The 1,153,433-nt window shown below is 37.7% G+C and overlaps 3 protein-coding genes and 1 long non-coding RNA gene across 12 annotated transcripts; 1 reads left to right on the forward strand and 3 right to left on the reverse strand.

Moving 5' to 3' along the window:
* Positions 1-19,620: 19,620 nt before the first annotated feature.
* On the reverse strand, positions 19,621-24,444 carry LOC115603649. The gene is made up of 3 exons (XR_003989944.1): positions 24,314-24,444; positions 20,211-20,257; positions 19,621-20,047 (listed from the first exon to the last, which is right to left on the reverse strand). It is a non-coding gene; the product is annotated as an uncharacterized LOC115603649 (long non-coding RNA).
* A 1,977-nt stretch (positions 24,445-26,421) lies between these two features.
* On the forward strand, positions 26,422-64,293 carry PGR (progesterone receptor). 3 transcript variants are annotated; one of them, XM_030475697.1, is made up of 8 exons: positions 26,422-27,939; positions 29,303-29,454; positions 42,634-42,750; positions 49,500-49,802; positions 51,084-51,228; positions 54,549-54,679; positions 59,788-59,945; positions 62,083-64,293. In XM_030475697.1, exons 1-8 carry the CDS (start codon positions 26,807-26,809, stop codon positions 62,236-62,238), a joined length of 2,295 nt encoding a protein of 764 aa, XP_030331557.1. In that variant the 5' UTR covers positions 26,422-26,806; the 3' UTR covers positions 62,239-64,293. The 3 variants fall into 3 exon arrangements, with proteins under 3 accessions (XP_030331557.1, XP_030331559.1, XP_030331560.1); XM_030475700.1 differs by lacking the exon at positions 26,422-27,939 and adding an exon at positions 27,958-28,101; XM_030475699.1 differs by lacking the exons at positions 59,788-59,945; positions 62,083-64,293 and adding an exon at positions 56,104-56,216.
* Positions 64,294-76,383: 12,090 nt separating this feature from the next.
* ARHGAP42 (Rho GTPase activating protein 42) lies at positions 76,384-235,741 on the reverse strand. Of its 2 annotated transcripts, XM_030475695.1 has the most exons (24): positions 235,205-235,741; positions 198,337-198,432; positions 178,944-179,005; positions 152,011-152,082; positions 133,923-134,024; positions 129,366-129,476; positions 122,029-122,133; positions 118,545-118,674; positions 114,590-114,690; positions 113,770-113,879; positions 110,147-110,225; positions 109,281-109,320; positions 107,079-107,141; positions 105,372-105,446; positions 104,629-104,713; positions 103,308-103,366; positions 102,915-103,020; positions 98,753-98,912; positions 96,002-96,146; positions 92,720-93,100; positions 90,048-90,204; positions 88,849-88,911; positions 80,771-80,850; positions 76,384-80,532 (listed from the first exon to the last, which is right to left on the reverse strand). In XM_030475695.1, the coding sequence occupies exons 1-24, from the start codon at positions 235,356-235,358 to the stop codon at positions 80,444-80,446; spliced, it is 2,625 nt and encodes an 874-aa protein (XP_030331555.1). In that variant the 5' UTR covers positions 235,359-235,741; the 3' UTR covers positions 76,384-80,443. The 2 variants fall into 2 exon arrangements, with proteins under 2 accessions (XP_030331555.1, XP_030331556.1); XM_030475696.1 differs by lacking the exon at positions 178,944-179,005 and having other exon boundaries at positions 235,205-235,287.
* Positions 235,742-328,118: 92,377 nt separating this feature from the next.
* Positions 328,119-970,796, reverse strand: CNTN5 (contactin 5). Of its 6 annotated transcripts, none has more exons than XM_030475688.1 (26): positions 970,717-970,796; positions 969,875-969,970; positions 781,272-781,411; positions 680,524-680,653; positions 592,583-592,801; positions 562,277-562,400; positions 556,988-557,163; positions 520,887-520,982; positions 500,652-500,855; positions 484,207-484,309; positions 464,034-464,215; positions 456,476-456,612; positions 454,281-454,410; positions 451,957-452,107; positions 393,337-393,464; positions 392,247-392,422; positions 379,104-379,224; positions 365,277-365,435; positions 364,697-364,846; positions 354,530-354,600; positions 353,269-353,503; positions 342,141-342,250; positions 334,420-334,606; positions 333,795-333,907; positions 332,482-332,650; positions 328,119-330,996 (listed from the first exon to the last, which is right to left on the reverse strand). In XM_030475688.1, the coding sequence occupies exons 4-26, from the start codon at positions 680,576-680,578 to the stop codon at positions 330,893-330,895; spliced, it is 3,300 nt and encodes a 1,099-aa protein (XP_030331548.1). In that variant the 5' UTR covers positions 680,579-680,653; positions 781,272-781,411; positions 969,875-969,970; positions 970,717-970,796; the 3' UTR covers positions 328,119-330,892. The 6 variants fall into 6 exon arrangements, with proteins under 6 accessions (XP_030331548.1, XP_030331550.1, XP_030331549.1 ...); XM_030475690.1 differs by lacking the exon at positions 970,717-970,796 and adding an exon at positions 970,633-970,692; XM_030475689.1 differs by lacking the exon at positions 970,717-970,796 and adding an exon at positions 970,406-970,426.
* Between the last annotated feature and the right edge of the window lie 182,637 nt (positions 970,797-1,153,433).

Here is a 1,153,433-nt window from a genome sequence, read left to right on the forward strand (position 1 = left end):
TTTCTTACCAGTGAACAGAAGATGGAGTGCTACACAGAGCAAGCTGGTATAGAGACTAAAATCACCTTTATTACCTTTTAAAATACCCTGCTTTAAAAATGTAAGCTTACATTGCAGGAAAAGAAAAACTGCATTATGTCATTGATTCTGACTGCTACCAAGGTAGGTGAGTATATATTTGCAATTACGCATTATTCCCCAAGGAAAATAGTATTGGTGCATGCTACCTCTGTACTGTCTCACTCCAGTGTGGATGTGTTAAAATAATGCACCATTGACTATATTTTATCCTTTTATTACAGTAATGCCTAGACTCTGATAAAATAAGACTTCCCTTGCTGGACACTGTACAAACCCAGAGCAGACTTTGCCCAAAGAGCTACTCGTTATTTGGATATAATTACAGTTATTTAATATACTGCATGTAACCAATCTGCCAGTAACAACCACTAATCCTGGCAGGTTTTAAAAGAAACTCATTCTAAACAGGAGGTGATGATTTAATCAACTCTAATTAAATGTAATGATTAATTTAGAGGAAATTAGTCATATACTAATTCTTTCTGCCAATCATTATCAATTTGAGTAGATGCTTTTTTGGACAAAATGGTTCTTTCACCATCACCATGGCAAGAAGATTAAATTAACAGAGCACAATGTACTTGTGATAGAATTTGAATGTTTAGAGAAAACATATTAATATAAAAAAAATAAAGAAAAAATAAACTGTCAACAGACATAAGAAAACTATTTATTTAATCTTGTATATTCTGTCCTGAGTGCCACTTTATCCTGAGTGCATTCAAGTGCCTGGTTTGTTGGTTTATTTTAATATGAAGAAACAGCCAGGATGTTCCTCCATATTAGCGTATTCTGTGTCAGATGGATTTACACCTGGCAAAGTCAAACATAGCAGATACTTCAGTGTGTGAGTTTTTTGGGTAGCCTCTCCCAAGGCACTTCTCTCTCCTTCTGGCACTGAACAGAGTCAGTTATCTCCTAAACATGGAATTCTTCTTCAGGGCCAGAGACCAGACGGTTCAATGTTCAGGCAAAAGCAAACCCCTTAAGAAAAGGCACAAGGAATAAAATCCATCCTGGTTTAGGTCCTGTGCCATTTTATGGTTTCATAGTGCAAAATCCATTCATAATTATTACCAGTAGTATTACTATCTTTGCTAATCATAATCTATTAGCAACAACAATATTATAGGTCCATAACATCACTGTAATGGAAAACTGCAGTGTTTTCTTCAGCGAGATATGCACTGCTTCCTTAAAGCCATGAGACTCAGTTTTGCATGACAGGACTAGGGGAATTTTTTAGAAAAGGCATAAATAAAAAGCACAAATGCATAATTCTGCCTGTGCTATTGTTTTTCTTTGCAACATCATTTCTTTTCTGATTCTCTGTCACTGCCTTTTGGCAATGCCTACTTCTTCCCATAATACCAAATTCACAGATGCAGTACTTAAATTATCACACTAAATTCTCCTTTCTAAGAAAAGGAGGGGAGAAGAGAGACATTATCTAAGATGACAAACTAAATGAAAATAAAAAGCACATTTCAGTGTGCTGTAAATCCCAGAAGTCAAGGACATTTTCAGTGGCACAGTGCTGTAACAGCTTTGCTGCAGCACAAATGCCAAAGGACAGCCCTGGGTGAGGATGTGACTTTTACAACTACATATTAAACACACCCTTCAGCCAGTGAAACTGAAGTATAAATCAGCCTGTGGAAACCAATGTTTAATTATCCAATGTTTTCCAAGTTCTGTGTTTTGCCTCTGCAAAATAGGCTAGAGTTCAGGCAATGCAAGGTTGCACATCTAATGCAGGGCTAGAACTTAGCTTCCGTGAATGCCACAGGAAATTATCCAAAAACAAAGGGGCCAGCAACTCAACTTCAGGCTCTTCAACTGCTGGATCCTCCAAGGGGGTCCCTTGCTCAAGAAGTTGGATTCAGTTCTGAAATAACAAAGGACAAACAAGAAATAGGTCTTTCCCTCTGCTATACTCCAGTTTTAATACTTTCTGCTAATGATTCTTATTGCTGATTTCTAGTTTGCAAAAGGGAGAGCCTATTCGCTGACACCGAAATTACACTTCTGAATGTAAGGGCAGGGGTCAGAATATCTTTCAGAATGGATCCTCCTCTTTCTCCCTTATATTGGTTTAGCTAAATAGCAGTTTTGGAAATGGAGAGTACCATGGCAATAGCTATATAGTTGATTTTCTCTTGAGTTTGACCACTTCTTAAGTTGTTTAACTTCTTAGTAGCTACTATTCCTTGTATCTCTGATCTTCATAGAAAAAGTATACATGAACAGACTGATATTTTGGAATGGAGATTGGCATATGAGAATATTTTGATTCTGAGGTTTATGGTTTGGTTTTATTTTGATTTATTTTTTATCCCATGTTTAGTTTGTGTTAAAAAAACCAACCAACCAAACAACCAAACAAACCAACCAACCCCAAACATACATAGCATTGACTGTTTGCTTTCTTTTTATGAACAGAATACATAAATGCAAATACTGAAATTATCAGAAGCTGGTAAGAAGCACAAAGGAACCCAGAATGAAGGAATTCAGCATTCCAAGTTTTTGTCAGGCTAACAAGGGAAAAAACGAGCAGTATAGAAAATACAACTGGATAACTATTACCACAGCTGGTTTTGTGAAGGGATCCTACAGCTCCACCAAAGGAATTACTAAAATGGAGAAAAATCTGACTTAGGAAGAGAGATCTATGATATATGTCTATTAAACAATGAGACCAGATTTACTGGTCTTTTTTTTTTCTTGCAGTACAAGAATAAAGGGAGCATCAAATGAAACTAGAAGGACTCCCATTCAAAATGCACAGTAGTAGATCTTTATACAAGGAGAAATAGGCCTATGGAACTTGGGCCAGAAGAGACAGTAGCTCATTAAAGTTGGTATAGATTCAAGAAAATACTTATATAAGTTCCTGAAAGAGAAATACAAACTATAGGTATATATCTAAATATAGCTTAGATATAGTTAGTATATAAAGAATAACACTGTAACTGGATTGATCTATGTTTGCTATCACTGCTGGAAATTGGTAGATAAACATGGAAAAGCTGTAAGTGGGATGCTAGAAAACTTTTTAACACAAGCATAACTAAGAGGGAATTGCATGATTATATCAATAGCACTAAATTGTATGACCTATTAGCTTGTGATGACTGGATGACCCGAAAAAGTCCCTCTGCTCTTAGTGAAACATATACAAGCTATTGTAACCTACACAGTGTTGCTCTATCCTGTTCAGCCATTAAGCTTTAACCTTCTGCTTACCTGGCAGCACAGGTGAACTAGCAGATTCTCTTAGGTAAAGAGAGGCTAAAGGTGAGAGAAAATTACTTAGTCTCTTTATAGAAAATGATGATAGTTTTCCAGACTGTCTGTAAATTTTTAATGATGCTTTTAGTAATTTCTGAAGTTTCATTTCTGAACTCATCTCAGAAAGAAGCAGTTTCCAGTGACTCTAATGTTCCATCTACAAAGCACAATTCAATTATTATGTACAGCTCAATGAAAAAATGCCATTATCAATCACTTCTGTTTTAGTGATGCAAGTAGTTAGCAATAATTACAATAAACCTAACAAGAAATTCACCACAGAATTACACTAAAGACAGTTACATTTTCAGAAGTTGAACTGAAAGACAGTAAACTTCTTTTAAATGACATTTCAGATCATAACAGTGGAGCACCTTACCATTCGGGAGCTACCATAAGAATCCAAATTTTGTGCGTATGATTTTATTTCTCAAGAATTAATGTCAGCCTGGTTTTAGCTTAAAGAATTATAGTCCCCAACAGAAAACAACATAATGAAAAATTTTTGGAGGAGTCTGAAGTGGCTCTTAGAAATGCCAGCGTGACCTCTACAAGGCAGTAAAAATGCTCAAAATAGAACTGTTCTTTATAACTACTGGAGAAAAATTCTACCCATTTCCACTCTTTCCAAGTGATAAGATGGAATAGAGAGGGGCTAGAGTATTATGCTTACAAAGAACTCTTTATAACAGCTAATATTCTGTAATAATAAGGGGGGAAGAAAACCTTCCTTGTTTCTTGCCTCTCAGCGGTACATTTTAGGCTTGGTAGGTTTTAGTTTGGTCAGAACTATGCATTCTATTGAAGTGGCACAAAAACGTTATTCTGAGAAAGCACCTTCTCTCATATGGTCTGCTCACCAGAGTGCAAGTCCTGCAAGGGACCATGATAAAAGAACATGGCGTCTCACTCTGGCTAAAAATCCTGAAAGATAGTTGGAGAGCTATGTTATTACCATTTTTTTTTAAATATTTTAACATAAGTCCTTCAGTTGATAAAATCAGCAGGGCAGAATGGTACTACAAACAACCACTTGACAAGGGAGCAAAGATTAGGAGAAGTCATTACAGCTTGACTTGGGAGAATAGTACTGTAATATCATTGTTCAAGTCATGACACACAGGAAGCCCGTGGGATGGCCAAAGCTGAGCTCTTTGCCATTTGGGATATCTGTGGAAGACTGTGCTTACAGACTAAACTCTTGCAAGAGAAAAGAGAGATCTATTTTGAATCCCCTCAATGACCAAAAGACTTTAAAGCTACTTTCCCCACTGGGCTTCAGCATAAGAACCAGAGGTGGTCTCTGAAGCTGCTCAGTTGTGTATCCACTTGGGGATCACTTGACACCAACCCTGTCTGCCTGCAAAATGGAAATGAAAAAAACATGAAGTTTCATTCTCCGTGTCCTGTCAAAGAAAAACATCTCCACTCACACTCAGGATGGGAATTCATTGTGATCAACTGCGTATTCAATAGGAAATGGCATGCTTACAGTGTGTCTTCCTACCAACTGTCACATCAGGCTGAATGTGCTCACAGCTCCCAGACATGCTTCTGGGTCATCCAAAAACAAAATAACAAACACAGTTTGAAGTAATGAGATAAATGTAAACCAATAATAACATTCTCTGTTTCACTGCTTTTAGCCCTGCATCTGACTGGTAAACGAAGCAAAATATACCATGGCATGATGCAGGATGGCTGTTAGGTGCAGGTACAGCATCAATAGCTTCACTCCCATGCTGGTGTCTGGGGCTGGATCTCTTGACTGTGCAGTCCATAGGATCTCTTTTAGGGTGAACCCGTACCTCCTTACAGTGCAAAATCCAGGGGTGGTTTTAGGGGCACTTCTCTCTGGCAGTCGTTCCCTGTTGATAGCATAGAACAGACTACTCCACATTTGGCACTGTCTGCCCTCCACCATTACCCAAACACATATGACACCTCAGCATGCTCTCATGCCATATCCCAAGCCATATGATGTGCTGTCAGGGTCAGATTATATGAAGCAACCACCCTCACATTATTATTGACTACTGTGAACTGTAAAAAACAAGCAAATAAAAATGATGTCTTAGACCCCATGGAAAGCCACAGGAAAGCCAGTGATGAAGGTCAAGTGGCATTCTATGTGTAAGTAAGGTATAATTAAAGTATATATATACTATATTAAAGTATAATTTTATTTCTGATGGGACAAACACAGCAGCAGCAATATATCCCAGCTGTCACACTGTCAGCTGTCTGTATTTTATAGTTACATTAAATGTTTATATAATCCCACTCTAGTACAACTGCTGTACTACAGTTTCAGATATGCTATATGGCCATTATCTCCTGTTTTTAACACAGCTCCTATTACAGGCAGTTTTGCAATCAAAACTCCAACAAAAATTTGCTAATATTATACATCCTAACTTTTAATTAACGAAAGAGTTTTTTTCAGGGACTGCCTGCTGGGTTAAAGGGGAACACAAGGGCTGGACCTAGCATGTTACTTGTATTCCTTTGAGTTATTTTTAAAAAATGAAAACTACCTAATATTGTCAGAACAATATACATGTTACATAAAAGAACATAATAAAGAACTCTTTAAGGCTTTGCCATTAATGGCAGGGTCAAACATGGTACTTTTTGCTCCATTGATTCAGCAATTCATGACACAAGTGAGGTCATTGCTTATGCACAGAGTACACTTAAATCAAGGTTAGACAAGCAGGATTCTTTAGTACAAGATACTGTGCCAGCAGATTACATAGTACTAGGAAATCTGTATTTGAATCATGCTTGATGAAGATTATTTATTTTCACAAGTGGAAAAAAACCAAAAAACAAACAACCTGTAATTTTATCACTGTCATTAATTCTGTTCATAAAAATATATAAATAACTAAAATGTGCACCTGAAATTTAAGGGTGATTTTACTATTACTCCTAAAACCAAGAAAAACAAAATAATTGCTTTGTCCAGTGTTTTATGTCTTGTTTATGCTTTTTCAAGATAGCTTTTATGCAATGAATTGGAGTAACTTCACAAGCAATGTAAATATTCTCTCTAATCAGAATTCAATATAAAATTTAAAGGTTCCTTTTGCACACTAAAAATTTCCTATCTTAATCCTTCCATAAGCACATAGTGTACAGTCCTTCACATATATGCTTAAGTAAATACAAGGCCATAGTTGAAGTATGACTTTTAGAGACTGGAGTAATATAATATCATCTGATGTCAGAAAATTACTAATATGTGGTCTACTTTTTCCTAACCAAAACTAAATTGATTGTAATTCAAGGCTGATATTTCACTGAGTAAAATAATTAATTGGAAGCTTTCCACCTCAATTATTTACTGAATGCTGTCAACAGGTTAGTGTGTTTAAGCTCCCAGAAGACTACTAAAGCACAAGGTCCACAGATCAAGGGCATAGTATTCAAACAATGTATGTAGTTTCTTCTAACCATATTAATGTTTCTTAGGTTGTGAAAAGGCATCATGGAAAAACCTAGTTTTGAGAAGTGACCTGGAAAAAAAAAAAAAAGAGTAGTATCCACCAAGTACATAAGTGGGGAGGTCATGAGGAGGATGTAAAGATGTTAGAAATGTGGCCAGATTTGGAAAGAGCTGGACAAGACACAGGACAAGTATGTGGAAACCCAAGGCTAAACCATAAACGTAAAATGGGGTTACTTCAAGAAGTCAATAGATTACGTTAGTTTACACTAAAAGAAAATCTGACCAATGCAATTTATGAATTATGAAGCATATTTGTACATTTCTGCAACACTCTTTGTTTTTAACTATTCACCATAATAGTAGCTATTGATCCAAACCTGCTGAGATGATACAAGGATGGCACAGTCTAGCAACATCATTTATATTTACTTAAGTATATTGCACTGCATCCCTGAGCTCTCATTCAGTGCCCCAGGAACACAGTAATCACCTCAGAGAGCAGATTAACTGTTCATTAACTGTTTCATGTCTGAAATTGTCTTGTTCTAAATGGAAAATAAATCTTTTTTCAGCTTTATCCTTTTGAATCTACTGCTACTTTCAGCTTCAAAGCCACTCTGTTCTGCGCCCCCATTCCTAATCTTAGGCATGGAAGATACGAGGTGTGGTACTGTCTCATTTGTAATATGACTATGTCCACACATACGTGAAAAATTACAATAGTATTGGTGAGATTTTGAAGAGACTTGTTCTTAGGACCATAGGATTATTCCAGGTTGGAAAGGGCCTTAGGAGGTCTCAAGTCCAACCTCCCGCACAAAGCTCATTTAACTCTGTATTCCAATTAGGTTGTCAGGGTTTTCTCTAGTCAGGTCTTAAAAACATTTGAGGATGCAGATTGCACAATCTCACTGGGCAACCTGTTCCAATGCCTAAGTATTCTCATTGTGAAAGGTTTTCTTTAAGTCTGCTCTTTACCCCTCCTGTCTTCATTCAGAACATTGTCTTTTGTTCCTCCACTGTGCATCTGAGTAAAGAAACTGGCTCTGTATTCTTGGTAATATCTTCTTTGGTATAACAGGCTGCTGTTAGGTTTCCCCAAAGCCATCTCTGCTTCATGATGACCAAGCCCAGCTCCCAGAGTGCCTCCTCATGGGGCAAGTGCTTCAGCCCCACCATCTTAGTTGCCTACCCTGAAGATCCTAAAGCTCCTAGAACTGCTCCCGGAAGTTTTCCAAAGTTCCCACAAGTTGTTCCCAGAAGACCATGAAGATGCAGAATCAGTGCCCTGACTGCTGAGGAAACTGCATGCTCCAACAGCAAACAGCAGCCAAGCAGTGTCCCAGCCCTCCCACATGTGTCCTGCCACATGTCCTGCCACATGAACCACTGTCTGCCAGGTCCCTGTTTGCAATACCCTAGATCTTTGCACTCCCTATGGATAAGCTACATAGCAAATGAAAGCCAGACATTGCACCTTCCCCTTTGCACTAGGCTTGTCCTCACCACCAAGTCCCTTCTTATAAAACTAGGATGCCCCTCAGCTGCCTCCTGGCCATGGTTCACCCACGGTTCACCCATGGTTCACTCCCGGGTGCCATCACCACGTCTGCCCAATCACTCTCCTAGCCATTTTAATGACTTCTTCTGGTAACAACATAGAGCAGGACTGGAGTGATTGACACTTCTGTGTGGAGAGTTTGTAGACGCTCATTCAGAGTGCAGTGACTGCTTAGTTAAGGTGAATGCATCCATAAAATTCCTGCCCATCTAGAAATTTACCTTTTTGAAAGGTTTTTTATAATTTCTATAGTTTTGTTGGATGAGCAAATTAGAGTAAAATTATTATTTTACAGATTATTTTCCACTAGCTCATCATGTTCCTGCTTGTACAAACACACATTAGCCAGTAAGAATTTCTGCAGAGCATACATGCTTTCCTAAAATTTCCCACAGCCTCTGTTAATCAGACTCTACCTCAAAGTGTCCAGTTTAAAGTCTGGTGATATTTAAACAACAAATTACTTTAAATTGTCTAAATGTTTTCCCCCAAAAAGCATAAAGGAATATCCTTTTCTTTTTGTTTTGTTTTGGTTTTTTTCCTGATTATAAATCATACCCAAACTTTAGGATATTAATCAGAAAGAACAAAGAAAGAGAACTGGCAGCGAAACCCACATTTTACTCACTAGCCTTAAGATCTTCTTTGCTTTATACAACTACCTTGTCTGGGTAACCTTTCCAGTTATGTGGTACTTCTTTTAATATTATTGACAAAATAACACAAATCTTCAGACTACATAAAAGGAAGAAATTTTTTACTGTGACGGTGGTGAAGCACTGGCACAGGTTGCCCAGAGAACCTGTGGCTGCCCCATCCCTGGCAGTGTTCAAGGCCAGGTTGAATGGGGCTTTGAGCAACCTGGTCTAGTGGAAGGTGTCCCTGCCCGTGGCAGAGGGGCTGGACTATATGACTTTTAAAGGTCCCTTTCAGCCCAAACTATTTATGATTCTGTGATCCTATGTTAACAAGTTACATCCATGCTACCACCATCTGCTTATGTTACAAGACTAGTTGGAATAATTTAGGATAGCAGTTATGAAATGGGAAAAATAGTGAAGTGTGAGTAATGTGTAAAACCCCCACATTTATGTGCTTACACAACCCCAAAAAAAGAAAAAGATACATAGAAGAGGCAGATAGCAACATACCTACCAATATTAGGCAACATCAACCTTGCAGTTTTTATCTTGGTTGCTATCACTTCTCTTTCTTTTCTTTGTTGGAAAAATAAGAAAAAAAGAATGTTGCCTGCCTTTAAAGGAATCCAGAGCCCTGCCAGATTTATGATCCACCATCTCAAATACTTCTCTCTTCCCACATAACTTTCCTTATCATTTCCTGCTCAGAATACCTGAGGTTTTGGAAATGACTATTAGCCTGGAAAATTCCACTAAATCCAAAGGCAGTTAGGGATGGCTGCTAATTGCTGCTGCAATAGGCCGGCTGGCTGGGTGGGAAAAACACCAGCCAGAAGATCAGATAAAGGATAAAGAAGCAACAGAAAAAAAAACTTTTTCACCAACTCAGAAGGTAGCATGAGGCAAAAATTATAGCATCACAACAGTCTCACCTGTAGCAGAGTCTCGCGTCTTTGGCAGATGCTACCATTGGTGGCAAATAACCTACTTGTGAACCTCTACTGCCTTTATTTTCCTTTCTCCTAAGTTCAGTCATGTTTTCACATTTTCCAAATGTGAAATGTCAGTTTATGAAAACTAATATGTAAAAGTGCTTTCTGTATTTTGCAGAAGCAGTATTTTTATTGCAGCAGTTAATGATGAGGGAAAAAATTTTTCTAAGGTCACAGGAAGACTAAATAGGGAAACAGTAACCATAAATAAGATACAATTGCTTGTCCATCAGAGATGGCAGATGGCATAGAGCTTATTTCTCACTGGAAAACAATACCCAGAACAACAAATGTATCGTGTGAAGCAAGAAAATAAGTAATATGAGGAAGCCCTTTTCAATTTCTAATAGGTATCTGAGGGCAAATTTGTCTAAAATGAGGCCTAATCAGTTATAGGCACAAACAATTTGGTCCATCTTAGGATCAGATCCTCTGCTCAGACCAACGCTAGAAAGAAAACAAGTACAAGACAGCTCAAATCGGGATATTATGAAAACTCTTAACTAGCTAAGCAAATATGGTGGAAATTATGGAGGCAGTCTGATATGGAGATGTTCACAAAAGGAGGATGTTGCACAGCAGTATGTGATGACAGAGTTTGTGAACTTAATACGTTTGTAGCTGTTTGGGCTTTAGTATGCTTTTGGGGACTCTTTCAGATAAAAGGACTACTTACAGTTGACAAACATTCTGATGCCACTAAACATTTTGATCATATGGGCCTGAGCGGAGCATCAGACTCATATGGATGTTCTGGCAGACGCAAAGATGAAGGCATGACCTGGTTAACAGCAATCATACTGCTTTGTTTTATTCTGCTTCTTAAAATTGGGTGAAAATAAAAGTGACCTGGACTGATTGGTACAAAAATAGTAAAGTGGAGATGGGTGATTTGATTTCTATCTGTGAAATGCTCCATTAAGAAAACAGAATGCTTCATTGTATGTGTATTGCCTACCCTGCTTCCAAAGCAGTCAGCATTGCTCTTACTTGCAAATATGTACATTGCAAATATTTATAACTTCATTTCCTACCTAGCTGTCTTATTCAATCTCTCAGTTTGAGAGTTCAGCAGACTAAGTTGCCATCAACAAAAGAGAAAACAGCAGCTCTGATACAGCAGCTGAAAACACACTGTATCTTTTGACCTATAAAGCACCTCACACATTTTGGTAAATATGGGTTCCCCAGAAAAGTCCAGTCTCCAAAATCATAAAACATAGTCTGCCAAGCTCTCAAAATCATAAACTTAACCATACTTAAACACTTTTTTCTCCTCATATACGAATAAAACAAAGACATGGTGTTTTTCTGTTTGGTGATAACGAACAAGGGCATCTACCCACGCTTTGTGTGTATATTCATACTGTGTATATGCCTATAGAGGTATCACTACATCTTATGGAGGTGTAATCAAAATAGCACAACCTATCCAGCTCGTGCCAGTAATACTGAAGACAAGACAATGATGGCTTCCAAAAGAGTCAAGGTTGGTTACTAGGTACTGTTGAATATGCTAAATCTTTTCTACAATGTTTGTATGTTCTTTACATGGAAGAGAACTAGATGAAGCCTGTTTTTTTACAGTATAGCACTAATTGCCACACACAGCCTGACAGTGGTCTGAGGCATTAAAACTTGGGAAGAGATGTGCCAGAGGTTTTCCAGTTAACGGCACTGACACACAGGAGAGAGGGATGTGTATGTGTCCTGAAATTGTAAATCCCCCTCCCTTGGCTGTGATAGTCTCTATCCTGTCAGTTGCCAAAATTGTAATCCATGTGTGGGGCCAGCTAAGTCCTGGGAGGGCTTATGACCTTGGGCTTTGCACTGATGGAACTGATGGTAGTCCTGCAGAACCAGGCTGCTCCATGAGGCAGAGAATTGCATTCACTTGGTCTTGCACCTCTGCGCTTGCCCACAGATAACAAGTGAGCTGAACACCCCATCCTTACAAGATCTGAAGGGTGGCTGTATAGCATTTTAGATGTAGCTCACAGCACACTGCACAATATGCAAAGACTAGCAATACATGAAGAAAGTAAAAGCATAAGATCAACCTTAAATAATAAACACAAATCAGTATAAAGAAAAAGAAAGAACAAAGCAAGGACATATTATTTTGATCATAAAGAGTGTGTCTTAGGCATACTTGAATCTTACCTTTATGACTAACTAGAGATGAGAGCAAGCACACGTAATTGTTTTGCCACACAGCAGTCTTTTTAAGATTTGAGCCCATGTAACGAAAGACCTACTAACCAGGATCCTGTCACTTATCAGATGAGAGGATATGAGTCAGATAAGACTTACGGAAAAGATGCCGAAACCAGTAGTTCTTCAATTTGGTCAGATGTACAAATGGAAAAAAACCCCAATAACTTCTAATGACTCCAAACCTACCTTTCTTAGATTCAAAACTGGAAAACTTGACAGGCTGCTTTTATCTTCACAGTGCTCAAAACACCTACATATTCTCATAAATACACACATGCAGACAGACTACAAAACCAGCTATGCTTAGCATTTGTTGAAATGATGGCTTCCACAGCTTCTACTGTGAGCATAATTTAGTTTGTTTATTTTATTACTTTTGTGTACAGTTCTAACCAGGTTATTTTTCAAGTGCCTAACACAATGAAGGAAAATAGACTGTAAAAACATTTTATCTCTAAGCTTTGGAAGGTCTTACCATTCACAAGATGAACATGTAACTGACGAATTTCGGAAGACGATGTGCATTAGCTGATAGTGCATGTTCTGGAATCTTGAAGAATTTGGCACATAATAGTATAGTTTGTGCAAATCTCTAGCAAAAAAAGATCTTTTGGCTACACAGCAGCTGATGCACAGACAGTAGTTTTCAGAACTAAGCTGTCTTATGGACATGACCGAAGTGAAGCAGTTTGCATAAATCTTGATACTCCTCTTACTTTTTCTTTACTGTCAGCATTTAAGTCCTTACAGATAACTCAAGATTTTATAAAGGGGAAAACAAATCCTATTTGGTAATATGTCTACTGATCTTTTATATGTGCAGTCTCAGGCTGCAAAAAAAAAAATAGGGTTTTTCTGGTGGCTTCTGTCATGTGGTCTTGCAAGCTAAAAGAATCTCAGTTCTCTAGTGCACAATTTGAAGTGTGCAACAGCAAAACCAGGTCATCTGTATGAAAAAGCAAAAGAATTAAAAATTCCAACTATTGCCTTTGACCAAAGGGAAAGGAGAACTAAACTGCCCATTAAACCACAAAAGGCTCTTTAATATAAGCATTAAAAAGGAAAAGATGCATATAATATTTCTTCGCTTTGGGAAGTAGCTTATAAATATCAAATTAAAAAGGCAATAATTATTAAAAATGTCAGAGAACCTATTTCTGAAGAAGTCTTATTATTTAGTAATAGTATTCAATTCTTTGCCCAAACATCTATTTCTCAATCTAATATTTAGGAGACCTTTTTAGTGGATCTCTCTTGAAATTGTCTGTGTAACTTTTTAAAAAGAAAAACAATACTGAAATATTAATATGAGGAAGAACACCCTGTATGATTTACAGTCATAAATCTGCAAACTCTCAGGTTGATCAATCATAATTGTTGTTGATAAATATTGTGGCTCAGTTCTTTCCAGGAGCTTAACTACAGCATTTTAATTTCTTACTTTCCCAGCACTTTTCCATACTGGAAAATGGAAGAGGTGTGAACTTTCCATGTCAAAGGTTGGTGATCTTTTTCTCATTCAACAAGGAAGGAAAAAACAGCTGTGCTAATATTCTCACTAGGCCTAATTCTCCCAGAACAAGGATCTTCAACATCCAGATGGCTCACAGATCCTGAAAAACACAGAGTGAAACCAGACCATTTTCCTGTCCAGCTCCCTCCTGCACAGTCTACATATCTACTGAGTCACTATGTCACATCTTTAATACCAGCAATCATTTAAAAAACCCCTACAACTGCTGCTTGTGCATAGGTCAAGACAGCAGTTCTAGTGCTGTGACCTGGTTCTTATTTGCGTTATTGCATTCTGTACTATCTGAAAGCTTTTTAATGTTCTGGGGAAATGGAACATTCTTCATATCCTTTCAGAACAATCGCTAATGCTTTGGAATGTTTACTTACTGAGGTGTATACCAGAGATAGATGATAGAAACATTTTCTGATGAGCGAAGTCCTGCATTAGTAACAGAAAGCATGTTAAATGTATCATGTACAAGAGGCATCTAAATATGTCAGTATCATTTTCTGTTCTAAGATTGATTTTGTATTTATGCTTTGTTTACTCGAAACCTGCTTTTGCTTTGATTTCATAATGATGCCCGAAGCACAGAGCTGTGGCTCCAATTCAGATTTCCTTTTGGATCAGACATGGTGGCTTTGGTCATGCTTATTTTCCCCACTTGCTTGTGAAAGGGTAAATGTAACTACACACAGAACAATTCAAGTGTTTTGTAAATAACACCATATATTATCCTGGAAATTGCAGCACTTCATTTTCCAGAATATGGATGACTTTTTGATAACTGTCGTATCAAACACATCAGCTTCTCATCATGCTTTTTATTTTCCGCCTGTTGGGATAGAGTGCCTTCACACAAATACACTGTTGATCGCTTTTCATTACTTAAAAATCAGGACTAAGTATTGTGTTTTGAAAAACAGAGAAAGAGGAGTGAGCTGAGAAAGCAAACATGCTAAAAAGATTGCGCAAATACAACTCATGGCAGAATGGTCATGCAATATAGCCTAGAGTTAAAGACTAAACAAAAAGATGACACTTAGCAATAAGAAAAATGTATAAATACAAGAACAGATAGGAAGGCAAATAAGAAAAGCTTGGTTTATAATTTGTAACCTTAAATGTTCCCTGTTTTGCTAGTAGATTTTAATGTACCCCACTCGTGTATATTGCTCATGTATTATGAATTTGGGATTTGGAAATAGGAGGGAAACTTTTTCCTAGCTCAGAGAGGAATGGTACAGTTTGGACATCATTGGGTAGAGTCAGGGTAGTTGTAACATTTTTAAAATCCAAAGTAATAATTTAGGAGAGTTCAATACATTTATGTATTTTATATAAAAATTTATATAAAATGGTATAATGTACATGCTTATATAGTATATAATTTACTAAAAATATATACAATTTAAGAATATTTTAGTATTAAAGTTATTCATCCCCCTTCTCTTTTTTCTGGTGACTTCCAATAGCTCAGAACAAGTGTCCCATTCATTTACTGATTGTATTTTATTAGATATTGAGCTTACACACCATCTCAGACACAATTTATATCTAATCTGTTTATTTGTATTTGTATGGTGATGTTAGCAGATTTTGGGTGGTCTATTTATTGGAAATGTTACAGAAATCTAGCAGTTCTGGCTTAACATGATATTTGTTGTGAATAAATGATGAAGAACAGGATAAACAGTCTACCACAAAGCAAAGCCAACCAGGTTTCTGTCTCTGCAGCAGAGGCTCCCACCAGTGCCCAAAACATAATCACAGCATTGGTGTCACCGCCAGGCCTTCACTGTCTATTCATCACTTTCTTCATACCTCTGGTAACTTAGTCCCTACCTCATCAATCTATTTTTTTATGACCAGTGATTATCTTTTTTTAATTTTACGGCAAACAGCACTATCGATATCACCTCACTATGCAATTTTTTTTGTTGTTACCTTTCCCTGTGAGTGTACTGGTTCCTCAAAGTGAAACTGTAGCTATTACTTTTTTTGCCTAAGGATGGCAGAAGTAATGAGAAAATCACACCCTACAATATCCCTGTAAAGATGCTTTATGGCCAGAATTTCAAAACCAGCATATCTGGAAATTAATTTTAGGGCTGACTGATTAATAGCTGTAGCTGGCTTCTGGGGTTGTGATTAAATGAACTTCTTCCTCACATGTATCTACATTTCCACAACAAACTACACTGTCATTTAAATATTTATCTTCTTTTTTTAATATATTTGAGATTAACTGAATCTCTCTTTCTGTGAGAGGTTTTCAGGACACTTTTTGTTCTGTTAAATACTTAACCTAGAACTGGGGCCTCTGATCAGTGACAGATACCTCTAGGGATGAACACAACACCAGCAATTACAACTAATAACAGAACTAACGAGACTTATTTGACAAAGGAATATTTTAGCCAGAGTTTCTCAAAATCAAGGACTAGAAAGTCTGATCTTTACTGACATGAATACATTTGCTTGTTTGAAATTAGTATAAACCAGAAGGAACCAGGTCTTTCACATCTCTCCATGTCTAGTTAAGGAACTCAAATTGCCGTTTCAGGTGAACATAAAAATAGCTCGTGTAACTCCGTGGTAAATTATGTTTTCCCAATCTGTTAAACAGCCTGGAATTTATAGCGGTTTAGTTTAGACAGCCTTCTCATCTTTTAAGAGATCCAATTTAATTTAAGTGGTGACCTCCCATCTTTCATACTCCATACAAGTTTCACTACTGATTTAATTTATAAAGGGCATGTAGTAATGTTAAGTTTTAGTGATGAAATTTAATTTGCTCTCATTCACTTAAGAAGCTGAGCAACTATCACGTCTCAGAGGTGTGTCATCCCTTCACTTCTTGTTGTTTAATATCCCATGTCCAAATCAGTGCCTAGCAGGCCTGTAGCCTAACTATGTCTCTTTTTTTATTGAATAGTGAGTAATAAATTAAAATCTGCTGAGGTCTAAATCGAGTGTTTGCATGGCAAATCTCCACTTCTGTGTTCCCTGACCATCTTTTTGCTGCTTTTAAGGGAGCCATGCTCCCTTTCCTGAGAATTTGGAATAATTTAGCCCTTTTCAATCTGCCAAATGTGAAACACTGGTTTGCCTGGCACCTTGAGAGCAGTTTGCTATTTAGACAACTATCTAGACCCAAACGTACAAATATGAGAGTCTTCTAAGCTTCCTGGGAAACAATGATGTGGCATTTATTATCATTAAATGACATGCTTTAAGGGAACTTTAGAATGGGAGAATTAAAGAATATTGGTCCCTTGGCAGTTTTAAAGTTGAATTCCTTCACTGGAGCTAATGCAGCCATGCTGATTTATGGCATTCTGATGCAAAATCCGGAGTCTGATATTTCAGTTCCTTAAAGTTTGCCCAATTCAGAAACAATTGGCAATATTTCTAGTAGATTTTATTGTTACACACTGTCTGGGTAGTAGTGCACCTTTCAAGGGGAAGGACTTCTGCCTCGGTCTTTGCTTAATTTTGACATTGCAGGGCACCTTCCTTCTCATCTTAGCATTTCTGCTGCAGAATTGCCTAACTCATGGACACCTTCATAGCTAATGCTCATACACCACACCCCATCTTCACCATGTCACTAAATCCATCACACACGTATCTGCCTTGTTCTCTACAAATTATGAGAAAATGCTATGTTGCCACACCATGAGGTAATAATTTGCATTTCATTTTACCAGGTAACTCAGCCATTTTCAACAGCACACTTTCACATTGCTGTGCAGCAATTACGTAGACCTCCTGCCTTCCTCCTTAGATTCCCCTTATACCACATGCCCAGTGACAAAGACTGAGGACGGTTTAACCATTAAAAAACAGATTTATTTTCTGGAAATACTAATTGAAGACAAACACTATTTTGCTTAAAATTAGAAAACAGGCAAAGTAAATCTTCACCTTGATAACCATTTTCCTCAAGTAGCCCTGTATAAATCCAAAGTTATTATTTAAAATCATCTTATCCAGTGAGAAAATTGAATCCATCAAATATAAAGGCAGAGGACACTGTAAGACAGGATTTGCAAAGCCCAGCCAAGAATGTCAACACACAGCAGAGGGAAAGGTAAGAGTTGTTTCAACACTGACAAAATAATTGAAGAACTATTTTGATGCTGTAATGTATTTTATGATGACACAAAAAGACCAAAAGTATGTTTCAATGAAAGCTTGGTAGCAATGTAAAGCTATATATTCAGTTGAGAATAGAAAATTGCTACCCACTACAAGAGGTTCCATATTTGCACATGCAAAGTTTATATATTTTTTTTGGAAACAGGTTTTCAACAAGAACATCATTCACGCATAGATACTTATGAACTATTACACAATAAAAATTCCTTATATATATTCTATCTTAACATGTAAGACTATCTTAACAAATTTACTATTTGTTATTCTCATAGTGATGAGTAACTATAGCATAATTTGATTTAGCTGTTAATTCAGTGTATTTTAACCAATTAAACTAGTGAATTCATCAAAGAAAATACTGTGAGATATCAGTATCTGCTTGTGAAGGAGCCATGAAGGAAAACTGCATTTCTGATTTTAAAGAATTTAATGATGATGAATAATTCAGTTCGTCTTTACATTCTGGACTCAAATCCAAGATAGTAGTATGTCCTAGAAAGAGCAAAGAAAAGCTAAATGAAGGTAAGTGTTACAACAGGAAGTTTAAATAAGTACCATATTGATATCTGCTATGTGCTAAGGACAGCCTATATACACAGCAATGATGACAGATTTGATGCAGAGTCCAGAGCCCAACTCCTTTTATTGATGCAGACCAATGTTCTCACAGTAGAAGTGTAATTAATGCAGCTCATTCATGTACAGAAAGTAGCTTGTTCTGACCTTCAGGTAGGCATGATGGCCAACAAAACCCCCTGATTTTTTAAACTAAGCAATTCTGATATAGAGGCTGTTAAAGGTGAGCAGACATGGAAGATATTTATGTCATTTTAAGATTTACATATTAATGTAGAACCTTTCATTTAGGAGATTGAGCAGGCTTGCATCTAATGCAATGAAGTTTCACAGCAGAAGTATAATATGGTGTAATTTAGTGGATGAAGCATGCCTTGAAAGACATACTAGTGCTTCTCTCTTTCCCAGATTGTAAGGCAGACTACTATTTTATTACAAAACTGGATTTTTCAGAATGCTAGAACAATTTTTTGAGATTTATTCTATTAGATTGATACAGGTTTTATATATATATATATAGGTTATACCATGTCAAAGGGGCATATGTATTTCAGAACAGTAAAGTTATATTTTGGAAGATCTGAATAATTTTATTGCTAAGTTCTAATGAGGAAATAAAATTATAAAGGTCATAATTAAAGGAAGAATCCAAGAACTTTCTGATTCAAACAAAACCAAAAGAAGATCTGAAGTGTCATCAATGCAAAGCAGTGCCCTTTTTTGCTGTAAGTAGTACTGTGGTTATTGACTTACATGATTTTTCTAATATAAAAGTTTAACAGAGCTTTTGGGTTTGATCCCTCTTTTGTCACTCAAGAGCAATCTAACTGAAGTCAGTTCATCTACAGAAATGTGAAAAGACATTATGCCCACACCTGGGGACTCAGACCACTTCAATTCCAGCTAAGGCTGAATCAGACAAATGTTGGCACTGAAGACTCCGTAACTCCTTTGACCAGCCTGCTCTGGAGTATAAACTTACCCTGCCTGCGCCACTGTTTCGAGAGAGAAAAACCTCCTGTTCCCCACCTCCTGTTACACAAACACTTGTACAAGAAGCACGCAGCTAGGTTCAGGTTCTTTGGGCTTCTCTGCTTTCCTAGAGTACATCTGTGGAAAGCTGCATAGTTTGTTAGGCAGAGGTAGACAGAGCTGGACACAGAAAAACGTGTAGAACAAGAGATATAGAGTAAATAAGATTATCTGGAACTCCATAAGAGCCAAAACTCTCTGGAAATTGTTATATAGCAGATGGAGTTTTAAGACATGATTTAGTTTTATCTAGCAGTGATGGGACATACAGTAAGATAAGAAACTCGGGATATTTTTTACATGCTTGATATGATGCCATTTAGCCATTTCCAACTAATTTGGGGATAGCCAAGTATGACACAACTGATTAATTCTGCATTTCATATAAAAATGAATACATACCTTTAATCTGAGGTGATGAAAAGAAACTGCATTCAGAGGAGTTTGTGAATATTCTAAGGCTGAAGAGTCAATTTTAAGATTTGATGGGATGACCAAGTCCCTGGTGGGGAAATTAGACTGTGAATAGAAACAGGAGTAAGAACTTGGGAATAAAAGTAGATGCAACATTAACCCTTGCTAAGACAATCTGAATTTGCATAGCAAGGATGTTTTTATGAAATTAAAGCTGGTAGCTAAGGCTACGTAAAAGTAAAAGGAAATCATGTCTACTTCCACTTACGGTGCAGCTCGGTTCCAAGGTCAGCTCTACTTCATACAGATTATGAACTATAAAGAAAGTGCCATAGTTAGATTCAACCCTCACTTTATCTTTGTGTTGAATAGCATTTTTGCATCAATTTGGATCTCCAAATTTACTTGTAAATTTCCTGAGATCCTACGCAGTTTTTGTTTTCCTTTCTGTGATTATTTAGGACTCACAGTTGAATCAGGATATCAGTTTTATTACTGCTAAAGAATTATTGACTACTTCTTTCTGAATTTCAGAGGTGCTAACACCTGTTTAGTATCATTGGTTGTAATTTCCTACTCTACAGACAGCAAACAAGACTTGTTGCAATAAATTGACTGTCATGAATGCTAAACTGCTGGGAGTTACCTCATTCCACCTAGCAGTATAGTTGTCTGTATACAGCCACTTCAAATATTTATATGAAATATGTGTTTCATATATACAGATAATTGATTACTATATTTTATATAATGCAACCTTTATTTCTTTTGTCCTGAGGCTAGGCAATATAGCAAAAAAAAAACCACTTCGAGGAAGATGGTGGGTTTGGGTAAAGGTCTCCTAGCTAGGCCTTGAGGGATGCATAGTGCATGCTCTCCGACACTTCGAGGTGATGCATTCACTGAAAGCCACAGGATAGAATGTTTAAGGAAGTTTTTGAGGGTGTAGTCAAGCAAACAAGGACATTCTCTGTAGAGTATAAAACCAGAAAGCATCCCTTGTCTCTTTTTTCTCACTTCTCATGCTCCTGCTTATTTTCTCAGCTACAAGCATATTATGTTCTGCAGTTCAGCTACCATTAGGCAAAGTATAAACAGACAAAGAGCAATAAATAAAATTTATCACTTCTGTCCCAGAAGCAGCTATCACTTTCATGAATATAACTCAATACCCAGCTATTTCCCCCCTGTATAAAGCTAAAAGTGTCTCGGAGCCCACTTCACCTCCCATATTGATATTATCCCTGTGGCAACTTTAGCACCTGGAAAGCGAGAAATAATGTAGTGTGCACCGCGATTAGCTTCCTTTCCCTCATCTCCGTTTATAACTCTATTACTTACTCTCTTTGCAGCATACCTGCTGTTTGCAGATTCCTTTGCTGCATACCTTTCTGTTTGCAGACTGAAACATCTACTTTTGTTTCAAGACACCCTTGTATTAGGTAAGCCAACAATTTTGCAAGTTGTTTTTTTTTTTTTTTTAATCTAATGGTTTAGCCTAAACTAATAAAACACCTGATAACAGACCACAGAGATAACTACATTGTGCCATGCCCTTGCTTAGGGGAAAAGTATGCGTACAGTGCAGTTTCAAAACTATGATTTCTTTAATGTTTTTAATCATTGTAGAACAGCCCATTTGATACTGCATTTTAAGGATTGAGGACTCTATTCATAATATTGATGATTTTGGCAGCAGTCTTAGACATTGCGCTGCCAAAAAAGCCATGTCTCTTAATCAGAGTGCTTCAGATCACTGAAGTCTTTTATACCTTTAATAGGAAGACATTAAGTGTCTCTGAAGAGCTCCATAAGATGAATCTATGATTCCATGACTCTCACCTGACTGCAGAAGCCTAATCACCTGGCTCAGATGTAAAACTTACAATCAGGCGACACCATAGAATCATGGAATGGTTTGGGTTTGAAGGGACCTTAAAGATCATCTAGTTCCAAGCCTCCCAAGGACACCTTCCATAATAAGTGCTTTCATGACTTAGCTGGTACTTCAAAATTATGATTTCTAAGAAGTGCATATTTAATATCTGCTGACATTCTAATGTAAATGAAATTTATCATGTTAACTAGGGGCCTAAATATTTCCAGAATAGGGATGAGACCACAGAAATACACATCTCCAAGAACTGTTAACATACAAGAATGTGCTGTTATTTGCATGACACTACTATTTTTTTTATCCTCTACACTGCATGCTTAAGACACGGGGTTTTTTGTACTATAGGAATTACAAATTGCAGTTATAGAGGTCCTTTTTTTTTTTTTTTTTTTTTTAATTTACAAAAATGTTATTTCTGTGATAGAAGCAAAAGCCTCTCCTTAGGTTAGATATAAGGAAGAACTTTTTTACTGTGAAGGTGGTGAGGCATTAGAACAGGTTGCCCAAAGAAGTGGTGAATGCTCCATCCCTGGCAGTGTTCAAGGCCAGGTTGGATGGAGTCTTGGGTGACATGGTCTAGTGTGTGGAGCCCCTGCCCATGGGAGGGGGGTTGGAACTAGATGATCTTAAGGTCCTTTCCAACCCAAACCATTCTATGATTCTATGGTTCTATGCAAACTACTTATTTTTGGGTTTTTTTGACCTTGAGCTCATAAGCTCTATGAAGCAGATAGTCTCTTTTCCTCTTTGTTTATAAAAAGTGAATCACGTTTTGGTTGTATCATATGCTAAACAATGATAGCACAAAATTAGCAGGCATTAATTAACTGTGGGGAAAAAAAACAACAAAACAAACATTATTTTTAACTTTTAAGCTTCTGTTCTCAAAAAGCCTGTGCAGAACAATGTTGTGGGTCACTACAGGAAAGGTCTGATTGGGCTAAAACACTAATTCAGATTTTCAAGTGTAATCATTCTGTCCTTTCCTGGGTTTAAACACTGTCACTACTTTTATGTCAGTGTTTATATGGAGCACTCTTGACACACAAATGGAACACTGTAGTCTGAGAAACGGAACACTTTAGTCTGAGAAACAGAACACTTTATTCTGAGAAATGGAACTTAGATTTTGTGGACATTCAGGCCATGCTTCAAGATTAATTTAAGGTGGTCATAGAAAAGGTGTGTGATTTTGATATTGCAGTGTTTGAGGAAGCTATGCACTTGTTTCTCATACAGCATTTTTTCTTCTATTTAAACGAACACTAGAAATATTTTGAAGGGTCAATCAAAAATGTTTACTGCTTAAAAGTATATAGTTGATTGTTTGAATGGTCAAACAAATGCTCAGGAACTACTTAAACAGTAAATGCAAATCTAAAGCATTACAATGAGAGTTCTCAGTATAACTCTATTACTGTTCTTGTCGACATTTTATACACGAACTATGCTGCAAAGAAAGACAGCTGAGAAGTTGTGTCAAGTGCAGCTTTTATTCATCTCAGTTTTTGAACAGAGCAAGGAAATCAACATGAGAATAATTTGAGCTCTCAAATACTATATCTGCAAGTTCTAGTTCAATTGTAAAAAATATAATAGTGTCAATCAAACCCTCCAGTGTTGTACTGTTTGGCTCAAAACAGGTCTCTTCTGAAGTACAAATCTATTCATACTGTTTACTGTTTAAAATTTGTATATTCAGTAAAAGCTTACTGAATATAAACCCTCATCATCTTTAGATCTGAACTTAAAATGTCAGTTTCAGTTTTAATGGCTTGTAAATGAAAATTAGCTGAGGAAATACCTTAAGAAAACATGTTTTTCTGTAAAGGTGATTGCTAGACACACAAAATTAATAAATCAAAATGAATAAATGGCAATGCTCGAATGTCAGTAAATTTGGTAGGGCGTACTTTGAAATGCTCTTATTGAAAAACTTGTGATACCATAGCAGTATCAGGGAAAGCATCCAAATGAAGTGAGAAAATATGACAGAAAAAGAAAAAAAATTAATCACAGAATCATAGAATGGTTTGGGTTGAAAGGTACCTTAAAGATCATGTAGTTCCAAGCCCCTGCCATGGGCACAGAAACCTTCCACTAGACCAGGTTGCTCAAAGCCCCATCCAACCTGACCTTGAACACTTCCAGGGATGAGGCAGGAAGGTTATGGACTGAATAATAAGAAGAAAATGGCAAAAGTTTCTAGTGAAAGTTCATAGAAATCATGTGAAGCCAATGTATATCAAAGTCCAGTGCACGTCCTGAAGATAAGGAACCTAAAATTTTTTCCTTAAACAATGACAATTCAGCATAATTACTTTCACCGTTTAAGAAGTGAGCATATTTGATGGGTGGTAAAAATGAAACTAGGAAGGACAACAGAAAACCTGGACAATATGTAACTTTTAACATTTAGAGGAATAATGCAAGTAGTAAACATCTATACTTCTGGTGAATTTACAGGTACTTACAGTTGCATGGCCTTGTTAGTGTAGAGTTTCAGCAAACGAGTCATTAGCAGCAGCGAGTTGGTCCTGTGGGAACTACTTGGTTCTGCTTTCCTTTCAGGACCCCCTACTCCTGTCAGCTGCGGCTTGCTACCTCTTCCAGTCCTGAAGCAGTAAGGAAGTAAGTAACTGGAAGAAAACAAGTCTTTGGAGCACATTTCTCTAAAGATGCAGACCATGAATCCTGCGTGCATTTGGGGAAGTGGAAATGAGAAAGCAAGGCAGTGGCAATAAACAGGCATGACTAAGCATGAAAACATCAGGGGAAAACCAAAAGGATCACACAGATGAACAGTGCTGGAGATGAACTTCTGTCCCTCCTGAGAAAAGGAAGGCTTGGGAAAAGGGAGAAAGATTGTAGCATGAAAAAGCAAAAACTCACTTCACATTATTTGTTTTAATGTCATATTTTAAAAGAACCATTTAGGTTCTCTTGAAAGTATTCTCTTAACATCAATTCCACTAGGCTTTATAAAGACATCTTCAATTCTTGCTACTTGCTGGTCAAACAGTTCTTTCCACTGCAATACCAGCAGTGCTGAGACACTGCTGTTCACATAATATTCCTATACACAACAAGTATTCTTTGATATGTATTATTCCATTGAACCTCCTGAATGTATATAGAGGTGCCTACATGACATCTAAGTTTTAAAATGTTAGGTGGTACCACAAGGCCATGATTCTTTAAAAAAAAAATGAAAAAATAAATATTTTCTCCTACTTCTTACTGGACTAAAAGGCACTCCCAAAGCAGTCTATAAGCCAGTTGTATTTTGCCAAGAGTAACATAGAAAGTACACACCACACTGAGTAAGTTTTATGCGAAGCTGCTGCTTCTATAAACTTGCCCTGTATGATTTCTGATGTTTGCTTTCAGAACACTGAAATAATTTCAGTTATGTTTTTCTCCCCAAGAAGCTGTCCTTTTCAGTCTGAATTTTTTTTTTTTTGACAGTAAAATAACAAAAGCGACTATTTTGTGGTAATCAGAGTTTTTGAAAAAACATGTATTTTCTGAGCAGCACATTATACTTACAGAGCATAAACAAGCATGTAACAGCATGCATCTCTCTATGAATCAAAAATACACTGATTCTACTCAAAGTCAAGAGAACTACTCCTACACCAATTCATTCTTTGATCTTTCAACATGAGTTTCTTTTCTAAGACTGCTATATAATGCATACTATAATCAGGATTGGTTTTTTTCCAATTAGTAATTGTCTTACTGATCTGAATAAGTTCTGCCAGCATTTTACACAAAACGGCAGGCAGCAATTAGCTGGTGACAGCTTCTTGGTCAGAATTACCTTGGGCTGGCTTGTAACTTGCTATATGCAGGCTGGCCAGCCAGTCACTGTAAACCAGTGGAACCAATGGAACTGTAAACCACTTCCATTTAAAATGACAAAGTAATTAAAAGAAAATATTATAAGCAAAGAATGCCCCATTTTCCTTTTTTTTTTTTTTTTTTTTTTTTTGTGGGGAGGAAGGAAAAAAAAAGGAAAAATTAAATGTTGTGCTTTCTTGGCATAGAGGATACTTTGAGGTTCCTGCATGTAATTTAAAGTGCTTTATAATGCCTTGGTTTCTTTGTTACTGGAAAACGGATGCTGTATGAGAGGGCCGTAGCTTAATCCTGAAAAACTAGTGAACGTCTGAAGGTGACAGCGAAAAACAAGGCATAAGGAAAACTATCATCACTGCAAATACGTAAAGCTTGCCTTGCTCTCTACTCTCCAAAACAACGACACACTTAACCAGCTTGAAGCCCGTGCCCAGTCCAGACTTGCACCTCTCGGGATCGTGAAGGGTGAGGACGGAGCACCCGCACAAGAGATGAGGAAAGGGACGGAGAAGCAGCCAGAAAAACGGACGGCGGGGAGACGACACGTGCCCCTGAGGCACAGGGACTCAGGCGCGATGGGAGAGAGATGTAGACACGGAGAGCGATGGGAAGGACAAGCCGGGACAGGCGAAGCCGAGAAGGAACCGGTGGAAAAGCTGCCGCAGAGCCCAGGACCGGCTGTGCACCGCAGCGGCAGCGCACGCCTCGGTCAGGGAAGCGGCTGGCGGCGGATAAGGGCGGGGCGGGACAGGCAAATGGGCGTGGAGCCGGCAGGCAGCGCGGACGGCGGGAGGCAGAAGGAAGAGCAGAGCCGGGGGGCAACGAGCGGCAGCTCGCCCGCCGCCGGGGCCAGGCGGGGAGCCGGCGGTCCCGCTCGCCCGCGCACGCTCCAGTCGTTCCCCCTCCTATCCCCCAGGCTGCACCGCCCCTGGTGCCGTTTCACTCTCCTCCCGGCCGCGGGGACCGCGGCTGAGCCGCCCCCGCGAAGGCAGAGCCATGTGAGCGGGACCCGCACCGCCTCCGCCGGCACGTCCGGGATGTGAAGAGCCGCCCGGCCGCCCCCCGGGCAGGAGTCACGCCGGCGTCCAGCCCTGCCCCGGGCCAGCATGACCGAGGTTAAAGCCAAGGAGCCCCGGCCACCGCCGCCGGCCAGAGACGGGGCGGTCCTGCTGCAGGGCCAGCCCGGCCGAGATTCCTTCCGCAGGGAAGTGGAGGCTATTGACATCTCCCTGGACGGACTGATCTACCCCAAGAGCAGCGACGAGGAAGAAGAGGAGGAGGAGGAAGAGGACGAGCCGGGGCAGCAGCAGCAGCAACAGCAGCCGGACGAGGAGCAGGACCGGGACTCCCTCTCCTACCGGCCGGGGAGCGGCTCCCTCTCCGACACGGTCCTGGACACCTTCCTGGTGCCTGCAGCTCATGCCAGCTCCGCCGTGCCCACGGCGCCCTGGTCGTTCTTCGGGGCTGAGGCGACGGAGGCGCCCAACGACCCCATGAACCGCGACCCCTCGCAGAAGGTGGGCGAAGACGCCCCGGTCCCGCCCGGCCCCTCGCAGCCTCCTCCGCGGCCCGTCCCGCTCTGGCCGGCCGGCGAACCGCTGACGGCCGCCGCAAAACTGCGTCCATCGGGGTCGGGGGGCGGCGTAGAGGGTCCCGGCGCGGCCCCCAAAGGCGATGCGCGGGATGGGGACACGGGTCAGGAGTACCTGCACGTACCTCTGCTGCCCCTCAACTCGGCCTACCTGGCCTCACGCACGCGGCAGCTGCTGGACGTGGCGGAGTTCGACGGCGGCGCCGCGGGGCCGCGCTCCACGCCGCCCGCCCTGGACCTGGCGGGGTACAGTTACCCGCCGCCCGACGGCAAGGACGGGCACTTCGCATACGGCGACTTCCAGCCGGCTCTGAAGATCAAGGAGGAGGGGCTCGGGCTCGCCACCCCGTACCCCGGCGGCAGGGCTACCCCCGCTCCGGGCTGCGCCGACTTCCCGCAGCCCCCGCGGGCCGGGCCGGAGCCGTCGCTGGAGTGCGTCCTCTACAAGACGGAGCCCACCGTCCTCGCCGGGGCCTACGGGCCCCCGGCGGCGGTAGCGCCGCCCGACAGCCTGCCCTCCACCTCGGCCGCGCCGCCGGGCCTCTACCAGTCCCTGGGTCTCAACGGGCACCAGCCCCTGGGTTTCCCGGCGGCGGTGCTGAAGGAGGGCTTGCCCCAGCTGTGCCCGCCCTATCTCGGCTACGTCCGGTAAGGGGGGCAGCGAGGCGCTGTGGGCCCTTTCGCGGGGATTCCCTTGCCGATGGGGTGGGCGGCGGGGTCGCGTTGCCGGCGGGAGAGCTTCGCGCTCTCACCAAGGGAGGGTGGCCATGCCGCGGGGAAGAGGCCGGCACCCCGGGTGGTTGTACCAAGGTGAGAGGGGCCGGCACCTCGAGGAGCTGTGCCTCGGGGAGAGGGGTTGGCACCCCGAGGGATCGCGGGGAGAGGGGCAGGCATTCCGGGCGGCGCCTGGAAGGTGCTAAGCCAAGTCGTGCTCGGCGGAGCACCATTCGGGTTTTTAGGCGGTAACTGCAGCCGCCTTTCCGTTTTCTGTATGGTTTGTGCACGCCTGGTCTGAGTGAAACCAGCACAGTGTTAACTTTGCAGCCGGCACCTCCCAGATCTTCTTAGCACCATAACGGTCCGGGAGAAGCTGCGTTTCTGTCGCTGTGATGTTTCAGTGCCATCCGACCTCCTGAGCAAGCGACTAGCTCCAGGGAGAGGTAGCAGAGCGTTCTTCAGACACTCCTCACTGATAGCGAGACTGTTCATAAATATCGAAATATCTCCAAAATACTGCTCCCGGCTTGGGAAAAAACCCGGTTCATCTCACCCCAAAAAAGAAAATTTAAACACTTGTACATTGATTTGTTAGAACGAAACGGCTTACTATCATGCCAAGATGATGTGCATTACCTAGAAACAGATGCAAAAATGTGCATATGTAATGCTACAGTTTAAACTGAAAATACTTTATTTCTGTAAACATAATGGCTAACTAGGATAATCTGTTTTGTTTCTTGGAGAGGAATTAGGAAATACGGTCAATATGCTCAGTAGAGTTAGTTACTGATGAGGATGCTGCAGCTGAATGGGAGGTGACAAATTGATTATTAAAGATTTTTCTAACTGAGGCGAAACTTAGTTATGACCCATGTGAAAGAGGCTTTTGGAATTCATTTGATTTCCAATTATGTCTCTGCACTGTTCTGTGCACAGGAAAAAAGTGTCAGTTTGACTTCATTCACAAGAGCTGTTGATCTGAGGAAGATGAACATTTTAACAAAGAGTTTCTAAATAGTACCTGTTTTAGCTAAAAGAAATTAAAATATAACTATCCTTTTTGCCCATCGCTTTCCTGTTTAATGACTAGCCAGATGTTAAAAATGTCCCTTTCACCCTGATAGAGACAAACTCTTAAACAGAAAGGCAGTCACAGTTTTTTTTCTTTGTCCATCTGTAGCTTGATCACAAATTAAAAGGGGAATTTTAATACAAAACTGATCAATAAACGTAAGTAGTTAACTGTTGCAAGGCTACGTATTTCATTTCTCTTAAATCTTTTCTTTTGAAGGCCAGATACAGAAAACAGCCAAAGTTCTCAATACAGCTTCGAATCGCTGCCCCAGAAGATTTGTCTCATCTGCGGTGATGAGGCTTCTGGTTGCCACTATGGAGTACTCACCTGTGGGAGTTGTAAAGTCTTCTTTAAAAGGGCGATGGAAGGTACTACATGATGCCATTGTTCCTAATTATCTGAGATATGTCTTTCTAAGTACTGCTAAGGACATACTGGTTATTTGTTGCTGATCTTTAAAAATATTATCACTGTAAGTCATGCTTGTTGTTTTGGTGACTGTTTACAGTGAATACTGACTAAATTCTTTCTTAATTGATTTTGCTAGTATTATGTTTTACTTAAATTATTTTCAATTTACTATTTACTGTCTTTCCGAGTAAGCAGAGTTGCATAAACATCCTGTGTATTACACAGCTTGTTTTTAAAAGTGTAAATGCTACTCAAAGGAAAATTTTGTGGGTCTGAACTAAAGATAGTCAAATAAGTTCTTATTTGGCTTCATTCTCTTTTTGGAGTCATGGAATTTTTCTTGCTTGCAAGATGCAAAATTTGGCTTCCTGAGAATTATGGAAGTTTTTCAAGTTTCACTGAACTATTCAAGACATAATAATAATAAATGGGTTTGACTTTTGTTCCAAATATCCTTTAAATTATAAAATCAAGCTGCAGGTTTAATAAATCAGTAGCAATACCTATGTTTATTTTTTTCTTTCTGGATTTTATTATATGTCTTGTCCAATGAGATTATAAATATGAACACAAGAGCAGACTGCTTTATACAATTCAACCGATGAAGCAGTAAAACAAATTCTGCTACATTTATGCTTTGTCTCTTTTTCTGATTATTATCTGATTCTGTCAGAATGAGGATATTCAAGTTGCAGCTCCTTGTGAAAAATCCTTGTTACAATGTATAGGATTCCTTAAAATAAAAAAAAATTGCATTGTGTATTTTCTTTTTGTGATACATAGTTTACTCTATAAAGCTGAACTTTATGGACTTTATTGGCCTTCAGACGAAGAGGGGATTATTAGAAAATTAAAAGCTTAGCAAAATAATGTAGTTAGAATTTTTGTTTCAGTGTGCTGTTATTTTTCTTATAAAAGCATATGCTTATGTTCTTCTTTTAACATACTAGATACTTACAAAGTGATAACACTAGGCTAGGTGGGCTGGGTGAACTTAAGAGCTAGAGCTGCATTTTCTCCAATACATTTGATGGGATTCATGAGAAAGTCATTAGAAACATACATGTTCGACTACAAGGAAAACACTCGTCTCTCTAAGTCCCTTATGGAGATAGATTGAAATTTCACTGACTGTGCTAACTGGTCTCTCGGTTTGGCTTCACATATTTTTGCTATGTGTGTTTTGGGAAATCAGCCATATACTCTTAAGAAGTCATGGAGCTCAAGTTTTAAGAATGAGTGTAGTGTAATTTATGAGCGCCATATTTTAAAATTAGTTTTATTATTCATTTTTCATCTATACAGTAATATTTTATATTTGATTTTGATCCTATCACTCTGGAATTTTATCTCTTTCCTAAACTAGTGTTCAGTTTTGTTTGTGCAGTAGGTGAACCTGCTCAAAAACATACTTTATTACTGTTCAGCTTAAATATTTTAATGATAAATGTTAAGAAGGCATATAAATTGCTAGTATAAACATCTTAAAAGTTTTTTCACTGATTATTTAATCAAAGCCTGTATTTGTGGAATCTTTCCAGATTAAGAATATAGACATACAGAGAAGTAAGAGATCAACACTGCTACAGAAACAAAAGGCTTATGGTTTACGTAGCAACTTCATACTTTCATTTTTTAAATGATTCCAAAGACCGAGAGTATGGTGACAAAGTGTGTTTGGTTTTTTTAGTAAGAATATTCAAAGAATGGACAGCTGCCTCAGAAACCTGACTATGATAAGAAAAAATAGAGGTTTTTGAGTCTAATGGGAAGGAATGACAGGCATGAGCAGTGTGGGCATGAGCAAGATGAACAAATACAGTTACCTGGTTTTGTGTAGAAAGTGCAAGTTTACAGAGAGTTCCTTAAGGAGATGGCTTTCTTGTTTTAATGGAAGCATACGATATAATTACTGACATTAAAATAATCCCATTTATGGGTAGATAACTTGATTTCATATAGACTTAAAGTGCTTTCTTATTTATTTCTTATGAGAAATAAAATCACTGTTAGAGTAAGTACTCTGACAAATTACTTTTCTGTAAGAAGAAACTATTGAAAATTCAAAAGAAAATGGCATTTAAAAATTCACAGTGGCAATTGTATAAATTTGAAACATTTTTCTTACATAAATGTCCCCCTGCCCATTATTTTTTTGAGTGGAAACGAATTATTTACCTTTTTAAATTTTTAGTACTACTATAAATGTGGGCTTTTTTTTAATAATAGTTCATGAAAATAAGATGTTAAACTGTGTGTGCAAATTCACAATCGAAACTCTACTTTTCATACATTTTCCATAAAATACTGATCACTATGAGAAATTAAAGCATGATTGGAAATAGATGGCTTTGTGGATTTTCTATATTTCAAGATTTTTTTGGTATGTTATGAGTTTTAATGAGGATAGTTAACAGCATACACAATACAGTAGTATTAAATTTGTAGGAATATGTCTATTTTCTATTTTAATTATTTCTGTAATCTCAGATATGTTGTCCGTTTCAAATCTAGTAGCCTATTTTTATTTTTTTTTTTCCACAGAAATTGTCCTATTCATACACCATTTTACTCTTCCCCCTGTGTGTGGAAAATACTGCACTAGTTAAATACTTCCTTTGGGATAAAACGGACCATGATGTTATCTGGAAAACTCCCATTATCCATCTTTAATCTTTTTGAAATAAAACCAGAGCTTATTTGAAATGCTCAGACTGAACAATAATTTAAAACTGTGTAGGTGGATTGAGAAAAGTGTATATACTAAGTGTGTTTTAATCATACATTTGAATGTAATTAGTAGATACGCAGCTTAACAGGGTCAGAACTGTGTGAGAATCACTAAGATGAAAGTGTAAATTTAGACTTACAGAATGTTTGTTGGCAATGAATTGTTATATATGATTCAGTATATTTTCTGTCTTCTGGACTCTTGGCTCCCCATATGTGCCCATATATCAAAGAAAAGGAAGGTGTTAATGCAATAAACATATTTTACTGTAAGCAGAATCTTGAGGTAGTTTAAACAAAAATTCAAGTCTTTCTGGGGGGGAAATGCTAGTATAGCAGATATGGAAAATAGTTACTGCTGGAAGTGGGGAGGAAGGTTCATTATACTAAAAGATGTTTAAAGCATTTTAAAAAGCCTTGTAATTTGTTTTCACATTAAGTGAATCAACAGACTCGTAAATCAGTTCTTTGTAAGGGACCAACATAAAATGTATAACCTCTAAATGGGAAAAAAAGTTTCCTGGAAAAACCATGCAGGACAACCATAATCAAGATGCTTGTATAACACTATGGTAAAATTTCTGTCCTTAACAGGAACCCAGTGTGTGGAGTTTTGAGATTCTGAAGTTACACTGTTCTAACATGGTTTCATGGTGGCTTGCAGTCTTGTCTTCTTGAAAGCATCACCTTTGCAGTAGTTTTACTAATGAAAAATTAAAATTACCTAAATCCTGAAAAAAATTCCAGATGCTGTGTTTTTTATATGAGGTTCCACTTATCATTTTTGCTTTATATTTATATATGCACTTTATTTATATTATTGACATCTAATGAAGAGTAGTTGCTCAAACCTGAAGAGTTTGAGACCAACATGAATACATGGTATTGCAGCAGGTGGGTCAGAAGCTAACTCTTGGCTTGCTTAAATACCTGGGACCCTATTACAAAATTAGTGAAATGATTGTATAGCAGATTTGTCTGATTTTAGTATGTGCTTCAAGCTCAGGGTAATAGCTCAGAGCAGGTAATGGCATCAGGGAATAAGCTCAACCATATGATAACATTTAACTGGCAAAGTGAGAACTTTTCAGAGACCTAAATTTAGTAAACTCTACCTGGCAGAAAGTTGGGCTTCCAAAGGAGTTTTCACTCTCTGTATATGGAGAGGCACCATGGAGGAAAGTGGAGGAATTAAAGATGAGCTACATCTACGCAGTAAGAAGGCTGACAATGACTTCAACCAAACTTTCTGATAAAGTCTATCATCTGACTTGTGTTATGAATAGGCAGTTTTGTGATGACAGAATGATGCAGTATGTAAGTAGTGAAATACTGTGCATAAGGAAAATTGCAGGGCTAAACAGTTGTTCTTTTCCATAGGTTAAGAATGTAACATGGCACAGCATGCCAAATATTTTTAAACATGCCAACCACTAATGGAAAATCCTCTTTGAAAACAGAGTGAAATGCAATCTATAGAGACCCTTTTGGCTGTGAAATTGATGACAGATATAAAAAGTTCCTTTTTCTCCTAACTCCACAGGAATTTCTGATTTTTAATTCAACTTTCCAGGTTGAACCTTGGGATCAGAATTTGGTACCATGTGTACTGTAGATCTGATAGTGATGGAAGTTTCACGAAGTAGAAAAACATACAAACATACAAAAAACATACAAAACATACGTATGGCAAGTTGAGAGATGAAAATGCTTTTCACTTAATATAACAGATTTAATATTATTAAAACTTCTATTTTGCGTATGACCAAAATGTGTTGATGTACAAGAAGGTAAGTGTATCTCCAAATTCAAGTATATGAAGTTACTTCAGTGAGTGTCCTAAAATTCAAGTGTGAAATGTCAGTTTAGTGAGAATAAAGAATTTGCGTTATGAAAAGGGAAAAGAAGATCTGTACCAATACATGATTGTATATCTTCATCATACTTCTAACTTCAAAAGTATTTGTTGTTCAGCCATTTGACAAACAATCTGATGAATTGATCTGTATGAGGCACAACAACTGAGTGAGCTAAGATTGCATTTGTTCTGGTACTTTGACTGTTGTGCTAATGATGGGCTTTGTACTGCTTATTGTGACTTACTACACTTGTTTCCAGGTAGATGTGGCTTAGAACACACTCAGTTGCAGAAATATGAATTACTGAAATTTTTGGCTTAACTTTCTGTAGAATTTTAGAAACGGTATTGAATATTACATTAAAACATCATTTTAGGTGGAATAGAAGCTATTTCAGGTAGTGTAAAACTGCATGCTGGAAAGAACACCAGCAACTGACTGCTCAGTGTAGCTGATGCTCCTCTGTTCTAACTTCACATGTGCAGAATGTGAGTAATCTTCATTTTACAGTGAATGGAGAGAAACAGCAATTCTAGGAAGTCATTCACTGACATTAAATATTTACTTGGGATGAAAGTAACAGTACCGTAACAGTAACTATTTCTCAGCACTGAGTGTAAAGGAGTGTCTGGTGAGGATGTGCACTGTCTGCATTTGGTAATGTGAATCCCACCCATTATCGTCAAGGTAGCTAATGCATTTCTGTAGTACATAAACGAAATACATAAACTACTTATTTTATATTACTTGAAGTATTATATATATGACATATTGCATATATTATTATATAATTATTTTTATATTTAAATAATGCTTAAGTACTAAGGTACTTACAAATTTTATAACATAAGTCTATGAAATGTAAGTATTTATAGTCAAACTGTTACCTGCTAAAAATAGATTTAGGTTTGATGGCTTACATCTCCTTTAGCTGTGTATCTGTTGCACAGTACTGATAATGCACTAGTAAGATGTGTTTCTTTAGAAACTACTGAATGGAAAGACTTAACAAATGGTATGTTACAATCTGCCATAATGTATAGTGATATAGCTGCACTTCAGAGGTTTCCTAGTTAGACCTAGTCACAGCTCCTGCATTTTCACAAGTGGTTATTGCTTAATACCAGTCAACATCTGAGCACATTTCAACAACCTGGACTTTTGTAGCTTAAGCATAGAAAGAGCTATAAGCAGACATTGAGATCCAGAAGAATATTACCCTATTCTTGTCCTTTTGTTACGGTACCATCTTCTCTTGTCCTCGAAGACAGTATTTTATATGAGATGTGTTTCACCCAGCTGTAGGCATTTACAATGTGGACATCCATATTTGGGCTAATCACTTTAAATGTCCTTTGGAGAGCAGTAGGCTATTAAAGAACCAAAATTCAGACATCTACTCAAGATAAATTGCATCTTAAAGTGCTTGTTTTTCTCTCGTGCCCAAGAAGGGATCAGAAGAACAAATGGCACTTTAATGATATACACCTGAAATAGTTGGAGTGGTTTTAAAGTAGGTTTTGTGTTCAAATCCCATATTCTCTATTTATGAGAAATAGACCGCTTACTGACAAAAAAGCCTACCAAATATGGTGACCGAGGGGCAATTTTGACACAGTGCCATAAAAAAGAATTGGAAATACTGACTTGTAGAAGCCAGCATCTCCTGAAAACTATTGGCTGTGGAAAATTTTTTTACTGTTGTTAGTTCCCATATTTAGACTCTAAGACTTTATGCATTTGAAGATGTTGCAGTGGTAAACAATTTGCGGTAAACCAACAAAGTTGGTTCAGGGCAAACCAACTCCAAATGAGTATGAATTTTGCAGGATTAACAGGATCGTACCTTTCAGCTCTGTCCAGAAATGAATGAAAACAGAATAGCCATGTTTAATTGTTCTGTTTTGTTGAAATCATAAAAACAATATGCTTGGGTTGCTATCTGGAGAAGTGATTTTGGCCAGAAAAAGATAATGGTGTTGCAGAATTCACAGCGAAAGGCAGGAAGATTTTGAGCTAAAGATACAAGAGAAGGAAAGTGTCAGTCAAGGATGTTGCAAACATTGGAAGGGGTTTGTAGAAGAGAAGGAAAACAGTGCAAGATACATGGGGGTTTGAAAAAGGTGCATGGCTGCTAAAGAAACCAATTCTGTTTGGTCTATTTAGCAAAAAAACCTGCAGAGGGCTTTAAGATCAATATGCTTAAACCAGAATATTGGAAAAACACCAAAAAGTTGTTCTAAGTAGAATTACGTAAAAAATTACTTGTAAATCTGTTCACCAAAGCAAGATACACTATAAAAAAATACTAGGTTTGACTTCAGAATGGTCATTTTATGGTTTTCTATTCTTTTTGATCAAAATATTTTTACTCAACCCTTTTTTCATCACATGCAGTTAAGGCAAAGGAATGAAAGAGTAGTTTCACAAAGATGAAGGAATTACTAGTACCTGTTGTAATCACAAACCCCATCAGTGAGAAGGTAGATGAGGTAAGGCAGTCACCCAGGATATGAGAGCTATGTTCATCATCTCCAGTACCTGAACAGAGTCAAACACACCTTTCTTTCCTTGCGGCCTTAACCACGAGGCTGTTGAATGACTTGGGATGCAATAACTCTTTATTGTTTTCTCTTTGAACTATATTATTATGAAGAAAGGAATTCCATATTATTTCAGCTAGAAGAGGATTCCAGGATGGAACATATTCACAAGTTACTCTGCTGTCCACTCTTTGCCCTCTTTGGTCCATTGAATCCTACAAATCATTGCTGTGAAGTGGATTTGCATCAGTAGCAGTCCATACCAGTATGGACTACATAGTAGTAGTCAGGACACCTGGTTGAGAAATGAGAATTTTATTTCAGTGGACAAAGTGGAATTGAAAGCAAGTTCCTCACTACCTACCAGGCTTTTTGTAAAAAGATCGTGAGTGGTAAAGTCAGTGGGGGTATGTGTTTGGTTTGTTGGGGTTTTTTTAAGTGGTTAGAATATTATGTCTCCCTTAATGGACTTTTTTATTTTTAGAGAAAATGTTAGCACAGAAATGAAATTAGTATTAAATTATTAAAAAAATTGTTTGAGGTGTGTGGAATCTTGGCGACTAATGACTGTAATGGCATACAGGGACAGGAAGGGCCTGCTTTCAGTATTGCAAACTGTGCAGTAGATTCTTAGTTCTTCAGGACCGAAGCTCATAAACTCAAATAGTGAGAGGTGAACTTAACTGACATTTGCTGTTTTGCACATTGAAACATCATAAATAGAAGAGTGTCAGATTTCTATCAGAGCAAAACTCAAGTTTGCTGTGTTTCCCGCTCCTGCTGCTGAACTAGGATAGACTGTCCTAGTTATAGGAAAACTGTCAGAGCAAATGCAGAGTAATCCTTAACCTAGTATATTGTCTTAGCTTCTAGAAGCCAAAGTTTTACTCAAAAGCTAGATCTGCTCCGTTATGTTTAGTACAGGTATATAGATGAAACTATTTTCCATTTTGTTTATTTTGAAACCATGTTTATTATTGGCTTCCACAAGAACCCCTGACAAGGAGATCCAAATTTAGTTATGTTAATAGAGTCATTCCTTTGTTGTTTTGTTTGTTTTTTAAACCTATTGATTTTATTGATACTTCTGAAAAATACTCTAAGAGGTAAGGCATATTGGTAGTAAATTATTGAGCAAAAACTGGAAGCTAGCATTTAGGAAGCAAAAGTTAACATTGCGAGGCATTTGACAATCAAATAATTTGCAAAGAGATGCAATAGATACCTGCTGGTTTTAGACAGAAATCCAAAACTAAACTAGATAAAACACTGATACATTTTGCAAAGAACAGTCCTCTAGTGGTGGGGATAGGATGATTTTATATGAAAGTGTTGCCACTTATGAATGATACAGGGAGGTGGAATCATATATGGGAGAGAGAAAAAAGATTTGAAAAAGTAATTCTATTTACAGACAGGAGGAACAGAGTTTGCAAACAAGTGTTTTGAGGAGTGGGGGGATGGAACTAGATGATCTTAAGGTCATTTTCAACCTTAACGATTCTATGTTTCCATGATTTTAAGTGCTTTGCTTCTGTCCAGGGTGGCAGCAGTTCAGCACAGATGCACTTACCGAAATAACTGGTAGCTTGCATCTGATACCCCCAGTGCAGATAAATATGTTTTCCATATTTTGCATATCTGCAAAATCTCTGCAGCTCATTAGTTTACTTGAATGATTTTAAGTAACTTACTGGCATGTCACTGAGCTAAGATAATAGTGCAGTTTTTGAAGACACTATATCTGCTGCTTCCAGCAGTATTTATCTTAAAATGTCTCAGTGCTGGGGTATGGTCTGTGCAGCAAAACCTGTGATCAAGTTTGCGTGTGTGGACCATTGGCATTTTGACCACCTTCTCATACAAAATTGCCATTAGTCATTACAGTACTTAAAATTGTATTTGCCTGTTTGAGTTAGGACCTCCACCTTCGCTAACACAAATGGATTTCAGTGGAGGTTGAGAAAAAAGCTGTCCTACAAGAATCAAACATATGAGTAACAGCTGAAATCACCTCTGTATTTTCTCCATATTCTCAATCAAATCCAGGTCACAACCTGATAGATTGATACATTGAGAGAGAGTTACGATACGCACTTTCAAAAGAGGTGAAAAGTAAAGGTGTGGGAAACTTAGCATGGGGTGAATTCTGAGAAACTGGCAGTTGCCAGTAAGTTGCCAGATTCGTGTTTTTGTACGAAACACAAATATCAATCTTTCTGACCTGTGGTCTAGTGATTAGACTAATACCTTTTTTTTTTTCTCTTTGGTTTTGTTTGTTTATTTTTTTCTGGTTATAATAGAATTCTGATTGATTAGCTACCAACTGAACAGGAATTTTATCTCGATGGGGGTCTTCGAATACTTTATTAGTACAGGCATTTAATATAACTGCAATGCTCACATGTTGAAGCCAGTTAGTTAACATATAGATGATCATAAAGACTGAGATACAGTAAGTGTATTTTCAGTTGAATATTTTAGCATCCCATGAAAACATTACAAACAGCTTCATCTAACTAAATATTGTACATAATTCTGAAATGAACCAAATATCTGTCATGTTTTCCATTTCATACACCGAATATCCTTCAGGTGGTTGCTGTCACAAGGTCAAGCAAGTAGCAGTTTCTCAGAACCCAGCTCTGCGCAATGGTAGAAGTAGTCTCAGAAGAGAACATGTACACAGATTAATCTATAGATGAGACCCAATCACATGAATGGCATAATAAAAAAAAAATACCTGACAGATGAGACTATGAAAAACACTATATATAAAACTGAACCTTTGTTTTCCACGTAAGTTGCAGCTGAATCAGAATGAATGGAATACACTTTGGAATGAGAGACGTTGGGTATTGGATAGAAGCAAGAAGAGTGGAAAACTCTTATGAAGGTATAATTCAAGTGTAGGATATGACTGGCTTGTTTATAGTCTTGAAGACAAGGAAGTGGTTGACAATAAGCATTAAGAAGTGACTGAGATATTATCAGTTTATCACTATAATGTCGTGGAGGGGTTGGGTCATTAGGATTTTGGCTTTTTCTTGCTATTTTTTTATGGTAGTATCATGGAGGCTGTATGGAAGAAATAAACCAGGTGAAGACATAGAAAAAGATTAGGTCATTGGTCATTATTAGATTGGTAAATACAACTTACGAAATACATAGTTATGAAATAGTATTCACCTTCTGAAGATCAAAGCAAATTCTTCCTGTGTCTAAATTCCAATAACAGACTTTTTCTTCCATGGTATGTATTGAACAGAGAGATTATTTAATCCTATCTAATTTTAAAGTCTAGAACATATGAATATTGAAGAGTAGTTTTCATAACTGTGATTGACTTACAGTTTTGCAAATGGTCATTCTTGGATTTATAACAAGCAGTTTGTGATTTGTTATGTAATGATGAAGTAATTCATGCATTTTCAATTGAAGTGGAAGTTGGATCTACTGATAACCCCTAAGTTATGAAGTTTTTAAGAGCTTTAGCTAAACTTAAACGTGTAACTCTAAATCTAAAGTTTTACAATTTGATAAATAATACAGGCTATTGAAATGTGTATCAGTATAAATCAAGCCATTAACTTCTGCTTTTCCAAATAAATTCCTGTTGCATCAGGAACAGTGTTGTTCTTACTGCTTCTGTCCCAAGTCCTTAGCCTCCTTTAGCAGTTAGAGCACTCACTTGGGTGTCAGATATGCAAACCACATAGTGATAACAAGAGTGAATTCTAAATACTGACATCATTCTAGAACTATAAACAGTGTTCTCTGAGTGCTTAAAGAGACGTATTTCACAGTGTGGCATTGGTTTTTGTAGATTAGCATTTTTCTGTGTCATTATAGGGGAAAATGTGCACCTTGAATGCCTGTAGCATTGTGACCTGCTTGTGAGCATTTACTGCCATGCTGGATATATGTAGTATGTTTTTTGGTCTTGTAGTGGATATGGGGTGTATGGACTAAGAGCATGTTGTATAGACTCAAAAGATTCCCTAGAAAAAAGTCCAGAAGAGATGCCTTTCTCTTCTGGATCAAAGAAAACCCCCAAAACCAAGACAACCACAAACAAAACTTAACCTACAATTAAGCATTCCTTTGTGAATGAACTGTACATTAAAGCATCATGATGCCACAATGCAGAGATAATCTGATACTTCACAGATTTTAGTTAAACTAGCAGAGTTTTTAAACTGTTGTTGCTTATCAAAAGACTGAATGCTTTTGTAGCTAATGAAGGCAAAGCAAGATGAGGAAAAACTGCAAATAATCCTGAGGAAGACATGTTCAAAATAAGTGTTTTGCTTTCTGGTCTGCTGCCTGGAGCAGGACAGATTTTTATTCATTTGGTTACTAGTGATAATTTTCCTGGGAGAAGGATTTCAGGATTAGAATTAATGGGAGAAACTAAATGAGAATTTCTTCCGATTTACTGCATTGCTGAAGACTTTTTAAATGCCAGGGAATGCATGAGGCAATTGTTTTAAGTTGCTCTTAAAAATATGGGTAAGAAGTATATTAATCATGAAAAAAAATACTAGCACAGAAACAAATACATCGTTTCACATGCTTTAGCACTAGCTCTTTTATTTTGTTACAGTAGAATGTTCTTCTTTCTCCTGCATTTTCATCTGAGGATTCATTTTCAGTTTTGTCTTCTGTGGAGAAAAGTTACCGGTGAACAGTTACTCATTTTACTGTGTGCAGAGAAAGGACAGAATAGGGTTATAGAAAGCTGAATAACAACATCCAAGTAGAATAATCACCTCAGATTTGTTTGCTACTGGTGACATCAGATGGCTAAGTAAGAGTAATGCTGGTCTAGAAAGTAGTGAAAATTTTAAAGGTCTGGTATTGATTTTACATTTGGAGGTCCACAACTACAGTATTCCATGAGGGAAGTATCCATGATATTGGTACTTCGTAGTAGTTTCTCCTTACATAGTTTGTCCATACTTTTTTGATCCATTTTGTTGCTCTCAAGAGAAATACTTTTGGGTTTTGTTTTCATGCTTTCATGCTACGTACTGCTAAGAAACGGAAAATACAGAAATGCACGGAGGATGATGTGCATAAACAGGCAGATTTTAAAGTTAAACGCTACAGTGTAAACCTGGGCTTAATTTGAAAGGATAAGAGAAAGTTAGCTTTTATTTCTTCTTACTTATGTACTTAGCTTTGTTTACTTATTCAAAATTAAAATCACAGAAATTATCAGTGTTATACTAAAGCATAAGAACACATTTTTGTCATTCTCTTCAAGTGAAATTTGGAAGTATCCTTGAAGTTTCTGTTCAGAAGAATGCCAAAATATCAGATGAATTTAATTTTTTGCTCTGCTGGAAGCTGATTGCATTAAAAAGATTCTATTTTAATACAGTAATGACAGGCTTTTCTGAACTGAGTCCTTCAGAATTAAACAGTAAACTAAGATCTAATCTAAACCAAAAAGTTACAGCCGCCTTCTACTAGTCCTTTATTGCTCTGTTGATGCATCTGTTTAGCTGGTATTTCAGTAGGTCTAGCACAAAACTGCTTCTCCATCAGAGGTAATTTACTCTGCTTAAAGGGCTCTTTTCTGCACTGCTCCAACTTCCTCATTCAGTTTTCTGTTGGAAACTCCGCATCAAATTTACTTAAGTTCTTTAAAATCAGGAACAATAATTTAAAATAAAAATAGATTTGAAAGAAATGAAGCGGTGTGTCCTCATGCTTGATTTACTTAAGAAATACCAATAGTACATAGCTTAAACAGTTCACACTGCTAATTATTTTGGAATTTCATGGGTGGGGAGTTTCACTCTGGAACAGACCAGATAAATTATTATATTTAGATAGTAACACATGATTATTTGAAAGTTAGCATAAAATGAAGGAGTCTTTTAATGGTTCAAATATACTTCTTTTGAATCCTCTTATTTTTGGAACATCTATTCAATGTAATAATTTTGTCATTTTAGAAGACATAGTATTAATCCTCCTTTTCTCTTACCTACAGGGCAGCACAACTATTTATGTGCTGGAAGAAATGACTGCATAGTCGATAAAATTCGTAGAAAGAACTGTCCAGCGTGTCGCTTGAGGAAGTGTTGTCAAGCTGGTATGGTCCTGGGAGGTGAGCTGCTTTTCAAATCTGATTCAGAAAAACAGGCAGTCAAGAACGCTACCTTAAATCTGTTGAGTTTAAACCACATTACTTTCATACTGTAAAGGAAAGAATCACATTAAATGTTATTTTTGGAAGAATTACCTGATGTTTTACAACTCTTTATAATTTTTCTTTAATGAGTCTGGAAATCCTGAAACAAAAATACCTTTCTGTAAGAGTCTCTCTCTCCCACTGTGTACACTTATAGTAATTTTCTTGCAAGGGCAGGAATTGTGTCTTTGGTTTGTATTTATTAATAACTTTGGATCAGAAAATTTGATTTAGGAAAAATATAAAGAAGCAAATTGAGATTGACACTAAAAGCAAGAATCAGTACTATCCCCTTCTCTTTTCTGTTGTGCTCTCCATAATTGTTGTGAGTACATGTACATGAGTCAACATGTACTGCATTCTACTGAAGAGGGCATGGCAGTGGTTGCACCAAGACTACAGACTTTGCATACTAGATGCTGGCAAATCCCCCTCTTTGGGATACCAACCTTTAGATCTTGCTGCAACAGATTTGCTTTTTTTATGGGAAGTAAACCAAAATTGAGCACTATGCCTTTGAAAGCCTACAGGGAATAAATGGTTTAGGATTAGGTAGTCACAGGGCACGTTTTGCCATGCTAACATGTGGGAATATTGAACATAGAATCATAGAATAGGTAGGGTTGGAAAGGACCTTAAGATCATCCAACCCTGAATTTTTTTATGTTTTTCACAAGAACTTTAGCTATATAAAGTTTTGGATCACTACAAAGCTTGAAAATACATGGCTAAAACTGTAAGAAATTGGCTATATAAAGATGATAGAAATAATACGTTCTCAAAGGGAATGAATAAGAAAGGACAAAACCTGATTTCTTACTACTATAATTTGTTTTAGTGCATCAAACATCTTTATCTCACTCTCTACATTTTATGTATTGTTTTTCATTTTTGAAGGAAGAACTGGCATTGTATACTGTGCATGACTTCATTATCCTGCTAATCTGTGTTCATTCATAAGTTTAAATGTGTACGTAGTTTTTGGACTGATATTTTGATTGCACTGCTCTGTGCTTTCAGCGCCTGTAGATATATGGAGTTGGAGGATTCTGCACACATGGCCATCATGTCAGCCTTATGTTCTGTACTTTTATTGGTGATGTGAATCAGTAGTTCCCAAACAGCGAGTAGCTGTTGGTACATCGTCTTCCGTAAGCAACAGTGCTACAAGGAACAGCCAGCAGGATGAGAGGAAGGAGAGGCGATGCTGCAGCATGGACTGTGTTCTGTGTTGCACCCTTGAACTTCCCTAGACGTTCAGCGCTGCCTCTCCTTTGAGTTGTCTTTTTGAAACTGCATCCTTCATAGCGCTGGAGATAGAGTAATGAGAGCCATCAATCTAATTGGTGTTACTGTCTCTCCCTCCTTCCTGCACCTTGGTCAGTCAGTGGTGTCTCTCAGTAAAACAAATGGAGCTGACAAGTGTTGGTGGCAGTGGACTGGGGAAAGAGGGACAAAAGCAAAAGAACGTATCATTTGGATCCTTCTCAGAGAGCAGTTGTGGTTTAGACCTGGGGTAGCAGTGCAGAAGAAAAACAGTATTACTACAAGGGTAGAACCTGAAACGTTGTTTGCCCAGGTTTGGAAGAGGAGAAGGCTGGGGAAGCGGGGGTCCAGAGTGCGCTGTGGAAAATACGTGATAAGAGCGAGACTTGGGAAAGGAGGAGGTGGCAGATGCCTGTGTTTTAAGGTTTGGGACAACTTGTAAGGTTGTCTTGTAAGGTTTGAGCAACTTCATCTATAAAAGATGTCTCTGCCCAAATGTAGGCCAAAAAAAGAGGAAACTAAGATTTAAAATTCAAAACACAAAAAAATCTCAAAATAGACCATAATGCTCTTTCATCTGTTACTGTCATCTTTCTTTTCCTCTTCTGCCATTTCTTATACTTCCTTTATTGTATCACATGTGGAATATTTCCTACCTATGACTTGCCATGCTGATCAACACACTGATTCATATATGGGGTACTACTGGGTAATTTTCCCCAGAACATAGGTGTCCATAAACAAATTTCCAGTTCATGGAAAAAAAATTCATAGTTAGATACATCATTGAGTATTTTTAGTGAATCAGAGTTGTCAGTACTTTAAATCTTATGTTTACAGACTATTATACTTTAAGACTTTTTGTGCATTTTCTGATTTCAGCCATTCAGAACTTACATAGATACACTTTTGTTCTTTCATTCCTGCTACTTAGTTTCTTAATGCTAGCCTTCAGTTAGTAAATGCAGACCTCCAATACTGCTTAATCAAGGTGAAAAAGACTAAGATTTTACAGGATGTTGATTTTTACTACATTAATTAAACCCACTGCTGGGAGAAGTACACTTATCTTCCACTGAATGTTACTACTGAGTGGCAACCATATAAACAGAGCATATTATATTTCATTGACAACAGTTCCATTTTCTGACCCCAATTTCAAAGCAATGAAATGAACCTGCATTGTTCTAAAATAAATTGTAGTCAGTTGAAAGTAAATTGTAGAATAGCAACAAAGAGCTTTAGTAACCAATTTCACTATGTGGTCTGTTTCTTCTTTCTTAATATATAGAAGGAAAGTATCAATGAAAGCACATAATCATAATGCTTTAATTGTTATTCTCTGTGGGACTGTTAATTGTCTTTGAGTTTTATAATCTCCTAAATAGACACATTAATCTATTACCATTTTAATCTTCTACCTAATAGGGTAGCAGGGAGCTGGGTCAGGGTATTATTGTTTTGGAATAAACAAATACTTAGCTTTTTTTCTTTTGATGAACCTGTAATTTTCACAGGCTGACTATCACAGATTCCTTGTTCAGCTGTATTGCTAAATTAATGCTTCATTGTTTTAGTCAGCTTTCAGTCCATGTTGCAGTGATTATATGCAGACAAATTTGAATTAATTTTCTAGGTCATGTTTTCTGAGGTAGCATCAAAGGGTTTATTAAAATCAAGATCTATTACTTCTGCTTTGCTGCTTTGTTCCTTTATTTTGTATACACCTTCTTAAAGTGTACACAGCTTGTTCTCCTACACAAGATTTAAGAGCATAGTGACCTTAAAGTCAAAGCCATAGTGTTCCGTCAAGAATAATAAATTATTGATATTTTTCACCTGATTACAGGGTATGGAGAAGGATAGTGTGATGTTAGACTTTTCCTAGAAAGCCCAGCCATTTTAATATGAAATGTCTATTATCAGTGATGTCTGATTGGCAGTATGGTTCTCTATGCCTAGTTAAATGAATATTAAAATACAGAATTATATTTCAAAGAGAAAATCCTAAAATATTTGATTATGAGATTAAGTAGATTTCTATTTTTTTTTAAATGTCTTTATGTTTTCTAGGTACATGTACATAAATACTACTCACATGCTATTTGTAGTAATTGAGAATAAGGGAACTACAAGTACTAAGAAACATCTTGCTTGGTTGGCTATTTAAATTGGTGAACATGTTACAAAGAGAAGATGTGCTGTCTAAATATGCATAGACAAGTTTTAGTATTAAGATGAATAATTGCCAGAGTGGGTTAGTATTCTTTACACATTATAGGACTAAGTGGAGACATTTGTTTATCTTACAGTGGGAATTTATCTGGATATTTTTGTAAGGAGCAATTGAAAAACTAAGCTGTTGTCAAATATCTGTTTTTTCTTTATGACCTTAAGAGTTTGCATTAATTTGGCATGGTCTCCTTGTGGTGGATGGGAAAGTTTACTATGAGTTATTAGTAGTCGCCTCTGCAGTAGATAGGTGACAAGTGGAGTTGCTTTACTGGTGGCTGTTAAGCAACATAATTGGAAGTAAACACATAAGCAATTCTGCAAGCCAGTGTGACATTAATTCTGATACATTTAATCACTTGGAAACGTGGGTACTTATTAACTACTAACATTTCCATGTGATAAGCACTCTGGTTTCTTTCTTTACTTGTTCTCTGAACGGTAAAAAGTATCTGAAGCCATTATTTCAGAGAATACCTGAAATCATTATTTATGAACTATCAAATATATTGTTCTGGTTTCCTTCACGCCTAAACAATAGTTAGTGGGAAATTCCCAGCATGTTTAAGGCTATGTATAGCTTTGTTCTGATAGAAATTGGCCCTAGGTCTCTTGTCCTAATATATTTTCTGTTCTTTTGTGGGTAGTTTTTTTAGTTCAGCTGTAACATAAGGTTTAAGTTTGTGTTTGATTCTTCACTAAGGAGTCACTGATCAGCAATATTTCTGTTCTTACCACAGGTGATAAAATGAGTATAAGATTGCTGGGGCACTTAATCCTAAGCTAATTAAACTCACAGTTAAATTAGTGAGAGTATGATCCTTGACTCCATTGGATGATAAGTGTTACTGAAGAGCCCATCATTCATATTTATACTATCAATAAAGTGTGTTTCTTGAAATTTTGTTTAGTATACTCCCTTTGGATTTTAAATATTGTTTTAATTTAAATTGAGGTTTTGCACTTTTGGCTACAACTTTGTTGTATGTGAAATGCATAAACATGCATGTTTGATGGGATAGCAGAAAAATACTTCATTTTTAAAAGCAAATTTTGGCTTTTTAGATTGTGTTCATCTGCTCAATCCTGTCTGGTTCACAAACTGATTCTGCCTCCAGTTATGCCAGTGTACATCAAAAATAGTTGATTTAAGTAGCAGAATTCATTCTGTATAAAGTATTTAAAAATGACATAAGGAATCTTCTCATGTATTAATCTTCTTGAAGTTATACTACCCGTGTACTACTAATGAATGTTTTGAAAAAGATCAGTTTAATTCTCTGCAATGTACATCTTAGGTCTTCAAAAATGGAAACATGAATTTTCATAAAATTTTCTATCTATCTTGTGTGGTATGGGAACACCTGAAGAAAATGGAATAGACATGTTCCTACATAAAGCCAATTTTGTTGAACCTTTCTGGTTTAGTGTATAGTTTGGAAGACTGGGACTTTCCTAAGGAGGAAAGTAATAGCTGAGTCTGGCTATGCTAGCATCCCTCGGTTCCTTCCATAAATAGTGGAGAATGGATTCAGAGCATGTGCCTAAGTTTACTTGTGCTTCCCTGCTACCTGCTTTCCTGCTACGTGTTCTAGGGCCTCTTTGTTGGACTGGTTGCATTCTGACAGAGTGGTGCTAGTTTTAACTAAAATAAAAAGAAGGCAGTGAAAGATGGAGAAGTCTTTGTCCCCTTTCTTTAGAAGGTGATAAGTTCCCTTGTCTAATCTTTCACTTGTGAATTAAAGTACCATTTTTCAAAAAACAATTTGATACGCATGTTATAACCTGGATCTTAATTCAACCAAATAAATGCATACTGTTAATGCTTCTATTACTTTTCACCTCCTGTACTTTAAGAGTGGTTTTTGCATATTGCCATTTTATAATGCAGTTTCTCAGTGGTTCAGCAGTCTGATAGGCATGGATTTTCTTTTCATCCAGTGAAATTTGGTGCATCTCTTTTTCTACTATTGTTAAAGTACGCAATACCTCAATGAGTAAAAATACCCATGTGATTTCTGGGTGTTTTTTATAGCGAAACCTTCTCATTCCATATTATTTTCTTTAAGGTAAACTTAAAATATGCATTCTCTTAGTGTCCACCATCATCTAAATCAATCATAAGTATCAGTGTCTTCATTCCTTTTTTTATCCATTTTTTCACTAAGCCAAACCTCTTTGGCAGAACTCATGATCTAACAGGGTTTCCATCACCTTTGAGGATCTATTTAAAGCAAATCTTTTCCACAGAGCCACTTCTACATGGATTTGTGCTTTTATTGAAACTTGTAATGTGGTAATATGTTACTGAGGGTTATTGTCTTTGAACCCCCGAAGATCTGATTTTCTATGTCTGTATGGTGTACTGCTGGACTTTTTCCATGAAAGAAGTTTGAAGAGTTGCTACCTAGGGCTCTGTATATTTCCGTAGCCATACCAGGTGTAGTTTCCATGTTTATTTTGGGAAGGCAGTTCTGCTACTTTAGCGTTCTTCAAACCACTATAGTATAGAAATAGGAATTACAAATACTGAGAAAGAGAAATTATTCTTCAGAAAGTGAAGAATTTTTTAAGTGTTGATACGTGGTTTTACAGTATTTGTTGGCATTTCACTCATCTCCTGAATTCTATTTTCTTTCTGGAAAACAGGAGGAAAATATTACCTTACAGATCGTCAAAACAGAATTTAGCCATGAGACTGCAGTGCTTTTATGGAACTGGAGGAAAGGAATTTCTGTGTGTAGTAATGAGTTACCGGCATTTTTGTTTCTGAATATTAGGGAGAAAAAAGGAACAGTATCCCTAATAAACACTGAATAGAAACTTGGTTGTAGAGCCAGCTGGCTCCGCTGTTGGCATATGATAGAACAGTGGGAACTGAACCAGAAAACACTTTATGAGGTTACTGTAACCTGGAATTCATGGCAATAATTTTAAAGGGTGGGTGCTGTTCATCTCTTAGTGAAGGGAGGAGGATATGCAAGGAGAAACTCTTAAGAATTTTCCATGATTATTCTTAATTATATAAATAGATAAAAAAATAAAGAACTTACTCCAAAGACAGTTCTGGTTTCCTTGTATAGATTAAAAGTGTAATCCAGCACTACTGGAAAATATTAGTGTTTCTGGTTAATTCGTTTTAACAGATCAACAATTTTCTCTTTCAGGTCGAAAATTTAAAAAGTTTAACAAAATCAAGGTTGTGAGAACATTAGATGCTGCACTCCAGCAGCCAGCGACCCTTCAAGATGAAAGCCAGTCTTTAACCCAAAGGCTGTCCTTTTCTCCAAATCAAGAAATACAGTTTGTTCCCCCAATGATAAGTGTCTTACGAGGCATTGAGCCAGAAGTTGTCTATGCTGGTTATGACAATACAAAACCCGAAACACCAAGTTCCTTGCTGACCAGTCTAAATCATCTTTGTGAGAGGCAACTTCTTTGTGTGGTCAAATGGTCTAAATTGCTACCAGGTAATAGCACTTTTTATATGTCGTGAATTCTAGTTAAGCAAATATGTCCTAGGGTGCACAGTCAAAAGAGAATAATAGTGTCTGCCTGTTAATTAATTCTTAAAAAATTCTAAAATTATTAATCTTCTGCTTAATCAGATAATATATCTGATCAAATTAATTTTAATAAGAGGGCACTTTTGAAGGAATGCATCTAAACATTGAAACTCATTCCAAAAATCCATAGAAGCCTGGAGAGTTCCTGTGTGTGATTGTTAGAGCAGCCTTTCCACCTCAACCCCTCTTAATCTGTTATTAATTCTTTTTGTATAAAATTTTTGAAAGCAACAGAGAAAAGCTGTAATAAATAGTTCCAGTTCAGACTAAGCAGTTCACAAATAGACTGGTAATGAGAAGTAACTGAATATATGAAGATCCAAGAGTGGATTCCAAGAAAAATCATGTTATGTATGTACGTGTGCTGTATGGTCACAGGGCCCTGATCCTGGGATATATAAAAATCAATATATCAAGCAGAAAGACTAGAAAGTACGATTTTGTGTAAGCTCGGCATGCCACTTCGCTGCTGCAGAAAAGGATAGTCCCTATCACTGCTCCTCACCATTGCAGCTTGTGCTTGTCAGACCTCTTGGTTGAACTCATTCATTGCATTAAGTGAGAATAAAAGAAACCTTTTTGAATGCCGGAGCTTGCTTGGAGGAGGTAACAGGGCCAGATAATGACAAACATGACCACTGCTTTCAGTGGCAAGAAGCTGTTAGATTGACTCAGATAATTCATAGCAATCCTTAAAGTTATTAAAGAGCAAAAGTTATCAAAGGCAAACACATAACTGAATGTGCTTCTCTTTAGTTGAATGCAAGAAAGATATTCATATGTGGATGTTTATTGTATTACAATTCTATCTCTTGTTAAGATCACTGAAGTCTGAGCTACCTACATTAAATAAGAGCTGGTTAGAGCAATCATGTTACAAACTGTCATATTTTTACCAAAGGAAAATGAGATGCATTCCTATTCCCGGAAATACTTTTGAAAGCTAAAGTTAATTTTGGTTTGATCATTTCAAAGTACTGTATCAGGTCAAAGACAAGAGGTTAACTTGTGAGATAGCCAGTTACTGTACAAACTTCAGAAGCTTCTGAGAGCTACATCCCCAAAAGCACTAGTCTTTCTAGGTGTTCTCAGTTTTATAGCTCAAAGGTGTAATCTCAGAACCTCTACTCAGCTGTTGTCTAAATAAGAATTACAGAGTATTTTAACTTTTCATTTAATTTCCAGGATTTCGGAATTTACATATCGATGATCAGATAACCCTCATCCAGTACTCCTGGATGAGTCTAATGGTTTTTGCAATGGGATGGAGATCATACAAACATGTCAGTGGTCAGATGTTATATTTTGCACCAGATCTGATTCTAAATGAGTGAGTAGACACTGCTGTTGCATGATACGAATGACATTTTTAATTTACTTGTGTCAGTGAGAATGTGACTTCCTTGAGGCCAAGATTTCATTCATTACTTTTTTCTGTTTCAGAATTAACAGCAGAGGAAAGTGCTCCGATCGTATTAAAGTTCAGTAACTTCGGGAAGGGTTTTGTGGGAATCCCAAATATTCTGCTGACATGGCCAAACAAAAAGAGTTTGAATAAGATTTTAATTATCTAAGAGAAAAATGTATAAAAAAAATCATTCTGTTGGAAGATTTACCTGCATTCATCTGAGTAAAAGACATAAATTGATGTTTAAGAAATGGGATTTCCTGTAATCATTGTGGTTTGAGTGGTTTTTGCAAATAGTTCATATGTAGTCTAAATACTCAGTTTTGACACTTTCTGATAAAACTCTGCTTTTATAAAGAACATTTCTTGTTAGAAAATTGTAATAATTAAGCAAGGAGGAATTTTAATATGAAGAATAAAATGTGTGAGACTGCTCTTTTCTGTATTGAGGGAGAGATTGTTGGCTTAGATTTTTCTTCACTATGCTGATTAATTCCGATAATCTTCATTACAGTCTATGTCAGTTTTTCAGAAAAGTTATAATTTTAGGTACATAGATAGATAAATAGATACAATTTGGATACTACATGGGAGGTTTCTGGGAACAGTAAAACATTATTTAATCTCCTATTTATTTTTCCTTAATACATTTTTTTTAGCTATTTTTTTCTTAAAATCCTAGAAGAACAAAAATGAAGTGAGATGAAAGTTAAACAGGTTTTCTTGTAAGACATATCTGTTTAAGGATTAAGAGGTGGATTTGCAGAAGATTTAGGCATCTGAATTTAAAATGTGTAGACAAGAAAGTTCTTGCCAGTGAACTTCTTCATAGAAAATACATGGTGGAGCAGGCCATGTAGCTCCTGACCTTTCTTTTCCGGATGATCATAAATCACTGTGAAGTTAGAGAGTAATGAATTCTTTTGTCTCCCATGTGTATTTGCTGTACAAATTGAAATACTTTGAAGGGATGAGATTGAGAGAATTTCTGACTATTCTGTCCCAGCATAGTCTGTGATATATCTCATGGTTACATTCAAAAGAAACACAGAGTCAGGTAGCGTTAGGCAGTAATGTTATACCTTGGGGTGTTACCCTGTGTGCGGACCACTGCTGCCATCTTGTGAAGAAGACTTTCTTCCAGTATAGGGTTCAGACTTATGAACCCTGATTGTAATCTCTCAGAGACAGCTTCTTATTTGTAGCTCAAGGCCATCTACATCAAGAGGGAGACGTACTGACAACATAAACTTATCTTGGTTGTAGAACATGTCATCAGGGTCATACTAGAAATGTTATAAAGAGTTAGATGTGAAAAGTAACTGGCACACTAAATCGTAGCTGCAATTGTTTATTGGGAAATAAGTTAGCTTTTAGATGAGTAAAATTTAAGGAACTTCCTTGTGTACAATGATGTCTAAGATTGTACTTTCATGATCACTTTAAGCAAAGGTAACTGCTGAACACTGCCCTGGTCATGCATCCCCATGATTTCGCTTAAGATGGGTCAAACACTATCTGGTTGCAGTTTCCAACAGATAAGGAATTGCATGCTTGAGAAATACTCCAGAAAAAAAGCCATTAATCAGCAGGTGGAGGTGATGCCTGTTCTGACTCACCACCTGGGAGTGCAGGCACTGATGGCAGAATAGCAGGAGTGCACAGCTAGAGGTGGAAAGAGATAATGGAAGATCCTTCTACAAGGGCAACACACACTTGAGTTTTTTCAAAATGACCATGAAACCACAATCCAAAGATTGTTTCACAGCCAATCTGTCATTTAGTGAACCGAGTTGTAATGCTCCTTGGGAGTGACTTGTTTGGTAGTGTTGATTTTGGACCAAGAAGGGCAGGAGTGTTAGTTTGACAAAGGTTTCATGAATTAGTATTAAAACCTTACAAAGATTTACTGTTACTTATACTTTGCAGTGTCCAAGAACACTACATGACCAAGAACAGCATTTTAGCATACCCTGAAAAGTGCTATCACTCTTCATAGATAATAGTTAGGAATAGAGGCTACCAGAAAGGAATAGGAAGGGAGGTTTAAAGTATGTGTAGAAATAACCAGTCCATTCAGATCTAACATTAAATTTCTATGTTTAAGTCATTTAAGAGCTGGTACAAGATACCAGATGTTGAACAAAGCTGAAATAATTTTCTTTTACAATAACAGTAACACTTTAAATAACAAGAAAAAAACCCTCAATGCATTGAGAAAAGCCTTTTATTCCTGGAAAATATCTTCTGTTTTCATTGTTGAGGTTACTATCTGCAGTCAGGTTGGAATGCTGTATAAACTTCTATGGGGTTGAGGGGGAAATTTAATCTTCTTCTTGTACCTAATTCATCTGGTTTGAGATGCAACTTTGTAAAATTAGCCCAAGTTACTGGATCTTCTGGTTAATGTACAATGAATTCAGTTCAGATTACAAACTTTGTAATGCAACTGTTGCAGTCATTTCAGTTGAAAACTGCCTTCTCAGTAAACACATGCAATAAAATATACTCACGATATCAACATCTCGAAAAGTAAGACTGAAGTGCTGCAAAAAACTAGAAACAGTTTTATGTATTTCCTCATGTGGTTTATTCTATTCACTTCTGCAGAACTTTAGATAAGGCTGTAGTAATGTCTAAGTTTACCTAAAAGCCTTTGGTGTATATTTACATGTAACATTTTTAACTGTGTCTTTAATGGCATAAATCATTACAAAAATAATATCATTGCCATTACCAGAACAATGTTAAACTTGCAACAAAATATTTTGATGCAGACATTTTTGCAAAACCTAAGAACAAGATTTCTATAAACTTTCAGGTTTATCTTCAATTTTATGCTTTGAAATCTTTTCAGAGAATGTGAAAATCTATCAATCAACGTCTAAAAGAAAATATTAATCATTAGAGTGTTTTTAATTAATAAAACCCCTTTTTTGGTAGTTAGCATTCAGCTTTGATAATCTCCAGGGTTTTGTTGTTTGGGTTTTTTTTTCTGTGCAGCAGTAAAATCCAAATAATTAAACATTCAAAATAATAGCACATTCATTACAGTTGAAAAACAGCTGTTGATTGTAGGTACAAAAAATGACAGAATATTCATGTATATAAACTCTTTCTTTAATTTCTGTAATGTAGTAATTAAATTGCTTAACAAGGTACTTTCTTCAAATAAGTAGTACTGGAGCTGTTCCTTATTTTCATGTTGTGGTTTTTTGTTTTGGTTTTTTTTCCTGGGTAAGACAGAGGATGAAAGAGTCATCGTTCTATTCCCTGTGCCTATCCATGTGGCAACTCCCACAGGAATTTGTCAGACTTCAAGTTAGCCAGGAAGAGTTCCTATGTATGAAAGCGCTGTTACTTCTCAATACAAGTAGGTTCTTTGATTTCTGTTTTTTCACTAGGAAGAGTTTTGAACCATGTTGTTTAACTTGACAGTTGCTAAGCTCTCTGGCTTAACCAATTAAAACTTCTGTAGGAGGAATGTTAGTATTCCAAGGCCTACGAATATTTTTTCTCGTGTTTATAAGGAACAAATAATTTGTGATTCATTCTTGGTTTTCATTTTCAAACCAAGTGTGCAGTATTTCTACCTGGAAGCTCTTCAGCTTAAATGACTCTATACAGGTTAAAAAAACCTTACAAGCATTAGAAATATATTGAAAAATATTTAATAATTTGTCAGAACTGAGGACTTTATCTTGGCCAAGAACTTAAAGCATGCTTTCTCGAAAGAATTAGGGAGGTGGACATGGCAAACTAACATGTATTTAACCTCTTGTAGTTATAAATAGGTTAAGTTTAGAACAAATATAAACCTATGGAAATGTTTCTCTTTGGGTTGTTTCTCTAGAACAAAAGTCGTGGTCACTTTTAATCATACACATTTTTTAAAGCATCCAGCATATGGCTGCATTCCCCTTTAAATGGGAAATGTGGTATTTGATGAAGGTATCTTCCAGCCTTTTCTAAAATACTAAAGTGTACATCTGCTGAGGCCATAATTGTTAGTTATGAATCTAGAAATGGAAAGTTTTTAAATGGTGCAGGTGCTATTAGAAATGAGAATAAGCACCTCTGAGAAATATAACTGGAAAAATATTGAAGTTTGCAATGTAGACACACTTATGGAGTCAGAGGAGAGCTGTGCAAACCCTGCATAACCTGCTTGTTCATTGTAAAAGATAAGGAACTAAATTTGATTCCCTCTTAAGCTGGACTTGGCAGCATGCTAAAACAGCCCTTGGTCTCAGCAGACCATAAATGGTGAAGATTAAATTTAGCTCATATGAACATTAAAAATACTAAAATAATAGTAAAATACCATATACTCTGCTAAAGCAATAAAAATAATGTGGACAAAAATCCACATTGATATAAATCCAGTTGCTTTTTTGAATTCTGAATGCATTCTTAGTTTAAATGTTTTCCATCTTGTTTTCATTACAAAGGAATTCCCTTGCCTATCATCTCAATCTTAGAGGGAAGTTTTAAATTCCAGTGAAATCTAGATCCACTTGTGATGTTCCAGCTGTCCATTTCTGTCCCAGAAGGTTCAAAGCAAATTAAAGAAGCATTACAATGGTCCAATCCCTGTCATATATGTGTGCATTAGTTTAACAGTATTCATCAAACTACCATTCTTTATCAATTGCATTGCACTCAGAAATTAATTTTTAAGATGATTTGTTTATATATATATGCAAGAAATTAGTTATAAAGAAAAAAAAAGAAAGTATTTCTACCTGTGCTGATGAGCTTTGCTTTTTGTTCTCTCCTGCACTTATTGTCTTGTAGGAAAAAACAGTTTATCAGATCTTTGGGAAAAGGAACACACCTAACCGTTGTTGCTGAGACATTTAGTAAACATTTGGTACTGTATAAATACAATTCCACAAAACTCGTTTCAAAAAAACATATAACCTCATTGTTGCTGTTAAGTGTTTTTTAAGACTACTTTTATTTTAGCCATGATATTCATCTTAATCCTCTTCAAATGTGAAAGTATGGCCATTTCAAGCTTTCATATACTAACAGTAAATCAAATTTGAACTTCTAGTCTCTCATTCTGTCTTCTGTTTGATTTATTATTTAGATGAACTCTTTTTTACTTTTTCTATCATTTTGAAGAAGCAGTAATTTGCATTAAACACAACTAAATGTCAGTTTAATACATTTCTAATTCTGAATGCCTCCCCAGCCTACTTTTTAACATTATTTTTGATTTTACAGTTTTTCCATAGAGTTTGCTGTGACTTAGGGGTATTCTGTATATTGTACTTGTGACAGTTTTAAAGATGTCTTGAAAGCAGAATTAGTCTTTGCCAATATGGACGAACATTTTTATTTTCTGCAGTTGTTTCCATTTTACAGTCCTTGTTTACTATATGTAACATGCTGTATTGTAGCAGTGCCCCATAAGTTCTAAACAGGGCTTTATTTTGTAGGTGCCATGTACAACTGGGAACTAGTGCTATGAATAGTTCACAAATACTATGATTTAAGAAAGTAGACCTATACCAAAAAGAGAGAAATAAGCATATAGTAAGTTCAGTTCTAGCTCAAACACTTTCCAGACTTTGATTTAGAGGAATTGCAAAATCTTGTTGCATAAGATTTTGGCTGGGTTCTTGCCACTGGATAAAAGCATCCGCATTCTTTACATATGTTCAGAGGGAAGGAACGTTTGAGCTACCTGTGCTTAAGTTGCATTTATGCATGTAACATTGTAATTCTTCACTCAAATAAATAGCTTAGTGGAACTTCTTGTGATTAGACAGGAATGTGACCGTGCTTTTGCAGAATTCTAGGGTAGCAAGCCATTCACCGCTGGAAGAGATCTTTTAACTTAGTTCACAAGGGAAATATAAGGACTAAATTGCTGGTTTATAGATATAAGTCAAGGATATCATCCACCTAACCCTAAATTCCATCTGAATGTCAGTTTATGTGAAAAAGATTTCCTAGATGTCTGTAAATGTGCTGCTAAGACATACCCAGAACCATCCAGGCTTTGAAAATCAAGCTATTCTTTTTCCATGACTCAACTTTCACCCACTGTGAGTATTCCTGCCTGTATTATACCTAAGCACGTTGCATTTTCTACAAGCCAAAACTTGTCCCTTCCATTCAGACCCTTGATGCAGATGTGACAACCACACTTTCAGATACCTCCTTTGCCTATCTGGACTTGAGAGGCCATACTGAGTCGAACCAAAAGCCCACCTCATCTAGCATTTCATCTCCATCAGCTGCCAAAAAAAACCCTAACATGGCATTCCTAAAAGCTGGACTATTCTTAGGTATAGTGTTATAAACGTGCTTTCTGTAGAAGCAGTCACAATTTCTATTCTTTATTTTTATTCTTGTTTGACTTCTGTTTTAGTTAGGAGTCAGACCCTGACTTCCATAGCCCAGTTCGGTGCTTAGACACTTGTCTTTAAAGTAAACTTGCTATTTTCTGTATGTGTGTCTCCCTCCTTCCCCCAGACATACAGTTGTCTGTGGGGACACTGAACAAGAGACAATCTATCTTGGCAAACAGGATCGTTTCCTCTCTTGGGCAGTCTCCTCCAAAATAGGAGACTTCCACTTAACTCACGTAGAACAGAGACATGAACTTCTGCCTTGTCAGTTCTCTCTGGACTTGGGGTGGTGGAATTTTAATTCTAATATGTTTGCCTGAAGTGTCTCCTTTTCCCTTATGTTTTTCTGAGGAACCAGACATGACCTAGGCAACTGATTTCAGAACAGGGTCTATGAGTTCTGAATGGAGAGCAGTGTTGCTGTCAGTGCAGGGTTTGCTATCTAACTCTTTTTCTGGGAATAGCTTTATGTCTGACCCTTGTGCGGCTGTCTCCTTTTTGGGTGGCTTCTGGTTTAAGGATTGCATTCCTAGATATCTAACAATACAGTGTATTGTACAGAGAGGCAGCACACACATGTATTTATGTTTTAATTCCAGAAAGCGAGAAATCACCTGAAAGTTAGGTGTTACTGTATTGAATAAGTCAATATCATTATGGACCAATTTTTTTTTTTTTTTTTTTCCCAAATGAAATCTGTTGTGGCCCTATATTAGTCATGGTCTGATACAAGTTTGAAATGTTCTAGATACCTAGATAACTATCAGAGGATTTATTTAACTGAGCTAGTCCCCATGACATTCTTTTAGAGTCCATGGAGAAAAATAAGCATCTCTAAATTTCTTTTTAAGGATACTTCTAAAACAGTGAGCATTCCTTGTGCCCAAGATTTGCCTGGTTTTTTTCCCACTAAAACTACAGGCAGCTGTGGTAACTAGCCTAGATGGAGATGCCTGTACTGTAAAATGTCTATAAAGTTTGGTGAGGTGAATCCTTCGCTTCATGCTTGCTGTCAGAATACGAAATGTTAAATGTGATGTTACAGTACGAATTGTCATTGGCAAGAGAGAAAGGGGAATAAATTTAACAGCTTTTTCAAAAAAAGCATGTTCGAAACAAGACCACAATTTACTGTATGATTATTAGAGTGAAGCAAGGGTTCACATTTGATTGCCAGATGGGAATAATTTTTAGAGTTTCATTTCTTAAAGTTTTTAATTTCTTAATTGCCTTTGACAACAGTAATTATAAGACTTGTGTATTACACATCACCATGCCAGGAAAGTAAAGTCTAGAGCTTGCACTGTTTCATTATAATGCTACCAACACTTATCATCGGTGATCAAATATGGTCTTATCACAGTCTAAACTAACAGGTTTATTTCTCAATGTTCTCTCCATGTCCTTATTTCCATCCTCATGGCTCACCTTTAAGAGAAGAGTGAGTTCAACCATTTACTCCTCCTTGCTAATTTCTCTGAAAAGCTGCTCATATGTAAGACTCTGATAGTGCATCTATTCTATTTAGTGAAAGAAGTCCAAACAGAAGGCCTGAACACTGGATGCTTTGCTGTCTACACTACTTGATAGTTGTTAGTTCATTTCTTGACTCCATTTTGAAGCCCCAGCTCCATCTAGATCTCTCTACCATAAATCTGCTATGAAGAGACATGATGTCCCTCATCAGTGTAAACATGAGTCAGTCCATAACATCTTTCTTCAAATATAGAAGTGGTTCTTTGGGCCATTTTCAGCAGTGTTGTGGTTTAACCCCAGCTACTAGGGGTTTATCCCCTATACAGGTTTAACCCCTGTAGCACCTACTAGGAAGAGAATTCTATCCCAGTCAAAACCAGGAGAAGCAGGCAGGTGTCTGCTGAAGCTTAGGGCTATTTTTAGACATCAGCAATTAGCAGAATTGTCTGATTGTTGCTGGTATATCCTTTAGACTAACTCTATCACTGTTTCTGGAGTAACCTTTGAACAAGAAGAAGTATCTGAAGTACAATAATGAATTGCACTGCACAGCCTGAAATACTATTAATTGTTCCTGTACTTTAAATTTCTCTCATTGCCTTCAGAATAAATTGCAACACAAGTGTTACTTTCTTTTTAGTTCCTTTGGAAGGTCTAAGAAGCCAAAGCCAATTTGATGAGATGAGAACGAGTTACATTAGAGAACTGGTGAAGGCAATTGGTTTGCGCCAGAAAGGCGTTGTGGCCAACTCGCAGCGTTTCTATCAGCTTACAAAACTGATGGATTCCATGCATGATGTAAGTTTACTTGTTAATGCGTTTTGATTTTTATGTAAGAAGGGACTTCTTCTTAAAAGTAATTTTATGGAAAGTGGCTAATCAGTATTTCTAAACAACGAAAGAACCCCCCTACATTTTTCACTTAGTGTGTATATTTGCATGAATAGATAGCTGTATATTCATCATGGATATATACTGTGTATATATTATATGGTAGACAAGATTCAAGTATTTGAGAAATATGCATTGAATGCTACCATTTTGTTTCATTATTTCTGTAGCGTAGCTAGTACAGTTATGGGTTTTGGTAGGGGACAGCATGTGTATGTGTTTGTACATGTTGATGAAAATATTTAAATAATTCAAAGAATAGGCAATTCAAATTGCAAAGTCAGGCTAAGAATTAGAGAAAGACAATCAAGTTTTGCAACTTAATTCAACTACTTTTATGTATATATTCTATACCATTTTTTTCAGTATCTGTCTGTGTTTGGGAATTGAGTAATCTTTGAGAGCTTCTAGGAAGAATGCTTCTGAGTTTGGTGTTGGTGGTGAGGAGCTCACAAGAAGTTCAGGGAAGGATGGGTCTTTGCATGTTTGTATTCTTCACTCAGCAAATCTGCATTTTATTTTAATTGTTCATGAATAAATTCATTTATTCATCTAAAACCTGTAATTGTCACTAATTCCTCCCTCTGATGGGGGAAAACCCCACATCCTTTGAGAATCCCATTTATGGGAGTTGAGAGGTAACAATATTGATAATTCTGTGGCTCACCAGGTGGTCTGGAGTCTTGTAATCCACGGTACAAACCTCTCCATCAGCTTCTGCTGTCTACAGAACTTACATTCACCATTAGCTATTACATCATCTCAGATACCAGCAAAACAAGAATGAGACAAATATGAAAAGCATCCTTACAAGTGAAGGTAGACAATTCTGAAGGAAGGATATGGAGCTTAACTTTAAGTATGTACTTGTAGTCAGACTGCAGTCATCACTTGGGACTGTCAGTGCTAAACCCTTCCCTGCATTAGCTTTATAATGTTGATATATTCAAACTACAGAGAAACGGATAAAGGACAAGAATTTATGAATATATTAAAATATGACAAATTTTGCTAGTCACTAAAAATGATACTCAAATTCTCTAACAATGTAGGAAAACTTGTTATCTTGCAATAACAAGTCCTGGCTGGTATACTACTCATAGTAGCCCTTGCTCAAGGAACTTGTTTGGATCAGTCTTGCTTAGGATAAAAGGTCTTCCTGACTTACCTGAAGTAGTAATTTGCAACCTGAGAGTCACAGCATCTAGAGGAAAATTTGGAGTTTTCCTCTCTGACTGTAGAGTCAATATCTTTATTTCAAATGCTTAAAGTAAAATAGTCTCAGTGGTAGTGAGCAAGGCTTGCTGCAAAATATCCAGCAAGGTGATGGTTAGGGTAATGTTTGGTCCATGAAGTATCTATCTTTGTTCAAGTGCCTATTTGGGGCTGATACAGTGATGGGAGATACAAGGAAAAGATAGGTCGTCACACTGGGGAGACTGCGTGTCGTTAAAGCCTAAGGTAGGAGAAATAGTATGATATTTCACAATGTAAAGGTCACAGGTCTTAAAGAAAAACTTCTCTAAGACTGGAACTTCTGAGAGAGAATAGAAGAGGTAAAACAGTAACAGCTGCTTTCAAGGCATGAGGAGCTATGGTGTTTAATGTTTGTGGCATACCCAGATATGGTCATAATCAGAAAAGCTCGCAGGTAAACAGTAAATGCTGTCCCTCAGAGCAGTGTTTGAATAGCATATAGTGATCAAGGCACTAAGACATGCTGAATGTGAGAATAAAATGAAAGATTGAGTATTTGTTTAGTAATTGCCATTGTTCATGGCGCATGTCGTGAGGATGATACTTTATAATATCAGTAAGGCACTGTTTTTATATGACATTTAGCTATGTTTAGTTTATGATTTTTGCCACGGGACGATATTTTGATAGGGAATGACAAACACCCTCATTATTGATTCAGGGAACGACAGAGAAAGGTATATAATGATGTCAGCTGATGGATGTATGAGATAAGTGATTGACAGCATGCTTACCTGGCTGATTACTGTTATCTTGATTTATCATGTTTGTATTTTGTTAAATCCAGCTAGTGAAACAGCTCCATCTCTTCTGTCTGAACACATTTCTCCAGTCCCGTGCACTGAGTGTTGAATTCCCCGAGATGATGTCAGAGGTGATTGCTGCCCAGCTACCCAAGATTCTGGCAGGGATGGTGAAACCTCTTCTCTTTCACAAAAAGTGAAATGTCTTTTCTCTTATCATAGAGATGATTTCTGGGTCATTTTTTGTTTATTTTGGTCAAGATTTTGCAATGTCAAGACTTCAGTATATTTGTCATACTTACCCTGCCTACTGCTTTATACATGTAACATACACAAGCCATTTAAGCTCGATGTACGTATTGTGAGTTCCTGATTCCTTAACTGCAAAAATCACAACAGTCATAAGAAACATTTTGTAAACTTGGCTAGATTGCTTTTTAGATATGCATAAGAGCGACAATGAATAGAGTTCTCAGATTTCTAAGAGCAGTTATCTTACACATTTTTCTTACATACTATATGCTCTCAAATTTCTGACATGGTGTAAACTTTTTACTTTAATACACTGTGTGCATGGCTACATCTGGGCATATGTGTAATACAAGATTTTGGAGGAATTAAAATAAATATTGCCCAGATTTGCTCACAGATATTTCACTTTTTATTAACTAATCTGCCTCACAGAAATATCCTTTCAAAGTCAGCTGTCCAGGATTACCTAGATGTTGCTCACCTTCATGAGTAACTAAAGTGTTAGGCACAAAGTATACATTCATACTCTTGTCTGTGCTCATACTGCATTGAAACTCTGAGTTCAGTATGCTGTTTTCTGCACCATTCAGTGTCGCTCTCCTTCAAAAATACAAAAGCTTAGTAAAATTTCAGTGTATTTTACAACAGAAGTAATGTATATGCAAACCTGCTAAGCTTTGGTTCGTGTTATTTTTCCTTAAAAGTTCAGCAGTTACTAAAGCTAAATCACTTGGCTGTAATCCTAAATTCATCAGCTTCAAAATTCTGTATTTCAGAAGCTTAAAGTAGAGATGTTTTCACTGACTACAACTCTTAATAATCTTAATGTTTTGAATTCCAATGCTGAATACTCAAACAGCTATTAACATCAAATTATAGTGAGATTAAGTGCAAAAAAGAAAGGGAAAAGATGACTACAAACATTTGGATACACATCAGGCTCATTTCAGTGCTATTTAGTGGAGCTACGTATTTTATGTTTTAAAGGCATGCCATTATAATTGGGGTAACTGTAAAAGAGGAATTGGGCTATATTAGCTTTATACATTAAAGAAGCATGTAATGTTTTACCATGGAACTAATATTTGACTGAAAAAATGTGGTGGTGTTTGTTCCTTTGATGTGGATATGAAGCAGCTCATGCATTTAAGGCAGTAAGCTGTTGATATATTCAAACAACAGAGAAACAGATAAAGCACAGAATTTATGAATCTATTAAAATACAACAAATTTTGCTAGTCACTAAAAATTATACTCAAATTCTCTAACAATTTAGGAAATCACAGAATCACAGAAGGGTTGAGGTTGGAAGGGACCACTGGAAGTCATCTAGTCCAACCTGGGCAACCTATTCCAACGCTCAGTCACCCTCACAGTAAAGAAGTTCTTACTCATGTTCAGGTGGAACTTCCTGTAGTTTAGTTTATGCCCGAAATGGCGAGTCTTAGTTGGGTACTTGCTGGCCATATGGTTTTGCTTTTCCCTGTTCCATGTTGGATGCATCCATCGTGTAATAGCATACTATTGATGATGTGTAGGTTCATTTTCATAGACATCATAACCTTGTCACCTGAACAAAGGCCCATGGGTCATAAGATTAAATCAGGGTGCTCCTCATTAAAAGTATAAGTGTTGTTACTTGTTCATAAAAGTTATGTTCTGTTCTTTAAAAAAATGTGGACAAGTAACAACTAAAGGTATATTTAAAGGTGTCTTTACTGTTTGTTCTTTCGTAAAGCCAATGGGGAAGAAGCTACATCACATCTGGGGATAAAAATGTTTCTGAGATTCCCACATAGTAGTACAAAACCCACTGGAATTGGTGTGAAGATGCGGCCCTGGATAAAATGGTATAAGCATAATATTGTGTTAGGTGACTAGGTTCATCATTGCTAACTGCCCAAAGACAAACAATTTATTTCATATTCAATACAGTCTGACTTTTAACTGTGATCCTTAAAGCAATTATGTTTTAATAAATTACACAAAAATCTTTATTTCTACATCTTGAAGTTTTGTTTTCTTTATTTTTCTTTGTATTTGGATTCAGTAATTGTGGAGCTTAGTGTCCATTTCAACTATTCCACTTTTGTGTAGCAACAATATTTTCATGCATTCTTTGTGAATTTAAGCATTGCCACATAATTTACCATTGAATAAACAGACTGTTTATGTTACTGTTTATATTAAACTGTTAACAGAAACTTCCCACACTAAATATTATTCTTCAACACCCTAACTGTGAAATTAGAAAACAGAGTAGGCAGTGTGTTTGCCCTGGATCAGCCTCCATCTGCCTTTTATTCAATCCCTCAAATTTGTTCCAAGTGGCTGCCGTGTCACCATGTCCCATAAATATGGCAGATTAGTTTGAATTGCTCTGTATTTGTCTCAAAGGCATAATCAAAAAGGAAAAAAAGACGCCTTTGGGGAATAGATAACAAAGGTTAAAAACATTTTCAAATTGTATTTCTTAAAGATCTCTAACTCACAGTAAAAATTCCCAGAACTTTATGGTCATGATAAATGCACTGCAAAAAACAACATGTTTGGCTAAATGTGGCTCTGTATGAATTTGTAAATAAGTCCTGTGTTCATTATGTGATTGTCTGAAATACAAAAAAAAAGTTTTAATTTGAAATACAAAAAAAAAGTTTCCAGCATTGAGCCCAGTTTATAAAATTGCCTTTAGTCTCTGTTTTTATACCATCATTTGCCCTGGATTACACAGACACCATTAACACTGATGGAGATACAAGATTGCTTCCTTCCTTCCCTATAGAAACTGCAGGTACTGTGCCTTTTTATCACTGCAGCAAGGTCCAAAGAGCCATCAGCAAACTAGGTTTTTTCTTTCAGAGAGTATGAGGCTTTTTAGTTGCTTGCATTTCTCTGCATTAATATTTTTTTCAAGATCAAGGTATTGTTTGTCCTGAGCTTTACAAATAGGTCCAAATAAAACATCTTGTAGTGCTTAATATACTGACCAAGGCATAACAATTCTGGACCTTCTTATGTTGCATTTTACACACTAGAAATCAGAGGTTTTGGTAAACGGACTTCTTTGTTTTCTCACATCTACGATGTCCCTGAGGACATTTTAAAGGTATGAGACCTGTTGTACTAATTAGAAAGCTTTCTATCATCTTCTTCACATTGCAGACATAACTTTTTGTCTGAGCTATCACTACAAGCTATCACTATCATCTTACACTAAAAGTAATGCAGGCCCACGCCTGAGGCCAAGCCTCTCCTGTTCTCTGCAGTTTAGGTATTTTTGACCCAAGGTGTTCAGCATTGCCTTATGCTAGCACTTCAGTGAAGCAAACCGACCAGCCCATGAAGTAAACCATTTCCTCTGAGCTCTGCTGTTGATATTCAGCTTTTGTAGGGGCATTGCGTTTATAGTTTTTAAAGACTTGTGGAGGTTGAAGTGCCCGGCAGTGGCAGCCCAGCTGTGTTTGGAGAGCTGTGACATCATTGCATGGCAGAGAAGAGGAGACCTCCAGCCCCAGCAAGCTGTTCTGCTCTTTCACACGAAGTTGTTCACAGCTGTACCTGCTGTGCTCAAAGAAACACAAAAGGTCAAACACTTGGCTCATGTTTGCGAAGATCTTAGCTGGATCGACAGTACTGACCGGCCTTTAAGAAGGGGGAATGTGACTTCATTAACACCTCGTTCATGTAGCCTGAGAAATTAAATCAATTTCATGGCACTTCAGAATGGTCTGGTTGTATGTATGGAGCTTAGGTAGTTTTGAATTACAGCTGTTCCTCCAGCTGCACTGCAGTTAGGTTTTCTTGGGTAGTATGTACAGTAGAGAAGCTGAGAGTTCAGTTTGCATTTTCTGACCAGTCAATGCTTCATTAGTACCTTACAGGTTTTTTAGTTGGTTTGTTTGTTTTTCTTTTGAAGTACAGTAACACTTTTCTCTCAGTCATCTTTATTGGGAAGGTCAGCTGCTTTCCTGTGTTTCTACCTAAACCCAAATATTATCAGTGACTTAACAGTAGCATGAACACTGACAGCCTCCTGTATCCTCCTGTACACTCCTGCCTGCACAAACTTGTGATTAGTTTATCCCCAAATCAGAATGAGGGGGCTGTACTCCAGCCATGCAGCAGTGCAACTCCAAGTACACACGTCTTGCCTTACATGCCGTTTGTGGCACGCTGACCTTTCTTTCCTTCCTCTAAGCCAGCTTGCAGCCACAGAGCTCACATCCAAAGCCCTCCCAGCTTTCCATGGCTCAAGAGCCTGTGTACACCCTGCCAGGCTGGACTGTCAGCGTTGCTGGATTTACTGGTTTGTACTGCTTTGTGTCATGGTGACCTGACTCAAACAGAGGGTTTGGTTTTAATTTAGTTCTCTTTTCTCTGTTGGAAGTCAAAAAGGGAAAAAAGTAATATTTTAGGTGATTTTTGTTCTAAAATTTATGAGCTTTTTTTCCAATGAATGCTATTAATTAATTAAATTGATGTTATTTGCATGCAGAATGGTGCTGTAGCTTCTCATGCTCAGACAGAAACATGCACTAAAAGGTGACTGCATGGATAACTCTAATCAAGTTAAAATTTACCTGGCTGTTTACCTGAAAGACTAAACAATCCTCAGAAAATAATCCCTCAGTGCTGTTGAAACAAATGCAGCAGTTGCATAACTTCAAGTACATGAGCAGCACTGCTCTCTTCATGTATTTCTTCACTCACATTTAGGCATTTTTTTCCTGGGTTGGGCCCACAGTGCTGTGTATGATAAAGGATATCAAGGAGTGGTGAGCTTTCATTTAATTCTAATTTATCATTTAAAACTGGCAACATTTCAGTTTCTTGCCAGTGTGTGGTATGCTTATTATAAAAATACCACCACAAGTCTTCTAGCCATAGATCATGGTTTTCTGACCATGAAAACTAAATTACCCTTTCACCTCTACACATACAATAGTTCCACCAACTTTACATTCAAGCATATCTGCGAGGAAGTTCTCACAGTGTCATTTAAATAGTCTCACTCTATTGCATTTTCCCACAGCTCAATTTGAATATCCACCCAGCCGGTTTAGTGCTAAAATCTCCTATGTTGAGGAAAAAGAAATAGATAATTGACAGCAATCTAGAACTCTGCATGAGTGAACTCCACAACTGTACTTTCAAACAAGGGGCTGGATTGGTTGAAAAGCATCTAGGGAGCATAATAAATACCTTTGCCATCAAGTCAGAAATAAGTAGGAAGAGCAGTGCAGAGACACTGGTGTTACACAGGTGAGACTTACATGAACATCGCCATAGGTTGCTCATTCCATCTTGTAGTTTTCACATATACCTGTTTTTCATATACTACATAAAAAGAGAGTAATGATTTTATACTTCCTGCCCTGTATTGTTGGTTTATGTCCAGTGTGAGACTCAAATCTGCAATACCTGCAGTTGAGAACAATGTTCTCATCATAGCGCTTGTCAAAAACCCCTGATTTATTTCAGCAGGTCCATTGTGGCTGTAAGGAGTGTGAATAAGGAAAGCACCAGATACGGCAGTGTGTGTTCAGAAAGGTGTGTACATGCTTTTACTTAAGAGTACTTGGAAAAGAAACACCCAGCTACCTGCAATCACTATATAGTTTTAAAAGTAAATTTTGTTTCAAAGGAATATATGATTATATTATACAGTGCCTGAATAAGGATGACTGTATACTAAAATCTAATAATCTGTTTCCAAAACAGGGAGCTCCAAGGAGTCTTATATAATCTTTGAAAACCATAAAGCCATAAACTTTATAAATTCCCCAAAATGGACACATCTATTTAAAAGGCAGTTGACTGCAGCTATTACCAAATGTATATAAATGTAAAGTTAAAGCCATTGCTATGAATAATAGCGTTAGTACTTTTTTTTGACAGCTGAGGAACACTGTGCATGCAGGGCTGAAATACCCAGTTTAAGATCACTCACATGGGAACACAGGCAGATGCTGTTACACTGGCGCCCCTGCACCCTGCTCGAGCCATGGCCAATTCACAATAATTTTACACAAAAGCATCGGCATTGGGTTTGCTCTGAGAAGTGGTTGTATTTGTACATTTTGTATTTGAAATTTGTATATTTCAAATACAAGCTACAGCCACGCTGTATTTGACTGGGAGACAGAAACGGCCACTCTTTCTGAAGCTTCATAATACAGGTCATGTGTCTATTTATCTGATCACAAAGCAAGGTTATAAACACCTCACATTAAAAGCCAATAAAAACTCAAACCTCTGAAATTCTGAAAATAGTACATTAGCAAGATTTTCATTTAAAGTACCCTTAAAGCCTTCCCTGAAGACAGCCATAAATGTTAAGAAAAACTACAATGATAGAGAAAAGCACAACCTAAGGGTTAAAAACCTCTTGCAGTTCATGATCTCTTGCAGTTTCTGAATTTCAGACAACTTCTACATCCCATGTCCCACATTTGTAAAACGTTTACTCTCCCCTCCTTCCACTGCCTTTAACACACTTTCTTTCCCAAGGGTTAGTTGGATGTTTAAGGCATTAGCACTTTGTAGAAGTTTCGTAATTCTCGATGGAAAAATTCGGTAGAAAGCCAAATAATCCCTAACTTGGAGACACACTACTTGTATTTCTCTGTATTTAACATTCAAGATCATGGACGTAATTTACAGTTTGTTGCTAATGTTTTTATTTTTTTAAAAAAGACACTTGTGTAAGATTTCTGTATTTTCCTCTTGTGAGAAGAACCTGCATCTGTATTTTTGTACATCTGAAATAATAGCTTTCTAGTATTTTTATAAATGTGTTGTCTAGCTACATTGTGTCATGTCCAGTAAATTCAAGATGTGCTTACTTTGTAGTAGTGTATGAGAAGTATGTATGAGAAGTGTCTAAGTCCCCAGTTACCACAAACTGGCACCATGCTGTCACTGGACACGGCTCTGCAGTCCCCACCACCAGGCTGGTGGAGCCACTTGTGCTTGCAGCCCTGTGAGGCAGCAGCCAAAGCCCAATTTAAATTTGATTACTATGGCAGCTCCAGGTTAGAGGCAACACATACTGCTTATTTACTGTATTTAAACCTATATGGCCGAGGGGAGGGAATTATTTTCCATTTTGTTTTCAATTCAAACCTTCTACAAGGCTCAAAGAAGAGAGACAATAATATTCTCTTTTATGTGTTTTTTTTTCCCGTATGTAGAAGGTAGTGATTTTAACTAAAACTACCAACTGTCAAACCACTAGTGTATAAAACCAGAAAAATAAGTTACAATACATTCCTGATCTTCCATCAGGTTACAGGTGCCATGGCACTATGCTGCCTCTCCATACCAGTAAAAAATACATCAGAGCAGAGACACAACCAGTACAGCAACATACATGCTGGGTAATCATGTATTGATATATATATATTATAGCCAGGTTTTGAGAGTAAATTATCCTTAGATGTAACAGACGCTGTCCATGAGCTCACTGCTGTGTCTGTAACAAGAACTGGGGTTGTCCTCTGTCAAAAGTGAGATCTGAGTCCCGTGGTGCCAGATGCAGTATGCTGCAGGATGCCATCCATCCTGCAATCTGCAGTTGTGGGCAAAAGGCTCTTTCCTTGCTGCTGGTACACAGACAAGTCATTGACTTGGCCTAGTGCTACCTGTTCTTGGCTGCACCAACTGGGAACATCACGTCTGGCTTTTGAGGAATTGCCTCCAGCACTTCATGGGATCCTTTCCTCACCCTTACCACGCCCCCACCCTTAACATCCTACTGCCTTCTGGCATGGTGTGCAATGGGCAAGGAGCAGGACTAGCATTCAATGAGGGCCGTGGGCACCAGGCAGAATGGCTGGGCAATGTGATGTGTTCTCCTTCAATGGGAGAGACCACCTCTTCCCCCCTCTCCTTTCAAGGGAAAACTGGCAATTCAGGTCTGGACCGGCAGTTTGAATGTCTCCCCTTGGTAAGGATGCACTTCAATGTTACCATGCTCTCAGAGAAGCATTAACTGTGCCAGTGACAATGACACTTTTCCACATTATTTCCACATAATACAGTACATCTTGAAAGTGATGTTTCAGTTTTATTTCTGAATGTCCTGGTTCTTGTGAATTGATCTCTTAGAAATTATCAGTCCTCCATGTGCACATCATGAACAGGTCGACAGCGCTGGGTTTTACGACATATATTTTTTTTTCAGATTAATTTAGTTTTAAAGCATTCGATGCAACTATACTATTAAAGAATAGTATAAGGCATTTGGTCAATGCAAAAATACATGATTTTTTAAAAGTGAAAGTTCCATTAGCAGCTAGCACACAGAAGAAAATAAACAGTTTTTGAGACACTGGAGAACTTCGAGGTGTCAGAGGTTAAGACTGTGCTCCTACTTAAATATGCATTCACTTGAGCACATTTGCACTGATGCCTTTATTTAGCTCCCAATTATTTATTCATGCAATTATGTTCCTCTGGATTGAGTGGAATGACTTCATATATATATATATTCATACACATGTCTAATGACCAAATTCAGTCTGAATGCATACCTCTTTTGCTCAAAAATGGCTTTGGGTTTTGTTTTTTTAACAGACAAGGTAATGGAAGGGTGCAACAAGCAAAATAAGGTTACTTGTTATTTGAAATGAGATGTTTAAGCCCTTTGAGACAAGGTTTTGCTTTAACCTTTAGCTAATAACAGCCAGCCTAAATGAGATGTTTTTTCATTGTAACATCACAGACTCTGTAATGATACAGATGCTACAAAGATTGACTCATCTTTGCACAGTGCAGATGAGCTGCCACTTAAACATACTAATGAGTTCATGCGATAATCATCTGCTGTGCGCAGGGAAGACAGCCCTGCTACTTTGTGATTTTCTAAGTCAAAGAAATAAGCAGTGTCAGAGATCCTGCCATGCAGAAAACCATCATTTCCTTTCACATATGTCAATAATAAAGATGCTGCAGCACTTGGAAAGGCACAAAACTGAGCCAAGGCTGAGGTGACACTATGAGGAGGTCCCCTGTCCCAAACCACCCACTGTGCTGTGATGGGTTTTGTGTTACCACTGTTTTACTCAAATGGGATGCATCCTTCAGTGGAAGGCTGACCCGAATGAGGGCCTTGGGAATTATGAAAAGCAAAGATCTGTGTTCCTGCTGCATTCAGGAGAGGAGCTGTTTGTAGAGATCTTGTCCTGGGTTACAGCTGGACCCAGGACAAGATGCACACAAATAACATCATGATAAAGAAACACCCTTTCTTGATTTTCCCTCTGGATAAAAACTATCCAGCAAAGCTAATTATGTTAGCTAAAATCCACAAGAGCATTCACCCGAGTTTCTCATGCTGATGCACTTACAGATATCTGAACGTTTGGCTTCCCAGATCATTTAGTCAGGAATGTTTCAAGGGATCATTTAAACAAAGATGAGAAAAAATTATTACGGAAAGGCTTCAGCAGTGGCAGAAGAAAACATTTTTGTACAACTTGGTTCTGCCTTTCTCTGAAGGTAAAATTAATTGTGTTTGGTTGTTTTGCATCATCTGGGCTACAGGGGGATAGGGAGGGCAAAGGGAAGGACCCGTTCCAAAGCAAAAAGGTGTTACAAATAACAGTGGGAAGCTGGGTGGAACACTCCTATGGCATTCACTGCCGATTTCTCAATGAAGGGCCCAGGGAGATACTTTATACTGAGCCTGTACCAGGGCAGGCAGGACATTGTGCAGAATGACGGTTTTTCCCATCCAAGATAGGAACAATGTGTCATAATTACAGAAAAGAAACAGTACTCTTCAGAACCAAACATCAGCATCCTCAACTAACAGCAACAGCAGGACAAACAAACTTAAAATGACTGTTTAACTGTGGTGTTTTGTAAGGACATATTTGCATCACCGCTGCCCAGCTCAATTTGTTTGCACCTAAATCTCTCTGAGGTCTTCTGCTGTCTACCTGCTTCCTTCAGATGGTGCCGCCAGAGCCCCTGATGTATTTTTTGGTGGGTTTTCCCTGCTGATAGGCATCCTGTTTGCTTTTTGGCAATTCAGGACTCCCAGTCGTCACCACTTTCACAGCCTCCTTTTCCAGCACTTTGTGCTCAGCTTCACAGCTCACACACACCGAAATCCTAATCTTTGTTATCTTCTTGTGAGGCCCTTGCAAACACCATTTGTTTCATTCTAGGAACCAGCTGTATCCTGTACACAGGTTAATTTATTAGGAGGAACACTCTATAGATTGACCAAGCTCAGGTTTCTTATCTTCCTTCCGCCCGGGATTGTGAATTGTCCTCTGACAGGTTTCTCATGGGGCTGCCCACCCCACACTGTCTCACCTGCTTACAGAGTGTGCTGACATTTCCCCACCATCTGGCCACATCTGCACCACAGAGCCCCCACATGAGCTTGGTTGGAGCCCATGGCTCCTGCTCCAAGCTGTGCTGTGCTGGGACAAGCTGCACACCCTCCATCCACCCCATCGACTCCACCAAGGGGCTCAGTCCCCTGCCCACCAGTGAGATGGAGCTCATGGCTACCCTAGCACAAAGCATGCCATTGCAAGTCTCATTTTGAAAATGCCCCAAATCCAGATAAGCTGCATGTTTTCCTTTCAATGTGTCTTTTTGGTAAGAATACAAAAGCAATCACCATCAACAAAAATAAATCACTGATGTTTTTCTTTCAGACAAGACTCTAATCCCTTCTAAGGGCACCCGAGAGCCATTAACAGTAATTTTAAATGAAATACACCCATGCTAAGTCTAACTAATCAGCCTCTCAATTATACTGGCAGAAAGATGTATTCCCATTACCAAAGTACTTTCAAGTGAATTAAGACTCCTTTCTGTACCGGCTGTGGAGGTCACTCAGTGTTCCCATGAATCCCCATATGTTTACATTAAAAAAGCACACCATGATCTTTGGCAAAGTCACTTGCTCTAGGTTACTTCAGCTTTTGAGCTTGTTGCCATAAATACAATAGAAAAGCAGCCAACCATTGCAAAAGAAGCCAAGAATATCTTTCAATACTTTCTTTCCATATCAGTGATTAATCCAAATTACAGGGCAAAAGCTTTACAAATGTGAAATGAAATTTTAAAAGATCAAAGTGCAAATACCTTATTTACCATGTTTAGGAAGTATGAAGTCTGTGTTAGAAAGAATGGTAGGTTTTGAAGGAATGAATTACACCAAGATAATGAGAAAATGTTCCCAATTGGGATCTGAACTGACTTTGCAGTCTGCTCAGTCTACATCTGCACCATTTCCTTGGATCACTGGAATTCCTGCTCTGCAGGAACGCATGGCTCCATAGGAGGCAGGGCTGGGCTGGCTGCACCACCCCGCTTGCATCCTGCTTTCCCACAGCCAAGTGCCCGTTTTGCACCATGGCTATTCTACAAGTCACCTGCTCAACAGTCCATGTTGTAGGCTTATCAAGTCATAAAGCCTGCAGATCAGGACATCTGTTTTTCCAAACACATGAGAATTAAGCCACTATAAAGTGGCTTAATGCAACCAAGTAATGAAATCTGTCTTGACTCTTTCTGGGCAAGAAACACAGGGGTCTCATCCCTTGGGAGTTTTCAACTTGGTGATAACAAGGTAATGCTGTATTAGTTTAACAGGAATTTGTCTTTTTACATTTAAAGACTCACTGAAATGTCAAAATATAGCAAGCTGAACATTTGTTTCCCAGAAAGAGAGAAAAATCTTAGTTATTCCATGATGCCAAATAAAATGGCCCTATAGACAGTGGGAAAATGAGTGATGAGATCTATTTTAGGGCTTAGTCTAGACCCAAACTAGTCTGTGTTCAGAGTTTCCTCTTCCTTCCTGCAGAGGATCTGAAAGCCAGGAATCCAGCATCCCCATGGGAAAGGGCAAAAAACTAATAGAAAAACCAACCATTTTATTTCACATTTTTAACATAAAATCAGTGATGGGCTATCATCTTTAGTGAACTATCAATATGCACATATTCTTCCATTTTCTCTATCCCTGCTCCCTATGCAGATCTGGGCATCTGCGGCAGCTCTCACCATGCTTGCTTTCATGGTCCTTGACGGGACCTGAGGTGACTCAAGCCTTAACTCATGCCAGCCCCATATGGAGCCATCACAGTGCCTGCTGACACAGTACAGGCGCAGGCTGACAGATCTACCTGTGACCCCTGTGCGCCCAGGGCAGGCAGCCAGGCCTGCAGAAACAGGACCTGTCTTCCCTGGTCTGATGCAGCAGTTTTCCGCAGTGTCCAAGCCTGGCCACACAGGGAGAGGACTTATCAGCTGGCTGGTTTTTCATCTTCTAGCTTAAAAAACAGTTATTTTAAGTTAATGTCATAATAAAGCCTGATTGTTTCAGGGGTATAAAAGCCTCTTGTGGTTTTGGAGACTCTTCAAGGGAAAGGTGCAGAAGGCCAGTTCACAGCTCCCCCTGCCCCTGGCACAGCCAGCGATGGAAATAACTCCCTCCTGAGGGCCCGAAAAGCTGCAGGTCCCTGAGGCAAAAAGCTTTGGAGAAACACCGGGAAAGAGATGCAAGGAACTTGGAGAAACCACTACACTCATGTTGCTTCCCTCACAGTGCTGCTGGAATCGGGTCACGAAGTACCCCTCTGCGAGCCACCCACCCGCTCATTTTCAGAGGCAAAGACCTCATGTTTTGATATACCAGGGTTGTGCTGCTTGTGACCTAACATCTAAAGCTGTCATTTTCTCTTCCTCAAAAGCCACATCTTTGGAGAGTTCCCTATGACCAGGACAGCAGATGACATACACTGTTCAGTAGTTGTACACGTGCCAACTGCTCAATGTTAGGAGCAATATCCTCTATGTAAAGCATCCTCATGGGTGAAACACCACTCAAAAATGCAGGAAAATAGAACAAAAGTGTTATTACTTGAAAAAAAGAACAGGCTGCATCAGAGCCCAAATTTAAAAATACTAAATAAACCACTTTGTGTAGAAAGGTTTTTATTTGAAAATCAGGGTTTTTTTTTTTCAAATTTTGGAAATACAGTGTAAAGAACAACATAGAATTATGTCTGCAAGTCAGCTTATGCATGTCATGCCAGTTATTTACATGTAGATATATACAGAGTGCAGATAATTATTGAAACCACACTACAAAATAAACAGAGAGTTCAATAACATAATTTAGTAGGACTTTATTAAATATATATAGTTATTGATTGCATATACTTTCCTATTAAAATACCATATAGTATCTAAAGTAACCCCTATAAACTCTAATACCTCCAAAATGATCATAAATATGATGGAAAATTGAAACTATCCATGTGCCCTGTTCAGCTGCTTTTCCCTTTGCTATAACAGAAACTCTTGTAATGCTGAGATCATGGTGCTATCTTTAGAGCTAGAACTTTAACAATAATTCCCAATAAAACACTTGCAAAAAGCTCAGATGCAGAGTAGCTTTCAGCTGAGACACCAGCACCATTCTCTACACTTAAAATTAACAAGGGAAATCCAATGGCTTATTAAATACTGCCACATACAGGACAAGAAAAACAATGCTATGATCTTCAGTGACTGAATTACAACAGTGAATTAGTAGCTCTTTGGATACCAAGCACCGTATTAAAACGAAGCGAACTCCTAAAGCCCATGCAAAATCTTATCCAAAAAACAGACCACCCAACTTGTACTGAAAGAGCCCGATCAACAGTCTGATTTTAGCATGAGCAGTAACCGGAAGGGCTATGCAGCAGCAGCTGTTGGGGCTGCGTGACCACAAGCAGTGAGACTGAACATTGCCTATAGAACATCTCTAGATGATGTGATGAGTGATTTATATAGGGCACTCTGCTGAAAGAAAGGGTAATGCCAAGCCATGTCATATATTACCCCATTAACAGAATATGCCATTTACTTCCTGGGGGATTCTGGCCAGCAAACCCTCACTATAAATTGTTACAGGTCTGTCTTTCAGTTGACTAGATCTTTGAGAGTTTCTATCAGTGGAGACGGTCCACCCCAGTCTGACGATGTAATCCCCTACTGGGATTTCTCTTCTTGCTGCTCAATCCAAAATTGCACAAACTGCTGCCTCAGGAAAAGAAGTACAAAGAACAATATGCTTTTTAGTTTCATTATTTATTCTGATGCAATCTTATTATGTAGAAAATAGACCAGTGGAGAAATGTAACAAAAAAATCCAATTGCTGCCATACGATGCTTCTCTTTGTTTTGTATTATTGTTCTGAACTGCTGAATTTTGCAACTTTTCCTCTCCAAACGTGTCTTTCCTACAGGCATATTACAATTCAATCCAATTAGAGGCAAAGAATAGAGATTAGCACCAGAAAACATATGAAAAGAAAATAAGTTACTCTCACTATCATAGAATAGCTCTGGACAGCAAATCTGTGCATCTTTTTGTTACAGAAATAATTGAACAATTAACTATACAGATTAGTTAGGGATGCAAGTGATAGCTATGGTTTAATTTAAGAGTTTTGTCGTGTGTAACTCTAAATGCCAAAATGTGGCAAGGACATTTTAATACTGAACTCATAGGGATTACACAAAAAATATTTTTTCATCTTTATTATCATTAATAAAAAGTGTGAATATAAAATATTAATATACTTTACATATTTATCATACAATATATCAGTCCTTCACACTATTAATTTGATTCATGTTGTGCTGCAACATGCATCAAATGTTTTAAGAGAGAAAAAACGGCTAATTACATAAGTTATGGGTACAGACGTTACTTCCACAGGACAAACAGCAATCACAACATGTCATCTACCTTGAGTTCTGCAGTGATACTTGGACAAAAACTGCTGCATCTTTTTAGAAAGGATAATAATAATTAAAAAATTGTGTAACCTTTGCTGGTAAAGTGAATCTGACTTTCAGAAACCCCAGTAAATCAGTACTAGGAACTAATTTAGTTCAGCTTGTCTAATTTTCTGGTAAGGCACTATCAAGATACTGCATCTTCATTTAAATGTTATATAGATTTCTGTTCCTTCGCAATTACCAGAAGGGATTTTTGGTCAGGCCTGAGAATATCATCATTAAACAAGCTTTGGTTCTGTGCTCTCCCCATTTCAGTCTAAGAGCACCTAGTACTTAACTTTCCAGTTAATTGTACAGCTTCTTCTAGAGATAAACTCCCTCCTGGAAAGTGAAGAGCTTTCACTTTCCAAGTGGAAGAGCTGGGGCATCCGCAACCCAGCAGTGAGATTATACAGAAAGTGCTTGTTATGTATTGCAGAAAAGAGGAAAAGAAAATCCATAAAACATTAAAAAAACAAGAAAATCCTGCTCATTGAGAGTGAGTTGTTAACTGTAATTAAGAACGGGCATAGCCTTTTTCAGATGGAAATGCCAGTTTAAAGTTAAGCTACTCCAAAATTATATATGTGATCACCACGGCTGGTTCAGAAGAAGGGCCTGAAACTGTGTAGAGTCTTACAGAGGAAAATACAGATGTTTTGTAAGCAGCAGAATGAATGGGATTCAGTTTTTATGAAGTTGTCTTCTGCAATTCAATTTTATGTCTAATGTGAGACGAATGCATGGGAACATAAAAACACCTCCACAGGGATTCCTTCAGGTCTTTCTACAACCTTTCCCTCAGCATGTACAGGCTCTACTTAATCTGTAACTGAACTCTGCATTTTTACATAATTTTTAATGAACTTGGCATCTTTGAGTCCTCAGATCAGCTGGCTTCAAAATACAGTATTGGAGAGTAGGCAGAAATACATACAGGCTGTGAGATGACCTAAGGTTAGCTTCCCCCCCCTGCTTTTTAAATCAGGCTAAAGCAATGCAAGAGCAAACATTTTCTACTTCACCATTCCTCAAGAATTTCACAACATTTAAACTGCTCCCAAGAGGTATAAGAGGTCATCAGACAATGTTCAACACAGGTCAGTTTGACACTGGCCCTGATGGAATAGATAGAAGTTGGGATTCTTCCCTAGACCACTACATTTCTCTGCCTGGGTGAGATGTGTGCTCAAAGCTCTGCCTCCCTCTCTGCTCCTTTTGCCTTCAGCAGCCCTTCTCCTGGGAAGGTCACCAGAGGCAAGCCTTTTGACAGCCTCCAACTTTTGGATTGTGAAATACAGCAAAACCACAACCAAAACCATGCCGATGATCTCAGGGCAATGGCAGTTTCAGGCATAGCTTACACTAAGAAAACTTGGCTTGCCTTAAGACTAAGACAGTCTTAATCTGCTGAGAAAAGACCTTCACTTCCTTTCACATCTGCTCTGTGCAAATTAGATGAGCACACGTCTGCCTTCACTGCCTGTGACAATGGCTGGAACAAACCTTCATCACAATGCGCTGAATACGGTCTGGTCTTAAGGTGAAGTGAAACATGATTTTGGACTTAATGAAACTGTTTAGCGTGAAGAAAGAACCCAAATCACTCAGTCACTAATTTCAGGGGGTCTGTCCTCAACTGCCTGCAGTCAGCCTTGCCCCAGAATCCCCCTCTGAAAAAAAACCAGCTAGACCATTTCTGGGAGGATGCTCTTCCAGCCTCTCTACTTCCCTGATCACCACTTTATACTTTAATTACTGAGGAGAAGGATCCTTCAGGCTTTTGCCATCAGCCTGAATTCCAACACAGAATTGCTCTACAGAAATTACACATTACATACAAGTAAAGAACATTTTGATGTGTTTATGTTGGCAAAAAAAAAAGAAAAAAAGAAAAAAAAAGTAAAAGAGGTATTTTCCAATTTAAATAAGAAAATGGCTATAGAAAGATTACTGATGTTTGTAGTCCTAACAGAAGTTCTTCCTTAAACTTTCTGGAAGCAGTGTACAACTTAGAAATCAACAGAAGATTTATACATTCATTTCTGTTACTGAAGAATAAGCTTTGATATGTCTATGAAACTAAGCCTAGATAGGCCTATGAACAGTGAATTCTTTCTGTAGCACTAATTCTGAAGAATTACGAATATGGAGCTTAGTTATTTTGCTTTTCAATCAGGCATGGTAAGTAGCCAAGTAGCAGTACATGTTTTCCCTCAAGATGTGCAAGATGCTTGACTGAGAAAGCTGCTAATGGTTTTGTTTTTTTTATTTTTTTTTTTAGTTTGGTTTGAGATTTTTATTCTGTGGAAGGGGAGAAATCTTTGTCAAATAGTTTAGCAGAAGTCAGGAGAAATAATACTAAATACTTTTATTGCTAGATGGAGCTTTCAGCATTCATAGCTTATAAAATTAGATACTTCATAGGCCATTTGTCTTTTTTGCAATGGAACAAGTTGAAAAAGGACTCAGCTACAGTTTATCTCTGGTTTCAAAACATACTGCTGTTTTTCACTGCTCACTTCACATGACTACCAGTCACTCCAGGGTCAGCATCTCCTTGTTTTCTACAGATGCTGTTCTAAAAGACAATGAGAATATCTTCCAGATGATGGGTATCATAGAAATAAAAGTTATTATTATCTACACCAATACAGAAAGAAGGAAATAAATCTAAGACGTATTTGGACGAAGTATTCATTAAAAATATAACATTTTGAATGAGCATTTTCTGCTCAGGCAGTGTATAAACTGATTTTATTATCAGTTGTATAAATTCTATACCATATTGTAATCTCAGTGACTCACAGAAGCTCAAACTTCTGATGTAGGTAAAACTCATTTCTTATTTGAAATGATTAGGACTCATTTTAGAATGAAGTTTTCTAAGGGAGAATTCAGATCATAATAGAAACATTACTTACATTATGAAAAAAATACAATTTTCCATAATAAAAAAACATAGATTGCAAGAAATGTCACAGAGTGCATCGCCTCTAAATTTCACACTTCTGTGAGCAACATCCTAGGACCTGAAAGTCTGCCGCTAAACAGTAACTTTTTTTTTATTGCTCTAGTGTTCCTTACCCATAAAAGAAGAACAGAACAACCTTTTGCAAACAATGGAAGTTATTTAAACAGAGTACCGTCTTCAGTACAGAAACTGTTAACTGTTTCATTACATTCTGTTCCGCTGATAGGGAGCTGTGTAACTTGCAGCTGCAGTATCTGAAGGAAATCTGCCACTCAGCTAACGGGCTGATCCCATATCTGTGTCAGATAAAAATCATAGTGCTTATTATTTGTTACCATGGATACCATGAAGATATTGCTGTCCACTAAAGATTACTAGAGGAAGACAACATAATTCTCAGGAACGAGTCCTGTTTTGCCTTCATAAGTTGCTTTTAACCAGCCTGGTTCCACTGATGGATACACTGCAAAAAAACAGCCAGACAAAAAAACCATATTTACAATTAATTAACACTGTTAAACGATCCTATACATGGTTCATAGATTTATTAGGTAGTATTTATTGAAGAGAAATAAATTGAAAAATCAGAGCAAAAATGGAGAACTGAAAATGGAATTATACTCTCATTTTGTGGATACAGTTCATTTTTTTATATATCTGGGTTTTTTTACATAATAAAACCAATGTAAAACTTATCTTACCATTGGAAAATATTGCCCCCTGTGGGAAAGACAGCTCATGACTATGCTCAGCCTTACAGGAATACATGGCTTTTGCTTGTCTGAAAGAAAAAAAATGCAGGCTTGCAATAAATGAGGTAACAAGAAAAACATTTAAAGAAATTAAATTAAACCCTGGGAAGTGTAGGAAAGATCAGTTGCACAAATGCAGGATGGTAATAACTGGTTAGACAGTACGTCAGAGGAGTAGAATCATAGCAGATACTAACTCCAAGCTTACTGGGGTTAACAAGCATGTTATTGCAGAAAAGAGACCAATACCTAGAATTTTAAGCAAAAATATGATTTATAACTTTTAAAATTATTCTTTCATTCTAGTTGAAGTTGTAATTCAAATGAGTACTGAACTGAGCATATTGCTTGAAGCAAGTGATGGACTGCCTGGAGACCATTCAAAAGTGACTTGCGAGAAAATATAGTTCATCAGTCTACAGAAGAAAATAGTACATTGAAGATAAATATGAGACAAAAAGGAGTAATCCATTCTCCCGGCTGTCTGCAAAAAGGACTTCAACAGCTTTAAACTGCAGCAAGGGAGATTTAAATTAAGTGTCTTGGGTGGGTTTCAGCTTCAGACACCTGAATTTAGATGTCTACAAGTAAACTACATGCCTAGCTCCACGGACACCCCAGGCCTGGCTTCTGCTATGGCAGACACCTACTTGAGTGCAATGAATGGCTCCCCAGGTTTCACTGCCTGTGGAGAAACCTTTCACAAAATATATAATATCTGACATGAAGACACCTACATGTAGACAGCTAAGTTTATGTCTCAATCTGTAGCTGCAAGACCCCTCCTATTGGTTAGAACAGTGAAGCATTGGAAGTACCAAGCATTGGAGAATTCCCAAATTGAAGGATACCTATTACTAAAAATTCATTAAGAAAAAAAAGGTGGCACTACACAGATACATATAAAAGTTAGATATATAATTATTCTATCCCAGAGAAGAAGGACTGATTAGGTCACATCTTGATATGGCTTCTAGCACTATTCTGCAAAGTACAAAATGAGGGACTGACCATGAAGATGAAAATTCAGAGTTCTCTCTAGATTCCTGTGCTTTACCTAATATCTCGACTTCAATTTATACACTCAAAGCAATTTTTATAAGATCCCTAAGTTTTTTTCTGAGTTTCTTTAAACTTATTGGAAGCCAACATTATACCAAGCGAAGATGAACTAGTTGATTATTTCACCTTTGTATGACATGCTGAGGAGATACTGATTCAGCTTTCCTTCAAGCCAGGATTTATCTCAATGACCCAATATGTGACCTCTGAAGTTCAGTGCTTTTTGCATACTTTTTGAGAATGTATATATGCAAGAGACATGTAATCTGTTTTGTCTTTCCTCCCAAAAGAGTTAGGTAACAGTTGTAAGTTAGATTAATAACAGTGCCACATCACAATCATTAGCATGAGAAGTCTATTTTATTTTGCGTACAACTGATGGGGCCATGGCGCTTCACTTTTGGAGTTCCACACCTCCCTGGGGAAGTTAAGCAGGGATGGAGTTCCTAAAGGGAGCAGAAAGCATCCCTCTACCCTGGCCTCATACCCTGGTCCCAATCAGTAGTAGCACACCATTGTTCATCTGAATCTTTAAAAGAGTGTGAGAGTGCCTGGACATATTCCAAAGTTTGTATGTGTGAGCTTTCCAGAAATGTTTTCTCCCTCTGAAGAAAAAGCTTTTCTTAGGTTTCTCTGAAGCTGATTTATGACTAGACCAAATGGCATGTTTTGCCTTCATCCTAAGTGAGCAACTGGCTCATCAAGGGCTATACTCTCAGGCTGAGATTTCCAGAGGAGGTCAAGAATTTTGAGTTGTGCCCACAGTATCCAAGGGTACCTTATTTTCAGGATGCTGAAAACATTTCTAACTCAGTACTGTCATTCTGCATACATCTCCACTGCTAACTAGAGCAACATGAGCACTGGACTCCTGCTTGTCTACTTAAAAGTTAGCTTGCTTTCCGGCTGGTGTAGACTGCTCTGTGTGGCATTTTTTCAAGACAACTCCTTTGTGCCTACTGTTACGAAGAATTTGCCATCTACAGTCAACAAGATAGGTGTGAAGTTTCATTACTCTAGATAATACATACACATTTATACACAATAATCTACATAATATATACTAAAATATACAGAGGGAGATTAGATGGCTTTACTGAAGTCACCTATAAACTAGAATTGAATACTTTAATCTCAAGATCATTTTTCCTCAAAGTCAATACAACAAAGAGTGCTACAGGTGTTCTAATTATACCGACTCAGACTGGAAAAACAGCTATTTTCTGTTGTGGTGGGTTGAACCTGGCTGGACACCAGGTGCCCACCAAAGCCTCTCTATCACTGCCTTCCCCCAGCTGCACAGGGGAAAGAAAACATGATGAAAGGCTTTTGGGTTGAGATAAGGACAGGGAGAGATCACTCACCAGTTCCTGTCATGGGCGAAACAGACACAACTTGGGGAAATTAGTTTAATTTATTACCATTGAAATCAAAGTAGGGTAATGAGAAATAAAACCAAATCTTAAAAACACCTTTCCCTCCCCCCTTTCTTCTCCCTGGGCTCAACTTCACTCCCGAGTTCCCTAACTCCTCCCTCCCCAAGTGGTGCAGGGGGATGGTGAACAGGGGCTGTGGCCAGTTTATCACACCTTGTCTCTGCTGCTCCTTCCTCCTCAGGGGGAGGACTCCTCACACTCCTCCCCTGCTCCAGGGTGGGGTCCCTCCCACAGGAGACAGTCCTCAATGAACTTCTCCAATGTGAGTCCTTCCCATGGGCTGCAGTTCTTCATGAACTGCTCCAGCGTGGGTCCCTTCCATGGGGGGCAGTCCTTCAGAAACTGGCTGCTCCCGTGTGGGTCCCTTCCATGGAGTGCAGCCCTTCACGAACAGGCTGCTCTAGCATGGGCCCCTTCCATGGGGTGCAGCTCTTCAGGAACAGAATGCTCCAGCGTGAGCCCCCCCCCGCAGGGTCACAAGTCCTGCCAGCAAACCTGCTCCAGGGCGGGCTCCTCTCTCCATGGGGCCACAGGTCCTGCCAGAAGCCTGCTCCAGTGCGGGCTTCCCATGGGGTCACAGCATCCTTCAGGCATCCCTCTGCTCCACCATGGGGTCCTCCATGGGCTGCAGGGGCACAGCCTGCCTCACCATGGTCTGCACCATGGGCTGAGGGGAATCTCTGCTCCAGCACCTGGAGCACATCTTCCTTTTTCTGCGCTGACCTTCGTGTCTGCAGGGATGTTTCTCTCACATATTCTTACTGTCTTCTGGCTGCTATTACACAGCATTTTTCCCTAACTCTGAACTGTGTTATCCCAGAGGCACTACCACTGTCGCTGATAGGTTCAGCCTTGGCCAGTAGTGGGCCCATCTTAGATCCAGCTGGAACTGGCTCTATCGGACATGGGGGAAGCTTCTAGCAGCTTCTCACAGAAGCTGCCCCTGTAGCCCCACTGCTATCAAAACCTTGCCATGCAAACCCTATACACCTGTGTGGCCCAATCATGTATTTTGCATGTATAAAACTGTAGAGTAACTGTTAACCATGAGTACAGTTGCAATAAATATAAGGTGATTGGTAATGAATTTACTAAAGGACAGGGATGATTTTGATCCTGACTAATGTGTAGAACTTCCATCCCTGGCAGTGTTCAAGACCAGCATGGATGGAGTCTTGGGTGACATGGTCTAGTGCGAGGTGTTCCTGCCCATGGCAGGGGGGTTGGAACTAGATGATCTTAAGGTCCCTTCCAACCCTACCTATTCTATGATTCTATGACTATCAAGCCAGTTTCTCATGTTAAGAATGGGACATCTGAGTAATACTGTGACAAGACATTTAAGGCAATAATAAAACAGAACAGCAATATTTAAATGTGAGGCAGACTTATTTAAGTTATTCTTGAAATATGACATGTTTTAGTGCCCTTAGAAAAAGTTAAGAAAATAAATGCCATTTTATCCTATATTCTCTTATGTCTACTAAACTCTTCTGTTTTCGGCTTCCAATTTTACCTGATCCAAGTATGTTTACCTTAAAAGTAAAACGAAGGTAAGAAAACATGGGACTCTGACTTGGTCAGTTCTAGAAAGAGAAAGCTTCCCAGCTTTTGATATTTAGACAAATACACTAACACACGTACAAAGATGTCAGTTTCTCAGAAGCTTATGAATTACAGGATCCTTCCCACTACCTTGCTCCTGATACAGAATAATTATAACTCAATGTTATCTACAAACTGTGTGTGATAGTGTAATGAGAGACAGATTCTAAGAATATTTACTCATAATTCTCCAGCAATTTTCAAGCTCCTGGTTATTGCTTCCACAGTCAATTTGATTACCTAGGTTCTCATAATAGTTATTACTTTAACCCTACTCAGCTAGAAGCATTAACCTTGAAAAGCAGTTGCACGTTCTTGGGCATTTCTTTTTTTTGCATGTGATTATGAGAATGGACATTCTTATTTGCAGTGTTAATGTTGTCCTCCCTACAAACAAGGCTGTTTCTGAAAAAGCATGTGATAACATCACCATCATTTACTATGGTTCTCTTAATATGAGGCTAACAATCTGAGAAAAGTGTGATTCATGTTGTTTAGTGCAGAGAGAAAAAAACAGCTTCAGAAAATGGTAACACTTCCTACAAGTTCCTTCTTTCCATGACTTTACTGGATAGACTCCAGATGAGAAAAATGCATTTTACCTCTTCCTACTTTTTATTACCTTTTTTTTTTTTGAGCCCATAATGATAGACTTATACTAGCAGCCAAAGGATCAGATCATAAATTATTCTTCTTGACTACATGCAGTCAACAACACCTGAGGCCCTTTTAATAATAACATTAATAACAACAACAATAATAATACCACCACCAACAAAAACAAGAACAATAATTTTAGAAGTTATAAATAAGTTTTAAAACTATGCTCCTGCCCTAATGGGTTTTCAGTCTAGCAAGACGAAGAAGCCAGAAGCGGAATGACTGAGGGAAAACACACGAATCCTTCTTTCAAATGACTCATCAGTTAATAGTATTCTACAGGAAGAGGAAAGGTTTATAGAGTCCTGGAGATGGCAGACTTAGGCCAATGTTGACTGAGTAGAAAACACTGGTCTGGTCTGGACAAGGCAAAATATAGCATGAAAATAAAACCAGAAGAATGACTGGGAAAGCATATTTAATCATATGGGAGGGGAGCGTGGATCTAGAGGGCTTCATACTACTCCTATTAATGTCCCGACCCATCAAGCTTAGCGATCCTGCTGCTAAGCTAGAGCCATTTACTGTCATCAACTCCCCCATTCCATTTTTCAATGTATTCTTTTCTAATGAAAATTCCTCTTATAATGCAGTTTCTCACTTCAGGAGACTTCACTTTGTGTGTACCTCTAGATCAAAGTCAAGAAAATGTAGAGTCAAGGATTATGTGTTGGTGCATTTTGTAGAGAAACTGCAATAGAGACCTCAGACCTTACTAAGACTGTTATCTAACTGCAGTATTTGTGAAAGTGGTAAGAAAACTCCTTTGCCTCTTTCAAGTGCATACTAGATTAGCAATAGGTATTGGTCTCAGTATAGACAGTAGCTTAATACTACACTGAGGGAGATGGATGAATAATAAACTTGAAGTCATACAGAAAGGAATGGGAAGACTGAGAAGTCACAGCAACTGGAATTAGAAAAAGAGAGTGCAGGCTGCACAGGGCAGAACATTTTGGTATTCCCTATCCAATCCTAAAACATGTACTATGGCCTCTGAGCCTCTTTCTGACTAAAAGAAATCTGTTCAAACTGGTAGTGCTATGGGGGCACGTACTCATGCACACAAGGAGAGAAAACAGCCAGGTCAAATAATGTCGCAGCATTAAAAAAGAAAAGGGGACACACACTCATAATAGAGATACTGCATTATACAAAGTCAGGAAGCAGGGTTGCAAAGACCTCTTGGAAGAAGGAATCAAGTAACATCAGGCCACTGTGGTGGTAAAGCATCAAGTGCAAAATTATCTGCTGGAACACATAAAAACATGTGAGACTGCAAAGCCATACAGGTACTTTTGATCTGTTGACTGTACAAATGACCACAAGAGGCAACAGATGCTTCAAACACAAATGAAGCTACTCAGATACTATAAAATATAGGTAAGCAATAGCTTAAAATTTCAAAACTAGTTATTTTAGCAGGGTAGATTATTCCTGCACAGAGTTCAACACTGTCTTGACTTGAGTATCTCTGGTATCAAACCAGACAGCTTAAAAATAGTTTCTGTGTCTTACGCTCTGTCCTGCATATACTCATTAGGTAGCAGAGTTATGACCACAGATGGCCTTTCTATTGGGTGGATCAAGATGTAATTACCATGATTTCTGCATACTTCAGAGCTAAGAAATGACTATCCTAAGGTTTTAAATTAGCTTTTGTGTTCATAATATGCATGAGAGGTAAAAAAAAGCTGGCTCTAAATTGCAAAAATGTATTCAGACTTTAGCAAAACTGTAAGAACAGCTGAGCTACTTCTTCTTCCTCATTTTGCCTGCTCACCTCTCATTTTCCATTCTCCTTGTTACTGTTGCTCTTCTGCCTTCTTAGGAAGGCTGAAGTAGAGCAGCTATTAAGCCTTTCAGCGTTTCTGGCTTTGTTATTGGCTCTCCATATCCATTATGAAACTGCTACAATTTTTCTTTGTCAGATTTTTGCTTCTTACACGCTTTTTATATACAGATACAGGTGGCACAGGCTCTGAGGGAGCAACAGGGGAGAGTTTACAAGAAGGGAGTAATACAAAAACGAGAGTAGAAAGGTGAAATTATGCAGGACTGGTGAAGCAGTCATCACTCTTGTCTTAGGGCACTGGCTTAAGAACATTCCAGTCTCTTAATTTATACTTCCTTAGATTATTGCCCTGCTCTATTCCTACCTTTTTCCTCCCCTTGCACCCTCTTTTTTTATCACCTTACAGTTCAAGTACTACACAAAACAAGAGCAGCCTTAATTCCTGTAAGCTGCTTTTCTCAAAATCAGTGGGCCTTTGCAGGTCAGCTTTCTCTTTCTCTCCCCTGAAAGATCTGTCAGAAAGAACAGCTATATTCCACTGCCACATGTCTCAGCATACACTGGCACTTTCCTTTACAGCTGTGCTACTTTAGATTACTACTTCTGGATTAATTGATTGACTTCCTCCCCAACCTCCTCCCAGCTTGCTTGACAGTTCCAGTAAGATCCTGGTAGCAGTGAGTAAAGTGATGCACAAAAACATATGTTGGGTCTCAAAGAATTTGAAACACAAGGACAGTGAAAAAAGAGACAGACTTTTTCCCACATCCAGTTACTTGATTATCTGCTTTAGTCTATTAGTTGTAAGGGGGGTAGTAACATATGGAAGATACTGCTTCCTAGATGAACACTTATCAGAATATTCTGAATTCATAGAATAATAATGAATTAAATCCACCAAATAAATGAAAACAATCGTAAAAAAAAAACAAAAAAAAAAAAAAAGTAATTCCTGCTGTGCACTATCAAGAAGAAAAGGCCACAGTTTCTCCAGGTAGATACACTGGAAGGTGTGATGGCAAGGACAGAAATCCTAATCAAGTTAATCCTGAACTTTCTAAAGCAGCTGTTATTTAAGACCTGCCTATATGAGGAAATTACCATAAAGTAACACGTTTGCTACTCTGCTGAAAGCATGTATATACGAACAGCTGTATAGAATATGTACAGTATCTCAATTTAAATCCTGCTAATTTACTCCTGTAGCAGTGTCCTTAAACACATCAATGACCTGAGCATCTCTTACTGCAGTTCCCTCAGGTGACAGAATCGCCAGACTGGCTGTTATTCTCTATTAGATTTAGCTTGCTTTTGGAGAAAGGATGAGTTTAATAAATTGCAAAAATTTCACATGCCACATGATGCTGTCCAAAAGACACAGAACAAAGCTCCAACATACCTACTTCAATCTTTGAAGCCAGCAAAACAGAAAGGATTTTACAAATTGTTAAACAGTATGAAGCACTTACCGTCCTGAAGAAACCTGTTTAAGTGAACCAGCACTTTCAAACAACTGCGCTCTTGCAGCCACTCTGAAAATAAAAACACCACCTAACTTTAAACTTCACTCATTAATTAAATGCAGAGACCATTTTCACTTTTAACCATCTAAAGATACAGACATATTTTTTTTAATTGTTTTAATTACTCACTTAAGAGAAACTGAGGAAATTCAGAAGCTGGATTTAAGTCTCTGTTGAGGAGCATTCTTAAGGACATAATTGAGGCCACTGACTTCCACATGCTCCAGTGCCTTCTGAGTCAGGAAGGAAAATCTCAACACCCTATATTTAAAATAATATTCATATATGGCCAATAGATATATTGGAAATGCTTTTACTGACAGTCTGTCACTATCATGCTGGAACTCTGAGCTGTGCAGGGCTCTCTGTTTAAGTAAGACACAGCAGACTGTGAAATGACTACAGTGAACCCTTCCAGTTTAAAAAGTGAAGAGTTTTAATAGAGTCCTGCAGTATTTGGGGAACTTCTTGGTGCTCTGCACATCTGGAAATCACTTGTTCATGGGGAAAGAGATATTGTGGGTCAAAGTCAAGATTACAGTAAAGATCTTCTGCCTCTTAAGTCTGTGCTAAAAGCACTGAGAAACACTGCTACATGTCAACAGACTAAATTATAAACTCTTTTGCTTAGAACTACCCTCCTCTCAACACAAACCCAAAACAAAAACCCTGTTAGAAATCAACTATTTAATATGCAGCAACTGAAGAAATTTCGGAGCAGAAGGTTGGGTTTTGGTTTTTTTTTTTCCTTTCTCTAATTTTGGACTTACGCTAATAAAATCTGATGATCTTTTTGACATAATAGCATGGTCAGTAAGTAGCATTTATGTTCCTTTAAACATTAAATTTCAGAAGAACCAGACATAATAAAACTAATCACTTTACAAAAATATGTTTCTTCATTCTAGACCTTATCTGTAGTCTAATGAAGTCAATGGGAGTCTTTTAACTCACTTTAACAGATTTTTTGCAATGTCTCCTTTGTTTACAGTTTAATGAAGCTACATAAAAATTTCACACATACAGAAATATTAAAATCAAGTATTTGTGGATGCTTCTTTAACTACTAATGTACCTCTCTGGGATCACTTTATAGTAGACAATACTGTAACAAGACAAATCTCCACAGGGCCTTCATGACTTACACAGATCCTGGTCTTTGATAACCATTACTTGATGCAGTATCTAATCTTGCTCTCCTGCACACTTTGGGAGGCAAATCAGGGTTTGGTAGAGCCTTTGGTGTATCTTTGGTATCTGCTGAAGATAAACTCTGTACAGATCCACTGCAGCTTTTGTTACCTAAAGAAAACAACAAAATACAGGGAATATGAAAGGTAATTTGAAGTTGTTTCATAATGTGTACCATGCAAAGCAAAGTTTTTGTTGTTCCTGTGTTCCTTGTTTATTTCTTTATTTTATGTGAAAGGCAAAATAGATAGAGAAAGTACTTACTAAGAAAGAGAAGAAACAGCCTTTCAGACAGAAAGCCAGAAGAAAAGTAACAACAACAATGACGAAACGACATTAAAATTGTGAAGGCTAAAAAATGACATTGCACTTAAATAGCTAGATAGTAGTGTCACTAAAAAGTAACAGTAAAAACAAGATTTATAAAGTAGTACACTGCATAGAATTGTAGAAAAAAATTCATGTTGGAAGGCATCTCAGGAAGTTATCTAGTCTAAATTCTGGCTCAATGCAGCATCCACTATGAAATCAGGCCTCATTGATTTGTAAGAATTAATATTTCAGTATCCACAGAAGTTTCTTGCATCTTAAAAAATATTTCAGACTTAATGATCATGATTTGCCTAAAACAATTGCTACTGTAACTTGACAAATCTATAGCTGTGCAGACTGCACTGCACTAAAGTCCTCTTAATGAATACAAGGCATGGCCAAATGTGTCTTTAACATGACTTCTCTGTGAATTGCTGTCTTGTTTGCATGTACATTCTGCAAGACAACAACTGCATCTACTTCTGTGTTTCTTTATTATTACCAAGAACAACAAATGCTTAATAATGCTTTAAAAGCTGTTATAATATAAGGAGATCCCGCAAAATAAAAGCAATATCTATATTATTAGTATTGTTATTTTCTAACATAATTCTATATTATAAATAATTGTTAATGGTAATTATTGTTCTACATTATTAATACTGTTAATATAACACTAATTCATATATGGAAGTCTTATGAAAAAGCCTGTACTATCCCTGGGGGGTTGAGGGTTGAGAACTTGCTTAAACTTTTAGGTTTTGCACATAGCCACATATTTAGCCCACCTGTACTTGAATTACTTATACTATTGACAGCTCAGTGGCAAACTCGGCACTCAGTCTATTGAGCTCATTGTTTCAGTGCTGACTGTTAAGCTTCAAAACCTAAACCACTGCAAATATACTGATTTCGAGAAGGTGTTTCTTCTAAAGTAACTTCCACATAGGTGCCAATATAGTGCAGTATTACCTCATGTTCTCACAGAGGTATTCAGAACAGCAAGGGTTCAGAAGCATTCCAGCTGACAGCATTTAGCAGAACTGTCTACATTAAGAATCATAGAATCATAGAACAGTTAGGGTTGGAAAGGACCTTAAGATCATCTAGTTCCAAACCCCCTGCCATGGGCAGGAACACCTCACACTAAACCATGTCACCCAAGACTCCATCCATGCTGGCCTTGAACACTGCCAGGGATGGAGCATTCACAACTTCCTTGGGCAAGCCATTCCAGTGCTTCACCACCCTCACAGTAAAGAACTTCTTCCTTATATCTAACCTAAACTTCCCCTGTTTAAGTTTGAACCCATTACCCCTTGTCCTATCACTACAGTTCCTAATTAAGAGTCCCTCCCCAGCATCCTTGTAGGTCCCCTTCAGATACTGGAAGGCCGCTATGAGGTCTCCACACAACCTTCTCTTCTCCAGGCTGAATAGCCCCAACTTTCTCAGCCTGTCTTCATACAGGAGGTGCTCCAGCCCTCTTATCCTTGCGGCCCTCCTCTGGACTTGTTCCAAAAGTTCCATGTCCTTTTTATGTTGAGGACACCAGAACTGTACAAAAGACTCCAAGTGAGAAGCTGTTTCTAAGCTTCTCTGTCTTGCAAGGAGCCTTGTCTACAGGCTTATATGGGACACAGGCTCAGCTTAGGTGCTTTGAGGATGTTCTTTGAAGCAGCATTCCTCTTTGAATGAACAGGAAAACTGGTGTCCTAACTTGTGCACTGAAATGGCTTCCTAAAGTTGGGGTTTTGTGCATCATGTCTATATACAGCACCATTCAGCCATAATCTTCTGTTCGAGCTAATCTACTTGCAGTACTGGATAACAAACCATGCAAGTAAGGTAGATTGAAGGAGTCATTCCATCAGCAGGGTTTCAGACATACAGTTCGAACAAACAAATAAAAAAGCAGGCACCAACAAGGAGTAACAAAACTGTTATTTACTGGATATGTTAATCCTGGTGCTTTTTAAATTTAAATGCTAGCTTTTGATCAGTATCAATAGTTGCAAGGATTCATTCCTTTGACACAGCGACAGAACATAGCTACCAACTCTTCTTACACAGCAGCAATCTTCTTACAAGATGGTCTAGAGGAGAGTACTCTAAATTCTGAGAAACACTGGTATCTTTTAAGCTGTTTGAACAGTACAGTGGAAATATCTCAGAAACAGTTTGAAAACTGAAAGAACATACCACAAAAAATAAAAAATAAACAAAAAGAGGTTAATTAATACCATTAATTAACTGCTGCTTTCAGATTCAGTTCTTGTTTTCTGATGCATCACAGAAAACACCTGAAATTTACCTTCAGCTGATGGAATTGATCTAAGAGAAGATGCTGAAGACCTTTTCAGCCCAGACAGACTGCAAGAACTCTTTTTAGTCAGGTCTGTTGGTGGAGAGGCATTCTCTGGTCCAGCGACAGAAGCTACACTTTGGCAGTCTGACTCCACATCTGTTTTGGTTGCATCCTCCTTTGATGAGGATTCTGGACTTGTAGTCCAGAGGCCTGAACTCTTCTGGCCATTAGAAGAAGCGGGAGAGGCAATCCATGGAATCCCTCCTGATTTCTCCCTGGGCTGTGAGGGCGTACATTTGGTGGTGCTGTTCTGTTCAGAGGAGTGAGAAGAGAGAGATTCAATGCTGCCCATGGGAGTGCTGTCTGGGCTACTGCTGTACGAGTCACCTGGGGAGGAGTGAGGGGTGGGAGAGAGAGAAAAATAATTTACCTTTTGTAATCATGTGCATTTCTCTCATGACACCTTTAGCCCCTTGTACCTCACTTGTCACCAAACGCATTAATTTGTGATTTCAGAGGCAATGAGTCAAGACAAAATACCTATTTAGTTACACAAAGTTTCACACATATTCTTATCTTTAACCTGGGAGAGCTGCCTTTCATGGCTATTTCTTTAGAGCTGACGAACACAATGGGCTACAGGCTGAACTATCTCACACAGAAGTTTGCATTTTAAAAGAATTGCCTGCAATACAGATAATCCTTAGAAAATTCAACACTGATAAAGCTGCAATATCTTTGTGGTGAGTATGTTGCTGGATTTCCATGATAAGGCAAATGTTGTGGTTGTTGTCACACTTACATTCTTAAATGCATGACTTTATTGCCAGCAGGCACAAGAACTAAATTTTATTTCAGTTACCAAGCTGCTGAGTATCTCTGCAGTCTCTGTAAGACTAGTCCAAAGTCTGTCTATAGATAGCCTATTCTCTCAGTCATCATCCCTTTCCCTAAAATATCTATCCTGCAGAAGGACAACTCATTCCTTTACTTACAACTTGAATGCTGAACATTTGACGAATTTTTTCAATTAGACTTATCTTAGAGAAAGTCACCTACCTACACAAAAATCTTTGTACTGATCTTGTTCCCAATAATCTTTTGCAACAAAAAGTAGGAATATCCTAAAGTAATTTGCTGATGATATAAAGGTAGAATCACGCATCAGAACTGAGGAAGCACTGGCCTATAATACAGTGAGGGCTGAATTATTTCGAAGACTGGATTCAGGCTATTCTAGTCATACACTGGTTTCTAGCAGGACTTTTTCCCAAAAGCTAGGAGATACACATTTCACAAGTTTCACAAGAAGCAGAAAATGTGTATTCTTCAACCACATTGTAGTTATAAGATATCACCATGATACAGCTGCTTTTCCTCCAAATGTTACAATATCCTTGGCAACAAGTGACCAGAATCCCTCACAATACTACAGATAAGGTCAGAAATACTAGTGCCTTACACAGTGACTGGCTCTGACAACAGTAGTGACATTGGTACAGTAGTGTGAAATATTCCATCCACTTCTAGTTAGAATTCTGGTATTCCAGATTAGATTGTCCCTCATCTTGCCCCTTTACAGACCATTAGGCCCTTGAAAACTGCTAGACTGGCTGAAGTCTGAATTTGTCAGATGCATTTTCTACAATTTTCTATCATTCCCTACCATTTGAAACCTGTAGTTCATTTTCTTACACCATACAGAATTCCCTAATTTCCTGCAATACAGTTAAATGTCTGTGCTTCATTTAAATAATGACTTAAACCCATCTAGTACTTCAGAAATTGCTCCTGCCAGAAGCTAAGGCTCTCTCTTGCCTGTCTCCAGCCACACCTAGAGATACTTGGCAAGGAGAATACCTCTGCTTCTGCTTCGGCCTTCCAGGCATAACCGAGATCTTAACTGGAACTTGCATAAGCAAGTGCTGATCTTGAGCTAATAAGCAAAGCACAAGTGGAAAGCTCTTTGGTCAGACTTAGTTCAAATTAAGCCACCAGCACAGGATATGTCTGAATGAAGAATCATAGAATCATAGAATGGTTTGGGTTGGAAAGGACCTTAAGATCATCTAGTTCCAACCCCCCTGCCATGAGCTTGCATACGCTCTGCAAAATACTTGCACAGAAATGCCCCTTTTCTATGCTGGCATTCACTCACTGCAGTTACACAGGGAAGCACAGTTGAAACTTCTCCGGTTTGTCCTCTGGTGAATGTAATTCATGATTCCTCTGTAACTTCTTGCTCAGGATCCCATGCAATTCACACTGGCAATTGATATGTTGGCAACTCTTATTTAGTATTTAAATTCTCACTGGCAGGAATCATGTAACATAAACATATGGGAAATGCAGCACTTGTGCAAGAGTATACAGAGGATACATTTCCTAACATTACAGAATTAAGAATTACAACAGATCCTCAAGAACAGATGCCTCTTCACTGTGGATTAATTTACTGTACCAGTTTTATGTAAATCTTGGTGAGGAACCAAGGGACACAGAAGTTTTTCTGGAAGTCTGTTGCATTGCAGAACTGTTAAAAACTTAATCTTTGATAAAGTTTTATTACTTCTTACTGGTATAGCCAGTAAGTAAAAAAGTGATGGCCCACTAGATGAAAATGATTGAAGTGAAACTTTTTAATAGTCACATCCAGATTAAAATAAATAAGCATTCTAAGCAGCAATTAATTATAAACATAACTCCCTGCTGTTAAACAGTAAACCATATGCTATGGTATACTGTTTCTCCCAAAAACATTAGTGTTTGTTTCTATTCCAGAAAACTCACCAAGTTTCAGTGGTTTTGGCAACTAAGCAATTGCTGGCTTTGAACCAATAACCACAGTTTCATGCATATGAAAAAAGCCAAATAATGGTCCTGACCTTGACTAAATTACATTTACTACAGAAGGAAAGATTCTATTTACAGTTTTCCAGCCTTACTAATCATCTTACAAGCAAATGAGATGAACTTCGTACAACAAACTTCTGAGTTTCCAAGCAGTCTACATTCTAATTTAGATTAGAATACAAAGCCTACTCTAAATGATTTTTGAACACAAGCAATACAAGGCTTGCCTAAAAGAAAACAGTCTTCCTCATCTGAGAGAAGCAAGGAATGTGGTCGTTCAACAGTGCAGCTGTGACTCAGAGAGGTTAAAAAGCTGATGAAACCCCACCTGTTATGCTTATAATTATTGGAATACAATACCTAATGGATATTATTCAGGAAAGTTAAAGACAAGACATAAAAAGGAAGATAAACAGTCAACAAGGACAAACTTACTGTCAGGATCTGCGAGACACGGTGTATATCTTCCTTTGGGTTTACGTGAACCTGTGGAGAGACAAATTGCTCTTGTCCTTCTTGAACCTGATCGGGACTGAGGTTGGGGTAGAGGAATATTGGGGTCTGGTGCAGTGTGAAATATCTGCATAATTAAAAAAAAAGGGACAAAATGACATAAACAAAGAGGTACTCTTACACTTGCATTATTAATCCATTTGTTTTCCTCACAACTGTGCCTGAAATTAATCCTGTAATAGTCTCACACATTACAAAAGAGTAAATTCACAGAATACAAGCTTTGCTCTGATCTCATTTTACAATCCAAGAACCAGAATACTGAGCTGTACTTAAAATTTATACTAATTATATAAAAGTATTTGTTTAAATAATTTTATAGCCCTTCTTAAGAAGCGCTTAACAGTCTGAATTGGAAAGCACACAATAGATGCTTATTACTAACTCCTGCCCAAGAAGTAATATATTTTTTAATATATTATGAAGACTGAATTTTTTCCCTGCGTTCATGTGAAAGCTTTTGTATGCCATAAAAATGTGTCATAGTCATAAATTATTAGAATTCAGTTTGTATTTCAGAAAAGCACTTTATTCTGCCAAACAAGTCACGTTTGATGAGGAACATCTTTATGTTTGGAGCATCTCCTGGTTTTTATCTTTTACATACCACTGGTCAATTTTGTGCTTCATTGCTGCAGAAAGAACTAATTTTTTAAGGGTATCTGACTACCGTGATCTGATACAGGTACACTTAAGATTTTAAAGAACTCTGTAGATAAATATGGCAAACCTGCCAGCAAGAGCAATGCAGAACGTCCAGTAATTTTCTTGATTTTCATTTTTATCATCTGTTCTGCAATATCCAAGATACATGCAGCAAAGGCCCTAAAAATCTTCTTGTAAATATAACTGCCATGGAGGATGACTGAAGCAAAAAAGATGGCCACAAGATTTTCAGGTTTTAATTTCACATCTTCTGTCTCATTTACTCACCCTAGTGTAGACTTTAAACTCTACTGAATATATCTTATGGCATTCTGTGGAAGGAATTCTGTCTAATGGAGTTGAGGTTTTACAGAGATAGATTGCCTGAATAAGCTACTGAAGGAATCAGAAGTGGCCAATCTCCACAGGACCTAGTGTTGTAGGCTAAATACCATGCAATGCCAAAATATATCTCTGCAAGAATTTCTGGACCCTCTCTTGATAGGGCACCCCCAGAAGTGGATGAAGTGAGCAATGAAAAGATACCTCCCTGCCATTCACAGAAGAAAGCAAATACACTTTCACAGTAAAAAAATACTTTAATGGATGTCTTGAAATGCTCTTGAAGTACATTAATACTGTATTAGGCATTAGTAAGTAGCATATCAATACAAAAAACGTCCGCAGACAGAGAAATAGAGCAAGGGTGATTTTGATTTTGCAGCCGTGGTCTTTGTATTGAATGAGCTTGTAATTTTCTGGAGAAATTCAGTGTTGGAAACCCGTAATATATATATTTTGGAGTTACAGCCAAGGCGGCTATCTGTATCATACCAATTTTGAGGAGTCCCTAAGAAATATAACTGATGATACCAAGCAGTACTGTCAGTACTTACTGACCAACCAGTGCAGGTGATCTTGGTATTGACCAGGAACTACCCCTTAGCTGAGTAATGTAAAATGGAAGAAACACAAATGTTTTTCTGCTTTCTTTTGTTAGTCATCTGAGAGGTGATATACATCAACAAAAGATCCCCAAAATACAATTCCTTTTGATGACCGAGTAAAAGAGGTTTTGACTGTTCTGCTGAGTTCTGAAATCAAATAATTTAAAATAAAATAAAATAGGGAGACTTTTCAGTGAAGCTGATACCTGCAATGGTAGTGACTGAAAGTAAGTGTAAGTTCTCATGGATTTTCTCAATTCTTATTCAATGTTAGAGGAAAGAGTTTGAGATGGACCTTTGCTGTCACTGGTCTCTTTGGGGAAAATAAAATAAATCGAGTAGTCACAGATGTGCCTTTCTTCAAAGCAGAAGAGTACCTAGAGACTGTTGAATGTTCCAGAATATTCAGAAACTTTTAAATCACAAAGACATGACGGGCACAAAACCTGTAATAGGAGTAAAACCTCATCTAAGATACATTATTTCTTCCTTCAGCTTTTTTACTTTTCATTTAGTATTTAAACTAATGAAAAATGACACAATACACAGAAATGCGGGATTCCGCTGGGGATCCACATTGATGCTGCTTGTGAAAAGAGGAACTGAAGGATCATTGAGGTTTCATGACGTTATGAGGGACTAGATGTTTACTGTGCAGCTGGTGTATTCCCGAAGGACAGCAACGGTCTGAAAGACTCTGACCTGATGCACTCAGAGGAGAATCCATGTATTCACCCAGAGTGAACCTTCATACACTGCTAGCACGAGAGAAATGGAGGAGCACGGAGCATAGTTATGACTTTCTCATTCTGCTTCTTGATATAAGGACACAGAGATCTACAGAAAGCAACTGAATATTCAGAGCAACTCCTTCAAAGCATGGGAGATTATGCCCTGGATCTGTATCTTGCACAGTGACAAAAGACTTGCCAGGAATACAGACCCATAGCATGGGGTGGGAAGAAAGTATTCTATCAATGACTTTCTACAAATGCTGGATTTCTTAAGAACTTAATGATGGTAATGAAAATGAGATCTTAGTTCCACTTCATCACAAAACAGTCAAATAATGTCTTTCTACCTTTTCATAATGCTCTATGAGAATTTCAACGACGATATTCTGAAACTTAATGTTCATCATAGCAGCCACGGTTTCTTCTTGGGCTCTCATCAGAGTTGGTCCAAAGATAACACCAAGGTTGGATACAGTCATTAGATTTTGCTGACTGTGTAATGATACCCTTTAAATGAACACAAACAATATGCAATTAAATTGTTGTGCCAAACTGCAATTCTAACAAGCAAAACCCTGTTAAGACTACTTCTGTAACAAGATCCCAAGTTCACATCCCCCCTTTAAAAACATTTTTAAAACTTTCACTTTTACTAGAGTCAGAATACAGTGTAGTACAACAATTATATTTCCATTAAGGCTACCATGCTGCAATAACTTAATGGACAATGAGCATGTCTACCTGGAGTAAGTGTTGTAAGTTCTTGACATAATTGACAGGGAAAAGCAACTATCTTTGGAGGTCTCTACAGAATGATCTAGACCATCTAAAGTTTAGGAGTCTTGGGGTAGGCACCTATACCTCTCCATGATTATACAGGAACTTAAATACATGATGTTGGATTTACTGAAAATACTATGTGGTAACAGAAGTCAACAATATACATTAGCTTTCATGTAAAGAAAAGAAACTTAGTTACTGAAAACACTTAAATTGCAATAGGATCTCTTTATTAGTATGTTGAAAACATGGGGTCAGTGAAATCACTGTTTCTGTGGTACAGGTTACGCTAGATGATCATAATGACATCTTCTGTCTTTAAAATATATTAACCTTTTACTTGTGTATATTCCATTATCGCTTACTGCACCTCTTCTGTCATTCTTCTTCTTAATGTAGAATTCAGAAATTTAGTTTTCCCAATAATTTGTCAGATAACAAAATGAAACCCATCAATCAGTGCCTCTTTTCTCTCTCCTCACAAATAAGATTTGCCAAATAAAAAATGTATCATCATAAATCCTTCGAAATAACTACCAGGGATTCCCCAGTCACAGCTGCCTTATTGCCTCATGTCTGAGAAATATCAAGCCAAGTAAAGATTTTATAATTACATTAATGCTTAATTATACCGAATATGCTACCAGACAGAATCAGTTATTGAGGCACTTGTTCACATTTCTGCTATCACTGTCAAGTGGAGCATTTTTAGCCATTTCCTACATAATTAAAATAACTCTTGTACTATTTAAAATTAAGATACAGTAATATCTATAAAATACTGGACAACTAGCAGATAGGAGCAAACTTTATCTTGTTTTCTCTGTAAGAGACCTTACGTTTGGCTTAGGTGCGTAAAGGGTGGTGGGAAGATGACAGAAGACCATTAGTATTTTAATGAAAACAGAATTCTTAATTACTTAGCTCTAGGTTTGTTAGAAAAATCTAAAAAAAATAACCCTTTGCAATGTTACTCTGCTTTGTGCTGCAAAGTAACTGTTAAGGTCTCTTACACAAACACAGTCTTATAGCATAAAAGAGAAAGTAGTGTTTGTCCTGTGTTTGGGTTTCCTTGGTTACAAATTTGGTAGCTTGTTAATAAAAGGAATGGTGACTTTAATAACATTGTAACCAAAAAAGACTTTTTACAATGCATTTCAAAGACTCAATTTCTTGCAAAAGAGAAAAACCCCATGCCTGTAAATGGACTATTTTGAAAGCCAATTTCCCCTGACCTAGTCCTACTGTTGCTGGGCTACTGAATAGACATAGGCCAAGATAATCATGCATTTCAGGTAGCTGTAAGGCATTCATTAAGGTGCAGTTGATTTCTCCTCAAAATATCTTTCTTTAATATATCACCAGTTAATTTTTGATGCTGACAAATTGCAGACTCCTGATTATCCACCTTAGGAAAGTATGGTGTTATTAAAGCATACAAAGAAAAAATTATTCTTTAAAGTAAACAGATAATTTGACTAGGAAGATTTAAAAACAAAAAATTAGTTACCTATATGAAAATAACACCAAACTTCCTGTGTCTGCCTAGATGCTTAATGAGTATATACTCACACAGTATCACCTCTCTGCAGGGTGCTTTTCAGGATTTGCTGGTTTTGTTTGTTTGGTTTTAGTATGATCTACATCCCACATCATCTAGATTATATTTAATTTTGCACAGTGACACAAAAGTCAAGGTAGGCAGAGAGGTAAAGAGCTTAAGTCATTAATCAAGAAAAAAATATTCTCCTTATGTTGTAACCCATAGTTAAAAAGTATACAGTATTTTCATCTAGACACAAAAGCATACATAAACAACTGAACACTTAAAAGAAATACAGGGAAAGGATGTGTATTTTGAAACTGTATTTTAAACAAAAGAATGAAGCAACAGGAGGTTAGTTGGGTTTTTTTTTCCCTGTATATCTCATTTTCATAAAATGAGGAACTTCATCTGCCATTTGTTCCTTGAAAAATCTGACACAGTGGTAGGAAAAAGATGAGGAAGGAAGATAACTAATACACTCAAGAGACTAATTTTGAATTCAGTCTCGTTAGAATTGCTAGCATAAACAGCAGCTGGCAAATTACATACAGAGAACTAAGAAGGGATGAATTGAATGCTGGAAAGAAGTGAAAGTTTTCGGTATAAAACCATAAGATTATATTTATTGGAAATAAGAATCACATCAAAGATGAGATAGGCAAGAGTTAAAGAGATCAATTAAAGAAGGGAATACTGCTGGCATGCTCTTCTTTGGAAGTGCATCCAAGGTCACATTAAGAAAAAAGAGGTCAGGAAAAGAGGTCAATAACTAATTCTGCCTACAAATAAGTCAGTTCTATGTACACATATTTCTAATTTTGGGGCTTCCAGACTAGCAGCTCTTACAGAAATCATTAATCCCTTGCTAAATGTTTTAGCATTTTAGAGGGTTAAAAAGCAGTAGATGTATTTTTTAGCTAATCAAACAACTCTGTGAGTAGTGAGACTTATGAAACTTGCTTTCATCTGGTTCTCTGGGTTACCCCATGCAGAATGAGACGTAAGGTCTGCCTAATCAGTTTTTGCAATGGAAGAATTCACGGCAGCTCACTATCACGTTAGTTCTCCAGGGGCTAATGACATAAAGAGATAAATATAATTTTTTAGTGCTAAATATTTTTCCTATCAAGGCAGTTTTCAAAGTTCTCATGTCTATAAGAGGAAGCAAAACTGCTCCACTGTAGACAGCTTACTGCAGGCTGTGGCTCAAGCTGTGATCAAAAACGAAGAATTGCTGGGATGTAATGAATGGAACGAAACCAATATGGACTCCTCTCATGTCTTCTACATATGGCAGTCATGTGGGCCTTATCTGAACAACTGCTGTTTCATTATTCACATTCCCAAATAATTGATAAATATACCAAAAAGTATACAGCACCAGAAAGAATAATACATATGAAAAAGTATTCAACAAATACCAACGAAAACTGACCAATGATTTACTAAAATGTATATGAAAAATGTTTGAAGCAGAAACAGAATAAATTATAATGTAATAATGGTGTGTAATCATAGCTAGTGACATAGAGAGACTTAAGAGAATAAAAACTTGTCTTTTTTGTCTCACAGCACATGCTAAGGTAATTCAGTGAAGACAGATGGTCATCAGTTCAAAGAAACGCAAAATCTCCATCTGACATTTAATTAATACTCACAGAAACTGATGAAAACCCGCACAGGAGGTTTGGACATTTATACAGATATCAAAAATATAAATAATAATACTTCAAATTGATGTTTTCAAATGATACTACAATTCAGAGTTGTTAGAAGAATAAGATCAAACATGAAGGACAAGTAATCTGCTCTCCATTTCTGATACAGTGTGGAACCTTGAGTCAGATTCAAAACAGTGTTTTCTACCAACCTTAGCATAGTTTTAGATGTTTCTTAAATTTAATTAGTGACAATTCCTGTAGTAAGTAGGAATGTGAATGAAAACACTGAGTGGGTTTATTCTATAAATATAGTTGGTCATCTTGGTGACTCTTTGGGTTTTTTTTGTTTGTTTCTTTGATGAGTATTCTTGAGATATCTTGACAACAGCATTTTAGAAATTAAATGGAATTTCAAGTGGCATTGTTTCAACAGAGAGATTAGATTAAGCAATACTAACTAATTTAAAACAGAAATAATCACATCTCACAATAATGCCAAAGAGGAAAATAAAAAAGAATTACTTGACCAAGTGCTTGATAAGGATGTCCAGCATCTCTCTGTTCTTCTCTGGTAACTTATGCACAAGTGCATGCACTGCCTCAACTCTGTAGTTCTGATCATCTGACTCTATTAAACAGGAAACAAATATTGTTGATAAATTAGAACATGTACTAAGATATGACTACAAATGGCACCAATGCATACTAATGCACACATGCATTATAAGGAGCCAAACAAAATTAGCCTTTAAAATTATGACAACAATTTGATTATACTTATTACAACATTCTGAAATCCGTATTTCAAGTAACTTGCCAAAAGCAGTTACCACAAATACTGGAACCAACAAAAGGCTAGTAACTGAGGAGATTAAGGGTTAGAAACAATATTACTTTATTTATTACTTTACTTACTAACAGCAACAATGAAATCTTTGTGCAGCTTGAAAGTCATCAGTGGTTCTGAAAGACACCTGGTTGTAAAAAAAAAAAATTAAAAGAAAATTTAAAAAGCATTACTCAAAGTCTTTTTAAGTTTTATGGGTGATTATCATAGCCCTCAACATCTGCACAATGTATATTGGTATGTCCTAGGAAACGCAATTCACTGATGACTGATTACAATTAGCATACAACTCAGTCATGTACATAGTCTGAAAATTTGAGTTGAAGCTGGTGTCATCGTGTAGGTTAGTAAGGCAAGCTACTGGCACTGACTTCAGCACAGAGACTGACTGTTTTCTGGCTTCCATGCTGTAGAAGTGTAACACATGCAGCTGCATAACATGGTAAGGTGGGCTGCAAAAGCAATCTTTCGCCCAAGAAAGGCAAAAACATGATGAAATTTGGAACTGAAATTTGGATCTGGGAGATCCTAGAAGAGTCATCTCTGAAAGGCAAACTGTGAATTGCCTTACAGACACAAACACACAGCTACTGCTAGCTCATATTCTAATTTCACAAACACAGTATATACAATGATTTATGCTTCTGAAGATGTATTATAAATGTCTTCAACCAAAGCCAGTCTTTCCTCTGAAGTGTTGATGGACATTCCACTATAAATCCTAGGCGTATTTTCCAGAGTGAATAGGCATTTCTAATGCTGCCTTTTGTTAGGTAACCTGCTTAGGAAATCTAGATTTTTAGAAGGCATGGAACACTCACCATCTGGATTTGATGCTTTTTATTATATTTCTTTTGAATATTATATATTGAGACCCATAACAAAATTATCTTGGAAGTACCATAATTCTTGAAAATTCTGTCTCTTATCACCAAAAATCTTCAGAGAAAATGACAGGGTAGGAGGGAGACTGTGTTTGTGAAGACACTAACGGCACGGGATAAAACCCTGTGCTTTTGCAGAGATTTTTATTCTGCTCCAACAATGATGCCACGAAACCTCACGGTACACAGCTTGAGGGATTCAGAAAAGAAAGACTGAGCACAACATGCTTTGCTGTTTATGTATAAAATTTTAAATAAAAACATGCAATTAATTAAATTCTGCCAAATTTAGGGCTATATAAGCCATAACTATCTTAATAAGGCAGAAAGAGTGTGACAAATTTTAGATTTACTATTATGTGTAATCACAGGGATATTAGGCAAGATAATAATACACTCAATTATTACCATGCTAATGGATACAAGAAATGTAATATGGTACTAATAAGCAAAAGATCAATGGGCCAGAAAAATAATACTGAGATGCGTGTAGCTTTACACTTACCTGAGGTAGTTTTTTAGTCCGCTTGTTATTGTTTTATTGTCCCAAAGTTCCATATCAATATCCATATCAGGAGGAGATTTAGGGGCTGGCAGAAATTTGAATTGTGATTTTGTTATAGTTTGACTAATATACTAACTAGAAAAGCCACAAAACAAAAGCTAATAGTCATTTAGCTCATGTGATTACTTAGTAGCTCGATTAACTACCAACCTGATCAATTTGAATCTTTTAATCTCTGTCAAAGTATTAATAAAAATGCATTTAGCACTCATTTAGCATCTGTAAGCTAACTATACGCATTATACCAAAGCGTTAAGTAAGCCGAAGCCAACAGAGAATTACTAATGTATTTAGCTTAGACATTAAAACACAGGCATGAGAGAGCCCAATTAGCAAGAAAAGTGAAAGACTGGAACAACTGTCTATTAAACTGAGCTATGCTGTGTTACAGTACTAAGCTATGGAACTCTTCTAAGATACACCAAATACATATCAATAAATAGAACTTTAAAACTAACAGAGAACTGCATTTTGTTAGTAATTTGCTCACATGTATCAGTGATAACATGCAGAAATTGAGTACTAGTGCACACAAGAAACTAGTTAGACAGGGCACTCATTTTAAGAAAGCAAACTCAATTTAGGGGTAGTAAGTGCCACACTCTTCTGAGCACAGCAGTTAAGGCAAAAGGGACCACAGCGCACACACTGAAAACTCACAAAGTGTCACTTCAGATACTTACAAAATATGGTATTCATCAGCTTTTGCACCTTGGAGTTTACACCACCTATTCTGTACAGCCCCAGGATTGTAATACCTACATTGGGAAAACAATGAAAATAAGGCAATGCCTCCTTTGTATATGTTTTCAAAACATCTGAATGTATTTATGGAAAGTTGTACAATTAAACTCTTGAGTACTGCTTGCCGCTACTAAATTCTCTTCTGGGTTACGAACAAATGCATTTCACTGAATCCACACCTTAGTATACATTAATCATAACTTTGCATGAACAGAAAGTCATTTAGAAATGACACATATTAGCAAACAACAAGGAGATAACTGGGAAAAGTGAAAAAAGAAATAAAAAAAGCAGTCTTAAAACACATTACACGTCAACAAGTCTATTTTACCTAGATTTCAGTGGAATTACTATGCGCCTACACGTGCTTAGGCCATGATCCCTTCCAATTAAGATTTGATTGACATTTATAGGAGAAATTATTGTACCCAAAATAAAAACATACATTGTATACTGTTGCAACACTGCAGTTGAAAATGTATATATTCTGCATAGATCCCCTGAGAAACAGAGACAGTCAAGTCGCAATTTACTCATAAGTTTCAACTGTTGGGGGTTAATAGATACTAATAACGAACAATGGTTAAAGTCTAACATTCACAACACAGTATTTCAGTATTCCACTGATAATTTTGTTTTTAATTGCCTTTTAAAGTCAGCAGGATTTAAAATTCTTCCCTCTTCCCTACTTCAAGTCTTATAATTTAAAAATTGTCCATTTTTTCTTTGAAAACAAAATTCCAAAGTCTGATCTCACTTAGATAACATAGGTGTTTTGCTTTGAAACCCCTTTTTTCCCCCAGAAAAACCTGCAAGCTCTGAGCCAGCAGTGACTCAAAAGCTACGTAACATTATTACCTGAGAAACTGAATTCAGTTCAGTGTTGCGTAGAGAGACCACCCAGCTTTTGGATTAGAAGAGAGTTGCATAGTGATAGTTCAGTGCATGGACAGGGAAAGGTTACTTTCCATGGAAGATAATAGATCCATACCTCTTCATTTGGAAGTGGATAATTAAAAACTTGCTGTGAGTTGCAAGTTATCACCTCATCAGTAGACTGATGAGTCTACTCTTTTGTTCTCTTATTGTACATTCCTGCTACCAAAAAATGAGTTTCTAAACTCATTTTATTGTTCTCTTTTTGTACATTCCTGCTACCAAAAAATGAGTTTCTAAACATTTTTTAAAAACGGATAAACTATGCACAAAAAGAGTGAATAAAATGATAGGAGTTACGCTCTGCAAAAAAAGATGTCCCAGCAGAGAGTATTTATGGCACTTTTTGGATTTCAGGTTTCATGCCAATAACCAAAGTTGGGAGCTGAAGCTCCCTACAGTATTATATGAGAAAGCACAGTTCAGTGCGCACAAATTAAAGACTAAAGATGTGTGCAACTGTGTATTAAGGGGTCTAAACAACAAGAAATTATAGAAAATGTTTAAAATTCCCACTTAAACAATATGTTAAAAACTGTTGTTGGAACTTGTGGCAACAGTTTTAAGTGTAAAGCACCCAAATGTGAAAAGTACAAACCAAATGATGGACACACTCCAAAGCAGAGCTGTAAAACATGCAGAATTAATCAAAGCAGTATTTGCAAAAAAGAAATAATAATCTAATACATAATTTGTTATTTAATCCATACCTCTTGTTTCTACAGCATGAATACATTTCCTCACAAAGTTGAAACCTGCTTCATTTAAGAACACTATGGAAAGAAAAAAAAGGTATTTTCTAATGTATCAATATACAATTCTCAGTGTTTAGCTACATTCACATGTTAGTCAGGAAGGACTGATACACATTTATACATGAGATTACGATACTTATTCTGTAAGAGTATTCTTACAGATATATCCTTTGCACTCAAAAATCCAACTTTTAAATCATTAGTGGATCGTTACAAGCAAGATATTATACTGTCTTGCTCAGAAATCAGTAGGCCCTCTACACATATGCATTTGCGTCAATACAGTAATATGTTAATAACATATATGTGTTAATATGATGCTAATGGCAATGTGCACTTGCAGCCAACTGTATGCTGGGCTGCATGCACGACCAGCACAAGGAAGGGGATTCTCCCCCTCTGCTCCACACTCATGAGACAGCCTCTGGAGTACTGAGTCCAGCTCTGGGACCCCCAACACAAGAAGGGTGTGAAACACAAGTCCAGAGGAGGCCATGAAGATGATCAGGGGGCTGGCCTCTGCTACGAAGAGAAGCTGAGAGATTTGGGGTTGTTCAGCCTTGAGCAGGATCTGGGAGAACTTATAGAAGCCTTCCAGTACCTAAAAGGGGCCTACAAGAATGCTGAAGAGGGATTTTTACAGCGCATGTAGGGATAGAACAAGGGGGAACGGCTTTAAACTGAAAAAGGGTAGATTTAGATTAGCTATTATGAAGAAATTCTTCACTGCGAGGGTGGTGAGACACTGGAACAAAGTTGCCCAGAGAAGCTGTGGATGCCCCATCCCTGGAAGTATTCAAGACAAGGTTGGACGGGGCTTGGAGCAACTTGTTCTAGTGTGAGGCGTCATGGCAGGGGGGTTGGAACTAGATGAGCTTTAAGGTCCCTTATAACCCAAACCATTCTGATTCTAACACAATTACACACATAAATCTCATAGTATCTTTAAGTACCCTTATTTTATTACTCAGTGTATGTGTAATAGGTGCATATAGACCTAAAGCCCAAAAGATGTGATGGGCTGAGCCCAGTTGTACGAGGTACAAAAAGGCAAGGTGCCAGGTCCTGCAGTGGGTTACAACAACCTCATGCAATGCGGAAGAGTGGCTGGAAAGCTGCTAGGTGGAAAAGGACCTGGGGGTGTTGCTCAAATGCAGATGAACAAGAGGCAGCTTCTGCCCAGGCAGCCAAAAAGGCCAACAGCAACCTGGCTTGTATCACAAAGAATGTCGTCAGCAGGACCAGGGAAGCGACTGTCTCCCTGTACTCAGCACTTGTGAGGCTGCACCTCGAATACTGTGTTCAGTTCTGGGCCTCTTACTACATGAAAGACATGGAGGTGCTGGAGCATGTCCAAAGAAGGGCAATGAAGCTGGTGAAGGGTCTGGAGCACAAGCCTGATGAGAAGCAGCTGAGGGAACTGGGGTTGTTTAGCCTGAAGAAAAGGAGGCTGAGGGGAGACCTTATCACTCTTCTACAACTACCTGAAAGGAGGTTGTAGTGAAGTGGGTGTTGGTCTCCTGACCCAAGTAACAAGCAACAGGAAAAGAGGAAATGGCCTGAAATTACACCAAGGGAGGTTTAGATTGGATATTAGGAAAAATTTCTTCACCAAGACAGTTGTCAAGCACTGGAACAGGGTGCTCAGGGAAGTGGTGGAGTCACTATCCTTGGAGGGATTTAAAAGACATGTAAATGTCTTTTAGTCCTATTAAATCATACAACTTACGGACATGGTTTAGTAAGACTTGGTAGTGCTAGGTTTGCAGTTGGACTTGATCTTTTCCAACCCAAATGATTCTACTATTCTATACAGGAATCTTATTTCAACACAATGGCATGCATTTTCATTTAGGTATATAGACTACTGATAGAAACTTTTTACAATTTTGTAAAATATACTGTAGCTTCAAAGCCAATCAATTTTTTTTTTCCAATTTATGTTTGATAGTAACACAAAAGTTGAAGGCTTTCTTACAGTTTACTAGCTTAGGATGTGCTTTTGTGTAACCCAGTTGTGTAATCCAACAAACAGTTATTTCATAGCAACAGAATGAAAATGCAAAATAATTAATCTCTCTCAAACACACATATCTAGAAACCTGGACATTACAGAAATCTACCAATATTCAGTAACTATGTAAGTAAAGAACTTACTTTCTTCCTTCTTGCTAATAATGGCTGGCAGGGTGTAAATCTGTAACAGAAAAAAACCCGCAGCAGATCAATATTTGTGCTTTAAATTCTTTACTGCCAGGTTTGTTGGTAGTTGCGACATGCTGTGCATTAGCTTGCCACTAGGGAAAAGCCAACCTTGCCTTTCACCTTCTCTTGATATTGAACCCCCTAGCACTCACTCAGGCTAACAGCCCTGTGCTAGGACAAGCACCTAAAATATGTTAGAAGTCAGATTTGCAGACTCCTAAATCGTTTAAAATTCAGTACAACTACTGATCTAATTTGTGTACTGTTTCAGTCAAGCAAGAAGCTTGTAGAAACACTTTTCTATCTCATAAAACCAATCAAACATTTTTTCCCCCCTTAGATACAGGTCTGACATCACCCTCATTCAGTGACTATTTTAAGAGCACATTAATAATGGGAAGAAATCTCAGACTGTCTCACAGCAGCTTTCAGCACAGTTCTATGCACTCTGCAGTGCCTTTCAAGATGGTGCTAATTGTTTACTCCATGACACTGCCCAAAAGATAGTTTGTCTTTACCAAGGCAGAAACTACCAGTTCACAAATGTTATCTGAATCATCAATCATATTAGACAACATGCTATCATGTTAAACATTAAATATCCTAACATAAAATAATAATATTTAAAGGCTTAAATTCACTAATAGTTCTGCTTTTCTAACTTATACCTACCTTAACTCTGTACTTGCAATAGTGTGTCTCAAAGAACAGAACTGAATTTGCCTGTACTATAACAGAGTATCTGATAGGCATACTAGCTTCTTTCTTTGTGTGCCATAAAACTGTTAAAAGAAAAGAACATGAAAAAATATCCTTACCGGTTCCTTTCCATCCATAGCTTCGAGCCAAAGTTTTCGGTTGGATTCTGAAAAAGCCTGCAGTGTGATGATTCCAGGTCTGTCAAAAACATACACATACACTGAAGTTACTGATTTCTTTTTCTCAAACAGCATCCAAAGTCAGAATCCAAACACATATTGACATGAAGTGAATACATATAAGACACAGAGAAGGTAAAGAAAGTTGACAGCTTCTGACACAACAAATAACTTCAACGTAGATTTAAGAACAGGTCTGGTTTTTAAAAGTTTGGTACTGCAACATGTAATTTTAGACGCTTAGTCTTAAGCGCTACAACCCTCTAATAGGTATGAGCTACCTCCATATTGCAAAATGAGTTATATGCCTGCAAATGGGATCCCATACAACCCATTTTTTAGTGGGGAGGTGCTCAGGGTGGAAAACTCAAGGAGAAGATATATCAGCTCAATTTGACTAAATATGTCTATACCTGAGCTCATTATCCTTTCATAGCAAATGAAGACCAGTAGGTACTTCTAATCTAAAAGTCATCATATCCTGAAATAGACATCCAAAGTCAGTCAGAAGAAATATGCCCCAAAACAGTTGCCTAGAAAGAGCACTTTGAAACAGTATCTCAAGTCTGGAGATGTAAAGCCAATTGAGCTGAGTACTGTCACGGTGCAGGAATTTTTTATTTGAGAGGAATCAAAAAACCAGTTCATTCTGCCGGCTGTACTCTAACCACTGTGATTGAAGTCAGAAAAGTGGCATATCCTCTCTGCTGATGAAGCTTTGATGTCAAACAGAAAAAGAGTCATGGGAACTAGTGAAGGGAGGAGGGAACCAATTTCAATCTTTGTTCCTGGAATAATTATATGAACAGACAGGGAAATATAAAGAGTTAGTCTCTATTTGTGATCACAGGCAAATGAGTTCTTTAAGAAATGCTTTCAAATTAATTCACTGATTGGCCAACAGAGAATGCCCATGTGACAGTAAGAAGTCCTGCTCCCACACCAGTGTAGTGTATCTATCTCTGCTCAAACTTTCAGCAGACTGTCCAAAATGGTGATCTTTCTATGGCAGGTTCACAAATAAAGGACAGTATAGATTTTATCTTCCACCATAAAAATAAATACACAAAACCCCAGCATCCTTCTCCACCTCCTCCAAAAGACCTACATTTTCACCTTGTATTTAAAAAACATGCAAGAAAGCAACTGGACAACACAAAATATCAAAATGTGTTCACACATAAAAATTCCAAGCTGAGTATTTTGTTTGCTATCTACTATCACAAATATAAAAAGATACAGTTAATGCAGATTAAGATGTATAATTGTTTTTCTATTTTCTTAAATTCTAAATTTATTTGGTTTAATATTCTATTTGCTTCCTACCTACAGTCTTATCTAGGAATTTTTCTCTCAAAAACATTTTAGAAATAGAAAATGATTTTTTTTTACTTCTTTCTATTGTGACTGCTGCTTAATATTTCAGTTGGAAAATTGCACTTAAAATCCCTTGGTCAGCACGTACAGAAAGAACAGAAGTTTCTGAGCGTCACTTTACTTCAAGCTTAGAGATACCTACTTTTAGCTCCGGATTTCTGATGTAACCTGTTGGCTAAATTTGCAGTCATTGCACAGCACGTTTTAACACACAAATATCTAATACCATAATCCCTGAAGTAAATTTTAAATTAATTATGTCAATTAGAAAGGCTCACAGTGTGTGTTCCCCATTACTTGTTCACAAGGGTTTCTTTCAGGTAAAATGATTCTTTCAAGAAATGAGATGGCACATCAGTCTGCACAGATTTCCAATGCTTTAATAAAATAGTATTTCATATAATGTTTCGTAGAATGTTGCAAATAATAATGCAGGGAGAGAGTTACCTCTGTGACATAAAGTATTTGGAGACAGAAGTTACCCAGAAAATCTTGCAAGAATATTTTGAAGACTGGTGTAGCTGGACAGTTTTAACAAGAGCTTTTTCATGATGAAAAGTCATACCCTCACATTACTAGGGAAATTTATCTTTTACTGTCAGTTTTCAAAAGTTTTTAAAGAACTTGAGGTTTTTCTCTATTTTCCAGATTATACTCCCGGTAAAAATATCAAGTCTTGAATTTAAAATTAGTTCAAATGTAACCATTATCACAGTCTTCTGAATCTTCAGTATTCCAGTACTGTGTTTATATTTATACGAACTGGCTCACATTCTTCGTCATTACTGACATCAGTAACAGCCACTGCATTTTCTGTTTCTTAGGGGAAACTCATTTTATCAACACAACATTCAGAAGAGATGAATGTTGTCCTTGTATGTGAACTCCCACCAAATATTTCTAGGTATTTCATTGTCTATTTACCTCCTCTGCTGACTTGTACAAAAATTCACTACTTCCCTGCTGAATACCAAATCAATTGGAAAAGTGAACTTTCAGCCTGTGGAAGTCAGATCCTTACAATAATGACCTAATAACTTTGTATTGTACTCCTGTTTCAACCTTCTATCCAAGTTTCCAGAACACGAGTAACTTAGAGGCCATGCAGATATAATCAATCAGAATGTTCAGAAGGAATAAATAACATGTAAAAAGTGCCTATAACTGTCTCTCTGATCAGAACTTGAAGAACTGCAGATGGAACTGATTTTTCTGTGTAGTTTTGTTGAACTGTGGATGTTCTAGTAGAGTAAGGGAGACAGAAGGGCCAACACTCACTTGTGAACACATTACAATGGTACTGCTACAGATGTGTCTAATAAATGCAATTCTTATCGAAAGAAACAACTACAAATTTCAAACTCAACCTGTCAATTCAAGCTTAGGAGCTTTCAAGAGACCAATTAGTCTCAATATTTGTTCATATCATATTTCTGCTTCTTAAACCTGAACTCACTCGGAAAGCTATTTTAGCAAAATAATGTATTATATTTGAAAGCACCAAAGTAGCCTCAAAATTATCATATAAATACAGCAGCTCTGAATGGAATTTAAAATGACAGCAGCAGTCATAAGATATTTCTTAAGAGAACGACTACAAAAGTCAGTCTGTTTATCATATTTTAAGGGAAAAATTAATTCAATATTTCTCTTTATTCTCAAGCTTGGAAAAAATACGTTTACAAAGTTCTGTGTACATACACTTCAAATACAGAAAAGCTGTTTTAATCTATCTTATATAATTATAATACCCAGGAATAAGTGAAAAATAAACTAACCAACTTGTAGAAGTAATTTTCAAAAAAGAAAAATTATGTGCTATCATACATTTCTGAAGGAAATATATTGGTACAGAATATGCTTATTAATAAGTATTTACAAAAATAGGTATGATCTGTTCCTAAAAGAGGGTACTCGGTTGTGATACAGGTGATACAAGAATCCATGTTGTATCTGCATGCAAACATAATGTACTTAAGACAACACATATGCAATGTAGTGATTTTGTTAGAAAATAGGCTTGAACAAGTAAGAACCAAGTCTTGAGAGCCTAGTTTGTCTGTATACAAGCCTATTGAGAAATATGTGTTCAACTGTTACAGGAGTAATTATTAGATATTGGTTACAAGTGCTTCTATTTTTAATTATTTCCAATTTGTTAACACAATGAAAAAAAAAAATCAAACCTCTCAAATACTTCAATATCGAAACAGAAACGTTTGTCAATAGAATCTGTCTTTCTCCTGATGCAAGATTTTAGCTTGAATATTTCTGGTGAGCTTGTGACAAGGCCATTCTATAAAACAAAATAAAACAAAATTGGCACAGGCAGTACACTGATACACCTTGGCTTCACATCTTAAATTTAACTGTACGAACTGTCCAAAGAATGTGTCTTAAGACAGGGATTAAAATTTTTTAGGAACATATACAATAATTGCTCTGTATACAAAGTAAGACTACAGTTAACAGCTTTCTGACACATACTTGTTATTTAATCATCGTATTTCAGAAAACTCCCTAAATTCAATATTTTACAAACATCAGCATATCTGATTACACGTTACATGTTAGAATAAGTATTATTACAGTAATCAAACACTGAAACTGGTTACCCACAGAAGTGGACGGGACCCCATCCTTGGAGGTATCTAAAACCTGACTGGACACAGGCCTCGATAACATGCTCTGGTTGACTCCACACTTGAGATTAGACTGGATAATCTCCGAACCCCCCTTCCAAACACCATCCATTCTATGATTCTGTGCAAATGTGATTTGATTTCTTACGCATTTGGAACCACAATATTAGAGAATTTGTTATGCAGTTTATGTATGTTTTAAAAGGAATATTTTTATTTAAATACTTATTTTATCTAAGCTATAAGACATGCACTGCTTCATGTATGAAAACAGCCTTATGCTATGTTCACATTTTTTCTTTTAACAGTTCCTGAATGCTTAATATAAAAGATGGACTATACAGTTCATGTATGTGCAACTCACCACTTTTCCACCAGATTTTGTTTCAGCTATACTCATTGTAAATGTTTTTGTTCCTTTATCGTAAGTGCAGTAATGTTTTACCCATGTAAATCCAAGAGGTCCTAGATTAAAAACAGATAGTATTAAAAATAATTATTTTGGCATTTTATCACTATTTTAGTTAGAATTAGAGAAATAAAACATAGCAGCATCCACATGTAGTCTACAAAAATCAAAAACTCCTCTAATTTTTTAATTTGGACATGTTGTTCAGGTATAATTTTCAGATACTGCAGCTTTGTAAGGTTGGCCAACAATGTTACAGCAGACTGATTTTCTTTGGCAACTAGATGGTAACAGCATTTTACTAGTGTAAACAGGCAGGAGACAGGAAAGATCCTGAGGACTTTTCTGCCTAGGACATACAGTTGAAAATTTTATCAACCCAAGTGAAGCACAAGGATTCAGTATTACATCTTTTCTCTGAGGGAAACCTCGAAGTCTGGTATTAGCTCCACAGAATTGGATGAAATCCTGAAGTCAGAGTGCATTTCCCTTTACTTTCAGAGTTCTTGTCAAGACTAACAAATGCTTTTGGTAGTATCACAGGAAGGCTATTCTGTTACCTTAAAAGAGTGGGTAAAATGGCACTGGCTCAGAGACAGATTTAATCTTATGTAGTTGAACACTGACATGTGATTACATTATGTGAAAGGAAAGGAAGGAAAGGAACAGTGCACTCAAAAAATTGTGGGTTAGAGATCAGGGATAAAATGCTGGTTGCAGAGGTGGCACCTTCAGCAAGAAACACTGGCCGCTCACCTTGGAAGGTGTCCTGCTGGAGAAGAGGTGCACAACTGACTGTCCACAAACTGACAATTGAACACACTCAATATACCAGAGTTTAATGTACTTAGGGATTCACTAGTTTTCAATTTAGATTCACTAGGGATATACAAGTCTTCAATTTAGGCAGCCATACATGAAATCTACAGCAACCGCTAAATAAGTGGATATATGCCTTATGCTGGAGAGGTCTCTGATGCAGAAGGTATTTTCACTCCTGGATTATCCAGAGCTTTGCTCAGGCATTGCTATGAACCTGTAGTGAATATGAACACAAAACCCTCTCGAACTTCAGCTTAATAGTATTTTAAATTTCATCCATATGCTATCTTAGATACAAGTATTTATAATGTTCTTTTTGCTATGAGGACATGGAGTAAATCCTTCCATCACTTCAGTAATTCTCTCCACATGCTAGAAGTAAAATTAAGATCTCACACAATTTTCTGGAAAAAAAAAAAAAAAAATTTACTGTAGCACACAGAGAACAAAATAAGCTCCTGGATTCCTACAGATGTATCTGGAGGGCTGGTGCACTGGAGTGCACAGGATAATTCAGTTTTTTGCAGTATGACTGCTCCACCTTGGGCCGTACTAAGAAGGAAAAGCATGTCTTTCTTCTTGGACAGCATTATGCTTCAGAGCTTCGCATTCAAATATGTCCCTTCTCTGCAGAGCCATCACAAAGGCAGGTGCCAAAGTAAATCACACACACATATATATGTGCATATGTATAATGCAAATTCAGAATAGGAAAGGACTGGATTATACTTACAACCCACATTTAATTTTCCAATTCATTTCAATGGGAGTTACTAATGGCAAAAATATGATACTGATTTTTTTCAAAGTACAGTATACTGGATCATTTAATCCTTTTTAAAATGAAAGAGCTCTAAGTAAGAAACCAACCAACCAACCAAGTATTTTAAGTTTGGGTTGTTTTGTGTTTTGTTTTTTTTTTCTTTTTTTTTTTTTTTTTAACATAAGCAGTTCAATAAAAATGGAAGGTGTTAAAAACCTAGTAGTTTTGCTATAGATACAATGCCTTTGCCTTCTAAATGTAGACTTCCATAAAGGTGTGCAAGACATATCAGTCATGTAAATCAGATGTCTGGCAATCCAGAAATGCAGATGTAGAAATTTACACGGTCTGTTATGCTGACTTGGAGAAAGCTCTCCAATCACCAGCATTCTGCAGGAAGGTCATGCCGTGAATTGAAAAGTCAACTGGTTACCCACCCTCAGGTTCCGTTCCTATATTTTAACTTATTTTCACTTACCAAAACAAAATCTATAATTACCCTGAATCAATTTTTCCTCTGATGGCATTTCATTAACTCTTTTAGCATATATAAGAAGGATGAGCACTCTCAAAGAGGTTTTAGATGAGTTTAGTCGCCTGTTTTTCACTGAAAAATTGTAGCTGACACCTATGTTTCGACATTATGTCTGTTACTCATGACTCTCCATCTGAATGAAAACAATTTATAGCCTACTGCCCTTTTTTAAACATATTTACCACCATGCAGATCAGTAAAAAATATATACAGGATTTACTCTCCAGAATAGCAAACATTTAACCCAGTTGCCCATAATTTGACAAGAGCCAATGGGATGATGGTTGTAGGAAAGTAAACTGTCATGGCAAGGAAATTTACAGCTGTTATCTTCCCTACTGACACAGAGATTACAGGCCCTGTTACCCTTACTCTAGAATAAATTAATGAACAAATTTATTTTCAGTAAGAGGATGTCAAGTTGGCCTCTCACTATTTAATGAAGCACAGCATGTGCCCAATGCTTCACTCCTTTTCTGCCTCCCCCATTAGCAGGGCTCAGTGTAATTTCCACTTAACACAGGTTCCTTTTATCATTATTACTCAATTAAAACACAGAAAGCCTTCTTAAAACTTTCATTACTACTGAAGGTAACTATGATAAGCACTGAGGTTTCTTTCTTTTAGCTCATATATGGAATAAAAACTAATTTCATTATGTTATTTGAAAAATCAATTATATATAGCTCCATGTAGTCTCTTCAATTATCATCTAATAGAGGAGCACTGAGAAGGACATCCTCAAAACTGAGAACAAGTGGGGTCAAGTCTGACATAGGAATTCTATATCCAGATGCCTTCTATTTATTTTTAGATTGAGAAATCAGGTGCAAAGTTGTATTTAATATTTTTGCATGAACGTGAAACTTACACAAGCATGTACACACCATCTCAAAATACTGGTATATACTTTTCTAGTGTTAGGATAATTCCCATAACAAATAGAAAAATGAATAAATAAATAAATATAAAAACTTGGGTACCCCATGCAGTGATAACTCTTGCTGAGGGTTTTGCATGATACTTCAGCTGATGTATAGTTTCAAATTCTCTCATTTGACTTTTCACGTATTTCCTGGTTCTGTTTTTATTCATATTGCTAGGCTTTTCTAAGCAGCTTCAGACACTTAGGACAACGTTAGTTCTATTCCTTCATTTAGTTCACCACTTCATTCTCACATCTCATGAAGTGTATAAAACAGGTATATTTGCAGCCATTCTGAAGCCGACAGATTGTATTTAGAAAACTTTTCTTCTTCTTACACCTCTGTTTTCCATTACGTGCATGTTCATTTACTCTTAGGGTGGCTGGGTTAGCGGGGATCCCTAGTACAAGGTGGAAGTTGCTCTCGCTGGGTGAACATAAGCCTTGTTCAGACAGAGAAAGTGCAGGAGACAGCAGGGTTTGACAGGTAGAGACAAAGCAGAGTGCTGGGAGCTTGCAGTTTCTGCAGTAAGGTGTGGGGCAGACAGCCAGAGCAGAGCTTGCTACCATCCTCTGGGGTGGCCAACAGCAGGGACCTACCCACAAGGACCCAGGGGACAGAGGTTGAGTTGCTTACAAGTGGTTTGATCCCCATTCCATCTGACCATAGCTACTCCGAGCACTTTTGAAAAATCAAACACTTATTTTTCTTTTGAATCTCTCAATCATTTGGAAAGCAGCCATAGCAGGAGTCTGCAGACATTCAAACTTGTTGTGTTGTCCTGCTAACTAGACCATTTTCTTGTCCTTGCCTTTGATGCCATGCCTTTCAAATTCAGTTAAAAAGTACATCTGTTATACTCACGTTTCTCCTGCACATAGAGATAGCCTTCCATTGTCCATTGACTTGGTGGTCTGTAATCCTGGTTGGCTGATTTCATTCTTTGCATGAGTCTCTCCACTTCCTGCCTAGTGCTTTCAAAGTTATTCCGGGTCTAATACCAAGAAAAGGAAACAAACAAAAAAACATATTATCTCATGAAAGTACTAATAATGCCAAGGAGACTGTTTTGGAGACCAGCAGAAGTATTTGCCAGAGACATAAAGTAAAAAAAAAAAAAAAGGCAATAAACAATAATTCTCTTCATTGCTCTAGAAGGATAGGAATAACATAGTAATGCAGAATTCAACTGAAGCACACAACTGTAAGGCAAACACAGTTGAGAACAGTAACATTCCTCCTTCTGCAGGTCACTAACCTCAGAAAGAAGGTAATTTTATATCTTTAGGTATGCTTACACAGTAAGGATACAGACAGACAGACAGGCACAGACAGATACCAGGCTGATAGCAAAACCCCAAACCTGAAGTAGTAAGTCCCACTGAACCACTTGAAGTACAGTGCATAAAACACCGATTTAGGTCAATGCCAGGCTAATGTCCCTAGACAGATGTGGTCTCTCCACATGTAGAAAAAACAAATGTACTGTGTATCCATATCTGCAGTAATACCACAGCTGCTGATACTCAGAATAGGCAGGTTACTGTCATGGACATTTTTTCACAGGACTATACAAACACAACAATTAAGTCTAACATAAATACGCTAGGAAAGAAAGAGGTCACAAGTGACAGAACTGTGCCAAAAGCATGGAAGTACTGTGTATGCCCTAAATATCACGTGTAACCAGGCATCTCACCAAGCAAACAATTAGGTAAAAAGTTGGGATGTTCATATTCGCTAACATCTATATGCATGGACATGGACATTTTTCCTATGGAATTCAGTGAGGCCAGGGTTTCCCCTCCAAATACCTAGCATGGTATAGTAGAGAAGAATTGTTATGAGGTGCCAGAGGCTTGATAATACACATGTTAAATCTTCTTCCTGTAGAGAAACATTTTTACTAGAGGGGAAGGTAAAATTTTCTGAACTTTTCACACTATACCCTTAGAGTGAAGTATCAGTTCAGACCAAACTTAAGAGAAGTCATTTTGAGACCTTCAAGAGGGACATGCTATTGAAGGGAGGAATGTCCTCATTTTGAAACCTTACCTCTGTTTGTCTATTAAGTTTTTAATTACTACTTTTAAACAGCCATGACATTGAATCAAATTATAGAAAAGCCAAATGGACATACAAAATAAACCACTGGCCAGCTGAAACAGTGTAAGTGACAACAGGTCATGTTAGGACATGGTAACCTGTTAAGTGCTGTTGGTCTACCACTACTCTGCTACTCCTATGGCTGTTTCTCTCCTGCTCTAACATGTAGCAGAATTTTAAAGACGAGAAACAGCAGTTCAGATCAACTGTTCTCTAAGACCTGAACACAGAATGCAGTGGAGAGGATTACTTTTGACAGCTACAACAGACAGGCTGAACACAATTTTCCCTGAACACTGTCCTCAGTTTGACTTCCTCTACATAAATTATTGCATTTCAGACTGAGGCAGGGTGATGCTCTGAAAGACAAGTCAGTAGATAGCCCAGCTGGCAAAAGGAAGCTGTGTATCTAGATCTGGAGCCAGAATTCAAATTTCTGTGTAACAGCAGTGGATTATTTACTGTATCTCACTATATCTTTACGCATCTGTTTCTCTGATGCATAATATAATAAAAATACCGTAATACATTGTTCCTTCTGCCTAATTTTACATCTCCCTCTACCCTTTAGTCTATTTACAACTTCAAGTTGTACTTATATTGTATTTAAGAAGCGATTAAGTTTAATTATTTCTTAATTAAAACTGAATTTAAAAAAATCCTTTAATAATTCTGTTTCACTAGATAAATGCATAGAAGATACTGACACATTCTGACTTCGAATGCCAGTTTAGGTCTGTGCTGTGGCCTCATGCTCCTCCCAGAACTTGCCATATGAAAGTAAATAAATGTCTTGGCTGAAGAACATTTTTCACCTTTTCACTGAAACTGTGCTGCGCAACAACACTGACACCTTGTGCCTTTATCTGAAAGGCTCAGTAGCAAACTGAAAGTAGCAAACACCTAATTTAAAAAGACAAGGGGCTGAGATGCACAACAGGCAGAGAACATTTCCATTTGTATTTCAATCTAAAAGGAAAAGGTTAACCATATAGAAGGATTTGCCTTATTTCCTCAAGCACTGTTTTAAATGGGATCTATACCTATATATGAACAGCGGACATAAAAGGAGATGGGGCTATGGAGGCGTGCAGCACACGTTTAATTGCAGCAAAACCTGGAAGAGCGCAGTACTTCTAGGAAACAGATCTACATTAACAGCGCTAAGGCAATGCCATCTTCCAACTCTGAGCTAACATATGCCTTTAATAGTAAGATGCTACAGTGAAAAATGTGTTTTATTTTCCAGTAAAGCACATGGAATAGCAGTTGAGCACAGTAAGCTGCTCTTGTACTCCCAGATCTGTTTCATCTGGGAAAGGCAAGCTGATGTCAGATCTTCTAAACTGTTGTAGCTTCTTTGACTCCAGTGAAGCTATAAAAATTTCAGTTGAGTACCTTTTCTTGAAAGAATAAAATGGAAAAGAAATGGAGTCACCCCAAATATACAGCATTTGGAACAAATGATAGAATTCTTTCACTTTTTTTAAAGAATTTGTTCTGTACTTTGACATTACTTGTCATGAAAAATGTAGGGCTGGCCCATTATTAACATGCTGAACTTCACTTTCTGCTTTAAAAGCAAGTAATAGTGGTTCTAATGCAAATGGTTAATAAAGATGTTTTGTATCTACTTACTTGTATGTCTTTTGAAGTGTAACATCTGAGTTACACAGTGAAATAAATATACAGCTGTATACAGAAGTTATGAGGAGTGAAAAAGTACGTTGGTTAAATGCATTTTTCTTATTTCTGAAAGCTATGGAATTTTTGGGCACAGTTAATCTTGTATGGCTCAAATTCAGACCAATCTACTGCAAAAGATCCACCTGCTCGGTTGAGAGTAACTCTCTACACAAGTAATAGAACATTTCTTCTGGTGGAACTCAAGGCTTGTGAGATCTGCTCACCATGAAGGAAGGCCCCACCAATTCTTTGATGCTCCAGAGAAGAGAAAGAGAATGGCTTCCTAAGTATGCTACATACACAGTGGGAAGCTAGCAGACAGCAGGACAAGCTTTTCGTTGCAATCCAAGATCTTAAAGAAACAAACTGCATCATTCTGCACCAGCTGGAGCATTTCTGGGACATCCACTTACTCCAGAAGACAGGCCCCACTCTCAAGAAAGCATTTACACCAGTAAATTTACACAGTAGAGTTCCAATAAAGTGCTACGAGACTACTTGAATATCCTGAAATTAAATGAGCCAAAAAAATGGTGTAAATACAAATCATCCTTACGTTCTGCAAATTAAACTGCAGTTGCTGCTTGTATGGTGCAAACTCCTGAGCCAGTTCATATCCTTCATGGTAAAATGTAAATAATCCTTGAAGAAAGGCCAAGAGCTGAAAAGGTAAAATTGAGAAGTATTATATATTTTTAACAAGCGTTCTCAACACTGTATAACACAAAGATAACAGAGCATACACTAACTTATAAAGGATTAGTATTGCCTGAGATAGTGAGAAAAAGGTTCTTAGCAACTGCTACACACTTTTTCCATTCAGGTGAGTACAGGAAAGCAAAAACTAAGGACAGATGATTTTCTATTAGTTTTCAGCAGCAAAATATGGCAAACCATCAGCAAAAACCATTCTGTGTCTTAGCTTCTGGAACACTCTTAGCTTTCATTATTTGCAATAGAAAAGCTTTACCGAGCAATCCATGGTTGGACCTTAAAAGAGAGGTATTCAACAGGCTTTTGCATCATGAAGGTGTCATTTCCATAACAATTTAATTCACTGTCCTAGTCATTTTATCCAGATTTCCAGCTGGAGTCTTTGGTAGTGTGCATTTTCCAAGTTCAGGCTTTCAGAGTTCAAGGGTTTTTTCTTCAAAATATTTTTTCACTTTCTTCATACTAATTGCTATGACCTATTTTCCACAAATTAGACTCTTGAAAGTATGTTTTGAACATTTTAATACAACACAAGGAATCCAGACTATTTCTTCTTGTCAGCTGAAGTTTGCACATATCCAGTTGAAAATTCTTTTTAAAGTTTCATTTAAAATAATGTTGAAGTAGTAAAAAGTGCAACTAGATTTTAGCTGTTGAATTAATGCACTCCTTTAGTTTTAAAAGCCTTCTAACTTATTCTGTTCTACAAAGCATTTTGACATTGCCATAAGTCATCTTACCTGCTATTAAATAACAAGCAGGTAATTTTTTTATTTAATTTTTTTATTATGGACTGCTTTCTTTGTATCTGTAATTTAGTTACGAAAAAAAAGAAAAAGAAAATAAGAAAAAAAGATATATTAACTGTATGTACAAAACCAAAAGCTATAACTACAGGACAGATTTATCTTAGTATATTACAGCCACTGAAAAGTTAATCATTTAGGCTAAGTAACTGGCTGTCCAGGCTGCCCCTTAACTCAGTAAAAAACCACAGGTATTCAAGAACATAATTCTTTTTCCTTTTTCAAAGTTCTCTCTCAGGATGGGATGAATGATCCAATGGAAACATTTATCTCTCTCCATCGACTACTGAAGTAGCCCAGACTCAGGCAACAAAAATGCCATCATTCATATTCAATGCATTTTTCCTTGTGTTACCAGTACCATAGATTATTGTAAGTGAAACAGCTTAAAAATGTAGCTTTTACTGTGTATATATTTTCTTTAAATTTACCCTCAGCCCCAGTTGAGGAAATGTAGTTAAATTGTTCTGCCTCCCCCTTCCCTATTGCTCACTACTGTGCTAAGGTAACACATCTGTTTTCAGGGGAATAGCTAAACTAATGTTCTGCAATTTTAGAACCCCATCCATTCTGGCATCGCAAGCCATTCCACACCTTTCAACAAGCAAACTTTCACAACTTGGCGAAGGAGAGATCAAGGATGCAGCACTACGGACAGATAAGCTAACATGCTGACTTGCTGCAACCAGACTGTAGTCTTGCTCCTCTTCCTGCCCCTCCTTTCTTTCCCCATTCAGCTTCGTCATACATCCTGCACACCACAGAATCACAGATTGGTTTGGGTTGGAAGGGACTTCTGGAGATCACCTAGTCCACCCAAGCGGGGCCACCTAGACCAGGTTACATAGGAACATGTCCAGGTGGGTTTTGAATGTCTCCAGAGAGGGAGACTTCACAACCTCTCTTGGCAGCCTGTAAAGCATCCTTGTGCCAGCTCTGGCACTGAGCCCTTCAGTGAGCAACTCTGCCTCTGGAAGCCTGCTGTTCTGCTGCATTAGTAAGCTGAAGCAGTTCAAAGTTAATAGACCATCAATGCTGGCAGAAATAGCAGCATGAAGGCATGGCTGGTAGAAGGACTTGGCCCTTGGTTTTCTACTGGCATTGCAGAATCAGATGATCTGGCCTTGGGCAGAGATGGTGAAAGCCCACGGCTGCCCAGTAATTTGGTAAGGAAGCCTGAAGAACTGAGAAGATCCTTGGGTATAACAGCCACTTTTTATGGGGCCTCTACAATGGGTGTGAATTCCTGAACCACATCCCACCACCAAACAAACCATGAAGGCAACACAAGTGAAGGGCTCCACAGATTGTGGAAGTAGTCTCAAGCTTTACTTGATCATCTGTCCAGCTGAAATCATTATCTCAGCTAAGGCTTGAAAGTCTCTTACTGGTCATTCAAGTGGTTCTGAGGAGGGTCCAAATACAACAAGTTATCTTAAAAAGCGCCAATTATGTAAACAGATAGAAAGAGTTCTATACTTTTAAGGTTTATAATGCAATTCTAGAAACAATTACATACAATAAAGAAAACTATCTTCCTTTTTCATTAATAAAGTATAAAATAAGTAAATAAATTATAACTAAAGCTCTGCTCTGGCTCCAGCTATGCAAAGCCTGTGCTCACAGTCTAAATTCAGTTACTCATCAGCATCCTCAACTACCTCTTCTTGAGATACAGCAGCTTAACTACTCCTGTGATTACTCTGACTTGGTTCAGTCAAAGGGACTTAGATTAACTTTACCTGTAAGTAGAGGCCCACCGCTAAATCCTTTCAGCCAAAGAAGCAGTGTAGGAGTAATGAGTGCTCAGTGAAACTGCACCAGACCAGAATGTTAGAGCACACCAAAATTACAATAAAAGAACTAGTGGGAGAAAGTATGTCAGCTTACGCCTGAATTAGAGATCAGTTTAAAGGTCATTTCAGGAGACTGTACTATAAACTGTTAAAATTTCAGCTTCAATACTTGAAGAAAACCGTTTTCCACCATACAAAATGCTTTTACAGAGTACACGGAGAAATACTGAGGAAGGAAAATGCTTAACACAAGATGGCAGCAAAGCTAAATTTATCAGAAAGCAAAAAATACAGCAGCAAAAAAACCCTGAGAAAAATCTGAATGCATCTTGGTTAAAGTACTTCTTAGGTATTCTGGCAGTTGTGCATTGCAGAGGATCTGGCCTTGAGGTTCTCTTGGTCAAATACTCTCTGAGCACTTTGAAAAAGGGGAATAAAAGAAAAGTAAAAATACACTACTTTATGCAAGTCCTAAACCAGCTTGTTCAAGTTCTGTGTTGAAACAGACACTGAGGATAGTATTTGCTTCTACGTACATGTCACTGGCGGTGGAAGGAACAGGGATCAGAAAATGCCCTGTGCCCAATGGGCCTGTGCTGTTAAGGCATCTTCATAACCACTTCCATCAGGGCAGGTACAACTATAGCATTGCATGGAAGAGATCTAAAAGCCAAAGTCTTTTGCCCTAGGCTTATGCTCACAGTCGGGTTTTTTTGTTGCTGGTGTTAGAAATGGCACTACTGCTAAAGGCAGGCTCATAATTTTAAGGAGATTAATATTAAATAACACAGAAAAGAATAACAGCCCTTTTTTTTTTCTTTCAAAAAAGATTTTCAGAATGTATTTCACAGTGGTCTTCAGATGTAAAGAGGTGATTTGTTTGTTCCCCAAACATCACATACAATGCCTGATGTGTTCATATCAACAATTTTTCATTTCAACAAGTGCCTTACAGCTACCTCATTCTGAGTATCTACTCAGCCACATCAAGAAAGAGTGAGGTCTGAACTCCGTAATACAATGCTACTCACTACCCCAGCACCACAAGGATTTCAACACAGAACCTGAAACAAAATCCAACTATTTCTTGAGACTTTATTTATTTTGATGTAGAGCTGGTGACCTCAAGACTGCCTGGTCATTTCATTCTCACAGGAAGAAGACTGTACTTAGGTTTCGGATAGCGGAGGAATTTAACCTTTGACCTGCAGCACATCAGCCAGAAGTCCCTATCTCCCTGGTTTAATTTTTTTTTATAAGTAGATAGCATTTATTCATCAGATTAAAGTGAATGTAGTTAATAATGTAGAAAATCCTAGGAGAAGAAATTGACTTTAACGTCCACAGTGAAGTGTCATGGACCTGCATGCAATGACACCAGGGTTTGTGGTTTTGGTTTTTTGTTTGTTTTTCTTTTGTTTTCAACAAACACTTCTGGGCTTTTGTGACGTTTAACAGACCACCCCTCACATTTCAGATAGTTCACTACTTAGGAACTCTGTGCCCTGATTTCTGTAGGCCAAGGAAGAATTGGAAGCGCCGAGGGACAAAGTGGAGCTCCAGGAAGGCATTTGTATTTCTCTTAACAAGCCTAACACCCTCAGAAAGTGGTGTAGGTTTGGACTAGCTTCTCTGGGCCCACAGGGGCAAAGCCAGGATGAGAGATTATTGTCACTTACTTTGCTTTGCTGTTTAACTTGCTGTAAATTAAATTTTAACACTATCTTATCTTTGAGAAAAAGTTTCAATTAATGATCTGTATGAAAAGCTTTAGGTTTTGAGTTTTTTCCCTTGGAAAAAGTCAGGATCTAGGAAGATCACAAATAGGCAGCTGTCAGTTACTCACACTAGTACACACTAGCAACTCCTTCAAACAAGATATGAGAACCGCCTAGAAATCCAGGGCCCGAGGAGCAGCTGCAAAAGTCTACTCCAAATATTGTAATTCTCTATTCAGAGCATGAGTCATTAGCATTGGGTACCTTAAAATCTCTCCCTGTTCTCCTCCAAGAAGGAACATACTCCACTGTTACCAGTTTTCACTGTCCTACTGTTTTAGGTGTAACCCACTTGGCAATTTTTGCTAGGCTACTTCTCCCACTCTGATTCCCAGACCATCCTTATCCTTTGGCACAGACAAACTGAAGATGCTGGAAGAAGCTTCAGTAGATCGTTTGTTTTTGAAGTTCTAGTCCCATGTCATGATATTATCCTTCTTCCACATGGGCATTACAAATTTCTCCTTCACTGCATTAATAGTCTTTCTTGTATTTAGTTAAACTCTCCTTCAAAGATTCTACTAGTAGTATGGCAGACAGACTTATATGGAGACATAGCACTGAGCTGATAAATCGGAGACATAAGCAGCACATGTGCAAGAATGCCCCACAAGCAGTAGAGCTCCTGAGGAGAAATGCCTTTATAGTCAGACCACCAGGCATCTTCTAGCATCTGAACATTTGTAGAGCATACAAAGAAAAATTAATAATATAGCAATTCTTTTGATATGTGATTTTAAAGTGTTAGGCTTTGTCCTTATCTACGTGCATCTAGGAGCACATGCTCATACTTCCAACATCACTTACATGAACTCTGCATTTTTATAAAGCTTATTTTGAAGACTTTATTTTTTTTTTTTTGTTCTTGTGGTATTGCTGATGTGTATTATAATCTACTCACATACTTTGCCTTACACTTTTATTCCAGCACGTTCTATGCAACACACTAAGAACAAAGAAAAAAAAGAATTTTGAAGGTTCAAAATATTATAATTGATGTTATAATTTAAGCTCCATCTATATTCAGGCTGATTATAAAAAAAATCACATCTGGAGCCAGAAGACACTGTCTGCAATGGCTGTCATTACCCAGCCATCAGAGTACCCGTACCTTTCTCTGGAACACCAAGGAATGACCTATGTGTAACAAACAGCATACTGGACTAAATGCCTACTGATCTCATACAGGATGCCAACTGATTCACTCAAAAGTAAATTTTATGTACTGGATGTGTACACCTGGTGACAAGAACACCCAGGCCCACAAGACTGAGTCTACCAGTAACTTCCGCTGCTTGCTTGCCCAGCATCAGCACTGATGAATTGATAAATCGCTCCCTCATTTTAGTAATTCATAGCTGCTGCTGTGATGGCTGACAAAATGTGGGGACAGCTCCTGGTCAAAAGGATAAAGCTCAGTGTGTCCAGCTAAACTATATAAAATCAAATCTATTTTTCCTCTCTGTGTAGCACACAGAATGAAAGATGCCCTATTTTAACTATATGCAATTGCACAGTACTATTTCCCTATGTACAAAGTCTTCTAAATTTAGAAAGTTTCTATGACTTTAAAGGAGCATAAAATCTCCTATACCAGGGTCAGAGCTAGGTCAGAACTGCTAGCTGTTTTTCCAGGATGTGAGAGTTTCACAGAAGTAGACACAGAGACACACTCTGGATTAATCTGTGACAGGTAGAAAAATGTTCTTATTTAGAAATCCGAGCAAAGTTTTAGTCTCTAGGATTTGGCAGCTGTATGCCATAACGATAGGATTTCTGTAAGTACTGCTTGCTGAATCCAGGTTCATTAGTTTGCATCAATGTCAAACATTCACTATACAACACATTCTCATCTCATGGATAGGAGACATCTGAGATGTTCTTCTTGGTGACACTGGGTGTTAGAGATGTAATTCAACCTGTTTCACAGTCAAGAGTGCTGCTTCAGTTAGTTACAAGGAAGCTGGAAAATGGTGTGAAGGGAGAGAAAAAGTTACACCTGTCATGTTTCTCTTCCACAGCTAATGCTCTGCTATGCTCAATATGCTTAATGGGAAGGGGCAGATGACATTGGAAGTTCTCTGTCAAGGGCTACAGGTGCTAACTAAACAGGGCTATTGGCAAGCTAGTCCTGTATGACATGAACAATAGTAATACTACAACTATGCCACAGAAATATGCTAGCACATCATACTGAAGCAGCTTTTGGTAATGACTGACCCAGAAGATAGTCTAGGTGGTGAGGGTGTATGGAAACCCAGTCCAGAAGAAAATCCCAGATCTAAATAAGGACTTTGAAACACAACCCTTTAATGCGTGTTAACATATGCTTTAGTACACGTGCAAAGTAAGCTAAAGACCAATGACTCCACTGACAAAATATAAACTTACCTATCCTACAGAAACAGTGACTTTTCACTTTATTTCATGTGTAACTCAGAAAAACATATATGTACACTGTCTACATGGAATATTTAAATCCAAAAGCTGGCTCAGAATTTTAGCCATGAAGCCACAGTATTACGAAGCATCCATTACGTGTTGCACAGACACAACATGTTGTTCCGTTAAAACGTTATGCACACTCCAAGTGGTCAGACATTTCACTTGACAGTATATATGATGCTCTTACATAATCCTTTAACAAACATGGAAAGTGCCCAAGCCAAGATCTTAAAGTCTGTCTATATACAAACAACCTGCAATCACAAGTTAAAAAGAGAGCAAACCCAGATATTTTAAATTCAATTTTCAGCTTTAAATGCATATATGCTAAAGAAAACAAAACATAAAACTTACAGGTTCTACAAATTCAAATTTCTTTTTCTCTTGTACTTCTTGAATTTTAAAAACATATTCTAATGATGCTTCATAAAAGTTTTGATGTTCTCTGTCAATCTGTGTATCTGCCTAAAAGACAAAATCAAATATAGACAACATTAATTTACTCTCACGATTGCTTTAAAAACAGATTTTGTCATTAACAAACAGATCTTCCATAAGATTACTTTACAAGCTTAATGTGGTTCAGTTTTCTTCCTGAAAATTAGAATACCTACTTAAAATAGCTGAACATAAGTTTAAGAAATTAATATCACACATTTTAGCCTCATGCCTTTTCCCCACTCCTTTTTGGTTTCCTCTTCATTTTTGCACTTTAATATTATACTTTTTAGGATACCCTAGAGGGAAACATAGAAAGGTAGCAGCAGGAAATCTCTCCCTAGTATATGGCAAGCTTAGAGAAAGAAACAGAAGACAGAACAGGAATTAAAGAGGGACAAAAAGATAATTTTTTGATTGAAATATTCGAGTATCACGTGCACTGAAATTGTATCTATTTCTAAGCTTCAAATACTTTCCCCAAAGGATATTTTCTTTCTTAAATAGACTGTCTTTAACAATGACATCTTGAAACTTATTGTTTCATAATATGAGTCTCATGCTCTTGGAATATAAACATATTTAAGTCCTTAACCTCATAAATCAATTATTTTCCATGTTTTAATTTTTAAATGCCAGAACCACAAGGCAATACATGTCAGAAGTGCCTCACTAATAGCACCCAACATGAAGATCCAGTAAGATAACAGTGTCTTCCGCTTAAATAGCTACAGAGTTAACTCTTATCAGCAGATAAAGAGTACCAGTTTTTTATCCTCAATTTAAACAAGCCATGGGAGAAGAACCTAACAGACAAGTAGTGTAGTATGCGGATAATGCTTAAAGAAGAGATGCAGATTTCATTTTAATTCATCTTTCTTCATAACAAATCATTTTCTCAAGCAAATCCCTTTTGGGCTTCATTAGTTAGGTTTTGGTCTTAGGTCGGAAAGAAATTTTATCAACAACAGGAGTAAGACCAGTTCAGCTAGTTTTGACATCTGACAGTTCAAATATAGCAGTATATTTCTGTATATTCTCTAGTTCAATTCTGGCATTAAAAAATAACAAATAAGGGAAAGCTGGAAAAGCTAGATATTGTCTTCCCTTCACAGCAAATACTAAACCAGCAAACACATCATAAAAGTGGTTTCGTATTTTTAACAATAACAATGCAAAAAGTCAGTGTTTCCCTTCAGGCAGGACTTGGCCTGCAATAGCACCATATATAATTAACATTGCTTCTTTAGTCAAGGACATGCTACTATCATGATTTGGCTGCACAGACTCTTAACAACATTGATCCACTTCCCCAGCACAGTGCTCCAACACTGCTTCAAAGCATGGGCCTCAATGATATGCTTCAAATGATGCAGTACTAGTGTTTCCTTCCCATACTTATAAAAACCTAATCAGGAAATTAAGCACACAAACTAATAGTATGAAGCAGAAACTGAGCACTTAAAATTCCAACAATCCAGTGCTTTACTGCGGAATTAACTCTGCCATGTGCCATTCATATAGTGCATGTGGCTACTGTTTTCTTTGATGCTCTGTTAATAGTTTTATTTCACAAAAAAATACATCAAAGTCAATGCTACATAGCTGAATAGGATCAGGTGCCACCACTTTGGGATATAAGCCAGCAAGCCTTCACTCACACAAGTGCTGTCAATAAGCACTTGAGATAGATAGACCTCAGCTATCACATTTAATTGTAAGCAAATAATAGAAACTAGTTCTAGAAATGAGGTCTTTCAGGCTTTGACTCGGAAAAAGTATTTAAACCCCTAATTAAATTCACTCTAGTCTGAACAGCATTTAAGCAGATTGTAGTTGTAATGATACTTATGACAACCAAGTGCCATCTCAAATATGGATGGGTTCTTACATTAAGGCCATAATCACCACTAGCATACAGGGACTAAATCATCATTTCCAAAATACATCTTCTGTAGAAACTTATGAATCTGTGTGAACACTGAGGATTCAGATTTGTAAGCACATTTTGAAAGTGATTTCAAAGTTTCAAAAGCTGAAGGGATTTGCATGTTTTTCTATGACTTCAAACTGCATGTAAAAAACCAAAAAGATTTGACGGCTATGATTTTGTATGATATTTAGTTATAGTGAGCAATGTTTCCATTGATGTAGGATATGACTAAAATGTATACTGGAACTTCGCATTAGCTTGGAGATGAAGCCTTTGCTCTATATTTATGCCTGGTTCTGGAACAGATTTTAGGGAAATAAAATCAGGAGATTATAAACTTTTACATATTACTTAATTCTGACCACTTTCTGCTCCACTGTGGACTTCTGTAGGCAGTAAAAAGAAGTATTATGAAGTTTCTTTTTGATGTTAACGGAAAAAAAGTCTAGTCATCTATGTAAACTGCATAAGCAGTCTTGCAGGCTCATAAATATCCAACACATACCAATTACATGAATATATGCAAACAACTCTCTATAGAATATGTTCAGACCATCAAACTTTAAATGCCTAATTAAGGTGCTCTCAATCGTACTCAAGTGAGATATGTAAAATAGCCCAAAAGGGTACAAGAACTACTCCTTGCTCATCCCAGTACTCTTTAACCCACATAATGAGATGAGGTACCAAGAAACCTCAACATTCAAAGGAACAGTGGCTTAAAAAAGAAGCATTTTTCAGTGTGACAGCAGCAGTTAAAAAAAAGGTATTCCCATCTCACTAAATGCATGTGGTTGCCTTGAGGCGAGGACTTCCCTTCACTTGCACTAAGCACTACAGACCCAGGCACCAGCCCCCCTTGGCTCTTTGCTCGTGCCCTGGCTGCTGTGGGCTGCTCCAGTGAACTCTGTCCTGGCCACATAGGCTATAAATGGGGCTCACTGGAACCAGTCTAGATGTGAGTTAACAGCGATCACTTGGCTTTCAGGCCTGGAATTGGTGCTTGACCTCCTTTTATTTCCGGTACAGATACAGGCCAAAAGATACCCAGTTAACATTTTTGGTACCGATTTGCTATTGTACATTCTATTTCTGGTGGGTCCATATCACTGATTCAGCACACCTACGGCTGCACAAAACTAAAGGAAGACAGAAATGACAAGTTATGCCCTAAGTGCTTTGTAAGTGAGGCATCCAGAAAAGCAAAAAACCTCAGCCTCAGTTACAACATTTTTAAATCCAGAGACGTCACTTAAGGACACAGTGGAAAAATTTATTCTGGTTTTCCATTCGTTTATAAACTTGAGCCAAATTCATTGTTATTCTATCACAGTTTATGAGATTCCCAGTTGTTACTTTTCACTTCAGTTGCTGTTTTTAGGCTGCAGTTATTCTCATGTCTCCAGAGTAAAATATTTTATTTCCTTTCTAATCTAGAGTAAATTCATGCTTAAGTTCCACATTTTGATAAGATTCCCCCCCTACCCCCCAGTGCTGCCTCTAACAGAACTGCTTCTCATCAATATACAGGGTATTTAGAAAAAGTGAAAGTTGTACATATAAAACTTTGACATGCAAGTGGAACAATCAAGCAATTCTACATAACTAATGTCTTATCTAGAGTAATTATTATATAGACAATTCAGAATTATAAACATTATTGCAAATTTTTAATAGCTAAGCCTCATTTAATTGGAATTATGGTATTATTGGTAAACATGAAAAGAGATCCTACAATTTGTAACTGAGTGACGGTCACATCTTCTGTGAAAACTAAACTCCATCTGCAAACTAATCCCCATGATTTTAGAGTCACTGTGATAAGAATTATCTCATCAAATGATTTTTAACTACTTTTGGCACAAATCCCAAAGTGTCATTGATATCAAATTGCTGGTTTTACTGTAATTTGCCTCAAAGGCAAATCATAATTATTTCTACTAGCATACTGAAAAGCCCTGGAATCCTCCTGTTAAACTAGAAGCCTTCATTGTTTGTTTTTTTTAACAGAAAAGAATTAGCCATACAGACTCTTCAAAGCTGAAGCTGTGGACACCATTTCACGGCGTGATGCTGCAGTCTCAGAAGAAGGTGAAAAAGAGGAAAAAAGTTGCATAAAAAAGCATCATTAAAGTTATCTCAGCTCAGTCTCCCAGATTAAAGTTTATGTGAAACAGAAACATTTCATCGAGTAATAAATTAAATAGCAAAAAGAAATTAATGGACTTTCAAATATTCCACATACACCTTATAAAAGTCACATTTTTATTGTAGTGATGTAATTCTGTTGTTGTAACCAATAAACATTAGCTATACTTGAAATACACAAAGTTGGACATGTAGAATATTGCCTTCTTAAAATATTTAAGACTTATTATGGTCATATTAATCCCACTCAAGAATTTATATTCACAAGTGTGACCACAAGAAATCACCCCAATTTCACTTTAACAAAATACAGCAGGTCTTGAAGAGAACCAGTTTGTTACCATGATCTCTATGCAAATGTGTAACTGGATAAGAGTGTGTTTAGTGCTTACATCTTGCAAATGAGATTCTTTCTTCTTTGCTGATAAATTTAAGTGCTTCTCTAGGATGGAATAATATTTCTCACTTTCCTTGTCAAACTTCTTCTTCCCATCCTGAAAAATAAAACATTTCAAATAAAATATTTGACTAAATATCATAACTAACCTAAATTAAATGAAAGAATATGTGCCAAACTATGCCTGATTATAAAGCCATTTTTGTTGGTTCCAATGTTTTTAGGGTTTAATTCTGAATTAGGCCTGAAGATACTAGGAGGACTGATTCAATTATTAAGTGCAAGATTAAGCAGTTTCCCATAATAAATACACATGAGGTTTTATGTAGGTGGTATCTTGCTAAGCAGACATTTAATGCAAAATAACCTTCCCCAAGTTTTATAATTTTACCTACCTGTCACACTGCCTTTGCTGAAGAAAAATATTGTGGAAGAGGTAGATGAGTATAACAAATTTGATGATGATATAGGCCTATCCTTTGCGTTCAAGACTAATATGCTTATTTTCCACCCACAGTCTTAAAATATGAGGATGATGGAAAAGCACATACGCGGTTGCAAAAGGAAATTGGTCCAAAAGTCTGTTTCCAATAATGTTTTGATGTGTCTGAATATTTAAGCTTGTTTCATTTAAAAGAGTTATCCTGCCTTTTTCCTTTTCCACTCTTCATGGACAGACATTGCTCACATTTCTACCATCAGACTACTTGAATGCATAATAATACAATAGAAAGCTACTGCTATGAGTAAATTAAGAAACACCTTATTTTCCACAGTCTAATTTAGAATTTAGATATTAAAATTTTTTCAATCTGCTATTCTGCAATTTAAATCTGAAATTTAAAAACAAGACAGCTTTCTCAAAAGCTTTTCCATCTTTCAAGAAGTGCCAAATTTCAGGAAATAGGAGAAGGAATTAAAGTAAATGTCCATCAGATTATTATTAATGATAAAATATAATTTTAAATTATAAAGTTACATATCCTCTGATTAAGAGCACCTCTCTGCCAGTGACTTTTAGGTAAGTCCTAACAATTCTTTGCAATGATTGACAACTTGAATATTTTGAGAAAACAAAGAAAACTCAAGATGATCCAGTCCTACTTACACATGTGCAAAAGCTATTAATGGTGGAAAATCCAATTACTGGACATAATGCAATAATAACAGGTCATCTTCAGAACTGTAGTGATCCTTTTCCTGACCTCCTTCTCCCTAGAAATTGTTATATACAAAAACAAATAGCTAGCCTGCATTGTAGCACCACCCTGTTTTTCTTTGTCATTTTATGGGAAAGTCAGGTTAGTCAGAGAATTAAGAAATATGAAGAAGAATTTAATGCCATGAATGAAAACCTATCAACCAGCTGTAACAACAAACCACTTACTGATTAGCTCCAGTGACTAAAGTTCACAATGCTAATCATACTAGATTATAAAACACATCATATACTTTCTATCCTGTAAAAAGTTCAAACATATTTAGCATGAAAAATATGCACAATTTAACGTTCTCGTTACCTCAAAATAGAAATATCTTCAGAAGACATCATAAGGAAAGGAAGGCACTTGGCCTAGCAAAAATTAATTAACGAGACAGAAAAATTCCCACTGCTTTCTATATTTAATTGCAGCTATGCACATATGAAGAAAAAAGACAAAAAGAAAAAAACAGAAGCTTGTATTTTGCCTAGCAAGGGAAAATAAGCTATATGAATTATCTTCTAAATTCTTTCCCAAACACATTCTTAAAAGAGGGAGAGAAGGCAGGACTCATCAAATGACTGATCAGCTGAGAAATTAACCTCTGTGGGACTAAAATCACAGGTTGGTTCCACAGCCACAGTTTGACTGCGGAATAATCGAGTGCCAGGTCTTTATGACCAAAGCAAGAACAACCTGAGTATCTCAACACCTCCTTCAGTCACACACAGAAATACAGTTCAGTTGATCACACACCACAGATAAAAAGGTGTAGTTAGTTGCATACTAACTTATCTTCTGAGACGGTAATGTTAAGATGCTGAACTAACAAATTAACTGGATTATTTTAAAATCCAAGTGACACAGGTAAAAAAGTCACCATCTTGAGGAAATCCCCAGGTCAAGAGAAACATAACTGTTGCAGCAAAAAATGCAGAGAATTACTTCCCCCCTCAGCCCCTATGTCATTTAAAGTTAGGAGAAGATTCTGTCTGATCGCAATATTGAAGCCTTTGGTCACAAGCTGTTGGAGTTCAGTGGCAGATACCCTGCCCATGAGATCATCTACTTCAGAGGGTAACTTGCCATAGCCTTCGACAATGAGGCCTAGGTGCAGATGACACATACTACACATCTAGGCTAAACAACATGCTGGCCTTGCTTCCTCAGCAGCTGGACCAAAGGAATGAGGCGTGGAGCCACAGGCAAAGCTCGTGCAGGATTACCTGTGTCAGACTGGGAATCACCCAGCACAGCCAGCACCAATTCCTTCCCCAATAGATTTATGATATGAGCAGTAGGTATTCCTCTTGCCTCATGAACTATTTGTCTCAGAATCAAGCTGATATACAGCTAATGGATGATCCAAAGTCTAGTTAGCCACCTGAGCCCGCTTTAACATAACCTTCACTAACAAGAGCTGGAAGAGTCTGAAGTCTAAGCTGCTTGGTGAGAGTCAAACAAAAAGGTGTGAAAATGGGACTTCTCTGTCTGAAATAGATCCTCTTTTTGATACAACACATCACATGCATGTCAATGCCGAGAGGGATCCATCTATACATCTAATGCGGTTCCCAATGCACCAAATCCAGCTGCCTATATTTTGCTCTAACATCTACAACAAAACATATGAATTATACATCACATTACCTATTCTCTTCATAGATAAAGAGAAAAACATAGAAAGTAAATGATCACATGTGAACAGATACATCTCCCCCAAGAACAAGAAAAAAAAAATCAAATAAAATAATTATGGTTGCAAGGCATCTTGTATCTCATGTGAAGCTTCATGAAGATCTCCGTGGCACCATCTGTGAGGACACGCAGAATTTGAAGGCTCTCTTGGTGTTCTGCCACCACTGCCACCACCCTCCAAGACTGCATCTCTCTGCTGTAACAGATCTGTTCAACCACTACCTTCACAGTTTTTATACCAGTAAAGTTAAGATAAAACTAACAGTTTGGAGCTTCCTCAATACCAGGACAACTTCTGGCCCTGGTGCAGTGTTTCCTGAGGCAGCAGATCTTTTTAACTTCTTTTTTTTTCTAAATTTTAATACAACAAAATTTCTCCCTTCAAAGCTAGAAGCAGACAAAGTAAGGAGAAAAAACAGAAGTAGACTGAGAATAAAGTTTACTTGCCAGTTTTGACTGCATTAGTGTCTTTATGCAGTGACACCTCTGGGAATATGGCTCTAATGCCAGCAGGACAGTGTTTCTGGCACTGTACTGATCACTCAGGCATGTTTCTGGGAAAAGTCTGAAAAATACCGGCCCCAACAGGTGAGTGAGTTCCCTTCATTTGAAAGGTGCTCTGCTATGCCAGTAAACCCCACATATTTGAATGTACTGAAGCCTCTGAAAACTGCATAAAAAATAAGAAATAAAGATACACTCAGAAGCAGACGATTCATTTTCTGGAAGAGAAGAAATAGTTCAGTTTAAGCCAAGATAACTCTCACCTTGCACGCTTAGCCAGTGACTCAGCACACAAGCACATCCTAAGCGGAATCACAGACTTAACCTCATTCTAGCTTTAGCCTTTTCTTCTGCTACCCTCAAAACACTCGCTTATACACAGCTGCTGCCCAAACTAGTCATCTGATTCCTGGTCCCAGCAGTCTGTGCCCACAAGACTGAGAATTTTCCACATGCCAGGAGGTTTACAAAGAAGGTTTCCATGCAAAACTATCTCCTCACAGCTTACGAGACAGAGGATTGCTTCTGCCTCCAGATTCCACCTTGGATCAAATCCCATGGAGAAAAGAGATGTGGTTGGCTAAGAAAGCTCATGCTGTACTGTTACCAGAACAATCAGCACCAGCCGTTACACAAAAACATAAGGTACATGGCCATTAGGAAGATGCTCCTCCTGACCTCTGCACTACATCTCTTATCGCTTTCAGTCTCCAGCTTCCTTCCTCCCTTCCTGCGAGTAATCCTCATCCTTTCTCTTTGCCCTGGAAACTTATCAGTCATTTCTGTCAAAATATCAGCTAGAAACACATGAAATAATTAAAAGGGTGCAATAAAAACATACAAAGACAGAAAAAGAAAAATTTCAAGATACTACTCCTTGCCATATTTTACACTCATGTATAAGACATCAATACCTTTTGTACAGACCAAGTTCTGCAGACTCTAAGCACTATAAATGTCTCTCTATAGTCGTTTAGCCATTCCTCCGTGTGTCAGGTCAGTAAACCTTAAATCAGTTAAAAAATATTTACAGTTTTAAATGCTTCAAATTTCTAACAACCCCATTAGGAAAGCCCTTAACCAAATGCTCGGCTTCTAGCATGTAATGGAGTCTTATTAACTTCAGTACCTTCTTGACAGAGTCAAGTCATGTAATACAAGATCCAGGTTTAATTCCTGGCTTTGTTCTCTCGGCTTAGTTTTCCTCTATAGTTTTATTTCAAAATTGATTAGAAAATCTCCCAAAAAAGAAAATTATCTTTTCAGAAATAAATCTTGCTCAGGATACCATTAATTAAAGAGTGCCAGTTAGAAGTTTAACTCAAAAGATGTTCTCCTATCCCTCTTGTTTTACGTCTATGGCTGTGAAAAGATCATACATCAGTTATTAAAAAGGTGACGCAGTCAGGTCAGGTGATTTTTTTCCTGTTCAGAAAGATTTTGATTCCATGCTGTAACTAATCACATGCATGCAATGAATCACTGGCATGATTCCTATAAATTTTAACCACAAGCTGTATATTTGGATGTAAAGCAAAAAGGGGTAAAAAAAATCAGATTTTTTTTTTTAATGGTCTAAGTTTGCCACTACTTTGTGTGCAGTATTTTACATCAAAATTCTTATATGTATCTTCATAATTATTATATAAATTATTCCTCTTTACTTTTCATAAAGAGGCTTTGCCATGCTTCTTGTTTCTTTCGTTTTTTTTTCCAGTTGCAATAACTTTTGGTACCATACTCATCTACAAGTATATCTTAGCTCAATCTTACATTTGTCCCTAAATAAAATATTTTTACTCCTTTGTCCCAGAATTAATATTTACACTTTAACATGCTAATCTTTAAAACAAAAAACCCTGCACATTTAGTTCAGATTCATTTTCAATAACAATATCCTTGCGCAACCATAAAATAAACATGTTTTGTAAGAGGTGATCTTAAAATGATCAAGAAATGAAATGAAAATAGAAAACATTGCGAAGAAACTGGAGAAAAAATTCAGCGAGAACCCATTACTTAATTAGGAAACAAGTGAACATTGTGAAACATAGTTGTGATGATATTTTTTCCCCACCCAAAATTAGTATATATTTTTCTCACCAACTCAAGTTGAGATGCAGAAACTGTAGAAACTGACACAGAAATGCAATAGTAAGACTTGAATTTACATGAAGTTAGGCACATTTGTCAGTGGAAGAAACTTGAAGGAAATGGTGAACTCCACAGAGATCAATAAACCCACATCTCCTTTCTTTCTCTTTGACAACAACTGCAAAAATGTTGATATAACAACACACTGGAGATAGTTCCTTGTTGGAATTTTAGACTTAATATATTTTTCAAAGCCACCTTTTTCATTACTTTCCAAACCGAAATTCAAAATGTATTTCTACGAAGTTACTGGAATTTTGTTTTGAGTTGTAAATTTGGGGACCATCTCTTACCAAGTAGTAGGAAAAAGAAAAGTAGAACTGTAGACTAGAAAATAAACTAAGTCTTGGAAATCCTGATTTGAACTCAGATCCTATGATTTCCTGGAAAATGTGAGATCTCAGAGCCTCACAACTTCTGAGGAGAAGAGAAATTAATGCACCTTCCATTTTATTTTGTCTGAGGTTTTCCTTAAAATTCTCATGGGTTGGGGGAATGGTATTTTTTGCTTTGTTTTAATAAAATTGAAATTATCATAGGCATCTGAGACCACAGACTGCATTCTGATAGATACGGGGGGGAGGATTTCTTTTTGGCAGAGAGTTTGATTTGTTATGTGAATGCTCATAGTTCAAGATAAGGCCAAAAGAGCTTTTTCAAAAGGAAAAGTGAAAAGGGAATATAAAACGCCTTTCCTCCTCGTCCCAATCAGAATTTAATGTATTGTGAGCCAACAGGGTATCTCCAAATCCATGAGAAAACTAGGAGGTTACAGGGTATCATTTATGGATTGCTAGCAAATAATATAAAGTAGAACAAAGTTATTCTGTATTTTATGAAGACATGATTGCTACTCGATATAAAATAGGCATAATAGAGTCATAAATTATGACTTATGTTACTCATAACTGCTGGTGAAAACACTCCCAAATTGAAGCTGAATACATCATGTAGAAAATTAAATGTCCTAACAACTATAAATCTTTAAATCAAATCTTTACTAAAATAGAACAACCATATGCAAACCATGAATATCCAGAAAATAGTATGGTGTAAGACACAAATAATTATAATAAAAAGAACATATTGCAGCTATGAAGTATAACAAGGCAATAAACCAGGAATACAAGAGTGTTTAGCAGCATTAAAGCTATGAAGACAGACATTAAAAACTGTCAGTTTAAAAAATAACCTCAATTAAAACAAGCTAAGATACGCATAAAACTAAAACATACTTCAAACTATCCAAAACTTAATTTAAGTTTAGGACTGAATTCACATCTCTGTAAAATACTGAATAAACCTTCAAGAGATAATTTACTTTCAAGTTCATAAACTTCTGAAGAAAATTTCCTTTTCCCTCCTTAATGCCTTGACAGGTATCAGGTACTTTCAAGTGTGTTTTCTGGAAGAGGAGAATCCTACAGCCATTTCCTAATGCCTCCCTATGTATTTCCATCAGATGCGAGCACACAGAAGGTACTTACCATTGGAGAATAAAAGAAAAAAAAAAAGAAAGAAAAAAAAAGAAAAAAAAAGAAAAAAAAAAGGCTCACTATTTCTATGAGATCTAAAATACTGTTCAAATTAAGAAGTCACTATGAAATGAACAAATGTGTTTGTAGGATGTCATTTGTTTCTTTCCGAAACTTCTCTCTTGAAATGGAAAAATATTACAAGTTTTACAAGTTCCCAGCACTGCTGTGAAAAGACATTCAAACCTGCCAATACTGGCGGGTTGCAAAGCAGGACACATGAGACTCCCTGCTACTCAGCTGCAGAGTTGTCTGGAGTGTATTTGGCATTTGTCGATTCCAGGAGTAGCTGTTAGATGTCTGGGAATCTGTTAAATCCCTGCCCAAACAGCAGGACTGGTAAGTCTACACACATAATCTAGTTATAACAGTTTTAATGTCTACTAAATATGAAGGTTTGGGTTTTTTTTTCTGGAAGATCTTAGGACTTTAGCACGTTACTGCTTAAATAATGTGAAGCAGCTCACTAGAATGGCAGAAACTGACTTTTTAAACCCTTCTCTGAAGCAGGTTTAAGATAGTTTTCTGAAGTTGAAAACATCTTATCAACACCAAGAAGGTCTCCTGCTCCTGTACAAAAGCTGTGGCTTTTTTTAAATCATTTAAAGTTATCTTTGCTCTTTAGGAATTCAGAAAGAAGCTTGAATTAACTTGCATACCTCATCAAAAATCATAGGGAATAAACTGCTCATGTAATAAGCAATGCAGGTATTTGTTAAAAATTGATAAAGCTATACATACTGCATGGAAAGTAAATGACAACAGAAGATACAACCCAATCTTAAGTCATTGCTTACATGATAAAAGGAAAAAAGCCAACTCAGATTTGGGGCATGCCATTCTTCAAAATAAAAGTCAATCAGCAACAACACATGTTGTGATTTAGAATATTTAAAATGCTGAAGTCACTGAGCTGGCAACGCTATCTATGGAAACCTGTTAACATTAATGCTTCCAAGATGAGACCGGAGAGGAGACCTTCTCTACCTGAGTAGAAAATAGTTTTGTTTTTTTCATTATCTAGTTCTAGTATGAGCTTACAGTGCTACCTAAAGTTCATTAAGGAAAAATAAAACCAAAAACCAATGGCTTTTATTGTTTCTGCTTCATTTCCATACGTACCAAAATCAGCTCAGGTCATATGACAAAGTGGCGCAAGCAGAAAGAAAAGAAGGTTTACACGAAAAGACAAACATAACAATACTTGCATAGGTTTGGTGGGTTGTAGCTGACTCTTTGAGGCACACAGTGCCAGCAGAAGAAAAGGAACACCGACAATGGGTCATACTGAAGTGGCCTGGTATATTACTCATGGGGAATTGGCAGCTTCAGTTTTTGCCTCATCTTCCACATCAGCTCCCGGACAAAGCAGGGACAAATCTCTCAGCTTCACCCATGTTTAGATAGATCGAAGTTGGCGTTTCAAGTTCAGTAGTCATACCAACCTGTTATCCAGTGCTGCACCAGCAGTGAAAAAAGTTTGCTCTTCTTGATTCTTTAGTTCTCATACTAAGGACAGAGAAGATTGACTTGGCTCTACAGTTAGTAACATAAGTGCATGGAAATGCTAAACATACAGTGCAGAGCTGCTGTAAGCACAACAGCTTTTGAAGCATGATCTCTGCCCTTGAAAGCAAGGCTTGCTTTTCATCCTAACATGCGAGCAGTGAACTTCTCAACTACAAAAAGAACCTCCAATTTTTAAAAACACATTAGACCAGCCAGCAACTCCCTTTGGTCTCCACCACTGCCCCCTTCCTGCTCTCACAGCTTCTCTTTGTCCAGTCCTCCATCTCCCTAAGTGGCCATCACCCATTCCCCCAGCAGCTGCCCTATTGGCATCCCGTTCCCCCTATTAGCAATGGCTTCCTTTCCTCACCATGGGAGGTACGCTGCTGCTTCAGGCTCTCCATGCCTCCTTTCCTATGTTAGATTCCCTCTAATCTAAATGAAGTGTATTTCAGGAATGTCCCGGTATGCCAGTAAAGTACAACGTGTATGAAAAGGCCATTTCATCTGCACAGTTAGCAATTATCTTCTTGGATTTAGATGATCTTTAAGGTCCCTCCCAACCCAAACCATTTTATCATTCTATGGTTCTATGATTCTTTCTTTCATGCACTTGAAGTAAAGAAAGTACAAAAAAGCTGCAAAGAACATAACGTCATTCAAATAAAGCAATTCTGACAGATTAACCTAGAATGTCACATACTCGCTGCTTTATTTTAAAAACAGAAGATAAAAATATCTTTTTTCTTAGATAGTCATTTCTTTTTAAAAACATTCCTTGGGAATCTCTCTCCTGCCTATGCCAACCAATCAGCCAACACTGTGGATTTCAGCGTGCCAGCAGCACGTTCCACACAGCTCATGGTCCCACGCACCTTACACGTCATCGCAACGGGACCGCAACGCTCATGTGCGGAAGAACTTGAGCCGTGTTATGAGAAAGTTTTTAGATTAATACACAGAACTGGAACTTGTGCTGTTTACAGTCTGGGGTTAGTGTCAGAAGTTATTTTGTTTTGTTTTGAAAGCATCTGTTTTCAGAGTCCCTCTTACAACACCGATAAAGGAACACAAACTCTCACTTAGGGGTGAAGAGTTATGCCCCCCCCAGTGGTGCAGTTAAGATCAGCCAGAGCTCTCAGTTTACTTCTTAGGGAGGGATGATCTCCTCATCAAGACAACCATCTGAGACCATCCCTTCTTGGCAAGCTCCACAGGAATACATTGTTCTGTGGTGGCTACTGAAAGATCCTGAAATAATGACGCTGGTTTACTTGGCAGAAAGATGGAGCTCTTGGTGCTCCTGTATCTACACAGCGCATTAAAGCTTCAAGTAATGATGCCCATCTTTTGCTACAGTTCAGAAGTGATACTTCCCAGCTACACTTTGGAACAGAGCTACTTCATATTTGCTTTGTCAAACGCAAAATTGCTACAACGGTAAGAAAGTGCGAGTCTGTATATTATCAGGCCCCTGCAGAACCTGCTGCATAGATAAACAACATACTGGACGAAGGGAAACCTATGGCAATACAGCCAAGTGTCTCAATCAAATGATTTGCTATTTAGAACAGAAAAGGCAAGTCCACTACTGGTGTGGAATAAAGACCCATAGATTCAACATCTTCTAAGTAATGACCAAACAGATGTATTTTTATGCTGTTATCTTAAATGCACCACAAAAGAAAGGGAAGCAATGGAGAAAGAGATCTTAATTTTCCTCAAGACTGCTGAAGAAAACCCCAACACGTAACAGAATAAGATTAACAAATTAATTTATACCCATCTAAAAAGCCTCTTAAGCTTTATTTGGCACAGCTATGGCACTACGCAACTCCCATTAGCACAACTCTGAAGTAATCCCTGTAGGGTAAGAGAACACAGCTGCCTTTCTGAAATCATGATGAATTTGGGTTGATAAAAGATGCTAGAATTGAGGGTGGAGTTTTATTTTGAGCATGGGGGTGGGGGGGGTAGGTGCCTTTGACTAGCTGAATGGAGACTGAGACCTTGTGCAGGGAGCAGAATACTAAACCTGCTTCCTCCAAGTCCTATCCTTCTCTGTACCATGGGTGATTGGCCACTTCCTGCATTTCTCTTAAAACCTTCTTGAGATTCTTGAAGAGTCTCATCAACAACATTGAGACCTGTTTTTCTGGTGTGGAACATAATCCTCTCCATGCTGTGGCTGAGAGCAAGGCTAGAAAGGACATTAACAGATGAGTTAAGCCACAGTAGACCACTGAGAATGAGAAAAGCCTTTCATTTTGTTGTGGGGCTTTTTTTTTGTATTGTTTTTTCCTCTTAAATATTAAGAATATTTGCCAAATCCTTTGTGCTTTGAAGCACTCGATACGAAGTTCAGTTCCCCTGTGACCTGGAAATAAAGTTTGGAGGTGAATGTCCTCGCTCATACTTTTAATCACAGCTCAGGAGTCCAGCAGAATTCTAGGAGCTGTTGAGGGGGCAGCATGCAACCTTCCTGTGATACACATTACACTGATTCTAATTAGCAAGAAAAAGGCCTTAATTTAATTAGAAATGTGCCTTTTTTTTTTTTTGTATTTTTATATTCTTTTCTTCTTTTCCAGTAGAAGGGTTGATACCTGAACCTAAGTTTGGGGGGGGGTTTGTTTGTTTGGGGTTTTTTTGTTCTATTTTGTTTTTAACTAAACATAGATTTTTTTAAAAATAAATGGTTCTTTTTGCCAACAAAATACACTGCATATTCACTTAAGCAATTCCAGTGATTAACACATTTATTCTAAGCTTAATTCTTAAATGTTAGAGCAGAATACAGTAAATTACATTTCCTATTTAGAGGACTAATTTACTTACTCTTAATTTATATCTGCTTTCTTTTGGATGCAAATCAGAATTTCACTAAAGCACAGAAAAAACACAGCTTTAAAAACTGTTTTTAGTCAGCCAGCCAGTTAATCATACTCATTTTTAAATGAAAGAATGCATTTAACAGAATTTATTAAAACAGACTTTGTGTATAATATTAACTGGTTTATTCAAAAATACCTGCAGTTAATGGATTGAACCAACAGTTTTTAAACACTGTGTCCAAAATCTTTTAGTGATGAAGTTTGAATTTTTGCTCATTTTTTTAAAGGAATACACTAGAAGTGAAATAAGATTTTAAGATTGTTCTTTTTTTTTTTTTTTTTCCCTGTTAACTTCCAGAAGTTTCTCAGGCTTGAATGAAACAGCTACTGAAGTAAACTGCAATGAGACAATATTTCTGCTGCATTTGCAGAATGACAAGAGCTGTCCCAAGTAGATTAGCTGCTTCAAAAAACCTCTGGGTCCAGATGCTCAGCCAGAGATATCTCCCAGCTTAATGGTTTTGGCTTTCTGCAGAAGAAAATACGACTGTCTGAGAAGATGCAGTGTGCACGCACTGGGTCTTCACCACTGCTTTTAAAACTTCCCAAATATTTCACATATAGACATGTAAAAAAAGCACTGGCTACACATACCATAGCACTACAATTTCTGCATTTTAAAAAATAATTTTAATAATGATTACCAAATTGATGCAGGTCTTTCACAGCTTCCTATTTCCATGTATTTATTTCAAGGTCTGTATTTTGAGCTGAAAATACACTTGATCTAAATTTAAAATAATTTATGTTTAATTATAATTATAATATAATAATTATAATTTTAAATAATATACGTTTTCATTAAATGTGAATTATAAAGGCAAAGCAGACAGCTGCAGCTGATAAAGCAGCAATCCATCCTCTCCAAATTTTAGGATCTGGGTCAACTCACAGAAGACTCTGAAATCCCGAGGGAAACAGCAAAAATCAAGATGAAATAAAAACACAACAAAACAAAAACAAAACCCCAAAACATTTTAACAATATTTAATCTGAAGAAGTTTTCAAATTTTCAAGTTTTCTTACAACTGTCACAAACAAAACTTACCATTATAAAAAGTCCTTTTTTTAAGCTTAGCCTCTTGTATCTATCAATACTAGTTTAAATAAGATACCAGATTAGACAACATATTCTGCATTATTTCTCAGATAAAAATCACCTAGGACCAACACCTTGGAATGAAATGTATTTACAAATGCAATTTACACCTCTTTCATAGTTCATGAACTTAATCCAAAACTCAAGGATTTATATAAGTAAAAGAAAACCTAAAGAAAATTTGTAATTCTTTACCTACCAGACATAGATCCCTAAAAGCCTCTAATACCTAAAGAGATTCCCACTTGAGGTTTTTACAGGTACAGCCTATTATTTGGTTTGCAGCTGTGTCATGACCACTGAGCAGCCTCAGTTCCTCATGCTTGGTCATTTCCTCTTACACTTTCTTCCCAATCCTCCAGCCCTCCTCTGTCGTGGCAATGCTCCCAGCATATGCAACCCCAAGCTGTGTCAGCACCACCAGATGGTTTTTACCTGGTCATTACCAAAAATAAACCGACAGACCGATCTCTAATTGCCCCTTGGGATCTTCTAATTAGTAACTTCTCCCTAACCAGACAATCTCCCTCATAAACAAAACTCACTGCCCTTTCCTCATTAGCCAGTTCCTTAGGCAAAGGGGGTTTCTTATACTAATCCCTGTCTAAACTAAATTATAATGTCTAATGTAGGGTGCTTTAAAGGCCTTGCTGAAAACGAAACAGGTTTCAACTGCTGCATTTCCTTGCCTGCAGAATAAGTTTCTTATCAAAAAAGATATCAAGTAACTCTGATTTTGGAACTGTGTTGCATTTCAACTCAAAACATTTGGACCTCATCTATTCTGGCCTCTATTTCTGCTTCCTTCCCCTCGTCCCCTCCCCTCTAAGGTTCTGACTGACATTAAAATATCACAAAACTAGTGGACACAAGTACCAAACCTTGAGTAACAGATGCTTCTTATAATGAAACACCTTCTGCCGTACCTACTAGAGCAAGGTCAGTCATTTTTCTCAGTTAAAGGATAACAAGTGCTGTAATTTGATTAGATACCAAGGAAATCAGTTCACAAAATGGGCATTCCGGCATTTCTAGTGATCCCTATCTAAACCTTGACTTTGACAGCTTTCTGACAGACTCCAAAAACTGGGGGGTCTTTGCTTGTTTTATGATCCTCAGCTTCTGCACAATCCAAATAAAACACAGAGGGAGCATGCCAGCTCCTGCCTGCCTACATATAGATGTGAACAGAGATGCAGGAAAATTAACCCCGGCAGTGAACATGGATTTGTTTCCCAAGTAGAAAGGAACTCACAGCTTCGAATGAATGAATGAAAGTAAATCATAAAAAATAATCCTCCTGGCCAAAATAAATAATTCTAGGAAACAAAAGGATGGAACTGTAAGGAGGAAACAAAACTCTCCTTTTAAGTCTTAAAACCAAAATTGCTTCTGTTGTCTTTGATCTGATTTAAGTTGTACTAAAGGTCAATGAACATTGGAACAGATATTGCTAAATACTGTACTCAATGGACAAAAAGAACATGAAAGTTTGGCCTTTTTGTACATCACACATCACACAATGATCTCACCAATGTTACCAGCTGGGGACTTGCAGACCACATTGACCAAAAAAGGGAAAACGCTTCGTGCCTGAAATCCTTTCCCAGTTACCTCACCCGGCTTTTGCTCGCGTTTCTGCAATAATTGCAGAGGTCATTTTTTCAAACTCAGATGGAGTAAATCAACAGGCTATCCAATGCAAAACTGGGTTTGTGTAGTCTCTGGAGAGAACTCAGCTTTATTTAAACTGAGTGTGTACAGAAAAGGAAGAACTGAAATATGTGCAATAAAAACAGAAGAGCGAGTAGTATAAATCAAGAAGAGCAAGTGATGGGGATTTGTGTATTGCTGGTTTGATTACAAACACTAATGTTTTATGGGGTAAGTTTCTCAATATGTTGGGTACCTTCAGGTTTTTGAAGTGCATGTGAAGAATTAGTCTTTAATGTTATTCTTACGACGTTCCAAAACCACTTGAACTTTGCACTCTGGGTTTATGCTGTCCTTGTATTTGAAATATAGCTGCAACATCAACAGGATATATTTTATCCTCCATATTCTCTATGATTTCTGTGATTGTATTTTTTGCCTAAACTTGATTTAGTTTTGAAGAAAGAAGAAAACATTCTCATTCTCTATATTAGACACAGCAGTAGCATAGTCCTACAATAGTTCATCATGATAGTAAAAAATCTTGCAAAGTTACTTATTAAAATAAAACAGTGATTATCATAGTAAAAACTGTCATTAGTTTATAACATTTTCTCTTTTTTTCCTGCATGTGTGTGGCAGGGTGGTGGGGTGGGGAGGACTGCTTGTTTTTATCTCTAACTGAATTTTATCTGGTGTTCTAGAAAAGAAAGAAAAAAGCCAAGTAAGCACTTTCAGGTGCTGTCTTGTGTAATCTTCCCCTCACCAAAATCTGACAGTAGTACCTAGTATAATTTCCTATTATGTATATTGGTAACACAACTATCCAATTATTTTTTTCCTCCACAAATTTGGAAACGCAGCTTAACAAGGTACTAGAACTGATAATTTCAAAGACAAATTAAAAGAGAATCCAGCACTCACCACTGTTTGTAAATATATGATCTAAATATGTAAGACTGCTCACAAAGACCAGCTACTGCTGAAATTGCCAATACAAAAGGCATATATACAATTAACCTCATGCTTCTATACCTAATCTCTTACGGTGTTGGTCCACAGGATGTTACAATGCAAATTAATTGAAAATTCACAGCTCTGGATATACATAGTGTGACATGACTATCAGCCATCCTGTGGAGTCTGCACTATCTCAGCCTCTCTTCAGAGAGTAACATATGAACAGAAATGTTCTGGTTTTTGGAGGGGAGAGAACTGACAGACAAACTGGAGCAAGTTTGTGTCTGAAATGAACAGAATTCTATACGCTCTTCTAAGTTAATACTAGGGGGAAAACCAGCTCAAACCTGATATTTCAGAGCAAAAAGTAACAGGTGACATATGGTCCATATAGCTGGCATGTTCAGAGACGATCTCAAAAAAAAAAGTGACATTCTCAGTGTCCTGTAAAACTTGCAGTTGAAACCCAAGCAACAAGAAAGCATCTATTTTTTAATTTGGTTATCAGTTCAGATAACCCCAGAGGAGTTTCAAGAGCCAAATCTCTGTGCAAACCTTCATTAACTGCAGATAAAATAGCTGGCAAGCTCAACCCATCCTGTGTCTGTAAAAGTTCATAAATGCTCAAGAGTTGAGTTGGGTGAACAGAAGTGGAGGTAAGGAATCCAACTATGTTCTCTACTTTACTAACATTGACTTTTAGAAAGCCCAAATTTCTACTCTGCTTCACACTGGTCTCATTATTCCTAGATCACATGTTGCTATCTTGTAATTACTAGAAAAACAGTATTAAATGTAACTAATCTCTCACTTCTTTGTGATGATTCCATTTAGTTAAAGGCCAACTGTAATTGCTTCCACTGATACAAATCAATTCAGAGGTGAATGTTTGTGTCACCATCAGGGTTATGCAGGCAGTCTGAATCTCTCATTTTTTGAGCCTCAGAGTTGAACTTCATGAGCAATGCAAGAAAATATGAATTTGACATTTTATACAACAAAGAGCTGGGAGTGCTCTATATATAGCATCAGTGTGTCAAGCCAGTATCCTGGGCTGCCTAAAACACACACAACACTGTATAATATAGTCAGTTAGACACCGGAATAAGAGTTAACCAAGCCAGGCTCCCTCCTGAACTCATTTGGTACGCTGTTGTATGACCACAAAGAAGTCAAAATGATCACTATTTCCACAAATTATATAAGATGAGCAAATGTCCATATTTTATCTGGGAGGGATATGGAAAAGAAACCAGCTACTGAGATATCCTGAACTCAGGATATCACTCAACCAGTCCTGTAGTGCCCCGACTTTTCATTAAATACTTGTTGATTCAGAAAACAAAGGACTCATCTTCAATTTGATCATTAAATATGTATTGACATCTACCGAGCAAAGTAGTCAAGGGGCACATGAGCATCTCATAGAGTTCTGCAGAGAGTCCTGTGAACTGCCAGTAGATTGCCTCTCTGACATACTAGGACAGTCTTTCAAACAGGGCTCTGCAGAGATGAATGATACACGTTGAACTATAGGAATATGAAATGAAATGGTAACACAAAGAACTGAACAACACAACTAAAACCTACTGAAAACTAGAAATAATTTTGTGCTGGGATTAAATTCTGATTTGGGCAGCATGGTAAATAAACTCCCAGCCCTGCATCTCACAGCAGCATAGGGGTGGGACAAGAGAAGAATGCAGCTGTACACAAAAACATATCAAGTAAGAGGATAAAGAACATCCATTTCAGAGAAACCTGACCTCAAGTTCACGGTAAAAATTCTTCTCAAACATCTACTTAGTTCCTGTGCGGAAGAAGCCTCATCTGTTTGCTACACGTTCACAATAGCAGTACAAAAAGTATAAACCTTCAGTCTCTCTTTCCAAGAGCTCTGTTGTTCTTCTGATGTTTGCTGAGTACAGCACAAGCACAGCCTCAGCTACAGCATCAAAGAGAGTTATTTTTCGTACCCATTTAACCTTACAAATGGAAAATTTCCTGGAAAAATGCATGAGCGCTAATACAAGATGCAAAATGCTTTCAGAACTAGCATATTTCTGCAGACAGAAGGAACTGTTACTAACCATATCTCTAATTGACCACCTCAGCCTTTATGCATCTCTCTGAGAGCGTGATCAAAACAGTCACTGATAACCACTTAAGACTCCAAGATCAGACTGAAAACAGCTCTTTTAGACTAATGGTTCATTCCAACATCTTTTTCCCCAATGTATCTCATTTCCTGGGCTGACTACTGGACCCTGGTATAGACAATCTGCACCGATTCTCTAACACAGATTTAACACTTAACACCTAACACCAAAGAATTGGCTTAAATCACTAACTGGAGCACTTCCATCCTGGGAAAATCTCTGGGCAACATGAAGATGAATACTCTGGCAAAATTAATGTGAATCACTGCATTGCATCAGCCATGTAAAGTGAAGAGGGAAAGCAGAGACAGCAAGAGAGTATGGCTGAAACACTCTGACTTCTTTCCATCTTTATACAATAGCCACTTGAGGGCCACTGCACCCAGATCAGCTGTTGAACCATTCTGTGCCATTCTGGGTTAACTCAAGATGCAATGTAACATGAAGGCAGACATCAGAATATGAACACAACTATAGATGGTAAGAATGTGCAACAACAGTAAGAGCTGTACCCTATGCATATATTCAGTCTCTTAACTCCGTTTCTAAATCGTCTCCTTCTCCAAAGCAAAGCATTCAGTATAATTTACTAACACATTAATGAGGATGGCATCAAGTATGTTTGAATACAGAATACTTGTTTTCAGTCCAGCCTTCAAAACACACTGATAAACTCAAACATGAAATGAAAAAGAACTGCTTCCACAGCCACTTACTTTTGCTGCACCTATTTGCTCTTTGCGAAACTTCTCCAGCGGTGCTATTAGCACGTCATTAGCATTCTGGATCTGCGAAGTTAAACATAAGGCATATCATTTTAAAACAGAGTATTTGCTGAAAGTAGAGTCACTGTAACTCTGCCAATGTGCAAGACTGAAAAAATCATGTCTGTAACACTCTGCTAAGAACATATGAGTGAGTCAAATAGTTATGTCCACTTTACATAAAACATACAACACACATGTTCACTAGTCTACTATGGATCACTTCCATGAAGAACTAAAGCAATTGTAATGAATGATGTAGTAAGTTTCTCTGCAATATGTAGACGGGTTTTCTGGTATTTTACGTCCATTCCTTCCATCTTGCCTAGAACCAGAACAGAAAACAAAAACTTCCAGGAATATGTTTTGGCAGAACAGAGAAGACAAACATAGTAGTACTGCCAGCACTGCCTAGAAAAGCTTGTGTTTACAGAATCCGAATCTTTGACAGGTGAATCTTTTTGGCTATTGCGTTATGTTGGCTACCGGGGGAAAGTAAGGCAGAGAACTCTAAAAAGAAAAGCGGACAATTTACAAAACACTCTAGATTCCTTCTACTTTTCCAGTCTTTAAACTATTTTAAGATGCCCTGCAGTTATTTCTACCACTTTAACCTAAACCAGGGTTCCTAATGAATCACAGTTTTCCCCTCACAGCCTCTATTTAGTGTAAATCCAGTCCTGGGAACCCCTCTCTAAAGACCATTCCTAGCAGTGATCACCCGAAGTGGCCCCTAGTCATTTGGGCTGGAAACACACATGCAGCAGAATACAAATGCCAGCCATGCCATTGTGCCACTCACCAAAAAACCCCTAGCATTTCACCATGTGCCTCTTAGGGAGAGGCAGAATAAACAACTATATGACTTCACTGCAGAAAACTCAGAAGAAACTAAAAACTGCCAACACAGAAATAAGGCATAATAAAATACATTACAATATTCTATTATACTAACTACAGGCAAAATTTTAGGTTTTCTGCATGAATAGCTTTTTTTCTCCTCACCAGTCCAGTCTTTACCATACTCATCACATTCCACATTTGGGCTTTGGCAGGTTTGGAGGTCTGGGCAAAGCTAACATGTACCTAAGCCAAATGAGAATGAATACAGCTCTTGTGACTCTTCCATAACAATAATTGATAAGCTACATTGTCAGTTGAGCATGAAAACCTCCCAAAAGGCTGTAATAATAAACATATAGAATAAACCCAGTGAAACACAAACACATTTTCTTTCCTCCTAAGCCTAACATTACAATTCAGGAGACCACAGAACCACCACATCTCTCAGTAGGGCAAAGTTTCAGGAAAAACTGAGATTCTCATTGACATCCCAATGTAACAAAGTCCAAGACAGTAAAGGCAACACTTGGCATGCTCAGTGATGCAGTGATCAGAATGTGCTACGTTTTAAAATAGAAACAAGGCACAGAAGATGAGCAGGAGTGCTTTCACGGCATTCACTGCACTTTCACTGCATTCACTGTCCTCCAATCAGTTCAACTGCACCAGACTACAAAGCTATGTTACCCTCCATGTGGACATTTCCAAAAGCTGTCTCAAGACTCAATACTTTATACAAGGCAAAGTGTATGCTCATCACAAAAGATAATCTCTATTCAATGATCACCAGGTAACAGGAGCGCAAAACTGTTAAATGACGTGCTCACACCCAGACAGAATTGCAGTGCATACAGCTGGAAGTTTTGACAGTGTACAGAGCCTGCACACACCTTTTGGCACATACAGAAATCACAAAAGCTTGTTGGAGTCATTGGTACAGACACGTGGATGCACCTTTTCTTTCCTTTTCATGTACAAAGTTTTTTCTCTGCCTTTTAGTTTTTTGATAAAAATACCATTAAAAGAAGTACCACCAAAATCACACTGAAATTGTAAAAAATATTGAAAAATGAACATTTAAGCATTTTAAATGCATTTATGTCAGCCAGCTTTAACAATTTATGAGGTCACATTCTGTTCGCATAACTACAGCATCTCAATATGCTCTGATGGCCTCTGAGACAACATGGTGAAGCACCTTAAATTCTTTTCAAATTTATGATCTTCCGCCTTTCCAACCCACCCTCCTTCCTTCCTGTGAAGGAAGTGTGAAATTGAATTAACATATCAGTAATGTGATTAAACTGTGTTTTTCACATATCACAGAGAAACTCGACATCAATGCCGAGAAGACAGTTTTGACTAGCAATCTTTTAAACTTTTAGAAGAAAAAATTCAACATCAACTAAAATAACTTTATGAGAAACCAAATTATTCAGTATGTTAGAAAGGGAAGACTAGAACTAAAACTAAATCTGAACATTTCCATTTCTAGGTTTCCTTAAATTTAAGTCAATGTTAATTTTTTGAATGAGTTCTCTAATTAGTTTTCTAGCCCTGAATTTGGGATAGTGAATGATATGCAGACTGTCCATTCTTCATCTCCTTTTACTTTGGTAGAGCCAGTGGATATAAAGAGAAATTTAACTAAAACATTGATGCAAATGCTTATTTGTTTTTAAATACTAACAATATAGACACAGAAATTTTAAGCTGTTTCAAGCACTACAAGCTTTGAGCTTCACGTGGCAATCTATAATGCTGAATTTCAATAAAAAGAACAGTTAATACTTTTTGAGCTTTATATTTTTATTTGTAGGGCTAAGAACCAGGTAGGTCACAGACAGAACTAAGTTAACAGGATTCCCAATTGCCAGAACAAGACAGCAACAATATCAAGTGAGGCACTTTTGCAGCAACAGAATTAGGAATTAAATCAAGCTTATCTGAATTATTTTTTTTCTTGCTCTGTATCTCCTACAAGTACTTTTCACTGCAATACAGAATTATCACACTTGCATATGGGAAATAAAATTAACTTCCCTAAAACACTGAATGACTCACAAATTCTGAATGCTGACAAATCTTGATTTGTTTCATGTTGATATAAGACTTCTGGAAAATACCAATTAAATTCACTCACAGAAGGCAACAAAACTCATAGCTAATATATTCATAGTAATGCATTTTTGATGTAGAAACATATTGCTCTGCTAGACAAAAAGAAGCAATTTAATCTGAAATACTTCCCTCAGTTCCTAAGAATTCCTAACATCTAATCTGTCAGAAAAAAATCCACTTCTTTCAGTCTATGGCCTGTATCAACAGCTCCTAATCAATGTAACTTCAAATACAACAGCAGACACCAAATACAGACAACAAGGCAGTTATGTAACTTAGTTATGTATCAGGTTTACATGCTACAAAGAATACAAACATGTCATGATAAAGTATTAGTCATGTGTTTAAGTCCTTAGTTTCTATTTTAAAAGTTTAAGAGTATAAATTTTACATAAAGTTAATAATTTTAATTTCAGTGCCTGTAACAAATATTTTTACAGCTTTGTATGGAAAACACTACACAGACAAATCACATGCTTGTAAAACAAAAAAAAACCAAACATATATTCAAAGATATCTTAATCCCTCTCACATTTACAAAAAAAAGATGACATCAAACAGTATCCAAGCTTGTGCTAATTTTCTAAAAGTATCACTACCAATGCCAGTTATTTCAAGCAGAGTTGAAATTCAGATGATGGCAAAGCAGGTTCAGAAGATTACAAAGTTATAACTACGGACTGGTAATAACAAAGTTTGTACACTTCCATGTACAATGTGTAAGGCAATCATCATTTCAGCAAAAACCTAGTGCTGTATCAGGTGGTCTTAATACACTGCCACAAGGGGATGCCAATCAAGGCTGAGAATAGCTACATATGGCTGAATAAATTATTTTTCTCTAAGTTTTGTTGAGTGAATGTTATTTTCTGTTTTTCTATATGACATAGCTTACGTTTAAAAATAAATTACACATAAAAACGAATTTACGCATAAAGAAACGCATTCTTGAAAGCATGAAGAGCCCCAGGTCTGTACCGGTACCATTGTGTGTGCTATTGGAACAGAGAAAAGCCAAGGACCTCGCTGAGGGAAACCAATTCACGGATTACTCCCAGGACTGCACTTGAAGGGGAAAAAAGAAATAAAAAATAAGGAAAATAAATAAATAAAATCAAAGAACAAACGGTCCCTGTCATGCTAAGAAGGTTGCTGAAAGCAGTATAAAAACAAGCAAACCTTGCAAAGAGTACTGTGACCATCTTTGCGATCACTAACCAGACGTGACCTTGTGTCATAAGCTGGGTAGGGAAAACATCAAATACCAGGAGGTCCTCTCAGGGTTGTTCTCCCATTTGGTAGTTTCCTTTTTTCCTTCCAAGTGCCAGGCAAGCAAGAAAACATTACAGTTTGCAATCACTACATTTTGTGAGCTCAGTGGCAGGAATGAGCGAGTGCACCTCATTTTAGAAATATCTGGTCATACATTTTTTTTTTTTTGCTATTTTTTAAACTATCTATTATCCTATTAAGCACAGTATGTAATTAAAATGAATTAAGTTTAAAGTATTTTCATTATATCAGTACATGAATAATCAATCAAATGTTTATATAAACCACATTTCATTCAGTTTACACCCAACGGTCTTGATGTTCAGGCATACGCTTTCCTAGATGTTTCCATGTGCTCCTAAGTGAGGTGAAGATGACCTCTGCTATCTCAGATGAGGGTACAACATAGAGAGCACCTATCAAATAACAGCCCAACCACTCTCAAGCATCTTGCCTTTTTTGTAGTATCTCCATCTTCACGGCAAACTACAACATTTATGGTACCCCAGCGCTCAAAGATCCCACAGTCCAGTACAACCATTCATAAAAACAGTAACTTGATTCTCTTGGAAGGAAAGGAGTCACCAATACCCTCCATGTCTCCTCCAATGACTGTGGAGCAGAAGCTCCCGGAAGACAACCCTTGTGAATGACCCTGAAAGCCTGGACCTTTGAGACCACTCCGTACTAACACTGGTTAACTTTCTTTGGGGCCAAGCAACAACAGAAAAATGTAAGCTCTAAGTACCAGCATTAATAGATTTGAGAAAAAACCAAAGTATTTCTGAGTTTAAGTAACAGCTCCCCCTACAAAATCTGGGAACTTCAGGTGTCCCCTAATGAAGCAGTCCATGCCCTGCCAACAGCAAGATCTGACAGAGAACATTACCATCTCAATAACAACACCAGTACAAAGAGTCTCAGGAGCGCAACAGGCAATTAATACTCAACATTAGATACCCACATTCTCTGACTTGACACAGGCACTTAAGCTTCCCTTTCCAATCAATGGGTAGATATAAGCACAGGATTCCTGTGATCCATTCGAACATGTTTCAGACAAGATGCATCACATCATGAAATTGCCAGGTCCTCTGCAATCAAAATCAGGTTTGATATTCTACTTCCATGAAGATAATTCTGAGTAGATGTATGAAGCCTTAATACCATATTGTTTAGATGTTTCCAATAGAAAGTAAATGAATGTCTGGGCCACTGGGCCTGAAGTCTGCTCTTACTCAAGGATATTCCAAACCCATTTAATGTTTTATGGAATAGCCCAAAGAAATCTCAGACCAGGCAGTAGAGCTGCTTCTCATTCAGAAGAAAGAAGCTAGATTGAACAGACACAGGATAAACATTATGGACAGTACAAGCTTCATGAAGGGTTACTCTCAAGTTAACTTCACAGTCCTAAGTTACTCACTCTCACAAAGGTATATGGCATTCCTGACATGTAACCAAACAGCTGAACTACAAATGCAGTCATACTCCCAAAATGATGAAGAATAAATTAGCAGAGCACTGCAACTAATGAAATAGTGGAACAAATTACTTGCTTTAGAATTTACAAGAAAAAAATAGTCAAACACATTTTTAACTCTAAAGTGGGGTTAAACAGGGAACACAGAAGTTAAATTTTATTATATTAGGTAATACGGATTATGGCTTATTCTTAGGCAAAAAATAAAAATATTTATACACTTATTTCCTTTTATTTAATTTCTAGCATAGTTATTACAATTATCACCAACTAATATACGTGTGGAGTGCTGAAACAGGCACGTCAAAACTGCTCGTCTGATCAAGGCTATCTTGCCTGTTAAAATACAAACCTGCCATTATACATCACTTTTCTTTACGATGGGTCTTCATTCAGTCTCAGAAATGGCATTCTGCTCTCCGTCACAGAGTCATGTGGCAGCATGCTACATCTACTACTCACACTTCCTGTCATTAATAGGTACTAAGATGCCAGATTCACCAGCTGACTCTGGAACATGGCAGTGAACTGGGGTCTGACAGAGACAGGGCTCATCCAGGGAGCTCACTGAAGCTAAGTATGGAAACCAACAGAAAAAAAAAATGTTCAGGAATCAGCAGCTCCCATCATCTGACACTATTCACTTAACACTGCTCCAGATACACCTGAACATCATTATGTTACCTAATGACAAGATCTTGAAGTACAGGACAAATATTTAACAGAATTATACAGGAAGTAAGAGATCTTACAAAGGACTTCAAGCATTTCATTATTATTTTTCTTAATTAGTTGTTCGTCTCTTCATGAACCAGATGACAAGACTAGACTCTGATCTGAGACGTTGTTCAGTGAATGACAAGACACATAGAGAAGGAAAAAAGGCGCTCAGATAAGCATACCTGCATCACGAACTTACGGCAGCAAGTTTCACATGCATCTCAACAGTTCGCGTTTTGCATAAGGAGGCAGATTATATCTGGCTGAAATTATCATTGCAGGCAAAAGAGAGTAAAGTTACCCACAAAATTGCCATATATTAAAAGTTTTTAAAGATGGAAAAATGACATTTGGCATATCTAGATAAAGCATATTATCTATATGTCCATTTAATACTTTTTTAATGCTATTTCCCTTTAACTATCTTGTTCACTCATTGCTTTCATTGCCTGTGATGTCTCTGGAGGGAAAAGCTAAATATTCATTCCATCTGTTTTAAATTCCACATTTGAGAATTTGCAGTAAGCTTAAAATGTCTTTGTTGCCTTATAAATATTTAAAGAGAAAATATCATTATTCTTAAATTCCCAGAATTATTGTTATTTTATAGTAGTTAAGGTCTAGTGTTTGTATGCTAATCTGTTTTGGTCATAAACACAAGATTCTTGGGCACTGTCAGATCACTAATGCTTCAAGCACAACTTTAAACAGCACCAAGAAGCAGCTACTCAATTCCTACTGTTTGTATGTGGAATAGAAGCTTTATTTATTATAATCACCTTCTACTAAATGGTCTGGTTTGACAAACCAAATTTACTGTAAAAGACATTTTAATAGCTGATGCCCAAACTGTGCTGCTGAGTTGAGAAAGTGCAGCAGATACACATGATCAATCACTCCAACTACCAGTAAAGTCAGAGGCTACAAACCTGCCACATACCCAGTGAAAAAAATGCTTCTGATAGCATGCAGTGGCAATGAGATATCTAATATGTTTTATGGAGAGCCTTAAAAATTATTTACATCATATAATATAATCCATCTGCGTATAGAGAGTAGGTCTGTTCTCAGAGGAACATCACACACCTTTCAAGCATTGTGAACTGCTGAAGTGAAATTACTACAAACACCTTTACGTTAATTCTGCTTTACATCTTCAAGATGCACAAAACAAAGCCTTAAGAAAATGAAGTACTGAAAATAGTCATGTTCCATATATACACACATGTATATGTATAAATGTACATATGTATGAAGTCAGATATTCTCTTATTTTCTCATAATTCTTTATTTTACTGCAGATCTCAAAAGACTGTTAGATTTCTCTTTTTAGATAGTTAATGAAGAGACAGGTTGAATACCTCAAATATTTGATCCAAAAAAGGTCAAACCACATCTTCTCTTGCTATCATCATATTCAATAATATCTTATAAACTCAGATTACAACAGGAAAGCCATGTGATGCTAACCTTTAAAAACTGTCTTTAAGTTTTTACTGCAGACTTTTAAAATATATTCACTCTTTCATAAAATTATTATACCAAAAATTTACACTTAAAACATCTTTTAAGAGACTACATGACAAAATGTATACTTTTAGCTATTATCATCTACAAATAATACAGATACAAAAGAAAATCGACGTCAAGAAAGGCAACACAATACATTTTACCAGATAAGGAAATGAAGAAATAAAAAACAGCCGTTGATAAGAATTCTAAGAAATAAAAATGAGATTTGCTAGTAATATTTAATGGTCTCAAGAAACTCAATGCCAGAGGTTGGCAATGACAATGAAATTCAGCTGAATTATTAAAGGCCATGGCTAGTTTTGTGACCATAAATAAACACCCACTAGTTATGTGAGTTAAACTGAAGGAAATCAGATTTTACACTTGAAAGTGTTTGCAGAGTGAACACTTCTCTCTCTTCTCCCACTCACAGCATAGAAACCAGCAAAGGAGTCCTTTGTTTGTTGAAATGTTAGATACTCCCCAAAAGAAACATCTGTGTACACAAGGGGCCCAAACAAATTTAGATAGGTTTTGCTTTATAATGTAGTTGAAGTGGTAGGGGGAAAATTCAAAATTAATATTATTTTTAAAAGATTAATTTTAAAATTTAACTTCTCTGCATCTTCATTTATTTTTCCCTGAAAAAAATAACAATTAAAAAAAAAATTGCACAGCTCTTCTCATGTGTCAAGTCTCTATTCCAAATGTCAAACAATTACAATTACTGAATAATGATGTAAACACTAGCATGTCATTAATTAGACTTCATGGGGAAATTAGGATGCAAAGTATGGTAGCAATGGAATTGTCCAGACGTGGGTTTTAACAATGCTGTTGCTGCCCTCCCACAGCAACTTGTAACAAAATTGACTTCATTTCTCTCACAGTGTGCCTTGCCAGGAAATGGATTTGAATAAAGGGCCCTCATTAGCAATAAAAATTCAGAGGGTGGAAGTGCTGCTTGAACTTTGTATTGCTGGAGTACATGCAAGGAAAAGCACTTTGCTGAACTACTGACAGTGTCTGTACAAGCCAGCCCCAGCTTGCCGGTCCTACTGCTGGTGTCGGCTGATGCTCCTGGGTTCTTAAACAGCAAGAGGAGTAAACTTGTAGGACCCATGCACTACACGAAAACTTTGGATATCAGCCTTCTGTACCAATTGTGGAGTTCACAGTGGCTATTCAGACCTTTCCAACTCCTAGCCAGGCTCTGTAATGTGCTCTGGGAGATGCTATGCAAAGGCTGAAAGAATCATGCAATGAGTATTAATTCTCAAATCTTTTTTACCTGCTTCCTGTTAGCTTCTGAGCAAAATTTAAGGTGTTGATGATTCCTGAATGTAGTGGTTATGGGCAGGAAAGCATCTAAGAGTTATTTAGGGTTGTTCAGAAATCTCCCTGCATGTAATCAAGTACCATAACATTTATGTGACACCATAAAATATTTATGTTTTACTACTGACAGCACCACTGAACCAATCTGAAATCGAAGAATGTCGTACCTACTTCAAGCAACTTATGGATCAACAGAATTGTAAACTAAATCTCTGTAACACTACTTTTACTAAGCCATCTTTAATTTACATTCTCAGTACACAGGTGTACATCTGTAACAGTGTGCACAGATCCATTATAGGAAAGTTTCAGTATGGCGCAGTTCTAAGAACTGAGTTTTAAACAAACAGGACAAGCTCCAAACCTTGAGCTTGTAATCTTTAACAGCTGGAGGGTTCACATGGACCACCCTTCTTGTAACTAACATAGCTACTGTTGTGTGCTGAAGGCAAAAAGCAGAATGCAAGATTCCTAACTTTTCATAAATAATACTGAACCTAGGACGTGTGAACTCATTATGAAAATACCAAACGTGCCTGGGGAGTGCCTACAGAGGGACTTGTGATAACTCCTTCCTACAAAGCGTTAATGTCAGGAACCTTAAGGGCAAGATGTTGAAATCTGTCTCTGATTCATGTGGAGGATGGACTCCAATATTGTTACGTGTAATTCACAGAAAGAAGAGACCACTTGAAAACAGTTCTTGGCCACCAGGAAGGTAAAATTTATGGTCAGACTGCAAGATGCGTTGATCCACTAGAAAACTCGCACAAGAGCATGTTTAAGAAAATTCCTGTTCTAGGTACTGATAAAAGTCTTAAAAAGCATTAAAGTGTCTCATCTTAAGCATGCCAAAGGTAATGAACCGGCTCTTCTCCACTTGTTTCCTTGATTTGAGGTGTTAAGCAGGCTGACTTTGTGTAACACAATGTTAACCATTACTAAACACGTTTTCCTTAACAGGCAGCAGAGGCCTCTGCAGTGCCTATCAGACACCCAGAGACGTCACTGAAAGAGCAGGAGCCGTTGGTTGCTTACCGATACCTGGGCACTATGCACACTGGTCATTGTAAAGTAAAATTCTAATGCAAAAAGCATTGTGCATTTAGGTCCCCCCATCAATATTTTTCATTTATGTGAAAAATATTCACACCTTAACCATATAAGCGTTTTAAAGAGATTAACAGAAGCTAATAGGAAATAAGTTAAAAAGGAAAGGGAAAAACTCAACTGACTTAAACCTTGTAATTAAAAACAAGGTTTTTAAAAAGCCCACTAGATGACAATATATACTGGGGTAAGTTTGCTACACACATTTGGGGCTCCATATTTGTATGTCCTGTGCTTTCACTCATCTCTTCTCAGGATATGCTAGTGTTTTCTCTCACCTAAAGATCCTTTCACACAATAAAGACCACGCATGACACTTACTCCTTCACTGCACAAGGCCACACTCTGAAGTTATGATTTCTCTGTGTCCCGCATTCCTCTTTTCCCTTCAGTGGGCAAGAGCTCAGGGCATTTTTTTGTCTCTACTATCACTTACAATATGAGCTGGAAATTCTGTATATCTCCCATCTGTCCCCTCTCTTAGGTCTCTCCTGTCTCTTAGCCTTGCTGCTTATTTGTGTCAACAGAATTATTTTCTACATGGATGGAACCATTTTATAAAGTGTTAAAGGATGCCTTTAGCTTTCACTAATATATGAAGAATTACAAAGATGACTGAAGCTGGTTTCATAACTAGAGGAGCTACACCCTCTTCCTTCTACTGTTTTTTTGTTTTTCACCAAAGTTAAGAGAGTTTCTGTCATGAAATTGTGCTGTTCAGAAGTAACTACTCTGTATCCATAGGAGAGTGTCAGAAGACAACTTGGACACACAGCAGGACTTCAGACACTGTGAACTAGAGAAATCCTTTAGAGAAATCCTTTGCTGCCTGGATTCTACCTATACTATGTGGACACTATTTATATCACCTGAGGAAAAAATAACTACTTGGTGTTAAAAACAAACAAAAAACCCCTTGAAAAACAAGAAAAAAAAAAAACAAACCGAAACCCACAACAGTTTGGTTTTTTGGAGGGTTGGGTTTTTGTTCTTTTTATTTTTTTTCTTTAGCAAACCCCTGAAAATGTTTAGAAGGCAGACATAAATCAGCTATGGATATGGTCATGGTGGGTAGCTAATCATCTGGTAGGAGATGCCATTTCTTTTTCTGGCTTATTCCACGGATTGTAACTCAGTAAAAACAATAATCACAAGCACAACCACAATGAAGGAAAAACAGTTCAGTTGTGTGCTTGCAAGTTTGGTATTTATCTTTTTATCGCTACCATTAATACAAACAGTGCATGTCTTTTGACTAGGCTGAGAGTTCAAATCATAACGAAAGCAAAGGAGAACTTAAAAATGTCATTGCAGATAGCCAGGAGAAGAAAACTTCTCTGGTTTTTCCTCCTTTTATGGCTTTCCTAACAAACAAAAATAAATCCTCAGATCGAATGTTTACATTACACATTATCAAGGGGGAAATGGCTATATAAACACAGGAAACAGCATAATTGGAGCAAAGAACTAATTAAGAAAAAATAGATCAAAATTCGAGTGTACCTATGCTTCACAGTATTTTTAATGGTAAGAAAGAAAAGTATTTTTTCCCCATGAAGAAAAACGAAACACAACAAAACCAAAGCTTCTTGTACTGGAGGGAATCTTCAAGAAGTGAAGGAATCTTTTTTGGTGGAGAGTTTGTGTGGCTTTTTTCTCTTTACTCTTTTTAAAAAGCAACACATTAACAGTTACAGAAATTACCTGATTAAGATATATCTTAGCAAATAAGCAACAAAGTTTACTTTACAAAGTCCTTATTTTAAAGCTGAAGTCCCTACCTTAAACCTTCCCAGACACTTTCACTTCGGCTGTTAGACCTACTTAAGAGTCACCCCAAATCAGTTCCGTATGTTTACTACTTTTTCTCTTTGCTTTTCCAAATCCCAATCTGTAAATTTTGCGGCCAGGCCTGTTTCCCTCCCTGCGCAGATGTCAACAAAACCTCTCAAGAGCGGAGTGACTGCACCCCGAAGAGGCCTCCTTGTGAGGTCCATTACGATGTAAAGGGAAAGCTGGAAATCAATAGAAGAATAAATAAACACTTAAATAATCTAAGTAAGAACTTTCTGACTTACTATGAAAAGTAAAACAAATATTTTTTCATTAGCACATATTATCCCTTAAGGGATGTTGAGCTGTCAGATTTACCACAGCATTTATTTTAAAAAGCTTTATTTGTCAGAATTCCTAAACTGACTTTAAATAGTTTTTCCTCAAAAAAACCCCCAAAAAAAACGAAAAAGCCCAAGCGCAGGTGCCTTCTTCCTAAACGCAAGCTGGAAACATTGAGGCAGACACACAAGCTGTTCTTTAGCAACAGACTTCTAAAAGAGATCAAGAGCTTGAATGCCCAAATGTCAGCAGCATTCTTCGGAATCCAAAATAAGAACACCTCAAAATTTTAACTGAAACAAAAACCCTTAAATAGAAGTTTAACAGTGAGGGATAAAACTAACCAAATGGATAATCCAAAGAAGACAAGATGCTGGCAAAAATGTTTCCTAGACCTAGGATTTTGTTTTAAATATTCTGAATTGCCAGAAATGGTTGTATCTGACGTAGTGGTTCCTTTGTTTTGTGTAATACAAAATACTGTTTCTACATTACATTTTCTAACACTTGGCTCAGTCACAGTTTGTGCCTTAGACACTTCTATTTTCCTTGGCAAAGTATTTCACAATGTAACTCATTGTGTGGAAGTTTTTCTGACATACAGCCTAAACTCTCTCCCAGTTTCTTCCTGTCAGATGATTACCTCTTCTCTGCTAGATGATGTAAGCAGCATACAAGAACTTCCCACACTAAGAAACAAAAGTTCTGCTGATAATATAAAAATGGAAAAGTTAAAATTCCCTCTTTTCAGGAACTCATGCAGAAAAAATGCAAATGAGACTATCTGAAAGAAGCTGTATCAGATCCTGATCTCATTCTTTCATCAGCTCATTGCTTTACGCTCCAAAGGTTCTGAAAATGCCTAAGTAATAGCATGAGGATAAATGAACAAACACAGAAGCAGATAAGTTATACATGCATTATCTATACATATGCTTAGTTATTTACAATCTTGAATAATTACTCAAACTCTGTCAATGTTTAATGTAGAATGATAAATACAGGGCATTTTTTCATATACATATAAAAAAATCTGGGCGTGTTACGAATCTATGAGTCAAAATTTAGACAGATGCTTTTTGCCTTTCAACTGCTACCAACATTAAAGTATTAATATACTTCTGCTACTGTGATTTGTTTGGCTTAGAACGCTGAAAAGGCTTGTAAAGGATGTACAATCTACTCACAATTTACGAAAATACTTTTGACATACTACTAACAGCTTGTGTAAATTACAGTCAGTGTAAAAGCACAGCCATTTGTCATGACTGTCATTTGAATATAAATGTTATCAACTAGCAAAACTTCATTAGTATAAGTAGACCCAGAAAACCTATCTAATAATTACAGTAGGGAAAACAGTATTAGATTTTAAGTGCTACTAGCCCCAACAGTTTAATAAGCTGATTTGGAAATTGGACCTTCCAAATTTCAGCAGGTAACGTAATTGCACTATCACAGCTTTGAAAAGATACTGTATTCCCAGGATTGATCATCCCATAACAGCTTCGACCATTTTTAGGATACTGTGCTAGACTAACTTTTACCGAAATTTCTTCACCAGCTGGGTTGCAAATGTACCCCTTAATTATTTAAAAAATATGGGGACTATGTATGCACTTATTTATTATGCCACATAATACTTGCCTGCTGCTCTGGTTAAGCAGACAGGTATGGTTCTGCTGGTAGCACACGTGGCCGTGCAGTTGCTGTGCATGACCAATCTGTCTTACCTTCTAGTATGAAAATTAATTTTCATCTTCACAGACACTGCAGGTCTCCACGGGTCAATCCCAGTAACTGCAAAAGTAGGGTTAACAGCTAGTAACCTCTATTATCTATTACTATCAGGAATCACTTTGCATTATATTGTGCAGCTGCTGTGAAACAAAACACTAAGAAAGGGAGTCAGATAGTTAAATGTTTTGCTTATGTGCCATGTTTGGTTCTTGATACAAACAATCCACTATTTGTTATCGCTCTAGTACCAACAAAACCAACCGCCCCAGAATCACAGAATGGTTTAGGTTGGAAGGGACCTTAGAGCTCGTCTAGTTCCAACCCCCTGCCACCTCCCACTAGACCAGGTTGCTCCAAGTCCCATCCAACCTGGCCTTGAGGACTGCCAGGGATGGGGCAGCCACAGCTTCTCTGGGCAACTTGTGCCATCACGGCTAAAAATAAATAATAAAAGAATTTTAAAAAAAAAGAATAAAAAAAAGGGGGGGAGAAAGCTGGTGCTGAGGAAACCAGCTATTTGAAGAGATGAATACAATTAGAAGTTGTGTTTTGTTTTAACAACTATTTCATGAATGAACATGTCCAGGCATAACGCCAAAATCAGCTGAGCTGTTTCTAGTGGTACTATGCCCAGGAACTGTTAGCTCCAAGATTAGAAGTATGCATCCTTTCAGGAAACATAAGCACATGTATGAACACTTAATATACTTGCTTAACAAAGGCAGCTTAGCCATAGATCTGAACTATTCAGAGATAAATGAAGTTTTATAGGTATGGGATCCATAGAAAAATCTTTCAATATGTCCATACTATTGACAGCATTAACTTGTTCTGTCTACAGCACTCTGGTACTCCAACCAAAATTTAGAGTAAATTACAAATGTGCAATGTACTGTTCAGCGTAGTTCCTTACAACCACAGGAAAACATTATGATGTTCCTTTAAAAATTAGGCATAATGATAAATAAACCAATATAAAATACAATATACGAAGTTACAAAAAAAAAAAAATTATTTCATACTGTGAAATACAATTTTATAGCTGCATGCATACAAAGCTTTACTGATAGCTGACACACAGAAGTGTTCGGAGGTTATTTAAGCTTTAAATGCTGAAGAATTATGATTCAGAAGAATCTGCCAATTGTCAGTGGTGAAAGTTCAAAATGAGCATGTTGGGAACAGCCCACAAAATGAAGAAAGGGATGTAGGACACAGGATGACATATGTCATAACAAGACATTTAGAGCAAAAGGGCTAGAAGTAGTATCAGATACAGGTTTCTTAGTCTTTTTTCTGCTCTAATGCAAATATGACTAACAACATAAATCAATTTAGAAAGCTCTCATTTAGCTTGTAAAAAGGTCTCAACATAATGTAAGAGCCAGCTTAGGGGGAGAAAAAGGTCTAGCATGCTTTCTTTAGAGCTAGCCTTTTTCTGAAGGACAGGTATCCAAAGAAGCAGCTCTCACAATATTTTAATCTTTAAAGCCACTAAATTCTGTGGCCCCATCATTCAAAACTTTCTGCAGGACTGCAAATACGGCTTCCAGATTTCTGCTATAATTTCCTTTTACCAGAAACCCAAACTCTTTCCTTGACCACAACTAGTCGTAACAGCAGGGCTGCGACAAATATTGCACCCATAGCTAGATTTGCAGGCATTTATTTCGGTGGTCATGCCAGCTGAAGCAGAGTTTGCTGATCTCACATTGCTTCTTCACGCTCTCTTTGACTTCCTCCTTTGCCCTTTGTTGATGTGATGCTGAAACAATCTGTGGTCACATTGCTGAAAAATAACCACTAAAAACCTGTTTGTTTTGCTTTGCTTTTAGCCACGTCAGTTTTCTGAAGTGGGTACATAGCAAACTGGCATTGCTGCCAAAAAAACCAAACAAAACTGTTAATCTTTTTCAGTCTAAGTTCAAAGTAAAAGCACTTGCTCGGGAAGATGCGTTCAAGAAAGTTTGTCAAAGTAACAGTAATTGGAGCTCCTACGGATATTTGAACAGAATAATAAAAGCAATCTAAGTGTTCTGCAAACCTTAAGACAACATCCTAATGAGAACACTTAAAATAAAACATCTCTGTGTGTAACACAGCTACGGCCCATGCAGATTACACAGGTTCCCTAAGGGAGAATATCTTGGTTTTTTATGAAAAGGTGGAAGTTCTTTTGGGTGGTGGTGTTTGTTTTAAATAAAGGCATCTTTGTTCCTACATACCCTTTGGTACATAAAGTGCTTGTGTTGTTATCTGTTTTTAATCACATTGCTCAGGACACTGGATAAGAACAACAAATATTTCAAACTATTCCTGAGATCAGACTAAATGAAGAAAAAAATCAAAAATAAGTTGTTTGTAGGAATGAAGTACTTTTCCTCATACTACTGGGAGAAGTGCAAATAAATTCAGAGTCCATTAAAAAAAAATTAAGAAAGTGCTAGATTGTCAGGTAAAAGCATGGTCTGACATTATTACAGGCTGGTAATGGGCACAGCACACACCCTCTGCTACCTGCAACTCCATCTCCTCCCTCTGCAGTCATAGAATAAATGCATAGAACTTTAAGGCTGTAAAGTTGGCTGATCCAGCAAAACTCACATTCCTTCAAAATAGTCATTTAGAAGTGCAAACATCTTTCTCTTTTTCTGTCAACAGTCATCTGAGAAGAAACTTGGTTAGTGACTGTGTTGAAAGCCAAAGCGTCTACAAGCTGAAGTAGCAACTACCTGCATTTCTGTCATTAAAATAAACTCCAGGGTGCTACTCAATGAATGCCTCAAAACACTTCGGAAGTTGCTGTCCTGTAAAGCAACATTACATGCATTGAAACACAGGGAACATGGAGTGAGTATATCAAATCAAGAACAAATTAGATTTATACAATGAAGTAGCAAGCAGCGTTCTAACTAACCCCTTGTTTTGCGCTTTTACTGAAGGGAGGATTTCGCCTCTCTATCTCTTGATGATACTCTTCAACACTGGGGAATGACAAGCAATCTCAGTTTGTGAATCCTAGAATCATAGAATAGTAAGGGCTGGAAAGGACCTTAAGATCATCTAGTTCCAACCCCCCTGCCATGGGCAGGGACACCTTGCACTAAACCATGTCACCCAAGGCTCTGTCCAACCTGGCCTTGAACACCGCCAGGGATGGAGCATCCACAACCTCCCTGGGCAACCCATTCCAGTGCTTCACCACCCTCACTGTAAAGAACTTCTTCCTTATATCTAATCTAAGCTTCTCCTATTAAAGTTTGAACCCATTACCCCTTGTCCTATCACTACAGTCCCTAATTAAGAGTCCCTCCCCAGCATCCTTGTAGGTCCCCTTCAGATACTGGAAGGCCGCTATGAGGTCTCCACACAACCTTCTCTTCTCCAGGCTGAACAGCCCCAACTTTCTCAGCCTGTCCTCATATGGCAGGTGCTCCAGCCCTCTCATCATCCTCGTGGCCCTCCTCTGGACTCGCTCCAACAGCTCCATGTCCTTTTTATGTTGAGGACACCAGAACTGTACGCAGTACTCCAAGTCAGGTCTCACGAGAGCAGAGCAGAGGGGCAGGATCACCTCCTTCGACCTGCTGGTCATGCTTCTTTTGATGCAGCCCAGGATACGGTTGGCTTTCCGGGCTGCAAGCGCACACTGCCGGCTCATGTTAAGCTTCTCATCAACCAACACCCCCAAGTCCTTCTCTGTAGGGCTGCTGTGAAACTCTTCTTTTCCCAACCCGTAGCTGTGCCTGGGATTGCCCCGACCCAGGTGTAGGACCTTACACTTGGCTTGGTTAAACTTCATAAGGTTGGCATCGGCCACCTCACAAGCGTGTCAAGGTCCCTCTGGATGGCATCCCTTCCCTCCAGCGTATCAACCGAACCACACAGCTTGGTGTCATCAGTAAACTTGCTGAGGGCACACTCAATCCCACTGTCCATGTCGCCGACAAAGATGTTGAACAGGATCGGTCCCAACACCGATCCCTGAGGGACACCACTCGTTACAGGTTTCCAACTGGACATCGAGACAGATACCACAACTCTTTGCATGCGGCCATCTAAAAATTGCTGCAAAGTAAACCAGAATTTTTCAGAAATTTGGCCATGCGTTACTGTTTTACTGACTGGTTTTCAACAACCACTTCCTATTCTTGCTGCACTCACTGCTGATTAGTTAAGAACTGCAAGGAATGTTACTAAGGCACCAAGCCAGCTCCCCAGGACATTGTAAAAATCATGGGACTGTTTATAGCAAGCTGTTGAATCTTTTAATAAAATGCTTCATAGACCAAAGATTAAAGAGTCCCCGTAATCATCTGATATTGTAACATGGAGCAAGCACCTTCCTAGTCAGGAATCCACACAGACGTAAATGCAAATATAAGCACTCCAAACATATATAAAGCAGGAGAAACTGTAATAGATGACTGAATCAATTACATTAATCTACATTGTAGTACTCCTGCAACACACATTGTATTTTCTTCATTTTGGATGAACGGATTTTCTTCAATTCCATTCTCTGCAGAAAACTGAAAAGCAAATCCTACAAAGACACTAATTATCAAATCCTTCTTACTAAGGCTTTGTATAATGTTTGTATAAGATTTTATAGATATCTGAATGTTAAGAAGTATTGTAAACAAGGAGCAGAGCTAGCGAAGCCCCTTATCTCGACTCCCTTTGCTCTGGAATAATTGTCCCAGGTCTTATCCAGCCTCTTGGCCCCATCATGACAGACAAGTGCTCCCCTGTTTGATGCCAGCTAATCAGTCTACACAAAACAGCTGAGATCAGTGTGACAGATACATGCTTTCACACCTCTGACTAAAAATGTTTACTACAAGAAAGTAACTATGTCACAATTCCACTCTATGACAGCTATCTTGGAAAACAGAAAAAACTGTCTCTAAAAATAGTCAGATTGCTTTCTTCTTCCACTGGTACATTTACAAGGCAACAGAATTATCTGGCACCAAGCTCAGCAGCACAGGGTACAAAAGGCTTTGCATGTGCCACAGTTCTTCACTGTGGACATTCATATCAACAGGAAACAATTCACATTTTCAAGGAAACAGAAAAAGCATAAACAAAAGAGAAAGCTGCTAAGAAAGACAGTGCAAAACATGAGCAGTAAGTTCTCTGTTGACTTGATCATCATAAACCTCTGAATATTTTCTGTATTAATGGCATTATTCTGTCAAAGCAAAATGATTCCACAACTACTTTCTGCAATATTAAAGAAAACAGGGACATATATTTTCATCTCAGATGTCAACAGGTGTTGACACACGTGATGTGAGAGGCACTAGTTGCAACTAGTTTCTAGTGAGATCAGTTTGATCTTTTAAATATTATAATTAAATGATTATGATCATATGATGATGTGGATGACTTCAGGTTTTTTAATTTCCACAAAAACAATGGGACAAATTATTTTAAAGAATGAAAATTATTAGAGAAATTAGAACTATAAACAAAATAGGAATGTATCAAGGGTAAAAGTAACACTAAGAGCTTCATATGCATTCCTAGACATTATTATCTGTGAAAATTATGGAAGCTAATGCAGTGTCATTTGGAAAAGCCAGCTAATGCTCTGTACTAAGATCACCCATAATTTTACCTCCAAATTGGCCTAGTATGTACTTTTTATTTAGGGAAAGTTCAAGAATGTCCATGCGTACATACAGATGTTAGATGTTAAACTACATTAATGATAACAGAACATGAGCTGTTTACTTTTATTACCCTGTTTTGTTTTGTTTTTCTAATTGAGCACAAATGCTAAGAAACATTCCCTGAACACGTACATTTTTGTACTTGAGTGGTGCAGGGAAAGACAGCAAACAGGATTCCTTCTAACGCAAGACACAGCAAGAGGGAAAGCTGCATTGCGAGTTCTCCCTCAACAAGAACACACCAAAAGATCATGTTGCAGATCTGCTCTCTAGGAAGCCTGCTTGAAAGAATATGCCTATCGCTTCTTTATTTCATTTATCAGTCAATAGCAGTCACAGATAACATCTGTAGGCAAGGGAAGGCATAGCTCTAATATCTTTTTGACAGCAATTATATCAAAGAAATTACTATCTTCTTGATCGCAATTCTGGCCCAGAAGGTCATTGTTTTCCTCTGGTGCACTGAACTGAGGGGAAGGGGCTGACAGAAAGTCAGGGCCAAAGGAATTGTTTTTCCAGCTGGATCACTTCTCCAATTATATTCACTACACAGTCACATAAACACTTGTACCAACACAACAGGGAAGACTGGATATTTTCTTAGAGAATCCAAGAAATACTCTACATATATGCAATTAATATGAATACAAAAACATTCTTCTAGATGTCGCTGAACTCCACATAAGCTACCTCCCAATTTTTACACTGATAGTGGATGGGGCACAAATCTGGTTCTGAAAACCATTCATTAGCTGAAATTTTCTGTAGCACAGTTCCTCCAACCATTCCAGAGCTAAAACACAGCAGAAAATCATACACTGCTGCTGACTACATCCTCTCTCTTCTGCAATGACTTCCAATGGCAAAAGGCAAAAGCCTCCACAAAACAGTATTACATATTTTAAAAATAAGAACTCATATTATATTGTATTATGTAAGGTAATGAAAAAACTGATTTTTCTCCAGAAAAGACAAACGGGAAAATATGAGCAAAAACTGTTCTATAAAAGAAAATAAATGGAATAAATTAGCATCTTCCACAAAAATTGAAGATTCACCCAAATTAACCATGTAGAACATTAAAATTCACACATGTCCTGAAGAGAAACATATGCATACATTGCCAGTAAACTACATTTCAAGCATCTACTTAAGCTTTACAATATCTGAGTCAAAGTTCTGACTCAGATCAGGAAGTGGACCAGAAGAGTCTGTGATAAAACATAATGGAGGAACTGGATACCAAGCAGGGTTATAGTGACAGAAATGTTTAGTTATATTTGAAATACGATTTGAGATATTTTTTTCTGGTTAGTTCTTAGGAACTAGGACTGACAACTGTATAAGAAAAAAAAAAAGAAAAGAAAGAAAGAAAGAAGTATCTCATTTTAAGGGCTGAATTGTTAACCTGCTGTTGAGGACTAGTAGGTCTGATCTGCCAACAATTTTAAACGGTGTTGTGATATGTCATTGCAATTAATGAATCCTGGGCCTCCAAATAACAATGATTGAATTTATCTGAAACAAAGCTATGTAAAGAGTCCTCCTTGAAGGCAGCCTCTTCTCATCCTGAGTTTCCAGGTGTCCAGCCTTTCTTGTTGCCCATCTCTGTATGTTTTCTAGTCAACATAATGCCTTCAGATCTGAAATGCATGAAGTATTCAAAAGGGGGGTTCACCAAAAAGGCAGGTGATTTGTTTTCAATAGTTTTCCCAAAGATTTCTAAAAGTTAGTTTGACTGTCAGTAGACAGTAAGCTGACAGTCTAAAAAATAACCAAACAAATATTAGAATCCTAGCACCATAGAATGGTTTGGGTTAGAAGGGACCTTTAAAGGTCATCCAGTCCAACCTCCCTGCAATGAGCAGGAACACCTTCAACTAGATCGGGTTGCCCAGAACTACATCCAGCCTGGCCTTGAATATCTCCAAGGATGACACATCTGCCACCTCTCTGGGCAACTCAGTATTTTCTTACCTTGCAGAATTCCATTTACCAAAGACTGCTCCTTGTTCAACAGAAAGCTCATTTACTTAGAAAACAGGTATTTCCAAATTACTAGTCTGATGCAAAAAATCAGGAATTCTGTTCAAAGAAGTTAGGTTAACACCACAATACATGCTTCCTTAATTGTCAGGAGGATATGTGCCCCCAAAACCCCTCAAAACCAGCTTTAAGTTAGCTTTAAATTAATTTAAACCAACAAAAATGGGTGGTCCCACACAAACAAACCCTAACAAAACCCAACCCTAATCACAAAGCGAAAAAACTCTCTTATTTGTGGTGGTGTTCCTTCACTTGTAGTAATACACTTTCAGACAGTCTCCTTGCAGGCAGGTTCCTACCAAAAAGATTCATTTAAATACAAAAATTGGTATGAGAGGTGAAAAGCACCGAAAACTCTTACCAAATATATAAAAACATCATCATACACTATTTTCTGCCATTTTAAGAGAGAGCCTATGTGAAACAAAATGCCAGCTGTAAGCTCTGCAGTTTGAGGGTGCTAATGTAAACGACTTCATGATTTCTCCACTTTATAAATTGAGTAATAAGCAGCACCTTTGGATAGAAGTCTGCTTATTCTTCAGATGGAATCTGTAACCCACTTCACACTATAGGGAAAAGGTTAATTCTGCTCAACAACATGCTGTGTCCTTCGGTATCTGATTTTATGTACCATTCCACGGATAGCTGGTTTTAACAGTTCATTTATTTTTCTTCAAGTGCAGCTTTTGAAACCTGACTATTTTGATGCCATCCCTGGAAGCAGATAGCATCAGACCCCTTGTGCAAAGCAAATACAGAATCACAAAGAGAACACCCAGTTAATACAAAAGAAGTCCACAACAATGAGATACTCTGAAGCATGAAGATTATGAGATATAAAGGGACAGACATCAGAAAGAAAAATATTCATCAAGCATAGCACACAACTATCCACTTCAGAATTTTTGTATTATCCCATGAAGTATTTAATATTGATCAGGAATTCAAAGTAACCAAACACATCTCGCTGATTCACAATGCCAGAGAGAAAAGCTCTAGGACCATTCATCACTTGCCAGCAACTCATAAAAACCTGGGTAAGTAGCAAGGAATGTAAGAGTTATGATGCCTGTTTCAGTTTGGGATTTCGTAAATTTTCAAACTAATCAGGGAGTTACATTCAAGATAGCATAACACTTAAAAGAACACATTCAATGCTTCAAATTGATAAGGAATCTTGAGGAAGAGGAAACCAGCAGCATGAACCAATTCATCTATTCTTATGTCAACACAGCATAATCCTATGAAAGGAAAAGGAATTAGTGTTTTATAGCACTCCCAGCACATTTCTATTTGTTATAAAGTTTACTAACAATATCAAACGAATAGGAAACATAAATAATGCATGAATCTCTAAATAAAAAGCATATCACTGATTTAACAGAAACAATGTAAATTCAGCAAGAACGGAAGGAAATTATTTCAAGCAAGTCCCTTGATATAGATCCAAATATTCACATGAAATTAAATTATAGCATCTCTATTGTTCCCTAATAATCACTGGGAAATAGAGGTCATTATTTTGCATTCCCTGGTGGCTTGCTGCTGAAGTCATTGGAAGGGCGGTGGGTATGAATTGGACTTTTTATCCTGTTCGTGCTACTTCTAAACCCAACAATCAGAGCTGTTTGGTTATTTTAATGCACCATTTACCGACAGCATCATCAAATTAACAACACCATGAAATGACAGATATCAAACATCAAGCTGTATATCATAAAAAAGATGACTTAGGAGTTACTTTCTCCTTTATTTGCCTTTTAAGGGTAAATGTTTGGTGCACAGCCTTTATTTTTTCCAGACAATTTTTTAGCATCAGGAAATAAAAGACAGGATAAAAGAAACTGACTTACATTAATCGCCATATTATTACTGCTGCCAATAATAATGGCTGCAAAGCTTTAGACAACAGAACATTTATTCATGTGAAACACAGTTTTATTTAACCTTACACTGCTGTGTTTTTTCCAGTCATACTGTTCATAACATCTTGTTTCATTAGCTGCTTCTAAAGAAAACAAAACCGAGTGCCTTTTGGTTCTTCATACAAGAACAGAAGACTTGCTAAGCACTTCTCAAATTATTTCCTTGGAAAGACTTAATTTATACATTCAGTGGGCAAGCACTCCAACAATCTCTGTGTTCATCAAAACAATAATTTTAATTATGAAGAATTTAATAAGCATCAGATGAGAAATAAATTGGTGATACAAATATATACTTTCCACATTAAAATTTCAATCATACGCTCCTACACATGCTCATAAATGAGTAATAAGAAAATCAAGGCAGGGAAACAAGACCATTAGCTGGTAAGTAAAATTAACATCTGCCATTTCATATAGTATTTGCTGATACAATACTGTCTTTTACTGCCACACACTTCAAGAATTAAAAGGAAGTTGTAAATGGTACAATGAAGCATATCCATAAGTAGTCTCGACGCTGACTAGCTGTTTTTCTCCAAGCCTTCCATAAAACATCAAAAAGAACTTAAAAAAACCAAACCAAACCAAAACAAAAACACCAAGAAAACCCCAACACCTTTTCCAAGTTTTCTCTTTTTATGCAGGAGCAAAGGAAATCAAAATCTTAAAGACCTGCATGTCCTGTCTCAAGCTTTCCCATCAGCTCAGAACTTTTTCTAAAATCATCACTAATCTGTAAACTGGTTGGCTTGAAGTGCTTCCAGCAGAGAAATCAAAGTGTGTGCAGAACGCTTCATACTTCCTTAGAAATGAGCAAAAAATCTTTTTAAGATTTCACAGTTAAATCGCAAGTCTGTCAAGCAGAAAACTCTTATTACTAGCAATCTGTTCAGTATATAGCATGGCGCACTGATCCTCACAAGGACCTCTGGTTTATACGATGGCACGCAGAAAACTGCAGTAAGAGAAGTGCAGAATAAAAACCAAGCATCTTTGATAAAGGTGATACTTTAATAGTTTAATTCCAATAATAATTAAATCAATCCCACCACCAGGCAGATCAAACTTTTTAAAAACAGAAATTTTAAGTGTGCTGAATTTTTCTTATTCAAATGTGATAACCACGTGTCCTCGATGCTCTCAGCATGAGCATTCAGTCTGAAGAATAAACAGACTGGAGTTATTTCAAACTTAGCGAAAAGCGGGATGCAAATGATTTCCCATCAAGAGCAGTTTCTCCACACATAAATACTATTTGCAACTTTGTTCATGATGATTTGATGATTGCATTCTAGTGAACTCATAGCCATTTGTAAAATATTTTTCCATGAGACTGAAATCTCACCCAAGACTAACCCTGCATTAGCATCCAACAGCTCAGTGTATTGGGTTTGCATGGCAAGGTTTTGGTAACAGGGTTACAGACGTGGCTTCTGTGAGAAGCTGCTAGAAGTTTTCCCCGTGCCCGATGGAGCCAGTTCCAGCCAGCTCCAAGACAGACCCACTACTGGCCAAGGGTGAGACTGGTCATTTTTCACTTAATAAAATTTATGGGTTTTCCCCCTTTTACTCTAATGGCCTTCCTACAGCATACAAAGTAAAACGTTACATGGAAAGATCAAATTATAAACTACAGAGAAACCAGAAACTTCTGAAAGTAAAAAAAGGGAATGACTCCACTGAGAAAAAAAGAAGAAAGGGAAATTACACATACATATTATGAAAGACTAACCAGTTTGAAAAATAAAACATCCACCTATTCATTGCTTTTCCTTTTTCTAATAGTTAGTTCACAATAACCTTTAACCTAAACTGGAAAACTATTAGTTTGAAACCTTGTTTAACTAAGTAATTACTAAGTTGTCTGGTAAACATCTTTAAGGTAGTACTAAACAGTCACCTCACTCCTCCACCTATCAGGAAAAGGTATTTGGCATGAAGCAAAAAAATATGCACTTTTATAGGTTTAGGTGATATTAACTATGCAACTGTACCATATGAATGTTTTTGGAGTTATCACATTAAATATTTATGCAAACAGAAATAGAGGAAGACCAATCCCACGGTTATTTACTCCTAGGAATAAGAGAACTTCATATTCCGGCGTCTTCTTGGATTAATGTTTGCTCCAATCTGAGTCAGAAAATCCTTCTCCTCACCTCCCTAAGTGCTCATAAGAGGAAGGAAAACCAGTACAGACAGAGTTATTATTGGATGGATTAGAGCTAGTTAAACTTTCACAATTTTTAAATATCCCCCTCCTGAGGTTAATTCTTACCTCAACTTCTTTATTCATCATTGACTTCCAAGGAAGGAAAAAGAAAACTAGTTTCATTGCTTACATGGTAGTTTTTTAAAAAGTATGTGTATAAGAATACACCTATAATTTCTTTAACAAAGCTGCATCTGTAGATTCATCAGTATGGAAACAAAGGGAGTAAGAATACCATAATGAAGAACAAATCTGACAAGTCTGATCTATAATGTATTCTGCAAGATTTCTCAGGGATGATAAATATGGTTTCTCTTACCACTTATTTATCATATTCTTGGATTTCTAGGATACATTCACTGAACAACACTCTAAGAGTATTTCATTAAATAAAAATACCGACATTTCCACTGCAAGCTCTTTGTTTACAGTTTACTTTATTGCTGTGCCTTGTAACTAATAGGGCATGATGAGAGGAAAGGTACAGCAGCATTTAAATGTTATTTTGGGATGGGGAGTGAAGAAATAGTTTTTAAATCAACGCAAAAAGTATTTGGCTGAAAACCGCACTAAAAATTGCCACAGTCTGTGCTAGCGCATTTCTGCCTTTGCAGAATTCCAAGTGAATCTTATAAAATACTTAACATCTACTACACAAATACAAAAAAAAAATAAAATAGCACTTCAGGAGGAATAGAAAAAAGCGTACTATTTCATACAAAAAAAGGCCCAATGCAACACAATACTGCCAGCAAACTTACCAGTCGCCTCCTCTCCTCTTCAACAGCAATCAGAAGCCGAGCAAATTCTTTCAGTGACTGGGCTGAAAAGAAAAAAAAAACCCAATGTCCTGGTCAGAACTGCATTTTAAGACCAGAGTCTGTTATCTGGATTTAAGCTGTAGTGATAAGATACTGTTCTTATATAGTACTTCACTGAAATCAGTATTCATTAAATGAGGCCCACACTGAAGCAAGCAGCAGGTCAAGAGCATGTAAAAAGCAAAGGAAAAGAACCTGAATGTTAAGTCATGTGTATTTAAAAAATAAGTTATTAATCGGAACATGGCAAACTGATTTTCTAGAAACGTGCAAAGATCAGTCTCAAAACAAAGAATTGTAGAATCAGCCACAAAATTTACTTTAGCACTAGATGCAGAAGGAAACCAAAAAGAAAATATAGAGTTACTCCTATTAAAGTGCAACTAGAAATATTTGCAAGAACTATGCAAAATATTCAGGTAAGAAGTTGAAAGTCAACACTGTAGAAGAAATGCATTACTTATGCCAAGTGTTTAGGTTCAGCAGCTCTTTGGCTTTATGTTTTACAAGTACAAACCCTCATGTGATGAGAACAGATGATTGATTTATTAGCAAGCTTTGAATTCTGTTACAACTGAGAGTCTTTGCGCAAAACTGCCTTCAAATATAAGTCAAAGGGCTATAGCAGATGTCAAGTGAAACATAATAAAAGTATTAACCCATAAAAGAGGGCAAGGAAGGGAAAAACATTAAAAAACTCTTAAGGCTTCATTCTCATATAAGCAAGTGGTGCAAATCTCTCTAGGAAAATCTGTCTTTCCATTTATATACTTTCTCAAGGGCATATGGGTTATTCAGAATTCAGCATAAGAGTTCCACAGACAAAAATGATGGAGAAGAATCATGTGAAGAGAGCTAAGTAGCTTTTTTTGCTTTCTTCTGATGCATCTAGCAGCAATTGCTGTCAATGTCAGGATGCTAAATTTCATGGTTTAAAGCTCTCATCTCGAAATGCAGATTCATAAATCCTACAGCTTCTCAAAACAAACTTGAGGCAATCTAAATCACCTTTGAAAGAGGGAAAAAAAAAAACCTCAAGGAAACGCAACTTGCAGAATTTCTCAGAAGAACTGGCTTGGAAAAGTCTCCCCAGTTAAACAGCATACACTCCTGAGGGCATGCTAACAGAAGTCTTGTCCTCTTGGCTATTTTTCCATATTCTTCAGTGTTTTTACAGAATGTGACAGTCTCCAATAATATGGCTTCATCTTCTCCCAACTTCCTGGAAATTTTTAACGAAACAAGCACATTTCCTAGAGGATCTGCTATGTTCCTATATCTTCTAAGAGGGAACCAGTATCCAGCTTGCCTTAACTGCCTTGTCTGCATTCATGAATTGCTATTTCATTTTTGGACCATACCTAAATCATTTTTATCCTTTACACCCCATCTGGACCTTGCAGAAGTCACCCTTGCATTCCTCTTGCTCTCTTTTAACTTTTACAGCTGAAAAACACTTCAGCTGTAAAAAGCTGGAAAAACGTTCCAACTGCTACGTTTTCCAACTGTAATGCTATACTTGCATATCTTGACCTCTAAGTCATTGTTTGCTGACAAATTCTTTTTTCCTCATTATTACTCATGAGCTTTTGTTTAGTCCAAATACAGCTGGTAAGTTAAATGTCCATCCAGTTGGGTCTTAAGCCTTTTCCTTTAATATTTTTCCCTGAGTACACAAACACTAGAAAATTTTGCCACCTTTTAAGTAAAAGAAATTCTAGGCCTCCTGCACAAACTTCTTAACTCCTCGACTCAGGCTCACCAGCTGAGCCTTTCAGTTACTTACCAGCTCAGTCTTTACCAGTTACAGCTTGATATCAACAACATAGTTTACTATCCATTGAATTAAGTCAGTCTCTTAGAATCAGCTTATAATGTCCCACCAGTCAAAATTAGGTAAAGAAATAGATGTGAACTGACGGGTTAATTTACCTGGTAAGAAATCTGTTGAGCATTACATTCAAGAATAATTATGTACCCATCACAAAATCCTAAAAACTAAATAAAGAATGAGCCTATTTCATATTTTCACACTGATATCCCCAAATTTAACAACTATCCTTACCTGTTGAAACCAGGACAGAGCCAGTTCATCCCTTGCACATGCGGCAGAGTGATTCTTTACCCACCATTAAAAAAATATTAATCTTTTCAAACAAACTAGATAAACGTATTGTTTGAATTTTATTACCTATTCAGGGAATTAGGATGCACTTCAGAAAAACAACTGACTTCCTAGTAAAGCCATCAAGAGAAACAGTTTCCAGATTATATCAGTGAAATAACTGGTCACTTTTAACTACAAGATGATGTATTACTGCAGTCACATATTAAAACTCCATTCCTCCTCCTTTTTTCCATTTTTTTTTACTGTGAAGTCACTCACAATGACAGAATAATTTCAAATTTCAAAAAGAAATTATCATACCAACCACAATCATACCAGATACCAATCTACTGAAATTTCAATTTTCCCTACCCACATCAAGCCATAAGATACTCTTCACTTTGGTTCCTGATCACATCATTAAAACCATCCTTAATACAACAAAGGCTCATGATTTTTTTTTTCTTCATCATCTGCAACAGGAAAGTTAGCACTTCACACCTTTCAGCAGCCAAGCACAAATACTGCCATTTCCCAGCCCCAAAGTATGGACAGGACTCGATCTAAATCAAATGGAAACAGTGTGGGACTAGCAGACAAAGGCAACTCAGTTGTGGAAAAAACCCCAAATCCTCTCTGGTCAGGCAATACTCAATAATTTAGGAGCAAAAAGGTAATAAATGCAGAAGAGCAAGAAGCAGAAACTGCGCAGAAGGATGGCAAGGAACTGTGAGAAGGAGAAAAGAAAATCTAGTAAGAGAAGCTTTTGATTAACTTTCCTAACGACAAGGCAGAAGCAGAGGGATTTTTAGTTTCAAAAATCGAAATTTTTGGTTAGGGTTTAAATAAATCCAAGACACAAAGAGGAAACAAAATATTTAAATGGCATGTGCAAATCAAGATTTTCCTCAACATTTCACATTAATAGAGAAGTACTAAATATGTCACCTATACAGTGCCTCAGCCAAAGATAGAGAAGCTGTCTCCATCTTTTATTCTCCATGGTTTCACCTTTGGGGAATTATAAATGCCAAAATTTCACTAAGAACACAAAACCTACACTCTAAACACTAAGACAAACTGTTCCCCTGATCCTAGAGACACCTTCATTGCGGACACCTTTGCATCAATCCTGACTGCACCTCCACTGTTCCCTGCCTAACACTCACCACATCCATCCTTTTTGCACTAGTAGAGGCCCACAAAGCCATGGACCATCCCTTCCCATCTCAGGAGGTGCATGAGAAGAACAAGTGAATCATGTAATTCAGACCATAAGGAAGGATGCACACAAAGTACACAGACAGAGCTTAGCAACATGGATGTCCCTCGTGATCCCACTGGTTATTCTGCCCTTGCGATGGCACCAGATAACATCAAAAACCCAGTTTACCACCACCAGCTCTCCTACAACACAACTGAGTATTACAGTACTTCTGAATCTTTCATGTTATTACACCCTTCTTCCCATACAACCCACACTCAGTGTGACCTCATTAAAAGCCAGGGTCTGTCCCTAGAGAACTTCATCTGTACTGGAAGCTGCAGTGGGACCAGTGCTGAAGGCAAGGCAAGGCAAAGCAGCCTGCGCTCCTCTTTTCCCAGCGTACACTTTTCCCTTCTTCCTCCCCTCTTTTCCCACAGCCCCGTTCTGGTTGCAGAGCAGTGACAGCTCCGCCTCACTTGGGCCCTGGGCTGGGAGGACAGACGGGTACATAATTTTGCATAGTTAAAATACAGAAGATTTAAAAATCAGAAACATTTGTGTCAGTTGCGGCTCACTGCTGTCTGTTAGGAAGCCCAAGAATTACACACAGCCCTCACAATCTTTTCTTACTAATGCTGCAACAACATTTTTTTTCTTCCCTTCTTTTTAATCAGAATACACAGAGAAGAATTAAAGTGAATTTTGTAAATACAAAAGGGGGCGAGGGAAGGAAGAGTCAAGTATTTTACAAGCGGAAATGTCATGGGAATGTGCTGATAAGAAGTAAATTCTGAAAACATACCAATAATATAAAGTACAGTATGTAACCTAACTTACATTAAATACAACGGAGTTTTTAATTATTTTCAAGAAGCATTATTGTTATTGATGGGCCATTAAGTAATACAAAGTGCTGACTTAATATATTATTCTAAGCCATTAGAAGATACTAGCTTACAAAATTCAAACAGTTTTACAGTATGCTTTTTAATTAAGGGCTATTAAAGGAGTTGTAAGATACACTTGGCATCATGATGGAACTGATGCCTGTGAAAAGCAACACCCAACGAGCAAAAACAATGGTATATATATGTACCCAGCTGTACACTTGCAGTCTCATTCATCACAATTAAAGTAGGTCACCAGCTGTTTTCTCTGGAATGTTCCCAACCCAGCAATAATTTGCTACAAGATTTCCCTAATTCAGGAGAAAGAGCTCCCACTATTAAAAAAACCCCAACTAAACAGACTAAAAAACCATGCTTTTTATTTTTAAGTGAAATCTTTTAAATCATTTGCTTTGTAAGGAAGCAAATATTTCAAACATATGGTATAGCTCCAAAAACAACTGTACTCGCATAATCAAAAGAGAAGTGAAGCTTAGTGTAGCACTAAGTAAATGAGGGCGAAAAGAGAAAGGATTAAAAAAAAATTCATTTATCTGAAATTACAGAATGCATTATTAATATTATACCTCATTTATGCTCTAGAATTCTGATTTACTGCATTGAAATAAACCCAGTGGTTCCTAGGGAAAAACATGTGCTTAATAGAACCATAGAATGGTTTGGGTTGGAAAGGATCCCAAAATCATCTAGTTCCAAACCCCCTGCCATGGGCAGGGACGACTCACACTAGACCATATCGCCCAAGGCTCTGTCTAACCCGGCCTTGAACACAGCCAGGGACAGAGCATTTACCACTTCTTCGGGAAACCTGTTCCAGTGCCTCACCGCTCTCACTGTAAAGAACTTCTTCCTTATATCTAACCTGAACTTCCCCTGTTTAAGTTTAAATCCATTACTCCTTGTCCTATCACTACAGTCCCTATTAAAGAGTTCCTCTCCAGCATCCTTGTAGGCACCCTTGCAGATACTGGAAGGCCGCTATGAGGTCACCACACAACCTTCTCTTCTCCAGGCTGAACAGCCCCAATTTTCTCAGCCTGTCTTCACATGGGAGGTGCTCCAGCCCCCTTATCATCCTTGTGGCCCTTCTCTGCTCTGAACTTGCTCCAACAGCTTCATGTACTTCTTATATTGGGGACACAAGAACCACACACAGTACTCCAAGTGAGGTCTCATGAGAGCAGAGTAGAGGGTCAGGATCACCTCCTTCAACCGCTGGTCACACTTCTTATGATGCAGCGCAAAAATAAATTAAAAAAATAAACTTTAAAATAAACATTATTGTTTTTTATAAACTATATAAAGTTTGTTATATTTGTGTAGAGAATGCCTCACCTTAAAACAGCATACATATGGATATTACTGAAGCTACTCTACCAATAATTAGTTTAATTCTAAACAGTACAGTGTTATATTGCACAACTGAATGTTACATACAATAGTTTATGATGCCATTTATATTTAATTGGAAAAGGAAAGCAACATATATGAAACCTAGAAGTGGTTTTATATGACCAACTCTTAATTCAAAGACATAAAGCCAAGCTTGAAAGGTAATGTTCAACCTGAGATGGAATGGAAAGTTACTGTGGAAGACAATAAAAATAAATGTTCTTTTCTGTGAAATGGACTGTTGGTTTAACTTACACTTACACATGCAGTCTTAAAAAATGCATAGGCAATTTTAAATACTCTGAAGTACACTAAACAACATTTTATAGTATTCCAAGCAGATATCAGCACTACCTTCAAATACCTGAATGCCAGCATGGAAAAGATATATGATGATCAAAGGGCTGGAGCACCTCTCCTGTGAAGACAGGCTGATTTGGGGCTTGTTCAGCCTGGAGAAGTGAATGCTTCAGTGAGACCTTAGAGCATCTTCCTGTACCTAAAGGGGACTTACAAGAAGGCTGGAGAGGGACTTTTTACAAGGGCATATAGTGACAGGACAAGGGGCAATGGCTTTAAACTGAAAGAAGGGAGATTTAGGTTAGATGTTAGAAAGAAATTCTTTACTGTGAGGATGGTGCAGCACTGGAACAGGTTGTCCAAAGAAGCTGTGGCTGTGTTCACAGCCAGGCTGGACGGGGCTTTGAGCAACCTGGTCTGGTGGAAGGTGGCCATGCCTATGGCAGGGGGTTGGAACTAAATGTTTTTTAAGGTTCCTTCCAACCCAAATCATTCTATGATTCTACACATACAGAAATGTCATTTGGTCTTCTGGTATCTTGCTGTATAAGAGGCAAAAATGCACAAGCCTGCAAAGATTTCATTATATCTTCCTGATCTGACTGGGGAAATGCCAGGACTGTGCTGTACATTGTTCCCAACACACTTTGGGAGGAAGGCCAGTCAAGCCTCTCTCCAGAACTGGTTATATCTAGCATAGGTGTGTTACAGCAGGCTCCGAATTCATGCTTGAACATGAGCTTCAACTAAAGCCTCCAAGGGATTTTTTCCCACAAAGTAATAGATTACTAGATCAGAATTCAAGATGGACCTGAGACCCATAAGGAAATTTCCTAAGGATTAAAACTTGTTTACTAGACTCGGTGACAAAGCAGAGTAAGTGTGAGACCATGAGCGCTGGGAGATCTGGGAAAAGAGACTTTAGTTTCCAGTTCTAAAATGAAAGTAAATATAGTATTAGAGTTACTAATATACAGACGTCTTCCAGAGTTTTTAATGAGCAGCATTATTTGCAGCCACAAGTGCAATTTCAAGCAGTTCTTCAAAAAACCATAACATCAAATAAAATTCCCACCCTTTTTTCTGTGGCTTTAAACCATATGGGGTGGGAATGGGACTAGAGGAGCAACAGATGGTTTCTTGATCAGACAGAAAAAAATCACAAATTTCAGATTAACACCAGCCACCACAAGTATCTGGAATAAAGAGACAATAATCTGCTTTCTCGGTATTTTCTACCTAACAAGAATTTTGGGTGTCATAAAAGCCATTTGTGTTATATCTGTAGTGTGTATCAGAATATATTGTATATATACATATATATATATTACATATATACATACCCATATTGGATCTTTAGTGTATACTGGAAGGTCACTCAAATGGATGTCTCAAAATATCACCACTATGGCAAGTTTTCAACATGCCAAAATGTAAATCCGAAGGAGAACTGTCTTGAAATGAGGCTCCTTACTTCAAGACAGCTTCAAAGCTTCCCATTCTCTCTTTCAATATGTTGGTTATATATTTCAATATACCTTTATCTTATACAACATATATTTCCTTTGCTGCTGTCATAATGTGGACTGGTTTGTTCACAACTCTTTTTCTTCCCTTTTCCAACTGAATAAAGCCTATAAAACGTTAAAAGTATACAACTATCTACAGCTTTAAATGGAATTACAGTTTAGCTGAAAGGGAACAAGCTGCAGGATCAAGACCTTAGTCTGCAAGCTGAAATAAAGAATAATTTGTGCAATTTAGAAATATTTCATAACCAATGTTGACTGTGCTTGCGTACTGCTGTAAAATAGTAAAAAAATGGTAGTGTAAGACAAGGGCAACATATCCCTACAGAAAACAGTATTTAAGTTTTGTTTAAACAGCTTTTCAGGAAAGATGTATTTGGACAAGTACACGTCTGTTAAATTTTCCCAATTATTGCTCAGGGTTTCGTTTTTTGTAGGATGCTACTATTCCTTCTGCTACTTCTACCCTAGGTCCACTTTCCTCACCCTCCAAGTGCCAACTTTTTTGGAGAAACTTCGGTTAGAACACTGAGCTGAGTACCATAAGTAATATTTACTGGGAGAGAAGAAAAGAAGACAAAAGGGGAAACGAGTGCAGGATTTAAAACCATTGTTTTTCTTACTGATTTCATTCCTTTCTAGATTTCATTCTCAAGATATTAGATGAAACAGAGTAACTGCTTTCTGTTGTTTATGTTTAATATAATATTGCTTAGGTATTTATGCAAATTTCCATTTCTAAACTATCAGCACATCAGATTTGCTTTAAATTCAAGCGGAGTATTGCTGTCAAAAGGCAAATCATGTTAGAAGACTCTATTGTGGAAAAATAAGTTAGAATATCAAGATAATGGTTTGTTTCTTCATGGGGTTTCAGTCTCGTTTAAATTTGGAAAATTAATTTTGGACGAGCTGCCTTATCCTCCATTTGGTTTCTCTTACTTCCCTAATCTGGGTATTAGATTTTATGGATCTGTAATAAGGACTTCATGCACTCCTCTAGTCCATGTTTAAATTTAACACAACTTCATAAGAACAGGAAAATAAAAAGCTATTTGTACCTTCCTATAATAGAATGAAATGTACTTCTGGTAGTAAAAGACACGGGCTGAAGCAAAGACTCAAGTGTATGGGTTTTAAAATTGCATGGAAATACCCTGACAGACACTCTCAAATTGATAGCAAATTCTGCCAGCAGACAGTAGTTTAAATTCACAGCCCAAATAACCGCAAATTTCCTTGAAGACTTCCACCATGGGAAGATACATGAAGGTAAAAGCAACTCTGTCTAGTCCGTACTGCTCTTACGACAGAATCAAGACATACTTAGAGCAGACAAAGTGAAGCAATTCTGGACTCAATAAATGAACATTCTTACTTTTTGCTCCACAATTAATCTGGTAAGCACACTCTGCAAGGGCTTATCAATTAGTACCACAATATTTCAGATTTTGAAGAAATTTCTACCTAATCCAGACTGCACTTTTAACTCTGATGAACTAAAAACCTAAAAATTCCATCCAATTTCAAGGATGGCTTATCCTGACTTAACACAGACATGCTGATAAGAAAAATAGATAATAACTATTGTTTAAGAGTTAGGTCCTCCCAGGAAGCACAACTTCCAGTGGTAACTTTGTGTCCTATCGCAGTTACCACCTTGAACTGTGAAGAGAGGCATTTTGCCAATTTTTTTTATTCTTGAAAATAAGTGTGCTACCTTACAAAAATAAATCCAAATTTGCCAAACAAATCCATTAGACATTAGGAAGGAAAAGCATGATAAGAGACAAAAGAGACACTGATGAAAAGTGCCTGGTTTAAAAGTTCCGCAAAGAGATTACAGAAATGAGGAAGCAAGAAAAATGACAAGACTTTTACATTTAACTTTATGGTTCGAGGGCTACATACTGTTCTCCAAATATGATCACATCTTCCACTATACACTGGCAGAGAACTTTATCAGACCACAGCTACTGAAATCCACGTCACTAAAAGTAAGCAAACAAAACCCAAGGCTTTTCTCTACTTCATTTGAGCTAAAGCACTGTAAACTCAGAGTAAATGTGGTGATATTTTGTCCTCTACATCATGATTTGCAGCATATTAGCTCTTTACAGGATTAGGACAGGGAGATGGTAATAAATGCTGCAAATTCCCCATGAAAACAAAACCAGTAATGAAACTATCACAGATCCAGTAACAGTCTCCCCACCTGACCCCCTGTGGGTTATGGCATTCAATCCCTATGTGTTTTTTAGGGAGTGTTGCTCATGAACAGATGTTTAAAAGCTCTTCTGTTGCTGGCCATACACCAGGCACGAGCATTTCCCCTGACCAGTCTTTGGGTTTTGTCACAATATAGATGCAGGACAGACCAGCAGAAGAGGCCAGTGAGTTCCACAGTAATAACGGAACCTCCTGCCTGAGCATACACGTGCCTCAAAGTACAGACCAGTATGTAAACCATGTAAGGCAGCAAATCAAGATCTGAGCTTAATCAAAGCCCAAAGCTTTGTAAGATGTGCTTCCAAGTAGAATATAATATGTACATACCGTATCAGGTAACTGGAATTTTAACTCTAAAGTATTTTAATCTTGCAAAACTTAATGAGCAAATACAGCAAGGTATTTTATGAAGGTTTTTTTCTAAACCTTCATAATGTAAAGCACGAAATGTAGGACCACTCTTAGAAGTAAAAATCCTTTTCCCTGTTACAGAATTTTATTGAAACAAACCTTTGCCAGCATAGCTATCTAAATCCAGTTACAAACAGTACCATACTCAAGAGTTCTTTGGTATCAAAAGTAGCTATTGTATCACAAATATTTAAACAAACAAATATAAGCCTTGTACAAATGTTAAAACAATACTTTGAGCCAAGACATTTGCACTTTCCACTCCACTTCTTTTCAACAAAAGTCTACAAAAAAAGCTACACGTTTATATGCAAACTAAGACTTGCAAGAAAGTCAGGTTATCTAGAATTTCCAGATTCACTGTCAGCACTTGTCAAACACAATGTTTGGAGAGATAACCTTAAGACATGCAATGTCACACAATTTAAATAAATCCAATTACTTGACTTAATATCACTAAATTGCCATGACCTCTTCATACAGAACCTCACAAAGCAAAGACAAGTAGAAAATTTTAAATGGATCAAACAAGGGCAGAATGTTTCCTAGAGTCCTGAAAGACTCCTGAAATAAGTTTATAATGGTTGTCTATCCCACAGTATGTTAGTAAAAACAAAATCAAAATAAACCTACAGCAAACAATTTTTCAAATACCACCACCAGACTTTTAACAGTTCCTTAAAAAAACAGCTGCAATGTATCTACCCTGTGTATTACCCTGTTCTGCTCCAATTATAAAAGCAGCAAATATTTTGAAAAAATATAATTCCATTTGGAAATTTATCTACCTTCTGCAGCATGAGTTCTTCAACCCAACAAATTTTCAATATAACACTAGCAGAGCTGCAGTAGAAAAAGACCACTCTAGACTTCCATCAGTCTATAGCACCTCTCCCAAAACATGGCATCATAAAGTGACAGCAAAAACATTTGAAACCCCCTAAGCAATTTCTTCTGTTTTGTTAGGAATATGGGACTGAATGGATCTCCCTGGCAGTCACTTTCTCTCACAGAGTCCTTCCACAAATAAGTACATCACTCTTCTTGTCTCTCCCCTTCCTTTACACTTCTGTGAAGGAATGGAGGCTTTTGGGACTAGTCACAAAAAATCTTCTATTTTCACCGTGTTCTCACAGAATAAAGAGGTGCTGTTTCTAAACAAGTGGTCATTAAGGAATATTGCATCTCTATGCCACTACAAAATAGGGTTTAAAATTATCATATCCACTGAACAGAAATCAGCCTCTGATGGAGCCATAATGCCCAGCTACCCTGCGGCTGAGCTCCATAGCTGCATAGCTCAGCAGGGTGTGGGGAACATTATTCAACACATGATCTTTTGTCGAACAGGTATGAAGTGATCTTAAAGTGCTTCTGGAGAGCTACTTTGACACCCTAGGAGCTTGAATTGGCGCCCATTGAAACTAACAGCATAACTTCCTATACTGTGAAAGTCCATTTAATCCAATTAATCTTTACCTTAACTAAATTAATCGTTAACCTTTGACTTGGACAGATCAGACTTCTCAGGAGTTGACTGACACCCAACCCCACTAGAAAGAATCACAATATAAATTGACTACAATTACAAATCTTTCATTCTGAGAAAAAAATGGCTACTTCATGCTCAAGTTTTTTGAACAGATAAAGAACAAGACAATGTGGGAAATAACATATTGTATGTTGCTCAGTGGTTAAGCTGCAAAAGTAATATTCAATCCTAGCATTCCACAAACAAAGGAGTTAGAATTATGACTACATTCCAGGCTTACCAATCCACAATTCTTCAGAGGCACATCCATATTTTAAATGAAAGGAAAAAACCCTGATATTTCAATCTTTCCAGCTGTACAAACCTTATTTGTGTGTGGCTCTTTGCAGGTGCTGAAATAGCAGAAGTAAAAGCAATGTATTCAGAATACAGCTGAGAGTCATTAATACTGTTTATCTGATTTGTAAAATTTATTGCATTTATTATGTGAATGGTGAAACACTTTAATTAGGAAAAATATCACCAAATACTTAAACAAATGTTAGGTTTGCCATAATTGCTTTGTTGAATTTAGGACTACAAAGGGATCAAGGACTTCCTGTGCTTAAAACTCTTATCTCTACTACGGATTTTGATTTTAGAAAGTACAAATCCTTCACTTTATTTGCTCAAACCTGAAGATGAGTATCCCAAAGCTGAGTTGATCAAACCACTACCTGTTTTTGAACACAAGTGTCTATTGCTCAGGAGGTATACTAACTTGACAGCTCTAAAGTGTTAATGACTTTTTAACCAGAAGAGTATGATACGCAGCAACAGTACATATCAGTTATTTTCAAACCAACTCTGTAAGACAATTCTCTAGTCCTCAGAACATCTCCCCACAGGCATTTATACTTTCACTGGGATGCCCAACTCTAGAAACAACAAAGCTAAGTGATAAAGGAGGGAAGAAGACGTATGTTGAAGGCATAGAATGAGAACAATAAACTAGAATGCATCTAGGCCAAGTTGGATAGGGCCTTGAGCAACCTGGTCTAGTGGGAAGTGTCCCTGCCCATGGCAGGGGGATTGGAACTAGATGAACTGAAGGTTCTTTCCAACCCAAGCCATTCTATGATTCTGTGATCTACAAGAGTCCAAAAGATCAAACTACTAATGAGGGACAAAACAGATACTTCATCCACGAGCAGCATGGACTTGCTTTCTTGTCTACTCAAGATGTTCAGATCACATGTTGACTCATTTAATCTCCCAAGCAGAATGCACCAGAACAAACTGAAGTTATTGCTGTCTATTGCCTGTCTCAATTACTTCCTGTAAACAATATTTGCTCCGAGGCAAGTGGCAGTCTGAGACACCAAACTTTGCAGTCCAATAAAATGAACTAGCATGAATTTTGGACTCCTGTAGAACACCAGATTGTAAACTGAAGTGACTCAGGAGATCTCTTACTTTACATCCAGCTAGTCCTGCCATGGAAGGAGAGTAAGACAGACAGTAACTGCATCAGTCACCCCAGTCTATATTTTTTTTTCCTTTGAATACGCATCTTAAGGTAAACAGGGAATGAAGCATGCAAATTTTAGCAACCTTCTGATACGCATCTTGGAAAAAGAAAAAAAAAAAAAGGTCTCTGTTGTTCTGTTGTTGATCTTATTCAACCTTTCCCTCCTGCACAGATAAAAGCCTATTGCAACATCATCGTATTTCCTGCTTTGTCAGCCTCATTTGACCTTCCACAGCAAGGACAAGGGCTCTGGGCTGGACCAACAGAATACCAACCTTCTCTTTCTGGTGCAGATGCTGTTCTGAAGCCTCCATGAGATCCTAGCACTAGCATAAAAATCACTCATTTCTTTGAGTCAAGATACAATAGTGTTCCAGAAACAGGTGGCATTTGTTTAAACATGCAACAGGGATTAAAAAAAAGAATGGTAGGAACAGATTTAACAGATTTTAAACAAATACTTTAGGCATTTCACACCCTGATTGTGCTGAGTTCCTCCCATAATTTGTTACTGTTTAACTTCTGTAGATAAAATTATTCCAACAGGAACACCAAAGATTCAGATCTTACAAGTAGCTTATGCAAAGTTGCTTTGAAGGTCACCTAAAAAGTTAATCTTAAAATTCATTCTTCCAACTGGAGGAAAAGCAGCTGGCAAATCTAGGCAGGTAATTACTGTGGAAAAACAGAACACAATCTTTCTATGCAAATTCACTCTCAGTTGCAAACAGCTTTCTATGCTAATTCAGGACTCAACCATTCCCCACCCATCCAAAAAATCCGCCCTTGGTAAATATGCTTGTCTTTAATATGTTCCACAAGGTCAACAAACTCAAGCACTACAAACATTACTGGGATGTTGCCTATACTGAAAAAAAAAAAAAAAAGAAAAAAAATCCACCCCCAGAATTCTACCCTCAAGGTGGTGGCAAGATCCTCCTTTTTGCTTGGTTTTGATGAGGCAGTACGAGACCTCAGCCACTGGAATTCAAGTTAGATCTATCTGGTAATCTAACTTGAATCTGGTTAGATCTATTTGGTAATTCCATTCAGAAACCTGGTTACAAATGGGAATTCAGTCCAAAGTAGGTAGAATATTAAACCTAAAAACAACTTCCTTGAACATCAAGGCTAACCTCAAGTAATTAAGGAGATGACCTGTAAGATATTCAAGTGATTCAGACTGCAAGTGGCTCTAGCATTTAATTTATAATTCCAAAACAGCCACGCAGATTCAAAAAACCATTGCACACCACAAACAATAGAGATACAGTGGCTTGAAATCGTGACTAGCCTAACAGCTACTTTCTGAGGTTCCTGATTAGGCTCCGAATGGCTCCAAAAGAGTCTAACTTGGAGACTGCAATGTCTACAGATTAATTTGTGAAGATCTGCCTTGACATACTTCAGTCAGGCATAAAGCTCTTATAAATTCTTTTTTTCTTCATTTTAATAGAGCATTGCATACATAGTTTGTACCATTAAAAAAAAAGAATTTAGCACCTCTTTAATGCCAATTAACCTCTTACATCGTTTAGGGGGGGAAGGGAAACTTACTGATTTTTTTTCTCTTATTTATGTAGTTTTATACATTAATTTTGCAAGACAGATCTATTTGCTGCTTTGAATGACAGGATGCTTGCCCTCTGACAGGCTCTCCAAGAGGGTAGAGCAGCTGCTAGCTCAGAAGCATTGTGCACGTGGATGCCCAGTACAAGCAATAAAGAAGACTGAGCTTTTGGCATCATTGCTCAACTCAAACAAGAGAGCCTTATGAACACAGAGGTAGACTCTAACAAACAACTACTATTAAAGGTTTTTCTTTTTTTTATTTTGGTGGTAGGTTTTTTGGGGGGAGGGGGGTTTGTTTGGGTTTTTTCGGGCGGGGGAGAGGGGGCATCTTGTTTGTTTGTTGTGTTTGTCTGGGTTTTTTTAAAGTTCTTTCTTCACAGTACATTTTAGTTGATTTTTCAAAGTTCAACTTAAAACTAACTGGTGTATACAACATGATTGCCTGGTATGAGTTAACAGTTCTGTAAATGGCTGGTTGCTAGAAATTTTAATAATCCCATGAATGACTTGAAGTGTGAGTCAGCAAAGATCACATGAGCCACAACTGCTAGCAGCAAGCAAAGTCAGTTCCCACAAGCAAAGGTGCCACATTTTAGAACTTCTGACCTATTCTTGTGGCTCAATTAATAATGATTTCATAGATCATAATAATCTTATTGCATTCCTAAATCAAGCATCTGATGCAACCTGGAACATCTGTCATAATATAATTCTCTTCAGGGGAAAAAAAATTCAAACCCAGTAGTGACAGAGTGAAATACACATGCCTTTCAGTGTTTTTTCCTAAATAGAGCACGCTAATAAAAAACAGATACTAAAGTAAAATGCCAGAATATCAGAATGTATTTATTTGTCTTGGTCTCTTTGAATTCTGACAAGCATGGTCTTACAATGCTGATATTAAAACTCACTGATCTATAATTAGCCATAATACAAAAGAGACAAGAACTTGTTAAAGAAAGAAGAAAGGATTCCACTGAGTTAAGTAATAATGTTTATTACTTTCATCTGTATCAGCCACAATCCAGATAATGCAGAAGAAAAGAAGAGGCTAAATCAGGGAGATTCCTGGGCAAGGAATCAGGTGACACAAGCTGGATAATACTAGGAAAGGAGGAGCTGTGCAGACCTTGTCCTTGCAAAATTTATGCTTGCACAGTGTAAAAAGAGGAAAAAGACACTTGTTCATTAAAACACGTTTTTGTACCTACTCCATCTGTGTAAAATTTTATGTTACCTATAAGGTTTGAAATATGTAAAAATCGTGCATCTATTTTGCACAAGTCTTCACTAAGCATGTCAAATGACTGACCTCCTTTATATTCATTCATTATCAATAGAAAATATTTAATCTTTGTGCAAAATATTAATTGCAAAGGGGGGTGACAATAACTGAGCACAAGGTGGTATGTCCAATAAAGTGAATGGCAGTGGTGCCAAGTCTTGACTATCTCTGACTGAGGAAACCACAATTGTAAGACAGGGGAAGCAACTCAACACTTTTTCAGAGTAAGGTTAAGATACATCAAACCTTTACTGCTATGCCTTTTTAGTCACTCATTTTTTTATTTTTTTTTTTTGCTTTGAAGATGCCACTTTCTGCATAACTTTTCAACTGCACAAAGAAATTACAGCTTGGCTGAATCACATGCAACTGGAGCTAATATCCATGCTCTACGATCAATTAGCATGGCCCCATCAAACATTACAGCCATGTGCTGCAGATCACATGCTGCCACATGCATTTCAAAACAGAGGAAGAGACAACATTGGCAATTGTTACTAGCTGCTTATTTTTTAATGAGAGAAGCTAGTAAAGCTGGGGAACACTGTTTCCCAAACCCAATTTGCTGGCAAATATCTGAAAATCTGAAAAAGCTTTTGAAGCATGAATCCTTTGATGTTCACAGTTTAGAAAAAGAAATGAAGTTGTGGATTATTTGAGGAACAAGACAGTCTGCTTTCTAAGAAAGTAAGGGGAATAGCTTACAAACCACAGACGAAATGTCTTACTCTAAACAGGGCATGTTATATCTGAAAGTGGCTACGTAGATAATCTGGGTAACTTGCAATAACATGGAAAGATTACCCAAAATGCATTATACAGTCACAAAAAGAACACCACTTCTATGAAAAAATTAAATATTTGTAAATAAAAAGAAATTTAAAAAATTAGAAATCAAAGGAATTAAAACAAACAAAAAAAAATCACTGGATTAAAATAAGTATCAAGAACACCATCATAATTCTGCTTGAGTGTGTCATGGAGCTTAACTAAAATGACTTCTCATGTATTTTGTGTAATGGGTGTACTGGAATAAGTGAATTGTATAAAGAGAGCATGTAAAAGGCACAGGTTACAGGAAATGCAAATAGAACTGAATGCTGTTAGTAGAGCTCACATTAGCAGGAAAGGCAAAAAAATTACATTGTACTTAGTTACTGAACAGAGACCTTCAACTCTAGTACTGCTTCCAAAAATAAAAGTTCATAGAGCTGTCAGTTCCAAATACTTGTTATTGGCAAGAAAAAAAAAAAATAATTCCCCCGAAAATCATTTATATTTCAATTCTGAAAAAGTTTAAACTTTTTTTTTTAAACAGAAATAATCACATGACAGAAGAAGCCTTATTCAGAGTGTGAATTTGCAATGCTAAGCATAAAATAGAAATGTATTTTAAAATCTTCAGAATGTAGTTCCTGTATGAAGCTCCTTTGTATACAATGGTTTTGTACGAAACTTATCAAGTCAGAGTATTGCTGCACAGAGAGCAGGATTCATCTATATAAAGCTGTCTTTGATGATAAGCAAACATCCAGCTTGTTGGGGCATGTTAAAGATATGGATAAATTCTAGGTCACTGCTCTAAGGAGATCAAAAATTGAGCCTTACCATATAGAAGCACATAGTATCATTCAAGCTCTGTTAGACTTGAATTTGATTCCTGTCAGTTTACCTTTACTCTTACAAGCTTCTTTGATGTGCATGACAATCCATCAGGCGATGGGTGCTTTAGAACCTAGAAATCCCTTCTTTGAAGCTCCAAGTGAAATAAATCATCTGTCAAGCTTCAGGAACTCTGTTTTTTCCTAAGTAGTTTTAAATGTCTGCTTAATGTCTAAACAATAAAATGTCCTTGCTATATTTAGGTTACAAGTAAAATGAAAGTTGTCTTTGTCCCCAGTCACCTCATTTTAAACGCAAAACGTTGGATCTTTAAAAAAGTTATTGACCAAATGTAAGACATTTAACTGAGATACTACAGATTTAGTTTAAATGCATAAAATATGTACAAGCTAACTTTAACAGCCAAGAAATAATATGCAGAATGCCAAAGAGTGCACACACCCCATTCATTTTTTGTCTCTTTCCAAGCTTAATACACCTGAAGAATGTATGGAGTTTTATGCCTGAGCAGCAGCAGCTCAGACTGGTTTCAATCCCTTACTTCTGTATGTCAGTAAATGCCCCCTCCCATTCCTCTGCCAAAGGTTAATGGAAGACAGTGACCAAATTCCAACCATCTCTGATGACAGTCTCCTAACTATCACAGTGTTGTGGGGTGATGATGGGGCAAACTGTGCCAGTGAAAGCTAGCAGCTCAGACTTTTGGTCTATGATTTATAACTCCGGAAAAGGTACATATTGAAGGTAGAGAAGACTTGAAAATAGGTTATAATAAGAGATATGCTTGGAAGAACCTTAATCCAAGCTTCCTCTCTGCATTACGCAGATCTTTTTAAATAAATACTAAGAAGTCCTTTGTTCCCTCTTGTACTGCCAAATTACTTATTTTTAGGAACAACTACTACTCTTCAAAAATTGTCTTCCTTCCTCTCTGATGTTTTGGGAGACGTGGGGGCCATGTGGTATGTAAGACTCAGGACACTGAATTTAGCCATTCCAAAAATGGATTATAATCCAAGTTTCTCACCAACAGGAGCTAGAGCACTCCAGCTGCTATGCTACTGCCCTAATGCATCACTGCAACCACAGCAATGTTTTGCAAGAAAGGGAGGCTGAATTTCTGAATCCTGGAAGTGTTTCCAGGAGTACTCTCCTGAGGGAAGAATGTTTTGATGATATTAAAGAGACTTACATTCAAGACAAGCTGAGCTGTTTAATTCTGCAAATGCAGAAGTTCTGGGTGTGCACAGAGGCAGAACATTAAGCAGCTAGTAAATTTTAGTGCCAAAAGTTCAGGCAACTATATACTTAGGAATGCACAAGTTGTAAAGAACATATTCATGTGTTTTAGATCCTTAAGTACTTCCTGTGTCTTACTAGGCATTTCAGTGGTTTTTGCAGATCTATGTTACTTCATAGAAAACTAGTATACCTTTTTGTATCTCAGTGGAAACTGGATGCAAATGAAACATAAGAGCAGAATTTAGAAGATTCTCAGTTGAATCAGTTGTTGGACTACTGATGAATACTTTACAACGAACCAAGCTATGTCATAAAGATATAGCTTTTTTGACATGTGTTTTTAAAGTCTCGTATGACTTCTACTTACTGAAGTTTTTCTATTTTTGTTACACGCTCCATTAAAAAAAAACACAAACCAAAAACAAACCAAAACCTGTGAACTGCCCCACTATATTTGTGATATTATATGCAATATATAAGAAACAATATAAAATGTAGCTGCAACCAGAGCACAGAAAGAACTTACCAATATTAATTTCATCATCAGTTTCGGCATCTCCAATACACTCAAACTGGAAATCTTGTAAAGACTGTGAAAATTTTTGCACTGCCATGGATAAATCTAGAATTCAAGAACAAGGGGGAGGGGAAAGAAGAAAATCAGAATTACTGCACTACGACTTCACTGGAACAAGGGTTCATGCATTACTGCATGAAATATTTTTTCTCTTTACAGAGTTTCCTTCTTAGTACCTTTTTTGGCAGTGACTTCATTCAAAAATCCCCATTACCATTTCAAAAGCAAAGTAGAGAGGTATCCCAGAAACCTATGAAACACACTGATGCCAGATTTCAAACTTTAATACAGGTAATATCGTAACAACTGAAGAACTGTTACACTTCTTGAAAAAGATTAAATTAGCATAAGAAATAAATGTCTAGTGGTAAACTGCATATGTAAGTAGACATGTTTAAAATAGTGCAAGATTAGCTTGCAGATTAAAATAAAGCTCATGACAGTTTCTTTCACAGGCAGTATCAAAATAATACATTCTAACCGTTCTAATACACTAAAACATGATACAGTGTTACTTAAAAGCTGTGTAAAAAGAAATTAAAGGGAGAAAAAAATAAAACACAAGTGCTTGGCAATCAACCAGGTTTGTCCATGGATTATGAGCACTATTCTCACTTGAATTACACAGAGTGGACCTTTGGATGAAGGAAATGTCAAAGCAACCCAAACTTCACAGCATAAAATTTTATTAGAATGGTACACAGCCCAACAAAAATAATAAATAAAATCACTAATACAGAATATCAGTGGAATCACATAAATCTATTATTTTCTTTTTTGGGCATTCTAATGGCAAATGCAGAGATGAATGTGATAATGAATGAACTTAGACAATACTTAAAACCACTACTAGTCCAGATAAGACCAGAAAACCAGCAACAATTCTCTGTGTCATAAAGGATGTACCTATAGTATCTATTCTGAAGCTGTGAAAATTGGCAATTAAGATTCTGGTATCTGCTAAATCTAATCTAACATCATGGTAAAGTTAAGTTAGGAACAAAAGCCAAGTCATAAATTCTGTTTTAAAAGTATCATGTATCTGTTTCCATTCTTGGGAATGTTCAAAAAATATCTGGGCATGGTCTGGGGCAACCAGCTCCAGATAGCCCTGCTTGAGCAGGAGAGTTGGACGGGATGACATCCAGAGGTCCCTCTCCACCTCAACTATTCTGCGATTCTAGGATTTCCTTAAGCCTCTCTTACCGTAAAGCCATAAACACTCATTTGCTCAATGCTGGACACAAAATTAGAAGGCTAACACTTTTCCTGGCAGGAATAAAACCCAGCATATAAATATACAAATTGGCCTAATGCTCTAAATCAAGACACACACATACACACACACACAAAGAAAAAAGCGTCATTTAAATTTAAGCAATCTCAAACAGTAAGAACCATTCCACTATCCTAAATGAAGTAAGGGTTGAAAATCTTTCAAAGATCTCTAAATAAGAATCCACACAGTAAGGTGACTTATTTTTTTATTTTTTAATGTAAGGTAACCGCAACCAAGTGATAGAATCTCTACCAGGATTTTGCCCTACCACTGTATTTACTCAGTGCCTGCTGCTTTCATATTTTTACATGCTGCTGTAGAGTACATCAGTCTGACAAGAGAACCATCAGTCTTTAGACAATCCAGACATGAACAGATTTTCTCTTGTATTAGTAAAGAATTCCATATGTTTATCTGATAAATAACTAGGTTATAAAGAATTAGGTAAACAAATTCTATCTTTTTGGTTAAAAGCATGGAAAACAGGGAAGAATTCTCCCAGAATTACTGCATCCTTACTGAACATTTCCTACTGTGCTGTACCTGAAGACTATATTATTAAATGTATTAACAAATTAAATGCTAAACAAAGTGTTTCCTGCTCTTTGTATAGATAAAAACAAAATAGATCTTCAGAAGATGAAGCACTCCATTTTATGCAAATACAGCATCCTTGATATTTCAGTAACTGATTGCTCTACAGCTGTTAGCAAGACATAAACTTGAATTTGTTTGCAGCAGGATGTTTTCAGTTTAAAAGAAAGAAACACAGTTTTATTATTGGCTCTTCCACCAAGTTACTACACTAAGTCCTAAACCTTTCTATGAAACTGCTGCATACCCACTGACGTCAAAAGTAGTAATATGGCCTTGAGGTGATTGAATGAAAAAGATTCCATCTTGCAAGTACACTGAGATGTAAAAATTCTCTCACTAAAAGGAATACAGATTTCTTTCCTCCGGACAATCTAATAGCTGGCCACAATGACCAGCATCTCTGTGAATGTGAAAGGAAATGAGGGAGCATGGACTCTCTCCTATCGCTCTTCAACACGTGCAGGGCTCAGTGGAACAAATGTCAAGGGAAAGGAAAACAAATGATAAAAATATCCAAGGTGGAGTCTCCATTTTACACCCTGGATTAGTCATACACAGATGCCGATCCCTCTTTCACTGTGTCAGCAATCAGACAGTGTTATTGCATTATATGTTTTGAACCTGAAGGAGGTGTGTCCAACGTAACTCAGAAACAGTGGGTAGGAAGAATGTAAGTAACAATTACAGAACTCACTAGATAACTTGATAAAATCATCCAGTATTATACCATTTGGAGACTTCTGCCTCTAAAATTCTAATAGCTTGAAAGTATTAGAAGATACTGTATTATATCATATTCTACGAAAGTAAGGTTAAGGTGTTCAGTGTAGCAAGGAGTAAAATGAAGTTCTAAGGTCAGATGTTTCCTGTGATACTAATTTACAGGTTCTGTACAGAGTTAATTTTACCTGAAAATATAAAAAATATTCTACAGAAAATTCCAGCTTACTTGGACAACTTTCTAGAGGCTGTACAGGAGTTACTCTGTAAGAATTCAAAGTTCAACATCGCAGTTGAACCACCAACACTGACCAAGCAGTGCCATTAATTATACTCATCAATTTCTTTCTTAGAAGCATCATCACTTTACTTGATTACAAAATTCATCTAGTCCCAGAAAGAACCAGTTGTACAATAAGCAGGCCTCCTTTAAGAGAGACGAAGATTCAAAACTGAATTAAATCAGATTTAAGAGCAACTGCCTCTTCAATTAAGAGGAGGCAAGTGGTATCACTAGCATCTTATCTTGTCTGTACGAAAAAAAATAAAAAATGAAAAGAGCAGACAGATGAAGCAGAGACCTTGTCCACCTTTACAAGATGTCATTTATCACTGTATGTCCCAGAATCTTAATGTCCCTGAGAGCCCTCAATATATCCTGCTCCTGCAAATCACACCAAACAAATTGACTTTTTATCATATGCAAGCTATGTGGCATTACAAAAGTCGCTCTTAACTCAGCTTATAACATATACATATCTTGATAGTCATGTCCTCTTTTCATGGAGTACACAAACTAGGATATTTCACTTAGCCCAGGACAGAAATTCTCTTTCAAGCAGACTCAACTGACCTTCTAAGTTACTATAAAAACTTGATCAGCATTATGGACTGACAGTGTAAGTCTACGATTCAGGAAAGGACGGCTGCTCAAAAGTCTCAATAATACCATAAATGCTGTTACCCTTGCTCTTCTGCAGGCACTCAAATAGAGGAATCTCTCAGGAATCTCTCAGCAAAAGAGTGAAAACGCAAACCGTTATTCCTCAGTTGCCAGAGGAGAGAATTTCTAACCAACAACTCTGTTAACATTTATTTTACAACAGTGCTCACCTGCACCTTTTGTTCCCTGTTTTTCCCCAATTCCAAAGGAGGGTTCAGTTCAGTTTTTCAGTGGGGCATAGAGTCAAAAGTAGTCATCTACACACCACTTACAGTCAGTGGAAGGAGATAACTGAGACAGAGTTGCCTGTTTTAGTTAAGGGCTGAAGCAAGTCAACTGGCCAGCAAGATTTTTTTCTGTGGAGCTTCAACAGAGGAAGTACTAAAAGCAGCATACTACAGTGTGACCGGAAACAATAAAAGGCTTAAGCACAAGAAAGAAATATAACAGCACTATTAAATACGGATATATATAATACCAACCATCAGTATTATAATGCTAATGCAAGAACAATAAAAATCATCATTCATTCGGGAAAGCCACAGAGGAGTCAGGAAACATGTTACTCTATTGTATCTCTTCCTGAAGTTTCAGATTTTTTATCCATCTGCTTAACTCATATCTACCCAATAAAAATATGGAAGAAAACTCCGAATTATCCTGTAAGATAGTTTTGTTTAAGAGTCACTTCGTTTTAAACTGCCAAAAGGGAGGATTTAATCTCAACTGTAATATATTATTTTAGGCTTCAGACAGGGCCTTACATACTGGATATAGGATGATAAAAATATGGTGCAGTCCCTCTGTATTACTAGAATTGCTCTAGATCAACTTTCTTGTCCTAGATTTGTTAAATGGATCATAAAATAAATTCTTATATGGAGCCTTGAGGAGGAGGAGAGAACGAAACATTGCAATAAAGCAATGAAACAATAGATGCTATTACCTGCAGGACAAAAGAACAAGTATATTAGTTTTGGCACAGCCCTTCACAATAAGGATCAAGCTCTACAGATAAGGAAACTTGACAAGACTTCTACAAGTTGGCAAGCACAAGGAATTTTTTTTGATTGGGGTAGGAAGGTTCCTGTTTGCTTGTTATTGCCAGTCTGATGGCTGGAAGAACAGAAGAAAGCCCCAACTTCTGGTAGGAGCCAAACAAGCTCCAAAAGCAGAAACTTTATGCACTTCCAAAGGCCCATATCTTTACCCTAGTAACAGCCTGCAAGAAATTGTTCTCAGCAAATACATTAAAGCCAAAGTCTTCCCACTTGTTTACTGACAAAGATGACTTAATTAGCAAATGGAGTTCCAATAACTAACACTCTTCCTGACTGTTGTCAATCATCCTGGAAAAGCTTAGTATCATTCACTGGGTTAATAAAGAAAAACAGCAGTTGAAACCTAGTGAGAAGATTAAACATGCCCAAATGAACTCCTGAGCGCCAGCTGGAATGCAGTAAATGGGACTTCAAACAACAGACGCTTTGGCTAAAATAGGAACAGCAACGTATCTGGTGATCTGACACAAAGCTAGTTATTACTGTATGGCTTCAAAGGCAGCAGAAGCAAAGGGGCGATGGCTGAGCTGGCAGGATATTAGAGGCAATTCTTCAAGACAGTTGAAGACTGGAAAGGAGACCACGTACAGCCACCTTTGTGTTTCAAACCTTCGGGCGTTTTGATTCCGCTACCAGATACGACTAGATGCATTGTGGTGCCATGCTTGACGAGCTATCTCATTTAGTCACGCACAGACATACAGGTTTATTAAAACCCAAGCTGCTCAACAAAACCAAGCATTAAGGAGCTGTAATATGTCAATAAGACACAGCAGAAACTGCACAATATTGCCAAAGTACTTGACAAAACAGCATGCTAAAATGCAGGGAACCATTTATCTAGTTCATTGACTTTACTCCTCAGTACCTGAAAATGAGTTACTGTTGTGGTTTTTTAGTAATTGCTTACAAGTAAATTTATTTTCTTGATTTATTTCTTAAGCAGCTCTCATCCTATAAACAATTTTTTTAAGTTATCTAAACACTTGAAAAAGTAGATTTATAACAGAGACATCATTATTGTGAAACAGCAGCTATGAGCATGATTTGCAGCATTCTTACTGCACCAAATGACAGAAGCAAGGAAACACTTAAAAATTCATACAAGTGAAAAGGGGCTTTCAGTATTTCAGATAGAAATCTGTAAAACGATATTTAGCCAGAAAAATACTTGAGATACATGTCTCCTTGAATGCACACTTCACAACACACTTCTTTATTGTGAAGATGAACCGGGAACTGCCTTGGTTTTGTTATTTTATATACGAACAAGCTTCACGGAGGTAAAGCTGTATCAACAGCCAGAAATAAGCTGGGGGAACAAGAACACCCCACTGAGAAGCACTGAACTTCAACAGCTTCTGTGTTTGTTACAGTCAATTTGATTGTAACTAGAACAAGTCACAGTGGGACACCTTTTTCCACATCATAGACTGTAAACACAGCAGCTGGCAGTACAGTTATATTTAGGCAGTATGAATGATTAAGCAGTTAAAAGAAGTGATCATACAAGATTGTGTATATCACTACTATATTTCAAATTTCTTTGTGTCTTAAGGACTTTCTTATTAAAAATCCCAGCTTCACAGCTGTTAATCTTAATTCAGAAAACAGCACCAATCCCCATTTTCCTCACAATTTTTTTGCCTCTTTTTACTCTTCATCACTCACTACTCCTTTAAAATGAAAAATAAATGAAAAGCAATGACCGTAGGTAACTGTCACATACAGAAAATCTTCCAGTTCCATAATGTATATGATGACAGGTAAGCACAAACAAGGGGACCTGTAAAGGACCTGCAAATTAGCCCAAAACAGCAGTGCTGTGCATGGGGATGTTGGCACATACCACACTAGTGCAATTAATTCCCTCAACTGTACATGAAAGGAATTCTGGGGTTTGCTGCTGGAACAGGTAACCCCAACTTAATAAAACATCACCACCATAACACATGCCTATATCATCTGTAGTTAGAAAGCAATTTAAAATTCATATTAACACGCCTTTTAAACACACACAAAAATCTGCATAGTCAGAATATAGAGCTTCTGCCACCTTCAGTTTCAAAAGGCTTTCAATCCCACACATGGTTCATAGCCTATACCACTGCATGTAATAATGACCATGACACTTCAGTTTTTAGAGGTCTATTTGACGAAATTATTTACATACATTAGTATTATTCTCAGCTGTATTTATTTGTGGATCAATTTTTAATTTTTCCTATAGCAATCAGAAAAGTTAAATAAAAAAAAAACAAAAGAAAAAAATTCTCTTCTGAGGAGAAAAGGACAATTCTTCTCTTCATCACCTTTTTTCCAAATTTCTGCAGAAGAATTTAATTTGGCAAAACACAGGGCAAGCTGGCACAGAGGAGAGGCTGTCTGCAGGGACAGATGGAGCTAATGCTGGCCACTTGCCATAATGCCCTCTAAAGAAGCCACAAGAAAAGACCACAAGGGAATACAGAGTCCGGTGCCAAAGATTTTGCAGCACAAGGGTCATTGCTGTGTATTGACATAGTCTTTCATTGTTGCTATCAATGAACTCTTTATCCCTTTTATTTGCTAGCTTCATTGGTGTATATTCTTTGCCAACTTGCTATTCATGGAACAATAATAAGCAGCTAAAATAAACAGCCCCCTACCCCAACAATTCCACATTACTTTTCCACCTTAGGCTCAATGTTTTGCTCTGAATTTCAGGGAAGCTAATTTCTTTCTTAATCTCCGGGGAAAGGACATCAGCAGAATATATCAACATGTGGCCCATGCATTGCTGCATTCCTCTGGGGTTAAATAAGGCACTACAGCAGTTTGAAATTTTTCAGTGTCATTTTCTTACTCAATATTTCCATGAGAAAACTGCACAATTTACTTTCTCATTCTAGTAAGTACTGAGAAATCCCCTTGATCAAATGCAACAAAATCCCCACTTCCTTAACACTATGATGCAAAAGGTACTGAAAATTCCCTATCTTGTCCAAACTTCATAGCTATTCATACTAATGTTTTTAAGTCCCAACTTTCTTATATTAGAAACCTGTACAGAACTTTGGGCATTCTTAGTATTTCTCTATGGTTAAGCATCACGTTCAAAACATTCTTGAAGAAGACACCCCAGGAAAAGAACACTGATGTTTGATGTGAATGGGATGTTTTTAGGCCAGATCTGGATGCTTACTTGATAAAACCATACTAAAACTTTTCCGAAACATAACTGTTGAACCAAATAATGTTATACAGTTAAAAGACAACATTGGTAATATTCCATCTCTCCTTTCACTATTCCTCTCCTTTGTCCAACTCACTTTGTCTGCAGGTGTGGAAATCCAAGCTTCTTCACACAATTAGAACAGAAAGAAATGAATTTTAGTTTAGCATGCAAATCTGTAAAGTCTATCTATACAACATTAACTCATTATGACTTGGCATAATTATAACTACATATAAGAATGAAAGCATAACTAGAATATATACCCTATAACCATCAATGTGGAGGGGATATGACATGTTAAATACTGCACATCTGCTGCTCTAAAGTTAAGGCACATCTGTAACTTGGTAGTTGTGCCATATTAAGTGGTGTCATTTTACTTTGCTTCAGTACTCCCACATTCTTGTATGTTATTTCTCACTACCTTGTTGCTACAAAGCATCTTTGTAGCAATATTTTAGTTTATAGGACTGTTCAACAATAATGCTGCATTTGATTAGAAAATAAACTGACTATGCAGGGCATTACCAGGGTCTAAACCTTCCAATCATCAAGCCATATTCACAGAATTAATGGCAGGGGGGTTGGAACTAGATGATCTTAAGGTCCTTTCCAACCCTTACTATTCTGTGATTCTATGATTCTATGAACAGTAAAATCTTTACAAATGACTAATCACATGGTTAAAAGCAGAATAGAAAATTTTTCCTTTGCTACTAGTTGCAATTTAAAAATTATTTTCCACAAACATGTCTAGAAGTTGCAGAAAGCATTTTGTTTCAGTTCACTTTTGAAATTATGAAGATTGGCTGTAGGGTATAACTTAGTACTATTTCTAGCATATTATTACAGTTTTTTTTAAGTTACACTCAGCCAAAATATTTCTGTACAATGCCAGTTTTGCAGATATGCTTATTTTCATTCAGTAACCTTCTGGCAAAGATCCATAGCAAGGATTCCAGTATTTTCAATATTGGAATATTCCCATATTTCTTCTCTGTTGGAAAAGAATAAATCTTTGGAAACAAGCACATTTCACTCCTTACCTGCCTCTTAGATTAAAGATTTATCTGACATTCAAGTTGCTTACTTCAGCCAAGGGCTGTATATCATTCTTCTCCTAAGCCTGCTGCCTTTCAGTACACTTTGCTGCACTTTCCAGGGAGATGTAGCTTGCCTGTCTCCAATTTACTATGCACACTAAAAGAGCCGAGGGTGGCACACAAGATGTTGTAGCTGACCTACATGAATCTTTTGTTCACGTAGTCTTCATCATACACTAATTCTCACACTACAAAAGGATATTAACAGTAACACTGGCAAAAGCCTTGTGCAACATCTCAGGTCGGTGTAACTCCAGGCTGCTCTAAAACCTCAGATGTTAAGTGTGCAACCTCTTTCAGACGTCTGTAGTACTAATGTAGACAGCACATCAAGCTATCCAATTCAAGGTCACAAAGCCATGTGGAACTGTTTGAAAAAGGGAGGACAGCCTACATGAATGCAGTGTTTGATGCTGGCCAAATACAATTAATTTCAGGTTTGTTTCAATAGTCACTGAATAAGACGCAACTTAAAGCAGCAGCCTTACTGTAAGATTATACAGAAATCCTAAAGCACTGGAAAAAGCTAGAATGGCAACTTTTTGCCCCCTGCACTTTTTTCTCCTCCCCACCCACCCTCCCCCCTTTTTTTTTTTCCCCCTGTTAGTTTTTCATATCTTCTGTATCATTTTACTTTATCTTCTGCATAGTTTTCTATCACCCCATTACCCATTTTAGGTTCCTAAACTTTCTTCCCTGCAAATTCACTTTGACCTTCAACATCCTTTCTCTTGCTCCTTCCGGGGATTTTAAACACTCTTTCACTATCTTCCACATTCTTTCCCCACCCCATTGATGTTTATTTCCCAGAACTGCGTCAGCCTTTTCCAGGGAGCTGGGTCCACAGCCCAATCTTCCCAAGTCTCTTTCATTGAAGCAGGGTTTATCAGGCTTGCTGTGTCACTTCTCACTCCTCCTGGCACATCCCAGAGACGGCGAGCAGCGAGCAGGCAGAGGAGCACCACAAAAAAAGGACAGAGAAACTAAGAGCAGATGTTGCCAGAGGTTGAAAAAGCAGAGTGACTTCCTGTCTGGCAACCAAGGAGTTGCCAGAAAAAACATGGGAATTCCCAGATTTTTGGTGCAACATAAGGTATTGGTGCATCAGTCTTTAGTAGTACTTGAAAATACAGGTTTTTTTCTGTTTGCGCTTAATCTTACAACGCATGCAGAGAAATTGTAAAAATGCATGTGCCTATTTACAAACAGTGAAACACAAAGCAATATATGATAATACACTTTCACAATATAATAAAAGCCTTTGTTGCAACGCATTCGTAAGGAGCCACAGTTATGACTATTTGAGCACGATCAGTTATGTGCTGCATACGTGTACATGCAGATGAAATGCAATTTCCCCTCTACTACCCCTACCCAAATATGCATCCAGGGGAAAAAAAAAAAAAAAATTAAAAATAGGGTTAGTCAGTTCCGGTATGAACAGGGAGCTGTTAAGAAACTGCTTGTGGTAAAAAGAAGAATAAATCACTGCAGCAATTATCATGCAGATCTTTAGCTGCAAAAATTCCTGCAATATATCTTTAATGGCTTTTATGTGCCATGATTTTTACATTAAATAGATTCCTCTATTTGCTGCTCAGAAGAGGATCGTTCACACTGGCCTGTGCTGGACGGCGGGGGAGGGATGAAAGGAATGAAAGCAGTTATCAAGGCATTTGTAAGTAGTGAGCTCTTGGAACAACATTAGAGTTGAGGGTCATGGGAAACAGAAGCTTTGCTCACCCTTCTTCCTGGCAAAGTTTTCTGCACTTGGGCAACAAAGTAAAATGTTTTGTAAGAACAGGAGGAGGAGGAGAAGGAAAAAAATTAAAAAGTGTATATTTAGCTCATTTAAAAAAAAAAGTTACTACCACTTTGCTTTAAAGGAAATGAAACACTTTCTATATGAAATTCTTTCAGGCTCTTAGAGCTCAGGAATACACCACTTGATTAGGTTCCTTTGATCAGACAACTAATATCACAGTCACATGAACTTCAGCATTGCACATAACAGGGTTGTGTGGGGTTTTTCCCCAAAACAAACACACACAAACAGATGTAAGTAAGATTTGTTTATAGAGTCAGATATGCACTCCCAGACACAGAGGACAGAACTGAGACCCCAAATCTAGCAGGATTTTGTCCAGTGAAGTCAAATAGCACAAAATGTTTTTATCAAATTTGGCCTAAAGGAGTTGCTTGCACTCAGTCTTACTGTAGAGCCAATTCACCACACAGCTACTTCTCACTACTTAGGAAGAATAAGAGAATGGATACCAAACACACCAATTTTATGTAGTAAACGAGCTTAACATACTAGTTAATCTCTCTTCTACCTTTAAAATATGAAAGGAATTCAGAAAATGCAGAGATGACAGCCACGAAAGCACTTAAAAGTCTTAAAGACACACTTCAGAGGATTTAAATTAAATCACTTGCAGAATCCTGAACTCAAAAATCTGTTACCAAAATACCTACATTTTAATAATGGGGAGGAACCAGCCAAATGAAATATGCTTCATTAAATAATAATGAAACACACAACTTCCATCTGTTTCACCAGGTGAGCTCCTGTTTGTGCAGCTCAGGAATCAAGAATTCCCAAGGAGTTCAGAATTAACTCCACTTTGCATATGCCTTTTTCCTTAACAGTCATGGAAGTTTTATACGTGAAGAACAACTTCATATGATTACTTCTTTTTGGAGGGTTTCTTTCTCTCTCTGGCTGAATGCAATAATACTGGAAAGTAAATAAGAGGCAAAAAACTATTTCAGTAACAGGCTCTTCTGATTTTACAGGAAACAGAAAAATCTCTCACATTCATTTCATTGGACTCTTTTACTTAATTAACTTCTCAGACTAAAATAAGGAACTTCAACGATCTTCTGCTGAAGTCTGCCTAGTTTTTCTTAAGTCAAATAACTTGTAAGAAGGAACAACTAGGCTTCTACATATTTAATCTATTGGGTTTTTTTCCAAATTTTAATTCTCTGGCATTTCATTCTATTTTCCTGTCACAAGAAGATTTAGGAACATATGACAACATCCTCTTGTTATCTTCCTGGCAGAGTGATATCCTTTAATTAATAATCTTACCATCCATTAGTACTAGTGGTGTTTACGTTACAGCATGTGTAATGAGTTCTCAACTAACTATTATCATTCACGAATGAGACCTTGTCATTAAAACAGATAAATAATAACTAGGTTGGTTTATTACACTATACTCATGTCTGGTCAAGAAACAAACTGAATGTTAGTAATTATTTGAAATTGGGAAAAAGGAACAGAAATAAATACCATTAATGTCACTCCATCAATCCATGAGATACATGCATTTAAACATTATGTACATATTTTGTCCTACTCCTTGACACCATGCCAAAGTACCTGGGAAAGCTACAGAGAAAGGAGAAAAAGGTAAATGGTAAGACAATGATAAGAAAATCTTGTTTAAAGAAAGACATTCACAGGCATCAGCCTGAAAAAGACAACTGGGGAACCTTAAGAGTTTTAGAAAATCACAAGCAGTACAGAAATGGTGACTGTCTCTTCCAAAGTGGACACAAAAGGCTATCTAACACAGCAAGAAGCAAGCTCAAAACAAAGAAAGAAGATGCTTTTTCTTAAAATGTGTAATTAAATCATGCAGCTCCCTGCCACCGGATGCTGTGTATATTAAAAATTTATGTGGGTTCAAGAAAGGACTAGACAAGCTCACAGAAGAAAAATCCACTGGGAGCTATTAAAGACATAGCCCCTTGCTCAGGAAATCTTCAAGCTCCAAACCACCAGAGGCAGCGGAAGCATCACTGCATTCCGCCTGCTCTTATTCACTACCCTGGGCAGTCAGTGCTGCGTGTGAGAGAAAAACACAACTCAGCACAGCACCCGCTTGTATCTAGAGACAGGATACAGAGTTATAGGCTTGTTCAGCCTGGAGAAGGGAAGACTCCAGGGAGATCTTAGAGCACTTCCAGTACCTAAAGAGGGACCAACAAGAAATCTGGAGAGGGACTTTTTACAAGGGCATGTAGTGACAGGACAAGGGGGAATGGCTTTAAACTGAAAGATGGGAGATTTAGATTAGATATAAGGGAGAAGTTCTTTGCGGTGAGGGTGATGAGATGCTGGAAGAGGCTGCCCAGAGAAGTTGTGAATGCTCCATCCCTGGAAGCGTTCAAGGCCAGACTGGATGGGGCTTGGAGCAACCTGGTCTGGCAAAAAGTGTCCCTGTCCGTGGCAGGGGTGTTGGAACTGGATGAGCTTTAAGGTCCCTTCCAACCCAAACCATTCTTTGATATAACATCAGGTAAGACTCAGGTCTGACCCAGCAGAGTTGTTCTTATGCTCTTTTCGGACCATTTAGACAAATATGTTTTGCAACAGCTTGAATGACTCAAGATACCACAAGCTGATCACCACCATCTGCTAGCAGAAGATTCTCATACTCATGGCTAAGCACTCTTTAGCCACCTATCTAGGGTCACCTATTTTAGCAACAGACAACAACAAAGGAGGAGGAGCCAAACTAACGCTGCAAAATTAAGGCTCATGAAGATGTCCTATCTTTCTGGTTGAACCACAGATGTTCTCTGGGGGACGAGTGATGATGGGTAAACAGAAAATGTATCATCTTTAACTGCTTTAGAGCCAGAAGAGGTGGACCACTATGCCTTCAGTCATATTACAAGGCTGTAATTCTTCCAGCAAGGGCTTGTTTAGCAGTTTGTGCTTTAAGGTTTGCTAAGTGTTACTTTTAACAGTAAAAATAACTGCATTAATAAATAGCTGACAAAAGTTGGTTTGGGTTACCAAGCTCAAATTGCTTCAACAAAGATTGATTATACAGCTTTGCTCCTCTTATACTCTGTGCTTGCACAAACATATTATCTTCACCTTCTTTCGTCAAAACTTTTCCTAACTTGGTTCTTAGCATGAGGGCAGTCACCACGTGGACAACTATTCAATACTTGTTTTTATCTCAGTTCAGTATTGTTCTCTCCTCTTGTCCATCCAAGTCTGTAATGAACACAGAATTATCTCAGCTTTCATGTAAGCCAAGTCTAGAAAGACATTAAAAGGAGGATATTTCCATGTCATATGCAGCACCATTACCCTATTTGACAGATGGAGCTGCTGAAAGCAAGACTGCCTAAGGCCACACACCAAACTAGTGATTAGGCAGACCCTTGTGGTTCCCCACTTTGCGCCCATTATTCCAGATGCCATTCCTTCAGACCAGGAGATGCTAACCAGAGCTGGAAAGAATGCAGCTCCTCACACTTCCCTGTCCCCACAAAAGCTGCAATTTTTTTCTTCCAAGGGGACATAATTTAAAAAAAAAAATAAAGTTTCACATTAAAATGAGAGAAAAAATAATTTCATTAAAAAGAATAAAAAACCCAACAATACAACCTTGTTTTGATCCATTTAACACAGCCCCTACAGAATTACCAGTTACTCCAGCTGCAGCAGTTAGTACCCTGTATCTGTTTCAAGTCAGTCTCCACAAAAATGAGGAACACATCACACACAAACATGTTTGCTTAGTTAACAGTCACTTGCTAAACTTCAGTTCAAGCACCTTTAAGAAAAATAAAAAAACAACAACAAAAGACAACTGAAACAAAACCAGGACAGAACAATAAAGGTTTGCACAATTAAATTCCGATGTTTCTTAATTGGAACAGTTTACATTTGAGTAACTTTAATACAGGGGTTTTGCATATAAAATGTTTCCATTAGTTTTAAGGTGTTGCAGAATTTTGTTTGTCTTTCACAAAATCATGTTAACTCCCACTAACAAAGATTAATTCTCACCAAGATTTCAATCTAACCTCAAGAACCAGAATTCAGAGGAATACCTAAGTGACAAAAATAGTGAGCTTCTTTGCTTGCTTACAAGTTCTACAGGAATTCTAGAGAGGTTTTCTCCAAAAGAAACGGGAAAAACTCCTTCTTGAAATATACAAAATAGCACTGAAATAGACGATAACATAGCTTGTGGAAAATATCCACCCATCTTGTTTCCATACACGATGCAAAAGTCAACAGTAAGTCAGTAAGTGAATAATTCATTGGGAGGATGAAGTTCAAAAGTAGAAATGCTCTGAGACTGTATCAGTTGTTATTAATGTATTCATAAAGCAAAATTTGGTGTTTAACCCTAGGACTGTATTTTTATCCAAAGATTTACTGCAGAATGCCCCTGATATCACCATAATCTCACTTTCCCTCCAGCACACTGTAAGATGTTGCACTTGAAGCACAAGCTTTGCATGTCTCAGTTTGTTGGCTGGGTGGGTTTCCACTGCAGCACTGCATTTTCTCAATGAAAAGTTGCTTAAAGGAGTTGTAGATCCCATTTCAAAAGCCCAGCAGCACTTCACATATTGGCTTCTCTATCCTCCATTTAATACAAGTGGGAAGATTTCCACAGTTATACTTTTTGTAAAAACACAGGAAATCTTAGCAAGATAAAAAACAAGAAAAAGTTCTGCAACTGGATGCAATTCTGAAATCACTTATTCTTTTTAAAACAGAACTGGAATTCTCTGTAGGAAAAAAAAAAAAATAGTTGATCTAGGCAACATTTGTTGTTTCCAATGAGCAATATGAACCAAAGGGACAAAGTACAAACATAGTAGTCTAGATTTTGGACATTGCTTTCCAAATGCAGTATGTGTTCTTTTCATGAGCATGCAAAATGTTTAACTGCAATGGAGGGTCCTTTCAGAACTCAATGTGTATTGACTGTAATCCTGTTTCATCTCCAGTTGAACACATAAGAAATATGAATCAATGAACAGCCCGTGATCTTTGAACTACTCAAGAGACTGCACAAGTAGCCAAGTAAAACACCTTCTTCCCAAAACATTCATGTTAGCTTCCTTGACATAAGCAAACAAAACACACTAAAATATCGCCTGCGAGAGGAGCAAAACATAGCACATCAGTTATTTTTAAATTATTTTAAATTCTTTTATTTAAATTTACAGCACCCAATAAGCAGATGGTTTTACAGATTTCTTTATGTGCAAAGCAACACATAGTTTGTCCAAAGAAGTCAATTCCGTTTTGCTAATTGTTTCTGAATTCAGGACCTCCAATCTACACATTGTCAAAAGAGAGACCATAACGGCTCCTGCTGTTATAATAGCTCACCTAGTAAGGACTGTGATTCTCTAGCTCCCTAAACATACAATGTATCATAACATCTCTTATCAAACTGATTACTCACAAAGGCAGGCTTGCTAAATCCTTTTACAAGAACCATTCAATACAAAACAATATTCCTAGGACCCACTCTGCACAGAAAAAAACCCAGAGCACTGATACAATCGGAGCTACCTCAGTGCAAGGTAGCGTTCACTTAGCGGCCAAAGAGCTAATAAGTTTAACTGTTATATCATACTCTCAAGCTAAATATCTAAAATCATCTTGTGTGTTCTGCTGTCAATTTTCGTAATGGCTGCAAGAGAAAATAAAGAAAGATCACTGTGGAATACTAATTATAAACTGGGTAAAGACTGTGCTCAAAATTACTCTGGGAAGCAGCAATCATTAATAATATGGATGAGAGAACTAATATGAAGTTTGATATAAATAGCCTCATTGAGCATTATTTTCTTATTGGTTTTGGAGGCCACCAAGCTACATACACAGTTACTAAGAAAAAGAGCACCAACTAAATCAAATAAAAGCTAGGGCTTACAGTGCCAGATTCTCACTGATGACACTAAGGTTGTCCTTTCTTTTTTCCGTCATTCCTTCCTCCTCCTATTTCTAACATGAAAAATGAAACTTCTCTCAAACAAAAATAAAATCCAACAACCACCCTCAAAAGTTCTGCCTTAGCAGCAAAATTTAGTGAAGTTTTCAGCTTAAGTAGTCTTCTCAAACTGAATTTTAGTGGCTAAGAGATTACACAGCTGCTGACTTTGCTAGCTGGTATATAGCTTCCCAAAATATACCTAAGAAAATTGTTTTAAAATTCATAGGTTTGTACTACTGAATGAGAAAACAGAACATGTTTCTGGGTGTAACAGTCAGATTCTGTTCTTCATCATCTCTCCACAAAGAAGCAAAGCAGAAGGGCTTGAGAGTTTTGGCTTCTTAAGGCTTGATAACATTCACGTGTATGTGTAAATGATCATTGCAAGAACAGTTCAGTAAGAGTACATTTACTGCACTAGTCTAAAACAGTTCAGTTACCTGAATATTTCCTTATCATCTGCATGACTACAGCAGGGCCTGGTAGAACTCTTCCTGATAAAACTTACCACTGACACAAGTAATTTTAAAATTAAATGCAGAAGGCTACGAAACACAGACAACATTCAAGTAACAAAAAATAACCTGAAAAATACAAGATACAGTTTTTTTTCTTTTAGTAAGAAAAGTACACTAACAGAATGACAGACTTAATACTAATAAACACTGGAAATGAAGACTGCTGTAATAAACTCAGAGACACTAGAGACACAGTATACAGTCTGCATTAAAAGTGCTAGACAGAAAATTTATTTACTACCTGGCCTTTAAAAAACAGCATTTGTTCATTTAATTAAGCATTGCAGGAATCTGTATGCACTATGACAGAACATTTTCATAATATAATTTTGTATTTGTGCTGAGTTTTTCCCTTCTTGAACCCCTCCGACACCACCTTTTCAAATACTTCTCCATTTTCAAGTGCTAGCACCAACACAGAGTTTCTCTCTGCAGCTTCTGGAAAACCTTGTGTTAGTCCAAAACTCTCCAACACACAAAGGGGACAATATTAGTTTTCCATGCTATGATGATCTTACCAAAAACCTACCTGATTGGACAATGGCTATTCACAGTAACCATTTTTTATTGCCCTCATTTGAATGCAGAATTTACAGAGAATAGACTGCCCCTTCTGCACCATTCAGGTTAATTAAAAAAAAAAAAAAAAACCAAAAAAAAAAAAAAACCACAACATCAGAACTGTGAACCACCTATGGCTGGCAGGTTGGAACTGGATGATCTTTAAGGTCTCTTCCAACCCAAACCATTCTATGATCCTGATTCAATGAACTGTAAACAGAAAGATCCCTCAGACAACACATACCAAGGACTCCAAAATCACTTCTCCTTTCATGTTATCCTTTCAAGCATTTGCAGACAGCTACCAAGACACTCTCAAGCTTTATTAAGGTATTTGGGAGGGAAGGAAAGGGAAATGCATCCTGTCTATGGGTTATTATTTTTCTAATATAAGAAAGAGTCCAAAAGCCTCAAAAACAGTTTTTAGCATTAAGTATTTGTTTCAATATAGCATTTTGATGAACAGTACATAATGACAAGCGAAAGGTGGCTGCTTCCGGCTCTCACACTCACGTTCAGCAGAAAAGATGTCTGACAACAGCTCCAAAAAGATCCCACAAAATTTCCTTTAAAATATTTCATAAGTTGGAATTGGTATTATCAGGAAGTGTTTCTATTCATTGTCAAAACAAACAAAACAATCCCTCAATATCAGAACCAGTCAAAACCAGACTAAGCCATTAATGAAGACTATTCCCAGACATGCACGTAACTCCATACCAAGTTCTTGCACAACAGCTTTTTGAGTTGAGATAGATATTTCTGAAAAAATCATTCTAGTGAGAATTCAAAAGCTTTTAGCTCCTGTTCTTCCATACTCCTGATAATTTTATTAGCAAACTAAATAATCCTCATAATATTTTAAAATCCAAACAAATCTTTTCACTTAAGAATCAAGGTATGCAGTAGTAGAGCTGTAGGGAGGGTAGCTGAAGACTCTTGAAGCTCCAGTTCCGCTAAGTACTGAACTCAGCAAAGTGCATATTCCTGCTGAGTGAGAGTATTCATTTCAAAAGAAACACATGAGGATGTTGGCTTTAAGCCAGTAAAATATTCAGTGATCTGGAATCTCACAGGATAGACCTACCAAACTGGTCTCACAACTGCCAGTGAAGGAAAAGGCAGCAACAAGTACTGTATTGAGTCGCAGCTTCTTGTAACGGAACCAAACTTTAGTAGTTTTTCTGTATTATCACTATTGACATTTCTCTTTCCTGCCAATTAATTCCTTTCTGGATCTCAGAGGAGCCTTACTATTTATCAGAGCCATCAGAAAATCTGGAGATCAGATTGGAAAAAGGGTGTTAACTCTGAGTAACATATTTTGCTGCTGATATAGATGTTTATAATCAGTTTTCATTTTTTCCTTTCTTGAAAAGTAGCAGAGGGATGTCACAAGCTTAAATGTCAGAGAGGTAAGAAGGAGGAAAATTAAATGTAAGCAGCACACACTAATGCACATAGAAAAAAATAATTACATCCACACAGTGATCAGATTTACATTAGCTTTAATACTCTAAAAAGATCTTGGAATCACTGTAGGCAGTTCTTTTGCAATGCCAACTCAATGATCAGCACAGTCAAAAAAATTAAGGCTTAGTAGACAAAGAAAGCACAGAGCCAAAAATAGCATTCTCTGATGCATCCACACCTTGAATATACCATGAAGTCTCCTGCAATCCATGTCAGAAAGGGAATAGTTACCATGAAGAAGGCACAAAGAAGGTTGACAAAGGACAAGCAGAGGGACAGCTTTGATTATTTAAAAGCAGAAGCTAACTAGACTAGAACGTCTCAGGGTAGCTGGCGAACAAAACCTGCAAGGAAGAAAGAAAAGGAAACACAAACCCACATGAACAGGACACGCAATGCACACAGGCAATAGTTACTATTTCTCATAGAACAAAACCTGTTATCATCAGATAAAATAACCAAGCAGCAGGCATACAGCAAAGGTGAACTGTGCACACTTAAATTGTGAACCCCTCTGCCCGCTGTCACAGTCTGCTTTGGAGCCCAATAGGACACGTGGATCCAAACCCAAGTTAGATAAAGCCATTTCTGAAAAGGGGTTATTTGAGGATACTTGGGGCAACTTCAGCAGAAGGCTACTGCAATTTAGCGGTTCTCATTATTTTAGAAGCTAAGTACTTCTGTGTGTCACCAACTGGTCAGTTTCATTCTGGAGGTCTGAAGGCAAAGTGCATGTCTACTGAGACTGCAGAGATGCTGACACATTTCTGAAGTACCCTCACAAAATCTGAAACTTGTATTTCAGTAATAATAGGACTTAATTATTAACTGCATTGATTTCATTTATAGGGAAACAATCAGGTTTTGCAGAAATAAAAAGGCTGTTGATACTTATCACTTTGGTTTTTTCTAAAAAACAAACCGACAGGGAAAAACACCCATATAGTTGACATCCTTTCAGAAGCAGAAACTAGCTTGTGGAGAGACCAAATTTCATATAGTAGCTCTGGATCTGTCAAATAGTAAAACCACCATAAATCCCTCCTCCTAAATTTCTCAGTGAGGTACAAATACAATCCTTACATTGGAATGAATACGGACAAGATACTTGTAATGAAGTTTAACAAAACAGTATGATAAAATTTCTGTTAGACAGCATGACATACAGCAGTATGACAAGTTCCACTGCCATGATAAGTCTTATCTGAATAATCTATTTAGTTTAAAAAAAAAAATGAAATAAAATGCTGAGTTCCTATTCTATTCCATTAAGAAAGTATCATCTACAATCTCCCTCCTACACTAAAAAAATGCCTTTTTTGAAGTACCCAAATCAAACAATTTCAAACTTGCTAAAGAAACTATTTAACACATTTATAGATAATAATGTTTCCTTATTTCAAACTAAAGCCATATGTAGAAACTGAGATGGAAATTAAATTTCCTATAATACTTAATTGCTGCTTAAATTACTCAACATCTGCATATGTACAGTAAAAGAGCATACAAAATTACTATCTTTACAGACAAAAATGAGCAGAAGTTAAAGATAAATCCCCCAAAATCACAGGCTTTATTTTACTGTGGAGCAACTGAGACAAGAAGAAAGCAGGAACTGAGCATTCAACTGGTCTAATTTTTTTATCTGCCAAGAATCCAGGTGTGGGATTTGATACATAGAAAGTTCAACTGCCACTGGTACAGAACCTCATAGTCCTTCCCTATTCACTGCACTAAGCCTGTCCTGCATACCCCACAAAGGGGAATAATGAAAAGATTTGAGTACTTAACATGTTTAAAAACAAGGGAAAAAAAGAAAAACAACCACAAAACAAACCAACATGCAAAAACAACCACCATCAAGCCACTAAAACACTGACCCCCAATCCACCAGTGTACACTAGTAAAAGTAATACTGCTGTCTTGTATTTCATTCCATTTGTACAAATATATCACTGTTTAAGTGTCATTTCAATTTACAAAGGGACAAGAGAAGCGTTTGTCAAAATATTATGAAATTCCTTTGGGTGCGTTAAACCAAGAAAACACTGCAAGATTGATGCTTCATCCAGCAACACAGTACTCAGTGCTTCATAATGACTCCTCAAGACAAATGACAAAAGTAGGCATGAATGTGAGTTTTTATTGTAAAATAGTCTTAAAGTCTCAAGGTATATTTAAAACTGTAGCTTCTCACAGAAGACAAATCAAAGAGGCTCTGGAGTGCCAATGACAAAAGGAAATGTGACAGTTAGCATAACGCATATTTTACTGACAAATGATTTGGAAACTGTCAGAAAGCTGGTGTAAAAAAGATGTGATTCACAACATTACTTTTGTAAATTTAAGATGACTACCGCTCCCAGGGAGATTTGGGATATGTTGCACTAGGAGACAATAGTAAAAGAACTGAATCAACAAAGCAAAGAATTACATCATTGCTGTGCTGTAACAATGTAAATAAAAATAATCACATTTTTAACCTGTTGTATTTTAACCTCATAGAGAAGGCACTAAACAGAAAAAGCAGTATTACATGCAGTTATCAATATTGTACAAGAATATAAAAATCAGAAGTTCTTCAGTTTGTATGGAACCAAAGGAAGTGAGTGGATCCTGTGAATTTGTGAGTTGAGTTTACTCTCTTGGAGTATAGTGGGGGATATAGTGGGGGGGCAGAATGACAAACTTGTACCTGACCTGTTAGAAAACAATGGAACCTGAACAAAGAAATGCTAAACTAATGGGTTAAACATGGCCTTAACACTTTCAGCTTCAATCCTGCAACCTGGGGATCAACAAAAGGTGGCAAGAAGACTTGGATGAACATCCTCTCAGTTTCCTTCTCCACAGGAAATGAGTTATGTCATACTGGTTAGGGTACAGATGACGGCATCTTCAACAACCTAAGCAGCGGAAGTTACAGTTTTAAGTGCAAACTCAAAAATCCTGCATGACTGTATCCAGAAATCTCTCAACATACAAAGAAGATTTGGCTATGTAAACAGGAAATGTACTGCTATGCCTACACTCCTCTTCATAAACTGAAATATTTTAAATTTCCCATTTGACCCTAGACTCCCAAAAGAGTGTGAAGATGCAGCAGCTCTAAGCTCACATAGCAAAAATCCAACCACACTGACTGCATTTGTGAGAAAACTTCAATAAGTCCATTGCCAAGCTCTACATCTATGCCTACAAGAATTTGCTTGGAGACACACTTGTTTGTTTTTACATCAGTTTATCTATTTTCCAATTAAACCAGTCATGGTAGTAGATGACAAAACAATGTAGATACAAGAACTATGAGAATTCTAAGATGTTCGAAGTACTTCAGACTTCAATCTATATTTCAACTGGCTAACATAGCCAAGCTTGTAACCCCCCTTTCCTAACATTAAAGATCTTTCAAAAACGTTAGGTTTGCTATCTTTACATACCTGTAGCACAGCAACTCAAACTGAACATATTTATTTAGTGTCTGTACATATAGAAATAAAGGTAGTATTACCATCCTCAACTGTTTAGTTCTGTTTCAATGTATATTTGTACATGCATGTGTAAACACTAAAATAAGCCATCCAGTCTAGCATTCAAAACTAATATAGGGAAAAGAAAAGAACAGGGGAAAAAATAAAGACCAAAAACAGGGGGAAACAAACAAACAAAACACAACACACCATCAAAATCACACACCGAAAACACCCCCTCAAGATGGCTATTACAGCATAAAACCTCAATTTCAAATCACAATCACGACACCAAAGGAGAGCAGCAGAAAGAACTGAGGCATCACTTGAAAGAATTTTAAAACATAAACATTAAACCATAAAATGGCTTAAGGATGTATTCTTTTCAGATTTCAAAGCTCCACATACATATGTACATTCTGCCTACAAAGGGCCAGAGGGCCTCATTCCACTGTCTTTCTGGTCAAGCAGCCTGTAGCAGGCCCCCACTATAACGTCACCTGTCCCTGCCCTCCCCTTAATCCTGACCCATAAGGTCCCAGTCAACTAATTTTCCATTCCCAGGCAGAGTTCCATGCACTCCAGATGGTTACTGACATAAAGGGCAACAGCCCCTCCTCATTTCCCTGCCTGTCCTTCGTGAACAGCCTGTATCCAAGCCAACACTCCAGTCATAGAAGCCATCCCACCATATCTCCTAGATGACAATAAGATCATAGCAGGTGTGCTCATGCCTCTAACTCCTCCCATTTATACCCCATTCTACGTGCATTTGCACAGAGGCAAGTAAGCTGGGCCTCAGATGAAGACAACTGACTGGCTGAAGTGGCTGGAATTCCTCTGTGCTGCTCTTTCCTGCTGACCTATGATTCCTCTTCATGGTTTAGGCATCTCTTGCTGCCACTGGCATCAAACTGGTGAGAGTGGGATGGACTGAGGTTCTCCTTATAACTTTTAACTTTCTCTTTGGATTAAGCAATTGCAAAAAACCATGTTTTATGGTGTTTGTGGTTTCCACGGAGCTTGAGCATTTTCATATGCTCTTGGTATGTTCAAAGGGCCTTCTCCAACCCTTCACAATTTTTCAGCATTCTCCTGAAAACAAGTAGCAGGACCAGACAACTCCCATAAATGCAACAAATACAGCCAAAATCCATAAAAACTTTCAACTTATATTTGCAGACATCACACATTTCTGGCATCTGTCAGTCTGCGAGCCCATGTTCAGCTTATGAAATGTACTCATCTGCCTCCTCCACCAACCTCCACCCTTCACAGTGTTAACTTGCCTGTAGGCATGACACATTCACTATTTCTGACTTGTTGAAAATGTCCCTGAACAGATTATGCAAGGACAACAAAAAGCGACATTTGCTGCGATTCTAACATTATTAATTTCAACAAAAAAAAAAAAAAAAAATTAAAAAAAAAAAAAAAATTCACATTTTCCAACACAGAAGTCTCACTTTTTTTAAAAAAGAAGCAGCAGCAAGAGAATTCCCTCTAAAAACTAGAGCAAAGCACTGGCATTTGAGGAGAAACTATCCTGACGAACTGAAGTACATTCATTCAGTTGTACTGAATTACATCAACAAACTAATGAAATAAAGGTGATGTACCCTAATATCCAATCTGTACAATATACCCGGTTAGTATTTCCTAGATGGAGATTCATGAATCAAAAAACATCTCTTCAGGCATTCATGATGCTTACAGAACTGCGCTATTTTGTCCTAGGTTTTACCAGCAGGCTTGGATAATACTATGCTGAAACTGGAAGGGGCAAAGATAAAAAAAGAAGGGGGGAAGAGGAGAGAAATACTAGGCATATTACGTTTCAGTAAAAGTACATGCACATTTTTAATCAAAAATTAATATTCCCAAAGATTATTTTAAACCCACATACTCTGTTGTAGCTTAAACCAAGACCGGTTAAACTGGATCTGTTATCAGTGGAAGGCAGAAATTCTTCTCCTCAGGTCTGTTTTGAACTATTGGACCTCTGCCTGGTCTGCTCCATCTAGCTTCTCAAAGCTCAACTCAAATGGAGACTCCAACCCACATGATACTGTGAAACGCTAATCTTCAACTCTTGAAGGCCCTGACTAACAACTACTAATAAGCCTTTTGTGTGAATAACACATCCCACCAGACAAGATTCACAAAAGCATCTCTGGGTACACAGAATAGACTAAAATGTTTATTATAAGCCAACTATAATTTTTATTGAGGAGCAATTCGATTATGTCTATGCTAAAACACTCTATACTTAAGAACAAATATATAATACTTAAGAACAAAGGCACACATTTTTGCACATACATGTTGGTTTTAGCTGTAGTAGTCTCTCAAATGTTTTTACAATTTCTGCTTTTCCCCAGAATAAGGGGATTTCACCTCTCCTACAGTAAAGCTTAAGTCTTACTTATTCCAAAGTTTCCCAGAAGGTAAGATCCCTGCTCTCTAGCTTTCCTGTGTATGTAGGTTAGCTAGTAATTCATAACAGGGACAAGGAAGGGTATTTCAATTTTTCCTTCAAGTATCAGTATACAGCTTGTTTTAATGCTAGTGGCAGTGTTAGACATGACAAGGTTCAAAAAGGGAACTTTTTTTTTTTAAATGGATAACCTCAGGCTCAGAGCAATCTTTTTCAAAGCTGCAAGTTCCTCCTACATGCTTCCTGCAACTTATAAATCATTTTAGCCTTAGAGTGAAAATAACCACCCCTTTACAATGTTAATGGATTTAAAGTAACAGTTTATACAAATCATACGTCCCAAGGAAGCTGAGTACTTGCCTTCTCCCTCCGCTCTTCCTTGTCATTTGTAAACAAAAGGTTAAAGGCAAATAAGGTAGGATGGGAAGGGGTCAAAAGATGCAAGGAATGGACTTCAAGTGAACCGTAAACCTTCTGAACTGTGCAGTTGCACCGTTCCTATGGCCTTGATTGCATCTAGGCAATCTAGGAAGGCTTTTGAACACTAACACACGCTACCATAACACTGTAAATCTGTCTGGTCTTCATTTAAATATGACCTGCACTTCTAAAGAATTGCAGCTTTTAAGAACTGATCCACCCATCTTTACACTAACATTTGGCCACCTCTTGAAATGAATCAAAAATACTAACATTCATCCAGCTACCCCTTCTTCTGCACTTCAGTCAGCAAACAGAGGACTCAGTTGACTCAAAAAGAAAATGTCTTTACCATGAAATCCTACCCTATGTATCACTTGTTATACCAAGAATTTGTACTCTTTTAGCATGACAGTGAGACAGGAGCAAGGGTGAGAACTTGGGGAAGATGAGTGAAGACTATTTTTGTATTTGGTAATTTTCTAGAAGCAACCAGATTCTTCCCTTGGTATTTTTTTGCAGAAAGCAGGACAAGGTCATCATAACAAACTACATCCTTAATAGAAGAGTAAACAGGCCAGCTGAGTGCTCACCTCATCTAAGATTACAAAAGAGTTAAAAGCCTTAGCAACTTTTAAATAACTCATTCCGCTGATCCTTTCTTTTCATAAATTCACTTCTCCCCACTAACAACAACAAAACAATTCTCCAGCAGTCACCAAATTGCCTCGATGGCAGCTGCTCGTTAGAAGAGAAACCAAAGGGTGTCTCTTCCAAAGACAGAAGTACTAGAAGTACTTGGAGAAAAGCTGTGTTGGGTTTACATGGCAAGGTTTTGGTAGCGGGGGAAGAAGGGCTGACTTCACTGCGAGAAGACACCAGGAGCTGCCACATGTCTGACACAGACGGTTTTAGCAAGGTCCAAGTAAGATCTGCCACTATTCAAAGCTGAGCCCATCACTGAAACTGGCGGCACCTCTGTGGTAGCGCATTTAAGAAATGTTAAACTCTGTGCAGCAGCTGGGAGAGAGGAGTGAGAAAATTAGCAGAGCGGTGCAGACACAAAGACCGAAAAAGAAGGAGGGGAGGAGGTGTTCCAGGCACTGGAGCAGAGATGCCCCTGTAAGCCTGTGGAGAAGACCATGGGGAAACAGGTTGTCTACCTGCAGGCTGTGAAGGACTATGCTGGAGCAGATATCCACACAGCAGCTCATGGAGGACCCCACAAGACAGCATGTGGATGTGCCCTGAAGGGGGCTGCAACCTAGAGAGCCCATGCAGGAGCAACCTACAGGCAGGAACTGCAGCCTATGGAGAGGAACACGCACAGGAGCAGGTGTTCTGGCAGGGGCTGCAGCATATGAGGAACCCACACTGGAGCAGTCTGTTCCTTAAGGACTGTACCCTATGGAAATGACCCATGGTGAATCATTTAGTGAAGGACTGTACCCAGTGGGAGGGGCCCCATGCTAGAGCAGTGGAAGAGCATGAAGAGGAAGTAGTAGCAGAAATGAAGTGTTATGGACTGACTATAATCCCCATTTCCCATCCCCCTGCACTGCTCAAAAGGCAGAGGTAGAAGAGTTAAGAGTTAAGCCTAGGAAGAAGGGGTGGGGAAAGGTGGTTTTAGCTGTGTCTTCACTTCTTATTATTCTGCTGTGATACTAATTGGCAATAAATTACATAAATTTCTCCAATCTAGCCTGTTTTGCCCACGATGGTAACTGGGAAGAGATGTCCCTGTCTTTAACTCACGAGCTTTTCATCTCATTTTCTCCCCTGTGGTGCTGAGGAGGGTCAGCGTGAGAGCGGCTGGGTGGGCACCTGACAGCCAGCCAAGGTCAACCCAACACAAGAGAATCCCTCAGAAGTCACCTCTGTGGTTCCCAAACAATAAGACTATTACAGAAGAAAAATGCAACTTGACTCACTGGAAACTTGTACATTAACTTTGGCCACAGTTTGATGTGCCATTAAGCTGCAACTGCCATCAAACAACAGTTTAATGTCCTGTCCCTATTCATTCTCCTATCCACCAGCTTCCACAGTTGCTTCCATTCCCAGGTTCCCCTGTGCTCTGTTCAGGATGAGCATTTCCACAACTGTGTAACATACCAAATCAGGAAACTGGGACAAATGGAAAATTATTCAGGAAATATTTGCAGTTAGTTTAGCTCCCTGATCCAGTAGAGTATACAGCTGAGCAAATAGCAATACTAATCCCACTTACAGGACAGAAAGAGGTGGAAAAAAGAAAAGGGCAGGCTCTTAAGGTTTTCTCTTTCTTTGTTTAGCAGTAGAGCTGGCTTAAAACTACACAGCAAAATGCTGTGTCAGACAGATGCTTTCCAGTACCCTCCTTTGGTCGGAAATTCTAGGAGAACTACTGGACAGCTCAACCACTCTTTACAGAGAGGACAGAGACAAAGGCGCTAGAATAGGAGGTACAAGAATTCAAGATTACTGCACAATTAGTGTGACATCCAGTAGACAACACCTATGACCACAGTTCTCAAATAGAGGGCGAGAAAGGCAAATTCTCATTCCAATTCACCTGATACAACATAAGCCTTGCTTCCTACGTGGGCTTGTTTTGTGAGGGACTGGCCTAGACTGTGGTAAGTTTCATGAATATGTAACTTGACAAAAACCTGTCTGACAAAATGAGTAATCATATGCTCATTCAGTTTAAAAATCAAACAGAAGAATAGAGAAAGAAAGAAACCTGTAACAAGAGTTCCACAGTTCAGAAAAGTAATTAAGGGAACCTGAATTTAGATGTGACTATACAGAGAAACTGCAAAGGTACAACATGTGTTACCCTGAAGTTGCATGTTAGTTGCACGAACAACTGCACAAAACACAACATCGGGGTTGACTGAAATGATACAGAGATGCAAGCAGGGGTCATGAACTGGGGCAGGGGGGTGGGGGGTGGGGAGGAAAAGAAGGGGGCAAGAGAGTGGTGGAGAGAAGATGATGGAGAATGGAATCAGTATTCAACTATACCTGCATATTGATGAATTTTAAGCAGTTAAGGTAACCAGGTTTGATACCAGAAACTAGTGAAACTCCAACAGCACAAGAGCTAAGTCAGCTACTAGTGTGGTGCTGTGGCACTCCTGCAGCTATCACTTTGTGCAGTCAAAGCCAAACGAAAGCAGAATTTAGAGAGCAAGGAAAAACAGCTTTTTAAACTACAAAAGCCAAAAGGAAACACTGAGCTAAGAAGGCCAATGCATGGTAAAGATGACACAGACACAGCATAAGATTAAAGTGTGATCCCAACTAAAATTAATATTGAACCTCAATTTTCAACAATGCTACCAGTGTGAAAACAGCAGGAGAAATTTATATGAATGAATATATTAAAAATGTAAAATTACCTCACTGTAATACAAATAAGAAAAAGAAGGAGCTCCATGAACCCAAGCAGGGGTTAGGACAGATACAATTTAATACTAAAACTGAAACATATGAAAACACAAGACCTGGTATCCAGGATTTTTAAATTGATCAAACCAAGCAGTCTGCTCTCGTAACACAGCAAATATATGCCTGTATTTAAGAAACAAAGACAGCGATCTGAAACAAATGCTCCATTAGGTTGACCTTGAAATCAAGCAATTATTTAGAACACTGTTTGAAGGAAAGCACAATTACAAGCTTAGAAACTGATAGAAAATAGCGTAAAGGGCAACACAGATTTATCAAAGGCAAACTTTATCAGATCAGTGGATCTCTTACACATGGCAAAAAATTATTTATAAAAAATAAACCCAAAAAACCCAAACAAAACAAACACCAAAAAAAAATCCCTAAACATAAAACCACAACAGAGCTAATCAATTAGTCACCAGTAAAGCACATGATACCAAGCTACAGTGGCAGTTTAATTACTGACACAGAACACTGGACTCTCACCTATGAAAAGGAGGTGAAGAGTGAAAAGAAAAAAAGCAGGGGGTAAATATGTTTGAGGTGTCCTCCCCTATAGGAAACCAAAGGAAGAAAACAATGTTTTGTTAAAGGAAAAAAGGCAAAGAATAATTAAAATAAGAGGCTTATTAGTCCTCGTAATTCTACAGGATCAAATCACAGAATCATAGAATACCAGTTTGGGAGGAACCTCAAGGAACTTTCCTGGCAAAAGAAATTGATTCTTCTTATTGTTACCTGGTTTATTTTTCATTATGTTAATTTGACTTAAAGGATCTTTACAAAAGAAAAATACTCCTGTTGCTGATACCTACTTTCATTAACATACTTTCAGTGAACAAGCGTACCTCTGCAAACAGATGCTACAATGTGTGTCTGACATGCAAACCTCTCTTCTTTAAACAAGCTGCAAAATATCAAGTAACATCAATAGCAAAACCAACTATATGACCTAAGTATTGTATTAGCTTTGATTAAGCTAAAACATGATAAGATTTCTGAAGACATACAGAAGTTCCATACTATTTTCCCATTCCTGAATTATGCCAAGCAAAACACCAGTGCAACAACATGTTGTTTAAGCTTTTGCTGTCCTGTGAAATACAAGTTTGCATAATTCAGGACAGGGAAGTGATTTAAATTTTAACTTCCAACTGATCTGAAAAAACTATCCTGTAACATAGCCCTGAGTTCATAACATGCTGTGAAATAACTTATCTTTCTAATAAAAGTATTTTGCACTTCACAGGGTGCCAATGAGATGATAGATTACTGCCCAACAGTACTCTAATCTCATATTAACATGGAGGAAGATCAAGCTATTTTTCTTCAGTTTAATATTTACTTCATTGCTACTGCTTATAACATCCCAAGACTTTTTCACCTTTAATCACACACTTACAGAATCCACAGCAACACACAGTCTCAGAAGACAACCATAAACACCAATTTCCTTTAATGATTGATGTTCTCACAGAATATGATATGCAAAGATAGAACCCACGAATGTTTTTATACTACTTCTGTTCCCCCTACTTTAACTTCTAATCTTCTAAACACTTAAAAGCAAATTCAAAAAGTCTTAGAAAAGAGCTAGTAAGAAACCAGAGAAGCACTTAGGAGAGAGGATGAGAACAGCTTGTTCGGTCTAGCAAAGGATGTGATTATTCCCCAAGCAAATCCAAGTAAACAACAGTACAGAAATGTTGAAGGAAAGGAAAATGAGCATAAACAAGTTTTAATTTCCAGATTGAATTTATTTTTAACAAGTTACTCAACCCTCAGAGTAACAAGGTTCTAGAAAAGCCTTCTAGCTGAAACAGGATAAAAGCTGAAAAGGATAAAGACTTTTTTAAATGGAGTTTGACAAGTAGGGATTACATAATGTAACACTAGCAGGAGATTTGATTTAACACAGGAAATTCATGATACCCAATTCTCCTATATTCCAAATTTATTTCTAATTACCATTTTGAGACTATAGGTAAAATAGGAAGGCAAAGACATAGAACTGCTTTACATATCATTCAGTAGACAGGACTGTATTGTCCTCTGGATTTTTCACAGAGGACGAATACAAAGTTATTTACTATTACAGGAAACTGCAAATTGCTGTAGCACTTCTGCCCACGAAAACCCAAGAGATCTGTACAAGTTCAGTGACCACAGCATCATATTTTCCATTGTAGTAAAGACAATATTCATGAAGCAGCTGGTCTTTTATTAATAGAATTCATTTATCTTATTCATAACAAACAAAGCACATAGTAGTCAACGAGCCAACTGGCCCATTAAGGAACAGATTAAATTTGACCTTTTCAGAAATCAGTTTAAGAGTTTGAAAATCCTAATTTTAAAAATTGTACAACATTTTTAAAGCAGAGACATCATTTCATATGGCATTTGAAACTCAAACCCACCCCACTGGTGACCTGACATAATCCAATTACAAAACTTCTTTAAAGAATACCTGTTTAAATACTAAGGCCCAAGAACACCCATGTTGAGTCATTCAAGGACTTTGTTAACACAGTAGTTGTTATTGACACCATGAGAATTCACTTGCAGGAATTCTTGGTTCAAAATGAAACATCACATGATGGACAGAAAATCCTGCGCTCTGTTACAGCCCACTACATACTACTATTTGTTTTCTCCATATATATTTGCCTAAAGATAATATGATACAGTCTGCAGCTGCTTTAAATGCTAAAGGAAGCAATTAAGCTCCTTCTCTGGCCAAGAACCATCTTATTGTTGATATCTTTGCATGAAAGGCTGAACCCTGTTGAATTGTTTTTAAAAGTTACATCCATAATCCATAGATAACTCAGACATCAGCAGAAACTGAGCACGAGAGAGAGAGCAAATGCCTCTCAGAAGCAACAGAACAGTGAGGAAGCAGATGACTTCAAAACATTACTGCAAGTTACTAGGTTTCAGCTTCCCTTTAGTGGAAAACTTTTTTTCCATTTGGTAAGAGAATCACAGATTTTAGAGACTAAGAAACGTAACATGCTGTAGTGCCCTGCCTCTCACCCGATCCTAACATGAAAGTTAAGTTATGCATTTTTGTATTATATGACTAAAAAGACCCAAAAGCAATCCATTTTCCAAAGGCAATGTGAATTATTTCTGAAATTCTCACTAGTAAGCTATACTTTTATAATTCTATGTTTGCCATCATAGTATCATATAAGGAACATGAAGAATCAGGTTTTTTTCTTAAAATCTGTATTAATAACAGAGAGAATGATTGCTATCAAACTTCGGCGGTTATTATTCAACGAACTCAGTCCTGCTCCAGTCAGAATCTGGAAAAGACATTGTAAAGATGTAAGCTCATGAAAATAATGTGAAGCCAAGATATCTGGGAAAATGCATTTCTCTGGAAAGATACAAGGGGGGCGAGGTACATAAAAAAAAAAAAAAGATTCCTAAGAGAGATAACGTCATAGGTTCTTTTCTACTTTTGGTTTTTTTCTTCAGCCAGCTAACCCGCAGGATTTCCATGCACATAGGCAGGTTCATCACTGTCCTACTATAATTAGGTTTATGAGACGAGAAAGTCATGCTTGAAAACTATATGCCAAAACAGTTTCAAGATTATCTTTTCTGTGTGGGATTTCTATAAAACCCTGGTAAAAAACACCCCCTTGGACCCTCCCCTCACAAAAGATGGTATTTCCATCTTGTGCCTGTTTCTCTGTTTCTCCATGTATTAAGTAGTAAGATAAAATTACTAATGATTGCTACTAAATTAAAATTCCTAAAGATATTTGTTAAGTCTTGTATTACACTACGGCTCTGCATTACTGTTTGCATATTAAAACACTTTAAAAGGTATAGTATTACTTAAAACAGCTGCAAATCCACTGAACTTTGAACCATTTAAACCAAAACTTACATAGTTCCCATCTCTGAATACACAAACTTGTCACTAAAATAGGACTTAGATGGAGAGAGAAGGCCTCAAAAATCAGAGGGGAAGAATGAAGGCTTCTGCACAGCAATAAGCCATGAGATGCATGTTACTTTTTTGGATTGTTTAATACAATATTCATTGACTCTGGCAGAATAGTAGGCCTATTATGCAAACCAAAAGCATTTAAGTAATTCTATAATGAAATTTCCTATATAACGTATATGACAATGTCCTAGACTAGGTTGAGTTTTTACAAGGTAACTACAAAGAAATTACAAAGTACACTACTGGCAAAAAGTACAATAGACTTGATATTTTAATTGAAAACAAGCTGGAATCAATGAGAAGAAAAGATTTCAGTTTCAATGTCCAGCTACAGATGGACCTCACTACATGAAGCATTTAAGCAGATGCACTTTAAATATGCATCTCAAAGAGCTATTAAATTAGGTGCCTGAAAAAATTATCAAATCAACAGTTACCTAATAATCAAGATGGCCAGTTGTAACAGGAGATCATTTTTTCTAAAAAGTTAGGGGGTTTGGTTTTTTTTTTTCCTAATTCCTAAGTTAACAACAAAGGAACCCTCCCCTCCAGGTGCATTAGAGAAAACTATGTGCTGCTACTTAATTGTGGCTACACACAGAGTTAAATCTCTGCCAAAAGATAACTTTATAATGTAATAGGAACACCCATTATATGTATAGGCTAAGCCTTTCAAGAGTTTGTAATGTATTTAGTACCTCAGTTAATTTCAAAACAAAAATGTAGCCTCTCAGTGCAAATACTAACTGCAGGACAAGGCTGCAGTAGGCAAAATGGCCATACAAATGTGATGCTAACACTTGACTAAACTGGACCATATAACCTGCCCTTTTCTGGGGTACTCCCAGAGTCTTATGTATTTAGAAGGAGAAGGAAACAATGCCAACTGTTGCTTCATGGAACACAGTATTACAGCTCTGCACACACTTTGGAAAGCAGCACTCTTCAGAATGAACATAGCAAAACCACGTTAAAATAATATCTGATCTTATCTTGGGACCACTCCAATTAAAATGCCATACTAATGTATACTAAATGTATACTAAATTAAGCATATTTGTTCTACCTTCAACGTATGTGGAATCTCATCAGGTGTTTATAAACACTGCATTTTTACAGTGACTTCTTAGATACTGGATTGTGCACAAATTAGTATTTTGTAACTTCTGTAATAGAGAAGTTTAATTCCACCTGAAAAAAACGTGTGCTGTAGTCAGATATGAGATATGAGATATTATATTTATGTAACTTTAAAAGATTACAGTATTTTCTAACTGCATTAAATCAGCTTTTCTGCCTCTTCTCTAAACATGGTCAGGAAGGACATGTTCTAAAACTCATTTCCACTGAGGCTCTGCAGCACAGCCCGGATTTTTCACCCACAACAGAACTGATCCTCCAAAGTGATATGTAAATGAAAAATCCTAGATCACCTAAAGAGGTAAAACATGGTAAATAATGCCTGTTGCTCTTCAGGGCTTGTAGATTACTAAATATTCAAAGATCAAAACATAAGAGTTCATCACTGTAATCAACTACTTACTCCACTGTTTGATTAGATTTTTCATTGACAATTTAAAAGAATTAAAGAAAAAAAATAAGGCCTTGCACAAGTATTTTACACTCCACTGATTCTAAAGCTGAGTAGGAGTAGCTAGTGTGCTTTAACAAGTCAAAAGTTCTCGAAGAAATACACAATAGTGCTATTTGCCATAACCAGTACACTGTCCTTGCAGCATCTGCACCAATCTGGACAGCATACGTCCAGGATTTCTATTTTTTGAGAAAAATCCAGACATTTTCCCAGTTGTCCTAACACAGGAACTAAGGCAGTATTTATGTGTAAGGCATGGTCAAGAAACTAAGGGATGTGAAGTAAACGAAAGGAGAAATACTTCTTACTACACCAGACCAGACTTTATTTTCCTAAAGCTAAAATACAGTATAGCACACGGCATTTTAATACAATAAGCATTGTGTCAAACATTTGACTAAAAAGTTTTAAAAAACAGGAAAACTTGCAAGTTAAATAGTCATTACTTGAGATAGAAATAGTGCTGCTCCTTGAAGAGGGAGAGAATTGTTAAATGTGTAGATACAGGGTCTAAATCTAGCAAGAACTCACAAGTATGCTTCACAAAAATAATGGGATCACTCTAGAATCAATTTCTAAATGACTTCTCAAGAACGACACTCCTTCTACAGCAGCCTTTGACAACTTACGAAGAAAGCTGGTTTCGTTCATATTTGATCAGGAACAAAAACCAGTCAATTTCCAGCACCAGTCCAGGCCAATAAAGCACCCATGTGGTATCCTAAACCTGTCATTACCATTTGTGCACACCATCTTTTAGCACCAGTTTGTAATAGTAAGGTTTTATTAACTTTCATTTTTACTACTTAAAACAAGCTCAAACTTCCTGTTCTATGGAGAAAGCTTTCTAGCAAAGAGAAAGACATAAAGTACAACTAAAAAGCAAACTGTTTTGCTTTGGAAAGAAAAATGTACCACTGAGGTTTCAGCCATATACCCACACACACGTTTTCTATGTATTCTACCATCTCGTATTCTGTGGGCATGAATATGGGAATTTATTGAATTTAATACAAATACACACAGATGCTAGATTTGTATCCAGCTACTCACTAACCCTGAGATGCATCCAGAAAGACATGCACTTACATCAAAAAGGTCTCAAGAAGACAGAAGCTGCTTTACATAAATACGATGCTGTAAATAAACTATCTACAGTTGATGCCTGAACAAGCACAATTAACATTAAATTCTACTGCTGGACAAACAAGATGTTCACGATTTGACCTCCCATCCCAGGTAAAGAGACAAACTTTGGGTTTAGACTCTCAGTTAGCCTCAGTTCGGTTTCTTATGAGCTAAAGAGCTCATAGCAACACCTGTTCCCGGTCCACGTAAAGAGCAATGCTTGGTACCCTTCACCCTACAAAAAGCAGCATACCCTGTCAATGTGGCTGATATTCTAAAGGATTAGAGTGATTCCTTTCCTTGAACAGTTCATGTTGCAGCACAAGAAGCTGTAAGTTACTTCTCTGCTCTACCTGAAGGAAAGTTCTGCCTGGCCAATATGCAAGAGAGCTCCAAAGTGACTTAAAGACAAGCAGTAGGTGGCAAGGAGTTATAGAAGAGGAGGGCAAGCCGAGACTAGTAATGTTCATGGCAATTCCTAGTTTTCACTTTATGCTCTTCAAAGCGTGAGGGCCGTTTTCACACCCCGGGAAGCTGTCAGTGCTCAACTCACAGAGCTGTTCACCCTTACCTCTTCTTTCAGAATCTTTAAAAATACATACAAGTTACTTTACTACATAAAGACGGAGGGGGCGGGATGTGGCGTGCGAGGGATGACTGAGATATAAGCTTTCCTCATGTAAATTCACTTCAGTGTCTTGCTTTGCCCATCTATTACGGTCCCCTCCATTATCTGAAGATACCCAATTAGCAGCCAACGTCCCAGAACGAGTCCCCACGGCCACTTCCAGCCCCCACCGCCGAAGCTAGGCTCTTCCCCGCATCCCCTCGCCCGGCCCGCTCCCCGCTGTCCCCGCCGGGGCGGGCGCGGCCGGTCCCGCGGGCCGGGGCAGGGTCCCGCGCCGCCCCCGCTCCCCCGGGAAACCCACCCAGCCCCGCCGCAAGCCAGGCGAGCCGAGGCAAAGCGCCGGGGGAAGCTTGCGAGGCGCTTCGCAGCGGCGGCCGGCAGGGGAGCCCGCCCGCTCCCGGCGCCCATTCAAACAAAAGAAGCCCCTTCTCCTACCCGCCGCACCCGGCGCCCCCGCGCCCCAGCCCCGGCGCCCGACTCACTTCGCAGGGCTCCGATGAGGAGGCTGCCGTCCTTTATCAGCTCCTTGATGAACTTGTTCGTCCTCTCCAGCTCGATCTCGTGACACTTCAGGCGCTCTCTGAAATCCGGGCTGTCCAAGTAGGAGTCGCTGAACTCCAGCGTGGGCAGCCCCATGGCAGCGGCCGCAGCCCCCCGGCCGGCGGCGAAGGGGCGGGCGGCTGAGGAAGGGCCGCGCCGAAGGACGGCGCCGGGGACACAGGGGAAAGCGGGGGAGAACAGAGACGAGGCGCGGCTGCCGCTCCTCACTCCGCCTCCCAGAAGAGGCTCCGGACCCGCTGCACCAGCCCCTCAGCGCCCGAGGCAGACTGCCCGCGGCTGCGGCGCGCTCCGGTCGCTGTCACCCAGCTACATACTGTCCGCGGGGCTCCGCGGGCTCCCAGCGCCTTCGCCGCTTCCGGCAGCGCTCCCTCTTCCTCTGTCTCCAGCCCTAACTTCAGTGTGAACCTCCCCCGGCCCGGCCGAGCAAGCACTCCTCCCAGCCCGGCATGCTCACACGCCGGGGCCGCGTCCCCGGCAGTGCCCGCCCCTCGCTCGCCACCGCCCCCATCCGCGCTCTGCCGTCCAGCGGCTGCGCGGGCGGCTCCGCTGCGGCCTCGCTGCTGCTCGGGGTGAGGCGGGCCTGTGGTTCCCTGCCGGGGCCAGTGTTTGTCACCTCGTTTGGCTGGGGCTTTAGGAGACCCAGAGGAAAGCAGGGAAGGAGGATCCACCTAAGGGGTGTCGTAGACGGCGTGCTTGGAGCTGGTTTATGCCTGAGGGCGATGTGGAGGAGAGCAGCCCACCTTTGCCGGGTGTCTCCTGCCACAGCTGGAGGAGCAGCGGGTGCGGGGGGCTGGGGCAGCCAGCCTGAGTGTGCCTGCGCTGCCAGGGCATCCTCCGGGACACCGCGGCATGGCCCTGGTCACCCTGCCCCGGGTGCGAGTACCAGCCTGTGGCAGGGCAGGGCTCCAGTGGAGCGGGATAGCCAGAGCAGAGAGTACTAAAGTATAAAGGGTGAGGAGAGAGGGAGGTGGAGGCCAAGGAAATACAAAATACAGGAACATCAGTGTTCTGCCGTGGCACCTCATTGCTATGAGGGCATACAGCTGGGCTAAATCCATCCTAATGAGGAGCCTCAGGAAACGGCAAGCCCGGTTACTACAGCAAAGTTGTGTGTTTCCAAGTACGTGAGTGGGCTTGCCTCAGTAAACAGAAGCACTTGGGATGATGACTGTTTATCTGGTGTGTTTCTTTCCAGACACAGAGTGTCAGTATGCAAGTATGTGTACAAATGTACTACTGGGTTTGAGGAAAGCTGTCTGTAAACACACCTTCAAGTCAGCAATAACTGCACTGGAAGCAACCATCAAGACTGGCCATAAAAATAATTGTGCTTCAGGATTGCCCACCTCTTGCCAAAAATCGCTTTCAAGAAGGTGTTCATGCTTCTCTGTTCACTGTGCACATGCTCCTGCCAAATCATTCATGGCCTCCATATTCACACAGTTTAATGTGAAAGTGGGGAAAGGTTCTGTGTGTGCTGTGTGTTCCTTGACTCTATTTGTGCTCTTCACAATTCTTAAGCCATGCATAAAAACTTGCTTTGTTGTATTCGTAATAGATTTTTGTGAGTGTCAGAAATGCAGAGAAGAGGCTGCATTTCTAACCATATGACCTGCAGAATTTGTTGAAGTGAAAAAATAGTAATTCTCTGGTTTTACAAGGCTGACACTTTCTGCCCACAGGACAATCTCAGAGCTAGCTGTCAATGTTGATATTAATAGATCCATTGAAGACTTTTAATTTAAAAAACTCTGCTTATCAACATGTTGCCTGAGACGAGTTATTTTTCCAATAATAGGAAGAATAAGACTGGAAAGGACTGTTGCATTAACAAGTTTATTTCCTTGCTTTTTCGGGCAGTAGCATGTAATCTCACTCATAAGCTAATAAACCTCATTTAAAATCCAGTTGAACTACTGAAGGATGTTCCTAATAGAATTTTTATGATTATTAAAAGCATAATTTTCAGCCTACATATATTCACAGCATTATTTTAGGCACACTTGTTCTTCCTTCAGCGTAATCTGTGGCTGCAAATATTCTTTGTCTTCTACCATGTTTATTCTTTGATGTAGTTCTAGAGTGCAATAATGACATCTCTGGGCCTTCCGTATGACAGCTAAATAAATGAAAGCTTTTTGTCATGAAATAAAACATTAATTTCCTTCCTCATTCTCATAGTTCTTGTCTAGATCTCTCCGACTTTGATTTTATCTTTCTTGATTGTGGTTTACTGAAATTACATGCAAGACCTTATTCAGCCACGCTAACAACTGCCCTATTGCACTTAACATCTTTGTGAAGGTTGTATTTGTCTGTTTCATGGCAAAATTATTTCTATGGCTTCGCTAAGCCACTCAGATCTTTCTTTGCCTTTGTTTTCAACCAGCAGATTCCAAAGTTAGAGCAGAAATATTCATTGGTCCCAAAACCATGTACTTAGCATTTTAGTTCAGAATGATTATTCTGGTAATAATCAGGATGACTCATTTCATACTCTATAGTTGTCATCTTCAGAAGTTCCATAACCACATCACTGCTTTTGGTACTGGGATCATGAATGGAAATATTAATGAAACCAACACTAGTAGTATACTCGGGAACATTTGCTAAGAGCTTACCTCCAGCCTGACATTCTCCCTCCAAGTAGTATATCATTATGCATTAACTGGTTCTGTATGTTTTTCAGAATAATCCAGATCTTTTTTAGCTGAACTGAGAATTGCCCAGCATACAGTATATCAAATATGTAAAAATCTGACTAGTTCGCATGCACTGCCAATCCCTTCTCTCAGAAAAAGCTTTTATTTTTGAGGAAATAGATTTGTTAACAATTATCTTTGTTTCATAAAGCGATATGGGAGCAGATATACACCCAACCCTGCATTATCTTCCACTGTTGGAGAAAAGGTTTAGAGTTAACCTGTGAGCTTATGAACATTTATGGATGCATCTGGAGGAGGGTCTGGTAAATAAATGATTTGGCACACCCACAGAGAGGTTAACTAACAACAATCTTGATGAAAAGATGAGTCTTAGTATGTGTTTTGTGTTTCTTGAAAACTCACAGTATGCTGGAAGAGGGTGAACTATACTGAATGGCGACTCATTTAGACAGCTTGGTAGGTAGAAGGCTCTAGTAAAAGAGTTAGGCTGATGTTGCCACTGTCTGTGAAGAGATGAATGAAAAATGAGATACTTTTTTTTTTCTGAACCCTGGGGAGCTCTGTCCTGTTTCATCCATCTCTATGTTTATCGTTCTAAACTTATCCTAAAATCTTACATGTTAATGAGGTCAGATCAATTATTGTAGATTTCTCCTTCATTTTAAATGTAAACACTGAACTATAATTCCCAATCAGTGGCCGTACTCTGACTCTGGAGGGTGCCTGGGGCATATTCTTATCACAGTCCTACTAGCTAGATTGCCTGGGAAGAGGAAAAGAGAGGTGTGTAATGGTCCTGCTTACCTGCAGTGCATGTCCCCTACTATTACAGTGAAAAAATGGCTACACATGCAGTTCTTCAACGTTAGGCTCTACCTCACTCTGTTAGATGCTGTTAATTTAGCAGCTAACGGAGACAAGGATCCTGAGTGTCTCTTACCCAGAGGGGAATATTTTACAGTGAGACTCTGCCAACTTCCTTGTCATTTCTTCTGCCTCAATGTATGCAATTATGGGAAAATTACTTCTAGAGCTGTGTGGCATTGCTCTGTCTTCTGAAAACTGCTTCTTTCCCTTGAGAGAGTGTGGGATTATAGGCAAAAAAAAATGCAAGGACACTGATGCTTGCATCCACTTGAACTGCTCAAGGGTACAAGATTAGCTCTGTACCTATATTGCACAGAATATGTTAAGGGCATAGAAAACCCCACTCAACCAATTATTTGTAGAGTATTTTAATTTGTTTTAGCTTCCCCAAAGATCTTGTTTTATCTCAGTTTCCCACAGGTTTCTTGCTGGGAATATTCAAGATTCCCAGTAGCTTGCTAGGATAAATGCTATTAAAAGTTTTCACATTCTCCTTGTTAAATTAAGATTCTAGATGCTAAGTTTAAATTGGCTAGCAGTGATAAATTAAATAATAATAATAAAAAACAAATTAAATAGAAATGAACTTACTTATCCAGGAAGTAAGTCTAACTTTCATAATTCCTTGCATGTATAAACTGAAAGCGATACTACTCTCTGTTTGAATACAATCTCCATTTTGTAAACTGATTGTTAGATGATGTAGCTGCCAATGGGCTCTATTTGTTTTGTTGTTTGGGGTTTTTTTACAGCAAGTTAATGTTGTCAGAGGAGGAAAGCAGCTAGCCAAAATCATAGTTTAGAAGCCAAACCATGTAATTTAGTATGTAATTTAGTATGTATGGATCATGTTATCCTGAGATATTGGTCTCTGTGCACAAAGGTCTACTCTGCATGTGCATTCCTATCAGTGTTTCAGATTGTAATCAATAATTACAGATCAATAATATTTTTGAAAAATCTGTTAGTCTTTTTAATGTGTGAGCAAGATCCAAGTGGTTTGGAGAAGCTTCAAACAGCAAAGTTCAAAGCTGAAATTAAAAATCATGTTTAGTAACTCTTACGCTGTGTTTGCTACAGCCTCCTGGATACTCCTTTATTGAATCTGAATATTCCCTAACTGGTTGTGGCTCTACCTTCTGGTAAGCTCAAAAATTTACCTGAGGAAATAGGTGCCTAAAACCACATGAGTTACACTTGGACAAGCAGCTCCCAAATCCCAGATGGTTACAGTACAAGTAACTGAGCAGACGAAGGCTACTCAGTGTTCTACAGGAAGCAGTAGATGTGGCAGCTTAAAAATCACAGCAAGATAATGAGGGCTGATGGTTTCATTTATGTATCTTAGTAGCTAAAATATTTGCCTACAGAGTGGGACAGCTAGATGTTAGGTATCTGCAGTCCTAGTTCACATTGTCCACCTCTAGAAGGGTGAAACTTCAGGCAGCGCCTTGTCTCACATTCCTTCTTGACAGCATTAGGGAGTTCCACTCAGCCTGAGAAGTCTTAGGATCAATCTCCATGACTCTATACTACAAAGGAGTATTCGCATGGTTTAGTTTTCATTCTAGAAACAAATCATCTGAGAAGTAGTTGTAACATCTTAACTGAAATTTGATTCACGTCTTCTTTGCTCAGATTCTGTTGTAGCCTCTTGGCTGTATTATCCTGTAAGTAACTTAGATACTTTATTTACTGTAGTTTATTGGACATAAGTAAGTAAACAATGGGACTTTCAAAATCATCATCAAGGTGAAAAGCAAGAAACTCAGTTTTAACATTGGTATCCAAAATTATTCTTTCACATCCAGAATCCATAAGTGGATGCCGTCCCTACGAGCCTTGTCACTTGTGTCACTTCGAAAATGAAAGAAGAAACAGGCTATAGGCAGATATAAGCAAAATTTAATCCTGCCCTTAGTCAGCCAGCTGCAAGTTTGCACCAGATACAAACTGGGGGATTACATGGTGCTAGATAAGCTAAAAGTTAGGGTATATTCAGCTCAGCCCTGTGCTAGCACCCTTACATGATGTTTGGGTCAAAGTGGCTATCTCTAGTTCCTGCAGACTGTATAGACATTGAGAGACAGGAATAATGGAAGATACTTGAAGGAAGGTCATTCACTTTGGAAGGTCATGGTAGAAGGGATGCCATGGGAAGCTTAGCAAGAAAGTGGACATCTCTGCTGTCTTCTTTATCGTGTTTCCCTCCACTGTATGGAAACTAGATAGATAGCAATTGCAGCCATACTGTGTGGTAAGAGATGTCAGGAGGTGGCAACTGGTAAAGGGCCACACACAAAGTCTTTGCAGTGCTTCTTGGTTTTCAAGAGCAGAACCAGATCTACAAATACAGGGCAGTGAGATGGCATAATTTTCTACAGCTAGTAGTTTCATGGTATGATTGGCAGGTGCATAAGATCTTTAAAGGAAAGAATGTTATTAATTACTAACTAGTTTTCATACCTCGCTATTTGCAAATTTGAAGTAGAAATTGTAACCTCACTGTTTAACTCAGTGGGAAAAGAGACTAGTTTATTCTTGCTATGTCTGTCAGTAAGATAAGACAAAAGTCAGTAGGGCCAAGAGCTCCTGGATGTATCACATTAGTTGCTGTTCACTGCAAGATTTAGGTTCCCAGCATTCAGTACTCTGTAGCATGTAATCTGCATTTAGATTGGCTCAGCAGATAACTGAGAAAAAAGATCTGGAAGTCTTTTATGATACAGTATCATCTGTTTTTTTCTGGGAGCATTGGAATCTGCTAGGTCTGCCCTAGCAGGGTAAGTGTGAGAAATAAGCTGACTCCAGTAACTACTCTGGATAGTGGGCTCTTGTAGCAAGCAGGGTAGACCCATCACTAATACTTCCCTGTGCGGACACAACGCAGCTGAAATGCCTATCCAAAGGGCAAGTCTTACAAGCCTTTTGGCAGTCATAAAGCAGAGAAAGCATTTTGCCAAGTAAAAGGCTGGATTCAGTTCCAAAAGATAAATCTTGACTTGGCCAAGTTAAACACTGTGATAGAGATGTTGGATGGCACATGAACTGCTGGTTTACCAAAAGTGAGCTCTCCCCTGAAAGCTAACTTTAATTACAAAAGAGTTTACTTAGAAAGTAGTGCAATTCAAGATTGAGAAAATACCTAACAAATGCTATTTTGGAGTAATTTTTAAAGTATTTTTTTTTATTCATCTAAATATGTGTTTATGGAGGTAGATAAATCAGAAACTAAATCAATAATTTGTTCAGCTGAATGCCTTTCTAACTCTGTTACCTAAAGCTCTGCTCTTGTGTGTGTGAGGAAGTGTCTAGGTCTTGATAGGACTAAGTGGTTTTGAGTTTATGAGTTCTGTTTCAATCCAGGAAAAAAGTATTCCTTATGGCACATACAGGCAGAATAATTTCTGTGCCTGGTGTTTAAAGCTTACAAGGACATGTTCTAGTCCTATTCTTATGTAAAAACCAGTCAAACAATTTCTATGAAAGCCATCGACTAGCAGCCCTAGGGTGAAAGACACAGGCTATGAGTGTGGGTGTCTAGGGTTGGATTTAGAATAAAATACATGCAGTGAAATATTTTTTCTTCTTACAGGGAAACTGAGGTGGATTAATGGGCCAGAAGCAAGTTACTTCCATAAACTTGTCTACAGTTGGAAGTTTACTAAAATACCTGTTGTAGAATAGCAGTGTACCCTTGAGGATTTATAGCAAAATGATCACACTAAAATAAGTTAGGGATACCTATTTCAGTAAATCTTAAAATGCATAAAAGATATATAGTGCAACATTAAACTCCCCAAGAATATTTTAGCTAAATGTATTCTTATTCTTTCTTTATATGGGAACTCTGTTTTTAGCATTTTTTTCCATTTACTGTATAATTGATAACTGCTATGACATGGGTTTTTCCCTTCCTCCTCTGAAATATATGGAAATTTATAATTTCCACATATCATTTCCAAGATACTGAAGTGTTTACTGCCAAAAGTGGGAAAGTGCTTCTTGTTTTAGTATAAAACCAAATCAAATAGTAAGTGAAGTCTGTTTTTCATGGCTCCATCTATGAATGCACAATAGATCTTCATGTGAACAAGGGAAATGTGCACTTTCTTTGAACTCTGTCCTTTTCTCATCAGTGTTTCATTTTTTTGTTTAATTCATAATGTTTTCATTACATTAAGGGAACAACGGGTAGCCCTCCTGTAGATAGTGGAATAGCGATGTTTCCTTGTACTATAATCTACGGGGTAACTTGTTTTGTTTGAGTTTAAATCCTGTGGGTTTTACATTTCTTAAAAAAAAAACCCCACACACATATTTTTTGTTGTAGCTGCTTTTTCTTACTAGCAGTTTAATAGAGTGTATAACCAGAACTGTATTGATAGCCATGTCAAGTATATTACAAATTTATTCAAAAATAAACACATCTAAAAACTATTAAATTAGGCTATTATAGCTAACCTGGGGAATTCTTCATGTAACGGGTAAAGACTCAGAATGGAAAATAGTGTGGTAGCATTGAAATTAAGTTTTCTATGATGTAAAAGAATCCAGATTTTATTTTTCATATCAGTAACTTAAAATTAAGCATTACTCAATGATAAACCCATATTTGGGAGAAGAGAGAGAGAAGATACTTGTTTAAATGTCCTCAGCTTGTTGTGCATGTGGCCCACAAAACCATATGATGTTGCTCAGAGCCACGGGAAATTGTGATTGAAGTTGCGGCTGATCTATTTTTCTATTCAATGTAGAATCGCTCACATGTGGGCCTTGTCTTGCATTGTAATTATTAAATTATACTGGCTGAAGACAACTACTTTAGAGAGCAGATGCTCCTAGTCTGGAATTCTAAAATTAAATTAGACATTGATAAAGGTTATGTATTTTGTTGCTCGCTTCTCCTAGTATTGGAAAAGAATAATTCTGTAATATTTTTATTGTAATGACTCTCCTCCCTCCTCTTTCCCATGTTTTTAATACATAAAAATATAGAAATTTAAGGCTAGAGAGGATCAAGGGGAACATACAGTCTAAATTTCTTCTCCAAGGCTCAATCAACTGTACCTAAACCATACTTGAGAAAGAACTCAACTGCCTATTAATGTTCTCAATAAGGATATTTTCTTTGTTTCATCAGATAGTATCTTCTGGAGTTTCACCACCCTGCCGAAAAGCTTCTCCAACCTTAATCTTTGCTGTCAATAGTATTTCTTCTTTTTCTTCTCCCTTGGACATGAAGAACATTTATTATGGTCCTTCTTCCAGGCATTTTTACCATGTCTCCTCCATCTTCCCTTATAAGCCAAACAAAGTCACTGCCTTTTGTTCTTTTCTTTTTTGCCCCCCAAAACTCATCCTTTTTTAAAAAACTCTTGCTCTTTTTTTCAAAGTCAGAATTATTTCTAGATTTTTCCTACACATGCCATTCCTAAACTGGACACAATTTCCTATGAGAACTCACCAAAGCTGAATTTATAGTATTGCTTATCATTCTCATTATTGGATCCTAGAAGGAGATAGCTCTTTTGAAGAACATCACTGTATAAACCACTCTAACCCTAACCTGTTTCTGTCTCCACCATCTAGCTAAATATTTCTTAGTTTCTATTTTATTTTCTCACAATTGCATGTTATTTTGTTCATTCATTTGGTCCAAACCCAGTAAGATGAAGCAAGTTATCTTACTGATGTGTCAGAAGAATTTTAAATGCTGATCCTTTCACTAACAGTATTTTCTATTTCATTAGGACTGGTTTCAATGAATGAAAATTGGAATTTGGAAAGATCTCTTTGGGAGTTGTGCAATGTTCTCCCCGCATGACAGGGAGCTACTGAAAACTACTTGTTTGAAAGTGAATTTTTCTAACTGCTTGTGTACCCTTCAGATGCTAAGACTCATTAGCCTTGTGCTTTAGGATGCCAGTGTAGGCCAACATTGAAAAACTATGCTAATGTCAAAGTTTATTGCACCTTATTATTTACCAGGCCATTTAAGCTGTCGGAAGAGGAAACTAAACAGGCTGAATATCTTCTGTGCTTGACAAATGCATGCCAGTGGTTTAGTATTCCATCTTCTACATATTTAAACATTCTCAGCACCTTTTGTTTCTCAACAGCGTCCTTACTATTCCCTTTGTCTTCCTGTCTCTTCTTCTAAAACATGTTCATATAAGTCTTTATGCCACATATTGGTATGTCCTTGGTCTCTTATGTTCATCTGGTTTTCAGTTTTTGTATGATTCATTCTTCACTGTTTAAAGTTATTGAAGAGCTCTCAATGCAGCCATAATTGTCTCTGCTACTTCCACTATCTATCTTTTGCAGTGGAATAGTTTGGTTTACAAAACAATATTTCAGTAACCCCACTTGTACTCCTTTCTTCTTCACATTCTTTCAGAAAATGACTGTACCTACTGTTTGCTGAAATCTGCTTTTCTGAAGACTCTTACCCTATTCGACTGCTTTTGCAATCTTTGTTTCATTAGAATAACAACATTTGTGCTTTAATGATCACCTCCTGAAGATAATTCTTTGTTGTTTTCAGGAGTCAACAACCATATCTAAAAGAAATACTGCTATAAAGGCAGAGACAACTTTCTAAAATAAAACGTGTTCTTTATATGTTCAAAGGATGTAACAGCTTTGTCATCCAGTTTACAAACATAATCTATGTTTTTAGTACACTTTAAGCAAAAATAAAATTATTTCTGTTAAATTTGTAGATGAAATAAGGTGCAAGGTTCTGCAGGTGTGTTGAGAACCGGTCTGTGGTTCCAACGAAGAGGCGTCCTGGGGTAAAAAAGGGCCTGAAAAGGTTATTTATTCAATAAATATAAGTGCAATATTGTAGACTTGTCCAAAAACAGTATAAGGAGCAACTGTTCAAATAGAAGTTTTACATAAATCTTGAGGTTATAGCTGATTCATAAGCTGAACTTGAATTAGCAATGTTACATCCTTGCAAAAAAGCACATTTTGTAGCAGCTCCATTATAAAATAAGCTCTGGGCTGGACTACATTGTCCTCTTCTCAGATGCGGTGTTTTAAGAAGGATGTGGTCTAAGTGGAGAAGGATAAGCAGGAGGCAGTGATACTGATCAGAGATCTAGGAAGTGAGAGGAAATGTTGAAAGAAGGTGTTGAAAGAAGGTGTTAAAAGAAGGTGTGAAAGAAAGAATGTTGAAAGAAGATGGCATGTGTTGTATACAGAGAATACTGAGAGGTGATACAAGACTAGTTCAAAGAGGAGGGAGTATCTGTTTTACATGTTCAGTTTAGACAGACAAAAGGTAATTGGCTTAAATTGCGGTGTGAGAGATTCAGGTTAGACTAGGAAAAATGGCTAGTGATAAGGATACTTAAATGTTGGAATAGTCTTATTTATTCTTAAAAGCTATAAATAATAGAACACTTGCGTTTGTTCGTGGAAAATTTTCTAGTCCATCCTTGTCCCTAAGTGATACCAATTGTGTGTAAAGTAGAAAATCTGTCAAGGTTCTACTTATCTCCTGTTTTTCAGGCTAGATCTCTAGATCACATCTTTCTCTGAATTGTCCCATTTTCTCTCCCACTGATAGCTCCTAGTCATGGGAGAATTTATCATACTTGATAATGTAATTGAAATCCTAACATTTGTGTTGCAAGGCTGTGAGGTCAGGCCATCCACATTTTTATCTATCTTTTCAAAGGGTAAGCTTTATTAGGCCTTATTGAAAGCCTACTGAAATCAGGGGAAGTTACAGCTATTTTCAGCGGGCCGTGAATCTAATAATTTTAGCTTTGTTAAACATCTGTTACTTCTGTCTTCTTATTCTAACCCTAGATACTCATTGGGTAATACCTGCATCTCTTTCATCCGAGTATGTAAGTTGCTGTAGATGAAGAATTTTCTGTGGCTTGAAACTCTGTAAGGGTGGTTAGTTGCTGTGGCAGAGAGAGGTTTCCACTGATTCTCAAAGTGAACGTTTAACCTTATGTATCTAGAAAAAATGATTATGTTTCCTCTTCTTACACCCTTGCCACTTCAAAGAGAGGTCTCAGTGTGCTTGAAAAAAATTCTGTTCAGTCTTTCTCAGTTTTTGCATCTCAATCTGATGCAAAGGAGAAGGAACCCTGATTTGGAAGAAGAAACCCTGCTGAGCTTTGAGTTGTATTCGCAGTTCATGAGAAGACTGGTAGGATTTCATGCAGCTAGGGAGTTTCACAATAGCAAATTATATCTGTCTTTTCAAGAAAACATTTGGAAGCGTTACCATTATCTATGTATTTAAAAAGTTGGGAAATTACAAAGCTACAATCATGTATGTAACTGAACTCTTCCTTACTGTGCATGTATCTAGCAGAAAAGTTTTTCAATAGTTTTAATAATTTAGGTTTTTATTCTGCACTACACTTGCAAGCTTGTAGTGTAATTACCAGTGTGTCTTTGACTTACGCAACACAAATATTTTTAATGGCTCTTTTATCCTAGGCTCATGTCTGGAAATCTCTTAGAAGCTACAGTGTAATAAGTTCAGGTGTCTTTTATGAGGATTGTGCAGCTTTAAAGGCTCTATTTTGAAAGCCAGACTGCTGTGCTTTGATAGTATCTGTCATGCAGGATATTAGAAAAAAGCAGACTGACTGTAGTAGGTAGTCAGCCTACACAGACACAGCTTTACTTTATCAGTGCTATGAGAAAGTAAGGTACCATACCGAAAGAGAGCTGAGGCAAGTGACTTAAATGACTTGTTCGAGGTCTTCTTGGAAGCCTGTGACACAGCACGGAGCTAACTCAAGTCTCTTGAATTCAGTTCTAGAGCTATACCTTCACAATCAGGATTTTCACTTGTTCTGATGGGCAGTTCAGTAAAGTTAGTGATTGTGTGAACATGATTCTGTGTTAAGAGGTTAGTACTAGGGATAAATTGTACAGTTCTTACTCATCTGCTTAAATAAACTGATATAATTCCTTGTTAATGGAGAACAGGTTCTATTTCATGAAAAACATGGTTGCATAAAGCAAATGAAAAGAACCATAAGCATGCAGTATTGTGATAACAGAAACATGGAAAACCAGTTTGAGGCCTGAGTGAAACAGAAATGTCCAGGATGAAACAACATCCTCCAGGCAGTAGGAGAATCTTCCAGCCATATAATTTAGGTCTTCTCAAAAGAAAGGGTAGCCTTATAGCTTCAGATTGCTTAGGCAGAGAGGCAGGGCAGAGTCTAAGCAGAACCAGAGGTGGACATATGCCAGATGAAGAGTATTTCTTATTCAAAAATCAAGTGGAAGTGTGCCAATCTGCAGTGCTTCTGCTAACAGGCTGTCTTCCTCACTTAGTCCAAAGAGAAGGCCTGTCTCTGGGTTCTAACGTGAGATGCCCTAGACTTGGTCTCTGGTGCTATGTGATGTGGAACAGAAAATGTCAGTTGGCAACTTTGTAGGCAGAAGTAGGTCACATCATCTACCTATTTATCAAGAAAGTCATTAAAGGTAAGTTAATTCATGCTGGGAAATTTTTCCTCCCCTCCCACAAACAGCTGTTTTCATTATACTTAAACATCTTCGCCTGAGGTATGATCTCTATAATGTTAGGATTCACTCTCTGGATTGGATGCCTTAAGTGCGGGGGAGCAGACTGCTGAGTCAGCAGAATCTTCACACATCTGTGGGTCTCTTGTTTTCTAGCTATTACCTTTCTCATCCCACTTCATATATCACTGCGCTCTCTACTATTAATTTTGTTTCACAACTGGATCTTCAGCTTTGGTGGATATTGTTTTTCCATGTGGATCTGTGCCTTAACAGTAATTTAATTCACATCTAGAATAATTGAAATGATGGCATCTGCTTTTACTTTGGAGTAGGTCTTCAACTCTCCTTAAGCAAACTAAGCAGGCTTAAACTTCATATCTGTTTATATTGCTTGCCTATAATCTCTTTATTCTCACTTCTCCAATTTAACATTAGCTATGAACTATTTCAGTCAAGGATTGTCTCCTTGTTGCGAATGCGCATGCGATGCTTATTACAAGGGAATGGTTGTGAGTGCTACAACAATACAAGCAAACAACAAGCCTGGATCTAACTCATCTGCTTCATCGTACATTTACAAAACCACTCATTCTTCTGGAATTGGTTTAATCAAGGTAGTGTTCGTCCCATGAAGGATAAATGTTGTGCTGATTCAAACTGCAACTAGCCTTTAAAATTAAGAGATGACTACTTGTGTTCTGATTAGTATTTTATATAAAAATTCTGAAGACTAAGTGGATGCAAATGTGCCCATAGCACTTTTCAAAAGCTTTCATACTGAAGAAAATACCTCAGACTTTACTGAGGTAAAGTGAGCAACTGAGCTTTCACGGAGTCACAGTATCATAGAATGATTTGGTTTGGAAGGGACCTTAAAGCTCACCCAGTTCCAACCCCCTGCCATAGGCATGGACACCTTCCAGTAGACCAGATTGCTCCAAGCCCCGTCCAACCTCGCCTTGAACACTGCCAGGGATGGGGTAGCCACAGCTTCTCTGAGCAACCTGTGCGAGCGCCTCACCACGCTCAGAGTGAAAAATTTTTCGCTAATATCTAATCTAAATGTATCCTCTTCCAGTGTAACAGTTTAAGCGATTAAAGTATTCATCCTGTATGAAGTTTACAGACTTCTTTTCAGGATGCCTCATGCATCACATATTGAATATAAGAAAAAAAATTGCTGCAGTGTCTGTGAAAGCAATGTGCAAAGCAGAAGTAAACGCCAAATCCCCTTGTGCAGGATGTGTGGAGATGTGTCTATGTGCTGTGGGGTTGCAACACAGCTTCAGGAAGATGGGAAAGGTGTTAGGGAGAGATGGGGTTAAAAGTTTAGAGCTCTTTCGAGTAGGGCATGGAAGTCTGGATATCCTTAGTTTTCAGAAAATACTCTGTCAGTTTGAACTGACGTTGCCTATGAAATGCAAAAAAAGAAATTTAGTCTTATTTACTTTTATGAAAGGACTAGTTTTACTGTGTTGGTACAGCATTTGGTTTGGTCTATATCTGTTACACAAGTCTACAGTGCAGTACGCAAGTATAGTTAATGTGGCATCAAAGCTGAGCTGCAGCCAGCTCTATGGAAAGGGTCAGTTCAGTGCTCTTCTCTGCCCAGGGCTGCATGATTCTGCCCTTGCCTTTGTGCTCGCATTTGTCTGACCCCAGGGGATCAGGGAGGGCACACTAACACAGAAGTAACCCTACAAAAATGTTACCACTGCCAGGAAATGAGGGGAAATGAAATAAAGTCAGACTACTCTAATGCATTAGCTTAGCTGAACCATAGATCTGTGTGGTTAAAAAACACATGACTGATTATTTCCATAAGGGTTAGCACAGAAGGAACCGTAGGGCTGCTTTGCCATGCCAATTGATAGTCTGGGTATGTGCAGAAACGAAACCAGAGAGCCACAGAAAATTTTACTGAAAGCAACTTAAGCACTAATTTAGGCAAGAGGTTTGAAGTCTGTGCTATAGGACTTGTACATCAAAATACTGGGTTGGGCGTTTTCTGATTTAAGACCATAGGAAACTTCACTGGTAACATGTAGGTTCCTTCTTCACTACATGTAAGCTTTTAGATTACTTTTCCAAAAATGGCATACATAGGTACTTCAATTTTGCATTTGAAGAATCACGTGATTTTATAACGCTGGGGAGTTTGCTGCTTCAGCCATAACAATTGCTATAGAGAATCACTGTGTTGAAGCTAGTTTAAGTGCCATTGCTATTTTGACAGTTATCCATGAAATTCAGTGTTTCAGGTAAGTCCTTTCTTACAGCTGTTGTCATTTTCTCACTTCCTTAAATTTAAGGAAATAGTTCTGAGCTGGCAGTGTGCCCCGGTGGCCAAGATGGTCAATGGCGTCCTGGCCTGTACCAGAAATAGTGTGGCCAGTAGGACTAGGGGAGCGATTGTCCCTCTGTGCTTGGCACTGATGAGGCTGCACCTTGAATCCTGTGTTCAGTTCTGGGCTCCTCATTACAAGAGAGACATTGAGGTGCTGGAGTGGGTCCAGAGAACGGCAACGGAGCTGGTGAAGGGCCCGGAGCACAAGTCTGATGAGGAGTGGCTGAGGGAACTCTGTTTAGCCTGGAGTAAAGGAGGCTCAGGGGGGGACCTTATTGCTCTTTATAACTACCTGAAAGGAGGTTGTAGTGAAGTGGAGTTCGTTCCAAGTAACAAGTGATAGGACAAGAGAAGATGGCTTCAAGTTGCACCAGGGGAGGTTTAGATTGGATATTAGAAAAAATTTCTTCCCCAAAAGGGTTGTCAAGCATTGGAACAGGCTGCCCAAGGAAGTGGTGGAGTCACCATCCCTGGAGGTATTTAAAAGGGGTGTAGATGTGTCACTTAGGGACATAGAATCATTGAATCATAGAATAGTTAGGGTTGGAAAGAAAGAAGTTTTCTTACTGTACCGCTCACGTGATCTTTACCATGGAAAAATAAAAAGCTAAACCATAAAATTAAAACACACCACAAAACAAACCCCTATGTCTAGCAACAGGTCTTTCAGATGTCTTCACTAACAGATTTTTGTAGCTCTAGAAAATAAGCAATGTGGTACAGCAAATAAGCTTTACGCAGATTTATATTTCATGGGTTTCCATTCTGAAAGCTCTGCTGATTCAGCTACAAAACCTGTAATATGTTACAGTAATTGTATATAAAATTGCTGCTGTGCTGGCATGATTTTGCTGCTTTTGGTTTACTGGCTTAATGTTTTCTGTTTTCTTTGGTATCCCCTGCTATGTTTAATCTAAAGTACTCCTACAGAGAGAGGGAGAGTCCAACTAGAGTTCTGTGTATTCATACAGTCCTGAAGTTCCACTGCCAGTTTGGTGACACTCTCAGACCTTGAACTTCTGTGTACTCAGTATCTGTGTGGGCTATTTGCCTTATATTTCGTTACACTGACACTGGCTACTTTTTGCTGCCCCTTGCTGCCACCTCATGTCAGGCATTTCTTTAATCATCACCTAGGCAGTCTTATCTGCTTGCCATCTCATGAAGTAAACAGTCCTGGGCCTCACCATTTACATGGGAGGCTGCCAAGAAGTCTGACTCATTTAAGAAATGCAAGACTTTTTAGCTTGTTTTTTATGGCCTTTATTACTGTAATATCTTCAGCATTTCCAGGTTTTATTTCCCCACAACAAGCAAATTTATGTATTTCCCCACAACAAGCAAGGAGTGGAGAGTCCTCATTTGATTTGTTCCTCTGTCTCCTTGGCATGGTAGAGGGAAATGTTGGTGAATCAAAATAAGACAGTTTGGATTTCCTCTTGAAGTAGATGGTGACTGCAGTCTCTGCTGCAAGTATTAGAATTAGGAGCCTCATGATAGGAAACCTTTATTATTCATTCCTGAGAAACAGAATTTCATTGATTCATCTGAATGCACACTCTTAGGGAACACAACCTTTACACAGAGTTGTTTGGCATCTTGGGTGATTTTAAGTTTTCCCTTGTATTGTGTTTTGGTTTATTAGATACATTTTACATAGAAATGAAGTACCTTCTGTAGTCCAGTTCCCAAAGGATTTGGATACACAACTGTACGAAAGTGTCCTGACAGCTCTTCAAGGTCCAGAGTTCATCCCATATCTCCCAGCACTCCCTGCAGAGTTGGACAGCCACATGCCTTGCTGAATCTAAGACCTGCAGCTCCAGCTCCAGTTACTCTTGCTACGTGTTCCTAGTGGCTGCTTCCCCTCCTCACATATAGTCAAAGCAAGAGCCTGTTGTCCACCTTCCTTACATCCCCTGACCCTATAGCTAATGGGAAGACATATATCTCCTCTCACACCAAAGCACTGTGAAGGTTGATATGAAGCCTAAGTCCTTCAACAGTCTGTAATTACAAAGCCAGGAAGGATGACCCTGGCTGCCAAGAGGACCACAGACACCAGTAGGAAGTCTGAAGAAAACTGGTGTTCTGTTAGAGGAGTGAGCTTGAGACATTTGGAACAAAACGCAGATGTGATCGAAATGGGAGTAGCTTGATCTTCATGATCCAGCTGGAGGCTGTGCTGGATTTCTAGCAGGAAGCGATAGTCTGATTTCCCTGAGGACATGCTTTGTGGGTAGATACCTGTCCTGTCCCTGTATGCCTGTACACCCAGGTTTTGATAAAATCTCTATCCAGGACTAGGCACTGGTAAGGATCCAGATTGCCAAGGAAGGCAGGTGCCTGATGGCAGAACTGGTACATCCTGGTATTAGAGCATTTACATCAACAATATTAACAACACAATTGCATCCTGAGATACATCATGTGGGTTGACAGGACCCTGTGACCTCAGCACCTCTCTGACATCAGAGCTTGAACAGAGAATTATGACCCTGCTGATGCCTGTGTTGTGGTTGAAGACCCAGGAGCGGGATAGTTGTCAGTCCTTCTCTCTCTGTACAGTAAGATGCTGGAGGAAAAGTAATGAGAAAATGGATCTTTGGCCAACTTCTTGTATCCACCCCTACCTCTGTCACTGCTATACCCAGCGCACTTATTACTGTGAATACCTTTCAAAAATGTGTACATGCCATATCCATTACTTGGAGTGAATTAGACATCCAACTTAAAACGGTTGCTTCCATTTCAACAGCAAAGTCCCCTGAAGCTGAAGTTGTGTCCATGACAGGCCTTGCACTCTTTATACCTCCTTTTTCATCCCTCTGGAATCTGTGTTTGACAATTTTTTTTTATTCCTTGGAGATTCATGGTTCCCACTCTCCCTCCTGAAGTTCTTTGGCTGAAAAGAACCAGAAAAATGCAGTGTAAGCCCATTAGCCTGCCTATGAATTTCTAACCTCCTCTATTCTTCTACCTTTAACCTATCTTCCTCAAAAATTTTACTTATGCCCAAAAATCGTAACTTTAGTCCAAACACATGTTGTTTGTTCCCTTCTCAGCTTAGAAGAACTTCTCTTCCCATCAACACAGGCATACACACAGGCACCCTCCCAGAAGAGCTTTATTCCAGAAAGTCCTCCCCTTGCCTTGGTTTGAACTGCTGCCTTTATGGCAGGTACTCAGGTCCTCTGAAGCAGTCTCATATTCTTCAGGTTTAACAAAGCAGGTGTCTGTTATTCTTTTACTAACCACGGGGTAAAGGACAGCTGTAAATCTCTCATCGTGTTTTCCAACCTCTGACGTGAGACTCTAATGCACAATTCCAGTTGGCAAGATCTGCAGGCAGATTAGAGGACATAAATCAGGGCATATTGCCATTATTTCCCTAATGTATCATTGCGTAAAACCAGAGTGGGGGGGAGCCAGGTTATCAATATTAGCTACTGTTTTCAGAAATAGGAGGCTGGGATAAGATCATCAATTTAGTTATTTAAAATGATACTTTAATTTATAAATCAGAAGTGTATTTGGTGCATACACTGAAGAAACTGGAGCCAAGCAACCTGTCTGTATAGTTGCAAGTGTTCCTAGTGATTGCACAGCCTTCTTTAGTACTTTAATTTGACGTGATGCAAATATCAGCGTCTTGAGAGAACAAATATGCCCTAACTGCCCTGACCAGCCTCACCTGGGGCCTTCACCCATAGTTGCAGCCCATTGGTATAGGAGCTCAGCTTAAGTTTACGCCTGGGCAGCCAGTTCTTTTCTGTGTTGTAGGTTATAGTCTTCCGGGTGGATTCAGACCTATGTTTAATGTTGATTGTCTCCAGTTCTGTCTTCTGGATGGACTTCAGACCTACCTTTTAGTCTTGTCTCCGCTCTGGTGCTGTCTCTGCTGCTTCTGACTAGGCTATCTGGATGGACCATGCTGTGTGTGGGACTGCTATGCAGGCACAGCAGGACTATGCCCTGGTTGGTAAGGATGCTGCCTGCACCAGGGTCACCCTTGGCTCCTACTTATCCTCCCCGACAAGGTCAGCCTGGTCTTCCTGTTCCCTGTCAGTGGGTGGTGGCTGCAGCTCATTCCCTGGCATTGCAGTCAGAAGACCAGATGTGAAGGAAGCACAGCCAAATGTGGGCAGGAGAGTGGGACAGTCCCTCCCACTGGCAGCCAGGAGTTAAGCTGCATTGGATGTGAGCTGAGCTTACACCTGAGAGATCTTTCTCCCACCACAATCACTTTTCTAGGGTTTAGCTTCAGAAAACCAATATTTCATTCAGTGCTTTGAACTTCATGGTCTCTTGTCACTGGAAGTAACTGAAAATCCATACTGAGTTTCTTGTGCTGGTGATTTAAGAGCACAGTGTAGACATAGCTTTGAAAATGTTGTCAAAGTTTAGGTGGAGTTTGAAGGTGACCTTAAGCAGGTTCCTCGTTTAGTCAGATCACCCTGCGAGAAAAGCATGATTGATTTCCACCTACTCTCCCCCTTTTCCTCTATTCACCTTTCCCCCAGTCAGGCATGTATACTTTTAAGTAGCCATTTGACTTTTTTTTTTTTTTTTCTCTGTCATTATTACAATTTTATTTTCATTAGATCAGTATCACTCTGCTCATTTGACTGGGAATTTCCTCCAGGAGCGTGCCTTGCCAAAAGTAGTGTTATTCCATGACAGGTTTACATGAGAACAGGTTTTTCAGGTGCTTGGTGGTAAACTGTATGGAAATATGTAGATTGGAAAAATGCGCTTTTCTGTACAAAACTCACCAAGGTCACAAGCTCTTTTTTTATATAGCTACTTTCACCTCACGAAATAATTGCCAACCAGCAGTACAACCAAGGAGTGTGGCCACGTTACGGTTGTTATGGTTTCAGAGCCTTTTATTTCCCTGGAGGTATGCTGCACATCTGACATCAAATGGTTGTTTAAATTACTAATATGACGAAAACTTGAAATATTATGTTGTTTCTTTTCCAAAAAGTAGGTGGGAAATGTGTTTGTGCACTCAACAGTTTTGTTGAAGTAAAAAAGGTTAGCAATTTGAATTCTGTTCTCCAAAATAATATTTCGTGTGTGGGAATTCACGTTTGGTACTGTTGCTTGAACTGTGAATGATCCTGAATATGTGCTTCTGACAGGGTGGCTTGTCACAGAGTGGAAGATGACAGCCACAGAGAAGTAGGTCATATTACAATTTCTATCTCTTAAAAGGCTAAAGAAGGGATATGATGAATACCTTCCTCCATGGCTAAATCTTGTCCCATGGCAGGGGGATGGAACTGGATGGTCTTAAGGCCTTTCCAACCCTCATGATTCTATGATTCTATCAATTTACTGGTGAAGTCCCTTCTCTGTCCCCACTCTGAGCTTGTGGAAACTGCAGTGGAAGCTCTGTCATTCACCCTTATCGACTAAACCTCTGTAACCTGAGGAAGCAGTTAATTAGGGCACAGTTGTGGCTGGCTGCTGAGTCTGTAGCTTGAGACTCCAAACAGCCTGTATAAAGTTGCACGAGCACCATTAGTAGAACTGTAAGCTGAAATCAAGGCATATAACTGAATAGTCACATTTGAAAAGCCCAGCTGGTGTAATTGAGCATGTAATTAGGCAAACAGATTTGGGTGTACACCTGTTAAAACCATCCAGTACAGCTGCTCTTTTAGCACTTGTTCCCATTTGTGCTAACCTGTAGGAGTTGGGGAATTAAACATTATCATATTTATTAAAATCAGATTTTCAAGTGTTTTTGAAGAATCACATCTGAAACTCACAAGATTTTACTGAAGAACTGTGCCATTTTAAAAAAATATAAACTTACAATGTGGTTTTAATCAGCCAATATGTAGAACCAGTTTTAATCTGATGCATAATCTCACAGTTTAAGTAAAAAACAGGTAATTAAATGGTTAATATTACTGGAATAAGCATTTTGCTCACTAAAATGCAATCTTTCAGCCATTAACTTCTGTGCAAATATTCCCTTCTTTTTAAGTGTATTCCATATAAAGTTTTAATGTGCCTATGCATTTAATTGTCTACACATCGTTTTTACAGTACTTCAGGGTATACACAATAAAAAAGTTTGTAAACATAGCTCTTAATAAAATATTGCATATGACATTTTACTTAAATACTATGGACCTGATACTTATGTTGAAAATTCTACAGTTTGTGTTCAAATACATATACGGTTCTCAAACATATATTCCTCCAACGTAAGTGAACTCTGCTTGCGATATAAACGCTAGTCTTTTCACTTTTGTATTCACATAACTTGGTCCTGAAATGCCCTCTGCTGGGCACAGTCAGCAGGCATTCAGCAAAGCAAAAGTGCTTCGGGTTGGGAAAACTGATGTGAAATGTGTTACATCATCTAGCACAGTTTCTGGATTTTGAAGGAATTCCTTATTAAATTTACGTAAATTTTATGACTGTGTAATATGGAACAATTTAAAAGGGAAAAAACTGGCTAATACTAATTAGACTTAAAGATGTTTCTAATGGAAAAAACCATCTTTTCTTTTACTGGAATTAAAACACTTTTGGTTGACGTCATCTCTTTTTTCCCCACTCCTGGACACAAGTGACATTATATTAGTGAAGCTAATAGGTGTGCTGGGAAAAAATGACATGTTCTAATACACTGATATTCTAAAATTGTGGAGCAACAAGAAGCCAAATGTGTAACATAAAATCGTAGCTTGGGCAGAGTAAAGAGTTTCACCACTGGTGTTCACTGCTCTGTCAGAGTTGCCTTCCCTTACCCAATCTGATCATAACTTACAAGCAGAATGGGGAAATCTAAATTTCTTTGTGTTCTGTTGTGCACTGGAGCAATGAGCGCAGAGAGTAAAAGATAATAGACCATTGAGTGTGGTTCTATGATGGAGATGGTATACTGCTTACTAGTATGAAAAGCCATTAAAAACTTTATGAACTTTTTAAAAGTCTTAAACATGGAAAGTGATTGATCTGTTTGAAGTGTAAAATATTGTGGCTTTTATTTTCTCAAAGCCCTTCTATTCAAAATATATGAACATGTATACATTAATCTTTTCCTTCATTATTCAAAAATTTAAAGATGAACAGCATATTTGGAAATATCCCGTTTCTGTTGTTCATTCCAGTAACCTAGGAAAGCGTAGACACTTTTTAGCACTATTGCAACCTGATAAACTTATAGTATCATCAGATTTTTAAAAAATATTGCCTTTAGATACATTTCTGGTTCATATAAGTGTGTTTTTGTGATGTCTTCATGTGACTTTTTTATATGTCAGTTTTGTAGGCCTCACTGATGTCTGTAGAACTGTAACTGGTCTTTGAACTGCAATGGAGCACCATTTTAGTTTCAGCTTCTATTGTAACAGTGTCAAGTCTCTTATGTTTTGTTGTGGTTTGAGTTTTTTTGGCATGATGCTACTCATCTTTGAGGATGGTGACATGGTGGTTGTAATTACAGAACCCACATCTTTTAGGCCTCTTAGTGACATGGTGAAAATTATGGATCTAGAAGAACTGATAGATAGCTGTATTGGGTAGTAGTCTATTCTCACATTAAATGGTCCACCAGTTCAGTCTCATTTCCAGCATACCAATTCTAGTGATTTATTGCAGCCTCATGCATTGCTATTGTATGCTCCTAATATGCTTATTGTTCAGTTATAGGCATTTTTGGAGGGATAAATTCTGTCTTTAAAATTTGACAGCACCTATAAATACTGGAACATGAGACTTAAGTTATCATTCTATTACTGCAGACAACTAATAGCACAGACTTCTGTACTTAGGTGTAAACACTGGCCTTGTCTGAATCTCCAGAGCTTTCAGGATCCAAAACTGTTGATGACTGCTACATTTCATATTTTCTTGAAAGAATATGTACTTCTCTTATGGTTGAACTTGAAGGAAATCAATAGGGCTTCATGATTGCTGAAATACTACTTTGTGAAGTTAAGTAAAGAGGAATACTAATGTGGCATTTTCAGAGTGATGAAAAAATGGCTGGTGGGAGCACTTAACTCTTTACTAAAGAAAGTACTATGCTTTGTTGACATATATGGCAGCAATGGTAATTAATTATTATAGATGTGGAGGGAGAGAATGGGAGTAGAAAAACAAAGGGGGAAAGTGAAAATACCAGTATTCTAGGTCTTCTCAGTCAGTTAGTGAAAGTATTTAACTATGGAACTCAATCCTTACAGTAGCTTGCATGGGTGCAGAGAGAGAACTATGAGGGATGCTGTTTTCAGCAATGTTCCTATTGCTGCATCCTGTTTTATTCGCATGGACTCCCATGATAAGACAGAGAATTCAAGATCTTTTTTTAAACTTTCACAAAAGATCCTTCTAAAATCCGAAAGTGTGAACATTTGAGTTATTAATTTTATCTGCCTTGGTATAAAACTGAATATGTGGATGATTTATGATTAAATGATACTTCAATTATCTGTGAGATAATACTATTGTATTGGCTCCAAAACCATATCACCCTTTTGGTTGATTTTGGAACTGTGTGTGAGTAAAATGAAAGCAGATAAAAAATTAATCTTGAATGATGTGTGCCAGGCTTAAGTTTTCTTTTACTTGCTTTGCCTAAACTTTGTGAATAGGTACTGAATATAATCTAGACTTCTCTTGTAAATTATTCACAGATAAAAATTAACTTGTTATCCACAAGATCCCATTATTATTCCAGAAAAAAGTTTGTCAGTATATTTATATAGCAGTGCTAATAAGAAATTACTTAACTTAATCTAGATATTTTAGATGCGTGGATTTGTGTTACATGTATTAATGTTTTAACCTCTCACTTGCAACAGTTATCTTTCTTCTCCCACACAGGTAATCAAAGCAAGGCTACTTACCAAACCTCCTGAAAAGAATCACAAGGAGAAGAAAAGTTCAACTCCAGCTGGAGGAATAGTCTATGTATCTTCAACATTCTCTAGCCAAGGCCATCAGCTGTGAAGTCTTAGCAACATATTTCAATTTATTGACCATAAAAATCTTTCTTCTCTGAAGGAAACTTGAGCAATGATGGAAACAGTGGTCTGCAGTGGTCTGCAGACCAAATAGAGAACCATCTTGGGTGAATTTGCAGTGGGTTAACCACAAGAACCACACCATTCAGTGAAATAAAATCTAAAATTTATTTAAGCAGTCTGGCTGTAACAGGTCTTTGCACCAGTGTTCCATCTGTGGGGGGAGCCATGGACTTAGAGGAACAGGATGCTCAGTCTGACTTGCCAGTGGGCCCAAGTGCTGGCTAGTGGCCTGTCACCTACCTGTAGCTGTTCCAGCTTTTTGTGCAGTCCTGGATATCTTTGGATGCCCCTTGCTAAGACTGTTGGTTTTGCTATTGCTTTTGAAGTAAGACAGTTTCCATAAGCCATCAATAGCCTCTTGAGCTATGCGGTCTCAGGACAATCTCTTCTACTATCCCCATGCTTAATGCTGATTAGTAGTCATTATTTGGGTCCCTGTCACCTTCTGGCATCCATCCCACTCCAAGTATGTTACAAAACCTTAATTTTTTTGGTCAGCAATTGGTTCACCCTGTGACAAGACAACATAAGTAAAAATTATATGCGTTATGATGCTTCAACTGTAGGCTTCTAATGTAGAGTTAGGTGAAATCACTGCTATCTTATTGCTTTCTCCTGCCTGGGTCTATCACTATCTATAAGTGCACAGATAAACCAGTAAGCAGTTTTAAAAATGTTTGTATAAATTAGCAAGGCTATTTTAACAAGATAACAAATGCAGCTCTTAGTCACATGCTCTAATCTCTAGGCACATGTTCCATCCCTTTCTGGAAATCTCATGACTACTTTTGCATCATTTGCATCACAGACCTCATTAAGATCATGCCTTTAATATTTGATTATTGTTAAAACAAGTAAAGCGTATTTCCATAACAAATGAGAGCTACAGATTTTATCAGCATAACATGCTGATCTATTTAAGTATCCCACTTTATAATGTACTTAAAGACTGTTTGTGTTACCCTGTTGTTCCTTGGGCCAATAGTAGTTGCACTGCTTTTGTGTTTGTGAGAACCAGACACTAGGATTTTTTCCAGTCATCATCAAAATATTGGTCTGCTACAGCTCAGACAGAATTCAGACTTACAGCAACAAGTAAATTAGGAGTTATCCTTCTTGGTGTTTATCTTTGAGTAGATGATGTAAAAAGATTTTTATTGACTATAAGTCCTTATGATGTGATTGAACTGGTAGTCTAATACTGTCAGCTTGTCACTGATCACATTTTGTGGTAACCTTGTCCAGTGCTCTGAGTATTGGACACAAGCCTCCACATTACTGCTTTGTATTTTCTCAATGTATTAATCAAAATCAGAACTTTTTTGTTATATTTGTGTAAGTTGGTGTGCAAAATCTGCTCAAACTGCTTAACAATGTTGTACAAGAAATATTGGTATTTGTACTGTCATCTTTTAAGATCCAGTAACTTATCTCACATCTCTTTAGATACAAGCCCTGGACTGCTGTATGTTTACTTGGAATCCATTTTTTTAACCCTCCTTCTAGAGCCTAAATATGGAGTTTTCTCATGGGGGAAAAAGCAACCAGGACTTTGGTATTTGGGTACATAAAAATAGATAATCTATGTTTTGGAGCTATTAATTCTTCATGACTAATAGGAAATATGCTAGAAATTACACACTTATGACATGCATATTTTCTTTGTGCATGCATGTAGTAACATAACCTACTCTTAGAATTTTAACTCTTGACTTCTGACCTATACTAGGGTCAGAAACAGGTTTTTGTCCAGGCGAACATTCATTAGTAGTGAAGACATTTGAACTAAACTGAATAAAAATTGATTTTTGTGAATTATTAAACTTTGTTAGTGTAGTTTCAGTTATATACCTTGGTACTGCCACCTAAAACTTCCAAGGTATTTCTCATAAAAGTAATTGCAATAAAGTGCTGGAGGTTAATTGAAAAATAACAGCACCACTGAACAGAGTGCAGTTTAAGATATACTCATTAAGCAGGCCAGACCCACTGATAGGCTAGGTCCTCTGTGGAAGTGGCAGAGCTTTCCTGTCCAAAGCACTTTCCTTTTCCCAAGTTTTGAAATCTGTGTTAAAAATATGGTTGTCTAATCCACCATGTTATACAATATCATTTGATATCTTTTTTGCTACAATATGCTACTGCATGTTAGAATAATAGAAGAGAAACAATGATTTTTCTAAAGTGGGCAAAGAAAGAAATGAAATTTCTCTCAGCAGCTGAGTACTAATGAGACTCAAAGTGCCTTAAATTGGTGCCTGCATCTTTCAGTTTCTGATTCCTTCTTGGTATTGTACAATGAAAACCTTTGAGTCAGCTCCTCATCTGCTAAAATCTGCCCCAGATACCACTGTGATTCCGTTTACCCATTTATAAAGAATAAGAGGCTAACATGCTCTCCTACACACTGCCTCTGTAATCATGCTTTCAAGATATGTCCACCATTGTCTTCATTGTCCACCATTCTGTAGCTTCATAAATGTCAAAAGAGTGCTCGAGTACTGTCAGGGAAGTGGTCTTTCCATTCCTGCAGAGCAAATAACTCATGGCATTTCATTTTGTAAAGCCCTTTCTTAACTTACTGACTGGTACCATCAGCTATCCACGTTGCACAGGGCAGTGGTATGCTTGTAAAGCAATGAAGATATTGCTGTCTCTGGTTCTTCTTTCTGCTGCCATCTGTGCCTGAAGCATCCAGTGGCATTTTGTGGCTGGAAACAGAACAAGGTGCAAGGAAGAAAGATGCAAAGGTACGTGTCAAATTTATGTGACAGGAACAGTTTCTAAAAGTTTAAGATTTTTCTTTTTGGCTCCTGTTAGAATTTTTGAACTAGCCCATCAGTCTACCATATAGCTTATAAAGACTGTATTTTTCTTCTGATAAGAAAATAAGAACTGGCAAACTTAACCTAAGAAGCCCTTCCACATGGAAGGACTGATAATTAATATTTGGTGTTTTGACAAGAAGATAGTGAATTCAGTTCTCTTCTAAGTAATAATTGAAAAACCCCCTATGGCCAGTCTCAATAAAGAATGTACTTTTCAGCTTGATGTCTGAGATTTAGAAAACATCTAGTATTGTATACTTGCGGTAAAATCTCAGTGGCTGCCAGGAGATCTTTTGTTCGTCTTTAAGAAATCTGAACAGAAATTCTGCTTTAGAAATATTTAGAAGATAGAAATTTTTACTTTGCTGCTCGTCCCTGCTTTAGTCACCAGATCTAACACCATCTTGCTGAGTAGGTGAAAGACTTGGAAATTTTATACCTTGTGTGGTGGCTTGAACTTGGCTGGCTCCCAGGTGCTGACCAAGCCACTGTATCACTCCCCTTCCTCATGAGCACTGGGGGAGAATAAGAGATAGAAAAGATTATGGGTCAGGAAAAAGACAGGAAGATTGCTCACCAATTATCATCACAGGCAAAACAGACTCAACTTGGGGAAAATTAAATTAATTTGTTGACAATTAAAATAAAGTAGGATAATGAGAAACAAAGACAAAAAAAATAACGAACCCTTCCCCCCATCCTTCCCTTCTTCCCAGTTTCAACTTTAATTCTGATTTTTCTACCTTCTCCCCCCAGGTGGTGCAGGGGGATGGGGAATAGGTGTTGTGGTCAGTTTATAATGCTTCACATCTGCCACTCCTTTCCCTTCACAGCCTTCCCCTGTTCCAGCATGGTGTTCATTCCATGAAATAAAGTCCTTCATGAACCTCTCCAACATGGGTCCTTCCCATGGGCTGCAGCTATTCAAGAAGTCCTCCGGCATGGGTCCTTTCTACAGGGTGCAAGTCTTCCTTCAGGAACAGACTGCTTCAGTGTAGGTCCCCCATGGGCCACAGGTCCTACTAGAAAACCTGCTCCTAGGTGGGCTCGTCTCCATGTGTTGCAGCTCCTGCCAGGAGCCTGCACTGGTATGGGCTCTCCATGGGGTGCAGCTTCCTTCAGGGCGTCTCCACCTGCTCTAGCGTGGGGTCCTCCTTATTGGTTCAATAAAAGCAGAAGAATCCCTTACTGCTTTTCTCTTTCTTTTTCTTTTTTTTTTTTCAATTTTATTTATTCAAGACTGTTCACAGCCCAAGTTCATCAAATAAATTCTACTTCTACTAACCTGCATTTTAATCAAGATGAATAATGAGCCCATTCTAGAAAACTGATGTCCTGCAGATTTGCTGTGGGAAATAGAGGGAAATTCTCCCTTCATCCTCATTACCATGACTTGCTGCAACATGACCAACCCAGGTAAACTGGCAGAACAACTACCCTGTATTTGTACACATTTTTCCCCTAGTTAGATGACTTTGAGACCTCTTCTGTATTTCAGTTACAGATTTTTCTAAAATACTGCTCTTTTGATATGTCTTCAGGAGATGTTTTACTGTGATGCCTTACTCTGATGCATAAAATCCCTGTGATGGCAACAGCCTCTTGTGCAGTATAGGAAAAGTTCCAGCCTGTGGCTGTTGTCCTTTTTACCTGCCTTTATATGGGTTGTCATTAAGTGAAAGCTTTCATATTAGTGTCTGCTGCATGGACTTGTCTTGTAAATTCCTGTCTTTTTTAAAAAAGATCTGTAAATATTTTCAACATCTTCTTATATTTGAACTTTAAAAAACAAAGACTGTAAAGCTAGGAAATCCTACTTACTATTTCAGAAGTAGTGTTTGTCTCTGGAAAGGCAAACCTATTTTATTTTCTTGCATGGATCATGGATTGAATGGATTTCATCCATTTCTGGCAGCTGATTTCTTTTCTGAATGGTCTTCCTTTTTTTTCTTTTTTAATATAATCCACATACTTTTGCTTTATACATTGGAATCCTGCCTCTTCCTTAGTGGCACATTTAATAAAAAGTTTGTGGTGGTGTTTTCTTTTTTTTTTTAGTTCTCTTCCCTTGGATATACATTTTCCAGTGGAAGTCTAAAAGCAATAGATAGTTCATCCATTGTGTCTGTATTTCACAATTTTGGAGACCTAGACATCTAATTTTCAACTTGGTTTATAAGCTGTGCAGTTGGTAGTGAATTTATGGATATTGCCTCTTTTAGACAATGTATTTTGGATTCATCTTGCAAAGCTCTCATTTTCAGAAATGGTGTTTTGTTTTTTTTCCAAGATCCTTCATGTTGCAAAGAAAATTAACACTTTCCTCCCAAAGCAAGATGTTTATGGAGCAATTCATCCTGTCTTTTCAGTGAAAGTACAAAAGTGATCAATACTTTGATATGTAGTTTTGCTTTTTGTTTGTTTCTGCACTTCTCGGAGAACTTCCAAATGTAAGGTCTTTCCTCAGGCATAAAAACTGACCTTTTTTTCAGATCTGTTATCAGTACTGAGTTTGTCTTCTTCAAAATGAACTTTTTCATTGGGTTTTTCTGTGATGAAGTCAAGATTTTTTGTTTTCTTGATACAATCTTTTTTATTTACTGACTCGCTAAGAAAAGACTGGCCTTACTGCTAGCCTAAAATCTCTCTCTAATTCCAGTCTCCTAATTCCACAAAGTAGATTAAATCATTGATATAAGATTATTCAATTTTTTTCCCATTATAAATACTTCAGATAAATCCCAGTAGAACTGGAGCAAATGAAGGGATTAACTCTTAGAGATTAGCTATTTCCTAATTAGCTCTTAATAAGTAATAAATATTCTCTTCCCCTATATATATAGTCTGCTTTGATAGTTTAGGGAGCACACTGGAACAAGTTGTTCAACCTGAATGATGTCATTGCTGAATAGAATTTCTATTGCAGTGAAGCTAGTCGAAGATTTTCAGGTGTAATTCTTTTCTTTTAACAATTTACCTGCATCTTACAGACATTAAAACTTTTAGTCAGAAGTGAAAATTTTAAAATATTTTGTAAAAAAACCAAGAAAGTGAAGGTGTCCAGTAAGAATCTAATGGCTCAAAAACTATTTGGTTTTCCACTAGAAATTATTTTATTTTGTGAATTATATATATGAAGCTGCAATCAGGAAAATGTTTTGATTTTCCTGCTAGAAAATATTTTGACCAAACTAAAGACTGGAAGTTTTAATGGAGAACTATACTTGCAATGACTTTTTTTTTTTCTTATAAAAATATACCTATTGCATAACATGCATCTCAATGTTTAAAATGATTAAGAGTGTATCAGGACTCTCTCCTATGTAATTGAAAGAACTGGTAAGAAAGTTGCTATTATAATGACTAAGAATTATGGAAATACAGACCAAGAACGAGCTTGCTTCTTAATTTAAAATCAAATTTGTGCATTTCAAATAGATTTGGGAGCATTTTCAATACACTGAGATTAAAACAACTGACACAAAGAATGGATTGTGCTCTGGGGGATCTGGCTGTTAATCAGGGCTCAGTATTGTAGGAGGATGGACAGAAGTGGAAGTTGCTTGCTGGCTCAACCAAAGTTCCTCTGGTGGTAATGTCCTCCTAGGTACAGGGCAAACTATCTTTTAAACAAAGTAAATTAAAAGCTATGGTATGCTTTTATCTGCCTCCTCTTAGTATGCCAAATTAATAATTTCACATAATTTTGACTAAGATCAAATGATAAGTATTGTACTTACCATTTGACTTACTTTCTGTATTGACTTACTACCAATACAATGCACTATATAAATTACAGAACTTGAATGAAACCAGGTACTACAGCTTGTTTGTTAAAAGTTTGGACCAATTCAGGAAGAAATATAAGCACTTGCACTGACTTAACTCCTGTTTGACCCACCTTTCCACAGTCTCCAGTTCTTCCTGTACAGGAAGAAAGCAAGAAAGAAGGAAATACCGCTCTCAGACTCTGTGTACATCATGGACATGTTGGTCGATGCAGCTAATAACCAGATACTCAGTAAACCCATTTTATCACTATTGACACTAATTTCCTGCTCCAAGCTCCACATTTTTCCCTTCTTGTAAGAGTTTCGGCAGAATTTTTTCCATCTAACAGCATATAAGTTCATAAATTGTGAATTCCTCAGTCCTAGCCTGCTGTTTTGCTCTGAGGAACAGTGCAGTCACATAAACAGGCAAAGCACTGAAAAGCTGACAGGCATGAGATTCATCAGGGCAAGCTTAAGTGCTCTTCTAAAACAAGTCTGAAAGCACCATTAATCATGCTGGGCGCTAAGCCAGTATAAGCAACTAGTTACAATTTTATTACTCATTTTAACAGAAAAGATGAACTTTTCTGTGCTTTCCTCTGTATGGTTCTTTGCACAGAAAGTAATCCAGTCTCAGCTAGAAGTCTTCCTTAGTAGATTAGAAAAGGTAGGGGGGTTTAAAAGACAGTAGGGGGGTTTAAAATCTTAAAATGAACATATTTCAGTTGTTCCACCCTCCTCTTCATATTCTTCAGTTTGCAAAGGTATTCTTTCATTAGAAATATATCCCTTGCTTCTCTGATAAAACTAATGGCAATTCTTTATTTTCTAAGGGATACTCTACACACTATGCAAACAGGCAAAAGAAAACCAAAGTAAATCTCCAGATTATCCATTCCTCTACAGCTAATTCCTAAAAGGACACACTGCCTCTGCCAAAACTAAATTTAGATGCATTTCTATGGACCAGTTGCATTGTCTCCTCATGCTTACCAATGTTTTGAGGATCTCACCAATCAAAATTACACTGAACAGTTACAAAATAAAATTGCCAATAGAAACTTTTTGTGTGGTCTTATTGTTCCTTCCTTGCTCACTGTAGAACTGGGGAACAATAATTTTTTCCACCTATAATTTATTGCAGTCATCTGGCGACTAATTTATGCTAATCAAGTCCTTTGAAGACGAAAAATGCAATGCTTCGACTTTATGGATATAGATTTCAGCTTTATGGATGTAGGTTTAGAGGTCTTCACTTCTCAAGGACTTGCACATCACAAAATTCAGGAAGGATATACTTTGCGATTTACCTAAATGCTTGGTTTATGCTATTTTCATTCAAAGTAAAGATTAATTTTGAAGACTTGTATTTCAGTGCATAAATTTAAATAAACTTGAGATTAAACCTGTAATTCTAGGAGGACCATGTATGCCATTTCAGTTCTATTGATTCTGAGTCTTCAAGCAGAAACAAAAAAATAAAAGTATTCAATATTGGTTTTGAAATAAATACCTATCTCCGTACTTTAATCAATTTTTATTTAGCTCAAGGTGAAATTTCACAATGGACATTTAATTAGATGATGAGGCACCTGTATTAATTTTTAACCTTTGCATCAGCAAAGTATGTTGCATGGAAATGAGGAAGTATATCTTCTAGTCAAGATAAATGATAGAAAAATTTTGTACCTGAAGGTGCTTGCTGGTTCAGCTGATCCCAGTAAGAAAGGAATTCAGACTCTGTAAGATATTGCTAACAGAATTATTTATTAGATTTAACAGTACAAGAAGGGAATAGAATAGGTAATCTTATGTCGCCTTAGTGCTTGAAACCCCACGCAGTGTAGCACTGAATGGGCCTTCATCTCCCCTGCAGACCCCATTCATAGAAGAGATCGTCCCCTTTTGGTCCTTTGAGCTACTCTTTGTTTTCTACAAGAAAACAACTCCATTCATCATTTCTGCTGTCAGAGAGGAGAGGTGTTTGCATGAGAACTGTTGCTGCACAGTTAGATAAAAGCAAGGCCAGTACTGAGCAGGAGCCGCCTGCAGGCTCCTCTGTTAAAATCAGACGGTTGTGTTTGTCCTGCAGCCAAAATTTGTGCAGCACAGGCTGGAGGGCTGCGCTGGTCATGCATGTATGTAGTTGTGCCATATACAATGGTTGAGCAGTCAGGACCACTACACCACTCTGTAATGATATTTTACAGAGTAAGTTATATTTTAAAATTGAGTAAGGATGTGTTGATACCTCTGAACTTCAAGAGGCTTTTATTTATAAGGGATAATAGTATAAATCAGGTTCCAAATGGGAAACCCCAGGGAAGCTGCTTGAACTCCTTGTTAAGTCTGCAAGCAATTTGTTAGGTAAATAAACTGCAAGTGTTCCGAAATCATTTATACAAGTACAAGGTGATTTGTAAAGTTAAAGATTGCTGGTAAATTGGTATCACAAAGCTGGTAAAACACATCATATATGACCAACTTCTGTATAACTGCTGTGACATGAATGCAATCACTATATTTTACATTTCAAAAGCAAAAGAGAAAGAACCAGGCAGAAAAAGCAACTAAAATGAAGTGAATGAAATATAGTTAGAGCCGATTATTGCATTTTCATTTTTTCCTGGCTTTTGAAATTGCAGCAATGGGAGCTCCTTCTTTGCCCTCCCATAACAAAATATCAGAAGTAAAATTATAGTAATTAATGAAAACCAGTGGATATTAACCTAGAATGGATAGTTCATGGTATATCTAGGAAATAAGGAGTAAAATGCAAAAGTAGTAGTGCAATGAACACTTTCCTATTTCAGAAAGAGTGTGGGCTGAAGATGAACTTTAATTATGCAAAGTACATTCCATTAGTTGTTTCTTCTCTAATACACTAGTGTGTATATCTGTCTATCTAAAAATCACAGTTTATCTTATGATGAGACCCTGTCACCAGGCTTTCTTGTACTGTGAGGTTCCCCCTTAATTCTGTTCTGTGAATTCTTATCTAAAATCTATTGTATGTACAAGATGTTTTTCTTTACTGCATAGAAATAATTCCTATCATGTTCTCTCTCCATCATTTCAGTCATGCAGAAGCAAGAGGTCGGGGGGGGGACACATTAATGCGTTGTTTTTTGCACTACTCACTGCAAGTAAATTATGTTAAGTTGTTATGTATTCTCCATAGGGTTCTGTATTGTGCTCTACAGACCAAATTATAAGAATGAGAAGACCACTGTTAGCTGTCCAAACACTTCTCTGTATTTGAGGTGGATATAGTGAACATTTCTCTCTTTTCTCTTCCCTTTATTCTGTATGTAACACAAAAGCAAATAATTGGTTTTCCTTTTAATTTCTGTAGTGCTTTTAATAATATGTCTCCTTCTGGGAGATTTTCAGTTTTCAATTCTATATGCTAAGAGCAAAAATAAAATTTGAATTAAAGATAGGGTATTTGGTCTTTAATTTTTTAAGCAAACCTGTTACTAACTATTAAGATTCCATCTTCTGGATTTAATATATTTCGCTATTGATGCCCTCATGTGCTTGCACGTTACAGCCAAAATAGGTAAATTCACTTAATTCTCATGTTCCTTGACTCCTAAGGTTATGAAGGTTAAGATGAGTTTTGATTTGAAGAAGTCCTCATTAGGCTTTTGTGTTTTACTTTTGGTTTGGGATGGTCGACTACTTTTGTTCCTTCTTTGCAAGTTGGTTAAGCTGTTACTTCCAAGAGCTATTTTACTGGCGACATCTTCCATGTTTCTCCTGTGGAGCAACCCAGTGATGTTGTGTCTAAGTAGGATTTTTCTTAAAATTAAGTGGGTGGCAATGGCAATCAGGAAAGATGTGTTCTTGACACCACTTTACATTATGCTGAACCATTTGCTGAAGCCTGGGCTTAGTCTGAGTGTGCAGTCTTAACTGGGTGTAATATCTAAAGTCTTTATGATGTTAATTATTTATTGACATATTTATTATATTTCACTATGTTCTGCAATGAATTACAATGAAGGCAATGACATGCATTTTCAAACCTAATACATTTACGGTAAGAGTTTTTTGCTATTTGCTTCACCCTTTTGCAATTGTGCGTAGGACTGGTATCTGGTAAGCGTATGGTCTTCTGGGTAGGAGCACTGCCTGCTACTTCAGCTCCCACAGCTTCAAACTACACTTTCTTTTATTTCAATAGCACAAAATGTTAGTACACTTCATCAGTCAAACTCATTGTTAATGTTTATTAGGTTATCACTGTTCCGTCAAAATTTCTTCCTTCGTAATTCACTGAAAAAAACATTTTTTTTTTTTTGAGAGGTTTTGTCATACTTGTATGTGCAGTGACCATGTTTTCATCTGCATATATCCTTTGTGTTAGGTTTGCACCTATGCTGTCACTTTTTTTTGTGCTGGGTTTTGTAGTGTCATATTTGTGCAATTCATTTATTATTTTCATCTTTTCTTGTGACTGTGATCTTTCCAGGACTTGTTAAGAGTTCTTAAATTGCTACTCTCTTTACTCTTTTTTTATCTGAGATGAAGAAAGCTTTTCAAGGTTTTGGTGAAAAGAGTTTTTGAGCCATGACTTAAACTTGTTTAGTGATGAATCCTTATATCATGTTGGTTGTATAGCTTGTTAATTTCCCTATTATTTCTCTAAGTTTTAAAAAATAAAAAGATGATTAGCAAATTTCTGTCTTCTCATTTATACAAGTTTTAGATCTTCTTGGTGGGAACACTGTTACGATAGTTGTAATCTATGATAATGTCATGCAGAAGATAAACCGTATCATGTTAATGGTGATTTCTTTGAATCCAAATCCTTTAGGTCTCTTAATTATCCTTTAATTTCTTTGAAAATTGCTTTTGTTTTCTATCAGCTTTCTATTGTAGTGGAAAATTTATTTCTCTTGAGTTAATTTTTTACTCATGTTGCACATAAATTAACATCACCTCCAGATGTTCTGAGGGGCAGATTTAAAGTTACTTCAAGTGTCTAGAGCATTATTGCTTTTCTTGAGACTACTGATTATTTTGGGGTGAACGCATGGGAAGAATGCTCTTCCAACTGTAAGCCTGATGTGAGCCACAATTCTCATTAGCGCTCTACTATTTTGATTTTGAAAATGTGTGTCCATTTTCCTTTTCTTTATATTTATCTCTCTTGACAGAAGTCTCTCATGGCTGGCCTTCATGTTCAAGGGAGTTTTGTTGAACTAAGTTTGTAGGCAATTGTAGAATTAACCTTTGATCTCAACTTTGTGTCATATCTTACTGTATAGCATTGTATAATTACTGTTTTTATGTAGTGTGTTTAAAACTTGGCTCAGAGCAAGTGCTGTTAATTGACGTTTGGTATATCAGCAATTTTTTTTTCTTTAGAAGTCATAATTAATGCTACTTGCTTTGAGTGCTAATCCTCTGACCTCCTTGAGTATTTTATGACTCTGTTTTTATTCTTAAATTGCTTTTTGTCTGCTCCTGGCCATTGACTTGTGCTTATTACAGTGATTTCAAATTACATTCATCCAATTCTTTTAGCACAGCATTGTATTGTTGCAGCTATGGTTGCTGTTCCATAAATCTATTTTCACAGTTTGTTACACCTTAATAAAGAGGTTCTTGGAGTCCTGGCATTCCAATTAGCAATGCTTGCCAAGAAGAGTTGGTTGCTTGGTATGCATTGCTTTTAAGGCGTATGTTGTTATATTTCTGTAACTTCTTTATTTTTCTTTTTCACAAGTAAGTAAGTGACCTGTAGCACAACTCCTACCTGAATAGCCAATGCATTATTTTGAACTTTACTTTAAGATTGAATCAGCTCTATCTATGAGATAGGACTCCTATAGGCAAAACTTAAAAGCGTCATTAGGATTCTCACCAGAGTACATCCAGAGAAAAAATGCACTATTTTATTTTGAATTATTTTTAAAAGATCATGATGATTTTTTCTTTTATTTTTTTACTTTTTACTGTCTTGTAATTATATTTGTGTTTTACATCTTAAATTCGAACTGATCTTAAAAACCAGTGCCCAGTGCAGCTGCACTGCCTTTTCAGCTCCCCAGCCCTGCTGCCAGCTAAGTACCCATTTGTTATCTAGCTCAACTGCTCTAACTTTCATGTTGTTATCTGCTGAGTAGTGTGGTTACGACTTCTTTGCTTCAGTAATGTCCTATTGTTCTGGGTTCAGCTATAACAGTCATTTTTCTTCTTCTTAGTAGCTGTTGCAGTGCTGTGGTTTTGACTTTCAGCCTGGGAACAGGGCTGATTGATAACACCAATGTTTTTGGTTGTTGCAAAGTAATGTTTACTCAGATCAAGGACTTTCTCAGTCTTATGCTCTGCCAGGGAGGAGGGGAAGCCAGGAGGAAGCAGAGACAGGACACCTGACCCAAACTGGCCAAAGGCGTATTCCATACCACAGCACGTCATGCCCAGTATATAAACCAGGAGGAGTTACCCAGAAGGCCCAGATCACTGCTCGGGTCGGGCTGGGTATCGGTCGGCGGGTGGTGAGCAATTGTATCCTCTCCCCTTGTTATTTCCCTTATCATTATTATTATTGGTGGTAGCAGTAGCGTTTTTGCATTATACCTTAGTTACTGGACTGTTCTTACCTCAACCCGTGGGACTTACATTCTTTAGATTCTCCTCCTCCCCGCTCCGGGAGTGGGGAGAGGAAGAAGGAGGGGAGTGAGCGAGCAGCTGCGTGGTTCTGAGTTGCCAGCTGGGCTTAAACCATGACACCTATACATTCTCATAATTCGCAATTGCTGGAATTCCTACTACACAGAAAAAAAAAAATATTAAAAAATTGCAAAAATAAGTAATGGTTCTGATTTTCTACTGTATTAAGGAGCAACTGGGGGAATTGAATGCCAGTCTATATCTGATAGCCCTCCTACATGACTAGTTAAATGACAAGCATTACAAGCCCATTATTTTTGTAACACCATGAAGAAGTGTGGTTGATTGGTTGTCAAATCACCTGAGCCAACACACCAACTCAGGCATTTCTCTTACCAGTGTCATCTGAGGTGGTTATCTCATTTGATAGGGGAAGTCTGTAAAGGCAGGAATTGATAGAAAACTGAAGATGTTTTGTATAAGTAAGTAATTTAGATACCATATACCTTGAATTTTCTGGGTTTGGAAATAATGACATTGTTGTGTTAGCTAGTAATTTGTTATACTGAATGTTTAAAAATTACCTACTATTCCACACTAAATTTCATACTGGAGGCCTGGAAAATTTTTAATCAAGTTATTCCCAAACTGTGCTGCAGATAGGGTCTATCTTCTGACACAGTTTTATAATGAAGTGGGTGTTAATAATTCTGCAATACTTTTTCGCTGTTGACTAAACTGAATATTTGAATACTCTTTCTAATTAATATTTCTCAACCAGCATATTTAAGAAGGATTAAAAGAACAGATAACTTGTCAAATACAGTGAGTTATAAAGACTTTAACTTCCATTCTGTTGCACTTCTTCTAGTCCCTAATGATGTTATATTTATATATTTCTTGAGAAGCTGTATGAGAAAAAAAAAAAGTTGAGTATGTTTAAATGAAATGCAGATGAAAGATCAATATAAAGGGTTTGAGTAATCAAAAAGAAATACATATAATTTTGTCCAACTTGTATATCACATTTTGTCTGCTGGATCTGTATGCTAAGCACAGTAACCTGGGACAGACATGTCTAACATATGAGTTATTCAGATTTATAAAATGAGATGCATATGCCTGCAAGCTCACGTATCTGTCATCTGGTCTAACACTGAATTAGCAATCATTTCCTTAAAAATCCTGCTTCTGTAATTCCACGTATTGCATTGAGAACCTCAGATATGTCCTGGATTGAGCTCCAGGAAAAAGGGGCCTAAAGTGGAACAACTTAAATCCACGAGTTTCATTGGATTTCCCCCTTCTTTATGCTTGGGTGAAAGCAAAGTCATACTCTGACATTTCGAAAGTAATGTAAAATGGGAGTTCAATAAAGGCTCTTTCCTCTTGGCCATCAGTGTTTATGAAACACCTGTTTCCCAAGTATTTTCCATTTTGCTTGTTCATGTCTCAGATTAGACAACCCCAATGGTGAAGCAGAAATAAAAATGTCAACATTTTAAAAGACTGAGTCCTTATGAGATACATAGGTTTGTATTTTGTGGTGCTAAAATGCTCAGACCAGCTAGGTAGTTTTATTACTTGCTTCTTGGGGACAAATAAAAAGAGAGCACTTATAAAAGCACTTCAAAGTAGGTAAGATCATAAAAAGGTGGACAGCTAGTTTTAGCATTTTATTTATTTTACGATAAACTTTTAATGTTTTCTGTTGGTTTAAGTTATTTTGAAAAAAAACCCATTTCTCTCATCTCCCTGTTGCTTATTTTATTTTAGTGACCTGATCATATGAAAAATGGAAATAAGAACTACCGATTTAACAATTTTTAAGAAGAAATATTACTCAAAAAGACTAAGTATGCGGCATTTGCATGTGCACTCAAACAAAAAGAAATAGAAGAAGACAACCTTGTGGGGAAGAGAGTGCTCTATTTTTTTAATAATAAATTATATCTTTCCTGAAAAACTTTGCAATCTGCAGCAATTAGAGGGGTTAATCACTTCTGATCTAGGGACATCTTCTAACGTGATTAATTTGACTGTGTGTTAGCAATGCTAGAAAATGCACCATGAATAATGTATATACATTTTGAGCAGTGTTGACTTAGGCTGTTTACCATTTTAATCCATTAGTAGTTGGTTTTCCTAATTATCTTGTGCATAATATTAAATACTCTAATTACTTGCTGAAATAGCTAAACTTCCCTTCATAAAATTTAACATATGCAGCATCTAATGTGTGTAGTATCTTGAAGACTTAATTGCATGCATATACAGAAGTGGCTATTGTATTTAAATATGGAGACGGTAATAGTAAACCTGTGTGCATTCCAAACAGATATTCTTGCTTATGAAAATGTAGGACAGTTGTGGTGTGAGGAGCTACAACTTGCTGAGTTGCAAACTCATGCTTCTTCTAGGTAGGCTCTTCAGATCTACCCATGCCGTAAGAGTTTTGAAAAGATTTTCTGTGCCATATCTTATCTTTCTAACTGTTTCATACTGGACATCAAGAAGACAAATCGGATGTTTCAGTAGAAGTCTTCATGACAAGGCAAATTAAAAAGATAGCTTTCACCAGAGATTCTTGTAGAGATCTTCATCGGTTTACAGGTTTTGAAAGCTTTGTTGAAGTATGACAGACCTGAATCCTTTTCTCTGTCCAGAAAACTCTGATACTCTTGAAGAAACAAATTTTAACAACTAAATTGTCAAGACATAGGACAGTAGTCTATAAGTCAGATTTCTTGCAGAGCATTGCAATTACCATTAACAAAAATACAGATTCAATTTGCATAATTGTTTTTTTAAGACTTAAAGAAGATATTCTTTGCATGGGAAATAGTTCATGCGAAAGACCACAATTAACTAGTACTTGTAATTAAAGAACTTCAGTTTTCACTGCCAGCAACTGAACAACAAGCCCGTTTGATATGCAGAACATAGGCCTTCAAAAGCTTTTTCCTTTCAAAAACCTGTGTTCTTTCTCAAAGACAGGTAAGCCTCAAGGTATCTGTAAGCATAGCCTAAAGACAGAATCAGTTCATAAAATCTGGCTTGCTATGAACTTACTGGTTGCTGTATGGTTGGAGACACAGATAGATCTCATTTAACAATATCATATTCAAAGACAAGACTGAGGACCATCAAGATTCACTAAGGACCAATTTGGTACTAATTAGTGTAAATATTCTGTGATGGAGTAAATCAGCACATTCACTGAAATCGTTGCTCAGGATCTGATCTTCTTCCTTTCAGCTTTGCCATTATGCTATGACCTAGTTATTTTATGGTTTGTGTCCTAGCAGACTTCATGGCACCTTGCTTAGACACAGTGTTATTCATACAGAACTCCAGATTCCCCCTTATTATATTTTGATTAAGTTAGCAAAAAACTGTAAAGAGCAAATCATTGTTCTCAGTCTGCAGTCATGTTCCATTAAAGGTTAAGGGAATCGGAACCCATGGAATGATTGCTACTAAGGTATTTACTCATGATGAAAATACCTGCAGTGCATAGAGCCACAACAAACCAGAAATAGAAGTGACCTTTTTGTTAGTGTTGCCAAGAGTAACATTTCAAAACACTCACAGCAGGAACATAAATGATCACGTATTGCATTATTGGGGAATTCCAATATTATGGTCCAACTCCCTGCAACATGAAGATAGTCTTTATCATATGAATCAGTTTCCTGCTTCTTTTTTAAACTCTCTCTTTGCTTTTGCTTATCAGCCTGCCAAGTTCTGAACACTAAAAATTACTGTATCTTTTGCTGAAAATATTTTTTCCTGCCTTTCCAATATTAATCAGAATGAATAGTTTTCTGTAAGTTAGCCTTGATTAGCCTTATTTTCCTGTTTAATTATCTAACAACCATTGCTTCTTTCAGTATTATAGCCTTCAAACCAGCTTTAAACTGTGGTTTAGAAATTCCTTTAAGATGAGTTCTGATGGCATAAGAATTGGATTGTCAATATATCTCTGCCATGTACTTCAGATTTGCAAGTCCAAGGAAGAGTTTCAGTGTGTGCCAGAGCTGTTTGGCAGTATGTGTTGCCTTCTATTTGAAGTAAACATGTGTCTTAACTGGCTTATAAATGACTACTTCTAAAAATATGAATATACTCACTATTCTAAGATTATGCAAAGTTTGTATCTATAGTCTTGCTTCTTGCATGTATAAAATGATGATAAAAAACCATGAAGAAAATGTAAAAGTTAATCCGACTGCCTTCTGAATGGGACTGATCATTTGAACCTCTCTTTCCTCCATTAAAAAAGGAGAATATGAATAGTACCATTAAAAAAGTAGTACCATTAAAAAAGGAGAATATGAATACAGGCAATGTTGTAGACTATTCTCACCTACTGTGAGTCTACATCCCTACCCTTTTTTAGATTGAATTGAATGGGATTACAACTGGTATTTTTAAAGAAAGTTGTGATCAGGGATTTGATTAGTGAAAGAGCTGAGTTTCTGAGTTTGGGTGTTTTGGGTTTTTTTTTTTTCCACCTTGCGATGGGCCTTGTTGAACTTAATGAGGTTCACATGGTCCCACTCCTCAAGCCTGTCAAGGTCCCTCTGGATGGCGTCCGTTCCCTCAAGTGTATCAACTGTACCACTCAACTTGGTGCAAACTTGGTGAGGGTACACTCAAATCCGATTATGTATATATTCTATAATGAGAATTTCTCATTACAAATATACTTTACAAATATTTATTTTCCCTCAAACTGTGTGTGTAGATTCCTTTTTTCATATTTTATTTTGCTGCAATTCATGTTTTCATAATTGGCCAACTTTGTGAAGCATCTTCAGAAAAGCAATAGTTGTCTGAATATTTTTCTCAAAGCATTATGGACTGTTAATTTAAACCTGTTCAATAAATGTTTTAACTACTTGCGTTTAATCCATTTGTCAAGCACATTACGATGTCCAAAATCCTTTCCTTATCAGACTTCTTTGCATATCAAGTCCAAAGTATAAAATTAAATTTGCATGAAGCCTTGATTTTATTTCCTATTAATCACTCAAGCTGATTACAGATTTGTTATTATATAAGGCCAGTAATTTTCTAGTTTAGAGTAAAAATGTGAATTTTGTATTCTTTATCAGAAAGTCAATACTGGTGCAGTGTAAATTTTCATTTACTGTTTTGATTTTACATAGCTGGAAAATATGCTGCCTCCTCTTTTTCCTTAAGACCGGCTATTCTGTGACAGTTTTATGTGATGGCATTATTCAGCAGAGCAAATTGAACACCAAATTGTTAATGAAATAAAAAACATGCCTAAAACACTAGGAAAAAGAGGTAGTTTTTATGTAGAATTGTTTTTTGCTTTATCTAAGTGACTTTTTTTTTTACTTTATAATGAGCTTTAATCACATCTGATGTTTCAAGTAAACAGTAGAATAGCATGAAGTAACTGTTGTCATGATAGGAATGCAAACTGGAGAGGGTAGTAAGAACTGTATGCTAATTATTATGCTACATTAACATAAACTTGAATTTTAGGATTCATAATTTTCTTAAGTTCTCAGATGACACCCTGATTTAACAGAAAGTGTTAGTGAAATAGCTCCATTGATTTAAGAAATATGAAGTAAGGCCTGTACCAAGTTGACATCTTTTATAAGTAGCTGCCATTTTGTGTTAGGGAATGAAAGAAAGAACTTCTTTTAAATCTCCATAGATAAATGGCAGAGAAAGAGAATGAAAACCTGTAATAATTTCTTTTGCTTCACTCTTAATCTGACAAGTAACACATTCTGTCAGCTTCCTCAAGAAAGTACTTGAAGCAAAGAAAGTTACGCTGTATGAGACACTGTGCGTAAAAGGAGTCAATCAATTGCCGAGGTGAGTATCTCCAGAAAGGACACCTTCAACACCGGAGCGGGGGGAAGCACAGCATCCAGGAGCCTCAGTTCGGAGCGGCAAGAGCGACCGAGGGAGCCTCAACTCCTTGACAGGACTTGCCCAGGAGCCGGCAGCTCAGCTGACGCGAGCAGCTGACTCACAGGGGGCGGTGCCAGGAGTGTCGGCACCAGCCCTCAGTGGGGAAAAACCCATCCCAGGGAGCGTGGCGACCAGGGCGTGGCACGTCAGTCAGGGCGTGGCGCGGCAGTTGGCGCAGGCAGGGCGAGCGGGCAGCGAGCGGGATGGTGAGCACTTGCCTCAGGACCAGGGCCCGCTCTGGGAGCTCTGCCCCGGCGGTTGCCAGCGTAGGCACCCAGACAGAGCCGATGAGAGCGGAGGCTGTGGCGCAGAGGTCGGAGTGTAGAAAGTGCCTCGACTGCTCTCTTGAGGCGAGGGTGCACAATGGACAGGGCTGCGCTCGGTGCGCCCTGGTGGAGGTCCTCCTGCAGCAGGTGGCTGAGCTGCCGGAGGCTGTTGGAGAGCTAAAAGATGCCAGGGAAGCTGAGAGGAAGCTGGGCTGCTTGCTCCAGGCCCAAACTGTGCAGGGGCCGCAAACGTCCAGCATTGCTCACATAGGAAAGAAGGAGGGCAGCAACTCAGGAAGCTGGGAATTAGTCACGAGAAAAACTAACAAAAAAAGGCAGAATAGGACAATTAACAACAAGGGGCTTCCTCCTAAATCTGATGTCCCCACCCAGAACTGCTTCGCAGTTCTGCAGGGGGCTAATAAGAAAGCACCCACCACACCTAATGAGCATCCTGCTGATGCACCAGTAAAGAGGATCACTACTGGTGCCTCCAGGAAAAAGCGGAGGGTCATAGTAGTAGGGGACTCTACTTTGAAAGGCACAGAGGCACTCATCTGCCGGCCTGATCCAGTCTCGAGGGAGGTGTGTTGCCTGCCAGGGGCTTGGATCAGGGATGTTGCTGAGAGGCTGCCTGCTCTAGTAAGTCCTGCTGGCTACTACCCCCTTCTAGTGGTCCATGTGGGTGCTAGAGATATAGATAGCAGTAGCCTGGAGAACATTAAGAAGGACTACAGAGCCTTGGGAGAGGTGGTTAGGGGCTCTGGAGCTCAGATAGATAGTTTTTTCATCGATTCTCCAGGACAAAGGGGAGGACCTTAAAAAAGCTAGGCGTGTTTGGCAGGTTAATAAATGGTTAGAATGCTGGTGCTATAGTCAGGGGTTTGGCTATTTAGAACATCGGGCTCCATTTGGGAGGTCAGATCTACTGGAGGCTGGTGGAGCTGGTCTGACAAAGAAGGGGAAGAGCTGTTTTGGTAGGAGGCTTGCCAGGCTGGTCAGGAAAGCTTTAAACTAGATGTGTTGGGGGTGGGGAGCATTGATCCATCCCAACACTCCTGGTCAGTTGCCAGCACCTGTAATAAGTGCTTCGAGTGACGTAGAGATGTTCCAGCTGCCCCAGCCATTGAGTCAGCTGCATTTGGAGCTCGGCTAAGGTGCCTCTATACAAACGCCCGTAGTATGGGGAACAAGCAAGAGGAATTAGAGATGTGTGCAAGGCTATGGGAATATGATGTCATTGGTATCACAGAAACATGGTGGGATGGCTCCTATGACTGGAGTGTCGGAATGGAAGGTTACAGGCTGTTTAGAAAAGACAGGCCAGGCAGATGGGGAGGGGGCGTTGCTATCTATGTCAGTGATAGGCTAGAGAGTATGGAACTCTGTCTGGGGACGGGTGATGAGGTAACAGAGTGTTTGTGGGTCAGGATCAAAGGGAAGACAGCAACGGGGGACATTATGGTGGGGATCTGTTACAGGCCGCCTGATCAAGAGGACTCTGTGGATGAAGCGCTCTACAGACAGATAGGAGCAGCCTAATGCTCGCAGGCTCTTGTCCTCATGGGGGACTTCAACCATCCTGACATCTGTTGGAGGGACGGTACGGCCCGGCACAAGCAATCCAGGAGGTTCCTCGATTGTGTGGAAGACAACTTCCTCTTTCAAGCAATAGAGGAGCTGACAAGGAGAGGTGCCATGCTTGACCTCGTGCTCACCAACAGGGAGGGACTGGTTGGAAATGTGATGCTCCAGGGCAGCCTTGGCTCTAGTGATCACGAGATGGTTGAGTTTGAGATCCTCAGGACAATGAGAAGAGCATGCAGCAAGCTCACTGCCCTGGACTTCAAGAAAGCAGACTTTGGCCTCTTCAGGAACCTCCTTAGTAAGGTTTCATGGGATACAGTCCTAGAGGGCAGGGGGGCCCAAGACTGCTGGTCGGTATTCAAGGATCACCTGCTACGTGCTCAAGAGTGTTGCATCCCGACCAGAAGAAAGTGCAGCAGGAGGGCCAGGAGACCTCCATGGATGGACAAGGAGCTGCTGAGGAAACTTAGAGGGGAAAAAAGAAGCTTATAGAAGGTGGAAGCAAGGACAGGCGGCCTGGGAAGAATATAGGAGCATTGCCCAAGAAGCTAGGGACCAGGTTAGGAAAGCTAAGGCCCAGCTAGAATTAAGTTTGGCAAGGGATGTAAAAGATAACAGAAAGGATTCTATAGATATGTAGCAAATAAAAGACAGACGAGGGGCAATGTGGGCCCTCTCTGGAAGCTATCAGGAGAACTGGCTACCATGGATTTGGAGAAGGCTGAGGTTCTTAATGACTTCTTTGCCTCATTCTTCACCAGCAAATGCTCTGACCACACCATGAAAGTCTTGGAAAGCAAATGCAGGGACTGTGAGAATGAAGACCTTAGGCCCACTGTAGGAAGGATCACGTTCAAGACCATCTTAAGAACCTGAACGTGCACAAGTCCATGGGACCTGGTGAAATCCATCCACGGCTCCTGAAGGAGCTGGCGAATGAAGTTGCTAAGCCACTGTCCATCATATTCGAAAAATCCTGGCAGTCAGGTGAAGTTCCCGATGACTGGAAGAAGGGTAATATAACCCCCATTTTCAAGAAGGGGAAGACGGAAGACCCAGGGAACTACAGACCAGTCAGTCTCACCTCTGTGCCTGGCAAAATCTTGGAACAGTTTCTTCTGGAAAACATGCTACGGCACATGAATAACAACGAGGTGGTTGGTGACAGCCAACATGGCTTCACTAAGGGGAAATCCTGCCTGACCAATTTGGTGGCCTTCTATGACGGAGCCATGGAACTGATGGACAGGGGCAGAGCAGTTGATGTCATCTACCTGGACTTGTGCAAAGTGTTCGACACTGTCCCGCATGACATCCTTGTCTCTAAATTGGAGAGACATCAATTTGATAGATGGACCACTTGGTGGATCAAAAACTGGCTCGATGGCTGCATGCAAAGAGTTGTGGTAAATGGCTCGATGTGTAGTTGGAAACCTGTAATGAGTGGTGTCCCTCAGGGATCGGTGTTGGGACCGGTCCTGTTCAACATCTTTGTCGGCGACATGGACAGTGGGATGGAGTGCGCCCTCAGCAAGTTTGCCGATGACACCAAGCTGTGTGGTTCGGTTGATATGCTGGAGGGAAGGGATGCCATCCAGAGGGACCTTGACACGCTTGTGAGGTGGGCCGATGCCAACCTTATGAAGTTTAACCAAGCCAAGTGCAAGGTCCTACACTTGGGTCGGGGCAGTCCCAGGCACTGCTACAGGTTGGGTGGAGAAAAGATTCAGAGCAGCCCTGCAGAGAAGGGCTTGGGGGTGTTGGTTGACGAGAAGCTTAACATGAGCCAGCAGTGTGCTCTTGCAGCCCAGAAAGCCAACCGTATCCCGGGCTGCATCAAAAGAAGCATGACCAGCAGGTCAAAGGAGGTGATCCTGCCCCTCTACTCTGCTCTTGTGAGACCTCACTTGGAGTACTGCATACAGTTCTGGTGTCCTCAACATAAAAAGGACATGGAGCTGTTGGAGCGAGTCCAGAGGAGGGCCACGAGGATGATAAGAGGGCTGGAGCACCTCCCGTATGAAGACAGGCTGAGAGAGTTGGGGCTGTTCAGCCTGGAGAAGAGAAGGCTGTGTGGAGACCTCAGAGCAGCCTTCCAGTATCTGAAGGGGACCTACAAGGATGCTGGGGAGGGACTCTTCCTTAGGGACTGTAGTGGTAGGACAAGGGGTAATGGGTTCAAACTTAAACAGGGGAAGTTTAGATTAGATATAAGGAAGAAGTTCTTTACAGAGAGGGTGGTGAAGCACTGGAATGGGTTGCCCAGGGAGGTTGTGGATGCTCCGTCCCTGGCGGTGTTCAAGGCCAGGTTGGACAGAGCCTCGGACCACGTGGTTTAGGGCAAGGTGTCCCTGCCCATGGCAGGGGGGTTGGAACTAGATGATCTTAAGGTCCTTTCCAACCCTGACTATTCTATGATTCTGTGATTCTATGAATTCCTTTTAGCTTTGTAGCTATACTTCTTTAATTGTAAAGGAAACAAACCAATTTTGATTGTGTGCAATAGCATGTCTCCATTCTTACAATATTTTATATTTTTGAATGATTTTCATATTTAGCACTTTATTAAAAATTTGAAAACATTGTTTAAAATGGAAAAGGAACCTTTGTATTTTGATTAATAATTGCTGAACAGGCTTCTGCTAAATGCAGTTTTTACAGTGTTTAATGTAACTTATCTATGGTAGCTGAGATGGAACGTGCTTAGTCAACATTGCCTAGCCTTTACCAAATTAGAACAGAATTAAGATATATTCCTCAGTTCCTTCTCTTCCTTGGATGCTGGCTGTAGCAAGAATTTGTGATGGGAACCCTTTGGAAAGAATGGGGTTTCATTTTATAAATTGTAAAGTAAGGATGCAGTGGGAACGTGCTGTATTTCCTCAGAAACAGCAGCCGGTCTTTGGGAGAAACCTTGGATGGGTGCTATAGGAAGTCTAGAGTCCTGCACAGACCTTAGGTCTGTAGCACAGGTAGTCTGCCTGCAACCCTGTTTGTTTGATGGACCTTGGGTGTATATCATAGCCTTGTCTCTAGATGTTTCTCTGGGCTGGTCTGCTGCTTTTTCTGACTCAACTTTCCAGATGAACCTTGGACCACATTTAGTGCTTGATTTAATCATAGAATCGTAGAATGGTTAGGGTTGGAAAGGACCTTAAGATCATCTAGCTTCAACCCTCCAGATTTTGTCTGAAATGCACTGCATTGGTGAAGAAACCTCTTACTATTACTACGTGGCCCTGTTAAGGTCTTCTGTGATTGTGTCCTGGTCAGTGAGAGCACAGCTCTGGCCCTCAGCTACTGGATTGCTCTCCTTCAGGGAGGAGCACTGCTTTTGCTTGCTCATGCCACCACTATTCACCCAACCCATACCTGGGGTACAGATATCTGTCACCACGGCTAGTGCTTAAGCAACATAAAGTACTTTGAACAGACCTCTCTTAGTCTACAGCATTGGTGCATAGAGCAATGTTATAAGATACAAAAAGAAAATAGATATTCCATGGAAAGATAGTGTCCTTCACAGTTGAGATTCAAAACAGAAAAAAAAAAACAAAACAATAAAAATGAGTTAATATCTTTGATATTTGATTATTGATATCTTTGACTTCTACAGTCAGGTGTGATTGTCCATGCCACTGTGTTGACTAACAGCAATTACATTCTCTCCCCCCATACAAAAGAAACCCACTGAAGAGACCTAGGTGTTGATGTAATAATTTCTAGCACAGCAGTGGTGTCCAAACTCCCTCGTTGGGGTCATGAACATGAAGTTCTGAGCACAGACAAAGAAATGCTCCATGTAGCAGAGTTTATCAGCTGTGTATAGAAGGTATAGAAGTGTCCACTGTGTAAAAAATGAAAGCTGCTTCCTCAAAGTCACCTCAAATTAAAGTCAGATGAAGAATTCATTAGAGTTGTGCTTTATCCGCTGGGTCACGTTGCTTCCCTTGGAAATGCATAGTGTAGGAAACAAGAAAATGAAGTTATTCAGTGAGTGGATACTTTAAAAGCACTTGAAATACATTAGTGACAAAATTGTGTTTAAAAGCATCAGTTTCTGTTTTACCTGCAGCATTTACACAATCAGTGCTTGTCTGCCTGGATAATTAAAGAAGTGTTAATTGTACCAATTAAGAAGTGAGAATGTGATTAATTGCTCTTTTGTTACTTTCCAGGTCAGAGGCGATGCAATAGGAAAATACATATCCAGCAATCTAAAGACAGTTTAAACTGAAATAGTTCTTTGCAATTTAGGCATTTAATTACAAGCTTTAAAGTTTAATTAAAAAGTTAAATCATTTGTCTATTCCTGTGGGGAAAAAAAAACCAAAACAAAACCCAAAACCCAATCCCAGTACTTTTGTGTTTAGAACAATTATGTAACATAAAGCACAGTGAGATAAAGTGTACTATTTTCTGATCTGAAGCTGTAGCATTTTTCATGCACAACAGCACAACACAAAAATGTATTCAGGGAACTAGAAGCAAATAGATATATTGTTCTATTAAGCACAATGTGAGAGTAAGTTTTAATCTAAAAGGATATTTTTTTGGGGATAGTACAAAGACAGAAAGCCCTTTTTAGCATTGTAAAAATAATGAAGAGTAAAAACTAAGTCTTTTCTATTATACTTTAAACTTTCAAAATAACAACCTTTTGCATTTATATAGTGATGATAAACACTCCACCAAATATGAGAGAATACTGAAGAGTGAGACATCAGTGGCAACTGTTTCATCAGCTGTCTTTCTGAGGTCATGTTTTAAACAGTATTAAGTAGTAGGACTTAAAATTCAGAAATATGTGATTTCATCTCATAACTTACATCTGTCTTTCTGAAAGGGCTGGCAAGTAGAGTAACAGACTTGTGAATGTCTCAGGAATTCAGAAACGCTCAGAACAAATACAGTTGGGAGTAGAAGTAAATAAACTGTGTCTAGAAGCAAGTAAATGCCTGCACAACAATCCCTTTTGAGAATAACAGGAGCTGCTAGATATTATTGAAAATAATTCTGTTCTTTAGGCAGTTAGGAACAAAGTTCTTACAGACTTCTTTTTTATTCCTGTGTCATTGAGGCACTGTTCATTTTGATAAATACTCTTTCTCTGGAGTGTCTTCCAAGTGAGATCAAATTGTCAGTTAACTATTTTAAATTACTCAGACTAGCACTCTCCAAGAAAATTCTATTCTAAATGGGACTTGTCCAAATTATAGACACAAACTGGAACGGATCCATGCACAGTTGCATGGTGCACTCCTTGCAAGTAATGTAAGTTTACTGGGCTGCATAAGACAAGTTCAGTGGGTTGAAAAATGTTATCCCACATATTGTTATCCCCAGTGCCTACTCCAGTTTTGGGCTCATGGTTCAAAAAGGATGTGAAGAAACTGGAGAGCTCTAGCAGATGGCCATCGAGACGGCTTGGGCCTAGAGCACCTCTTGTGAAAAGAGGGTGGAGGATCTGTGCATCTTTACTGTAGTGAAAAGGAGACTCAAAAGCAATCTAATCGAATATCTGTCTACAACTATTGGAAATGTAGGTACAAGGATGACAGAGATTAATTTTTCTTGGTGGTACAGGATGGTGTAACAAACTGAAATGATTATGAATTGTGGTTTAAGAAATCCAGGATGAACTTCAGGGAAAAAAATCTCTAGGAGATTGATGGAGCAGTGGAACAGGTTGCCCAGTTGTGAGTCCAAGATCACTGATGCCACCTGGTCATGGAGATCGGACTCTTAACCTGAGCAGTGTGGATAAAATGCGTGATATCATGTCTAGTCATTGAAATAGTGTGTGCTAGGGACCACTTCTGGTAGACAACACTGACATGACTGATCCAGATTTAGTTTCTTCTACTCTATGTAACCTTCCATCCCACCAGGTTGTATGCTCCTAGACTATCCTGGCTGCCCTCATGCCATACTCCATTGTAATCAGTACATAGCCTCATTTTCATCTTGTAGAAACATTAATTTGATCAGTTGTCACACAACCTTCAGATATTTTGAACTGACACCCTTCCAGCTACCCCTCAACAATAAAAATAATTCCTTTTTGTCACAGGGACTCCACAAAGTTTCAGCAGAGACCTAGAGTCAGATGTGATGTAGCCAGGCTGTGCCACTGGCACTGTCAGAGATCGGTCCCTGACCCTCTTTTTTTTAAATTAGGATACATATCATCGCTGGTAAGATTCTGGAATGCTATCCAAAAGGTTTACATCTGATTCCTGCTATTTGCACAGTCTTTTCTACATGATATTAGGAGGTACTTCATTCTCTTTTGCTATTTGAATTCCTTTTGTTCTGGCTACCCAGCTAGAGTACCTTAAGACTATTCGAACAAAACCTTATACCTGCAAATAGACAGCTGTTCCTTGAGCATCTTAAACTCAGTCTAATATGTTTTTTTGCTAATGGATGGAGCATGTGATAAAGTTCCCAAAGTAGAGCCTTCTTCATTTTTCTGTGCTAGATTTCTCTATTTATAAAATAGGGTAATTCCTTTTACCCTCTTCAAATGACATTATGAAAATGCAGTTTTATTAAGAACTCTATGTAGTATCATTAAGAACTATAGAAGCATTTGACAATAAAGATTTTTTTCAGAGCAAGGCTTGAATCATCTGTACTAATACGGTATAGTAATACAGGCAAGACAGTATATATACATGTGTTATTCAAGGGGTATTCATAAAGTAATCACTGATAAAGTTTGGGAGGAAAAAAAAAAGTGATGTATGGAAGTCTGTGCCAAAATAATGCATGTACATAAATTGGGTGAATTAGGACTGCTAACAACACTAATTGTGGCATATGCTAATTTTTAAGTAAAGGTTGTTAACCTTTATAACATTTACAAATGTAGTTTTGAGAACATAAAAAACATGTGCCTTTTACTTTTGTTGGAGAGTAGCACAGGTATTTCTCCATGGTCTATTTATTTTTTTGTATTGCTCAGGCTGAGTATAGAAGAAACATTACATAAGTTGCATGGAATGTGCATACCTCAACTTGTAGAGTATATTCATTAGACTGTACTTCAAAAGAATAACAGTCCTACACTTGTGGAAATAAAGGGTAGAGTGATCAATGCTGATGATTACTTTTATATGCAAAAGAACAGAATCTACTCAGATGTTTTTGACTATGAAATGCTATGAATAGACTGTGAAATGTAGCTCATAGTTGCTGTGACAATAGTTCTCTTATGTGAAGGTAGTTGTAAAAATCTGAAACAAGTCTTGCTGTGTGTGAGCTATAACAATGAGTTTGGATTTATACAGCAGTTCAAGAGTGCGTACGTTTTATAGATGTTATAATAGAAACATGTATGAGATGAAAATGAATCACCTGCTTAATTTTATCTACTGTCAACATCAAGATTAAAGCGTTGTTTTAAAAGTCTTCCCTGTAAAATCTGTGACTAAATGACTGAAGTTATTTTTATATATGCCTAATCTTAATTTCTCTGCTTTTTCAAGCAGGTTAATTATATTCATGGACCTTTGCCACATTATTCACTTGGAAGGCCTTGATTATGCATTACACATCAGCATTTCATAACTAAACATCTAAGATAAGCATTGTATTCAAATGTAAAATGACATTAATAAGTCTTAAAGCTCTAAAAATATACGTGAGTCATAATATAAGGGTTTTTTCTTAGTTAGAAATAACTTATCCAGCACTGATGTAGACTTTGATTGTGTTCTATTGCATAGTTCAAATGTTGTTTTGCATAAAAAGTGTTCATAGCAGAGCTGATAATGAAAACAATGCTGGGAATTTCAATATACAGATTATTTTCCTAGAAGTTACATTTAAGAGAATCTTTCTCAGTCTGTCACCTAAGAATAACCCAAGATAAATGTGTTTGGACACATTGTAGATCATTCTATAGGTTAAACACTTTCTTTACCTGCATGGCATTCCACAGATTTTGGTATAAACAAATTTAGTCCAGGGAAGTTGAGAATTTCTTTCTGTTAGGTAATGCCTAGATAAAAAATGATTGTGCCCGGATTTCTGTGTGATGGCTTTAAGCTGAAAGAGGGTAGATCCAGATCAGATATAAAGAAGATATTATTTACCATAAGGGTGGTGAGACACTGGCACAAGCTGCCCAGAAAAGCTGTGGCTGCCTCATCCCTGGCAGTGTTCAAGGCCAGGTTGTACGGGGCTTCGAGCAACCTGGTCTAGTGTGAAATGTTGCCTCACATGGCAGGCGGCTTGGAACTAGATGATCTTTATGGTCTCTTTCAACTCAAACTGTTCTATGATTCTATGAGTGTATGAAAATAGGATGCAAATTTTCCCATTCCATATAATAGTTTATGGACTTGTCAGGCTATATGCTAAGCGCTGGGGAAGAAAAAAGGCTGGTGTGCAATAAGAAACTCACCAAACTTCTGGTTACAAGATCAGACACAATAGTTCCTTTACCGTCATGATCTGTGTGAAATTTGGTGGTGTTTCATCATCTCTATTGATTACATGTCTTTATGTTCAGACAGTAGCATGGATACATTTCTTCAATTTCTCCTCTAAAGAGAAGAAGCCTCGAAATCTGCTGCTGCACTGGAAGAAGTCAGAAATGTATGAGTATTGGCACTTTAACTTTTTTATTCCAGGGTTGGCCTTGGAACAGTTTACCTACTATTCAATATTATATTGATTGCTCCAAAATTAAAATGTGCTCACTTAACTTTAACCATGGAATTCAAGATTAGCTCTGTAATGGGTGTCCCTTTATTGGATGTAAATGACAAGTAGTTGATGAAAGACTTGTACTAGTGCTGTCATATCATGGGGCTACCTGCTTAGTAGCCCAGACACATCCAGATCTGAGACATATCTAATCTATTTAGCATTTTTCTTTTTATTATTATCTTTTATCACATCTTGCTTGCTTGCTTTTAAGGACTGATTAATTTACCCATATGCTAAGTACCTTCAAATTTCAGCATTACTTGTATTTTCAATTCATGTCATACATTCTGATGTACCCATAATGGATGTTTCCCTGTCTGCAATGCTGCAGATGCCTTCTGTGGACATTCATTAGTCTTTTGATGGCAAAAGAAGTCCTACTTAGGGGCCTGTTGTTTATCTGCCGATTAAGTTACTCAGGTACATCATTGTTTCCTCTGCAGAGTCGAAATAGGCTCCTTTTCTAGCAGGAATGCTACTGCCATTGTCTGCAGCTAGGACTCAGGCTTTTCACTGATGAAAGCAGTAGACATTGAAGTAGATGTCAAATAGAGAGAAACACACAAGTCAAGCAGTCTACATTACCTCCTACTGTTTTGTTTTTTTTTTGAAAAATCTTTAGATTCTATGTATTATTACTGAAGCTGATAACCCAGCTATCACTGGGAGTGCAAGCAACCAGAAATATGGTGAACAGAGCAAGCAAACAGGGCATGGCACGTTAGTCAGGGCATGGCATGGCAGTTTGCACAGCAGTTCGCACAGAAGGGAGCCTCTTCAAAGGAGAGACACTCCAAGGCCATCTGCACAGTTCAGTACACACATCTTACCTGACCAAGGTAAAATTGTGGGCGCTCATAAAAGAACTAAGGTTGCAGCTCCAGTGGAGGGAGGTGCGCCGTCTACACCGGTGGTGGCTGATGCCTTCACCCAGACAGAACTGCTGCAGGGAGAGGCTGCAGTGCAGACCTGACGCTGCGGGAGGTGTCCAGATCTTTCTCCTGAGGCAGGGACAGGCAGACCTAACTGAAAAAGGTGTGCCCAGGTGGACGACCTCCTGCAGTGGGTGGCTGAGTTGCAGGAGGCAGTGAGGAGGCTACAAAGCATCAGTGAAGCTGAGAAGGAGCTGAACACTGTGGTTCCAGGTGCAGCCTGCAGTGGAGCCACAGTCTGCAGCCAAGCAACCAAAAACTCTCCTATCAGCACACATAGAAGAAAGGGGGGGCAGTAACTCAGGGGAATGGAAGCTTGCAACTGCTAGCGCCTGTAGGAGAAAGAGACTTCCCCCAAAGCCAGAGGTGGCCTTGCAGAACTGATTTGCTGCTCTGCAGGAAAATTATGAAAGATCCACCACAGCAAGTGAAGTAGAGGTTAAGTATGGCAGCCCAGTCTGCAGCACGGGTAACAAGAAGCTAAACAAAGAAAGGGTCATGGTTAATAGTTGCAGGTGACTCACTTTTGAGGGGTACGGAGGCATCCATTTGCTGGCCTGATGCGCTCTCTAGAGGTGTGCTGCCTACCAGGGGCTCACATCAAAGATGTCACCAAGAGGCTACGTCATACGGCCCACTGGCTATTATGCACTACTGTTGTTTCACATGGGCACCACAGATATGGCCAGAAGCAGTGTGAGGACAATCAAGAAGGATTACAGAGTCCTGGGAGTGACTGTCAAGGACTCTGGAGTACAGGTAGTCTTTTCCTCAATCCTCCCAGTCAGAGGAAAGGGGTTGGAAAGGGTCAGTTGAATCTGGCAAATCAACAAATGGTTACAGAACTGGTGCCGCATCCAGGGGTTTGGCTACATAGACCATGGGACTCAGTCTGAGAAACCTGGTCTGCTGGGGGCTGATGGGTCCACCTCTCAGAGAAAGGGAAGAGCGTCTTTGGTTACAGGCTTGCCAAGCTGGTGAAGAGGGCTACTGAAGTTGCTGGCAGAGGGGAACCTGAATCCATTCCACTCCTACCAGTCTGATGCTGGTGTCAGTAGGAGATTCCCAGAACCTGGAGAGGGATCACAGGTCAGCAAGGTTGGAACTAGATGATCTTTAAGGTACCTTCCAAACCTAACCATTCTGATTCTGATTCTGTTTTCTGTAGACAGCATTGCCCTGCTGGGGCAAAGCTATTAAAATTTTCATTTAAAAAACTACCTAAGCTAGAATGAAAGCCCTACAAATACTCTTTTTCTAACCAAATCCAATATATAAAATCATTATTAGCATATAGTAAAGTTATAGTTAGCATAAAACATATAGTTAGCATATCTTCCTATTAAAACAGAAATAAGAAAGAACTTCTTTTTGGAAAGATAAGCTCCAGGCTTTACATGCATTTTGTGAATTGCTGTTTGTTATTGTTGGTATTTGGTTTTTTCTCTGCATTGTGACTCACAGTTAGAATAAATATGTGTTTTGCATGCTGTGTTCTTGATTGCATACTCAGCTTCCTAACAATAGATGATACACCAGGATAATAATGCTAATGTACCAGTACCAGCACTAACACATTCTATGTAGGTGCAATTAACCACCTATGCAAATGGGCTATCAAATTGCTGTTTGCATGACTGTTGTGTAATCAGATATCTTATAGGCTAACACAGCCTTAGCTCAAGTTAACAGTGACAAAGCAATCTTCTTAGCCATTTGGTCTCATAACAGTGTTTGGGCATGTGGAGCAAACACTAAAATGGGTTGTGTTATTAAGGGCTGGAACAGCATGAAAGGAAGAATATAGGGGAATTGTAGGAAAAATTATGGGAAATTCTTTTGTACATCCAACACTTAGGATGCCTCCGGGAGGTAATGAGGTAGACAAAGGATAGTAAGATGCATAAGAGCATAGAAGGGAAACATGCCTTTGTCTTTGCTGCTGATATTAGTGTTCCCAGTAACTAGCATATCTCATTTTTCATAGGATGAAATAGACGTGAAATTTCATAGATGAAATTAAATTGCATGAAATTTCCCATATCTTGGGTTCAAACTGGCACTCAAATAAAGAAATTTTGCCATTTCTGTATGGTGCTCATGTTTATGTTGTTAGTTGTGGAAGCTTCTTTGCTATATTTTTGGTGCCTGTTTTTGAAAGCTAATGCATGTAGTCGTGATCAGTCTGTTAAACTGTATTTAATAGAATCATAGAATAATTAAGGTTGGAAAGGACCTTCAGATCATCTAGTTCCAACCCCCCTGCCATGGACAGGGACACCTCACAGTAGACTATGTCACCCAAGACACTGTCCAATCTGGCCTTGAACACTGCCAGGGATGGAGCATTTACCACTTCTTTGGGCAACTTGTTCCAGTGCTTCACCACGCTCACAGTAAAGAACTTCTTCCTTATATCTAACCTAAACTTCCCCTGTTTCAGATAAAAACCCATTACCCCTTGTCATATCACTACAGTCGCTGATGAAGAGTCCCTCCTCAGCATCCTTGTAGGCCCCCTTCAGATACAGGACAGCTGCTATGAGGTCTCCACACAGCCTTCTCTTCTCCAGGCTGAACAGCCCCAACTTTCTGAGCCTGGGGCTAAGTACGTCTTCCTATGGGAGGTACTCAAGCTCTCTTATCATACTCATGGCCCTCCTCTGGACTTGCTCCAACAAATATTATTTTGAAATAAATAGAAGAAATCATGAAGGGAACAAGTTCAAAATACTTTTTTTCTTTCTTCTTTTTTTACTTTTTTCTTTTGAATTTATAACTGTTTCTTCATAACATTTTGTTGACAGGGAAATGAAGGCAGGATTTAAGAATTTATTGGCAAACGTAAGTAAGAATAGCAGAGTCTGCTAACAGACTAAAGCATTCAGTGCTAAGCTTAAGCAGTAAATAAGTGTCAATAGCTGCAAAAAGTCACTGCTCTGTGCCACAATGAATTGAAGTATGAGTTACCTTTGATATGTGTACCGCTTCTTAAGTACACTTTAGTGTAGAAAAAGTTTTATTCTTTCTCAAGAATTCAGTAATTGCTTAATAAAGAAAATTCTGTTATGGATTTTCCTGTGAAATTACCAATACTGTTATGTGCTGGAGTTAGTTAGAATACCAGATTAGATGGATCATTTCTTTAATTTAGCCTGCTACTGCTTCTGCTCTTTGAGAAGGTCTACACATCTTTTTCTATCAAGTTCAACCTCAAACACTCTATACTAATGTTACGTAGTTACTTCAAGCTGAAATGTGAGATGTAAAGTAAATAATCAGGATCTGCAGATCTCTTGATTTCAAGAAAGAATTTTTCACCACCATCTTCCTGGACTTTGCATCCATGAATAACGTCAGTTGAAGTCAAAGTGTTACTAGAATACATTTAACAGGAAGCGTCCTGATGGATTTCATAGTCTTTTGTTATTCAAATGTCGTGACTTAGTAAGCTTCTTGTGACTGTGTCTACAGTAGCTATTTTATCCTGTTTTTCCTTTTTAATTACAATAATGAAACAGAATTATAAATAATACTTTAAATTAGAGTTTTAAAATGTATATACATATATATTACAATACTTTAATTAATCAAGAGTACATTGGGATTTCAATGCAATGGAAATATACATCATCCCTCAGTATTACTTGTCTGTTTTCTATAATACCAGATAAAGAGTAACAGCAGCCTGTATTAGACAGGAGAGAATAGGAATGCAGTATTGTATCCTGACCCCAGAACAGACCTTAATATTGCTTTAATATTAATGAAAGCAAATAGCATCCTGAATACTTTTGCTTAGGTATTCCTAGAAAACCCCAATAAGGCTTAATGGAGCTTAAGCCTAGAAGGCAGCTAAGCCCCCCACAGCCACTTTCTCACACTCCCCCAGTGAGATGGGGGAGAGAATCAGAAGGGCAAAAGTGAGGAACATGCAGGCTTAGTTGAAAAGGTAAAGCAAAAGCTGCGCATGCAAGCAAAGCAAAACAAGGAATTTATCCACCACTTCCCATGGTCAGGCAGGTGTTCAGCCATCTCCAGGAAAGCAGGCCTACATCATATGTAGCGGTGACTTCGGAGGACAAATGCCATCATTCTGTACATCCCCCCTTCCTTCTTCTTTCCCCAGCTTTTTACACTGAGCATGATGCCATATGGCATGGGACACCCCTTTGCTCAGCTGGGGTCAGCTGTCCTGGCTGTGTCCCCTCCCAGCAACTTGTGCACCCCCAGCCTACTCACTGGTGGGGTGAGGAGCAGAAAAGGCCTTGACTCTGTGTAAGCACTGTTCAGCAATAGCTAAAACATCCCTCTGTTATCAACACTGTTTTCAGCACAAATCCTAAACATAGCTCTGTACTAGCTGCTGTGAATAAAATTCGCTCCATCCTAGGCAAAACCAGTACAATGCTGTATGAGAAAAAATAGCAAAATACCTTTTCCTCAGGCCACAGCTTGCTGTCTTTCTTTCCTGATGCTATTCTTTGCAACATACAGGTGATGAATGCCATATGGGTGATGCCTTATGGCCTCCTTGAAGAGCCTGGTTAGCTACTTTTTGCTAGATGTAGATGAAATGTTAAGCCTGCAGTATATTCTGTGCTTTGTATGTTTTAAGTGCTTCTGGCAGGGAAGCTGTGTTCACCCAGAGTGTACGTATAGCTCTCAGGATAAGCAGTGATATTACTGTTAGGTTTCTTAATTATGGTATAGGTTGTAATCAGTACATATAAACTGTCCTCAAAACTTCTCTTCCTAGAAAAAAACATATTCTGCATCCTGCTCTGGAATGACATCTTACTTCTCCTTCCTGATTTCCCTGAAAATATTAAGGATTCCCTTTCAAATTACCTGGAGGGAAAAAAAGATTGTCTATTTTAATGCTTTAAAGTCTTGTTCCCAGGTAACCCATGTTTGGGTGTCTGAGAGGCGCTGAGTTTCTCTTTCCATGTTTATAATACAATGATTGGTGTGAAAAATTGTGTTCATAATGGTTGATTCACTGTTTATACTGCTTTTACAAAATTCAGCAGTCATTCTATTAAGGCATCATTTTTAAAGAAAGTGTTTAAGCACTTGATGATTAACATTAAATTATACCTTTGCCTCTTAAAGTTGTTGAAGGAAGAGTTGAAATGTCTTGATAGCCTATAAATAAATATGTGGGGGAAAAAAGATTTCTGTCAGTAGAAGTCTTTTTAATCTGTAAACTAAAAGTTTAACAAAATCCCACAGCTGGAAGCTAGGTACAGACAAATCCTGACTTTAAAATAGTAAGGATGGTTAATCATATTGAAACTCCTAGGGATGAGGGAGTACTCTGTCACTTGTAATCTTCAGATCAACATTGGATATCTTTCTAAAACAAAACCTTGAATTTAGCTGAAAGCTCTGGGCTTGATGCAAGAAATCCAGCAGTGGTCAGGCTGCTTTGTATTTTCCTTTTTTCCTGAATTTTATTAATTTAAAGGAAGTAATCAAAGCTAAATGGATACTTCAGTATCTTTGGGGTGTGGGGGGGAGGTGGATAAAGAGGGAGGTAAGCATAAATTTTTGCGTAGTTCTGAATACAGTCTTGTTCTTCTGGTGTGGACAAAAAATTGTCTTTATGCTGTTGTACAATTGTCAAGATAACCTTTTGAATCGTATATTGATGCTGACACTACCATCACCAGTGCTCTAATGAGTTTTCCTTTTGACTTTATTAACTGTACTGTTTTGCTTCTCAGACATGGGGACTGTAGCTGTAGCTAGTTTTATTCCAAAAGAACCAAGGTCAGACATGATTTCAGTAAAGCTTAGCAGCATATTCTTTCCACTTGTACTAAACTGTTTACTCTTTTCAATATTTTATAATTTGTTTTTAAATTATATATTGAACACAATTTAGAAAGATCCATTGGACAGCTAGAAACTCACACTGGGTAGTTGCCTTTTTTTATAAGCCAGGTTTGGAAGGGGGGAATACAGCTACGCTGCAGTGGTCTTATGATCAAAATGAATGGTGATGGAGGAAAGCAGTAACTGAAGTTACTAAGAAACAGTCATAGGAAAGAGACACAGAAAAATGGGGGGAGGGGGTGAAGGAAGATAAATGAGACACTGACAGCAAAATTGGGTAGTAAATGAGACACCTGGAAATGGAAAAGACCTATCAATACCATGTAATTTCATTCCATATATATTTTTCTGAATATATAACCCAATATCCTCTCCAACATAATTTTAAACATAAAATTATGCTTCCGTCTTTTACTGAAAATATTTGTACATTATGCCTTAAACAATATGAGTAATTTTTGCCATTTAATGACCTGCATGATGTTTATAAACCATTTCATAACAAGATTCATAGCAATCATCCTGTAGTAATTCTTCTCACAGCATCTTCATCCTGACGTCAACATGAAGTCAAAGGCAAAACAAAAAGATATCTGTGAAAGATGATCTGAGCTAGCTATGGTCCAGTAAATTAAATTGTTTGAATTGAGCTCTACTTTTGTATATGCCTGCCTGTTCTTCAGCTGTAAAATGAGTTAACAGTATTGTCTGGGCTCATAAAGTGAGTATTGATACATCAAGGACTGTAACATGCTCAGATGCAGCAATAATGAGAGCCAGATAAGTGAGTAGCCTCTGATTGTATGGGCTTGTGTACTTGTCTAGAGCCAGAGGATGCATGCTACGTTAGTGACTTTAATGGAATGCGCCTGAGTGCGTGGCTGCCTTTGGACATCAGCTCTGAACCCATCATAGTGACAGTTCGATGACAGAATTCAGGCACTGAAATACTCCAAGGAAGAAACAAGCTGCTTTGGATGATCTCTGTAAATAGTCAGCTGTTGCAGGGCTTTTTCATTTTTTTAGCCATTTGCATTTACAATGAAAATTAAATATATTAAAAGTATAAATTTGAGAGTTTTAAAAAGTTGTAACTTTTATATCATTTTATATCAGTTTATTGCAAACTTAAATTATTAATTCATTAACAATTTAATTGTATACAAGCTTCTAAACATCTGAATGTTGATGCTTGATGTATGGGCTTTTGTTTGTGATGTAAAGTGACACAGTCATTCCTGCAGAATGTCACACTTTTATTGCTAAACATTGTGAAAATATAATATTAAAGGGTGTTTTAGAAATACAGAGGACAAATTTGCTCAAAAATTTTGCTTATAAAGTGAATTCTCGTGACTCTTCCTGAAAGAAAGTTCTTTAGGGGGAAAAAAAGCCAGTACTTTGATCATACTGACAATTTAATGTTTACTGTGTTCTATCCTACTTTTCTATTGCTAAAACTGATGAAAAAATAGTTTTAGATTTATAGCAACCAGTTCCATTCTAAGGCTATTTGCACCTTGCCACCCTGAATATCACTATATGGACAGACTTTCCCTTGATATACAAATTCCCTTTACTGAAAGGCATGTTGTTTGGATAGTCCTAGATCACATTCAGATACTGTTTGTAACATTATCTATTATTCTATAATAAATTCATTGGAAAATTCATTATGTATATTCCCAAGTCACTTACTTAAAATTATTTGAGAATCTGAAAGTGTGTTATACTTGATCTGCCTATGAACAGTGAAAAGCATTTCTTGAAACTGGGAATATTCAGGTTCAGTGTTAGAAAGTCATCACTCATATATGACCCAAGGAACCAGCCTAATTTTAAGGGAGTGAGCACTGGCATGGCCCATTTGTTTCAACTGTAGTAATTCTTAAACTAAGGCAAAGATCTACTAGCATGAATTAGCTTCCGTTAGGAAGCTACACTATACATTACTGATGCTTTGATTTTATCTGAATGTCAAACATCAGATCTTCACCTCCTTTTCACCTTTATTTCTTTGGTTATTTAATCACAAATCACAAATCATTCATTCGTTTCCTTGCAGGGGAAATCCTATTACCTTTCACTTGAATTGTAATTTTAACAAATGGTTAGTCTGAAACTAAGATATTGTTTTTGGAGGAAGAGTCACAGAGTGGGTTCATACCACTAAGCTCATCGTATTTAGAAATCCAAAGTCTAAACATCTGTAACTGAATTAGTTGTCCAGGCACTCTTATTATTCACAGTTTTATTCATCTACTGTAGCAGGAGGTCATATCCTCCTTTTTTCTTCATCGTAAGAAAAGGCTAGAAAATTCTCACAGCTTTAGATGTCTAAAATGTGAAAGTTTGGTGACATGACTTTTGATTGTTGTGCTTGAGAAATGCTACTTTCAGATGTATATACTTTCTTACAGAAAGTATTTTTAAATTAGATCTTTATAGATTACGTTATTTTTAAGAATAAACACAAAGGAGAGGGCATAGTGTCTCAGTGGGCAGGTTACTAAGCCAGCGTCAGTAAGCCACTCTACAGAAGAAGCGAGACCACCTCTGTATATATTCAGGATTTTAAGCTGAAGCATAGGACAAGTTGGCTTATACTCTTCAACTAAAATGTAGTAATTTTGAAATGTAATGGACATTTTTGTAGCATTAGGATGTCAAAACAGCTTTTGAGTAACTAGAATCAGGTGCATGACTCATTAAGAAAAAAAAAAGTTAGTGTTCAGCTGCTACATGAAATCAGCTGAGGTTTTCCTCAGATTATTCTGTACCAGGTGTCCATGACAATGTGCTGACAGTGAGGGGCTGCAGGGGCCTCTGTGGGAAAAGCTGGTTCTATCAGCTCCAACAGCTGGTTCCACTACCTCCAACAGCTAATTCCATTGACTTCAACAGACCCACTGCATGGTGGGTCTTTATGAAAGGGCAAAACACTGCATGGTGGTGTAAGGGGTGAGAAAATATGTGAGACAAACATCCCTGCAGACACCAAGGTCAGTGCAGAAGGAGGGGAGGAGGTGCTGCAGGCACCAAAGCAGAGATTCCCCTGCAGCCTCAGCTGCAGCCCATGGTGAGGCAGGCTGTACCCCTGCAGCCCATGGAGGTCCATGGTGCAGCAGATATCCACCTGCAGCCCATGGAGGACCCCCACACTGGAGCAGTAGACAAACATGAGGAGGACGTAGCAGCAGAGAGGAGCTGTTACGAGTGACCACAGGCCCCCATCCCCTATGCCTCTCAGACAGGAGTGAGGTAGTAAAGTTGAGCCTGGGAAAAAGGGGTGGGAGGAGGTGGTGTTTTACTTTGTTTCTCACTACCCAAATCTATTTTATTTGGCAAAAATAACATTATTTTTTTCCCAAGTCAAGTCTGTTTTGCATGTGTTGGTAGCTGATAAGCAGCCTCCCTGTCTTTATGTCAACCCTTGTGCTTTTTCCCCGTTTTATCCCCCTGTCCTTTGAGGAGAGGGAGTGAATGAGCAGCTCGGTGGACTTTTGGCTGTTAGCTAAGATTAACTCACCACAAAGAAGATATGACTATCTCTTCGAATACGATATAACAATTAAACAGGAGAGATCTTTGTGGATAAGCCGAAGGAATCAATATGCTTGATACAGGGTTCATGTTGTATTCTGGGCATAGGAGACACAGAAACTGTGTTAAGGTTTGAGCGTGTTCAGAATTCTGCAGCAGGAAAGAACAATATTGATTGTGACAAAACGGAAGATTACTTCTATTGTTATGTCAAAAGATGAGATACTGGATAGGAAGATGATGCTAACAAAAGGGAAGAAAAGATACAACCATCAAAAAGCCAAAGCATAAAATTGCACTGAATTTAACAAAAAATAACAGACTCTGGTGAAAATAATGCCATGCTGTAAATGAGATTTCTTTTTTTTTTTTTTTTTTTTGCTTAAAACATCTGAAAAAACTTATTCGTGTCACAGGATTTGTTGAATAGGAACAGCAGTTTTGAGCAGTCCTGGCTGTCCTCTAAACTGCTAATACTACCTTTTTTTGTCAGTCTATCACAGAAGGTTCATTTTTAATTGTTTCCCCATCCTTCTACAATATCTTTTTCCTCTCTTGATTTGAGATCAATCTGGCACTTGGTCTGCTGATTCCCACAAGGCCAAATCTATGAAAAAATCCCCCATCTTAATTATCTCTTTCGAATCGGTGAACTGGCAGGAGGTTGTTCAACTTGTCTTCTCATTTCTGTTAGTGATCTATCTTTACTTTCCAAAGGACTGGTGTAAGTCTCTTGAGAAACCTACTTCCAAGTCAGTCAATATGCTGCCTCATTGCTTTCTTAAATCTACCATACCCTTTGTACCTTTCAACAAGATTGATAGGACATGAGCATGATAGTTTTGGACTTGGGCTGTTCTTGAGGGCTATAAAAAAAAGAAACAACAACCTATTATGTTCACGTCTTCTGTGTGTAAATACAAAGAAGCAGAAAAAGACTAATGTCTACAATGCAAATATACATGCATATGTTTCTATGTGGGTGGAAAGCTGACTGTGCAGTGACTTCATTTATGAGACCTAGATATTTACCTGGTGAGCTGCAGCAGACTAGGTTATCTGATTTAAAGATCAGTACTTGAAAACATGAGTTTACTCTTTGGTCTAGTGTGAATTTTCTAGGTGACCTTAGGCAAATAACTTTTTTGGTACAAATTCTTGGGTCTAGATAGCTAAATAAAAGGCTGACTTAGAGATGTGTTTCTTGCAACCAAATTCAGTGGGAGATTCGGTAATATAAATGACAAGACTACTTAAATGATGCCTAAATATGCGTACATGTGTCAGTTTTAAATTATTAGCTTTACATCTCTGTGCTTGACTTTCACTAGCTTTCCCCTCAGTGTATGGGCTTGTATCTTACATATCATGCAGTCCAACGAATAAGGAACTATGCATAGATTTGACTGAAAATAAGATCAAGGATCTCTCCCTGGGATCATCAAAGGTTCAGACTTTAGTTACAGCTAAGTATGTTCCTATATGTTCCCACACAGTTGCCATTGAACTATGGCAACTGAAGTGCTCCTGCTCAGGTACTTTTTAAAACAGCCTCTGGGCTTAGCCTCCTTCCTCAACAATATCTCCTCTTTGCTTTGCAGCCTCTTTTGTAGGGACCCCGTCTAGTAGGAATTGTCCATCAAACTCTCCTTCAGATCTCCTATTTCATTGCAAGTCAGAGCTTTTTCAGCATTCTGCAGTAGGGTGAGTAGGAGGTTGGGCAGTCCTCCTCAGACATGTGTTGTTTCTAATCCTTTCACCCCTATCCATGCCATTTTTTGTTAATGGGAGAAAAGGTCTGCCAAAAAGTCTGCAGTTCCCAAAATAAGCTGTTGTTTTCGGTTGCTGTGATATATGATGTATAAAATTGAAAATAATAACTTCTTAAGCATCTAATGTATACAAAATTGGAGCTATGAAAGAAAGAGCTGCTGCCTCAATACAGAAATGAAATAATTCATTAAGACATAGTCTTAATTCTCTATAAACTCACAGTTGTTGCTTGTATCAACATTGTGACAACTGTATTTCAGCAGCATTTTTCCAAGGCAGTAATGTGATCTCTGGTAATTGGTCTTGAACAGATATAGATGTGGTGGTTTAAGGTATTACCACTACAGTTGTCCAACTTGCTTTTCTGCCAGAGGAGACTATGTACATAGCAGGGCAGCAAATGGAATGGATCCAGTTTTTCCAGTTCACTGTCTTGGTATCTGAATACAAACCAGCTTCACCTGCTGATGTCGGCTACAGCTTGCCAATAAGAGCACAAGATCCTTGTCTCAAATGCCATGAGAAAAAAAAAAATCACTTTGGCTTTGTGGAAGTGTAAAAGTGACATGGTCAGTGACCACAAACCATTAAAGCCTAATTTGTCTGTGAAGCAGTCTTGTAGGATTCATGGCAGGAGGCCATATCATGCATTGACTTCAGTGCAGATGTAGCAGGCATGAATTTGGTACTCCAGGAGCACTTTTGTATTTGGGATGCTAAAATATTGATGTTTCTGGTATGAGGACTTAAGGTCTACTAAGTACTGTAATTGAACCACCCTAGCTTGACAGTTAGGCTCACAGTAAAACAATTATTTATAGATAGTGAAAAAATAATGATATCTTACATTTCATGCCATAATAGTTACACTTACAATGAACTTTAAAAACATTACAGATGATGAGCTACTACACCCTCTCATTTCTGAGCAATGAAACCAAGATAAATGAATATATTGATTATTCAGGACACCTGACCCAAACTACCCGAAGGGGTATTCCATACCACAGCATGTCATGCCCAGTATATAAACTGGGGGGAGTGACTCGGAAGGCCCAGATCGCTGCTCGGGTTGGGCTGGGTGTCAGTCAGCAGGTGATGAGCAATTGTATTCTATCCCCTTGTTATTTCCCTTATCATTATTACTATTGGTAAAGATAAATATACTCATTTTCTTTCATCATTGCCTCCAAAACCAAGCATAGACAAATTATCTTTAAATCTCTCTCCAAGTACATTCTGGATATTCTGATTTTTTTACAGTATGGTTGATCCATAAATTTTCAGCAAAAAAATATAAACAAACTGGCTTCCTGAAAGATTTGTCTGACAGACCAAACTGCAAAAGATTATGGGCTGGCAGATGTGGGCTCATAGGCAGGTCTGCATCACACACAATATGCTTGCTTTCGTGTCCTCATTTGAAGCTAGATTCACAGAGAAACAACTGGTGTCATTCCTAATTAATCAGGCTGAACAAGGAGATTGTCCAGAAAGATGATTAACCACATTGACAGGATTAGTACAAAAAACCCTCTTGCTCTACAGGGAAATCTCTCTGAACTACCATAATATGTGGCCAAATTGTGAAATTTGCTTGTTTTGATTGTACAGCGGATGTTTGCATGACCTGCACATCGACACTTTACTGATTTTCTTTCATGTATTGCAAAAATCTATGAAAATCTGCATTTCACATTGGCTATTTCATAGCATCAAACCTGTTGGGTGTGCCTCAGGTCCTTCAACAAGGTTCTGGATTAGGAAAACAAAATTCTGTTGAAAACACAAAGTTAACTTCAAAAACATGAAATACACACAGACAGATTTGAGGAGCTGCTGATACACTTAAATATGTCATATATTGTAGTACACTGTGGTAGACATGATGTAATCCTGCTGCCTGAAAGCTATATATTTTTCATATCTTTCTCACAACAATTTCTCACACCATGCCATCTTTTTTTGATGTAAAGGAAATGTCATCACATATTTCACATGTACAGCCTGCAAGTCAATAATGCAAAGACTTGTGATTCAGCAACAATGTGAGTCTTTGTATGCCAAGACTTTAGAAGGCAAAGTTAATTATCCATAGTCTCCATGCCTGTAATTTTCCAGGTCTCTAATTCTCGTTTGCTGTGGTTAACTGTCAATTAAGAATTAAAAAGTCTTAACTTTCAGTATATTTGTGAACAAAACTTTTTGGTTAAATCTGTGTATTTTTGACTCATAAGAAAGGAAGCCTAGCACCACGTGCACATTTCATAGGTCTCCATTCAAGTAAGTGGCTATAACTTGATCATCTCTGTGTGCTTAATTATTGTTACTTTGGAGTAATTTATACTTTAAAATTAAGGAATAGAAACTCCTCTATCTCACACTTGCACTTACATGACAACCTTTTTTTTAACTCTAGTTGGCAAAAAGCAGGTAAAAAAAATATTTTGCCATTCATTTTTTTAGGTCTTGCAATAATACCTGGAGATCTTTATAGTGGAAGAGTATTTGTTGACATTGTTGGATTGTTCAAGTTTGATGTCTATGATTAGTTTTCTGACCAAAGTGTAGATTGTATTCCAGGGCATGCAATAGTATAAATTAAGTTTATATTCACTATGTATTAAAGCTTTCAGTCAATATCTTCTAAAGCTTTGACTGCTCTACTATTGAAAGTCATAGGTTTAGCTTAAAATCCAATTATTGCTAAGGAATTTTTTCCATAAGTAACAAGTTTAATTGCAGTAAATTTATGCTGTGATATTTCTATTTTAATAGACAGTTATTTTAGAAAATACCACATTAATATGGGTTTCCTATGTTGAGATCCTTTCTGTCATGTGGTAGATGACTTGATGCATTTTGTGGAGTCTTACAAGATGTACCCAAATACTTAGACTTCTCATTTCAATGCAGTGAAGTGACTTAGTAGTAACTGGAATCCTAGTAAACCCAGCTTGTTTGCAAATGTTAAACTAATGTGAACCCTGACCATATTTGCATATCATGTGCTTTCATTTCATCTGGAAAAGCCTGTGAGTGATGTGTTCAGTCTAAAAGTTTTTCTCTGGTTTACAAAGATTTTATCCCAGTCAGGAAGATGAAATATTACTTCCTCACTTTTAATTCCAACAGCAGGAGAATTCTGTGCAAGAGATGCAGTGTGCATAGCTGTAAGGCATACTTGATTATTCCTTCTGTACTTACATTTCTCCCTCTACCCCAATAAAAAATGCAGGGCCTGCTAGTGTGCACATTCCTTTGTGAACACCTGTGCCTTTCACAGCATCATGGAAAAGACTTCACACTCCCTAGAACTTAACATAAACCAACTAGCTTTCTGCAGAAAACAACCATCTTGCCTCATCATTCCATTATATCCTAACGCAACAGGAAAAGAATCAAAACTTTCCTTTTGAGTTTTGACTTATGGAAAACTGGATAGTTGGGTAATTCCCACACAGGTGGTGTTATTTCTCTGCAAAGTGCAGTATGCATATCTGTGAGAATGTCAGAGTCATGAGTGCTGAGTATTGCATTTTATTTGTAAGTCTGTGGGCTGATTCCCCCTATGTTTGCCTGTGTGGCTTTTAGAACACAGCTTCTTCTGGAAGACAGTGTTTTCCTGGCAGTGAATTTTCTTCTGCAAAAGTTGTTTTGCAGTTGATGCAAAAATGTATATCAATGTATATCACTGAGGCTGAGATGCCTGCCTGGATATATATCTGGTTGTGGCACATGGAAGTTTTCACTCGTATATTTTTGTGAAGCGGAGAATATGGATGGAGGTCACCCAGAAAAACCTGTTACAGTCTTCACACTGTTCAGTGGGATGGAGAGCCTGTTCCTTTTATGTGTCAGGAGGCAGAGGAGCCTGGGGGTACCAGTGCCTGTGGACAATATCAGAGATCACTTTTTCCTCTTTCGCAAACAAGTTTAAAGGAAAAGCGTGCTTCCCTGAAATGTAATCTCCTTCAGCCCCTGGGGAAATGGAGGTTTGCTGTACCTTCATACGGGTTACTGTCTAAAAACTACAGTGTCATTTTAAACATGAAGAAGCCGATTTTTGTATGTTTAGTTTTCAAAACATTGGGAAAAACTCACCTTAGTGTTAACAGACTAAAGAAGGCACAGCTCCAGGCATTATCATTAAGGCTGAATTTAACTTCATGGGAAATTCTCAAAACATGTTCAGAGGAACACAGCAGGTGTGAAGTGCTTATCTGTCACTGGCTTTCCCTGGTTTTACTCAGAAAGTTTTCTTTCTTGTCTGAAAGTAGCCCTGAGAAATCTTTGTTTCATTTAAGTGTGGTATATTGTGAACTTGGTATATTTCTTTCTGTTTTATGAATGCCCATCCATTCAGGTCATAAAGTTTAACTCTTGTTAAAACTACTTTAAAATGAATGGCAATTATTTTTCATCAGACATGTAAGAAATACTAAGATATACATATCAGCATGGGGGTAAGAAGAGAGAAAAGGTTGATTAGTAAAGTATTCAAAGTCGACCAGACATGAGCAGGACCAGACATGGAAGCAGGTAAGTATTAACAAGGCTACAACTCTGGAGCTGTAATCATAGAATGTTTATGTAAAAAAACTGAGATATATCTAACTTCAAAAGTTTGATTTCTAATGAAAAATGCATTTTTTAAAATTGTTTTTCCACTTGCACCAATTTTATACTGGTGTAACATCACTGTGGTGGGTTGACCTTGGCTGGCTGCTTGGTGTCCACAAAACTACTCTATCATTCCCTCTCCTCAATAGCACAGTGGAAGAAAATACAATGGAAAAGATCAGAGGTTGAGATAAGGGCAGGAATATCACTTACCAGTTACAGTCTAGAGCAAAACACACTTAACTTTGGGGAAATTAATTCAATATATTTTCAGTTAATAACAAAGTAGGATAGTGAGAAATACAACAAAACTAAAAGCAACTTTCCCCCACCTCCCTACTTCTTCCCAGGCTTAACTTCACTCCTGACTCTTCTGCATCCTCCCTGCAAGTGCTACAGGGGCATGGGGAATGGGAGTTGTGCTCAGTTCATAACACTTATCTCTACTGCTTCTTCCTCCATATGCTTCCCCTGCTCTAGTGTGGGGTGTCCATCATGAACTTCTCCAACATGGGTACTTCCCATGGTCTGCAGTTCTCCAAGAACTGCTCCAGCATGGGTCCTTTCTATGGGGTGCAATCCTTCAGAAATGGACAGCTCCTGAGTGGGCTCCTCTCCATGGTCCACAGTTCCTGCCAGAAAACCTTCACTTGTGTGGGCTCTCCATGGGCTACAACTTCCTTCAAGGCATGCCTGCCTGCTCCAGCATGGGGTTCTCCATGGGCTGCAGTTCGGATATCTGTTCTACCGTGGACTTCTATGAGTTGCAGGGGGATAGCCTGCATCACTATGGTCTTCTCCTGCTGCAGGGAAATCTCTGCTCCGGCACCTGGAGCACCTCTTCCCCCTCCTGCTTTGGCCTTGGTGTCTGCCGAGTTGCTTCTCTAACATTTTCTCATTCTTCTTTCCCAGCTGCTGCACAGCAGTTTTTACCCATTCTTAAATATTTTAGCACAGAGGTACCACCAGTGTTGATGATGTGCTCAGCCTTGGGCAGTGGCAGATCCAGCTTGGAGCTGACTGGAACTGGCTCTGTACAACATGTGGGCAGCTCTTGGTGTCTTCTCAAAGAGGCCATCCCTGCAATCCCCCTGCTACCAAAACCTTGCCACATAAGCCCAATACACAGAACTCACTTTCATGCTATTTAATCAGATGGGAAACTAAGATACAGAAGATGAGAGTCATAAATATTTTTATGATAAAGCTCCCGATTTTTAACTTCCATTAAACCCTTGACATTTTTTGTGAAGTATTTTTATGATTGCTAATGTCTTTAATGTCTATTTGCCATTTTCCTGCAGTCTGACTTGTGCAAATTTATTTCTCTGTCCATAATTTCAACTGCTACTTACTTAGTGCAAAGACTGTGAAACATAGCAGGTTATTTTAGAGATCTACTGTTCAGTTTGTGAAAGTGATTGGCCTGGTTATGAGTAAGAAGAAGAATATGGCTCTCCTGAGTTAAAGTGTTATCAAATGACCATTTACAAGTTGTGGAAATATAAATCTTCATCTAATTTTCTAATAATCATAATGAATGATCAGGAGAAACCTCGATTCATTTCACAAGTGCACAAATGGTAAGTCAAGGATGAATAGTTAAAAAATGTCCTTAAGGGACATATATGTATTATAAATAAAAGCATTAAAATTATATTGGGGTAATATTGCTATACTTGTTGCTGGGCTTTACTTATAAGGTGATTTATTTCTCAGATGTTGCAGTGCCTATATGCTTATGCATGGGGAAAAACAGGGAGAGAAGAGGTACTCAGATGAATGAATTAGAGGTGCTGGTGATTCAAATGGTGGTTCAAATCCATCTGTGAATACCTATTTGAGATGAATGCTTATGTCATGTTATTGTGGGCTTTCTAACCTGCCCGATATGTTCATTTTGGTCTGGAACTAATAATTAAAATAGACTGCAATCTCTGAAATTCTGACTACAGAAACAAGCTACTGTAAAATAAGTTATTGGGTAGATACAGCTATTAGATGTTGACTTCTGTTGTGCATGGTTTTGTCACATAGAACCTTTAAGCTATGGTAACAGAAGTTCCTTTTATTTATGCATAAGCTATCTGGCAGCTAGTACTGGGCAACAGAGCTCATGTGAGTAATTCTCACCCAGTGGCTATTGTCCTGTAAGTTTCCAACTTAGCTGATGTCGTGGCAATGTCCTCATACAAACACAGCAATTTCGCTGTATAACGAAATCAACGTTTCTTCTCCAGCCTTCTTTAGGTTCAATTACTTCTTTCTCTCTTCACAGTGACATTGTTGTCTCTTTCATTTATGTCTTTCTTTTATGTCCCACAGTTACACATGTTCATGCCCCACCCTTCTTTTCAGTTTTTTTTTGTTGTTGTTTTCATTATTGCATCTTTAATTCTGTCTGGTAATATTTATATTGTTCTAATTTGTTGTGCATACAGAGCTTTCCAGAAGAGAAGGCAGAACAGTAAGTAAGATTTGAGTAAGAGACTCAAAACTGAAAGAAACAGGAAAATAGCTAATCTTAACTAGATGGTTTGGGGTTATTCTCCACTGAACTCCATCCTGCCTGTAACACTCACCCAGGATGCAGTATCCATTCATTACAGAATCTGTCACACCGAGTCCTCGTTAAGATAATTTTTTTAAAGGCTTTTCTCTGGAACACCATCACTAAATATTTCACTTGCAGTGTAGTGTTGTGCTTGCTGCCCTTACGTTTGCTCTGATGATGTGACCAAAAATCAGGCCTCCGTCTGATGTTAAAAGTAAACAAGAAGCTGCTTTTTTTTGATCCAAATTACATGAGAGAGACAGGGAAAGGTTAAAATCTCTGACAACTTGAGTGTCTAGGGCAGACAGCACATGATGAAATTAACATTAGCAGGTGAACCCAAACCTGGAGTGATGAATTTACTCATCTTTTCCAGGTGTCTGAAAAAATTAGAAAAAAATTGGGTGTGTGATCATCTTATCTGCTACAATTACTGTTCTGAGCAAGAACAGATTGGAATTCTATGCTTGCAAAACATGGGGAGTTGAGCATAAATGTGATGGGTCTACAGTTTCTCTGTGTTCTGTCTCTTTTCAGATTCCAGCAGGAGCTATGACAATATGGTACAATCATACATAGAATCACAAGTGTAAAATCATTTATTCTTTGCTGAAGTCTACATTTTGTCCCTATTGGACAGTATGTCGTATAAAACAACATGTTTCTTAAATGTTTCTTCATATTTGCTTGTTTTGGGCCTGAGATTTACTTCAAGTTTTGGGTATGATGTGGTTGACTGGTAATTCTTAATTTCTGTTTTAAGCACAATTACATTGGGTACTCTGTTAAAAGTGTGGCAGAGACTTTTGATCCAATTTCCACCTCTCATATCCTTGCCTTTTGCTGTTTTGTGGGTTTTTTTTTTTGGGGGGGGGTTGTTTTGGGGTTTTTTTTCTTCATGGTAACAATGGTGTCATGTGTTGGAGAATTGGTAATTATTGTGTAAATGCTGTATTAAAAATCTTATGAAAAAATGTTGTTGCATTTAATGGCCTTTGGCATCTGAACAACAACTGATTAAATCTGTGATGTAGATCTAAGGTTAAGGATTTAATTATTTTAACCAAGAATGCTGAAGCATTCATGTGATTGTTATTAATTAGAACTGAACCTACTCTTTCAGGTCAAAATTACAAGTTCAAATATTAGAATGAAAAAGCCAACTTATTTGTAAGATGGTGGTAGCCCACGGGGATTACACTTTCAAAGGACACACATCAGGATTTCACAAACATCAGTGTCTTATAAAGACATCCTGGCTTTAAATATGAAACAATAGCTTTTTGCTCTTTTGTGTGTGTGTATGTGTGTCTGTAGGAGTCTCTTTTTGCCGTCACATATTTATCTTTGTCTAGGTGATCTGTTTCAATTTTTTGATGTTTCGGATGCTTAAGGCTGTACCCTGTGTACATGTCTACATGGCAGATGCTTCTTTTGATGCTTTCTTCCAGAGCCTGGTAAGTAAACGTCTTTCATTTCATACTTCTGTCTGCTAGCTAGTCCCCCTGGATGCTTCTGCATGCCCTGTTGACTTTATTTTAGGACTTACTGTTTAAGCTCTTGTTTCATCTTTTTCTGCTCCCCAGAGAGGCTTGATTTCTTTTCTTTCTCTCAGTATCTTTGTACTCATCATCTCTAGTCCTTGTGGCATTTGCTGTATCTGATAAGGCACTATTTCTGTGGAGCTGTTATGTGGGATTTGGAAACATATCATCACAAACCACAATAATGAAGCTGAATGTTTAATGTTTTTTACACAGATAGCAGTTGGCTTCATGTTGTTTTCTACAAAATTAAACAGCAAAATATTAACATAAAAACCAGGAAAATACAGCAGAGGATTATCAGAATAACACAGAACCAGCTCAATTTTAGATCTATGTTCCTGGTGTGGGAAAGATTAATTGAAACGTAATTATAGGCAATTGTATATGTTTTTTATGTGTGGAAATTAGATCTTGTCTCTTTATGAGTGCAATAACAGCCTAGTGGCATATCTGTTTTCCCTGTTTTCCCTTACATATCTACTTAGATACCTCTTCAAAACAGCAACTAATACTTATACAGTGTGGACCAACTATTGCCCCTGCAGCCTTACAAACAACACATGCTACATTTCATCATATTTCTGTATTGACTTTTTTCCAGACTTTTGTACTGTGGACCAGCTCTATTCCTTCGTCTTAAATTGTGAGAACAATCCTGCAGTCTACCTGAGCCCCATAAAAACCTGAGAAGTTGTCAGACTGTAGTTGAAAATGATACCAGCGGACACTGAGTGTGCTTGCTTGGAAAAGGGAAGGGCTTCAGTTCATCCTGTATAGAGAAGAACCTGACTTTAATCCATTGGGATGTAGTGAATAATAGTTCTTTGTGTCTCTTGAAGTAGCCGTATAACCAGGAGTAAGAGTCCTGGAAGCCTGATGAAAAAGGAGGCAAAGGCGAAGTTGATTCTGCTGGATGAGGTCACAGGGCAAAGATTGGTCTGTAGAAAATTAGGTTAGACATTTTCTACTTTGGACTGGCTCTACAGGCTAGCAGCACATATACAGGCTCTCACGTGGCCTGTATATGTGTTGCTGGAGGGAGCATATTTGGGTCAGTCTTGGAGTGCAAATTCTGCTTAAGTTACATCTGAAGGGAGTTTAATTTGTGAGCTTTGAGACTCCTCCAGGGTGAGAACTGAATAGCATTAAAAAAGCATGATCAGGAGATTCACTTCAGAAGTGTACTCCCAATCTAGATTAAAATGCTAATGTAGCTATATTCTTAGACTCCGAAATAAGGTGGTCTGGGTTGTCATGATGTTGGCTAATGACTGCAGGTTATAGTCCCCATGAGATATAGATGGTCTGGATCTGAAGACATGCATTTTTCTCTGTTTTGATACTATGAAGCAGAATAAGACTGTAATCCAAAAGGAAGCCTCAAAGCAACTGAAATGTCAATTCTAAATAACAACAGTAAAACAATTTTGATATGAATTATTTAAATTACAGTGCTGTAAATAGAATCCAGAGTGTAAAAAATAGAAGTGTAATTGGGTCTAGCCAAACAGACACCAAAATCTGATGCTTATTCATCTGCCTCAAGAATTGGAATTGGTCTTTTTAATAGTGGATAAAGATCCACCTCTCAAAGAACACCAATACAAATGGAGCAAGACAGCAGTCACATAAGAGAGATTAACACAGAGGTTAATTTGAATGATAAAGAAACCTTCACTATTCACTTTAGCTTTAGAAATGGTACAAAACTTCAATTTTAATTCTATTTTAATGCCTCTTAGTTCGTAATTTTTAAGTAGCAGAGAATTTGCGAATTAATTTTTGGATTTGCAATTTTTTATTTGTATGGATGAAAAGAGAAACCCTGGGAACTCACATGTACCTATAAAAGTGGATCTCAACAGCTTTTACCATATTGTAAATTGTTTCAAATAATATTTTCATATCTTTTCAGTATTTTACATTTTTACAGAGTTTTCTCCTGAAAAGCTCTGGGTTAAGCAAAATTATATTAATTTCGGCAATTTAAATGGAACTAGCAGACCAATGGATTAAACGATACAATACAAATGTATATCCAAGTACAACACGTAATACAGCAAAGCACATGAATGCTACTGACTTATCTTTTTACAAAATTAGTTTCCTGGGACTACATCTCACTGACATCAGAACCATCAGCACTGAAAAATGCAAGTGCATCTGTGTAGAAGCAAAATGTTTTAACTCTTATCCTCTGTAAGGAAACTATACTAAAAGAAGAACTGCATTTTTATAGGTATAAATGTGAAAAATGATGTCAACAGGTAGCAGTTTCGAGTATGCAGTGTCACTAATAAGGTTCATAGGATTCATTAGAAATGTCACGCCTCAAAAGTGGCTCCTCGTATGTGATTTCAGCTGCACTGAAATTAAAGCCTCTGGCATGACATTCTGCAGCTGTTTAACAATATTCAGTAAGACTATAAGCATTTGAGATTGGAAAAAAAAAAGAGTCCACAGCTTCTCTGTGTCTCAGCCTGTGCCAGTGTCTCACCACTCTCACAGTAAAGAATTTCTTCCTAATATCTAATCTAAATCTACCCTCTTTCAGCTTAAAGCCATTCCTCCTTGTCCTGTCACTACCTGCCCTTGTAAAAAATCCCTCTCCAGATTTCTTGTAGGCTCCCTCTAGGCACTGGAAGCTGCTGTAAGGTCTCCCTGGAGCCTTCTCTTCCCCAGGCTGAGCAACACCAAGTCCCTCAGCCTGTCTTCATCAGAGAGGTGCTCCAGCCCTCTGACCATCTTTGTGGCCATTCGCTTGACTCACTTCAACAGGTCCATGTCCTTCATACGTTGTGGGCCCCACAGCTGGACACAGGCCTGCATGGGGGTCTCATGAGAGTGAAGTAGAGGGGGAGAATAACCTCCCTCGACCTGCTGGTCATGCAGGGCTTTTTTTGTTCTTTAGACTTTCAAGCCCATGAAAGTGTGAAGAATTATCAATTGCACTGAAATATGATGAAAAGGCTTTAAGAACAGCAATTTAATTTTGTATTTGTAAGAAGAATAAATTGAATTCCCAAATGATTAGAACAAGAGTCATCCTGTCAGGAGATTGTTCGTGGAAAGTACTTCTTATGAGGGCATTTTGGATCCCTAAACTTCCATCCTTAGGTGTTTGCTGGAAGGTAAGTAATAAAGGAGGATTTTTATATATGCTCTGTATTTTTCATTGTTAAACAAACTCTTGTCTGAGGAGATCTGTACAGGACTCCAATATAGTGTTAGTAGAAATGGAGAACCTGCACAGTGTGAATAATGACCTCAGGATTTGGCCCATGTTCTGAAAGAAACCTTGCAGCTTTGTGTACTTTAGCTGAAGGAAATCTAAGAACACAGCCTTACCTTTGGGTATATTGGCACCATTTGGCTGCTAGTTTGTCTTGGGCCTGCTGCAAAATTGCTCTTTGTAGATCTTAGGAAAGGACAGAGGGATTTAGAGAGCAAAAGGGTAGTACAGGCTGCCTTTTATCAGCTTCAGTGCATTCTTCTATGCTGTATACAGCAGGAGAAGAGCAATGGATGTCATCTTTGCTTGTGGCAACTCTTTCCTGAAATAAAATGACTAGAAGTCATCAGCACACTGTGGAATAGCACAGTCATAAAGCTCACCCTGTTGGGTTTAGTTTATCGCATGGTTTGTCTAGGCTTTTGCTCTCCCTGGCAGATGCTGTTGCAGCAAGTCCAGAGGAGGGCCACGAGGATGATAAGAGGGCTAGAGCACCTCCCGTATGAAGACAGGCTGAGAAAGTTGGGGCTGTTTAGCCTGGAGAAGAGAAGGCTGCATGGAGACCTCATAGCAGCCTTCCAGTATCTGAAGGGGGTCTACAAGGATGCTGGGGAGGGACTCTTCCTTAGGGACTGTAGTGGTAGGACAAGGGGTAATGGCTTCAAACTTAAACAGAGGAAGTTTAGATTAGATATAAGGAAGAAGTTCTTTACAGTGAGGGTGGTGAAGCACTGGAATGGGTTGCCCACGGAAGTTGTGAATGCTCCATTCCTGGTGGTGTTCAAGGCCAGGCTGGACAGAGCCTTGGGCAACATGGTTTAGTGTGAGGTGCCCCTGCCCATGGCAGGGAGGTTGGAACTAGATGATCTGAAGGTCCTTTCCAACCCTGACTATTCTATGATTCTATGATTCTATGATACAGAGAAGAGATTTCAAGTCTTCTAATTTAATTTAAGACTTTCAGACTGCTAGGAGAGGAAAGAAAATGACATTGCCTGAACATGCTTTAAAATCTTTTTTTCTGTCTTGAGGCATTACTTTTTGTCTGCTTAACAAGTGGGACATGTAAGAGATTTGACTCTGTCTCTCACTGATGTTGACAAGCTCATCCTTCAAAAGCTTAGCTTTCATATTAGCCTGGGCTGCCTTTTGAATGTGTGCCACATCATCATCACCTGCTGATTTCCAAAACTTGTTTAGTTGAATGCTTTCTTTAACAAAAGGAACCTATATTCACTGGCAGTGGCCTAACATGAAACTGTTTGCAGCAGATGGTATTCATAGAAAAGGCTGAGAACTCTTTCAGAATATTGTCATACATTTTCTGTAAGAGACAGACAAGAAAATTTGGTAGTTAAATGAAACTCAAGCTGTTTAAACTCATTTGAGCTAATGCCACCTACCCCTCATCTCTGAGACTGTGTATGGTCTTACATATATATATATACTTTGCCCATTGATTTAGATCTAATGCTACTTTTTTGCAGACTTATCTCTTGCAGAGTGGTATTCTAGTTCTGATAATACTTGAAATAAATGAAGGCTGTTCCCTTAGCAACTGCAAGCTCAATAACCTTAAAATGCAACAGGAACAAAGAGAGTAACTAATATTTGCTGAAGGTCTGGGGTGTCTGAAAAATTCCTTTTCATAAATCTAGTAAATGGTCTTCTGCTGAATAAAGGGTGGGTTTTAAAACAATGTGTTATTATTTTGATGTGCAGTGCAATTTGTTTACTTGGATTGGGATGTCCTGCCACTTTGCTGCCGAGTATACTGAGAAAAATTGTGAAAGCCAGTTTAATTTTTTCTCTTATTTATTTGTGATTTATGTTTGGGTTTTAAACAGCTCCTTATACATGAAGCCATTCACTTTAGATATAACTGCTTATATTATGCTTATACGGTAGCTCCATTCTCTTTCCTCAGTTTCTATAAATTTACATGAAAATGGTGTTTACATTGCTTAATGGCCAAATCCAAAAGAAAATACCTCCATCTTTTGAAGCATGGTAATTGGAACTGTGAACTCCTATTTGATTTTCAAACTCTTTGGACGTGTAGTGAACCTTACTCTTTTGTTTGCACAAAGGCCCTGTGAAATAAAACTTTGGTTTTGGTTTTTCTTTGACACTTGTGTAAAAGAAATAATTAACTATGAAACATAAAAGTTTAGGGGAGAGGTTTCCTCTGACTCCCAGACTGTTGGTCAGCTGGACATTGCTTGGCTTTCTGCCTCCTGGAAGGGCAAGACAGAGGTCCATCTTCTGCTTGTTCTGGTAAAGTGTGGCCAAGGCAATGGTTGGCCTGTTTATTCCTCTGTCACAAAATCCTGGTAAATTCTGACTAAAGGGAAAAAGTGATCAAAATATCACGATGCAATGCATTAACTGTCAGTAATCAATTTCTTAAATAATTTTTACAAGATAGGTTCAAGCTACAAGACGCTTGAAAAACTTACAGATGGAACTTCTTGGGGCATCTTTCTTGGATAGCTGAAAGGCTGCTGAAAGGCCAATGACAGTACTATTGTGCTATAAAACTAATGCCAGTAGTTACTATACGTCAGTATGTGACATCCTCTGGGAATAGAATAAGAAGAAAATATGGTATGCTGATACTTTAGAGAGATAAGTTGTTATATACCAAGCTGCTCTGAGTTTATTCTTGTGAAAGCAGGTAAGAAATGCACAATTAGAACAGAGATGATGAGACTACCTGTGCTCTTGTTCCTGTAAAATTTCAATCCCTGTCTCAGAAAGTTCTCAAAGCCTATCTGTCATGAGTAACAAGCTCAGCTTTTATGGTAGAAAGGTTATTTTGGGGTTTGGGTTTTTTTTTTTCCCCCATGAGAAATACAGCTCCTCACTATGATTTTTCCTCAAAAGTGTTGGATTTATTTTTTAATATAAATGTATACATGCACACAGTGGACCCAGGTGATCTATCATCTGGAAAATAAAGACCAAAAGCGTTAAAATGAACCTAAGATTCTGGGGAAACATAGTATAGAAGTGTAAGAGCAGTTCAGATGTGTACTCCAAAGGACTGAGAGTTTTATGCCTATGCATATTGCTTTATTTGCTTTATTGCAGTCTAGGTGGAATATTACAAAGCTGGGACAAGGATGAGACAGAGCCTTCCAGGCAGCTTAGAATGGAAACTGCTGTGTGAGAGGCTGTCTCTTGGCACAGAAAGTTAATACTCTGATAGGTCCAGGTTTTCTTAAGTGATATTAAATTGAGAATTTCACAACAATGAGTACTAGCATTATGTTGCTGGTGGGTCTGCGTTAGATGACATGAATGTAAGCAAAAGCTGTTTCATAGAAACTGACATAAGACAGTTAATCTGTTATACTCTGAAAAATCTTTATCTTAATTAGGCTGCAAAACTCAGTCCCAGTTAGAATAATTTTCAGTTAATCAATGAAAAATCAGAAAACATTAATATATCTGAATGATAAAATGTAAAAGCAGAATAATACTGTCTTTAGGAAAGTGTTGCTGTTGAATACCAACAACTGTACTAACTGTGCCCATAACAATCATCTGCCCTACTGATCATTAACTTCACAATGAGTAACAGTGCTGAATTATTTAATGAACCTGCAGGTAATTGTTGTTTCCTTTACTAATTACATCAGGGAAATGAGACCTGTCAGCACTGAAATGGCTTGAAATGCTTAAGCAAACCTTTCTGAAGGGTAAAATGCCTGGCTATTCTTCTCTTACTTCCCGTCCTGAGATAAGTTTTTTATATTCCCCCACTGTTCTAATTAGTGAGAAACCTCTTTTTCATCCCTTAAATAGTGAACCTTGGACATATCATATGCTTTATTATTCTGGGAAGTTCCTCCATATAATTAGAATATACTGCTTGTAAAAACATAAGACTTAAGTCTTCCTATCTGAGCTATTAGCATTGAGAGTCATGCAACAATAGCTCAATTCCCTTGGAAAAATGTGCCATGGGTAGTACACATATGCAGAGGGGCTTTTTCAACAAATGCCAGCATGCTCTGCTTAGATGATCAGAAGGAAAAAAGTCCTTGCAAAATTAGATCTCCTCATGATTTTAATTTGTTAATTTCCCAAAGATGAGCAGATTCACAAGCAAAGGGCAGGACCTCAAGAATCAGAATGTGTGTTTAAGGGGAGGGAAAATCAATAGAATAAGTTTCCAGAAAGTCTCTCAGTTCGGTTACCATCTGTATCAGGGCAAATGGCAGGATCCTACTTTCTGAGAAAGTGTCTCATAATAAAGTCTATATTCCCTGATGTCACTGCACCATAGTTCCAAAGCCAAACCACAAAAAAAAATCCAAGCACTTATTTTACAACTATGAGATATCCAATAGCAGAGAGGAGAGCAGAACTCTTCTTTCTAAGGCAGAGTTTAATTACACAGGAAGATATTCTACCACATAATGAGGGCCACCTTTTGGAAAAAGAGCACTGACTGCAAAGGTCTTAGCAACCTGCTGCTGGTATTATAACTGAAACAGAGCAAGCTTCTTTTCCACATTAGTGATAGCTTTGATGCAAAAGAAGATCTTGACGTTCTCTTGCAATTTATAAAGATTTTAAGTTGAATGAACAGGTCATCTGTTAGTATTTTCATTTATCACCTGTTGTCTTTCCATGCCCTGAGAAAAAAGCAATCATTTTAGTTAAGTTGCGGGCTCTCACAGCTCCTTCTGTTTACCCAAGTGAACACTCAGTCACTACTCTCACCTTGCCTTGGTCTAAAACTGCTACATTTTGCCAATAATTTTCATAAGGACTATAATGCATCTTTCCATTATATCAGGTGTCTGGAAGGCAATTTAACTTTAAAACAGGATCATTATTGAATCTAGTTTACTAGAATTGACTTAACTAAGTTTTAAAGAGCAATGTTTTTCAGAAGCCTTGTTTTCGTACTAAATGGAACTAAAATTTTTTAACTTGAAAAGTAATTGCAGAAGAAATGAAATAAAAGGTTTGAATAAGGATATAGTCATGGAAGTAAAAAAATGTAAAAAATGTCTGACTGTACATGTAAATTAAACAGCATGAGACTGGCATGACTCATTTTAAGGTACCTAAGATCTACTGAGTATCAGGTTCTGAGGTGAATATTAGCAATATACTTGTGCGAATGAGTAAATGTACATTAGAGTTTTAATCTAAAAATCTCAAATTGCATTACATATAAATACTTCCTCTTTTACAAAAGTGACACACAGAAAACTATGTCTGTTTTGAAGTAAAGAATTATTTAATCAATCAATATTGTCTCTGGATTTCCTAAGAGTAGATCGTGATCCTTATGCCTTAGAGTTTTACAAGGTAAAATACTCTTTTACAGAGACTATGCTATAGTCAGATTTGGCTAGTTCTCAGATAAGATGCAATTTTTCCCCCCATGTTCGTGACAGAGCTCTGGAGAAATGTTTTTATATTCTGCTGTGACAACCTGGAAATATTTCCTTGCCCCCTCCTCTGGCCTGTGTATGTTCTTGTGGGGAATATAAGATTTCTGTCTTCTTATATGGAGACTGGTGAAGGTAAGCTCAGCACTGAGCTGGCCACTTCACTCCAGGATAAGTTCTTCCTATGCTATTAATTTAGAAATAGAGAGCTATATCAACCAAGAATATCCTATTTCTCTTAATCTGTCATAAATGTACAGTTTCATATGTCTTACACAAAACTCTCAATATTCAATACATTCTCCATGTGTCACAAGAATTTGATGTTACAGAAAGCTACATATTCAAAGGAGAGGTGGAAAGGTACAAAAAGACCAGAAAATAAATCCCTGTTGGGTGAATTTCCAGGCTTCTGCCTTAAGCAGAATCATGTTTTCCTCATCAACACAGGTAACACCTTCACTCTCTTAAACCTCCCAGGAATAAAACAAGCAGATCTTGAATAGTTAGGAAAGAGGAGGGATTTTTTTTTTTTTTCTTTTAATGGAATTAAACTTTACACTGATTTTATATGCTAGAAACCTGTTTGCTGTTACCTATGCATTGGGATTATTTGCACCCAGTTGTACGATATGTACTTGGGAACTTTTCAAGGTCAGTGTGAAAGATGCTCTAAGTATAAAACAGAATTTAAAATTACTCTTCTGTGTGAAAAATCATCTCTGCCTAAGATGGATTCATTGTTACTCAGAATTGGGCTTTACTTGAAAATTTTACAAAGCTCACTGGCATGTCCTTTGAAGTAAAACTATTTTTCAAGTTAGTAACACAATGCGGTGATACACAAATCACAGCTTATTTTACATATCTTTTTGAATATTTCACTTTTTCAGTAGAATTGTTTCTCTATACCTGGAGTGCACTTATAATAGGTATTCTTATAAATGATGCTGAGTATATTGCCTTATAAATTTTGTCACATCCAGCAAAATCATTAATATTTTACAAGGATTATACCATTAAAATATAGTTTCATGGAATGAAAAGGTTATGAAAATGAAATGTCACACACTATGATTTTGCCTTAAAGATCCTACTCATTTACACAGCTCTGTAGAATGGTAGTATAAAAGAGAACAGTCTTTCTTTTTGATAGGCTTCGTTCAGGAACCATCGTTTCACATTACATGCAGCATGTTATGTATGGAAATCACTTGGAAAAGGTCACCATCTATCCTAGTCACTTCTTGTTTAATTATGCACTGTAATATCATGCATTAAGCAATGCTGTTTTAAAGGAATTCAAGGAAAGATAAAGAACCTTAATGACAACACGTCAGCTGATATTTATTTAGGTACATAAGACATGCACATGCCTCATGTGCTTGACAATGAATGGGAATTGTGTATACAACCACTGCATCACAGAAAAAGAAGTTTTAAACTCCTGCTTCTTCACTGCTGTAATATATGTGGAAACCCTTGGACTGAAATACAGACACAACAAAACTGAATGGAAGGCTCATTTTAGCTGGAATATATCCAGCTTAACTGAAAAATAAAATAGCAAATATGCCCATTCTCAATTTGGGTACCAGACAGAAGCATCAGCCTGAATGTGTGAGACTTGCCCACATTATTACTGAGTGTTGGAGCAAAAAAGTGATTTCAGCTTAAGAACACAATGAGTGTTATAAAAGTTACAGGTTCATACAAGCTAAGGACAAAAGAAGTCACAAGCATTTTAGAATCTGTTCTGTAACTTCACTTTGGAAAACTCATTTGACATGAAACATGCCAAATTATACAGAAAACTGCATAAAATATTTTTGGAAAGCCTGAAGTGAAATGGTCTTCTTTTGTGCAGTGAAAGATTAAATTTCTTAGAACTCTGGAGGTTAAGAATTTTTATTGCTTGCTTTGATTTTCTTCTTTTTTCAGTTGTTGGGTTTTATACATATCTTAATGGGCATCAGACTGTCAGCTTTATGTGGTGTCGCAATACAGTTTACTTATTAATATATACTGACTTTTTCCTTTAAGGTAACTATCTCACTGGTGGATTTTTTCACTCTCCAGGTATAATTATTTTTTCCATCTCTGATTCTGCTGAGTTGTTTACAAGCATTCAAGTAAAAAAATATGATTTAGGGTAATAGGTAAAATTGTAGAATCAATTTTAAACTTAAACATGCCCCACATTTTTTGTAGCTTCAGCTCTTTAAAATGTTGTAACATTCCAAACGTAATGAATGCGTTTGTGCATATACAGAGTTGTTTGTTTGTTTGTGTTTGGTTTTGTTTGGTTGGTTTTTTTGTTTGTTTTGTTGGGGTTTTATTCAGTGGCAGCTTTGCACAGTTTTGGACACTTTTATGAACGTAAGCTAAATGAGGAGTAGTGTAACACATCTTCCTTTTGCATGTCTGCATTGTGTAAACATGAATAGAATTAGGTTGTACATGGGCCTTTCTGAGATATTCTAAGTGGGCAGTCAGAGAAACTGGTGTTCAAGCAACACATCTGAAGCTATTTCCCAGGGTTGTGATGGAGGTATAAACCTTCTCAGATATTGCGAATTATGACAATTGAACCCTTCAAAACAGGTTCAGTTCAAAACAGGTTCAGTAGACACAAACCTTTGAAACCCACCTCCACAGTGTGCTTTAGGGTAGGGTGGACAATTTATTCCCAAAGCAGGTGATGCAAGGCTATGCAGGGGCTATACAGCTAAAATGGAAGTTGCTGTTCCTCAGCAGTTGCTCAGGTTAGTACTGTTATTGAGGGTAAGAATAAGGGTCAGGGTTTTGTCTTCAGTCAGTTCAGAATTACTGGTGTGAATCAGTGTCTGGTGTCTTCACCCTTCAGGCATGGAAGAGGCCATGAACAGAGGGAGCCTTTTATTGGCATCTCCTTCCTATGATCAAGAGTTTAGGGTGAGATTGAGGCAACAAGGGCAGGAGAGCTGGCAGGCAGGATCCCATGGGAATCCTGTGTGTCTTCCATTATATTTAGTAATGGAAGGATGGCCAAGAACCATTTCAAATTCACCAGACAGATAGGAAATTTAAGTTAATTCCTTCTTTGATTGAACTTTTTTCTTTTTTTTTTTTTTTTTTCCCCAGCCCTTGTGCATCTATGCTAGCTTGAGAGGGTATTTCTCTCCCTTCTGATTTTCAATGTACCTCTCTGGAAGCTGTGCCTCATTTAAATTTATAGGGTAAGAAAACATATGAGTTGCTTGTTTTTCCTAGTCAGTTAATTCAAGACTTTTGTATTAAATTCAAGAATTTAAATAGAACTTATTTTTGGCTCAATTCTCTTGGGCTTAAATGAACCCATACAGATGCAAGATGGAAAAAACACACAATGCAGCTCTATTGACCCAGTCTGAGATGATGATGCAAGACCCTACAGTTCAGGAGGAGCTTTGCCCAAATATCAGTCAATTCTGACAGGCATAGCAGCCTTCTGCAAAGCCCCCTCAGATTTATTTTTTTATCTGAATGGGATTTTCATCTGATATTGGACAAGCTAATATGCTAAAAATATGGACCAATACACGAAAGCACAGTTCTAATTGGAACTGAAGCTAAGGAACTACAAAGAGTAGCTGAATCACCCGTTTTTCAAGTGTAGATATTCTGTGCTCTAATGGTATTAGCATTTCAAATTACCTCTCGTGTATTAAAACATCCTCCATTTTTTTAATCCAGGGAATCATCTGATGTATTTAATTTCTGGATGTCTCTACAGCCCAGCTAGTTCAAGTATACAATGGCTTTAAAAACTTCCAGAGTAGAGCACAGAGACTCTAAAGTCACTAGGTTGTTTAATTGTCACCCAGCAACGGCTTTACTGAGACTGGTTTAGCTCAGCTATAATGCTTGAAGCATCTGGGACCACTAAAAATAATTTTTTTTTTTAAAGTGGAATAAGCCAAACATACATTTCATGTGAAAACACCCGCAACGGTTTGAAAAATATGATTCATTTTCTTATAAACAGAAATGCAGAAGTTTAAAATGAAAATGTCAGTCATCAAATCTAAAAAGATGTCTTCCTATCTAAGTAAGCTGCAAGTCCAATGCAAAGCACACCAAAGCTTGTATCAATCCTTAAAAAGTGCTAGTGAGACCTGAATGCCAAATAGCTTCCCAGGAGGCATGTTATGCTAACCACTATGGCAATCAGTTATTTATCATTCTTGCAGACATGTATTTTCCATTTACGCTAACAGGGTGGTTGATTGGATTTTGTTCATTAAATGGGCAGAGTAAAAACTGGTCTTATAAACTGCTGTTCAAGTTAATTAGTCAGTATGTGTGTACTCAGAAGCAGAAAACTAAGTTTTCAAATTATAACCTACATCAATCAGGCATCTTTTCTACATTATACCAAAATAATTCCACTTAGTGTATTCAGCATAAAAGAGAAAGTAAAAATGCTGCATTTTCATTTCCCCTGTTCTCTGATGGTCTGGCAGTAAACGTGATGTTGTTACTCATAAAAGAGAAAGAACATACTTGCTTTTTCTCTGCTGTCTTACCTAAAACTCTTCCAGACTGTATCTTGCTTAAGAAACAGTGCAAGGATAGGAAGATCCTTGGTAAGGTTTTGTGTTCATTCTTTTACAGTCTTTAGTTGATTCATTATTATCAGGTAACAGAGATGGTCTGCAAGCATTACTCAATATTGGAGCTTTCTGTGTGAATAGTTCTGTATTCACTGGACAGATAAACTAGGATCTTTAACTTTGCGTGTAAAGCACTTGGGTTCCACTGTTTCCAAACAGGAAGATGAAGAGGTTTGGGAGTCAGTCCTTCACAGACCTTTTTAGTGTTTTGTCTATTGCACAGGAAAGAAGAATAGGAGAGAAAGCTGGGGTGTGATAGCTTCTTATCCATTGTCCACTTGTGTCCAAACTGCGAAGCCCTAGTCCTTTTAGCCTTTCCCCAGGCGGCAGATGTTGTAGATGATAACCTAGATTATTTTAGCCGTCTTTCTCTTATGTCCTTTTGAGCTATGGAGACCTCAAGCACACACAGTACCAGTACTGTGACAAACCCAAAGTTTTGCCTGCTAGAAAAGTGTTGTTTCCTCTTGCACCTAGTAGTCTTCCTGATGGGCCCCAACTTTTACATTCTAGCAGCTGCTATATGGTGATATGGTGAGCCAGGAGTTTCTGACTCCCTTTGAGATTATTCTAAGCCCCCTCTCCTGAGTTTTACCTGTCAGTTCCACGCTCAGCATGAAGTTAGTATGGTTTAGATTTACTTCACCTCACTTTTATTGGCATTGAAACATACTCATTGTCTTTTTCCTCCCTCACTTTGTTTTGTGCAGTTCTGTTGGAGTGCTCTAACATTATCCGCCATTTAACTACCTGAAAGGGCTTAGTATCATCATAATTTTGAGATTCAGGTGTCCAAAGGAGATATAAGGTGGCCAGACATCTCTCACCTTACTTCTGAGCTCTGTAAACTTGGCAACATCAACCACAAAACAGACAGAAAGCTTGTTGCTCCCTTTTCCTGGCTGGCATTCCTCCTCTATAACACCTTGCCAAGAGCCTTGTGAAAAGTTGTGGCAGTACAGATCCTATTCTACTGAAATTTAAGAAATTATGGTGGGGGTGCAGAGGAACAGACTTCCCACTCCCCGTATTATCTGGATGGAGAGGGTTATGTGAGTCATGTAGTTCCATTTTGGGTTTGGCTTGTTTGCTGGTCTGCACAAGAAGACCTATTGGCTTTGTGGGCTTTTTTTTCCTGTATTTTTTCTCACCTTTTTTAGATGTTTATAGTGTCTTAACAGTCGTACTCTGACTAGAAGTAAGAAAGTGTTCAGCAGCCATTTAAGAATAGGAATGCCTCACCACCTCACTGCTGTTCATGAAGGTAAATATTTTCTTAGCGGAGGGAAGAGTTGTGGGAGTAGCTATGCCTTGAGCAAAGTACGTTTGCCAATATGCTGTCACACCATGGTTTAATGTGCTGCAGATCTCTTGTGCTGAAGGACTTTTAGTGTCATAGCTTTTAGTAAATCAGAAACTTCCAAGGAATGTTTGGGTCTAATAAAAAATGATCCAAAAGGAAAGATTCTCTGCAGAGGAAACTTGCAGAGATCCAGCAATATTCAAGCCATTTATGATCTAGAAATCTGATGGGGGGTTGGGTTTTTTTTTTTTTTCATTCAGTCAGCTACCTCTCAGCTTTATCTCCTGCATTTAATGGCCAAAGCTTTTGTGAAGAGCATTAAAGACTGATATTTTCCCTTGTGGGCACTCTGGTTATTCAAGTATTTTTTTTTTAATGAGAAATTTGTATTGATGAAATTCCTTTCACTTCCCATTCAAAACCTGTGTGATTAGCTTCTACTTCCCTGAGAATGTCAGAAAGTGTTGACAGATAGCAACCTAACACAGTAGGTTTTTGGATAGTATTTTTGGGGGTAATCTAGTGCAATCATTCTCAGATGCGGAAAAGTGCTTCCTCTGCTTTATGTCTGCTTTACCCTTTCTGACGGCTTGTTGGAAAGCAAACACTGCTCAGGCAGGAGGCTGAGTGAACTCCAGGTCATCCTCATGGGGAACTGCACCCAAGGATTTCCTCTTCCTTTTGTCTCTCTTCTCCCCAACTCCCTATACACATGTACCCTTTGACACTTAGTCACAGGATAGGGCAGGGGGAAGAAGAAGGGGCTGCCCAGAGACTTGTAGGGCATGGCGAAGTGCTACTTTTTAATCTTTTTAATGGGGCAGGAGAGACACTCAGTGTACTGCAGGTGATCTGCTTTTTCCTAATATGACTTAAAATAAATGTAATATAAGCAGAAAACATCAGCAATTTGCTTTTGAGTCTTCTCCATGTTAGAAAAGAACTAATACCAGACTTATGCATTACCTTTACTGATCATCTGACAGCCCATGTAATACAATTGTGGTCACAGCAGAGTGGGAATTCAGTGTTTTCACATAAATCACATGTGAAACTTGTAATTTGAACAAAAATACATATAAAATGTCATCACCTAGAATAACTCTCACCGAAATAATGATATATTTGGGGGTATATATTACTCAAAACCAAGAGACTGAGTTGTACAAAACTAAGGAATTGACTTAATGCTGCTTTTCTAAAAGTCAGTCAGTCACTCCACATGGTGAAGTTTTAAAAGAATATCAGGGACAAACTATTTTAATATCCTGTCTTAAGAAGTCCTTTTTGTAGAAAATAAGAGATGGTGTCGTTATGAAATGGAAATGCTTGCTCAGCCAGGCATCAGAGCAATGCACCTTAGAGTAAAATTGTACTTGCTAAAGCTTTGACCCACATATGCTTCAAATACTTTCAGTATCTTTTTATTCACGTTTTCTGTTGCTGAAAGGAAATCGATACATTTTCCCCATCTTATTTTCTGAACGAAATAAAAATATGCTGAATACCTTTATTTGTGATTAACATGTATAGTGCCTGCCTTTGCTATTCATCTTGATAACTGTATCTTTCAGGAAGACTCTCATGTTTTTATTCTATATTTTTTAAAATGAAAAGAAAAAAATACCAAGAAGGAGGGTATTTTTCACTAGCCAGACATATACATTTCATGATAGTAAAAGATGAGCCAAGAGGTATCACAGATTTCTTTATCAGTTTCTTCTGATGACTAAGTAGGTTTTTATACAAGATGGGGTGCTTATTTAGAAGTCTGACAGCAGAAAAGGAGCTCTGGAAGAAAGAATAGCTGCACATCTAAACATCTGTGCCAGTCTGCTTGAGCAGTTGACCCCTGTAATAAGTAATAGTGTATAATTTTCCACAGATTTTTCTTCTAGGCTTGTGAGTCTTTAGTATACATACACAATTATTATTTTGTATATTGTATTAAAAGATGAACCACAATAAAGGCAAAGTCTTTACTGGAATTGAGACAAAAGTCTTAGAGCAGACTGAGGACCTGTATTTTGGGAAGCAGCCTGTGTGTTGGCATGCTTAGAGAGACTATTTGTAATAGCCCAAAGCCAATTAATCTATTGTAATAAAATGTTGCTCATTTTCTCTTACCCTTGACATTGTTTTGCTCAAAAGCATAAGAAGTAATTAAGAAGGAAAATGTCTTTCATCTTCAGAGGAACTGGGATGATGGCCATAAAAGAGCAAGAGTGGGCTGCAGTCTGGTAGACGTTCTGATAGGGTATGGATTTTCAGTATACACAGTTCTCCATGTCAGCAAAACCAGGTCATTACGGTTTTCTGTGACATTCAGAACTAATTTAATGCAAGTCCTGATATAATATGCTATTTAAGCCATATCCATTTTGTAATTGAAGTCTCAGTTCAATTGGTGACTGTCGCAATTTATTTTTATTTTCAAAATGGGCTTTTTGACTTCTCAATGTGTTGCAAAGTCATTCACCCCTATAAATAGGAATTTTATAAAGAAGTGACCAGGGATTATTAAAAACGCAAATAAAACTACCAAAAAAAGAAAAATATTTGTTATAATTGGCTCATCCATTATGACATTTTTTTCTCCAAAAGGTTATGTGTATTTTCGAAAGCTTTTTTGTTGTGATTTGTCACACAAAGTATTTCAAATATAAGACAAAGCAACTAAACTTTTCAACTGAACATGAAATGGCCACACCATGCTTTTGTACCTGCACAGCCATGGGGTATTGGTACCATTGGTAACATTGAAAGAATGTTATATACGCCAGAGAGGTCCCAGAAACTATATATTACATCAGTATATAGAGGATTGCCCTTGGTGGCTTCTTTATAAAGCAGTTCTTTTCATGATTTTGTTGTTGGTTTTTTCCTTCAATGCAAAGAGCTTTTATCTTTGAAGCTAATTTGCAGACTTATTTTGCATCTTTTGTTAGGTAGAGTTCCATGTTTGAGAGCTCCAGCCTTCTTGCACTTTTCATTTATTTAATTGTAAAAGTACTATCTATACAGGGAAACCAACACATATGTGAAATTATAGCAGGATGCCAAAAATTACATAATTTTAATGGCTCCATTGTCCACATTCACTATGCAGATACATGATTTTCTTCTTGAAAGTCATGTAATTAAAAGGCTATTGCTTCTAGAATCCAAAATATTCGTGTCACCCTGTCCTCTATGAATATAATTCAGGAGCTGACAGGAGATAAAAGTCAATAAAAAGAGAATTATTTATTAAAAAGATCTAATGTTACAAGAACAGTACACAGGAACTATTATATTACTGTGCCTTCCACATTGTATATATAGCATATATACAGATTGTATACAATTTAGCTAACATTTTGATATGGGCCATGACACTATCTTTCTTTTGGTCTGCAAAACAAAGTTTCTTTCTAATTATTTTTTTTCCAAACAGATCTTCTGGAATTATACAAAAATACAGTCTCCTCAGTGATGCTAGACTGCACTAGTACAATCTTTTACATGAAGAAGGAAAGAGCTTTCCTTTGCAACTAAAAAAGAGTATGTCATGATAAGGAATCATCTTCTTCTACAAAGTAACAAATAGGTAATACGTAGATACTTAAACATTTAAAACATGTTTATTAATATATTTAAGATGCAAAATACATATTCTATTCATGTTGAATATAAAACATACCCCTTTTTGTCCCTGTAATATAACTACATTATCTGATGGTATGTTCAATATTTGTATCTGTATCTTGAGACTAGAGATCGAGATTTATCTAGATGCAGTTCTATCTCCTTATCAGACTTTCATTCTCCATATAAAGCATAGCCATTTATTGTATTCAGAAATCTGTTAAACCAAAATGCCACCAGCAGTGACTGTAGCCTTTTTGAATACTCTGAAATAAACTGCATTGGCAAGCAACTGTATAAAAAATAGAGGAAATTATGCTTAACTAATTTATAAAATAGCCATTTTGCTTTTTGGTTCATCATTTTATCCTTGTTTATTTTAACCTTTTGAAAAATGATGGTTTGCTGATGCAAGTTCTTTGCACAGTAGCAATGCTGCTGTTTTACAAATGACAGCACATGGGTACTTTCTATGAGCTTGTTCAAGGTACATTCCACCTTCCTTTCTTTAATCTCAAAGGCTTTTCAAGAAGCAGAGATGTAGAAGGTCTCATTTTGTCTCTATCTACAGTCTTTGCTCAGCTAGCTATCCTGCCTTTGTTTTCCTAGCAACATGGTGATTAAGTAAATTTAAACCCTATTTTTTAGAAAATTATTTAAAGTATTAGTGGGTAACAAATATTTGAGTTGAACCATCTCTGAAAAATTTTACTGATAAAATATTCAAAAGAAAAAAGATCAGTCAGTTTTTTACCTACCAAGCACTTGATCTGAGTTGTGCTTTCTTGGCTACTGTTTTAAAGCTGCTAAGAAAGGGCACAGGTAGAGAATTTTAGACCTAGAACACATCAACCCAAATAATAGATTTGCTTCAAAACTTTTAGCAGGATGGACAGCTAGAAGAGCTATGCTATTAGGACATGCTTGTTAAACTCTTTTGACTTGATTTTTCCAAGGCAAGGAAATGTTCATCCTAGGCATGATCCCTAGACACATGGTAGTAAAACACCCTCCCTCATAACACTGTGCACACTATAATTGTACAAACTCGCACTCTATATACCCTGGGGATTATTTTGATTCAGGTGCCAATAAGTGAAAAGGTCTTCCAATGTAGAAAAATTGTTCACATTTTCTACCAAGTGAAAAATTGTTTGGTACAGCAAAAAGTGGGGATTAAAACTGATACCACACGGTCGCTACAGGAATAATCTCTAGTGAGCTACAGAAATCGAGCCAATTCGTTAAATAACTGGAATGATGCTCAGTAGCACTTAGCCAAGGATTTTTTTTTTCAGACACAGTATTCTCCAAAATATATCCTACTGGAGTCTGTATATATGTGAATGATTACATTCCAAATGATCTTAATATTGTCTCCATAATACACTTTCATACATACTTCAACTTGATTATCAAATACATAAAGCACAGAATGTTACTAAAAATGGACCCAGAGGAAAACAAAAATTTACAGCTGAGAAGTGGTTGGAAAAATTAGGTTTATCTCCTTGCATTGCTTTATTTGTGTACTTAGCAGCCTAATGTATATCATGTTTAAATGCCCAGTGTTTTCACTGTCATATGCATTACGAAATGATTTTTTATTGGCTATTGAAAATAAATATTTGATTCATTTGACATCAAATCATGCGGGATTTGATAAAAACCAAACTGTTTCTGTTCAATCACTTTCCATTTACCTTGCAATAAAATAAATGGCTTTTCTGCTCCATTTTGCCACTTTCTGGGTGTACTGTCTAGTATTTTATTGACAATTCTTTTTACTAATTAAATACATAACCATACTAATTATTATTAAATAGATAATCAACAAATTCTCTGTACTTTTGCAGCAGGCTGTGTATCTAAACTATATTTTTCTCTTGTCAGGAGGAACAACCAGCAATAGGGGATGCAAGAAAAGTATTTGACAAAGCTGTATCAAACTTTGTTCTATATTTAAAAAGGGATTTTTTTCCAAACCAAACAGAGGTACTGTACTAGACACCACTACTTAAACACCTAATGATACATTACTGGGGTCACCAAAATAGAACGTATTAAAAAAGTAAAGTACCTTTGACAGAAATTACCTTTGCTTACAAAAGTTTATTACATACAATCTGCATATTTTTGGGCCAAGAAGTGTCCCCTCCCCAGAGGACTTTTACAAATAAAGAAGAGAAAAAAAACCTGATGAATTATTGACCGTGTCTCCAACGCTCCTCTAAGTGCACCACAGGCTTTTCTATGGGTCTTTAAGGATTAGCTCGGGTTTCCAGTTACTCCACAGACATAAAACTCCATCCCTTGGTGTCATCAAGGTAAAGCAAACAAATAACAACAACGACAAAGTCTGCAGTCTTCACCATGATGCTGAAGGAACCATCAGTGCCAAAATCAATGTTACAGAGGACGAGGAAGTAGACAACACATGTAAGGTGGATTGAGCACTTGTTACTTTCCCTCCTAAAATGAAAAGCAAAGTAATTAAGGAACAATGAATAGGAAGTTCCAAAAGGGTAAGTGATTTTATGCCTTAATCCTCAAAAAGATTTTGGCTGCATAAGATGCCCTGAGTCACAAACACAAAACTTCCTGGAACAAGGAATGAAAGCTAGCCCTTGATCTTGATGTTTATCCAGACGAAAAAGTGGTCTTTTGCCCAGTAGCCCAGTGATGTTTTTAGATCATAGCAGTCCTTTAAAAAGCCATGCTAATGGTAATTGTGCTATGGGCTGGTGTTGGCAACAGATTGCAGGATGGAAAGGGAACCAGACTAGGTTTCTTTGGACAACAGTTGTTCTAAGTGAAACTGATCTGCTGTGTATAATCTAATAAAAAATATCAGGTTAGAAGGAATGAAAGGTTTTGTGTCCTAGAATTATGGCTCAAAAGATACATGAAATCAATATTCCATGGAGTAGGGTTGGTGTTTTGTGCATTCTGATGATAGCACTGTAACTAGTTTGTGACTAGACTAGAACTGAAATTTAGGTCTAGACTGAAGTTTCAGGCTCGCACCTTTTGGATAGCAGTCCTTAAAGACTCCTAAAAAGCAATATTTGGCAGAATTTTAAAGTGTTAGCAGAAAGTTAGAATTAAGATGCCTCATTGTGTATAGGCAAAAGACAATGTTATTTTCTGTTTTTTGCCACTGGTCCTTCCATCCCTTTCTTACCTGTGTAATACTGATACTTTAAATTCTTTCAGCATATTACAATAACTGAGGAAATAGAAGCTAGACATCATAATTAACATCATAATAATACGCTAATAATTTAATAAAAAAAATAATATCTACTCAAGGGAGTCAACGGAACCTATAGAGAACTTCAGCTTATTCTAAAGCAGGCACATACACAGGGTTCAGCTACCTAAATGCATGCCATTTTAGCTGTGTGAAATACTACACCTCTGGCTGGTGGTCCAGAATGACATGTGTATATCCTCTAAGTCCCACACAGTATCTGCCAGTTCTGTGCAAATGTTAGAGGATACCTTAGGATGTCCTTATGTGCCTATGTCCGAATATTTAAATTCAGAAGATCAGCTGAATTGCTGTCTAGGCTCCACTGTTGGTCTGTATGGATTACATCTCAGCTGACTATAATGCTATGTGAGACACCTAGTACACGTGCGGACATCTGCAGCTCCATTAGGTTTGCAGATGTTACCCTAGAGAGAAGTTTCCTGCAAATCGTCTGCTTTGTTTATCAGCCCCGCATGGGTGCCTCAGAAGCTCTTGAGCATTTGAAATGGCAGTAGATACTTTTGTTTCAGCACAGAGTTAAAGACTAATGATTTTATCTAATAGCTAGAGGATTGTCAAAATGTTTTTTGATTTTTGGGTGGTTTTTTGTTTTGGTTTTTTTTTTTATCCCAGGTAGAGAAAAACAAAGTTAATGAGCATTGCTATAATCACCACTCTTCCTAATATAAGTGTAACTTTACCTGCAAAAGATGGAACTCTGATCTGGGGACTTGCAGTCCCATCTCCTCCTTCACTGACTGCACAGACCTCAATGATGTAGACACCAACATCAGGAAGAAGTACCACTGCAGAGGTTTTCTGTGTTTCTATAACTTGACTGTTGCTCTGGCCTTCTTGCCTAAATAATACCTACGTCAATAAAGTAGATGGTTATAGTGGTCATTCGAGTTATATACCAGACATTTTATGTAGATAGTGCAGTCAGTGAAATGTTAACTGTTTCATGATTTCATCAAAGATTTCTTGACATTACATTTCAACAGCCATCTGCTGTTCTCTCTTCTCCCCAGTGATTTCAAAACATTAACAGCAAACTGTATCAATTAATGAATGTGAAAGGACATTGCATCCCTGCATCTCCTGTGAAACTCAGTGCAAGCCTATGGCACATGGGAGGAAAGCAAGTGAGTATATACCTGTCTTTTTGGTTCTATGTAAGAGTTTCTGTTCTTAGACAATACTGAAAAGGTCAGAGGGGTATAAAAAACCCAAAGCAGTCAACTTTGCAGAATCTCAGCTATTCACAACTTTTTCAGAATCTCAACTATTCTGATAAAGGTTAGAGCAGTTTCTGGTTTATTTGAACCATTTTACACCTTCTCGTTTAAATTTCCTGGTGTATCAGAGGGAATGTCAAATTGTAGTCTATAGAAATGATTGTATATATGCTTCAACCCTTCCCCTCAAAAAAACGTCGAAATCATTCTGCTTTGATTTAAAACATGGCAGCGAATTCCACTGTTTTTTATTACTTGATATTTAAGAGCTAATCTGGATTTTACTCTTTAAAATTTCAAAACTTTAAATGCCAGATGTTACCATCCAGATTGTTGAACACCACCAACATGATCACAAAACAAACTGAAGCATTTGTTTCTGCTCTAAAAAAATATTAATTTTAATGTCATTTTAATTTGCCTTATTCTTCTGCATTTCTCTAAATCCTATTGCAAACACAGTTACATTGAAGTGTTAGTAGGAATTTCATTGCAAGCTGGTCTTATTAATAGCCACTTCTGAGTCAGATATGATGATCTGATCTCTCAGATAGAGCTTACTCAGTTTATAATCACTAGTTGAAAATCACAACACAGAAAATGTTGGGACAATTTGCTCTTTTCAATTTTATTTATTGCTTTTCATGATGAAAACTGATTGCAGTCAGTCTGTATACCATACTTTATTTAGAGAGAAACAAGAAAGGGAAAAAAGCCAACAAGGAAGAGGAGTTGCATGGAAGACAGAAAGGTGAGCAAGGAAGAGAAGCACTGACCTTGTATCCCATTACATCAGATTCATTAGCTAGAGGTCTGACTGGCTCCCACCCAAGAGAAACATGAGAGCCGTCCTGTATCCACATAATATTGCCTGGTGCTTGGCTGGGAGCTGAGGAGGAAAAATAGCATGTACATAAATACATTTTATAGGTAGTTTCTTGAAAATCAAAAGAAACTACCTATTAATATAATATGTAATATATAACGTAAATGTAATCTTTCATTACATTTACAACCGGTTGTGTTAGCAAGGTCCCAGCTCTAGCAGGAGTACTTAATGTTGGTTTTTTTGGTATCAGAATTGTCATTTAATAGATTACGGTATATCTACTCTGGCCACCCCATAAGCTCTATGGAGCTTATGAACTTGAACTCTTTGCTCTCCCTTCTTTGTGAAAAATGCCTTGTTTTCTATGAATATAACCTTTTTTATGAATGCAAAGTCATATGAATTCATGTCTAAATATCAAAGCAAAGCCATGAATCATTCCTGATTATTATTCACTCTTAGTAAGGGAAAAAAAAACCACCTTATTATAGACCCTTATTAAAGGAAAACTGAAGAGGGCAGAGGTTGATCTCTGACTTCTCCCTTTGAGCAAAGGTACTGAGATCACTTACGGGACTTCTTGGTTGCTGCCTGCACAGCAGTGCTAGGTGGTCCATACCCTGCAGCATTGTATGCCCTCACTGTTAGGTGATATAATGTGTTTCCTTCTAATCCTGTCAGGAGAATGGATGACTCATTTCCTTCAGTTTTGACCTTTTCTGCTGCTTCTTCTTGCTCCATGTCCTTCCAGTAACCAACCTGCCAACAAGGAACCAAATGAAGGATTAATATAAGCATCTGGGAAGGTCCAGATGCTTGTACTTGTTATCCTGTGGAGGGTCTTTTTGCCATTTAGGTTTGTTGTCTGATCATCAGGCCCTTTTTAAATCTGTGGGTTTTGCAGCCTAACCTCAGAGCCAAGCAATGCTTACTTCTCCAAAATGGCAAGACTCAGAATATCACAGCATTACCTGAAGCACGCTGAATTGCTGTGTACTGGCATGAGAAGATGTAACTACAAGTCAGAAAAGCAGAGGATGAACATTGTCAGGGACTCAGAAGTATTTTAGAGAATTCAAGGAAAGCTCAACCTCTGCTATGTCACCAGAATATCTGCCTTTACCCTGGAAAGCTGTGACCACATCAGTTAAGAAGTGGTGTGAGCAATATTCTTTTCCTGGCCCTTTGCAACTGAGAGCCACGAGATTTCCTATCAGCGTAATGAATAGGAACTGACAGAACACCAAAGGGAATCTTTCATTCATCTGAAAAATCTTATATTAAGAAAAAGAAGGAAGTGGATTCAGTTTTAGTTCTTGGATACAAACACGTTTCTGTTAAACACAATTTTGATTCTTTTATGCCCTTCCGTTTCAGACATAAACCCCCTAAATGATCTTTGGTGATTCTTAGTCCATATTTCTGATATCTGCACTGAGTTTATCATAATCTCAAAGAGGGTATAGACGTGAGCTAGCTATTTGACTAGTCTCTTTCCTCAGGGACCAGGTACTTGCAGGGCATAACTGGAAAAAAGCGGTGCTGTATCTTTTTAATGTATCTATCTAGGTGACTTACTTACACAAGTAAGGTAATTCTCATGGGGCCCTATTTTCCTTAACAGGAGAGGCCACTAATGTACCATTCAAAGACCTACATTCAGCTTACCGTTCTTCATGCTGAGACCTACTTGCATTTATTCCACATTTTGACCTTTTCTGTGAAGTTGCTTATTTCATAATAAGTTATTCATATTATACCTGGATTACTTTTCTGCTGAGAAAAAGGTCATGGACAACACAGCACTCTTGCAAATGTATCCCCCCAAAAATGGCAAACCTTAAAAACCAAGGGGTTCATAGGAAAATAAGACCAATGAGTACTATGCTGACCTTTTATAATTGCACTAGGACTTCTATTAAGAAAAAATAAAATCTAGAAAGACCTGGCTGCAAAAATATATATTTGAGGTCATATCTTCACTTGAATAAAGTGGCTTTGTTAATTTTAAGGGTATATCAGTTTGTGGTAACTCAAAGTCTACTCTTTCAGTTGTAAAATTCATGTAAGTATCTATCTATCTTTTTGCACGTGTGCGCCTCCATTATCTCATGTTTAAATGCTGTTGCTTTAATTCTTAGATTAAGTACAGCTCAGATAATTAATCTATCTGTAGTCACCACTTGTTGAAATGTGTGATTCACTGAGGTATTTTGCTAGCTGAATGCTTGACCAATGCTACTGGTATCTGAAGTAACACCTAGTTACATCTTTCTTGGAAAGAAAAAAGAATCAACAACCACTTATTCACACACTAGGATTGAACCTCCAATGTTTATTATCTCTTGGCCGGTCAGATACTTTTCATTTTACTTGCAATGCATCTTTACAAACGTAACACTACACTGATGAGAGCCACATGTATTAAGCACTGTACAAACAGGTAGTGAGAGACAGTACGTGTCCTGGAGATTCTATCATCCAGTAACTGAAGTCTGCTGAGGATCCAATGGGGAAACAGTCAGAAAGGAAAAGTGACTTGCCCAAGGTTACACACGTGGACAGTAGCAGCGGTGGGAATGCAACTGAAGTAGTGAAATGCAGGTTCTAGAAAGCCAGAAGCAAAGTTGTAAGTAGCTCTATAGGTCTCATTATTTATTCACAGGGCACACCAGGTCTCATGTGGATGTGATGTACAGCACAATAGTCCCCAGTTTTTGCATGGAAGCTTTTTATTTGTATAAAGAAGTTGTGAAAAACTGATTTTCCAAATACTGGTGTTAGGACTACATAGGTATTAAAACCTGATGAGAGTGGAAGAAAGCATAACTCAGTCCTTTTGATATTTTTCTCCTGTTTGGAAATGTACTCTGCCACTGCTTATATGGCATACTAATATACTAATTGTATTTTGCTCATGTTAAATCTGCAAAAATAACCATGTGATGTTCCCTGCCAGTTCTGCTGCACCACATGGCAAAGGGATATTCTTGGGGGAATTAATACATGGTATTAAGCACTGAAAGCATGAAATGCAATCAGTCAATGCTTCTATTTCAGTTTCTTCTGTACTTCAAAGCCCTTACATGTTTGGTCCCTGGTTTTAAAAATCCTTTTAAAGTTTTGACAGGTGAGTTTGGACTTTGATCTCAAAATATGCACTTCTCTTTCTTTCGTAATGCAACATCTATTTTTTGGTGGCCAAATGGACTAAAGAAAAAAGTGGTTATAAAAAAAGAGAACTCCGATGATTGTTGACTGAGGTCAATGGCAGGGGAACTTACGTTGATTTGATCCAGAATGAAGATACTGCTAATGTTTAAAAGTGCTGGACACATTTCTTAAAAGAGAGGGTTTGTTTATTTACACTTCTGTGTTTGATTTTTTTAAAAATCTTTCTTTTTTCTGTAATTTATGCAGCTCAGAAGGGATTTACCACACCAAGAATAGATTTTCTATAATGATAACTTTGAATATTGATATAGGATGAAGCATAAAAACCAAAAGAGTAATCCACATTTGAAAAATGAAAGAAGAAGCGGGAAAACACATTTGGTCTGTTAAATGCATAACTCTTTGTAAGGTTTTAAAATTTTGCTGCTGTTTCTCACTATGCAAAGAAAGAATTGCAAGCTTTAACATCTGATTCCCAGAAACCCATGTCTTTGACCTGTAGAGAAAGCAATAATATTTAAACAACTGAATAGAGGAGATGCAGGAACATGCAACCTTCTTTCTTAACTGCGGGTTAGTTTAAAGTAAATCATCATGTTAAAAATTTGTTTTTGTGTAAAATTTTTCTGCCTCTAATACAGCCCACTTCACTGAAGTTTTAGGTTAAACGGTATCTTACATAATATTACTATTTTCCCAAATTGGTTCCTAGGGTATGCATACTTTGGTATAAATTAATGTGATCTAATTGCAGGCTCTCTTCTCTAAATTCAGTAAAGTCAGAGTTATTGTCTGGATACTCTTCTGTTGACTACAGAGAATTAAAGCTACAAATTGAGCCTATCAAGTAAGAGCCTAAATTAGGTAGGATGAATCAAAGTGGGCACAAACTTTCCTGGGCTCTCTGACTGAGTACTTACCAACATCAACAGTACTGACATGAATGAAAATGAACTCAAAGAGATCTCAGAGTACTGAAAATGACAGAGGAGAAAGTGCGGTGAGATTAAAGAACTGCTACTAGCCCCATAAAAAACCACACCATGATTCGGATTTCATAAAAACTATTTTAAATATCATTATCAGAAAACCGTGCCTTGAACTGGCACACGAAGTCATGTAAATGTTAATGCAGCAGTAGAACCAAGCACTTAGTACAGGAGAAGAGGTGTTTTTCATATCATATCAAGACACTGGTGTGACAAGATGAGACGTTCCTGCAAAAAAGTCCATCAATCAACCTCAGTTCCTTCCCTCTCACCAAAACAATTGTTGACTGAAAAGAAGGAAGAAAACACTGTTCAATACTCCTAGGTTCTGGAGTCTTCTCCGGAGTTGCTTACATCCTCCACCTCTTTCCTCAGGTACTCTCTCCTACAACACAGTCCTCCATACACATGGAATGAAAATGGATACTGTACCTCAACCTTGAGGACTATCATAAATATCTAATCATATTTTCTTATAAAAAATCAGTAATTATCTACATTCCTGATTTGAGGTAAGCTAGTAGTCTTGTAACAAACTATTTGTGATACAGACATTGCAAAGGGTTTGGTCCTTGAGGCTCACATGAGAGATCTAGGGAGTGATCCATACCTTAAAGACTTGAAAAACAGTAGTACTGCTCTGCTATAAACTCTTGGTTCTAGTTTTCAGTATTTTAGAGGGGTTTGAATCAGCATAAGAGTAACTTTGGAGGCAAAATTGACTTATACATAGAACTATTCAATTACCAATTTTGTGTTCAGGAAAATTCATTAATTCCAAAGGTAAAGTCTTGTAAATTGGTATTCAGGCTGGTGAAACACCAGTTTCTCTTTTTTCCATCTTGCTTTACCAGCCTCCGGTAGAAACATCAATATGCTCTTTCTAAGCTACTTCGATGTATACTTCACTAAACTAAATAAAAAAACCAAAACCCAAAACCCCAGCAAAATTCCAGTAGACATAACTTTCTATTCCAGTGTAAAATATATAAAATCATCTAAGAAACAGCAAAAACTTGAATATTTCTCTTTGAAAAGGCAGAATATGACATAAACAAATTGCTATGTCAAGTAATCCTCTCTGAAGGTGGCATTCGAGATTTTCTACTTTTTATATTTTTTTGTTGCAACTTGATCTTTTGATTAGGTTAGTCAAGCTCATATCCCTTGGGGGAATTCCACTGAAAAAGACATGAGCTTTGGCATCTATACTTAAGTATTAGCCTTGGTTTTCTGGAAAAGCAAAAGGAAAAGAAAAATATCTTTTTTTCCAGCCAAGAGTTCTTTCTCTTTCCCTTCACTACCAGTATGAGTGACAAAGAAAATATTGCCTAGGGCTGAAACAGATTTTATAACCTTCAGGTTATGGATTCTAAACAATAAGTATGAACTACACACTATATTTTTATACCATTCTGACAAAGTTTTCAAGCTACTTCTACTTTATCAGAGTGTAGCTGGCATATATTTAGTAAGGCTGGGCAGACAGCTGACAAACCTGTACTGAAGACAGGAATAATATGTACTTTGGAAGATGCAAATGACTACAGCAAACCTTGCATAAAACTCATGTGGCATAACAGTTAACACTGCCTTTCAGGGATGACAACATGAAATTGGTTAAGTTACTTTGCCTTCCGTTACTCCTTAGTGCAAAGTGCAAAGAAGGCCGGAGTGAAAGTGGGTCACTGTGAACTTGTCCATATGCAGTAAATATCCTGTCACTTTTGTTGATTAGAGCCTAAACATTCAAATGGTAAAAAAAAATGCCCCCGCCCTCCCTTTTATAATGCTGTTGCTAAAAGGCCAGGAAATGTGAAGACCGTGTAGGTGGTTGTCACTGCTCTGGTGACTGCAGGCAGAATACAAATTGAGACATGAAAACAGAGTGGCTAGTCAGATTCTTTTGCATTCAATTTGAATCTAAGGCATCATTTCACTTCTAGACCACAATAATTCTACATTAGGAAATAACTGTTAAAATAAAAATCATTCATCTTTTTATCAAAGTCACTGTATTTCTGCATGTTATTTATTTGCTATCTGTGGATTAAGGGAGTCCTACAGGCTATGCTCTGCACTGTTCTACATATGATAAAACTTTCAGAATCAGTTTTTAAATTAAAACAGTGTTCACAGAAGCTGAAGAAAGTGAATCATACAGAAAGCATAAAACTTGGTTTTTGGGGGAGGCAATTTAACCCCAGTGTCTTGCTATATAGCGTCTTTCCTTTCTGCACTGAGAGGATGCTTTAAAGAGAAACTGTCAGTATGTTAGCAAAATTGGGCTCATAGTGTGGACTTAGTGTTCCTAAGTGAATACTATAACGCATTGACTCACTATACTGATCCTATAAGTCATTATCTCCTTTTTGTTGAAATTCTTCTGAAAAATGGAACTAAAAAGATCCAGCAATACTGTCCTCATATGGTGTTCTGTCCTGCTGAATTGTGCAGGAGAGCAGCATTTACTCTTGTTTATTGAGTAAGGGCTGCCCTGATCATAATTCTTCCTGGGAATGAGGACAGAGAAAAGCAAACTACTCCCTGAAAAATTTGTCTGTCAGAAAGCAGGCAGAAAAATTCTGGATAAATGAACGAAGAGGGAAAACATGGTGTGCAAGAGAAAAGCACCCTCCTCTCCCCAGATAAAAGTAGTACCTCTGAAGACTTCTCCAATACTCTCATGGGACAAAGCAGAAAGGAACAGTGAAATATTTTTTTATTTATGTATTTCATTTTTTGTTCAGTCAACTGCAGGTCCCTGGCTTGAAGTACTTACTGGGTAATGTTCATGCTAAAATCCTAAAATTGGTGTACAGCACAGTCAGAAGGCAATTTATTAATAAGGTTCAATGTTAATAACCCCTGCTGTATTCCAATTTCATTCCTAAGAAGTTCATGAGAAACACGGAGCAGGTGAGCGTTACTGTTGGTGTCAGAGTATGCTGAACTCTGAAGGTTTAAACACTTTCCAAATCAGGAAGGTCACCTCTGATACAAAGAGAGTAACTGGGCAGCAATACAGGAATATCTAAGTATCAAGAGGCTACTGCAACCAGGTTAAAAAATGCTAACTGACTGTGTCTAAGCTGTGGGGCAAATGTGCTTTCCTGGTCACTACTGTCCAGCCTGAGGCTCTCCTGGAGACTGTGGTGGTTCTGATGCTGCCCAGGCACCTACATTTCCTTCCTAAGGCCATCAGTGATGGTCATCAGCCCCCAGGTCTTGTCCAGACATGCTGCAAGGGAGACACTCCGTGCTAGTAGGTCACAAGACATCTTCAGACATTCATGTGATTGGTATCTGCCATAGATCTACATGTTTATACTCTTTTCATTGTTATTATAGAGAATCAAGAAAGAGTCAGCATTCTCTGAAGGACTAAAGCAAGCCAAACAACCTGCAGCCCAAAATCAGTAAATTGAGTCTAGCTGAGATACTTCATGAGAATCAGTACAGCCTGAACCACAAGGTCAGGGCAGGTTGTGGTGGCCCCAAAGGATAGGTTTAGTCCTAAATATGATCTGTTCCTGGAGGTTTGGATTGTAAACTGTATACAAAGCTACAAATGGATCCAGAAGTGTGAGAAAGTCCATTGCCATGACTGGTTCTCTTTCCCAAGTCAGGAAGAGCTGTCTCTAAGCAGAGCTTTATTCGTGGACTGTGCAGCTGCTGCTTCCCATCCTGACATCGACCTTTTATGATTTGTCCAGCAGATGTCCCCCAGCCCCTGTGGGATGAGAGCACATGGATGGCAGAGGCTCTTTCCTTTCTCCGTGTCGATTGCCCTCAGTAAATAACAAGTCTGAACTGGTCACTTAGAGATGGAAACAGTCAATACCTAATCTTCCCCAGCCTGCGAAAGAGGCATGCTGGGTCACTTGAAGTTCTTTCTGCTCTTTTTGAAGTGTCAAAGAGATGTTTTAAGAACTGGTGTTGAACAGTTTTCAAGCACAAATAAATAAAAGATCTTCTGGTGCTACAGCTGTGACCGATGTTCTACAGCTAGTCATACGTATGCTAAACCAAGCATAATTTCTATTGAAGTTTCACTACTGCACATGTTAACAGAATGCAACGCTAACAAAAGCAACAAGACTTCTCATTATGATATTCTGTGTTCATACCTCAAATCCCTGTGGTCTTCCTAGACTTTCTTTAATATGTTTCCACGCAACAAGAATCTCTGATACAGACAAACTTGTAGCTTTGACATCGATGGGAGCAGCAGTGGGTTCTGTATTAAGAAAAATTGAAACAATAAACCTCCACTGTAACAGCTTGTATTTATCAAAAACACTCCATCTGAAACTGTCATTTACTTCCTTTATTCTACCTTAATACTCACAAAAAGGTATGACACTTAAGGGGAACATGAAAAAGTGAACAAGATTAAGAGATTATTATTGTTGTATTTCTTTATTTGAGTCATGCTACATCAGTATGTCACCACTGATGACAGGTGCAGCAAACTGACAGAATCAGTTGTCTATGATTTAAAAAAACCAAACCTTTAATATTTGTAAATGCCCCCCCTCCACACATCCCTTTCATAGCCCTTGATCAGCCTAACTTCAGCGGTACATGGAACATTCATTCTCTTCCTGGCTTTTTAATGCAATTCTGCCAGCTCAGGATGAGGAATACCTTGCTAGGGTCCTCAGTCAGTCCCGCTCCGGGGTTATACTGAGTAAGAAGTGATACCCAGAGCTGTAGTGAAAAAAAAATTTTTAAGACTATGTTATTACGTTATTAGTCACAGGCAACAGTGTTCAGGGCATGCCATCTTCTCTCTGCTGTGAAGCATTTACTGGTTTAGATCTGGATGCACACTTTTCTAAAGAAGGTGCTAAGACCTAGGATTTGCACCTCTGATTACCTTTGTTGTTACCATTGTCCCTATGTCCATGTTTCTATCTCCACGCTATTCATAGGACACTCTGCAGTCCTGGCCTCCTGCTTAAGTGGACAAGACGACCCTCCCTGCCCTCCAACCAAGGCATGTGTCCTTCAGGTATGTCCAGGGTGCACACTGGAGGCTTCAGGGTGCATACTGAAAGCTGCAGGATGCTTTCAGTATTACACCTGCCCAGCAGTACTGACAAAGGCACGTTTTACTGTCATATCTCTGAACATTTTACAGAGGTACAACTTTTTTCAGTGGCTAGGAGGTTGGGTAAATGTACATAGAGATCTGCCATGACAGGCCATTGAGAATACTGCCGGTTAGTGCGTTGGGAGTGAAGAAAGTCAAAAAAATTATCACATATCAAACATGACATGAGTTAAGGAAATCTTTTGAATCTTTTGCTTTATTACTTAAATATTACTGAAAATTTGCTTAAGACAATTTGTGAAACAAGGCTTGAACAGACAGTGGAGCACACAATAGTAGCATTTCTCCACTGTTCTGGTGTAGTTCACTTGCCCAGCAAAAAGGTGAATTCATATTCCCTTGCAGTCACAGAGCCTATGATTTCTTCCTTGGCCTAATGTTCCTCATTATATTTCTAATGTGTTGATCTGCTCTTGAAGGGCAGGTAGAGGTCTTGGCTTTTATGCTACAGGGAGGCATATCAAAGAGCTTTGTAAAAACTTTTTTTTTTGGGGGGGACTCATTTAACAGGGTTTCAGTAAAGGAATTTCCTTACAGGACAGCCCGAGTTAAAATGATACATTTTTCTTAGTGACCAAACTGCCTTAGTAAGATGCTCAAGATCAGTCTTGACTCATCAGCTATCATCCTTTCTCTGATCATATTGCGGACATTGTTCTGCCCTACACTTTTTCTCTGACATGGTTTGTACGAATTTTGTTATCTTTTCTGATGTTAGATTTTTAATGTTTGCAGTTCTTTTTGATCTTCTTTTTTATTTACTTCTAAAGAAAAGAAGCATTTCTGATGTGATACAAAATGGTGTTCACCAACAATGAATATTACTAGTAAGCATAAAATATGTATGGAACTTTCCAGGTAGCAAAGAATAAAAAAAAATCTCCAGGAATAAGTAAAATTATCTTCTGAATTCAATACCGAAAGAATTGTGCTATGAAGAAATATATTCCTCACACTATGATTTTCTGTTCAACAGTTACACCCTGCTTTCTATTTTATGTACTACTAAGATTTGCATGGCAAAAGCTACTTTCTAGTTTTTGTATTATTGAAGCAATTACCTTGTTGTCAGAAAAGATTGCAGTGGGATAAATAATTTGCAATGTACAGAAAATGTTGGTTGGCAGCCTTTACACTTTCTATAAATGTAGATACCATTTCCTCTTCATAGCATTCACTAAGGGTGGTTTATGTATTGCTCAGAATAGAAAAACAGAATACTTTCTGATACTTTTAAAAATTGTTTTCAACAAATGGAATAGAAATAGTTTGGGGTTTTTTTATGTGAAGAAAATGCATTTCTTACATATCCAGAATTTATTCACTGCAGTTTCACTGATATTAAATCTGGAGAATGTAAGAGTTCAGCAAAAGAAGAGAAATTATATATTTAGCAATAATGTATATTATGACTGTCTGAAAGTTTATGGAGACTAAACGGCATTTTTTTATTGATTCAGGTAAGATGAGGACCATATAGTTTCTGGTGATATAATGCAGTCTGTGGTTCACTCCAATGTCATGCTATATTCTGTGTGTCTAAAACTAATGATAAGTTTGACAGGTTCATTAGGTTTTTCTATAATGGTCACTGATGTTATAATCATATTTTTTTCTTAGTGTCTAGGCATTATGCTAAATCTATAGGTGTCTGTCTGAGGTCATACTGCTTGGAAAAAAAAAAGAGCCAACATCTTTAATGGTCCCTTTAATGTTCCCTGATTGAATTAACGATGCAGCATGGCAAGTTCTCAAAAGGCTGTGTGCAATGTCAACAAAACACTGTCTTTCTATGTGCTGCAATCACACTTTAAGGGAACATGTTCAATCTGTAGGTCTTTGGGTTGATTATTATAAAGCAGGACAAGATATTATACTTAACTGCATTGGTCTAATGTTCAGAGAGAAGCCTGAATTTTGATACCGGCAAATAAGAGAAAGAAGAGTTAGCTATTAGCCCTCATTGTGTTCTCCCTATTTATGACAGTAACCTGATTTGTTCTTCTGAAATAGTCATCCTTAAATATTTCCACATAGAATCATAGAATAGTAAGGGTTGGAAAGGACCTCATCTAGTTCCAAACCCCCTGCCATGGGCAGGGACACCTCGCACTAAACCATGTTGCCCAAGGAGCTGTCCAATCTGGCCTTGAACACCACCAGGGACGGAGCATTCACAACTTCCTTGGGCAACCCATTCCAGTGCTTCACCACCCTCACTGTAAAGAACTTCTTCCTTATATCTAATCTAAACTTCCCCTGTTTAAGTTTGAACCCATTACCCCTTGTCCTACCACTACAGTCCCTAAGGAAGAGTCCCTCCCCAGCATCCTTATAGGCCCCTTTCAGATACTGGAAGGCTGCTATGAGGTCTCCACGCAGCCTTCTCTTCTCCAGGCTGAACAGCCCCAACTTTCTCATGATCTAACTTAAAAAAGAAGGCCAAGAGCCTATCCAAGTTTATGTTAACATTATGTTGTTTGTGGAACAGAGCATTGGTCAGGATACTCCATCCAATCACTTAATATCCATTCACTTCTCATTTTGAATCCAGAAAGGATTTTTACACACTTCCCTAATTCAAAATCTGAGCTCTCCTTTGAAGCTAAGAACCTCAGCCTGAGTAAAGTACCTTATGATTCCAGGTAGTTCCACAAAGTTGAGATTTTGGGACTTCTGCTAGGACCCATGTCTGCAATAATTCCTTTCTGTGGAAAAATCCACAAAAGATATCTATAAGAAGGAAAACCATGAGGAGTTGTCCCTCTTGTGTCAACCTGTAGGTAGAGAAAGTGCTCCCTTTCTGGAGATAGCCACTGGAACTATCTTCCAAATCAGGGGACTTCCACTAAACTGTTTTGATTCCTGAGAATTGCCAAGAGACAAGAGAGCTCCACCTCTCAGCCTGTTTGCTGTGTGTCCCTGGTTTGGGAACACCACATCTGCAGTAGCAGTGCTACCTGTAGGATAAGACTTTCTCTGGAATCTTGTGCTAGAAAGGGAAAAGACGTTTGCTTTCCAAAACACCAAAAATGAGATGACTCTTTGTTTCCTGGACTGGAAACAATGGACTTCAACTTCTCTCTTTTCTTCAAGTCATTTCTATTTACACCTTCTCTCTCAGTGTCTTTGCAGAGAACTTTAAAACAGAGAAAAATTAGAAGGGAGGGGAAATGAGCCAGCAGTCAAGCAGTGATCAGACCTGCAGTGCTGACCTCTGCCCTGGACCTCTTTTATTTAGTGGTGAAATGCTCTTACTTGTCAGATGGAACTTCCTTCATGACTCTAAGAAGTTCTACATCAGGCCACCTAGTGGATGATGTGACATTAAACAAGACACTACAAAGTGAAGGATTGTTCTGGTTAGGCCCATCTCCTCTCACTTTTCCCCTTGAGCCCTTATTTAAACAAACACATAAATTACCCTTTCCTTTTCATTTTGAGGAAAGAATATTCAATTACACGTTTTTAAGTGCAACCTCCATGTCTTTAATTAAAATTCTACATTCATGAAGTGAAGTTCTGTAGTTCATTTCATAGCTAAATCTTATCTACTGAGGTTTAGGTGAACCTGAAAATCAATAAATCAGCATATTAACTGTAAAATACAGTGGATTATTTCCTGTTTCTGCCACCTTATCCATCTGGAGACATCCTGTAAAATGTCACATCATCCACTAGGTGGCCTGATGTAGAACTTAGAGTCATGAAGGAACAAAATTGCCGACTGTTATATGTCTCTGCCTTTCAGCTAACTGAGAGCTTTGGTTCTCCATTACCTCAATGAGTTAGTACAAATCCATACAAAGCAAGAACAAAGGCTCTGTGCAGTATCATTACATCTTGTATGTATTACTCAAGTGCATTGGAGGTCCCTCATGAGGTATTAAATAGCTAGACTGAGAGTCTTAAGGCTTTACCTTGTACTGCTCAGGGCTATCTATTTCATATTGAGAAGTTTTTAGTAGTGTTCACTACACTGTTAATCAAAATTACAGAGGTTTCAATTTTTGTGAAGATAATTTTGTCAGGTGCCTGAAGGAGAAGACAGATACTGAAATTAACAGAACTAATTCTGTATCACCCATCATGGCAATCGCTAAAAAAAACAACTTTATAAAAGACCTAACTCATCTTGAAACCAGTTCGGTATCCTCTTTCTTGACAGAAAGCTTATTTCTATTTCCTTTTATATTCTCACCAATTTCTATACCACATGTATTCTAATTCATATTTATTCTTGTGCTGATAGGCTGTGTCTATACTTGTTAACTAAATAGGGACAGAAAGACAATTCGCCAGCCTGAGCATGGACATATAGTTGCCCACAGTATTAAATAAATAGCATGACCTGTGGTGAAGTATTGACTTTGGCCAATTAGCACTGCCCCAAAATATGCCCAGGAATATACTGATGCATGGCCAGGGATGGCTCCCAGAAGGTGTATGAATGCAGCCACAGTCTGGAGAGTGACAGTGTTCAACTGTGCAGATGTGAACTGGTTTTGGCCAAAATAGAATATCTGGCTTGTTTTATTTGCACACACACCCCCCTTTTTTTTTTAATTATTATTTATTTTTTATTTTATTTGTCCCTTACTTTTAAAAGCTCTTCACTATCCTTAATAATTTCCCTGATTTGCAGACAGCATCTTACCCAAACTCAGCCTATTTTTACTAGGACAAAATAATCAATAATTTCTACTCACTCGCTGATGATCCTGTTAGTCCTTTGAAACTGTACCATCTCGAGTTCTCTGTTGATCATGAGCAACTAGAACTGTTGATAAGATTTTAGCTAAACTTTATGATAGTTTTATCAGAATGATGCCCTGATACAAATTAAAACATTTGTGTCTTTCTTGTATGTAGGTTCTAGCTGTTAGGTTTCCATTTTGTAATGGACTGGCTTGTTACTGCTCCTTTATGTGCTTGACATAGCACTTGCATGTTATTCATATTCCTTTTCCTCTAGTCATCCAATTGACATTTTTCCTGTGTGTTGTTCAAATCCTTCCCTGTATTCACAGTGCATCCTAAGGTTGCAGTAATAGCAGTATCATAACCAGCTTTCCTGTTGGCATTATGAATATTAAACATATATGATCTAAGACTGGTCCTTAAGGAATTCTGCCAGTAGCCGTCCAAGCCTTTTGCAAGTCTGGTGGTAAATATATATATATATATTTTTTTTTTTTTCTGTATTCTGAAATATTTATATATTTTTTTCTTAATAGCTTAACTACAATTTATTTTTTGCCAACTGTTTCTTGTTTTCATTATTTTGGGATGGAAAAGATCCTGCCCCAGGTCCTTGAGCATATAAAGGGGACTAGCTCTCACTATCTATGTCAGTCATGAATAGAAAAAAAGATTAAATTTCATTTATGGTACATTTGAACACCAAATTCTGCATTGCTTAAATTGAAAAGGATTGAATTTCTGAGCACTTGAAAATACCATAAGTTTTCACTACAGGTGTGAAAATTTGCAGACTTTCTCATTCTTATTAGATGTCCTGTCCATATCATCTTATTTATTTAAAATAAATGATAACATATTTCATTATTGTTGGTCCATTCCTTGATTATCTTTAGTATAAATACCTTATATACTTCACATCATGTCCTGCTTTAAATACTTTGCTAACTCTTAAAACATATTTTTTCAGCTTATTTTTTTACAGTACTTGTGTTATTCTTTCAAATTTTCAGGCTTTATTAAGTATACTGTTTACTTATTATGAATATCTTTCGTGGGTACATCTCTACATCCTCAGATGTAACATACTGCCTTAGTAATGTACCATTTCTTACAGTACAAACTTCAGGTAGATTTTACACCTTTGGCTCAGAGACATTCCAAACCACTTTCATTTCTAGTCTCAACTGCTAATTCAAGTTTATTAAATAATTTTCTGATTACTTGTTCCACTGTTATTTGTTATGATCAGCTTTTCCATAGTGTCTTAATTATTCATCAAAACAAGACTATATTAATTACCTTTATTTTTTTCTCAGTTAGTACTGGATAAAGAATCTGATAATTATCACAGTTGGAACACAAGGTCATTAGTTGTATTTACTATCCAAACTACCCTAAGCAGCTAATAATTATCTAAAATTAGAAAGGTCTTTCTCAGCATCCAAATTGATCAGGGCAATCAGCAACTGACCTCTAGTTCGACTCCCAGTTTCTTTAATTGCCCTTTTCTGAAATTACATGGAACTCAAGGACATTCTGTTTTATCCAAACCCCGGTTTTCTATTTCCTGATACGTTATCACATCATCAGCATGTTATGACATCCAGCCATTTTTACTTTTCTTTTTCTTATGTAGTTCATGCTTCGTCTACTCATGCGTGCTAAAGCAAGCCTGCCCAGCCACCACTTTTACCAGTACAGCCTTTTCCATCCTCTTGCAAGCATACTTTCACAGTCTTGTATTTCCTTTTTCATTGCTATGTTTCTAATTTTTCCAGTTTTCCTCTTCCAGTGAATTAAAACCACACTTAGACATTTCATATGATTTTCTTGATACTGAAAGCTTGTATTAGTAGTCTTGACGTTCTTAGCCACTCAGTATTTAAGTGGAATGTAGTCATCAAGAAAAATCTCCAAAGAATATATAAATGTTAAAACAAACAGTACTTAACACTGCTTTTGTTCATTGTTTTATTTTCAATATCTTGTGCCTTTACAATTTTTATTCTCTACGGATCACAATCATCTGTGCCTGCACAGCAGTGCTTTGTTTCAGTATGCTCTAGCATGAACCTGATACCATTGTTTTCCTAGCAGACAGTACAGTCAGAAGACTTGTCCCTGCTCTGTTTATGCTCCTTTTCAGCATCAGACCTGCACATTTCAACCTTTCTTCTGGCAGGCAGACTAGATGCTGTGCTCTCCATGCGTTCCGGTGTCTCTTTGTGTTAAAGGGTTCCTTTATGAAAGGTTCAGGCTTGTCTTTCCCTGGTGCTGTAACATGTCTGCTGTGTCCTGCTTTCTTACTGAACATAATTGCACATCCTTTTTTTATATCCTGCATCTTCTGTATATCACCCTCATTCCCTGTTCAGAACTGGTCCCTGGCTCTCATCATCTTTTACTTCACTAAAACATCTGACCTCCTCTTTTCTTCTTCTCTCCTTGATTGTTTTGCTTTCTTCCTTTCCTAAGGTCTCCAGGAAAGACTCCTTCCAGCTTTTCTACTGCATTAAGGTATCTTTTCCAGAGGGTCACATTTGCCTTTTTTCCTCCTGGGTTATCTAACTAGTTTTGTACAACAGAATGCTTCTCCATTCTGTTCTCTATTCTTCCATTACATTCACCTGCATCTTTAGCTCCTGGATAGTGTCTCCCATGAGGAGTATCCGGTGATGTTTCCTATGAAGTCAAAAGGCCAATGAATGAGAAGAAATGTCTTAAACCAACTATAGCCAGTCATATTTTTTCCCCACTTCAAGTCTGGGTTATCACCATCATTGATCCTTCAGTAACCATTTGTATTATATTATCTTCTAAATATCTGACTTAGAGATAAAAGTATTAGCCCCTCTATTTACTTATGAAAAAGTGCTCAGTGTTTTGCTCACGTTTTCTGAGGTGGTTTTTTAAGCCTTTTGCCCCGGTCAGAGACGCTTTACATAATCAGAGGGAAGTCAGTTGTGTTCACAGAGGAGAACATCTTAATATCACCTGCCAAGCTGCTTGCATAAGCACGATTCAGTGCCACCACAAATGGGCTCTCAATGTAGATCAGAGCACACAATACACAGCCACAGTCATACAAAAAGAGAGAATTTTCTTCCTTGTCCAGAACTTGTCCTATGCAAACTCTTGGTTTTTTTCCTGTGTGCAGAGGCAACAGGTTTTAGACTTCTTTAGACAAATTTGTTATTCCAGTAAACACTTGCAGATCCATCTGTAGGTGTGGGAAACATTTTAATATGTAATATAAAGTTTCCTTAACTTCTAATAGTTTTATCCTTGGCCTTTATTCTAGATGTTTGCAGAGCAGTGAATTGAGTGTGTGATGAAAAGCAAGTAAACTCAGGGTTTGCTGGATCAGCCCTAGGACCATAATATATTGTACTGTCAATCTTTATTTATTATCTCCTCTTCAACAGAAATCCTTGAGAAAATATACCTTCAGTTGTTTAGCTGCTTCAGTGTGAAAGTCCATGCCTCTTTCAAAACCAGTTCCCCGTTTTCTTATACATAGCAAACTGAAATGTCTATTGTCCTCAGTGTCCATATTGCCAGGAACTTGGGTGTAATAAACTGTTTCGTTACTCCTTTAAATTTCCAGTATATCACCTAGGGTTATTTTGTAGAAAAGCTTTTTATAAATTAATTTTGCACTGTATTCTCACAGCATCCCATATTTTTTTCTCAAATGTAAGTGTTACTTAATACTTAAATCTTACTAAATACTTAAAATTATTTAGCTGCATAGAATTCCTCTTACCAAAGGAAAGTCTAATGTACAGACACCTACAAAGACTGAATTAGCAAAGCTCTGATGGGTAGGTACTTTCAAATAACTGAATTATAATCAGAAAACTTGTTTTCTAGAGATAGTCTCGGAGAAAGTTGAAAGTTAATTTTAATAATTCTATTAAGATAATTTGTAAAGTTCATATTTAAAATGTTAGAAAAAAATTATATATATATTACTAATTATTCCTTCTCCAGTCTTCTCTAAAAAACAAGCAAAGGACTACTTATTACAATTCAGCATTCAATTTTTTTAAAAATAGCTGTTGCTATTTAAAAGAAATCCATTAAGGTTTTGCCTCCCTTCCCTTGCAAAAGTCTGTCCTTATTGAACTTTCTGATTAGAGTATGAAACTGTTAAATAAGAAAAGCATCACCATTTGTTTCAGAATATCATTTCCCATTGAGGAACAGGGAAGTCAGCTGTAAAATTTCCAAGTTGTAGTGGGCAATTTTTACATTTTAAAGTGTAATTGTTTTCAAAGTAATATGAATACTTGGTAATGCTGATCCAAACAGTGGAACACAAACAAATTACTGGAACTGCTTTTAGCGAAAACAGCATTTCCAACCTCTGTAATTACTATGAGAGAAGAGCAGTATATAATCTCTACTTCATCATGGCTCCAAAATGACACATTTATTGTAGGCTAATATAAAATAACATTTAATGGTTTCCAGCTTCACATGAAATACCATTATCATCACACTACATTTTTGTAGATATATTATGAAATTCATCCCATCCGTACTTACTCTTTTAACAGGAGACAGTGGGATAACTCAAAACGATATAGTAAAGAAGAACTGAAGTATATGACTTGCAGTAATGGAACTGCTAAAAATGTTCCTGTGGATAACATCTATTTACCATTTTTGTGTATGGAAATTTCCAAACACTGGCCTCTGTCAATAGTCGATACAGAACAACTTCTTTTACTAGTATAAATTTGGTTGATTTGTGGTTTTGGGGGTTTTTTTTGTTTTGTTTGTTTATTTTTTTTTAAATAAACTGGTTTTATTTTTTTAAAATATACTGTTGAGTGTTATATGAAGCTGAAATAGTTCTTCTGAACTATTACTATAATTCACACTGAATATTTGGACATTAACATAAATTCAGAACTTTTATACTAATCAACTAAAAAGAGAAAACAGCATTAAAAAATAAAAATAAGAACAAAATTGCACTCTGTGCAATTTTTGCTATCCATTAACCAGGTAATGAACATTCATAAGTGAATTTATTCAGTCTTTGAGCTGTTGTCTGATTAACCCATCAAAAATTATCATGAACCTCAGAAACATTACAAAATATCAGCCTTTCTTTGCTCATTGTTAGAGCAGCCCAGCTTAAAGTTAAGACTATAGACTTCATATTAGGGATGATCCCTCACTAAATCTTTTTTTTTTAGGGGTTAGGACTGATGTGGCTTGATGTCTTTTCCTAACCTTTCTCACTTGTTTTCTGGGTAACTTTGGCAAATTAGTTCACCTCCTTCTCTGCAAAACATGCTTAATGTTACTTAGCATTTCTTCAAAGAATTTTGAAATTGAAGATTAAAAAAGCGTAGCACACATAATATAAAAATAGCTTAGTATAGTTCATAATATACAAGTTAACTTCATATTGAACTGACCTCCTTCAGCTGAGCGGATGACCACAATAGGGCTGAAGGGACCATCTCCTTTGTTGTTGTAAACACCAACTTTCACCTCAAAAGGAGTCAGAGGTGGCACACTTTCATCTCTGTAGATGAACTTTGAGGCATCTGAAGATGTCACCATTTTTTCCTTCCAGCCACGTGTTCCATTGGGTCTGAAGGCTACAATATATCCAAATCCTTCTCCATTCTGAAACTCTTCTGACACTGGCTACAAAATAAAGTTCAGGTAATGATCAGGTGTGGTTTTACTAATTTAGAAAGAATCCACTGAGTGACTGACCATAATCTGGCTGCTTGTGTGATAACGATCCCTTACAGTTGCATTATAGGATTTTACTCTTCCACTAGGAAAGTTGCTGCTGTTTATAGTTATAGACTATAAAGCAAACTGAAATCTGCTCTGTCAGCTGTCTCAGGTAGCTGGTGTAGGAGAAGGCAGACATGCCAACAGAAGACAGCCTGTTCAGATGTCCTAAAATTCACCATTTTAAGCAGTGAGAATTCTGTGTGTTTCTTACCATTTGAATCTCTCCTAAAGTTGGCTAGGCTAAAATTTTTCTCATTAAAATCTCATGTCTTTATTTGATGTAACTGTTCTTGGGTTTATATATATGTACATTTTCTGAATTTGAAACCTTATTATGAATCTAGAAATTTTGAAAACTCCTCAAGAAAAGTCTCTGTTCTCCTGCATCATTTACGATTGGAAGAGTAAGCAAATCCTGCAGTTGCCCACTAACAGTCATACATCTGTGTTTTATCTTTTATCACAAATATCTTCTCAAAATAAAGGTCTATTTCAAGTCTTTATATTTTTATGAAATGCTTAAAACAAGTAATTCTTAAGTTAAAAAAAACCCCAAAAACAAACAAAAAACCAAACCAAAACAAAAAGCACAAAGCAGCTAGAAGGCTTTCCTTCTACTCCCATAGCTATTATTTCATCTAATGTAGCATTTACGTAAGATCCAGAAAAATCAAATCAACCCAAGCACTGGATCAGGAAGAAAAGACTTAAGAATTAGCACAACTGTTGAGCTCTGCTAAAGTGCCCTCTACTCAAACCACATGAAAGTGCACATTAATTCAAAACTTTAGAACATACTTAAAGAACTGTATTTTGTGTTCATGTCTTGCCACGATTTGCTGTAAGGAAACCCCAGTACAGTACTCCTTACTTTGCCCTCAAAGAAGTAAACATGAAACAATACCTTTAATCAGAAAAGTCCCTTACCTCCCATGCTATTACTAATTCATGTCGCCTTCCACTTCTGCCACTTACATTAGCTGGAGGTGTCTTTGGAACTGTGAGCAAAAAGGAAAACCAAAAAAACCAAAACAAAACAAAACAGAATGTCCAAGTTATTAAAGTTTTCCCCATAGTAATAAGTTGCTGCAGAAGACATAAGGCTATTAAATCAGAACAGAAATAAACATAGCAGTCTGTGGTAAAGAAAATTTGCTCAAGTTTCATTTCAGAGCTACAGTCAAGCTGGTAAATGTAAACAAAGCATCAGATGAGAAGAAAAATAATATTGAAAAAAAAAAGCTGCTTCAGTGCTATGTTTTCTGCAGATTAGTCAAAATTTCAATGTACAGATCATCTAAGAGATAAACCAGGAACTATCTTGATAATGTTTGTATTTTTTGAATAGACAACTCGAAGTCAAATGTCAGGGAAGAACCTGACATACTTCAGACTTCAAGTAAAGTCTTATGACATAAATGATATGTCTCTATTGTTTCCCAGGTCATTAGTAATTTAGAATGTCTTAGCTCTTGCAAATCTCTCTTGTATGCTTTATCAGGGAGGCAATTTTCAGAAATTTTAAAGTAACTGTCCTTAAACATCCCTTATAATTTCTTTCATAAGGCTGGAAGCAGTATGTAGTTCTTTAAAACTGTAGTACACAGAACTGTGTACACAGTACACAGTTCTTTAAAAATCGACACTATCATTGCGGTTTTAAAAGCACGTATGAGCAGCTGATGAAATTCTTTAAAAGAAATTATAATTATCATCATCAGTGTGAATTTGGTTATCATATTTTGTAAAATTACAAATCTTGATTGTTCCACTGGAATTGTATAAGTTCTTTAATCTTACTTACTGCTTTCCAAATGATTAATGTTTCGAGTTTATGTGCATTCTTTATTTGATTAAATATGCCCTAAGATAAAAACTTTCTCTTTTCTTCTCTACAGCAGTACATAGGTCATTGGTAGAAACGCACTGTGAAGCATTAACTGAGAAAGAGCATTCTCTTTAGCTTGTTTATTAAGTAGCACTGTGCCTTTGAACTATACAAAGAAAAATACATTTAAATAAGTGTACACAGTACTCTTTATTTTCCGTGTTGATCATTAGCAACTTAAGTTCAATGAAAGTGCAGTTTTTACTAGATCCTGGAAGTTCATATAAAATGTCAGAATTCATTTGTGTATCATCTTTTTGAACTCTGAACTCCCCTTTAAAGAACCTAAGCCCTATTCTGTTTTTTCACATAAATGTTGCAAACCCACAAAGCTTATGAATTGCTTCTGATTTACACTTTTACCTGTGGTTCCTTTCCTTCCTTAAATAAATAAATAAATAAATAAATAGATAGATAGATAGATAAAAATAATCAGTGCGCAACACTGGGATGAATGTTCTACAGTGAAAAGATGCAGATGAAGAATCATCCGCCAGTTATTTAACATGCAAAAATTATGATGCCATATCTAATAGAACATATTTAAACCTTGTGTAGTGCCTATTTTTCTCTTGCCTTTCTAAGAGACTTTTTGGTAAGTTATAAAGATAAATGAAGTTTTTATGTAGGTGCCATGTTACTGATGAGAGAGTATGCTGTACTCCTTTGAAGCACCCAACATGACGGGCTTATTTAACCTGCACTGTCCTCTTTCTAGAGTTTTCTTGTTAACAGTTTTGCAGACCGAAGGCCCTATTTAAATGAATAAATGTTACTAGAATAAAACTGTCAAAACGATGGATTTCTTTTGCACCAAACTAGAATGTACATTCACACCGTGAAACTCTCTCAAATGAATAACCATTAAAAGAATAAATGTTTCAAAGTAATAAATGCCTTCTGCACTGCACCAAAGCAGATTATACACACTTAGAGGGGGACGTTTTGAAATAAGTAACTGTTAAGAGAAGAAAACTATTAAAAGAAAACAATTTTTGCAAGGCACTGAGCTTATATATTAGCAAACCTTTCAGCAGCGTCACCTTTATATCAGTGTTATATCTGAATTTATTCACTCATAGCCTATGTTTATTGCCATGCAATTAGCAACTTTCCAATCTTTAAGCTGTTAATTCCCGGCAGTGACACTCATGGAGATGCACTTGCACCCAAGTATGACGACTAAACTTGGCTCCTAGACAGGATCCATTGAGCCTGAGGAATGAGGACATTAGGAACTCTTTTCTTTAATGTTTATCAAAGCTGAGAAATTCAGTGTTGTTTCTTCTGGATAAATACACCCCAATTAGTAGCAAAGAGCTCTTTGTGTATTAGTATGTCTCATTTAACCAGAACATGAGAGAACATCACCAAATAGAAAATGAATCACACCTTGGCTTAAAACTGGTCCTTAGGATCGTAAAATGTGACTATGCTTAGCTTGATCGTATGCCTGTAATTCTGATCAAAGCCTTCTCATAAGCCCCCAGCTCCTATTCTCACTTGTCTCCCATTTTATTCTTAGACCATAAGCTCTTTGTGATCAGGTCAGCTCTTCTTTTCATTTGTTTCTGTATCCACTGGTAATGTTGGGAGTTAAAATCCAGGTCTCTTTGTTGTTCCGGTAATGAGAACAACAAATAGTTAGTAAAACCTGTGTTCTGAAAGACATGGTTACTAGATGTAGTTCACAGTAAGTAATGGTGCATGCCGGCACAAGTCGATGTTGAAACATCCACTTGAGACAAAAAAAAAAATCTTGAAATGACTTTGCCAGGAGTTTGATATGAACAGAAACAGTGGGATTTTTTAAATTTTGTTTTTACATTTTCATGGAATTTCTGTGATATACTGAAAATGAAAGTGAAATTAAACACTATTAAAACTTATATTCCCTAAATCAAACAAAAAAAAAAAACCTTTAAAAGTTTTTCTAAGAGCAGGCACAAAGAATGTGGCCCTCAGCAGTCCTATGAAGCATTTAACAATATGCTTAAACTGTAAATGAAGGAAAGGTGATATGGAAAAGTAAAGCTTGTGTATGAAGCTCCAGCCAGTTGTTTAATAATTCACGCATATCTTATCATTACAAGCTAAATATGCATGAAAATCATGTTTGTTTAGGACAAAATGTATGCACAGAACTAATATTGCTGAAGGCTTTGTGTATGGGAGCAGTGGTTATAAAGTGCAGAAAAGTGCCAACAATGCCACCTATGTGTAAAATTCAAACTGTACCTGGTTTTAAAACACAAATGGCTATGTTTCATTTGTTATAATGTCAGAATTAAATATTTAATGGTTTTCAATATTTTGCCCAAAAGTGAGTACTCAAAAATCTTTGAATGAGCTCATCTTTACAGCCTACCAGAATCCACAGTTTTCATTAAAAAACAAAAAGTGCAGAGTGAAGAGAAAGGAACTTTTAGAACCAGCTTAAACACTGTCAAGCAGAGAGCAGTATTCAAAATGTTGGACATGGTGGAACGCTGGAAGGAAGCTAGCATCTACCCCAAATATTCATGGTTTCATAGCCATGGTATTAACTACCACTTCCAAAATCTTCCCCAAACTTTACTTATAAATACAGATTTTAAGCTACAACGCAGTTTGAAAGCCAACTCTCTTAGCTGTGGATAAGGTATGGTTGGGGAGGAAAGGGTTTGCTGCAGAACTTCTTAATGTGGGGACCAAATCAACAGCACATTCATCAGTATTTTCTTCTCAGTTCTTTTCCTTTCTATATAGGTTTTATATATACGTGTGTGTATGTGTGTGTTTATCTATGTGTAACTCCTGCAGTACACATCTGGAAAACAGAGAAATGTTAAGTGAAAACCCTTTCAGTGTGTGAAAGGCCAGCACCCAAGTTCACACCCTCCCAGAAAACATTTCACATCTCATCTGTTCAGGAATGAAATGTAAGATGAGCCAGCATCTCAGAAGTGGATGATAAACTGTATTCAACTACTGAAAAACAAGGATGCCACAAATGGTCTCAGGCTCTGCATTTCCTTTCTCATTTCATCCGTGTTTTTAATATTGGTAGTTTAGTAGGAGATAGATAGAATTCAGTTCTATCCACTGATAATACTGTCATGTGTCATCTGTGTCTGTATAGCCTCCAAATCATCACATACAGGACTGAAATGTCAAATGCTATGGTATATATGCCAGAGAACCAATTTCTTAGCTTTCCTGTTATTCTTTTAGCATCACACACATTTTGATTTTTTGTCAATATATACTGCTTATTAGTTTGAGCCTCCAATAGTATGTGCTAGTAGCCTATTGGTTCTAAAGATACCCATGCAGTCATGGGTATATTCTCCTTTGTTTTTCTCTATGGAAAAGCACATTTTCTACAAAGGCTTTAGTAGCCCAAATGTCGCATATACAGCAGGTTATTATTTTTTTTTTTTTTTTTTTTTTAGAGCAAGAAATACCTATGATAATGGGAAAAGCTGAAACTTCTTTTATACAGGTCACAAACAAACAGAACACCACTCCCAGCAACAGAGAAACCCTAAAACAAAGCCAGTCTAAAACAGGTATCCTTTTTTTTCACAGGACAGGGGCCTTTCTTGTTATGCTATGAAGAAATTCTAGCTGAGAGTAAGTGCGACATAATGGAAAATAAGGACTTATTAAAAATAAAGCCTGAGTATAACCTGTTACTAATAGAGTGCACTACATTGTTACCTCGTAAAATCAAGTCTGCATGCATGATTAACAGGTTAAACTTTGATTCTACTCAATTTTTCTCTCCCCATGTTTTCCCATGAATAGATAATGTAATTGATGCTTTGCCCCCAGGCTTCAAATGACCGACTGCCTTAGTGGAATGCCAGACATGTTTAAATTCATGTTATTGGCTCTTTTCACCTTGTGGACCTGTAAAATATGTATCAAGGCTAGAACTGACAGAAATGCAGCAGCTGGCTAAAAGTTAGATGTGCCAGAAAATTGCAGTATTATCCATTCTGATGAAAGTAGCTATGAAAAGCAATCATGTTAACTAAATACGAACTAAGTAATAAGATTAGAGTTTAATTAGAAAATTAAAGCAAGTGGAAACCTGCTTATTATTCTGTTGATTTCCTTATACCATCCCTAGTATTGTTTCCACGGGTATTTTTAGATAATGGACTAATATGAAATGTTGTTCCCATACTGGGGAAGAAGCTATAAAATAAGCGAGGTGTAGGGAGAGAAAAAGACTTTAGTCTCCAGCCAAATTAGCTTGTGCCATTAAATTAAAGATGTCAATTTCCATTTAAGTATAAAATAATGGAAGCAGAATCACAGATTTGCTGCCTCTGTGGGTTGTCTACAAAGCTATCATTCAGCCTGGGGGACCTCAACTCTTATCTAAGCATGAGACACAGTCACCTTCTCTGCTGGGAGACTGACATTTCTGGAATTTTATCCAGTGAAGGGCAGCCTGCCTCTTTTCACTTGTGGGGCACATCTATGATCACTAAAACTAGCCAGGTTGCTCTGCCTGGGTCATGAGTAGAGAGGCTGATGCCATGTTCCTTCTGAAACATGTCCTTTCACATACATGTTTTTTACAACTTGAAAACTATGATATTAGAACTGGATCCCATGTTAATAGAGACTGTCCCTTGAAGCCTTCAGATAAACATTGGTATTAGAAGCATTCTGAAAAATAATGAATCACTGGGTGCACCAAGACAGATATTAATGTGCTAATTTGGAAAACCAGGTACAAAATCCAATGAAAACTATTACTAGCTTTCCTGTCTCTTTGATTTTGGCATCTGAAAACTATACTGAGTGCTAATTCACAGAGTCACTGAAAGCTATCTCTGAGGACAGAGCTAAACAGGATCTGCACTTTAGGAATATCTGAAGGTCAGGAAAAAGCGGCTGCTTCGGTTTTTTTCTTCAGGAGAAGACTGTTTCTTCTAAAACAGATCATGATTCTATGATTCTATGAAGCCTTCGGGATTCCAAGAGTGCCATAAAAATTATAAGCAGCACGCTATTTTTCAGAGAACTATATGTGTAACAAGTTGTTGTTTATTTGGGTTTTTTTTAACGGTTCTTTGTTTAAAGCAGAGTCCATTGTGTTATTGTTCTGACTTCCCAACTCTTTGCAGGTTCTAACAAATTGGGAGGTTATATCTTCTTGTAACTCCCATCTTCCCATTCCCTCTATAGAATAAAAAAGTGAGATCGCATCTATCTTTTTTCTAAAAACAAAACAAAACAACAACTAACACAACACCAAAAACCATTCAGAACTGAAACAGAAACCAAATCTTTTCTTACAGAAAGGTCTTTTGAAATTGAGGTGATGGCAACAGACTTCTACTGTACCATGCCGTGTTAAGCAGGCACACCAAATAAATTCAGCTTCAATTTCTCTGAAGGCTGTTAAGTTGTTTTACTGGCAGCTGTCTGGAATTCAATGTCATGCTACAAAATGCTCCCTTCTAACATGACATCTGCGCAGCTGTAAATCTGGTAGCAAAAAGGTATTCCTAACTGGGAAGCTGAAAGTGCAAGTAAACATGTAGTGTGCCATTTTTCCTATTTGAACTGATGTGCTGCTGATTTATTATTCAAGACCTGTACTGTTATCAGCTACAGTGCTGTTTATCAGGAGGACCCCCACGTACTGGAGTACAGATCATTGCTACTTGAGTTAAAGACTCCATTCCTTCTGGTAGCAGCAATAGTGGAGTATTACACAGAAATTAATACAAATAACTGAGTGAAAATACACTGTATATTGCATGCTTTGTCTGCCCCAGGATTATATTTTTTTTTTTACTGATCATTATTGTTATTTATCAATTCATTTTTACAGAGGTGAAGTTGCAGTGATTGTCCAAAGGAATGCTGAAAATGGATGTGCATGAAGACAGCTTTCACTAGTGTTGTAGGAGTGTGTTTTAGTAAATACAGCCTTTGTTTGGCAAACACTGGGCAAGAAGAGGAAACTTAAAAAACATGACAGCTAGAGGAAGACTGACATTTTCAAACCTCAGTTTATGAGAAGAACATTTGCTCACATCTTAAATACATCTGGCTGATTAAAATCCTGAACCATCCTTTAAAAAACAGGGAACATATTCATATATGTGAAAGAACATAATCCCAGTGGTGCAACCTATTACAGGATAAACTTCTTCCAGAATGTTTTTGTCCTATGTGATATGTACCACCTGAATAAATAGAAAAGTCATTCAAACATTTGGGTCCAGCAGAATTTTCACTGCCAATGAAATATGGTAGAAAATCAAGCAAAGAAAAATGATGGTGAAATAAAGGGGTTTTTGAAAATCATTTGAGATGAAAGTAGCTGGTGTTTTTTATTTCATTTTCATTTCCTCCTTTCCTTAATGGAACAAAGTGCATAGCATCTGAAGTTTTCTGCTATAAAGTTACTGATTTTCACACTGTGGGGAGCTTCCAGAAGATGAGAAGGGTAGTTGGAAAGACAGCAACCTTCCACATGCGTGAATAAGAATCAAATCACTTTAGTGCAGTTCTGTGATTGCAGAGTGAAATTTAATATCAGCCAGCAACTACACAGTTGTTGGAAGCAAAAAAAAAAAGTCTTACTACAACCGAAGATAGATAGGTTTGTTAGACTTCATCTGAAACACTGCATCCAGTTCTGGCTGCCACATTGGGAAAGACATTGATCAACTAGAGGAAGTTCACAGGAGGCCACTGGGATGGGGGGACTGGAGCATTTGCCTTGTGATAACAGGCTAGGGAAGTTGGGCTTGTTCAGTCTTGAGCAGAGATGGCTTCAGGGGACCTAACAGTAGCTCCCAGTGCCTATGGGGAGGTCACTGAGGAGACAGAGATGGGGTCTCCATAGTGGCGCAGGGTGGCAGAGTGGGAGAGCAAGGGACAGTGGTCATAGGTTGATATAAGGGGAGTTCTGGCTGGGTATATTGAAAGAAAAATCACAATGAGATTAGTTAACTGCCTGCTCAGGTTGCCCAGAGAGGATGTGCAATCTCCCTCCTTGCAGGTTTCAAAGACTCCACTGGACAAAGCCCTGAGCAATCTGCTCTGAAGTCAGTTTACCCAGCTCTGAGCAGAAGGATGGACTAGAGATCTCCCAAGATCCCTTCCAGCCCTGATTTTTCAGCTGATTCTGTGGTTCTGTCTAAGAAAATCAGCCTGAAAATTCTGCTGTGAATGCTTATGTGTGGCATATACACAGACCGCTGAACTATGGTGCTGAGGCACAAGATTAACATATCATAAAAGGTAAGAATTTTATTTCAGAATGAGAGAGGTGGACACATTTTGGCATTGCTACTTGTAATTCTTACAATCTGCCTTAATGAGAAGACAGAGTGCAACACAACTGCTGTATGTGTGGTTTGGTTGATATGCTGGAGGGAAGGGATGCTATCCAGAGGGACCTTGACACACTTGTGAGGTGGGCCAATGCCAACCTTATGAAGTTTAACCAAGCCAAGTGCAAGGTCCTACACCTGGGTCGGGGCAATCCCAGGCACAGCTACAGGTTGGGTGGAGAAGAGATTCAGAGCAGCCCTGCAGAAAAGGACTTGGGGGTGTTGGTTGACGAGAAGCTTAACATGAGCCGGCAGTGTGCACTTGCAGCCCAGAAAGCCAACCATATCCTGGGCTGCATCAAAAGAAGCATGACCAGCAGGTCGAAGGAGGTGATTCTGCCCCTCTACCCTGCTCTTGTGAGACCTCACTTGGAGTACTGCGTACAGTTCTGGTGTCCTCAACAGAAAAAGGACATGGAGCTGTTGGAGCGAGTCCAGAGGAGGGCCACGAGGATGATAAGAGGGCTGGAGCACCTCCCGTATGAAGACAGGCTGAGAGAGTTGGGGTTGTTCAGCCTGGAGAAGAGAAGGCTGTGTGGAGACCTCATAGCAGCCTTCCAGTATCTGAAGCGGGCCTGTAAGGATGCTGGGAAGGGACTCTTCATTAGGGACTGTAGCAACAGGACAAGGGGTAATGGCTTCAAACTTAAACAGGGGAAATTTAGATTAGATATAAGGAAGAAGTTCTTTACAGTGAGGGTGGTGAAGCACTGGAATGGGTTGCCCAAGGACGTTGTGAATGCTCCGTCCCTGGTGGTGTTCAAGGCCAGGTTGGACAGAGCCTTGGACCACGTGGTTTAGTGCGAGGTGTCCCTGCCCATGGCAGGGGGGTTGGAACTAGATGATCTTAAGGTCCTTTCCAACCCTTACTATTCTATGATTCTATGATTCTATTTGTCCAAAATATTCACAATTACAAAAGCAATTATACTTTCAAATTCAAGTGGAATCTTTGAATGTGGCACTCTCTATTAGGTATGATCAACAAAATACTTACAAATTATTCATCTGAAGAAACATCAAAGTCAAATCAAAACTTTCTAGGCCTCCTAAATAACAAAGACGAATAAAGAATAATCTGAAAGTTTTCGGAGATGCAGGTCTCTTCTGAGGCTTTGTTCAAACCCTTTCTATATCTCTTTCTGCCTCTTAAACTGTGTTTCTCAAGCTGCCTAGGGATTTTTCTCAGATTTCCAATCCCTCTTTTTGTCCCTTCATTCTGCCCAAGTTACTGATAATGATTCCAAACTTTGTGAGACCACTGCAATTTTCCAGAGACCCAGATAGGATATAAAACATTTTTCCTGTGCTCTCACAGTACCATCCCAGTTAGAAATACAATGAAATTCCTTTAAATGCAGTAACAGTTCATGGTAGAGTGTGCATGACAAAGAAACACTTAGAGCGCAAGATATTTCATATTAAGCTGCTTCCCATGGCCTTCCTATGCTGCTGAAAAAAAAATCTGTGCACCTTCAAGGAGAGAAGTTCTGAAGAATAAGCGGGGAGAGACTGCTTGGAAGCAGTTGTTTGAAAAGAATGAGAAGCAGCCTACAATTGAAGAGCAGTGGAAGCCTGCCACAGGGCAGGCAGCAATGGCTTAAGTGTAAGATGAAAAGTAAGGCAGCCTGGATGGAGTAAGACAGCAGAGAATGGGTTTATTTGAAATTTCTGTAAATTAAACATTATTCCTGTCATTAAAACAAACTGGCTCCTCATTACAAAAATATCACCCTGGAACAGTGATTACTGAACACACACATGTGTACCAGGGAAAAGAGAATAGGCTATTACATTTAAATAGTTCTTGTTTCTGATAGCCCCGGAAAATTAACTTTTTTGTCCTCTTCTTACCTGCTTCGTTGGTTCTGATCACTCGCGATGGTGTACTTGGGTCTCCAGTCCCAATTTTGTTGGTTGCTACAACTCTGAACTCATACTCCACCCAAGGGTTCAGTTCGACAGCCATAGCAGACTCCATGTCACCGCTTATCACATCTGGAACTGCAGACAGTAAAGAAATGTGCAGGTCACTCAGAAATCTGAGGCTCACATGCAGAGTCTCAATGGCAAGTGGGCTCTGGGATACAATATTGGCATTAGAAATGATAAACATCAAGGATCTAATATGTCAGAAATCACAGCTAGGTTTTTGGCACTGTGGTACTCCTGAAAAGACACAGATTGAAGAATATACAGGAGAGTTTTTTGCTTATTCACAGATGCATCATAGCAGGTATCTTTGTGTTGTCCTTTCAGAGCTGTTGCTAAGTAACATAAAAAGGAATGAAAAAAGATAGGAAAAAAAACACCAGTGCTTTTAATTTGTCATTGTTCTCTTAAGAGTATCTGTCCCTGCAGTTGCCAGTGGTTATTACTGTGATGAGCAGGAGTTTTGAACAGTTTAGTTGTTCTGTTTGAAAGTTTTTCTCACCTGTTTTTACAGTCTGCCAGCCAAGAGAAAATGGACTGCGTGCTTGCAGGTTGTAGAGGGAGATAGGGCTGTGATTGTCTGCCCCAGGACTCCAGGAGAGTGTTGCTGTTGTGTCTGTAATTTCCTCCACTATTACAACCCCTGGGGGACCAGGAGGACCTAGAAATAAAGTGGAATAATCAAACAGACTACACCATCATTGCAGACAAGCAGCAATAATAGAGGAGATGCATTCTGTAGGGACCCCGTGGAGTTCGATATCCATGAAATACAAGGGTTAAAATGCACACAACTACATCATGAAGGTACCTCATTTCCATGATTTCTGCTGGTAAACTGTGATTGTTTCTACTGTTTAAATGTGAGGATGAGTATCAATTAACTTGTCAGAGCGACAGTGGAAGAAATAGAAATAGAAACAGATTAAAAAACCAACCAAACAAAAAAATCTTCCAATCCTCCATTATAATTGTTCTGAACCTGAAATTAAAGGAAAAAAATTAGCAACTTTAAGAAGCATCCAGGTTAGACTGAACAGCTGCAATCACATCTTCTCTTTGCATGAAGATTTTCAGCATTTCCTTGTCAGCAGGAAAGACAAATAGCGATCAAAAAAAAGCACAGGCAGATTGCTTCTTGAAGAACAATACTATTGCTAATAACTGAATCAAGAATACTGCATTCATCCTTCTTCTCAAATTCACTCATTCAGGGAAACCTCCTGAATTACTATCCTGCTGGAAGTACAGCTGTTTTGATTTAACTATTTGATTTAAAGCCATTTAAAACAAAACAAAACCCAGACCCAAATATTTTGAAGGCTGATTATTACTATGGGTCCATTAGAAACAAACAAAAAATCCCACAACACCTTTAGAGAAATTAAAGGATTATTTATTCCACTTAGCTGAACCAAATGAGAATATGCTAATCGTCATTTGTGCAGTCCATGTGACTCATCCAATTAGTGAGGCCTCTGGTAACAAACATGACTTTGCAAAGAAAAACGTGGCTATAATGTCCCATTCCCACCCCAATTTTCTTCTTTAATTCTTCCTGATATTGATATTACTGGTGTTAGAAAACATCACCCATTTGCACTTGCCAAACTAAATCAGTGGCAAGGTTCTCCTGGTTCATGATCCTCTTCCACAGTTGTAACCAGATGTTTAGGGGAAAATGTGCATCTCTGTCATGGGTAAATGCACAATAAACATCTTTCTTCTGGTTTCTTTTACTTAAAAGCTTATATAAGTACTGCAGGGCAGGATTTAATACTTCTGTAAAATGATAGTATTATTAATAGCTACAATTATTTATGAAAACTCTGGATTTTCTTGACATCCAAAATCCTTCTGATTCTTTTCCATCCTCCTGTTGTTGAAGGCTGAAGTTTTGCTTCTGCTTCTACATAGATGGTGGACTGTGAAATCAGAAATGCACTACCGGAAACTTTCTCCCAGAATGGAACTGCAGGAAAGGTGATGACGGAAACAACTTTAACAATAGAAAGCAACTGCTGCTACACTTTTGCAGAAGCCCAAAGAAGCCCAATGCTGCTTGCATGTAGCACGAGCTCTAATGGAGCAGGCCCTTTGGATACCTCCATTGCCATAACCTGTGGTGAGTGGTGCAGTCTCACTTGCTGAACTATCAGAGCTCAGCACCTGCAGATCAGGGTGGCAAAAACTCAGGTCTGGTGTAGTTGTAGCCAGGATTTCTGCATTACTGAGCTCAGCATTATTATATTTTAGTGTTACTTCATGCAATCAAATCTTTTGCTAGCTAAAATCCTTACTCTATGAGTAGAAACAAATTTATCTGAAAAGCGAAGGCTAAAAATCCCCATTTACTGAAACATTTTTAGTTGCTGTGGTTTTTTTGTAATTTGCAGCTGCAAGCAGCTTTGTATTTCCTCTGATAAACTTTCAACAAAAGCATGTTTACACAAACTATGATAGCAGTATGATCAGTTTTGTAATAGTTGGGCTCAATAGCTTCAGAAGTGAAAGAGACATTGAGTCCTTTAAACAAGAAAGCAATTTACACTATTCACTTGCCTCTGCTTGGCAATGATCTACAAACAATTAATTGACATTAAAATGTTGGAAATGTATGGCATTTAGAAATAACAACAACAACAAAAAGACAAATCAATGTTTGAAATTCAAGAGATTCAATTCCTTCCATTCCTGGAATGGAAGGAATTCAGTAAAGTCCAGTATTATGGATGTTTGATGGAAGAAAACTGGCTCCATAACACACTGCCATCGCTTCACAGAAGCCCAGGAAACAAGGTTTTCCACTTCCACAGGTGGTGGTGAACAGCTTCGGTACTGGGAATCTCTCCTCCTCCCTTGTTTTGAGTGCTATCAGACTTGATGTTGCTGCTGTAGGTGCCCTTGGACACCTTGTGACTTTTGGCCTTCTGGATTCCCATCTTCATTTGCAGTTGAAATGTCTTGCTTTTCTTCCCGGGAGAAAACATGTCCTCTGCACTCCTGCCTTCCTGCCAAGTGTTTGCTGTTCTTCCATAGGAAGCACCAGGTCAGGCCTTCATCTCAGAATAGCAAGTCCTGGGGCTAATTTAATAAAATAGGGTGATCTTCAATCTCCATCATCTATTGTTTCAGGCTATCTGTTGATGTAGGAAAATATTAGTGAAATTTTTATTTGTAGCCATGAGGGAAAGTTTAAAGGAAAGCTGGGATCTTGATACAATCAGATGCTTTTACTGGGTTGGAGCCCTAGGCCCAGAATTATATCTTGGTCCCAAGCACAAACAAAATTAAAGGGAAATATTTTTTTACTTTTCCTCTGCAACAATATTTTTCCCATTCACACCAAATGTCGTTAAAGAGTTTCTAGCCACTGTATTATAGGCAAAAGAACAAGCATCTTGCTTATATTAAAGGATGTAAAAATACACAGACATCTCCTGTTAAATTCTCAATACATTTTGTTTTCAGAGTTCTCTCATGTTTTTTAAACCTTTTAAATGCATTCCTAGGCACGACAATGTGTCATTATGCTTTCTGAGATGTGTGCTCTGACACAGTCTGCAGGATGACTGCTAAAAAGCATTTTCATTTCCAACAGCAGGCGTTCTTGAAAGCAGATTAATAAAGGACAAAAGCCTCAGTGATGACAAATGTATGACAGATAGCCAGGACCTGAGTGCTATGCAGATGTCACTCATTTTTGTAGAAATCTCATTAAATTTTATGCTTGGATGGAATCATTCATGGTGTCAGCCGGACGGCTAATGCAGAGAAGCTTTTCTCCCAAGGGCTGTGTTATTGTTCAGGATCTCTAAAACAATTTTTATTTGAGAATAGCCAATTGAGGAATAAATGCACAGTTTGCTCAAATGCTTCTCTGGAAACTACACAGAAAATGACTGGTCATAAATGCACTACAGGGCAGTCGACCTTCATAGAGAAGACATTTGGGGCTGCAATAGGCTCTTATGTGGCTCTCAGAGCACTGGAAACCCAGCATCAAGGATATTATTCAGTTACCTTCCTTCAGAGCAATTCCATAGATTGATACTTCATTTCAGGACATGCATGACTGCATTTTGGCAAACTTGTTTTATGTGTCTTTCTATTGTTGGAATCATCATCCTGAGAGGTCCTTTAGATTACCTGCCATGGTGCAATGTTAATGTGAAAGTTCTTGAAAGATGATTACCAATAATGGCAATAGCCATTCAGAGAGGCAGTGCCCTTTCCTGTGAATCCCAGAATGCGTGCTGCAGAAGGTGTGTTACTCCACTGCTGCCTGACCAGGTTAATTCTTATTTTTACCAAACAACTAAGAAGCTTGAAATGTAAAAGTTCAAGAACACAGATTTCTTGACCTGAAGATTTTGCTTTCTGAATTACAAAGTGTACTGACTTGTTATCAAGAAGATACGAGGTCGAGAAAAAAAGAGAAAGAGGCAGTAACTTCAGAATAACTGAAAGGGTGCTTGGTAAAACAGGAACTTGACTGTTGTTGCATAAACCCTTTTGATGTGCCCACCTATGGCAGATGATGTGTTTGCACATGGAGGGGAACAAGAGTATGGAAAGAAAGTTCAATGTATAGTAAATGTGATTGATAGGCACTATATGGCTTTAGTGGATATATTGTATCCCCAGTCCCTCCATGTGTGGTGTACCTGAGTATTCTCTGTAGGATAGCTACATAAGGGTCCTGGGCAGATGGGGAGGTTATACCCCAACCAGCAGCAGGATAGACATGGAGGTTAGACTCAGCGTTGGAAGGTAAGAAAGAGAAGATATTGATGTTATAGCTTGAACAGTCTTGACTCATTCAAGGAATGAGGGTCAGGAGAAATCCATGATGTCCTGCCTGAGAAGGCCTTTCATGGTACATACGTTTTGCTCCTTTGCCCTGATAACTTCTCTGCCTTGTACAAACCTAAAAATAGGGGATTTGGGCAAGGCAACTTAGAGAGCTGCTGAGTGTTGTGAGCTGCTGAGTGTTGTGAGCTGCCAGACTGCAGTCCGGAACCTCTGAGCTGGATCTTTGTGTAGTGGCAGTTGTGACTTGACACAAAATGGATGGACAGTGGAGCAAACACGAACCGAAATTCCACCTCAGGAGAAAAAGCACCAGTAGCCTATGAATTGCATTGTGAATGACACAACTAGCAGGTTCCTGACAGAGCAAGAGCCTGAGTTTTAGACATGTCTCTTTCACTGGCAGGTCCTGCTGACTACCTTTAGCATTACAGGGCATCACTTGCCAGATGTCCCAATTCTGGTCCCTGCTACCTCCTTTACTCTTTGCAGTCACAGTGTGGGCATCAGCGCTCCCAGAACTACATTGGTCTCTTTCAGGCACTGAGTTTGTGAACATCGCATCTGATTTGCATTTTGTACTTGTTTCTAGGTACTTTTTTGACTGAAGTTACAGATATGAGTTAAGTTGATGTTTCTAAAAAGTTTCTTAGATGGAACAAAGGCTCTTTTTCAAACTCCTAGAAAACCCCACAGATTTTTAAAGATTTGAATCTCTCTCCCTTTCACACCACTGAAGATATTATAAAAAAGGTCCTGTTACAAGATAAGATTGCTTGAAATGTTTTGGTGTGGAGCCTGTAAGTTAGAGGGCTGATGCTCTATCTACAGGAATATACTATCTTCCAATATTGTAAATGTCTCAGCTATACCGATATACTGAAAAGGGTTAAAGCACAGATCTGAACTCTAGCACTGGCTATTATGTTGTCAGCCAGTTCCTATTGTAATTTTGACCCTGTGCAGTTCTGACTCTCTCTGCCAATGCCTTGCACATTTAATCAATTACCCTGGGCTGGGGCACATCCTAACAGGCAGTATGTCATGCCTATCCTGTTCTCGGAAGGGTTGGGGACTGAGAATGTAGCTGTGTGGATGGGAACTCTGCTGTACCTATAGGTCTCAGGGAGCAGTTAACTGTTATGGACATATTCTGCGAGTCAAATTAATGGGGTCTGTGCTTAGGGCATCTTCCTGGCCTTTGCTACAGCTCAAATGTAATTTCAAGGACCAGCAAGAATCTGCTGACCTTGTTTACGTTCCACTTAATAATGTTATGTTTGATGGCCTTTAAACTCAAGTGCTTGTCTTTAAGTTTTATTGGCAATATCACAACTGAAAGGAGCAGTGTGGTCAACCTGACCAGCAGTTCCTGCGTTACATTTGCTCCAGGTCAGTGAAGTTCAGAAGAAACATTACTTCTCCAAAAATATATCATGAGAGTGGATTTCTTGCTTAGACTGGTAGTTTTGTCAGTCTACAAGATGAATAGCTTTAACCTCTTTTTTATTTTTACACCACAAAATGTGTACTCTTAACCCACAGATTGTAGTCACATAGGCTTTCATCCCTTCACACTACAGGACTGTTCTCTGCTCCATTTCAAGATCTTAATGCTTCCAGGTAGCTGTTTGATCTTAAAGTTCATTTTACTTACGGTAGGTATGTACAGTGAATTTGGTTAGCTTTTAGTGCACAGTCTTGCAATACCTGTTGTACATCCTAGAAGAAAGTTGATATTTAGCTTATTTTAAGGAATCTTTCTGCCACGAATGTTGTACTAATATTTGTATGGCTCAAAGGATTTTAATTAGCTTTGTACATTCTAATAAATTTCCAGAAGACGCAGAGAATTAAGAAGACTGGACATTATCTTTTCGTCCTCTAGAAAAGCACAAAGTCTATTGACATCTGTAACAATAGAAAACACATTTTGAGCAGTAAGAGTGTAAAGGATAATAAGAGCAAACTGCAGTGAGCAAACTATCACTAAAACACCCAGAAAATATCTGGCATCTAAATCTACTAAAAACCTTAAGTATAGCCCAATGAGACAGTATCTGAAACAAAATTAACTGCATTAATGCTTAGAGAGCATAGGTCGATGTAACAGGACTAAGACCACTAAATTATTTATCTATCTATCTCCTAAACAATATTTATGATTTATATGTAATATATGAAATAACTTATATAAATATAGTAATAAAATAAATACTAAAAGTACTAGATGTGCTGAAAGTCTTTTACATGATCACTGAATACAAGGAAACACGCAGAAATAATTTTTCTGTATTTTTATTTGACCTCTTTTTATTACAGAAGATGGCTCTTTTTGTTTGTTAGCACCTCAAATTAAAAAAATGAACAAACTGCTTGGCTACTGCATTACTTTAGTTCCCTTGCAAAAAGCTAGTAGTCTTTTTCTTTGCTATGCTCTCACAGACTTAGTTACCTTGTCGTGTCAACCTTTCCTGCAAGTTACAGTTTACACTGTTTACACTGCAGTAAATCAAACACTGAATAAGTAATTTTGGGACTAGTACCTTTTGCTCCTTTGCAAAACCAGAGATAAGGCTGTAAGTAGAACAAGTGGATCAATCTGAAAGAAAGTTTGGTAATTTGGAGGTGAGGTGGCTGATCCATACACTGGTTCAAGGCAATGTTTAATGCAGCATCTGTTTGAATAGTTTGCAATCAATGCTGCTCACTCTTTTGGCTATAATGTATTGTAAACCAGCTTTGCAAGAGTAATTTACAAACAGGATGTTTCCAGTCATGGAGTTCATTTGATGACTTAAAGTTATGGAACCCAGTAATTATGATAAAAATCTTTCATTTGATTAAATAAGTATTAAAATACTGGATACTTGGTACCATTGATTAGGCACTGAAGCTTTCACAGATATAAAAAAAAATCCTTTAACTTCACAACCTTCTATTTCTAACTCGGACCTGATGAACCCAAAAACAAATGAGATGCAGGAAAGCAGTAACTGTGAAAAATAACCTACACTGGTGTTTGTGGTGCCACTATCATCACTAACAATATACAGATTTATCTAGGAAAAATCACGCAGTCAGTTCTAAATGTTTGAAGCACTGTCCCAACCACGTTAGATAATAGTATCATGGTAAATTTTGCAGTGATCCTCTAATCTGCAAGACTGCTGTTCTCAGAAAACGCTGCTGCAACAGAAGTACTACTCACCTCAGTGCAGGTAAAAGGGATCTCTACTCTTAACAGCCTACAGGGAGCCTCACACTCATGTTTGTGAAAACATCTTAGACTCTCATGTGACATTCCCGACTCAAACTATTTTTCTTTGCTGAACTGTACAGATGCTTTCCTAAGCCATCCCTCCAAACTTGTAGAAGAAAGAGCAAGGAATTTAAAAGAACTGGTTTTTGTAGGAGATATTATACTCATGCTTTTCCTTACTGCAGCCTATGGCAAACCAATGATTTAAATGAGCTCATTAGAAACTGTGCGTTTCAAGAGCAAAGGAATACTTTCTGCCAAAAGTGAATGTAAGAAGTAGCTTTCTGCTCTTAGCTCAAGTTCTGCTGGTGTTCTTCAAAATCTCCCTGTCTATGAGTAACAGATTTTGTACTGATGAATTAAATAAACACAAAGTGAAAAGCACTGTTGACCTTTATGTAATGTAGTTGATTAGACCACATAAGGTAATACTGGTTAGACCCTTCACAGTGTCAACCTTTCTTATGACAGAGTATTTGGTGCTTTAAATGTCTTTACAGTGAAACATCGTAGAAGGACAGGATCACGAAAATATCCTCTGTAATGACAATCTGAATGCACAGATTGCTTCAAAATTCTACAAAATAATGGGGAAATAAGAATATAATAAGCCCTTTTTGGAAGACAGGCTTTAAAAAACCAAATTAACTCACCAAGGAGGCATTGTCTTGAGGAAACCTGACATATTGCTGACTACAAGATCACCTGAGACATCTGTGAGATGCAGGTCTCCTGGCTGGTCCTTGGATGTTTGGTAACCATGTCTGTGATCACATATTAGTGTCAGAACATGACATGCATATTTATCTTGTATTAGAGCATTCTGTTTTAGTAAACACTTCTTTGTGAAAAATAAGTATAGAGACAGCTCGACTACTGCTGTGCCAATGATAGATGGAAAACCAGCCAAGCTGAAACATTCTGCTATTCTGCTTTTCTGCCATTTAGTATTCAGTGAAAGCTGAAGGTCTGTGTGGATAAATAAAGGCTGGTAGCCAGGTAAAGCATGTGACATGGGGAAACTATTCTTGGACTAATGTCAGGAACAGGAATGACATTCATAAAAAACATAAATCAATTTTTTTTCTTAAATGGCTGATGACTTTATGTGCTGGGGAAAACATTTGCTGACTATGTAGCGACTATCTATATTCTCCTGTAAACATGCTTGTTTGCATGGCAAACAGCTATTCTGTACATATTTTCCCTGGGTGAGCAAACAGAAGTGAAACCAGGCAATGGCTTGGGTGTCAGGAATGTGAGTCCATAGCTGTGACTTTATTTATTTATTTATTTATTTATTTATTTATATTCACTCACTCCACTAAAACTATTTCTTTGACTATCAGACATACTTAACTCCTGTTATGGGATTCCACTGAAGCAGCACATTTGTGCAGGCCTCGTGCCAGAATAGTTGCCACCCTATGTGAAAAGCTTTCTTCTCTTCTGCATGTCCTTGAGCTGCATCAGCCCGCCCTATATGTCTTCTGCTGATGCTATGAGCTCTGATGACTGTTATCCAGAAAATCTTATGGCAGCATTTAAGGCTTTTCCACTATCTGCGTCATTTCGCTGCTGGAGGGCAAATACGGCAGAGGGCCCATGCCTGCTATTTAACTTTTCCTTTTCCCAATACACACTTCAGTGTATTAGCTTCAGCTGCTGACAGTGGTTCCCCGAGGACTATGCTCACTTTTTGGGCACTAGTAAACTCAGTGGAAGAAGCAAATATTCAGGTTGCTGGAGATACCCTAACTTCTGCCCTACACAATTAAGTTCTCAATGTCTTCTGACTTCTGTGCTCCTAGCTACTCTGCCTCAAAAAGAGGGTTGAACACATCTTGATCCTACCTAATGTACTGCCTCCAGGTATAGCATGCCCTTGAGGAGAGACAACTGTGACGCAGAGACTGCGTCTGAGACAGCTAAAAAGAGATATCCTACCTCAGAGATGAGCACTGCAGTTACTGAGCTAAGTTGTAAGTTGTTGGCACTGCCTCTTCTGCCTTAAATCTATCCTGGCCTTTGAGCTGGATCCTCTCTCTCATTCTACCCTTATTCAGAGAGTACAGGACCTCTCTGGGGACTTCCACAGAGTCAAGGAGCTAGAGGCAATGTTGGATCTCACATGGGTGAATAAAAGATTGTGACTAATTTTTTTAGGTAGCTAATAATAAGAACAACTTGTGATGATGAATTGTAAAGAATTTTGTAGAACTGTAGTTTGGAGAGAAAATGCTTTTGCAAGTTAGGTTGTAGCCTACCTGAATATAAACAGATGATGTCAGGTATGTCATGACAGCAGATCTCTGAAGGTCATTTCTGACTAGCATGAGACTTCTGATATACTTCTCATTCACAACCCATTCCAAGATTAAAATGCAAGACACTTAAGCTGGAAAGCTAATGTACTGCCTGACAGGTCCAGCTGCCAGCAGAACATCTCTTCCTAATGAAATCCACATTACTTGTAGCGTTAGAAAAATTAAATAGAAACGTAAAAATAAATACCTTGGGCTGGAAAAACAGCCTTTAAGGAGCAGAGAAATTAATACGGGCCATTAAAAAGTTGTTTCTAACTTTAATATACATAATCACATTTTCAAAGCACTTAGAAAAGTATTTAGGTTTTGTTTTGGTTAGTAGATGCAGACAGGACTTGAATCTTGGTTTTGACCAATCATGATATGCAGTATACTCTCATATAGAGTTCTGAAGTATTCCTGAGAGTCATTAAATAACAATAATAATAATGGAAATAACTTTAGACATGTATTTCACTGCAATTTACCTAAAATTGTGAACTATGAGGTAGTGAACTTGAACATGGTTTGAAAATGGAAAATGGTTTTAAAAAAATCTATAACCCAGTGTAGAAAGTTGCAGAACAGAAACTGGCTACTGCCTTAATTTCTTTTGTTGTTCACACACGCACAGACACACACATATATATTCAGCAAATTCAGAAATCTTCTTACACCACTAATTACCTTCTTGTAAGTAATTAGACTCAAAATAATTGGATTTACTTGGATTCATTCTCTGTTCTTTAAGTTGCCTTTCACTGGTGACATTTTTGTAATTTAACTTCTACTGTACGATGCAGAGCAAAGAACAAAGGCAAAAATAGTGACACAGTTCCTTGGCATATATTTGAGGGATATTCCAATAGAGTGACCAGCAAGAATGGTTTCAAAAAGATAAATATGGCTTAAGAATACTCCATGTGTTGTCCACAGTAACTGATACTGCGACATTGCAGTTGCTTGAAAATGAAGTGGTGAATGTCTGCTGAATATCAGCATGTAAGTTATATGCAACAGGAGTATGCAAAGAGTTTGTTTCTCTTTCCTCCAGCTGAAGATGCTGCAGCAAGTCCTAGTTGTCTTTCAAGCCAATTGTAATAAAGTTCTAGAAATCTGTCCTTTGACTTAAAAATAATGCACCAGTTGAACACACAATTCAGTACAAATTTAGTCAGTTTGCTAATAGGAGTAATTCTGATATTCATTACTATCTAAAGGAGAGAAAATTAGATTATTTTAATTTATTCTGTATATCCGATTTATTTTCTGTAGAAATGGTGTAAGCAGAATACTTTTAGAGTAAAATTTACAATGATATATTAAAAATACCAGGTGAACCTTACAATATAACTAATGATTGAAATGCTGTTGTATACTGGTATGACATTATCAGCATTCCGGACTGGCATTTTCTGCAGAGGCAAAAAGGAGAGAGAGTAAGGTCAGAACAAGCATGTACTGCAACTTTGACTATATTAGTACTTCTAAGAGTCCATAACAAAGCTTCTGCTATCTCAGATTGGCCATGTGCTGCAACATTTAAAACATGAAGACATTTTGTAATATGCATAAAATGAAATTATTCTACCTAGAAACTATACTGGAAAGAAAGAATAATATAACTTTGGATTTCAGACTTTACTGCGTAGTGGCAATTTGTTTTCTTCACAGATGATGATTTCCTCTGTCAGGTGGAATTCTTCAGAGTTTATTGAAATATTTATGGAAATTGCTGCTGCTGCTGGTCTCTCTTCCTAAGTAAAGTCCAGTACCTCCAAAACCTAAACCTAAACAAACTTGAAAGGTGCTGCAATCTGGAAGCATCACGCAGTGTCAAACTGCAGACTACTGAGTGCAATCTATATACTGAGATAGGGGGAGAAAAAAGTATTAGATACTGAAATGAAAATGAAATGCCTGTAACAGTGTAAGAAGAGATAGATTAAATTCTCCTAAATATTTTTGATTTTTAAAATGCTGAAGCCTATAAAGAGTAATCATTAGCAACTCTGTACTGAATGTGCATTAAACTTTCTGCAATACAAACCAAACCCATTTTTTAGTGGCAGAAATAATGACACTGTAAGATCTTATTGCCCTTATTTGCATAAGTTTTACAGATATCTTAAGGAAATTAACTACTTCAGCAAACCGACCGTATCCTATAATTTCATGAAAACTGAATTTTACATTAGGACAAAAGCAGTCACACAGTACAAAGCATTTTGTGAAAGAGATGCAAACATTTCTTACTGTATCCTATAACTATCCAATCGTAGAAACAAGAATTTAAGTAAGTTCCATTATGAAGCAGTTATAGTTTTCATTTCATCAGCAAGGTGGCACGGTAATGAGACACCCACATACATACATTCTGATCCTTCTTACAACACCCTTTGTTTTTAATCTCAAACCTCTTCCTCAGAGCAGCATTTATTTTCTACATCAAATTCAACGAACTCATTTATATAACCTGTATTTTTTAAAAAATAATCCTGCAGCCCATTTGCAGTGTCCTAGCTAATAGTAAGCATTAAAGTTGAGATTCCCTTGCCTCTCCATAGAGCCTCCAGCTCCTGTCTGAGAGAGGTAAAGGTAACACATAAGGTCTTGCATAACGCACAAGGATGAATCAGATTTCATAAGGCAGCTGAAATCATGTTACATGCCTGTGTTGAGGCAACTGAATACCACTATCCCAATAGTGCCATAGCTCACAGAAATTTGATGGTCTTCAAAGTGACTTCATGGAATTTTTTAACAGCTACTTTCACCAAAATGTGAAGAGCCCTACGGTCAGCCAGAAACATTCTTTAAATTTAAAGCACATATTTGTCCTAAAATTGATGGATATGGACATATCAAATCTAAATATAAGGTGGAATGTGGTAGAAGAAGTATTTTTTAAATATTATAATCTCTAAATGGTTTTGATTTTTTTTTTAATCTCGAGTTTTTCAAATGTTAGTAAAATATTTACCTTGATTTATTTTTTCACAAAACGTATAATCCACAGCAAGCCTACCCAGCTGTGCTACCTGGCAGGGACCCATCTATCTTGACATTGCAGGACCCACCAGTTGTAATGCCAGTAAGTGGACTTTAAGTCCTCAAGTCCCATCAGGCACTGAACACACGTGTGCATGCACACACGCACAAGCAGAATGCAGAAATACTCTGCTATAATGGAATGCGCATTATGGTGCTAATGCTCTCCTTTATTGTAAGCTTTCTTGCTTATTGTAAGCTAGTTGGTGTCCCAGATCTGATCTGTGATCCTGCAGGACAATGACTCTCTATTCCTGTGCATAATCAAGAATGTTAAATGACAGGTAAAGCAATTTAACAGATTGCAGGACTGGGTCTAAAGTTGATACAGTCAAAATTTGGTGGTGACAATTTCATGTGTGAAAAAACCCTAAATCCCTGTCATATTACAGGGCTTTTTGTTCATTGTTCATATATATCATTTTATATATATCTATATCATATATCCATGATATATATATCATCAAAACACTGCATGGTCCCTCCTCTTAGGAAGAGAATGAATATCCCTAAACTGTTAAGCCTGAGAGAATCGCTTGACCATAAGATGAAATGAAAAGAATCACATAAAAAAGCACAGAACTCACCATACCTCCCTTAGCATGTTAATGCTAATTGTCTACATTTTAACTAATCTGGTATACCTTTTGTGCTATTATCTCTCTTAATACTGTATGTCCACTAATGAACTGTCCTTCATTTCTCAATGCCATGTCTGCAGGTCAGTGTATGGTGAAACTGCTTTCAAAGACAGTAAGTTAATCACAAATGTTTTTATTAGTATAAAATCTGAAGATTAATGCATAGCAGAGATGGCCCTGCAGCCCTCACATTTAAATTTCCTGGTACAATAGTTTCTGGTGATTGTGTTTTCAGGTGGTACTACAAGCATACTCACCCCTAACAAGTAGCTCTGTCTCATCTGACACGGTGTCCGCTGTGGTCTGAACCCTGCAGCCATATCTCCCAGCGTGCATCAGGAGGATGTTTCTGATCATTAAATCTGCAGAGGATGCTTGCTGAAACAGGGATGAAGTGCCAGTTTAAAATTCAGTAAATCTGTGTTCAAGGTAGTGAGGGTGTTTTGTACAGGTGAGGAACTCATCATTGCAGCTTTCATCTTACAAAATGTATGTGTCTTAATACCCTCTTTCGAGGATTATCAGAACACTGCATTTATACAATTATTAACAAGGATTAAAGAAGAGGATTTCAGGTTTTTAATAACTTTGACTTTTCTTAAAACACACTGTGGATATTTGCATGCTCAAAGAAAATTATTCCAAACTAGTACAAAGAAATTCATTAAGGAGATGAACAGACATATTTTGGATGCAATCCTTGGTATTAAAAAAGTCCTCTTAGAAATGAAGGGTTATTTCTTCCTCTTCCTCTTCCCTACAATGCAGTGACATTTGAAGTATGTTTTGCTAGTGTAATGAAATTAAGATAACTTGAAAGATAATATTGATTGCTTTTTATTAACATAGAGGAAATTAATACGAAGTATGATTGAATATGAAGAGACTCACATTTTTCCTGTTGAAATCTGTATGTATCAAAATCTGCGATATGTAATCCCTGAATGAGTGTACACAGCAAATCGGCTCAATTTTTTATTTTTTTAGTATTCTAGCCAACAGTAATTACAAGGTCCCAAAATTATGAGCAGAAACGAGAAAATGGGAAAGTCGAACTGCCTTTTAAAGTGGTAATATTAGATTTTACATATACAAAATCACTGTTATATCCAAACTTACTGGAGTCAATATATCTTACTTCATCAGATTTAGTGAACCCAAGTCCATAGATATTATTGATTTAATGTAGTCACTACTCAGGGAAAGAACAGGTAACTGAGAACAGAAGTCACCATGGTGAAGCAATTGCAATTCACTTTCTCAATTCTGTGTCCTAAAAATGCTTGCAACTTTTTGATTTAATGTAAGCACCAACAATTTTAGCACATTACTGTATTTTTGTTCTTTTCAAAGCATTTTTGTTCCTTTTAATAGTCAAATGGAAATAATTTTAATGTCTTAACCGAGGATAGACAATGTCTTGCAAGTATCTCTAAATTACCTTATCGTTGCTACTTTCCACAATATGTGAAACTAACATGTTAAGTTTTTTCAGCATAAATGTAGAGTCTGCATAACATTATATTATGGATTCCACATAATTAATATTTTTGAATATAATTATGGAATATATAATACACAAACTATGATATATAATGCATATTTTTAATAGTTACAAAAGAAATAAAATACAATTTATAATATATAACAATATATTATAAATAACATTGTATTATATAAACCACTATTATATTATTCCACTATTCACTGTTATATTATCTAAAGCTTATATAACACTATATATATATTTAAAATATCTATAAAATATATAATGTGCAGTGTATAGTATAATATAATCTGGTATAGTGTAATAAAGATAATAAAATATGACATATGATGTTATATATTTATATATTTAATTATATTTACCATATAACCTACATTGCATTTTATATGTTACATATTAATACTTGATTACTACATAGCTCATATAGTATAATACAAATTACTGTAGGTTATATATTACATACAAGTGTTTATATGCATCTTGTAGGTATTTCACTTTAAGAAACATTCATTGAGTATAGGCATTTCCCTTCTCAGATCTATCTATCTATGTATGTATCTATCTATTTTTATTCATTTTACTAACCAAGCAAAGATTGGCAGTCTTTCTCTGTATACTAATATTCTTGTGCAGTAGCTGTAATTTGAGTCATTTTGATCCTGAATAAGTAGAATTGTAAACTGCATTCAAAATAAATTCTTTAAATGCTTCTACAAGTTGATACTTCTCAAGCAGTGCTGGATGTATGTCACTGACGTCACCTAAATTCATATTTGCCTTTGGGTTTTTTTGGCACATACTTATTCTGTGCTCAGGTAGATAAACTCAAATCTTTATGCTTCTTAATCATTTGCAAATTATGCGCTCCCACTTTATAACCAGTCGTCCATATATGCATGACCTTCTTTAAAGTATTACATTTCTTGTCTGTTCCCATGTGTTATTTTCATCATCTGTTGTACTGGTAATACGTCCAATTTCCTACCATACAACTGTCATTTGCATACTTCTATCTCTTATGCCAAGGTCAACAAAGACAAGATGAAATAGGATTGGTTCCAAGATCCAGTCTTCTATAGTTTTTTTTCTTTCTAAGGCAGAAGAATTTCTTTTCATCACATCTTGGCATGCCTTCTTCAGCCAATCTTCTCTTCATTTGTATCTTTGGAACTGAATTTATCGTAATATTCAATGTAGCACTAATGCAAAATCTTCACTGAAGCATATTCAGATGCAAAGAAAGAAAAGACAGGTGGGACATCAAGGGGGCCACTGAGACCAAAGGGAATGTGTCAAGATCTAAAAGACTTGATCCATTGCATCTTTGGACCTAAAAGTGTGAATCCAAAGGTCGTGTTTTGCCTTCTGAAGTGGCCTTGTTAATGATGTTGTTGGAGGGAAGATACTTGGACCAATCAGGGTATAGTGAAATTCCTATATTCTTGCTCTGGCATATCAGAAATCACACCCGTGGAAAACAATATCTGAGTACTTTACATTTCTAAATGCAAAAGAAGAGCACACACTCTTATCAGGAGTCAACTTCAGGATACAAGTTTTTTTGTAGTTGTGTAGCATTGCAGCATTTACTAGCCTTTGAAACATGATGATTAGGAATTCTGGTACAAAGCCTCAGCTATTAAAAGGATAAGACCAGAATCAGTCCACATTTGTCCTTTCTCGAGGGTAATTTACATTTAATGTGTGTTTTGTTGTTAAGTGGGAGGAAAAGCATAATGGATAGCAACTGTCTGGTTTCATTGCTCAGGAACTGTTAAAAATCTTGGCTGTCACTCTACCTTCAAGAGGGTTCATGACTGTGTGAATCCTAATATTCTTATCAGGAAAAATATATGCATTTCATCTGTACACCTGTGTAACTGGGCAGACAAGCAGCAATTGAAAGAATCATTGATGAAAGTGGAGAGCAGTGCAGTACAACAGATCCCTATGAAACGCATTTATTACAGCATAACAGGATGTGCAGCCAGCATTGCTTAGGATGTGTGAGTGGAAATAAATTAATCTCACTGTGTTTAATACAAATGGATATATGCTCATACATGAGATTTCTGATCATGGGAAACAAGACATTTTAGCTGCCATTTAGATAAGTTGGAGCTATGTTTGACCTGGACCTCTAAAAATTACCATATTATTTGCTGTTCAGTGGTATTTATAAAGTGGTCTTTATTAATTTTACAGACTCTTCGAGGTCTTAGAAGACAAATCATTTTGTTGATCAGTTTATGCTGTAATGAGAGGATCAAGGCCACAACAGGGCCTGGGGTGTTAAATTGATCTGCTGGTCTTCCAGGTCTTAAGAAAATCTCCACATCATGTCATTGCAGCTGCTGCTTAAACTTGAGCAATTGTTGGTTTTAAAAAAAACCCAACTGCTAAGCAGGAATGCAGCAGACACTCCACTAAGAAAAGTATCTAAGGTCAGAAACTTTGCCTTTCACTTTTAGTCTTCTCTCAGTGAAAAAAGACATAATGCTTCAGCAGAAGCATGCCCTCCCCTTTGGGGAAGACAAAAACTCGGTGACATGGATGCAATCAGTGTAGAAAGATCTCTCATCTAGACTAAAAGCCTGGTGTATCAGCAACTATGTGGTCCCAATGTCATTCAAAGTTGAAATAAGAGGTGTTTACATATAAATTTCAAGTTCCTTAAGTGTACATTTTTAAAAGCTGGTTTTTATTCCACTGATTTTATGTTCTTCTCTGACAGGGCACATTTTGCAGTAACTGCACTATTTCCAAGTAGCATTTTATTAGGAAAATCTATATTCCTGGGTGCTCTGAATATCATGTATTACCCATTTAGCAAAGTATCAAAAGTATTTATATTTGTTCAGTATAAACTTCTGTGTGGAATATATCTTGTAATTTACTGAAGCTCAGTCTTAAAACAAAACAACACGAACACAAAACAGGTTTAACAGCCAACTTCTAGTGATTTTAAGGAAACCTAAATGTAACCTTCAAGGCCAGCATCAGCTATGGACTTACTGTAACACTGAACACACTGCTGGTCTTCATTAAGCAGTGAATAAATAATAATACAGCTATCAATGCTATCTGTCATGACTAATGGTTCTCTCTAGGACAACAAATTATTGTCTAATTCATATTATGCTCCTGCGTATCTTATTCATCTGGTTCGGGGTGGCTCCAGTTCTGAGTGATGTGTCAATCTATTGTTCTCTCTGCTCCATCATGGAAAGTTATTGAGGTCATAGCAGTGCCTGCAATGTATCTAATTAGCTTTACTTGTAAGGTGTTTCACAAGAATCGGTGCCACCTATACATAGCATTTGCTTTTGATGTGGAGATACTTCCCCAAATTTAAAAAGGTTCCAAGAGGCATATATTATGCATACTTCGCTCAGTGAGAATCACCTTGTTGCATTTGTCTTTTGCACCCATTGCCCTAGTGGTGGGCATTTATGGGGGGGGGGGGGGCGTGAAGCTAACTTGCAGAGACTTTACTGTTAGTGAGTTAATACTTCTTCAGCCATCCCACATCCCCACAGAGAGGAAATTGTATGTGGATTTTTTCCTTTCCATTTCATAAATCCTAAGAGATTGTGACTTGCTTAGGAGTAGAGTAACTTTTACATACGGTTCTTCAAGTGAAGAGAATTACACTTATTCTTCCTGTGAGATTGAGTTCATTATCTTTATCCAGTTGCTAGGAAACCTCCCTGTTAATCTGTCCATTCATTTACTGAGTTTTTATCTCTAAACCAAGGTGGTTCATTCAGTATCCAACCTTTTCTTTTGAAGTCTTTGCACAAGAACAATCTATAATCTGCTAGCATTTGAAATGGAGCTCACAGTTACACCAGAGTGCACTTTCTTATCATCTATTAAGTCTCTTGTTTACTCCCTCTACCTCTTCCATGGAAGAATTAAACATTGGTTTGATTATTACACAGTTCACCACACATGTTCAAACTACAGGATTATACGTGGAAAATATATATGAAACCTAGGAGCCTTAAATCATATCAATCCTAGCTTTCATTAATCTAATTCTGCTCATTTCCCACATTGATCGTCATACTTCCACACTCCAACTGCAGTTCTGTGAATGTAGCTCTGATTTATCTTGGAAAGAAGGACAAAAAGGCAAGGGAGTTCAAAATACTGAGTAGTCAAGAGATGATGCAGTGACTTGCAGCTCCCAGCTTCTGCACTGCAAAGACCTGGGGTCTAGAAAGGCTGCCTATTATTGTACAGAGGATTCAGCTTGGGAACTCAACCTGGACAACATGCAGTGCAAATTGTCTCTCTGCTGAGGAAGAGTATGTCTAAAAAGGGTACTGAGACTATTATAAATGATCATGATTCAACAAAAGCTTAAATCAATGCGAAAAAAAAAAAAAAGAATGGGCAAACACTGACTGCCACTGCAGGAAAACTTTTATGATGAAAGCCTAAGGCGTGTTTGAGTTACTCCTTTACTATGACCACAGGGGTTTACTGAGGCTTGCTAGCTATTATTTAAATCTCTTGATAATGCGAGGTGAAGATGTTTTCCTACAAAGTGGTTTCTATACAGAAGAGAATGCTTGGGAGGTTGAAAGCTTGAAAAGTACCTAAACATTTTGTAAGGTCATATTCCATATAAACTGATAACAGTAATGCAATGGTCACTAATTAGATGTGACTGAGATTTGATCCTAAACATGAATGACCTGGACTGTTGATGCTATCTTATTCATCTTAAATGATTATTTAAAATACAAGAGTGTTTTTACAGATAACACACAAGTTAGTTAGGTTAACTTCTGACTCATACATAATTTTATTTAGCAAAATAGCCTTTGTTAATGAAATTCAGTCAGATTAAATTGAAAAAAGATTTTACACTTAGGATCTTGATTGTTTGACATATTTGATTAGCAATGGAGTTGATTTTTGGTGAATTTATCTGAAGCAAACTAATGATATTACAGAATAATCTCATAGAAATGTTATCTTTGTACCATTAAGTGAAAATCTGCAATGCAATAAAGTTCTTTTAAATTATGCTGACAATTTCTACGTGCATTATGATGGATTGCTGGCTTCAAGCCAACTTCTGTTCATAATACATTTAGGACAATTTAAGTGCCATTTTATGCAAATTCTCAGGTTTGAACCCATCAACCACTTCCCTGTTTACTCTTTATGATGTTTACAAATTGCAAGTATTTAATCTGATCTCTCTGTTGATATAGTGATAATGGAAAATTATATTCTGAGTTCTGTCTTTTAATCATATAAGCACATTTGGAACAAAGAAGATGAAATTTTTATTATCATTTTTATTGTGATTAATGGTATGTGGTACTATAATAATGGTAGTATCCAGGCTGACACAGGTTCACTGAGGGATACCTGGCAGTGCACCAGTTGCATTTTCCCCATCTATAAGAAGTAAGATGGTTTTCAAGGTTTTCAAGCTTGTGGATCCATCAGAATTATCCAGGGGATATGTGGGCCCTTCCAGCAGCAGCATTTTTGAGCACTTTGCATACAGAATGCAAGAATAATGAAAACATTTGGTTTGAGTGAGCACTGGTTGTTGGGAACAGATGCCAGGGAGCTCTGGGGTGTTGGGAGTGGATAGAGAGGACTTTAAAGTGCAACTTGAATTGCTGCAAATGACTTTTTGATTCATTTTATTGAGAGAAGGCAGAGGAAGAGATGAAATTAAATGAGTATCAGATGTCAGGTAGTATGTCATGTACTGGAGTAGTTTTGTGAAATCTATGGATTAAAGAAAACAGAAAAATTACTGAAAATGAGAAGGAATGGGAAGAAAGATGGGATATGAAATGGCAAGCTTCAGGACAGAGAGGCCCACTACACTCATGTTACTGAATGAATGTTCTGTACCTGAGTTGTTATTACCAGAAGAAAAAAAGGAAGAAAAGACTGAATAATATGTGGTACCTGTGCCCTGTTCAAAGACGCAATAAGAGGCAAAAAGAGATCATCAAGCTACACATATGATTTGGTGACAGGGATGGGTGATGATGGCAGAAATGAAAGCAAAACTCATCTGGGACACATGCCATTTTGAGAAGACACTAAAACAGGAAGAATGAAAAGCAGACACGTAATTAGGATTTCATTAATGAAATCCTAAATTTCATTAGTTTCGGGCCAGTGGCAGTTTTGTTCCATGAGACCCCATCATAGCAACACGACTGGGGTTTGCAGGTGCAAGGCCACGAGAACTAAACCAGCAGATCAGCAGTATAAGAACTGCAAGGGAGAAACACTGCTACAACAGCCCAGGAGAAAGGTTGAAATGCTGCAAGTGAAAAATGGACAGCTGGGCTGCAAATGGAAGGCCTTAGCATGAGGAAGGCAGATATTGATCAGGCGTTCAAACAATTGGCTGTGCTGTTATTACCCAGATTAACACTGTGCCAAGCAGTTAAATGATCCATCAGCTGCAAGTAAACAGGAAAAAATGGATTGTCATGAAATATCTTTTATTTATCCCAAGATTTTTTTGTTTAGAATGCTTCTTGTAAACAATGAAAGGTAGAAAATAGCTTAATAGCATAAACTGGTATAAAAAGAAATAATTTTTTTTTATAGTAATTGGTATTCAGGAATGTTAAGAGATTTTCCAAAATGCTCATCTATCTCCCTCCTCCAAAGTAAAATTAAGTAGAGGAGGTATTACATATCATCGCTCTCCCTTGCTCTCTATTCATAGCCAAAGCCACAAGCACTTGAGTACACCAGTTTTATGTACAATTTTGATTCTGGAAAATGTCCAGCATGTCCCATTCTAATGCAGTGTGCAGGTATGTCTATAAATTCAATCAGTTCACTGGGACTGTTTATATCCTGGAAGCAACCTATGGTAAAGTACATTATTAGGCTGTGGCCACACCCTTCTTTGTGTTCAGGTTTTGGTTTGTAGTTACTAGTCATAACACACACGTTTCAAAGTTTTTTGACTAGAAATCCTTATTCCATTTTGTACCTTCCATATTTTTAAAAAAATCTGTGTTACCAAAAGAGAATATTTTTTTTTTTTTTTTTTTTTTTTTTGAAACTGCTTCTGATTACTCAAATATTTAACTGCTGTAGCGTGCAAATTGGCAAAACCTGGTAATGAACATAGGGCTGAAATATCTGGAGATTTCAGCTGACAGTGATGGCTATGTTCAGCCTCTTCCATCTGCAGGGAAGTATTGTGAAAAACAATGAAGCAAATTGATAGAAACGAGGTTGATATAGCAGCCTTACCCTGAACAGAAAAGCACACATCTTCTACGAGACTTTTGACTACTGCTGTTTTCCTCAGTGTGGAGAGGAAGGAGGGTGTTAAATAAAACACCTATTTAATTAGCCTTGTTTAGATTTATGTCCAATAAAGAGTAAAGACATTATTATTAACAGCCTGCTGTTTTAATTGATTCCATGTCGTGTAGAACTTAGTGCTGCCTAGTTAGAAATTGCTTAGGAAATTTTAATCTTAACTTCTAAAACACGATCAAAGTACTGCAACAAGCTAAGGAGATACTTGGAAATGTAAGGAAAGGTGAAAAGTTATGCTCTCTCACAGATTCTAGGATATCAGATTGAAATCTCCAGTGCTAGACAGTAGTTAAGCTACTGACTGGTCTGTATCTACTGGCCTTTTCTAAGTGAAACAGTAGATTTTAATTCACTTCCATGTGAACAAATGACCATTGTAAAATATAACATGACAAGTTGTGCTTATTACTTCCCATGGTGGCAGTTTCAGTTAAGATCAAAGACCAAGAAGATATTGAGAGTAAATCACTTTCCTTGGTCTGAAAGGTACTCATGCAGGTGAAGGTGAGGGACGCTAAGAGCAATGCTGCTGCTTACCAATCTATGGACAACCACAATAAATCATTTTTCTTGGCTGCCATAAAAACAGTATCGGCTTTCAAAGACAGAGTTGGAATGATGATAGCTGGATGAAAACCTACTCACAAAATCAGATGTCTTAAGCTAGAAAAGGGATACCTATAGGACAAAATTAATTTAGGGGAGCTCTTAGAAAAGAAAATACTGAATAGAATTTCCAACAGGACTTCTGGATTTGGCATAATGGAGAGAAAGTCAAAGTTACCCTAATAAAAGCAAGCAGGTCTATATTTTCTGTGCTCAAGTACTCACTGTTGCTAAAATGAAATCATGGTAATTCAGGCTTCCATGCAAAACTGCCCCTCACAGAACCTAAAATGTTATCAAGCCTTTTCGTAGACAAAGCAAGACTTTTTGAGTGCCAAGAGATTCTGGGCATATGTAGTCCCTTGCATTATTGTTCTGCTACAAAGCGTATTGTGCAATTAAGCACACAGAACCTTTGGGATGTTTTCCTTTCATAGAGTGCAGTCTGCAGCTGTCATTCCAGTGGAGTTCAGCCTCTTTTCCTTAATACCCCTCTCATGCACAGCTTTGTTCAACTTGACATCCTTTCCACACTCATCCTCTTGACAGGCAAGTCCCTGAAGTACCTAAATTGCTACAGGTACTAAATCCTTGATAGCTCAGTAAATAACAGCAAAAACTCCTTCAATTTGTATAAAAATTAGTTCTCAGTATGAAAAATGATAACACTTTTTTTTTTCTTTTTGTAAAAAGGCTACAGATGTAATTTAAAAACAAGCAAAGCAATATGTATTATTAGGGGGAGCTTTTCTTTTTAATTGCAATTGCTGGGGAGCATGCAATTTTAGCAAGTGGAAATTTATCTACAGCCCAAATAAATGTTACTTTGACAATAGCTTTTATAACACTGCATTAAGCATCAGAATGTTCATCATACTTAACACTGGGTGTCCCACAGTGCAAGTATGAGCAAAGCAACCAGTGGTGAAAGGTTGACAATGGCTTTGTTATTAACAAAACCCATTCAAATAATGTTCAATTTGTCAGGCTTTCAAACAAAACCCAAAGAAACCTGAACATTTTTTTATCTGATGAAGTGTCAGTGCATACAGAACAAAACAGATGCATAACTCTGTAACTTCATGAACAGAAGGGATATTATTTTTCTTAAGTGTACTGCATTAAAAAGCATTTTGTTTAGGATCAACTCATGCAATTTAAAAAATATTTCATCCAGAAATGCAAAATAAGGGATATAGATGGAATTCTATGAGATTTCAAATTTTCTTCAAGTTCCTTTTTTCTGCATTCTTAAACCTGTGTCTTTATCACATTGTGTATCACTTTTGAAATTGGGTAGGTTAAAGGAGATTACATGATTGGAAAAACAGAAGAGTTTCATTTTATCTTGCTTTCCCTTAGTACTTGGTCATGCTTTAGGTTTTAATAAAGAAATACATTTTCATCCTTGTGATTAATTTCACACACTTATGTGGTTAACAGAAATGATAAAGAGATACAATTGACAACAGTCCACAAATGAGTAGTTATGGGAATTATAGAGTTTTTGTGTCCAAAAAAAAAATAAATCCTGTAATGCCACAATTGCTACTTTTGAGACTTGCATCTCTCAACTGATTCATCTTTATTTTGGGACAACGCAAAAATCAAGATATGCCTTTTCGTGAATGGAAATCTACATATATTTTAACTGCTACTTTCAAAGAGGGAGAAGGATGTGTCATGTTATGTTTCCAACAGCATTCATAAAACTTCACCGAGGATTGTTCTAACAGGGTCATGTTTTGTTAACTCTGTTCTGAAAAGGAGTGTTCCCCCCATCCTGCCTGTAACATGTTAATATGTATTTTTAGCCTGCTTCCAGCTTATCCAAGCCTACCCTTTCATTCTCTCTTTAGAGTGAAAACCAGAAAAGAAATGTCTTGACATTTAAATGAGTTAGGAGTGCACGTAAATTTAGCATGGCCTGACCATCTCTTGTATGAGCAATCTTGTAAAGGCAAATGAAGCTAGTCTAGTCTAAAAATATCACGGTCTTATGCTTCATTTTGGTATTTCTTTAGAGTTGCACAGTATTTCACTATTTCAACACTTGGTCTAACAGTGATGAGGTAGGATATAATTTTGTAATATTTTGTAAAATATGCAATGCCTTCTCTTCAGCCTGATTTTATTTTCAGCTGAAGTTTGCTATTTGTAAAAAAATGTATTTTAGGAAAAAAGAAAAATTTCTGTGTGCCTCTTAAAAGAAAGATGCCGTATTTTTACTTAATAACTTTTTTTTTTTAAATCCACTTAGTCATTTAGACATTGAGCATTGACTCTGTCATGAGTGGTTAATACCATTTTCACTTAGTAAAGTAGCAGTGGCTCTTTAGCAATACAGTGAGAAGGAAGTCATAAACCCATATGAAAATAGCTGGTTAAATCTACTAGGTTTTGGCAAAATTTTAGTTGTAACAATGACAATGACATATCAGGACAATAAAACCAATCAGTAATTTCAGTGAGTTTTGCATGAATATTTGTCTGAAAATAGTCCTAGAATGTCATCTACTGGGTTCTTACTTTGAATGAGTCTTACTTCTATCAGTTTGAGGGCTTTCTCTTGTAGAAATGAAATTAATGAAAGAAAGATCTACAAAGTCTTGTTTTGATGAAACAAATGAAATGACATTAGTTTTACTTTGATAGGAAAAATTAATTACTTTGGAAATTTCCCAGCCCAAGGATTTTTCCTAGTGATTAAAAATTCTCTTCGGCACAGAAGATGCTGAAATGCACTGAAGGAAGAACCATGTAACACACTTCAGATTCCAAATTTTGGGAAATGACTTGAAGTTAAATTATAATCATGTTTTCTTGAATCAAAGAATGTTTTATCCTTGCAAAAAACCCAAACCAAACCAAAACAAACCACACCAAACCCAAAAAAAGAATGATAGGTTTCCTTCCTATATATTTAGTGATGGATTTTGAGTATTGGACTTCCTCAGATGAAGATAAGTATGCAAAGAACCTTCACACTAAGATATACCTTAATAATGTTTTTCAATTGAAAACTTGATGAAGTAAAACTAAATTAAAAAAACAATAGTATGACTTCCATAAAGGTAAGCAGAAGAATAAATTGACTGCAGCTGACAAGGTTTTTAATGCTAAGTTACCTTCACTACATTGTACTCATATTAGATACATTAACTTTTAAAATTTCCTGACCTTTGTGAGGTTCATTTTTTTCTGTTAACATCGCATGAACATTTGATTTACATTTCATTAGTGGGAAGATTGGTTAAATGACTGTAGATTCTATCTCAAACCTGTTCACATTACGAGATTTCTTTCTACTAAGAAAAGTTCAAACCATTTTACATTCAACAACCAAAGCTGAATTACTTTATCATACTATCTGGTCATATTAAATTGTTTTTGAATCAAGGGGTAATATTTGAAGTTGGTATGCCTATTTTTTCCATATGATTCTTATTGACCTAAATAATGACTACACAGCTAGAACTCACCTCATGCAGGGCAGTTGGAAAATAAAGTATACTCTTTGCTATTCAGATATTAAAATATGTACTAGGCAAGTAAAAGCATTGGGAGTTGAAGGCATTCCAACAGCTGTTTTATCTGTGAGAAAGACATCAATGCTTATAGCAGCATTCTTTCTATATTAAAATCAGCAGAAGACTCCAAGTAAGGAGAATTACATTCAAACTACTTTCTGTTTCCCCACAAAGATCATCAGATGCCTCACTAATAATAGGATGTATAACTTTACATTCAACATCTTCTTGATTAAAACTACTTGCAGTAATTCTAGTGACCTGTAGTTTGCACCTCCTCCAGCTAATATTTCTTTCCAACCATTAATGAAACCAGTGATATTTCAATTTGGTCAGAATTTGGTAAATGGGAGACATGTAAAAGCATGCAACTTTCTACCAGTTCACTGCACACGGATATCAAACACATGGTCACTTACTGCCTTGATGCTTTCAAAGTGTCCACCTTCTTTTTCAAAGTCAATCGGTTGCCCATTGAGTGTCCAATAGAAAGTGACATCTAGTGTGCTATCATGAAGGGCTTTGCAACTGAGGACAATGCTTTCTCCAACCGTTAACTCTATCTTCTTGGGAGTCAGCTCTATTCTTGTAGGTTCTTGAAATATAGATGGATTAGGAACATTTAGATGGAAGTCTAGTTATAGTGCAAGGCAAGAATAGTATGATTCAGTTCTGCTTAGTCTACTAAGAGCTTACATTTACTGTTTGTTTCAAATACATAGTGTCAAATACTGAAATATATTCATAATGCACACATAGCAGTGGTGAACGGAAGGTACAGCCAGTTTCATGGAAGCAGTAAGGCAGGATCCTAAACAACAACCTATAGGAATTTTGAGATGCGTTAATTAATTGATTTTATGAGACTTAGAACAAGCACCTGGAATTTTGTGATTGTTTTGTGATTGATTGCATGAAGATCTCAGTTTTGTTACTTAAAATAGAAAAAGGTGCTTCCAGGCACACTAAATATAGGAAGCAGCTTGAAAAATGAAGTCAAAAGACTTGAACACCTAAACCCAAAAATTCTGATTGTGTAAGAATTCATCTGAAAAATGTCAAAAATGTGGTTTAGAAATTGACTGCAACTCACTGATTTGTTTTTTATCACTGCTCTAAGGAACTACCTTTCCTTAGATTTATATTGATACGATTATTGCTTTAATCCTTATATTTGTTCCCATGCAGGAAGAGGTAGGGGTGAGTTCCCAAAGCTAAAATATGTTAAAAAGGATATTGATTCTTTTACATATAGAATTATTTATAACCTGGGTGATTTACTATATATACTAATTCTTCTGACATATAGCTGTGAGACATTAGGTGGGGTTTGCAGTCTGATGCTGGAATAGGATATTTGATCAGATGAAGGTTAGGCCCCCCTAGCTTGTTAAAAATACTTTTTATTCTGCCTGTACAATGCTGTTGTACGGTTGGCTGGGGATTTTAAGCAATAATGAAATGTTGGTAAGGAGAGATCATCATTATCATTAAAGTAGTTTTTCATACCTTTAACAGATACTGATGCAATGATTTCTGCAGATCCAAATACATTTACACCTTGGCATGAGTACCGTCCTTCATCAGACTTGGAAGCATTAAGGATTCGCAGGCTCCCATGTGGAAGAATAGTTATTCTGAAAAGGATAAATACATAAATATATAAATATATAATCTCCTATACTAGCAGCCAAATTCCATGATGATATCTTTCAGAGCTAATAAATAGGATTAAGGACTGCTGCCTCTGTAGCAATGGACAATGAAGATGATAATTGAATTCTCTTCTGTTTCAAAAAGGTTGTAATAAACCTATTTTACTCCTTCTCCTTCCTTAATTCAAAAAGTTTCAGGGAAGCATCAGTGGATCAGTATCCTTTGACACTTATCAGTGGTGAATTTTAATGAATCTTTTTGTAAAAAGTAAAAAAGGTGATTCTTCATAATTTGTCTTTAAAGTTTCACTGCTATGTTATTGTCAAATCACATTTCAATATCAAGCACAGGCTATTTAATTTAGAAAAAAATGACCTTAAAATTAAATCTGAGAAGAATGGGAAGTAAAATGTAAAAGACGACTAGGAAAAAAACCCATAAAATTAATTGTATCTTGTCTAAATATGATTTATGGCATCACTATACAGTGTAGCATATTGACTTCAATAATCTCTGCTTTTCTGTAGCTCAGCTTTTATTTTTTTCTCTGAGTTTTGTATGATTGCAGCTTCACTACACCTCTAGGTAAGTAACCCCACTGAAGCATACTTGCAAGAAACGTTGTTCAATCATTTACTGTAGGACTTTCAGATTTTGGTTTTGTTTACACAGTATTAATCATAAAGTCCATGAATCACATAGAAGTGAAAATTAACACATTTTTGCTGTTCTAAAAGGACAAACCTCTGGATTTATTATATGTTAAAGCTGCAGCCCTGGAAAAGAGGTAAATAATCATTGCTCCTTTCCTGACAGAGAAGAACTATAAAACTAAAAGGAACATGGCAACTCTTACAGGGCATTTAACCCAAGCTCTGCTTGCAAATGTTGTATATCCTTTCCCAGGCTGGGTAATGGTTATGGCTCTCTCAAAGCACTTGGGAGATGGAGGTTGGAAGCCTGCGTTGGCAGGCATGGACACTGAAAGACCTCTCTCTGTGTTAACAGAAAGAGTCTTAACTAAGTAGGTGGGTGGCTGTTCCCCAGCAATGGATGGATTTTTAAGACATACCCCTCCAGAAAGGGCTTTTTATATGTTAATATAGAGACTGTGAGCACTCCTTCTGCTGGGAGTCCCCTATTGAGTCTATGATCAGAAGTCATGTAGGGTACAATGCTGTTGTTTACTCTTGAAAACTATTTAACCAGGAGTAAGGTGCTTTGATCATCCTGATTAACAGGTCCGGGTGGGGCTTTTCAGCAGCCACAAAAAGGAATTCCCTTTCTAGGCTGGACATGTTCAAATGCAGAGATGTTACCTTTGATTTAAACCAGGAGTGATTTACCAGAGGCTTAAGATTAAATAATGTGCTCAAACTAAATCACTGAGACTGCATTTTTTTCTTTTTTCCCTGGAAAAAGAAAAATACCCCCATTCTCTGACTCTGTTCGTGAAAAATGGTGGTTTATTATCTGAGGTTTATAAACATTGTGGTGGAGATAACAGAATTTCATTCCAGTGAAAAATGTACTTCTATTCACTTCAGATGTGAAACCACTCACTGCTTTCAGCAGAGAGACAGAAAAAAATAATAGCTTCAAAAGTGAACGGAGTAGAGAAAGGACATGTCAATCGCAAATTCCCTAGTGCAATCTGATGATGTATCTCCCATCTTGCTCTAAACAAATATGTATCAGTACTTGAGTTACATTATTTTTCTAAAAATAATTTTATAGAAAACATAATTATATTAAGAAAATGCCTCTATATCAGAGTTCTGAAGTTTTGGGATTTTTTTTTCCAACAAATAAGAAAGGCTGAAATTTTGTTATAACTTTCCAAGAAACCATCTGCTTTAGGAACTGACAGGAATGTAAGAGTCCTTCTTTCCTTTTGGTGCAAGTGTTGTTTTCCTATCAAGATGCTCTTTGATCAATGCTCTGAGGACACCGTATCATTAGTATGACAATACCCTTTGCAGAATAGTAATAGTTTTCATCAACATACTGTCAGCATCAGACAAATGAAAGGATATTCCTACGGTGTTTACAAATTATAAAAGCTTATACACAGCATAAGTCCTGATACAAAACTGTTTTTAATCCTGAGCTCGGAGGAAAAGAAAGTCAGATGCATATGGAAGATTATCTAATGAATCTTATACACATTATCAGCTACATTTCTATTTCACTAAAAGCTCTTGCTATCCATGAGGAAAAGAGTAATCTCTCAATCAAAGGATTTGCAAACACATTTGCTGGTGAATTATTTGGCTCAGAAATTAATACTTCCCTTAAAATGCCTTGCATTCATCTGTTCTCCCTTTTTTTTTTTTTTTTTTTTTTTGTGTTTGGGAAAAAAGCCAGAAGCTGGTTATGATGGAAATGAAATGCTTTATTTATTCACATAACACTCGCTGCACACAGCAGGAACATAGACTTCTCCTCCTTCACTGCCAATATCTCTCAGTCACAGAGAGACCACCTGCGTAGTATGCTTACATATTTTAATAAGAAAATACCATAGCAAAAGGGTTTTTAGCTTCATAAACAAAAGGTAAGCAAAGAGACAAGAAAAGGGGTTGGGGTAGAACTAAGGATAATTAAGGAAAAACCCTACGTTATTGATTTATTAGAAACTGAGGGAAAGATGATAGACGAATGGATAGAGAAAGGATGGATGAAAATCATCAAGGTGATAGTTTAGAGATTACTGTATTTAAGTATAAGAAAAACTCATTACAATCAAATATGCAGAGAGATGTTGTCCATCCAAGGACTCTGAGAAAATTGGCACAAATTAATAATAGACCTTAGTGTCTCTGTAGAAAAGTTTTCATCTGTGTAGTTACATGGAGAAAAAGAGATGACTGCTACTGTCTAGGAGTCAATAAGCATGTTGGCTTAAGATCACTAGCAACAAAGATTTCAGCAGGAATTATTAGGAAAGAATAATCAAGTTATGACAGCAAACGGTCACGGGATAAAAATCATAGAATCATAGAATCGTAAGGGTTGGACAGGGCCTTAAGATCATCTAGTTCCAACCCCCCTGCCATGGGCAGGGACACCTTGCCCTAAACCACGTGGTCCAAGGCTCTGTCCAATCTGGCCTTGAACACTGCCAGGGATGGAGCATCCACAACCTCCCTGGGCAACCCATTCCAGTGCTTCACCACCCTCACTGTAAAGAACTTCTTCCTTATATCTAATCTAAACTTCCCCTATTAAAGTTTGAACCCATTACCCCTTGTCCTACCACTACAGTCCCTAAGGAAGAGTCCCTCCCCAGCATCCTTGTAGACCCCCTTCAGATACTGGAAGGCTGCTATGAGGTCTCCATGCAGCCTTCTCTTCTCCAGGCTGAACAGCCCCAACTCTCTCAGCCTGTCTTCATATGGGAGGTGCTCCAGCCCTCTTATCATCCTCGTGGCCCTCCTCTGGACTCGCTCCAACAGCTCCATGTTGGAGTCCTTTTTCTGTTGAGGACACCAGAACTGTATGCAGTACTCCAAGTGAGGTCTCACAAGACCAGGGTAGAGGGGCGGGATCACCTCCTTCGACCTGCTGGTCACACTTCTTTTGATGCAGCCCAGGATACGGTTGGCTTTCTGGGCTGCAAGCGCACACTGATGGCTCATGTTAAGCTTCTCATCAACCAACACCCCCAAGTCCTTTTCTGCAGGGCTGCTCTGAATCTCTTCTCCACCCAACCTGTAATAGTGCCTGGGATTGCCCCGACCCAGGTGTAGGACCTTGCACTTGGCTTGGTTAAACTTCATAAGGTTGGCATCGGCCCACCTCACAAGCGTGTCAAGGTCCCTCTGGATGGCATCCCTTCCCTCCAGCATATCAACCGAGCCACACAACTTGGTGTCGTCAGCAAACTTGCTGAGGGTGCACTCAATCCCACTGTCCATGTCGCCGACAAAGATGTTGAACAGGACCGGTCCCAACACCGAGGGACACCTGAGGGTGTCCCTGAGGGACACCACTTGTTACAGGTTTCCAACTGCACATCGAGCCATTTACCACAACTCTTTGTGTGCGGCCATCGAGCCAGTTTTTGATCCACCGAGTGGTCCATCTATCAAATTGATGTCTCTCCAACTTAGAGACAAGGATGTCGTGCGGGACAGTGTCGAACGCTTTGCACAAGTCCAGGTAGATGACATCAACTGCTCTGCCGCTGTCCATCAGTTCCGTGGCTCCATCATAGAAGGCCACCAAATTGGTCAGGCAGGATTTACCCTTAGTGAAGCCATGTTGGCTGTCACCAACCACCTCATTGTTTTTCATGTGCCTTAGCATGCTTTCCAGGAGAAACTGTTCCAAGATTTTGCCAGGCACAGAGGTGAGACTGACTGGTCTGTAGTTCCCGGGGTCTTCCACCTTCTCCTTCTTGAAAATGGGGGTTATATTACCCTTCTTCCAGTCATCAGGAACTTCACCTCACTGCCACGATTTTTCGAATATGATGGACAGTGGTTTAGCAACTTCAGTCGCCAGCTCCTTCAGGACCCGTGGATGGATTTCATCAGGTCCCATGGACTTGTGCACGTTCAGGTTCTTAAGATGGTCTTGAACGTGATCCTCTCCTACGGTGGGCCTAAGGTCTTCATTCTCACAGTCCCTGCATTTGCTTTCCAAGACTTTCGTGGTGTGGTCAGAGCATTTGCTGGTGAAGAATGAGGCAAAGAAATCATTAAGAACCTCAGCCTTCTCCAAATCCATGGTAGCCAGTTCTCCCGATAGCTTCCGGAGAGGGCCTACACTGTTCCTAGTCTGTCTTTTATTTGCTACGTATCTATAGAATCCTTTCCTGTTATGTTTTACATCTCTTGCCAAACTTAATTCTAGCTGGGCCTTAACTTTCCTAACCTAGTCCCTAGCTTCCCGGGCAATGCTCCTATATTCTTCCCAGGCTGCCTGTCCTCGCTTCCACCTTCTATAAGCTTCTTTTTGCCCTCTAAGTTTCCTCAGCAGCTCCTTGTCCATCCATGGAGGTCTCCTGGCCCTCCTGCTGCACTTTCTTCTAGTCGGGATGCAACACTCTTGAGCATGTAGCAGGTGATCCTTGAATATTGACCAGCAGTCTTGGGCCCCCCTGCCCTCTAGCACTATATCCCATGAAACCTTACTAAGGAGGTTCCTGAAGAGGCCGAAGTCTGCTTTCTTGAAGTCCAGGGCAGTGAGCTTGCTGCACGCTCTTCTCACTGTCCAGAGGATCTCAAACTCAACCATCTCGTGATCACTAGAGCCAAGGCTGCCCTGGAGCGTCACATTTCCAGCCAGTCTCTCCCTGTTGGTGAGCACGAGGTCAAGCATGGCACCTCTCCTTGTCGGCTCCTCTGTTGCTTGAAAGAGAAAGTTGTCTTCCACACAATCGAGGAACCTCCTGGATTGCTTGCGCCGGGCCGTACCGTCCCTCCAACAGATGTCAGGATGGTTGAAGTCCCCCATGAGGACCAGGGCCTGCGAGCGTGAGGCTGCTCCTATCTGTCTGTAGAGTGCTTCATCCACAGAGTCCTCTTGATCAGGCGGCCTGTAACAGATCCCCACCATAATGTCCCCCATTGCTGTTTTCCCTTTGATCCTGACCCACAAACACTCTGTTACCTCATCACCCGTCCCCAGACAGAGTTCCATACTCTCTAGCCTATCACTGACATGGATAGCAACGCCCCCTCCCCGTCTGCCTGGCCTGTCTTTTCTAAACAGCCTGTAACCTTCCATTCCGACACTCCAGTCATAGGAGCCATCCCACCCTGTTTCTGTGATACCAATGACATCATATTCCCATAGCCTTGCACACATCTCTAATTCCTCTTGCTTGTTCCCCATACTACGGGCGTTTGTATAAAGGCACATTAGCCAAGCTCCAAATGCAGCTGACTCAATGGCTGGGGCAGCTGGAACATCTCTACATCACTCCAAGCACTTATTACAGGTGCTGGCAACTGACCAGGAGTGTTGGGATGGATCAATGCTCCCCTCCCCCAACACATCTAGTTTAAAGGTTTCTTGACCAGCCTGGCAAGCCTCCTACCAAAACAGCTCTTTCCCTTCTTTGTCACACCAGCTCCACCAGCCTCCAGTAGGTCTGGCCTCCCAAATGGAGCCCCATGTTCAGCAGGAATTATTAGGAAAGAATAATCAAGTTATGACAGCAAACGGACATGGGATAAAATTCAACATGACAACTGAAGTACGTGGAATGAGACTAAACTGTTATAACATTTAATAAGAAGAAACATTTTCTAGAGGCAATAAATTCACATTTGATTTTCCATGGGTTTCAAGTGTGGTTTTCATGCTGAAATTCACATGACTGGTTAAACAGGTTTCACACAGAAATTTAAGATGGTTAAGAAACAGCTGGAATAGAAGAGAAAAAATAATTTTTGAAAGAGAAATTGCTCTTTGTGCTATTTTTTTTTCCTCAATGACCAGTATACAAAAAGAAATTTGATGAAATAACCAGTTCATTGACACAGCAAGATCAGCATATCAAACAGGAGGGCTTTGATGACACTGAACACCAGACTATAGAGAAGTACTGAATGTGGCTCTATACTAACAGTACCATGCAGCAAAGGCAAATGCAACCTTAGTATATATCAGATACCAATCTGCATCAATTTTAATTATGAAAGAATTAATTCATAAGGTGCTGAGGAAAGATAATGTGGGATATAAGACAATTTTGATTAAAAGTATTAAGAAAGATTCATCCTAATCAAGCTGGCACTCAGGAGGATCATCAGGATGACCAGGGAGGAAAGAAAACCTTTTGTTCTAGAGGCTGTTTGTAAAATGAAAGCTAAGGTGTCTGCAAGTGATATGATTTTCTACTTTACATGTTAATTCATGCATCTTTTTAGTAGTCAGTGGAACCTTTATTTACAGTAAAAAACTAGATATCTGATTCACACTGTAGACATCTACACTCAGATATCTCAACCTGGAACTAAATCTCACTCTGAAATCTTGACTTACCCAGACGTAAGTGCCTGTTATGACCTGACATCATTTGAGGGACAAAATCCCAGCTGCTTTTCACATCAAGAGTGTGACTTGGAAGTTCCCCATTATCCCCACTTGCTGTGACTTTGGTTTGTAAAATGAAGCAATCTGAGCACATGAACTTCAGTTGATATTAAACTGTGAGGGATGCTTGAGGAATGAATTGGTTTTCAGCTACAAATATGCATCCCAGTGAATGGGACTAGAACTATTCCAAAGAGAAAAGCAGAATTAGGCAGTGTGGACAGCGTCAGTTTTTTGCTGCTCCTATTAATCCATACTATCTGCTCATACAGAAATAGCTGTAAGGTATCCAAGAGACCCGCACTGGGCTGACAAATGTGACACAAGAGCTATGAGAGGACCTAAGCACTTGCAGCAGAGACACAGGTGTTTGCAGCAGGTGTTAAGTGTGACTTTTTGAAGCCTACATGTGAGCCAAGATGACACTGTAGGACTCTCAAAGGGCGGCAGGAGTTTGTGTGGGTAGCTGACTCAAGCCCAGTGTAATGTTAGAGGCAGTCTGAAGAATTAAGGGACATAAAGTCTGCTCATGATGGTGGTGGTGAGCACCAAGTGTGTTGCCGGTCTTTGAACACTTCTCAGAAATCAATTAACTATAAGCTTCACTGAATACTGTATGCCCATGAAGCTAAAAACCCCGACAAATAATGAAAAAAGCTACATTGAAATTGAATGTGAATTTCAAAGTGTATCAGATATCTGTGTGTATTACATTTTGGAAATTCTTATTAGTAGTATTTCTATAATGTTCTTTTTGCTAATGACAGCATAACCCACTAAACTAGGTTGAGAATTTTTACAAAGCCATAGAAGCATGAATAAAGAGTGTAGATTTTCTTTTTTATGGCTTCAGGATTGGACTTAGATTGACACTGGAAGGCTGAAAAATACAGGATATTCACAAGTAATTATTTTCACTATAAAAATATTTGCAATCTATTCAAAGCTACTGTTCAGCAGTAACACTTAAAATTGGAAACATTCTTAATACATTTGTTTAAACAAAAATGCTTTAGCTCACACAAATCAGTCATTTCATCAGTTTTGTTCTTCTTTTACCATTGAATTACTGTCGTGGTTTGAGCCCAGCCGGTAACTCAGAACCACACAGCCGCTCGCTCACTCCCCCCCCACCCTTCTTCCTCCCCCCGCTCCCGGAGGGATGGGGAGGAGAATGGGAAGAATGCAACTCCCACGGGTTGAGATAAGAGCAGTCCCGCAACTAAGGTATAACACAAAACCACTACTGCTACCACCAATGATAATAACGATTAGTGAAATAACAAGGGGAGAGGATACAATTGCTCACCACCCGCCGACCGATACCCAGCCCAACCCGAGCAGTGATCTGGGCCTTCCGGGTAACTCCCCCCGGTTTATATACTGGGCATGACGTGCTGTGGTATGGAATACCCCTTTGGCTAGTTTGGGTCAGGTGTCCTGTCTCTGCTTCCTCCCGGCTTCCCCTCCTCCCTGGCAAAGCATGAGACTGAGAAAGTCCTTGGTTGGAATAAACATTACTTAGCAACAACTAAAAACATCGGTGTTATCAGCGTTGTTCCCAGGCTGAAAGTTAAAAAACACAGCACTGCACCAGCTACTAAGCAGGAGAAAAATGACTGCTATAGCTGAACCCAGGACAATTACGTAGCAGGGAGAGTAGCTCCCTGATAAAGAATGTGCTTTTTTATCTGGAAGGATTAAAGTTCATCCTGTTTGAGTATGCGATGTTGATGTGAACAGAAAGGTGTTCTCTGCGACCAAGTGTCTGCTGAGAAGCTGATGGATGGAAATCAGGCTCGAGGGAAATGCTGGATCTTTGCTTAAAGATGGTGTTTGGAATGCCTTCTCTTAATCAGTGCTGACTGAGAGGTAAGGAAAAGTGCTTATGGAGATGAATATTAAACTGAATCAGGGTGGAAGGTCCCCGGAAATGTGAATGACAAAATTCAGGTTACTTTGGGCTTTATGTGATTTAGAGAAGAAGACTGAGTAGAATAGGATGTTTAGGAGCTGTTTATATGGGGATTTTGGCACGATTTTAAAGAAGTATCCTTTATTTTACAGTATTTTGGTTAAAAAGAAGCAAGTTTTTTCCTTCCTGCTGTTTTATGCACTGAAAACTTGTGAGTGACTACAATTTTTGGCTTTATTTTGAGTGGAAGGATAAAGAAGTAGGAAATACAGTCATCATTGTTTTGATACAAAAAAGGGACGTCTATTCTGCCTGCCATATTCTTGTGATTATTTTCCCTTTTATTAATGACATCGTTGATGTCATCTACCTGGACTTGTGCAAAGCATTCGACACTGTCCCACATGACATCCTTGTCTCTAAATTGGAGAGACATCAATTTGATAGATGGACCACTCAGTGGATAAAAAACTGGCTCGATGGCCGCACGCAAAGAGTTGTGGTAAATGGCTCGATGTCCAGTTGGAAACCTGTAACAAGTGGTGTCCCTCAGGGATCGGTGTTGGGACCGGTCCTGTTCAACATCTTTGTCGGTGACATGGACAGTGGGATTGAGTGTGCCCTCAGCAAGTTTGCCGATGACACCAAGCTGTGTGGTTCGGTTGATACGCTGGAGGGAAGGGATGCCATCCAGAGGGACCTTGACACGCTTGTGAGGTGGGCCGATGCCAACCTTATGAAGTTTAACCAAGCCAAGTGCAAGGTCCTACATCTGGGTCGGGGCAACCCCAGGCACTGCTACAGGCTGGGCAGAGAAGAGATTCAGAGCAGCCCTGCAGAAAAGGACTTGGGGGTGTTGGTTGACGAGAAGCTTAACATGAGCCGGCAGTGTGCGCTTGCAGCCCAGAAAGCCAACCGTATCCTGGGCTGCATCAAAAGAAGCGTGGCCAGCAGGTCGAAGGAGGTGATCCTGCCCCTCTACTCTGCTCTTGTGAGACCCCACTTGGAGTACTGCGTACAGTTCTGGTGTCCTCAACATAAAAAGGACATGGAGCTGTTGGAGCGAGTCCAGAGGAGGGCCACGAGGATGATAAGAGGGCTGGAGCACCTCCCATATGAAGACAGGCTGAGAAAGTTGGGGCTGTTCAGCCTGGAGAAGAGAAGGCTGCGTGGTGACCTCATAGCAGCCTTCCAGTATCTGAAGGGGGTCTACAAGGATGCTGGGGAGGGACTCTTCCTTAGGGACTGTAGTGGTAGGACAAGGGGTAATGGGTTCAAACTTTAATAGGGGAAGTTTAGATTAGATATAAGGAAGAAGTTCTTTACAGTGAGGGTGGTGAAGCACTGGAATGGGTTGCCCAGGGAGGTTGTGGATGCTCCATCCCTGGCGGTGTTCAAGGCCAGGTTGGACAGAGCCTTGAGCCACATGGTTTAGGGCAAGGTGTCCCTGCCCATGGCAGGGGGGTTGGAACTAGATGATCTTAAGGTCCTTTCCAACCCTTACGATTCTATGATTCTATGATTCTAATTCTTGAAGATAAATGAAATATACTAGTAGTCCAGATACTTTCACTGCTCCACTGTCTTACAGACAAAATATTAATTCATAAATATCTGGTCCTACCCACCACAGAAGGTCTCAGATATTATTTACAGACAATAGAGGACATACTGGTTTAGATGGTGGAAAATCTCATCTCTCCAGTCACCAGGGACAATTTTACCTTGACCCATCAGGGCAAGGATGTGCATTTGTTCTCCTTATCACATGTAAAATCAGTGAGCAAAGACTTCCATCAAGATAGAGATCATGAGAAGGGGAAACTCTAATTTTCATTCTGTTGCATCATTCATAGCGGATTCTCACAAATAAATATCTTGATGCTGTGGCTAGAAATGGTTTAAAACTTCTGCAGTGGACCCTGGAGTCTTGATGTTGAAGAATCTGAGCAGCTGAGGCAGGAAATGCTACAACTGCTACACAACCTTCAGGATTTTACTGAAGTCTTGTAGCAGAGGCAGTGATACAGTGTCTGGATCTTAATAAAAATGAATACCAGACGGCTTACACCTGGAGCTATATATTCTTTAAATAACAATTACAGAGTAAGAAAAAAACAAAAGTCAATGTGTGGCTGTTTTTGGTGGGGCGGAAGAATTAACAGTCAGTAGTTTGGTGAGGCAATACACACATTTACTTTTCTCAGTTTCCAATTTATTTATTTATTTATTTATACTTTATCTTTCATACTAAAGTAAATTTTTATAGGACTTAAAAAAATACAGCAATCAGGGAAGCATTGCAGTTAGTTAAAAGCTTTCCAAACTTTAACACCTAGTAACTGGGTAAAAGTGTAACTTATTGAAGTGATTTGAAATTGTCCCCCTGAAATTGTTTTGTGTGCATGTTGGAAAAAAAGAACTTTAAAGATGCAAATTGAGAGAAGCTGCACTGACTCATTTAGCCTGTGGCCCCTCACAGTGTTCTGATCTGAGCAATCTGTCATAATACATTAGCTTGGGTATGGGATCTGTCAGTATCCTTTAATGTAGATTACAAAGATCCAGGACACGTATTTGTAAATAGTTGAAACCTTTATTTCTCCATGAGTGGCTGTAGGCTTTCTCATTTCCCCTTGCTTTCTCTTGGTCCTCTATAATAGATCTACAAGCCTCTAATTTATGAAGAAAGTGGATATGAATTATTGCTACAGTAAAACCACTTTCGTAAGCAGAATGCCATCCACTTTATATGCATATTTTATATTATCACCCTAGATAGAGTAATTTTGTTTAAATATTGTTGACCTAATTAGAAACAAGATTATGTTTGGCCCAGTCCCTTGGCAAAGGACAAAATTATTTGGATTTTCTTCAGATTTTCAAACATTTATAATGGTGCAATTCTCCTATGCATTGGAATATGCTAAGACTTATCATTAATGTACTGCAAACTACTTCCAGCTCTATTTAAGCTAATCTACGCAAACTGTCTTAGGGCAGTTTTTTTTCAAAGGAGCCACAAGTGGGTCTCTCATTTTGTCCTTGCCGTTTGCTGCACAGTAGCATTTGTGCATGAAAATACACAGCTCTCACCAGTGAGCTGGTGTACACATATGCAAATATAATTTCAAGTGGCTGACACCAAAAGTCAGTTTTTGCTAACAAATGTAGCTTCCGTTCTAAGCACAGGCAAGAAGTATGATTTCTGCAGTGCTGCTGAGCAGTAAAGGCTGGACACTACCAATATGTCAGAATTAGCATGGTCTCTTGGAGTGCTTTTTAATCTGTACAAGTAGGCTGGTCATTACTGGTTTAAACGGTGCTTCGTATTAATGCCTTTATTCAGACCAGTACTTCAGCACACAGTTTGCTTTAAAGACTGTTAATAACATTAATGTCAATGATGATGCAAAAGTCCTAAAACTTAAATACCTGCTAAGGTCTTAAACTGAATCAGAGCCTAACTGCAAATGGGACAGAGGATCAAATCAATAATCTATTACCTACAGAAATTAAACAAACAAGAAGACTTAAATTCTTCTATATTTTCTCTGGTACACTCAAGCAAGAGACATCAACTGCTACCTTTTGAAAATTTAGCATCACTTTGTTAACTGGCACCTTGCCATTCTGCCCAACTATTTTGCTTCAAAATATGTTTGGTCTTGTGTAAAGAGAAAAACTAAAAGAATTCCTCAGATGATACTTCAGGGTAAGTACCCCAGAGAGTAGGAAGGACTATTTAAGATCTTTTCTGCTCTGAATTGTAGTCCAAAAGTTCTTTTAAAAGCTTTTATAAAATACACTGGGTTTAGGACAATATATCTCTAAACATGCTGAAATTACTCTGAAATTATTAAAATATACTTATATATTTTTTACAATCCATATTATACTCTTGATCCATTTAAAATAAAATTATTTTCATATTTAAATATTTTTAATAACTAAATTTATTTCCCTTTTTTGCACATTATTTCAATGCCAGAAATATTCTGCTATTTAGAAAGGGTTCCTGCTTTTCAAGCAAAAGACTTTTATAACAATATTTTTTTCCATGTTCCTAAGTGACAGCAATGAATTATTAACTTACTCTATTTTCCTCAGAAGGTTTAGAAATAATAAAGTGCTTGTAGGACTTCATAATTCCCTCAGGAAAAGAAAAATACACAGTAAAACTTTAGTTACTTTAAGATATTTCCATGTTTCACTTGCTAGCTGGAAAAGCAATATTAGTACTCAAAGGCAGACCTGATATGCAAGACGTAAAGTTCAAAGAGACCAGGTGCTCAAGGGGGCAGATCTTTAGCTAGTTGTAAAATGACATGATTTCATAGAATCATAGACTAGTTAGGGTCCATTCTATGATTGCATGGAAATTTCTATTTTCCATGGAAAGGACCTTCAGATCATCTAGTTCCAACCCCCCTGCCATGGGTAGGGACACCTCACACTAGACCAGGTTGCTCAAGGCCCTGTCCAACCTTGCCTTGACATTCACAGCTTCCTTGGGCAACCAGTTCCAGCGCCTCACTGGAACTTTCTCAACTACATGGATTTATTTTTATTTTTACTAGGTAAAGACACAGCTCAAAATGGCCAAACTATGCTGTGCTTGAAGTGTTAACATAAACTTCAGCAACATGAACACCAGAAACTTTAATTTTATTGAAACAAGATTCTTGTAAATTTAACCGTTAATTAGATGTTTACATGGGAAGTTTTCATATGCTCAGGGCAACAGTCATCTAGCTAGAGCACTATTATTGTAAGCTCTGTAACAACGTCCAGTCAATGGAACCTCCTTTCCAATGTCAATTCATGTTCTATAGCAACGCTACTAGAATATTAACTGCAAGTGGTATTTCCGTGTAACGCAGCAATGAAATTCAATCTTTCCCACCTATCTGGAAAATTACATTGTTAGAGATATTGTTACTGCTTTTATGTGAATAGAAGAGTTGCGTCGATGAGAAAAACTGACCCCCAACACAAGAGGGACATGGAGCTGCTGGAGCGAGTCCAGAGGAGGCCACAAAGATGATCAGAGGGCTGGAGCACCTCTGCTATGAAACCAGGCTGAGAGCTGGGCTTGTTCAGCCTGAAGAAGAAATGGCTCAAGGGAGACCTTAGAGCAGTTTCCGGTACCTAAAGGGGCCTACAAAAATGCCAGAGAGGGACTTTTTACAAGGGCATGTAGGGATAGGACAAGGGGGAATGGCTTTAAATTTAAAGAGGGTAGGCATAAATTAGATACAAGGAAGAAGTTCTTTACTGTGAGAGTGCTGAGACTGGAACAGGTTGCCCAGAGAAGCTGTGGCTGTCCCATCCCTGGCAGTGTTCAAGGCCAGGTTGGATGGGACTTTGAGCAACCCGGTCTAGTGAAGGTGTCTCTACCCATAGCAGGGGGGTTGGAACTAGATGATCTTTAAGGTCCTTTCCAACCTAAACCACTGTATGACTCTATGAAAAATTATTTCTGAAAATGATAAAAGAATAGTTTTATCATGTGAGGTTTAGACTATTTTAGGTCTTGAAACAAAGATGTTTTCCTGAGATGTTTGTGGAATTGTCAACATTGAGCAGCTTGGTAGACTGTACGCAACAAAAATCGCATAGACTAGCATAGTGATAAAAATGATGGGATAATATAATTCTTCGCGCTTTGTAGTAAGAGGTCCCTGCCAGCTCTCTGGTTATCCAAATCAGGGATCATCATGCTGTGAGCAATAAGGGGCATTCCTTACTTGTTTGTTCAGTTCTGCAATAATTTTGAGTTTACTCTTGGAAATTCCAGCACTTCTTTCTTCTATCATCTCCATTGACAGTTAGATCTAGCAGGAAAGATCGAAATAATCTGTCACTATGTCCAGAAAGAAAGCAAAGAATAGAGGCAAAAAGCCATCTCATGGCTCCATTTTCACTCTCAACTACTTCACACCTTGAAACAGCAGCTTTTAAGTGGAGAAATCTGTGTGATAGAGTCGACTTCACAAAAAATGTGAGAAGTGAATGTGCACACCTGACAACCAAGCTTCTCTCTCTAGTCCCATGACGCTGCTCTAATCTAGCTGTGATATAGTGACAGTAGCTATAGATTTCTACATTGTTTGCACCCAATGCACTTCCTGACTGCATCCTCAATGAATGGTGTGTTTAAAAGCCAGTAGCTCTTAAGAACATGTGGTTGTCTATTAAGACAAGCTGAGAATTCAGAAACCTGCATTATGAATAGCAGTGCAGACTAAAGGCTGTGCTGTTTCTGCAACACATACAAAATTACTACAGGAACATTTGATCTGGAAGACAGATTTTCTAGAATACTACCTTGTTTCTTTTCATTGACAATTTTCTCTTTGTTTCTCTTTTGATAGTAAACCCACAGGTTAATGATTACACTGTCAAGGTCTTGCAATCTTTAAACTTTTGGGAGAGGTTAGAAAAATATATCTAACTAAACTGTAAAGCTGACTAAGCTATATTAGCTTTCTTACATTTTGTGAAGAAACCAGTCTTCACAAACCAGTGTGACCTGTGGATGCAGACATCTTGCAGGAAGAAGAGACAATCAGTTCAGCGGAGATGCAGTTTAAAAGGATTCGCTCAGCACAAAAATACTTCTAGACTGTAGGAATTGTAAATAGGATTTTGACCATAACAAACTAGGGTATTATTGACACTAGTTTTCAGGTCAGTTGAATTCACTTTGCATTCTCAAAACGAGTCTGGTACTGTGGCTGGAAAACTAGGTAAAACAATCTATTTTATTCTAGTGTCACAAGATGAAATACAGTCTTCTAACTGGGAAAAGGCAGTTAAAAAGTCATGTGTTGCCTCCAGAGAACTTCATTGCCACTGAAAAGGGTACAAAGTTCTTACTGACAAACAATTAACCCTTGGTTAGGGTTGTTTGAACCTTAAAAGCTTTAGTTTGCTTTGGAATACCTTGCGTTTTAGCCACAACTGAAAAGATCTTGATTACAAGATGTAATAACAGTTCAGTAGGAAGCGCCTCTCTTCAGAACTGACGTATCTATCTACAGCTGCATCACTGTGCATGAAGAGAACAGATGGAACTACCCCAGTGACATAAGTTATGTGAAATAGAGCATCAGAGACAATGTAATGATACAAGGAAAAAAAGAAAAATCAGTGACACTATCTGTGCTACTCTGCCAGGCTACTCCCAAAGATGGTTCTTGTTTTAGACTGGCATGTCCCATCATGGACAATGAGATGGTCATAGACCTCTTTAGGAGAAACACTCTATGTGCAAAAAAGGGTGCCCTCAGGCTCAGCCCATTTCTTTATGCACAAACCGTCCATGCATAGCCTCTACCTCCTGTTTCTCAGTGTCTGATTTGCTTTTGTGATGATGGCAAGTTGTGATAGTCACACAGTCCGAGGCGGATTATGGAGCCAGCAAGAACCAGTGAGAAGCACCTGGGGAGAAGATCCAATTATTTATGTCATGATGTTGGATGACCACATCACTTCATGGATTTGTATTGCTCTTGTATTGTGCTTGCTGATGACAGCCACAAACTCTCTGGTGGGTGGGATGTAGTACCCCTGAGCTCATACTTATTTATCATGGTATGTCTGGGTACACATCATTACACCATGCAGGCGAGACCACATACTAACAGATGATAGAGACGACCAGCTGTGTATTGCTAATTTCAAGATATAAATTGTCACGGCTGCAGTACCACACCACCAGTTGACAGTGGGCATTGCAGAGGATCCCATATTGGTCTAGAGGCAGCAGTGAATTGTGTGGCATTAGCTCTGTCACACCTTCAGACTTGTGGTGCAGCAGCTGTGCAATCATTCCAAGGTCTCTGCTGCTGACATTGTAATGGAAAACTCTAATGTCAAAAACTGGCTCTTGTTTTCTATTTGAGAGAGTCAAAGCAATACTGGGGCATTCATGTGGTACACAACTCCAAGACTTCCTGGCTCTCTTCATATCAACAGCGTCAATATATTTGCATCTTCTCTCAACAGCACTGAAACAAGAACATAATACTTCTTAAATGACATAACCTTCCCTGTTTTCTTAAATTCTATTTGCTTTGTTCAACCTTTTTTCTCCTTAATCTTTCTTCCCTAAATCTCTTTTCCTCCACATGGCCTTCTTAACTGTTGCCTCACTTCTCGTCTTCCCTAACCTTACCTACAAAGTGCAATATCAATGACATTGGCATGGAGCTAGGGACATAGAGTATAGATGAAAAAGTTACTGTGTCACTTGGGATAATCCACTGCCAGACATGCAGTTGTGTCATATAATTATACAGACAGATTAATCCGAAAAACCCGTTTTAGAAGCTCCCTTCTCAGGATACGAAGAGGAGTACTGAATCAACAGACACCTCTCTGCTAACTATATAAGCACATCTCACTTTTGCACACAATTATTTTCTGTAGCTATTCAAAAGTACTTTGATCTCTTTTTAATGACTTGACTTGTATCCTCCGTATCTACTAGGCCAGGTGACTACTTCTCAGGGACCTGGCAAGGCTAAGCTAGTATTTAAAGCCAGTAGTGTGAATCTGTCCTTACAGCAGATAGTGACAGATGGCATCAGTTTTGCCTGTCATTCTGTAGTTCACTATGTAGGTATCTCTCTTTCTCTCTCTTCTGAGGTCTCAGAACAGACACAGTCAGGGATCAGAGGCAATGAAAAGAAAGATATTTTTCCTAGGGATACAGAGAGGACTATATAGAGATTTCTTGAAACCTGATGAAAGATTACTGAACTAAGAGCAAACCTGAAGGGATGGATGAGCTTTCCAAGGACACAGTGATGGGGATAATCCATTTCTGGCTCCACTATTCTGTGTCCAAGTTTGCTTCATTTAAAAAATGTTCCTTGATTTTATTTCACTTCTAAGAAAACATAGCTCCTGTGGTTCAAAGATTTTTGGTGCTTTAGAGGTGCTCACTTTGATTTGAAGTTGCAGACATATCCTCAAATGACAGGAGCATGGTTGCCTCATGCTCCTGTCACATTTATGTGCATTCCTGCTGAACTGAGATTACACTTGTAAACATCCATAACTTTTTCCCTAATTTTTGAGTGTTTGAACTTGGAACCTTTGCAGTGCTCTTCACATAGTTTCTTGGATACAATTATAACATTATTTATGAACTGCACAAAAGTAGAAGACTGTAAAAAGCAATGACCTTTCTTTTAATTCAAGATTTCTCACCTTCTTTCAGGGACAATCAGCAAAAGCAGATGATTTTATTTACTGCTTTTACTGAAAATGGAAATCTAAGCTGCCATTTAGCAGCAGGGCTGTGGAAGGGAACATGGAAGGATGGAGTCAGCTACAAGGATCAGGTAAAAACATTCACTTGAGAATGGGTTGTAGTTTAGAACCTAATGAAAGGGGGGGATTGGCCTAGATAAAGTGTAACATGTGATACGCAGAAATATCTGTAAATTCAAGGTGTTGCTTGACAAGTTCCAAGATCACATATGCACTTTTATTTAGCAGTTCAGCCTCTGGGCTTATCATTATTGTGGAGGTATTTTGATTTAGAACTTCAAATATCATATCAAATATTCCTACTCAAATACAAACTGTTGGTGTGAATTGGGAGATAACCAAACTAGAGAAAATTAGCTCAATTCAGTATTCTTTTATAACTCAGTAATATTACCTTTTTGTGTCTATTAGCACTAATCTTCCACAGCTATCCCTCATACTCAGAAAAGAGGCCTTTCAGTACTTAAAAGGTGCTTGTAGTGATAGGGCAAGGAGTAATGGTTTTAAACTAACAGAGGGTAGATTCAGGCTAGGCATAGGGAAGAAATTTTTTACAATGAGGAGATGTTGAAATGCTGAAACAGATAGCCCAAAGAGGTGGTAGATGTGCCATCCCTGGAGACATTCAAGGTCAGGTTGCACAGGGCTCTGAGCAACCTGATCTAGCTGAAGACAGAATCATAGAATCGTTTAGGTTGCAAAAGACCTTTAAGATCATTAAGTCCAACCATAAACAACGGTTGGACGATGTCCCTGCTCATTGCCAGGGGGTTGGAATAGATGACCTTTAAAAGTCCCTTCCAACACAAACCATTCTATGATTCTGTGAAAATAGGAACAGTTAGTGGAAAAGAAGAGAACTGACTTCATTTAATGATAAAGGGCTATGGGTTTTGTCTCATACAAAGGGAGACACTACGACTGAAGAGTAAATGCTCAGCAATCTGAGTGTCACTACTTTTGTAATCCAAGCAGGAAGACACGTTCTATGCCTGGAGTCTGTAGCTGAACAAATGGACAGCCTGCCTCTTCAGTTGTTCAGCTGTGACACAAGCAGTAGATAAATCAGTTTGCTAATCAGTTGGCCTTACTGCCAAACATGAAATAAGTATGGATTTGCAGTAATTACTTTGCAAAGGGGACATTAGTGATCACTATACCTGTGTGAACAGTTTGGGACCTCCGAGTCATTTATGAACTGTGGTTCATTGACTGCTCTTTCACAGACTCCTGTTTCTTCCTAATTGGGATTTGCATCTAAAAGCTTTTCTTGGTCAGGCTTGAATTAGTTGTATTTATAATCTGTCTCTCCACGTTTGGTATTTATTTAATCAACAAAGTAATGATTGTCTAAATTATTAAGCATGTCTTACCTCAAGGCTTGATAACTGTTAAACAAAGGAATTCATTAAGAGGGAGATTATTGCCAGCCTTGCAAAGATATGCAAATACCAGTGAAACTTTCTTATTACTTTCCAAGCAATTTCTTGCAAGGACCAGGCACTTTTGTGAGTTTTGCACAGGGAGGACAGCAGATACTAGAAAAGAGTGGGGAAGGACAATTTGGGATGGAGAAGGTGACAGAGGTTCTTTTCCAGCCTGTGCTTCCTCAGGAGGAATTCAAGCTGTTTTCTGAACTATAAAATTTGGGCACTGTGATTCAGAACTCACAATCAGGTTGTAAACTAAGTAGAGTATCAATGACTAAGTAGCATTGAAATTATCAAAGAATAAAGTACTACATACTGGAGCCCTTAGGCAATGATATAATAAAAAAATAAAAACCAAAGGGTGAGATGAAAGATGTGTGCTCCTATTTGACTATAAAGGAACCTTATAGCTGCAAGCTAATAACACATATTCTACAGTTATTTTAATCTCAAAATGAGAATGTTTATGTTATTGATATTACACATCATTAAAAAATGAAAGCCTGCAATTAACCAGAAAGGACGTGGTTTTGAATCAAGATACAGGTTTAATCCCAATAGACATTTTTCTTCTCTGGTTTCACATCTGACGGTAAGATGATACAAGGATGATATGGGGGCTGGAGCACCTCCTCTATGAAGACAGGCTGAGAAAGTTGGGGCTGTTCAGCCTGGAGAAGAGAAAGCTGCGTGGAGACCTCATAGCAGCCTTCCAGTATATGAAGGGGGCCTATAAGGATGCTGGGGAGGGACTCTTCATTAGGGACTGTAGCAACAGGACAAGGGGTAATGGGTTCAAACTTAAACAGGGGAAGTTCAGGTTAGATATAAGGAAGAAGTTCTTTACTGTGAGGGTGGTGAGGTACTGGAATGGGTTGCCCAAGGAAGTGGTAAATGCTCCATCAACCGGAGCAATGTGTCTCATCACTGACAGTGTTTAAGGCCAGGTTGGACAGAGCCTTGGGCAACATGGTCTAGTGTGAGGCATCCCTGCCCATGGCAGGGGGGTTGGAACTAGATGATCTTAAGGTCCTTTCCAGCTCTATTATATGACTTTATGATTCTATGATACAGTGCTTGAAATCTTAGTCAGTCTCAGCTATGCTTTAATTCTCACAGTTGTGTGATCACTCAAATTTTTATTTTCTGTTCTTTTTTAGTTTGGCTTTAATCTAGTTCTAATTCTTTTCCCTTTAAAGATGAAATCGTCTAACTCTAACTTACGGAAGGCTAGTCTTTCCTGGAACACACATTACTCACCAAACATTTGCTTCTGCTTTGCTTCTGCTTTGACTACAGAAATCTAACCAGGCTGCAGGCAGGACAAAAGTCTAATAGACCACTGAAGGCATTGATTTCCATGTTCAACTTTTAGGGTAGGTACATTATAAAGGAATTTTATGGCTGATGCTCTCCCTGAATTTCAAACCCAATCATAATTCACTAGCCCACTACTTGCTTCTTCATTATCACATGAAAAATGTAGACCAACAAGAAATTACTGGATGCAACACTGGCCTTGCACCACATTCTTAGCTATGATGCTACAAATGTGTGTTTAAAATGTAATTTAGACTGGTTTCCTTTCCATGTATGCACTAATTTGCATGACGGAAAAGCAGACAATATTCTAAGATAATATTCTAGTACCAGATGGTTAAGGTTTAGATTATATTCAAGTATTCTAGAGATAACATTCTGGTAGATAACTCTGTTACTTTCCCCCCGCCCTAGATTTCCAGAACTCCATGGGTTTTGAACATACAAGGAGAGCATATTTTGAACTGAATATGTTAAAAAATGGCTTTAATATTCAACTTTCTACATCACCAGACATTTAAAAAATGTAAAATATCTATGGTCTTGAACACTCTGAGACCTAAAGTAGTTTGGGTATTCGGTCAAAGTACTCACTATGAGAATGGCATGAGTGGAAAAGAGTAAAGTTTGTGATCAAAGATAGGGACTTCTTTAAAAATTGATTTGACAGGTTTTATCTGACTAAGCTTTGTAGCAAGTCATAAAATCAACTTCCAAATAAATGATGCCATGCCTTACCTCCTCCTCTTTACAGCTTATTTTACAGATCAATATTCCTGTTTACGGAAATTTGTTTAATAATTCATAGCTGCCTGAACAGAATTGCTGAACTGCTAGTGGAGTTTTATTTTCATGTGCAAAAGGTTGTCTGTTGGGCAAAAATCACCATCTCCATCAGAAAATATGGAATATTAGGAATTTTAAAGGATTCCATTTAGATTAAGCCTGTGTTCATTGAGATTTAGAGATTGAGCCTTGTTTCATTCAAGGCAATATGCCTCTCTAATTACTTTATTACAGAATTACCATTTCCATCTTTGTAAATGTCAAATGAATTAATCACCATGTCTAAACAATGAATATCTTGGCAATTAAATAATGACTTGCATTTCACTGTATGTTGCTACATTACTTCTTGGTCTTCATGTTGGAACACTAGCCATCAGATTTCACTTAATTTGATTTAATTAATAGGAAACTGTTAAAATGAAATTCACAAATGCAGAAATTCAATTTGAAGATTCATACGCCTGATCGAAGACAGCTAATACATAGATAACTGTACTTGGAAACACATCTACTTAAAAAGGAAACAGGGTGATTGCTAAAAATATCTTGCAAAGCAGGACTATATTTAACCCAAATTTACTATTTTCAGCTCTGTAACTTACGGAGGAACTGTGTATTTTTTTAAACAGATTAACCAACTCTTTCTATTCTTAGTGTCACTGGATTTTACTCTGTCATTCCACAATCACTCTGGATCGTTTTCCAGCATAACTTTGAGCCAAAGAATGGGCATTTCCATGCAATTAACCGAAATTCAATATTAAGAGTTTACGACCGTCTTATGTTTTTATTGGCTTTCCAATGGCATGGGAGGGCAGACTATTTAATTCACACAGTTTACTAAGACTTTAGTTTTTCTGGGGTTTTTTTTAAGCAATTCTGAATCAGCAGATTGCTTCCGTGTTGGCTTCAGTGTTTTTTCACAGCACTTCAGCATGTTTGGTCTCAGAGAAAGCACTCTATAAGGGGATTTACTTTCTTGTGAGTTACAGACATAGGAGGAGCTTCTGCAAAGCAACAGAATTTCACCAGTGTAGGATTCAGTGATTCCACAGAGTAAGCTCTGTCACTTTCCTGTGCATTTGACACACCTTCTAATTAACAGAATAGATGTGAACTCAAAGCATGTAGGGAGTGAAATTACTCACATATCACAGCACAAGAATTTGGATGTATACATGTATTATTTAAAATCAATATGTTAACACAGAAGAAAAATTATTTAATTTTAGCATGCTAATAGAATTTTCCCCTAATGCATGCTTTTCAGGTTTGATGTAAGATTAAGAGGAAAGTCTTCTCAGTAATAGCTGAAATATCTTAATTCATGAATCCAATAGCTGCTTCCAATTTTTCTTTTATCTACCTGTCTTTGACATAGACACTTCTTCAGTTTCAAACTCGTAAAACACTGATAATTAAATCACTGGCATAACATCACTTTTTCATCATGACAAGTTCAATATTACAGTTCTATTATAAAAGAGCTTGATATGCAAAAGGTCTGCAATATGTACAATGAAGATGTAGTCAGAATGAAGTGCAGTGGGTAGCGCAGTGGTAACGGATTCATCTGAGTGCTATAGACTGTTCTGTGTCTCTCTCTGGAACTGGACAATCACCCTGTTAAAGAATATAAAAACCTAGTTCTGGGTAGTCATAGACACTTGGTTACTTTTGATATTATGGAAAGCTCTGCTTCCAGCCCCCACAGTATTTATTTTTTAATTTATATCTAAGAGAATTCCTCTTAATGTATATTTCTCCTTTGACTCCGCTCATTCTGTCAAAACTGGTACTATTACATCTCTAGTTTAGCCAGACCACATGCATGGCGTCCTACTTCTATTTAATAGTCTTGATAGTAGCTTGATAGCTTGAACTCAGCGTATAGGCCCTGGAAAAACTACTGATGGAAAAACATTATGACCTTCATGTTCTTTGCTGTCTTTCTACCAAATAGAGAATTCTGTGAATGTAGCTCAAATATTTTCTGCAGTCCATCACGGGATAACTATGGTAGCACCTGGGTTCTTGTATTAACTATTAATCTGAAACAATTCAAAAGCTGATCAATGTGCAGAGACCTATGAATTTGGGAAGACAAGAAAGACAAAACTTGTAGCAGCTGGCTGTGGCGTTAGGACATCTGAAAAAAGTAATGCCAAAACTTTAATCAATTTTCAGCTCTATTCTTTGGCTAAAAAAGGACAGCCCTTTTCCTTTCCCTTGCCTTATTTCCATCCTTAGACATTCATTGTACAGCAACTCTGGATTAAGAATTCAATCATGCAACAACTAAGAATTCCCTGCAATGCTTTCATAACTATTTGATACAAATATATTGGGTTTTATTAGTTTTCTTTTAATTAATGTATTATAGGCAACAGACAAAGCCATCCACTTTCTCACTTAAACAAAATCTTATGCCCTTTATTATAAAAAGAGAAGGAAAATAGAGGTGGAGTTTATTGTCATACCTAGTTTTAAGTATTTTATCTCTATAAAGCACTGAAGCATTTTGATTCCAAGTTCAAGCTCAAAATTAAAGGAAAAGAAAATGTTGTCTCCAGAATCCCAATGTCTTCAATGCACAGATGAATAAGAACTGTACTACTGGATAAGAAATAAAAAAATGACACTTTAAGAAACTGATGAAGTGTATGCTCAAACATGAAAATAGAAGTCTCATCTTTGTTTATTATTTTGAATAAAAAAGCCTAAGATTCACAGACTAAGCAGCCTAATTCAAATTCCCAACAGTGGTGGATTTTGCCAGATCCAGCTGAGAAAACTGAGTATATTGTTTCTATAAAGTTAACTTAGCTAACAGAGAAATCTGTGGGTACAGAACAATATATTTGTAACTGCACAGATAATGGTGACAAATAAGTCACATACTGAAATCAAATAAACCACGAGCAGTAATGAAACAAAGGACTAAATCTTAGAGCACTTTAAGGAATATATCCAGCAAAGTGGATGAGATGCCATTATGTTAGACATAACTGAACTAAACCCAAACAAATGACCATGAACCCAAAAAGTTGAAGCTAATAACAACACGTGAAAAAAAAAGGTGCAGAAATATCAGGAAAAGGTACCGATTGCTTCTAGATTGAATCTTTACAAAGCATTCATTAGCAAATGTGAAATATTTTCTTTTTCTTTCTCACTTTCTGTAATTTCTAAATCTAGACATGTATTTAAGTATCACAGAGCTCTTCAAAAAGGGAATACTTCTCAAACGTTGACAATTAATGAAAATTCTATTGCCATTCATTATCAAAAAAAACAAGACAAAGCTGGATGTCTGATTTTTTTATTTATGTGTATAAAATACACAAGTTCATCTATATTATTTTTTGTTCTGAAGCCTCAGAAATTAGAACACATATGCTACAAATTCGTGTAGTAACTTAAATTCCTCCTGATACATAGAGTTAAATCCCATCCAGCATGAGTTGACTGGATTTTTTGCAATAGCCATCGTGCAGCCACATAAAGAAAAATAAAGAAAAAGGGGACAGAAAATGGAAACAGAAAAAAGAAAAAGAAAAGGAAAAGCAAAAGGGAAAAGAAAAGTAATTTTCAAGTGCAGATTTCCATACATTTATCACTGTAAATAATCTGCCGGAGTGTGGCTAGATTTAGACAAGACTGGGCAATGACAACAACAGCCTTATTTGGAGGTCCAAGGCTGCCTTTGGTCCTTTCAACAATTTATCTCCTGTTGAAGATTTGGGAACTTATGTTCCCACCTCAGTGGTGCAGGTTGTCCATGCTTTTTCAACACCACACTTGTGGCACAGATCCAGAGAAAGCATAAGTATATTATGCACAAACAGCAACAGCTTGCTTCTCCTTGCTGCCACCTGAATTCAAGGGAAGGTTCCCTTGCCATGTGCTACCATGCCAAAGAGAGGTGGCCCTAAACCCTTTGAACCAGCAGGTAATGGCTACAGTCACGGAACAGCAAACACCACAATAATCCTATGATACTTCACTTTATGCTTTATTAGTTATTTCTATTAGTTTACCTTTTGCATTTTACTTGTCTCCATTAACAGAGACAGAAAACCTGAAGTCTAGGTGTGATTTGTTCTGTACTCAGTAGCAGTGATGTATCTGATGAAAGCTACTCCTGTAAAACTAAAACTAGTATTCTTAAACTTTAATACAGAAAGAAAAAAAAAATCCTTCTTCCCATTTTGAAACTTCATGTTTGACTGCCATGGGAAGGGTGCAACTCTACTTCTGAATTCATGGGTACTGCCTTCTTCAGGTTGAAAAACATTTCAGAAGCAAAAGGAAATGGGCAGTTTGGAGTTCAGGAAGGAGTGGTGGGATGAAATGAACAATTTTGGAGCAAGCCAAAGACTGCTCGCAGACAGTTAGACAGAGGGGTGGACTGGCATTTATACTGTACTATACGTACCTGTAAATATGAAGAAGGAAAAAAAAAGTGTGGGGCCCTCTATAAGAACTGTGAGAACAGCTGTCCAAACTTGGTACTTATTCATGCAACTAACATGAGTGCCTCAGTGCTGGCATATCTCGAAACCTTCGCTGACTTTTGATACTAAAAATTATAGAGAAAACACACTGTTACTAACTCCCTCAACAGCCAGTGCTGTTGGTATGAATGTTGCACTATCTAGGTGTGAATCCTCTCACTTGAACTTTCTGCCCCTCGCCACCCTCAAAAAAGATTGCATAAAACACTGAATTCAGACATTTTTCTTTTCAAAGTGTGCTTACATAGTGCAGAAGTCTGTAACTTTGCCAGAGCTATCATTATACAGTGTGTTGCTGGAAACAGCACATGCTGTCCAAAGGCAAACCAGAAAGAACTTAATTTCTCAACTTGTGACATGGGGGAAATACTTTTTGTAAGTTCCACCGAGTTTACAGAGCCTTTTCCCAATGACAAATCAACAAAACATTAAAAAGAGCATAGCCTCCGGCTCCTGAGAAGCGTATCAAAATATCAGCCTGCAAAAGTTTTAAACTGTGTACACGTAATATAAGCTAATGGGTGGAGAGGAGAAGGGGAAGTAGGGGAAGCCTATCGTATTTGCAGTAACTTTAAAAATAATATTATCTATCTTTGGACTAGCATTAGATGTAGACAATATTCAAGGTAAGATTTTTTAAATGGTCTTATGAAATAATTAAAATTCCTCACAGAAAAATCTGAATAATCCACACAATTTGGCACTATCAGTAACAATAGGAACATGATACCCCTAGCATTCGTATATGTCTCAGTCCAATTGACAACGGAAAAATGACTTCTAACATGTCTAAACCCTTGATGAACATCAGATAATATCACGATACACTCCTTGTTGTTCTAGTCAGAAAAGTTGAAGGAGTGGGGCTCAGCACATAAAGGACAATGCTGCTGACTCCACTGCTTTAAGGTAACTGGTAGATGACACCACAAGCCTGTCCAAAGCAATAGTTTATCTCTAATGCTAGTGTTCAATAAATGCTTTAGAGAAACAAAGAAATCTATCTCAGTCTATTTCTAAAATCCACATTAGAGATTAAGGCCAAAAGCTCTTTTAAAAGTTAATATATATGTTCTTACAATTTGGATATTATTATTCAATTAAATGCCTAATCCTTCACTGAATCTTGTTTAAACCTTAGTTTCTGTGATAACCTATTGTGATAAACTCTACAACTATAATATCTCAAATGGAACTAATTTACCACACGTGGCAATGGGCATGATTATAAACTGGTTTTTCATCACAAAAGATAACTATACCAGAATGCATTCTGAACACAGCTGAACAGTTTGGACTGGAACATTCTGACTCCACTTTTGTACATACAACCAGAATTAGAAAGGATGTTAAGTTTCTAGGAATCTCAAAAATTACATTGCCAGTAAATTTATTTATAGCTGTTTATCTAGACACATTTGTGTGCACGGGTGCATTTTTTATGAAACAACCTTTTGAAGTACCGAGATATCAAATCATTCAGTGTTTTTGATAACAAATCAAAGACAAGGACATTAGCCAGGTGGTCATGCTTATAGTTCCCTTAATCCTTTCTTTAATGGCAGTTTAGTGCACATTCATTGTTGGTAAGACATTTCATGCAGAAAAAATCTATATCCCAACAGTAGTTGGCTGACTGGACAGCTGAAGTGAAAAATGACAGATGTTGAACTAAATGTTTAATGACTTTATGAGTACCTACTTATTTGGTCAGCTCTGCTGTCTTCTTTGGAAGTCAAGGGACAGAAGAAATAATAAATATTAACACTGTAGACTCAATTCGGGAATTCTTAGCTGGTGAAATTTTGTTCAGTATTCTGTGCGAAATATGTTCGGGTCTGTTGAATCAATATGTCAACAGCCCGTGTGTTTTGTGTCAGACTTAACATCGTGTTAAGTCTGTGAAGAGGACTTCTCAGCTTCTCTGTATGTTCCAGAAACTCTACTTCACGCTGAAGGTTGATTTCTTTATCTTTGGTGCGGGGCAGTTTAGATACAGTATCTCCAAGCAAATTCTACCCACATTCAGAGGGGCCTAATGAGATTTCTCTAGCTCACACAGTCTAGGCTTTTGGGATTCTTTCCTTGGGCTTGGTTGCTTAAATTCTTATAGCTACTTATATTCCTATCAGTGAGGCACAAAGCCGACATTGCCATTATAAGCTTCAGCTATGGGAACTCACCTCCACAGTTCTTAAAAGGTCTGGACTACAGGCAGAACACAACTTCATCTGCCTGTTATATAGATGAACCCTTGCTTATGTTTCATTTGGTGCTGTTAAACACAGGACATGAGTGTTCCAGTCTTTCTGAAACTCTCAGCCTGAGTGTGCTGGTTGGCATCTATATTTTACTCCTACACAAACCTTCTTTTGAGACACTTCTGCTGGCCTTGGTTCCTTTATAACTTTTTTTCCCTTTATCACCAATATTTTATTCTGAGATAATTTTTTTTTGGCTTATCTAATTGTTTCCCTCTTTTAATTGTGGTTATGACTTAGGCTTTCAAATATAACCTAATGGATTTTGTGAAATAATACAAAACCTTTTATCATGGATTGTTCATTTTGACCCCACTGTCTGCAGTACACTGGTTCATTTTTTAATCTGTAAGATTCGCATTTCTGTAATGTGATGTAGGAAAAATCAGTGAAGAATATAGTAATTATCTTCATTTGAATGCGTACATTAATGACTGATAATTTATTCTCATTCAGTAGTAACAAATGAGTATAGCTGACATTAAAAGCCTGCATTATTGCATTAAATCTGTGATTTTTCACAGAAACTCATTATATTCCTGTGTATTCCACCTAGAAGGTTTAGATTTATTATTTATGAATTTGATTCATCCTTCAACATAAAATATTAAGAGTAGATCTATAAGCCACTGAGGGAAAGAATTCATTTTCATCCAAGATGCACATAATAGTAAAAAAACCCCAACAAAACCAATCAAAACCAGTGGCAAAATCTACTTTTTGCTCTAAGGGCTGAAAACGTTTCTTATTTCGTAGCAAGAACTTTAAAAAGGAACATATTTAGTTAGTTTTATCTAGCCACTAAATTATTAAATTGCTCAGATGACAGCTAAAAGCATCATTTTTCAAGGTTTCTCTGTTTCCCACTTCTGTTATCAAGGTCATGGAGTGGATTTTGCTGCTGTTTGTTATGCTTCAGAAACACAATGATTGCCTAATGAATAAAATCAGAAGAATGAGAGGTACACAGAGTCAGACCTTAGCAAACGTGTATGTACTTCACTCAGTGAGGATATCGGCTATTCCCAAGGCTCAGATGACTGCAATGGAAATTGCCTTTGATCCAAAGTAAAGAATTGAGAGGACTTAAAAGCAGCATACATCAGTGCTGTCTTGCTGTCTGAAACTGCCACTCCAGCTCTTCCACATTCACGCTAATTGACAAAGATCGTGCAACATTTGACTAGCGTCTCCCAGTCTACAAAGAAGAAAACTGAACAGTGCTTTCTGTTAAATACTTCCTGGTAAAAAGTAAGGTGTATTATGGGAAAAGAAGCTCTGACTCCTTTATACTCTATGCCTAGCAGCTCCATTTCTGCTTTATCAAAATTAATTCATCTGCTCACAGAGGTACAAAGGGGCAAACCTTGTAAAAGGATTAACTTAATCATATTTAAATGGAACTCAATTATAGACTTCAGCATTTATGACCAAGTAAGTTCAAGGAAAACAAAAATGAGCATGTAAGACTGGAGATAGCAGCACTAGGTAGTATCTTCCACTTCTGTTGGTATTAGGGTACATTAGTCTCACTGGCTGCATCAGTTTAACAGGCAGTGAAGAACCAGTAAAAGCTTTGAATGTCTGGTTATTTTTCAAACTGGTACTTTAAGGAGACTCAGTGCCAACCTGATGCCCATCATGCCCATGAAGGCAGCCTGAGCTCACATCTGCCCCTGTCACACCAAGCTGTTGCACTGTACAGCAAAATCAGTGTCACATACTGTTGTGCACTGTTGGTGGCTTCTGCACCAGTCACTACAATTCTGAAAATAAATACAATACATGAAAAACATTGAGGTAGTTGGTGACAGCCAACATGGCTTCATTAAGGGGAAATCCTGCCTGACCAATTTGGTGGCCTTCTATGATGGAGCCACAGAACTGATGGACAGGGGCAGAGCAGCTGACGTCATCTACCTGGACTTGTGCAAAGCGTTTGACACTGTCCCGCATGACATCCTTGTCTCTAAATTGGAGAGACATCAATTTGATAGATGGACCACTCGGTGGATAAAGAACTGGCTCGATGGCTGCACGCAAAGAGTTGTGGTAAATGGCTCGATGTGCAGTTGGAAACCTGTAACAAGTGGTGTCCCTCAGGGATCGGTGCTGGGACCTGTCCTGTTCAACATCTTTGTCGGCGACATGGACAGTGGGATTGAGTGCGCCCTCAGCAAGTTTGCCAACGACACCAAGTTGTGTGGTTCGGTTGATATGCTGGAGGGAAGGGATGCCATCCAGAGGGACCTTGACACGCTTGTGAGGTGGGCCGATGCCAACCTTATGAAGTTTAACCAAGGCAAGTGTAAGGTCCTACACCTGGGTCGTGGCAATCCCAGGCACTGCTACAGGTTGGGCGGAGAAGAGATTCAGAGCAGCCCTGCAGAGAAGGACTTGGGGGTGTGTTGGTTGATGAGAAGCTTAACATGAGCCATCAGTGTGCGCTTGCAGCCCAGAAAGCCAATCGAATATTGGGCTGCATCAAAAGAATCATGACCAGCAGGTCAAAGGAGGTGATCCTGCCCTTCTACCCTGCTCTTGTGAGACCTCACTTGGAGTATTGTGTACAGTTCTGGTGTCCTCAACAGAAAAAGGACATGGAGCTGTTGGAGCGAGTCCAGAGGAGGGCCACGGGGATGATAAGAGGGCTGGAGCACCTCCCATATGAAGACAGGCTGAGAGAGTTGGGGCTGTTCAGCCTGGAGAAGAGAAGGCTGCGTGGAGACCTCATAGCAGCCTTCCAGTATCTGAAGGGGGCCTGTAAGGATGCTGGGGAGGGACTCTTCATTAGGGACTGTAGCAACGGGACAAGGGGTAATGGGTTCAAACTTAAACAGGGGAAGTTTAGATTAGATATAAGGAAGAAGTTCTTTACAGTGAGGCTGGTGAGGCACTGGAATGGGTTGCCCAAAGAAGTGGCAAATGCTCCATCCCTGGCGGTGTTCAAGGCCAGGTTGGACAGAGCCTTGGGCCACGTGGTTTAGTGCGAGGTGTCTCTACCCATGGCAGGGGGGTTGGAACTAGATGATCTTAAGGTCCTTTCCAACCCTTACTATTCTATGATTCTATGATTCTATGATTAGATATAATCTTATAGTAATTTCAATATCTATAACAGATTTATTATTATATATTGGTATTATCAATATACATTTTGCCATACAGTACTCAAGACTAACCTTCTCTAGTAATAGAAATCAGTGGCTTAATTACCCTTAATATACTTACGGCCAGGATTTAACTTTTTAAAACACATTATATTGCTCGTTGCCTAAAACTTCCTTTCAGGAGCATTTAAATATAGGGTTTACAGGACTATGATTTCAATTATAGTCATAAAATGCTGGAACGAGATAGTTCTGGGAAAATAACTAATGCTAAAATCTGTTATGAACTCTCTTCAGAAAAATAAACTGATAAGAATATTTATTTCCATTGTATCACCTCTCATAATGCATTTCAAAAAGACAGAAACAAGCTGTTCTATCTATCCTCAACTGCCATCAGGTAATTCTGAAAGTGATAAAATATGACATTAATGTGATTAATGCATGCATTTTGTAAACAAAACAATTAAAAATAAACCTGAGTATTAGTTAAAATTCATGGTAATTGCAAACCTTCATTACACTGCACAGCTGAGGACATTAGATAAAAGTCTTAAGAACTGCTTGCTTTTCAATCACACTTCTGCTATTGAATGTTTTGTAAACAGTAATTTATTATTAACTTGCAGAATAGTTTCTAATGTCCTTAAATCTCTTAAAAAATTAAGGTAGGCTGTTTCCCTTAGTTTGGTTTTCTTTTTGTTAAATGTAAGAGTGGCAGAGGTGCTGCCTGTTAGGAAGTGCTATATGTCAGTGGAGAAAGAGAAATCGGAAATGGTTATTGTTCCAAAGAACACTGATAACATCAAATTCAAAAATTCAGAAGCAATCTTGTTGTCACACTGCTTTAGCATAATGAAAACTGGCAGAGCAGCATCTGTTGTATTTTAGAGCCTGGGTGGAGAGATTTCCCTGCTACCTCTGATTGATCCTGGAGATCCATCACTCAGTATAGAGGCTGAGCACGGCTTGTGTATTTTGCTGGTATCTTATTCCATCCTTATTTGACAGGGGTTAAGACAAACACAGCCACATATGAACACTGTACTAAACTTGAAAGTATGCTCCGAGTTTTTTAGGAGTTTGTGTTCATTTGTCTATTGACCATTTAAGACAAATAAAATAGAACAATTAAATAAATTCAAACGGACAGTTTAGCTCTAATCTGTTAATATCACACCAGTTCATGGTGTTCTCTCCTACATCATATGAAGTTACAGCTTCACATGTCTCTCCATTCTCATTTGGACAGCAATCATATGTGGCACTATGTTATAACCCTTAAAAAGTAGCTAGGAGTTTGCTAGAGAAGTTGTAAGTATGAGCATTTCCTAGTCTTGAACAAAACAAGTCTGAATTTGGATAGTGGCGCTGCTACTGCAGATTGCAGACCTCCTTCAAAATGATGGTTAATTCTTTATTTCTGAATTTCACTCTTCTTGGACTCATGGGATATTTAGAAAGAGAACTGTGATTTTATTTTCACAGATCACACTTATGAGAATGACACCGGAGTACTGCATATATGTTGTTTCTACATTATACTGTAAAAAGATAAACAATTTTTGGAAAGAATTCAGAAAAAGTTTCCATGTGAATCAAGATGCAGGGAAAGCTTTAGATACTGAAAAACTCAAGAGTTCCATCTGCTTGATTATTTTAAGAGACTTATTTCATAAATCTTTTGGGGGCAAGTGAATGCTAGATCCCAAAGGGCTTCATAACCTAGAAGAAAAAGGGATTAAAAGTGCAAATAGCAGGAAGCTAAAAACAAACAAATTAAAATTAGAAGAATACATTTCAAACTGTGAGAGAGATCAGTTGTTGGAAGAAAATCCCCAAAACTACAAAGGAAAGAGCTGGTTCCCCATCTTTTTATGTATCTGTATTAAATATAGGTTCCTTTTTAAAAGAAGACATCCTATATTCAAACATTCTATTTGGCAGGGAATTAGGAGGATCTGAGGTATAAAGCAATTTAGACTAGATTATTTAGCTGCCCATTACAGTTTTAACCTCTATAAAACCAAGAAATATTCATCTATTGTGTTCTTTTGGGCTCTTCTCACTAGCACTGACAAAGAAGCATATGCTTTGCTGCCATTAGTTGTTACACTGCATTCAGCAACACACTTCATGACAGAAGAAATCTAAGATCATTTAGCTGTGTTTCTGAGGTAGTAGAGATTCTAATTCCTTGGATCTGACAGTTGCTATCTACCTGTATAGTAAATAGCTCCTCTGATATATTACAATGTACAGTAAGATTTGTTCAATGTTTCGAATTTTCAGAAAACCAGATCTATACTGAGCTGGTAAAAGCTCTTTGTTCTATATTTCTTTGCAGTAAATCACAGCAATACTCAACACAGTAACTATACTTGATGTCAGTATGTTTTGCCTTCTTTCAGAAATGTATAGTATGATAAAATTTACTGAATATGCTAATTTGGTCAATCTAGTGTTTGGTTATATAGAAAAAACAAATACATCTAATAAAAAACAATACAAGAAGATTGCATGTGATAACTAACACAGCCATTTCACTACAAGAACAACATAGCAGAAGGCTAATCAGCCTTTCCATAGTCTGGAGTGAGGTAACTGAAGACACTGGAGTTGTATTTATACCAGGCCTGGACATGGTCATTAATGATAAGGCGTTTGCAGATTTTTCTGACTGATGGAAAGATAGTATAGTTGTGCCTACTCCTGTTTCTTATATACATTGTGGAAGATTCTTCTATTTAGGTAGTGAGAACATATACAGCATTTAAAGGAAAGGCAATATACATTCAAGTATTCCTGGAACATATTTCATTCTCATGCCAGTGGAAATAACTGTTTATCTTCTGACTGAAACAAAAATAGGTATAGGCAGAAGACGTAATACTAGAAAGCTAATTAACCTATGTATCAAAATACTAATATAATTTAATGGTAGGCAACATGCCTTCATGCATATTTGCATCCATGCCATTTGTAACAGTACAAGTACTTGTACATGAATGTAAAATTTTCACTTGATCATACATGATGGGCCACAATGGGTTCAGATGACACTGAGCACTTAATCTCTTCCATCATAGGACGCTGCCATTCAGGAGCAAAGTATTTTTCTTGACACTTGAAAGCATTTTTTTGCAGAGATTATTAAGATATCTGTACACGGTATGAAGGGAAGAGGCAAGGTTCACAGATATATTTGGCTTCTCTCAGTATAAGCTGAAGTATCAAATGCATGAAGATTAGTGTAGTCTTCCATTTTCGTAAGAGTAAGAGCTGCGCACAGACCCACCACACACGAGAAATCCCATTAGTCAAAGACATGAGGGGAGATACTGAGCCATGAGAAAACCATCCGGACAAAAGTTAAGACTTGCTCACCTGCCCTGAAAAATGCGCTGATAAGGCACAAGTGTGCTACTTTGCGTAGAGGCCTTCAATAAGTGGGTCAAAATTTTGGTCATGTTATTTTCAGGATAGGAAATGTAGGGAAAGATAATCAGGAAAAAAAGCATCAACCCGTAACCACAACAAAGTTGTGCTTGGAAGGCAATGACAGTGGTTTGCCAACAATATAAGAAACTGAAAACATAAGGATTACTGTCTCAAGAATGCTGCTACTTAGAATGCCCCATTTTGTTTTCTAATAAGCTTGTTGTGATAATTCATAACAGTGCCAGGTCCACAAACTACGGAAGAAGGTTTTGTCCTTTATAGAAGATAAATAAGTAGACAGATTTGGAGCTAATATGTTACCCAATTCTAAGTTTACTTACTGCATTTACAGTTCCTATTGTAGCTTTGAACATAGATAAAATCAGGCAGGAACAATCCTAGCATATTAACTCACAAATTAGGGCAAATGACGCAATCAGTGAGCTATTAGAACAAAGCTCTCAATTTCCTTAGTATCCCACATGATTTCAAGATAGGCAATTTTTAAATCTGTTCAGATATATTTCTTTTTTTCTGCAACATTAAAAAAAAAATAAATTAGAGACAGACTTGTCTTAGAGTTCAGGAAAATAGGAATTTTCTGCCACACGTCCTGGTATAAGGTTGCACTAGAAGCACCTAAATCACTTGAAAATAATACCTTTAAGATAAATACTTTCAAAACTTTTTTAAATTAATGAAAAACATAAAGTCTCAATTGTTTTTGTCTGGCTCAAAAAAACATAATGCTATAGTCTTTTTCATCATATTTCATCCAATAAAAAAGTACATGTAGGCACATTAGCCAAATTCTGATTCTGTAAATATGATCTCAAGATGAAGTTTTATTTTGATGATGCTCTCACAAACTCAGTTTATTCCACTGGGGCAACATGAAGCCCTATTTTTTTCCCCCAAATGTTTGCTAATGATTTTATTATTTATTGAAAAGTAATTTTCAAAAGTAGATCAAAGTACTGTGACAGCCTGGTCTACCCAGTGATTACTCTGCTTTGATCAGGAGTGATTGGGATTTGTGACCTTCCAGAGTCTCTTCCGACCTGAACGATGCTCTTATTCTATGAGTGGTTAATCCTGAATGTCTCTGCAGGGTGAATTGGAAACATTATTCCCATTCTACTAGTCAAGATGAGGAATCCAAAGAGTTAAGTGACATAGTTAATAGCAGTCCTTGTCAAAGTCAGGTTTTAGTCCCCAGGGTTCCTCTGTGTTCAGAGACAACGACAACTTTAAGAATGTTTCATGTAAAAATCAAAGAAATTAAGACCATTTCAGATGATTACCCAGAAGTTTTGATCTCTACTGAGTGAAAACTTTGGAATATAATATGTATTGAAAAAGAAGCAATGATAAAAGACTCCTGTAAGGTCAAGGTTCAAAAAAAAAAGCCCTGAAAATATTCAGAGAGATATGGAAACACAGCAAGTTGATGACTTCCTTTTGCTGGAGTTCTGTTCCTAAATTTAGGTTGACTTTCTGTGGCAGAATTCATGAAAGTAGTAGAAAAGTATACACCTTCTCCCCTCCCTTATGAGATTATCAAGCAATCAATGCATGGGGCATTTCACCAATATCTAATCTAGTGTATACCTGGTTTATTAACCTTTATCTTTTCAGTTTAAGAGTGGTTCTCTATGATTTTTATGTATTCTGTTTCTGCTGTGTATTGCTTGTTCAACTAAAAAAGAAAAAAAAACAACTTGATGTTACTTACGAAAAATAGTACATGCATCTCCTCTATTACAGTAGCAAGAAATAAAATCCCATGATTAGATACATATAATAACTTATTTATATGAAATTTAGAATATGTATACATTAATAAGTATATTCATCATTCACAGTTATTCTATAAATGTGTTACAGTTTATAAATATATATAGTATTGTGTATATATCGTTCGTATATAAATAGTATGTACTCTATAATATATAGGCCAGTATTTGCCCCAGAGAGTGCAGAAAGCATTCTTTTTGATTAACATACATTTATTGCAGGTTTTTCATATACACGGATGAGGGTTTTTTCTTCATGTATTCCTGTATACACCATGTAAGAAGAGATTCTTCATAGTTTAAGGGTTAAGCTCCTTAAAAGACCATTTTATAGCACTTCTAATTAGTTCTACGTTTTTGGTCATTCTCCTGAATGTGGTTGACAGAGGTACCAGATGATTCCTGCTATGTGCTTCTTCAGTAACTGTTGAAGTCAGTGATCCTAGAGAGACCTTGTCCTCATTACTCTAAATGGAGGTTACATTGCTGTTTTCATAGAATCATAGAATCATAGAATAGTAAGGGTTGGAAAGGACCTTAAGATCATCTAGTTCCAACCCCCCTGCCATGGGCAGGGACACCTCGCACTAAACCATGTGGCCCAAGGCTCTGTCCAACCTGGCCTTGAACACCGCCAGGGATGGAGCAAAAAATAATGGCAGACTGCCCCATGCAGCGCCTCACTTGCATGTGTCTGCAGTCTTGGAAGCTTGACTACCCTACGTTCTCCTACAACTGGACCTTGAGCTTGTTTGGAGGTTCTAGCAGGGGAGCGCAGCTACTGTATACCTGTGACCGATGAACGGTACTGCCTGTATCGGGGAAAGCCGTCCTCTTCGAACGAGTGTGCAGCTTCAGGAGGGATACATGTGCAGTGGTGAGGGAGGAAAGGGACACCCGCCTAGCCAGCCAGATCAGCCAAATCAACCCTGGCAATCAATGGGGTGACAGATGTCGCAGCCAGATCGCCCTCACATCCAACACATTTCTACACTAGAGATCAGTACTGTATGGATCAACATCTTAGAAATACTTTTATCCTATTCAAATTAGAAAATTGAGGAAAGTAAACATATCGAGCCTGAACCTGGTAACATAGGAGGGAATTCGGAGATAGTTGGAAGCAGATAGCAGTGCCGCCAAAATATTCTCATTTTAATAAAATTAAGATAAATTTTTATTAAATAATAAATTAAAAATAAAAACTATTATAAGCTGGAAGATATTTTTTCTTTAAGGTACAGCAGGTTATGATTCTTTGTTGATAAACCTGGCTCAGTACTTAGGAGAAAAACAATCTCCAAATTATAATAAAGGTATTCTGAACCCTTAAATAAACATATTTATACTCTGTTTTGGTCTATAGATAGTCAAACCCTTCTTAAATAAGTTAATGGTTGTGCAAATTTTTAGCACAATTCTATCTTGTGGTTATATGCAATTCTAAGCATTAATAGGAGAAAGGGAATGTAAACGAAAAGAAGCTAAGCCACCAAAATCAAAATCCATTCATTCCATACTAGGGGATGTCTCCATATCCAGAGGAGAAGCTGAATATAATATGAATATTTAGTGTCATAACTGGATATAAGTCAGGAAATTTATATTAGTGCCAAATCAATCAGAGGTTGCAGGTGTCCAGAATGAATTAAAACAAATTGTTACAAATCAGGCATTAGGTATCTGCAGAGAAGGTATCTGGAGAAAAGCAGAAAAGAAAGTAAAAATAAAAAAGTATTTTGTTTATAGTGAAATGTTGAAAAATATCAGAAAATAAATGTCAGAAATAAATTTGTACGTTGTTTGGCAGTTTTCATTCTAAAATCTAAAATCTGCTTGAAGGTCTCTTCTCAAAGTATGTTAAAATGTGCTTAATTTTCAGAAAGGGATTTATACCAAATTACTTTGTTGTATCTGATGTTTATACTTTCTGTGTTTAAGATTAGAGATAATACAGCTAACAGACATTAAAATAACCCAAATTCTGTATTGCACAGACAGAAGATTCAGTACAGATAAATAAATATTGATTTATGCTTGCAAGTACATAGCAGATAAATTCATATGAACAAATATTTAAGTATCCTAAATGTTAGAAACTGTATATGTAAAGTGATACTATGTAAATATGTATGAACATTTTTCGATACTATTCTTTATCATTAAAAATTGCTAATTTGTGAAATCATATCAAACAGTTTAAAGGTCAGGAAAAAAGCTATCCTATAAAAATCCCTATAAAACCATAAAAGTCCAATAACAAAAACAACATGGTGTGTTTTCCTAAATCTTAAAAAAAGGATCGGACAAAGTCAACTTCTACATCCAAAGTTCCAAGGACAATAAAGTTGCAACGCACATGACACAAGTCACAACAGTGCTGTTTTCACTGTAATGGGAGACTTCCAAACTAAAAATGTTGGTGAAATAAACCAGTTTCCAGTGGTTCAAAGATATATCTGAACATCCAATGCATCACAGCCTGGCTTCTTACTTTTTCTGAAGCTACATTAAAACTTAACCTGTAACTAAAAAAATATAAAAGAAGAGCAGATAAAAATCCAGGAAGATGGAAGAGAGAGAGAAAAATTAGAACTCCTGCCATTTGTCCCACTGCTGTAAATAGAGTGGGATGAAGAACAGAGTATTAGGGAGTGAATAAAACTGATTCTGTAAGCTTGCAGCCATGAAAGTGAAGGTCTGTTTGAATAATTGGGTTATGAAAGTCATTACAATTTGGAATGCTTTTCAAATAGAAAGATATTAGGTCTGTGCCCAAGACCTGATGTGCATTTATTTTCACAGAAAACTGCATCTGGTGGTGAGATCTTGAAGATGGGATATGTCTTATCCACTCTTGTCTAAACTACATCTTGTTCTCTGCCCCTAGAGTGAGTGGACAGAAATAAGCATATCAGGGATAATTCACATCACTAGTCTTGGATGGGCATTTTGGGCTGTGTGCAGCACTCACCAGCTCTTGCTTTAATTGTTCTTGTTTACCAAAAGAACAGATGACCAGCTTAGAGAAAGAACCCATCTTCTGGATTGCTAAAGCCTGGCGTGAATCAAAATCTCAGTCTCTGCTGAGAAAGGGAAAACAAAGCCTGTTTTGCCTAAAGGGGAGTGTGAGGAAACAGAATAGTCAGAGACATAGTAGTTCCTGTGCTGAGAAAGTCACACCCGCAGGAGTTGTGGTGACCATTAAGCTTATGAGATTCCTTCTCAATATAGCTGTTTATAGTGTTTATGAATGAAAAAGGGACACTTGTCACATAAGGAATTTAGTCCAAGACAACTGAAATGGAGAAAAACAACAAAAGAATTTAATGGAGAGGAGAGGAGCAAAATTTGTGTTGTGCACAGGAGCAGAGGATGAGAGAAAAAGACACTGGAGTCAAGGAAAATGAGGTGGCGCTAGCTACAACACCCCCAACATTCACAAAAGTATCTCAAAACACAGTGTGGAAACTTGATGTGTTTCGTTTCCAAATTGCATGCAGGGATGGTACAGGCCTGTAAACTCCCTCTGGCTTTTCCTGTATAATACATTACACACGCAGTCCCTTCTGCCTGACAGAAGTGACAAATTTAGTTACCTATGCTATCTTGAAGAGGAGAAGAGCTGAGAAGAAAGCATTGTGAAAAGAAAGCTACCAAAAGCAGTAACTCTAGTCAAGAAACTATTAGCAATGAATTCTTTTAGTTACCTGTGCTACAAATCAAGAGCCCAGCTTTTGAACTGGCATTTCAAGTAACTTAACTAAAAATATATACACTTGTAAACAAGGGGATGACAGCTGAGAGTGTGAAAAATCTGTAAAAGAGATGAGGAAAGGAAGACTAACAACTCAACATTACAGAACAACAGTTAATAGACATTCTCACTGAAATGGTTTAGTGGAGACACAAAATACTAGAAACCTTGTGACTGGCAACATGACTCTGGCCAATTTGGGGTCTGAGTACTGTAAAACATTTATGTTTCATCTGCTTTTAGGTTTCTGGTTTGAAAGAAGAAACGTTATATGACTCAATTCTGGGTACCACACGGTCTTGAGTTACAGCCTCATTTTTCTGCTAGTTTGTTTCACGCAGCTCCCATTCACACACCATCTGTTTCTCAAGGCTTAATTTGGCCTCAGATCTCGTCCTCCAAATCAAAGCTTCTTATTGTTTTTTAGAGGCAACACACATAAAGTCAGATAGATAATAAACCTGCATCATAGTTACAACCTGTGCCTCAAGATTTTTAATAAAATGTTGCAGACTAAAATGACTGTTCTCATATATCACTATTAATGTGGTAAATGCCTCCCATGACCCCTTCCTTGTCTATAAATTACAAACTATGAAGATATGCCAGGATGATCAGATCAGTCAGTAGACGTTTAATTTAGTGTACAGATTTTCAAACTGCTATTTATAAACAAACAGAAGTAATTTTTCTCGTGCAGTAGAAAATTAGAGTCTGTATGCAGGTTTAAAAATTAGATAAAGATATGCTTTTTCTGGATTAAAATTTAATCAAAAATGCACTTACAAAAATTGTCTCACTGAAAAAACACATATCAAATTTTATACTTTTGTATGGACAGTGTTTAGCATTTGAAAAGGATCTTCAGCGTGTGTCAAAGAAAATATTGCTACTGTTTTCATGTGTCATATTGAATATCAGTCTCACTAATACCACTAATAATACTTCAAAGTCTTTTATTATGCTGTGTTTGCATCTCATGACAAGCAACGTGTCCTAGGACAAACTGCCAGTGCCAATTTTCCTATACGGAAAACATAAGCTTTTCATCTTAACTTCTGGAATTTAAATAATGAATTGCATTTCTTCTACAAAGAATGAAACCTGTTACATAACCATCAGTCATCATACCAACTTGCATCCTCATCTGGGAACTGCATGTGCTTGAGCATTGATTGCCTAGTGCAATGGACGCTAAGACAACATTCATATCAAATGTGTTGTTTGCACATGTTTGGTAGCTGAATTGTTGTAACAAAACTAACAAATTATTCAGAAAGAATAAATGCAATTTTATTTTTTCCTTTCCATTCAATTTTCTGATTTTGTTTGGATTATGAAACAGCCTTTTATGAAATTGTTGATCTCAATTCAGATGTTAGTAGACAAAGTTAAAAGACTATATATAGATCAGTTCAGGTTATGTTCCAATACCTTTTGGTTAAAAACTAATGAATCCATGGAATGACATGCAAGGTGGCTGTTCAACATTTGTAATCCTCTGATTTTACCTGAATTCAATTTGTACCTTCTTTGATCTTTCTCTCATGACTTTGAATAATTTGCATTCATTGAAATATAACATATTTTCTCTAAATAGACCTAGGATAGAAATCCCCTGGGACAGTTTTACATGCTAAAAATAATCAGCTTTGATAATATTTGGTCAGACATATCAGTTTCTTCATCATATTTTGGGCTCAGCCTATGAATCTTTTAATGGAGAACTGGTATCTCCTACAAAATGAAAAAGGTGCCAGTTTGCAGTGCTTTAACTGTTTCTCATTTTGGCTTTCTCTGATGGCAGTTCTTTGCTCATGGTCAGTTTACTTCTAAGATTGTGACAAGAATGGCAGCTTGTAATTTGTCAAGACTCTTTGAGACTTCTTTTAGTTGCTTCAGTAAGTTTAATGTCTATCCAGGGTCCCTTGTGTAGAATCCTTCCTATTAATCAAAACCCTTCACTTGCTAAGTGCAAAATCCAACTTAACAGTACGTGGATAATAATGCTGCAGAGCAATCTACCGCAGAGCTCCACAGAGTGCTGTTAAGAACTCAGGGCATTGATACTCGTTTTTTAAATCACCCTGCTATGAGAACGATAGCAGCTGCAGAGACATTTTTAAACTTCCAGAATGTGCATTAAAAGCATGGCCGATGTTTCCTGTTTCCTGGCAAGGTTTCAACATCATACTAAAGAACATTAAGCTGCAATGTAGAATAAGAAGTTCCTGTCTTCAACATTTAAGGAGAAAGGATACTGCTTCTGAAGCCCAGAATCAAGAGCTTTAAAGCAGAGTACTTTTTCCTGCACTTTGTAGTCACTGAAGAGCCACTTCTACTATTGGATGAACTATTCTTGATCAGTCTTAACATTCTTCTATCTTGTACTCCATTTTTTACTTGAAATATGTATTGTGAAAACGTGAATGCAAACTTTGCCATTTGCATTATTACCAGTGAAATGCTTCAGTTGGTTCTGTAATTGAATTGTTAATTTTGTACTAAAGTGAAAGCTCTGCTACTTCAATAAATGATAGCAATTTTGTCATCAAATATTTCCTTTTAAGATGCTTTTAAAGTATAATTAATTATATAGTTTTGATACTTTACCTTACAAAAGTATCTGCCTGATTTTCTTTTGGTTTCCCCATAAAAGTTAAGCAGAATCTTGACATAATTATCAGGATCTACAGTATCCTTCCATACAAATCCTTTTCTACTCTACCCTCCAGTGGTTCTCCTACCCCAAGCACTGCCCAGATGGGGCTGATGGAACAGTCTGTTTGTCTGTAGCCTCCTTGCTGTCATAAAACCTGACCCTTTGTTATTCTGCTCACAACACAGTGCAGACTGGTACTTTAAGAACTACTGGAAGCTCCAATCAGAGAGAAATTTAATTGTCAATATTACATTCTGATAATGCTTAAGTACTGAAAATATTACGATTAGAAATAATAAACTTCTTAAAGGTAATTTCTTTCAATTTGATCAGTTAAAGGAGTCTGTAAGTCTGACGCAGTTGCAAGAAGAATCAAATTTGGATTTGGGCAGACATCTTTGAAATATTAACAAACAATAAAATGCCTCCTAAAATCACATCACAGTTGAAGACAATAGTTTGGATTTAGCATTAAATACTAAACTGCATGGTTAATGCAGTTATTCCTGAACATGACAGTCAAGTGACTCTTTTTTCAACATTACTTTTTCACTGCCTCCATCATTCTGGAGACAGGACCTGGGAGCAAAAGCAGAAGCTCAGTGATGTGATTACAGATGGAACCTTGGGAATCTACTAGCTGGACAAAGGACCTGAATGTAGAGAAAACTGATTTTTATTAAGTCAAAGTTGCAAAAATTATAAAGAATTTGTATCTCAAGCAAAGGGTAAAACTTATTTATGGGAAAGGGCTCCAAAACTGAACTGGATAAATAAACAGACTGAAAATTATCAGAAAAATTGGAAAAGAGGCTATGATGGAGGGAAAAGGGAATATAGGGAAAAGTAAATGGAGTTTTGCTACACACTCAAAACCGTATAATGCGTTGCATAGGGAATTAAAGTAGGGAGAAAGAACAGCTATTTGGGTCGTTTGAAAGGAAAACAAAATTAAGTCTCTAAACTACAGTACTTTCTCAATTAATGTCCCTGAAATCATATTGAATACAATGACTCAAAACATGTGTTAATCTGAATAAAAGAGCCCTCAGAATATAGGACATAATACCCAAAGTTATCTTTTGTCTTTTGTCAGCTGACCTCACAACACAAACAAGCTAACCATATATACTACTAGGGAACATGCCTGGCTTTTGAAGAGAAACATGTCCATGGCAAGAAAAGCAACGGAAGATTGGTCCTCTGAAAATGAAACCAGATGATACATAGAGGTAAACAGAAACACCTTTTTTGTGTATTTACAAAACTGATGAGCTGACAAGGGGAACAGAACTTCCTCTCTGCTGTAGCCTGGAGAGGAGCTACCGGCAAGGTAGAGCTACCTACCACTAGGCCATTTCTGCAATCAAACACTTTGAGACCAAACAGATGGCAGGCAGTTCAAGACTTCTGGATATAGGCAATATGCTTTTTATGTGTTCACAAAGCTGAATGAATGGTGTAAATGCCACGTAACTGTGACAAAAAGGGTCACAATAATTCCCATGTGTGAGTTCAACTTCAAAAAAAAAAAAAACAAACACAAAAATCAACACACACTCACAAAGTGACAGATAGGGTTAAATTAAAATAATTACAGAATTAAAGCTTAAAAAATTAAGAACATGATCTGCAAATGACAGTGTTCCCAGTTTTATTATCTGACCTATGTACAGTTAGTTTTATTACACAGTTCTCTACACTCTGGGGTCCTGTTGGAAGTGTCTGTATAGGTTTGTTTCAATATTATGTTCATGCAGTGACATTTTTTTCATTAATATCTTAGGCAAAATTACATTCAACAAAACAGGAAACCGCTTGCTAAGGAATAAATGAATTTTAATAAATAAGGATTAATTTACTGCTGTAGTTGCAAGTATTTCTTTTTATAGGAGTTTGCATTAGACACAAGGGATTCTCTTTGATGCAAAATCTGGATTATACTTCTAGTATATGCTTTTATCTGAGTGTCACATGAAAGTGCAGTTGAGCCACAACGCAGAAGCAAACAACAGGCAGAAATCATGTCTTAAAGGAAAAAGCCCATGTGCTTAAATCGAAGAGTCTGAATCACGAGCCTTTTAACTTGACATTAGAGTTTAGAAACCTCCGTGTATTAATGCAATATCAAAAAGTATGTACAATATCCTAGAGTGGGTATTCAGTGGACAACAAAGAATTATTATATTGGCCTTGATCCTGAAAAGGGGCACAGAATGAAAACTCCAAGCACAACAACACAACTACAATAATACTCTTTGTCTTGCATGCGAAAGTGGGGAAGTGTTGAAAAACTGATTCAAGACAGAATCACCACAAAGGGGAATATGGTGATAAAAACTTCAACAGGTATACCATTCTGAATGCTGCATGTAGCTCTAGAAGTACTAGGAATTTTAAGTCCCCAGAAATACTACTTTTCATCTGAAGGCTCTTCAGTACAGAGATAAAGTACATGGTGCAGTTTATGGCTAATAACCATTAAACCAAAGAACTCACAGTGAAAACCAGCATCTTTGCTGTCACATAACCCAGGCAATGTAAACACAGAAAGTCTTTTACTTCTCTTGTTTTTACCTAGAAAAAAATGTAATAAGTATTCCCATTACAAGGTTGTGAGAACAAAATTAGTGCATGGTGTGCTCTGAGACACGGATTGCTCAGAGCTTATGACACACGAAATCAGAATGAGGAGAAATACCAGCATAAGGAAATAGATAGGCCAAGATTTGTCTGCAGCTACAAAGATGTCAGTCATAGAGTCTGAACTGTTTAGCCCAGTTTCTCCCGAATCCACTTAAGGTCTAAGGTAAATTAAAAGTACATCAATGTTAATATTTTTTTAGCTTTATTTTTTGGAAATTTTGCTTACAATATAAGCAGTTTCAGTTTCTGAGTTGTAAAAGATTCTGTATATGACTGTGTTAAATAACATGCTATTTTCGATACGTCTGTTAGCAGCTTACAAAAACATGATTCTGGCACCTTGGTTTACTTTTCTATGAGAACGTAGGTTGCCTTTCTTTTATAAAGAAAATTAGAGTTACTCATTACAGATTCTAAAGGAATATTTTTAACTTCTAAATATATATTTAGATTGTAACAGAACAATAAAAAATCAAAGAAAGAAAAGGAAAATAAAGAAAACCACCATGGTAGGGGGGTTGGAACTAGATGATCTTCAAGGTCTCTTCCAACCCAAACCATTCTGTGACTCTATGAAAAGATAACGAAAACAGGCAAGTTTTTTTGGTTTTTTTTTTTTTTTTTTGGGAGGGGGGAGCAGGGAGGCAGTTTGTTTCTTTGTTTTAATAATAAGTTTTTACTAACTAGCTTCTTATGGATACACATTTTGCTTTGGACTGATGACTGTGAAAGACTTGGATTTGGCATTGTTAGTAAGGGATATAAGGATCCATTCACAGCAAAGAGGTACCAAAGACGCTGAAAGGAAACTTTAAAAAGTTGCTGATAAAAAAGAAGAATGGAAAAGTAAACCTGTTTCAAAGTTGTGTGTTACTGTATCAGGAAAAATAGGCTTGTCAAGAAGTGAGAGAAATTTGTGGATGTTCGTTTCTGTACGTGTAGGAATAAGGAGTTAAGAAGATAGGCTGAAATTATTTGTAGAGTTGTTTGGGTTTTTTTCTAGTCTGGAACCTATTCTTGCCTTTTTTGGTGAGGGGAGAGCTATCTTTTGATTTTTACTAGACTAGAAGCTTTGAGTAAAGACTCAGTTTTTGGATTATGGTAACATTCTAGCCAAGCTACAGGAAACCTTTTCAGTTGTAAACTCAAAACCATGAAGAGTTAATGTTTCAGGGGTGAAAGGGTTTCTTTAAAAAAATACACATATATATTATCACTAAGTAGATGTCACTTGGCCAAGTAGTGACAAATGAACTACACCAGAGTCCTGGGGCTATGTAGCTGCTGTACGTATTCAGTGGTAAAGAAAATTCTGAAAAGGAAGGGGAAGATGATATGAAATTGCAAAAATACAATGATAAAAATATAACAGTAGTAAACACTAAGCAGTCAAAAGTCTGAGAGAGATTCCTTTGAACAGTGATAGTTGCTCTTGCCAAAGAATCAGTAACGCATACATCTGAGAACCTAGAAAGAGGTTGTTCCTACAAAAAACAAAAAAGGGAAACTGAAAGGTCTTTCTGCTCTGTGGTTTGAGAACCTGGAAAGCTTATGGAAGTTATCAAACACTGAGCAGTTTCAGAAGGTGCATTTTTTGATTCGTACATAATCACACTTCCACCATATCATATCACCTTTTTAAATTGGTACAATACCATATCATTTTCCAACAATATTAGACTACGTAGTGAGGGAATTTTATGCATTGTGACCTTAAGTCATATATATGAAAATAACACACTTTTCTCATAGGTCTTCCTGAGTTTTTAACTAGCAACTGTATATTTTTAATCCTTTAAGGATTTTTTCAATGGCTTTAGCACAGTGAATTCAATGACACTGTGGTAAAATTTAAATTATACATTCCCACCTTTAGGCTGATTATGTCTGCTGTGAACATAAGCAAAGAGGTCATAGCCAATGAGCATAATATAAAGAGCATATTAGTGACTGTACAGAGATGACAGGCTAAGGTGGCAGGGGTAGAAAAAAAGTGTAGTATCACATGAGGTCCAGTGAACTGCTACAGATATTAATGTTGGTGGTAGTTCTACTAAATATTTAGTAAAGGAAGGGCAAGGTAGAGGAATGCTTGTTAAAAGTCTTCACAAACATGAAATGCCTAGATTGTTTGCTCTTACTAGAATTTTTTCTCTTTTTCAAGGCTAGTCTACTAAACAGAAATCTTGGTACATTTTTAACCTTCCTACGTGTGCATTACACTTATGATTCTTTTCTCTCTGACTCTTATTTACTGTAGGAACAGGAGCTGCACACAGCCACTGAAAAGAAAATGAAAAATACAGGAATCTTCATAAATATCTGAAATCTACTTCTATGGAAGCCACTAACATCAGAGTAACTTGGTTTTCACTGATGCTAGTGCACTGCCATGGCAAAACTGGTGTTATACACAACTAGATCATACCAGAAAAAATTTCTTTCACAGTGGTAAATGGGTTTACAGTTGACAAGCAGTGATGGATCATTCGTGTTGCTTTCTTTATAAGTATTTTGAAATTCTTGCTTCCTCTCTACCATTTATTAAGGAGAAATATACTGAAGCCAGCACAACTGTTTCCATCCTATTAAATGGTGTTAGCCTTTCAAACATGCTGGCAGCACATGGACAGCCTAGCAGGAACGGCTTTTGGCATGCACAAACTACTAGAAGGTCTAAGGACTTGGGGACAGCCACTTGATGCAGGATAAAATCCAGCAAGGGACCAACTGCTTAACTGCATAGCTCATTGCATCCCAGTGCAATCCCAGGCAGCATTACAAAGCAGCTTTTTAGTCATGTAGGTGAATCATCTGCCCTAACTGGTGTACCACCCATATAGGCAGGAAAATGGGAGAGTCGCTTTTTGTGCTGTCCTAGACACTCCTCTGCTGTAAGAACGTCTCTTCGTCCATGGCCAGTCACTCCAATCCTTTCTGGACTGCTCTGGCATATGCATGTCTGCATCTGTGTGACCAACTGACAAGAGAAATGATCTAAGAAAAAAATAGCTTGGGGAAATAAAGGGGCAATTTTCAGATCCCTTAATCTTTTCATTGTAAAGCAAGAGGCCTGAGACAAAGGAAGGAAGTTTCAGCAATTTAATTTTGTCACAGAAACCAGACTTGACCGAATCCATAGGTAGAGAAAATCAAATCTCTTGCCTAAGGTCCACAAAGCAGGAAATATTTCAGGCATGATGGGTATCAGACTGTTTCTTTAATCACATTCTCTGTAAGAGAACATGCGTAAAGACTAAGACTTGTTTAGGAGCGTGGCCAAAATAACTGTGTTGTCAAAACTCATGTTGTGCAATATGATAAACTAGAAAAACAGTGCTGCTTTTGAACAAAGATCCTTTTTGTGAAGCGATGATCTTGCCATTGTTTTTACTATTTAGTCAAGGTTATCGTTGTTTCCTTTTTCTACTTTGCAACCAGATCTCTAATTCCCATTATGAGCCTGGCACAGCTAAATTAGACCTTGATTTATGCAAAAATTGAAAAGAAGTGACTTGTGAAACTCTCTCAGGAAGATATGAGTTTCTGTCATGAAGTTTTTCTTTCTTAATGTCCTTAACATTTTCTATCTTCGCTACTTTTTTGATCATTAAATTGCCACTTGGGAATCTGGGGATCAGCTGGTGGCATGAAGTTAAGTGTTTAAATTCCCAAGAATTTCAGATTACGTTTCTGTTAGGGACAAATTATGCTGAAAGTCACAGTCTGAAGAGCCTTAAGCAAAGAAAAACCTTTAGGCGACTGATGTTTTGTCATATTCTGCCTATGTGGTGCACAAACTGGCAGCCATTTATAACAGCAAAGAAATGAATCATGGTTAGAATCAGAATTCATGAACTATTTGCTCAAGTGATAATTAGTTGTGTTGTGTAAGCAAATACTCAAAGCATATATAGCAGACCAAATATCTCGTGGTTGTTACCAACTTTAAAAGGTTGAGCTCCTCAGCTTTTTCTTTTCAGTAGGGCTGTGGGATGTATGTATCTCTATGTATATGGGATACTTAACAGTCTAGCAACTGAGAAAACAAGCAAGAAATACAGTTGTATAGAAATACCAAAAAACTGAGTCATATAGGGTGAGACTCAGCTCTGGAAGTATGAAGTGGTCCAAAACATCCACATGTGCTTGATGGATACTGAAGAGTAATTATGTGAGACTTTCACTCTGCTGACAAAGCAGCTGGAGGCCAGGGAAGTTACTGTAGTGAACTGTGTATCTGTTTTTACACAATTAAATCCTATTTGAACTGAAAATTGGTAAGATATGGAAGAAGCTTCCTCACATGTCAACCCAATGAGTAAATAGAATGTCTTTCTAAAATAATGTATAGTTCAGTGATATGTTACCTAAACACACACTTCTTTATTGGTATTTAGCATTATTTCCCTAAAAAGAGTCAGCGAGTGCCTAAATAGCTATATAGGAGTATATAAAGTACTGCATTAAGGAGAAATAATAGGAATTATTGTCCCAAATACCATTCCTGGGAAGAAACACTGAGATATTTCAGTTCAGAGAAGTCATTTGGGATCCTGTAAATAACAATTTCCTTGAATGTAATCACAGGATTAATTTGGTAGGCTATGGGAAATATTATGTGTTAAACTAATTTGTTAAACTCATATGTGGCCATTTTCTTCAGATATTTAACTGGGGGCACAAAATAAAACCTTCAACCTGCTTAATAGTCTGCTCCTATAGTTGGATTAATTCTCAAGATCTTTCTTTATTACCAGGAAAATAAATAAATGTAGTGTTTTCACCAAAAAGTGGAAGGGTAATAGACTGAGCTATTGTGGCTGATCACACAGATGCAGAAAAGCTTGTGGCCGATGCAAGTTGAGCCTGATTCAAATTAGGGACCAAGAGACAACTGTCACAATTGTTACAGAGTAATTTTCCATCCATTTGTCCTGGTTTCAGCTGTAACCGTTTTTTTTTCTTCCTAGTAGCTGATGCAGCGCTGTGTTTTGGGTTCAGTCTGGGAACAATGCCGATAACACACTGATGTTTTAGTTGTTGCTCAGTAGCGCTTAACCTGATCAAGGACTTTTCAGCCTCTCATGCTCTGCCAGTGCAGAGCACAAGAAGCCACAAGAAGCCAGGAGGGAGCAGACAGGACACCTGACCCAAACTGGCCAAAGAGGTATTCCATACCACGGCACATCATGTCCAGTATATAAACTGGGGGGAGTCATCTAGAAGGGACCAATCACTGCTTGGGTCAGGCTGGGTATCGGACACTGAGTGATGAGCAACTGTATCACTTGTGTTTTCTGAGCTTTCTTCTCTTGTTTCCTATTATAATTATTACTGTTGGTATTCTTTCTATTATCACTACATTTAACTTTATTTTAGTTATTAAACTGTTCTTATCTCAACCTATGGGGTTTACATTTTTTCGATTGTCCTCCCCATCCTGCCCTGGGGAGGTGAGGTGTGGGGGGTGAGCGAATGGCTGCATGGCGCTGAGTTACCGGCTGGGTTTAAACTATGACACCATTTTACATATATAGTTTATTTTACCTTCACAGTGCACAGGTTCCAGTTTAAACAAGCGTTACATACAAGGTAGATGGAACTGAAATTCTTTTGGAAAGCTACCACCATGATTATGGAAAAGCGTGTAAGATATACTTCTGTTACATGCAAAAACATGTTCCCGTTTAAAAACATAACATGCACTAAACAAAGCACTTTATAAAATTGAATAAAAATTTCACCTCCAAACTCAAATAATTTTTTCTTTTTTCTGCTTTGAAAAACCCTTCTTTTTTCTTATCTCCTTTGATTTTTTTTCATAGCAATTGAGCTAAAATGCCATTAAAATATGAACTTACAATGGAAACACTGACAGATCCTTATATATAGTAGAGTGAAGAATAAAACTGTAATAAGAACCTGTCAAAACTGAAAATGAAGGAGTCTGAGAGACCAGAAGAATATAAAAACATGTCCATTTCTAAGTTTTTGAATGATGATATTTTTAGATTTAAGTGCTCTATGTGTTTCCACTAATTGCATAGCAAAGTGTGACAAATGAAATATCTAGGCATACAGGAAAACAACTTCTTTAGCTCAAAGATTTCAGTATTAACCTGAAGGTAGATAAAAGGCAATAGTTTCAGGCTTCCCTGTGTCTCTGTCTAGCAACATTATAGCAATCCTATATTAGTATTTAGAATTTAATGTCCCCATACAGATCTCTTTCTTCTCTTTCTTTCCTCTGACTTCTTTCACAGTTGCTGAATGTTAGAGAAACATAACTGAAAGAACACAAAATGTTGCAAACAGGTGAAGGCAAAACTTCACAGGTGGAATTCACTGCCTCATGTATTATGTTACACACAGCTTGAATACTTTGTCCCCTCCAGTGAATTTATTCTTCATTTAGTACCTATAGACAATGATTCTCACTTAATGGGTACTAATTAGTATCTTCCTGTTCTTCATAGGTCAATGTGTGACTTGAAATTTTGTATCCAAAAGCCTACTAAGACAGGATTTCCTGTTCATATTTCTCCATGTTTTTAATGCCTGATGGCTTCACAAATATTTGCCTCGTCTCCCTATTTTCAGTGTCCACTTTTTTTATTTGTGATATTTAAAGACTGACTGTCAGAGCACTTACTATTAACAGCCAGTACTTCATTGTTCAATGTGCAGCTTCTACAGGCTTCTCTATGGCTGCATACGCACACACTAAATGAAGAACATGTCAAGCACACAGTAACTTTTCTACATAGCACTACACAGTGGGCAAGTTTTGTATGAGTGACATCTCCATTTTATGAATTTTAGTGGCCAAGCAGGTTTGGGGCAAATCTGAATGGAGAATGTACCATGTCATGGAAGAAACACTGATATTACTTCATTATATGGCCATATTTATTGTAGATCAGAGCCTCCCAACTGATCGACACACTGATCAACTGATACACATGCTGATAGGAAGGAGTAAGAGACAGATCCAGACTCTTCTCACTGGCACTCAGTGACAGGAGAAGAGGCAATAGGTACAACTGACATAAAGGTTATCCATTTAACATCAGTTCCATTTAAACATGAGAATATCTTTCTTTTTTACTGTCAGGGTAATTAACTGGAATATGAACAGGCTTCCTAGGCTGCAGTGTCTCCATCCTTGGAGATACTAAAAACCTGACTGGACATGACCTTGAGGAACCTGTTCTAGCTGACCTGATCTGAAGAGGGGGGTTGAACCAGGTGGTATCCAGAGGTCCACGCCACCCTCAGCTGTTCCATGACTCCTTGATATCATATGGAATAAAAAGTTTTTACCCACTGGCAATCAATAAAAAAGCCACCAAGACATACTGCAGGAATAAGGATTTTGAAGTTTGTGTCCTGGCCAAATCCAGGCCAGGCTATTGCATTGAAACTATCTAAAATTCCCTCTACTGATTAACCTGCCCAAAGTTAAGTAGATAGATTTAGATTAGACGTAAGGAAGAAGTTCTTTACTGTGAAGACTGTGAGACACTTGTACAGGTTGTCCACAGAAGTTGTGGCTGCTCTTTCCCTGGCAGTGTTCAAGGCCAGGTTGGATGGGGCTTTGAGCAACTAATGGAAGGTGTCCCTGCGCATGTCAGGAGGGTTGGAACTAGATGATCTTTAAGGCCCCTTCCAACCCAAACCATTCTATGGTTTTGTGAGGTTTTCTTCATCTTATCTCCAGAACCCTTCAAACAGAAGTGGAATGCAGGGAACTAATTGCTCTATAGGAAAAGTGGCTGAATTGAAGTGGCAGGTGGTGTATTGTTACCATTTATTTTCCTCACAGAAATGTTTAATATGCTGAGGTCCTGAGAAAAAGTTAACCTTTGACCTAGGTGGATGAATATGAGCAACTGTACAATGGCCACAGAGAGACTGGCACTGCTGTTCTGCTCATGCGAATCTGACCTCCACAGACTGCTAATGTTTTTCTGCAAAGCTTACTCTATTATGTGAAGGAGAAAGCTTAGACTGTGCCATATGAAAGAGAGCAGTCAATAAATGCAGAACTATATTACCAATGCACACATGTATGTTTAGACATCACTGAATTTAGAGGTTTTTTAGACTATATATTAATCTGCACACAAATTCAGACATACGAGAAACGATAAAATAAAGCATTATTATTTGATAAGCTTCAAAAGGAAAAGGAACAAAAGCAAAATAAAGCAGCACAAAATTAGCACTATAAAAATCCTGTGTCCTCAGTTACCCATTTGTTGGTTTAATTGTCCTTTTTTTTTATTTCTTGGTGGTCTGAATGGAGAAGAAAAACCAGGGACTGAATAGAACTCTTTGCACTGCTAGAGTGCTTTATAATGATTTTATTTTAACTATAATTAATGGATATGGAAATAATGAGCTAGAGTGAAAATTCAATATAATTTTAATGAGAAAACATTTTAGATGTAGGAGAAAGAACAAAAACAGATGAGCAAAGACTTATAATACTTTTTAATACCTATGCCTCTTCAAGCATATCTGTTTAAACATCAGCTTTAGTCACTACTATGGGGTAATCTATACAAGAAATGTAGGTGACTTTAAGAAAGTGATGAAACAGAGATTACAGCTGATGGACTAATGACTCACAAAAATTTGTGTACTAATAAATTATTAGAAAATACCTGCATTTATGGAAGCCTGAACACAGAGACTGAAATAATTTATAAAAAATATTTGCCCAGAATTTAATCATTAACTTTATCAGCATTACTCATTATTTATATTGATGTAACTGATAGCAGATTCCAGTCTATTCTACTGTGTATTATAAAGTTTACTGTCCACACAAAATAGTAATTTAAATATCACTTTTGTTGACTTCTTTTAGCTTGATATTATATAAGTTTAATGAAATGCTTAATTAGAAACTCCTGACTCCCTTTCTGATCTGTCTGGGCCTGGGTCTTGTTTAGAAGTTGATGCTAATATAGTAAATGAGTGTTTGATTACAAATTAAGAAGTATCTGATTGGAATAATTTAGAAATCTCATAAAAATGTTTGTTGATCACTGTAGTCTTGCCCAAGTGCCCAAGTCTTCCTATTTAGGACCTAAATCAAAGTTCCAACCATTTTATTACAAATCAAAGCATAGACTTATTTTTTTCAGACTTGGATTCCACTCTAATCCACTTTTCTATAAAATCAAGACTACTTATGAACTAAAAAGTTCTTTACAAAATTCTACACAAAATTCTTATAGACTAAAAACCTTCATGTTCAAATCAATAACCAGAGTATAGTTTATTGCAGGCTTCCATAAATGATACACAGTCATCTATCAGCCTCTGAGATAATATGGTCCAGAGACAAGTGGTTAATAAAGATAGTTAATTTTAATTATTGTGAGATGACTAATGAAAATATGCAGCTTAAATATGTTTTTCTACCTAGACAATTCCCATTGCTGTTGTGCTCAGGTGTGTTCTAATTCCAATTAGAACATTAGTATAACAATAGCTTTTTTCCCCTCCTCAACTTTTAGGTGAAAATACTGATGACCTTATATTTGTTTGAATGCATTAACAACTCACTGAGATAACAATATATGAAAGAGATTTGAATTTTACATGTAGTTCCTTTCAAATGCTGATAGTGATCATTAAATGTCTTGTATCAGCCAGCTTCACAGACTATGCCTTGTTCTTTGGAAGTTTTAATCATCTGAATAGTAGTTCTCCAGTAGCATATATTTTATTTAATTAAAATGTGGCTTTTGCAGTAGGTTTTGATCTTTACATCTGGTTACTAGAATGAATTGTGAATCTTTATTAAATAAGTATGTTTCTATAGGAGTAATTTCATCAAATTTAAAACATTTATGAGACTGTAACACTCAGAATGATACTTTTTGTCAGCTAATAGTTGTGAATATCCAACTTTTTTTGCTCTATTTTATAGACATGCCATTCATTCAGAACATAGTTCAAAAGAAGAGCTGTTTGAATATACAAGTTATATATATATAGTTATAATATTCCAAGTGGAACCAAATGATCTGACTGCTCAGAATAATGATTGCCCACCAGGGAAAGCAAACCTAGCATAGATAGACTGTGAATATGAAGACCTTGAGTTGGATAATTTGTTCAAAGGTAAAAACAGACCAAGAGATGGAGCTCATGAAGACTCTTTCCACAGTTATGTTGCCAAGTGAGTCGCTTTAGGCTTTTGAATTAATCTGAAACATTTGAGGCTTTCAGACTGCATTAAATTCCAGGAGCTAGAGTCAAAGTCTGACTGCAGTGAGAACTGTACCGAACTCAGCCTTCTGCTCAGTAACAAACGGAAAATCACTTAAGGTATTTCTGTCAACCAGCTTTTGGTTGGAGGAACACCTAAGGAGGCAAAACAGCTTGAAAGAGGTGAAATAGATGATAGCAGACCCACTAGTCAAGTGGAGTTTCTTCTTCTATGCAGAGGGGAAGATCTCATTTGTATTGAGACTTTTCTAAAAGATATGGATAAATGCAGCAAATTCCTTTTCTGGGCTGGCAGACTTAGCAAAAATAAAACACAACATGCACTTGCTATAGGCATTCTAGAAGAGGAATAAGCTGTGGCAGAAAAGAAAAAGATACATTCTGCTGTTCTATCCTTGCCCTTCTTTTTTATTTATTCAACATGCTTTTTTATTTTTTTCCCCCTAAATCTTTGATGGTTTAGCATTCTATGCAAACTCATCACATGACAGTTCCTTACTGTTTTTTGTTGGGATTTTTATCAGCAGTCTATGAAGAAAGCCCATGTTAAAAGTACATACATGTGCTCATCATGTCAGATTATTCCTTTTAAAAAATGCTTTACAGAGTTCCTTTCCAATGGTCCTTTCTCAGAGTGCTCAAAACATGGAAACACACATACTACCTTCATTGGTTTATATTTCCTTTCCTAAAATAATGATAGACTTCCTCATCTCCTCTTCAAACAAACTCTATTATTTTAAACTCTATTTGTTTAAAGCGCACTGTATGTAGAGGTTAAACTGAGTTACACTGAAACTGATATTCCCCTCTCCCCACACCTCTATAAACAGTAGACGCAGGGGAACTGCTCTGAATGACACACGATACTCCCTGAACAACTGACTAAAAATTAAGTTGAATACAACCCATATCTTCCAAAGATTTGAAACAGCTCAGCCAGCTTTTTACCTTCTATATTTCATCATTTCCTGTTCCAGCCTCTGTCAAAATAAGCAAGATTTAAAAGCTGCAAATGCCAAAATTGTAGCTCCAGATCTTATTTTTATGAGATTTTAACTTCAGAGTTAGGCTATGTTTGGACAGCCATCAAGTAATGATCAAAATGCTCTACTGGTCTTGGATTAAAATGTGATTTACATGTGGTGATCGGAGAGGAAAAGGTCATGTAGTGAAAACAGTTAACTGTGTAGCTACAAAATAGAGGCATCAGTCTTAGAATATTTGATATTATCAGCATCTTTGTAATATCATTCTGTCATCTTGTCAATATGTAGTATACAAGTCATACCCGTTAGTAAAATGTTGTATATAATGCTGTTTTGCTCTGCCCCCCTCCCACCCAACCCAATATGGCATGAAAAGTTACCCATTTTTCCTTCTCAGAACAAAAAAAATGGCATGAGATGAAAATAAAACTCACCTGAATGAAAGGGTTTTAGCAGCTAACAAGTATAGATGCACTCTACTGCTTGCATCTGTATTGCACAAACGAACAAATAGGCCTTGCTTTTATCTTTTTGACTAATGCCATATAGGTCACTTTAAGTGGTTCAGTCATATACATTACCAGAAAGAAGATTGCTCTGTGTACTTAAAGACCATGTGCAGGGTGGCAAAACTAGTCTAGTGTACCAATACGCAATCTTGCAAAGTACAATTAGAGCTGGCATTTAACCTGCAGTGCTTAAAGTAAGTTTAATGTACAGAGCTGGACGGACCTTATTTAATTAAACATATCCTGTTAAACAGATGTGCTGCTGAGCACAGAAATTACTTTTCTTATTAAATCCTATAATGGAATAATCTTTTTCTTCTCTGAATCATTTTAAAGCTATTCTTAGACAGACTTCCATTGCGATCAAGCTGCAAATGTGCCTTATTAAAATTATTTCAAATTAATAAGCACATTTGATATTTTATGTGGTGCTGACTCCTTCAGCCTCTATGCTTTTGATACTGTACATGTAACTGAAGCATTTTTGAAATGAGTAACAGAAAACAGAGGAAAAAACCAAAATAATAACAGTTTTTATCTCTCTGCATCTCCGAAGAATTTCAAGATTTTTCATTTCAATGTTGTGGAAACAATAAAGTCACTACTGTCAGACAAATGAGCTTGACAGAATAATTATTCCATACTCACGCTAACATATGCGTGTTCTTGTCACATGTATTTTCGTATCCTATTACAGAATCAAGCATGCAAACACAGTATTTAGTTTAGTGAACAGGCATCTGACCTCTTACTCTCCCTTAATGCTTTGTCTCCTTTCTTCCAAGTGATAGTTGGCTTTGGAGAGGCCTGTGGCTTGCACTCAATGAGAACTTCTTGGCCCTTGGTAATAATTATTGTTTTCCTCATCTGATTTAGTGGGAAAGTGGGAGCTGAAGCTGTTAAAAAGAAGTGTGTTAATTCTACACAGAACAACCACAGTTTCCTGTTTCATTAAATTTTAATACAAGACTAGAATAATAACTTTGGTTCAGAGGAAATTATCACACTGCAGATTTGATGGAATTTTACAAAATATTTAAAAACAAGCAGGAGCCAAGGCTAGGTGTCAGGTCTATAACTTAAACCAGTTATGAATTAGTGAGATGTGCCTTACATCGGAATACCAAAGTAAGATTACTTATGAAATTTAACAACTTCAGAAATTAAATAATATAGTTGATTTAGCTACATCTTTTCCCAAATCTTTGGGTTTCATGGACAACTTGTTAGAAGTAACTAGGACAAAAATGAAAAGTTTAAATTCCACAACTATCCCAAATGCACTCTCTAGAATTAATTCTTGCAAAACCTATTACCGTTTTAGAGAAATTTATTATGTTTTTTTATTGCACAGCATTTTTCTGAATACTTTGAATTGAAAAGTGAGAACTCAGTAGATGATATTTAACTATGTCTTGTTCTTAGTATTTCACTTTTCAAGAAGTCCTGTTGATCACAATCCATAGTAGACGTACCATAAAATTACAGTACATAATAAATATATCCCAAAATGACACTAATTACTGTGATTTCACATGAAGAAAGGAGAGTTGTTCTCAAGTAATCTCATTTGTCTGTGTTTTTCTTAAACTAGTTTTGCAAAATAAAAGCCCCCTCTGCAACTACCTCAGCTACAGATATAGGAACATATTACACTCCATTGCCTCAAATATGTAGGAATTTTCTACTGTTACTCTGGGTAATTTTCATACCAGAGCTATTTATATGCACAAATTATTTTGTTATTCTCCCTTTAATAATCCAGACAATCACACAGAACTGCTTCTTTAATACTACAGTATGGTTAAAATTTAACAGGGGTACAGTTTCCCAAGTGACAAAACGAAAGGCTGATTTTACTGCAGCAATACACAATGTCCATTTCCAATAATAGAGAAAGTGCACAACTACCTGATATAATAGGTATACCTATGTTATAATAGATATAAAAAAACAAACAAGAAAACCTTGTAACCAACAAGGACTTATTTGCTGGCTGAATCACCAATGACAAAGGAAAGTGATGGAAAGAGAGCAACCACTGTCTGTGGGTTTTAATTTATGGCTAGATAGAAATATTTTGAAGAGCTCTCAGTGAAATTCTAAAGTTGGCCGGCTACAAAATAATGGAAATCTTCTAGACAGATTATTCTTCAGAAGAACCAAATCTTGGCTCAAATGTAATATATTATTTCAGTAACTTCAGATTTCTTATTCATTTGGGAGCTTACAAGAATGATTCTAGATGCAGGTTTTGAAATATGCAAGATTTGAACAGTGCAGAGACCTCTAATCTCTGATTTGGCCATTGAATTACTCTGACAGACACCTGTCTTTCAGCTATACAATACTTTAACAAAGATCATGAGACTCTTTCTTACAAGTCTGCCTCACGTAACCCTGGGGAAGTCCTCTTATCACTATTGTCCAACTGTGTTTTACCACAGTTTGCTTTAAGGAAAACCAGAGTGTTGGAATGACATGCTTCAAGTTTTTCTTCATTAAGTCCCCACTTCAATTTTTGAATAATGAAATTTTTACAGGATTTCCAGATAACACTATGTAGTATTTGCTTTACCATGGATGATATCAGCTCAAGTATGTAATTTCCAGTATTCAATCAGTTCTGATGACTTCATAAGAAATTTTTAAACCTTTAAAACTAAGATCATACTTCATTACCTTTGAATAATAGCCTTCATAGAAATATTTAATTCCAACAAAGACTAAAATATAATTACTTTCTCTAAGTTTCTTCTCTTCACTTATTTTTGAAGTGCTAAAAAATAAGTTTTCATTTATTTGAACTGAAATGGCCTTACATGAGAAATTGTCACAGAATGTAACTGAGTCAATAATTCATGAAAAAAAAAAATTTAATAGAAGGACCTGTATGCTCTTGGGCATCAAAGACCCACCACATAAATAACAAGAGTAAAAAGGAACCCTCTTTCATTGTTTTGCTCAGTTTCGACTGGCAGTAGCTGTTCCTTATCAAAACAGACCAAGAACAAATGTAATTATCAAAGGGAAAAAAAGGAATAGTCTGTTCTTTTCAGTAATACTCACCTAAAATCTTCAGCTCGGCACTGGCATAAATGGTGCCATACTTATTTTCTGCTAAGCACTGATACATTCCAGCATCTGAAACATTCACACTGTGGATCACCAGAACACCATTAACCATCTCGATCCTGTTCTGTAATGGAATAATAAAAAAAAATAATCTATAAAAGCAAACGAGCACTGGAAATTCGCTGTGCTTAAGGCAAAGGGACAAAAGACATTATTAAGCTAAAATAAAACTGAGCAACAAATTTCCTTGGGATTCCTTTCTTCTTTTATATAAGGAATCACAAGGATAATGCAGATGGGGGAAGGCAGAAAAAAAATCCAAAAATATTTAAAGATAAATATTTTTCAGTGCAAGTTGACTGTCTCCAAGGCTTGCTTCTGCCTGTTTGCTTGTTAGTCTGCTATTAACCTTACATGATTTTTAAAAGCAGTTCATCCTGGGAACTTTCATGAGGCAACAAGTCAGTTGTGGGTGCAACATATCTGATTGATTGATGATGATCTTCACATCTCTAGCAAATGTTTGGTTTCAGTCATCGTATTATGTTCATAAAAGGAGATGTATAATATTGCTTGCATGAATAACAGTGAAAGAGTCTAATCATCTTCATCATTAGTGCAAATTTATTATTTGAAAATTCCACCAGTAGAAAATAATTACCACAGCTGGAAGAGAAGGGGCACTGAAAGCTGTATGGAAATGTATGCTTCATGAGCTGTATAATTTGAACTGCTGTATGGAAATGTATGCTTCATGAGCTGTATAATTTGAACTGCTATAAAATACCTCTAGATTTCATTATTGCAATTGCTGTAGGTTTAATCAAAAATTGACAAAGAATAAAGTGTATGGGAATGCAGAGGAAACTGTGAAAAAAAGTTCTCTCTCTTGTAAGCCCCCAGTTTAAACTGAAATTTAATTTCGAATTTCAGAGCCTGGTGCAACTAATAGTTTGGAAAATCAGAAAACCAAAAAGTACAGATATTTAAATTGCTTCAGTTTCAGGACTAATAGCTCCATCTAAGGAGGCAGAAATGGATAAAGTAAAGGCACATAACCTTATTTTCAATGCCTCACAACTTGAAAAGCAAGCTGTGTCTACGTTTCCTTTCTCATTGTTTGCATAATTGGTTGACGTTCACAGATAGAAGTGACATTCACTGAAAAGGAAATCATTACATCTTTTATATTCATAAATCCTTTCTGTGAATTCATTTACAAATGGACACACTGTCTCCCAGAATTGAACAGCTTTATTTTAATCTGGAAAAATGCATTAAATAAATTTATAAAACTTTTATCTACTCTAAATAATTTGACACTACAAAAACATAAAGGTATTGGGCAAAAAAACACATGATGTGGGCTGACCTGCTGACAATTCAGTGAGAGCAAATGCCATGCATGGTCTTTTAAAAAGAAATGAGAATTTTATTTAGATCTAATTCGAAAATACACCAGTAATTGACTGTAGTTAAAGACTTTCCATTCTAGGAGTCTTATATGGAGCATTTGAATGGTCTTGATGATGAATTCTGTTATTTGCAGAGAATTAATGGAGTTGTAAACAGATGAAAATAAAATAGTCGTTGTACCTTTTATATTAGCCTGCTAGTGTTTTGAAGAGTAGGATTATGCACAAGCAAAATGTGGTAAATCTCAACATAACATAACATAACATAACATAACATAACATAGCATAACATAACATAACATAACAACAACCTACATTGGGGGAAATATGAAGGAATGTGATTCAGCAAATAAAGCACTTTTTGAGTTGTTACTATTTTTTTATTTAAAAAAAAAAAGGCATAGTACCATTATCTAAAAAAAAAATAGCATAATAGCATTATCTAAACGAAAGAAAGGAAGAAACAAACATATACACTGGAGATTGCTTAGATGTACAGTATAGTACAATGGCAGATTCTGTTTCAGACACAACTTAGAAGGTTCCACCTCCCAAATATTTCTGAACTGATGAAATTACTAATGAATGCAATTCTACATCACTTGAGATGGTTCAGAGGTGACATGCATAGAAAAGTTGTCTGTATACTAACACTTAAGAAACTAACACAAAACCCAGTAATTTCTGAAGTTCTTTTCAGTACTTTCTTTAACAGGCTTTATCTGAATAAAAGGAGAAACATGCAACATACTAGTGACTCCTCGTCTAATGTACCTGTGGCCAGAGAGGAACTCCATTTTTCAGCCAGTGATATGTGGGCCTTGGCTTTGCAGTGGCTTTACATTCCCATCGGAGCTGATCTCCACTGTCTAATTGAGTGTCATTAAGTTTCTCCACCCAAAGTGGGTAGGCTGCAAGAAAAAAAACAAACATACTGTATACAAAGGGCATAAACTGGTAAGTCTCTAGCTGATACACAAAAACCTAATCCATTAAAGAGCTTAAATTATAGCCTTTACAAAGTTTACTTACAAAGCTTACTCTCAGAAAGAAGCACATTTAAATGAACAGCCAAACCCAAAAGTCGTGAAATTAACAAAAATCTGTAATTCCATAACTTTAAAAGCAATGCTGTAATGGCACCAGGAAGTGAGCGGTATCATGACAAGGAATAGAAATATGCCTGATTTAATAAAGTCCAATGGATTAAATTACAGTACTGTCTATTAATGCATTCATTATTACTGAATTTAATAGCATTTGCTTGGTAGTCACAATAGAGGGTCTAGTAACTTTTCAAGACTTAAGCTATTTAAATTTTGGAAAGGAGGTCAGCCATCATAGACTCTCTTTCATGCAGTTTTCTCAGTTTACTAGGAAATCATGATTTATTCAGCTAGGAATGACTGGGCATTTGGTAAAGTATTTGCACATATTTTTGTTAAAGTGTCTTGAGTTTGAATCCATGTGAAAATGCTTTCAATGTCTTAAAGCACAGAACTCATGAGATTTTTAGCATTCATCAGGAACATAAATTACACAATAAGACAATCTTAAACCAGTCTTTTTTAAAGGTAGACAGTTGGCAGGTGTGTATGTGATAATTAGTATCTAAATTTCATGTAATAATCTGTTAAAAAGCAGATCTTTAATGCAGCAGTTGATCAGATAGCTATATGTAGGATCTTATAACTTTGGAACACTTTGTATGACTTGGTGAGGAACTGAGCATTCATATGCATGAATAAAAATATATGTTTAAAAGCCATCTTTTGGTTTTTTGTACTGTAGCCATATCGATTTGTATAGCAAAGAGGGTGATAGATGAAATTCATTAATGATATTAAGTGTTGGGATGTGCGTTTTTTCAATTAGTAAAGAATAAGTAACTAAAAGGCTTTTATTGCTAAAGGAATGTGAAATTCTGATTGGTATGAAGAGAAGTCCAGATCTGTCACAACAAAGTCTCTGCTTCAAACATCGGATAATTGATAACGTACTTAAACATGGAGAACTGAGTGTAAAAATAAATCTTTGAATCTAGCTGGCTTTTGACAGGTCACCAATCAAAGACGTGAGAAGATATGAAAAGGCGTGACAGGTGACTAACTGCTTCTAGCTTACATCTTGTGCATGGATGATAAAGAAAGTGAAGGAGGTGTCTATCATTCCTAAGCAGAGAATCATCTGCTTCAGAGTCCCTGACCGGACAGTTGTCCGAAGCTGGAAACATAGCAGAAGAAGAATCATTCATATCCCTTTTAGTAGAGGAAAACAGAAATAAGAGTGACTGAACCTCACTCCCAAACCCAAGACCAAAAATATCTGCTCCCTTATTATCCTTATTACAGTCAAGGCAATGCATGACATGTTCCATATGTGCTCCATTGCACTGAATGACTTGATTCTTAAATTATATCAAAGGGTTCCATGAAATCCTCAGAAGCAGTTTGCAGGAGTCCCTGCTCACCTGTTGTCTACTAATTGTCCTAAAAATATAATCCAACTGAATTGTATAGTTGATGCTGTTGTTTTATTTTTGAGTGTTTTGGTATGCACGAAGGGAGCATGCTGAGAAGTAATTGTTTCCTTTCAAAATAAGTATGCTAATATGATTTTGGAAGATGTGACAGTTTAATATGTAACTAAAAATACATAAAAGTTATCCAGTGGTGCAATAAAATCATGACGTTTCAAAGAAGTGCTAAATTATTCCTATCTATATTTCATTATTTTTATTATTTTGATTTTCTCATAATTCTCCCATATGACCAAAAACATATCTAGTTTCATTTTCCATCTTGAATTTGACCTCATCATAAACCAGAGCATTCAAAATTAGTGTGCAACTGTTTACTCTTAAATAAAACTGTCTTCCCAAGCCTGGCTGCTGAAGTATTCTCCTCAGTACACAACTGTCATTCCCTACCCTCTGCCTGTGGCTGTCTTGATAGCATAGTCATGGCACAGGTTTTGCTTTGCAACCACAAACATGCAAATCACAGTGCTATGATTGATTGGTATTAGCAACCTTTTTCATTAGTTGGGGTATTTCTACCTTATATTTTCTCCTCATAACCTAAATGGCCTTTGGATTCATAATTTTTAAGTTTTGAACTTGTCATCAGCAAAGACAGACTCCCACACCTTTGAGAACAAGGTAGCAAAGCAATAGGTAGATGTAGGAGGTACAGAGTTAAACACATGATTGAGAGAAATATTTTCATAGCTTTTGGGCTTCCTTTCCTCTCTCTATGTACTCTTTTGCCACAAAATGTTCCCTCTCTGCTCATATGATCACTCTGCATAACAGCATAACACTTGTTCTTAACCCTGTCAATAATTACAAATGTGAAACTCAGTGCAAAAATTCTGACTCTGTATTATTTTCCCTTTTTTTTTTTTAAACAAAAATGTGTTAACATCATCCTGATACACACGTGGGCAAAGAAAACTTCATTCCATGACAGCACTTAATTTTAATTAGAACATTGTTGGAGCAAGCGCAGAGGAGGGCCACGAGGATGATAAGAGGGCTGGAGCACCTCCCGTATGAAGACAGGCTGAGAAAGTTGGGGCTGTTCAGCCTGGAGAAGAGAAGGCTGCGTGGAGACCTCATAGGAGCCTTCCAGTATCTGAAGGGGGCCCACAAAGATGCTGGGGAGGGACTCTTCCTTAGGGACTGTAGTGGTAGGACAAGGGGTAATGGGTTCAAACTTAAACAGAGGAAGTTTAGATTAGATATAAGGAAGAAGTTCTTTACAGTGAGGGTGGTGAAGCACTGGAATGGGTTGCCCAGGGAGGTTGTGGATGCTCCATCCCTGGCAGTGTTCAAGGCCAGGATGGACAGAGCCTTGGACCACATGGTTTAGTGCGAGGTGTCTCTGCCCATGGCAGGGGGGTTGGAACTAGATGATCTTAAGGTCCTTTCCAACCCTTACTATTCTATGATTCTATGATTCTATGTAAATCCTAAGAAGCATTTAAACAGATCTCAAAAGTAACATGTTTCTTTTTTCCTTTTTATAAATGCAACATTTATCTTGGAGAACAAAAAGGGTGTTTGTCTGGTTTTCATCTGTCCAATGAAGAGTTTTGGGGTGAATGTTAGAAGAGAAGTATGTGTTTCATTATTCAGTAGTCTTTATGGATATTGTGCCACAGCGTTACACAGCACTCCTGAGATTTTAAAATCACTGTCCAATCTTTGATTTATTTTATCTGCTGCACCTGTTTATTCAAGGATGTCAAAATGTTTTACAAACACAAATTGGCAATAAATCTGCAAGCTTACAGGATAGTTTTTACACCCTCTGTGTGAAATGAAATTCAGATGCAGAAAACTCAGCCTGCTTTCTCAAATTATTCATCAACTTTTTGACTGAGAGAAAATTGAGGACAAAATTTTGCAAAGAAAAATGAATTCAGATAGTGTCCTAAAATGTGAATGAGTACAGAGTTTGGGATGAAAGAAAAATAATTTTCTGGACACAAGGCTAATTGGGAAGTCTACAGTAGGAGAAGAATAGGAAATTATTACAGTAAGAAAGTAATACAGCAAATTTAAACTAAAGGTGCAATTCTGACCACAGAAATCTCTTTCTCTCAAGCCAGAAGGTAACCTGTAGTGGCACCACTGGATTTTATTCCATACAGTTTTTATAATGAAGTGATTAATTTTGTTTTATTCTTTTACATCACGACGGTCCGTTACACTGCATTACAGAATGTTCCTATGTTTGTTCCAGCTTGTTCCACTCCTCTGTTATGGCAAACCTCCCCTCCTGCTGTGGCAGCAGTTCTCATGGGGCTCTGGTGTGAGCAGGATCAGGGAACTGATACAGCCAAAAGAAAAATGGCCATAAAAGCGTTTTTGTGGTCTGCTTCGTATCACCACTGTCTGCTCAACTGGTTCTAGTGAGTAGGCAGCACAGAAGAAAACCCAACAGGTTCAGTGTGAGAGAGGGGCAGGAACTGCACGAAACAGCTCTCACCATTGGGAAAATGCTGCTAGCCAGGATTTGGGGGGCAACTGTGATTACAAAAGGTTAACGGCCAATTTCTCTACCAAATTTTAATTGCTGTGCTCTCTTTATTATTAATCAATTTGAGCTTGAAGAAAATTTACTGGAAACTTATAAGATGAACACTTGGGGAAAAATCACACTTCACAAAATAGGTTGCAGTGCATACAAGGATGTCTTGCATTGTCAATATTATGTTTCTAATGCCTTTGTCATTTCCTACAGTTGAATGACCACAAAGTGTTGAGACTACAACAACCTGAAATTGTCAGCATCCAATATACCACTTTCTGATCATCCATAGTGTCAGCTGCATCAGGCAGCCATGGTGTATCTGGATTGCAGCAGCAGGTAAGAAATGGAAAAAAAGCACTGGTTTTGTTATTAAATGTGATCAGACAGGCAGACTGGGTGCCCTGGGCTTTCTCCAAAATAGTCTGTGGTGACTCAGATCAGATGCAACTGATGAAATGAAGAAGATGATTCAAACAGGCAGTGAGTGAGTTCCTACAGACATGCAGATTGTGAGACTGCAGTATGACACAGCTGGTCCTACAGCCTGCTCTGAAATTTTACAAGAATCCCCTGGAAAGGAATGATGGCCTACATCTGAATTTCTGAGGCAAAATAATCGTTGTGTCCTGAAGGAATAAGATGACAGTGAAAAGAAAATGAGCTTAAAGGCAAATAATTCCTGTTGACTGTTGGTATGAATAAAAGGTACAGCAGGAAACGCTGCTTAAAGTATGCCCCTGAATCTTGCCATATCAGCTGTCAGCAAAGGAAAATGAGAATTTTTTAAAGTAACATTTGGCTAAACTTTGTGCTGCTAAAAACCTTCCTACCGAAACCCTCTTACACCCCTGGAAAGGGTTGCTGAGATTTGTAGGCCAGTGAGACCCTAATGCTGTCTTCAGGAGCCCCGAAGGCTGCAAGAGGCTCACTGGGGAGTATTTAATCTCAAGGCCAAGAAAAGGCACTTTTAAGGGGTTAGTAACAGTTTGTGCTTCTGCTGTATTGGAGATCACTGCTGGTCTCTTCCATTTGAAAGCTCTCTGATACCTGCTCTGACCTTACTACCTCCTAATGCATATAGGTGAAACTCTGACTCAGATCTGGTTTTGACTTATCTGTAAGACAGTCTAAAGTATAATAATAGACTTAAGAGAAACTTTATAACATACTAGTCTCACATATCTGTTAATCAGAGGAATGAGACAATCTGAAGAGGACCTCCTTTCTATATTGTTAAAGAATTGTTCTAATATTTTTGCACAAAATGCCAACTAGCACAAATTGCACACTATCCATAAAGGCAGTGACAGTAAAAAAATATAATTTTGACAATGGTGGAGAATTGAAAATACGTATTTCTATCCGGGCAGAGTAGAACAAAATGTTTTTTATGTTGAAAATGTTTTCTATGGACTCCTAGGTTTGAGTATCATCTTTATTTCCGCTCAAAACAAAAATGTGTCCAGGCTAATGAAGGAGGCAGAGTTGTTTAGAACACTACATCATATTTGCTGTGATTTTGTGCCACAGGTCCGCAGGGTGGTCTTGAGAAAATAAACTCGATTTTCCAGTATCTTAGTTTCTCTCTTGAACAGCACCTTTTATATTCCTTTAACTCTGAAAGAGGGAGGCAAAGATAGTACTAGAAAACAGCCAGTAAGTGTATGAGCTGGGATACACCTAATAACTTTTTTCTTTTTTAATTTATACATTTTAAGAAATGTTGTTGAAAAAGACCAGGTATGCAGCTAAATTCCCCAGCTCCAAGTCCCTCGCAGGAGCTGCTGTACTTTCAGGGAAGTAATTGACAATAAGAATTTGTAATACCAGAGAAATATCACTGGGATATTGGCATGGTAGGAGGTACCAAATAGTTTTGGGGCTTTGCCTGCTGTTTTCAGCAAAAGCCTTATAAAAACTTTGCTGCCACTGCAGTACAGATGGCATGTCCAAAATGAAAGGTGCAAACTACCATCTTTGTCATCAGATATTTTTCCCAGCATATTGAAAAAAAAATTGAAGACAAAAACCTGCCCTTGGCTTTAGATGGATGAGAACCAAACACAAGGAGAGAATCATCATCCAGTGATATGCTGATACTCACTAAAAACAAGGGACTAAGATAAAGACACTGGAAAGCTGGAGGAGACAAGAAAATTGATTATGGACCTGGAAATATTGACATATGTGGAAAATTAACCAAATATATGATGCCAGTCTACGGTTATTTGATGAAAATGTGTAACAAAGAGAACTGCGTATAGTTAGTAATGGGGAGAAAGCACTAGGAGCATTGGAATGGAATCAAGAAAAGAAAAATAAAATTGATTAACAGGAGACAGTCCTTAAAGGTATCTATTAGCCTGAGGACACGTCTGAACTGCAATAGTTGGAATTCCACTAACTGCAATATTCGAAGACAGAAAACAATTCAGAGTCTGAAAGATTCATTGCATGGTCTCCTGCAGTAGACCTTTCGTCGTAAGAATTTCAGCTTGTAGGACTCATGGAATAATAGCAATTGGTGTAGCCTTAATTGATAAGAAATAGGTGGGTTTCAAGCGTACATTCAATATGAGAGAAACTGGGTTGTAAGTATTCAATCTGATTCATTTTTTATGCCTACTCAAAAAAATTTTTGAAAGACCAATCAGAGATAAAATATTCAGCACTTTCTGAAAATCAGAACCTTCAAATACTGTGCATGCCTAGATCGAGAATTTTCTACAAAAACAGAAGCACTTCTCCAGCTGATTCTTGTACAAGGAATTTGACAAAACTCAGCACTCAGGCATGGCAAGCATGAAACATTAATAAAACTGTGATAAAAATCCCAAGATATTTCTAATATTCTTTTCTGACAGGTAAATCATGTTCAGGTTGCATGTCATTGTTATATATCAGATAAGGGGGGAAAAAAAAAGGGACTTTAAAATTATAGTGATACTCTTTAAAAAACCCTATAAAACCCCATAAACATCAAGTATGAAATTGCATTTAAGAAAGTTCTTTGAGAGAGTCAACTTTATACCTCAACTCATTAAAAAAACCCTATAAAACCCCATAAACATGAAGCATGAAATTGTATTTAAGACAGTTCTTTGAGAGAGTCAACTCTATACCTCACTTTAATCTATTACTAAGAAATAAACATATGTACTTAATTCAATACTAATTTTATTTTAGAGGAACAATATTTTGTTTCTATCAAATCTTAGCATGTTTCATATGTAGTTAAAGCCTTAAGTGTGGACAAAGCATTGCTGCATAATACTGTGTGCAGTTACACTTACTGTACACTTGTAGCTGTCCTCTGAAGACATTTCTTCCACGAGAGTTTTCAGCCTTACATTCATACATTCCCGCATCCTCTAGCTGCACATTAGGTATTTCAAGCACAGCTTGGGATTTTCTCAGGCGGGCTTTACTTGGATTATGACCATTAACTTTCCTCCAAGAGATTGTTGGAACAGGGCTGAAATATTTAGTAAAATTACTGTTAGCACACTTCCACTATGGAGAATATAAATTCTGCTATCTGGTAGTTTAAACACTTAATAAACTAAGTAGCAATAAAATATAACCACAATTAAGGTTCATATAATGCTTGATATACCTCGCTGTCTGTAGGGAATCCTTACTAAATGGTTTGCTACATGGAATGTGTCTCTTTCATCCACAAGGGATGGTCAAGTTTTTATTGAAATCAAGTAAATCACTTGAAATACTCTCTCTAGAGCTTCTTTAGCACTCTTATGTTTTACTCCTGACCACTTCCACTCAACAGGGAAAAGAAACTAACAACTTCAAAATCTGGATGAATTTAGCAAATTCCAACACATCCCAATTTTCCTGCAAAGAAACTGCAGTTCAGGAGATCAGTAAGTGATAATGTCTATGTAGGTGGGGAATTTCAGTACCACTCTATCTTGAACAAATTAAGGTGACCAAAGGTTTGCAATTCTGAAATATTATTTAAGTTACAAAACTGGTAGTGTATGAAGTATGTATGCCCTTCTGCTTCTGACTCACAGCATTACATGCCTGCTTGTGGGAGTAGAAGGGCTTTTCATTGTGGTTTGCTATTCCACAGAGGTCTATGTGGAAACTGTCTTTCATACTGAGGGAAGAAATGGATTAGATGTTGTTTGCACTCATTCAATTTTCTTTTCTAGCCCAAGCACTCATCATTCATTGTGCACCTCTCGAGCTTACTGGTACAGACATACATTCATTTAAATATGGCAGACACTTAAGCGGGAAGAAAAAAGACCAATAACTGTAGTTATAAAATATCTGATGATGAGCTGAAAATTAGACTGCTTCAGGTACTCCAAAAGAAGCTGGGAGGACATCATAAAAGAAAATGTAACTGATACTTAAAAAAGAAGAAAAAGTGTTTATTGCTTAAAAGTTTTGAGCTTACGTTTAAACACAGTTGGATCTTGTGGCGGTTTAGATGGGGAAAAGTACTTCACACCATAGATTCAAGTTCAAAGGTTTTATTAATTCCTGCTATCATTTGCTAGCTTCCCCTTACCGTAACTATACAAAGTTGTTTTAAAAAATCACCTTTCCCTCAGTATTTCAGGGTTTGAGACACACAAACACAGACATGGCAAGCAACCATGGGAAAAGCTCTAGCTATTCTTCAGCCACTTAAAATCAGGCTGTGAGACTGCAGTTGTCCTCAACCTTCCAGACAAAATGCTCCAAATTCCTGTACTTTCTAGATTCAGAAAATTTCCAGACTTGTAGTTGGAGGTCAGAACGTTTCTCTAATCTTGTTTCCTGAATATCACAAATCACTGAATTTCATTGAGCCTATTAACACAATTACCTTCACAAAGTCAAGTTACAGTCCCATATAGAACGGTATACACTACTTATTTGAATATATGAGGGGACGAACATCATTTCCCTTATCATTTTGCTGCACTGATTACTTCATGTGACAAAAGATATTTTATTTTAAGTGTGTGTGTATTTATCTCTGAGGTACAGTCCCTACAATACCTCTCTATTCTTGCAAAATGGTCCTTTATCACTCCCATGGAAGAAGTATATGTACAGAAATCAAATCACTTCTTTTTTTCCTTAGTAAATAAACCACACTGATCTCTTTTTCTTCTACATTCCAATCATGTATATAGTTTTCTTTTTATAAATGGTTGTGGATCATATGGTGGGTGTGGATTATATGAGCTCTTTTTCTCCCTTTTTGTATCACATAGAAGCTTGACAGCTTGTACATTATTAAAATAACTTTCTTGCTGACTGATATGGAATTTTGGTGTCCTGTAGGTTTGGTTTGAGGACTCCTCTGTGCAGTTTGTATGGATCTAATTTCTGAATTTTGCTTCCTATTAGTAGTTATTTTACGTAATTTTCAATTAGAAGATTAAAAGAACTTCCCATTCTTATTTGACACAAGTACTTCAACCTGTTCAATTCTAAATATGAGGAATAAACAGGATATCTCTGTCTCCGATGCACTAATAAAGCTTACTGTCTCTAGCCCTGCCCCTTATGATATTCCTGGCACATTCTTAGCTACTATACTTTGACAGATATTTGTATATATTAGAAATAGTACAAATAACAATATTAGTTTCTTCCCCCCAACCTCCCATTTATTAGCTCTCATATTTTATTTCTAATTGCACACTTGATATTCAGATTTATACCCTTTCTGGAGATTTTGTAAGTCTGGTTTTGCTTTGCATTCAGCTTTAAGTATAAATTCCTTATATGCTTGTTCTCTTTCTATGTAGAATACAATTATGTCATGATTGCTGGCTGCAAAACAAACCATGGCCAAGCAAGTGGTCATTATTCATTAGTCATTATGAATCACAACACAGGTCCACAGCAGGAACTCCATGGTGGTACAGTGCAATACTACTCAGCAACTGCTGGTTTATGAATGAGATGATAGGTGTTCGGGTACACTTTATTTGGCACCATAAGGGTGCCACGCTTGTTGCCCATTGTTGCTTATTTGCCCTTCAGCCCTACTTCCAGAAAGATCAGTGACAAAAATGCTTTTGCTATACTGTCATGAAAGAAAACTGGTTCTGCTGAATAGAACTGATAATGAAATTTTTTCATTGTGTTTATTTCTGAGAAATAATGAAGATATTATAAACTGTGAAAATTGTCTCATTTAGCTGCTATGAGATTATTCTGAAAATCATGCATTTAGAAAATTTCCTTTAAATTGCATTTAAATATTTTTTTTTTAAATTTGCTTTTATGTCTGCCTCAGGAAGCGAATGTGTATAACGGCAAATACAAAGAAAACTTGTTCTCTGAGTCATTAAGAAACATTTTTTTTTAAAAAAATCACTTTTTTCTTCATCAGTATGAGGTAGCAAGTGGAGTTTTTCAAAGAGATAAAGTTACTTTAGTTATGTAAATTTAACGATATCAAAGGAAAGTATTCCCAAACTGCAAATCACTCTTCACTGACAACTTGTAGTTCTGTTTAATGAAGCTTATTTTCCTTGCAAAACTTACAAGTGAGGTGTGAATTTTACATCTGAAATAAAAATATATCTATACCTATCTCCCCTCTGTAACTGTGCGAGAATGAAATTAAATATATCTGATTGAGGATGTGAAAGAATAAAATTGTTTGGCTGTTCTAGAAAACTCATAAAATCCACCATAAAAGCTAACTAATGTATGCATATATTTTTTCACACTTTTCAAATGATCCACAGCTTTTCAAAAAATAGAGCAACAGCAGAAGTATCTCTAACATTAATACGAGTTTAATGCAATATGCATAACTGTTAAATCATAATCATTATAATCCATTTTATTTTGGTCTCAGCAGGCATCTATAGGAATATAGTTTCCTTGTTTATTACGACTCTGTTAACATTCAAACCCTATGAGTAATTTGATTCAAGTTTCAACTGAGTTAAAAGATAAGATTTTAAGATTTCTCCTTACTTTTGGAAAGAATCTGTTGAATACTACTGGTAAATCTTAGCACCACTGAGAAAAAAACCCTCTACTTGATTCCAGAAATACCATCGTTAAACTTCTAAGTTCTAAAAGGTCACTGGTGACTATGATAGACATTACTGTGCATTTATTCACTTTGAATTTGAAGAAAATATGAGTTATAGTTTTACATTTACAGCTAGAAAATATTCTAAAAGTGTCAATTTTCGTAAGTATATTATTTTGGACAAGTGCTATTGAATTTCTTGGGACTTCACAAGTTTCACTGGAAATGTTTTGAAAAAACTATTGAAAGCAATTTGTATTTATTTATTTCACCTGAAAAATAATTTAATTAGATCTATAAAGCATACGTTTATTTCCAGAAAGGGGTGAGGTGGAAATAAGAGTAAAGTCTGAATATTAAAATACCTTTTTCATGGATTTGAGCTCCTAGTTTTTCAGCAGTATCTTAAATACGAATGCATAGGTTGCTTTTTCTATATTTGGTTGGTAAAAATTGATATGTTCTTTTGAAATATTTTACCTTCTACTGTAATTTCAATTCCTCTCCACACTATTTCTCTTTACCATGCATCAGTGTTCTGAGCTGTGCTTTCAAACCCACAGGTTCACATCATAACGTATCTTGAGAAACCTCTTCATGCCTGTGTATTTGAGACTAGAAAAAAACCTTTCTCCTTATGCCCTCCAGCCTTGCAGCCGAGTTAAATATATTCTAATTATTACAGAATAATTATGTAGGATTAAAATGTCAAGGAGTATCATGAAATTCTTTACATCAGATACTTTCCAGAAATGCCCATCAACTATTCACACAACTCCTTTAGAATGTTCCATATAAATCAGTTATGGTAAGTTGCAGAGATTTAGGAGACAAGATAATAACTTTTCCTTTCATTTGGCTATTAGAAGATAGTACTCATGAAATCTAGCAGCAGCGAGTACTGGTGATTTAAGAATAGAAATAGAGTAGAAGGAAATGATGATGAGTTTGAAGGCTGTGTGCAGAAGTCTAGGTCTGCAAGTCCCATCAACACACATCTATTACTGTACTAAAAAGGTCTGATGCATGTATCAGTGTCACATGCTAATATGGATGCGCTTTCTCTGCTGGCTTGTTCTTTATGGCACAGAGCAAGGACAGCATGCCTGCTTGGCTGCATGTCCAGCTCCATGTCACTTTCTCCACACTTCAAGTCCTAACATCTTAAAGCATCCCTAACATCTAAAATAGTGCTATGGATAATGATTCATTATCCATAATGATGCATTATCCATAGTGAATTATACTTCAGAAGCTTTTCTCTGCTGACTGATCGGAGCCTAAAGCGATACCTCAAGATTTTTCCAAATTCTTGCATTCAAGTTAATCATGAAAATAAGAGTCATCTGATTCATCAAGAGAACAGAAGATCCACAATAGAAGAGATATTGGTTTCACAAGTCACGAGTAAAGGAAAAAAGCTACTCCGCAATCTTTGCTTTCTCCATTTAAAAGTTAGAAAATTGTATTTACCCTTCATGAAATCAAACGGTTTAGCTAGTTGACGAAAAACTGAATAGAAAAGACCTGAACATATCCTCCTGCTGATTCAGTGCTGGCCACGTTGCAAAATTCTGTATTACGTTTTTGTCATCATCGTAAAGCAGATATGCTATATTGTGGGATGGAGGAGGTGTTAAGCTACTACAACTATTAAATAAGGACACAAGTAAGCTCTGTTTTTAACTCCTTCATCCAGTGAACCTTTTTTTCTAGTCTCTGTGTCACACCTGACCTCAGTTTGCTGGTCGGTGTCACTCTGAAATAAGCGGACATTCTTCCAGAAAGTATTAAAGATATAACAAGTAACAGCCTGTGATTTGATCAAGGCTGTTGAGAAGAGAATCTGAAGGAATTTCAAAAGCAAAATGTATATATAACATCTGCTGTGTTAGTATGATATACTAACTTCATGATATACATGAAGAATACACAAAGAGTTAAGTTAGAGGAGACAAATGCATTGAAGCAGAAAATTTGCCTGAAAAGGTGACATGTTTTTGGCATATGTTCATATGGACTCGCAGGGCCACAATACTACAGTACCACAGTGTTTACTTGCCCTGTGTAAAGCTATTTTGTAACTGGCCTTCTCTCATGACATTTTGGTCTGTTCCTAACTTTGTTGAAGCAGAATTTCTGTAGCTGGCACATTAATTGAGGATTTCCTAACTCTGCTGTACAGAGATGGCCAGTGTATGTGTAGACATAATTCCAGAGGACTAGTTAAAATGAGTCCAGGACTTCCAGAAAAAACAGGTCTGCCACCAATCATAACGTAAACCCAGCTTGGGGTGTGCAAGACACCTTTGAACCATTTGATCGGCTGCTGATCTGAACCTGCTGATCAACTACAGATTTTGAAGACGGTGAGAGTGATGATTTCTGGAAGTGCTGGATTTAAAGCTCTTGTACCACACACTATTATACGCATTTATTTCTTTGTGGGAATTCCTGAAGAGAAATACAACAATGGTAACTATGGGGCCTAGTATTGACAATTGACAGAATATGTTTCCTTCTGATCCTCTTTACCTCTGACACAGAGAGAAAGCCTACATATGTGCTTCTGGCTTGTAAGTTCAAGTGCAAAAAAAAAAAACGCTCCTCCATCTTTAAACCCAAAGAAAAACTATGTAAATTACTGAACAAAGTTTTTAGTAGCATTCACAGGTTTTCTTTGATGGCTGTGAGAGAGGAAGTGAAGGGATCAGTAATACTGCTTCTTCAAAAATGACATTCTACTGACAGAGACTTGCAGTTTGGTGGGGTTTTCCCTCACTTTCCCTATGCCATATGGTAAAAACAATTAACTCTAATCTTTTAGATGTACATATGAAGTATTTAGTCAGAGTGCAGCAGAATGTGGCCTGATAGTGCTACTTGAGATTTACCAAAGAATCTTTATTACATTGCTATGAATGATCGCAATATTTGTAACAGCATTATAAAATCTATGCAAGAACAAGCCCACTTCAAGGAAGGTAGAAATCAATCCAGTCTGAAAAATAAGAACAAAATCCAATCCTGGTCTAGCACCTTATGACATAAATTCTTATTCAGTATGAGCTAAAAATGAACTTTAGATTGATGAAAGTATTAGAAAGATTTATTTGACATAAACGATATGTGCTATCAAAGGAAAGAGAAGGTTTTACCCACCAGCCCTCAGTGGGTAAAACCCATCCCAGGGAGCGCGAGCGACCAGGAGCGCGGCGAACAGGGCGGGCAGTCAGGGCGTGGCACGGCAGTTCGCGCAGGCAGGGCGAGCGGGCAGCGAGCGGGATGGTGAGCACTCGCCTTAGGAGCAGGGCCCGCTGTGGGAGCTCTGCCCCGGCGGTGGCCAGCGTAGGCACCCAGACAGAGCCGATGAGAGGGGAGGCTGCGGCGCAGACCTCGGAGTGTAGAAAGTGCCTCGACTGGTCTCGTGAGGCGGGGGTGCACGATGGACAGGGCTGCACTCGGTGCGCCCTGGTGGAGGTCCTCCTGCAGCAGGTGGCTGAGCTGCGGGAGGCTGTTGGAGAGCTAAAAGATGCCAGGGAAGCTGAGAGGAAGCTGGGCTGCTTGCTCCAGGCTCAAACTGCGCAGGGGCTGCAAACGTCCAGCATTGCTCGTATAGGAAAGAAGGAGGGCAGCAACCCAGGAAGCTGGGAATTAGTCACGAGAAAAACGAACAAAAAAAGGAGGAAGAGGACAATTAACGACAAGGGGCTTCCTCCTAAATCTGATGTCCCCACACAGAACCGCTTCGCGGTTCTGCAGGAGGCTAATGAGAAAGCACCCACCACACCTAATGAGCACCCTGCTGATGCACCAGTAAAGAGGATCGCTACTGGTGCCTCCAGGAAGAAGCGGAGGGTCATAGTAGTAGGGGACTCTACTTTGAAAGGCACAGAGGCACCCATCTGCCGGCCTGATCCAGTCTCGAGGGAGGTGTGTTGCCTGCCGGGGGCTCGGATCAGGGATGTTGCTGAGAGGCTGCCTGCTCTAGTAAGTCCTGCTGACTATTACCCCCTTCTAGTGGTCCATGTGGGTGCTAGAGATATAGACAGCAGTTGCCTGGAGGACATTAAGAAGGACTACAGAGCCCTGGGAGAGGTGGTTAGGGGCTCTGGAGCTCAGATAGTTTTTTCATCGATTCTCCAGGGCAAAGGGGAGGACCTTAAAAAAGCTAGGCGTGTCTGGCAGGTTAATAAATGGTTAGAAAGCTGGTGCCATAGTCAGGGGTTTGGCTATTTAGAACATGGGGCTCCATTTGGGAGGCCAGATCTACTGGAGGCTGGTGGAGCTGGTCTGACAAAGAAGGGGAAGAGCTGTTTTGGTAGGAGGCTTGCCAGGCTGGTCAGGAAAGCTTTAAACTAGATGTGTTGGGGGAGGGGAGCATTGATCCATCCCAACATTCCTGGTCAGTTGCCAGCACCTGTAATAAGTGCTTGGAGCGATGTAGAGATGTTCCAGCTGCCCCAGCCATTGAGTCAGCTTCATTTGGAGCTCGGCTAAGGTGCCTCTATACAAACGCCCGTAGTATGGGGAACAAGCAAGAGGAATTAGAGATGTGTGCAAGGCTACGGGAATATGATGTCATTGGTATCACAGAAACATGGTGGGATGGCTCCTATGACTGGAATGTTGGAATGGAAGGTTACAGGCTGTTTAGAAAAGACAGGCCAGGCAGACGGGGAGGGGGCGTTGCTATCTATGTCAGTGATAGGCTAGAGAGTATGGAACTCTGTCTGGGGACGGGTGATGAGGTAACAGAGTGTTTGTGGGTCAGGATCAAAGGGAAAACAGCAACAGGGGACATTACGGTGGGGATCTGTTACAGGCCGCCTGATCAAGAGGACTCTGTGGATGAAGCGCTCTACAGACAGATAGGAGCAGCCTCATGCTCGCAGGCCCTGGTCCTCATGGGGGACTTCAACCATCCTGACATCTGTTGGAGGGACGGTACGGCCCGGCGCAAGCAATCCAGGAGGTTCCTCGATTGTGTGGAAGACAACTTCCTCTTTCAAGCAGTAGAGGAGCCGACGAGGAGAGGTGCCATGCTGGACCTTGTGCTCACCAACAGGGAGGGACTGGTTGGAAATGTAATGCTCCAGGGCAGCCTTGGCTCTAGTGATCACGAGATGGTTGAGTTTGAGATCCTCAGGACGGTGAGAAGAGCGTGCAGCAAGCTCACTGCCCTGGACTTCAAGAAAGCAGACTTTGGCCTCTTCAGGAACCTCCTTAGTAAGGTTTCATGGGATACAGTCCTAGAGGGCAGGGGGGCCCAAGACTGCTGGTTGGTATTCAAGGATCACCTGCTACGTGCTCAAGAGTGTTGCATCCCGACTAGAAGAAAGTGCAGCAGGAGGGCCAGGAGACCTCCATGGATGGACAAGGAGCTGCTGAGGAAACTTAGAGGGAAAAAAGAAGCTTATAGAAGGTGGAAGCGAGGACAGGCGGCCTGGGAAGAATACAGGAACATTGCCCGAGAAGCTAGGGACCAGGTTAGGAAAGCTAAGGCCCAGCTAGAATTAAGTTTGGCAAGGGATGTAAAAGATAACAGGAAAGGATTCTATAGATACGTAGCAAATAAAAGACAGGCTAGGGACAATGTAGGCCCTCTCCAGAAGCTATCAGGAGAACTGGCTACCATGGATTTGGAGAAGGCTGAGGTTCTTAATGACTTCTTTGCCTCAGCCTTCACCAGCAAATGCTCTGACCACACAACTCAAGTCTTGGAAAGCAAATGCAGGGACTGTGAGAACGAAGACCTTAGGCCCACTGTAGGAGAGGATCAGGTTCGAGACCATCTTAAGAACCTGAACGTGCACAAGTCCATGGGACCTGATGAAATCCATCCACGGGTCCTGAAGGAGCTGGCGAATGAAGTTGCTAAGCCACTGTCCATCATATTCGAAAAATCCTGGCAGTCAGGTGAAGTTCCCGATGACTGGAAGAAGGGTAATATAACCCCCATTTTCAAGAAGGGGAAGGTGGAAGACCCGGGGAACTACAGACCAGTCAGCCTCACCTCTGTGCCTGGCAAAATCTTGGAACAGTTTCTCCTGGAAAACATGCTAAGGCACATGAAAAACAATGAGGTGGTTGGTGACAGCCAACATGGCTTCATTAAGGGGAAATCCTGCCTGACCAATTTGGTGGCCTTCTATGATGGAGCCACGGAACTGATGGACAGCGGCAGAGCAGTTGATGTCATCTACCTGGACTTGTGCAAAGCGTTCGACACTGTCCCGCATGACATCCTTGTCTCTAAATTGGAGAGACATCAATTTGATAGATGGACCACTCGGTGGATAAAAAACTGGCTCGATGGCCGCACGCAAAGAGTTGTGGTAAATGGCTCGATGTCCAGTTGGAAACCTGTAACGAGTGGTGTCCCTCAGGGATCGGTGTTGGGACCGGTCCTGTTCAACATCTTTGTCGGTGACATGGACAGTGGGATTGAGTGCGCCCTCAGCAAGTTTGCCGACGACACCAAGCTGTGTGGTTCGGTTGATACGCTGGAGGGAAGGGATGCCATCCAGAGGGACCTTGACACGCTTGTGAGGTGGGCCGATGCCAACCTTATGAAGTTTAACCAAGGCAAGTGCAAGGTCCTACATCTGGGTCGGGGCAACCCCAGGCACTGCTACAGGCTGGGCAGAGAAGAGATTCAGAGCAGCCCTGCAGAAAAGGACTTGGGGGTGTTGGTTGACGAGAAGCTTAACATGAGCCGGCAGTGTGCGCTTGCAGCCCAGAAAGCCAACCGTATCCTGGGCTGCATCAAAAGAAGCGTGGCCAGCAGGTCGAAGGAGGTGATCCTGCCCCTCTACTCTGCTCTTGTGAGACCCCACTTGGAGTACTGCGTACAGTTCTGGTGTCCTCAACATAAAAAGGACATGGAGCTGTTGGAGTGAGTCCAGAGGAGGGCCAAGAGGATGATAAGAGGGCTGGAGCACCTCCCATATGAAGACAGGCTGAGAAAGTTGGGGCTGTTCAGCCTGGAGAAGAGAAGGCTGCGTGGTGACCTCATAGCAGCCTTCCAGTATCTGAAGGGGGTCTACAAGGATGCTGGGGAGGGACTCTTCCTTAGGGACTGTAGTGGTAGGACAAGGGGTAATGGGTTCAAACTTAAACAGGGGAAGTTTAGATTAGATATAAGGAAGAAGTTCTTTACAGTGAGGGTGGTGAAGCACTGGAATGGGTTGCCCAGGGAGGTTGTGGATGCTCCATCCCTGGCGGTGTTCAAGGCCAGGTTGGACAGAGCCTTGAGCCACATGGTTTAGGGCAAGGTGTCCCTGCCCATGGCAGGGGGGTTGGAACTAGATGATCTTAAGGTCCTTTCCAACCCTTACGATTCTATGATTCTATGATAAAAAAACCCTCCTGGATCTATTTCTGTCTTACATAAACAAACTCAGCTTGTAGATGACATGTTCATGTTTAAAAAGGTTCTTTCCTCTCATCACAAGTTTATTTCCAGGGGAAAAGAGATCCCTAACTATAACGCTGACAAATGCTGTTCTACTGAGAGTGTTCATCTCCCTCTTGAAATTGTTTTGTTATCAGTTGTTTAAGAGTAGGATTCAGAGGTCCCAGGTTTGGCACCTGATAGCGTTAACTTTTGTTAATAAGTTTCTACAGTAAGAAGTGGTGCAAAGGGACATGGAGGAACATGATTTTTTGTGCTATGGGATTTAGAAACATACATTTCTATATCAGTTTTTGTCTCTATGTTGCAGTTTGATTTTGGGCAAATTATCGTATGTTAATACACTATGCCAAGGTTTCCCTCTTTTAAAAAGAGAAAGCAGCCATTTTAGGCATCTATGACCTGTAGATAAAAAATAGAACATCATGATAAGAATTGTTTCGAGGGAGAAGGCAAATTACTACCTGTGGACTTCTACACTGCGAATTTGCTTAATACTTGACAATACTAAGATGCTACCAGTTCCCCTAGTTCCTTGTTCCCCTAGTAATCCTCCTGTATGTAGAAAAAAACACTGAATATTTGAATTCCTAGTTTCAACAAAGAATTGGATGTATCGCATTTAGAATTATTTGCTCCATTCAATGCACGCCAGGAATCTTGGCATGTCATTAAATTGTGAGTACCATAATACATTTAAAAGACAAGTCTAAATTAGCTCCCTTTTTTGCCTGTAAATTGTATATTAAATCTGGTTAGAATTCCTCAAACCTCCAACTTTCATTTATCAATGTAGTAATTCATCATGTCTTTTCATACTTTGTTTTGACCAGTAGTTCCATGTAGGGGATAACAATGTATGTGCTACTGTCACCAGGATTCAGTGGCAATGAGGGCTGATAATGTGCTCTGAATGTCCTTATTATAGAATCATGTTATCTGTAATATCAAAGGTGTTCTGTAATATCAAAGGTGTTTCTGTGTGTCACTATAATTGTGGGAAGACGCAAAAACTGTTTTGTGTTCATGGAAAAGTACAAGGAGGCTTCATCATTTCTGAAAGACAATACCTAGAAAGGAGCAGTTGGTGGGGCTAAATGGCCATTCCATGAGGTACCTGTACATTTAGCAAAGAGGCACTCACTCCTTGAGGCTTTTCGTACAGTTGCCCAAGGAAAAAACCAGCTTATATTCAGGGAGAAAGCTGTGCTTGTTCCAGTCACTGAATTCAAGCAAAGGTCAATCACAGTATGTCATATATGGAGGGGAAATGCCTTCAGATAAAGTCGTTGCTTCCAAATGGACTGAATTAAAAAAAGTCTTTTCTCTCTGTTCTGCAAATCCTGCATGACACTCAGGATGCAAACCTTCACAAAATATTCTATATTTCTATGATACTATGACTCTGTGTCTCTTGACTGTCACAAAACTGTAAAGATCTGCTGACATATCCCAAAGAAATGGCCTACAGAACTGTCATACCTGGCCTTGAGAACAGTGAAGCTGTTTCATATCACAGATGTAAGTACCATTTTGTGTATATACATAACATTATCACTCAAGTTATATTCCCTTGTTTATACCCAGTATTACTCAGCTGCTTCTTGCCACCTAGACCACTCACTCATCTCGATGCCCCTGAGATGCAACGTAGCGCAGAAGTTAACTTTAAGTTTGTTTTAAACTGTGCATTTAGTGTGCTACTCTTTAACATGATATGAGGGCTGGAGGGAAAGGTGAATTCATAGATTTGTATTAAAAAAGATTTATGTCAAAAAAGAATTTGATCTCAAAATAGAAATCCTCATGAGACCTATATTTGACGTTGGATTATTGGGAAGGGGTCAAGTTATGGGAAGTTTTTGTCTGGTTCTCTTGACACTTTACAGCAGCAGATGCCTCCTGCAAGGTCTGAAAGAAGGAAGAATCCTGATGTCTACAGCCAACATGCAAATACCAGTTCTGAAACATCCTGGACCAGTATAAATTAGGCAATATTAGATTTGCCAAAATCAGCCAACAAAATTATTAAAGTCAGGGAGAAAGATATGGCAAACCAGGGTTACAGTTTTAGCCAGCAGACTGAAAGATAAAGTCCTATTTCACAAATCTGAAGAGCAGAGAGGGTAAAGTTTTGTCCTTTGCAGGTAAGAAACAATATGGTGCAATGCTGGAAACTTGCATTCACTATGTTGAGGAACCAGATGGATAACTGCATGTCTTAGAGAACTGTGCAACCTGGACCAGTGGCTCATTATACGATTATTGTTTGTGAATTTTGTGTTCCTGGCAAAAGTCACATATGTAAAGTTTTGTCCTCTGCAGGTAAGAAACAATATGGTGCAATGCTGGAAACTTGCATTCACTATGTTGAGGGACCAGATGGATAACTGCATGTGTTAGAGGACTGTGCAATCTGGACCTGTGACTCATTATAGGATTATTGTTTATGAATTTCGTGTTCCTGGTAAAAGTCCCATATAGCTGAAGTTCAGAAGAAAAGAAAGGAACCAGGTACTATAAAACCTTTGACCAAAGATGTACTTCCTGGATGCCTTTAACCTTCCTTCTTTTCTGAAATTACTCTCTTCCTCATTACCTGATTTGCTAAACACTGACCAGACCTCACAGAAACATCCTTCCAACATGTGGCTTTGCGAAGTCTTTCTTTTTACACCTGCAAAAAGATTTGCAATATCTAGAAGCCTTCTTTATAGCCATTACCCTGTGTCATTGTCTTAATGATCAAAACCAGCAAAAATAACTTCTTCAGATACCTCATGCAGTTCTCCAACATTATAGTCAAATGCCATTCACTGGATCATAAAGATATTTTTTTATCACCACCCTGATCTTTGTTTAAATATAATAGTCACTTATCCAAACAGTTTTTCCTTTAATTTTTTATATTTAAAAATCTTCATTAAGGTCTCTCTACATGTACATAATCTTCAATGAAAATATTGATAGTGACATAAAATAAATGTTAGCATTTTTAATAGAAGCTTGAAGAACAATTTAAAAAGTCTGTTAAAAGAAAATCAAGTCAAGGAGATATAAGTTAAAATTCTATACTCTATGGATTTAAAACTTTGATATATTTATTAATCAGAATTGAGTCAGAGTTTATTGTTTCAAGACAACATTTTAGAATATTTGATAGACAACAAGTCACTAAATTTCATTCACTTGTGTGACTTAAACATATGTAACTTCACCTTATTTTTATTTTATTTTGTTATATTTTATTTTAAAAGCGAGATTTAAAAATGGACTATCAGCTGAGTTCTTGCAAGCCATATTACAGACGGGATGAATGTTTATGACTGAGCTACAAATCTCGTCAAAACAAAGTTTACAATAGAATTATTAAAGCAATTTTAAATATAACAGCATGAACAATGCTTCTATCATGACAGCCTCATTATAATTCAGTAATAAAATGAAGTCAATATCTCTATTTTATTCTTTAACTAAAAATATTTTGCAACATAAGCATAGTCTTGATATTAGTAAAGTGAAACACCCTAGCATTTAGAAAGAATATCAATATATTGTGTAGAGGTTATTATTTTAGAGAAATAGTGCAAGCATAAAAGTCTCTCAAAAATACAGAAAACCAAGCATATGGGTTAGTAAGAAAAACTGTCTGTCAGCAGTGTTCTCCATCGACTCTTTTGATTAAAATCTCTAGGTGTTCACCTGTGTGGTTAAAAAATAACCACAGTGAAAAAAAGGATGCATAAAACTTAATTTTTTAGCAAAACAATCCTTTTGGCAGTCTACATGGCCCAGGGATCCTATTTTAAAAGCAAAGACCGAAAGCTTTGGTAACCTACAAGTACAGCAATAGCCCACATCCTCTAATTTGTTCTAATGAGAAATAAAAAATGATTACTCACTCGAAATTGGCTGTTGGCACTATCATAATACAAACTGCGTATACTCTTTTTCTTCTGGCTGGAGCCAGAAAACCTTAGCAGTATGAGGTTTATAAGCAGAATAAAATAGAAGCTGCTGTATGCTGTGATGCACGACCAAAAATGCAGTGAGCAAAAGGCTGAAGTGTGAGGGTCAGTTAGGGTGTGTGCATTATACATGCTTTGACATTAAAAAATCTGTGCAAAAGAGTGGGTGTGGAAGAACTGTTTGAAAGTGAAACAAGGAGTCAACCTAGAGTTACATCAGGGAAAAAAAAAAAGAAAAAAATAAAAGGAAAAAAAGAGTGATATATTTCTGACACTTCCTTTTTCTTGCTTTTGTCTGAGAGCAAGGGCTTGTGCTCAATAAGGATTGTAACTTACAGTTTTTCATGCGAGCTTGGACAAACTAGTCGTGTATCATTGTTCAAGCTATGAAAACTTGTTCATTTTGAGGTTTTTAACAAACTCATACATTTCCATCCATGCCTGCTTTTAAGTCTCATGTTAAAATAACAGGATTAAAATCACTTAGGAGATAACTATACTCCAGGGTCAGGAAGTGTTAAAGTATGCTTGGATGGTCATCACTGGAAATGCTTGATTAATGAATACATCATGTAGTGGAGGACTTAAAAGTCCTTTTACCAGCATTACTTTCATATCTTTCTAATGGGCAGCTAAATGAAGACATCAGAATTCTTCCCTTTAAAAAAGTACATGAAAAAAAGAAATGAAAGAATTAACCAGTTGCCTCCAGATATTCTTGGCAGCAAAGTCAGCAAAATTTGAGAGAAAATGAAAATGACATCCTGCTGTCACAGAAGGCAGTGCCCGAGAAATTGCATTTCTGGAGCAGGAAAAGCCAGGAATGCTTTGAATTGTGCAAGAGTGTCAGATGGAAAAATGATGGCTTCTTCACCAGAATTTACCCAAAGAACAAGGTCATGATCTGTCGTCTTGATTTACACAATAAACTTAATTTCTGTCAGTGAAATGATGGACTTGTTAGAAAAACAGGCTTATCTGAACTACAAACAATAACCTCACTATCAATAAGCTCATTTATATGTTTTACAAAAAAATTGGCTTGTCTTTTTAAGTAACAGAAGCCACAAGCAGTGAAAATCATGTTACTCAAAAGCAAATATTAACATACTCCTGGTTAATTTTTTTTTTAATGTAGATGTTTTGAATTCTTCTATTTAGTATGTTTTAATGGATATTTTTTTCTCTTTTTTAAAATTATTATTATATTGTTTTATCAATGCTTAATGCAAATCTTAATCAGGATTTAGCAATTATGTAAATTAAAAAGATGTAAATTTGTTTTTAATAAAAGTAAAAAAAAATATAAGATACTAATACTTTGTTATTTCCAGTAAGTTTTTTTAAATATTATTAAAAAAAAACCAAAAAAACGTTCCTCTGTCTTGTTAGGAAACAAACAAAAATTCAAGTGTTCCTGTTAAAAAAGGGTATAATTAAATGGGTGGCAGAAAATACATCTGTAAGCTGCATATATTCATATGTATAGGAAACGTATCTTTTTCAATAACAGTTGAAACACAAGTTATCAAGTGGATGTGACAGTGGATGTGGCTGTAAAAACAACTTTTCAACAAAAGACGGCCAACATAAATATCCATCACAAATCACAAAATATCATTAATTGCAAAATGTACACTCTGATATATAATACAATAATTATTTTCTTTTGACTCCTCTGTCATGTCTTCTGTTATACCTCAGCAGTAAATCATGGATACATGCAGGGATTTCTTAGCCAATGAGTGATGCTCACTATAAGCAGCATTATCTAAGACAAATAACATTGTTTTGAGGTATTTCACTCCTGTATGACTTTGAATTCTTTAGAAACAACAAAGCCTATTTGTAAGCGGCATCGGTAACATCCTATTCTCAGTTGTAACTGGACCAGCTACATATTGCTTGGGTCAGAATAAAATCCTTCTCAGAGAATTTCTGTCTGTCAAGCAATTAAGACATTTGTTTTTAGTTTGAAGACAAAAGCTGCACAGCTCCAATTTATTTAATTCCTGCAGACATACTGACTGGCAGTGCTAAATAAACACTATTAATAAATCATTAATCTGTAACTAAAGACTACTCTTTCTCGAATATTTGCCAAATGGAAAATTTTCCTTCAGGAAATCTCACTGGAACGTCTGTCATTTTCACAATTACAGTGGAGAGAGAAGAATGAGTGTTTCAGACAGCTAAATTAAAGCATGAGAAAACCAAAAGCAGATTGGTTTTGAGCCTGTAACAACTTCTGTGTTATTTACAGTAAGAATTAAAACACCAGATCTCAAAATGTTAAATAAAGAAGGAACAAATTAGTTGCTGATTCAGTTAGGTAATGGGGACCTATGGCAGTGTAACAAGGAAAGATCCTTATAAGCTATCAGGAATAAGAGACGAGGACAAAAAAATGAAAATGATGAAAATTAATAGGAAATCTGATGCATTTTCACCTCCCACCTCAGCCTCCAGGTTTCAAATGAGGCCTGAAATGTCATTCATGTAATTATTACCATATCAGGTTGAAAGCAATTTAAACTCAGTCGATTTGATTGTTCATTAATGGCTGTGAAAAGAAGATAAGGAATGTGCATGGTAAAAATAGCTGCCCATTACAATAGCAGCAAATGGGGTCAACTTACTAGATAACCTTAAATTCCTTGATCGTTCAGGTGTTTTTGTTTGGTTTTTTTGGTTTTGTTTTTGTTTTGGTTTTGTTTTTTTTTTTTTTTGGTGTGTGGGTTTTTTTTTTGGTTTTTGGTTTTTTTTTGTTTATTAAAAGTTAATGCTAAATATGAACTTGGAAATAAGCTAATCGAAGCCTTTCTGTCAGCCTTCACCTTCCTTATGTGGCTGTTTGAATAGTGACTGACTGGTTTTGACAGTTTACTAAATCTCAGTGTGCTGATGATGGAATGTATCAGTAGCTGCATTTCTTGCTTGTCAGTGATGGTTGCGAAGGACAACATGTGGCATACTTCCTCTTCACTAGAAAGTGACAGTTAACTTGTAACCTGTCAGCAACTGCAATTTCATTCCAGCAAAATAAAGAAAACTAACAAACACACTGGTTACTGCTTCAGCCGTAGCCAAGAGTCTAAAAGGGCCTGGTTGCCAACTACTGACCTGGCAGAAAATTGGTTAGCACCACTGACAGTAGAGAGCCTGAAGCTACCAGCCTCTGCAGAACAGCCCTTTTCCTCAAATATTTCAGGGAATCCCTCTATTTATTGCTTTTCTATCCTCTCTCATGTACCTCTTTCCTTATCTTTACTATATAAAACACAAAACAGAAGTTTTACCCTACAGAAGTTCTCTCACATTTGCTTTCTAAGCTACTGCTTACATTTAAGTTGTGAATGAATTTGCAAAAGCCACTGTTACTGTCTAATGGCTCCTGATACATGGGCTACGGTCTCCCACATTTTGGTTGGACTGGTTTGGCTATGTTTTGTCTCTCCCGCAACTTCACCAGGCCTAAACAGACACAATTAAAATACTTTCTCAGAATTTCTCTGTAATTATTCATTAGTACTTTCTGTTGACCTGCTCACTGAGAATATCTGGATGTTGGCCAAACAGGAAAAACAGGCAAGAAGGGAAGCATGTTTAAGACATATATCATCCAGCCAGTAAATAAGACCTGTTAAGAGAAAAATCTGAACAAAAAAATCCAGTGACACATGAAGGTCAAAATTACTATAAAAACATTTTAAAAGTCCTCTTGGGTAGTAGAGTCAGACTTTGAAAATTTCCTTTGGAAAACCAGACCTTCCGAGCAAGCTGGAGTGGTGATCCTCAGGAAATAGACTATTGTTTCAAAACTCCTTTCCTCTTATGCTTTGTTCCTACTAAGGTAAGTACAAAGAACTGGCATGGAAGATATGTTACTCCTTAGGCTAATTGATTTGTGAAGTTCCTCCACAGGAGTTACAAAGACAAATCATTCCACTATTTCTTAATCAAAGCCAGGCTGTAAGAAACCTGTATCTGCCTTAATTAGCTGTGAACTAGGAAACAAAGCAGGATATATGATATTGAGCAGTATGACTTTGGGGGGTGCAGGAGATGTACAAAAGGAACACCACTATAAAAAGGAACTGAAAAGAATTCAATACAGTGAGATTTCTTTCAATACACACACCCCCACACAGAATTTGATGGTGTATTTTGGAAAAAAACGCAACCCTTTCTATTTTTGTATATGTCTCTAGTGAAACACCACTGATGGAACACCTAGTTTAGCTACATATATGTACAGAAGAAAGAATAATTTCTTTGGATCACTAGAACTGCTTCTTAGTTCTGCCTGACTATATACTACCTTTTCAACCCTTATTCTTGACAGCAATAATAACAGTAACTGCCACAACAAAACTGATATATTATCAATTTCATCCTATATTCTGTAATCTGAGTAATGTATAGAAGTAATTTCCTTCTTATTTAATTTATATGAAATAGCAAAGAAGTATTTCTAAAACCTTTCTCTCCCTAAATTGATTTATCAATAAACATAGAAAACCTCCTTTAACATGAATACTAAATACCTTTTCTCTAGTAATGCTATTAGGTCAGGTAGCAACAAGAGAATTGGCACTGCTGCAAAGTGTGTTAGGACCTGTTTAAAACATTGTGCTTTTAGCTTCATATATAAGCTATGAATTTGGGAGGAAAAAAGAAAAAAAAGAAAAAGCTACTCATCTTGTTTATTCTCCAACTATAATATTTTGGCAGAATAAACTCTAATTTACTGATTTATGGTATCACAGTGAATAAATGGGTGGGTCTGGTAAATTTTTCAATAAAAAAAAACTTTCCTCTTTTTGTTTACAAGAATGTTACTTTTCATTTTGACAGAGTCTTTTAACTTGAATGAATTACTGTCCACAGAAATGGCTCGGCAGGGAATTAATAATTAGCTATTTAGTCAATTGGTTACTTTGACTGTGCAGTAAGGACTGTTTGTGATAATGAAATCCAGCAAAATAATGAAACCACAAATTAAGCACATCAAATCTTAATAAACAATGATGTCTAATTAGGAAAGAATCTGTACTTACTTGCCAAGTGCAAAACACTCCATCTTAACAGTAGTTCCCCTTGCAGCTGTAACTGTGTAAGGAAAATGGACTTCAATTTTTGGTTCATACTCCCCCATCACACCTGGAAAATAAGAAATGTTTAGAATATGAAATATCATCAGTTTTCCACTTGCTGAGATTATCACAGGAAAACCCTGTGGCTTGCTTTTTGAATCTTCCCAGCTGTAAAGCTTGTAGCTGATGGAGATAGCCTTGTTTGTTCTGATATGCTCTGCTCGGGTCCAGTATATATTCTAAAATGCTCTTCAGAGTTACCAGCACCATTAACAGTGAGCTTACAGAAAAGGATTTATTTTTTCAAAAACGGGTTAATGTTTACATTTTGAAAGAGTAAAGCAGGCAATCCATTTGAGAGGGGTGAGAATTTTCAGAGGCCAAAGCTTTGTTTACTAGTGCAGTCACATTTATGGCAAATAAACTAACATTGTCATGCTGTAGTCAACTGAGGACCTTCTAAGCTCAGCAAGAAAAATTCAGATGATGTAAGAGCATTTGTATATGTAGATACAAACACAGATATGCAGGCACATACAAGGTCCAGTTATTCATTTTCAGTTACCTTTTAATTCGGGAGACGATTAATTTTATCAGGACAACACAGTACCATAAGACACGATTAGAAAAACATTGAGGAATGAGAAAAATATAAACACTGAAATCAATATAGTTATCTTAAACTTGCTGTGGAGTGACTGGCAGCTTTGGAGAATCACAAGAGTTTAGGAAATGAGAAATGACCAGGGAAGGAAGACAGGTTTTATAAGGAGAGGTGAGAGGTTTGTATTTGATGTAGCTTAGAGGAAACGATCAACTTGGCAGGAGAAGAATATGACTCTAACAGTGGTGTTCAGTTAGACAGAAGATGGGGTACTGGGCTAAGCGATGCTTAGGAACTAAAAGCAATATTAAATAATGTAAGAGTTGTTCAGATTTTCAGATGAGGAAAACTGAATAAAATTTGGCTTGTGGACATAACAGCAACACGATAACAGGAAAGGCTTCTATAGGTACATAGCAAATATAAGACAGACTAAGGACAATGTGGACCCTCTCCGGAAGCTATCGGGAGAACTGGCTACCATGGATTTGGAGAAGGCTGAGGTTCTTAATGACTTCTTTGCCTCAGTCTTCACTGGCAAATGCTCTGACCACGCCACCCAAGTCATGGAAAGCAGATGCAGGGACTGTGAGAATGAAGACCTTAGGCCCACTGTAGGAGAGGATCAGGTTCGAGACCATCTTAAGAACCTGAACGTGCACAAGTCCATGGGACCTGATGAAATCCATCCACGGGTCCTGAGGGAGCTGGCGAAGGAAGTTGCTAAGCCACTGCCCATCATATTCGAAAAATCATGGCAGTCAGGTGAAGTTCCTGATGACTGGAAGAAGGGCAATATAACCCCCATTTTCAAGAAGGGGGAGGTGGAAGACCTGGGGAACTACAGACTAGTCAGCCTCACCTCTGTGCCTGGCAAAATCTTGGAGCAGTTTCTCCTGGAAAGCATGCTAAGGCACATGAAGAACAACGAGGTGGCTGGTGACAGCCAACGTGGCTTCATTAAGGGGAAATCCTGCCTGACCAATTTGGTGGCCTTCTATGGTGGAGCCACGGAACTGATGGACAGGGGCAGAGCAGTTGATGTAGTCTATCTAGACTTGTGCAAAGTGTTCGACACTGTCCCGCATGACATCCTTATCTCTAAATTGGAGAGACATCAATTTGATAGATGGATCACTTGGTGGATCAAAAACTGGCTTGATGGCTGCACGCAAAGAGTTGTGGTAAACTGCTCAATGTCCAGTTGGAAACCTGTAACGAGTGGTGTCCCTCAGGGATCGGTGCTGGGACCCGTCCTGTTCAACATCTTTGTCGGCGACATGGACAGTGGGATTGAGTGCGCCCTCAGCAAGTTTGCCGATGACACCAAGCTGTGTGGTTCAGTTGATACGCTGAAGGGAAGGGATGCCATCCAGAGGGACCTTGACACGCTTGTGAGGTGGGCTGATGCCAACCTTATGAAGTTTAACCAAGGCAAGTGTAAGGTCCTACACCTGGGTCGGGGCAATCCCAGGCACTGCTACAGGTTGGGCAGAGAAGACATTCAGAGCAGCCCTGCAGAGAAGGACTTGGGGGTGTTGGTTGATGAGAAGCTTAACATGAGCCGGCAGTGTGCGCTTGCAGCCCAGAAAGCCAACCGTATCCTGGGCTGCATCAAAAGAAGCGTGACCAGCAGGTCGAAGGAGGTGATCCTGCCCCTCTACCCTGCTCTTGTGAGACCTCACTTGGAGTACTGTGTACAGTTCTGGCGTCCTCAACATAAAAAGGACATGGAGCTGTTGGAGCGAGTCCAGAGGAGAGCCACGAGGATGGTAAGAGGTCTGGAGCACCTCCCGTATGAAGACAGGCTGAGAGAGTTGGAGCTGTTCAGCCTGGAGAAGAGAAGGCTACGTGGAGACCTCATAGCAGCCTTCCAGTATCTGAAGGGGGTCTACAAGGATGCTGGGGAGGGACTCTTCCTTAGGGACTGTAGTGGTAGGACAAGGGGTAATGGGTTCAAACTTAAACAGGGGAAGTTTAGATTAGATATAAGGAAGAAGTTCTTTACAGTGAGGGTTGTGAAGCACTGGAATGGGTTGCCCAGGGTGGTTGTGGATGCTCCATCCCTGGCAGTGTTCAAGGCCAGGCTGGACAGAGCCTTGGGCAACATGGTTTAGTGCGAGGTGTCCCTGCCCATGGCAGGGGGGTTGGAACTAGATGATCTTAAGGTCCTTTCCAATCCTTACTATTCTATGATTCTATGAAGTCAAATCTAGCCTAAATCCATAAAAATCAGTGAAGAGTCTCCAAAGAATTCTAGAGCAAGCAAGTAAAAGAGCAAAAGAGAGAAAACAGGTATCTTATTCAAGAAAGAGAAAAGAAAGAAGCATAAGGAAGGAAATGGAGAATATGAGATCTGCAGCTGAGAGACGACCAGCTGCCAGAAAAAGATGGAAAAAGAACCCACAACCTATTAGAGCAAAAAATAATATACAAGGCTGAAAAGGTAAACATATACTTCTAGTTCTTCAAATATTTCATATGGGACTCAGGAGTTTCCAGTGAGGCTGTGCTGTCTCCCTCCTATTGTCCCACAGGCTCCTATAGCTTGCTTTTGGGAGGAAGTCTGAACATGCATGCATTTAAACATGTCTTTGGGGGCTTAAATTTAGTTAGAAAATCTGAATGTGTCTGACGTGAATCAAATAACGGAAGTAGAAAGCACAAAATGCTTTTAGTTCAAACAATGCAATTCCATAAATATTGTTGCTTTTTAAGTAGCAGGGGATTTCTTTTTAAAAACATAATCATGCAGGTATTACATGTACTAGCAATAGTGACCCAATTTTCCTGGAAAATATGACTAAATCAATGTTTTTGACATTGCTTTGTGAACTTGTGCAAAAATACTGCCCCTTGTATGAAAAGACAAATTCTGAACCAGTTCTGACATTAAAGCTTAAAACGCTTTTTTTTTTTTTTTTTTTTTTGTAGAAGAAAGGAAATTAGCTTTTGCGTTCTGGGTATTAAAATAAAGTCAGGGCATCAACCAAACTGTAGACAATTGCAGTTTTCCCTAGACTAGACTGAAATCATTCCTAGTCTAATCTGTCATAAAAATTATATTCCCATTGGCTTGTACTGTGTCAATAAATTTCATTATTTAATTACACTCCTTGTGACTCCTTTTACTGTTTCTGGTTTTTTTTTTTTGGTGTGTGATTATGAATATCAGTTTCTGATTCATCTCAGTTGAATCATTCATGATTTTATACAATATCTGTCATATCCCCTTTTAGCTGTGCCTTTTATAGACTGAAAAATCCCAGACTATTAATCCTTCCTTACAGTGAATCTTTAATAAACTTGCAATCATTCCTAGTGCCTATATTGCACAACTTCAAATTCCATTCTATCATTTTGAGACGGGAAGATGAGAACCACACAGCAATAATGAAGCTGTAGATCTTTCTATCACATTTTTGCTTTTTCTCTTGTTGTTGTTGTTTTTATTTCTTATTGTTTTCATCACAATTCATTTCTATTTGCCTTTCTGCACTTGAGCTGCTGTTCATCCACAATGGTGCCCTAATTACTGATAATATCTAATAAAGGAATTATATTTTTAGGTTTGGGTGTTACATAAATTTGTACTTGGTGACATTATTTATCACCTATTCACTTTATTATCATGATATCCTTTTGCAGCTCTTCACAGTTTTAAGTTTAACTAGCCTTAATAACTTTATATCAACAAGCTTTTCTACTTCTGTGTTCATTTCCTTTTCAGATCATTTATGTTGTGAATGCTGAAGACCCAGCAAAGGAACTAGATGATCTTAAGGTCCTTTCCAACCCTAACTATTCTGTGATTCTATTCTGTGGCTTCACTGGCTATCTCCCTGTTCTCCAAAATGATGAGATGCTCCTAAAAAAGGGGCTGTCCTTCAACCCCTCTGAGAACTTCATTTCTTTGACAGCCTTTGATGACCCTCTCAAGAACTATTTGAAACAAAAGTACACAGCGTTACCTTGACCATTCATCTACATATTCTCTGATACTTATCAGGAAAGTTGCATACTGATTAAATCATGACTTCCCTCTTTAAAAGCTATGCTCATGGTATACGACTGTCTGGTAACACTACTGTATGGATATGCAATAAATACAATCCCACTAATTGTACTTTTCTATGCTTTTTCTATTAAAACACTAGACACACAAGTCAGACTTACCAGTCTGCATTTCCCCAGATGTTTCTAGGAGTCTTTAAAAACTCCCACACCTGTTCTACCTACACTCCTACACCTGTAGGAGGCCCAGCAAAGGAAAATGGTCCATTCCGCTTCCTTCTGTATGAGTTTGGCCTTGGGGATTTGTTAATATTTGTAATGTCAATATTTTGTCTAAAACTTCATCTATTAAAACTTCAGTTATGAGAACTTCAATCTTGCTAGGGGAACCTCCCTAAGTTCCCTTGTAATGAACACTACTGAAAACAGTTCATTTACATTTTGTGATGCAGCCTTATACTCCTGAGGTGTTCCTTTCAAATCTCTGGCATCTGTTGACTGTGCATACTCGCTGACAAGTTTTGTGATTCAATGGATTTAAAAAAGGGGGGTTTCTTTTCCTTTGTGTAAGGCTTTGTGCCTGAAAATCGTTGTGTTGACTTGTCATATAATATGAAACATTCGCTTTTTTTAGCCCTAAAAAACCCCCCTGCATTTTGAAATAGAAATAAGGTATTCTTGCATTTAAATTAATACAGTATTTATGAACACATCTGAGGAACAATATTATCTTTCAGATCTTATATTTTTAACTTATATTAACTCCCTTTAGTAGGTGCAATATGTACAAGTATTGAATGATTTCAAGAGTCATGCCATAATTTCATATTCAGAATGAAATTCTGATCTACTAAAGCTTTGTACCATGTCCTGTTCTTCTGGGTTATTGTTACATTAGCAAGTGACATGCCTGCAGCAACTGGCCGAAAATGTAGAAAAATTACCGAGCAATTGATTGGTGTCCCTATGAAAATTAGGAAACAAAAGTCCATTATTGCAAAGGGATATTTTTCATCCTTATTATTTATGATCTTTGAGACCAAGGAGGCCATTACAGCTGCACAGACATCAAGAGAATTACCAAGGCCTTACCTTCCCACGTTATACTATAATTGCTTTGCTATGGCTGTTGTACCTCCAGGATCTTTATCTTTTCCAGTTTCTGTTTTGGTCACTAAGAGTCAGTAATGGTAAAACAATGACCATCTGCATTTTCATCAAGATTTCTGTTCATTTGTATCAGGTGCTAAAAGGAACCTGGACTTTTAAGAAATATCAAGGCATTGAGTTATGTGCATTAGAATCAATCTCTCTCAGGCTTATACACATGACTCTCTTTCAGAGGTTTGGCTACGGCCATAAAAAATTCTCTCCATGATTTTTCATTTTCAGTTATAAAACATGAAATATAACAACAAATAAAATTGATCAGCACAGAATAGAAACATAATATATGATTTTTAAGTGGCTAACAAATCATAGCGCTCACGTGGTCTGAGCACCGTAGAATGGGGAGCCTTTCTCAATGCTCCTGTGCTGTGCCTTCCCATGAAAATATCTCATTTCGGACAATCTCTTCCCTTTCTAGAGATGACCCCCATGATTCAATCTTCCTTAGGCTTCCTTAGTTAGTTTATTACACTCCTTACTTTACAAGCTGTGCCTTTCGGCTGAGTACAGATGTGGGTAGTGCTGAACTTGAGATTGGTATGAAACACACTGTTTCAAAATCTAACTGGCCAGATCTTGAATTTTCTTCTGGGATGAAATAATGAGCTAAAAGCCACATTTTCTTGTTTGATTAAGTAAATCTTGGCCCTGGGTTTTATTCTGAAACAATCCCACCTTACATTTCCCAATATTTGTGTCTCTGCCCTTTCAGTGCCTATAAGAAGAGCTCTCCACATATCTGTCCAGCCAGGGTCTTCCCTGGCTAGGTGAAGTTCAACTGAGATGAAACACTAATAACCCTTCTGCTATATCTCTAATTACTGAAAAAGACACTGATTCAAATTACTGAAAATATACCAGGACTAAGCACAGCTTGACCTTATTAGAATTAACGGTTTGTTAGTCACATGGGCAGAAATGGATCTCATTATTTATAGAAGAGTTGATTTCCCTATTTGCTCCTTCAGACATTTTTTTACAACAATACAATTATCATAGAGAAATTCTCCACAAACCACATATTCTCCAACTCAGCTAAGAAAAAATATTCATAAAACCAAATTTTAATAAGTGGTTTCATTTAAGTTGTTCCTCTGAATTGGTTGCAAATCTGTGACTTGAGTTCAAATCTCTACTATTCAAAGTGTCCTATGAAACCCTAGCTACATTGTTGTCTGCATATTAGTTTTCTATCAACTAGAATCATAGAATGGTTAGAGTTGGAAAGGATCTTAAGATCTTCTAGTTTCACCCTCTCTGCCATGGGCAGGGACACTTCCCACTAGACCAGGTTGCTCAAAGCTCTGTCCAGCCTGGCCTTGAACACTGCCAGGGATGGGGCAGCCTCAGCTTCTGTGGGCAACCTGTGCCAGTGCTTCCCCACCCCCACAGAAAAGAATTTCTTTTACCTAACCTAAATCTCTCCTGTTTGAAGCCATTACCTCTTATCCTATCACTACAGTCTCTGATGAAGAGTCCCTCTCCAGCATCCTTATAGGTCTCCTTTAGGTTTTGGAAGGCTGCTACGAGGCCTCCATGCAGCCTTCTCTTCTCCAGGCTGAAAAGTCCCAATTTTCTCAGCCTGTCTTCATATGGGAAGTGCTCCAGCCCCCATATCATCCTCATGGCCTCCTCTGGACTTGCTCCAACAGTTTCATACCTTTCACATGTTGAGGACACCAGAACTGCACAGAGTACTCCAAGTGAGGTCTCAATAGAGATGATACAATTCTTTGTACCACAATAATGTGACAAACACAGATTGTGAGGTGCGCATATACCACTGGAACAGATGTAACAAAATTTCAAACATTTACAGATATTACTACAGCTAAAACTATTTACACTATTTCCTTCTGGCCATTTAATGGACATGGAGAATGGAATAAAGTAGCAAGATCACTTTCTGATTGTCAGTCCTTTCAGCTAACAACAAGCTAAGGACATCAGTCATTATCACTTTGAAAAGGACTGCTCTACCTCTTCATTTAGCCTGCCACTCCATGACTTTTACAGCTCAGATGAAGAGTGTAGAAAAATTGTGAGTGTATGACTGTATCCATACAAGATGACGTACCTTCATAGGGCAGATTTTGCCTTCATGGGGAAAAAAATTCAGACTGCTGAGAAATCATGACACATCACTTTACTCCAACTGTGTAGAAGTTAATGCTTCTGTTCCATTAGTCTTCTATATATTAACTACCACCTGAATCTTCCAGAACATAAGCTTCCATGATAGCTCCTTAAACCCTTTCAGGTAAAATGATCTGGGTTTGTTCTAAACTGTTTAAGTAATAGGTCTTTAACTTACTTCAGAAACTAATTTTGAATGGAACAAGTTACAGGGAATACTTGAATAAGTGACTGATAAGCTTTTAAGACACTTGCTAGAAAAGAATATAGGATTCCTGGTCAAACATCATCAGAGAGCTAAGGAGAAAATGAAAGCCAAAGATTTGCTATCCTTAGGAGAAAGATTAGGCACAATTTTATACTTACCATTATTTTATTAGCAAAAGATACAACCCTCATAGTTCAGTGATTAAGAGTGTTTGCCTGAGAGCTTTGGGTGAAGTCCCTGATCTAAACCACATGGTGGAGGAATGTTAATCCAGTTCCCTTTAAGCCTGGATACTTCTCTAATAACAAAATTATTGGGGATTCTTATTGGTTTGTATGTTCCTCTCAGTTTCTGGGAAACGTCTCGAGGAGTGATGAACTTGTCCTGCTGCATAAGAATTTTCTAATAATTTTACGTATTAGAAATTGAGCTTCCTCCCACATTGTAATTATGATCTGTTGTGTGAATATTTATATCCAAACCTAAAAAAAATTGACAAACTATGGCAGGAATGTTAATGAATAAATTCTTCTATCAATAACTTGTGATGCAAACTAAGGTTATCTATGGTGTGGGTCTTTTTGTGACAAATGAATATTTAGCATTTTCCCTGAACATCTGCACCATTAAATGTCCCCAGGTATTTATTTGGAAGAAAGACCCCTGAGTACACACATTTACGATGACAGTAAATTCACAGCACAAACCAAATTAATTCAAATATAATGATGATACCCACCATTATATCCTGACTGCAGCAGAAATTTTCAATGCATTGGGAGGAATTTATTGACTCACTTGCCATTAATCTTATTCTAAATGGAGAGACCAGCACCTGCTCCAAGTCTCTAAAAATTTACTGTGGGAATGGCTGTTTTATGATAACTGTCCACAGAATTCCTTCCACTTAGAGATCTCTTAGCCAAGTTTTGAGCTATAAATTTCTCTTTTGAAAAGCCCTAAAGATGAAATTGTGTTCTGCAATACTCTGAACAGTAAAGTACCAACAACGTTTTCATGTTACTCAGAAAGCAAATCACATATACTAGATGGAAATTCTAGAATCTATCCTAATATCAAAGAAAATTTAGTAATTCATAATACATCACAAGAAGGGAACAAACCTTCTTTAGTTTACAACTAGGGGATAAGATATTTATGTATTTCTAATTATGAAGTTATAAATGTAGAAGGTGGTCACATTTAACCAAAACAAAACATTTAACTAAAGTTTAAAGAAAACTTTCCTCTTCCCACTTTAAAATCCATCTATATATTTGTTGTGTTTTAACATGAGCCAGCAATTAAATACCACCTAGACACTCACTGTATCAGCTACTAGGAGGAAAATTAACTATATCCGAGCCAAAACCAGGACAGTATTATACTGCATTTCCCTAGTCCAGCAGTTACTCTCTGAACTCTATCTAGAAAGCCCTGTATAGAAACAGTATTCCGATTCTGAAATATTTTTAAAAATAGTTATTTATGACTAATAAATGTTATCTATATACGCAATATATACATAAGAGCTTTCTACCTGTCTTAAACAGTGAATATAATTAAAAGCACTTCATTTTCAGTTGTAAGTGGTTGTGTTATGACTGAAGGGAACTGGGGCAAATCTTAGAGACACAAAAGTAATGAAGTAAGCTCAGAATAAGCAATGAGGAGTGCAGTGATGTTTTCTCTAGTTCTTTAAATGAGAGGACAAAATTTACAGTCTACAGTTTGGGCTGCAGAGATCTCTGTTTACCTGTGTTTGAAAACGTCAAGCAGTAACTATGACAAAGGTTGCTGGCTCTCTCTACGTAAAGAAGTCTTTATTGAGTCATAACTGAGACTTCAATCCATAACATTTCTCACATACATGTAATTTAGCACCTAAGCTTCTGCAAACCCAACACATCTGGCATTGTATGAAACTGAACTTCACCCTTTGGACATTTGGAGATGAGTGAGGGCATCTGAATGACTTGTGTATACACATTCCAGTATGAAGATTTATGCAGATATAGTTGTATGGAAACTTGATAACCTGAACATTTTCAGACTATGTAATATAGATAATTTCTCTGAGCACCCATACACATAAAGAAAAATCAGGAGCCTACCATATTAGACTACAAGTGTTGCTTGAGAGGCCCAAGAATATGAGTCAACAAAAAGCCAAAACAACTAACACTGCTTTTTTTGTTGAAATTGGCACAAGGAATATGTAGCAGATTTCTTTTGGGCATTACTGGCCAATGTTTATTTTTGCCTGCTTTTTATCCAGGTCAGGTTCACGAAAGCTATTTATTTAATCTAAATGATTAAGAGGAGGACCTGATTTTCATGGGGTTTTTAATTATCTTCCTGATGGCATGTTCACATTTTTCAAAGAACTTCATTTCTCCTACAGTAAATGACATAATTGTTTGTACTTCAAATATGACCTTAAGCTCCATTTTTCTTGCAACACGCATTGCTCTTCTACAGGATGAAAACAAAATATCCCCTTTCCAGTTAGGTACCAAAAGTGTCAAAATTATTGCAGTGTCCCCAAAGGAATTTTTTATTTGTTTCTGATCAATCAGGACACAAAGCAGTGTTGCTTTAATAGTCACTGTTATGTAATTAACTGGAAAGAGCTTCCTAAATGGGAAATGTTTTCCAGTTGAGATTCCTTATATACCCAGGAAAATACAAGAACCTATTATTTCCTCAGTAAGAGAGATCAAACCAACACTAACATTTCTCCTCCATTAACAACAGCTGTTGAAATACCCCTTATTTAGCCCCAACAGCAACAAATCTTTCCTTGTTATAAACCTACCAGAGTCCTAACCTCAAGCAAAATTCCTGCTGTTCACAGTTAAATTATTTTACTATGTTGACAAAAACACCAAACTGACAACTTATTCTTATTTGAACATTATGCCACACCTCAGGATTGCAAAGCAAGCAGCCACTTGTGAATTTTTATTTAAGATCCTGAGACAGTAAGATACAAAATATTAGTTATGACCATTCTTAATAATTTAAAACCATTTGCAAATATAAAGGTTATTTTCATTATCAATGCTCCATCCCTGGCAGTGTTCACGGCTAGGCTGGACAGAGCCCTGGGGGACATGGTCTAGGATGAGGCATCCCTGCCAGTGTCAGCGGGGTTTAAACTAGATGATCTTAAGATCCTTTCCAACCCTAACCATTCTATGATTCTGTTCTATGATTTGCTCAAACTTTAATTTGGTCACCATTAGTTATAACATTAACACCACACTTCTGTCTGAAATCTTAATAGCTACTGTTTGATGCAACATCATTCCTAATCCTGAATTGAATTTAGAGGAACATTTTTTTCCTGAGCTCGTTTATTTTATGCTTTAAAGCAAACCCAACAATCTTCTCCCCTCCAATTTTATGTCTTTGTTTTCTTTTTTAATTAAAACAAGATTACACTGTTGGGTTTTTTTAATCCTGCCTTTCATCCTATTATTTTTGACAACCATGCAGTGGGACCTAAGCACAAGAGCCAGAATGAAACAGACAAAAAGTGTTTCTTCAAAATACCTGTAACCCTTGAAAGATGTATTTGTATTACAAAAGCAAAGATTGTGGGAAGCCTTTTATTTTCAGTTTCATTATGACCCATCATTAAAATATCTCACTACAATTTTAGGGGAGAAACAACATATTTACTACAGGAGTAATAGCTGTGCAGGGACATTTATCAGCCTTCCCCCCAAAGCAGACCTTGTGTGCTTTGATGCCTCTGTCAGTGCTATCCGTCTTTGTATATAGCTAGAGATCAAACTTGATTTTGCCCAGTTAGTTTGGCTCTGCTTGGAAACAAATCAAAGTAGGATCATTTCAGGTTTACGTTCTGTCCTGCAGCATTAGGAGGAGTTCCCACAGTTTCTAGCCAATCTTGCATAGTTTTTACAGACCTGAACAATTCTATTATGAGATGTGACTGGACACTTAAAAATGTAAGTTAATTATCTTGTAATATAACCCACATGAAAGAGGCAGTCTACAAGGTCAGAAACTCCAGAAAACCCGGCAGGATTAAGTCACAGCTGCGTAAGTATTTTCAACTCCCATTACAATCTGGGTATGCTTTGTGTCTTCTAGAATTCAGCTCCATATGAATAAACATATTAGAAGTCAAAGCTAGTAATGGAAGTACTAAAGAAAAGATCTGTGCATTTCTAGAAGGGGAAAACTGGCAGTTCCTAAACGTTAGGGTTAATCTTTAAGCATATCTTTTTAATGCTACTTATCAGTTAATTAACAACTGTCAGCATTCTTCAGGGGTGAAAATGGCCTATGCCTGTGAAACTGTCAATTTTGCTCTATTTTTATTTTCATGTATTATTTAATAACTAACTATCCTATGTTGGTCCTTTTTATTGATTAATTTCTACGACTGGGAAAATTTCTATGATTTCTCCCAAACTTTTCTTAATTCTGGGAAAGAGATCTTTAGATAACCCAGTGACGTCCAAACAACATATCCCAAAGTTCAATTTGAATAAACATAGGCAGAGCACATTCCACCATGGAAAAGTAGAAACGAACATACTTAATACCTTGCGAACTATATGTTTTATCATTATGTGGGACTATTAATCACACAGAATTAATCAACAGTATTGGGACAGACAAGATTCAGTTCGCATAACTATGGTGACATGGAAAAAAAAATTGAAGAAGGTCTGCATTCAGTTATGTGAGTATATGTCTGGTTAGATACACCGACCTCTGTTGAGGTATAAACTAATTTGGTCTAATGGAACACAGTAGAAAATATCCTCTGATGTCTGAAACTGTACAGGTTTTTGTTTGTTTTGTTTTCCTTTTTCCTGGAAACTTCACTGTAGCAAAGCTACTAGACAGTATCTACACAGAGATAAAACGAAGAATTACTTAATTCTCGTCTGTACAGTAATAATGTTAACATCTTTTCAAGAGAAATAAAAAAAAAGATAAAAAGGGAAGAAAAACTGGAATGAAACTGTGTGAACTTGAAATATCTGCCTTATGTAATCGAGCATCAAAAGTTTTATACTCCCTAGGTTTCTATTTCCTAAATTTGAAGAGGCTTTCTGTTGTTTTTATTAGTCAAGATAATTTACTGCTCCCAATCAGCATCCAAGCCTTCAAAAATCCATTTTAACAACCTGTATATTATTTGTAAACAGCTATTAAATAATTCTTCAAAGTTTCTAATGCATTTTAAAGGCAGTTAATGAAATTATGCGTAATTTCTTTTTCCTGCTAAAACTTTTTATCTCCTCAGATAGAATTTTAGAGTGTTTTTATAACCCAACTTGAAGTGAAATTGAATTGTATGAAATGACTGATTGTCAAGGACACCTGAACAAATCAGTTATTCATTTTATTCAGAATCCATTGAAGGATTTCTTGATGTTTTTATTTAATTTGCTTCATATCATGGAGCTAAGTTCCCCTTTGAGACACATACAAAAGAAATAGATTAATAAAAGCCCAGGAAGTTCCTACATATTTGCAGTTTGACAGAAAGCCTTAATATCATTGAGTTTCTTCCCCATAGATAGAGACCAATGTTGTCATAAGAGTGTTCTTTGTCACAAGCTGTCTAGTCCCCTGGGTACAGGTACTCTTTATATATCAAAATCAGAGAACGATGATAAGTATATGAAGTTGAATTTTGAGTTAATGATACATATGTCCATATGAGAATAGAGACTATATAAACAGTTTTATTTATGTAGCAGCTTTTGTAAAAGCTGTTTAAAACCACACTTTAAAAGCTCTTCCTGTGGCTTCTGACAAATCTCTTTTTTTTTTTTTTTTTAATAATAAAAAAGCTTAAAAAGCTGTATTCAAAATCATGTAACTCAGCAACATAGTTTCAAACAAATTTTCAGGTGCTTAGATGTTTGTTTTAATGCCATTCTTAGTTTCTCCCTTATTAGAGTCCACCCTCAGCTGTTTCTTTCTCTACAAATTACTCTAATTTTCTTTAACTTTACTGAGCACCTCTTTTCAGCAGCTATATTATCTCTTATTTTGGCTTATAATGTACATGTATTTTTAAAATTCTGTCATCACCCTTTTTTATTTGCCAATGAACAAAGCAATATAACCTAAAGCAATTTCTATCACAAAGAAAAGGCACAGTACCATTACTGGAACTTTTAAATTAGTTTTTAAAAGGCCCATATTATTGTTCTGTGGAGGAAGTAGAACTTCCTAAGATGGCAGATGTCCTAAATCATAAATATCATTTATCAACCAGAATTTTCCTAAATGTTTTTTCAAGGTAAGTTTATGGAGACTGCAAAGTTAGGCAGACAGTCTGGGTCTCCTCACTGAGAAACTTGCTCTGATACATAGCAAGCAATCTACTGAGAAATACTAAAGAACTCTATTAGAATAAAGGGGCTTTTCAGAAATCCCAACAGGCAAAAATTAAGGCATGGAAGCCTGGGAGAAATTATGCATGTGAAAAAAATGAACTGCGAAACTGTTGAGGAGCAGTTCATCCATGTGCAAATGCCTACCCAATACTCCAGCACAGTTCAGAAGGTTGGATTATGACAGTTGTATGACAGCCAGCCGTGAAACATGGATTTGCTTGAGACTAGTATATACTACCCACTTGATATTTAGGAAAATCTGCACAGTTTTCCTTTACAGATTGTGTTTCTTAGCTCAGAGATGTAGACTGCTGCCTTTATTCTTATTTCCTCTATTTCTTACACTGTATCATGTGTCTATGTACTGTTAGTATGATATGGTCATTTAATTGTTGAATTTCTGCACAAAGCTGGACCAAACAAAAGCATATACAGTCAATTTTGTTTGTTTGTTTGTTTTTAATTCAGTAAAACTAAACACTTGAAACTCAATAATTAGCATAGGTACTAAACCAGCAAAAGAAAATAGTAAATGATATAGTAAAAGATCCAGCTTTTTGCTGCAGAGGCTGCATACCGGGCAGAGAGGAATTTTGACTTGTTCTAATGAATGAACATTAACTTAATTCCATTCTAATTTGTGCAGACATTTTTTACTTACTCTGTTAAACTAAGTCGTCTATGTTTACATGCAGCTTCTACAGCATAGGACCAGCATTAGTTCTAGAAACAGCTCTAAGCGAGACAAAAGCCTCAGAGTCTCTCTCTCCTCTCTCTATGATCTGCGATCAATCTCTCTGATTTATGCAAGTATGGATTCACATATGCTGAATTGCTGAATGTATTTCTGAAGAATTAGAAAGCATCATTAAATGTGGAACATCTTGGAAAAAAGGAGAATATAGACATTTATGGAATTATTAATTATTATTCTCAGAAGTATCATTATTTTGACAGAAAATAAAACCAAAAAGCAATTATATTGTAATAAATATGAATCTTTTTGCTGCAAAAGAGCAAAGAACACAGTTGTCTCCATAGGCAGCTATTCCGACAGAATCGGAGTTACATATCATTTATATTGAAATGCATACTGTTCCATAAGAAATATTACTGGAAGGTATTTTCTTTTGACTTTGGAGGAAAAAAAATCCTAAGCCACTTCTAGATAAGAAGATTTAGGTATTTATTTACAGAAAAAATACTGCAGTTATATGGCTTGATGAAATCCCAAACTACCTGGGCAATTATCATTATAATCAAAGCTATTGTAGTAGTATTGGTGGCACTTAATCAGTGCATTGAACTGCAGTCTTGAAGTGTTACACATCTTTAGTGCAGCAACAGGTAAAGTTTTAAGCAATACAACCTTTGTTCAGTTGTCTAACCATGTGTGCCTTGTGTCATCTGAGATGCATGAAAGTACCTCTTGGTATCCTGCTGCTGGTCTATATGCCCTGTGTGGTACTTGCTAGCTCCCTGTGGATGTCTCAGGTGCCTGAGGGTGTCTCAGTGTGGCAGTGGCCACTTGTGTTGAGGCAAATGAACTGAGCCCTGAAGAAACAGACATTACCGAGAAAGGAGATTTGCTTCTCTCTGTCAGTGACAGAGCACTAGAATAGCAAGGAGGAGTAACTGTTCTAAACGAAATACATCAGGCAGTGTGAGATTGCACCTCAGCCTTCAGAGGTCTAAATATTCTCACAACTGTTAGATGTTTTACAAGAAACTGTCTCTAAGAGCACCTTTCCTTTGCTGATTGCTACAGTAAACGCATGCATATATTGAAAAACAATAAAATCATGATTCTTAAATTAACTAGAGTATTTTTAGCTTAGTATTTTTGCTTCCATATGGTACCCAGAAATAATGGCTTTCTTACCATCATTTCTCAGTGTCAGAGGTGTGGGAGGACTCAAAACTCTGGCATTTGTCACTGTGTTTTTTACCAGGCATATATAGCTGCCAACATCAGATGTTTGCACCTTGGAGATGTAGAGATTGCCTGTCTCCTGAGAGATGAAGCGTCTGCTGTCTTCTGTCACAAAAGATGGGAATTCATTAAATACCCAGCTATAGATGATCTCTAAAAAGAACAGAGAGAAAAAAACAGAAAGTGATAAAGTAATTATGGAAACAAGACTCTGTCATGTTAATGGATACACCCAATAAATAAAGCTAATTAATTTTATTGAAATAGCCTAGGGAAAAAAACAAAAAAGCTAAAGGCTTTTTTCAACTTTTTATTTGTTTAATTTAAAATTGAAGATTTTTTTTTTTTCCCTGCCCTTGATAATTTTACAAATAGCACAAACACCAAGTCCACCAATTCCCTGGGAAGAAGTATTTAATTCAGGAAAAATAATTAAATTATTCAATTGACTCAGAAAACGCCCATAAAATATTACATAATTCCCTTTTCTAATCATTCAGGTCAAGGCAAAAATAATATAAACAAACCCACTCTTTTCTCTGCTTGTTCAGATTTGCAGTGAAATATATCAAGATGCTACCTATAGACCTAGGGGTGACTTTGGCAAGTCTGTGCATAAAGGTTTCATTCTGAACATCTGTTTTTAAAATCAGCAGATTCTAATAACTGTTTAACCTTTCTTACAGGTAGTATTACTACACTACACTTCTGCCTTCTACATCTGCTCCTCTGAAGAAACTCAGAACCCTTCCTATATGCAGCTTAAGTCCCTACAACCAATAAATAATTCCTTAAATCAAAGCTACCAACTGCTTTGCCTCATAATCTGATGGATCAAAGACTAATCAGTCATTTTTAAAAATGGTAATTAAAGCCAGTAGTGTGGTTCTTATTTTTATCCAATGCATAATTTTGTTCACCTGAAAAGCTTATATTTTTTCCCTTTATACTCATAAATAGTTGAGAAAAAAAGATTATTTCCTGTTATTCTGTACGAGGTTACATCTAATTTATTGAAAACCTAGACCCATTAATGTCTCAGCATTAGAAGTATCGGTAAAGTTAATGACATTCTGATTTAGCATGGAATTCCTTGCAGGAATTATTCATGTGGAGTTCCACCAATTCAGACTTTAAAGGCTTAACCTTATGTATACTTTTATGCATGCTGTTCTCCTTTCAATCTTATCTTTCACTGATTCATTTTGTCTTTACACTTTAAAAATATATTCTTCACTAATTAAACTGGCACATTTGCCAGAAGGAATTTCTTCCATAATCCCTCCCCCCATGATAGCTTTTACAGAGTAGACTTCAAAATCACAAAAGCCAAAGCCAGTTCAGGTATATAAAGTCTTTACTGCTGCTCCAAAACTTTACCACAAAGTGCTTCACTGGTACAGCAAGTTCCAAGTTTTTAGGCTCAGAATTCTTAGGTGACTACTCTCAGCTTCAGCAGCAATATGAAGACAGTAGTTGCACGTATGTCAGCCTGGTTCCCTCATACTTTTATCCCCACTACAGTCAAAACGTTTTCTTGATATAAAGTTAGTTGGAAAATGAAAGGGTCAAAGGAGTGAGAGGAAACACCTCAAAGATTATTTTTTTCTGTGTGTTTCTCTGCTAATGATGGGAGAGGAACTGGTATAGCTGTTCATGGTACAGGAAGCGTGAAACACATTAACAGCCTAGTTAAATATATGCCATAGCCAGGAATATGGTTTGACTATAACAGTACAGAAAGCAGTAGAAATTCCAACCGATCTGTTCTTTCAATCCTTATGCTGTACTGTTCCCTCATATAGTGTTCGGAAATTAACAACAAAACACAGTGACTGCTTTTTCAACCAATATAAGACAACAGCGTAAGCAGTGATGTAGAGATGCAAGATGTTCTGGATTAATTCCGAAGAAGTTCTGTCTAAGTTTCGAAGTCAGATGAAAATTTCCTCATGAAAACATTATGGTATTAGTACAAAAATGCTATGTTAAAGGATTAATCATATTTACCTACCAGTAGGGGAAAACTTCTCCAAAATGGGGAATTAAGCTACACACATTTTTTCCTTAAACCCTTTTTCAGATCTAATTGCAATTCTGAGCGGTTACACAAGACCCTGAGGAATTCAAGGCTCACAGAGAGCTCTCCAAGTGTTCAAAATTTCCTTCCTCTTCTATTACATTTCAGGCAAAATACTAGTTAGCCCCCAAAATTTCATTGCCGCATTTTGCTATGATGTCTTACCTGGCAGAAATGATTCATGGCTGCATAAAATTCTAAAAGCAATGGTGAACACACAAGTTCAAGGAAAATGCATAGGCTTTAACTGAAGACACCTGTTACCAATTCAGATGGAAAGCAATCAGCCTCACTAATTGCTCTGGCTTAAAAGTAGTTCAAACCAAACGCACAGTAGTCATCATTGTGGGTTCAATAGTAGCTCATATAGAATAAAATTTTCTCCGTTTATAGCTTAAAAACCACATGAAATTAATTATTCATTTATTAATTAGAAATAATTCTAAGGAACAGATTTCAGGCAATAAATTTTTGTGCCTCTAAGGAAACAGAACATTTAGTCTTTGCTGGTGCTGAATCCATGGGGGATACTGTAATTTTGCTACCTTCTAAATTATTTTTTGCTGTTAAAAATGGAGTGATGCGTGAACGGGGACTGGGATAGGGTACTGAGAAAAGAGTAAGAGAACTTCTGCCAAAGCTAAAACTCAAAGCATTTATGCTATTAAGCTGTGCATAATGCTGTTATTTGTGCATACCTATAGCATCTATGTTCTGGCCAGGCGTCCAAACTCCAAAGCACAGAAAAAAGTACTAACAGTTTACTTTTTGATCACTGTCAGTAGATTGACATTGTAGATTGACATGTCAGTAGATTCAGCATTGGCATTGAAGGAATTACTCCTATTTTTCATTTCTATAAAGCAAAACCCGGAGAATACATTTTTAAAATACTTAAAGACTTCCCATCTGAATACTCAGCTCTGGAACTGGTCTGGAATTCCCCACCTTCTTCGAAAGTGAAAAGCCCCTTACACACTTTATTAAGTTTCTTTCCTATTAGACCTGGTTAATGAGTTCACTCAGTTGTGAAATATAATTTTAAAAAGTTTATGTCGATACAGCATGCATAGGCTTCAGTGGAAATATCTCAGGGAAGCTCTGCAATTTCCAATCCATGCTATGCAGAACAGTCAGAAACAACCACAGCTGGCTTGGGATCTGGGGTCCCAACAGTCTTTAGCTGACAGAAATAGATGGATGATCTTGCAGAAGTTATTTTACAAAAGAGTGTTAAAAGAATGACTGCAATTATGGGAAAATGGGTATACCTTTACACTGATCCATTGTACAAATGGCTCACACTTACAGATCTGAAGCCATAGCAGAGGATGGAACATGCACTAGTGTCTGTATTCTGGGGCTCTTACTGTTCCCAGCTTATATGCCAGCAAAATTAAAATTTAGGGTTCTTAAATCACAGAATTGATACTGAAGGCTGCCCAAGTACAAAACCTGGGGGTTTGTTTTGCTGTGTTTTGTTTTCTTCTGGTAGTATTGTGAATAAGAGAATGATTGCAATGATGTATAAAAATAACTAATAAAGAATGATGGAGAATCAAGATTTAAAACATTGATGTCTATTATAGACAAGTCTGTCATTTACAGCACACGCACAGCCAAATATTCTGAATCAACAGTAAACATAGTTACATGACCCAAGTCCCACAGCAGTTCAGCACAGGAGCACATGTAAGCTACAAGAGAGGCTTGCATTTAAGTATTATCTGAAACCCCACTCTAACAAAGTAGTAAACTGCTGAGTAAACATCATGTATTTCCGAACAAGAAGCCGAAGATCAAACAGATGACACTAGGCCTATTTGTACACAGCTCACTGCAGTTATCAGTGAACTACTTCAGGCCTGTGTTTTCATATAATGGTTTATGTTAAAACATTGTAGAACCAGCATCATTTGGCTAAGCACAAAGCACAACTGTCATTGCATTAATGCAATGACAGTTTAGTTTTAACAGGAAACTAAACTCCAGAGATGCATCTCAAGCCTGACAGGTAAACAGCAAAGATCTGCAAGAGATTATGAAGCTAAAAGTCAGTGCTACCAAAATCTAAATAAAACAAACTACAACTGTAAAACTAGAAAGAAATTACTCCAGATTGAACTTTCTGACGTCACTTCCTTTTGAGAAAAAACTGATTAAATGGTTTCTCTATGCTGTACTCTTTTTGCTTTCAATAAGGAAAAAAGTTGAAGTGAAAACAGGAAACTGAATACTGCAGTATACAGAAGTTTGGAGTATTTTTACAGAACATATGCTGTGTTTATTTTCTATTTTTATGCCCATCTATTGTATTTTTCATGTGACACCAATGTCAAAACCACAAAGATGATACGGAGCCCTTCTTGGAAGTTACAGTTGACTGCCAACACAAAAGAGAATTTTATGCAGATACTATTCATCAACACAAACAGAAACAGAGAGTAAAAAGACAAAGAAATTATGAATTACAGAAGCAGTTATAAATTGACATTTTCATGTGGCTTGGGCGAAGGACTCTTCTACTGGGATGTTCTGTCTTGGTGTAAAAATTATGTAAGTAGTTTTGGTAAATGCAAACCTGATATTTCCTTTTATGAATGACCAGCCTTGTTTACAGAAGAATGTCTCCAAGGAACTTTGTATATATTTTCTGAAGGTCATTTGGAAAGCTTTCCAAATGTCCAACTGTTTCTGTTTTATTAAGTACTTTTTAGTGGGTTGTGCAGGTGAAAATCTGGGTCACTTGGTGATAAAGTAGTGAGACGAGACCATCTATGTCCTGCCAAAATGAATTTACAGTGTGAAATCTTGTTTACTATAATTTCTTAAATGATTTTTGTAGATCTATTTTCTCTGTTTAACAACACTAATTTCTGAACTGTCATAATGCGATGTACTTCCCATAATGGATGAAGCTGGCATACTGACATATCAGCATTTTTGTTAGTGCGGTATTGTGCTTCTGGAGGTATCATTCTGATGCAGAAAATGTCAGTACTATGGTAACGCAAAAGACTTTCTGTCATTGCGGGTCAGTAAGAAATAAACCTTCAAGTATTGTAATGAGAGCTGTGCTGGAATCAGTCAGATAGCACCAAATATTCACTCCTGCATTTGTTAGTGTGTGAATGTTTCCCAGATTTGCTTCAGGGCTTTTCTCCCAAGAAATTGCTTGTTTCAGCCTTTTAAGATGAGATTTCTGGACAGCCTTTTCACCAGTCCTGTGAGCTAAGTGGCATTTCGGGTGGCAAGTGAAGACATAACAAGAAAGATGCCACATAAACTCCCTTTATGCCACCTAGAACTTAAATGTACAGTCCATACAACGGTTAAATATTTCATCAATATCATCAAATCCTGCAAACACACATCCCATAATTGTGTTTTCTGCAGAGTTATGGTGTTCGTACAAGAAACAAGACTGGTTTACGTTTTCTTTTTGTGATGCAGTGGGAGATACAGTACTGCATCTCCTCCAGTATCCTGTTGGGAAAATATATTCCTCTTCCTCTGTTTAGGATTTCCTCTGATTACTCTGATTCCACAAGATGGCAGTACTTGATGAATAAATGGTACTGAAGCCCAATGACATCCAAAATCTGAGATAATCTGGGAGTTTTAGCAACTCTGAAGAAGTTTCTTCTCCCCCCCCCCCCCCTTTTTTTTTTTATTGATAAGAAAAGCAGCAAAAACTGAACTCATTATTACAGGCTGAATTTACTATAAATAGCTACAAACCATGAAATCTGCATGTTGGCTTTGCTTTACCATTCAGAAATATTCTGTTTAAACAAAATAAACTAGCAAGAAAAATATATGCCTAAAACTCCCCTGCTGAAAATATGAAACCTTATTTTATCTCAAGTCCAGTTTTCACCTTTATCATCACACTTGCTGTTTGGATATTGTGTGTATCAGCCACAGAATTTGGGTGCAATATGCAGCACTCTCCAATGATGGAGAACGTTTCACATTCAGAGGGGAAAATGTTTCTTTTTATCTAAGATGAATGATAGCAATGGATTGTTCCTCCAGCCTCCCACCATGACCAGATAAATAATTTTGGTGCAATTCTCTGTGCTGCTGTGGTTTATTATCAGTACTCATTAATCCTCCATGAAAATATTTAATGAAGGTAATTTATTTGTTGCATTGTAATGCATGCACATAGAGCAAATGGATATTGTCAATTTATCAGCTAGCAATGAAACTGCTTCTTTTCTGCGCTGGGGGCCCTGTATCTACTGCTCACTTACCTGAAACACAATTCTACCAATCAATATAGTCTCATTTGTACACCTGACATGCATGAAATGTAGCCTGTCATTGAAACATGTAAAGACCGATGAAATCTCTTTCTCATATATATATGTTCTTTAAAGAAAGCACACAGCATATAACAAAAATATGCCTTCTGGGAAAGGATGCTAGATTATTATGCATATTTGACTTCACTGGCACGATTTCCATATTAAAAAAAAAAAAAAAAAAAATCTGTTCCAGAAAGAATCAAAATATTGTGATCAAAAGGAACTCAAAAGCACATGTTCTTCAGGCCCTTCTTTTGCCATCAGGGAAGATCAGATATCCTCAGCCAAGTCTTTAAAAATGTCCAGTGAGTTATATTCCTAAATTTAAATCTTCAGAATAACATACTTCATTGCTCAGCTAATACTTAGACAGTTCTCATTAATATTAGTGTATAATTCTTTTTTTCAATACTGTTTATTACTTATTTAACTTACTGTATTGGAAGTATACAAAACACTTTGTTGATGACCTATATTAAACTTTTACAGTTACAATGGAAGACCGTTATCCTTGTATCAGGCTTCTGTTTTCGAGGCTAAATCAGCCAAATCTCTCTAACTTTTCCTTAAAAGTCATTATTTCAAATGCTCTATGTAGTTTTATTGCTGTCATCTCAACTGCTTTTCTACATCTGATAATGTAGGACTCAAAGCTGGACATGGTATCCTATCGAATAATTGGAACACTATTGATAATTGGAATAATCATCTCGCGTACTCTATAGGTAGCCATCTCTCTAGTGTGTCCTAGAATTCAAGTATACAATTTTCCATTCTATTAGTATTCCATTTTCCATAATAGTAGTATTTTTCAAAGGAAGAATGCCTTTTAATCACTTATTTCCCTTTATTCTATCTGTAAATTTGATCTTTGGTAAGTATAGTAATCGCGTTTTGCTGGATTTTGAGTTACTCATTGCAAGCAATTTCTCCAATGTACTGATCCTTTCTGATTCTCATTCTGTTCTCTGCAGTGATTGTAACCTCTTGCAGCCAGGAGTCAGTCCCAAATGCCAGATACCATATATATATACAACTCCATTAGGCCACTCACACTTTCAAAGAAAAAAAAAATTGATATTATTTGTTCCTTAACACCTCATTATCATCTCATTGCCTGCAAATTCAGTATTTAATATTACGTCACAGTAACTTTATGGAACTCAAACTCAGTCTGACTATGGGCCCTCCTTTATAAAAACCAAACCAAACCAACCCAATCCAACCCAAACCAAACAAAACAAAACAAAAACCAAAACCAAAAACAGAAGAAAAAAAAAATAATAAAAAAGGACGCTTGATTTTGAAATTATTTTTGAGATACCATATTCTCAGTAACCTCTAACGTAAAGGAATGCTTAGATATGCTATAATTTCAAAATTTAAGGCCATTTAATCAGTATATATTGTTGTCTTATGTCAGTAAAGAAAACCTGAAAATTATGTTAGGATTGAAGAAGTTTTTAAGGAAGAAAAACTCTGGGAAGAGAAAACTGACCACAAGACAGATTAATTCAAAGAGAAAAATTTATAAAATTTTTTGAAAGCAAATGAAAGAATTTTAACAAGAGCTCTACTGTTGATACTCACCTATTATGTAGAAAACCCCTGAATATTCCATATAAATTGATGCTATATGTTTTATAACATACCAAGTAATGCAGATGTCACTCACTGTATAATACAACTTTCTATGAAAAGCAGAAAAAAAGTGGATGGTAAAAAGCAATAAACAGTCTAAATAAGTAATACCAGAGAACTTAATACAAAATTTAAGCATTAGCAATACACTGACTTTATAGAACTATTGAAACATCTGTGACCAGCGGGACTAGGGAGGCGATTCCTTTGCACTCGGCACTGGCGAGGCAGCACCTTGAATACTGTGTTCAATTCTGGGTACCTCACTACAAGAAAGACATTAAGGTGTTGGAGCGGGTCCAGAGAAGGACAACGGACCTGGTGAAGGGTCTGGAGCACAAGTCTGCTGAGGAGCGGCTGAGGGCACTGAGGTTGTTTAGCCTGGAGAAAAGGAGGCTCAGGGAGGACCTTATCACTCTCTACAGCTACCTGAAAGGAGGCTGTAGTGAGGTGGGAGTCAGTCTCTTTTTCCAAGTAACAACTGACAGGACAAGAGGAAACGTCCTCAAGCTGCACCAGGGAAGGTTTAGATTGGATATTAGAAAAAATTTCTTCACTGAAAATTGTCAAGCATTGGAACAGGCTGCCCAGGGAAGTGGTTGAATCACCATCCCTGGAGGTACTTAAAAGATTAATAGATCTGGTGCTTAGAGACATCAGACTCAATGATCTTAAGGGTCTTTTCCAACCTAAATGATTCTATTATTCTATGATTCTATCATTAGTAATTTCCAAAGACAAGAATTAGAGATAATTTTCTTCCAGCATCTGAAAGGGTAATCAGGAAGACCCAAATCATTATCATCAGCTTCAATCTTACATGAAATAATTCAATGACTTATATGAGATTTGATTAATATCCAATTTAAAAGTGAGATATAATTAACAATATTGGAAGAAAATACATCAAGTCAAACTAATTCAGCATATTTTTGTTGTTCTTTTCATTGACAAAGACAGCAAAGTTTCTGTAATGCACCTAGAATTCATGTTTTATAAAAGGGCATGATGACCAAAAAGCATTGGAATAACTTTAAAATTAACTTATAGTGCATTGAAAAGATTAAAAACTGACTGCAAAGCATGATCAACAGGACCAGTTCTGGAATCCTTTGTCTTCTACTGCTGAATATTTTAACAGTTAAAAACAAACCTATGCAGTTACAATCACTAATCTACAGGAGATTGAAAACTTGGCAGTGGCCAATGTGCAGGATGAGTCACTTGTAAACTCTGATTTTGGTAACTTATTATTATTAGAACCTTTTTTAATGATGCAAATGTGTTGAATGTACAGTAATACAGTTGATGATTATTTCTTAATTTGAATGAACAAGAATTCTGTGGTAATGACAAACTATTGAACCCATATGAGAAGTGTGGCATTGGAAAAATAATGAGAATATTGTTTAAGGCTCAGGAAAACACATCACTGTACAGAATATTTATAAGCAGGAATTATTTTCTCTGGTAAAGTGTTCAACAGAATTTAAAGTTGGGGTGGGGTTTTTTTTTTTCTCCTTTTTTCTCTTTCACATTTTCTATCTCTCTCGTTCTCTGATGATGATAAGATACTGGATTTTCTCTACCTTTTAATGGCATTGGTGTGCTAGTTACTCCAGCATGGTCTACTTCTTAGCTAAAAGTTTGCTACGGGGGTAAGCACTATGAAAAGCCATACTCCAGAGCAGTGTTACCTGCAGTGAACCCCAGAATCCTGTGCCAAGTGGGCTGCTGCATGACATGGAAATTTAATTTTATGGCTACTGAAAAAATACCAATAGATTAATGCATTTCAAAGCTATAACTAGGACATTCATTAAAAAAACCAAACCAAAACAAAACAAAAAAACAAACAAAAAGAAAACCAAACACCAAAACCTCAAATTAATGATGGGATGTTGATCATCCAAATCTGTGGAACATTGTTCTGTCAATTGCAAAGAGTTATGTTATCTTTTTCAGCTGAGAGATGCAAAATCTCTGCAGCCCTAGCTTTCATCTACTCATCATTTAGCAATAGAAGCTCTGTTAAGCAGATTCTGTAATTTAGCTGAAAATACTAGTAGTCCAGTTATCAGACTATCAGTCTCTCAAGGAGTTTATATGTATGTTTTAGTTTGATTTTTTTTGTGCTTCCAAGAAAGAAAGCAAATTTGTCACTTCATTTCACCTTTACCTTGATTCCTAATGCCAGGAAGGATTAATATTAGCAGAAATACCTATTTTAAAAGATGCAATTTCAGGTTTCTGGATGTAGAAATGAAAACAAAAGGCTAATACCGCTCTAGTTTATACTTCAGAACACTATCTTTTCTAACAGCCCTCACCTCTTTTTACTTGCAGTTGTTGTCACAGGAATCATATTGTATTGGCAAAAAATGAATACTCGGGGTCCACAGAATCGCCTTTGAATGGCTGCACATACTGAACTTCAGATACCCCCTACTGATTCTCTGCTTTGTATTTTCTTGGTGCTAGGTGTTTTAGTATAAGTTTAAAGGCTTTTGTTGAGTCTATCTGCAGGTCAGTGTTTGGTGAATTCCACCATGGCACAATATGATTGATGGATCTTCCTTCGGCCTGCTCCTTTGGTCCTATGGTATTTATTATCCTAAGATCTCAAATCAAGGGCAGTACCATTATCATCACTTTAAAATAATAAAACTGAAGAAGATGGAACTGACTTCCCGGCAGTCAGGAATGAGGCCATATTCAAAGTGACAGATTATTTTTTTCACTTTAATTAAAAAATAACTCGAAGTGCAGATGAAGAAAAAGATACATGTCACACTAGCAAACTGCCTTAGAATGCTGATAAGTGTTGAACCATGTTGTACAAACAACTCACTAGAAGTAACCTCAGCAATAATAAATAATTTAACAATGTAGAGACTACCTCTTTCCTGTTTCTACATACAGACAACACACTGTTAAGTCCCTGTGTACATTGTTCTGCACTACCGAAAACCCAGTGAACTGCTTCCATCCATCTTCTACTTCTCACATAATTGTTATTTAGAGATAATACATAGCCTTCTGTTGTCTTACTTTCAGTCTAGGGCAGTGTCCCATGATTATAATCTCTCCTCCTCAACTGCTTAGCAATAGCAGCCAAAGCGACACCTGTTGTGTCAGCTTATACACACATATAAAAAAGAAGGTTTCTCAAACCCCTTTCTCTTTTAGCCTTGAAGCATGATGCTGTAAAGTCAAAAGAACTGGACCGCGTATTAGGGTAATTTTAGTCTTTTCTTGAAATTTTCTATGTAGATCATTCTCTGTTACCCTCCGTAAAATTGGTAGTGCTCCTTCCATCTTGCATTTGGCACAGCTGAAAATAGACTCTTCAGTACATGGTAGTTTGCTGAACTCCTAAAGGACCTTGTGGCTTTGCAGGAAAAGCCACGCTAAGACAAACCCTTCATCAGATTGTCTCTATCCTTCTTTTCATTCTCCCTTCTTCCTGAATTTGTATCCCTGCAGTCTCCAATAGAACACTTTCAGAATTATTAAAAGAGGAAATACCATGAAAATTAACACTTCAATAAACCAATGAATGAAGTAAGAGTTTCCACTTACAGATTCTCCACTCTAGGGTAACAGCATCAAAACAACAGGAATTGTATTAGCTGGCTAATAAAGTCATCAGCAATGATTTTAATAATATTCCAGGATAGCAGAAGAACACAGGAGATGATAGAAGTGGGCAAACAAATTACCAAAATTAAGTGCGGTATGGATTATTACATTGTTAAAAAGATGGCACTGTGATAAAAAAGAAGTCACTTTACCACTCTTCCTGCTCTGGAAAACATTTTTTGTTGTCAGAAGATACAGGATGCACGTGTACTGCTGCAAAGGGGTTGGATTTGGCTGTAATCATCCAGATTTTTTGTCCTGAACTCTATGATATTATGCTTCTTTTTATTCAGTAATTTTCTCCTTGAAAAATCCAAGCAATTGACTTTAACATTTTATTATTAAGTCATAACTACCTTCGTGCCAGTGACAATTGTACTGGGTAGGACAAAAGAACGTAAGTACAGACAGATATATATTTCTAAACAATTTCTACTTTCCTCTTTGAAAAAGAAAAGTGAAGGCTAGATATCCCAACTAGCATTGTATTCAGAGCATTTATTTAGAACAATCATCCTGAACTTTTAAAATAAGGCTATATGAAAATCTATGTCTCATTAAGCATTGTATCACCTCAAATGGCTGTAAGTTCACTTTCATATCATACTTAGAAAATAAGGAATAACTGACTTTGTTATATAGGGAAACTTGGCACCTTATAGAGCTCAGATCAGTTCAGTCCAAAGCCTCCTCCTTCTGAATCAAGACCAGACCGACCTCTTAACATTTTCAGTAGTTGTCTACCAGAATCACCACTGAATTTGGTTAATCATGCCTAGTCTGGTAAGAGTTGCATTTTTCTGAACACTCCATCCTTTTTTTTTCATGCTTTAATATTTCCACACAATGGTAATGGAGAGAAAAAGCTAGACTCCAGACCCTTGTAAATAAATCCTTTCTCATCTATTCTTCCTTCTTGTGTTTCCTCTTGTTTCAGCTGTGTGACCAGTATTTTATCTCTGGCATCTTCTCCCTAGTTACATTGATTAACATGTGCACGCTCACTCCATTTTTTTCTGTGGTGTGAAGTGGAGAGATAATTGGGATTAATTAGGAATTTCCTATCTGAAACCAAATGGGCTTTCTGACATTTAACTAACTGACATGTTTGTAAAATGGTATTGTTCCAGCCACCAGCTTAGTAAAACATCAGAAATAAACAGCAAATGGATTCTAATAGGAAGGTCAATGAGAGGGTCAATTTTGCAAAAGCCCTGTATCTCTGTGACTGTAACTGCTTCAATCTGTTAATGTTGGGCTCCTGCTATTTTAGAAGTTATGTAGTCTTTGCCACAGAAAAGGTTTTTCCAACACTTTAATTGGTACCTTTACAACACTAGTCGCAAAAATGTGGTTGTGATACTGTGAGCATACATTTCTGTTAAAGCTGGCAGGACAATGCTGTCTTGTTTAATCACTAGACAGAAGCTCCTGATAGTTTTGTCTATTTTGCTGGGACATCTCAGTAACAGGCTAGTAACTCGTCTCTACGGAAGAGGAGCTTGCTCACTCCTGAAACTTTTCATCATTACTGTCCCATTTGTCAAGCTGTAGACAAATAGCCACATATGCAATAGAGCACAAGCCTGAGCGCCAACATACTCAATGCATTTTCTAAGTTAATGTATCTCCTGTGCTTCGTCCCTCTTCTCCTGGTATCTCTTTTCACTTTAATTCTCCTGACCTGGCAGCTGGGGTAATATTTGTTGACAACAGTGTGGCTGTGAAACTACAGGACACGTCCCTTAAGCAGAGCCCTGTCAGGGCTGCCCCTTCATCCAACATTGTGCGCTGCCCTAATTGGCCAAGGTCAACTGGCTTGCTTTCACTACATTTTCATAGTCCCTGAGGGGAAGAACAGCTCCAGTGAGTGTCTAGGGACATAGAACTTTCAGCTTCTAGTGTAGCTTAGCACATTTTTTTAAAGGATTACTGTGTTTTTAAGGGGGTCATAACATTTGGAAAAGTGGTTTTTAGAAATAGGAAATTACATGTTCCTTGGGAGAATTTACTACAGTTGGACCAGTAATGCATTTCTGTCCAGTTATTACTTTTCAAATTATTTTTAAAAAATAGAAAATAAGAGAAAATCTAGACTTGCATGTCAAGAAAGTTCAAATTGATAATAATTATTTATCTATATTTCTACTATATAGACATTGCCTAGAACTTGGGGTATAAACAGATCAACAAAATGTGCTTAAAATCTAATAAAAACACATCGCCAAAAGACTGGGAGTACTTCCTTATTGGCAAACATAGCTTGTAACAATGCTACCCTACAGAAAATACTTTCATTCCCAAACTTAAATTTCATAGCCTCAGATGTATGCCTTCAACAAGATTGAGGAAGGAAACCCCTTAACACGCTCCAGGGAAGTCAGCGGCAAAATTACTGGTCATGTATTGAGTAATGAAAAAAAGCATAGAAGGAAAAAACAGTTAATTGTGTTTGTTCATTCTATGATGCTATAACGAAAACTACAGACATAGTCATCAATCAGTTGCACAGATAAAGAATACAGATTCTTATATCGAGCTGTATCAGAGGCCATGGACATTCACTTTAATGATAACACACATGGGAATTAGTATTACTAAACAAGAAAATTTCAAAACCAGTCTACTAAAACTGATAAAGTAGAGGATCCAAGAGGGAAACATCTTTATGATTCTTCCAGGGAAAAATGTGGGTGAAGAGATGATGACCCTCTGGAATTAACCCAGAATTAGGACACGAATATAGGCTTTAAGGGACTGTGAACCTGTCTTCTAACACCTTTTTTTTCCCTCTCCTATTGAAAAGTAAAGTACACAAGCTTCATTAGCATTCAGTTAAAGTAAAATAAACACAAAAATACAGTAAAAACAAAGAGGGAAGTATAGGAACCCTTCAACTCTTGATAGCTAATTCATTCTGTTGATACATGTGGCTGTCAAAAAAGTGTTTTTAAAACATCTTATATGCACATTATGATAATGTGTAAGTTATGGACATGTAAAGAAATGATAGAAAAGCTGTGCTATCTTGTCTGCTACGCATTAAGGTTTTATTAAAGAAACTTCTATTTCCTGTATATTCAGCACTTATTACTTAAGTGGCTTGTTTCTGTTGCTCAGCATCATGCTCTCACAATGAAATGAAATGAGTAAAAAACAATCGCATGCAATTACAAGAGATCAAAATACAGTTAAGATGGCTGTTCTGCATGTCTTCATATAGATCCCCTTACTACAGATCAACTGTTTGTTAAGTCTAGGACACATATTTGGTTTCACTTTTAACATTAATGTAAGTCTTACAGAAAAAAAGAAAAACAACCAACCAAAAAACCCCAAACCCCCAAAAAAACCCAAAACAAAAAACAACCAAACAACTAAACTTCACTGTTCCTCTAGATTTCACTTTTGCTAGTAGAAGGAGAAGGATCAGAGTACTGGACAGTTCTACCTTCCCAGCACGCTTAGCAGTTAGGACATAGTAGTTATATCCAGTGAATGTGAAATGTTCTATTTCCTATCACCAGTTTCAAAAATACTCACCTCTACAAACTTCTAATAGAAGGTACTGACTAATTAATAAGTTCTGCTTAGCTTAAGGAAGAGTCATGGTTAGAGACATGACCTGTCTAGCTGTTGTTCTCATAATACTGTGGGTGGCCAGTCCTTTGATAGCAAGCAGTAAAACAGTCCTCCTTACTCTCAAGGTGATAGAGAAATATGACTTTTACCTACACACTGGTCTTTCCTGGAAGCAAATTATACAGCTTTCTATGTTAAAGTTCATTTACAAAGTCAGATTTGAAAAACTATACCATCGAAAAAACCTGGATGTTACTTTACTGTTTAATACATGAAGAACTATCTTGATATCATAAATCATGGTCAGGAAGAAATATTCACCTATAGTGACAGGTTAACATGATGAAGTAGCATCCAGTCATGTATAGAGAGAGATGGAGAGATCTAAGTTCACGCAGGCTTCCTATGATTCTTAAGAAACCAGTAATGGCTAGAACCACATAAATACAGAAGCTCTCTAATGTTGTGTACTGAAATGCCACTGTCAGGTGCCTGGATCCTGGGATTTAATCCACAGCCTTAAAATAACCTTGTGACCTTCATATACATAAAGTTAGGCATCTGTGAATTGCACTCACAAAAGCCAGCTTAGTAAATGGAGAGCCAGAGGGTATAGAGATGCCTTCAAAACAGAATTTGCTGTGTCCTGCATGCAGAGATATCTGAGCAAATTGCCTGTAAACAAACTAATGAGCATACTGCGAGCAGTCCTGCCCAAATATAACAATTTTGTTATCATAACTAATTTGCCTGGAAAAGTCTACTCCTAACAATTCTGTACCTGAATGAGGTCATTTAGAACCTGTCTCATTATTCCTATGTATATTTTGTGCAGTATGGGCCTAGCCAGGGGAGTTCTAGCTGGAGAGCTACTGCACTTCAGTTGAACTTAGTTTCCTACTTGAAGTGGAGCTGCAGTCCAAAGCTGCAGTTTTAAAGCAAATTCAGCTTTCAGATTCCTTTTGCAGACCCTGACCAGTGGTAAGTGATTGGTTTGTGTTTACTTCCAACGCGGGTTTCTGTGTATGTCAGAGCTCACACCAACTTAAAAAAACATTACTTGACATGACTTTGTCCAATTAATATGAGGACTAGGACAGCTATATAGGGAGCAGAACAGGAAAAAACCTGCTGGACCTTTGTAGAAAGAGTTTTATTTCAGCAGCTTGCCAGTTAAGCAACACACTATGCAAACATCCAGAACATGGATGTCTTCCCAGACATGCACAGGAAGGACTGTGATCCCCACAGCGCTGGCATTGATCATTTTTGGTGAAGCATTTCTCATGAAATTTAGAGTTTTATAACACTTAGGAGGAGGCATAAAACACGCAGCCTATAATACAGTTTCTAAACTGGGTAAGATCATCTTTATCCTTTAGAAAGAAATAAAATCAAGTTATAGTTTAACATCTGTAGGGATGTTACATGTTGTGGAAGATTATGTGGCAGTGCTCCCTCCAGATAGTAGCATCCCTTTGAGGTGGGAGGGAACACACATCTGCCTTCCCCTGCGCACATCAGCACTGTTCTCATTCTAACAATGGGAAACGTTGTTTTCTATTAAGCTCATACTGAAAGCTTTGAATAAAACCCTTAAAAAGCTCAGCTGAAGTATTAATTCTGAAGGAAGTATGTAAATCTGGATGAAATCTCCCATTTATTTTTAATCTCACGATGGTAAACCTTGTAATTAAGATGATTAAATGACTGAATAAAACCCTATATTTATATCTTTTAGCATATCACAAAGAAAAGCCATAATCCTGTTTATAGAAAAAAGCAGTAGAGGCCTTTTAAAATGGAAACACCAAACAAAGCATGTTATTTAAGCAGTTGGTAATTAATGAACCTCCTGCTTAGCAAGTGTACCTAAGAGTTAACTTCCAGGAAACCCCTCTTGCAGAGAAAACTAATGGGGGGTGAGGAAGAATCAAAAGTTATATTTACAGAACGAAAAAAAAAGGATAAAATGTTATGTTTATGTATGATCAAGTTATCCATGATTAATATATTTCACAAGGGACAACTTCAGGATTTGTAACAAAAAAAAGGATTAGTAGAAAAACTTCTGGATTAGACACGTTTAAATGATACAGGACTCACAATGAAGTCAGAGGCAGCATTTTTTTTGGAGTGATGGTCCAGGAGAAGCGGGAGGTGAGAATCCTCTGATGCCTGTTTGTCATAAGGAATCTGCACAAAATCCTTTTCATTAAACATATTTTCCTTCACCATTCTGAAAGAGTGTCTCTCTAAAACTCCCTTGCTTTGCTGTTCAGCTATTTCTCAGCAAAGATGACAATAACTTAACAAACTCATTTATTAAAACCAAGAAATAATTCTCTCGCTTGAATCTGAACTGCAAATATTCTGAATATATTTCAGGTGCACTTCCCCAACTTCCCCCCCCTCCCCTTACTTCTTCTGTAAAATATTTGGACAACAATCTAATAAAAACCTACATGAATAATCTATATTTATCACAAGTTTGTGTTTGGTTTTTTGTTTATTGCAATACCTCTTGATAATATATGACAGCATCAATAAAACAAAAACCAAGTCTCTATACATATAAAACTTGTTTTCTGATTAAGTTCATGTCAAAAGAAATTAGTGTAGTGTTTTTTCAGTCAGTGGTGCTTTTTAAAGACTTTCAGATTTTTCTAGAATTGTGTTCTGTAAGAATGGAATGTAGGTTTTATGCAGCAAAAGTATTTACTTTATCTTTCATTTGAAAATATGTTAATAAACCCATATCTCTTAATATACTGTTCTTTCACTAAGTCATCTTTCTTTTTCCACAAAGATTTTCTAGAAGGGCTCAATCCTGAAATTCTTAGGCAAGTTTATAACTAGTTATTGACTTTAGAGAGTGAGGAATGGGATTCCGTTGAAGGACAAATTACTTATGAAGTTGTAGAGAATGATTAGGTTTGATATTGTACCATGGATTTATCTCCTGGGATAAGTAAGTGAAAATAATTTCTAAAGGTGCTGATCAATGTGAAAAAAATCAATATAGGGTAGCTTGTGGTGTTCATCCACAAAAAATCCTCTATCATCAAAAACATTCCCATAACTCATGGTCTTGTTACATGTTCACACATTTCAAACATACTTTGAATAGTCTCTAGCTTAGATATATCCACTACAATAGTTTAGTATTCACTTGAAAGTCTGTCTCTTCTGTGATTTTAAGGGTCAAACTTCTCAGGACTATTTAGAAGACAATGCCATCTAGACATAGAAACTAAAACGAAGTATCCAGAAACTGAATGCTTAAAAAAAAACTAAAAAAAAATAAAAGATGTATTTTAGATGTCCCTGCACACAAATTCTTGAAGTTTCTCTGCACTTTTGTAGCTGGAAAAGGAGTTCCATGTTCATTGATTAATTTCAGAATTGAACTCACATACATCCCCCTTAATGTTCTGATTTTGTCCAAAATTATTTTTCACAAACTGACTCTGACCCAGAAGTCATTTTTCATTAATGTCTTGTACCATATTTCCAGAGCTTCATGGAATGATTTATTGTTGAAACATTACCAGATGTGGAATTTTTTGGAAGGCCCATGGAGGTAGCTTTTACCTTTCCCAGGACACAGACTCAAGCCACTATACTGATATCAGTTGCAGTGGATTTGCTGTCTCACTGATGAAAATGAAAGGTACTATTTTTTCACCATGAAAGGCAATGTGTATGTTATAGTAGAACATTGCATTGGAATCTGTCTAAATATAAGCTTAAAAGCATAACTTTAGAGAAAAATATGTAAACAGTTCAATGACATCTAAGGTGCATTTTGTAGAATGACTGCTGTTAAAAGGTACACGACTACTCACTATTGATGCTCATCTATCCTTATATTCTCAGTTTGTTTGGGGAATCAAATTCAGCTCTGGTGTTGAAATAGTCTCTCACTTTTTCTGCCTACATCTTTCCCCTCTCATTTACTTATCATAATCAAGCCTTAACATCATGCACTCAATTCCATCACACAGTGTCAAATTCAGAAACAAAAACCATAAAAAGAGAATGTACTCAGAAGAGAGAAAACCAGACAGATGGCCAGAAGATAACAAGCCTCAATTACATTGATAATTGTAATCGCTCCAGAATAAATGGAAACAAAAAATTATCTAACAGAAACTCAGAGATTTTAATTTCTGCAGCTTTTCCATCTTCACTGTGACCTTTTTCGAGGGCTCATATTTGGAGGAAGAAAACCTTCCCTCAGTACAGACCTCATTTCCCAAAGAGGAAAAGGATAGGCTATACTGCATGTATTGAAAAACAAGATATTCTGGCTAGCATTGTCTCTCCAGGTGCTTTATGATATGCAAATATAAATACATACTTAGATACCTGCAGACATTGCAGGAGTGCCAATTTAAAAAGCAAAAATGTAACCTCTCTGGAGTATCCACAGTTTTTTTGGGGATTCGCAAGCATTTCGTGGGATTTATGATATTGCTGACTTCTGGCAATGATGCAGTGGTACTGCAAACTAAGCTATACAGCAAGAAGCAGCAACTAAAATCATGGCTGTACCACGTAAAACAAAAGACAATTTGTATTTGACAATGGTATCTTGGCACTGATATTTGGAACAATTTCTGAAGGCTTCTAAGCTCTAAAAGTGACCACAAGGCAGCACATTCATCACTGGTGGCATGGAGACTTGTTAAGTTTGAGTTTTATATTGGGAATAAGAAATAGAAATTCTGCTGCTATTTGGCGACATTTGCAGTACGTGAGCTTTAATTACTCCTTTGGTACTCAAAAAAATGTCAGCAGAATGCTGGATATTTCATTTCTTAAGTTCCACAATCAAATACACCTTATATCTAAATTACTGAGCATCCAATAATGAGCAAAATTTAAAGGACCAGTGTGCATACAGGCTGCAGCCTACTGTACCTGGCGAATGAGGTGGAGGGGAGCACATCAGAACAACTCCTTGACCTTCACGTACAGAGACAGCACTTCTTGTCCGACCGCTAAAATTCCCCAGATCTATCAAAAGAACAGAGCAATTTAGTTACATAACAAAGATTTCAAATTTCGTGGTTACTGTGACTTACATTTTATTTCCTCTTGTAAAGCTGACAGTTCCTTTTTTCATACCTTAATCTATAATAGGAAGGCCTCTAAAAATAAATCTATTTCCATCACAAAAAATTCCATGTTGCATCAGCACTTTATTACTCTTTTTAGTGCACTCAGATACAGTATCAAAGGAAAAGCAGCAGACAATATATATACCATTTACAAAAAAAAAAAAAAAAAGCCTTTATTTCCATATCCTGTTTGTTTTTTTATCACCAATAGAAGTGATTCATTCTCTGCGATAAAAAAGAAAAGTCGAGCAAACACCTTTGCCAACATCCAGACCGATGATGTTGCTAATGTCACCTGGACAGTGCATGGCACATTGCGATGAGATGAAGGAAAAAATAGCTGCTTTGGATCTAACCCCAAATCTGTTCTATAGCACATTTACTCCTTTTAAATACTTCATTCTGATTTTTTCAGTGTTATAAACACAATCCAGTGTGGGAAAACATTTTTTCCCTCCAAAAGTTTCCCTTCAGCAGGAGAATAAGGCACACTTCACTTTTCATACAAAAACTTTTGTATGAGGCTGTGGAGCACTGCTATGAACAGTTCATTGTATTTAAAGCCTCTCAACCACAAGATCCTATTACTCTTTTTACCACAGTGAACACTGGACCTAGATTCACATTTGAGGTAGATAGCTATGCTCTAGCATGTGTTATCTGTAGCAGAAGAGATATGACAGCTCAGTTCTGCCATCAGACTGGTGCCTTTATCCATTCCTCAGTGCCAATAATGCCATTTAAAACCTCTATTCAATCAGAGTTTTTCCAGAGACATTTCTCCTGATGTGGATCAGGGTGAAGAGAGGTGCAATAAGGGTACTCAAAACACCTTTGAAAAAGACACAGAAGATTCAGCAGGCAGTAGGTGAGGATCCCAAATATGAATCAATGGGGCCAGTGGGAGCATCTCTCATTGACATTTAATGAACTACAGCCGTACCTTTTCACTTCTGCATACATACCAAGGTGCTGGTATGAGCCAGACAGCACCAAACAGAATTGTTACTTTTTAAACTGCATTCAGTTGACTGTTCTCTGTCAGATGCTGAAACTCGACATGTTGCTCCCTGCCTAATAATGCGTAAAACTAAAGTTTAATGATTTTCAAAAGTAATACGAGTCTTTCCAAATGCTTTTTCACATTTCTAAATCACGTCCTGAACATAGTTGAAAGCCTAAAATTTAAATGTATCTAAATTTAGGCTGTCTTTGGCCAAAATAAGTTAGTGTTCTGATTTTAACAGTAGATACCATGTTTGAATAGAGAAAAGGTGGATGGGCTTTGGTAGAATTGTAACAAATAATAGGGCAACATTCCCAAATTTTGGAAAATTTTGCTAGGCAATAGCTAATGAAATATGGTATTGCATTTTAAAATAACCACACCATGGGTTATAATCTGGTATAATTCCACTTAAAAGTGTCACCTAATGAATGTTACCTGATAGTAGATTCTGCAGAGATGTAACTGCTATTATTTTATGTTTAGAAAGTAGTGGGCTGGTATATCCCTGCATAAAGAGTTTTTCTGGATGGGAGAACAGCTATCAATGAAAAGTTTTCCTAGTTAAGAATGTCTGGATTTTACTTGCATGCAAATTTGGGTATACAAATTTATGTATGTTTGTGTTAAGTCTTGTATTTTTCTAAAAGGAAGCTGATATATGAACCAATATTGTCTGCAGCCTGTTAGGAAACCAATGTTTAGCTTTCATTTTAAGGCACAATTTAGCACTACAATAATCCTCTTTAATGCATTATTGCTGAGTCCTTCTAAAAACAGTGGCCCCCCTTGATTTTCTTCAAGGTCATTTTTTCAGGCAAGAATCATAGAATCATAGAATAGTAAGGGTTGGAAAGGACCTTAAGATCATCTAGTTCCACCCCCCCTGCCATGGGCAGGGACACCTCGCACTAAATCATGCTGCCCAAGGCTCTGTCCAACCTGGCCTTGAACACCGCCAGGGATGGAGCATCCACAACCTCCCTGGCAAACCCATTCCACTGCTTCACCACCCTCACTGTAAAGAACTTCTTCCTTATATCTAATCTAAACTTCCCCTGTTTAAGTTTGAACCCATTACCCCTTGTCCTACCACTACAGTCCCTAAGGAAGAGTCCTTCCCCAGCATCCTTATAGACCCCCTTCAGGTACTGGAAGGCTGCTATGAGGTCTCCACGCAGCCTTCTCTTCTCCAGGCTGAACAGCCCCAACTCTCTCAGCCTGTCTTCATACGGGAGGTGCTCCAGCCCTCTTATCATCCTCGTGGCCCTCCTCTGGACTCGCTCCAACAGCTCCATGTCCTTTTTATGTTGAGGACACCAGAACTGTACACAATACTCCAAGTGAGGTCTCACAAGAGCAGGGTAGAGGGGCAGGATCACCTCCTTCGACCTGCTGGTCACGCTTCTTTTGATGCAGCCCAGGATACGGTTGGCTTTCTGGGCTGCAAGAGCACACTGATGGCTCATGTTAAGCTTCTCGTCAACCAACACCCCCAAGCCCTTCTCTGCAGGGCTGCTCTGAATATCTTCTCTGCCCAACCTGTAGCAGTGCCTGGGATTGCCCCGACCCAGGTGTAGGACCTTACACTTGCCTTGGTTAAACTTCATAAGGTTGGCATCGGACCACCACACAAGCATGTCAAGGTCCCTCTGGATGGCATCCCTTCCCTCCAGCGTATCAACCGAACCACACAGCTTGGTGTCGTCGGCAAACTTGCTGAGGGCGCACTCAATCCCACTGTCCATGTCGCCAACAAAGATGTTGAACAGGACCGGTCCCAACACCGATCCCTGAGGGACACCACTCGTTACAGGTTTCCAACTACACATCGAGCCATTTACCACAACTCTTTGCATGCGGCCATTGAGCCAGTTTTTGATCCACCAAGTGGTCCATCTATCAAATTGATGTCTCTCCAATTTAGAGACAAGGATGTCATGCGGGACAGTGTCGAATGCTTTGCACAAGTCCAGGTAGATGACATCAACTGCTCTGCCCCTCTCCGTCAGTTCCGTGGCTCCATCATAGAAGGCCACCAAATTGGTCAGGCAGGATTTCCCCTTAGTGAAGCCATGTTGGCTGTCACCAACCACCTCGTTGTTTTTCATGTGCCTTAGCATGTTTTCCAGGAGAAACTGCTCCAAGATTTTGCCAGGCACAGAGGTGAGGCTGACTGGTCTGTAGTTTCCTGGGTCTTCCACCTTCCCCTTCTTGAAAATGGGGGTTATATTACCCTTCTTCCAGTCATCGGGAACTTCACCTGACTGCCAGGATTTTTCAATAAATCTTAATTCTTCCTAGAGCCTTGAAGAAGAAAGGGAATTTGTAGATATGAAAATCTGAACTTCAGTAGGATTTCTGCACTCTTACATCCTGAAATACTGGATCAAAGTGAATTAGAAGGAGAAATATTTACTTGTAGAATAAAATAACAAGATTATATTGAAAATTATAGAGCTGCTATATGATTCAACTTGCCATGTTAACTGTACAATAACTGGGATGTTTGTAGTTACAGTTGTTGATGGTTATGATTAATTAACTACAATCATTCTGTGTCTGTCAGGTTTCATCTATTCTCACAAGAATTATTTCAGCATGCTTCTTAGCTGTCTTTTGTATCTTCTGCAATATCAATGCAAAATACAGAATCAACTGGAAATATTATAGTTATGACTTTTTCATCCTTTCACACCATTCATGATCTGTCACTTAGAAGCAACATATAAAACCAAGCAAATAAACAATAAACCTCAAGTTACAAATGAAAGATTTTCAAATATAGTTGCCAATATTTAATCATCAAACTAAAGTAGGTCAATAGATGGTAGCTCAGAGCTTCTGAGCAAATAGATTTTCATCTGAGTAATGTATGCAATGTATTCTTTTGTAAACACATTGTTTTACATAATGTTATCTGCATTGAGAAACACACATTTCTATTTGCATACTTTTTAATATGCCTTCGTGGCACTGAGTCTTACACTAACCTGTATAAATTCTGCGAACATGACATTGATAACTCTACTTTCTTACTTTTTTCTTCATACTTATGAGTTCTTTTTCCCTTTTTCTTGTTTGCTCTTTTAGTCACTTGCTTCAGTTAAATTAATTCCAAACATTCAAGGATATATTAAACCACCACTTCGTTTTATGCAACTTTCTTCAACTAGATCTGATTTTTCCTTCCTTTAATTAGTGTCTAAAGTTAGCAATGCCAGTTGGGATTTTATATAATTAAACAAGGAATGACTAGCACAGTACGGTTTCTTATCACATGATGTCATATAGAATTGTCAATGACTAATCTCTTGTAAAATCACTATATAGGTGTTGTGGTTCATAGGACGCTGCTCTTGTAACAGTAATACAGTGAAAAAACTTTTCTGACCACTTTGTGTGAACAAGTCATGAAGGATAACATATTCTGCATATCACTGAGATCATTCATGTCAGAATGTGAAACGCTGCTTTCACATATTCATTGCTTTTATATATTTAATACTTCAAGTTCATGGGATCCAGTCCAAAAGAGAATATAATGGCTTCACTTCTGTACTTATAGGACAATGTTGCAAACATATACCCTCAAGGATCCTCTCTCCTAGATCTCTTCAGTTCAAAATCTGGCTTTGCCAAAACTGGAATTTATCACATGAAATGGTATAGTGGGAGTCTAGAGGAGGGCCAGTAAGATGATCAGAGGGCTGATTGTTATTGAGTTTTTTTCTGATTTGATTATATTTTACACAAACGGAGGTTTTGTTTCAGAATTGCAAGTTATATGTGAGTGACCTAGGACAAATACATGAGAACTGCTGTTCAGATCTAAGGCTTGGACTATGGCATGGCTGTCCAGGTTCAGTAACTGCTGGAGGCTTGCACACACCTTTTCAATGAGGTATGACATACAAAATTCTGACTTAACTCTAGACAAACCATTTCACAGTGCTGACTTTTCACTAGACAAATGTGTATAAATGCCTCCATACTTCACTTGTAGTTTGTCATAAAGAAAAGAAGAAGGTCATAATCTCCTGGAAATTATTTATTTGCTGTTCCCTAAGAGTTGTAGTGCCCAATATGACCTACAAGTCAATTGTGACAAGATACCTAAGTACTTGGAGACGTCTAAGGAGTAAATCTGGAAGACCTTGCTCTTAGCTGAATAGCTCAACTGGAAATGAAGGCCTTAGAAACACAGAGTGTTCCTTACGTATCAGTTGGTTGTTACATATGATCCCATGTAATGTTTTTGATATAGCAGTTTGTATTGGAGCATGTTATTCTTTTTAATATCAAGGTGATACTAGTCACTGCAAACCACAGTTTAGGATATGAGCATGTAATTGAACAAGTAAGAGTCATCAAAGTGAAATAAATTGTCACCAGTCTGCTGAGCTACTATAAATTACTGTCTATGTACTTTAACCTTTTCAATCTGTAAACTAGAACACGACAATTAAAGGCCCTGTGAAAGTGGTCTGACCGCTCCTTTAACAACCTAATGTGTGGCCAATGAATGGCACACTATTTATTTGCCATACCAGTAAACTTAAACCTTCCTAGGTTTTCTAATTTCATCAGATTTTGGCTAAAGCTTTTTCAAATGCTCTCTAAAGGGTATTTACTTCTCCCACCTCTCTCTCTGTACTCTAATGAGATTCTACTATGCTACGTTTTCTAACTCACCCACATGCAAGTGTCAGAGAGCTCGTTTAGCATGCAGTATTTCCCCTCTTCCCCTCCCCTCCCTTCTCCTCTCCTCTCCTCTCCTCTCTCCTCTCCTCTCCTCTCTTCTCCTCTCCTCTCCTCTCCTCTCCTCTCCTCTCCTCTCCTCTCCTCTCCTCTCCTCTCCTCTCCTCTCCTCTCCCCTCCCCTCCCCTCCCCTCCCCTCCCCTCCTCTCCTCTCCTCTCCTCTCCTCTCTCCCTCCTTCTCTTTTTACTTGAGACTGTTATGCTTCTCATCAAAATGATGTCTTACCTAAGATGCCAATATAAGAAACTGAATTCAGGCACAGATAACATCAGTAGTACTACGCAAGCTGTCATGTAGTTACAAGGTTGCACAACAGAAGTAATCAAGAGTCTGTGTTTTCATAATTCAGGCAGCAATCCTTCACTAGTTTGTCTGAACTCCTTTATAATTTGTCACAATTATATATTATTGTCTGTCAATCAATACAAATGTAAGTAAAATATGTTTCCTGAACTGTCAGTTAGATGCTACACATTATGGATTGATTTCTTTAAGCAATTTAACAATTGCTTCTCTTTTTAATTGACCTTCCTAGGGCAAAGCAAATTACTGCCACATATGCCCCAGTATGTAACAGTGACACGGACTTCTGATACTGAAACTAAATCAAATCAAATCTTTGATAGCTATTGGTCTGGAAGTTATGGATAATTTTGTAGTATTACCAATAATGCAGCAGGGAACAACAGCAGGACAGCTTCTCTTCCCATAAGGACTGCTAACCTTATAATATACAAGAGAGTATCAAATGTTAGACCATGCTATCTAAGCCTGCGGCCACACCTAACTACAGTAACATGAAATCCTTTAAAAAAAAAAAAAGTCAACTGAACTTGTTCATGGGACAAGTCTAGGTGTCCTACCAAAGAACTGTACTTCCTCCTACATTGCTACTAATGCATTACTCAGCACCTGTTAGCCTTAAGCCATGACTGACTTTAATCACAGGTCCATATTCAGCCAAAGCTTTGCCACAAGGAAACATTGGGCTCCATGGTACACGTATTGAATAATGTGAGCAAAATCAACGACTGAGAGGTAAAAAAACCAAAAACCAAAAAACAAACAAACAAACAAACAAACAAACAAAAAAAAACCCCACCAAAAAATTCAAGCTGGAGAAATTCTGGGCCCTGAATTCATGAATTCTCCAGGTAACAGGAAAACTTCTGTTAGAGGAATCAACCCTGTTAAGAACTGGACTTGTAGGAAGGCACAATAAAGCAGTTGTAACAGGTATTCAGAGAGAGTCAGACATAAAAGAGGACATGAGGGAAAAACGTAAAAAAAATAAAGTCCAGCTATTTCAAAAACGTGTGCATTTGGTTGAGCACAGTAAATACGTAATATGTTTTTACCAGCAAGAACAAAAATCAAAGCTTCTGTAGTGAATACACTGCATGAGGGAGCTGAAAAATCACTTCAGAAAACCGAAAGTGGCAACGTGTTGAAAATGCCTGATTTTATAGTGAAGTGGAACAAATAATTGCAGGCTGTGAAATGAAGACTAGGAAGGTGAATGGTCAGATTTTAATATTATGAAATTATGTAAAGAATTATTTGGATATTAATGAATATAAAAGGGAAAATTAGGGGGAAAAAATTCACAGATTAAGCACTTACAGAACAACAGTTTCTGCAGCAATATTGCCAGATGATCACTGAATGGCTCAGAACAAGCAGATCAGTAACCTCAGAGGTGCTGAAAGGATTGTTCCTGAATATAAGGCATTAATTTGCAAAGGACCTGACACAGCCAAAGAACCTCATTAACAAAAAAGAATACGTGAAATTCTGCATATGTGAGTCTGCAATATTTCAGAAGGAATATCTTATTCATAGTTTGTTTATCCCCACTCCAGTGAGTTATAGGGTTTTTTAACAAAAAAAGGGCTAATTTTTTGTTGTCTGAAATTCAGGTCCTTTGAAAATTTCTCTGTCACGTAAGTATGATACGTTGTTCTGATGCCATACTTGTAAAAAGAGGTTGACAAATCTGAAAGGCTTTACAGAAAAGTTATGAGATTAATTTGCATTACAGAAAACATCTTACAGTGATAAATGCCTAAAGCCTAAATAAAAATATTCTGATTAAGTTAAAGGTGAGAAAAGGAAACAGACTTTTCCATCATTTCCTTTTTTTTAAAGGAAAATATCTGAGCTTCTGATTCAATCTCCTAGTGAGTCTAGCTGATCCTACAAATAAACATTATGTGATTGTTTAAGTTCTCTCCTAGAAATAGTCCCCTTGAACTCAGTGGGTATACTCAACTGATTTAAATATGTGCATAAATGTCTGTATACAGTGGAATATGATTTGTAATATAGATTTTATCATAGATTGTTTACACAAAAAAATAATAGCAAGTTAAGAGATACTCTTAGAAAAGATAGAGAAGAAAAATGATGAAGGCTTTTCAGTGATGTGTGGGAAAGGATAGAAAAATGGTACCAGACTATTGCAATGTGATCACTTTAATAACGACTGAAGAAATCTCATTTGAAGGACTGATGTTAAAGGACATGATACCTAAATACCTGAGGAGAATCGCAGCAATGTAATTTCATATAAACTATTTTCTTTAATTCATTGTAACCCATTTTACATATTTTGCACTCTCAGGAGATGAAATGGGATTTTTATCAGTGTAATTGCAAATTATTGACAAGAACTACAGTGGTAGCATACATTCATTTTATCTAAGTAAGTCAATTACTACTAAATATTACATGCTCCCAGTTAACAATACAAGCATGGATTGTAGGTTAAAATTAACTGTGATTAAGCTAATTCCAAGTAGAAACATCATGTTAGAATATTTCCACTTAGTGATTCAGATAAAGTCATACCATAAACGTTTATGGTCTACTAAATATGAATCAAATTTAAGGAAATCTAAAAGGAATGGAAGTATGACTAAGGAATGGTGAGGAGATTCATGTGTGGTTATACTTTAAGGTAACAGTATAATGTTAATGCAGAGAAAGCCTTTTTTTAATTGATTTTATGCAAATGATTTTGAATGTAATAGAACAACATTTTAAACTGTTATCCCTGTTATTTGAGATTTTTTCTTTTGCTTGGAATATAGATTATTTATTTCTTTCTAACACATCACCACAAAAGCAATATTTGTGTGTCCTAAATTTTATTCTTGGTGTGGGGTTCCCTTGCCTGATAGCTACATCTGAGCCAATCATCCTTATCTTCCTTTAAAGACAGTGCAAAGAAATAGACACGTCAAAGGCCTAACTCATTTGACCTATTTTAGATGACAACTTGACATGAATGAATTGCATCCTAGTAGTGCTATAGATTAAGTAGGGAATCTAAACAATTAGATCAGTTGCAGCTGCCTATAGTGTAGATACTTGACACTAAAGAAGAACGAATAAAATGCATTTACAGGCACTTTACAATTTCCTTGATCTTCAACTGTTTTCTTCACATCATTATTTTGTCTACAGTGCCCTGATAAAACTGAGTAGAAGATGGCAAAGGATTCCTCTCATAATAAATAATAAAAGGGAAGTATAAAATCCCTTACCTGTATTGGCCATTTGTTAGTGAAAGGTGAAGCAACAGTTTTTTACTCTAATCAGTACAGCAGAGAACTAAATAATTTTTAAAAGGTACACAAACAATTTCCAAATAAAGGCCTTTAATTTCTTATTGTGACACCATTTGTATGGAAAGATACTGTTCCTGAAGGACAAAGACTATAGCCTTTCATTGTATTTTCTCTCCCCTTTCCAGTTGGGAAGGTGGAGTAATAAAGCAGCTTGGTGGACACCTGGTGTCCAGCCAGGATAAACCCATCACAGCGTTTCATCACTTCACTTAACCTCACTATCTTATTGTTTAATACATGAGGTTGCACTGCACTATTGATTAAGGTCCAAATGTCTTGTTAAGTAGTTTGAAATCTCTACTTGTTTGAATACATTCTTATTGCCCGTCTGTTAGAAAGAAATGGTTTTGCAGTGATTTCTGACCAACAATCCTTTAATCCTCAGTGGGTCATGAAGAGATGTTCCAGAAATATGCAGCTGGTCAATAGAAGCCTATTGCTTTTACAAGGATTGGAATTAAACGCTTGAGGCTGAAGATGCAGAGGTCTGCAACAATGTCTGAGAGATGGCACAAATTAATGCTCTGAAATTTAGAAATAACTATTATAGAAAAAACCCCAAACATCTATAACTGCAGGTTCAAGAGACCACAAGCAAAAGAAGTACAATGTAAAATAATGTGACAATATTAAAATCATATAATACAGTGACCTTTCATCAGAGAAAAGAAATCAGTTCTTTCAAAAAGTATAGTTTGAAAATGACTATTCTTAATATAACATAAATAAGGTCAAGTCCATCAGCAGAGCAAACATTACACATTCACTGAAAATAAACCAACACCCATTTATGCCAAAAATGTATGGCTTTGTTCATTAGTTTGACATTACTTTTGTTTATCCCAGCCTTGATTTAGGTCCACTGTTTTCTAGCTTAACTTAATGGTTTTGTCTTGGTTACTGGGATCACTGGAAAAATACATGAAATTCCAGATTTCTTTTCTCTACAGGTTTTTTTAAGTTTAGTTTTGCACTCCAGTGAAGTTGTCCAGAAAACTTGTGAACCTTTCCTGAAGCATGTTGTAGGCAAAGACAATGACTGGTCAGTCTTGTTAGATCTCACAGACACTGCTTTTCAGTAGAGCTCGCATAGACGCTCATGGCACAGTGCCTGTAGAGAAGGAATGTCCAATACATCAGCTCTGAAGGAGATGCAAATTCTGTTTGCCTCCAGCAGACTGCTCAATAGCTGTTTGGTAAAACAGTAAAACAGCTGTTGTCCTGCCTTTTTTTTCTATACCTCCAGAATCATTGGCTTTATGTAATCTTTGGGGAAAAAGGGAAAAAAAACAAAACCAGAAACTAACAAACAAACAAAACCCCATAAAACAAACAAACAAACAAACAAACAAAACAAAGAGGAAGAAGAAAGTGTTTAAATGGATTTTGGTTAAAGGCAAGTGTGCATTTCTCAGCTAGCCTCATGCTAGGCATCCATCTTATCTCAGGTATGAAAAGTCTCAATTAAAGGTTCACAGATCTTACTGTGTCCTAGCTTTTTATCTTTATGTATGAATAAAAAAATGAAAAAGGGTGATGTGTTAAAGGATATAAAGGATATGTATGTATTTGAGAATATAGTCCACGTTTGTTTTGCACTGGGAGTCTACACTGGTCAATTATATCACCGACAAAAAAATGCGTATTTTTTGCAAGCATTCTAAGAGCTCTGGTACACCTACAGTATGTAAGTGGTTGGCACACACCTCTACTATGGAATGATGGCTTGTTGTTCAGAGAACACAGAGCCAAACAACCTTTTAGGAGATGTCATTCAAACTGATTATGAAACTGTTTCATTTTGGGGTTTTGGTTTTTTTTTCTCATTTGCTTATGCAATATGAATATTTTCATGGAGCAGCTGATTCCAGCAAGCTTTCACATGAGTCTTAAAAATGTAAGTTTTCTACAGATGAATTCTATCCTATATAAGGCCTCAAACTGCTTAGCTAGTCGTGGAAAGTCCAGATTAGTATGCCTTCAGATCTGAAAGAAAAGTTGTAAGTGTGGCTCACAACAGCACAAACTAGTGGAACAATGTAGGACGTTCCTCTTCTCTCCAGAAAGAGCAGCACATCCTCTGTAGGTGCAACTCACAGTCTTACAGCTAACATACAAATGCAAAGCAGTTTAACTACAGTTGACTAAAACATCTTCCATTTTCTCCATACTCTATCTTTCAGCACAGAAATTTGCTCATAAGTTCTGTATAATGTGTGACTTTTCTACAAAGTATGCCTGTTCTTAATGGTCAAATCACAGAAACAGTATCAAAAGGGGGACATTTGCAATTCCTTTGCAATTCTTAATGTAACTTCTGAAGAACAAATGCAATAAATAATTACTATTCATTAGGTTTCCCTGTATGTTCTCTTATCCCTTCAACCTTGTCTGTGTTCTTCCACTTTCAGTGAAGGATAGCATGTGTAGGAGGAGAATCTTACGATCCAGATGCTATGCAGCAAGAATGATCAGGAGGCGCTAAGCAGGGGAGAACATGCTCTCCCTAGATGACAGACATCAAGGTTTAGAAGGGGAAAATCAGGAGGAATCTGACTGCTTTTCGTTTGAGTCTGGATAAGCAGAGTGTTTGTGTCAGATCCATAGATGGCGATAGAGCTGCTTTCATCTTTTGTCCTTCTACATGGAGTAGTGGCTGCTGGAGCCAGACCTTTCATTGCAATTTGACCTTCAAATGCCACAGTGCCACACAACCAGATGATGCAAGTCCTAGTTTGTAGCTGTTTCTTTCCTTTTATATCATATAAGCTTATAAATCTGTCTTTCATTTTTTCAGGGCACATGTAAAGCCACTGTTTTAAAACTAAACTTGATATTTCTTGAGGATACTTTATGTCTTCTACCCGTTAACTGTACATTCAGCCAAATTCTGTGAACCTGAAGGACAGCTTGTCATTTAGATACTCTGTCATATCAACAAGCTCATGCTACTGGGGCAAAACCCCCTTACTGTTCTGATGCTTTATTTTGACTTTTTCCCCTAAATAAATATCAGTTGCTGAAATTCCTAAACTAACAGTAAAATCCCCTTAGTAATAACTTCAAAAATCTAAAGCTAGATGTATAACATTCTATTTTATGTTCTTCCTACAGTGAAGAACTCAAGGCATCCTTAAATGAATTTTCTATATATAAATCAATACAGAGTTTTGGGGTTTTTTTCCTTTCAGTTTCTCTGTGTAATCCAAATTGGTGTCAAAGGGCTTTCTGTTGGTCCTGTCTCTCAGAACATGGAAATACATGTCTCTGCTTGCCTTCTGAATAAACTGAGAATACTGTGCTTCACAGCCCTACCCTGCGGTAAATTTCACTTCAGGAAGTGCAACAATGTAGTCACGTGGCATTTACTGCAGTATCAAAGTCAAAGTTATTTCACAGCTGGAGGGACATACAGCAGCTGGAAGTCAGAGAGATCAGAAGATAATTCAGAATGCACGGGACCTCAAAAAGTTGCTTGTCCAATCACCTGCTTAAAGAAGGACATCCAGGTTACTTGGAACTTCATCTAGTTGAGTTTTGAAAAACTCCAAGGATGGACACTGAAGTTGTCCAGAAAACTTGTGAACCTGTGGGTAACCTGTGCTACTGCCTAGCTGTCCACATGGGGAAAATGTTTCTCCTTATAACTCTCGCTCCAGTTTGTGCCTGTTTTCTCTTTTCCTCCTGGCAATCACCACTTTGAAAAGTCTGGACCCATCTCCATGTTAACCTCCCTGTAGGCATCAGGGAGAAACTGTTAGGTCCCATGAAGTGGTTTCTGCTTCAGGATGAACAAACCTAGCTCCTCCATCCCCTCTCAGAGGGCAAGCTCACACCACCTTGGTGGATCCCCCCAAATGTTTTTCCTCTACTGGCGAGCCTGAAATTGGACACAACATCAATTCATCATTTCATGTAATAAATGGATCTTATCAGCAGAGAGACTGTTTTCTGCTAACTGTCCAATCCCTTAATTTTTATCTCTTAAACTTTATCCTATTACTGCTGCAATTACTTAAAGAACCTTTAAAATAATTTGAACTTATTATTAAAATAATTGAAACAGAATTAACTCCTTGCCTCAATATTTATAAAGAGGCTGCAATTCAGGTACTGTGTCAGAGTCAGTCAGAATCAGTGCTAACAGCATGACCATCTACAACTTAAGTGGGCAGCCTTGCATGTTGGCAAATACAAGGATCTCAGGGGACAGGTGTGACATTCAACACACTCTGGCAACAAGTTTCACTTTTATCAGACAAATTGTCTAATATAGCCACTGTGTGGTCTCAGTTAGAGGCAGGAAGACACTATTTATCTTTGTAAGCTTAGATTTTTCTCTCACTTAAATCTGAGGATTTTATCAATATTACCTCCTCAGAAATCATACTTTTGAGTAGTCCATTTATTTTGTTGTCATGTTTTTGTCTAAATCCTTTCTGGGCATTCAACTCTTTCTACTGAATTAGTACTAAGAAATTAAAAACCCCAGGTACAGGAATACCAGAATGACACATGCACTGTCTATCTACTAAGGTTCTGACAGTTCAATAGGTAATAACATTAAGTCCTTTATGCACCAGGTCTTTATGAACCGATTCTCTCGTATACTTTGTGTCACTGAAAAAATGGAGTTACAAGAATATAATCCCACATGCAGACCAGTTTCCTTGTGCTTTTTTTATCTAAATAGGCAAAGCCCAGAGCTTCAGAAGGTTAATGCAGGATATAAATATTTTCCAACAGCCTAATGCTGTGCAAAGCATAGTGTATAAGATAGATAGACAAAAATGTATTCGACGAAAAGCGCTGGTGACAAAGAAAATAAACTAAAATTATTAGCCTGTTGAACCTGTAGATGAAAGGGGTCAAATTAATCCCCTGTATTATTCCATTAATGTCACAGTGTATCACCAAGGGTAAATTTAACAACTGCATATTCAGCTGAGAACTGAATGATATTTATCATTTTGTGACTCCACTTTTGTGTCAGAATCAGTATTACTGAAAAGCAGCAAGAAAGTATAAAACACCCATCATATGTAAATGATACATATATATGCAATGCTTATAATGGGGAAAATATTCTCAGAGAATAGTAATTCACACACACAAGAAAATACTTTTGGGGTTTCAGATCTGAGTGCCAGCCAGATGGGTTACTGTGAAGGGACTCAGATGATCACCCGTCTGTCCAGATTCAGCCATTGTTCTTAAACCCACTTAAGTGGGTTTAAACTTAAAAGTGAATCTTGCTTTTTACAGTATGCAATGTACAGAAACTGGTACACTGCAGGCCTGCAGCAAACACAGATTTTGTGCAGGGGGATTAAAAAGATTTCTATGAGCATCCTGTCTGGAGAGCAGTTCTGCATTTTCCATTAGGTAGAAGTACACTGACAAGATGATCGTAAGTCATCCTGTGAGATAACTTGTTAGTGTATTCAAACACTCTGTCAACAAAATAGTGCTTAAAATATGTGGGTATGTAAAGGCATCCAATCAGAATTAGCACTACAGAGGAAAACTGTTCAGGAGCTGTTGCTCTGCACAGTATGCACCTATGAGACACAGCAGGTTTTGATCTTCAGAAGCTGGAAATGCAGAAGAGCTTTATTTTGTCCATAGGCATGGCTCAGGCTTCCATCTGCACATGGCAGCAGCATGTGAGTATCCATACCTGCATACTCACAAAAATAGCACACCACGAAACAGTATTTTCCATCCACCTTGGAAAGAGGAAATATATCCATATTTTTCCCTGGCTTTGACCACTGTATGTGTGTGTTTATCAGAAGGAGCTCAAGCACATATCCATCTTTTATTGTTTTGTCCTCATACAGGAGAAAAACTACAGCTTATGCTGAAGCTACATCTTCTGCATTGTTTTCCTGTTTGGAGTATGTACAGTAGATGTGGACGGCCAAATGTGAGTCAGAGGTATCCAGCTTACGATTCATAGCAAATTAATTTGAATTCAGACTTGGAACTGTCGCCTGACTTTGGCCAAGAAACTTTTCCTTTTTCCTCCATAAAACTGTCATAGAATAATTTAGGTTGGAAGGGACCCCTGGAGATCAATTACAGCCCTCTGCTAAAGGCAGGACCAACTTTGATCAGGCTGCCCTGTCTGATCCAGTTTTGAACCTCTCCAAGGAACCTCTTTGCCAGAAGAGTAGAGTTAGCAAACTGCCTCTTGGGGCCAGACAATTTAGGACTAAAGTGTAGGGAAAATAAAAATATATTACTAGTAAATTTGGTTATGTTAATGACCACTTCATGTCTAAATGTCTGAATTCGTTTTATATGGTTACACATGGCAAGGTTAGTACAATGATTGTCACAGAGAATAAATGAGATATATTGTATGTAGTTGACTGGAGAAGAGAAAATGTGCGAAAGTAAATTTCAGATATCCCGTGAGTGAAAAGATGGTATGTCAAAGTCAAGCAGCTAATCAGACTACATCCCCTAAGGTATACCAATAAATCAAGTTGTCATGAGTGCTCCTAATGAACTACCATTTGTGAAAGTTTTACCTTTACTGTCTTCAGCTAGTGTTCAGCAAGTGAATAACTGCCATGCTGCCCCCAACAGAAAATGCGAGAGTCAAAAATATTAAATGAATTTTTTAAACAAACATTACTAAGTGATAAATATAGAAATGACCATTGCAACTATCTGCTGCAACTCCTGTGTAACATGAACTATAGGATTTCTCTAAATGAATTGGTGTTTAAAATAGACATGTCTTCCAGGAAAAAAAAAAAAAAAAAAGGACAAAAGAAAAATAAGAAAAAATAGCACTACTTTCTTAGCCAAGTTCTTCCAGTGGTTATTTTTTCTCCCTGTGAAGTTGCAGTTTATTCCAAGTTAAAAAAATACCATTAAGATTCAAATGCTGAATTTTCTTATTGCTAGATTACATTTTTATTGTCTATGTATCAGTGCATCAATAACCATCCTTTATAGAGCTAAACAAAACAAAAATACTTTTTTTTCTTTTGAGAAAAAAAAACTGTTTTACTACTCAATCATCTAAATCCTCTGCGATGTATCAACATCCTTTTTAACTTGTAGGCCCTGGAAGTGACAGGGTGGAAAGAAAGATCAGGAATCTTCATAATGTCAAATATAGAAAGAAAAACTTTGGTATTTATTAAGATCTCCAATAAAATGGAAGCTGAAATAACTCAAAATAGTCATTCGGTTAGATGAGAAGTGCCATGACCAAGGAGAGGCACACTGCTGCAAGGGGCTGATCCATAGCGCAATGTGAGCCACAAAGGAGCAACAAAGAACATCACCTCGGGAAACTTTGTACCAAATCCTAAAGCTAATGAGTGCCAATAATAAAAGATCTCTTTCATCCTATTAGACAAAGGAGCTCAAAACTCCTGATCCTGATAAGTCTCAGATGGGAAATTCTACGGGTAGACAGAGAAAATAAACTGCTGCTGAAAACTTACTTCTTTTTTTTTAAATCCACAGAGCTCTATGTGAGCAACTGAACTCCATGGAAAGATTTGTGTTTGGATATCTGTGGACTTACGTGAGGCGGCAGAAGCTTTGTGGCGGTCCTTGGTAATTTCTATAGTTTTTCAGCAGACTTAAGAAAAGCAGGTCTGATAACAGCCATAGAGTAAGCTGTGTTGCAGGAATAGGTGGATTTATTTTTTATTTTTTATTCTATATTCCTCTCACAGGAACAGAAAGAAGACCTTGCATCCACTAACTCTTGGGACATCTTAATATTATTCTAATGAAAATCTTCCTAAGAATTCCAGTTTTTTAACTTACCTAGCTGAACCAGGCAGGAGACTGTCTACTAAATTTAACATTTTACATCTGTTCTGAAGTCTAGATTCTAAAAGAATCAAGGATTCGTTTTCTGACAGTAGTTTGTGGTCAAATTTGTATAAGAGGAACCAGACCCTTGAAAGTTCAGAGTAACCTCAAGATGCAATCACAAACGATTTCTGATGAGTTTCACCTGTGAATTTCTTGAGGAGGACAGACTATTTAAGTTCATAAAAGCAAATCTGGAGGCTAACAGTAGGCAATGACTATTACAAGACTTTACACATTCTGTGGTTCAGATCTCCCTCACATTACATGTTTTTCTACCGAAAGATCTTGATGTGCTTCTGAGCTTTGGAATATGCCCCTATTATCTGGCTCAACTGCTGCTTTATAAGACCTTTGACAAACATGATCCATCTGGCATCCACAGACACAGTTAATAGCATAAAGAGATGGCAAATAAGCCAGTTCTATATAGAGTGGCATTAAGTACAAAAGTCTGAGAATAATGACTTACTCAGAGTTTAAAATCTATACATATATGTAGATGTGTATATACATATGTACGTGTGTGTACCTACATTCATATTTATCAGTTGGATAAATATAAGCATATGACTGAATTTTCAATACACATGTGTGCATATATATATGGCTTTTGTGACATTTCATTTGCTGATTAGCAATGATTCCAACAGGGAGACTATCCACACTAATCTCAGCTGACACTGTTAGATCAAGACCTATGTGCATACAACATGATATAGAAAAGCAGTAAACTGCCAATTTTAGGCTATCTAATAAATTATAGCACTGCCGAAAAAGTGGTGTTACACCATTGTAAAAATCTGCTACAGGTAGGCTGAAAAAGATGAGTTCAGACTCTTAGTTGCTGCAGGGAAGTGAATAAAATGATACATGTGCTACGATTACTACAGAAAGGTGAATTGTCAGCTACGTGCATTCTTTTAAGGAAGAGTTTGCGATATATGGAGCTCAAGATCAAGAAAAAAATCCACTGGTATAAAACCAAGAAACATTAAGTTGTGCAAATTCATGCAAATGGAATGAGGGTTCATACTCCTTATGATTATCAGAGCTTTCTTTCTCATGATAGTTATGACAACAATGCGTAGCAGTTCAGGATGAAAGGAAAATTATTGCAAAATACATTAAGAGACTGCCTAGTGTTATTTTAATGCTCCCAATACTGCTGTATTTATTTAATACCTGGAGAAAAGTGCAGTGTGAACTGACACTGCTTGAAAGAATGAACAGCTGAAAAGTATATAATAATAGTGCTTTTGTTGTTAATTGGGGTTATTAGAAACATTTTTGCCTCAAGCTTTCTTTAATATTTTCTGGTGCTTCTGAATATGAATGTAAAGAGTGACAGAAGAAGTGGGAAAGAATCATAACGTGGCAAAGAAATGATGCAACTTTTTCTCTCTGGTCATATTTGTAAGTGTATGTGGAAGCACAGTGTCTGCTCCTTTAAGGATATCTGCTCAAGGACCTTTTTCAGAACAAAAAGGGGTAACAAGAAAAGGAGTAAGCCATAAACAAAACATACAGGTCAGTGATAAGAACCAAACCTGGTCAGACACATTAGCTGATGAGGGCAAGTGAAATGGTGAGAATATTCCAGCAACGCTGGAATCTTATGGGGGACCTTGTCAACTGTGAAACTAAAGGAAAAAGGGGGGCTGCTCTAACAGGTCCAAGTCACTTTTGTGCTGGGGGCCCTGGAGCTGGGTGCGCTACTCCTGATGGGATCTCATGAGAGCAGAGTAGACGGGGAGAATCACCGCCTTCAATCTGTTTACCATGCTGCTTTTTATGCAGCTCAGGACACAACTGGCTTTCTGGGTTGCAAGTGTACACTGCCGGCTCATGTCCAGTTTTTCATCCACCAATCAAGTTTGCTAATGACACTAAACTGGGAGGTGCTGTTGACTCACTTGAGGGAAAAGAGGCCTTGAAGAGGGATCTAGACAGATTGAAGCATTATAATAATCAATGGTGTGAAACTTAACAAGATCAAATGCAGATTGCTGTACAGAGAAAGCAGAAAGAGATCTGGGGATGCTGGCTGACCAGCAGACTCAATACGAGCCAGCAGTGTGCTCTGGCAGCCAGGAGGGTAAGCTGCATCCTGGGGTGGATCAAACACAGTATGACCTGCAGGTCAAAAGACGTGATTATTCTGCTGTGTTCAGCATCGGTGTAGCCTCACCTTGAATACTATGTGCAGTTCTGGGACCCATAATTTAAGAAGGATGTGAAGGTCCTTGAATGCACCCAGAGGAAGGCAAAAAAACTGGTGAAAGAGTGGAAAGAATGTCCTGTGAGGAGCAGCTAAGGACTTTGGGTTTGTCTAGCTTGGAAAAAAGGAGTCTGAGAGGCTACCTTATTGCTCCCTAAAGCTTGCTGAGGAGAGGAAGTGTATCTCTGGTATCCAGGAAGCACAGGGATAGTTCAAAGCTGAGCCAGGGGAGGTTCATACTGAATATCAGGAAACATTTCTTTACTGAGAGAGCAGTCAAAGAGCAACAAGGTCTTATTTTTTGCGAGTCTTACGTTCCTCCAGGCAACTCTAGCTTCTACTTCATTGTAAAATGTTTCCACTGTTTTCCTTTAAATAAAATATATTGTAGTGCTATCTGCTTACTGAGTCTGAGATTACCACACCTTTAACCCCTTTTTGTCTTAATGTGCGTTCTTGAGATGAGCATGATGAGGTAGCATCCATAAGAGTTACCATGGGAAAGGAAAAGAAAAATATGATTTATGTAAACTAAAAGTGTCTACTTTTACCAAGTAAACCATGCAAAGAACCTGCACAAAAGTAAACAGAAGTTTTATAAATCAAACCTTAAGTGCCTAAATGCATTCCCATTTCAAGCAGTAATTTGGAGAGTTGAAGCAGAAACACCGTCTTTGCAGCCATTATAATTCAAACACTGAAACTTGTAAACCTTTTATTATAGCCTTTTTTCAAAATGCCTATGCTTAATGTAAAACAAAGGTATTTCTACTTCTCGTAATTTGTGCTATCAGAGATGTACAAACAGTGAATGCAATGTTACTCCCTGTAGGTACTTTACTTGAGGGCTATGTCTATAAAATACAGAAAAAATACCATTTTTGTAATTACTTCAAACTAAATTTCAGGTATCAAATCATGTAAATCTTTCCCAAGCTGAGTATTTATTCGCAGACTGACGTGCACCTCAATTCCAGATAACATGTCCCATAAATGTGAAAACACAGATCACATTGAGACGTGAGATGCTTACTAATCATTTAGCTGGGAACCTACTGTCAAGATGTTGCCTATTGGCTTCCATATTGAAAATCAATTTCCATGGTGTCAGCTGTCTCCTCACAGAAACAATTATTTTTATCACTGAAGAGTGTGAAATGCCTTTAATATACAGATTACCCGTACTTAAATCTCTGCCTATTTTTTTATTTTTTACCAGAGTATTACCAGGAATTTCTGACAGAAAACTACTTAAATGAAAAAAAAAAGAAAATGAAATTAAGATAATATGGATATACAGATAACCAAAGTGAGAAGATATTTGAAAAAGCTTTTTCAAAAAGCTGTATTACTGATGGACAATTGTTTCTGTGATATCTAGTTTCCTCTTCTTGAGTTCTACAGCAATACTTTTTTTTTTCAGTTCAGGACCAAAGTCTGATAAAACTATTTTACCCGAACTGATTTATGAAATCAGTGCTTTCCAGCTACTTTGTGACACTGTTACAGTATTGGCCCATGTGTGCCATATTGTGGTGCTCACAATGAGCAGTATATCAAAACCTAACATGATTTTACAGGTCACAAACTGTTAATTCCCCAAAAGATGACCCAATTTGTCAAACAAAATGACTGCCTGATGGAACTAACTCCAGTATAAATATTTCATCTGGGTATTAAGGTAGATTTGTGCAAAACCAGAAGCAGAATATTCTAGAATCTAAAACATTTACAAAATGAGGACTTTTCTTCCAGCATACTGCAGCACTGACCTAGTTTGCATGCATTTTCTTAGCAACCACAGACATATCATTAGTCTTTCCTTAAAAGATATAAATCATAATTACAATCTGGAAACAGTATGAGTTAAAGTGGGTGAAAGCATTTTAAGACCATTAATAGTGCAAGCATAGAGCTATACGACAGACACCATTTACAGATTTTTCAGCTGCTAAATCACAATTTCTTGCTTTTAGAAAGGCTTGGGTTTACGTTTTTTACATCAGTGACTGATTCGCTTGCCTTGACTTTCATTAACTGAGATAAGAATAAACAAGAACATATACGCAATATACTAGAAAACCCATCATATTTCAGGATACTCAATAACATTAAAATAAAAAAAAAAAGGAATGAAACTTGGCAGCCCTGACTAACTGAAGTAGACTGCTGAACACTGCCTTCATTACAATACACTGCCACAGAGTGAGAGGCTCTAAACTAATAAAGTCTGAAGACAAGAATTCTTTGTAACTGATCTGGAAAGCTTGTCTTTTTAAAAATAGAAACCATTATGTGCTTTACCTATCTCCAAATGTTTTTGCAGAAAGCAAAAGGACAGCAAAACAAGTTTATTAGATAGGGTTGTGAACAATTTATTGGATGCACAAAACAACTGATGTGAGGATTCATTATTATTTTCAAATAGAATGATTCCTAAAACAAGAGATGAGCAATTTTAGGCACTGTTATGTGTCTAAATATATTACCTAGAAAAACACATGTACTCTCCAAAAAATACCCTGTCTGGTAGGGATCTCCCCATCTTTCTCTGTACACCATGCAATTTCTTCACACAAACACTATGTTACTATAGAAAATAATATATGACTGCTTCGACAATACATGATTAAGAAGCCTGCAGGAAAGATAGGGAGGGACTCTCTATCAGGGAGTGCAGTGATAGGGCTAGGGATAGTGGTTTTAAACTGAAAGAGGGTAGATTTAGATTAGATATTAATAAAATTCTTTACTGTGAGGGTGATGAGGCACTGGCACAGGTTGCCCAAGAAGATGTGTATGCCCCATCCCTGGAAGTGTTCAAGGCCAGGCTGGAGAATGCCTTGAGCAGCCTGTTCTAATGGAAGGTGTCCCTGACTGTGGCAGAGGGTTGGAACTGTTTGAGCTTTAAGGTCCTTTCCAACCCAAACCATTCTATGGTTCTATGATCCTATGATAGGATTGTATCAACTCTTTAAAATACACAATTTTCATTATTCTTGTTACCCCAATTCATAGAATCATAGAATATCTTGAGTTGGAAGATATCCATAAGGGTCACTGAGTCCAACTCCCAGGATTTATTTTATTGAAATTTAAGTAAACATCTTATTTAAATCAGATAAGGTACCTGTGTTACTACAAAAAAAAAATTTGAATTTCATTCCCTTTGCTTCAAGTCTGAAAAAAGTTTATACATGCTTTAGATCTATGTCACTTATAAATACTCAGTTGACTTTGTTCCCAAATAATGTGGGAATAATTTTTTATGTTAGTTTAATACCTTTCTTTAAAGGTCTTTGTAAACCATGGGTTTTTCCCCATTATTGGTCTTATCTTCCTCATCAGATTACATTTGTATAACTCTACTTCAACAATAACTGTAACGTAATATTAAAGACTTAGTGACATAGCTCTTAGAAAAAAATAGTAAGATCGTTGTAATGGCATTTCGGTGTCAGTATTACAAACGTTTTGTAATTTTGAAAATTTATCAGTACAGAAATATTATCTAAGAACAGTCTTAGGCAATGCTGAGTCAATTTTTACCATGTCTGAGTATGTATTACATACACATATGATTTACATACATTTTTAGTATAATAAAATGCCAAACTTTAAGTACTCAAATGCTGTGATTAAAAAAAATATTTATTTCACTATAATAGGATTTTCTTAACCAAGGTATACATAACAATTTGACATTATTAAAAAAACATATTTCATCGACTCCAAAACATAGTGCTTTGGAATTTTTTTTTTTTTTGTGAAAGAAAGAATAAAAAAGATCAAATTTGTATTTAAAAAAAATAAAAAATGAAGTGTTTAAACCTCCTGTGGAACTAGTATCTCAGTCTTTAAACACAACTCTGTACATTTCAGAGAACTCTGACCAAAATATGAAGCAAAGATCTTTATCCTGAATGCAATCCCAATGACTTAGAGTGAACTGCTGGCAATTGTGTTTTGCAGGATAAAATACTTAAAGGATTGGCTCCTCTGTTGAGATTGCCACAAGGCAGTCTCAAATTGAGAATACTTAGTATCTTTTGTTCAGCTAGCTATGATTTTCTTACCAATATTCTAGTTCAACTTTTATATCCACTGACAGATTTTATCTAAGATGCTTCCACTTTTTTAACAGATATTACTTTAATGAGGTAACAACAGTTTTAAGAGTCAAAAACTAAGAGGTGCCACTTCCCAGTATCACATTAGTACACATTATCAGACCTTATACAACCAGCAGTGAAACAAAGAAAAACCTTAGAAGAGTTATTATCCATATACATGGTTTGTTATGGCGAGTGATGATCATAAATTAAGATTTTCTGTATTATTTCTTATGTTCCAGTTTAGACAGAGCAATAGCCCTTCATTTGTAAACTGTAAAGGAACATAGCAGACAAGGACAGAAAACAGACAAAACAGTAGCACACTACAATGGCAGTGGAATTCAGAAGATGTGACTGAATAAAGACTGTCTTAAATCTCAAAATCTTGCAGTCTGGGTCACAGTTAATTGCTGTTATATTAATGAGTGAGAGAGATGGTTGAGACCTCATAGTAAATGGCAAATGTTTAAGCAGAAATGTCTTCCTGGGCAGAAATTTATCGAAAGGAGCACCTGTTTCGTTATAGTGTGTTCTGCAATGATGATTTAATAATTTAAAAGAGAAAGTACCAGCTACTGAATTATCAGCTGAACTTCATACTTAACATACTGTAATAGTTTGACATTGAAAGCCTTGACCCATTTTGCTTGTGAGAGCTAATGGAGTAGCAATTTAGGTTATTTACCCTCAAGATATATAGAATTTTCTAATTAAAAAAAATAAAATCATTCTGCCAATGGATATTTGTACTATCAAGAACTCCATCCACTATTAGAGACACAACTGGTAGCAACTACAGTGAATAAGATGGCCAACACTTTCCATTAGAAGATCAGTTTTAATTAAAACCTAACTAAATGTTCATTTACTCTCCTAAGGATGCAGAAAGTTATGGATGGAAAAATCATGTTATAAAAGGTATTGAATAAGGACAGGGAAAGAAACTGAGTTTAGGAGCCTGGAAGTGGAAAACCTGAGACAGAATAACTGCAGGCAATGAAATAAAATGAGCATACAGAGACCAGAAAAGAGCTAGAAAGATGTTACTACTCTTTCTAGTCAAAGAGATGATTTCAGCAACTAAAGAAACCACAAATGGGATCAGCAGCATAATTGATAGTAGAACAGAGATCAGAAATCAGATGCAGGACTGAAATATGACTGATACAAAGGCTGAGAAAAAGAATTGGTCAGAGTGATGAATAGGAAAGGGATCAGTTCTGGCTCCACTAAGCATATGGGAAAAGCAGCTCTTCCTGAGTTCACGTACAGCTCCCCAAATTACTGGATATTTTATATTAATCTCTTATGTTTTAGGTTTCCATTTATAAAAAGGAGATAGTAACAACTACTCACTTCACAGGCACATTGTAAAAATAAATGTATCAATGTTCATGAAGCACTTGGATGCTGTAATGATGAGCACCATAAAAAGCTTCTGAGGAAATTAGTTTTGTCTTCAGAGTAGGTTTTGAATAGTCTGAATTAATGAAGGTGGGCCCATGTACTGAACAATAGCAAATAGAACATTGGTTGGTAAGTGAACAGTATTTTTCTGTGACCTGAAAGACTCTAGTGGGGTCTAATGTAAAAAAAAAAAAAAAAAAAAAAAAAACAAACCAAAAAAGTGATTGTGTGGCAAATCTATATTGTAAGAGTCTTGCATGCAAGGGGAAATTGAGATTGTTTAGGCAATGATAAAGCCCTCCTCCCATTTCTTGGGATGTTTGACCTCGCAGTTCAAATAAAATTCAGTGTAATATTTCATGTGTAGTTAGACACACAGTATACAAGTTTCTGACTGGATGTATTGCCTTTAAATTAGTGTGGTGTATGGCGTCGGTAGATGGGTGTGCTCAGGATTAACATATTAATAGAATCCTAAGGGCATTTTTACATATTTCCATGCTTGATGAGATATAGGGCTGAAACCTAATTAAAGAGTTTGGTTGGTTTGGGTTTTCTTTTTTTATAATTATAATTGTTTAGCTGTGGGTGTTTGTATATGGAGACAACTGACAGTACGTTTTATAGAAAGGATTTTCTCCTTTTTATATATGCACCATGTTCTAGGAAACCAGCTTCTGATATCCAACTTTTAAATCCAGTATAGAAGAAATCTACCCAATCACTCTGAATTTAAGGCTATCACGCTTGGGGACTTGATGTTATCTTCAGATGGAGGTCATCAGAAGATTCTTTTGATGTTATCATTACCACTGGTGAGAAATCTTTGTTACAGTGGGGTTTTTTTTTAATTTTATCCTCAAAATAACTACAAGAAACACTATGCAAAATAACAGTGATATTGCCACGTTCATGACTTTGAGTGCAAAATAGTGAGAATAAAATGTGTAATTCTCACAGCTGATAATACAACTTTCCTGTTGATAATACTTCCCATCTTTGTAGCATTAGATAATTTGATTTTATCACTGTGCTCTGAACACTAGTGAAAATATTAAGAAAAACAATGGACAAATTGTCCCTGGAACTGACACTGTTCTGAAGTTATATCACCGAAGCACTAAACTTTATGAACAGAGCTCATGGATGTTGTAGGAGCCTCAGCTTATACCAACTAGAACATTTTGAGTATGGATTTACTTTTGGCAGTCTTGTCTTCTCCCATCCCTAAAAAGAATGCTTACCTTTCTGTTTCTGGTATCTCATGCTTCATATGGCTGTATAAGCTATTCTGTCCTTATAGAAAATTAAAGAAAGGCAACCACTAAACTTTAATTCCATCCCACCATCTTTTCTTATTAATTCTTATTAAGATAGCTGAAAAACTTATCTGTATTTCTTTTAATTTTCTTTGTCTGTATAACTCAGCTTTGACTTCTTCTAATTCTCTTTATCCATATGTTTCACAACCTTCCAGATGTCTTCTCTGATGATCAATCTCCTTCAGTCATTGTAGTCTTTTCTTAAACTTAGTATCTCCTCTGAAGTGTCATTAATTCAGCTAGAACTCAGCTCTTTCCTAGAAGCTTTCCCACTCAAGCTCCAAGCTTCTATATTCAGTGCTGTTCCTGAGCAGGTCAGCTTAATTGCCCTGTCCACTTCTCTCTTCTTCCCTCCCGGCCTTGTGCTGTCGCAAGTATCTGTGCACCTGTGTTTATGAATGGAAGATTTACCTGTCAGACAAGTTTGTTTCTCAATCAGATCAGAAGCTTCCCAAGTAAGCTGTGTCAGGATAATGGAGGGAGTATAGTGAGGGCAGGAATGCCACAGTAGCACTACAAATACCATGCAAGAAATTTCAAGTAAACCTACACCTTTGAAAGAAGGTAGAGTACTGGTCACCATAATCTGCAACAGCTGGAAGGCTGTAAGTAGAGAGATGACATGGTAATTGCCAAAAGTGAATCTGAGTTTGAACTTGCAAAGGAAATTTAGAAAGTGTTGTCTGGCCTTTGCACAGAATTCTCCTTCAGCCTTTTAAAATTTCTCCTATCTCCTATTTAGTAACGTTACTCAATTATTGTCATCTATATTTAAATGCCAAGGCTAATGGTTCATTAGCATGATAGATTAGATTGTGAAAGAGGTAAATAGGTTACAGGCAGGTTAAACACCAGCTTTCCAGTCCTGCAGAGAAATGCGCAAAGCTAAAATGAGAAGTCAGTAAATGTACTATGCATCTTTAAATGATTGCTGTAATTACATTTCAAACTGTGTCTCCCTGCATGACTGATTTCTATTAATAATTCCACAGAACACAAAATATAAAATGTATTGTTTAAAGTACATTTCCAGAGTTAAAGACTGAAAAGAACTTAAACCTCAGAATACTTTTTTGGCATCAAAACTTATGTAGCAATAAATGAACTTGACAAGATTAATAAATCTCATTTCCATTTGAATACTTTGAAATAATCATAACTTTTTTGGTGTTTGATGGATACGAAGATCAATGAGGTTGAAGCTACGCTTCTGCGCAATTCAAATGGAATGAGATAATAAATGTTGCTTAACGGAGTACATCCAGAATTGATACTCTTTTCTGAAGCTACTAAGTTATTATAATGAGAATCAAATTTGCACTGTATTGATGTATAGTACCTAATTAGGGATCTGACCTCAACTTTTCAAGCTGCCTTCATTCTAATACTACCATGCAAAAGAATAAACGCTTCTGGGTTGCTGCTTTAGAGCTTCCTGAGTTTTTGCTCTCAACTTTGACGAAATGGCCCTCTCAGGCTGAGGTAATGTGTGATTTCACCACAGAAAATCAAAGGAATGTGTTAGTTGTTTGTATGGACACATGTGCAGTAACCAGCCTCTTTTAGGAAACAAGGAATGTCTAATATTTTTGCCTTACAGAATATCTCTGGAATACCGTGCTTGTTACTACAGTCGTCTTGTATTCCTGAGTGTCATCCTTAAGAAAGACTTCATGTGTAGCTGGGATTCGTAAGACTTAATCTCCTATCTTAAGATGTCTGTCCTATATATTTTATAACCTTGTATTTTAGAATCAAGATGCAGACTGAGAATTAAGGAAGGATGGACACAGACTAGACAAAAATATGTATAGCTTTGTTTAGTGCTTTTTAGCATTAAAACTTTTCATCATTTTCTTCACATAGTAGAAATCATAAAATTACAATATTTCATACAGCTATGGCATGTCTGATGCACATACAAAAAACATAGTGTATGCATTTTCCCTAGTATTCTGAGGCCTCTCGATTCAAGATAGTCAGACTTTATCTATACTAATACAGTGAAAAATCTCCTGTACTGGACTTTCTTCACAGACACTCTCACAGCATTAGAAGTATCTGCGGGATTCTTTGGTGGGACCATAGCCTTCTCTAAGCCAATTCTTGTCACATTTTCGATGTTAGTAGCAGCGACAGGGGTCATTCCCAAAAGATTCTGTGTCTTGGGAGATAAAGGAGTTTACAGGTATGGATATGGACCTTTCCGTATGATTTGTTCTCAGTGCTAGGGAACATTTAATTTACTAGCTTAGACACAGAACCCCTTTTGGAACTGACGAGATACTCATTCAAAGCAGCAGAGAGAAGGTAAAAGAGAATTTCCACATCCTTCTCCTGCCTTCAAAGACAGAAAGCATTTGCTCTTGTCTGTAGGAAAGAATTGGGATTCCTCTGCTCTTTAACCAATCTAATACTGGGGGACAAGGCAGTTGGTCTTTAAATGCTGATGTAGCAACGGAAAAACAGAAATTTGATGCAAGTCTCAGGTGGCTTCAAAAGCAGAACTGAAGGCACAGAAATACACACAACAGCAGGTCTATCAGAGCTCTTAGCTGCTCTTATGGTGTTACTGACACTGTAGGTCAGGTCAAGAGACCACTTGTGAAGATACGCTGCATGCTTTGTGTGGAGGGTAGTTCCAGCAGACAAGCTGCGTATTTGTTTTTCCAGAAGCTTTCAATGTATATCACTCCTGAATCCAGTTGAACTCCCATAAGATTTACTGTCTGACAATATCAATTAATGGTCTGTTGGGAAATTTGAACAACAGAAAAATACTCATTTATTTTGGCATTCTTGTCAGAAATTCTTCACAATTTTAGGTGACCTCTCAAGTGCTGATTTCATTTATTTCTTCAGACATGCTTTCAGGCTTGGATAAAAGATTCACCTATGTAAAGCAAGGTTGAAGGCAGATTTTCATCAAAAATTCACAATAGCCACAAAGATGAACCCAGATCTATCTTTTCCAACAGGAAAGCTTCTTTGAGAACTGCTGGATAAAAGGAGTTGTAATGACTTGTGCTATTTTCAAGGCATGAAGTTTATTATTCTAAGCTATTTATTCACTTTTAGAAAGAAAAGATTACAAAATTTATGGCAGAAGGCTTAATTAAGCCTATTATGTGTCTGTAATGATGACAATATGGTAACTAATCCAGACAGACTGTTTCAACTCTTGCTTTAGAAATTCTCATGTTTAACAACAACAAAGAATGTGCTTAATTTTAAGCACGTTCATCATCCTATCAACTTCAAAAAGAGTATGCAAATATTTTAGGATTAAATACTTTGCTAGACTAGGGCCAAAGTTCTTCACATATTGCACCATTGAACTCAGTTGTATACACTGAATGTTTCTATAAACAGATTAATATCATCACAGCTAAGATCTAAATAACTTCGTTTTCCAAAATTGAAATCAAACAAAAAGTTCTAATTTGATTCAAAACTTCATTTCTTACTTATTTTAAAAGGGAAAAAACCATCTTACCTTTCAGTTTAAAATTCTTTCTGATTGTTAACAAAAGAAAGGGATAGATTTGCAGAATTGTAAAGTACGTATGTCCACGTGTTTGAACATTTAAGTGCGAAACTGTGGCCTGGGGGGTTGATCCATGTACCTGAAAACCTTACCCTTGAAATGTGGTTTTGTAAGAAAGATCTCACAAAATCTTGTGAAAATGTCCCACCTTGCACAAATAAATAATGGAAGAGATAGGAAGCAGAGTCTCCAAATCTGAACTAGAAGTCAGATTCCTTCCTTCAGTAAGATAACACAATTTCTTCATTCTTCATTTACATGAAAGTCTTTGTGGAGTGTGACAAAAATTCATATTAATCTCAGGTTCACTGAATTGTATCCTTCAATTAATAAACTATTTATGAATATAAAATGCAACCAGTCCTACATAATATTAATTTCTCCTGGCACATACCCCCGGGTTGTAGGTGTCTCTTAAGCATGCATTTCCTAAAAACAGCAACTTGACATTATGCAGAAAAAACCCTGAAAGTTTTATAGTGTAAATCACTATTGCAGCTATAGCTATTCTTAACCAACATAGTAAGATTATTCACATTGCTTTGATGGTTTCAGAGCAAAGCAATGCCCAACTTACACCGTATTACAGGATAATCAGGGATGTTTTTAAAAATCAAAGTGTGATAGTCACATTCGGATTTCTTTTCCCACTTCAGCTTGTTCTTGTCTTTCTTGTATAGTATTTAATACTGTTTAGCTTTATGGTTTGGAAAAAAAACCATCCATATTGTAACATGATGAAACATTTTGTTACATTGCATATTCTGGAATTAATATGAGAAATCAAGTTTTTTCTCGTGTTTCGTGGTTGTAATTAAATAAAGTCTTTATAAATAAATACTAGGAAATTATGAAGTAAACCTAACAAGATGTCCAGGGAGCATGAAAGCAAAAAAGAAGACATGGATCATTAGGCTCATTTCTTAAGGAGCCAAATTTGCTTACAGGCTGTCAGAAGTGTGCTGTGATGGAACAGGCAGTGCACAGGCTGTCTCCCCAGAAAACTATTGATTTATATGTCTGCATCATGGCCGACTTCTTATTCTGTACATCACTGGAAAGTCATGGTAACTGATCAATTGGAAAAAGACATTTAAATTGTAGCTAATCAATAGCCTTCTCTGTAAATTAAATGAGAAAATAGATTTAATAGAAAGAAGGAAAATGATACAAAGAAGCCAGTGACAATCAGATTAATGAAAATGCAGTGATGAGTTCCATAAATGACAGGTGAGAAGTTATTTTCCCCTAACACTTCCCTATTTTTTTGGCCCGGATAGTAAATATCGCAGAGATGGTAGGCTTGTGAAAGGTTGAATAATCCACAGACAGAGAAAAGCAACTCTATTTTGTGACCTAATGGAATACAGAGATTGTACATGTGGCAAAGGTAAGCACAAAATACATCCAATGTTGTAGCCAAAGTTGTAGCACACTGCTCCAAAGAGAGGCTGCGGAACCCAGCACAGTAATATGCAGCTGTTGTGCAGTAAGGCAGGTAGATTTAGTTAGTTTGGAAACTGTATTTTTTCCAATTTCTCATGTTCAAGTCACTACTGTTGCTTTATTTGGCTGATGCTCTTGCCTTCATATATGCACATTTTTTCTTAATGCAGTAAAAAGTTAAGCTAGAATAACTGTATTTCTGTTTTCTATTTCCATTAACTGCAGAATCTTTAAAGAGATGTATGGGATTTGAATAACTCTTCCGTAGAGATAGCCACACCCAGAACTACAAAATTCATTAACGTTAAGATGGGCTAAAGGAATTCATTAATTATCCCTCTAACGCTCTTACATTTTAATGAGCTGATTAGAATCTTCTTAAGAAAATATACTTCGCATGTGAACTATTACTTGTGTTTGTGAAGTATAAATCACATTTGAAACTACCAAACTGATAGCTTTTTATGTTTACAACAACCTGTTATGCACAAACCTCTGAAATGTGACTTTAAACATATGATTTCTGTAATCAAGAACTGGGGCTTTGAGCAACCTGGTCTGGTGTCCAGGGAAGGTGTCCTTGCCCATGGCAGGGGGGTTGGAACTAGATGATCTTTAAGGTCCCTTTCAAACCAACGCATTCTATGATTCTACGAAATTATTCTCATCAGGGAAAAGTGGCAAAGGAGTAAGATGAAGTAATTCTGATTTGCTTGACATTTTTGTCAGTATTATCTCTGGGCTTTTTATTCCCAATTTTTCAGCATAAAATTTGATTCAAGTCAAAAGGAATTCCTGGCCAATAGGTGCTTTTATTGAAAAACAAAAACATATTTCTCCTCAACTTCTGTTACAGCATGGGGTTTTCTCTTCCCCCCTCCGCCTTTACTTTCTTAAAATATCATTAAAAAGCATTACCTTGGGCAGTGCAAAGAGAAAAAAAGAGAACTTCTTCTGAGTTTAAATCTTCATAAATATGTGCTATGATAGTTTAAAATTTCATGCAGACCTCTAACTGCATATAGCTGGTCTTTCCATTTTGCTCCATAAAAATAACCAGTGATACGGGAGGCTATTTCAAAAGTTATATCTCTAAACATACATAAAATAATGTTAATTTTATATTTTTCTCTTTCAAATACATTGTATAAGTATTTCAAAGTCCTACTTTAATTATGCACATGTATTCAAACAGCATAGTACACAAACATTTATACTTGTAATGCAGCATCAATGCCCAGTTACTGGGCTTTTGGCCATGCAATTGTGCAAAAACTAAGAGCCAATGTAATAAACATGTTTCTCTTCAAGTTTTGTGGAATTTTGCATAGGCACATTACTGCTCATTTTACTTGTAAGACAGTGTCAAAGGCCTTGTTTAATGGTCCCTGCTGTTTCCTTTCCTTTAATTAGAAGAACAACTCTTCAAGCTGCAAAGACATAGCTATTTGCCACAGCAGTAAAGAGCATTCAAGCAAGCCCATGAACTTAATTTTTTTAATTTTTCTGTGAAAATAGTAAGTTTCTAAGCTTCTGGAATCTGTGGCTTTCAGTGAAAAAAGGGAAACTGAATGCCATTATGTGTAGCTTTGTATCTCATAATCAGAAATGCCTTGGTTTATCCTTGGGATTATAAATTACCCTTCAAGCCATTAGAGCCCAGTAAAACTGCAGGGCACCAACTATTTTAATTACTTTAAGGTTAGAATCTTTCCTTAGAAACGTATTTTTCAGCGCTTTACTTTCTGTCTCACTGAAAATAACTGGAGACATGTTAACATATAAGCCTGCTGGTAACAAGCAATACTTCACTATGAGGGTGGTGAGGCACAGGTTGCCCAGAGAAGCTGTGGCTGCCCAATGCCTGGAAAGGTTCACGGATGGGTTGGAGGGGGCTTTGAGCAACCTGGTCTAGTGGAAGGTGTCCCTGCTCGTGGCAGAGGTGTTGGAACTAGATGATCTTTAATATCCCTTCTAATGCAAAACATTCTTTGATTCTAAGATTCCATGATTCTATGAATGCTATAAAATATCCTACTTGAACTATACTGAAATTTTACCTTACAGTATTTCATCACAAGCATGACATTTAAAAAATCGTTATATTTCAGGGTAATATAAGCTAATCGTTGTCTAGTGCATCTCTACTTATCTACAGAATGCTTTAGAGCTCAATGCTAATTACTGAATAAACAGTCTGATCTAAAGACCATTTAATTGCCTCACCCAAAGTTGATTTCAGGTAATTAATGAATTTCAATGAAAGAAAAAGAGAAAAGAGTTATTAATAAATGAAATGTATAAATATATGTGTGTTTGTGTGTGTGTGTATAAACATACGTTAAAATATCTTCATATGGAAAATTTCCTTATTTATTTCAGAAAGATTGTGATAACACTACAAAAGTTTTCCTAGATATGAAGAGGTATCAAAAACATTATGTTTTAAATCATAAAAACATCCTTCATGCTGTATAGTAACTATTCCCTTTAAGCATCAGAAAAGCACATTCCAGTTTCCTAAAGGAAATAGAGTATTAGTACTCTGGGAACCAGTGTAAACTTTATATCACCCAAGATAACAGGATGAAGGTATTACATTCTTTTCCTCAAGAAAATTTATCTGAACTTTCTGGTCAAACTCAAGACAATGTCTGAGATATTTTAAAGCTGAAATCACAATGAAAATCTTTCTTTCAAATTTACTGTGGATCTGACTTACTACAACATTTCTGTGATATAAGCTTCTCTTCTCACAAGTTCTGTTGCATTGTTAGCTACACCTCAGCATTTCCAGCTAGCATTCCTCCATTAACCTTCCTGAGAAACTTCCATTGCAATTTCCAAGTAAATACCTTAATGAAGAGAAATCACATTCAAGCCATTATAATGTAACAACTTTGATACCTGCAAAAGCAGGTGTGCAAGCTAACAATAATTTAAAAATCCAATAAAAATAAACTCTTCATCAGGGACTGTAGTGATAGGACAAGGGGTAATAGGTTCAAACTTAAACAGGGAAGTTCAGGTTAGATATAAGGAAGAAGTTCTTTACTGTGAGGGTGGTGAGGCACTGGAACAGATTGCCCAAAGAAGTGGTAAATGCTCCAGCCCTGGCTGGACAGAGTCTTGGGCGACATGGTCTAGTGTGAGCTACTGAAACTAATAAACCTTCTGTTGTTTGAGCTCAAGCTCTTACTGTGTTTTTTTTCAGCTGGAGGTCAAATGGTCACCTGTTAGCCATGCTCCTGAAATGGGAACAGAAATCTGAGGTTCAGAGCCCTGGAACTATCTCTATCTACCAGTTGTTGGGTTCTCTAACCAAGTGACTTGTTTTATGATAGTTTTCTTGTCTAAAAAGATAAAACATAATAGAATTTTCTCAGAGCTATGACTAAGACTGAGGTTCAATAACGCTGTGATGAGACCATTGTTGTGATGTTAGAGGTTTTAAATATACTGCCTTGGCATGAAGAAATTTAGAGAAATGTCAGTAGTGCTCCCAGCTCAGAAGTGGTTGGTTAGTTCCATGATCTTGCTAACAAATACCTTGACAGGATCTGCAGCAGATAAGACTAAAGCTATAGATTTGAGAAGTCTGACTTTAGTGGGAAGGGGTGGATTAATGGAGAATCTCAGACCCCACACTATCTCTGCTGAATTATCCATGCTACCAGGTGTGTTAGCAGACACGTAGGTAGGCAACTTTTCCTTAACCCCACTGTTTTCCAGTTGTATCTGTACAAAGATCTGCCTCATCTTTCATGGTAATGTCCTATTTTCACAGGAGTTAAGAAATTAGGATGCAGTTCATTTTGCATCTCTGCAAAACACCTCATGGTGGGTTTTGCCTACATAAAGCACTAAAATGGTGTTTGTTGCTTTGTAAACTGATGGAAGTAAGTTAGGGTTGGAAGCAAAATATCTGAAATTCTGGGCTTGTTTTTCCTTATAATATGTTTGAAAACGAGCATGCTATAGATAGACCACACCATTTACTTAGGATCATGAATTGTTGATGGCTTCTGTAAGGTATGCTGTAGTAAATGATTTCAAAGGCATTGATACGACATGTTCAGTTTCCATTAACAACCAAAAAAAAAAAAAAAAATCTCAGTCTCGAAAGGTATGTATTATACGTATGCATAAACATGGTCATAAAACATGAACATTTATACACATATATACATACAAAACTATGCTCATAGTTCTAGGTGCAGACTATCCTACAGATACAGATGCAGTTTATCCCACTCTAAGTTAACAGTTCTTTTTCCTGCTCAGATAGTGTGGCAAAATGATACGTTTCAAGAAACTAGCAGTGAGTGAAACGTATCTTTGCAGTATGTTCCTCATCAAATGACAGCATTTGGGATCACCTAATAGAGTTATTTTCCCTGATACTGTTCTATTTTAAAAGAAGTCCACAGAAAACCACTCTTTCCCACGAAACATTTTATTTCTAATTTAGATATCCTAGCCCAACAAAGTCAGTGGACAGTATAACTTCTGTAATGTATTCAAATTACAATTTAGACCCTTATCAAGCAATCTAAAGATCTGATTTATCCATGTTAAAAAAAATTATTACTCACATGCAAACTGTAGAACAGCCTCTCTGCTTAAAATACTGCCAAACATGTTGGTGGTTAAACACTGATACTGTCCAGAATCCTTCATTTCACTGGGGTTATTGATCATCAAACTTCCTTCTATTAAACTGTAGCGATAATCACTTTCAATGTCGATTTCAGTTCCATTTCGAAGCCATCTTAGGAAAAAAGAGAGAAACTACTTGAGCATTTTATGGCCAAACGAAGGCATCAAGCTTAGTATATAAAAGCTGACAGCCCCAGTTGTTATAAGGATGACAACTACTTAAAGATACCCTGGGCAGGAACCCATTTCTTTGGCAAAGCTTTGGATGGAGACATTCCACAAAATATGCCTGACAAAAGTTTTTCTGAAAAAAATCCAACCCACAAGAAAAAACAGATCTTCTGGCCGTGAGAAGAAAGTGTATTCTTTGTTTGCCTATGCTGAATCAAATTAGTAACCTCTTTTTTTTCTTCCCTCGCCCTCCCGAAAACGCTATCATCCACAAAGGCTTCAGACTTGAAACCCGGATAGCAAATGCATCCTTTATGTCAAAAATAGGACTTCTACTGTGCTTATAATAATCAATGTTTTAATTCATATTCTATCATTAAAGCCTTAGGCCCAGATGAGGTTAGAGTAAGCAGAGCTGTCTGCACTATATGAAGGCAAGGAACCCTTCTTTTCTAGTCTTCCAGCATTTGCTCTTCTGGGCTCAAAAAATAAAGAAACCTGATTTAAATACAGAAAGGAGAAGAGCAAGGACTGTGAAGAGCAGGGAGGTAGATTTATGTACACAGGCTGTTGTGAAACGAAGTCGGCAGCAGACGACGGCAAAATAATATCAGCTGGATCAGTATACACAAAATTCAGAGAAGACTGGGACATGTGAGACTGGAACTGGCTGGTCAAGGGTAATGCCTGGCAGCTACGAGGTAAATGGAAACTAAGCTCAAACGAGGAGTTGGCAGAGGAAATACTAAGTTTGAGAGGTGTTTGGGAGTGAAATGAGAAGCCTAAACAACAGGGACAGTGATGGGAGCGAACATAGGGTAGAAAAAGCCAGGCTGTAGGAAACATACTAGAAAGTATTACATTAGAGCCAGAGCATTGAATAATTCTAGAATGAACACTTCTTTTTCTGAGGTTTCAGAAATGGAGACCTAGCAGTCTCATAATTTTTCTGCTGTGTGAGTGCATTTGGGGTTTTGGTTGGTTTTTTTTCCCTGGATATTATCTGCCAAAAAGCCTCACCCCTCTCATTCATCTCCAAAGACTGAAATAACAAACCCTGCTATAGTCCACTGGCTGCAAGAAAAAAGATTTTGTGTGGTAGGTTAATAGACTCCAGTACTCTGGAATAACCTTTGGGGAGGGGTGCAATATCTCAATTAAAGAATAATAATCCACCTAAGAAGATTTTTTAGATTGGCTTTCATGTCAAAATGTATAGAACATGAAGCGGTTAAAAGAATGCAAAGAAGAGATAAGCAGCACAAACAGGTATGGCACAGCTATTGTGATACACAAGTAATTCCTTCATTGCTAGTTTGCAGTCATACTGCAGTTTCAAAACTGCCTCCAGAAATTGCCAGGCATTGCCAAGCTTTGCTGGCGTTCAGCAAAGAGGGAAGAACTTGGCAACATCTAGACTCTAGAGGCAACCTTAATCAAGCAAAATGATTATCAGTTCAACCTATCTTGTCAACATTCATGGTGAGTGAGGCACAGACTGAAGAATTCAGCTGAAGTATCCCTGATTTTTTTCTTAATCCAAAAATGAGAATTGTCAGAATTAAGACAAACTATGGAACTATTATTTGCCCCTTTTCGTATGATTGGACTTCTAATCACAGAGGACCCCTGCTTCATTTAATGCAAGAAATGAAACACTGTTGACAATACCTTTATATTGCAAAGGATATTAGGAAAATATCTGTAGTATTCACTACATTTTTAAGGAGATTTATACATATCAGAGCTATAAGGAAGAGGAACTTTTAATCTTGAACAATTTATTAAGGAGTTAAGAGTTTAAATGAAACAAAGAAATTTAACTTTTACATATATATATGAGAAATAAAAATGCAAAATCATTTCATCCAAAAATGATGGGAGATTTAGATCAGGAAAAAGTGAAAATTACAGGGTTTAGCATTTCCAAATAGAAGCTGACACAAAATTCAGTTCCTATAATTAGCTTCCTTCAGTATTTTCATTTTCAGTTAAATTCAGTATAAAAATATGTTTTTGTAATGCTACCTCAAAACTTTAGATCTTGATGGCTGCCTGCCTATGTATGTTAGGGTCTATAATGGGTGACTGTATTCCTGACATATAATCTAAGCACTTAAGAGGAACAGCAACACTGAATTGTGTGACATGTTTTCTTCTACGTACCCTGGCAAATATGGGAGGAAAGAGCCTCAAATATAATACTTAGAAGGTAACAAGATGACAGGGAAAATCAGCTACATTTTTTCTTGAAGGCAAGTGACAGATAACATTTCAAAATACTCCAATTTGGCTTAGGCAGACAGAAATTAATCTAAAAATATTTTTCAACTGCCTTTTCTACCAGGAAATAATGCTGACAAAAAAACTCTAACCAGCTTATATGTGTTATATATATACATACATATATATTATACCTAAAATAGGAAACAAGGTGTTTCACAAGCAGTGAAAGCAGTGTAGCGAAGCAGCATCTCAGGGAACTCTGCACCTGCCTTTAACACTGGTGACCTGTGCGATCCCACAGGAAGCTTATGAATGACTGCATTCCTCATCGAAGGTCTTGGTTATGTTCTTCATTGTACCGTTCCTGACTTCTGATACTAAAGTGTGATTTGTAGAATGCTGAGCAAATGGAATCAGTTTATTTCAGGGAGTTATTCCCTAAATCAATGCATCTAGATACTTTAATGAATGAAACTCAAGAAATTAATTTTTTTTAGTTCTTGAACAAGAGGAAAAAACTCTTTGCAAGGAAGAAAATCTGAAATGATGTGAGCATTCTCCACTCCGCTAAAATGAAGTAGTACCCTAGCAAAAAAAAAAAAAAAGAATTTGTAAACTGGTTATGAACACTGTGTCATAAGTTACACAGTCTAAGGAAGTTAGTTAATTAAAATGGCAGAGACAACTTAATTGTGGAATTTTTGAGTGTTTTGTATGTTCTTTTCATGTAGCTTAAAAAAAAAAAATTGTACTGTGCCTTTTTTTTTTTTTTTGGCTGAAAATAATTCTTAGCAGCATGGACCTCACAGTCCGTCTAAATAAATATCTCTATTGTCCTGTGCTTGCAGATAACAGGGTCTTGCGTGATATGGAAATATCGCTTCTCTTCACTACCTATCTCACATGTCAAAGGTTAGGCAGAGACATACAACAAACCTTTGCCTATATCTATAGCTTTTTTTGAGGCTAAATTTCCTTTGCACCTGCCCTGAGAATAGTATATTCCTCACAAAGTAATTTATATCTCTTTTCCTTTCCCCTGAATGATAGTGTGCATTGCATATGCTGTACAGACAAGGGACAGCAACTTAAGGAGGAGAAGCTAAACGGTGCTGTTAGAATTAGGCTTTTCGGGTCAAAGCTGTCCTTGCATAAACAGCAGTCAGGAAATTCTGTTTGTGAGGCAGCTGACACCAATGAATGTCTGGAGAACTGAAGAAATGGATATCACCAAATCATAGAACAGCCCAGGTTGAAAGGGACCTCGAAAGATCATTTGGGCCAACATTTCATGGGAAAGGGAGGCTAGATGAGATTATCTAGCACCTTGTTCAATTACATCTTCAAAACATCCAGTGATCAGAGTCACTGAGGAGGTTGTTCCAGTGAATGATTGTTCTTACAGTAAGAATTTCTTTCTTATTTTGAGATGAAACCTCTCTTGCCTTCTCCGTGTGGCTTCTTGTGAAAAGAGAGCCTCTGTCCTCTTTGTACCTGCCCTTTAAAATATGCTGAAAGTCTGTATTTGTTGACTGCATTCCATATGGAAAATGCAAAAACCAGCTGGACCAAGAGAGAAAAGAGATGACATAGGTTCTCCAAAGAAAATCTCCACAAGAATGAGGTTGTCTGGAAGAGCTGAACATAGGGTTCCCCTCTTTTGATGGGAATACATGAATTTTCCCCATGGTCACGTTATTTTTAATGGATTGGTAAGACTTCAACAGTGTGTGGAAATAACAGACATATATTTTTTAATCAACAAGCAACAAACATAATAGAAATTTCACAAGGAATGTCAATAAGGAAGAATGCAACATAGCTTTTATCCTACAAGGTGGGGAGTTCATGTAATTTCAGTTTGAAAAATTTCTGGTTGCTCATTCCTAATCCCATGTTACATGTTTTAGTCATGCCTGCACTGCTTGAGGAGGGTGTACCATGCATCACATCTATTTAATGACTCACATCTATTTCAAAGAGGCAGACTCAGTGCTGTTGTGGTGGGGATATCTAAAGATGGTACTGCCTCTGAATTTCTTCCAGCCATAGAAATGCAAGTTCTGTGATTCAAGTAAGTCTAAGGAGAATCCACAAACGAATTAAGTTTCAAAGGTAAAAAATAAAATGCAGAAATTATGATTGTCACCTATGACAAAACATAATGATAAGAGTCCTGATGTTCCCTTTATTAGTGAAGAATGACTGTATAATAAAAGATAAAGGGTATATGGAAAAAATATTCAACTATATGTTCCCCCAGTCCTCCCACATCACTTGTAATTTGTACAAAACATGAGTAGAGTCTGATATAGCAAATGGGTTAGGTGACTGTAACATACTGTTCCCACCAGCAAGTGAGCACCATTAATAAACTGAACTCTCAGACTCACAGATGCATCATAACAGATCTGTATAGTAGCTATCTGTGGAATAATAGCCTGTATGGAAAAATAGGCAACAGGAAATGATTGCAAAGAAATGAAATGGTGGACTTGTGAGTGAAAAGACCAGATTTGGCTCAGCCATGGTCTTGCTGGTTGTTACAGACATAAGTCAAAAAACTGGACAAAAGGAGTCCCTCCACATGGATAGATATGATGCACAGAGAACATAGTTTGTAATTTCACGTATTGCTTTGCCTTTATTCACTACCACTTATACTTCTTGCTTATTCAGAATCAGAAAAAGCATTTAATCAGGAAAGCCATTTGTGTCACACAGCCATTTCTGTTATGTTGTTCTCCAAAGCACGCTGAATCTCAGAGTGGGATTGCAGTGGGTAATTTTCTGAAAACTAACAAAAAAAAAAATTCTAAAACAGGTACCTGTATGTCGGAGTAGGATTTCCACGAGCTTGACAATTCAGAGATACTTTCTTCTCCTCAGAATCAGTTGGAAAAATCACATCACCTGGCTCCTGTACAAACACTGGCCCATAATCAACACTTTCTGTGGAAATAGAAGTGCTATAGTTTAGGAAGTCTGAATAAATGTAAATGTATTATAGCTTTTATAAAATGAGATTAAAGTACGCAGAATTATGTTTGTTCTCCAGAGGTTCATATCACATTATTTCAGATGCTATATTAAAAAGCAATAGTTAAAAGAAAAAAAAAAAAAAAAGGAAGAAATATTACTAAATTAACAATAAAATGTATACCATTATCTAAGTGTTCATCATGCATTAAAATGCCTTCTTTATCACACATGTTTTGGCCCACAGTATATGGAGCAGCTATAGTGAATTAATCCAGCAAGAGGAGTTAATTGTTTATAGGAAGCAAGGTAAACAAAAATTTTCCTGCTGCTTCCAGCAGCATATCTCACGAAGAACTTCATGTTAAGCAGCTGCTAAGAAAAATCACTTGTAAAATTAATGGCAGCAACTGGTGGCTACTATTAAATAACATACAGCAATATCTGACATTTCATTTTCCTCCACAGTCTTCTCTAATTTTGGCATGTATCTGTATCTTCATGTGAATTCACATTTCTGAATAAGAAAAGGTGGACAGACCCATAGAATACACCTATGATTCCAATTCATTCATATTGTAAAGATGGAAGTGTAACCTTCAGAAAAGTAAAAGGTTGCAGGTATAGCATTCCTGATCACGTAGGTTTGAGTAACTAAAATGCTCACTGTGCACTAGAAGACTGTGAAATTTTAATCAACTTAACTTAGACTTGCTCTTAACTTTCAGATAATTTAGCCCTATACTGCAATTTTAGAGCACTAGCCTAATGATTTGGGTGAGGCAACATAGTCATATTATTCTACTACTTGCAATTAAACATATGGGAGCAGGGTTTTCTCTGTCCCTTTTATGGTTTCATATGTTCACATCATAAAAGTTCTCCAAATGGCACTGAGAGCAGCATGATACATTTAGCAGTTTATAACCTCTTGTTATATTTATCCTACCAATACCAGCTTTAAGCGAGAAAGTCACACCTGAAGACTTTGGGGTTTGGTCACAGACTTCTAAAAATTATTTACTGTTTTGTTCCAATGACTCCACACAACTTCAACCACATCTTATGGGCTCACAGTTTTGGGAACAGCGACTTTTTTCATACTGCTAATAGTTTCATAAAGATTGAGTGCACACGATAAGGTGCAGAGGACTATGAGTCTTGAGTCTTGGTACAGGGCGAAAAGGTCTTGAAATCCGAAAAAGCATGAGAAACATGGGAGACATAGGCTATATAGTATGTTAGTTCTGAAATGCAAATTTCCATGTCCTTAAATTCTGTGACATTTCAGGTTTCTCACTTCTATTATTATCACACAGTGAAAGACCACATGAAAACCCACTACGCTATTCTACAGTCCTTTTTAAGGACTATACACTTATTCTACACTTAGGTTTTTTTCTTCTTACAATGCTATTCAAATCAATTTTTGAAAATACCTTTATTTTCAGGTATGTATGATTCTACTGAAACTGATTCAAATAATTAGCCTGTAAATTCATAAAGACAGAGAGTAAGAGCAGCAGCAATTAGTAGTTTCTGTTTTGCAAAATTTTCAAGCTTATCAGCCCTTTTTGTAAGACTGTGTGAAAGCGTAGATTGCTGTTCCGCGTATTTACATTACTTCCGTGTTTAGGTATACCACTTTAGTTGGGTATATTGGAAGAAATATAATTTCTGGGACAAATACATGAATTACTTAAAAAAGCCCAACCACAATAAGTGACTTCGGATATGTGCTCATATTATCGAAGTTAAAATAGAATTAGAGAATCATAGAATAGTAAGGGTTGGAAAGGACCTTAAGATCATCTAGTTCCACCCCCCCTGCCATGGGCAGGGATACCTCTCACTAAATCATGTTGCCCAAGGCTCTGTCCAGCCTGGCCTTGAACACCGCCAGGGATGGAGCATCCACAACCTCCCTGGGCAACCCATTCCACTGCTTCACCACCCTCACTGTAAAGAACTTCTTCCTTACATCTAATCTAAACTTCCCCTGTTTAAGTTTGAACCCATTACCCCTTGTCCTACCACTACAGTCCCTAAGAAAGAGTCCCTCCCCAGCATCCTTGTAGACCCCCTTCAGATACTGGAAGGCTGCTATGAGGTCTCCACGCAGCCTTCTCTTCTCCAGGCTGAACAGCCCCAACTCTCTCAGCCTGTCTTCATACAGGAGGTGCTCCAGCCCTCTTATCATCCTCTTGGCCCTCCTCTGGACTCGCTCCAACAGCTCCATGTCCTTTTTATGTTGAGGACACCAGAACTGTACGCAGTACTCCAAGTGAGGTCTCACAAGAGCAGGGTAGAGGCGCAGGATCACCTCCTTCGACCTGCTGGTCATGCTTCTTTTGATGCAGCCTGGGATACGGTTGGCTTTCTGGGCTGCAAGAGCACACTGCTGGCTCATGTTAAGCTTCTCGTCAACCAACACCCCCAAGCCCTTCTCTGCAGGGCTGCTCTGAATCTCTCTTCTCTGCCCAACCTGTAGCTGTGCCTGGGATTGCCCTGACCCAGGTGTAGGACCTTATACTTGCCTTGGTTAAACTTCATAAGGTTGGCATCGGACCACCTCACAAGCGTGTCAAGGTCCCTCTGGATGGCATCCCTTCCCTCCAGCGTATCAACAGAACCACACAGCTTGGTGTCATCGGCAAACTTGCTGAGGGCGCACTCCATCCCACTGTCCATGTCGCCGACAAAGATGTTGAACAGGACTGGTCCCAACACCGATCCCTGAGGGACACCACTCGTTACAGGTTTCCAACTACACATCAAGCCATTTACCACAACTCTTTGCGTGCGGCCATTGAGCCAGTTTTTGATCCACCAAGTGGTCCATCTATCAAATTGATGTCTCTCCAATTTAGAGACAAGGATGTCATGCGGGACAGTGTTGAACGCTTTGCACAAGTCCAGGTAGATGACGTCAACTGCTCTGCCCCTGTCCATCAGTTCCGTGGCTCCATCATAGAAGGCCACCAAATTGGTCAGGCAGGATTTACCCTTAGTGAAGCCATGTTGGCTGTCACCAACCACCTCATTGTTTTTCATGTGCCTTAGCATGTTTTCCAGGAGAAACTGTTCCAAGATTTTGCCAGGCACAGAGGTGAGGCTGACTGGTCTGTAGTTCCCTGGGTCTTCCACATTCCCCTTCTTGAAAATGGGGTTATATTGCCCTTCTTCCAGTCATCAGGAACTTCACCTGACTGCCATGATTTTTCGAATATGATGGACAGTGGTTTAGCAACTTCAGTCGCCAGCTCCTTCAGGACCCATGGATGGATTTCATCAGGTCCCTTGGACTTGTGCACGTTCAGCTTCTTAAGATGGTCTCGAACCTGATCCTCTCCTACAGTGGGCCTAAGGTCTTCATTCTCACAGTCCCTGCATTTGCTTTCCAAGACTTTCGTGGTGTGGTCAGAGCATTTGCTGGTGAAGATGAAGGCAAAGAAATCATTAAGAACCTCAGCCTTCTCCAAATCCATGGTAGCCAGTTCTCCTGATAGCTTCCGGAGAGGGCCCACATTGTCCCTCGTCTGTCTTTTATTTGCTACGTATCTATAGAATCCTTTCCTGTTATCTTTTACGTCCCTTGCCAAACTTCATTCTAGCTGGGCCTTAGCTTTCCTAACCTGGTCCCTAGTTTCCCGGGCAATGCTCCTATATTCTTCCCAGGCCGCCTGTCCTCGCTTCCACCTTCTATAAGCTTCTTTTTGCCCTCTAAGTTTCCTCAGCAGCTCCGTGTCCATCCATGGAGGTCTCCTGGCCCTCCTCCTGCACTTTCTTCTAGTCGGGATGCAACACTCTTGAGCACGTAGCAGGTGATCCTTGAATATTGACCAGCAGTCTTGGGCCCCCCTGCCCTCTAGCACTATATCCCATGAAACCTTACTAAGGAGGTTCCTGAAGAGGCCAAAGTCTGCTTTCTTGAAGTCCAGGGCAGTGAGCTTGCTGCATGCTCTCTCTTCTCACTGTCCTGAGGATCTCAAACTCAACCATCTCGTGATCACTAGAGCCAAGGCTGCCCTGGAGCGTCATATTTCCAACCAGTCCCTCCCTGTTGGTGAGCACGAGGTCAAGCATGGCACCTCTCCTTGTCGGCTCCTCTGTTGCTTGAAAGAGGAAGTTGTCTTCCAGAACTCCAGTACTATGTTTTGAGCACTACAGCTGAGGCTGCCACAGGGGCAACGGGATCAGCAGGAAAAAGAAAGTAAAATGTGGGTACAAAAACATTGTATAGATTGTTTCTGATAATTTGTTTATCTGCTTCTTATATTGCACAAGAAAAAATACTAATGAATGTAGGTGCAAATAACCAGAGCTCTCATCAATCTAGAATCTATCAAAACCAAGAATTAATAAATGAATGAAAAAATCATAGGTTTATATTTAGCTGTTTTCACATGCAGATTAGATGTATGGCTAGGGAGTATATTAATGAAGATTAATGATTTTTATCTTCTCTCTAGATTTTATCTTCTCTTCAAGAGTCATTCTGTAGATATAATATAAAGTCATAGTCTAGGATTGCTGGAAAGAAAAGAAAAAGATGCAATTCTAGGTAGGTGCTAGTGTCACTAGCAGTACAGCTGTCTTTTCTACCTGTCCTGTTTCCAACAGTAATACTGAAATATTGTGTTGCACTTCCTTTTGGAAAAATAATCTAAATTCTTTAGGTGGATGCTTGCATTTTTAATAGTAGTGGCCAAATGGATACTTGTGCTATATGGAGTAAGAAGAACAGGTTTTACTTCTGCTGCATTGAAAGAAGTGTAACCAGCAGGTCAAGGGAATGATTCCCCCCCCCCCTCCATTCTAGTGAAACCCTACCTGGAGTACTGTGTCCAGTTCTGGGGCCCCCAACATAAAAAGGACATGGATCTTTTGGAGCAAGTCCAGAGGAGGGTCACAAAGATGACCAGAGGGCTGGAGCACCTCTCCTACGAAATCAGGCTGAGAGCTGGGCTTGTTCAGCCTGGACAAGAGAAGGCTCCAAGAAAACTTATAGCAGCCTTCCAGTAACTAAAGGGGGCCTATGATAAAGCTAAAGAGGGAGGTTTTACAAGGGCATGTAGTGACAGGGCAAGGGGGAATGGATGTAAACTGAAAGAGGGTAGATTTAGATTAGATATTAGGAAGAAATTCTTTTCTGTGAGGGTGGTGAGGCACTGGCAGAGTTGCACAGAGACGCTGTGGCTGCCCCATCCCTGGCAGTGTTCAGGGCCAGGCTGAAAAGGACTTTAAGAAACCTCATCTATTGGAAGGTGTCCCTGCCCACAGAAGGCAGATTGCAACTAGATGATCTTTAGGGTCCCTTCCAATCCAAACCACTCAATGATTCTATGATTATATGTTTTTATGCAGTGAAAACAGAGGTAAAAGAGAAAGTTCAGAAAGTTAAGTGCATGCAAGTCATGTTCCTAAAAGATGAAAAGATGCAGCCAGCTGCTTATCTGCATTTCATATGGAGATTTCACAGCAGAGATTATTTAGAGTTAGATCATCTGGACTGCAACAGTATAATTGAAGAAAATAATCTATTCTGTAGACACCAAAGCACTTGCTGAAAAGACAAGACTATATATTTATAAATTATTAGGCTTAATAAAAGGGTGATTAAATAAAATGCAATGGGGTGTGATATGTGATATGCAAGAAAACGTAACAGATCACCTAATGATACCATCTTCATTTAAACTGCAGTGGCAGACTTGAAACGAAAATTTGAAGTGATCTATGATCCCTTGTTATGGTTTAAACCCAGTTGGTAAATTAGCACCACACAGCTACTCACTCACTCTCCCCTTCCCCACTCTGGGGCAAGATGGGGAGGAGAATCAAAGCAATGTAAACCTCACGGTTTGAGATAAGAACAGTTTAATAACTAGAGTACAATATAATACTTCTAATAATAAGGGGAATAACAAGGAGATATAAAACTAAAGAGGAAAAGGAAAGAAACCCAAAACAATAACCACAAGTGATGCACAAGGCAATTGCTCACCACCCACTGACCGATACCCAGCCTGACCTGAGCAGTGATTGGTCCCTTCTGGGTAATTCCATTCATTTTATACACCGGGCACAACATGCTGTAGTATTAAATAGTAGTTAATACTAGTAATTAGTAGTTAACAAGTAATATGATGCCTAGTACAGGTCAGGTGTCCTGTCTCTGCTCCCTCCTGGCTTCTTCTGCCCCTGTTAAAGGTAATGGAAAGTCCTGGACTCTTTCAAAAGTGATCTGGAACAGCACTGGAGGCTTCACTCTATTCTCTTTTCTATGCAAGGAGTTTAAAGCTACATGGAAATTTTGGGACTTGAGAACATTTCCCAGAAGCCAGCGCACACTCTGCTAATGTTGCTGTTTCATGGTGGGAGGAAGCTCTGAGATGCAGACCTCATTTCTTTTTCCCTAATACAGATAATGGTGGTGAAGCCAGGTTGTGAGGCATGCAAAGAGTCAGAGTGTGAGGTTGAAGATCTTGAAGACTAGTCAGTCATGAAGCCAAGACTGAGGAGTGAATTGGACTGAATGATAATCCCACAGCCTGAAATCTCTGAAACTCAGCAATGTGAATAGGCACCCTAAATTTAAGTAATTAATCCATTTTCCTAGAGCAAATTAAAAAAACAAATGTGCATGTGCAAAGCACCACTTGTAATACAGAGTTTTCTAACATTCTAGGATAAAAGTCTTAAATTTTAAGAAAAAAGTTTAATAAGATTTGGCCTGGCCTTTGCTATCTTACCAACTTATCAGCTGTTATTTTAAGAAACAATTACTAATTAGCCGTTTTCAACATTTTCATATCAAAGAAGACACTTAAGGAACCGTACCCTTAATTTATAACTTATTCAGTTCCGTGGTAAATGAATGGAGTTGATATTCAGCATTCGGATAAATGGGTTCAAATTTCTCCTGGAAATACTGTAGTCCCCATGCTGCTTCACAATTTTCAATTTGTCAATACTGTTTAATTTTGATTCTTCAGTAACACCATGTGTTCTTCACCCTTTACACTGCCTGTATTGTTTCTAAGGTAGACATGCTCCCTGAAAGAATAACATGCAGACTAAAATCTGAAGTGCTTAGGGAAAACATGTATCTAATGATCAGTATGGGATTTAATCATTCTTCTGAAGAACAGGTGATTCTCATCTGTCACTGCTTTTAGGGACTGGAGATTTTAAGAAGGTGGAAATTGAAAAGTAGACATGGGTTATAAATTCACTTTTCAGTAACTCTGGTGTCCTTGCCAAGTTTGGGGTGTTACCTGATTCAGGAAGTCCAAGCTATATCTACATTAATAACAGCAGCAAATGCTTAGGAGAGCTTGATGTCATCCTGCTTGAGGATTTCCAGTCTGAAGTGGGCAATCATGTGAATTTCATCTGATTACAACCGGGAATTTCATAATTTGTCTTTTAAGAGTATTGCATCACTTATTAAGCACATAGGGACCATAAAAAAAAAAAAAAAAAAAAAAAAAATCCTAGATACCATTTCTTCAGCATACAACATAACTGCACATTGAGTAATATTTACAGAGATTGTTCATGTGTCCTTTTACAAACTAGGCTGAAGGACTGCTCAATCATGCTCAGGAAAGCTAACATCAGGATTAATAAGCTCTGGTTACTAGTCCCAGGTCTAATCAAGTGCATCAGTCTGCTCCTTCTGATGAGAGTATTCCCGGAAAACTTAATCTCTGGGTCTTACCACAGTTTGATCATGATCAGCAGTATTTTCTTTAAGATCTCATGCTAGTCTCACAAGTAAGCAAGGTGAGGGTTAGATCTTTAGACAGTAGATAAGGATGATTGCCGAGGAAAAAGGAAAAAGTGCCTGATTATAAAGTTCTCTTGAGCAGTTTTATACATACGAGCTATTCCACAGAAGCAACCTGGCTTATACATGTGTTAAAATTTTCAGAGGATTAGAAACACTAACCATCTGAGAACCATATACCAGAAGAGTTCATAAGCTAAAATGACCACCACTTGCCCCCTATATCTGCAGTAATACACACTCTCCAAACTGCATTACTGCAGTACATAACCTACTGGGGCAGGTTAACCTTGGGCAGCTGCCAGGTGCCCACCAGCCACTCAATCACTCCTCCAGGACAGAAATGGGATGAAAAAGCTCCTGGGTAGAGAGAAAGAGGGAGATCCCTTACAAATTACTCTCATGGGCAAAACAGGCTTCACTTGGGAAAACCTATTTCCAGTTAAAATAAACAAAAGACAAAAATTAAAACCACCCCTTCACCGCTTTTTCCAGACTTAACTTCCCTCATCCACTTTGCTTCCTCCCAGCCACAGAGCTGCCGTGTCTGATGCAGGATCTATGTATGGGAAGTCTCTGAAGTGGCCTCTTACGATTAGGCAAGACATCTCATGATATCTGAAGCGCACTGGAGACTAAACTTGGAGCACATTAATTAATCTGTAGTGTTCCCCACTGACACTGGGAGGTCTCCACAGTGCCTGAGACCCCAGGCAGAGCAGACCAGCGCAGTGCCGTGTTCCCACCAGCCCTGCCCTGTCCTGATGTAATGTCTACAGCCCATGTGAGTCTCCTCGCAGCACCTGAAGTGACAAAATCCAGATCCCTGGACCATGCTCTGTGCAGACAAGTGTGAGCGAACTGTCCATGCATGGAGACAGCAGAATTCTACATGTTACAACTGGAATTAAAATAAGCATTTAGTGTATTTTTTCCAGGTCCTTCATCCTATCTGCGACTATCATGTATATCCAAAGGATACTGGGCTATAAGACAGCCCCAGTGGCACTAGGTCAGTATGTCAAACACTTGAATTGCTTCCTGGTGTTTAGACTTCACATTCATTTGTCTGCACTCTCATGCTGAGCTCCATCTTGCTCTGCCCCAGCCCTGAAAGCAGGGAGAAGGCCAGGGGAACTGAGGGGGAACAGGATGGTGAGAGCCCACATCAACAGGCCGTGTTCCAGCACAGACAGGAGTGACAGTGGGCTCTCTGTGTTGGCTTTTTTCCTCATGGGCCTGTGTTGTGGGGTTTGTTCATCCCACTGAGTATAACAAAGTCAAAGAGTGACAGCCTTCTTCGCCTGGCAGCCAAGGGCCCCACTGATAGGGTGGCTGTGTCTCAGCTGAAAGAACGTTGGTGGTAGCGGTGTCACAGCTGATAGAATGTTGGTGGTGGCCACGTGCCAGCAGATGGAATATTCGTGGTAGCCATGTCCCAGGGGAGAGAATGTTGGTGGTGACTGTGTCACAGCGGATAGAATGCTGGTGGTGGACATTCCATTCCAGAGGGGTTGGTAACAAAGGCTCCAGGATGGGTATATAAAGGGCTGACCAGTGACAAGGGCCAGAGCAGTCTGGAGGCGAGCAGGCGGGTGAGTCAGGGCTCAGGCAGGAGGGCAGGAATAAGGCAGCGAGGGGAAGGCCAAGATGTTGGGCCCGGGAAAGGAGGCAGTGGCTGCCTGAGGCGCGGCAGGTGGAGGCTACTCCTCCTTTCACTTCCAGACCCAAAAAATCACACAAGAGCAGGACAGGAACACGGCGCACTCCTGACCCCAGCCACTCAGCCAGATATTCGCCATCTTCTGCAAGGACACAAAGTTAAGTAATCGAGCCTGTCAGAGTCCTGGGCAGGACTTCCCATGTGCAAGACAGCAGGTGCCGCTTACTTTGTTCTCCTGCCTTCTGCAATTGCAGGCCCACAAAAATACATCACCAGACAATGGTGCACTCCTCCCCTTCACCAAGCTGCCAGAGACCAACTACCTTCTGCAAGGACACGGACAAAGTTAAGTCACTGACTCTAGCAGACGCCTCGACAGCGCTTGCTCACAGATAAGTCTGATGGGTACCGCATAAATTGTTCTCCTGCCTTTTAGAGATGCGGGCCAAGACAATAAAAGCAAAACACCATGGTACACTCATGTTTAAAGCCACAGAACTACTTTCTAAATGCCTTCTACAAAGGACGCAGACACAAAGTTGAGCCACTAAGCCTGGCAGACACCTGGGCAGCGCGTGCTCACAGGCAACTCTGACGGGTACTGCATAGTTTGTTCTCGTAACTTTTGCAGATACAGGCCCAGACAAGGACAGCAAAAGACCATCGTGACCTGCTGTCCAAAGCCACACAGCCAAAGATTCGCTTCCTTCAACAAAGGATGCTGACAAAAAGTTATGTCAATGAGGCTGGCAGACACCTGGGCACTGGCGCCCACAGTGACTCAGGCTGGCTGCTGTGTCATTTCTTGACCTCTCTTGAACTGCACTCAGAGTTTGTTCTCTTGCCTTTTGCAGACGAAGGCCCAGACAAGGACAACAAAAGACCATGCTGCACTCCTGTCCAAAGCCACAGAGCCAGAGATTCGCTTCCTTCTACAAAGGACACTCACGCAAAGTTAAGTCATCAAGTCTGGCAGACCCATGCCAACAAGACTGACTGATGCTGTTGCTTCTCCTTCTGCCATGTCAGCTGCAAGACCCAACATGGAATGGACCAACCACGACGCACCCTTCTACGCACCTACACAGCCAGATATTAAACGCCTTCTACAGAGGATGCTGACAAAAAGTTAAGTCACTGAGGCTGGCAGAGACCTGGGCACTGGCCCCCACAGTGACTCACGCTGGCTGCTGTGTCATTTCTTCTCCTCTCTTTAACAGCTGCAAGCACCAAAAGGGAATGGACCAGACCACGCTGCACTCCTGCCCTCATCCACTCTGAAGCCAGAGATTCACTTCCTTCTATGAGGGATGCTGACACAAAGTTAAGTCATCGAGCCTGGCACAGCCCCGGGCAGGGCTTGCCCATGTGGAAGACGGTGGCTGCCGCTTACTTTCTTCTCCTGCCTTCTGCAATTGCAGGCCCAGACAAATACAGCACCAGACAATGGTGCACTCTTCTCCTCCACCACACTGCCAGACACTAACTGCCTTCTACAAGGACACAGACCAAGGTTAAGTCACTGACTCTCGCAGACACCTGGGCAGCGCTTCCTCACGGGTAACTCTCATGGGTACCGCATAGTTTCTTCTCCTGCCTTTTGCAGATGCAGACCCGGACAACGACAACAAAAGACCATGGTGCACTCCTGTCGTCAAACACAGAACCACATTTTAAATGACTTCTACAAACGACGTTGACACAAAGTTAAGTCACTGAGCCTGGCAGACACCTGAGTCACACTCGCTCGCGGAGAACTCTGATGGGTACCGCAGAGTTTGTTCTCTTGCCTTTTGCAGACGAAGGCCCAGACAAGGACAACAAAAGACCATGCTGCACTCCTGTCCAAAGCCACAGAGCCAGAGATTCGCTTCCTTCTACAAAGGACACTCACGCAAAGTTAAGTCATCAAGTCTGGCAGAGCCATGGCTAGGGGTTTACCCATGCCAACAAGACTGACTGATGCTGTTGCTTCTCCTTCTGCCATGTCAGCTGCAAGACCCAACATGGAATGGACCAACCACGACGCACCCTTCTACGCACCTACACAGCCAGATATTAAACGCCTTCTACAGAGGATGCTGACAAAAAGTTAAGTCACTGAGGCTGGCAGAGACCTGGGCACTGGCCCCCACAGTGACTCACGCTGGCTGCTGTGTCATTTCTTCTCCTCTCTTTAACAGCTGCAAGCACCAAAAGGGAATGGACCAGACCACGCTGCACTCCTGCCCTCATCCACTCTGAAGCCAGAGATTCACTTCCTTCTATGAGGGATGCTGACACAAAGTTAAGTCATCGAGCCTGACACAGCCCCGGGCAGGGCTTGCCCATGTGAAAGACGGTGGCTGCCGCTTACTTTCTTCTCCTGCCTTCTGCAATTGCAGGCCCAGACAAATACAGCACCAGACAATGGTGCACTCTTCTCCTCCACCACACTGCCAGACACTAACTGCCTTCTACAAGGACACAGACCAAGGTTAAGTCACTGACTCTCGCAGACACCTGGGCAGCGCTTCCTCACGGGTAACTCTCATGGGTACCGCATAGTTTCTTCTCCTGCCTTTTGCAGATGCAGACCCGGACAACGACAACAAAAGACCATGGTGCACTCCTGTCGTCAAACACAGAACCACATTTTAAATGACTTCTACAAACGACGTTGACACAAAGTTAAGTCACTGAGCCTGGCAGACACCTGAGTCACACTCGCTCGCGGAGAACTCTGATGGGTACCGCAGAGTTTGTTCTCTTGCCTTTTGCAGACGAAGGCCCAGACAAGGACAACAAAAGACCATGCTGCACTCCTGTCCAAAGCCACAGAGCCAGAGATTCGCTTCCTTCTACAAAGGACACTCACGCAAAGTTAAGTCATCAAGTCTGGCAGAGCCATGGCTAGGGGTTTACCCATGCCAACAAGACTGACTGATGCTGTTGCTTCTCCTTCTGCCATGTCAGCTGCAAGACCCAACATGGAATGGACCAACCACGACGCACCCTTCTACGCACCTACACAGCCAGATATTAAACGCCTTCTACAGAGGATGCTGACAAAAAGTTAAGTCACTGAGGCTGGCAGAGACCTGGGCACTGGCCCACACAGTGACTCACGCTGGCTGCTGTGTCATTTCTTCTCCTCTCTTTAACAGCTGCAAGCACCAAAAGGGAAACAACCAGACCACACTGCACTCCTGCCCTCATCCACTCTGAAGCCAGAGATTCACTTCCTTCTATGAAGGACACTGACACAAAGTTAAGTCATCGAGCCTGGCACAGCCCCGGGCAGGGCTCGCCCATGTGGAAGACGGTGGCTGCCGCTCTCTTTATTCTCCTGCCTTCTGCAATTGCAGGCCCAGACAAATACAGCACCAGACAATGGCGCACTCTTCTCCTCCACCACACTGCCAGACACTAACTGCCTTCTACAAGGACACAGACCAAGGTTAAGTCACTGACTCTCGCAGACACCTGGGCAGCGCTTGCTCACGGGTAACTCTCATGGGTACCGCATAGTTTCTTCTCCTGCCTTTTGCAGATGCAGGCCCTGACAACGACAACAAAAGACCATGGTGCACTCCTGTCGTCAAACACAGAACCACATTTTAAATGACTTCTACAAACGACGCTGACACAAAGTTAAGTCACTGACTATGGCAGACACCTGGGCCGCACTCGCTCACGGACAACTCTGATGGGTACCGCATAGATTGTTCTCCTGCCTTTTGCAGATGCAGGCCCAGACAAGGACAGCAAAAGACCATCGTGACCTCCTCTCCAAAACCACACAGCCAGAGATTCGCTTCCTTCAACAAAGGATGCTGACAAAAAGTTATGTCAATGAGGCTGGCAGACACCTGGCCACTGGCGCCCACAGTGACTCACGCTGGCTGCTGTGTCATTTCTTCTCCTCTCTTTAACAGCTGCAAGCACCAAAAGGGAAACAACCAGACCACGCTGCACTCCTGCCCTCATCCACTCTGAAGCCAGAGATTCACTTCCTTCTATGAAGGACACTGACACAAAGTTAAGTCATGCAGCCTGGCACAGCCCCGGGCAGGGCTTGCCCATGTGGAAGACGGTGGCTGCCGCTTACTTTCTTCTCCTGCCTTCTGCAATTGCAGGCCCAGACAAATACAGCACCACACAGTGGAGCACTCTTCTCCTCCACCACACTGCCAGACACTAACTGCCTTCTACAAGGACACAGACCAAGGTTAAGTCACTGACTCTCGCAGACACCTGGGCAGCGCTTCCTCACGGGTAACTCTCATGGGTACCGCATAGTTTCTTCTCCTGCCTTTTGCAGATGCAGACCCGGACAACGACAACAAAAGACCATGGTGCACTCCTGTCGTCAAACACAGAACCACATTTTAAATGACTTCTACAAACGACGTTGACACAAAGTTAAGTCACTGAGCCTGGCAGACACCTGAGTCACACTCGCTCGCGGAGAACTCTGATGGGTACCGCAGAGTTTGTTCTCTTGCCTTTTGCAGACGAAGGCCCAGACAAGGACAACAAAAGACCATGCTGCACTCCTGTCCAAAGCCACAGAGCCAGAGATTCGCTTCCTTCTACAAAGGACACTCACGCAAAGTTAAGTCATCAAGTCTGGCAGAGCCATGGCTAGGGGTTTACCCATGCCAACAAGACTGACTGATGCTGTTGCTTCTCCTTCTGCCATGTCAGCTGCAAGACCCAACATGGAATGGACCAACCACGACGCACCCTTCTACGCACCTACACAGCCAGATATTAAACGCCTTCTACAGAGGATGCTGACAAAAAGTTAAGTCACTGAGGCTGGCAGAGACCTGGGCACTGGCCCCCACAGTGACTCACGCTGGCTGCTGTGTCATTTCTTCTCCTCTCTTTAACAGCTGCAAGCACCAAAAGGGAAACAACCAGACCACACTGCACTCCTGCCCTCATCCACTCTGAAGCCAGAGATTCACTTCCTTCTATGAAGGACACTGACACAAAGTTAAGTCATCGAGCCTGGCACAGCCCCGGGCAGGGCTTGCCCATGTGGAAGACGGTGGCTGCCGCTTACTTTCTTCTCCTGCCTTCTGCAATTGCAGGCCCAGACAAATACAGCACCAGACAATGGCGCACTCTTCTCCTCCACCACACTGCCAGACACTAACTGCCTTCTACAAGGACACAGACCAAGGTTAAGTCACTGACTCTCGCAGACACCTGGGCAGCGCTTGCTCACGGGTAAATCTCATGGGTACCGCATAGTTTCTTCTCCTGCCTTTTGCAGATGCAGGCCCTGACAACGACAACAAAAGACCATGGTGCACTCCTGTCGTCAAACACAAAACCACATTTTAAATGACTTCTACAAACGACGCTGACACAAAGTTAAGTCACTGACTATGGCAGACACCTGGGCCGCACTCGCTCACGGACAACTCTGATGGGTACCGCATAGTTTGTTCTCCTGCCTTTTGCAGATGCAGGCCCAGACAAGGACAGCAAAAGACCATCGTGACCTCCTCTCCAAAACCACACAGCCAGAGATTCGCTTCCTTCAACAAAGGATGCTGACAAAAAGTTATGTCAATGAGGCTGGCAGACACCTGGCCACTGGCGCCCACAGTGACTCACGCTGGCTGCTGTGTCATTTCTTCTCCTCTCTTTAACAGCTGCAAGCACCAAAAGGGAAACAACCAGACCACGCTGCACTCCTGCCCTCATCCACTCTGAAGCCAGAGATTCACTTCCTTCTATGAGGGATGCTGACACAAAGTTAAGTCATCGAGCCTGCCACAGCCCCGGGCAGGGCTTGCCCATGTGGAAGACGGTGGCTGCCGCTTACTTTCTTCTCCTGCCTTCTGCAATTGCAGGCCCAGACAAATACAGCACCAGACAATGGCGCACTCTTCTCCTCCACCACACTGCCAGACACTAACTGCCTTCTACAAGGACACAGACCAAGGTTAAGTCACTGACTCTCGCAGACACCTGGGCAGCGCTTGCTCACGGGTAACTCTCATGGGTACCGCATAGTTTCTTCTCCTGCCTTTTGCAGATGCAGGCCCTGACAACGACAACAAAAGACCATGGTGCACTCCTGTCGTCAAACACAGAACCACATTTTAAATGACTTCTACAAACGACGCTGACACAAAGTTAAGTCACTGACTATGGCAGACACCTGGGCCGCACTCGCTCACGGACAACTCTGATGGGTACCGCATAGATTGTTCTCCTGCCTTTTGCAGATGCAGGCCCAGACAAGGACAGCAAAAGACCATCGTGACCTCCTCTCCAAAACCACACAGCCAGAGATTCGCTTCCTTCAACAAAGGATGCTGACAAAAAGTTATGTCAATGAGGCTGGCAGACACCTGGCCACTGGCGCCCACAGTGACTCACGCTGGCTGCTGTGTCATTTCTTCTCCTCTCTTTAACAGCTGCAAGCACCAAAAGGGAAACAACCAGACCACGCTGCACTCCTGCCCTCATCCACTCTGAAGCCAGAGATTCACTTCCTTCCATGAGGGATGCTGACACAAAGTTAAGTCATCGAGCCTGCCACAGCCCCGGGCAGGGCTTGCCCATGTGGAAGACGGTGGCTGCCGCTTACTTTCTTCTCCTGCCTTCTGCAATTGCAGGCCCAGACAAATACAGCACCAGACAATGGCGCACTCTTCTCCTCCACCACACTGCCAGACACTAACTGCCTTCTACAAGGACACAGACCAAGGTTAAGTCACTGACTCTCGCAGACACCTGGGCAGCGCTTGCTCACGGGTAACTCTCATGGGTACCGCATAGTTTCTTCTCCTGCCTTTTGCAGATGCAGGCCCTGACAACGACAACAAAAGACCATGGTGCACTCCTGTCGTCAAACACAAAACCACATTTTAAATGACTTCTACAAACGACGCTGACACAAAGTTAAGTCATTGACTATGGCAGACACCTGGGCCGCACTCGCTCACGGACAACTCTGATGGGTACCGCATAGATTGTTCTCCTGCCTTTTGCAGATGCAGGCCCAGACAAGGACAGCAAAAGACCATCGTGACCTCCTCTCCAAAACCACACAGCCAGAGATTCGCTTCCTTCAACAAAGGATGCTGACAAAAAGTTATGTCAATGAGGCTGGCAGACACCTGGCCACTGGCGCCCACAGTGACTCACGCTGGCTGCTGTGTCATTTCTTCTCCTCTCTTTAACAGCTGCAAGCACCAAAAGGGAAACAACCAGACCACGCTGCACTCCTGCCCTCATCCACTCTGAAGCCAGAGATTCACTTCCTTCTATGAGGGATGCTGACACAAAGTTAAGTCATCGAGCCTGACACAGCCCCGGGCAGGACTTGCCCATGTGAAAGACGGTGGCTGCCGCTTACTTTCTTCTCCTGCCTTCTGCAATTGCAGGCCCAGACAAATACAGCACCAGACAATGGCGCACTCTTCTCCTCCACCACACTGCCAGACACTAACTGCCTTCTACAAGGACACAGACCAAGGTTAAGTCACTGACTCTCGCAGACACCTGGGCAGCGCTTCCTCACGGGTAACTCTCATGGGTACCGCATAGTTTCTTCTCCTGCCTTTTGCAGATGCAGACCCGGACAACGACAACAAAAGACCATGGTGCACTCCTGTCGTCAAACACAGAACCACATTTTAAATGACTTCTACAAACGACGTTGACACAAAGTTAAGTCACTGAGCCTGGCAGACACCTGAGTCACGCTCGCTCGCGGAGAACTCTGATGGGTACCGCAGAGTTTGTTCTCTTGCCTTTTGCAGACGAAGGCCCAGACAAGGACAACAAAAGACCATGCTGCACTCCTGTCCAAAGCCACAGAGCCAGAGATTCGCTTCCTTCTACAAAGGACACTCACGCAAAGTTAAGTCATCAAGTCTGGCAGAGCCATGGCTAGGGGTTTACCCATGCCAACAAGACTGACTGATGCTGTTGCTTCTCCTTCTGCCATGTCAGCTGCAAGACCCAACATGGAATGGACCAACCACGACGCACCCTTCTACGCACCTACACAGCCAGATATTAAACGCCTTCTACAGAGGATGCTGACAAAAAGTTAAGTCACTGAGGCTGGCAGAGACCTGGGCACTGGCCCCCACAGTGACTCACGCTGGCTGCTGTGTCATTTCTTCTCCTCTCTTTAACAGCTGCAAGCACCAAAAGGGAAACAACCAGACCACACTGCACTCCTGCCCTCATCCACTCTGAAGCCAGAGATTCACTTCCTTCTATGAAGGACACTGACACAAAGTTAAGTCATCGAGCCTGGCACAGCCCCGGGCAGGGCTCGCCCATGTGGAAGACGGTGGCTGCCGCTCTCTTTATTCTCCTGCCTTCTGCAATTGCAGGCCCAGACAAATACAGCACCAGACAATGGCGCACTCTTCTCCTCCACCACACTGCCAGACACTAACTGCCTTCTACAAGGACACAGACCAAAGTTAAGTCACTGACTCTCGCAGACACCTGGGCAGCGCTTGCTCACGGGTAAATCTCATGGGTACCGCATAGTTTCTTCTCCTGCCTTTTGCAGATGCAGGCCCTGACAACGACAACAAAAGACCATGGTGCACTCCTGTCGTCAAACACAAAACCACATTTTAAATGACTTCTACAAACGACGCTGACACAAAGTTAAGTCACTGACTATGGCAGACACCTGGGCCGCACTCGCTCACGGACAACTCTGATGGGTACCGCATAGTTTGTTCTCCTGCCTTTTGCAGATGCAGGCCCAGACAAGGACAGCAAAAGACCATCGTGACCTCCTCTCCAAAACCACACAGCCAGAGATTCGCTTCCTTCAACAAAGGATGCTGACAAAAAGTTATGTCAATGAGGCTGGCAGACACCTGGCCACTGGCGCCCACAGTGACTCACGCTGGCTGCTGTGTCATTTCTTGCCCTCTCTTTAACAGCTGCAAGCACCAAAAGGGAAACAACCAGACCATAGTACACTCCTGCCCTCATCCTCATCCACTCTGAAGCCAGAGATTCAGTTCCTTCTATGAAGGACACTGACACAAAGTTAAGTCATGCAGCCTGGCACAGCCCCGGGCAGGGCTTGCCCATGTGGAAGACGGTGGCTGCCGCTTACTTTCTTCTCCTGCCTTCTGCAATTGCAGGCCCAGACAAATACAGCACCACACAGTGGAGCACTCTTCTCCTCCACCACACTGCCAGACACTAACTGCCTTCTACAAGGACACAGACCAAGGTTAAGTCACTGACTCTCGCAGACACCTGGGCAGAGCATGCTCACGGGTAACTCTTATGGGTACCGCATAGTTTCTTCTCCTGCCTTTTGCAGATGCAGACCCGGACAACGACAACAAAAGACCATGGTGCACTCCTGTCGTCAAACACAGAACCACATTTTAAATGACTTCTACAAACGACGCTGACACAAAGTTAAGTCACCGAGCCTGGCAGACACCTGAGTCACGCTCGCTCGCGGAGAACTCTGATGGGTACCGCAGAGTTTGTTCTCTTGCCTTTTGCAGACGAAGGCCCAGACAAGGACAACAAAAGACCATGCTGCACTCCTGTCCAAAGCCACAGAGCCAGAGATTCGCTTCCTTCTACAAAGGACACTCACGCAAAGTTAAGTCATCAAGTCTGGCAGAGCCATGGCTAGGGGTTTACCCATGCCAACAAGACTGACTGATGCTGTTGCTCCTCCTTCTGCCATGTCAGCTGCAAGACCCAACATGGAATGGACCAACCACGATGCACCCTTCTACGCACCTACACAGCCAGATATTAAACGCCTTCTACAGAGGATGCTGACAAAAAGTTAAGTCACTGAGGCTGGCAGAGACCTGGGCACTGGCCCCCACAGTGACCCAGGCTGGCTGCTGTGTCATTTCTTCTCCTCTCTTTAACAGCTGCAAGCACCAAAAGGGAAACAACCAGACCACACTGCACTCCTGCCCTCATCCACTCTGAAGCCAGAGATTCACTTCCTTCTATGAAGGACACTGACACAAAGTTAAGTCATCGAGCCTGGCACAGCCCCGGGCAGGGCTTGCCCATGTGGAAGACGGTGGCTGCCGCTTACTTTGTTCTCCTGCCTTCTGCAATTGCAGGCCCAGACAAATACAGCACCAGACAATGGCGCACTCTTCTCCTCCACCACACTGCCAGACACTAACTGCCTTCTACAAGGACACAGACCAAGGTTAAGTCACTGACTCTCGCAGACACCTGGGCAGCGCTTGCTCACGGGTAAATCTCATGGGTACCGCATAGTTTCTTCTCCTGCCTTTTGCAGATGCAGGCCCTGACAACGACAACAAAAGACCATGGTGCACTCCTGTCGTCAAACACAAAACCACATTTTAAATGACTTCTACAAACGACGCTGACACAAAGTTAAGTCACTGACTATGGCAGACACCTGGGCCGCACTCGCTCACGGACAACTCTGATGGGTACCGCAGAGTTTGTTCTCCTGCCTTTTGCAGATGCAGGCCCAGACAAGGACAGCAAAAGACCATCGTGACCTCCTCTCCAAAACCACACAGCCAGAGATTCGCTTCCTTCAACAAAGGATGCTGACAAAAAGTTATGTCAATGAGGCTGGCAGACACCTGGCCACTGGCGCCCACAGTGACTCACGCTGGCTGCTGTGTCATTTCTTCTCCTCTCTTTAACAGCTGCAAGCACCAAAAGGGAAACAACCAGACCACGCTGCACTCCTGCCCTCATCCACTCTGAAGCCAGAGATTCACTTCCTTCCATGAGGGATGCTGACACAAAGTTAAGTCATCGAGCCTGACACAGCCCCGGGCAGGGCTTGCCCATGTGGAAGACGGTGGCTGCCGCTTACTTTGTTCTCCTGCCTTCTGCAATTGCAGGCCCAGACAAATACAGCACCAGACAATGGCGCACTCTTCTCCTCCACCACACTGCCAGACACTAACTGCCTTCTACAAGGACACAGACCAAGGTTAAGTCACTGACTCTCGCAGACACCTGGGCAGCGCTTCCTCACGGGTAACTCTCATGGGTACCGCATAGTTTCTTCTCCTGCCTTTTGCAGATGCAGACCCGGACAACGACAACAAAAGACCATGGTGCACTCCTGTCGTCAAACACAGAACCACATTTTAAATGACTTCTACAAACGACGCTGACACAAAGTTAAGTCACTGAGCCTGGCAGACACCTGAGTCACACTCGCTCGCGGAGAACTCTGATGGGTACCGCAGAGTTTGTTCTCTTGCCTTTTGCAGACGAAGGCCCAGACAAGGACAACAAAAGACCATGCTGCACTCCTGTCCAAAGCCACAGAGCCAGAGATTCGCTTCCTTCTACAAAGGACACTCACGCAAAGTTAAGTCATCAAGTCTGGCAGAGCCATGGCTAGGGGTTTACCCATGCCAACAAGACTGACTGATGCTGTTGCTTCTCCTTCTGCCATGTCAGCTGCAAGACCCAACATGGAATGGACCAACCACGACGCACCCTTCTACGCACCTACACAGCCAGATATTAAACGCCTTCTACAGAGGATGCTGACAAAAAGTTAAGTCACTGAGGCTGGCAGAGACCTGGGCACTGGCCCACACAGTGACTCACGCTGGCTGCTGTGTCATTTCTTCTCCTCTCTTTAACAGCTGCAAGCACCAAAAGGGAAACAACCAGACCACGCTGCACTCCTGCCCTCATCCACTCTGAAGCCAGAGATTCACTTCCTTCTATGAAGGACACTGACACAAAGTTAAGTCATCGAGCCTGGCACAGCCCCGGGCAGGGCTCGCCCATGTGGAAGACGGTGGCTGCCGCTTACTTTCTTCTCCTGCCTTCTGCAATTGCAGGCCCAGACAAATACAGCACCAGACAATGGCGCACTCTTCTCCTCCACCACACTGCCAGACACTAACTGCCTTCTACAAGGACACAGACCAAAGTTAAGTCACTGACTCTCGCAGACACCTGGGCAGCGCTTGCTCACGGGTAACTCTCATGGGTACCGCATAGTTTCTTCTCCTGCCTTTTGCAGATGCAGGCCCTGACAACGACAACAAAAGACCATGGTGCACTCCTGTCGTCAAACACAGAACCACATTTTAAATGACTTCTACAAACGACGCTGACACAAAGTTAAGTCACTGACTATGGCAGACACCTGGGCCGCACTCGCTCACGGACAACTCTGATGGGTACCGCATAGATTGTTCTCCTGCCTTTTGCAGATGCAGGCCCAGACAAGGACAGCAAAAGACCATTGTGACCTCCTCTCCAAAACCACACAGCCAGAGATTCGCTTCCTTCAACAAAGGATGCTGACAAAAAGTTATGTCAATGAGGCTGGCAGACACCTGGCCACTGGCGCCCACAGTGACTCACGCTGGCTGCTGTGTCATTTCTTCTCCTCTCTTTAACAGCTGCAAGCACCAAAAGGGAAACAACCAGACCACGCTGCACTCCTGCCCTCATCCACTCTGAAGCCAGAGATTCACTTCCTTCCATGAGGGATGCTGACACAAAGTTAAGTCATCAAGCCTGACACAGCCCCGGGCAGGGCTTGCCCATGTGGAAGACGGTGGCTGCCGCTTACTTTGTTCTCCTGCCTTCTGCAATTGCAGGCCCAGACAAATACAGCACCAGACAATGGCGCACTCTTCTCCTCCACCACACTGCCAGACACTAACTGCCTTCTACAAGGACACAGACCAAGGTTAAGTCACTGACTCTCACAGACACCTGGGCAGCGCTTGCTCACGGGTAAATCTCATGGGTACCGCATAGTTTCTTCTCCTGCCTTTTGCAGATGCAGGCCCGGATAACGACAACATAAAACCATGGTGCACTCCTGTCGTCAAACACAGAACCACATTTTAAATGACTTCTACAAACGATGCTGACACAAAGTTAAGTCACTGAGCCTGGCAGACACCTGAGCCGCGCTCGTTCATGGAGAACTCTGATGGGGACAGCAGAGTTAGTTCTCCTGCCTTTTGCAGATGCAGGCCCAGACAAGGACAACAAAAGACCATGCTGCACTCCTGTCCAAAGCCACAGAGCCAGAGATTCGCTTCCTTCTACAAAGGACACTCACGCAAAGTTAAGTCATCAAGTCTGGCAGAGCCATGGCTAGGGGTTTACCCATGCCAACAAGACTGCCTGATGCTGTTGCTCCTCCTTCTGCCATGTCAGCTGCAAGACCCAACATGGAATGGACCAACCACGATGCACCCTTCTACGCACCTACACAGCCAGATATTAAACGCCTTCTACAGAGGATGCTGACAAAAAGTTAAGTCACTGAGGCTGGCAGAGATCTGGGCACTGGTGCCCATAGTGACTCAGAGTGACTTCTGTGTCATTTCTCGTCCTCTCTTTAACAGCTGCAAGCCCCGACAAGGAATGGACCAGACCCCGGTGCACTCCTGTCCTCATCCACACAGCCTGAGATTCGCTTCTTTGTTCAAAGGACATTACACAAATATAATTCATCGAGACTGGCACAGCCCTGGGCAGGGATTGCCCATGCGAACAAGAGTGCCTGATGCTGTTGCTTCTCCTTCAGCCATTTCAGGTGCAAGCCCCGACATGGAATGGACTAACCATGGAGCACCCTTCTACGCACCTACACAGTCAGATATTAAATGCCTTCTACAGAGCATTCTCACAAAAAGTTAAGTCACTGAGGCTGGAGAGACATGGGCACTGGTGCCCATGGTGACTCAGGGTGGCTGCTTTTTCATTTCTTCTCCTTTCTGTAACAGCTGCCAGGCCCAACAGGGAATGGACCAGACCGTGCTGCTCTCCTGTCCTCATCCACACAGCCAGAGATTCATTTCCTTCTATGAAGGATGCTGACACAAAGTTAAGTCATCGAGCCTGGCACAGCCCTTGGTAGGGCTTGCCCATGTGAAAGACGGTGGCTGCCGCTTACTTTCTTCTCCTGCCTTTTGCAATTGCAGGCCCAGACAAGGAAAGGACCAGACGATGGCGCACTCCTCTCCTCCACCACCCTGCCAGACACTAACTGCCTTCTACAACGACACAGACTAAAGTTGAGTCATCGAGCTTGGCAGAGCCCTGGGCATTGTGTGCCCATGTATACTACAGTGGCTTGTTGTTGTGACTTTTGCCTATGCAGACCTAGGCAAGGACAGGACCAGACTGTGGCACGGTCAGTTCCTTTTCTCTGCAGGTGCTCAGCTAGGGATTTTTCTGGTTTTCTACAAAGCCATTGACATCAGGATAAGGAAGCACAGCAATTTTCAGCCTGCAGCATGACATGGTCCCACAGGGGTCCGGAGTCTCCCGACAGCCATGGACTGTGTCACAAGGGGAGGTCCATGTTAATTGCCCTTTCTGTGCAAAACTGATATGAAATAATTTTTTCTGATTCACAAACCTTTGACTGGTTCTTCTGCTATCTGTTGTCTTTAGGGGAAATTACCCTATACCTTTTCTTTGTTGTCTTTACTTCCTCTATGTATTTAATTTATATATCTCTTTATACGTGCATTCACATGCTATTTATATACCCACAGACACATTTTCATACACATATATTTTCTGATCCCTTCAGGGGTCCGAAAGCATCAGGCTTGTTTTCTCTCATGTTTTAAGTAACAGTGACCCATGCTCTTAAACTGGACATTCCAGTGTGAGATTGTATTGAATGATTTGAACTCCATACCTTATTATCTCCTTCTAACTTAGGCAAGAGCATAAAAGAGATGAACTTTCAATATACATATTGAGAACATGTATATTTAGATTTACTATTTTAATTTCTCAAGCGAACTATTTCTGTTCCTCATGCAGGCTTTTATTTGAAACAACCAGCTTTCTGTATATTTAACTGCCACGAGACAGGTGATTTACTATAGAGTGGCACGTATGTTTTGGGATTTCAGGTATGTATTGCAACCAAGCAACGTAACAGCTAGGGTGTGGTTCACTTATGAATTTTAAGTTGCCATTTTCAATCTAGGCAATTAAAAGCATTAAGCACTCTCATTAACATTTACTATTTAAACTATTGCACAGAATATTGTGATATTATTGCTCAGAAAGGCAATGATACGGAAAACATTCAAAATATTGGTAAAATCCTTCTTCTTAAATTCTTGATAGCAGTACTCAAATATTCTTTGAATTCTAAAATTCTCCTTGCAGTACATTTGCACTTAAGAAATACCACAGTATATGAATTCTTAGTAAAAAGTATTTAAATCCTCATGGGAATGGAAACTGGAATCTGTGTAATCTTGGACAGTAGACAAAATGTGGTTTCTCTGTTACATAAAGAGATACTTTCAATCTCTCCCTCAATTATTGATTAAAAATTATAAAACGCTCTTTAGTTCTTCTTGCTGAGCAATGCAAATACCATGAGAACAAACTGTAGACAGGAATGTTTCCTGTACTTTTAATTCTGTAGTAACTGAAATAGTGTCATTCCTCAACACACAGCTCTCTTGCCGCAACCCTCTATATAATTCCAGGTCAATAAATACACTGTGAATGAGAACCAATTCCTGGACCACAGAGATGGGCAGGAAGGAACTAATACCCTGTTCAAAGACCTGTGTTTAAACTGGATTAGCAATATTATTTTTAGTGTCTGATAATTCTGTGTGCTGTATTTTTAAAGAATAAAATAAATAAGGTACTTGTAAATGTTTTCTTAATATTTATAAAATATAATTGTCTGCAGAAGGAAAGGGTGTAGCAAATTCTACACTTCCATCACATGCCATTAGTATAATTTGACCCTATCTGCAATGATACAGTACCAGTCAAGCTAAGTGACTGCCAGAAACAGTCGTCTTGGTGCCATTTTCTCAATCTGAGGTGCTGGTGGGAGGAAACAGCTCCTTTCATTCTAGTATTTTCGCCCAGCAGACAAGGTATCTGAGGGGATATGCTCAGGCAGCATGTGATTATGGGGTAAGGAGGTATTCCTTCAAGTGTTCTCTGTTCACGTGCTCACGTCCCTTTAGAAGCACTTTTTTTACTGCTGGTGATACTGGTGGATGGCTTTGCTTATCCCTCTGAAGGTGGACTAGAGAGATCTTCTGACAAGCCATTTGTTGTGACAAAATTTGTCCAAATGGCAGTTGGAAAATAGGGTGATGGCAGTTCTCCTTTGAAAGCAGAGCAACTCAGCAAAATTTAAACAGCACAGGTTTTTACAGGACTGGGAAGACAATGTTTTCTTATCTTCCTACTTTTCTTTTTTTACCCCCATTTTTCAAAGGCTTGTTGAACTCATGTGGAGATGGAAGTGTTTTCTAAAGAAAAGCTACAAGATGCTGTAAAATGGTAGGACTTCTAAAGCAGCTTAAAATAAAGGGTGACTAACAGATCATCCATCCTAAAATACACATTGTATTCTGAATACAGACCCTACCCAGAAAAACACCTTCTTGACGTATCATCGACAAAATGATATCCCAGAGATCTGTCAGTCCTGGGTATTAATATGATCAGGATACATTAAGAAAGATTCATGAGTTGCTGATAAGGTGATACATGCTGTTGAAACATCCATATAATCAGAATTTCTTAAAATTAAAGGAAGTTGTTTTATTCCACTTTGTTCCTACAAAGTGAAAGACATATTTTGGTAAAGGTGGATCACGTTTTAGTGCTACTCATTATCAAGCTCATTTTTGAATGTGTTTCTTTCCTGATTTCTTTTCAGTTTGTGCTTCTTATATGCACTTGAGCTGATGACTCTAAAGGGTCTTCTGATTAACTTCTGTTACCATGGAAACAAACAGTTTAACCTGTTAAGTATATTCAGAAAATATTTTAGATATATAAATTTGTCACCTTGTTTTCAAAGAAAACATACTGTTTTCTTTAACTAAAAGCTAGAAACCCTCTTTTTTTTCAGCTGAAACACTGGGAAAATGTATTAACTTCAGTACTAATATTGATATTACAAGTAGGTTCTACAATAGAACCTTTCACTTAACACCTGAGAAATAAAGAATGACTATCCATTTTAATATCCCTATAATCTGTCAAAGTAGAAAATTTCCCTTAATATAATGAAGAAAAAGCCCACTTATTTATCACAGCAAAATATGTTCCAATGATTACAGATGTGTGTAACGGATTTTAAGATTAACAAAGGTGGCTGCAATTAATAATTATTTTGCATATATAGAAGCAGATACATATATATAAATATTTATAAGACATGAATTTTTAGAATACATTTAATCTTAAAACTACGTTTCAATTAAACTTAATAAACTTAGGACACTTTCCTTTCAACAAGTAAGTCCCAGCAAATACACATGCCCTGAGGTATGTACACTGATTATAGTATGCTGCATGCTGGAACAGCATACAGTACATGCATGATTGAATTTACACTGCAAAAGAGATAAAATTATTTTCATATTTTTTCAACTTTATCTTTTCTGAAGCAGATATGTTTATTTGCTTATTAGGCAAGATAAGACATGGTTTTTTTCCTGTTGCTTGAAAATGCTTTCTCTGTTCTGTGGCCTGAAGCAAACATATCTCTTCTAAACTTAGTTTATATTATCTAAACTGCATGCCACATTAATCAATACTGCCCAATATTCTTTGGCAATAAAATCATTTTTAGTAGTTTGTGTCTTTAATTCAGACTTGTAAGTGTTGAATCTAGTAGGTGGCGGGGAATCAGAAATTCTCATTCAATAAAAATTAGATTCAGATCTTCCACAATTTGAGGATCATTGATTCAAATACTTTCAGTTGTGAACTGGACCCTGTTTGTTATTCTCATTTAAAAGGTATCAAACTACAGATGGAAGGATAAAAAGAGTCTTTATTCAAGGGTAAGTTCAATTATCTTTACTGCAGCATTTCCAAAAATTTTTTGAAGAGTAAGAAAGTAAAAGAGTTCTCAGTTTTAATATTCTTCAAGAGTATTTCATGAATAATTCACACTTTCTATGCACATTTTTTAGTCATGACTTTACAAGTTGATACATAGCTTGAAGAAGACTGTATTGCCTTAACTCCATGTTTACGCTAAGTAATTCCATACAGTTTAAATTTAGCAGTGAGCTACAGCATAGTTCTTTTACTTTGAGATATCATGAAAAACATGCTGAATTGACAGTGTAAATTAAATAGCATAAAGTCAGTATAAAAGGACCTTTCTCAGAAGCTGTATCAGGCCTCTAAACATGTCTGCTGGGAAATTAGTTGAGAAATAACCTATGAACCCGAATACTTAGGCAGCTAATGAAAGTATTTTGGTTTTTTTCTCATGGCAAACATGACTCCTGAGCATACACCATTTATTAGATGTTTGAATTATTCAAGTTCTCAATCTTAATACAAATTATGTTTCCCCCTCTCCTGTTAATATCCTCTCACTTATAGCAGTGGTCACCTCATGACCACACATGATCACCAGGTGATGTAGAATTTCCTCATTTAGGAAGCCCTGGCTAACAGACACAACCACTTAACCTTACCACTTATCATATACCAGTTGTAGGAAGCTAACTAGAATATCAGACATTTAAGAGTGCTAAAAACTGGAGGAAAAAAAAAAAAAAGGAAAAAAAAGAAAAGCCTTAAGGCCAAATCAAACCCAAGAAATTTACTAATGTAAGTAAGTGGAATGACAGATGATTGAGATAGTGAACTTACTTACCTTTCTAAATATCAAAGACATTATCTCAAAGTTATTAACAGAACTGAGAGAGGTTTTGAAAATAAATTGCATTCAGCTCACATAGCAGATGCGTTCTTGCCCTCTTGGATGATGCAGATTACCCTGCCACAGAGGCCTCAATCCTACCACACCAGAAATATGCTGGTCTTTTCTAGGTTCTGTTTCATACCTGTGCTTGTGCCATACAGGTGGTTCAGATAATCAAGGGCTTTTATATACTAGGGCTTCAGATAATCAAGGGGGTTTTTATATTATTCAGGTGCCTCAGATTTACCTCTTTCTACAACTGTCTACACAGCTGGATATACAAAGACTTTTAAGTGATGGACTAACTCTTCTGAGGCAGTTTTATGCAGTCCATGGAAAAAAGAGATGAAGACCCCCTCTTTTAAGTCATGTACTCTGGTCACTGGGTCTTATGAGTTATGGCCCTTTTTAGATTTTGTCTCCTGTTAGTTTCTTCACTTCCTGCTGCAAAAGAGAAGCAGCTTAACTGCAGAGTTGGAATGTGGCCTCTATGTTTTGAAAGACTCATGATTGCTGACCTATATCAGATATGATCTTAGCGTACTGCCTAAAAATGCCAAGGACTTAGGTGGTGAAATGTGCATCCTATTCCATATCCAATTTTCTTAGAGTAAGATGGACATAAAATTTTCTGAGCTCTCTCAAAGCAAGGATTTAAGCATAACAGTCAAACATCACATGAAATTTAAAAGCAGTAAGCTGCCTTTATGCCAGCTGTTGCTTTTTTTTCTTTTCCCCAAGAAAGCATGATGCAAAAATCAGAGTCACTTGAGGAGAAGACGCTTTGTAGTGCCAGCTTGTACTATATTATTCCTAACGTCTGTATGCTTTTTTTGCCTTGCAGCTACTGATTTCTTTTCCTTCAGTTTCTACATGTTCATGCTGTTGAAAACCAGGATAACACACTCTGGTTCTAATCTAACTTTGATTTTCACCTGCACAGATCAGGTTGGTCGGGAGGAGTTATCAGTGTCTGGTGCATGGGCGGTAACTGAGTTTAGTTTAGTCACTTTTTACAAAGAACATTGCAGAGGACGGACACAGGTAGAAACCTGCTACTGTTCCAGAAATTCTATCAAACAGAATTTATCTGCTTACGTGATGCAAGTAATTTGTTTCTGTTTAAAAAAACCACATGCATACACCATTAGCTTCCAATACATGCAAGGTGGTACCTTTCAGGGAAAAAACAAAAACAAAGACTTTACCAAGAGAAGCAGTAATCCTGTAATCACAGTCATTATACTGCATGAATACTGTTGATCTATGAGGTATTAATCACCAGTCTTCCCTCTGTTACTTCCTCAGACTATTATTGTTTAAATACCCTCTAACCTGTTTCTTCCTCCCCCTCCTTCTTTTCTCCTTTTCTTTTGTTTTTCTTTCTACCTTTCTTTGTACATAATTCACACAAATATTATCACTAAAGATGGCAGGTATCAGAAATGTGGCTTTTTTAATTGTAACCAAATATGAGAAAACGTGTATTGTTACTATGAATTACTGCATTTAAAGGTAAATGACACCATATCACAATGGTATGTGTATCCACGTGTGCACGTGTGCATGCATGACTGAGCTGAAATCAGAGAGTAGGTAATTAAGAGAAAAAGTAGTTTTATAAAATTTAGTATTCATGTTTAATTTACATTATTATCATCCATGATTAAACAAGAAAAATTCCAAAGAGCAAAAAAGTATATAAAAGAAGGACCGACATTTTACTAGATGAAACTGTGCTGTCATAGAACTTCAAACTACTGGTTTACTATTTTCATGTAGCAAAACCTGTGTAAAACTCTTCTGCATAGGAATCTTTAAGAAAGTTTTACTGGTGACTTTAGGGCTAATCTGAAGAATCTAAAGGGAAAGAGGCTCATTTTAACTTTGTGATGTTTAATAGAATTCAAAATTATGTCTGAGAATTACTGAAGTAAGCTGATAAAATGTTCTGCTTTTGGAAAATGTTTCAAAGATTCAGAGAGGGAAACTAGACTTACCATCATGTTTGAAGGCCTCTGAAAAGTGGTAGAGATTTGTTGGGGAGTGATAATGTTGAGCAGCTCCTCTCCAGGCTGGTGAAGATACACTTCCTATTGAAGGACTGCTTAATCGTGGTCTGTTCTTTGAATTAAATGAGGGTAAAGATGAACTACCAGATTTGATTCTTAGTATAGCAGCATATGAAGTGGGCAGACCAGGAACAGCTTCTGAATATTCTGAAAAAAAATCCCCGAAGTGAACACTGAATAAAGATAAAATCTATCGCTTTTCAAAAGAATATTTAGTTATGCAAAAGAAAACTTTTATTTGTAAAAGAAGTGTCAGAGTCACCCCAGACTCCATGAGGGACTCAGCTTCTAAACAGAGCTGGGTAACAGCATAGAGCTCCAAGACAGAAAATTCCCCTGCAGTTTCAACACAATATAAAAATCAGGCTTACTATTATATTTCTCACCTATGGCAATATGAGTTTTCAATCTTAGTTCTATTTCTATGACCCTAAGTCACTAGTAAAAGTGTCTGCCCAGCCACCATCTTTCCTTCACAGCACCTCTTCTACCTTTTAGAGGAGGCTGGAATTCAGCAAAAGCAGATGATCATTATTTTAAAATGACTGTTTTCATCTCTGCAAACTCTAAATATACAGATTTTTTGATCATGTTGTAGCTCATTTATAATTTGGATTTAAATACAAGTTTTACTTATCACATTAAATGCTTAGTGCGGAACGGATATCTTCTTTCTGAACAGAACAGGAAGACATTCCCCAGGGAATATGGATACAGGAAAGGGATAAGACTCTCTCTAACACAGTCCGCATCAGAGGATGGACATGTTTGGTGGTGAATGTAGCAGTCCCAGTGGCAGGAAAGCTGATTAGTTGGGCACTGTGGAGCTCCTCACATCCTTGCAGCTCAGATCCTCTGATAACCCCAGGATTGCTGATACCCTCCATGGAAATACTGCAGGAAAATTTGCAAATGGGCAGACTGGGACACAGTCTTGGTTTTCTCACATGGAGCTGGGATGCAGCCATCTTGCAGCCAGTAACAAGGATACAAGGCGCCATGCAAAGGACTCTTGCTTTGACAAAACACCCCAACAGCTCTGTCTTTTAATTACACACATATCCTTCTGCTTCTAACCCAACGTGAACAAATGATCCATAATCTACATGACATGGATAAGCAAGCAGAAAGGAAACACTAAATTAAAAAGTGTGGTGTCACAGAATTATTCCTGTGTAATTCTAACAGTGATACATATTTTGGTTTACAGGATCCATTTCTACATGGTTCTGTTTGGGATTTTTTTCTTTCTTTTTAAGTGGGAGCAATGGTGATAGCTGTTGGGAAGACATTCCTCCAGTGTGCACACAGACATAGAAGAAATACACACTGGAAGGAATTTTGCTTTATAATTAAAAAAAAAAAAAAAATTCAGACTTGCCTTTGGTCCAAACTTTACAACAAAGCATAATAAACCTTAATAGGATTTCCAAAGGAAACATGATTGCAATCACAGATATAATGAATGTACTGTTCCTTGAGTATTTTCTGCAGATACAGGCACATTGCTATTTTCAGCATGATATTTTAGCTCTCTGCTATTTGCCCTACGGCAAAGGACATGGATGTGGGAAAATTTTATGTCAGTACTTTTTCAGCAAATGATAAATACTTTGTGTGACTGAAATATGGTATTATTAGGCTGTTAAATATACTATGTGCCATACATATATCAGTACCAAAATTCTAATGTCTCAAGACCTTTTAAACTATGTAGTCCACTTGTTAACAACACAATATAGTTCCTTAGAGTATGTTCCTGAGTACATCAGCTATTCTAGCTTGAAAATATTCAAATTATTCTTATTTCATTGGAAAAATTACAAAACACTCTCCCTTTAATGGGTATGCAGAAAGGCTTCTAGATTGTCCGAGCTGAAGCTCCATTGCTTCTTTTGCAAAGAAATGGAGACTAGCAATCAGAAAATTAATACTTATAATCCTTATTATTAGATAGACCATTTAATATAGCTTCTATGTTCTTATCTCCTGTATTGTCAGCCTGGAAGGTGGGTGGAACAAGTACACAACTCTGCATGTTTCTACATAAGCATATTATATGATAATTTTTCCTTTGTTTCAACAAGTAAATTTTTCATTTCTGGAAAGTTTTCATTTCTCCCAAACTGAGGACAAAATGCAGCCAGGTCCCTGCTCCTCTGGCAAGTCTGCCACTTAGCTCTCCTCCTTGCTGTGTGTCTCATTCTCTGCTATCTCCATCTGCTTCTATGAAAGTCTCTTAGATGATACTGCTCACAGGAGAGGAACATCCTTCTACCAGATATCTCACCCAGCAAACAAGTTAAGACACATCAGCAGCCTTCCTCCCTGCTGCCCAGGCACACAAGAGAAACAAAAAGTAGTTATAAACACATAAAAAATTGGATCCTCCATTACACTTAATTCATATACCACCAGGCCAGACTGTAAATTACACACACATGGGAGAGCAAAATAACCATTAATACTTCCAAAATTCTACTACGTAATACTTTTTACTGTTTTTAGTCGGAAGGGCATGCCAACTTATGAGATGAGACATACTACAGTTCCTTGTAAGCTTGCGCTAACAAGTATTCCTAACCTAATTAGTTTGGGATCAGACCTTATATCATTAGGGTGAGTGCCTGGAACAGCTTCCAGGTTGAGGAATGCATCTGGAGGGGAAAGAGGTTTGAGGAGGTGTGGGAACCAGACAGATGTAAAGGGCTAAACAGTAAGTGGGACTGGAAAAAGGAGAAAATCCAACAGCAAGACTCTCTCCAGGCTGCCTAAATTTTGCCAACATATCACGTTGCTAGACAAAAGTAAATAGAAGCCACACTGAAATCTCCAGTGGCATGCAGCCTCCCTTTCTGCAGAAGTTTGAATCAAAGTGCTGTTTTTGCTAATGTAATATTTCTCATTTTTAGGCTATGACTCTCCTGTTTCTTTGATACATAACACAATAAGCTACTCCAGTAAATAGGATTCAACAACCTTGAAACAGTTTTGACAACTTCTTTTCACTGAAATAGTATGTGTAGGCAGCTTGGTGAAATGAACTTGTTCTGTGCTGCCTCATCAAGTCAAGAAGACTGTAATTCTTCTCCCACTTGAAAAAAATATTTTAAAATTCTCTGTTATCTAGTTGAATGGGGAACACTTGCTCCAGAGAGGTAAATCCAGGGTTTGAAAGAACAAAAAAATCAACATCATCTCAGTGGCATGGATGTAAAGTACCAGGGGAACAAAGAGAAGGGAAGGATACAAAAGTCACTTTACATGGTGAAAAGGTCCTGCAATAATGGTGGTATTACCCTAGCTGGTTTCTGACCTTTCATGGTATAAATGTTGTTTGCCTGGGATTAGTGATCAGTGTGCAATTTCACCCTGACTCTGGTTCCTGTCATGCTCATGGGGGAACTATCTGAGTAAAGATTCTCTTGTAAGACACAACTGGAAATATTTAATAAATTATACATAAGCAAATATTTCTTGGTTTACTGAAAGCCTGTAGCCTGTGATCATTACTGACAACTAAAGCAGAAATCATGCTTACCTGAAAACAAAACCTACTTCCTAATCCAAACATTTGCCTCCAGAGATTTAGGCTTCTGAACTGCCTAGCTGCAATGGCTTAATTAGAATATACTCTTATAGGAGTACTATTTACAATAAAATTATTCCTTTAATTTGGCTTGGATTAGGCTTTTGAGACTTGGGAGAATAAATTTATTTTCCATTATTTAAGTACATAGTTAAACTACTGGAGAGCGGCTGTTGCTCTCTAATGTGTTTTTTAGCTTTACCAATCTAGCCCTAAAATCCTTGAGAAATTCCATCAAATAGCTATTGGTAGCTCTCAGAACTCTGTTACACTTTAGCTTGTCAATGAAATTATATTTTCCCTAACCTTATTCTTAGAAATAACTTAAGTATTTGGGATGAAACACCCGAAGTTTCTCAGCTACAAGCAGACACAGGTAAGGAATATACAGGCCCAAATGCTAAAGTTATTAAGCAACTAGAAACCAGCCACAATAAAATCAGCAGCTTGGATTAGCCTTCACAGTTCTCTGCACTAGAACTACCAGATTTATAGTCATTTTAACAACAGTATGACAGTTTTAAGATAGACTGTATTTTTTTTATTCCAAGTGAACATTTTCTTCAATGTGATTTCCAACAGCAAACTATGATTTGAATTAGTTTGGGTAACTTTTTAATGAATATGTGTCAACTCATTAAATTATCCATGCATCTTTTATTATTTCCAGCACACACCACTCTTCAGCCTTTCTTTGGTCAGATTCAACACAATGAGGAAAAACAGTGCCACAGGTAATAGAGAAACTCTTCTACTGATTACTGAGGTTATGTTCTTTTAGAAAAAAAACCTAAAAAATATTAATTTTAAGATCATTTGAAAGAAGTTTACTCCTATAATTTGTAATAGCTATGTCAGGTTAAATTTTACTTCATGTGTGCTCTGGGAAAGCTTAAGCTGACTATGAGAGAAAGAGGATCTTTTCCCAAAGGACGGCATACGCAGTATATACATATTACTTAGGTATAGTCTGTGAGTACAAATTTAAGCACACATGCTATCCATTATATTTTATCTGTCAGCTTTTTTTCAAAAGGCACAACACTTGTCAACATAGCTCCAGTAATGGTACTATGTAACTTGACAAAAATACATTTTATCTTCAGAGAAAGCTATAAGGCAAATTCACTGAATCCATCCCCAAAACTTCTTTTAAAACTGTCTTTGTAGTGTTTGAAATCTATGGAGAGTAAAGGATTCTGACTCTTGGAGTGGTGTTTTGTTTTCCTTCATTCTTTTTTTTTTAAGCAACTCCTGGTCAGTTACTAACTCACTGACATTTCTCATCTATCTAATTAAAATGTAGTCTATCTTATAATACTTGCAAATGTGACCTTCATTTGTGTATTTTCGCTAGCTAGCATGTTTAATCAAATGTCACATGTCACTAAGAATGCTAACCCATTTTTTTATTGTAACTTTTATTTATAATGTTTTAGTAGAAGTGTTCAGTCTTCTAAGCTCACGAAAATATGTGCCTTCATTCTGTAAAATGGATTGTATCACTGTTGCTCCTCAATTTTTTAAATAGAAATATATTTTCTGCTTTGTTCTGTGCATGCATGTCCGTTTCCTTTTAGAGTGCTCAATGACATACAGCCCAGCAATCACTTCAGAGAGATGCTAAAACAGTAAGAAACAGTTGATAAGGTGTCCATCCAGGGCATCTTCTTATGAGAACTAGGATTACTACTAAACCACAGCAAAATGTCAATAAATTATGTTTTCTTGATGAAATGAGATTAACTTGAGGGGCGGTGGGGGGGAACCACCAAAAACCAAACTTTAAAATCCAAACAAACAAACATAATAAAAATAAAGAAAAAAGTGGCAGCCAGCGGATTTTTATAAAAACTGGTTAGCGTATCTGATCCACCTCTGCACACCTCCCACTCTATGTGGTTTAGTTTATGTGTCAGAGATTTCATTTTAAAGATGCTATTATATCCCAATTATTACTCAAATAAAAGGCAATGCCACAACATATTCACCAAGCCAAAACAATTAAAAAGCTCGAAAACTTCACTGGGAACCTCATTTTAAACATCTGGAGTCTGGGTGTCAACATGTGAGCTAGGGAGCCTGGGTTCACTTTACAGGTCGTGAAAAGGAAGAGGAATATGGCACGTAATGTGATGGACACGCTCAGGGAATACCTACTTTTTGCCACAGACTTTAAAAGGAAAATAAGGTGAGTAGATGAGATGACAACATTTCAACTTGTTCAGATGTCCATTATCTTAGCCCTCTTATCATAAATAATTCAAGCTTCAGTTTTGTCTTTTCTGCTTAAAAAGTCCAGTTGTTCTGGATCGAGAGATTTGAATTGTTTTCCTAAGCAGCAGTGGGGGATGATTTAGAAGCTGGAATTTCTCAAGCAACATATGCCGGTAGTCTTCATCAACCTTTTTCGCCACAGATTTGACAGTATGAGAAAGGGAGAAAAATAATCTATATAAGATGGTCTTTCCTTGGGGGGAAAAAAATATTTTGGCCAAAATAAGTAAACCTTCAATCAAAAAATTGTTCTATTGAACTTTTCAGTAGTCCAGTTTTCAAGGAAGATACACAGTAATTTAATTTGAAAATCCAAAATAGCCACTCACTTTACAGAATTTGCTTTTCTCTTAGAAATCTGGTCCTACGAGGCATCAAATTTCAGAACATAGAATACTACAGACAGATATGAATTAAAAAATAGAGATATATACAGAGAGATAAAGGAGATATATTCTCCTTTAAAGCAACAAAGGCAAAGTGCTGTGAAGACTTAAAGCACTGACTGAAAGATTGTAAGGAATATTTCCAGTGGCTATTAGCAAATGAATCAGCATCTCTGGAATATTATACTATTAGAGGTAATTTAAATGTCATGAATTTCTATGAGGAATTAGTTTGAATAAGATAAAGATGCTTTTGTAGAGTTAGCCCTTGTCTCCCTTCCTAGTGAAAAAACAATCTATTTTCCATCTTACTTCCACTTCGTACTCATAATGCAGCAAATAGATGACTCAATATACAGCCTATTATTCCCACTTTGCAACCAACATGTAACATCCGTCAGATCAAGCAAAATATACTTTAAAACAGAACACTTTGAACTACAGAATGCTTACAACTGCAGTAACAAAAATAGTAAACGTAATAATATATTTCAATTATGGAAGAACATTTGTCCAAAGTAATTTTATACTGAGAAAAGTGCTTTGAGGTTATTGTCATATTTTTTCTACAAAACTTAATACTTTCTCTTTCAAAACATGCTAATATAATACACAGATTAAGACTAGTTAGGGTATGTTTCTGCCATAGCATAGTCTTCAAACACAGCAATTATGTTTAGTAAGCACTTTGCACCTTTATCCAATTCACTGAAGTCTTGTAATAAAAAGTGCTTTTCAGATGTAAAAAATATAAAACTCTTTGAAAACTCTTCTCATGAACTTACTGAAGGAAATTTTAACTCCAAATAATATCAACAAAACTTTATAATTCAGCATATTCCATCTAGATGAATATTTATTAATGCTTTTTTGTGCACTCTTTAAGACCACAAATGTGTCTGACACTCTACAAATGTGTGGAATTCTTCTGCCTGTTTGTCTAATAAAAAGGAGGTTTAGGCCAGCTTTGTCTGAAAAATAACACTTAGAGAAGATGGAATTGGTAGCTGAGGGCATCACTACTCTCCTGACACCCAAGAAAGAGAATGTAGAAATTAGCTTCTACATATTTTGTGATCTTTTGCCTGAAGGAGTAATGCTGCTTACTAGGTGTCATTTGTAGACATATATGAAGAAGTGCCCTAAGACTCCTAAGTGTTTTTTGTTTGTCAATTTTTAGGTATACTTCCTTATCCTACTTCTTTAGGTACTTTTCATACAATATTTTCCAGCTCAGACATGACATGTATCCTCTAGCAGGAAAGTGTTACTAATGTGAGATCCATAGATTAGCCTACACTGCATGCTTTTAATTGAAATCTTAACTTATTATCCCCATGGCTGATCATCACCAGAGTGAGCTGTCAATTCTGGATGTGAAGACAGAAACAAGTACCAAAGGTCTACTATTTCAGCACAAATCAATTAAAGTAATTAGATGGATAGAAATCCTTATTTACAGCCCTTTCTTCCTAAAACGATATGCATATAAATGTTAGGTGGCCAATAACAGATCAATCCACAGCAAAGGAGAAATTTGTAATTGACATTATTAATACAAAACACTTGATTAAATTATTAATACTATAATGAAAATTGAAACAGTCAAAATCTTACTAACCAGCATGCGAAGGAAACTACCTGCTGATTTTCTTGGCAATGGAAATGTGTATGCATTTGTGAAGCCACGTTTTTTTAAGTGATCAAATAGCTATTTGGCTGGAAAAAACATAATCTAGCATGTTGCTCACTTTTCAGAAAGTTTTTGAACCGTATCTTGGAGTAACTTGAAAATATCAGTTTGGCTGCTGCTCAAACACAAGCTCTGGTACTGGCTTAAAACTACCAGATGTTTCTTTCAAGAGCCACATTTGTTCTTTCTCCTACATCCTTCAAACAAGGAATTACCTTCCCATGAATATTTTTATTATTATTTTACCGTATTCCTGAAAACACACATTTTTGGGGATGCCAAAGGTGCCCACAGGCCAGCTGGATAGCTGGTGTGAGAGCTGTTATTGTTCTATATGTGCTCACTCTTCAGACTTCTACTTTGGTCTGCCTTACACAGTAACCTTGCTAGCGAGGACTATGTCTCTCTGCTTGCACATTTAACTCTCAGTAAAACAGGAACCTCTGCAATCATGGATCATACCCCAGCTGCCACCAGGCAGTTTTCCAGCCACCAGCCAGCTTCCCCAAGCCTGTAGCTTTGCATGGGGTTGTTGTAACAAAATCTTTACCATTAAAATGCAGGCTTACTAACAAAACACTGGGGGCGAGGAGGGAAGGTTAGTGCAATATATGTATATGAATGAAAACTGCGTTCATTTGAAAAGAAAGGGGGCTACTGCTCCAGGCTCACATCACCAGACCACCAGGCAAAGCTTTCATCAAGGCATAAGCACACTTCACTATTCAAACAGCTTCCCTCTCTTTAAATCTACATGGATAGAAGCAGCTGAAAGTTAAGAGAAATTAGCTACTTATTTAAGAGAAACTGCTGGAAATAATTTTAAAAGCATATTATTACTTTTTATACATCATAACAAGTGTAGACATCTTTTCATCTCTGGATGAAAGAATCTGTGGCACTTTTCACCAAAGCATGGAAGTACCATGAACAATAAAACTGTAAGGGTTTCCTGAAGTAGTGAAAGACAAACATAAGTTTCTGAGAACATATCATGTGTTAACACGACAGAAAAACTAGAACTTGACTGGTTTATGTAATACACAAATTAAGATTAGTTTGGAGACGTACAGCTGTACAGTGTATGACATTTAAAAATTTTTGTGAAACTTTCTTCTATTATAACCGAAAGTCCACAGTTTGAAAGCTGTGCAAGTAAACAGATCAAATTAACATTCAATGCAATGAGTACAAGAGGAAAAATTCTAACAGTGCTTAATTAGAATAATCCACTAAAAGTCTGTCAATTAACATTTGTTTTTTGAGAAGGATAAATTTTACTTTGACATAGAAATTTGTGCATAAGCTTTTGATTAGCACAGATACACTTATGATTCACAGCTACAGTAGTATGTTCTTTAAATTGCAAAGTTAATTAAATGTTACCTCGGATAATCATAGAATCATAGAATCATAGAATAGTAAGGGTTGGAAAGGACCTTAAGATCATCTAGTTCCAACCCCCCTGCCATGGGCAGGGACACCTTGCCCTAAACCACGTGGCTCAAGGCTCTGTCCAACATGGCCTTGAACACCGCCAGGGATGGAGCATCCACAACCTCCCTGGGCAACCCATTCCACTGCTTCACCACCCTCACTGTAAAGAACTTCTTCCTTATATCTAATCTAAACTTCCCCTGTTTAAGTTTGAACCCATTACCCCTTGTCCTACCACTACAGTCCCTAAGGAAGAGTCCCTCCCCAGCATCCTTGTAGACCCCCTTCAGATACTGGAAGGCTGCTATGAGGTCACCACGCAGCCTTCTCTTCTCCAGGCTGAACGGCCCCAACTCTCTCAGCCTGTCTTCATACGGGAGGTGCTCCAGCCCTCTTATCATCCTCGTGGCCCTCCTCTGGACTCGCTCCAACAGCTCCATGTCCTTTTTATGTTGAGGACACCAGAACTGTACGCAGTACTCCAAGTGAGGTCTCACGAGAGCAGAGTAGAGGGGCAGGATCACCTCCTTTAACCTGCTGGTCACGCTTCTTTTGATGCAGCCCAGGATACGGTTGGCTTTCTGGGCTGCAAGCGCACACTGCCGGCTCATGTTAAGCTTTTCGTCAACCAACACCCCCAAGTCCTTTCCTGCAGGGCTGCTCTGAATCTCTTCTCTGCCCAGCCTGTAGCAGTGCCTGGGATTGCCCCGACCCAGGTGTAGGACCTTACACTTGCCTTGGTTAAACTTCATAAGGTTGGCATCGGCCCACCTCACAAGCGTGTCAAGGTCCCTCTGGATGGCATCCCTTCCCTCCAGCATATCAACCGAACCATACAGCTTGGTGTCGTCGGCAAACTTGCTGAGGGTGCACTCCATCCCACTGTCCATGTCGCCGACAAAGATGTTGAACAGGACAGGTCCCAACACCGATCCCTGAGGGACACCACTCGTTACAGGTTTCCAACTGCACATCGAGCCATTTACCACAACTCTTTGCGTGCGGCCATCGAGCCAGTTTTTTATCCACCGAGTGGTCCATCTATCAAATTGATGTCTCTCCAATTTAGAGACAAGGATGTCGTGCGGGACAGTGTCGAATGCTTTGCACAAGTCCAGGTAGATGACATCAACTGCTCTGCCGCTGTCCATCAGTTCCATGGCTCCATCATAGAAGGCCACCAAATTGGTCAGGCAGAATTTCCCCTTAGTGAAGCCATTTTGGCTGTCACCAACCACCTCGTTGTTTTTCATGTGCCTTAGCATGTTTTCCAGGAGAAACTGTTCCAAGATTTTGCCAAGCACAGAGGTGAGGCTGACTGGTCTGTAGTTCCCCGAGTCTTCCACCTTCCCCTTCTTGAAAATGGGGGTTATATTGCCCTTCTTCCAGTCATCGGGAACTTCACCTGACTGCCAGGATTTTTCGAATATGATGGACAGTGGTTTAGCAACTTCATTCGCCAGCTCCTTCAGGACCCGTGGATGGATTTCATCAGGTCCCATGGACTTGTGCACGTTCAGGTTCTTAAGATGGTCTCGAACCTGATCCTCTCCTACAGTGGGCCTAAGGTCTTCATTCTCACAGTCCCTGCATTTGCTTTCCAAGACTGTAAGTTTTTCTGTTCCCTGTAATACACATTCTTATGTATTATTGCAATTCTGTGTTTATGTGTTCAGTAGAAGCAGACAGTCTTTAATCCCCTTTAAAATACCTATCTCCTGGTTCAAAGCATGATATTTTTTTGAGGCAGCTAATATATTCTTCCCTACTCTTGGCTCCTTCTCTAGTTCTCTGTGGCTTGCTTTAGTATTCACTAAATATTTTACAGTGCACTCTGCACCTTGGCTTGCATCTTTGAGACCTTTACACGGCTTAGTCTTCCCTTAGGAATCCTATGAATTAATCACTGGATGTACTGTTGGTGTAAACAGCTACTGCTAGCAATTAAACAATCCTTGCACACATAGTGAAATCCATTCTTGTACTCTGGACAAGCAAACTGGCAAAGCATTTCTTACGGATTTTTGAGTATTTAAAGTGGCACATAAGTCTGCAGATTGTTAAGCAGGGTAAGATTTTATGTTGCTTCTGAACTGTTTTCAAAACTAGCAAAGCAAATTTTAAAGGAAACCACCTTGTTATAATGGTCATTATTCCACTGTCCTCCTGTATGGAAACAACAGTTCCATAAAAAGGTACATGCCAAAGCTCATCTCTTGTTTTCTTTGTCTGACATGTACTAATAGAGGTGAATAGAAAAACCTTTCAAAACATCCAAAATTCTTCCAATGTTTGTAGTGAAATAAATTAGAGTGCACTGTGCAGGGATTTGTATTAACATAGAGTAAATCTGTGACACAAACATATCTGCACAGTTTTCCTAAAATCACAAATAACTTTGTTGTACTTAATATTCCACAGTCTCTTCAGGCGATTCTTAATTCTTCTCCTCTGTGTTCCTAGTGGTTGTTTTTAACCACAGGATCTGGTGCCTGCTTGTGTGTATTTCCAGGTGTGTAAGCCCTATTCTGGAGATGAGCCTTGCACCCTCAATGCAGTATTTGTGAATTCAAAGGAAAGCCATCAAAAGGATGCAGCCATAGAGACAGACTAGCAGCTCCTTGAGGGACACAAATTTAAGCTGTTCGTACAGTCCTTTATAATGGAAAAAAGAGACGCTGTACATCTGATCTCCAAAAAAGTGTGAATTATTTAAAAATAATAAGAATACTGAGAAAATGCCCTAACACAACTGTTTTGTTACCCAGACAAAGCAAAAAGTGCAGTTTAATAAGGAGCTACCTAGTGGTTTACTAAACTTTAGAAACATGATGATTTTAATTTTCAAGTTCAGCAATTGATTTTATGGGTTTGAGGCACAAAAATATAATTAAATAGTCCTAAATAGTGCTTCCATCACATGCTTGTAGAAGCCACAGTCTGAAAAGACCTAACTTAAGCAAAACGATGCCATATAAAGGTGAATAAAAGGTCTTTAAGTTATGACAAGATGAAATATTAAAGTAATATTTATGGTTCTGTTTGCATACAGAGAGATAAGTTTCAAAGTTTCATTAATTACTACAGGTAAGAAAAGGCAGAAAAATGACCATAAACTCAAGACAATACTTTCAAGTATTAGGTAAGATTTTTAAAGCAATACAGATGCCCAGAATTTAGTCCCATTTTCAAAGCATCATTTAAGAACATAGAGTCTCATCCTAAAGCGCTGCTTTGTATTCAGTGGGCACAGGACTCAGGGGATTTCTCCATGCCAGTCTCCTGGAGCCAGGCTGGTGTGGTCCTGTGACACCGAGTCCAGGCACTAGCATGGCTGACCATTTGTCCCTAGCAAAAACAAACACTTCCAAACTACACAGTCAATGTTGGACATCAGTGGATCAACACAAATGGGGCAGTGGCAGCACCTGCACACCGGCAGAAATTATACTAACCTCACTTAGGAAAACAGTTTGGAATAGCGTCTAATTAGAAGTTAATGGAGAATGAGACATGCAGGGGCAAGAAGTGACAAGATCACTGTACTAACAAGCAGCCTTTCTGTACCCAGCTACCCTTTTTATCACAGAATGGTTGAGGCTGGAAGGGAACTCTGGATGCCATCTGGTCCAAACCCTCTGCTACAGCAGGACCACCTGGAGCTGGTTGCTCAGGACCATGTCCAAGTGGCTTTTTTGATGTCTCGAAGGAGGGAGACCCTGGGGACTCTATACTTGGTCACCCTCACAGCAAAAAAATTCTTCCTGATGTTCAGAGGGAAACTCCTGTGTTTCAGTTTGGGCCCATTGCCTCTAGTCCTGGCACTGGGCACCAATGCAGAGAGGCTGGGTCCATACTCTTTGTACCTTTCTTCAGGTATTCATAGGAATTGGTGAGGTTCCCCCTGAACCTTCCCCTCTGCAGGCTGAACAGTCCCAGCTCTTTCAGCCTTTCCTCATAGAAGAGATGCCCCAAACCCTTCAGCATCTTCCTGGCACTTCGTAGAACTCTGTCCAGTCTGTCCATGTCTCTTGTACTAAGGAGCCCAGAACTGGACACAGTCCTTCAGCTGTGGCCTCACCAGTGCTGAGGGCAGGGATTTCCTCCCTCTATCTGCTGGCAATGCTTTGTCTGATGCAGCCCAGGATACCACTGGCCTTCTTTGTGGTAAGGACCCATTGCTGCCCCATTCTCAACCCGGTGTCTACCAAGATCCCCAAGTCCTTTTCTACTGATCTGCTTTCCAACTGGATGCCCCCTCAGCATACGGGGCAATGGTACCTTAGCTGAAAGTCTACATTTCTCAGGTCTTCTGAGAATTCAGTAAGAAAATGCAGATCGATATTAAAACTTTATTCTAGGGTAAACACATGAGTACAGAATAATTTGCTGTCGAAGACCAAAAGCATGGGTGTTTTGTGTAATGGGATTTAACATGGGGCAGAAATGAATTTTTCACCATGTAGTGTCTTTAATTAATATTAGAAGCTTAATTAGCTGCTTAATTAATATTAGCTGCTTTCCAGCTGGGTGATCCTCAACATACACTGGTGCCTGGGGTAGTTCCTCCTCAAGTGTCAGACTCTGAACTTCCCATCGTTGAGACTAGGCTTCCTAAACGTAGCATTTGGGAATGTTACCTTTATTCTTAGTGAAAATCAATGGCACCCATGTACCTCAATCAGGTTTAGAAGTTGGACTTTGATTACCCTCAGGCTATTTATGGTCATTTTACCTTGCAGTAACTTTCAGAAAACAGAAAGATCCATTTTATAGGTGTCAGAAATGTCAATAGCATATAGGTGTCATATACATTAATGGTAATTTATCATTAGTATTATTATAATGTATATATACAGTATAAAAAACCTAATCTCTCTGAGCGAACTGGACAAGGTACTGTATGGATTTCCAGTGACTAATAGTTAACAAACAAGAAGGCAAATATTAAATAAGTTACACAAAAAATTTGACAATTATAATTGCTTTTCACATTATACATACAATTAAAAGAGCTCAGTATTACAGAGAGACCTCACAATTTTGTCCCACAGGGTGTTTGAAAGAGGATGGAGGTCTGAAGTCTCAAATAGAAATTCATGGTCAAAATGATCTGAAAATATCATAATGCAGCCCCACAAAACGCCCCGTGATGTCATCCCACCCAGCAGTGGGCAGTCACACACCTCTTCGTAGACTAGTCAATGACTTATTACAGCCCCAAAGAAATTATCCCGAGTGATTTGCCTGACCTTTTCATAAAGTCATCAGGAAGAATTCTTACTGGGAATTAACAAGAAGAAAGAAATGATCAAATGATAAAGCTAGAACCAAAGCATGGTTTCTTATTACTAACAGTAACAAGGCTAAAGAGAAAATTATACCAGCAAGCAACACTATTGCAAATTTGCACACAGGATTCTAATAAGACATATAAATGCGTTAGAGCCATCTATGTGGGAAAAAAATCATCTGCAAGCATTGGCACTGTAACAGATGTAATGGGATTACAGTTGGAACCAGCACTGAAATACCATGACAGACAAACTTAGTCCCCATATGTACATCAGGTGAATAAGCAGTGAAAACATAAAATGCATCAGAGAAAAATCAGCACGATTGATTTTAGAAGTGTCCACGAAGGACTTTTCTAAGGCAATCAGAAACATCTATTATATTTCCAAGTAGCATTAGTTTGCCAAACACTTAGGGGAGTACACATGAGCAACAATAAGAAAAGACTTTGTCACGTCCTGAATTATTATGGCTTTATTGCTGATTTCTATTTTCAGAAAGTAGTTGCCATTTTTTAGACATGGAATACAGCAGGAATTTTTAAGTCGAGAAGATTTTGAAATAAATCAAGGCTGTCTAAAATGTAGATACCTTTCCAGGAGAATTTATAATAGGTCTTTTTGCTACAATGTAATTTAGTACTGTCATATAAGTAAATTTTTAAGTATGAATAACACAGAACAGAAAGATTTATTCTAAGTCATCTAGTTGGTATATAGAACTTCACTGTAAACACAGTTAGTGTGACTGTTTTGAAGCCTGAGGTTACAGCTTTCATTTCAAAAACCTCTCTATAAAGAAAAGATATTGAATCAATAAGTCTTGTCATTTCAAGGGAATTTGCATTCCATGGGTTTTATCTTCCCATCTATGGTTTTGCACTACTGAATGACAATGAATGTCAATCATGACAATAGAGGAAATATCTTTGCTTACCTAAAATTTCCCTTACTTTGAAGTAAGTCCATATAATTCTTATTCTGGGAGGTTTCAGCCAGAGTAGCAGAGAGTCAGAAAAGATCTATCAGTCACCAGTAGCAAGAGCATATTTTGGGATACGCTTCCAGGCACATGGCTTCCAGAGCCAAAATATTTCTACCCGGTTTTGGTGGAAAATAGCTTGAGGGAAAAAACGATATTTACCAAAGAAGCTTATGGGGAATTCAACTTAGTAATAGGACAAGGGGTAGTGGCTTTAAACTGACAGAGGGAAGATTTAGATTAGATAAAAGGAAGAAGTTCTTCCCTGTGAGGGTGGTGAGGCACCGGCACAGGATGCCCAGAGAAGCTGTGGCTGCCCCATCCCTGGCAGTGTTCAAGGCCAGGTTGGATGGCGCTTTGAGCAACCTGGTCTAGTGGAAGATGTCCCTGATCGTGGCAGGGGGGATGGAACTAGATAATCTTTAAGGTCCCTTCCAACCCAAACCATTCTATGAACATACCAAAATATTTTTAGCTCAGTGCCCATCTCTACTTGACACAAAAGTAGGTTGGATTTGTGGACCTCATTAGTCAATAAAGTCAACTTCATATAATTCTATTTAATCTGCCTTCCGCCTGGAGTCCACAGTCCTGTGATGTGGAATCTCCAACATATTGCAAAACCAGGTGATGCAGGGCTCCATTCTGACACTTTGGCCTCCTAATTTTGGCAAGGAAAAACTGTGCTTCTATTACATACTTCCAGCATGTGTGTAACTTAGAATCGGTGGTGTGTGCTAAACAGACAGAGATTTCTGTTTCGAGTCCTCTAACACCTACACAGCCCGTAGGAAAATTTCAGAATTGTCACCATCACTCTGTATTCAGATTTCAAAATTTTGCAAACTCTCCTAGAGCAAGGTTTTCACTCCAAGGTCAAGGAATGTTTTAAATTACTAAGTGGGCTTCCATGAGGCGTACAGACTCTTCCTAGTCATACTTTCAAAATTTTATTCTTGTCTGAAGGAAGTTTATATTTTTGATAGTTATTATTTTAATATTTGATTCTTAAAGTCTATTTGAGCTGCTGGCCCTGCTGTCCTACAGGGAAATACCACAGGAGCACATCTGCAAGGATTAGACTACATTTTTGGCCTTGTGCTTTTGTATTAATTTCACATCTTTCCATATAAATGAGCAGATCTAGGTCTCATTGCTCTACAACCTTCCATGAGAATGAAAAACAAAACTCTTGAAATTTTATTATTCATTTGTTTACATTTTTATAAACTCCTCCAGAGGCAGCAAACTTAAGCAGAGAAATGGCTGTCAAAATATTTTAGAGCATGCAGTCCTCTCTTTGTTCTCCAGGCTGAACTTATTTGTCTTCCTTCTTCCAATTTATCACCAACAGGCTCTCTCAAAGGAGGAAGGGGCTTCCGAAAAGCTCTGATCCTTGTTGCTGTATGGGATCTGTGTGGATCAGATATTTCGATGCTTCTGCTTTTAGCTGTCAGTATGGAACACACATCGAGTTTCTGAAAGCTACAGCAAGTGACAGCAGGGAAGGGCTGTTTCTTTCAAAAGTCTTTTGAGAAAAACTGATGCTGGATTTCTCCATTCTCCATTGTTTTCTGTCAGTGAGCTTCTGGGAAGCAGAAAGTTAGTGAGAATAAACTTTGTGGGTTGATGTGCACAGCAGAATCAAGGACATTCATCCATTTCATGTGCTGTGTAATGCGAATTACATTACTCAACTTTTTCAATCATCTCCACTATCTCTTCAAAAGAAAAAGCAAGAAAATTAAAAATTGTTCTTGGCTCTGCCTAAGCTCTGAGGTTTGAAAATTCAACTTTTAAAATGGCAGCGTTTCTTACATTTATATTCATTATTAGCCAGCGGAACCATATTTGAAGGCAAATCCTCTGCAGAAAGTGTGGAATTTTAAATGCCAATATTACTTTATTTTTTTTTATCACATACATTCCCCACAGATGACTGACACCAAACAGCACTGGAACCAGGTAAAGAAAGAGAATAAACAAACATAGGAGAGAAACTGACAAATTTCAGGTTATGGAAGATATGTAGGCTTAAGGAGAAAATGAAAGCGACTCAGTTGTGTCTCTTCCCTTTGCTCTTCACAATCGCTTTATTACTGGCAATGAGGTAGAGCAGAAAGGAATATTGAAGGTGCAAAGAGAATCAGAAAGACTGATACAATGAAACCAATGGAGTTAAAAGAATTACAGTATGTTGCTGATAGTAGTAAGGACTGCTGATAGCAATGAGGATTAAAATCTGTCTAGTTCCATTTACCACTGGTAGCAACAGAAACAGGACAAAAAAAAAATACACAGTCCTGGAGCTAGTAAAGATGCACCCAGACCAAAACCAGAGGTGAGATGAAGAATTCTAAAAAGGATCAAAACCTTACACCAGCAAGTCTATTGCATGGCACTTGAGCAAAACACCTGTTTTTTTATAGAATCAGATCTGCCTATTACATTATTGATGAACACTCACTAACACAGCAAAAACAAATATCAGCTGCTGATATTACTTTAACCTCTAAAAAGAGATGGTTCAGACTAAAAAAATAGCACCAACTCTCTTGTGCTTAGTCATTTAAAACTTTGTTTGACCTTTGAGTGAAAACCTTGCTCTAGGAGAGTTTGCAAAATTTTGAAATTTGAATACACAAAGCGATGGTGACAATTCTGAAATTTACCTATGGGCTCTGTAAATGTTCAGAGGCCTCAAAACAGAAATCTGTCTGTTTAGAAGAGAACGCCAATTCTTCAGTATAGAGATTGCAGAGGAAAAGAAAGGTCTCTTACTTATGTACTCTGCTATGTTTGTGGGAGGATTTTCCATCACTTTCTTAGGCAATTCTCTTTGCAAAGATTTCTGCACCAAGTTATTTATAGACTTACACCAAGACAGCTGTGGTTACAGCAACCACTTGGCTACTGAGTTGATTAAGAGCACAAATGACCAATGCTGACCTTTACTATCTCTGGGAACTTATTTCTGTAGAGCCTATAGAACAAAACACTGTTCATCACAATTGCTGCCCAACTATCTCCTTTCTCTGATCACTATCTGTAAAACTCTGTGGCAGGGGGGTCAGAATTAGATGATCTTTAAAGGTCCCTTCCAACCCAACCCATTCTGCGATTCTAGAAGCAGAAGATGGTCAAAGAAGATTCAAGGACTTCTGATCAGATGGGCAGATCCTAAAGAAGAATCACACATGACACTATTTGCTATGGCAGACTTCTTACAGAAAAAAAGCAATAATCAGGGCTAATATTGCTGGAGATTTTGGCATATATACTAGTGCCTTCTATAGACTACACTAAACCCAGGCAAAAACTGACGGCCAGGATGACATGGAGGGCGTCTACACAAAGCCACTCCATTTTTAACAGAAGTTAATTGAAGGCATCATTAATTGCTCTGAAATAACAAGCTTTTGAGTTCATGAACACCAGCTGATAGCTCTTCAAGCATGCATGCGGTATGGGAAAAACATTCTGCTAAAAGGACAGCATAACTAAAATCTTTACACTGTTTAGTGTAAGTTTATTCTAGCTTCATTTTCCATAGCTATAGGAAAAGAGATTATGTTTTTTACTGTTCAAATGCAATCAGAGATTGCCTTCTACAATTATGCTGTAGGTCTTCAGTTCTATTGGTAGTAATCTATATGGCTCACAGTTTAGTAACTTATGTGTTTGTCAGTAGTACCAATGTTCCTGAAGAGCAACAGCCCAATAGATCACAGGACATGGTTTTTCATTTCTTCTGGACTGTTCCTGTAAGTCAGGTTTTAGATGCTGTAAAGAGAATATTAAGAACTTGCTGTGGCAATAAAGGTTCAAGCTTGAAAAGATAAAATAGAAGGAAATAGTTTGAAGTAAATAAATCTTGAAACTTTCCCTTTCAGTGCATGAATTGTAGCAGGTAGGGCTGTCATCATGTAAGAAGTTGTTCATAAAGAACAAGGTCAACTTTTCTTTGGAAAACATTCCTAAGAAAGGATGTAACAGATTGCATCTAGAAGAGAAAAGTTTCTTTATATATCTTATTACTCAGCTTTCCACTAAAAGTTCACTTGATTTTACTGCAGGTGTTTTTTTGTTTGTGTTTTGGTTTTTTAGATATTTTGTTGTTGTTGTTGTTGTTGTTGTTTTGTTTTGTTCTTTAAAAATACTGTTCTATCAGAAAATATCTACTTACCAAAGTGGGGAAAAAAATGCAAGAACATATCAATTTGGACAGATGTTTTACTGAAATAACTTCTTCAAGAATGATATAATCAGAGAGTGAAAAGCATCCTAAAATACCCAGAAACTTAGCTATATCTGGCATTCACATAAGTTTTTGAGATATATATTCATATCCCCGTTCTTTTCAATTTTCAGATAAATACTTACTAAGCATAAAAAACTGATTCTAGAAGTCCACAGTGAGAGCATTCCCTTGTGCCGTAGAAGTCACTGGTTAAAGGCCCTGCTCCAATTTGTATTTTGTTTTTTCAGGGGTGGAAGAGGTAATGGGAACATAAAGACTACTGAGAGTCCACCTACAAACTACCCCGGTGTTTAGGAAACTCATCTGTGGTTGGAAAGATCAAAGATCAGACTCTGGAAAAGCATAAACTGAATCCAGGCCACATCCTCAATATGCATTTTAAACACTAAGTTACTGAATATTACCAATGTGGACTTCCCACTTGGTTTTGATCTCAGATTGCTTTTCATAGACACAGTCAGGCAGTGCATGTCCTCATCTTAATATAACAATGTCTAAGAAATACTTAGTTCTATTCTTTCTAAAACGAGGACCTATAAAAGTATTTATTCCACTCAGGCACCTACTTTGAGATGAAAATAATTGTATCTCAAACAACTGCTGTACGTGTTAATACAAAGATCCGGTGGTACAGGATTTTGCAGAGGATGGTAGAGGATATTAAATCCACACCCAGTGAGTACAAAACGCAAAATGTACCTTCATCTTGTAGAAGAGACTTCCACCTTGTTGGACTGATGTGTACATGCTGTGAACTTCTGAACCTCTTCAGAGCTTTCCGATTACAGCAATTTTTTCTTTTGCTCACAGCTCACGTAATAGGCTGATGGTTTATAGCACTGCTCTGGAAGGGGCTGATTCACACCAGCATGTTTTTGACTCTCATGGGCTGATAAGGCTCCTTGCAGGGCAAAGAGAACTCTCCAGCCCCCAAGGACCAATGTCATTAGTGATTTTGAATTGACCAACTTCAAAACAAAACAAAACAGAGTACATTTGTGTATTTTTGAGCACAAGATTGTTACAGTCCTTAGAAAATAGAAAGAAAGTAATTTGCTTCTCATAGCTTCCAAAATCAGAACCAGTTGCAACTTATGACTCAAACAGATAGTACTGAAATTGTTGCAGGCTATTTTAACACTTGTAAGTGGGCAAAGTACACAGAAAGGACTTTCTGAGAGATTTATAGCATAGCAGGTCTGTTTCACTAGTGCGATTATGAGAGCTTGATGTCACACACAGAATTAATAGAAACTACTTTTCCTGGATGCATAACAGTTTTGAGGGTTTAGTGTGTTATTTGGTAAAATATTAGATGTCATGATACTATTGAAATAATTAAACACTTCCACCTCTTCCAAATAGGTTTTGTTTCAGTAGGACACAAACTGACCTTTCGCTAGCCAGCAGTAATCCTGATGTGTAAACTGATAATAAAGCTTTAAAATTAGAAGGTCAAGTATAGTGTTTGCTGATGCAAATGCAAATGCTTTTTAAAGTCAGTGGAACAAAGCCTGGTTGTCCCTGAACAATCCCTGTACAGGTCTTTGGGGTGAGTGCACCCTTTGTTATGCAAAAGTGCAGCAGTCTTCACTGAGCTTACTGCTTTATGATCTTGTATCATCTTTGTGCCTACTGCAGAGATCTTATAGCCACAAGGTCTTTTTCTGCCCTAATAGTGATCCTCCCACACTGAAATGGTCCTTCTAACATCAGCTGAATTAGCATTATAACAAATTGCTCCTCCTAACTCTAACTGTACACCAGGCACTCCAGAGCTGGTCCAGAATAAAATTTTGTAACATGCTTCATTTTACAGAAACACTCACATTTAAAGTTAAGTTTAATAGAAAATAATATCCTAGACCAGAGGGCTTATTATCTTACCAATAAAAATCATACGGCGCTACATTCCATAATAAATGGATGATGGGTTGAGGTTTTTTAACAAACAAAGACAGCAATCCATTGCACTCAACAGCATTTATTTACACCAAGGGAAATTATACTCCTTCTAGGTCTTGTGACTTTCAAGTTTTTCATTTCATAGTTTTTTTCTCTGCTTTAGCAATGCTGTTGTTAGTAATTTACATTAGAAAGACATGTAATCCAAGTTTAGCTCCATTCTAGGCCATACACTCCAGACTGCCTATATAAATACTTAATGAGGAAAATTCTCTAAAAAGCTGAATTCTTTCTTTCCTTCTTCACAGAAGATCAGTAAAACTACTTGGGAAGATTGACGCCCCATCCCTGGAAGGGTTCAAGCCCTAGCTTGACAAGGCTTTGAGGAACCTGGTCTAGTGGAAGGTCTCCCTTCCCCGTGGCAGGGGGTGTTTTATCCACAGTGAAAGGTAGCTTTCTGTGTTGTAACTCTTCCTGAAGGAGGAAGGGAAGGAGGGACGATAACTCCCGGCTCTGTGTGCCAGCTCATAATACAGACTGGTTGTCTATCAGCAGATTTATGTCATGTTTGGTTTGTAGGTCATGATTCAGGTGGTATATCTTCATTTCTCTTTTATAACCATTTCCTTCATATTAGAAGATTCCATAACATTTTTGACAAATGCAATGATAAAACTTGTTTCAAAAGTGCTCTAATGGAGATTGTCTCTGAAGTGGAATGTGATGACAGCCAAGCAGCATAAACCAGGACTAATGTCAAAATGTTAGGGCAGGAAGAAAAAGATATATTGGTTCTTCACCCAAGCATAGTCTTCTGTATTGGAAACGTTGCATAGAGATGGGCAACCTCCCAGAGACTAGTAAAATTCCTTATGTACATTTGACAAAAGGCTGGCATTTCAGAGAAGAAGTTTCCATTAAAAAAAATCTTTCATAACTATTTTCAGAGCACTTGATTATGCCAAAGAGAGAATTTTGGCTAGACAGGCAAGTAAAGAGATAGGGAAGGTTAAAATATGATGATTTTATAGTTAAAGTTATTATAGCTGTTCTTCAGGTGATAGTTTTCTCACTGACAGTTTAAAATTGATCAGTGGTTATTTTAAAAAGAAAAATAAATGTGCTAGGAATCTATAAAGAAAGCATTTTGAACACCTGTATTTTGCTTGCAAGTCTGCTTTAAGTGAAAAAGTTTTCATAAATACTACAGTGAGTAAAAATGCAAACCCAGATAAATTTAGATAAAGGGACTACCTGAAACCTACTCTCAATTCTAATGCTTTAAAAAATAAAGAAAAAAATACTGTGACTATGAACTTGCTAGAGCTGTGTTTTTATATTTTTAAAATATGCTTTAAAATCTGCTTTAAAGGGACTCTTTCCCCTGGTTACATCACTTAAAGTTTTCGTATTACTTTGTGTGACATGCATGAAAAGTTTAGCATTAGGCAGTCTGAATAATCCAAGTACAAAACAATTTGCATAAATTGAACATTTTCAGAATTGACAGCAAGCTGGTAAAATGAGAAATGATACATTCTTGTCAAGGTCATATGCTCAGAAATAACACACAAACTTAGACATCTTTATAAAATTGCTTACTATAAATTATAGAAACAAGACAGATTAAGGATCAAAGAGAGCCCTCAAGAGACCTTATCATCTAATCACATGCTTGATATATTTGTATCACCTACCATTTACATATGACAATATTACTTTAAGGTAAAATAAGCAATTTGGAATAAAAGCTTTAACCTTACAGCTATTTAAACAAAACAATACAAACATAACATCTGTCTTGCCTTTCCACTCTCTTTACATAGCAAGAGCTCCACTCTTGTAAAACTATTCCATAAATACAGCAAATTTTCAATGTAAATTTCCCAAGTTCACATCTCTAATAGTCCTCCTGAAGAAGAGGTGCTTCTAGTGATAGGACAAGGGGGAATGGGTTTAAACTTAAACACAGGAAGTTCAGGTTAGATAAAAGAAAATAGTTCTTTACTGTGAGGGTGGTGAGGCACTGGAACAAGTTGCCCAAAGAAGTGGTAAATGCTCCATCTCTGGCAGTGTTCAAGGCCAGGTTGGACAGAGCCTTGGGCTAGTGTGACGCATCCCTGTGTGAGGCTAGCGTGAGGTGTCCCTGCCCATGGCAGGGGGTTGGAACTAGATGATCTTAAGGTCCTTTCCAACCCTAATTATTCTATGATTCTATGTGTCTAACAAAGTGACATCCATTTCATCACACTGACAGACCAGTTTATTTTTTTTTCTTGGAAAGCCAATTACAATTATACTTACTGAATCATAGAATCATAGAATACTTAGGGTTGGAAAGGATCTTAAGATCCTCTAGTTCCGACCCCCCTGAACGTGATCCTTGTCTTGGAAGGAACTTGTAATACAATGAAAGGTTCATACCTCAGTGTGAGACGATCTGCGGAAGGAAGTACAGAAGGGTGAAAGAATTTCTGTGATGTTGCAGAGTTTGGACTTCAGAAAATGAGGATTACTGATACATCAGCAGGGGTAAAGATAACTTTTAATATAACCCATGAGCCCCTATAGAAATAAGTAAAAAGGAGTACATCTCCCTTTAAAAAGGAGTAAACGTCCCTTGTGTGGGGCATCTGAATGAAGGCATCTTGCAGAAGACGAAAGAATTTGAGATGGAAGAGAAAGAAGACATCAATAGCACAGATGTTTCACCTGTGAAAACATAAATTCCTGAGTATTCACAAGCTCCCTGAATCTCCTGTTTTTAGGAGAATTTTCTTATGGGCTTCAGTTTCAGGAAGAAAGGTGCAATGAATCTACCTTCCTTCAGTGATGGCAGTGTTAGACTGTGGTGGGCAGAGGAAGGGAGGAGGGCATCCTCACTTCTCAAATGCAGATCTCAAGATTACGTGAGTGTTTAGGCTGCACATTTTATGCACTCACGAAGTAATAATCTTGAAATGAATACATATTCTTTGCTGTGTATCGGACAGGTGAAATGAAAAGTGTAAGAAGAATGAGTTTTTCAAGACTACTTAGAGCAGAGTGTTCAAGGAATCCAGGATGACACTTCAGTATTTCGTTTAGATAATAAGTTAAGGTTTTGCTTAAGTCAAGTATTATGCATTGAATCTAGTCCCATTATAAAAAACAAAAGGGTCTTTTGAAGTAAACAGAGAAGTCATTATGATTATGTTTGGGCTGAAAAGTTTGAGTAGTTCTTGTATTATGCATTATGCAAACTACACACCCTGGGGCTGTGCAGATGCATTTGTAAAATAGCTATTGTTTCCCATTGTTTTATTATGATTGGAACCTAGAGATCCATGAACATTCTCAGGAATACAGTATTGCACAGGAAGCTTACTGTTTACCTTCACTTGTGAATTAGGTAATATGTAGGGAAAATTGGTCTCTAAAAGAGAACATCTCATTAAATCTCTAGTTGTGCAGAATAAGTGCTTTTGCTGCTCTGAGGTGTGATTTGGTGATGAATAATGTAGAAATTTCTGGAGGAATGCAGTTCAGTAAGTGCATGCCCCCTGACTCCCTTCAGAAGATCTCTTTGCAAGTAACCAACCTATCTGCATTTTCAGTACTATAAAAGAAACTGGACAAGAAAAGTGAAAATGTCACTAAGCCTGAACTCATACAGTATATGAGACTCAGCTTTATTACCTCATGCATTTTTTCAACTACTGCCAACTGCAAAACAAAAGCAGTAATTTTGTACTTTAGGGGAAGTAACAGCAGCACCTACATTTTTAAGTCGTAATTTTTTTCAAGGTTTTTTTGTTTGAAATCTCTTTATTTTTTCAAAAGTAGACTTGCTGTGAGAAAACATTTTTTATCAGGCTAATGTCATCCTAGTTATTTAAAATGTTACACTAGGTACAAACATGATTAAGTATTTATTCAGATGCCTATTACTAGTACTTTTGGGCATCAATAACCTACCCTCTACAATTTTTTTAAGTCAACAGATATCCTTCTATATTTAAAGCTAATAATTTCAAGTATGTGTGCGTAGAAGGAGTTGATTCTTTAAAATTATGCTTATACCTGGCCTTCAATTTTTCAATATAATTTTTTATTGAATAATGAAGTATTTTATTGAATAATTCAAATATCTATGTCATATTAAATTACTATCACGATGCTGCAGTCTCTTACCGTTATGCATGAAATAACATTTCTGATTTACAAAGACACAGTAATCTGAACTGCTTAATAAAAATGAGGCTTAACTCCAAATACACCATTTTCTTACCTAAGCATGGACCCTTTTTTCCTCAAATCTAGACATTTGGCAAGATGGATAAACCTTACCAGACTAATTTTAGAACTGAAGCAGAATAAATGGTCTTCCAAATATTCATGCGCTTCGCCACATTCAATGATTTGAATATTGAGGGACCCCAAGGAGACCAGAGGCCACTACTAGTGCCAAATATCCATACTTTTAGGGGCTATTCAATGAACAGCTTAAGAAAGGAGCAAAACCAATACTAATCCAACAATCCATGAAGAAATAACACAGATTTACCAGTAAGAAACAAAACATTTTTCAAAGTTTCCACGATTAGTCACACCACATTGAAGTCTCCCTTCATTAGTTTTCCTTTTGGGGGTGGGAAAGATGATAGCTCAATATTGCTAAACTATCTGAGTATGGACAAGAAATAGCATAAAAGACTATAACCTCACTTACTGGAGGAACTAAAAAGAAGAAAGTGCAATAAGCTTTAGAGTGGTATTGCACTTTTTTGTCAAGAATTACCCATTGATACTATAAAAACATTGTCCTTAGTGTCCCAGCTTTGTCTTGCAGGATTTTTCATGGCTTTTTTTCCAGTTTTCAGCACCAATAGTTTCTGTAAACAAGTGTTTAAATGCACTCTATTCAGCACTAAATACTGAAATAATGACTAGGTTTTATGGTTAATTCTATAGATGGGAAAATCCATTAGTCCCTCTGCTTCAGCTTCATCATTTGCAACATGGTGATAATTTTTAAATTTTTCATAAGAAAATGTGTTAACCTCCATTAGCCTCTAAGGAAAAATACATAAAATATCTTCCACATTAAGAATAAATGTATGCTTAATCCTTGTACCAAATATAAAAAAAAAAAACCCAATGTAGTTTAGTCTATTTTGGGCTCTGCTGAGACCAGTTTAAACACAGAGTGAAAAACAATCTTTTGATTTCAACCATAAATACAGCAGTTCTTAAATTTTTACTTCTCCTTTTTTGGCTTCACAAATCTTCACTGTAAACTCACAAACTGCACTAAACAAGGTACTAAGGATACTATCTACATCACAGATAGGGGTTTTTTAATGTTGTTTATGACCCAGTATACATATTACATAGATATCAAAGAGTTGCAGTGAGGTTTGTTCTGGAAGTATGCTTACTTTCATCGCATCAGCTTTAAGGACCTAATCAGCAAAATTATTATATGCATACGAATAACTTACAGCCTGTGGCCTATCCCACAGGGGGAAGCTTTCTTCTTACAAAGAAACTGAAGAACTCTGTGCTGGTAAACTACAGTCATGCTCAGTCATCTGTCCCTGTGGTGCCGAGTTTGGGGGTCCACATGGGAAAATTAAAATCTTGGGAGTTCAGGGAATAATGATTTACACCCTTAGACCTCTCGAAGCAGGCGTGCAGCCTGCTGCTGAAGTTAATTACCAACCATTATCAGCAAAGCTGGCATATTGCCACTTTTCTAAAAGTACTTTTTTCTCCTCAAAAAACTCTTCATTTCAGTCTTCTTTCCATTTATGTAAGTGTGTCCCAGGTTTCACCTTCGAATTAATCACCTTCAAATAACAATATACTCCAGATACTTACTAGTTCAAAAAGCATTTAGAAACACCAAATGGGGCAAAAAAGCCCTACAGCTTAATTCATTTACTTTTGTTAGTAGCTATCATGAACCAACTGGGTAACTAAAATATTCAGTTCAATTACTGTTATTTATAAAGTCTGTTAACAGTTTTGCATACATAAGTACAAATTCAATTATAGCAATAAGATTCAGAAATCAATATAGACTTCGTCTTTTATTCCAGGCCCTGTTATTGTGACAGTGTAACCAGCTGGAACACCACAGTTTATATAGAAATATGATGTTTCAGGATCAGACATGTGCTATTATCCTATGCACAGTGGACAGACTTGGGATTTCCTATGGCATTATGGCAGATCTGGTACTGGTAAATCTTGTCCCACTTATACAAATACAGAGAAACATACAAAATTCTTAAATTTCACATTGAAAAAAATCACAGAACAATTAAAAAAGTGACCGAAACACGGTTATGCCATAGGCTTTCTTACAGTCATGTTCAGAAAGCACATAGCTAAAATTAGCTGATCAACTGAAAACTCAGCTAATTAGCTATTTTAAACCCATTAGAGAACTCCAAAAGGGGAAGTGTCAAACTGTTCTACATTATCATTTGCTTTGATCAAAATTCCACCCTCAAATGCATCTTCATATCTCTGTTTACTTTTGAGGGAACTGTAAATGCTACCTGCAACGCTGGAATTAAAGATAAGCGTGGAATTCAGAAAACTACATCTCCTGATAAACAGTGCATCCCCTGTAATATTACAAACACTTGAACTGACAACACATCACTCCTATAGGAAAAAAGTAATAGGATGGAATTCACACAATGAAATGCAGGCACCGACATTATGCAAGTCATTTAGACATGTTTTATAGCAAGTGAAGAAAAATAAATATACCTCAGGTGAAGAGCATAATTAATCTCCCACCAAAGTGGATGAATTCTAGTCTTAATATGACTTTCTTCCCCCCAGACCATGAGAAGAAGTGAAAGTGGCTAGTCCAGATGTGGAAACCTAAAGATGGGTAAAAGAAATCCTACATAACATATCCAGTTCCGAAATCAGAAGCAAAATATGAGTTTTGTCCCTTAAAAAAAAAAAAAAGAGAGTTGTGTTTACCACCAATAACAATAATGATAAGGGAAATAACAAGGGGAGAGAATACAATTGCTCACCACCCCTCGACCGAAACCCAGCCTGACCCAAGCAGGATCTGACCCTCCCCCCAGTTTATACACTGGGTGAAGTGCTGTGGTATGGAATACCCCTTTGGCTAGTTTGGGTCCTGTCTCTGCTTCCTCCTGGCTTCCCGTGCCCCTCCTCACTGGCAGAGCATGAGACTGGAAAGTCCTTGATTGGAGTAAACATTACTTAGCAACAACTAAAAATATCAGTGTGTTATCAGCACTGTTCTCAGGCTGAAGTCAAAAACACAGCACTGCACCAGCTACTAAGGAGAAAAATGACTGCTACAGCTGAACCCAGGACAGTATGGTATCTAAGCTAAGATTGTGTTTAATAAATGATTTTTTTTTTAATATTTTGGATTCTTCATTCTTTATAAACTAGGATCAGATTATATTTAATTTAATGAAGGGATTCTTGGCAGTGACAAGCTTATGCAGTTCTGATTATATGCTTTTAGCCATGATAATAAAAAGAAACCAGTTCTAAAATTACCTCTCCATCAGATTCAAAAATGCTTTAGTAGGATTCATCAGACCTGACCATTTTAGAGAAAAAAATGCTCTCACTTTTTTGATGTTTCTAGAGAATATAGTATTAGGTTGGTCATATAAACCAGTAAGAACTGATATAATGCACATAACAGCAACACCAACAAAAGTAATGTTGGCATAGCTTGTTAAAATACTCTTGGTAAACTTTGTGTTCTTTTTAAAAACAATAGGAGAGCTTTGTGTGTAATGTGAATTTTATTAAAGCAAATGGAACAGCAAAGCTAATATAATACTACATCATTTTGACAGGTCCTGAAAGACCAAGAAAAGTATAAATAGAAAAAATATTTAAAGATGGTCTTTGGGGGTTCAGAAATGTCTATAGTATAACACTTTAAAAATGTAGTTCCTTGAAGCACACATGAGATCTTATTTCTCCATCAGTACCAAATATATAAGCCATGTTACTCCATACTACTATGATTAATGTATATGTAATATACATAAAGCCAAATAATGTATTTAATGTTCATAGCAAAATACAGTGTAAGGATATGTGGAAGTTGAGAATATCTGTTTCATTAAGGTCATCTAATCAAGGACCTTTGCAGTGCAGAAAGGCATAATATGTAAAAGGGGAAGCAATGAACAAGACCAGTCGGGAACACAAACCTGATTGATAAGATATAGGGTAAGATATGATGCCAAAGACCTAAGTCTCCAGGCAGTAACTGATGGGACACTAAAAAGCTCCAGGCGCAGCTTTGGAGAGGGTCACCTAGACTTTGTAGCTGATAAGAATGGGTAAACAAGAGGGATATGAGGACCTATTTGCTAGCAAGCCCTAAACTGGACTAGCAGGTGAGGAGGAGACCCACCCTATGTCCATGTCAGCATCCTCTGTGTGTTCTCTCTGTTTGTGTGTGTGTGTCTCTGTGATACACCTTCAGCCTTGCTACTGGTTGAACCTGCACAGGGGGAAGTAGCAGCCGTGTCCACTGCCCTGGGATGGACACCCCCAGGCTGGGCTCCAGTGGCCAGGCAGGAGGAATCCCCCCAGCTCCAGAGCTGCCAGAGACCCTGGCCACGTGTAACACTCCTTAACGTGGAGGATCACAATAATGTATGATCAAAATTTTTCACAGTATGTTTGGAAAAGAAAGTACCTTTAAAAAAAAAAAAAAAAGCCAGAAAATAAGTGAATCTATTTTTAAAACATATAATGCTGTCAGTGAAGACAACAGCTCTCCTTTAGTTAAGTGAAACTGCAATCCCTCCTAAGTATAGCCTTTGACAAAACAGCTATTGTACACTTACAGAAGGTTTTAGTGTCTTAAGAGGTTCCACTGAATCACAGGTCACTTGTACCCTACTGATGTATCTTTCCAGAGTGGCTTATTTTTCAGACGTACAAAATTCAAAGACTAATTTAGAGAACAATATTGTTCTGAGTGGCAATGGTAAAGAAAGAAAAGATGCCGACTTTGTTTCACTCAGCTTCACTTAGCAAGAACTGCTACTAAGTGAAGCTGGCGTGAAGCAAGGATAACGTAGGGTGGCATGGAAATGGATGATATCTCTGTGCATATTGTTCTATAAAAGCTTCCTGAATTTAATTTATTATTCATGCATATCTAACACATTTAGGTCATAGTAGATCAAATACACACACCCCCCTTTACATGATTTAACAATCACATATTAAACTAAGACATACAGTTCTGTGTCTGCAGGTTCTCTTGTTCTGTCAGTGTGCATAATTGCAAGACTAACATTTAAGTTTAATCGTGTTAGAAGAATGGTCTGAGGTTAGAGCTGCTTCAGAAACACCAAAATCATATATTTCTTTTAACACAATTGTTATAAAAATGGATTATATTAATGGATTAAAAAATTATGACTGTCCTACTAGCTTATAATTTTCACTTGTTTGCTCTTCAAAGAGAAGACAAAAAATAGTCAGGTTTTGGATTTTTATTTTAATTCTGCACTGATACATTTTGGTTACGAAAGCAGCTGCTGCACACCTACAGGCTGGCAGTAAAGAGGCCAAAAGCACTACGGACTGTAGGAAAAGGGACAAAGCCAAAAGACCCAGGGAAGTGATTTTACCCCTCTACTCGGCAGTTGCAAGAATTCATTTAGATGCTGGGAACTAACACCAGCCTCACTGCCTATGGGAGGTCCTTGAGGAGATGCAGCCAGGCTTTTCACAGTGCTGCTGGGTGGGACAGTAGACAGAAACTGGTAACACAGAAGTTCCAACTGGATATAGGGAGAAACTTTTTCCCAGTGAGGACGGTGCAGCAGTGATACAGGTTGCCTTAAAATACTGTGCAGTCTCTGTCCTTGGAGGCTATCAAGACTTGACAGGATAAAATGTCCTGAGTAACCTGGTTTGTCCCTGTAGCTGACCCTTCTGTGAGCAGGAGGTTGGTCTGGAGACCTCTTGAGATCCCTTTCAGCCTGACTGATTCTTTGAGTCTCTGCTTCTGTGATTTGGTGACTAAACTCTCTACTGTTTGCACCATCAGTCATGCTTTTTGCCAGGTTAATACCATACCTGCTTACTGTTCACATCCATTTACAGCTACTGATGGAATTACACATGGATGTTCCTTAAGTAGTTATTCCATCCCTCTTTTTTTTTTTTTTTAATCATCAAATTGATTCAGAGTGTTGGAGTGTTTTAAAAAATAAAGTCTGTTATTTCTGCTGGCATGTCCACAACCCTCACTGAGATCAGCAGGCAATCCTTTCATGATCTGAAAGAGGAGGATCAAGTCTACAACAACTTGTAAAAACAGCTGTCTGGATTCACAGCTTTTAAATACTCCCTTTTTTTTTTACCCTCACCTAAAGCACAACATTTAAAGCTGCACGTAGCAGACAGTACTTTCACTAGTAGTGGCCACGTAAGTTTTGCTACTGCAGTGAGAAAAGACAGCAGAGTACCAGGACATGCAGGTGGAGTGAACAAAAATGCAGGTGCAGGTGCAAGCTTTGCCACCTCAGCTTTTATTAAAATAACATAGCATTGGATATTTCAATCCCAGGACAGGAGAACAACTGGCAGAGCAGATCAACAGTGGGAATGATGCAGGTGTGTGTTCTGTGCACTCAGCTTTTTGAACAGCATTAGTGGTTAGCAGGCTGACATGGAAAGGACAACAGACAATGTTACTGCAGAAAATATCACATTGCCTTTTATCATGCGTTGATGTAAAGAAAAGCACAGAGCTACTGGAATGCTTTAATAAAGAATTTTAGGCAGGAAGTATTTTGGGGTTGAAGAAAAACCGAAGCTACCTGTGAATATGATGAATACCTTCAAACTTTCTGGCATACTGATTCAGTTTCCAGCCCGAAAATGGATCCTTCTATTTGGTGAGACAGCTTGAACAGGAGGCCCATACTGTTCTTGGGACTGGTTCCCTCAGTTTTTCTGGTCAAATTTCTATAGCTTATTAATTAAGAGTTCTTCAGGCAGAGGAGCAAATACAGGAGAGCTTCGTGATAATGGAATTAATGTGGAAATGCAGGAGTCTGGATTCTTTTCAATACCAGGTTAAATACAAAGATTTTGTCATGTAGCTCAGTTTCTCACTTATTCGAGGAATTCTGAAATTACTTGTGTTTTCTCACATTCACATAATGCTCTTCATGAGAAATTAACAGTTTAAGAGAAAAAATTAGCACTTCTATTTTCTCTCTTCAAGCTCCCTGATGATGAACAGTCTACAGGCTATTTTTCTGTACAATCTGAGTGGTATTTTCTGAGCATGCTGTAGGTGGTTTGGGGGACTAAACATACAATTCTTTGTGCTTGCTTGTGGCAAACCTTCAAGATCCTTTAGTACACCAAATCCTCTTTCCTTTATCTCCAGCTAAAGCCAGGTATTTCTATTTTGAAAGTCCAAGGTAAAACTGTTACCTGAAAGTGGTTTATCAGGCATTCAGAGCATACTGTGGGTAAAAACATTTTGCTGCTGAAGAAGCAGTCTTTGAATTGATCCCTTTTATTCCAAAGATTTTTCACAGGCAATAGTAAGCACTCTTATGTATGACTCTGCTTGCTTGACAATTAAATAGCATATATTTAGAATTATAATTGTTCTGCAGATCGCTTGGTTTGGTTAAGCTGCCTTATACGTAATTTGAAGCAAATGAATGCAATAAATTGAAGCAAGTGCTAGAAGTCTTCACATTTTTCATACAAATTAAGGCACTCACTGTATGAAAAGTCCTTTAATAATTAAACTCTTAAAATTTAGAACTTTAAACCATTTTTTCCCTGCTTCCAACAGTGGTTAACACTGATTTGATACTAATAACATTATTTATCATGCTCTTCAGGTAAAGCGATGTCAAACCAGAGGAAGAATTTCCATGGTCAGCTCTCAATAACCAAAAAGCCAAAAGATATTAGAGAAGAAAACAAAATTACCTTTATGTGCAATTAAACACTGTCATTGAAGACAGTTAAGAACATGTTTAATCACAATATAAGCCTAGCTTTCTATGGAAATATCACCATATGCACCTAACTAATTGAGGGTGGTCTGTTACTTTGCTGTGATATATTTAATCTGAAACCCAACACTGATAAGACACCTGATGGCTCTCAACATCACCATGGATTATTTCAGTTTTTAAGTACCAAAAGGTAGTCAAATATGGATGTTTAATCAAGTATGGATAAATGGGGAGGGATATCTAGCTGCATGGGAAGGACATAAAATCTGTATCTCATAGTAATTTGTATAAAAATTATAAGGTTGTGGTTTCACTTACCTGAAGTGACTAGATCTGAAGACCTTGTGTAGATGCCATTCCTTGTTAAACTAGGCAGCCGGTGGGCTCTTCTGCTGACTAAGGATTTTTGAGTGATAAATTCCTTGCAGGAGTTATTTGTTCTGAATTTGTAAAATGCCTAAAACAACAGGCTCCTAGGCACTGCTACGTTACTGACAAATACACACAATGTTACACCCCTCCCTGGTATTTTATGTCAGTGAATGCATAGCGCTGAATGGCCTTTGCTGGTTTTTGTTTTCTTTATTTCTATTGCCTAAGAGAAATTAAACTCTCAAAGCAGCACTTCTCTAGGGGATTAATGTACTTCTTAGGTAAAGCATTTGACCTCAGGACTTACAGCGTATTTCTTATTCTTGTTTGTGTGTCTCTGGAGGGTGTTCAGCAGTTATCCAGCTGTATGGTATATGATTTGTCTTGATGCATTTTGCCTCTTTCTGTGATATACTTTGAAACATTAGCAGCGATTTGTGACTGATAACGGGATATCTTTCACATAAAGGTTTGCAAAAATAAGCAACAATAAATCCAAACAGCTCCCTCAAGTTGTGATGGACTTGTAATATAAAGATAAAACAGTGTTTAGGAAAATTTAAAAATGGACCACTACTGTTATACACAATTTAGTGCACATTACAAAATGCAACTTCAAAATTGTATCAGTCGCATTTGCAATCTACGGCACAATCCACTGCTTTTTTCAACTAGGGCATATGTAACGCATAAGCAAGTGTCATTTCCCAATAGATTTTTTTATGTCCATCATTTCTGTATATTTAAACTGCACCCTTGAAATTATGCAGCTGAATATACACATAATCATCAACTGGCACTAAATTTTTAAACAAGCATTTGCTTTTCTGAGCTTTTGCAATAATCTCATTTTTATCCCTATAATTTTAAACCCTTAAACCAAGTTTATTTTAACAAAATTACTGAGTAACTGGTAGACCTGAAGGACAACTGGAGGTTCTGAAAACAGAAGCATTCTGACTACATTTTCTGTCACCCTGCATATGCATTGAATGAGAACGATCTTTAAAGGGAAATTGTGCATGAACAAAATGGTTTGAAAAGTCTATTTATACAGCCCATACTTTTAATGTACAGTTTTTAATTCACTATATGGTCCTTAACACTCCAGATTACACTTGGAACATCTATCCCTTCTCCTTGTCCACTGCCTCCCTACCTCCTCTGGGCACCCAAATTCCAAGACACACAAACCAACACTGAAAGGTCAATAAAGGTGCCATTGAAATGTAGCTGCTCTAAAACACCATTTTTGCTCAGTAGAAGGTATTGAGCAATCAGGGACTCTTCAGGCATCCACCCAACAGAAAGTCTGGAAAGTCGTGAAAGGGCAGGGACTGTGCCCATCAATCCCAGCAGTCAGCCAGAGCTGCCTCTACCACACAGCTATGAGACAAATGCTGGCTGCCTGAATGCAGATAGACCTTAACACACTCCCATGGGAATAAGGAGTTAGATTAAGGAGCAGTGCATTAGGAAAATAATAAACATGCTACTCTCTTGTAGTTCCCTTAAGTAAAGCATCATCAGATTTAGCAATTTCGTGCAGAGCCTATTTGCTTGCAGCTGTACATTTTTAACTCTTCTGCTGGCCTGCTAAACCAAAGACATCTTTTAAGTTATACGAAAAAAACCTCTGCTTGATCTTTACTGCAAATCCCAACCATTAGTGCAGCAATTGTATTGAGGGCTACAGGGAGTTACACAGAAATTCTGCCTTTTCGAAGTATGGGGCATGAAGCATAGTATCAGTTGCCTTTACAGACTCAAGAAACTTGAAACTCTGGGATTCAGTGTCTGGATCTTCTGCTAGTAGTCTACTAATTGGATGGAAAGTGTTTTATCCTAGGATGTAATTAGTAAAATGACAATACTAAAGCAATTTCTAGGCCACCTGAGCTTACTGGAGTTACTCCGGATTTAAGAAGTTTCATTGTAAAATAGAATTTAGCCCTTAATGTATGACTAATGCTACGAACCTAAATTAGTGCAGGTTTTCTCACTTAAGCTTTCACTTGAAATGGTGAAAAATGAATAAAGTTAATACAACCATATTCTTCTACCAATCCTTCCAGAATATGTCATTTACCAGGTTCTGTATTCAATATATTCTGTGCTCTATAGATTTTCAGGTATATCAGAACAAAGAAAAAGGACTTGCCCATAAAAAAGAAATGTAAACTAGTTCTGAATGCACATCATGCTTTTTCATCTTTGACAACAGCAGTATTTCAGAAGATACCAGCTATGAAGTATTTATGGCAGGTGCATTACTACTTAGAAACTAATCTCACACACATGGCTGTTAACGTGAAATATGGATTTTAATAATCCAGCTTGGTGAGATATGTGAGCCTGCCTGGTGGGGATGTGATTAGTCACAGTCTGCAAGATTAATTGAGATACTCAGCGCAAGATTACGTTTAGTGAACTTCAAGCCCGTCTGATTATGCAAGAGCCCACTTAGTTAAGGCTGCATCTTTACAGATATAAAACCAGATAAATCATAAACTCTGCTATGACAGGAGAGTCAGAATGGAGACTGTTTAAGTCAGTGAGCCCAGTGAACCGACCATCAAAGTAAAATATCCAGATATTTTGTAAGCAGGGAAAATAAAATACCAAGGGCAAAAAAAAAAAAAAAAATCCCATGTAGTTCAAACAGAGGGGGGAAAAAAAAAATTAAAAAAAAATATAAGGAATGAAATTTAAAATGTCTGCCATCGTCGTTATTTTAAATTAATGGTATGAAATTTATTTTTTATTTAAACATGGCAATACTCATTCAGGAGAGTACTGCTTTTTAATGGTAATTTTCTTTTTGGTTTACAGTGAAGTCCGAATTTCATCAAGACCAGCACTACAAGAGATACCAGCTTGAAGGATTAGACAACTTCACAATGGCACTACCTGGAAAACTTTCAGTAGTTTTAATCCAGTTCCATTATTTTTCCATAATGAGTGTATCTTCCAACCCACCACATTGCTGAAAACACCAATTTGTAACGCAGAAGCAAAATGTACAGGGTGGTACTTGCAGAAGCCAGTGAAGCCTGGGCTCAATGCCTTTTTCCACAGGATATCAGTAATTTAGATAAATTACTTACTCACTCCTTGCCTCACTTTTCCTATTTGTGAACTCATTAGTAGCTGACAGAGATACTTAAGGGTATTCAGATACTATTGTTTTACTTTTAAAGCCACATGAGTACATGTGGAGAGTGCTTTCAGAGAAATTGATTGTCGGACCTGGTAATAACTTCAGAGGACCAAAGTCCTCAACAAAACACAATCTTTCATGTAGAAGTGTAGATTTTCTTTACATGCTGTTAATTTTTCTAGTTGGTGCACGGGCTTCCAGCTGCAAAACTAGTAACTTCTGGAGTCATCTAACAAACATTTTTCCTCATTCTCTCAAATCAGAGAGAGCTTAGATTTGTATACTATGCAAGATTTGTATATATGTGTACACATAAACAAACACAGGGAAACACTACAGCAGTAACATGCAAATTAAATGGACACTGAACTCATTTTTACTCCAGTTCACCAACCACATCATGCCAACCTTAGATTTTGCAATCCTCTACAGTGTCCCAGTCTGCTACTCAGTGCAATAGCACAGGTTCCAGTACTTTATTGTTTTTGCCTTCCCCAAGCTATGTGTCCTGAAGCTCTTTGGGATACTTTCTCCTCACTTTAGGTCACTAAATAAGATGATAAAAGTAAAATAGGAGAAGAAGCCAGTGGAGAAAGGATGAAGGAGAATGATCAAATTTCAGACCTTTTCACTTTATTTCCAGCTGGTGACTGGCCACCAGGAAGAAAAAGCAGAACCCTGAAACACCCAGAAACAATTGTGCATGAATACATCGTGCAGAAGGGCATCCCAGTGAAGCAGGACTACACTATGTCAGCTTTGGTAAGGTTTGAATGTTCACAATATATTAAGTCATAGAATCATAGAATCAAAGAATATCTTGGTTTGGAAAGGACCCATAAGGATCATTGACTCCAGCTTCACGTTGGTCAGGGATTCCATTGCTACCTTAGTTTTTCCAGAAAACACATAAAAATTAATTTCCGTGAAGCACAGGAAGTTAAATTGTTCAGGAAAAAAAAAAAAAAGGTTGACATGCTAATAGAAAATTAATAGAAATGAATATTGTCTCTGGTATTTGATGTAATTGAAAAAAAAAGTATGCAGTAGAATCAGGGTAGAAACTCTAATATTACTACATGGTGAAAAACTCGTTTCTGCCCTATGTCAAATCCTGTTACACTAAACACCCATGGTTTTGATCTTTGACAGCAAATTATTCTGTACTCCTGTGTTTACCCTAGGATTAAGTTTTAATATCTATCTGTATTTTCTTACTGAATTCTCAGAAGACCTGAGAAATGTAGTTAAGGTACCACTGCCCCACATGCTGAGGGGGCATCCAGCTGGAAAGCAGCTCAGAGAAAAGGACCTGCGGGTCTTGGCGGACACCAAGTTAAGCATGAGGCAGCAATGGGTTCTTTCCACAAAGAAGCCCAATGGTATCCTGGGCTGCATCAGGCAAAGCATTGCCAGCAGGTAGAGGGAGGAGATCCCTGCCCTCAGCACTGGTGAGGCCAGAGTTCATAATGCAATTACACCTAAGTTATGCTTTTTCTTATGTGTAAAAGTCCAATTTAATTCTTAGACCAAATGCTTAATTGAATTATGAAGATGGATTACAACATGTATTAACTATAATAGGTCTGGTTTCTGAACAATAAACTGTGAAATTAGAAAAGGAAGAAGTTATTCATTCTATTAATAATGAAAGAGGAAGAATTAGTAAGATGTTCTTTATTAACTTTGTTCTGTTTTATTGACATCATCCTGTATGGAGAAGCTTTTTGTTTCTACTTGACCATTACAGTATGCTTTAAAATACCACTAAAGAAGAATACCATTACTTTCATTTAGCAAAGGTAAAACGTTGCATCCATTTGATGCATCCCTTTAATTTTGATTTGAATTTTGGGCTTGAGAATCAGCTATATTCAGTGTTTGAGAAATCACATTTCATATGTATGCTGTACTTCTTCATACTATACAGGTACAACAATTTTTGTAAAGCCCCTTTACATTGTCAGCAACATACGGAGTTACATCAAAGGAAGATGGTTAGAAAATCAGAAAAAAAAAAAAAAAAAGGCTAGAAGGGACCTTCATTCCATTTGAATACAAAAAGACATTAAATATTTAAGATTTTACAGAGCAATTTGTTGTTGCTTTTCCTGTCTGCTCAACTGCAAACTACCATTTTCTTTGTTCCTTCTCTTAATGATTATATACATATAGAATTACTTCTTTTTAACTTGCTATTCCTTGCTAGTTGTTTCTGATTTTATGCTGTGTTCTACTGATTCTGCCCATGTATACATTTTTATACTTATTATAATGTACTATGCCCATTTCCACATTCTACACACTTTCTTTTTGTGTTAGAGATCAATGAAGAAAAAACTCATGGATGAGCAAGTTGGCTTTTATTGCACATCCTATTATTTCTCTGCATAAGCATAATTTTGGTTTTGTGGATTTACTTCACTGCTTTAGTCCTTCAGACCTTCTTCTGATAAGATCTGGACTCCGGATATATTGAAGGATGCTATAGTGAAGTTCAGTGTCATTACTTTATTGCTCTTCCCCCTTTTTTTCCACAATAATCATGAACTTACCCAATTCCTGATCCCCTTACTCAAGCTACCTTCTACCCTCACACTCTCCACAAATTTCTCTGTGTTTACAAAGCCTAAAATTCAGAAAGTTGATGTAAAGATTTCACAGTTTTAAAGATTTTAATTTCTGTAACTCACGTTTCTCATCAGATATTGCCACCATTGCCACTAATCTCTTGCTTCTAATAGCCCTACTATCTAGTCACAAAACCCCTCATTAAGCCCCCTGGTAGGTACCTCTAATAAAAGTCCTTCATGATTAAATGTTTGCTTAAATCTATTTTATTATTGATAAAGTCTTTCAACAGATTATTTTTTCCTATGTATGTTCCTTATTAATCTGAGAACATCAACATGCATCTTTCACATGTAGGGCAACACTTCCTCTCTTTTCTCTACGTTGTCTCTGCTGAAAAAGCAAAACACAACCTAAATCTGTATCAATATTACTGCCATGAGAATTATCACAAGCCTCTGTCACACCAAGCAAGTTACAAGGTAAGCTTGTAACTTCCCTATATTAAGACTCTCAGCTTGTTTCTTCTCCATCTTTACAGCAGATGCACACATATACACACACATGTGCACACACATGCGCACACAGACAGCTTCTTCCCAAACTGCTGCTTCCTCGTCATATGTGCAACCCTGCTGGCCGAAAGTTCCTTGAAATAATGAGAATTTTGGAACCTTCGGGGTTGTTTGGGACAAAAGAAGGGAAAAGATCTGAATGAAAGTAACAAGGTATAGAAAATTCTGACACTGCATGTATTTCATTTGAAATATGCCTGGCTCCTGAGGAGTCAATGAATTTATAATGCCTGCTTCAGGTGCTTCTTACAGCACAAAATAATAAGGCAGGAAAGGAAGTGTGGCCTTACATGCAAGTGAAAACTTAAAGATTAATAAAAAATCCCTACATAGATTTAATGCAGGTTTGGATGAAAACCAGAAAACAAGGATGTTCTACACACAACTGGAAGAGATAGAACTTCAAAATGAGAAAGATTTAACTCAGGTGCCTATGTTAAGTTTGAGAAACAAACCTACAAAATGCAAAAATGGAAGTTACTCCACATACAATACTTGCTGTATGGCTAATGCAACTTTATAAGGAAGCTAAATTAAACTTAAGAGAAAGAAAAATAGGTCACTTGACTAGAGTCTGATTACTGACATAATTTCAGTAATCAAAGCACCTGTTAATGTACTCTGTCAGAACCATGAAACTTTATTACAAAAATGCATATATTTTTTAATTAGCAATGCAACATAGAGAAGGCAGGAACTTTTGGTTTAGATACCCCATGTGTGCTGCAGACCTGCAACCATCAGCTCTTTCAGCTGTGGCTCCATCCCAACGGTGATGGCTGCTAAATACAGCAGCGCCCACTTGCTGCTGACTCCTGCTAAAGAGAGAGGCACATACTGCTGCAATGAAGTAATTTCATTCTGCTGGGTATTGCTCATCTAAACTTGGGGATTAATGACCCGATGGACTATCATGCAACAGAAAGGACAGAGAGATTTTGCACATGCTGGGCTAGCAGTGTTCTTAGCACTGCACAGAGCTATGAGTGCATTTACATTCACCAGACCTCAGTTCAGCTTCACAGAGAAATTGGTAGATCTGACTGGGACCAAAGAAGAAAAGGACAAGTGAGTTCCTCCCAAGAGAAAGACATTCTGGGGGCTCCACAAGTGATGAACTTTGAGTAGTCATAGAGGAGATACAAGAGAAGGAAGTAACAAGTTCATTCATTGGCAGATTTGGGGCTTTGTATGGATATGTTTGTACTTCCTCAAAGAGAGGAGCTTCATAGAGAACTAAAGTGTTAAAGGAATTGATCTGTATTGTAATATTAAGTCTACTTTATGTGATTTTTAAATAGGCTACATTAACTATATAAAGACTAATGCACAGTTAAGAGGTATCCTACTTCTTATAAACGAGATAATTTGAGAGATAATTATTTGCCTGAGCTGCTTGACAGCAGTCTGTTGAAATGGCTTCTGTTTCCTACGGATAACTTTCACACTAAAAATTAGAAAGTGTGTTCTTTGTTGTTGCTGTTGGTTGGGTTTCCGTTTTTTTCGTAGTGAGAAAGAAAAATGGAAAAAACAAGGTTCAACTAAAAAGTAAGTTTCATTATTCACTGAATAAATGACCTTCTGAAAAGTATGCATGTTCATGGACAAAGCAAGGTGATTCTCTTGCAATCTAATTAAAAATAAGGTTCGTAAGTAACTGCAGTACCTTGTGTTGATGTTTTGAGCATCGTGCAATGTATGTTGTTATTACCTGTAATACAACCATTTTTTTTTAATTCACAGTTTGAGTGAACATGTGGATTTTATCAGAATATTGAAAATTCATGTGTTGCAAAACTGTTAAAAATGCAAAACTGTTAGGTGCTGACATGAGAAACTACACAGGTAAAATTCATAAGGGCTAAAGCACACTGCTTCAGTTGCAAAATACAGACACACCTAAATTAAAGGGAGGGGTGGGAGGGGGGAGGGGAAGTGGCCTTCAACTTTGAGAAATAAAACTGGTGAAAGTGCCTGAAAGTCCAGGGAATCAAATCATCAGCAATATGACAGAGTGGCCCAGGTAGGACAAGGGGTAATGATTTTAAACTGAAGGAGGGTAGATTCAGACTAGGTATAAGGAAGAAATGTTTTATGATGAGGGTGGTGGAAACACTGGAACAGGTTGCCCAGAAAAGTGGTAGACATCCCATCCCTGCAAATATTCAAGGTCTGAGGGGGTCTGAGCAACCTGATCTACCAGAAGATATCCCTGGCAGGAGGGTTTGATTACATGACCTTTAAAGGTCCCTTCCAACCCAAACCATTCTGATTACGCATTCTCAGAGAAATTATCCAAATATGTACATGTGTGAAAACAGATATTTAGAAGACTTTCAGTAATGTCACAGCTACTTGGCTCTAGCAATTTTATATCTTACAGCTAATTGAAATTACCAGTAAGCAAGTTTGAAAACCCATTTTATGTTATGTTTTAAATCATTCGCCAACTCTTTGATAACTCAGTAATTCTTTTTAGAAAATAAGACAATTATTTAGCTATGTCTTACATTAATGAAAGAAACTGAAGACACACAGATTACAGGGTAAATTTTCCATTCATCCAACTTCTTAGATAATTTCAGGACACATACAGATGAAGAGAGCAAACCAACTGTAGGACTGATATGTAAAACAGGTATTTGTCTCAACCATTGCTCTCCATGAGCTATGAACTGCAGCAAGTGTGGGGAGACCGTTTACCCCGCGGAAAGAGAATTTATTGCTCTCTGAAACAACTTGTGGATTCAGCTCTGTTGATTCAGCTGTGCGCCCTTGCACAGGGAGGAGGCTGGGATGTTTTAGTTCTGATAAGCGGCCTGGAGTGTCCTTGCACAAGGAGGCGGCTGGGATGTTTCAGTTCTGACAAGCGGACAGGAACATCCTGGCAAGAAACAAAAAGTGGACGGGAACGTCCTTGTAGGAACCAAAAAGTGGACGGGAATGTCCTTGCAGGAACCAAAAAGCAGACGGGAACGTCCTTGCAGGAACTATCTGTATGGGCAGCAGATAAAAACCTGCTGAAACACACAATTCACGGATGCAGCCCATGGCTGGTCGCAGTTGTTGCACAATGCTGAGGCAACGGCTATCTGATCAACATCCAGACACAATACGGTACAAAGGACCGCACGACCACCTGCTAGTTGGAAGACTTCTCCCACCAATCCGGACAATGGGATGCCGTACGACTCCGTGGTGGTAACTTTACTATTTGACTTTCTCTCTCTCTCAAAATCTATTGATATACTGCTTCTATCCTTTTTTTCCCTACTCTTCCTTCTTCTCTTCTATTTTTTTTTTTTTTTTACGATAGTTTTAGTTAATAAATTGTATTATTTGGGCATTTGACATCGTTTGTGTCTTAATTTCACCCCGTGAGATCCGAATCCTGTTTGTACCGTCCACCGGGACGTGACACCAACTTTCTTCTCTTGTTGTATCAGTATAGTAGACCATTGCATCAGCCTTTACACAAACTACCTCACCTACTTCTACCTTGAAAATTACAATAGAATGCTTGTCTGAAATCCCAAATTTTGAGTTCTTTTGGACAAAGTTCAGGAAAACATATAGTACTGTAAATCACAGGGATATCAAGCTTTGGAGTAGAAAAGGTGGGGGGAAAGTGCATCCTTCATTTATCATATTGGTTTGTATTGAAAATATAATGGAAGTGTTAATACAGAGAGAGAGAGAATCATTCAGAGAGCCAAAACTGACATATACAAAAGCAGAGATTTCTTACTGTAGAGGGCTGGCTAGGCAAACAAATTAAATATGCAAACATTAATTAATGGACTATGTGTCCTTAGCGAACATTCTCTGCAAAGCAACTGAAAACTTTGTGCTGTCAATTAACTTTGGTTTAGGCTGATGAGAAATTTAAGTGTTAAATGCTCATTCAATACTACATATGATAGAGAATCTAAAAAGCATTTAACAGGTCTAGTGACACCTGTTTTGGGAGGGGGTTTTATTACCATTTTCAGTTAGTTGCTTACAGCAATTATAGTCCACAGCTTTGTTACAAAATATGGACAACCTTAACCACTTTTTTTCCATATCATCAAAACATCTTTTTTTTGTATTAGGCATATTGTATTTAGAGAGATTTTTCCAAAGTGATAGAAATAGCAACACCTGAAGAATAAGAGTACTATATACCATAATTATATACTGTAATTATAGATCTAGAAATAGCTTTAAGTAGTAATGGATGCACCCAGAAATGAGTTCATTGTCAAGTGACATATTTTTTCAGTCACCTGCCATGAGCACCAATCCACTGCTTTCTCACTCTCCACTTTTTACAAGCTTTATACTTAAATAGATTTCTCAGTGAGATTCATATCTGAGTGCTATTCATACTGTTATTCACTGTAAATATCTCCAGCAGCCCTATTAACTTTAATGCATTAGCTCTTCTTCTATTTATTGCAACTTAATGAATGCATAACCATTTTAGTTTAGGACACCATTAACAGGATAGATTTTCCAAGCTCCTGTAGCTCAGCAGATGTACTATCATAAATTACCACAAAGCTATGTGCTTTTTTATGATGGTCATAAGGCAAAATTATTAGAAAACCATTTTTTTTAATTCTCCTACAGACTTGGCATTCAGAAAGGCTACAAGATTAGTAAAAGCATCATGTCTGCATGTACCAGCATATGTGGAACATATGCTGGTACAACTAGCATATGTTCCACAAGTAACTAGGTTTTAAGCAGAAATGAGGATATAAAAACAGGCCCACAGCATTCTTTGAGGTAGGTCAAGAAGACAAGAATCCAGAGGATATACTATCAAATACCAGAAAGCTGCTCATGTCTGACAATTGAGACTATTAATTTACATTCTATTCATAACACAAGTTCTTTCGCTTTCCTATTATTTGGAGCAACACTCAGTAAAAATGAACCATATCTTTGAGAGTTTGTCGATGGCCTATATGAGCAAATGAAATTATACTTGTGTCATTCACTTCACATCTATTAAGATAAAACAGAAATGACTGAGTGGATTTCAGGGAAATTGTTATGTACGAAATGTTCCCCAAATCCCTCCCACACTTGAAAGCAATGCATGAACCCCTAGACAGTAGTTTAAGTAGGTGTAATATGCACTTGGGTAATTCATGGAAATCCTACATATAAAGTGTTAGTATGACAAACAAATCAGTTTACTTTGATCTAATATCAGACTATTAAAAATACTAACCCAGCTGCAAGATCCAGATTATACATCCTACAGACATCAAAATAAGTTAAAAGAAAGAGAAATACCACGAAAGACCATTGCTTCCTAGTTCAAAATGGTGAGCAATGGATGACTACATATATGCTCAAAATTTGTGCTATTTGGAAATAAAAATATAAATTAAATGGAAAAAAACATAGTATTGAATACTCAACAGAGTAAAAATAGTTATCTGGAACTGAAGCTCGGTTACACCTAAGAAAGATTTCTGGAGTTGCATAATGACCTGCTGAAGAAATTCAGATATCCTTAGGAACCAGAGAGAAAAATGAAACTTTTTTTCCCAACATAGCTGAATTCTGTCAGTAAAATGACCAATCGTAGAATCACTGAATGGTTTGGTTTGGAAGGCACCTTAAAGCTCATCCAGTTCCAACCCCCCTGACATGGGCAGGGACACCTTCCACTAGATCGGGTGGCTCAAAGCCCCATCCAATCTGGCCTTGAACACTGCCAGGGATGGAGCAGCCACAGCTTCTCTGAGCAATCTGTGCCAGTGTTTCACTACCCTCATAGTAAATATTCTTAATATCTAACCTAAATCTCCCCTCTGTCAATTTAAAGTCATTACCTCTTGTCCTATCACTACACACCCATGTAAAAAATCCCTCTCCAGATTCGTTTCTTTCACTGACCTGTTTGAAATATATTGCAAGGTAAAGCCAAATCTAAAGTCTTGAGGTTTTCACATTTTTTAGTGTTTCCCTTGTTTTTATATGGCCAGTACAAAATGTTTCTTAGAATTCCCCGTTGTAGTTCAATGCATCCACACAACATTTGTGATCTGGAATGCTTGCCTTAGGCATGGTTCTTGAACCATGCTATTCTATGTGTATGTAAAACCTTGTGATATCTGAAATAAGCTCAATCAATCATTTAAAGATTTCAACAACTATCATTACATCAAAATATCCTGAAAATGTTTTGTTTTGTGTCCCTTTTTCGAAAACTGATGGTTCAGTACTGAAATATGCAAACTTTTGAAAATCCTTGGACATGTCAGCTTGATGAGCTACAGGAAACAGAGCAGACAAACTGCCTGCCATTGAACAGATGTTTCCTTCTCATTACTGTTTCTTGCAATAAACTGTGATTGATAGATCAAGCATGCAATTGTGAGGAGTCCCATATTTACTTAAGATTATTAAATTTTGTCATAAGCAAGCAAAGTTTAGCTTTCTTCATGTTAGCTAGATGAAGCTTTTCTGGATCAGGAAATCCTCAATTCCATGGGACCATTTCTCCAGAAATCACAGGGAGAAACACAAGGACACATCATACCTTCTATTCTCAATCAGAAATCAGAAATCAGAAATGCTATGGAAATCACTACATTTAGTTCTGACTAAATTTCACATGTGTGAGCAGTTATTTCAAGTCTCACATTTTACACTGAACACAGTGGGTTAGTAGCTGGAAACTCTTGCACATGACTCTTTTAAATGAGACATACATATTCCATGTTATATTTAGTGAGATACGTGAAGCTGCATGGAGTAAATTTCCAGGAACCATCTTTAAGGGCAGATAGCTTTGCACTGCATGTCATTAGCTCTTCTTTGTACAGCATACAATGATGGTAAGGACATCATCACAGGAGTGCTAAATCAGGGCTGAGGCATCTTGGAAGTGGTATGAGGTTTTTAATAACATTTTCTCAAGGGAACTGTACCTTGCAAACATGCCAAACGAGTTAAACAGTGTTCTACTTTGTAATAAAGGTAAAGCCAAACACTGCAACATTTATAATTCTTTTTAATTTGCTGGCCACGGATTTTCCCTTGGTTTATTTTATCTAGCTTTATCTGTGTTTACTTATACATATATACTCTCTCATGTACATGTACACATTGTGTGGAGTGTGTGGAACCTCAGCAATTACACCATCTAATCGATCTCTTTCTGGTAACTAAGGAAATATTAGAGAAACCTTTAATTCTGTTCATTTACTTTATTCTATTGGATTTGAAAACATAATGGGATAATTTTTCAATGTAGTTCAGCATGTTTTATGCATAAGTAATAAACATTAAATCAAGTTATTCTTGTTTATACCTTAAAAATAATATTCTGGGTGAACTAACAACAAAAAGATTTAATTGGGCTTTAATTTCTTCTTCTGCAAGGAATGTCTCTTTAAAAAAATTGTAAGCTTTCTTTTAAACAGGAATTTCTAGAGGTACATGAGACCTTGTATTACTGCCTTCCAATATTATGCAGTATGCAGACATTTTGCTGTGTACATCAGTACTGTTGTATCTGCCTGAATAACAGTTACACACAAATCATCAGTCCTGAATTCACACCCACTAATTAAGTTAATATTAAAAAGTTCATTGGAGCTTTAGAATTACTTAAGTTTTCCTGAGTTTAGTGTTAGTATATAGGTCAGTACTCAACCCTGGCTAGACATACATGTACTCTGGATCTGGAAGGATCAGTAGCACAACTAGTGGGGAGTCACTGCTGAACTCATAGGAACATCCTGGAGCATTTGCAGACAGCACTCAAAATAGTAAGGTGACATCCTGTGTTCCCCAGCACCACACTGTAACACAGAAGACTGGAGGAGAAACAAGAAAGGAAAGAGGATGGGTATTCCTCATCTAGTACTGAGCAGTAAGATGAGTGAGGTTCCACGTAAACATGTGATGGCCATGCTCTTGTTTGGAAAAGTAAAACTGAGTGTGGGAAAGGACTAAGGGAGAAGATATCTATAACTGTAATTCAGGTGAATACAGGGTTTTTTGCATCACAGAAAGCACCATTTCTGAAGTTGATCAAATAATCATAATTGACAACCAAAAACCAACCAAGAGTGAGAGACATCACAATTTCCTGTCAGTTCTTCTGGGACCTTTTTCTTTTTAATTCATCAAATGCCAAAAATATAAGTTGTTGTATAATCAATTATGGTTTTTTAAGCAGGAATGATCACTATGAATAACAAGCGAAATGCATGCAAACATTAGAGTTAGTGGATTAATATTTTCTTGATAGGAGATTAAAGAATACACATAAATGTTTTTTATTCTACAAAGAGTGGGATTAGTATAGAAGAGCTATTAAGAGTGATTTTACGGATCAGCACTCGACTTGGACTCAAAACACCTGGATGGGTTCCCAGGTGTTATTCATAATACTATCACAGATGTAATCCTAAATTTAGCATGTATTTTCTCATTACTCTTGGTTTTCTTCGTAGACAATGAAGAGAGATAGACATCCTTGTGTTGGCATCCTACTTCTGCGCAATATTTCCTCTGAAGTCTCCTTTGGGAATGTGGATGTATTAACTACAAAGTTTCACCAGAATTCCCTGCCCCTGTATACTAAACATATACTATCCCGCACAAATGAAGCACTAGACTATGACTGCATGTAAGAGAACATCAGTGTTTGCAAATGAACTTAAGTTCCCAGGATAAGTCTATTTCCTGAAGAAGCCTCAGTTATTGAATAGGTACTCATTTCTCTAAAGGTATTTATGACTGCTGTCCAACTTGATGGTGAGCTACCAAACTCCACATGACTGCTTCCCTTCAGGGAAGGTGATCTGCTGAAAGAGCAGAAATATGCAACAGAAATGTAGAAATAACTGAAGAACAAGGTGCTTACAATCAAATGGTGCACTGGGGCCCAAAGCAGCCTGCAGTAAGCCTGGACTAATGATTTAATTCAGCCCTTCAGCATGCAGGTGTATCTGTTCTATCACCTAGAGGACATGCAAATCACTAACACATGCAAAGAAGGAGCTGATGTTACAAGATAATGGCCATGTGCACCTGTGATTTAGAAGGCAAATCAAGGACTTATAACAGTTGGCTACATAAATTACTATAAACTCCATTTGACTTATAAATCAGGAGGCTTGCTGTATATTACATGATAGTTCAGTGCTCAGATTTCCTATCTCACCAAAGGTTTAAGACTAACTACAAACAAAAATCTCCACACTAAGGTTTATAAACAATCCCAGATATTCATCATTTATGACTCATTTATGCACAATTGTCAAGATAATTTTGCTAGAGCAGAGAAATGGGGTGATGTCAAGAGACAGTGGCTGAGTACTTGCCTTCTCTTTGAGTTAGCATTTCAGATTTGGAAACACTAAACCACTTACAGCAAAGTAAATTACTGACAGTACTTCATGTTTTCATCCTGTCACTCTAAGATTAATTACTTTGCAGTCACTTTACAGAATTTTGGTTTGCCTTTCTTTGTATAAGAGTCTATTCACATATAAAGAGGAATGAGACTAGGAAATTGCTTTCATTTTCCTCCTATACTATTAAATAACCTGTCTTCTCAATATCAGGCTAAAAGGTCAATAACTAATTTAGGATCCTGTTTCTGTAATTCTCGAGATGAGCAACTCTTGACTTCAGGTGAGATGGTCTTGAGATTGAATGCTTTTTTAATGTGAGAAAAAGCAGAGGAATTTGGTACATGCTTAAAAACAGTCATTGAAAAATTCACAGTGCAGATTTTTTTCTTTCCCCTGAAAATCTATTTTCTGAAATTCCTGCAAAACTCCTGGGGAAGTTGCCACAGCTTTGACACAGCTCTCTGAGGTAGTGCTTTCCAAGTGGCCATCTTTGTGTATCTCAGTAGTCAAAAAAAAAAAAAAAAAAAAAAAAAAAGCCTCATTTAAGAATGAGCTGCATCATTCTGGATTATCCACACCGTTTTAACTGCGCAAACTTCCAATGCTCTGAACTTCATACCCTACCTCTGATACTGGCAACCCAGCTATCTCTCAACACATCTGCTGGTGAAAGAGCTAGCCCTTTTTTCCCTTTGGCCAAATGACCGACTGCTGATATTTGTCCTCCTACCCTAGAATGATCTCTGATACACTTCTAACATTTTAGACATAGCTTTTGAGTCTACTTATCTGGAATAGGATCTACAGCCTATTAAGTCTCAGATTTTTCTTTGTCTGCATAGGCTGCATTAGATATCACAGAAAAGCCATATTCTATCTGTCCTCTAGTCTTTTCACAGGTGTGAGACCTACCAGGTTCCCGCAGCTTCAGTGCTATGGGTACACAAGTTTTAAGTTCATTCATATAAAATGTACATTAGCTTTGTACAGTAGAGAAAATAATTTATTCCTTCTTTAGCAAAAGATGGGCATCCAAAGAAAAGAGCAAAATCAGCTGTATGTATTTTCCCCTTCTTCTTACAGTCTTGAGAATTTGGGGGTGGGTGGGGAGGGGTGTACGTCAGACTGTTCCTTGGAATTTCAGCGTATTCTGTTGCACATGCCTTTTCTTTCACATCAAGGTATACTCATCTCACTCCTGCAATCAAATTTGCACTTTTCTTAAGCAGCACTTCTGTTAAGATTAACCTCTCTTTAGAAAACAGAACCCTTTGCTTTTCCTTGCTATTTTTTTCTCCATCTCAGTAAATGCTGGTGAAATTTCAGAGAGGTGTTTGTAGTTTTTTTGTTTTGTTTTGTTTTGTTTTAACAGGAGTAACTGAGAACCAGCAACTTGAAACTTGTGGTTTTCTGAGGGATCTTCCACCCCAGCCCTCTCTCTTTTTTTCAACCAGGAAGTTTTTGTTGCTGCCTTGGTTTGTGTTGCTGCCTTAGTTTAACTGTTGTTTGGCCACCGTCCAGTCCATCAAGTTAACGGCTGATACTGTTTGTTCTGCAGCTTCATCTACACAAGCAGATTGATTTCTGTTAGAGAATTCGTCAGCTCGTGATGGACTTACTTAATAGCCCTTGCGGCATTCAGTAGTATAGTGATTTTAGCAGTTAACTAGCATTCTTCAGTGATACACAGATAGATACCCCAAATTGTCCCAGCAGCTGTATTAAAATATGTATTTTCCTGATTGTAGGAATGTGATGTATTGTGTAAATATGTGACGTATTTACTACAGTATCACACATGCCTGTTACTTAAGAGTCTATCTCACTACAGCATGCATTTTAAGTTCACAGGTTCCTTTTACAGTCTTCCTTTTTTTCCTTATGGTTAATAACCTACACATTCTCTCAAACACTACAAATACATACTGAACAAATATTTAAAGAATTTCAAGCTTATTCTAACTGCCCTTAAAAAAGCTAATTTATTATACCTAGTATACAGAAAGTTACCGTGTAAATTTTAATATACAAAACAGAGCAAAGGAGGAGGATCAAAACTATAGCAAGACACTGCTCAATGACATTTTAATGGATAAGGCATACAGCAATCTGAATTGCAGCAGAAAAATGTTCTTTGCTGTGCACTCCTATGCCACTGGCCTTTAGGAAAGAAGGATGTCTTCTGATCTCTTTCTCACTCTGTCTCTGACTTTGTGTGACCTTTGGCAAGACACATTAGTTGGGCGTGCAACATCCATAAAAATTAGTAAACTATTGCTTTACTTGTTCTCTTGAGGCTTGTGAGGCTTAATTAGTGAATTTTATAAATCTTTTCTAGACTCACAAATGCAAAGTGCTATAAGGACAAAGTTTTATTGTCACTATTCCTTTGGGAAATGAGTTTCTTAGAGCTGTGGGAGATAATTAGTCACATTTTGCAGGCTGTGCTGCAGCTAAAACCACCATTAAAGTAATCTCTTATACAATATGAACAATACTTGCTCTCACTAGTTTGACAAAATCAGATGTGGGTTCTGGGTTTCTGACTTGGCCTTTTTCTGCCCTTCCACAATTTAAAAAATGTTAGGATGTTAGGATTTGTTCCATTTCCTTTCGTTTTCAAATGGTGATATATTTTCTCATTTCTAGAAAACTGCTCATATTGAATGTTTAGGAAGTATATTTTCCCCAGTTGCTTGTAATTGATCACAATTGTAGCCATAGAAACTATAGTTATCCTCAAAATACTTGGAATAGCTACAAACTATTTTTGCTAAGAGATCTTGCAATTTAAATAGAATAATTGGCTCTGAGTTTCCTTGTACAGGCTGTGACTGATGGCATTAAGCCTACCCCAAGCTGCCTCTCAGCTGGCCACCTGCAAATGGACTGATTTTTTTTTTTGAGCAGCCAATGTCACCTTTCTTCATTATTAAGAGGAAGAGCACATCGACCATCTGAAAGTCAGCATTGTTTAGTGGAATCACAGTTGCCTGTCTCCTTTAGTGGCATTAGTAAAGGCATTAAGGCACTTCTGAAAATTTTATCTTATGGGCCAGATTTTTTAGTCGGTGCATGAAGGTACACATATACCTCTGCCATGGTTTTATTCTCCTGATGTCTCTATCTACTTTATTACACTTTTTGAAATTTCTGTCTTAATACTTATCTAAGTTGCATGACAATTTAATTTTTTCAGACATACACTTAGTTAGTCAGAGAAAACCATCAGGTTATAGAAACTTAATTTGTCATTTAACTGGTTAAAAAAAAAAAAAAAAAAAAAACCAAAAAACCATATTCCCAAATTTGCTTGTCAATCTGGATTCTAATGGACTTCTTTCTGAATGGCTGTCCAGGTAGTTTAAATCTTTTACTGCATCTAAGATCTGTGCATTGGGGAACTAAACTAATTGGTCACAAAAATCCTTATCCATGTGAACATTTTCATTTAACAGCAACGTCGGTCACAGTACCCACGTTCTTCTCCCATTTTCTTATCACACACAGCCTGTCAGCAGATCCAACTTCTAGGTAACTTGAAGAAAGGGCTTCCATTGCTCATAAACTGTGCCATGCCTCCTTTTTCACTAGCCAGTTCTTCCTAGGCAAGGAGTACTATTTATGTTGCTGTTCTAATCACGTGACTTCACCAAATTTCTGTTATGCCAACTAAGTCGAATATGTGATCATAATCATAAGATGCTGTTTACATTTCTTGCATTAATAAATATTCATATAAGATGTAAACCAAATTTATTTACTATGCACTTTATTCTACCTCTAGTTACGATATGAATAATCCTCCCACCTTTGGTCCACAGACCTTCTGTCAGGTTGATTAAAAAGGTAATAATAATGCTACACCTTATCTAAAGTTCTCAGTTAGCTGGTCAGCATGGAAAGGCTGTCTGGTTTTATTCTCCTTCATGAGGCAGCTGTCACTCAGCAAGCTTGTGGAACTTCATCCTGTGGTGTAGGAAGCCACTATCTGGAAATACTAAGAACACAGATAGGCCTTAAACTCCAGGATAACCCTGTCCCTTCTGGAGGCTCGACCTTCATCTAGGAAAACTGACAATAACGCTATCCATGCCTTGAGGCTTCAACTCCAGCAGTATCTGTAGTACCTCTACAAATGACAATCATGGAGCAGTGGCTTGTGTGAAGGCCACAGCATACTTGCAGTAACAGCTTAAATTTGGTCTCCTTATATCTGCTCTGCTTACAGACTAGCAACCAGAGCAACACAGCATCCCTGGAGTTCACTACTATTGCTCACCAAAAAGATTTGGGCATCCTGAAGAGTGTGGCCGTGAGATAAGATTTTATATCTAATCTAGGGCCTTACTGATTTGGGAAAACATGCCAAGGACTTCCAAAAGTGTATCCTGACACAAGAAACCACAACAACAAGAAATTCCTCTCACTTTCTTTGGTAGTCCAAACCATAATCAAGTGACATATTTTAAATTTTTCATTAGATCTTTAACACTCCAAACGAAGGTCATTAAAAAAAAAAAAGGTAAGTGCAAGACCATGTAAATGGCACCAGTATAGTAAACGTCAAAACAAGCCAAACTTACGTTGGTAGCATGAACTATTTCAGCCGTTCTGATGTGCTGAAGAGAGTTTGTTTTCCTCCTGACATTTATAGAGCATGTCGTGGTTTGAGCCCCGCCGGTAACTTAGAACCACACAGCCGCTCGCTCACTCCCCCCCTTCCTCCCCCAGCTCCCGGAGGGATGGGGAGGAGAATTGGAAGAATGTAACTCCCACGGGTTGAGATAAGAGCAACTAAGGTATAATACAAAACCACTACTGCTACCATCAATGATAATAATGATTAGTGAAATAACAAGGGGAGAGGATACAATTGCTCACCACCCGCCGACCGATACCCAGCCCGACCCGAGAAGTGATCTGGGCCTTCTGGGTAACTCCCCCCGGTTTATATACTGGGCATGACGTGCTGTGGTACGGAATACCCCTTTGGCTAGTTTGGGTCAGGTGTCCTGTCTCTGCTTCCTCCCGGCTTCCCCTCCTCCCTGGCAAAGCATGAGACTGAGAAAGTCCTTGGTTGGAATAAACATTACTTAGCAACAACTAAAAACATCAGTGTTATCAGCGTTGTTCCCAGGCTGAAAGTTAAAAAACACAGCACTGCACCAGCTACTAAGAAGGAGAAAAATGACTGCTATAGCTGAACCCAGGACAGAGCATTATGCACAAAATGTCCAGATCTTACAAAGGGCCAACAGAGGTAGGTGACCTGCAGTCACATACCAAATATTCAGGAGCTGTCCTCTCAAATGAAACAACATATAAAAGGGAACATTTGTACTCATTATATGTAATCAAAATTGCAGTGCCATGACAGATAAGATGTACAAATTAATTTTGACTCATAGAGAACATTCACTACAGAGATTCATGTATTGCAACATGTTCTCTCTCAAAAATAAATATGCTTCATATTTTTATAATAATAAATGGCCATTTGTGCAGTGGGTGAAAACAATGTTCTTATCAGTCAGTGGAAATCAAAGTATAACATGTGCTGCGCTTCATTCCTGCAGTTCTTACTCGAACCCTACAGTGAGTCATAGCTAGAGATTATATCTTTTTTTTCTTCCATTAACATGGTTCTTTGAATATTGCAGGTTTGAAAATGTTTCACCTGATACTAGCAAAAAGCTTACCAAATATTAACATAAAATATCTTTTTAATACAGAACAAAAATAATGAACTATGCAATCTAATTTATATACCAAGTTTATATTTTTCAGTGAGGAAAGGTGTTTATGGAACCTAGCTGGTTTACTTATGTAACCACAGAAAGAATGGTCTCAACCCACTGCACAGAACGAAGGGACTAAGAGAGAGAAATACTGTGCACCTATGTGAAAAAGTGTGTTCCCATCATCTTGCTTTCCTCTTCTACTAAATATTTATTCATGCATCTCATCCTAGTGAGAGAAAACAAGAGGGAAGCAATTTGAAATATGCTATCCACCTCCTGCATAATCTTCTTTTCCTTGTTCTCTGCACACAAACAGTATTAAATTCCACCTGAACAACAATCCACAGAGAAACAACTTAAGATATAGATATAACATTGTGCTCACCTACGTTTGGAAATGCCTCCACGAGAAAGTGGCAGCATACCTGTTTGCACATTTTGTGCTGATAGATGATATGTTACTGGCATCCTAAAGAGTGGCATTTTCATAAGGCTGAAGTAGAGCACTTTATGTGTATAACCTTCTAAATGGGAAGCAACGTAGTACATCCTTTCCGTCTCCATTTAGTTTGTAATTGTCACAGCTCCTGACAATACCTTTCAGCATTGCAAGATAAGTTAATTCTATACTTTTATAGCTTATTGTGTTGGTTTGGGTTTTTTTTCCCCAAAATCAATTTCTTTTTCAGTACAACATTTGTATGAAATGATACTCCAAAGCAATAAGGCAGTAAGTCTAAGAGGTCAGAGAATTTTATTGTTTTTTTCTTCTTTATATGTTTCTCTTACTTGATAATGTTAAATGTCAGCAGCAGGTGCTTATTTGAATCGGTGCTAGACAGTTTGACTAATGCTTTACAATTTAGGCATGGCTTTTGAAAATATTGCTGAATACTGTTTCCTGTCTAAACTAATGAATGTTATGGTTATTTGCCATCATTATCAATACAGTTAATGTTAAGAATTAATGAAGGCAGTTTATAGGTTTCCAATTACTTTTCTTCTGCAGAAAAACTCCAATCAAAACAGTACTGAAAACACTGTGGCAAGCCTCCTGCACAGCACCTCTTGTAGTGTTGCCCTCACTGTTGTAACTGATGGGCAACATTTCTTCCCAAATAATTCTTAATATACTCAACAGCTTGTAGCTGTAAGAGACTACTTTGGCTCAATGCACCTGCTATGGATAGTCACTAATAGTCATCAATAGTCAGAACTGCGATGCTGCACAGCAACATAGCGGTTTTGAAAACCATACTTCTGAGAAGGTCTTTCAAAATATGGTTTTTTTTCTTATTTTTTCCTCTTTTTTTTTAAATTTTACTCTGAGATGAAACAGAGACAAGTCATGGCAACTGCTACATGCAGGGTATGTAGACAAGACAGACCTGGATTCAGCTCTCTGATCCATTTTACTAAGAAAAAGATTGTGAACAAAAAACCCTCATCTTCATGGAAGCATCACAGCTGCTAAACTATAGGATAAATATCTTATGGGTGATATACCACAGTTTCTCCTGATGAAGGTTTTCTATTTTGGCTAAACCTGATTACACTGGGGCATGAAATGGAAATATTCCAGAATGAATACTACTGAGTAGATTACTAGCCAGGTTTTGTGAAACTTGAAATCAAACATATTAAATTTGTCTCCCACAGATCATTTCAGTGCTTTAAGAGTGTTTCACTTGATATTTCGTTATTCTCTGGCTTGTACATTTTAAACTTAATTTTCATTCTGATCTATATTTTTCATTGCAAAACCCTGTAATTGTTTATGAACTGAAATTGTCGTCCACTCTCCCAATAAAGCTGGTTGCTAAGAAGGAAGCTTTAATCTCTTCAAAATAGAGACTTTTGTGCTGTCAAGCACACACACACACAAAAATATAGTTGTAATCATTTATTTAGATTAATGGGTTCTCAGGAATTTCCAGAAATTTCTGTACAAAATGAAAGGAAACAACCTTTTAAGCTGATGTCCTGAATTTTTTATGAGCAGGAAGGAGAGATACTTGTTTAGAACAAGGAGCTATGAAAGCCAGCTGACAGAGTACAAAACCTTTTATCATAAGAAATTCCAAACAGAGGAATGCCCTTTGTTCTTGGTGTAAGAGATTCGCCAGTGCATCTGGATACAGGTACCTGGCTCTGGCTTGGGATGGAGCAATAAACTGTCCTCTGCAGAGTGGTGCTGAATCAGCTCTCTCCTCTGAAATGAAACAATAAGCAAGAAATAGATTCCTGTCCTTTATTCATTAGAAAATATTCAAACTGCTTTTTGTACTTGGAGAGCATAAGAACTCCCATCTATCACCTCTGACACAGCTGCCCTAAACATAATGGCAAAACCATGCAGGATGAAGCTATCTCAATCTCTGCTGCTAAAGATGCTCCACCTGCTATGGGGTATTCCATTACTGTACAAGGATAGGGAAAGACTTCCTTGCTTAGTCACTGGGGATCACTCTGGGGAGGGAGGAGACCAAGGAAAAGTTAAGTTCTAGTCTATCTTATAGCCATTTGAATTACTACGGCCTTAATTTTCCTGCTTCATGTCAAGCTGGCATTGTATCTACCTGGGAGACCAGTCCTGAATTCTTCCAGCTCAGGTTCCACAGGAAAGGGAATACCTCACTGGGGAGTCCAAAAACTCACACATTATGAGGCTGTGATGTGAGTTCTTCACTGCTCCGTTTCACAATGCGAGTGCTGAGTGCACATCTACTGGCACAAACTTAGGCACTAGGGTAACATCTAATAGAAAGTAGATGCACCCAGAGTCTAAAAGTAGTCACAAGTGCAGGCAAAGAATGATCTGTTGTTTTAAGGTTTATTTTTTTTATATTGGGTACCCACAAACTATTATGAAATGGACTATGAAGAACTTCACATTCCTTCCTTTATTTTAAAAAACACCAACACTTTATAAATGCTTGAAGATATGCACTGTCCATGCTGGAATAAACAAAACCGAAGTAACTGCTTTTAGCTGCAAAAATTCCAGCTCCTTGCAATATATCGCCAAGACCAAAATCAATACTGAAAAATGAACTCAACAAAACCAAATTAACTGTCCAAGTGACGTGGATATGCTCCGCAAGCTTTCCTTATGCTGATTTTAACCCTTTAAGATACCAGATGACTGCTACATAAGGGAAGAAGTGGAGTTTTACAATTTGCTTGTTTATGATGTTTTAGTACAATTTGTTAGCACTGCTTTCAAGGTAAATCTCATCATGAAGTTTTCCAGGTACATTCTGATCACTATGACAAAAGATGCTTTCTATTCAAAGACGGATTGAAATATATGGTACTTTAAGGACTTGTTTCAAATATTAACAAAAGAAAATCACATTTAATCATTCAGAATGACTATATATTCTTTACTGGTATACAGATATTTAATTTCAATTTTTGGTATATTCTATCTATTCTTTCTCTCTTTTTCATTAAGCACTTCAGATGCTTTTGTTCTGCAGTTTACTAAATGATGGTGTTCCAAACAGATTTAGGAAAGTGATCAAATCAATATATCATAATACAATTTTCTAAGACTGACTGATTCAAACAGGCTGCTGACTAAGACTGCCAGAAAACAATGAATGTTCAAGATTACTCAAAATGTTAATGTGAATTTTGCCTTCTGTCCCCTTAGCATTAATTAAAATTATAACAGACTCTTTCATCCTCTTCATCATTACAACTTAATGATGTTGTAAGCTTCTGACCGACATCTCAGCTGACTTATTTTCCTTCCTAAGTTTTCACATATGCCAGCCTGGCCACAAATCTAGATGGTAATTTTTCTTCACATTATTTAGAAGTCTAAACAGTGTTGATGGATAGAAGGACCTGAGAATTCTCACTACTTCCAAGGAAAACTTTTTCCTTCATTCATTCCTTATGCACTGGAGAACTTGGACCTCTGTGAAAAATAAAGAGTAGATGTATGTATCACCTGAATCATTACAGAAATAATGGCAATTGAGGATAAAGATAAAAGTACTAGATCTGATGTTAAAAATGTATGGTAAACTGATAATATTATTAACTAGGTAGCATTAAGTGCCCTCTATTACATCAAGATCTATTTAGAAGTGTACAAATATTATATTTGATAATGTATTTCTTTTCCAAAATCTGCTCTTTGCAGAATCATGTCATGTCATCATCAACATGCTAGAAGGAAGGGATGCCACCCAGAGGGATCTTGACAGGCTGGGCCTGTGTGAACAACAAGGCCAAGTGCAAAGTCTTGCACCTGGGTTGGGGAAATCCCAAGCACAGATACAGGCTGGGAAGGGAATGGATTCAGAGCAGCCCTGAGAAGGACTTCGGGGTGTTGTTTGACAAGAAGCTCAACACTGACACTTGTCCTGTTGGAGCAAGTCCAGAGGAGAGCCACAAGGATGATAAGGGGGGTGGAGCACCTCCCATACGAAGACAGGCTGAGAAAGTTGGGGTTGTTCAGCCTGGAGAAGAGAAGCTGCATGGAGACCTCATGGCAGCCTTCCTGAAGGGGACCTACAAGGATGCCAGAAAGAGATTCTTCATCAGGGACTGTAGTGGGTAATGGGTTCAAAGGGGTAATGGGTTCAAACTTAAACAGGGGAAATTTAGATTAGATCTAAGGAAAAAATTCTTTACTGTGAGTGTGGTGAGACACTGGCACAGGGTGCTCGAAGAAGTTGTGGCTGCCCCATTCCTGGCAGTGTTCACAGCCAGGCTGGATAGGGCTTTGAGCAACCTGGTCTAGTGGAAAGTGTCCTTGCCCATGTCAGGAACTAGATGATCTTTAAGGTCCCTTTCAACCCAACCCATTCTATAATTCTATGTACCTGTTATCACTTCTATTATGCAATTTGGCCAATATATGTAACATGCCAGAAGCATTCCACACACCATTTCATTCCTAACTAATGACTAGAAATACACCTAAGAGCGAGGTTACCCATTTAGGTGTTTGCCTTTGATCCTGAGGACTTCTCCAGACCAGTCCCAGTGCAGACTGCAGTTTACAGGACTTTTTCAATACATGTTATTAAACTATAAATCAACTTTTTCATAGTTCAATACACTATGAAAACACGCCATCTAATTCCAAATACTGTGTTGGCGTCTTGCTTTTCTTGAAGCAAACAGGTCAAGAGTTGTAAGAATATGTTTTTAGTTCTCACGTTACCCCTTCTTTCTCTCTCTGTCCTGTCTGCTCTCTCATACCATCTTCCTAAATGCCAGGACAATTCTTAAAGTAAAACCAGTAAATTGTCTGTTTTTTCATGCAGCTTTATAAAAACTAAGGCCTTAATACTTTTGGAAACATACTAAAAGCCGTACTTAGGACAATCCATTCCTTTCTTTTAAATTGGCCACTGGAAAATAAAAAGTCATTCACTTATTAGATGGACACAACGTGAATTAATAGGTACTGAGGTATACGGCTCCAGAAAAGCTCATTTGTATCACAAAAATGACATGGAAAGATCTTCACAGATCTTTCATTCTTTTGCGCTATAGGATGATTAATGGATTAGGTATGTTTGTGTGCTTGTGTTCTCCCATGTCTGGGATTCCCAACATCGACAACTGTCTCCCTGCTTCAACATCTCCATAATACTTAATCATTTTCTAGAAGCAGAAAGAAGTAGAAAGAGGAAAAAAAAATTTTAATTTAAATTCTTCATCCTCTCTTTAGGATATTTCTCCCTTTTCAAATTCCCTAGTAAAACTAAAGTTCTTTCTCTAAAATAAAACAAAACACACACAAAAAAAAAGTATTTCAGGTTTTCATTTGAGACATTTTTTCATTTGTGGTTTTTGCACTTCTAAAGATTCAGTACAAGTGACTGCAGTTAAGTGAAATCTTCAGGCCCCTAAGTAACAGCTTGAGAGAAACAGCAAAACTGGCATTCACAGAAGTTATGCACATATTCCTTCAATTAGCAGTAAAATACTTATCCTTATCAGCAACACTGTCATTTGTACAGCTTCCCTTCCTCCTCATCTGTTTTCACAGCTACACTGAATGCGTTTGAAGCTGAAGAATGATCAAAATCTAAACAGTTGTCAGTTTGCAGAGTCTCTGGCCTCTGCATATGTGCTGCCACTCTGCCAAGGCCATGCCTAAATACCAGTTATAACAAGGAGGACATGCATATTGTGTTATATTAGTTGCTACTAATTTTCCCAATTATTGTGGCTAGTACTATTGATTCTGCCATCAAAATGAACAAACTGGATAGGACAAAGCACTCAAAAAATCTCTGTCTAATTATAAACACCCTCTAAACAACATATCCAACAGGAATAATCATGCCTTTATCACTGTTGCTACATATTCAAAATCCCAACTAAGGAAAATAACTCTTCCTTACATTTAATGTCTTACTGTCTATTTGCTCAGACCAACTTTAAAAGGTCTGGGATGTTTTTTTTATCTCTCAGTGTTCAGAACCTGAGTTTGAAATTGGCAGGCTCTTAAATGCACAAATTTCTCCCAGCAAATTTCAAGAATAACAGCTACAGCCCAAAAATTACAGGAAAAAAATCAGGAAAATACATACTCATGTTTTTCCTATGACTGATATTTAGTATACCTAATAGCTGTCTTCTCCATCATTTCTTTTTGTAATGTACCCCTCCTAGGCTGTAAGATACTTCTGTAAAAAACCTGCTCCCTTGTGTACCTACCTCTAGCATTGCAACTTACAGCTCAGGCATGGCAGCTGCATCTAATGCTTCACATTTTCTTTCCGTATCATATTTGCCCTTCCTTTCCCTATTTTTGTCTAGACATTCTGATCATCTGCCAATGTCTCCCAAATTGACAGCATTTTAATAACAGCTTGATGTTTGGAAATGAATGCAACAGAAATGAGGGTTGTACAGATGAAAGAAAGGAACAACAGATCTAGAGATAGAACTAATATAGAAGGATCTACATCTGCTGCATTACAGTGGAAAACAAAACAAAACAACAACAACAACAACAAAACCCTACCAAAACACTTAGGAAAAGAAAATGGTGAAAAATTCAACTGAAAACCATCTAGTCCTCAGACATCTTTTTATTATACAATGATTCTTGATTTTTGAAGTGAAAAGCCACAGTAATCATGACATGGATGAGAATTAGAATACTTGATTATACAAATACATTAAAAAGGGAAACTCAGCATTAGAGTGACTAGGACAGCTACAGGGATATATTTTTCCGGCTTTTACATATATCACCATGCACTGAAAAGATGAAAGTCATCACTGTTCTTAATTCTTAGGGATAAAAAGATAAACATAAAGGCTTCAAGTATTTTATTGCACGCATAAATCTATGTTACCAGAAGTTTTAATTAAATGTAATTCCTCTCTTTGTCTACATCACTTTCAGCACTGAGGCTAAGGAGAAAATTGTCACTTTTCATACAAATATAGATAATATCATTAGTTTCCTGAAACAAACAAACAAAATGGCCTGTGTGTATTTTTGTTTCTGCCTAAATCCATCCAAAGCAGTTTCAAGTACTGATATTCAATGCTGTACTGTTCCCATTGCTATTTGTCCATACTCTTTACATATAGATGAAAGGATTTTAGCCTACCTTCTGGAAGGAGGCTGTTATCAATTAACATCTACAGAAATTGCTGCCTGGAGAACAAGAGAAACCTGAACATGCAAGAGCTGATTCCATACTCTTGTCTTTTTACAAATTTTTTTGTCAGAAAAGCAGATTTTCAAAGAGTTTAGCAAGTAAGGAAGGTTCAACTACCTTGTTAAATGAGGAAAGACTAGACTATTTAGTAAAATTCCACTCTTCTTCTAATATACTTTCATGAATTCTGTGGAAGATGCAGTAATCCAAAGACAGGAGCATTAGAAATACTTAGATACCAAAATTCTATGTACATGTGAAGCGCTACTACATTTCAGCAATGGATTAAGTTACCTCTGAGTTCTTTTCATACATGCACGATGAGTCTCTAAGCATATTTAGGACCCTCCATCATGAAATGCCCTATATAAACATAAGTTTATACTAATATCTAAACAGCATCAAAGTTATTCCACAAACTGCAAAGCTGCATGTGAAACAGACTAAGAAATGAATCGCTCTGTATCACAGACAAAACTACCTGCATACATGTAGTTTATGACAAATATTTTACACAATAAACTTCAACCACTAAAGTAAGTTGATTTGTATACATAAACAGAGATACATATTTGCACATACTGCAAACAGGGAGAGTGAAACACAGGTGTATTGGAAATAACTGACTGAAGAAGTATACTATCTACCAGCCCCATTTCATTCATAGAAGAAATGCCTTATTAATTTAAAATTAGGTAGGAAGCACAATACTTTGGAATAACCTAGTCTTGTCTTCGAAGTCTCTAGTCCATTTTCAAGCACTTAATTCTGGGGGCAGTGAAGGGTAGCAAAAGCAGCAGAAACACTATTTTTTTTTTTATTTGTGAATGCAGAGAGAATTTTTTAAATGGACCTTCCAGAACCAACCCTGCTTTGCTTTCAAGTCTGGTCCTGCCATCCAGGTTCACCCCACCTGACTCCAGCCACTTGACACACTTTAAAATGTAGTAACTGCAAGTTCCTCTTTCAAGCCAGGGACAATAAGAAAACACTCTAGAAAGCAGCACTGCTTCCTGAGGCCTAATCCAAAGCAACCAAACCTGATCCTTCATAAGACAGTCTTTTTATGGCTGTACTCACAGGATTTGTACTACATATTTCAGGAGGAGATAGAAAAGGGAAGTGATGCCCCATTAATGCCCAGCTGTAAAAGTGCAATGGCAACTCACCACCTAATTTCAGCAAGGAACTGGATTGGGCAGGTCAAGACAAGACCCATGACATGCATCAAGAGCTTTCCCAGCTGGTTTTCTCCTACATCTGTAGATTTAGTCTGGACAAAAGCCCCTCTCCTCTGTGATACAAGTCCCATGTCTCAGACCAAGCAGAGAACATAAAGTTGTACTGCCCATCAGCCACATGCAGCCCAACAGTCAGTTTTGTCCAGCTGTGACCTGGCTTTCAGAGAGACAAATAAGTCTGTAAACGCTAAACAATCTAACAAATAGTAATAGTTCACCTCATCTTTTATCTATAGGCTGTAGAAAAAGGCAACTGCACTATTAAAATGTCAAGATGTTTGTTGATATTAACAAGGCCAAAAATAGATCTTTTAAAATGTGAAAAATGAGGGCAGCAGAATTTAATAGGATCTCTGATGACCTGAAAAAAGACCATTTACTGTTCTTTTGCTGTGTACTAGAACAGGCCAAATAAAGCTAATTTATCTCCAAAACAGCAAATTGCTTTTTAGTAAATGGCCCACAAGGGGGAAATAAAAACATTAGAGAATCTTTGACATGGTAAATAATTAAGAGACTGGTCAAAATCTTGATAGAAAGTCCCCATCGCCTGCAAATTACAAGACCTCAAGGGTACTCCTGCAGAAAAAGAAACGTACAGTAACACAGGAAATGACTCAAGTGACAAGTCCAACACAACATTAAATATTAAGTAACAGCAAGCCCCAAAAGAAGGGAACTTTACATCATGATCTAATTTAGGCCCCGTATCATGGGGACCTATACATGTTAATGATTCAAGGGATGAATTCAACTAACAAAATAACCGTGTAATAACCTAAAAAAGGAAGTACATTAATAGGTCATATATATGGTAATAACCTATTAAATTGACCAATTAAGTCATAAAAGGTATAACTGGATATCATACTTAAGTATTCTATAAGCCATTGACTAACAAATACTCAATATTTTCCCTTCATTTGATGATATTTTAAAGGCAGTAGACCCATACTAAAATATTCTTATTTCACTGAGCTACAGTAACTCCTGAGCAAGAGTGATTTAGATTCCCAAGCGCTGTGGTAATTTTCACCAAAACCACCTTTGCTTTTAGTAACCCAAGGCCTGTGCTGCTCTAACTCAGTCAAATATCTCCCTCCCAACTCCAACAGCCTAACAGGACCCAGTCCTCCATATAAAATGCCAGTTCAGTTTCCCTGAACAATGCTGTATTTATTGGGGATTACCTAGATTTGAAATTAATCATAAACACACAAAAAAAAATGAGGTAACATACATTAGGCAAGGACAAAACCAGATTTTCAGAATGTCAGTTACTCTACATTGTAAATGTAAAACAACATTTTGAGTTGTTTTATAACTCGAATAAATGTAACAGATTATAATCAGCTCTACTAGGTTGTCCTACATCAAACTGGAACCTCGAACTAATCTTATTACTGCACTCATTGCAGCCAATAATCCTTTTCCTTTTTTTCTTATTTCCTTATCCATTACACTCATGTTACAGCTCTTTGCACCTACAAGCATCTTAATGTAAATTATGAATAAAGCCATTACTTACGACATTACACTAACCTTATATCTTGAGATAGCAGAACATATTTACACCTATAGAAGGCAGACAATGTCTGCTTGATGCACTGCAGCCTTGCTAATGTGGAAAGTTTGAGCAGCTGCTAATCTCCACCAAAGTGCATGACAATCTTCTATGAACAAGTATTGCTCTGTGACTCATTTAAAGCTAGAGACTCTTCGACCACTTGTAAGCCATGATTGAACACTGGTTACAAATTGTGAACAATTATTATTCTCAGCAGGTTTTGGCTTATTAAAGAGGTACAGATGAGCATTTTTGTGTGCTGTCCTAATTTTTTTCAGATGGTGACAGTGTGCTTAGCGCTATGCAAAATACAGAGCTGAAAAGAACCCTGTTAAGAGACATTAAATTCAGATATGGAGGGGCATCCTTTACATGTCCTGGCTAATTTTATTACGAATTCAGGGTGAAGTGTCATGAACAAACATGATTTTAGAATAGCAAGATGCTATAATAGAGAAATCAGTAATTTAACAATGCCCCTTTGGCTAATTAGAATTGATGGACTTGACAGAAACATTTAGCAGGAGCACTTTGATATAGGAACCAATGCATCAGAACAGGAAAACAGTTTGAAGCACAGGAATAATGATGGTAAGTATAAAAACAGAATGAGGAGAAAGCAGTAATACAGGCTGTTATGCACATTACTTTAAGAAAGCAAGCAGGAGCTTTATTTTTCCCAAGTCCAAAAATATCAAAATGACCTGAAAACCTAAATCACATTTTCAACTAATTGAGGACAATAATTTCATATGAATTTCAGAGAAAAAAAAAGGACACTGTAAGCAAGTAGAAGAATATCCCTCTGACCCTCTAAATCTTGCCCTGCTCTTTCAGGATTTACTAATTAAAACACACAGTGCTCACAAAGCAACATTATTTACAGACTGCAAACAAACTTGAGACTAATTATGCAAGCGAGATGAGTTCTATCTGTATATGTTTGCACATCTGTATGTGACACACAGTGGCTTTTAAACTAACACTGGGCAACAGGACAGGCTGTAGTCAAGTGGTTGGAAAGGAACTTGGCAGAAAATGACCTGAAGTCCTGGTGGGTGACAAATTGCCCAGGAGCCAGCAATGTGCACTCGTGTCAAAAAAGCCCAACAGCTTCCTGGGCTGCGTTAGGCAGAGCATTGCCCAATACGCCCTTCCCCTCTGCTCAGATCTGGTGAGACATATCTGGAGGGCCGTGTCCTGTGCTACACTAATCCAGTGCAAGAGACATGGACATACTAAAGTGAGTCCAGAGAAGGGCCATGGAGGCGATTAAGGGCTTCGAGAACCTCTTTGTTGAGAGTCTGAGAGAGCTGAGTCTGCTCAGTTTGGACACAAGTAGTTGAAAAGGAAACCTTACTGCTATCCACAACCACCTCATCAGAAAAGATGTAGCCAGGCTTCTCAAAGTTGCATAGTGATGAGAGGCAACAAACACAAGTTGAAAGATAAGAAATCTGTATTGCGTACGAAGAAAAAAAAAAATTACCATGAGTCATCAAACACTGGTCTGGAACATGTTTCCCAGGGAGGCTGTGGGATGTCTGGTTTTGGAAGTCTTCAAGATTCTAATGGATATAGCCCTAACTTGGCAACTTGATACAGTTATCCCTGCTTTGAGCAGATGGGTGAACTAGATTAATTCTTGAGGTCCCTTCCAATCTCAATTGTTCTATGATTCTACTGTTTTCTTTTGTCTGTGCATTTTTACTCACAAGCCTTTTTAAAAACTTAAAAGAAAGCAACACACCAGAAAACAACATATGCTTTAATATGAAAAAGCACCTTATGGCAAAATAATTAAAAATCTCTGGCACATTTGGAATTGTTAGATTGAGCTAATGGTATCTATATTCAAATAACTAAACCACAGAAAAATGCGTATCACATAGGGATCATACTTTGAAAACAGCACTTCTTTGTGCTGGTGGTTTTCTAGGTGCTCAGAGCTCTCTGGCTCGTGTTTAGCAGCCATTCACGACAATCACCTAATGAGGGGAACTAATTTCTGCAAAACTGTGAGTTTGAGATGATGAAAAACAGAAGAGGAAGCTTGGCCAGAACAGACCTGAATTTTCACTCCAAAGCTCGCTCTATTTTTTAAGAAATTATGTAGTGTCAAGGAGATAATAAAAGATTTTTTTTCAGTTGGTGTCATTTACAATTGACTAGCATTTGGTGATACAAGCTTCTATGCATTCCGTGATTATGTTCAGTGGGTTTACACCGAGATTTTAATAATCGCATCTTCTCTTCCTGGGGAAATTCCTTTAGCAACAGATCCAGAAAATGCCAGGGCCTGCAAGATAAAACTTCACACGGTCTTCTGTTACTGTGTCAAAATATGGGAAAATGTTGAATATTTATTATGAATCAGTACAGCACTGATCTAAGTTATGATAGTGATTTATATAGCTCTTAGTATACTCTAAAAGAACACTTATAGTGGAAGTGGAACTCCAAGCGAACTTATAATTTATTTATCTAAGTTCCTGAGAAAAAAATTATTTGCACTATCAAGCACATTCATTTTAGCAGTACTTTTATAGTCTACTGAGGACATTACGGTCCATCATCTGACTGCAGTCAGAATATATTCTTTTTATATAAGCACTGTCAAATAAAGCTTTTAAATCTGCTATTGTGTTTGTTTTCTTTTTTGAAGGGCAATAGGGAATTATCAAGTAGAGAGGGGCTGAATTAAAAAACCAAGCTGTCCTTATAACTAAGAATAATGTATTAATTAAAGACCAAATCATCTGTGTTTCTTTAGCAGCAGGAGATTATTATGTTGAGGTACTATGACACTGTATAACAATGTCAGAATACTGATACTTTCATCTCTTTTTGATGGGTTATCATGTCATTACAAAGGATATGAAACACAACATCACACTAAATCAGACACATAAACCTATGTAACTCCTGGTAACTTCGTGACACCATCTGTGTTGCAAAAGCCACTCTGTGGGTGCAGTCCATGTGCTGGTTTTGGCTGGAATAGTGTTAATTTTCTTCACAGTAGATACTATGGGGCTGTGTTTTGGATTTGTGCTGAGAACAGTGTTGATAATAAAAGGATGTTTAAGTTACCACTGAGCAGTGCTTACACAGAGTCAAGGCCTCTTCCAGACACAGCTGGGAGAGCTGGCCCAAACTGACCAAATGGATATTCCATTCCATATGTTGTTATGCTCAGCATATAAAGCTGGAGGAAGAAGAGGGAAGGGGACGATGTTCAGAGTGATGGCATTTGTCTTCCCAAGTCATTATTAATTGTGATGGAGCCCAGCTTTCCTGGAGATGGCTGAACACCTGCCTGCTGATGGGAAGCGCTAAATTAATTCCTCGTTTTTCTTTGCTTGTGCACGTGGATTTTGCTCTACCTGTTAAATTGTCTTCACCTCAACCCATGAGTTTTCTTACTTTTACTTTTCTGATTCTCTCCCCAGTCCCAACATGGGAGAAGTGAGTGAGAGGCTGTGTGAGGCTTAGTTGCTGGCTAAAGTTAAGCCATGATGGTCCATTACAAGGGAGACTCAATTCTTACTTTCATGTATTATTTGAAACTCTTGCATGTCTGTGAAACATGGAGATAATTTAGTTGAAACTTACCAAAATTAAAAAGTATACACACAATATACACCCAAAAATTCCTCAAGAAAAACACACAAGAAAAACACATTCCTCAAGAAAAAATCATATGCACACAAATACACACACACACACACGCAAATTCTAGCCAAAAATCATTATTGGAAAGTATACTTGAAAGATACAGAGGAAATGGAAATGAACTTTTTTTCCCTTATAAAAGGGAAAAGGCAGCAAAGCATCAACATGTGTTTTTACCATTTCTTCAGGAAGAGTCCAAGAACAATGTAGACAGACACCTGCGTAAATTGATTTCTTTTTTTTCTTCTTTCTGAACTCTGTTGAACAAGTAGAAAATAAATGTAAATGAGGAAGGAAAGCGGCCAGAGTTCCTCTGGGTTCCACTGGGAATGTAAAGAACATGATGCTGTTGATATATCTGCTGTTGTATTTAGTGCAAACAAATCTCCAAAGAATTTTTGTTTCACAAACAGCAAACTAATGCAAACATCAGTTAAAGCACTCTTTATAATAGTACTTCTAAACTCATACGAGGTCCTTTCCGCTTTCTCAAGCTAAGCACTCAGAGACCCCAAAGCAAGACAGGAAAAAATAACTACTGCATACCTTAGAAAGTACACAATTACGAAGCCTCAGCCTGCAGAATTATTAAGCTTTTTAGTATTCTATTTTATTATCAGTACGAGATATTTTACAAGCATTGAAGCCAACAAGCCAAATGGGTCGACTAATGTAATGGCTAATACAGCAGTATTAGAAAGTATGTTTTGTCTAATAAGGAGATAGTAAGAAAATGTATGAAGAAAGAGGACAGAAGGAGTAACAGAGAAGAAAATGGTAAAAAGTTGCTACACGCAATCTATCATATGTAAAGGTCAACTAACAAAAAGAAAAAAGGTTTTCTCACTTTGCTTGGCAGAAGTAATGCCTCTCTTAACTAGTGAACTTAATGCCCAACATCTGCTGACATCTCTGAGAGCGAAGAAAGGCCCTTAGAAAGAAATTAATATCAATAGAAGATGAAGACCTGAGGCATAAGGAAGATTAAACCACAGGAAAATGGGTCTGTGGTATGCATCCTTCTATTAAAGAAAACAACTCTGGCATATGATTGATGCTTTTTGGCAAACTCACTGTTGTCTACATTGATTTTTTGAAGCCTTTGATTGTCTTATTAACCTGCTCCAGTACTGATTAACTAATTCACAGAATAGCTGAGGTTGGAAGGGACCTCCAGGGGTCATCTGGTTCCACCCTCATACTAGAACAAGGCCACCTAGAAGTGGTTGCCCAGGACCACGTCCAGACAGCTTTTGAATGTCTCAAAAGAAGGAGAATCCGCAACCTCACTGGGCAATCTGTGACACTGCTTGTTCGCTCTCACAGTGAAAAAGTGCTTCCTGATGTTCAGAGGGAACCTCCTGCATTTCAGCTTCTGCACATTGCCTCTCCTGTTACTGGGCACCACTAAAAAGAGCCTGGCAGCATCCTCTTTGCACCCTACCTTCAGGTCTTTATAGCCATTGATAAGATCCTCCTGAGCCTACTCTTCTCCAGGCTGAACAGTCCCAGCTCTCTCAGCCTTTCCACATACGAGAGATACTCCACAGTCCTTTACTGGACTCTCTTCAATATGTCCATGTCTCTCTTGCACTGTGGAGTCCAGAGCTGGACACAGCACTGCAGTGTGGCCTCACCAATGCTGTCAATGCTTTGCCCAATGCTGCCTACCCTGGCCTTCTTTGTGGTAAGGGCCACTTACCACAGCCCACTGCCGGCTTACATTCAACATAGTGTCCATCAGGACTCCCAGGTCCTTTTCTGCCAAGCTGGCTTCCAGGTGCGTGGCTCTCAGTATATGCTGGTGCCTGGGGTTGTTCCTCCCTAGTTGCAGGACTTTGCATTTCTCTTTCTCGCACTTCATGAAGTTTCCGTCAGCCCATTTCTCCAGCCTGCCAAGATCCCTCTAGATGGCAGCATGACCATCTCAGCCACTCCTCCAGGTTTTGTGTCAACAAAATACTTGCTAGATGCATTTTACATTTTTGTGAAGATGTAAAATGGGGCTGGACCCAATACTGATCCTTGGGGTAACCACTAATTACTGGACCCCAAAAAGACATTGCATTGCTGATCACCACTCTCTGGGCCTCGTCATTCAGCCAGTTTTCAGCCCATCTCACTGTCTGCTCCTCCAACCCATACATCAACAGTTTGCCTGTGAGGATCTTAGAGGGACAGTGCAGAAAGCTTCACTGAAGTCAAGACAAACAATATCCACTGCTTTCCCCTCATCTACCAAGACAGTAGAAGGTTCCTAAGATTTCACCATTGAAGGTTATATAGGTGTTCTAGCATGACTTCCCCTTGGCAAATCCATGCTGACTACTCCTGATCACTTTCACGTCTTTCACGTGCCTGGAAATTGTTTCTAGGGTTAGTTGTTCTATCCCCTACTCAGGGATCGAGGTGAGACCAACTGGCTTGTAGTTCCCTGTGTTCTTCTGGCCTTTTCAGAAGATGGAAGTGACACCTTCTTTCCTCCAGAGACCAAATTATGGTTACCTTGCATCTATTAGTGCCGCAGCTCGGAAAAAATCAATTGGTCAAAATAGGCACCAATTAGGCTTTCACTCTGGATCTTAAAATAATCTCTCCAGAGGGTTATTTTTGTTTTTGTTGATAATACACAGAGGATAGACTTGTAATTTAATGTGCCTGAATTGGATGCCTAGTATAGGTAGTAAAAATACGTCCACTTATTTCCAAAACTCTTAAATAGACGGACGAGATGCAAAGCAAATATATGTATACCAGTTTTATGAAACAACAAATATTTTAGCAGATCTACATGCTGTTTGAGATAAAATAATGTTTTTAATAACTAAATCTCAAAAATCTAACTGTTCATCCTTTAATTAGAAAGCAAATAAAACCAAAACCTATAGACCTCAGTCAGCATAATTTCTGAATAGGGCTTCTGTTTGGAAGATAGACTGATTTTGTTTGTAGCCTGCAGTTAAAACATAGCAGAGGTACAGTTTTACAGGTATCTGCAAAACATCTCGTCTAAATGAAATCTCTGTATCTTCACAGATAATTAGAATTTTGTAGCTGGATGATTAAGTGAGAATACACTATTCTAAATCTTTCCTTAGTGTGTTGAAAAATTTACATTTCCACATGATCTGTGTGGAACTTTACACTTGTATATATAATGAATTCAGGGAAGTACCAAAGGACTTACTCTCCAGTCATACTCTATGGCTTTAATTTCATTAAAGCAAATTCATTGCAAGCTAGCTTACTGTTACGACAGCAGGATGTTGTAAATTTTATTTTAACTGTTTGGAATGTATGATACAACAAAACAGAAAAAAAACCCCACCTCCTACTGTTTTGAATGTTCTGCTGTTAGGCTTACTTGCTGAATCTCACTTGCCGGCGGCGGGGGGGGAAATGTAAATTAGTCAAAGTTTTAAAAAGCTCAGGAAAAGGCAACAGGATTAGATTGGAGCAGTGACCACGCACAAATCCATCCTACAGAAATCTGCACTAATGCATTTGTATAAGATAGATGGATTCGATTTCATCTTTCAAAAAAAGAACACTGTAACTAACATGCATGACTTATGAGACTCAACTCACTCTCACAAGTAGAAAGAGAGTGAGCCATTTTCACAAGGCTACTCAGCTCATCCAAGGTCTGATGCAGACTCCACTGAAGAACTAGGACCTATGTAAAAATGGTTTGCCTTTTTTTTTTTTCTTTTCTTTCTTTTTAAGGGGCAGGAGGGGTACGTAAAATTCATATTCCTGCAAAATGAAGATTAAAGAATAGTTATTAGTACATGCTGGTACAAGGATGTTCTTGCTTCTATATCATCTGAGGAAAATATCACTAGCTGGCCACACTTGAGAATTACAGGGATGTTCTTTGGACCTGTTTGAGGGAGTACAGAGACTGGAACAGTTATCTGACTGACACTTCTTACAGTTGTAGGAGATACAGGTCAAAATTCTCTACCTTGTTTTAAAAGTCCAGATAAAACCATATCTGATTATTTGCTCCTACCTTAATTATATTTATGACATTTGAATGTTTCCTAAGAAGCTCATGGATATGTCTTGAAATAGGTTATACCAACATCTCTAAGCAGCACAATGTCTCATTTTCTGACTTTTCTCAGTACATAATACTTCAGCATAGTCCCTGAAATTTATTCTTTCTGACTTCAGTTCAAAGAATAAAGGGAATATAGACTTGCTGCTAGTAGAATGGGGTGTAGCATGTGAACGACATGCAGAAACAGCTCTACTGGCAAATCCTAAAAGTTACATGAGGGAGGAATTTTTAAACAACAAATTATTTCCTAATATGACAAGGGAGGCCTCTGCATTTCTTTATGAACTAAAATATAAAATAGTTGCATAGGTCAAGCACAAAAATTATTAAATAGCATATGCACATACATCAATAAATCCCATTAAAAGCAATCCCTATTTGCATTTTGGCCTGTTTGACACCATTAAGATGAAGCTGCTAATCTATTAATTTCATCAATATCTAATACTCTGAGATTAGAAATGAGAGACTAATTGTAAACTAATTAACAGAAATCTTTGCCTGCTGGCACAATAATATGTTGTTAATCTAAAATTTGACTTATGATCTTGCTGTATTATTATATCAAGAACATAGGGGCTTGTTTATCTCAGCTAGCATGTGACCTTGAGTATTAATCATCTCCAAGTATATGATACTTGGAATTCATAATAAAAGCTTAAAAACAAAGGTAAGTGTTTACCCATTTGCAATTCAAATTTAGGATGGAGGAAAATTGCTACTCGTATCACTGCCAGCTGTGGTCATGTCTCACCTGACACAAGAACAAAGCAACTTCCACGCTAACAAAAACATCTTTACAAGGAATAAAACACTCTCTGTTCAACTGCAAGAACTTTTAAAATTATGTCCGCCCAGTCCCTAAGATATAGACTTTTAAAGACATGACAATCCTTTTACAGCATTGTAGTAACCTGGGCAGACAATGTAACATGCTGTGGATAATCTTTAACAACCAGAGCAAAGACAAGTTTCAAGGCTCCCAACAAGAAATGAACTTATCAATTCCTACTTTTTGTATTAGTTTGTGTGTGTGTGTGTGTGTTGGTTACTCTTAGACAAATTAGGCCAATGCTAGACAAATTTACTTCAAAAAGAATTATGAGAATAGCATGATCAGAGCCCTGGAAAGCAGGTTTGATGAGTATCTCTGCAGATACGTTAAAATTCTTTGTGGATTTAGAAACAGAACATAGATCTATTTTTAATTATTTATTTCATGCCACAACATCTTCATTAATAGCATGCTGGGACTAGAACTAGGTTTTTTATTTTACAATTTCTCATTTCTTAAACATCAAGAAAATACCACAAACACTGTGATTAATTCTGTCTTTAGTAAAACTTATCTCCCTTGAGCCAGTGTGATAAATTACTTACATCTTTAGATACTTGATACAGATGAATAATATCTCTATTTGATACCTCCAAATACTGTAGGAATTACAAGCTTTTTAGAATAATCAGCAGCACTGCCTACATGGTTGAATAAGGCAAAATGGGGCTTCCCCAATCAGCTGTTGAAAACTGATTGGATGTGTGTAAGTAAAAGAGGGAAAAGAGAAATTTCTTTAACAGTTCTCAAGAGCAGATATAACAAAAACGTTCCAGGAAGACTCTGGTTGGAAATGAGAAGCTTCTGTATATGCTTTCTCTCTAGTTGGAAGATTAATTACTATTTTAACATTAACTTTTTCACTGACATGAGCGATGTAAAAATGAGAATAATTAAGAAAAGTTGATTAGAGAACTCTATAATTTATGACAAAACACACTTTATCAAAGTGGAAACTCAATAACTTCCTTCTTAAAGTACTGCTGAAAATTATTTGTAATTGTAACTTTCTTAAGACAGAAAATAATCAATTTAATGCTTGTTAAAGTATTTTGCTTGTTATAAAAATTCTTATCACAGGTATTTTAAAACCTTAGCAGCAAACATAAGATAACCAGAAGAAACCTAGAAGTAAAGAAGACCTTGTGGGTTACCTAAAAGACTACTGAACTCAATGAGTGTTTTATATATATAACACACATTAAAAAGCTAAATTTTTGCTTCAGATATCCCACTTTATTTTTTTAAAGGAATTTATTCTTCTTAATCGCTACAGAAGATCTTTATAAAATTGAAGCAGTTGTAATAATTGAAAGGCACAGTACAACTTACAACAAAAATGCTATTACTTTGAATTATTATATCCTGTGTTAAGCTCTATTTTTTTCTTTCACTGTCTAGAGAACTAAAGTTGTGACAGGTACTACAAAACTGCACAAACAAGCAGAAAAATATACTATGAACTATAATTATTTTAGACAAAATTTAAGTATTCTGATAAATTATAGAAAGCAAACAATAAGTACAAATGCGGGTTTATGTACCTGTAATGTAACCTTTTCACTTCTCACCTTCTGCCCATCTGTGATGTAAGTACACTTAGAACAGATCATCACAACCTCGCTTTATAATATACTAGCACAAATCAGCTATGAAGGTAAAAGATAGTAATTTTTGTACTTTACCATTTCAGCATATTTACATTCTACTTTTTAATCTTGTTATTTTTTGCATTCTAAGATCCTGTGAGAGAGGTTTTCCACTCAACCTTCTGAACAGGTTAGTGCTTCAATGGCAAGTGAACAATTGGAGAGTTAGAGAAGAATATTCACACCACTTGCTTTAGTCATCTAGATCAAGCACCTCATTTAAGAACAGTTTCTACAGGCCTTAGAGAAAAGCAACATCTCCAAACAGGGATTCAGAACTGCTAAGTTACACTGGTACTACTGTCAGGAGATATTTATGAGTATGCTCAACTTTTTCTTCTGAAATCTGCCGACTCTGTGATCCATTTTTCTTTTTTTAATCACTTCAAAAATCAATGCTAATTTTCAGTGATGCTGCACCCTTTTGCAGATGATCAGACTATATTCTTTACCTGACTTGCCTGAATCACAGGCTCAGTCAGAATGTCTGTGTTCACCTTTTTTCCTGGGCAAGATGAGAATGCTATCCCTCACAATGTTACAGGGAGTTTAAATGCTATCAGTTGCAATCCTGTGCTGAGCAAAGATGATACTGTTAATGGCTGTGTGGTGAGCCATAGCAAACCACCTATAGTTTTGTACTGAGCTAAATCAACACTACCTACAGTGCCATGACTCAAACACTCCTTTTCACAGTTGCACACCATATTAAGGGCAAATGCTAGAAGCACAGGCCATGGTGCACTCACCACAGGGCTCACACCCCAGTGGACATCAACATACCTAAACTGTTTAACCACTGAGCACATGAGCTGAGGCAATGGTGCCAAGTTAAAAACACTAAAAACTGCACACACCTCTCACTCCCCCAACACAGAACTACACAAAAATCCCAACCAAAACCAACTCTGGTAGACGAACAAAATGCTAGGTAAAGCCTTTCTACTTGAATACCCAACATTAAGGTTAATAAATCCAATGAAGTAAATTAAAACCACAACTGAAAGCAGCTTCAGTACATAACACAGCTAGCCAATGCTGAATTAAAGCCAGAATCACAGGATATGTTCTTCAGTATTATCAGCATTTTCACACTAGTGCACTTAATAGCGTGACTGAGCAAAGCAGTTACCAGTCACAGTGCTATACAGAGCTCAATAAACTCTGCCTCCCACAGTCTTAGCACTGAACAATATATGCACATTTCATACTTTTTGACAGGAAGGAAATTTATTTTTCACATTTTATTTTCATTCAGTTTAGGATAGAGATTTAGTTATACTACAGTTAGAAATTGCTCTTGCTAAACTGCTAGCAGCCATTTAAACACAGACAGCTATAGACTAGACAAGTGCATTTTTTATGTTTGGAACAGCAAGAGATTCACTCATAGCTACCTTTGTTCATGTGCTCACATACATATGAAGTGTATTTATTCATTATTTGATAAGATACATGACTTCTCCACATGACCCAGCTTGCCTACCATGTGGTGAAACTGACAGACTTTATTCTTACATAATTTATTAATTTTTGGATGTATAACCAGGTTCTCAACACAGGGGTTTATGCCTATTTTTTCAGGGTGGCTCCTAAAAGGAGCAGTGTTTTCAAATGGTAGTAAGACCTTTTACATGATCAGTTGGTAAATAAACAGAGAAACAAAACCACACCAGCTTTTTTAGCACATGAAGACTTCTTCAGGTATGATACAGGCAACAGGCATTAACTTCACACTAGGCAAGATATTGCTCTGAGTTTAACCTACTGCCACTACTCAGATGGGAAAGTTTGAAAGAAAAAAGGAAGCATCATCTAGGGAGCAAAGGAGAATATTTGCAAGGAGACAGGTTATCTCATCACTAACTCTAACACAGGTAATTATCATATATAGAGAAGCTATAGATTTTAGCTATGGGAGGAAAATCACATCATTGCAGAAAGTTTATAACCTTAATAAACATGTGACTTTTCATTCCAGCATAGCAATGAGTTTAGCTCCCTGGTCATTTCCAAAGCTGTTTTATACACACTATGATTTTTTTTCCCAGAAGTTAAACAAATACTTTCATCTTTTATTATCTAAATTTATTCAGTCCATGGTAACAATTTGATTTCCCCCATACAGTTTTTGTGATGTTATTTGCTGTAACAATGTTTTGCATTTGAATGAGGAGAGAGGTTTCCTTTACCCCAGATGTATGGTCTGTGGTTTGTCAGTTCAATCTCTTGTTGCCAAGTATATCTGACCATATCGAGAAGAAACTGAAGAGATCCCCATACACAGTGGCAGTGTACCACCTGAAGACTCCTGACTGGAAAGTTCAACCAAAGAAAACTGAAGTCTGAAAGTCTCAGGGACAAAGGGAACTTTTCCAATAATATGCTTGCTACTTAATGTTGGAATTGAACAGTGAGAAATAAATACAAAAGACCCCTTACAGTTTTTTTTTTTTCCTAAGAACTTGACATAGAGTGCATTATTTTTCTCAGCCAGTTAGGCTAACAAATACCAGCAATTACAAGAAAGTAAGTTTTTCATACTGCTGTATTGTATTTCTGTAGGTAGAAGGCAACCTGTAAACTAGATTCTAAAAGGAGGTTTGAGCTTGGTATTTGTTAGGGTTAAAAGCTCTAGGTGCTGTTGCTTGAAAGACAAGGTATATATGGACCAACAATTATTCTTCTATGTTGCTAATCTGTTTGTATGAAAGTAAAGCCATACAGATTTATGAACAAATCAGCCTCATAATTTGGTATCACATTGATAAACTTCTAACCAGCCCTATGGAGGAGAGCTATAAAGAGCTTGCTATCCTCTCAATGAACCCCCAGGTGGAAAGATTAAAAACAAAACAAAACAAACTATAGGGATTCATGCAATCCAAAATTATTTAGAAGGCAACCCAGTATTATTCTGTTCCAACACAGGCACATACACACATTCATTCACATCCACCACAGAATTTCTATTAGAAACTTGATAAAACATTTAATTTTTAAAGATATTTAATTTTACTTTCTGACTTGAAGCATTGTCATATCCACCAGCTGTCCTAGTAGAGCTGTTCCATTATTGTTTTAACCTCATTACTAGAAAACCGCATCTAATTTCAAAGCTGAATTTGTTATCATTTCAAAGGTTTCCACTGCCTTTTTATTGCATTCCTATTCGAAAAGGCCAGGCTAACACTTAAGAACCATTGTTCTAGCCTCTAATGACTTTTTGAAGTGAAGTTAATAACTTATTTTGTTATGCATTTGTTATACTGTTAGTGCTGCACTGAAACCGGAAATTATTCTGCATTATGAGCTAACTATTCCTTACACATGCCTGGCACTAGAAGAAGCGGAAAACAGACTCAGTTGCTTGTTGAGACTGAGTGATACTGGTTTTATTACTTTTGATCATAAGAAGTGGCCATCTAGAAACACACTTTGGGAAAACAATAGTCACTTTTACCAGTAAACTGATTACAAATACTCCTACAAAAGCCTCATCACTGTTGTAATGTGTCGCAAAACTGCTGAATTCCCAGTACTAAGGATGAAAGCAGTTCCTGGGCATGAGGACTTCTGCTGAAGTGTCACCCACTGCAGTAGTTAGAAAAGACGTGATATGTGGGGAAAGTACCGAGAATTGGTTTTATCTTTCTGGCCAGCAGTAGGAAACAGGCTTTATGAATTAAACCAGTGGTTCCTGAGTGCTGCCTTTAGTTGGCAGATGCTGTCTTTCAGCGGGCTGCATAGAGCTGAAAGGCTGTCCCCCGCAGTCCTGTTCAGCTGAGCTTTTGGCTGAAGGTAAGTATTTCCCACGTCAGCCAAGAGGCAGTTTCGGTGGTTTATTCCAGTGATTACTCTGAGCTATTCTCTACACAGACTCTATGACCTTGTTTAGAGCGGCTACAAATTTCAACATAACTTTGGGGTAAAAAAAAATCAACATTTATCAAATAGAACAGATTGACTGTCCTAGTAACCAAAGTGGCCTATTAAATATTAAATGCGTGAGCCTTTCTTAGTGACAGCATAGAGATGTATTGCTTTGCTGCATATGGTACGTACCTAACTGGAGGTGCTGGATGTAAAGATGAAGTTCATGAATATACTCGGGAACAAATAATGCAATTCACCACCTGCTCTTATTGCTAAAGACACTCTAAGACAGGAAGCAGCTTGAGGGTCAGGGATCTTTTCCCAGCACCCCACGGCAGGAGCATCTTCCCTAACATGTGCCTGACTATGCTGAGCCATCCCACAGCCAGGATGAGGAGATGACCCGATGAAGTAGCATTCACAGTCTACCCATAGTCTGGGTACTTCTCACTGACACAAGACCCAAACCTTTTTTTGTATCTATCTGCCACTGTTATGAGTATGTAGAATCATAGAATCATAGAATCATAGAATAGTAAGGGTTGGAAAGGACCTTAAGATCATCTAGTTCCAACCCCCCTGCCATGGGCAGGGACACCTTGCCCTAAACCATGTGGTCCAAGGCTCTGTCCAACCTGGCCTTGAACACCGCCAGGGATGGAGCATCCACAACCTGCCTGGGCAACCCATTCCACTGCTTCACCACCCTCACTGTAAAGAACTTCTTCCTTGTATCTAATCTAAACTTCCCCTGTTTAAGTTTGAACCCATTACCCCTTGTCCTACCACTACAGTCCCTAAGAAAGAGTCCCTCCCCAGCATCCTTATAGACCCCCTTCAGATACTGGAAGGCTGCTATGAGGTCTCCACGCAGCCCTCTCTTCTCCAGGCTAAACAGCCCCAACTCTCTCAGCCTGTCTTCATACGGGAGGTGCTCCAGCCCTCTTATCATCCTCGTGGCCCTCCTCCGGCCTCACTCCAACAGCTCCATGTCCTTTTTATGTTGAGGACACCAGAACTGTACGCAGTACTCCGAGTGAGGTCTCCCAAGAGCAGAGTAGAGGGGCAGGATCACCTCCTTTGACCTGCTGGTCACGCTTCTTTTGATGCAGTAGTAGCTGTTCAGAAAAATGCTTTCTCTCTGTGTTCTTTAATATCACCCAAAAACTTGAAAGATGTGTAACTTCATATCTTTAATATTAGAAATCATCCTGTTTCAGTGCAGAATTCCAGAAAGTAATTCTGATTCAACTGGGTTTATCTACCTTTTACCAGTGGCTGTCTCCGTCCATTGAGTATATAGGGAAGGAGAGCAATAATTCCCCAACTCAGACATTTCAGTTTAAACATTCAAGCTAAGTGAGATGAATCTTTGTGCTTTGTCCATCTCTTTGTGGCAGCTTCTTAACAGCAGACTTCTCACTGCTAGAAGGAATTTAAAAAGATGCTTTTATAGCTTTATTACAATTTTTCTTACTAGCCCATTCTCTTTCTGTTTGCCCATAAAACTAAACAGGCAGTCTGAAATCTCTAAGAAGAAGTGAAAAATAAAATATCAGGGAAAACATTAAGCAAAACAGAATGACTCATTCCATATTGTACTCTGAAATAAATGCTAGGTTAGATCAGTGCTATAGACGTTGAGCATCCTTAGCTTTAGATGATGGAGTTTTGAAGTTAAATATTTAACCACAAAGATGGAGAGGATGAACAAACATTTTAATCTAAACAGTTCTAAACTGGTAATACTGATTGACATTTTGACTCCAGGTCAAGATGAAACTCCAGGAGTGTGTCAGAACTGAATCCCAACAGCATGTCATCTCCAGTAGCATTCAAAAAAGATGAAAAGAAATAGTATAGCTATTATCCCATTGTGTAATTTTGAAACTTACAGGTATTTCTATATAAACTGCCAGACAGAAAGGTAAAATCATTATCTTAGCCCAAAAGCATTGCTTCATTATATTTTGTATAACTCTAACAGTAAAAACCATGTGATTCAGTATCATATCTAATGTAATAGAAAATATTTTTAAAAGATCAGATTGCAATAGGCTGACTCTAAACAGTTTGTCTCATGAAGTCTTATCCACCAAATAAGAGGAAACACAAAAATATAGACAGATCTGCAAGTTAAGGTTTCTCCAGATTGATGGTAACAACAGAATGGCTGAAACTTATTTTTCAATGGGTATTACTTTTTTTTTCTGGAGGAAGTAGGTTTGTCATCCCAGTTCCAAACTGGAGCTAATCTAAGTATCAGTTTGCTGGACAATTGTATGTATGACTGGTAAGAGCTGTTAGGAGGTAGGAACTTTCTAATGACCAAATATAGGTGTATTAAACTGAGAAATTATAGTTAGGTAGGTAATTAAAATATGTTCTAGTATGGCAGTGATATTCGTAAATGTATTACTATGGTTATGTCATGAAATATCAATCCTTAGTTTAATTCTAGTATACATGAGAACGATTTTGTTCTGATTCTAATTATTGCTCACATTTACTATGGTCTTAGACCTAAAAAGGCCTAGCACATCTATTATTTCCATGTTAAAACAAAGATGTCTAGTGGCTGCCTAACATTTGGTATCCTGCAAGTTGAAGCACCACGTATCAGCATATGAACATACCATTACAAAGCCCCATCTAGGTATGAAAACCTAAATAATTTATTTCAGAAATACTTAAACAAAGGAAAAAAAAAAAAGAAACCCACACATGCAAACAAAAAGAAGGTTTTCTCATGAAAATACTTTCTTATGTGCATACTCAAAGTGCCTTTTTTCATGACAACAACATTTCCAGTTTGTAACAGTCCTGATTGCTTAACATTAAACGCACTTCAGGATTCTGGCAATGGAAAATCATTTTTACCTTCTTTTGAGTTAAGAATTATACAAAGTGCAACGTTGAGTAGATAAGTGCTTTCCTCCCGAGTTCAATTAAGCACTGAATCAAGGAGTAAGAATGGGGGTAGCAGTCTACTTTGGATTTCAGCACTGAGACAAATTGTTCTTTTGCTTTGCACTATCTGTAAACATCAGGATGGGCTCTTGAAAGGTTAACTGCATTCCAACTTTTCCATTTTACTTGGAAGACAGAGAATGTGAAAGTCCCCAGGCACTAGTACTTATCTACAGCTCTGTCTCAGGGCTTTTATGCTCAGCTATCAAAAGTGACAAAGTCGCATGGTACTCCCTATAATGTCAGCAGTGCAGGGCTGGAGGGCTGGGGGGAAGGTGGATAACTGTATAGGCTTATCAGTGGTAAACACTGGTAATTCATGTGTTCACCATTCATTTGGCAGACAAGCAACCTTTCACATACTGTCCGCTCTGATGTAGGAAGGACATTGTCTAAAAGGAGCAAGAATAAAACCAAGAAATAGCCCTTGCACTCAGAGTGGTATTCATATTTTATATGGTTTGGTTAATGAGTTTATGAACCTCAGGCTATGAAATTTAATCCTGGCAGTGGCTTCTGGAATTCTGAAAGTCACATATCAACTAGGTTTGAGATGCATTTTGGAAGATGGTAAGTGCGGATGATGGAAACAATTCCTAAAAGCCTCGAAGTAGCCAGATGGAGAGGGATGGACATAACAAAAGACAGGAAACACCTCAGATCACTGCCAGCTGTAGGTCAACACTAGACAGGACACTTGTGTTTGTTCCACATATGTTCTCTTGCTTAAGAGCATTTTTAGTGACCGTCCACTCATATCATACTGTAGAAAACAACTATTCAGAAGAAGTCACACTATTTTTAACTTTAGGCACCATACTGAGGGGTACAGAGGAAAAAAAACCACTATTTAAGGAGTTTTTGCTTGGTAGTGAAGATGTTTTATGTGAAAAGAAATGAACGGTACATAGAAATGAGGTTTAAGGGCAAGTGTTTACCACTGGGTGCTATGAGCAGTGACCACTGGGTCTCAGAAGTACCACCTCTATCTTGTGAAGCTTTGCTACTTGCATTATACCCGTAATTTCATTGAAGCCATGAATTATAAAGTCTTACAGAGAAAATGAGTCTCACTTTTGACCCGATTAACATGCAGTAGATAATAACTTAGAAGTAGATAAATGGGCAGAGGAACAAAAAGGCAGAAGGGATATATGTTAGACCAAAACAGAATCAGAACTCTAAAAATGCCATTCACTCTACTATGTAATCTTTAGCATGTATTTAAACCTTGAAACATCTTGTCACAGGAAGCAGTAATTATTAAAACGAATAACAGGAGCCCTACTCTCAAGCTGGCTTTTGTTAAGTGTCTTATATCTGCAAATAAAAGCCATAGTCTTACTTTTTCTATTAACCATAAGCCTATAATCTGATGTGATTTTGTTCTGTTTTAAAAATACTCCTCCTCTTCTTAAATCACAAGAGACATACTGATTTGTCTTATTCCAAGGTTAGGGAGTGCTGTTACAAAACAACACCTTTCAGCAATTCAATTCCAGGTTCTCTGAGAAATCAGTGCAAGAAGACCTTAGCAACTCCAAAGAAAAGGTTCTCTGCTTAGCAGTTACTAGTGTGAAGCAAAAATAGCTAGCCTTTACTATACACATAAAAGCAGACTGCAAAGTGATTACAGGGAATCAGGAAAGTGAAACCCCGGGAACATAATCCCAGCCCCACTGTACGTTGGACAGTGTGGTCCAGATTGTAAGATTGTGATTATGCAAGAGCAACACATACATGACCAAATCAACCAGGAAACAAAGTTGCTGATGTCATACCCTTATCATTCTATGGTTTTCCACTGAAAAATCACACTTACACTGGTTAAAACGCCCTGAACATACGATTTTTATTTATTTTTATATACATATGTATATATATAATACATATAAGCTCTCAAGAAAGTTAAAAATTACCAACAGATTAAATTCTGACAAACTTGATTTAAATTTAAGATGGCCACCTCTGAAGTCACTTTGGGTATTATTGTAAGCAATCAGATACGGAAGGCTCCTCTGAATTTCAGGTTAAGAATTCACCCTTGGTAACCTGTTCCCATACAGCTTGAGGTCCTTCCCTACAGGAAAGCCCCATAGGAAAAGAAAAAAAAAACAGAAGTACTTTTTCCAACTGTCAGTTCAGAAGTGAGGCAGACTCTAGGTCTAAAATGACAGCTTGATCCTTCTTCAACTCCAATTTGGCTTGAAGAGCAGTAATACACCATAATAAAAGAAGGCACATATTAACAATCTTGAGACCTTCTTTGCATCTGCTAAGTGTCAATATTGCATAAACGTAAAGTTTCTGAGAATGTAAATATATAAACGTGACCTGAAGTCCCAGAGTATCTTTTGCTTACACTAAAATAAACGTAAGTAACATAATTCAGTTCTCAGCCTTGTACTCAGAAAATAACACGTTTTTTCTCCACCTGAAACTTATTTTCCACACAACTTAAGCACACTTGCATACACTCATGCATAAGCAAAACCTGAAATACCAGGGTCAGCTTTAAGATAAAAGTGATATAAAAATATAGTCCACACAAACTAGAAAGGTCATGGGTTCTCTTCTTGGATGATTTCCCTCACCACTGCAAAATCAATTCGACGGTGTAGTACTGACTTCCAAACACTGGCTGCTGCTAAGAGTGATTCCATGATCTGATGATTTAATGGATAAGTACTGAATTTTAACACAGCGCAAGACAACAGGAATTGAATGAACTTTATCTTACTGAAGCAGCATCGATATATCTATTGCTCCATTCTTAAGATGAGTGCACTCAGGCATCTAACTTACTAGGCTGTTTGAATTGCATCAGCTGTAGGAACAATTTGCCATTGTAAACATGTTCTACTGAGTGCTGTAATATAAAAGCAGCTCCAAATGCAGAATGATATAATCAAATGTGAAAGGTATGGAGACAGTAAATTACCAGTTACACAGATGATCTAATTAAAAATAACTCTGAACCCAATTTTATCGTCTTTGGTTAATTTCAGCTCTTACAGCATTACATTTTGTAATGAATTATTATTAATTAAATCATTACAAAATATTTTTTGTGTATGAGAAAAATATGTGTTACCGCATTAAATTCAACATCATGTGAAAACAAATACTGCAGTTAAAAATTTTTTCTTATAGAAGTCTAAATCCAGTCCAGTAATACAGAATAAACCTTTACAAACCCTAGAGAATCACAAATCACAATGAAACGTGAAAAGAGGAATGCTTTAGAAATCATCAGATCCTCTAAAGCCTTTGCAAGATGTTGGTTTAATATATATGTATCTAAATGATGGTTGTGATAAACAGCTGAAACTCGTTCCTGTATATGCAATATTAGTATACAGAATTGCCAGTAGATGAAATGCATCTCAGAAATTTTGCAATATGTAATTGTGTAGTACAGAGATAGATAATGCTATTTGGAGAAAAATCTACTACTTCCAGTTATTCCGTTTAACAGCAGTTGAGAGTAAAGAGATTTCAGTTATGTGAAACCAACTGCAGGCTCTGCTACATTAATTTTACAGTGTAATACCTTCTGCCAGATGTTGACTTTAACATTTGCCAAGTAGAAGGTATCACTCCTAACAAATTCTAGATTTGAATTTCTGAACTGCTTCTGATTTTTTCATCGAAGTTCTAGGGAATTGCAACAATAAAAATACTCTTTTCAACTAAAAAAAAAAAAATTACATTAATAGATGGTGGTGGTAAGACACTACTACTAGAATCACCAAAATAAAAATCTTATCAACAATGATCATGTGCCTGACAACACACAACAAAAGAAGAAAAATACTCCCGTTCACAAGTAATGGATTTAGATAATTTAAGATAATGAAGCTATATGAGGAAAACCAGATTACATCGGACTATTTCATGTATGCATCCAAAGCATGTCCGCTGATATCCACAGGCACTTTCCTTTATTAAATTCCTGTGTTCAATATCATAGCATTGTAACAAAATATTTTGTTTAGTTGACTTTTACTAAATTTCATCTTGTGATGACACAAAAGCAGTAAATTTTGGAAGAATTAAAGAAAAGAGTAGCTTAGTAACTGTTGAGAGACAGTATAAAGGGCAGCATTAAGAAAATCCGGCAGCCAAAACAGATCAATTAAGAGACAATGTGCTATCAGATTACAAAAATTCTCATGTGAGAAGCCTAAATGATTATTGATTAACTCATTTTATTACTTGCAAAGGTAAAGACAACTAAGCTAATGCCAAGAGAGAAACCTGCAAAAAAAATACACTTATTTCATGGACAGAAATCATAATGATCAATGAAAAAACATACACAGAATAAAGAAAAAACCAGAACAACCTAATAGGTAGTTTCCAAAACCAGAAGAGGATCCCAAAGTGAAACATTCTGTTCCAATTAGTCTTAGGAAAGCACTGTGCTAATGAAGTTTTTGTTGCCTTTTCAAATGAGATACATAGCTAGCCTCTCTTTTAAATGTTATGAAGATTTATGTACAAATTAAAGGCAGATGGACAGCACTTCTAAATCATCTCTTAATCTAAATTTTCACAATTTCACCACCTAGGCAAATAGTTTTAACAATGATGTTGATCTTCTCTGGCATGCTTTTACATCTTCCTATTTCTGCTTGCAGTTAAGAGCCTTCAAACAACACACAGAATTTTCTTGGGTTTGTTTTGATTTACCTGAAAGACAGCCAGTGAGTGACAGAAACAGAAACAGTTTCCATGACAACCACATCCTTGGTCGCAAAGGTCTTGGGTCCCTCTTTGTGTGGTTGTTAGCAATGTTGACGTTTCTTCATTAAAGCTTAGCCTAGTGAGACAAAGACAAATCTCTGTTAGGAAAATTAAAAATATCTTGCAATAATATGATAGACAATTCAAAAGACAAAGCTGGTCCTAGTGCAATTAAAAGTCTAGTTTCAAAGAATTCAGCATGCACAGGGGCAAGTAGCCTGACAGATACTCACAGGGATCTTGTTTCGGTAGTTACCTGTGTTAACAGCTGAAATAGCTGAAATGCCTGTGGCAGTGCTTTATGTATATATGTATATAGATATCATCCTAAAGCTCTATGTGAATTGAAGTTTCAAATCTCAAAAAACCCCAAACTTAGACAGAAGATAGTATACATATCTTTTGCAGCAAACATATTCAAAGCATGTAGCTTGGCATGTGTTCATCTTTTCCTGAAAGCAGTATATAAAGCATTTTAAAAACCCAAACCAAAATAATTTGCTCTAGGAAAATTTAAGCATTTTTGCTACTTGCAAATTGGGTAGAAATATATTCCAGTTTCTTCCAGTTTACTCGTTGTGTGTGAAAAAACTCTCTTTATACAAAACAGATTATTCCTACTTCTGCATCAGAATTTTGTTTCCTATCTGTCCCATGACTTGTATATACATCATGGCACACTACATCTTGATCACTGTGTTAACAGGTATCACTTTAACAATATTGGTAATTTATCACACTGGAACTCAAGAGATTTTGTGTTTAAATGACTGAAGACTCAGTCTAAAATATGAGAAGGTTCAGCTGGTTATGTATGGACATGAGTGTACTTCTGGTCTTAAGACTTGAAAATCATGCTACAAACACAAAGTTCATCTCCAAGACTTAATTAGCCATATCTGTTCAGGAAACCTTTGAGATCCTCTTCTTTAAACCCACGGAATCTTCAACCCTTAGAGGCTGTGATCCACAACTACAAGAGCAATCCAATGCTTTGCTCAAAGAAGACTTTGCTTTGTTCCCCTATCAAACCCCTTGGAAGGGTAACATGACTACTGCAGGTTATCATCAGTTTAGTTACATGCCACAGTTGCTGGTTTGGGGGTCCTGTCCTGTATGTTAGAACACTCGCAGTTAGGCATGCAGAGGTAAAGCTCAACACAGTTGACAAAAAATATTCATAATGTAAAAGTAGGTTCCTGATGGATTATTCCATTTCGACTGCTCTCTGAGCATCTCTAGTTGCAACTTATTTTGACAGCCTTTCCCTCATATATAGAAAGGCACACACAGTGTGAGCACAACATGACAGCAGCTGTTTATGCTGCTGGTAGTTATTCCTGCAACAATCTAAAGGTGCAACTTGTCAGCTTTCATTTATTACAGCACAGCAGGTACAGTTTTTAACTCAGATAAAAATTACCATTTAGGATCATACTTCCTTCCAGATAACTCAGACCAGGCAAGCTTAATATCAAGTATACACATTAATATAAGCATCTCTGAAAGAGAACATACCAATCTGGTAGTCAAGTGACTTTACACACAGTGCCTGTAGCTCATGTAAAAATCCACAGGAAAACTCCTCGGTTAATTATTAATGTCAGCTGACTTTGTTTTTCACTTCAGTGATAATCTGGTTTCAGTCACTGTGTTCTTTTGGTTAGTGAATTCTCTTGTTCAGCATTCTTTGCTGGCCAGGCCTTTGGGAAATAACTGTTTTCATTAATATTTAATTTTTTCCTTTATGGCCATATCTGTTAAAGAGGGTAAAGCACAGCTTCCCTGCCTCCCCTCCTTCTTTTCCCCCCAACTTTATTACTCTCTTCTTTTCCTCACTTCTCTTCAGCTGCTTTTATAATAGTGCAACACAGAAATTATGTTATCTCAGTGATTTCATGTTCCCTGCATGAACAGGGAAAAATATACCAAAGTTTCCAGCAATGGAGTGTGAGATTGTTGGTTTTAGTATTAGTTTTAGACATTTTTGTGCCTTTGGATCAGACTCTTAAAAAACAATATCTAAGGATGTGATTAGTAGAGCAGAAACAGGGAAAGGAATAACTGGAGCCAAGCAACGGGAACATCAAAATGCGAGATACACTTACACACATTTATCTTTGTGTTCTTGAAACATAATGATTTTAAGATCTCTGGGAAAAAGGATATCTTTTTAATGAAAGTTTTGTTAAAGAAACAGTTATGTCAACTTGTGCCAGATAAGGAGCTTATAGCTAAATGTCTGTAACAGTTTCTACATGACAATCCTTAACTGTGACCTACATAACCTGACCCTATTAATGTAAAAAAACTTCAGTCCTGTCACCCAGGCATATTAAAATGTAAAAGCAGTGCACAATGACAGGGAGGTGCTCTGAATTCACTCCTGAACGTGGGACACTGACCTTCCTATTATGGTATTTGTTGCATATGTGTTGGCTTATCTCAGTGAGAAAATCAACAGCAAAACAACTTAAGGAAAAACATATCCCTGCATACCTGTTTAAATATCTACCTAGAAAACGCGACTATTATCATAATGAAAGTATCCTGCATCTTTACTTGTATTTTCTATGTAATTCTTGACTCTTCAGGGATACCTGGCAAACAGTTTACTGGCCATGCAGACAAACAGCATACAATAGTAGGGTTATTGTACATCTAAGAATGGAAGAGTACAGTTAATACAGTCTGTCAAAGACTGCATATATTGCTTATATGGTGGTACTACATGGCATGCAGGATAATCACAAAGGTGCTTTCTAGGAAATAATACTGGCAAGAGCATTAAAGTGCTGTATTTAATATAGACATATACTCTAATTTCTGCTCTAGATTTAATGACGGGATGTACACTGAGCTTTACTGTCAATGGCTGTCATCTGATTTTTGGATGACTGGGCTCTCACTTTTTGAGAATCTGGGGTGATTGAAGACTTCTTTATTGCTTATAGCAAAAAGACCAAAGCTGCACTAAATCAATTAAGAACAGCATCTTCTTTCTTATAGGGAAAAAAAAAAAAAAAAAAAAAAAAAAATTGTTATTGCTTTAAAAGCAGTTAATAAATATTCTCTTAGATCTGGTATGAAAGTTCTCATTCCTAAAACTGGCTCATTCTTACAGAAGTTTAAGGGCATATATATAAACAGTATTCAGTTGTTCTTGATTTGAAAATCTTGTTAATTTTCTGGATTTTTTCCCAGCCCTGACTATCTCCATCCCAGAAAGAGGAATATTTTAAAACAAGCACTTACATTTTAATCACAAGAATACAGAACAAAATATACAGTCATGAATACTCCAATATATATGCCAGTGCAAAAGAACACAGCTGATGATGCTGCTCAAAAGGACTATAAAATAATTTCAGCTGAACAGTATCTATTTCCCCTCCTCCCAATATATTGGACCTCCAAAAATCCAACTGGCTTCTTTGGAATAGTTTGTTGGGTTCATTGGTAGTTCAGTGCAAGAAAAGAAAATTACATTGTCCACAACATAAAATATTCCATAGGTTTCTTCTGCATAGTGCATGATTTGACAAAGCTTTACAGTCTAGTTTTTAAAAGTAAGGATGGAATGTCTACGATTTCTGAGGTTTTTTTCTGGTTTCTTCACAAATTATGCAGATTCAGCAAGCTTTTTTTTTTTTTTTTTTAAATAATGAATTTTCCCTGATGGCAATTTGTAAAAATCAGTGATCTAAAATAAAGATTATGTATAGTGAAATAATTTATCTAACAAATTCAACTTCTTCTTCTGCACAAAAAATTAGCAAATTCCACATGGTACTATCCATAGTCCTTTCTTTTCCCCAGAATTTCTGCCAAATTGCTCTGAAATTCATTTTAATTCTGTGTACCAGTTGTAGACAATTTATTAAAACATTCACCAGTCAGCATATTTTAAGGAATTGTTTTGGATGGATATCGTCTCATGGTTCTGAATCCCAACAGAATTTTGGAAGAATGCAATGTTGTCAACACTAATGTACAAGAGACTTGAACTAAAGTAAGTAAACCCATCATCTTTCTAATAATAACAATACATATTATCATTACTGTTTTTCTAGCGCTTATGATAAATTGATATTCAACCACAAAGATTTCTTTTTTTTAATTAAAATAGTTAAGAAGTTAATATTTTTACCATAGATACTGTGATTCTGATATCAAAGTGCTTTCTTCCATTATCACTATCTCATTTCCCTTTTCCATCATATGCATATTTATCAGTTTTGCCCTACCAACATAAAAGGGATGATTACTTAAATCCACATCCTCTCTTAAAGCAGTGTAACACATATCTTTATCTCTACAGTGACTATACTGCTTAGAAGAAAGCATGTCACTTGTAGCAAAATAAAGGAAAGCACTCACTTTCTTTTTCCTGTATCAATATATATTAAAGGAAAGCTCAAGTCACTGGCACTTCAGAGTATTTAATTTTTCCTTTCCTTTAGAAAAAGAACATGCTCACAGGTAATGAAGAAATAACACCAGTAATAAGCAATTCTGATATTCTACATGGACTTGGAAGATCAGGAACTGAAGAAACTAAGAAATTAATAGAAAAAGACAGCATATGCTACAAAGAACAGATATACTTCTGTGGTTTTAGATAATATTTCTACAGAATTCTTATCTTCATATTTAGTAAGTGGAGTATGTTGGTCTAAGGGGCAACTAAACTGCTAGTATGATTCCTCAAGGTGGCAAACCTATGAAATCAATAAATGCAATGAGCTAAGTATCACTGACTAGGCTTTCTATAAAAGGCTTTTGGAAAAAGACAAGAGGTCTAACTCAAAAATCCAGCTTAAAACACTGAAATGAAGCCTTCTATTCAACAGCGAAGTCTGGGTCCCTCCCTGCACAACCTTTACTTCAGTCAGGGCTTGGAATACATGAATTGAATTGCCACAGTCAGCAGGTCAGCCCGTCTTCCTTGCTTCCATGAGACCTGGCAATACTCATTCGATGGAGAATTAGTCTTTAGAAAAGCAAAAGTTCAGATGCTAGAAAGTTCATCATGAACAGAGGAGAGAACGTGGCTGCAAATTTTTTGAAAGAGGGTTAAGAGTTTCCTGAGGATATATTTACATATAAAGTTAACTACTAGACCATGATTATGACAGACACTGGTTACACAGAATATAAATAACCTCTATTAAGTTCACGTTTCTGCTTGTTTTCAATAAAGAATTAATTTGCTCAGTCCAGCATCTTTTTGGCAATACTATTTACAAAATAGTTTAAATTAAATAAAAACATACTAAGTTAGTATTTGATAAAAGTCATACCATAGACACTTTTACAATGAAGTATCAGTGGCATGTGATACAGAACAAATGAAAGTGAAATGATATTAAGCCAATGTAAACAGCAAGGCATCTTGTAGGACTGATTATCACCCCAAGGGAAGATCATTTATTTTCGAGTTTTAATAACAGTCCAACCTATTGTAAAGAAAATTTAATAAAGCACAAGTTTAGCAGTTTTATAAAACAATTTCTGAGTTGGTTTATGAACACTTAATTTACTCCTGACAATATTAAAAGTTTATTCTGCAATGGAACCTTTCCTTGTCAGGTTCCTCCTGGCAAGCCACCAGGACTTTCAGTATCTAAATTAATATTTTATAAGGGTTTTTTTAATTCATGATGTTAATATAGCTTTCAAAGATACCAGTCAAGTTCTAGGAAGAAGCATAGAATGCTACCCTACAAAAGAAGCAAATTGGCTATTTCTGAACTGTGGATCCATCAGAATTTCTAAATTGGTGAATGAGTATCTGAACTACCAGTCTGAAAAACAAAACAAAATATTTGATTGCAAATGCTGAATAAGAATCTCAAAATGCCTACAAATCCACGAGGTTCTGAATTATTCAGATGAAAACTACACCTCTTTTGAAAACTGTGCACAATACCCATAAAATGAGAAATTAATATTGTATTAAGCATTGATTATTTTCTACTAATTGAATATATTTGTAAAGACATATTAAAAAAAGAGGTTTTGAACAGAAGATGCGGAATGTCTCCCCTTCCAACATATGCATATCATTGTCATGAGTAAAGCAAGGAAATTATAACATTTCAGCCAATTGACTGCATTTTCATAGTGCTTAGCATTACTTTTTTACCAAATCATCCATTAGTAAGTGTAGTGGAGATTAACAAACTAATTTGACCACAAAGGCTGGTTTAATGCTGAATTTCAGGCATCATTCAATGTTATTTGCTAGAGGAGCTAGATCCTCTTTGGGATTCCTACTGCAAATCAGATATAAAATGTCATCAGCATGCTCAGGGGAATGAGAAGATGGCAGAAATAGTTCTCGGCTTCTCTAAACTAGCAATGGAGAGGTGCTGCTATTTGCCCACATTCACTTGAATATAGCATGAAAAATCACAGTACTGCTCAGCCAAGTCAAGAGTTTCAGGATATACCTGTAGGTACTGGGTACTTAGAAGGGATACAACCCTGGATTCCTGTGCTACTCCCAGGCACTAAGGCAGCTCCAACATGCTGCTCCCACTATAAAGAGTGAACATGTTCTCTGGTGAACAAATGCCAACTCAAAAAAGCCTTGTGAAAAGGAAAGCAACGGTATTAATTCTGGATTCTTCCGTGGTTTTTTTTCCCTCCATCTATTTGTCAAACAGACTGATAGTTACTAAACTTCAGCTCACATTTCAGAGAAGCAGCTGCTGGTGATGAAGCAGTTAAAAAGCCTTGCTTAGGTATGTGAATAAGCACTGCAACACAGACTGATCTCATCAGCGTGATTTTCCAGTTTCTTAAAGCCTGGACTGGAAGTAAATAGATTTGCTCACAACTACCACAGTTAAGCTCTCTGATTTCTTTTATTAACTTTATGAACGGTTATTTCTTCAAATCCCAGAAACTTTTATGACAGTCATGTAGTTGTGTCAATATTCATCACATGAAAGTGATGAAAGTAGTAGGAAAAAAAGAGTAAAGAGAAAAATTATGTGTAATTTGACACTTTGGAAATTAGCTATGTAAGCTCTCATGTTAGTAAATGAAGAGAAATAGACAACCTGAAGGAAAATGCATTCAAACCATTTTTGACAGCTGTTTTGGAGTGAAATGAACAACCTTTTTCTTTTTGCTTTCGGTGATGAAAACCTGATTGCAGCAGAAGCCCAGAGAGCTGCCCTAAATTATTCAATTAACTTTCTACACATCTTTTAACCACCTCCAGGGGTGGTGACTTCACCACTTCTCTGGGCAGCCTGTTCTACGCAAAACATTCTGCTTTTGAAATATGAGGCATCTTTCTCTATTGTTATACTATTATTTGTGAAAGAATAAAGCATGTTTTGTCCAAGTTGAGATGATCTATGTATACAGACACCATGACAAAGGTGCATCACTGTTTTACAAAGATTTTGCATAAGCACAAACATTTTATTGCTTATGTATTCAGATGAGAGGATTCTCCACAAAAAACAAGAAACAGGTCAAAAAGATTACGTCTTCAATTCAAGATAGGATAAAAGTTTCCTAAGCTTAAGCAACACAAGTCACTTTAGATACTTCTGGAAACAAGTCTTAACACTGAGTGCATTTTTAAAATATATACCTAATGCAATCTCTAACTATTCAGATTGATAAGAAAAAAGGAATAAAATACTATTTGCTTTATTTAAATGGTTGGACTAGACTATCTCATTAGAATTAACAGTTGTCACATTGCAGGCTAGCAATGAATTTAGTTAATATACAGTAAAAAGACATTACGTTTGGAATTTAGCTGCTAAAGCTATAGATGAAGATGTAGAATTTGAAAATGCATCTGTAAAAACAAAATCAGTTTGGAGAAGATATTTAAAAAACTCGTTTGTTTTTTCTGAAACAGTTATCGTTTAAATGTTAATTTTGTTCTTAGCTATTTTCCACTTGAAACACTGCAATACATTTTTAAACTGTCATACTGAAGAATATTAATGATGCAACAAATTGACTGGTTCTACAGAGATGTATCAGGTTTTTTTATGGGCATATTTAATTGCACATGTTTCTTAAGTTTCTAATTACAACCAGTACTAAAAGTGTCTAAATGCTCGAGGATGCATTTTTATATTTAAACATTCCTCATTATTATTCCTTATATGGCAGATAGTTCAGTAAGATATAATGATAGCATATTAAAGTGAATTAGAATTCTCATTATTAAAACAGAAGCTTGTCTTAATATAAAGGAAAATAAAATAAGGAATTCTTAAGTGGAAAAAGCACTTCTTCATTTTCTTTCACAAATCTCATTTTATTATGAGCTAAATGTCAGAGACATAAAAACGTAACTGGTGGCACGATCCCATCAGGAAGGTTTGTATCTGTTATCATACTGTATTAAACATCTTTTTCCCCAAAGATATTAAATAAAGCCAGTGAACTTTACTAAGGGATCAAATTTCAACCACATGTATTTTAGCCTATCTGGGGGTGGATTGTTTATATTTAAGAGTAAGATGTGACAGCAGTCAAATAACATCTCTTCCTGTATTTTAACTCAGTATTAGGGCAGACACCAATTATGAAATTGTGCTGTTAGGTTACCCCTCTAAGGGCAGTCACACATGTCATGTTTTCAGTGGCAAACTGAATTTGACATTTAATTTGAAGCCCAGGATACCATAATGTAAAACCTGCAGTATTAGCGATAAAGCAGGAGGGCAGACATCCTGGCTGCCTCTTTTAAATAGTCCTCTCCACATTACCACTGCCTTCATCATTTTCTATGGGGACTTTTTTTTTCCTGATCTTTAAAGAAAAATTCCAGGAAATGTTTTGAATCACAGTAGCTCACAACTACAGCATTTCAGGTGCCTTTACAGATTCAAATAAATGATGCACCATAAATTTCATCAATGCACGCTATCCAGACATCCTGTCATTTTTGAGTTTAAACTACTCTTATGTAGCACAAATCTTAGTAGCTGGTGGTGCTCACACTTTCTCATTTATTTTTTCTTTGGAAGATGATTTAATTTTAAAGAAAGTGTGCTAACAGTGGTTGCAAGCCTTTATGGACGAAAGATTCATTTCTTGCAGAGATTTCTGTGCAAGTTGGCAGCCCTACCTTTAATGCACTTCAGAGTAAAATATCGGAATGTAGTATTTTTAAGAAGCAGCTAGAATTTCTCTTTGCTTGACAGAATAAACAGATGTGGGGCCAAAAATGTCATAACATGAAACTGCAGAGGCTAGTTTGGTACAGATACAGATGGAATTAAAAAAATCAGGATAGTTCCTTGTTCCTGTAAGCTGTAATCATAAAACAGCCATGAATTAAGCTGTGAAATGTGTACTAGTTCAGAATCAGTCTCGGAGGCTCTAGTTGTAGAGTACTACCTTAACTAACAGTGGATCTCTGTCTTATGGAATATTTGTACACAAATAAAATCCAGACAAAATAGGAGCATATTTCTCTGGAATTATCCATCCCACACAACACACTCATATCTAACTCAGCATAACCTTAATTTTGCTTAAACTGGCACTAACTGATCTGTATTAAATCTGCAAGACCAAGTTATTTCCTATTTCTTTTCTACTGTTTCTGCATTCTGTGTCAAGTGGCTGCAGTGGTTTTAGTATAATTTTTGTATCACTGGCATCCTAAAATGGAGTTTACTGTCATGAAGATCAATAGCTTTAGCACTTTTTTCAGAGAACCCACATTTCCCTAATTATACCAAGGAGCTGTCACAGTTCTCTAAGCGGAACTGCAAAGGTATGTCCTGATTTCTTCCCTCATTTTTTTTTATTTCTAAAATAGTTTCTGAAATTAATTCCTTATATTCCTGGAATAATGGTTTATGGAATAATTTCCTTACTTGTTTCCAGAGAGCAATGTCACTGACTGTTGACAGCACTTATTTCCACTGATCTCCACCAGCTCTTTTCCTATTAGAACTTGCCTTGTAAAAATTTGTCACTTTTCTTTAGCTTGTGAATTCCAGCTGGTTGTAGATTGTGTTTAACGACAGAGGACAATTTCTTTTTTATTTTTTTTTCTCTATTGCTATTCATGAAGGCAGAGAATTTAGAATTTAGAAGAAAGAACAAACTATACACAGCTTAAAGTTTTCAGCATGGCATTTTCTTAGCTGTGTAAGATGTTTCACTTTGGTAAATTGACCTTGTCTGTAAAATACAAACTAAGGACAACAATTCAGCAAAATGCAACGAAACATAATGAAGGATCTATGTACCTTTTGCTGTTAATATGCTGAAATTCTGCTTGGGTATCAGGCAAAAATCAGCTGGTTAAATACAAGCCTGGGCCTGCTGCATGCTCTGGTACATGCTGGACAAGTGCTGGTGAGTCCTATTAATTACCCAGGATCTATCAGGGCAGAGTTTTCAGTCACTTGTTTGACAGGGAGTGAGGTATCAGGCCCATCAATGCACCTTCTTAAGATGATTTTTTGTGCTTGTGAAAGGTATGTTGAATGATGCCTGCTTTTAAAGTTTAGCCATTTCCTTGCAAGAGACAGAAACCCTTAGCACAGTCCTGATTAGTGGTTATATGGGAACCAAGGTGGAACAGAGGTAGGAATTGAATGTGCTTTCCTTCCCTCGCTGATAATTAGTTGGAATCCCGTTTTACAATTCAATTTCTAACCCCTGCTGCCAAACAAGAATAGCTGGATGGATAATGGACAGAGTGACACATATCTGAAAATGAATGCTGTCTCAGGATGCCTTGTCATCTTCCTGCTTTTCACTAGAGGTTTCAGCAGAGGGAGATAAGATGCCAAGAGGACATGGATTACCTAAAATAAACTCTTAAAAATAGTCTGGTAATGCCTTTTACCATGATGTTATACTTTCTGTTCTTCTTGAGTATTCCCTTAGATTCTAGTTATATGAGTTTATCCATAAAAAACTAACATCATCTATCTGTACAACTTAGTGTTGCGACAGGTCCTACCATAAAAATATCTGAGCAATTGGAAAGAGAAAACAATATCTCTGACATATTCACTTCTTTCCTTTCTATTTTCTACGTTATGTTGAAATAGTTAAAAAATAATAAGAGAATGAGGATGTCATTAAGTATGATTGTGTAAATTACTGTGGCAAATGGAGAGGCAGGTATTGTCCTTGCTTTGAACACTGTTTCTAGGTGCGAATAGCATATTACTTGCAGTCGTTCTATTTATAGGACTCCTTGGCCCCATAAGATTACCTATTAAAGGGCCAAATCTTTACATTAATTAAAGTAATAAATGAAATAAATAATAAAAATAATTAAATTAATCTGTTTTTAAATTAATCTGATTTTCTAAATTGAACCAGACTTAAACAAGGACGAAGGGACATTAGAAATATGATAATCTTTTGTAGCTAATTATACAGGAAAGCAGTCGTGTTAGCCTGGCCTAATTCCAGTAAATTGAAAGAGAAAGTCTTTAACTGTAGATCCTTCACTTCAGCACTGAAAGTATAAAATAAGAGAGAATCTCCCAACTAATGAAAGTCACATGAAGAGAGTTCAAAACAAATGGGTGGGAAACATCTTATCCATAAAAATCCCCCCCCCCCCGACGACTTCATAATGCATATAGTGGGGAAAAAAACCCAACTCTAACCTGAAAATATTGCCATTTGTTTTACCATACCTCTGTTTCCATCTTGTTAATATTTCAGAAAATTTAGCTCGTGGAAGTACGATTGAAAAGAATTTCCGTTTCAACTTTACACTTAGATGTGCAGGTATCTTCTGACAATTTATTCACTAGGGAGGCAGACATTAAGAAACCAAACTAGGCTACACTCAAAATGCTTGTAACAGCCATGCAGACATAGAAAAAAGAAGATTAGTTAATACAAACATTACAGCTAAAAGTGGATATTATATTCTGATTTGAGCTTACTTACATAAGCTACAGGGTGGAGAATGTTTACTGAACCACAGAAGACTCATGACCTTCAGAAAAGACATAGTACACTGGTATTATGATGAATTAAATTGATATAATTAATCCATTTAATAAAATAATTAATTTCCTCACTATAGTCTTTGCTTATAAACAAATCGGGGTGAGAGGGAGTTTGGTATGCAGAGGCAGCAAGTGATGAGAAATGTAGAGCCTGGTTTCTTAGCTTTCCTGAGAAGGCGAAAGATGGACTTTCCTTCACATCCACTCACTTTGTGTCAACAAAATTTAGTCTGATTATTCTGATATATGGGGGACAGAGGAAAGGAATCTTCCCCTCCTCCTGACGGTTTGAGGACACTCTAAACATCATAGCAAAAGTGCCACAGTTTCAAGGAGGACAAGCCAGGATTTTCAGCTGCAGAAAAGGCAGGGAATAAGGAAAACAAAACAACCCTATGAGGTGAATTCAGTAAAGGGGAGACATTATGCAGTAAAAGTAGTTTAAAGATCACACGAGAACCAATGCTTACTTTCATTATTTTTTATTTTAATTTACTGATTTTCTTCAGCTGTTCTTTTACAATGTAAATTGTATGTCACCGTCAATGCCCTAGGTGAATGATTAAAGACAGATCATGGCACTCTGCCCCCAAATAAGTTCTGCTTTCATAGCACAAGCAGATTAAATATTACAAATCCAAAAATAAATCTGCTGTGTTTCCCATTCCTAGACACACCACTGTAGCACATTTTACCTCTAACTGTCCTTGTCCATTTGCCTCTATAGGCCAATCTTTGCTCTTGTCCATTTGCATATAATATACTAGAAACTTCAATGAAGTCTGAGTTGCCTCACTGCTTAGTATCTCTGCTTTTTTATCCTTCCACAAAGAGAACATAAAATTTGGAGAAATCCTTTTCTCCCTTATGAACACTCAATTTTTGTCATTCTTCATCACCAACCCAAAAAGACAGAAAGAAATTAAAAAAAGAAAAATAAATCAGTCACACCTCTGGTCTGTGGGCATTTTATCAAAGCCTCCCTCTCAGATGATCAAGGACAGGACTGAAAATTCTCTCTAGAACACTATTTCCTGCTGTTGCCTCAGCTAATTTCTCTTGGCTACTGCTCGCTAACAGCAACTCCAAACAACCACTGGCAACAACAGCTTCCAAGCTGACAAAATCAATTTTCATTTTGGACAATATTTATGAAAACAATAATGCCCTTTTTTAACCTTTGTCTGTCAGAGAAAAGGAGATTATTTCATTGTTCAATTATTAGGTGGAGTTCTTTTGACAATGCAACAGTAAATGTAAACACATTGTTTCAGATATACACTGTAATGTCACAATAAATACAAATGCCCAATGTGCAGGTTTTTTACAGCTTGGTTTATACAGTAGTTTAAAATCAGGTACATATATACAGTCATTTAAATCTTACCTTATTGTCTTACACACTGACAAATTTAACTTGGAAAGAGTTTTATTAGACCTAAACATTTCAGATTAATGTCCAGATGATCACCTAATATGATCTTTATAAAAATATTTTATTCCACAGAGTTAAAAAAGCTTTTTCTTCTACTTTTACTATTTTTTATCTAAAAAGTAAAGATAGCAAAACTATTGGGTTTGGATTTATTTTTTCAAATTTAGGCTTTTATGGAAAATAAAGCTATCAATGTTATTTTTTTGTGTGGTATACCAAGAAGAGTTTTGAGACTTATACCAAGAATAGCCTTGAGACTTAAATCTCATTCTTAAAGTTAAGTACATTACTTTTAATTTCTAAAAATTTGGTGATAAAAAGATTTCCCAGAAATTTTTGCATGGTCCTTAAAAAAAAGAATTAATGAACTAAAAAGCAGTATTTGTATGTACAGAATATGTGCAACATATTCTACCTACTAATTTGAAGTAAAGAGCCAGAAGAGTAAAAACAACTTGTTTGTTTATTAAAATCCAGATAATACTATGTGCAAGTAAAAATATTTCTTTTTCTGTATGTCAAGTTACTCATACATTTCACTTTTTTATGGACAAACTTCTCGCATAGGTATGTAAACTTAAAATATTGGAAAGATTAAGACAAGCTTAAAGATAAATGATATATTTGAATACTTAGCTGTACATCAGTGCTTTGGCATACTGAATTGCAAAGTAAACAGTAGGTAATTCAGGAAGGCTTTAGTATGAAAACACAGCCATAAGAAGCAAGAAAACAAGAACTATGTCACTAGAAAAGAAGGAACTTAAAACACAATTACCTGACTTTGAATCTTATGTACCTTTAATAGAGGTTCAACTGAGCAGTCATGACCTTCAACTAAGTAAATTCCTCTACCTGTTTAGCCTTTTTTTGAAAATGAATGAGACAGAATGACTTAAAGAGATTATAACATTCATCTTTCTCCTTCGGGAGCAATTTTGATTACAAAAGATAGCCCACAGAAAGTCACTGGACATGTTTATCACTCTCTGGGTACACCCCACGACAGTTATAAACCCGTTGTCATTAAGATTCAAACTATTGTTATTTTCCACGTTGTTTGCAAGATAGATAGAAATCTTTTTATGAAGCACAGAGCTGTTCAAACACAGATTTTCTCTGACACCACAATTTTTGGTTGTTGTAGTTACTGAAAACAGAATATGTGAATTACAGGATATCCAAACCAAAATTCTAGATTCCCTTGGAGGGTGCTGTAGTATTTTCATTACTAAGTAAAGAGATAAAGACTTTATTTGAATGACAGTACAAATATTATTTTTCTAGTACAGTTATTTTTGAATGAGTAAGGAGTCGAGCGATCCACCAATGAAACTGGGAGTAGGAAATAGCCAGATGATGCTAGTGGAAGAAGAACTGCAATACTTGGAGCAGTACAGTTTTCACCAATCTCAGAAAACATATTGCCACAACTGCCTTTTTACAACAGAATATGAGGGATTTATAAAGACACTTGTGAAACAACTTCTCTATGGATACAGCTGACATGGATATATTACTGACAACTAGCAAAACAACAGACTGATACTAAACATTTGTAAATCTATCTGAAAAAAGGAAACAAAAAAAAAAAAATCAACAAGCTGGATGTTTTTTATGAAAGTTTCTACAGCACAAATAGCCAAAACCCACTGGAATTTAAAACAAGGAACATCAAACAATCTGCTACAGCTAAGAGTCACCAGGAGAAAGGATTAGTATGTTTACATTTAGATCAATGATGTTTTCGTGTTACTTTTCCTTAAAGAAAATTAGTTCTTGAACACTGAAAGTTTGGGGGGGGAAAAAAAAAAGAACAATTAAAACATTTCAGAATGTCACTGTTGAAGGTTATTGAAACTAATGAAATTCTTACATAAAAGTTCAGGATTTTATTAATCTTCTGTCAATTAATGTATCATTACATTTTACTGCATTCACAATAAAGTACCTACATATCCACCATTTAAGAATCAGCAATTGTGTTCTTTGTATTGTTAGGATGTCAACTGCCAAGATTAAAAATGTGTCCACAAAGTGTAATCATTTTGTCTGATTTCTAAATATTGTAAAACAGAACCATGTTAGAATACCATGTTTCTCGGAAAGGCAAGATGGAGATAGTAGAAGCTGCAGAACAGATTATGAAATGGAGTTTCCAACAAGTGTGAAAATATGTTTGATAATAACCAAACCTTCCTCATTTATTAGTTCATTCTTTTTTCTTGTCAATATCACATATTCAGTTCTAAAATATTTATGATATACGCATGCTTTGCAAGGGCCATGGGTTTTATTATCAGTATTATTTGAGATGCAGAAATCCCCAGAGAAAGTGCTGAATAGTTGACTGGTTGTTGCTGAGAGTTAAATGATAAGGAAAATAAAAATTTCTTTCAGATTACTAATATAAATACTCTTTGCCAACAATCGTCAGCAGGAAACATTAAGAATGCAGGCTGCCAAAGGAAAGCTTGATTTTGCTCTTCCTTTTGGAATGTCTGTCAGCTATAAAAGGTCAGCTGAACAGAAAACTAAAGTTATCTTTCTGAATTTATGTGCAAACTCATAATAAGCAAGAAGTCAAATGAAATATTTTCCTGCTGCATTCTACATCAGCTTTTATTTTTAAGTGATTTCTAAAGTTATATTAACTTCTTGATATAAAGCTAATTATATGAAGACATTTATGTTCCTTCAAAATATTTTTATGTTGCACAAGAGCCATATTGTTCCCTGAGAAAGGAGTGAATTTAGAATTTCAGCTAGACCGATATCAAACACATTTCAAGCAATAAAATGAATTGTATGAATCGTAAGTTTTATGCCATTCAAGATTATCTCAACTATAGGCAGAAGGAATGCTCCCCTGGAAACATGAAATTTAAGTGATGTAGCCATGCAAGCAATCAGAATCACAGACAGTTGTAGTGTGCAACGGACAAGCACTTTGTGTCAGAACAATGAGCAAGATGCCTGGTAGTACATCAAAACATTGTCCAATGTATACAGAAGTCCTGAATCATAAAGGTGCAGAGCAGCAATTTTTCAAACATAGCATTACAAGGCACATAACGTGCACTAAATGGACTGCAGTCCATGATGAGGGTTTGCATGTGCGTTTAGTAAAGGAATAACACAATTACCTAATTTGTAATGCACAGTAAGAGATGCCACATAATAAGAGAACACAGGATTATAGGATGCAAAGAGTATGAAGAGCCCCTCTCCAGCATCCTTGTAGGCCCCCTTTAAATTCTGGTGGCTGCTATAAGAGACACCTTGATCATTATCTACCTCTTATGACCAACCAGACAGGCTGCAGATAAATGGCTTTTTTTTGTTTGTTTTTTTATTTTGTCTTATAGATGGTCTTATCATTCCAGAATAATCTCCTGAATTCTCAGTTTACTATGTAGCTAGCAATACTGCCCAAAAAAATAGCTACAGCTTCAATAATTCTCCCTCTATTTTCTAGAACTCCAGATGGTTGAACTTGAAAACCAGGTAGGTTTTGCCATCCTATTTACAGTCATCAAATTCTCTCCTCTCTTTACTATTTAGAAGAAGAAAAAGGTGCATTCACTTTAATCAGGGTAAAGTATGTGCCCATTTCTAGAACTACATGTTCTAATTAAAAGGAGTGAAACCCATGAACTAATATATTTCTATGTATACATATCTCCAATTTCAGATTTCAAAAAGAAGAGGGGATTCTAAAATATGAAGAATCGAGGAAAAAGCTGTTGTTCTTGACATTTTCTATATACACGGAAATTTTAGACAAAGGTATAATGAAAAAAATAAAGCAGCTGGCAAATCAAGTCAAGATGTAAAAGACCTGAATGTCATAGAGTCTGATTTTTGGGTCTTTTGTCTAATGCAACTTTAAAAGCTTAAAGCCATGGTTCTATCAAGTTAAAACCTTATCTTTTCTAAAAAGAGATATTTCTATAGTGATTTATAAAAGACGTAGAAAAAAGTTACAATGAATTAATGAAGAAACTATTTTCAAAGAAATGATTACTTTTGTCTTGATATTTTAAACCTTAAATTACTTCTCTCATGGATGGTTATACAGCCTCCCAATAATTTTGTATTTGCACTGTGATCCAGTAATACAGGCTAGCAAATTCAAACACTGCTAGTGGCACAATGTTACAGCAAGAACTTCATAACAAGGTTGGATCTTGAGTAAATACCCCTACCCTTTCATAGGTTTCTGATGTGGAAGTCTTCTTAACATTTAAAATTACTCCTCCGGCAACTTCCACTATTATCACTATATAGTAGCTTTTGAAAAGGATAACCTAATTTTTCTGTCCACAATTTTGCATCTAACAGGCAGTCAATTAATCCATTGTACCTTGTATGAACTTTCCTCAAACTGTATGAAATTGAACTCTTGATCCAAAATGAGAACTCCCAATGAAATTGCTTAGATCAGACAGAATTTGAAAACAGATGTGACATACTTTACCCTGTAGTTTTTGTTTCCCTCTATAGTACACTGAACGATCAATTCTCACTTGCCCTTCTGCAGTAGCTCAGAGAAGGCTGGAGGTGAGCTGGGGCAGAACAAAGGAGTTGAATGCTAATGTCAGGTTTTGCAGACACCCTCCTTTTCTGAAGGACTGCTAGTAGGTAACACTGAATGCTGTTACAGCAGAAGGTATGGAAATAGCTAACTCGAGGAATTCCAGTCAGCACGAATAGGATTTCCTCATGGGTTTTTTTCAGGCTTTTACATAGTAAAATTCAAACAGCAACATACAGAGTGTTGATTGCTTTTCCTTGAAACTGTCCATTGCCTCAGATCTGAAATTTCCATGTCTAATCCTTGCATTTAAGATCAGGCCTAGTCTTTTATTATTCACCCATCAGACTGTGATGGGAAGCAAATTACTTCGAGTCTTCTAGAACTTTTTTGACTTTTAGAAGTAGAAGCATGATAGTTCTGCTTTAGAAACTGTACTTGTCTCAGCAAAGGGCTTTAGAGGTGCCATGAGGAATGCTTTTACTTTCATCACTGAGACATGGAAAATTATTTGGAAAGTTCTCCAAGTGACTCACATGGCTTATTGCCTACAGCATCTGCAGAGGCGTTGATAAGAACAATGCCTAAGTTAAACTGCCACTACTGTATCTGAGAGGTTTTCCTGAGTTGCATATGGTTAACAAGCAGCCTGACAAAGTGGGAGCACAAATGACTTTCTTCTATGTGGCAGGGATGGAGAACATTTCTTCTGACTGGCATCAGTCCAAATATTAATTACTTCCACAGAGTAACTTCATGATTGCGATAGGTTCAATGCAGAAAACCTATCCTGCATCTTATGATTTTGGGAGGGAGAGGGGTACTGGGGTAAAAATTGATCAAGCAACAGCTACAGAAACTCATACATGCTTTCCTGCCTGTTTACAGAGCTGTAAATCTCTTTTTAAGCAGGTATGCAATTAAGACCCCCACACACACACACAATCTCCCCAAATATTGTTACTTTATCTTGTACATGTAAAAAAATATTAAATAGTTATATTACACTGTCAATCTTAATGCTACACTTTTTTGTCTCTTAAGGGGAATTGAGGGTATAATCGTGTATGATTCGGCCTCTTCCAAAACTTACTGTTTCTCTAAGTGACTTCATGGTATTAGGTCCTAGGACTCTAGATAATGAAGAACGCTAGTTTATACTGAAGCAATTTCTTTCAATTAAGCAAAAGGGTGAACAAGTGAGAGTAAACCCCATCATGACTAGATGTTTTCTGTAAAGGGCTATGATTAAGAACTAAAAATCTTTCACTTCTAGTTGCACTTTACAATCTGGTGTAATAGAAATGTAAAAAGGAAATAAAATTCCTTTACTTGCTTAGGCTAGTCTATATGTTTACTGCTTTTTCCACTAAGTCAGTTGTAGGTACTGACCCCATGGAATTAACTGCCATGGAAAATTAGTTAATGCCATACATATCAAGTCCTTACAATAGTAAAGCGAAAGAGCAAATCACTGAAACATTTCCAAGAACAGAGAATAATTAACCAAACCTTAGAAGAGTTAACACTACACTGTTACTGCTTTCATGTCTAAAGATAAAAGAACTGTTTCCTTTTCACATCCGCCTCCTGCAGATTTGTTTTCTTTTTCAAGCTGAAATGAAAGTTGACAGTGCTAAACTTACAAATCCACTAATGTATGCATAGATTGTTGTTCTAAGTGTGACTCTGGCCCTTAAATATCTGTAGGTTTTCCAAGATGTTAATGTTTATAAAATTTTCCTACTAATCAAAAATTATTTCTGGAAGGAACCCAATGTGTATTTTAGTGATGAACAAACAGAATTCAACTGGGAAATGACAGAACTTTCTGATTTTTATCCAAAGCACCTTCCTGAGAATTTAACTGATTTCCTTTCATAAAAGATTAGCTGATAGTCAACTTCAAAACATTTGATTACTAGTACAAAACAGTCACGCACAGCAATTTTTGTAGTAAGTACCTGAAAGAAAATAAATATTAACATTTTCAGCTACCTGAAAGAAGTATTGGGCTGTATTTATTTGATAACTGAAAGAAATAATGTACAATACAAAATCCATGTTATATGCACTGGTTTAGGATTTGTATTCTTGCTTTGTGGGAATAGGAAATTACTGTTAGGACTACAAAGATGGTGTCATTCTTGACAGTTTCTATAAGCTAGTCAAAAAAGAACTGTCCACCTACCTGCCAGCTTGTTATTTAAACACTTAAAATTAATTCCCTTTCTTTACTGTTGCAGAACAGTTGCTTCAGAGACTAAATCTTTCCTTAAACGTGACAACTTTAGGAAATAAGGTAATGTTCTCCTTAAAGAAGATTCAGGATTCATGCTAGAACTAAGCACCACAAAACCATTAATCAATAAATTTGGGTCTATTACTACAGGATTTTCAGAGTTGAAGCATATACTAAGAGAATGTTTAGTTCATGGAACACAGAAGTTTTGTAATTTATAATGAATAAAATCTTCAAATTAACTAGGAGGAATTCTACAAACAAGAATAGAACATGGCATTGTTCAGTATTACAAATGAAGCAATACTTAAGGTGAGTAATTTCTGTCTGTTAGACCTTGAACAGAATCGCAGAATCACAGATTCCCAGGATGGTTGAGGTGGGAAAAGACTGTCTAGGTCACGTAGTCCAATCTCCCTGCTCAAGCAGGGTCACCTAGAGCACATTTCTCAGGATTGTGTCCAGATGGCTCTTGAGTATCTCCAGGGAAGAAGACTCCACAACCTCTCTGGGCAACCTATTCCAATGCTTAGTCACCTTCACAGTAAAGAAGTTCTTCCTCATTTCAGGTGTAACACCCTGTTTTAGGTTGTACCTGTTGCCTCTCATCCTATGACCTGGCACCATCAAAAAGAGCCCCATTCTCTTGACAGCCTCCCTTCAGATACTTAAACACATTGATCAGATCTCTCTTGAGCCTTCTCTTCTGCAGGCTGAACAGGTCCAGCTCCCTCAGCCTTTCCTCAGCTAAGAGATGCTCTAAACCCTTAATCATTCTATTAGCCCTTCACTGGACTTGCTCCAGGAGTTCTGTGTCTCTCTTGTACTGGGGATCCCAGAACCGGACACAGTACTCCAGGCAAGGCCTCACCAGAGTTGAGTAAAGAGGGAGGATTACCTCCCTTGACCTGCTGGCAATGCTTTTCCTAAGACAGGCCAGGATACTATTGGCCTTCCTGGCCACAAAGGCACATTGCTGGCTGGAATACCTCAGAAAGATTTTACAGGATTAGATATGACAACTGTCGTGGTTTAAGCCCAGCCCGCAACAAAGAACCATGCAGCTGTTTGCTCACACGAACTTCCCATTAGGAGGGGAACCCAAGAAAAGGTAAAACCTGTGGGTTGAGATAGTTTAATAATTGAAATATAATGTAATATAATAATGATCGTAACGAAAAGGGAGACAACAAAACAGAGAGAAAAATAAAGCCCAAAAAAGACACCTGACGCACAGTAAAATTGATCACCACCTGCTGACCAATGCCCAGCTCATCCCTAAGCAACGATCAGTCCCTTCCAGATAACTCTCCCCAGTTCACATACTGAGTATGATGTGCTGTGGTATGGAATACCCCTTTGGCTAGTTTGGGTCAGGTGTCTTTTCTCTGCTCCCTCCTGGCTTCTTGTGCCCCTTCTCACTGGCAGAGCATGAGACTGAAAAGTCCTTGATCAGGGTGAGCGCTACTTAGGAATAACTAAATATCAGTGTGTTATCAGTATTGTTCCCAGACTAAATTCCAACCACAGCACAGCACATAGTATGAGCTACCATAAAAAAAATTAACTCTGTCCTATCTGGAAACAGGATAGAACTTTGTAATAAACATTTTAAAATACAGTTATAACTGAAAGGTGAAAATGTATCATCCTTTTATCGTAGGATAAGAAACACCTGGCTAGAGCTACTAATATGTGGTAAACTGTCACCTTTCAGTGGCAGAGGTTTTCTTTAAAACATAATCTAAGATGCCTCTCAGATATTAAATCCCTGTAAGAATAGAAAAAAAAGTCACATTGCTTTCAGATAAATACAAATACAAATATTATTAGAATAAAAGAAAATAAGATTATAGCACTTGATAACAAAGACATGCTTTGCAGTGTTTTGTAGTGAAATTACTTTTTCTCAATGTATTTCAAAATGTGATTATTATTAAACCTAACAATCTAAGATATTACTACCATGCTACACTAAAAGTGTCTATTGTCTAGGAACTTCCTTGAGATCTGTGCTAGAAACATAAATTAAGGAATTGTGTTTTGGATAGAGACCTATCAAACAACAGTCTAGAAATACAGCATTGCTTCTTCTACATGAAGTATGTCTGCACAGGCAGGTGATGATGGATAGGAATTCAGCCTATGCATGCCAAGCAGAAAAGCTGCATGAACTTATGGCTTCTAGCCTGGAGTCAACCCATGAGCTTGTGTTTATCTAAATATATTCATAGGTATATTACAAGTGGGATTACAGATGACACCTGCAAATTAATATCAGAGTAGGTATTTCTTTTTTACTGGTAGTATAGTGAGCCATGTAAAACTGTGTGGATTGCTCTGGGGAGTTTATATTATTACATAGGAAACCTATGAATGAGCTTCAGCTCTGCAGCTCATTGTACTGTACTGGTCTAGTTTGACTGTATTTAAAGTTTTCATTTCCAATGTTATCTCACTACAGATGTGAGAGAAACATGTGCACAAAACTCTGCAATATCTTTATGAAACACATCACAGCTAGGAAGGATAGCTCTGGAAACTGTCATTTTAGTTCCCTGAGTCACCACCTCCAGATCCTAAACACAGATGTATAAACATGAAAACTTAATAATTTTATCTTCTAATGTATCTTACAGACATACAACGTAACGTGAAATAATTCCAAAGTCCCTCCTCAGACAGGCAGTGCCACATAACTATCTCTATATCCAGACATTTAAGCTTGCCACTTCCCTCACAGACTTTTTTCGTATTGCACACCATACTATGCCATCAATATAGACCTGTGTCACAAAGAAAAGTTTGTGGAGGCAGAGCCTTAGAAGAAAAGGAAACATAAGACAAAATCAATATCAAACCAAAATCAATAAAACAAATCAGACCCACAGTATTCATCCTATTCCTGCTTATATTTTGTTTACCAAGTCCTCAGCAGTATTTTACTGTAAATTATTTTTCTGCAACTGCTCCAGTATACTACATGAAGTGTTCCAGAAACTAGATCTAGCTCCAAAACTTAAAGGGTATGAGTCTTGCTTCTTCACTTATGGGAGGAGGAAAGGGGAGAGAAGAATATGAAAGTAAATCAATATTAAATAATTATAGCAGATAATCTGAAAGTAATTAATAGTCTGTAACTTGTGAGAATTGTATTTCTCCTAGCAATGATCTACCAAAGGGTGTGCCAAAAGAGAGATAATTCGATCTCTTGCTGACATGACCCACTGTGACACATATGCTTCCAACGTGGTGACTCTGCAGTCATGAGACTACAGAAAGTCTTGTGCTATGGATTGGGACTAAATGTCTTTCAATTTAGCTCATATAAACTTTGTGGATTGCTGCTTTAAATAATGGTCAAGCAATGCACTGCAGTTTTTGAAATAGTAGCCATGTGAGCTAGGCAGCAATATGCAGAGTGATGAGTACCCACATTTGAGAATGCTACTTGTATGGGGTTCACATGGCAGGACTTTTTTAGCTGGGGCGTTGCAGGTGTGGCTTCTGTGAAAAGATGCCAGATGCTCTCTCCATGTTGAACATACCAAGTTTCAGACAGCTCCAAGGTGTCCAGTGGACCTGTTGCTGGCTAAAGCCGAGCCTCCTGGTGACACTGGTGGCGCCTCTGTGGTAACTTACTTAAGAAAGGGTAAAAAACATTGTGCAGCAGCATCTGGGAGAAAGGAGTGAGAATATATGAGACAAACATCCCTGCAGACACCAAGGTCAGTGGAGAAAGAAAGGAGGAGGTTCTCCAGATGCCAGAGCAGAGATTCCCCTGCAGCCCATGGTGCAGACCATGGTGATGCAGGCTGTGCCCCATACCATGGCAGGGGGATGCACGAAGGAGGCTGTGACCCTGTGGGAAGCCCGCGCTGGAGCAGGTTTGCTGCAGGACTTGTGACCCCGTGAGAGACCCACACTGGAGCCGTCTGTTCCTGAAGGACTGAGCAGCCCTGCAGAGAAGGACTTGGGGGTGTTGGTTGACGAGAAGCTTAACATGAGCCGGCAGTGTGCGCTTGCAGCCCAGAAAGCCAACCGTATCCTGGGCTGCATCAAAAGAAGCATGACCAGCAGGTCGAAGGAGGTGATCCTGCCTCTCTACTCTGCTCTTGGGAGACCTCACTTGGAATACTGCGTACAGTTCTGGTATTCTCAACATAAAAAGAACATGGAGCTGTTGGAGTGAGTCCAGAGGAGGGCCACAAGGATGATAAGAGGGCTGGAGCACCTCCCGTATGAAGACAGGCTGAGAGAGTTGGGGCTGTTCAGCCTGGAGAAGAGAAGGCTGCGTGGAGACCTCAGAGCAGCCTTCCAGTATCTGAAGGGGGTCTACAAGGATGCTGGGGAGGGACTCTTCCTTAGGGACTGTAGTGGTAGGACAAGGGGTAATGGGTTCAAACTTAAACAGGGGAAGTTTAGATTAGATACAAGGAAGAAGTTCTTTACAGTGAGGGTGGTGAAGCAGTGGAATGGGTTGCCCAGGGAGGTTGTGGATGCTCCATCCCTGGCGGTGTTCAAGGCCAGGCTGGACAGAGCCTTGGACCACATGGTTTAGGGCGAGGTGTCCCTGCCCAGGGCAGGGGGGTTGGAACTAGATGATCTTAAGGTCCTTTCCAACCCTTACTATTCTATGATTCTATGATTCTATGACTGCACCCCATGGAAGGGGCCTGCACTGGAGCAGTCTGTTCCTGAAGGACTGCACCCCATGGAAGGGACCCATGCTGAAGCACTTAATGAAGAACTGCAGCCCATGGGAAGGACTCCCACTGGAGAAGTTCATGAAGGACTGTCTGCTGTGGGAGGGACTCCAGGCTGGAGCAGGGGAAGAGTGTGAGGAGTCCTCCCCTGAGGAGGAAGGAGCAGCAGAGACAATGTGTGATGAACTGACCACAACCTCTGTTCCCCATCCCCCTGCACTGCTGGAGGGGAGAGGTAGAAAAAATTGTGAGTGAAGTCGAGTTTGGGAAGAAGGGAAGAGTGGGGGAAGGTGTTTTTAGGTTTGTTCTTATTTCTCCTTATCCTACCCTCTTACTAACTGGCAATAAATGAAATTAATTTTTCCCAGGTCCAGTCTGTCTTGTCCATGACCAGAACTGGGAAGTGATCCCTCCCTGTCCTTATCTTGATGCATGAGATTTTCGTTTTATTTTGTACCCCCATCTTGTTGAGAAGGGGGAGTGAGAGAGTGGTTGGTGGGCACCTGGTGGCCAGTGAAGGTCTACCCACCATATCTGCAAATTAACTGTATATGAAAATGAGGATGAATCCTAATGAAAGAAAATTAAAATAAATTGCTCCTCCATGAGGGTTACAACAGTGTGTTTCCTATGAATGACAATTGCTTTAATTAAAAAAATCACAAGTAAACAAATAAGTCTAAGCATGGATGAAGACGAAGACAAAACCAGGGCAGAAAGTCAGGGAACAGAAGAAACTAAAATATATATACTTTTGTATCACCCAGAAGTTTTCCTCAGTTTCTCATCTCAAAGAGTAATCAACAGCAGAAGCTGAAGGAGGGCTTAAGAGCAGAGTGAGGAAAGAGTGGTCTAAAACCTGGTATGAAAAATTCAGGTAATGGTTGTCTTCCGCAAGCAACAAACAGTACTAAAGCTTCTGAGCGCTAGGGTAGATGACTAAGGAGAATATCTAAAAGACATTTAACTTGAACATGGCACAGGTCAAAAACAGGATCGAGACCAAAATATATCAGGAGTATACTGAAACTTAAAGAAAATTAATGAGTCACCTCTACTGATCTCTGGAGTAAGCGCTCTTAAGAGCATATTACTGTAGCATTAGTTGATGCTTTCTAGATATACTTTTCCAGCTATACTTACTCTATTCTGTGGACATCTCTAGTTATCAATGGCAACTCCCATATTTTGATTTTAAAACATGTATAAGATTTCACTACCACAAAAGCCACTTGCTTTAATGTGCAGGAAGCATAGCTGTCTAGAACAATAGAAATCTGTGCTTGTCTCCTGATGCACAAAAATAACATGAGAGTAAAAGGATTAAGTCACCAACATGAATCACCAGTAATTTTGGCATGACATTTCAGGCTAAAATTCATTTTATTAAAAAAAAAAAAAACAAAACCCAAAACAAATCACCCAAACACTCCCCCTTATCAGTCTGTTTTTGAAACAGGCATCTAGAGACAACTCAGCTCATGTTTCCAGTCAAATCCCTCCCTAAAGTGAGATAGAGTTTTAGCTTGCTTTTCACAGTCAGCTTTAGCTTGCAAACACTAGCTGAAATAGCCTTTACATGTAGGAGGCATGTACTTAAGGTAACGATGCATGCTTGATGCTTGAAAAGTGTTACAAGATAGTGGCTACATACAGGAGAAAATAAACTTGTTAGCTGCCACTCTAAAGTGATCTATTCCCTACTTACATGCTCTGAGGCCACAATGAGCCAAATTTATCCTCGGGAGAACGATGAATATTTACTTCACTACAATAAATCAATCCCAAAAGCCAATGAAATACACTAGTATGAATCTGTCATGCTATCGGCTTGGTCTGCTTACTAACTGCAAAATTTTCAGCAGCTCTAGCACTAGATTATCAGGACCTGGTAAGTCAGATCTGACTCCTCTTGTCTGTACATTTCCCTGAAGTGTTGCTGTTGCATCAAAGAATCTACAACTTCCCGTTCCTTTACAGTTGACATCTTTTTTTTACATGAGCATGAACCTCAATATTGTGTGCATGTCCCAAATGGATTATACATTCAGTTTGGAAATCATGCTTAAGATGATTTTTTTTCATCAAATTCTACCTGATTAGGTATAAAAAAAACCTTTCAGACCCATTCACATCCACTGGTTTCTTTTACTACCTCTGTCACTCTTTCTTCAGTGCTCCCTCTTTCACATCTCAAAGGCTTAAAGGCTACACAGCTATATCAAATGTTACAGGAATTTTCTCCAGACTTAACAATATGATCAGCTTCAGTCCCACATCCATTTGCAATCTTCATTTCCCAACTGAAGGCACTGGAACCATGTAGCTATCACTAATGACATCTCTCCATCTGCCTTTAGATAGAAGGAAAAATATCCTTGAGGTGAACTCATTGCAAGCTTTATACATCTCATCTTTTGAAGTTATCATCCAATTAATTTATACTAGATCTACCAATTAACTGCTAGTTCCCCCACTGGTTGTGCCCATATCCATGCCTAACGATATCACTAAACATTGCCTCTCTTTTCTGTAGAAACTGTGGCTCTGTTTCCTTGGGAAAAATATGCTTTCTAAACTGAGACATGTTAAAGTATCTTCCTTTAGGATTTAAAAAAAAAAAAAAAAAAAAAAGAAAATTGCATATTTTTTTTTCCCTGCCCTTACCACTAGGCTTCTTAACCCATATTTATTTTCTTCCAAAGCAAGAATTCTGAACAGAGTTCTCTTTTCTTCTATCTCTACCTTTTCTGGAAAGTGTGCCTACTGCCACCTCCATCATATTGCTGAACTCAGTCCCTACTTTCATGATGACTTTTTGTTGTCATTCTTATTGTTTCCTACTGTAGTGCTGCAGCCATTGCATTATTTATATTTTCCATGTATCCCTACTTCAGGGAACAACAAAATGATACATCCTGATTATAATTCTACTCCAAGGCAGTATCAACCTCTTGAAAGAAATGAGGCAAAAGTAAAGGAAATAAATAACTATGGAATAAGTAAATGACAACTAAAGAGGAATATATTAACTAACGAATAATTTAAAAGTTGTAGATAAAAGTCTTGAGTTAAAGAACTGTCCGTTCATTATTATTGTTGACAGAGTATAATATGCAAGCTAAGTATCATGAAAATGAGATTTCAGAATGTCATCTGACTCCACTGCTTTTTAAAACACTTTTGAAAATCACTACTTTGTGCATTTAGGTAAAAGACACTCCATTTACCTTCTTATGTTTATATTCATGACTATCTGAGGCAAACCAATTTAGGAAAGATTTAAGTAAAATGGGTTTCAACATAATCTTTACGAGCCCTGAATCAAGCAGTTCTTTTAGGAAGACTCTTAGGAAGCCAAACGGGTTGCTCTTAAGCATATTTAAAGAGCATCCAAGCAGCAAAAAAATATTTCAGTCCAGCTAGAAGGACGTCTATAACTTTTTCATTACTATCAATTTATAAATTTATAATTAAGGGATAGAATTATTCCACTGACTATCTGGATTAGCTATAGTTCAGCAAAGAGCAGCTGCTATTCAAAATGCCTTCTTCAGACATCCTGTTGAAATAGAATACTGCTGAATATCAGGGCGTCATAGAAGGTCACGGTCCTGCAGAAGGCACAGTCCCAGGACTGATCAAAGCACAGCCACTCAAAGCTAAACAAGTATCAAGTAGAGAGATACCTCTGGATTCTCATTTTGTTCTAATATTTATGCATGACACTCAAAATTATGTGTCTCTCCATGCAAATCTGGGATGCTGAATACTTTCCTGATCAAAGTATTCTAAGTAGAATCCGCGCCCGCCCCCCCACCCCCCCCAAACCTCACTATGTTTAGGAGCATCAAGGTGTGGAAGTGTCTGGGTTTTCCATTTATTGTTAAAACACCAGCAGAGGAAGTCACAGAGTAATAGAATCAACTAGATGGGAAAAGACCTTTAAGATCATCAAGTCCAACCACTACCCCAGGACTGCCAAGACCACCACTGAACCATGTCACTGAGGGCCTCATCTAAAAGGTTTCTGAACACTTCCAGGGACGGTGATTCCACAGCCTCTCTGGGCAGCCTGTTCCAATGCCTGATCACCCTCTCTGTGAAGAAATTTTTCCTAATACCCAATCTAAACCTCCCCTGGTGAAACTTGAGTAAATTTCCTCTTGTCCTACCACTAGTTAACTGGAAGAAGAGACCAACCCCCACCTCACTACAACCTCCTTTCAGGTAGTTGTAGAGAGCGATAAGGTACCCCGTGCACTCTCTTCTCTCCAGAATAAACACCCCCAGTTCCCTCAGCCGTTCCTCGTAAGACTTACTTATTCTCCAGACCCTTCACCAGCTTTGTTGGACCCGCTCCAGCACCTCAATGTCTCTCCTGTAGCGAGGGGCCCAGAACTGAACACAGGATTTCAGGTGCAGCCTCACCAGTGCCCCCAGGTACAGGGGGACAATCACTGCCCTGGCCCTGCTGGTCACGCCATCGCTGATACAGGCCAGGATGCTGTTGGCCTTCTTGGCTGCCTGGGCACGCACTGGCTCATGTTCGGTGGCCATCAGTCAGCACCCTCATGTCCTTTTCTGCCAAGCAGCTTTCCAGCCCATTCTTCCCCAAGCCTGTAGCATTGCATGGGGTTGTTGTGGCCCAAATGCAGGACCCAGCACTTTGCCTTGTGGAACCTCATACCATTGGCCACAGCCCATCGATCCAGCCTGCGCAGAACCCTCTGCAGAGCCTTCCTATCCTCCAGCAGATTAACACTCCCACCCAACTTGGTGGTGTCTGCAAATTTACTGAGGGTGCACTCAGTACCCTCATCCAGATCATCAATGATGATATTAAACAATACTGGCCCTAACACCAACCTCTGAGGGACACCACTAGTGACCGGTCACCAACTAGATGTGATGCCATTTACCACCGTTCTTTGGGCTTGGCCACCCTATGGGTTATTCTTTCCAATTTTAGTTCAACTTGGAAAACCCAGTGCCATGTTTCCCAGTTTCCAGTTGCTAAAATGCCAGTACACAGTACAGCACACATGATTCTCATTTCTCTTGCAGAAGCAGTTCTGAAATACAAAAATGAGACTGGACAGAAACAAAAAAAAATGAGAGAATTTTTCCATCACTGGCAAACCTGCATTCCAGTTCCCGGTCTATAAATTGTTTCTAGATTGAACTCAATAGATGTTTAATACAAAAACATTCTAGTAATCTGAAGTGCAGAAATGGGGAATGAAGTCTTCTCACTGCAGAGATGTAACAGGAGAAGCTCATGCTCAGCTCTGTGTTTAATGACAGAAGGGGACCGTACCAATGTTATCAGAGTAATGACCAGTTCTGAGTTGTGATTTAAGATGGTTGTCAGAGAGAAAGGAGGAGAACTGCAGCTTAAAAACAAACAAAAAATGTTTGTGTATTTAGCAGATGTCGCTATGGTCTTGAAAGCTGTTTTGAACTGAATTTTGTCCATGAGTTTCAGAACGTTTGCTGCATACAGGGCAACCAGGTCTTTTACAATTTTTTAGGTCACAACAATCATTTCTTAGATAATTTTCTATAGAAACTGAAAGGTAAATGCTAAAGAAGCATCAATGTCCAATATGTGATGGTTTTTCACTTCAAATAAGCTTTCTGACCTCCTCTTGAATTTAAGCACCTAAATTGTTTAAATCCTGTAAGCCCCACATAGGCACTACAGCAGGCAACCTGTTCTTACACTACAGCTTATTCTGCTTTTTCTTCTCCTCTCCCAGATTATGCAGCTAAAAAGGACCTTTCTAAGGATAAACCTGTTTTTATGAATTTACTGATACCAATCCAAATATTTCTTTTTTTATATATATATTTATACCATTTAACAAAATCAATGATGCAAACTGAGTTCTTTTTCTAGCATTCCTTACAGAAAACAGTTATGTTATATTCTATCTAACATTTGATACAGTAGAACATGAATTTCACATTATGTAACCATGAAAATGCAAACTGTTTCAGTGCTGCTTTCTTAAGACTATATTTTTAAATAGTCATCTAAAGCCAATTTTTTTAGCATTTTCCTTTTGGAAATAAAACAACAGGTAGCTACTCTTTGCGAAAATGTGGTGAGATTTTGTTCTATTATCTTTTGTAAAAACTAAACCATGCAGTCTGTATTCAAATTTAGTCCAACTGACAAAGTTTTTGTGCTTTGAATACTTGGATATTTTAACATATTGGGGGAGGGGGTGTCTTTGGTTTTGTTTTTGTGAAGAAATGCAATTACTTTTACACTATACTATAGACTAGTAAATGGCTTGGAGCTATAGACAGTTTCATGTTATCCTAATAAACCAAGTTTAGACGTGATAACATTTTTAGCTCATTCGTTTTCTTATAAAAGCAGAGACATTTTATTTAATGGGATTGGTACTGGTTTGCTACCCAGTCTCATTTACTGCTTTGATTTTGGCCCTCAAGTCTTGTTTTTCCTACTGGCCTCAGCCTCATGCAAGGTTGAGTCATTCTCAAAGGATCTATCCTGTGACCCACTGATCTTAGTTTTCCCTTTTGCCCTTACTTCCTTGAATTGAATCACTATGTTCTCCCTTTGTACAGGCAGAAGGCTGTGTAGTGCACACTGAGAAATCAGCAGATGAGAAACTCAAGCCTGTTGTATAAAAAGGATTCTTACTCCTTCTGCAGGATTCTGTAGTTGCTAACATGAATCTTTCTCTTATCCTAAAGTAAAAGAGCTTCACTGAGCTTTTGCTAGTTCACAAAGGTGATAAACCTCTTTCTCCGGAAATTTGTCCATCAACAGTCATTGTTCAAAAACTACGTCTGTTCCCTATCCTCCATTCTGGAATGCTATCTCACAAGGCATCCTTTCTCATGGTAAAAATCCCTGGAGACAAGAATAAATTTGTACACTGTATGATGTAGCAACAGCCAAGTACTTTAGTTGAACAGTGATATAGGAAGGAGCATGTTGCATAGGAGCCAAATCCAGCCAAGAGCTTCATCACCCCATCTCCATCTGCAAGTGTGTGAAAAACCCTGGTGAAGGAATGAAGGACCCACTTGGTCACAGGAGAGCAGAAGCTGGACAGCTACATGGTGACATAATCCAGTGAGATAAGAAAATTTATCACTACAGTTCAGAGCAGTCCCTGCCATGCACCAATATGTTGCTTTTCCCAGTCTCTGCCTATTTTTCCTTCAGTGTTCTCTGTTATTTCCCCTTCCACTTTCTTTCTACACTTTCTCCTTTACTCTTCAGTCTTTCCCAGCTCTTTTCCCCTAACTCTTACCTCAGGGTACCATCTATTATCTTAAAATGCCATCTCTTATCCTATTACTTAAAGAGGCTTCTTCAGCTTTGCTACTCTGTGTTTATAGTCAGTTGATACCCAGACACACCAAACCTATGTACATTTCCCTTACTGTTTTTCAAGTTCAACCTCCGTATGGCACTAATTCATATAACATGCTCATTATCACAAAAATGTTTGTTTCCTTAGATGTACTGGAGTGATACTTTATGGAAAACATACCTGCTTACACAGGCATCCATCGGCATTTGTTTACTCATCGACTGTTTGTGGATGCTGTGCTAGAAGGTTCAGGCTGTACCTTTGCATATCCAAAGTCAATATTGTCACTGACAGTATTTCATTAAGAAGTTCTTCTAAGATGATAATTTGATTTGATTAATTATGAAGGCTGAGAATTTTAGGTACCCCGCAGTGAGCAACAGCAGTCAATGGGAATCACAGTGACTGGCAATGAGGGGAGGAGACCCCCCCAGGAGACAATGCTTGTTATCAAGTCTGTAGCTTGATAAACACTGCTAGTAAAGTAAATTTCACTCAAACTGATCTGGCAAGTACAGGGAACGCCAGCCCTGGAGCACTGAAGAAAAGGAGTGTTACGCCATTCTCGGAGTTTCATGTATTTCACCCAGACAGTCAGGAAAAACAGGAGAACCTCCATTAGAGTGAACCCACAAAGATAGAAGAGTGTTGATTCAGAGTATTTCTTCTGGTTTGGGAAATAATACTAAGATATACACCTACCAAACACTGATACTTAAAGATCTGAATGCTGGTAAAGAACATTAAAATGTCATTCACACATACCCTTGGAAAAAAAAAAAATCTCCTTAACCTTCTTTAAAAACCAAACATCTTGCCCTTGATGCAATTATAAAATAACTAGAAGTAGCATTAATAAATCGGGAAATTTTCCATTGAAGTCAAGATGTACCCTGTGGTCAGTCTAAGGACAGTACACAGCAGGGGCTTGTCCATTTCTTTCAAAGAGTGATAGAGGCTTCAGCTGATATCAAAGGAAGAGTCTTGTTATTAAAATAGCTTAACTACAATGTTCAGTGATATTCTTTTTCTAATTCTTCCGTTTGTATAAATCTGTTGAGTAACAAAAAGCTTGCAGTATGCACTGAATGCAAGACTAGCTGTTCTCAGTTAAACCCAAGATGTCAACAAGAGACTATCTATTCAAATGGGAAGGAATTACTGATTTAAAAAAAAAAAAAAAAAAAAATCAGAAACTGTTCTGAATATCATGATTCCCCTCAACCTCAACTTTAAAATCTGATTCACATTTATACTGACTAAGTACTGACTAGGTCACAGCTTTGGAGTGTGCAGTCTAAAAATGCGAAATACATGGCAAAATGTATTAAGAAGCCCACCCCAAAAAATAAAGGGCTTTTTACAATATTCATCTTCAAGTTCTCCAGAAAGATCACAAGTTCTCCATTCGATTTTCTGTGTTCAGTGTTACCAGAATGCTTAATAATAAGCAGAACATTTAGATCTGTGTCAGCTGCTGTTTGTGTATCAATAGTTTTAGACACAACCGATTTCCACAATCTAATTTTGAAGTGACAAAGGAGACGAGATTTAATGATTAGAACTGCAAGATAATCATAGAATCATAGAATTATAGAATCATAGAATGAGTAGGGTTGGAAAGGACCTTAACATCATCTAGTTCCAAACCCTCATGCCTGCGTTCAAGGTACAACCTTACTTACTCATACACAATGTCAATTCCTAAATGAACAAAATTAAAGAAGCAGATGCGAGTGAGATTTGGCAAAATAACATTGGCTCTGTGTGTACCAACACTACCTGAAGCTAATTTTCTAGAAAAGATTAGGTATTACTATCCCTAAACTATCTATTATTTTATGGAAAGTACTAGGTATTATTATTGCAATTAAATTTCCTTTTCCTTTTCACACTTGAGGTTGCTTTTTTTTTTCCCCTTTATGTGTCTCCCTCTAGTTTATTACAGAAAAGCAATGACTGTCATACCATGCATCAAGTCTCAATACTGAAAAAATATTGACACCTGATACAATCTTTTGCTTACAATTTTAACAAGGAAAACACTAGTGTATTTTGCCTTCTCTTGCATTGTTACTCATACTTGGGGAAAACACCTGGCAGATAGACGTTTACTCTGTATCTTCTTTTTTTTTTCAGAATGCTCCTCAAACTTCTTAAACAATTATTATTACTGAAAATATGAAAACAGATTGCCACAGGGTCAAAAGGACTAAGCCATTCCTCTTGCTTGGAATGCTGCCTGCCTCCATCAGTCTACATTGTTTTGTCTTATGTTCCACTTTCTTCCCCAGAATGAAATTATCTTATTATTCTCACTTTTTACACTATTTATTTTCTTTAGGACTCTTACATGCTAGCAGTATGAACATAGACAGTTATTCCCCTCCACAAAAAATTATATCCAGTAAATCTAAGTTTTCCAACAGCTAGCTTTGTACCAAATGACTCTTTTGTAGCAGTAACTTTTGCAAGACCAATGGATAGAAATTAATTTCAGTAAACTGATTTTCCTCTGTCCTTGTTATATTAAGACTAGTTGTCTAGAACGTCAGGTATTTTGGTTATTATAGTGTCTTGCTTTTTGACGCTTGTCTTTCCTAATGAACTGTCAAGACATCTGTTCTGCCCATGGTCATGAATTACAAACCATAACTGATGGTGATATTTTATGACATGCACTTGCCTAATTTGGATGCTATTTCCATGTAGCAGTCTTACTAGTGTGTACCTTATGGTACCGGTAGACCTACAAAGACTTTGCAGTTTTAAATCCATTTTTTAAATTCATTAGAAAAAATGTGCATTTCATTTTTTTAAAAAGCAGCAACAATCCTTTCCTGTAAGCGTACACAAGAATATTCAAGGCTGAATTTTTCCACTAAAAAATCTGTGCTGCCACACTGCATAAACTGAGAAGAAAGCCATTATCAAGGAATCAGTCATCTATGGGAGCGAAGAATATAGTTGAAGACTCTTGACACATTACAGTAGACATTTTTAATCATTTTAATATAATTATTTATCAATACCATCATGGACGTTACAAGAGCAGTCCATAAATCACTAAAAGTATGATGTTATAAAAAAGTCTGTTCTTCAATTCTTTCAGATAACTTAAAATGTCTTGTTTCTCTCTTGACATGTGTAAACGTTGACAAAATTTACTTTATATTCTTATTATAACTGGAGGCACATGTGTGTGTGTGTGTCTGAGAGTAAGACAATGCTTTTTTAATTTCATGAAAATAAAAGGTGGCAAGAAAAAAAGAAAGGCAGCAAGCTTTCAACCTTCAGTTGTTCTAAGCTTACCCTAGTTACACAAAGTATAGACCAATGCATTGGGAGCATAATATTTTACAGATGGCTTAATTTAAAACTTTTAAAACTAGTTTGATGACAATCACTATCCTAACTTTATCCTTATTTTGGGGTTTATATTAAGTGCTTTTACTGGTATTTAACAATTTATCAAATTGTATTGCCAAAAAAAAACAAAACGTAAAAGTCTTACTTGGATATGGCTGTTTCTAACATGTAGAGTTAGCCAAAAAGAGACTGGCTCCCAAATATTATGCTAACAGTATTTTTACCTAGCTTTAAATATCTTTTACTTAAAAATCAACACAGACTAAAAAAAAAAAAAATAATTACAGTGTATCCTCACATTGATGACACAGCAAAAAGCTAATACTTCTGCCAGTGGAAGGTTTTCTCTTATAGTGAAATTACGCTGATAGGACACTTAGAAATGTTAGCACCTTCCAAACTCAGCACTTCGATCAACATAAAGATAGTCTCACCATGCTTCCATAATGTTATACACATCTGCGAATGACAGCAACTGCAACAAAATAATTTATACAAAATAAATATAAATGGCATCTGATGCTCAGAATACTTTAGCTTTATAGCTGGAATTTGAAAGACATTCTAAGCAAAAATGCTGCTGAGTTAGCATTTTCTTAGAGGCTTTTGGGAAATTACAGATCTATCAATGACATGCATCAGCACTTCAAATGAACTGTGGAATCCAATAAAATAAGTGTGCAGATTCCACATACTTGGAAGTGGGCACAAAAATTTTGTAATTTCTCATGATTTCATGCAATGGATTTTTCATTATTTTGTCATTTTTGGCACTCCTGGAATTGAAAATCTAATAAGTAAACAGACTAAAGCTTAAAATAGCTTAGTAGGAGGGGAAAATTACTTAGAAGGGCTGAGTATTAGGCCTGATGTGTTACTTGCACCATGAAGTTCTATTTCAATGGCAGAAGTACCATCACAGCCCATCACACTTAGCCCAGATGCAGAACCTATGCAAATGTACACGAAAGTACAGAGGGCAAAATCAAGGAGCTCTGCTAAATCATAGAATGGTTTTAGCTGGAAAGGACCTTAAGATCATCTAGTTCCAACCTTCCTGCCATGGGCAGGGAAACCTCACCCTAGACCATGTCGCCCAAGGCTCTGTCCAACCTGGCCTTGAACTCTGCCAGGGATGGAGCATTTACCACTTCTGTGGGCAACCTGTTCCAGCGCCTCACCACCCTCACAGTACAGACCTTCCTCTTGTAGAAGCAGTTTAACATATTACTGCCCTGATGTGGATGCCCTGCCTAATGCCAGAAACTTCAATTCTTGTAAGAGTGAACTGCACATCCTAGTCTAGCAACCACACAAACCCAATCTTTTCATTAGCGGTTTAAATTAATGTGTGAGAATGCAAACTAAAAAAGCTAGAACATATTTTCTTTTCATTACCTCCTCCACAGGGGCAGTAAACTTTACCACGAAGAAGATAGGAGAGCTGGAGATAGATGTGTCATATTAGCCTAGCAAGATTCACTAGAGAATGTGTATCAAACCCCAGAGCATTCCGTATTAAAGGGTGGCCAGCACTGATAAGGAGGAGGAAGGGAAATATTGTTTTAATCTGCTTAGCAAAGATGACAAAGAATGTATGCTGTTTTCTGGATGACCAAGATACAGGCAGACCACTGTGTTAGTATATCTGAAAAAACAAAACAAAACAAAAGTCTCTTTGGAGGCTGAGAAATTATTACCTGTTACTTTCCCAAAAGATATTTCCCATGGAAAACATTGCACACATACAGGTACTGTCTATTCTGGCACCACTGCTGAAATGCAAAACAGATCCCTGCATACGCACAGTGTTTTCAATAACTTAAGACTGATAAGCATTTGCATGATTCATCAATTTAGGCATTCATCATGTAATTTTCCCTAATATTGATGTAATTGTGAGGCTACAGAATTAAAACAATTCCCATTTATGCCATAAGCACTTGTTTCTTTTCTGTTAACTTGGTCCTACTGCAAGTGAGTTATAATTTCTAGATTACTTATTTTCCTCATAAAATGAAAAGCATAATTCATTTATTCTTTTATCATCTTTGCAGAGAAATATGTAGACTGTACAACTTTGCCAAAGAAATCTTAGAATAGAAACTTAGATGGAATCCTGACTGTACTGAAATCAAATGCAAAGGCAAATTTGATCCTTAACTTGTGGCACATATGTTTTTCATCTGAGATTATCAGATAATCAAAGACCTTACAAAACTTCCTCTTCAAAACAGAAGCTTTCGCTGAATGTTTCTATTTTGATAGAATCCTAATTATATGATATTATCTTGAAACTACCCTTTTACAAAACATTGAGAGGATATTATTAACATTAATCTGAAAGACTTCTGAAATAAAAAACCTATAGAAATACAGTAGAATAATTAAAAATGTGGTACACACAAAGATGAGAGAAGAATAAACAGTTTCAAAACAGAAGCAATTAATTTAGTACACTAAGAATAATACATTATTTCAAACGTCAGAATTGAAACACTTGCCTTGGAAAAAAGGAAGAAAGTTTCTCGTTATCACTAACTAATGAAAATAACCTACTTTTTGCCTGGGATGGCATTTATGGTGGTTATTCTCCAAAGCCCCTAATGATTAGCATACTTTTTGTTCTAATACAGACTGTCTCTTTCTTTAGCTTTGGAATACCATGTAGGTTTTAAATGCAATTCATAAGTTGTATGAAAGCCACACTTTTTTTTTTTTTTTCCAAGTTTCAAAATACTGTTGCTTTGTTAATCGCAAGTAACTGAAAGTCTACAGATTTTGGAAATACATTAGAACGTAAAATATTGACTACATATAAATGGAGAGAAGATGCTGGCCCAAGAATAATTAAATCTGAAACATTTTCTTTTTTATCTGGAAATTCTGTATTTAGCACAAAAGCCAAAATCCTGCCTGAGGCCTCACCTCTCAGGGCACCATAGGTCTGTCCAAATCAACAAAGTCTGTATAGTTCATAGATAAGTATAAGCATTCTGATGTGAGGAATTTTTTTCCTCCCAAAACAGCTAGAATATTGGTTATAAATTGCAGCAATTCTGTTTTTCAAGTCAGCATACAGGAAGATTAGAAAAATAATGACAGTTAACTATCTAGAATAGCAAGTAATTTCACTATTAGCATACTCAGTGGAATAAAGAAACAGAAATTGAAGACGTTGCATTGTCACACCTTAGACCAAGAACTTGACTTACACCACATACCATATACAGTAACCAAAACTGTCTCCTTGTTCTGACCAAACCCAGCCATCTTATCAAACTCTAACTGTAGATAAGAGCTAACATGAAAGTGAGAATATCTTTTGAAAACAAAAATGAACCAACCAAACAAAACCTTTCTCATCAGAACATTCAAATGATGATTTTTGGTCTTCCAATTTTCTAATTCTTCCTCCATGGAAAACCATAAAAAGACAGGATTACAAGCAGAGTTGATATGGTCAGTTTTAAGGATAGCAACTGGCTGCATTCTTGAGAGATGATCTTTGTCACAATGTTACAATGTCTCTTGAAACCCATGCTTAGAAACATGACAGAAAAGATTTTGAGATAAATTCCAACAACTCAGTGCATGAGGGAGTAATTTCTAAATATCTAAATACCTTTTCTCTTTCCGCTTAACCCCCAAAGATAACCACAGTATTTAAAATACATTTTTAATATTGACATTTAAGATTAAAATATAAACATCTTCTATTTAAACATATACCTAACATACCAAATGCATCAGTTCAAAATTCATAAGGCTAGGTGTATTTGTGCTTTCTGAATTCATTTTGTTTGTATCAGATTATTTGAAGTCTTTAGCGGTACCTTTTCTTAGAAGATTTTTCTTCTTGTTAGAACCTAGCTGTTCTTTAAATAGGTCCTAGAAAGCCTTTTCAATTTAATTTCCATTTTCACTGAATTAATTACATCTTCTGTGTAGAAAGCATTATGCGTAAGAGTGAAAAAAAATTCTAGTCCCCCAATATTGCAGAGAAGTACACCATAATATCACTTCCGTGAACTTGAGAGGCCCAGTTCTCAAATACGATCTTTTGTTCACACTACTGATATTGAAAAGACTTGCCACTCCTTAATGGCTGAGGACCACTGCATTTCTTGTGTAATGTTACAGGATATATCCTTGACATTGTCAAGTATTTCCTCCTCTAGTCAGTGCTCTTCGTACCTACTCCTCTCCTGAACAGAAACACCCACTCATACGTAGTATTCCACACACAGTTTTAACAATATCTGTCAACACTGCACTAATATTTCATCATTGCTACTGAAAATATTTTGCTTAATACATAAAATCATACTAGTCTCTTTCTCAGTCACATCAGATAGATAGCCCACAGCCAGTCACTGTACTACTAAATAACAGATAATTTCCTCTTTAGTTTTCAAGAGCTGAATTCCAAATTTATAAAATCATTCTCTCTTTTTTTTTTTTTTTATTAATTCCCTTGAGTATTCTCTCTTCCCTGAAATTAGATAATAGCAGGAACTTTAAAGTCTACGCGGTTTTGTCAAGCAAAATTTCCCCTGATATTCAAAGCACAGCTGGACTTTGGACTACCATTCACAGAAGTTAAAGCATAATTTGTTCATGAGAGCTTCTACTGTGTGCAGAAGGTGTTGTAGCAGACTCTACTAGCTAATATTACAGAGACTGCTTTTCAGTTCAACTTCCAGCAGTTTGTGGTTTTTAAACCAGCAGAGATCCTATTTCAAACATCAGAGCATTGAAACAAGTGTGACTTTTGCAATTCTTAAACAAAAAAAAAAAAAAAAACCCAAAACTTGAGTCATCTCTGACTCAGATCAGTCTATGAACAGTCATTATTCAGATTTTGCATTGTGTAACTCACATTTCCAACTAGCTGATTCACAGGACTAAAGCTTCACAACAGATATTAACAAAAATAAAGGACAGTGGTATAAAAAAAATCTTTAAATATGTTAAAGGCCACTGTGAACAATTCTGTGATCATCTCAGGAGCATGACATTAGGTAGACAAATCTTATTACTGAAATGAATTCTATACAGCACCTTGTCACTATGAAAATATAAGATAAGGCTAATACAAGTCCTCATTATATAATGGATTTACTACCTTGTGTACTCTTGAGACTTACTGTGCTCAAGGAGTTGGCTGGCTCAGAAGACCATCAGATTTTTTCTTTCGATTTGCAATGAACAGATTAGCACAGAATGCTCACTTCTGACTTTAAAATAAGACAGACATATGGATGCTAATAGACATACCACTTCATCTGCTGCCAGTAAAACCTCGCAAGAAATAAGGAGTTAAGAGCAGAGAGCAAAACCAATAGTTTCTTCAAAAGTTATAAAAGTACTCCTCTATGTAAATTTCAGTAGTAGATTGACTAAAAGTACTACAAGGACTAAAATGAAGATAAAAAACATAACTAAGCAAAAAGCTATTCCCCATAAAATCACTGATAACACATAATTTTTAGTTAGCAACTACAAACATAAGAGTTCTCAGTGGTAATTGAATAATATATTTAAAAGGAAAATAAATAATTACATGTCAAACTTTTCCACCCCATTCATTACCTTTATTATATGTTATATAATTCATATGACATTAATTGTATATACTTTTAAATTTAAAATAGACATTATTAATGCAATTAAAATTTCGGAAGACTTGTAGAAGCCTGTCAGCTTTATTACAAAAAATCTATTTGAAAAAATACAGACCAAAAAAATGGTAAAGGTCCCAAAATATTACAAAATCTCCACAGTTTTAAATTGATGTGCTGTATAAGTAAAATGCCATTTTTAATAAAAATAATGCAAATTAAATTGCTTCAGGAGGTCTGCTGAAATCCAGATAAAGTACTCTGATACTCTACAGTTCAAGTTAAAGATTAAAAATTATGAAAGTGCAGGAAAAAAATAAAGCCAGTAGTGTATGATTTATTGAGTGCAAGATTTATATTAGAAATAAGGGCTTAGGCCCAAAAAACTAAAAAAAAAAAAAAAAAAACAAAAAAACAAACAAACAAAAAAAAAAAAAACCAAAAAAAACAAAAAAAAAAACCCAAAACAAAAAAAAAGGCAATTATTTAGATGCAGAAATACATGCTTTTCATATAAAACAAGACTTCAGTAACTTTCATCTCTTTAGAAAGCATACAAAATTGAAAGCTATGGTATTGTGTGAATAAAACCAAACAAAAATATGTATCTTGTGAACAAAAACAAACAAAAAAAAAAAAGACCAAAGACAACCAGGTTAATAAACAACAATAATTTCAGAAAAGTCAGGTTTTCTTCCTACTCAAAGTCCAGAAAATACATATTCTGAATTAGGCTGCAATACCACACAATTTAAATATAATTATCAATATAAACTCCAGAATACATGACTACGCCTTACCGATCCAGGCAAAAATTAAATTTTAAGAAGTGCCAGTTTAGAGGCATCTGACAGTAAAGATAGGAAAAGAAATAAAAATCAGAGGGCAATTAGAACGATAACTCACAGAAATTAATACACTTCTGAGGAAGAGCAATTAGAAGACATGCTCCAGTATTTTCCATGAGGAACATGAAAAGGTTTTAAGAATGCTTCCACTGCATATTTAGAATTCAGCATTTTCAGACTTCATAATCACCTGATACATTCATTTAATGCTGTATGCTTGCAGAATGGGAGGAAGTTTATACATTACAAAAATAAATAAAGTTAAACAGTATGTTCCAAACTGAGTTTTATAGAATCACAGAATCTTTTTGATTGGAAGAGACCTTTAAGATCAAAGTCCAACCACCAATCTAGCACTGCAAAGTCCGCCACTAAACAATGTCCATAAGTGCCACATCTACATGTCTTTCAAATGCCTTCAGTGATGGCAACTCCGCCACTTCCCTGGGCAGCCAATTCCAATGCTTGACAACCCTCCTGATAAAGAAATTCTTCCTAACATCCAATCTAAACCACCCCTTGTGCTACTTAAGCACATTTCCTCTTGTCCTATTACTAGTTAACTGGTAGCAGGGACCAACACCCTCCTCGCCCTATCCTCCTTTCAGGCAGCTGTAGAGCACAATAAGGTCTCCCCTGAACCTTCTCTTCTCCAGACTAAACAATCCCAATTCCCCCAGCAGATCTTCATCAGACTTGTGCTCCAGGCCCTTCACCAGCTTTGTTGCCTTTCTCTGGACCCATTCCAGCACCTCAATGTCTTTCTTGTACTGAGGGGCCCAGAATGAACAGAGTATTTGAGGTGCAGCCTCATCAGCCTCCCCCCCACCCTACGCCCCGGTACAGGGGAATGATCACTTCCCTGGCCCTGCTGGCCACACTATGTCTGATACAAGCCAGGATGCTGTTGGCTTTCTTGGCTGCCTCGGCACAAGCTGGCTCATGTTCAGCAGCTATCAGCATCCCCAGGTCCTTTTCCACTGAGTAGCTTTCTAGCCACTCTTCCCCAAGCCTGTAGTGTTGCATGGGGCTGTTGTGACTCAAATACAGCACTTGGCACTTTGCCTTGTTGAAGCTCATACAACTGGGCTCAGCCCATCGATCCAGCCTGTCCAAATGCCTCTGCAGAGCCTTTGACCCTCCAGAAAATCCACACTCCCACCCAACTTGATGTCACCTGCAAAGATACTAAGGGTGCACCCAATCCCCTTGTCCAGATCACTGACAAACTTATTAAACAGAACTGGCCCCAATACTGAGCCTTGGGGAACAGCACTTGTGACAGGCCACCAACTCCATTCACCACCACTCTTCGGGCCTGGCCATTCAGACAGTTTTTTCTGAATAAAGAGTACACCTGTCCAGTCCATGAGCAGTCAGTTTCTCCAAGCAAATGCTGTAGGAAACAATGCCAAAGGCTTTACTAAAGTCTAGGCAGACAACATCCAACTTTATGGCTAAAAATGATAGTTAAATTGACAAAATCTCAGATGCACATTAGTATTAAGAAGACTACTCAGCAATTTTAGTTGTAATATTAGTATCTAATTGTCTTCCATGTCTTTTTTGTGTGGTTTTGGCTGGGAAAACCATTTGCATTCTGCAGATGTTAATTTTTTTTTTCAGTAGGGTATCCCAGGCCTATGCAACAGGGGAAAAAAAAGTCACCTGTCATTAAGAAAAAGCATCCTGATCCAAGAACTTGTCACCTTGTAATCAAATAAAGATATTTAAATCTAAAATGAATAAAGTAGCTTACAACTTATCAAAAACAAAAAGCAGGGAGAATTCTCTAGTAGCAAGGGCTGAAAGAATAACCACTATATTTGTCTGCCATACCTATAATTTCTATCATTCTGAAGAAGAAAAGATTGTATTGGCAAGTTAAAGGTCCCCACATCATCAGGAAACTAATTCAGCAGAGGCACTGTTTAGTTAATTCAGTTCCATATTGCAAAAAGTCTCTGTACAGAACAAACACCTTAGATCCTTGCATGATTACTAAGGCAGTCTGGTTTTCTGCACTACTCCAAGACCATTCCTTTTGCAGCCATTCTATATCGATTGTCATAGATCATTTCTCATCCTTAAGTAGGTTCATTTTCATTCCTGGTACATTAGGTACTGTTTCAACCTCAATCTGAATTGCTTTTTAATAAGATAAATAATCATAAGAAGTAATTACCCAACATTTAGGCTGATTTGTAGCTGTAGCTGTGAGGCTGCATGATTACCAGGAATATTACGTACATATTTCTGTTCCTTCTATCTGAGAGAACAAATGGATTCAAATTCTATAAACTTGGACTAAGAGACAGGAAATTGCAAATTTTCTGTTTTAATTTTAAATACCTCACTTATCCTCAACAAAACGATTCAGTATTTCTTGTTCAGTTCTCTCATCTATTAATATCTATTTACACTGTGTTAATATCTGAAGACCCTGATCAAAGTCTGAAAAAGCTGAGTGTATCCCTAGAGCCGGCTACCCTGCCTCAATACAGTGCCAATTACACCTACCTAATTTTTAAGAAGCACTTGTCTAATCTGTTTTAATCTTTGCTTTAGTAGTAGAAACTCTCCAATTGCCTCATGCGATTTACTCAATCTGCAATTAAAAACTTTTCCTTTTTGGACTATCTGCATCCTAATCCCTGCAACCTGAGCTGCAACGTCTCGTCTCATCCCCTTTGCATATAAAGAAATGATGTTTACATGTCTGTGACACAGCTTTTTATGTTTTGGAATGTTATGTCCCACATGAGTTCTATCTTCTTCAAGGTAAACAGCCTTAGGTAGGTTAATCTATTTTCACAGACAAATTCACTAGGCCTCTGATTCCTCTCATTGCTTTTCCCTAGACAATCCAATAACTGTACGTATTTCTTAATCTGTCACGAGACCTACTATTGCAGAGTTTAGCAGAAAGATTATTTATTTCATTTCAAACATTTTTCTATATGCCTGCCCTCTCCTAAACCTTCTGGTTGTACATTCCAGGATAGCATTGTTTGGATAGTAACATGACATTTATGTTTCATTTTCACCTTGAGATCTCTTGAGCCATTTCTAGGCAGCCTCTACAAAGGCAGTTTGCTCTCAAATCTATGAATTTATGTTCTTATGTAAAATAGTATTTTGAGTTGATACAGGTTGATTTGTATCTTTTTCTCCCCTGGGTGATTTCTCCAGTTTGTCAGGATAATTTCAAATTCTGCATCTTCCAATATGCTGCAGTGCCAATGAGGTAGATGTGATCTGCAGTTTAATATGGAGCACTCTGTTCAATCATTAGATCCTTAACAAAAACAGCAACTAGAACTAGGCCTTGAATAATCATTTTGAGGTTCAACAAAATAGACAGTACACTCTTCCTACCTTATTAATGATTACAGGAAGCTATTCTTTGAGTGTAGTTTTTCATCTAATTTTGCATTCACTACTGAGTCCTATGCAGATCTTTTTTGGATTCCTTTGCAAAAGCCCAAACCTAAGCAGAAAATCAAAATCTTAATAGTCCCTCTTTACCCATGAGAACACCTAACCATGTTGTATAACGATTACAAAATCTGCTGTTAAGTTTGTATGACAAAACTTGTTCTTCACTAATCCCATTGGCAGCCACTCATCTCCTTACTACCTATCAGGGGCTTAAAATGTGATTTTTTATTCCAGAATATTTTCTTGTGATGAAGATTTACTTTTTCTAATTCCCTTCTCCATACAATATTGCCTTTATCCCAAAGATTTTAAAACCCAAGTAAAATAAGTCTAGGGGTTTCTTTACTTTAAAAATATTGACAAATAAAACATCATTTAACCTTCAGTCTATTGGGCCTCATGAAAATTAAAGCTATTCAAGAATCCAAATTGTGACAAGATTAGGCAGAAGGTTCTTTTTCAGACTGAAATCTCATTAAAGGATATGAAAGTAAAGATTAGTGATCAATTCTCAGTGTGGAAAAGAGTCAGCAGTGGCATCCCCAAGAGCTGAAAATGCCCAGCAGGTTCAAACAGCAATTAGAAAAATTCATGGACCACATCTCCAGGAACAGATATTAAAATGTGTCTTTCCAGATGTATGCTTTAATACCTCTAAAACAATGACTATGGATGCTGAAGCAGATAAAAGGACTACAGAAGATATAATGTATAAAAACCATGAAGGCCACAAAGAGGCATTATATATCTCTTTCAAAATATAAGCTAGGAGTTATGAAATATAACCAGCAGGAGCCAGGTCAAAAGGCAAATAAAGGATAGCATTTTTTCTAGGCAGCATGCCTATGTTTGCTGGATGCTGTTGATCCTAGAAGTTAATACAGACAAGGTGAAAACAGGAGTAGAGCAGGGAATTGAGATCTGCAGATTGTTGCTAAATATATAAGAACTTCTTGAGATAAATGTGATTTCTGAGCTGAAAGGGATTGGTGGTTAAAAGATTTTAGGGAAAAATATCCATCTGCCCTGTTCAAACCCTCCTATGGGAATGCACTTTGGTCAATGTTAGGGACAATGTATAGAAAAATATTTTCCATGACCAAACATTCTTGGTCTTTTGCTCACTCCAACACCACCTTGAGCCACTGCTGTAAGTGAAGCTAATGTTGTTTCCCTGCTTTCTAAATTTCTAGCAAGGCTTCAGACTTGCCTGAAAGACAGTTGGCATCTGTGCAAGCTAGACAAAGTGGGAGGTAATAAAGACTGACAGAGGGAATTGTCTAAGGTTTTGGTTAAGTCTGCAAAAGCTGTCTCAATTAGGGAGTTTGTTAGCTTCTTAACAAAAAGGTTCACTACTGGAGGCCTTAAGTAGATCAAATAGTGTTACTGGCTTTTCAGATTGTACCATGGAAAGAAGCATTTTTCATCTGATGCTGACCTTTGGATTATGGTCTACCATACTAGAGAAAAATCCCTGCACAAGAATACTCTGGCTTATTGAGAAGTGTTCAGAAACTATAATATTAGTGCAGGAGACATAAAAATGAAACAGATTCTTGATCTTTTTTTATTCCCCAAAAACTTTGGCTGGATATTGAATTTCATCTCAATACCTAGTTTTGTACAAACTCAGACAGCACTTCCTTCCATTAGACTCTGGGTCAGTTCCGCTTCAGCTATGTGTGAGGTTAATGATGATAGAGATGTATGTCTCAATGGGGAGCTGGCTTGGAGTCCTGAAGAGTTTATAGTTTCTGAAAATACCTCCCAGAACAAACTAGATTAAATAACATCCTTTTAAGAACTAAAAATTGTCTCCTCTTGAGTTCAAAGGTTTAGATGTTCAACTGGGATTGGTGAGAGCTAGTTCAAGTTTGTTTTCCCAAATGTTATCCTAGGAAGTGTAGGTTTCTTTCTTTCACATTTTTACCACTCCAGTGGTACTCACTTTGGTTCTATTGTTACATGTCTGGTAAAAGACAGAAGACAACTCTTGTCAACATAAAATGGAAGTTCAACAAAATACATTTTTACTGACAACCATTTTTGGTGAAAAAAATCCTGACCTATGGAATGTGATGCTGATATGAAATACTACTTCCTAATGCCATCATGTATCATGAAGAGTGGAGTCTCCAAATTTTAGAGAATTTATACTGTAGAATTTAGCTTAATAAGCTGCACTATACATAAGGATGTAGTTAATCAATGGCTCTGTTCAGGCACATGCAGAGTTGAAAATTATTCCCAGCTGTAGATTTATGTGCACAGGAGAACATCTCTGGCCATGCTGGACTCTGAATAAAAGAAGAATCCCTCTGACAGAGCAGCATTTGCTACAAATATTCTTCCCATCCCACCTGCATCTTCCCAGTCTTGGAGGCAGAAGCACACAAGCCATGGGCTTCTTTCAGCACCTTATTTTTGGGATAAGAAAAGCTACTGATGAGAAATCATAACCAGTTCCGTCCAAATATAATTCCTAACAGAAAAAGTCAATAAGATAATTTATTCTGTTTAACAGAACTAGAGTGGTCTCTAAAAATATAATTCCCTGGTTCTCTTATGTTCAATTAAATTAAAAAAAAAATAAATAAAAAAATCAAAGTTTTTCCAGTTTGCATTCTGGTATTTATCTTATTTTACGCAAACATATAGTGAATCCTTTTATAATTCTCATTAACTGAATTATTTTCAGCATGACTATGCTTTCTGCTGTTCCTATCCAATTCTACCACATACTAGAAGTGAGAACAGAAAGAACGTACTTCAGGCTTTTACTGAAGCTAAATATTTGCACAGAAAAAGGTGGAAAGTTTTTGAAAGTTCAATGATCCTACTGAGATCCTGCTGAACTGTGTCACAGCAAGTGTCACAATTATGCAGTATTTCAACCAAAACCAGAAAATACTAATTTACAAGCAAGTACATTGAACATATCCTGGCCCTAAATCCATAGTAATTTGCACCTACCATTCTCATTCTTTGTTTTAGTTGTCTGGCCCTAAGAACACAGAGTCAAAAGACAACAGAAAACTTGTATTTGACCTAGATGTATTTAATATTTGTAAGTTCATAAAGCACTTAAAAAAAATTCTCTTTAATTTACATTTCTTTTCGTATTTCTGAGATTTTATTGCTGTCAGCTATGTCTAACCATCTTGTATTAGGAAGCAGTCAGGACTAAGAATAAAATGTCCAGCATTAACCTTTTTACCTAATAAAACATCAGCTCAATTGCTCATGGCATTGTCCTCAGTCATTTAATTCACTTTGTATCTGCACTCAAGAGAAAGGATAGGAACATTTTCTGCCACTCTGACTATGAAGTAATTCACCTCAGCTTGTGAGGGATTAAGAGGTAAGACAGTTTCATGCCTCAAGTTTTCATCTCTTTCCATGAATGTGCTGACAACACAGTTTTCACATTCCCATTTTCATCTCATGCCCAAAGCTGCATTTCTATTGGTTAAGAAAAATGCATCTCTGCACACGTAATTTCAAGTCTAAATTCTTAATAATCAAAAAGAAAAATAGGAGTACAATTTACAGTCATATACTGCCAATATACTAGAGCCCTTAAGTTAAAGTCTTCTCAAAAACTGCACAGCCTCTGATTAATATTCCAGCAGAGCTCACACAGGAACATTGCCCTGCTTGTGTCGGGCACTATTCAGGCATACACATTCCTGTTCCAAAGAGCTCACAGTTTAATTTCAAGCAACAAAATTGAACAGCAACAAAAGAGACCGATAGAGACCAATAAATTAAACTCAAGCAGCTACTGAAGACAAGGTAAAAAACACAAGTGAAACCTAGAGTATTTTCTTCCTTAGGAGGCTAATAAAGAAAATTTGCTTCTGTCCCATGGAAGCACCTATCAATACACAGTTCTCCTTTTATTTTCCTAAAACCTTTATGTCTTCCACTTGTAAACATGTACACACTGCGATGGTCTTATAATAGTGGTTCACCCACTTGAATTAAAAGTGACTAATAACTGCCTTGAAGGAGCAGCAAGAAACCGCTTAGGAGCAGCCAACTCAGCGTCCTATACATTCAGCTACAGTTAGTGGTTACCAGCAACAATTTCCTTTCAGTTACATGCAGAGTTTTGGTGAACCTACCTCATTTCCACACCATTAACTTCCAAACACTTTTTTCTTCCCACTATCACTCACCACGATGTCTTCTGTGTTTTTCTGTCAAATCCAATATCTTCTCCAGCAGTCGCGCTCTGTCTACCTCAGAACAAACACAGACCTTGCTGCTTCTAAAGAGCCTTTCTCTCATTTGCATCTGTCTTTCTGAGTAGTTTGGGCAGTACCTTGGAAATTGCTCACCATCATTATTCTATGTTCACCCCAAAAGTGTGCAGCATCCCATAATCCCAGGTGTGATAAGCAGAGCCAATTTTACTGGTTTACTTACAGGAGCAAGACACAGTGCTTCGCTTGCCCAGGCAGCAGTATTATTGTGCCAAACACCAAGCAGTTCATGGCAGGCAGTGCTCTGAAGCATGGGGCTCTATCTCCTGTAAACAGGATTAGCAAATGAAAATATGCATTCTAGTTTCATACAGCAGGATTATCAGCAAACCAATGCATTCCTGTGATATTCCTTTTAGCTCTATTTTCAGATGAGTATTAAGACAGCTTTTGTTAACCTCTTCTGCGAAAAAAATGAAAAAAAAAAAATTTAAAAAATCCTAACGTTTAATATGTTCAATTGCAGATTAGTAAGAATAATATATCAGTCATAAATTTTCCTATTAGAATAGAGAACCTTTGTCATAGAATCACTGCAAGTAACAAAGGAGCTTAATGCATGAAATATATAGCCACTCATTACACCATTTGAAATATTATGTGCTTCCAGTCTTAAGGTACCAATTTTATATAAGCACACTTTTAAAAACAAAAGGAAATACTACTGCACAAGTTTTTCTTCATGACTGTCCCCAAAGTAGATTATCTGCTCATGTTAATTCAATGCCAGTTCAAGAGCACTGTATTTGTCTTCATGGTGTATCTCTCAACAGGCTCATGAAAATTTATCATGTAGTCTCTTCCTGAAGCAATATGAAAAAACCTTCCCTGAACTGTTTCCATATTTACGGTAAGTCCATCCTTATTACAAATTACTTAGTTTTATTTGCCATCCAAAACGTACTGTAATACACTTATGCAGAAAAAACCTAACTTTCTGAATTTTCACTGAACAGCAAAAGCAAATTTACCAGCCTGAGCATGGATTATCTGAGTTGATTCTACATGACGGTTGAAATATTCAGAGACTTAAGTTTCCAAAGAATGAATGGCATTTACTGTCTTTGGGACACAGTTTCTGTTAAATATATGAGGGAAATAGTAACACCACAGCCAGAATTTGCATTTACCTCTACAGCAGTCAGAAATAAAGACATCAGGTTGCACAGAATATAAATCTCTCATTTGTATTGGCAAAGAGTAAAGTCAGGACCTGAATTTTAGAAAAGCAAACTTCCAACTCTTCAAGAAGTTATTAATTGGACACCCTGGGCAATTGCCCTCAGGGACAAAGGAGGGTAACAGAGCTGGCAAATCTTTAAGAGCACTTTTCAGAGAGCACAAGTGCTCTTGATCTACAGGTGCAAGAAATCAGGAAAGGAGGGCAAGAGACTCGCACGGCTGAGTGGAGACCTGCTGGTCAAACTAAGGGGCAGGAAGGAAATGCACAGGCAGTGGAAACAGGGACAGGTATCCTAAAGTAAAGAGTAAATGGATGCTGCCTGGTTGTGTAGGGATGGGGTCAGGAAGGCTAAGGCGTGGTTGGAGCTGAACTTGGCAAGGGACACAAAGAATAATAATAAGCACTTCTTCAGGTATGTCAGACAGAAAAGAAAGGTGAAAGAAAGAATACCTCCCCGACTAGAAAGACTGGCAAGCTGGTAACAGCAGTTGAGAAGTGTGAGGTACTCAACTTTTTAGCCTCAGTCTTCACCGACAACCTCTCTTGCCACACCTCTGCAGTGGATGGACTGCAAGATAGGGACTGGGGGAGAGTAAAGTCCCTCTCACTTTAAGAGATCAGGTTCATGACTACTTGAGGAATCTGAACACACATCAGTCTATAGGACCTGACAAGATACATCCCAAAGTCCTGAGGGAATTTGCTGAGGTAGTGCGTTTTATGTACCACATAATGCCACAGTTTCTTCTCCATAATCAATTCACATGAGTCACCCTTCTAATGTTCCTCCATTGGCAAAATTGAGTCATGTACATCTAAACAGTAAAAATAACTTTGTTATGTACAAAATTATAAATATTTGTACCCATGGTGAAAAATATAAAAATATTTTAAAGCAACGTAGCGCCTCCCTTCCTGCTTCGATAGTTAGAAAAGGAAGAAAAAATATTGCATATATGTATCTTCTGATCTTTCCTCAGAATTTGTAGAACAAAAGCAAAACATTCCTTTTCAGTGCAACTGAGCAATACAATGCTGAAACTGTCACCTAACACATTAAACAATTGCTCGCTTCATTACAGACAGTGTTGTACTGACAAAACTAGAAAGTTGTATACTAGAATAATCAACTGCATTCTAAGCTGTATTGCTGTCCAGTCATTAACCAGGTGGAAGTAAATTCCAGTACTGACCTACAATAGGATCTAAAGACACAGGGCAAAAATCCAAGATAGTAAAGTCATTGGTTTAAACAATTAGCAGACACATGGGAAGAAAGAGAGTTCCAAACAATGCAGACATTCACAAAGGGAAACTCTTTTCAAAGCTTGCAATTAGAAAATTTTCTGTTCAAGGACTGTCACAGTAACACCCTTCTTTTGGAAGAAAAAAAGAAAAACTAGAGATGGGTTTTAGCATATTTAACAGCCATCTAATTTCACATAATCACATCATTTGAAATATCACTACAAACAAAGAAACAGTAAAATACATGCAAATTCTCTTTATTAATTCTCCCTTCTAAAATATCTGTTCTGGTCTCTACCCTCCTCCCCCTTCTTTCTTCACCCTAGCAATGATTTCTGCCTCTCACAGACTTGATTGCTCTGATGACCTCAATCAAAAGGCAATTATCCAGTGAGGATGGAAGGTAATTATTCCCATCAAAGAGAGATTGAATGCACCTGAATAGACAGCTGCAGTTCTTCCAGGGATTACATTATGACTATAGAAATTACCTCCATTAATTTGTGATGCATGTCAAATTTATGATAAAAAGCTGATTTGTTTGCAGGACAACTACTTTTCCAATTTCACCCAACACTCACTTTAAGGCAAGAGCAACAGTCAATTTTAAGTTCCTTTAGTATGTAAGTGACAACTGTCAGCATGTAACCATCTGGTCAGGAGCAAATATGACATAAAACCAAGAAAGGGAATTGAAGCTCCAGATAGATGTACATTATATAATTCACAACAGAGCCAAAAGCATGGATACTTAAGCCCAAGCTTGCCAAAATCATGCTCTAGAGACAGAAGTACAGGGACAATAAAGATAGGGACAATAGAAAAGGGTAAGGCTCAGCAAGAAAATAAGTTTACTCAACCTGTTTACCTTCAACCCTAGAAGGGAAAATATTTAATTCTACAAGAGAAAGACTGTAAAATCTTTAAATTATTATGAAAGATTTATACTTCAATATTTTACAACGTCCTGTTCTTAAAAGAGGCTGACAACCTACCTGATCTCAAACGGCTGAGGACTTGCAAGACCTCAGACTTCGAAGATATATCTTAAATGCTGAGCCTTTTCCAGAAATTCTGGATAAGGACTCTAATTACTGTAATAACTCTACATGCTAAAATTCTGCCTTTCTCAGGCACAGTTATGAGATGGAGAAATGGGATTTCTAACATGAAAAAATAAAATTTCAGCAGATTTGGATGTATCTCCAAAAGTAATCTAGAAGTGATCAGATGCTTCAGACTCACAGTAAAACTGGGATCAGTTGGGGCAGTTGGCGCAGGTGTTTGCTCTGAATTAAATGGGTCCATTTCCCTTAGCAATGCTTACCTCCTAAAATGTGTAAAGCACAAGAGGCTGCATCAGACGTATTTTATTCACTTACAGGTGAATGGTAAGGAATTTTAATGGACACTCAGTCAATAAACATATTGTTACATTTTATTAGAGGTAATTTTTCTGCATAGGCTACATCTGTAAATCTTGCTTTTTAATTCAGGCAGAATATGTAAATTTTACTGTTCTAATGCTAATAAATCGTCATAAATCTCAGCAGTAAGGTCATACAATAGTATTAATTAGGCATGTACATGGCATATTTATTTAGAAATAGGGAATTTTCTAATGTAATCTTACACCCTTTCGTTCTTGGAAGTATACTATATAATCCCATTGATTTACTAATCTTAAATTTATCATTTTTTGATATAACCTTCCAAAAGCTAAAGTTTCCAAAACCGTTTGCATTGCTATTATCTCAGAAGTGTATCACACAACACCCTCGTCTAATGTGTAGTCCAAAAGAACCAAATACTTTTCTCAGCATCTTCAACTTTTCACCATCATCCCCATCTTCTCTCCATAGTTCACTGAAATATGAGAGGAGGAGGGAGTAAAGTGTGAAAAAAAAAGGCAAAAAAAAAAAAAAAAAGCTGAGAACAGAAGGGGGCAAGTATTTGCCCTGCCTGTTTCAAAATTCTTTTTTTGCTTTTCCAAAGTAAGAGATGGATGAATTTCCAGCCTCTGTTCAGTTCAACTGGCTTTGCTCTTGCAACACGTTTTTCTGCTTTCTTTTTTATCTTTTTGAGGGTTATAGACAGTTTAAAGTACATTCAAAGGTCACTTCCTTAAGCCTCTTTTTACCACTGACTAAACATAGTCAGTGTTTACCACAGACTAAACATAAAGTCCTGGTTTGGCTTCACTTCTTTTTTATCACTACTGAGAGCTTTGTGGTGGTTTCTGTCTTGAAAGTCTCCATGATAAATGTTAGCTCATACATAAAATAACTTCTCTTTTTCCATGAAAATAATAGCAGAAATGCACTGCAGAGTTTGGAATCTCCACTGACCAGTACTTTATTAAGTTTGTGCATCAGATACGGATAAAAGAAAACGCAGAACTATGTTTTTCTTCCCAGACAACTTTTGATACATATATGACTTCTATTAAAATTATCTTCGGATTCATAACTGTTTATGTCAGTTTATGATTTAATTATGGTCAAACTGTTTCTAGATACCGTGATACACTATTGGGTATTTCAGCAAACATGGTGGAACTGGGCACTTAACAAGGCCAGCTGACCAGGTTTCTGGATTTGCCTTACTCTTCAGTGAAGAACATGTTATTGGTGGGTTAGCTTACGATCATTCTTACCTCAATCTAGGATAAAGAAAAATGCAAATAAAAGAAGTTTTTCAAAATACCTAAACTAGCTGACACTGTTATAAAGAAACAAGAGGAAACTGGCATTTAACCTACTTGCATTATGATAAAAAAAAAAATCCCTTAATCTAGCAGGTATGATGTAGACTTCTCCAGCATCAGTGGATTTTATTTTTTCCCCATGCCTTATACCCCAATTTTTTCCCTGAAAGAAAAATCTTTCTTGGTAAAACAGAATTGGGTTTAGAATTAATTTCCATTTTGGAGCCCTCAAGTGAGTCTAGAGAGATTTAATCCCTTTTTCTAAAATTAGTTTACTTCTCTTTCATTCCAGTGATAGTCTGACCATCCATGTGAATCAAAATAAGCTTTCTTTCACTTCTGTAGACACACAAACTTCTTCTTAAACCAGATCAGTTCTTATATCTGACAGGCAAATAACCCATTCCTTGACGTGAAGTTATAAACATCCTCTATCTCTTTCTCTTAGGGTGACTCAGGGTGACTTTCTACATTACACAAATTGCATCAGAACTCAGGCCCTTGGCTGACAGCAGCAGTAAAACAGATTCTTCCCTCTCCCTTCTTGCGAACGTATCTAAGGTGACCTGAAGAGAAGCTTTTAATTTGGGTTAGAGGGGTCCTTTTCCAAACAATATGCTGATTGAACTTACTCACCTGTGAATATTATTAAATCTGATAGAAAGGAGACAATAGTGTCTGTGTAGGAGGCAATGAAAAAGGGGTGGAATAATTCTTCATGGCAGCAGCCTGCTATTAGTTGGACTATGTACAGTGACGATACCCACAGCACAAATGCTGTTGAATGAGGTACCTTCTCCATGAAATCTTGCATGTCTACATTGATGAAAAAACCCTGAATGGGTTATAAGACTCACAACCTGGTTCTTCACAAAGACACTGACATGAATGCAATTAGCCTTTCTGGCATGACAATAGGCCTGGGAATATCAAACCCCAGCACCAACGTTCCTCCTAGGAGGATATTGTAACACATAGCCTTTCTATTCAAATCCTTTCTAAGCTCTTGCAGTTTGCCAGTGAGGAGCTCCTTTTCCCTTATCGCTTTGAAGCACTGAGGCAAGCTAGTTTGCAATCAGAAGAGTAACAGGAATAGCTGCTGCAGCAAATAACCCCTTTGAGAAATAGCGCAGTAAGAGGTTATCAATTTGGAGCAAACAGACAAATTGTGCCCTGGGCCTCTGGATATCTGCTACCGCACCCACTACTGCACTGATTCACTAAGTCGAATATTCAGTTTGTTGCTGCAAAACAGTAATCGAGGTGTCTTGGGTAATCTAAACAACTGAATTAGTCACGGTCATCCTCTACTAACTATAGTTATGCACAAACTCCTGTTGATTTGCCAGTAAGTTTACTAATAAGTCTAGAATACAACAACTTCCATGCAGAGACTAGCTTAAGGGTAAATCAGAATAAGGTGACTTACAGAAAAGAGTACATTACCTGGTAGCACCAAACTTACCAATTTTATATTCCCAAGAACTGCTGATAAGAAAATTTTACAGCAGGCTATGATAGACAACTTTAAATTATGCTGTTAACCACTCACACTGTATATGCCTTAGAAGAGATTTAACTGCATCTTTAAAGGTTTATACTATTAAATATTCCTTTGAAGATCTATAAAAAAGTAGAATACTTCAGAAAATATACACCTAGAAATCATAAAGGCACATAAATCATATGAAATTTGAAATGTTAATAGAAAAAGAAGCAAAAATTAGTAATAAATTACACCATCCATAGACAAAGACCAAATCACCATTTTAAGAGCCCTAGTTTTGTTTCTGATCACTACTAACTAAGCAGAGATAAATGGGAATAGAAAAAGAAGACGAAAACATGACAGCAGGTCAGCTGTGTTGAATTGGTAGAAGTTAGTAAGAGAAATGTGAACTTTCTACCACGCTTTGTATATTAACACATATGTTCTTTTGGGACAGTAATATGAGACTGTTAAAATACATGATGCTTCTCCATATTCATTGCTTCTCTAATAATAAACAGTGATGAATGACTGCAAATATCTATTGCAAAAGTGGATGAAAGATGGACATAATGAACACACCAAGGGGGTATATTTTAAAGCCAACATGTGATTGTAGTATGCACAAAACCAATTATATAAGGAATGCACACATCACTCATGCTCTATTTTGCAGATCAGCACACATTTAAAGTTCCCAGTAATGGGAACTTTGCTGATTGTTACCCAGGGAGGTGATTTCAAGCAGCCCCCTTTGGGGGGGGGGGGGGGGGGGGGGAGATGAACCAACGTATTTTTATAGCTTTATTACCTGCATTAGAAACTGACAGCCTTCAATTATGGAGAGTACAGTACAAAAAGCAGACTTCTTAGAAATATACTAATTCCTTGCTAGGGAGACCATCTGTAGCAGGAGATTAATCTTCAAATTCGGTCTCTCTCAGCTTAACTCTGAAGAGGCTAATACAGACAAGTGAGTGCTAAATGGAAGGAAGGTGTCAAGAGTTTGACTACCAGACATAATTCACTCGTATATAGCAATCATGGTTTATACTAATCTGTTTTCAATCTTTTCTCCTTTGCTCTGAAGCCGGTTAAGAAAGCTAGTGAAGCCTGGCTTTAGCTGTAGAGCAGCACACAGCCCACCCGACCTGGCAAGCTCCTCTCTTGCCTCATCTTCCTTACCTGCATGGTCCTCTATCTGTCCCCAAATACCTGCTTTTTTGACCTAGTATACAAAGCAAGTATTTTACCAAACATTATCAAAAAATTATGTAACTTCAGATCTGCATGGTAATTCAAAAAAAGCATGTTTTATGCACGTTACGTATTCAGAGTAACTTAGAGAATCTGTGCTCTCTCCAGTTGCATCAATTCTGGTATTGATTTGACTCTTTGCAACCCCATTCCTTCAGCTAACCTCGGAGAAAAATCACCTGAAAGTGAGCAGTTTTCTGCAAGGTTACTGTGCTAAAATGCCTCAGGAAAAAGGCTGAGGAGTTGAAAGGGAGGTGGCAGGACTGCACACAAGCAGGGAAGGACGAGGGACAGCAGGTAGCTCGAAGCTCAGCTTAGGCTGCAGGGAAGCCCCAGGCTTCCAGTGCCACATTTCTGCAGAGGAGAGGACACAGGTAGGATGAAAAGCATTTTACTTATCTTTGGCTGTGTGGTAAATGAACTTGAGACTTAGGTGACTAAAGAGATTTTGATGGTTAATGAACTGATACGTCTCACGGCTGCTAATATTTTCTAGGGTTTGCCCTCCCCCTTAGAGCACCCAGATGTGCTTTCCAGTATCCATCTGTTGGATTTTGTCTTTAATAACCACAATTGACAAATATGCAGTGATCCCAAAACTACTCCCTAGCACACGGCCTTAGTGTAGCAACGGCAGTCACCAAAAGTATGGACAGAGGGTACGCTAGGTGTCAGCAGCAGAGACAGCTGGGTTACTATATTAGAAAACTCAGCATGCCCTGAGCACAGGGTGACCCACACTGAGTGACATTTAGCCTCAGAAAATGCAGCATCAGAGCACGATAATTCTCATGTTTTACAATAAGATATAGAAAATATATATAATGCTTCTAATACAGATGCATGGATGTCATCTCCCATCACAAAACTTTTATCCAGATCTTTTGTTTTGAATTTCTTACTGGAGAAGTCTGTAGAAATTAAGGATAAGTACAGAACTGCCATACCAAAAATTCTGATCCATCATTATGTACATTTCAACATTGTAAAGTACATTGTCTCCTAAATAATTGATTTCTGTGGACAGATACTATTTTTGGGGGGAAAGTGGAAGTTCTACAAATGCTGTAATGACAAGATGATTTTATTCTGACAAACATTTTAAAAATTAACAAAAAATCCAGAACAAAAAATCCAGATTATATCTGAATCTACATACACAGAAACTGCATTCAGAATAAATATCATATCCTCTCTCTACAAATACCTCCTTACTTGATCTGGTAAATGAATTAAATGTTCCACCAAACACCATTAAAAAAAAAAAAAAAAGACTGACATAACTTCAGAATGTGTTCAAACTCAAAAAAATACTTATTTTGCACCCATTTCATGTATACCAAATAGCTTAAAGAATGCCAGCTGTAGCCATAACAACGCAGAAATAATGCACAAATATTTTCTGGATTGAATGTACTTACGCAAAAATATTAACCAGCACTATCTAATGAACAGCATATTTAAATATTCTGGAAAAAAATCAAACAGAAAATTGATTCTCAGAAAAAAAAATTTTGTTTTACAGGAAGAAAACTGAATCAAACCAATTTACCTACAGCTTTTTGTCCTCAAAATCATGTGTCCACAAACATTGTACCATCAGCTTTTTGCAGCATTCTTATCATATCAGTGTAGGTTATGAGAAAACATACTCTGCGCTCAGTCTATCACTGTAGGTAGTGGTTTGCTCACCAGATGTATTGAACAGATTGTATAAAACCCACATTCTACCTAAATTTCTCTCAGTGAAGCATTTGGAGTTTTTTTTTCTCTGCTTAAATTTTTTCACTAAATTTTGATGAACATTAATGTTGAATATTTTTCCAAATTTCTCTAGAGCTGGCTAATGAGTTCTGCTATTACTAAAAGAAAGAATGTCCTCACAGACAAATGACAGAATTGCATGAACCTTATCTCCTGCTGAATATAATCTCTCTAAATAATGCTATCAAGACTCAACATTAATTTTGTCTGTCTATGCATTATCATATATATTCTACGTCACTGTCACACCTTTCCACCCTATAATGAATTTTGTTTGTGGTTCCCTCCCTTCAATTACATTTGGGAAGAGAAACATGAGACTGCTTTTCTTCCCACCCCAAAGAAAACAAAGAGAAGAAAACAAACACCCTCTATCTTCACTAAGCCTGCTTACCTGAAACAGGAAGGCACTGGGATAGCAAAGAAGACGCTGTTAAGTTAATCATTTAAGTGATACCTATCCAGAGAAGACACATACGAAGGGCTTTCAGACTCCTGGCTTGGCCAGATAGAGTAAAGAACAGCAGTATGCTTACAGCAGACTGGCCACTTTTACCCCCATTCTCTATTTTCCCAAACCTGTTTCTCCCAATCTTCCTTGATCCCCCACCTTTCCCTATCTTCAGCCCTCCCCTTAGACATCTCACAGGTTTTATTACTTCTACAATCCCCTTAAAAATTCCCGTAACAAAATTTATACAATCCTACAAAACTCTCCTGTAAGTTTGCTCTTACCCGTAAGACTCACAGTGATCTTGTATCCTCCCTTTTCTCAGTGACGAAGCTTTGGCTTAAGCTGTCCATTGCTATGTTCCAGTGGACTTTGGTATTGTTTCTGTTACCTCCTAATCACGTAAGTTTCTGTACCTAGATGTTTAACTTATTACTGCTGATTCTTGTTATTGTTTTTTAAGTTGAAATGCCATTAACCAGATATCATCAAAGTCCAGATGTGCTTACATTTCAGGTGTCCACATACCTTTTAACATCCACATGTCCTTTTACTACAATTTTTTCAAAGAGAGAAATACTTTAATTAAGGCATTATGACAATTGCTATTCAGTAGCCTCAGAACAACAAGAGTCTGACTGGGCAGGATTGTAACCCTACTTTTTGGATTATTTTCAAATTTACAACGAGCTACCTTTCAAAATCACCATAAATATTGAAAGATTGGACAAATACACTGTTTTCGACTTCTCATCAATGAAAATATTTTGTTACTGATACACTGAGTCCTTTGGCCATCACACCAATGGATATTATCAATCTTTCCCTTGCCTTCACCCTACTATTATAGTATTGGCTTATTAATTGTAAAGAACAATGTAGGTAGTTAAGGTCTGGCGGCCGGAAGATATCGCGATGTACAGAAAGAGAGAGCCCCTCCCCGGATACTCTTACAAGCCCCATAGCATGGAGAGGGGAATTGTGGGGCAAGGCTCGGCGATACCATAAAAGGTAAAAATTGTTAACCTGCCTTCTGATTGGGTCAGCATAGGTACTTCCGTGTGGCCGAAAGGCATATAATGCTTGCTGTTGTTTAATAAAACGCTATTTGGTCATCCTCCATATTGGTGTCTGTGATCTCTAGCCCTAAGCCAGGGGTTGGCTTAGTTCTGCAAGTCTTGGCTGAAGCAACGCAGCAACAAGTGGTGACCCCGACGTGATTCGTTTGGAGGGCAGAGGTGTAGCTCGCGAGCATGGATGTAACGATTAAGGTACTGAAAACTTTGGCAAAGGACTTTAAGATTTGTATCAAATCTGGCAGCATTAAGGCGTGCCTGGAATCTTTGATTCACAGTGGGGTGCTTGGTCACCCTGCTCAGATATTTAATTCAAAAAATTGGCCACAACTTAAGCAGACACTAATTGAGAAGGCACTGGCGGGAAAGCCAGAAGCCCTCGTTACTCTGGGAAAGTTGCTGGCCTTATTGCAATTGGCTCGGGAAGATCGGGAGGCATGGGGGGCGGCGCAGTTGTATTTGCGGGGAGCCACGCTTGAAACTGCGCCTCACACTACAACAGCGGCAGTGCAGACTGGCAGGCCTGGTGGGGAGGACAGGGTGGAGGACAAGTTCATGGAGGAACAGCCTGAGACGCAGGCATTTCCTGTTACTGAGCCTGAAAAGGAGCCCCCTGCAACCGGTGTGCAGGGAGGGGCCGCGCGGACTGAGCCCCCTGCGCCACCAGCGTATCCATGGGGGGAGTTACAGGATGTCGTGGCCCGTCTTAACGAGGAGTGTCTTAAAGGGGACGCTGCAGATAGGGGTGGAGAGTCTGTAGCCCGTCTTAACAAGGAGTGTCTTGAAGGAGGCGCCGCAGTTAGGGGCGGCGAGTCTGGGCTGAATGGACCAAAAAATCAGAATCTGGACCCCCTAGATGCGCTCCCAGGCAAGGTACTGAGGTATCTAGACGACGATGAGCTGTTAGACCTGGGATTGAGACGTGTGGGTGACGGTGACGTAGGACCCTTTGGGGCGCGGAAGAAGGAACGCAGTACCCCAAAGGAACAAACGGCGTGGCGGGAATGGCGAGGAGGTGGGCGTGAAATGCGTTCTGACTCTGAGTCAGAAAATGAGGAAGCTACGATGAGTGGCGTTGGACCTCCTCAGGGCTCGGGTGCCGGGGAAAAGAGGTATAAAACACCGGGGGAGCTTATAGAGGAACTTGCCAGAGCAATGCGTATGCTGCAGGCACAGACAAAGATACAGAGACGCGCCTTGGAGCAGCTGGGCGAAACCCCGCCCCCTGTGGCGCAGCCAAATTGGAACTTGATTGCGAAGGACTGTGTGCTAAGTGGCGTAACCCTAGAAGCCCTACCCGCGGCCACGCCTCCACAGGCGTTCCCTGTTCAGGTTGGGCCACAAGGAGGAGCTATGTGGAAGCCCCTAGACGCTAAGCTGGTTCAGGCCCTTCACAAGGCAATAAAAGAGGAAGGTTTGTCGAGCGAAACCACAGCTATGCTGCTCGACTCTGCCGACGTCCAACCACTAGCCCCTGCTGACGCTAGGCAGCTGGAAAGGGCGGTGCTAACTGGCCCGCTATTCCTTCTTTGGAAGGAGGCGTGGTATCTCGACCTGCAAGCCAACAAACTAATATTTTAAGTCAAGCCCTGTTAGCTTTAAATCACTACGTTAGAGGACACGAACAGTACTCGCCAATGGAAAAACAGTATCTAAAACAACAAGTAGCTACCTTTCCCCAGGTGCGTGTTTAAATTTCCAGGGGAACTACAGTGGGAATCCGGGTGGAGGCTGCGTACAATTGGAAGAGGGTATGCAGCGGTAGAAAAGGAGGGATTGCTGAGATGGGTGCCTAGCAGGTGTATTAAGGCGGAATTAAAGGAGACAGATAACTGATAATCATGCAATCAGAATAAAACTAATGAAAACTGTGAGTTCTTGTCCGCAGGACTGGATTGTCGGATGCCCTCGCAACCCGTACGTCCGAGTGACGAATGAAGATGACAAGTAAGAGGATCAGACCTGATGTTTCTACAGCAAGGGGGAGTGTGCGCTGCACTAGGGGAAGAGTGTTGCATATATGCAGACCACACCAGAATAGTAAGAGACACTATGGCCAAATTGCGGGAAGGTTTGGAAGAACGAAAGAGGGAACGAGAGGCACAGCAAGGTTGGTTTACGTCATGGTTTAACCATTCACCATGGCTGACCACCCTGATATCTACCCTAATGGGACCAATCACAATGATTGTGATAGCAGTGATTTTTGGACCCTGTCAAGCTCGTTTCATTTGTTAAAAGCCGACTAGAGAGTGTTAGCATTATGTTAATGGCACGTCAGCAATTGCTCTAAGACTGTTTCTGTTTAAAATTCCCTTTAGCTATCCCTAGTTATACACCACTACTCTCAGTTGTCCCCCAGTTATCTTGTTTAGCGTGCCTTATATTCTCTATTTAAACTTATGATGTATATTTCTAGATTGTTGTAAAAAATAACATAGAAACGGCACACATTTACTAGGTTTGCACCCAAGTTTTATGATATGTATTTTTAGGATTGTTTTATCTTAATCACTTTATTTGTGCATAGGGAGGGGGGAAATGTAGGTAGTTAAGGTCTGGCGGCCGGAAGATATCGCGATGTACGGAAAGAGAGAGCCCCTCCCCGGATACTCTTACAAGCCCCATAGCATGGAGAGGGGAATTGTGGGGCAAGGCTCGGCGATACCATAAAAGGTAAAAATTGTTAACCTGCCTTCTGATTGGGTCAGCATAGGTACTTCCGTGTGGCCGAAAGGCATATAATGCTTGCTGTTGTTTAATAAAACGCTATTTGGTCATCCTCCATATTGGTGTCTGTGATCTCTAGCCCTAAGCCAGGGGTTGGCTTAGTTCTGCAAGTCTTGGCTGAAGCAACGCAGCAACAGAACAACAACTATTTTTATTTTTTTTTTCCCTTCAGATGTGAAGTACATGGTAGAGTGGAGTCCTGGTCCATGACTGCTACTGCCTCACCATAGGAATAACAAAAAAACCATATCACAGAACACGCCTATAGAGAACAGTTGAACTTCCCTCTGGTGCTGATGCCTTGCTCCAGTAATCTGCAGCCCTAATTCATTGCATCACTCCAATTTCCATTATGAAGGTCCCCCAAGGTAGAGATCCTGTATTTTTCTATCTATCTATCATCTCCACTAGGCCACTATGACGCAACTAATAAAACCCAACAATCATGAAAATGTCATTTAGCTTTTTCTGGCAGGACCATATGTCACACCTTAGAAAAATGTCAGGGTTTCCACATGCCACAGTGTTGTTATTGATGTTGTTTGTATTGCACAATAAAGCACATAGATTCACAGTTTAATAATTTTACATTTTCTACCAGAATGCAAAACATGTTTTCCCTAATGATCATGTAATAATAAAAAAAGAATTCTGATTTTTTATGTAAAGGTAACATTTCATCATCAGTACAAAATGTTCATAATTAATACAGTTTAAAAAAACCCAACAAAACCAGAATGCTTGATTCCAAGTTCTATAAAGCAAATCCTTACTCTTCTTTTACATTAAAGTTGAGTCATGCTGAACAACAAGCAAAGCCTGAGGAGTATGGATGTCTCCAACTCTTTTAGTGACATGCCCTTGAGGAGTTATGCCTCATCATTCCTCACTAGACACAATCTTCCAGGGTTATCAAGGACAGCTCTGAAGAGAGCTTGTTGCAATATTCTAGCCCGAAGGCGCAGAGCACTATGGGCAGGTTTTTGTCCACTAACATATTTGAATATTTCAGAAATTAAAATGAGTATATAAATGTGATGCTTGAACTATTTCACTATGCGGCATTACGAACCTGCACTTTGATGTTACTGAATTTTACCAGAGATCTCATCTCTAAGTGAAACAAGGGAAAAATTGCCTATATTCTTAAATTCAGTATTTCTGATATAGAGAGAATATATTAAGTTTCTAGAGCAATTGTGGATATGGAAAAGAGGTAAGGCAATCAAATTCAAGACGGAAAACAGGAAGAGTAATAGACAACGATACCTAGTTGATGCTGTTACAAAGCATACATAATTCTGAAAGAAAAATCTATTCAGAAAGTGTGCTAATCTGCAAGATATACTTTCTGAAATTGTTCTGGGATTTTTTATTAATTCCACGACACTACATTACAAATTCAGTGAAAGGAGTAAACGAATTTATGTAGCATCCATTATTTATACAATCAGATGTATCTTCATTGTTTAATTACAATACAAGCTTTTTATTTCTTTTTTAAGTTTCTTTAAATAATTTAGATGTTTGGGTGTTCATAGACAGGGGACATGGGTAAGGTGATGCCTAACAACAACTAAACCCTCTTAAAATTATTTTTCTTTAAGTATTTATGAGATTTTTGAGGAAAACAAGCAAACAAGCAGGCAAGCAAACAAATAAAATGTCTGTTCCCAGCTGCATACATCCAAATTAAAGAAATCCAAACAAAATAAAGCAAAATATAAATTTACAACAAAACTAAAGTCACCTCAAAGTATTATTTACTATTTATTTAGTATCTACATAACTAAAAATGAGAACCAAAGTAAAACTGGTAACATTCTAGGAATTAATGAGATGCTATAAATTGGAAAATGGGGGGGGAAAAAAAAAAAAAAAAAAAATATTTCTCAAAGCATTGAAAAATCGGTTTTTAGAAAATTTTAAGGTTTTTTTCACCTTTTTTGGTAGATCTTTATTGACACTGCTCCTTTCAAAGTAAAAATAATCCTGAATGTTCCATGTAGACATTAAGCTACACAGAGAATTAATAATTATGCAATTGAAATCATTCATCTAAGACATGTCAGTTGTCCTCTCCTTCAGCACAGCAGCCTGCTCAGATGGAAGTGATGCAAACGCCTGTCTACATCATCTAATTAGCATCAGTTTTTGTTCAAATGTTATACCTATAGACTTACTCAGTAATACACTTGTTAACTTGAATTTTTACATGACCATTTTAAGAAACAGATTTAGGAAAAGAATATGAAGTAGAACAACCAAAAAAGAGAAACAAGCAAACCCATCCATGATATATTTCAGATACATGCTAACAGGTGTAAGAAAGTAATTTATTTCTGGTTAGAAAATCTTACTGCAAGGAAAACATAACTTATAAACAGTTGTAAAAAAAATTCCCATTTCTTTATTTTATAATGCCTTCAGAGTTAACACTGATTTAGCATACCATTGTGAATACATTCAGCCATTTAAGCTATGTACAAAAACTTCTGTCTTCCATTACATATTGTGAAGCATAAATTACAAGTAAAGAAGACATCCTGATAATTAACCAAGTTAGTTAGCTTTCTGAGGACTCCTGAGAATTTTATGTTTTTTCCTTCCTGAATAGTTTGCAAACTCGGAGAATGTTCAGATACTAGGGGTTAAACAGCATTATAACAACTATATTTGAAATTAAACTGTAGTTTGATTTTAGAAGTCATCACACTTTTTGCCTGGCTTAAGGAGTAGCACTGTTCTTATAAATGTGATTTTATTAATTAAGAAATCATTAAGGAATTGCTAAATGAAACCTTGCATCATGACTGTCGAAAAGTGATTTCAGTTTCTAATCATAATCTGTTTAAACTCCTAGGGGCAAAAAGTAGTTCGTGATTTATAATATTTTCTTTCAACATCACTGAAGAACACTTCTATAAACTTCTTTCTAGGTATGTCCTATTTCTGATCTTTCAGATGTTTCCAGGGGAAAATTAATTTAATTGAATGAAGGATGGCCATGTTTAATGATTATTATTGCTAAATTTAACTTTCTGAAGTACTTTAGATTTCATGAGGTTTTTTTAAAGGACTAGAGAAACTTGCTACTGAATTGGACACATAATTCAACAAGTTTTTATGACCACAGCCAGAAAAATATTAAGGTTAAGGAAACTCCAGAACAGATCTCAAAAACTTACCTAGGTTCTTATAGGATGATTATGTGGTGGTATCTGACTATTTAAAAGTGTATGAAGAGCTGCCGCGTGTCTTTAGAAATATTATTTAACCTGTATGAGCAATAGAACTAGACAAAACAGGGGTTTTGAGAATCTGTGTTAGCTGAAATGGTATTTTTCATTAAAAACATAATCAATTACAAACAGTGTGACAACATATTGACCGTTTCACAAGTAGGTGATTATACTATGTTCTTGTATACATGCCACAGAGTTATTTTTCTATAGATGTTTGCAAGTGCCTACAGAAACACTTATGGTTGCTTCCAACAAAATGAAAGAGAAGCTAGAATTTAAAGCAGCCATGGTTGTGCACAGACTTTTTTTTTTTTTGCATTTTCATTGAGGAATGTAACACCAGGCAACAGGCAAATTATATAGCTATAAATTTCAAATTAGGAAAGACTGGCAAGAAATAAAAACAATAATTAAAGCTCAAGACTGTCAAGATCTTGAAATGCTGCTTTTCTCAGCTTTCCTTGGATATTCTCACTAATGCAACAGCTGGGAAATTCCTGCTGATGTTGACTCCAGCACACAGGCAGCAAAACCAAAGATGAAAGTGAAATGTATCCATGAGCACCATAGGTCAGATTTGTTGAGATCACTCATCATTTTCATTGAAGTGCAATATATAACTTAGATATCAAGTTTTATTTAACAGGTTTTCTTCTAGGACATAGAAGATGTTCATTCTCTCCCTATTGTTTATACGGTTTTATGAAGTGTTTGGTCCATTACTATTTATGGATAAATTAATCATTAATTGCTCTGTAGACCTTCTGAACTAAAGTTCCGAACTGTTGACTGGAATTTGCAGTAATCGTACCCTTTTCAATTCTACACTTCTGTGATTCAAGTCTTCCTATTTAAAAGAAATATTATCCTCATACTTACAGATGAAGTGGGACAGGCTGGCCTAAACTTACCAGAACAAAAAAAGAAAAACAGAAGTGTAAAGAGAATGTTGTTGATGAAATTGTATTAAAATAATAGTATTTAATGAGGATGTTTCAGCTTGTATGTTGCATACACCCAACTCATCACAAGTTTAAAGCCATAAAATCAGCAAAATGGCCTTTAGCTTTCCTGTTTCCCATTCTGTAAACATAAGCAGTGAACAAACATCACAATGTCTTGCAATTGTCACCACCTCTTCAGCTAATGTCATTTTGTTTATGTTCAAATGATAGAAAAATTCCAAATTCCACAGGGAAAAAAAAGGCAAAACCAAACCAAACCAAAACCCAACCAAACAACAAAAAACAACCAAATACCAGCAACAACAAAAAAAATCAACAAAAGACTACCCATACTATTACGGGATATTTTTTCCTCTCTTTTTCTACTTAAATACAAGTTATGACACTAAAGTGCTTCATAAGCATTTAATCTCTGCATAAATGGGTGCCTAAATATCTTTTCAGATTTATCCCTAAACACTCCACCCCTAACTTCAGGGATCCTTTGATGTCTGCAATCCCAGTGATGTCTACATTCAAGGAGCTGAACGCCGATTCTGTTTTCTGGATTTACTGTGAACTGAATCTGGGTCAAGGTTGTCTCAACTATTAAAAGATCTGAAGCAGCACCCTCTGCTAATGCAATTTTCCTTACTCGCACTCTGTAAAACTCTGTTTTAATATCAGTTCTGCCAAAAGAGTTGAACACTCTTGCCTACTAAGATGCACAGCAATGAGATCATTCACCCTTTGCTACTCTCTTTTTAACTCTCCTCAAAATGCTCCAGAATTATAAGCTTCCACAGCATATTATAATTCAAACTAAAGTTGGCACTGAGAGGCAAAAGGACACATTTCCCTACATCCTGGCTCTAAAATCGGACAGAACAAACTGAGCCTACTGGTAAAGATGAACCCCTCGGCACACTGTACGGTGTGTGGTTTTCAGCCTCAGCATGAACAATCTTCACCCTAATTTCGTCAGCTTTAAGAATACCAGTTATAAAACCAATCTTGTCATTAACTGTAAATGAGTTTGGTATGTAGGTCTGTATTTTAGCAATGCTTCGCAGGAAGTTCTGGACAAGTGCTCAGCAGAGGACATTTCATTTGGTATCACCTACAAAACCATCGCGAAATTCTTACTTGCTTTACATCTTCAATTTACTTTGGTAGGATTGTTTACAATGTAGTACTATCTCTAGACACATTTTCCAAGAAGTAGGATGCTTGCATTTAATCATTACCTATTCACCTCAAATCTGAAGTATCTTTCCTCAAACAGAGATTATACTAAATAGAAGAATGTCAGATAAAAAACCTTCCACCCTTCTGAGAGTAAAAAGGACAGACTGTCTCAGTTTAATATATGTATAATTTTTTTCTTCTGCCATGGGAACTGAAAGAATGACTAGAAAATCCTATTATCTAGCAATATCGCATTAACCTGGTAGAACAAAGCCAAGTTCTCCCTTGTTCTTTTAATACTGTTTCCTGAAGAATAAGTATTTCACTTTTTCATATAAGGAATTAACATATATGATAAAGAATCAGGGCCAGCACCTGGGAACTGCGGTATTTATGCAGGTCTCCAGAGTTCCCAGAATCATACTTACCACTCCTGAAGATACATCCTTGTTGGCAAGTTATACTCTGAAAAAGCCTGCCTGAGTATAATCGGTGTTTTAAAACAACCTTGATTCAATATTTGAAGAGTTACAGCGAATTAAAATAGTATTTGAACACATTCATCTTTCTCAAGTGTACAACATTAAATACAGCGCACTCGGAGCTCGTCGGGTGCGGGGCGAGGCGATCTTTTTCCACACTCTGCACGGTTCACAGGAGAAAACGCAGGCTCTCCAGAGGTGGAAAAATAAAACCACCATTAGTTTTATTGTAAACTTCCCTAAATCTCTGTCAGGAGGAACAAAAGTCTTGGCAGATTCTTATAAAAGATATAAAGTAGAAGGAAAAATGAAAGAAACAAGGAAAGAAAAAGATAAATAGGATCACCATCCCATGGATCCAGCGACGTCTTCTCGGTTAGCGAGTGGAAATTCTTTCAGTTGTGGCCTTTTCAGTTGTGGTCCTTAGGGTCAGCTGAGTCTGCTGAGGTCCAAAGCGGAGGGGTGCGTGCCACGTGGCTGAACGACGGCTGCCGTTTTATAGGGTCAGGCTCTCTGGGAACCCTCCCACAAGTGCATTCTGAAGGGGGATCTGGTGAGCCCCAGATCCAATTCACGTTGTGTCACGACAGGCGCCGCAGTGTCTGTCGCGCTGTCTCCGGGCAGTTTGTTGCCGGGGCAGTTGATTTTCGCGGCCTCAGGGCTCACAACACAGGAAAGCATCCCCCACCTTAGTGGAGCTGATCCCTGCTCTGCCCCTCTACCAATAACAAGCTGTCAATTCCTTCTATCTTTTGAGTTGTTTGGAGACAAGCACGAAAGGGTGTCTTGACTATCACAGAAGCACTCTTTTAGTCTCTAAGAAAGTCTCTCATTTAGTGATTTCCTAGCTTGGGAAACGAATTTCCTATAATCAGTTCATTGCTGTTGGTGCTCTGACTGTCACTTTGGCATTAGCAGTATCCTATGCTCTTTTAAAGGGTCGCCATCACCAATTCCAGTCCAGGCTGGATAGACTGACATGACAGTAACAGGACAGAAAGGTTACTTCTTAAACACATTAGCCCTGACACTCAACACAGTCTAACTAAAATGAAATTTGACAGGTTTTGGTGTGCAATTCCTTCAGTTTTAAAAATGGACTACTGATCTAATTAATTCATGCTGCTGAGAAACATCATGGTTTTCAGAATGAGCACTCTAATGATTTTGTATCCTAACACTTCCATAAATGTCTTAAGAAATACCTTAAGGAAAATAAAAAAATGGTCCATGCATTTCAAACCTATTGGTCTGAACCAGTGACCTGGGAGCTCAATAGTTTATGTATGGTTCTGTATGAACTGCTTTCCTTCTGGAAAATGCCCCATTGATTGCTTTCTACTGGCTCTGGAAATGATCTGCAGATACTTCTTGAGAGGGAGTCAGGAAAGAAGTCGAGGGAGAGGCACATCTCCTCTCAAACTGCCTGTTGGTCTTGTTCAAGAGTAGATCCAGAAACTAAAATTTATCCCCTTTGGCAGCAGAGGCTGAAACATTTTTAAAAGAAGGTTTTCCATGAAAAAATGCTCCATATAGTGTCATAGCACTGGTGACAGAATAAGGATACACACACTCAGAAAGCTTCATGCAAAATTTTTATCTTTCAGATTCTATTTTCACAGGAGGATGACATGAATAAGAGACAATTTTTTGAGCAGGACGTTTCTAACGTCTTGTTTATGTAGCACTCCGCAATAAGCAGAATGGGAGCATTGTCATTACTTCTCAGATTATTTGATTTCTGCAGTCATATCTACCTATAAAGTCATGTATGCTGACTTCTTTTCAGAACCTTATAAATGGATTATCATTTCTAAATTGAGAAGCTGAGTACAGGGTACTATTTGTATGAATAACATAAAGATATAAGGGCAATATGTAGACATACGCAGGCTGGCAAATAAATATAAAAAATCAACTGACAGGAATCAGGATATAAAAATATTTCCACCTCATGAAAAGGAAATTTTTACTTGTACATTACATTCTGCAATAAATTTTCCAACATTTATATCTTGACCAAGGTTAAATATCATGTTAGTTAGAAAGATACCAGAGAATAATGTTACTCTTGGCTAGAGAAAAAGGCAAAATTACATTTCCAGTTACAACTGACATAGTACTAAAAGAAAATCCTAGGAGGTAGCCAGGAAAAGGCATTTCAGACAGTCGAAGTTATCAGTGGAGAGACTCTGTATAGTTTGTTCAGACGTACAAATTTAATTGAAATAATTGTGATATCAGAGAAATTCAAAACATTTGAAAGATTAAAAAAAAAAAAAAATCTGGTTCCCAGAAGCTAGATGAAAAATTCACCTTTTTTAGATTATGAAGAAATACTTGCCATAGCAGTTATAAGGTAAGGAGGCTGATAAACAAAAATTATGATGATGTGCAGTTTTAAACTGAGAGTTTGGCTAAGGAACAATCTGGTCTGCTCATGACCTCTTTCAAGCCTCAAAACACTAGAAAGTCCAGGGCCGTGGAACAAAGTTGATGTTGTGCAAATAAAAAGTTTCATCTGGACTAAGCAAGTAATTACCAATCTATCAATTGCATGCTAATCTGTTGAAAAATAACAGGTAGGACTCAATTAATAAAGAAGAACAAGGCCATGTTAACTGGAATGAATTATACAAAAGCACTGATGGTGTACTTAATAATTAAGGCAATTAATCCAAATCAGCATGGATTTATGGAAGGTAGATCTTAACTTAGATCTTAGTTATCTTGGAAGGATCTTTCTTTCCTTTATGCAGTCATAGATTTGGCTGATAAAAACAATAGCGCTGATACAGTGCGTTTAGATTAAAAAAAAAAAAAAAATCTCTTTTGATACCACAACTACTCAAATTAAATTGTTCTTATTTCTTACTCAAAATGTAAAGTATCCTGACCACTGAAATCCATGGAACATTGATTAATTCATAATGTAAGCAAAAAGAAGAATTGGCTATTCCTAGGATGTTTGTCTACTGGGGTCCCAGATACCTAGTCATGCTTAATACTTACTTCACATGATCTAAAAATGGCCTTAAAAAGATCTAGTCCTAACAAATAAGATTTGCAAGTGACACAATAACCAGAGAACTAATTACCAAATGAGTCAGAAAAAAAGCAAAACAGCCACTCCCCATATTTCTAGAATTGAAAGATTCTGAAAAGCTTCAAAATCAAACTACCACAAGCTGAAGTCACAGGCAAAATAATAACAATGCTAAAAAAAGCTCTGGTGAGTAAAATAATAAATATGGAGATATATGTCAGTTTTCTTACACAACTCTTGAATACTATGGGTTTAATGTTGAGAGACAGAGAATGTCGGGAAGCTGGAGAGGGTTCAGAGAAGCACTATTATTGATTTAAAAGTTTGGATATTATGCCTTCTAGAGAAAAAAAATCGAATCCTTATACAAATGGAATACTAAAAGGTGGCCTGTCCCTGAGTAAGCTGCATTTAGAATACAGAATAGCCAAATGGAGCATTTTATATATTAATGGCATGATGTCACAAAATCACAGGTTGAAATTAAAGCTGGAAATTCTTAGGCTAAAGTAAGAACACACTTAACACTCTAAGAGCCTAATCACTGGATCAACTTTACCACAAGCTTTTACAGTGTCTTTATCAACAAATATATTGTCTATATTTTACAGATATTTTATAGATATATTTTATGGAGATTTTTGAAGTCTATTGGCTGACTTAGAGACATAAGACTAAGTAATTGCAATAGTTCTTTTGGTGTTACTTAAGAATACTAGCTCACTCTATTACTTAAACATAGTTCTCATTGATAATTTCTCTGAAACAGTAAAAGATGCAGACCTTCTAAAAATGGGATAGTCTCCAAGATGATGTTCTACAGTATGGAATTCAGATAGTTGGGGGGTAAACAGAACAGCTTATTTGCAGTTGCCATTGATCCTGGTTTCAGTTTACTTTCTTATCAAAATTACATCTGTTCTTACAGCCTCATTCATTGCACTGAGATAAATAAAAAAAATACTGATTCTGCTTAACTGTTATAAATTCTATTAAGCAAACTCCACAACTGACTGGCTTGAGGTTTTGCTAAGGCTGCTAATCAATAGGCATCAGGATGAAGTGCAAGTTTAAGAAATTCCAGGCATCACTTAGAAGCTGTCTTGTGGTTTTCCCTTTTTTCAGATCCAAGTTAAAAAAACCTATAGAGCACACACATAATGCTGGAATGTATTCTGTTGGGTTTTTTTAATTATTATGGATTCTCAGAAGCATCACTATAAAGTAAATACAGGGACCAAAAAAATTTACATGTTTGGAAACATGTTGTATATAGCCAGTGTCTTCATTCGATGTACAGGCAGCATAAACTTTTTCTGAAATACTGCAGTTCCAGGAAGACAGTTACTTGAATTAGAGACATATTTAAGGATCTGATCCTTGATATATGTCTGTCACCTCCAAAAATCTCTATCATGGAAACAAAACGCCACAGGCTCCTATTCACTGTGTCTGAATTGTCAATATTTCTTAAAGGAGACAATAAATTGGCACTCACGCTAATAAATTGTACACGAATAAATAATTGTATGGAACAGTTCAAGATTGGTTTTGAGTATGTCTTAAGTGAAAGCTACGGAAACCTTCTCAGCAGGCTGAAACTTGTTGACCTGATTTCTACTTTCATAACCCTTTTAAGGGCCAATATATTTTGCTGATACCATCCCCTGGGCCTCACTCATTCAAATTCTTTGTATCCAGGTTCATCTCTGGAAAAGCTGTATTTTCATCTTCACAAAATAGGTAATTACTTTGCAGTTACCCATACTTACACCACATTTTCACTTAACAAATTGAGATTGGCCCAGTGACGTGAATGCACATATTTCTACATGAAAAAAGAAACAACATCCTAATGAAATGTTGTAGATTATAGCACTTCATGTCCTCATGTTAGATGAGAAGAATTCAAGGTCAGTGGCACTGTTTTGGAATTATGGATGTGGATACTTTAGACTGGAGAAAAAAAAAAACCTATTCTTTCCTATCTCATATGAAAACTCTGAGGTACACTGAACTTATGAATTATAAGTACTTTAACATTTATTGTACTCTATCTATTATTAACTATAAAGTTACTTAAAATCTGAACATTTTTATATGTTTGCCTTTGGGACTAAACCCTGAAGTTCTAATTCCGGAAAAAATATTTATATGACTTTTTTTTTTTTCTCCCCTTAGAACTGGAGTTCCTCATGACATAAATCAGAAAAGTATTAATTTTTATAATTTCACCTGTGAAAAATTAATGCATTACCTTCAAAATAAAGGGTGGTGGTGGTGTTTTATTTCTTTGAAGCTAAATGTTACCAAATACTAAGGAGTAGCGTGATGGTTGGGTAATGTTGTATATTTGGTTTTATAAGAGGACAAAAATATTTTACCCTAGCTAGATATTGGTTTCCATACATGGGTATCAAAGTGAAACCAAAATGAAGCCTAGAGAATCTAATGATTTCTCCTGGCCCTTAATTCAGCCAAACTCTGCAAATGGTTCCCTTGGTATTTTATTAATGAGAAGAACAGGCTTTGAATTCAAACATGTGAAGGTGAATCAGAACTTGCTGAAATACACTGATTTTCTCCATTAATCATCAGATAGCGAGTAGAGCAAATACTCCTCTTCCCAATATTTCCTTGGCAATATATCCTGATCTCTTCAAGGCTATATAATTTCCAGCCACACCTTTACTTCCAAGCGGTCAAGCTACAGCATCATCTTGGCACCACTGCTGCTCATTCCATAATGCATTATAAGTTTAAGTGAGGTTTATTATCAATGCCAATTCAGTTTATATAAAACATTTTACTTTTACTGTCTTACAGCAGCAATGGTTATCCAAGGCAATCAATATAGGGCTCTTTGGCTCTGCATCACAGGAAATAAACCTGAAATATGTAGTCCTCCAAAATGCACAAAATATCTCTGCCAGAGCTATCCTTTATAACTGAGAAGACCATTAATTTTCAAACTATTTCAGGCCAATCCTAATGAAGTATCAGTGCAATCCTCCCTCTCCTCCCCCCACTCTGTGTTCATCAAAATTAACAAAAGGAGTTATGTAAGGGTTTTACATCATGTCTTTGAAGTATAACTACTTTTCTGATTATTTGATATTTGATATCGTGGAATAACCTTCACCAGCTCTCCTACTTCTGTTGACTGAATTCTGCTAACCCCAGGTGGTGCATGAATGATGATGTAAATTAAATTTGACATCTCTATTGACTGAGTCATTGAAAGACAAAAAGCAAGCACCACTGATTTCCTAAATGTTATTTTTGTATGGGGGAAAAAAAAAATAAAAAGTCCACCCTTATTTTTCTAACAAATAAAATTCTATTCAGACAAAATCATTTCCTCTTATGATGATTGGAAGTACAGTACAGGTTGCTTATGTGCCACTTTACTATTAAAGTGGCTCATTACTTTGAATAAACACTAATTTGTTGAAGATGCTCACAGTGTTCGACCAGTCAAGGCACAATTTTATGTGTTTGTGATGCTACTGTTTTTCTTTGTTTTTCTGAAATTTATCCTAAGTAAATTAGGAGACTTTATTGTTAAAAGATTGTTCATCTTGTGCTAAACCCCAAGCTGTTACAATCATAAAAATCAGAAATACTAGCACATCTATCTATCTATCTGGGACTTTAGTTTTGAGAAGTGTGTTGTCCAGGTGCCACAGGCACTCTTTGCTCATTCTTCTGAGAACATCTATAAATTTTACCTTTTATAAATCTCTGCATTGTCAGTCCACACATGGCCAGATCTGTTTGGTCTCAGCAGCTAAATGCTCTGGGGACTCAGTATGTTTCATTTAACACAGCCTATATCTACTACTCATATTGAATCTTGTCTTTGTGGAGAAAGCAAGATTTTTTCTCCAAATACTTCTTCCAGGGCTAAGGACTATAATGGAACTTGGCACAAAACAAATAAGGAAGACTATATTTTTCTATAGTCAATAAGAAAGGAAAGAAGAAACAACTTTCTGATATATGGAAAGAACAGGAAAAAGAGAGAAAAAACAAGGATGGAGCAGAGGGGCAAACATGAGTAGTAGAAAGAAGAAAAAGAGAACATTTCTTGCAGCCAGTCAAAACCTCCTGAAGAAAAAAGTGAACTACAAAGCTTCCCTAGAGGTAAGCACAAAACAAATGACTACTTTCCAGTATCTATCACTTACATGCATCCCTTGGTAAAGTACTTTTGAAAATCCCAGTCTGAAGATGAAGATGAACAGGAAATTAAGATAACAGGAAAATACCATAAAAAAATAAAAATAAAATCTCCAACTTATACAAACCAACTCTTTATATCCTTCTCCAGTCTCCAACCCTCACTAATCAAACAAAAATGCATCACAAGTATGGCAGGTTGAAAGAAAAAAGGTAAAATGTGCCATGACTACACGTAACCTGAAATCACCCTGGAATATGCACCCATTCTGATAAAGCTTTTGATTACATGATCACGCAGTGTTTCCCACAGGATCCCTACCTCATTTAGGTACCTTGTACTAGAAATAGTATTCTATGTTTCAGACAGCTGAAGTTCAATTTGCAGGGGTCCTAAGTGTTGACAGTTGAAACTGAAATCAGTGGGAGCTCTGTTCTGAATTGAAGATCTGTGAAAGTGCTAAGAAAACTTGGAAGAAAAGTCAGCCTCTTAGCTTCTGGGGTAAGGTATTTACTGCTCAACACTTCTGGAGATGCTGCCTATCATTCGAGACCAAGTTTCATAGTTAAGTGGGATAATATAATGTCACCTCAGAAAACTGCTGTAAGGATAAATTTGCTGACAGCCTGGAATAAGGACTCCAGAGTCAAGCTCTTATGAAAACTAATAGTTCTTTGTTTGCTAAAGATTTGCTTCATATACAGACTAGGTAGGACTAGTATAAGACAGGTAGGTCTACGTAAGACACCACAATTTATTGTTTCTTGGTTTTTTGGTTGTGTTTTGTTTGGGTTTATTTTATTTTTAATTTTTTTTTAAGACAATCACAGAAATGCCTGTATTTAAACATTACATAGAAATGACTACAGTCAACCACACTGGACACAGACATAAGCAATTTCCTTAGCTGCCTTTTGTCTATACGATTACTAGATATTTTTCTATATGGTCACTACCCTTTTAGAGCTAAGCGATTTCCACCATAGTAGTAATTTTCTCCGTAGATATAATGTTGACTGTTCAGGTATGAGAGGTCAGTATCATAAAATCACAGAATCATACAATGGTTTTCTTTGGAAGGGAAATTTAAAGGTCATCTAGTCCAACCTTCCTGCCATGGGCGGGGACATCTTTTACTAGGTCACGTTGCTCAAAGCCTCATCTAACCTGACCTTAAACACTTCCAGGGGTGGGGCACCCACAACTTCTCTCGGCAACCTGTTCCAGAGTCTCATCATAATAAAGAGTTTATGTCCAATCTAAATTGATGATTTTTTAGTTTAAAAATTGTTGCCCCTTGTCCTGAGGTGCATCTCATGAGGTCTCATGGACTTGTGTATGTTCAGGTTGTTCAGACAGTCTAGAATTTGATCTTCTGTGACAGGTGGGACTTCATTCTGCCATTCCCTGCCTTGAGATTCAGGGACTCGAGAGACGTGGGAAAGCAACTGCTGAGGCACAAAAAAAAAAATTGGGGAGTGTACAATTATTGGGGGGAGTGTACAATTTATTTTGTCTTACTTTTCTAACGTAAGTGTAGATACCCTTCTTACTATTCCTTACTTCAACCAGTTTAGCTCCAGCTGTGCTTTAGCTTTCCTGATCCCATCCTTACACTTCTGGCAGTATCCCCATATTCTTCCCAGAATGCATGTCCCTGCTTGCACTGTGTATGGATTTTCCTCGTGTATTTCAGTTTGACCAAGAGGTTCTTTTTTGGCCATGCTGGTCTCCTGCCTTATCATCCTTATTGTCTAAGCAGAGTCAGCCTTCCAGAGTGTGTATTGTTTGTAACAGTGTGACATTACCTACAATAGACATTTTCTGTTTATGACAAAACCCTGAAGTTCTTATTTAAGGAAATAAAAAAATTTCCCTAAAAAAGATTTCCCTAAAAAATATCAATGTACCAGACTGTCCTGTCAACATCAAGTAGTAGCTCACATCATACAAAAATAAAAGCATAACACAGAACTGCTGTTTATAATCTTGCACTAGCACAGTCATTAATACTACTACGAAATTCAAATGTCTATGTTTTGTTTCTGGGGAAATGAGCATTTTTTTCAACTTATATATGTTCTAAATAAAAAATAAATCATCCAATTTTACAACAAAGCCAGCAAGAATTCTAGAGAAGCTGAAACTGTTTTTCAGTGCCATTTTTGCCTAGGAGATCTATGGAAATACACAGGTCTGCTTGAGAGAAATCTCTAGTTTTGTTTAGCATAGGCAACAAAACAGACATCAGATGGACTTGAAAATTCCACTTTTTAAATTCCTTCCCAGTACATCTAATGCAAGAGCTGCAGTATGTCTATTCTATAAGCCGTAACATATGACTGTTTATGTTTGCCTATACATAGGAAGGGCAGCACTAATTTCGAATAAGCTAAAACCTGAAAAATCCTGAACATTAAAATCCATTGTTCTGAAATTATTTTTGCCTACTTGGTGGTCTGAGAAAGATGAAAATAAATGCTAAAAATTCCTACAGGCCTCTGCCAGTGTTGGCCCAACAAGGAAAAGAGAATTCTTTAGCCTAAAGCAAACTGTCAGACTTTTAGCATTTCTAAAAACACCTAAAAATACTGTAGAGGGAAGGAGGATGGGTTAGTGACAATGAGCTTTGCAAAGTTTTTGGCAAGCAATATAATAAGGAAGGTGAGGATAATAAGGAAGAGAGCCAGTATCTTTCCTCTCTCTTCATGTGGTAACTGAGGCAGAGAGACTGCATGCTATGAAGTGGTCTCCCCTTCATTTTCACATTATTTTCTCTCTTTTTTTGCACACCCTCCTCTAGCTGTAATTTGGTTGTTATTTCCACTATCTATTAAAATGGGCAGAATGGTGATAATTGCTGATCAACAACTTTCCTGTGAATTTCAGGCACAAAATGAGTTCAAATGTTTTTTCAAGGAATGACAATTAATTTGGCTAGCTGTTCATTTTAGCTAAATACTTAACAGTATACAATGCAGTTTTTAAAATAATTAAATGCAGTATTTTTTAAAGATTAAGATTTTAATGCTATAGATCATAACTATGTACTCCATTTTTGTATCAAGGTAATAAAAACTTTAAAAAGCATATTAAAATTCTAAACACTGCATTAATATGTTTATGCTTTACAACCATAAATTAAAGACTGTTTATTCAAATTCCATTGGTGAAAGAGAATTATCAAATAAATGAGAATTAAATTGTGTCTCTCCAGCAAAGATCTACACAGAAGATACCCCAACTTCAAGCTACATTTATATCATCTGTATATTGATGTACTTCCATTAACTTCCACAGATTTCTCTGAAATCTCCACCTTTTCAGAGAAAAGGAGAATGAAGCTCAGTCTAGCCTAAAGAAGCAAGTGATAATCATCTGGAAAAAGGTTCCAGAGACTGCAACTTCACAGGTTTTCATTCAAGACAATGTCAAAAATCCCACTGGCAGAGAACTAAACAAAGATAAAGGGGGAGGGAGATACCAAGCATTTCTTCCTGCTTCAATAGATTTAGGAAATTATATGTTTGTCTGTACACATACAAAGTCTTGCCCTGCAAACAAACCTCAATATTTGCAAGCACCCCTTGACTTCTTTTGTGCATACCTTTTCAATTTTCACTTTTGAAGAGTCTATTTCAGAATTAAATTTCAAAACTTCTCAATACAACAAAAACTTCATTTAATTGTGCAGATATTATACCTTGAACTAGAATTTGTTTTCATACTTTCAGGCTTTATGAAGAACTGAGGTAAAGAAGACAGGACTAGCAAAGGAATCTGCTGTCTGTGCATTCATCTAATCACATATTTTAAGTAAATGGCAGGAGAAATAAACTACAAACAAGAAAGCTCAAGTTGCAACCTGTATGTTATCTAATTTTCAACAGATGTATTTGCTATGAAGAGTAAAAGTGTTATCTAAGCTTTGACAAACTGATCAAGTTGTCCTGCAAATCGACAGGACTTAATAATAAATTCGGGCATTCTTCACTGTCTCAAAGTTAAGCTTACTTGCCTACAAACCATAGTTTCAGATTATGCCATTCTGGAGGTTATACGCTTCTCTGAAAATATCTTTCCCCATTCTGCAGTGTTTCTATAATGCTTCAAAGATCATATTTAATTTAAAATAACACAGGCATTTGTTTGAATACTGATTTTAGTATAAGCACTATAAATCCATTTACTAGGCCAATTACTAAAAATTCTAAAGTCAGATGGCATTTGATTACCACTTACACTGATTGACGAGGTAGGTGTTCTGATATTTAAATGATCAAGAAAACATAATTCAGGTAGTTTATTTTCCTATGTATTATGTGATTAAATCCTTACAGCACATTTCTGAACTAGATTATTTATTTTTGTCAAGTAAATTTAAAATTGTCCCTACACAAGGCCTCAAAACTTGAGATATCATTGATTTTCTTTATAAATATTTTTTTTAATAGTGCATACACTAAGTCTTCTTCTGAGTGGTATCTGTCAGTATCACAATATGATATCATTCAGACAGATAGCATTCATACAGTTATCTGCAAATGCAGAACTTCTGCTATTTTATCACTTAGCAACACTGCCCCCCTCCCTCCCCATTATTATGGACACAATGTGTCCAGGACAAGAAATGCTTAGAAAAAACCTGTTCCTTCAGTGAGATATTTTGACACGAAAATCTTTTCTCATCAAAGAATAAAAGCACCTTGTCATTCATTTCTAATTACAGCCTCAATTCTGTCAGTACAGAAAGATGCCAACTCCCTGTGGTGATGTCATACACTGACACTTACAAAACTACATTGGACTTTGTCTGCTCTTGGTGTTTGCCAAGATCAGTGAGTGTCAGCACTGATACACACTGATAAAGGGAATTTATAATAACAAGTGTTAATTGCGTTTAAAGTCAAGAAAAGGGCATTAGGCTTTCTGATATCAATACTTGTGGAATCATCTTCTAAAACAATGGAAAAAACTTCATTTCATATTCTTGTTCTGAAATGCTAAGACATCAAACTGCAATGGCAACAGAGATTTCACACTCCTAGAATCAATTTGGAAAGATATAAAGTTATTAAAGATTAAAATGAACTATTTAGTGTTCTGCAATTAGTGTTAACATCCAGGCTAAAACTACGACTGTGGAAATAGCTGAACGGAAGTGGTAACCATTTGAGAATGCAAAGCCTTCGAGAAATTCTCATTCTGGCCAAAACAGCATTAGACAGTCTAATTCAAACTACAGATGCACTCATATTAGCATATATCAGGAAAAGAGAGAAATCAATCCCCCTCATTAGTTCTACTTAGCATAGTGGCTCTTATTAAATTTCTGAAAGTAATAGAAAATATTTGTGATTGATTCAGTATAAGCTAGAAGTTTATTTTACATCTTATTAGGAGTTATATACAGCTGTCGAGATAACCACCATAGCAAAAACTTTGTAGTGCTTGACGTAATAGTCCAATTGGTGTTCTTGGTAATTTCAAGATGTTGTGATTTAGAAATCCAGTTATTAAATTATTATAAGGTCTCCAACTTATTAATGAACTCAGCACAGACACAAGACATTACTGAGTTACCTGTGGTTCATAATTTTTTTCATATAATCATAAAATCATAGAATACCAGGTTGGAAGGGACCTCAAGGGTCATCTGGTCCAACCTTTCTTGGCAAAAGCATGGTCTAGACAAGATGGACCAGCACCCTGTCCAGCTGAATCATGAAAGTATCTACACTGGGGAATCCACCACTTCCCTGCAAAGATTATTCCAACAGCTGATCGTTCTCATTGTGAAAAATTTCCTGTTGTGCTCAATTGGAATCTCCCCAGGAGTTTTTCCCTTCTTTAATGTTGAGGACATAACTTTTCTCAAGGAGAGCATCATATACTATATAGCTTCTAATACCTTGCTCTGAACTAAAAATAGGATTTCCTTTTTCTTGAGCTGAGACTATTAGTCTCTTTTTAGCTATGTATTCTCCATTTTATAGAAAACGGCCCTTGGGAAAACTTGTCCCAAAAGGTTATGAAAGCATAATGTTGAAAGAAAAATAAAAGTGGGATAAAATCAAATGCTTACTAAAGGATGACATTTTTAAGAGACACTACCTATGAATTATTATTCTACTTTCTATCTAAATATTTTTTCTCTAACAAGAAAATCAAACTAAAATGCACAAAATGTATTGGATCTGTTACATGGATTATGATCGTTATGGCAATGGCACTGAAGAAGTCCCATTTTATTACACTGATATATAAAAGAAATTCCTAGGTTTAATTAGGAGATAGACACATATGTGTGTATATATGGAAAATACTCTGCAGTGTCTGACTTTTATATATACACCTCATTCACGAGATGGATATCAGACTATGAGTAGCTTATAACATGTAATCACCATGGAACAACAGACTGATTACTACGGCTAACTTGTACATGGGAGACAATTATATGTAATCTTAGGGTTGTTTTTTTTTTTCAATTATTATTCTGCAGTTTTATTACATTAGTTTCACAAACAATTCCTCTGGCAAGGATTCAAGGTGAATCCACCCTCTTAGTGCACACGTGGATCCGCAGTGCAGGAGGGTGTCCTTGTCGAACAGTTACCTCTAGGGTGGTAGAGTGGGTTGAGATGTGGGTTATCAATAGACTCCGGCTGTGAATCTCTGCTTTTGAAATTCACTGCAGTGCTCTCATCACTACTATTGGTTTTCCGGTGCTTTGAAGCTGTCCAGTTGGCAGCTTCAGTGAAGCAAGTATTGTTGATAGCTGCAGGGTACCCAATGTAGACAGCTATTTATCAATAATTAAAATACATGCAGCAGAATATTTGCTACTGTAGTCATCTTAGGTTGTATACTTATTACAGACGTTAAATGCCACAAAACCAGTGCTTATGTCCAATAAGGAATCAAATGCATTTTTGTAGAATGGAATTTTCCAAACAGCCTGTGCAAGGTTAGTCTGGCCTTAGCTGGATTTTCAGGAGTTTGACAGAAACAAAACAACCAACTCTGATATTCAGGAAAAAAATCCAAGCTAACTAGTACTCAAAAAGTTCAAGCCAGAAGTTCAGAATGAACCAGAAATAAATAGAAGAAACTTCACTTCTCAAATATTTTTCATAATTTATAGCAGTGACAAAGTGACAATACACATTACCAGAAAGTGCTATTGAATTCACTGTCTGATGTTTCTTCAGAGCAAGCTATCTCTAAACCTAAGCAAAATCAGGAATACTCATAAGGCACATGCAGTACCTAAATTAGACTTCATTCTTGACGTAGTCATTAAAAATAAAAGTTTGCTTTGTGTCATCCTCTGGAGATACCCTGAAACTTGAGTTTGTAATCATGGTTTTGAGATGAGGGGATGCCACAATATGAAGAAAACCTTGAATTTCATATTACAATAAATAAAGAAATAATAAAAAAACTTGAAGGAGGGAAGAAGAATGAAGTTTTCACAAACACAGGTCAGTCTGCTCATGTCACATATACTTGATGCATATATAAAGGGAAACCTTTGTTGAGATTCACACAAACTGTAGCACTTATGGACAAACAACACCTCAGGCAGCATGAATGTGTTCTCGGTGCAAATAGCAGTGAAAATACCATTAGAGTGAAAATAAAGTTTTATTATCTCACAACACTGATTCTGGTTTGTGAGTGTAAATGCAGCATATTGATTTTTCTAATCTTTGCAAACAAGCAACTCAACCGAGTTACAAGATATTTCATTTTAAAAAATAAATGCAGTTATCACCTTAATTAAAATCTTAAGCTTTCCAAAGCACTTTGGTTCTACCAATACTAACCAACTGTAAAACTGTATCAAATAGACTTCTTTCATTTTTAAATTTCTAACAAATGACCACAGACACTAAATACTAGAACTTCCTAAATAAAACTATCATGATTTTTTAATTAGTTTTGATAAAAAAGACGACTCCCAGAGAGATGCAGAGTGCATCTCTACCTCAGCTGTGGAGAGAAATGCCAAGAAATACGTATCACTTTTACTTCTCACCCAAAATGATCAATAGTGGCCACGAATTCCAGGGTAGATAGTCTCTTGTTACAGAGGTTATAAAACTGGTCACCGATTGTATTACAGGAAATGGAAACCTATCGACTAGAACTAATGTAGGACAGTGAATTCCCTTTTTCACCTTCATAAATTGATACCTGGCAAGTTCTACCTTTGAAACTCTTCTAAGATGAATGATAAGTCAAGGTATAGATTATTCTAGGAAGTGAAATAAGGGCATGGATTACTCTAGGAAGAGAAAGAGAGTGGAGGAACAGTTCCTGAGAACTAACCGCTCTTGTGAACTCAGGCATGTATTTTGTTTTCTGAACTAAAACAATAATCAGTGTAACTTAAATACATGACTCTTACCAAGACTTTTCATAGCATCAAAGCTCTGAAGCCACATCCTCTTATGTGTCACATAAAAAGAAAACAGTCATACTTCTGGCAGTTTCTGGCCAAAAGCAAGGTTCTTTAAGGGTTACTTCAACTAATGCAACCACGGTAAAGAGAACTTTTCTCTTCATCTAGTAGATAGGTCATTCATATAGCCTGTGGAAATGTCATATTTTGCCCCTAGTGTTTAGGTCCTGAAGGAGGCACCGTTGCATTTTATCAAGACATAAGTCGTGTTATTGAACCACATTTGTCTTCTGGATTGTACACCACCAGGATTCTGAGTAGGTTTTGAGGTGTAGAGGAGGGGAGAGGCAAAGTAGCAGTGGTGTGTTTAACGAAAATTAGAATGCTAGAGAAAAAAACAAGAAACAATAACTAAAAATCCTAAGTGAAATTAGCTCCGTGATTAAGTCAAAATTCAGTGGGAAGGTCGACTGAGCCTACTTTTCTCAACCGTGCTTGTATCATATTTTAGGTGCCTGAACTTTTATAGGCTTCATACATAAACTGCTCTGTTAAATATGACATAGTTCATTCCATAAAAATTCTGAAGGCAATGATCATTTGATTTAGCAAGATCTTTCCAAAGCTCAGGATAAAACTTCACTGAGACATAAGTATTACAAGGAATCCTTGTAGCTTCTAAGGACAGAACAATGAATTGTCTTTTTTTATTTATTCCATAGTGAGAATTGGTTTATTACTTTTATGAAAATTCAACTGCCACTTTTTTCAAAGAAATCTTAAAAGAAAATTTGTGAACAGTTTCTTTATAGGTTGGGGGTAATGTAAGAAAACAAAAAATCTTTCCAAAATCAAGAGAAATTAAGAGTGTGGAATGCAAGCTCTTAGTCTCTTTTCCTCAGCACAATTTAATCTTCTGATGAAATTTAACTGATACCAAATCAAAATAACTGACTGCAAAGGTTACTTGACAATCATTTCCACAGAAATGCCATTGTTTTACTCTGATATATCTAAAATACAAGTTAGGCCAGAGTGAAATGGAGTGAAGATACTTTCCACGAATCCAGGTAGGTTGAAGTTTCTAAAGTGAAAAGTCTCTTAAAACTAAATAAAGATTATAAGCATTTGCTTTACCAAATGCAGTCAGATTAAAAGCTTTTACATAACTCTGCTAATATAGAAAACACTGGACACATTACTTGCTCTTCAGTCCTCTTGGTGACATTAACCCATTATAATTTTATATAGTTCAAACCAGAATTATATTAGATGAACCTTAATTAATGTTTTATGCATTTTTAAAAGGCAATTTTAGACATAAGGAGGGTGACCTTAGTCACATACAGTTATTCTAAAGTCAGCTGCAGTGTTTAAAAGGTGCTGTAAGTCTGTAACTGCTAAAAAACTTCGGTTTTTTTAAACAAACCAAATACATCCCATAAACTGAAAGATGTGTAAAAGTACAAACATTCTGTTTGAATTTAGTAAAGTCAGTAAAGTTGACCATTTATCTATTACCTGTTTGGGGTTTTTTAATAAAAGTAAAATTGCTCTCGAAAAATACAAGGATTTAGTTTCAAAATGTACACAGGTAGTTGCATAATCAACTGTATTTGATTTCTTGTTTGGTCCAGATCTCCAAATCCCTTGTCAAACATGTATCCATACGTACTAAAGAAAAAGTGTACTAAATCAAGCTCGGGATTTTTTTATTCTTATTCAAAAGAAAACACTGGCTAGGTATTTATTACTCTATTCTTGAGCTACATCCAATTACTTTTACAATGTATGGCATGTTTCAGTATTTGACAGAAAAATAAATAAAGAAAAATAAAAGAAATAAAAAATAAATAAAATGCTCTCTCACATCTCAAAGCACAAATGACACTAAACACCAATTCCATTCCAGAGTAAATATACTTGGTTAGCACAATGACTTAAAGGAATGATTTATTTCACAAGATGCAGTAAATCTGCCATTTAGTCAAATATTGGTAATCACTGCAGCTGAATTGAATAAAGAACATGGAAATTAGAGGAAAGAAAACCAAATGCAAATTGGTTATCACAAGGTAAATATGCTATAATGAATTCTCTATCCTGTGTAAGCAGCATCATCCCCAGCAGCCTACTTTGTTCTTAAACCAGTGAATATATATATATACATAGACACTTAAGACTGACTTGAAGTCAAAACATTTACAGAACAGTCTTTTAAGCTGCTTCTGTGTGGCTCTAAGAGATTCTGCGGCACCCGAATCAATATGCACTGCTTCTTATTTCTTGATTATGGTGTCAGGCTTTCCCTCACACTTGTTTTCTGCAGGTTCAGAGCCCTCCAACAAATCTACCTGCACTCTGCAGCCCAGTGACTTTCTGAACTCTTCCCACCCTTGCAGGGCAGAAACAGAAGTCTGGTACAGAAGCAGCAGAAGACAGTAACAGGCAGGTGGGACTGCTCCATGCATGGTGCCCACATGCTCTCCTAGCCATAGGTAACAGTAGCTGTGAGAGTGGCAACAGGACTGCATGCCATGTGAATGGCTTACACAGCAAACAGTCCAAGAGCCTGTTTGTCCAAATGCTGACAACCCTAGAGAGAAAGACAGCAAACCTGTTAGATTAAACAGTAAACAGCAGATTACGAAGAGTCCTTGGAAACAAGGAAGTGAGCTGGAAAAGAAGTACAAAAAGATCATGGCACTTTGAGAATGTCAGTCGCCCTGCTGTAACTGCAGTCTCTGCCTAGGGCTGGCAGAGCATCCTTACCATTTGGGCCACAAGGAGCCGCACGCACAGGGCACCAGCAGTGCAACGCAAGACCCACGCCTCAGGTGTGCACCATGGGAGCTGTCTCAATAGTGGGTGGGTCATAGAGGAGCAGGCAAAGCCATCATACAGGTAACTGCAAGTGTGTCAGATTCACACTTCCAGGGATTAGTTGTAATAGGCTGTTTAGAAAATTGAAGGTGTTTCTTACAATTTCACGTATGTCTAGCATTGTGGTTTATCTTCTGTATTGTTGGTATTGCTCCTGAATATACGGTTCATTGGTTGTTGTGAATTATGTGTCATTAATAAATCAATAAACCACTTGGAAACAGATTTGATTTAAACCAGCATGAGTTGAGCTGGTTTTCTGTCCAACTTTTTGTTATATGTAGAATTCATGCACAAAAGAACATGGCTTCAAACAAGCTCTAAACGTATGGCAGAGAAGGAAAATCCAGGAGCCAGAAAAGAGGCACACATTTCCTACCCAAATGTTAAGCAGAAGCTTTCAATAGTGGACTGAATTGTGGTAAAAAAATGAAGGTTGTTGAAATCAGGATATTGCAATAGAAGTGGCAAATATAAATATGCATTAGTAAATATCTAGTATGCATGGGTCAGAAGGTGACTACAGTCTCGACCATAGGTATTGTCTCTTTAAGTAGATGATGGCTCTAACAGTTAAACAAGATTCAGATTAGGCCAGTTGATTGGGGCATGTCAATTGAGAGTAACTGCTCTTTGAAGAAACACCAAATGATGAGAAATGCTCTTATTATAAGAACTGTGAAGTTCTGTTTTGCTAACCATAAGAATGCAATTTCCTCAACACTTCATAATAAAAGAGTTACATCATAAGGACTGAATGCATAATACAAACAGCACATACTCTGAAGAATACTATTTCACACTAAACACAGGTCATATTTATTAAGGTTTACAGATTTGCAACATAAAATTCTGTTATACTTTCTCTGCATACCCCATTTTGCAAAACCTTAACACGATGACTTCTGTGACACTGTAGAGTGTTGCCAAATGAAGTTTGACATGTAATACTGGGCCTATTCATCCCACTAGGCATCCTAGGTTCCTTTTACTGACAGACACCCTGGGGATGATTTAGATGTTGGTTGAATTGAATTACATCCTGTTATTTCTTTCCACTGATTACAGACTCAGCAATGAGGCTCACCATGTGCCTTAGGCCTGCAGTAAAGTGTATGGAAGAAAAGCAACTTCTTTTTTTAGTTTATCTTTCTAAAAATTAGTGTCTTGGACTGGCTGTTACATGAGTGACAAGTTTACTATAAGCAAAGTTAAACAGGATTAAAGAAGGCATGATCTCTAATTCACGCATGCATTCCTAACCTTGTAAAACTGGAATTGAAAAATGCACACTCATTTGTAAATTGTGTAATTTTTATACAACTTACAATGTATATGTTATTGGCTAAATAGACACTACTGCATATGCATCTGTTAATTCAGTTGCTAAGATCAGTACAGTTGCATTTATTTTAATATGCAAGTTCCAGATTCTCGTTTAACTGAACATTCATTTGTCTGGAAGACTGAATTTGTGTGGGCACTAATTTGTTATGGAAAATGAATGCACTGTGCAAGAAAAACACACATTTCTTCATCAGCCAAATTACTTTTAAATTTAGCAACTTGACTGATTACTTGTGTATGACAGTTACTACATTTTCAGATAGGACCATTTCATAGTTACTTATACTGAGGTCTAAAAAATTACTGAAATTTTATTTGTTCTTACCATGAAAATCTATAAAGAAAAAATAAATTATATTGATAGATTTCCTACAAGCATAAAAATACTAATAAAAAGCAGTTGGGTTTAAAATGGAGTCATTCTTCATCCCCAGTTGAACTATTACTCTTTTGCTATGTTCACAAACAAGTCTTTTGTACAAAGTATGATCTACATACTGGAGTTTTAATAATGCTGATGACTTGGTAGAAACTCAGTAGGATAATGATACATGTTAATCTTCCTTTCTTCAAAAGGGAAAATAAAAATAAGTAATAACACCAGTGTTTAAAAATGTCTTATTCTTCTGCTGCTCAATTACATTTTCTATAGGAAAAACAAAGGCAGAAGTGGAAATTCAAGCCTAGCTCCTAATAATCTAGTTTAATTCACACACAATCCCTTATACTCCCTGTGTATCATCTAGATGGCTATTTAGTCAGCATCCATGCTATGGATTTTACTTAACTGTTAAAAACAGAGAAGCAATATTGGCCTCTTGGATTTTTTCAGCTACATCTGTCTCACTAGGCTTTTATTTTATTTTTTTTTAAATTGATGCAATTCTATTCAATGAATATTTTTTTGCCTCTGGTCCCCACACCATTCTAGTGAGTTAAAAGGCTGCAATGTGTGGCATGCCTTCTATTTGCTAAATGTTTTGGAGATTATTTGACTGGAACAGCTGTCCATCTTCTTTTCACCTTCTTTTCACCTTCCCTTCCCTTCTTTCCACCTTCCCTTCCTTTCCCTTTCCTTCCTCTTCCCTTCCTGTCCCTTTCCTTCCCTTCCCTTCCCTTTAGAAATTATCTTGTATAGAAATACATATAAATTCTTGAGGGATGGGACTAGTACATCACAGTACTGCAGATACAGGTGAAATGCTAAGAGGGTAGCCTTGAAACCGAACTCAAAGACTATTTACTGAAGTTTGTGTAGCCCATTTTGTCTTTACTAAAAGCTCCAGAATAAGTATCAGCACAAAAGAAGATTTACCTAAAGAAGAATGAGCTATATCCACTGCATTTATATCTTTAGCAACTCCTTCACAATAGGATGTTATGTCTAAAGGGAAGCAGGTAAGGAAGTCTGGAGAATATGTTTTCCCACACCACACCACAGAGTCCAGAGTCCAGAGTCCAGAGTCCAGAGTTCTGTATATAAGCTGAAGATTTGTTCAGCTTATATACAGAAATTGAGATGTCCTCCCACCTTTCTTTTCCTAAATTTGAAAATGAAAAGATTACTTTCACTTTGAACAAATAAAAAAATTCTTTTGCTTAGATTTAGAAAGCTAAGCAAAGTTTTCCCTCAATTTGAAATGTGTTTGCCAAGGAACTGCTGCCATTCTGTTCCACTTCTACTTAGGTGTCTTGAAACTCTGTATGTCTCTACAAATCAATGTTTAAAGACGCGTTTCAGTTTAAACTAACTAACTTGAAGTGAAGGATTTTCAGTATCTAATTCTGGAAATTGAATTTTGCTGCATAAAACATCTCAAGCACTGACTAGGATTACAGCTATAACATTTAGATGCTGTGTTTTACATGCTAGAAATAGTCATTTACCTAAATTTATTTTTATATTGAACTAGTCCTCATAAACAATTCAAGTACATTCTATAAAAGACTCCTTGGACTTCAAATCAGTTAAGATATCACTTCTATTCACTTACTGTATTTAAAAAGTAATGCTGATTCTATCCCCCCCCCCCCCTTCCATTTGTGATATAGCTTTCTTAAAGGATAGTGGCTTTGACAGGTTGGCAAAAATGGGGATAGAGTATCAAAAGTTTTGTTTTGCAGCATTCAGGAATACCTTTTTCTCTACTGCATGCAGCCACACAAAAACTTTCTTGAAATCCAGAACATATTCAGCCTATGAGGTAACATTTCTATCAAGAATATTCTTTAATTTATGTACTTCCTTCTACATTTTAATATTTAGTAAAGAAATCAGTCATTTCTCTCACCAGTAATGTTAAGACCTTGTGGTCATAACAGTTTTGTTTGTCTATCTAGGTGTTAATGCTTTATCACATAATTTTCTCAGACTATTCTGAGTGATAACTAATTTACTTGTTCTTTTCTTAAATGAATGCAGACTGCAAATTTCACTTGCCATTTACAAATAAATCACTAAATGCAACATCTGAACTGGGATGATATTTAAATGAATATTCAATTACAATATGTTTGAGGCAACAAAATTAAAATTAAATTTTACTTCTGGTATTTCAAGAACTTAAATCCCAGATTTCCTAGTAACATTTTGTGAAAAGCTGTGCAACAACAACAAATTATACACTAACAACTACATCTAATAAGAGGCAAAAGGGATAAGCCCAAAGCTTTATTATATAGGAAATATGGGAAATAAAAAAGGTAATAAACTTGGGAGGGATGTGCAAAACCGTATCTTTCTTTTCCTAAATCACTCATAGAAAGTTAATTTATATCAGTTTCTTAAGGAGTTCCTCGGAATTTTCACAGTCTTGAAAGTCGCTACTCTGATGACCGCCATCATCTTGATCTGAGAACAAGGCTGGTTTCCTGGGAAAGCAGAGGTATGCATGTTCACCTGGTGTCAACCAGCATTAGTGGAGCAGCCCTATTCAGCTATTTCATTTCTAAATAGGAACTGGGACAGTCCAACCCATTTTAAAACAACTAAACAGGGATAACTTTCACAACAGTTAAAACTTGTTCTTTCTTTTTGCTCACTTTTGATCAGAGAACATGATTACAGGAAACTGCAGCTGTGCAAATATCACTAAAAGAAGAAACTGAAGAATTCCCCTACGCAATCAAATTAGATCATTGTGGTTCTTACCTTATCTCTTACCTCCTTCTGATGTTTCTGAATTCAAGATTTTTTAACAGGAGTTAGATAAGATCCTTTTTTTAAAGAAATCTTGCATTTGTTTGGATACATTGTCTGATGGCCAAATGCTACTTTTGGTACACTAGCAAGAGACTAATTCATGCTACTGTAAATTAAAGTTGGTCTCAAATCAGAAAAAAATGCCAATTCGGTCATGTTTCTGAATCTTGTCTTATGAAGATAAAGAATGTTCTATTTCCCACTTCTCTGAGAATTTCCATAACTAGAATGCTACGTTTGGTTTGGGGCCACTCAGTACAAGAAAGGTGGTGACCAACTGGAGGGGGTACAAGGGAGGACACCGAGATGGTGGGAGCTGGAGTACTTGCTCCATGAGGAGAGTCTGGAGGAGCTGGGCTTGTCCCGCTTGGAGCAGAGACTGCATTTGGCGGGACCTAATGGTGTGCCTCCCCAGTGCCTATGGGGAGGTCATTGAGGAGACAGAGCCAGACTCTTCACAGCAGCTCAAGTTGGGAAGATGAGATTCAACATGTATAAATTGAAATGAGAGAGGTTCAGCCTGAATATAAAGAGGAGCTTTTTCACCATAACGACACTCAGGCAGTGGCACAGGCTGAGAGGTTGTACAATCTCTGTCCTTGGGTGATTTCAAGACCCAGCTGGGTGAAGACCTAATCTGGTCTGACCTCAGAGCTGACCTGCCATGAGCAGGAGATTGGATTGGAGACTGCCTAAGGTCCTTTTTCTATCTGAACAATACAATTTTATGAAATTTGCTTTCTATACAGAGCTACTTCATTTTACCAGATTTGGCAGTTATCTGGTTTAGTTCATGTGATAGAAAATCCAGGCAAACATCAGTTACAAGAAGTAATTTTACAGCTGCACAATCAATAAAGCTGAAGCCTATACTTCAAAAAGCCTCTAAACAATCCCATTAAAAGACATGAAAAACAAGGTAAGAGCCAATTATGTGTGACTGCCAAGTTTATTAACATTAACTAACAAGACTGTTGACTTCTAAAATTGCTTGTGTCAGGTGGCAGTGACAAACTTGACAAGACAGTACTTGCAAAATGTCATTAAATATTTTGCAGCTCATTTCTATCAGTACCAAATATTAGATTAAGACAATAACAATGTTCATATGAATTTGAAAGAATTAATTACAAAGCTTCTTTAGAAGCCCCACCACATACATGATTATAAGTATGACAATAGCTTTCATTCTGAGGACTTTAAATAGGAAAAATGCTCCTGCTATAAATAATAAATACCAATAATTATTATAATGACAACAAATAATACTGAGCTTTGGTTCTTCTCATTGTGTCAAAGCAGAAGTAATTATTTTTCCCTGAAACTGCTGATAAAGGAGTTGTGCTGCATATTAGGGATATTTAATGCTTATTTTCAGAGTGTCTCTCTAATACTATATGAGCTTTTAATTTTTGTGTGAGGTTATGGATTTTATTCTATTTTCTTCAAAACATTGCAAAACTCAAAAATATATCCCATTTGCTAAGACATCTTCTCCAGTTTACAGTCCAGAAAACTAATCTTTTAAAGAGGTGTTCTATTTTGTATTTGTACCCTGGAGCCCTTCTAAAAAAATCTGCATGTTATGCAAACAAAACTAGTTTTAAGTCATGTGCATATTTGCAAGACTTGAGATATGGATGTGGATTCAGGTTCGAAAATGTGAGACAAAATCAAAGTGTGTTGACAGCCTCTTTATCTCTCTCTCCTTCTGGTCATGTAAAAGGCAGCATGGTGTAAGCATCCTTATAGCATTTTAGCATTTTTTTTTTCTAGTCTAAGGAGACAAAACAAAACATCAAATATAAACATATGTTTTACAAATACTTCTGAAAACTTGAAATGTATATGAATGTCATACAAAACCAGATACGTGCTTATATAAAGTTAGTTATTCTGAAATGTTGTGCCTGTATTAACCATATAATGAAAATCCTACATGAAACTTAAGCTATTTCAATGGTTTTTTATTATCAATTTAAATCCATAATTTTTCTGTACTGAATAAAAATCATGAAATATATGGGCATCTTCCAAAACTACCTCTAGCTCAGGGATTTCTTCAGCTGGCTATCACCCCAATATCTGAATTACATACAAAATAGTGAGCCATCTTAAAGATTCAGATGCTTATAGCTTTGAACATTTTTATTCACTATCCTTACAAAGTACATATGGCTAACAATGTAAGATTTTTCATGCTCATTCTTTAGGAAAAGATGGGTTGTTGTGTGATATCTTCCCCAACATCCATCTGCCTATATCTATCCCCATTGTGAATGAGCGGCTGCCTTGTGGCTAATCTCAGCCTGGCTGCTGCAATGGGCACAGCTGGACCTGCAACAGCCAAGTTTGAGACTGGGTTTCATATTCACTATGTGGAAAGTAGGCATATTTGGTCTTTATGAAAATTTTAGAGCTGTTTTAACAAACACTGAAACCTGTTTGGACCTCAGTGGCTTGACAGGCCTGACCCATTGCTGCTTTCCTGAAGAGCATGGTGCCTCCCCAAAATCAGACAAGACGGGGTAAGGCCCTACCCAACTTAGTTTTGCAAAAGTAGCTAATAATTCAGCAAGCTGCCACAGCAAGTGGAAGTCTTGCTGTCTTGAAATTTCTCTCACATGTAATATACTGGTTTAACCACAGAATGAAACAAAAAAACAAACCAAACCAAAACAAAAAACAAACCACAACATTTCCTACTGGCTCAACCAATTATGCATCAACTGTACAACCTGTAGATCTGTGACAGGGAAGAGAGAGTAGCAAGGAGAGAACTGAACCTCATAGTTTGCAGTGATTTGTCACTAGTTAGGCTTCGTTGCAATGTCAGACTGAGCCTAACTGTATTAGGAAAAAAGCCCTGTTTTTCTTTAGATCATATTGAGGTTTATAAAAATGGCTTCTTGTAGGGAGAGAGAATTATAGCAGATCTGAAACCTGAATACACGCAATTACTTAAAATTGTATTTCTATTTTCCACATTCTGCTATAACAGAAGGCAGCGAATCACTATTAATGTTAGACATTAGAATCTCATTAGTCTTTAGTGAACTGCAAATGTATATATCACAATTTAATCCATTAAATTCTGTACTCAGAAAATGATACTAATATTTGAATACTTCAGGACTATAGTCTAATAGCACTTCAGACGTTAATCTGAAGACTTTTTTTTTATATTAACATCAAGTCTTAATTTTATAGCATTTTAACATTTGTACATCTATCCAGCAGCAAAGTATAACAGTTCATCACAAAATTAAAATTAAGTGATTTGATATAACATAAAATTGTAGTCTTAGAGTAAACGGTTCAAGGTCTAAACCCTCTGATATTCTAGTTATTTCTACTGCAAATGCATACGAAGGAAAGAGTGGGATCACTATAGCCATTTCGGGCCTGGAAAACATGAATCTTCTCAGTGAGAATACAAGCATGCCCTTTGGTAACAAGATATCAGGCATGTAAGCCCCAAACCTTTCAAATGTTCTTTTTAAATTAGTGTAGTGCAGTTAATCCTACTACTACATGTGACAATTCTCATGATGCCCCAGCCTATGTTGCTCTCCCAACCTTGAGAATGAAGTTGTTACTCATGTGAGGAGAGTCAGCTGCTAGCAAAGCAGCTGCTGAACTGTGACTCTTTACATCCAGCAGGCAAAACTTTTTACATAATGTTGAAATTTGAGCCCTTCACATGTGAGACAGACTTCGAAAGAAACTTTTTCTGATTTCATAGAATCATAGAATAGTTAGGGTTGGAAAGGACCTTAAGATCATCTAGTTCCAAAGTCCCTGTGGGGCAGGGATGCCTCACACTAGACCATGTCACCCAAGGCTCTGTCCAATCTTGTCTTGAACACTTCCAGTGATGGAGCATTTAACACGTCTTTGGGCAACCTGTTCCACTGCCTCACCACCCTCACAGTAAATAACTTCAAATAGATTTGATGACATTTTCCACTTCTAGTATTTCTAGTTCTATAACCTATAATCAAGGGAAAGCTATGCAGGTGACTTTTAGATGCTCAATGCCAGCTTGAACATCAGTCCTAAGTTAGAAAACAAAAACTTTTATACATGGAGAGAGTAACTCAGTCATTGGTGTCTGGTAAGTAAGCTTTGGTAATACTCTTAACCTCATTTTTGCATTGATTTGGAACAAGTATGATGTATCTAGCATTTCTAGAGGAACTTAAATGTAGTTTAAAAAAAAAATAAAATAAAAGATTTCATTTCAAATCTTTCTTAAAGACTCAGGATTAGGAATCAGTTAGAATAAACAGTACACCTTTAAAACTTTAGATCCCCCTAGCTCTTCAAAATTAGGTAGAAGTAATACGAATGAGCAAGGCGTCTCAAAAGCAGAACTCCAGGAAGAATCTCTTTTTTTTATACATATATATATATATTTTTTTTTTTTCTGGTTGGAATGGAGAAACACTGAATATTCAAGTAGCCAAAAGGCAGATTTATATACATTTATTTAATTAAATTCTTAATTAAACACAGGCTCATTTTCTCGTGGCAAAAGCACATGGTGTATCTAATCTCAAGCTTCCTGGTTCTCAGTTACGTTAAAGCTAGAGATACAAACAATTAGGGTAAATTCTAAAATTATCAGTGTCTGAGATTGAATGCCATTATATGCCCAGGTGGTGAGACTTTCTCCTTAGCAATCTCCTAAGCTCATGCAACCCCAAAGAAATCACAATTCCTAGGAAAAAGCTACATTCATCACCTTCAGAGCCACAGCTGTTTCTCTTTTGGCAAGGAGAGAGTTAGTGTGGATAGCTTTAGCTGGCTATGTGCTGAAAAAACAACCTTGTTAGGTTGGGGGAGCTATCCCCATGGAACGTGAATTGGCAGAAGGCCAGAGTCTGCAAGGAAAATTCAAAACAAGCTGCAGCAGAGCAGCAACCCAGATCTGAAGTATCAATTTTCAAAATAATCGAATCATTACTAAACACATGAAGGACTCAGTAATACTTTTTTTTTTTCTTTTCCTTATAATAACCGTAAGAAGTGAATTCAGTAAATACGTTTTTTCATCCATAGTTCTGAGTCAGTGGAATTTCTGGCAGCTACCCAAACAGGTCACCATGAGCAGGATAATGTGGCAATCTGTTATCATTAGCTCTGTTGGAAAGGTTCTGAAGACACTAGAGAGAATTAAATGACCCGGAAAACTCAGTCTATGGAAAAGTCTATTGTACTCATCTCCGTTATTTCCACCTCTACGCATCACTGGAACAGTGGAACAACATGATTTGCAGTGGTGACAAATATAAAGGTCATTTTTCTGTTTTTCTTTTATCCAGCACAAGCCATTTAAGGATTGTTAAATTCCCGCATACCGAAAATTACCAATTCATGTCAGGTCCTTCCAGTCTCTCAGTATGTTAGTGTACTGAAATCTTCATATTTGGAAGACAATGCAAAGTTGTCTTTTTGAAAATCACTGCCACTTTTGTTCCTGTCCATCACTGTTACAACCATCAGAATTCCAAATTGTCTAAACCAACAATACACAACCGCCCTATATAGCCCATTTTAGCAACTGTTTTTCATAACTGGTGAAATTTTTTCCAGCAAAATTTGACAGAAAGACCAGTTCTAAAAGACCTTTTAAATGTAATCACTATGACAAGGTCCACATGGTGAAGATAGATACTATAAAAAGACTGACATTGCCTATTAAAAAAAAATATGCATCAGAGAGATTTCTTTTGTTTATGTAAGTTTTGCCACTGTTGTTCTGCATTTATCTAAGTGATTAACTTAAAATGAAGAATGAGACATGCACCAGCTATTCTAATTTGACAGCTGTGTACAAAAGCATTATTCCTGGAAAATCCAACACAAGAGAAGTTCATAAAAATGAAAGAACAAAAATAGGGGAATTAGCAGAATCTTAGGGAGAGAAAAAAAAAAATTGAGATCTTCTGCATTTTGGGAAAGGAGTGATGAAAGCATTCCTTGACTTCAGAGCTGAGAAAAAATTCAAGGGACTAGGCGGGGGAGCTCAATGTTTTTCCTAAACCTTTTTTATTTCACACTGTGTACTTACTCAGATGTTGAGGGCATGGAGTACCAAAGCTACTGTTTTCAGGGCATATTCGTCACCAGTAAAATAAGCAGCTCCTGCTGAGGCATAAAATTGTGCCAAATCATCTTCCTTCATTATAGATGTTGAGCAAAACACAGCATGATTTGTGGTTCATTGTAAATTTATGTTATGTTTTTACATAGCAATTTATACAAGTGAACACTTTAATATTTATTAGGAATGAACCACATGGATTTAAGAAACAGACACAAGACTCAGTTCTGCTCTATTGCAAGAAAGTATGAAGTTAACATCATGTGCGAAGGTGGGCAGGCCAGAAGTTAGTTTGTAAATGATCCTGGCGTATTTGTCAAAATTGGACCATCAAAAGCCTCCAGTCTAAAGACTAACAGAATTCTGACATAACGTATACACAATTATTCAACCTATAAATAATTATTAATTTGAGCAACAGAAATACATAGAAAGTTAAATTCTCAAACAAAATTACGGCTTAAATTTATCTTTTCTGGTCTTTGCCAAGAAAAAGAAAAGAGTGATTTTTCATTTATAGCTTGGGAAAAAAACTTCCCTCTCCTCTCCTCCTACCAACTCTTGATCCTCAAAGACATTAAAGACATTTCTTAGATGCCACAATACCTGCTTAGCATGCACGCAGAGCCCAAATGCTTTTTTATATAAAGAATATCCTCCAGTACACCTGCTACTCTAATAAGGTTTGTACAGAGAAAACATGTTAAAATTCACCTGCCAATCTTCTCTATGCTTTTAGTGGTTGCAATACATTGTCAAGAGCAGGAAAATAAGTTAAACTGTGTTATATTTAAAATGACACTGTGAATCTACTCACATCAAGTTCATCAGTTCTAATTCACTTATATCTGTTTGGAGGTCACTGTCTGTCTCATTCATTACAATGGCTTGCTTGTTTTCTGATATGATTCTCAATTAGCTGGGTAGGCACATAAAACATCTGACATCCAACAATGAACTATATGCTTCCAAATATGTTTGCACAGCCACACATTACACTTTAGCAAGCTCTTTAAGTTGACCTATTAATAAACCATAGTTTGAGGTTGAGAATAAAGACTCAATTCAGAAATTAATTAGAGGTGTTCTGAACTACATGATCATAAGTCATTTAGCTATTAAATGATGAAGCACACCAGTTAATAGATAACTGCAGATGTTTACTCCATCTTATTTCCATCTGCGGCTGTATTAATGATAAATTTAAAGTGAATATCCATTGTTCATCTGGATAATGAATGTCAGATTCAAATGACTCTTACTTACAGCTGCTATATCACACTAGTTTAGTTTGTATCACAATAGGCTCTTAAGGAGCACACCGCTATTCACATTCATCTGCTTCATTAATACAGATTTGTATTTATTCGAATATTCTAATAAAACATGTACTGAGTTACACAAACTTAATAGTAGTTGGGAACAAACTCTTGACTGCCTAAAAGGGGCATTATCCTTGATCTTTAGTTTTGTCTTCGCAAGAACTTAATTATGATTTCAGATTCCTGTAACAAACCCTCCGTATTCTAGAACTAGACCAAGCCACATTGAAATACCTGGGAGGTTTGAAGCACAATATAGTCAAGAGAGTTTTCCAGAACTAAGAAGACGCTATTAAACATGAGAAAAAGTTTTTTTAAAACCTATTCAGTGCATCCAGGTTAAGAGTATATTGCAATGATTATTTTAAAACATTTACAAGGAGTAGTAAACACTTTCAAGACAGAACCTTCTACAAACCCATGTTGAAAAATGTAACAATATTATCCAGATAAGTAGATTTCTTTTTTCAATCTATGTTCCATTTGTAAGCTTATTCAGGTTAAATTGCTGGCAAGACCTTCTGTGTTTGATTTTAATTTTTTAAACTAATAAATGCAAGCAATAAAGATCATAAACATGTTCCAAAAGCAGTTAAGTTTAAATATGCACTACCTTAACTCTCCTATTCGCTGTACAGAAGTTGTCCTTCAAAACAGAAATGATCTCCACAAACTAGGTCTTGTATGAGTGAAAGCCGATGATACTCAGGAGGTGAACTGAATCAAAATATAAAATAACTCCTTTTCAGTAATCTGTGGGGGGGGGGGGGGGGGGTGGGGGGGGAAGAGAAAAAAGAAGTTACATGTACGTGTAGACCTGTATTTGAAGTTTTAGATCACTCAAACCTCTTCTATGTGGACATCTCTTCATTTGTCTCTCATATTTCATTCCTTGTACATTGCACGACATGCAGTGTTTACTGGCTGTATGAATTAAATCTGAGATACCTGTCTTGTTTCAGAATGGATACAAAATTCAAAAGTGCTTTGCTTTATGCTGGTAGGGGGAGGAAAATGCTATTTCATACAACAACAACAACAACAACAACAACAACAACAACAAAAAAGAAGTAGAAATGAAGAGTTCTTTTTTATCTGCTACCCTATAAAGAAAGGATAGTACTGAGAAGAATGGAAAAGTTACAAGTTTATGTTATTAGTATTTTTTATTTATGTAACTCATCTATAATGGAAAGAATATAATATAATCCGTCGTTTGAATTTAAACAACCTCATAAGCATTTTTGTAAAGATGCTTTCCCATATTATTACTTTTTTAAGGTGACCTTTTCCAGGTGACATTCTGTCCTGGTTTTGGCTGGGATAAAGTTAATTTTCTTCCTAGCAGCTGGTACGATACTGTGTTTTGGATTTAGTATGAGAACAACATTCATAACACTGGCGTTTTAGTAGTGCTTACTCTAAGTCAAGGACTTTAGAGTTTTCCATGCTCTACCAATAAGAAGGAACACAAGAACCTAGGAGGGAGCACAGCCAGGATGGCGATTCTGAACTAGCCGGAGGGATATTCCATAGAACTCATGCTCAGTGTATAAACTGGGGGAAATTCCAATCGCTGCTAAGGGATGGGATGGGCATCGGTCAGCGGGTGCTAAGCAATTGTATTGTGCATCACTTGTCTTTCTCAGGTTTTATTCCACTTCCCCCCAAATCATGATGATGATGCAGCATTATTTTAATTACTAACCTATTCTTATCTCAACCCACTGGGTTTACCTTTTTTCCAATTCTCCTCCTAGGGAGGGGGGAGGGGGCAGACTGAGCAAGTGGCTGCATGATCATAGAATCATAGAATCATAGAATCGTAAGGGTTGGAAAGGACCTTAAGATCATCTAGTTCCAACCCCCCTGCCCTGGGCAGGGACACCTTGCCCTAAACCATGTGGTCCAAGGCTCTGTCCAACCTGGCCTTGAACACTGCCAGGGATGGAGCATCCACAACCTGCCTGGGCAACCCATTCCACTGCTTCACCACCCTCACTGTAAAGAACTTCTTCCTTATATCTAGTCTAAACTTCCCCTGTTTAAGTTTGAACCCATTACCCCTTGTCCTGCCACTACAGTCCCTAAGGAAGAGTCCCTCCCCAGCATCCTTGTAGACCCCCTTCAGATACTGGAAGGCTGCTCTGAGGTCTCCACGCAGCCTTCTCTTCTCCAGGCTGAACAGCCCCAACTCTCTCAGCCTGTCTTCATATGGGAGGTGCTCCAGCCCTCTTATCATCCTCATGGCCCTCCTCTGGACTCACTCCAACAGCTCCATGTCCTTTTTATGTTGAGGACACCAGAACTGTACACAGTACTCCAAGTGAGGTCTCATGAGAATATACCTAGCTGCAAGCTGGTGTTAAACTAAGATATATGTAATTACAATTTTGTTGATTACTTTAGAATCATAGAATTTGTGTTCAAATTACTCATTTGAAATTATAGTAGAGGCATGCATCGCCGTTTAGCTTACTATCCTTAAAAGAACAACATAGGACTTTTTAAAAATAATTATTGTTTGAACTATCCAATCATTAAGTTAAATTGACAACAGAGAAATCACAACACTTTTAGTAAATCTGAACAATTGTTAACATCCCCAATTAGAAAAAAACCCAAACAAACAAACAAAAAAACCCTCCAAACAAAAAAAGTACCACTGTTGTGATGCTATGTGAGCTTCTGGATTAATTAGCTTTCACATGAAGGCTGAAAACCAGTCTTTTTCCTGCAGAAGTCTTTATTAACCTAAAGCAAATACAGTTATATCATCTTAAAGCTTTTCCTTGTTTTTTTCAGTTTTTCTTGTACCCAAGCTATGTTCTCAGATGCTTCTTCCCTTGACTTTCACAATACTTCATTCTGACTGAAGGAGTCACAAGAGTGTCTTTCTGTTCCAAATTACTCCCTAGTTAAGCTATTTTCCTTGGAATCAGTCAGCAGCTGGGAGTACATCTACTAAATAACTTTGGGCCTAGTAAAATCTCAACAATTAAATAAAAGCCAATTAGCTGTCATAGTCAGACCTGTGTATATCATTGCCAGGAAACAGATTAGGTGTCTAAAGTTCGTCTACCAAAGGCACTGTGGTAGAACTAACTACCAATTTCATAGCTGATGCTCTTGAGAATTATGAACAATCTTTCCTCACTGTATTGGCCTTGAAGTGTGAATTAAAGAATTTACCTAAACCTTGCCTTTGGAAAGGCACTGAGTTAGGGATTGGAGACTATTTTTGACTTACACTGCATATTGAAAAAAAAAAAAAAATATATATATCAGTACAAGGGAGAAATACTGATGCTTTTCTCATTAACTTTTCATACATCAGCCTAGTGGAGCCTAAGTGGTATTACAGCTCGATCCCGTGCTGCTTGAATGATGCAAAGCTGCATCTGCAGTCCAGCAACCATACAGATTTGTGAAGCAGAGGAAGGCACACTGCTCACCCTTCTGTCAGAGCTGGCTCACCTTGTAGAAAACAGTGAAATTTTATAAATATTATGAAAAGAAAGACTACAAAAAAAAAAAAACAACCCAAAACAAAACAAAACCCCAGCGATGAAACCACTGTATGGGAAGAGAGACAATTATATCTGACTTCTCACTCCCTTACAGTATTTGTATAGTTTTTAGTCATTAATGAAAATAATCTATGTAAGTAAGTATCCATGCGAGTAAGCCTAAAATACGTGCTTCTTCCAGTCTCTTTGTTATCCAAGTGACCAAGTTGTAAAAATTCATGATCTAATAAACCTTCAAAATTGTATTTCATGGCACACCTTTGGCACCTTTAGTAAAGAATGTCATCCCTCCCTCTTATCTTTCAATCACTTGTTTGTTAGCAACCATTTAGAAACACTTCCTGAAAGGGGTGAACCATTACCCATCTTTGAGAGGAAAAGCTTCAGCTACCTCCTTTGACATAGACACTTCCATAAAACCACTATTTATTTCACTTGATGAAAATACGAGCTTCTCCATTTAGCACCTGAATGTTACAGGCCTCAGCCATTAAGCATCTCATTTACCTATAAGGTAGAAAAGGCACTAGATACTGCTCTGAATGGAATGGATTCTGTAGACCAGTGAATAAGATATTGCCACAACTATTAAAAGGCTGTGGTCTTTGTACTAACTTTGCAAGGCCTCAGAAGACTTGTCAGGTTTTCTTTGTCTGAACTTGTTTTACCTAGTTAAACTTTGTTGTAGCCAGTGGAGCTGCAACAGCAATTTTCAAAATTACCAGGTCCATTTCATTTTGATTTTGCTCATCCTTCTATAGTACAATTTTCATATAGGTAGTAGTAACAAGTAGTTATTCTGTGTATTCTGTATCTAATATTTATGACCGTAACATAATGACATAGCATAGAGGAATATATCCATGGTATGACAAAAGAGACCTTGAAAGAAGGATGTAGTGTAGAGAGGGACAGGCACACAATGATAAGAGAAAGGACACAACTGATGATGGAGACCCAATGGCTATAAACAACCCACTGGTCAGCTAAGGAGGTGCAGACCTGGCAAAATCAGCTTTACAGGCAACAAAGAAAATAAAGAACAGGTATCTAACATACGTAAAGTGCGCCATAAATAGTAAATCCAGATGATGCACCACTTGAAAACCAGTGAACAAACAGAAAGCTATGAGCATGTTGGCAAATATATAAAAATGTCACTGTGTGAGCCTTAGATGAGGAAAAATAAATCATCCATGAGTCCCAGTGAAGGATTCAGGATGCTGAAATCTAGCTGTACCCTCTCCCCACACTGGATCCAGAAGATGCTGGAAAATGAAACTTACCACCATAAAAGTGGTAAATATAAGGAGGTGGTGTATGGAAGTGTCAACTTCTTATGCAATAGTATTATTTTCTTTATTTTCTATTTCTTTTTTCCGTAATAGTAAGAACCAAACTAATGAGAAATCTTCAAGTAGACAGTTAGGATTTAAATGATACTAACAAATTATCAAATTTACATATAAGGTGGGTTTATTTTTTGGCCATAAAAATATCTTGAGCATAAAGAATTCCACTTCCCCACACCACCTTTGGAACTAATTCCTGGTTGTTATTAAGCTGATCAGTCATTTGCCTGAAGGGTTTACAGCCACCTGGGAAAGGAAGACATTGCCCTTAGGAATCATGTTATCCTGTGGTGTTTCTCATATATATATATATGTGTGTGTGTGTGTCTGTGTGTGTGTGTATAATGTTATTTGTTGTAATGCCTTTTTTTTTTTTTTTTTAGTGGAAATTAGAAAGAGATAGATAGAAATTCACTGTTGAAACAATGCCAAATAATTTATCTTAGGTATGATTTGCACTGAAATTTTTTGTTTCCTTGAGTTTCTCTCAAGAGAAACAGAGGTATTTATCCATGAACTGTTTGAGTATGTGTGTGTACAATATAAGCTGTTGCTGTGTGTTCACACATATCCATATGCCTATATATCGATATTTGTTATTTTTAGAGTGATTTAACATGAAGTAACAGGAATAACTCATCTGGGTTTTTTACTAATAATGGTCACAGATTTAATATTAAAAAAAAATCCTTCGTTTTTGAACTACAAATAAATCTGTATTTTTCAGCTTTGATCTGAATGTCAAAAAAATAATTGTGAAAAAAAGTTTGCATGATAACTCAGAAGTACGATGCATTAAAAGGAAAAGCACCATAATTTATTCAAACTTCTTATTAGATAGAAACATCTGCAGATCTCTGAATTCCACAGAAGGTGGGCTAGCCATTAGGTTTCAGAACTGAAAGAAACAGTAAATCACAGCTTTTACTTTTACAGCCCATTACACCTCAAGGTCTAAAACCTTTCTATGGTTATTTGCAAGCCTCAGAGTACTCCTGCTGCAGAGTCTCATACTTCCCAACTTTCTGTAATTAATAGATGCTATACCGTAGACTGAACAGGAAATTAGAGTAGAAGAGAGGTGTAAAATCAGTATCCACAGAAAAGATATTCACACAGGAAGGCTGTGAAGAATAGCTCACTATAGGGCTATGCAGCCTCCCAGTGAACCTCAGACACGACAGGTTACATTCTGATTAATGACTGTTAAAGAATCAGTGAATTTTTGTATGTTAGAAAGGGGAAGCAGTCATAAAGTTATTAAATGCTGGAAGGGCATTGCTGGAGGCAAGGTTGGGGGGGTGGTATAGAGAGGGAATAGGTTTGGGAAGATGTTTGATTGAGACCTGCTATAGTTAGCTAGAAAAAATAGCTCGAGAGATGTATAGATCTTTCTCCCATTTTTGACCTCACATGGGAAAGTTATGTCCTTTTAAAGTTTCAGTCAGTGTAGAAGTGCAATATCCTTCATGTTTCCTTAAAGTATCCTGGCAATTGACTTCCCCTTCTGCATTTATTAAACAAATCTACTACTTCTGATGCAGCATGGTTCAGAAAAATAGCTCACCTGCCTATTCAGTAATTCCACTTTTCTTGCAGTGGCTAAATCAGATCTTCCTCCCACTTCATTTAGCCTCTTCCCTATTATGGCAAATGGGCCCACAGTTTCTAGCTGATTCGAAAAACGTGTCTGGGCAACATCAGCTGTATGGAAGCAGCTTCTCTAAGAAATGTAATGCCCCCTACATTGCACTGGAGGAAACTCCAGGCCTCTTTAGACAGCTGAAGCGAGTCTCACTATCTGTGTCTATACTACAGGCAAGAGGTTCCTGCTGTGCAACCAGGCTACGTGGTGACTGCAAGGCAGACAGCACCATCCTCAGCAAACAGAGTTTCCATTAAAAGCAAAGACAATTTGTTCCTAAATGTCTTTTGGGAGGCCTTGTACTGTAGGTTGCACTGAAGAATATGCTTGCTATAAAAACCACAAGCATTTCCACTGTGTATGTGCATTTCAAGACTGCATTTGAATTCTTAGTGCAATGTTTTCCATTTAGCATCTTTTCTTCTGCTTTTCTGCTTCAGTCTATTTCTGGTACTGTACAGTCTTCACAGGTGAAGATTAAAAAGGGAATATGAGAAGAGACACAGAAGGTAGGTATACAAGAAAATCTCGGAGGCAAAAAACTTGTTCCTCAGGCTCCTTATCAAGTGTAGTGGTCATGACACAGGTTGTCATATTTCAGTCCAAGCCTTTAAAAAAAAAAAAAAAAAGAACCAAAACCCAAAAACCAGCTTAAACATGACTACTCCATGAGTTAGTAATTTCTCCCATTTCACATTATCCTTTAATTTCTGCTTTGAATTTATCCATATAGGAATCTATCATATAACAATGAAACAGAAGCAAGGATTTCTAAGATATATTGGAAATGTGAAAGCATTTCCGTACTTATGTGAAGGGCAATAGTTTTGGTCGGTTCAAGGGAAGCTGAGTCTAATTCCAAGCTTAAATGAAGAAGAAAATGTTTCCACTTAGAAACTAAAAGACAAGTCGTGCAGTGGTGAGAAGTTGTTATTTACAGGCACAACGCAAGCAGGCACAAGGGAATGATATATACCACATAGTGAGTGGCAGGTTATGATCCTCAGAGTGATTTTCAGCCTGTTCACTGTAGTTAATAGACTTGGCCTCTAGGAAAATTTTTACAAGTCTATGAATCTAAGAATTTTTTTTCAAATGTATGCACATGATCTGGAGCTCAATAATTAAAAAAAAAAAAAAAAAAAAAAACTTTATAAATTTTTAGCCTGTTTGTTAGAAAGAAATAGAGACTGTTGCTAGTCAAGTCTTTATATATATAGCAACAAGTGAATTTTTAAATTTAAATGATGCCTTGATATTCACAAGTACTTTTGTATTGTCTGCTGACATACATCTTCCTTCTACAAGCTTCAGAAACAGTAGACATGATCACAGAACAGTCCTTCTTCCTCTCTGCATATAATAACAAAAATAATGGTGACTGTAATATCTGTAACACCTAGTACCAGTCTTGTCTGCAGTGTATCATGATTTTTTCACAATAGAAGTAAATGTCCATTTTCCAGAAGGAAAAGCATGGAGAGATGAACCGGCAGGTGAAAGGTCAACAGCAGCCAATGCCAATAAAGATGAAGGCTATAATAAGCATTTCCAGTAAAGTGTAGACTTCAGTAATGGAAGAATCCAATTGCTTATATGCAGATTTTGAAAGAACAGAATTCTACATCAGGAGATAATTCGTAGCCTTATATATGAAGTTTTGAGGACACACACTCAGCTCTAAAAGAAGGCCATTTGTCCAGTGGGCAGATGTTTGTAGGTGGTATAATATTTAGCTTCTGTTTTCTGTTTCTCTAGCATCAGCAGAGAAGCTTGTAGAAGGTTAGTAACACAGTGTTGTATGCTTTAGTTTGGGATTTTACTCCATATCTTAACTAATGCTATAACTTTATGATGTCAGCAGCCAGAATGGTAGCCTGGTTAAAAAGGGGAAAATCACTAACACAAGAAAACACTTGGCAGTCTGGGAACTGTGAGACTTGGAACTAGGCCTTGGGACCAGAAACATCCTTGAAAATCCTCTTTGAAGTACAGGTGGGGAACCTAGAAGCACATGACATCCTGGGATACCATCATTAAGTGCAAAACCCAAGAAATTGTAATGCAACTTACTGCCTGAAAAAGTGCAAGCAGCCTGGGAATATAGAATTGGGCTGAAAGAACAGAAACATCATCACCTGTTCCAGGTGAAGAACAGAAATTAACAGCACCTATTGACTGCTCAAAGTGGTGGTATCCTATAACCTTTTATGACTCTACAGTATGAAAAGGACGTAACTTTTATCCAAAATGGAGCCTCTCTCCCTGAGAATTTCCTAGGTTGTATGTACTTTTACTTTCCTAAACAAGTTTAACTCCACAGAAACTTTCTATGAGATCTTGGACTCTTTTTGGGGCTGCCTGGCTGACTCCAGCCTCCATGATATGGATCATTTTTAAAGGGAGGCTTTTGTCTGTTACCTTATTGGTCCCTGCTTTGGGCCCACTTTTGGGGTTGGTTCAGTTTGTACTCCCACCTCTGGGATGACTGGGTCCCTTTTAGTTGCTGGTTTGTCTTTCCCTTTGGGATGGTTTGGCCCTTTCCAAAAATCTGTCTAAAATTCACTCGACACTGGTATTATATAATCATGTAAGTAGTCTATCATAAGCGTCTGCTGTTATATTGGTGGCAAGTTGCCTCGCTAATGACAAATTTGTATTAACCTGTAATAGTTATTGTTTGTTACTATATTGATTTTTGCTATTTGATTGGTTGCTGCTGTTATCAACTACTGCCATGCTACTAATTGATACTATACTATTGATTGCTGATAGCGATTTCTAATACCTGGAGACATATATATAAATACACACTTTATTAATCATTTGTATGAAAAGCCTCCATCTTTTTGTGTATTACAGGATCCCACAAACCCATGGTAGCAATCTCTATACACACACAGCCTGGGTAACCCTTTAGGTCATGACACTTAGCTACTGAGTTTAGTCTTACACTTTTTTCATGCATGTTGTCTTGCTTAGTGTAATCTCCCCTAAGTGCCCTGTCATGCAGCTAGGCTTGCTCCAATGCAATAAAACATAGGCACGTTGATGGGGGAAGGAAACTGTGAGCAAGTTCATTGGCTAAAGGTGTTACCAAATTCCACTCCAACTTCTTCATGTTTACAAACAGGGCTGTATTGCTGAACCTTTCTATCAGAGATGATGTTTCTGCTGGCACTGCTGCTGCCTCACTGTCAATAAGATAATACCTTTTGGAAACAGTATACTGTCATTGCTGGTTGCCAGTGCAAGTAATCATCTCATGATGAACTCCTCTGAGCAAAACTTCTGTTACATCTGTTTGCTTGGATTCTTTTTAATTGTGTCAAAATACTTATTCTCAAGTCTCATTAACAGGATGCTTTCTTTCACCTTTGTAACCACAGATGATTTTTCGCAGATGTATGTCATTTTCTAGGAGGAAAGACAGGATTATAACTAATTTTTCTTTTTTTTTTTTGACTCACAAGGTACCCAATAACGTGGATCAGTGTGCAGTGAAGACTGACTGAATCTTGTTTATCAGAAGTCCTGGCAAATAGCCACAGTCTAGCAAACTGAGACTAATCTTTAGCTGGGTTATTTCCATCTGCTCTTGTTTGTAATGCTTCCAATATGTGTAACTTAATAATACTAACATGACTGAGTAAATGTCTCATTCTATAACACAAGTAATCCTAAAAAGTTACATAAATATTTCCAATCAACAGACCTTGCGAAGTCTCTTATTTTCTATTTGCAGATAGGGAAATCAATGACCAGTATTTTTTAAGACAACATTTTTTTAAAAAATGCTTGAAATCACCTGGGGTTTTAAGATGTTGACTTTGAACTGCTGTAATGCTATCCTGATTTTTGAGTATGTCAAGCACCTGCGGCTCTCACTGCTTTTAACTGCTGTTCTGTGTTGAGTGCCTCTCAGAACAAAACCCTGCGGTAGGCAACAAAATGAAGACACCCAAACTTTGTGCAGATGCTTGTAAATTTGGACCTCCTAAGTGATTTGCACAAAGTCAAACAGTGAGTCACTGTCTACACAGTAAAAGAAATTAAGTCTCCTGCCTGTCCATGTACTTTACTTTGGAAACATGCTGGTTCTCAGATAGCAGAGTTCCTCAAATTAGAGAAGAATGGTCTATTAAAGCTGCAAGGAAAATAACATTACTTAATCAATCACTACAACAGAATAAGTAATGCAGGAGTAAAGATCAAACAATACACAGCGCCTGTAACTAAAAAACAGTAAGGACAAAAGGTAACAACTGTTCTCTAATCCACGGGCAAGTACTGAGGTGTAGTATCATGATAACTGCAGAGTGAAGAGGGCTCAGTTTCCAAACAGTGGCCACTGTGGTTTTGCTATGTCATTCACAGCATTTTCTGCTCAAGCCATGGTAAAAGTAAGGTACACCAGGAACTGACTCATAGATAGCACAGTTCTGTGCAAATTAAATATAGGTGGAGTCAATAAGGTAAAAATCAGAGATACAAGGCCAGCCAATTTAAGGAAGATCAGCAAAGCACATTTCTTTGTTTATGAAAAGGATTTTCATGGGATAGATAAGTGCTTTGAATGCTTTAAACATAGTAAAATTCATTTCTAAAAATATCAGTTCAGTTAAAGCCATGTTGAAATTGTGTTAGACAAAGTGTGCCGGTTTGGACCAGATCCCAGGTTTATAACTATTAAAGGATGTATACTGGAGACATTAATTTGTATTAAAAATGTTACTGCAACACACATGAATATCTGCACATATATATTCCTTTTATTGCTTCCTTACTGGCATCCTAGCTGACTGGACTAATTACTGAAGCCCCCTCCATCACCCTGAGAACATTAAGTGCCCACAGTTGTCCTCTTGCTCCCCTTCCCACATTGCCTCGTGCTTCAAATCTCAGTTCGGTTGCAATTAGTGCAACTGTCTGTCCCAGAAAGCCCATTAGATCTTTCTTTTTCCTTATTGCTGGTGTTCTCAATACCTTCCCTTCTGCTTTCCTTCCCTTCCTCCATTTCCCCTTCCCTTGCTTCTCCATCAACCTTACTAGTTCACCTCTGATAAAATGCTAAGGTAAAATGGGGGGGAACAGACTACTGCTATGTCTGAAAATAATTTTTTACAGATTCACATGGAGGTGTCTGGCTCAGCTAAGCACATGCCAGCATTTTTTTTATGGTGGTTTTTTTTTTTTTTTTTTCTTTTAACCCTCTCAGTGGTTTCCAAATCAATAATGCTCTTCTTATTAGTTCTGGAGCACTCTCGAATATTCAGACTTGGTTTGGTATGTTATTGAAAAAGTCATCATGTTTCTAGTCCATGGAGAAATAGGATCAAGTAAAAAGGCCTCGCTAGCTCATCTTGTGACACAAGTAATAACAATATTTATAATATTATTATAATATTAATCTACTAGCAACCACTCCAGGAACTAAAAGCCAGTCAGCCTCACCTAGATCTCCTGGAAGGTAATGGAACAACTAATGCTGGAAACCATTTCCAGGCACATGAAGGACAAGAAAATCATCAGGAATAGTCAGCATAGCTTCACCAAAGGGAGGTCATGCTATACCAGACCACTATACCTCTATGATGGCATGAGCGGCCTGATAGAGGTGGGGTGAGCAGTGGATATTTTGTAACTGGACTTTAGTAACACCTTTGACACTGTCTCGGGTAAGATCCTCATAGACAAGCTACTGATATTTGGGCTGGATGAGCAAACATTCAGGTGGATTGAAAACTGGCTGAATGGCCAGGCCCAGAGGATGGTGATCAGCAGTGTAGAATCTAGTTGGATGAAGGTGAGAAACTGGCAGTGTACCCCAGGGGTCAATACTGAGTCCAGTCCATTTTAACACCTTCATTAATGATTTGTATGATGCGGCAGCAAGTTTGCAGATGACACAATACCAGGAGGAGTGGCTGGCACATCAGAGGGTCATGCTGCCATTCTGAGGGACTTTGACAGGTTGGAGAAATAGGCTGACCCCCATGAACTTCATGAACCTCATGAAGTTCAAGAAAAGGAAGTGCAAAGTCCTGCACCTGTGGAGGAACAACCCCAGGCACCAATATATGCTGGGGACTGCCCAGCTGTAAAGCAGCTTGGCAGAAAAAGACCTGGAGGTCCTGGATTATCATAAGCCAGCAATGGATCCTTATCACAAAAAAAGCATTAAGCAAATTATTGCCAGCAGGTGGAGGGAGAAGGTCCTTTATAGTGTATTAAAATCCGTAGTGCAATTTAGCCAATTTTCAACATTTCCTGAGTCATGCTTTAATGGACTCACTGGCAGGGCAGCCTGAGGAGTAGAAAAGGCCTTGACTCTGTGTAAGCACTGCCTAGCAATAACTAAACCATCCTTGTGTTATCAACACTGTTCATCACAAATCCAAATCTTGGCACTACACTAGCTAGTATGAAGAAATAAAACTCTATCCCAACCCAACCTCACTACAGTCAGTCAGCCCAATATGTTTTTTTAGGCTTCCCTATGGTTAGCAAAGGCAAAGCAGGCAGTAATTTACAATAGGAACTAGTGCAGCACAGTATGATAAAAACAATATATCAAAGTGTTAGTTGAGTTCCCTACAGGAATATGAATAACCACATATGGCCCATGGTGTTTACCACGGAGTAGGCTAGTCTGTACTGAACATCCCTACCACACATGTGCTTTGAAGCTCTCCAAAAGACTGGCTGCTGGTCCTTGTGTCCCTGTTAGGAGCTAGAGAGTCTTTGCTGCGCTCCTAGAGTGGAATTCCCATTCGATGTCATTAAAAAGAAATCTGTTTGGTATATATCAAAACTGCATTATAAACCAAATATAGACACAGAGAAGAAGGATGGGCAAAGTATTTTGTATTTAAATCAAAATTGCGCTAGTGCTTTGGATTAAAATACTGATGTGTTCCCTTTTCCCTCTCTTCCTCTTCCCTCTGTTTTTCATTTCCCTTCCCATTTTACCCTTCTCCTCTCCTCAACAGGGGACCTCTCATGATTGATTGACATTTCCTGGGAAAGAGAATTATCTCCTGAGTAGAGAGCTGCTAACATGGAACACTATATCATGTTTAACAATTATCATCAATATTTATAACACTTTTATGTACAACATGTTGAGTCACATTAGCAGACAGGAATGAAACCTACACAGATTCATTGGAAGAATTGTGAAACAGCAGCAAGTCATCAGCTTAAAATTCGAGTTGCATCCCTCTTGAAAAAAATTGGCTCTTTAACCAGCTCCTCCTTTTTGAATGACAGACTCACTGGCTTTTCAAAATGTCATCCTGTTACTCTGGATACACGAATACAAAATTTTCAAATTTTTATTTTGACTTTGATAAGGATGAAGAATGGAAAAATAAGTTATATTTTGTTTTGAATGTGCTCGAGTGTGGGGTGGGGGAGCTAACATTTAATGTATTTGATTATTGGACCTGGAGAATTTTCTAGTTAAGATTGGCACGAGAACAATGAAGAAAACACTGTAAAAAGAAAAGACAATTGTATGAAAGGACTCATAAAGCTGCAACAATTAATACATTTATGTAAGCAATATAAATACTAGCAGCATATTAATTTAAGCATGTAAAACTGGAATGCATCTGCCCCTAGACAAAATTCTCAGAAGTCACCTTAGCAAATTACTGTTCCTTATATCCATTCTTGTCCTTAACTTTTTAAAAGATATTGTTCCTTCATTTTTGCATAGGATGAGCACACATCTTTTTCTTTCTCCTACGTAAGTGAAGAAGCAATTTCTTGTGAAAAATCAAAGTAATTTGAATTTATGTAGGCAATACGTAATAGTTAGAAAGTGAGCAGATACGGAAGTTTAAGATGTGTGCTCATACAGGTACAAAACTAAAAAAATTCCTACAGTTATTTCTCAAGTGAAAATTAGTAATAATAAAAAGAAGGAAAAAAGCTATAATAAAGGATTTTCTGTACAGGTCTTTCTACAAACCCCGAATAACCATTAATCATCAGAAAAAAGATGAAACTTCTCTTGAGAACACATTTCACCTAAACATGCCATGACTTTTTCTGTTAATGAGCATTTTTCTAAAATCACTATTATTTAAATATACTATTTATTATCACAAACCAAAACCATAGTATTATATGAATTTTCATTATTGCAACAAACAGTACATAAAACATAGTACCACATAGGTTACAAGGTAGCTAACAATAGCTGTGGGCTGAGTCAGTGAATGATCCTGGGTTCAGAAAGGGATGACCTTTTTCTTAAGGAAATATTTTAGTTACAAATTTTAGCAAATAACAACAATTTAATATGCACATACTAAGTTAAATGGAAGTGGTTAACAATTTCAAATACATTCTAAAAGGGCAATTGATTTTGGAATTCCTTTAAAAGAAATCTGAATTTTGTACTACTCTCTTCTATTAACCCTGACTGAATTAAGATCTTTTCATTAACCTGGAGTTGAAGTAGTATCAGGATATTCTTTGGATGGAATATAACACAAATGGATGAAAACATGATTTGCTCAACATTAACCCCATAAGGCTCTACTATGATTACTACGACCTTTGTAATGTGTGAAGAATTGCTTTTTTTTCTACTTACTGTACTTGTATGAATAGAACTAACTGGAATTTGGATATCATCCATATTCAGCATTGCATGTGTACTGTGAATCAACTGAAAATCTGCTAGATTTGAAGCATGTATTTTGTTTTGACCAAGCCAGTTCTAAGCTGAAAGCATGCTTGTTTAGCTTTGTTTCATCTTTCACTGTGTCAATTGCCATATGTGATTCTCTGAATTCATAACAATTCTCTTTCCTTAGATTCTTTGTGGGGAGAGATGTTAAAATACATATCGTATCATAAAATTCTTTAATGTTTTAAATTTAAATATGCACCGTGTGTCTGTTACCTATTTTTTTTCTTACAGAATGTCCTGAAATTATTTCAACTAAGGTTTTTCTTAATAGCAGAATACTAAAATGGTGAGATGATATTTTATATGGCTATACATTCTGAATAAAACATCTTTACATTTAGACAGGTACTCTTAACATTGTATTTAATTTGTTACTTTTTATGCATTTATTTCTTCAGCTGTTTTTGAAAGTCAAAAGGAAAGAAAAATAAATTAAATCTCTCAAATCCTGACCCTTCAGTCATAGCCAATCAAGGTAAACACTTAATTCCTCTCTGCTGACAATGACTGAGTTGATAGGTGGTTTGTAATATGTGCTTCATTGTTTTTTAATTCAGTTTTAAAACACTTCAGAAAAAAAGGGAAAGTCTTAAAAAATTTATTTTCCAGTTAACCAAAACAAACAGACTTGGTTATTTTTATGGGAGGTTTTATAAATTAATATATGTTTAAAGATGGTGACAGCATTATATCCTGACAGGTATATATCCTCAGCTCCACTGAGGAAACTGGTCATATGATCGTTTTTTAGTCTCTAAAGGGAAATACACTTCATTAGAGCAAGCTTAATGTATATACATATGCTGACAGTTATCTGGAACATAAATTTTGAAGTTTAAGTCCATGGAAAACAAAAAACTCAAGTAGAACATCACTTCTGAGTTTCAAGAAATTGTAGGAACATTAACTAAGCTCAGTTTTTCAATTAGGTGAAATCTTAATAGCCTGTAATACTTATTTTCTTCAATTTTCTTGAAACTGCAGAACTTTGCCTATGGCAGTAAATGTGCCAGTTTTTAGGTTAAAGGAATTTGCGGAGACAAAGAAAATGCAAGTAAAAGTAGACAGTAACAGTGTTTAAAACTGGCAATTGTGAAAACCTAAATAGAGACCCAGTGCATTTATCAATCCTAAAACTTTATAGCAAAGCAGATATATTTCTTTCACGCTCTTCTATAGACATCTACATATTTATTCATACACCTATTGTCTCCCTCTTTCTTTATATTTCTTGTAAGACTCTGAACGACTATTCATTGCCTTATAAAATGACTGTAAAAGTTTTTTTGGAGTCAGCTAATGAACTGATTCCTCTGGAATTTTACTTTCTTTTAATATTTTCATAAATAACCTAGAATTCCACTGCGGTATGTGTTTTCAGACAAAAACACTGCTGAGGAAAAGCTTGAGGGTAATCTTATAAATGGAATACTGATATTGCAAAACAATCTAAAGAAAATGGGATTTAAGCAATATTTTAAACAAAAGCATTTACTAAATTCTGAAACAAAGTTATTTCAGTGTAATTCCTAAGAAAGCTAAACCAAACAAAGCTGATATTTGAAATCCAAATGATGATTTTTGGAAATTAAAGCCTTTGGGGTAAGAATTACATCTTAAATTTCCCTTTCTGTCAAAGAGGCCCTGTGTGACCGCTGGTAAATCAAGACAGACCTGATATCTATGGACCTGTGATCTTTAGCTAGAGTATTGAAATAGAAAGCGCAAAACTTGCATGTGAAGCTGGTATCTAGTCTCTTCAGACTTCAAGACCTATTTGGTGATATCTTGTTAATTCCTAATGGAAGATGAACAGCTTTGAGAGGCTCAAGTTAGCCCTTATTTAAGCAGCAGATTGGTGAAGATGATCTCCCTTCAAACCTAATTTTTCATCTGACTCTGGTAAACATCCCTGTGGCACTTTTCCCTACTTCTAAGTCTTACTGGGTTTGTATAATACACAAGCCACAATTCATATCCTAATCCCATAACATAATCACAAAATCAGGTGGGTATATCACTATGATGTTATTAAATGACTTGAAATCAGTTTCTGTTTTTGCAACTTGACAGGGCTGCATCAGAAGAAGAGTGACTAGCAGGTCGAAGGAGGTGATTCTAACCCTCTACTCTGCTCATGAGATCCCACATGCCTACAGTTCTGGTGTCCCCAACATAAGAAGGACATAGAACTGTTGAGGCAAGTCCAGACGAGGGCCATGAGGATTTTAAAGAGGCTGAAGCACCTCCCATATGAAGACAGGCTGAGAAAATTGGGGCCATTCAGCCTGTAGAAGAAAAGGCTGTGTGGAGACCTCATAGCAGCCTTCCAGTATCTGAAAGGGTCTACAAGGATGCTGGAGAGGGACTCTTCAGCAGGGACTGTAGTGATAGGACAAGGGGTAATGGGTTCAGACTTAAACAGGGGCGATTCAGGTATAGACATAAGGAAGAAGTTCTTTACTATGAGGGTGGTGAGGCACTGGAACAGGTTGCCCAAGGAAGTTGTGAATGCTCCATCCCTGGCAGTGTTCAAGGCCAGGTTGGACAGGGCCTTGGGCGACCTCTAGTGGAGGTGTCCCTGCGCATGGCAGGGGGTTTAGAACTAGATGATCTTGGGATCCTTTCCAACCCTAACCATTCTATGATTTTATGACTATATATCATACTTCTGCAGTAAATTATTTCTTAGCTATATTAAATTATACCTTATGCTGCATGTCAGCAGACATCTTTGCACCCAGCCGTTCATATTGGTGTGTTAATGGCTGTAGCATTCCAAGATATGTGAGGAAAAATAGTTCTTGAGCTTCAGCTAACTCATTCTTCTGCTCTCTCAGATATGCTTTGGTCAACAGCTCTGTTTTAATTGATGTTATGCACATTCACTGAAGTGAATAGGGGATAGCAGCAATTACTGGTCCTTCAATAATAAAGCACAGGCCAGCTGAAATGGGTATGTTTAAAAATATATTCTGATTGGGTTTCCTGAAAACTAATTGCAAATGGGGTCAGGGAAAAAAAATCAGTTAATAAAATCACTTTCTTAAATTTTTAAATTCAGGAAAAATAAAAGGATGTTGGCTTTCATACACAATGGAATGTTAGTGACTCTGATTAGAGTTTAAATGTAGTCTATAAAAACAGTAATCATATTTAGTACACATATCTCCAGTTTATCTGTGCACCTCATTTTCTTTTTAATGCGCATAGAAACATGCCTTTTGCTTATGATGAAAAATATGACAGTGTGACATTTTATTTAATTACAAAGTCTGATGTGTTTAATAGCACAAATTTGGCCTCCAACTTGACAGTTCTGTCTCTTATAATCAATGGTTAGACTCGAGGGCACCAGCTTGGTCATCAAGATCAATATTAGAAAAAATATAGCTTGTCAAGACCTCTTGGGCCCTTATTGATTCACGGAGGGTACTGCAGAGAATTTAATAATGATGTTACAGCTGTTGGCCAACAAACAGAAGCTTCTTTCATTGATTTCAGCACAGGCAGATGAATAACACAAAAACACAATTACCCTAAACACTAGTGTAAGACTTGTTACAGAGCTTCCAAAGCATGCATTTGGGAAGTGTGGTGGTTCATGGAAGAACTTTCAGGCAGACTAATTTGGATTCATGTTTGAAAGAACACAAATTGCTGAAACTGACTTGAGAAGGATTTTTAGATTCCTTTAAAAAAGTATACTAATTTTGCCAACCTGGACAAACCTGCCTGGGTTTTCTAAGACTACATGAATGTTTTTTTGATGTGAAGATGATTCTCTCCCACATTTTTATCCCAGTAACATAATTTTAAAAAAGAAGGTACCTTAAAAAAGACCTCCATTGTTCTTGGTAACCCTTTCTGTGTTCTGTCTCTTCCAATGCCTCCTCCTCAAATTGAAAATGTCAGGTATTATTTCAGAACTGTAGTTTTAAACAAATAAACCCCTGTCATTTACTCCTACTCACTGGGAAATTTAAACTATCATGTTTGAACCTTTTGTAAATAACAAAAGGTTTTACAGAGACTAGGAAGGTCAGATCTCTTCATTTACCTTTAGTGCTTAGAAACTGCTTGGAAAGAAAGTTCCCCATGGGCCAGAGAGCACTTCAAAGAGAAAATAAATGCCTCTTAAGATCTACATCTATTTAGAATTTATTCTTTTTTTTTTTATTATTTATTATTATTGTAATGGTTTAAGAGGAATTAGTTAACATCAGCATGAGTGGTTAAAGAGGATCCCCTTTAGCTCTCTGAAGGAAATAGGAAAAACCCTGCATCTTGGTGTATCACCGTTATTTTCACAGATAATAACAATCGTCATTTCCCTTATACTATGACAAATGGAACTTTTTAAAGACTTGGAAATATTTTCTAATATTTTAAAATTATTAATATGTATAATGCTTTAATTATAACAATTAAAAATAGAAGCATAAACTGTGCTATAAAATACCGAAAAATAATTATATTTGCTGAATGCTTGCTATGACACATGAAAAATTCTGCACCAAAGGAAAGGGCAGGAGGAAGGAAGCAGCGGAGTTTTCTTAGGGCTTTTTTTTTTCCCCAAGAGACAAAAATCTTCCATCTCAGAAACAGAGAACCAAGTTTTCTCTGGTTTTAAAGCAACAGCCAGCCAGCCACATATTCGTATCAGTGAACTTGTGGATGGGAATGTAGTCCTACTAGTTCCCACCTACTGAATCTATTCTCCAACCCCTCAGAAATGCAGAAAACCTCTAAGGATTTGCATTTTTCATCATCTGCAGACACCAAAATACTGAGAGCAGCAGAAGCTAAGGCCCAGAGGGGCAGGGGAAGACATGACATATAGTCCTGTCAGTTCGTACATGCAGACTGCAATCAGCAGAAGAAAGTTCCCATAAGCTCTCTATGGCTCTTAACTACTAGGCTGTGGGCTGGAATCAATGCTGGAACATGCTCATGGGGATTCTTTACTTTCGCAGTGCTCATACTCTTGCCAACAGTTTATGTTTACAACCAGCCTCAGTATACTTTCAACACCATGCTGAAGTTAGTTTTGGCTTGTCTGTTTTTTATGATGTCACATTGTTATTATGCTGACAAGGTAGGGGCATACAGCTGTATAGCTGGTGACTGTTTAGATTATTCTAGAGTTTGCTTTGTTTAGTAAGCCATATTCATTTGCTGGAACTCAGAGTCCTATGTGCTTTAAACAGCAAATTGTGTTTAATTTAGTCACATAGAATTGAGATACCACTTGGATACCTTGTTCAGCACAGCTTAATCTTACTGAAAAACTTTTGCTTAACGAAAGGAAAAATTATAAGAATGTGGCTTTCACTCTATTCCTTCCAGTTGCACCTGAAAAAGCAGCAACATTTTCCAGCCAACTACTGAATATGACACTTAAGGGTCCCCAATGAATCAATTATCTTCTAGTAGAATTTACTTCTTGTTTTGCTACATGCAATTGTCAATTCAAGGTCTTAACTTACCTCTCTCTACCTTCTATGTCTATTACTCTTTTAAGATGTATTATTATTGCCTCATGTACCTGGAGGGCAAAACAGCAATCAGGCTTTCATTATACTGAGCATTATCCAATCCAGTAAGGATAGTGTTTGATGAACAACTTACTCAATAGCAGTGCTGGCCTAAGCAGCATTGTATTCCCCTGGTGCAGTCCTTGGATGCTTATCCCTGGCTCTGTTTTGACCACTTGGACACTGCCAGGGCAGGTACTGTGCAAACTGGAGATCAACTCTGGCTAAAACAAGCCTATCAACATAAGCCTATCAACATTCCCACCAAGTACAAAACGATGTTCTGCCACTTCTTGCCACTGACTGTATGAATTCTGGGGTAAGGCAAAGAAAATGGGATAAAATGCTATCCTGACTCTCTTTTTCCTATTTTCTGTGTTGGGCAACATGCAGATTATTTTCTGGTCTTGATAGACATTTTTTCTGCAGTTTAACGCCAAACTTTCCTCTTTTTAATTCCCATTATCCCACACATTTTTCAAGGTAAGTGGTAAAGTCTTGCAGCTTCAACACCAGTCAGTGTTTCTCCTCTGCTAGTCATTTGCCTGTTTTTCAGATGATACCTACCTTTGGGAGTAAGGTGCATCTGACTTTCCCCATTAGCTCTCACATTTCTTCTATAACCAAGTTCTCTCTTTACCCAACAAGTCAGCCTCTCTGCCTATTACAACATTCTCTTAGTTATGACAAAGAAGGACAAGTTAGACATGGATTTTCAGTTAGAAATGCAGATGCCATTTCAGCATGAAAATAGAAAAGACAAAGCAGAAGGAGTTAAGAAGAAAAAATTATTGAAGACCAAGGAACAAGTCTAGAGATAAAACATTTGGAAATACTTGAATCTTGATTTTTCTTTCACAACTTTTTGTGTCTCATTTATTACTTACAGCATGTGGCAGATTAATGAGAAGTCACATGATTTAAAAACTGTGGCTAAATTACAACTAATGTATAGGGCAGAGACAGAAGTAATAATCAAACAATACTCAAGGACTATAAATGTTCAGCACTGATTATTTTGGTATGTTATGGGAGAAGCTAAAAGTAGGAGGAAGAGATGAAATTAAGAAAAGAAAAATGCGCATTAAATATTAGGGAAGAAATTTTTCCAAGCATTAAATATTTTCCATTATGGAATAATCAATACCTTCTGGGAAGTTGAATATGCTGCTTCTTTGAAGCATTTACATTTTCCTGGGAAAAGCTGTAAAACTATATAGATAATTATGCTACGGTCACAGGTCAATCAATCTAAAAAAACTAAGAAATTAAATATTTATTCTAGGGAACTTAAGAATGACATTCTGAATGCTGCACACACCAAGAAGAAACTTGGAAGATATTCTAAAAATTTATCAGCTACTATTTGCTAATGAACATATTCTGAATTACTGCTTAATATTAATACGTGAGGATCAACACCAGAAAAATCCCAGAGAAAGGTAATATAATTTTAATCACCATTACTTTTGTAATGGGTACTAATTAGTCTTCAAAATGGTTGATTATTTGTTAGCAAAGCCATCTGTATCCCATTAAATACCATTTAATTGTAACCAATAAAAACCCACAGATTTTTTACTGACCTGGTAATCTGGAGCTGTCAATATTTGGTTTTGGCTGTGCTGTTTTTACCTTGTTTTAGCTATGACAACAGTTTTCTAGTAGTCAGGTTACCAGTTACTACTGTCTGATTCTTTTAATAGTGAGGCTCACATATCATAAAGCTGTAACAAACCCATTTAGTGAATGAATAACAAACTTTAGCCCAGGGAAACATAATTATATTTATGATAATCAGTGCTGGGGAAGCCTATTATGTAACTTCGGTAGGTAATGGCTGAAAACAGCCAAACTTAAGAGGGAAAGAAGCGATCAAGCCAAGCAATCTATGTTGTAAGAGTGTGTCAAAAAACAAACAAACAAAAACATTAAAAGGACACCACTTATGAGCTGTGTCAGTACCTACTTTTAGCTTCCACAGGTGCTAAGCAAAAAGTGTGAGCTTAAAAAATATTTTTTTTTTAAACTATTACTTAACCTCAGAAATAGGTATAACCTGTTGCATGTATAATTGGAGATAGTAAATCAGTACAGGAAGTTTTTAAGTCTCAACATAAAATCATAGAATGGTTATACATTCTATATGGGTTGGAGAGGACCTTAAGATTATTATGTTTTCTAAATAGTTTGTGATGAACTACTGTTTTTTGCATGTCTGTTTTTATTATTTTTATGTTGGAACCTTTGTTACATGCATGCAATGACACTCCACCATTTTTCCACCTCTCTCGATCCTTTACATGCTGCTTTGCATCCAATAAATATTATACCATATTTCCTTTAAAAGTACAAAAGACTATTAAAATATTTTAATTAATGATATGGTGGTTTATCCTTTTACTGGAGTATAGAATTCTAATCTGTTTTGGTTTAACCCCAGTAGGCAGGTAATCTCCAAACAGCCACTCCCTCACTTGCCCACTAATGGAATGGGGGAGAGAACTGGAAGGCTAAAAGTGAGAACACTCGTGGTTGAGATAAAGACAGTTTAATAGATAAAGCAAAAGCTGTGTGTGCAAGCAAAGCAAAATAAGAAATTAATTCACCACTTCTCATCAGGAGGAAGGTGTTCAGCCATCTCCAGGAAAGCAGGTATCCATCACACATAATGGTTACTTGGGAAAACCGACACTCTAACTCCAAATGCCCCCCCTGCTTCCTCTTTCTTCCCCCAGATTTTATTGCTGAGCATGACATCATACAATATGGGATATCCCTTTGGTCAGCTGGGATCAGCTGTCCTAGCTGTGTGTCCATCCCTCCCCAACTCCTTGTGCACCCCCAGCCTGCTCAATGGCAGGGCAGTCTGAGAGGTAGAAAAGGCCTTGACTCTGTAAGCACTGCTCAGCAGTAACTAAAACATCCCTGTATTGCCAGCACTGTTTTGGTCACAAATCCAAAACATAGCACCATATGGGCTACTATAAAGAAAATTAACTCTATCCCAGCCCAAACCAGTACATATTAAAATAAAATTCAGGAAGTTGGTTATCATGTAAAAATTCCAGATTCTTAACTATTGGACTTTAGTTCCACAAAGGAACAGCTATACAGGATGAGACCAAAGCTTTATCTAGCCCAGTAAACTGTAGAAAAATGACTCAATAATACAAACTTAGAAATAAGTCAAACCTATTGTAGAATCCTCACAGCTTCCAGAAATCTTTGATGCAGAGATCTTTCATCAGAATTTGTCCTTACAATCTGCTACATATGAAAGGCCAAAGTATACATAAATATTTTATAATATTATCCATAATAAGGGATGAATGTCTGAAGACAGAATGGAAATCATTACCTGCCTAAAAATAGATCTTCTGCATTGTGTCTTCAATATTTTGCACCTAAGACCACATAATAGCATGTGAAGATGTCATTTGAATGATAGCAATTGCCTGAACATTAGTGTTAACATTGAACCCATTTGCACAATCACAGCCCAATTGAGCACATACCCATTGCTATTTATCTCCATTCTGTAGTTTCACCTGCCTTTTCTTAGGTATGAATAAATCATTAGAACAGATGGCAAAGGCTTACCAATAAAAGGCACTGTCAGTCTCAGCATAAGCCCACCATACTTAGTCAACATATATTTGCTAAAGCAAAACAGCGCTTCTATGTTTTGGGAATGTATTCTGTTAGAATTGCTGATGATATTATTTTAGCAATTAACTTAAAAGGGAACTATTCACTCATTCTATGGAACTACATCCTTTCACTACAATCTTTAGTTAATTATAGATGGCTTGTTCTGATTACGTTAATTTCTTTAAAGGCTATACACACACATACCACACACATACAATTTCATATCCTGTGGTGAGAGAACAGGATTCATTGTAAAGCAGCCAGATCTTGAAGATGAAACGTTATTAAATGCAGTGAGACTATTAGTCGAAGCTCTTAGTGATGTATGATTGCTTATGAATGTGTTTAAATGCAACTCAGCAGCTAATCCTACAATTGTTAAAACTTCCTGTCAGCATAGCAAAGTCAAGAGTAAAAGAAGGGATTTCCTGCAGTCCTTTCTTTCTGTAATATGAATGGTGTAGCTTTCCCATTGATCTAAGTAATAATAATATAAATTTTTTTCACTACATTTTTTTACTAGCACTCACACTGTAACCACCCATATAGTATAAAAAATGTAGATATAAAAAGTGAAAAATATAATGATAGCATAAACAAAAATAAATATTGAAATAGTAGTCTTTGCTTTATCCTTGAACTGTCAGATTTCATTTTCATCCTTTGCATTCTTTGTTTATGATTGCTATTTCTCTCAGATTGTATAAAGATACTAGCCTGGAGAAGGTATTTTTTATTTAGAATCAATTTTCTGTTTACATTTAAGTCCTCCTATGTCCCATTCAAGTCACCAGCTGAATATGATCCAGAAATCATGGCATGTTAGTGAAGCTGTACATACTAACCTTGTTTTATACTTATGTGCACTCTGCTCAATAATACACTTTTCTACACTGTACTAACAGACAACTTGTAAGTCAAAACTATAAGAATAGTCCATGAGTAAAAAGGCCTGGGCATATATCTTTAATCCTACCTTGCCATAATGAGAAAGGAATAAAACATTTGCAAAACTTGCTTTCAGGGTTTTTTTAGATCTGATGTAGTGTGAGTTTATGCAGAAGTGAAACCTTTGAGCTTTGCAATCTGCTGTTTAATACATCTTATAAAAACCCAGTTCACTCATTAAGGGTTAACCATTCTGGGGCCTCACAACCTAGATTATAATGAAATGGACATTATTTAATCATCTCCAAGTGACATATTTCTGAAATTTTTGAACTGCATAAACAAATTTTTACTAGGATTAATGCCATTAGTGAAAAAAAATTCTTTCAGATAAAAATGTTTTAACCTAGCTTTTAGAAGCCTTTTGAAGTGAATTTTGTGAAAACCAAAGTTAGGGATCTGACAGTCCCAGAGCTCAAGCTGAAAAAAAGGAATAAAAAAATCCTAATTAGCATGTTGCATTAATCAGACTGAGGCACTGTGTTTCCACAGGCCCCAGTATTATGATTCTACTAAGTGAAATGACATTGATACACTTCTAGGAAACAAAACCACACAACAAATAATGTAAGTATCCCCTATGCAGTGAAAACACTGATGAGGAAAATATCTAAGCAAAACAGAGTATAAAAATTGAAAGTTTTTTCATTAATGCATTAAATGGGTAGCTGTTATTTATTGTCCTCAGACATTCTACCACTGTATTTCTTTGCAGTTCAAAACCTTTTAAAGAATCTGAGCGTTACAGAAGGTTTCATCTTAAAACCAATAAAGACTATCAAATTATAAAGTATGACCTCTTTTATAACAGAGGCACTGTAATTTAAGCCAGTTACTCTTGCAGTGAATGCAATAGCTTATATTGCTATGAAGCAAGACTTTCCTTCATGAGGTGAAGAATCTATCACTCCCAATATCTGATCAATTTTTAAAGGATTATGATATATTTCTGACTAGAATTACTCCGGATTTAAATTCCAGATATTTGCTCTCATTACACCTCTCTTAGCAAAATTAAACAATCTTTTGGTATTCATTATTTTTCTCTCCATGAGAGCATGACTCCAGGAAATGTTGAAAAATGTGCTTGGCTAAATTGCACTAAGACTTTTAGTACATTATAAATGTGGTTTAATGATAGTATAATCTTACACAAAATGCTTATGAGTACTGAACAATTACTTGCAGATATCTGACCAGTTAATTACCCATAATCATTTGGCTCATTTACTTACATAGCAATACCTTTATTTTAAGCAGAAATATCAAAAGACAAAAGATTAAATCTGCTTATTCTAACCATTCAAATATCCACCTTTACCTGTGTGGAAGATTTTGGGATGGAATTCCATGAACAGAAAAAATGAGGATTTACAAAGTACAGAATCTGGATCCGGTTAAAAACAATACAAGAAAACTGGGGTTCATAAGGTCTAAGTGAATTTAAAGTACTGTAATCAATATGCATCAACATTAACACATCTTTGATATTCATCATTTTTGCTGTCATCAGAAGATGAGCTATAGAACTGTATCTGTACATAAAAATCAATTAAATAAGTAGTTCAAAAATCTAAGCCTAAATAACATATAAAATGTCTGAATTTTATTTCAAATACTCATATTGACACAGAAGGAAAGAACTACTGCAGAGGATTTTCAGTTTCAGCTCACCGCAGACTATTTTTCTGATGCATTATAGCAAGTCATAAACTAGCTTTGACTGTGAGGATCGCATGTCCTCAGCGTCAGTCTCAGCATAGTTTTCTTATTAAAAGATGCATGCATGTGAGCATAATTCATGAGCGTGTGTGTTCCTGTGTGCGGCTCTGTTTAATTCATATTCATATGTCTGTTTCCTTTCTCCCCCATCCCATTATCAGTACTCACTAAACAGAACACGTAAGTAGAAATCTCGATGTTACCACGAACTCACAAATTTTGTCAAAATCAGAGTTCCTTAGGTGAAAAGAAGAGAAAGGCTTTGCCAGTGAACCTAATGAGAGAACCTATGGAGGAAATGTGTAGTGGAGATTTTTCTTGACTGGGCTTCAAATACTCCAGTAGGTGCAATGATGTTACAAATGTTTCAGCAGCAAGAAGAATTGTCAGCCTCAGTTAATGCCTTGGTAGACATGCTTAAGTTTGTATGGGACACAGATCAGTGGGAAATAGACTTCATTGATTCTGCTGCTCAAAGAATTACTTTTTCTTTGGATTCCTTTTCATTCCTCGTCTGATTTTATATTCTTAGGGATTGATTATGTGGAGAGAGCACTAGTTATGCCAGCATCAGGTTTACTGGTTGAAGTCCTTTACTTTTTAGCCACTAAATTCTAGACAGAGAGTGGCTTTTTCAGCATTTCTTTTCTTCTTGCTTTCCACGGCAGCAAAAACTAAAATAGCAAAGAGACTGTGCATTGTGCAGTGTCTGGGGACTACAGCTGTTGGGCTAGGAATCTCCTTTCAGTCTTCTTGTCCCTATTGTTCAAACAAGCAGCTCCACTGTGGAACACAGTATTTAGTCTAGACCTGTGTTGCAAAGATGCAGCTTCTGGTCCCTGACTCACCCTGACATAAACATATGTGGCATAAGGGCTATATCTCACACCTTTTGCACTTACAAAAGTTCAAGTTAAACTCTCATATTCACCTTGGAGAAAAAGATGATAAAATGATGTCGTACAGCAGATGTAAGAATTATTGATTATGGAATTTAGATGAATAAGGATGCTTTCATTACAGTTTGCTTAAATGCTTCTTGCTGTTGTTGCTGGCTTTTAACCTGACTCTGCAGATGTTGAAATTGATCATCTTATTTAAACAGCTTGAGAGTTTGAGCCCAGGTAAGGTTCTCCAGGAAAAAAAAAATACTGCTCATCTCTACGAATGACTGCAGACTATTAGGATTTATAAAATTCCATTGTCTAGGTAATGTGCAGGGTAAACTGTGGTGTACTGAATTATTCATAACCGAACAGCACCCTCTGGAATGGTTTCATGTTTACAAACCAGACATTTTAGAATTAGGCCAAATCAGCAACCACATTTTCGTGTGCGACATACAATGAGGCAAAATTGATGGCAGACTTTGATTGAGAGACCCCAACCTGACTGTGAATATCAGAAGTGATTTGTTCAGCTGATTGGAGGAAGAAAGGCAATGGCTTTAAGCACTTTTATCCAGCTAGTCAGAAAAATACTATCAAGATCATGGAAACAAGTAGCGGTTTTATTCACTCCCTGGGCCAGGAAATGGTCTTCATTAAAAAATACTCAAAGCTGTGGCACTCACCTGCTTTTATTTTAGGATTTTGTTATTCTGCTTTATAATCTTTGGTAGAAATGACACTTCCAACTGATCAGTATTTATGTTTTTCAAGCAGTCCAAGAGCCATACTCCAAAATCAACTGACTTTTTTTTTTTTTCAATTTTTTCTTTAATTTTGTCAATCATTACTATTTGAATGGAAACTGTTGTTCACTGAAGTAAATACTGGAGTGCAATTTCCCATACAGAAGACACCATAAAAATGGATTCTAATGTTTGCCTATTATGCTGAACGATATTCTGTCATAATTTCTTTGTACATCCATTCCTGTCTGTCCATGTCCTGTCTTTCACTTTTACATTGTAAAGTTATATGTAGAACATGATTATATATGATATATGTTATACATAAAAAACTATATAATTTTCCTATTTTGAAAGGTTATATATTAATATTGTTTTCCATATGTATGAATAGATTGCATAAAAGCTTTTTTTCATTACATAAACATAAATACATGCAAAACCATAGGACAGACCTTCACTCTTTCAATTTGTTTGGCTCTTTTGTATATAAAATTATGGAGCTTTTGAATCTAAATAAAGATGTAGATGCATCATAGACACAATTTACCACAGTAATGTAAGCAACTTATTTAAAGTGGTCATAGACAGCTAAAAAGGAGATGGAAAAGCTAAACAAAATAAATTTTGGTAGATTTCTCTTTTTGTTGTCATCTTTGACTGATGAAGAAAGTTCACTCACAAAAAGTGAGGGCAGAGGAAGAATTTCACACATGATGAAATAAATGGCTTGATGAACAGGTTCAAATAAACTATTTCATGTAATATGAATATACAAGAAACAAAGTTTTTATGAGTAAAGACTAGGGTTTTGTTGGTTTGGGGATTTAAATTTGTTTGGCCAGTGTTGTACTAATGAATCCTTTCAGAGCATTACCTTTACCTGCTTTTGAAAAGAATTTCCACCAATAAATATCTACCATGTTCTTAGGGGTAAATTTGTGCAACAGCATAAAGAAAACAACTAACACGAAAAACCTTTTGAGCAGTACTATATGTTTCATATTCTCCTTTGTATTTGGAATTCAGTATAAAAGAGGTTTTTCTTTCTTTTCAGCCAGTATTCTATCAGCTGGATATGCAGACTCTGTGTGTTACCTAGATTTGATGAAAGTACCCACTGCCATGAATGTATCTGACATTATACATTAAAAAATAAACATATCTAAACACTGGAAGATTGGCATACACATTAATGAAATTTATGAGTGACAAAAATTTTTATAAAAGTCCAAAGATGAAAAGTAATGATTTCATTAGCAGAATACGATTGGCTTCTCCCCACCTCTCCCACCACCCCCACCGCCCACCATAAAAGTCTTGCTGTAACGGAAACCCATTTTAGAAACACTATCAAAGGGGCTCTCCTCTACGTTTTCCTCTTCTATTACAAGTTACCTTTTCTATGCTGGTTTACAATTTTATAGAGGAGAAAGTAATGTTTTGGTCATTTGTTTCCTTGATTTTTCAAATCACAGACTCTGTACTATGTTACATAATTTTTCATCATTATTTTGCCTGTTTCCACTTCTATTAAAGTGCATCCTTGCACTCCATTTCATTAAATATATATATACATATAGCACATATAACTGAAAAAGGGAGCCAGTAATCATACATTTTCTTTTTCTGGTAGGGGTTTATTTCCACTCTGGTTTTTGCTTTTCGGTTTGCTTACATTCCTCTCATGTCATTCCATGTAACTTATGCCTGCCCTAAGCTTCCAGTCAAGCTGCTGTCCATTATTTATTAATTCATCCTTCCTATGCCAAAGTTTTTTTTAGTTACCCCACATCTCCATGACTGAAATAAATGAGAGTATTATTGATAGTATATTATCCAATGCAAAACCACTGTCAGTGCAAAATAAAACAGGGGTGGGGCGGGGGGTGGGGAGGAGGAACACCCCTGAAGAATGTTAAGTCATAAGAGGAAGTTTTCTGTCTAAGGAATAAAACTTTTCAAAATTAAACTTCAAATTCTCAGTAAAATACCAGCAGCAATTAACTGTCCCACAGTGCTTCATGCACAACCCCTGAAAGGACTTTTCGTAAGTTTGGTTCAATTTTTCTTAGGAAAATTTACATCTCATAAGAGCAGCAGCAGAAGTAATAAAATTTTGGACCATGACAACTTCTCATGGCTTTTGATCTTAAGGTTACTACATAATTCAAAGTATTTTTTTTTTTAAACATGGATTTCATATACCCAGAACGTTAATCTATGCTTCACTTCAACTTGCGAATGCCATTTGATATTAGTTTGTTGTTATTTTTATTACTTGATTTACTATGCTACTTTTGCATATTTTTTCATCATGAGCAATGAATAATGTAAAATTCAATATTTCACTATACATAGTATGTCATAATAATTTTCCAGATAGGGATACATAGTTTTTATGTTCACTTTCATCTACCAACACCAAAAAGAGAGATTTTGTTCAACTCTGTGGAAATACAAGAGAACCATATACTTAATATTAAAAATTACACTGAAATAAACAGCCTACCTGTGCTTTAGAATATTTAAATTTAATTCAGTTCAATTAAACTGAACTCCAATAGGGCAGAACATAATTCTGAAACCTAGATATGTCCTTTCCTCTCTGTTTCTATTCAGTTGTTTACTTCTTTAGGTCTTTAAAACTCTTAGGTAGGCACTTGTTTTAGGTAACAAGAAAGAATAAAGTGTAAAACCAGACATCTCGACTTCTGCAAAGCGTTCGACACTGACCCACATGACATCCTTGTCTCAAAATTGCAGAGACATCAATTTGATAGATGGACCACTCGGTGGATAAAAAACTGGCTCGATGGCCGCACGCAAAGAGTTGTGGTAAAAGGCTCGATGTGCAGTTGGAAACCTGTAACGAGTGGTGTCCCTCAGGGATCGGTGTTGGGACCGGTCCTGTTCAACATCTTTGTCGGCAACATGGACAGTGGGACAGAGTGCGCCCTCAGCAAGTTTGTCGACGACACCAAGCTGTGTGGTTTGGTTGATACACTGGAGGGAAGGGATGCCATCCAGAGGGACCTTGACACGCTTGTGAGGTGGGCCAATGCCAATCTTATGAAGTTTAACCAAGGCAAGTGTAAGGTCCTACACCTGGGTCGGGGCAATCCCAGGCACTGCTACAGGTTGGGCAGAGAAGAGATTCAGAGCAGCCCTGAAGAGAAGGACTTGGGGGTGTTGGCTGACGAGAAGCTTAACATGAGCCGGCAGTGTGCGCTTGCAGCCCAGAAAGCCAACCGTATCCTGGTCTGCATCAAAAGAAGCGTGACCAGCAGGTCAAAGGAGGTGATCCTGCCCCTCTACTCTGCTCTTGTGAGACCTCACTTGGAGTACTGCGTACAGTTCTGGTGTCCTCAACATAAAAAGGACATGGAGCTGTTGGAGCGAGTCCAGAGGAGGGCCACGAGGATGATAAGAGGGCTGGAGCACCTCCCGTATGAAGACAGGCTGAGAAAGTTGGGGCTGTTCAGCCTGGGGAAGAGAAGGCTGCGTGGAGACCTCATAGGAGCCTTCCAGTGTCTGAAGGGGTCCTATAAGAATGCTGGGGAGGGACTCTTCCTTAGGGACTGTAATGATAGGACAAGGGATAATGGGTTCAAATTTAAACAAGGGAAATTCAGGTTAGATATAAGGAAGAAGTTCTTTACAGTGAGGGTGGTGAGGCACTGGAATGGGTTGCCCAGAGAAGTGGTAAATGCTCCATCCCTGGCGGTATTCAAGGCCAGGTTGGACAGAGCCTTGGGCAACATGGTCTAGGGTGAGGCATCTCTGCCCATGGCAGGAAGGGTGGAATTAGGTGATCTTAAGGTCCTTTGCAACTCAACCCATTCTATGATTCTATGATTCTATCATATCTTTAACTTAAGATTCCTTATAAAATTAAGTTTCCTGCATACATAAAATTGTTTAAGGATTAGCTTTGATATTAAATGAGATTTTAACTTGTTGTGTCTGTGCTTTATAGTGTCACAATGCTGTATTTCCATGAAAGTCAACAGATTTGAAGTCAAGATACTAAGACTAATTAGATGAATGTGGATTGTCATTATTTATGGTGTTGGCTGTATGTCTGGACAGCAATTAATTAATTTATTTATTCAGGTTGTGGAGAAAAAACGAAACAAAACAAAAACCCAAAAAACCACCAAAACCAAACCCAAACAAACCTAAAACCCAAAACCAAAAACCAAACAACCCCCCCCTAAAGAAACAAACCCAAACCAACAAGGTTTATTTTCATGCAGAATAAAAATGCATGACAAAAGCTCATAATTTTTCATGAAACTGAAATTTAGATTTTTAACCAGGAATAGAATGACATCTTATTATTGATAATGACTGTTGAGAGATTGACCAAATCAAATTTGGTCTGATTTGGTCAAAATCAGACCAAAGACCATGCATCATAAATATGGAATTTTTTAGCATTTTTGGCAAATTCAAGTGAATGAATAAATACAAAAGGTCCTGCCATGAACTGGCATCAATTAGCAGAGCACTGATGAGTTTAATAATGTTTTTATCATTTAACACCATAGAATCACAGAATCATAGAATAGTTAGGGTTGGAAAGGACCTTAAGATCGTCTAGCTCCAACCTCCCTGCCATGGGCCATCTGAAGATTCGGCCAAGGGTTTTGCAAATGTTACAAGTACACTGAAGTGTTTTGTTCAATATCTTTAATTTAGCACAGTTCCTTAAGATTACAGTCATCACAATGAAATAGGAATTTATTCAGCTTCATCTGGAATTGCAATTAGGAGGTATTAAATGCTAGCTGTTCACAAAATCATATCTTCAAGGACATAATTCTAACACGAAAACATAAAAATGAAAGACATGCTCAATTCCGCTACCACAGATATGACCACAGCACTTTGAGGCACTGATACGTATTACTGTAAATCCAGAATTAAAGGTTCAGAAATATACTCCATTTAGTAGTTAATAAGTAGATATGTCAATCATAAATCTTCTATGACTATTACATACTCTATCCTTTACATCCTGCTGAAATCTTTTCCTTTATAATACGTGCAGAGTTACTCTATTAGACTGAGGGGAAATTTTTATCTGCTAAATGGAAAGAAGATATTAGAAAAAGCCAAAGATTCAGTTACTTAATGGAAACTAATTTTTTTTTATAAGCCTGTTATCTGTATGGGAAAGGTCTGTAGAAAGTAAAGTCATCATAAGGACAGTTTTCGGAAGGGGGACTACCTCCTCTCAGCATGCCCCAGGTCATTTCAGCTGAACATAGTCAAAACTGAACTTCTGAGACCTTGTCCAGAACCTTCTCTATTTTCAGGTACTGTTGTACTTGCCATTAAAATACACATAGCACAAACCCACAAGTCTGGGGAAAACCTCAAAGTTTAGCTGGGTATTATTCTGACCATAATTTCTATTTTATTTCCTTTTATCTTACTTTAAATATCAAACATTTACCCACTGCAGTCTTCTAAATGTGCTCTTTAGTCTCTTGTCCCCTGAAAGCAATGCATTTCTTTATTGACCTAAATCCTTACTTACTTCAGTATGTCTGTCCTTACAAAATATAAATAATTTTGCCAACTTTGTTTCCTTTTGTAGTAGCACAGAATAATAACACCAACTTTGCTTTTTCTTTTATTAACATATAATAATACCAGAAAATAACAGCACAGATATTAACACATTGAAAACACATGCAAGAAGTACTGTAATATCACCAAGTATAGAAGGAAACTGAGAACTGAAGTAGAGAGGAGAGCCATCAGTCATATGGATTTTCACATTACTGGAAAATGTAAGACATTACAGCTGGGGAGATAGCATAAGAACGTAGAAGAATAAAACAGACTTTCTAGTTCTATTCTATCACTGAGTATATCTTTGACGACCAATTTGTCAACTTCTGTTCTCATTTCCATGCTGATTCTGCTACAGGGAACATTTCCTTTGAATTAATCTACACTATTGCAGCCTTCCTCTATATCCCCTTTCATTTCTTGTCATAGAAAACTGATGGTTACCATCACTTTAACAACAGATACGCAGCCTAATCCACTGCAGACTGAAGACCATCAAAGACTTTTCTTGAACTAAAATGAGCTGGATTATGGCAATATTGGTTTTCAAATAGAAGTAGTTGTGAAGAATTCAAAGACATCAGGCTGAACAGTGGACAGCCCCATATAATTCGTTCAATGCTTTCAATTATTTGTTATAGTTTCTGTTCTGATTTGGTTATTTGTCAGCTTTTTAAAGGTTGAAATGAAGAAAGTAATCATTTACTGGATTCTATACCATGCCTTCAAATTATGTCCTCAAAAAGATATCTCAGCATTTCAGCCTGACACAGTTCAGAAGTCTTCATGACTTTGTATTAAACTTCTGAATAAAAAGTCCTGTTTCATCTGAGATTTCCATTATAAAAGTACAATGTAGACTGATCATGCTTATATATTAAAAAATTAGAAATTATACTTGATTTTTATATATATCTTAATGGAATATTTATGAGGGAAGAATGGTATATAAACAATATAACTTAGAAATCTAGTCATACTGTGATCAACATCTGGAGAGTGTACCTTCCCTGGACTTTCTCTGAATCACCCTGTAGAAACTCTTATTTTTGTCTTCTGACTCTAGAAGAAACCTGGCTATTTTATATTCATCAAATAGATGCTTAATGTCAAATTTTAACAAGGAAATATATAGAAGAGCAACACAAACACTACTAATACAAGAAAAGAAACTGTGCTCCATTGACTAGAATGCCAAATGAATTCCTTCAGAAAAAGGCTAATGGTGAAGGTATGCCATATACAGTAACAGGCGCTTGAAATATACCTATGGTAAAGAAACAGTTAAAAGCAAAAAATGTAATAAAGATATCAGGATGTGATAATTTTTAGTTTAGTAATTCAAGAAAATAATAATCCAAGGGATGATGCCTGGAAAATTACTGTAGAATATATAGTAATTCTTAAAGTGTGTCTAAAATCAAGAAGAAAGAATTTGGTGGAGTTTTTTAATCTTCTTATTTTTCTAGAATGACTGAATGTTCATTTGGTTTTATCAAGAAAAAGAACTAGAAGCTAGTAAAGTACCTATGAAACATTAACAATAGTGAATAATACAAATATGAATGGAAGAACAGAAAAGCAATTATGAGAGAGTACTTCTTGCAGGAGTTCAAGAGACTCTCTCTCGCTCTTACTTCTGAGGACAAGACTAACGAAAGAAAGCATACACTGATTCTTTGAGTGAAGGAAAACCTCTTTCCGTAAAAGATGCTACAGATCATTGTTCTCTGTTTCCAAGCGTCTGTTTAAATAAAAAGTATTTGAAAAATTATATCAACTAGTAATTGCCTGTTATGAGCTTTCCTTGGCATGGCAACGAATACTCTTCTCTTCTCAAACGCTGATCAACTTCTTCCTTCTTGACCTCCTCTTAGATCTTGTTCATAAGGAGAGCTTGTGGACCATCATCATTTACAGCTTATTACAAAATCCACTTATGCCTCTCGAGTTGAAGGCTTCTCCATATTAATCCCTTGCCAAGGAAAATCTCTGACTGATTTTGACCACCAGAAACACTTCCTTAATGAGGCAGCTATCAGAACTATATACACTGATGGCTTTTAACAGCCTGTGCCTCTGACTGAGATTGACTCCTTGCTGCCTGCAAATATAACATTTTTAAAACTGAACAATCAAGAATTTTCTAAGCCTATAGAAGCTTTTCAGAACCTTTTACTCCTATGCAGCACAGGGAGTAAAGATGCCAGGGAAAGAATAAGGAATCAAAAAAATAATTCTGTATACCCAAGATGTGCTTTTAGATTATTTTTGCCAGTGAATTCAGCAGTAAGGGACAATATATCCAGTCTTCACAGTGTAGTTTTTCTATAGTCTATGTATTGCAGACCCTAAGCGGGTTGTTAGTAGTTATCATGGAGATGATCATGTCTCTCTTTTTCCTCTGGGAAGGAAGATATTCATATGTCATTCAAATAAACATATGTAAAAATAATACATACACCTCTTTACAGTAATATTCTGGTTTTGCAGATTTCAAATCAGTCCCATTTGTAAATAGCAACTTGTTCCTACAAGTCGTCTGAGAATAGAATAAAATGTTACCGCAAGTATCTCTAGAACTCTTCAGTGCACTGCCTTTTTTTTTTCCTTCCTAATTAATTGAAAAGCCTATGTATGGTTTCAGATGTTTTCTGGTTGGTCCACACAACAGGCTGTAAAACAAAAATATGTAACTTCAACCTGCTGAATCTAACCATTGAAGCTTGGCTATGTCTGGCTAACTTCATCCTGGAGTAATCACAGACCAGAAGAGAAATTTTAATTATTTTTAAGCAAAACCCATTTTCTTATCTAGCCTGAAATACAGTGACTTCTATCTAGCTACCTATCTGTATGACTTATATATATTTAGTTATTCTATTATAGAGATCAGATATTCTAAGCACATATCTTATGATTTAATTAACAAATTATTGAGCACTGTAAAGCTGACCTTCACCACTTCATATGCAAAGAATTCTCTTTTTATAACTGCCCTTTTTAAACACAGAACATTGTAAGTCTGTGATGAATCTGCAGAAGATATAAAGAACCTGTCAACTTGGGAAGGCCTGGGGAAAACAGAAAAAAAAAAGGCGCTTCATTACAAATCCTTTTGAAACTCCCAGGGCTGGGTCTCCAGACAGGCCATACTGTGAACACTGCTCAGTTATCAGTGCTGATGAATCGAAGAGTATGAATGTGTGATACAAGATAAAACTTTTGCCACTGATCACAGAAATTGATTTGCTGTAAATATGTTAGCTTGCATTTTTTTTGCCATTTTGAACTCAGATTATTTATTGTTGTTTCAACATCAATAGACACATAAGAGAAAAAAGACAGACTGGAGACACTGTAACAGGACAGCTAGCCAGATCTCTATGGCAGAACTGCTGAGATAATCACGTACAGACCTAGCGGAGACAAACGTGGAAACTATGGAAATGAAGCAGTGATGGATTTTGGGTGATTTCAATTCCATGAATGAAATAAGAGTCGAAGAAACAGCATCTGTGTCAAGCTGGAGAGCATCATGTTTCTGCAGATTTATTGAAAAAGTAAAATTTTTTAGGCAATTGAAATGTAGATGTTAGACATATTTTAGACTCACATCATTAGAAGACCTCTGGCTATGGGGGAGAGATGGCTGATATACTGAACCAGTTTATACAGAAAAAAACAAACCTGTGGCCTTTACATTTATATCTGAACTAGACACTGTGCAAAGTATTGATTATTCAAAAGTTAATACTTTATATAAGATTAATATAGTGACTCAAAACTGTTTGTGTCTCTGAAACTTTGAGGAAGGATGGGAGTGAAAGTATCCAGGGGTAGATAGGTCCAGTGGTCCTACCTGCAAACAAAAGGGAGAAAATAGTTGTACCAAAAAATATTTATATACAAAGGTAAGAATTGAAAGCCCATGTGTGTCTCGCTGTTTTTACTTATTTTTGAAGATCCTAAGAAAAGTCTAAGAAAAAATGAATCACAATAGGTGACTATTATCTATGCTGCACACACGTAGGTTTGTTTATAACTCTGGGAATTAAGGTGTGTAAGTATTCATTTCTGGTTTAGAATACCTGCTCTACTGTAAAACTGGCACCTGCATGGTATTTATGAAAAGAAACACAAGAGAATGCATCTTCCCTGCCTCTCACACAGTAGGGGTAGGCAAAGCAGAAAAAATGAAGCAGAACATTATTAGAGACAGTAAGGCAGATGTGTGGGTTTTCAAACTATTTTAGTGTACTGGATTACTATTGTGATATTTTCCATTTCTATGAGTAACAGCAACAGAGAGAAGAAAACAATAGAAAAGATGATAAATCAGTAGTTTCGCCATCCAAGAAAAACAGTCTCATTCAAGAAAGAAAACTCTTTCTATCAGGATAAAAAGCTGACAAGTCTATTCTGCTTTTGATTCTATTTTCAAGTACTTTATTTCATTGTGTATTGTTCATGTAGAAGTTATGTATCACATGCAGACCTAATGTCCTTTTTATCACTCAAAATATGTTGAGAAATTCCAAATTAAAACAACCCATTTCACCAATTACATTAACAAAAAAGTAAATAGACAAAATTGCAAAGAAGTCTGTGGTTAAGTTTACTTAAGAAAAATACCCCTGAAGGCAAATTTGGATAGATCTGAGTTTTAAGGGTGTTCACATTTCCTTTTAGTCCCCAGTGGGTATCTAGTGAAGAGATGCAAATCAGAAAAAATTCAGATTGTGGGTGAGATGCTGGCCAGCTACTGGAAGTTCATAACTCTGTATATTGTCCTGTAATTGAAAGTTTATGGCTTTGCTTTAAAGAGAGAGCTTGGGTAAGCATCTCCATTTTTCTGTAATCCTGTTTACTAAAAAGATTAAAAGTAAATCCAAATAACTTATTTCTCTTCTTTGTCTGGTATCCTTAGATAATATTTGAGCAAGTAATCACTACTGCTACAGATGCACATGACTGCTATGACCAATAGGATGCTGCTTATGTGTAGGGTTTGGCATATAATTTACTACAGTAGGGAAAAGTAAACCTGAAATCTGACTGCAAACTCATTAAAACCTCATAAAAAGATCAATAGGAGTGGAGAGATGAATAGAAAGAAAGGCGGTTTCAAATACTTTTGGATTCTAGACAGGGTTAGATCATGTTTTGAGTGAAAGGGATAAGGTAGCTTTTACAGCATAATTAAACACTTTCATAATTATTTCAATTTGACATATTCTTAATTTGCTGTATCACATGCTACATATTTCCTACTGAACCTGGCAGCATTCTTGGAAAAGGAGAAGTTATATAGGTCAGGAAAATGGGAGGATATAATGCTGTTACATTTCTGTCATTCAGTTCTACAACAAGCCTCATGAGACAGTACTTCTGACAGCAAATCCTGTCAAAATAAGATTCCTGAATAAATAACATGAAGTCTGTTCTGTGAGATCTTGCCCAGGAAAAAATAATATTCCCTATAAATTTAATTTATCTTTTTATTGCCTTATATAGTCATGATGTCCAGATGACCATGCAGACGGCCACTGCATTGGCAAAAGTTAAAAAGAATTCTTGTAAAACTTCATCTCAGAAATCTCTCATAAAGAAAATTTCATGCATTTGGGTAAATCATTAGCCTGTCAAATAAACAAACAAATAAACAAATAAATAAATAGATTCTTTGTTAAGGTCAATCGATTAGTGGTTGGCAGTAAAAAAAAAACGCGCTGTTTCAAAGTTATTTTCACTCTATTACATTCATCATAACTAAAATAATAAGTTATAAAACCCAGATACTTATATTTCTTACCATAAAACATGTGTTTCATGACTCACCTAAACAGCCGCAAAACTCACATCAGTTCATAGAAATTAGGCTAATATACATCACCCTTTGAATATACATCACCCTCTGAAATTCATGGTGCCAATGATAGTAAAGGTTTAAAAACCAGCACCTGGTCCTGCACAGGGTTGTCCCACCACCTCAAGACCTGAACCCTCCCAGGCAAATGTTTGTCTAACCTGTACCTGAAGTCTGTTATTTTGCCTTCCTTCAGTCCTTTTCCATAGCCAAGTTTCATAAGAGAATACATTTGCACAGTTTCAAGAAGAATGTTTTCAGAAATTGAAGCCTACATAAGAAATAAAATGAATTGCCATTGTGAGAGGTTCTACTCTAGATGCACAGGTCAATTTTGACCTGTAATTTCCATTTTTTGCCAGTGTAAGACTCAGTGTTGTATTTGTCTTAATGGTTTATGTAAGCAACGGCTTTAGGTTACAAAAACTGGGTTCAAATATACTTTGGGACTTATATTTTATATTTCAGATCACTTTTTTAGTCTAGTCTATTTAGGATTTCAAACTGCGCACATCACTGTAATCATCCAAACCTGGTCCCCAAAGCCAAAAGTGCTTGCAGTCTCCTCAGTGATCATCATTAAGCTGTAGCTATGAAACTACCAGAGCTTTGTTTTAATGAGCTACATTTCTTGTTCTAACAAACCTCAGCGACAAATCTCATCTCAGTCTCATGGAAGAAACACAGTGCTGCTGAAGGTTTTTGTTTTTTCCTTTACTGTCTACTCTATTCCCTATTACAAGTTTGTAAGGGCAAAACACGTTGTTCGTTTTTTAATTTTACTGCATTGTAACATAAGGCCTAGTGACACCTACTCTGCAATCAGAAACCAGGGCTATATGTTCAGTTAAAAGGGATTGATGTAACTCTAATCACTTCATTGGACTGGCATACTTTTGTATCAGATACAAAACCCCACAGATAGCCACTAGGTCAGAAAGTACAGTAGAGTCCAGCCAGAGCATCACTGACCTGTTTTCCTTTTTTAAAAAAATGCTGCTAGGAAACAAGTATTTTAGGCTTAAAAAGGATTATTTTAATATAGCAGTTTCCCTGAATGCAACTCATTAGACACACACAATTTATAATGACATTATCAAAATATGTTCAATAGAGAAATAATATAGACCACCACAGTGAATTAACGCCCTTGACTAAGAAATGTGCTGCTGCCTGCTGCACAGAGCAACAGTTGAATTTGGCTGTATCTGTCAGATTAAATCATAGTTACTAAAAGCATTCACTTTTCTGATACGAACAGAGCAGACAAAGAAACTTGCTTGGAGAAGATATTTACCCCAAGGATAAATGGAGTTAGAGATTAAGACACTGAGGAGCAGGATACCACTGAGCAGATGCTAGGTGATGGCAGGAATTAGGGATGCTCATGGCAGAAATGCCTGCTACCAGCTGCAATCACTGTGAGACCTAATCACTGTGAGACAGGGTGCCAGAAACATGGCAGAATGCAAACAGGGGTAATCAGGAGTGAGAAAGAGAAATGGCTGGCTGTGGTTGGCTATATTGAAATGGTTGTTTACGAATGACTGTCAGATTTAGAGCAGCAAGAAATAAGTGAAAGTCACCGAGAATTTTCAAAATATACTCTATTTTAAAAAGACAAAGGTCTGGATTCTTGGAACCCTTCTGACAGAAGGATATGGAAAATGATTGTTCACTGAATTATGAAGGTTTGTAGTAGGACACACACCAATGACTGCATCATTTCTCCAGCCATATCTTCCAAATCTCATCTCTAATATAAAGACAAATCTGCTTATACTGGAATTTGTTTTGACAGTTCAACTATTCCTGCTTCAATTTACACTTCAATTTTAAGTCAAAAATCCCATTTGATTTATCTGTTATGAATAGCCACACATAAATCGCTCAGTAAAACACTAAAGATGCATCTTTAGACAGCTTGCATCACTGAATTTTGCTGAGGAACTTGAGACCAGAACTGGACCCTGGTTGTTCTAGGGACCTACTGACCTATGGGATCTATGCATCTGAGGGAGTGAAGAGGACATCCATCAGGACAATCCCTCAGTTGATTCCCATTACAGTATTCCATGAAGACCTTTTTTCCATTCATTTACAGTGTAGCACTGGGTTTATTTGTGGGTCTACAGAGAAGGAGGGGTGCAATTGCACTGTGCTGCCCCTAGCTAGGTGAAGCCCACTGTGAGAAAGCCACTACATGCAGTATTCCTGCCCTAGATCCTTTCAGCCTCAATTCAGTAATCAGAACTATCTACAGCTATTTGAGATTGTCTGCAGTGCCTGAAACATCTCCAGTGTGCTGACACATGTTCCTTTCTGCACCTGTGATGGTGGAACTCAGGTCTGGCTTTGGGTACTATATGTAGGTACCTGAATGTACAATAGATGTCTGGGTCACTAAGACCAGCCAGCATAGTTTTAGGAGTGATTTAGCTCCTCTTCAAACAGGTGCCAGTGCTCGTTAGCCAAGTGCTTAAGTGGGATCTAAGCACTGACTTTGTTGCCTTGCGAATGCTTCTGCTGTTCACATTGGCCATCTGGGTTCATCTGAGACTCTCTAGTGAATCCTACCAGGCCTTCAGACACCTCTCCCAGCAGACATTTGGGTACAACTCCCTACATCAGGTCTGCCAGCCCCACAGAAGTCTGCAGTGGATATCTGGATATCATGTGTCCAATGACAGTAGACGCAGCTTTATGGCCAGTCATGCTTTAGATTTGCATTGTTTATAACACAGAGCTAACACGTAATACACAGTTGGAGGTCACAGTTTAGGTATGTCGATCATTAACCAAATGCCAGTCCTGGATCTAGGCACATCAGAAGCCACGTAAGCCTCAAGTCCAATTGATGTCAACAGGAAAGGAAAATAAAGAATAAAGTGGTGGGATAAATTAGATCTTCAACTAGTCCTTCCTTTAGGGAATCAAGTGTCTAGAATCGAATACATACTATAGAGCCCAAACTGAGTAGATAGAGCACTTTTAGATATTTTTCAGGAGGTGTCAGCAGGTCTAATTTTAAAAGGGCAGGTCGGACTGTAATGGTACAGCTAAGCTTTTATTTCCTCCATAAGAAGGCTAATACAGTTTTAAAAGGTAAGAAAAGAAAGAACATGCTGTAACCTTTTATCCTTGTCTTTAATCTGACACTAACAAAAATCGAGGAAATGCAGCCTGCCACCTCCTCTCACATCACCACATGATGCAGTGTGCCTGGAGTTCCCAGAAAGTTATCAGTTGCAGACACATGCAGACGGGTGGACAGATGCTCCCAGGAGACAGACATACACACCAGTACCCACACACTGCACAGGAAATAAGAAATTAACCCTCAGGAGAGCACTGACAGTGAAAAGAAAGAAAAAAAGCTTGCTCTCCCATTTAAATATCTATTGATACTGTCAGTGGTGTTAATGGTCCAACTCTTTGGACTGAAGTCTTCATTGTGCCCAAAAAGTCCTAGCCAGGGCAACTAAGTTCTGCTACTCCAGTGATAATATTGCCAGAATGATCCCACCTGTATCTCCTCATGAAAATTATCCCATCTGTTTGGTGACATAGGAGATAAGGACATTTCTCTTATGGAGACATCACTGCTGGGCTGGAGATGGGGAGAAAAGGCTTGGTATGGAGGAGAAAGAAGCTGCTTTTCATTGGCAAAATGATTGTTTCTGTAGGCCATTTGGTATATATTAAGACTAGAAGTTCTGGCAGGATGAAGCTGTCAGATGCTAAAGGAAAAAAAAACAGAAGTCTCTTCAAATGATTAAAGACTGGGAAAGGCTTGCTACGTTTGAAGGAGCTTCCTTGAAGTCAAGCCATACTGTTGATTACAGCAAGAGTCCTGGGATGGAGTAGAATGGTTTTATGGGGTTTGAAGGCCAGTGCGATTTGCAGGCAAAGAAGCAAGGTGAAATCTAACTCACAGATAATTACCGCTTTTTATCTTTTCCCCTGTTGAGTGCTTTTAAAAAAAACTGCCACAAATTTCAGGAAGTATTTTAGACGAATTCTAATCTTCTTAAACTCTTAGTTACATAGCAATTATAAGACTATATACAGTAATGTAACCTACTGGCTGGACTCCTGCCCTGCCAACCCACACCTGGAAGGAAAAAACCAGACATACTGGTAGGTACATGGGGAAGTATTAGCAGATACATTTGTAGGGAGAAATGGTGAAGCCATCTCCCACCGTGCCTATTAGCACGTTCTCTACTTCTTGCCTATCAGAGAACAGTGTCTTTTTGTTGCTCTCTACTGGACCTGGGCATATATGCATTTAAAAAAAAAATAACTTGCAGCCCAGAAAGCCAACCGTATCCTGGGCTGCATCAAAAGAAGCATGACCAGCAGGTCGAAGGAGGTGATCCTGCCCCTCTACTCTGCTCTTGTGAGACCCCACTTGGAGTACTGCGTACAGTTCTGGTGTCCTCAACATAAAAAGGACATGGAGCTGTTGGAGCGAGTCCAGAGGAGGGCCACGAGGATGATAAGAGGGCTGGAGCACCTCCCATATGAAGACAGGCTGAGAAAGTTGGGCCTGTTCAGCCTGGAGAAGAGAAGGCTGCGTGGTGACCTCATAGCAGCCTTCCAGTATCTGAAGGGGGTCTACAAGGATGCTGGGGACGGACTCTTCCTTAGGGACTGTAGTGGTAGGACAAGGGGTAATGGGTTCAAACTTAAACAGAGGAAGTTTAGATTAGATATAAGGAAGAAGTTCTTTACAGTGAGGGTGGTGAAGCACTGGAATGGGTTGCCCAGGGAGGCTGTGGATGCTCCATCCCTGGCGGTGTTCAAGGCCAGGTTGGACAGAGCCTTGAGCCACGTGGTTTAGGGCAAGGTGTCCCTGCCCATGGCAGGGGGGTTGGAACTAGATGATCTTAAGGTCCTTTCTAACCCTTACGATTCTATGATTCTATGATTCTATAACCACAGGCTGATAATACTGAGACAAATAGAAACAAAACAGATTCAAGTAGAAGACTTCGGGAATATTTAGGAAACCTTACTATGTAGTATTTACTTGGCCTGTTTTACTTTAATTAATTTACATAAATGCTGGAAATAAAATACAGAAAACTCATGAATATGTATTGATTCATAAAGTTATTCTAAGAAAAAACAGTTTCATGCAACTACCTTCTTGTGATTTGTCTGTACTTCTCAGTAGGACAATGGAATAGTCCATCTTTACCCAAGCTTTCGGTAATTTCACCTCTTCTGTCAAGAAAGATCCCAGATGACTGACTGCAGTACAGGATGTGTGGAATATTTGAAATGCTGTAGTCCTTACCAATACAGGGACGAAAATGAAGAACTTTTACAGCATGAACAAAATTAGAGCTAAGAAATTTTATTTTTAATTTCTACAATCATCTTGAGTATTGTGAAAAACAGAAAGAACAAATAAAATCATCAAACCTGAGCTTTCATTTTTCTATAATTACAAATGGAGATATGAGGTCAATGCCAATCAGGCAAACAGGATGAGGTAACTGCTTAGAGAGAGCAAATAATTTACTACAGTAGCTGATAATGTTTCCATTTTTAAAAGCCTAGAAGTTTAACACACCAGTGTTAACACTGAAAAATGTGGCTGATTCCTTTTATCAAAACATAATAAATATTTTACATACCTGCCAATTGTAACTAGACCACACACAGTAAATTTAAGCTATAAGCCCATGCTTCCTCCCATAGCTTGCAGCATTAGTTTACACAAATCCTGTAATTATGCTATTATATACTAACAATCAGATAGATGAATATAAATAAGATTAACTATGTTAGTTGCTTCTCAGCATCTTAAGATAATATGAAATGAAATAATAATAGTAAAAAAAAGGTAGAATGAGTTTCTGCAGGATTGCCAACGTGATGCTCATGTCTAGAAATTTCATTATACGCAGCTATGGCCATCCCCAGCCACATTCCTGCACATACCTGAAGAAACATAAAAGTAGACATCAGCAGGCAATGCCTGCTGAAAACAGTGAAAACAGTGTTCAGCTCTTTTTTTTTTTTTTTCTGTAATAGAATCTGTATGAAAAAGACGCATATTCTTCAGCAGTCCCCAATACACTCACTGGCTGCAGTGTATTTCAGCAGGTAAACAGTATGTCACAAGTTCTCAACTATGAGAAAGAATTTATTGACATTTTAAAGACATAATAGATACTTTTTATTTCTTATTACGATATTTTCTCATTCCACTCTCTGAAGTAATAGTTTTAAAAAATATCTTCATTACATACAGACATAGAAGCAGATTAAAGGATATATAACTGATAGCAAAAAGAGAATTCCAATGTGGCAGAACTTCCAGTCTCAGGTCTGAAGCTACAGTCAACGAGGCTCAAGCTCTACAAAGCTGTTTGTACCCTTTCTCTCAGATTTGTTCTTCTTTATAAGTCCTTCTGTTTGTTTTCACATCCAGAAGTAGTCAGCGCCAGGACTACATGTACATCAGTGGCATCCCTCTCTTTGTGCCACTGCCTTGAAAGGTTTTTGCAAATACATGTAAATTTTAGAAAATTAAAGGTGTTATTTATGTCTCTGTATTGGGTTTACATGGCAATGTTGGCTTTTTTGGGAGGGTGGGATGGTGCAGGGATGGCCTCTGTGAGAAGACACCAGGAGCTGCCGACATGTCAGACACAGCTGGTTCCAGCAGTCTCCAATGGATGCACCACTGGCCAAAGCTGAGCCCATCAGCTACGCTGGTAATGCCTCTGTGATAACATATTTAAGAAAGGGTAAAATATGCTGTAAAGCAGCTGTGAGAGAGTGATAAAATGTGAGAGAAACACCTCTGAAGACAGCCAGGTCAGTGAAGAAGGAGGAGGAGGTGCTCCAGGCACCAGAGCAGGGACTTGCCTGCAGGCAGTGGAGAAGACTATGGAGAAGCAGTTTGTACCCCTGCAACCCATGGAGTACCACATCAGAGATTGCTAAGAAAATATTGCAGTGGAAAGAATCACTCTACACGTGCTGTTTCTTACATTGTACTACTGAACATTTATTGGCTACACCACACAGACTTACATGGACTTAGGTGTAACACTGGCTTCACTTTTGATCTTATTCTGCTAGGGAAAGTGACATTTTTCTTCAGAAATCTTAGAAGTCTTAGTGTTTTCAGAAGTCTTAGAAAGACATATTAGACCTCAAACAGAAGTGATAAGCTAAAGGTAGAAATTTTCATGAAAGTTCCTTTGGGAAGCACTGCACGGAAAGTTTGGGGAAAATATTTTTGTCTTAAGAACTGCTAAAACAGTTATCTGTAAATAAATTAGACCTAATTTCTGAAAGAGTATATTTAACATTTTTTAAACTGTTTAAGTAACCAGTAGCTGAAGTGCACAACACCCTTAACAGACTTTCGTATACACTATAACAACTAAAAGCACTCAGTACAGGCTCAGATCCAGAAATAAAACCACTTATTTGAAACAGTTTTTACATCTGAATATAGTAAGGACTTTTTATATAACTCTCTAAGTTTTAATAGATGGACATTAGAGACCTTAATGTAGTAGAATATTATAATAAAACAAGATGGGTACTAATATAAATGTACATTAACTCATTTGCTAATGATCAACATCAGCCAAGGGACAGCTGCCAGCAGTTTCATGTCCTTTCATCAACAGGGAGACAGAGCCTATTTAAATGTTTTAATTGTTGGGAAAGAAATAGATTTGCTTTTATCCAATCAATATTACTTTGACCAAGAATCAATTAAACTGACAAGGCTTCCCTTATCGAAGTAAGTAGGGGCTTTAATTAAATTCCATTCTATAGTTTAAGCAAAGCATAAGAAGAGAAGGAGCACATAAAGGCTACTTTTTATTTGGTGCGTTTATATCGGTTGTATGTTTTTAGGTGCAAATCATAAATTAAACTGCAGATACATTAACATTTCACTTTATGTCAAGCTAGGCATCAAAATAAAACCACAGATATGTACTGGTCCCATCTATTACAGTATGTATTTCTATTTTGAATTAGCACAAAATGGAATGCTCTGCATGATCTTTTATATTACAGTGACACAGTATGTAAAAGGGCATCCTTCTATTTCCTCAGAAACCATCATTAGTACTAAATAAACTCTCCTTGCCTATTTCTTTAGAAGAGCACTGCACAAAAATGAGACACTGCAGAATAACAATGGGTTCAATTTAATTGGTGCAACCCTTCCCCCTGCCTATCAGCAGAACAACTCAATATTCATTCTGAGGCAAAGGAGTTATTAAAGCATTTCAAGTGATATTTTCAAAGGGAATTTTCCTTTTTTCTTATTACCTCTTCAAATCTGAATCACTGTGTGAGAAGGGGAGGCCAAGGGGATGAAAAAAAAGAAAAAAGCTTAATTCCCAGGAAATTGTTGAAAATTATGTCATGAAATCAAACAGCGCTTTGGTATAAAAAATCTTCAGAAGAGAAAATGCACTTTAAGCAAAAGATTTAGAATACAAAGTCTTTCTGCAAGTGGCAATGCCTCAGATCACTTGGCCTGGAGCTTCTATCATTTCAGTCTCCTGATGTGGTGCTATTCCAGTTTATTTTCCTCAGGCTGCTTTGCTCACTAAGGCAAGTAATTAGAGTAGCAAATAATAGAGCCAGAGTCCCAAATTAACTTTCAATATTATCATCTTGTTGCTACTGGCTAAAACAATGCTAACATTGATAAATCTATATACCTTAATGATAAACAGCTATTAAAATAATAGTTAAACTCATCTTCAGCAACCTTGTTCTAAAATATGCTCTTTTTGTGCAAATTAAATGGCATACAAAATGATTAGAAGGTTCCTCTGGTTAAATATTCTTAATTGCTCAGTGGTTCAGTCCACATGTGTTTCACCTACAGCATCTCTTATGTCATTAAGTGTCTCCAACTTGTGGCATGCTGACAAGTTTTCTCTTAACATTAATAGTTTTCAAAGATTAGCTGTTAATTCTTAATGTGCTGGGCACATTAGTAAAAAGTAACATCTTTTTTGTCTTAGAGTGTATTATTTTCTTTATTCTTCAAAATGTGAGGGAAATTACAGTCCTCAAGATCTAGTTCAGTGTTTTCCAATTTTTTTCTGCTTCTAAATGGATTTTTGCAAAATCAAGATGTTAATTCACTACTTGGATAAAACCCCCATACATATAAGTGTATATTAAATTTAATGATTTATATATCACTATATACAATATACTGTTTCATATTTGAACAATTGATTTAAACAACCAAAAATGTTATGAACATGATTTTTAATTTGTTTCATAGTTGAGTTGAAACATTCACTTTATTTTGCTTTACAGAATAGCAGCCTGTGTGTTCTGTTTCTCCGTTTTCTAGCCCATTTTCTAGACAATGGATCAAAATGAAGCATTGATGAGCATGTAGCATATAGCTCATGCTAGAGAAGATAATCTTTTTTTTAACTGAAATGCTGAATTATTTAATCTTAAATATTCTAAAAAACCTGCAATATAGTGCTTAAAAATGCTAAAAAAGTTGCATTCTACATTTCGGGACTTATTTTGCTTTATAAAATTTGTTTTGAACATTTAGTTATCTCTTTAAGAATTAAAAATTGAATGAAGAAGTAAATATTTTAATTTCATTAAGAAAAAAAAAAAAAAATCACTGTTTTGATCATCTTGCCAAATATCCTTCTCATAATCTTCCTTTACAGGAAAGGTAAAAATTGTGTGTGAATGTTATCTCAGAACAAAACACTTCAGAACTGTAGCTCTTTTCACATAATTAACAAACAACCTGTGTTCCAATGTGTCTCTAATCCTTTAACATTATAGAAAATTGCTTCCTTCCTATAGCAATTTGCACTTATGTTGAATAATAATATATTTTGAAAATCTTATGATATTGCATAAGAGCTGAATAAACATTCTCTTTTTCCCTCAATGATGTCAGAATCGTGCAAAAGAAAATTTCTTTGTTTTCCTGATATACAAATTTTCTAAGAGAATCCTAATCTTTTCCTAACTCCTTCTCCAGCAACAACCTGCAATATCCAGTTTACAGTCTTTGGGCTCATGTTAAAGTGCATATTTTTCCTACCTCAGCCATAGTACAGTTGTATGAACAGTTTTGGTTTCTGGCTTTCAGAATAGTTTTCTTTCCAGATGCGTCCTTTGAAAAGTGGGAAATGGGCAACCAACAAAGTCAGCTCCACCAATTGCAGCTATGTTTTTTAAAGGGTCAGGGCCACTGTCAGAACAAAATCTGTACAGGTAAGCATAGGGTTTTTTTTCTTCTTGCATCTGTTCAGTCATACCAGTTCTACAAAGAACTTTGCATGGAAAATGCCCTATTTGGCTAGTAAGTGTTCTGTGACATTGCATTTAATTAACATTGTGTTACACTTACTCTGGAGCAGTCATAATTTATTTTAGTAATTAGAGGATCAAGATTTCATGCTTTTATTTGACTGCTACTTCCATTTCAATAACTGACGTTTAAAATATTTTGTCTGCCATATTAGAGCTAGCCAGGGAGATTGTAAACATGCTGTCATATTATGGCATGGTTATCACAAGCTTTACAAGGGTTCTGTGGGCCACGGCACTACTCTTCTCATGCATGAGAGAGATCTGAGAGAACTGGAGAGTTGTGAAGGTTGGATTACCTGTCAGGCAGCCTGGCACTATCAATCAGTGATGCATGGGAATACAGGCCTGCACAGGTATTACCCAATGCCTATGTGCTTTTCTGTCTAACTCAGCCCTAACTCAAACTAGAGGCTGGTGCAGTCTTGGCACATGGAGACATTTTCCCAGTATAGACCTAGCAGCAAAGAAGCATTCTTAGTAAAAAAGCCTATTCCCACTTGATGGTGGCAGTGTATAGAGCAGGTCACTTCCCATTTGTATCTTCTGAGTTCTGTTCCCCAGTTTATCAATCATTTTGTCATGATTTAATGATTTTGATAAATGTATGTAAAGCTTCTAGAACAATAAGCATCTATAATAACAGTGAAGAAAACATCAGCTTTTTTTCTGAGAAGGGAGGTTGCAGAACCAAACATGAGTACATTCATATTCAAGATCAACTAAGACCACAGAGCGCTGCTTCAGCACTAGAGTCTTTTACACATGGGAAAAAAATCAGGGCTTAAGTGTTACATGAAATTTAGATAGTGAACCACTTATACCCTTTCTGAGGCTACATATTTATTTTTTTAATTTGAAGACCCAGGGTTTTTAATTTCGATATTAAACACTGAGTGTACTTGTCAGTGCTTCATGATGAGCAATAGAATTTTCTATCATAAGTAACTGATACCAGGAAAGAATCTGTATCTGTGTTTCCATAAATATAGCCTTTTATACTAGTTTATAGGGTATGATTGCTGGGGTTAGCAAGGTTAGCTACAGATCTTCAGTTAAGAACAGACCGCTCCTAACTGAAGCATACCATATTCAAATTAAAATAACAATCCAACACCAAAAAACCCACTCCACCTCTATTTTTTATCCTCCGACATCAGCCAGAACATAATCTTGCTCACCCTATTGCTCTTCGTTCAAGCACTAATTTCACGTAGACCAAATCTTAAATTTCCCCTTTTTTCTCAGATACCATATGACATGATTTTCTCCATCATTAGCATTGAGTTTGATAGCTTACTAGATTGCATCATGATGTTCTTTTAATTGGATGATTACGTATATGCCCCAGGCAAGTTACTATGCTAACATCTGATGATTTAGCAAAGTGATCTGATTTTATTTATTTATTTTACTTCTGGCTGAAACATTTTCTAGTCTCAGTGCTCAAAGTGTAATGCCTCTGTAGAAGCAGCCTAGATTCAGAACTTCTGGGTATTTGCATTAGTGGTAATGATGAAGAGGGATGCCTTGAGCCATGGGAAAACAACACGGGTTTTAATGTACATGCCTAAGTGTTGTGCTAGGTCCCTAACTTTAAAAAGCCAGGCTTAAATATTTATGAAAAATTGTTAATTTTGAATTGACTAACATTTTATTATCTTTCATAGAGAAATCTGCAAGATCTGTGGTCAAGTTTCTCTGCTAAGTTGCAGGATTGCAGATGTTGTTTTGGCTCTCCTGGGCAAAAGGTTTCAAACTACACCAAAGTTTTTTCAAATGAAAGTTTAATTGAAATTATAACCAGTCTGTGGGGGATAGTTCAAATTGGGTTAATGCAGTTAGAAAATAGTGATTTAGGATGATGGGTTCAGAGCTTGCAATAGATCATTTTCTCGATCTATTTGGCATTTGCTTCTAAACTATACAGGTCTCCACATCCTGACTATGCCGGTACAACTGATACTGAATGTGTCTTTTTACCTTTCAACTCTTGTCTTGATACTCCAGAACAAGTCTACTGCTGAGCTTCCCCCCTCCGCACCTGTTCCTTGATGAAAGGAATTTCTACAGTAAAGTCTGTAGGAAATACAGTGGGCATAGATGTATAAACAGGCTTAATCACATGCTACAATGAGAAAAGAGGTATTGCATCCACATTTCAAAAAAGTGACATGAATGTTCCATAAATGCATTCTCTGACATGGGCAGAAATTTTCAGTAATATCAGCCAAAAATGAACCTATAGCCTTTTGGCTGGAAGAAAATCCCCACCAACTCAGTCCCTGTAAGGATGAAAATTGCTGGATTAATACTATTAAGTTTTCTTTGATTTGAATGAATAATTATTTTGTGCCAATACATTACTGCTTACATAGACATTTCACCTATGCTCTTCTTTATTTCATTTGATTATAATTCTTTCCCCATAGACAAACCTGTCTATGAGGCAAATATGCTTGGCTGAATAATAGTGAATGTTTAGATAAAGTACCAGCAGCTGGAGGGCAACTGCAATATTCAGCAATTATATGTACAATACACCATGCACCAGTGGGATTCCTGCTGAGAATGTGCTTTGCATTGTGTAGAAACAATCAAGGACAGAAAAGAGCCACAAATATTCACATTAGGCAGTTTAATGTTGGAGACTATTTCACAGGATAGGTTTAAAATAATAGATACCAGTGGAGTAAGAACTCTGGAAAGAACCTGAGACAGCTGTTTCCTGAGGAACAGAAACCTTTCTGTGCAATTAATGGCATCTGTTACTTCTGCACTACTAGCTCCACATTGTTTCCTCTCCCTAGACCTGCAGGAGAAAAAGAAAGCCTTTCTAGGCAAAATGGAAAAAAAAAACCAACCCAAATCCCTTATTTGACTTATGTCAATAACATTAATCCCACTCATTCCAAGTTCTACTATGGTTACTTGGCTCTCTAAATAGCATTAAAAAACCCATTAAGTAGTATGTTTTCAAAGAACAACCTTGTATCTGGGCTATAGAGTGTGGAGCATCAAGAAAATGGCAGAAAGATTTTAGCCACCTGAGTTAGAAAATTAATCCTCTGAAAAGGGCTTGTCTGGACTCTTATTACCATTATGAAAGGCACATTTAGTGAAAGAAACAAATTGGTTATTACTTGTACGTAAGTGATCAGCGCAGACTCAATGTAAAACTTGCTAAACAGAAAACAAGTTCTGCGAAGAGCATTGGGTTGATGACTCCATTACAGCTAATGACCTTGAACACCATTCAGACTTAGTTTAACACTTCAAAACCTGTTTTGAAGCACTGATCTGTTTTTTGTTTAATTAACTCTCAAGATTCTTACATGTTATAAAGGACAAGAATCAATATCTCAAGGCTGCTTAAATTTAACCATATTCATTTATTTCAGTAGCTCCTATAGACACTGAATTTAGAAATCTTAGCTAAGGTATTTGAAACATCCATATGAAATGGAATATTTGATTTTATGATGACACAGAATTCACTTTGAAGGTATGGCGATTATTCACAGTTCAATAAATATCCCAGCAACTTTGTATGATTAACGTATGGTTAACTGCACATTTCTCCTTATTTGATTGTAATTTCTTTACCATCTATTAGTTCTTTTTAAAATTCTGTCTTCTCTGCAGAAGAATTTCTGTCTGAAAGACAGAAAATTCTGGTTTTCAGCTGAAAGTTTTGCTCAAGAGTGCCCTTAATCTGGCTCCCGAACACACCCCAAAACACTAGCTGGAATTCCATAATAGCTGCAATTTATGTTAACTTGACTATCATGGGAGCTGGGCTGAATCTTTAGCGCTGCAGTGAAAGGCAGAAGCTGAAATTACGATTCCTGGGGTGCCGAACCTAATAATTTTGTTCTGCTCATTCAGTCAAGTTCTACTCAAGCAACCTGACTATGTAGTGGAGCTGGCCAAGCAGCAGCCTAGATCAGGCCCAGAGGATGAGTTAACCTATGTCCCTGAAACAGAACAGCAAAACTTGCAGGTTAGAAATGGAAGACGAGACCTGTCAGAATTCCTACCCTTCTGCAATTGCTCCCAAGCAAGAAGAAAAAGAAAGCAAGAGAAGAGATAGGATGTGGTGGGAGTGTCACAGGACACGTGGCAGTACAGGGATCTCCACAAGCCACTGGAGAATTATAGTGACATTAATAGTGTGATTAAAAATAGGAGGACAAATTGTAGTGGAGTGGGGGAAAGAAAGAAAAAAGAAGTGCTGAGATAGACAATCTGCTTAATCAAGGACTAGTGCAAGGTGCTGAACGCTATTTGCTTCTTGCACACACTGAAATAGGGACTGCATAAAGGCATGCAAAGCCTGTAGACAGATAGGTGGACTGACATAATTGTGGTCAATATAGTTGACAGGTTCATAGCATCACAAAGCATTAGACTTCTTCACCATTATGTTCATCTCTAAACAGAAAGTTGTGGTGCTGTTCCAATCCAAATTGTATAGATACTTAGTGATACAAAGAGGCTAGGAAGGCTCTATAATAAGCACTCTTCCTTCAAGCGCATGTTCAGTATTTTACCATTAGAGGTATTCAGCTGTAGCTGAACCCAGGACAAGAGGGCACAGCACAACATAGCCTTTTGAGATCTTATTGTCATCTTCCACCAAAATCACAACTTGCATTACTTGTAAATGAGGTTTTTCCAAATTGAAGGAGAAAGTATTAAAAATAGGCATTTTGTCCTTTCAGGGTGGTCCCCTCTCAAGACCCCACTAGTAGACATCTCCCTGTGTTACTTACATACAGTTAACATAGCTACAGTGCAAAGGCCAAAATTCTCTTGCCTTACTCTTGACAGTAATTGCTTTTAATCTGATATGAGTGAGTTGGGACCTTAGGCTGCAGCCCTATGAGTCTTATCTTTAAATGAGTCGTATTAACTACCTAGGCAGTAAACACAAATTAGCAGAAAATTCAAGCTTTGTCTTATTCAAAGCAAATGGTTAGTTCCACATTTTCTGTGAAATTTTGATGAAGACAGTGAAGTACTGTCACAGGTAGTGAGGCTAGTTTGTACTGAGTTGACTTAAACGAACACTGTCAGTTTAAAAGTCTCTCTTCTGTATGATTTTTTAGCCTCCAATTGTTACAAGCAACTTCTTAATTGCTAGTACTGCATGAGATTGGAAAGGGGAAAATTCCCTTTTCAGTTTTGCTGCAGACTGTATAAACTCCTTTTATTATGTAGTTATTGTCAGTGCTGCCTTCTGTCTCTGGTTTTCTCTCCTGCTTGTGTGTCTTTTTAAAAAGCCACAGAAACACATGAAAATGAAACACCAAGAACCTTATGGGCTATGTTTCTAATTAAAGCTCCTGACTCTATTAGCGTTTGTATCTGATAGGAGTCAACCTCAGGTCTGGCATCATTTCCATGGACAGTTTGTGCATTTTATATTGGATTACTGATGCTGAGCTGATGTTGACACCAATGTTTTGGTCTGCTGTCTGAAGCTGGCTGTCTTAACGACTTGGCTAGAGAGTTAAGTTTGCAGCTGTTTGTCCTCCTTTTGCCCTCCAGGCTCTTCTGTTGCCTCCTATGCAGAGGTTCAGCTTGAAGAAAGATGAAACAGATGCCTAAGTTTAGGAGTGATGTCATGGTTTAAACTCTGCTGGTAACTCAGCACCATGCAGCTGCTCGCTCGCCTCCTCCCATCTATCCCCCCTCCAGACGGGATGGGGAGGAGAATCAAAAGAATGTAAAACCTGTGGGTTGAGGTAGAAACAGTTTAATGACTAAAGTACCATATACTACTACTACTAATGATAATAATAATAATGAAATAATAATAATAATGAAAAGGGAAATAACAAGGGAGGAAAATATAAAAGGAAAAAAAGGAAAAAACAACAATAAACACAAGTGATGCAATAAACACAAGTGATGCACAACACAATTGCTCACCACCCGCTGACCGATACTCATCCTGACCCAAGCGGTGATAGGTCCCTTCTGGGTAACTTGCCCTCAGTTTATATACTGGGCATGATATGCTGTGGTATGGAATACCACTTTGGCTAGTTTGGGTCAAGTGTCTTGTCTCTGCTCTCTCCCGGCTTCTTGTTTCCCTCCTCACAGGCAGACCATGAGAGACTGAGAAGTCCTTGATCGGGATAAGTGCTACTGAGCAACAACTAAAACATTGGTGTGTTATCAGCATTATTCTCAGACTAAAGCCAAAACACAGCACTGTATCAGCTACTAGGAAGAAAATTAACTCTATCCCAGCCAAAACCAGGCCAAGTGGTAAGCTTCCAGATGCTATTTTACCTTTGAGGCTAAGAAAAGCCTGAAGTCTCAAGTCTCCTACTTTGCAGTTTAAAGATCTTGTCTTTGGACTTGAAGCAAAAAATAAATAGCGATACCAAAACCTCCTCATTTTCTGGTACTTTTAACCAAAAATGACAGTGATACTGTATCAGATAATGAACTTAATTATGCCGGTATGAGATAGGTGTTGTTAAACCTATTGAAGACTTTTACGTAAAAGCCTTGTAACAAATACTGCATCCATCAAAGGACTTAAAATCTGAGATATTTGTGAATAAGCTTTGAAGGAAATACGTGCAGAATAGTTAACGTGACAGATTCTTGGATATCTACAGTGGCAGAACTTTAAATAACTAAGCAAATGCTATAGCAGAAATGGATAAGCTACAGAGTCTCAAATAGTTACACAAACCTGTAGATTTTATCTTGGACTTAATTGGCAAAATCTTAAATAAATATCACATTCCACTTCATATTTTTTCCATAAGTCCTAGCCTTAAACTCTATGTCTGTATTGAAAACTTAGTCTTTCCGAGCTTTTTGATTATCTTTGGCTGGGTAGGTATATTCCTGGACTGAATTTACAGCTACATTACGTGTTTGGACTGCTTTCACCCATTCTTTGTGGTCAGGTGTTCTGGCATTACAAGAAAATATGTATGTGTGTAGATGCCACAGGCCATCTAAGCTGCATATTGGTCCAACAAGGTTTTATGAATCAATTTGCACTTACTTTGGATAGTTTGAATATCCAGGACTTAAACTACCTGGTGCAATTCTTCCAAGTGAGTAAGAGAAAAGAGCAGATAAGATCTTTCTGTGGAGGTAAAAAACCCCCGATCTTTTCCGGATCTGTTACCACGATGGTTCTGCAGTCTTGTCAGAGCTATTTATGAAGAGGTGTGAGTCCAGCCTATTTGTATGGTCAAAGCTCAGAAAACATTTTTGGTCAGTTTTGTGGTAGTTCATTGCAGCTGGGAGTTTATCTTCGATGAATAAGAAAATCTGCCATGCTCAGCTAGACCAGAGGTTTGGAACAGAAACAGAACTTTGATGTTAACTCTGTAGAATAAGGAATTACAGGCATAGCAACAGGGGACTGACAGCTTCTGAATAATTGATGGCCAGATTATCCCTATGGACTTTCGGTTCATATATTTTAGACAAGTATTTTTGATCATTTGAATGTATGGACACAAATACAATCTTTTGTCAGACGGGTGAGATATAAATAAAAGCAATCTTGGTAGTTCAGCTCATATGCCAATTCATACTCGTTAGAATATTATCCTAAAATGCCATGAGGAACTGTGCAATGGAAACTTTGACTGGAAGAAGTTTTCAGGTTACTATGTCTACTCATTACCACTGAATAATGGTGACACAACTGGAGTACAGTTACTGAATAGAAAAAATTAGATCTCTAGGGTGACACAATGATAACAAAGGCATGTGAGCAAATCTCCCCACTGTACTCCTCTAGATCCCGAGGAGAAGTCTTTTTATTGCTTCCTTACTAAGACCTTAGTGCACATCTGCCCCCTTGTCTTCTCTAGGGTTACTCTGTAGCTGCCTGTGCAGTATCTCTGCGCTTGCTCTGCATTGTTGCTTGGTTTAAGCCCAGCTGGTAACTCAGATCCATGCAGTCACTTGCATCTCTGGGACGGATGGGGAGAAGAATTGAAAGAATGTAAACCCCACATGTTGAGATATGAACAGTCCAATAACTAAAGTATAATATAAATGATATTGGAGGATTTGTCAAGTGCAAGGTGAGATGTGCAGGAAGAAGAAAAGAACACAGTGAAAATTGTCCTGGGTTCAGCTGTAATAGTTATTTTTCTCCTTCCTAGTAGCTGGTGCAGTGCTGTGTTTTCAACTTTAGGCTGAGGGAAAGTTGGTAAGGGAATGATACTACTAATGATAAGGGAAATAACAAGAGGAGAGAATATAAAACTAAAAAGGGAAGGGAAAAAAAAACCAAAACGATAAACACAAGTGATGCACAATACAACTGGTCATCACCTGCTGGCCAATACCCAGCACGACCCGACCAGTGATCTGGACCTTCCAGGTGACTCTCCCCAGTTTATACACTGGGCATGATGTGCTGTGGTATGGAATACCCCTTTGGCCAGTTTGGGTCAGGTGTCCTGCCTCTGCTTCCTTCCAGCTTCCCGTGCCCCTCCTCACTGGCAGAGCATGAGACTGAAAAGTCCTTGATCAGAGAAAGCATTACTAAGCAACAACTAAAACATCAGTGTGTTACCAGCACTGTTCTCAGCCTAAAGTTGAAAACACAGCACTGCACCAGCTACTAGGAAGGAGAAAAATAACTATTACAGCTGAACCCAGGACAATTTTCACTGTGTTCTTTTCTTCTTCCTGCACATCTCACCTTGCACTTGACAAATCCTCAAAGCCACTTATGAATTTCTAGATGCTTTCAGGAAGGAGCAATCTCTGCCTCCTTCAGTTGGGTTTCATTTGACCCTGGTAGCAGGCTGCCTTCCTCTCTACAGACCACCCTCTCTTAACAGAACAAAACAGGGCATACACTAGCACATACTACACAGTGAACAAACAAATAAATCACTCACTGTAAACTACTACAGTGGCTGGTCTTCACTGGTCAGTGTTTATTCCCCCACTCAAAGAGCGAGAATATGACCTCTGCAAATAAGCTGCTGGCAGTAAGGGAACTCTCTTGCTACCTTAGGAAGAGATTGACAAACTTGGAGACCTTTGAAGGCTAAACTGCTAATCTGTAGTCTTTTGAAAAAGGGATCTTTGTCCCCACAAATCCTTAATTTCCCCAGCACATCACTGCTTTTAAGAAAGTTTTCTATTCTGCAGATTTTTTGCAAAAGGCATTTTGGGTAAGTGTCACTGATGTTTCTCCTTTCCTTTCTCCCTTTCATCTCTAGTGTCTCTGCCAACTCTCGACATTTACACACCCAAATAACTAATTTTCTCCCTTTTTTTTTTTTTTATAAAACTGTAATGATTTTCTTACCTTTCAAATTACAAAACTTAGGAACAAATACTCACCTCTCTGAATTTCTCTGGCTTTATCCATTTGCAGTACAAGGTTACTTAAGTGTATGTCTTTGTCTTACTTAATGCCAGAGCCATTATTATTTCCTTCCTTTTCAGCTGATGCACATATTCAGCTAAAAATCAATTGTGTGCCACATCCGCAAACATGCCCTCAGTCTTACTTCCTCTCATTTATATTATGCACTCTTTGCTTGGATAGTTAAACTTCCATTAATACCACTCAGGACATCTCAACGTTTTTTTTAAAGTTCTATCATTTCACAGTCCAATTGCCATCTCTGGCAAGATGACCTACATAACGTTCATAGAGCTATTTCTCCTACAAATATGACCTCAGTCTATAATGTCTCTTCACTTTTCATTTCATAAATAGATTTTCATAGCTCTCTCAAGTGCAGCTCCAAGTGCTTTTTCTTGGATAAGGTTAGGAAAGCTAAAGCCCTGATAAAATTAAATCTGGCTAGGGAAGTCAAGGGCAACAAAAAAAGCTTCTATAGGTATGTCAGTGATAAATGGAAGACTGGGTAAAATATCGGCCTTCTCCAATATTTTCGGAAATGGGAAACCTGGTTTCCCGTTTTCATGGAGACCTGGGTACCAAACATGGAAAGGGCTGAGGTACTCAATGATTTTTTTTGTCTGAGTCTTCACTGAGTCTTCTGGAGCAAGTGCTCCAGCCACACTGCCCAAGTCACAGAACACAAAGGCAGGGACTGTGAGAATGAAGGACTGCCCACTGCAAGAGAAGATCAGGTTTGAGAACATCTAAGGAACATGGAGGTGTGCAAATCCATGGGACCTGATGCGATGCATCCTTGGGTCCTGAGGGAACTAACAGATGAAATGGCTAAGCCACTACTCATCATATTTGAGAAGCTATGGCAGTCTAGTGAAGTTCCCACTGACTGGAAAAGGAGAAACATAAACCCCATTTTTAATAAGGGAAAAAACGGAGAGCCGGGGAATTACTGGCCCGTCAGCCTCACCTCAGTGCCCAGCAAGATCATGGAGAAGATCCTCCTTGAAACTTTTCTAAGGCACATGGGAAAAAAAGGAGTTGATTGGTGACAGCCAACATGGCTTCACTAAGGGCAAATTGTGCCCGACAAATTCAGTAGTGTTCTATGACAGGGTTACAGCACTGGTGGATAAGGGAAGAGTGACTGACATCACCTGCCTGAACTCGTGCAAAGCATGTGACACTGTCCCGCATGGTATCCTTGACTCTAAACTGGAGAGGCATGAATTTGATGGTTGGACCACTGGGAGGATAAGGAAATGGCTGGATGGTCACATTCACATTGTTGCTGTCAACAGCCCAATGTCCAAGTGGAGACCAGCAACAAGTAGTGTTCCTCATGGGTCGGTACTGATCTTTGTCAGCAATACGGACAGTGGGTTTGAGTGCACGCTCAGCAAGTTCACTGACAGTACCAAGTTGTGTGGTGTGGTTGACATGCTGGAAGGAAGGGATGCCATCCAGCGGGTCCCTGTCACACTTAACAAGTGGGCCAACGCAAACCTCATGAAGCTCAACAAGGCCAAGTGCAAGGTCCTGCACCTGGGTCAGGGCAATCCCAAGCACAAATACATGCTGGGTAGAGACTGGATTGAGAGAGCCTTGAGAAGAAGGACTTGGTTCTCAACATGACCCAGCAATGTACACTTGCAGCCCAGAAAGCCAACCATACGCTGCGCTGCATCAAGAGGAGCATGGCCAGCAGGTTGAAGGAGGTGATTCTGCCCCCCTACTCCATTCTCATGAGACCCCATCTGTAGTCCTGCGTTCAGCTCTCGGGCCCTCAACACAAGAAGGACAGGGACATGCTCGAGCAAGTCCAGAGGGCCACAAAGATGATCAGAGGGCTGGAGCACCTCTCCTGTGAAGACAGGCTGAGAGATAAGGAATAAATTCTGCATATTAGTATCTTCCTATCCTCCTTTGAATATATCAGGAATACCCCTAGGGGTAAAAGTCTACAATCAATGTGTTACTTTACTTGAATTAAAAGAGATTTTTTTTCCTTAAATTGCATCGTTTATTATTTTTATTATCACTGATGTTGTTATTTTAAAATTATTTTCTGAAAATGCAAATAAAAACAGTAATTGAACAAACACTGTGATTTTGCTTAGTGTTAGATATGTTCAGTTTTCATTTAAAACATATAGATGTCTTTCAGTTCCTCTAGGAAACAGAAGCGATATACTTTACAGCTGCAGTCAAAGTAAAAGTAATCTACAAGTTACTTCTGTCACTTGCCAAACAAGCACAATAGATGATTTAATAATTTAACATTCAACAAAATTCTTTCTTTGCCTAAGTATGGCTGCATTCTCACTATCTTTCACATTCTTAACTTTATGAAGCTCAATCAGTTCCAGGGATAGTTATTTCTTGTTACCTGTTCTGAGTAAGAAGAATCCTGTGCAACCTCAGCAAAAAGTATCTGTCAGCCATTTATATTTCTGGTAATAGCCACTGTTTCTTTGATAGCAGGTAAAGCAAGGATTCCTTTAAAAATCACAGGCTTCTAGATACAGTCGGTACATCAGTGGAGATTAGGAAGCCAAGTATATTTGGGAAAGCGAATTGAAAAAACCCCTAAATTGTAGTATTTAAAAAATAATTTCTTGTTTCTCTTACTCTTCTATCCACAAAGCTTTCATTCTTCTCTTCTGAAGTCCAGAACAACCAAGATACAGGACATATAAATTTTGTGCTTAAAGGATTGCTGTTAAATGCATCTTTAACAAATTCCCTTCGATTTAATAATTTTGCAACATTGATACCTATTACACAGTAAAATTATGAGTCTGGAAAAAATGCCAAGCAAGGCTTCTGGGGTTTTTTGTATGTAATAGCTTTTTAGTTACTAGAGACTGGAATTTTCCCAGCAGTCCAGAAAAAAAATCAATTAAAAATAATAAAAAAGAGAGGAGGAGAGATTGAGAATACATTATGTTATTAATAAAAAGACTTACTGAACAGGTTATTACTTTTGCTATGATTTTGAAATCTTGAGGGAGGTGATCCTCCCCCTCTACTCGACCCTGGTGCAGCCACAGCTGGAGTACTGTGTTCAGTTCTGGGCTCCTCAGGACAAGAAAGAAAAGGAGCTACTAGAAAGGGTCCAGTGGAGGGCCACAAGGATGATTAGGGGTTTGGAGCATCTTTCTTACGAGGGACTGTGGGAGCTGGGCCTGTTTAGTCTAGAGAAGAGAAGACTGAGAGGGGATCTCATTAATGCACATAAATATCTCAAAGGCGGGTGCCAGGAGGACAGCGCCAGACTCTTTCCAGTGGTGCCCAGCGACAGGATGAGGAGCAATGGCCATAAACTGAAACACAAGAAGTGTCATGTCAACAGGAGGAAGAACTTCTTTACGTTGATGGTGGCAGAACACTGGAGCAGGCTGCCCAGAGAGGCTGTGGAGTTTCCCTCTCTGGAGACATTCAAAACCCACCTGGATGTATTCCTGTGTAACCTGCTGTAGGTGGCTCTGCTTTGGCAGTGGGATTGGACTAGATGATCTCCAGAGGTCCCTTTCAACCCTAAGAATTCTCTGATTCTGTGGAATTATAATAGAGGCAGGTGGTGGAAAGGTTGAGTTTAGACAAACCTCTGTCATGGGTATATTTCTACTCTGGTAAACATTTTTTCCCTCTTCCATAATATCTCAGAGTAAGTAGACTGTATATTGCCCATTAGAGGCAAAACCAACATTTGAAAGGAAGTTTTTGCTTTATTTGTTCATATTTGCATGACTTAGTGACTGACAGAAAAAATGTAGTATTGACTGTGCATATCAGCCAAAGCATCTACTTCCTTAAATGATAGAACCTTTTAGTCACTTGGTATTTCCAACTGATATACTGTACGCGTTATTAAGAAAACAGACAGTACCCTTCTGATGCAATGAATTGCAGAATTAAGTGGTCTAATGCAAGCAAGATCATTTCTTTCTATCTCTCTGATGCCATAAAACACGTCATAAGCTCCAGTAACATCACACATACTCCTTGCTCTTAATGGTCGTGATACTTGTGAAAGAAAGAGGGTGGGTAATGTCACCAGGATTTCTTAATAAAGCTTAATTCCTTGCAAAACTTTGCTGTAGCCTGGGGACACCAGTGATGGATGCAGATTAGAACAGGTGTCTGCTCTTAAACTGAATATGAAAACAGTACCATACAAGACTGGCTTAGAGTGAGTTCAAAGATAACTTTACTCACTGGGTGTGGCGTATGTAAGGCACGGACTCAGAGCATCTTCATGCAGCGAATCACTTTATTGCCTATTGCTCCAACTTTTATACTATTCTAGCAAAGCTATCTTTAGCCTATTCCTCTAACTCTTATGCCAAACTATTTTATCACATCATGTTTAGTTCCTGGTTTACAGTTTTGTTTTTTTTCAACATTCTTCGTCGTTTCACAAACAGTCCCAAAATAACCAGTTCCTTATCTTTCTGTTCTCCTACTCCTGTCCAGCTGGGTTGCTCTGCTTAATCACACAGTGTACTTTGCTTCTTCTTTAACTCTTTCTTCTCCAGCCAAGCAGCTACCTCTCTTTGGCAATAATGAAATAGTTTCCATCCTCTCCTACAACTGGGTACTCACTCAGCACTACATTAAAGTGACAAACTGGGCTGTGGCGCATGTTATGTACCAAATTTGCCAGTTGTGCAGTTTGGATTTACACAGGCCCCTCCCACTCATTTTTGGAATGGCTAAAACGAGAGCTGGAGAAAGCATTGGCATACAAATTTATGACATAATAGATTTAGAATAATCTGAGATTTATTAATTGGATAACAAACGTATGTGCTGTATTTTTAAGAATAGACAGGATTATAATTCACAGGTTTATAATCCAAGTCACCAATTATTATACTGAACCATATCTATTATTTAGAAATTTCTTGTACTTTGTTTGCTAATGTTTGAATTGGTGGGAGATGTTGTTATGTGTATGCATAGAACAGGCACAGCTGAACTAGGTAGTGCCAGAACTGAGTGCTGTTCACAGTGTACACCTAAGTGGAAAGTACTCAACACCAGAGCGCACAAGTTCACCTTCACTTCCCATTCTCTATGAAACCCTGTAGTATTTCTATTTTTTGTTTGCACCTGTCAGATTGCTGCTGATACCCTTGAAAAAAAAAACAGTCACATAATTAAATTTCAAACAGGGATATGATTCTGAATCAGGAAGTTTTTAATACAGTTAAAGAATTTCATTACTCCTAAAACCAGCTACTAGCTTAGATCAGTGTTGCCTCATTTTGGTTAAATCAGGGTTCATACTGCATTTCTATCTATAGCTATAAAACCAAAAGCAACAGCTATTCTCTGTGATTGCACTCAGGACCAGTTCCCAGGGGTGACTGGTGTGGATTATAACAACAAATAGCTGCCCTGCATCACAGGCATTTACACACAAACTTTTGGTCACAAATAATTAACTTTCTGAAGCAAGCTTAAGGTATAGCTCTGTTATCTAGACTGAACACATCTTTTGTACTTCACCTTGATTATTAATGCTGGCAGATTTCACTGAATGGAGCCACAGGGTGGCATTTTGCAGCACAAATTTGGCAGAAGATGGTAGACCACACCGACTCAATAGATTGAGAAGAACTCATATGTTGTATATCATAGAGCCAAATGTAGAATTCAAAGGCTCACTTTAGAAAGACTTTATGGAGAAAAACACACTAAAAAGCAAAAATAGGATAATTTTCATATTATGCTATATCATTTCTGTAATACTATGAAACTAGAAGATTTTACTTCTGTAAAAAAAAAAAAAAGAAAAAAACATCCATAAAACCAGTTCCTTTTATGTAACTTCTCAACGGATGAAACTTGCTTTAACAACATATGCATTAATACTTATTAAAACATCCAGGTAACAAACCCACACCATTATTTAAAGTTCCTAGGTCATAAAAGCTTATGTAACACCTTTAGAAGAAAATTCAATTTAGATAATTAAATGCTGTCAATCAAAAATTCTCTTTGCTTAGTCAGCTAAGACTATGCTTTTATATTATGAAAACTTCTCATATTATGAAAACTGTTCTTTACTATTGCTCGGTGAAATAGCTGCTCACTGAAAACAACAACAACAAAATATAAGACCTTATATACAGCTTTATTGCATTTAATGCAGGCTTCTACTAAACGTACAGGAGCTTTATCAATATAATGTATACAGCTATGTGTATGTTTGTGTGCATATATATACGAATATACATTTTTAGCTGCCATTAGTGATAAAAAAAAGGAATAATTTAATTCATGTGGATTTTGTCAAAGAATAAAAGATTTCTATGGTATGTCAGTTCAAGGAATGAGTAACTGTGTAGCTACAGTTTCAGAAGGAACAGTCTACATCATTACTGTTTTAAATGTTCTCGCACTGTCAGAAACCTGCCAAGGTCTTAAAAAATTACTCAAAAATTGATCCTGGCTCATGTTTTCATTGGTTTTGTTTGAAATATGAATTGCTCTTATAATTGGGCACTGCCTTTGTTGTTACGGTAATGTAAATGTGTTAGCTTATGCAACTGTTGCTTGAATTCTTATACTCCAGGACAAATTGAAAAACAAACATTGTTTTTCTGTTGCTTTCCTGTAATATAAACTTTAAATAACAGTAAAGAAAACAAAACAAAACCAAACAAAAAATGAGAAGCATCTGCAGCTGTGACTGTCTTAAATTCCCCAGGTTTCCTTTTGGCAATACATTGTTTATAATGATTTGCGGCACTGGTGGGTAATACTACATAACCAATTTAACAATTATTAATAATGTAATAATTGCTCTCTCTTACATAAAAAAAAAGAAAAAAAAACCCCAAAAACCTGGGTTTACTTCATAACCAAAACATCTGTTAGGCCCATACTGTAGACTGAATAATACCGGATACACTAAAGCATTAGAGCCATATTGACTGTCACTGTTTGTGAATCACAGAATAACTCTGTTTAAGAGACTTCTATGTCTAAATCCATTAATTCCTTAATTCTGCATGCCACAAAACATTGTGCATCCATTTTTGGGAAAAATCTACTGCAACCAAAAAATTAAACTGGAATTTGGCTTGCATTGATGTTTGCATTTTGGAAGTTAGGGTCCTCTGGTGCAAGAGTCATATATGTATTAGGCCAGTGTTCAGAGGAAGCTGGATCATTAGTGTGTTGCTGAGGTTTTTTCCCAAGGCAATACTACTGTTAATTATAGCTTTTGTTTAAGAATTAGAAGAAATTCTATTTAGAAATCAGAACAATTCATGATTCACTGCACCAGAGGAATACTCGCCAGCTGTTTAACTTTGAGGTGTCAGATAGGTAGATTCAAGTTTAGCTCATTCTTCCTCACCTGCAATCCATTTAATCAAGTTCTGTCAAAACCAAGACTGCAAATCCTTAATAACACAGAGGAGTTATATGCAGAAAATACATGTAGAACAGCCAAATTCAAAGATCATAGGGAAGCCCAAAATGATGAGACTCAAACCCTGGGAAGTGAAAAAAAATCCCAAACATAAGAAGTATTAAAAAATACCACCATAAGTATTAAACTACTACAAATTATTATTTTCTGTGATGTATTAAAAACTTCAGTTCCATGTGTGATGCAGAGAAGTGTGACTTAGCTATACAATTGGCCTCATTTTATGTCAAAGTAAACCAAATGCAGTAATTTCAGTGAAAACCAATATTAATTTCAAAATTATTACTGGTCAAGTCAGTAGTAAAACTTCTTGACTGACAGAGAAGTGGTCCAATATAAAAACCATTTTAAATCCCCTCCATAATGATGTCTATTCCTGTCTTTTGTTTCTTGCTTTCCTTCTTTCTCTCTTTCTTTCAGAAATACTTATAATCTGCACAGTATAGCTAAAGTACAATGATCAATCAAGCTGCTTGATATCTTTGCTGGGATTTATACTTTTTTAGTGTATATACCTCTACTGATACATTTCATCCTTATTTCAAAGTCTAAAATACATCAGATGACTTGCCTCCTGGGAGTGCGGCTCTCACTCAGCTTCTTCAGCTCTCCAAAAAAAAACCAGTCTAGATGAACACAGATTTCTACACTCTTAATGTCTAAAATTAGGTGAGATAAATGATGCATCTCAAGTACCCAAGATCTTGCCAGGTTGGAGATGTCTAGATGACAGAATATTATATGTTACATAATCCTATTTAAAAATGTGTTCAAGTCCTCAAAACATTAATATAATTTCTATCTTTTATCATGTCAGACAACATCATCACTGCCAGAATCAAGTTGGAAAACTCGCTAGTAGGCTTTTCATAGTTCCTGAAAATGAGTCTGACTCTTTACAGAGAGTTCAGAAAGCCCAACAGCCTTTGGAAGCCACTGAGAGGATGAATTTATTCTCCAGTACACTTTTGGTGACCTTCAAATCTAAGACCATCAAAAAATCCTGAGACCATCAAAAAATTCTGTGTATTTCCCATTTACTTAGTTTTCCAAGAGGAGTCTTTGTGGTCTTTGGTCAAGTCCAGAGCATCAGGCTGAGTGAGCTAGAAGGGGTGGATACCAATGTCATAACTCCCACCTTTAACAAAAATAATATTAGAGCTGGCAATGCTGGCTTATCTATCAATTTTCTATCATCTAGTGTCTGTTTATAGTGACACTTTCACTCCTCAATATGTCATGGAAGTAGCCACAATGAATATATATGTATATTAGAGAAACATCAGCATAAGGCTAAATACTCATATACTGCTTCCCATGCATTTGTACTGTTTGTGAGCATCCTCCTGAGAAAATTTTGCCCCTTGATAAATAGTACTCTAAATTATAACATCCAGTCCCACTCTTGATAGGCTAACCTGTACTGGAGGAAAGGGACTTAGGTCACAGGTGTTAGTGGCAATGTGCTTTGGCCATAATATTTATTAGGCTAGGAATAACCCAGATCTCTTTGGTAGTAGAATTAAAATGTTAGTTTTAATTAGCACTAAACCTGAAATTGTTAAATTTGGCTAAAAGAACCAAGAAGATATTATGATTTGAGGTAGAAGAATTAGCCAGTAACTTTGACAAATACTCAGATGGATTTGCAGAGTATTGCATGAGTAAAAAATAAAATTATTCTGAAAGGTTAAATTATCTAACTTTATTTTTAATTGATGCTTGTTTATTTTCCATTTACTTGGAGTTCTCTGATTCATGAAACTGGCATTTGGTTCACACAGTAATATTTTTTGTACTTTATGAGAAATCAATTAAATTATGATTTAGACCTTGCAGGGAGTTAATGGATAGCAATTTAAAGAACTATTGCTGTGCTTGAAGTAACATCAAGTATCTTATTCTGCCTACATAATTTTTGTGTTCCTACTGCTTAAGAGGCTATTAGAAAGTGTTCCTGACACTGTCTTATGCTGTGTATCTATCTGCAGAATTCCACCCCATTGCTTCTGATCCAGATGTTTTATATTGGTTACTGTAGCATTTAAGAGACAAGACAAAGCCATTACACAAAGATAGTGTAACTTCATTTGTTTAGAAAAAAAAAAAAAACAAACCTAACCCAACAGATTCTAAACTGAAAAGCTATGAAAATCAGGATTAAAAAAAAAAAAAATTGCTCAGGAATCACATTCAGTCAAACTGAGTCTGGAATAACTGTGTATCTGAAGGTATTCAATATGCTAAAAGCAGCTGTGATCTAAATGGATGCATAAGCTACACAGAAAAAAAATGCTTATGATTACATGTTAGTAGTTACAGTGTGATAACAGCACTTCCCATGCAGCAGGGCAGGGATATTGAGGTGTTTTAGCTGCAAAGCACTGCTTTGGTGACTCAAAGCAGCCACAAACCTCATATATGGATTCATGAGCCTGAACATACCAGGGAATTTGACCTTTCTGAATATGAAGGTGTTGCATGTTACAGTCTATTTGCTATTTAAACTTATTTGTGAGAAATTTAAGCACTTAGTGTGCTTTGCATTTATCTTCACTTGAATTGGGATTTTCTTTATTTTGAGTTACTGCAACATATGTATAGCAGGAACAACAGAGCAAAGGCACCTGGTGTATTGTTTGCTTAATATAAAAGCAAACCCAACATGAAAAACAAAATAGTCCACTTACACCTCAACATTTTTAAGGGTATAGCATAAAATAGATGATTAATTTTTCTCATGAAGAATTTCTTCCCTGTCTCATGACTGGTAACGTGAACACTCCAGAAAGACTATGAAGCGAGAGACCTTGATTAGATGTCTATTTGGCATTTCTTCCACTGCTACATGATTGCTGTTGTTCTGCAAGTCTATTTCTATCAGCACTGTATGTGGCCATTATTATTTTTTCTTTAGTGTCATAGTCAACTGCTAGCTTACTTTCATCTTTCACCTATAAAAATCTAAATCTTGATATTTGGCTACTGTAACAAAAATATATACACCATGCGACATATATGAATATTCTGGTTTATGATTCTTTCAAAATTAAATGTGTTCTTTCAAACAGCATCTAACATATGGGCATGAGCACTGGCTTTACTTTGTCATGCCTGGGCACAGGTAAGCAGAAAGTATGAGATCATAAACAAGTCTGATGAGTCCTAGTTAGCAATACAAATGGAAATGGGGAATCCATGATCAGCAGCTATCCTTGGTTTCTGTATGACAACACAAACAAGTGACAGCATGATTCACAGCTCACCCCCTCACTTTCTGGAGTAAAGATAAACATTTGCTGCATTGGAAATGTGAATTTATCCAAGATATACCAACAGAAAAACCCTTCAAGAATTCTTGACTGTCCCTAAATGGTTAATTTGTACTGTGTTGTTCTGAGTAATAATTATTTAACTTCTTTCTGAAAAAAAGGACCTTTTACTAATAGGCTTCACACTGCATGTTGACATTTCAGGAGGTTGCAATATTAGTTCTATCATTCAGAGCCATGAATTATTGATTCACCTACACTATTCTCCTTCAAACTACTGAACTACTCACCATTGTATTGATGCAAATAGCTAATAAATAAGCAGAATGTAAAATTACTTTATTCAGCTTTAAAAAGAATATCATAAAGTTTTAGTAGAGCCTGCACTATTAGTAGTGCTAGCCAGGTAGTAAATTTTGTTTGCAGCTTTAAGGCTTTCTGCACGAGTCTGCCATCTCCAAATTAGTTTCAGCATCATATATCATGGAGATCATACATTCATTTGTGAGGTAAAAATGCTGCTGTTCTTCCAGCAGTTCTTTACCACCTTTGCATTCTCAAACCTCAGTGTGCTTCTTCAGGGATCAGGGCTGTCCTTCACCTTCCCTTTATTTACTACAGGATGTAATTATTTCCTAAGTTACATTTGTGAAATCAGGAAAGATTATGGCAGTAAGTGAAGCTGGACCATGGAGAGAAGTATGGGGTACTGTTTATTTTGCAAGAAAATGTTTGTTATTAAGATTAATATCTTATATTGACAAAGTGAGATAATAATAGATATTCTAAAACACAGCCCCTGACATTAGCTTTTAAAGGCACGTACAGTCTGCTGTAAAGGCTTGGAAAATTACACACAGTATTTCAGATATTCCACAAGAGCTGTAGAGTATTCTGTTATAATAGCTTCAAAGTACAGATAACCTGAAAAACTTTGATTGTAAATCATCCTGCTACAGTAGGGATTTTTTTACTGAAAACCTCAAAAGAGGTTTTGGTGAGCTCATCCTGTTTGCTTTTGTTTACTGGGCATAGAAATTTAAAGTTTTTCTTTTGCTGCAGGAACTATAATAGACCGACTACTGAGATACTGATACAGTGTGCGCAATACAAAGATAATCACAAGGATAGAAGGCAGTATTGGAATATTTCCCTGTTGTCCAAACTCACACAGAAAAACAGCAAAAGCAGTGATTAGTTACACCTGGACCATTTCCTCTGAAGACAGTCATTATGCTACAGCACATTTAAGACTTTTTTTTGAGGAGAGTGTTTTCCAGTCTCTTTAGATCCTCCATATACTTCTTTTTTTTCCCTATTCTAATACATGGAAACAAAATTATTGTAGAGATCATGATCAGACCTTTTGCCTCCTGGAATGAGGGTCCTTAAACAGACTCCACCTAGCTGAGTTTCTGAAAACCAAACGAGTAGAGCCATACCTGCTTGATAATTTGGAAAGACCTGCATGGAAACATCTGTAAAACATTCAAAACTCCTTTGTTCTCATTTCTGGGAAAGTATGTGTGTCCCACAGAATTCAGCTCCGCAACTCTTGGCACTATGGGGATGTCAGGTCCAGGAGAAGGCGGCAGTCCTGAGATGACGAAGCTGACAGTGGACAAATTTACTCAAAGTGGGTTTCACAGCTTAAGCTACAGCCCTTGCAGCATCAGGGGATGGCTGTCATACCTGAAATAGTCACTTCAGAGCGAGCTCAGTGTCTCTACAGTATACTCTAGCCAATCCTTTGACCATAGTGCTGAAGTACTTTTAATTTTATCCATTGCACCAAGTTTTGATGATTTGCTCAAACTGGCAGCAGAAAAAAAAAACCTAAAACCAAAAACCCCCATCCATAGTTCTTAGGTACTCTAATTACTTCAAATGACATGATTCTTCCAGAAAACTTTTAGATTAGCTTTTAAAGCTCTCAATAGCTTACAGCTGAAAGACATATGTATCGGTAATAATCAATTTACACTTTGTAAAACTATGAAACTCCTCAATAGATGCCACAAATCATTTTGGTATGGTGTGGGATCACTTACAATTCATGAGAAATGCAATCTAAAATCTTTCAAGTAGGAAATGCTGGTGGGTTTTTTTTTCATTGGTGTAATTCCAACCTGCAACTTCTTTTGTTCCAGTCTTGATCATAAGCCAACTCCTCCAGAGAACATTCCACATACTCAGCCTCTCCCATTTTTAAGGACCAAATGTAGCTTTAGCGTTTTATATCTTCAATTTTTCTATGTTATAGACTCCTCTGTTCATTTTAAGCTATAAGGTTCTGGTTTTTTGGGTGCAATGTAATAACAGCCAGCTAGCAGTAGGTGTGTGTATAGAGAGAGAGATTTAAGTTCCTAATTACTGAGAGAGGAAATGTATGAAGAATATTTCTTGAATGCTATTTTTATCCAAGAGATTTATAGGATTCCTTTCTACTAAGCCTTATAGTATCCATTAATTATATGATAAAGTGTTACTTTTTTCTTATAAGATCCTTTTTTGCTCAACTTCCTAATGCTTGAGCACTGCAACTTTCAACCTTCATGTAGTTTCAAGGTAATATGCAGAAAGAAATTGTGTGAGACAGTAGACTGAACCAATATTATGTGTTATTTTTTTCTCACCTAGTTTATTTTGGAATATTATTGGGTTTTAGTGATTCTGTGTGTACCAGTCCATCCCTATCTTTCTTTTCATCCTGTTTTGAATGTGGTCATCCTCTGTGATAGTATTTCTTAGCATTCTTTTTTTTTTTCCTTTTTCAATGCAGTTTACTGTTTATTCATAAACTCAAACTGAGATGGGTGTCAGTTAAACAAAAACTGTCACGTAAACATGGATATGAATAGAAACATAGTTTGTATACAGGAACATAGTATAGAAAATTTACTGCACAATACAAGTAACACAAGGTTTTTCTCAAATATTTAGGTACTGTTACATGGTATTTATCCTACTGCTGAGATACAAAAACAAAAATAAAAAAAATCTAAGGATCTTCTAGAGCAGTATGAGAACTTTTTCCCTTTTTAAAAAATTGTTCTCAGGAGAAATGGATAAAAAGAAAGATAAACCCTACTTTCATTCTGCACTTCAGGGGAAAAATAAAAAAAAAAAAAAACCAACAGAAAAACCAAAACCAAAAAACCTCAGAAAACCCTCAACACACTAAATATGTGTAGAGCATTGTGAGCCTCATTAGGTGATTTCCTTTCTATTTTTAATTCGCATAATTTGCTTGCATTTCATAAGGTGCTCTGGAATTGAGCCAGTAAAGAATGCAATCACATGCTTTGCTTTGAACATGTGCAATGTCTTCTGCATAGACTGTCTTTGAGATACATTTGAAAATTACTTCCACAGAGAGTCGGTGCAAACTTACTTACTTGGTGCATGCGTGGTCACTTCGTGCAGGCAAAGAGAGAGCAAAGTGCAGTGCCACCAGCAGCTCCATGGCCAGCACAAGCTGTCAGTCCCCTCAGTGGCTGGGCATTTTGTTTACTGCCAGAAGCACCCAAGTCACCATGATTTTAATGAATTAAGTAAAATAATGCTTGTTTGCCATGTGAAAAATCAGAATTCCTGTGATGTTTTACATTAGAACCAAATCTCTCTGATCACAATGATTCCACGATACATCTTAGTACAACTAAAATCTTCTGAAAAGAAAGAAGAAAAAGCTCATAATATCATGTAAAATACTGAAATACATACAGAAAACATATTGGAATTTTGAAAGTACCCTTTCCTTGTAGAAAACTGTAATCAAGAAGTGGATACATGCTGCTTCTGAAGTTCAAAAATTTTCAAAGAACAGAACTATAGCTCAGAAACAGTGCTCGGTTTCAGTATGAGATAACATAAATTATTCCACACAAATAAATAAAATGTACAGACCAACCCAAAAGATGGACTACCTTAAATTTAGGCCATGATTATCAAGGTACCTGACAGGTTTAAAATACAACTAGATTTTTTTATGATGGGAAAAGCACTAAGCCTATGTATGAGGGTTAAATTAACATCAGATTTAATTGAGACCAGAAGCCTAAGGCAAATATACATTAATATGAAAAAGTTTCATAACTAACAGATTGCATTTCTTAGACTTCAGAAGTATGATTCATTTTAACAGACAAGGTATTTTGATTAACTTCTATGTGGAAATTCACTTTAATTACTTATTGAATTTATCATATATTCACCTGGAAGTGAAATGAGACGACTCAGATTGTGTATAACAGGACTCCAAATAGGTATTTCAAATCTGCACACAGGCCCTCAGTAAAAATAGTCCTTGGTGGAAATAATGATCTTTATCTTTTTCATTAATGAATGAAAAATCTATTAATATTCCCTCTATTAGGTAATGAGGATGCAACATTTAGTATTTTTTGCTACACATGATAAGCAGTACATTTGAAGTCAGTACATTTGATTGTGATATTTTCTCTTTGGGTCTAGAGGTTGTTGGACTTCTTTTACTTTTTTTTTTTTTTTAAGTTCAGTTACCCACCTGCCACTAAAATCATGTTTTGTACACATTTTAGGCCGCTGTTTCTCAATTTTGGATCAGAAAAGCCTTTCTAGAACTATCTGCAGCACAGTTCATGAGGTTCTTATGTGATTTGCTCAAGACTTTTTACAAATAATGAGGACTTAGTGATTTATTAACCATCTTCATGTAGCATGTCATATGACAATTTGTTTTTTACAAGGAAAACTATGTAAATCTAGCAGTCGCTTCTTGGTTAAACATACCAAGGGAGTTGACCCTATGTCATCTCATTGACTTCAGCGGGCTCATAACCATAACAAAAGCCAACACCTCCTGTAACAATTCACAAAGAAGAAAGGACTTCTATTAACTAAAGTTCATTTTGAAACATTATAATTCCTCGTGGTAGAAAAGATGCTTTTCAGAATGGCAATTTGTTAGTATACAGTTGGCGCCAGAATTTGAGTTCTGCTTTTGTTAACATACCACTAATGTCGAAGAATATAAAAGTTATGGGATAGCAACTGAGTCCTTTCAGAAAATTAGGACAAAAACAACAAACAAGCAAAACCCTCCCAGCACTTTGTTGAAATTGATAAAGCAGATATGACAGAGGTAAAAAGATGCCCAGTTTCAATCAGTATTTCATTCATGATGGACTGGAAGTGTTTTCAGTCTCCCCCCTTTCCACTCCCTGACAACCTGTTTAGTAGAAGCATGTTTTAAAGAGCATTTAATAGTAATTTCTAAAATAATAATCGGCACACTCCAGGCTGAAGGTTAATCTTTTGGGTATTAATTCAGCTTTATCACAAAGCAGACAGAGTGTCTGTATTCATCTCACTGCACTTAACATATTACGAAAATTAAGGTCTCTATAGGCAAAAATAGCTTTATTTCCAAACAGTGAAGCTTAGTTGATGCAAAAGTAAATAGAGTGTTTACTGCAACCACTTTAGTACACAGAACAAAAATGTGCATTCAGTACTTAAAGAAAGTGAATCATCTGAATCATTTGAAGGGTACAGGCTCTCCAGCTCTTCTGTTTATTTATATATGCCGTATATTCTGCAAATCTATGCTGGCATATAGAAAGTTCCGTTTCATACTAAAATAGCCTCTGATACTTGGTCTTCTAAAAATTATGGTCCAATATCCTGCTAACTAACTGAATTAACTGAAAACATTTTCTCAGCTGTAATTAAGATGATTCTACAACTTAAAAAAGACTATTACTATTATTAAAAATAAAAACATGAAAGAACTAACCACAATCACTGAAAGAAACCTATTTTTAGTCATGAATTTGGCAATGCAGACCATTGTCCTTGTTTAAATGTGTTTCAACATGTTGCTCACTGTAAAAGAGAGGATTTAGATAGCCATACGCTACAATGCTCTATTGCAAAATGTAACATATACAGGGTGATCAAAGTCATGTTACTTTTCTCAGACTCACTTGAAACAGTGACTGAAATCACCATGAAATACTGAATGAACAGATAAAAATGCCAGTGCTTGTACTGAAAACTATTATGCGACAAATAGGCTCATTGTTCCATTACCTATTATTAAGCATTCACAGGCTTGCAAGGCTTTTCATCAACATGTCCACCACAAGACTGCCAGAAATGAATAAATAAATGTAGGAGATGCTGTGCTGATACCATGATCAGTTACCTGTATTAATGTGGTCACTTGGAATCCGGTCAAATGCTAGACCTGTCCCAGCTCCTCCTTAGCATATAGCATTCCCATTATCAATCCAGTACGGCAGAAGGGCAGTGACAGCTTTGCTGGGCAAAATTCAGTGTCTATGATACAATTATTGCGCTACTGATTACTTCAGACTTCGGCGAGTTAATCCTTGGGGTATTAATTTACTGCTCTGACTGTACAAAATAGATCCTAGTGCTCTACTCCTTTGAGGGTTGTCACTGTAATTATTCCATATGGCACCACCAATAAGGTTTTCCTGTGCATCTTTCCCAGTAAACAGATTTTAGGATATTTTCAAGTCAATCAGCTACAGAAAAAGAACTACACTGCTTTTGAGCACTGCAAAATACAGCAATCCTCTTTTTCAAAGGCTTGCTGCATTCAATCAAGAAGAATCTTCCTTATTTCAAAAAGTCTTTCTGAAAGAAAGTTCTAAAATATTATGTATGACCAAACAGAATTCTGCTTTTGATTCAGTAAAATTCTGCTTTTTGATTTAGTTAAATAAGTGCCACTTTGAAACACTCCTCTCAGCCTCACCTGCAGTACTGCGTTCAGCTCTGGGGCCCCTAACACAAGAGGGACGTGGACCTTCTTGAGTGAGTCCAGAAGAGGCCATGAAGATGATCAGAGGGCTGGAGCACCTCTCCTATGAAGAAAAGGCTCTGGGGAGACCTTGGAGCAGCCTTACAGTACCTACAAGAGGCGTACAAGAAATATGGAGACTTTTTACAAGGTCATGTAGTGACAGGACAAAGGGGAATGTCTTTAAACTGAAAGTGGGTAGATTTAGATTAGACGTTAGAAAGAAATCCTTCACTATGAGGGTGGTGAGACACTGGCACAGGCTGCCCAGAGAAGCTGAGCTGCCCCATCCCTGACAGTGTTCAAGGCCAGGTTGGACAGGGCTTGGAGCAACCTGGTCTAGTGGAAGGTATCCCTGCCAATAGCAGAGGGGGTGTATGATCTTTAAGGTCTCTTCCAACTCAAAGTGTTCTATGATTCTATATGATATAGGTACAGGTTTACCAACATGTATTATGAATAAAAAGAAAATTTAAAAATTATCAAAAATGTTGAACCAGGCTTTCTCAACAAGTCTGAATGCTCCAATATTATTTTTTGAAAATAAATTTGGAAAAAAAAAACCCAACGACCCACTCTGGTAAATGAAGTCTACTGATTCCACCACAGTTTTATATCCTAGTTTCATTACAATTGATATCTACTTGGATTTAATTGCAACTTTACAAGTAAAAAATACTATCCATCAGAAGTAAAAACAATCAACATAAATTCAATCTCCAAAGCTGGAAACCCTAAGACAAAGATGATACCCACTGACTATGTAGTTAACCGTGACTTTGACATGTTTATTCTATTTCCTTCTCTATTACAGTGTCTTATTTCAGTGCTGCATTTCTTTGTGTGTAAGGGAAAAGTGAAGAACAGAGAAGAAACATTTTCAAGAAGTCTTTGTGAAGATCTTTCCTGAAAGAGTCCTAAATGAGCCAATTAAGCTTGGGAGATAGGGCAGTATTGTCATGGATTAAAAGGTGTCTGGCAGCAAAACATCAAAGTTTGCAATTGAACAACCATTTTTCCCTACGATAAAGGTCACTGGTGTGCATCTGAAAGTCAGAGAAAGAGTATATTAATTCATCTTATTTATATTATCTTAAAAGAGATCCGAGAAGCAAAATTTTGCAATGAGATTAATTAGATTTTTGAGGACTGGTATAGATTTCACATCTCCACAAAACTGGCAAATAGGCAAACTAAATGTTTCAGACTAAATGTTTAACTGAAGAAATTGACCTCTGCATCATTTTAGAAAAGGCAGATAAGATCTCTTTGCAAATTATAAACGGTAATAATAAAAGACAGCTAAATAAGATGTTTGGAAATAAATAAGATAATGAGCAATATGGAGCATATGTTAATGCCTCCGTAGGAATCAATGCTGCAGACTCATTTGGCTATGTTACCTGAAGCAGCCATATGACCCTCTTCTTACAGAAGAAAGAGAGGAATACAGAGAAAAGCAATGAGGCTAGCTGAAGGCATGGAGTTCTTGTGCAAAAAAGAAGGACCAACATGATAAGAACTGTGATAATATAGAGTACTTATATTGTAATTATTTTTTTAAAGTATATAAATATAATTATTATTACATTGGTTGAACTGCATAGCTGTGTTTATTACTGTTATTACCACTGAATGGAGTTCATGAAAGTCACTGTATGATTATATACAAGCCTGGATGGAATTTCACAGCTTCTTGTTTGACCGCTTTGAAAGATTTGTGCTGCCTTCTTTTCAGGCTGCTAACTAGCTCCTTCAGGTTTACCTACTGATGACAAGCTTTTGATAATACTGCTCATTTGTTCTTTGTGGCTCATCTGAGCTGTTCCTTCCTTTTACACATCAGAACATTGTTGTGCTGATGCATGCAAGCAGCCCCTTTGATCTGTGGGCATTTTTTAAAGTAGCCAGTAAAAACTGCATAGCAGTTAACTAGTAATTTATTTTTTGAATTTATTTGAAATTATTTTTTGAATAAAGCAAAGCAGTGCTTTAGAGAAATAATCTCTCCCAATTTATGTTTTTAATTACAATTTACAGACGTTCCTTAACTTTGTCATTGTGAATACCCAACTGCACTGAACTGTCATTAAAAAAAGTCATAAATATACCTGCAAAGTAATTTGTTGTTGCCATTGTTTGCAGTGCTTTAAAGTGGCACTTATTTAACTAAACATAGCTATCTACATGTCTGCATCTAAGCTAGTCATTTTTGTATCCCTTTGTAGACAAGGAAAAGAAAAAGACACTTGTTAGGTGCGAATTATATAATCTTGAAGAAGACATCCAAATTCCATCAAATGCATCCAGCTAGAAAAGCAGCTGTTGCTCTCCCTTGACTACAAAGTGAATCTGATTAGCAATGTCTGCTTGGCTCAGACATTGATGTCTACACTGCACATGTCTAAGATGAGGTGAGATAAATCCCTGGTTTCTGCTTTCCTCTCACCTCCTGGCTTTTTCATTTAAGTATCATGTCAATACATTGCCTGTACCTCTGGAAAGATTCCAAAGCCTTGGTAGTCCTCCCTGAATTTCATATTGCTTGAAACTGGCATTTCAAGCACTGGATGAAGAAGCTGCTAAAAACCAACTCTGGTCTTAAGGAATCAAAAATAACTCTCTCTCAATATTCACTGAAGAAAATTAATGCCAAATCCAAATTCTGGTCTGTTAAACGACAGAAACAGTAAAGGCTGCCTGGACAGTCACGACCTCTCTCTTACAAGACACTGAGGTGGAGCTTTGATAATCAGAAAAAAACATTTTCATGCCTGAGTGAAATTACTTAGCTGCTCTTGCCCTTCAAGTCCTTTGAAAGAAAAAAGAAATTTCTTAATGCCTTCAAGCTTTGATTGGAATCAGAATTTATAATGCTTGGGGCATGGTGAATTCAAGCAAAAATTGATAGACAATTTAAAAGCTAAGTGATAATAAAAAGTATGTGATTATGCTATTCAAGTAAATCCATCTTAAAATACAGTAAATACATTTAAACACACAACTGTACGTCAGTCATCTACCTAGCTGCAAACACAATTAACTTATGGATCAGTTAGATTCAGTTTCAGATTCAGATTCAGTTTCAGTTTAAAGTTAGTGAGTGAACTCTTCAGACAAAACAAGCTGAAGATTCCTCAAATACCCAAAGTGTTACTTTGTGAGTATATCTACTATGTGACATTAGCTGCAGAAAGGAGCATAAGAAAAATAATCAGACTAGTCTGATGTAGTCAGGATACTCTGTTCCGCAGAGGGTATCTTATTGATCTCTGAAAGAGACTGCACTAAACCTTGAAATAAACAGCTTGATATACCTTCCAAAGTTGTGATAATTATGATAATTCTGTTAGATATCTGTAGATATCTATACAATTGCTCACTTCTTTTCTGGATCATCTTCAAGTTGATGGGACTGAATGATAGAGTAGAATTGATTAAATTCCTAAAAGCTAGGTTTTGTTCAGAGCATGCTGTCTTCCTCCACGCTTTCCTCCTTGTAAGAGGTTATTCTCATATGTTTTCAATTTTGAAACATTCTACAGTGGTAGCCACTTAATTCAACGAGATTTAACAATAAATCATCTGAGCAACTTATGATTGTAACCACAGAACAGTAGGGAAGGGAAATAAAAAGAAGAAACTGAATGTTACCTCTCTTGACAACATTGTTATTATAACCATTTATTTACCTGACTCCAATAATAATAAGTACAATTTCAAAATGGGAGAGAATATACCTCTTTCCAAGGTGAACAAAGTAGACTTATGTTTATCACACTCTAAAAGTCTTAAACATCTCTTTGTTTTAAATCCATTGAAGAAATTAATATAAGGCTGATCCCTCAAGAATAGGAATACATTATCTTTACTACAATGCACTAACAGATTAATTCATATAGGACAACCTAAATTCATAATAAATGAGTCAACTGCTATTGTGTCTTTTCACGTTCACTTAAATCACTTTGCTTCTTTAACACTGCAACATGAGAGATATACTACACTAGAATGTCTTGATATCCACAAAAACATCACCTGGCCAGAAATGAGCAGCTATGCCTGTTTTAGAAAGGATTTTCAGGACAATTTGAACAACACGTATGTCCTGGAACAGATTATTCACACTGGGCAAAACAGTTGACTTGGGGAAATTAGTTTAATTTATCACCAATCGAATCAGAGTAGGATAACGAGGAATAAAAACTAAATCTTAAAACCACCTTCCCCCCACCCCTAGCTTCTTCCCAGGCTCAACTTCACTTCCAATTTCTCTACTTCCTCCCTCCCCAAGCAGTGCAGGGGGACGGGAAATGGGGGTTGTAGTCAGTTTATCACACATTGTCTCTGCCACTCCTTCCTCAGGAAAGGACTCCTCACATTCTTCCCCTGCTCCAGTGTGGGGTCCCTCCCACAGCAGACAGTCCTCCATGAACTTCTCCAATGTGAGTCCTTCCCATGGGCTGCAGTTCTTCATGAACTGCTCTAGCGTGGGTCCCTTCCATGGGTGCATCCTTCAGGAACAGACTGCTCCATCATGGGTCCCTTTCATGGGGTGCATCCTTCAGGAACAGACTGCTCCAGCGTGGGTCCCTTCCATGGAGTGCAGTCCTTCATGAACAGGCTGCTCCAGTGTGGGTCCCCTGCAGGGTCACAAGTCCTGCAGAAAACCTGCTTCATGTGGGCTCCTCTCTTCACGGGGCCACAGGTCCTGCCAGAAGCCTGCTCCAGGGCGGGCTTCCCAAGGAGTCAAAGCCTCCTTCAGGCATCCCTGAGCTGCAGGTGGATATCTGCTCCACCATGGACCTCCATGGGCTGCAGAAGCACAGCCTGCCTTATGATGGTCTGTACCAGAAGTTACAGGGAAATCTCTGCTCCGGCACCTGCAGCACCTCCTCCTCCTTCAGCACTGACCTGGGTGTCTGCAGAGACGCTTCTCTCACATTTTCTCATTCCTCCCCTGGCTGCTGTTGCGCAGAAACTTTTTCCCCCTTCTTTATGTTATCCCAGAGGTGCTACTACTGTCACTGATGGGCTCAGCTTTGGCCAGCAATGGGTCCGTCCTGGAGCTGGCTGACATTGGCTCTATTGGACATAGGGTAAGCTTCTGACACCTCACAGAAGCCACTCCTGTAGCCCCTCTGATACCAAAACCTTGCCACACAAATACGATACATAATGACAGATACAGGCTGTCCAAATGTGCATGAGCTTACTACAGTGAGTGGATTTAAAATAGAAAGAATGGACAAATTTGAAATAAGGAGAGTGGAAAGAATATTTCTATGAATTTCAGTATGATAGACCTATATGCAAAATCTCAAAACTTCTGAAGAATGTTTTAGGCAATTTCTTTTAAATTAAAAACTATCATTTAACTACAGATTTCAAGCCTGAGGGCAACAGAATCACAGATATACCTGCACAGCATGTGAGGAAAATATTGGAACTTTGGGGAAAAAAAGAAATGCACTTTTGTAGGCTTTTGATCCCTACTGTGATTTAAAAACTTGCTCATGGCAAAAAATGTAAATGATGTGTTACTTAATTGGTAAGCAAAGAAAAAGTGTACGAACTACTTTTCTCCTCTTCAATCTTCACACATCTTCATCTTCAATTCACGTTTTGTGTGAATTGAAGTTTTGGACAAGTTTTCTGGGTGGCATGTCTAATGCATACTGCTATGGATGACTGCGAAGTGTGCATGGAGAGAGTTTCTGTTAAACTGCTTTTTTCACTTTTCTCAAGATCACTTTATACAGACTGCTGGTGTCTATTTATTTATATATATAACTTTTACTGGTTGTTTTTGGTAATAGTGTCATTCATCTCAATTACTGACAGGTCACTATTCCTCATCTTCTGGAAAAAAACAGTGCAGAAAACTGCAATGGGGTGATTTGCAACTGCTCATGGCTATAGTGACAAGAAGAGTTTAACAAAAGAAGGTTATTTCAGTGCCCAACCTGAAATTACTTACAGTATCTCTATAATAAGGTATCACTGCTCTGCTCATATCCCACGCTGTCCATAAGACACTTCCAATACAGAAACTGCATGAGTATGTTATGAAACACTAAGTCCCAGATAATATATCCTGACTTTCCTCAGGAATTAACGACTCAGGTCTGGTGACTTAAGTAGCATCATCACATAGCATTTTGTTATTTTAAAACACTGGTAAATTACATTCACATTTCTCCTCAGCTGACTGTATTTCTAGTAATTTCTGGTTTCTAAGTCTACGGAATATACCACAGCATCTCGATAGGTAAACTGGGTGGTCTCAATCGAAACTGAAGTAAATCAACAAAGAAAAAAAGACCTCTTCTGCAGCATTTCTTTTTCTTTACAGCGGAGTCATGTTTTAGCTTCCTTACTAAAGACAGTGCTTCCTAGTCCAAGTGTTTCTGCCATCTATAGTATAACTGAATTGAGAACACCACTTCCAATTTTGCCAACAGGGCTCCTTTTTAAGGGGCAAAGGGCTGAGAAGGAATTAATTTCCACCCTTCCCTCACCTTTCTTCCACAAAAAAACCTCCAAATGAAACACAATGGAAGAAGTGATTTGTTCATTAGCGTTTAGCAGAACATTTGTGCAGCTTGAAAACAAATTCCTCTTTCCACTGTTTGATGTGCCTTCCACAAGACCAGGGAGGTGGGGGACAGCTTTTACCTGTAATAGCTTAAATGAAGTCAAAAGGAGCAGACTAGCAGTTGAAAAATACACAATTTGCTTGAGTAGAGAAAGGAAAGAGCTCCTTGAATTGCCAGTAACATCAATGCCCTGCAGGAATTAATTAGAGTCGTTGTGTTGCCTGTGTTTTTGAGATTTTCTCTCCCTCTGCAACATGACTTCTCTTGACACTGTTGCACCATGCACATGTATTAATGTATTGTCAGCATGCTTTACTCTTTTGCCTTCCAAAACCATCTAGATTTTGCAATAGCACAATCCCTAAAAGCTCTGAAGACCAGTTCTCTTAAAAGTAACTCCAGCAAAAAGCATTTCAGTATTCCTTGTCCATTGATGATACACCCATTAGCTTTGCTCCTCTTGCAACAAAATAACCTCCTCCAAAGAACTCCCAAAAACCCAGCATTCCCTAAAAACTTACCTGATATCAAGCAGGACTTGTACATGGCCAAGTCTCTATAATCCTGCAGCACTATACTGCCATCTTTTCCAGGTTGTGCTCTCACTCAGAGGTGCTTTGTTTTCTCACTGCAGCTAGGAATTTAGATTTTGCAGTACCGGATCAGATAAAACAGTCATCAAGCTTAATACCCTTCCTTCAACAGCACAGAGTAGTTCTAGAAAGTGAAAAAAACTCCTGATTTTCATAGGGAATGATGTGACATTATAGCTCTTATCTTGAGCTGATGTACCTAGAAATCAGCTGAAATCTGGAAGTATGACATTATAAATTCCTCCTGAAACTTATATAGAGAGTTTTCATAACACAAGATGTTCTTTTATTCAGTGTCAGTCCCTTTTTGAGACTTGTAAAAATTACTTGCCTTCAAAGGCTGCTGTTTTCAAAGAATTATTACCCATGTTTTATTGAGAAAGCATATCAGCTGTCTGTTCTAGTCACCTTCTTAAAAAAAAAAAAAAATTGACTACAATGATTAAAGTACACTAAAAGCATTTGTAGATTATATGAGCTATAAGAGTTTATAAGCCCTCTGTAGGACAGGATAGGATTTCAACATGATTTTGATAAATTGAAGAAATGGCTCAAAACCAAGAAGACAAAATTCAATAAAGAAAAATGCAAAGTACTGCTGCTAGAAAGGAGGAAAAAAATGCACAGCAACAGTGAAGAATAACTGTTTAGCAGTGATATGATACAAAAGGATGTGGGAGTTGTGATGGATCATAAATTGAATATGAGTCAGTAATGCCCCACAGTTACAGTAAAAAAAAGCAACTCAATCTGTTTTTTCTTAACAGCTATTACTTATATAATAAGGCAGAGAGATATATAATGCAAATTGCAAATTCTAATTGACCCTTGTGAGGCCCCAGATTTAGGACTATGTTAGGTTCTGGTGACACCACACTTTAGTAAAGATGTAAAAAATTGAAAGAAGGACAGAGAAAAACAAGCAGGTTAAAACAAGGCTTAGAGAATGTATCTAGTACAAATGCTTAAAGAAACTGATTTTTTTTTTTTTTAAGAAAAGGTTCAAGGAGACATAAAGACAGAGTTTCAACTTATAAAATACTTTCAAGCAAAGAAAATGAAAAAGAATTCTCCATTTTACCTGGGCTGAGCAAATATTGTAAGAAAATGTTGCTTTCATTTTCAGTAAAGATTGCTGTATGGGAGAAAATTCTATGGTGACTAGAGTGCTTGAACAGGACTCTTACATACATCTTACAAAATCTCTTAGAGGTTTTTAGGATTTGAATATATGTTGAAAATACACATTCCTTCCCTATTTGATTAAGGCAGCCAATATACATAAAGATAAGATAACAATAAACAGGTAAGTTTTAGCAAGCTGGAAATGAATATTTTATATTCATATTTTTTTATCTATCTATATATGATAGATATGTATATCTTATTAACATGAGTTTTATGGGAGCAAAATCAAATGGCAAAAAAACCCCCAAAACCTTCAAAGATGACTAATTCCATTGAAAGCAATCACTGCAGTAGTGGCAGCCTCTAATAATACCAACACTACTTCTCCAGATACATAAAATCTTCAGACTCTTCCATTACTTGACTTTCACTGCAAGCAAGGCTTCACTTAGGGCATCCAGTGGACTCTGTTAGTCATTATATTTCATTATTTTGTATTATGCTAATATAAAGAGGTCTTCATCGGTAAGCATTTTCCATATTCACTAAGGACAGGACAAGAATAGGACAGAGCTTAGCATAGAAGATTAGGTTTGATATTAGGAAAATACTTATAATTATACAGATAGTTAAATGCTGAAAGCAATGACCTAAGGAAGCCATGGAATCTAGTTTCCTCTTGACCAAAAGGAGGAAAAGTCAGACCCTGGATGGTGAATTTTATGAGGACTGCACAGATTTGCTGTATGTCCACAACTTTGTTTCCATGAATAATCTATGAATGATAGAATCACGGGACCAGAGAAAAATAGGGCTAGTAGGAAGCTGAAAAAAAATAATGTTAATTTCATAGCAGAATAGCCTGTAGTTGTACACCTTCTATCATTGGTTTATCTAAACTGTTCTTAAAAACTTCCAGCAATAGGGATCCTGCAACCTCCTTAGGCAAGCTATTCTCGTGTTCATACTCTTAAACCAGCATATGTACAAATCCCTACAGAAGCAGACTACATGACAGTATCCAAAGCCAAGTGAAGCAAAACAGAAGCAGAAAATGGAGGAAATATTGCTATCAGCAACTTCTGATGTTATTATCTGATGCAATTGGTACTTTGGAAATGTTACAGATAGCAGAAGTTATCGGCATATTTCCCTCAATCCTTGTTTTACTAAATCATGAATCCCACACAAGGGAATAATTTAATCAGCATAAAACTATAGAAACCTAATTTACAGTCAGATCAAACTCATTATTACAGACAGAAATCATAGCGAGTGGGCAGATTGTCCAGGCTGTGAATGTAAGATTGGCCAATATCTGGTATCCTGCATACCAAACCTTCTAAAGGAAACACAGAAATGCAACCTTCTGCAAGAATGCACAATTTTTAAAAGCTCACTACATTTTTCCATTTCTGTTTCCACTTGAGAACAATGAACTCTCATTAGTGGGTGATGAAACAAAAAATAACACTAAGAAAAAGAGATATGAACAGAAATCCATTTGCCTTCAGAATATGCTAAGTTAGCTAAATATAATTTACGTTGCACAACTGATGAAAAGAAGTGTCAGTTGTGTATGGATGTGGCCATTTGTGTTGGTGTTTGCTTTTCTGTGCTGATGGTAAAAAACATACATCTGCTTGAAACAGATGCACTGTAATATTGCCTTTAACTAACTTCTGTAGTGTATCACAGAATCATAGAACAGTTTGGGTTGGAAAGGACCTTAAAGCTCATCTAGTTCCAACCCCTCTGTTACTATATCAGGCACAGGACACCTTTCACTACACCAGGTTGCTCCAAGCCCCATCCAACCTGGCCTTGAACACTGCCAGGGACGGGGGAGCCACAGCTTCTCTGGGCAACCTGTGCCAGTGCCTCAGCACCCTCACAATGAAGAATTTTTACCTTGTATCTAGTATACGTCTGTGGATAGAAGAGCCAATAAGCAAAATGCCTCTTTTCAGATTTCACAGCATCAAGGGAATTTTCTTTCCAGAGTGTGATTTTTTTGAATACAAAGTGTAAAGTGCAATACTGTGACTGACCTGGATTTTACAAGTAACTTACTTGATACAAAGTATTAATATCATGTGCTAATACAAGTGTTAAAACCAGATATTTTTTGTTCAATAATTTTTTTTTAAATTTTATCCTTCAGAGCTGAATGTTTACTGCACACATACATAACTGCATTTTAATAATCTCATTTTAACTGAATTTCAACAAAATGAATATAACCCCCACAATATCTAACTACTTAAAAGAAGAATCAGTCTTACATATCCAGTGATTTATTTCATTCTTTCTTTCTCAACCTACAGCCAGGCAAACTGAAGTGGGGAAAAGAAACAGAACCAGGATATATTTAGACCATATGTCTTCTCAGGTTATTATGAAATTACCCCAAATTGCTGTTACATTAATATTTAGCACAGTCATATAAACTTCTATTGTATGTAAACGTGATGCATCTTTCAAAACTATATGGTAACCACGGACAACATTCTTACTGAAGTTTATTAGTAACCAAAACACTTTCAACTTCTGGCAAAAACTCATCCTAGCAAAAGAGCATGACATGCTATTAATAACAAAAACAAAAACAAAAACCCAGAACATTTTTAATTATTATTTTTATTGGCTTATATTAAAACGTGGGTTTTTTTCTAATCCTTGTTAACGCTGAATCCCCCAGTGCTGCCGTTTCTGGCAGCTCAGAAAATCTTAACTGCAAAACAAGGGTTGTTTTGGTTATTTAAAAGACAAAAGAGAATTATTGTTTTTTTTCTACCCTATTTCCTAATATCTTTATTAGATATATCTAATAGCTAAGGTATTGTTATCTATTACACCAACAAATACTTAAGAATTCTTTATATTTCCTAGAAGCTGTGGAGCAAGATCCCAATATACTAAGTGCTGAACACACTCAGAGATTATGCTGCTGGCCAGCATGACTACTAATGCCATCATATTCATAGCAAGGGTAATACAACCATCTTTTCTTAGGCTAAAAAGAGAGACGTGGGATGACATTTTCAGAGGCCTGGTCTGGACACTGGATCTGCACCAGCTGAACACGTTGAATGCCATAAGGTTCACACACGAGCTTCTCTAATCCATGGATGTCTGGAGAAGTAGACAATCTAATAGCCACAAACTTCCTGGTGCCTAAATAAACAGATGGATCTGAATACAAAATAGGATATAATGCATACAGTACACACATATGTTAAAAAAAAAAATCAGAAGAAAGCAACATGTACTTTCTCTAATTTGCAAAACTGAGTCTTTTGCAAAAGCTTTAACAGGTGTTTTATTTTCAGGTATCAATAACTCAGATTTGCTTTTTAAAAGTCTTCTCGAAACCCTTTCAAGTGTCTAATGTTTTAGTCTATGCATTTAATTTTACTCCTTCTCCTCCATTATCCTCCAAAAGAAACAACTGATAAGGATGTCTAAGAGTTTAAGAACAGAGAGAATCATTTAAGTTGCTCCAGTGTTTCCAAGGCAATTACGTTTCACACTGATACATCTTTAAGAGGTTTAAAGAAATTAGAAGTCTTAAATAATGAGATGACTAGATGATATAAACCTAGCTGATTTTAGTGGGTAATTTTAAACCTGAACAGTGTAGTCAAAGATAAACTTCTGTACTCTGGGCAAGTTTAACAAAATACAGCAAACAAGCACCTGCATGGCTACCGAATACTTGTTCATACTTTGCTATATCCTTGAACTGTAGGTGAGAATGTTTTCTGATATTTTGGAAGAAAAAGACTATTAGAAGACACAGTGAATTTGCATCTGTTAAAAAATTAAGTAAACAAACAATCAGAAATCTCTTTCCTGAAGCTTTGAAGGATGTGTTTGGCTGTATAAAAATAAAGTTGAAAGAGCACAATAATATTGTTATAAGCAATCTGTTCTCTCCCTAGCCCCTGCAGACAGAGGGTGAAGAGGAAAGAAGATCATATATTTCAAGGCCAGAAGGCAAAGTTATGAGTATCCAAACCAGCATATTGAAAAAAACGCAATGTGAAATTCATTATAACCTTTCTTCTCAAATAAATAAATATCTATAATTCTTTAGAGTCTCCACATATTCTAAATGTCATAGTTATTCTGGGCAGATGAAAGTAACTAGCTGCAAGGAAAGCAATATAGTTTAGTTTGCTTTAGATTGCTTTTTATTTATGAGAAGAACCAGCTATCGCTTTTTGACATATATAAATAATTACTCAAATGCAAAGCACTCTGAAAAAAGAAAGATGTTAGCTAAGAACATTTTCTCAATGATAAGAAAAACTAGCAACCCTACCAATGGCTGCTTTCATGTTCTCCTGGTTACCCTATATTACATGGAGAAATCCTTTCCACAACCCAGGGAAAAGTTAAGCATTTCTACCAGTGTGCTGGTTTTGGCTGGGATAGTTAATTTTCTTAACTATTGGAGCTAGTATGGGGCTATGGTTTGGATTTGTGCTGAAAACAGTGTTGATAATATACAGATGTTTTCATTATTGCTGAGCAGTGCTTACACAGCATCAAGGCCTTTTCTGCTCCTCATACCACCCCACACCACACCAGGCTGGGGATGCATAGGGAGTTGGGAGGGGACACAGCCAGGACAGCTGATCCCAACTGACCCAAGGGATGTTTCATACCATATGATGTCCTGAGTTGGATTCCCCTTTTGAAAAAAATGCCATCCAGCATTGTTAGCTTTGAGTCAAAATGAATCACATTTTCTTCAAAAATGTGTAATTCAGTTATAAGAGGAAAAATACTAATCATAGAACAGTTTGGGTTGGAAGGGACCTTCAAAGGTCATCTAATCCAACCCCCCCTGCAATGAGGAGGGACATCTTTAACTAGATCAGGTTGCATAGCACCACATCCAGCCTGGCCTTGAACATCTCCATGAATTGCACATCTACCACCTCTCTGGGCAACCTGTGCCAGTGTTTTACCACCTTCAGTATAAATTATTTCTTCCTCATGTCCAGCCTGAGCCTCCCATCTTTTAGTCTAAAACCATTACTCCTCGTTCTGTTGCAACAGGCCCTGCCAAAAATACTCAGGTTGTAGGTATTTGTTTGCCTATGCTATGAGCTGTCAATATTTGGAGTAAATTAAATCATTCAGCTTGTATTTTTGTTTTTCCCTAATTTAAAAAATTTCTTTGTGATAGATTATAGAAGTAATAAAGATAGCTAAAACATGAATTTCTGCCATGGATTGTTAATGTTATAACTACGTTAAGGAGAGGTTAATGTGTACTCTTTTCAATAAGGTTAACAGACCTGAATACTTAAGTTATTGAATTTCACTTAACACCAGGAGTGAGTATGGCCCCATGTATTGTTGTCTGATTGCTTCATGTTCTGTCTCTGGAAGGTTACTTTTTCTCAGTTTTGCACTTTCTAGCTGTATTCTAGGCTACAGTTATTAAAATTCATCTACAAGCCAGGTCTTTCAGAAATGTTAGCCTATGATTGATGTACACCATTGAACATTTTTTAATTCCATATTTGTTGCTCCAGGATACTGGTTAACTGGTTAATATTTCATGAGCTGATTCCAGCATGGTACATTTTCAAGGAACAAAATATTGTTGCCAAGCCCTATTTAGTTTTGAGTATGAATTTGTGAACCTCAAATGTCTGGAGTTGATTAAGAGATAACCTACAAGGCTGGCAGACTGCCCTATATCATACAGGCGACTCTTCCACTTGCCACATGCCAGTCTTTTGTAAAGCTGCTTCCACATTTAGATCTTAATTGTCCTTTCTGCTTCCCATTTCTATCTTTGCATTTGCGGTTACTTATAATATAACAAATGTGATACTGATGAACAACAGAACTGTTTGAATAAGTACCTACCTATGAATGTCCACACTTGGATGGAAAGTAAGTGCAATGAAGGCTACTGTTTTGAATGGCTTATCCATAAAAAATAAACAGTGGTGTACAGAAAAGCTTCTGTCCTATCTTTTATAGAACACATTTCTCCTATTAACTTTAATGTATCTCATGTCAGGGCTGCATAAAAATCTGTGACAGCAAGGATTTTTTTAGGTGAAATGAAAAATATGGAATTTTAGTGTTTCCTTGTTATCTTCAATTAATTACATTAAATAGAGACATTTAAATGAATTGATCCATTAAACTTATGTCTGTGCTAATTGGCCTCACAGGCTGTGTGATGGGACAGGTCATGCAGCCATCTGCATTTAACTCAGTTTTAAAGTTTGCTTTGACATTTACTTTTATGCTTCAGGTGCTGTGATTAAATAGAAATGATGAATGAGTGCTGTAAATGACTACTAAATTGTCTAGGGTACAATGTTACCACTTCTCCAGCATGACCTCTAATTTCCCCTATCACTTTCTCTGTTGATTTGTTCAGAGTAGCCACTTCTGACCCCCAGATATTTCCAAATCCCCACATTTTTCTCCCTGTTCAGCTATTTCTCCCTCCCCACAGGGTTTTCATTCACTTTTTTAATCAAGCATGATGTAATTCTGAAAGGTGTTAGAGTTCTTATAAGCATTAGATACTGCAGTATTGCCTGTTTCAATTGCTGTGGGACAAATTTGCTTCAACTTATGCTTGGATATACCCAGGTTAGATGTCTAATACCAGAGCTCCTCAACTGGGCTTCCCTTATAGTCAAGAGAGGAAAATAATCACTTCTGGATATAATTTGTCTTATTGTAGATTGAGATTGTGATCTACAAATGCTTTTTTCTTATAAGTGGCCACCAGGGGAACAAATACTTACTAGATTGGGTACAGACGTTAAACCTTCGGTGAACAGACCTGATGTATGTTTACGTCCAGTCAGAGAGTAAGATAACCTTACTCTTTCCAGATTCTCGTAGATACAAAATACTAGTAATTTTATCAGCTGGATGAATTCCAGATTAATTTAGTTCCCCTTAAAAAGGGAAAAAGATGATACAACAATATCAAAGTGATTAACATTCTGTTGCTCATTGCAAAAGAAAGGAAATTATCAAGAGCCACATGACACGTAATTACAGAGCTACTGTACAATATTCCTGTTTTTCTTGTTTTCTTTTTTGTAGAATGAAAATTGGTTTGATTTCAATTCCACTTATACAGCCAGCCAGATGTCCAAGCTGTGGCCACACTATTCCTATAATTGCACTGAAAATGGCAGTATTTAGGGATACACTGAGTCTAAAGTTGGCCATATTGTGGATGAGTTGACCATGTTTAGTCTTCTAGCCAGTCTGAACTCAGCCTGAACTCTTGCTACCAAGCCCTCCTGATTTATGACTCATTGTATCCGAACACTACAATGAGTAATTTCAGGTACTTTCAGGGTAGGATCTTGTTTTTTCCAGCTCTATGACATCAAAACCACAAAAAAGAAAATAAATTTGATCCTTGGGAACATTCTATATTCCACCTGAAAATGATTTTTTTTTCCTTTGGTAATTCTGGCCATCCCATAAAAGTTCTTGTATGTTCCCATGTCCAGGCAGCAAAGGTGAGGGCTGCAAACATGTCTGGGAGGGCTGCTCCATATGGCATGGAAAATGTTGCCAGGCAGTTAGGATTTTTCATTAAGAAAAAAGTCAAGGAGTATAAAACACATACACTTAGACAGTCACTTTGTAAAGAATTAAGGAAACATTCCTGCATAGATCTGGATGATGCTCTGAAAAGATTAAACAAAAGGCTGCAAAGGTGAGCAAAATGAGCAAATTGGATTCAATGACTATATAATGACCACTTAAGAGATTCTTTATTCCACGACTCTCTATTTTATCTCTTTCAGAAAATGAGTGACTCTTTCTTCATTTGCAATGGAATTTATCTTCTGATTTGTGGTTAAAAAAAAGAAAAAAGAGCTCTTGATAGAATATTTAAAATCTTTGAATAACTCATTATGACACTTCTTTTTACTTTTTATTTCCTAAATAATCTTTACAATTGACTGTAATTAGAATCCAAGAATTGATTTTGAGTAATTATCTTCCATTGTGCCATGAGTAAACATTTTAGATTCTATTTAAGGTGTACATACACTCTTTACAACGAATCCTGGAAGACAAACAGAGAAAACACCATTTTAAATGACGCTCTGAATGACTGCATTATTAGCATGCACAGTAAATTTCTAAGGACTGGTCTTCAAAACTGAGTTGTGAAAAGAAGCTATTCAGCGTTTAACAATTTTTAATTTCCTATGGTATTGCTATTTTTTTTTCCTTCTACTATGTTCTGCTGATTCTATGAAGATCATTCTTGCTATTACAATTTCAATACCATTCCAGATAAAAGAGACATTATCAATGGATTAAACAGATTCACATATTGCTTGGAGATTTTCATTTGACAGCGTGACTTATTTATCACATTTGACAGTTGAATTAATTTTACAAAATCAATATATTATTTTGCATTTCCTGACTACTTGGTACTCAGAACTCTGGTAGAGAAAACTACTCTATATTTCTTTATTCTGGAAAGAAGTCTTCTACACAGCCACTAACTTTGTTTTGAGACAGGACTGACTTCCATTCCATATCTCTTAGTATTCAGAGAAAGCTGCTCTTTAATCAGAAACTTGTCATCAAAAAGGAAAAATGTCTTTGAGGAATATGACAAATTCTAAATTAATTCAAAACACTTTAGTTATGTACTAGATTATATGGGGCAAAGATAGTTGTTCTGGTCAAGATTATTTTGTTCTATCAATCAGCAACAACATAGTCAAGTTGGGGCTGTTCAGTCCGGAGAAGAAAAGGCTGTGTGGAGACCTCATAGCCCCCTTCCTGAAGGGAGCCTACAAGGATGCTGGAGAGGGACTCTTCATTCAGACTGTAGCAATAGGACAAGGGGTAATGGGTTCAAACTTAAATGGGGAAGTTCAGGTTGGATATAAGGAAGAAGTTCTTTACTGTGAGGGTGGTGAGGCACTGGAGCAGGTTGCTCAAAGAAGTGGTAAATGCTCCATCCCTGACGGTGTTCAAGGCCAGGTTGGACACAGCCTTGGCGACATGGTGTAGTGTGAGGCATCCCTGCCCATCGCAGGGGGGTTGGAACTAGATGATCTTCAGGTCCTTTCCAACCCAAACCATTCTATGATTCTACGAACTTTAACCAGGATCATAATTTCATTTTGAGGTACATGTATTTCTCAGAAGATCTGAATACCACATACTTTAGAAAGCAAGAAAAACTTACCAAGATTCTAGCTTTTAGCTACTAATAAAGCCTTCATCTAAGCACTGCATTTTCAGACTAGTAAAATCTGGAACCTACAAAGATTTTGTAATCCAAGCACCAGATATCCAGCATGTGTTTAGGACAGATGGTTAGTAGGGTGGCTACAATAGTTGATTAAATACGCAACAGTATTAAAATCATTCCAAATACAGCTTTTAGGGCAATATCTACACACTGATATTCTGTTTAGATTATTGTATTTATCTACATAATCGTTGGCCAAAGCTGTTGATATGACCCAGTTTTGCACTTACATCCTTCCAGATGGATATTGTCAGTAATACATTCTTTAATCTGATTCTTAATCTGTGGTAAATGGTTAGAATTAAATTCTCTGATAAATGCAAAAGTCTTACTGAGTTTCATGAAGCATGTTTGTCTTCTCACATAAAAAGGTTAATGTGAATAAGAGACCTGCATACTCTGTGGGAAATTGTGCAGAACCTTTGTTGAATTTCTGTTTGAACAAACCCATACCCAGTTCTCAGCACTGTAAATGGGCTTTTAGTGCAAAGTGCTTCTATGGGTCTGTCAACCTATCCTAAATACAGTTCAGGACTTTTGATACTTCTGTCTGTAGAGAATCAGAATAACTTTGATAGAAAACCAGTAGAAGACTGATTTTTTCATTCACTTTTTAAAGCGTTGTGGCTCATTGTTACTTGGAGCAGCCTGAATCTCTACTGACCACTTTTGGTGCCACTTTCATTGGTTAAGCATCAGCACTCTTGTGGGACTAAAACACCAAAAGAGAGGGTTTTGATTGGTATTTATCCCTGTTTGGGGTCAAACTAGAATGGAGATTAGAAAATCTCTGATCAGAGCAACATTTTTGATCTTTCTTACTTCCTCTTTCCTCCCTGCCTCAGCAAAAGAATTGAGTAACCAAAATGTGGAGAAGCAATGCTAAGTATCTCTTTACATACCATGCCTGTACTTAGTGTTATCTGTGCGGTAGAAGTGAACAGATGTCATCCTTCCTCCAGCTGCTAATGTGTGTTTAGTTGTTACCTGATGCAAAGTATGCATGTCTTTGAGGGCTGTTAGACTTAAAAAATCTTTGCAGAAACTTCCTTTTCCTTTAATCTTTATCTATCCCCTCCTTAAGTGTATTTGGTAATGATATTTGGAGTACTTTATGTTTAAGGGCAACGAGAATCTGGATGACAGTGTTTTCTGTTTCCTGATGAAACGGTATGTACAGCTGTGCACCAACAGCATATGGCAGGCATTTAAGCCCGTAGCATTTTACAATATTGCTGACTGGTTTAGCACATATGTTGAACAAGGAAAAGATCTTTCCTTTTGAATCTGCAGGGAAAAAAACGCTTTTCATTTTTTGAAGTATTGTCACACCTGAGATTTATCTAAGAGAAAGAAGTATAATCCTGGGTGATCTGTTCTTTCAAGTCCTACTGAATATTTGAGATAATATTGCAGTATCCCATGGAAGACATTGTTACAAGCAACACAGATATGTGAGGAACAGCATGGATGCCATTGCTCTGTCTTTGGCTAGGAAAAGATAATCTCTTAGGAAGAACGGCTCTATCTCTGTAGCAAAAATCAAATATCAAACTTGATTCTGAATGTGGGAAAGTAGTGTAAGGCAAATGCTGCAGGAGCTGGGTAGCAACTATTGTCAAGACGCTTACATCGGCACAATCAGAGAAGAAAGCAGAATACCTAAGCATCAGCTCCAGTGAGTGCAGAATGTCTGTGCTAGCACTCAGAGCATACAAAGATAACTTTGAAGTGCAGTGTCTGCTAATCTGTTCTCAGCTTCCTGACAAACTGCAGGCATTCTCAAAAAAATTATCATCCAAACCAAAGCAACCCTCTGCCCCCTAACAAAAAAACCACCAAATCTTCCCAAGTTATGCATTTGTCATTCAGCAGCCTGAATTTATTAGTGACAGTGTCACAGCCACTTGACTCTCTCTGGACGACCTTAAAATATATTATATTTTATGCAAAACATGAATTCCCCAAAGTCAACAACACAACGAAATACTATACTCCTCCTTTTGATGTGTCAGCTACACTGTGAACAGTTCACCTTGTTTTCTTCTGTCTCCAGGAGCCCAGACAGACACCCAGAATTATCTTCATTACCTTCCTGAGACATTACGCTGCCTCACCTTGCAGAGATGAGCCTCGCGTGAGGCTCTCATAGTTCATAAGACCAATGCCTCTTGTCGAGAGGCTCATTGTACAGAGGCGAGATGTGACTGGGTGTCTCTGTACAGCTGTTTCTGCACAGCCCTTCACAAAACAGAATATTCATCTTAGGCTAATGAAAAGGCCATTGACCTGAATTAGAGACTTCTTACACATTTCATTATACAGTTTCCTCATCAGAAATGAAAAGGTAACAGCTTTGCAATATTAAGGAGAAATAACAGCTACAGTGCTGCCAGTAGCCAAGACAGGTGCAAGTGTACGGCCAGAACCTGAACACTGCTGTTCCTGAAAGACCTAAAAGTCAAACTAAAAGGTGTGAAAATACTAACTGGGAAGTGGGAAGTATCTTTAGAAGCTGTAGTTGGACATTTTGATCTGTGTATTTGTCTGATAATTGCATCTCATACCAAGGTCTAGAAAAATTACATCAATACAAAGTATGATCTTAAAATTGCAGCTGTACAAGGTATCATTTTAAAGGTGTTTAATATCTGTACATCTGCAGCTGTGATCATAAGCCTGAAGTTCTGCATCAAATAGGTGGCAGGACAGAAATAACTGTGAAATTCACAGTACTGAATTATAATTCAGTTGTAAAAAGAGAAGTGCTAGCGTTGCTATGTTCCGTTTCCTTGAAATAACTGTGAAAGTCAGTTCAGTTGAAGAACACAACTTGTCGTGGCTAGCTAGTTAGGCCAGCAGAATTCAAAGTGCTGGAAAAAGCATTCCTCATGTCTGCTTTATACTTAACCTATTAAGTGAAGATGTGCTCAGGTTTTGATGTGACATCTTGAAGCAGAACGCAGCACAGTTACAGAGGGATGAACATCATATATTGCTGACACATCTACAAAGGAATCAGATCCCAGTGTTTCTGATCTGCTCTTTTTGCTTTTGCTTTTGACTGCAATCAGCTAACTGGCATTAACTTCTTTTTTTTTCTTTTTCTTTTTTTCCTTTTTTATTTTGGATACTTGGAGATGGTAAAAAATAAACAAAACATCCATTAGCTAAAATACACAGAGTTCTACCTTTTGTGCCAAGTACGACCAGGATGTACATGCTTATATAAGAAACAGAGAGCGAGGCTGGTACTGCATCCTTCTTTAGCTACTATATATTTATATAATCTATCTTCTGGTATATCGATATATCATTCCCTTTGTTGAATTCATTCAAGTCTAGAACTTCCAAACCACAATGAAGAACAGGACGCAAAATTCACAGTAATTTCAGAGCAAGTAATGGGGAGATTTTTTCAAACCATTTTGAAGACTGCAGTTTATGCATCCACCTCTGAGAGGACATGTTATTTACAGGTTTAAAACAAAAGCAGATGTCAGATCAGTTGCAAGACACAATGCACACCATTTATGCCAGATTTTTGTATGAGTTTGGAGAATAATAATTGGACCTGTGAGCTCAAACTAAAATGCTTGCCTTTCAAACAATGACTTAAATGGCATGAAATGGGAGCAGGAACCTGTTTCATGTCACTGATCTTTCAGTGAGAAGTTGCTGCTGCTTGCATTTTGTTCAGTTTTACTTTTTCTTACATGCATACTGCTTCATGGCTATAGAAACAGCAAACAAAACTAGTCTGCTACTTTTAAACCTATTATTCAGATGGTTTAATTTTTCCTTTCTTTCTCTCCTTTTTTCTTTCTTTCTTTCTTTGTTTCTTTCTTTCTCTCTCTCTCTTTTTCTCTCTTTCTCTCTTTCTGTCTCTCTTTTCTCCCTCTGATGTTACTTCCTTGCTCATTTCTCTGGTCTGCTCATTTCTCTGGTCTGAAGCTTTGAAGGTGCAGAGTAGAGGGGTGAGGCTGTGAAGGTGGGGAGTAGAGGTGTTTTATTGTTATAATTTTAGCGCAATATTATTTTAGGGAAGGCTAAAAAAGAATCAAAAAACCACCTTCTTCACTTATGCTTTAAATTTCCAGAATGGCCAAGTCAGATTTCTTCTGGGGAAAATCTGATTTCTCATGTGAGTCCATGAGCAAGCAAGCACAGTCCCTGCTAACAGCTAATGGAAGGAGAAAGGGGCAGAACAGATAGATAGGGTGTAGGAGATTGGGGGTGCCAAAGCTATGCCGCAGTGCTGCATGCCAAACAGCAATTTGGTCTTCTCCATGAACTACTAATTAGCAAACAATTAAAACAACAATATACACAGTGGTGTCAGTAATCTCACAGTTATGGGAATTATCGCATGATCTAATAAGATTAAATGAGAATTTTTGCTGTTAAATATTTTATCCTCTTTGAAGAAAATGTTCTTATGTTATTGCCTAGTAAATCTTTCAAGATGTTGCTTTTATTGTTTTTTTCTTAGATAGAAGTGTAAGTGTACACATCACTTTATAAAACATGCCGAATGACTAATGCCCATCTCAAAGAATTTGCAACGGAAATAAAAAAGATATCAAGGACAACTGTTCAGAAAACAGAGGAAAATGTAAGGGAAAAAAAAATAAAAGAAAAAGATAGAAACACAGGGTGGTTAGGCAAAATAAAGGACTCCAATTAAGTATTTGCTAATGAATTCCTGTAGAGTTTCATCAGTACTGCTGTATAAAAACATTGCTGATGCAGAAGCAGACATATGTAAACTCGCAACTCTGCTGCACTGTGTAGGGGGGTGCTGTGACAATCAGCACACGTGGCTAACGGGGCAGATGGGCACCTGTGTAGATATCACACCTTTCCCCTGTGCCCAGCCTCACCAACATGACACAACAGAGGAGAATACTTCTGAAATGAAATATGGCCTTCAGACAGCACAGCTGTGATGTGCCATTGCCACGGGTGTCCATTGCCTAACCATTAATTGTAGCTTCGAAATTGCTGGGGCAAAGCTTTCCAACAGCCCTGCCCTGAGAACTGTCCCCAGACACAAATGCTTATGGCTCCTGCCAGAAATTGCCCATATGAGTCTGGAAGGTCAAAGATTTGTATTTTCCTCAGAGCACCTGGATTTCCTGCTGTTAAAATAAGAACTTGGATCTATTTTGAACCTCTATTTCTGGTTCATAGTTCAGGTGCTTGTAAGAAGGACTAGGTTGAAACTTCCAATATTTTGGTCTCACACTTGGTGGGAGGACTTCCTCCAGTTCTGTAGGCCCAGAGCATCCAGGCATCCCTGCTCCAGACTTTTTCAAGGAATTCTATTTAATTCTCATTGAACACTTGGCTAGTTTACATTTATCCAAGCTTACAAAATAGTCATCAGGATATCAGAAATACCAAAGTACCATCACTTCTGCAAAAATAGCTGACATATATATGAAAAAATACGAAAAATAAGAGCCTTTTCAATTCCTGCTGAGTCAGGATAAACACTCTTTTAAATATACATACATTTCAGATTACTTACGGTCAGGGCCCAGTTAATCACAATTAAACAGAAGTGTAAATGTTTCTTTCAATGAAAATAGAAGTATCGGTTTATATTACATTTTATACAGCAATAGTTACAGAAATTTAGTTGTTTGATCTTAAAAAAAAAAATAAAATATGCATTTTTAACATGAAAGACCCCAGTAAAAAAGAAACTCACTTTCTGCTTTTTTTCAAGTGTGTAATATTTTGTGGCAGATCAGCTCCAGTTAGTCTGTCTGTATTTTAATATGAGTGTTGAAATAGGTACTAATCCAACCCAAACCCATCTATTCAATATGAAACACATCTATTTGTGTAAATTAGGCAGCAACTTTGTGTTTTAATTGAATACACAGAGAAGTCTTTTGGGGCAGCATTACAGCTCTGCAGTACCTGTTTAGCTAAGCAAGACAGCTTGCTCTGAGCGTTCTGGAACTGGGTCTCTGTGCTAAACGTAATGGGAAATTACAGGATTTGATTAGAATTAAACATTAATTACTCAGTAATATTGAAGAAAAATCATCTGTAGTACTTAAGCTTGTTAGTTATGTAAAAGTCATAAAGGAGGTCTACTTATTAAGAGATTTAATTAAGCAAACAAGTCTTCATGCCAAAGTCAGCTTTCCAGTCTTATGGAACAACAGTCCAATGATCCTGCTGGGTGTACTTAGCTTGTTTGTTGTTCAGTTTTAAGTCTCTATTCAGTAAAGAAGTCAAGAATGTGCCTAAGCACCAAAGAGATTTAATCTAACTCATTAAGACTTAAATTTAGGTGCATGCTAAATACCCTGCCAAAGAAAGAACGACATAGTGTAACCAGTGTGATATTTAACAGCTGTGGGTACAATTCAACCTTAATTTTAAGCAGTTGCCTGAATCATATGTATTTCAAATTGGATAACGGACTTGCTATCTAATTAAGAAACTTATATGACTTCACCACTGAAGTATCTGAGCACCTCGTAATCTTGAATATATCTCTGAGGGAATATCATTAATTCCATTGTAGAACTAAGACACAGTGAGACTGAAGTGAGACTAAATGCATGTCTTTCATACACATTTGAAAGAAGTCATATTCCAGCCTTACTTGCCAAACATCCATGCAGAGGATTTTTTAAGAATTAGGAGTTGAGAAAGAGATTCACAAAAAACATCAACTAAGTCAGGACAAATGGTTTTAAAGAAGGAATGACATTCACTAATTGTATACTGAAACCAAATTTCTGAGAAAACAATGACACCATTGCATTGACATTGTACATAAAATGGGCCAAATTCAGCAGCCTTGAAGCACTGTCAGAATACTTGACAGTGGCTGAGGGGCTATCATGGGAGACAGTTCAAATCAGGGAGTTTTGAGTTCAGACAACGGTAGGGATTTGAATTTCTACTCCAGTGAGAATATAATCACATGATTAAAGGAATGAGGAAAATACACCTACTCCTTTTTCCTTCAGAAACTCACATCTACAAAATGTGGTCTCATCAGGAATAGGGAAGGACTAATATTTAAAACACAGGAACTACCAGCTTTATGGAGACATGATTTTTGTGGCTATGTGCATCAGCCACAGTAGAGGAGCCTGGGGACCTCACTGATAGAGGTAACATGCAGATAGAAGGGCCAATCTTGGAAAACTCAGGGATTAGACAACAGCAAAACTTTTTGAATGTAAAAAGTTGGCTCAAAATTGTATTTTATTAGTCTAACCTTGAGCAACCTTAGACAGATCTCCCAGTTCTCAGATTGCTAGCAAAGTTCCTAGATGTTTGAGGGGTTTAAACAGAGATATGAGAATTACCACATGAGAATTACCACACTGACTCAGAGCCAAACTTAATCTAAACTACTAGAATATGTCGAGTAGAGACTTTAAAAAAAGTTTCTAGTATCTTAGTATGAATAGAACTTGGCTATTTATCAAAACCTTGTGATACTCAACTCTAATTCCAAAATTGTTTATTAGCATGATGTAAAGCAGCTACTGGGTTTAAAAAGGTAAAACAAGCTTGGAGGCTTTATTGGAGAGGGCTAGATTTTGATCATGCTTGGTATTAAGTATTTGCTTGATAGACTGCCTGCACAAATTAAAAATAGATACTTAGATGACTGAAGATTATTGATCCTCATCAGCCATATCAAAGAGAAAAATAAGCTATTCTGAAAACTGAGTTATCTAAACTCTAAACTATTTCATACTGTAAGTAATGTCATGGGCTATCCCTTTCTCATTAACACTTGTAACAGCATAGTTTGGAGAAAGTGTTTTATACAGGCACAGTGAATTGAAGAAGCAAATTAAAGAAATAGATCAAGTCCCACAGTAAATGATGATATCAGGATTGATTTCAACAAAGTCAATCATATTTATGCATATACTTCAATATTTTCCTGAATTGAGGGTTAAAGCAACACACTGCAGGATAAATAATCAATACAACTAGCTATAATACTACCTGAAAATAAGAAAAGCAAATTTTTTGAAAATACTCTGAGCCAACCAAGATGTCAAATACTCCAAATCTAAAATACAGCTCTTCATTCATACATACCTGGATACCTTGAGGCCAAATGATATTCACCTTCATGAAGATTTTTTTATCACAAAAAAAAAAAGAAAATAGGAAAAGTTTATCACTGTGTGAGCAGAAGCCTTTAGTTTCTGCTATATAGATGTTCTAAAGTCTGAAGTTAACTGTTCTTTGCAAATCACACTTACTAATTTTTGCTAACAAAATTCCTGCATAGCTCTTACAGAAAGCCAGTACTGTGGAGCTATAGGAATTGTTCAGATAACATTGTCTAAAATATCTCACACAGATTCTGACATAGAATCCTGGCACCTGCAAAATGAAAACTTGGATTTGATCATCAAGTACCCAACTTCAAATTAAAAAAAACCAGCACAAAACTCTGTTTGTAAGGAAAACGCAAAGAAATAATAAACACATAAAAAATACCCCCAAAGAAACAAGTAACCAGCAACCCCACCCCCCAACATTTAGGAAGAACAAGTCAGTAAGGGAAGTCTACCATGGAAAGGCCTTTCTAAACATTAGATCAGTAGCACCTTGTTTAACTTCTGTCTGATATTTTTTTTTATAATTTTTTTTTAATCCTTTTCCCATGCAAGGACATGCACCTTTCTAGTCATACATGAACAGTGCCTATTGTTGTGAAATGGAGGTATGAGGTATATTAAATATTAGTCGCACATAATGCAAAATATTTTACACAATCTACAGACATTAATCCATTGAAGAGGGCTTCAGCTACCAAATGAACTGAAAGCTAACTGCAGAGTAATCCAGACTATCATAAAAAGTTAGTGTACAAATTTTAATACCCTCTTGGTTGTCAGGAATGAAAAGAGGAAATGGAAATATTGATTTTTGCTGAGAGGTCTATTAAAAACATGAGAGTATTACAATTCTAGTTTGTATTTCCATTTAAAAAATTTGCCACTTGGGGGAGACTAAATATGATAGGGCTATTAAATAATAAAACTACTAGACAAGTAAATATTCCTTAGAGAGGTTCACCACACCAAACAGTATCAGAAGCTGGATTTGCAAATTTTTTTCACCAGTAATGCTCTTCTACTTCAGAAACTGGAGAATATTCTAGCTGGTTTGTATATAACAGCAAAAAAACCAAATATTACTAATGGCACTTAAATATTACCATGGTTTTGACTCTGAAGCTAAGCCAAACCACATCACATGCTCAGTATAGCATTCTGCATTTGTGGTTTAATCAGAAAAACTAACTTCATGCTTCCCTACTTTATATCCAACAAACTTTTTAAGTCCTGCTTCTCTTATTTTCAAGATGGCAATTTATTGTTTATTTTCCCGGAATGGTTAGAATACGTTAAGTGAATAAACATTCTGTTATAAAACAGTAGATAACTACCACATCTGAGGTATTTTTACTTATTTTTAAATACCTCTTCTCATAGTTCTATGATGACAAGTACATGTTTTCTTCAGATTTTAAATAAATGAACATGACATTTCTTCTTTACTTTTGCATGGCATTGATGCTGAGGATTTACATCAGTGTTGCTACTGGCACCCTTACATCTTCCAGTTGGGCAGCTACTTTGTCTGGTTTCAAACCAGGATAACCTCTCACTCACCCACAAACTGACTTTCTCTACAAGACTAGTGTATCATCTTACTCTAATCCTGTCTTTGTCTTGTTACTATTAATTTTTTCAGTGGGTTCCTTTTAATTTTCAAAACAGACACTACATTGTTGAACTACTTGGAAATGTGCTCCAGTATCGTGGAAAAAGGTTGCCTAAATGCCTTTAAACACACTATTCAAGTTGCTCTATCACTTCTGCCATATTACCTGCAGTCAGAATAATTGAAACACAATGCTGACATCTGCTTTTTTTTATTGGTGTGTTATAGGGTCTTTTATGTTTTCTTCTATAAATTTCATAGATATTTCCTCTTACTTTCACTTGTGAAATACACCAGAAAATACTTTGAATATTTAAATGAATACTTGTTATGAACCTTTAAATTTTAGAAAATGAATGAGTTCCTTCTTTTTCAACTATACTTTCTCCTTTTTTCATTAAGAATATCCATACACACACAGAAATCACTATAAAGAGTTTAAATGCTTCAACTATCATAAGTAATAACAATGGGACAGAAAAATGTATGTCATCTGGAAGTCAGTACCACTGGAACTATTGAGTATGATAATTAAATAATTCTCTTGCTGAAAGACTAAATATGCCAAAATTATAATGTCATGCTTATAAAATTTACATATAAATACATGTATGTGTGCATAAACTATGACATTTAATAATCTCTCCTCATCTCACTTATTTAACTAAAAATGAAACTCTTTACACAAGGTTAGTTGTACATAGCTTGGTTAAGTGCATATTTTCAAACTACTACACTGTTCTAGACATTTTTCTCTGGAGATCTCAGTAGCAGTTCTCTAAGGTAGCGATTGATATCCACATCTTAAAGGTGGAAAAAGTGAAGATCAGAAAGGTTAAAAGCCTGCCTGAGGTAACAGAGTTGGTCGATACCAAACTTAGGATTGGAATCTATAGCTAATAGTTGCCATTGTCATACACCATTTTCTGCTGGAAGATACATTTCCTAACGGAAAAAATCCCAAACCTCCCTCTAACACAAACCCACCAACACCCCCCACCACCAAACTCCTACAAATCTCAAGATATTTTTTGTTCTCCTATGCTTGATTCATATGAATCTGTAACAGTGGACAAATGAAGGAGTTGTAAAACAAGTATGAATCTTAGACCAGAACTTGAAATGAACTGATAAATAAATAAATACCAAATATTTATGTGAATTTCAATTAAGAATAAGAAATTGTTGTGACAAAATAAAAGGAGGGAAGGAGACAAAGTGTAATCAGGAGACCTCTTTACTTGCTCTAAGGCAGAGAAAAGACAGAAAAATTGCTGAAGGAAAGAACTGCATCAGGAAAGGCGTCTGAAAAAAAATGCTGAGGATGAAGCAAGAAAGTACATAACGAAGTAGTAACAAAGAGCTGAAAAAACCCCAAAAGTTCTCGTGAATTCCACTTTCTTCATAAGACCTGAATCAAACATTGTGAAGCCCCCATCCCATTCACAGTGTGGAGTTTTTCCAGGAACTCTGTACTGAAGCAGTAGTGCATCCAAGCTTGTGGATTGCAAAAGGTACCACAGCCATCTCCAGGAGAGATGCTGGACCTGGAAAATTCTGTGGGCTTGCACTGACCTCTAGTGATCATCAACAGTACCCCAAAGGGTACGGTCCCTATCACATGCTCCACCTTCAAGGAATGACCTCGTTTATTTGGCAATGCTGCTGTTATGCTGCTTATACTTAATGTATTCCAGATACCAAAATGGTTGGAAATGGATGCTACAGGTCATTAGGATATTTTATGCCGCATCTTGTTATCTCCTAGATTGTCTTCTCCCATGCCTAAAACGACACAGTGAAAAAGACCTTTGCTTGCAATTGCTGTGGAGAGGGAAGAATCATGGTGCCTCTGAACAGTGCCACATGCTCTGCAGCCTATATAATTGGTATTCAGACCTGTAGCTAAATTACACAGTTGTAGAGATTAACATACTAAGTAAAGAATTTCTTGTAGCAAAAGAGGTAGTGTGGTTGAATACAGAGTACTAATGTCTACAATGATGTTCATTCTGTCCTCTCCATTATTATGAGAACACCTTTCTCGGTCTTATTTCAAAAGATACTTATCTTGTGCTACCTCACCACATGGTGTGACTTCACCACGTTTCTATGCTTCTGACATTTGCAACATCTGTCAGAATACTATTCATATTTCTTGACATTTTCCATCATTAGGTAATGAAACCACTTCACTTTTAATGGGGATGTGATGAAAAACTGCACAGGAAATTAATTTAGCTAATGTATTAGTTTTACCACTAGTACCTAAGTCATATTTGAAGGACGCGTAGATTCAGGGACATCTGGTTTTGTATCATCATTAAAATACTTTAGTAAATTAATAAGCAGTCTTAGCATATAATCGTATCATAGGGAAAAAACATACTAGTACATGCATTGGACTATGCCACTTCTGAGAAGTCTTGCAATGTAGATGTTGAAGAATAAAGTAGTATCATTTTGAGGCATGCTAAGTAAATATAGCTATCACTATATAATATAACTGCTTTGAAGTTTAGTACTGGTAACAGTACGGCTTTTCTGAACTAATCAAGGTGATAATTCCTGTGATTGATTATCTGATAAACATATTAGTATGAACTCTGAACATTCAGATGGATTGCTATGGCCAATAATTTAAAGGACTTATTCAGATTTCACATGTCCAGCATTGTTCTAAAAAAATCAATATAAAATTAAAGTAGATGAGTTTTTATTAAACGCTTCTAATTCTTGCTGCTGCTTACTTGTCAGGAAAAAACTGACAGAACAGTACCTTTTGCTTTGAAAACAAAGCAAGAAATATGAAACTCAGTAGCATTCAAAATATTTTTACTACTACTATAAAAATTCTAAATTTAAAAAATAAATTTAAATAATACTAATTTCTTGATCCTGTTTCTTCATCTCTGGTGATTTGAGTGGTCTTTCTCTTATCTATTTCTGTATATCCATCTTAATACTATACATTATTCACTATACATGTAAGATGATACATACATATATATACACACACACACGCACACATTCTTTTTCAGGAAGAGAAGCACTGAGTCACCAAAACAGACCAGGAAAACCAGAATGTATTTACATTGTAGGATGTAAAATTTGATTATGCTACGATGAGTTAAGTCTGGATATTTCTAAAATGTTTTAATGTGGTTTAAAAATATTATTTTACATGCATTAGTTTTTATACAACTTATGTGACTTAGATGTGGATCATAAAAAGCTTTTGATGCTAAAGATAGACACCAATTGACAGTAGTGCTCAAAACCAACATGGTGATTATCATAGCAGAGAAACCTACACATAATGTAAGAAGAAGTAACTCTAATCAGTGTTTTGAGGAAACCATTTATGAGAGCACTTCGCCTGTGTATTTAGATCTAGCAATTGGCACACTTGGTATGTAAATCATTCACCTTATTGAGCCTCTGTTCAAGGCGTCCCTTACCACAAGATGCAACCAGTCTTGACCAGGAGATACAAAAGGCAGCTCGAGTCAACAGGATCTGCCTGTGAGCTCAGAACCTTAGAGCTGCATGCAATGACTCGTGAGCAGCAGTCCTTAAGCAATGTCCCTTCTGGAAAAGCAAGATCCTACAGTGGAAATACTGGACTAGAAATTAAAAGACATGGGTGTTCATTATTTCCATCTGCCATTTTTCTCATATGTCCTCAGATAAGATAAAACCTAAGATAATGGTGAATTTAATCTGACCAGATGTAGAAAAACCTTCCCTTAGCCTTGGACTACAGTTAAGAGAAATGAATGCACACTTTTAGTTAGCAATTAATCTCATTCTAATGTAGAATATTAAGCATGGGGGTCTGAATCATGCCTTTCACGTATCTAGATTCAGATTTCTTTCTATCAATCAATCAAGAATGAAAATAGCAAAGAGTAGCAACCTTGACATGTATACCTACATTATAGGTATAAAGAGGTAAGCGATTAATTCTATTTTACAATTTTGTTTTGTTTTGTTTTTCTGTGAAATGGGATAGTAATATTCCCCTTCTACTTTTCTTTGTCCTGGACAATTTGTCTATGCAAAACTGTCATTTGACATGAATGGACACTGCATCCTACTCAAGGTAATGCTAACATTGCCTGGTATCTCAGGAATTACTGCAAGACAGGTAAATAGTCAGGCCTGCTCAGTGCCTCATATTATATAGAAGTAAAACATAGAAACACAGATTTGAGAATTCAAACATAATTTTGTTCACTATTCCTCTTAGCCTGTATTTTATAAAACATAAGGGTGGTTTTCTAAAGATACAGTTTATGATGTACAGTATTATTTAGCTATTTTCACACTAAGAAAGACAAATTATGTAGATTATATTTAACAATATTAAGCTCAGAGTTTTGTTTACATTGAATTTAATAGTTGGAAAGCTATGCCTGTAAAATTAATTTATGCATTTATTTGGCATAAATTATATGGCTAAAAATAACATAATCTTTGTGTTTAAGATATACTTTTCCTGTGTCTATAATGCAAGGTCTCATAAAGATTGCATTTAGACTGAAAACCAAATATTACTGTAACTAATGCCAGTGGCCAGAAATCCGCTTCAGGAATGGGGAAAGGGTAAACCAGGAAGACATTTTTACATCTTTTCACACAGCAATCTTTAATGGAAGAAGAAATCAAGCAGAGCCTTTCAAGCCAAAGGAAGGCATTGAAACATAGAACTGATAAGTCTTTCACTTCACTCAGGTTCCTTTCTAAACAATGACAGCCAGGTACTGCTTTTAACATGTTGGGGAAAGGCTCTGCATTATGATATTATAATATAATTGTAAATAAAAACATACAATTGTGTAAGAGATAGTTACATGACTATACAGTAAGCACCAAATCTAAGTGGGAGGCTAGATCCTCTCCAAAGAAAGGTCAGTGAGTCATGGACAAAATTACTGAGGATCTTTAAAGAGATGCTTTATTACTTTTCATTCTCATTAGTATTTATCTTACTAAATTGGAATTTAAGTTCTCCAGGGCAGGAGGTAATATTAATTCACTGCAAATATTCTGATAGAACAGGATCCCAACATCCATTAGTACATCTCAGTGCTGTGTGAATATGCATAACATTGTAGACAAAAAAAATTTACATCATTTGAATACTTTGCATCTATTAGGAACATATTTTTAAAAAAGTCTCAGAGAGTTTTCTGATGGCTACTTCTTTGAGTCGACCCCATATTTCTCCAGTTACCCTCACAGAGAAGGTGGTTCTTTATGACTTTTCAGTCCGTATTACTGATACCCAAAGAACCCCAAGCGTACTTATGATGCAAAAATTAAAGGAAGCCTCTCACAAAATACAAAGAAATAAACCCTTCTCTTTATGAAATTCTCTGTCTTCTTCTGCCTTTTAAACTTTCTAAGTTTAAGAACTTCATTCTTGTCCCAATCAATAAATTGGTCAATCTAAACTGAAGCCCTTCACTGGGTCTACATAAGAAGTCAAGACTCAGCCAGCTACTTGAAGTTACTTCCTTCTCAGTCATCACTGGCCTCCAAATTGTCCCTGCCCATGGCAGGGGGGTTGGAACTAGATGATCTTAAGGTCCTTTCCAACCCTAACTATTCTACGATTCTACGATTCTAAATAGATTACCAGCTCAATTACTGATATTCGGTCTGTTTTATTTCACTTGCTCTCTTCATTTATCCTTTAATGTAAAATCACTACCTCATCTGTGAATATGAATAATCACAATTTTTAAGTACAGATGATAGGACTTAGATTTAATACTTAATCAGTATTATTGTGCGTATTATTTTATGTTTAGCAAAACCTCACTAACTAGTAAAAGCCAGCAACCACTGTAAAAGAATCAGAGCTGTGTCTCATAGGTCTCTGTCAAGGTCCAGGTACAATTGTTCACTTTCATGTTATTAGAACTCTGATTTTAAAAAACACTATAAAGCACCTTTATTGTTTTTCTCAAATTTAGAATTATTGAATAACTAAAATGAAACTTTTAAAAATACAGATACTATAGACCTTAGGATTTAGAATCTTTGCTTACTGTATTTCAGCTCTATCTTTAGCCTCCTTATTTCACAAACTCCCTAACTTGCTGAGTTTGGATTGCTTTCTTTGTCCAACTTGCTCCCAAAGGCTAGAATGAGTGCATGTTTTTAGGGTTTAAATTCTTGCAGTGATTTGCTCTAATAAACTCTAATAAACTCTCTTTAAATGACCATCAACTCACTCACTTGTGCTCAGAACTTTTATTTCTGTACTTAAAATTGTGATTCAGAACAATTAAAAGAGCTGCCTGGACATTCTAGGGTCTTGAGTTTCCCCTTGTCCTTGCAGTTTGGTTAATCAAGTCTGGATTCTCCAGAAGTACTTTTTTTCGCTCGCCCTTTCCACAGTTTCCTAACCAATATTCCATGACAGGCTTGCAAGTATTGAAGCATATTATGTATTGTTTGTCATTTGAAAGGGCTAGGGTTGACCGAGGGCAATTTAATTTAAAACATACATTAATATATTCTAAATTATCCTTGAACTGTAACTGCAGTGTGCTTTTAGAGTTTCATTAGCAGTAAACAGACAGGCCTAGTTGCAGGCAAGAAGACTTGACTAATTCTACCGAATACATGAGGAGTTAGCTTCCATTTGCAACTGTCTGTAGTACAGAAAATGGAGCATCTCAAAATTGTGTTTTCTCCTTTCAGTTTCACACACAGCACTGAGGAATATTCAGCCTATCCAAATGTATAAACTAGTTAAACACTAATTGCTCAAAACATGATGATGTGAGTAATAAAGTGGCACGATGATGTCAAAACCAGCTGTGTAATTAAAAGTTTGTACAATACGTTACTCTTAACAAAAACACCAAAAGTACTTGAAATCAGCTCATGTTTTTGAAATATATCTGGGATATGAGGAATGCATACCAAAATAAAAAGTAGTTTGCATTTCCAGTTTAAATAGTTAATATAAATATCACCATCTACTGGCAGAACAAAATATGTAGCAGTGTTCACAAGCTCGTAGGATCAATAAAGTTAAAGACACAAATGGATTCCAGCTTACATAGCTCTTAAAAATCTACAGAAATACCATTAACTGCTTTGCTGTCTGGCAATGTCCACATAATTTTCTTAAGTTGTTATGTGGAGCTGCATGTGACTTGCAGCGCAGCTTCACACACTTCAGTAAAATTACTCTGTGTGATCAAGATGCTCACCCTCAGTTAAGAAGAATAATCGTAAATTGATTTTACAGGAAGCTGTTTCATACTTGCTGCACTCTCTGATCCATATGAAAGGAACCGCATTTTATTGTCGTGGTTTGTTTTTATAGTGATGGTGGTTGCAAAGCACTCATATTAGTGCAAACTTTTATTACTTTCTGGGGTTTTGTTCATAGGTGAGCATATGTCTAACTTTGATGTTGAAATATTGTTGAGAAGGGAATTCTCCTATTTTTTCAAACATGAGGCTAATTTGCTTGTTAATGGAAATGGGGGTAAAATGTTAAAAGAGGGAAAGCCTCTTGCCTTTTTGTATCCGAGTTCTTTATATGCTCCTTTGTGTGCTCAGGTTTCTGTGCAATCCTGAAGGCTAAGCTTTGATAAAAGCTTAGAGTTTCTTGTTCTCAGTTGCCTTCAGGAACTGCAGCTTTAAGTAAAACATTAAATAGCAGAAGTCTCGTCTTGAAATTGTGAGAGTTTGCAAGACTGAGATTGCACAAATCAAATCTTGACCTGATTTGAGCTGAGGCAAGTAAAATAGTCATGAATAGAAATATATCAAGAGAAAATGAAATAGCAGAGTCTTATCACAGTTTTGATACGAGGAGATGAGAAAGAAACAAAGGAAAAAACCTAAAATTGAGAAGCTAGCAATAGGGGAATGTAAATACTGTATGCATAAAACAGAGATAGTGGAGTAGGTTTTAGAGGAAAGATCAATAACCTGGGAGACATACATACAAATGTCCTCTCTGAAATGACAAATAGAAAACCAGGGAGGGCAATGTCATAAAAGTTAGGAAAGAGCAGGGTGTGGAGGTAGAAGTATTGATGGGCCCAGAAAGACTGGGAAGAGTGAAGATGAGATGGAGGATTAGATTTTTGGCCAGAATCTAGAGATCACTGTAGATTTGAGCAAGATTTCTCTAAATAGATGAAACAGCTGAGAAAGCATATTTGAAATAAGGTAGGACCAAGCCAATAATTCATCTTGTTCATGCATTAATATAGACTGGGGTCTTCCAACTGTTTTAATGCCATAAAACAATCACTTCATACTAGAAGACATCCTAGCAAAAAGTAGGAACCAGTGTTGCTGACTATAGCTCTTGCTACCAGCTGCTGATCATGTAGCACTACTGGAAGACAGGTGACTTGGCAAAATCTCTGTTTTAGATAGAGCTAGTTATGAAGGAAGACTGAGGTGGTATCTTCAAGGACAGTAACGCAAGCAGTAGTTCTTTGTACTGCCGGTGCAAGAAATGGCATAGTCTGTAGATAGTAGGTAAGGAGTGAGCTGAAAGTAAAAGCTTTCAGAAAGATATATAAAACAATGTCAGCAGTTCAGAATGGCTAAGGGATTGAAAAATAAGGTTTTTCTTTTTATGCCATTAATCACCCTTAAATTGCAAGGCCACTTTTCCACAAATTTGAACCTTGCCTTTAATGCTTTCAAACACAGAGCACAGCCTATGTTCAAGGAAGATAATAAGCAGAGCTAAATGCCTGTGCTTGGAATCTGTCTTAAAGTGACGTCTTAAGGCATTGGTACAGAGTAGATTCCTGCATCTCCGAGACCTCACTCATTTTTCTGTGCTGTTGGATATACATTGTGCTCTACTTTCCCCTTTGCCCCCCTCGCTTCGTTCTCTTGGTAACCATCTCTATTTTTGCTTCTTTAGCCAGAGGAGCACTTTGGAACAACATCAGAGCTTGCAGCAGATTCTTCCTGACAACTGCATTAGTACTAAATGGCCCAAGATCAGGCTGTCTAATGGGACTGACAAACACATCACTAGTCTTTTTGGCAAAGAGGTCGGCAGATGATTTCACAACACTCAACAAAAATATTCAAAAATACCCTATCTAGAAAATAAAAAAGCCCTATATTTTGTTCTTTCAAACAAATCGTCTGTTCTATATTACACAAAACTTTGAAGATCATAATCTTGCTATCAATTAGCTGCTGATGCTGTCTAATTTTATTTACAAAACTGTCTTTGAGAAAATAAAAATGTGGAAAAACTCATCACAATCCCAGCTTGATGCCTAAGGTAATTGGCAAACAAAATATCATTCCTTACAAAGCAGGGCAGGGGAAAAGAATTCAGCATCTCATGCATTAAAAGCCACCTTTTCCCTATTTCAGAGAAGAGTTATTGGACGTAGAAGCCAGAAAAAAAAAGCGCCCACTATAAATCTGAATTTTTACTTTTCCAAGCTATACAGTGAAAACATCATAAAAACCCCACTGATATGTTCAGGGCATAATTCTGCGTAACGTCAGCAGACTCATAGGGCCTTATTCTGACTCCTTAAGGATAAGCCCTTCTTTCTGTAGCACATTAATCACAATGCCTAGCACATTTCCATACTATCCCTGACAACAGCTAATAAGTTATGATATCTAGTTCCCCAATTAGGACTGAAGTACCGAAGTGATGCACATTACTTTGAATTCCCATTGTAACCCATAAGCCTATATGCGCACTGCCTGTGTCCTGCCCCATGCTCTCATTGCAATCTGGAATGAATCAACTGATTTTCCAGCCAGAAAAACCCAGGCACAGAGGGGAGAGATTCACACCTCATTTTTGCCTTGACAGTAGGTTTAGACATAACTTGCTTTAGCTATTTGACTCTAAGAAATAGATCCAAACCAAGGTAGTTCAGACATTTAGGTATATAACTTTATAGGTCAGTAATAAAGCCAAGAATATCTCAGACTGATACTCTGGAATCCTTTTGTAGAGATTGAAGACGAATAGGCATTTCTAGAGTTCAATTAACCTGAACTATTTTAGATTTCTAAGTCATGATGAGATTAGTCATGTCCCACAAGTGGCTGTTTCTCTTCCCTGACTATAAAAAGTCAAAATGCTGTCTAGCTCAGACAAATACATCCATATTAAGGAAGGATGTTTCAAGTGAGGTGAGATTAATCTCACATGTGGAGGTTAAAGATTAGCTTTTAAAGTATATGAGTAGTTTACAATGCAGACAGGGATTGCAGTGTGATTTCCCAATATATTTAGATGCTTTGGCACTTTTGAAAATCTCACTAGCCTATCTGCAGTCTTCAGTACTTACATACTTCTACCAAGTTTCCCCATGGAAATTCTCCATGGAAATACTCTCACAGGTAAGTCAAATGAAGACGAGTGTCCTTAGAACAAACGCAAAGAGAAACAAATCCCATCATCACACATACACACACACAAAGAGAAAGTAAGAGTCCTAAGTGCTGGGCTTCCGATCCTATCCATACCACAATATGCTCAGAACCTGTTAGGATCAAATAGTTGTCTAAAAATCTAAAAACTGTGGATTTTTTTCTAATTGCAATCCTCTCCAAGGCAAACTGAGAAATGTGGTCTCTAAGCAAGAAGTTTTCCCATGGACATTTTCTGTGCCCACAATTTCCCAATCCTAAAACTAACCAAAAACTGTCCTACAAAATCTGGAAGAAGTGAGACAAAGGCAATATTATGTACTTCATACTTACCTTTTCTAATACAGCACAGAAATGCAAATAAACAAAAAGCTCATCTACTATAAATAGACTTTCTATTCCAAACAATATATTTCAAATGATTAAAAAAAAAAAAAAAAGCTTGCAAGCACATATCAATACTGATTAGAATAGCAGCATATGAGTGCTATATAATCTGTCATAAATATATCCTTCTTTTTTTGTCTGGTTGTTTGTTTTGTTTTGGTTTTAAAGACTGAAACCTCTTGCCTTACCAGGAAAATATCCAACACCATTAAAACCAGCAATATATTTCTGCAGTATTCCGGAAAGACATTTTTTTTCTTTAGTATATGAAGCAAACAGGTGAATAGATGTGTCAAGTGGCTATCCTGCAAGTTTTTTAATGCTGGCTCCTCTGGAAGCCCCTTAGATTCTGTAGACTTTCAGACTCCTTTACCAATATTAATCGACCAATATGATGGATGATTGGAAGACACAGTAAACGGCTATTCTAGATGCCTGTATTGACTATAATACAAAGTCATAATCATTCCGCTCACAGTACAATGCCATTTTAAATATGCTTTGTACTACTTAAAGCTTAAAATAAATTTGTAAATGTGACATTGTTCCACTCATTCTTTTAACTGCAGTCATAGTAAATTAATCATACAGTGTATAATGGAAAATATTAGCTAATGTCCAAACATTAACTGCTCGACATTACTGTCAGCTGTGTGTCATTAATATTCTTATTAAGTGCTATGAAAGGTTGGTTGAATGGGCATTAATGGCCTTTAAAGATGCAGATGAAAAAAATGGCTGCTTATACATGGTTCTTCCAATAGAAAACATGTATTTATATAGCTTAAAGACTGTAATTTATCTGCAAGGAAGAGTAACAGTTATAAAACGTAACACACCACTCTTACACTGGGGGATGTGACACAACATTTTCTATATTTTTTAATGCGAATTACATCTATAAAACTTGTGATAGGAAGACATGGCTTTACTGCAATTAGCACGTGCATACACACACACTCAGATCCTATAAATTTAAGATCAGAGTTTCAACATTTGACACCATTTTCTGGAAAAGCTTAGCTATTTCTGTCAGATTCTCCCAACACTTGTGGGCTTTGCAGGTTATGACTCCTGCACAGTGTTAAAAAGCTCCTCTGTTATAAAAAGAATAAAGATTTTGATGATTAATTACCAGTAGTCACCTGCTGTATTACTACGTGGATGAGAACATTAACATGGGAATCATCACTGCAGTCTTCTGAATAAAATAACCATAAAATGCATGAAATCAGACATGCACAGAGTGAATCATCAGTGGAAATGTATGTCTATTGGCTGTGTGAGGTATATGATCAAAAGGATGATCTAGACAGAGCCACCAACTCAGCAGAGCATGAAAGCTGGAAAAGTGAAAAAGCCAGATGTGCGCAGGGCTAAGAATGACAAAGGAGCTAAGCCTGCAAAGACAGAAGGCCAAATTACAACATTCTCATAAAGGTGTAACCACCTGTCAATCAGAGTTTTGTCTGCTCCTACTGCTTCAAAGACTAAAGAAACAACCAACTAAAAATGGTTAAAATGAACTAATGTGTTAATTGCTGTGGGGTCAAGGTTAAAGCTACAGTAATTCAAGACAAAGAAAAGAAAAAACCTTTGTAGTGACAATAAATCTGTGCAATCTTTATGTTTTGTTCCAAGGTGCCTAATAACTGAATACTGAAATCTGGCTACAGAAATAGGTTCTCTTGACAGATGCATTTCTCTATAGCTGAGTTTCAGACTATTTAAACTTTGCTCTTTCTTGTGCATCGCCACATTTTCAGCCATATTTTGCATGTAGGACAAAAGTAGCAGATAATCACAGCCACTCCGACAAGAAGTGAGTTCATATTATGAACAGTCTTGTACTGCAACTGCCAGGACCTGATGTGGGCAGAACAAGAGGAGGAACAGTGGAGCCCAAGGAGCTTGTGTCTATAGGACCTGCTCATTATCCACCTCTCCTTTTGACAGGAGTGGGCAAAGCATTAACATTCTTAGAGGGAAGTTTCACCATTGGGGTGGAGGAATAATGTTTAAAAGGCATAGAAAACATTTATTTTGCTACTTCAGAGAACTAAGACAGTCATCACAGGAAACACCTTTTTTCATATTGCAAAAGCAAATTTTTAGAGTGAACAAAGTACACTTGCCTCTTCAAAAACATGCTGGTGCCGTTGTTCTTTGTTTTTCTTTGTTTGCTTGTTTGGTTTTTTTTCCACAAGACCTTGCTTCATTCAACAGATGGGGTGGATAGGATGTAGGAATGACCAGCTGTTCACTTTTCCTTTATATCCTCTTATGCTCATCGCTCACTGTATAACCTTTACCTTACGTACCATACGTCATCCAAACTATGCACTAAGCTCTGAATAAATATTTGCTTCCTAAGTCTTATGCTACAGCCATGAATTCTCTGATTCTCAAAAAGCTGGCAAGTTATCTTGTCTATCATTACATCTCCCTTATAAAGAAAAAAAAAACCAAAGCCCAACATTTTATGCCTGGGAAGCCAGAGTCAAGGAAGATTGGTAAGAGTCACAAAAAGAAACTGAAGAATTCTGTAGAGGCCAGAATTGTGAGGAAGGAACAGGAAAAATTTTTCCTATTTTATGAAATGTAAAAAATGTTTTCATTGCTTCAGTGAAATTTTTTCAGTCGTTGGGGGGGGAGAGGCAGGAAGAGATTTTGAGAGGGAGAGAGAGGGAGAAAAAAACCCCCAAATAATCAAAGCTTTATGACTAAGCCTGCTTAGATACAGAGGGGCCAAGCTCTCTCATCTTCTATGCCTCCAAATAAGAAATAATTAAATGTATTCAGTAATTAAGTATTTAATTTCTTGAATGTGTTAAACTTAAAGACACTGTGTTCCTATGGTGTGCTATTTCCTTTCACATCTCCTGTAGCCAACTCTCTTGTAACTGGGAAAACTTGCTAGAAACTGTACTGAAGCCTACTCATTCTCACAAAAAGTTTCATCCTAAGAAAACAACTTCACAAAAGGTTCCCAAAAACTGTGCTTGTGACAAGTATCTCATGGAGCTGTTCACACAGCCCTGTCAGAGCTGTAGAGCAGAAAAGCTTGACTGGCAACAGTAATATTTTGAACAAAGCCTCACCTGGAGTCCTGTGTCCAGTTCTGGGCTCCCCAGTACAAGAGAGACACGGAGCTTCTGGAGCAAGTCCAGTGAAGCAATACTACAATGACTAAGAGTCTGCAGCATCTCTCACCTTAGGAAAGGCTGAAGGAGCTGGGCCTGTTCAGCCCAGAGAAGAGAAGGCTCCAGGTGGATTTGATCAATGTGTGTAAGTATCCAAAAGGAGGGTGTCACTAGGATGGGGCAGACTTGTTCCTGGTGGTGCCAGGTGATAGGACAAGAGGCAGCAGACACAAACTAAACCTCAGGAAGTTCGACCTGAACATGAGGAAGGACTTCTTTACTTGAAGGTGGCTGAGCATTGGAAGAGGTTGCTCAGAGAGGTTGTGGAGTCTCCTTTCCTGGAGATACGCAAGAGCTGTCTGAACACAATCCTGAGCAATGTGCTCTAGGTGACCCTGTGTGAGCAGGGAGATTGAACTGCATGACCTTCAGTGGTCCCTTCCAACCTCAAACATTCTGTGATTCTGTGAAAGACACTCTGCACATGACAGTAACATAAAATATTCCAAAGTGATTAATGTGGAATGATTAGACTGCTTCACAGTTTCCTGTGAAATTCTGTAATTGTGACTGGTGTGAATCAAGGAGGACAGGACAGATCCACATCAGTTACAGGCAGTGGCAACATGTGGAGGTGACAAATACTGCTCCATCCCACACACTAGAATTGTTTCTTTTTCCCTTTGTCCCAGCTACATGAGACTTCAGTATACAGCTAAGGATGAAGGTAATTTTCTTTTGCCTTTGAGAAAAATAGGTGCACTTTGATATTCTTATATATTCCCACCTGGTTAATAGACATTCTGAATCTTACTTTCAGTTGTTTAGAAAGGGCACTTACACTGCTGTTAATAATAGTTTAACATTAACAAAAAACAACTTTTAGATTTGGTGTGAAGCATATAGGAAAAAAATCACTGAACAGGGATCTAAATAGCAAGACTTATATTCACAGTATTGACTGAAAATCTATGCTGAACACTGTGGAAAAGAGATCGAGTAGGTCTTGGCCAACTGTTCTTCTTAGGTCCAGATCTCCAGCTGCTTACACAGCTTTGAGTTTTCAGCAAAGTTATATTGACATTTACTTGAATTCCTGAGAGGTTTGCATGTCCTAAGATTACACAATTTCTCCATGAAGTACTAAGGCACATGCTTAATTTTTAAATTTAGCCATGTTCAGCAGAACAGTCCACTGATAACTGGATTTGAGCTCATAGTTAAAATTAAGCATATGTTGAAATGACCTACATGACAATTGTATTACAAAGCACTGTCTGAAAGCATGAAAAGCAATTACATATTAGTGGGTAATACTTGCACATCCATTTCTAAAACACTTAGGGCAAGGTCCCTTTAAATCAGTGTGGTACCACTGAAGGAAGTATTTAGTCAAAATTCTTCATTCACCATGATAAGCTAATATGTTTTTGCAATTTAGATATTTCTCTGAAAACAGATGCCTGTATATTGATCCTACAATCAATCACATTGGTACGTTAGCCTCACGTAAGTTAATCAACCTGCTATATAAGCAGAATGATCTAGAACAGTTTCCTAAACTTAAGATTTACAACAGAACCCAATTTGCATTATCTTCATCCATTTTGTCATAGAAATCTAAAAATGACACTTGGGAGGCTAAGGATGGAGACACAAGTGATGCAGAGCACATGCTCTCACCACTTTTATTCATGATTACTGTAGAGGGACAAAGCATTTGATTTCAGAAAAAAAGCAAGTGGAGTTTGGTGTCCCCCTCCCCTAATGTTTATATTTTTGCCACAGATACAGATGGGATGACCAGGAAGTTTGAGGATTTTCTGAGTAAACTGGCGTTTACAAGAGAAAAATATTTTTTCTGCCCCAACTAGCAAATTCAACCAACTATCCTCTTAGCCTTCCTCCTGACAGAACCTGTACCTCTGAAGTCCTATCTATTAATTTCCAATCAGCATGTTTCACATAGATAATTCTGAATTTTATCTCATTCTTTTGAGGTTGTTCTATATTATAGGGCAGTAACTGTGCAATTTGATGGATGATCAATTGACTCTGATTTCCACTCCAACCTCAAAACCACATGCTAGTTGAACTGTTAAACCAATGTATGTATATTGTATGTATATAAACCAATGATTGTATAATCAATGTTTGAAAAAAGCAATTGTGACATTACTGTAAGCCATGAAATTAAGGCAATTGCCAATTAAGAAGTAAATTAGGTTGAGAAGGAGAAACAAAATGGACTAAAAATAAGTCATCAATAAAGAGTTTGAAAAATCAGAAGACTCACTGACATTTCAAAAATTATCAACATAAGCACCAAATAGCTCACAGTCAAACACTGGAATATCAGATTAAAAGAATGATAGTATTAGAATAAATTTGCATTTACCTTCCCCAAACTTTACATTGTTCATATAACTAAGCTTAAATACTGATTTACAGACATAGTCATGTTTCTGTTTTATGTCAGTCCCTTTAAACCGCTAACTGGGTTGTTATCACAATGGCAACTCCAAATTTAGACAATGATAATTAGAAATGAGAGTATATGTGGAAACAATATAACAGTATATTTTAAAATGCACTTTGATTTTACCCTTTAGACTTTATATTCTATAGTTGTTCTGGCATTTAAAATTTATATAGGCAGATGTTAATAGAAGGACAGTGCTCGTCTCCAAAGTTCGAATGCTGGATGCGAAAAAATTCAACTTGCATAGTCAGTCATGTGGCTGAAAGCTGATACTTTGTTAGCTTCCATATGTTATTGATTTTGCGCTTTTATGGACTGTCCTCTAACTAATTAATATATTTATCTAACTGATTTACGGAGACTTTTGACTGGAAGCACTTATTTACGTGCTTAGGCAACAGCACATAAATAGGACCTGACACAATAAATTGGACTTGACACAAACCTAGAATTAAAGTGTTCACAGAATCAAAATAGAATAATATTCACAGAATCATAGAATCATAGAATAGCTAGGGTTGGAAAGGACCTTAAGATCATCTAGTTCCATAGGCAGGGACACCTCGCACTAAACCATGCCACCCAAGACTCCATCCAATCTGGCCTTGAACACCGCCAGGGATGGAGCATTTACCACTTCCCTGGGCAACCTCTTCCAGTGCCTCACCACCCTCACTGTAAAGAACTTCTTCCTTAGATCTAATCTAAACTTCCCCTGTTTAAGTTTGAACCCATTACCCCTTGTCCTACCACTACAGTCCCTAAGGAAGAGTCCCTCCCCAGCACCCTTATAGACCCCCTTCAGATACTGGAAGGCTGCTCTGAGGTCTCCATGCAGCCTTCTCTTCTCCAGGCTGAACAGCCCCAACTCTCTCAGCCTGTCTTCATACGGGAGGTGCTCCAGCCCTCTTATCATCCTCGTGGCCCTCCTCTGGACTCACTCCAACAGCTCCATGTCCTTTTTATGTTGAGGACACCAGAACTGTATGCAGTACTCCAAGTGAGGTCTCACGAGAGCAGAGTGGAGGGGCAGGATCACCTCCTTTGACCTGCTGGTCACGCTTCTTTTGATGCAGCCCAAGATACGGTTGGCTTTCTGGGCTGCAAGCGCACACTGCCGGCTCATGTGAAGTTTCTCGTCAGCCAACACCCCCAAGTCCTTCTCTGCAGGGCTGCTCTGAATCTCTTCTCTTCCCAACCTGTAGCTGTGCCTGGGATTGCCCCGACCTTGCACAAGAGAACTTAAATTGTAATTTTGAATTATTTTGAAGTCTTACTGATTGGTTTGCATCTAGCACGATACTAATAAAAATTCCCATTATAAGAATAAATTATTGTGCAGAACTTATTTTTCAGTCTTAGGAATACATCAAGAAAACTTACACGTACAAACACCTAGCAAAAAACATATTTAGTGCTTTGAAAAGCAATTATAATGCAAATTTTCTTATATGAGCTTTTAATTAAAACACCTCAATTTCTTCATAAATCTTGGGGGGAAAAAAACCCCAAACCCATAGCAAAAATGGTCATAAGCTTCTATAGTCAGGATAAAGCTTTCAGAGCAAGTAAAAAACCAAAAGGCTGAATTCCAGAATTGTACCTTTTTTCTCAACATGGGACCCTGTCATGGAGGGCAAATTCTGAAAAAGGTACAAATTTCCAGAGCTGCAAAATTATGTGAGCTGGCATGAACTGCAACACTTTTTTGCTTCCCATATGAAATCCTGCAGGTGGATTATTGATTCATTGATTTTATCGTGGGCAGCGCTTCTTGAATCTTTCAATTACAGGATAAAAATTAAGATAGTTAATTTCAATCAAAAAAGCTACAGCTGTGAGTGAATATACATTTTTCTAGCAATTCTGACTGTCAGATTTATCAAAGTGAAGAAAGGAAGCAGCAAGCTTATGCTCTGCCAAATGCACAACTACAGCAAGGAAAAAAAAGCATGTACATGTATATACGTGCATATTTGGGTGGATGTGTCTCAGAGCTTTGGCTTTTACATAGCTGGCATAAAGCACTTTAATGGAACATAACTTTCACTTCCTAAAGTTCAAGAGGCTTTAAAGGTTTCTTAAATTAGGCAGCCAAAATCATTAATCTCCTTAGAAAAATTTGGCAAAACACTGAATTCATATTGACGCACAGACTAGGAGATAGCAGACTCAATTAATGAAACCATTTCTCTTCTCTGATGGTTTTACTCTTTCTCTCTGAAATCAGCAGGGTAACACTGACTTTACCACAACTGCAGAGAAAGACCGAATGTTTTAGGATGGGAACAAAGAGGTATTGATAAAACGAGTACGGAGTCAAGCCTGAATCCAAACATGAACTCAGTCTGCTTTCCAGGTTCAGGTATGCTGAAGTCCTGCTCCGAAACCTAACTTTGATGGTCCATTGCTTATTGCTCGAGGCAGAGGTTAGCCCAGATTGCAGCTGTCGGTGCACCACTGCAGACCCACACCCAACTGTGACAGTGGAAAAGGTTAATGTCCTCACGTGCCCATAGCCATCCCTTTGCTAGGGCAAGAGTGGTTCACTAGAAGAAGCAAGGTCTTACAAGGGAGTGTGATATCACTTAGCTGCGAAGAGACCATATGACACTCCTCTGACTTTCTGTACCTTGAAGATAGAGCAGACAGCTTGCTTATTAACAGTACTGTTACTTACCTTATGGAGAAGGAAATCAATGACTATGACGTACCTGTTATTCATCACATATTACAAAGGCATGTACCAAAATGACTACAAATAAAAGAATGTTTCCTTTTCAGCATTTACTATAAGAAATGATTGGACAGGATAAGTACTTTTGGTGCTATTCAGTTTCCACAGACACATTCAGGACATTTTTTCACTCACAATACAGCTGATTCTCACACCTATTTACTGAGAAACTGCACTCTGCAAATAATCCCAGCAGGACAAGTAAACTCCTATTTACTCAACAAAAGCAGGAATGGCAATATTTGACCATTTTCATTTCTTTACATCGCCAGTTTTACGGCCTATAACCTTCACAGCATTTTGCTTTCACACCATACCTCAGTATTTCAAACAGAACCTGAAATCAGTAAGGTTTCTATCCTATTTGATACACTACATCATTAAAACATTAAATCAAGCAGATTGTCGCCTAATAGGTAAATTGGGTTCCTTCCAACCCAAACCATTCTATGATTCTATGAAAAAGTGTCTTAATCTACATCTCTAATATATAGAAAGTAATCCAACTATAATATTCAAATAAAGAGGTGTAATATTTGATTCAGGGTTCTGTTACATTTTCTTACGCATTTTTTACACATCTCATGCTTTCAAAAACAAACTTGTATTTCTGAAGTTGCTCAAATGTAATTTGTTACTGATTTGTATGTAAGCTTCATATGCATCAGGTTGTGACATAAAAAATTTTCAACACCTCAGAAAATTAAGTTATACACTTAGGCATGGGTATAAAACCAAATATTAGATAATCAAAATGTAGGCCTCTCTCTTTATGTGTAACTATATCACAGAATAATAGAACCATAGAATGGTTTGGATGGGGCCTTAAAGATCATCTAGTTCCATCCCCCCTGCCATGGTCAAGGACACCTTCCATTAGACCAGGTTTCTCTAGGCTCTGTCCAATATGGCCTTAAACACTTCCAGGGATGGAGCATTCACATTGCATGACGTTCAGCATATCTATACTGTCATGTATATATAATGCATTTGTAAGTATGTGTAGGTATTTGTGCATGTATGTAAGCAGCTTCTCCACCTGCAAAGTGGGGATAATTATTCTTTCTTTACAAGTATCATGAGGTTTAGCTTAATAATTTCTGGCAATTGGTGTGAGGTACTCTTAATGAATAACTACATATGGTAAGTGGTAAGGTTAATTATTCCACTATGACAGAAATCAATCACTATTAAATCCTTTCCAGCTAGATAATGAGGCAATCTTAAATTTTTTGATTTGGCTAAACTGACTTGACAGTCACATTGCTACCATATGTTGGAAACCCAGGAGACTCTCATGGAGATTATAGTGTAGCTCACAGAAAGTCCATGTGCAGGCTCCAAAGGACTGAAAGAGACTAAAAAATAAACTGTCAGTTTTTAATTCATTTTTTGGTATGCTTCCATGTGAATCAGCAGCTTTATTCTAGAAAATTATTTAGTACCCTAACCATGGCAAAGAATAAGCCCATGGCTTTCCTCATGAATTGTTGTTGTGATTATAAGAATAATCAGATGTGATAGCTTGAAATAAAGAAAAGAATAAATCATATTATAACCCAAACCTTAACACTTAACTATAATAGTAGTTCTTCCATTAAGATTCAGAACTTGTTGATTTATTTTTTTTTTTGTCCATTATTTATCACATTTGTGTTTGATACCAAAATAGGCATGTAAGGAAGGATATACAAGTTGGTATGTGAGGAAGACTAGCAAAGGAAGAGTGATTTGTGAGGCCCAAAAACCTATACATACCTGAATGCTTAGATCTCTCCTATACAGGTAATATACTTAGTAGTTGTCTGTTATTAAAACTTCAATTTACTGATTCTACCACTCTCTATTAATGACAGGAAACATGCAGCAGTATTGAGTGGTGTTCATGGATGACTGGATAAGCAAGCCTCTTCCAAGGGTGGAATACAGACTTTCATAAAATGGGATGTTCAAGCCTTCACACCATTAGTGGAGTTTTAGACCATATGCTGCCAAGCTCAAAGGTAGCCAGGCTAAGCTTTCTGTGTCAAACTCATTATTTTGCAAAACAAATGTAGTTTCATGCTTTCTGGAAATAGATGAAAGTCTCAGCTTTCAGTCAGAGTCTGGTTCGTTCACAATTAGGATCTGTAACAGTGTCAAACACAGTCTTTTTTTACAAAATAACTTTTTTCCTTATTGAATCAAGGATCTTTCAAGTTTCTCTCTCATTCTTGACATTTTATTGCCAGCAGTTACTGTATACAGCAGTTCTAACAGGAAGGAGAAACCTCCCTGGAAGGTGGTTGTTTTTATCTGATTTGCCGTTACACAGTGTTTGAATTCCTCCCTGCATGCTCTCAGCATAAAATAGTTACAAATTCATGAAAAATTCAGTTGTGCACTGTTAGTTGAATGTTTTAATAGGAAAATATGATGGGCTAGGAAATGGAGAAGGATACCCCACTTCCACAACTGGGCACCTCTTCCTCCCCAGCTCTTCTATTGCTTTCTGCTCTATCACTCGATTTTCCTTGTTTATTGCCTCTGATCCTCCCTAGCTTCCCTTGTATTTGTTTTCTCTCTTGTTTTATTAATCATTCTACATTAACTTCACAACAAAGGTCAGTTCCATCTCAATAGGCCAGAGACAAAGCTAACTCTGCAAACAGCATTCCCCATAGGAACCATAAACAGTTTTCAAGGCTGTGAATGTTTGTATACAGAACTGAACAGCCAAATATTTCTTGCTGATGAACTCTGAGAGTTTTCTTTTTTCTTAGTATGCTTGTCCTAATTAAGGCTGCCACCCTTAGCAGTGTAAGTCATCATTAATCAGCAGCAATGGGAAATTCTTCAGGCTATGACTAAGTGGACTAACATAGTCTTCTCAGGATTTTATCAGATAATTTTACTGGTTTGATATTTAAGAAGTGATATCTTTAGCCCCAGAATTTTACAGAGCACTCTATATTAAAAAAAATTATTTAATGAGACATAAGCTTCTAAGTATTTGAACCATCAAAGAAAATAAGTCTTAGGAGCCTATGTAGTTCAGTGCTACAAGACTTGAATGACATAGAACTAACTTCATATTCTGGGTCTCACCATTCTTTCACACAAAGCCTGGGACAGAGAACTGAAATTGACCTTCATAGTCCCAGTCAGGGACCTGACGTCACTTGCTGGACATGTTCTAACTAAACATTTCTTTAATTTAGATCACATCATGCCCACTATTTACAAAGAACCTCAAGTTCATGCGTAAGCAAATTCTGTGTTAACCATGTATGGGCCAGCTCCTTATACTTAGCAGAGTCTGTGTAATTCAGTGTCACAAGAGGTTATAAAATGTGTTGGCATTTTTTTTAAAGTGATGTCTGTGAATAATTTGTGAATATAAATGGAGGTGAGTGTTTGTAAAGGCTAAGTTTAGCCAAGGCTGGATAATCTCCTCAAGCTCTTACTGTAATCAGTGGAGAGAGAAGCTCCTCCAGAGGATGTCAGAATAGGCACTTTTCTCTGTGCTAAATCCAGAAGGTGCCAAGAAAATTAGGTTTACAATGACAGAATAAATCTCCTGAACAATTAAGACTAATTCTATGGTGCACTCTAAAATGCCAAGACAGACTTCTTGTGCATATCTATTACTTAACTAGTGCAGCAGCAGGATGCAAACTGGGCTGGATAGATACAGCTATACTGCAAAACAAATTCCAGTATCTAAAGCCAAATTTCAACTTGATGTGAAGCCTTCCAGCATACAGGATGCTGTCACACTTTTTAGATGCAGTCTCTCTGGAAGTCAAAGAGTATTTTCTGCCTAAAAATCATATATGTTATATATAATGATGTTCTTATTTCAAGAAGGTTTGTGGTTTTCAATCATAGAATCAAATCATAGAATAGTTTGGGTTGGAAGGGACCTTCAAAGGTCATCTAGTCCAATCCCCTGCACTGAGCAATTTTATTTTGTTCTTGGAGAATTCAACACCCCAAAAAGTTAGTGTAATCTCAGAAAATTACCATTTTCATCATGTGCGTTTCCTACCTCTTACTAGTCCTAAGCAATCAGACCTCCTGACAGAAACCCATGCTGAAAAGTAATAGAAATAAGAGATTTTGTTTTGGTGCTTTCTGGATAAAGAATCCTTCATTGCAAACACAGTATGTTAGGAAAAGTTAATGATATTAGGTTGTTACTATACTTCATCTTAATAACTGAAGGAGAAAAAAGATACTTTTTTTAGAAAATAACCAGAAAAAAAAAAGGGCAGAGAAGGAGAGGGGCTGTGTAAGTATGAATTCAGTGAAGATGTGAAGGAGAAGGATTGTCTGTGCAAACAGTGACCTTCAGTGACTTCTGGAAAGAGGACAATCACAGCTTACACATGCAGTGCTCTCCACTTGAGGTGGAGACGTAGCATGGTACTGGTGCAGTAAATAACTGCAGCACACACTGCTTCCTGCCCAGCTGCTCTCCAGCACCCCAGTCCATAGCCGCAGAGCAGATGAGACATGGCCAGCAGAACACTCTCAAGGCTGAGCCAGGAGCCATGGTCAAAGATGTGATAATCATGAATGGAAGAGTTGATTTAACTGTGATAGTGGTTTCCTTAGTTCCTAGTTCACAGGCAGGTTCCTTGGACGGAAAAAGCTGGCCTAAGCAAAGGTTGTCCTGGGTCCTAAGAGTCTGGAGTCTTGCACACTGGGTTGCAAGAATAAAGAATCAGTTGTAACTTCTTGGCTTAAGCAGATAAAAGCAGTAAATACTCTCTAGCTGTGAGACGACTGGTGATGCCTGGTGAAAGTTGTCTCTGATACCCCAGACCTAATAATTTAGATTCATGTAATAAATTTTGTTGAAAGGGGTCTCTAGAGATCACCTGATCTAATCATTCCTCTCAGAGAAGGGCCAGCCTCAAAGTTTGAGCAGGTTTCACAGTATTACAACCACTTGAGCGTCGGGTATGTCCAATGATAGAGATCATAGAAATTTTCCATGAAACCTGTTCCAGTACTCAATCACCCACACCACGAACAGTATTGTCCTTTACATCTAACCAGAACTCCTCCTGCTGCAACATGTGCCCCTTGTCTCTTGCCCTTTTGCTATCATCTCTGAGAAGAGCTTCTGTCATATCTATAACCACCATTAGGAAGATGAAGACAGTAACCACATCACCTCCTTTTAGCCTTCTCCAAGCTGAATAAACCTCTGTTCTCTCATGTTTTCATCGTATGCAGAATGCTGGCTTCCCAATGGAGAGGAAATCTTTAATGCAGAGTCTTCCTAAACTTCATCTATAATTCATTCCATTTACTGAATGAATTATAGACCAGTTCTAGAGCAGATTTGAACACCGTACTTTTCTCCAAGACTCTCATTTCAGTCATCCAGACTTCATATGCAAGGACTATACCAGCTTCAACAACTAGTTTTTCCTTCAAGCTATAAAGCAAACACCTATCTTGCTTCTTAAAAGTAACCTGGGAAGTTGCAAACTATAGTAATTGCAACCCATCCACTACATAGATAAAGATTTCAGAAGGGTTTGTTTTTTTTCTAGGCTGTAAAACTATTGAACAAAATCCCACTGTGTTAATAGCAAAACAAAGGTAAAATTAGCAAGGTTTTATGTAACATGTAGAGATCCTTAATTTGTTGTTTCCAACTGAAGTTATTCTAGCTGTGTCTAAATGTTGCAGATGGCTTGATATGTAGGATTTGGATATTTGGGGAGGAGAAATAATAGTGAGGAGGGTGACCATTTTGTGAGCTTACTTCATTTTGTTTACATGTTCTACATCAAATTTGTAACTTTAAAGCTGATCTAATTAAGATAAAGTTAATCAGTTTTCTCAAAAGTCTCAGCTTTCTAGGAAGTTGTACAGTGAGTGTCTTTAAATATAGAACATTAGGGAGAAAGATTGTTCTCTGTTGTCTGTCACAGTGCCTCTTAAAAGCTTTGATCTAAAAGGCCTTTGCTTTTATGGTTAAGAAAAAAAAAAAGAGTTTGCAAGAAATGGCACCATTTGATGATCTCTGAAACATAAATGCTGTTTCAAAGAAGCCTTGTATAGAAAACAAAAATACTTTAAAATGCCACCTCTAACCGGCTTCCAAAAGAGCACCTATTTCAGGTTTGAAGAACAAAACTGTTTTTCCTCACATAAACATTCATTTAGGTCCCACTCCCACACAGCACTGACTCCTCCAATAAAGAGTATGACTCATATCATTGCTGGTGAAGGATATTGACTTTTCTTTCCTGTACTAAACATCAGACAGGCATCAGAACTATGAAGTTATTAACTAAGATTTATCACAAACTAGTATCCACTGACCCCAGAATAGCTTCAGTTCAGTTGTTGCTGAGCTCTCCACATCCTTTCTGGGTGTAAGATGAGTTTTTATTGTAAATGTAAACCTACTAATGTCATTTGCTACCTTAAAAGACTCATTTTTAAGTCACCTATATTGTCTTATCTAAAACCTTTATCAGTTAAATGCAAATCAGGCAAAAAATACCAAATCTCTTCTTTCTTAGGTAACTTCCAGAAACTTCTCTTTTAGTTCTCTTTCACATTTTCTGAGACAAGAGTTCCTCCCTTTTCCACGCTCTTCTACTTACTGGCTTTTCAAGCAGACACCTAGTTTTCAGCCTACCCCCAAAAGAGCAGGATGCTGAAACACCTCTTTCTATTCTTCTAAGAGCTTGACTCATACCCTCTGATTTACTCCACTATAATTCTGTCACAAACACTTCTGTAATGATCTCACGGTGCATATCAAAGTATTTTTTTTGGTTGTAAGACACAAAAACTGATTAATAAATATTCAGTTGTAAGTTTTCAGGCAATCTTTCAGAGTGGGAAGATAAGATATGTAGTTACATATAGTAGCTGAACCATATTTCTGAGAGAAACATTCCTAGAATGGTGTAGCTGTCCTACAAAGAAGTGAATGCATACATGTATCAGTGCTACTACTCTCATAGGCAGACAGATCTGTATTTATTTTCCTAAAAAGTAAAAACATGTACAATCATTTCCAGGCATGTAAAGACCCAGTCTCAGATGCTTTGAGGACTAAGAGTACCACAGTTGTTAGTTAGTCTAAGGTCTCTGAACGCAACTGAATTGCTGGCTTATGGCAAATGAGCATTGCCTGTGAATAAATTGACTGTGGTACATCAGTGGCTGAAAACCAACAAAATGACAGAAAAAATGTTAGATATAAAACAGTGACCTGGGGGACTCAGATGGAGAGTTACGCCTAATTAAAGTAAGTAGAGTCAAACAACTCACACAATTCAAACAACAACATCTGTTAGGAAGCTAAGCAACTGAAAAAGCATTTTTTATTATTACACTGAGTTTTAGGAGTAATTCATTTCAGGCAAGTTAACTGTGTTTGTCATGTAACTCCCAGGCATTTTTCCATGCTTTGATAATAGCAAGGCATCTATGGTACTTAAATACAAAATGCCTTGAAACAAAGGCATTTAAGCCCTTCCTGGAGAGTCAGCTGTGGTTATTCCTGTGTTCTTAGTATAGAAGCTCAGATCAGTATAGGAAAAAGTCGTATTTTCCTTGAATCCTGCTGCCTTGCTTCTTTCACTGAAAGTTGTTTCATCTAAAATGGGAAAAGGACTACAGTATTACAATATATCCAACTGAGAATGCTTAGGTTCAAGTCACGCTTTGAAAGTTCCACGTAGGGGGTAGGAAATTCACTGTTCAGGTTTTTGTTCACCTTTCTTTAGGTTTTTTTTCCCTTCCTCACAGGTACACTGATGCAAACTCCTGCAAGTCAGACACCAGCCTCATAGCATGTAAGTAGCTGATTCACTGAGGCACAGTGGAGTCTCTCCACTGACTTCCTCTTTGTGACAGTTTCCTCCTTTTAGGCAAAAACAATATAGAAGAGAGAGGGAAGAGGCAGGCAAGATGTGATGGTTTCCATCTGGAATCTTCTCATTGAGTTATTTATATTCATTCTTAAAAAATAAAATGAGTAAATATTCCCCTTTCTCTGTGATTGATGCTCAAGAACATTGCAGAAGCATATTTAACAACATTGAGTTATTAGATCTGTTTATACAAATCTGAATGATGGTAAGTGCTTATATCCTAATTAACTCTTCATGCCTGGTTACGTAATTAGGAAGTACAAGATGACTACACCTGCTTTGTTAAAGGAAAGCTCAGTAAAAGTAATGTGGAGTTCATACAGAGAATCATTTTTAGATTAACCTGAGTAGAAGAACATCTGCAAGCTAAAAAAAAAAACAAAAACAAACCTCATATTTATTTATATTAATAGGGCACAATATAGCAGTTAATTTCCTTCCGAAGAGACTAGAACTTATATCTTCTTATTTCTATTAATAAGAATACTTTCGTGTTTCCCCCCCCCCCCCCGAGTTAATCACATATATGTTCAATATCATATGAACAAAAATAAAAACACGACACTCAAGAAGAACATCTTAAAAACAAAATTGTTTAGGGCTATCACTTACTTACTGAACAAAGGAGAACAAAGGACTGAATTACTTGTGAGTTTTTGCTTTATGATAGGGTTTTGTGTTTTTAATGCAATTTGAGGAGATTTTGGTCATATCTCTTTATCCTCTTTTTACAAAATTGCAAAGACTTTTTGATTGCCCAACAATAATCTTCTAATCTGGCATTATTAAAACCGTGTTTCACACTATATTTTTCTCAGCAGACTCTTCTCTCTTCTGGTTTGAAAAGATCTCTGGAGAGAAAGTTTGAACATTTTTGTATAATCCACTTTAGAAATAGCCTAATTTTCAGTATCACAGGACCTGGAGGAAATCTAGACTTTTGTGATGTTATTACTTCAGGAATGTTTATTGCTAATCATTTCTCTTTTTTGATTTAATGGACAAAACCATGTGATGTGTTCTTTAATACTGAATATCCTAACACAACTGGCTGAAACTTGACTGAAAACTACGCCAAAAAGCTAAATTAACTGATTCTTTATTGCAACAATATGTTACCACTAAACATATATGTACAGGTCTTTTCAACTTTTATCTTTTAAAATTTATGGTTAATTCCCTGAAATTTAAAAACAGGAGCTAAGGGTTTGATTCAACACCTTGGATTTTTCATTTGTTTCATAGTCTTTGGACTAGAGATCAGTTGTATTAAACGAGTGCCATATCTAGTACACACAGATACCGTGTTAGCTCAAAGCAAAGCTACACAACAAATGTGCATTTTCATCTAGATCACTCTGGTAATTCTTTCAGAGATGAGCCAGCACAGACTACACAGGGTGAGGTGGTGTAGAGTGCTTAGCCGACATACCTGACCTCATGCCATGCACATCAAAATCTCTGCATGACTCAGCCACAAGACACAGCCAGCAAACTGCACACAAAGCCAAAGGCATGAGCAGCTGTGAGAGAATTTTCTACATGAAAGAAACATGGAGTATGCGGAATTTATGATTCAGCTATTCTGCATTACTTCATTAACTCAAGTAACTGAAATTTCACCAAATAAATACAAACCAGGTGTTAAAATACTACCTGAACATATCTAGAGGTGGTGAAAATAGGAACCATGTTCCTACACAGCAATTAACCCATGACATGACTTCTTTCAGTGAAGACATCTCTTTTCTGCACTAGATCTGGAGAATATTCAGGACAGGAGTTATCTCTGTTGACTTTTCTTCTGAATAAAAAATCACTCGTAAGAGAACTACAAACTCCTTGTAAGTTCTCCCTTTAGTTATAAGTTATACATGATGAGAGACTTGCATGCAATGGAAAAAAAATCTGCTAAATCAGACTGATGTAACAAGAATGAAGTGAAATTCAGAGACTCCAAACTTCAAAGTTACTTTCATTCTACCTACCTCTACAAATCTAAAATTTTAATTATTTTTTCCAAAATTATAATTCTGAATAAATTTGCTTCAAAAGAAGTAAAACATTTTATTAAGATACTTTCAATTTTTTCATAGTTCTCTGAAACAAAATAAACTGTCCTGATAGGTTTCATTTAAAATCAGCTATGTGTTCAATTCATTTTGGGTATCACTGTTAAGAGAAATGTCTCTACTGATGTTTCTGATATTCCTAGTTTTCATCTTCTCTAATACATACAGAGTTCTATTTCTCATGAAATGGTATTGAAGTTGTATTTCTATCAGAAGGAGATCTACAGCATGCTCTTGAGAGATACAGAATTTCTGCTGGCCATAAGGGATAAATGAAAACAATGAAAAAAGAAATATGAAAACACCCCCAAACTGCAAATGACTCACAGTTTTCATAAGGTAGAGCACTGATAAGAAAATTCAGTCTTAAATCTTTTGATGTTCCAAAATTAAATACTTTGCACCAGTTAAAAATCATGAAATGCTCTTGGGTTTAACTGATCAGCATATGACATTTAGATTTTTCTCAAGACTCTTTTTCTCGCTAACAATTTGATTTTGAGAAAACTGCAGCTTCCTTTGGATAGACAAACAAGAAAAATAAATAAAAAAACCCACCCCTGTTTGTGATGTTTGATTCACAGCTAGTTACCTTGGTAGCATTTTACATCTATTTTGTGTTAACTAGCACAGGCTAGCAGAGGAGTCTATGTAAGCGTATAACAATCTAGTTCTATTAATAAGAACATGAATTTTAGTAGGAATGCCAAGAATCAAGCTTCTTTTCTACAACAGGCTATTATATTATGGAAATGTGTTTTCTAGCTGTTGTGACTGTCTAGACTGCTATCAGCAGCTTGTATTTGTTATGAAAGCCTGCAGCTGGTCCATGCAAAGTTTGCTGTTTTGCAGCCCATCTGCTCAGAAGAAATCTGTAACACTGCCCAGTTTGGAGTAACGCTCCCCTATCATTGTAGTTGCAGTTTCTAAATAGAATTCTGAAATAATGATCTACTTTTAGATCCCAGTAAATTAACTCCTGTCTGGGCAGATGGCTATCCGGCTGGTGAAACCACAGACAACTGAGAAACAAGCAAACCAGGCTCGGGAGCAGCATCCTTTCATTTCTGTGGCTTGCTTGATCCCTGTAGTCCCACTGAAACTGTGATGCTGGACATTCTCATGAGATGAGAAGGTGGCAATGAAGCTAAGCAAAGTGTGAACAAATGGACATGTTAAATGCCAAAAATAGAAGCCTTAGAACTTTGTGCACTATACACATTTAATGTGCTATGACATTTCCAGGTTTTCCTGAACTTGATCTTAACTTTAGGCAAAATTTTAGTAAAAAAGTCCAACACACATTTTAGCAGTAGTCCATAGCTGTGTCGTTAGTAGAAATTCAAGAAAACCCACATCTACACTGTCCTTATTTTTTACTGATAGTAGTGGAATCATTTTCCATTAGCTACTTACCATTTAATATCCTGAAGGGAAAAAAATCAACTGCAGCTCATTTAGATGAATTCTTTTATGGGTATAAAAACGGTTAAGGAGCCACTTTCTGAATGACCAAAATCAGCAAAATTATTTATATTGGTTCAGGTTTAGCTTGTTGTCTTGGGATTTCAACTTACACTTATTGATATCAATTACTACTGATTTAAAAAGAAAATGGGAAAGATTATTGAATTTATATAACAGATGTCAGTAATGAAAAGGCTGTCATTTTTTGGTGCAGGTTCAGTAATGGGGCTCTGCAGTGGACCACCTGTACTTATTCAAACTCCTGCTGACCTGAGAGAGTAAGATACTGATAAGAGCCAGCACAAATGGTGTAATAATGGTCACAGAGACTCATTAGTGTCTCGTAAGAACATATATGAGTCCCCAACATGGATTACTCTTGGCTACTTTGTGTGCCACTGTGGCTTTTTCCTTTGTTGTGTCTCTCGCCTGCTTAGCTGTCATTTCTGGCACCTGCTTCTGCTTTCTTGTTGGGTAATCATTTGCTTTCTGCTACAACACTCTCTTGCTTCTGATCACATGCTCTCTTAGAAACTTAGAATCATAGACTCAATTAGGTTGGAAAAGACCTTTAAGATCTCCAAGTCCAACCATTACCCCAGGACTGCTTGCTTCTGATCACATTCTCTACACAGATTCTTAGCCTGGAAGTATCCTTAAACTTTTTTGTCTCGTAACTTGTTAATCCAACCCTGCTGACTTGGTGCAGGTTTCTAGTATGATGAACCTGGTACAACCAGGTTATGGTGTACAATAACAAATCAGGAGAAGAAGCCAGACAAAGCAAGAGATTTCCAATCCAGAAATATAGTATATACTAGTAATTTATTTTTTAATGCTTTTAAACTCAGTATTTCTGAAATTTTAAAATGGAATAAAGCTAATGAAATATTGCTATATCACAAGTAATATAGAACTTAAACTAAGGTATCATTAGACTCTTTCTTAGATTAATCCAGTTGGCATGGGAAATATGTGTTTCATTCTCTTAAGGATTGTATCGCTAGAACAGATGGTCTATCTACACCGCATAGAACTTGACCTGGGTAAACTCTGCTCCCACATATGATATTCCTGGGGCCTATTGATGTAACTGTTTTTTTGTATGCGTATGTTTTCAAAGTGTCTAAAAACCAGCAAAGGCTGAGTTGTGACCCACAAAAACACTGCTTCTATAGCATGATGCTAAATACATGTCTCATGCCCTGGGGCAGGATAGGAGGTTATGCAAAAATATATGAAAATATGAGGGTAGTGTGAGTAGTGTTGAATTGTGTTGGAAGACCAAAGCATGGAGCATGGCTAAGAGCAGAAACATATGCAGTAGCACTTAGAAAAGAATAAAGTGGTAGTCAGCAAACTACAGTAAAATCAGAAAAGGGAACACAGCTCACCTTCTTTCTACCCCTTTGAATGATATGCATTGCAGGAAATTAGGAAAAAAGCAAACCCTTCTCACTTCTAGTAAAGGAACTTAAATTCTTTCTGGCCTTTGCTGTTCTGTGGAAAAGGGGAAAAAGAAGAGAAGGCACCTCAAAGACTTTCCCACGATTTACATGCCCTAGACAGGCAGGAACTGACCTTAATTTGGCTAGATGTGCATTGATTAGGACTGAATCCAATTAAGACACAATCTGCTGGGGGTGGTACAAGAGAAAATATAATATTGATTAAAAAATAAAATAAACCTCCTCTCTCTCCTAACTGCGTTAGTTCATAATTAGCCTTCCCATCTAGCTTTCCTCCTACGTATTATGTAGCTGTCAGTCTGGCAGGAAGCTTGATCATAAGAATGTAATTAGAAATTTCAAATTAGCAGTCAAGCACAGACAAGGAATGGGGGAATCTGCATCGTGCCCAGTATGTGGTTTGATTGAAACGTGATTGCAGTAATGTGAGTTAAAGATTTTTAATTCAGCATAAAAAATATCACTGCCATTACAATTACGCTACAGTTTTGCATCACATTTTTCACATGCAGGATGACCATGAGAACCAGCTGATATGCAGCAGCACAAATAGGGTCATTTTCACCCTAAAAAGTAAGACTGAAAGGGCTACTTCTGTCCACTGTGGGAATACTTTACAGAGAAAGCCTGAAAAGGCAAACTTGGCCAACACTGGCTCTCTGTTAGAGCTGTGGATAGGATCTGAATCAGAAGGGGTAACATTCCCCTTCATCCCTCTTTAAGATCTTTCAGAAATAGTGTTCAGTACCATGATAAAGGATCAGATAGTTCTGAGACACTATTAGGATCTTCCCAAGCAAAGCCCCTTTTTTTAGAAAGTGATGGCAGCACTGACACAGTGTTTGTATCAAAAGGTTTTTTGTTTTTTTTATTTTAACAACAGAGAAGCAGTTCAAATTCTACTTCATCAGAAAGTATTTGAAATTCGTTATTCAGTGGTAGAGGAGGAGAAGATGCAGGGTGTTAACAGTTTATATGAATCCAGGGAAAGACCGATGATACGAACTTAGATTAGCTTTGCTCAATTTTTATTTGAGACTATTCTCATTTGGTTTAGGATTTACAAGACTGTAAAATTCTAATTTTACAATTATCATCATATATATTCTGGTTGTTACTTAATTGTAAGTAAATTTGAAAAGCTTTTTACAGAGGCCTTTTTTTTTTTTTTTTTACAGAAAAAAAAAGAAGTAGCAAATTTGGTGTATTATTTGGTTTATTTTCTGAGAGAGAAATGTATTTGATCTGACCTATTAAAAAGATGACTTATTTAGTATTTGAGCTCTTTACAACGATCACTCATTGAGTAATGAGCACAAAAAGCCACAGTAAACATCTTCAGCTGGTGTGTACCACCATAGCACCATTGAGTTCACTGAGGTGAGGTTCTTCAATTCTCTGATAAGATCTGGTTCAAGCTGAAAGTTCAATAAGCTTTATTTCCAATGACCATTTAATAGATTTCTGTGTTTCTAGCCATAGATTCTCTGTGTTTCCATCATAACTCAGGGTTTCAAAGGAGTTCTTCAGTGTCGCGTGGTCTTCCTAAAGGACTTCAAGCAAAGCTAACAGCTCACCTTCAGCTCAGTAAAAGAGAAGGAGCAAACTGCCTTTGTCTGAGAGGAAATGGTACTGGAGGCAAACCAGACAGGAGCTCAAATTATGGAATGTGGGAGAGGAAATATAAATTTCAGAACATCTGCTCAGGCTTATGCATTGCTGCAGAGCATGTTTGGCTTTGTGAACATAGAAGAAAAGCTCCCTCTTCATACAGAGCTTTCAGACATGTAGATTTTTCTTCCCATCTTGGGAAAGCAGAAGACCAGAAGAAAATTTAAAAAAGACAAAAAAGAAAAGAAGAAGAGAAAAAAAAAAAAGCCAAACCACAAAGGAACAAACAACTGAGCAGAAGGAAAACCAATCAATGTAGTAAAGGTAAAGCTCTCCTTTGCATTTGGCCATGTTTACCATCCAACCATTTGTCCAAATGGCAATGGACAAAATCATGTAACAGCAGCTACAAAACATGCCGAGTGGGAATAGTGTGTGGGGAGTAGGGATGGCACCATGGTTCTGAACAAGGGAATCTGCCACAGAAAACAGAACTGATTGACTGGGAGCTCTCTCCCATCTAGACAACATCACAGTGATGTTACCATGTTTTTGAAATTAAAATATAACTGGACTTAGAGGGAGGTTGCACAGACCCTGTCTACAACCATGCATCAGAGCTCTGAAATATTCTGATTCAAACCCCTTGTCAGGAAAACATTCAGTACTTATACAGTACTTTTCAGTATTCTAGGGGCTTCTAGTGACAGGAAAATTACCACCACCCCTAAAAACAAAAACAACCAAAACCCAAAAAAACCCAATTAACTAAAATCAAAGCTGGCATTTCCTCTTTTACATTTTTTTCTCATTATTGCAGGGGTTCAAGAGTTCTTTTAAAAAATGTGCATCTTCTGTTGCATTTTAAGAGAAGAGATTTCCTCCTAGGGTTTCTACTCCTGCCTTGTACTGCAGACCACTTCTTCAGACCTAGTGATTCAGAAGAGGTAAAAGTTCTGTATCTGCAGACAGTACTTGCAGCACTTTCCTGCTCCTTTAGTCTTTTAGTCAAAATTGTGGGTCTTCCTTAAAACCATAGTAAGAAAGACAATAAAGACCTGCTTTGAGGGGCAGGTAATAAAATCCACTGTCAAATTCACATGAAAAATTTCCTAAAGATTATTCTGTGCTCCACTTAACAATGTTGTTAGCATGTCATTAGAAGATAATTTTTACCTTTGAGGTTAGCAGTTAACCTTCTTTATGGAAATTAGCAAAGAAGAAAAAAAAACATTTTTTTTCTTCCTACCCTCACTTAGATCTAAGAAAAATGGGACACCAAAATCAGCAGGTAGGAACACAGTGTAGTACACAGCACTGCACCTATTTTCCAGAAAAATCCAACAGGAAAATATGCACCTCTAAGATCTGAGAAAAGAAAAATGTAGATAAATGTACTGTTACTGCTGAAGATCTAATTAACAAAATAATTATTTTGTTTGTGCACAAACAGTGACACAAATCCTGAAAAAACATATGGAAAAACAAAAGCCAACTTCAGTATGTCAGAGTTTAATGTTAAGGACAAGAGTTTAAAAAAGTGTGAATTCCCTTCCTATTGAAAAGGATAAGCATTAAATTCAGTAAGGTAAAAAATTACCCTAAAGAGAGACTGGAAACTTCAAAATGAGTTACAATCAAACACAAACCAATATCTTATGTCGGATATTTATTTTAAAGCAGAAGTGGAAAAAAAGCACCCCAGCATCAAAAAAAGAGAAAAAATCTAGTCTTAACACACATTTAGATATTTTTGAATGCTCACATTCGTAGTTTGCAGGAGCCATCAAAACAGGAAAGTTGTTCCTCTTTCATCTTGTATTTGTGGGGGTTTTTTGTTTTGTTTTGTTTGTTGTTTGTTTTTTGTGGTTTTGTTTTTTGGGTTTTTTTTTTTTTTACAAGGACTTGACAAGGTTTACACAAAGTTCATAATTTATTGCAGGTAGTAATTCTGGATCAAAGCTATGTTTCCATATTTGGAAATGCTCAGGGGCTTGGAGCCACTTTACCAAAGAGCTTCAGGGAAAGATGTGCAATATGAGATTTAGATGGTTAAATTATTTCACAGAAGCGTTAGTCAAATCATTTGCTTTCTGATGCAATCTGCAGTTATAAGTACAGACATATATCTATACCCATAGACATGTGAGAATGAAAACAGGAATTCGGTGTTTCTCACACTAGCTTGGGTTTACTTAGGACATCTCCTTACAGAATTAATTATTATCTCTAGTGATTTGTCAGCTTTCCATACCTTTTAATTTAAAGCTGTTTAGGTGCCAGTGTCCTTAGTGGCTGAAGTAGCTCCATGACTGTCTGGGATGGCAACTGCAGCAGCTCTTACTTTTGTAGGACTGATGTATGGCATCTCTGCGGTTCCTTGGACACACTCTCTTCTGATCAACAATATTCCTGACTGCAGTTCAGTATTTTCACCTTTGACTTTTCACAGATAATAATCATAGAATTATAAAATAGGCTGGGTTGAAGGGACCTTCAAAGGTGCAATAATCTGGAGCAATAGCAAACAGAGAATGCAGTGAACAGGGATGGCAAGGCAGAACCAACTGCTCAAGCAGAAGAGAAGGTAAAATGCCCAGAGCTTGCATGGGACTGCCATAGTTAGTGCAACACTAACAGTGACACACCAGGAGCAACTTTACATGGCTCAGTATGAATGGTGGCTCCTGGCACATCCTCCAAGTCCCCAATGCCTTATGCAACTCCCTGAGGGTGGGACAAAAGCAGCTTCATCTCTGGGAGATACTCTGTGGTTGAAACACTGAGTCAACAGCTGAAAAAGCTGTAAGAAGAGGTGAGCTAACTGCATACAATAAACAAGGGGTCAACATGGGATCAGTGGGTCCTTTGGCAGAACCTGAACCCACATTGCATGGAAGGAGGTGCAGGCAGAAGCTGCACCTGAACAAGTAGAGGAAGCAGAATACCAGGAAGGGGAAAGCCAGAAGCTTGGAAGTCTGGGGACAGGAGTAAAGCTCCTTCCCCGCTTTGCAGCTTCTGCATTTACAGAGTAGTTTTAATGACCTGGTGAAAGGCAAGCAGGAACAAGTTTTCACACAGCACAGTGGGGAGATATCTGAGTTTAGAGTTGGGTTTGGACCAGATAATCTCCAAAAGTCTCTTCTATCCTACACTGTTGTATTCAGCGATTCTATATTAGTATCTTTGAAATCTCAGAACTCCAGGAACAAATCAATAGCCAGGATCATTTGCAGGAAGGTTAGTGTATCCTATGAGCTGGATTTAACTGACTGTGGCAGTGTCAACATCCCTGTAGGACTGAGCTTCATGTTTCCATACTGCATCACCCACTTTTCTCTATCACATTCAATCATCCTCAAGACTGAATTCTTCAATCTCATTTTCTGATGTTGCAGGATCTCACCACTCCGACAACTGTATTATATCCTGCTCCCTTTTTGTATTTAAGAACTGTAGACTCCTTGGATTATTATAATACTGTGAATTTGGAGCAATCACAATGTTGTTTCTAATTTCCATTTTTAAATGCTTTGTATACCACCAGTAATACTTTGCAAAAAACTTGAATTTTCTTTCGTTTTGTGCCTTAAAAGTAGTAAAATTGTTAAAATTATATGTAGATCTTAAATATCATAGCTTCAATCACTTTATTCAAAATCCACAAGGAACATCTAATAAGGAGGAAACATTTCTACTTTTCATTTCACAGCAGCCTGCAGAATGGACTATTTTCAGAATATCTTAAATCAACCTCAGTATTACATTAAACAGTAACCATGTCCCCATAATTCAAAATGGGTTTTTGTTTATTCCCATACTCCAGATTCTGTGAGAATTTCCTTGTAGTAGGTACAGTATCCCTGATCTTTTCCCATCTGATGTTATACATCAGATATCCCCAGGGAATTTCTCTGTATTATCCGAAAATGAGAAGGAAAATAAAGCCACCTGGTCTATAGAATTGGGGGTTCATCAGATGGCCTATGAGTCATCTGTTCTGGAAATGGCATCAATCCATCTTGCTTGATGCTCTGACAGTTTATACCTGTTCAAATACACAGTCTTTAGAGGAGTTAATCCTCATTTAATATGACAAGAATTCAGAATGTATGTCAAATCAATCAACTCTATTTTAAGGAACTAAAACTTCTATTTTGACTTCATTGTTCCTATTTAGTCAGATCATCTATTTGCTATTATATATGTATTTTGTAACTACTAAAAGATACACTCAATACCTTTATGACAACATAACACCAAAAAAAAAAAAAAAGCATACAAATGAGCAGCAAATGGAAATGAACAAGAATGTTTTAATGAATGAAATTATTTTTTTCCATTTTGAAATTTCAGTTAAAGTGATGATGTTTTCATTTCTCATAAGCTGCATTTTCTAACAGAATAATATTTAACTGTAGAATTTCAATCAGCTACAGTAATAAAATTTTGAAGATTTAAACATCTTTTTAACTCTTTACTAAAAATTAAAACATTTGGGGAAAATTTTTGTTTCTTGGGAAAAATACATGTTCCTTCCACCGAAACCAGATCATTTTTATTATAAGCAACATATTTGCATGGAAATCAACAGATTTTTATTCAAAGCAGCATATTTTTGCTAATTCCAATACATTTTATCCAAACCCAATTATTTTTCAAAACCAATGCGCTTTAATTTATTTCAAGATGGTTTTTATCACATTCTTCATTTCACAGTCTGATACATTCAACTAAACTAGCAGGTATTATTTGCAGAACAAATGAATTTGCACTAAACCCACTGAAAGTTAATTTAAATGTATGCAAATTCTTTCAATAAATTTAAAAATTAGGCCAAATTTTTATGTCAGAGTAAAGTTACATTAATGTCTTATTTCCAGAAGACATTAGATCATTTTTAATGAATCTACATTTACTAGTTGTAATAGTCACATTTATAGTGATCACAAACATATACCCTAGGATTGGGTGGGAAGCAACTATGCTATTTCACTAGAAAAATAAAGGGGCAAAAGAAAGTAAAATAAAAGGATTATCTAGTTTTTCTTCTCACTGTAGAATTGTAAGTTATTAGGAAATTGTTTATTAAAAGAAGAAGGTAATAAGCATGATTCTGCTCACACTGAGGCAGAGAAGGGACTTTCTAACCAACTGCTTGGTTATTTGGAGTAGTTTGAGTGTGTTTTTTCCTAAATCATAATTCAGGTCCAAAGGGTCTTCAGAAGATCTCCAGTCCAACATCCTGCTCAGTGCAGGGTATCCCATGAGATCTGACCAGGTAGTTCTGGGCTTTGTACAGTTGGGTTTTGAAAAACCTGCAAGAATAAAGACTGTACAACTTCTCTGGGCAACTTGTGTCACTGTCCAACTGCCCTCATGGGGAAAAGGTTCTTATTATAGGTTCAGTATGCCACTCGAATGTCTATTTATGTCCATTGTCTTTTGTCTTCCTGCCCCATACAGCTGAGAATAGCCCAGCTTTGATGGGCCCTCCCTAATGACAAGTGATGTCTGCATAAGCATGCGTTGTTTCGTCTTTCCTGAGGTGTCTCGGCTCCAGCCTGAACAAACCCAGCTCCCCCAAACTCTTCTCACAGGGCAAGTCCTCCAGCCCCTGCAATTTTGGCTTGATTTTCTGCTCTCACTATAGCTAAGTCTGCGAGAAGCTCTCCCACCTTCCATATTGCACAGTTCCAAATGCATAGCTGGAACACCCAATAGATGTGGCTTTTAGAAACAACAGTTTTAAACAAGCCAAAACTATATAAAGACCTTTCTGGGCAAGGGATGAGTAAAATTTAGAAAAATCCTGTATTTAGTGCCTGGAGGATTCAGATAAATAAAAGCAATGCTTATACACACCTCAGCTCATTTACTCAGGCTTTCTGATTGACATACAAACATTTGACCACACATGGATAATTCATTGTTAAATACCATTAATTTTTTGATGTCTGTGCTTGTTTCGACAGTGCTGAGTATATGTTTGGTTTTCCTCAGCTTTAATATCGTCTGCTCTTCCTTCCTCTTCCTGACTTCCTCCTTGATCCTGTTCAATGTGTCCCCCTGACCATTTCCCTTTGCACAACAGCACAGCAGGATCCTGCTCCTGTCCTCCCTCCCTGCAGGCCCATCTCATCTTATTACCCTCTGAAAACCCAAATCTATTCTGACAATATCTCCTAATCACCAGATTTTCCACGTTTGTGCTCCAGCCAGTCTCACATTATATCCTCTGCAACACCTCTTTTGTGGTTTTGTTTGTCACACCTGGTCTGAACCCCTGCTACCCTTTTTTACAAGTGACTTTTTTTTTGTTTTCATATACTTCATTCTACTGCATTTAGCTCAAGACGAGGAATGCCATACAGAATCAATCTCTACTCCTTTGCACTCCTTTGTAAGATTATTACTAGCATCTCTACTGCTAAGCCAAGGAACTATCACCGTATGACTTCATCTTTGTATTTCAAATTATACAGATTCATACTTTGCATCCAAACATTGTAATATTTCCAAGATACAAGTTTTTTGTCTAAAAATTATCCCTCCTTAGTCATTATCATTTACAGTTTTCCTATTTTTGGTCCTGTAAACAGAGTAGTTGATTGCTGTAGGTCCCTTCCAGCAGAACTGTTCTGCTCTGTTCTGTTCTGTCCTGTCCTGTCCTGTCCTATCTTACCCTATCCGAATACCTTCTAGCTACCTCCTTCAGACTATGAAAAAGACAGTATGTTCGTATTTCTCACCAGCTAGTTATATGCTGGTCAAAGCTACCTTTCTAAGCTGTTCTGACATACTCCTCTTCTACCTCTGCATTTTAAGTTTATATATTAATAGTATTCTGTCAGTATAATCACATTCCTGAAGCTCATTGCATACATAATTTTTCTATGAGAACTGACTCCTAAAAATTAGTAGAAATATTGAAATGAAATTTTAAACATATTCCACACTTTTGTACAGCAGTATCACAGGGATATCTCAATGAAAGTGGAAGAAATTAGAGAATTATTTTATTTCTGCAATTTTTAAAGTATTTTTACATTAGTCTGTTTTTATTAACAAATTTACGAAATGATAATTCAAATACAGCTTTTCAGGTTGTTCTGATGACTGTCTGTATGGATATTATAACGGCAGTGATGATTTTAAACATGTATGGCTGCAGTGAAGGCATTGTCCTTTACAATTTTATGCAAACACTTCAGCATGGCAGCAGCTTACCCCATGTGAGCATTCTGACTGTGCTCCAAAGAACTAGCTATTCATGTGGGCAACCTTTCCAGGTTCCAGAGCCAGAAAGCAATTATAGCATCTTGCTTTACATAAGCAAAGGAATTTTACCCAACGATGTCTGTACAATCATGTCTGTTTCTTTGTGGTGAGGAGGCTTAGAATGGTACGCACCAGTGTTACTTGGATACTTTTACTCCATCTATCCCATTTTTCTAACCCCCAAAACTTGCAAATTAGATCAAATGTTTTGGAGATTACATGGAGCTTGGACTGCACCTACCTTAGTATCCTAGTTTGAATCAGAATGTAATTTTGAAGCAAATCTCTTGTTTGTTCCAATTTATTTGGATTTGGTTTGCATTGCATAGTGGCCTCAGATTATAAAAATCGTGTTTTTTTAAACAAACCTAAACTACGAGATAAACTCTAGGAATGCACCTAGAAGCACGGAGCCACAAGCTGGTTCTCAGTTTGGAGGACTGCACTACATCTAGTCCAAAGTAAAACTCCCCAGAATAGCTGTAGTGTAGACACAGGATCATCGGCAGTTCTAGTAGCAGCTATTATTATCATTATATTACTGAAATATGCTGCTTGTTAATGAAGACAGTCTTGAACTACTTATGTGATGCAGACTCTGAAAAAACAGTAAACAAAAAAAAGTGTGCTTTATTTCTTATTTATATAATTTAAGTTTCAGTTTCCAACTATTGGCTTCTATTAGGGGTTTGTTGGTTTGTTGGTTGGTTGTTGGGGGTTTCGTTGTTGTTATTCATTGTTTTTTTGTTTGGGCTTTGTTTGAGGTTTTTTTTTTTTTTTTAATTCAAAGTAGAAAGTATTTTTCTTCTAGAACCATTGTGAGATTTTCAGCATTGCCACATTTGTTGAAAAAGGAATGAAATTCCTCAGCACACTTTTTACTGTCATACCTATTTTAAAAAACATTTCTAAATTAGACTGAAGCTACCATCTACTGCAGAATGATTTCACTGATATTATACAATGGCCTTCCCTGATATACTGGAGATCAAGAGTGAATCCTGGAATTATTTTCACATATGGAAAAAGGCAGAAATTGAAGGCAGATTTTACGGAGTTAAAAGGAAATTCAGTGGTTCACTGTGATATTCCCATTCCAGTTCTTAAATATAATCACAAACACAGCCACTTTATATTTTCAGAAAAAACAGGGAGGTAACTAATGTAAAACCAAGTATTTCAAAGTTTCAGTAACCTGAAAAAGGAAACTAAAACATAATACAGATCTAACTCCTTTGAGAATGTTTTCTTTTACCATTAAATCTCATAGATAAAACTGTTGTCTGCTCTCAGAAATAGCTGCATTTCTCTATCAATAAAACTATTTTAATAAACAACTGCAGTTCATGGAAGATGTCAGTTATTAGATTTGGGTATATGGTCACAGCCATAAGAGATACATGATTGTGAAAAAAATTATAAAAAAAGCATGAGTTTTAATTCATTGAAATTGCTGAAAGCATTTTTAATCCACGAAGTGTAGGCAGATCTAAGATTTATAGTCATAAATGTGCCAAATGCATGTAGTTCTGCCTGAATTACATTTTACAGGCACTTATCTCTGGTTGTAAGACATACGTCAAAAGGACTGCCACATAAAAAGTACCATTGTACAATAGTTTCATCTGTATTTCCTTGTTGAAAATTCATAATAAATGTCAGTAGTGCTAGATCGTACAGTCACACAGCTTTAATATTCCAAATCATGATCATGAAGACATGAGAAAAAAAATTAAAAAAAAGAAGAAGAAAAGGATGATGTTTAAAATTCCTTCAGTGCAAGCTAAAACTTTAGAAATAAAAACTTGTCTACTGGAAAATGCCATTAAAGAATATAGACACAAAGTGTAATAAGGAAAGAGAAAAATATAATAAAGCGAGACTTCACCAGAATGAGATAGAGCAATTTAATAACAAGGCTTCTACCACACTTGCTCAAAGATTTTCTCCCTCTTTTGTTTTCAATTTCATTCATGAAAATATATAACTGAAAATATATAATAAAGGTTAAAGTTGACATAATCCATGATAGCAACATAGTTTTTCATAGTGAAGGGAACTGTGTTACTGAGGAATGAGAGAAAATTGAGAGAACTGTAACATCTGTCAAATTTTAACTGGAAACATTTTTGCTAAAGGGCAAGGATTCAAAAAGTACTTGCATTTGGTTAAGAACATCTCCTTTCCTTTGTAATAGATATCCCTGATCAAGGAGAAGTATAATAATCACTGGCCTATCTGTAAATGGTCTCATATAAAGCAACAGTGGCTTTTTAGAACATATTTTGAATTTTTACTTCATCTTCTAAATTTGTGAACTGTTCTATTCTTATTACTAGAGTTATCTGATAGAGAATTCAAGATCTGATAAACTGTTTAGTCTAAACACTTTTTATTTTTGAGGCTGGTTTAATTTTGACAAACTGGAAGAGTAACTGGCCAGCTGACTGCAATTCACAGTCGAGGTCTGATTTTTGTCTGATTCCAAATCAGAACCAAATGTTCAAATGCTTTCCTTCTCAGTGCAGCGTAATGAAACACAAGTGATAGTGTACTCCAAGCCCAAAATATATTCAAGTGATGCTGTCTGTATGTGCTACTTCTTAGGGTGTATCAGAGGAAGTGAATGGATAGGACTTCATATATCACTTACATGGAAACTGATGATAGTGGTGGTGACAGTGATGATTCTGAAATATACATATATACCTGAATCAAACTTGGAAGAGATGACCTCCTGATGTCCAATCCAGCCTGTTATCCTATATATTTTTTTTAATATGAGAATATATAGAGATACTGTGCCACATCACCAACATCTGATTTCACTGAATGTTTTATATATTTTTCTTTTTCTTTCCAGAAATGCCCACTACCTTACAGGACTGTGCCTTCCACCTCAAAATAATAATAATAAAATTCCTTCGAAACCAGGCAATTTTTCTTTATGACATTTTTGTCTCACTTATCAAGAAGAGCAACATTTATTTAGGTGAATCTTCTCAGGTCTGTGCAGTGATTTTGTCACAAAATATCACAGTAAACAAGTAGATGAAACCTCAGAAATCCTCTTTATTATAACACTCTCTACAGTTTTCACTAATTGAACTAGGATTCCCTTCACTTACACTACTATGTTTATTGTTTCACAGTTAATTTTAAAGTGCTACACTTTGTAAGAAACACTAACAGGATGGAGAACATTAAGGACAGAGGGAAGGTTTATGGAAGGATTTATTTTCTTGACAGGATAGCTTTTTCTTTTTTTTTGTTCCATTCAATACGAATACAAAAATACACATGTTCATTCATTAATATTATGAAAGCATTAAAAAAAATGTAGGTAGCAATGTATTTTTTCCATTTCTAATTGAGTCACTGGATATTTACAGTTAATGACATCATAAGATAGAATTCAGTGTGGTTTTCTGTCTATATACTTTTCTCCTATTCCACATCTTTCCCTCCAGCATGCATATACAATATAGTCAGTGCGTTTTCACAGCCACTGGGAGGAAGTGATGGAGAGGAAAACTAAATCATGCTCTCTTCCTGAACTTCAAATATTCTTAATGCAGCAGTGATAGATACCATGTAATCCAGGTGGGGTGAGGCTTTGTACCACCTCCTCCTTTCCATCAAGCGGAAGGACTGCTCACCTGAGCTCCAGCTCCAGGAGAAGTTAATTATCTTGGCTTTCAGTAGCAAGGTTAGACTCTAGACAGCTCGTGATGCAGGCATTGCGACTTTCTGTACAGCAGACAACTGTGTTTGTTTAGTAGTAATCTACTTCAGACTTTCAGCAACCCGGAAAACCTGATGCGTTGTGATTACATTTACACATACTATTAGTCTAACGTCAGGCATAGGTCTATTGGACCTATTATTATTGAATCTACCAACACTGGTACCATGTGATACCAGAGGTAAGGTGTGTCAGAATGGATTCTCTCCTTTAAACCAGAAAAAGGAAAAGTACTCTATGCAATCAAATTCACTTGTTGTAGGAATCAAGATCCTCAGAAAAGGCTATTGTGTAAATTCCAATGAATGCAGGAATTTATGCAGGGTGACTGAAGCTTATTTCTTCAGATTGGTACTACAAGTGGAAGGTTTGGAAGTTTCTGAATCATAGTCCTTTATATAAATGAATAGAATCTAAGAAAAATATTTGCAAATATGACACTGATGGTATATTTTCATTAACATGCAAAACACCTTGGAATCAAATGTATCAGCATTGCTATCTAAAAACTTAAACAATTATCCTGCTCGCAGATGACTGATAAGACCAGGTCCCATTTCCAATGAAATCAATTACAAGTCTCCTGCTAGCTTCAGTGGGATATGGATCATGTCCACAGTTATTATAATTTTTATTATAATTCCATAGCCTTTGTTAAGTTAAAATATGTGACTTCTGAAAACGCAAGCTGCAGCAAAGCCTCCATCTTGGTCCCTCCAAAAATGTTAACTTACACCTTTAGGCACACCACAGATACCGTCAGCTAAGTAAAATCCTAGCTCTTGGTTTCACACAATAAAAACTTCTGATACTCATGCTCAGGTCCCCTGCGTGAAACAAAAGTAAGTTACAAGGAGCTCTGTAACTGCGTAGGCAGCACTCAATTCTTACTTGCAACATCTGTAAAAAAAAAATATTATTGGATCTGTGGAATATAGGAAAATAAATAAAAGAGATAACTCCCTCCTGAGAATGCAGAGAAATACAACTACAAAATACACACACTACAAAATACACACACTACAAAATACACACAACACAATGGCGTATAAGGGTAAGGAACTGCATTAGAGGATAATAGACTTTCTGAGTTTATAAAATGCACAGCTGGTTGCATTGCAACTGTGCATATGGAACAGATACTTGTTTTAGCTTAGACAATATCTGTGTTAATATCAAGTAGCTGTTATTAAGATACTACAGCTAAATTAGTTCTTAAAAGTGAGGATGAGGAAACTCTCCTCTTTTATGTCTTTTATGAGCTCACCTACTCAGTGGATACACCTTGTCATTTCATAATGATGTATAAAGTTATTACTGATGTACTGTATAGCATCAAGAAACAGACAAAGTAACAGATCCCTCAGGATTTCCACGGTTATGGTATAAATGCAAGAATTATTTAGGAATAAAATTCAAATCTGTCATAAATTAGAAAAAATGTTCTCAGTGTTCTTAGTTTTGCTGTCAAATACAGATGGTTAAAAATTCTTGATAGAACAGCTTTGTTTCAAAATGTAGTTTTGTTAAAAATGAAATTGAATAATGTTGATTTCAATAAAATTTTAATCTGGGGAAAAGTTGAAAAGAATCATTTAAGCTTTTCTGGTTTGTTCTTAAAATACTGAACAACTTTATTATGTCAACGGTTACATTTCATTTTTATGGTTTTGTTGCATTTCAACCTCTACAGTGATGCATTAATTTTGGTGATTATATGTATACAATATTAGAAACATTACATAAATACCAGAATGTTCTGAGATACTAAACCAGAATAATTTACTTTATTGAAACACAAAAAGATCAAAAGTTCCACATTTGAAAGAAATCGTGGAGAAATCTTCTGTTTTGTAAAAAACTTTATCTTACATCAAAATGTCACATTTTTCCACTAAATCAAAATTCCAAATATCGCTAATTTTGGTAAAGTTTCCAGAAAACTCATTATATTACTGAGTTCACAGCATGACTTCTGTGATTCTTTTAAATGTAAAACAATGTAAAGGATTTGACAAAGTGACACATTGTGTTGCTCTTAAACAAAGTGACATGCTCTTAAAATATTAATAAGTGAGATTACATGCATACTGGAGAAACCATAAGCAAATGAGGAAGGATGAAGACCCAAAGAAAAAAACACCATCACCAGTGGTTTAAAACAACTGACCAAGAGGATGCTTATTTTAATTACTTGATCTTTTTTCCTTCTCAGTGAAGACAGATAGGAGTAGCCTCATGCTCGCAGGCCCTTGTCCTCATGGGGGACTTCAACCATCCTGACTTCTGTTGGAGGGACGGTACGGCCCGGCACAAGCAATCCAGGAGGTTCCTCGATTGTGTGAAAGACAACTTCCTCTTTCAAGCAATAGAGAAGCCAACAAGGAGAGGTGCCATGCTGGACCTGATGCTCACCAACAGGGAGGGACTGGTTGGAAATGTGACGCTCCAGGGCAGCCTTGGCTCTAGTGATCACGAGATGGTTGAGTTTGAGATCCTCAGGACAGTGAGAAGAGCATGCAGCAAGCTCACTGCCCTGGACTTCAAGAAAGCAGACTTTGGCCTCTTCAGGAACCTCCTTAATAAGGTTCCATGGGAGATAGGCCTAGAGGGCAGGGGGGCCCAAGACTGCTGGTCGATATTCAAGGATCACCTGCTACGTGCTCAGGAGTGTTGCATCCCGACTAGAAGAAAGTGCAGCAGGAGGGCCAGGAGACCTCCATGGATGGACAAGGAGCTGCTGAGGAAACTTAGAGGAAAAAAAGAAGCTTATAGAAGGTGGAAGCGAGGACAGGCAGCCTGGGAAGAATATAGGAGCATTGCCCGAGAAGCTAGGGACCAGGTTAGGAAAGCTAAGGCCCAGCTAGAATTAAGTTTGGCAAGGGATGTGAAAGATAACAGGAAAGGACTCTATAGGTACGTAGCAAATAAACAACAGACTAGGAACAACATGGGCCCTCTCCGGAAGCTGTCGGGAAAACTGGCTACCATGGATTTGGAGAAGGCTGAGATTCTTAATGACTTCTTTGCCCCAGTCTTCACTAGCAATGCTCTGACCACACCACCCAAGTCTTGGAAGGCAGATGCAGGGACTGTGAGAATGAAGACCTTAGGCCCACTGTAGGAGAGGATCAGGTTTGAGACCATCTTAAGAACCTGAACGTGCACAAGTCCAAGGGACCTGATGAAATCCATCCACCGGTCCTGAAGCAGCTGGCGAATGAAGTTGCTAAACCACTGTCCATCATATTCGAAAAATCCTGGCAGTCAGGTGAAGTTCCTGATGACTGGAAGAAGGGCAATATAACCCCCATTTTCAAGAAGGAGAAGGTGGAAGACCCCGGAACTACAGACCAGTCAGCCTCACCTCTGTGCCTGGCAAAATCTTGGAACAGTTTCTCCTGGAAAACATGGTAAGGCACATGAAAAACAACGAGGTGGTTGGTGGCAGCCAACATGGCTTCACTAAGGGTAAATCCTGCCTGACCAATTTGGTGGCGTTCTGTGATGGAGCCACGGAACTGATGGACAGGGGCAGAGCAGTTGACGTCATCTACCTGGACTTGTGCAAAGCGTTCGACACTGTCCCACACGACATCCTTGTCTAAATTGGAGAGACGTCAATTTGATAGATGGACCACTCGGTGGATAAAGAACTGGCCCGATGGCCGCACGCAAAGAGTTGTGGTAAATGGCTCGATGTCCAGTTGGAAACCTGTAACGAGTGGTGTCCCTCAGGGATTGGTGTTGGGACCAGTCCTGTTCAACATCTTTGTCCGTGACATGAACAGTGGGATTGAGTGCACCCTCAGCAAGTTTGCCAATGACACCAAGCTGTGTGGTTCGGTTGATACGCTGGAGGGAAGGGATGCCATCCAGAGGGACCTTGACACACTTGTGAGGTGGGCCGATGCCAACCTTATGAAATTTAACCAAGCCAAGTGCAAGGTCCTACACCTGGGTCAGGGCAATCCCAGGCACTGCTACAGGTTGGACAGAGAAGAGATTCAGAGCAGCCCTGCAGAGAAGGACTTGGGGGTGTTGGTTGACGAGAAGCTTAACATGAGCCGGCAGTGTGCACCTGCAGCCCAGAAAGCCAACCGTATCCTGGTCTGCATCAAAAGAAGCGTGACCAGCAGGTCAAAGGAGGTGATCCTGCCCCTCCACTCTGCTCTCGTGAGACCTCACTTGGAGTACTGCATACAGTTCTGGTGTCCTCCGCATAAAAAGGACATGGAGCTGTTGGAGCGAGTCCAGAGGAGGGCCACGAGGATGATAAGAGGGCTGGAGCACCTCCCGTATGAAGACAGGCTGAGAAAGTTGGGGCTGTTCAGCCTGGAGAAGAGAAGGCTGCATGGAGACCTCAGAGCAGCCTTCCAGTATCTGAAGGGGCCCTACAAGGATGCTGGGGAGGGACTCTTCCTTAGGGACTGTAGTGATAGAACAAGCGGTAATGGCTTCAAACTTAAACAGGGGAAGTTTAGATTAGATATAAGGAAGAAGTTCTTTACAGTGAGGGTGGTGAAGCACTGGAATGGGTTGCCCAGGGAGGTTGTGGATGCTCCATCCCTGGCGGTGTTCAAGGCCAGGTTGGACAGAGCCTTGGGCCACACGGTTCAGTGCGAGGCAGGGGCCTATGGCAGGGGGGTTGGAACTAGATGACCTTAAGGTCCTTTCCAACCCTTACTATTATATGATTCTATGATTGTATGAAATACATTGGCTTAGAAAATGGAGCTGGACTAGTGGGTAAGCGCAGCGTAACTTACGTAGTCATGGTCTTGCTTTTGCATTGCCATCTACATTACAAATCACAAATCCCCAGTCACAGTTGGAGAGAAATTTTAAAAGCCTCCTACAAATTAGGTTACATATGGGAGAAAATCATATTCATGAACGCCTACCAGCTGTTATGCTGCTTTAGGTTTGCTCCTGCACGATAAGTCTGGTTCACCCAAGAGAAGCCCAGTTTGTGTTCTCCAAGCCTGCTCTGTTGTGTGAACCAAAGCAGAGTTAGGAGGGGTGACAAGGAGATTCCGTTCAAAAGTCTGCTCTTGAGTTGAATGAAAATGCTATTGTAGATGTATCCTCCACCTCTGGGTCAGACACAATCCATACAGAGGATGCTCAACAGTGAACTGCAAAGAAATTAAAGCTATGGCCATGTTTTGTGTCTTGCAGCATGGGAAAAGTGACAGCACTGCTCAGCTTATAGAAAAGTTCGCCTAGATGCTACCAGAAGAAAAAACATCAGCTTTTTTTGTATATGTAACACTGGGCTCTGAGCATATAAAAACCTTATAAAAAATTTTCTATACTTCTGCCTGCTTGCCAAGATATTTACTGCTGAAATACATGTTTCTCAGAGCAAAAAAAAGGAATTAAGCATGGTGACATAAGGCATACCAGTGACAGAATATCTATGAGCAACTGATGGAGCACTGAATTGGCTGAATTCCCACAATTCTGGGATTTTGGGAAAAGGCATGAGTTGCAACCGTTATTCACCACACTGAGAAGAAAGCCTTTGCTCAGTTGCTTATGGTATCTAGACCGGGCAGATATGGTATTAGGAGAAGTTCTATATACAGCAGGTATATAAAATATTAACAAGCTTGGTTGTGTCAAATAAGAAATAATTAGCAGTATCCATTTTCCTCATGGCAGATCTTAGTCTTGTTGCTGTTATGCTGCCTGACTTATTAAGACTTCAATAGTTCAGATGATAACTTAGTATATATTTTGCTTCCAGTTGTATTGACAGTTAATGAAAAGCTGCTGATCATTCACTGAATATTTGTATCACAGGAGATGGGTCATTAAATCTTGATTTTTTTTCTAGTCTGCAAAGAATGCATATTAACATTTTAAAATATGCACATTAATTCAAGCATGCTGTACAAATATCTTTCTCCAAGGCTGAACCATCTGGCAAAGACAACCAAAACTTTCACTTTTTTTTACAGATATATATGCATGCATGTAGGTAACAAAAATATGTAACTATATACATATTTCAGAGATCGCTCAATTGCCATAAAGAAGGAAGGATTTTCAAGAAAGTTTAGAGAAACTTTAAACAAATCTCTTCAGTTTACTGATGTGTTACTGGAGATGATGATCAGAATGTGAATTATTCATAACCCAGAACTGTCAGAACTTAACTTTAAATACCTGAGGGGATATCTACTCAAAGCAGATAGTTTTGGGGTGTTCACATTTCAGCATGACATTACCAAGAATCATATTTTTGAAGAGTAAGTTGCCTATGATGCTAAATTTGATGTAGAAGAATGCAGAAGTGTTTTTCATAAAGAAAAAGTTTGACTAGAATAAGAAGAAAAAGTAGCGTTTCTGTGACTTTCACAGATGAAAGATGATGAAGAAATGTAGAAAGGGAATTTTTGGGTGAGACTTCATAGTTAGCTAGGCAGAGTGATATATCAGCAGGTAACTATGCCCTTCTAACACTAATATCAATATATAGTGATATACAAATACTAGATAATCCTACTCTTGTGAGACCTCACTTGGAGTACTGTGTACAGTTCTGGTGTCCTCAACAGAAAAAGGACATGGTGCTGTTGGAGCGAGTCCAGAGGAGGGCCACGAGGATGATAAGAGGGCTGGAGCACCTCCCGTATGAAGACAGGCTGAGAGAGTTGGGGCTGTTCAGCCTGGAGAAGAGAAGGCTGCATGGAGACCTCATAGGAGCCTTCCAGTATCTGAAGGGGGTCTATAAGGGTGCTGGGGAGGGCCTCTTCCTTAGGGACTGTAGTGATAGGACAAGGGGTAATGGGTTCAAACTTAAACAGGGGAAGTTTAGATTAGATCTAAGGAAGAAGTTCTTTACAGTGAGGGTGGTGAAGCACTGGAATGGGTTGCCCAGGGAGGTTGTGGATGCTCCATCCCTGGCGGTGTTCAAGGCCAGGTTGGACAGAGCCTTGGACCACATGGTTTAGGGCAAGGTGTCCCTGCCCATGGCAGGGGCGTTGGAACTAGACGATCTTAAGGTCCTTTCCAACCCTTACTATTCTATGATCCTATGATTCTATGATTCTACTATGGCCAACTATTTTATTACACTTGGAATTGAAAATTTAATTTCATTATTTGATGCTGAATCATAGAATCAACTAGGTTAGAAAAGATTTTTAAGATCATCAAGTCTAATCGTTACCCTAGGACTGCCAAGTCCACTACTAAACCACATCACTAAAAATGCTTATTTAACTATTAACACACACACACACCCCCATTTTGTGTTTTTGACCATTTAAACCCTGTTTTATTTTTTTTCATGTCTTTTGTTGTGACTAATAATTTCAAGTTGGCACTCAAATGGCTTCTTTATTCCTCACCATTTTTTAAGGATAAGCATTATTTTTTCCAAGTTCAAGACAGGTTTTAGTTTTACAGGGACCATCACCTCAAAAGATAAATTACAGTGGAATGAGAGTAGCACACAGCAAAGCTGTTCACCCAGAGACATTGCAACGTAAACTGCTATGGCTGAAAGAGGTAAAAGACAAAGAGAATGGTCTATTTTTCAGTATTGCAAGTCTGCCCCCTCGGGTTGGCAGTGTAAACTCAGCACAGATATGAGAGAATCAACTCAAACTACTGATGGATTAGGAAAGGCACAATGCAAATCCTTGCCTCCCCTACCAAAGTCTCCTGTTAAGATCTAAAAGGAAATTGTCTTGTCAGGACTTTAGCTCAATGCCAGTGCATTCCTAACCTTAATATCCATATTGCACTTCCTAATCATTCCATTTTCTTTTTAAGAATACTGTATGGTAAAAATGTGTCATACTAGCCATTTCTTTGAGCTTATTTGTGCATGGTCATCTCAGGATTGTGAAAATTTCTGTCTCTGGTGAAAAATCTCAGCTTCCTTTCCTTCTCAATTTATACAACCAACACCTTTGCTTTATTCTGGTCACTAGAGTTATTCTAATTTACATCAATGAGTATTTATATCTAAAAATAGTTATTCTAATTTAGACATTCTAATTTACATTAATCAGTATTTATAGCTAAAAATCTTTTAACAACCACTTCATACAAGTAATGTGGATATTCATCTCACCTAACTGCATAAATCTAACCTTATTCATCTGTATCTATGCAGGTCACCCTAGGCCCCCATTATAAAGAACAGAAAAAAAATCAGTCACTTTTAGGACACAATTTTTCTAATTTGATTTCAATATCTACCTTAAGGTGAGACTGATTATGCTTTAATAATACATATAAGGAAGGTCGAAGGTGACTAGCTTAGGTAAAGAGATCCACATGTTGTATTTCATTACATTTATCTCTTTCTTACAAGTATTAAACAGAAGTGCTATGAGGAGAAATCAATGCCATTTTGAAAAAAAGTAGACCAACAAGGTTTGAGTCCATGTGTTTATCACTTGAGCTTTATACTCTGATCTCATTAATGGGCCGGAATTAAATGACCTTTTAAGTCAGGACTTGTCTGTCCCTCAGTTTTCTGTTGCTTTACCATCCCAAGTAGCATTTGTAAATGTAATGCACACGGATTCTGTTGTGCTAAACCTCAGAAAGACTGCTGTTTTCTTATATGATACCTATTCCTTAAGAAAGGTTGCTTCTGTGAAAAGTAAAATAGCTTCTTCAGCCAAGAAATGGTGCAGAAGTATACTTAGGATCCTGTTTCTGACTGCAGTAGGTCATGTTCTGTTATCTTTTACAACAGTGTAAAACAAACAACAAAAAAAAAATCCTCTTTCTGAGGCACAGATGGAATATCCAGCTGTATTTGTTCTTTGAGAAGCCATGCCTCTGTTTGGCTCAAGTTCACCAAAGTTATCTGGGCCAACCACATTCATGTCATAAACATAAGCACTAGCATCTTTTCTTTATCAGTCACATTATGCCTTGCATCAAAAGCAATGAACGCCAATTACCCAGTAGTAACACATAAATTTTTACTTAAAGATCATCTAGTTCCAATTCCCCTGCCATGGGTGGATTGGAACCATCTTTCCTAGTTTGACACATCTAAAAGCTTCCAGTCTAACCTTGTTCCTTAGGTTTCTTCTCTAATTAATGGAAAGGAAGACACAAAATCAGAAGTAAACTGTTACACCTCTCTCAGAACTTGAGGCCTTGGGGTAGCATGGGAGAAATGGTACTGAGATGGTTTAAGACCATTCTCCTTTTTTTACTGTCTGACTCAACATCATCTGGTGTCTTTTGCTTGAGTTTTTCTGCACTAACCACGCCTGTTGGCTTACTTGATACTCAGGCCACAGTGCGAGTCCCACAATGTGGACAAGCTGAATAAGCTTTAGCCTGATGTAATATAAGATTTTAAACTTACTCTTTGAAGCTCTAAGAATCTGTTATTTACCTATTCAAGCATGAATCAGCCATTGTGTTTTAAGAGATTATCAGTGAAAAATTTTAGTAACTAGAATACGTTCAAATGAAGTAATGGTGGTTTAAACCATCATTCCTGTTTCATATATGACATCAGTCAATTCATTTGGAAATAACCATAGCATTGAGCTAAAAAGAATCAATGCTATCTGGTTCAAACTATGAATTATCAAATTAATATTAACCAAGGTAAAAGATGACCCTTTTTACTGTGTCCTAAATGCAGCCCATATTGTTGCTCCTGGTGCTATTATTTCTGAAACATTAGACAAAAGTACAGGTAAAATGATGATTTTATTATACCAGTCATTTATAGTTCTGTTAGAAACTCTACTAGTGTCTCCTCTAAGACCTTTCTACCTATTACAGATTAATGATCTTCAAATTACCTGCCTTATAGCTTCTTATTTCAATTTAACTCTCATTATTTACGCCCATTGGAATGATTAATGATACTGGGTTTGTGCCGACCAGCCAAACACAGAATTTCACTTTTAGTTTGGATTGGTGCTAGACAAAACTTACAAATATTTTCCCCTGAGATGTTTAACAAAGACTGTCAGACTTTACAATTCATCACTGAATGCATGAACTTACCGGTACGATTCAAAGAAATCTATAAAGGCAGCATTTTCAAATTTGTTCTACTTTATTTTAAGAATGAAACTAAATGATAAAAGCATCATAAGGATGATTTTTCAGAAGTATAAAGTAACATTAAAAAATAGGTTACAAGAAAGTACATTGCTGTTATTGATTGGCTTTGATTGTCACCTTTGTAAGCTAGGCACCAAGAGAACATTTTGCAGAATTCTTACTGAAGCAATAATACATTAAAAGCATAACTGAAGTTATACCAACATCTTATTGCTTCACAACATTGAAATACATCCCATCCTGTCACAGGGTACCCTTAAGTGGGCAATATCTAAACAGCAATGAAATATTAAAGATTGTATTACCACTGCAGTTCCTAGTATTAAAAAAAAACCAACAACCAAAAGAAAACCAAAAGTAAATAAAAACCTACATATGATAAATGAAATCTGACCGGTCAAAATCTGTGTGATACTTCCACACCAAGTTATTTAATTTCCCTCCAGTCATATGCATGAATTTTAGCAGTGGATTTAACAGCAGTAAGGGATTTTAACCAAAGTGAGTTTTAAAATTTGTTTTCTTTTATTCAATTAATAAAATTCTGTTTATACTATAGTATGATTTCTTCAGTAGGGCCTTTTCCTAGATGCTCTTTCTTATTCATTACAGATGTGGATAATTTTGCTGACTAATTATCAGCAAATTTTATTTTAACTGTCTACAGTAGTGCCTTGTTGGTTTTCATTAAATAAAGACTTGCATAAAATGAGACAGTTGCCTTGTAACACAAAATACTTATCTTGAGCCAGTAAATTAAAATAATTTTTAAAGTAATCTGGTGTCTTAGCACTCTATTTTCTCAGTGTAATAGAGGGGAAACCGAAGTAAAACCAAAATCTGATCTTGGGTATATATATATAACAGTATTGTGTATCAGAGTAACTTGGTCCATTGTATCTGTTCTGTGACAGATAAACAAAGGTTCACCAATAATCCATATTAGATGCTCAAAATTTTCTGTGAGTCTGACACATCATTTGAAAATAGTATTTTTTATCAGCATGGACTGAATATAAAATATAAGTCAGTTGAGAGGACTCAAAAGGTTAGATAAAAAGACAGAATAGAGATAATTAGGAAGAACTACCTGAGAAACAGAAAATACTGCAAATAAACACAATGGTCTGAGGTTTCAATGAAAGTTCAAAGCCAGGAGGCATCAGTCACTTAGATATTTTCAAAGAAAGAATGTAACAAAAGAGTCGCCTGGAAAAACAGAAGCTAGTCTGACATGCAGAAGCCTAAAAATATCCTGTTATGGAAGAAAAATGAGTAAAGGTTAAACACATTGAATTCTCAAATCCCAGATCCTGAACAGGCGAAAATAAAACTTTCAGATATCCATTAGCATTTCAGACACATTCCTTTTCATACATCTCTTGTAAAATTAGCTTACCTATGAAACAAATCAAAAAAATCTGCTCACATTTATCTTTTCATATTCTGGTGACATTATGCTGCTGAATGCACACTAGCTGTTCTTATAAATGGGATTAATGATTGCTCAAAATAGAAGCCTTATTTTAATTTGGAAGCGACTCATACGACCTTGTTGCACAAGATGTCTCACAAAACATATTTTTGGAAAAAAAGACTGTTGCTTTTTGCTTAATATATGTCAGCAAACAAAATTTATTTATTTTTAGGGATGCTTCAAGGTTTGGTTTTTTTGTTTGGTTTTTTCCATGGTCTTGCACCATTCATTTTTGTTGAAAATGAGGATAAACAAGACCTTGGGAAATATTTCCTTCTACACACACACACTTAGGAGTCTAAATTCCATTTTCAAGCATTAAAATTTTACAGATGTCTCTAAGGTTAGAAATAACTGTATCATCTCAGCTACTTAGTGTACTTTCCATGTACTTTTCCTTGTCCTATGGCATCCCACACAACATGTGATGTAATGTGACATAGCTTACCTTAATAAAAGAGCAATGACACTGAGCTTTTAATGGGCAATATAAATCATATTTCCATGGAAACTTACTGTGGAAAACATGATGTATAATGAGTACTGTTTGGTAACTACTGACTTATCAAAATTCTAAGTTCCTAGATGCCCAAATCCCTTTCTAAACTACCTACAGTAAAATTTGTAAATGCAAGGCTATTTTTTCTTTTTTTTTTTTTTTTTTCTTTTTAACAGATCAGGAAGTTAAAAGCCTGGCTCCTCCTCACTTCAATGGAAATATGACAGTGATTGCAACGAACAAGGGGAAATCAAAGCAACAGACTCCAATTAGTTACTGATGCACCAAGGGGCTGTTGGGAGTAGTCTTAAACCCTTAAGACACAACCCTTCTGGTATTGTAGGATAGATGGGAATGTAGTACTCGGTTGCAAGAGCCTGGATTGTTGCTCTGTCAAACAGGCGTAGAGGGGGATGGAACGAAACACATTCTGGAGATGGCTAAGTACATGCTAGGGCTTGTCTCCTGTAGGAAGTGGAGTTTAAAAAGCTTAGGAGAAATAATCCAAAACGCCTCATGTTTGACATACACAATATGATGTATCCAGTTCGAATAATCATCAAGACTCATGCTCTGGACTGTGCTCTGAAACCTGACTCTCCTGTCCAGGCCCCATGCAAACCTTAACAGCTACAGAACCTCTGCTTAAAGAAACAGAGTTACGTGAGTGATGAGTATTTCCTCAAATCAGTTTAGGATCCTATTAACATCTTTATTGACTTGGTAAATCTGGCCCTTAGAAAAATTAAGTCCCACTGTAACTCACTTATCAGTTGGCTTCTTGAAACTGCGTTGATAGTTATGACATCTAGGGCCTGAGTTAAATAGCCTCTGATGACCTGCATTCACGAGTCTCAATAGCAGCTCTTTGTTGGGGAGAACAAAGCCAAGTGTCTTTACATTTTGAACTTCAAGCATTCAGACATGTAAATTACTTCTAGGGAGAAACAAACAAACAAACAAAAAATCCTTCTTCTGAAAAGGTTGTGTGTGTCCATATTCACATTTACACTAGTTTATCTCTGAGAGGGTGTTTTGATCTGGTTTGATATTGAGTTTGTGCATCTCTAACAAGGAAAGGCTTTAACATGGTATAATCCTGAACATAGCAGATGCAATGGACTGAGGTATCTGTGTTTTGAACATTAAAAAAAATAAAAAGCTCTAAAGCCCAGTGAAAGAATGAGAGGCAATGGGCATAAACTGAAATAAAACAAATTCCACTTAAACCTAAAAAACCACCTTTTTTACTATGATGGTGGTCAAACACTGAAACAGGTTCCCCAGAGAGGCTGTGGAGTCTTCATCCTTGGTGGTATTCAAAACCCAGCTGGACACAGCTTGGGCAACCTCCTGTAGGTGACCCTGGTCTCAGCAGGGAGTTGGAGTAGATGATCTCCAGAGACACCTTTCCCCCACAGCCGTTATGTGATTCTGTGGTTCTGTGAAGTATTCACACATAATCTTACCTTAGTTTCTTCCTGCCTCAGTGCAGCAGCATAGTTTGGCCTCGGCAGGGGTACAGCATTCATGAAATTTTGAAAGACAAGGAGCCCGTGGAAGAAATGTAAGTTTTTTCTGGAAAATCTCTATGGTTAAACCAGTCAAGCACACTGAAAGCAACATATAAGAAGTGAGCAGTGCTGTGTGGAAGTACATGTCAATTATGAAGGCAACATCCCAAACATTTGCACACATACTATCAACATTTGGCAATTCAGAGCCACCTTTAAATGTACTACTGTCATGGAAAGTTCAGTAATGAAGACTTGTCTTTTGGAACTGGAGATTCCAGTAAGCACTAGAAGGTGTCACTTACTACAGAACATACAAATCCTATCAAGTTTGATGTACCATTCTGAAATACGTAAAAAAGCACTTACATTTCTTGACAAAAGGGAAGCTTTCCCTTTGTACTCTATATCCATTACAGTTTTCATGTTCAAATAGAAGCTTGCAAATGATTTCGATCAATTCCTAAATAAATAATCACTGAAGACTCTTACCATGCTGCAACACAGAATGAGAAGTGGAAACAATAAGAAAATCCTGAACAAAACAACTTAGTGAATATTGAGACATATAGAAAGGGAAATTTCTCCAATGAGAGCAATGCAACTGTGTCTAAGTGAAGCATGACATGAGAAAATATTAAAATGGAAAGTCTTTTAAAGCCAGTGTGTCTTTAAACCCAAATACTGAAAATGAAAAGTGAGAATCTGAGGGCAGCAAGAGCTCCAACTCTGAAATTGAAACTGAAAAGAGACAACCCAGAGGCAAAATTCATTCAAACCCTGATGATCAGTCTGAAAGAATAGAGCCCAAGGGTAAAAAACATTCAGACCCTGGCAGTAAATTTGAAAGGAGAGAGCTTTAGGGCAGGAATTGCTCAGGCCTTAACAATGAGCTGGAATGGACAGATCTTCAGGACAGTCCCCACTCAGGACATGGTACTGGAAAGGTAAGGATTTAGCATAGGACTGTGCATATCCTACAGCCTCTGATAATGAGCCTCATTGAACCTCTGTTATATTCTAGCCATTACCAAATACTGAATTTAAATGAATGCATTGCACTGCATACTAAAGGGTCTGGAATTAGAATGGAGTGAGTGAAAAAACAGGAAAGGCAACAGAGCTAGTCCAAGGATGTGCTACAGCCTTCAGTGTACAAATCCAAACTATCACTTTATATTAGCAAAACTCACTGGTCAAAGAGCTTGGCTAATGTGAGATATGTCTAATCAAATGGTGTTACTTTTTTTCAGGATATTCAAACTCTGCAGTAAAAATGAACACAAGTTATTTTCTCTACACAATACATAAACCATATAACTGCATTTGCTTTGTTTTGTCTTACTAGTACATATTATGTAGTGATTGATACTCTTTAAATTTAAGGAAAAAATGGAATAAAATGTTTTCCGGTAAAAGGTAAATATGGAAAAGAGTTTTGTAAAGCTGTAGTTTTTCAAAGGGAAAAATTCTTTCTTAGTAAATCTTTGCAAGTGCTTTTCCTTTCTAAAAAGTAATGCACTTTGAGACCTGTAAATGAAGCCTTCAGGATCATACCCAGACTGCGTAAGTTAGATATCCTGGTATCTGAAAGAGACATGTTTCTTCCTCATTGCATAATCTTGACTTCCTAAATCAGAATCCTAAAGTTCACAGGTAAGGCAGTTGAGTGAAAGAAGCACCCCAGAGGTCTCCAGAGGGCAACTCAGCACCCCGACAGTGGTCAACTGTAGTGAAGACTCGATTTAAGAAAGGAGATTTTGGAGCTGTGCTCCCTGAAGTCCTCTGTGTTCAGACAGTTAGCATCTAATGTCATAAACACCCACTGATAGCTACTGATCATCAAAGCATAAGCTCTGGAATAAACCTAAAGAACTGCAAAACAGAATGATATCTCTTTAAATGCATAATTACTTCCAGTGCATGCATCCTATTACATACAGAATCAGGTTTGGGGGTTGTTTTGTTTCATTTTGTTTTGTTTCCTTAAAAAATAACTTTAATTAAAAGCATGTCCACACTTCAGAGGCCAACTGCAACTACTTTTAAGCTATACAGGAGTTTTTCAGAATTTCAAACGTATGCTGAGTGTGCTATTCCTTTATAGGAAGTTATAAGCCTTCAAATCTTTATCTTTACTCTCATTGTTCTCAAACTATTTTAGATTTTAATTTAGAAATGGAATAACTTGTATATTCTTCCCATGTCCACAGATTCTTTCTTCCTTTAATGAGGTATTAGTTGATGCCCCTTATTGGGAATGTCTGACTGTTCTGCTTCACAGCAATTCTTATACATTCAAGAATTATGGAAGTAATCACGCTCTGTAGGAGTATGTCTCACTTCAGCTAGTGATATGGTTCTCAGATTTCCAATTTACATGTTTTAAATTAATGACTGTTTACTCTGCTTTATAATAAAAAGGGAAGTTATCAGTGGAGCTAATTCACTACACAATACTTTATTTCTGAGATTCACAGTCTTTCCATGTACAGGACACAAAGTAAGCAATTACAATAACCATATATCTGTCAACATATAAGGAAACACTTTGATTACCTAAGACAGTGTCTGAAGACACTTCTCACTGTACCATTTAGAACACTTTAAAAAAATACATTCGTCATCTGAAACTGATTAGGAAAAAAAAGTAAATAGGGGAAAACTGAGGAAAGGAGTTTTATGCAGCAACAGTTTAATTTTTAATATAATGTGGATTTCATTCACTAGCACCTTCGTTTATACCATTTGTTCAGCACTGCCTTCAGCATTTAAGGGAAGATCAGACTGAATGTTGCCTGTTCTCCAACATAGCACGCAATAAATATCCTTGAACATACATTTCATCACTTTTACTTCTTGGTAGATGAAAAAATTTGGTATCTTTCTCCTTCAGAATAGTTAAGACTCTTTAGTCTTTGGAGTCTTAACAGGTTAGTTACAAGCAGAACAGTCAGTGCCAATCTACCAGAGGAACAAAATCCATCTGGAAAGGAAACGATCATCTACCTGTTGCTTTTTCCAGCTTGCAGTGCTGTCTCAGATTAAAGTAGAAGGGGAAAACAGGAACTGTTTAGAAACACTGAGCTAAGCATCTGAAACAGAAAAAGATTCCCAGTTGAAGATGGCTATCATTGCCTAGTTAATACACAGATACTACTTTAAATGACAAAACTTAAATATAGGCAAAGAGATGTCCCTAAAATGTTACCTGCTCTATTACCTGTTTTATTTTTATCATCATTTGCAATCATTAAAAATACATAAATACTACAGCTAGAGTATAAGATGACATACTAGGGCTTTTAAAGGAAAACTACTATTGAACAATTGGTAGAATTCATTTAATCCATGTGTATATGGCTGAAATACCGAAACAGTCACAAAAGTGGAGAGCATTGTCCACAGGTGAACAGTTTGAATTACAAAACTGTCTGTGTTTACCAAAACTGTTGGTAGTGTTCACCTTTACAGTATTCAGGTCCTTAGTTGAAGTCAGTGAAACTGGGCTTTGCTGCACAGTACACAACATAAAAACAAAAAGGGTTTTAATATTGTTAGGATTCTTTTCACATAGTATATATGTATTTTCATATGGATTTACTTGATTACTTCTCTTAATTACTACTCCTAAATTAAATTGTTATACTCTGTAACTCACAGTGTTTTATAAGGAAAAAGAAATTAGTTAATCCTTAAGTTTGTGTATTTATCGCTTGAAGTATTCTGTACTGCTGAACTCCCAGAAATACTCATCTACTAAGATAAGTTTTAAGCATGATTATTTTTATATTTTTGGTTTAAATTCTGTGATCATCTCTTTTCCTCTTCTTAAAGTCAAATAATAAATGTGTGATGTAAAGGGAACATTTTGAAAGACAGATTACACTGTAGTCTTGAAACTATCAGTAACTAAAAAGCCACTGATGCATTATGAAAGCATTGAAAATAGCTGATTGCTATTTAACAAAGGAAAAGATGTTTCTGAGCATGGGCAACTTCATGCTCTCTCTTTTATAAAAGAAGTTGATCTAATGAAAGACTTCAAAGTTTTAGTATTATTGTTTGAGAAATGTTATGCTTATTTCTTTAGTGAACAAAGCAAAATAATAGAAAAATGCTGAAAATCTTTACTGTGATGCAAAATATTTTCAAGATACAGTAACTCACTTTTCAGTTCAAAGTCTGAGGCATTCTGCCAAATACCAGTCCCATAGTCATGATTTTGAAATTCAGCTTGTCTAGCTAGATACATTTGACTTCAATAGAAATTATGTATGGGGAATTCATTTCAGCATCAGGTCTTTCATGTAGTTTAGGTCATCTTCCATTCAATCTATGAACCAGTGTAAACAGGCTGACACATCTTAGGAAGTGCAGTCTGTAGTTGTGCATTGACTGTAAAATCCTTTGGGCAAAATGAAAGACTAGAGCAGAGATTTCTGAAAGTTACTTTGCATGCACAATTTTATTATGCTTCTGAATTACAGATATCACAGCTCATTCCTGTGTCATTCATGAGCCTGCAATTGTATGCAAAAATAGGGTACTTTTTACATATGTATGTGTACTAAAACACTACATGCAGGTATATGTGTACACACACAAAATTATTCAAAACTGTACAGACCTTCATACTAAAACAACCCACCTTTTTAAAAGCTAAATTTTTAAATACAATGCTGATTTAGTTATATTGCATATGACAAGTAAATTGGGAACCAAGAGCTTTTATTTGAAGACTTAAAGGTGATATTTCTTTTCCTTAACTTCTTTATTTACCTTTAAGTAATAAACCCCTGGGTAGTTGTTAATGAAACACAAAGAAAATACTTTTAAAGTTTAAAAAAAAAATGTTTTCGCTTCATTTAATAAGACATGAAACCTTTCATTTGTCTTTTGTTTGCTTACATGGGTACTTTTCTCTGCAGCTATCTCAGAACTCATGAGACTTCAGTTAGGAAGATTTACAGTGTTGAACTATTTACTTGAAAATGTAAAATACAAAATCAAATACAATAGGACAGGAAAAAAATTTAAAAAAAGGGATTTCTTTTTTTTTAATGGGTCATTTTTCAAATATTGAATTCCATACTTTAAAGTGAACACCGAGATCTACATCATAAAATTTCAGAAGAAATATACTTCACAACATATTGAAAATGGTTTACCGCCTTTAAGAGGAACATTCTCTTCTATTGTTAAACACTTCTCTGCTGCTTTTGAGAAAATAGATCTGTACACAAAACACTGCACTGCCTTGACAAACAAAGCGACACTTGACATGAATTCATGAATAGAAAGCAGCATTAGTGCCAGCATTCACAATGCAGCACATGCTAACATTCAGCATTAATATCTTGAATTAAAGCCTAATGAACTCACTGGGAGTACTTCCACTGAGTTCAGTGAGCTGTGGATCAAGACCACGGTGTCCATCTTAGTACGCTTCTCACCAGGCTTTGTATGAGGCATGACAGAGAGCAGGCAATGTGATTCTACCTGCATTTGAACATCGCCAGTTCAGTATTGCAAATGCGTGTATGACTTTCCTCTAGCTGTAGTCACAGAAGACTTTAAAAATGGATAACTGTAATATTTGTTTCATAGGCAGTGAGGCTCGGGCTCTCCAAACTCCCACAGCAAGTGCCTTGTAGGCTCCATCTCTCCTTGGTGTGCACAGGCTGTTCCCTCTTCTCCTGCTACAGTATTTCCACTGTAACACTGGAAAATTAGCAAATTAATCTGCAATTAAAAAGTCCTCTGTTTGAGGATACTTGGAATGGCCACAGAACTACTGAAAAGGCTTAAATATTGTGACCTTAGAGCAAAGCATCTCATGTATTTTTCTTTGTTAGCAAAACCTCCTTGGAATTCAGGATAAAGAGTCTGAAGAGACCTATGCAATTGCTTTGCACAGATCTGCTGTACAACTATAAATTCCACTCTTGTTTAATTGATTAATAATTAACGTAAAGTATGAGGTCATTCTAAAGGTGGGATCAAACAAGTGGGCTGGTGGAGATGGCTACAAAGCACATACAGATGCTGGGGTTTATCATGTGTATATAAAGCATCAAAAGGAAGCACCAACGGACAAAAGTAGGTGAACGTAAGACATCTAGAATGGACTGCACTCCCTTGCAAATTATTATAACTGTTGTGGTGAAATATCAAAACTGACATAGTTATTGCCTACAGTTGGTTAACTAAATATTTCCCAGATCCTTACCAGCTTAGCTGACCACTAGCTTTCCTTCAGTATCTTTCTGTCTGTACTGTAAGAAATAAAATCTAGATGAAGGACACATGCTGGGACACAGCAATCCCTCTCATGCTGTAGGTTAAATTAAATATTATAATAAAGTTGCAATAAATTAAGATTTTATCAAATGTATTGTTTTATGCTCTATCAGCTAATCCTATTTAAAACATAGAGTGCGAAGACATCGTCTGCCACTGAAGGAAGACAAAGGGACATGCTGATAGCTTAGACTTTGTGAAAGCCAGTCCACTTATATTTGGTATTTGAATGTGGGTTTTGGAACCTAGCTATACATTCTCACCAAATAACCTTAGATCTTCCTGAATTCTCATTTTCTTCGATAAAGGAATACTAAGAAAAAACAATTAAAAAAACCACATACCTCCCAATTCTTCCAACAATTTATATAATTTACCTTAATATTACCATATGATTTATAACAAATTGATATCATGACCTTTCCTCATCACAATAACTGCACAAAGTGTGGTGCCATGTGCCATGGACTACCTAGACACTTGGGCGATGGATCTCAGTGCTGAAGCTACAGCTCAGAAACCACCTACCTAACACAAGGGCATATGTAAAAAAGCCCGTCACTCCACAGGCCTCTTGCTTTCTCCCACAGCTCTCTGACAACATCTTTAGTAAAGAGTATCACCACCCACTTTCCTTCTCTGTCCAAGTTCCTCCTTCTTCCCTGCCCAAACATTTCACTACGCACACGCATATCAAAGAAGGCCTTTAACCTTGATTCAAGGGCAGGGATGTTATAATTTTCCCTCCTTCCATGAAAGATAAGGTCAGTCATTTCTGAGCAGAAGTCCAAGGGGAACATTGTCACACTGCTGTAAAAAAAGACTAGAGCACCTAAATCAAACAGTATTAATTAGTGAGCAATACAGTGACCCTATCTCATCTTTAAAGTAATTTACTGCTGTTACTCCTGTGGACCATCTTCCTCCTTAAGCTAAAACTGGAAGTTTTTTATTTACAGTCCAATTCAGTTACTGTGGAATCACTGCATAGTGAATGCACCCAACACTTCATGAAAATAATGCAGCATCCATCAAGATGTGGTGGTTTATGTCAGTCCAACTTCTGGTAGTGTTTTCATTGACTTGCAGGATTTATTCTTTTTTTTGGCATTCAGCAACAGCGGAGAGAGTGCTAAAGTAGAGTGTTTGCAAATTAAATGGAAAAATCTGAGGAACACTCATCATCTCTTGAAACATTCTTGTGTAGGGGGAAATGAAGATTTGCATGCATCTGTATTAGATAGAAATGACTGGGCAGAGGATAATATCTCTACATGAATTTTAAAGCTTTCCAACACCCACATTTCTAACTGGTTTAGTACAATTGCTTTGTAGATAATGCACTATGTTTAACTCTTTCTAGAACACCTGCTTCATAATGCTCAATCTTGACATTAGAAAATTAATTAAAATATATTAAATTCATAATACTCCATCATTCTGTGTAATGCAACATTTAGTGCTAAAGAGCAGCTATTGAATGACACTTCTGGTGAATGGAGCCAGAATGTCTGGTCATTAGATGATAGCAGCAATATTTTAGGTAGTAAACAGATGTCAAATGAATTCATCAATTCAAATAAAAATCTGTTTAACAGGATCTAAACTCAATCTTTTAAAGCATCAGTAATTTAATTAAGCTTTCCATATTCAAAGAACAAACTTACATTTTTTACTTGGAATGACTTTTGGTTTCAAATGCTAAAACAACAAAGAAGGGAGGAAAACATTAAGGGAAGCCTCCAAAACGAGCACAGTTCCTCCTTCCCTTGTGATGGGCTGCAGAACCTTCCTGTAACACATTGGTCATCATCTTCTGGGCCAGCAGTACACAGAAAACAATGCTGCTGCAATGACATCCAATACAAATGCACACAACCCATTTCTGTTTTGATAGTGCTCATAAACGAGAAGATTGGACAGAATGACCTAGTATATATCTATAACAGAAAGAATATAATGTAATTAGGCTACTCTGTCTTCTTTTCCATGTTGTCACTTTTTTCACTCATCCAGAAATGAAAATAAACTGAAAGCTCATGGGCTTGCTTGAATCTGCACAGTACTATTCCAGATGCTTTGCTTTATCTTTGGCAATCAGCAATAATTAGAGAAAATGGAGCCTTGAATTTAGAATCCCAATTTTCTAAAAAGCATACAGAGTTCTAGGTTACACAGAACAGAGTTCAACAGAATTCAGACCGTGTTGCCTGAAATACCATATACACTTCCCCTGTACTTCTGTTGTAAAAAAAAAAAAATTAAATAAAAACGTAATCTTTTTGTCTTCTCAGAGTGATTCTCCGAACATATTTTCCAATCTCTTTGGGTTTTTGAGTATAGTGATATCTTTCCTGAACATATTTTCAGATGCAGAATCCTACAGAAAGAAATGTATTCCATATCTCTGTATAAATTAAGTCTTCTATAACTGTTGGAAAAGACCCATTATTCATGTAATTTTCCCTGGATTATCTTGCAGATATCCTTCGTTTCCATACAGTACATATGACTTCATTTTTAGAGGCACAAAAAGCTTTGGGGCTCATGTTAAACACACTTCCTCTTCAGCCATGTCCTATCTTCCAGCTCTTCACTATTTTCCATGACAAATGAGAAATAATAGTGCCTGAAAAATACTTGGTAGCAAATGCTGGTTCAGTGAAAAAAAAGAAAAAGAAAAAGAAAAAAGAAAAAAATTGTTTTTCTCCCCCCAACCCCCCCCCTCCCCCCCCCCGGAAAAGTTGTAATTTGATTTATATCTAAAAAAATTAAAAAATGAAAGTTTATATCTTATTTTACTTTTTTCTTCAAAATTGTGCTTAAAAAATTAATTAAACCCCAAACCAGTCTGTCTTGACTGACCTGAAACATGCATTTTTATTTTCAGATTGCTAGTGGCTACGGCAAAAAATAAACAAAAGGGTAAGAATGCTCAAGGGTATGAATGTGGTTTTGATATTTCAGATTTGCAGAGAAATGGAGGAAGATTTCCCTTTCACCTCTACAGATTATTTTATTTCCCATTAGACTTTTCATAGCTACCCAGAGGCGGCAACTTGGGAGCACTGCATCCCAGTGAAGGGGGTGACAAACACTAGCTCATTGTATTGGCCAGCTACGTTAAAAAGCTAGTACTCGGGCAACATGGACCTCTGGCTATATTCTTCTTCTCCCCATGCTCTTTGAGATGATTTGTACTCTTTGAGGAAAAATATCTACACAGTGACCAAGTTTTCCTTATCCTTTCAGAGAAAACAGGAGGGCTTTTCCCTTGACACCCCAACCTCCCAACACTGCTAAGGTGACTAGTCAGAAACTTGCCCAGAGAAGATTATACTGATCCTTCCCTGCCTCTTTCCCTCCTTGCCCCCCCTTTTTTCTCCTCTCTCTGGATTCACTTGGTATTCTCTTGCTTTATAATAGGCTGACCTACTTCTTTCCATTTAACATACTTTTAATAGTTTCATCATGTATAGTCAAATAATTCTTGATGTCAAGTCTCTCAGTGTTGCTTTTCTTCAATGTAAAATTCTCTTTGGCTCTTCTGTAATTATACTGCTTCTGCCTTCTTGTCTGCAACTCTTCACCCTATTTCAATATCACCTGCATGATCCAGTTTATAATTTATATTTGCTTTAATATTGTTAAGCAAGATAATGCATACTTTATCAGTTTGAACTTCCTGGTGTGGTTAGTGTTTACCATGTAATTCTGAACAAATTGACCGCTGTTTAAGGGTGACAGAATGTCACTAAAAAGGGATGCTTTTAGCTGTGGTTTTCCAGTTATGACTGTGCTACCTGCAATCACACTTAAAAAAGAGCGTAGGCAAGCTGGCTAGGGACAAGGTGATCTGTGAAAGGCTAATTTGTTAGAGGACAGAACTGCAGTTTTTCAGTTGGTAACTGCAGTTTTTCACTTTCATCTTTCCTTATTAGTTCTAAAATGAATGGAGTAGGAATTGCAGATAAACTGAATCAAACAGCGTTAGCCCATAGAGGCTTAAGGTTCAGAACAGAATGCTTGGATCCACTGCTGGCTGTTTCATTATTTTCTGTTTAGCACGTGCTGCCCTGGCAGCAGAACTAAGGACTCCTTCTCGGTGATTCAATTATTAGCAGCAATGAAGCTTTCTCTAGCATGTGCTCTGTCTCCATTCAGCAGTGAGCATCTAATTCCTTTCTGAACAATCAGGGAGCACCACCCATTCTACGCCAACATACCTGTGCTTTTGCATTCCCCCCACCCCGGCTCCTCATGAAACTGAATCCACAAACCAGACTTGAGGAGTGGCCCTAGCCACACAGATAGTCCAGTAATGAAATTCATTCTCCTGCAATTTAACAGAATGAGTGTTATACTTTCATTTTAAAAACATAACACTCTAAAGAAGTAGTTCAGTGATATGCATTGTGAATGACTCTCTCAAATTCTGGTGCCCCTGGTCAGATACAGCACTTGTCTCTGACATCACTGGTTGCCTTTGGCACACTCTAGGAATCTGCATGCTGAACATACAGATTTTAATTGGCTTCTTGCTGGTGTCTAACTCTCCTCCTGCTCTACACAGTGAGTCTAAGTGCTAAAAAAGGTTTCTAGAGCCTATTCTGGTAGTTAAAAGGGCTGATAGTGATGCATGATACCTTTAATAAACTTATTAATTAGTCCATTTTTCCATAGGTTCACATTCCAGTGTAGATAGCATTCAGTATGCTAGGAAAAATCATGAAATAAAAAGAGGCCCAGTATGCTACTTCATCATACTCATTGCCTGGACTTTCCCTGCAGTAATTATCCTCTGGATTTTCAAATAAATTTTTAATTTTCACCTATACTTTAACTAAAAAAAACCCCTTTAATATATGCAACCATGCTATAGACACCTATTTTTTATTCCTGTTGATTTCTGAAATGACCATGATGGGAGGGTGAATGATGTGCAAACTAAACTAGCAATCAAGTTTTAGTGACTGTGTCTGTGGCCAACATCTGGCACTCTGGTACTGACTGAGGCTTGCACAGCTTTTCATATTCCCAGAAGCCTTTTGAATATTAAGAGCTGATGGTTTGACACATTCTCTTCCTCCTGCAGCTGGGTCCAGACCTGCTGACATTTGCAAAATGGACAAAGTGCCCACAGTTTTCACATGCTCCACATGCAATGTAATTACTAGAGTTACTCTGCACAGCTATTGTTGACATTTAGACGTTGGCTTTAACTATTCAGAGCCAGTGGCTTATGCACAATGAGTCAAAAAATTCCCTAGTGCACATCACCAAAATTCACTGCTGTGTGCAGGAGGAGTGTGCAACGGTATGAACATGTGTATGTGTGTGTAAATAAATCCATCCCTTCTCAGCCCCTGTAGTGATGTAGTGGTCCTGTAGCTGATGCTGTGAAGCAGGAAATCCAATTATACCTCACTTAGCGTGCATAACTAAAAATGTTATTATTGGTCATGAAATTATCCAGTCCTTTTAAAAATCAAATCTGTGAACTATGTGACAGTATTCCTTAGGCTGATTTCACACTGTTTGAGGAAGTGCTCCCTTTAATCTGCTTTAACTTTGCCTGTATTATGCAGGCCTCATTTTGGTGTGAAAGAAGGTTGACGGAAAGTGGTTAATTTTCATTGTAAAGTGTGTGGGAATTCGAGCTCAGGCAAACTTCTGACACTCCTGTGACTTAGCAGAGCTTTCACATACACTATATCCCATTTCCCAAGTCAAAGCACCACAACAATAATATCTGTTTTCCAAATGTGTCCTAAAATGAAATGTCACCGCATTGATGAACAGCTTCTGTCGCAAAACAGTGTGCGTGACCAAATGACAACAGACCACTGTTCACACAAAAAATGAGCGCAATAAAATCACGCTGAACAGCAAAATTCCATGTTATTAAAAAATAAAAAACCAAACCACCAAATGAATCCCCATTAAAAAAAAAATAGCAAACCACATTATCTTTTAAAACCTTGAGTATATATACAAATTCATAAAAGTGACAAGGTAGATGAGAGTTAACAAAGATCACTATTTACATTGCTGTGAATTCCTGTCATAAAACTTCGGCTCCAAGGGAGAAACTCGCAGCCCCACAGTGGGCAGGCTCCAAACCACAGAGGTTTCAATAGCAAGGCATTCTGATTCAGCCCAAAGCTCTGGCATATCTTCATACACTAGCTGGCGGGATATTTTGTGTCCACTAAAATCAGTTCTTTTTCCCCAAATTCAGCACCTTGGCAATATGAGCCCTGACATGACTTAGTTCAATTTTCCCAGAAATATCCCCTGAACATTAACTTCCATAAATGTATTTCAGGATGCAAGTCCTTGAGGATGCCTGCACAAAATAGTTTATTTGTATTTGGAGAGAGGAAAAAATTGTTATGTTTGTGAATTTCCCCATGCTGCTAGTAAACTAGACAAACTTAATGGTGCAGTAAAAAACGCATTAATCAAAAGTTCAAGTCATATTTTTATACATTGGTAGCAGAGGTTACGAATAACACAAACAAAATACCAATTGTGATTGAGTACTTGCAAACCAACTGCTTCCTAACTGGTCAGCCGCCTGTACTGTGGACAATAAGATATCTCTCAGAAATCACAGATGACAATCTCAGTTCAGAATCTTTTGAATTTTACTTACAACTCAGGGGGGAAAAAAACAACCCACACCAGCTTTCTCTGGGCACTCATACATATATATATTTGAAATTACTGTTTGAAATACAAACGCATTGGGCTTGGCCATCTTGGGTACTTAAAGATCATTTTCTCCTCTCCTTGGTTCACACCCCATCTAGTACAGGCCCTGAAAACTGACGTTGTGAATTACTCTTCCAAAAGATGAGTACCTTGTTTGCTACAAAAAGCTGTTACCTTTATTTCTTAGTCAGCCACTAACATTAAATATCATATAAGAAATCTGCTTATTCTGAAGGCTCATGGATTTTATTACCTTGGCAACAAAGTGATCTGTTCAGACTGGTTTTTGCTGCCGGTTTTAGAGGTTTCTGTGTCACAGAAAAAGCCATGAACAGCAGATGAATAGGTAACTGACCCCTTTCCTTATGCTTGCATCAGTTTCTACAGATGGGAGAATGGACATATTCTGAAAATGAGGTCCCTGGTTGCTCAGAATCAGTGGTAATTAGCAGTTGAACTGGATTAAAAATAGAGTTTTCAGGTTTGTGGTGGTCACTAATAAAATTCCGGTAGGGAATGGAATTTTATTTTCAATATATCAAGAGAATATTTTGAATCTGGAGAATAAAAACAATTGGAAAGAAAGAAAATATTTGAACAAAGTGTTTCTTTTTTCACATCCATCTTTAGATTTTCATTAACAAATAAGCATCCAAATGTTGCCATCAATGTTTGTTATAAATAAATACAAAAAATCAAATCACTTCATACAGAAGCTCCTGTAAGTCTCCCATTTTCTTAGATGATTGTAGTGTTTTATTGATTGTTTCCAAAGGAGAAAAAAAATACTGACAGTGACACATACATCTAATGTTTCAGTGCTGTTGTACTGGTGTGTGTCACTGACAGGTGAAAAGCCTCTCACCCCAGCACGAGCATGAGATGGAGCCAGTTTCCCACACGCCACAGCCTGTATCCACCACATATGAGCACACTTCCAGGAAACTCTTTCTACTCAGATGGCAAGGGACTTGCAGCATGGTCTTTAAAATGTTAAAGGCAGCAAGCTCTACTGAAAAAAAAACCGAAGCCAGATCTTTCTTTGGAAAACAACCATACACAAATGGCACAGCGGGGATCCATATTAATCATTGCAGAGCGGCTTTTGTACCAAACACAACAGGTTGGCAAACAGTTTTGTGTTTTTCTGTCCACCCCACATATTAGGTATGAAATGTAAAAATTGGGCAAGGTTCTCTCCAAGTATGCTTGTGATTAGTAAAAGTGTTGGACGGGAAAACTACCCTGAATTACAGCTCAGGAGCCTCATCGTAGGCTGCAGTAATAAAGCTAATTGATTGAAGTGGGCACAGTGAGAGAACCTTGTAGACATTTCTAAGCAGTGCACCAGCCAGAAAATAATGTTATTCACCAGCCTCACATGCACTGGTTGCATCTCCATCTAGTCTCCAGAAAAAAGATAAATGGGAAAGTGATTTTCTGAATATTTGACGCTGTTGAGAGTGAATTACATTTGACTGAATCAAAAGGCTTGTTTAAAATTTTAGTATTTATTAGTATTTATCAGCTATTCAGATATTCAATATTTTTGTGACTTTGAAAATAAGTAAAAAGAAAAATAGACAAGAAGCATTCTGGTTTACAAGACAAACCACAGAAGTGAGAGGATTTTTAAGGTTAAGGAGTATGTTTTTTAAATGTTTCAGATAGAAATACAAAATGACTATAACACCAAATGTAACATTCTATGCCATGAAGTAAAGATTAGGTATAAGTAGCATTTCCTTCTTAAAGGTACTTGTCCAGTACTTCACCTAAAATTAACTAAACTGCAGTCAAGGTTGTTCTTAAGTGTATGTTCACTTTAAGATTGCGCATGAAGTTGCTCAGAACATGCATACATGGCTCCCGAAGTCAAAACTGCAACCAAGTGCTGGTTTTCAGCACACGCAACACATAAGCTTTGTCTACTCTGTGGGCAGGATCTCCGTTTTCTCTTCCCCAGACCATTGATATTTATGAGAAAAAGCCAGTAAATTTTACTAAGAAGGATATTTTTTAGCTTTTCTTGCCCTGAATATTCAAAGAAATGAGAAGTCACCACCTGAGATTTAAATTTGCATGCGACACTTGTCTCCTGTAGGACTTCGTATGAAGAGCTGAGTTAGTCTAGTTAGTCATGGAGGTGCATTAAAACTGCATTTTATCATCAGCTCCCACTCCTGTCTGGGTTTTTTTACCACATCTTTTCCAACAACTTCTACATTTTCATAGCCTCTTTTTTAATATTTGCTTTAGGTCTTCTTCCATCTCCTGCAACCCTTGCTGGTTGGAAGTGGTTACGGGAGCCTACCTATGCTCACAACTCGGCTTTCTTGCACAGACTGTAGCTGTAACCTGGCTCCCGGCAAGAATTGATTGGTCACTCAGATCAAAACATTAAATATTTAAAGTGGCACCACACCATTCCTAAAGTGAAACGTAAAGTGTTTGTTTACTCTCTGCTAATTATTATAGTCCAAGCAGGCAGACTCAACTGTCTACATTATTAATTAAACCTCTAAGAATGAGCTAAGGACAGGAAATGTTCTTCTCTGCTGGTAACAGTGATAAAAGAATAAGCTGTAATTCTCATTAGCCATATTACAACATGAAAATCTTTTTCTCCAAACTGTGCAAATACAAAGCTAAACAAATAATACCACTCCCTATTTTCAAATGGCTTGAAGAAAAGCTTACTAGTCATGAAATCCCAGATTATAAACATCTTTAGGAGGTATAACTAGTGTTACTAATTTACTATTGTTTGAGGCTATACTATTGTCTGTGGAATCAAGCAGCAAAGACTCATGGTCTCTAAAAGCAGTGTGCTTTAAAACAGATTAGTCTGAAGGTTACCTTAAAAGAAAAATATAAGGTTTCCCCGTGGGCCATGCAATAGCAATATATAATAATCCACATGCAACTTCTACCAGTGATCTATTTCTTGATAACTGTATCTTTGCTGTAAGACTATAATATAAATACTAATCACTGGGCTTTGCGATCAGGAACTCTGTACAGCAATGGAAACCACAATAGTTAAATGTTTTGATATAAAGTGCAATAATTTAATTGCACAACTTGAATCAATGCAAGATTTTTAAATTGGGATTTTCAATGATGATCGTAAACTCTGTTCCATTCTGTCAAAACTTTCACACAGTGGTCGAGTGCTGATTTGCAATTTAGGACCAGAAACACTCAAAATTCTAATTTTTGTTAGACGCATGGGGACAAACCCAAAGGGAATGGAAAAGACTAGTTATAGCATGCAAAGAGGTGGGATAGATGTAAGCACACACATCTCTGAACTGCAACTTTTGAGTGTCGCAGAATATAAAGCCTACCACTCTGCTGCGTGTCTCTGCAGGACTCTGGAGCCTAATTATAGAGCTATATGAAAAAGTTCTGCTTGTCAGCAGAACTGGCAGGGGAAAAAAAGTCCACATTTTTGCACATTCACAGAAGAATAAAATATTTAGGCAGAAAATCATCACTGCTGCAGATGGACACTTACAGAACAAAAATGGGTAATTTTTGTGCAGCTCTGCTTGTCGCTACCATGGCCAGAATACATTCAGTAACAGACTTAAAATCCAGCCTAGAATTTCTCTGTCACTGAAAGTGGCCAAGTATGCTTCATAGGGAAGTAGGGGTTGAGGGTTGCAAGTAAATTCAAGGTGGGGGAGCCATCCTAAAACGAGCAGGCAGAATTCCAAAAATTCAGTGCTGCTGCAGTTGCTTATGGCAGCATGGAATTTAGCTCTGCATGGTTTTGGGGCCTTATGAGCAAGGATTAGCCTCAAAAGCCCGCTTATGATTACAACAAGGCAAATATGAGGATATGTCCATATCATGGCAATGAAGAAAGAGAAGAAGAAAAAGTGTAAAAGAGATGTGCACAAACTCTTAAAAAAAGCAGCAGTCAGCAGTTGCTAGTGGCCAATGAACTTCAACTGCTTGCTTTCATTACACTTAAGGACACACCCTTTAAACACATGCTTTAAGTGAGAAGAAATATGGCTATAAAAGAGCTACTCTATACCCAGAACATGTCATAAAGATTTCTATGGTATTTTTAGGAGAAATAAAACTTGACGGCATGGTAGGCACAATACCTTTGATTCCCAGTGGTGTTCAGGTTACAGTCTCTACGCAGCGTATCAAAAAACCTCAATAACCCAGACCAGTGTTCTGTGTGTGTCGTGGTGGACCGTCTAGATCCGTAATAGAAGAGTTGTCCATTTGCATTGCAGGTATGTGACACAGAAGAATTTTTGTGGATTTTCCCCTTCTCCCCCGACTTAGTAATGAGCAGAGAAAGGGGGATTCATCACCACATGGTCCCCATCATTTCTGCACCACGCAACCTGCGTTTACAACCTCTCAGTGGAAAGCCTGGCTCTTAAACTCAAGCTGTAGTGACCTGTGCTTTCAGCTTTGGATATGTGTTTTTCTCTTAAGCTTGTTAAATGCGGTGTGCATTTTACGTGAAAGTGCTTTTTTCTTCTTTCTTTTTCCTTTCTTTTCCCTCAACATCATCTAATTTGGTGGTCCTTTGAGTGCTACAGACTCTCTTTAATGTAACTCAAGCCACAAGGACTCTGACTTCACTGCATTAACAAAATACATTTATTTGCTGCCTTTATACATGGCAATGGGAGTGATGGAAGGGTTGTGTTCTCAATACTTCCCTCCTCTCCTTTGTCTTACATTGGCAATAAAATCCAAATTAAGAAAAGGCAAATCAAGCATACAAATTACGAAAACTAATTTCATGCAAGACAACATGTGGGAAAATCTCAGGTGATGAGGAAAACAAAGAAAAATGACAATAAAATAGACTGCATTAGGAAAAAAAAAACTTGTAACTAAAGTTATAACTTGTAAGTTATAACTAAAGTTGTAACTAAAGTTGTTAGTAAAGTTGTAAGTTGTAACTAAAAATTCAAAAATATATTTATATGCTAGTAACTAATAAATTCCAAATAAAAATTAATAGTGATGAAAGCAATAAAAATCTCCTGTGATAGGACCTTCTGGCCATAGTCTACAAAAGTTTCTATTGACTGAACTATTGGACGGTTTTCTTACACAAGGAAAAGAGATTTCTTCTTATATCACTGAGGAGACTTTAACTCTGTTGTATGGTATAAAGAAGTAAAGTAACTCTATTTCCAGTGTGCTTGATCCTGGAAATTAGTTTTGTTTAGTTTAATTTTTATTTTCAAGCCAATGGATAGAGTTTTTCTCAGCAACTTCAAAGAACAGCATTAAGCCAAATAAAAGGTAAACCTTTATATTTGCTTTGCTCTGTTACCTCATCACAATACTATAATTAAACCAGAAATAATCACAAAAAGTCCAAAATCACTGCCTTGCATATAGCTGTTTATAGTCTGCTTCTTTCACTGACAAAATATTCTAGATCTTATTATACCACCTACAGGTAGTTTTCAGATAAATACTTGGGATCCCCTAAGCTGCTTAGTTACGCTCCTGTAGATTGTAAAAAGCAAGCATGTCCATCACAGTTTCTGGAGAGGTTTCTCACAGCCCATATGCTTTTTAACTTTAAAACAGTCCCCACAAAGCAGCCTGCTATGTTGTCTGAATTCTTAGGTAACACATGAAACTACCATGCTGTTGAAATAGACAATATTTTTAGTAAATATTGTGTTCAACTGACCATAATTTCTTAAATGCCAGCTTTTATTTGATGCAGAATATCACATATGAATACATGTAATTATTTTCTGTTGAAGCAAAATAACCAAAAACTATGATAGCTTCTTTTGTCTCATAACTTATTCTCGTTTGCAGATCCTATAATCCTATATAAGCATGCACACGTTCATAATTTCAACATATTTTTGTATCTTTGAAAGAAATCCTTAGCAAATTCCTTTACATTTCTTTACAACTGAAGTCATGCTATTTCAAAGGATCTATTTTGCAAAGACTGACAGAGCAGGAATCTTGATAGTAACTTATGGATATTTAATGAAAACTTACAGAGATAACAGATTTTTGAACAAGTAATTTCCGATGGTAAATGACCTCTTAAGGGTATAATTTTTAGTACTTCTATACACTTAATGCTTCTCAGCTTGCTCAACCTTTATTTGTTTTCTAGAAAAGCGTTTTGATTTTTTAACGTCTTGATCAATCAGTCTAACTGTCTTGCTTCAACTTTGCAAGTAGGCATTTCTTGCAAGAAAATATGCAAGAACTTAATCCAAATTCCACTGAATCATGCTACTTTGATGTTGCATATTTTCTCCTGTTGTTGATTAATACGCCTCTTGTGCAAACATCCTCCTCCTACCTGATGCCTTCAGTAATGTCTCAATTCGTTGCTGATGACATTCAAATTTCCTCCAGAGATGCCTTGTGAAGTCACAAACGGAGGATTATGCCCATCAGTGAATGACTCAGGCACAAAGTGATTGATAAGGCAAACAAATACTTAGATGTTAGCAATCAGTCAGTTGTGATATGCAAGGGGGAAAACAAGACTGCAGACATTTCAGCTATATATTATGTTTTCTAAATTATCTCTTTGTGTGCGGATGGTCCTCTAATATATTATCCTCCCTTGTTATCTATCTGTTCTATCTTTTCAATTATGCCTCTTCTCAAAACCATCTAACAGTCAGTCTTTCTCCACCTGAAGCTATTTCAATGCCCAACCTGCATCCCCTAAATCCAGACAGAGGAAATACTACACAACTGGTTTTTAGTTGAGAAGCTGTGCACACACACATCAAAGAGATGTTATGACATCAGAGAAGTCATGGCTTTATTCCCAGATTCCCTAAGCTGAGTTTTATGTAAGCAATAAGACATGACACTGCACATGTTACAGTGGAATAAGAACATTCTGAGCATCTTGCATAGCACGAAACTGAGAAATCAAGAACTTGTACCACCTCAGACCTGCAGGAGTCAAAAACCAACCAAAGAACAAGGCAACAGCACAGGAGTGAGAACATTATTTCATTTCTCTAACTCATGATTTTTGGATTGACAAAAACTACTAAAAAGTTTAAACAAGGAGAAAGTACCTTGTAATACAATCTCATGCAGAAGTCCATACACTTGTTTTTCATAAGATTTGATCTGCATGAGATTTTGGAAAGCTGAACACTGAATTAATTTAGAAAAGAGGTCTAAAATGTATGCATTTCAGAAGTAATTGTGGACTGCTGGTACAGTGTTCAGACAAATCTGCAAGACATTTTCCAGCACGTATGTGTGATCATTACACGTCATAGTGTTGCAGATTGTATCTTGGGTTTTTTTCTGGTGTGGGAGGTGATCTTGAAGAAATCTGTATATGATCATGGTAGCATGGCTGAGAGACACAGATATCTTCCCTTAGATGTAAGCTTTTCAAAGTCACAAAGAACACCAAAAAGGGAAGAGCTTTTGAGTTAAGCCATACGTTCTCTGATTCAGGGACCATTTTGTGTTTACAGCTCCTAGTACAATGAAATCTTGATTTATGATTACAGTGCCTAGTTGCTATGATGATGATAATGATAAGGTTTATAATGGAGTCAGAGGACCTTGCTAATAAAACAACAAATCTTCTATGGCAATCAGAGTTCTAATCTAAATACTATTTAGTATGGACCTGTGATGTGAGTTAGACAGTTGTGCAACTGCATTTTAAAGTGGCATCTGCATTTTTGTAAATATATGTAAATAGATGTACGTACAAGTTATGCCATATTAGAAAAATCTACAATTTATATATACAATTGGTCAACTGTAGAGCAACTGTAACTTAAATAGCAGGTACAGATCTAAATCTGATTTTTTTTTTCAACTTTGAAAGTGTGTGAACGTTTGAAACATTTGAACAATTTGAAATCTAATGCAACCTTAGATACAAAGTTTAGTATCATTAACTTGGTCCAGAAAGCAGACTATATAATATTCCAGGCAGTGAATGTGTGTGGAAAAGAAATCAGTAAGCAGAGGAAAAACAAAATGACTTGAACTTTAATTTGTCTCTATGTCCAGCACTTCAAATGCTAGTTTGAAATACAAACATATTTTTGTGTGCTAGGCACACTGAAATTTCTATAGATAAACAAGACGGCTCATGAAATTTTCAGTATTTTCTGTTCCATCCATTTCAGAATCTGTCCATCTTGTCCCCTGTCCAAGCCATCACATGAATAAATGTAAAGATAAATGGTTACATCACCGTAATACGAACATGACAAAGCTAAATGACTGTGCCAGACTAACAGTGCTGAATGTCACAGAAGCATTCCTGAATGTCCAGAATCCTTTCTTTTTTTTTTTTTTTAGTGACTCTAATACTTAACTTTTGGAAAATGTTCTGCGTGAGAACCATCTCAGAAGAAGAGGTAAAACATATACTGTGACTTTGTTGACTTATTTTCACAAGGTTTTCCTCATTACACTCCAGGTCTCTGTGGAGACCTGCAAATAATTCAGAGGTAGATAGCATGCAAAAGACTGTGCAGTAAGCTTTATGGCGGTAAGTGGTCATCTTTCAGAAATGACAATGCATGTGTACTTAAACAAGTAATAAGTAACCACCTTTTGCAAAAGTAAATTTCTGTCAAGCTCCTTGCCAATTACTACTTTGTTTTTGAGAGCACATTTTTTGGTGGAGATTATTGCAACAAGCACACCTGATATGTCTTTTTATGCTGAAGAATTACAACTTTCATGTTTAGTGCCTGAATCTATTCTCAAAATAATCTTATGAGGCTGTTGCGCTGTTAGATTAGCTTCTTCTGATACTATGACCACAAAGTCTTTTTATTTCCCTGCCTATCTTGTAGCTACGACTCTTGGTTGAATGCATTGCCACAAGCAGTCTGGTTACAATCATAGCAGCAATGTTACAGCCACAGGGCAATGTCCCTCACATATTTAATAAAGACTATAAAACCAATAAAATGAGGTTCATGAATTCTTGCAAAGTTATGCTATTTGGTAAGGGGAAGACGCCCATAAGATGGATCAGGATACTACGTCTACATCATCTACAAAGCCATACATTAGTCTGATCAAAATGATTTGCAGTCTAGGAATTCCCACTGGACATGTAGCAAATCTTAAACTTTTGGCTATTAAAAACTGAGCATTTCTCACTCACAAGGAGGCTGAAGTCACACTCCCTATGTATTGAATGGAAAGTTGTATCCTTTACCCCTCTCGGTAACTGCAATGAACTATATCTTCAATGTTTGTCTGCCTTTTTAGTTTCAGCAAGCCAAAAGGTTCTCCAAAGATATCATCATGTTTTAAACTCAATTTAAAATAAAACCTTTAAAAGCCATACTTGGAAAAAGGAAACTCCCAAAGAGATTTCTGATGGGATGGAAAGAGTTTGATGCATTTCTATTTTCGAGGTATGGGAACGGGAAGAGTTATCAATTTTTCTCCTGAAGACTACATGCAAGTTTGCTCCTGAAGGAGACATAAAGAGGTGAACTATGGTGTTGGTAACTACTATATGACAGGATGAATTGCACTGTCATTCTGACATAACCTCATGGCTCTGTAAACTTAGGACCTAGTCCGAGTGGATGACTGCAAAAAATAAGCATGGGCATGTGTGATCAAGAACGTCAGCTGTAACACTGATGGTAATTCTAATGTTTTATTATATTCACAGAATACAGAATCTGACATCATCCTCCCTTGTTATATATCTACTTGCAACACCTAAAACTTGATCTTTGGCCTTTATGAAGTACAGTGAAAAAATCATCTCGAACTCTCTTCCTTTCCACTAACTAGAAAATGTTATTGTTGCTTCCATTCCAGCTTGCCAAGACACAGGATCATTACTCTCATAATATGGTATATGTGTGTCATAAACACAGATTATAGTATGTATACACACGAGGCTTTTGAAATCTTAAATTTAAGCCAAAATTAGAACATATTTATCTTAAAAAGTTTTAACAATTTCCATGAATTTTTTTAAAGGCACTGGCCCCTAATGTAGTGTTATTACAGAATTCCAGAAGATAAAGCTCTATAGGGACTCCATAACTTCCAGACAGCAGCAGTCTTTTCTCTTTGTAAAGAAAAAAAAAAACTGCCAAGAAGTTGATTAATACAGGGTGTAACAGACCCTGAAAAAAAGCATCAGAGAGCCTATGCACAGAAGAAAAATAATTCTGTGAAACACCTACCAATATAATATTAGCAAGCAAATGTATATTTGACATTGATTCTTCGGAATTAAGAGTGCAGTATAAACTGTGGCGCATTTCAGTTTAGTATTTTACAGTACGAGAAATTGTTTAAATGATTGAGGTGGTTCTGAAACCAAGAGAAAGTACAATGCAGAAGCAGTTAGCAGGAACATATGGAGGGAGCAGACCAACAGTGGCAAATTATGCAGTGAATTCAGAGGAGCTAAGATCTTTGTTGCAGGCTACATGCAGAAAGGAAAAAATAATTCAGAAGAACAATTTTTTTTCAATGCCACTGAACCAATCACCTCAGATGACTCAATGCCACCCCCTTGGCATGTATATTCTTAACATCTAGTTTTCTATGATGTCTTTAATAAAAAGGTGCATTAAATACTTAAAATATAATTCCTATTATTAACCTAATCAGAAAACTTTCAGTGTGCTGAATCTGTTCAGTGGAACAGATTTTCCTGTATTGATAGCAAATCAGATTTACTCTTTTTGAACATGCCAGCTTTATAACAAGTAAGAAACAAAACTGGATCTCAGACTGTCACTGAAAGTATCATACTTTTAACCTCCTCCTTTCATCCAGACCTCTTTACCTTTACTGACACCCTCTGGTCCCTATCTCTAAGTCAGGTTTGAATTCATTCCAGCACTCCTTCCAAAACTTACTTTCCAAATCGATAATTGTGGAGCACAGAACACTGGACATTTTCTGAACTCCCGATAAATCATATCACTGATTCCCCAATAGTTTACCATGTCAGCAACTTATTCAGGGGACTCAAGCAAATTTGCCAGTCATGACCTTCCTGTATGGAATCTGTGCTGACAGTCCTCTAAGTTACGCATTTCTTAAAGTTGCCCTTTATTATTTCCTAACAGTAGAGTTCTTAATCACATTTTTTATCTATCTTAGCTGCTAGGATATTTTTCCTCAAAATCTGTTTTCAAGATGCTTTCTTTCAAATTCTCAGCTAGCCAGATTTTTCTTGTGTTTTCTGTTTTCATTCTTAATACATCTGCCCTCATACAAAAGGAAATTAAGATTCTTTCCCCTGACATTTTAACCTAGAATTCAAAGTATGACCTTCAGCTTCATACTGACCAACAAACCTAATATCTACTCTCTTAGTCTCCAGACCATCCATAGCTATCTTCACAGTCTGCTAGTTCTGACTTTTCATGTGCATTTGCTTTATATAAGAATAGGAAAAAGAACCTGCATGTTGAATACTCCACTTTTTAAACTATTTAGCTGTTATCATCTACAAGTATGCTTAACACTTCATCCTCCTTTCTTTGCATGTCTGTTGTCTTCCACTACTTGTTCTTCTTAACCACATCTCTTAATCATTCACATAGTTAAAAGTATATTGCCACAGAGGACCACTATACATGAAATATTCCTCAGTTACCATAGTTCATGTCTCAGTTTTCTGTCTTCCTTTTAGTATACCTTACACTAGTAAACAAGCATCTTCCCACCCAACCAGATAAAAATGTGAAGGTTTGGTTTTTTTAACTTGAAACTTTGCAGATAAATGCTAAAGTAATTAAAGACAATTTATGAAAATATATTTTTACAAATTCTAATAGTTATTTTGATAGCACTTTAAAGTAATGGCCCAATTATTGCTAATTCTTTTGATATCCACTGTAATAATATTAATCATGATGAACTGATCTTGCATTGATTGCCATAAAGTACTTCTGAAGGAGTTCTACTATAACTCAACAGGAATTAAATTGCACTTTTATTAATTGGAAAATGTCATCCAAATTTTAATTACCAGAATCCCTTTAGCTTTTGGCTAACAGTGAGCTTGTAATTTATTTGTATTTCAAACTTTAGGGGGTCGCATCCAAAAGCTTACCTGAAGACCAGGGGAATGCTGTAACTCCTTAGAAAATTTGGGATCAGGTCCTTCATTAAAAAAACATTACTGAAAATGTTGTCCATTCAAGGAAAGTATTGCTTTTTAAATTAAAAAAAAATATCAAACTTTGCAAAAATTTACATTAAATTTCTGAAAGTAACCGAACACATACAAACTTTAGTCCTAAACAGTCACATTACACTACCTGTATAAGTTCTGTTTTATGAAGTTTCTCAGGAAGGTGTTCAACAGGAATGGAACTAAACATCTGAGGAGTCAGATACAGTACATGCAGATTTTTCCTTCACTGAGACAAATCTTAAAAACAGTTTCATGCTCTGTTCTACAGAAACAACTCAGTTCATCTTCTAACCAGCTCATAGACATCACACATAGTCTTATGCACTGTCTCACATCAGAGGGGAAAAAATCATTGCATCTTTATGTAATTCCATCTCCTCTGCCTGTCAACACAGGAAAGCAGTACTTCTCTACATGCACATACTTCTTAATTCAGAAGATAATTGTTTATCCAAAGCCAAGTACCATTCTGAACTCTGTAACACCACAACTTTTAGTGCAGCACTATAAACTCAACACGCCAGGTTTCTGTTCACCCCAAGCATTAGCACGGTAGCTCTCCCAAACATGAAAATTAGCAACATTAAAACAGGGCATTTTCTCTGGACTATGTATTTGTTCTAAAAGCCTCACATTTCTCCTCTTAACTCATTCACTGCGGTAGTTTTGCTAGCGAGTTAAATGACAGGAAGCATAGAGTAGATCACAGTAATTTCTGCTTCAACTTTTCTGCTCAATTAATGGCAATTTCCAGCATAAGATTCAAAACAAAAAGCAAAACACATAAACCTGCAGTAGGAGCCCAAAACCGGGATCTCTCACCATCGCTGCCTTCGCAGCAGACTGCTCAGAGAGATGCCGCGATGGATATTGCAACAAATAACCTCACCACACACTCCAAAGTCTAACCAAGGAAATCAGTGCCTGGCTGGGGGAACGGCAACATATACTTACCGCTGCTGTGGCACCCGCTTCTCTCCGCCCTGACTCTCAGTCTCTCTCCCCATCCTCCTGACAGCCTCAATATAGCAGTCCCTTATGGTGCTGAGCCTGTGGGGAGCAGAGAGATTGCAGAGTTTGGGCTTTTTCCCTTTTTTTTTCTTTTAACCAGAGGTAGTTCTCCAGACCCGACCGGCTCTCCTCTTCTGCGCCTCGCCTCACTCACTGGTGGAGAGCCCCCAGGTGAAGGCATCTGCGCCGCAGCTCTCTCCAGCCCCTCCCGGCCCCGCCGTGCCCCCTCCCCGCGGGGGGACCGAGGCACCTCCCCCGGCTGCTCCCGGGAGGCGGCAGAGATTCTGCCTGCCCGTGGCTGGGCGCGTGTGGATGGATGTGCGATGTGTATGTGTATTTATGAGTGTGCCACCTCGCATCGCCGCTCGCCCTAAGGCTCGCCCCTACCCCTAAGCGCATAAGGACCCCCCCCCCCCTTTCCCTTCTACTCCCCCTCCCCTTCCTCCTCCTTTTGGTCCTCGCCTCCTTCCTCACGGATTTTTATTTCTTCTCCACTCTGCCCCGGAGTGTGAAGGCAAGAGAGGGAGTTGCCGAGAGCTCTCCCCTGATCTGCTACTCCTCCCTACCCCAAGCCACCAGCTTTTCCCAGAAGCCAGTTTCTGCCACATCCTGTCCTTCCCACCCCCTTCCCCATCCTCCTTCCAGGTAGATTTTTAAAGATTTTTTTTTTTTCTTTAAATGTATTTTATGACCCTCCCTACCCTGCGCCCTGCAGCCGGGGCCAGCGCCGGAGCAGCGGCTGCACCGCGCTCCACCGCACCGCACCGCACCGCACTGCACCGCACCCGCGCGATCTCCGTCTTTACACCGTAGCTGCTGTAACTGGGAAAACACCAGGGGCAGCAACCGCTGGGCCGGCAGCTGCAACCCCGCGGCTCCGGCAGCCCCTTTCCTTCTCTTCCCCATCACCCATCCGCGTGCTCCAGCTCCAGCGGAGCCCCCCGCGCTGCTGCGCACTCTCCACCCCGCCCCCACGCCCCGCCGCAGCACCGCCCCCGCGGCCGCTGCGCGCCTGGCCCCGCGCGGGTGGCGCGGCCGCGGAGCCCAGGGCAGCGCCGGTGGTGCCGCGCATTCAGATTCGCCTTTCTCGCGTTCTCGGCCCCCTCGTGCTCATCCACACATGGTGCGCGCTCCCGCTCCTGCACTCCATGGCTACCCTCGGGATCCGGAATGGTTTACATCCTTACCTCTTTTCCCTTCTTTTCTCTTTTCCCTTCTTTTTTCTTTTCTTTTCTTTTCTTTTTTTTTTTTCTTTCTTTTCTCTTTTCTTTTCTTTTCTCTTTTCTTTTCTTTTCTTCTTTTCTTTTCTTTTCTTTCTTTCTTTCTTTTCTTTTCTTTTCTTTTCTTTTCTCTTTCTTTTCTCTTTCTTTTCTTTTCTTTTCTTTTCTCTTCTTTTCTTTTCTTTTTCTTTCTTTTCTTTCTTTTTTCTTTTCTTTTTTCTTTTCTTCTCTTTTCTTTTTCTTCTCTTCTTCTTTTCTTCTCTTTTCTTCTCTTTTCTTCTCTTTTTCTCTTTTTTTCTTTTTTTCCTTTCCTTTTCTCTTTTCTTTTTTTTTTCTTTTTTTTTCCTTTTTACTTTTTTCTTTTCTTTTTTCTTTTTTTTTTCTTTCTTTTTTCTTCTCTTTTTCTTCTCTTTCTCTTCTCTTCTCTTCTTTTTTTTTCTTTTATTTTCCTCTTTTCCCTTCCCTTCCTCTTCTCTTTTCCTCTCTTCTCTTCCCTTTCACTTCCCTCCTCCTCTTCCTCTCCTTCTCTCCTCTCCTCTCCTCTCCTCTCCTCTCCTCTCCTCTCCTCTCCTCTCCTCTCCTCTCCTCTCCTCTCCTCTCCTCTCCTCTCCTCTCCTCTCCTCTCCTCTCCTCTCCTCTCCACCCTCCCCGCCCCTCCCCTCTCCTTCCCTCTCCGTCTCCCTCTCTCTCTCCCTCTCCTCTCCTCCTCTTTTCTTTTCCTAGGGCCATGAACAACTTTCTGCTTTAACATTTAATACTTCTCTGCCCTTCTATAATTTTCGTTCCTTGCCCCTTTTTTTTTTTTTGCCTTCCACAAATAATTAGGACTCTTTTTTTAACTTACGCATTAACTGAGTAGCTGTTGTCTAGTTCCCACTCTCTGAGATTTTCCTCTGATTCAGTGATTGCAATTGGTTTTGCTTTCTGACATGGTGTAGTACATGTGTGCATGCATTATTAATTTGTCTTTCTACTTGTATTTATTTATTTCTCCTATTCAACGTGTTTTCTGATTAATTTGTAGAAATGTCCTTTCACTGTTTTGGATTCATGAGGAAGAGGAATAGTTTTAATTTTGGAATTTTCTGGGAGTCCTTACACAACTCTAGTCCTAAATCTTGGCAATACTAATATGAGGTTTTTCTCTGCGTCCTTGGCTTGTCTTTTATATTGAAGCCTCTAGCAAGATAAGTTATCAGTGATGAGTGACACGGTTTTAAACGCTTTTGTGGTCTTGTACACTATATGGAAGTCTGTCAGAGGATTTTACAGGGTCAACATCATGTTGAGCGAATTCTGTCCACTAATATCACTGAGGATGAGCTGACAAAATTTCACTTTCAATTCCTGTTTCATTATTCTAAGATTATAAATTCTGTTCCTTCATCACTATCTACCAATGTCTTAACTAGTAAAGCGTGAGAATGAGCACATCATTAGAAATGGGCTTTGCCTGCACACTCTATCCCATATAGACACAGAAGAAAATTGTCTGCACAACTGTGGATGGGTCTCTAGGTGCACTTCTGTTGAGCAAGTAATGTTGCATCTTGACATATCAAAGTTTCTCTTCGTTGACTCAATTTGCAGAAAATGATCATATGGTCATTATTTCCAGTGTTACTAGGTTACAAGACAGCATTTAATCAGAAGCCAGGAATAGTGACTGCATTAATTCTGATGTTATGAATAACTTATGAGGCTCCATTTCTCAATATTTCCAAAGTGAATGTTAAAGCCAGAAGCATTTTTGCTAATAAAGGTATTTTTTTTGCATACTGTAGTTACTTATGACAATAGTGAGGAATTACTTGTGAAGAGGTGACTTTAATTGCTTACTTGTTTTTACAGGTAGTGATGGAATTAAAAGAAATTCAGTTATGGAGACTTAACTTTATGACTTGTATCTTCCCTTGTGAAGTTGATAGATGGGGGTTATTTTTAAAGACTACTATAAGGCACAGATGCCACAGCCATTGGGCTGCATTATTTTTGATTTTAGCTCACTTTTACTTAGAGTTCTTGTCAAAGTACACATTTATTTTGAATGGCAACTTTTACGTTTGCTTCCTTCTTTATAATTTCACATCAGCAATAAATCTACAATGTATCTTTACCTTTTCCTCTAATATAATCAGGAATGGACTGTATATTTATGAGTATCTGTGTTATTTTTGTTTGAAAGAGCAACGGCATGCAGCTTTTAAACAGGTTAAAATTTCATTTGATTGTGTGTATCCTTTGCCAGGTCAGTTTCAGTTCTGGTTTTACTCCATCAATGTAAGATCATGAACTGTTTTATGGCATATATGTTCAATGTTTAATGCATAGTCAGTGAATTATATTCACCCCTCTGTTAGAGTGTTATCACTGCTGTAGACTTTAAGTCAATCTAGCTGCATTTTGTGTATCTGATCTAGTTGTGTAACCGTTTCTGTATAAGGGCCTTAATCTCTCTATCTCAGTGTTTCCAGTGGGCAAGCAAACAGATGCAGCACATCTGCAGAGTCTGAGTTGTTTCTGAGCTCTTCTCGTATTTGGTTTGCACATCTTTTGATTCAGTCTCTCTTCTTCTTTTAAGCAGAGCATAATGTACTCTTTTTCTTTGCCACATGGAGAGCTATCTGAGCAATACTATTATTATTATTTAGATACTTCACTGTTCTTTCTTAAGCAATTGCAGAATATAAGTGAAAGACAGGGAGTGAATTTTGAAGAAAATAATTGCCTGCACAAATTTCTCCCCCACATCTGTGTCTGCAACAGCACTGGGGTGGTAGATCTAGAGTAGCATGAGACCTTCTCTCTCTCTTTCCCTCCCCATTTATAATGAGAAGTTCCTTCAGGTACTGGAGGACAGTATTTCACAGATACTAGTTTTTGAAAAGTATGCATTGTCCCTGTGCTAGTACATAACTGTATACTTTTAGTGGCAACCAATATATTTTGTCCTCCCCTAGAACATCTGGATAGACTCATTCAGCTCCTCATAGCTGCATAATTAGAGTTATAAGAAAATTTTGTAGGGGAAAAAGCAGAATTATGTGTAAATGTGACACATAATTCTTCAGGCCTTCGGCAAACAGCAGAAGATTCAGAGCCTACCATGCAAGCTTTCAGTTATAGCATATAATTAACAAACTGGAGTCGTTAGCAATGGGAAGAAGTTGCTGCATAAAATAAATGAAAAAGACCAACCTCTGGGGACTTGAGTCTCCTAATTTTTCAGAAGTGCAAACGGATGACAGCTGGTCCAACATAAAGACTGGGAGAAAGTTAGCCTATTTGAAACAGTTATGAAGCAGCAGAGTGAAGCATGTTCTGTATCACAGCTTTATATCATGTCACAATGGTCTTTTTGATTCTGTAAGAGAAACTTGTAAACTGAATGTTTCACTGAACCGTGGTCTAAGTAAGAGATGATGACAGAGCTATACTGCAATTAGCCAAGCACCTCAAGGATGGTGAGGCCATTCTGTTCCTTGGTGGACAACCCCTGTGTAAACTTCCGTTGCTGCTGGTTGAAGAGAAAATAGGCTGTGTACTACGTATTTGAATAGTATATAGGCAGTATATCCAGGTATAGACAGTATATTACTACCAGAACAATGGTCATCAAAGAGCAAACTAGCAATGCAGTGGTATGCAGTTATTAACAGAAGGGGACAGGCTGGGAGTTACCTTTTCTCTGCAGAAACGACAGCCACTGGGAGAGCCATAGGGAAGCCATTTATATGCTTATTTTCCACTGAGTGTTATTGGCTTTGTGAGGAACTGGTCCAAAGGAAACCAGAGGAAGAGGTTCTTAAAAATCAGTTTCCTGGCTACTGAGAGAAGGATGAACTGACCATCAGAGAGAGTTCCTCTTACTTTTCTGTGTGTGCTTTGTGCAAGTTTAATATACTTCTGTAGTTTCAGAGGCAGAATAAAGATCAGAAGGGATTTGCAAATTCCTATTCTCTCCTGGCTTTCCCAACCTTGTGAGAGACATACACCGAACATCTGTTATGAGATACAATGCATTGCTTTTGATGCTGTGGTACAACTGTACTGGTTAGTATGCTGGGAAAAGCAAAACCGTAATTTTCCTCATTCCTTCCAGCTTGATCTTCACCATATGCACAGGAAGGATGTAGTATCCCCTGAAGACTATTTTTTACCTTGTACAAACATGGAGCAAAGCTTCTACTGCACATGGGAGCAAAATGCTCAAAGGGGTAAAGAGTGGAGAAAGAACAGATCTGTTTACCACTGCAGCCATCCCATGGTAACATGAGCTGTTCAGATAGCAAACTAGTTTCAGGATATGGTGAGTCATAATTCTCAAAGTAGAGAAAAACAAAAAGGGAAGTGAGGGGTTCTCTGAGCACCACAGAATTTTAGAACAACCCATAATTATGCCTGAATGTTCCATGAGCAAAGAAGATTGGATAGTAACAAAGGTAAATCCCACTATCCTCCTAACCCACATCTCAAAAGAGCCAGGAGTACAAAGGATGAAACGACTGCCCTCCATTCAATTACAGAATGGTCAGTCCATGACTTTTGAATGCACACAGGGCTAGATACTAAATATAGGTTCTTAACTCGTATTTCAATACCTAAATATAGGTGGCCTGATTTTTTCAAAGATATTGAACAATTTCTGATTCCTCTGATTTGTTGTTGATACTTAAATAAAACCAGACTCTTTGATTATCTAACAGTGCTATACAGAATTCTGCCATTATAAGCCAAGGCATTGCAGCCTACTTTGTAAAGTAATTGAAGATACCATTGTGCCTCCCAACGATGGAGGATGCTGCAAAAGTAAATAATTCCTCTGTGTCTTCCTATTAATGAAGCACATGAGGAGCAGAATTCCCGCGGCCCTAAGAGTGTAGTAACAAATGCTTTTTCCCCTTCCTTCCCACCCTCCCACCCCAAATTCAACAGAAATGCACTAGAAGAGGAGGTTTGATGTGGGAAGCATCCTTGTCTCTGTGAAGGAAGTACTAGGAAGACAAAATTCCTGTAGTTTTTAGATCCCCATTGTGTTCTGGAATAGTCCCTTGAGCATATCAGGGTCACACAAAGAAAAAGAGGAATTCTGGAATATAACCCAGTGTACAAGACAATACAATAAATTATGTAATGTATAAGTAAAATTATCGCCAAGAAACCTAAGAGATATTATTATAAGGTCCTTATTTGGTGAAGTGTATGTAACTGAATTTGTGAACTCTCATTTGGAAACAAAAAAGCAAGCAAACCAAACAAAACCTTTTCTAAATGCCATTATGAAAACAAAAAAAGGGAGGAAGGAGGGAGGAAGGAAGACTACATCCATAAATCACTTCCCTGAGTCTGAGAAAATCTTAGGTTATTCTGTTAGTCTCAGAGTCTCCCAGAAGAGCTGACAATTCTTTTTTGTTGCGTTCCCTACCAACATGTTACCCCATAGAAGAAAGCATTTGACTGAGAATGTCTGAAATTAAGGGAGTTGGTAGTAGCTGCAATTAAAATAGCACAAATCAACATTTTGTTTGTGCTAGTTTGCCTGCCTGCCTGTCCAAGGGAATTAAAGTCAGCATTTGACTTTCCCTTTGATGTTTTATCGTTCATATGACAGTTTCCTAGGAATGGCAAATTTGGAACCGCCTATATGAAAACAATACCGAAAAAAAAGCTAGAGTGAGGTTATTTCTTCAAGTACAACTGGAACAGCCTGCTTACTCCCATATTAACATGCCAAGTACCTGATAAATCTAGGTATGTAAAAATGGCATTAATAAAATAAATTGATTTAATCTAATAATAAATTTTATTGATGATGACTTGGCAGGTGAAAGCACAAATGAAGATGTCTTTGAAACCTTTAAATGTTTTCTGAAGACAGTACCATTATCTGATGATCTTTCGTCTTAAGAACCAAAAACTGAATAAATTGAACTGAGGTTATAACATATCATTTATAAAATATACACATAGATTTCAGTGTAGCCCACAGAACATTAATTATAGCACTTATTTCACAGCTGTTCTATGAAAGCTCAAATAAAATGTGTCTACAATTAAAACTGAATATATACTGACTTCATTAACTTAACAGCTGCACCAATAACCAATACCAAGGAACATACCCTACTTTGTTAATGTTTTGATACCATCTGCAACAATCAAAGCTATTGGGTTTTAAAGCGGATGATGTCTTACTAGTATTGTGATCACAGCTACTGCAATATGCTTACACATGCAACTAAAGTGAATTGATCTATTTCAAGGGAACTTCAAGGGTTATGTGCTGCAAGATGATTTCCTAAACACAAGTGTGTTTGCCAGAGAGTCAGAAACAGAAATTCTTGGTGGCTTCTTTTCAATTCTCATATGCTCAAACATGAATTTCTCATGTGTCCAAACAAACAAAAATTCAACGTTGGAGCGAAACTCGGGGAGGAAACTGAAGTAACATAGAAGACTTCTATGCTAACAATTACATTTTAATATTCTGACATTGCAACTCTGTAATTTCAACCCATATTTCAATATATAACTTCCAGCTTTCTCTTTAAAAGGGAAAAAGAAAAGAAACCCACACAAAAAAAATAAAGATTACCTCATACGGAATCATAAAAACATTCAACCAAATATATTAGATTCTTAAATCTGCTTCACAAACTCTCCTAGCACAAAAGACTCTTCTTGTTCTTGGCTGTAATTTATGACTTGTGCAGCTTTCACAGCTATAATTCCATTGTTCCTTCTATACTCTTCCCAGAGTCCATTTCCTTGTTTATTAATTACTCTCTCTTCCCCATCTTCAACTTCCTTGTGTTCCCTCAGGTTCCTTGTCCCAGTCTGCTCCTTCCCTCAACAGTTATCTCTTTTCATCTGCTGGGTTTTTTTTCACCCTTGCCTCAGATGTTGCAATGCTTTTTTCATATGTTTCCTGCACTTCTGTGTCACTTGAGCACCACCAAAGAAATACCTTAAAGCTCTAGGAAAATAACCTATTAGTGCACAGGTTCACATTCAGTGGTCCACATTAACTGGCACTGAAATTCAGGAAGAGTCTTCCTTGGTCTTTGTGATTGTGGCCTGGACCATACTAAGTCACTCTCAAGGTCTGAAACTTGTTCAAACAAGTCAAAGCTCTTAGTTGGAAAGCATAAACTGTGAGGAATGTGTCTGTCAAACCTTTAGGACCTTCCAGCCTACTGTGGAGGGATGTTTTCAGGGGTTTCCAGCATAGAAAAGCTCAGTTTTATCACTGGGATCGTATCAAACATACCTTTCGCTTTAAAAAAAAATACTGTTAAAAGGACAAGCTCTTATTGTAAAGTGTTCTTATAGTAACTGCTGAATTTGTTACAGTTTGGCATCAGTGAAAGAGTATTTTTCAGTTCGCTTCTGTTCAGAAATGTCTGAATCATTTCTGCTGAAACATTTGTAAAAAAATAAATTATCTGCCTGACAGACACCCAGTGGAGAAAATTTCAATCCAAATGTAAAATTTTGGCAAAGTTAAAAGTAACTTCGATAAAATCTTCTAATAAGAAGTATCAAGCAAGAATAACTCCAAAGAAACAACCAGCTCCATCTATAATAAAATCTTTTTGCATTATCAGCTATGTTATTAGTAATGAAAGTGAATATTAAGCATCTGTCTGTTTTCCTTTCAAAGTGTTAACATAAAGGATGTAAGGGCTATTAAAAAGTTGTCTTATGTTAGTATTCCTTGTAAAAAATGTGACAGACTGAATAAGGGTTTAATATTTTCACACACAGCTGTATGTGTTCCTTCAACCAGGAATGGCCATCCAGCTGGATGGATAGCTGTTTTGCTGCTTGTCCCTGGAGGCTAGCGGCTGCGTTAGGTGTCATCCTCTGAAGAGCAGAATTGCAGGTCCCCAGAGGCAATAGAAATGCCACGGCAGAGAAGGTTGTAGAAACTTTCATGTATCTCTCCAAGTCAAATGGGGAAGGATGGGCATGGAAACTGCCGTGTGGTAAACGCTTCTGAGTACAAGCTCACAAAGGGGCCTCAAGGACATAGAAACCAGCTTTTATAGCCAGCATGGGATGTGTTGTTGAAAAGGCAGTACTCTGCAAGGACATGACAGGAAATGGGGAAGTTTTTGTTGGTGGTGTGATTTTGGGTTTTTGTTTTGTTTTGGTTTGTTTTTTTGTGGTTTGATTTGGTTTGGTTTTTATATTGTTCTCAGTTTTTCTTATTTTGAAAAAGCTATTTTCTAGTTTACATTTCCATAACAAAAAAAAAAAAAAAAGGTTTTGAGCTTCAGTATGCATTGGTGCTTTTGGAGGGTGTTTCTTGCTATAAGGAATTGCATCTCAGAGATCTACCTTAAAGTTCCACCTCAGAAGATTTATTAAGAAAAAAAAAAAAAAGATACTGAACTACTTCTGAACAATTAGGCAAAGGATGTGTTCAGTGTTCAGCAGGATTTAAATTATTGTTCTGAAACATCAGTCAATTAGTGTAAGGCACCTTTACCGTAGGAAAGATTGGAAACAGAGTTATAGAATTAGCTAAAATCTGCTCTATAGAATCTGTATTAATGTAGGATTAAGGTTTTGACAAATGTATTTCTGGTTTTAATTGAACAGACTGAAAGCAAAACTGTTTACATGTAAAAGATATTGTGGCAGATGTATAGCCAAGTATCATTTAGTGAAATTTAGAGAGTAATGACAATATGTAAGAATTTGTTTTTTTAGCATACTAGTAATGTAATTTAAAAGCAGAAGAAATTTGTTAAGTATTAAATTGCATACTCTGAATGTGCACTAAAAATGTTTTGTGCCCCTCAAAAGGTTTTATTTTCTTAGGGATAGTATATATTTTAATTGAATAATAAACTTAGAAATAGGGGTTTTCAAAGCATTCTGGTCTGTTGTCTGCATAACAGATTCAGACCACTGATAGACTGATTAATCCTGCTCATATTAGGTATATAATGCATGTTACATAAATGAAATAATTGTTTTTACTGTGCTTCATAGATTTTAACATGCGCTTAAAATGTCATGGTACTGTGAGAAGCAGCTGTAAAAAATGCCCTCTTGCTGCTTTGTATTTAGGCTATGAGTTCCATAGTAGTTCTGAAAGACTGCAGGAGTGTTAGCTGCCACCATTGCTACTTCAGGATGGTGTGTGTTTCTACCTGACACATCCTCCTTCTCCACCAGTGCCCATTATAACAGAGGTGGTCTCCAGGGATTACCGACTATTTCCTTGTTGTTGCATGAGAGCTACCATTGCCCACTTAGAATGACTGCAACACTGGCAATGACTGAAAGGTGTGTGTCTTGGCTGTTAAATGTATTTAATAACAGCGTGCCATTTTCTGTCATCTCTGGTACCTTGAGGAGAGCCATATTTTCTCCACATGTCCATTCATGACAACTTTCTGAGTGTCGGTGTGATTGAAGGTTCATGGTTCCAACAGTGGGTCCACATTGTCCATTTATATCTCCATATATGCAACAGGAGCAGTGAAATGTATAGGATTGCTAATTGTATTTGCTGTGTGCCTACCAGGAATTAAATGACATCGATCAGGATTACTAACATGCCAATAAAAGGCAAACCTGTGGTAGACGGTAAGGAATTAGTCACGCCTAAATCTTTTAGTTCTTTTTTTAAATAGTGGTGTGAATCTATTTTGATTATATTGTGAAATCAATCATAATACACACAGTCTGGAATATACGTAATATCACTAGTGATACAAATAGAGAGAGGGTTGATTTTAGGCACTCACATTGGGTTTTTCAAAGTACTTAAAACTTTTATGAATTATTTCCATCATAACCTGCAAAGAAGAGGATTAATTGTTCTGAAGAGTATTAATATATCTGAAATTGTGTAAGGTAGTGTGAAAATCAGCCAACTACACAGGCATGGCTTATGCACCTATGAAGGACCTTATCTTATGAAGGACCAAGAATTTACTTGGAGTTCAGAAATTACTCACATACATTTTACTAGCTTTTAAACAAGGCCTTTAATCGTCTTACAAATCAGTTGATAAAATTCAGGTATACTGTCAAACATTTATACTTGCTGTATTGGAAAAGGAATACTTCATTGTGCATTGATATCCTTATATCAGTATTGGTCACAAAAACATGGTCTTGAGAGGATTAAAACAAGTAAGAGGAACTGCAAGTTTCTGGGATAGCTTTAATTCCCCCAATTCCATGAACCACCTCCTCCAATTTCTGTAGTTTTATGCAGGGAGGAAGCTGAAATTACACTCTGAAACTGCTGCACATTTCAAGTCTATAAAGTCGCAATGACTGATCAGTCGTATCTCTAATGGCTTGTAGTTAAAGCCCTGAACCAGTTTTCATGAGATCTGGATTCAATTTCTTGCCCTGCTATAAACCCGTTGGAAGGCCCTGGACCAGTGATTTGGTTTTCCAGTTCTTCATACTTACTTTTCCTTACTTTCTCAGAATATAGAGTGTATTTTCTGAGCTGGAAGTCTACCTAGCAATAATTCCTATTATGTAGTGCTAGCAGTGTTTAATGTCTCCTTTTCAGTATTAGTTAAGAATAGGGTCTCTAGGTGTCTGTTTCATGTATGGGTTTTTGTTTAACTTTCTTTCATGAGGAGTTGCAGACGTCTTTGTTAATTGATACCTAGGAATAATGCTTTAGCTCTGGAAATAACTATGCAATTAATTTAATAAAAGGAACGTATCAGAATATGTTTGTTTTGAATTACATTTCTACACATGAATGTTAATTAAAATTTATTGCTGCTGATAATAACATTATTAACATATATACAGTGTACAGTTAACAGAAACAGAAGTAGAGGCAATTAGTGGAATTAGGTGGTTTTTCTAGAAAGAATATCCCAAATGGTAATTGCTTATATTTATACATTCTTTGCAGATATAACTAATAGCATCATTAAATCAATATAGCACCACTTTGGAAACATTAAATAGATTTAGTGATTGGGGACCTGGTAGGGACTCCACTATTTATTTTTCTTAATTGCGTATGACTGTCAATAAAGTTGAGCATTTTTGCATGGCAGTCATGACCTGACTTTGTGTTTTGCATTGCAGGAAGTAAGTTAATGTATGTGGAAGTCTATTGCTAAAATTATTGCTTCTCAGGTGCTTCTGAAGCATCTGTTGTCCTATGAAGTGGGAACTGTGTAAGAATGTATGTTCATATAAATTTTCTCAGAAATTTAATTTTGGCACCACTTGAGTTATTGTGCACATTAATTTTACCATGTTTGATATTGTGGCTGGGTGCTAGAAACTCTGGCAAGAATAGGTAAGTGGGAGAAGAAATTTTTCTGTTTCCCAGAGGATGAGGTGGAGTCGACACTTTCCCCCCTTTCTACTGGGGAAGGAGTGAAGGACTTTGGCGGCTCTGGATGCTCCTAAGGTGCCTTGGTTTCACCCTGTGGTGTACACTGGGGGATTGTGTAACCCATAGTCCTGTTCATCCAGAATACAGTGCAATCATACCAAAACCCCTGGAAATCCCAGTCTTTCCTTCTCTTTTAGTGATATCTGACTACAATTTTACAAGGATTAATTCTCCTGACACTTCTGTGAGACAGATATAGTAAATAAGTTTACAGAGGGAAATGCCATGACAGGAGAGTTAAAAGGTTTCCCCAGAGGTGTTGCACTCTGTGTGAGACAATTTACAACTTAGCAAGCCTGACTGCCAAACCCTGCCCTCGGAGCACAAGTCTAAAAGACTCATTGAAATTTAGCAGTTTATTTTTAATAATGTAAATAGTGTGTTATTGCAATGAAGTTGAATTATCTTTGTTACCATCTCTTGGACAGAAATGTGTAGGAGATATGTGCTGTATAAACCTTTCTATGGATAATCAGGAGTAAAAATCAATGCTGGAAAAATTCTGTGTGTGTGATTAAGGAAGCTAAACGTGACATTATATCACATGAATGGTCACCTTGTACTGATAGAGCAAGTTGACTGATTAAAGTCAACGTTAGGCAGTGGCTATGCTAACACAAAGAAGAAACCAGAATTAATATTGAAATTACAAAAATTTATATATTATCAATATGCCGTTATGTGCCTGAGTCTCGTACTCCTGGATAGACAAGGAAAGGTGTTGACAAGTATTTACATTGAAATTTACCTGGCCAGCATGCATTTAGGACAGTCGAATGTTACACAGGTTGATGGTGGTTGGAGAAATGTCTTCCAATACTGGGGCCTTCAGAAAATGCTGTTCTATATATATGCCATGTAAAACAATTTTGTAGGGACATCCTGTGCTCATTGGTAAAAGAAGATTAAAAAACAACAAGAAAACATGTAAGGAATGGAAGAAAGCTAGATACATAAACAACATGAAGTGAACTGAAATATGGTTTAAACTTCAGACAGTCGATGTAGTGCCACATGTAAAAATGTGGAAAACGATGGTAAAAATTCTGAAAATGTTATATGCAATGTACATCCTCTCAGCTCTCTCCCTTTTTCACCTCCTCGGATGCCATTTCTATGACTTGCTATGAATGGATGCCATAGAAATCCTGCCAATGCCATTTCAAACATTTGCTAGTGGGGGAAGAGTGGCTTAGGCACATGTTTCTGTTCAGGAGCTAATTCCCTTCCCAGAGGTCAGTGCCTGGCTTCACTGTTTGAAAATCATCACCTCTACAACCAGGAAAGCAAAAACTAACCTGGGAATTTGAACAGGAATGCTCAGTGTTCACTGAGGCACAAGGCTTGGCACAGAGTGTCTGAGAACATGAGAAAATACAGCAGAAATGATCTTTTATACATGAGACTATATTGCACAGAGCATCATGAGGAGTAATCCATGTACTAACTAGGTCTGGACAATTAAATCTTCCTCTATATAGACTATTTTTTGGGGGAATCTGGATACACTTTGCACAAGGCTTCCTTCCCCCAATTCCTTTATGAGGAGTGAGAGGGTTAGTCATGGCACAGCCTGTTATTCTCAGGCCTGTAATAGTGCTACCTGTGTGATACCTGGTTTCAGTGGCTTGCAAACAAGCTATGTTGAGGGATACCAACTGCCACTCTCTTTCACATGACCTGTAGTTTATTTTATTACTGCTCCCACAGATTAATAGCATAAACCACATGGTGTAGAGGGAATTACTAGAGGACATTTCAACTAAATCACATTAGTTAACTACTGAATATACAAATATTATGAAATCATACAACATTATGTACCCTCGTTTTTAACATACTAGAAAGTTTAAACAGTATATTTAAAGTCACCTTGGATTTAATTTAAAAATAAATAAAAAACTCTCAGATTTTAGAAAAAGTATTCTCACTAATTTATCACTACTTTTTCTTACAGAGAGCAAGGCTGAAAATAATTACTGCTTATCTAAAATATGCCTTCTAAAGAAAAAATACAACATTTAAAATTAAATAATTGTATTCTTACTAGTGGAATCTACAGAAAAAAAATGTAGAGTGTTGAAATATTTTTACTACTCTTAAAGGATAATTATGTAATTGCATAATTAATGATACATTTCTAACCAGCAAGGTAGTGGCTGTACATGGGAAAGTCTAAAATATGTTACTTTTATGTTCTACATAGCTGTAGCCTGTTCTGATATCTGAAAGAAATATGGTGTAATAAAATGTCATATTTTTGAATATCTATTGTTAATTTTTCTTAAAATATACAGGGAATATTAAAGAATACAGACATAAAACAAATCAAATCATAAATCTAATTTTTTACATATCTACTCCTAAATCTAATCTGTTATACATCTAATCTGTTATACATCGATGCCTACTTTCTTTCTGATTTTAATGCACTATGAATAAAAAAGTAAGAGATCTTTACTGTCAATGTTGTTGTATTAGTATATTAATATAGTTAAAAACAATACTTGTATGTCAACGTGTCTCTATTCTCATCAGTCTCACTCCTGCCACTGTAGGTCTGTCACATAATGAATGGCATATGGGCAAACAGCTGAATTGTAACCGGGTGCATCAGACTGCCCCAGGGCTGCCAATAGCAGGATAGGAATGCTGATTTCATAGAATCATAGGATGGTTTGGATTGGAAGGGACCTTAAAGATCATCTAGTTCCAACCCCCCTGCCATGGGCAAGGTTTATTTTAGTTCAGTAATTTGGGAGTGTATACAGTATGCTGGCACTGCTTCCTTGGCAAGTGTGATCCAAGCACTCTGCCATGTATACAGTGTTCTGGGAATATACTGTCAATATTGCCACATTTCTCAATCACAGGGAAATATCCATATTCTTCAAAATGTACAACTATGTGTGGAAGTTAACACTTTTGCAAGAATATATTTGATGCCAATGAATTACTAAATGGCAAGCCATATATGCATTATTTATGGTACAAAGAAAGATGAATGAGTCTGGAAAAAAACAGTAAAAACATGGAAGCTGAATGCCAGGGAAAGTACACTGATTAAAAATGAAGAATCTGTACTCTCCTAGTCCTCCAAATGTAGACAGCATACAGGCACAGTGTTAATCTGTTGTCTGCTTGTACAGGCATTGGGTGTCCAACAGGATGTCAGAAATTATTTACCATGTAAACAATAAAAAGAAAATTAGCCATGCTTTGTTTCCAGCATTTTGTTCACTTTCTTTTCCACAGTCTATTTATTTCTCTAATCTGCTTTTTGCCACTGCTTTGGTTTTCTATAGTTTCCCTTCCATATAAAAAATGCAGAATCTTCAAAATTGCCACTCCTTCTCTTGCTTTCATTCCCAGAGAATATTAATCCTTCTTCCACCTATTGTCACATCATTGAACAGTCCTTGTATGCTGTGGTGTGATCAAAACTGGATGGGAGTTGGCTTTCCCAGACCAGCCTCTGTTCTTGTCAGTTTCTTCTGTGTATTGGTGCCATCTGCCTGGCACCTGGAGCTCAGCACTGGGGATGGCTCCTGAATCACAGCCATGTCCCCGACACTGACTTGTTTTGTGATCTTCAGAGATGACAGAACAATGCAAGAATTGTTCTTTCAATAAATAATTCAAGCATTCAGACTGTAATTCAAGCACTCGTGGACCTGCTGCAAAATACCACATCCACTATTCCCCCAAAAAAATGGCAAAGTGCTGTATTTAATTAAAGTAACAGAGCCAGCTTTTATGTTAGTGTCTTGGTAAGTATTGGCAGTTTCAGTTCTCGTCCTTCAGTGGCTGTGAGTAGGAAGCTGCCTATTTCCTAGGGAAGTCCTTTTAACACATTTGTTTATGCCTAGGTTTTTCCATCTGCAAAATGAATTTATCTATCCTGCAGGACTATGAAATTAAATTACTACATAAAAATAGTAGATGTAAGTTTTTATACAAGAGGAAACATTCTTACCCTCATCCGCATCCCCATCACTATGATCATCCTTATCCTCATTCATATGAATATTATTCATCTCTTCTTTCTGTTATACTGTGCAAGGTTATTATTTTTTCCCTCCTTCAAATTTGCATCCTTTATTTTTTCCTAGCCCAGTCCGTTTCTGCACACAGCTTCCTTCCTTTGCTTTCTATGTGAGTTGCAATAACCTCTTCTGTAACAAGTTATCTTGTCATTTTATCTCTTGCTATAAAGCGTTTTGAGAGGCTTTGTATGAAAGATGCTGTATGAAAATGGATTGAATTTTACTGTTTTAGCCCGAAGCAGGTGTTGCACTATAAGACGATTCCCCTCCTCTCTCTCTTCTAGACTTAGATTGTCATCTTTTTAAACAGATTTTATATTTGTGTTGTTTTTTAAGTGTTGTTTATCAATTCAGCACACAAACCAACTTGGATTTAGCAGTTTTCAAAAACTTCCTTGTTAGTAAGGTCCTACTCCCATAAAATTAAATAAAAACTAAACCAAACCAGAACCCTGAGAATAATGGACTTGCAGAATCCAGTTGCCCCAACAAAGATCTCACAATGAGCCTGTGAGTCACAACGCAATTGGAAAGACACGTATGAAAAAGGCCAGATTAGGGAAAGTCCCTAACACAGAACCATTCTTCAGTACATTTATCTCTACAGTTTTTTTGGTTTTTTATTTAATTTTCAGCTTTGAGACTTTATGTCAACTGGTGACAAATTCTGTCATGTATTAAATAAATCAATGGTTTGTTTCTCCCTCCTAGTTTCATGTTTATGAGGTGGTAATAGTGTTGCAATCTTCTGTGGGACCACCTGAGTAAGCAAATAAGTATGAGTACTGGGACCTCTATATAAGATTTTATGACTCTAAAGCTTTGTGCTGGCCTAGGCAAAATGAATACAAATGCTTCAGTCAAGTGCCCACAGCACCATCACCGCTTGTTAATGGACAGCCTCTGGCTCTTCAAGTCACCTAACCAAAAAGGTCTGAAAGGACATTGCTCACCCTTCCGTTCACATCAGTAGGTTGGATTCTGACATATGGAAAGATAAAGTTTGAAGCTCACATAGTGATTACTCAGACTAAACTTGTTGCATGGATGAAAGACTGTAATCTGCAAACAGGAAAGTATGACTTCATTGAAGTCAATATAAATTTTACCACTGGGTTCAGTGGCGACTCTATTTCATCCCTGTTTATCAGTGCTTTCAGCAGTAAAAGTATTCATGGAATGAAGAGGAATCCCATACAAGCAGCATCCAAGAAACAGTTCTGCACAAGCTGGTTTTTCCATCAGAACTAGCGTCCTCCAGTTGCAGATCAGTGGAAAAGAGCAAACCTGAAAACTCAGTAGGAATCTCAACCTTTTGAGGGATTAAGAACAAGACAAACAGGTAAATTCCAGGGAACTTTACAAGGAAAATGAATCAGTGACACTTGTGGAAGAAAGCTGACAATTCTCGTTACACACTGTCTGCTCTGCTACATTCTATATGCATCTTCTCCCTATCCCCTTATCTTTAAAGACTGTTTTTTCTTCCTTTAAAAAATTCCACCCCCCTTCCATTTATTTCTCACTTAGAATCATGATAATTCATTATATTACACTGTAATATTATGGTTTGTTACCATGTAAAATAATTGTGCAATCACAAATACAGGATTGTAGCTTTAGGTAGGGGATGTGATGATTAATGCTTATAGAAATCATCTAATATACAGACATGAGAAAATGTGTACTGATAGATTTCTGCAAAACTATGCAAGGTACAAATTGTTGAACAAAGCTGTCATGGCGATTTACTTATCCCTTTGAAATTACTGTGAATGCTTTTTCTTTATTTTTGTACTTCTGTATGTTTGGTAAGGTTGTAGTCTCCAGAATGACAGTGACCCTCAAAAATACCCAGTTTACTGTGTAACTACCACATGGATAGGTTTGCCCATCATTACCCATGATAACTTGGTGCCAGTCATTCTCTCATAGGAAGAATACGGTGTTGTGGGTGTGACGAACTAATGTGCTGTTGGCAACGGCCTGGTCTAGCTAAATCATGTCTTCTTTAGGACGCCACTCTATGTAGTCTTTACTGGCCTACTTATTTCAGATGGTCTTTAATTACTCACAGAGCATATAAGTGTGTAGAGAGGGATCTATTCCAATAAATTCTCCAAATTTGGGTGTTCAGTTAGATCTTACATCTCCTTAGGCTCTCTACATAGAGGACAGAGAGTAAGAAATTCCACAAAATAACAAAATGCTCTCGACAACTTTATTGTTCTCCAGTAATTGTGCAGAGAGATTATGTTAACTGTCTACCACTCCTTTCTGAGGTGAGAGGAGCTTCTTAGAAAGTTGATAAACTCAAGAAAGGAAGATTAAATCTATCACCACTCATAATATCAGACTTAGACTTCTAAATTTAAACCTGTGAAAATGATATCTCTTGGGTATCCTTATCTCTTTGAAACCCTGTAAGGAAAGTATCTGTTACTGGGTTGGAAAGGGCAGGGGTAATTTAACAATCCATCTTTTCGTTTTGATTAAAAGGTCAGCATGGTAAGGGGAAGCTTCTGGAATGAGTCTTGTCCTTTCTCCCTTCTGTTTCCCACCAATAAGAGAAAATCTTCCATTCCTTCAAGAACAAAAGTGTTCCCTTTGAGGAAAAGTGTTTTTCAGGCTCAGCACATCAAAACAGTTTAAATTAGGTCTCTGGACAAGCTTCAATTCTATGTCTCAGCTGGGACTGATCTTGCTACTTATCTAAAGCCCTTAAATCATTACGGAACTGTTTAACATGGTTTGTCTGAAAGACTGCTGATTTCAGCAGTCTTTCAACCAGCTGTTGCCAAGGTGTTTGTCCCTCTATTTACAAGTAAAAGCATCTGGGAAATCTAGATTTGAACAGTTTTCCTCATTTTTCCCATGACATCAATCGCAAAGAATTTCTATAGCACTTCCAAGGAAGATCTCTGCTTTCTAAAGGACTCTATGTTACTTCAAGTTTCATTCATGTAGTAATAAGATATCCACCATTATAGGGGTAAAGAGCAACAGGTCTTACTATTTGCTCAATGATCAAACGTATGAAAGGGGTTGAAGACCAATAGCATCTTTATTGTACCTATTAGGGAGATAAACCATATAGTTATTACTAGGATTTTTCTGCATCTTCTCAGATTAGGGCACTCAATGCAGCTTTTTCGCAATGGAGGGAATTGTCTGGAAAACTGCAAGGTAACAACTCCCCCACTGTTCCAAATGAAAGAGAGTTATGGAGAGAGAAAATTTATGGTGAATTATCTGAAATGTAGTGAAAGCAAGTGTTGCTTTAAAGTGATAGGAGGAAAGCAACTAGAGAGGCAGAATGAGAAACAGATATATAGGTACTTGGATGTGTGCCTGATGCCTTTCCAACACTCGCATCTCCATGTGAGAAAATTTGGAATGTGGATTATAAAAATGAGCTAGACTCTCACATGTTGGTATCATTCTTCCTCAGGAACAGTACAAGGATGTATACTTTCAGCATATTCTGTTTGCGCAGTTTCAAATACATTGATTTATTTGTCCCCTGCTTTTCAGTGGAAGACAGTTATGGGCACCAAAGATGGCTCAAAACAGGAGTCCTTTATTCACAGGATCACAGAATGGTTGAGGTTGGAAGGGACCACTGGAAGTCATCTAGTTCAACTTCCCTTCTCAAGCAGGGTCACCTAGAGCACATTACTCAGGATTGTGTCCAATGGCTCTTGCATATCTCCAGGGAAGGAGGCTCCACAACTTCTCTGGGAAACCTATTCCAATGCTTAATCATCCTTACAGTAAAGAAGTTCTTCCTCATGTTCAGGTCGAACTTCCTGTGTTTTAGTTTGTGCCTGTTGCCACTCATCCTATTCCCTGGCATCACTGGGAAGGGTCTGGCCCCATCTTCTTGACACAGTCCCTTCAGAGGGAGCCTTCTCATCTCTAGACTGAACAGGCCCAGTTCGTTTATCCTGTCTTCAGGTGAGAGATGCTCCATATCCTTAAATCATTCTAGTATCCCTTCACTGGACTTGCCCTGGGACTCCATGTCTCTCTTGTACTGGGGAGCCCAGAACTGGACACAGTACTCAAGGTGAGGCCTCACCAGGGCTGAGTAAAGAGGGAGGATTACCTCCTTGACCTGCTGGCAATATTCTTCCTAAGACAGCCCAGGATACCAATGGTCTTCTTGGCCACAAGGGCATATTGCTGGCTCATGGACAGCTTCCTGTCCAGCAGTACCCCCAGGTCCTTCTCCACAGAACTACTTTCCAGTAGGTCAGCCCCCAGCCTGTACTGGTGCATGGGATTATTCCTCTCCGTGTGCAGGACCGTGCACTTGCCTTTATTGAATTTCAAAAGATTCAACTCTGTCCATCTCTCCAGACTGTCTAGATCTTTCTATATAACAGCACAGCACTCTGGGGTATCAGCCGCTCTTCCCAGTTGTGTATAGTCAGAAAACTTGCTGAGGAGGCACTCTATCCCTTCGTTCAAGTGATTAATGAATAAGTTAAACAATACTGGACTCAGTATTGATCCTTGTGACCCTTGGGGGACACGACTAGTTACAGGTCTCGAGCTAAACTCTGTGCCACTGACCACAACCCTCTGAGACCTGCCATTCATCCAGTTCTCAATCCACCTCAAATAGTCAATAGCCTGTTAGAACATTCTGCCTTTCTCCCCTGAACCTTCCCCCCCCACCAGCACTTAACCAAGGGAAATCATTATGTGTTCTCAAATTATCCTATTCTATTACAAAAAAATATGTTTGAGTTTCCAATGATAGACCCTTGGGCACAACATGTATATTTTCCATTCAGGTTTGTCAGAGGGGCTTCTTTATAGGAATTTACTATTATCAGCAGAGAAAGTAGAGGAAAATCATGAGTCTGTCTATCTCTTGCATTTATTTTAGGAAACACAGTTGCAAAATTAAGATCAGAAGGTACAATCCTACAAGATACCAAGTACCTGAAGCATCTGTTCCAGCTAATAAATGCATACCCAGAAACTGTTCTGCATACATATCTTTGAATCACTGAGGAGCTGGAAAAAGTCAGTTTCATTCTGCTCAGTAGATGAAGGCAGGATATACACAGAACCACAAAATCACGGATTGAAGCTGGAAGGCATCTCTGAAAATCTAGTCCGACCCCTTGCTCAAATCAGGGTCTTCTAAGAGCAGGCTGCCCAGGGCTATGTCCAGTTGGGTTTTGAAAACGTCCAAGGATGAAGGTTTCGCAACATCTCTGGGAACCCATTTGATTGCTTGATCACCCTCACAGTAAAATAGGGTTTGCTTCCTTGTTTGTTTTGCTTGCTCTCCCCCCTCCCCTTTATGAATTGTCTAAATGAAAGTCTTAATACTGCAATTTAGTATTAACATGTGGACCAAAGGTGAGAGACATGATTAAGGAGCAAAAACCTTTTATTGAATGTGCATTCACTGCCTGTATTTATGGCACCAGTTTTAAATTTGTGATGGTTCTTTCCAGGGGTACAGAAAGAGTACATAACAAACTGGGGCTCCAGGAGTGCCATGTCAGTAGTTTCCCTCTTTCTCCTTTCCTCCTGTAATGAGATTTTCATAGAAAGAAAAATTCAGGCATGTAGGTGAGGTGGGTGTTGATTAAATCTTCTATCTCTATGTTTTGGGGACAAGAAGATACTCCAGCCTGCACGTGCAAGTCACTTTAGAAATGGCCAAAGGGAGTACTGACAGTTCTAGAGGCATTTTACAAGAGCAGAGGACTGCAGGTGCTGCCTTGTCCTTGCTGCGGCAAATGGTTCGGTGCTGACTAAGACTCCAGAGGTCACTTACAGTTTGCCCTCAAAATATGAGTTCTTAGAAAATTGTTTCACCTGCAATCTAAGCCATTTTCACAAAGATTTATGCTCTAAATCAACTGTTTAAAGCATGGCATCTTTTGTTAGAAAAGCTAAAAGCACTTGAAGTACATTTTGTTTCATTTAGTTTTCTCTCTCAGATTTAAAACAAAGAAAACCCTTCTTGTTTTACAATGTAGCCCTTTTGGCCCCAATTTGGTTTTGGGTTTGAGGGTTGGTTTTTGGTTTTTTTTTTTTTTTTTTTTTTGGTTGGTTGGGTTTTTTTTTGACTGGTTTCAATCTGGCAGGTTTCAACATTTGCACAAAGAGAAGGCAAACAAAACTTACAGACTGGAAAGAAGCAGAACGAAACAACTATTCCAGCATTCTCCTCTTTCATCTCAACGGTTCTTTAGAATCCATAGCTGCATATATGCTTATGCATATGCATATTTATAATATATAGAAAAATCAAATTCTGGAATTGGAGAATTTATTCTGGAAGGTTTCATTTTTTGTGAAAATTCATGAAGTTTGTAGGTCATCCCACTGCACAGTATTGAAGATTTTGAAACTTCAGAATCTTCCAGAGGATGGAAGATCCCTTACCTACTCCTATTTTACTTGATAGCATAGTATCAGATGTTCTTTAGCACCCCCAACATTAGCAGAACATGTGAGATTTTAACATATCTTAGTGCCATGTGATTAAGGGCAGAGACTTAAGATATGCTTTGATTTATTCTAATAAAAAGACATAAATTATATGCACACAAAGTATCTTAGAAGGTGTGTAAATTTAAAGGAGATTTTTGCAGATAGATGGATCAGTCCAAGAGTCTGTGGGTCTTCTAGTTTGAAGGGAGATCAGGTACAATGGTTCATAGAGTGTCATGGTTGCACAAAACATTAGTCTAGAACTATTCGCAGTGAACCTATTTGTTTTTCAACTGGCCAAACATAATATGTAATATTTAATTATTTTTTTATCAGAGTTAAAAATCAGGTATTAAATAATGACAGCTCTTTTCCAGTCTCCAGTTAGTGGAGAAGAAACTGCCTAGGGAAAATGGTAAAGTTGTTCTTACTTTCTCCCCATGCTTCTCTCCCAGACTGATAATAGCCATAAAGAAGCTCTTGGGTAAAGCTGAACTTAGCAGTCGAAACAGAGCTGTTTAAAATGTTCAGAATCTGGAAGTTTGCTCTCTTTCCCAAATTTACATGGAAGCTAGCTATCATGGTTTAAGCCCAGCCGGTAACTCAGCATCACGCAGCTGCTCACTCACTCCCCGCCCTCTTCCTCCCCCCGCTCCCAGAGGGATGGGGAGGAGAATTGAAAGAATCTAACTCCCATGGGTTGAGATAAGAACAGTCCAGTAACTAAGGTATAATACAAAACCACTATTGCTACCACCATTAACAATAATGATAAGGGAAATAACAAGGGGAGAGAATACAATTGCTCACCACCCACTGACTGATACCCAGCCTGACCTGAGCAGAGATCTGGGCCTTCTGGGTGAGTCCCCCCAGTTTCTATACCGGGCATGATGTGCTGTGGTATGGAATACCCCTTTGGCTAGTTTGGGTCGGGTGTCCTGTCTCCACTTCCTTCCGGCTTCCTCTCCTCCCTTGGCAGAGCATGAGACTGAGAAAGTCCTTGGTCAGAGTAAACATTACTTAGCAACGACTGAAAACATCGGTGTTACCAGCGTTGTTCCCAGGCTGAAAGTCAAAAACACAGCACTGCACCAGCTACTAAGAAGGAGAAAAATGACTGCTATAGCTGAACCCAAGACACTAGCCTTAAGAGACACTTGGAAAATAGCCCTGCATCTTTGTCATGGCATTTTTTTTCTGCAGCTGAACATCATTATCAGATAGAAACATCCTTTCCCTACAAGTTCTTGTCAATGCTGTGATGTCACATGCAGTGGCTGCATTATTACATTATTGCGAACAGTGGTGGAATGTGAAATATTTGCTCGTAAGTGTATATGCTTATGAATACAGGCATGGCTGTTCAGAACATAAGCTGTATGTCCAAAGGAATCTGTGATGAATATCTCCTGGGTGATAATCGCATAAAGGACCCTCTGCTCTGAAAGGAACAGCTCCATCACTGAAGCTAAAGAATATAAAATGCTGTTAATGATACTTTATGCTGACATAACACCTTTGTTCTAAAGATATCAGGCATTGTACCAATGTCAGTGAGCTTCTCTGAGCATCCTTTCCTTGGAAAACCTCAGAGTCAAGAACCTAGCAGAGAGAAAGGTTTATCAAGATCCTTCTAGCTGTTAAATTCACCAGCAGTTTTTGAATCCACTTCCCCTTGCAGAATGGGCAGGGGCTTTTCTGAAATCATGCTTTTCAGGTACCTTAAAATGCTCATGTCTTTTATTCTAAAAGACACAAGAATATTTCTAGAGAAAAGTATATAGTGAAAAATTACAATGGAGTTTTAGACAGATTTTTCACATGCTGCCTGAATAAAACAATGCTGTAGCAGGCTTGAGCCTGTGTCCAAGGCATCATGGAAAAACTCTCCATGGCATATCAGAAAATTAGAGTGTGTTTGAAAAGAATGGTAAGACATGGACATTGTTGCCCACTTGATCACAGGATTGGATGTCAACAAGAGACAGATGTCCGTTTTACAGTATGACTGAGATATACTGTAAATTCAGTGTTATCAGCAGTTGTATTGCAAATTTTTTCTTTTTCTAGCCACAGTTTGTGTAGTCATATGCTTACTTAAAATTACCAGCATTCTTTAAAAAAAGAAAAGCTTGATAATGTGGCTCAGATGCGTGTTATAATCTCAGCATTCAAGATGAGAGAGCATACAAATCCAATTTATATTACCATCTTAGTTTTTAACTTCTTTACTGTTCTGGGAGGATGTTTGCTTTAGGTGATGAAAATTGCATTGCCACAGAGATATGTAAAGATAAAATGAGACCTTTGGAGGTATAATGTAAACCACTATTCTCTTTCTACAGATAATTTAGAATTGGTCCCTTTCTAACTGATGAAGGACTGATCCTTGATCTGGTGTAGTAAATGGCATGTCCCTGCAGTGTTGGCTGAAGAGAAGACTCCACAAAGGTCCCAGGAAAAACAGAGAAAGAGAAGGCTTTCTCTTTTCCTTCCTGCCTTCCTGCCTTCCTTCTTCCCCATGCATTTTCAGGCAGTGACTTAAACTTATTGTTGGGGTGAAAGTTTACCAGGCTATTTGGGTTTCATTTATTTAAAGATCACAACCACATATTTGGCTCTGGCTCTGTCCTATTGCACTCCTCATCCTGCTCCTGCTTTTTGTAGCTCTCTGCTGTTGCTCTTCCCTAACACCTGCAGCTGTGTCACAGCCAGGACAAAAGCCACATTTTCAACCCAGCACAAACCAGTTGTGTCTAAGCACAGCACTATTACCTAAATCAGTGCTACTTCTGTATTATTTTCAGAGTTGTCAGTAGCTGAGATAGCTTGTCTGTATCTGTGATTTCTAACTGTAGTGATTACCTTAGCAATGAAGCTAGACAGATAAGCTTAATTTTTTTCCTACACTTACATGACTTCCTTTTTTCCAATGTGTGCTTGAGGCTTTCAGAAATACTTGGCAGAATACTGGCTTTGCTCAACTTTTATAAAATGAATTGGAAAAAAAAAAAACCAAAACAAAGAAACCCACCCTCATTCTCGAACACAACCACCATACTTTTGTAATATTTTTCAGAGTTGGAGACTTAACACTTGGAAAGGCTATAGGCCATTTGAAAGAAACAAGCTTGCCTCATCTTTATAGGCATCTAGGTGCTTGAGCTATTAATTTAGGATGTGGAAACTGCATGTTCAAGTCCTCTGTACTGAAGCAGGCTGGCTACGTGCATCTCATGTTACAGGTGATGACTGGATTACAGAACAGTGTTTATCCTTCTTCTTCCCTCCTCACTTATCTGCAATTCTTTGTCCTTCTTCTCTCCTGCACATTAATCTTCCGCACAATAGCCAAATATCTGATGTCTGTAATGATTGCAGATGTAGGGAAAACCATATCATTTCTAGTTCTAATTACACTTTTTTATACTTAGTAGTTCACATGCCCAATTTTTGAGAATTTACTTTTTTTTTTCTTTAGGTAATATTGAAGAAGTTCACAAAGACTTTCAGTGAATTCTTCACAGAAAATTGTACAGAAGTTTTCCCCTGGTTGTTTTTAGGGTTGACAGATTTGAACTTAACTGCTCAACAGGATATAATTTTGTGGGTTTGTGGACCTTTGTGTTATCTTCCAGACAGAATATCCTTGATAGATGCTGAAGTTTTGAGGCTTACTATCAGCTGCATTCTTTTTCTTATTGCAATACTTCAACCTTGGAAGTTCTCAGAGAGAGCCTTTCTAAACAGAAAAAAATAGCTTATTAGGTTTTTAAAATATAAAGTAACAAACATTTTCTACATCATCTTTTAAAGACAACAACTATTAAATTATCCTTTGACTTTCTTCCAAGGCTTCTGTTAAACTGTCAAACTCTTTTTAGGCTTTCTATCATCCTTTTTAAACTCAATGCTTTTTGTGTGTGAAAGGAAGAGATGATCAACATTTTGGAGAAAAAAAATGAAAGCCTTTGAGAATACAATGCAAATCTATTTGTGTGATAGCAGGATCTCAACTTGTAACCTTGCCAGAGTCCACTTTTTGAGAGTCTCTAGTTTTCAGTGACAAATGCCAAGTTCTGCTGTCTTGGAAGTTGCTGGGTAATGACTGCATTGAGCTACAGCAAGTATTGCTCCACTTGTGAAACTTTTCTTCCAGGTTTTACCCAGCTTGCAGAAAGGGATGGGACTGTTTCTGTAATTTATTAAAATTTGTGCAACATCAACTGTGTTGGTTCTGCAGGTTTTTTACACACTTTTGATAAGAAATTAGCTCTTCTGTGGAATCTTTCTGTCTCTCCCTCTTGCTCTGTTGGGGCTGGCTAATGTTCTTTTTGGGTTGGAGTTCTGCAGAGAGGTAGCTGAACTGAAGTTCCATAATTTGGGAGAAAAGGGGAAAAGGATGTGGATGGAGGACCCAGGACTGCAATAGGAAAGGGCAGAATAACACCTGAGATGCAGTGGGTGCTGTAACTCAAGATACAAAACCTTGATCTGTGAGTCTAGCCCTCACTGGCTTCAAAAACTGAAAATGGATACTTTTTAAAAGAATATTGGGAATACCAAGGTACTGTATACTTCTAAACATACTTCTATTTTCTTTATAATATTAATCATACAGTATTTCTAACAAAGTTTTATCTTATAGAAAGACACTAAGGCACGTGGGAAGAGAAACAGAAACAGAATATCAAGTTGGCTAAGGAAAACATTTCCATCCTGGTAAAAATAAAAAAAGAATTTTATAGTAGAAGAAAAAAATGCAGTGAAATCATTGATTTGACAACAACAACAAAATTAGAAATATATGTCTGTGTCTGCAGGACTGTTTAAATTGGGGGGGGAAAGGGAAGAGTGGAAGGTAAAAACAAAAAGGTAAAAATGTTGCAAATTTTCAAAGAGACATTACCTTTGTTTTAATTTTTTTCTTCCATTTTTATATAAAGCAAAAGGTATTTGAAAAAAAGTGAATATTTTATTTTGGTTTGACCTGAATGATTTACTTGTTCAAAGCATGTTTCTATGGACCTGCCTGTTCAGAGCACAATACATTATTCACAAATCAGTACTGTGTACTTCAAAAACAGGTCTACATTGGGGTTTCACAAGATTTGCGCAAAAAATACAGACCAAATTGAGAAGGATTTTTTTGAAAAACTACACAGCAATAGACATGATGACATCTGAGGACATGCAGTTCATTTTCTGACAGTAATTCAGATACTCAGGATACTTCGTTCAAGATACTGAGGTGTAGCAGAAAAGCTGTAAAACCTACTTAAACCCTAATGGGGGCTTTAGCAGAATGTGGCACTATAATATAGTAATCATATTTTTTTTTCAAACAGATCTGAATATTAATTAACTCTCAGTGCTTTATGGTTCATAAATTTTTGTCCTTGAAGTGCCATTCATATGTTTATTCTCACAGACCTGAATAGACTGAAGATGGTATAAAAATGAATTCTTAGGTGCCCATGTTGGGCATATAGACCACTCTTTACAAGATGAGGGTATCATCAGCTGCACTCACTGAAGTGACTGACCAAAATCAATCAGAGTTCACAGCTGGAAACTACAAACTCAGTCCCAGCACTGGGACTGGCTTCAGATCAGAAATAGTTCTGGTTTCTCTGTGCTCAGTTTCAGGTTTACCTCATAGTCCTGAGATTCCTAGAATCAGAAAAAGAAGCAGAAAAAGAAACCAACTTAGAAGACAATCAGAACATTGCTGCCAAATCAACATTAATTTTATTAATAGGGTCATTCCCTTACTACTTCCAAATATTGAATTACAAAAATCAAAGCTTAGATGAACTTTTGATGTGAAAGTTTGAGTTCTGTGGTAATATGTTCAACGTGGAATTAAAATTACCCCTTTTTTACAGATTGTTTTTATAAGAACTACTTATTTTTATATCAAAATTACCATTTAGGTACCTTGCAAAATTTGAACACAGCTGTAGTCATGTAAAAATTAAACATCATTAACCCTAAACTACCTATGAAGCTGCCCTCATCGAACTCCCTGTTGAATAACAATTTGTCACACAGCAGTACTGTGCTGCCCTATTTTCTTCTTTTCTAAGAAAGGCCTGGATAATTTCATCTGTCTTTTAACTTTTATCAGCTATAAAGGAAGCCAACATTCGGCATTTTTCGGGCTACTCCTAATGCACCATGGCCTTCTTTCATAATGAGTCAAGCTAAAGCTTTGTTCCAGTGAAATTGTTTAACAGACCTCAAAACTAAAGCTCAAATGCTGTTGTGAATTTGCTGACACTTCAACACATTCAGCAACTGCAGGCAGTCTGTTCAGATCAACCACTTTAATCCCATCACATTTAATGTCTGATCATTAGGAAATTAAAAGGAAAAAAAGTCCTTTTTCTAGACAGAAGGCTCTGAAACATGCTTCAGTATTAAATATGTATGCATATATGCCATGTATACATTGTATAAATTTGTATGTGTATGTATATGTATGTGTATGTGTACGTGTACGTGTACATGTGTATATATGTATATGTGTATTTGTATGTGTATGCATATGTGTTTGTGTATGTGTATGTATATGTACCCACACATTCAGGAAACTGAAATCAAGAAACTTGAAAATATGAAGTATGTCACATAAATACAGCCAAAGTGTATTTCATTAATGACTGACTTTCAGGCTTAGGAAATAAAGTTGGAAATATGTAATAGCTGTAAGATTTTTCTTTAACTTTCTCTGTTTTAAAGGTCTGTGAATGATGGAAAATGGTTACTGTTGTGTTGATTGCTATTCTCCCTTCAGTTGCCCGTTTAAATTCAGTTATACCTGTCTGTACTTGCTACTTGAAATAAGAACATCTCTATTCTTCTTTGCCTCCTATTGCTTCCCAGGACTCTGGTAGAGCTGAGAATTCTCAGCTGACAAGTCCCATTGTGCTCAGTTCCACATAAGCCTCCAGTAAGATACGTATCCCCCTACACCCCCCCCCCCAAAAAAAAAAGTGCATAGACTAAATAATAGTCTATGACAAAAAAAAAATAGGTTGAATAAAATATCTTCTGTGTTTTAGGGATAGGGAGAAAGGTTAGCAGAAGGAAATGTAACTTGCTTTACAGTGCACACACAGCCAAATCAAGAACTGACTTTAGATCTGTTTTTCTAGTGCCATCACTACAAGACCTTCAATCCTATCTTTGATTTAACTTTCTTTTATACTTGCCCATGCACCTGCTGTTCAATATCAGGGGTTCAGATTCTACAGAATGACAAGGTGAGCATACAAATGTGCAAGGTTGTAGATGTAACCAAGATAATTAAAATGGAGAGGCACGCTCAGCATATTTTTACTTTTTTCCTTCACAGATAACGACTTTCTTGCCTTTGAATTTAAGAAAAGGTACCATGTAGTACTCCTACTGTAATTAACTGATGAATACATTCTCCCCTCTAGAGTTTCTTCTTTGCCTAGAAACCTGCCACTATGCAACCTAAATATATATATTCAAAATAAGAAAAAGAATAAAGAGACATAGAAAGGGGGGGAGGAAGGGCATCTAGCTGATATGTGTCATTTACAGTATTTGTATTCTGAAATTATTCTTCTAACCTCGCTTGAAATCCTAGAGAAATTGGGTGCTTCGGTTAAAACTGACCTTAGGCAGTTTCAACTCACATGATGATTATTTGCTCAGAAGTTCACTAAAGGTCTATCTGACGGTGGTAATATTACAAGAGGTCATATTTTTTCAAAGATGAACTGTCCTTGAACAATTTTTACAATTTATTGGGCAGAAATAAGCTCTCTGTCAATATCAACCACGTACCTACTTTTTTCTCATTTCTCTTGAAATTTTTTCTGTTTATCACCATTTCTTGAAGATTTTACAGGAAAATGACACCTTTTTTTCCTCAATAGAGTTTTATATGCCCTCTACTATAGTACAGCAAAACTGTGACGGATTATAGTGTCTTACTACATTCTCATGTTTTTAATTTTGCAGTGTGAAGATATGGAACTTGCAGAGCAACAGGTAATTACTATTTATAAAATAACTGGAAATTTTAGGTAGGATATAGGCCCATTGTGCTGGAACCTGAACATATTTGTCATAGGATTTCACTTTAGATGCAGTTTGAAGACATGAGATAATCATCCGAAGAATGAAACTATGCAAAAAAATTATGAAAAACCCCAAACCAAACCAACCAAACAAAAACCCCCACAAAATCCACAAACACACAAAACCAACCAACCAACCAACCAAAAACAGAAAAAAAGAAAAAAAAAAGAGAATAATCAGATTCTGGTTTACAATAATCTGTGTTTCCTTTTTGGCGAAAGCTGAGAGATTGTTCTGATCAGACATATTTGATCCCACAAAAAGTACTTTCCATGTTTTGTTTGTCAAGAATGTACAATGGTACAGAGGTAGGAAAGCTGTTGCAGTATAAACATTGGTAAGTTGAAATCTAGAGAAATTCCTTAGCTAGTCCTCTGAGGCTACACCATTAAGCCTGAGCAGTACTATATTCTTTCTTTTTTTCTTTTCAATAAAGTCTATTTTTTCAAAATTGTCTGTGTCAAAGTCCCAGATCCAGAAACCCTGGAAAGCCAGTCTCTGTACCAGAAGCAGAACAGTGCTTTTGGTAGGTTGCTGAGGAATTAGGCAAGAAATAAAACCTGAATTCTACTGGTACTTTGCCTGAAAAGAACTGTTACTGTGAAATATGTCCAGATTTAAGAACCACTGGCTGATTAAAAGATGTTTCATTATAATTTTTCCAACCGACCCTGCTACTTAGGCATTTTTGGGGGGGAAGGGGGAGCAGGGAGAGGGAAAGAAAACTAAATTAAACTTTTTTCCTTGAAGAAATGAAACACTGAGATGTCCAGGAAAGGTAATATCCATTTTTCTAACACCCTGATGCAACACTCTCTCAAAACGTGTACATTTATTATTGGCTCTACTTTTAGCATCATTATAGAATGTACATTTAAAGAATCACAAGCAAACATGTTTGGAAGGATTTTTTATTAATCAACCACAACATACAGATTTTCATAGGAAAAAATATATTAAAAAAGACTTTCAGCTATGTATTCAAAAATTCTGCCTCTGGCAGAATTTATCTTTTATCTCAGAAAGTTTAGAGCAAGAGCGACACAAGATCCGTAGAGCGAGAGTTTTGGAGATGTTCCCTTTAAAAAATCCATGAAGACAAATAAGCGAGACAAATATATAAAGTAATACATTGCTAAAAAAATGGGAAATGCCCTACACTGCAGTGCAGAAATGAAGAAACATACAACAAAACAGAAAATTTCAAAATTAAGCAAATTATTTTCCTCACCTAAGACATGACTGCGGAGCTCATACCACAGGATATCAAAAGGGCAAGAGACTAGTGGGATTCAAAAGAAGATGAGGAGTGTATATGAAATAGAAGAATCATACCAGTTATTCGTGTTTCTGAAAGTAGCAGAAACCTAACTCACCAGGAGTTAAAATTCAACTGGAGTTAGGAAGGACCCATTTCCTGGTGGTGATTAGCCTCTAATTATCTATTACAGGGTTTTCTGAAATTGCTTAGTGACATAGTAAGCTAATGGACAACATAAAGCCACAGAACAGATCTTACACATAATGGTGTCTGGTGGTGTCATATTTGGAAGCCTCCAAGTTTTCCTGATTCTTGTCAGATACCATTGTGAAGTTGAAATTGTGGTGTGTAAATAATTTATAGGCACTTTGATTTTTGTTTTTATTCCTACAAAGCTCTTTGGATTCCAGAAATTATTCTTCCTGGTTGTATTAAGAAAAGGGGGGGGGGGGGGGGGGGAATAGCTGTACAAACAGCAATGCTGCTTTGGTTTTCATCATCAAAAACAATAAATAGAAACATTTGTACCAGTTTTGCTAACCTACATGCAGTTTTAGACCTGTATCATGTCCTGTTGTATTTTTTTTTTTTTCTTGGATAAATAGCCCGAGACTTGTCAATCTCTCCCTGCAGAAGTCGTAATGCCTCTCTCACATTCCTCTGTTTGCAGTAGAATGGTATAACAGAATGCTAGTCCTAACACATCATTCTTTTGTGTAATTGGAATGCAATATTTTTTGTTTTATTTCCTATCCCTATTCCTTACTAACTGTAGTGTTTTGTTTGTCTTTCAGCTGCTACTGAAAGCTAGGTTCGCTAAATGGCAAAAAGCATATTCAGTGGGACGAGCTGTGGGAACAGATGCTGAATAAGATCTGGATTTTAAATAAACATCTTTATAGAACTGATAAAAAGTTCTTTGGTAGGTGCCCCCACAAAGGGTTTACACATGTTTAAGGTTATATATGAGCATATCTATACCTTCAGTAGTATAAATTAAGGACAAATGCCAGATTCTGCACCTGGGATGGTGTAATCCTGGATGTACATACAGTTTGGAGGACAAGATCTGGAGCTGTGTCATGTGAAGTCCGTATTGGATACTGGGAAAAAGTTCTTCACTGAGAAGGTGTTCTAGCACTGGAACAAGCTCCATGACCCCAAGCCTGTTGCTGTTCAAGAAGCATTTGGACAATGCTCTTAGATACATGGGTTAATTTTTAGGCTTCGCTGTGTGTAATCAGGAATTAAACTCAATGATCCTGGTGGGTCCTTTTAACTCAGGATATTCTATAGTTCTATGATTCTATGATACAATGAAGTGTTTTCTGCACTAAAGTCGCTAGTGCGAAAGCTGAATGGAAAAAGGTCTGGAAAGACTGGAGCCTAAATAGATAACTGAGTAACATGTTTAAGAAATTTATCAACCCCTTTTCATTCATGTTAAGTAGGGAAACTTAAAATGTGTATATTTGAAACCTATTGAAAGTAATTAGCATTCTTATATCAAACTTCACCTCCTGTTCCCTCTTCCAAATAACACCTGTTATTCATAGTGTAAGCTTTGTAACAGTCATTGCTTTCTGATAGTAGCTGCATAAATTCATCTGTTCTTCTTTAGGCTCCATTTCATGCTTTATTTAATAAGAATAGCACACCATTATTTTTTTCCTGAATTCACATGTAATTCTTTCTTCTGCAGCAAAGATCAATCAATTGGCATTACATTACTCTTGATACTGATACCATATCATTCTGTAAAGAAGAAAAGTCAGCTTTGAACAAGACCATAAGTCCTCATGTTCAATTAGTTCCATAGAGATAATGGTTAATGAGACCAAGAAATGCTTGTGCAAAGGAATAGCTACAGGGAGCAATTCATTTGGATAGAGTAAGGGTCATATCTAGGGCTATTGCATGCTCCTTTCAAGGCCACCTCTTCTTTCTTTTTGAAGATGGAAATGTGCTTTGCTTTGGAATCTGTTAAGACAAATGTCTCTCAGAGGCTGTGGACTTGATCAAGAAAGGCAGAATTACATGAATTGCATGAATTACAGTTAATCTGGCACTGTCTGATTTAATTTACAATTTTTTCCTACACTGCAGAGTACTCTGTTCTGAAGACGTGTGTGCTTGGTAGGCTTATAATACATTTCAGGCTGGAATAGATCTCAGGAAGTGTCTGGTCCAATCTTCTGCTCAGAGCAGGGTCTGCTATGGGATTGTGCCAGTTTTTATCCAGTCATGTCTTGAAAACCTTGAAGGGTGGAGACTTCCTTCAGCAATCTTCCTTCATGGCACTACCTCTTTCAGCAATCTGTGCCATGGCTTGAAACTCCTCATGGGGACTAATCCTCTCTGTATAGCCAATCTGAACCTCTCATGCTTATGCTTGTTTCTATTGTCTTTTATGAAGAGCATGGATCCAACTCCTTGATTACTCATCATAGGTACTGAGTGCTGCTGTTAGGTGCTCTGAACCTCAGTAACAATGCAACAGCGGTACCTGCCACCTTATTCAGACATCTGTGTATTTTAGCTTCATTTATAGATAATCATAGCTGCATCATCACATTGTGGCTTGCTCTGCTGGCCTGTCTTCCATCCTGAATATACTGGTACCAGGCCTTCATAGCCTTTAACGGAAAATCTCAAGTGATATAGGGTTCATTGTGGGGTTTTGTTTGTTTGGTTTTGGTAGGTTTTATTTTGTTTTGTTTTGGTCTTTGGTGTTTTGGTTTGGGTTTTGTATGTTTGGATCTTTTAAGAACAAATGTTAACCTTTCACATATTTTTATCTCTGCCTTAATCCACCTGATGCTGATCTAAAGTGCTTTAAAAATTCTGTTCTACATAAATAAGTGGAGACATAGGAATGCAGTTATGGCTAGTATTTTCCAGAAAGCCTAACATAATTATATATTTACCTTCAGCAGGACCAGGGCTTTAAAGACCTTGTCATATCTTGAAAATTTTCCAACCTATTTCCTCACTGTCTCCCTCTTTCTTTCCCCTGTCCCCTTTTTGGCATACCAAAGTCCATGCATTTGAAAATCATTTGTAATTTTCAGGATGGATATCTATTTGCCACTACTCTTAAAACTTCATGAAACAGAAATTTAAAGAAAGGGAATATTTCCCTTTCTGAAAGGAAAATAGTACGGCTATATACCATATGGGTTGAATTTTCCTTTCCATTGGATCCTCCTGTTTCACTTAGGTGGATAGTTGAAATTAGCATGACATGAGTCTCCACAGAACAGGTTTTTTACCTGTAGATATGCATGAAGGAAAAACATAATTTTAATCATTCAGTGTTTCCTGAAGCTACCTGGTCCTCATTGCTGAATTTCAACAATGGAATTACTTACTCTAAGGTATCCCATAAAACAAATCAATGAGGTTGGTATAAACCAAATATAACTTCATGAAAGGCACTCGGACGTCAAGATTCCCATTTTGTATTTTTTGTTGTTATTGTTCAGAGATACCAATTTTCAATCTGTGGTATAAAAATGAAATTTTAAAAAGTTAATTTTCTTTTTGTTTTTAGCAAATTAGGAGAAATAATTAGCAGATATAATTAAAAAAAAGTAAAAATGTAAACAATTGGACTGTGCGTTCAGTTTCTCCTTGCATAATTTTTACATTAACATTAATCTAATGATTTGTTAATGTTAGTCCCTTTAAAACACCTGAAAAGTTAAAGCAATATTAGTCTAGTACTTGATAGTCATAAATATAATTCTATGCTTCAAATATATTTTTTTCTTCTGCTTAACACAGGAAGCAGCAGTCTTTTAAAATTTTTTATTTTCAAAACCAAATACTATTATTTTAAAATCAAGTTAGACATCAGGACACTAATCACTACTTTTAGAGCTCAGCATACATGTTTTACGTTCAGCTTAACTGGTGAGCCTTACAACTCCTGAATTTGCTGTATCTGTATCCTGTTAGAACTTTGAAGAAAACTAAACATTCTAAGATCTTCCTGGCCTGTTGCTGTTAAAAACTAACAGCACATTTTTCTTAATGAAATCCATATTCTAATATTGTTTTACTTAATTAAGTACTAAAAAAGAAGAATTGCATATAATGTAGATGGCTGCTCATCGCAAGGAGTTTTCCACTTATTTGATGAAAACCTTTAGAATATGTGTGATGGCTTTCCCTTCATTTACAAAAAAGAAAACTATGAAATACCCCCTCCCTGTGCAAGTTTAGACCTGCTTTCATGACTGATCTGCTAGCCATAATTGCTTCAAAATAGGAAATATTGGAGAGATTTTTTCCAGTTAATTACTTGCAATTAGAGATTTTGCTGTTTGTGTTCAGAAAGACAGTAGATAAACTTTTGATTAGAAGGGTGTTAAAGATAGTTCACTCCTCTGGAATTGTACAATGTTGCTAATATGTTATTCACATGTTATAATTTCTTCAGCATTTGTTACATCTCCATAGATTGCCCCAAATACTTATTCTCTATTGCCATTAAACCTAAACTTTCAGATTTCACAAATAACAATGCATCCCGATGCTGTTATAGCACCTACCTTTTCTTTGTGATTCCCCCTCCCCCCACTTTTTAACAGTCTCCATACCTCCTGGGCACCATTGGTAGAATTTGTGTTCAATTAAAACCCAATGCCTTTCAAAATTGGCCATCATATTTCAAGAAAACAAAATATGTTTTCTTAAGAGGCAAAAAACCACCCACCTTTCCAATGTAGTCAAGTTTGATAAGAGGTTAAGAAATAACGATCTGATTTTATGTTATTAACTAACATCCTATTCCTAAATTCTGAAGTCTCAAATATTGAAAGAAAAGAGAATGAAAAAAAATGGTGAGTGGAAAGAAAGTGTAGTCACCTGTCATTTACTGCAAATATTATTACAGAACAATATCCCTTGGTGATAGCTCAAGTGGATCAAATTTTTGGAACTATCAACCTTTTAAAAAGTCTTCATTCTTTTGGCATGGGAAAATTCATATCATCTTGAGCCAAAAGCTTTGGACAACAGACCAATTGTTTTAGAGACCAACCTTACTGAAGACCCTCCCAAGTCTCTGCTCAATTTTTCATTAATTGCCTCCAGAATCCCAGATGGCTGTAGATAGTATGATTCATAGTTTAACTATTTGAGCACCATGAAGCAAGAAAAAAGTAAAAAAATCTAAGAGTTTGTAAAGGAATTTTAAAATCATCCATTTTGCTGTGAGACAGCGCAAAAGAACTACAGATTTACACAAAGCAATAAACAACTTTCTGTTATTAAATGTCACTCAGAACTGAAAAGGCTGGCAGATTTTCTTTGTCCAGCTTCTCTTAATCTTAAGTAATCTTTGTAAGATGAGCCTCTACATGAAATAGCTATCGAAAAAGAAATTATCAGTGCAGTTCTTCACAAGGTGGAATAATGCTGTTTCTGTGCACTGATGGCCTGATCCCACACTTCCAGTTGGGTCCTATGAATCTCTCTCTCTTCTTGGATGCTCCCATATTAAGCACCACAGATAACGGAGTTTGCTGCTGGCTGTGCTTTGTGTTTCCTACACAGAGCGTTTTCTGCCTTTCTTTTTTAAGAGCCCTCGTTTGAGAATTTGAGCTCCAGCCATAGCAAGCTATGTCATTACATTGTTCAGCCTGGAGAAGAGAAGGCTCTGGGGGAGACCTTAGAGCATTTCCAATACCTATAGGAGGCCTACAAGAAATATGGAGAGGGGCTTTTTACAATGATATGTAGTGATAGGACAAGGGGGAATGGCTTTAAACTGAAAGAGGGTAGATTTAGATTAGATATTAGGAATGAATTCTTTACCATGAGGGTGGTGAGACACTGGAACAGAAGCTGTGGATGCCCAATCCCTGGAAGTGTTCAAGGCCAGGTTGAATGTGGCTTTAAGCAACCTGGCCTAGTGGTATCCCTGCCCATGGCAGGGGGGTTGGAACTAGGTGATCTTTAAGGTCCCTTCCAACCCAAATCTATGATACATTAGTGTTACTTCAGGGGTAACTTTCTATACCAGAACAAGCCAGTTCTTGGTGTTATTTCTTGGTGTAATTTCAAAGGTTCTTCCCAGTTGAAGACTGGAAACCTTCTTTCTCCTTGTGGCATATCATAACACAGAACAGAACAAAAACAGCAAGTCAAAATTATTGAATCACACAATGCAAAGTATAGCCAGATACTAAATCGAAGTTGTAAGCAATTGAAATAGTTACAGTAAAAATTTCGTACATGATCAGAATCAAATTCTTTAACTAAGATGAACATGTTCCAAAATTATTAAAATCTGCTTAACGTCAAGAGCAACTGCTTATCTGAAATCTGCCTGGCTAGTTACTTTTAAGGTTATATTCCCCTGGCTAGGCTGTCCTTTTATGCCAGAATATTCTCATAGTTATCACTGAATCATATCTCACTGTGTGCACACTCTGAAATGTGCTAAAAATTAAGATTTAATATAGAATTTCCAAGACTGACACTGGATGTAGGTATCTTAGCAAAAGAGGTACCTTTTACAACCAACAGAGTTGGAAGCCCTTTCTGGGAATAGAAAATATCTATCTATCTTCTGGATTTATAAAAGTTCCATGTTCTATAGACATCTTTAGTAAAGAGTACTATCTTTAGATAATTACTGCATGTCTTTGAATGCTTAAAACTTTAATGATATGGAAATGATGCATAGAATTACTGCAGAGTAAAAACTGGAATGTACATGGGAACTTTATGTGTCCTAATACTGAAAGGAAAACTGTCAAATAAAAAGCAAACCAGAGGTAATACAAAGCAGACAAAAGAGACAGTACCTGTAATTATTTGAAAAACTTCAGATGCCTAGTTCATAATTTTACAGGTTCACAAAATACATCTTTATGTGTGAACTGACAGATTGACACAATGAACAAAATCCCGAGATTGAAAAAAAGTACAAAAAGGAAACAGAAATGCAACAATGGAACATCAAAACTTCTTAATACTGTGGAAAATCAAATGTCATGCAGAGGCAGGCATAGATTTAATGCATAATATTGCCTTATATTGAAACACAATGTCATAAATATTATGTGTATACACAGAATTCAGGTATTTGCTTTAAGAAAACACTTCCCCTATGCCGGTGTATCAATTTAATATGAACAATTTACAATGTTGGAGTGGGAGCATGTGCACATGAATTAGTCTGGAATATATTTTCACAACTAAATTTGAAAATTTAGTGCATATGCAGCTGTTCGATAAAGCCACTGCAAGTGCCACTCAGCAATTACCAGGAAAGCTGTGTGTAAAAACTGGCTTTAAGTGTTCCTTTATAACAGTCATTTCAGGATGTAACCTGCTTTGAAGATTCCAGAAATTCACCAAAGCAATCATCATGAACTGAGATCACACGCACTCATAGTGGCAGACATACAGCAATTTCAGGAAGTGAGAGAGACAGAAAAGGATACTAATCCAGTAATTATTATAGTAAAGTTAAACAGCAACAGGTATCTTACCATAGATCTCAGCAATAGACCTACTGGGGGAAAACAATAACAAAGGTGATAAAAGCCCTATTTGTTCACTTTGATTGTAAACCAGCATTTTTTAGTGTGTACAGCAGAGGAAAATATATAGGAGACATAAAGCTTGAAGGCTCTGAGAGTGAAAATGTGATGGAATTTAAATGTAAGCACACTGAGGTCTATTTGATACTCCTAGAGATGAAGAGGTTTGATGAATGAATGTAACACTCATTGTGAGTTTTCGTTTGGTTCTAGGGAGGTGTGTGGAAAGTGGAGAAAGATTCAGTAGGCAAAGTGGAGTATTAACCCGAAGTTCATCTGTCTCACATCTATCTTCTCTCCATCTCCTATTTAAAACAAGTGTTTTAACTCTTTGAATCTCCTGCATAATAAATGTTAGTTTCTCACTAGTGTAACAAAAAGGCTGATAGCTAAGGCGTTCAGCTCAGAGCTGAAAGAACATCCCTTCATGAAGGGAAGGAGCATGAAATTGAACTTCTGACCTCCAGGGAGACAGTGAAGGTGATGTGTCCTGTGGTGGTGTTTTGGAGTGGTCAGAGGTAGAGGAGGAACAAGACGTAATGTGGCCATGTATAGCGCTATACACATGAAGGCTACCAGGCAACAGTTTTGAAAATCTGTTGAGACAAAGACACGCAGAATCTAAGGATTTAGGCAGCTTTATGCACATCCAATAAGAGAAATGTTGATACTGCAAGTTTCATATTCAGATTCCACATCTTTTGGTATCTAAATATGCCTGTGTCAAGAATCTAATCCTTATATTTGATCTGATGGAGCAGAAAGTCTGTGACTGAGCACAGAACTGGGATCAGATATATCCAGCTTAGTGCTTTCCCCGTTGAGTCATTCTTCTTCTTCTTTTCCAGGCATATTCAAGTTTGAAAGTTTTTCTATACAGCATCTCTGGGGCATGCTTTGTTTTGCAATTCACAACTCTGCTTGTGAAGTAAATACCAATAAGTCTCACACTGAGCTTATAAAACCTTTGCCTGGCAGCACGTACAACAGCTTTGTTGCTTTCCTGCACTGCTCTGTCTACATTTTCTAACCTTCACCCACCACTTCTAGAGATGTGAGGCTGGTTTGATCTTCGTCTGCATTCAGTCTGTTCTCATTCTCAGCAGAGCAGGAGTCACCAAGGGATGCCAGCTATTGTGTGCCTTTTGTGAAAGGGACACATGCCTACTAAATTTGTTTAAAATGATTAAACACTTTTTAACATGGTCCTGGAATTAAATCTGAGCATGGGACTTTGCATATATACCTCAAAGAGTTGTAACTTTATGGTGTGGTTTTTTCTTTATTTTTTTTATTTCCTTTTTTTTTTTTACCAGAGAGAAGAGTGAATCTATTTAAAATTTTATAATTACTATCATTTACTTCAAAACTTTCTGTCATTTTTACCCTTTGGTCTCTTAATGATTCATTTAAACTTTTAAGTTAAATTATTATTTTTTTCTGTTTCATAGAGAGACCAAAAAGAAAAGGATGAAGAGCTGGCCTCTCTTTATCCAGCTCTTTTTCCTTCATACCTTTATTTCTCTAGTGCTTGATATTTCTTATGCCATCAGACACTCCTCTGATTAATTGCTTTAGCCTGTTACCTCCTACTGTCTACAATATTTGCATAAAAAAAAGAAAAACTAAAATAACAAGAAAAAAACAGGTTTCTAAAGCTACCTTGTTTTTCTTACATATGTAAAAGGTAACATAAAATGGTGAGTTAATTTGTGTTAGTTTTTCATAATAGTCTGCAACATTTGTTGTTATTTTTAAATAAATTCTTTAAATAATTGCTTGCTTGAGAAAACACATAAGAAGAAAAATAGTATGTAGATGCTAAGACAGTGTAGCACATTAAAGAAGTGAAAAACTTCTTGTATAACCTGCCTGTTCCATACTATGCTGCTATTCCCCAGAGAGAATTCTCCCTTACTGTTTTCTATTTTACTTTAATAAGATTATATGGGGATTCAGGATACAGACTTCTTCAGTCTCTTTGTTATTGTCCCTCTGGGGTTGTCACTCATGCCAATATTTTAAAATCATTGCAGACATGATATTTGTTTATATTTGGATATGTATGCATGCATGTGTTTGTATGCATGCGTTTATATGCAGAGAGACAACCTTGTGAAGTACAGATATTAGAGATTGAAGAAAACATAAAACTTAAATGATACATTCTTCCTGTTTTAATCTTACAAAGACATTCTTAAATGATGAATGGTTACAGTTCTTTCTGAAAGTCATCCTGCTTACAGTTACCCTCTTGCTGACTGTAGGAAGTTACATCCTCAGCAGGCTAAATTGGCATCTCTCTGCCAATAGACATAGAGCTAAACCAGAGGTCAATCCATCCCTGTACAAGTATAAATCATATAAGCCCTAATTTTCCATTGCCTTGAACCCAGTCTAGTATACAGATGCAGGGGAACAACAGTAAAGAATGAGTCAAACTTTCAGTGAAATTCTAATGGCCAATTTTTGCAGACAGAAATGAGTAGCTGCAGTGCATGGTACTGCACACTTAGGTTCAATTAAATAGAAACAGAGAAAAGTCAAAATAGACATAACTGTAAATTAAAATCAGTAAAAACTCCCAGAAAATAACAAGATTTTATTTCCAGGAATTTGTTTGTAGACAATGCTTTGGACAGAATTACTGGGAAAAGTTACTGCTTACCTTCCTACCGTATATCTAGGGCTCACTTTTGTGCCTGAAAAAAGCTTTAACCTCACCGATATGGACTCTAATAAAAAACCTCAATGTGTTATGAATAGTATATGTGAGTTCATGGGGTTACAGAAGTCAGAAATGTTTTAAAGAAACAGTGGACTGGTGATTTCATTGTGAATCTCTGTATCTAGCTAGGCGTTTATATTACTACCTACCTTTGTTTCCAAAAGTATCTCATCTGAAAGAAGCCTAAGCTCATAAACTGGAGGATTTATTTGAGTAGAAACCTGGAGAAGTTTTAGTTTCAAGTGGCTTTTGACTCCACACCAAATGCCAAATATACCTCTTGGTTGAGTTTCATACTGAAGCAAAACAAACAAACAGACAAGTTCTCCCCTATGGAAAACAGCAATGTTAATGACCAGAAACAAATCCAAATGAGTCTCTGAGTTAAGTTTTGCACAAAGCTGCACACATAAAGCTTTATTTGAAGCTCTGGAATATAATTATAATTAAGACTTCAAAACATCTTCTTCATTACATTCGGAGCTTAAATTGTGTAACTTATTTGCATTTGAGATAAGAAGAGATGTATATTTTGTATGTTGAATTTAGGTTTATAGAAGAACAAGCTCATTCCCAGTGGCAAATATTACAAATATTACTATCTCCAATTCCAGTTACGAAACACTAAATTGTTTTTTAAGTGGGAGCCAGCTCTCTTAATAGGCTTTCAGTATTAATCCTCTAATGTTAATTGTTGCTTTACTTTCTAGAGGTTATGTTAGATGGATGAAACAGGAAAGTCTGATTGAGATTTAAACTAGAATATAGGGTTAAGAATTAAAAATACCTGGCATGAGACTTGCAGTTTAAATTTAATAGTGTTAAAATTGTGGCTGTAAGTTTAGCCATGTTTTTCCAAAAATCCTAGAGAGTCCTGTATTTTAGATGAGCTTGCAAGTCTTGGACTAACCTTGATATTAGACATATCAATATCAAACTATTTTTAAAAGTTTTCAGTGTGGTAATATTCAGAAGATACCTGTGCTCACACAGTCTTGTCAAATTGAACAATAAGATGATCTTATTGCATAGAACAAGAGCATTTTGCATTTTGGAATCTTACCTTTGACAGCGCAACCAAAATTATAAATAAAACATCGGAAACTAAAATTCTAGCCTTGGTTTACTCTCCAATGGCAGACACAGGAATGTCTTAGGAGTTCAGTGGCAACCATATAAGGTAATACACGACTACCATGCTGCATGTTGTAAATGGCAAGGAGGCAAGGAAAAAACTTCCCTTTACTCCAAAAATGCTGCAAACCTGTGCTGGCATTCACCAGACATTTTTAGGTTTGTGAATAACCAATTTTAAGAAAATAAACTAAATAGCATTAAACTCCAGAAAGGGTATCTCTTAAGGTCTGAAACCATCCTACTTTCTGATAATAATTAAAAGAGAAACTATCACTCACGTGAATTTGATTAAGTTTTCCTGCAGGTGTATATGGCCCAGCAGAGTGTGGACATAGTTCTTTTCTGAGACATACTTCTTTTCTGAGAGTGAAATCTCTGAAATCTCTAAGCTTTCTAGGTTCTTCAGGATACTAGTAATCTTTCTCTAATCCAGCAAAGCTTCTCCTTGTACAACTCTTGACTCATAGAGTGGATTAAAATTATAGTGGTTAAAATTAAGCAAGTATAAAAACGCTTCACCAGCCTTCTGTAAGAACAAGCTCTCCGTCTCTGGCATCTCCATTGATAAGTTGTGCCAACGATGATGCTAATTAAGACTATGGATGCTTCACAAGAGGCAGGAGGATGTGTTGAAAGCCTTCAAAATTTAGTAAAACTAGAATCTTGAACAATTTAATTCACTCAGTATGAAAAAGTACTTGCCAATGAAATTATATGAAAAAGGTAAATCAAAATGCAGCTTCCAAATGTAATAATCATTTCCCTTGTGATGCTGAGTATCCTGCCTTTTAATGAGCCATATACAATGTGCCTGCAGCAGATAGACCTGCTGCACTCTGGGATACACCAGCATTTCCAGGGGCACCTCCAGAAACCTGACTCTGAAAGACCTCTGTAAGCCATGAAGCAAGAGTGTGGAACGACCTTTCTGGGTGTTTCTGCTACTGTGGCCATGTACTTACCTTGAAACTTTTCCACCTTTTGCAAAATACTTTTGGGAGTTCAGTCACCTGTTTTTCATAGAGCTCTTCACTGACTTCCACATCCATATCCCATCATCAAATTTTACGGAAATATTGAAGTATTTTACAGACATATGAGCAAGACAGTGAACTTTTGCATTGTCTTTTTTGCTTCCATGTCTAGTTGGATTTGACTGTCTGTTTTGGATGTTGCTCCACATTTAGAAGACACATAATAGAATATGGATTGAAACCGGAGCTGGAATCCAGCAGATGCAGGTTACCCCTCAACACATAGTGTCTACAGAAACAAGAAAACTAGAAAACACACCACTAAAATGCACACGTTCTGATCGTCCATCCTCACCTGACTGTCTTTCCTAGGAAAGAGATAGTTTAGAAGGAGTTTTCCACCTTTAAGAGTACTCCTGATTTTTAAGGTTATATTGCAGAAATGACAGTTTCAGTGCTACTTCTTACGCTATTTCTTCTAGACTCTCTGGTAAATATAATCCATTTCTGCTGGTTTATTGCAGCTGAGTTTCCAAATTGCCCTATAATTTCTTCTCTATGGACTTCAATGTCTGTAAAGGCTACACATGAGAAAGGGCATTGGAAATTGAATTTTCCTGCCATCCAGCTTAATAAATGCCAATACCAAAAAAGAGTTATTCAACTGCCCTCGTACCTAAACATCTTCCTGAAATGTCAAATCAATTGCTGTATATCTTTATATATATGAACAATTAAACCAAGATAGAATCTATAACAGTCTAAATTTCATACTGCTGTAATTCCACTTTTTCATGAGTGTAGAAACAGAATCAAGCATACGCTCCACATGATTTTGTCCTTCTTGAACCACAAAAACTGTGATAGTAAAATCAAGTCCGCTTTGCTTTTGTTGAAATTTTCACAGCTTCAGTTTCAACAGACTCTAACATTAAATACTGAATGTATGTGATTTACAACATGGTAAATGACAACAAATTCACTGAGAGCTTTACAGGATATAGGACCAGAAAGTCAGATGCAGCCATTGGAAGATTAAAGTGGAGCAATCTGTGTTGATCCTTGGAATATTTTGAAACCTGCTTTGATGTGCTGTTGCTGCAGTAGTTCCTAGTTTTGAATTGTGCTGAATACATGAAAAAATGTTATAGTAATGCCTGTATATACCTGCAAATGATTATACTCAAACATTTTTGCACCATGTCTCCTCCATGGTACAAAGCCTCTTGCCCTGTTTCTATAGCAGCACAAGATTCATAACTTCTGTGGATCAGACACCAAGAGTATCATGAGACTGACGACACTTATAATATTAAATACCTCCAAATCTGAGTGGTTAAGCATAAATTTACCTAGGAAAGACACCACAGTGAACTGGAGATTAAGATATAACTCTTTGCTTTGTAAAGAAAAGGGATGTTTATTTGAAGCTTGGTGGTCTTTGCAAGGGGAGTAGATGGAAGCGCATGTGTAGAGACTGAAGTATGTACACATACATTGTTTTGGAAAAAGGCATCTGATGTATCTGAAGAACAGGAATCCAGCCTATAGGGAAGTCTTGCAGAAGTCTGTGACATTTTTAAGAGCACGGTCCCTGCAACAAAAAAAGCTAAGCCTAGACTTGCCTAGACTAAGAAAACTGGGGTTTTAATTCTGTTATTAGCTCTATCTTTGTCTCTATATCTTTCATAACAAAGTTTCTTCTGAAAGTATCAGCATTTAGTTTGGTGGGGGGTCCATGATAGATACTTTGATATAGCATGGGTCCATGATAGATACTTTGATATAGCACTATGACAAAGCACAGAAAAATGTTATGCCTGTCTTCTCCTTTTTCTCTTTCCTGTCTGGGCACCTCCTTCTACCTTCTCTCTCTGACAGTATTGTGAAGAGCACAAGATTTTTTGATGAAGTGAATGGCTGTTTTTCCACCTGATCCATGCTTTGCCCATGTTTGGGAGCAACATGCTGCTTGTCTTCTCTTTTGAGTCCTACCCTGCAAAAAGATGTCTGGAGCTAATACAGAAGGATGTAGGGAAACATTTGTAACAATAGCATTGTCTCTTTCTGGGGGAGCCTAGGCAATATTTTTATGGCAAGGCAGGCTCTTAAAAATTTAGCTGGCAGATGATTTTCCTGACAGCTCTTTGCACACGTGGGAGAGAGGAGGAAAATGGTCAGAACAGTGATGGGAAAGTCCTGGAAATCAGTAGAGAAAGAAAGAGCACGAGGTACTATAATATTAGAGAATGTCTGTCTTAGAATTTTTCATTATCCCCTTCTTGCCCACCTTTTGCTTTATTTTTAAAGGAACGATTGTGTATATCCTTTGGGTAGAAACAGATACCGACGAGCATGTGATTAGGCAGAGAAAGACATTCAAAGAATGTTTAATGGATTGTCAATTAGAATCAGTGAATGCTGAACTAAGTATCAAAGACTGTCTAATTTGTAAATCTGAACTATACAAAGTGGTCTTAAGTAGTGTGAAATTCGCTTGACAATTCACTTGACATAAAGGCAGTTGAAAAGGTGATAGGGCTTTTTTGTACTTCTAACAGATATAATTCACTGATACATAGAAAGCACTTCACACTAAAGAAAAAGAAGAAATACTATCAAGAAAAATAAGCAAAATATCCTAAACTCTGTACAACTGAATTGATGAATGTATTTTTAATTTCTTAATAATTAGTAAATAGCATTTAAGATCTTATTTTGGAAGAAAGCAAGTAATTGAAAGTGATACTTGATAAGGAAATAAGAGATGCTCGTCTTGTATTTCTGGATCTTTCCTACAAATACTAACAAGCAACTTTGGAATAGCATAGCGTTTCTTCTCATAGGCATCTATATATGTTTTCTTGTGAGTAAGCATCATATGCCAAAATTTCATAGCCCAGTACTCTATTTACTGGGACCCCAGTGCATGTGATAACACCACAGCTCCTGTATATGATGTACAAGCTATACGTGGGTTAGACAAAAATTTTGTAAATGAAATAACAACTGTCTATGGAAGATAAATTATCATATGTGTTAGGAAAGAATATGCATGTAAAATTGTGGAAGTATCTGTTAACTAGTTTTGTTAAAATAGAAATTATATGATTCTGCTTTTACTTGGGCCAATCATGCTATTCATGGACTAAATAACACATGTATTTTGGCAACCACCCTAGTACACAGAATGTTGCAAAGCAATAAACATACTTAAGTTTATATATCCAACATCTCAAATTAATTGTAAAAAGATTCTGGAAACTTATATAAAAATATATTACAAGTGAACATTCTTTGGTGGATTTGCAGCTATTCCCTAGGCACTCTTATTTCTTCATTAGGGCTGACTACAAAAAAATCCCTTGGTGTAGCTGCATTAAAACATCTTCGCACTTTAATGTTGATTATTTTTCACACAGAATTTGAAATCCCCCAGTATGAAGAAAGATCTATATTGTCCTGAGTCAGTTATATAATTTGTGTCTTTTGGCCTTCCTTTATTAATAAAAGAGAAAATAAATACAGTGGAGAGTAAAGGACAGGCACTTGTTTTGTACTTGACAGAACTGTTCTATTTCTAAAACTAAAAGTTATTTTCTTACAAGGTCTTTGCAGTCTCCATTAATCATTTCTTTAGCTAAATCTGCCTGTTAGCATGTTTCTAGCTGCCATTGCATGCTCCCAGCACTTTCTTTAAGCAGCCCATGCATTTGTTTTTGACAGAGGTTGGCCTTAAGACAAAGTCATCCATTCAAATCAATAACCATCATGCAACAATTGTTGACTAAGCTAACGTCTTCTCTTTCAGAACAAAAATCCAGTGGGAATACTGTATAATTTTAAATTTACTTTTATATGAGGATTCATCTATGCAATCCTGCTCTCTCACTCTCCACCTTGTGGTTGTTTTGTATCATTGCAGTCAATTATTTCAGGGCTCAAGCTGAACATTATTGTTTTCTTGTGCATAAATCAAATATTTAAGGATGATTTCCTTTTCCATTCAGTTATATATCTGCTAGATTATATAGATTAAATTTATATCTGCCAGCTTCCTTTTAACAGGAAAACGTTTTCTGTCTTGTTCAGGAAAAGACAACCTGTTTATGACATGCTTTGAACTTTCTATATCATGTCAAATATACTTTCCTCATGATGCTTTGTCTTGACACCTCAGCTGAGAGCACCTTAAAAATACGATGGATGATAAGAAAGCAGCCTTCAGTGGATTTTGTATAAATTAAATCATTTAATATTCAAAAAGAGGGGAAGGGAGGACGGGAATGTGATTCTGCAATAAAATCCAGAAGACTAGTCCCTCTCACCTTTTTCCAAAGTTCAGATTGGAGCAGATAAACAAAAGGCCAGTTCTGATTATTGCTGTGCTTAATTTCAAAGCTAAGTAAGTGCCTAGTGACAGCATAAATTTAGGTGTTTTGTCTACCTCCACAGCTCACAGATAGCTCACATAGTGAGTTAGTCATCTGAATGTTGGGGAAGCCAACAGTTTCATCACCTAGATCACAACTAGCACTGAAAACACCAGTATGCCCTCAATCCCACCTGCAAGTGCAAGTGCTACATCTTTGGCTGGAAGCAGGACTTTGTCTTCAGTTGGGATTTGCATATATTTCTGGGCTCTCTCTTGTGATTAAATCACAAATACATTCCCCTCCTCCCCAGAAAAGAGAGAAAGAGAGAAACAAACAAAAATCAAGATTGCTCATTTTATTCAGTTTATGAGTAATTAGCTGAAAAGAGTTGGAAGCCCAGTGTGGGAGAGGATGGAAACTATTTGATTATTGCCAAAGAGAAGTAACTACTTGGCTGGAGAAGAAAGAGTTAAAGAAGCAGCAAAGTACACTGTGTGATTAAGCAGAGCAACCCAGCTGACAGCAGCAGGAGAACAGAAAGATAAGGAACTGGTTATTTTGAGACTGTTTGTGAAACGATGAAGAATGTTGAAAAAACAAAACTGTAAACCAGGAACTAAACATGATGTGCTAAAAATAGTTTGGTATAAAAGATAGAGCAATAGGCTAAAAATGTCTTTTGCAAGAATGGTATAAAAGCTAGAGCAATAGACAATAAAGTGATTCGCTGCATGAAGATGCTCTGATTCTGTGCCTTTCATATGCCACAGCCCAGCATCTGTCATTCATGAGGCTCTTTTGACTTCTGAGGGATGAAGTAGAAATCTTCTAATTCCGTGTGGTTAAACTGTTTTCTTGTTTTGACTTATAAACTGGAAACTTGAACCTCACTCTAGAGCCTAGGAGTTAAAGCCTTTGGGAAGAAAAAGAGAGACCTGGCGGCCCTTCATTAATCTAATCAATACTGAATATTATTCACAAAGTGGAGCACCTGGTCATTTTTGTCTCCCAGATGAATGCATCAACCATTATAATCACACTCATTTTGTCCTCTGTGCCAAATGAATGTTCATCGATCCCATGTAAAGTGGAACGATTTTAGCTTAAGAAAAAAAAAATGGACTAGTCGTCCTTTCTCTAGACTCCACCTCAGTGTGGCAATTAGGGCACCCCCATAGGAAGCATATATGCCAGGACCAGAACAGCTAACCCCCATAACACAGGTGCATGCTTTTTCCATGTGTTCCCAGATAAAAGCAGATCAAGGAAGGGATAGGGGATGTTCCCAGCTTTGCTTTTTCCGGAACCTGACTATTTGAAGTACGCTCTGAGAAAGCCGACAGAAAACAGCCCCGTCAGTGACATAGGCAAAGATTTAGGTTATGAACTAGAACATGACTAGAACATGAATTAGGCCTGGAGCCGCTCAGGCTTACCATAGAATAATAGAATAGTAAGGATTGGAAAGGACCTTAAGATCATCTAGTTCCAACCCCCCTGCCATAGGCAGGGACACCTTGCCCTAAACCATGTGGTCCAAGGCTCTGTCCAACCTGGCCTTGAACACCGCCAGGGATGGAGCATCTGCAACCTCCCTGGGCAACCCATTCCAGTGCTTCACCACCCTCACTGTAAAGAACTTCTTCCTTATATCTAATCTAAACTTCCCCTGTTTAAGTTTGAAGCCATTACCCCTTGTCCTACCACTACAGTTCCTAAGGAAGAGTCCTTCCCCAGCACCCTTATAGACCCCCTTCAGATACTGGAAGGCTGCTCTGAGGTCTCCATGCAGCCTTCTCTTCTCCAGGCTGAACAGCCCCAACTCTCTCAGCCTGTCTTCATACGGGAGGTGCTCCAGCCCTCTTATCATCCTCGTGGCCCTCCTCTGGACTCGCTCCAACAGCTCCATGTCCTTTTTAGGCTGAGGACACCAGAACTGCACACAGTACTCCAAGGAAGGTCTCACGAGAGCAGAGTAGAGGGGCAGGATCACCTCCTTTGACCTGCTGGTCACGCTTCTTTTGATGCAGCCCAGGATACGGTTGGCTTTCTGGGCTGCAAGCGCACACTGCCGGCTCATGTTAAGCTTCTCATCAACCAACACCCCCAAGTCCTTTTCTGCAGGGCTGCTCTGAATCTCTTCTCCACCCAACCTGTAATAGTGCCTGGGATTGCCCCAACCCAGGTGTAGGACCTTACACTTGGCTTGGTTAAACTTCATAAGGTTGGCATCGGCCCACCTCACAAGCGTGTCAAGGTCCCTCTGGATGGCATCCCTTCCCTCCAGCGTATCAACCGAACCACACAGCTTGGTGTCATTGGCAAACTTGCTGAGGGTGCACTCAATCCCACTGTTCATGTCACGGACAAAGATGTTGAACAGGACTGGTCCCAACACCAATCCCTGAGGGACACCACTCATTATAGGTTTCCAACTGCACATCGAGCCATTTACCACAACTCTTTGTGTGCGGCCATCGAGCCAGTTTTTTATCCTCTGAGTGGTCCATCTATCAAATTGATGTCTCTTCAATTTAGAGACAAGGATGTCATGCGGGACAGTGTCGAACGCTTTGCACAAGTCCAGGTAGATGACGTCAACTGCTCTGCCCCTGTCCATCAGTTCCGTGGCTCATCATAGAAGGCCACCAAATTGGTCAGGCAGGATTTCCCCTTAATGAAGCCATGTTGGCTGTCACCAACCACCTCGTTGTTTTTCATGTGCCTTAGCATGTTTTCCAGGAGAAACTGTTCCAAGATTTTGCCAGGCACAGAGGTGAGACTGACTGGTCTGTAGTTCCCTGGGTCTTCGATCTTCCCCTTCTTGAAAATGGGGGTTATATTACCCTTTTTCCAGTCGTCAGGAACTTCACCTGACTGCCAGGATTTTTCGAATATGATGGACAGTGGCTTAGCAACTTCATTTGCCAGCTCCTTCAGGACCAGTGGATGGATTTCATCAGGTCCCTTGGACTTGTGCATGTTCAGGTTCTTGAGATGGTCTCAAACCTGATCCTCTCCTACAGTGGGCCTAAGGTCTTCATTCTCACAGTCCCTGCATTTGCTTTCCAAGACTTTCGTGGTGTGGTCAGAGCATTTGCTGGTGAAGACTGAGGCAAAGAAGTCATTAAGAACCTCAGCCTTCTCCAAATCCATGGTAGCCAGTTCTCCTGATAGCTTCCGGAGAGGGCCCACATTGTCCCTCGTCTGTCTTTTATTTGCTACGTATCTATAGAATCCTTTCCTGTTATCTTTTACATCCCTTGCCAAACTTAATTCTAGCTGGGCCTTAGCTTTCCTAACCTGGTCCCTAGCTTCTCGGGCAATGCTCCTATATTCTTCCCAGGCCGCCTGTCCTCGCTTCCACCTTCTATAAGCTTCTTTTTTCCCTCTAAGTTTCCTCAGCAGATCCTTATTCATCCATGGAGGTCTCCTGGCCCTCCTGCTGCACTTTCTTCTAGTCGGGATGCAACACTCCTGAGCACGTAGCAGGTGATCCTTGAATATCGACCAGCAGTCTTGGGCCCCCCTGCCCTCTAGGACTGTATCCCATGAAAACTTACTAAGGAGGTTCCTGAAGAGGCCAAAGTCTGCTTTCTTGAAGTCCAGGGCAGTGAGCTTGCTGCATGCTCTTCTCACTGTCCTGAGGATCTCAAACTCAACCATCTCGTGATCACTAGAGCCAAGGCTGCCCTGGAGCGTCACATTTCCAACCAGTCCCTCCCTGTTGGTGAGCACGAGGTCAAGCATGGCACCTCTCCTCGTCGGCTCCTCTATTGCTTGAAAGAGGAAGTTGTCTTTCACACAATCGAGGAACCTCCTGGATTGCTTGTGCCGGGCCGTACCGTCCCTCCAACAGAAGTCAGGATGGTTGAAGTCCTCCATGAGGACAAGGGCCTGCGAGCGTGAGGCTGCTCCTATCTGTCTGTAGAGCGCTTCATCCACAGAGTCCTCTTGATCAGGTGGCCTGTAACAGATCCCCACCGTAATGTCCCCCATTGCTGTTTTCCCTTTGATCCTGACCCACAAACACTCTGTTACCTCATCACCCGTCCCCAGACAGAGTTCCATACTCTCTAGCCTATCAATCACTGACATAGATAGCAATGCCCTCTCCCCGTCTGCCTAGCCTGTCTTTTCTAAACAGCCTGTAACCTTCCATTCTGACACTCCAGTCATAGGAGCCATCCCACCCTGTTTCTGTGATACCAATGACATTCTATTCCCGTAGCCTTGCACACATCTCTAATTCCTCTTGCTTGTTCCCCATACTACAGGCATTTGTATAGAGGCGCCTTAGCCGAGCTCCAAGTGAAGCTGACTCAATGGCTGGGGCAGCTAGAACATCTCTACATTGCTCCAAGCACTTATTACAGGTGCTGGCAACTGACCGGGAGCGTTGGGATGGATCAATGCTCCCCTCCCTCAACACATCTAGCTTAAAGCTTTCTTGACCAGCCTGGCAAGCCTCCTACCAAAACAGCTCTTCCCCTTCTTTGTCAGACCAGCTCCACCAGCCTCCAGTAGATCTGGCCTCCCAAATGGAGCCCCATGTTCTAAATAGCCAAACCCCTGACTATGGCACCACCATTCTAACCATTTATTAACCTGCCAGACACGCCTAGCTTTTTTAAGGTCCTCCCCTTTGTCCTGGAGAATCGATGAGAAAACTATCTATCTGAGCTCCAGAGCCCCTAACCACCTCTCCCAAGGCTCTGTAGTCCTAAATGTTCTCCAGGCTACTGCTATCTATATCTCTAGCACCCACATGGACCACTAGAAGGGGGTAGTAGTCAGCAGGACTTACTAGAGCAGGCAGCCTCTCAGCAACATCCCTGATCCGAGCCCCTGACAGGCAACACACCTCCCTCGAGACTGGATCAGGCCGGCAGATGAGTGCCTCTGTGCCTTTCAACGTAGAGTCCCCTACTACTATGACCCTCCTCTTTTTCCTAGTGATCCTCTTTACTGGTGCATCAGCAGGATGCTCATTAGGTGTGGTGGGTGCTTTCTCATTAGCCCCCTGCAGAACTGCGAAGCGGTTGTGGGTGGGGACATCAGATTTAGGAGGAAGCCCCTTGTTGTTAATTGTCCTCTTCCTCCTTTTTTTGTTAGTTTTTCTTGTAACTAATTCCCAGCTTCCTGGGTTGCTGCCCTCCTTCTTTCCTATGTGAGCAATGCTGGACGTTTGCGGCCCCTGCACAGTTTGGGCCTGGAGCAAGCAGCCCAGCTTCCTCTCAGCTTCCCTGGCATCTTTTAGCTCTCCAACAGCCTCCCGCAGCTCAGCCACCTGCTGCAGGAGGACCTCCACCAGGGCGCACCGAGTGCAGCCCTGTCCATTGTGCACCCTCGCCTCAGGAGACCAGTCGAGGCACTTTCTACACTCCGAGGTCTGCGCCGCAGCCTCCCCTCTCATCGGCTCTGTCTGGGTGCCTACGCTGGCCACCGCCGGGGCAGAGCTCCCAGAGCGGGCCCTGGTCCTGAGGCGAGTGCTCACCATCCCACTCGCTGCCCTCTCGCCCTGCCTCCGCCAACGGCCGCGCAAACCACCGCGCAAACTGCCGCGCCATGCCCTGGTCGCTCGCGCTCCCTGGGATGGGTTTTTCCCCACTGAGGGCTGGTGCCGTCACTCCTGGCGCTGCCCCCTGTGAGTCAGCTGCTCGCATGAGCTGAGCTGCCGGCTCCTGGGCAAGTCCTGTCAAGGACTTGAGGCTCCCTCGGTCGCTCTTGCCGCTCTGAACTGAGGCTCCTGGAAGCTGTGCTTCCCCCCGCTCCGGTGTTAAAACCATTATTCAGCTCAGGTAAGCGCTGGTTTTTAGAGGTAAAGATCCTCTGAGCATCTGCAGTAACAAATAGCCAACTATTTCTACATTTTTTGGTATGCTGTCTATTATGCAAGATACTTACTTAATCAATACCTTTTTTTCCCTTGATTAGAATTTCCTGTATTTCTTCCTTTGCCTGTAATTTGGCGCTGTTTGTCTTCCCAAATAAAAGCTTCACAAAGCTATCAGTCATGCAGGGTTTCTAGCAGGTGAGTCATTAATTATTCATTCTGATGAGTGTGACCACTGCTGTGAGAGAGCCCCAGGAGAATTTCCAAAGGACCATTTGGTAATAAATATTCAACAATTTGTAATGTTTAGTTCTGATTCATGTCCCAGTACCCATCAATGGCTGGACGTGTCCACTGCCCATACATAATATCTCCTTTCATCATCATTTAATGACATCAAAATCATGCATTGCACCATCTTGAAACAAAAAATTAACAGATTTTTAAAGTCACCTTGTCAAGTCTAAAACTACACTTCAGCCTTGTAAGTCCATAAACTCTTTTTAAATGCTTATTAAAGCTAATAAATGATGCTTCTACTTCGGTGGAGCTGCTCTCATTTGCAGTGTAAGATGATTTCGTTCATTATTTGCAAGGTGAAGTGAAGCAGAATGGGAAGATGTGTGGAAAAATGACAGTGGCAGCAGGCAGCATCCTCTTAAAAGGATAAGAGTGATAGTTGGGAGGTCTTTCCAACCCAAACCATACAGTGAGTAATCAAATAAGATGGATTTAGAATATAGTATTGTGGGTTTTGTTTCTTATCAGGCAAATTCATACAATTCTTGTCAAGCTGATTTTGCATATTTTTTTCCTAAGTAATAGAAATGTGAAAATCACACTTATACCAAATATCTGTGAGGATAAGAATCATCAAAACTTTTTAACGAGTGTTTCGATCTGTCATTTTTATGTGTTCAAATCAACCCATGATTCCTGAGAAAAAGTTGAAAACAAAGTATTGACAAAAAAGTATTGACAAAAAAGTATTGACAAAGCATTGACAATGCCTTTCTCATTTTAAGCAAGCCCACATAGACAGAAGAATGAAACGTTTGACTGTCAGGTGTTTCTTCGGTAAATGCCAATGCTGATGACATGGTAACATCAAAATGCCAGGCTGAATTGAGTTTGGCATCAGGAAGGTCATGGAGTATGAAACTCAGTATAAGATTGTAGTTACTACAAATGAATAAATCTTGGCAGTCATCAGTGAACTTTTTTCTTTTTCCTTCAAACTTCTTTATTTCTCCTTTCTATGATGTGATTGATAGACAAAAAAAATTTAAGTTTCTTCAAATGAGATTGATAATCATGAAGAGTGGAAAAGATGGAGAATAAGGAAGTAGGCCTCAAAGCTAACAGTATAAGAAATCAGAATAAAATTACCTTGGATGTCTCTGATACTGAAATTATGAGTAGTTATATACCATTTACACTTTCAGTAGCACCACTAATATTAATAGCACGATGCACTCAAATGTGAAAACAATGTAAACTGGAGTAAAAGAGATTCCTTATATTAGGCATTTGAAACTTATCAAATTTGAGAAGTAATTATTAGATCTCCAAAACCTGAACTAGATAAAACATTTATATAGATAGTTTAAACAAATTAATTAGCTTGATTATTTATAGTTTTTAAAAATGAGCCTCTCATCTAAAATTTCACAATGAATCAAGTAATCCAGTAAATGAAAAATGTTGGATTGTTAGTCACAGAGACTGGGTTGATTTTACTTAACTTTAGCCTTCTGAAAGTTGATCATGTTTTCTAGGCTAGTTGACAGGACTCCATCCATAAAGTGAGAGACATCCCCAGGAAGTAATTTATCAACCGCTAAGATTCTGTCTGAGATAGATAGGACAAGATGTCCTCAGGACGTACTCGTCTCTTTCCCTTGGCAATTGAGAGAGCCTGCACAAATCTCTTAGGTGTGATGCCTAATGTCTGGATGGTTAATGTTAGGTAAGCTGAATTCTGCCCTAGGTTCCCCAGGTTGTTTTGAGTTATAAGGGAATGAAGTGGTTTTGGACTGACTCTAAACAGAGTATTCTGTTGGACTGAAAGGGCAAATCACTATGGATATGTAAAAATAATTAGTATTATTTTAGAAAGAATAGTTCACAGAAACATGACATGACAACTTCTAAGTATTCGTATATTTAGAACACTCTCATTTCAGTCCCTCTCATTCCAGTATAAAATGAATCAGAGCAGTTGTACAGTTTGGACTCAGGAAATCACAAATCTATTACTACTTTCTTTGTAGTAAATCCTCATTGCCTATAGATTTTTGACAGAAAAACTCTTTTTCAGCTGGAAGCAAGCTATTACATTCTGAACAGGTTTAGTGAGTGGAAGAATAGAATCATAGAACCATTTCAGTTGGAAAATAACTTGAAGATCAAGTCCAACCATTAACCTAACAATGCTAAGTCTGCCACTAAACAATGTCCATAAGTGCCACATTTAAACATCTTTTAAATACCTCAAGAGGTAGTGATTCAAAAATGCCTAATGAGATGCCAAAGAAGGTGCCTAAGAAGGGATTATAGCCTTCTATGGCACCTCATTAACTGTCCAGTGTGGCTGCACCTCAACTGCATGACCCAGTCAGTGCATCAGGAGGGAGCTGTGCTAAACTCTCCTACACTCATTCTTCTTTTCTATTCCAGGATTCACATCGCCCTAAAATTTCTTCATAAAATGTTTTTATTACATTCACAGTATGCAGCAAACAGAAATAAAATAATGGAAGTACATTTTGGCATGTCTCAGAGGACAGGGTACAGAATTGACAGGACAAGGGTTCAAGCTGAAAAAGGGTAGATTTAGATTAGATATTAGGAAGAAATTGTTCATTGTGGAGGTGATGAGACACTGGCACAGGTTGCCCAGAGGAGCTGTGGCTGCCCCATCCCTGGCAGCGTTCAAGGTCCGGTTGGACAGGGCTTTGAGCAACCCGGTCTAGTGGAATGTGTTCCCACCTGTGGTGGAGGGTTGGAACTGGATGATATTTAAGGTCCCTTCCAACCCAAACCATTCTATGATTCTATGATATAGTCTGATTAGTTGACTGTCATGGCTGAAGATATGCTCGTTAGTGTTCCTTCAGTCTGAGAAACCATATACTAGTGATAAATAGTATTTATCACAGCTCTGCTCTTACATGCTGCTATCTCCATTTACTCTATTCACTTCATGTGCTTGAAACCTTTCCATTTATCTAGTAGTGTTAGTCAAATTGGAGATCTGGTACCTCCTGAAGCAACATGATTCTTAGTGTGAAATAAATGGAAAGGGAATGAAAAGGTGATCCACAAGCTCTTAAAGATATTTTAAAGATCTTAAAGGCATTAGCTAACCAAGTAGCTGTGGCAGGGGAGCAGGGAACAGGGGTTGCAGACAACTCATCACACATTGTTTCTGCCACTCCTTCCTCATCACACTCTTCCCCTGCTCCAGCATGGGTCCCTCCCACAGGAGGCAGTCCACCATGAACTTCTCCAGCATGAGTCCTTCCCATGGGCTGCAGTTCTTCATGAACTGCTCCAGTGTAGGTCCCTTTCATGGGGTGTATCCTTCAGGAACAGGCTGCTCCAGTGTGGGTCCCCCATGGGGTCACAAGTCCTGCAGCAAACTTGCTCCATGTGGGCTCCTCACTCCACAGGGCCACAGGTCCTGCCGGGAGCCCGCTTCATCACGAGCTTTCCCACGGAGTCACAGCATCCTTCGGCATCCCCCTGCTGCACCATGGACCTCCATGGGCTGCAGGGGCACAGCCTGCCTCACCATGGTCTGTGCCACAAGCTGCAGGGGAATCTCTGTGCTGGTGCCTGCAGCACCTCCTCCCCTCCTTCCTCACTGGCTTTGGTGTCTGCAGGGATGTTTCTCTCACATATTCTCACTCCTCTCACCCAGATGCTGTTGCACAGCATATTTTTCCCCTTTCTTAAATGTGTTATCACAGAGGTGCTACCACCAGCACTGATGGGCTCAGCCTTGGCCCAATGTGTGTCTGTCTTGGAGCTGGCTGGCGTTGGCTCTGTTGGACACAGAGGACGCTTCTGACAGCAGCTTCTCATAGAAGCCACCCCTGTAGCTCCCTGCTACCAAAACCTTGCCATGCAAACCCAATATACTGGTCACGCCGTGCCCTCAGGTACTGCTGTCTGTCCTGTTTTGTTAAATTTTTTCTGTCTCTTCTCTGCATGACATTACTCTCTGTCGTGTGTGATTTGCTAACGAACCTCAAGCAGGACTAGCCTGCAAGCAGGAGACTGAATCTGGCTAGAGCCAAGCTTGGGGCTGTGTCTGGACATGCCCACAGAGCAAGAGACCCACAGATGTGCCTGTGCTCATGAGCTGGGAGAGTGAAGACACGTATATGTTTGCAAGGGAGCTCTAGTCCTGATCATAGTAAGAAGGGACACGGGATCAGCTGTCAGTGCTGTTTACTGTGATGAAAGTGCTGCCAGTGCATTTATAGCTGCCAGTACTGGCACTACTCTCTCAGCCTGTATGGCTAGATGCCATGTCTGTGTTTGTATTATACAGGTGTTTGTGCATTGTGTGTGCACAAACATGCATCTTTACAATGCATGATTAGCCTTGCTCCTGTCAGCACAAAGGCTTGGGAGCAGGACCGAATAGGCTAGAGAGGAGAAATCCCTTGGGTCTTCAAATCCTCCAGATTTGACTTCCCTTAACAATTAGAAAACTGAATGTCATCCAAATGCATTCAATGATTTGAGAAAAATGGTATGTGCTCTGGCTGTTAAAGCTACACAAAATTTTACATGTGGATTTTTAAACCTGTACTCAGATTTATTTTTTTTATCTTGATTTAGAAATGTTAATTTTAGATATAAAATTAGAATAGTTAATATTAAGGAAGGTTAGATGTGTTTGTATTATATACTCAAAGATGCAGAAAAAATCTAGGAGACATTGCTGATTAAAAACCACAGAAAAAACAGGTGAATTCCCTAAAGAATGAGGAAGGACAGACACTGTACCTATTTTTAAAAAGGGGTAAAAGAGAAGACCTAGGTCCATCAGCTTAGCCTCAATACCTGAAACATTCTGGAACAGCTTGTTAATTAGTCTGGATGCACCCTGAGGATAAGGTGATAGGGAACAGCTGACATGGATTTGTCAAGCAAAAGAAGTCATATCAAATCAATCCAAGTTCTTTCTGTGGCAGGGTAATTGCCTAGTGAACAAGGGAGAAAGTATAGATTTGATGTATCTTGACATTAGTAAGCATTTTCACACAGTCCCATTTGGCACTGTCATAAACAAACTACTGAAGAACACAGTATAGCAGAAATTGTCACATGCAAGGGTGCACAATGGTCTCAAAAGCTGAACTCAGTCACTACCCAACAGAGACCTTAAAATCCATCAAATCTGGAGGATTTTCCAGTAAAATTAACCAACATAATTAACAACAATATAATACCAATTACTAAATGAGTAGCAAAATCCAGTACCAGTATAATTAATTTATTGAATAATTAATTAATTCATAGCACAAGGATGGCTTTCTAGGGAGTCTGTTGAATCCTATTTATTGGAGGCATTGAAAAGTGAGTTAGATTACTATATGCTGGGGGGAGGTTTTTGTAAGTTTGGTGGATAGATGTCACTAGACAGATATTTGATGCTTCCTGTGGCTCTATGATCTCTTCTTTACTTTCTTTCTCCTTGGCTCTTACAGCTTCTGACATTATTTTGGGGTGGTCACTTGCTTTCTTTTTACCTCAAGCCCTGCCATGTCTCATAAAATCCTTACCATCTTTCACAGAATCTAAAATAGAGGCACTGCCTGCCACAGTTTATAATGGTTTTGGAATGAAATCACTTATTAAGCACAAAGTTTTCTCATTATGTGTCAAATAAGTTATTTCTGCGATAATTTTCTAGTGATAGCTAGAAGTTAAAGAGTTATCAGGCTGCCTATTGTGTGTGTGCATATATAGATGTATTAAACAGAAAGATTGTATATAATTTCCTTTAATTATATCTTTGCCTATTAAAAGCCAACTGAATGCATTTTGTACCACATGATCAATGGTGTTAAATTACTTGCATTTCATTGCTGAAAACTTATTTTTGAGATTCAGTACTCGAGGCTATAATAGATTTCCTAATTGTAAATCTCAAAATTATATTCTGCCTAAATTACAGTGCAACTTGCAGCAGCACATGCTTTGTACCCAAATATAGGGTTTCTTGTTTTGTATGAACTGTAAAAGCATTCTGTTAAAGATGGTTTTGCATAAACTTGCATTTGTTTTACTGTATTCAGGGTGTTTATAGAATAATTATATTTATGTAACATCTCTCTTTCCCACTACACACACAGTGAAAGAACTTTGAAATTGTAAAGACAAATATTTCAATTCAGGAAACCACAAAGTGCTGAAATTCTGTGGTTTGGGTTTTGTTTTTTGTTTGTGGGTTTGTTTTCCTTGTTGTGTTTTTGTGTTGGTTTTTTTTTACGCCATCTGCTAGGCGAACATCATCGGGCAGTATTAGATCACAGTTTCATAATATTCTTTGTGTTTATAGGCCCTGCTTTTGAGTGTGGTCTTGAAGCTGCTCTTAGCTGACACATAAATAGGCTTGGCAAACCACATGCAAACTGTAGAGAAAGATTTGTTTCCTTGTAATGAAAAGGAAAGCAAATTATGTCTGTAGTTAATGGTAACCAAAATGCTTTCAAAAAACCCTTTCATTTCCTCCCTTTACCAGCAAACACTAACCTCAAAAAGGAAAACTTCAGTGTGAGAGCTCAGAGGGATCTACTAGGAGACTTTGAGTATGGCGCCTATTCAGACACATTCCTCATGCGACGTGTACTGAGATGGCTGCTTCTCAGCAGCTTCCCACCCAGCATGCAGACACCCAGAATAATCCTGTACTTGCCTTAAGTGGTGAGGCTCTCCCTACAGTTAGGGAAGACTCTCAATGTAACCTGTAAAAATAACTATGTAGAGGCTTTCAGAGGCATCCTGCTGCTTCTGGCCTGCCCACGGTTCTGGATTTTCTTCCACAGACCAAGGTAAAAAAGGGAAGAGATGTGAGATAAAGGTATCCTGGATCTTATCTCAGCATTGAGTTAAAAATAAAGCATTTTACCATAAGATGTATTTAGGTCATTAAACAACTCATTAATATAACTCAGTTTTGCTGAAATAACCCTAGAAAGCCAGTCTCATGGATAGTTAAATTGAGCTCAGTGAGGCCACAGTGAGGAGGCCATTAGAAAGTTTGTATCTCAGGCATCATAAATAGATTAAGGATCATCTATACATAAAACAGAAACCACAGCCATACTGCTGTTTTTCTTGCTTTACACAAGTATTTCCTTTCAATTTGCCACCTCTGCTTAAGCCCTGATTCATCTAACCTACGTTTATGTACCTAACAGAGGTGCTTAAGTTGGAAACATAAACATATTGAACAGTTAAGGAGAGAGAAAGGCAACTCCACAGGTTAATTCACAATGAAGATGGTCTTAACCCATGGTAGACATCCTTGTCTCTGTCCTCTCATAACAGCCAGTGACTACAGCAATCATGCTTTCAAATTAGGTCCTTCAGTTAATTGGGTCAATCAGGATCCAGCTAGGGCATTGTCTTAAATTAGAATAAGCATTGCTGCTCTATTTCTTTGTGCCCCCCCCCTTTTTTTTTTACAGTACCTGAATAATAAAATCTTATACTTGATTAGTTTTTGCTCCATGCTGCAATCTAATATAATAACACAGCATAAGCAAATAGCAAGTTGGTATTAAGTTGTGATCCTGGCAGACTTTCTAAGCCAATTAGGGCCAATGTAGATCAGGTTTACGCCTGCGGGGAGTAGTTGTAGCCATACACTAAATGATTGAGAGAACCAGAGAAGAGTATGGTATCAGGAACAATAGGACTGCCTTGGGTCTTTGTATTACTGTAAAAAATACAGTGGAGGAAAATTCATGGCTTGGTTTCTAAGACTTTACCTTCCTGGTCTGTGCAGAAATGCTGGTTCCAACTTGTAATATCCCCAGTGGCAATAACTACCAAGGGGATGTCATCTTATCTGCTGGACAGCTGTACGTCTGCAAATGCTGACTGTACTTAGTATGTTGGCAGGGACTATGGGGATGGATGCCAGAACGTATGCATGTGGTTGTTAAATTCCTAAGCTGAGCCCTCCAACAAATATTGTAAACATATCTTCAACACAGCAGGAACAATTCTACATGAGCATTATGCTTCTTTTCCAGGAGGAATGTTGACACTAATTCTTATAAAAAAGGAATGAGCACAGGGAGTCTGTTGACTACAGTAGCTGAAATGGGTAAACGAAGGAGATCCTATTGCTACAGGAAGAAGTCAGACAGTAATGATGTGACAGTAAGCACCAATCACAAGATATCTGGGAAGACAAAGAATAAGGGTTAAATCACAGATGTGGCAGTTCAGCTTCCTTACTTGTACATTACATATCAGGTATCATGCTCACATACCAGTAAAATGTACAAGGAGACATGTGGGTGACCTCTATACACCCAAATGCTCTATATAAAGGGTGAATTAAAGTTCTATTACATAGAAGAAAAAAAAAAATAAATTGTTGGACTGAAACAAAACATCTGTGACACATTGCCTCCTTAGTCTTTTTTTCCTCATCTGTAAAATAGGGATAACAATCTCACCGTGCTGCCCACTATCTACACAGATTCCAATTCAGAGATTTTAAGGTCATAGGCTCAAATAGTTCATCATATGGGATATGCTTGGATGCATAAAATTTCATTCATTATTCCTGTACTTAGTCTAATAATTGACATTTGAATAAACAGTAGCCTGTTTTGTAAAGTGTCTGAGATTTTTAGAAGACTGTAGGACATGGTCTGTCTTCCCTGATGGCTTTTGATTAAAAATATATGTCTTGTTTTCAGCTTGAATCAATCTAGATTCAGCCACTGTTTCTTGAGGTGTGTTTCTTTCCTAGTCTGTAAATCTCACAGAGGTAGCACAGTGGGCCTTGAACTCAATGCTACTAGATATCCATATAAGAGCAAGAATTTTACTTGGCTGCAGTAATAATCTTGGTGTGGGGAAACGTGGAGGAAGGGTTTGATCTAAAGGCATTTGAATTACCAGCAGTTCTCCCCAGCCTGCCTTAAATGTATTAACATTCCCACTTTCAGTTGGTAAAGGGAAATAATGATAAGTGTCATATTACAGAGCAATTTGAGCCTGTTCATTATAAGCATATGGGAGATATTTTCTCAGCAGTACTAGCATCAGAACACAATGCAAGTCCAAGAGCAGCAAATCACTGCAGTAGCCCAATGGTCAAAGAAATTAATTCAGATAAAGAATAGGAAAGCCTAACAGTTTTAATTTCTTTTTATCCTTTCAGACATAAAAATGACATTTAAAGGCAGAATTATTACACTGCTTTTCAACTGATAAAGCAACAAATCTCTGCTAATAATTTTTAATCTCCCTTTGCTATAGTTGAACCACTTTATGTTCATTCTGCCTTCTCATGGTTTGTTGAGAATAATATGATAGGGTAGATTTACAGCTCCAGCCCTGAGTATGAGAACATGGGTATGTTGACAAAGGTAGATTGCTGTCCGTGTTTGGCACAATACCTCTATGCCATGCAAAGATGCACACTTTAAAATCAAGAAAATCCCCAAACCTAAAATGCTGTGGCTTTGACCCTTCTGTCAGTTCTGCTAGGGTACGTTGTGAAAGGAACTGAACTGGAATATAGCAATATTGACATGACTAAATATCCCAGTAAAAATAGAAACCCCTGAAATGTATTGACCTCCAGCTTGAGCTCTCTGGTCCTATATTGCTGGATGATAGCTGTTGAAAGGAAAAGAGAGGAACTTTTGTACTCCCTTGCACAAAAGAACAGAGATAAGTGATGCACCTATAAGTCTAGGACACATCTTCCCTGGGTATGGAATATATTTTATGTTTTGGAGTAGTGACAGACTTGTGGACAGAGTCAGGAAAAAACACCAATCAAACCCAAAAGGCTCTTTAAAGATTTTCCTTCTAGGTTGTCACAAAGGAAAAAATATTGTTGATTATCACCACAGTCATACACAGTTGAATTAGAAAAGCTTATCTCCTGCCTCTGTCAATTTATACTGCAAATTACAGTAGGATAGCATTGTACCTGAAAGATACTGTATGTTGCAGCGCACCACACTATCCTGCTTTATATATTTCTGTCTTGGGCAACAAATGCATCCCTGATAAAGACATGTCACATGGCTGCAGTAGACAGAGTCCACAGTGCTGAGCTTTTCCTAGAATTCCAAGTGTCCAAAAATTAGAGAATAGTGAATCATTTTAGCTACAGAATAATTTTAATTGACACTTGGCTTTGGAAGCAGGTTATTTGTATTGAGTATTTTCTCTGTCACAATCAAAAGACATACTTTTTTACATTTGCTATTTCCCCTTTCAGCATTTCTATTTTCTTTTGTCTTTTTTTTTTTTTTGCTATAGAAATATTTCACAAAAGCTGAAACAGTCACAACAGATATAAGGATTTTTATATTTTGTACTTTTATAATTTGGAAATTTTGAGTAATTGTTTTTCAGAAAGGCTTGGAGTTGTTTTACTGTATTATTTCAAGCTTTAGTATTTAAAAAAACCCCAATAATCTTTATTTATTGATCACAGTATTTGAAAATATGGAAAATCAAAGGTAGGGTTTTAGAAAAAAAGAGCTGTCAGCAAACTGCATAATGACAGCTCAACAGTTTGTACAACTTGCTCTCTGACATGTCTAAAATACCAGGCAACTTATTTTTTATCAAAATTAAAAAAAAAACCAACAGCCTTTTGGAAAAGGAAATAAATGTCTACAAGTTAAAAAATTAATTTGAACTCAAACTCTTCAAGGCCTGCTCAGTTTAGCATGACTCAGAATAGTCCAGATATTAATGAGTGATAAAATTCAACTGTTTTAATAGCATTTTAAGTGTTTATTACCTTGTTACTGTAATGATAATCTATTTGCTTGTCATTTCTTGGCAGGTGCAGTGATAAAGCGTTATCTGAGAGTGTGGCTATTCTGCTTTTGTGACCATTCATGGTGGCAGACTTGTATTCCAGAAAGGTACAAGAGTGCAAATGGCTTAGATCTAGTAATTCATTCACACTACACTTTGCAGTAAAAAGTTTCCATCTATTTCATAAATCATGGGTCTATTCCCCATAAGGTCAAAAGTGTCCCCTTTGAACTTACCGAATCCTTCTCTCTTTCTTGAGAGCAAATTGCCAAGGATTTATTTTGTGAGCTGTTGGAGTGGAGTATTCTAACACTCTCTGTATACTGTGAACAGAGATTTCTCTCTCTTTAGTGAACCCAGAATAATCTCTCTTTATAAAAATGAGTTTGCATTTTATGAAGCCCATTATTTAGAACTGTAGTTAGGATTTTTTGATCTGTGTTTAATAGTGAAACAGATCTGCAGGATTAACATATCATTAAGATTTTTCCAGGTGTAGGCAATAATATGATAATAACATCTCACAGAAATAAGAGGCTCTTCCCCATTTGACAGTCCATTAAATGTATTAGTAGTATTAAAATTGTGATTTTGATCACAGTCTTTATTCACTGTACTAGGAGCTGTACAGATATATGTTAAAAAATCCTATACTACGGTTAGATTATAAATTAATTTAGTACCTATTAGGTAATCAGTAAATAATATCCACCATTTGTAGTAGTTAAACAGTTAAATTGCACATATCATAAATCCTGACATATTCACAGGCAAATCTGTGCTAACGGTCTCCATAGGATATGTACCCCAAGATGAAACATTTTCATCATTTCTGAAGTTGCCTCTTCTCTGCTTTTCCCCCACCCTCCTTTCTTTCCTTAATATACACACCCCAAAGTTGCATCATGTTAAACTGCTTGACTTTCAGCAATTAAATCACGCGAACCTTTTAATGGGGAGTGTGACAAACTGTCAAATGGAAGGCTCCTCAAGGAGAAAGAGGCTAGACCATTAATATAGGAGAGGCAAAATCATTCAACTCCCTCTTCTATGTAATAATTCATTGCTCTGAAAGCTCAGGTTTGGAATAAAAGAGGATGTCAAGGATCTGACATTGCTCAAAGTGTCAGTGAGAATGTGTCAGATTAAGTTACAAAGCAATGGAGGCAAGCAATCTTGGCCTACGTACGATGTTGCTGAGTGAATGGAACTTTCCAGGGACATATATGTTGTTTGGTGGGTTTCTACATGCTTACAATCCTTGGGGAATTGTCAAGTCATCTTTGCAGCATGCCATGGTAAATCTCTGCTATCACATAAACTGAATCAAGGACCAAAATTGAGATAGATGTGTAACAATAAAATAGTTGGAAAGATTTTTCCTTTTTTTTTTCTTTTTTTTAGTTGTATCAAAAATAAGATTGTTTTGGCGTTGAGACTCTACGCCCCGAGAAATTCAGGAAGTCAATTCTGTCACTAAAAGATTCACTTTAGAAGTACTAAATTAGGAACTGTGATGACACCAATTGTGTAGTGGTCATGTAAGGACATAAGACTGAAGTAAACGTGGAAATTGTAAAATCCTGTCCCTTATTGACATATATAGCCCATGTAAAATTTTACAGTGGTCACAAACTCAGAAGACCTTATTCTCTGGCTCTATATTCTACTCTAAGGAAGCAGAATTAGTCTTGAACTCCTCAGTTACAGATTTTCCAACAGAGGAAAATATCCAGATAAAGGAGAAATACTTTTCCCTACCCTCCTTCTCCTGGTACAAGTGACATGAAGGAAAAAACTTAGTACAAATAACGGGGAAGATAGTTGTGTTTCCTTAAATACTGACTCACGTGCATAATAGTGCTCTCATTTTGTCCACTGACAGTGGTTCAGTTTTCTGCTTCGTATGATAATATAAATACTTATGGGCCTCTTGGAAACTGTTTGACTGTGTTCTATATGTGAGTTAAAAAGAGATTGTAGAGACAGATTTTTTTTTCAATTTTTCTAGTCTCAGGAAATCTTACACAGCTAGTGATGTCACTCCCATGGAGAAGAAAAGATTTCTTTTCTGGCTTCACTGGAATAAAAAGCAAACCACATATTTTGAGATTAATAAATAATGCAAGTTACAAGGATTCTGCAGCTGCTCTTAAAGTGGGTGGGGTTTTTTTGCAGTAATTCCCTGTGTTCTCTTTTACATGCAAAATTGAGATAAAAACCTGAAATTCAGTAGGCATATAATAAAGATAATGCATTGAACTCTGATTTTTTTCCTATTCATATTATTCTCTATTCATGGTCTTCTTAAGGTTTAATCTCCTCTACAATATTGGACTTTCAATCATCTATGATTCTATCCCTTTATTTACTTTCTCTTTGTTCTTCAATTTATTTCTTCCCATAAGTATTTCCAAGATTTTTTTGTCAATTAAAACAGAATAAGAAAGCAAGACCTGCCTAACTTACATAGATTTATATAAATGCCCTATGCCATGGGTTTAGAAATTGGATAAGCAGTTGTCCTACATTTAAAGTGCAATTAAGTTTAATACTTGCCTTATTAAAAGAACTACACAATTGCTGTATAGAATTCTTGATTCTATACCATTTTCTGTTTTATTTGACGTTTTTCCTGGTTTGCATTCCACTGAGTAACATAAAGTAATTGTTAATTAAATGCAGAAGTGTCTTTCTAGAAACAATGGCACTCAGTCATATGTTGTCTTCTAAAATGTATTACACTCTAATCAAACACAGTTCAGTACACGTAACATCATGACAATATTCTACACAATCACTCACTTATGTGTTTGTCTTTCTGCTTTATTTTGTTGGTTTCTTTTTGGGTTGGGTGGGGGTTTTTTATTTTGTTTTGTTTTAATATTTATTGCAAAGTTCTTAGTAACTGTAATTAGTTCTTGGAGACTTTGTGACTGCATGAATAGGTGATGATTAAGGGAAGTGAGGAGCAGTGGGGAGGACTCCTGAGGACTGAAAGTAAATAAATGTCACTACTGTATTCAAGAAGGGCAAGAAACTGGATCTAGGGAACTACAGGCTGGTAAGGTTCATATCACAGAAATGTGATGGGAGAAGCCATCATGGATTTTTGAAGGGGAAATCGTAACCCACTAACTTGGAAGACTTCTATAATGAGATGGCTTGCACAGTGGAGAGCAGTAGATGTTGTTTATGTTGACTTTTGTAAGGCTTTCACACTGTCTTATGTCATATCAACATGGCAAAAGTAATGAAGAATGGACTAGATAAGAAGAGAGTGAGGTGGGTTAAAAAGTGGCTGAACTGTTGGCTCAAACGATTGTCATTAGAGACACAAAGTACTAGCCACATTCTAGTGGTTTGTTCCAAAGGTCGGTACTGTTGCCAGTACTTTTAACATCTTCATTTGTCACCTGCAGCAAATTTGCAGATGATAAAAACTGGGAATAGTGGCTGATGTACTGGGAAGTTGTGTTGATATTCAGAGAGACCTTGACAGGTTGAAGAAATGGGCAGACAGGAACCTCATGAAGCTCAGCGAAGGGAAATTCCAAGTGCTTCCCCTGGGGAAGAATAAACCCAGGCACCAGGAACAGGGCTGGGGCCAATCAGCTGAGAAGCAGCTTGGCAAGGAAGGACCTGGGGGTTCTGGTGGAGCACCAAAGCTGACCATGATCCAGCAACGTGCACCTACAGCAAAGAGGGCCAACAGGCTCCTAAGCAGCACTAGACAGTGTTGAGAGCAGGTCTAGGGAGGTGACCCTTCCCCTCTGCTCAGCCCTGGTGAGACACATCTAGAGTGCTGTGTCCAGTGCTGGGCTGTCGAAAAAGGAACAAGAACATATTGGAGTGAGTTCGGTGAAGGGACATAAAGATAATTAAGAGCTTGGAGCATCTGTCATGTGAGGAGAGGCAGAGAGAGCCAGGACTGTTCAGCTGGAGAAGAGAAAGCTCAGGGGGATCTTATCAGCATGCTTAAATACTTTATGAGTGAAGTAAAGAAAATGGACCCAGACTTTTAGTGGTGCTCTGTGACAGGACAAGAGGTAAGGGGCACAAACTGAAAAAAAGAAAAGAATTTCCATTTAAATATATAGAAAACATTTTTTCCTGTGACGTTGGTCATACACTGGAATAGGTTTTCCTGAGTGGCTGTGGAGACTCCAGTCACAAAGAAGTTTAAAACCTGATCAGACACAACCCTGAGCAACCTTCTGTGGGTGACCTTACTTGAGCAGGGTGGTTGGACTAGATGATCTCCAGAAGTGCCTGTCAACTTCAACCAATCTGTGATTGTGTAATAAAGTGATTAAGGCTGAGGAATTCCCATCAAATCAGTTACTGCTTAGTTGTTTTTGCCAAGTGTTGAAATTTTTCTCTGAAAAAACACAATAATCTTTAAAGTTGACCCAAGCCCAGAAAAAGCTGTTAAGACACTATTCATTGATGCAGAGGCTGCATGTTTAACTTTCCTTCAGAATGTGATGAATTTAAAATACCTAAGACATATTTACCTCTCAGTTGCCTGTTAAGCTTGTTCTTTGAAACCAGTGGCAAGTTCTGAATTGTAACTATGACTAGATATTTAACAAAGCTGCTACAGAGAAAACTTCCTGATAATGGTGTATCCAGTGGTCAGAGATTTAGTCAAAACTGCCAGATAATGTCTTCAGCATTCTCCACAGTTATGATTTTTGGGAAACCTTCTTCGTCTGTTTTTGTTTGTTTGTTTGTTTGTTTTGGTTTTGGTTTTGGTTTTGGTTTTTTGGTTTGTTATTTTGGTTTGTTTTGGTTGGATTTGTTTTTTTCATGTTGAAAAAATGAATGAATACTTCCTTTATTCACTAGGGAATTTTCAGGCTTAATATCTATGGTGTTAAAGGCTTTGTTTGAAACATGCTATGTACAAACAGATCTCTTTGTATAAATTATTATTTACAAGAATACACAATGTTTTGAGTCCTGTGAGAGCATCATTGGTAGATGCTTTCATTTTAGAGTCCTAACACAGTAAAACCTCAGAACTAAAAACACCCCACCCCCAAGAAAAAAACTTAATTAGAAAAAAAAACATCAGGACAGTTCCATTATATTAATGGTCATAGGATTTTTGTTTATATGCTTCAAATATAATGGTAGCCTTCTATAAAAATGTTGCTTTTATTTTTTAGTTTGCATTTTTTAGTTACCTAAGCATAAAGCGTTCACGTGTTCACTTTCAAGAGGCCAGTTTGTAAACGTCTGCTTTTACTTCAGTTTGATAAAAAAGTGTTTTAATAAAAATGCCTTTTCAATTAAAAGGCTAATCTCTCTTTGAGATGGAGAACTTCAGAAGAGTTTGCCTACAGAGTCAGAGCAGTTTTGCCTTTAAACTGCAACATTATGAGTACCATTGAAGGCTTTGATTCTTGCTGGGCTTTAAATCTTGTAGTGTATCATCATTTATTTAACACTACTTGAAAAGAAGCAGGGGTTTTAGAAAGAGATATTAATTTTCATCCTTTCTCTTAGGTTCTACATTTCCACCAGAAGTATTCTGGGGGAAAAAAAAAAAGGGCACCAAGGAACCTCTTATTTATAAGCACAGTATAATAAACAGTAAGTTTTTTGAGAAAGTGTGACCACTACCAACTCAGAAGTGTAGAGTAACTGCTAGTGTTAACAGATAGTGGTATGAATTTGTATCCTGTAAAGAGAGTTAAAAAGAGAGATTAGCCCTGACTGGCACACTCATTCCTCATTCTATAAATATAAATGCATTTTATAGTATAACAGAAACACAACTAATATAAGGTATATATAAAAATGGTTTATTATTACAAAATGATCATGCCCGGAAAAAATTCTTAATCTGAATGCAACTGATTATACACGTAAGCTTGGGTGTCAGTAACTTTCTAAGAGAGAAGACTGTTATAAGTTTACCTGAACCATTAAACTCAAAACTTCTAAATGTAAGCTACAGTATTTTCAATGTAACTTCAAAGGCTGATAAGGGAGTATGCAGTACTGCAATAAGGAATTCAGATATGAAAATTTTGGGTAGATAGCTTAGTAGGACTTTTCTGCTTAACTCCTCTTCAAGAGCTATTCCAAAAACCATAGACTTCTGATGATTGTTTAACACAGTGGCAGCTACTAAAAAGATTTTCTTTTAAAAATGTATTATGTTAATTTTTTTCCCTTTTCTTAGATATTTTTTGCTTTCAAAATCCAAGCCTATCTCCTTTTGTTTATACGACAACTCATCTCCAGCATATTTAAACAACCTTTGATCTTGTTCTCTCTCCTATAATTAATCTGATCCATGTGTCTATGCAATTTTAAAATAAATAATAGCAGTGGGTTTTCAATCCCTCTCTCCCCCTACAGAAACTTATTTGGCAATCATGTTATTTTACTATGACCCATCATACATTGATACCTTGTTTTTCTTCCTCAGCAGTTGCCCCTAGATTATCAGCCTAGATTCTACAAGCTCTTTTCTTGTATTCTTTGTCATGGGCTGATGGACATGTGAAAATCATGCTGCAATCCATTTAATTCATTTGTACTCTAGAAGTCTCTCCTTGAGGTTTCATCTTTTCATTACAGGCAGCAATTTAATAAGATCTGGCAGATTGGGGGGTGATTAAGAAAAAAGTCTTTGTAGTGCCATCAGTTTCAGATTAAGGGTAATTCATGAATTCTCAGTAAATATTATCGATTTAGTGATGAAGTTCCAGCTCACTTCTGATTAACATTCCACACTATTGCCACACTCACACTGTTGCAAAATTTGGAAATCTCTAATTAAATTGATTGGTGCTATTGCAGCAAAACTATTGATGGAGTAAAAAAACCAGCACAGTACTTGAACTTGAGGTTTATGTAGTAGAAAAGGCATCCAACATCTTCATCTTTTTTTCCAATCAGATATCACTTTGCACATGATACTGTTTATAGGATAACATACCTTCTTAATCCAGGCCAAACAATAGAAGTTACATTGATAACTGACTTTCAGAAAAATCTACAATACTGCAAATGTCAGACAGAATTAAATTGCCATTTAATTCAGGTGGGGAGAGTTTTCTCAGTGCATTTGGTAAGCGGAACCTCCAGGTCAAGGGAGAAGTGATAGATCAGTGGGCCAAATGGCTATTATTCATACACTTTTGTAGTTAAAATCACACTCCTGGTTTCCCCCTCACAATTCTTTGTTTCATTTTTGCTAAAACATACTTTTTGGAATCTTACTTTTCTCCCTGTTGCCATTTGGCTGGTTGTTTCATTCAATAAAACTCATCTTTTAATAATTTAAACATAAATTAATGATTTTTTTTCTCTAATTCCTCTACATTTTTTTTGTTGTCGTCTAGGAAAAAGAAATATATTGACAAATCTCTCAAATTTTTAATTTGAGAAGATAAAATGTATAAATATGTAACTACGATGCATGTCTATGATTTCTATGTTTTTTCATTATTTTTACTGTTAAAACCAACCTTAATTTTCTTACAGTCTTCAAGCACTAAATAAAAGCTAGAAAGATGTCTAATGAAACATTAGTGCATGCTCGCAAACTATGCGTTAATGACACTCTCACTTCACCTGAAGAGGGCGTTTGATTGTGTAAGCTAAAGCATACTATAATTCGTAACTTTTAAAGAAACATTGATATAAATATGTAAATAAGAACATACTGACAAGCCATAGAATATTAAAATGTAGTCTTTTGTCCTCAACAAGCATTTCACTTCTCTTGAGAGGTACTACTAATCTCTATGAGTAATGAAATAGAACAGAGCCTTCTATTCATAAGTACAGAACAGCTGCCCCTTTTTTAAGGATGGGGAAAGAATGGCAGAGAGAGAAAAAAGAACAATTTTTCATCCAAGAGGTGAAGTACTTTTAAGAGAGCTCAGAATCTGTAGTGCTTCATCTCAGACTGGCAAACTGCTAGAAATAGATTGCACTGGCCATGTTCAGGCACTTGAGTATTTTGAACATTAAGCAGCTGGGGCAAGAGCTGTCTTCTTTTGCTATCATGTTGAATACGATCATCAGCATAGAAGCATATACATTTCAGCAAAGTTAATTATCTTTCCAGTGACTAAAGTAGCTTGTAACATTACTTGTTACAAGGTAATGTTACAATTACTTGTAAAGTAGCAAGTAAACATTACTTGTTTATCGAGTTGCATATGAGGCACCTAAACTAAGTCCCACCTGAAAAACATGCAGGTTTGAATTCTTTCGATTCCTGTTCGTGTTTTTCAGACAGTAAAACTGTATATATATATATATATTTATTTTTTTTCTTTTAAAGTGAAAAGACTTGATGTTGTCCCATATAAATCACCTTGTAAATATTCATTTCAAACTTCTGTGCCAAAATGGAATCCAAAATTCAGAGCCAAGCAAGTTCCATGAAGCATCATTACTCTCACAGAATGATTAATTCACCACAGTGTGCATAATTTAGTCAGAAGGTAAACTATTTCTCTTTTCCTATAGCACCTTTTTGTTCCTGGCAGTATGTCTTACATCTTGACCCATTGTACATTTACATGCTATTTTCTTCTCATCTGCTTCACATCTGCCTCCTCTGTATTCATAGCTTGAATCCAGCAGTTCCTTTCTAGTGCTCCTGTGATTGCCAAAGCGTACATGTAAATCCTTGCTGTAAAACTCCATGTTCCAGTAGGTGCTGCTGCCCTCTGTGGAAGGATGGCAGTTATTACAACCTGAAAGAATTACTTTTTTTCTGTGTGAAGCAGAAAGCTCAATCTTTTAAAGGCTGTAAGAAACAAAGCTAGTTTATTGCTCTAGACAGAATGAGCTGCGAATGCTGCCGTCCTAGTGATGTTCTGTTATTTTATGTGCCCTGTATCCTCTTGGCATTGCATTTAAATAAATGAATACAACCACTAATGGCTCATCTGCTTCAGCTAGGTGAGGCTACAAGTGTATTACAAAGAAAAATAGGTGAAAAGAAAGCATAGGGAAAGCTAATGAAAAAATGCAAGTGCATAAGTCTTTTATTGACTGTTACATTGATTTTACTGCTCCTGGCTCTGGGAAGAACCTTTAGAGAAGATACTTTCCATGCAAAAAGCTAAATCTTGGGAAAATACAGAAGTACCTGGAGTGGTATCCTGAGGCTGTTCTCTTTCCGGTGCTGGGGCATTTGGTAGTCCTAGCACTGGAAGAGGATGTTCTGTAACAGGCAGCAATCTGGCTGGAGAAATGTGGAAAGGGGAGTAATTTTCTGTACTATTAAGGACCTCTATTATGATGCTCTGGAGTTCAGCCCATCAAATCACAGCAGGAAAATTGCCTTTCAGACCTTCCAAGTGTTGCTTACTGTGCCTGCACTGACCTTATCGGTATTCAAGCCCTAGTGCTAGGATATAGGGAGGCAAATTGGCCTCCAGAATGTCACACAGAACAATGAGCTCTTATGAAGGGTTTCTGATACAATATTCAGCTCTTGCCAGTGCAGGACACTTGGCTGGCCCACGTTCTGTTCTCTTTTTGTCGTTATTAGCAGTGGTCAGAGCTGCTGAGGGGTCAGGTCCATTGAACAACTTGTTTCACTGCAGCATTGCTGATAATAGTAGAGGAAGTGCTGTGGGAGCTTTGCAAAAGAAGGCCTTATGTTATTGCTGAAATGTCTAAAGACACTGCCTGCAAAAATGCATATTAAATAGATTTAGCTGATGAAACCTCCAGAATTTCTGAACCAGAATAATTAACATAGAATCATATTATTTTCCAAATCTGTAATTATAAGCTGTGGCTCCAGAACTTCTGCATGAGCTGACATGTCCATACAAGCTTTGTTTCCTTGACCATGGTGCCTCCAAAGTGACTGGGAAGATGCATATGTGCAGGAAGAGGTTACGCTTCTTCCCTGGAAACCGGCCATCTCTCATTGTCACAAAATACATCCTAATCATTTTGACGTTGGAAAATCAACTGTCTGCCTGGCAGTGCCAGAGAACTGTCATGCTCTGCTGAGAATTTTTTGCTTGCCATTTGTGGGCATGAGAAATATGCCAGAAATACAAGTTTTGTCAGGTAGAAGGGAGAGCCAGTGACTCCTTGTGGGTCAGGGTCTCCCTGGGAGCATCAGGGGCTCCCTGTCATGGCAGGGCCTGGCAGCCAGGACCTGTCCCATAACCCCAGCCACAAGCAAGGCAGGGTGGTGGGGACCAATATCCCACAGTGTGTCTGGGGCAGAGACTGAGCTGAAATGGGGTCCTGGGCCATGGGTAGAGTGGGGGGAGACGCAGGGGAGGACAGGCAGGGCCATTGGTGACCTCAGAGTTCTGACTATTTTGCCTTGCAGAGTGAGATTCCCAAGATGGGCTAGTGCCTTTGGTGTTAACCATCATCTGTCTGCACCACCCTGAAGACATGTTTTATTTGGTTTGAAGGGGCAGTAGACCCATTTTTGGATGAGAATGTGAAAAACACTGATAATGCACATCAACACAATGCTCTGAAATCTAGCACATGTTCCTTTCCAAGGTTGTACTGTAATTACTGGTTTTTCACCTCATACAGAGCAATCCTTCCTCTTTTTGTCTCATATGGCTTATAACTATATGGAGGACCCCAGTGATAACTCTTTTATCCTCTCACCAGCTGCAGAGTGATCATGGAGTGCATATTTGGACAGCTGAAGGAAGGATGGAGTTGCATCTAAAATGACTTTCATTATAATAAGATAGGACAAAATATTTAAATGAAGCAATTTGGTGAGAAAATGTTGGCTTTTTATATCCAATATATATTGTTCAAAACATCTTGTGTTTCCCCGAGCCCACAACAGCACAGAACTCGGCCTGAACTCCTGATGACTCTGGAGCCTGTGTATCTGGGGACCCTAAAGCCATTTATGGAAGTTGACATCCATAAACAGGGTTTCTGGAAATAAAATAGAGACTTCATGGACAAAAACTGAATTAAAAATGAAATCCTATGTACTAGAAACTGTATTTTTGTTCATCTCTCTATATAAATAGAATATATATGTCTGTGATCTTTAGTGCTCTATAAAGATGAAGTGATCCACCAGAGTGAGTCCTACACATTTACGGACTTCTTTACCAATTCATACAGCTGGAAAGTGTTCTGCAAAATCTTGTTAATCTATGGTCACAGGAGGCCTGGAAGTTAGGAAGTGCTTGAATACATTACACATATAGTAGTTTCAATGAGTGACTGATTATTAGTGCACATGCAGTTTATTGGATTGTGAAATATTAAGGAATATCTTTCAGTAGTAGCTTATAGAGTGGAAAAGTAGCTTTCCACAGGCTTTCTAATATACCTGGGGTGAAGGGATTGCTAATCCATATGGAGTATATTGTGTCTGATTAGTTTTATGGAGGGGTGTTGTGTAAGGGTTTATTTATTTGCTGAATAAAATATCAACTTACATGTAACTCTGTGTGCTTTCTACTTCGGGGACATGAACTGCCATTTATTTGGCTTGCATAGATAGTTTGCTGGCTTTTGATACTTTAATAAAACCTTCTGGTATAGCTGTCTCTTCACATTTCTTTACAATTAAGTGGATGTCAATATGGTCAACAACAAGTGCTTAAGAGGCATGGAACTTACATTCATAATGCAAGGAAAAAATTAGGAACAATAAAATCAGACTATTCAATGTTAAAAAGAAGTAAATAAGCCTTTAAACTAAATTTTGAAGTTTAGCTTGTGGACGTGAAGTGAAAAAAAGGAAGAACCAAACAAACAACTCAATTAGTTTTGATATTTATGGCTATCAGCATCCCTTGTGTTTTGTTTTCCATTTTCACACTCTCTTAAGTATTTTCTGTCATGAATGCTGCACTCAGGCTTGTCCTTCAAAGCTTATTTGATTAATTCTATAAAAGTTCTGTAGCTATCACTTGTACAAGTAAAAACATTTCTTTTTTGTTTCTTTCAGGACCTCATATCACTAATTCTAGGATGATACAGGAGTGTAAGTAGAAATATAAACAGTGAGTCTGGAAATGGCCACACTCATAGAAGATAAAATGTTGAATCTCTAGATCATCATCCAAGGAGTCAGTTTTGCTGTTACACAATATTGTTACTTGAAAGCAAATCCAATGTTTCCAAAAAATGCTTTTTCAGCATTCGGACTAAATTATAAAAGAGAAAACAATTAAATGCCTTAGTAAGATTAAGCCAAAACCCACAGTCATTTGTATTTTCTTTGTAGGTATTTTATTTTTAGTCCTTAAAATTCACTCTCTTTGCTGCATAAGAGACTGAGCAAAATCTATGATTCTCAGTTATACTGAAATATCGCTCCCTTGTTTCCTCTAGGTGTTGTTTCTTTGCAATTGGACATTGCATACTCCTGCAGGGGTGTACCATGGTACTTCTGAGGCTTATATCATTTCTCCCTACCCCTTTTTTCAAGTTCTTTGATTTAGGTCTACCATAAATATTAATTAGCACCTTCCTGGCTCCTGTTTTCTTCTCTTTATTATAGACTTCTGAACACATGAGAACATAAGAATGGCTGTAACATTAATCTTTTAATGTGAGATTAAAGGTCCATTTAGCCCAATAGCAGCTTTTCATAACTGGCCAATAACACATAAGACATGTGCTAGAGAAAAGTATGAAAAGGATAAGGAAACAGTAGTGCTCCCTTCTTCTTCTTTCCCCCCCCAAACACCAGGTAATATGCTGTTTATAGACTATCTGAACCAGCAATGACAACTTTATTCTTAATTGTCTTTGATGACTATGGCTTCCAGGAAGCTCATCCTGCACTTTATTCTGGGATCACTAAATGCATAGCCTTTGTATTAGCTACCTCTCACTTTTTCTCTTGGAAAATCGTGTATAAGCTAATTACTTCAGAAACATAATATGTAATAGTGTATTGTAATATGTAATGTAATGTGTAAATGTAACATGTAATGTGTAAAAATTTTAATTGTAATATGTAAAATGTAATATCACAGCTAATTATATTAGAAACAGTTTGGTTAGATTTAGCAAAAATACCTTCTCCCTCTCTCACTGCATTTCATTTTTGAGTTTTATGAGGATATTATGTACCCATGTAGACTCACTTTTTTCACACAGTACTAGACATCTAACTGTATTAGGAACAAAATCATCAATCTCTGGTCAGCTTTGTCAATGGAGCACTGAAATAATGACAGTGAAGTGAGATATATATAATATATTTGAGGCATGCTCAAGCCTCTCAAAATTTGAGTTGTCCTCTACATTTTGCTGTACTTTCTTCTGGAGCTAAATGCAGCCAGAATGACTGTGTGACTCAGCAAGATCACTAAACTTATTTTCCAAGCCTGTATCAGAAGAAATTGTGAATGTTTCTTCTTCATCACCTATTTTACGAATGTAGCTCTACTTGTTTCTTGCAGAAGCAGTTTCCTTATTAGTTTAAAAAATCAGGAAAATAGTCTTTGATTTACCTTTAATTTACATTCCTGTGTCACTTGGTACATGATTACAGAGTTTTGAAAAGAAATAGCCTTACCATTCTTAAACTTCCTTCAATCATCAACATTGAGCAGATATGTTTGAACAAGCACATGAAAATAATTTCAGTTAGAATCTGACAAAATATTAAAATAAAGATAATTCCTCAATTATGTAGTCTTGGTTCCAAAATCATCATTATTTTTAGGCCATGAAAAATGTACTTTGAAAAATATATTGTTCTCTGTGTTCCCCATTGTGCTTCTGTGTGTGTTCCTGGAGCGTTCTAATAATAAAATATCAGGAATAAAAATGGAAAAGCAGCAAAACATCAGATGGTTTTAAAGAATGCTTATATCTACATGAAGGATAGTGTATGGAGTCTTCAGCTGAAGATGCAGACAGTCCCTCTAGCTCCAGGAAGGGAGAGGGCGAAGAATGCTTTTCTATAACTTATTTTCCTAATTTGACTGAGAATCTCAAAATAAAAAAAAAAGGTAGAAAAAGTAGAATCATCAGGACATGTTATCATCCTTTCTGCTTCCAGACTCAAGGTTGAGGAGAGAAGGAGCTAATAAACATATCTTCCTTCCATTTCTACACTTCAGCTATTTCCCATGAGACACACCTGCAGACTTTTAGGAAAATAATAAATTGTGGCTCCTCATTCATTAATCCTGCCAGAAACAAATACCTCATTTACTGAAAACATGTTTCTGCTTATCTGAAATTTGCCACAAATTCAACATAAATCCATTTGAAAAATATTCATAAGTAAGAGAATATTTCAAAAGCATTTCATTTCCCATATGACTTCTCTAACCACTGGAATTTGGATAATCTTTACTTTGATTATTTGGGATAGTCTTTTTCTCTTTTTCTCCTTTGCAAGAATGGTTTCCTTCTGACCTCACGATATTTAGAACATTTTTCTTTCCTAAATAGCATTCTCCCCTTATTTCAACATTTTCATCCATATTTCAATATTTAAGCAGATTTTTCGCAGTCAGGTAGATCGTCTACAGCAATGGAAAAGGATCACCTTTATCAGCATATCCCTATTGCAACAGTCATGACTCCTGTGAAAAATGCTGTTTAGCATTCCTCCTGGAAAAGGACTGAATACTTGGCTCTTTATCCTGATAAGATGCCTGAATAACAAGTATTCTATATTTTCTAGCACATGTCAAACTTTTTCATTTGATTTCAAAGAATATTTGTATTACTTTTTTTTTAATTGTGTTATTTGTGGAGAGTTCAGCTTCCACAGAAAAATAAACAAACAATAAAATCACTCATAGAGTCCTATTTAAGGTATTTCTACTGTATGCGTGTGCATATGCACAAATAAGAAAACAAATAAACAAACACACCTTTTTTTTTGTGCGTACCATGAACTCTAAGGTATTTGAATTTCAAGATATTGGATTGCTGAGTTGTAGGTAACTAGAATATTTCAGGCAGACAGTTAGACTATCAAAGAAAGCTACAGAAAAAAAAAAGAAAAGGCAAAATAAATTCTAGTTCAATTATGCATTAATAGATTGAGGTTTGTTTTGTAAATCCTTTGTATCTTGTAAAAGGCAAGTGTGTGTTCTTTTGTACCAAGCACATCATTAACAAGAAAAAAACATTATGAGGAAAAGACTGTGTAAATAAAAAAGAGCTGTGTATTTTTCAAAGACAGAAGCAGAAAAAAATGTGAAACATTTTATTAGGCTTGAAAGTATTTTAATTAATGAAGATATTTTTTAAAGATAAAATATTCCTTCACAGCATTTCTCTTTCTCAGTCTGTTTCTCATTGTTGAATAAAACTCTGAAGCAGGCAATGTGATAATATCCACTGCTTATAGTATCTTCCTGAATTAGGAGGGAAGAAAGATTTCCCCGTCGCAGTCTGGTCTCCATGGTTAGAAAATCAAACTTGTAACTTTTATCTAAAACTGGAACAATCCACCATCCTAAAATTCAAGATGTTAACCATTTGTTTAACACATCAAAGCTCTGAAATGTGGGATTTTGATACATCCTGAGTACTCAGTTGGAATTTCACGTTTGTATACAGACTTTTTGTGTCGGGTTGTATGAACCATCTTTCCCGTTTAGCTAAAAAATATTTTGATCTGTATTGTCTTGCCTTCATGCAGTGGCAATAAAGTAATCTCAGGTAAAGGAGAAATTAAATGAAATCTAGCACATCGGAAGGATTCATTTGATCCCATCCATATCTCCCTTTGTAGTTTGGTCAGTGCATTTCTATCTCATGATTCCTGTTATCCTAAAGTATACAACTAAAATAGGTCAGCTGAATCATACTTCGAAAATTGCTGCTATTTTTCCATTGATTATAAAGGGAGCCTAGAGGGAAAGTCATAGATAAGGATGCTTCTGTGGTAGATTTCTATTGTTACATGGGATGAATCTAACCCATGACATATCTCCTATCAAGCTGCACTGACAGAAAGCATGACTGCAAAAACTTGTCACATTTTCAGAGAAAAGGACAGAAAGAAATGAATTTGAAGGAAAATTACTGATCAGTTAATGATTGTAATCAAGATGTAAAGTACCAGTACAAGCCAAAATACTGAGTATTCAGCAGTTCAAATCCATATGCTTGCTTTTGATTCACAGTCCTTCTCCAGCCACAAGGGATCATAACTTCTTTTGAGAGCTATGGTGCAGGACCAATTGGAGCTAACTCCATCATTTTCTATGAATAAACACAAGTGCTGCTGCTCTCAACTCTAGCACTTTGATTTTCTTAGTTAAAAACAAAAAAAGAAGAAAATTAATTCCACTTCAGTAGATTTTAAATAGAAGGTTAAGGGACTTCAATAAATCACTTCTATTGAATTTACACACAGAACAGTGTAACAGATGCAAACTGACTGATACTTGCAAAAGTAAAGCTATTGCTGAGTACTATCTGAAATAGTTTCACTAAGCCAATGTAGAGGAACTAGTACATTAAACTCCAATAAACTACTGTAGTGGAGCATTACTAATTTGCTGCTTCTATACAAATGAGTTGAACAAGTAGCTGTACTTGAAAGATGAACAAGAATCAACAACATCTGCAGTATTAGGGTGAAGATATTAGGCCTGAAGTAGTTGGGAGAAATTAGTCATAACAGGGAGCTAGGAAGAATGTCAATAAAATTGTTGGATTCTTGTAGAAGAAACAAGGACCTCAGCTGTGACCTGTTGCTCAATCAGTTAGTTTGCTAAGTGGGGAGCTTACCAATAGAATGAAACAAACTCAAAGCTTCAAAGCCAATTTTAATTCCTAGCTAAGGTTGTCCTTGGCACTTATGATTACCATTTCTCTTTTTGTCCTCCATCTTATTGACTTATGAGTGGTTCTTCTATTACAGCAACATCCTCCAGAGTATAAAGGCTTACACCAGAATTAAGTGAAAATATAATGGTCTTTGTGCATTTTTGCTAACAAAAGAATCAAGCAAGTTACAGCAAAATACTGGTACATAAATGTGTCTTTTGAGCAAAGCACTGGTCTGAAAGGCAATCTGGTCTGCAATAGTATAAAGAATATACTCCTACAGTATCAAAGACATTGGAAACTGTGACTTGTGTAAGTGAACAGGAAATACCCACCAATCGTAGTGCTTTCAATACCCTGAATATTAGACAACCACAAATACTGTCCTGTAGAATCATAGAATATTGGGGGTTGGCAGGCACCACTGGACATCATTTAGTGCAACCACCCTACTCAAGCAGGGTCACCTACAGAAAGTCGCTCAGGACCATGTCCAATCAGGTTTTCATTGTCTCCAAGGATGGAGACACCACAGCCTCTCCGGGAAATCTGCTCCAGTACTTAATCCCCTCACAGGAAAAAACTGTTTTCCTTATGCTTAAAAGGCAGTTTCCTGTGTTTCAGTTTGTGCCCATTGCCTCTGGTCCTGTCACTGTGCACCACTGAGACCTGTCTAATAGTGTCTTCTTTATTCCCCACTGCCACCAAGTATTTACACACAATGTAAGATTCCCTTGAGCCTTCTCTTCTCTAGGCTGAACAGTCCAAGCTCTCAGCCTCTCATTGTTTGACGGATGTTCCAAGCCCTTAGTCATCTTTGTGGTGCTCTGTTAGACTTGTTACAGTAAGTCCATTTCTCCCTTGTACTGGTCAGCCCAGCACAGGGCACAACACTTCAGATGTTTCTCACCAGGGCTGAGTACAGCACTGGGTCAGGGGAAGTTCACCTCCCTCAACCAGCTGGCAGCAGTCTGCTTAATACAGCCCTGAAGGCTGTGAGCCATTTTTGCTGCAAGAGCACAGCTCTGGCTCATGGTCAGTTTGCCGGCAGCCCTGATTCCCAGGCCCCTCCCTACCAAGCTTTTTTTCAGCTGATCAACCCCAGCCTGTGCTGGTGTTTGGAACTGTTCTTCCTGTGATGTATTTCCCTTTGTCGAATTTAATGAGATCCCTGTCTGCCCATTTCTTTAACCTACGGAGGTTCCTGTGAATGTCAACACACTGTTCTGGCACATCAGCTACTCCTCACAGTTTTGTTATCATCTGCAAACATGCTGAGGGTGCATTCTGTCCAGGTCATCAATGAAGATGTTAAACAGTGTTGGCCACAATATTGACCCCTGGGACAACCTACTAATGACCGTCCTCCAGCTGAACTTTGTGTTTCTGATCACAACACTCTGAGCTAGAAGTTCAGCTGGTTTTCAACCCTTAGTTGCCCAACCTACTGTCAATCCTTTACTGGCCATTTATCAATTACTGTCCATTTGTGTGGTTTATACTTCATTGTTTTGTTTATGAAAATGTTATAGAAGACTAACAAGCCATTGTTTTCCACTGAGCTGGTCATTTCTTCATATAAGGCTGTCAGCTTGGTTGAATATCATTTCTGCTCTATAAATCCATGCCAACTATTCCTAATCACCTTCTTGTCCTTATTATGTTTGGAAATTGTTTCCAAAATTATTTGCTCTATTACTTCCCCAGTTCTCATTATATAGAGCTTTATATATAGATCTAGTTTAAAAAAATAGCTGTATTCGAAAGAAGGTTAATCTTCCTATATGAAAAATCTCGATTTTTGTATTTTACCCATAGAAAATATTTGCATTGTGCACAATTTTTTTTCAGATGAAAATATGAAGTTAAAGCAACACCTGGATCACCTGAAAGAAAAAAAAAGAACCTGCATTCAGTCAAACTGTTTAGGAACAAATCAAAACAAAAATATACAGGACTTGAAGGTAAAGAATAATTAAGCAACATTCTAATGAAAGCAAAACTGAAGAAGCAGATAAGCTTTTCACAAAATCATGAGAGTCATACTTCCACAGGCAGAAGGGAGTCAATTGCAGGTCAAATGCCATCCAGTGTAAAACATTTTTTTCTTAGCACATAAACTGGAGGTTAAAGAGTGAAAGAGTAAAATCTATATGACCTACAGCATAGAAACTGTACATACATTTCTGATAGCAGCAGCTGAAATCAAATGGGGAAAACATCATCATAAGTGCTTAAATATATCCAAAAGAGGCTAGAAACCAGGAAACTGTGCTGTCCAGGTAAATAAGGTCCCTGCTTTTACAGTGCTGAATGTTTGTAGATTTAAAACAATCCCCTTATACCAGGTTTAGTTGGCAAGGTTTTGGTAGCTGGGGTGCTGCAGGGGTGGCTTCTGTGAGAAGAGACCAGGGACTGCCCCATGTCTTTCATGACAGCTTTTCACATCTGCTTTCAGATGGTTTCAAAGCTGGGCCCATCAGTGATGCTGGTGGCCTCTCTGTTATAACATATTTAAGAAAGGGTAAAAGATGCTGTGCAGCAGCTGAGAAAAGAGTAAGAAAAAATGTGAGAAACAGCACTGCAGATCCCAATGTCATCAGTGAAGAAGGAGAGGAGGAGGTGCTCTATGTGCCGGAGCAGAGATTCCCCTGAAGCCTGTGGAGAATCCATGGTGGTGAGGTTGTTCTCCTGCAGGCCATGGAGAACCCTGTCAAAGCAGATATCTACTCTACAGCCCATGGAGAACCCCACAACAGGGCAGGTGGGCTTGTCCTCCATATTATAAGTGGCCTTAACTAAATAAATAGAAGCAGATTGCAGTAATGGTGGAGAATCACAGTAATACTGAATGTTTGAAGTTGGAAAGGACCTGTGAAGGACTTTTAGTCCAAGGACCATGCTCAAGAAGTAACTTACATCAGGTTGCCCCTGTGTCCAGACAGCTTTTGAATACCTTCAAGTATGGAGACTCCTCTCTGGGAAAACTGTTTCAGTGCTCAGCACCCTCACAGAAAAAAAGGATGAAAAAAAAAAAAGGTTTCCTGTTGAAGGAAGATAAAGACAGCAAAGGGTGAAAATTCTAATACTTGTGAGTCATGGCAAACTTTTGCACCAGAAAAAAGGAAGTCTTGAAACAGGTATACTCGGGGAGCTTGAACTGTTCTGATATCATACAAATCACGCTGGTTTTCAATGTATTCAATGTTGCAAGAAGCCATCTGAGCCATTATGGAAACTTTTTTGCAAATATTTGAGTGTGGAATCACAATACAGAGGCATAACATGCTTCTGAGGCTGTAGCACAAGTACAGAACATTGTTAATTATCTTATCTTAAGGGACAGACTCTGACCTCTTTATGCCCCTTGTAATTTAGATGTGCATATTTTAAAATGGGAATCATTATTCTCTGCAGTTGAAAATAGATAATTGTGCTTTCAAAGAAATATGTTCTCAGGGAACTTTCTCAGTTCTACATATGAAGGGTCAAGACATGTGTATTTTCTTCCAATATATAATAGACCAAAGAAGCATGTTTTGTTCAGACACCCTTGTGATTTCAACTTGTAGATTGCCTTCAGCCTAGGGAATTTAAATTGAAACAATATTGTTTAAATTGAAATGATTATTCCAGTATTCCATAGAAAAAGAATGCTACAGCTCTTTGGTTACTTTTACAGTCAACATCTCATTATTTGTTTACTTAACAAATATAGAACATATTTTCCTAGAAGCTGTTCACTTAATTTTGAGCATGTCCTTTACTGGGTCTGGCTGAGATGGAGTTAATTTTCCCCATAACAGCCCTCATAGTGCTGTGTTTTGTATTGGTAGCTAGAAAGGTGTTGATAACACCCAGCACTGTTTTGGCTACTACTGAGCAGTGCAGAAGGAGGAGGAGGTGCTCCAGAGATTCCCTTGCAGCCCGTGGCGCAGCCCATGGTGACACAGGCTGTGCCCCTGCAGCCCATGGAGGTCCACAGTGGAGTAGACATCCACTTGCAGCCCATGGAGGACCACATGCCAAAGGAAGGAAATGTCCAAAGGAGTCTGTGACCCCATGGGAAGCGCTGGAGCAGGCTTCTTGCAGGACCTGTGGCCCCATGGAGAGAGGAGCCTGTGCTGGAACAAGTTTGTTGCAGGTCTTGTGACCCTGTGGGGGACCCACGCTGGAGCAACCTGTTCCTGAAGAGCTGCACCCCATGGAAGGGACTCACGCTGGAGCAGCCTGTTCATGAAGGGCTGCACCCCATGGAAGGAACCCACTCTGGAGCAGTTCATGAAGAACTGCAGCCTGTGGGAAGGACTCACATTGGAGAAGTTCATGGAGGACTGTCCTCTGTGGAAGGGACCCCACACTGGAGCAGGGGAAGAATGTGAGGAGTCCTCCCCCTGAGGAGGAAGGAGAAGAGACACAACATGTGATGAACTGACCACAGCCCTATTCCGCAGTCCCTTGTGCTGCTGGGTGGGAGGAGGTAGAGAATTGAGTGTAAAGTTGAGCCTGGAAAGAAGGCAGGGGTGGCGGGAAGCTGTTTTAAGATTTGCTTTTATTTCTCATTATCCTACTCTGATTTGATTGGTGATAAATTAAATTAATTCTTCCCAAGATGTGTCTCTTTTGCCCATGACAGTAATTGGTGAGTGATCTCTCACTGTCCGTATCTCAACCCATGAGCCTTTTGTTATATTTTTTCTCTCCTGTGCAGCTGAGGAAGGGCAGTGATAGAGCGGCTTTGGTGGGCACTTGGCATCCAGCCACAGTCAACCCACTACATGTCCCTTTATGGGAAGTTCTACAGCTTATTTCTTTTCCAGTGTGTGTCCTCAAGAACATTCCTTAAAATAGAACTAGAGTGTCCTTCAGTTCTGTGTTAAGATCTGTCACATTCCTACTTCTGTTACAGAAATGAAGTATGTTTAACAACTCAAAGACAAATGTGTTAGTTGTTGGGGAGGGTTGTTTGTATTTGTATTTGTGTTTGGCTTGTTTTGGTTTTGTTTTGGTCCCCCAGTCCCTCCCACTCCCCTCCCTGACTCTTTATCAGTGTCTTAGGAGCTCTGTCTCGAAGGCTTTAAGAACAAACAAGCAGAAGTGTACTTCTGCAATATATGAGAGGACAAAATCTTAATGTCCGTTTTTGCATACTTAATCAGCTGAATGTATTCTTGCTCATATGATTCATAGAGGTTGTCTAGAGAGACTGTTAGACTAATCTCCTGTGGTTGGTGCCATCCAAACTCAAATGGCACCAGGCCAGCATACAAATAATTTAGTTAAGATAAGCAAAAGATACAAAAAGAAATTTCAAAATGGAATTTAATTGTGGAAGAGATCCCATAATTTTTGAGTAGGTATAGGTCAATTTGAGCAAACCTGTCTCGCTACATGACAAATCTCAGCTTTCTGTAACTTGCACACTAGCTTATGATAGTACCAAATGGTAATAACACTTTTTTTTTTGTTTTCTTACATGAATTATCACTCTCCTTCTTCATGAGTATCAGGGTCTTCCCAAGGTGCAAAAACATCCTCTTTAATCAAGAATGCAGTAAAACTTTAAACCCACATGTCTATTTTCTGTGCTGAAGGAACACAGACTAAACATTCAGATTAAGCACAAGAAATTTCTCTTTTTCTGAGTGTGTCCAAGTTTGAACTTAAACCCACAGGAAGCTTTGAAAAAAAGGAGAGTATTTTGAAAAATGTCAGCTCTGACATCCTGGGTTTTGTCACTTAACAGCTGGACAACCTTTTAAACACTGGGAGGGGGGCTAACAAACAAAGAGAAAGCCCTGAGAAAATTAATTCATTTTCACACTAACTTTTTTCCTGAGAAAGAAATGAAGAACTTTTGAATCAGAAAACTTCTAGTCCCATTTTTATAAGACCAATGTCTCCCCACCACTATACAGTTTTCTCTGTATTCATTATATAATAATCCTTTGCTGTTTACCATTACTTTATAGTCTATCTTCAACTAAATCAAAACATCAACTGTGACATAAAGATTCACTACGAGGTTCCATATAAACAGACTTAGATTTTCTGCACCAGTATTTAACAAAGCCATGATTTTACAGTAAACTCTTCATAGTAAAAGGTGAAGTAGAGTTTGAAGATCTTTCTGATGTCCAAGAGGGGGATGTGGAACAACAAATATGAAAACTTTGCAGTGTTTTTTTTTGAAATGTGAAGTTCACAGCTAATTCAGAGGGTTTGGCATTTGGAATAACAAAGGCTCAAGTGCAATTAAGCATAGTAAGATACTGTTTAATATTCAGGGAAAGAAAAATGTTTGTCCCCAAACATGGATTTTCTTAAAATTGAGTGTCATTATGAACTCTGAGGTACCAATTTCCTGTAAAAACGGTGTTTAGATGCCAACATGCTAGGTGCTTGACAGTGGTCCCAATATACTAAAATACGGACTGGGGTTATAACAGAATAGTAAAATTCTGAGGAAGTCTGACAGATGTTTGTGGAAAGCTCCGTCCAGAGAGCATGGATCAATATACAGTGCATCAGGGAAAAGAAAAATCTAGCTGGAAAAAAAGGTAAAAGGAAAAAAATCTTATTTTTAAGTAACCAAGCCACAGATTTAAGTGAGACACTGCTTTTCTGACAGCTGTGGAGTTTTTAATACAATTTCTTAAGATCATCACATAGAAAAGGATCAAAGTGAAAAAGAGTATACATTAATAGCTAATGATCAAAGAATATTTTGAAACTTGTGCACTGCCACACATGATAAGACTTCATGTATTCAGGCACAGCAGCAGCCCAAAATAAAGGTATCCTCTTTTCTTTGTACTGGCTTTCTGGAAGCATTTGTTTTAGAAATCTTTTTACCTGCATTGTGTGACATACTGCAGGAAACCCTGGATTTACAGATCTTTAAGGACACTTACATTAAATCTTCAGTGACAGGATAAGAGGAAATGGGCACAAATTGAAATCCAAGAAATTCCATTTAAATATAAGAAAGAAAAAAAATACTGTGAGAGTGATTAAACACTGTAACAGCTTGCCCAGAATGGTTGTGAAGCCTCCATCCTTGGAGATAGATACTAAAAACCTAGATTATACGTAACCTGCTTAAGATGACACTGCTTTGAGCAGGGAGGTAGACACTCTTCAGATGTGCTTTCTATCTTCAACTATTCTGTGACTGTGTGGTTAAGTAAGTCCCAAAGGAGAAAATTTTAATATTAAAAGAAATACAGAGATGTTTCTACATAATTTGCCTCTTTTCCCAGTCAGCAAGGTACATATATGTTTTTAAATCTTATATCAGTTGGAACAAAATAGTTATTTAAACTTGGATCTAAAATTTTCATGAATCCATAAGGAAAAAAACCCCCCAACAAAACAACCAAAAAGCATTGTTCACAGTATTATGGATGAGGACTGAAATCTTGTAGATATATTTGTTTGTTTGCTATATATCACCTTTTCCCAACTTTCAGTTTAACTCTACTATCAAGTTATCTCAGGAAACTAGAAATATACTTGCCTTTCTGAATAATTTAACCAAAAATATTGCCAAACACAAATTATCCCAGAAGTGTGAAAGGCTGGAAATGTTTAAAAGCTAAAAAAACCCACACCAAAATCCATCCCCTGCACACCTATGATCACCTCCAGGACAGAAAAAACAGACAGGTGGATGACAGGAGGATAATGACAGGAGAAGAAGATTAATTTTTTCTCCATATTATCAGAATTTGGCTTGCTTTTAAGTTTAAAGTTATGCAGCTAAAATTAATCTGATTTTCAGATGTAGTAAATGCTGCAGCTTCATTAACTTCAATATGGATGCTCAGCCTCCTATGAGAGTAAGGTCACATTTCGTTAGGTGCTTCAGTATGCATTTCATGGCCTGGCTTCTGGAGGTACTACACACCCATAACATCCACTGAACTCTGAGGGATTTCAACACCTGTGACAAGTAGGATGTTAATGTCTACTTCTAAGCGTGGAACTTTGTGATTGATTCTGATTGAAGAAATTACTTACACAGTTGTGGAAGAACAGAGTTGATTATATGCAAGAACAGCACTTCTAGAAAATTTTATAGTCTCATTATACTGTGAAAACAAGAAACAATAATGTTTAAGATCATTCTTCATTTCAAGTGACATTAAATTTCTCTGATTAGTCATACTTGTTCCAAGAAACTTTGTGAAGTTTTTATTTTTCTTATATTTTCAACCTAGCATACCATACTGAAGAAATATTGAGATAAAGTGTCTCTCAGTTTGGACTTGAAAGAGGACTATTCATATCTGCACAAACTACCAAAGTTCATAAACTGTGCTAAAGAGCTGCCAAAGAAATTTCTATCGCTCAGTGAAGCTGATGGCAGATTACAGATATTGATCATGTAATATATATATAATATGAATATTATATATATTAATATACTAATATTATTGGGTTCAAATAATATTATATATAATACACTGATATTATTGGCTTCATAGGTACTAGTGATGACTTGAGTAAAAAATAGATTACCAATTTTGAAGACTATTCTGTTTGGAATAGCTTTCCACTAAAGATTTCAAACTTTGTCTAATGGGAAGGACTTTATTTGAACTCAAGGAGTTCTGTCCTAGTAACCCTGACTGGGAAATAAACTGATAAGAGAAGGAGGGAGAGTGATTTTGGAAAAACATTTTACCATTTGTGATCATGTATTGCGACACTGATAATAACGCATTTGGATAGGATGATCTCCTTCATGTTTCTATGTATTTCATGTGGACCATTAGAAAATAATTGTACCTAAATCGTCAGAAAAAAATCATAATATAAAAAGTTGAAAATTTATGCCAGTCTTACTTAAGAACTGTTATAGCAGTTCCTTGAGTTTTGAATATGCATATAAAGAATTTATCATACCTATAATATTGTAAAACATCACAGAATAGATACTCTTAAGGGAAAAAATAGCACATCGGTTTTAAATTTAATTTTATTGTTCAGGTGGGACTCATTTCGATACTAAGAAACTTAGTGTCAACAGTGTAAATATACATGGGGAGGAGTGTAAGTTCTCATTATGTAGGCAGTGGAGATGTAGCTAATTCTGGCCTGGAGCTAGGACAGAGCTCTGGAGTGATATGACTCATGCAAAAAGCACATGGTTAGGAATCAAACCATTTGTTAACATGTGTCCAGTGCTATTTGAGAGGATGTACGGGATTCAAGAAATCAGCAGATATGGTAAATATAACACAAGACATTTGAAAGGTCTGTGCAATTTCAGACAAGCTGAAGACCACATAGCATACTCCACAGAAACTAAAATGTCTCTAAATGTCATTTTTAGGCAATTGAATAAATTCCAGGAGAAAGTTCAGTTACATAACCATAGGTGTCTAACACAATTTCTGCACCATATCTACTAGTCCTAAGCAGATATTTCAGTTGCTATGAGGGGGAGGGGGGTGCTCCCACAGCACCACTCAACCTATTCACAGGTAACTAAATTTTCTCCCCAGTACATGGTCAGTTGGATAGCCAAGAAGGCACTAGTGACTATATTGACTAAATCTTTTTTTGGCCATAAACACCTGAATTTTATTATCTTCATCTGAAAATGGATGGGGTGTCCTTTTCTAGAAATTGTTCAAATTCACAGACATTGACAAAAAACAACACAGAATTTAAAGAAAATGTTAAACAAAGACTAATCTTTATAAGATTTGTGATGTAACAGTAGAAGTGCACAACCGATCATTAAATGGCCCTTCTTACTGTTTACAAGTAGTATAAATACAATTCCTAATAGAAGTTCTGGCAAATTTTAATCATTTTACACTAATACTAAAGACTATTAGCAATTCCTGTGATATAAAGATGCACACTCTGCCAGTATTAAGTACAGTGTTATGTTCAATACCATTTTTTCCCCCAAGATAATTTTTTCCCTAAGTGATGCTTAGCTTTGCCATAGAAATTTATTCCGAAGGCTGTTCAGCAGTAGTCGTGAAAAGGGTAGTTCTCACTACTTTGCAATGGTAAGTCAGAAGCTGCATCAGCATTTTGCTTTCAATCCTGCAATGCTGTCTTTCTTACTCAGTTATTGACTATTCATGCATTTAGCATTTGTAATTGATATTTACTTTGAAGAAACAGAATTGTTTTTAGAGAAAAGCTATTCAAGACAATGAAGTTCTGCAGCAATCAATGCCCAGAACACTTATCTTTCCTAAGCAGAGTAATAAATATGATGTCATAAGCAGAGAGCTTGCATGCAATAGCATTTATTTCATTAGATATGCAGTACTTAGTGCATGCACTTCTACAAGTACATTTTAGCATTGGCATAATTCTGTAGTAATTTATGTGTAACTCCTACCAAGACTGCATCTTTATGATAGAGTTTCCAAGAAAATACTCTAATGTTTTCTTGTAATTCCTGAAATGGCTTATGGCTTCCTATTCCAGTAGAGTATAGAATTGGGAATCTTTATTTAGACAAATTATTTATCTTTCTTCAATGGCCTTTATAGGAAATGGATGCTAGAAAGTAAATAACTTTAGGAAAGCAATATTCTTCTTGATATATATCATAGCAGATAGACAAAGAACAGAAATCCACCGAAAGTTCTTTCTTAATGCACTCTTTCCTCTATTTTTTTGTATTTATTTTACCTTTTTTTTTTTAAATTTTATTTTAATTTTTTTAATACTTACTTATATAAATTAGGCTAAGGCAGAAACTTAAAAGGAAGAGATTTGGAGCAAAGTGACTGATCAAAACTTAATAGTTGCCATGGGAGTCTATTTTTGTTGTGATAATAACCTCTTAGTGTAGATAGATATACAAATACCATGGTTCTCAGGATCCATAATCAGAGGAAGGTTAAATACTGCCATCTCTTCTAAAAATAAGTGACCTTTAATACTTGTAAACAGCTAGAGTAACAGCTCCATTAGATACCAATTGAAAAGATTTTGTATATCAGCTGTCTTCAGAAGGGAACTGAAAATATCTGCATGATGTACAGGCAATTGTGAACATACACAGAAAACTTTAATTTACATGGTACCAAGCACCACTGAGATTTTTTGTATCTATCAATCAGCCTCTCACAGGCACAAATGAATTCCAGTCTTGATTGATCTGTGGCTGCTTATGTTGCAGCCTTACAAGAAACAACTTCTTATTCCCACAAACTAACAGGCTATGAATACAAAAATAATGAGATGAAGAGAATGTGGATGTATGTGTGGACAGGGAAAATAATATATATGGCAACAAAATAAATATTAACACGATTTGTTCATAAACTGAGAGAAGTAGGTACAGTTTATGAAAAGACTTGAAGTAGAAGAATGTTCTTTAACAAGCTTGTTTTTGTAGTGTTTCTTTATAGCATCTTTTGGGAAGCATTTCCAAAATCCAGTGAGCAGGAGAGGAAGAGGTGTTAAAAACCAGTGCTGGACTAACCAGAGGTAGATTGTGCCTCCAAAGGCTTATGCCCTGTGCTAATTGTTGACAGAAATTGTAGCCCTGGCAAGGAAGGCTATACCTGGTGAATGCTTGGTACTTAGGAAATTCACAGCCAGCACTCAATAAAAAGTAGGATACATAGCAGAGGTGCTGTTTATAACATTAATAGTGAAGTTGCTAAATGATGGTCTTTAACCACCTGATATCCAAATCATCAGAGCTGTTTAACACCTTGACACTAATCTCTATGTACATTATCTTCATGGCTTTTTTTTTTTCCCCCCACATTTCCAATTAAAAAGCATATTTGCTAGAGTTAAATTTAAAGGCTGTCTGCTGTGGCACTCTCAAATTTTCCTCTTGTTTCAGACAGAAAAAAAGACATGCTAATTTCTTGTGTTAATACTACCTCCTTGCATTTACTTCTTATGGAAAGAATCATAGAACCATAGAATCGTAAGGGTTGGAAAGGACGTTAAGATCATCTAGTTCCAACCCCCCTGCCATGGGCAGGGACACCTTGCCCTAAACCACATGGTCCAAGGCTCTGTCCAACCTGGCCTTGAACACCACCAGGGATGGAGCATCTGCAACCTCCCTGGGCAACCCATTCCAGTGCTTCACCACCCTCACCGTAAAGAACTTCTTCCTTATATCTAATCTAAACTTCCCCTGTTTAAGTTTGAAGCCATTACCCCTTGTCCTACCACTACAGTTCCTAAGGAAGAGTCCTTCCCCAGCATCCTTATAGACCCCCTTCAGATACTGGAAGGCTGCTCTGAGGTCTCCATGCAGCCTTCTCTTCTCCAGGCTGAACAGCCCCAACTCTCTCAGCCTGTCTTCACACGGGAGGTGTTCCAGCCCTCTTATCATCCTCGTGGCCCTCCTCTGGACTCGCTCCAACAGTTCCATGTCCTTTTGATGTTGAGGACACCAGAACTGTACACAGTACTCCAAGTGAGGTCTCACAAGAGCAGGGTAGAAGGGCAGGATCACCTCGTTTGACCTGCTGGTCACGTTTCTTTTGATGCAGCCCAGGATACGGTTGGCTTTCTGGGCTGCAAGTGCACACTGCTGGCTCATGTTAAGCTTCTCGTCAACCAACACCCCCAAGTCCTTTCCTGCAGGGCTGCTCTGAATCTCTTCTCTGCCCAACCTGCAGCAGTGCCTGGGGTTGCCCCGACCAAGGTGTAGGACCTTACACTTGGCTTGGTTAAACTTCATAAGGTTGGCATCGGCCCACCTCACAAGCGTGTCAAGGTCCCTCTGGATGGCATCCCTTCCCGCCAGCGTATCAACTGAACCACACAGCTTGGTGTGGTCAGCAAACTTGCTGAGGGCGCACTCAATCCCACTGTCCGTGTCGCCAATAAAGATGTTGAACAGGACCGGTCCCAACACTGATCCCTGAGGGACACCACTCGTTACAGGTTTCCAACTGCACATCGAGCCATTTACCACAACTCTTTGTGTGTGGCCATCGAGCCAGTTTTTTATCCTCTGAGTGGTCCATCTATCAAATTGATGTCTCTTCAATTTAGAGACAAGGATGTTGTGTGGGACAGTGTTGAACGCTTTGCACAAGTCCAGGTAGATGACGTCAACTGCTCTGCCCCTGTCCATCAGTTCCGTGGCCCCATCATAGAAGGCCACCAAATTGGTCAGGCAGGATTTCCGCTTAGTGAAGCCATGTTGGCTGTCACCAACCACCTACTTGTTTTTCATGTGCCTTAGCATGTTTTCCAGGAGAAACTGTTCCAAGATTTTGCCAGGCACAGAGGTGAGACTGACTGGTCTGTAGTTCCCTGGGTCTTCGATCTTCCCCTTCTTGAAAATGGGGGTTATATTACCCTTTTTCCAGTCGTCAGGAACTTCACCTGACTGCCAGGATTTTTCGAATATGATGGACAGTGGCTTAGCAACTTCATTTGCCAGCTCCTTCAGGACCAGTGGATGGATTTCATCAGGTCCCTTGGACTTGTGCATGTTCAGGTTCTTGAGATGGTCTCGAACCTGATCCTCTCCTACAGTGGGCCTAAGGTCTTCATTTTCACAGTCCCTGCGTTTGCTTTCCAAGACTTTCGTGGTGTGGTCAGAGCATTTGCTGGTGAAGATGAAGGCAAAGAAGTCATTAAGAACCTCAGCCTTCTCCAAATCCATGGTAGCCAGTTCTCCTGATAGCTTCCGGAGAGGGCCCACATTGTCCCTAGTCTGTCTTTTATTTGCTACATATCTATAGAATCCTTTCCTGTTATCTTTTACATCCCTTGCCAAACTTAATTCTAGCTGGGCCTTAGCTTTCCTAACCTGGTCCCTAGCTTCCTGGGCAATGCTCCTAAGGGTGAAAGACACCTTCTGCAGAACTCTACATTTCCATTGAAATCACATTATTTTCCCCATCAAGCAATCTGAGAAAAAAACCTGATCTAAATCTAAACTTTAGACCTTTTCTTCATGTATAGCCTGCACATTCTCAGATATTTATGATCTAACTAAGCTTGACTGGAAAAGGATTTGGAGAATAAACACTCTGACTGTTGCTGGAGGTGGTCTATCTGAAATTTTAAATCAAAGAGTGAAGCATGCTACTTGCACTCAACTAAAAACTGATCTGAGTGGAAAGATATTACTGTGGTTTAATTAAAGGGGAAAAAAATCAGATTTTTTTTTTTTAATGAGACAGAATTTATTCGCTATGTACCTGCCATATTAGAATCTTTTATCTATCATTTCTGCTGCTTTCGCTATTCTAATAAGAACATAATATTTCAGAATAATCCTTTGATGTTGACAAGACATTGAGAAGTTTTATGGTTAGTATTAAATGCTCAATAAGAACATTTAAACACTTTTGCCTTATCTACAACATGTTGCATTTAAAATTTAAAATTTATGGCATATTGTATTATTAGTCAAGTTTACTACTTATAGCCTAGACTTTCTTAGGCTAGAAAGTTCTTTTTCCTGTCCGGAAAGGGAAAAAGCTGTAAAGTCTTCATTAAAAATGTTGACATCTCTTCTTCAAGGAAGACAGCTTAAATTAGTTGTCCAAATCTTCTGTTCATTGGAGTAAACATTCTTTCTTAATGCAATTCCATGCAGTTTACTGTGAAGTAAATTCCAGGACTTGTGACACATATTTTTAAAAATCATGGTTTATTTTCAAGAAGTTTAAAAAATTATTTACTTGTTTTTAGGAAAGTGTGTATATATATGTGCATGTGTGTGTATATATATATTTTCCAGAAATTCCTGACCTTAAAGAACCCAAATTTTTGTCTGCCTATTTTAGACAGCATTTTAATTTCCTTGAATGGCAGGTCCATCCGTAAAAGAGAATTTGCAATACCTTCTAAAACTTCAAACATATCCACTCATACATAGCCAGAGTCTCAGAACTTTGAACAAACAGTCCTGTGATGAATTTCACTCATTGGTTTATAAGAAACAGAAAAAATTGTGAGTAAATCTACTTAGGAGATATGTTTTGTATATACCAATGCCATAGTACTGACCTTAATAATAGAAGACAGAAAGATTTCATGCAGTAGCTATTTTTAGTGTAATGTTGCTCATTTATCACAGAATTCCTCAAAAAATGTTTTGCATAAATATTTCAAACCTCTGAGGAAGCTCAAAACAAAGCATCAATTTTTATGAATTCTCAGGGCTTCTGTTCAGTAACAGTAATCCCAAAATGAAAAAAGAAAAGGAAGAGAAGAAAAAGATACCTGGTTTGGAAACACCCTTTGTCCAGCAATTTATTTTGTTAATTAATTAGAATGAAAAATAAGAATGCATTTCATTTGTTTATGTTATGAACTTTGAACTTTTACAGGGCATTTTATTCCCATTTTAAAATGGTGATCAAGATTGATTTGGAAAAGATGAGGTTATGCACACAGTATCTAAAGCTAAAAAAATATGTGTTGAAAGGGAACATTAAGTAGTTCTACTGAATTCAAGTTCATCATTCTTCAAATGAATGATCTGCTCCAGTGAGTGATTCCTACTTGAATGATATTTGTAGAAAATTCTTGCATCAAGGTCTACTTATTTTACTTCCATAATGTATAATTGATTTGTGCTATAGGTGTAGGGAATTAAAATAAAAGTTTGAGGTCAGACTTGAAATGATCCTTTTTTTTTTTTTTTTCTCTGCATTATGGAGAACAAAGAAGACGTTTCCACACAGAAAATTCACTATTTGCCTGAATTCCAGCATCATCAGGTCAAATTCAATTGCTGCATCTGAATTTTTAATAATAGAAAGAAAATTCAAAATCTGGTTTGTGCTATATATGCATGAGTACTAGGTGCAACAACTCAGAGGTTTTGCTTTTCTAACTTTCCTTTCTATTTTATATGTACATACTGTAATGTGACTATAGACAATTAAGCACAACTTCTGTGCTTCTTCATGGCATAAGAAAAAAAGTCTTCTATAATGTGGTCCAAAGCGTTAGTTGAATTACATGCTTTTTCTAGGTTCATTATCTTGTTAGAAACACGACCTAATGTCAATGTTCATGTTGACTGCATCTGAGTTTGGATCTTAAGTTCAAACTCAGAGTTTGAAGTTAAAATCTGAGTTTGCCATTACACAAATGACAACTTTTTTCTATCTAGATGTGTTTAAAAAGACCTCAGAATCCAAGAAAATGTGTTAATACTGTAAAGTTAAGGAATCAGATTAAGTATTTATAATTTGCATTATTTTTTTCTTGGTGAGGTTTTTATGATTTTACTAGAAGTCAAGAAACATTTCCTGTGACATTGAAAAACATCTACAATAAAGTCTGGATGTTTATAAACAGACATATGCTTAATCTCTTCTGTGTTTTTTTACTGTAAGTACTAGTTTCAACGTATAAGAAAATGCATCAGGACAACAACATCTATGAGGGAGGGGCTGTCAGAAATGCCTAAATTCTTTCTGATTTCAGTGAAGTCCCAGGCTCCGCTTAGAAGCTTTTATGACAGTGCAAACCTGAGAGTTTGAAGTTTTGAGGAAAATGAATCTGCAATTGTATTACTCTGAGTCTTCTTTTCAGAAATAGCATTAAATGCACAACAGAAATTCCAAAACCTGAGTGTGCTGCCTTATGGAGTTGCTCTGTAGTTGTGTAAATCTAACTTTTGAAGTATAAATAATATTCTGATATTGTTCATTTTAATGAAAATATCTTTAAAAATATCTCTCTCAAAAAAAAAAAAAAAGTACTTTGGGCAATTCTAGAAGAAAAAATAATTTGGTTACTGATTTCTAACCTTGCCAAGGAAGCCTGAACAATAACATGAACAGAAAGGAAATAGATTTGATTTTCACACAGTTGTACCATTAGGTGAGAGCAGAAAGAGGCGAATGGAGCTTTTGAGAAAGCTGCTGTTGCCTAAGAGAAGTACATCAGACACAGAGGAGAGAGCGGAGTCGTTTATAGATTCTATGACAATGACAGAGAACAAGAATGCTTGATGAACTGTTTAAAAATGTAATCAGTGCAAAGAATAAAGATTTCTAAATAGCCTTGTAAATAAATAACCTGGTTGTCAGAAACATTTAAGATCCAGAAAGTCTCATTGATCTTAATAGTTCCTTTCTCATTCCACATAGGGGGTGGACTTTTTAAAAAATCACCATGACCATATGCACTTTATTGTTCATGCTTGTGCATGCTTGTGCCTCTTTTTCATAATTTTCTTAATTCAGCTCCCTGTAAGACTCTGCCTTCATTAAGAATATTTGTACGGTCATTTACAAATGCTCTGTAAGATTTATTTTTAATAGTTATATTGTACTTACATAGTTATTTGCACCTACAAAACTGCTGCTTTAAATTGGAGAGTTAGCTAATTTTATGGTGCTTTTTGTTTTTTCCTGAAAATGCAGAATAGCTGATAAAATCAGGTAAAACAAAAGATTGTCAAAGATAGTGTAAGCTATTAATTACAAAGAAGTGGAGCATTGTTGTTACCCCACGAGACTGGATCTCTCATCAGGGACCTCATGGCAGTGCAAAGTTTTGAGAAGACAGTGTGTAAGATTCATCTCATCCAAGTATAGACACTGAAATAAAATCGATGATGTCCAGAAAGTGCCTACTTAATTTATTCACTTTAAAGGAATCTTAGATGTACATATGCCTGCATGAATCACACCAATTTTGTAGATATTGGCTTTTTTCAGTATGGTTTAGAAAAAAAAGTAAAACATCATCATAGCTATTGCTTTTCATACTCTTCACAATTTTCAAGAGTTTCAAACACAACTCAAATGGCTGAAGAAATTTCATTTTTAGAGACGTACTATAAATGCACTTCAAAATATTTCAGAAAATGTAATAATGACCTAGTACTTTCTCAAAACCTCTATTTATTCAAAGATTTTTATGAACATTGTAGATTTCATATGTTCTAGAAATATGAGGATCCTTGTGAATGCAAAGATAGTAATTATAGGTAATGTACAAGCACATAGGTGGCAATCATTTTTTCTTGGAGTAATGGATGCTTGATTTTATGATGTTCAGAATTTATAAACGGAAGTTGTACTCATTCTGATAATTCATTGATGACAATTGTAGGGTAGCAGATTGTTGAAAAAGGCAGAATTGAAAATCTTTGCTTATAGTTTCCTCAAAAAACATGGCTGTCACACTGTGGTAATCATATGCTAACTATTAAGATAGAACATCCATTTAAAATAGAACATCTGTTAAGACAGAACATCCAACTGCCCCATCACTTCCATTATTATTTGTTTGAATGGAGTTCTTAATGTATTACTTTTAATGAGTCAGGCTCAATGCAGGTGTTTTAGAAAATCCAAATGTTTCTATACTCCTTGGAGAAGGTGAAGAGGCATATATAAAAGGTGAAGAACTTCTTTTGGAGTCTCATTTGGTATTTAGCATAACTGGCCTCTTGGGATGCTAATAGAGGCACAAGATTCCATCCTCTGTTTTTAGGCTCTGAAAATCTACAGATTAGTATCTATGGACAAATTTATATCTTTTTTTTGTTTGTTTTGTTTTGCTTTTAAACAGAGATACGATAAGACATTATTATTGCCCCCTCACTTTCTGAATAAATTTAGATTAACATCCAGTTTATCCAGTAGGTCAATACCTTCTAATCAGCTTTTCCGTAAAACATTATTGTAATGTGAGCTTTCTGTACTACCAGCATCATGAAAATCACCAGTATTGAGTTGTTTCCTTGTTTACACATGTTCAAAACACTGTATTGAGCTCTCTTAAGATCTACAGATTACCAGTATTACGTTCGGCCATGATTTGCAATCAAAAAATGGTTAAAGGGTGTTCATATGAGCACCTTGCTAATATGTTATTCCCTCTTCAGTCTGGTAAGAGTACCTCTAAAGTACTCCAGGATCAATCAAGTACTCTAGAACAGGCCTTCAAACCTGTTTGTAAATATACAGATTTCCAACTTAAGTTGGAAACATCCAGAAAGACTTATTTCAATGCCTGAATCTGGACTCTCAGTAAATAGCATAAAACTGAATCTTTTTAAAGTGCATACATTAAAATCTAAATAAATCTGAAGCTATATCTCTGTGCAGTACAAAGAGTATGGTTCACCAAGGAATAAGGAAAATCTGTTTCAATTTTGTAGTTAAAACTCTCAACAGAAACCAAAACACGCATCAAAATTGATTTTTATTTCTTAATAGGGCTGATTGACCAGCAAATTCCCTCCTAAACAACTAGACTATGTCCTCCATGTCTTCAGTAGTACTAGGCACATATTTCTTTCTTCCAAAACGTAGCTGAAGTTTAAATTTATGTTTCTATTAAGAAATACTTTACAGATGCTAAATTACAGTGTATGCTAAGAAAATACATGTGAAGTCCTTATAAATACCAAATGAATTCTTTATGATCAGTGCTATTATAATGAATACCAGGCAATTCCATTATAATTAGTGCTATTACAATGAATACCAAAGGAATTCATGATAATCAGCTGCAGTAGTCTGAATAAGAAATGAGCTCAAAATGGGAGACTGGAGAAGTCTCTCGAAAAGAAGCTTTAACCTTGCTGTGATTTAGTACAATTTTATGGTTATTTAATAGTGAAAGGATGACAACATTGCAAATGCTCTCTTCAGAGCAGTAAGGTCTGTTTCACCCAGGCAATCTCAAGAGATGTGGCTGCATTGGATGGATTTTTAGCGATTCTTCTGGGACAGGACAGAGACAGATGAAGAAAGGGATGATTCAAGTGTCTCCATGGCCTCACTCTGTCCCACGCTATACTCAGGTGGAAAGAGAACTAGTATGTATATGCGCTAAAATCTTTATAGCTGCTAGGAGGAATAGGAAAACAAAGGAATATGTGTTAAGAGTGCTCTGTTTAAAGCATGTCGCCTCTAGGTAGTGTAAATCATGAGCCATTTAATTAGACTTCTGTAAGAGGGCAACATCTAGCACTCAGAGGTACTGAAGTCAGTGAGTTATCAATCCCATATAACGCAACACTAATGCAATTCCTTGAAAACTGAGGTAATGGCTGCCAGTCTGACCAAAAAAACTAAGCTTTCATTTGCATACAATTTTCAGGTTTAAGCTGGTAATTGTAGGAGGATATGGCATGTAAAATGCAGTGTCTTAGTGTTTCAGGGTTTTTTTTTTAATGGTAACAGAAATAAATGTATTTAAGCAAAAGTCTACCATGCTTTGGATAATAATGTATTTTTTTCTAAAGGTTAAAAGATGTATAAGATCACTGACAAGGTTACCACTGTTTGACAAACTTAATAAATTGATTTCTTAAAGAATTTCCCTTCAGTGTTCTATCTTTCTATTTCAATGATGCTTGACACTCCCTTTTGCTTCTGTGGATTTAATTTTCCTAGAGAGAACTGAAAATACTTTCCATGGCACCATTAGTTTAGCTACACCAGAGAAAATAATTGTCTAATTGTTCTATATAGTTATGGCTGCTATTCATTAGCTGCAGTTGTTATTATTTTATAAAATGATTGACTTCCATGGTACCTGTGGCTAAAACAGCACATTCTTGTAGATCCTGGAGATAATTAAACTCCCATATAAACTAGTGCCTGTTCATCCAATGCTTGTTTGTTCCACATGTTTGTATTATGGTTCTTCAGAGTCTATGCAACTGCTATGCTTGGTTCAAACAACAGTAATGAAACTTACAGAACAAAAAAAGTAGTATTTCATTTCATAAAACAGGAAGAGATTCAGAAACCAGAATGGAGAATGTAAAGACAAGTAGATCACAGTTTTACTACTTTCTTTAAAGAAAACTCATGTATCTGCATTTATATTTGTATCTATTTTCATTATCCAGCTGGCTTTCCTGAGAACTGGTGTACAAATAAAACTTACAAAGTGTACTCAGAATTTTCTTTCTGCACTCATACTTTTATTTCAAATCTTTCACTCTTCTGTTAAATAAAAACCATCACAAAACATTTACAAGATGTAATTTACAAGATTACGTGAACCTCCTGATGGGGGGAATGGCCCCTTGATTAAGATCTTAATTGAGGTACCGTAACTTGTCCCTCCTGGCAGTATAAAATGAGGGAAAACATCATGCTCAAAGTGAACTGAGCAGACAAGACCTTTAGATTGACTTTTATCAAACAGAAGGCTTAATCTGCACTGTGACATGTCTTAACAATTCCCACAAGTTTCATCACATAAATCTAACTGCCTAATTTTACCTTTAAAGGAGAATATGTCATCTCTGCCAAAAGAGAAAACCAATCCTATATTGAAATATAGGTACGATAAGAAATTGTCTTCTTCGTGCCATAGCTCTTGTACTTTTAGCGTGTGCCAGAGTAGAAGCAGAGCAGAATATGACTGGTAAAAAGCCAACCAACCCCCACATAATCTCTCAACCAGAAAAAGAAAACAGAACAAAACCAAACCAAAACAAGAGCTATGAGGCATTTGACTAACCTGAGGTGTAGTTGCATAATTTTAGGAAAAAATAAAGGATTGAGAAAAGCTTTTGATAAAATTAATAAGTCTGAAGTTGTACCTTAAGTTTTCACAGAGTTTTAAAGATCTCAGGACTTGTGGAAGCTAGGATTAAAGCTAGAATTAAATGCTGCTAGATGATTGTCTTTTTGTAAGGTAACTCACAGAAAAATTTGAAGTTAATGTTGAAGGAAGCTGAATAACTCACATGTTCTGGTGTAGAAGTATTTTGTTGCACAGGGAGGAGAACATATTGCAAACTTTTAACTAATGGGATAGGAGTAGCTGTATGTGGGAGGTGAAATATTCTAAAATAAAAGTGATTGGAAATGTTCTTATATCTTAAGGAAATTATGATTCTCAAATGTACATAATAACAAAATTGCTAAATGCCAGTAGCTCTGAAGCAAGGGAATGACTTCGATAGTAGATCTGTGCTTCTGTGTTCTAGTTAACTTCTGTATTTCTGTTGCTCTTGTCAAATTTAAAAATATGGTATGTGGCCTTTTTGTTCCCAATGTTTTCCTTGATAAGCGAAAAGGTGCTTAGAGGTACATGCTTCCTTCCTTTTTCCTCAGTCAATGGAATTTGTCTCTATAACTAGACAAGCATAAGTATCAAAACACATGGGATCAGTATGACTCTGGGATCCCAGGAAGGGATTGTTTAATGATTAATTTATCCTACCATGTGCATCTTGTTACTGAAAATTACACCATGGGATGACAGCTACCTAGGGCAGGTTCAATCTGAGGAAGAAAGGATTGCCTGCCCTCAAACCCCTTAAAAATAGATCTCCTGAAAATATACCATAGTTCATGACACTCTTTTAATGATGGTACCATAAATTACTCAAATGATAATGCCCAGAATTTGTAATCTTCTCTATCAGCCACTATCTGCTATCCTAGTAGAAATAGGAGGGTTTAACTTCTCCTTGTACCACTTTGAAAAAAAACCAAAATAAAACAAACAAATAAATAAAACCACAGAAAATTCAACTGGCATAACTATCAGATCATGAATTAGCTGATTCAAACTTTCAATATGATAATATATTGATCAAGAATAATCCTCGTATTGTGCTGCTAAGTTTCCTAAGCTCTGTGGGCATTATGGACTCTACGCTGCATAAAATGTGTCCTGGTTTTGGATGGGATAGAGTCAACTTTCTTCCTAGTAGCTGGTGCAGTGCTGTATTTTGGCTTTAGTCTGAGAACAAAGCTGATAACACACTGATGTTTTAGTTGTTGCTAAGTAGTGCTTACCCTGATCAAGTACTTTTCCAGTCTCATGCTCTGCCAGTGAGGAGGGAAACAAGAAGTTGGGAGGGAGCAGAGACAGGACACTTGACCCAAACTAGCCAAAGGAGTATTCCATACCACAGCATGTCATGCCCAGTATATAAATGGGGGGAAGTGATGAGCAATTGTGTTGTGCCTCGTAGCTGCTTATTGTTGGTTTGTTTTTCATTTCCCCTTTTTGTTCTATATAATCTCCCCTTCTTATTTCCCTTCTCATTATTATTATTATTAGTAATATTAGTATTATATTGTACTTTAGTTATTAAACTGTTCTTAACTCAATCCATGGGGTTTACATTCTTTAGATTCTCCTCCCCATCCCACCCCTGGGGGAGAAGAGGGGTGGAGCGAAAGGCTGCATGGTCCAGAGTTACCGACTGGGTTTAAACCATGAGAAATGCCATCCAGCCTTATCTTGAATGCATTTTTACGTTTTCTAGTAAGTATCTGATGGCCAAAAAGTCGTCGTCTTCTCAGTAGGATATTTGTTTTCTGAAGATAATTCCTGTATGAGACAACAATTATTTATTCATTAAGACAACACCCACAAAAAAAAACTTTCCAGTAACATAAACAATGAAAATACAAATTGACACTAAAACCCAATAAACTTAAACTTCACAAAAATAAATTCTTCCTTCAAATTTTGAAAAATGACTGAGTTATGAAAAAATAATGTATTTTTTCTTTTGGATCAAAACATATTAAAAAAAATGATGACTTACTTAAACACAGATCTTACAATCAACATTTTTAAGTGTGTCAAAATCCTGGTAGATAGAGATAGATGTAGGGGAGACACAGCTGTCTGACCAGTGAGATGCATCATTCAAAGTAAGATAACCTGTTTTTCTACAGTGTGAGAGATTAAGGTTGAAGTTTTATATCTGGACTGCATGGTAGGAAATGGAGAGACTTTTTTGTTGCTGTTCTTGGTTGTTCAAGAAATGGCAGCAATAGCCCCAAGAAAATTGAAAAAGAAAACCACCTTACTATGAATATCATGTCTCTTAGCAAAGGGCTGAGGATGTTGGTAACACTTCACAACCCCAATCCGTATTCTTCTTTAGGAAAACTCTCCATTGGCCATAGGAGCCAGAATATATAAAAAGGAGGAATAGAACACCAGAGAAAGAGGGTAGATACTAACACATTTTTTGTGCATACATTTGAGGTGGGTTTCTTTCTGCCTTGTTTGATCAATTGTCTCTTATCCACATTATCCAACATCCTTTGCTTTCCAACTCAGATCACCACTTCCTCACTTGAGGATCTCCCTCTTCCCCTGTTCCTAGTTTAAAGCTCTCTTCACCAGTTTGGCCTCCCTGTTTGTAAAGAGGCTTTTGCCCTACCCAATGAGGTGGATCTTGTCACTACCTAAGAGTCCTCAGTCCTTAAAGAAGGTCCTATGGTTGCAAGAACAAAATCCTTGGTGTTGACACCAGCTGCACCACCAGTGCTGACCCTTGCAATCCATCTACTCCACCTCAAGCCCTTTACCCCCACCAGCACAGCTGAGGTGATAAACCACCTGGGCCCCCAAGCCTTTGACCATTGCCTTGGGAGCCATGTAATCTTACTTGACATGCTTCAGGTCTCTCCTGACAATGTCTTGGATAAATCTTCATCTGTGTTTTTTTCTCATCTTATAAGATTTTGAATGTAATAAACAAATAGCACGGTCTATATTTAGTAGGTGATCTGTAGGCACATCAGTCTGCTACAGTCTGAGACTGTTTCGGTGTTCTACCTGGCCTATGCTACTGAAGAAGGACTTGTGCTTCCCACAGATTCTATCTGCCACATCTGTCAGCTCTTTATGTCACATCTGCCAGCCCACTCCAGATATTTCAAACACCTTGGAGTGCCAAAAATGATGTTTGAATAATGAATATTTAGGAAATGAATCAGTCCCCAGATTACTGAATAGCTCTCTTTTCTCCATTGATAGTAGGGACTAGATGCAGATGCTTAAATATGGCATCTAGTGACATTCTGGATGCTTCATGCTGATGTCCATCTGCCAACTATAAAGGGCACAGGTCCCATATGTTCTGGGTCATATCTGCCAGTACCATTAGGGCATTTCTGATACATGCAGTTATCTCAGATGATACTAGGCAAATTAATATATCCCTAGATCTCTATGCCTATACTGGGAATTAAGAATAGGTGTATAAACTCAGCACATAAACACATTTTAATATCCATTTCTGATTCTAGGCCTGAAACCCACCTCTCTGGTGTGTGTGAGATTGATTTGGTGTTCACATCCACAATGTGGGGAACTGGATGTCTTTTATATCAAAGTGGACATAATACAAGTACACATGATCTGTTTGAGATAGCCTTTGCTTTGAACAGAGTAAAAGTTCTCCAAGACACACTCATTGGTTTAGTAAGCAGTGCTCAAGTCCACCGCAAAGATAATACAGACATATATATACTAAACTGAGTGGGAACTGTGCCAGAATTTCACTTCAGAGAGAATGTATTAATCTTCTGAAAAGTATGTGCATTTTTCAGATTGCAGCCAAAAGGATAGAACTGAGCTTGTGATGTGTGACAGAATTTTATATAGTTACACCTGTCAGAACTGTACGTAATAAATGGATTAGTTTGCTAATATCACAAGGGGAATTTAAGAAGACGAGAAGAGTGCTGTTTTTTTTTTTTCCACCTAGTACCAAATGAACATCTATACCTCTAAGCACTGGGTCAGGCTGGGATAAAGTTAACTTACTGTGTAGCAGCCCAAATAGTGCCATGCTCTGGATTTGTGACTTAAACAGTGTAAAGAAGTCACTATTGCTGTGGCTATTGGTGAATAGGGCTTGTTGCACAGCACCAAGGCTTTTTTTTTTTTTTTTTACAACTGTGCCCTGTCTCCCTCTTTCCCATGATGGGCTGAGGGTGAGCAAAAAAATTGCAAGAAGACATGGCCAAGAGAGCTGACCTGAACTGGCCAAAGAGAGATCCCTTACCGTATGACATCGAGCTCCACAATAAAAGCTCCAGGAAAGGAAGAGGCATGGGGCACATTGGCGGTTTTAGCCTTTGCCTTCCCACTGTCACATGTGCCAAGTCCCTGCTTGCCAGGAAGTGGCTGGACATTTGCCTGCTGATGGGAAGCAGTAAATTAATGGCTTATTTTGTTTGCTTGTGCACCCAGGTTTTTTTCACCTATTAAACCGTCTCTACCTCAATACATGTGTTTTCTTGCCTTCATTCCATTTTCTCCCTGTTCTTCAGAAGAGGAGAGGGAGTGGCTGTGTTGTTGGGGTTATGGCTGTGTTGTTGGGGTTAACCCACTGCAGTCTGAGATTACTTGCCATAATCCTGTCCCTGATGTGACTTTGATCATGAACAGCAATCTTATTTTAGTCTGTTCTCAATAGAAAGTGATTTTACATAAAAAGCATACACTAACATGACTTGAGCAGCTGGCAAGAAACATTTAATACTTTTCTGTAATTATCTTAGTTATGATTTCACTGCCAGCTTTTATTGCACCAGTCTTAAACTCAGCAAAGTAACTGTCACCTTGATAAGAGCAAACATACAGTTCTTCCTAGTAGCTATTTCTTTCTACGGAAACATTTCCCCCATGACATCATTTGGAACTGTGAAACATGCTCACATGGCCTGTCTTTGCACCTCTATCGTCATACCACTAGCAATGACACTTTCAGAAATTGGTAACTGAATTAGTTTGAAAGTGTGGGATCAGCTGCAGAGGTATGTAGGGAAAACAGTCCAATTCTCCTCTCACTGCCTTCAGTCCCTCATCTTCTCAGGATGGATTCCAAATGTGAACACTGAGAGCTGCTGAATTCCTGCCAGCTGGAGCACAGCAGAAGACAATATTTGCAAAGTGTGAAAGGAAACCAGTGAAAAGCAGTCCAGATATCGGTAGGAGTGGGGATGGAGGGATGTGAAATAAAGTGCCATTTCAGGCACAGATATGGCACTGCAAAGTCTTCTTCTGAGCTGAACTAAATAAGCTTTTAAAGACTATCTGAAGCTGTGAAAACAATTCATAGGTCACAAAGTCTTTCTTTTTGGAAAGAGTTTTGAAATGAGCCTAGTTCAATTCATTAGCCTCATGTCACATTTAAGCTGTCACAAATCCTTCCGTTAGATGGGAAATTAGTTTACCCGCTGGTGAACCAGAGAGATGAAACAGAGGAATTGTGTAACTAGAAGTTAGACTCTGCAGAAAAACTGACAGGATTGCTTGATAAAGTAGATGAACTTCTCTGGGGGTTTGTAAATCCTTCATTCAATCCGTGCCCCTGAGCAGGAGCGGGTGCACTGTTTTGACATGAAACAAAATTTCAAAGGTTTAGTGTCTGAATGGAAGACCAGGCTTCAGTACATTTCAAGCCCAGTGAAGCCCCATCACTAATCATCTCCCCTCTAGAATACTTTGACTTTGGCAATGACTAGAAAGAAAGATGTTCCCAGAGTCTGATTAGTGTAATGGGTAATGTATGTAATGGAGGACCACCCAGAAAATAATTAGTAAATTGCCATGGTGGAATTTTGAAACATAAATCATTGTACACTCGAAAGGTAAAAAAAAAAAATTTTTAAAAAATTCGCTTTGCATCATAATTACCACACAATGATAGGTGCTAGAAGCATGAACATGTTGAAGATGCTGGTTTTCAATGACAATTGCAATTTAAATTAAAATCTGTTGAATTGCTGGAGCTAATAACACAGTTAAGGGCCTCAAATATAAACCAGTTGTTAGTGAGTACAAAGCTGACATACACTTGCTGATCTGTGATAACTTATTATATAGATGCAACTCAGCCCAAAGCAAATATAATGTAATTCAAGTTAACATAGCCACTAATGGAAAAGGAATACTCTAAATTCGATTGTCTTGTATTTGCCATGAGCTAGGAGCACAAACACTGATATTTACTGCAGATTAGTTAATGTGTGCTTTTACTTAGGATAACTTGTTCATGTTCCCCAGCCTTAAGTTGCATTTGTGGCATAGTATTCAGACCTTATTTATAGTCAAGGTACTTCCTTTTTTCTCTATTTCCTTTGGCTTTTTCTGTTTAAAGTTATATATACCCAAGTCAAAACTGTATGGTGTTTATCACATGTATTAAAAATATTTAAAGTTCCAAGATAATCTCATTATTAAATTTCTGAATTTATCAGAAAATGCTGCTTTTTCTTCTTTATGTTTATGCAATCATCTGAAAATATCTTTTTGTGAAAATTAAAATAAATATTCAAATAATTTGACCTAACTACCAGTATGATTTTCTGCTGAAAACAATAAAATGGTCAATAATATAAGCAAAATATTTTTAATATGCCCAGCCTAATGTGGCCTTATGCATGCAACTGTTAGAAATGGTCCCTCCTACCAGAAGAGATCATGCTTGAGACCACTTGAGAAACCTAAACATACATAAATCCATGGGACCAGATGAGATGCATTCAAGGGTCCTGAGGGAATTGTCTGATGTAGTTGCTGAGCCACTTTCCATCATGTTTCAAAAGCTATGGCAGTCAGGTGAAGTTCCCAGTGACTAGAGAAAAGACGATATTGCATACATTTTTAAAAAGGGTATAAAGGAGAACCCTGGGAGCTGCTGACTAGTCAGCCCTACCTCATGCCTGGAACAAATTCTCCTGGAAGACATGTCAAAACATATGCCAGAAAGGGAGGTCATTAGAGACATCCAACATGGCTTCAACAAGGGCAAATTGTGCTTGACTAATATAGTGGCCTTCTACAATGGAATGACTGCATCAGTGGACAAGAGAAGAGGAATGGATGCAAGAAAGTAGATTTAGGTTGGATACAGGGAAGAAATTGTGTACAATAGGGGTGATGAGACATTGGAACAGGTTGTCCAGAGAAGCTGTGGATGTCCCATCACTGGAAGTATTCAAACTGAGGTTGGGCTGGACTTTGAACAACCTGTTCAAGTGAAAGATATCCCTGTCCATGGTGGGTGCAGAGGGTGGGGGGTAGAATAGATGATCTTTAAAGGTGTGTTATTCTATGAATCTACTATTGTATGGTTCTATCATTCTATGAAACCATCAGAAATAGTTACCTTTTTCTTTGGCAAACTTGAAATATTATAAGAAACATAGCTTCCACTGATAAATCTCACCAGTCTACAAGGTTATTTTCAAGAGTGGCAGCTTTCTGAAAAAGTCAAGGAAGTATGAAAGGATGTAAAATTTTAAAAATACATGAGGGTTTTTTTGGTTTTTTTTTTTTTTTTTTTTGTTTGGTGGTGGATTAAAAGTTGGCTGGTGAAAGCATGCAGATAGTAAGAGTGAATGTGTGCATTTCAGGAAAGACAAATTGGAGAAAGTCCGAAAGCGGAGGAAGGGCTATAATAAAAATAACACCTACAACAGGTGTTGTGGAATTGAATTGTCCAGAATTTTCATTTTTTCCTAAAAATTATTTTTATTATGTTTTTATGTGGGATTATATTGAAACAGAGCAAGAGAGATACATTGGAAATGTAGAAAGGAAAAGAATATGAGAAATAAAAGGATATAAAGTGTGAGGTTTTTTCAGCTGTCTTGAACTAGTAATTTTCTCTTTCTCATTTACTCATATATAAAGGAAATTTTGAGGTGGGGTAATGAATTTGTATAAAGCCATTGTGACTTTTTGTATGTATACAAAATGAAACCAAATCACAGACAATCAGGGAAATTAGAATGTGCATTCTCAATGAATGGATCTTATTTGAAATACGTTAGATGAAAATCTTTTCATTTTTTCCAAAGTTTGCCTACATACTTCAGTATGTAGTACAGTACAAAAATTTCTTCACTTGTAACTCTAAAGATAATGGTCATCACATTCTATGGCTTGTATTTAGGAAACTCGAAGTGCCAAAAGAAAAAGGCTCCAATACCATGAGAATGAGGTCTTCCAAAACATTCTCCAATATGAGAGACTATAAAATCCTATGTTAAATAGGAAGAAAACTTATTCTATGATGCACAGAAAACATTCACATATAGAAGTCTGATTTTGCAGAATCAGCACGTTAAAAGAACAGACTGAACTTGCCTTTACAACAGCATATTTGGAGACAAAATAGTCTCCAGTAGGCAAAATGAGGGATTTTATCCCCTGAGCTTCAAAGGTTTTATTCATCTCTGACATTATGTGTTGAATTATCCTTGTTAAGACAGAAATCTTCTGGAAAGTAATACTGCTTACTGTTTTGTGGGGGTTTTTTGTGGTGTGTTTTTTTTTTTTTAAATTTGCATTTATCATATTATCTAATACATAATAAGTGCAAATGACTAATCATTGTATAACAATGTAGTTTACTTCTAAGTCCATACTTGAAACACAGGGTGGAGTATAAGGCTTAACCAAACTTGTAATGTTCTAGTCTGTAAGGGATTACCATTTCTGGGAGTCAAGTATGATAAGGTACAGGATATTGGATGATATCTGGAGGTCATGAAAGACTGAAATTGTTTTTAGAATGAGAAAACTAAATGGCTACGCACTGATTGACAAACTTCATCTTTACAGTTGGGAAAACGTAATGAAGGACAGATTTTGAGGCTAGTGTGTTCTCCAGTATATTGTATGGTATCAGACTTCTCAGATTAAATTCTGTCAGAAGTTCAAAACATATGGCTAATCTTAAAAAAAAAATCTTTTCCTGATTTAAAAACATGGGGAATCACCACAACTCTTTATGTAACTAGTTAATTATCTTAACATTTTTAAGAAACAGGCATCTTCTTTCACTTTGAAGCTAGCTGCAATTTTTTGCCATTTGGCTGTAATGTATCTTTAGGTTCTGAATTTAAGAGCTTTTTATTAGCAAATGTCTGTTTCTTTCTCTATTAGCTAATGTAGGCACTCATAGACCATAACATTCATAATAATTTCTCTGATAATATAGTAGACTGAACTACCTGAGTAATTCACTGAATGCATGTTTTATAATCCTTCGTGTATCTTGGTTCTACTCTGAGCCTTCTTCAATTTTCCAGTAACCTTTCAAAATGGATTCCAGAACTGGCTACAGATTTCAGGACTGTCACAGTAGGACCAAGGAAGGAAGGAAGGAAGGAAGGAAGGAAGGAAGGAAGGAAGGAAGGAAGGAAGGAAGGAAGGAAGAAAGGAAGGCAGGCTCAAACTCTTGTGGCAAATGTGCACAACTCCTGTTTTTGGTAATGTGGGTTCCAAGAATTTCTGAATTTTGAAAAATACTGTTTCACAGCCTTTAATGTATTTTATTCCATAAGTTTGCCCAGGCTGCCTTTGAAAGTGCACAGTTTTTTAGCATGTGCAGTCTCCTTCAGCAGGAAGTACCATCTCAGTTATTCTTTGAAAAGTTCTCCTCCATTTTGAACCTGTTTAATAGTTTCACTTTATGCATCCTATTTCTTGAAGTAGAAATAAAGTTTGACAACAATTGTTCCTTCTTCATCTCTTCCATGCAACTCATAATTTTATAGACTACTATCATGTTATTTTTCTTTTGTTTGTTTTGGGTCTTAGTTTATTAAATCTCTTATTATATGAAACATGTTCTTTATCTTGACTGTCTTTGTCAATTCTCTTTGAAGATTTTAAAGTATTAATGTATCTTTTTTGCACTGGAAAAGCATGGTTTCCATGCAGGTATAAGAATTAAGTGCACCATGGGTTTCTGTAATATTGGAATGATGCTCTCTCCATAGTTTCCTGATTCTTTCCTAAATATTCTGAGTATTTAATTTGCCTTTTTTGGATGCTGAGGTGATGTTTGCATTAAACTCTTTCTCATAAACACAAAGTTTCCTGAATAAGTGTAGACAGTGACTTAAAATTTCCTGACTATGTGAAAAATATATTCCTTATATGCACTATTTTAAACGTATATACTTTTTCTTTCATTGTCCATAGATTGCTTAAGAATCACAAGGTCTCACAATGTTTTCACAAAGTTCTGCAATCCTTTGCAACTGGATCTTCTCTTTGCTATCCAGCAGATTTTCTCATGGCATTATTCACTCTGTTTCCAACTACTGACATTGATCTGAAAGAGAATAGACATCACGTAGTGCAATTCTCCAGTGTGATTGCCAGTCCTTTTATTTCTCCTTTTTCATGTGAAACAAACAAACAAACAACTATTGGATTTTTTTATTACTTATTTCAGGTCAAAAAGAAATAAAAGGGAAATAATTGATAGTATAATATTTATCTGAGCTGGTGATGGAAGGCAGATTTTCCCTCTGGATACTCCAAATGGAAGACCTTAAGAGATGGCTTCTCCCAGTCTCTCACAAGTAACTTTTTAACTGAAATGGATTGACTCCTTCAGGAGGTATATAGAGGTATCTCACCAGTCCCCTTTTGAATGCCATCTAGAGAAGCAATCTAAGTTTAGCTGTTAGAAAGAAGTTCAGTCTCAGTCAGATCATGATGGAGCCTTTTCTCTCCACATACTTTGCGAATGAACTGATCATAAACCCACCATGCTGTTCGGTAAAGGAGAAAGTGGTCTGAATGCATACTGGCTGCAACAGGCACAGCAAGTGAGATGATAGAAAAGGAAATAACTACTTCACATGTGTGGCAGCGCTGAATAAAAATCTTAGCTAAATCAAAACCTTTGGTAAAGAAAAAATAAGAAAGGTCTAATTTCAAGGAATTAGGCTTTTTCTAATTACTCAACATACCGAAATTTCTGGACAAATTAATTTCAATCTGTAATTCCTTAACTATTTTCCTACTAGTTTGAAAACTGTCTGTGAACAGACACTGAGAACAAATCTTATCTGATGTAGGCTTTTTTATATGAAAATCTGTAAATATGTGAAAAGATCATGACATAATGTCTATATTGCTTGGGATTAATCAAGCTGTGGTTGATCAGTTAAGAGATATATCTTATTTCTAAATAGTATATAGATTAAGTTAAATACATATCCTATTGAAATATCTTGGAATATTTACACATTGCTGTATACACAAGCTACAAGTCACGTTGTTAGGATTAGAAGACTGTTCCTTACATTAGATAACTTGTCATTCTACCTACAAGATGGAATGTTACATATGATGCTAACATTCATTATTGTATTCAAGGAATGACATTGGCTTGAGAGGATCAAATTCTCCTTAAGCCTCTTGTTGTCCAATGGACCCCAACAAATTACAATAAAAAGATAGTCCAATGTCTCTGACACACCTTGTCTTTGATATCGAATTTCTTTGTCTTCTATTGCTGAAAACTGCAAAAATACAAAGAGTTTTATTAGTCCTAGTGTCCCAATTAATATAATACAATTAATTTTCTGAAATCTGCTGTCTGCTGTCAGGACATCACTGAAAAATAAAGTGAGACAACTGAGCTTTGTGAGGCAATTATCAGGTTTTCAGAATAACAATATGCGAATTAGTTGCTACTTTTCACATTCAGCTTCCTTTTTGCTGGTTTTTGCTGCCTAAAGAGACTTGTAAATGGGAAAGCAAGGGTTGAACTGCTTTTGTACTCCTCAGGACTGTGGAAAACAAACCAAACAAAACCTAAATAACTTCATGTCCGTTTAGAATGAATTAGTAGCAATGCCAAGGACATTTCTGTATCAGTTTAAGAGCAGAGTAAATGAAAGGTGAATTGGATTTACAAGTGAAATTCTACCCTAAGTGACTCAAAGGGGGAGAGTGGTTATTATCTCAGGGGTGCTGGAATTTATGCTGCAGACTGTAAAACCTTTCAAGAATATCACTTCATAATATTAACATATAGAAATGTGGTTTCTGTTTTTATAAAATGTTACTAATTGTTGTCTAAAACAACTTATGTTTGTATCTTTGAATCACAGATATGTTACCTTGTCATTTTACAAAAAAATGTAAATGCCCAAGGTTCCCAGTTCAGAGTTCCAAGAGACCACAGAATCTCACAAAATGGTACATGTTTCTAAACATGTGCAGAATAAAGGCAGACATTGGCCTCTTCAGGAACCTCCTTAGTAAGGTTCCATGAGAATATAGTCCTAGAGGGCAGGGGGGCCCAAGACTGCTGGTTGATATTCAAGGATCACCTGCTACAAACTCAGGAGTGTTGCGTCCTGACTAGAAGAAAGTGCGGCAGGAGGGCCAGGCGACCTCCATGGATGGACAAGGAGGTGCTGAGGAAACTTAGAGGGAAAAAAGAAGCTTATAGAAGGTGGAAGCGAGGACAGGCGGCCTGGGAAGAATATAGGAACATTGTCCGGGAAGCTAGCGACCAGGTTAGGAAAGCTAAGGCCCAGTTAGAATTAAATCTGGCAAGGGATGTGAAAGATAACAGGAAAGGCTTCTATAGGTACGTAGTGTGGAGATTAACGGCACGGACTCAGTGCATCTTCATGCAGCGAATCACTTTATTGCCTATTGCTCTAACTTTGATACCATTCTAGCAAAGCTATCTTTAGCCTATTGCTCTGACTCTTATGCCAAACTATTTAGCACATCATGTTTAGTTCCTGGTTTACAGTTTTGGTTTTTTTAACATTCTTCGTCGTTTCACAAACAGTCCCAGAATAGCCAGTTCCTTATCTTTCTGTTCTCCTGCTCCTGTCCAGCTGGGTTGCTCTGCTTAATCACACAGTGTACTTTGCTTCTTCTTTAACTCTTTCTTCCCCAGCCAAGCAGCTACCTCTCTCTGGCAATAATGAAATAGTTTCCATCCTCTCCTACAACACAGGAAATAAAAGACAGACTAGGGACAATGTGGGCCCTCTCTGGAAGCTATTGGGGGAAATGGCTACCCTGGATTTGGAGAAGGCTGAGGTTCTTAATGAGTTCTTTGCCTCAGTCTTCACTAGCAAATGCTCTGACCACACCACCCAAGTCTTGGAAGGCAGATGCAGGGACTGCGAGGATGAAGACCTTAGGCCCACTGTAGGAGAGGATCAGGTTCGAGACCATCTCAAGAACCTGAACATGCACAAGTCCATGGGACCTGATGAATTCCATCTGTGGGTCCTGAGGGAGCTGGTGAATGAAGTTGCTAAACCACTGTCCATCATATTTGAAAAATCCTGGCAGTCAGGTGAAGTTCCTGATGACTGGACGAAGGGTATTATAACCCCCATTATCAAGAAGGGGAAGGTGGAAGACCCAGGGAACTACAGACCAGTCAGCCTCACCTCTGTGCCTGGCAAAATCTTGGAGCAGTTTCCCCAGCATGCTAAGGCACATGAAAAACAAGGAGGTGGTTGGTGACAGCCAACATGGTTTCATTAAGGGGAAATCCTACCTGACCAATTTGGTGGCCTTCTATGATGGGGCCACGGAACTGATGGACAGGGGCAGAGCAGTTGACGTCATCTACCTGGACTTGTGCAAAGCATTCAACACTGTCCCGCATGACATCCTTGTATCTAAATTGGAGAGACATCAATTTGATAGATGGACCACTTGGTGGATAAAGAACTAGCTCGATGGCCGCACACAAAGAGTTGTGGTAAATGGCTCGATGTGTAGTTGGAAACCTGTAACGAGTGGTGTCCCTCAGGGGTTGGTGTTGGGACCGGTCCTGTTCAACATCTTTGTTGGCAACATGGACAGTGGGATTGAGTGCTCCCTAAGCAGGTTTGCTGATGACACCAAGCTGTGTGGTTCGGTTGATACGCTGGAGGGAAGGGATGCCATCCAGAGGGACCTTGACATGCTTGTGAGGTGGGCCGATGCCAACCTTATGAAGATTTAACCAAGCCAAGTGTAAGGACCTACACCTGGGTCGGGGCAATCCCAGGCACAGCTACAGGTTGAGTGGAGAAGAGATTCAGAGCAGCCCTGCAGAGAAGGACTTGGGGGTGTTGGTTGATGAGAAGCTTAACATGAGCCAGCAGTGTGCACTTGCAGCCCAGAAAGCCAACTGTATCCTGGGCTGCATCAAAAGAAACGTGACCAGCAGGTCAAACGAGGTGATCCTGCCCCTCTCTCTGCTCTTGTGAGACCTCACTTGGAGTATTGTGTACAATTCTGGTGTCCTCAACATAAAAAGGACATGGAACTGTTGGAGCGAGTCCAGAGGAGGGCCACGAGGATGATAAGAGGGCTGGAGCACCTCCCATATGAAGACAGGCTGAGAGAGTTGGGGCTGTTCAGCCTGGAGAAGAGAAGGCTGCATGGAGACCTCAGAGCAGCCTTCCAGTATCTGAAGGGGCCCTACAAGGATGCTGGGGAGGGACTCTTCTTTCGGGACTGTAGTGGTAGGACAAGGGGTAATGGCTTCAAACTTAAACAGGGGAAGTTTAGATTAGATCTAAGGAAGAAGTTCTTTACGGTGAGGGTGGTGAAGCACTGGAATGGGTTGCCCAGGGAGGTTGTGGATGCTCCATCCCTAGTGGTGTTCAAGGCCAGGTTGGACAGAGCCTTCAACCATGTGGTTTAGTGCAAGGTGTCCCTGCCCATGGCGGGGGGGTTGGGACTAGATGATCTTAAGGTCCTTTCCAACCCTTTCTTTTCTATGATTCTATGATTCTATAAATGTAACAAAAGGAATGAAATATCACTTTAAAATAAAAGCCTAGGGAATTTTTCAATAGAATACTGGGGAAAATCTAGCATCAGGGAATATAATATAGAATGATATTGTTTAGCATTCACTGCATGTGATGATGTGCATTACAGAGGGGCAGATGCTTTCTAAAATATTTTTTGTTCTTTTGACTTTGAGGTTTCCTGGTTGCCCAGGGTGGTTTTTTTTTAATGTGCCTCCTTAGTCCACAGTCATGTGCTAGGGCCATTGTTGCAACATGTGCAAATAAAGGTTTAGTAATATAGTAATTATTGAAAGCCAAGAGTACGTAGCAACATAATTTCTCCTACCTTTCCATTAACTGTTGTTCTTCAGGTTTCTTCAGAGAGGAATTTTCACTTTATGAGTGCAGAAAAGGAGGTAACCGCAGAACAATGGGTTGCTTTTAAATATTCAGGAGGGTTTGTGTCTGTATGAGGTGGTATTGGTTTATATCATCCCCTTACAACTGATGCTACTTCCTGACATCATAAATTTACAATATGGGGATTATCCAAAGAGAGACTATGGCTGAAAGGAATATACTGGGAGAAGAACTCTCCCATTCCCTACTGGCTGCAAAAGCAATGTTTTATCTATTCTTTTTTGTCGTTCTTTTATTTTACTACTAGAAATCCAAGTAAAATAGCAGTGAGTCAAACACAGCTGAATTAATTAACATGCTGACAGAGCTGGTGAAGAAAGTCTAATAGAAAGCACACACGATCCTGGAAGAAGCACTGCGGGAGTCCTTTTAGCTCATGGCAATTCAATACAAAACAATAGAAAAAAAAAATGGATTTTAAATGGAGGATTTATTAGAAAATCAAATATCTCAATTAAAAATAATTAATAATTAAAAGAATATCCAATAAAGTGTCGGAGCATTTGCATATTTGAGATTTACAACTGCTAACTAAATTTGTTGTTGCTTTGTCAGTATACTATAAACTATGAACAAAAATTGTGCGGAATTTAAAACACATGTAGATACAACCAGTCAAAATACTTCTCTACTTGGTTTTGTTATACTTCCACAGTGTGAAGACTTGATGTATTCTACACAGAATATGTGCTAATCTAACAGTATAATTTTTTTAAAAAAGTAGTTGTTAATTTTTCTCCCAAAATCGACCTTGATTTACCAATCTTTCTTTTCTTTTCCTTTTTTTTTTTTTTTTTTTTTTTTTTTGTGTAACCTCTCCCCTCCCAGTATGTAGTTTCTGCGGGCAAAACATGGACTTCTGGGAAGAAGCAGACAACTTAGCTGCCTGCTGTTTACAAAATGCATGGGACTGGAAATACAGCTCTGCTGAGGGAGCTGTCCTGGTTTCAGCTGTGATAGAGTTAATTTTCTTCCTAGTAGTTGGTACATTGCTCTGGTTTGGATTTAGTATGACAATGTTGATAACACACTGATGTATTAGCTGTTTCTCAGTAGTCATTATCCTATGTTTCCCATGCTCTGGCAGTGAGGATAGGCACAAGAAGCCATGAGGGAGCACAGCCAGGACAGCTGACCTGAGCTAGCCAAAGGGATATTCCGTACTACATCACATCACATACAACCGAGTCACAGCTCAGCACATAAACAGGGGCGAGATGGCTGGGAGGGGCTGATCACTGCTCAGGGACAGGCTGGGCATTGGTCAGCAGGTGGTGAGCAACTGTACTATGTATCGGTTGTCTTTCTTGGTTTTTAGTCTTCTCAACCTTTTTCCTATTATTATTATTATTGTTATTGTTCTTAATATTATATTTTACTTGATTTAAATTCTTAAACTGTTCTGATCTCAACCCATGGGTTTTGCTTTCTTTCTGTTCTCCCCATCACACCTGGGGGGAGTGAGTGAACAGCTGTGGTAGTTGCCTGCTGGGGTTAAACCAGACAGGAGCATATTCTATCTCAGTAATCCTGGAAATGCTGACTCTTAGTGCTTTCATGAAAAAGACGGCAACAAAAGATTCATTTTTCTTGCTCAAAGATACTGAAAACAGGAGGGATCAGAACTCCCTTTTGAAGGGACCATCTGGCCCTGTGCTCTGCCTGTACACACTGTAGAATTTTTTTTCAGAAACTGGATTAAAATATGTTTCTCAGAGAATTATCTAATCTGTTTTCAAAGACTCCAAACAATAGCAAGTCCGTGGCTTCTTCTGGCAAGTTGTTCAAATGGTTAATTAGCTTCACTAATGCATCTTACTGCATCTTATTTCAAGGCTGAAAAGTCTAACTTCAGTTTCCAGGCACTGGATTTTCTTAGTCCTTCATCTGCAAGATGAAGACACTCTCTTCTGCTAATCATAATTTCTGTGGTTAAGTATCTATGCAGCATGATCAAGTAAGTTCATTTTCCCTTCAATAAATGAGTAGATTGAATTCCATAAGCATCTCACTTCAAGGATGTGTTTCTAGTACATTCAGGTCATTTTTGGAATCCACTGAATTCTTTTTGTTAAATTCATATCTTCCATGAAGCATAGACCTCAAATAGGATAATAAATTCTTCGGATTCTTACAAAGGCTGTGTAAAGAGCCTTTGTTCTCTTCTTGATATTCTTTTATGCAGCCAGTGACAGAATTCACCAAACGTTATACTGACTTCCACACTGGCACCGTTCTCTCTGGTAATAGTTAAGTTTTTCCTCAAGTTGCTGCTTTCCAGGAAGAAATCTCTTATTCTGCTGCATCACTTCCCATGTGTAAAAACTTGCATAGTCAATGCTGCACTGAAAAGCATGTTGATGAATTATGACCTTGTATCCAGGAGTTTTGGAACATCGTGTAACAACACCCTCTCTCCTCATTTTTTAGTGCTTCCATTGATCTATACAATGTACTAGCAAAGGTCTTACGTGATCATCTAAATACACACTACATGATTATTGATGAAAACATTGAGCAATAACAGATCCCAAAGAGTTCTTAGTGCTCCCAACTATCACAAACTCTTCCCTCTTTAACTCCATTTTCTCCCTTTGAATATATCAGGTTTTACGCAACTAAAGCATATGACCAATTATATACATTGCACGCCTTCTCAAAATAAGGTATTATATAATACTGTGTCAAAAACTTTGAAATATTTGAAGTGTGTAATTGCTTTTATCAAGTTGCATTATCGCCTGATCAGAGGGTATCACAACATTTTCATACTCTCGCTATATTTTATCAAAACATGGCAATTGTATTTTTGTACTAATTTCCACTGGCACATTGCATGTGCTTTGAATATAAATATTAAATGAAGAAACAGTGAAATTTCCAAAATGATGTTAAGGGTTCTAACTTAAATGAGGTTTTTAGGACCCAGATCCTGCTCTGTAGGATGTAATAAGAACATGAAAATGATGAAATTACTCAGGATGAAACACGTGGAGACCCTTAAATATAAAAAAAGTCAGAAAGGATCAGTGACATAATTATTTCAGCAAACTACACCATATTTGATGAAACACAATATTTTCTTTCTTTTTAATGATTGTATTATAGTGTATGAATAGCAGTCTATGAGCTGTATATTAAAAAAAAAAAAAACAAAACAACCAACAAAAAACCCCAATTGTTTCAAAATCTGTAAATGATGCTGAGTATTTTAACTGTCTTTTGCTGTGTGGTCTGCATTTTCTCATTCACGTGACATTGACTTACCAAACTATTTTTACCCTCATTTGTTGTACTGGTTTTGTCTGAGATAGAGTTAATTGTCTTTGTAGTAGCTTGTATGGGGCTATATTCTGAATTTGTGTAAAAGCAGTGATAATAACACAAGAATGTTTTCAATATTGGTGAGCAGTGCTCACACAGGCTCAAGGCCTTTTCTGTGAGTAGTCTGGGGGTGCACAAGTAGTTGGGAGGGGACACAGCCAGGACAGCTGGCCTCAACTGACCAAAGGGATGTTCCAGACCATATAGCATCATGCTCAGCTTATAAAGCTGGGGAAAGAATATGGAAGCGAGGATGTTCAGAGTGGCGGCTTTTGTCTTCCCAAGTAACCACTATGCTTGATGGGGCCCTGCTTTCCTGAAGATGGCTGATCAGCTGCCTACTGATGGCAATTGGTGAATGAATTCTGTGTTTTGATTTGCTTGTGCATGCAGCTTTTACTTTACCTGTTAAACTGTCTTTATCTCAGCCCATGAGTGTTCTTTCTTTTAACCTTCTGATTCCCTTCACCATCCCACCACTGGGGAGTGAGCGAGCAGCTGGGCAATGCTTAGCTGCCCACCAAGGTTAAACTATGACCCTCATGCCAGAGGATTGCTACAGCAGCTCTAGTTTTCTGGCTAAAATAATGTACTTCAAAACATTAGTTTTTAGTTTTGTTTTTTTTTTTTCTTGGCAGTATTTTACCTCTTAAAGTTCCAGTTATTGCAGTGCTCTTGAGAGGCATATATGGCTTCTTCTCTGGTGTCTGGAAGAACTGACAAATGATGAATATGAGCAGCTGAAAATCTCTTTTACGTAGTTTGTTCTCAGGTCCTTAGTGGTCCTTACTTTGAAAACTGAACATAACTGAGTTGACTGAAGTTTTTTCACATTGTGCTACCATCAGGTTAAAGATCTCTTTCTTGTGCAGTTGCCGTTTTTGTGTTATAATGTTTGTACAACTAGTCAAGCATGTTTGTCTCCATTCCTTTATTGCTATACACATCAAAATTCTAACTGCAAATTCAGTGAAAGCATTTTGGAATGGTATATAGTATATTTCTGAAACCACTCTGATCCAGAGCAGGTCTGCGAATTTAGGCATACTCATAACATGACCATGATTTATTTCCTGCTGTCCTTTCTGAAGAAGATGCATTTACCTTCTCACTCCCATTATTTTGTATGAGTCTTTCTTCTTTTGTAACCAACTATTTGAAGGTGACAGGTCATGAAGATAACATGTTGAAGCAATCAAGGTAATTTCTATCTTTCTCCAAGACTTTTCACACATTGGAAATGCACCAGCAAAATGAACAGGGTTTCATAAGGCTTTCTTATTCTCTAAAAACACATGGATCTATGTTTGGTATATACAGCTTTACATTCTAAGAGTCAGACTATACCTTCTGGGTGACCTACCAGCATACCCTGTCAGCATGCCCCATACTGCATCAGTCATCTTTTCGTAGAATTTTGTCTTTATCACCTGGTTCCTTTGTAGCAGAGGGATGAGTTGTGTTCATGATCTCCCACAGCATCAGCAATGCTGTGTCTGCATCCGTGCCCCAGAATGACATTGAAACCCGCAAACTCTGTTAGTATGCTTTGCCGTTTCTTTTTCTGCTGCAGGTTTATTCCCTACTAGCATTTTCAAACTATACCTACCTGCTGGCATGCCAGATGTGGTGAGGTACTTTCTTTGTCTTTTCCCATAACATGTGCCAATATACATTTTTGATGTCAAATACAATTTCTCTTTTATGAAGTCAGTTAATTTTTCTTTGTCTGACAATTTGTTAGCGAGTAGTGGGTTTTCTTCTTACACAGCATTAGAAGAATTTGCATTATGAACTTGAGGATGTTTTCATTCATTTCATCGGCAATCAACGTGATTATTCAATCAATGGTTTTAGCGAATTAACCAATACTCTTCTTCTTCTCCTTCTCATTTGCTTTCTTGTTATTATTTTTTTCTACCAACGTGGTAGGAATGCTACGTGAGAGTAAGGATTTCAGCACATAAGAAGAACTGTGTACTCTCATGACTTCGTAAGTTCAGCTAAGAGATTCCTGGATCTTACAGGCTAGAGAATTTGAAGAACAGTGACTATGTGACATCTTATGGCCTACTGTTCTGTAACATCCTTCCTGCAACATAAACACAAAACTGAACAGTATTTTAAAACTCTAAAATAAATTGCAGAAAAATACAAATGATAATGTGATCAAATAGTCATATTTGTCGAAAAGAGACCAGAAATACGGAATGGTTTGAGCACTTAATAACTGAGAACAAGACTATACCTTTAATCACTCTGTTGTGAGAAATATAATAAAGCCAAAAGTATATAGCCAAGCATCTAGTAAAACACCATCAAAGACAACTTTTATTTGACTTGATAGGAAACATGCACCCACGTAGAAGTATTACTGTTCTGTGAGCATTTTAAATGAGCATTATTGCAGGATACCAAACAATCTAATAATAAATAAAAACTGAAAATGCTTTGACCACAAAATAGCAATTTAAAAACTCCTGTCCTGGTTTCAGCCTTAAGAGTTGTTTTATTCCTTCCTAATAGCTGTGTTTTGCCTTTAGTCTGGGAACAGTGCTGATAACACACTGGTGTTTCAGTTGTTGCTAAGTAGTGCTTGCTCTGATCAAGGACTTTTTCAGTCTCATGCTCTGCCAGTGAGGAGGGGCACAGGAAGCCAGGAGGAAACAGAGACAAGGCACCTGACCCAAACTAGCCAAAGGGGTGTCATGTCATACCACAGCATGTCACACCCAGTATATAAAACAGGGGGAGTTATCTGGAAGGGCAGATTGCTTCTGGGGTTGGGCTGGGTATTGGTCAGCAGGTGGTGAGCAATTGTATTGTGCACCACTGCTGTTTATTGTTTGTTTCTCCTTTCTCCTTTTACAAGATGATACATCATCTTTATTTTGAACTGAACTCTACCACATTAGTAGGATTTTAGGAACAATGCAGTATTCTATTTAGTCTTCAGCTACATCTCCAAACCTTCTAGTAATGTGTCTCACATTTGCCAATTCCAAGAAAGTACTTTAGGGTACTTTAAATAACATGGTGGAACTAAATGTTTGCAACTGAATCCCATAGCATATGCGTTAATGTAAATTATCTCTTTACTGCAGAGATCCTTTATAAATGAGCTTCTATCACTTCTTCTAGATTAGTAGATACAAGGCCAGAAAGACACACAGATTTCTGCATACCTGCTCGTGTAGAGAAAACTCAGGCAAACATTGTCTAGAGTGTGACATTTATGGTCTTCTTAAAAGATACTTTAAAAAAAAAGACTCTAACTTATATCCATCTCAAGACCCCAAGAGGCAGAGAATACGTTACATTCACTGCAAATTTTTTTTAAGTGCAGTCATATGTATAATACAGACCACTCTGAGTTTGAAAGCATTTAAATTTGTTTAGCTTAGCCTTTAGCTTGTTTTAAAGATATTGGTTACTAATATGATTTTTAATAACATCTTTGCAGAGTGCTTCACACATTATACTTAACTAAGCATAAATAAATCAACTGTTTTTAAGATTTGGATTAGAACTTTGTTTCTAAATTTTGATCATTTTTTTTAAGTTTTAATGGTCATTAAAAGTGAAGACAGAAGACTGAAGAAGATGTTATCATTCAGCATTGATAAGTATACTTTCAATTAAGATAAACACTGGCACACCACAAAAGCTACAGGGCAAATTCTGAAAGTTACATAGAGCTTGGAGGAAGGAGGCAACTTATTTGTAAGGAATAGATCACAGGTTCAGGTTACTTTGATTACATCTTGTTTATTCTACAGATCTTTTCTCTGAAGTTAACGGTACAAATTCTGGAGACAGCATATACTGGAATTTCTTGTATAATCATGTGAAAATCTGTTTTGTATTGAAAAATTATTCATATTTAACAAATTGTTGTTTAAAATATACATTATAGATCTGCAAAGTGAGCTGCTAAACATAATCTAAACCTTAATTGTTATTCTGATTATTTCTTTTATCACTAAGCATATACATTTCTGTATATGAAGATTCCCTTCCAGTCCTTTAATATGCTATTAACCTGTCATTAAAACAGCATATACCTGATTTTCCTTGTCATTCTTATAAATAATATAGCCACTTCTGATTTTTTTTTCTGATTATATAGAGAACACTTTGCATGATACAAGAATTGTTTTTGTGTGTGACTTTGCAGCTAAAGAGCGTTGACAGATGCCAAGAAGGCTATATACCCAATGAAGAGCATTGCTTTTTCCTTCATCTGTTATCATAAGCTTTTAGGTTATGTTGCTGAAATGCCTGATAACAAAAAATGGAAACAAAACATAAAATATGTTAATTCCTTTTGAATGAGGAATACTGAATACTGTCAATTTATACAATATGATCCTCATTAGCCCTGGAAGTCTACATTTATCCTGCCAAGCTTATTACCCTTAAAGTTTTTCTCTCCTAATTGGCAAGATGAGGTCACAAGTTATTTGACTTCTGCTTATTGAACTTTGAAAACTCACTTTAACTGTTGTGGCACTGGGAATAAAACCTGTCATCCAATTCTAAGGACCCGTAATCTCATGCTCAAAGCCTGCCATCTGGTCCCATGTACAATGTCAGCCTAACAAGGCTTTCCCTCAAGTGATGGAAGCCATGCTGGTTGGTATTTTCTGCCTGCGTATAATTCTGGGGCAGAGGTATAGTGCAAAGTCCTTATACCACTGAAGTTCCTCTCTTCTATTAATGTCATTTGATTAAAAAAAGAATAATAAGAAGAAAATAAGCTTTAACCGCCACCTAATCACAAGGATCTCAATTCTGTAGTTTTAAGTCATGCCCAGGCATTTCCCATTCAATACTTAGGTAAACTATGACTGCAATAACTTCCAGAGGCCCCTTGGGAATCAGAGCTATGAAGGCAGTTCTTGCAACAGAGTGTTAGCACTCTATAAACATTTTTATGTAGCACACTGTTGTGACATGTGAGAATTTCTCCATTTGCCTTTGAGGTAGCTGAGATAAATAGCTACATGGAACACAGCAACACTGGTCTGTGGTTCCTAAAATCACAATAACAATGTTAACACATAGACATTCAGAGGCTAAATATTGAGCCTCTAAGCAGAGCTATTTAGGCAAGGTGCGGCTCTGCAGAAAGCTGCTTGTTCCAGAGCTGGCTTCTCTTGTTCATTTCCTGCTAGGGTAGCTCCACTTACACCTTGTATAAATAGATCCAAAGTGACACAGATGCAGCCTTGGCACTTATTAACAATGTAAACCTAAGAGACTGTCAGTTTTGTTGTGCACTTTAGGATTTATGCATAGTAAGAAATCATAGTAACAATATTTTTCAAGAAAAATTACAGGGAAAGTCTTAAAGAAAGTTGAAACCAGAGGCAAATGGGAGACAGGTTGCCACTTAATGCCTTTTTGACACTTTTCTAAACTCAATTCCAATACATTTTCAAGTGTTGTTTTTGGCAACAAGTTTGAGAACTTTTTAATGCTTAATCTTGAAGCTTACTGTGCCAAAATGAGGCAGAATTTTGTTTTCAAATCCACATGTGTAGAAATTAGACTGCTATGTGTTTATCCAAAGAACTGACTGTCTCATTAGGTTTATATTTTCAGTAAACATTTTTGCATAACTGATGACAGTGGAAAATATTCTTCCTAAAAATTCTTCTTATGGTTGAAAAACTAAATCTGTATTATCTGTAAAATTTATTGCATCATTATTTACCTCCTTTTCCACATCATTTACTGGGGATTCTATAACATTGGTTAAATGACCTACATCCCAGTGCCTATAGTATCCTAGCAGAAGTCTTTGCCTGGTATAAAAATTTTACAGAAATTTCTATTCTTTATTTCTGATCTTTTTAGCCACTCATTGACCTACAAAACACCTTTCTTTGGTTGTTCAGTTTATTTTTGAGACTCTGGTGAAGGTCTGAAAGAATGATTAAAAGCTTCTGGAAAATCCAAGTACACCGGTTTGACTATCTACATACTGATGATCTGTTTCAAAAGCTGTTAATATTGTTTACCTCCAGAAAAAAACCAACAAACCCATCCTATCAATTTCATGTCAGAAGTGTTTGTGTTCTTGTCTGTACTATTTTGATGGCAGTATTAGCAAGCCAGTGCGTGAATCAAAACAAAGAATGGAGAAGACAGAATTAAATCATCTGCCACCACAGCATTCCCAAGTTCTCTAACCTGCGTATGATAGACTGTTCTCTCAGATTATGTTCTGCCTAGTTTATCCATTGTTTCCTCAGCTGTTTTTTTAAAGGTCTTAATCTTTGAAAACACAGCTGAGAGGCAGTAAGACCTCTGGATAGAAAGAAGTGTCATGAAACTACTACAGAGTAAGAAGTGCGTGAAGAAATTGACCCGTGAGCAAAGAATCAATATGAAACAGGGATGTAGCAGGAGACAAAGTGGAAGTGAATAGAGGCAATTTGTCAAATTGACTTTCTCCCATACACACTTCTCACTTTACGGATAAACACAATCATCCAATATAAGTACTAGGTAAGCTTAATCACAAACAATGTTTGAGTTAATATAATTTTGTCCATTAGAAGCTGAAATAAAGTTTTAAGGAAAACCTAAGGCACAACTTGTGTAGCATGAAAGAAGGAAAGATATTATTTGAGTAGGTTAAAAGGTAGCAAGGAATCAGAGGGTAGGAATAGTCACAAATTATCCACATTGGGAGAGAATAGAGATTAAGTGGAAGGTTTGGGAGTGGTTGAAAGAACTGTAAAAGTAGATGTGTCCCGGAAAGAGATAGTGAAGATTGAAACTTGATGGAGAAAACTTGTGGGTCATATGCCTAATCAGAAGGGAACTGCATGCCAAAGAGGAGAGGATGACAAAGGAATGGCAGAGAAGAGGAACCAACTTCAGAGGAAATGAAAGAAAACTTGTCTGAGAAAGATGTGAGACCATGCCCATCGCAGAGGAGTTGGAACTAGATGATCTTAAGGTCCTTTCCAACCCTAACTATTCTATGATTCTATGTAAGTACGTAGAAAACCTGGAATATGTTTCAATGCTCTTTATTTCCAAGTTTACCAGTTAGATCACTATGCAACCACACTTTAACAGGTGTCCACAAAAAAGGTACCTTCCAAACAGAACAGATCTCAGGGAGTAGTTGGGATAGGACCTGTCTTGAGGCTATGTGTGAAATTGGCTGATGTGTTTTCTCTGACACATGCAGACATGTAAGTCTTAACTGAGACACTGTAATCTAGTAGGTTACAATGCACACAGGAAACCAATGTCAAACGAAACAGCCTCTCTCCAGCTGCACATTTTCCACCCCTTTCATCAGACATAAGTCTGCGTCTTCAAATAACAAAACCCAAAGGAAAACAGCCTGTGCAGAAATGGGCCATTTCAGTGGATAGTTTATTAGTCTCATTTGCTAATTAACTATCATGTTCCTCCTCTTACAATCTTCACATCTCTTTTAATTGAGTAGATTTTTGTTAGCTGTGGAACAGATAACGTGTCCTATTACTTATTTTTATTTTAAAAAGAAGTGCAGTTTTATGTTCTGGTTTTTGTTTTGTTTTTGTTTTTTTTTTTTTTAAATCTGCACTTTCTAATATGTTAATAAGATTTGGGATAGGATTTCTTATTGTATAGTATTTGTCCCTCATCTCTCATTGGAATCTTTATGGTGACTCTTCAGGTTGATTAAATGCAAAATTAAACTGTTAATTAGGAAGTATTAAGAGGAATTCATAAGCCCACTGTTCTTTCAGGGACATCCTGTATCCTTCAATGTACCATTACAATATGCTCATTAATGTACCATTGGTCAGATGACATTTCCCAAGACAGCATTGCTACTTCTATATCAGACTTTGGGAGTTTCTGGTTAGTTCTTTATTTCCCCTAGAAATAAACATTTCATTCATACCAGTTTTAGACTATTGGCAACAGCAACAGGAGACTAGAGTAAATCTATTAATGCAATGATGTGCTATAGAGTCATCAGAGGAACTTTGGCTTCAGAATGGATGCTGAAGTTGAGGGTGTGAAGTCTAAATGTGCTGCAAATACAAAACACTTAATTACTAAGGGACTAGAAAATAATTTTCTGTTGGTTGAGACATCACACATTATTAACCCAAACACCAGACAAGGAGGGAAATGATACAGAGCCTTTGCTTGGTACACCAATGTAAAAGGGACCAAGGATACATAAAATGTGGAAAAACCACATAACAAATATTTGTGCTACAAAAACTACCCTGTAATTCCACTGAAATAGCCACTAACAGAAGAATTAACACCATGTTGATATGTTGGTGTTTCAAAAGAGAAAGATAGAGAGACAAGAAGACAGAAAGAGAAGGAGAGAAAGGAAGGGAAGGACGAAGGGAGGATAGAAAGCAGGGAGAAGGGAAGAGAGGGAAAAAAGAAGGAAAAGAAAGAAAGGAGCTTGATCCAGAATTACCCAGAACTAAATTATTTTCGAAACTGGTAAAATCTTTTGCTGTCATTCTTTTAAGTGAATTTGTTTGGAAATCTTTATCTGTGCCTAAGGAGAATCTGCCAGCAGGATATACTCAGTTTAAATGCTTATATCGATTACACATTGACTAACACACACAGATGATAGCATTTAATGAGTTATTAGGCTCCATGTGCTCACCACCCTGAAGGCCTTGGCTGGCCAGCAAGCACCCTGTGGAAAGAGTAGTTCACCTCCATAGCTTCCTGTACTGGATTCTCAGTTATCTTTCCCAGCCTTCATCAGTACTGAAACATCAACTGAGCCCAATTGTCTAACAACTCATTAGACTCTACAATCTGGTTTTTTTTTAAGGATTTTAAACCTTTTCATATTGATGTTTCCCATCAGTTTTCCAGAGCTGCTAGTAATACATGTCTCAACAATTCTTTTTCTGTCTATAATTTTACATTTTATATCTGTTTACAGACTTTATCACAAGACACTGTCCCATGGCTTAACCACTTTCTCAGCAACCAAGGCCAAGCAATGGGGTTATGTCAGTGCTACCCCTTGAATCCAAATCCTGAGGTGGCTGGGGAGAAGCTTATGGTGCATTTTGAGGGAAGAAGGATGCAAAACTCAGGCAGCATTCTTAAGTGTTTCAAATAGACATTTGACCATTAGCTTTACTAAAGCTACATTAATTTACACCACCTGAGTATTCAGTTCACTAAACTGGAGTAGAGAACTTATTTAAAAAATGTGTGAACTTCCATGTTCAATAATTTGCCATCAATGCAATAATATCTCCACAAGAAGTTCGTTTAGATAATAAGAAATCTTTCATCTACATATCCGTGAAATAGTTTTTGCAGAAAATTAAAAAACCCCTACACAAACAAGAAAAAACCTCAGCAAACAAATCAAAACAAAAAAATCCACGCAACCCCCCCCAAATCCAAACAACCAATTGAAACAAACTGAAGGTTATTTTATAATAAAAATTAATAAATGAAGAATTTATCAATCTTCATAATGCAGAACTCTATAACCAGTTTGCTTGCCAGTGGTCATGAAACTAAGCAACAGTAAGGCATATCTGTATAATTCCCTGCAGTACCTCAGTTTAGTCTTCTCTGTCTGTTAGAGTAGAATGTTTTAGTTGTCTGCTGCGGCTTAGTGACACAAACAAGATAAACTACCGAGGTGTTCAGAAAATGTAGCTTCTTTACATTCTGAACTGTCATTTGACTTTCACACCTCCAGAAATCAAAATTAAAGACTTTTAATTTGGGGAGTGATTTTATGGTGTTCATAGATTTCAATGTAACTTTCTGCGGATGCAGTGTAAGTGCAGCGATTTTAGGGATTGAAATATAACTGATTCTTAAGTCATAATGCACTCTGAAACTCAAAGAAATGTGAAGAGCTAATAGTGTCTCTATCTTGTTGCAAATTTTGCCTATGGTAGATAATGATATAATATGGAACACACAGTAATTTTCTTCTCCAGATGGGAAGTCCTAGGAAAAATAGTTTTATTTGTATTCATCAGTAGTACATCTGCTTCCAGACACATTCGTTTCAAAGACTATAATGTTCACATTATTAATTTCAATCCATGGTGGAAAGCCTAAATGAAAATAAAAAGACTCTTTTCAAAATTTTAACTATAAAAACTATTAGAGACACAATCACATGTCAAAGTTTGGTGGCTTTTATATTTGGTCTTCAACTTTTCAACAAAGCAGATGGAATTAAGACATCTGTCTTCTAGAAGAAGCTCCAACATAAACAGGTGTGTGACACTCAATGATTTTTTGAAGGGAGATTCTCAGACATTAGACAGAAAAATGAGGAAAAAAACCCATTTTTCTTCATTTGTAAGATGAATTAATCATGTTTCACCAATCCTAGAAAAATTGCTCGTATTCCCTGTAAGTAAAAATATTGTTCTTCATGGTTATTTTCACAATTGTAAAAACACTGACTTAGAATTTCCTTTAGGATTCAGCCATACTTTGGGAATATATTTTTTTATGATATTTCCTTGAGAATTTTCCCCTGTCAAGCTTATGGTCTTTTATCAAAACATTCCAGAATTGCTGGAATAAGAAGCTGTTTGGAAAATACAGAAGTGTTGGAGACACAACTTCTAGTCTCTCCTCCCATCCGGATGAGTGTTGCAGCAGTGATGATGAATCCCGGTGTTAGGTGTTTAAAAGACCTATTCTGGAGTGATTCATATGACAGCTGTCATGTAGGATCTAATCGGGGGGGGGGGGGGGCAGAAAGGAAGTTTACAATCCTAACATCAGGTTTTTTTGTTTGGAATTTTTTTGAGTCAGACTCTGAAATTATTGCCTTGCACTCGTGAAAATAAGAATAAAGGGAAATAAATGAAGGCAGACTACACAGAAGACAGATCTTCTGTGTAGTCAAGATTCTGCCAAAAAAAGTACCAAACCAGATTTTATTTGAGTATAAAACCACAAATACTTGAAAATAAGTGAATGAATATTTGCCTTTTGCTCACTATGTCATTGAAGGCAAATTCTTGCTTCTGGCCTTTTTCTGTAATCGATCAAGATTACCAAGTATCAGAAACATCTTCTCAGTTACCTCTGGTCCTTGGAAAGTGCTGTCTGTGCCCTTCGTGGTCTGGGTGCCTGTTGTTTCCTCTTCAGGCAGCCTCTAGTCTCCCTGCATGAAGTTCAGGGTCCTGCCTATATCCTGTGCATTTCTTTTCATCTTTGTCTATAATGCCCTGTAGAGTCTAAGAAACACCCTTTCCAATTTCTTCTGGTGCTCACAATGTGAACTGTAATCTACCTTCCCTCTTCTAGAATTTCAATTGGTCTGGTTAGTTCTTCTAGGAAAATAACAGGTCACTATCCAGAATAGATTATGCCAATATCCTTGCAAAGTAAAAATAAAATGGAAAAAATTTTTAGAGTCTTATAATCACTTTTTCCATCTGTGCTTATGCGCAGGCTGCAAGCATTTGTTCTCCATGTGCCCTGCCACATAATCTTTCTTTCAGAAATCACAATGAATGGCTAGAAGGACAAGGAAAGTGCAGTGAATTTTTGTATAATAACCTGTGCAAGCAACTTTTGTTATTAAGGCACATGTATATCCCCACTTTGAGGAGTTCAATAGAAGATTTTTTCTTTCAAAATGTCAAGTTAAATATTTGCCTGCATTTTTTTTTTCTTCATGGATTTCTGAAAGTGCTTTTACTCCCAACATTTAAAAGAGTCTTAAGATAACTGGTTCTAACCTCAATCTCAGTAAATGTCCCATGAGTAGACAATAAATGATTTGATTAAATGGCTAATGCTCTAACAGATATGTGCTACTGAATTTTCTGTAGGCAAAGACAGCTCACATATATAGCAGAAGGCAAAATATTTAATCACTAGTTAGGACAAAAACATTCCTCCTGTTGTGGCTTCATTTCAGGGCAGTGGCTGTCTTTGGTAGAGGTAAAAAGGTGGACAGCTAAATAACATTTAAAATAAATAACATTTTAAATTGCCACAGCAAATTCACTCAATTATGTCAGTGCACGCTGCCATGACATTTGCACCAGTTCAAATTGATCATGTTTAGCTCTACACTGGGTTTGATTATTTTGGCTGTCTAGGTTCCTATAGGCCAAAGAACATGTGTCATAAAAATGCAATTTAATGAGTTTAATTTAGAAATCGAAAGGGAAATTATGCCAGGTTAGGAAAAATAGATCTATCTATTAAAATTAATCCTTATGGATTAATTAAAAAGTACTGTCTTTAACTAATTGTACTTCTTAAAATGAAATGTTAGTGTTGGTGGCTAAGTATTTGCATTATTGATATACTTTTTTCAGGTGCATTTCTTCCAAAAGTGGAAGTGTCCAGCTTAATACTTTCTAACAGAATTAGTGTTTGAGAGGGGAAACATGCTGAAGGCTCAGTTCTGATATTGGCAACGCAGCTTTTTTGCTCATATATCAGCATTTACCTTTAGCTGTGCAGTACAGAATTTTAAATCATTACATGTGTCAGCAAATTACCTGGATGTATTCAGAACTTTGAGGTATATACATGAAACTGTTCTATACCAGTACATGAAGATGCATGGAAGACAATTTTCATGACCATTTGAAAATACCTATCTTCTCTACCCGAAAGCTGGAACTAAATTATAGTGTCTTAAACAGACCCAAATGATAGAGCTGTTGGTGTCAGCTTTCTTAATTATGGAAGACTTTGCTTGAAAAAACCAGACACATACCTTTTAGTATCTTTGCTGCTTAAGAAAAGAAATCAAAAAGATCTTGTTAAAAATATTTTCACATTAAAAGCAGCAGTACGTACAGGTATACATGAAAACATTGTGCTAAATCATTTTTCTATTCAGTCCCACAGTGATAAGTTGGTATCATCAGTTAAAATCGCACTGTACCAAATAGTTTAGAATAACACAACATGTCTGAATATGAACTAAACTTTTCTCTGAATTACTTATGGCTGTTCAAGTCAGGTGCAAAGAGAAGTCTTATATGTACTATAGAGATAAGAATCAGAAAAAGTATTTATTAAATATTCCATTCTAGAAATTGGTATGTTGACTCTCTTCATCTGCCTTCTTTATTTTCCTTTTAGAGATATTTCTGCCATAAGAGTTCTGCAGAACAATCAGAGAGAAGGCTCTGTGTTCAGTGTCTCACAAGATCACAATAGTTTCAAACAGGTATCTCACAATTTTAAATATGGTAGGAGATCATCTCTAAGTATTTGAACATTGGACCAGGTGATCAGTCCAGTCAGCATGGGTTTCTGAAAGGCAGGTCCTGATGGCATTCTACGACAAGGTGATCCACTCAGTGGATGAGGGCGAGGCTGTGCATGTTGTCTACCTAGACTTTAGTCAAGCCTTTGACATGGTTTCCCACAGCATTCTCCTGGAGAAACTGGCTGCTCATCGCCTGGATGGATGCACTCTTCACTCGATAAAAAACTGCCTGGATGACTGAGCCCAAAGGGTGGTGGTGAATGGAGTTAAACCCAGCTGGCAGACAGTCACTGGTGTTCCCCAGGGCTCAGTATAGGGGCCAGTTCAGTTTGATATCTTTATCAATGATCTGGACAAAGGTATTGAGTGCACACTCAGTAGGATTGTGGATGACACCAAGTTGGGTGGGAGCGTTGATTCTCTTGAGGGTAGGAAGGCTCTACAGAGGGATCTGGGAAGGCTGGATTGATGGGCCAAGGACAATTGTATGAGGTTCAACAAGGCCAAGTGCCAGTCCCTGCACTTGGATCACAAAAACCCCATGCACTGCTACAGGCTTGGGGAAGAGCAGCTGAAAAGCTGCTTAGTGGAAAAGGACCTGGGGGTGTTTGTTAACATCAGCTGAACATGAGCCAGCTTGTGCGCAAGTAACCAAGAAGGCCAACAGCATCCTGGTTTGTATCAGAAATAGTGTGGCCAGCAGGAATATGGCAGTGATTGTCCCCTTGTACTGTGCACTGTTGATGTCTCTCCTCATATACTGTGTTCAGTTCTGAGCCCGTCAGTGCAAAAAAGACTTTGAGCTGGCGGAGCATGTCCACAGAACAGCACCAGAGCTGGTCTAAGGTTTGGAGCACAAGTCTTATGAAGAGTGGCTGAGAGAACCGGGGTTGTTTAACCTGGAGAAAAGGAGGCTCAGGGAAGACCTTATTGTTGTCTACCACAACCTGAAATATTGTAATGAGGTGGATGGCAGTCTCTTCTCCCAAGTAAGAAGTGATAGGACGAGAGGAAGTGGCCTCAAGTTGCACCAGGGGTGGTTTAGATTGGATATTAGGAGAAATTTCTGTCCTAAAAGGGTTGCCAAGCATTGGAACAGGCTGCCCAGAGAAGTGGTTTACTCACCATCTCTGGATGTATTTACAAGATGTGTAGATGTGGTGCTTAGGGACATGGTTTAGTGGTGGACTTGATAGTGTTAGTTTTATGGTTGGATTCAATGATCTTTTCCAATCTAAAGGTCTTTTCCAATCTAAACGATTCTATTCTATGAGATAAACATGGCTGTTAACAAACACCCAGGATAAAACTATTCATCTTTGCAAGATAAAAGACAAATAATCCCATGGAAATGTGAATGAGCACTGCTTTAGGGTGGCATATTTTCAGCTCTAAAGATAAAACAGACTCATTATTTCTACAATTCTGCTGGCTTCAGAGAGGGTTTTGCTCACCTCAATTGATTTTCATGCATTTTCAGCTAAAGAAGTATGCTATTTTTACCAAAACATCGTAGTCAGTGGTACACACTTCTAGCTCATATAGTGTTCCAGGTGTATATCATAGAAACACAGAATCATAGAATAGTTAGGGTTGGAAAGGACCTTAAGATCATCTAGTCCCAACCCCTCTGCCATGGGCAGGGACACCTCCACTAAACCACGTTGCCCAAGGCTCTGTCCAACCTGGCCTTGAACTCCGCCAGCGATGGAGCATTCACAACTTCCTTGGGCAACATGTTCCAGTGCCTCATCACCCTCACTGTAAAGAACTTCTTCCTTATATCTAATCTAAACTTCCCCTGTTTAAGTTTGAAACCATTACCCCTTGTCCTACCACTACAGTCCCTAAGGAAGAGTCCCTCCCCAGCATCCTTGTAGACCCCCTTCAGTCACTGGAAGGCTGCTCTGAGGTCTCCATGCAGCCTTCTCTTCTCCAGGCTGAATAGCCCCAACTCTCTCAGCCTGTCTTCACACAGGTGCTCTAGGGAGGTGCTCTAGCCCTCTTATCATCCTCGTGGCCCTCCTCTGGACTTGCTCCAACAGCTCCATGTCCTTTTTATGCTGAGGACACCAGAACTGTACACAATACTCCAAGTGAGGTCTCACGAGAGCAGAGTAGAGGGGCAGGATCACCTCCTTTGACCTGCTGGTCACGCTTCTTTTGATGCAGCCCAGGATGCGGTTGGCTTTCTGGGCTGCAGGTGCACACTGCTGGCTCATGTTAAGCTTCTCATCAACCAACACCCCCAAGTCCTTTTCTGCAGGGCTGCTCTGAATCTCTTCTCTGCCCAACCTGTAGCAATGCCTGGGATTGCCCCAACCCGGATGTAGGACCTTGCACTTGGCTTGGTTAAACTTCATAAGGTTGACATCGGCCCACCTCACAAGCATGTCAAGGTCCCTCTGGATGACATCCCTTCCCTCCAGCATATCAACCGAACCACACAGCATGGTGGTGTCAGCAAACTTGCTGAGGGTGCACTCAATCCCACTGTCCATGTTGCCAACAAAGATGTTGAACAGGACCGGTCCCAACACCAATCCCTGAGGGACACCACTCATTACTGTTTTCCAACTGGACATCGAGCCATTTACCACAACTCTTTGTGTGCGGCCATCGAGCTAGTTCTTTATCCACCAAGTGGTCCATCTATCAAATTGATGTCTCTCCAATTTAGATACAAGGATGTCATGCGGGACAGTGTTGAATGCTTTGCACAAGTCCAGGTAGATGACGTCAACTGCTCTGCCCCTGTCCATCAGTTCCATGGCCCCATCATAGAAGGCCACCAAATTGGTCAGGCAGGATTTCCGCTTAGTGAAGCCATGTTGGCTGTCACCAACCACCTCCTTGTTTTTCATGTGCCTTAGCATGCTTTCCAGGGGAAACTGCTCCAAGATTTTGCCAGGCACAGAGGTGAGGCTGACTGGTCTGTAGTTCCCTGGGTCTTCCACCTTCCCCTTCTTGAAAATGGGATTTACATTACCTTTCTTCCAGTCATCAGGAACTTCACCTGACTCCCAGGATTTTTCAAATATGATGGACAGCGATTTAGCAACTTCATTCACCAGCTCCCTCAGGACCCACAGATGGAATTCATCAGGTCCCATGGACTTGTGCATGTTCAGGTTCTTAAGATGGTCTCGAACCTGATCCTCTCCTACAGTGGGCCTAAGGTCTTCATCCTCGCAGTCCCTGCATCTGCCTTCCAAGACTTGGGTGGTGTGGTCAGAGCATTTGCTAGTGAAGACTGAGGCAAAGAACTCATTAAGAACCTCAGCCTTCTCCAAATCCGGGGTAGCCAGTTCTCCCAATAGCTTCCAGAGAGGGCCCACATTGTCCCTAGTCTGTCTTTTATTTCCTATGTACCTATAGAAGCCTTTCCTGTTATCTTTCACATCCCTTGCCAGATTTAATTCTAACTGGGCCTTAGCATTCCTAACCTGTTCCCTAGCTTCCCGGACAACGTAACTGTATTCTTCCCAAGCCGCCTATCCTCGCTTCCGTCTTTTATAAGCTTCTTTTTTCTCCTCTAAGTTTCCTCAGCAGATCCTTATTCATCCATGGAGGTCTCCTGGCCCTCCTGCCACTCTTCCTTCTAGTCACGACGCAACACTCCTGAGTTTGTAGCAGGTGATCCTTGTATATCAACCAGCAGTTTTGGGCCCCCCTGCCCTCTAGGACTATATTCTCATGGAACCTTACTAAGCAGGTTCCTGAAGAGGCCAAAGTCTGCTGTCTAATCCTGAAAAAAACTTCTAAATCTATTGATCCAAGCCTGAGATAACACAAATTTTTATTTACTTATCTCCATTTTTATTCATATTTTTCCTAGAAAGAATTAGTAAATGTAATTGCACTAGTTCTTGTATGTGCAACAGCCTCCTTTTTATTTGTATTTCTTAAATTGTCTTCTAAATAATATCTATACCAATTATCTTCCATTTCAAGATAAAAAAGTGGAAAGTAATATGTTTTTAAGTAGCTCTGTGGCCAACTTTCTAGGGGAGCATCCTTCACCATTTCAAAGAAAGTACCACAGTTTTTTACATAAAGGCAAGAAAGTGAACAGGATGGGTAATGATCAAAGCAAGGAGTTCATTGCATTTTAGGCCACATCAGCTATGGTTTTTCATCACTTTGTAGGAAAAGTGTTAGTATGCCTTAATTTTTTCATCAGTAATTCAGTGACTCAAGCCTTTTGTTCAGTTTCAAAGAGGTTGCATGAGTGTGAATGCTTTCTCCAGTATTTCAGTATGTCAGTATTTTCTCCTATCCTCCTACCTCTACCTTCTGTCCTTGGTTGTTTTGGGTTTTTTTTGTCTCCTCCATGTAGATTTCAGGATTTAAGTGACTTATTATTATCCATTTCTACCTTGGCATGCCACATATACTTCATAGAAGTTCATGAGCTTTTTGTGCAGTCATAGATGTCCAATGATTTGTTCTTCTCAGCTCACAATCCATTTGTCGTATAGAATAAAGTGACGACAGTTGGCAACATGGGGCTTGATATGATTTACTTTGAGAATTGTGTATTGCTACTCAAATTACAGCTCTTATTTAGTGTTTCACTGTCATTTATACATTTTTTTCTTTATTTCCTGTAAAAAAATATTCATCTCTGTGAGTCTTACAAGCCTCGCTATGGATCCTAGATAGAAACATATCTGGTTTGAAAAATATTATAAGACCTGAAGAAGTATTTAGAGGTATTTAATGTTATGTTACTGATATTATCTGGGAAGTAGGGACACAGTGTTGTAAGCAACAAAAATTTATCAAGTTTATATTTATCTCCCATGTTACTGTAATTTGCAATGTTGTTGGGGGTGATGGTTGTTAATTTGGGGCATTTCAGTTTTTAGAAGTAGTTGATCTAAAAATAAATTTTCTCGAGCCAAATCTAAAGCCCCAAGGAGTTTCTATTGGGCAACAGTTTTGCCCTTAGGCTCATTGACTTTTTTCACCCCTCCCCACTGTCAGTTTTAAATTTTGCTTTTGTTTTCTTCACCAGACTGCTTTCCATTTATCAGACTCTTGTACTGGCAGTCCAGCACTGGACACAGCGCTCCAGATGTGCCTCACCAGGGTTGAGCAGAGGGGAAGGATCACCTCCCTAGATCTGCTGACAATGCTCTGCCTAATGCAGCTCAGGAGGCTGTTGACCTTCTTTGCTACAAGAGCACAATCCAGGCTTCTGGTTACCTTGTTGTCCACCAGGACTCCCAGGTCCTTAACTACCAACTCGTTTTCCAGCTGGTAAATCCCAGCCTGTTCTGTTGCTTGGAGGTTGGACTAGATGACCTTTAAAGTTCCCTCCCAACCCTAACCATTCTATGATTCTATGATTCTATGCTTATAATACATGGTGTGTTCTATTGTAATGGTTTCAAGTAAAGAATAGCTAGATACTATTTTCCCAGATGTTTGCCAAATGCCATGGAAATCCCCCATGAAATCAGTTATTTTTTTTAGGTTGCCACAAGACAGATATGGACCAGTTAGAGATAATCTGGAGTTAAGCAAGAATATTGAGAAGTTTAGAAGGCATAGTAAGGTTGACAAATTTAGGGCCATTTAATCCAGACAGAAGACAGTGAAATAAGATGTAGTTGCAGTCTTCAAATCCACAAAAACATCTGCAAGCATGAAAGGAATGAGTTATTAATTTCTATTCTTTCTGCTGTGAGTATAAAATGAAGTCATATATTAAATTAATACTGAACTTAAGGGAAAACTTTCTAATGGTTGTAATGGGGGACAACTGGAGCAAAGATTGTAGTCTTTAGAATTTAAGGCTTCAGAACAGGTTAGGAAAATATTTTAGGGGAATGGTCTAGATATCTGAGGCAGAGATAGATACTCTCCTGAGTACTCATTTGACTTTAATTCCTATGATTATGACCGTTTCCAATCCATTTGTTGCTCATGGGTTATCACCTCTTTTAATTTTTGAGTATCTAAGTGTCAAGAACAGTCTTAGAAACTATAAAATGGTTGGAAGGATAGAGCAAAAACCAGCTGCACTATTTTCAGAGTTATAATCAGCAGTTATGACAGACTTTACTTAATAATTCAAGCATCAACATTGTTCAGCCTAGTAGCTGAACATTTGACATAAACAGATAGAAATTTATGTCCATCTCCAAATCAGAACAGGACAAAAAAGACTGAAAAGTATAGTTCACAAATTTACCTGAGCTGCTGCTTTTTTACTGCTAAGCATAAATCTGCCTTAGATAATCACCTTTTAACATTCTGAATGAAACAGGCTGCACAGAGAGCTCAGATTTTAGTACGCAGTAAAAAAAGCAGAAATCAAGTACATGTTGAAATGGAAGTGTAGTAACAGAATGTAGATAATAGTAGTTAGGAACTCCAATTAAAGCATGTAAGGTCAGAAGATGTGCTCTCTTCATACTAAATAAGAAGTGAGGAGTATTCAAACAATCTTAGATTTTAGAAAAAAATCATTAGAAAAATGAATTTCCATTACAAATAATATAAAAATAGAAAAATGAGCATAATGGAAGCACTGCTAGGACTGCAAGCTATTTACTAATAACAAAAAAATCCAAAAATAAGATAAATAAGTGATCTGTCTATTCTTCATGCTACAGTTTTATTCCTGGAGTGTTTTCTCAGAGAAATCATATTTTTTATACAAGACAGTTCAGGGAATACATTTCTACTGGGCACAAGTTTGCTTTTGATATCTTCCTTTTCAGAAAAAAAAAGAAAACAAAAAGGCTAAAAGTTAATTTTAAATAAATATACAAAACCACTTGCATGATACAAAGTAAATAAGACAAACAAAACATTTTTTTTAACATCAGTCCAGTTGTAACTATCTTTCCCCTTTGTCACTTGTGATGTGCTTCTGTCTGCTCCTCTTGTTCCATCCCTGACACCTGTCTGTTTTTCACATCAAGTCCAACTGGCAAGATTTGTTTGCACCTTGTTGAACCTTCTTATCTTTCCTATATATATGACATTTCTTTGTGCCCCTAGCTCCTTGACATGTGTTTCTTTTACTGTGGCCTTCATGCCTTCCCGTGTCACAATTCAGTGCCTGAAGGTCTCTGTCTGTGTTCGAAGCACACAGTAAAGGTTTAAGCACATAGGCAAGTTACTGTAAAGTAATAAGTTACTGCTTGGCTGATGAGCTGCCATGATTCTCCTTTTGTATGCTCTTACCTTTTGCAAATATCAGGTAATTCACTCAGCTTTGCCCAGAGTGGAAAACTGTTAATCTATGGTGAGTGACTTTACATCACCTGAAGGTTAAGAATGGATGTGTGGTGAGTTATCATGCTTCTAGTGATGCATGTCAACTTTCTTTTAACACTTAACAGGAGTGTGTTGTTTGAGTTCCATTCCAAAGAATGTCACTGGGATGAAAATGGATTAATATTTTCCCCTGTTGTACCGGCAAGAAAATTAGAAGAGGAAAATGAGCTCAGCAATGATGACCAGATTCCTAATTCTGAGCTTAGACTTCTATGACAGCCCACGCTGATGTCCAAAATATTGCTCATGTATGGGATTGTGCTCTTAACCTTTTGTGCTAATCAAACATTTCCTTCTTCCAAATCTTTCATTTAAGTTTATAATCTTTATAGTCTGATTATAATCTTATGATCAGTTATAATTTACAATGGTATAATAAATGCTACCATTTATATTTCCATTCTACACTAATTTACATCTCCTAGTTTCATTAAATGTGATGAAAGTTTGCCAGTTGCCAAAACAGTAGAAGCACCTCCCCTGGTTGTAAGGTTTGAGTATCAGGTGCTTTTCAGCAATGAATATCTATAGAAATGTATTCAGAAGAAATGCAGACTAGGATAGAATTGAGGAGTAAGGCTTTTTCACAGTTTTTATATGCATAAATATTAGCTCAGAAATGCAAAATTTTGTAGTTAGGCCCATAGAGTTTTTAACCACCATTTTAGAAGAAAAACTCTATTCCATTCCTAAGGAGGGCAAAATGAAAACTAGGACTTCTCTACTTATGTTTTACACTTTGTCATCTTGTTTACTGTGAGGGTGGTGAGGCACTGGAACAGGTTGCCAAAGGAAATTGTGAATGCTCCATCTTCGGCAGTGTTCAAGGCCAGGTTGGATGTAGTCTTGGGTGACATGGTTTAGTTTGTGGTGCCCCTGCCCGTGGCAGGGGGGTTGGAGCTAGATGATCTTAAGGTTCTTTCCAACCCTAACTATTCTATGGTTCTATAATTCTATGATTCTATATTTTAAATTGCTTCAAGTAAGTATTCTTTAAGGTACATAAGGCTATATTTTTAAAACACATTTTAAGATTGTAGGTTTAGCTCAAGTTGTCGGTCTTAATAAGGAGATATCTGGAAGTCATTACGTGTGATGGTATATTTCCTTTATACTTTAATTCTATGAGTCCATGAAATGTTTGCAGTTTGCTGGCTTCTGATACCCCACATCTGTGTTTTTTTCCCACAGCCTCATTATATTTACTTTGACATTTTACTCAAGGGATGACATGATAAATTTGAAAAGTTATTTCAATGAGTATTCTTAGGTTATTAACTCCATGACCTACTCAGGATTAGTTAACCTTTTTGTTTAACACTTTTCATTAAATTATACAGTATTAACTTTAACGCCTTTGATTTAAATAAGTGGCCTGTACACAGTGGATGTGATTTTGCACTTGACACAAGGCATAAAAAATTACATTCAAATAGTAAAGGGGATAAACACTTCCCTTAGAGCAAGATCACCTACAAAGACAGATTCTATTCATAAAAGGTCATGTTCTTCCAAGGAATCTGTGTAAATTTTCCAGAGATTTGGTGCCAGTCCTCCAGATGAAAAATGTGTTAGAATCTTCTGAGTTCACAGGTTGTATTTGATTTGGCTCAGATGTGTGGCTTCTGGATATACATCTTGTATTTGACTTTAGTCATACTGATCTACATCTTCAAAAGACAACCTCCTCCTGGCCATCAGTCTTTTCTGTTTATTACTGTGCTATTCATTAACACCAGCAGTTGACAACATAAGTAGCACTTGAGAAAATCCTTTCACATAATGCTTTTGTGAAGAATTTTGCCTAGAGCAGCCTGCCTTCTTTCCATCCTACTTTTACCCATAGCTCAAGCTACCTTTCCTGCCTAGCTCCTACTTCAGCATTGCTATTTTCTTGCATTCTGGGTACCAGGCTGAGGTAGTACCAAAAGCTCAGGAGAGAGAGGCCTCTTGCTTTGGCTGATGGTGCTTTGTTGCAGATTCTAATGGATCCTGAAGAGGAAAAAAGAAAGTGCAAGAAAGACAGGATGTGCATCCCTGATGAGTCAGACCAATCACTCTAGGAATGGATTATTAATTAATTTGGTGACAAAACTGTAAGGATATGAGTAGAGAGTGAGGTTTCAGGGGCCTCAACATTCCACAAAATTTTGCAGGTTTTTAGTGACTTTTAAGAAGAAACTCCCTCTCAAATTCTGTTGCTTGAATTTGACCCAGAGATATATTTTGATTGTATTTTGGAAAGGAGAGGAAGTGGTTTTTAGCATGAGGTTTTGGTTTGTATTTTCTTTTCTTTTTTTTTTTTTTTTTTTGCATTTTATAATTTTATCTTATTTTTCTCTATACTTGATTTCAGGGATGATTTTTATCATCTTTTCTAATACTCATAAAAGGAGTGGATCCTCCATTGGATTTAACCATAGCTATAACCACATGGTCCGCTTACAATCCAGTGGGAATTAATTAAATATTTCTTTGGACACATTAGATCAAATAGGTAAACAGTTTTGGAAGGAGATGTTGGAATTCAGTTCTGTATTTCTGCTACTCTCTTCTCCCCCTTCTTCTTGACACACACGTATCAAGTCAGGCTTTCTCTTTCTTCCTTTTGGCTCTATGCATCTTTAACACTTTCTACAAAATATTACGGTTGAAGTGAGAGAAATGCATTCTCTCTTTAATTCTACATCTGTTATTACACATATATATAGCTTTGAATTACAGTTGGCTACTTGGCAGATGGGAAGGGAGGTGAGTTAAAGTCCTCATAGAGAGGAGACAAACGTCTCTCACATTCACAGTGAGGGCAATACTGTCAAATTAAGAACGTTGGATTGGTTTTCTTCCCTAGCCACACCAGTGTTTTCAAAGAGCAGCACGATGCTCATTTCCTTTTCTGAAAGAAAGATTCAGATATCTAATTAGACAGGGTTTCAGAGCTGCAAATTTCAAGCAAAGATGTCAGGTGACCTTCCACAGCCTTAAGTGGGATTATAATCCTCAGGGAAAGCTGAATCTAGCATACATCTTTGTCATCAACATTCTTTATTTGTTACTTTGATGATCTATGCCTTCCATTCAGTGCACTGGCTCTTATGAAATCTTATTCTCTCCCTTAACAAACCCCTGGCATCATGGAAAGCATATGGAATCTAATAACAGCACTCAGAGTTCCACCCCAGGAGTTCAGGAGCCTTTAAGTAAAGCTTTAAGTATACTGCAGTATACAAATTCTTCACTGTATCTATCTCCAAGTTAATTGCTCAAGATACCATGGTAAATTTATAGCAGACTAGGCAATTAAACTCTGATTCTGAATTCCAGGCTTGAAAACTGCCATGCTTTCTGTCCCTTGCAAATAGTCCAACAGCTAAAGGAGTGAAAGATACAAAATACAGTGGAAGCAGAAATAAAGTAAGTGGGAATTATAGTCAGAAATAGAATTTCAGAAAGACTTTTAAAGTGAGAGCTGTAGTATGCAAGGCAAGCAAGCAACTTAATCTGACTACTATTCTCCCTCTCGCTGTATCTTGAACTGTATGAGATACTTCTTCCCCTCTGCCTGGTTGCTGGCCAGTACAGCAGGTATTCACAGCTGCTTCTGTGTTACTGCTTAACCATCTGTGATGCAGAATACATGGCCAGCTCTACTACTTCCACAGGGCTGGTAGCAGAAACCATTCAGAAGGGGTGGTCCAATACAAACCCAAGATTGGAGGCTGTTAATGTAATAGTAAGGGAGACCATTACTTTTACTGAGGCAATCTAGTGAAGGAAAGAAATTATTGACTATATAGAGGAAAGAAACCAGAAGCTAAAGCTAGGTTTCCTTTCATACAACTGCTATTACTCTTAGGTGAAAGGGAAAGGGTACTCTGGGAGATCAAAAGGACAAAAGGCGAGATAGGATTTCTCTCTAAAAAAATGAGGGAATAATTATTACTAATGAAAATTTTTAATGTAAATATACACACTAATAAATGTTTGCCAGATTGTATATATATCATATATAGAGCAAGATGTCTATAGATTTCTCTCAATATTTCAAAGAACACATTTTTATTGACAATTCTATAAGCCTTGGACTGACACCATTTAATATGCTGATAAAACTTGGTGATAGTACAGTTCTAATATAAGTTTTTCGTATGAGGGTGTTGATAAATATGAAAGTAATGAGGATAAATCTGTAAGAGCCATTTGTGATCTGAAAAGTTTTCATAGATTCATAGAAAAATAAAATGGTTTGGGTTGGAAGGGACCTTTAAAGATCAAGTAGTCCAATCCCCTTTACTATGTTCATTGACATTTCTCACTAGATCACATTGCCCAAATATAAATCCACTCTCTTTCAGTGTAAAATCAGTTTGTCAATAAAAATAACATAATTCTTCTGCTTACTTTTAGAAATGTATCAGATAATAAGTTTTGCTCCAGTTGTTGTGCATTCCACTAGTTTTACATTTTAAGAAGTTAAAATCAATATCTTCTGGGACTAAGTTAAAATAGTTACAGAAATTGATTCTATCAACATAGTGAATTTTAAAACTTAATTGTTAAGAATGAAGCTGTTTGTTGTGGTTTAACCCCAGCTGGCAACTAAGTACTATGTAACTGCTCACTCATTCCCCCCCACTCCCCAGGGGGATGGGGTGGAGAATTGGAAGAAAGTAAAACCTGCAGTTTGAGATTAGAACAGTTTAAGAATTGAAATAAAGTGTAATACAATATTAATAACAATAATAAGAAGAATTAAAAAGAGGGAGGAATAAAACCCAAGAAAGACAAGTGATGCTCAATACAATTGTTCACCACCTGCTGATCGATGCCCAGTCTGTCCCCAGGCAGCCATCAGCCACTCTTGGCCAACTCCATCCAGTTTATATACTGAGCATGATGTTCTGTGGTATAGAATATCCCCTTGGCTAGTTTGGATCAGCTTTCATGGCTGTGTTTCCTCCTGGCTTCCTGTGCCCCCCATCACTGGCAGACCATGAGAGACTGTAATGTCCTTTTTCAGGGTAAGTGCTACTAAGCAACGACTAAAACATCATTGTGTTACCAACATTATTTTCAGACTAAAGCCAAACCACAGCACTGTACCAGCAGTAGGAAGAAAATTAACTCTATTCCAGCTGAAATCAGGACTCTGTTCTTCATAAAACTGTTGATAGGCATTATTTTTGCCGAATACTTCACTAAAGAAACATATTCAAGATCTTGTCTGGAATTCATATGATGTTAAAAATCACAGAGATACCCACTTACTCTTTATAAAAATTGGCAAAATTTTTCATTTTTACCAGTCTCTGAAGTGTAAAATTTTCTCAAACTGCTTAAAGAAAGCTACATTGATAACACAGACTCAAAGAATCACAGAACGGTTGAGGTTGGAAGGCACCTCCAGGTGTGGCCCCACCGAAGCTGAGTAGAGGGGAAGGTTAACCTCCCTCAACCTGCACGCAATACTTTGCCTAATGCAGCCCAGGATACCATTAGCTTTTTCTGTGGTGAAGACATATTGCTGGCTCATGTTTAACTTGGTGTCCACCAAGTCCTTTTCTGCGAAGCTGCATTCCAGCTAGGAGGTCCCCAGCACATATTGGTGCCTGGGGATCTTCCCCCAGGTGCAGGACTTTGCACTTCTCCTTGTTGAACTTCATGAGGTTCCTGACAGTCCATTTCTCCAGCCTTTTGAGGTTCCTTTGGATGGCAGCATGACCTGGCATACCAGTTACTCCTCCTACTTTTGTGTCATATGCAAGCATGTTCGGGCATAGCGATGTGCTGCATTTCTAGCTCCTTTAATGATATGCTAGTATTTCTGCTAACATAGTTATTTAGGTCTTCTGATTAAAAGACACTGTATTTCTTGCCTGCATCATGAATAAAAGCTTACAATTTTATAGGACCTGCAACTTTTTCCTTGTAGCTGTTTTCCATTTTCCTGTTCCATGTTAACCTGAGATCTTTCATAAATGCACTTTCTTTACATTTATATTGCCTGTGTTCTCTAACTTTTATTATTTTTTTTTAATATTTATTTAAATTAAGGAATTAATTTCCATTGCAATTGTGTGTGAGAGAGATTTTGTTTAACTGCTACTTTTGCTTCCTCTCTTGACCCAGATATTTTAATAAAAGTCCTTTAGGTGACTGAAGTATTGAGAATTGTAGGCAATTAGAAAAAAACACAATAAATCATTCTTAAATATTTCCTAATAATTCACAGTTTTCATTAATTTCTTTTCTTCCCACTGAGTTTTGTTCATGACTGTTTTCAGTTTAGAAGATAAATCCTTTTAATGTGTTATAGCCCTGATCCTCAAAGGCTTTTGGATTCTTAGCTCTGACTGAAATAATGGGATTTATTTGCTCTGGAAGCACAGCTAAAAAAACCCCTTGTGTCTGTATCTTGCTGTTTAGGATATTCTGCTTGGATGTAGGAAGCCAAATTAATCCACCAGCACTTGCAATCACCTTGTCTTTAACTAACACAATGAAGTTTCTTAGAGAATTGTCTTGTGCCTTTTCTATTTTTTTTTTCTCCAAAACACCTATTACAAATGTCTGCTTCTTTGCTTTAAAAAAAAATCTGTATTAGTCATTGCTTTTTTTAACCTTGCTAATAATTTTTGAATGTTCTCTGAGATTTCCAATATCTATCACGTGGCAAGGATATGTCACTTTTACAGTGATTCTGTGCAGAGATACAGTGAGTGGTTTAGATTTAGCATGCCTCATTACCATCTTATTTGTTCTTCTTTTTGGGAACAAAGAAAGATGGTGCTACGTCTCTGGCAGCTCTTTGCAGATTTCTGTTCAACACTTCCTTCCTGAGCTTATACACCACAGCAACACTTTTACTGCTTCAGAAGAACTGCATATGATATTATGCTATATTATAGCTGGTGAAACAGGCTTCTTTTGTTGATTGTGAGTAAGAGAAAAGTGTTTGTTCCTGCCACCTGTAGGACTGAGGATATTCAAGATGCTTCACTATAGGTTTATAAGCACTAAATCTTGCCAGGCAAGTCTGACTGCTTTTTTGATGTTATTACAAAGCAAGCAAATGATCTTACTCTCAACATTAATTAAAATCAACTTAGAAAACTACTCTTTCATATTGACAGGATCTAACTACAGGGCTGTGAAATAGAGTAATGATGAATAACAATGTATTAAATTTTGATGAGATGTAGTCCTTGTTTGACTGGGTCCTATTTCAGCATTTTCATTAATACATTCATATGGAATCTTGGCCTCACTGAAGTGGATGACAAAACTTACTTCAGCAGGCTGGGATGTGCAATAAAAAGGTACATTAATGAAAGTCCCATCTGATGTTACATTCAGCTTCAAATAATGCTGGGGACAGAAAATAAATGTAAAAAAACACTACTGAAAACAATAAAAATAGAAGTCAGGAAATAAAATTAGTTTCAGTTTGAAAATACATCGTCTCATTAGAGCGTGAATAGAAAAAAAATCTAAAAGTGTAAAATTCCCTATTTGAGGTGCGGAGAAAAAAGCACAAAGTAAAAGAAAAAGAAAAGACCCTCCAGACAAGTCACAAAGCTGTCAGAAAGTTCTTCAGGTAATATTTAAAAATGTGTTTACATTTTATATATGAAACACCTGAAATCATGCATTACAAAGCTGACAATAACATAATTTAGTTAATTAATTTCCACACACATACAGATGAACACCTACCATTGTTTATGGGGTGAAAAATTATTGTTGTATTTGTGTTCTTAAACTACAACTGAATAGAAATAAAAGACACAGTCTAGAAGAGCCAAGGCCTTATTTTAGAGTCTAAGAAACATTAATCTGTACCATTAAGGAAAACATGTAAAGGACGGTTAAGAGAAATTCTGAGACTAGACATTTTTCTATATCTGAATGAGTAGTGAAAAAAAACCATTCATATACTTCACTAGAAATGTTAACACATATTTTCCCGCCTTCTAATTTAGAATAGGCAAATTCTATAAGAAATAGAAGTATCAGCAGCATGTTAATACCAGCAGCATCTGGACATAAGTAGAGAAGAAATCTAAATTGTTATGCAAGAATTGTATTGATTTACCTAATCAATGTTCTTCACTAATTGATAACATTGTTAAATAGATTAAAGATTTGGTGGAAGATATTTGTCTGGTAAATATATTCACATTGGCTTGTCCTCACACCCCTCCACTACTTCGTCCTATATCATGTCATGTCATTATCAAAGCATGAAGGTCACAGTTTTATTTGTAAGGAGTAAAGTCAAAGAAACAGCAAAAACTTGTTTTTCTGAAGAGACAAATTCTACAGCCATGTTTCATGGGAATAGTTATTATAATATCTAACCTGTATGCCATGCTTCCTATCTGCAGATATCAGAGATATGTAAGAAGAAAGCAAAATGGTAAAAGACAAAAGTCCTGAAAAGCTGAAAAGCTCTGCTAGGGAGATTTTATGAGAAATAAATAGATTATTTGCAATGGCCAAAGTAGAATACTTTTAATCACTTTTCATATGAATTCAGTGTATTTGGAATGAGTATCCAAAATCCAGTTAAGAGCATGTATTGGTCTGACAAATAAACTTGGCTGAAAAATCCATGTTCCAGCTTGTAACAAGCTTGATGTCTGGCTTGTCAAATAATTTGGCTTCTGAGTTAAGATTTAAGCCCTGACCCCTTGATCTTCCACACTGGATAAATATTAATTTGTTTCAAAACCTTTTGGAGTACTATCAATCAGTTTCCCATGATGTAAAATCCATCTGTTATTAAAAAGAATTTTCTATAGAGATTGTTTCCAAAGGAGTGGATGAAGAGTGCACTCAATTAGGTTTTCTTCTGCTTTGTAGTATACTCCAACGTTATCTGGTTCACACTTACTCTTAACAATTAAAATAACTTCATGGGCCATGCCTTGGAGCAAGCATTACATATCCTGAGTCTCATGCTATAAAAATCTCTCCCTAGTGGGACTAAACACAGATTTCTCATTTATTTCAAAGATACACATAGTGAAAAAAAAAAATTAAAAAACTGGGAGGTGTTGAGGGATGAGAGGGAGGTAGGGACCCTGCACATGACACATATCCAGGGCCAAGTGTTATGTGGCTGTGGCCCAGCTGCCATGAAGGCATCTGGCTCGATGTGGTGTGTGTGCAAACCACTGCTTCTGTTTACTAAGGAGCAAAACCCACAGTGTGTCATAAATGCATTTAGCAATGTAGATATGTATTTTGTTCCTGTGATCGAAAAGTTTGATTCAAATCAGACAAAACCCTATGATGCTGGAATTTCAAACAAACCACAGATAACAGTGAAAACTGCTTGTGCATGTAGTAATAGTGCACTCACAAGAACAGCAGAGCTAGTGGCAAGATGTGCTATTGTCTATGGCACAGTGCCAGGCACAGCACCTCTTCTTGCAATTTTTATGAATTCATAAAAAGTCCTTTGAAGCCAAGTTTTTTCAAATGCATACATAGGGCCCAGAGGATTGAAACCATTCATTCATACAAGTTCACAAGAAGGATCTAACAGCTGAGATGAAAGGCCTGTAAAGATGTTAAGATTTTAATAACCTGGGACACTAAATAGTTTCTAAGCCCACACACTGATCCTGCAAATTTCTTATATGTGCCATACTTGGTATGTACTGCTGAATCTTATTCTTCCTTCTACTTGGATTGTTAAGACACTAATGAACAAAGTTCCAATGTAGCTGGAATAGGTTACAGGTAAAGTTGAAAAGCAAGTATCTTTAACTTTTTGGATATTGTAATAGTAATAATAATAATTTATGTTAATGGTGTAGATTATTTGCCCACAGGATAAATTATTCTTTCACAGTTCTTTTTAGTTTTCCAGCTCAAGAAAGCTGGAGAAAGCTTTTACAGCTTTCAGCATTTTGTATCTCAGAATGGCAGTCATATAAATTCCACCACATATTCTCCCATTATTCTCCTTTCCCACTAATTCTTTTTTCTGAAATGATTATCTGGAAATACCGACCCATTCCTCTATTCAGATTCAACAGTAATATTCCTCAGTGTGGCAGAGTCATCAAGCCTTTTTACTTGATTTGCACAAAGCACACTAGTGAGCAGAATAGCTAAAGTAGAATCACTGCTACTGCAACGTTTGATGCACTTCCTTCCCTGAGACCCTGTCACCTATTAGGGATTTTGCTCTTTCTACAGGAAAGACCTCATACACTGCACTGATAAACAGCAACATACAATCCTGGGACAGATAAGAAGAGCAAACACTGCACACAGATTTTGTTCTGAGAACATTAACTGTAATATGAGATTTTAAAGGCCAAATGGAGAAATATATAAAATTAGTGAGTCCAACATTGGTTTAACTCTCCTATTGCCAAAGGAAACAATTAAAGTGTTTATAGGCAATGTTAATCCCTTGTGGAGCAGACAATTCCAGCCATGAATTTCATCCTGTGGAATAAAGGTACCTTTTTTCTCCACACAGATCTCACCCAATTTACATTAACTGAGATTCTCTCCCCTCAAGTGTTGCAAGATTAAATAAGAAAGTTTTCCACTACACAGATGAGATCTATTAGGTTTCTCTCAGAAGCCTTAGCTTGTGTGTGCCATGTGCAGTGTAAACTCAGAAGTAACCAGCAGTAAAAGGAAGCTAAAATAAATGTTATCCATCCTTTTCCCTTTAGAAGGAAAGAAAACAGGGTCCTGCTTTGTTCATGAAAGCCCAGCATTCACAGCTCAGCAGTCAGTCTTTGATTTGGAGCTGGTTTGCACCAGGGGTGCCATGGCACTGATTTTTTTCATGGATAAAAAAATGAGGATAACAAGGCACTTAATAAGATTAAGTGATTTAGAGATACAGCTGCAAAGCATAGCTTAAAATCATCAGATGTTTTCTTTTTCTCTCTTTACCTCCCTTTTCATCTTCAACAGAGGAAGAGAAACAGACTTATGAATTTCTGTGACATCTTTTTTTCTCCCTCCAAAACCTCTATCTTTAAATAATAACTAAAGATCCTTTGCAATTAGTTGACATATTTGTCACTACAATCATAAAAGCACATTAAAAAAAGCATATAGAGAAACAATGAAATGTTGAAAAATTCTTTAATAACAAATAAGTATTACAAACACAGAAAAAAAATGCATAATCAAATTGATCCTTAGATAATTAGATAATTAGTTGATCCGAGATAATTAGAACTAATGGCACCTGGTTGCCCACAGATTTATTTCCAGCATCTTGTGATTAATTCTTTCCTCCTCTCTGTCCACCCCCATTCTCCCATTCTCAGCTTCCCCTCTGTGTCTCCATACTCGAAACACTTGTTTTCTCAAATCTCCTGTTTATTTTCCTGGGTCAGAAGCAGCATATGCTCTGACTCATATAAAGGTTTACATGAAGTATGCTCTTAGAGTGGTGAGGATAAGTTACAATTGTTTTTCTCCCTTTATCGAGTATTAATGATTGAAGAAATGACAATCTCTTACTAATGTTATTGATGAAACCTGAAGAATTTTTTTCTCTTTAAACATCATGTTATTTTCAATGTACTTGGAAGCTGGTTGATGATGTCAGTGCTACTAAAGGAGGAATGAGAGATACAGACAGTTTGATCATATGAAACTTGTTGCCTTAGAAAAACGTGCTTAAGAATACAAAGATAGCTTATTTCTGGCTTGATATGGCTTAGTGTTGCTTCTAGAAGGATTTAACCTTTAACAGCAATTCAGCTCCAGGCTTCGCACTGTAAGAATGTGTTAAAGCTCTTCATAGCAACTGAATTTTAGTGATTTCTAATTATAGAATGTCCCTGAAATAACTTATTTTCAGTTTTCTTTCAGTTGGATTCACAGATAAACTCAGAAGATCAAAATAAGAAAGTCCAGTCCTGAAAAACTATGCTTTCTTTTTTTTTTTTCTTTTTTCATTACAGATATAAATTGAAATGTAGAAAATTGAAAGTGGAAACATAGTTCAGAGAAATTACATTGTTTCAAGACATATTTTTAGTCCTGAAAAAAACCAGAACTAACATCTAACTAGGTGACTTCTAACATCTAAAATCCCCACATTTCCTCATGCCAATAGACAATTTCGTATCTTGCTACCTATGATGGAAAGGGCATAAAACTGGGAAGAAACTGTGCTAATCGTTAAGAAACCTCTGAGATCTATGGGGAAACAAAAAAAATCTGGTGAGCACAAATGTATTAAGCTGATGGTTTCCATTCTGAGGATACTCAGGCAGTCTAATCTGGCTCAGAGTCACAAACCTTGGAATTTTTAAGACAAAGCAATAAAAGGAAGGGCTTTTTTGTTTGACTGCAAACTGAAGCGAAATAGCATTCTGGCTTCAAAGGAGTGAAAAATTGCATTTTGAGATTTCTTACGGAAAACTGGTTGAAAGAACTGTTCTGAAACATGTGGAATTCAAAATTTGCTAATCCCCCATATTTCCATAGTAAGATTCATCACAGCTATACACACAGACTCACAAAATTACAGAATGGTTAAGGTTGGAAGGGATCCCTAGGGTTAATCTGGTCCAACAACCCTGCTACAACAAGGCCACCTGCAGTCTGTTACCCAGGGCTATGTCCACATGGCTTTTGACTATCTTCAAGGTAGGACACTCTACAACCTTCCTGGGACACCTGTGCCAGGTCTCAGTAACCCTCTCAAGAAAAAAGTGATTCCTGGTGTTCAGGGACCCTCCTGTGTTTCAGTTTGTGCTCACTGCTCCTGATCCTGTCACTGGGCACCACTAAAACAAGCCTTACTCCATCTTCTTTCCACTTTCTTTTAGGGTATTTAAACACATTGTTGAGGATTCCCCTAAGCCTTCTTAGGCTTAACAGTCACATCTCTCTCAGCCTTTCCTTATAGGAGGAAAGTCCCTTTGTCATCTGTGGCTCTTTGTATGACTCTTTCCAGTATGTCCATGTCTCTCTTACACTGGGTTGCTCAGAAGTGTAAGCAATACTCCAGGTGTGGCCTCACCAGAGCTGAAGAGAAAGACCACCTCTCTCAACTCACTGACAATACTTGGCCTAATGCAGTCCAAGAAACCATTAGCCCCCTTTGCTGGAAGGGCCCATTGCTGGTTCATGTTCAACTTGGTGTCCACCTGGACCCCCGGTGCTTTTCTGCAAGGATGCTTTCCAGCTGGGTGGTCCTCAGCATATGCTGTTGCCTAGGGTTGTTCCTCCCCAGGTGCAGAACTCTGCATTTTCTGTTGTTGAACCTCAAGATGTTCCTGTCAGCCCATTTCTCCAGCCTGTCAAGATTCCTTTGGGTGGCAGCATACCACCTGGTGTATCTGATGTATCTGTCACTCCTCCCAGTTGCCATCTGCAAACTTACTGAGAATACACACTTCCCCATCACCCAGATGATTAGTGGAGATGTTGAACAGGACTGTACACAGCCTAGACCCCTTGGGTGACAGGACTATACCACTTATTACTGATCTCCACTTCCACCTCGCTGTCTGCTCATGCAATCCATACTTAACAGCTTATCTTTGATGCTTTTATAGGAGAGAGTGTCAAAGGCCTTCCTGAAGTCCAGGTTGACAATATCCACTGCTCTTCCCTCATCTACCAGGCCAGTCCATTAGGATGAAGGTCTGTGAATGTGACACTGGTCAGGTGGCCTATAGTAGACACCTACTATAATGTTACCCTTACCTGTCTTCTCTTTAAACCTCACCTATAAGCTGTTGGCTCCTTATTCACCCTCAGACAGAGCTCCAAGCACTCCAGCTGCTCTGTCACATAGAAGTCAACTCCCCTTCCTCATCTCTCCTTCCTATCCTTCCTAATGAGCCTCTATCCCTCCATTGCAACACCCCAGTGATGGAAGCCATTTCACCACATCTCTGTGACCCCAACAAGATCATAGCCCTGCAACTACACACATATCTCTTAACTCATCATATTTATTCCCCATACTGTGTACACTGGTGTACAGGCACTTTAGAGAAACACCCCAGCATGTTGAGTTGCTGGAAAGGTTTTGTGAATTTCTCCGTAAAGGTTCCTTATAGGCACTTCCTTGCTGACATGCAAGTTTTGGAGGTGACCTCACTTAAGCCCCATTTTGTTGGTTTTGTGATCCCTTCCTGCCATATCACCAGTGTCCCTTGCTCAGCAATCCTAAATCCCATTATATTACTCAATGCCCTTTGCGCATCCTGAAATAAGAAAGAGTTTATTTTACCATGAGAACAATCATTCACTAGGAGAAGATTCGCAGGAATGTGTAGAGTCCCCGTCACTTGAGATTTTCAAGATGGAGCTAGACAGGGTGCTAGATAATCTTGTCTAGGTTCCCTTTTCCATGAATGGTTGGACTAGATGATCTTTAGAGGTCCCTTTCACCTGAGTTTTTCTAAGATTCTATGTTACTGTCTGTCACTCTCTCGCAGGACTGCTGGTTATTCTCTCCCTTCCCCATTATTCTTAGTTCAAAGCCCTCCTAATGAGGTCAGGCATTCAATTGGCAAAAATAGCTTTTGCCCTGCTTAGAGAAGTGGATCCCACCTCTCCCAAGCAGACGCTGACCTGCAGATAAGATCCCATGATCCCTGTCAGCAACACCAGTTCTGCACCCACACAAGTGCAGTCCAGCCTCAGAGTGGTCTATTTTTAGGAGGGGCATTCTAACTCTAGGGATGGTCTTGGGATGTCTCATAAACCAAGTTAAGTCTTTCTCATTGATATTTGTGAAGTTTCTAAGAACTTATTTTGGTTCATTTGTTTGATTAGAAGAAAATCTAGATTGGTTTGGACTATAATGAGGAGGGAAGGATTGAAACCACAAAGCAAAAATTTCAAAACCTGCACATTTTGCACTCCTAAACGGTTAATAAGTTTAGGACTGGCAATTGATATTTCAAAAGTTGAAGTAAACACAAAATATGCAGATCCAAACCTTAATTCATTTGCTTAACTGCCACATTTGGAACTATCATTGAGTTATACAACATTTCTTAAAATTAAAACATTTCTGAAACCTATAAAGCAGCTTGCACTGCTGAGTGTAGTGTTCTTTATAAACTGTCTTCAAAAAACCCAACCATATGTATCTGGCTCTTTTACAACATTCTTACTGAGCCAGGCTTTCTTTAAAAAAGAATTAGAACAATAATAATAACAACAAGAAATGCTGTCAGTAGTTTAAATGTTTTGACCCGAAAGCATTTATCATGGATTTAAATGATGTATTATAAACCAGAAAAGCACTAAATTAATCCCATTGCCTTAAGAGTTCTGGCTGTATCTTGCAAGCACATTTTTTGACATTTTAGTGATAAGTGCACATCTTCTAGGAGATGAAGATTTAAGAGGAAAAAAAAAGTTGGATTATGTCTAAGTTACTTTCGTTTTTTAATTTAAAAAGTTAATTGCCATCAATAAAATGTAGTCTCTGTGTCTGTTACTGGCTGAAAAGTATAACACTTACTTTTAGAAGGTCTGCTTTCATTGCAAAAATAAAGAAAACTGCTGATTATACAACTGACAGTGTTTTTACAGAACTGAAAAGGTGTTAATTGGAGACATGTTAGATTGATTTAGAAACATGGGGCTTGATTACCAAGTAAAATCGCGGATAATTAAGGGAGTATTTTACATCCAAGTTGAAGTGTAGTTTCTTCAAAGTGAAATAGGAGCTTTGTAGTGGTTGGAGTGAGGAAGGATTTTATCCTTATATGTTTGGCTGCTATAAAAATGATTTACTCATGCAGTGCAAAATCCCCAGTAACTCTGTGATTTCTTTGTAGAAATCCACCTCCCAAATACTATTTTTTATAACATATAGCCTAAAACTAATAGCAAAATTGCTGTATTACTATAGATACACCTATCTAGAAAGTAGATATCAGCTCAAGGATTTTTATCCCATGCATCTGTCAATTGGTTTTCTGTCAACTTGTTTTATGCTTATATACAGGTTTGTGAAGATCTTTATGTTGAACTCAAAACTCGAAGCTACTTCCTTCCTTATGTGTCTTCTTTGTTAAAGGTGTGCCTTGCAAAGGATTGCAGTGCGCTTTGTGATCCAGCATAGCTCTGCACCATGTCCTGCAGAAGATGAGACTTAAGGAAACTGAGTTCAGATTCCTGGTACTGTTTCAGAGAGCTATCACCAAGATAACGATGAAGAAGATGCAGATATATCTGCATAGGCATTTTAAGCAGAGTCATAGAACTTACTTTGCAGAGCTTAGTACCTAATATGTATTAGCTATAGCGGAAATAATTGTGGATCTGCAGTAACTAATGTTTCCTATAAGGAGTTACGGATTGCACAAAAGCTAAGTTACGCATCTTGAATTTGTCTGAAAACAAACATTGTTTCTATTTCAGTCACAGGGAGAACTGAGCAATGAGAAGCCCTCATCTCATCAAAATTCATTTTCTGTCTCTCTTGCTGTGGAGCCTGCACTGCCATCTGGTACATTTATTTTCTTCCTCTTCAGATGCATATCCTTAAGAGCCAGCTGCTATACAGCCCTCAATCTCTCAACATCTTTCTCCAATAGTTCCACTCTTGAGTTACACCAGCTATTCTCTTCACTGCTGGGGAGTCTTTAACTCGCTTGGGCTCACTGAGCCCCAGGATTATTCAAGCTAAACATGAGCCAGATGAATGAGTAAAAGTCAAGACTCAGGTGTTTATAAAAGAGTTGATTGGACCTCATTCAAGTTTTTCAGAATCCATCTCATGTTAGTTCTACATGAATACTGGAATGATCCTTATAGGTTTTTCCAAAAAGGCATTTTGGGCTCTAATTGTTCTACACCAACTATTAATGGATATTCAGTTTTGGAAGAATTGCTAAGTAGATTGTCAATTACTCCATTAAATTAACTTCAACTTCCATGAGAAAGGAAAATCAGAAGTTGTCTAAACCCAGCTTAATTGGGGTTTGGTTTGGGCCTGTTGTCTTTCTCCATCCTCCTCCATACACACACCTTTTACAGCACTGATAGTAGCAGAAGCAATGCCAGTCTGGATACCAGACGTCATCTATATGCTGATGCCACGACATAACAGGCTTGTTCCAGCACCTCAGAAATTGGATCACTTTTGCAAGCTGACTTCGTGGTCTTTCAGAAGTGCTTGATGAGTAATAAATTAGTGTTAAACTTTGAGGAAAAGTTATAAAATTCACCTTTAATTCCAAATTAAGAATATTAGTAGCTCAGCTGCCGTTAGTACAAGTAGTACAGATATTAATGACTCTTTTTTTCTTTTGAGCTATTCAATTTCATTCAATATCCTGTTATTTGCCCATCTAAATTACTTTTTACATGCCCTGAAGTAAAGAATTTCAACATAGTCCTCTGAAATGATGTCTGAATACATTATCTGTCAAGAACAACTGTCACTGTCCTTTTATAATCACTAGATACTGTTTGCCTGAGCAAATTCAAATAAAACCCTCCAGATCTAGAAATCACATATTGATTCACAGAGAGCGGCTGAAACCGATTAGAGTGGTTACAAGATTTTTTAAGATAACACCCACTGTACACCAAGAATAGCATTGCAGTCTAAAAGATCTGTGACATGACTGGACAATTTGTATTTTCCTTCATATGGTGAATTGTGAAGCCCTTACAAGGGCCTTCATCTGTGGCACAGGTCTGTAGGATTTCTGTTTTGTCCTGCTTCATTTTCAGGGCAGTTACATGCACATCTTCCTGGCCTCTGCTTTAGAACTTTATATATCAGGTTGGATGAGGGCAAGTCTCTAATGACTATTCCTTTTGTGCTGAAATAATTTTGAGTTGTTTTGCTGGACATATTGGTTAAAACTGGTTTTGTTAATACTGATGTATCTGTGCATTTTACAGGATATCATATTGGCTTGCATATGTTCAGGTCAAAAGTATTCTGAGTTCATGACGTATTTTTTAATGAAGGAGTGGTAAAATTCAAGGAATTTTATTAATGCTTATACATTTTCTGTACTGTCACATAGGATTCTAAGCTGTAGAATTCTATAAAATAAAAGCATAAATGTAGAGAAAGCACATCGTTTCTTGTTCTATTATTTTATTGGTAGGCATTTTTTCTGAGCGTCTTGATTTCAATCTTAGTGCATTCACTAAACATTTTTTAATAACTTTTGTCACTTAAATTTCTCTATCAAATACCGAATTTGTTCTCAAAAATTACAGTACCCAGGCAGGGAATGTTTCCATACTTAATACAAAATTCCTTATGAAAAATCTTTTCATTATTTCTACTGTTATTTTAAAGAATTAATTTTCCTACAACAGTATGGATGGTATTACCTTTAGTAATGATAAAACGATGGAAGCATCAGAAAAAGCAAGAAACAGAAAGAAAGGAGGAAAAGTATATTAAAAATAAAAATGAGGGTGCAGAAGTATCTACTGTGTGAATAGTGGGAAGTAAGATGTCAAGACAAAATCTGTGTACTGGTATGAACAATTCTTATTCAGAGAGATTTACTATCACATTTACAGTTCAAATTTGATCTGCTTGTTTGAGAGTGTCGTGGTTTGAGCCCAGCCGGTAACTCGGAACCGTTACAACAGAATGAGAACTAAAAGGAATGATGATAAAAAATAAAACTGATCAGTCTGCATACATGTCTTTACAGGAAAATTGAAAAATAAAATAATAATAAATAATAATAATTAATAATAATGATAATTAGCTAAAAAATAATTAAATTGAAATAATAATGACCCACAAATTTCCCGGTGTAATTACTCCTTAGTCATAATTCTGCAATACAGAATATGACTACATTAGCAGATAATCATAGAATCATAGAATCATAGAATAGTAAGGGTTGGGAAGGACCTTAAGATCATCTAGTTCCAACCCCCCTGCCATGGGCAGGGACACCTCACACTAAATCATGTGGCCCAAGGCTCTGTCCAACCTGGCCTTGCACACCACCAGGGATGGAGCATAACGTAGCAGGAACAGATCAGTAGATCATGCAGTTGGTAGAAAGGTCCCATTATAAACAGTTAAGTTCTCCTGCATGACATCCTTGTCTCTAAATTGGAGAGACATCAATTTGATAGATGGACCACTCAGTGGATAAAAAACTGGCTCGATGGCCGCACGCAAAGAGTTGTGGTAAATGGCTCGATGTCCAGTTGGAAACCTGTAACGAGTGGTGTCCCTCAGGGATCGGTGTTGGGACCGGTCCTGTTCAACATCTTTGTCGGAGACATGGACAGTGGGATTGAGTTCGCCCTCAGCAAGTTTGCCGACAACACCAAGCTGTGTGGTTCAGTTGATATGCTGGAGGGAAGGGATGCCATCCAGAGGGACCTTGACATGCTTGTGAGGTGGGCTGATGCCAACCTTATGAAGTTTAACCAAGCCAAGTGTAAGGTCCTACACCTGGGTTGGGGCAATCCCAGGCACAGCTACAGGTTGGGTGGAGAAGAGATTCAGAGCAGCCCTGCAGAGAAGGACTTGGGGGTGTTGGTTGACGAGAAGCTTAACATGAGCCGGCAGTGTGCGCTTGCAGCCCAGAAAGCCAACCGTATCCTGGGCTGCATCAAAAGAAGCGTGACCAGCAGGTCAAAGGAGGTGATCCTGCCCCTCTACTCTGCTCTTGTGAGACCTCACTTGGAGTACTGTGTACAGTTCTGGTGTCCTCAACATAAAAAGGACATGGAGCTGTTGGATCGAGTCCAGAGGAGGGCCACGAGGATGATAAGAGGGCTGGAGCACCTCCCGTATGAAGACAGGCTGAGAGAGTTGGGGCTGTTCAGCCTGGAGAAGAGAAGGCTGCGTGGAGACCTCATAGCAGCCTTCCAGTATCTGAAGGTGGTCTATAAGGATGCTGGGGAGGGACTCTTCTTTCGGGACTGTAGTGGTAGGACAAGGGGTAATGGTTTCAAACTTAAACAGGGGAAGTTTAGATTAGATATAAGGAAGAAGTTCTTTACAGTGAGGGTGGTGAAGCACTGGAATGGGTTGCCCAGGGAGGTTGTGGATGCTCCATCCCTGGCGGTGTTCAAGGCCAGGTTGGACAGAGCGTTGGACCACATGGTTTAGTGCAAGGTGTCCCTGCCCATGGCAGGGGGGTTGGAACTAGATGATCTTAAGGTCCTTTCAACCCTTATGATTCTCTAATTCTATGATTCTATGTAGATCAGACTAGATTTAGTTTGTTCCATTGGACCAACCATATCTGCTATGTATTCAGTTCAAAGCTTTCTGAAGGAAAGTATTTCACAAACTATATCGTCCTCCAGTGACCTCCTCATGAAGTCTCACCTTGTCCTTTCAAACATTTAATGCACAAAAGGATTTTGTATCAAACATTTGGTGCTGTCATGCTAGGTGCAGTAGTGGCTTTTTCTTCGGACCCATGTTGTACCTTGCTGGATTTTCTATACGTGGCAGAGCAGGCTCACTATAAAGAAATGCTAAGAATGCATTATTAAGTGCACTAATGGTAGTAATATGGAATATAATAATAACAATAAAGATACAATAGGTAAAAGAAGGAGAAGACAGGGAAGGTGTTGCGGAGTTGCAAAGAGTTTAGGGCTGATGGTAAACATCAGGCATGAAGTTACATGTCCTCTATAGCACAGAAAGCACTTTCAGATGGCACAAGAACCCAGTGGTCCAAGAACTCTCTTTTGGCATAAATATGGTGGGTATGTACAGGAGGAGGTTGAGAATTACATTAAGTATTGGACCAACATGAGGTGAGTGGAGAAAGAAACACTACTCTGAAGCAACCTGATAAATAGGGAAAAGCTTTTCATAAACTGTGGTAGCAGAATATTGTCTCATCTATGAAAAGAAAATTAAATATCAGTAGGTACCATTGGTGCATATTCAAGGAAAAGTAAAACATTTCTTAAAATGTCAAAATCCTTGAATGTGGGCCTGACTCCAAAAAAGTATTTAAGAGCTGGTGTTTTATTGAAAGGGCGTTTGGGATTCCTTCATACCAACCTGTGTAAATCTTTTGCTGGTCAGTACTGCAGAAACAAGGATTATAATACCAGTTATGAGTGCTTTTTTTTTTTATGTTTCTGGTTTTTTTCTTTTCTTGACTGAAACTGTTCTGAAATGACTTTGTAGAAAATTATTGGAAGGGCTTGAACCCTAAACCCTTGGGAGGTCTTTTTTAGACACTCAAGGGTCTCAGGACAACTATAAACAGTAAAACTAAGCCCCCAGTAGATCAAGCATTTTCTGGGCTCACACAACCCCCCAGTTTTATATATGTTTCTAAGATAGGCATAGGCTTGGTTCAAGGCTCATGCTTTGGGGAATATTGAAAATTTTTATATTACAGTTATCAGATACTACTAATTAGGGAGGCATCCACTGTATATTTGCTCTTATGGGAAGCACATTGTCTCATCTAGCTGAATTAATTTTTGTATTTGGTTTACAGTTTTCCTGTGGAGGAGGGGGAATTGTTCTCTATTTTTAAGAAAAGGTATGAGAAGTAATCCACCAATTATGAAAGTCATTCTGCCTCTTGTTCTTGTTAGCTGTCTGAAGAATACTGAGGAATCACGCAGGAGTATTTCTAGGAGAGAATTTGAGGCAATCCTCTAATAGCTGTGACAGAAGATTATCTGGATGCAAGTTCCTAGTCAGAATAGATTTTCTGTCTATCAAATGAGATCCAAACCAGTTCTTTCAAGAAACATTAATTCTCATGACATTCAGGCTTTTAGAAATAGTTCACCAAGCACTGAATAAAAAGCTTTTTATAAGACTGACCAGGATTGTGCCAGCTCTAAAGCTTTTAGCAGTAATTAAACAGACACATGCAGGCTGAAGGTTCCCATGAGTGATTGGGTTATGATTTTCTTTCCCCACACACACTTTTTCCTTTCTTTTCTGTTTTTTTTTTTTTTTTCTTTTTTCTGTTTCTTTTTTTTATGGGTAAATACAATGCTTCAATATGACAAGTAAATTTCTGGGCATGTCAAATTTTGTTACCTTGACTACTGCAGCCACTTACTTTATAATCTTTTGTTTCTGTTATTGCACCCTTCAACTTCATCCAGCAACTGTCACTAAAATAATTTTCCTCTGTCAGTGCTCAGATCATATCATTCCACTGCTCTGTAGTTCCCTGCATTGCTGTCTTATCTTCTTGTGAATCAAAGCTATATGTTTTATCTCAACGGACAAGGCCTTTTAGAAACCTGCTTACATTTCAACTTTAGATAATATTAGGTCTCCGACTCAAGTTTACTTTTCTCTGGGTCACTTTTCCTAGACACAGTTTTCATCTCATGATGAACTCGGTCCCAAAAAAATGGGAGACAGAAACACACAGTGTATCTTTACTATGTGCTCTACCCTGTGTTTTACCATGTGAAGCAGAAGAAACTCCAGGATGTAAGGTAAACCACAAGACAAAGAACCCACATCACAGCTATGCAGTTACTTATTTTGCCAATTTCTTGGGTAACCAAAATACTGAAAAGAAATTCAGTATTTTTGATAATATTTGGGACAAGCCACACTTAATTTTTTCTTGTAATGGCAGCAAGAAAAAGAGACATTTTTTCTGGTTCAAACAAAATTTTTTTAGAAGCACAGTATGTTGTATTTTGTTTGTTTTACTTCTAATTGAGGACAATTTCCTCAGAAATCCATTTCAAAAGAAACAATCACTATGTTGAAAATAGACATTTTACTTCTTCAGCTTCTCATCTTTTTTTTTTTTTTCCTGGCTAGAACATTGCAACACTCAACAGGAATTTGCAAATAGTCACATTTTTAGTTGAAATAGCTAAAACCAAATCAAATGTGTCTATTTGGTAGTCTCAAGTTGTATAACATTTTTGCCTGAGGATGTGACTGTGCATGCAAATCTTCCTGCTAGAACACCTAGCAGGAAGATTTGTTATGTTCCTACATAACACTGCTGCTGAGCAAGGAGTTCTCTTCCAGCTCCTAAGACTATTGTGATTTAACCCACACTTAAACCAGACCTATGGTTTACAGGTCCAAGTGAGCTCAGCAGTTACAGACAGACATAGCACTGTGCTTAGAGGTTCATTTACCTTTCTCTCTGCTTGGATTTTTCTCGGAGCCAATCTTTTGGGTCTCTTATACCACCCCCCAGTATCTCACATCCTTTCATGCTACTTTGTCTTGAAGAATGACTAGACTTCTTTCAGGTATAAACTGGTATTGAGTATTTCACAAAACAACAGACTAACCTACAGACTTCAAGACATCTTCTAAATTCCTTCTCCAAGTTTTTTTCGAGTATGTCTGTTAGGGACCTTTGCTATTTGCTTCCACATGCTCCCTTAAAAGGGAAAAAAAAATCCCTGTAATTTTTTTTCATGAGAGATAGGAAACCATTTGACAAAGTTTGCCCATGTTACCAATAGATAAGCAAAGAATCATAAAAACAATCCCAAGATTAGACATTTTAGAAGAAATATCTAATCTTAGAAAGTAAATTACAAAGGAATCCAAGATGGCATAGATGAATTGATTTTCATACAGTGATATCAGCATGGGAATTTAGCCAAGTGATAACATCAGAAGTCAATTTACACCTTTAAAAAATACTTTTCTTGATAGTAACACACTTGAGGTTTAAGAGTTAAATGAGTTGAGCCAGGCAGACATAAGAGAGTTTTTTGTTCCTGCGAAATTTTTTTTTTTTTTCACTTTTTACAATATGGAATAATTCCAAAAGAAGGTTCACAATCAAAATGAATCTGATAGTCTTTCCCTACAGCATTAGAAGTAATAAATCAAATCATGGAAGATCAAGCAAATCCTACCACATAACTGGGAGAAGATTATGGAGGGGAAAAAAAAAACAGCAAATCACAAAACAACTTTTCACATTTACGGATAAAGAAATTGTTAACATATTAGCTTAGAACTTAACTAAGGCCAAAGATGGTTTCTTCTGGATCAAGCCATGTCAGTAAGTCATTATTATACCTGCTCACCCCCAATACCCTGCTGGAAATTACTGCCAACACTGATCTATCAGGAGCTTAGTTCATACGTATACCTTCTAATTTGCTTCAGGCAAGAACAGTCAGACAAGCTGGAACCACCATTATACACTGTTTAGAGAAACCTGGATGAATTTTGCCTGAAGCAAATGAAAGACACTTGCTGTTCTGGAAATAATGAATGACGGAAAGTAATCTGTTCCACTGGCATCTCTTCCATTGGCATCTGTGTCAACTGGGAAGGCATTTGTCCAGTGTTGGACAGAGCTTGATTCTGCTTCTCTTGTTCTGACCAAGTAATACCATAATATGCAAATGTTGTCAAGGATTGAGATAGCATTGTGACTTTAGACATTTTGCTTGATAACAGAGTCACCTTTACATAACTGTTATTCTGCAACCAATCTCGTAGTACTTAGTTGCCAGCTGGGCTTAAGCTACGACAGGGTGTCACTGATTGGAAACCTATCCCCTTCAGTACTAAGGTCAATATTATTAATCAAAAGGATAAATAAAAAAAATTAAATCTGGGGGACTTTCAAATATTAGGGAGGTATTATGCTTCAGAAAAAGAATACAAATTCTTATTTTACTAGATTTCCACTTCCACTGACAGTGTTTATGTTAGTTATGACAGTGTATACGTATAGGTTAAACGGATAAGTCTGACCCTTCACAGAAGAATGAAGGAAGCCCTGCATTCTTCAATATATGGCAGGGCAAAGAATGATGTATATTACAAGCCTGTTCTGTGGATTCAGCTGAAATGTCTGGAATTTTAAGTAGATCCCTGGCTTTTTAAGTAGAAAGGCATAGTCTGGCTTTTCTTTAGTGTTATAATTAAACCAAAGGAAATTCAGGGGACGTGGACATAAGAGAGACAATGAAACAGAGTAAATAATCAAGGGCTTGATTTAACAGAATTTTTTAGGATCACAGGATAATTTCATTTGGAAGAGATCTCAGAGGGGCTCAAGTCTAATTTTCTGCTCACAGCATAGTCACACAGGTGATCAGACCACGTTGCTTAGGGTTTTTTCCAGTTAGCACTTGGAAATCTCCAAGGATGGAGACTGCACAACCTCTCTAGGCCACCTGTGCCACTGCCTATCTGTTCTAGTAGAGGGGGAGAAATCCTTATATCCATTCTGAACCTCTCGTTTCAACTTGTGTCTGCTGTCTCTCTGGTGCCCTGCACAGCTGTGAAGAGCCTGACTGTATCCTCTGTGACCTCCCAACAGGCACAGGGAACTGCTTTTAGGGCCTCCCAAAGCTGTCTCTGCTCCAGGCTGGTTGAGCCTAGCTCCTCCAGCCTCTCCTCACAGGGCATGTACTCCTGTCCCCATCACCTCAGTGGCCTCTAGATATCAATGTCTTTCCTGTAGTAGAAGGTTGGCCACTGTGGAACCAGAAGAGCCCTGACCAGCTCTGTGTGTGTGACCCAGACAGTCAGTACCTGCAGCTGGAGTCAGGCTGTGGCCCCAGATCTAGTATGTCCAGGTGCCATCAAGAGGGGTCCAGGGCCAGCTGTTGAGCAGACTGCCTGTCTGAGCCCAGCTGCTGGAGGCATCCACATTGTATGTATATCCATAGATATACATACACATACTCACATACTCTACCCTACTCAAACAGAAAAGGGAGCAGGATGAGGCTTTTGGTGGTGTGTTTTTGTGAGTACTCTTGTCTTCCTGTGATCAGTGCGGACAGCCATGTAGGTATATATATGTATAGGTATACATGTACACATGTATGTATGTAAGTATATATATGATGTATACCTGTGTCCATGCATGTGGTTACTGAGAATACATGCTCAGCTTTACTACTGGTTGGATCTGATGGCATGAAGCTGAGGCACTTCACCCCTCTCAGGCTGTTGGGTCCAGCCTGGTTTCCACTAATATTAACCTTTCTTACGAGAAACGATGAACACTGTGTTATTGAGAACGTATTACAGGGAACCTTCTTGCTATGTCTGAAAGGTCATTTGATAGCATAATCAGCAATTACCAAAAGCCACAATAATTATATTTTGGACAGTAAGATGCATTCGTAACTGTGATTTTTATTTCCAAGTCTTTGTTTTTAGAAGAGGAACAAGATTAACCTGATCAGAGAGGAATTATGCCTAAGTTCTTAAGTTATATATGATATAAATGAGCAAAGCTCTCATAAAACCATATATATGTATTAAATCATATTGTAATTTGTAATAATGTATTTGTAATAATGTGATCTTTGATCAGACAGAGGAGAATGGAGGTATAAGGATAAGAAAAGTGCTATGCTTTGGTAGGTGTACAAGTGTATTGCACTTTTCTCCTGGTTTCTAATTTTAAACAGCTGAAAGGAAGCTCAAGGCATTGCAATTGCTGACTTTTACGTATACTATTTCCCAAATAATAGATCTAAAAATATGTACACTAAGAAAAGAACACAAGCTAAATAAATACCATGCCCCCTAATTTCTTCATGTTTACTCTGCCATGAAGGCAGTGAAAGAGATTCCTTCAGTGCATGCTTTTAATAGTGGAATGTGTTCTGGTATGTGAAGTGTGTTTCAGCAACACATGAAACTAAAGCTGCAATAGATTAAATTGTACCCCCAAATCAAATAGTAGTAACCTAATTAACAAGTTGAATTAAGAACCATCAAGTATTCATCAAGATTTTCCTTTTCATTAATCTCTCTAATCATGTAATCCTCAGAGTACCAAGCAAGTTTCTTGGTCACATCAAACATTATGAGGATAATTAAACTAAAGCAAGAACTGAAATTCTTTTAGTATTCACTCCTTTCAAAGTGATAAAACCAAGTAGTATCAGCGTTTCACAGTAAAAGGATGTCTGAATTTCCTACTAAATCTTACAGGCCACAAACTGCATGTGTCCAAAATTCAATTGCCTCCACTATTTGGTAGAGCCATTAGGACCTCCCACCTGATATATATGGGCTTTGCTGTGGCAATAAGACTATTCATGTTCTCTAATAGCTAAGGAATATCTTACTGCCTAAGCAAGATGCAATGTCTTTCCTACAGTCTTGTTATTATTGCTAATTATATAGGATATTTATATACAGGGTTATATTTACATAAGATTTATTTATATTCAGACTTATATTCTATCACTCTATGATATGTGTTCAACCTGTCTCTCTCAGTCCTAGCAATCATATGTGAGTTTCCGGGTTCCATAGGTGGTATGAAAAAGGTTTCTTTAATCTCCTTCTAGGCATCAGATTTTTTTTCCAAACATATTCATCTGTGCACTCTGGAAAACCAATATACTTATAAAAGTTATGAGACAAATCAGAAACTAATGAGAGAAAATCAAATCCTACAGTGAGCCACTCATTTCCTAGTACCTCAAAGGACCTGGACATCAGTGAAAACCTGCAAGGTTTCCTGCTTTGTTGTGTCAGCTCTGTTTCCAAACATAAAATTTATTGGCTCATCTATTTACATGAGGCCATCTCTGCCATATGCCATACTGGTTACGTTACATAACTACAGTTTCAGTCATCTGGACATTCTCATTCAGGCCTTACATCAGATGAATATCTTCTTTGGGGTCACAGCTTCCTCATTTTAGATACATATGAATCCATTTGAAGTCAGAATTATGTGTATTTCATCATCTTTAATTGCACAGATGGAGCTTGTCTTGTATGTCTAAATGTAAACAATTACATGCAATTTTAAGATTAAAAAAACCCCATTAAATCAAGACCTCAATTTGGAAAGCTACTGTGAATAGATCTTTGAAAGCAGTATCATGAGTTTTACTATTCTAGTCTTTCTAAATCATAGAAGGACAATTTATGAGATACAGCACTGCATAATTTATGGCAGTAACACATCTCTAGGCACCACTCCGTGAAAGAAATCTGTGTCTCACTTTTAAAGGACTTTCTTCTCATCCTAGATGAACCTAGCAGATGCAGAGTGTGTTCTCCAGCGTGTTTCTCTCTCAGTAACTGCCCTTAAGTGGGTGATGACTGTGATCTAAATTCAACAACTTTCCAAGTCATTTTGGGGAGATGATTTGAAATGCAACTTACTTTTAGCCCTTTACTTTGGTAACACTGACCTGAGATATACTTCTAGGTACCTCAAAATCAAATAATGTTCATTATCAAGATATTTCCCCATATCATCTAATACCCATATCCTTTCTTTTTGTTTTTCATATACTTCTTGAGTCTTTCCTTTTCCTTTTACCTTTTCTCTTTTGTTTAAAGTTGTGGCAGACAGAGGATGACAGTGCTTTTCTAAATGCTACGACCAAGGGATTATTGTATGTGTAATCAATTACATATTAATCTAAATAAAAAGGAACACAACTGGATCCTCATATTAATGCATTGGTTTTGCCAGTTGTTCCAGAAGAGCCAGACTCAGACAATGTATTTTCAGGCTTTACTTTGAAAAGTGAGTTCAGGATAGACCAATCTCTGTGGACAGCGAAAATATATAAAATGTCTTGTAAAATATGTAAGTAAAAAAATAAAATTTAAAGGAGTAACACTGGAGATTTCCTGTTTGTTTATTTAATGGTCTGAAAAATTGACACAAAAGCTGTCTCTCAGTAATGTCATGCTCAAATCAATCGTATGTAAGAAATAGGCCTGCACATCTTTCTCTAACATCACTTTCATTTCATAGCAACAACACTGTACTCCATACACAATATCCCTACAGCATTAAGAAATCTAAACCTTAGGTCATATGTTTAGCAACCTCCAAGATCTTCAGTAATGTCCTCTTAATGCAGCTTATAGTAAAGTAATATATAAACGTAAATATAATTTACATTTAATTATATAAATATTAAATAAAATGCATTTTGTATTTTTAACAGTTGTTGCTTTGTTTTCTGTTCTGTATGTCAATGAATGTCTCTTCTGGTTACCTTGTATATAAATTGTAATAAATTTTGTAGTTATAGGTCCAAAAATGTGTCCAGTTAGGATATGGGAATAAGTATTATAAGGAATGCTTAGATTTACAAAACAATTTAAAAATTCATTTAAAGTCTAATTAAAGCTTTGGGTCAGATACATTCATGCGTATCAGTGTATCTTCCTTTCTTTATGTGGAACAAGGTGGATGTAAACTAACTAGGACATTGTGCTTAATATCGTCTCCTGCACGTGTACTCTGAGCCTTGAGCTTCTATCCTGGATCATCTAATCATTTCTGTCTGCTACCTTCCTCTGGGGCACTGCAGAGGCTAAAAGTTTTTATCAATTTATTCTAAGTGACTGAGAACTTTTAATGTCCTTTGACTCATTTCCTAATCTCTCTATATGTACTAAAGGTTATTATCTGTGGCTACAAAGCAGTTTCTTCTTCATGAATGAATGTTTTGCAGATCTACTTAATACTTCAGGAAAAAAAAAAAGTTGTAGATGGAAGTGTGTGTATTTATAGATATATTTTTATATATATAATCAAACATACGTATGTACATGTATGTAGATGAGTATGTAAGTAAAAGTATTTTGTAACCAGAGCTTTATTTTTGCACCCAAATCAGAAATATCTGTCATCTGAGTTTGGTTCACCTTTTACTTCTCCATTGACCTTAGCTCAAAGGAATAAGAAATGGAGAAGACCTATCAGTTCATGTGTTTCAAACCCTGGGGACAAACACAGGATTTTTGCCTACACTGTATCTCTATTATATTAATATCTACCTATTCTCTTATAAATATCGAAAGTGACACAGTCTGAACATTTCCTTTGGGAATTCCATACATAATTTGAAATATAAATCTGACAAGTAGCTTTTCTCAAATATAGTATTTTTCCTGTCTTTCATATCAGCTCTTATTCCTGGTAATGACACATTGTATTCTCTCAGATCACTCTTATTATCTCTAAATATTGATATCCTTAAACAAATGTACTTTCTACTAAACAGGCTCTGTTATTTCACTTTTTGAATTTCCCATTTCTGCAAATCTTTTCTATTTATTGCCTTTTAGTGTAGACTTTGTTCACATGAGCATGAGTGAACAATTATACCAATTGAAGAAATTATACAACTCAGTGCAACTGAAGGTTTGGATATCTTTTTCTTTCAATTCTTGTCCCAAATTTAACACAAGTCCTTATATAGTCTAGTGAATAAATCATGTGAATTAGATATTGTAGATACTAGAATCCCTGCAAAAAACATCCTCTATAATTCACTGGTAGTATCAGTCTTGCTAACGTTCACATCTATTTTCAAAGTCTTATCTCCCTAAAGAATGTTTCAATACATTCTTAGCATTCAGCTCCCTCTGAAAAAATAAGAACAAAATTAAAAAATCTCCAGTGGTCACAAATATGATTTTATAGCTTTATCTGTGTAGTTTCTCTAATTTTAGTTAATTCTGATTTGTTTTAAGGAGATTATTTCTGTATTCTCATAGGTTGTATATTGCTAAATACTATACTGTTGCTACACATATGTTAAATAAATTAATTTTCTGTATCCCTGGAGATCAAGAAATATGTAGTTAGCATGTTAGTGAGAAGCCACAGGGTTTGTATTAATTCATAGAATCATAGAATCATAGAATCATAGAATCGTTAGGGTTGGAAAGGACCTTAAGAACATCTAGTCCCAACCCCCCAGCCATGGGCAGGGACACCTCACACTAAATCATGTGGCCCAAGGCTCTGTCCAACCTGGCCTTGCACACCGCCAGGGATGGAGCATTCACAACTTCCTTGGGCAACCTGTTCCAGTACCTCACCACCCTCTGTAAAGAACTTCTTCCTTGTATCTAATCTAAACTTCCCCTGTTTAAGTTTGAACCCATTACCCCTTGTCCTACCACTACAGTCCCGAAAGAAGAGTCCCTCCCCATCATCCTTGTAGGCCCCCTTCAGATACTGGAAGGCTGCTCTGAGGTCTCCATGCAGCCTTCTCTTCTCCAGGCTGAACAGCCCCAACTCTCTCAGCCTGTCTTCATACGGGAGGTGCTCCAGCCTCCTTATCATCCTCGTGGCCCTCCTCTGGACTTGCTCCAACAGCTCCATGTCCTTTTTATGCTGAGGACACCAGAACTGTACACAGTGCTCCAAGTGAGGTCTCATGAGAGCAGAGTAGAGGGGCAGGATCACCTCCTTTGACCTGCTGGTCACGCTTCTTTTGATGCAGCCCAGGATACGGTTGGCTTTCTGGGCTGCGAGTGCACACTGCCGGCTCATGTTAAGCTTCTCGTCAACCTACACCCCCAAGTCCTTCTCTGCAGGGCTGCTCTGAATCTCTTCTCCACCTAACCTGTAGCTGTGCCTGGGATTGCCCCGACCTAGGTGTAGGACCTTACACTTGGCTTGGTTAAACTTCATAAGGTTGGCATCAGCCCACCTCACAAGCGTGTCAAGGTCCCTCTGGATGGCATCCCTTCCCTCCAGCGTATCAACTGAACCACACAGTGTGGTGTTGTCAGCAAACTTGCTGAAGGTGCACTCAATCCCACTGTCCGTGTTGCTGACAAGGATGTTGAACAAGACAGGTCCCAAGACCAATCCCTGAGGGACACCACTCGTTACATTTTTCCAAATTCAATAATACAGGTCTCAGAAATTGTTGATCCATCTCTGGACTTGCCCAGTCTCGAGTTTATTCTAGATGACTTTATCTGAAATAACAAATTATCTAACTGTGAGGTGATCAACATGTGGCTTGTTTTAGTATTAATGAGTCTTTCTGCAGTTACAAAGTTGTCCTGGGTTCAGCTATAGCAGTCATTTTTCTCCTTCTTAGTAGCTGGTGCAGTGCTGTGTTTTTTAACTTTCAGCCTGGGAACAATGCTGATAACACTGATGTTTTTAGTTGTTGCTAAGTAATGTTTATTCCAACCAAGGACTTTCTCAGTCTCATACTTTGCCAGGGAGGAGGGGAAGCCGGGAGGAAGCAGAGACAGGACACCTGACCCAAACTAGCCAAAGGGGTATTCCATACCACAGCACGTCATGCCCAGTATATAAACCGGGGGGAGTTACCCGGAAGGCCCAGATCACTGCTCGGGTCAGGCTGGGTATCGGTCGGCGGGTGGTGAGCAATTGTATCCTCTCCCCTTGTTATTTCACTAATCATTATTATCATTGGTGGTAGCAGTAGTGGTTTTGTATTATACCTTAGTTGCGGGACTGCTCTTATCTCAACCCGTGGGAGTTACATTCTTCCGATTGTCCTCCCCATCCCTCCGGGAGCGGGGGGAGGAAGGGGGGGAGTGAGCGAGCGGCTGTGTGGTTCTGAGTTACCGGCTGGGCTCAAACCACGACAAAAGTTTTACCCTAAAACTTACACAAGCTATGGTAATGATCTAGGAAAGTGTTGATTAACTAAACGTGTGAACCAATAGGGAAAGCAGCTATTAATTTTTTTTCCCCCAAACTTTGAAATATAACTCACTATAAAATAGTTATGACTGATGAAGTTTCATCATAAGCACAGTAATATTTTGAGCTGAGCTTTCCAGAGTTATATTTTTATGATGGATATCATCCTTGAAACAACTTGGAACCCATTTTTAGTCAAAGAGAGGCCAGAGATCACTGTTTGAACATAGAAATCTAAAATCTGTGATACTGATTTTTCTTAAAATTTGACCAACTGCTTTCTAGTTTCCTTTTTTTTTTTTCTTTTTTCTGTAAACATTAATTTTATCACTTTACCAGAGTCTGAAGTGACATCAGTTTTTCTTCATGTTTTGAGGATGAGAGCATCACAGGGAGCTCCAAACTTCCTAAGAAATTTAGGGAAGGGAAAAAAAATATTTATTATGTTTCATCCTAACCATGAGAGAAAGGTTGACTAAGATAGTAAGCTAAAATAACAATACTGGAACATCATCGTGCTGCTCTTGCTGCTTTTGCCTCTCTCCCTTGCCTGCCATAGTGACAGCTGCATAAACCCAGCTCTTGCCTCATTAGCAGCAGCTTCTGAAACCCTGGGTTTTCAGGAGTCTGGCATAAATAAACCAGGCAGCAGGCTTGTGGCTGTTTTCCGGCCTCTGATTGTATGCTGTTCTCCACATCTGCTTACTTTTCTTGTGCCAGCAGAGAACTCTAGATATTTCTCATATGCTTCCCCATCCTCATTCCCCTCTGCCTCCCGTTCATCTTTGGCACTTTTTGAATTTCTCCTCACTATCTGTAAGGGTTGTCACTTGAAGCACCTTATAGAGCTTATCAAACTTCCTGAATTCATCAATTCCACTATTCATTAAGTCTCCAGGTGACCACAGCTCTTTCCCAGTCTCAACTTCTACTCTGTCTCTCCATCTGTGCATTGCTTTTATTTGTGTTTCCATCTCTGCGAAATATTCTCCTCCTGCCGCTTCTCTAATATAACTTGATAAATGATTTTATTAATGCTCTCAGGATGAAAGCATTCCAAGCTATGCAATCAACTCACATTTCCAAACAAATAGGCATAGATTCCTTCTCATTACAATATTACTACAAGTGATTGGTCCCTTTGTATGAGATAAGAAGACAGTTGTGTTCTACTATTTTTTCCTCCTTTGTAAGTACCTCTTTATAACCTTGTCATCTGAACTGGCAAGTCACAATTCTGAGAGAAGAATTAAAAGAGTGATTGTGGAATGCAGATGAGAAATTTTTATAATTTAAGTTAAAGAAAACATGACTTTCCTACCTCTTGAATGCCACCTTCTTTTAAGATTTCTCTGCCTGTATGGAAAACATGTAGGCCTAGAGTGCTCCCCAACTCCCGAATGTGATTGTTCATCTTAGTCATATGTTAGGATGTAGATAATTTAGATAATTTCTCTCCCACTTCCTCCCTGCCCCTGTTTCTGTGTTCTGAAAAAAAAAAAAAAAAACAATGAGGGTGTGGAAGTGGTGAGACACACTGTGTTTCAGGAAAAAACCCCAGCCTGAGCAATTAGAAGAATACCATGAAAAACACGTGCTAAAATATGGCCTCTTGTAATCTCTCAGATTGCAACCTGAGCACATAGTATTGGCTTATGACTGTGCTCGTGTTACTGTTACACTGAAATAAAATGTTAGGGCACATTTTTGTTACCAGTACTATTTATCCTTCTTTTAATAAGAAAATGAATGAGCCTAAAAAGAAATGCTAGTTGAGAAGTAGAGGTTTTGGGCCATGAGTCCCTGTGAAACTGCATCCTTGTTTTGCTTTGGGCGAAGTAGTGTGCATGTGTTTTGTGTGGCTGACAGAAAATGGCTACCAGGAGTTAACAGACTGACTGTTATTAGTAACTGCAAAGATGGTTTCTGCAATTGTTGTTTCAGAAGTATTGCGAAAGAAGGCAAATACAGGCTGATATACTTTGCGCTGCACATAAAGCAGAGCTGCTTTATCTGCATACTCCAAATAAAGGAATCATTTAGACTGGGAAAGAACTTTAAAATCATGGAGTCAACCATTAACCTAGCACTACCAAGTCCACCACTAAACCATGTCCCTAAGTGATGCATTTACATGTCTTCCAAATACCTCCAGGGATGGCGACTCCACCACTTCCCCAGGCAGCCTGTTCCAATGCTTGACAATCCAATTTCAGAAGAATTTTTTCCTCATAATGCAATCTAAACCTCCCCTGTTGCAACTTGAGGCCATTTTCTCTTGTCCTATCACTTGTTACTTAAGAGAAGAGACCAACACCCACCTCACTACAACCTCTTTCACATGGCTGTAGAAAGTGATAAGGTCTCCCTTGAGCCTCCTTTTCTTCAGGCTAGACAAAACCAGTTCCCTCAGCCAGTCCTTGAAAGACTTGCTCCCTGGGTCTGTCACCAGCTTAATGGCTCTGCTAAAGACACACATCAAAGGACACATTTAAGAAGGGCTGAGTCTTCTTACACTCTCCGTCAAAAAAGATATAAACCTGAACCATGTTCATCGTTTGAAGTATTTCAGAAAACAGTCACTGTATTAGAACTCTGTATTAGAAAGCTAAATAAAATAAAACAAATGAAATATGTTATTTCCCTCTCCTATGGCAAACAGGAAAGGCAAACTTCCCAGAGACTGGCTATTTAATTTGTACTCTTTCTGTTAAGGGTTAAGTTTAAAATATTTTTGTAGTTACTGAACTAAGGCTGCTAATAGCCATCCACTGTTGGCAAATTTAAATTACTACTGCTTATGGCCATAAATAAAGTCAAATGATTGTATTTCATTGCCATCTCCTGTTGTGATTCTGTTATCCTTGTGAAAAGTAATCATTAGCACAATAAATCTAAAGATGCCAAAGCTTAATTCTCCATCAGGATTGTTTCCAATTGCACATGATTTCAGGAGTTTATTTTTAAATTTTAATTTTATAAATAATAGAGAATTGACCATACTGTATCAGGCATATTTTGCATAATGTGGTATATGCTATGCTCAGGAACATTAATGTTTATGCAATCTATATTTTCTGTTTATTCATGTAAAGAACAGAAGCATTTGTTCTTACTTACTATAAACATTATTCTTCTTTTGGAAATCTTTGATGAGCTCTCCTGGGAAAGAAGATGAAACAATAAAACGGATACTTTTCATAAAGGGCGAGAGGTTATTCTACTTTTCAATAAAAGCTGATGTTAGGCTTACTACTTAAAGAGCTGAAGAGTTAAATTTGAACAATAATGTTATTATTTTCTGATTAAGAAGTTATGTTTTCTTCCTTAATTTGAAAGTCTGAAGAGATCAGGAGAATTTTAGTAGAAGTGGTCATTAGTTTATTGTTTTTAGTAAAAATAAAAACAACACAGTTTTAATTCTCAGAATGTTAATTCCTAAATATAACAAACACCATTATAATGAAATATTCACAATATTTTCTGTTTTTTCCTGTCAAGCAGTTGAAGAGAAGGAAAAACAAAAATATAACAAATTGAAAAAGCTTAATTTTCTTTATATAGAAAAATATTTCTGTTGAAAAACACTTTCCAGTGGTTCTGCCTTGAATGTGCTTAAAAATCTCAGTAAAACATTTTTATTAGCTAAGAGAAGAAATGCTAGTATGTATTAGCAAATATGTACAAAATCAGGATTAAAACTTGGCATTCTTTTACATTTTTAGTTTTGTTACTGTCTTCCAGTGCTATCGGAATTACATATATTATTAATTCAAAAATGAAGAGAAGATAACATTCACTTCCTTACTGAGTCCTTAAAAATCTACATAGCTTTTTAGTGATGGGCAAAGGAGGAAATATCTACTTTAACAATAATGATATAAATCGACAGGTGCAATCAGAACATTTAGAAAGAGCTGCAGTACCAACAAAATTGTTCAGATTGCTTGATAGTATTTCAGTTTCCATAAGCTTTTAACCTGCTGTTGTCTTTGCTTTTACTAGTTTGAATACATTCATTTTCAGCTAGTTTAAATTGGATACTTAAATTAACGTATTGTCAATTTGCTCTTACAGCAGAATAAAATTAAAGTAGGAAATATAGATGTGGCATAATGATAATAAAGTTTTAAAGATGCTGCTATATGCCAAAAATGCACATTGTCTCTAGCCAAGTAAACTTAATGGCACTAACAAAATAGTATTGGGGAAGGCTATTAACAAGATGTTCTCTTTAAAAGTTGAATTGTTGTTCAAAGAGAAATTATATTATTGAATTTAACTGGCTGAATGCACACATTACTTTTGTAAGTACTTTAAATAAGGCAAATACAAGAACAAAACATAATACTACCAATCAGTATTGCCACATGCTCAAGCACTTGTTTCCTTGATATTTAAGTCGTCTGATGTTCTTGGGAAAAAGCTGGAAAATCCTAGAACACCAATAGAGTATTTAAGCATTAATTTAATTTGACTGGAAGGAAATCAGTAGGTAAGCAGCAAGAATTCCAAAATTTAAAGTGTCACACTTTTATCTCCAGGAAGCATTACAGTGTTTTGTAGTAACCTGTCTGATGACCTCATGCCAAATAGCTCTGTGCACAGCCATGCTTAGATACCAGTGTATTACAATTCACTGCTTGTCTGGTCTGATCGTAAAGGCACCTTAAAGATCACCTAGTTCCACCCCCTCTGCCATGGGCGGGGACATTTCCACTAGACCAGGTTGCTCCAAGGCCCGTCCAACCTGGCCTTGAACACTTCCAGGGATGGGGCATTCGCAACTTCTCTGGATAACTTGTTACAGTGCCTCACAACCCTCACAGTAAAGAACTTCCTCCTTATATCAAATCTAAATCTGCCCTCTTTCATCTTAAGCCATTCCCCCTTGTCCCATCACTACTTGTTCTTATCAAATGCTCCTCTCCAGCTTTCTTGTAGGTGCTGGAAGGCTGCTACAGTTCTTACTTTGTAAGTATATTTGGATTTTATACTTGTTTTTAAATTTGGGCTTTCCAACTTATCTCTTTGGCAACATTACAGAGCTATTCACATATCTGATAGCTATAAGATTTTAGGCTGCTATTCAACTTCTCAACTTTAGGGTTGCTATTGAACTTTTTTTGAGTTACAGATCATTTATTGCAGAAAACTTTATGAGCCTATTCCTTTATGTTCGACAGCATAGGAATCTTCCTATGTCTATTTTATTTGCAGGTCATTTTGTGTCTGTTTGTGTCAACAGAGAACAAAAATTGCCTACCTAGTTAAATTCAGTGACAGCAGAGCTGTTAACAGTGTGGTGCCAAAGCGCTGGAGTAGGAGGGACAAAACCAGCTGAGGTCTTGGCACTTCCTCTGGTTTGGTTGTGCCCCAATGCACATACTTGGCAAGTGCTGGTGTCCTTTTGCATACATCTTGGGGGTGGGCAACCTGGCATTACCTTTTCAAACCCAGTCCAAATTTTGGTACAAAAGTACAAAAGTATTAAAAAAAAACCCAACCCACAGAGCTTGAACTTATATTTTCAAATACAGTTCTGAATTACTCTGTTTCTGAAGAGTCCTGCTTGAGAACTGTTCAAAGGCCTTAGGTTTTGGGGACAGGTTGAGTAACTGTTTTGCACTTTTGGAGAGAACATACTTTCGAGTTGCAGTTCTGGCATCAGCAGTGCAATAAAGACCTTGTGCTGTCTTGGATCAGTAAGACTGTGGACAAAAAAAAAAAACTGGAAGCATGCTTTCACATAGTAGCTCGATATCCACTTATCCTTATTAATAGAGTGAAACCTGCTGTCTAACTGCTGTGGCATATTTTTGCTTAATAACTCAGCTACACATCTTACTATTTTTCTTTTCCTGTTTAAGGGGCTGAGCTGACAATGTACTGTCTCTGTAGTTTGAAAGCCATCTATGCTTGAATGCCACAATCCAATATGCACACTTTTTCAAATTCAAATTTGCTTGAGTTGATTCATTTAACTAGAGAGAATCATCTTCCTCTGGAGATCAGTGGAAGAGGTCACTTCTTTCACATCAGACATTTTAATCATTGTGATCGAGATTGTCTCCAGTGCTTGCTGCTGAAAAAGTGTCACTTCCTATCTTTAAATCTTTGTTACTTTACAGGGATTATATTGCAACCATCTTTTTACTGCTAGGTTTTGATTTGGTTTTTTGTTTTGTTTTTTTTTAACATCTTGAAGGAAATCACTGGTTTGGGCAAAGAGGAGTTGGTTCTTCACACAATGTTACACACAAGCAGTTACTTCCATACACTGAAATAGTATATTACAATACCTAACAGGGAAAGATATATGCTTCTATATGTAGTAAAGTTGCAGTAATTTTCTTGTCATTCTGAAATTGTAGACAAATCAGTCTAAACTTTTTCTACCAAGTGAGGCAGAAAAAGACATAAATTTTGAATGAACTACTAATGTGATAAGAATAACAAGAATCAGCAATTCTAGAAGACACATTTCTTATTGCAGATATTAAAAGTCTTACTACAATGTTGAAAACTGATAATGCTCTTCAAGTTTATTTTTTATTTCTTACTTTCCCATGAGAAAAATATTTTTAACATTAGGTGTACTTATAGTGCTAGATCAATATTACATATGAATATGAAAACAAAAATTTAATCATGCACAAACCACATATCAAAATTTTCATTGTATTTGTTCAACACAAATACATTCACGGCAGAACAAGCATGAGATGGTCTACAAAGATGAGTAAGACAAGTGGGACCCTATTTTATAACAAAATTATAGTGGGTCTGTTTGAAGCACTATACTAAAGTGCTGTAATAGCATAAGCTGGCATTTCCAAATGACACAACCTATGTGTTTTCCAGTAGCATTGTGGTAATTTTAATGAGATCTTAAAGAAGCAGAATAATTACCATGGGTATTGTTCTATACTATGTGTCTTCTGGCCCCAGAGCTTGTTGGTTTGATGGAAGTCTGGGAATCTCTACTTACATTGCAATTTGTGATATGTGCAGGTCCCAGAAGGATCTGGCTTTTGTGTTCTAGCAAAGTGGAGGTCAAGACAGATAGATATGATTCCTTGCTATAAATAATGAGGGAGATAAATGCCAAAGAAGGAAGAAATTCAAAATGTGTAAGCTAAAGGACAATATTGGCACAAAAGTAAGCTGCTTTAAGTATCTCTGAATGAAATTAGGCTCAAAATCAGAACAGCGTTTCCAGACAGAACCAAGGTCCAGAATAACTTTCCAACAGCTATAAGTAGGTGCAGAGGATATTAGCTAGTGTTAAAATGGAGTGCAACCCATTTGTGAACAGAATAATTTATGCAGTTACCTGAAACAGAGGAAAGACATAAGCTCTAGAGGACTTCTGCAGTTCTCGTATCACCTCCCCCAGTTCCCCTCCAGGATGACAAGCTGGGACATCAAACCACAATCACCAAACCTAACCTTCAGCATCTAACAGAATCTGGTCCTTGTAGCTCATTACACTGTCACTGGAGAGAAGCAGTGATGTCCAGAAAGCTGTCCAAGTCGCTAAAAATTTGAGTTGTTCTAAGTATGTACTATCTCTCTTTGCTTTTCAACTATAAAGTATAGCAAGAATGTATGCTTCAATTAATTACCTAAATTCAGTGGGATTAAGGTTGGCTGTTACCATCTCTTACCAGAGTGACC

Source organism: Strigops habroptila, chromosome 2 (assembly GCF_004027225.2).
Source record: "Strigops habroptila isolate Jane chromosome 2, bStrHab1.2.pri, whole genome shotgun sequence".
In the NCBI taxonomy this organism is placed as follows: domain Eukaryota; kingdom Metazoa; phylum Chordata; class Aves; order Psittaciformes; family Psittacidae; genus Strigops; species Strigops habroptila.

Excerpts from the sequence above, each read along its gene's own strand:
- PGR (XM_030475697.1), top strand. The coding sequence starts at position 26,807 with ATGACCGAGGTTAAAGCCAAGGAGCCCCGGCCACCGCCGCCGGCCAGA. Across the intron at positions 42,751-49,499 it reads AGCTGGTATGGTCCTGGGAG|GTCGAAAATTTAAAAAGTTT; the intron begins GTGAGCTGCTTT and ends TTTCTCTTTCAG. Across the intron at positions 51,229-54,548 it reads CCAGATCTGATTCTAAATGA|ACAGAGGATGAAAGAGTCAT; the intron begins GTGAGTAGACAC and ends TTCCTGGGTAAG.
- ARHGAP42 (XM_030475695.1), bottom strand. The coding sequence starts at position 235,358 with ATGGGGCTGCCCACGCTGGAGTTCAGCGACTCCTACTTGGACAGCCCG. Across the intron at positions 93,101-96,001 it reads GTGTCTCGCAGATCCTGACA|GTGACTCGTACAGCAGTAGC; the intron begins GTAAGTTTGTCC and ends ACTCCTCCCCAG. Across the intron at positions 80,851-88,848 it reads AAACAGGTTTCTTCAGGACG|ACAAGCAAAAGCCATGTATT; the intron begins GTAAGTGCTTCA and ends TTTTTCTTTCAG.
- CNTN5 (XM_030475688.1), bottom strand. The coding sequence starts at position 680,578 with ATGTGGTTGTCATGGAAACTGTTTCTGTTTCTGTCACTCACTGGCTGT. Across the intron at positions 456,613-464,033 it reads AGGACAGCTACAAGTGTACA|CCTACCCACTTTGGGTGGAG; the intron begins GTAAGTGTAACT and ends TTTTTCTTGCAG. Across the intron at positions 333,908-334,419 it reads GGCAGCAACCAAGAAGTCCC|CTCCCAGCCAAGCACCAGGC; the intron begins GTAAGTGATCTC and ends TTTCCTCCTCAG.